Below are 1,153,433 nucleotides of genomic sequence, written 5' to 3'. Positions count from 1 at the left end.
TGAACAGAGAGGTTGCCCTGGCAGGGGTTGTTGGGCAGGCAAAAATGGTTGGGCAGAAACCTGCTGTGGCTGGTGTCCCTGGAGAAAAGATGGCAGAGTATTATTATGTTGCGCATAGGGCTGGTGAGAGGTACCCGGGCATCCCTAGCCCCCTGAGTCAGTCTTTTGGTGAGCTTGCCATATCTGCAAAGCCCTGAGGTGGGTAGCCCCATCTTGCTCCTGGTATTTGAGTTTGTCATAGAAATGTTGAGCTGCTTGTAGTGCTTTTTCAATAAATTCTGCTTGCCCCCCCCCCTCCATCAACTGAACAGTTTGCATATTGTCAGAAATTTCCGGAAGTAGACCAACCCCAAAATAATTTTGGTAAAAACAATCAGTCTCTCTAGTTTGGCAGTCATAGGATATTCACATTGGTTCTGTCTGCAAGATGCGATCTGTGATCAGTCATATTTGACAGTATTTTCTTTGGTGAGGGCAGTAAGAGCGGTAGTATTAGCAGTAGTAGCCTCACCTTCCGCTAGTGTGTCAGGCCAGTTTGTCCATAATTGGTTTTTGTATAAAGTGTCTATGAGCACAGCTCCTGTGGGTTGTTTAAGGCACCCAATAGTGGGATCGTAACAGCCAATCACTGTGTCCAAATGTTCCATGAAAGCAGTGGTGGTCGTCAGGCAACATGGGGAATTGTTATAAGTCAGTGGAGCTCCAGGTATTGCGAAACCTCATAGGTTCTGCATCAGTGTTGGCCTGAGCGAAGGTGCCTATAGGCATAAGGGTGGATGGAGCGGAGGATGTTGAGGCGTCCACAGTGTGTAGCGAGGGTTGTTCAGACATACATGAATGTGACAATTGAATGTCTTGCAAGGTAAGTTGTCCTGGCCTTGAGATAACAGCATATGAGTTGGACAGTGCCTGCAAGTCCTCCTTGTATTTCTGGGAAATTGAGTCAGACATGCACCTGTAGGACTGTGTGGTAGGCAGCGCAGTGGATGTAGATTGAGGTGGGAACCCATTTTGCTGGGAGCGAGTCCAGGCTGGCGTGTAGGTAGAGGCCGCTGGTGGCGGAAGTGGAGGTGGGGTAGGGGGATGAAAATGAGGTTGTGGTGGGAGAGGAAGATGAGGCAGCCAGGGGTGTACGCAGGGGTGTGAGAGGCAGGCGAGGGTGGTGGGGGTAGCTGGTCTGGCAGCTTGCCGTGGCCTGGGTGTTTGGCTGAATGTGACGGCGGTGGCGTAGCAGGTGGAGGTGGCGGAAAAGGAGGGGGGCGCGCCCTCGGGTGAGGCAAGCATGATTCTAGTTCATCTAAAAGCTCTACAGGTAGCGCTGTAGGTACTTCTGAAAGGTATTTCTTAGCAGTGTCTGCAGAAACACTTGAGTACAGGCCTGTTTTGCAAGTGTGTTTACTGCTTGGCCGGCCGGCCGGCTTTTGAGTGATGCCTGTAATGCTCTAATTCTTTCTCTAGCATAGCCTGAGAGTTCTTAAGCAATCTAGTCTGACTGTCGCACAATCTGTCTGTAGACACTTTGTACTAGGTGAAATAAGCTGACCAATGACAAACAGACACCTCGCGCAAGACAAAAAGGTGATCAGCATGAAACAACCCCTCAAGTGGTCACTGAAATTCCTGTTGAACCCTGAGTCAAAAATTCCACTCTTTGAAATATTTATTTGAATGCCCCAAACGTTGACAACATGAAGAAGGCCTTTGTCCCTGCTGCAGGATTAAGTCATGTTTTGGAAAGCTCAGAGCCCATTGCTAAGTCTAGAAATCCAAAAGAGCGGGGGGAGACACAAAGGGAGGTAGGCCTATAGGTACTGCAGGGGTGGTGCAAACAACCTCGCGGCAATTGGTATTTACTGGTCGTGACTGCAGAAAGACAAACCTCAAAGGGAGACAGGAGCAAGCAAGGATTGATAGAGTTTGTTGAATATAAAGCTAAAGTAATATACAAGAAGGACCAGAGGAACTGTGTCCGGCTTATCTCAGCAATTACTTTCAGTCCTTAAATGCTGAATGGCCAAAAGGCTCTCCACATCGTCTCTTTAGTTGAAATAAGAACATAGATATAGACTGCAGGGCTCTGAGTGTTGTGATAGGTAGAGCAATAAAGATGGGAGGCCAATCACAAAAATTTAGTTAAGCAGGAACTTTTTCCCCCCCCCAAACAAGGCCTCCCGTCCCTGGAAGCAATGCATGTATTTATTTCTGTAGCACTAAGTTGACTGTGGCATGGACAGGGTGTCAGTGTAAAATAGCAAAATAAATTTTCACAGTGCTCCCAATAACTCAAGAAAATAAACACCAAGTCAATTCATCAACCCAAAAAAATCACAATGACACGAAACCCCAAGGGAATAAGGTAATTCCCCAACACAGCAGGCCTGCAGGCAGCGATTGTTTTTAAAGACGTCTGGCGTAGGCCAAGGATTTGTGGTAATGGCATACCATGGCGATCCTCTGATTGCGTGGCAAGGCAAACCACAGCTGAATAACACAGATGCAGAGAAAAAACGCAAGACAATCCTGTCAGCTGCAATCATGGAAATGGCAGCTCACAGGAATGCACAACAATCAATCTGAGAAAGAACCCTTAATAGCCACCCAGTGGCAAATGCATCGCACCATGGGGGCCATGTGACAACACACCTGGACCCCCCACACCTAGTCACATACCATGTTTATGTGGCAGTACAAATACATCACAGGTGCAGTGACTCTGAACTCACTTAACTAGGAAACAGCATCATGTCTCACTAGCTCCAAAACCAGAAATTGACTGTGACAGCACACAGCCCCTTGACTAAATCACAAGAAAATGCAATGAGTATCTAAACATCGTCTTCAAACCGTGTGAGCCGTCAAATTAACGGCACCATAAACAGTTAAACATAACATGCCAAACCAACAGCATACATCAAACTTCACCGGCAACCATGTGATGCAACAACCCTCACAGCAGTAGACACAAAACAGTTTTCACAGGAACACTACAAGGAGATGGATATTACATATACACGATAGACCCTGTTGTTTGCAAGAAAGGCCCTTTTAAGTAGAACAACTCACGGAGGGAATTCTGTAGTTTAGGGCGTGCCTTTATCATTGTTTCATGTTGGACGAGAATATTTCGAAAACATTTCCTTCTGTGTGAGCTGTGGGAGCATGCCAGTGCTGCTCTGCGTCTGCAGCGAGCTGCTCTGAAAAGGCAGGCTGTTAGTGCCTGCTGCTGCAGGGGCCTGTTCTGCTACAATACGGGTACTTGAAAATGCACCTCTAGGTGCTACATAGAGCTAAAATGTGGGTCTTTACTTTCAAAATGTTGTGTCTGGCAAAGATATTACGGCCTATTTTGCTCATCTATAAATTCACCCTTTTTCTATTCAGCGTTTACTCTGCATCCTGTTGATATATTGAATCAGCACTTGCAATGACCTACACTCAGGATAAGCTAGATGAACAAGTTACTTCTTACCTTGTAACGTTCTTTCGATGGGATGTTCCTCCGACGTATTCCTTATCTTGATAGATTACATCCCAGCTTGCTGGCCTCGTAAATTTTTTCAGTAGAGGGTGCTGCGCGTCGACGTCCTTCGAGCTGGTGTCCCTCGAGTCACCGTCTCGGCACCGACGTCAAGTGCGTATAAATGGGCTTGCGCAGCGACGGTTGCTCAGTTCCATTTTGAAGCTTGAAATTTAGCTGTGCATGAATTGGTTATTGACCTTGAAGGAGCGTAAACAGCAGCTACAAGGGAAGTATTTACTGCGGGGATGGATGGGCAGGGCGATAAGAAATACGTCGGAGGAACGTCCCATCGAAAGAACGTTACAAGGTAAGAAGTAACTTGTTCTTCGAAGGGATTGTGTCCTCCGACGTATTCCTTATCTTGATAGGTTCCCATAGCAGTGGTGTGCAAACGAGGTGGGAGTAAAATTGGAATATTTCCCTTTAAGAATGAACAGAGTGTAACACAGCTTTGCCAAATCTGGTCTCCTGGCTAGAGGAGCAATCCAGATTGTAGAATTTTGTAAAGGTAAGCGCGGACGACCATGTGGCAGCCGCACATATGTCCCGAATCGGTACCCCTCTTTGGAGAGCCGAAGAGGCTGCGATACACCTGGTTGAATGAGCCCCAAGGTGTTGAGGGGGCTCTTTCCCAGCCAATTTGTAGCATTCTAGAATGGCTAAAATAATCCATCTTGAAATGGTCTGTTTTGTGATTGGCAATCCTAATTTGTGTCCTGCATAACCTATAAACAGTTGGTCTGCTTGCCTTATCCTAGCAGGTCTGCTGATATAAAAACTCAAGACACGCCTTGGATCCAGCCTATGTGTCCTCTCTTCCTCTTTCCCTGCATGGAGGGGAGGATAGAATGAAGGTAAGGTTATCTTCTGAGTGATGTGGAATTCAGAAACTACCTTTGGGAGGAAATTAGGCTTCACTTGTAAGACAACTTTGTCTTTGTGAAAAATTGTCTGAGGAGGTTTGCAAGATAGAACTTGTAATTCGCTCACTCTTCTGGCAGATGTTAGAGCCACTAGTAAGACTGTTTTAAGGGTGAGAAATCTTAATGAACAAGAATGGAGTGGTTCAAAGGGAGTACCCATCAGGAAATTTAAGACTAGATTTAAGTCCCACAAGGGAGCTTGAAACGGCTTTGGGGGATAGACATTAGTTAACCCCTTCAGAAATTGGATTACTAGGGGTAATTTGAAATATGATGGCTCCTTCGCAGTGCGCTTGAAGATTGACAGCTCTGCGAGGTAGCCCTTGATCATACCAACTTGAAGACCTGAATTTGCCAAAAAGAGCAAAAAAGATAACACCATTGGTGTACTGCATGAAAAGGGTTCGATAGTCTTTTCTCTACAACAGCTGCAAAACCTGTTCCAACGGCAGCGGTATAAAGTCTTTGTTGCTGGCCTTCTAGCTGAAAGCAACACCTCCATGACATTATCCGGGAGGTCCCAATCCTTGTATCTCAACCTTTCAGAAACCAAGCATGAAGGTTAAGGGTTCTGATGTCTCGATGGAGAACCTGACCTCCGTTCTGCGAAAGAAGATCCTCTCTGTACGGAAGACGAATCGGAGGGCAGATGGACATGTCCAGAAGGTCCGGGTACCACGTTCTCCTGGTCCAGTCTAGGGCAATTAGGATCATAGTCTTCCGGAATCTTCTCAACCTCCTGATCATAAGAGGAATAACAGGGACTGGAGGAAACACGTACAGAAGTGGAAACTCCCATTCCACTACAAACGCGTCCCCTAGAGCTCCTCTCGGGGGAAATTTCCTTGAACAAAACTGATCGCACTTCCTGCTGATACTGGTGGTGAACAGATCCACTTGAGGGGTTCCCCAAAGGGCGAAGATCTCTTGAAGGACTTCCTGAGCTAGCTCCCACTCATGGAAGACTGTGCTCTGCCTGCTCAGAGCGTCCGCTGTCAAGTTCTTCTCTCTGGCTAAGTGAACTGCCGATAAAGAGATTCCTTCTTGGATTTCCCAAAACCAGAGCTGCATCGCCTCTCTGCACAGTGGCAGTGATCCTACGCCTCCTCTTTTGTTGAGGTAGTGCATGGCCACTGTGTTGTCCGTCATTATTAGGACATTTTTCCCTTGTACAGATGGCAGAAAAGCCTTCAGCGCTAGTCTGATAGCTCTCAGCTCCAACAGGTTGATATGTAGTCTGGACTCCGATGGAGACCAACGGCCGCTGATGGTCAAGTCGTTGGCATGGGCTCCCTACCCCGTGAGTGAGGCATCCGTGACTACTGTTATCTCCGGCCATGGTTGCCAAAACTGTTCTCCTTTCAAAATGTTGTCCCGACAGGCCCACCACCGAAGGTCTCGAGCCACACTGTCCAGGACCTGAAGGAGATCTGTCATTCTTCCTGAGAATTGCGACCATTGGGTTCTTAGAGCCCACTGGAGGGATCTCATTCTCAGGCGAGCCTCTGGCACTAGGAAGATGCAGGATGCCATGAGGCCTAGCAACCTCAAAAAGTCATAGGCTGGAAGACGTTGGGCATTTTGAAACTTGGTGACCATCTGCAGAATATCTTGAGCCCTCACCTCTGGTGGCGAGGCTTTCCCCAGGGAAGTGTCCAGGACCGCTCCAATGAACTGGAGTCTCTGTGATGGTATCATCTGTGACTTCTTTAAATTGAGGGAGAAGCCCAGTTTGTGAAGGAAGTGGCAGACATAATCTAGCTGAACTGAGCTTGTTCCGAAGATACTGCTCTGATCAACCAATCGTCCAGGTAGGGGTAGACGTGGATCCCTTCCCTCCAGACTTGCAGCCACTACCGACATTAGCTTGGTGAAGACCCTCGGGCGGAGGTCAGCCCCAATGGCAGAACTCGAAAATGATAGTGAGAGTTGCCAATTGCGAACCTCAGGTATTTCCTGTGTTTGAGATGGATTGGCACATGGAAATAAGCATCCTGAAGGTCTAGAGATACCAGCCAGTCCTGAAGCTGGAGGGCCTGAAGGATCTGAGAGAGAGTTACCATCTTGAACTTGTCCTTTCTGAGGAATTTGTTCAATTCTCGTAAGTCCAGGATGGGTCTCAGTCCTCCGTCCTTCTTCGGTACTAGGAAGTAGGGTGAATACCAACCCTTGTTCCTCTCCGCTGCAGGTACCGGTTCTATGGCACCTTTCTCTAGCAGGTCTAGAATCTCCTGCAGAAGGAGCAGATCTGGAAACTTCAAAGAGTTGTTCCCCGGTGGATGAAAAGGCAGGCAGGGGGATTCCAAGATGGCCGCCGAGCAGGGAAGACGTGCGTGAGCGGTGCTCCGTCTCCCGGCTCGGGGCCGATGCAATTAAGATTGACAATAATGCTGCCGAGGGAGGGGGCGTGGCTAGCGCGCGCGCGAGCGATGCGGACGTGAGCCGAGTGAGCTCACGTAAGCGCCGACACAATCCTGTACTTTTATCCTGATTCCTGGGGACATCGAGCGACATCAACGCCGCGATTGTGCCCATGAAGCTGTGGGCTGGGACCGGCTGAAATCCGGGCTGTCGTCTGCCTGTTTGGTGGGCCAAAATCTGCAATTTACTGAAGGCCGGGGGCCCCGAACTGTGAAACCAAGATGGCCGCCGGGGCTTGAGGGCAGACCACCTCCTGTTTGACTGGGACTTGAGGCGGCCTGGCGTGGAGCGGTACACGAAGTGGACACTGACTGAATTTTCTCACACCCGGAGGTCGCCCGGACAAACGGCTCCTGCTCTTGGGCTGTCTCAACCCAGCCCCGAGTGGTGGAGGACGGCAGCGGCCCGGCCCGACCGTGCTGGAGGTAGGTGGGGTTCCTTCCCCCCCCCCGCTCCATCCAGACGGTGGAATCGTGTTTTGCAGAGGGGTATAGGGGGGCCTAACGGGTGACCTGTGAGGTGTAGCGAAGGTCTCCGGAGGCTCCGTCAGACGTCGACGAAAGCGCCGAGCTCCGGCCCCCGAAGCACGTATTAGCGTGTTGTATGGTGCTTTGAGGACCCTGCGGCCTTCCATCTGACCTGCTACGGGGCTGCGACACGACGCATCGGAGTAGATCCGAAGGGGCATAATTAATACCGCTCGACCTACTGTGCCGGACGCCTCACGCCCCTCGGAACCATGGGGAAAGACAGGCAGAAGAAACCCTCCACACAGAGCAGCATGGATCAATTTGCCGTCGCCACCACCCCGGCTCCGGCGGCCCCAACAACTCGACCGAATTCCCCTAATGGGGAGGGCTCTCTTTCTCTCCATGATGTAATGGCGGCGATTGCCAATTCCCGATCCTCCATGGAGACCAAAATAGATAGCATGGCGGCGGACGTTTCCTTCCTACGCCACGACCTACAGAAACTAACCTCCAGAACGGGAGAGGCGGAACACCGCATTTCTGAAGTGGAAGACAATATAAGCGGAATTAACCGCCAACTGTCCCAGGCCTTAAACCGCCTTAAAACTCTTGAAGCGAGAGTGGAGGATGGAGAGGGGCGATCCCGTCGCAACAATGTCCGCATCCTGGGCCTGCCAGAGGGGGAGGAGGGACCGTGCATGGAGCTGTTCTTGGAGCAGTGGCTTGTAGACATCTTCGAGGCCACATCCTTTTCGAAGTTCTTCTCAGTGGAGAGGGCTCACAGAATGCTGGCGGGTAGACCACCCCCGGGTGCCCCGCCACGTACTATCATCGCCCGCCGACTCAACTACCGGGATAGGGATGCCCTCCTGCAGCTGTCGCGGGCACAAGGCTCGATTACCCATAACGGCTCCCGAATCGCCTTTTTCCCGGACTACACCCGAGAAGTGCAGCGGGCACGACAATCGTTTGAGCCGCTCAAGAGACAGCTGGCTCAACTAAACGTGAAATATGGCCTGCTCTTCCCGGCCCACCTGAAGATATATCATGGTGGAACCACGGTTCATTTCAGCGACCCGCAAGAGGCATGGAAATGGGCGGAGGCCCATATAGAAGGTGATTGGACTGCGAGACCGAGGAGACCGAGAGGAAGACCGAGGCCCAGGCGCGCCTCCCCGAGGGGAAACCCAGAGAGGAATGAACAGGGGATCCTGGAGCCCGTGGCAGATCAGCAAGAACATTGACCGGACTGTCGCCCCTCTGGGGCCTAGAAGTAGCGCTCTGAAGTATGTTTTTCTTTTCTTTGTACTCTTAAGCCCGACGCATGAGTAGCCCACCATGGAAGATGTTGACATTGGCGCATGGGAGGGGACTCTGGAGAAGCCTCAAAACTCCCCCCCCCAGCCAAACTCTCTCCCTTCCCTCTCCCTTCCCCCCCCCCCCTCTTTCCTGTTCATCTAGACCCGGCTCAAGGGTCTGGGTTTTTTTGAGCTGCTACCTTAAGTTGAAGGTCCAGCTATGTTTGTGCGACAGGTACTTCGTGTTGGGGTGGAGTATTGGGTGGGGGTGAGTTGGGAATGTTTGAAAGTTTGTTTGTTACTTCAGGACTGTCATATGTTTATAAGGGACACGAACCATTGTCTTTGGTCGAAGATACCATTTCACCACCTCTCACTGATTGCTACACTCGTGCAAACCCCATCATGTGTGATAAATATCCTTTGCACAGACTGACGGGACACCCATGCGACACACCAAATCCTTGAAGTTCCTCACCTGGAACGTGAATGGGATGGGGTCCGGGATTAAACGGCGCCTGCTTAGGCAATTTCTAAATAGACACTCCCCTGATGTGGCCCTTTTGACAGAAACCCACCTGGCCGGAACACACTGTGCCTTTTTTCAGAGGACTAATTACCACCTTGCCTTTCAGGCGGGGTACACAATGGGCTCCAGGGGGACCCTCATCCTGATACACAAGCGCATTCCATTTACTCAGCAACTGGTTGAGCGTGACCCAAGGGGCCGATACGTGTTCGTTATGGGGACGATCTGGGGTCAGACGTTGGCTATTGCCTCAATTTATTCCCCACCCGGGTTGGGACAAGAGTTACTGGACGATCTTACTACCCTTATAGGGAAACACCATCCTGATACATTCATTCTGGGGGGTGACTTCAATGACACCATGAATGATAACTTTGACCGTTCCCATCTCCGAAACCGCAACCCTGACACTCCCACTAGATTGGCTAATTTTGCATCTGCCCTTGGGCTCCGAGATGTATGGAGAGAGCTACACCCGACTTATAGGGAGTATTCCTTCCATTCCGGCGCTCACGGCTCCATGTCCAGACTGGATTACTTCTTTTTGCCACATATCGACCTTCATAGGGCAATGTCCGCAGATTTACTCCCCCGGGGCATCTCGGGCCACTCCCCCCTCTTAGTTGGATTGTGTATGCAGGGTCCCCTTCCCCCTAGAACGTGGAGACTTAACAATTATTATCTGGGGTTCCCGGAACTGATAGATCGCCTGGAGGAAGTATCTGGTGAATACTTCGAAATTAACGAGAAGTCGGTGGACAACCCCGTGATATTATGGGAGGCTTATAAAACGGTGCTCAGGGGTGAAATCCTTTCTTGGACGACACATAAAAGAAACACCCGGCTTCGGGAAATATTAAAGGCCGAAGAGGAAGTGAGTAACAGGGAGATTGAGCATATATCCGATCCTACGCCCGAGACCCATCGATCCCTCCAGCGCGCCCAAGAGTGCCTCCGGAACAGAGCGATGGATGACGCTAAGCAGGCCCATTGGCAGGCTAGGGCGAGGGTGTATGAACTGGGGGACAAGGCGGGTAAACTGCTCGCTTGGTTGCAGAGGAGAGACGAGGGGCAACGCCATGTCCGGGGAATCGTCACGGCACAGGGCGACACCCATCACTCAGACTCTGGGATTGCCGAGGCCTTCGCAGAGTTTTACGCAGATTTGTATCGAGCCCCGACCTCACCACTAAACCCCTCCCTCCTAGATGAGGTGACGCTACCGACTCTCTCGGGGCAACAGAGGGACCAGCTGGATTCTGCTTTATCAGAGGCTGAGATTGCAGAGGCACTGTCTCAGCTCCAATCGGGGAAGGCACCGGGCCCGAACGGATTCCCAGTTGAAACTTGGCAGAAGGTAGGAGTAGACAAAATGGCTGCTCCTCTGCATAAGATGTTTCTTGCTTCCCGGGAACAGGGGACCCTCCCACCAGATCTTTGCAAGGCCACTATCGTGGTCATTCCCAAGCCGGGCAAACCTCCACATGATTGTGCTTCCTATAGACCTATATCGCTGATTAACGGGGAAGCTAAGGTCCTCGCTAAGCTATTGGCGAATCGGTTGCAGTCGGTTGCATCCACCCGGATCCATCCGGACCAATGTGGTTTTATGCCTGGCAAATCGACTTGGATGAATCTACGCCGCCTCCATTTAGCACTGGAGAGATCCCCGATCATAAACGAACCCTTGGCCTTGTTGGCAATTGATTTTGAAAAGGCGTTCGATTCCATTCGATGGGACTGCCTTTGGGAAATAATGCGCCGTATGGGGTTCGGAGAGGCCTATTTAGGTTGGGTGCAGTTACTTTACACTAACATCAATGCGGAAGTGAGAGTGAACGGCTGGTCCTCCGGGTCCTTCCCCCTGGGCCGTGGTACAGGGATGCCCACTGTCCCCTCTTTTATTCGCCCTTGCCATCGAGCCACTAGCTCTTTGGCTTCGCCAAAACACCGCCTGGAGTGGATTCAGGTGGCCAGAGGGACATGAGGATCGTACATCCCTGTATGCGGACGACCTCCTTGTGTATCTGGGTGACCCACCAACATCCTCTGCCATTGTAACGCAGTTGCTTGTCCGCTTTGGGGAACTCAGCGTCTCAGGATCAACTGGGGGAAATCAGTCTTCTTTCCGGTGAAGGGTGGAGAACAGGCAATCCCCCAGGAGTGTCCGTACCGGGTGGAACGACAGGGGTTTCGATACCTGGGAATATGGATATCCGGGGATTTAACAAGCTATGTAAAGAACAATCTCCGCCCAATCACAGACCGCTTTATTATTGATGTCCGACACTGGAAACTCCTGCCCCTGACACTTATGGGAAGAGCGGCACTTTTTAAAATGATGACCCTTCCTAGATTCCTCTATGTCCTTCAAAATGCCCCACTTAAAGTCCCCGACTCGGAGTTCCACCAAGTGGAGACACTTCTCAGAGACCTCATATGGGGGGGAGGCCAGCCACGAATTGCGTTAACTACACTTCAAAGATCTATCTGGGAGGGAGGAATAGGAGTTCCCCGTCTTCAGACGTATTACTGGGCATCACAACTGGTGGTGGTTAATGACCTTCTCCATGGGGACCGAGACCTGCCCCATATACGTGCTGAGATAGCCGCTATGCGCAACATCGACCCGCTGCTCCTCCTCTATCAACCCCTCTCGAGAACCTCCCCGCCCACAACCACCACACATATGATCACAGTGTGGAGACAGGCACACCGATTCATTGGGTGGGAAAACAAAGCTACTATGGCACAACCCCTCTGGCAGAACAACAACCTAGCTGAGACCCAGAAGTTGGAGCCGTGGCCTAGGTGGGTGAATGCGGGGATTGTCAAGATTGGGGATATGCTTACACAGGGGTGTTTGGCCTCATTTGATGGCTTACAATTGCGATTCCAGATTCCGAATACGGAACATTATCATTACATACGCCTCGCCCATGCTTTGAGACCCTACCTAACAGCAGACGCACAGTTACCAGATTATATCCCCATAGAGCGTAACATCCTTCCGGCGCACATCCCTACTAAATGCACTTCCATCCTCTATAATGCTATATCCTCTTTTGCTACCCCCGAATTGAATGAACTAAAGGCGAAGTGGGAAGTGGATGTGGGGGAGATAGATCCTGAGGATTGGATACGAGTCCTTATGCATCCCCGGGAAATCGACATTTCTTCTAGGCTTCGCTTGGTGCAATTGAAAATACTACACCGGGTTTATTACCCTAGGACACGTCTATATGGCTGGAAACGGGCTTCTAACCCGAACTGTTTGCGGTGTGGGGATGGGGAGAGAACCTTTATTCACATTTTGTGGGGGTGTCCCCAGATACAAGTCTTTTGGAACGCATGCTGTAGGGAACTCTCCCGAGTTCTGACTCGCACCATACCATTGGACCCAAGGGCCTTGCTCCTGGGCGTGCCCGATGAGATAGAAGCTAATAGGTGGGAAAGACTGCTCCTACACACGGCGATGGGGCTGATCAAGCGCAACATAGCGCAGAAATGGGGAGCCCCTGACTCCCCAACGCTGGACCAATGGAAATTGGATATGGACATATGCGCTATGAGGGAGCGTAGGATTTACTCAGCGCGAGGCTGTCCCAACAAAGCATCGAAAATATGGGACAAATGGGAAGAAGGAGTGGCCTGAGTGTCCCGTACACAGGCTGGGAAATGTGCACTGGGTGTTTTGTTTTGTGCTTGTATCGTACTATACATTATTGCAGGTGACGAGGTGATCGCTCAACTTTTGATGTTATGGGTACCTTTTCTGATTGTGAACGATTATGACAGTCCTGAGTTGTTTTTGTTTGTTTGTTGCTTGTTATTATGATTATTTTACTATGTTAATAACAATAAAATACTTTATAAAAAAAAAATAATGCTGCCGAGGTCCCCCGGTAGATAAGCGGTACCGGTGGATGGTTCTATAAGGACGAGAGTAGAGTGCGACAGAGAGAGGGAAGAAAATGAGAGTCCCACACCCCCGCACAGCCACGGTGAAGCGGCACCACTAGTAATACGGAGACTCAGGCCCGCCACTGCGGGCCACCGTACGCAGGCGAGTCCGGGGCTGAAGGTAGCTCGGAGTGAACCGAACCAGCTCAACAGGCGGAGGCAGGGAGGAGACTACCCCCTGCACTTAAAGTGGCCGGCGCTCTCCAGGCCCGGTGCGGATCGGAGAGACGTCGGGCCACCCGAGAGACACCGGAGTGGCAGGGGTGGTGCGGGACGGCCCCCGCCAGAAGTGAGCAGCGCCGAGAGCCGAGGAGAGAAGAAGCAGACGCGGGGAAGCGGGCGCGGCGAGGCTTGAAGCGGCGCACCCCTCCCCGCACACACGCGGCGTGCAGGCCAACGCGCTCTGGAGAACGGAGGAGCCCATAACGGAGCCGATCCAGGAAGCGGCTCTCCCCTGCGACCCCTGGAGTCCCGTGAGGAGAGAAGGCACTTGGAGAGCGTAACCATACACCTCCGGGAGACAAAGGTGCGGAGACGGCGGTGGACACTCGGCGCACGGCGCCCGCACAGAAAAGAAGGTGAGGAGGCGTTCTGTGTGAGTTCCCAGGGAGGAAGGGGTATCAGCCACAAGCCGTAAGCAATGGAACACACAATCCTTCCCCCAATAGACTGGGGGCAGTAGCGGTGAGCCGTGAAAGGGTCAACACATCGTAACTTAGCCCACAGGGCAGAAATCGGAGCAAGGGGGGAACGGGAGCCCGTGCCCCACCCCCCACAAGCAGCATATACACAGGTGGCAGCCCCCATCAGACACATAACAAAGCCAGACAGCAAGGGGGCAAGTGGAGGAAGCAAAAGGGGCCTCAGACAATAATAACCCTTGGCGGGCCGGCTGATATCGCCCCCAGTGAATGTGAGTAAGCAGGAAGCGTCCATACACAAGCGAGAGTAATAGACTGCACACATGTCAAGGTCCAGGAGTAAACAATCACATGCGATAACACCTAAAGCGAAACATGACCAAAATCTGGCTCTACTTTGGGGGGCTGACACGCAAAGCAAAGGGAAGGCGCCCGCTCATAAAGATAACATAAGGTCCCCAAGCGCAGAAATAGCCGGATCGGATATGGCTACTAAGGAAGACATGAGAGACTGGTTTAAAGAATTTCAGGGCCAATTTATGACCTTAATGCACACACAGTTTGAATCCATGAAGAGCAAGCTGAAACAAACAGTACAGGAGCTGAAAGTAGATCTGGGCAAACTCGAAGAGAGAACAGATACTCTAGAGAGAACAATCCAGAACCTGGATGAAGAAACGCAGCAATACGCGGAAACGCAGGAACACCTGGCCAGACTCGCACACAATCTGGAGATTCAATGCGAGGACATAGAAAACAGGTCGCGGAGATCTAACATCCGAATCAAGAACATGGTAGAATCGGTTGGGGATAACGATCTAAAATCTGCAGTGAACAAGTGTTCAGAGACATAATCAGCGAAGAAGAGGAGTCAGCGATCCTCATAGATAGAGTTCACGGAGTGGGCCCGTGAAGGGATGGGGGGCCAGGGAACCGCCCAAGAGATGTGTTCGTAGCTATGGCCTCATACACACAGAAGGAACAAATCCTAAGGAAGGCAAGGACAATGGACCAGATAAAAATGAATGGAGTCAACGTTCAACTATATCAAGATTTGGCTCAGTCAACTCTCCAACGGCGTAGAGAAATGGCCCCAATCACAAAAGAACTCACCGCAAGACAGATCCGGTATAAATGGACCTTCCCATTTGGCCTTCTGTTCACCTGGGAGGGCGCACAACAGCGAATAACAACGTGCGAAGAAGGCCAGAGAATAATGAACCTGCAAGACGAGATGGATGGGAGAGCACGATCTAGAGACTCCACGAGAGGGCGCAAACTCTTGAAAGGCTGGCAAACCAGTGCACCCAAAGGTCAGAGCCATAAAAAAAAACAGGAACACATGGAACCACCATCCTCGCCGACTCAAAGAGCAACCTTCTAATACCACCGAGACAATCAACGAGAACAAGACTGAGCTGGCCGGTCATCGGCAACCTATAAGGTCGGCCTGATCCGGGAAGTACTGTACCACAACGAATACCACAAGTGGGGTTTAGGACCCCCCACGATTAGTGTACCTGAGTTTAGAGGGTATGGCGCGAGAGGCAATTCGCCCCTCCGATCTTAGGGCCCAGAGCCCTCCTCAGGGTTGTTATGGCGGGAGGTGGGGAGTTAAGGGAATTGTTAAAGGGGAAGCTGGGTTGAAAAGGGGGGAGGCACGTCAGAGTATGGAAGTCATACACCTAAAGATGCCGGCGGGATATGCAAGACTAGAGAACACATACAAAAATGGGCCTGAAAATCCTTACGTATAAGATACGGGGGCTGAACTCCCCGGTCAAACGGAAAAAGGTGGAACATTACCTGCACAAGGAGAGATTCGACATCCTGACACTGCAGGAGACACACATATGGAAACAGGACAAAGGGGAAAATTAGAATCAAAGGATACACACATATTCTCCAAGCCAATGCCTCAGAAAAGAAGAGGGGAGTACTAATAGCACTCGCCAACACCCTGAACGTACAAATTCAGGGAACGCTATCTGACACTAATGGCAGATACCTATTTGTGAATATACGAATGGAAGACCTTCCTTTGACAATAGCTACAATATACGCCCCCAATCTGGGTCAAGATGGCTTCATAAGGGACTGTTTAAACAAGCTAGAAACCTTTGGGAAGGCAGAGATCGTCCTATCAGGAGACTTCAATTTAGCATGGGACCCAAACATAGATAGCTTGACTCCAAGACATACGGGGCAGGGCACACCGTCCAAAGCCCTCCAAAAAGCAATGTCAAAACTGGCCCTAGAAGACACGTGGAGGAGACATAGAGGCTCGACGCCAGGGTATACCCACTTCTCGCATGTACACAGTACTAGTGCCAGAATTGATTACATATGGACGTCGTCAAGCCTACTTGGGAAAATCCTAGAGTCAGAGGTGAGCGACATCTCCCTATCCGATCATGCCCCCCTATGGATCAGCCTCCTCACCATGCATAAACAAACAGGCCCATGGAGATGGACGCTGCCGAGGGAAATCACACAAGATTCAATCATGAGAGAGGCATTAGAGAGCGAGCCAATGAGTACTTCACTGAGAACAATCAACAGGACATTTCCAAGTCAACCCTGTGGGAGGCATATAAAGCGGTGATACGTGGTCATATTATAGCACTCACAGCACAAAGAACCAAACAGCTAAATAAGTGGGAGGCAGAACTAGAGGCAAAGAGCACGGAACTGAGAACAGAAATGGCGCACAATAACTCCTCAAAAGTGAAAAGAGCATATAGACACGTCCCGGGCCAATTGGAGACTCTACGCACCAAACGAGCCGAAAGACACCTCCTACACCCGAGGCACTGGTATTACACGAAGTCGAATAAGGAAGACAAGTTACTAGCCAGACAATTGCGGGGCAAACGACAAGACCAATCGATAAAAGCTCTGGCAGATGAGCATGGCCAAAGATGCACTTTAACAACTGAGATGGGGAAGATCTTTCAACAATATTATCAAAAACTATATGCCACAGAAAATCCGAGAGAGGCTGAACAGATAACATACTTGGAAAACGTGACACTGCGGACAGTGACGCAAGAGGAGAAGCAGAGACTGGACGAGCCTATCACAGAAGAAGTGGAGGAGGCGATACGGGAACTACCCAAAAATAAAGCACCAGGTCCGGACGGATTCACAGCACAATTTTATAGAACATACAAAAGAGAACTGACCCCGTATTTAACAGAATTATTATTTTATTTTTTTAAATTTTTATTTTTGTTGACAGAGGCAAAAGGCATACACACACATCAAGGCAATAAACGCTAATTCGTTGCATCAATCGGTACATAAAGAGCAAATAGACAACATTACAGTAACAGCGGGTGAGAAATGGCATGTCACAGGACACCAAGGGAACGAGCAGTAGTAGGAACATCAGGGGGATCCATCCCCAGAGGAAGTGTCATTTAAGCCAATCAAGTAGCTGTTGAATGCAGTCCATATGTTTCGAGGACGAGAGCGTACCGGGAGCATACCCAGAAACTCCTCCTCACAGTTTCGAGACCAGGTGAGTAAATTTAACCATTTCTGGAATGCAGGAGGATTGGGGCTCTTCCAGCTTAGGAGGATACACTTTTTGGCTATGATACAGCTTACATTCAAGAATTTAATACTGTCCACCGCTCCCCCAGCCCGCCACACCCCAAACAACACCCCCATTGGATCAAGGTCCACCTCAGTGTCAGTGATCTCCGACAGTGTCTCTATTATCTTACTCCAGAATGTGGCCAGGTCTGGGCAGCTCCAAAACATGTGTAAGTGGTCAGCGCCTTCCGCGCCGCAGCGAGGGCACAGCCGAGGATCGGAGCCGGCAAACCTAGACACTCTACCCGGGGTGTAGTACAGCCTATTGAGTAGTTTATATTGTATGGTGCGGTAGCGGAAGTTTAGGGACACTCTGCTAGTATGGGAACACATCTTCTCCCACTGTTGGTCAGTAAGTTCCAGTTCCAACTCGGAGGCCCAGGCATCACGGGCCCCGGACGGAGGCGGAGAGGGCGAGGACGAGAGGAGCTTGTATAGTGAAGAAACCACCCCTCGGGCGCCGCCCGAGTTAGCAATGTAAGCAATTGCGGGAGAGTCCGGGGGTCGATGGGGAAGACAGGCCATAGATTTCGGAAGGCAGCGCGGAGTCTGTAGAACTGCAGAAGCTCCAGAACAGAACCAGAGTGCCCCGGCCTCCACGTCTGCGGTGTTATAAACTGCCCCTCTGGATAGAAATCGGTAAGAGCACGGTATCCCAGGGCCTCCCAATGGCGCGCCAAGGCGGAGTCACGCGTGGGTTCCAGCCCGGGAAACCCCCAGGCGGGGAGCCATTTGTAGTACGGACACTGCTCACCGCAAGCTTTGAATATCTGGCCCCAAGCCTGTACCGTGGTCCGGACCGGGTCAATAGGAGGGTCCGGCACATGCTGCCGGTTAAGAATCAAGGACATGACATCGGTGCCCGCTGCCGCCAGGACCTCGAGTTTGACATGGGGACGCAGTGGGGGCCCGGGATACCAGTAGGATGCGAACTGCGCCTGCGACGCCGTCCAGTATCGCAGCAAGTCTGGGGCTGTGAAACCCCCCCTGTCATAAGGTAGTGACATATCCGACCACTTTTTACGCACCGCGCCAGGGTGCCACAGGAACTGTGCAAACATTTTATGCAGATTAGTGAAGTATTTCTTACCCGGCCAGATAGGCACATTACCAAATATGTACAACAACTTGGGCAGCAGGATCATTTTTACCAGCGAGAGTCTGCCGGCTAGCGATAGTGGGAGGGCACGCCAGCGCATGATCTTGGCCTCGGCATGTTCGGCCACTGCCTGGTAATTGTCCGTCAGGAGCGACTCTCTGGTGAGAGACACCTGAACTCCCAAGTACTTAATCCCATTCGGGCACCATCGGAGCGGGAACTCGGTGGTAGGCTGTGACGTGGAGCTAGTGAGGGGGAGGATCTCAGATTTCGTGTAATTTATCGTGAACCCCGAGTATGTGCCTATGCGAGTAACATCGCGTAGGACCGGGTCCAGATGAACAGCTGGATCTCTAATAAAGAGTAGCACATCGTCCGCATACAGCGAGATGATCTCAGGGGAATCTTTCAGCCGCACCCCCTTCCGCGCGTGCCGCTCCCTGATATAGTCGTCCATCGGCTCGATCGCCAGGGCGAAGAGGATCGGGGAAAACGGGCAGCCTTGCCTGGTACCTCTGAAGAGAGGGAACAGATCGGACGTCTGGGAATTGACTCGCACCCTGGCCACCGGGGAAGTGTACAGTAACCTAATGTATGCTATCATATTGGGCCCTACCCCCATATTTTCCAAAACCAACCAAATGTATTTCCAGGACACCATGTCAAATGCCTTTTGGGCATCCAGTGTGACCGCCACCGCACTCGCCCCCTGATCGATACGTGCCATAATGTTAAGCAGCCTCCTAATGTTGTGGGACGTTGATCTTCCGGGTACAAAACCCGACTGATCCTCGTGAACCATGTACGACATGACCGGAAGGAAGCGATTGGCAATCACTTTAGCGAAAATTTTGGTGTCCAAATTCATCAGTGAGAGGGGCCTGTATGATCCACACTCGTCAGTGGGTTTACCGGGCTTAAGCAGGACCGTGATGGTGGCCTCGCGTAGTGAAGGGGGGAGGGTGCCCAGCCGAAGTGACTCATTCCAAACCTCAAGCAGCCTGGGAGCCAAGATGGCCACATGTTCCTGGTAAAACTCAGCAGTCAGCCCGTCGGGGCCAGGTGCTTTCCCTTTAGGGAATTTAGATATAGCCTCAACTATTTCATCCAGCCGGACGGGGGGAATCCAATTGATCCTTGGTAGAGGGGGAGACGATAGTCATGGGGATCTGTTCGAGGAGGTCACGCATTTGGGACTCACTGTGCTCGGGAGGTTGTGCGTACAGTTCCGAATAAAAGTCAGCGAAGGCCTCCAGAATGTGTTGATCGGACCACCGTTCCAACCCCAGGCCGTCCTTGATGCAAGTTATCTGGGTTTGGCCCCACTCACCCCTAGCCAACGTAGCCAGTGTCTTGCCGGGCCTGTCCCCCTCTCCATATTTACGAGCCGCCTGTGGGCGACTAAAATAGCGGACTTCCCTGGTGGCTTGTTCATTAAAAAATTGGAGTTCCTTGCTGATCTGGGATAGAGTCGGAGGGCCCACGGACGTAGGATGGGCATTCTCGAGGTAACGCAGTTTGGCTTCAGAGCGGGCGAGGGCAGCCCTAATGGCTTTGAGGGCTCCAGCCTCCCTAGAAATGGACATACCCCTTATGAAGACTTTAAAAGCTTCCCAGCGAACCCCAGTAGAGGTGGATTGGGGCGTGTTAAGTTCAAAGTAGGACTGGATGTCGGACAGTATTTCAGCTTTAAATACTATGTCCTGTAGGGCCAAGGATTTAAATCGCCAGGAGTTAATTGTAGGAGCGGGAACGCCCAAGTCCAAAGAGAGCCAGACCGGTGAGTGGTCCGATAGGGTGCGCGCCAATATTTGAGTTTCCACCACCCTCCCCAATAAGGAACTGGACAGGAAGAACATATCAATTCTGGAGGAGCTATCATGCACCGAGGAATAGTAAGTATATCCCCGCGTCTGCGGATGCATAACCCGCCAGGGGTCTTGAATGTCAAGGGCAATGGCATGTGCAAGGAGCCTGCGCGCTGCACTGGAGAGGAGCCTGGGGGCCGAGCCAGTTCTGTCAAGTGTGGTGTCTAAGATGAAGTTCATATCTCCCCCCCAAATAATCTGCACCCCTACATATCCCAACAAGATGGAAGCAATCCGATCAATAAAATCGGGAGAGTCCACGTTGGGGCCATACGTATTTACCAACAAGTAGTCCCTGTTCGCTATTACGCAGTGTAGAATAATGTACCTACCCTCCAAATCGATATAGCTCTTATGGAGTACAAACTTAAGTGACCTGTGGATCATCGTCAATACCCCTCTGGCACGGGTCGAGTAAGCTGTAAAGTACCTGTGTGGGCCCCACGCAGGCGCGATGCGCCTAGCCAGTAAGCCCCCACAATGTGTTTCTTGCAATAATAATATCTTGCAACCATGTCTGTTGGCATACGCCATGATTTTGCGCGCCTTGGTATAGTTACTTAAACCCCGGATATTCCAGGACATCACCGTTGTGGACATTACGGGAGACTAAGGTACATCCCACAACCGCCGTAAAAACCTACATGAAAAACGGAGAGAGCTCCCACGAGGGCGCCCTGATGTTGCGCGCTTTGCCAAACCGCCTCTGTCATTTTCAATACAGTAACCCCAAACCCCAACCATACCACCCCCTCCCTCACTGCCCACCCACAACTTGCAGTGGAAATCACTCCCCCCCCAAAAACACACGCCAGCAACTAATCCGACCATCACTAGAGAGAAAAGGTCGGTGGGCAAAATCCAACAGGGATATGCCCTCTCCAAGGCCCAACTGGGGCCTACTAGCAGTAGCATTAAACCAAACATAAACATTGCAATTGCAGTGGGGTGCGCTGTTGCCGTGTGGACGGCCATTTTAACATTACATACGGCAGCATAAGTTGTCAAATAGCCGGTTCCTGCGGAATACGAAGTTTTGAGGGGTCCCAACGCTAGTTTCAACACCCAGGTCGGGCCACGGCCCGCGAGGAGTATAAGGGGTGCCCAAACCACATGGTTGATGAAAAAACTTTGCCATTGACCCATGCATACTGACGGATCGACTGTTAGGTGAAGCAGCAACAGATTAAACTACATCAGGTCAGTCATCGCCGTCACGATCAGGAGCCGGGTTGGGGAGTGGTATGTGAGCCTCGATGAATTTTGTCGCTTCATCCGGGACGGTAAAAAAGTATAGTTTATCATTGTGAGTGATTTTAAGACGAGCCGGGAACAGGATAGCATACGGGACATTGCGTTCTCTAAGCAGTTTCTTAACCCCAAGGAATTGGCGCCGCTCCTGCTGCACCGCAATCGAAAAGTCCGGGAAGATCCTGATGGTATGGGACTCGTGGCGCAGGTCTCCCTTCTCTCGGGCCAGCCGGAGGATAAGATCTCTGTCCCGGTAATTGAGGATCCTGGCGATGATGGGCCTCGGAATATCTCCCGGCTTGGGCCGCGGAGACAGAGCCCTGTGCGCGCGCTCAACAGTGAAGTACGGTGAGAGACTAGGATCGCCCAGCAGATTCTTGAGCAAAGTTTCAACGGCATCCTCCATGCGGCCCTTAAGTGCGTTCTCTGGGACCCCGATGATCCGCAGGTTGTTCCTGCGGGAGCGCGATTCAAGGTCATCACACTTGGCTCTCACACTCTACATATCGCGCGACAGGGTGGCGACAGTGTTCTGCAGTACATGAATCTGATCCTCATTCGTGGAAATCCTGCTCTCGGCCTCGGTGATTCTGGTGCCCGCCTGGTCCACGCGGGTGTTGAGAGAGGCGACATTAGCATTAATGTCGTCCAGCTTTTCGTGGAACGAGGCGAAGTTCTTGGCCATAGATTCCATTAGTGTGGTCAAATCTGGGGCTCTCGCTCCAGAGGTGGTGTCGCCCTCCAGGCCCTCTTGCAAGGACGATGTGTGTCCGGTCTCCTCCCTCGGGACGGATTTGGAAAATTTGTCCATGGTCCCTCTCCCCGAGACCCCCTTGGTCTTATTAGGCATTTCGGATAGAGACACAGCGACAGCAGATGGCCGCAGGGGCAGACACCGGGGCAGAGGACCCAGCAGCGAGATCCCGACAATGAAAAGCCCCACGTGTGGGAGCGACGGGTAGAAGAGCCAGTCAGGCCACCGAAGAGTAGGAAGTGGGGGCCATGCAGGATCCGACAGAAAGGGCAACCAGGCTCGATGAACGAGCGTTTCCCCGGCGGTGAAGCCGGACACCAGTGTCACAGAAGTTCCCCTCCAGTCGTGTCGGCGATTACTGGGATCAGGCCCACCGAGGACGCAGGCCGGATTCACAGGAGCAGGCAGACAAATGGACGGGGGTCCGCCCGGTGCTCCCCCCCCCTGCTCCTCACCTCCTTAGTCCAGCAAAGTAAACCACACAGGCTCAGGGTAGCTAGGCCCCCGCCAGCCGCCTATACGAAATGAGCGCTCCGGCGCTGTAAGCGAGGACAGAGGTGGCAAGCGAGGTCCCCAGCCGGCCCCCGCGCCGGGACAGACACTCCGGCGCTGACTGTGGGGGAGGAGGCTGTGAAGACCGGCGGGGGGTGGTCTGTACTTCCGCTCTCTATATGGTAGAGGAGAGGCACAGAGGACCCCAGCCAAGATTCTCTATTATTGGTAACGTGGTCGAGCAATCAAGGCCTAGCTTCTCGGGAGGTGATGCAGGCTGGTTCTTAAGTACAGTGTATCCCCAAGCCCCCACAAAGGAATGTCCACACACTGTATTACTGAAAACACAGTCTTTATATAATTAATATTCAAGGGTTATGTACACTTATCACAATAACGCACTTTGTGCTCAGGAAAATCAATAATGGTAATAGCTACAATTCTAAAGTGGTACCACTAATATTAGACCTCATTAAAGTGCATTCACAATACTGTCAAAATGGCACGCAGATCAATAAGAAGGAAACCAGCAATAGAGAGAGGAGAGATAATAGATGGTTGAAACAATAGGCAGAAGACTGGTCCCTAACACTGGACACAGTTCTGTGTGGAGATCCCCCCACCTGGGCAACCTGTAAAATAAAGAGATATAACACAAGCCCAGTCCATATATTGTTCAATAGTCTTATTCCCTCCTATAATGTTTTTACCCCCCCAATGTACCTGGTGGAGTCGAGTTCTTCGAAGAGGCGTCGACAGATCCTTCTTGAATGACCCCCTTTAAAGCAGGAGTCACGGATCGTCGAGAGGCGTCGAGAAGCGTCGAGGAACTCGGTGTTCGGTGTCGGGGAATCGACGGCCCTTCTTGAATGTCTTCCCTTTCAAGCGGGAGACACGGGGCGTCGAACGTCCGACAATAAACAAGGTAGAACGGCGTCGATGAGGGGGCAGGCTTCGATCCGAGCGGTGCTCGTCGGCGTCGAGACGTCGGCGTCCTGCGAGGAAGAGGCGTGCGGGGCACCTCGGCGACACTAGTTCTGGACCGCAAAGATTGTGAATGACGGTGGCCCAGCAAGGGCGTCGAGTCGCTCGAGTCTTTGGAGTCGTGAGGTGGCGGGAAACCCACCGGTGGATTCTCCTCGGCGCGTTGGTCGTCCTCGACTTTCTCCGGCAGGACGAAAGCGGTCGACGATGCGGACGAGGGAGTCCTTCGATTCAAATGTTCTTAGGCAAGGAGCGGACGGCTCCGGTCGTCGGCGGCACGGCGTCAAGTGGTTCCCACGGCTGGGCAACACAACTTCGACGGGCCTCCAGCGGTTTCACAAACCTGTGAACCCTGGTCGACGGCAATGGACTTCGACAGCGTCGATGTCCGGGTGCTTCACTTCGATCTCCTCGGCGGTCCCGTCTCGGGTCGGCAGCCTTTCGAGGGTCTGACTTCCAGGGCGCTTCGGCGAAGATTCAGCGGTGCTCGATGGTCCCTCGGAGCACGGGAAGAGGGCGCCTAGCCAGGTCCTCTCTCGGGTCAGTCCTCGACGAACACGGCAGCCTTCGGATCGGTCGAAGCAAATGCAGCAGCAAGTCTTCTTCTTCCAGCTGGGCGTCGAGGGTCAGCAGTTCCAGTTACTCTTGAGTGGAGACTCAGCTTCTGAACGCTTCTGAACAATTTCCAGTGGTGAGAGGTCCCCAGATATACTATTCTGTCTCTCATCCACACTGCTGGCACACACACAGCAGCCAATCACACAGAAGGGCATTCATGCAGTCAGTCAGCCAATCAGGCACACAGTGCATTCAGGCCACACTCCTCCCTTTCAGACACTCACAACAAGGAATGTGGATTGGGACAAGTACCCAGCCATTCAACACTACACACTGCATTCAGGCCAGTTTCGGGCAGGGCTGTCTCAGTCTTTGTCTCACATGCCAGAAACCAGACAACCACAACAAGGAGTGTATATTGGTCACACACTCCATTCACCCAGGTCCCACCCACAGGAGGTACCCACAACATACAGTCACTGGGAAGGCTCCAGCCAGTCTAGCTGGGCCTTCACAACAACACCATATATGGAACTTCCACCCAACAGCCAGTCAGGGGGAAGGGACAGAGTCAGGGCTTCCCAGGACTTTGGGAAAACAAGATAACAGGCAATAGAAAGCAAGAGGCCACAGGGGCCATCTTGTTTTCTATCAGGAATCAACTGATCCCAATGGCAGGGCCTGGGTATCCCAAAATGGAGGACACCCAGAGCACCTGTCAAATTCAGCATGGAGCTGCCACCAGCCCATACCCTGCTCTGTGGGCCACCCACAGGTGCCCAACAACATACACTAGGGGCACAGGGTTGTACCCCCACCCATGGGTGCCATAAGGGTATCCCATGGGTCTGTTCACCAAACCAAAAGAGAGAGCTGCACTGCCAGGAGTCCCACATGGACTCCTGGGCAGAAAACACGACAGAACACACGATAAAAAACAGTAAAGGACAAGGATTCAGAGGCCCTGTCCCTCTGATGCATTTCCAGCATCACAGTCGCCCCCCCCCAGACTGAGGTGGAGGGTGTCTAATCTCCCACGGGATAGACACCCTCATCCAGACGGTCAACATACCTTCTGGAAAGGCCATCTGCATTATCGTGACTCTTCCCTGGTCTGTGCTCTATGGTGAAGTCTAGCCCTTGCAGGCTAATGGACCACCTGAGCAATTTCGGATTCTCACCCTTCATCTGCATAAGCCACTTCAGGGGCTTATGATCTGTTTGGACCTTGAAGGTGGACCCCGTAAGGTAGGGCCTAAAACGCCTAAGGCTCCAAACTATACTAAAACATTCCTTTTCAACAGTAGCCCACTTAAGCTCTCTACCCTTGAGTTGCCTACTGATGAATATGATAGGATGTTCTCTCCCTTTGTCATCTGACTGGGACAAAACAGCTCCAATTCCGGTGTCGCAGGCATCCGTCTGGACGATAAAGGGTCGGCTGTAGTCAGGCGCACATTACACAGGTGCCCTACACAGACTTTCTTTCAAGCCCTCAAAGGCCCTCTGACAGTCTTCGGTCCAATTAACCTTCCTAGGCTGTTTGGGCGAAATTAAAGCTGTCAGGGGGGCAGCTATGGTTCCATAGTCTGCCATGAAATTGCGATAGTACCCAGTGAGGCCCAAAAAGGCTCTCACCTGGGTTTGAGTAGTGGGAGTCTCCCAGTTCTGTACGTCCTGTACCTTACTGGAAAGAGGCTGGATTTGACCCCCTCCTACCTCATGACCAAGATAGGTAACTTTCCCCTGAGCTATCTGGCACTTGGTGGCCTTGATAGTGAGGTTAGCCCTTTTCAAGGCCTGCAACACCTTATCCAGATGTGTCAAATGCTCTTCCCAGGTGGAACTGTAGACGGCAATGTCGTCTAAGTAAGCCACACAAAAGGCTTCCAGCCCACTGAGCGCATGGTTGACCAATCTCTGGAAGGTGGCAGGGGCATTCTTCAACCCAAAAGGCATGACCCTAAACTGGTAGAGTCCCTCAGGGGTGGAGAATGCCGTCTTTTCCTTGGCATGGTCCGTCAGAGCTATTTGCCAATAGCCTGAGGTAAGGTCAAAGGTGCTCACAAATTTGCCAGCACCTATGGTGTCCACGAGCTCATCAGCCCTGGGCAATGGGTGCGCGTCAGTTTTGGTGACGGCATTGACTCCTCGGTAGTCCACACAGAACCTCCAATCCTTGGTACCAGCCTGGGAACTTGCCTTGGGGACAAGGACCACTGGACTGGACCAGGGACTGGTTGAGGGTTCAATAACACCCAGATCCAACATCTTGGCGACCTCAGCCTGGATGTGGTTCTTGACGGTATCTGACATACGGTAGCACCTGCTTTTGACAGGCACACTGTCACCAGTGTCAATTTCGTGCTTACACCACGGTGTAAGGCCCGGTGTCAGTGAAAACAGAGAGGCATACTGCTGGAGCAAAGCCCTGCAGGCCCTCTGCTGCTCTGTTGTCAAATCTGGAGAGAGATGCACTCCCTCCACTGAGCCATCCTGAGGGTTGCTATGCAGCAAATCAGGAAGGGGCTCACTCTCATCCTCTTCTTGCCCTGAAGCTAGCAAGAGACATGAGACCTCTGCTCGCCTGTGGAAAGGCTTGAGCCTGTTGACATGGAATACCTGAGGGGCTACCCCAGAGGCGCCCATGTCAACCAGATAATTGACTTTGCCCATCTTGGAGATTATCCGGAAGGGTCCAGTCCACTTGTCTGCCAAAGCTCTAGGCTTGGTAGGCTCCATCACAAGGATTTCCTGTCCCGGAGTCCAATCCACTTGCGAGGCTTTAAGGTCATGCCAGTACTTATTCAATTCCTGGCTGGCCTTGAGATTCGCTGTTGCCTGACCCATCATCTGTGTCATCCTCCGTCTGAGGCCTAACACATAGTCCCCCACGTGCTTGGCGGGACCTGGAGGGGTGGCTTCCAAGCCTTCTCTGATCAAGTCGAGGGGCCCCCTCACGGGATGTCCAAAGAGTAACTCAAAGGGGCTGAAACCAACACCCTCTTGAGGTACCTCTCTGTAAGCAAACAGCAGGCATGGCAGGAGGAGATCCCATTTCCTCCTTAGGGGCTCTTCCAAAGCACCTAGCATGCCCTTGAGAGTTTTGTTAAATCTCTCAACCAGACCATTGGTCTGGGGGTGGTAAGAGGTGGAGAACTTGTAGGTTACCCCGCACTCTTTCCACATGGTCTTCATGTAACTGGACATGAAGTTGGATCCTCTGTCAGAGACGACCTCCTTGGGGAATCCAACACGGGTGAAAATGCCCAGGAGAGCCCTGGCAACCACCTTGGCAGTAATAGTCCGAAGGGGTATAGCCTCAGGGTACCTGGTGGCATGATCAACCAAGACCAGGATGAACCGATGTCCACCGGAAGTGGGAGGGTCCAGGGGACCGACAATGTCGATGCCCACCCTCTCGAACGGTGTGCCAACCACTGGCAATGGCTGCAGTGGGGCAATGACCCTGCCTCCAGTCTTGCCAGACAACTGACAAGTGGGGCAGGTCCTGCAGTGGGACTCCACCTCTACTCCCATCCGTGGCCAGTAGAAATGGGGCGAGAGCCTCTGCTTAGTCTTCTTGGTCCCAGGATGACCAGCCAAGGGCACCTCATGCGCCAACTGCAGTAGGAAAGGCCTGTAAACCTGGGGTACCACCAACCTCTTGAGGGCACCAGGTTCAGGCTTAGTGGGCTCACTAACAAGGAGCTCACCCTCCCAGTAAATCTTGAATGTCCTAGGCACTTCACCTTGTGCCTGGGACAGGGCCTGTTTCCTCAGGCCCTCGAGAGAGTGGCACTCTCTCTGTCCTTTACAGAAGTCTGCCCGGGAGGGTCCCCCTTCAGCTAACAAGCATTGAAGGTTGGGATGATCCTCCGGGTTGAGAACCTCTCTCACAGGAGAGTCTTCTGTCTCTTCTCCCTCAGGAGTTGAGTTTGGGTTTTTCACTGGATCCAGCCCGTCCGGAGCATGGATCCCAATGGGTGCTGTCGGAACAGCAGGAAGAGAAGGTGTTCCCCCCACAGAGGTGGCCTTCTTGGTCTTCCTTCGTCTTGCCTTAGGCCTCGCCTTTGGCTCGGGTACCTGACTCACAGCCAGACCCGGTGTCACCTGTGACCTAGTGACTGCAGCAGCAGTCATGGGAAGACCATCCGAGATCAACCCCAACTCTACTAGATCATTTCCTAACAGAATGTTAGCAGGGACATTGTCCTGAACCAGGACAGGAAGCTTTGCTGTCTTGTCTCCAATCATGAGTGTGACTAAGGCTACAGGCGATAATTTGGGAGGCCCACCAGCTATCCTGGTGGTTCTCAGAGGAGCACTTGCATAGTCCTCTGGCTTGAGCAGGGTCCTGTCCACCACTGTCATGCTTGCCCCAGTGTCTCTCAAGCCAGTAGAAGGCTGGCCATTCAAGAGGACACTTCTCAAAAACCTACGGGTGTTCTGCGGGATAGTCGCCAGTACTTCTGCGTACTGGTCCCAGGCCCCAAGGGACACTAAGGAAATCTCTACAGGAGCACCAAATGTGATCCCTGTAGAGGAGGGGAGGACAGTGGCCTCCACCTCAGACACGGGGTAAGGGTAGGTCAGGCTGACAGCCTGTACTCCAAGTGCCTTACCTTTACACTTGGAGTCACCCCTTCTGTGGTCCAGAGCCCCACAATCCCAACAAGTGCCAGGAGTGCGTGGTACCGTACTGGAACCACTGGGAGCCTGCTTTGCAGCAGGTGGACCACTACTCTTATTCCCACCCACAGATGACTTATCCCCACTAGGTTTTTGGGTCTTAGGAGAGGAAGGTTTTGGTTTACCCGACTGTGATTGCTTTTGGGACTCCTCAGCTTTCTGAGAGGTCCCCTTTTCTTTGTCCTTGTCCTTCCCACTGGAGTCCTTAGGGGACACCCGGTGGGAGACCCACTTGTCAGCCAACCTAGCCAGCTTAAAGGGGTCCAAAATGTTCTGGTCAGCAACATACTGACGCAGCTCTGGTGAACAGGCTTCAGAAAAATGCTCAAAAAACAAGAGGTGGGACAATTCAACAAAAGTCTTTACCTTGTATCCATCAATCCACCCCATCATGTTCATGTGCGCAGCACTCACCCAGTCAACCCAAGACACATTCTCTCTTTTCTTAAAATCCCTGAACCTTTTAAGGTATTGGGTAGGTGTCTTGCCAAACTTGGCAATCAAAGCAGACTTCATGCACTCATACTGACCCCTTTCTTCCACACTCAGCTTCAGAATACAGTCATATCCAGTTTGAGGCCCTCTGCTTAACAAACACTTAGCCCAATCTCTTTTATCTACATCATGAATTGCACAAGCCATTTCAAACGCTTCAATCCATTGGAGGATATCTGAACCCTCCACAAACACACCAACCAAATCTTTCATAAACTTGGTGGCTGGGGACCTGCCACTCTCAACTGGTCTAGCTGAAGTCTCCACTCTAGCTTTCTCTAGCTGGATTCTCTGACATTCAGTGTCCTTGTCTTTGAGCGCAAGATCCCTATTCTTGAGTTCCACTTGCTGTGCCAGCTCCTCTTTCTTAAGCTCAGCTTCTATTTCCAACTTGCGATATTCAAAGGCCAATTTCATCCTTAATAACTCAAGTTCCATGGAATTGCTGGGGTTCGGAACAGAGGCAGCAGGAATGGTGGCATTCCCAGAAACAGATTCAGCGACAACCCCAGGGGCAGAGTCCTCACTGGTTGCATCTCCCCCTTCATCAAGAGTTTCACCATCAGTCTGGTAGTCCACCAGGGCAGCTATCAGCTCAGCCCTAGACTTATCCACAAAGTCTAGCTCCCTGGCTTCACAAGCACTCTGGAGAGCCTCTAAGCTCATCCGAGTCAATTTACCATTTGCAATGGACTCCATTGCTTGTAATGCAGTTATTTGGTACACACCCAAACCTTAATTTAATAAAGTGCGGATATTTTGTAAGTGGCACGGTTATACACTGAGTCTTAAAACCATAAGCATCCCACCGCTGCCACCAGCTTGTGAAGACCGGCGGGGGGTGGTCTGTACTTCCGCTCTCTATATGGTAGAGGAGAGGCACAGAGGACCCCAGCCAAGATTCTCTATTATTGGTAACGTGGTCGAGCAATCAAGGCCTAGCTTCTCGGGAGGTGATGCAGGCTGGTTCTTAAGTACAGTGTATCCCCAAGCCCCCACAAAGGAATGTCCACACACTGTATTACTGAAAACACAGTCTTTATATAATTAATATTCAAGGGTTATGTACACTTATCACAATAACGCACTTTGTGCTCAGGAAAATCAATAATGGTAATAGCTACAATTCTAAAGTGGTACCACTAATATTAGACCTCATTAAAGTGCATTCACAATACTGTCAAAATGGCACGCAGATCAATAAGAAGGAAACCAGCAATAGAGAGAGGAGAGATAATAGATGGTTGAAACAATAGGCAGAAGACTGGTCCCTAACACTGGACACAGTTCTGTGTGGAGATCCCCCCACCTGGGCAACCTGTAAAATAAAGAGATATAACACAAGCCCAGTCCATATATTGTTCAATAGTCTTATTCTCTCCTATAATGTTTTTACCCCCCCAATGTACCTGGTGGAGTCGAGTTCTTCGAAGAGGCGTCGACAGATCCTTCTTGAATGACCCCCTTTAAAGCAGGAGTCACGGATCGTCGAGAGGCTTCGAGAAGCGTCGAGGAACTCGGTGTTCGGTGTCGGGGAATCGACGGCCCTTCTTGAATGTCTTCCCTTTCAAGCGGGAGACACGGGGCGTCGAACGTCCGACAATAAACAAGGTAGAACGGCGTCGATGAGGCGGCAGGCTTCGATCCGAGCGGTGCTCGTCGGCGTCGAGACGTCGGCGTCCTGCGAGGAAGAGGCGTGCGGGGCACCTCGGCGACACTAGTTCTGGACCGCAAAGATTGTGAATGACGGTGGCCCAGCAAGGGCGTCGAGTCGCTCGAGTCTTTGGAGTCGTGAGGTGGCGGGAAACCCACCGGTGGATTCTCCTCGGCGCGTTGGTCGTCCTCGACTTTCTCCGGCAGGACGAAAGTGGTCGACGATGCGGACGAGGGAGTCCTTCGATTCAAATGTTCTTAGGCAAGGAGCGGACGGCTCCGGTCGTCGGCGGCACGGCGTCAAGTGGTTCCCACGGCTGGGCAACACAACTTCGACGGGCCTCCAGCGGTTACACAAACCTGTGAACCCTGGTCGACGGCAATGGACTTCGACAGCGTCGATGTCCGGGTGCTTCACTTCGATCTCCTCGGCGGTCCCGTCTCGGGTCGGCAGCCTTTCGAGGGTCTGACTTCCAGGGCGCTTCGGCGAAGATTCAGCGGTGCTCGATGGTCCCTCGGAGCACGGGAAGAGGGCGCCTAGCCAGGTCCTCTCTCGGGTCAGTCCTCGACGAACACGGCAGCCTTCGGATCGGTCGAAGCAAATGCAGCAGCAAGTCTTCTTCTTCCAGCTGGGCGTCGAGGGTCAGCAGTTCCAGTTACTCTTGAGTGGAGACTCAGCTTCTGAACGCTTCTGAACAATTTCCAGTGGTGAGAGGTCCCCAGATATACTATTCTGTCTCTCATCCACACTGCTGGCACACACACAGCAGCCAATCACACAGAAGGGCATTCATGCAGTCAGTCAGCCAATCAGGCACACAGTGCATTCAGGCCACACTCCTCCCTTTCAGACACTCACAACAAGGAATGTGGATTGGGACAAGTACCCAGCCATTCAACACTACACACTGCATTCAGGCCAGTTTCGGGCAGGGCTGTCTCAGTCTTTGTCTCACATGCCAGAAACCAGACAACCACAACAAGGAGTGTATATTGGTCACACACTCCATTCACCCAGGTCCCACCCACAGGAGGTACCCACAACATACAGTCACTGGGAAGGCTCCAGCCAGTCTAGCTGGGCCTTCACAACAACACCATATATGGAACTTCCACCCAACAGCCAGTCAGGGGGAAGGGACAGAGTCAGGGCTTCCCAGGACTTTGGGAAAACAAGATAACAGGCAATAGAAAGCAAGAGGCCACAGGGGCCATCTTGTTTTCTATCAGGAATCAACTGATCCCAATGGCAGGGCCTGGGTATCCCAAAATGGAGGACACCCAGAGCACCTGTCAAATTCAGCATGGAGCTGCCACCAGCCCATACCCTGCTCTGTGGGCCACCCACAGGTGCCCAACAACATACACTAGGGGCACAGGGTTGTACCCCCACCCATGGGTGCCATAAGGGTATCCCATGGGTCTGTTCACCAAACCAAAAGAGAGAGCTGCACTGCCAGGAGTCCCACATGGACTCCTTGGCAGAAAACACGACAGAACACACGATAAAAAAAGTAAAGGACAAGGATTCAGAGGCCCTGTCCCTCTCATGCATTTCCAGCATCACAGAGGCGAATGTACGCAGGACCCTGGCGGGGCCGCGGGTGATAAGAGAGGGCGGGGTGCAGGAGCCAGGCGTCCGTCAAAGTTCAGTGCACCGCCCGCCAGTATGCCCAAAAAGTCCCGGTCGCCGGTTTCCCGGGACCGATTCGGGTCGGGATTGCAACAGGATTGCCAGAAGAGAAGGGGCAGCAGCTCCACCAAGAATAAGACAGTGTAGGCAAAAGGAACCGCAGTTGATGACGGATTTCAGCCGGAGCCACACGGAGCTCAAGAGCTAAGCAGCCATCTTGGGCTGCTCCACAGCGCCACCCTTAACAGAATTATTTAACACCTTCAAGGATCGCACAGACATCACCCCCTCCATGAACGAGGCAAAGATCCTAGTCTTCCACAAGCAAGGGAAAGATCCAGAAACCCCAAGTTCTTACCGCCCCATAGCATTAATTAATCTGGATGCAAAGTTATATACCAAAATTCTGGCCAAACGTTTAACTGAGGTACTCCGCAAGTTAATCCACCAGGACCAGGCGGGCTTTATCCCCAACAGAATGACCCACGACAACACCAGACGGATCACCCACCTGATAGAAAAGATTGGCCACACAAAAACTGCAGCCATTCTCCTAGCGCTCGACGCAGAAAAAGAGTTCGACCGGGTGGAATGGTCAATGTTATTTCACATCCTAGAGAAAATGGGATTGGTAAAGGAATACATAAAAATGATGCGAGCAAACTACAACAACCCATCGGCTCGGATAGCGGTGAATGGGGAACTCACAGACTCATTCAAAATTCAGAGAGGCACCAAACAGGGGTGCCCACTCTCCCCGCTGCTCTATGCCATTTTCCTAGAACCACTTTTGCAGAGGATCAGGGAAACCCCAGAAATACAGGGTATCGACATGGGAGGAATAACACATAAAGCAATGGCATATGCAGATGATATGATCCTGGCTCTGTCGAACCCAAAGGAATCCCTTCCGAATCTGATGAGGGAAATAGAGACATACGGCTCCATATCCGGACTGAAAATCAACAGACATACATCAGAAATCTTAACCTTAGCAGGGAACAAAGCGGACATCCAAAACCTGGCGACGGAGCTCCAACTAACAATATCAGAGAAAGGGATCAAATACTTGGGAGTAACCCTCACAAACAAAATTGCCAACCTCTATGCAGAAAACCTCCCGCGCCTCCTAGAAAAGATCAGAGGAGATTTGGCAAAGTGGAGTCCACTCTCAACATCGTGGTGGGGAAGAATGACGGTAATAAAGATGACAGTCCTACCAAGGCTAATGTTCACTTTCCAGGCGCTCCCGATCCGAGTTCCCCCCTCTTTCTTTAAAGCCCTCACAAAGGCAACATCGAGATATATATGGCAGAAAGAAACTCGGAGACTATCGAGTCAGACACTAACAGCGCCAAGAGAATGGGGGGGAATGGCGCTGCCACACTTCAGAAGATATTACGAAGCGGCCCAACTGTGGGTCCTCAAAGAATGGATCCCCGACACCTCACAAAAGATATGGGAGGCACAAGACAGAGCGGTGGCCAGAAACCGACTCCGCAAAGTACTGTGGACAAAGCCGGAGAATAGACATCAAAATGTACACATCAGCGAGGTGCTGAGTACTCCACTAGACATATGGTATAAATCGACCCGAAATGGAATACTAACAATCGACCCAGCTCCCTTTATGCCGATACTAGACAACCCGGAATTCCAACCCGGCATGGAGAAGTGGGCCTATCATAAATGGGAGGAGGCAAACTGCACAAAAGTCGGGGACATGCTCACAGGCCAACAAATGAGATCCTTCTCAGACTGCTAAGACCTACTGGGGCTGTCAATCAAGGACAAATTCAAATACGATCAACTTTGCCACGGACTTTCCACCCCACGGATAAAATTAGCAGTGAGCAGAAACTTGACTCCATTTGAAAAATACATTCTGACTAACTCCGGAACTAATACATTCGTATCAACCACATACAGATTTCTCAATACACCGACGGAAAACGTCAAATGGCTATATATGAAAAGATGAGAGACCACGTTGGGGAAAGCGATTCCAAAAGAGCAATGGGACTACTTATGGAACATCATCCCTAAATGGTCAAAAGCCATCCAAGTGAGGGAAGCGTGGATTAAAATGATGGTCCAATGGCATTACACCCCTGAAAAGTTACACAAAATGTATCCGTACATGCAAAACAAATGCTGGAGGGGATGTCCCTCAGCAGGGAATTGGAGACACATCTGGTGGGATTGCCCAAAGCTATCACAATTCTGGACAGATATAAAAACCCACATGCAAGCCATGTTCGATGGGGCCGAAAACCTGCAGGAGGAGGTATGGATGTGTGGTCTGTGGAACCCTAAAGACAGGACAATGACGATTTCCCAAAAAAAGAACTTCATGGGACTCTTAACAGGGTCCTGGATAGAAATAGCCCAAAAATGGAAACAACAATCTCCTCCGTCCAACCTGGACTGGCTCAGACGAATATGGTCCCATATCGCTATGGAAAGAATCACATACAACATCCAGGGAGAAGCACAGTCTGGGGTACCGCACTAGAACATCTACAGAGTGACTACATGTTACAATGGTGCCCCCACAAAATCCGTATCTTGGATCTGTTTACCTAAACTGGAACTCTAGAGAACTTGAAGCCGCAACAGAGACTTTATCTGTATTCCGACAGGAGGGGGAAGAGTTCAGGACTGACGTTTGGTCCTGTTTTGTTTGTTCGTATATAAACTACAGAACAATTGGGAAATGTATGTCTGTAACAATACAAATGCCAATAAAAACATGTTTAAAAAAAAAGAAAAGGCAGGCAGTAACCTTGGGCAACTGTCTCCAATGCCCAAGCATCTGATGTAATAGCCTGCCATTCCGCCAGATGTTGAGTTAACCTGCCCCCTACTGGTGTCTTGTAAGAAGAGGCCTCAGAGGGGTTTAGAAGCAGCTGACGCAGATGCCGAGAGTAAAGATGCACCTGCTGCTGCGGCTTTTGTACCTTTAACCCGTCCACCACGGGTGAATCGTTTTTGGCCCCTTTGAGCTGGCTGTCCTCTGCCTTTTCCGAATGCGGAGTAAAAGCGAAAGGACCTACCCCTCCAGGAAGTTCCAGAGGGGCAATTCGGAGTCTGATGGATTGCAGCTCCAAGACATTTCGCTGCTGCCTTAGATGTTTGTAACTTCTCCAGGCTGTCATCAGCCTTCTTAACAAATAAAGAAGTGCCGTCAAAAGCATATTCAAAAGTCTGGCCTGCACATCTGGAGCAAAACCAGACTTTCGCAACCACGCAAATCTGCGGATTGTCGTACTTGCCGCCATGGCCCTGCTGATACTGTCAGCAGAATGAATGCCAGTTTGAAGGGACTCGGACATTGCATCATTCCCATCTTTAATGATGTTTAAAAATGCTTCCCTTTCCTCTCCTTCCGGGAGACAGTCAGCCGCAGATGAAGCACACTCCCAAAGTGTATGGCTGAATCTTGCAAGCGTGCAAGTGGCGTTAATAGATTTAAGCGCCATGCTTCATGCCGAAAAGACTCTTTTTGACATAGCGTCAAACCTTTTATCATCCCTGCCTTGTGTAATAGTAGGGTATGCAGATCTACTGTTCGATGAAGGTGCTGCTTGTACAACCAAACTCTCTGGAGTTGGATGTTTGCTCAAATATTCATGGTCTGAAGCAGATACCCTGTATTTGGCAGATAGTTTCTTGTTAACTGCCGGGATAACTTCAGGAGTTTCCCAATTAGCAGAGATTTTTCTTTGCAGTGCAGTATGAAAAGGAACAACAGGATCTTCCTGTGGACCTTTAACTAAAATGTCAGTAAGGTCATCCTGCTGAAAAGAAGGTGCAGGTGTAGACCACCCCATGGACTCTATTATTCTGGCCATCAGGACCCTATAAGGGGTCTCAACAGGGTCCTGATGGCCAGAATAATAGAGTTAGTTGCTAAACCAGACCGAGCGTCTGCTTTAGCAAATACTACTTCTGGAGAAATATCTAAACCACTTGCCTCATGTAAAGAATCTTGAAGATCCTTTAACCTGTTCTCTTCAGAGATAAATTCCTCTGGTATGGGTGTTGCGCTCCTTTGCAACCCAAAGGGTCTCTCATGGTCGGAATCCTCCCCTTCCTCATATACAGAGGACAAAGCTCTAAAATAATCAGACCTAGGGTATGGTTTAAAACCCATTTCTAGAGCAGAAGGGGCCAGATTTGTTGCCACCGGTTGAGAAAATGTCGAAGTTGTCGACGTGGAAGTCAAAGGCTTCGACAAACCCGAAAAGGGCGTTGAAAAAGTTTGAAGAGACCTCGAAGTACTTGAGAGTATCGGAATCCTACTCTGAGTCGTCGAAGTTGTCGACGGCATCCTCGAGGTCATGGTCGAAGTCCTCGGCACCTCTACTGACTAAGATGTAGTGACAGTAGTAGGTTTGTCTTTTATCGGAGTCGACAGTGGCGTCGAAGACAGTGTCGATGCAACCGATTTATGTGTCGACGGACCCTTCGATAAAGGCGTCGATGACGCAGATTTATGAGTCTAAGAAACCTTTGACGACGGCGTCGATGATGCGGTCTTACTGCCTTTACTCGAGGGTTCATGACGCTCTCAGGCAGTTTCTTTTGCCGGGTGCAACGACTTGCAGCGTTTTGATTTTTTGGGTCTTTCACCCATGGTATCACCTTTAGCCATCTCCCAGGGGGTCGAGGCTGCTTTCTCGAAGACGCTAAGCATTTTCTTACGGAATTCCTCCCACTTAGCTGGAGAGCTGTGTATCGTGGGGCAGGTGACCCTTTCCCGGGAAATAGAAGAAGACGAAGAAGAGGGAGATCTACGACGCCTCTTTTTCGAGTGTTTCGATCTCGATGACTGATGGGTACCGCTTCGAGACCTTGAACGGAAATGTTTCCTGTGACGGCATGGAGACTAATGTCTCGACTCTGCCGAGGAAACTTTCGAAGGAGTAGAAGTTTTAAGAGTCTTACCTCTTTCTAGCTTCCCCTTACGCTCCTTCAAGGTTTTCGCCATCATGGACATGCAGTCCTCGCATTCCGAACAGTGATGCTCCGATCCCAGGCACAACAAACAGATCCTGTGAGGATCTGTCAACGACATTTTCTTCCCACAATCGTGACACTTTTTGAAGCCGGACCGTGGGCTTGACGGTTCGGATGAGGAAGCCACCGAATAAAGATGATATCTTCGAGGAATAAGTACAATCTACTTGAAGAAAGAACTGAGCAAGACGATTCCGAGGCCCACAAAGCGCGGAAAAACAGAACTGAGCAACGGTCGCTGCGCGAGTCCATTTATACGCACAATGACGCTGGCGCCGAGGCAGTGGCTGTCGAGGGACACCAGCTCGAGGGACGTCGACACGCAGCGTCCTCTACTGAAAGAATTTCCAAGGCCAGCAAGCTGGGATGTAATCTCAGCAAGCTGGGATGTAATCTATCAAGATAAGGAATACGTCGGAGGACACAATCCCTTCGAAACACTAATTCACTTGTGGGTACTCATGTTGAGCATGTATCCTTACACAGGAGAATAAAATGCATATGACACTAACTATACTAAGCACAAAAGACACAGTGCATGCAGAGCTGCGGCGCTATCTACTTAGCAACAGACGCATGCAAAACATACCATGAGATGCAGTGGGTGTCATGATGCCTACCCCCGGGCATCCGGATCGAGTCCATCAGCCCCGGGAGCAGGCATCCAGATACTCATTAAAACCCCAACAGCCCCGGCAGGGGGCTGTTTGGATTCAGTCCTGGCGCCTTAGGCGCCAGGCTCATCATAGAAATCAGTCCTGGCGCCATAGGCGCCAGGCTCATAGACTTTACTTAGCTTATGCAGACCATGCTGCAAATGAGTCCAAGCCAACGTGAGGCCTGGATGGGACTATTTTATTATAGGGACTATTTTTCACTCGGGTGTGGTTCTGGGGAACTTCTTACCTGGGACTACTTTGAAGGCTATTTAAACCACGCCCTAACAGCAGCCCATGCTTTGCATTATTCTGCATCCAGCAGCGTGACGCTCACCGTGTCTGCAAGTCAGCATCCAGTCTTCTGCCACGCCTGCCTCGAATCCGGAGCTCCTAGGCAAAGAAAGGAGAAGAGGTTAGATCACAGACATTATTTGATTCCTTACCTGATTCCGGACCCAGCACATCTCCGAGCCTGGAAAGGACATTATTTCAGCATGCGTCGCTTCGCCAGCAGCAGCGCCGCGTTATACTCACCAGTCCACTGCATCTTTCGACTCGGCGCTGCCTCCATCATTTTCGTCGTCGAAACCCAGCACCTGGGGGGAAAACAAAAGGAATAACAAGGTGAGCCGAGAAAACCAACAAGGACAATATCTTTGCCACCATAGGCTTACCTGCTTTACCACCGGAGGTATTATTCTTTAATTCGCCGCATCTTCCTATGCCGCACCTATAAAGGGAGAGAAAACAGCAAGTTAAACTCATGCAACTTTTACCGGACAGTGTTTGGTAATACAGACTCTTACCTGAACACGATCAGCTGCCTCCAGGCAATATTCTTTTGGACCCAGTTGCAACCTAACGAGGGAATGGAACAAGAGTGAACATCGGACATATTGAACTCTTTGAACTTTATAGACACTGGAGTCAATATTCCTCCGGAACTCCTCCAGTACCTTCAACCCAGTGAAGTAACGGGTATCTACGTGCCCCTGCATGCCATGCAGGATGGAGAGCTCATCATTTAAAAACATAAGGTGAGGTTACCAAAAGGGAATATCGGAGGTGATTAGTGGGGAGAACGAGAACTGTTGGGGGGCCATCACTAAAGTCCACAAGTGGCTAAATCCCTTTCTCCACTTGCAGGAGAATACTTCTACGAGTTCAGCAGACAAGATTAGGCGGGCCAGTCCAGACTGTCATCTCTTCACTACTCATCACGTTGGTGGAGACTGCAGCTGTCCGGGTCCGATCGACGCCCCTGTGGGAACCAGGTGAGCGTAACAGTGGGAGAGACAGCCAAGACATGACATTGCAAATCATCTTTTGTCAAAATCTAGTGCAGTGTTGAGAGGTGGAAAAAGGAGAGAGAGAAGAGAAAACATAATAATAATCGCAAGGTTGTATTTACCAGACAGCCCAAGGGGAATTTGTTTTGGCATCTTTGCCGTCAACAGGCGTGCCAAGCTTATACAGCACCCTCCAATGGTGAGGACCTTGTTTTATTTGGCCATGCACTAGTGGTTTTAGGGCAGTGCACAGAAAACCCCCCACAGTTTGGCCAGCGACATCAGCACCATTCTGTGGTGGCCAAGATCGGGCACATTCCCAAGAGCCAAGTTTTGTGTATTAGATAGCAAATGCACAGCATACAGAGGGATCAGCAGGGAACACAGCATGCAAGTGTTCGGCAGTTTGGCACACAGAGCTTGCTCTAGGCCCCCCACCCTAAAGTGCCGATTTATATAGCATTTCATACGCAAACACTAATATGTTTCAGTACTTTCACAATGGGGGTGTTACTTGACACGATTGCAGATCTTTAGCAAGAACTGTTGAAATCTCACTTGTGACGCTGCCCTGCAGGGACATTGTGTTGTATTATGAATAAGCGGCATTTGCGGAAACCCCTTCTGTTATCTCCCATAAATGGTCTAATGCTATACTTGTTGAGAATAAGTGGAAGGGAAGGTCGGACTTGTCCTCTGACCTAGGAGGGGTTTGGACCTGTGCGGGGTGCTGCGTAGAGAGCAGGCATAGGGAGGTGACTTGGAAGCTCTGAGGCCCAACTTTATGGGAGAGCCTAAGATAGCATACCATATCATAGCATTATATTGCATAAGATAGCATAGCCTTGCATAACATAGTATAGCAATCCTGCATAACATAGCATAGCAATCCTGCCACATCAGGATGGAAGTAAGGGAGAGTGGGAAGAAGCAAGATCGGAGGTCAGAGGCACTATACAGATAAAGGTACATAGGAGGGATAGAGGAGGAGGAAGACACAGGCATAGAGAGGAGAGAAGGAGGGTGGGGTAGGAGGAGAACCAGAGAGTGACAGAAAGTCATAGGGAGAAGAATATCAAGGCTCGAACGTCAGAACACTGAGTGGCCATTGAGTGTCTGGAAGGCACTTCCACAACCTCTAGAACTAACCCGGGCAGTAGAGTAGGTCACAAACAAAGAAGGAGAAGGTTCAAGCTTTGAACCCTGCCGTCCCCTGCACACCATTATGTGTTGGATAAACCAACTACAATACCTAATGATAGTAATTTCTGATTGTAAATAATGATAATAAACCATAACAAATTTTGTAAAACAAAAAAAGTGTATATTTTGCTTTAAATTTCAAATTAGATATAAAGACAGAAAACATTTTTTTGAAGAAATGTTGCCAGTAGTCTGCTTTCAATTGGCGACGCGTTTCGGGGATGAAAACCTCTTCTTCTTAGGCCTGAACAGATTATAAACAAATATATATATTACAAAAAATCGAATATGGCAAAGCATATTGTACATTTATACCCTAAAAGTTGAAGAATTTCTAAACTGAAAAATCAAGGGTGACACTCTTTGCAAGATTTAAACATAAACAATGGGCCATTATTTGTGTATTATGAATCAACTCTACTGTTTTTTCAGACTTATTGTGGTTATTTAAGCTTCATGCTACGCAAACTAATGTGAATGAGAAAACATCTGCATTGTTTATGTTTAAATCTTGCAGAGTGTCACACTTGATTTTTCAACTTTTAGGGTATAAATGTACAATATACTTTGAAAAGAAAATCTGATAAATAGAACCATTTCCTTTATTGTATTTTCACATCAAAATCCCCTTCACATTGCTAGATAAGGGCAGGGCCTTATCCAACATGCCCTTTTAAAACAGATATTTTCCTTTATTTTGCAAAAGTACATTTCCCATGTGGTGACTGAAAGTTGCATTTTTCTTGCAAATCCGGCATTTCTATCTAGATTCCCACATTGTTTTGCAGCCATAGTTAGTTTCTCTTGTAGGCAGGAGTTTGTTTGACGCACAGATGCACTGAAATTGACATAACCCAGATAGCTGGAGTTCCTTTGAACTACTGATCTTTTATACTTTGTGAAGAAAATGAACGCGTTTCCCCTGTGGGTAAAAGTGAGGTTTCTTTGTTGTTTTTTTTTCAGATTTGGTTTGACAGGGCCTGTCAATTAGAAATCATGCTTGGTTTTGCTGAAGCAAAATGGGATATGAATGGGCATGGTCGGGGCCTTATTAATCACAGTGGTTTAAGGAAGAGCAGATGGAAATAGCATCAGCAGCATTATTTTAAAGGTGAAAAAGTTTCCTTTTTAATGGGGATTTTGGGCTTGCAGCAGGGCAACGCTGCTTTTTTTCACTTTATTCCATTTGTATATGTAAGACCACACTGGCAAGCTTCCCCTGTGTGCCCCCTTGTTCCATCCTGCCCAATATGTGCTTAGCAAGATGGTGCAGGCATCTGTTTGTTGCTGCAAAGCAGTTTTGAGGCCATAGTGCTCATTTGAACCAGCGCAACATTTTGCTGTTTCTGTTGAAGCGCAGCTTGGTTTTGGAGAAATTCTGTTCAGTGGGTCAATGTAGCCCACGTTGAACAAGTAAGAACTTGGATAGTATGAGTTACTGATCAGTATATACTAACCTGGGGAGTAAGGGCGAGTGAATGAAGGATTTGTTATCCCTAGATGAGAGAGAGCAAAGGACCTTAAAGCCTGTTTCCATCACAATAATAAAAGACCTTCAACTGCCTTTGTGAGTTGGTGTGTTATTTAGGTCATCTGTGACATAGTATTGTTCTGTGAGGGGTAAAATGAAAGTGTAAGGTTTAAGCATACATTTGTTTTGGTTACATAGCATGTGAAATCTATGTGGTTTGACCACCTTGAGTGGATAGTGTTCATGCCTGCTTTGGCAGTCAAAAAGTAAAGGCGCTAGGGTCATGTGAAGCAAAATGGAGTGGAGCATAAAAGCAAGACCTAAGATGCACAATCACTGCTTGTATGCCTGCAATTTATAAGTCAATAAACGAAGCAACCAGAATGAGAAAAAGAATCATTTATAACCCACCCTGTTGTAACTATAACCATCACAATCACATTTACTACCATCATTGTTTTGAAATGATTTCTTCAATCCTAGTAAGGAAATAAATCCAATATCAATGATAAACACAAAACATTTCTGCAGTGAGTCATCAAATAACAATGACTTTTTTTCTGGCTACACATGGACAACAAAAAAGAGTTGCAGGCTGGAAGGTTTAGAATTAATCTCAACCTCTGGCAATTGCTCTGGGAAACCCTCCAAGCCATCATATTCTGCCTGGCAAACCATTACAGAAGGGGAAAGGCCATATGTAAATCAGGCCTGGTCCCAGCCCAAAAGGGGCAGTCCAACTAGAACTGCTTGTTAATATCCCTTCTGGGTCGGGTATGCCCAGGCGTGGCTCCCGAGTCTGCTGGGTCTAGAGACCTTAGCTACACCTCACTAATGATGCCCAATGAGGCCGAAACATTTTTGGAGAGCCACATCTGTGCATACCCGTCCCAGAAGGGATGTTACCAAACAGTTTGGGCTGCAGTGCCTCTTTTGGGTTGGGGCTAAATCTGATTTGCATTTGGTATTTCCACTTTCTGTAATGGCTTGGCAGGCAAGGAACGTTGGGCTGCAGGGTTGCCCAGAGCAATTGCCAGAGGTTTACGATTAATTCTAAACGTTCCAGCCATCACCCCTTTTGTCAAGCCATTATCTTGTCCAATCCTGTTTCTTCAATCCTGACAAAATGGTGTTTTGGGTAACATTAATTTTAGATGATTGACTGGCAATCATTTGTTTATTTATTATCTCACATTGCTTTCCAGTGGCTTGTCTACCAGTTCACTACATGTTATGTCATGTTATTATGCAATGTTACATTATGTTCTTTTGCATGAATGTCTAATGTCCAAGCATCTTGAAACAGCCATAAGGTGGCAGCTAGTACTTCCCAAAACACCCAAATTGATTAAAAAAAAAGAAGCACACAGTTTGGAAAAGAGTGCCACAGTCACCCAAAGTAAGTACTCATGGAAATGTAAACTAGTAAGCAGACTCGAGGGCCATGGGCGCTTTGCAGCGATAGCTGATGGAAGGATCAGACAGTATCAGTAATGGATTTCAGGATCCTGTTTTATGCAATAGACCCGAAGGGGCTTTGTTGTGGAGAAGCGGAGGAAAGAAGGTGGACTGCCCGGACCGCGCTTATGCTTTGTGAGCCGAGAGACAAGATCGAGACAGCAAGACGCCCGAAGAGGCGTGCGCCCGGAGCCCGAATGCGCATAGATGGTAACTGACGAGACCCGCCGCGAACTTGCGGCTGATGCTGGGCCCGCAGTGAAGCCAGACTGAACTTGGAAGGTGCCCATGGAGTAAGGCAGAGACCGGGGTCACAGCAAAAACAAAGAGGTGATGGCTGGAAGGTTTAGAATTAATCTTAACCACTGGCAATGCTCTGGGCAACCCTCCAGACCACCGTTCTTCGCCTGCCAAGCCATTACAGAAGGGAAAGACCATATGCAAATCAGGCTTGGCCCCACCCCAAAAGGGGCAGTCCAGCCCGAACTGCTAGGCCACATCCCTTCTGCACGAGACCACAAGCATCCCCAAACATGTTTCGCCCTTGTTGGGGCTCATCAGTGAGGAGTAGCTTGGGTCTCTAGGCCCAGCAGGCACGGGACCCACGTCTGGGCATACCCGTCCCACTCGGGGTGACATAGCAAAAACAAAGAGGTGATGGCTGGAAGGTTTAGAATTAATCTTAACCACTGGCAATGCTCTGGGCAACCCTCCAGACCACCGTTCTTCGCCTGCCAAGCCATTACAGAAGGGAAAGACCATATGCAAATCAGGCTTGGCCCCACCCCAAAAGGGGCAGTCCAGCCCGAACTGCTAGGCCACATCCCTTCTGCACGAGACCACAAGCATCCCCAAACATGTTTCGCCCTTGTTGGGGCTCATCAGTGAGGAGTAGCTTGGGTCTCTAGGCCCAGCAGGCACGGGACCCACGTCTGGGCATACCCGTCCCACTCGGGGTGGCATAGCAAAAACAAAGAGGTGATGGCTGGAAGGTTTAGAATTAATCTTAACCACTGGCAATGCTCTGGGCAACCCTCCAGACCACCGTTCTTCGCCTGCCAAGCCATTACAGAAGGGAAAGACCATATGCAAATCAGGCTTGGCCTCACCCCAAAAGGGGCAGTCCAGCCCGAACTGCTAGGCCACATCCCTTCTGCACGAGACCACAAGCATCCCCAAACATGTTTCGCCCTTGTTGGGGCTCATCAGTGAGGAGTAGCTTGGGTCTCTAGGCCCAGCATGCACGGGACCCACGTCTGGGCATACCCGTCCCACTCTGGGTGACATAGCAAAAACAAAGAGGTGATGGCTGGAAGGTTTAGAATTAATCTTAACCACTGGCAATGCTCTGGGCAACCCTCCAGACCACCGTTCTTCGCCTGCCAAGCCATTACAGAAGGGAAAGACCATATGCAAATCAGGCTTGGCCCCACCCCAAAAGGGGCAGTCCAGCCCGAACTGCTAGGCCACATCCCTTCTGCACGAGACCACAAGCATCCCCAAACATGTTTCGCCCTTGTTGGGGCTCATCAGTGAGGAGTAGCTTGGGTCTCTAGGCCCAGCAGGCACGGGACCCACGTCTGGGCATACCCGTCCCACTTGGGGTGACATAGCAAAAACAAAGAGGTGATGGCTGGAAGGTTTAGAATTAATCTTAACCACTGGCAATGCTCTGGGCAACCCTCCAGACCACCGTTCTTCGCCTGCCAAGCCATTACAGAAGGGAAAGACCATATGCAAATCAGGCTTGGCCCCACCCCAAAAGGGGCAGTCCAGCCCGAACTGCTAGGCCACATCCCTTCTGCACGAGACCACAAGCATCCCCAAACATGTTTCGCCCTTGTTCGGGCTCATCAGTGAGGAGTAGCTTGGGTCTCTAGGCCCAGCAGGCACGGGACCCACGTCTGGGCATACCCGTCCCACTCGGGGTGACATAGCAAAAACAAAGAGGTGATGGCTGGAAGGTTTAGAATTAATCTTAACCACTGGCAATGCTCTGGGCAACCCTCCAGACCACCGTTCTTCGCCTGCCAAGCCATTACAGAAGGGAAAGACCATATGCAAATCAGGCTTGACCCCACCCCAAAAGGGGCAGTCCAGCCCGAACTGCTAGGCCACATCCCTTCTGCACGAGACCACAAGCATCCCCAAACATGTTTCGCCCTTGTTGGGGCTCATCAGTGAGGAGTAGCTTGGGTCTCTAGGCCCAGCAGGCACGGGACCCACGTCTGGGCATACCCGTCCCACTCGGGGTGACATAGCAAAAACAAAGAGGTGATGGCTGGAAGGTTTAGAATTAATCTTAACCACTGGCAATGCTCTGGGCAACCCTCCAGACCACCGTTCTTCGCCTGCCAAGCCATTACAGAAGGGAAAGACCATATGCAAATCAGGCTTGGCCCCACCCCAAAAGGGGCAGTCCAGCCCGAACTGCTAGGCCACATCCCTTCTGCACGAGACCACAAGCATCCCCAAACATGTTTCGCCCTTGTTGGGGCTCATCAGTGAGGAGTAGCTTGGGTCTCTAGGCCCAGCAGGCACGGGACCCACGTCTGGGCATACCCGTCCCACTCGGGGTGACATAGCAAAAACAAAGAGGTGATGGCTGGAAGGTTTAGAGACCGGGGTCACGACACCGAGAGTGCGCAAGTACGTGGGTGGACACAGCCCACTCTAAGGGCGAGGCGAGCGCCCAAGACACACATGGGCATAGCTGCTACGGCCCTATACTGCCAAGAGTGGCCTGGTGCCACGCAGACCTTTGTGCACGGGGAGGTGCAGCTGTCTTACGCCCGGACAACACGGCAGGATGTCTAATAAAGTGGTCAGACCCAGGACCAAACAGCCCACGATAGAGGCCTACACCAAGACGCCCCCAGGTGTGGAGGGAGGCAAAAGCAAGGAGACCCCCTCGACAGAGGTGGAGGGACCGGGCACGATCCAGAAGGTGCTAGCAGCAATTGCAGACTTGAAAGTGGCCTGGGAGACTAAACTGGTCCAGGCAATGAATGAACTGAAGGTGGGCCTGGACCTCAAGATTGGTGCGGTCCAAGAGGAAGTGAACCAGCTGAGACTGGACGTGCGGACGATTGCGGAGCGCACCGGGAACTTGGAGAAGGAGATGGCCCCGAATACTGTGGCGTGCGCCGCACATGGATCGGAGCTACATGCCCTCGTGCAGCGGGTGGGCAACCTGGAAGACAGAGCGGAGGAGGCGGAAGGGCGGGCCAGACGAAACAACATACGAATTGTTGGTTTGCCGGAAGGAATGGAGGAGCCCAACCCAACAGAATATGTGGAAACCATGTTCCTGCAGGAGATAACTGGAGGGGCGCTGACCCAGGGGTTCGCGGTTGAAAGGGCGCACAGGGCCTTGACAAGTAGACCGCCCCCAGAAACCCCCCGCGACCGCTGATTGCAAAAATTCTGAACTATCGAGACCGTGAGAAGATACTCACATTTTTTAGGAAGGGAGGAACGATCGAAAGGGGGTCGGCAAAAATCACGGCATATCCGGACTATACGCTGCACGGACAGCGAAGCAGGATGAACTTTGGGTCGGTGAAAAGATTAAAAGATTAAAAGAAGCAAGCCATCGTTATATGTTGCTTTACCCAGCCAAGTTGAAAGTGTTCTACAAGAACAAATTCCTGTTCTTTGAGACGCCAAAGGATGCGATGGAATGACTGGATATGCAGGGCCGCCCTCAGGAACCGGATATCCAGATGGGGGCTGCAGGAGATAAGTAGCACGCAGCTGTGTCCTCCTCGGGGACATGGCTAGGACATTGGGACTTGAATATAGAGTTCAATTAAGCTTGTGGGGAGTGCGCGGCAAGATAAGCTGGCGGGCTCCGCTGGGCGCAACAACCCTAAACAGATAAGTGGGAGCACCTAGGAGGCATCCCTTGAACCCAGTAGTAGTATACCTAGTTAGGTCACTGTTAGATCGGTGACGCCCTGCGGGGTCCTAGTCCTCGGACGCTAGATAGGACCAGATGCGGGTGGGCCTGAGATCCAGGGATGGAGCTGGGCATTTGTTGGGGTAGGGTAGGGTGGGGGGAGGGGTTGGGTTGTGTGCAGTGGGGTGGAGTTGGGGTACGGGGGGGAATTGTTGAGGCTGGGAAGGGTAAGAGTCGGTAAACGGACCATCACGGGAAGCATCGGAGGGAGGAGTGGATTGGGAGCACACCGATTAGATGGCATTGGGTAATCATAGAGTGCTGACCTGGAATGTGCGGGGCCTAAACAGTTACTTAAAACGCAACAAAGTGATGCTGTATCTAAAAAGGATGCGTATTGATATAGCCTTGCTACAAGAGACCCAACTCACTAAGGAGAAGCTGGAGGTGGTCAGGAGAAAATGGAGGGGTAGTGTCATGGGGGCCACGTATTCGACATATGCAAGAGAGGTGGTCACATGGGTGGCACCGCACGTGCCGTTCCAGGTGCTCAGTTCGACAATAGACCCAGAGGGCAGAATGGTGGTGGTAACGGGACTCCTGGAGAACAGAGAGGTGCACATCATCAATTTGTACGCCCCTAACCATGATACGGCGGTTTACTTTAGGTCCCTATACAGTAAGATTAGCCCCCTGGCGGGTGGCGCGATAGTGTGGGGAGGGGACTTTAATTGTACCCTAAATCCTAGAATAGACAGGTCAGATAACAAATCAGGGAAGCCAGCGTCAGCGGCTAAAGCGCTGGGGACAATGTTGGAAGACCTAGGCCTAGTGGATGTCTGAAGGAAGCTGCATCCATTGGATAGACAATACTCGCACTACGCAGCACCACATGACTTGCACACGAGGCTAGACTATGTGTTTGCAGCGTCCGAGATATTGGGAGAAATGATGGGAGCGGAATATAAGGCTCGGGTATTATCCGATCATTCGCCTCTGGTCGTAGAGTGGCGATATCAACCCCCCAGGGCGCGCATCCCGACATGGAGACTCAGAACTGAGGCGTTACAAGACGCGGGGTTTCGAGAGGACCTGAGGGAGGCCATTGAGGAATATTTTGAAACTAACACGGGCAGTGTACGCTCTGTGGGTACAGTATGGGAGGCGTTTAAGGTGGTGGTGCGGGGGGTCTAATCTAAAGGGCTCCAAGGGGGCATTGAACGGGAACTTCAGGATTCAGAAAGAGAGCTGGAGGGTCTCATGCAAAATGAGTAGACTACCCGGGAGAACAGTGCCAAGATAAAAGACTTACAGTTAACCTGCAGTGGACTCTGGGATAGATTATGCAAATTAAATTACAAGAAATACACGGAGAGACTACATGCAGGGGGGATAAGCCAGGTAGATAGCTGGCCTGGCTGTATAAGAGCGAGACCCCCCGCTCAGTGATTAGAGAGATCAGGGATGCGGAAGGTCGAACCGTAACACCCAGGAGGGGGTAAATGAGGAGTTCTTCAAGTATTATAGACAACTATACAAGGACACAGGGGAGGATATGAACCAAGACATACTGGGAACAATAGTGGATATAGGGCTGCCCACCCTGGATGACCTAGAACGTGCGGATCTGGATGCCCCTGTTACCTCGGACGAACTGGAAGTGGTGATCCAACATCTGCCCACATGTAAGGCGCCTGGGTCAGATGGGTTGCCTAGCGAGTTTTATAAAACATACAAGCAGGAGCTACTCCAGCCGTTGCTTGACATGTTTAATGAAGCCTATGAGCGGGGGGAATTGCCACCGTCCCTCCGCGAGGCATTGATCATCCCACTTCTGAAACCAGGCAAGCCAGCCATGGAGTGCGGGTCCTATAGACCCTTGTCCGTGCTCAATCAGGACAGTAAAATACTCACAGCAGTATTTGCCAATAGGCTAAAGAGGGTGATTGGTAAGTTGATACACCCAGATCAGACGGTCTATGTCCCTGGTAGGAATATCACAGACAACCGTAGGAGGCTGCACCATATCATTGATTACACTGGGGAGGACACGGGTGAGTTGGCTATCGTATCGCTAGACGCGGTCAAAGCCTTTGACTCGGTGCAGTGGCCATGGTTGAAAGCGACCCTGAAAGGTCACGGAATGGGCCCTGGATACATCAGGTGGGTCCAGATGTTATATAGCACCCCGGTAGCGAGAGTTAAAACGGCATCCACAATTTCAGACAAATGGCAACTCAGCAGAGGGACCAGACAGGGATGCCCCTGGTCACTCATGTTATACATACTGGCACTAGAGCCGCTGGCAATATGCCTGCGACAACAATACGGGGAGGTGGGGATTCATACGATAAGTGCCATGCACCTGATATCGCTGTATGCAGATGACATATTTGCGCTACCCAGAGGAAAACCTGCAATATGTACTGGAGGTGATGGATCGTTATGCCACCCTCTCGGGCATATCGGTGAACCCCGGGAAGTCTAGTTTGTTCCCCTTGGGAAGTTATAAGAGTGTCCCGTTGGAGAGGCTGCCTATCCTGCAAATACCCTGGGAACCTGAGACATTTAGGTATCTGGGAGTAAACATTTATCACAGGACGGAAACAGAGCACGAACATAATACAGAGAAAGCGATCGAGAGAGTTAAGAATAGTATGGTGTTCTGGTCTAGATTACCCCTATCTATGATGGGGAGAGCAGCTTTGCTCAAAATGGTGGTTTTGCCCAGATTCTTACATTTTTTGTAAATGTCCCGTATTTGATTCCCAGAGGTTTTTTCAAGAGACTTCATGGTATGTGCAGAAGCTTCATATGGAGCAACTCCAGGAACAGAGTGGCCCTGTGGAAACTACCGAACTCGTGTGACAGGGGGGGCATAAACTTGCCGAACTTTGAGCTTTATTATCTGGCGGGGCAGCTGTTGTTTGTGGCCAGGTGGTTGTCAGCAGAGGACTCGGCAAAACCTAGACTTTTGCAGGGCGACTTGGCTCTGTACTTTCTGAGAGAGACGGTGTGGCTACAAAAGAGTAAACTGGTGTGAAGAGGGAGACTATTGGAGCTGGGTTGGGAGGTCTGGCGCAGGACGTGGAGAACGGTGGGTGATCCGGATCCGCTCTGCCAGCAGGTTCCGCTGGTAGCGCTGTGTGGAAACGACTCCCAATTGCTTGAGATAGTCTGTAGATACTGGGAACCGATGGGCTTAGCCACCCTCGGGGATATATGGCAGGAGGGGGAGGTATTGGAATTCCAGAGTTTGCAGGAGGAGACACGGGTGCATAGAGGCCAATATATAACTTACACCAGACTCACGAAACGGGTGAGGGAGAGATGGCCTGAGACGTTGTTGGCGGAAGAACCTGATGCCGCCCTGGAAACGATCTACAATGTTTCGGAGGGCGGGCACGAAATATGCAGGGTATACAAGCTCCCGAGAGCTAAGGCTGGGAAGGAACTGCTTCAACTGAGGCAGGACTGGGAGGAGGAGGTAGGAGGACCCATGACAGAGGGGCAATGGGAGAGAGCTCAAAGGTACCATAAAAAGGTGTCCCGAAATGCGAGACTCCAACAGATCCAGTTGTATGTCACCCATAGGGCTTATCTGACCCCCGGGAAAATAGCCAGGTTTGGAGGCTCGGCCACACAGAAATGCCCCAGGTGTGGGGAGGTGGAGGCGGGGTTGCTACACATGTTCTGGGCCTGTCCCGAGGTGCACAGATTCTGGGACGAAATAAAGACTAAGATGGCCGGTGGGGGAGTGGTGCTGGATGTGGGGTCGGCTTGGGCATGCATGCTTGGGATTTTTCCCAGGCCATGCAATCTAAAGCACATAAGCAAGATGAAGGACCTGGCTTACATCCTGGCCAAGCGCAGGATCGCAATGGGCTGGAAGGCGGCCCACAGACCCAGGGTGGAGACATGGTGGGTGGACCTCGTGAGATGGGCGGAAACAGAATCAGTAGTATGGTTTGAAGCCGTTACCAGGGGGGGTGAGGAGGAAGTGGGCCCCCTGATAGCCTGGCGACAATTTCTGACCTCTATGGTAAACCCCCACCAGGTTAACCAGGTTAACCATGAAATAGAAGACTTAGACGAGTCTACAAGCACTGTGATTCCCGAAAACGCTCCCGTAGATGACACGGATGAGCCGGCTCAAGTTTATGGGGTGGGTGGGGAGAGGACGGAGAATAACACTGTATAATGTGACGGTTTGATATTGATTATGTACGTCCCGGAAAAAAAAATCCTTATCTAGGAAAACACACAGAAGAGATACTTTGAATATAATTTGGAAGGTTGTTCAGTTGGTTGACACGTTGGTTGATGCACCTGCTGCAGAGATGTTTGTGCAAGCTACAGGTCACGTTTAGCAAACGTCTGACACTGATAAAATGAGTAACATTGTGTTGCCTCATGCCCTGTTGTTGGTGGGGGCGATGGAAAACAGAATGAGTGGAATTAAACCCAACCGGAGCTTCTCCCAGACCTTTATATGTAAAATATAGGAGCATCAGGAAGGCACCCCTGTCTTGAGAAACAGAGGAGAGATAATTAAGCAATGTGTAGGGTGGTAAAGCCTCTGATATAGACCAGCACCTGCCATGCCAGGGCCATTGTACCAGCCATTTATTTTTTATTGTTATTGTGTTTTGGTTTAATTAAATTAAACCATTCACAAGTTAAAGTTGTTACAACAATTAAAAAAATTATTAAAGAAAAAAAAGTCTCTTTTCCGAATTACAATAAACAATTTCATAAAGAACAATATTACAGAAAAAGAAAGACAATTGCAGATATCGACCTGTCAAGAGAAAAACTCTTTACATATTGAACATGAGAGTAACTTTGTGAACCACATGAAGCCTTGTCAGTTAATTCTATTCTTGGTCCTCCGATCAGTAGTGTAAAAATAAAAACGTAGTGCAAGGGCATAGTTTAGCATACTCTTGCTTAAATCGTATCTCCCGAACTACTTTACAATCAACATGCATTTTGTTATGTCAGTAAACAAGTTTTGACCCCTATATAGGTTCATATAATCTCGTGAATGTTTCCACTAGAAATCCATAAAGGGCTATTATGAGTGATACGCTCTGTCCCCACATAAGCTGCGCCCAAATTAACTCCCCCAGACCACTAGTTTCTTTAGTTACTACAGGTTTGAAGTACTGGAGTCTGATGTCAGTCAATTGGGGGCGATCCAAAGTTAAATGTGTCAGGGTTTCCGGTGTGGAAGAACCACATAAGTCTACAATGTAGAGGGTGGACCACCTTGGACTTGCAATGGGATGTGAAGTCACCAAAAATGTGCATATCGAGGTGAAATATGCACATTTCATTAAATTGGCTTTGCATAACCACCAAATTGCACAGAACGAATGGCATTTGCCTTACATAAAAACAACACACACATAAAACCAAGAGAGGATATTTTCTTCTAATAGTGTTTTTGAAAACATTAAAAGATGTGCATGTTTTAAACCCCAAGAACCCATACAAATGTTTTCCCTGGGACTTGCAGCACCAAAATGGGACAATTTATCTTTAGTTGTTTGTTATTTTTCATCAGGTCATATAGTGCAGTGGTGAAGTGTCGGCCCTACAAACCTGACGACTGTGGTTTGATCCCCAGTCAGCTTTACTGCATAAATTCAAAGAGGACATTTAATGTTTCTCATTTTAGCTGGAGCGGGACTGAGTCCACCCTCTGAAAAAGGTGGGTGGACTCCACCCCCCACCCCCGTGTGCCCTCGAATTGAGCCCTGAATGTTGCTAATTGATTTAATTGAAAACGCAAAATATAGGGTGCAACTTTTGTTTCACAGGAATAAGTATACACATTTTGGCAGATCCTCCCTTTTCCTGGGGCACTTGGCATATTCCTTGTACGATTTGCAACAGTCCAAATGATCTATTGTATTACACCAATCCATTACAAAGAGTTTAAAAAAACAGTAATAATATGTCTTAGGGCTAATTCCTCCTCAGAAGAATGGATAATGTCAACAATCCTCATCACATTAGCCCTAAACACATTCAATGATTCAAGGGACTGGGTAGCTCGAATTTTTCCCAAGTCCGTATACAGGGAGTTGGCTGGAGGACAAATCATTGGAATAGTTAGTTGTCTCCAGTGGGCCCTGGCCTGTAAGGAAATCACCCCAACTCATGTCTGATTATCACGTTTGGGATTAATTTAGACAGGCCCAGCGTCTCCTTCCAGATACGTCCCTGTAAACTGATAAAGTACAGACCTAAGTCGAATGTAGAAATATCTAAGCCATATAAGACTTAAGGCTCAACTTTAGCCAAGTAGAATCTCAGTAGAGGAAGGAGGGTGAATTTGCAAAGCTCTTAGTTAATCCTTTTCAGCTTGCAAATGAAAGGTCTTGATTTCACTCTCAGAGTAGTCTTCCATTCGGTTAGGGATCGAGTGTTGGAAAGATTGTGTCCCAGATAACACATCAAAGAAACTCTTTCTAGTTTTTGGTCGCCCACCTTCCAATATATGGTCTTAGGTTTCATTTTAGTGGAAAAATTACATCTTTGACTTATTTCTGTTAACCAGGAATTTATTTTTAAAAGAGTAATTAAAGAACAGATGGAGCTTTCTGTGTAACCCCATCAGAGTTTTATTGAAGAAAACCAAGTCTTCGGCAAAGGCCAACCAATTTAGTTTTAGAGGTCCCAAGTTGACCGGGAAAGTTATTGCCTTGACCAAAGTTTATCTATGGGCCTCATTACGACCCAGGCGGTAAGTTACCGCCTGGGCCGTGACTTTACCACCATGGCGTAAACTACGTTTACGCCATGGTGGTTGGCGGACTTACCGCCCCATTCCGACCTTGGCGGGGCGGTAAGTCCCCAATCCCCATTTACCCTTCCCCATTCCCATTTTTGCCCCATAGGGCATAATGGGAGTGGGGAAGGCGTTAATTACGCCACCGTAAATTACGGTGGCGTAATTAACACCAAGGTCCCTTAGCGCCATGGATTTTAACACCTGCTAAAAGCAGGTGTTAAAACCTCCATGGCGCTAAGGGACCTCGTAATCAGGCGGTAAGGGTCGGCGCTGTTTACGCTGCCGTAAACCCCTTACCGCCTGGGTCGTAATGAGGCCCTATGTCTCTGATGTAAGCTTTAAAGAGGGCAGTGTGAAAAATCAGAGGTTGTTTCACTGCCTAGACCACGGGGATCCCATTCTCAGTTTGCCAGGGCATGGCCATCGCCCTTGGATCCAGACCCTGGGGTTGGACAAGTGCGGGAGGATCACCTGGGTAAGGGGTCCTCGGAGAGTGGGGTGGAACGCCCGATGGGAAGACATGGTATCCGCCCTTTCCAAATACCCCTGCTCCATCCTATTTTGTAAGATGTCCCAACTTCCCAGACCCCCACTTTTCCTACACAAACACACTGAGCCGAGGAAGAGGAGATCTGAGGCTGAAAGGAGTACCACCCATGCAATGCATTGGACATGTCCCACTAATAAGATCAGGCAGTTTCAGGCGCTTGATCTTAATTACAAACACCTGGTACCTATTAGCTCTCCCCACATGGTTAAAAGGTGGAACACTGAGACACATTGGGAGCAAGGCGATGCGCGAGAAGGAGCAGTTCTTCCAGGCGACGGCGAACCAGGCAGAGCAGAGCGACAGCCCCAGAGATGGAACCAAGGTACGGAGAAACCTTGGACACCCCAGCAAGAGATCATTATCTCCAAAGGGCCTTTAAGGTTGAGCAAGGAAGCCCAGCTGGAGAGAAGAGACAAACCTCTTTTTTGCTTCAAAGATACCAGCCACCCTCATCGGTTAAGGGCAGAAGTGGGGAGGTGCAGGGGCAGTTGCAGTATCAGTCTTGAATTCAGGATCAAAGCCACAAAAAGACAAAAATGTATTAAAACAGCTAGTGAGTTGTTGAAAACAATGTAAGTCTGGTCTGTGTTAAATGAAACTTGACAGCAACAATATCCTACAAATTAAGGTTGCGTGTGTGCCGATAAAGCGCGAGAGAAGCAAAGCATTGTAAAGAACTGTAAATTAAAAATACAAAGTAACAGAGTGGTCCGGCGAAAGAAGATTGCCCAATCGAAAGTCTTTGTGAAATGTGTGATGCAGCAGAAGCGGCAGGAAGAGAAAGAAACTGAGATGCAATATTTGAACTGTTGTTAGGTTTTATCCGTCAGAGAGAAACTTGGATGTGAGAGATATCTTTGAACTTTGAAATAAGTACTGTGCTCAAAACTACATTTACCAAGAGGCCTCAGTGTAGGAGAGAAAAAGTGACGTTTGGGGAACGAAGGTCGAAGTGGTCATGCTGAGGTAAAAGCTAAAGCCTTGCAGATTTGAAAGTCTTCAACAGCGGAAGGAAAGTGAAAGGAGGCTTGAGCCCGACGCAGGGAAGCCTATGAAGGTGTGATTGAAGCTTGGGGAAGGTAACCCCCACCAATTGTGATTTAAAGGTTTGAGCCTGGCAGAGGGAAACATGTACTGAATTGTGGTAACAAGAAGGAAACACACTTTTGTTGAACTGTATCAACTTTTCATGAAAGGCTAAGTGGGCCCTGGTCCAAGAAACAAACTGCATCATTATGCCCGAAGCCAGAGTGTGCCTCGAAAAAAGGTCTAAGTGTGCCACCTTACCCCGTTCTACAAAACGTGAGGAAGGGAGTTTACTCAGCCATACTGGCATTTCTTTTGAACACTGATTTTCCTTTTTTGCATCACACATTCCCTTTACACATTTATTGTATTAGAAAGAGAGCATGCATTAGGTTTATCAGTATAGGCCATTTTATTTTGACTAAGGACCGACTAGGATATTTTCTTTTTGTTTAATGGTCGAGAATACTCCCATCTTAGTTATAGGGCAAGATAGGATTTTTCCAACCCTATAAATGTTTTTGTAACATGCAGCTCTGGTGTTAGGGTCTACTTTGATGGCATGCCTCCCTCAAAGTAGGTACCGAGACACAACCATGTCTAGGACCCACAAAAGCCTGTGCTGGTCCTGGCACACTACCCTCCGTAGTCAGCCTGATCTTAATAGTAGTTCTGTTATACATACCAGCCAAGAGTTGGACTATCTTCAGGGGAGCTGACCATTTCATCAGTTTATTCCAAAGAAGTGTTCTGTGCACTGTGAGAAACCTGAAGGTGTCTCCCTGGCTAAGCCCCAGGGATCTGTCATCCAGGTGTCCAGGACACGGTCATAGCTATTGAATCCAATTCCTGGGAGTTGACCCGTGAGGGAGGATCACCTGGATGGAGGGTCCTCGGGGAGTGGAAATGGGTCACTGACAGGTGAGACGAGGTATCCCCCTTCTTTTCACAACTTTTCCCCATTCTCTTCTGTAGGACATTCAAAAACATTGCCCTCCTTTCCTTACACGAACACTTTCGCACTACAGGAAAGACAACGGACTAACATCAGAGCTGTTCACCTGACGTGTCCCAATACCAGGGCCAAGCAATGTGAGGAAATTGACCAAAATCAAATACACACCTGACAGCCGTTTCCTTTCCCTGCAGGGATAAAAGGTGGAGTAAAAGAGCACAGTACGAGCAAGGTAGACTGCACAACGAGACAGCTATCCAGGCCTGACAGTTCAAGAGGAGGAGAAAGGCAGCGAATATCGAGAGGCTAACAAGAAAAGACACGACATTGCCCTTTTCGACAGACCCGCGAAACTCTGCAGAAGGAATCGTAGGACCGAGGACAATAGCCCAAGTATGTTGCAGCAGATGCAGATGGTACAAGGAGCGTGCCTATGCTAATAAGCAGGAGCGAGGGAAACTCATGCTACTGTGGTACCTGCCTTGACTCCAGATACAAAAAAAGGCCAAGTGGTTCATCACAGCCGGTGAGTCAATGGGAAAGCTGATAAGAACTGAACTGTGTTCAGTGAAAGTCGCAAAGTGGCCATTTGAGGAAAGTTCAAAGAACTGTAAATTGTAAAAGGGAAAACCAGCTGCAGAGGGAACGGGTACCATGTGGGTCCTAACTCGAGAGACTCTGGTCAATCCCACATTGAGGAAAACTACAGATACCAGAAGGTCGTAGGAGAGCCGCCCAGATAGGTCAAAGTGGTCATACAGGAGGTCAAGTAAAATCCCTGATCAGTCGAAAGCCTTTGACCTAAGAACTGTAGAGAAAGCAAGGGTTGTGAATCCTGACTGTCATTTGGGGTCCCAGCCCGGCTGAGGGGACCTGAAGCCACCGCCCAAAGTAGTGTCTGGGGGGTCAGCGCCAAAAAGAGGTGGACCCAGGGGTGAAGCCACCACCCAAATTAGTGTGAAGCCACCACCCAAAGTAGTGTCTGAGGGGTCAGCGCCCAGAAGAGGGGGACCCTGGGGTGAAGCCGTCACCCAAAACATTTGTAGAACAGAACCGCGTGTTTGTTTGTTGGAACTATCAGGCCCTCGAGGGCAAGAGACTTATTATTGGAAAGAGACTTTTAAGCCATCGGAGAACCTGATAGCTAGGAGCAGAACTGTCGGATTGTGCTGGGGAAAGCTCGAGTGTGTGCTATGCTCAGAGGTTCCACCTACCCCATGCTCAAAACGTGGGGAAGGAAAACCTTGACTACTGCATCCTGTCATATTATTTGAGAACACTTCTTTCTTTATTGAAACGTCTTTCCCACACGTCTTTTTCTATTTAGCGTAAGGACTTGGCAATGTTTTTTCTTAATATAGGCCCTTTATTTTGATTCAACGCCACAAGGACTGCTTTATTTTCATTTGATGGTTGACGCTTGCTTCCATCTTAGATTTAGGTTTAGGTTAGGTGTTTTTCCACCCAGCATTCATTGCTCAATAAACACCCTTGAACTGTGATCACTGGTGTCTGTCTTTACTATTGTCACCATGAGTTCTTTAAAGTATTCTGTCAATGGCACTGATCATTTCAAGCGAGGCCATGTAAATGGTACCAACTGATACCTTTTTGACTGCCCCCAAAAGATTAACCATAATAGTGGCGTTTAATGCTTTGCCCATACCGGATCTAAAACCCACCTGGAAACGGTTTAGTACCCAGAGATGCACCAGAGAATGATTCAAATCTCTCAATAGTAAATTAGAAACAATTTTGATTGCTACATCCAGGAGTGCATTGGGCCTGTAATTGTTAGGGTTGTTAGCAGGACCCTTTTTGTGGATAGGGATTATGGTGGGGGGAAACGATGGGTAACAAAAATTGACGAAAACACTGGCCCCTAGGGGCCCACTCATGCCTTAGGGTCACTTATTAACAGCACAGGCGCCAAACCCTCTGGAACAGGTGCTCTAGATGCCTTGGCCCTGGAAATGGCCTAGAGGAGATCATCTTCCACCCAGGGGCAATCTCCTTGCGCCAAAGGCCCTTTCACATGATTGCCCTCTAAGACCCCCCTCTGTGGAGTGGCGTATTTGTTTGTGTAATAAGTTAACCAGGTATGTTCTGGAATCGTACGTACCATGGACGATTTAGAAAGACACAGTTTGTTTCCAACGGCTGCCCAATTTTCAGATGTGTTACTGTTTTCAATTTCTCATGGATGTTTTGATTGTCCTTGATATGCAGTTGAATCTTTAATTTTTTCACATAATTTCTATTTCCCTGGAATTCAAATTTCTTTCTATATCTGAAGAGGTCCAGAGGCAAGTGTTCATTGACTAGATCTCTTACACGACTTCTCTTAAGCTTCTTAGCCTCAGCAACTCTTGTATCAAAACTGTGGGGTGGTTTTTTCTGGAGCTCAGTATTTTATCTTTTTCTTTTAGCAGTTTTAAAGTTTGAAATACTGTGGTGTTGAATTGATCAACCATGAAGGGATTGAGGCTATTCTCTCCCCTTTCCTCTGCTAAACTCATAGCCCTTTTTATATGAGTTAAAAAGTGTGAACATGTTTTTGAGTTCCATTTAACTATGAGGCCCCCCTATCAATAAAAAGCGGTGCCAAAGAAGGGGAAAGGGTATGTAGATAAATTAACAGGTCTAAATCCAGTTGCAAAATAGAATGGTCACTGAAACCCACATTTTTTTTTATTTTCTTTTTTATTTTGATATAGCTGATTACATCAACTTTTCAAAATCAACAATCATTATATATCATAACAGAGTAAATACATTAGGATCAAGAGGATGCAAAGGAGAAAAATCACAACTTTAAGCATATGGATCAAAATGATAAAAGTGATATTTGAAGTAGTTAGGTGTCTGAATACATTAAAACAAATATGAGTAACTAAAATAACTAAATAACCAGCATTTGAGAAAGAAGACCAGTTGTTACTATACAGTTCTAAATTTAGACATTTATCTTGATAAAGTGTCCATTCAACATACTTATAACAGTATCTCATCAGATAGAACATTTTCTAGAAACTGAACAATGGCCTTCATAACTGAAAATCTGATACTCTTAAATAAAATACTCCAAATCTCATTTTCATCCCGCTCCATGTACAAACTCAAAAGGTTTTTGCAATGTTTCTCACGGATGGCATTCAGGTATGGACATGACACAATTAAATGTTGGAGGGTTTCCTTTGCACTTCGATTTTTACAAAAACGGCAAAAGTTAAGATCCGCATGAATAATTTTGCGCCTGACCAAAACCTCTCTCGTCAACCACAGGTTCAACCTCATTCGTAGTAATTTATTACGAATGTTTGCCGATGGGCATTTCAGGAGGTAGCCAGCCGCTTGTCCTAGGCGTTTGGACCCAAAGAGGTTAGGATCAAAGTCTTTGTAGTTTGCGCACAACTCATGATTTATGATCCAATCCCAATAAAGGAATTTTTTCTTTGCACGAGTCGGGTTATCAATAAGGAATTGCAAGGAGATGTTAGCTCCAACTAATGTGTCTAATACAAAATTTCGCCATTTCATGGGAAAAGGCGCAGAGGACCCAGATAGCTGTCGAGCTACTGTACTCAAGATGTTATTATTAGTGATTCCAAGCAGGCTTTTCCGAAAAAAGGCGCACATCCTCCATTTCACTCTGCTATGCAGAGAATTCAAACCCAATTCAAATCTTAATATGGGTAGAGGTACGCAGTTTGGGAGTCGCAACACCCTTTTCCAGAAAGTAGCCTCAAGTCTATTCCATGAGTTATCATTAGAGTATAATTTTGATTCAGCGCCATAGAGCAAAATAGGAACCACCTTTTGTTCATAGAACATCAGAATATGTTTCAGCGTGAATTTCCCGTATTTATATACAAGAATTTTGGCTTGCGATATCAGACTCAACAATTTTGTGTCTAGGATGTGTGTAAATGCGTCATCAGTGGCAGTGTTTTGAATAACAACGCCCAAATACTTATATTCTGAGACAATTTCCATGGTTTGTTGTTGCAAGAACCACGACCCCTTATAAGTTTTACATCTTCCATTATGAATAGATAGTACGTTACCCAATATGTTTAGGTCTTGTGAAGTACATATATGGTCAATCTCTGAAGAAGCGGTACCTCTGCTGCATGTCGAATCCCCACCTTAATTTCCAATAATGCAGAAGTTAGGCAGAATTATATGCAGTACCCTTTGGTAACACCACACACAATTAGGACTACAAGTGACAGTACAAATTCACCTTTGGTACAAGCCTGTACTACACAGTAAAGTGGTAGCGATGGCTGAGCAGCCAGACTTATCTCAAGTGTAAAGTGAGCAGTATCAATAGTTACACAAAGGACAGCAATTACTATGATTCAAACAAACACTGACTCATGGTTTCTAAGTAAAAGAATATACATTTATTTACACATCAGTTATTAAACATTTCACTATTATTAAGCAGTAGAAAATCAGGTTACTAATACACTACATCACACCCAATAGATCATGGACAAGTTAGGCTCAAAATTAAGTGTGAGCAAAATGGCACTCCAGTAAATCAAAAGGGAGGGAAAGACAAAGTTAGACAGAAATTGAGCAGCACCAACAAGTAAGTAAGCAGGGCAATCTAGAAAAAGGAACTACAGTGAGGAAATCAAATTAAAGGGGCCTGGCCCAAAGTCAGTGGACCAAAGTCTTTGCAGAGGATCACACAGTTCAGGGTAGTTTGCGGTTAAGTCTTTGCCAAGAGTTCAGAACGAAGTTAGTCAGACGAAAAGCAACTTTAAAGAATGAAGAAGGACAAGATTTCACACGCTTTCACTGCGGCTGGACGAAACGAACCACCGGGTTAGCACAGTACCTTTAGAGCAGAAGAATGCTGTAGCTGAGGCAGACGTTCCTGGCAGGTCCTGCAGGCTCACGGTTCCTGAAGCGACTGTCGGACTGACAAGAAGGAGGAAGACTGGAGGGTCCTGCACTGCCCAGGGAAGAAACCAGCAGCAGAGCAAAGCGACAAATAAAAGGTGCGCTCCTTAAAACGCAAGCAGGGTCCATTCCTCCTGGCTATCTGGTTCACTGTAGCTCTGTACAGCAAATTCGACAAGAGGAGAGAGGCCTGACGAGCAGTTTGGCAAACCGGTTGTTCCCACCAGCTCAAGGGGAGAAGATTTCCTGCAGATCTTCCATGTCGTCGAAGTTGAATATTCGGACCGACAGCAGGGCTTCAACGGTAGGTTCAGTCGTGGTAGAGGTCCTCTTCTGTTAGCTTCTCTTCGGTTCTCTCGATCCAGTGGCGACTCTGCCTTTCCAGCCCCAGAGACCTGCTTTTTATGCAGTTTTCCCCCATTCACACAGCCTGGCTGTCAATCACACAGCAGGGTGGCTGTCACACCAGGATAGTCACCACAGCCAATCAGATCAGAGTGTGACATGGGTCTCCAAGGAAACCCTGTGCAGGGAGTCCTAAACCTCTCCCTCACATCCTGTCCCCCCCCAGACATTCAGGCGCCTAAGGAGGGCTTCTGTGCAGAAGCCCGTGAAAGGACGGCAAACAAAGGAACCAAACCTGGTTTGGCACGCAGAGTAAAACATGAGAAAGACTTTTACAAAAAGAAATGGCAAATAAACCCAGCCGGAACCGTATAAAAACGTATATGGTCCAGCAGGTTTAAGTTCGAGGCTACCAAGATAGCCTAAAACAATACCAAGGCTATATAATATAACCGCGGTAGAAAAAATAGGGTAGTTACCACTGCCACCAGCCAAGTATTAATAAAAAGGGAACGAAACAAGGTTCCGTGAGAAACAGACAAAAAGGGATAACTATTAACCCTTTCCAGAACTATATGTAAGATAGTTTGTACTGGGTCTGTGAGTTTAACAAGACTAATAAAGTCAATGGCAACTTTACATGTTCGGAGAGACAGTAGTCAGTCTCAGAAAATGGAGTCGGAGTTTGGGAAGTCTGAAAAAGACAACCCTGTGTCACTGCACTGAAGGTGCTGTGTAACACATAGTAAAATGAAGATGCCTATGGAGTAGGTGAGGCTCCACAGTCTATGAACACAAGTTAACATGTTAAATACACACAGCAAAACACATGTAAGAGTGGGAAAAAAAGGCTCACACTCTTACCAGGTGAAAAGAATAAATCCTAGAAATCCAGCAAAGCTGCTGAGGGACTCAGTAGGTATGGGAAAGCTAGCCATTCTGGAGAATTCTCCCTAACAGCAGAACAGAGCAACATTTCTACTACTTACCAGCACGGGTAAATAGTGAATTTTCTTCACTATTTACAAGAACGCCAGGGAAGCTCTGAGGGTGGGCCTTATAAAAGATCTAGTCAGCAGTACTCATTGTGCTAGTAAATAGTGAGGTTTGGCTTTGTGCACCAGGGTCGAAAGGTAATTGTTCCTATTTACCAGGATGAAGGTTACATGGTGCATATTCCCTGCTATTTACAAGGGCGCTATGGGATCAGATTTGAAAGTGTGTTTGATGGAAGATAGGCTACTATATCTACTCAAAGGGTACTGTGCACCAGGACAAAGGGTAAATAGAAAATATTCTCTACTATTTACAAGGACACCACAGAAGTAGCTCTGAGATAGCTTTAGAGTGTTGTGCAAGTGGCATATAGCTCAGGAGTCTGGCTTCTCACGGCCTGCAAGCGTCATTGGTCCAACGCAGAACACATGGATGTGCCAAGTATTGCAAGCTCTTAGTCTCCATTTAGGTATTAGGAAGCCAGCCCATACCACATCAATGGCTCCCAACACTTGAGGAAGAAGAGCACCTTGGGATACAGACACCGCTCTTGGCAACTCTCTGCTTCGCACCCAATTGCAGCATCTATTCAATTCTGAACTCAGCAAGTGTTGCAGAGTGCTCCAGAGTTGGTGAATTGAATGCAGAGCTCTAAGCCCCTGCTTTCCACAGCCTGCAAACATCATTGACCCTGTGTGGTCCACTAGGGTAGGCCTCATGCCCCCTCAACATTACTTGGATTAGGACTGGCTCAATGAAGGGAGGCTGAAAAGAGGCAATGTCCCTTAGCCTGTTCACCAAGCAAACTCTACACTCCACATTACCATCCTTCATGATGTCAAGATGTAAGCCTCTATACACCCTGACTGTTCCTGTACATTAGTAAGCTCCTTTCTCTCATAGATTTCCTTATCTCACAACCCCCTTCCTTACAGTACTTAGGTACCAACCAGCCTCTATCAATACTTGTGTCCCCTCTGTTACTTGCTAATGACCTATTAAATCTGTTTCTTTCTCACTAATGGCCTGTTTAAATGGTTGTTTTATTCACTACCAGCCTTCTCCATTGGACTACAAGGTCAACACTGCCTTCCTGTGATTCTTCTGGTCTGCCCCCTCCAGTCTTACAACACTAATTATGCTCAAACCTATTCTACTTCTCATCACTGTCATCTCTCTACCTCTCTCATGGGGCTTCTGCCTACCCCCATGCCCAGTCCCATCATTTCCTCATTCTTACTGCTCCCTTTGTACCATCCTCATTCTCGACTCACCGTCTAAACGGCACCCTAGCTGCTCCTCTCCCTCACATCCTGCTATCTCCATCTTCCTCTACCCTTTGTCTCCAACCAGCCACTCTCCACCTGTTTCAGTCCCTGTACCCATTCCAAACCTCACTCTAGGCCTCTGGAATGTTCGTCACTGACCTTTTCAACTTCTATCATCCCATCACCACAACCTCTGCATGAAGGCAGTCGCCAAAACCTGCATATACACCAGAAAAGGCAGTGCTGTTGGCCCAATTATCACCCTGGCACGCTATTAGTCCCGCTTCTCCTGTCTGACTGTACTCTATATGCTTTTGAATGCATCTCTGTCCAACTTCTTGCTCCCACCCATCTTACTATAGTCCTCATCTGCAGCCCTACTGGCACCCTAAATCTCTTCTTCTTTTAACTGGACCTGCCACTTGAAATGCTCCGGTTGAAATCCCAACTGTCATAATGGACAACCTCAACCCCTCCAATATGAGTAAGGCCCATCAAATATAGGTAGACTCCACTCTCTCTCTGACTATTCCCTGGTCAACCTACATAACCTTCCTTCTCATACCCATGGAACTCATGATGTCATCTTCCAATCCTGTAGTCTACAGGCTGCTTTATCGACCCCTCACTTTCTGGTCTCCCACTCATTTACTTCACCATCTATGTTCCCCCATTACTTGCTCCTCCTTAGTTTTCTTTATCCAAAACACTTTATTAAAGTTTCCTTTCAAACTGTGTCGTGTAAAAAACATTTGATTCATAACATATCCTGTCAATCAGATGGGAATGTTCCTAAACCCACCCTCCCTCGCCCCACTCTTGATCTGCATAAACTAATCAACAAGATATTTTTACCATTCATAACATTTGTACATGTTCGTCGAGATCTTCATGCCTTTAATATTCCTCTATTTGTTTCCTCTTGCATTTCAAATCTTCCTACGCATCCTTCGTTTTCTGTCCTCTATGCTGATGGCACGGTTACTACATTGTCTTTTTCCCTTGACTCTTCTCTTGATTCTCTTTACCCCATTAGTCCTGTTTGCCCTTCTCAGAAACCGTCTCAGCCATGGTTTATCCTCCACCTTCGCTCTATGCAACGAGTACTTCCCTGCATCGAGCAATGCTGGCATTGCTCTTTTTCTGACGCAGATCAGCTGTCTTTCTCTTCCTATCACACACTATATGATGACTTTCTTCCTTCAGCTAAATGCTCATACTACTCTGCTCTTCTGCAATCACAATCTACTCAGCCTAGGTACCTGTTTCGATCGTTTTCTCGTTTTCTTTCTCCCTCCTCTTCTGATCATTCATTTAACTCCATTCTAACTGCCACTGATGTTTCTTCCTATTTTTCCTCTAAGGTGGCCACTCTTCAAGCATCCATGGTCCCTTCTTCTAATGTCTACTTTTCTTCCCCAATATCCTCGCCCACCTCGACTATCTCATCTTTTTCTCAGATCTCTTCCTTGCTTGCTCATGCCCACCCTACTGCCTCTCCCTGCGATCCGATTCCTTCTTTACTTATTCCTAAGGCCTATCCCTCGCTGGTTTCCTAAGTTACTGCTCTCTTTCATATTTTTTTTTCTTACTTCAACCTTTCCTTCCTCATTTAAACACACTTCTATTCATCCCATTCTAAAGAAATCTTCCCTTTAATCATCTCTTGCTGCTAATGTTTGACCTATTTCTCTTCTTCCCTATCTCCCTAGGCTTCTCGTGTGTCTTCTCTATTCCCAGGTTTCTACTTTTGTCACTGAAAACTATATTCTTCCTTATTCCTAGTCTGGCTTTTCTCCTCTCCACTCCACTGAAATTGCTCTCCTTTCTGTTTGTGATTCCCTGCGTTCTGCTCAATACTCTAAACACTCTTCCCTTTTGATTATTTTGGATTTATCGGCAGCTTTTGACTCTGTGGATCATACTCTTCTCCTATCTACTCTTTCTTCTTTTGGGTTCTCTGGTTCTGTTTAATCTTGGTTTCTTTCATATTTATCTAACCAAATGTATTCGGTATCTTGGGCTGGGTCCTCTTCTGACACACTACCTCTTCTTCACAGCGTTCCTCGTGGTTCTGTTTTAAGATCTTTTCTTTTCTCTCTCTAAACATCTCCTCTTGCTGCTATCATCTCGTCTTTTGGGTTATCCCATCATTTCTACGTGGATGATACCGAGGTGTGCCTGCCCTTTTCTTCCTTTTCATCTTCTATTCATAATAATCTTACTTCTTGTCTTCTAGCTATTAAATCCAAGATGTCTGATCATTTTCTCATCTTAAATGCTTCTGAAACTGAAGTTCTCTTTTTCCCTGCGAATGCTATTCCTTCTCCTTCTGCTTTTGTCTCATTTCCCCCTTCACAACTACCTATTTCGTCTTCTGCTTGTAATCTTGGTCTTTATCTTGATACTGATTTATCCTTTTTACATCACATCGCTATTACTTCACATGCTTGTCGCTATCATCTGTTTAACAAATCTGTTCGCAAATCTCATCCTTTTCTAAAGTTTGATGCCACCAAGCTTTTGATTTCTTCCCTTATCATTTCACAATTATTCTATTGCTCTGCCACACGCTTTGGACTCCCTTTAAAGTCTGTTTTCAATGCTTCTATTCATCTCCTATACCTTAATTTCCCTTGTGACCCAATTTTCCCACCATCGTCTTCTCTTGGCTGGCTTTTGTTTCACTCTCATCTCAAATATATCTTTCTCTCTTGTCTTTACATTTCTCTATGGCTTTGCACCCACTTATCTTTCCTCTCTTATCTCTTTATTCTCTTGCATGTGTTCTTCGTTTTCAGTCTCAATTTCTAGTATCAGTTCCTCGTCCCCACTGTGCCCAATCCCGATTTCGCTCTTTTACTTTGCTAGCTCCTTCTCACTGGAATGCTCTTCCCCTATCTCTTTGTTCTAGTACCTCTTACGCTCAATTTTGTACTACGCTTAAGTCTTATCTTCTACACTTAGAATGACAACCATGAATACCTTTTTGTAGTTTTTAAAAGTTAATTTTATTGTACTGTTAAGTACTGTTCTCTGTTCAGCGCTTTTCCGTAAAGCGCTATATAAGTCACAAATAAATACAAAATACAGATACACTCCCAGTCCTTACAATAATAAAATGGTCAAGCAACTCTTATAAAGAAAGAGGACATGCAGCTAATGCATTTCTGGGCATGTAAAACTAAATGGATTACATTCAGGTCTAATTTCCAATTGCTCTTTCTCATCCTTCACATTTTTCACACAATGCTTAACAAATTCAAAGTCCAAAGGCGTACATGGCAGAATACATTACTATTCTCTTTTCCCAAATAACTAAAACCCTCTCCCATCTTTTCCCAGGAATGCCCTCTAAAAAACACACCTTTTGCCACCATGAATTGACATGCGGCCGTTCTGCTTTTCTCCATGAAGCACACAACACCAATTTGGTTACCAACAAAAAATTTGATTCAATCCTTCCAGAATTGGATAGTAATGGAGTTGTCCCTTGTGATGGAAAGTCCAAAAGGAGAATTCCAGGGTCCTCATGGAATTGGAGCCCAAGAACATGAGATATTGATTGATATCTTTCCAATACATTTGCACTTTCGGTCAATCCTACAAAATATATAGCACAGTTCCGTCCCTCAATAATCCCTCCATCAAGTCCAGCAAGGTCAAATGTGTTAATCTCTGGGGCGTGTATTGCTCCTATTTGTCAACTGATAGCAAATATCTTTGCATTGTAAACATATCGAGGACTTCTTAGCTCCCCTCCAAATCCACTCCGAATCCTGCACAGAAAATGCTCTATCCCAATCTTCAACCCATTTCTTCATATAGACCTTTTTCAGTGACCCACATGCAGACATAATTATTTAGCCAAAGTCAGAAAAGAGTCATTTGGAGGAAACATTCAGGAAAATAAGCATGCAAAAGAGGAGAGATGGGTGTGCATGACCCAGTGACGCAACTGGTGGTATTGAAGTCTGTCCTCCTCCCGCACTCTAAAGTCTATCTTGAAAGGTGGTCAGACCCACTCTCAGTGCTAGATCATTCCCGATTTCTAGGGAAGATTTTGGTACTGGGCTATGTGATGATTCGATAGGTCTCTCCTCGTTTAATAGCAAGACCATGGGCCTCATTAGGAGTCCGGCGGTAACCCTGCTGGTGATTCCGGCTGGTTGCCGCCGGACTCAGAACCCTTTTTTCCAACACCTGACTTCCCGGTGCCACTGGGACATTACATATCCCGGCGGATCGGGAAGTCAGGCGGCGGGAAATGTTAGTCCCCATTCCCACGGAGCCCAATAGGACCCCATGGGAATGGGGACACGGAAGCACCAGCACCGTTTCTAACAGTGCAGGTGCTTCCGTGAAATCTCAGCAGGCTGGTGCCATTACACCCAGCAGGTCAGACCTGTTGGGTGCAAAAGCCCCCCCTCCCCTGCAGAGTTGTAGTGTGGTGATCTGGAAATGGGTGCCGATATGGTACAACCGACACTCATAGTTCAAGACCACCACACTTATAATGAGGCCACATGTATTACCGTAACACTCTGATTTATGCCTAATATAAAAAGGACTGAGAGGGGAAGAGCACAGACAACATGAAGAGCACAAGTGCTGTCACAAGGTGGCTCAATGGAGATATGAAGAATACCCAACCAAAACGTGTAACATGTGTGGACGTTATGCTGGGGTTTAGAGGGGATGGACATCATCGAACCAGGAAACAGCCGGTGGGAGCGCACCAAATGAGAAGCCTGGAAAACACAAGCAGGACTGGGCGCGGAGACACTATCAAAGCAAGATCGCAACATGAGGGACTCGTAAAGGAAGAAACTAGAAGGCCGAAAGAGTTCAAAAGAGCCAAACATCCAACCTGGAAGGTTGGTCTGCAGTGACCTGTGGAGGTGGACCGTCAGGACCAGAAACTGCACTGACACTGTTGAAGAAGGAAAGATCTGCGGCAGAACACTGAAGAGTGGAGGAAAGGTCGAAGAGAAGAACCACTGCCCTGGCAAGAACCAACGACATGCCCAGCGAAGATGAGACAGGGAACACGGGAAACCCGGTAGGGAGTGGGAGCAATCTTGTGTATCAGGAGTAATCACCCTCGTACCAGTAGTCCACATTACACTACTGGTGGTACTGAGAAACAAGCCCTCTGGAATAATCTCCCTAGTCCCCGTAGTACACACTACACGGGGTAGAGCAGGGAAGCAGAGCATCAGGAGTAATCTTATTTGGCCCAGTAGTCACTACTACTCTAACAGCCCTACAGTGAAGCAGAAAATCAGGAGTAATCTCCTTCAGCCCAGTAGTCATGACTACAGTACTGGCCCTACAGTGAAGCAGAGCATCAGGAGTAATCTTCCTCGGCCCAGTAGTCATTACTACATTACTGGCCTTGTAAGGCTGATGCTGCTATCTAACTTGATTAGGGGGGAAGGTTGGAATCTCCTCACTTAATATGGGTATGGCAGTTGAGGAAGAATATGGCATGCTATTTGGTTACCCAGGCAAGGGCAGCCCTCACCTTTTTATATTAACTGTGAGGGTGTAGAAGAAGGTAGCCGACAGAGGGGTGTCATGGTTCTGCTTAAAGACTTTTATTCAAGAAGAAAGAAACCTAACTATCCCTATCTCTAAGAGGGGTTTCCCTGCTTCAACCTAGCAAAACTAAAGGAAATGTCATAATGTCAGTCCAAATCAAATATACACATCGTCCTTTGTCCAAAACCTATTTCTATACCTTACACTTCAACTAAGGAAAGGAAGCCTAATGAAAGTAAAGTTCTTTCACCAGGAAAATGACTCTGTTCTACTGGTGTGTGGATTTAATTCCAAAGTTTTCCCAAAGAGTTCCAGGAGAAATACTCCCTTCCCCTGGTTAAGCAGAACCATGACACCACTCTGTCGGCTACCTTCTTCTACACCCTCACAGTTAATATAAAAAGGTGAGGGCCACCCTTGCCTGGGTAACCAAATAGCATGCCATATTCTTCCTCAACTGCCATACCCATATTAAGTGAGGAGATTCCAACCTTCCCCCCTAATCAAGTTAGATAGCAGCATCAGCCTTAGAATTGTGGCTCATTTCACACCTCAAATAAAGGTGGTTTATGTTGATGTTTGTGCTTATAACATGCGGTAGCCCGCAGGCATCAAGGCGCACATATACTACAGGACAAACAACTAGTAGTATCAACAAAAAACATGTACATGGGATAAGGCTAAAGCATAGTAATGGTTCTGGGCAAGAAATAGGCATTATAAATGGACAGAGCTACTATTGGAATAAGAGCGTCTTAGGCCTTTTTTGGAAATAATGAAGGCTCTTCTCTGTACGCAGCTGAACTGGGAGGTCATTCCAGACAAGAATGGCTTTGACCGGAAAGGAACAGCCTCTACCCTGGCTTCTTTTAATCCCTGGGCAGATGAGGCGATAAGTGTCATTTGATCTAGTTGATCTCCCCTGTGTTTGGGAGGTGAGGGAGTGTTTCAGGTAGCTTGGAGCGTGCCCATGTAGGCATTTATGTGTCATGGGCATAATCTTGAAAGTAATTCTAGAAGCAACAGGGAGCCAATGAAGTTCCCTCCTAGCCGAGGTGATGTGATCTCATTTCGAGACACCTTTTATAATTCGGACCATGTTATTTTGCAAGACTTGGAGCTTCTGTATACAATTTTTACGGGCTCCCCCAAGCAGAGCATTACAGTAATCAATACGGGGCATTGATATGGCTCTGACCAGGATCTCGCAGTTCTTCCAGTGATGTATGGTGTAACCAACCTGAGAAGCCTCAGGTGATATTGATTTGGTTGCCTCCTTCTGTAGCTTAGCCAGGTCAGTTTTGGGGATATATGTCTGGAGTTCCTTAAAAGGCAATAGATGCAGAAGGACCACCATCCTCAGGATAAGTATCTCCACATTCAGGAAAGGGATAGTTTTCCTCATCTGGCCAGGTCCTCCCTTACAAAAGCACATAGGTGGGGATAATTTGCCTTACATAACCGACTGATATTTGGAGTAATGATCACTCCTAAATACTTTATGCAGTGATCTGCCAAGTAAAAGGGAGTTAGAGCATGTAGAGATTCTTTCTCCCAGCAAAAGGGATAATTGCAGAATTACCTATTTCAAATGGTTAATGCTAAATTCTGAACCTTTCTCGTATTCCTGTAGTTTTACCATTGTGTATTTAGGCAAAGTGGAGGAGTGTGTTATGGAGAGCAATACATTAACTACGAACATTAAAAGTTTATGCTCAGAGTTGCCAAATAGGATTCCTTGGATGTACTAATGATCTCCTACCCTATGTACAATGGCACCATTGTAATTGCAAAAAAGAAGAGGTGAGAGCGGGCAGTCCTGCCCCTCCATAGCCTCTTTCCCTAATAATCTTCCATTCACCCACGCTCTCAATTAATGGTTGTGTAAGCTGCAAATATCCAACCAAAATGTTTCCCTGTACTCCATTGTCTGCAGAGGTACACATATAAAGCCACAGTCCATCATGGTTAAGGCCTTTACCATGTCTAGAAGCAACAGAAAGGACAGGGCTACCGGGAACCTGCACATTTTGTCAAGCAAATGAGAGACCCTCCTAGTATTGCTAAATTCTTGTCTACCCCTAATAAACCTTATCTCTGTCTTGTCTATCAGGGCAGGGAGTAACGCTTTCAACCTAATTGCCAAGATCTTATTAAGGATCCTAGACTACCTTCAACAAGCTATAGTCTGTAGTAACTACATATCTCAGGATCCTCCCCTGGTTTGGGGATCACATTAATCGTCATTTGGGACATCACCTTTGTAATTTTCCCAAACCTAACATACAAGTTCATCAACTCCACTAAGTAGTCAAGCAAAATATTTGAAAATCAATCTTAGAACTTTGCAATATACCCATCAGATTGGGGAGTCTTGTTCAGTTTCAAGATGAAGACCCCTTTTAGGATGTAGGAATTCTTTCTTTTGGATCTCTCTATCTAGGTGTTCTGTCTGTTCCCTTGTAGTTGCCGGCAAGCCTGCTTCTGCTATATAATGTTTCTATCATTTCTTCCTCAGGATGTCTGGGTCAGAGAGTTTGTTTTAAAGTTTATGAAAAGCTAAATGCTTAGATTACCTGTCAAATTGCCGGCAAACGGCACAATCTTCATTTGCCTGTATGTACATTTGATCGTTCTTAACTACAGATAGTGGGACATGAACCTATCAGCTTTGTGGACTTTTTCATACAATTCCTGTTCTATACCCAGGAGTGATCACTCTGATTGGTTTAATTTCATAGTTTTAATCTGCCACTTTTCCATCCCTTCATAGAACAGGTTTTCTTATGCTGAGTCTCTAATGACTTAACTGTTTTGACAGTTTTTAAATTCTAAGTAGCGTATTCTAGTTAATTCCTTCCTGTCTGCCAACAGATTTACCATAGTGACTGTTTTAAATGTGCCCTAATTATTGTAAAAAGGCATGTCTGATGAGGAGTTGAAAATGTGTGTTGCAATATCTCTTGAAACTGTTGAGTCTCTTAATATTTGGGCAGGCAGCGCCAAAGTCTTCTCCCTAGGTTCTCTACACACAGCAGCCAAATCCAGCATTTTACGGCAGAAAAGGAATAAGATGTTCCTTTCCACAGTGTATAAGGAGTGACAAGTATATTGAACTCCCAACTCAGAGTACTCATTTTTCAATTTGGCCACTGCTGACTTGGCCTGTGTTGCCAAATCCTTGGAGTGGTTCAGGCCTTTCTCTATAATTGTGGTGAGATCACACTCCACAATTACTTTCCCTTCAGCAAACTATGAGATCTCCGGGACAAGTGCTGAGAAAATAAAATCCTCTTGGTTCTCATTAGGAGCATATGTAGAATTTTTTTGATTTTTTAATAATTTTGATTAACTTTTACAACATCCAAACAACACATAAAAACAAACTTCACGGTACATGTCATACATTTTTACGCGTCTCATATCGTATTAGCCATAGCCGCTGCTTACCCGCTACCCTCCCCCCTAACTTGAGCCTACTCCATTTCGCCTTCCGCCGTTATATCCTCTAGGGATATTTCCTCATCTGTGTTTAGAGAGGTATCATATTCGCTTGGGCATGCCTGGGTGGACCCAGACAATGTGGCACTAGTTACCTCCAAGCCGTCAATGTAGCTGCCTCTTCTTCCCCACCCCCTTTGTTGGCTGCTTCAGTCCATACTGCCATTTCTGTGTCAGCCCATCTTTTTTAGATCATTCCACCACACCTCTACCTTTGGTCTGTTACATGCTTTCCAGCCCATAGTAATTCTGCACTTAGCAAGGATATAAACCAGGTCCTTAAGTTTACTCACATGTTTTAACTTGCGTGGTCTAGGGAACCCCTGCCCCCCCACCATACATGCCCACACCGATTCCACATCTAACGTGATCCCTTTCTCTGTCAGGCGGTGGGCTACTTCTTTCCAAAATTCTCCAATTTCCGGGCATGCCCAGAACATGTGTCATCCCAGCATTCACTTTTCCACACTTGGGACATGATTGCATTTCTGCCCTTTTAAATCGGGCCATCCTCTGGGGGGGTCATGTACGCTCTGTGAGTTACATATAGCTGGATTTGTTGCAGCCTTGCATTCCTGGACACCTTTTTACGGTATCTCTGTGCTCTTTCCCAAAGCCCATCATTCATACTTTCTCCCACTTCCTCTTCCCAATCCTGTCTCAGCTGGGTCACTCCCTCCACCTCCCTGGTCATCGACAGTTCGTAGATTCAGGAAACCTCATGCCCTCCGTCTGCGATATCGTAGATGTGTCAATGGCTGTATCGGGTTGGTCTTCTAGCACTATTTCAGACCATGTTTCTTTCACTCGTCGCACTAGTCTGGTGTATGTGATATATTGCCCTAGGTGTAGACTCGTATCCTCTACCAGTACGCTAAATTCTAGTATCTTCTCATCTTGCCATATGTCTCCCATTGTTGCAATACCCACCGGTTCCCAGTGCTTGCGTATCTGTTAGGGAGAATTCTCCAAAATTGCTAATTTCCCTTACCTACTGAGCTCTCAGCAGCTTTGCTGGATTTCTAGGATTTATTTTTTCACTTGGTAAGAGTGTGAGGCTTTTATCCCACTCTTACATGTGTTTTGCTTTGTGTGCTTTTCCTTTTTATGTGATCTTGTGCTATGGAGCCTCACCTACTGCATAGGCATCATATTTTAATGTGTGTTACACAGCACCTTCAGTGCAGTGACACAGTGTTGTCTTTTAGACTTCCCCACTCAGACTCCATTTTCTGGGACTGACTACTGTCTCCCAGAACATGTAAAGTTGCCATTAACTTTGTTCGTCTTTTTAAATCCACAGACCCAGTACAAACCATCTTACATGGAGTACTGGAAAGGGTTAATAGTTATCCCTTTTTGTCTGTTTCTCTTAGAGCACTGTTTTGCCCCCTTTCCATTAACACATGGCTGATGGCAGTGGTAACTCCCCTATTTTTCCTACCACGGTTATCTTAAATAACCATGGTATTGTTTTAGGCTATCTTGGTAGCCTCGAACTTAAACCCGCTTGACCATATTGATTTTAATATTGTTCCGGCTGGGTTTAGTCGCCATTTGTTTTTGGAAAAGTCTTTCTCGTGTTCGTCTCTACGCGCCAAACCAGGTTTGGTTCCTTTGTTCAAAGTCTTTTCACAGCCTTCTGCACAGAAGTCCTCCTTTAGGCGCCTGAAAGTCTGGGTAGGCAGGATGTGAGGGAGGGGTCTTAGGACCCCTGCCATGGGTTCCCTTGGTAACCCAAGTCGCACTCCTGTTTGATTGGCTAGGTGACTGTCCGGCAAGGACAGCCACCCTGCTGTGTGATTGACAGCCAGGCTGTGTGAATGAGGGAAAACTGCATAAAAAGCAGGTCTCTGGGTCTGGAAGAGCATAGTCGCCACTGGAATGAAAGAACCGACCAGGAGCTGACAGAAGAGGACCCCTACAACGACTGAACCGCCTGGTGAAGCCCTGATGCAGGTCTGAACCGTCAGAATCCATCGACAGAGAATATCCTCCAGGAATCTTCTTCCCTTGAGCTGGTGGGACCAACCAGTTCACCCAAACTGCAAGCCAGGACTCCCTCCTCTGGTCGAATTTGCTGTACAGCAAATTCGACCTACCTGGCTATCCAGTGGGCCGGATAGCCAGGTAGGTCGGACCCTGCTTGGGTTTTAAGCAGCGTACCTTTTATTCGTTGCTTTGCTCTGCTGCTGGTTTCCTGCCTGGGTAGTGCAGGTCCCTCCAGTCTTCCTACTTCGTGTCAGTCCAACAGTCGCTTCAGGAACCGTGAGCCTGCAGGAACTACCAGGAATGTCCGCCTCAGCTACAGCTTTTTCTCCATTTAAGGTACTGGTCAAAATTCGGGTGTTTGTTTCGTTCAACCGCAGTGAGAAGTGTGTGAAATCTTTCTCCAATCCGAGGGCTTGTCCTTCTCTACTCTTTGAACTAACTTTTCTGCCGACCAACTTCGTCTGGAACTCTTGGCAAAGACTTAACCGCGAACTCCCCTGAACTGTGTGATCTTGAGCAAAATAATTTTGTCCTATTGACTTTGGCCCTAAGCCTATTTGATTTGATCCTATCACTGGAGTTCCTCTTTCTAGATTGCCCTGCTTACTTACCTGTTGGTGCTGCTCAATTTCTAGATAACTTTGTCTTTCCCTCCCTTTTTAATTAACAGAGTGCCATTTTGTTCCCACTTCATTTTGTGAGCTTAACTTGTCTGGAAGCTATTGGGAGTGGTTTGGTGTATTAAGAGCATGATTTTGTTACTGCTTTACTTTAGTGAAATGTTATACAACTAAAAAGTAAATAAATGTATATTCTTTTACTTGGAAACCTTAAGTCAGTGTTTGTTTGAATCATAGTAACTGCTGTCCTTTGTATAACTATCTGATACTGCTCACTTGCTCTTGAGATAAGTCTGGCTGCTCAGCCATTACTACCACTTTACTGTGTAGTACAGGCTTGTACCAAAGGTGAATTTGTGCTGCCACTTGTAGTCCTAATTGTCTGTAGTGTTCCCAAAGGGTACTGCATAAAAGTCTGCCTAACAGTATTGTCTTCTTCAATTGCACATCCCCTTTGATCAGTGCTACTAGCGGTACTTGCGGGGAGCACAGAATCAGGTTCTACATGGCCTGGCAAGTCTTCCGCCACATTTGCCATCCCAATTCCAGCATTCTCGGACACCCCTTTAGTTCTGATTTAGGCAGCCATATCCATTCATTCAAGAGAAACTGAGTACATTCTGCCCTCAACAGTCTGGACTCTGGTGTTGAGTCTTCTGTTAGCCATCTGGCCACATATTGTAGCTGGCTGGCCCAGTGATAGATCTCAAAAATGGGAAGTTTTATGCCTCCTTTGTCATACGTGTTCTGTAGTTTCCACAGGGCTATTCTGTTCCTGGTGTTGTGCCAGATGAAGCCTCTACATATGCTCTGAAGTTTAACAAAGAATCGCTTAGATATCATGCATGGTATATTCCCAAAGCAGTGTATCATCCTTGGTAAGACAACCATTTTCAACAAGGCTGCTCTCCCCAGCATGGCTAAAGGGAGCTTAGCCCAGAATCTCATGCTATTCTCAATGTTTGCCACTGCCTTCTCTGTGTTATGTTTGTGTTCGTCCTCCACCGCGTGATAGATATCTATCCCCAGGTATCTAAAGGTTTTGGTCTCCCAGGGTATTTGTAGTATGGGTAGATGTTCCTGTGGAATCCCGTTATATCTCCCCAGGGGGAATATACACAACTTTTTGGGGTTAACTGCAATGTCAGAGAGCGACGCGAGTCTCTCCATCACTTCTAGGATATATTGCAGGTTTTCCTCCGGGTATTTCAAGCATAGCAACATATCATCCGCATACAATGATATTAGGTGTGGACGTCTTTTCGTGAAAATCCCACCTCTCCATACTGTTGTCTTAGGTATATCGCTAGGGGTTCCATTGCAAGAATATAGAGCATCGGGAACCAAGGGCACCCCTGTCTGGTACCTCTACTAAATTGCCATCTTTCTGAAATAACCGCTCCCGTCTTAACTCTGGCTAGTGGTGAGGTATACAACTATTTCACCCACTTCAAATATTCGGGCCCTATTCTATGTTCCTGTAAGGCTGCTATCAGCCATGGCCATTTAACAAAATCGAAGGCCTTCACTACATCTAATGAAACAATTGCGACTTCCTGCGCATCATCTTCAGTTTGCTCTATGACCCGGTGGAACCTTCTAAGGTTGTCGGAAATGCTCCTGTGCAGGACATATCCTGTCTGATCAGGGTGTATAAGTTTGCTTATGACCTGTCTCAATCTCCCCGCCAACACAGCCATGAGTATCTTGCTATCCTGGTTCAGCATGGATAGCGGTCTATACGATCCGCGGTCCATGCTTGGTTTATTTGGTTTAAGAATCGGAATAATTATAGATTCTATGTAGAAGTCTTAGTTACTTACCTGTAACTGTATTTCTCCTGCATTGGTATCTTTCATAGATGCACATGCTTGAATATTCCCCGTCGTCAGACTGGGAATCCTCGGTGATAAAATTAATTATTAAACATTTTTTAATATACACACATTGCTACCTAGCAATGCATGTACATAGCCCATTATGGCCTATGAGCCATTCTATTGGGTAGTCCCTCCACCTCACTTTGGTCCTTTATGGCCCCAGCCAATGAGGTGGCAAGGCTTAAGCTGCGACCCCCGGCAGCCATCTTCAGATTTTTAACCGTAGAGATTACAGTATGATGGATGCCGAGCATAGGAGCAGCCTCTCAGGGGAGAGGGTGGGCGCATGTGAATTTATGAAAGATACCAATTCTGGAGAAATACAGTTACAGGTAAGTGACTAAGACTTCTCCAGCATTGGATCTTTCATAGATTCAGATGCTTGAATAGAATACCAAGCAGTTAAAACATGCCACCATCATTACATATATGCACAAATACAGAAAAAAAATATTTCTGATCAAACCTTTAGCATGCAACAACACAACGGTTACATACTTTGGGAAAGGTGGGAAAGGAGGCTGGTCCTACCTTATGCAAAGAGATGGCGCAGCACTGCCTGTCCAACTGCAGCTTCCTTGTTGGTGTCTTCAGCCAGGCAGTAGTGTTTCGCGAAGTTATGCAGAGTGCTCCACGTGGCGGCTCTGCATATGTCCTTCAAGGCTACACTTGCGTGAAAGGCTGTTGATGCTGACCTTCCTCTGGTGGAGTATGCAGATGGCGGTCTAATTAGAGGATTTTCTTTCATCTGATGGCAGTGGGTGATGCAAGCCGATACCCAGCGTGCCGGACTTTGTTTAGAGATATGTTGACCTTTGTTACGGCCAGAGAAGGCAATGAAGAGTCGGTTTGAGGAGCGGAACTCCTTGGTTCTCTGTAAATAAAACTTCAGTACTCTAGCAATGTCTAGAGAATGTAATGTTCTTTCCGCTTCAGAAGCGTGATTCTGGAAAAAGGTTGGTAAAATAATGCGCTCAGTGAGTGTCATCTCCAAAAGCACCCTGGGAAGAAACTTAGGATGTGGCCTTAAGATGACGCGGTCCTTCTGGAACAAAGTAAACGGAGACTCAGAAGACAAAGCTTGTAACTCACTGATCCTTCAAGCTATCAGAAAGGCTGTTTTCCAGGACAAGAATTTCACTTCGCATCTGTGTATGGGTTCAAAGGGAGGTTGCATGAGGACTGTCAAGACGGTGTTGAGGCTCCAGTTCGGAACTGGCAAAGGCGTGGGAGGATAAGTACGCATCAGCCCTTTCAGGAAGACTTTAACCGCCGGTAAAGAAAGCAAGGATTGCATCTGCAGGGTTGTTGTGTACGCACCTATGGCTGACAGATGGACCTTGATGGAGGACATTGAGAGCCCTAACTTAGCTAGGTACAGCAAGTAGGGTAGAACCTGATCAACCGAGACCATGAGAGGATCGATTGCAGAGTTCTCGCACCATTTGGAGAAACAGGTCAATTTCCTGGTGTAGGTAACTTGTGTTGAAGGGGCTCTCGTGGCCCTGATGATATCCTAGCATTCTGATGGTAGCTTCAGGTTCATCAGTTTGGGCTGCTCAGGAACCATGCCCTGAGAGATAGGCTCCTCGGGTCGTGGTGGAGGACCGTGCGGTTTTGTTGCGTCAACAGATATTGATGCATCTTGAGGCAAATCGGGGGCCGATGGGATAGATGCTTCAGCGTCGAGTACCAGACTTGTTGCGCCCAATCCGGTGCGATTAGGATCATAGAACAATCCTGTTCTTTCACCCTGCGAAGTACCCTCGACATGAGGGGAATGGGAGGAAAGGCATAGAGGAACTTCCCCGTCCAATTCACTGAGAACGCGTCCCCCAGTGATTGGTACTGCGGGTATCTCGAGGCAAACTTCTTTCACTTTTTGTTGCCCCGGGTGGCAAAAAGGTCGATATGCGGGTGGCCCCATAAGGCAAAAATCTGTTGGGTTTCCTTTTCGTCCAGTTCCCACTCGTGTAACGCCCATGCCCATAGTTGTTGGGCTTCTTGCGATAGGACTTTTGACCTCGTGCCTCCCTGCTTGTTTGTGTAGTGCATGGAGGTCGTGTTGTCTGTCTGGACTGTAGGTACCTGGCCAGCTACCACTGGTAGGAAAGCTTTTTAGCGCCAACCTTATGGCTCTGAGCTCTAACACATTGATGTGAAGTTGGGACTCTTGTGTCGACCAAGTGCCCTTGGTTTGGAGGTTTGCAAGATGAGCGCCCCAGCCTGATAAGGAAGCGTCCGTCCTCAGCAGAAGGGTTGATGTCGGTGCTTGAAATGGCATCTCCTGCAGAAGATTTCTCGGACCATTCCACCATCTTCCCAGCATCTGGGAGCTTGCTTCCATTGGTGGTCCAGGGCCTCCTGAACCGGTCTCATGCGTAGCCTGCAGTTTGGTATAAGGAATATGCATGATGACATCATGCCCAGAAGCGACTTGTAAGAGTGTACAGATGTTGTCTCTTTCTCCAGGAAGTTCGATGTTGAGCGTAGAATCGCTGCTACTCTTGCCGTCGATGGCCTCACCCTGGTAATGCTGGTATCGAGCTTGGCTCCCAGGAAGTGAGCTGTTTTGCTGGGAACAGGGCAGGACTTTGTGTTATTTATGGAAAAACCTAACTCTTTTAGGAGGTTGATAGTCCTTGACACTGCTGAGCAAGCCCTTGTGGCGGAACTTGCTTTTATCAGCCAATCGTCCAGGTATGGAAAGACTTCCATTCCTGCCCTCCTGAGACTTGCAACTACAGGCGCCAAGCATTTTGTGAAAACTCTCAGTGCTGATTTTAGGCCGAATGGGAGCACTCGAAACTGAAAATGAAGCTCTCCCATCGTGAACCTCAGGAACTGCCTGTGTGCTGGATGGATCGGCACATGGAAGTATGCGTCCTCCAAGTCTAAAGTGGCCAAGAAGTCGTGCTTGTTTAACCAAGGTAGCACCCCTTGTAAAGCCACCATCTTGAAAGTTATGCGTTTGATAAATTTGTTGAGTGCCCTCAGGTCCAAGATTGACCGTTTTTCTTTCTGATGAGGAAGAAGCGGGAGTAGAAACCCTTTCCCCTCTGAGAGTACGTCCCTGGTTCTACTGCTGCCTTCTGGAGTAGTTTTTGTACTTCGGACATGACTTGCCTTAACATATGCACCCTGCACGAAGTTGGAGGCAGGGAAAGAGGTTGGACTAGAAATTCTAAGGTGTGACCCTTTCGGATCACCTGCAACACCCATTTGTCCGATGTAATTGACTGCCAGCGCTGGAAGAACAGGCTTACCCTTCCCCCCACCGTGTTGTGGCGTTGAGGGGAAAGTGTTTGATAGTCAGTTTTGCTTGCCTTGTGACTTCCCTTGGGCGGAGACACGCCTGCCTCTATGGGCGTATCTGTTGGATGACTGACATTTATTGTCTTGGTACGTGCCACCTTGTGCTTTCTGCCCATACGAGGAGCGACCGTATGCTCTGAATTTAGAAGATGAGCCTCTAAAGGGACAAAAAGATCGATGGTCCTTATTTTTGTCCGTCAAAGAACTAATGGCTCGGGCTGTGTCTGCTTTAATTCCCTTCAGATGGTCGTCTATCTTCTTTCCAAAGTGATCTTGTCCATCAAACGGCATGTCTAATATCTGCGCTTGGACTTCAGGCATAAAATTAGTAGTCTTCATCCAGGCCTGCCTTCTGAGTACCGTGCCGTGCGCCATCTGTCTGAAGCCTGATTCGGCCACATCAACCGCTGCGTCGATCATATGATCTGATGTTGCTTCACCATCAGCGATTATTGACCTAGCCTCCCCTTGGAGTTCTGGTGGTAGTTGCTTCGCCAATTTGGACATGCAGAGCCAAAGCTCGCGATCGAACCTCGCGGTCATGGCTAGCGCATTACCCGCTCTAATGGTGAGCGATGCAGAAGATGATACCTTCCTGCCCATGGCTTCCAGCTTACGCCCGTCTTTGTCCGGTGGTGCCGACAAAGGTGAGGCGGGATTGGCGAGTTTCTTTCTTGCTGCCACTGTGATAACCAAGTCAGGTTTTGTATGGCCTCTCAAACAAAGCGGTGCAGACTCTGGAGCTTTATATTTCTTCTCTGGTGTGGACACCAGAGCCGGAGTAGATAATGGCGTAGATAGGATCTTGGATCCGGACTCCCAGATGGTGTCGAGGAGAGGGATGGTGGTCACCGTTCTCCTGCGTTTGTCCCTGTGATCATAAAGCACCGATTTCTTTTCCTCTGATGCGACCATAATTTTGAACAATTTTGCAGCTTTGCCTATTATGGTGTGGAAAGAAACCAGATCATCCGGCGGTGAGGCCTCGCCTGATGAATCTCTCCTCCTAGACTTCTCGACTACGTAGTCATCCCACTCACTGGTTCCATCAGGCTCCTGTGTTATTTCTCTTTCTTCTGGGTCAGAGAATTCTCTAAAAGGATCCTCCTGCCAATCTGAAACCAAAATGGTGGACGGAACCATTGTTGGATCCCCATCGGGAGATTGAGGTCTATTATTATTAGACTCTTGTTGCTACTAGGTCTTTGAGCAGGTTCCAGTGATCTTGCCCTCTTTTTTTTTTTAAACTTTATTTAATGCTCGCGGTACATAACATTGCAACAACATCACATATTGTATATCTCTGGAACAGCAACATTCAGTTCAGTTTTACAACAGAATACACAGTATTACTGACTTTACACTGCATCGGGTCCTGCCGGGCTGTTACCGGCTGAGTCTGCTTCGCATAAATATATTCTAAACGGGCCCCAAATGTCCTTCGGCTTACATGAACTCGGGAGTGACATTACATAGTGTTCTTCACATTCATTGACATACATCAATTCTTTAAGGAAGTGGCTTACTTGCGGTGCCTGCGCACTCTTCCATTTTTGCAAAATGCATTTCTTGGCCACTACGCATGCAATGTTGAAGAGCCTTCTTGTCACCTCTGACTGTTTTCCAATATCCCCAAACAGATATTTTTGTGGAGTGAGGTCTGCCGCTATCTGAGTTACTTCCTCAAAGATGCTTGCTATCTTGCCCCAGAATGCGTGCACCTGAGGACAGTTCCAATACATGTGTATCGAATCAGCCTGATCAGCTCCACATTTCTGACAGCTACCGGTACTGCTATTTGTAAACTTAGCAACTTTTTTAGGGGTATAGTGCAGTTTGTTCAATATCTTAAATTGGATCAGCCTGAGGCCCGCATTCATGGACACTCTCTTAGTCAATTCACAATACCTCGCCCAGGTTCTGTCATTTATACTTTCCCCCAGATCTGCTTCCCAGGAGGCCTTTATCACATTTACTGTTGGAGTGTTAGCCTGCACGGCCGCATAAACGCTTGTTCCCGATCGGGTTGACAGGGCCAGCAGACACGGGTGTGGCGGGGGTTCATCGGGGAACATTGGCCATCTGGCCTTAAAGGCCATTCTCATTCTATGATATTGTAAGACCATCAATTGGTCCCTTCCCATCCCTATTTTAAATTCTTCCAGCGTTATAAACTTACCATTGGGGAATATGTCTCTGATTTTAAATTCCTCCTCCGGGTCCCATTTGTTTTGTGTACCTGGATCATATGTGGGTGATATACCAGGGAAGTTCCAGAACGGGGCTTCTGCATAGTATGGTGTCTCTACTCCAAGCCCACGGTAGAGTCTGTGCCAGGCCTGTACGGTTGTACTAACTGGATCAAATGGGCACTCATCTCTGTGTTTTCTTTCAAAGATGACTGACCTTATATCAGTTGGGCGTGCAGAATGTTTTTCTAGACAGATGTGGGGTGAGGTGTCTTGCTCATCGTACCAGTGCTTAACGAACTGAGCCTGTGCAACTAGATAATACAGTTCGAAATCAGGAGCTGCTATTCCACCTTTGCTATATGGTTCCACCATTTTTTCCCACTTCATCCTGGCCGTCCCGCCGCACAAGACAAACTCCACCGCCATGGATCTAAGAGTGTCAAAGAAGCGCCTTCCAGGCCATATCGGTATATTAGTAAATATATACAGTAGTTTAGGGAGAATGACCTTTTTTAGTATAGCTACCCGACCGATAAGCGAAATGGGGAGTTTAGCCCAGAAACGGAGTTTAGTAGCGATCGTATTCAATAGAGATTCGTGGTTATTCAAGAGTAGGGATGTTTTATCTCCCGACACAATTACCCCCAGGTATCTTATCTTGTCCGGGGACCATTGCAGGCCGTGCATGTTGTTTGGGCATCTAGTGGCCCGGGTAAGGGGAAGAATTTCAGATTTAGAAAGATTAGTTTTATATCCCGAATATTCTGTAAATGTATGCATTGCCGCCATCGCTGGACCCAGATGTATGTCTGGTTCCCGAATGTACAATAGGGCATCATCTGCATACAGGATATTGATTGGGTCAAGCCCGCCATCCACATACCCCTCTGTCCCTGGTGTTCTCTAATAGCTGCCGCAGCTGGTTCCATTGTCAGGGCGAATAGTATGGGGGAGAAAGGGCAACCCTGTCTCGTACCCCTCCCTAGCTCAAACCATTCTGACATGGTGCGGTTGGTCAATACCCTGGCCCCTGGGTTGGTGTATAGTACCTTGACACATTTCAGGAAATATGGACCTAGCCCAAATTTCTCGAGTACCATGAATAGGTACGTCCATGACACAGAGTCAAACGCCTTTTCGGCATCTAGAGACACAGCCACTGCCTGGGCCTCTGGCTTAATCTGGGCCATGATCCCAAACAACCTACGCAGATTGAGTGCTGTCGATTTAGTGGGGATAAATCTGCATTGGTCCGGGTGTATCAGTACTGGCATGTGTGGCAGGAGTCTAGTGGCCAGGATCTTCGCAAATATTTTAGCATCACAGTTTATAAGGGACAGGGGCCGGTACAAGGACATCTCATTGGGGGGGTCGCCTGGGCTTAGGGAGTACTGTGATAATGGCCTCTCTCATGGATTTGGAGATCAGGATACCCCTCACCCATGCCTTAAATGTCTCCCACAAAATAGCGGGGCTATTTACTGTGCCCTTATTGGTTTCAAGGAAAAATCCGACCTCGGTGTGTAACTCCTCTGCCACCGCAGGGTCCCCAAGAATGTTGGGGGGCATCTTCTATCTCCTGACCTGGGGTCTAAGGTCACCCAGTGTCATGTCTAGCAATATAGGGGAATGATCTGAGAGGGTGCAGGGATATATTTCACTGCCAACAATATTGCACATCAGAGACGCAGTCACCAGCCAGTAATCAATGCGGGACTCGGTATCATGCACAGAGGAGTAAAAGGAATACTGTCTTTTTTGGGGATGTAGCGTTCTCCAGGCATCTACTAGCGACAATTGCGACATGATTTGTTTCACAGTGTCAGCTGTTTTTGTGGGGTTCCTGCGTGTGGAGGTGGATCGATCTAGGTTAATGTCTAATATAGTGTTGAAGTCCCCTCCCCACAGTATTCGCTCATAGTCACATACACCAATCTCTTGCATTACATTTATGTAGAAATCAGGGTCGTCCACATTTGGTCCGTATGTGTTTACCAAAATCAGTTCTTCCCCTGCAATGCTCCCCCACACTATAACGTATCGGCCCAGTGGGTCTATTTTACTTCTCCCCTCTCGAAACCCGACGGATGGATGAATCAGGACAAGTACTCCTCGTGCCTGTGAGGAGTATTCTGTACAGTATCTATGCTTACCCCATCCTTTCAAAAATTCGGCGTTAACCTTCTGGAGCGCATGAGTTTCTTGTAACATAACAATCTGAGGATGGTGACGAGTGACATAGGCTCCCACTTTATTCAGCTTGGCTCGGTTGTTCAGTCCATGCACGTTCCATGTAAGTAGTTTCAGTTTAAGCCCTCGGGCCGTTCTAGCAGGGTTAGCCATGTCTGTATATCCATTTTGCACTTCTTGGCCTGCTGTTGCTTAGGAGAGTATCATGTGATGCAATGTCACCACTTTTCGTGACTTGAGGGACTCTTCAACTGAGTCCTGACCCCAGAACTTCTCCCTTTCCCCACACCGCTCAAAGGAGCTGAACTTCCCATAACATTAGTCCCCCACCCACATCATCTTGCCCAACTTGACGATGCTGCCCTGTAACGTACATCCCCGTAAACTTGTGGAGCTTTCCTGAGGGTCTCCTGTTGTATGCACCTGGCTTATCCCGTCGGAGGCTCTCGGCTTGCTTCACTATAAGGTTTTCATTCAGTTCATCTTTATTTCAAAGTTTCCCTTTCTCTGGGCGGCAGAACTTCGGTATTCGCCGCTGATGGGGAGTCTCCTCATCTTGACCCAGTTCTTTCCCCCAATCAGGGCCTGAGGATGTATTCCGGTTAGTCAGCCGAATCTGGTACCTCATCATTCAGTTGTGGTCTGGCGTTTTGGTCGACCCCCCGGTCTCTGGGAGGTAAGGGAATGGATACTTCAATGTAAGCCATGGCTTCTGAGGGGTTTTCAGAGAAGTGGGCTCTCCCGCTGTGTTGAATTCTTAATTTCGCTGGAAAGATGAGGGCATATGGTATATTGCGTAGTCGTAGTTGTTTCTTAACCAGCTCGTAGGACCGCCTCTGTGCCTGTACACTAGCAGAGAAGTCCGGATATATGTGAATTCTGTTATGTTCAAAATGCAGAGTTCCTTTTTCCCTGGACAGTCTTAAGTATCACGTCCCTATCTCTATAATTGAGAAGGCGTGCTATTATGGTGCGGGGGGGTGCCCGGGGCTTTGGCAGTGGCACCAACGTGCGGTGAGCCCTTTCCACCAGGAAATGGTCGGAGAAGGAATCTGTTCCCAGGATGTTTCTTAAAAGGGTTTCCACTTGCCTCTCCATGTCGCCCTTGCCGAAAGTTTCCGCAACTCCAACGATCCGGATATTATTTCTCTGAGATCTTGACTCTAAGTCTTCGCACTTATTTTAAGTTTTCCGCAGCTCTGTCTAGAGGCGGGCTATGTCGCAGCCATGTTGTGATAGCGTATCTTCGTTAGTGCTTATCCTGCTCTCCGCTTCCGTGATGCGCACACTCTCTTTTTCTACTCGGGCTTTAAGGGACCCGATTGTTGCGACTATATCGTCTAGTTTGACGTTGACTGCCATGAAGCCATTCTGGACCAGTGCTGCCAGGCGGTCCAAGGGATCTTCCCTTTGATTGTCGTTTTCCTGTGGCGCCTCCTCGGCCGCTCTGTGTGGCTGGGAGCTAGCGAAGGTATCCATTGGACCTGTCTTTCTCCCCCCCGTGCCCTTCTTCTCGGTACGTCCCATGTATTATGGTGTGCGATCCCTGAGTGGACTGCGTCCTCCCACGTAGCACAGGCTTCCGCGTAAATGTTCTTAGGTGGGCAACAGTGTGGGTATTGTGGGAGCGATGATCTGCCACACACCTTCCGATCTCCGGATGTTCTGTGTTTCTTCCACAGGGCTAGGGTCTTCGTTGGGTTTTCCCCGAATATTCGTACACAAATACTGTCCCCGCAAGGCTCATAGCGGGATGTCCCTCTCATTCCACTACAGGATTAATGGGTTACCGTCCAGTAGGAGCCGCCCTTTGTCTGCACACAGTTGGGTGCACCCGTCCCTTCACCTCATAAGCGTCACTGGTATCCTAGTGGGCGAACCCGGCCAAGTGCCGGGGGGGAGGGGAGACTCGGCTTTCTGCGTTCCTTTTTTCCCAGTGGCGGCCCCAGGATCCAGTTCCCCAGCGACCACGTTCTGGGCAGCTCCCGCTGCACCTCAAGGTGTGTGTTGGGCGCTGTGTTAATTCAAATGTAGATCTGCGGTATTTATCCTCCCCTCTACCTTTCCATGAGGATTATGGTGTAGACTAGGCAGTTTTCGTTGGGGGGGGGAATTCTTCCTGGAGAATTACATCAGGGAGTTCTGCCATGTCCCCTAAAGGTGAAACTTGCTGTACCAGTGGTTCAGCTTCAGTACCCTCAAGGAGATTGTCTTCAATGACAGGTGTACCGTGCGCAGAAGGCGCCTCGGACTCCAATTCCTCCGTAGCTGCAGGAACTTGCAGTGCAGCCGACGGTGTTGTGGGCGATGCTATGTTCGCTGACGAGCGTCCCGTGGACGGTGATTCCGTCGGCGGATGTGCTTTGGATCCCGTTGATGAGTGTTGCGTCGACGAATGTGTTTGCCCGTCGTCGAGGGCTTCACCGATGACTGTGGTCTGGATCCCGTCGACGAATGCTTCGTCGACAAATGTGGTTGGGCCATTGACGAGTGCTCCGTGGACGAGTGCGTCGTGGACGAATGGTGTGTTTTCTTCGTCGACGAGTGCTTCATGGACGATAAATCTGATGACCTTGATCTTGCCGTCGACGATGTTTTATGCGTGATCGTCGTCGATGATGGCTTCGTCGATGGTATGGCCGATGACGGGCCTTTACCTTTCCCTTTGCTCGTGGACGGCTTCCCCGTCGTCGACTGACCTCCCCGCCCCCGGTTTTTTGCAAACTTCTCCTTACCTTTGGAGGTAGATTTTGCCGATGAGTGTGACTTTTTCTGGCTTGATGAGTCCAGTGGAGGCAGAAAGGGTATAAACTCCAGCTTCCTCTTGCTTTTTGCTATGGGAGAGGAACTCATTTCCACTGAAGATGCCCTTCTCTTTGAAGTTTGCCTCTCAGATGGAATGCTGGATTGGACAGGAGCTGTCCTGACAGACTCTTCGCCCGAAGATTGATCCCCGGCGTCCAGGTGTAAAAGGAGTCTTCTATGCCTGTCCTGAAGGGTCTTGATGGAAAATGTTTTACAAATATCGCATTTCTGGATGTCATGTGGGTACAGACAGTAAATTCAATGTTCGTGTGACTAGTTTCTTTTTGCACCTCGTGCAGTCCCTGAACAGGGAAGGCTTCTTGACAGCCTGAGGTGCAGCCATTTCTGAAGAGAAAGTTCACACAACGATTTTGTAGTGAGAAAAATAAGTTTCACTGAGACTAAAGCCCCTAAGTAGGGGAACAATGCAGAATATATTTGAAAGAAATATATTTGACACAAAAGTAGAAAAGATTTGAAAAGCTCAGAGAGCTTGAGGATTCCCTGTGTCTGTTAGACTGCGGTGAAAAATATGAGGATGGCTGCCAGGGGCGGAGCTTAAGCCCTGCCACCTCATTGGCTGAGGCCATAAAGGACCAAAGTGAGGTGGAGGGCCTACACAATAGAATGGCTCATAGGCCATAATGGGCTACGTACATGCATTGCTAGGTAGCAATGCGTGTATATTAAAACAGTTTTAATAATTAATTTTTTCACCAAGGATTCCCAGTCTGATGACGGGGAATATTCAAGCATCTGAATCTATGAAAGATCCAATGCTGGAGAAGATTGTGTGACTTTTTGGTTGCTAATATTCCCCTCATCAGAATCTATATCCCCCTGGTCCCTTTTAGTGAGCAGGGAATCCCTTTATTTTATTGATTTTGTTTATTTTTCATTTATAACGCGCTTAATACCAGTGAGTGGTTTCTAAGCATGGGATAGGGATTCGTACCTGTGTTGCGCCGCGTTGTTTTGCTTTCAAGACAAATGCGTTGGCCCGGAGCTATAAAGCTTTAAACAGAATTGCCACCCCGGCTCTCTTGGACAGGGCAATGCAGAAACCTGTGTTTGGTAGGGTGTACACTGCAGCCTATATTCATCCCTACGCACCATGTGTGTTTCCTGTGTAGGTGCCATATCTTTCTCTAAATGTTTCAGGAAGTGCAAGAGACACACTCTAAGTGACTTTAGTCCCCTTATATTCATGGTAAGGATTTGAATACCTTTCTTCTCGCTAGTATACTGAAATCTAACTCCCTTCATGCTTTTAAGCTTTACTGCTGTCATTTGGTTTGGTATGGTAATGTTTATTTGTCAAGCGCCCACACACAAGGCAAGTGTTTCAAAGCACTCAAGGAGGGAAGGAACAAGGGGAAAAAACAATTCATTCAGAACCTTTGAATTTCTGAACGATAAAAGTCTGCACTGGCAGAGTAAGTGCATATAATACAATTAACAGTGTTGATAATAGCAAATAGGTCTGAAGACGATTCTACAGTTTTTCCAAGTGCATTGAGGCATCACCATGCAAGGAGGGGAGACAGGGAAGATAGATAGCCGATTTTCTAGGCATGGTGCGTTCCGATCGTGCAAGTGCACAGGCGGTACAGGAGGGTTGGGGGGAGGACAACTGCAGGGGGGTGTGGGACCTTCCAGAACTTAAGGAGATCAGGCTCAAGGCAGAGGGCTGCATGGAGGCCATTCCAGAGGAGAACCCGGCTGAGGATAAAGATCTCCCTCCAAATCTGTACTTGAAGAACCATCTCACTTGCAGAAGGTTGGAGGTAGATGAGCGGAGGGCTCGGGAGGTATAGTATTTAGGTAGACATCATTGCAGATAGGTAGGTCCCAGTCCCCAGAAAGCCTTGTGGACAATGCAGAGGGTCTTGAACTTGATCCTTATAGCCACAGGGAGCCAGTGGATGGATTTCAGCGCCGGAGAGATCAGGTCCCTGGCCTTGAGGCAAAGGATAAGTCTTGCGATTCTAGTCTGGATGATTTGCAGAGGGCGCAAAGCAGAGACAGAGTGGTTGAGACAGAGGCTGTTGCAGTAGTCCAGCCTTGAGAGAACCAGGGCTCTGGAGAGAGTAAGCAGTTCGGTAAGGTGAGAAAAGGAAGAGTACCTCTGAGGAGGTGCAGTTGGTATTTGGACTTTTTAGAAATGTCCGCAATTTGAGTGGAGAAGGAGAGAGTGGAGTTGAAGTTGACCCCAAGGTTTTTTGCCTTGCAGGTGGGTGCGGGAACAGGGCCAAGGGAGGCCGGCAGAGTGAGAGTGGGAAAGTGGAAGCAGGAGTCCCAATGCGAACAATCTCAGTCTTACCAGCGTTAAGGCAGAGGTTGTTTGCTGCACACCATGACTGAATTGCGGACAGACAGTCAGATATAAGCGAGGAAGAGGAGGTGGCTGAGGGTAGCCTGAAGGAGAGTTGCATGTCATCTGCATAACACTGGAAGTTAGAGATGAAAGTGGCAATCACACGTGGCAGGGCAACCATGTAGACATTGATGAACCAGGGGGATAGGTTAGAACCCTGGGGAACGCCGCAGGTTGAAAGAGTGATAGTAGAGAGAAAGGACCAAAGTTCCACCTGGGATGGGCGGTCAGAAAGGACGGAGGTTAACAACGCCAGAGCCTGACCTGTGATTCCCAGAGTGTCATGGAGACGTGCAATCCGGATATTGTGGTTTACCGTGTCGAAGGCAGAGGAGAGGTCAAGAAGAATGTGGGCAGAGGGAGTGTTAGTGTCAAGATTTGCGAGCATGTCTTCACAGGTGTTCAGCAGAGCAGTTTCTGTGCCTCTGGATGCTCTAAAGCCAGACTGATGGTCGTGGAGGCAAACGGCAGATTGAATTTGGAGGGTGAGCTAAGAGATAGCCAGCTTCTCCAGGAGTTTGCCCAGAAAAGATGTGATAGAGATGGGGCCGTAGTTTGCAGGAATAGAGGGGTCGGCAGAGGGTTTCTTAAGCAGAGGATGCACAAGGGAGTGCTTAAGAGAAGTTGGGAAAACTCCAGTGGCAAAAGAAAGATTGCTGAGATCAGCCAAGGCTGAAGCGAGAGAGTCAATGTTGTCCTTAATTGTTTTGGAGGGGCAGTGTTCCACCTGTTTGGATTAGCCCTTCATAGACCGGACTTGTCCAGCGGCTTCATCAGGTGTGATGGGAGTGACAGAAGAGAGGAGAAGTGGTGGAGAGGCAAGGGGGGGCGCCAGAGGTGTTGGTGTATGATGTGGTGTGGAAGTGAGAGAGGAAAGGATGTTTTGGGTTTTTGCAGTGTAGAGTGCAGTCGGGGCCGAGCAAAGGTCCTGGGTGGATGTGACAGAAGAGGAGATGGGTAAAGGATTGTTCAGTTCCTTGCAGACTTTGAAAAGTTCAGCCGTGTTGTTTGATGCCGCAGAGATGCAGGCTTGAATAATGACTCTTTTCTTGGTGTGGATGCACAGTCATTATTGCCATTGGAGGAGACGGCAGGCCAGTTTCTCAGAGGGTCCGCCTAACGAATTCCATTTCCACTCAGCTGCCCTACACTTGCGTTTAAGGGCAGCCAGATCAGAGTCGTACCAAGAGTTGCAGTTTTTGGAAGGCTTCAGTTGCACCCTCATGACAGGGGCAAGAGTATCAAGGGTGTTAGAGATAGAGAGATTGAAGTTAGCGAGGGCTGTGTCAAGGTGGGCGTCAGCCGCAGGAGGCGGAGAGTAGGTGGAGGCAAAGGCAGCCACTGTCATTCTTTTCATGGGTCTGGTGACTTTGAAACCGAGTGGCCGTGCCGGGTGTGCCGATGCAAGAGGAGAGGAGAGCTTCAAGTGTGAAGAGAGAAGAGAGTGGTCCGTCCAAGAGAGAGAGGGCTAGAGAGATGGATGTCGATAGAGATGAGAGCATCCAAAGTGTGTGCATGGAGCCAGAAGATAAGAAGATAAGATAGAGAGCGAGAGAGAATCACATAGGTTGCGGAAAGGTCCTGATGAGACAGGAGAGTCCAGGTGGATGTTGAGGTCACCCAACAGGAGGAGTTAAGAGGAGGAGGAGAGTAGAGAAGAGGCCAGGTCAGCCCATTCTGAGAGGAAGAAAGTGGACTGGGTTGGTAGCCGATAAAACCTGGCCAGAAGGAGAGAGGATTTAGGAGAGAGTGAGAGCCTGCAGACTAGACATTCGAAGGAGGATGATGGACACAGGTATCCATTCTGGGAAGATCAATGCTACTCCCCCTCCTGCCCAGCTTGTGCCTGGGCACAGAGACAATCTTGTATCCTTCAGGGAGGAGTGTGTCAAAGCTCATGACAGAGCTGTCCTTGAAACATGGCTCCATGAAGGCGAGCACATCTAGATCCAAGCGTTCAAGGAGGTTGCAGATGTCAGACGAGTGTTTGACAGCAGAGTGAGAGTTAAGCGTGGCAATATGGAGCAGCTTGCCATCTTTGAAGGTCTTCCGGAGTGGGGCGCAGGGTACAGTGGTCCACCCTGAGGGTGGCAAGAGAGCCAGAGAGATAGTGGAGGATGGCGGAGGAGCCAAGGCTGACAAGGGAGCTGGGACAGTGAGACACGGCAAGGGCACCTGTGTTGAGGAGGAGGAAGGCACAGTAGGCAAGGTAGCCTGTGCAAAGGAGGAGGAAGTCACAACAGACAAGGGAGCCTGTGCAGAGTAGGAAGAAGGCACAGCAGGCAAGGGAGCCTGCGCAGAGGAGGAGGAAGGCACAGTGTGCAAGGGAGCCTGTGCAGAGGATGAGTAAGGATGAGTAAGGCACAGCAGCCAAGGGATCCTGTCATGGGGGAGAAGTGAGGTTTAAGAGGCGAGGTAGGAGCCTGTCAAAGAGAAGAAAGTTGGGTTGAGGACCCTGAACCATGATGGGCCTATTCCTATAGACATTAATGATGACCCTGGAAATGGCAAAGAGGTCAAGGAGGACGTCCCAGCGGGTGCCACCATTAATGGGAGAAGACTGGATAGGAGAGAGAAAGGCGACCATGTACTGGGTCCATAGGTCGGGTGATGTAACGACAAACAGGATGTCTGTGAGAGTCTCTCTGGCAGAAGCTGTGACATAGGTGTCGCAATAGTAAGGTCTGGGCTGGAGCCCAGTATGTCCTTTTTAAGTTTCTTACGGCCAGATTTAGTGATAGGCGAGGGATAGGAAATAGAGTAGCAGTTAGAGAAGATAGGAGATAGATAGTGACATAGCTAGCTGCAATGGTGAGGAGGGCCCTTACCAGGCTTATGTACTGAGGCACATGGAAGGGGGAGCACAGGGCAAAAAACCCAGTGGTTGGGGGACAGAGGACAAGGTAGGACGTGCAGGACGTTAATGCAGGATGTACTCAACAGCAAACACTTTTTGTAGAAAAAGGTAGTAAGTAATCGTTGTGCACCCAGCAAGAGATTTTAAGAATGGTAACAGCAAGTACACAGCCAAGTTCGATTTTAGTTAAGGCAGAAAGAAACACAGTGCAGCAAGTATGCTGCAAAGTACAGTTCAGAACCTGATCCCCTTGGCACAGTAGGCCAAATGGGTAATAGGTGCAAGTTCAGACAGTAGGATGGAGGCGCTGGTAAAAATGATTTTCACACAAACAGGCAAATTCAATGCAGGATGGAGGCACAGCTAGAAACGATTTTCAAGCAGACAGGTACTTTCAAAGTACAAAGGAGGTACAGCTTGAAACGATGTTCAAGCAAACATGCTCTTTCAATGAAGCAAACAGGCACAGCTAAAAAGGATTTTCAGGCAAACAGTCACTTTCAATAGAGGAAGGAGGTACAGCTAGATATGATTTTCAAGCAAACAGGCTCTTTCAACGAAGCAAGCAAACAGGCCCAGCTAAAACGATTTTCAAGCAAATAGGCTCTTTCAATGAAGCAAACAGGCCCAGCTAAAACGATTTTCAAGCAGACAGGTACTTTCAATGCATGAAGGAGGCACAGCTAAAAACGATTTTCAAGCAAACAGGCTCTTTCAATGAAGCGAACAGCACAGCAAAAAACAATTTTCAGGCAAACAGCCACAGTCTTGGAGGAATGGCACCGGAATGCAGCATAGCAGTACAGTAGTTGGTGACAGTGGGAATGAGTCACAGTGAGTGAAGGCAGCATGCAGAGTCACCGAAGAGCAAGGGGCATCTGGAAGGTGGATGACTTTGGGAGGCAGAGGAAATGAATTCTGAGGCACTGAGGCAGCCACTAATTAGCCATACTCACGTGATGGTACAAGTAGGGATGACACAGACATGAGGGGCAATGCGTGTAAATATACCAGTACGGATCATTTTCATTGAAAATATTCGAAAGTTTGGCTCACAGCCCAGCCAAGCACGGACAGGAACAGACAAGTGCCATAGGAATGGGCCTTTGGAAGTGGCCAGCTTTCACCTGTGGTGACCCTTATTGGCCAAGAAGTACTGAGCTTGGCCTATCAGAGGCCATGGGGGATGGCAGCCAAGCAAAGTACTCCAGTGCTCAGAAAGCGTGTGACCATCTTGTAAATGTCACTGAAGCAGTTAAACAATAGCAGATGCAATTAACATCGGCCCAAAGAAACAAAACAATGCTGGCAGAGCATGGTTGAACAAAGGACATCATTCTGAGCAGATCCAGTCCCCGTAACCAAATCACCTGTGAATGGACATCTCAAATATCTATTTCGGGGCCAAATATTCTGCGAAAGAAGCATTCCATCTACCCAGCACATAACGGATCACAAACAGTAGTCACAAACAAAAGTAAAGCAGTTGGGGCTTTAATAGTTTATGCATAATTCAAGTGAGAGGAGAACATAACAAAATTCAACATCCAACAAAATCACTGAGCCAGATCCCCTTCGTAAGCATTTATGGTCACTAAGGCATTTGTAGCAGCATTGTAAATATATCCAGCCTAGTATTCGCCCTCAGATATTTGATTGTTTTCCTTGATGATCTGATCTCTAGGAGTTGTTCCTTTTGACTCTCGCCAGTTCCCAGAGGCAGCATTTGGCAATTCGTGGGTGCTCTGCAGCCGACACAGCTGCCTCTCTCCGAGGACAATGCACTTTAAGGATTTTACAACCCTCCACTAGGGTCTGGAAGTGCTGTTGGACATGCCGAAGCTCAGCTTGCAGGCCTGCGGGGTATGGTCTCGAGAATCTGATGTTGTCATTCCTCTGTTTGCCTGTAATTAGTATAACTATTCATCGGCATGGGCTTGGCTCTTTCATTGCACTCACGTAAAGTAGCTGCTTTGTTTCGCTTGACTTATCCACATGGAAAGTGCATCTTAGTACTCACATCCCACTGCCTATATCTCATTGGGAGGTGGTTTAGGGATCTGTGCAGCCAAGGAGTTCTCAGCCTCCGAGGCCCCTCCCATTTTTCTTCTCTGTGCCTCTCTTCCCGCTCCGTCCTGCACACACTTCCTGCAGTTGCAGCCGTCCTATGTTGCACAGTTCACCTTCCCATAAAGTGGGATCCCAACCTCTCAGAGCTCAAGTTATACCACTTTAATACCACCCAACAAGGAGATTCTTCACAGATTTGGACTTCAGGATCAATGTCAACTTTTACATGGTGAACCTGGAACTTGCAGACAATGGTTTGGTAGCTCAATCCACAGCTTGCTCTCCTTACCCTATACACGTTGGTGGCCAGTGGGAGTGGATGGCAGTCGTCATCCGCAGCACTGTTTCTGGATACCATCCGGTGGGGTTTGGGGGTAGCTCTAGGTGTGTTGATTTCACTGCCCCATCCGTGTTGGCATCTCATTCAGAACTTCCGGCTGCTGCTTAATCTGACTCCTTTAATCAATGTTAACAGTTAAAGACAAGGTGCCACTGCCTATGATGATGACTTAGGATATTCTTTATAAACTCTACCTGCCCTCACTACTCTGTTCTTGACTAATTTTCCTAATATACTATAGTGACATTTGATTCCCTGTCACTTCACACCTCCATATGTTATCCATGCCCCCAGGCTATGCTGTCCCCCAAAAAACACTTACTACCTGCCTAACTCTCAGCTGACTTTGCCTTTTAACTTACCCCCCAAAATCACTAAAACATGTTACACATAGTCCACAGTATCTCTCCTAGCTGCTCCCTCCTTCTCTTCACCTCCCATAATTCCCACCATTTCCTCACTATCACACTTCTCTTCCATCTCAGGTATCAGTCCTCCATCCTGTCCGCTATACCTCCTGACTGTGGAAAACTCCACTTCTTGTAGATGTCCAGATAGTTTTCTTCTTTCCCTCTGTCAGCACCACCAGGCAGATAGCTCAAGTGCAAAGTGTTCCCCTTGGAAATATGGCATCCTGGATTCAATAACCGGTCAGGCCGACGCAGATATTTCTTCTCATCTGTGCCAAGGCCAGAATTCTTGCCTTGTAATTATAATTGGTTATTTATAACGCGCTTAATAGGCAGAGGTTTCTAAGCGCGGACACAGGGATCAAACCTGTGTTCCTTTGTATCGCCTCGTTTCCACCTCAGCGCGTCTCCCTTGAGCTATTCTCCTGGGACAAAGTCAAGAAAGGACGGAAACCCCTGTCAAGCGAGGTTGGGAGGCCTACCATGGGAAAAACCAGTTAGGCCTCCCAATTCTTGTCCCTGCTGTGATGAATCTGATGGTGTCATCATTCTTTTGCCGGCCGTAACTGTCACGACCCATATCCAAAAAAAACCCTGGCTAGCCCATGGGCCAGGAGGGTTCTTGGCTCGGGTCTCCAACAAACTTAGGCATCCTTTGCCGAGGCCCTCTTGGGGCCAGTCCTGGCACCTTTGGCACCAGGCTCATACCTCATAAGGACTTGTGTTTAGGGAACTACTTTATTTCCAGTGCCAGCCAACATGGAGGCATCCACATAGCTTGGCTCCTTTGGAACCAAGCTATGCGATATAGTGTTTTGGGTGTGGTAGCCTAGGAACTACTTTACCTGGACTACTTTTTTGAAGCTATTTAAACCACGCCCGACTTGGATAACACGCTTCGTGTTACTTTGCAATTCTGCAACGTGACACTCACCGTGTTCAGCTGTACCTGCGAATCTCGGAAGAACAGCATCTGTAAAGAGACAAAAAGGACATCGTTAATAGCAGCAGCTTACCTATAATTTCATTGTAGCTGCCCTCAGCTCCTGCAAACAGCATCCAAGGATCAGCGCCTCTTCCGGACCGACGGAATTGCAAAAAATGGAGAAACAAGACATTAGACACTTTTACAACGTCACGAGTTGTGCCGGAAAGCTTACCTCGCAAGTCGCCCATCGACCAGCATCGCCTTGGAACTTCATACACCTGGTGAGCACTGCAATCTATGGGAAAGAAAAGACAACAGGTTAGCAAACACAAGGCATCATAGCTCTGCGCATGGCGCCTACTTACCGCATCAAGGCGCTCTCAATACGCCATCGTTTACCGGCGAGTTCCAATTCAGCCAATGCATCACATTGGACTTCCGCGCACCTAAGGAAGAGAAAAAGACATTATTTAAACCAAGAAAAGCATTCAAGAATAACAACAATATACAACATCAATAAGACCCACCTGAAAGACTCAAAACGGGCCAGCATCAGTGAAGTAACTAGATCGCATTCGCCCACAAAGGACAACGCGCCCCTGCTAGGAAGGCAAGACGGAGAGCACACCAGAATTAACAACAAGGTGAGGAGAGGTCCAGAGGGGATGCAGGCATACGGGATGGTGGGGGGTAGCTTACCCCAGTTGCCCAGCCTGGAACATTGCCCAACTGTATTCCAGGCAGAACTTACCCGCTGGTCACACCTGGGAATCGCAGAGAAGGATACCAGAGTCCCTACGGCTGAGTGGCGTCCCCGTGGATACCAGGTGAGCGTAACAGTAACCTCTCCCCATGTGCCTGCGAGGCAGTAGTCGTTACCTGATCCTGACCCTGGAGGCAGCTATATGAGGAGGATCACATGGGGGAGACAGCCTCTGTGAGAATATCAAGGCACCATCGGACAAGACATGGTATCCCCCTTCTTCTTTTGACGATACCCCATCCATACCCAGTTCCTTAATGGCATATTGTTATACTTCCCTTCATCCACCTAGGAAGGGTACTGAAGACCTTCTCATAAGATCTGTATGTAAGCCGTAAAGATCTGACTTACCTTTTAAGACTCATGAAAACACCTTCTCAGACTCTACCTACATGTCATCCAGAGATGGCTTGCCCTTAAAAATCACTGAAAACACTTACCCAGACTTTACATGCAAATCATCAAGAATGACTTCCATTCCCATAACTGCAAGAATACTGGGACGAGGAAGATGAGCCGAGTAATGCAGAACGAAGAAGACCAAGAGCACAGGCTGTGCTCTAGTTGTTGCGAGTGCATACCTGACGTTGGGAAATGTAACTAACAGAAGCACCTGACTGATGCATGTTGTTGGAGAGAGAAAGCTGATCCTCTCGGTACGGACCAAGAGACCGTGAGGCTGCAGAGAGTTCCGTCGAGCCAACAGACTTGATGAAGAGGAAAAGGAAAGCTGACCGCAAGAGAGAACATGCTGCGGGAACGCCAGTTGCAGACACAAGGCTCCTTGGCATTTGCAGGTGTTGAAAAGCAGTGCTTGCCTTACTGAAGCCTGAAACAAAGCACAAGGGCCCAGCAGGAACTGCAAGAGTCTGAGAAGCTGAGGAACAAAGGCAGCGAAACAGAAGAAAACGCTGAATGACTGCCACCGCCTAGCCAAGGAAGAAACAGTACGCCAGCAAGAGCCGGTGAATCCACCAAAGGGAAGCGAGGACACTGGGGTGTATTGACAGCCATGCCAAACCCAAATAAGCGTAAGGAAGAAAAAGTATATGAAAAATGAAGAGCAAGTGAACATTTCTTTAAAAGGGAAAACAGAACAAAAATAGGAAGTTTATGAATGTATGCAATGCACATATAATGAAAGCCCTAGCATGATCGTAAATCAGGCGGATATAGTATCAGATAAAGCTAACATAAGAGAAGAACAAGTTACTTCTTACCTTGTAACGTTCTTTCGATGGGATGTTCCTCCGACGTATTCCTTATCTTAGATATCTCCTTCCAGCTTTGCTGGCCTCGGAACATTTTTCTCTAGAGGGCGCTGCGTGTCGACGTCCGCCGAGTCGATGTCCCTCGACAGCCGCTATATCGACGTCGACGTCATCCTGCCTATAAAGGCCGCGCGCAGCGTCCGTTGCTCAGTTCCGTTTTGTAGCCCACAATTTTTCTTTCTGGACTAGACTAATCACCCTGAAGGAGCGTAAGCTGCAACAACAAGGGAAGTAGTACTGCGGGGATGGATGGGAGGGTCGATAAGGAATACGTCGGAGGAACATCCCATCGAAAGAACATTACAAGGTAAGAAGTAACTTGTTCTTCGAAGGGATTGTGCCCTCCGACGTATTCCTTATCTTAGATAGGCTCCCATAGCAGTATTCTGTTATTGGAGGTGGGAGTACTGACTTCATGCTTCCTTTTATTGATGAAGAGTGCAATACTGCCCTTCCAAACCTAGTCTCTTGACTGGAGGAGGAATCCAAGTTGTAAAATCGTGTAAAGGTATGGACGGACAACCATGTGGCAGCCGCACATATGTCTTTAACCGGCACTCCTCTTTTGAGGGCCGATGAAGCTGCAATACCTCTGGTCGAATGAGCCCTAAGATTTTGAGCGGGCTCTTTCCCTGCCAGTTTATAACATTCCAAAATGGCTAGAATGATCCATCTGGAAATGGTCTGCTTAGTTATCGGTAACCCCAGCTTGTGACCTGCGTAGCCTACAAACAGCTGGTCTGCTTGTCTTATCCTAGCCAGTCTACTGATGTAAAAACTTAAAGCCCTTCTTGGGTCCAGCCTGTGTAACCTCTCTTCCTCTTTCCCCAGATGAGGATGAGGATAGAAAGATGGCAGGGTAATCTTCTGAGTGATATGGAATTCAGAAACCACCTTTGGGAGGAAATTAGGCTTCACTTGCAGGACAACTTTGTCTTTGTGAAAGATTGTATGATGGGGTTTACAAGAAAGAGCTTGTAACTCGCTCACCCTTCTAGCAGATGTAAGTGCTATTAATAAAACAGTTCTAAGGGTATGAAATCTTAACGAACAAGAATGGAGTGGTTCGAAAGGTGTGCCCATCAGGAAAGTTAAGACTAAGTTTAAATCCTATAGGGGAACCTGGAATGGTCTTGGGGGATAAACGTTAGTTAACCCCTTTAGAAACTGTATTACCAAGGGTAACTTGAAATAGGATGGTTCTTCCGCAGTGTGCTTAAAGATGGATAGCGCTGCGAGATAGCCCTTAATGGTGCCAACTTGAAGGCCTGAATTCGCCAAATAGAGTAGGAAGGACAAAACCATTGGTGTACCACATGAAAAGGGGTCGATATTCTTTTCTCTACACCAGCTGCAAAATCTGTTCCAACGGCAGCGGTATAAAGAATTTGTTGCTGGCCTCCTTGCCGAAAGCAACACCTCCATAACATCATCAGGGAGGTCCCAATCCTTGTACCTCAGCCTTTCAGAAGCCAAGCGTGAAGGTTGAGGGTTTTGATGTCTGGATGGAGAACCTGACCTCCCTTCTGTGAGAGTAGATTCTCTCTGAGTGGAAGTCGAATTGGAGGGCAGATGGACAAGTCTAGAAGGTCCGGGTACCACGTTCTCCTGGCCCAATCCGGGGCAATTAGGATCATGGTTTTCCGGAATCTTCTCAACCTCCTGATCATTTGAGGAATGACAGGGACCGGTGGGAACGCGTACAGAAGCGGAAACTCCCAGTCCACTATGAACGTGTCTCCCAGAGCTCCTCTCGGGGGAAATTCCCTTGAACAGAACAGATCGCACTTCCTGTTGACACTGGTGGCGAACAGATCCACCTGAGGGGTTCCCCAAAGGGCGAAGATCTCTTGAAGGACTTCCTGAGCTAGTTCCCACTCGTGGGAGACTGTGCTCTGCCTGCTCAGAGCGTCCGCTGTCAAGTTCTTCTCTCCGGCTAGGTGAACTGCCGATAGAGAGATTCCTTCTTGGATTGCCCAAAACCAGAGCTGCATAGCCTCTCTGCACAGAGGTAGTGATCCTACGCCTCCTCTTTTGTTGAGGTAATGCATGGCCACTGTGTTGTCCGTCATTATCAGGACATTCTTCCCTTGTACAGCTGGCAGGAACGCCTTCAGCGCAAGTCTGATGGCCCTCTGCTCTAACAAGTTGATATGTAGTCTGGACTCCGATGGAGACCAACGACCGCTGATGGTCAAGTCGTTGGCGTGGGCTACCCACCCCGTGAGTGAGGCATCCGTGACTACTGTTATCTCCGGCCAGGGTTGCCAAAACTGTTCTCCTTTCAGAATGTTCTCCTGACAGGCCCACCACTGAAGGTCTCGAGCCACCCTGTCGGGAACCTGAAGAAGATCTGTCATTCTTCCTGAGAATTGTGACCACTGAGTCCTCAGTGCGCACTGGAGGGATCTCATTCTCAGGCGAGCCTCTGGCATTAGGAAAATGCAGGATGCCATGAGGCCTAGCAACCTCAAAAAGTCGAAGGCTGGGAGACGTTGGGCATTTTGGAACTTGGTAACCATCTGTAGAATATCTTGAGCCCTCACCTCTGGTGGCGAGGCTTTTCCCAGGGAAGTGTCCAGGATCGCTCCGATGAACTGGAGTCTCTGCGATGGTATCATTTGTGACTTCTTTAAATTGAGGGAGAAGCCCAGTCTGTGAAGGGAGTGGCAAACATAATCTAGCTGGATCTGAGCTTGTTCCGAAGATACAGCCCTGATCAACCAATCGTCCAGGTAGGGGTAGACGTGAATCCCTTCCCTCCTTAGACTTGCAGCCACTACCGACATTAACTTGGTGAAGACCCTCGGGGCGGAGGTCAGCCCAAATGGTAGCACTCGAAATTGATAATGAGAGTTGCCAATTGCGAACCTCAGGTATTTCCTGTGTTTGAGATGGATAGGCACATGGAAATAAGCGTCCTGAAGGTCCAGAGATACCAACCAGTCCTGGAACTGAAGGGCCTGAAGGATCTGAGAAAGAGTTACCATCTTGAATTTGTCTTTCCTGAGGAATTTGTTCAATTCTCGCAAGTCCAAGATGGGTCTCAGTCCTCCGTCTTTCTTTGGAATGAGAAAGTAAGGGGAGTACCAGCCCTTGTTCCTCTCCGCTACAGGTACCGGTTCTATGGCACCTTTCTCTAGCAGGTCTAAAATTTCCTGCAAGAGGAGCGGATCTGGAGCTTTTTGAGAGCTGATCCCCGGTGGATGACTCTGAGGTATGCGTAGGAGAGGCAGGCAGTAACCTTGGGCAACTGTTTCCAATGCCCAAGCATCTGACGTGATAGTCTGCCATTCCGCCAGATGTTGAGTTAACCTGCCTCCTACAGGTGTCTTGTGAGGGAAGTCCTCAGAGTGGTTTTGGGGCGGCTGATGCAGATGCCGATGGTAAAGAGGCACCTGCTGTTGCTGCGGCTTTTGAATATCTACCCCGTCCACCTCGGGTAGTTCTTCTTTGTCCCCTTTGAGCCGGTCGTCCTCTACCTCTTCCGAATGCGGAGTAGAAGCGAAAGGACTTGCCCCTCGCAGAGGTTCCTGTGGGACGAAAAGGTGTCTGACGGATTGCAGCGCCTAGGGATTTTGCTGCTGCCTTTGATGTTTGCAGTTTTTCTAAACTGTCATCCGCCTTTTTCCCAAACAAAGAAGAGCCATCGAATGGCATGTTCAAGAGCCTGGCTTGCACATCTGGGGCAAAACCAGACTTTCTCAACCAAGCGAATCTCCTGGTTGTTGTACTTGCCGCCATTGCTCTGCTGATACTGTCAGCTGAATCAATGCCCGTCTGGAGGGATTCGCACATAGCGTCTTTACCGTCCTGTATGATATTTAGGAACGCCTCCCTTTCTTCTCCCTCCGGGATGCAGTCAGCCGCTGTAGAAGCACACTCCCAAAGTGTATGGCTGAATCTAGCAAGGGTGCAAGTAGCATTAACAGATTTTAACGCCATGCTACATGCCGAAAAAACTTTCTTTGCCATAGCATCATATTTCTTATCGTCCCTGTCCTGTGGGACGGTAGGGTAAGCAGTCTTGACGTCAGTAGAAGATGCTGCCTGTACCACCAGACTTTCTGGGGATGGGTGTTTTGACAAAAACTCTGGGTCTGCAGAAGATACCCTGTATTTAGTAGACAGTTTTTTATTTACTGCCGGGACGACATCTGGGGTTTCCCATTTTGTCATGATTTTCCTCTGAAGAGCTTCATGAAAAGGCACTACAGGATCCTCCTGTGGATCTTTATCAAGAATATCCGTAAGGTCATCTTGTTGGAAAGCCTGTGAAGGTGTTGACCACCCCATACATTCTGTGATCCTGGCCATCAAGGCTCTATAGGGGGTTTCAGCATGCTCCCCCGGGTCTGGTCTAGCGAACTCCACCTCAGGGGAAGTGTCTAACCCACTTGCCTCATGTAAGGAATCATGGAGATCCTTTAACCTGCGTTCTTCTGAGGATAACTCCTCTTGAACTGGGGTTGCAGGTCCCTGCAACTCAAATGTCTCTTCTTGGTCAGATAGTTCTCCCTCTTCCATAATTGAGGACATAGTTCTCAATTGTTATGAACTCACAAAGGGTGTGAAACCCATCTCCAAGGCAGAGGGTGCCAAACTTGTTGTAATCGGCCTCGAAAACGTCGATGTCGTCGACGCCGACGTCGAAGGCTTCGAACGTGGCGTCGAAAACAAAGGCGGAGCCCTCGAGGTCCTCGATAAAATTGGGATTCTGCTCGAGGAAGTCGACAATCTCGACGCCATCATCATCGAGGACCTGGGGATAGCCACTGGGTGCGCCGCAACCGTGACTTTCCTTGGCGTCAGACCCGTGTGTCGAAGGTCCCTTCGACAACGGCGTCGAAGACACCGACCTCGGCGTCGACGGAACCTTCGTCGACGGCGTCGACGGAACCTTCGTAGAATGTTTCGAGGTCTTAGCCTTACTCTAGGGTTCGTGACGCGCTCGAGAAGCTTCCTTCGCCGGGTACTGCGACTCGCGGCGTTTTTGACCTTCGGGTCTTTCGACCAGAGCATCGCTCTCGGCAGTCTTCGAGGGGGTCGAGGCCGCTTTCTCGAAGACGCTCATCATATTTTTACGGAATCCTTCCCATTCAGCCCGGGAACTATGTTTCGTGGGGCAAGGGATTCTCTTAGGAGAAACAGAGGAAGAGGAGGACGGAGAAGGGGATCTTCGACGTCTCCTCTTCGAGTGCTTCGATCTCGAGGAGTGATGGGACCCACTCCGAGACCTGGAGCGCGAATGGTGACGAGGAGACGAATGTCTCGACTTCGTCGAGGAAGAAGAGGCTTTTGAAGTCTTACCTTTCTCCAGCTTCCCCCTACGCTCCTTCAGGGCCTTAGCTGTCATGGACATACAGTCCTCGCACTCCAAACAATGGTGTTCAGCTCCCAAACACCACAGACAAACTCTGTGAGGGTCAGTCAGCGACATCTTTTTCCCACAGTCTCGGCATTTTTTGAAGCCGAACCGAGGGGTCGTCGGTTTCGACGAGGAAGCCATCGAGTATGGATCGAATATCTCGAGGTAAATAGGATAAATTATCTACGAAACTGAGCAACGATATTCCGAGGCACTGAGTAAGTGCGGAAAAACGGAACTGAGCAACGGACGCTGCGCGCGGCCTTTATAGGCAGGATGACGTCGACGTCGGAGAACACAATCCCTTCAAATATCAAGTTTGGAAGTATGTGCAGAGCCCACATGAGAAAAGTCCTGGCAGGAGAGTACACCAGGCAAATTAGAGCTGCAAGGAAGATACTCAAATAGGAAAGTCCTGGTAGGAGAATATACCAGGCAGTTGCAAGTGTGTGCAAATAAGAAAGCCCTGGCAGAAGAGTATATCAGGCAATTGCAAGTGTGTTCATATAAGAAAGCCCTGGTAGGGAAGCACACCTGACAAGGACAAGCTGAACAGTATATAAGAAACACATCAACTAAAGAGGTTCTGGGAAAGATATATCAGGACTAGCAAAAGGCTGTGTTGATCAAGAGAAGAGGAGTGAAAACAGGCAGGAGAGTACACCTAGTATCCTAACAAGATAAATATGAGCCAAATTTGTCTGTGTACCAGTTGTGTTGTTGATCAATAGAAACTCAAGGAACTGATATCTTTGAATATACAACAGAGTAAGAGAAATCCAGGGGAAGGGAACCACCCCCTGACCCAAGGAACTCTGTCCTTCTGGAACTTTTGTTTTGGAGTTAAGTATCTTTCCTTTTTGAACATGTATAAACCACTCAAGGCCAAATACATTACCCTTATCACCATAGAGTTTATTTTGTCAGAATGTGAAGGCCTGAACGGTACTTTGGACACAAGACAGTTTTGCTTTGGACATTCTGACATTGACAGACCCTTATTTTTGGTTTTAGATATGGAAACACTTCTTAGAGCAGAGGCAAAGAGGCATTTCCCCAACTCTTTTAATAGAACCTGGAGACCGAGTCTTAATACTAACTGATCTGGTCTGGTCTTTTAATACCTCAAGTAGGCACTTATATCAGGCTTGCCTCTAAGTCAAACCTGGCTTGGCGAAATGGCTTGGATGCCTTAGCAGGTGTCATAGACCCCGAGCATAGAGGTGACACACATCTTGATTCAGAACAGTGGGAAGGAAGCATATCAAGTAAAGGCAGGAGAGAAAATAGCCCTGTAGAGGACTTTGTTTCGCCAAAGCAGATGAAGTTAAAACCACTGATAAAACTTAGAGAGGGAGCAAAGGCTTTGGAGAGGCAGATAAAGATTCCCCAACTACATCCGAGGCAGTACCACCTACAGCCCTTGGGGGAGAAGCCGAGATTATTTTAGACTTGGTGTTCACCCAAAACAATGATCCTTTGCTCGCAGAAGCTTTCCTTCATGTGTTACCTGAAGAGGAGGGCAGAGAGAAAGGGGGTCAATTTTTTTTTTCTAAAGGCTGGACTAATCTATAGGGGTGATCCTAGTACCAATGGTACTCCCAGATCTCAGATAATGGTACCCAAAAGTCACAAAAGAATGTTACTAGATATTGCTCACTCCCATTTAACAAGTGGTTACTTAGGAACAGCCAAAACACAGGAACACATTTTGAGCCATTTTGTATTGGCCAGGAATCTATTCCAATGTGAAAACCTTGTGCTTACTTGTGCCCTGTGCCAAAAGACCAGTTTTCAGATGTCTACAAAAACGAGAACAGATCAATCTGCACACCTGATTTTTACGTAAGAATGATTCATAGGATTATACGCTGAGAATTATTATTTTTAAGGTGCGGAGGAGATAAATAACAACCGTGGTATATGGGTTGCAAAAATGTACAAGATAGATCAAGTTCCCAAATATGGGAACTCCCGTCCTCTGCACTCTATGGGTGGCTCTGGGAGGAGTCCTGATTTTTGTTTATATTTGGTTAATTATTTGGTAATAGTCTTATGTTTTAAATCAACATGCACATAAATAGGTAATTACTTAGTAACATATATCCATACACATTGACACAGTTCAATGCTTTAGTACAAATCAAATGATTTATTGGAAGCCCAATGCGTTTCGTGAAAAGATTCACTTCTTCAGGGGCAATTTGCATAATTTTTCTTAAAGAAATGTGGAAAACCTAATATTCAAACAAATACATATTAGTCCCAATAATCTAAATAAATTTTATAATTTCACACAAAATAAAATACCATATGGTAAATCCATATTTATCATTTTCAAAAGCTCAATAATCTTGTTTGTGGACATAGGTCAAACAGACTGTATAGTACTGAGCAATTTTACATCTATATGTGTTCTCTGAGATAAACATGGTGACATTTCTGTATACAAATACATTACCTATGGTAATATTTCCATTAGTCATGAGTGGCTGGCTGTTCATCATAAAGAGGAAAGCTGCAAGCCTCCTCTACACACGAGCTGAATTTGTAGTGTAGCCCTTGTCAAAAAAAGGGGAGCTGTTCAGAAAAAAAGAATAAGATCCAGAAGGAATAGTCAAAAGAAGGGATATTCAACGTAAGATAAATAGATAAAGCCTCAATGAGGTGATAACTTACCACCTAATGACTTGTGAAAAACTGAAGTCTAATGAGAAAGTGTCCCTTCTTCATGGTGAATATATCTTGTGTGGAATGCCATTGTATCCAGATTTGAAACGACAGGCAAGACAAGGAAGGGCAGAGGAATCCCAGGTACATCTAAAAGGAATCCAAAAACTGGATTTACTAAACGAGTTATAAAGAAGAGAAAACGTAGGACTGGAGTCAGCCCAGAGGTCTAAGTATACTTACAGAAAAGTAGTCTTCGTCGGGTGTGGTGGTTGAGAAAAGGTCCTATCTCTCTCAAGGACTCGCTACCTAAATGGTGGTGTAGCGGTCCTTAAATACCCGCAAGATGGCGGTTTAACATCCGATGTCTTTAGATCTGAGCCATGAAGAGTAATAGGGGGTTTTCATTACATCCTTACACCCCCAGGGAAGTGGTCCATTAAAAATGCTACCGGATCCCAGAAGCCAGAAAAGGAATAGTCATAGAAGAGGTGGAGAATATGCTAAGATCTGACATCATTGAGACCATCTCAGAGCCCTTGGACTTCTCCGATACTACTTCATGCAAAGTCAGATCAATCATGGAGGTTCTGCATTGACTTCAGAAAGGTGAATGCGGTTTCCTAATTCGACAGTTACCCTATGCCAAGGATAGACAATCTAATTGATCCATTGGGAGCCGCGGTCTTCCTCGTCTGATTGAAAAAGGGATACTGGCACGTTCCTGTTATTCCAGAGGACAAGGAGAAAACAGCTTTTTCCACCCCAAATGGACTATTTCAGTTCAAAGTATTACCTTGTGGACTGCATGTGGTCCTGCCACCTTTTAGAGGCAATGGACCAAGTCCTCCGGGCTTACTCTTCTTTCTGCTGGGCTTATATCAATGATATAATCATCCATAGTAGGTCATGGGAAGTACACCTACACCACCTATACCTATTTACCAGAGCTTTGAGGGAAGCCAGGCTCAGAGCCAATCCAAAAAATGTCACTTGGCACAGGGAGTGGTCAGGCATCTTGGATTCTTTTTGGTAAGGGTCTGGTTCAACCCCAAAGTGAGAATGTCAAAGCTGTCCAGTAAACTCCAGTACACAGAACCAAGAAAGATCTAAAAGCCTTTTTGGATATAGTGAAGTATTATATACGATTTATCCATAGTTATTCTTCCATCACGTCTTGCCTTACTGATAAACTTAAGAAGGTAGAACCCCAAAAGATAAAGTGAAGAGATGAAGACCAGCTATGTTTGGACAAACTCAAAAACACTATGTGCAATGAACCAGTGTTGAAGGTGGCAGACTTCAACTAAGAGTTCATTTTATAGACAGACGCTTCACAGGTCGGATTGGGGGCGGTCCTTTCACAAGATCACAATGGCATAGGACACACTATTCTTTACATCAGTAGGAAACTGCACCCCAGAGAAAAAAAAACATGCCACTATTAAATTGGAGGCCTTGGCTACAAAAGTGGGCAGTGTCATACCATAAGTACTACCTCACTGGCAGGATGTTTTGATTGGTCTCAGATCACTCTCCATTAACATGGATGCGCCTCCGCAAGGACACCAATGCATGGGTCATGCTCTGGTTATAAGAAATGCAGCCCTATTGTTTCACGGTAGAATACTGAAAAGAGAACAGGGAAATGTAGACTTCCCTTCCCGTTTCCCAATAAGTGCTGAGAGAACCAGCAGTATTAGGCAAAAGTTATGTGAGGAATCCAATGGTGTCATCACTCCTTTCTCAGCGGTGACCTCGCCCCATGTGGCCAGGGGACGGCAGCCACTAACTGATCCTGAACCTGGGAGCGGCTATATGTGGGAGGATCACATGGAGGGAGACAGCCTCCTGGAGAATATCATGGCACCATTGGACAAGACATGGGGCCTCATTACAAGTATGGCACTAAGTGGTAAAATTGGCGGTAACACTGTTACCGCCAACTTTGCTACTATGCCAAATTATGAGTGACCCAGAAATGGGCTGTAATTCCACCAGCAAAATTACCTCTGGTGGAATGGCCTCCAGCGGTAATTCCACCAAGAATCAGCGGAAAGAAACGCCAGTGCTAATTCCACTGATGGAATCTTCGCCAAATAACAAAAACCCATTACTGCAAAATTACAAGTGGATAAAAAGCAGTAATTCCACCAAAAACACAACACAATTACCGCCACAAAAAAAGGTGGAGGTAAATGAATACGGTGTCACAAATCAAGGCCCAGGTGCACTGGATCCACACAGGTGGAGTACAAAAGGCCCACACCCACCTCAACAAACATCCAAGCAACTTGCCGCCAAAAGCATACATAGATTCCGGGTTCCACAACCTGCTACTCTACATCAAGCTGCAGCAGAATGCTGAACCACAGCAGGAAAGGAGACCGGCGCACGCACCAAAGCTGTAGGAGACACATGTTGCAGAGGGCACCCATTCCACGTGTCCGGCCTCGGACACTCACGGACAGCCAACTAGTCACCTTATACCGACTGTACCGTCCAACCATAGTCAAACTGCTCACCCTGACACAGGCACAACTGCAGAGTGCCATTGCCATCAGAACAGCCATCAACCCATCCCTGGCTGAGGCGTATGGCACTCCTACATTTCTGTGGCACAGGCGCCTTCCAACACACAGTAGGGTCATTGCATGGCATGTCCCAGCCCACATTCTCCAAAGTGCTGGACCAAGTCCTGGATGCCCTAATGATTCATGCACATCTGCACATTTCTATGCCCATCACCCAAGGCACATGTGCATGCAGCCATGGCAAGGTTCTAACGCATTGCCCATTTCTACAACACCATTGCAGCATTGGATTGCACCCATGTGATGTTTGGTAACCCCCCCAGGCAACAGAACAGGCATACCGCAACTGGAAACAATATCACTTGATGAATCCGCAGTTTAAATGCGATGCCGATCTCACCATCAGTCAAGGCTGTGCCTGATATCCTGGGGCCACACATGATGCACTTGCGCAACGGCGCCCTATTAACTTACATGGAGAAGCCCAGAGGACAGCACACCTGGCTCGTGGGTAAGTAGAGCTCACACCTACCTGCCAAACGCACCCACACACACCTAGGGTACGGAAGCAGTATTAAAGTGAATGAACTACGAGTCCCATGATGAAACAACAGCAATACACAGAATAGGCTAAGCACCCTCACTGACCCCACCCCAGGACAAAGACATGCACCATGTGACGACAAAGGGCATTCAGCCATGCAAGGCAGCACCACGCAGTCAGGGCCACGTACAACTGATGTAAGCATTGCCATGAACCTTACATGGCGTACTACCGCTCCATAGTTGACCAGTGTAATGGCAATACCACAGCAGTGACAGCCGCCACATGACTGCCGACTTCAACAACGTGAATGACTGCAAGTGAGCCATGTAGCCTATGTCCCATCAACCTTGATGCACACAAGGTGCTCCATACCCATCCACCGAGTCATGCACATAGGGGAATACACATCAGGACCATTCACTTGTTCCCCGGCCCACACAGTGCCATGTCTCACACAGTCCATTCATGTCTTGCAGGTGACTCTCGATACCCGCAGCTGCCATGGCTAATGACCCCTGTGAGAAACCCTGCCACACCACAGGAGACAGCATATAATGAGGCACATAGAACAAGATAATATATCGAGCAGGCATTTGGCCTTCTGAAATACAGGTTCAGGTGCCTACATCACATAGGCGGTGCACTGATATACAGCCTCAAAAAAGTTTGGAAAAGTATGGAAAATCGTAGTGGTCGGCGCCATGCTGCACCACATGTGCATATGTAGAAATGCCAGCAGATGAGGACAACAACCCCCCTAGCTCTGATGAGGAAGAGGCTGGAGGAGGTATCAGGGCACCACAGAACATGCATGGGGAAGTAAGGGAAGGACGGATGGTCTGCCAGGAGCTCATGGAAACATTTCCTGACTACAGTGACATGATGCCCATATGAATGCATTTGTCTCAATTGCATGGAATGAAAACTGTCAAACTGAGCACGATTCAAGTGTTTTTATTTCTCGCAACAAGTAAACACCAACTCCCACCCCCATCACTAACACCAACTCCCAAACCCAATCCCCAACACCAACTCCCATACCACATCCCCAGGTACTACTTCTTCTAGCGCTTGCACTTCCCCCCCTTTTCCGCAAGCTTAGCAGCATTTGAGGCATGCCGTTTGAGTGCCTGGGCAGAGTGCTCGCCAATGACCCCTAATTAGGGGTAGCAGACCGTGAGCTCCCTGGCACGCTCTCCCGTAGATGGTCCATGTTCAGGTGTATGGCTCTGGCCATGGACTCATGTGATGCTGACAATTGTTCGGCTAGCTTGCACACCCTCTGGCTTGTCAGGCACAGCTTGCATTGTAAGTTACAGTGCTCCTGCAGAGACAGTCAATGAACTTGCTCAACCATCTAGATGCCCCCTGGATACAATCACACATGGATTCAGAATGGCACAACTGTTCCTGGGCCATGACATGCATCTCTGCCTGCCTCTGTTCCATCCGGTTCAGACGTTCCCAGATGGCCTGCAATGTGGGTGCTCGTACATGATCCGGGGAATGGGCTTGCCCATGTGGTGCATCCTGTGCTTGAGGGTGGGTATGTGGGTATGCTTGTACTGTTCGTCTGAGGACCTGTCCTGTTGGTACACAAGTGCACTGCGGGATGAGCGTGGTGGTGGAGTGGCGAAAGGCTGCGCAGGGGTGAGGACACAGACGAAAATTGGCAGGCAGGTGAATGAACCTGTATTGATGGACTGTGTGTGGCCTCCATCTCCGCCTCTGATCCAGCACCCATGGCTTGTTGGTCCTGCAGACTGCTGTCAACATCCATAGCCATGCCTGCGTCTGCAGGCTCCACAGCTGTGGTGGTTTGCACAGTTGCCAGTGTGTCTGCCTGCACACTTGGGACCTGTTGAGGCGTTGCCCGTGTCCTTTGCCAGAGCAGAGGAGGCTATTGGCGTCAGACAAGCATGGTCCCTTTTTTTGTTGGCGCGCTGCTGCTGCGTGCCCTGTCCTGTCTGGATTTGGTGGGGCCAACTGATGGTGCTGGTGTGGTCGACGGTCTGGGCTGATTGGGTGCCTCCTGGGTGTCTTGAGTGCCTGTTGGGAGACATGGAAATGTGCATGAGTACATTGGATAGGTCATGCATGGCATGTCAACATTCACACTGTCACTTGTACTTTGCCCTCGCTGTGTATAGTGCCGGCAGCGGGTGTGGAATTATTTGACTGGTGGTGTTGGGGTAGCAGGTATTGTATCAGGGCATCAACGTGGTTGGTGTGGGTTGATTTGGATGTTCACTCACTCCAGAGCAGGGCCTGATTGTCAAAATGGGTACCTGTACACATGGCCATGGGGTACTGTCGATGCATTCTGTGTATGTGATGCTGTCAGCCGATTGGTTGATGTCGAATTTATGTCATTTATCGTGTAGATGTGGGGTACGGTGCAGTTGCTGGCCTCGTGGAGGTGACACATATTCCATTGGTGTTGAAAGTCGCTCATGGACGCGGTCAATGCAGTGTTGACTGCATGGGTGGCCAGTGTGTGGGCAAGGGGTAGTTGTGTGTTGCATTTTGGGTGTGCATTGTTCCTTCCATCTTGTCGTGCCATAGTGGTGCTTGCCAGTCTCATCCCCTCCCCGTCCTGCCTCGTTGACATGTGTGGGATGTCATGGCAATAGTGACTCATGTAGTTATGGCCTGCTGTTTTATGTGGGCTCTTCATGCATAGTGGCAGTTAATGTTGTATGCCTGCATGGCAGTCACATCATTTGTGTATTCCTAAATGGTTAGACACCGATGGGGCCCTCATGCACTCATCCACTCAGGTACTCACACTGGCTGCTGGCGCCAATTTCAGCAGTGCCGATGCCATCTATGCCAGCCATGTGCAATATGCTGCTCTCCATCTCCTCCCAGGAGGCAAGTTGGAGGGCAAGTTGGAGGGGTTCCACGCTGCGGCCACCAGTGACTGCCGTATGCCTCCGATGGATGTATATGAGAACCCTGACCCTGGCCTTCAGGTCATTACACTGTCTCTTCATGTCTTTGGCCTCTCGTTGCACTTGCCCCACATCCACCACCTTGTCTCTGATTTCAGACCATATGGCTTTCTTCCGCTGCTATCTGGTTTTACAGAGGGTTGCAACCCATATACCTCCTCCGAGTGGGCCACCACCTGCTCTGCCAGAACAGTCAGCTCATTCTTTGTGAACTTGGGCTTTCTCAACCTCAAATCAGGTACCCTGCTTTTCCCCTTTCCTCGAGACATGTTTTTGTTGGTTTTGGTGTTTTAATGGCTCGCCTGTGTGATGCTGGAAATGCATCGGAGGGACAGGGCCTCCGTATCCTTGTCCTTTACTGTTTTTATCGTGTGTTCTGTCGTGTTTTCCGCGCAGAAGTCCATGTGGGACTCCTGGCGGTGCAGCTCTCTCTTTTTGGTTTGGTGTACAGACCCATGGGATACCCTTATGGCACCTGTGGGTAGGGGTACAACCCTGTGCCCCTAGTGTATGTTTTTGGGCACCTGTGGGTGGCCCACAGAGCAGGGTATGGGCTGGTGGCAGCTCAATGCTGAATTTGACAGGTGCGCGGGGTGTCCTCCATTTTGGGATACCCCGGCCCTGCCATTGGGATCAGTTGATTCCTGATAGGAAACAAGATGGCCCCTGTGGCCTCTTGCTTTCTATTGCCTGATACCTTGTTTTCCCAAAGTCCTGGGAAGCCCTGACTCTGTCCCTTCCCCCTGACTGGCTGTTGGGTGGAAGTTCCATATATGGTGTTGTTGTGAAGGCCCAGCTAGACTGACTGGAGCCTTCCCGCTGACTGTATGTTGTGGGTACCTCCTGTGGGTGGGACCTGGGTGAATGGAGAGTGTGACCAATATGCACTCCTTGTTGTGGCTGTCTGGTTTCTGTCATGAGGGACAAAGACTGAGACAGCTCTGCCCGAAACTGGCCTGAATGCAGTGTGTAGTGTTGAATGGCTGAGTACTTGTCCCAATCCACATTCCTTGTTGTGAGTGTCGGAGCGGGAGAAGAGTGGCCTGAATGCCCTGCGTGCCTGATTGGCTGACTGACTGCATGAATGCCCTTCTGTACGATTGGCTGCTGAGTGTGTGCCAGCAGTGTGGATGAGAGACCGAATAGTATATCTGGGGACCTCTCACCACTGGAAATTGTTCAGAAGCTGAAGTCCACTACGACGAGTAACTGGAATAACTGACGCTTGACCTTGAAGCCCTGCCGGAAGACAAGAAGTGCTGTTGCTCTCCTTCACGATCTGAAAGCTGCTGTGTCTCCAAGGACTGACCCAGAGAGGACCTGGTAAGGCTCCCTCTTCCCGAGCTACGAGGGACCATCGTGCACAGCTGATCTTTGCCAACGCTCCCTGGTAGACAGACCTACGACAGGCTGCCGACCGGAGACGGGGACTGCTGCGGAATCCCAAAGAGAAGCGCCCGGACTGTTGTCTGCCACTGTCGACGACCGCCGTCGCCGACCGGAGCCGCCGTGCTCCCGTTTGCCTAAGAACTTTCACTTGATCAACGGATGCTCTCGTCTGCATCGTCGTGCCGTCTTCTGCTGGAGAAGGCCTGACCGTCGACGCGCCGAGGAGTATCCGCCGGTGGGTTTCCCGCCACCCAAAGACCGCAGAGACGCCGTCGACACGACGCCCTTGCTGGGCCACAGTTCTTCATCATCTCTTTGCGGTCCAGAACTATCGTCACCGAGGTGCCCCGCACGCCTCTTCCTTGCAGGACGCCAACGCTCTGTCGTCGACGAGCACCGCTCGGATCAAAGCCTGCTGCCTCATCGACGCCGTTCTACCCAGTTCACCGTCGGACGTTCGACGCCCCGTGTCTCCCGCTTGAAAGGGAAGGCATTCAAGAAGGGCCGTCGATTCCCCGACAACGAACACCGAGTCCGCGACGCCTCTCGACGATCCGTGGCTCCTGCCTTAAAGGGAGTCACTCAAAAAGGATCTGTCGACGCCTCGCCGACGAACTCTACTCCACCAGGTACATTGGGGGGGTAAAAACATTGTGGGAGAGAACGAGACTCTTGAACAATATATGGACTGGGCTGTTTTATATATCTTTATTTACAGGTTGCCCAGGTGGGGGGATCTCCACTCAGAACTGTGTTCTGTGGTAAGGGCCAGTCTTCTGCCGATTGTTTCATCCGTCTGCTTTCTCTCCTCTCTCTATTGCTGGTTTCCTTGCTATTGATCTGTGTGGCATTCTGACAGTCTTGTTAATGCACTCTAATCGAATATTAGTGGTACCACTTTAGAATTGTAGATATTTACCATTGTTGACTTTCCGGAGCACAAAGTGCGTTATTGTGATAAGTGTACATAACCTTTGAATTTTAATTATATAAAGACTTTGTTTTCCGTAATACAGTGTGTGGACATTCCTTGTGGGGGCTTGGGGACTACACTGTACTTAAGAACCAGCCTGCATCACCTCCCGAAAAGCTAGGCCTTGATTGCTCGTCCATTGCTACCGTATTAGAGAATCTTGGCTGGGGTCCTCTGTGCCTCCCCTCTACCATATAGAGAGCGGAAATACAGACACCCCCCATCGGTCTTTACAAGCTGGTGGCAGCGGTGGGATGCTTATGGTTTTAAGAATCGGTGTATAACCGTGCCACTTACAAAATATCTGCACTTTATTAAATTAAGGTTTAGGTGTGTTCCAAATAACTGCATTACAAGCAATGGAGTCCATTGCGAATGGTAAATTGACTAGGATGAGCTTAGAGGCTCTCCAGAGTGCTTGCGAAGCCAGGGAGTTAGACTTTGTGGATAAGTCTAGGGCTGAGCTGATAGCTGCCCTGGTGGACTACCAGACTGATGGTGAAACTCTTGATGAAGGGGGGGATGCAACCAGTGAGGACTCTGCCCCTGGGGTTGTCGCTGAATCTGTTTCTGGGAATGCCGCCATTCCTGCTGCCTCTGTTCCAAACCCCAGCAATTCCATGGAACTTGAGTTATTAAGGATGAAGTTGGCCTTTGAATATCGCAAGTTGGAAATAGAAGCTGAGCTTAAGAAAGAGGAGCTGGCACAGCAAGTGGAACTCAAGAATAGGGATCTTGCGCTCAAAGACAAGGACACTGAATGTCAGAGAATCCAGCTAGAGAAAGCTCGAGTGGAGACTTCAGCTAGACCAATTGAGAGTGGCAGGTCCCCAGCCACCAAGTTTATGAAAGATTTGGTTGGTGTGTTTTTGGAGGGTTCAGATATCCTCCAATGGATTGAAGCGTTTGAAATGGCTTGTGCGATTCATGATGTTGATAAAAGAGATTGGGCTAAGTGTTTGTTAAGCAGAGTGCCTCAAACTGGATATGACTGTATTCTGAAGCTGAGTGTGGAAGAAAGGGGTCAGTATGAGTGTATGAAGTCTGCTTTGATTGCCAAGTTTGGCAAGACGCCTACCCAATACCTTAAAAGGTTCAGGGATTTTAAGAAAAGAGAGAATGTGTCTTGGGTTGACTGGGTGAGTGCTGCGCACATGAACATGATGGGGTGGATTGATGGGTACAAGGTGAAAACTTTTGCTGAATTATCCCACCTGTTGTTTTTTGAGCATTTTTCTGAAGCCTGTTCACCAGAGCTGCGTCAGTATGTTGCTGACCATAACATTTTGGACCCCTTTAAGCTGGCTAGGTTGGCTGACAAGTGGGTCTCCCACCGGGTGTCCCCTAAGGACTCCAGTGGGAAGGACAAGGATGAAGAGAAGGGGGCCTCTCAGAAAGCTGAGGAGTCCCCCAAGCAATCACAGTCGAGTAAACCAAAACCTTCCTCTCCTAAGACCCAAAAATCTAGTGGGGATAAGTCCTCTGTGGGTGGGAATAAGAGTAGTGGTCCACCTGCTGCAAAGCAGGCTCCCAGTGGTTCCAGTACCGTACCTCGCACTCCTAGCACTTGTTGGGTTTGTGGGGCTCTGGATCACCGAAGGGGTGACTCCAAGTGTAAAGGTAAGGCACTTGGAGTACAGGCTGTCAGCCTGACCTACCCTTACCCCGTGTCTGAGGTAGAGGCCACTGTCCTCCCCTCCTCTACCGGGATCACATTTGGTGCTCCGGTAGAGATTTCCTTAGTGTCCCTTGGGGCCTGGGACCAGTACGCAGAAGTACTGGCGACTATCCCGCAGAACACCCGTAGGTTTTTGAGAAGTGTCCTCTTGAATGGCCAGCCTTCTACTGGTTTGAGAGACACTGGGGCAAGCATGACAGTGGTGGACAGGACCCTGCTCAAGCCAGAGGACTATGTAAGTGCTCCTCTGAGAACCACCAGGTTAGCTGGTGGGCCTCCCAAATTATCGCCTGTAGCCTTAGTCACACTCATGATTGGAGACAAGACAGCAAAGCTTCCTGTCCTGGTTCAGGACAATGTCCCTGCTAACATTCTGTTAGGAAATGATCTAGTAGAGTTGGGGTTGATCTCGGGTGGTCTTCCCATGACTGCCGCTGCGGTCACTAGGTCACAGGTGACACCGGGTCTGGCTGTGAGTCAGGTACCCGAGCCAAAGGCGAGGCCTAAGGCACGAAGAAGGAAGACCAAGAAGGCCACCTCTGTGGGGGGAACACCTTCTCTTCCTGCTGTTCCGACAGCACCCATTGGGATCCATGCTCCGGACGGGCTGGGTCCAGTGGAAAACCCAAACTCAACTCCTGTGGGAGAAGAGACAGAAGACTCTCCTGTGGGAGAGGTTCTCAACCCGGAGGATCATCCCGACCTTCAATGCTTGTTAGCTGAAGGGGGACCCTCCCGGGCGGACTTCTGTAAGGGACAGAGAGAGTGTCCCTCTCTCGAGGGTCTGAGGAAACAGGCCCTGTCCCAGGCGCAAGGTGAAGTGCCTAGGACATTCAAGATTTATTGGGAGGGTGAGCTCCTTGTTAGCGAGCCCACTAAGCCTGAACCTGGTGCCCTCAAGAGGTTGGTGGTACCCCAGGTTTACAGGCCCTTACTGCTGCAGTTGGCGCATGAGGTGCCCTTGGCTGGTCATCTTGGGACCAAGAAGACTAAACAGAGGCTCTCTGCCCATTTCTACTGGCCACGGATGGGAGTAGAAGTGGAGTCCCACTGCCGGACCTGCCCAACTTGTCAGTTGTCTGGCAAGACTGGAGGAAGGGTCATTGCCCCACTGCAGCCATTGCCAGTGGTTGGCACACCGTTTGAGAGGGTGGGCATCGACATTGTCGGTCCCCTGGACCCTCCCACTTCAGGTGGACATCGGTTCATCCTGGTCTTGGTAGATCATGCCACCAGGTACCCTGAGGCAATACCCCTTCGGACTGTTACTGCCAAGGTGGTTGCCAGGGCTCTCCTGGGCATTTTTACCCGTGTTGGATTCCCCAAGGAGGTTGTCTCTGACAGAGGATCCAACTTCATGTCTAGTTACATGAAAACCATGTGGAAAGAGTGCGGGGTAACCTACAAGTTCTCCACCTCTTACCACCCCCAGACCAATGGTCTGGTTGAGAGATTTAACAAAACTCTCAAGGGCATGCTAGGTGCTTTAGAAGAGCCCCTAAGGAGGAAATTGGATCTCCTCCTGCCATGCCTGCTGTTTGCTTACAGAGAGGTACCTCAAGAGGGTGTTGGTTTCAGCCCCTTTGAGTTACTCTTTGGACATCCCGTGAGGGGGCCCCTCGCCTTGATCCGAGAAGGCTTGGAAGCCACCCCTCCAGGTCCCGCCAAGCAAGTGGGGGACTATGTGTTAGGCCTCAGACGGAGGATGACACAGATGATGGGTCAGGCAACAGCGAATCTCAAGGCCAGCCAGGAATTGAATAAGTACTGGCACGACCTTAAAGCTTCGCAAGTAGATTGGACTCCGGGACAGGAAGTCCTTGTGATGGAGCCTACCAAGCCTCGAGCGTTGGCAGACAAGTGGACTGGACCCTTCAGGATTATCTCCAAGATGGGCGAAGTCAATTATCTGGTTGACCTGGGTGCCTCCGGGGTAACCCCTCAAGTATTCCATGTCAACAGGCTCAAGCCTTTCCACCGGCGAGCAGAGGTCTCATGTCTCTTGCTAGCTTCAGGGCAAGAAGAGGATGAGAGTGAGCCCCTTCCTGATTTGCTGCATAGCAACCCTCAGGACGGCTCAGTGGAGGGAGTACATCTCTCTCCAGATTTGACAACAGAGCAGCAGAGGGCCTGCAGGGCTTTGCTCCAGCAGTATGCCTCTCTGTTTTCGCTGACACCGGGCCTTACACCTTGGTGTAGGCATGAGATTGACACTGGTGACAGCGTGCCTGTCAAAAGCAGGTGCTACCGTATGTCAGATACAGTTAAGAACCACATCCAGGCTGAGGTCGCCAAGATGTTGGATCTGGGTGTAATTGAACCCTCAACCAGTCCCTGGTCCAGTCCAGTGGTCCTTGTCCCCAAGGCAAGTTCCCCGGCCGGTACCAAGGATTGGAGGTTCTGTGTGGACTACAGAGGAGTCAATGCCGTCACCAAAACTGACGCGCACCCATTGCCCAGAGCTGATGAGCTCGTGGACACCATAGGTGCTGCCAAATTTGTGAGCACCTTTGACCTTACCTCAGGCTATTGGCAAATAGCTCTGACGGACCATGCCAAGGAAAAGACGGCATTCTCAACATCAGAGGGACTCTACCAGTTTAGGGTCATGCCTTTTGGGTTGAAGAATGCCCCTGCCACTTTCCAGAGGTTGGTCAATCATGCGCTCAGTGGGCTGGAGGCCTTTTGTGTGGCCTACCTAGACGACATTGCCGTCTACAGTTCCACCTGGGAAGCGCATTTGACACACCTGGATAAAGTGTTGCAGGCCTTGAAAAGGGCTAACCTCACTATCAAGGCCACCAAGTGCCAGATAGTTCAGGGGAAAGTTACCTATCTTGGTCATGAGGTAGGCGGGGGTCAAATCCAGCCTCTCTCCAGTAAGGTACAGGATGTACATGACTGGGAGACCCCCACTACTCAAACCCAGGTGAGAGCCTTTTTGGGCCTCACTGGGTATTATCGCAATTTCATGGCGGACTATGGGACCATAGCTGCACCACTGACAGCTCTGACTTCACCCAAACAGCCTAGGAAGGTTAATTGGACTGAAGACTGTCAGAGGGCCTTTGATGGCTTGAAAGAAAGTCTGTGCAGGGCAACCGTGTTGTGTGCACCTGACTACAGCCGACCCTTTATCGTCCAGACGAATGCCTGCGACACCGGAATTGGAGCTGTCTTGTCCCAGTTAGATGACAAAGGGAGAGAACATCCTATCATATTCATCAGTAGACAACTCAAGGGTAGAGAACTTAGGTGGGCTACTGTTGAAAAGGAATGTTTTAGTATAGTTTGGAGCCTTAGGCGTTTTAGGCCCTACCTTACGGGGTCCACCTTCAAGGTCCAAACAGATCATAAGCCCCTAAAATGGCTTATGCAGATGAAGGGTGAGAATCCGAAACTGCTTAGGTGGTCCATTAGCCTGCAAGGGCTAGACTTCACCATACAGCACAGACCAGGGAAGAGTCACGATAACGCAGATGGCCTTTCCAGAAGGTATGTTGACCGTCTGGATGAGGGTGTCTATCCCGTGGGAGATTAGGCACCCTAACCTCAGTCTGGGGGGGGCGACTGTGATGCTGGAAATGCATCGGAGGGACAGGGCCTCCGTATCCTTGTCCTTTACTGTTTTTATCGTGTGTTCTGTCGTGTTTTCCGCGCAGAAGTCCATGTGGGACTCCTGGCGGTGCAGCTCTCTCTTTTTGGTTTGGTGTACAGACCCATGGGATACCCTTATGGCACCCGTGGGTAGGGGTACAACCCTGTGCCCCTAGTGTATGTTTTTGGGCACCTGTGGGTGGCCCACAGAGCAGGGTATGGGCTGGTGGCAGCTCCATGCTGAATTTGACAGGTGCGCGGGGTGTCCTCCATTTTGGGATACCCCGGCCCTGCCATTGGGATCAGTTGATTCCTGATAGGAAACAAGATGGCCCCTGTGGCCTCTTGCTTTCTATTGCCTGATACCTTGTTTTCCCAAAGTCCTGGGAAGCCCTGACTCTGTCCCTTCCCCCTGACTGGCTGTTGGGTGGAAGTTCCATATATGGTGTTGTTGTGAAGGCCCAGCTAGACTGACTGGAGCCTTCCCGCTGACTGTATGTTGTGGGTACCTCCTGTGGGTGGGACCTGGGTGAATGGAGAGTGTGACCAATATGCACTCCTTGTTGTGGCTGTCTGGTTTCTGTCATGAGGGACAAAGACTGAGACAGCCCTGCCCGAAACTGGCCTGAATGCAGTGTGTAGTGTTGAATGGCTGAGTACTTGTCCCAATCCACATTCCTTGTTGTGAGTGTCTGAGCGGGAGAAGAGTGGCCTGAATGCCCTGCGTGCCTGATTGGCTGACTGACTGCATGAATGCCCTTCTGTACGATTGGCTGCTGAGTGTGTGCCAGCAGTGTGGATGAGCGACCGAATAGTATATCTGGGGACCTCTCACCACTGGAAATTGTTCAGAAGCTGAAGTCCACTACGACGAGTAACTGGAATAACTGACGCTTGACCTTGAAGCCCTGCCGGAAGACAAGAAGTGCTGTTGCTCTCCTTCACGATCTGAAAGCTGCTGTGTCTCCAAGGACTGACCCAGAGAGGACCTGGTAAGGCGCCCTCTTCCCGAGCTACGAGGGACCATCGTGCACAGCTGATCTTTGCCAACGCTCCCTGGTAGAGAGAGCTACGACAGGCTGCCGACCGGAGACGGGGACTGCTGCGGAATCCCAAAGAGAAGCACCCGGACTGTTGTCCGCCACTGTCGACGACCGCTGTCGCCGACCGGAGCCGCCGTGCTCCCGTTTGCCTAAGAACTTTCACTTGATCAACTGACGCTCTCGTCTGCATCGTCGTGCCGTCTCCTGCTGGAGAAGGCCTGACCGTCGACGCGCCGAGGAGTATCCGCCGGTGGGTTTCCCGCCACCCAAAGACCGCAGAGACACCGTCGACTCGACGCCCTTGCTGGGCCACAGTTCTTCATCATCTCTTTGCGGTCCAGAACTATCGTCACCGAGGTGCCCCGCACGCCTCTTCCCTGCAGGACGCCAACGCTCTGTCGTCGACGAGCACCGCTCGGATCAAAGCCTGCTGCCTCATCGACGCCGTTCTACCCAGTTCACCGTCGGACGTTCGACGCCCCGTGTCTCCCGCTTGAAAGGGAAGGCATTCAAGAAGGGCCGTCGATTCCCCGACAACGAACACCGAGTCCGCGACGCCTCTCGACGATCCGTGGCTCCTGCCTTAAAGGGAGTCACTCAAAAAGGATCTGTCGACGCCTCGCCGACGAACTCTACTCCACCAGGTACATTGGGGGGGTAAAAACATTGTGGGAGAGAACGAGACTCTTGAACAATATATGGACTGGGCTGTTTTATATATCTTTATTTACAGGTTGCCCAGGTGGGGGGATCTCCACTCAGAACTGTGTTCCGTGGTAAGGGCCAGTCTTCTGCCGATTGTTTCATCCGTCTGCTTTCTCTCCTCTCTCTATTGCTGGTTTCCTTGCTATTGATCTGTGTGGCATTCTGACAGTCTTGTTAATGCACTCTAATCGAATATTAGTGGTACCACTTTAGAATTGTAGATATTTACCATTGTTGACTTTCCGGAGCACAAAGTGCGTTATTGTGATAAGTGTACATAACCTTTGAATATTAATTATATAAAGACTGTGTTTTCCGTAATACAGTGTGTGGACATTCCTTGTGGGGGCTTGGGGACTACACTGTACTTAAGAACCAGCCTGCATCACCTCCCGAAAAGCTAGGCCTTGATTGCTCATCCATTGCTACCGTATTAGAGAATCTTGGCTGGGGTCCTCTGTGCCTCCCCTCTACCATATAGAGAGCGGAAATACAGACACCCCCCATCGGTCGTTACAGCCTGTTTCCTGATATCCAACGGATTCTGATTTCGAAAGATGTCTGCCATGGAGCTTTGTTTTATAGTGGTGATGTTGCTACCTATGCCACGGTAATTCCATCAATTAGCGGAGGTAATTCTGCCACATTCACAGGTTTTGGCGGTAATTCCGCTGGGCAGTATTACAACGCCTGCCAATGCTGAGTGTGCGTGGTCCACATGTCGGAATACGGTGGAAATTCTGCTGATGATAACTATGGAATAACAGCTGATTCCTGGGCCAACTTGTAATGATGCCCATGGTATCGCACTGCTTTTTTTGAGGATACCCCCTTCCATACCCAATGCCTTAATGCCATATTGTTATATGTCCTCTCATCCACCTAGGAAGGGTACTGAAGACCTTCTCATAATATCTGTATGTAAGCTGTCAAAATCTGACTTACCTTTTAAGAATCATGAAAACACCTTCTCAGACTCTACCTACAAGTCATCCAGAGCTGGCTTGCCCTTAAAGATCACTGAGAACACTTACCCAGACTTTACATGCAAATAATAATCCTCATAACTGCAATAATACTGGGACGAGGAAGATGAGCAGTGTAATGCAGAGGAAAGAAGACCAAGAGCACAGGCTGCGCTCTAGTTTTTGCAAAAGCATACCTGTGGCCGGGTAATTTAAACAGAAGAAGCAGCTGACTGAGGCGTGCTGCTAGAGGGAGAAATCTGCTCTTCTCGGTATGGACTGTTGTACCGTGGGGCTGCCGAGAGTTCAGTGGAGCCAACCGGCTTAAGGAAGAGGAAAAGCAAAGTTGATTATGAGAGATAACACACTGTAGGAATGGCAGAAGCCAACGCAGGGTTCCTGGACGTTTATATGTGTTGAAAGGCAGTGTTTGCCTTACCGAAGCAGAAGAGCCCAGCAGAAACCGCAAGAGAAGCCGAGGAACAGAGGAGGTGAAACACCAGAAAATGCTGAACGGCCGCCACCAACTTGCTGCGGGAGAAACAGCAAATGCCAACAAGAGCCGGTGAGTCCACCAAAGGGACGCGGGGACACCGGGGCGTATTGGCAGCCATGTCAAGCCTGAATAACTGTTAAGGGAGCAAATGAAGTATATGAAAAAGAAAGAGCAAGTGAGCATTTCTTTAAAAGGGTAAACAACAAAATTAAGAGACTTCCAAGTTTGTGAGTGTATGCAATACACATATAAGGAAAGCCCTGGCAGGATAATATACCAGGCAGATACAGTATAAGATAAAGCAAACATAAGAGAATATCAAGTTTGGAGGTGTGTGCAGAGCCCACATGAGACAAGCTCTGGCAGGTGAGTACACCAGGCAAATTAAAGCTGCACCGAAAATACACATATAAGAAAGTCCTGGCACATATAAGAATGTCCTGCCAGGAGAGTATACCAGGCAGTTGCAAGTTTGTGCATATAAGAAAGCCCTGGCACGAGAATATACCAAGCAATTGCAAGTGTGTTTATATAAGAACAGTCTGGTAAGGAAGCACACAAAGCAAGGACAAGCTGAACAATGCATAAGAAACACATCACCTACAGAAGTCCTGAGAAGGATATGTCAGGATTAGCAAAAGGCTGTGCCGATCATGAGAAGAGGAGTAAAAACCTGGAAGGAGAGTACACTAGATATCCTAACAAAATTAATACGAAGAGCCAAGTTGTTTTGTGTACCTGTTGTGTTGTTGCTCAAGAGAAAGGGATATCTTTGAATATACAAAAGAGTAAGAGAAATGCAAGGGAAGGGAACCATCCTCTGGAACAATGAACTCTATCCTTCTGGAACTTTATGTTGGAGTTAAGTATTCTTTGTTTTTGAACATTTATAAACCTTCTTTCTTTTTGAACATTTATAAAACACTGAAGGCCAAAGACATTACCACTTTCACCTTAGCGTTTATTTTGGAACTATATAAGTGCCAGAATAGGACTTTGGACATGGGGCCGTTTGGCTTTGGACATTCTGACATTGACAGGCCCTTAGTTCTGGTTTTAGGCAGGGAAACACCTCTTAGAGCAGTGACAGAGAGGCATTTTCCCACCCCTTTTATTTTAATAAAAGTCTTTGACCAAAACTGTGACTCCCTTTTGTCTGAGTCTCATTCCTGGCTCCTCACACCACCTACCGCCAGTCTGGTTCTGAGCAGTCAACTTTTGTCTCATTACATACTGCCTCGAAAATGTGCTTACCAGTGTTTTTGTGTTTATTCTAGTGAGAAACCATCAACACAAGAAACCTGCAATAAAACATCAGAGCGAGAGCCATACTATAGTACTGTACACAAGCTGCAGAAAGACCGGAACCCAGCAATGAGCCCCCCAGTGTTACGCAATCCATTGCGCCAGAGAAAGATTGGTAGGTGGAGAGGAGAACCGCAAGACCATCCATACATGGCAGACAGAAGCCACGCTGTGCTGTCGAGTGATAGCGGCAAGCATGTAGAGTCACCACCGAGCACCCTAGACCATCAGGGACTAAATTGGGACATACAAACCCTCACAATCATGGGACATATGTTAAGGGAATCAGAAAAAAGACCCCCCAACATGAACATTCAACTTCCCAGATTGCAATTACTATTCTGCGTCAGGCTCAAGCACAGAAAGAGGGAAGAACTTAGCACACTACTTGTAACGTTTGATTCCTTCAACACATTTTGGTTGTTGAATGACTAGGAACAGGGAACCAATCCAGAAAGGAGGAGGGTATAGAAGGAGACCACAGGTAGCAGGAAGTGTGGGTTATTCTGGTGAGGTCAGAGGTTGAGAAGGTGGAAGACCAAGATACAGCAGGAGGGAGGAAGGAGCAGCTGAGCTGAATGTGGAGGGGATTTCTGGAGAAGGTTAGGTATTGGCTAGTGCATGAAAGTGGTACTGCAGCTGTGGTTAGGAGAAGAAGAGTAGATGGTGAATGTGAACTGAGTATATGAGTGAACGCAGAGTTTGGAGTTAGATGTGGGTGGAATTATAGTATTAAGGTAGAGTGATAGCAGTAAGGTGGAGGAGGTAGTAGTAGTGTGCAGGAGGGAGCACGTCCGCAAAGCCACAATCCAATGTTTCCCTGGAACACTAACAACTTGGTAGGGTAGAGAAAGATCTAATGGATGGAGCCCAGTGAGATAAGGCCACAGGTCTTTTGGTTGCCATTGCAGCTTATTTAGATGATGTGTGTACAGAGGGTGAAACAATCAGTATCTACTAACCACGGGCTAAGGATGCCTGGATTAGGGAGTAGGTGCTTTCAGATGAGACACAGAGGGACAGCCACATGGACTATATAAAGTTCAATAAAAACCCTTGAACGGTCTCGTGAGCGTTTGAGTGTTTCTTGAGCAATCTGTGACACGACCCAAACCTCATTCCCCTGCTGATCTTCTCCCTCCATCACCTAAAGCTCACAATCTTGGTGTTCTTTTTGCCATACATCTATGACTCCAACAATGGATTACCACCACTACCATTGCTGCCAAAGTTAACCTCACTAAAATAAAGATATGCCCCCAGCTCACCCACTATTCTGCAAAAATTCTGATAGCTACCCTCCTGGAATTCTTCATATCCTGACTCCACTTTCTAGCCTGCAAAGGAACCCCTACTACACCCTTCTGATCTAACCCCCTGATCTAACCCCCCAGCCTACTTCCCCGACATTATAATACACACATTAAAATTGGTCCAGTGTGAACTCTGGTACTAGGCTGTTAATGTAGATCTTGTTAATGTATGTTCCCTTGTCACTGTCCCTGCTCTTTGTCTCATACTACCCACGTGCTTACTCAATTCGAGATAACAATTTCATATTGTAAGTGCACCCTACCCATGGAATGCCTTTTCCACCTGTAATGCAGCTTTCATAGGTCATTTATCTTAGAAATAACATCCTTATTATTTAATATAGAGGAGAGCTAGTCAAAAGTACCTATCAGCCACCCCAGGTACCTGCTCCGTGTTACCTACACTGCTGTGTTGATATGTTCGGACCAGAGATCTCATCAGCACATGCAATACAGAGGATCTCTACTATTGTGTTATGTGATATCAAGCAGGCCAATAGAAGAAATAAATCTTCAATTCTTTTTTAGCCAGATTCAATTCTTCAATTCTTATTTTGAGAACATATTCTTTGATGAATCAGGCTTGTTTCAATTTGGATTGGCTTTGGTGGCGATTTGGTTCTCTTATATGCGGAACGATGCATGTAGCCTCAGATTTCATGTGGAATTATTAATTACCACATTTAAATATTTGAAACAATCTTTCACACCCACCTTGCAGTGAGTTCACAGATAGCCCTTAAGAAATGAATTTAATATTTCTATTTGTTAAAAATCTATTAAATGTCTGTATTACTGAATTTTTATTTATCAGTGATTATTTCATTATTTAAGACAAACTTTGTTCAATTGTTGAAGAATGATTAATGTTCATGCTCTACACTTCTTGTTTAGACAAATGTGGCCCCTGCCATCAAGTCAAAGTTATAGAATTACTGTGTTTAGTCTCAGCAACTGACACATTTATTAAATGGTGTCCCCTGTAGATTGTTTGCATGTAATTATTTTTACTCATGGTAAATTAAACAAATATCTACATCTGTTCTTTAATTAAAGGACAATATGTCATGGTCACCAACCAAATGATTGCAATTCATTGATCAATATTTTGTTTTGATAAACAGTTCTACAAGCTCAGTAAATCTGCGTTAAAGTGGTCAGATGCCAGGCAGTTTGTTTTGTCTGTCACCACGTGGCTAATTTGCAGATTCATGCCGGTAGAGTGTAGCAGTTGATTATGAGTTCTTCTGGATGCAACAAATGGATGACTGCCGCGATTAATTTTTTAAAGGAAGTTTTAGATGGATGTGAAAGGACTCATTCTTTAACATAACGGTTATCTGGACTATGTCCATTTAGTAAAGGATTAACTCTTCATGAAATATTTGAATGTTTACTGTAATGTATTCTTTTAATTCTGTTTTTCTTTACAAATGAATGAATTAATGTATTTGTGTTTTTCCTTTTAATTGTGTTTCTTAAAGGTTTCTTGTTAACCGACTAACAAAACAAAATAAAATAAAAATGTGCAGTGTTTATAGCTGTTGTGGTAGAGGCACAGTCCATTGCTAATTTTGCAGATATTTATTGTTTATTTCATAGTTAATGACTGAAAGAATCTGATACTCATAGACAGGATAATTTGCTGCAGATTACTGAATAGATATATATATATATATATATATATATATATATATATATCGGTTTTCATTGAGAGGTACAAGGATAAACTTGGCATACCCAAATACACACAATGACACAAATCATTTGTTCCTGTTTGACATACACTGTCTGCAAACCTATATTAAAGTCTTCTTTTACATTTGGTATTGTAGTAAGTAAATAATGAATACAGTCAAAGTAAAGAACTACAAAAAAAATATTTGTTGACAATTTAACATTGTAGTACTGGAAAAAAGGACTGTCACAATACTAACTGATGATATGTATTTTGTTTCAATGTAAACTTTACAGTTCCTTGTAAGCATTAACACATATGTTTGACAGGGATGTTATCCAAAATAGTTCCCTACATATTAATCAACAGATTTACAGTTCAAATTGTGATGGTTCTACCACTCATATCATGGGACATTGATTATTACATATCAATGCAAACTTACAACTAGTGTAAACACCATTTGTATGGAGGATTAATGAAGATGAAACTTAATTCATTGAATTAAACATGATGTGCTTGAATTGTAAATTCTATTATAAAAACGTATCAGAGAAGTTATAGAGAGACAGTTGACAGAAAAAGACATGTTCAAAGGCGCAGCCCTAAGTACAAAAAAGAAGAAAATCAGATCCCATCATATCGGCGCTTTACTCTGTCCTTATAAGTTTAAATAAATTGTACATTTGCATTGTTTTCATTTATCTAATGTGCACCTCATTTGAACATGTGTTAGTCAATAGTGTTATGGAAAGACACATTATTCAAAATGAACTAACATATTTACTAAATGCATTTACTAATATAAAGATTCCATCTCATACAGGTTGATTCTAAATAATGATCAAATTAAAGTGAGCAATTTTTAAAAAGTGTCCCGAAATCAATGTGGGCATAGTAAGTCATGTGTTAAATAGACTTACATTACAGTTGGAATTGGGAAAAACAACTTCCATTTGAAACTGTATCTCAAATACATGGTCTCTTTAAGAAACAAAGGCGTACAGATCTATTATCTGAATATATGCTTTTGGAAGCTTGGCAGGCAGGAGCTTTTCATGACTGAGCTATCTGTTCAAACCAGGCATCTTAACGTTTTATCCATCCAAGAAACCTATTAAGTTGTCTCACCCACCGCAATAAAGGCTCACTTTGGAAAAATAAGCAAGCAATAAATTGAATTACACTTTATGAAAAGTTCATTTTAATGGCGTGGGACTGTCACGAGCATCATGTGACCTCTCTCCAGTCCTTTATGACTGGAGTCCGCTTCCCATATAAAAATGTTAAAAGAACTTGGTCCCCCTTAGCTTTGGCCTTTCTGAATTATAGCTTGGCTGTGTGTCTAATGGATGACTTTGATCCTTTAGAGACCAAGCCAGCTCTGCTGAAGTGTACACTTAAGCTGAAATGGGGCTTCCATGTACACAATCAACAGAAACAAAGCCCATGTCAATTTTTAAATGCACTAGGATACCAAACACATTTTTTCGCTGTAACTTTGCTACAATTTGGTGTTTGAGAAACCAGAAGAACAGCCCCAATAATATAAGTCTAAATCGGATATATTAATATATCACAAATGTTAAGACATTTTCACAACTTGATTAACTGTCATCTTTAATACCACCAAAGCATAAGACATGTCTACAGATTCAGATTCGATCTGCGATCTCACAAATGTATACTTTAATGATGGGAAAAATTCTGAACAAACGTTATGGAAGAAATACGTATTTGAGTGAAAAAATTGCGCTGAACTATCCCTTGTTACATGTCTAAAATATGTTGGACCTATCAAATAAGGAGTTGTTTACGCTGGTAGTGTCAACTAATTGGAAAGACACAACAAATCAAAATTATGTCAGATGACAATGGCCCTCATTACGACCCTGGCGGAATCCGAAAATCGATGGCGGAAATGCAACCCCGCCATCGAATACCGCCCGTTGCGATTCGGACCCGTCACCGTAAAGTACGATGCCATTAGCGACACCGCAGTGAACGCCAACGCTAACTGCACCAAGCACGCGCACGCGCGCCCTGCAAGACCGTAATATCCGCCATGGCGCAACGGTACGCGAATGCTGACCCCAGCGGACAGATACGGAACGCCATCAAGCATGGCGGAAAGTACCATTCCGCCATGGCGAGAAATACGGCATCGCGAACCAACCGTAAATGGGCCCATCGAGTGCCTGTACTCCACTCCCTGGCCACATTGCACAACTCCTCGTAGGCGCAATGTAGTCACACCATGCAACCAGTGAAATGCACAAGTCCCCCATCGCTTGCCCCCAGTGTAAATCAACATCCAAAGCAGTATCCTGAGGGAGACTGCATCAGCCCTGTACACATGCCAGTAGACAAACCAACCATCAGCATAAGCATGTACCACACAAGTTGGCAGAGTGACTGAGCAGCCAGGCACATCTCAAGAGGGGCCAATGGGAGCTGTAGGGCACAGATGGCACGAATACAGAAGCAAATCCAACGGACCGGAGCATGACATCATAAAAACATTCAGAATGGCAGCCCCCATCCCTGACCCAACTGGGCTCCGTAGGCAAACGCGGCCAGTCCAGAACCACACAACTCCACTCAGAAGCCGGAACACAATGCAGAACATCCCACAAATTGTGCCCCACAACCTGAATATGCCACATCACTAGCAAAGAACAACGCTACACGGTGAACAACTGCACATAGATTTAATGCACATCATAAACACCAAGCCCATACAGCCATCTGCTAATGAACTCCCAAATAATAGCAGTACTGTGGGCTGCATCCGCAACAAATGACCAGCATCTACCAGTGTGACGCCCTGTTCCTCCATGGTACACAGGGGCTACATTAACGTCCAAAAGGCAACACGGAAGCGACTCGAACCGCAGGGCCGTCCCATGAAGTAGGCACTAGTCCATCTGAAAGGTCGAAATGTTGCTCCTAGCCACTAGTACTGCGTAAGGGCATGTGGGCCATTGGCGATCGTCCCATAAGATGGTAATGGTGCTCCACTGATTGACTCGAAGCTGCAGGTGTCGACTGAAGAAGCCATCTGCAGGAGTGGCGTACAGATGGCAGCGGCAAAAGGGCAGGAGAAACCTGTCACCCAAATGAATAAAAAAAAACAGTATGGGCATCCGGACTTCTAATGCATCACTCACTTCATTCGACAAACTAATCCTACAACCACATGCATGGCAGCCCACTGAAAAGGAGCAATGTCACCCAGGAATCACTTGCGAATCACAACGAAATTAATCGAGGAGCATACACCATTACAAACGAGTGTCTGTGTGCATGCGCCTGCCAAAACAGAATCCATCAAATGGGAATACTAACGTGCATTGACACAGGTGCCTGAAGGCGCGTCGAGTCAGGGAGGGTACAACAAGGGCAGATAGACGCTGGTCCCACCATGGCAGCTTTGCATCACATAGCGCAGGGGAAGGGGACAGATCCCAAAAAGCCATGTACATGGCAAACTCCCAATCCAATCTTCTGTCCATGCATCCATTCATCATTCCCTCATCCCGGTATGAAAACGCCTGAATATGTACTCACATCACATTAGAAATCTCCATTGAGTCTGTGCGTAATGCAGTCTGCAAAATCCACTGTGCTCCTGCCCGGATTACCAGTGCAGTGAAGTAACATGTATCTGGGTACGTCCTGCCTTATCGTCCACCACGCCATTGCGCATCCCATTCAATTCATACCAATCATTGCATTCCCGTCATGGGCCCTGTCCCAAGGACATTCTACAAAAGAACGTTACACTTCCAGTCAGACCTGTGGGCGGCTCCTCGCCGCTAGTCGAAAACCAAAGGCGCTGTCCTTCGAATTCCCCATTTGCAACATCACGCCGAAAAGGCATCTGTGAACGCTTGGATACACAATTAGATCTATGTAGTGCGGCTGTGTGTGAAAATGTTAACTGGCTACAATCACTAATCGTAAACCCCGCCCGTCGGTGTACGTCGCCACAGTGCTGCATGAGGGTCCACCGTTGATCGAGTACTACATTCCACTGACCCCACACAAGTCCGTTCGCGACTGCAGATCTAGTACGTGAAACAATGGGACCATAGCAGAATTAACATATGAACCAATGTTGCACTGCCATCGGGATCAAATACATGATCGGAATTGCAAGATGCCATGCGTCAAATTGCAGCCTTGTGTGCGGGACGGGCCCGGCCGAAAGTTACTGCAGCTGCCACAGGTTGGATGAATCAGCACAGGTGGAGGCAATACAGCCTGAAAACACATAAATTGCACGCCCAACCCCCTCCCACAACCACACCCACTCCAAAATGCTACCGGCAGGACTAGCGATGTTGGGCCTGGGGGACCTGATAGCACTGCAAGTACTCCAACTTCAAGAAGAAGACGAACTCCAACTACTACAACAACCGGCCGCACAGAGGAGACGCAGGAGGAGGGCAAGGCACGGGCAGCAAGGGCCACCCGCACAGCCACTACCACCACGCAGGCAGCCCACAATCCCACGCCTCCGAGCCAATCCGTTCAACCTCACTGCTGAGCAGATCCACACCCTCTACCGTTTGGACCGGGACACCATAACCGCCATCGTCGACATGACACACGCTGACCTTGTCAGCATGATAGACAGCCCAACCGCCATTCCACCCCTACTGAAGGTGGTGTCTGTACTCCACTTCCTGGCCACAGGCACCTACCAGCACACAGTCGGACAGTTGCATGGCATTTCACAGCCACTATTGTCACGGACACTATTCCAAGTGCTTGATGCCCTCCTGAAGCACTCAGACGACTACATCTCTATGCCACGCTCGGAGCAGGAGCTCACAAACGCAAAAGTGGGATTCCATGCACTTGCCGGCATACCGGGTTGCATTGGTGCCATCGACTGCACCCATGTGGAATTGGTTGTCCCACATGCCATGGAGGTCCAGTACCGCAACCGGAAACAGTATCATTCCATCAATGTACAAATGGTGTGTGACTCCAACAGGATCTTCACACACTGTTGTGCCCGATTTCCAGGATCAACCCATGATTCTATGGTCTTGAGGAACTCGACAATACCACGCTACATGGAGCGACACGCAGGGCACCGATCCTGGCTACTCGGTGAGTCTCATTTAATGCATGTGAATGTGGGGTAGGTGATGCGTCAATGACCTAGCAGGGAGGGGGGGGGGATGCGTACGTAGCAATGTCATTCCACCAACATACTTTATTGTCCACATACAGGTGATGCCGGGTATCCACTGAAGAGATGGCTCCTTACACCAATCCGGAACCCACAGGACCAGCATGAGGAGGACTACAACCATGCCCACTCACGCACCCGTGTAGTCATAGAACAGGCATTCGGCCTACTGAAGGCTCGTTTCCGCTGCCTCAGCAGGTCTGGCGGGGCACTCCTGTACCGCCATGAGAAGGTTGCAAAGATGGTCATGGCATGTGTCATGCTACACAACATGTGCGTACGTAGGAATGTGGCTATGCCCCCTGACGCAGAACTGCAGGCACCTGATGATGGACAGGATGAGGGTGGGGATGTGGCAGCACCTCAAGGAGTCCGCGAGGCACAGGAGGCCCGTGAAATTCGTCAGCATATCATAGATGCATGCTTCTAGCACTCACGCCTGGTGGCTGTTACATGGACACGGGACTTGTGGCACTGTGTGTGTCTGGTGCATGCACAATGTGGACTGTACGCCAAGTGTGGCCTCGTACACAAGGAACAATGTCCACGCATCTCATTGGATGGATAGGAATAGCAGTATTGCAATTGTGAAATGATGTTACACACCCAACCGACCCGCCACCCAGTGAAGCCCAACACACCCCCTCCACCCTCCTACCTCCCCCCCGAACACCAGTGTCCAAAGTTGCTCATTGTCAGTGGGCAGACGCTATTGCAAGCCCCCTCTCCGGGTATCAGGGGCACCCCTGCCTGTGGAGCGCAGGTTCCTCCCAGATCTACGTTGGGGGCTGCCCTGGACGGACCCTGCAACGGATGATGTCTCTGCCTGCTCACGTCCATGCATGTCCCTAAGGGTCTGTGAGAGCTCAGTGAGCACACGGCGCACAGCGGCAGGTTCACCACATACGTCTTTGGACGTCGCATGCAGTTCCCCCCTCAGGCTCTCGGTGCTTCTCTCCATTTGTCCCCTCAGGCTCTCGGTGCTTCTCTCCATTTGTGCCCTTAGTGTCTCGGTGCTTGTCTCCATTGCTGCCCTGAGTGTCTCGGTAGATGCCTCGATGGCTGCCTTGGAACCCCCACATTCAGCAGCATGCTCCTTGAGGAGCGTGGCCAGTTGCTGCTGTTGCACGATCATCTGCTCGAGGGACTGTTGCCTCTGCTGGGCCATGGCCATTTGCGGTGGTGTCACAGAGGGGCTGATCACCTCATGTTGCCTTGCCACTGGACTTGGGGTGGTTGGCCAGTCGTCGTCTTGTGGGTGCCCCTGCGTGGTTTCCTCATGGTGTACGGGATGTGACATACAGGGGGTTTGAGACAGGTCATGGATGTCTCCTACATCGACGGCGCCGTTTTCTGTGTCGGAGCATGCTGGCATGAAGGCGGTGTCACCTATGGTGCTGCTGCCACCAGAAGCAGTGCCTTCTGTGGCATCCATTGGGGGGACCTGTGGTGCTGCTGTTGTGGACGTGCTGGCTGCTGGGGTGCCTGTTGGAGTCCCCTCCAGTGTGCTGCCACTTGATTTGTGCTGCTGCCGTGTCTTGATCCGTGCAGCTGAGGTGGAGGGTCTTTGGCCGTTGGTCTTGGCCCTCTTTGCAGGTGTGCTGGTAGGGGTGTCCTGGCGCTCGTCGTTTGAATCGGACCCTGTGGTGGAGTAAAGGAGGGCGTGCGTTATTCATGGGTCTGTGGAAATTGGAATGGCAATGTATCACATGCATTGGGGTGGTACCTGAGGGTGGTTTGGGTCAGGGCCTTGGGGGTGGTCTCATTTTTGTGTGGAGTGAGGATGCAGTTGTATTGCGGCCTGCAGTTAGGGTGTGCATGCTGCACATGTAGAGGGTGTTTTTAGGATTTTGACTTATTTATGTTTTTAATGGGACTTTTCAAGGGCGCTGTGTATGTGGACGTTCTCCTGGACATGTGTTTCTGTTGCACTATGGGGACACATGGTGCTTCACATGATTGGACATTGTGGATTTCGCATTGTTTTATTTGGGCCACCTACCTGATTCTTCGGATGTCTGCACTCCTTTCTCCATCCCTCCGACTCCCTCTATGCTCTCCATTCCAATGGTGGAGGCACAGATCTCTTCCCAGGGGGTCAGCTTGATGGGTGAATCCGATCCTCCCCCGGTGGCTGTGGCGATGTTTCGGTTGGCCGAAAGTATGCTCCGGACGCGTATCCGCAAGTCGTCCCATCGCTTTCTGCATTGCTGTGGGTTGCGGGGTGCGGTCCCCACCGCACTTACCCGCTGTGCCACCAGAGCCCATATGGCCTTCTTGTTCGCAAGTGCCGTCCTGGTCATTTGCGTCGAGAAGACGACGGCGGCATTGTCCTGGAGGGTCTCTGTGAGCACGGTGAGTTCCTCGTGGGAGAAGTGGACCTGCCGCTTGCGGTCGCAGGCTTTTTTGGCTACTTTTCCCATATTTATTATTTTAACTGGGGTGGCTGACGGGTTGGGATGTGTCTCAGGGTCGGATTTTTAATGGTTGTGTTGGGATTCTGATTTTATAGGTGTACGGCGTGCTGTTTCCCGTTCCGGCCCCATGTTTTTACTTCCGTTTCCGTACATTTACGATGCCCGTACTTTGCGCTGTCCGCTCATTACGGTGACCGCGCAGATGGGTGGCGGAATTGCACCTGGGGCGCCGTACGACGGCGTTAAGGGGCATTTTGGGGTCATTTCCGCCATCGCGGACTTTGCACTTCCGCCATGGCGTGATGCTCGTGCCCGATGGGTCGGAATTGGCCGCACTTTACTCCATCGTGCAATGGCGGAAACGCTATTTACGCCATGGCGGTCATGTCAGTTACTTTCCGCCAGGGTCGTAATGAGGGCCAATGTGTGAAAATCTAGCTGCTATATAAGTCCAAATCAATATAAAGTAGGGATAGTTCTGGTATTCTGTTAAGTCTGCAGACAGGGGAACGCTGTCCAAGTGGATGAATGCTGACGTGGGATAATACCTTTTGATGATGGTAGGTTTCCCCATGGCCTTGTCCAGTGGAAGCCTGAAGCAGACCTTTGCCTAAATAGGAGCCGATTGCCTGAGACAGATTGGAAGTCAGAGGCTGGAGGGCATTGCTAAATGGGCAAAGCTTCATCGAGTTGAGAGATACCATGCTGGCTATGTGCATAAAAGACCACCCCCAGAACTGAATAAACATTCTCAAATGCAGTTAGATATGTGTCCTCAGACATCATTTCTCTGCTAGGCCACTAAAGGGGCTGGAATATCAGAAAGTCGCTTGGAGGATTACAAATGGAATACTCAAGCATTTTCATTGCGAAATGCACCCTACTTCCTGAACATATTCTAAATCACTGGGGAAATTATTTAAAATAGAATATTGTAGCATTTTTAGTGCAAATTGTGCCTTGTCTTTTGACAATAACTAAGTGATTTAAAGCCCATATTTCTGCAGGTATATTTTTTATACAGAAATGGGAGAGTGGTATTCCACCATTTTACAGTGTTGAGCCAAAGTCCTTTAAAAAGAGAAAATCTGAGAACACCAGAATCATTATAGTGGGGTAAGAATGAGATTAGCTTGCCCGACTTCATTCCCAGATGTTTTTTTGCAACTTGACATGAACACTGAAACCCTTCTAATGACATTGCACAGAAAGGAATGGGCCCTGAACTAAGGGGACTAGCAATATGAAGTGGAATTAGTTGTCAGTTATTATGCTTTCAGAAAATCATAATTTCCTGCTCTGATGTTGTGTAATAGAACTAATATTTTAGTTTAGTTTATTTATTTAGAGAGCGCTCCTAACCCGCAGGTATCTGGGCGCTTTTGCATATACAATTCAAAGTAGTTACATACATATAAAATACAGTTGGCAGTTGACTTGAGTTACAGATCAAGGAAACATGCCTGACTGATGCATAGCTAGCAATGTGCCCTATAGATACAAGTGAAGAGAATCAACGACCTAAGCCTGGTTTTACAGATCCAGTCGTGTATCCAAGTGTTATGTGCTGAGGAAATATTTTGGCCTTGGTTTTGCTGGGCAAAGAGCTAGGTTTTAACCTTTTTTCTGAAAGACCAGAATGTTGGTTCAGCTGTTAGTGCAGTCGGCACGGAGTTCCAGAGCTTAGCTGCTAGAACTGGGAAGCTGGACCCGCCTGGTTTTTGTAGTTTGTATTTGGAAATATTAAAGCAATGCGTGTAGTTAGACCTTGTGGGCCTGGTAGGTGGGTTTCTGGTGAATTTGTCGACCAGGTATTTTGCAGCAGAATTGGAAAGGCATTTGTGGGTGAACACTAATGCTCTGAATGTGATTCTGTCTTGCACTGGGAGCCAGTGGGTAGTACGTCTTGCTGAAGAGATGTGGTTAGATCGCGGGATGTTCAGAGCAGATCTAAGCGCATTATTTTCAAGTACTTGTAATTTGTTCAGTTTTCGTTTATTAGTGCTTAAGTATAGGGTGTTACAGTAGTCCAGCTTTGATAATATGAGTGCTCTAACCAATGTGATGCAGCTATTAGTGGACAGAAAGGGCTTGCAAGCATTGATCAGCTTAGAAGTGTAAGCTGTTGCTGAAGCCGTCGCATTGACTTGTCTAGTGAGGGAGAGGGTGTAATCCAATCATATGCCTGGAGTTTTAACATCATTGGAGACTTTGATGTTGTTCCCATCAATATTGAAGGAATTATATTGGATGTCTAACTTGTTTAGTCGTGACCGTGAGCTAATGAAAAGTAACTTGGTCTTGTCGCCGTTCAGGCAGAGGCCATGGGTGACCATCCATGCCTGAATTCTTAGGTAGATTTCATTCACAGGTTTGGTATCTTTGTGATAGGAGCCCATTAGTGTGAGGAGGATTTGCGTGTCATCCGCATAGTTAGTGTAGGTGACACCCAAATCGTACAAATTGTCAAACAAGAGCTTCGCAAAGATATTATAGAAAGTAGGGTTGACACAGGAATCCTGTGGGACTCTGCAGGAGATTGGGGCATGTTGAGCTGAGGCGAAAACCCTCATAGTCCTTTTTGCCAGGAAGGACTTTATCCAAGCGTCGGCATTCGCAGAGTAGGAGGCTGCTGCGGTCAGGTGTCTGGTAAGGATGTTATGGTCGACTAAATCATAAACTGCTGATAAATCGAGCAGGAGGAGGAGGGCCAGATTTCCTTTATCTTTTAATTCATCCATTTGGATTTTTAAGTCAAGGAGGGCTGTTACTGTGCCATGTCTTGGCCTAAACCCTGATTGATGCAGGCCTAGAAGGTTATTGACTGGCTTCAAGGTGATATTGAATTTGGAGGTATGCCGCTATGTCCAACATTTTCAAAAGGAAGGGTACTGTAGTTATGGGCCTATAGTTGGTCGAGGTGCTTGGATCGAGGTTAGGTTTTTTAAGAAGTGGCATGACCCAGGCATCTTTGAGATTGTTGGGGACTGTACAGGTTTCAAAGGAAGTGTTAATCATGGAAGTGAAGAAAGGAGCAAACTCCTTGGCCCCCTCCTTTATGACTGTTGCTGGGCAGATGTCCCCTTGGCTTCTTGGAGGTTTTAGGCTGGCTATGATTCCTTCTACTTCCGTGATAGTGAATGGGGAGAATTGTAATGGGCAGCAAGGTTTGGATGGTGGGTTATGAGGCTTGCTGAATTTTGTGTCTGATGTCAAACTGAGTTTTTTTGGCTTCAATGTTGGCTTGTAGTTGAGAGATTTTATTTAGTAAGGCTTTTTGAATGTTGGAACACCAAGAGGCATCTTTGGTGCACGATTCTGTGGGTGGAGCTGGTGACTCTAACTCCCTGAGGATGGCGAATAGCTCTTTGGAGCCGGACCTAGCATTTTGTATTCTGTCGTTGAAGGAGTCACTTTTGGTTTTTAGGATGGCTGCTTTATAACAGTTAGAAGCAGTTGTGACCTTTTCCTTGTTCAGGTCACTGGGTGTTACTTTCCAGTTAATTTCAGAGATTCTTTTAAATCTGCGCAAGGCTTTCAAGTCAGGCGTGAACCACTTGTTTAGGTGTGCTAGTGGCTTGGCTTTTCTCATTTTTAGCGGTGTGATTTTATCTAAGGCCTCTTGTAGGGTGTGGTTATACACATCCACAAGGTAGGCTGGGTCCTTGTCAATGCACTTAGGAAGATGGGTGATAGGCTGAAGTAGGGGCAGTAAGTTCTCCACAGCGACAATACGATTATTTTTGGTCAGGGCAGGAGGAACTTGTATGACACTGGCGTTTGGGCCAGGGCTATCCTGGATAGTAAAGGAGATGACATGGTAGTTGGACCAGGCACAAGGAGAATTGGAATGAATCCTCTAGACCGCCCTTTAATTTCCCCTTTATAGACCTCAGCTTCATTGGACATTTCCAAATCTTCCTTAGCAGTCCCCAATTCTTTGCCCTTACAACTATCTCTTCAATGCCCCTTTCCACACTTCCCTTTATTGACCCCTCCTTTCACCTGCTGCATTGCATCCTTTTGGAACTCTGCTTGATTGCCTCCTTACCACCTCCAGATCCTGAACCATTGACCCCTCTGAACCCCACTTCATTTGTCCCCTGCAGACTCTGCCTTATTTCCCAATCCATACCTCCTCTGCACTGCCCCATCTAAGTCCAATGTGTATTTACCCATCCAGACTCAACCTTTGTAGCTCGCTGTAGACTGCCCAACCAGAGCTCTCTCCCTTTACTGCCCCGACCTAGGCTCACGCTCCATAGCCCTCTCTAGATCAACTCGTGATTGCAACTACAGACCTCATCTTCATAGCCTCATCTTCATAGCCCCATCTTCATATCAGATCTTCATATATCTGCGCAAACCTCTCTTCATATGCGCTATGAAGACAACTTTTCGTAAGTCTATTCATACACCGTCATCATAGCCCTATCAAGACCCCTCTATGTGGGCCAAATAGGTACTCACAATCCCATAGTCAAACCCACCTTCGTAGACCCATCCAGACCCCTCTCATCTAGACACAAGCAGCATAGCCTTATACAGACTCCTCTTTGTAGGCCCAGTCAGCCTTATTCATATATCCCTGTGTAGGCCCCACTTAATAAGCACATCCAGACAGTCACCGTGGCCCCCAGAGCCAATAACTACAGATCCCACCCACAAGCACCTGATCTCACAGATCAATTGGAATATTTCACCTCCAAGATCCGAACCCCACAGTTTGCAGTTCCTCAACTGAATTATTTTAGCCCTCTTATGCCCCTTAGACCAATCTGAATATTCCCCAATGCCCAGATCAGATGATAATCCAAGACCAATTCCTCATAGACCCGCAACTCAATTCCCATATCCCCCAGATACAATCATCATGCCCCCAGATACAATCATCATAGCCCCGAACCCAATCATCATACCCCCAACCCCATTCATCATATCCCCAAATGCACTCATCACCCCGAATCCAATCATCACAGCGCAAAATTAAATCGCCATAGCCCCAAACCCAGTCACCATAGCCCCGGATACCCAATCACTGTATTGTACCAAAATGTCAACAACAAAAAAACTGAATGTATGTTTATCGCATTAATGGGCGTAAACGAAAATGACGGAAACCCATTTTACCGTACAAGGGGAGCAGGGGTTGCGGGGATTCTCGGTCGCGCAGCAATCACATAGAATCCCCAAATCACCATAGCACTCAACCACAATAGCTCTCCCAACCTCAGATTCAATCCACATAACCCAGCACGAGCCCTAGCATCATAGCTCTCCAGACCCCAATCCCCATAGCTTCCATTCCTAATCAGCATTGGCCATCAAAGTAGCTCTGCTCCCAAATGTCATAGCCCCACCCCAGACCCAACCGCCAAAGCTCACCCAATACTCAAATTTTAGAGTGTCCAGCAGGCCCAATCCCCATAATCCCCACCAGATCCAATAAACATAACCCCCAAACCCTAGATCAAATCACAACAGCCCCCAGATACAATCCCCTTAGCTAAGTAGACTTAAGCACCCCATGCTCCCCCGCTACCAGACTTGAATGCCATAGCCCCCCAAAGACAATGATATGTTAATTAATTATTGAGCTTGTATACTGCACTGAATCACCACCGTAGTGGTCTCAAGTTGCCTTTTCAGGACCTCGATTTTAGGGTGTATGTTGGCCCCACCCAGGGGCCTCCTGCTGGAGGAAAATGAAAATAGGGGGTTAGAGATGGACACGGTATAGAAAGAATCGACTGGAGCTTGAACTGAGAGTAAAAGTGAGTAGAGAGATGAAAATAATGAAATTGCATATGTATGTGGTGGATGGATACATGAGGGGCTCAAGATGAGCACGTTTCAGTGAGTGTCGACATGATTTACTGGGTCACTGCAGGGACAGACTGCCTTTTTTTGTGTACATTTCTTTTTATTAGCATTTGTCAAAGTCATGTAACAAACAAACAAAACAAAACATGGGGTGATTGCCCCTCTTTAATCCAACTGACTACAAATCCCAAGGTTTTATGAACACCTCCCTTCTTCCCCCTGCCCCCTACCCCCTTCTCCATTTTATGTAGAGTCTCAGGTTAAACCGATCTGGGTTCATGTAGCATTTCTCTCTGTGAGGCCCCGCTCAGGTGTGCAGGAAGAGTACAGTTCGTACCCCCCATAACCTGTGGCCCTTGTCATAGGGAGTAATTTAATGCAGGGCCGGATCGGTTTCCCCCTTTCACCTCTCTGTTACTCTTCACTGTCTCAGAAATGATTATGAAACTGCAGCCATTCCGTCTCCATTAGTGTGCTGCTTCCATGGATCGCAGCAGAGATCTTTTCCATAAGATATATGTCCTTAGCTGTCACGGCCCATTCCTGTACCGAAGGGAGGAGCCCTCTTTTCCAGTGCCTGGCACGGCATGCCCTTGCCGCCAGCAATAGGAAGTGCACCAGTAGCGGCAGCGTGTCCCATTATTCATCACTTCTCTCTAGACCAAACAGGACTAGGAAAGGGTCCATCTTGTAAGATCTTCCCCCTGCATCTCTAATCCAGCCCAAGACCTCAGTCCAATACACATGTACCCTGGGCAATGCCCACCAAATATGCCAGTAGTCAGCTCTGGCTCCGCACCCATGCCAACAGTGGGGGTCCACTGTGGGAAAAATTCTGGAGAGTGATATTGGATCGTATTGTCACTGATGTAGTAGTTTTATTGCGTGAAATTTATACTGGCAAGACATTGACGTTTTGAAAGCCCTTCTGCATAACCTACCCGAGATGTCATCTCCCAGTTTTGAGCCCAGGACCCTCTCCCATCTTGCTCGGAGACCCCTGGTTGCCGCCTCCCTGAGTTCTAGTAAAGCTTTATAGAGGAGTGAGATCAGGCCTTTCATGTCTGCATGCCCATTCAGGACCCTCTCAACTGGGGTTAGGTCCCTCTGAATGTATGGCTTCCATCTTTCTGACATAAATATCCCCTTTAATCTCAGGTACAGGAGCGCCGACAATGTACCAATACCCAACGCCTCCTCAGCTTCTGGATGCTTATGAACATTCCCTTTTGTATCCGCTGGCCCACCCTACAAAGTCCGGCCTCGAACCAGGTCTGATAGTGCTCAACTTCTGGTATCGCATCCCCGACCAGTGGGACCCAAATGTGGCTCATCGGTGAGGGCCACGTGGTCGCCCCCTCTCTCTTGCCCCCCCATGGCTAGGGCTTCCCACATGGTTCCCAGGATCGTGTGTTCCCTAATGCGTTTCGGGAGTCTATTTCTCGGGACCCAAAGCCACTCTCTGACTGTTGCTGGGAGCAGGTGCTGATTTTCGAGATAAACCCACTGTTTGTCTGCGTCTTCCCGTAGGTGGGTGTTAGGCAGAATTCTGTGCAGTTCCCTTAGGGAGCACTACAGAAGATTAAGACTACAGGTATTTGCAATAAATCCCCTTTGGTATCAGCAGTCTGTACCACAAAGAATTAGTTGGTAGCTGTGGCTAAGCAGTCAGACTTATCTCAAGAGGGAGATGAGTATTATTCAGGGTTTACACAATAGGACTACAGTACTATGGAACAAGGAAACACTGACCAAACATTTTTATCAAAAAGAATATATATATATTAATTTTACACACTCTGATGTTCACACACAAATCACTCTTCATAAAGTAAGTTAAAACAGTCTGAGAAAGTATACACAACTCCCTATTTAAATTGTAGTCAAGTTTGAGCAAGAGTGAAAACTGAGCAAAACGGCACAGTGAAAACCAAGCAGAAATGGCACTCTAACAATTTCTTCAGAGGGAGGGAAAGAACAAGTTATGTAGGGTTAGACTCCTAAACGCACCAGCAACACTTCCCAAGTGGATTGTGAACAAGTTAAGCAAGGCAGTACTTTAGCATCAGCAATCCTTTGGTGAAAACCGAACAAAATGGCACTTCAGCAATACATATAGGGAAGGAAAGGTGGTTATAAGAGTTTCAGGTGCACCAACACATTTCTTGAAGAGAAACAATCTAGAGAAGGCGGTTGTAACAGATTTAGCCAAAGTCAATAGGCATTTGCCAGAGTCAGTGGTACAAGGCAAAGTGCCTAGGTTCAAAATGTTCTAGTAGCTGCAGTCAAGTCTTTGTTAAACGATTGAAAAGGCGGTTGCAGGACGTTGAAAGATAAAGTTAGACGAAAAGGCGGCCAGCCCAGAAGGTAAGTAAAGGATTTAAAACACCTTTAGCAATACCAACGACAACGGGAGGCCTGGCGGAACAATGTACTTTTAAAGTGTAAGAGGCTCCTGCGGTGGCGGTAGTTCCTGGCAGTCCTGCAGATGGGGAGATCCAGCAGAGGAATAGAGGCTCTCGTTGTGGAGGAAGGTTCGAGTTACTGCACTGCCGAGGGATGAAACCAGCCGTGGTGCTGCCAAAACGAATAAAAGTTACGCTCCTTTAAATCGCAGTCCTGTAGACCGTTGCCTGGCTATCCGGTCTCCGAGTGCAGGGCACTGGCGATTCGTCCAAGGCAGGTCCTGGAAGGCGACTGGTGAACTGGTTGGCCCGCCAGCTCAAGGGAAGAAGACTCCTGCAGAGGAAGATCTTCTCAAGTCGTTGGAGAAAAGTGGTGAGGATCTGCAGCAGGGCTTCATCGGTGGGTCAGTCGTTGCCGATGTCTTCAGCTTCTCTCCTCTTCGGTTTCCTAGTTCCAGTGGCGACGTCTTGTCCTCCAGTCCTCAGGACCCTGCTTTTATGCAGCAAGACCCCCATTCATACAGCCTAGCTGTCACTCACACAGTGGGGTGGCTCTCCTGGCGGGAGAACCCCCCAGCCTATCAGGGCAGAGTGCGACTTGCGTTGCGTAGGAAACCCGGTCCAGGGTGCCTATTCCCCCTCCCATACATCCTGTCTACCCCAGGCTCAGTGGTGCCGAGAGGAGGGCTTCTGTGCAGAAGCCCACGAAAAGGACGAACAAAGGATCCCTGACCTGGGTTAGGATTACAGAGAAAAACACGAGAAAGAAATATTATTAAAGTTCTTCCAATAAAAACCTACCCAAGTAAAGTTAATATAAAAATAAACCGGCGGTATGTTAGAGGCTGTCAGTAAAAGTGGTAGCTTCGGGGCGTGGCCAGGAGTGCCAGCGATGTGGCAGCTCCTTTGATGGCCTACGTACGAAGCCCGCAGCTTTCCTTAAGTATTTAATGTTCCTGCTGTTCCTCTGAAGAACTGAAGGCAGCGGCAGCGGCCGCAACCGTAATGCTGAAGCTATAATTGGTGGCAGAACGAGCCCCTAACGCTCGCAGAAACCCTGGCACGAAGCAAGCGAAGTGTGCAGCCCGGGCTGCAGGGGTATCCCAAAATGGCGGAAAGGCCGATGGAACTCGACTGCCACACCTCGCCAGAGGCCTGCAGCAGTTGCCGCCTCCGGCGATTCATCTAATGCGGGTTCCTGGCCCCCGGGGCTGCCCCCACCCTGCCAACCCTCTCCGACTGATGCCCCTCGTCTCAGCTAGCCGACAGCTGCCGCAACGAGAAGAGAAGCCCCGCCACGTCAACCCTGGCGGTTTGGCCCTAGATGGGGAGGTGGACCGCCTCTGGCAGCGCCCGCCGGGGAAGAGGACCCGACTAGCACCCGCGGAGGAGCGGTCCTCCGCCATGGACGTCACCGACCCCCGCTGAGGGGCAGAAGCGGATTCTGGTGCCTTAGCGGAACCTGGCGGCCCGGCGCACCCCTTCTGTCCCGCTCCTCCCCCGCTCGGCCCATTGGATGCCCCCCGAGCGGTGTGAGAGGAACGGGATTCCGACTCACCCGGCGCCAGAGGCTGGCTCCTGAAAGGAGGCACCTGCATTGTTGTTTATCAGGGGCGAACTGCAGCACAGCCCGCTCCTATTCTTGGCTGCTTGGCCCGTTGCGCTTTGCGCGACCTCCCAAGACCCATTGACAACCCTCCTAAAGGACAAGCTCCTGCCTCTGCAGCTTAACCCTTCCTCCACTCACCCATCGGGACCTTCCTGGGACCCATTAGTGGCGCTGCCATTACTGGATCTCTATGCAGCCCCACCATACTCCTCCTTGAGTTTTGGCTTGCTCAAACTGGCGGGGGGAGAGGCACACCGACAGTGCACCCGCTCCTAGGAGGCTTTCCCCTCTACTTCAATGACTCTTTCTCCAAACCCCACCCCCCGCCGTGCTTCAGCTACCACTGCCTCGTCCTGAACCACAGGCTTCGGAAAGAGGAAAGAAAGCAGACCCCCCGAGACTTACACCCCAGAAGGCGACCGACGACAAAGGGACGCTTGCAACCAAAGAGGACCTCCAAGCCTTCATGTCGGATATCAAATCAGAATTCAGAACCTGTATGACGGAACTCACTGCTAAATTGAAACAAACTGACCGAAGGGTCAGTAGCATCGAGCAGAGGGTGAGGGAGGCCGAGGACCTGGCCACAGATCACTCTAACTCGCTAACGGAGATACAACGCACCGTCCAGACGTTAATGGAGAGAACTGAAATTCTTGAATTCAAACAGGAAGACATGGAAAACTGCTCCCGCTGTAACAACCTGCGCATCCGAGGGGTGCCTTCTTCAATCCCTGACAAGGAGCTCCCTGAATATGTAAGCACCCTCTTCCAGTCTCTATACCGGATCTGGACGAGGCCCAACTCCTACTTGATCGAACCCATAGATTGCGCCCTCGCCGGGGAGTGGACACAGACCCCCCCTCCGGACGTAAACACAAGAGTCCACTTTTACACCATCAAGGAGGCCATCGCAGCGAAAGGCGCTCAAGGGATGATCTCTCTTTCCAGGGCGTGCCACTACAGATCTTCCAGGACCTCTCCCCTCTAACTCTCCAGAAGCGCAGGATGCTTCGTCCACTCTCGCTCTTCCTCTGAGACCAGCAGATCCGCTATCGGTGGCTCTTTCCCACAGCGCTTCAATTTTCAGACAAAGGCACCCCCCGCACTATCAGCCACCTCGACGACGCAGCCTCGATCCTCTGTCCAGATTCTCCCGGGACCTGAGACCCATCTTTCCAGGCCGTACAAGCCCGGCTCTGAACACAACTTCCCCCAAGCCGAGACGGGCCCCCTGGTCAAAAGTGCAGAGAAGCTGCAAACCTAAATGACGAGCGAGGATGCCCGCGCAAGATACCTAGCACTGGAACAACCTAACTTTTCTGAGCCTGCTGTGGGCCCCGTGCGGTCCATACCCTCCTCCAAGGTGAATGTCACCGCTTTACCCTTGCAGAGACTTTCAACCATGTTGGTCATTCTGTCGGACGACAGTCGGGGTGGCCAGGGGATGGGCCGATAGTTCAAAACCAGTCCCCCTGGTTGCAGTTTGGACCCCCCGTTGGAGGCCCTCCTGTTGGAGGCCGATGTTGGAAGTTCAGATCTCCCGTTGGAGACCATTTATTAAAAACCTTCAGCCACAGGACTCCCCAAAGCTGCTGATCCCTCGCAGTGCTAGCTGACTCACCTCGCCCCCAATCCCCCCCACAGAACCTGGATTTGGAGTGCCAGCCCCCACATTTAAAATTCACTACTTTGAACGTCAGAGGTTTGAACTCCCCCCCCGCCCCCGAAGAGGATATCCGTCCTGCAAAGACTACAGAACTATGGGACCTCAATCGTTTTCTTAGAAGAAACGCATCTAATCCCAGCAGACTTTTCTCGCATGCGAAGCAGACTCTTCCCCCTCCAATTTCTGGCATCCAATGGAACCAAGAAGGGTGGTACCGCCATCCTCTTCGCAAAGGACTTGAGGCCCCAGATCCTAGACTCGCTAAGATGCCAGGAGGGTCGCTTTATGGAGGTCAAATGCATCATCCTCGGCCAACTCTACACCCTCGTCTCAGCCTACGCGCCGAATGACCACCAGGAAGGATTCTATCAGGATCTGGAGGACTCCCTCCTTCCATTCATTGAGGGGCAAGTAGTCATTGGCAGAGACTTCAACGGGGTTCCGGACCCCCTTAAGGATAGGTCTCACCCCCCAACATCCAGGGATCTGAAGTTGGCAACAGCCCTGCTCCATTTATTTCGCACGCTGAACATGGTTGACACCTGGAGGGTGCTATCCCCGGAAGCGAAAGACTTCTCCTTCTATTCGTATGTGCATCGCACCTTCTCTAGAATCGACCTATTGCTAGCTTCCCCCCAGATCCTGACCTTCACGGATGACGTTACGATTGGCCCCCGGATCCTCTCGGTTCATGCCCCGGTCTCGCTCACCCTGCGGTCCCATGACCCAGACCCTCCTCCCCGCCGCCAGTGGAGCCTGTATGACCCCATCCTGGGGGACATGGCAGTGAGAGACGCAATTGCCAAAACGCTTAAAAGTTTCTTCGCTGAAAACTGCGACAAGGACACCTCCCCGGCTAACACCTGGAATGCCATGAAATCCGTGCTTAGAGGAGAATTAATCGCCCATGGCGCCGCATTCCACAAACAGAAGCAAGCGGCCCGCGCTATCCTGGAGGCTGAGGTCCGTGAGGCCGAGGCCACCCATAAACGAAAAGGCTGGTCCCCAAAATCCTATAGGGTCTTACAAATGGCAAGGAAGAGGCTTGAGGAGCACTACGTCGATTCCACAGCAAACCTGCTAACCAGAACCAAACAATGGTACTACGTCCATAACAACAAGTCTAACAAGCTGCTGGTCAGTAAATTGGCTAAGGAAAAGAACAGAAATACTATCCTGGGTCTCCGTGATCCACAGGGGAAGGTCCACCATGCGGATCGCAAGAAACTTCGTCTAGCAGTCGCCCACCAGTCGGAAATAATGACGGCAGTCCCGCGGGACCTAGCCGAGCAGCGCTCTTATATCCAAGAGGCGGCGCTCCCGCTCCTGACCACAGAGGCAAGAGAAGAACTTGAAACGCCTATTACAAATGAGGAAGTGGAGGAAGCCATTAAAAGCCTGAAGCCTAGGACCCCATGCCCAGACGGATTCTCCGCACAATTTTATAAACTCTTCCGGCCCCAATTAGTGGCCCCCCTGACCCGCCTCTTCAACTCGTTTGCAGCCACTGGAACGGTTACCCCATCAATGCAGGAGTCCATCACAGTGCTTTTACTCAAGCCTGGAAAGGACCCCCAGGAGAATAGTTCGTACAGACCCATCTCTTTGTTAAACTTGGACGCCAATATATACTCCAAGATCCTGGCCAATCGCCTCGCGCCTATACTTCAGAGCATCATCGACCCGGATCAGACAGGGTTTATTTTCCATAGGTCGACAAAAGATAACATTCGCAGGGCTCTGGACCTGATAGAGGTCGCCAATCAGGACTCCCAACAGCTGGCCTTGCTGGCACTGGATGCAACCAAAGCCTTCGACAAAGGTGGACTGACCCTATCTGCGCCTCACCCTGGAGGCTTTCGGCTTTGGCTTAACCTTCAGGAGGATGATCCTAGCGAATTACCAAGCCCCTAAGTCCCGGCTCAGAGTTAATGGCCACCTGTCAGATCCAATTCCTCTCACATGCGGAATGCGACAGGGATGCCCACTATCTCCCCGGCTCTTCAGCTTGGCTATGGACCCGCTAGTATAGCGAGTTCGCCTGAGCCCCCTGATCAGTGGCCCGAGGATCAGCTCGGCCCAACACAAAATTGCCCTCTAAGCGGACCATGTGCTGCTAACCATCACAAGGAGGAACCGATTGTGACGCGGGCAAACACATCCGGGTATGGGAACAGAGACGACAGAAGTCGGAAGAAGCGAGAAAACGCCGGCAGCAACCCACGAGGCAGATGGATCAAGCCCTCTAGCTAGAAGATATCGGCGCTTAGAACACTAAGAAGCCGTGTAAAGATCACGTGGGAACCCGGGACGATCGAGGTCAGAACTATTGAAGCAAAAAGAGGCATTCATCTCGTACAAAGATCACTGAGGGGTCGGGAAAAGCTGGAAACAGCCAACATGGCGGACTCCAACATGGGAAGTCCTGATTAAGATGTTGCAATAGGTGAACCCAGAAAGGAAATACACAAGTGTTGAGAATTAAGAAGCACCCGGAGATAGATACCTGGATGGATGAAAATAAACAACCTGCATGTTAAAGATGGGAGATACCTTCTTGTGAAACTCTGGCCCAGAAATGAAACAGATGTGAACCGAACACATGAGCCTTGACCAAGAAGTGTAAAGAACACAAGAAGACCGAATGGTCACTACATAACAGACTGTTGCTATACAAAAATTAACCCCTGAAGAATTTCCTGGAATTATGAGAACTGATAAAGGAAAGAAACATGTTGGGTAGTGTGGATTGTAGAATGAAAGGATGTATGAATGACATAAGTGTAAATGAGTAGAGCACTATATTTTGGGGAAGTTAGAGTACCCAGTGAAGACAGGAGAAGACATAAAAAGTAAATGAAAATCTGAAAAACTTGTCTTCCACTGATGAACTATTTAACAGCAGAGATAGGTATTAGAAAATAGAATGTCATGTAGAAGTTGTCTGTGGTCAATGAAACCACAAATAATGGCAAATGTGCAATAATTGAACTTAGACAAAAGTGCAAGATGCTGTCCTTGTTGAGATAATTATGAATGTATTTTTTAGTGATGTTTTTACTGAGAGTAAATAAATTGATATTTTTGATTAAAAAAAACTGTTTGGAATAAGTATGTTGTAATCTAATGAGTTAAACAGCATGCAGGACTGAGTTAGAAGAAGGTACTGGAGAAGCAAGTGACCCTTTAAGCATTAGTATGGTATGTTTAGTGGTTTTGACGTTCTGAGGGTTGTCTTAAAGAGGTCCAGATAAATATTCCCTCTAGTCTCTTAAAGTTTTTCAACTGCTAACCATCACAAACATCAAAACTTCCATGAGGGCAGCCCTAACCGGAATCCAGGGCTTCGGAAGTGTATCGGGATTTGCGATCAACTTCCAAAAATCAACAGCGCTCAGAGTGGCCCTGAGCCCAGGTGAGAGGGAGGCCTTAGAGAAGCAATGCCCGCTCTAATGGAGTACCCAAGCGATCCCATACCTGGGGGTTCAGATCCCCGCTCATCCAGCAAAAGTTTACCAGGTCAACTTCCCCCCCACGCTTCGAGGAATTGGAAAGGGACCTCGCCCGTTGGCAGACGCAGGAGATCTCGCTGCTTGGACGAATAACGACATGCAAAATGAACCTTCTCCCTCGCTTCCTCTACGCCTGTGCTTCCCTCCCAACCTCGATCCCTCTCCTCCCTTTACAGCGGCTCAAAAGGAAAATCATCGACTTTATCTGGAAAGGCAAGAAAGCGAGGATCCCTAGGAGAACGATGATGGCCAGCACGAGACTAGGAAGACTGGGGGTGCCAGACCTCCGGAAATATCAAACAGCAGTGCAACTGGCCCACCTTCAAGCATGGGGACACGCCTCTGGGTGCCCAAAATGGGTAGAGATCGAACAATCCTGCCTCCCTCTCCCCCTTCTCTTTCTGCCGTTTATCCCCACCGCACTACGCCGGAGCTGGCCAGGAGTGCTGACCGCCACGAAGCAGTCGATAAGGGCATGGGAGTGGGCCCGCAGACTTAGAGGTATCCCACGAGGCCTGAGCGCATTCTCTCCAGTCTTCCTCAACCCAGCCTTTTCCCCGGGAACTCACCCTTAAATTTCAGGAACTGGGTGGCAGGAGGCCTTGAAACCCTGGGGAAGCTATTTGAGGGGGACGCCCTCCTCACTTTCGAATGCTGTAAAATGACTTTCCGGCTAGCGGAGACGGACAGATTTACTTATGCCCAATTGAGACACTGGTGCTCCCATCCCCAGACCCGAGTGGAAGCCACACGTCCCCTTGCCCCGCTGGAGCTTAGGGTAAATGACCTGCCTGCCCGGGGTAAGATCTCGACCCTCTATAAATTATTGCAGGAAGATCCCCTCCAATCTAGGCCCTCCTATATGTCCCAATGGGAGGCGGACCTGGTTCATGCTATCGAAGATCACACGTGGGTGGACATCTGGACCAGAAAGTGCACAGCATCCCGTTGCATCACTAACCGGGTATGCGCCCACAAACTGCTTTTGCGCTGGTACTATCCCCCCATGCGTCTCCATCACTTCCAGCAGGCTCTGGAGCCCCCACTGCTGGCGCCTCTGCGGTCGCCCAGGCTCCTACTTCCATATGTGGTGGACCTGCCCTAAAATAAGGGAATTCTGGACCCAATGCCTAGCTACCATAAAGGACATCACCCAAGTGGAAATCCTGTCAATGCCCGAGCAAGTCCTACTGGGGATCCTGCTCCCGGACTCTTACCCGAGAACAGGGAGGAGGGCAACGCTGATATCCCAATTCCTGCTGGCAGCCAAAATCACAGTGGCCCGCACCTGGAAGTCAGCGGAAGGACCCCTGATGGCCCTCTGGTGGGTTAAACTTTGAGAGGGTCACGGCAGCCAAAGCGGGACTGCTCCACCGATTTAATGATATTTGGGGACCAGTCAAAGACTATGACCAGAACTACCCGGCCCTGACCTACAAGCCACGCCTGATCGCGAGAGCCCTCCATTTTACGGGCGACAATTCGCCACCTGGTCAGGCCGAATGAGGCCCGGAAACAAGGTCTGCTTGGCAACATGGGAAGGTGGGGAGGGATACATTTTGGTTTTATATGCTCTGTGAGGTTATAAGCAATGTCACTGTATATGTTCTCCTGTGCGCTGATCCATAAATAAACAAATTTAGCCTCGAACAATGGGAAAATCCCATAGGGAACTATTTGTAGTCGAATATTTATGGTAGTAACCACTGCCACCAGCCAGAAACTTTTGAGAGAGGGACTGTACGGTACCCCCTCGAAAATGAACACTAGGAAAAAACTATTAACCCTTCCCAGTACCTCCATAGTAAGATGGGTTGTACTGGTTTTGTTTATAACTATTGACTAGTAAAGTCAATGGTAACTTTACATACCCTGGGAGACAGTAGTCAGTCCCAGGGTATGGAGTTTATGTTTGGCAGTCGCTACGACACCCCTGTGGTACGGCACGGAGGGTGCTGTGTACCACACATGTTAAAAAGATGATTCCTATGAGGGTGAGAAAAACCCCATTGACCATAAGCAGACCAGATAGCCTAAAACACACACTAGCAATCTGTCTAAGAGTGGGGAAAAAAGGGTCTCACTCTTACCAGGAGAAAAAAATAAACCCCTCAAATCCAGCAAAACTCTATAGGTAAGGGAAATTAGCCTTTGAAGAGAATTCTCCCTAACAGTGGGTAGCCAGTGCCCTAAGTTGTGCTGCCCTGTAGTACATCTGCAGGTCTGGAAGTCCCACCCCCCGCTTTCCCTAGTTTCAGCCCTGCTATCGCTTTCAGCACCTCTTCCTGTGTAATGGGCATGCTCAGAGGGGAGGACTCCCCAGACCGGAGTGTCGGAAGGGTCACTCCTTTGAGATAGGAGTCTAATGCTTCCCCATCTGAGATCCCCTCTCTCCCATATAGCTTCTCATAGAAAGCGGCAAATTCCCCTATTACTGTCTCGGCTCCTGAACTCATACGGTCCCCCTCACCCCGGATCCTACTTACCCATCTTTCCGCTCTCTGGCCGCAGAGCTTTGCCGCCAGAAGGGCATCTGCCTTATCCCCTTTTTCATAGTATTTCTGTTTCAGGAATTGGAGGCTGGTCAGGACCCTTCCCATCTCAATCTCTTTCAATTCTTGACGTTTACCCCTCACTGTTCTTAGGTCACTTTCCTTATCCTCCTTCTCCTTCCCCTCTACCCTTTCCAGGAGGCAGATCTCTCCCCGTAGGTTCTGGGATAGGAGGGCCCTAATTCTCTTCTTCGCCGCACCCTCCCTTATAAGGAGGCCGCTCCATGTAGCTTTTGCTGCATCCCACACCATCCCCTTTTCAACTTCCCCTGTGTCATTAAGCTTGAAATAGCCCCTAATGGCCTCTCCCATCTCTTCCTTGAAGACCCCATCTCCGAGGAGCAGATCATTGCAACGCCATAGGGATTCTCTGTCTTTCGACCCAAATAGGGCTTTGTCTGTCCTCACCAGGTCGTGGTCTGACCAGCTAATGGGGCGATGTTCACAAGTGCACACCCTGTTGATGTACTGCAGTTCCAGAAAGATGTAGTCTATTCTGGTTCTGGAGCCGTGGACAGCTGAATAGAACGTGTATCCCCTCGTTGCTGGGTGCGCATCCCTTCAGACATCAACCAGTCCCTTGTCACACATATAATCTTTGAATCCAGCCTTTGCTGATCCCCCCTACTCCCTTAGGGGATAAGCCCGCCACTGTGGTCAATTTCCCTGTCCGCCCACATACTGAAATCACCTCCCACCCCTCCGGATAAGGGGACCCTCTGCCCTGTCCAAGACCTCCCCCATGGCCTCCCTTAGGAACTGCATCTGGCCAGCGTTCGGGCAGTATACAGAGGCTATTGTTATCCTGATGTTGTCGAGATTCCCTGAAACCACCAGAGCCCTTCTGTCTGCTCGATGCCACACTGATGGCTCGGAGAGTCTGAGCCTTTTGTGGATTACAATCCCCACTCCTCCCTTCTTAACAGGCCCTGACGCCCAGAAAACTTGGCCAACATGGGCGCCAGGAACCTTCTTTCCTCCCCCGTCACCGTTCAGGTCTCCTGTACCAGGAGTACATCTAGGTCGGAATTTTTCCCCAGCAGAGAGTGTTTTGTGGGTGAATTAAGGCCTTTCACATTCAAAGAGCCCAACTTGAGGATCTCGACCCGGCCACCTAACTCAGTATGTGCCATCTAACGTTGTGTCCACTCTCCCTAAACACTTGGTTCTATGGGGCCTCATAAAACTCTTCTGTGACCCAGATCTGTCCCATTCTACATTAAATTCCCAACCCTCAAACCCTCTTATCCCCCTCTGTTTGGGACGCTCACCCTAGGGCGAGCCACTATGGGATGAGAAACGCTACTCCTCCGCTGTCTTCAATAACATCTCGCCTCCACCCGGCGGGAACTCAACCACCCACGGTTCCCCCACGCACCATTCTCTGAACATCACATTTTTGCCCCTAGACCCCATTCTCCCTGCTTGGGGGACGGGGGGTGTTCGGTTTCCTGAAATTCCTTTTCCCTTTCATTTTCTTCTTCATGGCCCAGGGGCTGCTGGGTTCCCGTGTGTGTTCTGGGGCGGTCGGCCTCCTTTCCCCCTCCTCTGCTGCTACGTCCTCATTCTTGATTACCTGAAGCACCTGGAGTGCCTCCTTGCCAGTAGTCACCCGGTAATCAACTTCGCCACCCTCGAAAGTCCAAGCAAAAGGATAGGACCACCTGGATACCTGATGTCCTTCTCGGAGAGCCACTGTGTGAGTGGATGGCATTCTCTTCGACAGGCAAGCATCAGTGCTGAGAGGTCCTGGAATACCCGGATTGTGTCCCCTTCAAAGTTGAAACTCTCCAGCCGCTTTGCTTTCTCCAGCACCTCCATCTTCTCCCTGTATCTAAGGAAGCATACTACGATGGACCTTGGACCCCTTACCCCCTCCACCTCTGTGGACTCTCTCCAGTTGCACCTCCTTGCCCCCCTCCAGGGTAAATGATTGGTTTATGAGGCCCTGCACCTTCCGTCCGACTTCCGCTGCTGTTTCTCCTCTCTGTTCTTTCACCCCCAGAATTCTCAAGTTGTTGCGCCTTTCCCTGTTTTCCAGGTCGTCCAGCTTTAACAGCATGTCCTCCTCTCTCAGTTCCAGGTCGGTGAGGCGCACTTCATATTTCATGTCGAGGACATCCACCTGCAGGTGGTTGTGTTCTATGCCTTCTATCTTCTCCTCCAGTGTGTCCACCCTGCCTTTAAGATCGCCTTTTGAGGCCTGCATATCAGTTCTGATTGCTTTGATCTCTTGATGTAAGTCCTTAAGGTCATTTGTGGTGAGTGTCTGTACAGGGGGCCTCCTCAGTGCTCTGTTGCGACCTCCGAAAGCGATGCAGTGCTAGGATTCCATGGCTGGGTGCCCCGGTGGTGGAGGGATCTGTGTCTGTTTTCTCCAAGGTCGCTCCGATGCCTCCCTCCGGGTGTGGACCTCGGGTGTAGTGGCTCAGGACTGTATATTGGGCGGGATTCCCAGCGCTTCTAGTGCCTTTCTCACTGTGATGTCCGGGGCGTATATGTGGGCCCTTATAGGGTAGCGTTGCTGCGATTGGGCTGTGGCGCCATGTGCCTCTCATACGGCCTGTGGGGGTCTAGCGTAGAGCTCCTCTCTGGGGTGGCCTCCCACCTTGAGTCGACCTGCTACCCCCTGGACTCTTCTCCAGCTTGCATTAGCCTCTTGCAGTATCTCGTGGCACTGGCGGGGGGGCTGTGCGCCCCAGGGTGGGCGCGGCCTGCTAGAATCTGGGCCCAAATTGTAGGGCCTCCTGGTGTGGTGGTTCCTGTGACGGCCTCCTCTGCCACAAAGGCCTCACGCTGTAATTGTGCATCTGTGGTCTGGGGCACTCTCACTCAACACCAATGCCCTCTGTCCCCTTGGTGGTTGGTGCGGTGACCCGCCCCTCTCTGTGTTACTTGTCGCTTCAAAAGGGGGGACCAGCCAGTGGCCCCCTTCGTTGACTGAGTCCTGGGCCCACGGGGGGCGGTCTTCCCCCTGTTTCCACTCTCTTTTTTTGTCCAGGTGAGCCGGGCACTCCTCAGCTTAGCTCACCTCTCAGGGTGCTTCAATCAGGCCCCTCCCATGCAGCGTCTCCATCTCTGCTGCTGGTTTGGGGTCCTCCCCCCTGGTGCTTGCCTCCTTCTTGTGGTGGTGGTGGGGGAGGAGTGGGACCCGGTCCACACAGGTGGGCCCCTGGGCCTGGTGCTCCTCTGTCTCGCTCTCCTGCGATCTGGCGGACCCGGCCTGTGGGCCTTTTGGCATTGTCTTGTGTGACCCTCCTGCTGTGAGGCTCTTCTCCCGCCGCTTGGGGCTCACTCTCCCGAGGCCCTCCCACCACAGTCCGGGTGTTTGTGGTGTACTCCCACTGTCTTGACCTCTGTCTGGGGGCCCGCAGCAGCCGCCCGGGGTGTTCAGCTGTTCTTTTCCTCGTAATCTGAGGGGAGACAACCCAAACTCGTGGTTCTTCCTTTGCGGGGGGGATGCCTTTTACCGCACTACAGATGCCCCGGGGGCGTAAGGTTCAACCCAGGATGCCCCGTCTACACCGGGGGGAGGCATATGTTCAATAGTCCCAACGGCTAAGAGTGGAGCACGAAGCTTACACGTCCATCTAGGTACTCGCCCCCTAGCGGTCTCTCCAGACCGTGCCTTTTAAAGCTCTAGAGAAGTTAGCTGTCAAAGCCAAGGACGACAAACTCCAATATATATATATGTTGCTTATGTTAAAGAAATTTAGAAAAAAAGGTAAAAGCAGTTGAGGGTAGAGGTGGGAAGAGAAGATAAAAGACAAGGTTTCATGATTTAACCTTGCGCCTTGAAACACTTGTGTATAGTCGCATAATAAAAAAACAATCAATCAACCTAGTGTTTGATAAATATTTGAAACATTCTGGTAATGTAGAGAGCATCAGGTAAAGAGCTGTCTATAAGGCTGTGATATAAACATATCATTAGATATCACTAACCATATGATGAACCAAACCTGCATCCTGCAGGCAAGAAACCAAAAAATTAGGAGCAGCTATGTTAGTTTTTATATAAGCCTGGGCAAATAAATGTGTCAGAATCACATGAACTGTCCCTGTAGGCAGGGATATGGATTCGGCTGAACTTTTAAGGGCTTTGGGTGACAGATTAGGGTTCAATTTATATAATATAATGTAACTTGTCATTTGTATAGCACCATTAGTATGGCCTCAAAGCGCTGTAGGTGAGCGCTCTTGGCGGACCGATGTCCAAGGTATAGGAGATTTGTCAGAGGAGGTTAGAATGTGTGTGTGCATTTTAGCCAATACAAAGATATGTGGGGGTGGGCAAGTCCCTGATAACATGGCATGTTCATGGGTGCTGTGAGGTTGTTAGGAGAGTATGCAAGTGCAAGCAGCTGATTATGTGTCCAGTTAGACCGAATTTTTGTTGTGGGATAAAGCTACATCATAATGGAGAAGTGTTGTCCGATGTGTTTCAAGTACTGTATGATAGCAGATGCATGAGGGTGGGTGGTAGTGCCTGCAGCTATCTTCCATCGACATGGAGTGCGATACGTACCCATGTATCCTGGCTGGTTTCTTGGTTTCGTATTACATGGCGTGGATTCTGTCCTGTTGTCTGCTGGAGTTTATTCTATCCGTCACTTAGTACATTCTAAGAGGGCTTTATTGCTGTCTTGGCATATCTGACAGGGGTTAAAGAACCTGAAGTGTGGCATGGGTTCATCAGGCATGCAGGGGGGCAGGACTTGAGGGCCCTCCGGAAGGCAAGGTGATCCTCTAAGCGGAGGATGCTGAGGGGAATGGTGTTACATATTGTTGGAGCTTGGATGGAGAAGGAGGATCCCCCTATTCTTGACGATTTAAAGGAAGGGATGACAAGGAGGAGTGGGGTGCCAGATCGCAGTTTTCTATTGGGTTGGTAATGGGTGAGCTTGGGTTGAAGGTATTCTAGGCCTGTCTTGTGCAGGGCATTATGGATGATGTACATGGCTTTGAAAATTGGACTGTCGCCTGACAGGGAGCAAGTGGAGGACACAGAGGGTGGGTGTGAGTTGCACTCTGGGACCAAGGGCTAGGAGAAGCCTTGCTGCAGCGTTTTGGACCCGTTTGAACTTTTGATTTGACATGCATGGGCATCCAGGTAAAGGGAGTCAGTGTAGTCTAGGCAGGAGAGGACAATAATCATGATTACTGTGACTCTGTGAGCTTAGGAGAGATAAGGGAAGATGCAGCTGAGAATGCAAAGGTGTAGCTAGCTAGATTTAGATACAGAGTTGATGTGGTGTCGTCCCGCAGATCATGGTTTTGGTTTTTCCAGGGTTGAGAAGAGGGTGGCTAACCGTCATCCAGTGGTCAATTTCTGTGAGGCATGAGGTAAGGTCAGGATGGGTGATGGAAGAGGGATCTCGAAGATGATCTGGGTGCTGTCTGCCTAGTTGTAGCAGGTTAGGTCATGTGAATGAATAAGAGAGAGGAAGGGGGCTCAGGTAGATGGTGAAGAGCAGGTGGGACAGGAGGGCAACCTGTGGTACCCCGTTGGTGACAGGGTGGGGGGGTCGAGGAGAAGGAAGGAAAAAATGGATTTGTGTTTGGTTTGTAAGTATGGAGGAAATCTACTTTAATGCTGGGTCCCTAATGAGGAGCGAGTGGAGTCTGTCAGTAAGGATGCAGTGCTCGATAGTGTCAAAGGTCGCAGAGAGGCCGAGGAGGATACGTGCGGCACAGCCTTCAGTGTCTGCAGTTCTTTTGAGGTAATCCCAGATGGAGACTAGGGATAATTCACCTCCTCAGAGGGTGTCAGGAAGCTGGCACAGGGACAACAAGCACCGGGTCCATGAAGACCCAGTAGGTTAGACACACCACAACCTAGACTGCAAAGAAAGGCTACATGGCAGGTGGAAAGCACTTTGCAGCCGCAGCATTATGACCATGGAGCCAGGCATTCCTACAAACTATTGCTTTGCCCCTTCTGCATGCGTCAGCATTGGAGAAAGCACTGGCAACACAAAACAGCACCAAAATCTACAAAACCCATGACCGATAGGACTACGAAACGGCGGCCAACTTGGACACGCATCAGGGAACAGACATGCGCAGGCGCAGCCCCACCGGTCCCTCGCTTCACTCAGATAAGTACGGGGAAGAAGAGGGGGAGCAAGGCAGTGCATCACTAGACCACCACAGAGTTCAGAGCAGGGACTACGTACAGGAGCCAAGCCCCACCTGGAATTGTTCGGCCCCTGCCCAGTGGAAAGATAAGTCGCGCGAGCAAAGCTGTATCTAGAATTCACTACAGAGTGGGAGGACGGGACAAGCCCCCACCGGAAAACACCAGCCCCTGCTCTGGCACAGATAAGTAGGATTGCATACCTCTACATGCTAATGTACCCAACTAGCTTGTATTCCATTTATGTGCGGATCGAAGCGCTACTGCTTGACTGCCTAAGTGATTTCTGTGCAGCTTGCACCCACTACGTTACTAACTACCTAACTAAGCAGTGATTAGCGTTCGCTGCTCTCAGCAAGCGACTCTTGTTGCATACTACTGCGTGTGCAGTTGTCCATACAAGTTCTCACACATGGCTCTTTTTGCAGCAGCCACCTTGCCGCATCAGAGGACCTAACCCAGTAATAGGAGAATGTACATTGTGTAGAGTTACAGTGGGAGAGGGGGTACAGGAAAATGCCTGTGAGGTAACACGTATAACCATAGAGTGATCTGTGTATGAAGGAGTTTAGTGTGAATGAGGAGCAGTGAGGCAGTAGCATCAGAAGGAACGCAGAGCCGAGGAGCAGTATCTAGCCTAACATCCCCCAACCCATCCAAAAGCTCTCCCCAACCCTCTACCTGGTCTACCTAACTCCCCCTACCCATGCAACCAACAAGATCCTAACCCTCCTTCCCCACTGGGGTTGCGCTGACCAGTGTTTTGGTACAATCTCAGGCCCAAAACGTGGATACTGTCAGAGGGGTCTGAAGCCGGATTGGGCGAATGCGAGCAGGAGGTTGAATTCAGAGAAGAGGCAAAGCTGGGAGTGGGCCATTTGTTCAATAGGTTTGGCTATGAAGCAGTATTTAGAGAAAGGCCTGTGGTTGGCTGGAAGTAGGTGGTCAAGGGAGGGTTCTTTGAGCAGGGGTTTGATGTGCGATATCTTGAAGGCTGCTGGGAATATGCTTGCGGTGCAGAAGGAGTTAATGATAGATCTTGCAATGCTGCCTGCACAGGCTGAGGAAAGGTTGTCTTTTAGGAGGGTGGGAGGGCATGGATCTCCTAGGGATCCAGACATGCGGCTGCTATCAAGTGACTTGAGGAATTCAGGTTGAGAGATTGGAGAGAAGGAGGTGAAAATAGGGCAGGCAGTGGGACGGTATATGGGGTTGGATGAGAGTGCAGGTGATTAAAGCAGGAGCGTTGCTAGTTTAGTGTCAATAGTCCTATTTCTTTCCAAAGATATGTTGTGGAAGTTGTCTGATAGGGCCTCACAGAGTCTTTGGGAGCTAGGATGTTAGCTGGAGGAGTGCAGTGGGGCCTGTTGAATTCTGAGATGATCTTGTGAAGTTCACTGCTGGTGTTACAGGCGTTGGAGATTCTGTTGCAGTAGAAGGGTTTTTTGCCTTCCAAATTTCTGCCTTGTAGGATTTGATCTGACTGGCGTAAGCAGCTCTATTCTGGGAAGATGTGTTGGCCCGCCATCTGCGCTCCATGGGGTGGTTGTTTTGAGGGATTTGAAAGAATAGTTGAGCCATCTAGGGAAAGGGCCTTGTCAGTGGGAGGAGGCTCTGGTGGGGGAGAGTGGTCTGAGGGCATTGGAGAGCCATAGTTCAAAATGGCCAATGGAGGGCAGACTTCCTTTGAGAGGAAAATTGGGTAGGTAGGCAAACAGGGAGTTAGCCAAGTTCAGAGTTACTATGATTCTGTTCCAGTAGATTCCACAGCGAGAAGCAGGTGGACTGTCCAGAGTTAGTCAGTGGAGTCCAGGAGTGGTTGTGTCATGTGGTTAAGCAGAAAACAAAAGAGGTGATGGCTGGAAGATTTGGAATCAATCCTGACCTCTGGCATTGCTCTGGGCAACCCTCCAGACCATCGTTCTTCACCTGCCAAGCCATTACAAAAGGGGAAAGACCATATGCAAATCAGGCTTGTTCCCACCCCAAAAGGGGCAGTCCAGCCCAAACTGCTTTGTCACATCCCTTCTGCACGACACCAAAGGCATCTCCAAACATGTTTCGCCTTGTTGGGCCTTATCATTGAGGAGTAGCTTGGGTCTCTAGGCCCAGCAGGCATGGGGCCCATATCTGGGCTTAACTGTCCCACTCGGGGTGACTTACGGAAAATAAAAGAGGTGATGGCTGGAAGGTTTGGAATGAATCCTAAACTGGTATATGAGTAAGAAGCTGTGGGTAAGAGAGGGATTGATGAGAAATGTAATTTCACTAGGAGGGACTCGCAGTCTGCATTGAAGGCTTGTTCCTCAGATTGTGAGACAGTGAGGTGCAATTGTTGGAGGATGGCGTTCCCGCCTGCTCTGCTGGTTCTGTTGTGCACGATTAGTATATGGCAAAAAGAAAAGTGGTCTTCCAAGTTTAGGAGACAACAACAGGGCACTCTTAAGGCTAACAATGCACTTGTTTCTTGAATGTCAATAGCAACTTGTTTCTTTGTACATAATTATTTAATCAGCATAGTGAATAATGCAAAATAAACGAACTTAATACATATTCTTTTCATATAGTACATTCAATTTGTGAACATTTACAATAATAACTTTTTTCACAACAATAGATTCAAGTGGTAAATATTTTAAATAGAACAGAATGAATCAAAATAAGACCATCATTCATGTGAAAATGCTTAAATGAAAAAGTCTATCCGTGTGAAGCACTACTATTTCTCTCAAGGAGTCAGATGTACTGGAGAAGATCTGTACAGTCCAGTACCACTCCTTGTGTGAGTACACTATGCGTTTTGGGCTAAGGAGCCCTTCATCAGGTGTGAATAGTAGGGTGAGTTTCTGTAAAACAAGTAAATAAGAGTTAGGTCACATTACTGAAATGTGTATTGTTGATTAAATAAATATTCAGAAATCAAAATGTACCTGACCTGAGTGTTCAGTGTCCTATACCAAAGTGAAAAAGGCTTTCCAAGTGAAATCAACCATCCAAGGGGAGTAGTCAGACGCCAGTGGTGTGAATACTGGATGGAAATAGAGATAAGAGCTGGTCTCAAACCAATATGTCAAAGGATAATTATTGGATGGCCAGGCGCAGGATCAGTCGCTAGAAATTAGCGCTGGGTCCCATGACTGGACCATCTATCAATTGGTTGTGTAATGTTGCTCAAATAACTGAACTTACCACTTAACTCAGTTAAGTAGGTTGGACTTGTAGTGGATTGCAGAACTGAGATTGAATATTCACCAGCTTGCATTTCCCATAAAGCAATGTGCAAGTCTGTGTCAGTGTCTTTGTTATGTGGTTTAACGTTATAGTTGTTGGTAGTGATCATAATTAAAAAGCTTACTTGGTTCAGGTTTTTGAGTGCCCGAGTGTTCCAGAGGCGTTGTCATAATGACTGGACTAGCGACACAGCAGTTGTAAAGAGGATTTCATGAAGTCCTGTGTTGGGAAATTCCACGTGTCCTGTGGGACAGAGAATGCGGATTCATCGATACCAGCTCATGTGTTTAAGGTAGTTAAACTAAAAGTGCAATTGACCCACTTTGGGAATGTGATCATTAATGTTCACTCACGTGTTAAAAGGAAAAATGCTCTCTGCGAGATGGGAAGTGTGTGAAGTGCTGAGATCCAACAATGGGCCACATTTTGTTAATGAAGTATTTGAACAGATAGGGCTTTTATTGAATATTAAGCATGCGCTTTCTTCTGCTTATCACCCACAAGCGAACAGAATATGTGAGAGACTCAACGGCCTCCTTGAGGAAAAGATTGCCAAAATTAAACCAACTTTGAAGAAGGGATGGCTACATTGCCTACCCTTAGCTTTATATGCCCTACGGAATCAGCCTGGTTCGGACCATCACCTCACCCCGCATGAAATAGTAACAGGGAGGTGAATGAGAATGCCTCTTACATTTCCATCGAGGAGTAGAAGTGATGCCCAGAGTACAGCAAAACTGTTAGGAAATGAATGAAATTAATATTTGACATGTATGACGTCTAGCGTCTCTCATTTCAGATCAACTCAAGCACCAGGGGGGTCGGTCTCAGAGCACAGATGAAGACCACTCAGCAACCAGATCAAGCGAACTATTATCGACACCTAGACTTTTTATTGGTGACACTGTTCTGATCAGAAATTTCACCCAAAAGGGGCACAAGCCACGTTTCCATGGCCCTTCTTTTGTGGAAAATATAAGCACCTCAGCAGTAAAAGTCCAAGGTAGGCAAGCTTAGCTTCTTTTAAATTACATACAACTGTATAAAGGCGAGACTGTACTTCCCACCGTTGCAATCCGAGAGGCAAAACTAGAAGAAGAAATTTAGCGTGTGCAGACTTGATCGATGACCAACAAGAAGGACGATAAGGGAATCAACTATTAATGCAGATTTTGTATTTGGACTAGGGCTCTATTGGACACTCCTTATAAATATTATAGTGGGAGAGCCAACCCTTGCTGAGAGCCTTAGGAATTTTGAAAAAAAAAACGTTTGAATTGTGATGATGTATTAAAGATATGCCTAAACATCAATTTCTAATCAAGAATTGGAAAAGAGCCCAGTATCCAGACTCATTTCTTGGTACATACCTGTTCTAAGTATTGAAATCCCGTGGTGTTGACCGATAGCGATGTGCATCGGCTTGTGCTTACTGTTTTTATATTTATCCTTCAAGCTTATCCTGCTCTTGTTAGGAGAGACGTTGACATTCACACTTTTTTACAGGATCCTAAAAATGGGCCAGTGATTAGAAGATTGCCAATTGCAATTATTGAACAAGCATTGCAACTGCAACAGTAAAAATCAATTTGGTAAAATATATCAACAATGAGAAATATAGAAGCCGATGTGGTTCTAGAAGATGAACAAAAAGTTGTGAAATGTCACAAAAGGTGGTTACTCATGTTTTGGTGTATCATTTATTCCTGCACGACCACCCTCTTTATCTTTCTATTCCTCACGTTTCACAGTCACTATTACACTAGTACTTCAGCAGAGACAGGAACTTTTACAGTTCCCTCTACTACATGAACTGCTGTTGATTTGCCCATTACCGATGAGGCAAAACCCTTTGTGATGTCTCCCCATAGTAGAGCTGCTTTAAAGCTGTTTCCATATGCTGCAACCATTCTGTTAGGGAGGTATAGGAGAAGTGCAGGGGAAAATAATGAAGGGATAAACACATATCTAGATACTACAGCACACCTGGGAAATAACATGTGGTATCAACACATGAAAAAGGTGGGAGAGATAACGTCCAAATAGAGTTGCTACATGTGTTCCCTGATACCTTATACTTTGGGAACCTCTAAGATATTTATAGCCACCGAAGTATCAGTGAAAAAAGCACATTGCCTGACACATCTTGCACTTTGCCTGACAAGAGGACAGTTCCAAGACAGAGCAGCATCCATAGAGTGGATGAGTAAAGCGACATCTCAAAGAGAAGACAATTATGTGCAAGATTTAAAGACAAGAGAAAAGCAAGAAACAAAGCATCAAGTAATAAAATATGAACAGCCTGGAATAAATGAAGCAGGAATCATGATTGAAGAAAACAAGATTATGCAATGCAAAGATAAGAATGGGACGGAAATAGAGATTGCTGGGAAAGAGGTGAACTACAAATCAAAGGAATAGTGCTCACTCGCAAAGGAGGGGCTGATGGACTGGTTGTGTGCAAAGCAGCAGCATTATCCAGACAATGGGAAGTAGTGTGGCAAATGCAGAAAACAAATGCAAGGATCAATGGCCGAAGATTGCAAGATTGTTGACATGGGTCAACGATAAGGGAGGACCATTGCAGATACTACCCCTGAAGGCTGCGTCCTTATGTTTCAGAAATAATGGTACAAGGAAGGTTGGAGAGAATCTCCAGGGTGGCCACATTTTTGATGTACCAGGCATGAAGGAAGGGACAGCAGTTCTGATGGATCATTATTGGGCTTGTCGGTCCAGAGCCTACATGAAGCTGCGCAAGGTCTAGGGAGGGACGTATTCCTTGGTGCTTATCCATGTTCCAGCATTAGTGATTCCTCAAAGAGACCTGAACATTGGAGAATTTTCGAAAGCTGATCCCCATTTGAGAAGGAGAAGATCGCTCAAATTTCTCAATCATACCAAGAGAGAGAAATATTTCTCAGCTAAATCAATAGATGCAAATGATCAATGTTCCCTCTAATTATTTTTATCTATGAGCGGAACTGGTTGGCTGTCGTGCGCACATTATTTTCCATGGGCGCAACTGACTAATGAGGTAAGCCACTTTGTGAGCCTGCAAAGTTAGTGAGCTACTTTCTCTGAATAGAGTGTGGAAAGGAATTTCCGCTTCCCATTCACTGAGCTTCTTTACAAATCTGTGTAAAAGGTACATCTTACAACATGTTTTTCCAAATGCATAAGCAAAAGAATATTTTAGATGTTATTATAAAGACCACTCAGCAACTAGTCCAAGACTTCAAGATCTGCTTCAGTACCTAAAAAAAGTACTCCTGTGCAGAAGAAACTGTTTTTTTAAGCCATTGGAAAAACACTCCTGTGTATTAAAAAAACCCATATTGCATAATTGATGTAGCTGTCAAACTATTCAGACAGAATACAGTATTTACAGATGGGATAATGGCAAAGAAAAGGAATGTGTCACAACACATTCTAATATGAGTTTGTGTGCTACTTTAAGTAATTCAAGGGCCAGGTTAACATGCATAGTTTGTGTAAGGATGTGTAATGATGAAAATTGCATCAGACTAATATCACCTCAATGGTCACAATTCCTGGGCCTCTGCTTACTATCCACATTGAAATCTCCTGAGAGTTGTGACAACACTTACCCAAAACAAGCCTTATAGCTAAGAGACATATACACCATCCATCTTTACTCCCCAAAAACAGGAAAATGTGCCCGACAAAAATGGGAAACAATGAACACATGGGAGCCTAACCCCTGCTTCTACCCACAAAGCTGCACTTATATGATTTCAAGTTAGTTACCATCAGAACAGGGGCATAGGAAACTCTAATACGATTGCTGCCCGATCTCATGAGGAGTTTTAAGAGGAAAGAACATATTTTAATAAGCATAACATATCCTTAGTGGCAAAGCTAATTATTTTTTTACTCTCTGAAAAATCATTTGAATACAAGTAGGGAGCAACATCTTATCAGAGCCATGCTTGCAACCCTGACATAGGAAGTGAAATGACAGGGCTCATAATACAGCCCATAGGAGTGCCCTCCCTTCCTCACCACAGCCAAGACAAAATTCAGCAAGTGCCTTACTTAGGTTTCTAAGGGAGCCGTTTATGAAACTCCCATATATATAACGCCTTTTAACTTAGTAACAGAAATGCTCATCAGTACAACAGATTGAGTGCCTTCCTCTGTAACCAGGGACCCCTCTTCTGTAATTCCTTATCACTTAAATAAGTTGCAGGGGGATGCTTGAGTCAATAAACGAAAGAACACATGATTATATAGAAAGGCTTCAGCAGCACAGCATAGATAGTAACAAGGTGCAGTTTCCTACCCTTCAGCAAACAAACATATTTCCTTCCCTGTCCTGCTGAAAGGCGTCACTTAGTTTTTTAAGTTTGTTGATTTGTTCATCATCAAGGAGTGTTCTCCCCTGCAATTCCACCTGTGCTCCCTCATCCCCCGACTTCTGTGCTAGCCTCCAATACTAGCTGACAGAGCACTGTAAAAAGTGGGGGAATGTTGCAGCAAACACTCACTGGTATATATGCATACCAACAATACTTTGCAAGCAAAACATATTTAATCTCTCATTCTGATATTTTGTGCATTTTAAGAAAATGTAATTAATCGGCATGTACATAATTATTTTGCAGTGCATGCATGATTTCTTGCAACATACCCCACACCTACAAACCTATAATATTAAACAAGTGCTCAGTGAAGCCGTTTCTGTATGCCAGCGAGTTACCATACAATTTGTTAAGGTCTATGCCCAATGGAACTCTGAACACTTGGAAAGGATGAAGACTTTGTGAAAATCATTCAACTATCTGAATATCCATGGCTCTAATATTAAAGAGGAGTAATGCTAGGCATAGTCGATACCCATTTTCCCTTGCAGGCCAATAAATGATATTGCAATGTTGCTCTCCACATATAGGGTATTGTTAGCAGTATTAAAGTAGAAGATGCTGAGCATAACATTTGTCAACTCAAAATCCTTAGATGGCAAATTATTTGAGTTTCATAATGTGTTAAATTGCAAGGAGACCGCTGCAAAACACCTACGTGACATATGTACAAAGAAGAGGAAGCATCAAATGAGGCTACACATCCAAGTAGACTCCTTAGTCAAAGTCAATAACCAATCTTTGGCTGATAGTTGGTTTACATATTGCGGGTGATGCTTTTGGTGAGGCGCCATGTGCAACAGAAATTCTGGTACTTGAACGTTATTCATATTACAACAAATATAAAACAAATGGATCTCGGTACAAGTCTGGTAACCTTTTCGTAGAGCCAAAAGAGGAAGAGGTTGATATCTAAATGAATTCTGGGGCACAAGTTAGGGTCACAAGGTAAAAGCATGGTAAAGCCAAGTATCGGAGTCATGGGTGGGGAGGAAACATTATTTGGTTAATGTGTCCAGGCAAATCTTGGTTAGATTATGCTGTTCATGGAGCCACTTTTTATATTAGTATTTAACCTCTTGTGGGTGTATTCTGTTGGGGTTTATAGATGTTTACGGTCACGCTTGCATAGTAGAGCGTTACCAGAATATTAAGATTAGTTAGTTATTTTAAGAGAAAGCAAATGCCAGGTAATTATTGTGCCTCTTACCTTAAAATATCTTTTTAGTTAGGTGAGAATTGTCTGTGTGCGCTGCTAAAAATCTTCTGAGCGGCACGAAGCAAGCTGGGCAAGCGCACATGCGCACAGCTTAGAGGGAACATTGCACATGATGCTATCCCGTATGAGGATAGGCTGTTCAGCAAGACCGATTCAATCTTCACAACTACCATTATGCCTGGGATCCAGACGATGGCCAATGCTAAATGGTTACAAATTACCAGATGGGAACTTCTGCAGATAATCAACACTACCATAAAAGGATTCAATGCTATCATGGATGAATTGAGAGCCATACGACGGATTACCCTGCAAAACAGATATGTCCTTGATATGATCACTGCGATGGAAGGAGGAGTTTGCGCCAAAATCGGGCCATCATGTTGCACGTTCATACCTTATCACGATGACGAGAATGGGACCTTGATGGAGGCCATAACATTGCTAACGAACCTGCAGAACAAGATGGAAGACAAGACAGAGGATGTTGCAGACGACAGTTGGTTTGCATCTATCTTCTCATGGGTTCCACAGTGGATGGCGAACATCTTCAAGTTTCTTGGAGCAGTGTTGGTGATGTTTGGATTCTGTGTGGTAAGGATACTAATTACACAGTGCAAGAAGACAGCCAAGAAGGCAGTAGCAATGAAGATCATGATCAATGTTGAATCAGGGTTCAGCCCCATGGAACTGACTGATGAAGAAGTTAGAAAATACATAGAGGCCAGCATCGTAGCACCTGAAGGAATGAAGTTCCTCTATCCAAAGAACCATAGGAAGTACTTAGGATGATGGGTCTATTGCAATCTGAATGGACAGTGCAGCTACATGACCTGGAGTGTGGATGAACATATCAAATCAACTGGTTCCCTGAAAGGAGTGATGAAGATCTGGACTCCAAAGAAGCACTTCTTCAAGAGAAGGTATCAAGATGTGGAGACTGGCGAAGGTGTGGTCGATGGATCGATCAGAGGGAGGAGTGTAGAGGAGCAGCCAGAAGTCTCTGCAGGAAGTCCCGCCCCCCCACTACTTATATGTTGGAAGCCAGAAATCGGGCCATGCTTGACACCAGCGTTTGTGACTAATCCGCAGAGCATCTTTGAGAAAAGGTATCCATTACGAAAACCGCACCAGATGTATTCCCGAAGAGATGACACTCTCTTGGAAGAGATCCCCGAAGGAATATGAAAATAAGAGAAAGAGAAGCTGGTGACGTCACAAGAAGTGAGCGTGACGCACTAAGAAGAAAAACTGAAGAAGATGTATGGACCTTATAGAAACTGATGATGAAATAAGGAACTGAGTAAGCGTCCATATGCGGAAAGAAGATTGCAATGTGAAGAGCACTGCAGAAAATCAAGTCATTTGATACCTGTACAGATACAGTATCGCAAGTAGAGTAAGTGATCATAGAAGCTGGCTATACGTAGTGAATAGACTGCAGGTGAAGCCAGCCAATGTATAGTGTCTGGACATCGGTGTTACAAACTTTAGTAAGTTCAAACCCATGGAGAAAGAAGGATCGAGAGCTGTGTTGCAGCAAATAATTAGCTGAGATCGCGGACTTGGAGGATGAAGCTTTTTGGAGCAAGCAAAGGCTGGTTATCTATTCTTAAAGGCAGCAAACGTGAGAAGCTGAATCGTTGTTAGGCAGAATCCCGTGCAGTGCCCTTAGGGACCACTACACACAATTAAGATTACAGGTGGCAGTACAGGTTTTACCTTTGGTACAAGCCTGTACTACTAGGTTATAGTGGTAGCAGTAGCGGAGCAGCCAGGCTTATCTCAAGAGTATATGAGCAGTAGCAGAGATTACACAAAGGGACCACAATTACTGTGGCTCAAGCAAACACTGACTAAAGGTTTCAGGTAAAAAAATAAGTACATTTATTTTTAAACCAATTGTTATCAACACGACACGTCTATGAATTCCAAAAACACATGTTAAACATACTACAACTAACCAATTCACTTTGTACAGTATTATTCGAGGTAAGTACCCTGTGTTTGAATGGACCGAGGTTATGAAACAGAACACGTTACCGTGAATACAATTGCGATCACATTTTGACAGTTTGGTCTACTAGATAAACGCAAATCCGTGGCAAGAAATGCTATCGGGGTAAAAACACACTTAGCACCCAAAATACCCAGAGAGAGTTGAGGGAAAAAATCACAGGCAATATGTTGGTTAGGCAGACAGAATCGAAGAACACACATAGACAGGAATTCAAGAGTCAAGGGGCCGGAGCCACAGTCAAATGACACCGGGTGCCTGTTGTCGAGGATCACACAGTCGGACAGTCCGAGATTCAACGTTGCCAAGAGTACTTTGATATTGTCAATGTTCGGAAGCAAAAGTTATAAGAGGGAGGGAAAAGTAAGGACAAGGCTTAAAATAGAGAAATAGGGATTTCACCCAAAATTCCTCAAACAGGACACAGTACCTTTCTCAAAGAACGAAGCTGGTGCCACGGCAGTTGTCCCTGTGTTGGTTTCCCGGAGACCCAGCCTTTCCTGCAGCTTCAGCATGAAGGGGTCCGCACCACACAGGGATGAGGCCGGCAGCAGCGACAATTAATTAAAGGTGCGCTCCTTAAAAACAGGAGAAGTTCTTCAGGTGGCTATCCAGACCACTACAGCCGTGTGCAGTGATTTCGACCACGAAGGTGACCTCTGGCTGAAGAAGATGAGCTGGTTATCACCACCAGGCTCAAGGGAAGAAGACTCCGGACTGGATCTCCTCTTAGTCGTTGAAGGGTAGATAGCTCAGGACTGCAGCAGGGCTTCACCGGTACGGGGTAGTTGCAGCAGTCGACCTCTCCTCCACTTCTCGTCGGTTCCTTGTAGTTCCATTGGCGACTGTCTGACTTCCAGCCCGAGACCAGCCTTTTATGCACAAAACCCCCGTTCACACAGCCTGGCTGTCAATCACCCAGCAGGGGGGTTGTCCAGCCCGGACAACCACCTTGCCCAATCATGGCAAAGTGCGACTTGGGTTTCCTAGGATACCCTGTGCAGGGGGTGACTACACCCCTCCCTCACATTCAGCCCACCTAGACACCCAGGTGCCTGGAGGAGGGCTTCTTAGTAGAAGCCCGCCAAAAGACAGTGAACAAAGAAGGCAAACCTGGTTTGCTGCGCAAAGAAAACACAAGGAGGGTTTTAACAAAAAGAAAAGGCAAATAAACCATACCGGAGCCAAAAGAAAAAGCAGCGGGTTTAAGTTTGAGGCTAACACAATAGCCTACAATTTTACCACGGTTATATAGGATAACCGCGGTAGAAAGTTAGGGTAGATACCACTGCCACCAGCCATGTCTAAATGTTAAAAAGAGCGAAACAATGCTCTGCGAGGTACAGATAAAAAGAGTTAGGAGTTAACCCTTGCAGCACTCCATCTAAAATGGTGTGTACTGGATCTGTGGTTAAATTTGACTAAGTAAAGTTAATGGTAACTTTACCCTTTTCTGGGGGACGGTAGTCACCTCAGAAATGGAGTCGGGGGGAGTCTGAACGACAACCCTGTGCCACTGCACAGAAGGTGCAGGGTAACACACACAAAGAAGGGGGCTACTGAAGTGGTGTACTCCAGAGCCCACAATCACAAAAAAACAGGTCCAAACACATGGCAAAACACAAATAAGAGTGGGGAAAAACTCACACTCTTACCAAGTGGAAAGAAACAACTCCAGGGATCCAGCAAAGCTGCTGAGGGACTCACTAGGTAAGGGAAATTAGCCATGAAATGAGAATTCTCCCTAACAATCGTTCCCTATTAAGGTGCAAGAAAGAACACCATGAGTGCCAAGTTTTATTCATTTAAGACAAATAAGATGAAAATAGCATTTCCCAGAGACAAGGATACTTTGCAAGGCCAAGATCAAAGGCAATCTTCATGGCAGAAGGCATGGGTGATGAGGGATGTGAGGCTAATTGGGTGGAGAAGTACAGCCAATTCAACCTCCTGGCACCTGGGCATAAGCGTACATGCTGCTAGAGAACCAAACGTTCCAGGCATGGCACGAGCTTGCCAACCAATTGTAGAGGACCAGATAATAAAGGGCCTTATAGTTTGAGAGCCAATAGTATTCTAACAAAGTTACTCAACATAGTGACTACCTTACTCCTAGTCCATAGTGCCCTTTCCTCCATACTTTTGGGACATTCCATCCTGTGGGACGGGACCAGAGCACTTTTAGTAAAAAAGCATCAAATTGAAAAAGGTGTCCTTCTTCTATTTTTACGCAGGGTACTGCACGCGGCCGTAACCCTGCCCTCCTTAGCTCCGCCCCGCGCATCACCATTCAGTCCTTTTCTATCACCAGGTCTGAGACCATTTAAGCAATAATAGAGGATACTTATTAGAGGGGACGGCGGGCGGGTGTATGGAGGAAAGGGGACTATGGACTAGGACTAAGGTAGTCACTACACTACGGTGAGTAACTTTGTTATACGCCTACATCCTGTCCCCTTTCCTCCATACTTTTGGGAGATTACCAAGCACTCCTCACAGGAAAACTGGTGTATGGAACTCCTTTACTGAAAGAGGTTTTTAGGAACCGCCTGCCCAAACTGAGCATCGTCTCTGGTACTCAGGTCTAAGCAGTAATGCTTACAAAAAGCAGATGGGGAAGCCCACGTAGCTGCTCTGGCAATGATTTCCCAGAGAACATAATTCTGGAAAGCAAAGGCCTTGCCCTGCACAAGATGGGAATGAATTCCCTTTGGAGGCTGAAGGCCCTGAACGGTATACGCCTCTGAAATACAGGAAGCAATCCATCGGGAGATAGTTGCTTTCGAGGCTGGCTTTGTTTCGGTTCTCCGAAGATCACAAAGAGCTGGGAAGAGCTCCTCAGTTCAGATGTTCTGTCTAAACAAAACTTTATAGCTTGTCTGACATCCAAATAATGCAATACCCTCTTGGCATCAGAGGCCGGGTCTGGAAAGAAAACGGGTAAAGAAATAGACTAGTTCAGATGAAAATCGGATACCACCTTTGGAAGGAAAGAAGGATTGGTCCGGAGGACGACCTTATCCTTGTGAAAGGTGAGGAATGGATGCTATACCGACAAGGCCTTAAGATCGCTTACGCGCCTTGCCGAAGTCACCGCAATCAGAAAAGCCATTTTCCACGAAAGGAACTTCAAGTCCACCATAGCCATGGGCTCAAAGGGTTTATGGCATAAGGCAGTAAGGACCACATCGAGTTCCCACTAAGGATGCGGGTTGCGCACAGGTGGATACAGATGCAATAGACCTGCAAAGTGTCTTTTAATGACAGGGTTTGTCAATGAAAAAGAGCAAGAGTCCATGACAGGTAAGCGGCGATAGCCGACAAATAAGTCCTATAATGCAAGATATGTATGCCTGAAGCTGCTAGATGAGAAACGAATGACAGGACCGTGTTGATGGTAGCTTCTCTGGAGTCTAGATGCTTTGCTAAACCCCAGTGACAGAAACAGAGCCATTTGCTCCTATACTGAGACCTTGTTGAAGGTTTTCTAGCCGCCTGGATCATACGCATATTAACCGCAGACAAATTGAAGCTTTCTAAAGATTTGAACTCAGGCACCAGGCAGCCAAGCTAAATGATTGTGAGGAGGGGTGCCACATCTACTGATCGCTCTGGTGAAGAAGGCCGTAAATCAGCGGAAGCCTGATCGGTGAGCAGACTGACAGATGCTGAAGCTCCGAAACACCAGAATCTTGCTGGCCACCACAGGGCTATGAACATGAGAGTGCAATTTGACGTGTCCCAGTGAATCAGAGGAAGAGGCGGGAAGGCGTAGGCCCTCATGTTGTGCCACAGAATCTCGGGAGCATCCCCCAGGGAAGAAGCTGCAAGCCCATTCCTGGAAGCATAAAGAGGAAGTTTCCTGTTCGATGACGTCGCAAAGAGGTCCACTTCTGGAGTGCCCCAATGATGAAAAAGATCGGAGAGGATCTCTGTGTTCAGCTCCCACTCGTAGCTGACTGCCGCTCGCCGCTGAGAGTGTCTGCCGTTACATTCAGCTGGCCAGGAATGTGTACAGCCAACAGCCAAACACTATGCTGAATGGCCCATTCCCAAATCTGAATGGCTAGATATATAAGGGGAGGGGACCTGGTACCCCCCTGCTTCTTGACGTAAAACATGGATACCACATTGTCCGTGCGGATGCGGAGGACTTTGTTCACAATCACTGGCTTGAAAGCTTTGAGCGCCAGGAAAATCGCCAGAAGCTCCAAATAATTTATGTGAAATTGTCTGTCCTGCGGCTACCACATGTCGAAAACCTGAAGATGATCCATCGTCGCGCCCCACCCGATAAGGGAGGAGTCCATCGTAATGGCCTCTTGAGGGGAGGGCTCCTGAAAAGGAGCACCAACCAACAGATTGCTGGAAGATAACCACCATAGGAGATCATGCAGGATGGAACTGGAATCATTTTGGTGTCCGGGTCCGCTGCATGAAGCCAGGAGCTCCGAAGAGCCAACTGCGTGAGTCGCATCTTGAGAGGCGCAAGGGGAAGAGCAAGCACGCACGAGGCCATGAGGCCTTGAAGCCTCTGGAACCACCAGGCCGAAATACTCTCCGACTGAATGAAAACTTGACACGTGGTTAACAGATCCGCCATCCTGTCCACAGTCAAGTACACTCTGCAGTCGATCGTGTTCCAACGGAAACCCAGGAATATCAGGTCCTGAGAGATCATCATGTAGGATTTCTGCCAGTTCACCGACAGCCCAAGACTGAACAGGAGCTGAAGGAGTGACTGAAGATTGCTCAAGGCTTTCACTGGACAAGGACTGCTCAGAAGCCAATCGTCCAAATATGGATAACATGAATACCCCTTAGCCGTAGAAAAGCAACAGTGACTGACATCTTCGTGAAGACACGCGCCGCTGAGCTGAGACCAAAAGCACTCGGAACTGGTAGTGCTCCTCTCCCAGGGAGAACCGCAGATATTTCCGATGTGGGCTCCAGATCAGGATACGCATATATTTGTCCTGAAGATCCACAACGCTGAGCCAGTCGCCCTTCTGAAGAGAGGAGTTTATTTGGCAGGGCGTAATCATCTTGAATTTCTCTTGAGGGAGAGAAAGGTTGAACTGGGAAAAGGTCTAGAATGGAGCGCAGGCCAGCCTGGTTGGGTTTGGGCACCGTAAAGAGACGAGAGTAGAAGCCCTCCCCTAGGGGAATGGGTTCCACCGCCTTGAGGTCTGGAAGCTTCTGGACCTCCGCTCTGAGGGAGGGTGTCCCGACTGCTGAAAGGGAGGGGTTGAAGTGTCGGGTAGGAGGGAGGGGCAAGCGGAAGCCCGCCTGAGCGATGGACAAAACCCACTAGTCGTTGGTGATGGTTTGCCATGCCTCTAGATGAGATGAGATTTGTCCTCCCACCAGAGTCTCGTGCGAGCGCCAAAAAATATAATTTTGCAGACCTTTCAGTGGAGAAACTACCTGTCCCTGAGAAGGAGGCTGACGACCGAGAGAAAAATCGACCATGTTAAATAAATAAAACACAAAAAAATACAAATATGTTGCTGTCTCCGGCAGGAGTTACCTGTCGGAGGATCAGTCCTGCGTGACCTGGGTCCTGGAACCCTCTGAAGCCTGAAGAGGATCGAGATTGGGACACTGATCTCTGAGCTTTGACTGGGGCCTTCACAAGCACTGATAGAGACTTGGCAGTTTGCTTGCTCGCCTTAGTCTTTGTGAGCTCGTCATCCATTGAAGAATTAAACAACTCTTTGCCATCAAAAGGCAGGTCCAGAACTTTATCTTGGACCTCCTTCGAAAACTTTGTTGCATGAAGCCAAGCCTGACGAGAGGTGTCCACCCCCAGCATGAGGCCTCGAGCCGAGGTGTCAACATGGTACGCAGCAGCCTCCAGCATATCCTGTGCCAACACCCTGGCGTCTGACAAACCACCTTTAAAGTCTTCCAGCCTATCAACAGAAATGAACTCCTGGAAGTCGGCCAAATCCCTCCATAATTTCATATTCGCTGCTGCCAAAATGAGCTCTGCGTTAGCCTGACGCAATTGCAGCGCTGAATTGGCAAAAATCTTCTTGCCCAAGGAATCGAGCAATTTGTCTTCCTTGGCCAGAACCTGAGCCGCATCTGCGGATATCGCAGAGGCCGGCTTAGATTGCAGAGTGGCGGCCGCCCACAGTCGAGGACGGGAGCGGGCATGACGCCAAGGCTACTTCCTCAGAGGTGTGAAGCCTGTAACAGGCGTCAATTCTTCTATTTATGTGCAGTCCGGTGTGTGGTTTATCCCAGACCTTGCGGGCCTCGGCCAGGATGTCCTTCTGAAAGAACAGGCCGGTGCAGTCCTGTGCAGACAAGGTTAGCGCTCCCGAAAGCACCCTTCCTGTGGCGCGTGCGCCTCAGGCACTGGTATGTCAAGGAGTTACATCATGTCCAGTACCCGTTCGTGGAATGCTCGGACAGAGCAGGCTGGCCCTCACTATCCTGATCTGCCTGAGGGTCATCTAGTGCATCCGGATCCACCGGCTGTGATGCGACCGGCGTCAAATTGACGTCCTGCTCTGCTGGAGTCTTGTCCACCGGAGACAAGGGAGGCAGAGGCGGTAGTGCCAGAGGTGGGCCGGGAGGCAGAGGAGGTGCCGCTGCTGGGGCGACAGGTGCTGTGACCGGAACTGTCAGGGCAGGATGTAGCACCCGATGGCAGATTTCCCTAAAGAGGCCTTTAAAGTACTCCCTCATTGGATCAGAGTTCATAAGACTATGACATTTCCCAAAAAAGGCATGCTCTGCCGAGACCTTAGGCACTGGAGTGGGCAGAGGCGCTCATGAGGGGCATAACCCCACAAACGTAGTGAGGAGGGCTGCCAAAATGGCCCGCCACCAACCGGGTCTACATAGACCAATAGAGCAGATGTAGGAGGAAGCGAGACCGAATGTGGTATTGACATCCGAGTACGCCAGTCATAAGAGGGGCAGAATGGATTTACACTGTCGCGTGGAAAAGGTTGTCCACCAAAATGAAAGTTCCATGCACCTGCCGTCAATAGCGTGGGTGTGAGGGAAGAATCCAAAATGGCTGCCGTAGACCACGCGGGAAGACGCGCCATTTTGTGAGAATCAGAGGAGAACTGCGTCACATGTGGAGATGAGGCAGGTGACTCCACAGACTGGTCAAGGAACTTGATCGAAACTTTAGCCTTGACACAAGGATCCTCGACAGAGCCAGTACTCTGGGGCCTTGGATGTTTACTTGACATCCTGTCCCTTGAATTAGCCTCAAAAAGAGGAATCTCGGCAAAGCCGGTAACACAGGAGTTACGGTCAGCGACCTCTCCCTGTGCCCCTCAACAGAACCAGTAACACTGCGAGCGCGGGAAAGTTGAGGAATCCACCTCACAGACAAGACCTTGACAGGTCTCTCAGTTCTGTTGGTACACACCTTAGCCTCGATAAGAGGAACCTCGGAACAGAGTCCGGTCTTCATAGCTCCCCCGAGAGGGGCCTTGAACCGTGGTGCGGTACAGAAAGTCTCAACAGAGGCCTCAGGGCGCACCCCAGTGTCTGGTTCACAAAGTAATGGGGAGTGTTGCTAGGGTGTGTAAGAAGATATTTCTGTATAACTTGTGCTTTCCCTCCCTTGTGAGAAATTGCTAGAGTACCATTTGTGTTTGGTTTTCACTGTGCCGTTTTGCTCAGTTTTCACTCCTGCTCAAACTTGTCTATAATTTAACTAGGGAGTTGTGTATACTTTCTTTGACCGAATTTAACTTGTTTAAGAACTGTGATGGATGTGTTTAACTAGAAGTGTATCAAATAAATATATATATTCTTTTTACTACAAAGCATTGGTCAGTGTTTCCTTGTTCCACAGTACTGAAGGCCTATTGTGTAAACCCTGAATACTGCTCATCTCCCTCTTGACATAAGTCTGACTGCTCAGCCCAGCTACCAACTAAATCTTTGTGGTACAGACTGATACCAAAGGGGATTTATTGCTATCACCTGTAGTCTTAATCTTCTGTAGTGCTCCCTAAGGGAACTGCACAGGATTCTGCCTAACAGCCTATTAGGCCTGCGAGGTACCTCAAGAGAAACCCTGGTAGCAGAGCTCTTGAAGCCCCTCCCGGACCTGGAGGACCCCGGGAAGGAGTCCCCCGGCCGGGGTGCCCTGAAAAGTAAAGAACTTACCAGGCGTCTTTTCTTCCTGTCGATAAAGATTTGAAAATGCGATGGAGGAACTCTCTGGAAGATCTCTTCCCAACGACGAAGATGACGCTGAAGTGCCCGGACCGAAAAGAGAGTCGCAGTAGAAACATGAGTCCCAACAGTGAACACTCCAAACAGAGAGAATGGGGATCCGCCCTAGCGAAGCGACATTCGCAAGAGGAACAAGCGACAAATCCCAAACGATTCGGCATAGACGGAGGACTACGCAACCGCAGAACCGGAGCAGGAGAGAGGGACAATGGGAAAAGAAAAAAGTCTTCCCGGAGATGCAAGTGCGTCCAGCCCCACGCGGAGATAGAAAAGGACTGAAGGGCGATGCGCGGGGCAGAGCTAAGGAGGGCAGGGTTACGGCTGCGTGCAGTACACCGCTTAAAAAGAGAAGGACACATTTTTCAATTTGATGCTTTTTTTCAAAAAGTGCTCCGGTCCCATCCTTCAGGACAGAATGTCCCAAAAGTATGGAGGAAAGGGGATGGGCCGTAGGAGTATGTGTGCTTAATAAATGTTGAGGATGACTTGCACTAGTGGCAGGCTTAAATTGTCCACCTGACAGTAGATGTCCTATCACAACTCGACTCGTATAGAAAGTATACTTAGATGTTCCCCTTGAGCCTACCACAAACCCCCAGAGGTTTTTCTTGTTTGCCACGTAGTATGATGTCACATGACACATTTTTGCTATAAAAGTACGCCTTTTTATGAAATGCTTCTAGATAATGCTGTGCGACGTCAGTTGATGTCAGTTGTAACTCCCCGTTTTAGACAATTGATAACCTGGGCCTCATTACAAGTTTGGAGGTAGCCTTGCTGGTAAAAACAGCAAGGCTACCGCCAAACTTGCATTACCGGGGTATTCCGGCCCGCTGGACTCGGCAATTGTCCTTTCGCGGGTGCCAGAACCAGTAAATCCCCATTCCCATTGAGCCCGATAGGGCTCAATGGGAATGGGGATGCCTGTAGCACCGGCATGGTTCATTACCGTGCCGGTACTACAGGCTTGCTGCGCTCGCGGGTGCCTTTCATTCTGCCAGGTCAGACCTGGCGGAATGAAACTCACCCGCGAGCACAACTCAAGAGTTTGCCGGTCCGGATACAATGGTACCGGTAAGCTTACCGGTACCGTTGTATCCGGACCGGCAAACTCGCAATAAGGCCCAGTATATTGGACTTTGCCATCTTCCTGAGTTAGTTTGATTATTTGGTGTAAGAGTTACTCTGCATCCCATCCACTGCAAAACATGTTACCCAGTAAGGACCATATGTTCAGGCTCGCCCCAGGGAGTGTGCTGCAGAACCCGGTGGAAGCTTGATCAGGGTTGTTGGAGGGGGACCCCTGACAGCCCCCCTTGCAGTGGGACCTGGATAGCACGGGCCCTTGACCCACCACACTGTCAGAACTCCCCAGCCCGGGTGGAAGAGGTGAGAAGGGATCACTCTCAATGGTGTAGGAGAGCAGTAGAAAGACTTGGTGGACAGTGTTTTGAAGGTGGGCTTTAGTATAGTTGTCACCACGTAGAGAGCAGAAGAAGTTGAGGCCGGTGACTGCCTTGTGGGCCACCGGGGGTAAGCCTGAGACATCAGGAGGGGGATCCTGACACTTGGAGGAAGACATGGCAAGGGCGAACGAGGGAGATGGGACGGCCTCAGCACTCGCAAAAGCAGACCTGCTGGAATGTATGTTGGGGATGGAGGAGAAATTTACCTCATCGGTGAGGAGAGAAATTGGGGTAGCTACAGAAGGCCTGCAAAAATACCTGGATCTCCTGGAGAAAGATAAGAAACAGATAATACCTGTGTGGGGAATGCCGAGGAGTCCATATACTCCCTGCACGAAGATGTGATAGACTTGCAGGGAGAACTTGCCGGAGCAAAGCAGGGAACGGCGGAGCTCCTATCGACCATTGAGGATATAGAGAATAGGCACCAGCGAGAGAATCATGGGATTCGGGGCCTGGAGGAAGCGACTGAAGGGTCGGATCTAAAGGCATGGGTGCTATAGTTCTTCAAAGACACCTTTCTTGCTGTAACATCGGAGCCCATCCTGCTGGACAGGGTGCACAGGATAGGCCAACTGCGGAGGGGCACCCAGGGGCAACCTATAGATATTATCATGACATTTCATGCATATACCGAGAAGGAAGTGATTCTGAAGGCCTCCAGATCCATGCGAGAGATTATACATGGCAAGCATAAACTGTTGATTTTTCAGGACTTGGCTGCGTTCACCCTCCAAAAATGGCTGGCATTCAGGCCAGTGACAGGGAAACTCGAACAAGAGCAGATCCTGTATAGATGGATGTTCCCTTTCGGCCTTTTCTTCACTTGGGAGGGGCTACAGAGGAGGTGTGTAACGCTAGAGGAGGCAGCAAAGATTCTGGGGATTTCACTTGAGCAACCCAGGGAGGAGGAGAGGAGATGGGGGAGAGCTTGCATCAGAGGTTTGGGGATAGGGGGTCAGAACAGTGGTGAATGCCCATGGGCATGGATAGGCTTGTGGCTGTCATCCCGTGGCAGGTTGCTTTGTTCAGGGAGAGTAGAGGCAACGATGAGGGCCTTGAGCTTGGAAATAGGGCAACATTGATGGGTGCCTCGCCCGGGAAAAGGGAGGTGGGCTCAGTTCTCCAAAGGGGGAGTTATTTTGGAGGATGTTTCTACCTCAACACGCTGGTGAGTGGAGGATTTTTATTGTTTTATTGTGGATGGTTCTAAAGGTTGGAGATTGGTTAAATGGGTTGATGCATTGCCGTAGAGGAAGGAGGCCAGTGATGCTGGGGATTAATCCTGTGTCCATTGTATCAGCACAGAGCCCTCAGAGCCAGAAGGGAGCATGGTACACCATGAAAGTAGATATGGTTCCCCTATGATAACATGGAGGTGTGCTGCCTAACCCATAATGTGAGGGGACTGAACTCCCCGGGAAAGCATAGTACTCTCCTGCACAGGTTGAAGAGGGCGGGCAGACGTGAACATTAGTTCATTCGGGAGACACACTTGTGCAGATGCAGTGTGAGCAGAATAAAATCCAGGGAATGCCAGCTGCAAGTCTTCTCCACTTACCGTCTTCTGAAGAGGGGAGTGGGCATCCTCAACGGGAAGAGGTTGACCGTTCAGGTACACAGGACCACATATGACAGGGAAGGAAGATTTCTGTTTGTAAAGGTGGCACTGGGGGAAACAAAGGTAACCCTTGCATTAGTGTATGGGCATAATGTAGGACAGAATGAGTTTCTTAGTACAATGCTGGGGGATCTCTTGGTGTTTTCAGAAGGTCCCATGGTCCTGGGGGGTGATTTTACTTTCCTATGGACCCCAACTGGGACAAATAATTACTGGAGAGCCACATGCCCCACGGCAGCGCTAAGGGGGCTGTTGATAGATTCTCGTTTAGTAGATGCTTGGTGGGTTTCTCATCCGGGGGAGCGGGATTACACTTTCTTCTCTCAGTCGCATACCATCTACTCGAGGATCGATTACTTCTGGGTCGAGGTGAGTCTGGTTCCTAAAATTAACACCATTGAAATAGGCACCGTTGATTTCTCTGACCATGCCACAATTATCATGCAGGTTACACTCCCTGTGGGTAGCGGGGTTCACAGGGGTAGGAAGTTTAATCATACACTGCTGAGGAATAAGGTGGTGGTGGAGGAGGTTGGGGAGGCATTTGTAGATTACTTTCAGACAAATAGGGAAGGCCAGGTCCAGGGGGAGGTGCTCTGGATGCCTTTAAGGCCTATATTAGAGGCATATACATCTCTAAAGGGGCTGGGATGAATTGCTGGCAGAGATAACAGGCTGCTCTTATTGAATGGGATATTAAGGATAGAGAGACTGAGTATATAGAGAGACAGGGTCGCAAAAGGCGTTTAGAGCACTGCCGGCAGCACAGAGCCAAATTAATATGATGCAGGTCTCCAGAGCTGAATTCACAGTATTGAGGTCGAAACAAAGATACTTTCAGGAAGGGTACAATGTGGGGACAATAGTAGCGTGGAAACTGAAGCAGAGGGCTATCTCGGGTGGTATTTGTGGTGTTAAGGATAAAACAGGTAATATGATGGACAGTAATTGTGATATACTAAGGTGCTTTGACGCGTTCTTTCAAAAGCTATACACCCCTGATCTCCCAGAACGGAAGGCCATCGATCATTTCCTGAGTCGATGTCTGATTGCCATGACTCTACAATTAACAGAGGGACCCTCTAGAGAGAGATTACTAAGGAAGAAATATTGTGGGCAATTTCATCTATGAGGGTGGGCACGGCCCCTGGGCTTGTTGATCTCCCTTTCTTTCAAACTTATTTCAAACTTATTCTGGAAAGCTCTTAGAAGCTCTTAGAGTCTTATTCAATGAGATGTTCACACAGGGAGTCTGTTCGCAGACTATGGGAGAGGTGAGAATCACTCTTACAGCAAAGCCCAATAGAGATCCGACATCCTGTGATTTCTATACACCTTTAGCGGTTTTTATCACAGACATAAAGATTTATGCTAAGATTCTGGCACTGAGGTTGGAGAGAGTTCTTCCATATCTAATAGGGGAGGACCAAGCAGGGTTTGTGAAAGGGCACCAGGGAGCCCATAATGTGAGGAAAATTGTAAATTTGATAGATGTTGCTCGCTACACAGGTACACAGGCTATTCTCTTGGGGTTAGAGGCTGAAAAAGCATTTGACCGCGCAGAATGGCCATTCCTCTGGGAGGTGCTCTGTAAGTCTAATATGAGGGAGGGCTTCATAAGGGGGGTCTTTGCGTTATACTCCTGTCCCACAGCATGGGTGCTGGTCAATGGGGCCCTGTTGAGAAGGTTTTCGCTCTCCCAGGTCACTAGACAGAGGCGCCCCTCTCACCTCTATTATTCGCTCTTACGGTAGAGCCCCTTGCTGTGCGGTTAAGGGAAGAGGAAGCAGTCTACGGCATCCCTTATGGTGGTGAGGCTTAAAAGATCACACTCTTTGCGGACAACATGATCTTAACACTGGCAAAGGCAGAGTCATCTATTTCTATTTCAAAACAAAGAGAATAAAGAAACAACAAGAACAACAAAGAACAGCGGAACCCCCAAATCCCACCCCCTCTCCCTCCCCCAAAACTCAAGGAGACCAGTGCAGAAACAAAGGCGCCACCCCGTCATGGGGGACCCCCCCAACCCTGTTTGGATTCTGGAAGTTCAACCATCCCCCCCACCCCTCGAGGACACTCCCTTATAAGCTTGCTTTGGCAGGATCATCTGTTATTATCCCCAAAAGTCTCATGCTTCGGGGGCACCAACGCTGTCTTGGGCCGTCCATCAAATAAGACAATAGAGCAGCCCAGTCCGTTCTAAATTTCAGATGCTCCCCCTGAATAGAGTACGTGAGCCACTCCATTGCGAGAAAATTCCAGAGCTTTGCACCCATTCATGGTCCTGCGGGGGATCCTTTGCTTTCCATCTGCGAGCCAGTACCGAAGCCCCCGCCATCATCATTATGACATAGAGTTTACAGCCCGCCCTAGATTTGATGGAGGACAGTGAGCCTCCCAGCCCCAATAACGCAAGGCCCCCAATTCTCCTAAGACCCAAACCTAAAACCTGATTTATCGCGTGCCCAATCCTCGTCCAGTAATTCTCCATTTGCGGGCAACCCCACCAAATATGCTCCCACAAGCCCACTGCCCTCCATACCTTCCACCGGTCGTTTTTTAGCCAGTCCCGAAGGACCTTCAGCTGGGCCGCTCTAAAATATACTCTAAAGTCCGGAAGACCCAAGCCACCTCGCTCCGTGGGGCTTCTCATCACCTTGGCAGCTACCCTGGGGGACCTATTAGCCCACACAAATTTGCTGATTAACTTATTTAAGGACCTGAAGAAGGCAGGGGGAACGTGCGCTGGAAGGGCAGCAAAACAATAGAAGAGTTTAGGAAGGACAGACATTTTTAAGGTGTTGATACGCCCTAGCCAAGAGAACGCCAACGGTCCCCAATCTATCATCTTTCCCCTTTGCTCCTCCAAGAGAGGGGGATAGTTCGCCTGGTACAATTGATCTACTCTTGCGGTCAGTTTAATCCCCAGATAAGTAATTGAGTGGTCCACCCACCTATAACGGGAGGAGGCCTGTAAGGATCGTAACACTGGGGACGGAAGTGTGAGGCTTAGAATCTCCATTTTAGAAGGATTTATTTTCAGGCCCACCACTCTACCAAACTGCTCCAATTCGAGCTCCACAGCCGGAATGGCCACATTCAGGGAAGTCAACGACAGAATCAGATCGTCAGCGAAAGCTGCGATCTTGTGCTCTTCCCCGCGAAGGGGAGACCAGTTATAAGGGGATTGGTACGCACCGCTTCGAGAAACGGCTCCAAATGGAGGGCGTACAAAAGTGGGGAGAGAGGACACCCCTCTCTGGTGCCTCGTTCAACATATAACGGGTCCGAGAGCTGCCCAATGACTGCCAATCTGAGGGTCGGCTTCCTGTAGATGGCTCTGATCTTATCCATGAACTTGGGGCCAAAACCCATTTGAGCATTGAGGCAAAGAGGAATCCCCACTCGACCCGATCAAATGCCTTTTCTGCATCAATAGCCATCAGGAGAGCGGGGATCCCCCTCTTGTGAGCCTTTTCTATTAGGTGGGTCAGCCTCCTAACATTATCGGAAGTCTGCCTTCCTTTTACAAAACCCAATTGGTCCGGGTGAATCAGACCAGGAACAAGGTGGTCCAGCCTCCTAGCTAGGATCTTGGAGTACATTTTCGAATCCACATTAATGAGAGCTATGGGGCGATAGGAGGCGCAATCAGTTGGATCCTTGCCTTTTTTATGGATAAGAACTACTTTTGCCTCCTCCATAGATCTTGTGACCGCGCTGTTCTGTCCTATCTGGTTAAAGAGCAAGGCTAAGATGGGAGCTAAAACTGCATTATGGCGCTCGTAAAACTCTGCTACAAAGCCATCCGGACCCGGTGCTTTCAGATTGGGGAGCTCCCTAATTGCATTCCTAACCTCGTCTTCCGTAATGGGACCTTCCAATGCTTCGCTTTCTTCTTGCGAAATGCAAGGAAGAGTGACCCTGTCTAAATAATTGTATTGAAGCGACTGTGCCAGGTTGTCGGATGCATACAGGGCGGAGTAGAAGCGGGTAAATTCCCCCAAAATAGCCTTGTTGTTACTGTTAGTGGAGCCATCCCTCATTTTAATTCTTAATATTGACCTCTCCTTCTGCTCTTTTCTTAGCATTCTCAAGAGCATTCGATGAGCCTTATTAGCCTTAATATAGAATTTCTGCCTAAGGTGTAACAAACACCTCTCCGCGGCTCGCGACTGAATCAGTTCCAACTGGGCCCTGACCGCCCTATACTCCCTTTTAGTAGCCTAGGTCTGGTGAGTCTCCAATCAATTTAGCAGTTATACCCCTAAGGGCCTCCTCAAGACGCGCCTCCTCCATTCTCAGTTCCCTGTCCCTTCTTGCCTTAATCACTATTATAGCCCCTCTAATGGGTGCCTTGAATGCGTCCCACCTAACTTGCAGGGACGTATCCCCTACGGGGTTGTCAGAAAAAAAACGACCCATTTCCTCCTCTAACTCTCGCACCAATAGCTCGTCCTTAAATAGTAAACAGTAGGGTAACGCCATTTCCACAGCCCAGAGGGTCTACCCTTGGCTACCAGGGACAAGATCAGGGGGGCATCGTCAGACAGAGTAGTGGCACCCAAAGAAATATCTACAGCCCTCCCCAGCAAGTTAGCCGACAGCCACACATAGTCAATTCTAGAGTGAGACCGGTGGCCTTTGAGAATAGAAGGTGTACCCCCCGACCTCCCCCTGAGGTTCTCGCCAGACGTCCACCAAAGCCAAATCGCTGAATTTCTTCTTCAGATCATACGAGGGTCTCCCCAAAGACCCCACCCCTCCCGCCGACCTATCGCTCGCTGGATCACAAGCTATGTTGAAAACGCCCGTAAGAATAATGGGGGACTTGGCGAACTTCTCGAGCTTTCCCAGCGAGGTTTGGAGGAAACAGTCTTGTGCTGCGTTCGGGCCATATAATGTTGCTACCGTGAGTGGACCCTCCTCCCCCACCAAGGAAGCCGCTAACAGCCTCCCCTGGTCATCGACCATCTCCCCCGCTACCTGCAACTCGAGCCCATCTCTAAGAGCCACCAGGACCCCGGCTCTCTTTTCGGCTTGAGTGGCTTGTAGTGACCTGGAGTAGCCCCAAATCCTAATCCTAGCCCGATCCACTGTGCGGATGTGGGTCTCTTGGAGCGTGATAATGTCTGGTCGATCGTGCCTAATGAAACGCTCCACCTTCTTGCGTTTGAATGGGGAATTAAGGCCATTCACATTGAGGGAGAAAATCCTCAGTAGCCGTTGATTAGGCATGATACCCTAACAGAAATAAACCAGGTCTCCCACTCAGGATAGCTAGCTCCCCCATGCTCCCCCTCCGAATCCCCCTCTCTGGTGGGAGTGCTCGAGCCTCCAGATAACGATTGAAGCACTGGTCATCCCCCCCTTCCCACCCTCCATTCCCACCCCTTCCCTCTGGCAAAGTGGGACAACTGGCCTCAGTCCCCCTTGAATCTGACCTCGAGAGTCGCCCCATGCATTGCCCCCCAACAGTCCCAACGCGGGATCACCCATTCCCTTTCCAAGATGCGAGTCCCATTCCTTCCCCCCTCAGCCAATACAAACGCTGCTGATGAACCAGGCCTTCACACAACGTACTTGCTGCATCTATGCCCTCCCCAGGCTTCCAGTTAAGGCACCATCAGGCAAAACCCCCTCAGGACTCCGCTCCCATGCATACTCATCAGGACTGTAGCCGCTGCACATCCCCCGGGGGCGGGCCCCCAAGACGCGGTCTGTTAACGTTTTTCTTCCACACTCTGCAGATGGATGCCTGGGATGGGGGCGGAGTAGATGATAGCGGGGTATCCTCCAGCACACCCAACAGGGCGAGACCCTGCTCACACGTGGCGATCCGCTGCAACTTCCCCTCCCAGTCAAACGCCAACCCAAAGGACCCGGACAACCACCTATAATGGATGCCCTGGGCTCGTAGATGAGATAAACTGGGCCCATTCGTCGTCGCTTAGTTAGTGTCACTTGCACCAGGTCCTGGTACAACGCTATCTCCACCCCATTATACGTTGTCCGGCCAGCTTTACGCACTGCCGCAAGAATCCGCTCCTTGACAGAGTAGCTATGCATGGCCACAAGGACATCCCTGGGCCTCACACCTGGATCCGCATGCTTGGGGCCCACTCTGTGAATCCTATCAAAGGCGAGATCGTCAGACCCAGACACATCCAGGAGATCCGCAAATATTCTCTTCACAATTTGAGGTAGGTCTAGGTCTTGAGGGTCTTCCAGGAGAGATTTAATGCGGATATTTGAGTACCTGGACCTGTTCTCCAAATCCTCCACCTGGAGCTCCTAATTATGCATAGCCGTAGCCAATGTTTCCAGGAGGGAGTCCGCCTTCATTGCATCTTCAGCTAGGTCCTGAATTGCCCTCTCATTCATATCCACCCTCTCTTCTATCTTACTGATGTCTCTTTTGATCTCCTGGAGGCCCTTAGCCAGATCCTCCGTGAGAACATCCATCTGTTTTTGACCCGCCGCAGTAATCTTCTCAAGCATGTCTGCCAGCAGAAGCTCCAACGCGGGCTGGGTAACCAGTTGTAGGGGTGCTAAAGAAGGCAGGTCCGCTGGGGCCTCCCCAGAGGAGGAGCCATTAGCATGTGCTGCCTGTGTGTCCTCCAAGGCCTTGGACCAAATCTTAGTCAACGCATTCTCCTAAACTTTCAGCAGGGACCTCTGAAGGGACTGGGAATCCTTCGGTTTATTTTTGGACATGATGCCAGGAGGGTAGGGCGGCGAGGATGGCACACAGACTTCTCAGCTCTCCTGCGCTATGGGCGCTCCTACCGTCCTCTGTGCCCGGGGCACTCCTTTGAAAGCAAGATGGGTGCAGTACTGTAGATAAAAGATGCAGTGTAGGAGAAAAAAACCCTGACGCCAGGGTCAGGCTATGACATTCAGAATCTGCCGAGAGTGCAGTGCGCAGACAAATAGTCAATGAGACAGATTTGAGGGAAAGACAATGAGACTGCTTCCCAGCTATTCTTAGCGACCCGATCCACAAGACTCAGACCTAATGTGCTGGAGCTTCAGAAAGCCGTTGTGGCACCTGCACGTCATCCTTAACAGGAGACCGGATCAGGGATAGAGACTATGACCACCACAGGTGCCCCAACCCGCGCTGCATATCAATGGTGTGATCCTCCTGGTGGCGTCGCAGGGGTATTCCACCTCCCCTCTCCTCGCACCCGCCGGGGTCCTCCACCAAAGTCCGGACGGCCGGGTGCCCGCCCGGATCAGTCCAAGGCGCTTCACCCACCTCCCGCGGACAAAACGAGGCAGGCTCCTCAGGTACGCAGGTGGCCTCAGATCAATAAAAGAGCCGCGAGCATGCAGCCTCTGTGCTCGTCAGAGCCGGGCCAGCCACATGGGCTCCACTCCCCGCCGCGGGCACAGGGCACCTGCCCCCAGTCTGCCCCCCCCCCACCGGGGCCGAGGCTTCAAAACAGAAGATCACCGCAGAGAGGCAGCCACCAACAGGCGATCCGGCAACCGGATGCCGTGCAACCACTCCAGCGGCACCCGGACACTGAAGAAGTCAGCAGCAGGTGCTTGGCTGCAGCGCAGGTAGCAATCCGCTCCCGGGGGCCGCCACCCCCCAATTCCACCTCCGGCTCGTCACCAAAGAGACACTGGTACTCCCGCTCTAGCTCTGCGAAGGACTACCGCCTAGGGAGGGCTAAGTCGGCCTGGACACAGGTTACAAGGCCTCGGTACAGGAGCTCGGTGGCCGCGGTGTTCCGCTCATCGCGGCCAACTTGGAAGTCAGAGTCATCTATTTCAAAGCTGTTGGAGATTCTCAGTCCCTATAGGCCAATGTCCGGATTTAAGATCAATCTTAGCAAGAGCGAGATATTAAATATTAACTACGGAGCAGAGGCAATTAATAACCTGAAGCGGGGGGTTCCCCTCAATTGGTCCAGTCAGAGGCTTAAGTACCTGGGATCTATCTCACCCTGAGGTGCAAGGATCTTTATGGGGCTAATTACTCTTCTTTACTTAAAGATATTAAGACCGACCTTAGATCTTGGGGCTTGAAGGCAATCTCCTGGTACGTGAGAATAGTGACCATTAAGATGAATGTCCTTCCCAGAATGCTGTATCCTGGTGGCGATCCCAGCCTACAGCTTAGCAACTTTATAAAAGGAGATTATGGAGTTTGTTTGGGGGAGCAGGAAGGCTCGCATTTATAAAAAGATGCACTGTATAGGCCAAAGGTAAGAGTGGGTATGCCGCTCCCAGATATACAGAGATACTATTGGGCCCAATTTAGGACTCTGAGGGAGTGGATCGATCCTGCTTCAACTAAGGCTTGGCATCGGCTTGAGAAAGGCATAACAGGCAAACCACTTTGCTACCTCCCATGGATGCCGAGACGTGATAGCCTTGTAAGCGTTTATGAGCTTCCAGCAGTAGGTACGACCATGCGGTTGTGGGATGCACTAGTGGATAAGTGGGGTTTCTCAACATTTCTTTCCCCTCTCACCCCATACACAATAACCCGCATTTTCAACCGGCCTATGATGGAACCACCTTCTCTAAGTGGAGGATGGAGGGATGCGAATTTCTGATGCATATGTTTGAGCAGGGACAGATTTGCTCCTTTGCCTCCTGTAAAATGGCCTTTGGGGTGGGAGAGATGGATTTCAATATTGGCAGATTGAACCTTGGGCGATGCAAACTCACAACCAACAGGCTGCGGTAAGGCCTCTCACAAGCTTCAAGAAGCTCATATTTTCCCGGATCTACATAGGTGGGCTTCTCTCCAACCTCTATGGGTGCTTGGGGAGAAAAGAGGACGGCTCAATGCCAGCATATGTGGATGCCTGGCATACGTACTTATGATACAAATTGTCCTCAGAGGAATGGTGAAGCATCTGGACAGGGCTTAAGAAAGCAACTAGAAGCGTTACATCTGCTGAGCGAGGGTTTTGTTTTATAGCTAGTGGATACCTGACTCCAGATAGGATGAAACACATGGGAGGTCAGAAAAACAACAGGCTGTGCTGGATGAGCTGTGGTGCAGCTGGAACGTATAAGCACATTTGGTAGAGGTGCCCCAAACATTTGACAGAGGTGTTAGGTTCTATTGGTGGCCATCCTCCCCTCTCTTCCCCTCCCCGTCTGTCTGTGCAGCCACCCTCCCCTCACCTCAGCTCCCTCCTCTTATACGTTCATTAGCACTTACTCACATCATTTGTCCCTTGACCTCTGATAGTAGCTTGTCTGTCCCCCCTTTTCCTCCCTGTTCTTCTCCTCCCACCCCCAGCACTATTCTAATTCATTGTTTGACCCATTATGATCGTCGCTTGTTTGTTCCTCTCCTCCTACCTCTCTCCACACCCCTTCCCCCTCTCCCCATTCTCTTGTTATTCATGCTCTACATTAATTGTCGTCAGGCATAGTAATGTTACTGTTGGTTTTGTCTCATTCTTCCCTCCCCCTTTCATTTTCCTTAATTGCTCCTTGCACTATCTGAAATATCATCATGCTGATTACGATAGTTATTTTCCACATTCTAAGTGTTTCAAGGACCTGTAAGAATGTAACTGTATCCTCCCATGTTCTCTCCCTCCTAGAAGCGCTTTGAAACACTTTGTGTATAGGCGCTATACAAATAAACAATCAATTCAATTCAATTATAGGCACCACTATCCAGAGAGAACCAGGGTTATGTTTATTTGGGGGACCGGCCCACCTCTGAGATTCAGGGCCCAAGGGGGCTACTTCAGACACTGCTAATGGTGGCGCAAACAAGATAGCTTGTTTTTGGAAATCTGCCAGGCCTCCGGGCGAAGTACCGTGGCGGGTACGCCTCTGAGCAATGATGGCCTCCGAAAATGTGTTGTACTATATGGAAAACCAGCCTTGGTCCTTCTTTCAGAGGTGGGGATTGCTTTTGACCTACGCACGTACTGACAATGGAGATTTCACCTGCCCCACTCGGGGCAAGTATACATTACTTGATTTGGCTTATTTTTCCTCTGTAATGGAGGACTTACGGTTGCAGAATCAAAAGCTGAAAATCTTGAAAACAAAGTGCATAGGGGTGTCGGTGCGTGATCTGTAATGATCTGTAATGGGTGGCCCTTGTGGTGTGACAACTGCACCCAGACTGATTGCCACCCTTTATGGAAAGAGCAAATGAAGGTATCCATAAAGAGGTTTGTGTTTTACAGTTGCTTAGGTGACTTTGAAGTCAAGAAATAGAAATATGTTGGTAAACCAGTGAAAAGTGCGGATGACAAAAGAGCTGAAAGTGTCCCAAGGAATTGTGTTGTTTTGAAAAGCTGGAAGATTTGAATTCTTTGGTAAGGGAACCTAAATACCCTGTGAACTATTTTGAACCTGGGAAAGGGGAAGCTGACTACAAGTTAGGACCTAGAAGAAGCTCAGAACTTTACTTTTGAACACCACTCATTTTGATGCTGACATTCCTACACATTGTATTCAGTTAGTTGTAAGGGTAAGTATAGGTTTTGGAAACAGACAGACTTTTGAATTGGACTTCCTGACACAGACTATCCTCAGTTTTCCTTAGGTAGGGAAACCCAACCTTAGCAAAGGGCATGTTAGGCCTTCCTCCATCCTGACTATTAAGTTAAATAAAGCCTTTTTTTTTAGAACCAATCTTGAACCTGTTGTCTGTGTCTTACTTCATGATGCTTTCACACCCCTCAATGTGCCTTTTGTAATTTTCTATCAAGTGGACAGTTAGAATGTTTCGCAGTATTACATGAAAACAATGAAACAGCAATAACACTGCCCTCCTGTCCCACTAGCTGTAGCATTATTGAGTTACATCCTGACAAGACGTAACCGAGGGCAATAGGGGGTTACAATAAAAACAATGTCACACCTTGCAGCAGCATCCCTACTTTCTTAGATGTTATTGATTAATATGCTGATAAGACACAGTGGTTGGTTTCTTGGGGGCATTCAAGGAATGTGACTGGATAGAAGTGCAGAGAGCCTTTGTTTTGAGGAAATTAGCTTTGGGTACATCATGGTACATCCTCCCAACAACCTCCTGGAATGCATCTCTATATGTTGAAAATATAGTAGGAAGAAAGTGATTTTATATTTTCAACCTCTTATGCATATCAGATAGATTTTGGGTATTTGTGTCAACTAGTGTAGTTCTGCAATCAAGATGACGCACAGCTGGATATAAAAGCCTTATATTGCTGGAGACATGGCTTCATAAAGTGAGGGATACCTGCAGGAGAAATCATGGGTAGCGTCAGATGTCCTTTAAGACTGTACACATTTTACACAGTCGATGACGATGTTTGCTAAGCACGTGGTTTAGGGTCCGAATGCAAGAGTCAGGATCAAAGCCCTGTAGCTATATAGTTGTTGATCCCTCCTTATGCGTCTCTTTCTGGGTAGCAACCAATTCAAGGCAGAAGCCTTTCTCAGGAAGGTGCCCGATGATGAACAGTTAGTAGCCTGCATTTGGACATACTTGCAATGCCCTCCAAACTCTACGCCCTGCCTTCCTATCCACACTACCAAACCACAATGTTATCAGTAGCAAGATGGGTGGTTAAGGTGCAAGATCTGTGAATCAAAACGAAACAAAACAATTTGACTCCTCAAAATGTTTTATTCGTGGGCTAACATGAAAAGTGCCAGGGACTCAGAACAGGTCACCAGAATAACCTTGTGAAAATCAATAATTAGCTCAGCAGTCCAGGAGTTCCAAGTGAAATGATCTCCAGTAATTTAAGAATGTCAATGGATATAAAAATGAATAGCGATAGATATGGGTACAAACCCTATAGAGTGCACTATGATCACTATCCCATTTAAATATGGCTGGCTGGATCACCAAATCTATGTATATGTCCACACATATGGACCTAAAGAAAAATGCACATGTATTTAAGAATTGGCGTACTGCGCACTGCCTGTAAACTTGATTGGTTGATTGTACTTATGAAATAATATATCATAGAAATGAAATAAACGCAACGTTGCATCAACAGTTGCTTTAATTAGCAAATTGTCAGCTGACACGTGTTTCGACCAGAGTCGTTTTCAAGACAGTCAAAACATGCATGTCACAAAAAAATGCATTACAATGAATATATGCCATTCAAGTAAATACAAAACATAGATACAAAAGATAATAGTACATTGCAAATCAAAATCATAATGTGACATGGCATATACACATTGTGCAATTGTTAATAAATTCAATCAATGGTTTATGTACCCAAAATCATTCCATGATTGGAGAGATGCACAGAGGAGGATAGAACAAAAGAAGAACACACAGCTGGATTACTGTAACAGCCTCCATCCAAATCTGCCTGCCTCTACTCTGCGCGCTTTGCAACTCATCCAGAACAGGACTGCGAGACTTGTCCTTGGCCTCAAGCCGAGGGACCGTATCTCTCCAGGACTGAAATCACTACACTGGCTCCCAGTGACTGCGAGGATTAAGTTCAAAACCCTCTGCATTGTCCACAAGGCCTTCTGAGGCCTTGGGCCAAAATACCTTCAACTCTCTCTTCCTAAATATCTTCCTTCTCGAGCTCTTCGCTCATCCACCTCCAACTCCCTCAGGGTCAGCCGCTTCTCCAAGCAACGAGTTGGTGGTAGATCTCTATCCGCAGCAGGGGCCTCCCTCTGGAACAGCCTTCCTGCCTCCCGGAAACTTGAGGAGAACCATCTCCGGTTCCGGAAGCACCTCAAAACCTTCCTCTTTGCCTCCGCTTTCTCTCCCCCCCTCACCTGCTAAAATCACTGAACCTGCACTGAATCTGCAACTGAGCCACTCACTGATCTCGGTCCTTGGCCCAGCCACTCTTCCCTGCACTGCCTCCCTGGCAACCCCTGCACTGCGGGACTGTCTCTGTATCCCTACAGCCCCTCCTCCCAGCACTTGTCTGCACTTACCTTGCACTTGCCACCAGCTGGCCCTTATTATTTATCTTGTATTCTACTAACCCTGTACTGCACTTTCCCCTCTCCCTTTCCCCCTGCACTTTTCCCTTCCCCTCTACCCTTGCACTATCTGAATGACTCCTGGCCTAGTAGGATCGTTGTCCGTCTCCCCTTGTCCCCCCCCCCGCCTCGTCGTGCCTTGAAACACTTGTGTATAGGCGCGTTACAAATGCCATATCATATCATATCAGAGCCTTAATTGTCCATGATTGCTAGTATTAGTGAATATTTATCTTTAAGTGAAGGTGCAGTGGTTTTACCACATTTTGAACATGGCCATTTGATATTGTTGTGTCAAATTAAATAAGTTGTCGAGTTCATGCATTTTATAATTGTGTATCCTTCACCATTAATCTATCCCTGATGATTCTGAAAACTATAGGTTGTGACACAAGTTTGAATGGTGAATAGGTGCCCAATTAATATTAAGGTAAACAATGAAATACTGTCGTTCAACTCCCCCATGGGGGATTCGTGTTGAAATTAACCAGGTTACTCACCGTAGTGACCACCTTACTCCTAGTCCATAGTCCCCATAGTCCATAGAAGGGTTTTCCCCTTCGTGTTCCAGCGAAAACCCAGAAAAATCAAGTCCTGCGAGACGGTCATGGAAGATTTCCGCCAGTTTACAGACAGCCCAAGATGAAACAGGAGCTGAAGGAGAGACTGAAGATTGCACGCTGCTTTCAATGGACAAGGACAGCGTAAGAGCCAGTCGTCCAAATACGGATACACATGGATACCCTGCAGACGAAGATAGGCCGCAATCACCGACATCATCTTCGTGAAGAGATGCGGCGCAGAGCTGAGGCCAAAAGGAAGCACTCGAAACTGGAAGTGCTCCTCCCCCAAAGAGAAACAGAGATATCTCCTGTGTGGATTCCAAATCAGAATATGCATGTACGCATCCTGAAGATCCACCACGCTGAGCCAATCGCCCATCTGCAAGGAGGACCATATCTGGCTGGGCGTGATCATCTTGAATTTCTCTTGGGGTAGGAAAGGATTGAACTGAGAAAGGTCTAGGATGGTGCGCAAGCCAACCCTGGTTGGGTTTGGGCACCGTAAACAGCCGGGAGTAGAAGCCCTCCCCTCGCTCCCCAAGGGGAACGCGTTCTACAGCTCTGAGGTCCAGAAGCTTTTGGACCTCGCTTTGAGGGAGGGTGAACCCGACAGTTGAAAAGGAGGGTTGAAGGGTGGGGTAGTGGGTAGGGGTAAGCGGAAGCCCGCCCGAGCGACTGACAAGACCCATCTGTCTTCGGTGATGGTCTGCCACGCCTTCCAATGAGACGCAATGCGTCCTCCCACCGGGGTCTCGTACGAGCACAGAGAACCCTCATTTTGTAGGTTTTTCGGTGGTGTTGCCACCTGAACCCGAGGAGGAGGCTGAGGAGCGGGAGAAAAACCAAGTCTGTTGTTGCCTCTGCCTCCGGCGGTTATTCCCCAAAGGGGTATCCACTCTGCAAGATTTCCAGTCTAGGAAGCCCCTAAAGCCAGAGGAGGGTCGACTTTGCGACAACTGGGTTTTTAAAAGGCGTTTTAACAAGGACCGACCAGGATTTAGCTGTCTGAGTGCTATCCTTCGTCTTGGTCAGCTCTACATCTGTTTTAGAAGGAAAGAGCTCCTTAACATCAAACGGAAGGTCCAACACCTTGTCCTGTACTTCCTTTGAGAATTTGGTGGCATGCAGCCACGCCTGTCGTGAGGTATCAACCCCCAGCATAAGGCCCCGAGCTGAGGTATCTACGTGATGAGCTGCAGCCTCCAGGAGATCCTGGGCCAAGACCGTGGCGTAAGATAATCCCGCTCTAAAGTCTTCCAGCTTCTGGACCGGGATGAACTCCTCAAACTCCAACAGACCTTTCCACATCTGCATATTAGCACCCGCTAACACCAGTTCGGCATTGGCCTGACGGAGCTGCAAGGCCGAGTTGACGAAAATCTTCCTCCCAAGGGAGTCGAGGAGTTTATCCTCCTTTCCCAGAACCTGAGTTGCCGTCGTAGAAGAGGATGCTGCAGGCCTGGACTGTAAAGTGGCCGCAGCTACCACTGTGGAGGAGGGGGCGGACAAGACGACAGGGCCACCTCTTCTGAAGAATGCAGCCTGTATCGCGCGTCAATTTTCTTATTGACGAAAAGTCCAGAGTGTGGCTTATCCCAGACCCTGCGGACCTCGGCCAGAACGTCCTTCTGCAAGAACAGGCCAGTACGCTCCAAAGGAGACAGGGTGAACGCCCCAGAAAGCATGCCCTCCTGCGGAGCGGGTGCCTCGGGCACCGGAACATCCAAGAAGCACATGATGTCCAGTACCTGGTCATGAAAAGCTGTAATAGAGCGGGGCAGGTCCTCGTTGTCCTGATCGCCCTGCGCGTCATCCGACAGGTCAGGATCCTGCTGAACCATGTCAGGTGCCGCCTTGTCCACGGGGGACAATGGAGGCAAAAGCGGAAGAGTAGGAGAAGGCACCGTAGGTAAAGGGGGCGCCGGCAGAACCACCGGAGGAAAGGGTGGAGCCGGAGGCGCAGGTGGACATATTTCTCTGAAAAGCCCTTTGAAATATTCCCTCATGGGATCGGTACGCATAAGCATCTGAAATTTGCTGAAAAAAGCTTCCTCCGAGGACTGTCTAGCAAACCGAAGGAGGCCTCTCATGAGGAGGATAATTCCAGGGACGTAACGGGGAAGGTTGCCACACTGGCCCATCTCCTGAAGTATCCACAAAAATCAAAGGCGCCAACCCCACAGGCAACGAAACATTGTGCGGAAGGGGCATCCGTGCATTCCAGTCACAGACTGGCCGAAAAGGATGCGCACAAGGAACTCTAGGTTCACCCCCAAAGCCAAGTCCTACACCTGAGGCCGATGGTGTAGTTGTAGGAGTAGCACCCAAAATGGCCGCCGCGGTCGTGGTGGGAACGGCTGCCATTTTGTCATCACCTGAGGGGAACTGAGGCATGTGAGGCACGGGTCCCCGTCGATGGATCAGGGGTCTTAAGTTTAGCCTTAACAAAAGGAACCTCGGCAGAGCCGGTACTATGAAGCCTGGAATGTTTCTGTGACATACCAACCGCCAAATCAAACTTCCCAGGAAGGACCTCGGCACTGCCGGTAAAAGAAGAATTTACCTTCTTTGTCCCCTCAAGAGATCTGGTGTCGCCGCAAGAGCGGGAACGGTGAGAAACAACCTTCACCGACAAGGCCTTGCCAGGCCTCTCAGAAATGTTGGTAACTTTTGCCTCTGTACGAGGGACCTCGGACCCAGGTCCAGTAAGAGCCTTAATAGCGTGCGCCTCGAACATCCGTTCGGTAACACCAAGCCCAACCAAGGCCTCGGGGCGCACCCCGGTCTTATTTTTGAGGGAAGCCGACAGAGAGGCCTCAGAGCGAGCTGGGTCTACAAGCAGCCTCCACAGGAGGGGCCTCGGAGCGTACTCCGGTATCCACAGGCCCCTTATGGAGACCCTCGGAGAAAACTCTGGTAGAATGTTTGGGCCCCACGGGCACCTCAGGGCAATCCCCGGTGACAGAGCGTCCAACGCCCTTCCCGGCTCGGGAAGAACCCGGAAAGGTGTCTCCCGGCCGGGGTGCTCTGAAAAGTAAAGTACTTACCGGGTGCTTCTTCTTTTCGTCGATAAACTCTTGAAAATGCGAAGGGGGAGTTTGTCGGAACACCTCCTCCCACCGCTCCAACCGACGTTGAAGAGCCCGGACCGAAAGGGAGTCACAGTACAAACAGGAGTCCCAACGGTGATCCGGACCCAAACACTCTAAACAAAGAAGATGGGGACCCGCCTTCGCAAAGCGTCGGTGACCTGATGAACAATCAGGAAAGTCTAGTTTGAACGACATAGAGAGAATAGTACATGTTCGCTAGCGAGAGCCAGAGAGGAAAAAGGGAAGAAAATCTTCCGTGGATGCAAGTGCGTCCAGTCCCGAACGAGCGGAGAAAAGGACTGATGGGTGATGCGTAGGGCGGAGCCAAGCTGGGCGGGGTTACGGCAACGTGCCGGGCCCCGCGCAAGAAAGAGGGGAAGGACAAATTTGTGCAAAATGTTTTGATGCTTTTTTACAAAAGTGCTCCAGGCCCGTCCCACAGGACGGAGAGATGTCCCATAAGTATGGAGGAAAGGGGACGGGACGTAGGAGTAATTGTATTCCGTTGCAACTCACTAGGCTCTCCAAACTGTGGGATACTGTCCTGTAGAGATTAAAAGCAATTATAACCAACCTAGACTCTGTAATTGACAACCAGATATGGTGACATATTGCAATATAAGAAGGATAACTCAGAAAGTGGCTGGATTGCCTCCTTACCGAGTACGACCTTGTAATTAGGAGGGATATAATATTTGGCAAAGAGTTTCTATTGTTTCAAATATGCCGGTTTTCACCAATAGCAGTTTTTGTAAGACAATGAATTAATTTTGTGCATAAACATTGTGACACCCGATAGGGCTGATTGTACCCGTATTGACAGAGCCTGTCCGCTCACTTACTAATTTTAGGCGCGCGTGTGCAAATTATGTATGCAATGATTCAGTTGTGAGATGTAAGGTCCAACTCGTATTTTAGTATACTTCATATTGGCCTGCATATAAATATATATAACTGGCAAAAAACGTTGTTCAAGGAACGTTATGGTTAAGTTGGACTAGCAAAAACCTATGCAATTCAATGGACAAATGTTGTTACAGGGACGTTATGGTTACAGGTAAAACCGAAAAAACCCAGAAATTCCGAAGTTATGGTAAGCTAAGCAACCATAACTTGCGCCACCAGTGGGCACTGCAAGGACTAACACCCATGACATCAAAGATGCCATCACAAAACTCATTCATGACAGCACTGATCACTTCACATGTGTGGTGTTAGGCAGCATCATATGCTGTACCCTTTGGGAACAACACACACAATTAAGACTACAAGTGACACTACAAATTCACCTTTGGTACAAGCCTGTACTACACAGTAAAGTGGTAGCAATGGCTGAGCAGCCAGACATATCTCAAGAGTAAAGTGAGCAGTATCAGAAGTTACACAAAAAACAGAAATTTACTATGGCTCAAGTAAACACTGACTCAAGGTTTCTGAGTAAAAGAATATACATTTATTTACACATAATTTGTAAAACAATTCACTAAAGTAAAGCAGCAGAAAATCACACTCTTAATATACTACACACCACCCAATAGATTCTGGACAAGTTAAGCTCAAAATTAAGTGTGAGCAAAATGCCACTCCAGCAATTTAAAAGGGAGGGAAAGACAAGGTTATTTTATTCACAATCAAGCAGCAGCAACAAGTAAGTAGGCAAGGCAATCTAGAAAAGGCTACTACGGTGAGGAAATGAAATCAAGTCCTGAGCAAAAGTCAATGGACCAGAGTCTTTGCAGAGGATCACACAATTCAGAGTAGTTCTCGGTTAAGTCTTTGCCAAGAGTTCGAAACGAAGTTGGTCGGAAGAAAAGGTACTTTAAAGAGTAGAGAAGGACAAGCCCTCAGATTGGCAAAACATTTCAAACACTTTCACTGCGGTCGGACGGACGAACAACCGGATTAGTACAGTACCTTTAGAGCTGAAGAATGCTGTAGCTGAGGCAGACATTCCTCGCAGGCCCTGCAGGCTCACAGTTCCTGAAGCGACTGTCAGACTGACTAGAAGGAGGAAGACTGGAGGGTCCTGCACTGCCCAGGGAAGAAACCAGCAGTGGAGCAAAACGACAAATAAAAGGTGCGCTCCTTAAAACCCAAGCAGGGTCCGGTCCTCCTGACTATCCGGTTCACTGTAACTGTGCACAGCAAATTCGACCAGAGGAGGGAGGCCTGGCTTGTAGTTTGGCAAACTGGTTGGTCCCACCAGCTCAAGGGGAGAACATTTCTTGCAGATCTTCCCTGTCGTCGAAGTTTGGAGATTCGGACCGGCAACAGGGCTTCACCGGGAGGTTGAGTCGTGGTAGAGGTCCTCTTCCATCAGCTTCTCTTCGGTTCTCTCGATCCAGTGGCGACTATGCCTTCCAAGTCCCAGAGACCTGCTTTTTATGCAGTTTTCCCCCATTCACACAGCCTGGCTGTCAATCACACAGCAGGTGGCTGTCCTGGCGAGACAGTCACCACAGCCAATCATACAGAGTGAGACATGGGTCTCCAAGGAGACCCTGTGCAGGGAGTCTCAAACCCCTCCCTCACATCCTGTCTCCCTCAGACATTCAGGCGCCTAAGGAAGGCTTCTGAGCAGAAGCCCGCCAAAGGACGGCGAACAAAGGAACCAAACCTGGTTTGGCACGCAGAGTAAAACACAAGAAAGACCTTTACAAAAAGAAATGGCGAATTAACCCAGCCGGAACCGAAATAAAATAAAAGGGGCCCGCGGCTTTAAAGTTTGAGGCTACTAATTTAGCCTAAAACAGTACCAGGGCTATTTTCATAGTCCGCGGTACGGAAAAAATAGGGTAGTTACCACTGCCACCAGCCAAGTCTTAATAAAAAGGGAACGAAACAAGGTTCCATGAGAAACAGACAAAAAGGGATAACTATTAACCCTTTCCAGTACTCTATGGAAGATAGTGTAACGCTCACCTGATTCTCGCAGAGGCGCCGGTCTTGACTGGGCGACTACCGTATCTTCAAAGGTGATGTGTAGCACCCGGTTGGCTCTTTGGGCTGGACCTCTGTGCACTGTATGCCTGACTCGAAGAGTAAGATGTCTTAGGTAAGTGAATGCCGAGCTCTCCATCTGCCTCGGGGCAGGGTGCTGTAACCAGTTTCTTCACTGGATAGGTAGCGCAGGCCTCTTGACTTCAGAGGACTGCTGTCCGTCGTTTACTGCCCGAACGGTAAGTTTCGAGTAATTCTAATGTCTTTAAAGTCTTTAGTAATGATGTCTCTTGTTTTGCAGGGTTCCAGCGATGGCGGATGACGGGCTGAAGTGAGTTGAAGATGGAGCCCGTGTGATGAATAGAAGCGCCTGGAAGCACGTAAGTAAGCGCTTGTTGCCTGCTTCACGATGCGCTCTAACTGTCTTTTTATTTTGCAGGTACAAGTTCGGAGTGGCTGCAGGGTGCCGGAATACCCACTGGGTTAGATGTGGAAAGGAGTAATGGCACGTGAGTATTAAAGTTCCCCAATGTCTTTAAACGCACCTTGTTTTGTCTTTCAGATGCGGGATGCAGCGCCGAAGGCCTCCGGAGCGTGCAAAGAGTTGGTAAGCTTTTGTCTTTCAGATGCCGGAATGCAGTGTGAAGACCTCCGGAGCGCACGAAGAGTAGGTAAGCCTTTGTCTTTCAGATGCCGGAATGCAGCGCGAGGCGTTGGTGACAGCCGATGGACCAGGTAAGTGAAGAGCTGTCACTGAAGACCGTAATGCTAACCTGTTCTTTCTTGTCTTTATAGGTGTTGCTGAAGACTGGATTCAGGATGGTAAGCCTTTTTCCTTAGGCCCAGGATCAGATGCAGAAGACACGATGAGCGTTCTGCTGCAGAGGATGCAGAATAACGCAAAGCAAGATTCATCCATCGGGTGTGGTTTAAATAGCCTCCTGTAGTGCTTAGGTGTCTCCTTCCACAGCCACGCCTAAGAAAAGAGTTCCTGCTTTCCAGAAGAGTTCCAGTGTTCTGAATCTAGGGAGTGGCTCCTGCCCCACCCAACAGGAAAAGTAGTTCCAAACAGAAGAGGATCAGAGGCTCAACTGGTAGGCAAGTAAGCAGCATGGTCTGCTGCAGGTAAGTCCACCCAAGCATTATGAGCCCGGCGCTTCCAGCGCTGGGACTGGGCATATTTATGAGCCTGGTGCCACTGGCGCCAGGACTGGGTCCAAAAGGTCCCAATTGGGACTGGTTGGCACTCAGAACCTGGGTTATGGATCTGCTTCCAAGGGAGTTGGGAAAACCCTGACCTTTTGGAAGCAGAGATCATGACAGTACCCCCCCTCAAGGCCCCTCCCAAACCGGGCTTCTCCGGGGGTTTTGGTTTGTCAGGAAATGTTCGGTGAAATCTTTTGATTAGGCGAGGAGCGTGGACATATTCAGCAGGTTCCCAGGATCTCTCTTGGGGGCCGTAGCCTTTCCAGTCAATTAGGTAAAATAGTTTAGATTTGGAGATCTTGGAGTCCAGAATGCTTTTGACTTCAAACTCGAGTTCTCCATCAACTAGGATAGGTTTTGGAGATTTAGTTAGTCGGGTTTGAGGTTGCACGGGTTTTAATAGAGAGACGTGGAAGACCGGATGTATCTTCATGTGCGGGGGCAAGTCCAACTTGACCGCTACTGGGTTTACTATGGTAGTGATGGAATAGGGACCAAGGTATCTTGGGTTGAATGTGCGTGGCCCTTTTAGAGGTAGATATTTGGTGGATAACCAGACTTGATCCCCTACTTGATATTGAGGGGCTTCCTTCCGATGTTGATCTGCTCCTTTCTTGTATTGTTCTTTAGCCCTTTGAAGGTGAGAAACAGCTTCCTTAAAGGCTTGGGTGATTGTAGAATGCAGGTAGTCTACTGCTGGTGTTTCAAGATCTTGGAGGGGATCCAACTCCGAGGTTCGAGGGTGACTGCCGTACAAAAGAAGAAACGGGGTTTTCCCAGTTCCCGAATGGACAGAGTTATTGTAGGCATATTCGGCTATCCAAAGGATGTCTTTCCAAGTTTTTTCAGTTTGTTGCAGCATGCAGCGTAAATACTGTTCCAGAGTTTGATTGGTCCTCTCGGTTTGTCCGTCGGTCTGAGGGTGGTGACTGGTCGATAGTCTCACATCAATTTGAGCCGACCGACAGCAACTTCGCCAAAAATGAGAAATAAATTGACTACCTCGATCCGAAATTAGAACCGAAGAAAAACCGTGCAGTCGGACGATGTTTTTCGAGAAATTCTCGGGCCAGAGTTGCTGCTGTTGGCAAGCCTTTGAGCGGAATTAAATGCGCCATCTTGGAGAATAAGTCCACGATTACTAGAATCGTATTGTATCCGGAGCATGGAGGTAGATCGGTGATGAAGTCCATAGAAAGCGTATGCCAAGGGCGAGGTGGGATGTCAATAGGGCGTAAGAGGCCTGCTGGTCTTTCCTTTTGACTCTTGTTTTGGGCGCATACTCCACATTACATTATAAAGTCTCTGATATCTTTTTTCCAAGACGGCCACCAGAAGTAGCGCTTGATCTTTTCTGAGGTCTTGGCCATACCGGGATGACCTTCCATTAAAGAATCGTGATAACAAGAGATTACTTTTTTCTGTAAATCTGTGCTGGGTAGGTATAATCGTTCTTGGAAATACAATAAGTTGTCCTTTACTGCAAAGTCCTTTCCCTGCAGATGCCAATTCTGTATGTCTGCTGGAGTTACAAGTTGCCTGGCTTTATCCTTAACTTCCTCTATGGATTCTGTGGCGATTACACCCAGAATTCTTTGTTCGGGAACGATTGGTACAGGTTTAGGGTTGATCAAGTGTTCTTCCACTCCCATCCGAGAAAGGGCATCAGCTTTACCGTTCTTTGTACCAGGTCGATAGGTAATTATGAAGTCAAACTCGGCAAAGAATAATGCCCAACGGAGTTGTCTAGAGGATTGGGCTTTTGCGGTTTTTAAATATTGCAGGTTTCGGTGATCCGTAATCACAGTAACGGTGTGTCGGGCCCCCAGCAGATAATGCCGCCAAGCCTTAAAGGCAGACTTGATAGCCAGAAGTTCCTTGTCAGTAATCGTGTAATTGATTTCAGGAGGCGAGAATTTGCGGGACCAAAATGCCACGGGATGCAACTGATTGGTTACCGGGTCCTTTTGTGATAGAACTGCCCCCATGGCAAGGCTTGAAGCATCAGTTTCCACGATGTAGGGGAGTTCGGGGCGAGGGTGTTTTAAGATTGGTGCAGAGATAAATTTAGTCTTCAAATCCTGGAAAGCTTGTTCCGCCTCGGTAGACCATTCAAAACGTTTGTTTTTCTTTAACAAGGCAGTGATGGGCTGGACTATTCGAGAGAATTCGGGGATAAACCTGCGGTAAAAGTTAGCGAAGCCTAACATGCTTTGCACACCTTTTACGGAGGATGGTGATGGCCATTTGAGAACTGCATCGACCTTCTTTGAATCCATACGCACTCCGCCAGGTGATAATATGAATCCTAAGAATTCAACTTCAGTCACGTTGAAAACACATTTTTCCAACTTAGCGAAAAGTTTGTGTTGACACAATCTTTCGAGGACCATTTTCACGTGTTTCCGATGTTCAGATTCCGATGAAGAATAAACGAGGATGTCGTCAATGTAAACAACAACACACACATCTATGAGCTCTCTGAGGACATCGTTCATAAAATATTGAAAGGCGGCAGGGGCATTGCAAAGTCCGAAGGGCATGACCTGATATTCAAATAGCCCATACTTGGTGGGGAAGGCCGTCTTCCATTCATCGCCCTCTTTTACTCGTACCAAGTGGTAAGCTCCTCTAAGATCCAGCTTTGTATATATGCATGCTTTTCTGACTTGGTCCAGGAGTTCAGGGATCAAAGGTAACGGATATCTATTCTTGACGGTGATCTGGTTCAGGGAGCGATAATCTATACAAGTTCTAAGGTCTCCTTCCTTTTTTGGAACGAAGAACAAAGCTGAAGAAGCAGGGAACTTGGAAGGACGAATAAACCCATTTGCCAGGTATTTATCCAGGTATTGTCGAAGGTGAAGGTTCTCAGGCTCGGTGAGGGCATAAATTCTACTACAAGGAGGAGTAGATCCAGGTATCAGGTCTATCTGGCAGTCATAAGACCTATGAGGAGGTAGAGAGTTAGCCTGATCCTTCCGGAAAACAACTTGGTATTCTAGGTATTCGGGAGGTAACTGGGGAGTCTCTGAAGAAATTGCTGCCAGTGCAACACCAGGTGGAGGGTGACAAGTAGAGACACATTCTGGAAACTGGACCGTTCTTGCTCGCCAATCGATCAGAGGATTGTGTTTCTCTAACCAAGGTATTCCTAGAATAATCTGAAACTGAGGGGCCTTGATCACATCGAACACGATCTTCTCATGGTGTCCATCTTGACTTACTAGCGTCACCTCTTGAGTGGTATGCGTTACTGGCCCGGAGGCTATCTCCGTACCATCCACCGTAGTAATGACGTCCTTTACAGCCTTGGGACAAAGAGTTAGATTCATCCTCAAAACCATTTCATGATCCACATAATTGCCGATGGCACCGCTGTCGACGTAAGCTTCAATTGCATGTAATCGATCCGGATTATCAGGGCTAATGAGGACCATAGCTATCACGAAATGCGAGGTCACGGAACTGGTTTTCACGCTCGGCAAGAGGACCTCTACTCTTGTCGGGCGAGGTCGTTTCCCTGCTCAGAGTTTGTAACTTTGGTAACTGCAGCTCCTACTGCCTTCTTGGCAGGTTTCACCGGACAGTCTCGAAGAAAGTGCCCTGAGTTTCCGCAATAGAGGCATAATTGCAACTGTTTTCTCCTTTCCCGCTCCTTTTGTGTTAGAGGACCTTTCAGACCCCCTATTTGCATGGGTTCCCCGGAGTCTACTCCTTTGGAAGGAGTTGGCGGTTTGGAAAATACTCGAGCATCAAACTTGGAACGATCGGCTTTCCTGTTCTGCAGTCTGTGATCTATTTGAACGACCAAGTCTATATAATCCGAACAGTCTTGTGGGGGATTCACTACTCGGGCTAAAACGTCTTTGAGCTCTCCACGTAGACCTCTATAAAACAGCGTAATCCTTTTGTCCTCAGGCCATTGAGTTTCCACTATTAGTCTATTGGAAGATGCAATATAAGCCAAAAGGTCTTGATTACCCTGTCGCAACGAAAGAAGCTCATTGTCCAAGGCCTGCCCCTGTGAATGTCTTGCGAACAGTTTTTCCATACTAAGCTGAAAGGCTTGAAAATCATGGAGAACCGGATCATCTTGATTAACTAGAGGGATCGACCAGTCTGCCGCATTGCCACTAAGGTACGAAAGTACAAAAGCTACTTTAGCTTGATCAGTTGGAAAGGCTGCTGGCCGGCATAAAAAATGCAACCGGCACTGATTGATAAATACTGCAAACCTCTTTGGGTCACCAGAAAATCGTTCGGGCGGAGCCAGAGGTACATTCCCAGGTAGGTTGATCTGCACTGGATTCATAGAGGATGTTGAAGGAAGATTTGCCCCTGATGCGGGTAACGGGGTCTGTCCGGCTTGTGACTGTAGCAATTGTCTAGCAAGATCGTCTGTTCTCTCCTTGGAAATAATTAGTTCCCTTCTTAGAGCATTCGTTTCCTGACGAGCTGCATGCACTTCTGCCCTTAGTTCCCCAAGTAACCGGGCTAGGTGGTCGGTATCCGAGGTTTCCATAGCGCCTGGGCGAGAGTTTTGCGGTAGGCTTTGCGTTCTGTAACGCTCACCTGATTCTCGCAGAGGCGCCGGTCTTGACTGGGCGACTACCGTATCTTCAAAGGTGATGTGTAGCACCCGGTTGGCTCTTTGGGCTGGACCTCTGTGCACTGTATGCCTGACTCGAAGAGTAAGATGTCTTAGGTAAGTGAATGCCGAGCTCTCCATCTGCCTCGGGGCAGGGTGCTGTAACCAGTTTCTTCACTGGATAGGTAGCGCAGGCCTCTTGACTTCAGAGGACTGCTGTCCGTCGTTTACTGCACGAACGGTAAGTTTCGAGTAATTCTAATGTCTTTAAAGTCTTTAGTAATGATGTCTCTTGTTTTGCAGGGTTCCGGCGATGGCGGATGACGGGCTGAAGTGAGTTGAAGATGGAGCCCGTGTGATGAATAGAAGCGCCTGGAAGCACGTAAGTAAGCGCTTGTTGCCTGCTTCACGATGCGCTCTAACTGTCTTTTTATTTTGCAGGTACAAGTTCGGAGCGGCTGCAGGGTGCCGGAATACCCACTGGGTTAGATGTGGAAAGGAGTAATGGCACGTGAGTATTAAAGTTCCCCAATGTCTTTAAACGCACCTTGTTTTGTCTTTCAGATGCGGGATGCAGCGCCGAAGGCCTCCGGAGCGTGCGAAGAGTTGGTAAGCTTTTGTCTTTCAGATGCCGGAATGCAGTGTGAAGACCTCCGGAGCGCACGAAGAGTAGGTAAGCCTTTGTCTTTCAGATGCCGGAATCCAGCGCGAGGCGTTGGTGACAGCCGATGGACCAGGTAAGTGAAGAGCTGTCACTGAAGACCGTAATGCTAACCTGTTCTTTCTTGTCTTTATAGGTGTTGCTGAAGACTGGATTCAGGATGGTAAGCCTTTTTCCTTAGGCCCAGGATCAGATGCAGAAGACACGATGAGCGTTCTGCTGCAGAGGATGCAGAATAACGCAAAGCAAGATTCATCCATCGGGTGTGGTTTAAATAGCCTCCTGTAGTGCTTAGGTGTCTCCTTCCACAGCCACGCCTAAGAAAAGAGTTCCTGCTTTCCAGAAGAGTTCCAGTGTTCTGAATCTAGGGAGTGGCTCCTGCCCCACCCAACAGGAAAAGTAGTTCCAAACAGAAGAGGATCAGAGGCTCAACTGGCAGGCAAGTAAGCAGCATGGTCTGCTGCAGGTAAGTCCACCCAAGCATTATGAGCCCGGCGTTGGGACTGGGCATATTTATGAGCCTGGTGCCACTGGCGCCAGGACTGGGTCCAAAAGGTCCCAATTGGGACTGGTTGGCACTTGGAACCTGGGTTATGGATCTGCTTCCAAGGGAGTTGGGAAAACCCTGACCTTTTGGAAGCAGAGATCATGACAGATAGTTTGTACAGGGTCTGTGACTTTAAAAAGACTAATAAAGTCAATGGCAACTTTACATGTTCTCGGAGACAGTAGTCAGTCCCAGAAAATGAAGTTCAGAGTGGGAAGTCTGAAAAAGACAACCCTGTGTCACTGCACTAAAGGTATCATCTTTTTACTGTGTGTAAAAGTAAAATGATGATGCCTATGGAGTAGGTGAGGCTCCACAGTCCATGAATACATAGAAATGTACAACACATAGCCAAAAACACATGTAAGTGTGGGGAAAAAAGGCTCACACTCTTACCAGGTGAAAAAATAAATCCTAGAAATCCAGCAAAGCTGCTGAGGGACTCAATTAGCCATTGTGGAGAATCCTCCCTAACACGTGGCTCCCTCTTTTTTGTTCACTGACATAAGTAGGCCAGGTGCTTTTCTTCACTAACAGTCAGTAAGTAAGAGTTGAAAAAGTTCTGTCTTTGTGTACGGTACCCTTCTCATATGTTGTTACACTACTTTCCTTAGGGTACACTCATATGATGTTATACATCAGAAGAAGAAAGCGTTAAACACAGCAAGCATTTCTGTGCATGAAGATAATCAGTTCTGTTATGAACAGTTTCTGATAATAGTGCTCCTTTTTTACTTACTTTAATTTCCCTGTATATGCTCATATTGGTATGCATTGTGGTGTCTTTAAGTTTTCTGTACAGTAGTGCAATTATGTAGTTATTAAGAGAATGGTAGCTACTTCTTACATGTTTCACAGTACCCAAAACTGTAAAAAAGAAAGCCTTCATGGTGTCACTATGTGACATGGGAACATTTTCAATATTACACTTCAATGGGACATGGTGCAGAGAATGGGTTTCCACATGAGTTGGTTCATGTACTGCAAAGAAGTGTGTAATACAATGGTGTGTATAAGTATGCATTGCTCAATGACCTACTTCTCTCTTGGTAGTTATTCCAATGATGTTTGATAGTTTTTTTGCCACCATAACAATAACAATCCCTTGTGGAGGCTTCCCATGAAAACTAAATGAACATGTGATGTCCCCAGTGATGTCATGAATGAGATTTGTGATGGCATCTTTGATGTCATGGGTGTTAGTCCGTATTATGGTTTCTTAGCTTACCATAACTTACGAATTTCGAGGTGTTTTCAGTTTTACCTGTAACCATAATGTCCATGTAACAACGTTTGTCCATTGAATTGCATAGGTTTTTGCTAGTGCAACTTAACGATAACGTTTCTTTAACACATTTTTTTGCCAGTGAATTTCATTCGTTTTTAGCAGGATATACTTAGTTTGTAAATAAGAACTCTCCAACATAGTGAAACTGCTGGCAGCATGGTAACGCAGACAGCAGTCGCAAACTATGCATCTGGTTGCGCACATTGGGTGGCATGCAACCTGCTCAGGAAGGCACCTGCTCTCTTACATAATGGTGCCAATCACCAAACGCAAAAAATATATGAAAACAGCAGCATGGCAAAAAATGGCCAGACGAAATGGAGTAGGTGTAGAACATGCGTACGTACAAAGCAAACAGGAGAAAGACATTGGAAGGACACCATAAGGGAATGCATCAACAACAGAATGAACATCCCCCTTCACCAATTGTAATGCACTGCTACTGTACATGGGAACAAAGAAGTAAGGGGCAGAGTAACGACTGGCAAGAGCTTACAGCAAAACGTTGGTACAATGTAGTAAAGAAGCAGAACAGTCTCTAATGATTGCACTGATGTTGCAGTATGCAATAGTACATATGTGTAATGTGTGTTTTTGAAACGCGGTAATGCCATGCACTTTCGAGTTGCAGGAAAGAAATGCCCCTCATAACAGAATTACTTTGTACAGTAATCCCACTGGTATGCACTGTAGTGTGAAGCATACATTATGTACTATACATTCCTGCATGTACAGCAAACACATTCTGTTTTCCATAAGAAAACATATTTGAAAGGAAAGCAAAGGAAAGCAAGGCAGTAAAAGACGCAATCCTTGCACAACACCATTTGCGCATAGCAAAGGAAAGAAAGTATGCAAATAGCAAAAAGAAGTGGCTGGAAGACAAAGTAAAAAAAATGGGGAACAATTGTGCCCCCTTACAAATTGCGTAACTGAAAAGTGAACAGGTCAAATCAACTACCCCTTTCTCAATCTGCTCAATTAAAGGCCAACAGGTATCTTACTCTCAAACCACTGAAAATAGAAAGCATGACTTCCTCATTTTTTTGCATATAACATATTTTATTCATGAAACAATATAAAAATGGTTAAGAACAATAGTTTGCCTTCATAAGTTTAGCACTGTAATTTAATTTCATATAAGCACTTATTGCAATCTGTGAGATTAGTACATGACAAATCTGTTGCTCATATACAGATAGTAGTTGGTTTATTAAGTTATTATAATATAAAGCCTTAAGATAAGTTGCGTACAAACAAATGTTTTGGACAAAATGAAATGGCTGTGGCACACCTGCATGTATACTCCTTCCCCATGTCGCAGGCCGCCATCCCCTCAAAAATCGTGTCATGGGAGACGTGACAGTAACACAGCAATCTCTTCCTTAACTAACAACCAAGTTCTAGAAATCCGCACTTCCCCACAGTAAGTATGGAAGTGTGCTACCCCTTCCCTTGCCTAATGGGTTGTAGGAATGTGCAAAAGTGAACATTAATAATGATAGTGTTGCTAAGTGTTTGGGTGGTATTTTTTTTTTTCTGAAATTGCGCTCAGACTCAGCGGCACACAGTCCTCCTTCCAATGCTTGCAATTAAGCAAAAGATAAGTGTCCTACGGAATACCCACAATCACAATGGATGCATCCGTACGACGGCACCAGGCTCCGCATGGCTGCATATTGTCCACCACCTGGCAATGTGTGTGGGAACGAACGTTTGTGCGTACTGCAAGTGCAAGCATGTGTATATGTGCCTCTGTGTCCTGGTAACATCAGCACTCTGCAGCATATGTAAAGGAACGTTAATGTGGTCGGGGCGTGCACCCACGTCCTACAGATAGGTATGCAAATAAGCATCCCAGCTGGTGCACCCTATAAGTAGCCAGCATCTTCCCAAAATGATCAGCGCACGAATTGCGCACTATTAATGTGTAGAAAATGTGCAACAGTGTGCATAGTGCACCCAGGCACATGCACACAACGCACTGTGCCCAAAAGGCGTCCAGCAGACAGTCTTCCAAAATCATACATGTCAACATTTTGTGCTAAAAAATGTGAAGGAATGTTAACGTTTCAACAATCGTACCTACCATATTGATGACGGGAAATGATGCCACATCAACTTCACACAATGAAATGACAGTACATAGCATCACAGGAAATTGTTTCACATTAACTTTCACCTCATGACATCACAGGAAATGACCTCAGTTGGCCTATGGCCTTCAAGAGATCACAGGAGCGGAGTGCCTGGTGGGTTCCATCCCATATCCTCTGAACCATCATGATAAAGAGAAGTACCAAATGAGTGACTTGTACATAGTGTCACCAGTTTCTTCCTTAGCAGAACACAATTTCCTCTTGAAACATATCAATAACAACAATGTAATTCACCATTCACTTTGCATTTTTAGAACTTGATGAAACCTAGTGAACAATGTATGAGATCAAGACACATGTGCTACTTCAATACAAATGAACCATTTTAATAGGTCTTGGTAAAACAATCGACATGTCAGCAAGTAAAGACTAGCAAGTAAAGAAAGTGGTGATAGTCTACTCAGTAAGTAAATGCAGTAACATTTTAAATAGCAAAGAGTACCATGACATCAAGTAGATTTTGTTTTGTAGAGGCCTAACAAAGCCTACACTTGTTAACAAAAAACAAGTGTACTTGGTGTTACAGACTGTAATGTTACATTGAAATAAGTAAGCATCACAGAAAAGGAGCCAAAATATGAACAAACATTGCACATGAGTGTACACTCATTGCAACGAATCCTGCAATCTGCAAACCAAAAGGTCGACCCTCAGCAGGTTTAGCAACACTGATCAAACTAGACTCTCCATTTTATGTCAGAGAGCCACAACATAGAATCCTGGGCTCAAAACACTATACTAGAACGACGATCGAAATCCGAGATCGACTCCAACAAAGCCGACCCTCGAATTTCTAAGACCCACCTAAGTATCATAATCATATATTGGAAACCAAGAAAATATGAGGACGAGAAAGTGATAGACTCTGTACTATCTACCATAGACATGACCAACCTGAAATATGCAAGTGTTGAATTCATCATATGCGGCGACTTCAATTTCCACCTCTACAGTCAGGACGGAAAACTGATCGAAGATCATAGGCTCGACCCTCGAGCAAGTAGATGGTCAGCGGAGATGATAGACAGGAATTTGGATCGATTAGGCGATTTTGATACTGAGAAAACCACACATAACAAACCTGGTCAAGAGGCAAAAACCACTCAATCATCGATTATTCTACAGTTCGAATGGCATAAGGAATTATGGAATCAGCAAAAACCTTTGTCCCGCATAGCGACCATACGATCTTGGAAGACAACTGGAGCCTTTCCCGCTCAAATAAACATCCCTGCCATCACCTTGAATACTGGAATGAATTGGCTCAAGATATCAAAAGGTGACTTACAGAGCCTGTCGGAAATATACAGAAACACAGAGATGGACAAACGGAGGAAAATGAACTATGGATGGTTACTATATCAATTTAGGTTAACGACGGTGCCCAAAACTTTTGCAAAACATACTCCGAATTACATTTATAATAAAGCTATAGCTGCCAAAAAGAAGGAAATTAAAATAATCGTGAAGAAAGCGAAACAAGACACTCGACTATAAAATTGACCACAATCAAAACGGCTAAACAAAAGTACAAAAATTGGCTAAAAACCGCCAAAATGGCCCAAGACCAAGACACTGCAGAATCCATGTTACGAGCACTAAAATCTCACAATACCCGACATCAATGGGCTCTACTAAAACCGAACACGTCACTGAAAGACAGGATGATAGTGGACGTACAGGAGTCGGCTTGGGCTAAGCACTTCGAAGAACTATACAAAGAGAGATTTACGACCAAGACGGTGGCAATCATGCCGATCGAAAAAAGATGGTCAGTACTATGGGATTATAAAGAAATTCTGAACATAATCCAGAAACAAAACATTTTGTGAGCACCAGGCCCTGACGGACTCTCGAATTCCGTAATAAAAAAGAATCCGGAAATAATGCGCTGCCTTTTGCATGGAGATCTTCACATTAATTAACAAAACGAATGCTATTGCTGAAACATGGCAATTGGCTACCATTATACCGATCTACAAACAAGGCTCGAACAAGGAAACCACGAACTACCGACCCCTGGCCCTACTCGATCCTTTCGGAAAAATCTTTGCAAATTTACTGCTGACAAAGCTGAACATCTGGGCCAAACAAGCGCAACGCCAGTCGGTCAGGCAAACAGGTTTTGTCCAATATGTAGGGACCAGTGTCAATTTATTGATCATGAATTTCCTTAAACACGAAGCAGCTAAGAATAAAATGCAAATATACACTGCCTATGTGGATCTACATCTCGCATTTGACAAAATCAACCGAGATAAACTGGTTGAAACTCGAGCAATGGGGTTGCCCAAGTGACATTCTGGAGCCCATAAAACAACTTTATTTAAACACAAAAATCCAAATCAGAATGACCCCTGATGGCCTTATCACAAAACTGATACAAACTTGGCACGTATGAAAACAAGGATGCTCCTTGGCAGCAGCCCTATATAACCTCTTTACATCTGACCTAGAAGCAAACATCTACTCTCCGTAAACAAACCCGCCAAAACTCAATGGAACTGCCATATCCTGTCTAATATACGCCAATGACATTATACTTCTGGCGAAAACTCCTCGTGGCCTACAGATTGCCCTAAACAAATTCAGAGAATTCATGCACAAGAACGAACTGACAATCAATGTCACAAAGACAAAAATCATGATATTAAACCAGCAACCACGAAGAAAGCAGAAACAGCACGCCTTCTACATACAAAAACAAAACCTCGAACAAGTCTGAACGTACAAGTATTTGTGCATATGGATCAACCAATCCTTAATTGTAAAAGATTGGTCACTAAATTTGAAATCCAAGGCTCAGTCCCTACCACGACAGGGATTGGTCATACACAAAAAACATGGCAAATTCCCCATCAAACGAGCAGTAGCCTTTTATAGGCAGAAAGTGACAGCAATATTAGCCTATGGCGGAGAAACAATGATAAATATAGACCAGGCTATTTGGTAACAAATTGAGGCTATTTACTTGAGGAAAGTACTAACCCTCCCACAATCCACCCCAATGCCATGAATAAGATACAAACTTGGTTTGCAATCACTGAAATCGATTGTTATGTGGCAAACCCTTGATCTCTTCCGAAAAGTGATCAGTGACTCTAATATACCAGCGTTAGATATACTGAGAACTACCGAGCTCAAGGCAAACGACGCAGTGCTAACAAAATGGAAAGAACAGTCATGAAGATGTGTTGTGACAAAGACATCTCAAAGCAGATGCTAATAAACAGACCCCAGAATGCAAAAAAACACCTTGCATGGCTAGATTGGACTGAAACTCAAGAACGGAAAAAACAATACAAGCTCAACCTACAGTGTGACGGAGAAGTAAGAGCCCTGAACCAACTACCGCATTATCTCAAGTTGTTTCCGGACCGTCAAATTCAAGATACATTTCTAAGACTGAGACTGAATCTACTCCCGACTCAAGAGATCATAGCAGTAAGGAGTCAAAATAAGGAAGTTAGTCGAGCATGCCGATACTGTAAAAAGGAAGAGACACCTGAAACCATATTCCACATTATTATGGAATGTCAAGCCCTCAATCAACTATGCTTGACCATCAGTCATAAGTACTCCAGTGCCCCGAATGAACTAGAAGCGGCTGAACGATGGCCCCAAATACTAATAGGCAATAATAGAAGAACGTTAACTGCAATTATACATTTTTGGACGCCCATTTCGACCGCAGGTTTCAGTCTGGCACCATGAAGGCAAATTGTATTTAAGTCTCGTATATATGTATATCTCTAAATGAAATTGATAAAGAAATGTATATAAATGTAAGATTTGAAGCCTCCATGGTGTTCGAGTTTATCCCACCGCTGCCAACAAATGTCACAATTTCTTATTGGGATGAAGACAATACACTCTTTTAAGGTTTCAACCAGTAACTTTTTTATTTAAGTGCCACCACAAAAAAAAAAAAGGATACATCTCTGGAATCTCTTCTTCTTGTTCACTTACATGAAAGTAACCGTAGCTGTAGGAAACACTGGTGGCTGTTTAGGGGTTGATCTATGTGTGCATTCTTAAGGATCAGTCACTTAATATATGTCCCAGGTGCTTCGCTCCTTCCCTTTAGGAAGGGGCTCTCCAACCTACTGTCAGTTCTTAACACTCCTTGTCTGCATCCAATATGATTTCCCAGTCCTCTCCTGTGCTATGGTGAATGTTTTTAAAGTCGTTTCTAAAGACCCTCTACTTTAAGTGTGGCTCGGCAACTTCCTTCTTTAGCTATCCTTTCAACTTGATACTTGTTTCAACTTAAAGTGTACTCTGAATTAAAATTTGACTTCTTACTTTTCAATAACAGTTCACTCCCTCGTCTCCATGAAGCTTCTCAGACACTCATTCTCTCCTTTAGACTGCAGTCCTATGTGTATTTTAACAGTCTCTCGCTGTACCGGCTATGACCTGCAGGTGGCGTTGGAGTACGTTGGAAACAGCTGTTCGTGCTGTGGCCATCAGCTTCGTCGACTCGGCCGACACGCCTCTCTCAGCTGATCAGGTTCGCCACTCTCTCTTTGTTCGTCGGATGCTGATCAGCTGATCGGGTCGCGGTCGTCCGACGAACAGCCTGGCCCCCTGGCAGAAATGCTTGTCACTCGCAGAGAAACTTAACCTCTATCGTCCGGTGCTGGTATATCGTTACCATGGAAACAGGTTTCTTTCCTTCAGCTTTCAAAGATTTACGAACCAGCGCAGCATAACATAGTTTTTAAAATCAATTACAGACCCAGCTCAGCAGTGCCGACTGAAATGGGCTGCTCAATTCAATCCTCCTCGTTCACACCGGGCTCAGGTTAGTACGCCCACTCGTAACGGACTTCATTTTGCTCCTCAGCAGTTTCCTATCAAAACAAAAGCGAACACACTCCATTCAAGAAAAGCACCTTCATGACTAGTGATACATTTTCTATTGGTGCAACGGCCTGTCCATCATCCTGCTAAGGACCTCCCAGTTGTTGTCATCCTTTCATCCTTTCTCTGCCATGACGCCTGATGTTGCCGGGTGCCCCCTTTTGGTCTGACTCCTTATAATTAACCCCTTCACAGCGTGTCATGACTGGAAAATATCACTTCAGAATTGTTTTATCTATAAACGATGACCAAACCCCTTGCAAAAAGACTTTAGTTCAATTGCCCGAGTGTTCCGTCTAGTGAAAATCATTTGTTTTAATTTTCTGCCAGCGCACATGTGCGAGAACAAAACCGCTACGTTTCATCCCGCTGTTCTGCCTGACCTTGGCTTCATAACAATGGTCGAATGCGTATGCACAGAAGATGAAACTGTTTTTTTAAATAAATAAACCACGGAGCAGTTTAAAGTTAGCGTGCATTGGCAAAAGGCAAAAGGAAGTGTTTCTCTCCTAAATTAAGTCATGGAGCAGTTTTAAGTTGGCACGCATGCGCAGAAGACACCAAATAGTGTTTTCCCTCATGAATAAATTCACTGAGTTATCTATGGCAGTAGTGGGGACTAGCTAAATCATTGGGGATTCCTCTGAATCGAAAGGAGACAATAGGTCAGGTGAGGGCGGTGGATGGATCTAATTTGACCTCTGGTCCAATAACTCGTGAAACTGTCCCTTTGGAGATGTTGATGGTTGGTAACCATAGAGAGGTGATAATATTTGAGTAAATTGATAAACCTCAGCTTCAGATCATTCCGGGGATGCCATGGTTGACTTTTCACAATCCTGTTGTAGATTAGTGTAGGAGAGTTGTGGAATTCAAGTCAGACTTTTGTAAAAAGCTTGCTTTCATTTGGTTATTTTGGTTATTTCTAAAGAGAGTGAGGAAACTGAAGAGAACAAGGGTATTGCTTTGGCTGAGGGAGTTATATGATATGATATGATAGTTTATTTATAAACGCGCTTAATACCCAGAGGTTTCTAAGCGCAGACCCGGGGATCAAACCTGTGGTGCTCGGTGTCGTCTTGCTTCCAAGGGGAGCATGTTGCCCCTGGGCTATCCTCCCAAGAAGTTGGAGTTGTTCATTCTATTGGTGCAGTGGTGTGGGTGTTACTGGAATGTTATAAAGATTTTGAGGATATCTTTGATGAGGTTGAGGCTGGAGGATTACCTCCCCACTGACAATATGATTGCAAGATAGATTTGGAGGACGGTGCTACCCTGCCAAGTAGTATAGTATATTCCTTGACTGAAAAGGAGAATGAATATTTCAAAGAATATTTGGCTGAAAATCTTGCTAAAGGGTTCATTAGGCATTCCCAATCTCCAGCCGCCTCACCCTTGTTGTTTGTTCCAAAGAAGGACGGAAAATTAAGAACCTGTATCGAGTACCGTTCTCTTTTTTTTATCAACTTTATTTATATTTGCACACAGGTTATGCACATACATTAGCAACTTTCTTTAATTATACAGACCTACTACATATGCAGTTCAATAGCCTTCTGTGTTCAGGTTTCTGGTTCACTGAGGTCAGCCAGGTATTGCTTGTATCGCGACCATATGTTTCTGGGTCTACTTTGTGGTGTGACCAAGTCAATATACAGTTCTTCAGTTTCATTAATCCACACCATATCTCTGTTCCAGTCCTCTATTGTAGGGGGTTGTACGTTCTTCCATCTCATCAATATGACCCTTTTAGCTATGAGCAGACTCAGATTCAATAATTTCCGCCACGTCGGATTCAGTGTCCCTTCTGCCCCCAACATGCAAATCCGTGGTCTCCATGTCACCGGCTGGTCTGCCATCTTGTCTAGAGCCCCGCATACCTCTGACCAATAATGCCTCAATTTGGTGCAATCCCACAGCATATGAAATATATTAGCATTTCCAGCATTACATCTTGGGCAGGCACCATTCGATGTGGGATATATCTGCTTAAGTCTTAATGGGGTGTAATGTATCCTGTGTACTATTTTATAGTGTATCAATTTAAACCTTGAGTTGCATGATATCCCTTTAGTCAGTGTGCAAATCGGGGACCACTCTTGATCGTCTATCTGTTGCCCCAAATCTTGTTCCCATCTCCCTTTAGCTGTGTGGGTTACCACAGGGCGTGTTTGTATTATAGTTTTGTATAGCGTAGAGGCTGTGACCTTTTGGGTACCTCCTGTAAATATATAGCCTAATGCCATATTTATTTCTGGTTCTTCTGGGAATGTTGGGTGGATTCGTTGTGCCATGGTTGCAACCTTATGGTATTGCTGTTTATGCGTGTGTGTGTGTTCCCCAGTGTATCCTTAATATCCTCCCAAGTTATAAAGTGTTGGTTCAAGAATAACTGGCCCCACTGTGTGATACCTTTAGCGCTCCAGTGGCTTGCTATTTCACTATCAACACTGAGTGGTGTGTGTGGATCTCCCCATATTGGCATACTCGGATGATATAGTTTACTGGCACCATATATGTCAGTAATTCTGGACCATGCCGTGGTTGTGACTTCGGAGGGGTTGGTTGTATTGTACTGCTTCGGGGTGGGTCTGGACATCCTTTGCAGCGCCCCTATCGCCTCTCTCTCTTGTGGGGACAGGGAAACGTCAGTGGGGTTAAGAAAGGATGTGGCCCATCTTGCTGCTTGTTGTGCCTGTGCCGCCAAGTAATAAAGTTCCATGTCCGGTGCCATCAGTCCACCCCTTGGATATGTGTCCGTCAGGACTCTCCAGCTTAGTCTGGGGTGTCCGCCCCAAGCAAAATTTGCGCAGGCGCTATTGATTTTGGTGAACAGAGCGCGGCCGGGCCACACCGGAACCGTACTGAAGAGGTAAAAAAGTTTCGGTAGTATCACCATTTTGATTAAGGCTAACCGTCCTGCCATTGATATTGGGAGTACATTCTATCATTTCATTTTAGCGCACAAGGTGTCCGCTAGTGTCGTGTAATTCAATGCTCGGGATAGTTGAGCCGTTCTGGCTATGTGGGCCCCTAGATACACTATGTGTATCGGACTTCATATAAGTCTGTGAAGGTTCCGGGGTTGTGGTGTGGCATCTGTGAGCGGGAATATTTCTGATTTGTGGGGGTTGAGGCGTAGTCCCGAGTATTCGCCAAACTTTCCTACATCTGCCAGGACCCTGCCGAGCGTGCTGTCTGGGTTTTTTAGGTATAAAAGAATGTCATCCGCGTATAGCGTTATAATTTGCAGTTTGCCTTCAAGCCATATCCCAAACGAGATGTAACGAGATCTGAGAATATCTGCCAGTGGTTCTATAACTAAGGCAAAAAGCAAGGGGGAAAGCAGGCAACCTTGTCTGGTACCTCCCAACAGCTCCAGTATGCCCGTGAGGGCTCCATTCACTCTTATCCTCGCATGTGGTCGAGTATATAGCACCTATATCCACTTTATAAATTGTGGGCCAAAACCATAGTTACGCAACACTCCGAATAGAAAGGGCCACGAGACTGTGTCGAACGCTTTTCTCATGTCTAGGGACAACGCTATCCCTTGAGTGGTAGCAGGTATGGAGGTCATTATCTGATGGACATCGTCTAATATTTGTGGCTGTGGACCTACCCATTATAAACCTGGCCTGGTCTTCATGTACCATATATGGCATATATGGTGTGAGTCTTGTTGCAAGTATTTTTGCCAGGATCTTGGCATCAGTGTTTATTAATGATAGTGGGCGATATGATCCACATTCCGGAGTTGGTTTACCGGGCTTAAGTAAAAGCGTGATTATTGCCTCTCTGGTGGTTTCGGGGAGTTCTCCTATTTCCAGAGCTTCCTTCCAGACGGCGTGTAGTCTGGGTGTAAGGATTTGACTAAACTCCTTATAGAACTCTGCTCCTAGCCCATCTGCGCCCGGGCTTTTCCATTGGGAAGAGCTTTAATTGCTTCATATATTTCGGCCTCAGTAATGGGTGCCTCTAGTGATTCCCTAGTCGATTCTGATATAAGCGTTGTTGGTATCTTGGAGAGGTATTGTTCTATCTCGATGTCTGTGACCGTGCCATGGGGGGAGTATAATTCTTTATAGAATTTATAGAACGTGTCTTTCACTTCATTCTGGTTTGTGGACACCGTACCATCTTCTATTTGTATACAGGGTATACTAGTGGGTCCCCTCTCTCCACGTACTGTTCTGGCTAGTAATTTCCCGGGATGCTCCCCCTCCCCATATCTACGTGCTGCTATAGGCCTATCAAAATATCTTATCTCTTGGTCTGCCGCCTCTCGATACTGCTCCAGTTTAGTCTTAATTTCCGTACCCAATTGGGGGGTCGGGCCGTGGCATATTGGATTTGTAGTGATGCTAGTTGCGTCTCAAGTCTCTATAGTCTGGCCCTGATATCTTTGAGGATTCCCCCTTCTTTGGATATCGATTGGCCCCTTATACAAACTTTAAACGCTTGCCAAAGCATAGCCTGGGTTGAGAACGAATGTTCGTTGATCTCGAAGTAGTCTTGCGCATATTGCGCCATTGAGTTTTTGTATACTACGTCCCTTAGGGCTGCTGGTTTAAACCTCCATGGTGGTCTTGGAGTGACCCTGTCCGGGATTTGCAATGTTTGTTGTATCGGGGAGTGGTCGGAGTAAGTTCTGGGGTATATGTGAGATTTCGTTACCCAGGCCATGCTATCCGTGTCTATTAACCACAAGTCAATCCTGGAATGCATATCGTGGACTGTGGAGTAGTATGTGTATTCTCTGCCATTAGGGTTTAATGTTCTCCAAACATCTTTTAATTGCAGATCTGTCATTTGTGTGTTTATTGTTTGTGCTGCCTTGGTTAGTGTTCTGGTTTTTGTTGACGTACGATCTATCTGCACGTCCAGAATTGTGTTGAAATCCCCACCACATAATACCCTAGCTGTAGGATATCTCGCACATTTTTCAAACACTGTGGAGTAGAATTCGGGTTGGTCGATATTTGGGCCGTATATGTTTAGAAAATCTATTTCTTTGTCGTATAGCACACCCTGTACTATCACATATCTCCCTTCGGGGTCGCGTTCAGTCCCATTACATACAAACGATTACCGTTCTTTGAATAAAGAGACCATTACAAATCGATATCTTTTACCATTAATTCCTGAAATGCTAGACCAGATCCTGGGTTCCACAATTTTTTCCAAATTGGATTTGAGAGGGGCTTATCATCTGGTCAGGATCAAACAAGGTGATGACTGGAAGAGAGCCTTTTATACCAGATTCGGGCTGCACGAGTACCAGGTAATGGCTTTTGGACTATGGGCCTCATTACGACCCGTGCAGTGTCGGAATGAAGGGGGCCAGTACGGGATCGATCCCCTTCATTCCGACAGGGCTGATTCCAAGCTTAGGTCAAGTCAATGACGAGACAATGGAATTCATGAATTTAAATAATAGTGCTGACATAGAAACAGATGAGGTTATGTTTATTCACTCTAATACAGGAGACCTAATGCAAGTGGGAAGCTTTCCCCAATCAAAACATCGATGGGCATATCTCCTGTAAGGTTATCTGACAAACTTGTGGTAGCAAACAATGTATCGGAGGAACAGTTAAGTTTACATGCGACAATTGTCTCTGATAGTTCACATCAATCAACACCTCAATCATTGTCATTTAATCCTCCTACCCCGTGACAGGTAAATCCCCTAATGGGTGTGACTAAATTAAACTATATAAGAAGATATCAATCTCCTTCTCAAGAATTGTATTCGGAAACATCAACTGTAAATAACACTTTAGAAGGAATGAACATCCCTCTATTAGCCCTGGCAAGGTTATATGAAACCAGGGACCAGAAAATCAATCACCAAACAATTATTTTAACCCAATTGGCAACGCATAAAGTTTCCAATGGGAAACATGAGGAGATGATGTCGCCTGGCAAAATGTATGAAATCTTTAGACATTGTACTCAAATGGACATAAGTACTCTAACTGAGCTAATATACAAGTTTTAAAGACAAATGCTAATAGCAAACTTATACAAAGACTGCGATCACCTTGCCGGAAATCCATGAATCTGTTTTGACTGAAACTGAACAGGGGAAGTTGACTAAAATAGTGAATTGTTCAATAAAAACGTCTGCGGTTGTTGACACTGACAATTCCTCTGGAAGAGAAATGAGTGAACAAAAAGAAGTGCCTATAAAATCTAGCCTTAACATTTTTTCACAAGCAAAGCCTGAAGAAGAAGTGCAGACTAGAACAAAGGATTGGAAAAAAATAAAATCAAGAAAAATGGACATGAACACACAAAGGAAGCTGTGTTTGTTTAACAGACCTTTCACTGTTAACCATCTAAAAAGACAGGAGCACTGTCCTTTCAGACACCCATCCTGTGTCTGTCTATTTGGCGATGTCGTGTTGGCGCTGTAGTGTAAACACAATACGCTGAAAAAATAGCCTCATTCAATCCATCCTGACCTGGTATTAAAGGCATCCTTCTTGCCGGTACTGCACCTATAAATGTACACTGATCGTGCAAATGACTACAGCACACGGAATGCCGGAACGAGGCGTCTCAACCTGAATGGTTTGCACTAGACAGCGATTCATTTATTTATGCATGGTTTATCATAGCGCTAAACTCCACACTCAGGTCATTTCAAGGCGCTGCAGATTGAAGCTGAAGTGGAGATGGCAGAAGGCAAAAGTGTGAAAAAAGAGTTTTGAAATGTCACAGAGAGCAACAGATGGGGTAGTCCTTTGTCTTCCGTATTGGTTAAGGGAAGGTGTCCTGGACCTCTGCAAGCCGTTGTGGATTGTTCAGATGGGGTACGCAGCGTTTCAGAGTTCATTTACTGTTTACTGTCCCTCTGCTCTAGTGATCACAAATGTCGTCCCTGTATCCTTGAAAAGGTACTGTGTCTTTTTCCTTTTTGTGACTGCACCATTGATGTTTCCGGGAAGAGAGCAGAAGAGACTTTCTCGAACGTGGTACATATGGGACCTGAATGGTAAAACAGTTATGCGGACACGTTGCGCAATACGTTATACGTCTCTTCCCCTAGGTATTTTTTTTTTTAGGCTTCAGCTAACTGCAGGATGGCTGATGATCGCACTCACTACAGATCATAACGTTGTTCTTAATATTTAACTGGTCTTACCATTTCACTTGTGTCAGTGTGTAAAACGTGCCTGCTTTTACGCTACTATGGTCCTATGACTGCAATAGGCAAAGTTTTTTTTTTTTAGTTCAATGGGGACAGTAATCGTGGGTAGTGGGAGTGCTGGAGGTCAATGTAACATGCGGAGAGTGGTGGGATTAATCCATTTGGTGGTCTATCAATATAATGGCCTGAGATGTGTGTTTGACAGCTATTCCAGCTTTTTGATGTGATGCTATGTGTGTGAGAATGAAACACATACTTTACGCCTTAATGACCTATGTAGTGAGTTAGGCATTCATGTCTGTGGTGATTAAGTTTATATATAGCATTAATTGCGGCTTGAGAATTGAGCCGTGTGGTAATTTGAACTCACTTCTACATGTGAATCTGGCAAAACTGAACTGGCTGGCTAGGTGGGTGGTGTGTCATGAATACTACTTTTGAGCCAGGAAAAATATATTAATGTAATAGTACATAGTTGTATTGACTGTTGTATGTTAGTGATTCATGTGGACTCAATGGCTATGTCTCACTCAGCCTGATAACTACATTTACAAGGGTTTAATGGTATATTATAGCCATGATCTGGAAATGTGATGAAGTATTAATGACATGCGGTAATCACGAAAAAATTCTCCATTGCCTACTACTTGACTTAGTTGTGGGTGTGGTTGTCGCTGAGTGTGATAAATGAAGAAAGAGGAGATGTTGCAGAAGGATAAGTTAGGGAAGGTTCATTTTGGTCTTTAAGTTTACTGTTGTTATTCGGGTATAGTGTTGAACTTTTTTTGATTGCCATACTAATTCAGCTGTTGCAGTTCATTGTCAATGGGACTGATTTGTGAATACATGTTTGTGGTTGACTCTGTTTGCTTACTACATTACTGTGAGTGTGGGGTCATCAGTTGATGGAGATATACTTTACTGTTATTTACAGTAGGTGATACATTTGGGCATAGATATAATAGGAGTGTGCTATTTGTATTGATGGTTTCCGTTTTTTTCAATTGGGTTTTATGATTGGAAATATGAAGATAGTTGTTGATGGGAAGGCATACATGTGGTGATTGGGTGTAATGGGTATGTGGGTAATCCAATATATGTATAGTGCATAATCATATGTGGGGAGTATGTAATTGATAGTTGGTGGGTTGGAAGTGATGGGGAGAATTACATGATTATAGATGGCATGGGGTCTGTATTGATTATTATATTCATGTTTGTTTGGGCATGGGATTTCTGGTGGGTATAGTTCAGAATATGATATTTGATGTACATATATATGCTTATTTTGTGTCTGATGTTTATCAGACTAGGAGAGTTACACGATGCTCAAGCTTTCTGTTTGTTTGTCTTTCTATGTGTCTTTTGTCGTTTCCTTGCTGGTCTGCTTTTTCTTTCTCTGCCCTTTTCTGGACTCTCCCTTCTGAATATAAAGGTTATTATATGGCTTTGTGTCAGGGTATAACGATAGGCTCCATTGACTTTCATTTCATGGAATGTTAAGGGTATTGGCAATGCTGTGAAAAGACGTAAGGTTTTGGCAAGGTTATGGAGAGGCAAGGCTGATGTGATTTTCCTTCAGGAAACTCATTTGGATGACCAAAGTGAAAAATATTTGTCCAACGCAAAATACTACCAGGTGATTTCAAATTGTTATGATTCTAGGTCTAGAGGTGTCAGTATATTGTTTAAAAGGGGTCTACCGATTAAGATTGAGAAAACTGCGTCAGATGAAGAGAGTCGAATTGTATTGCTTAATATATTATATGATGGCAGGAAATTGACAATTGGAACTGTTTATGCGCCTTGCTCGCCGAACACTTCTTTTTTTGGTCAATTAGGTTTATTACTAGATAGTATGGAAGGTGAGTCATTGATATTAGGAGGAGATTTTAATATAGTGATGGATAGCGTGATGGACCGGAAATCAGACTGCAGATATCATAATGTAAAGGTTAGTGAAGAACTGAGGGCATTTGTATTTAAATATAGACTTGTAGATGTTTGGAGAGAACTTCATCATGGTGCAAAGGAATACTCTTTTTATTCACCTGTACATAACTCATACTCAAGAATTGACTACTTTTTTGTTAGTACTACACTATGTAGCCAAGTAGTGGCATCAAATATACAGGAAAGGGGTATTTCTGATCATGCTCTCTTGGCTATGCAGTTGCTTTTGCGGAATACAGGCGATAAATCTAAAAGATGGAGGATGCAAGCTAGCGTACTTAAGGATGATTTGATTACAATGGGGTTGGATGAATTTATTACACATTATTTTGAGGAAAATAGAGATTCAATAGGAATTAAGACTGTCTGGGATTGTTTTAAGGCAGTATTAAGAGGGGAACTGATAAGTAAAACTGCCCATGTAAAGAAGAAAAATCAGGTAGAGATTAGAAGACTAGAAATGGAAGTTAAAAAATTGCAGAAGGTTTGTGCAAGTGATGATTTAGACCAAAATAAGCTGAGGTTGAAAAAACTAGAGGCGTAATTCAAGAATCATGTGCAGAATTTGGCTGGTAGTGGCATGTTTTATTCGAAACAACGGTTTTGGGAATGTGGTGATAGGAATGGCAAATTGTTGGCTAACAAGCTTAGAGGGTTAGTGACTGATACATGTGTTTCTTCTATTCAAACTGAATACAGTAGAACTTTGCACAAGAATGGAGAAATCTGCACATACTTCTGGAGTTTTTATGAGCAACTGTATAAGGAAGAGTTGAATCCTACTGCAGATAGTTTGGGATCTTTCTTTGATAAGATTTCTCTTTTTAAATTGACTATTGATAAGCAAACCTTACTAGACTCTAGGATTGAGGTTGCTGAGATATGTACTGCCATATCTCAATTGAAAGATGGGAAATCACCGGGACCAGATGGTGTGATTTCAGAGTTTTATAAAAATGTATGATAGTCAATTGGCACCAATCTTGTGTGAGCTCTACAATGGGTTTATTGCATCAGGTGTAATGTGTGATTCGATGAAAGAGGCACTGATTATCGTGATCCCAAAACCTAATAAAGATTATTAGAAATGTGGGAATTATAGGCCTATTTCTTTACTAAATGTTGATCTGAAAATGTTTACTAAAATATGGGCTAATAGATTAATGTCTTGTATGAGGACCTGATTGATGAATCTCAGGTGCGATTCATACCAGGGAGATTTGGATATGATAATATAAGAACTGTGCTAAATGTGATTGGAGAACACTATGGTAAAGACTTGAATAATGTTATTGGATTTTTTGATGCTGAAAAAGCCTTTGATAGGGTTAATTGGAAACTTATGGAGTACACGTTAGTAAAAATGGGATTTGGACCAACATTTCTGAAAATGGTTGAATGTATCCATCGTGATGTTAGGGCTCAAGTGTTGGTTAATGGAGTGATTTCTGACTCGTTTCCGTTGTCAAAGGGCACACCACAAAGTTGCCCATTGTCACCATTTTTGTTTAATTTATCTTTAGAACCTCTAGCTGCTTACATTAGACAATGTGAACTGATAAAAGGTATTATGGTTGGGAAGGTTGAAGTAAAAATGTTATGATATGCTGATGTTATGTTGCTTTTATTGTCGAATCCTGAAACATGTGGGGATGAGATAAAAGAAATGTTTAAAGAAGTAGGAGAGATATCGGGGCATAAAGTAAATTGGGATAAAACTGAAATGTTCCCTTTGTCTAGGATGTGTGATAATAGTATTTTGCGCTCATGGAACTGTAAGTGGTCACCAGAAGGCGTCACTTATTTGGGAATACATATTATTGGTGATTTGAATAAAATTTTGCAATATAATTTGGACCAAGTAACCTTAAAGATATCATTACTGATCAGGAGATGGGAGAGATTGACATTGAATTTGTGGGCGAAAATTAATGCGATTAAAATGGTTCTTTTGCCTAAGCTCTTATATGTAATTCACTCCATCCCTTTATTATTATTTAAAAAACAATTAATAAAAGTTGATAAACTCTTTCATTCCTTTTTATGGGGTCTTGGTAGAAAACCTCGAGTACCAAAGTACATATTACTACAAAGTGTTGAGGAAGGTGGTTTTGGGTATCCAGATTTGATGAAATACTACAGGGCCTTTTTGCTTAAAAAGAGTTCGTATTACTTTAGAGATAGGAACACTAAAGAACCAATTTGGTTGCGTATTGAAAGAGAAATTTGCGCTCCATATGACTTAAGTAGCATCTATAGTATGGGTAAACTACCACGTACAAGGTTGAAACTGATCCCGGTGGTGGCAACCAGAAAGGTGATAGGGATGTGGTTTAGTGAAAATGAACAAGGTTATGGCTTTAGTCCTGATGCTTCAATATGGCATAATGAAGCATTACAGATTGATAATAAATGTCTGAGATGGTTGAGTTGGATTAATAGGGGAATTCTGAGACTAGGGGATGTGATGGATGGTGATAGAGTGTTGTGCTTTGAGGAATTGCAGCATAAATATAACTTGGGACGGAGAGAGATGAATAGGTATTTGGCTTTAGCTTCCATGATTAATCAAAGGTTGGATATGACTGGTGGCTCAGTTGGGAGGAAACCGGAGATTAGCAAATTGTTAGATAGACAAGGATACAATGTACGGACCTACATGCAATTCATGCCAGTAGAAACAAAACATCAATTAGCATGGACTAGATTGAAGGAAATATGGTCACATGATGTTAATAGGGTCCTTTCTGACTTATATTGGAGAGGTGTTTTGAGGGTGCATTTGTACTTAGAAGTAGATATGGGTTTACGTTTGATTCGACAGAAAGTCATTGGAATGCTGTATTGGACACCAGTTAAGATGTTTAAATTGGGGTTACGATCAAGTGAATTATGTTGGTGTTGTAACAATAATAGAGGTACTCTTTTACATTTACTGTGGGAATGCCAGAGAGTACAATTGTTTTGGAGAGAGGTTATTGATAGGATTGATTTGATCTTTGGTATACACTTGCAAAGATCTGCTGTTAACATAATTTACACATAAAGAAAGGTGTGTGCGCACTAGAAAACATTCTAGCTGGATTGATAGGGTTATTATGGTAGCTATTAAGCTTATTCTCAGGATTTGGAAAACGAGGAAAAAAGCCTAGTATTGAAGAGTGGTTGTCGGAGTTGCCGGTTTTATCACAGTATGATAAGATTTCTTTGAAAAATAGAGATAAAGAAGAGGATTACATAATGTTATGGGGTCCTTTTCTGGCTCTTTATGATTGAGGTGGTGATGGAATTGTAAATATACCAGATATGACTGTGCCTTTTACGAAAATGTTGGTGAGGGAGGGTCCCCCCTTTTTTTTTCTTTTCTTTTTTCTCTTTCTTCTTTCTCTTTTTCCCTTTTTTCCTCTTCCTGTTTGTGTTGTCTTTTGTACTTGTATATGTGTATTAGTTGTATGTTCCTTGAATTCATTGGATATAGTTATGCTAGAATGCGCAAAATATGATATTTACAATGTACTGTAATTTTGATTATTACTGCTTAGTATGAGACGTTGTGTACTTTTAATGAAAATGTTGTTGTTTATTGGAAACTTAATAAAATGTTTCTGAAAAAAAAAGAAAAATGGGAAGTAGTGAAAACACTTCGAAAACAAAAAAAAAGCGCTTTATTAAAGCTTTAACTGCGCCATGTAAAAACACAAATACAAAGAACATTTGGGCTTGTGTTGGTCCTAAAGAATTACAAAATCAGGCAGGAACTATAGCATCAAATTTGACTTCAACTAACATGAACTATAAGCCTTTGGATGATTTAGTTGCCTTAGCAACACAATCGTGCGTAGAGCAATCTAGGCTTCCACAAATAACAACTGCATCTCAAGAGGAAGAAAGTAGTAGTTTTAAACCAACTACTCCTCAAGAGAAAGTAAGTAGTATTTCTAAATCAATTCTAACTATGCCTATCGAACCAACAGTTCTGACATCTGACTTAATAAGAGAATAAATATGAAAATCTATTGCCCTCTATATGGTAAGCAACAAGGAAGAGATTCCTAATCATTTCGAGTGTAATACAAACAGTGTAGCAGTCCCCTCATATCAGCCAGTTCTGAAAGGGCCAACTTTTGCGGAGGTTGCAAAGAAAGGGCCTATTCAACCTAAATTGTAAGTGAACAGGACCTGTTGAACAAGATGGGAAAATCCCCTGTATGGACCAGGCAACTAAAAACAAATTACAGTCATCATATGGGAGACCGCAGAATCAGACAAATTACCATTGACTGATACTTGAATGTCGAGAACATCCCTTTGATAAATATGTTTTAAACCGTTCAAGCATTTTGAACATATGCAAGGAAATTGTAGAACTAAAAGATATAACCACAGCTGACATTGATGTGGTAGAATTTCTTGATGACAGTGACATCCCAAAGGCGTGCATGTCTATTCGGTCAGGAGTTGTAAGTAATCTCATATGGGGTGCAAGATCTGCTCTATTTGACAATGGCTTTAATTTGATTCAGGAATTCCCACAGTCATGCATAGAAGAGACCCAATATGCACCGAATAAAATCTAGAAAATTTAAGGTGTGGATAGGCAAAGAAGCATACATGGAAATGAAGAAGGTGAACATCGAGTTGCGCAATCTCAGGCATAACAATCCTCAATTCAAGAAACCATTCAATTAGTCCCTGGAATACTCAAGGGTTTACCCACTTCATTAACTCATCTGAAAGTCAGCTATTCAACTATGACATTTTATTCTTCAGGAGACATGGCTAGTAGACACACCAGTATGGAATGATTTCACTATATTAACAATACCAGCTATTGTGCAACAAAGAGGATGCCCTATGGCAGGATTATTGATAGCTACCAGGAATTCTAAGAATTTTAGTGCTACATTGTGCAAATCTCCAACCTCTTACATCCAAGTTGTGAAGTTAGTAAAGGATACACATATACTGGTGATAATAAACATCTATTGGGGTAGAACCTATCTACTGCCGGATGACTTCTTTAGTTGTATGGAACTAATACTCGACAACTTATCGCTAGAAAGAAACATAAGTTATGTTATAATCGCAGGCAATCTGAATCTCCATATGCTGCTGAATGCAGATCATCAATATAATCAAGAAGAAACTAGATGAACTGAATTAATGGAGGAGCGTCAATAAGTGATGCATATTGGGGCCATCCGGGGTGACATACCTGCCCATCAGACATGGCAAAGAGGGCCTTTAAAAGCAACGATTGACTACATATATACCAATCGTACCTTTATAGATATAATTGACTCTCTAGTCATAAAAAGAGGTGGACCGAGTGACCATAATCAAATGTGTTTGACGTGGACATGGAGATTGCAAAATCAACAAAAAGTTAAACAACAAGTTGCAGAGCAGTTTATAGCGAACAATGGGAGAAATAGGATCAAATGGTCAGAAGCATCGTTAATTGATTTTGATAAACTATTAACAAATACACAAACAAAATGCTATTTTGCAGCCATGCAGAGGTATTCACAAGTAAAGACGACCAATGGCCAGCATGGTTTCAAGCATCTCTATGCCTTTGAACTCACCATAAAAGAGAGGAAAGCTACACTAAGATGGAGGATTCGAGAACTAAACTGTCTTCCACTACCAGAAAGAACATCTCAGACAAAACAGTTGGAGTTGTCATATAAAAACTGGTTATGAGGAAGAAGGGCCCTTCAGTACCAGCAAGATAGTGAACAGATGCTAACTCAAATACCAAATAAAACAACAGCAGGTGTATAGACCCTGTTAAATGAGGCCACATTTCGAGCTCAAGCGCCTGTTCAAACAAATGCTATTGCTGAAAGAGTCTGGAGTCAATACTATCAACAGGTCTATCGGTCGCCCTTGCTGAAATGTCAAGTGAATTTTGAGATGTGCAACTAGAATCATGTGATAGACTTTGATAGGGAGGATATCTTATTCTTTATATCAAAGTTGAGCAATTCTCGTGCCCCTGGACCCGATGGTCTTGATAATAGCATGTTAAAAAATAATCCAGAAATATGGACATCTATATTGTATAAAATCTTCCGTCAAATCATCTGTAGTGGTATAATATCAAATTCTTGGAAAAAGTTGATGATAATTCCACTTTTTAAAAAAGGAGATCGATCTGATTCAGCTTCCTATAGACCAATAGCCCTACTTGATTGCCCTGGAAAACAATGTTGTTCATAACCACTGTTCTACAAACGTACTATGTACATAATTATATACCCTCTATTTCCCTACTGCATATTTCCTGTTTATATTATGTTATATGTATATACCATGGCCTGCATTATGTAATTTCTACTATGTATAACCACTACTTGTAATCATGTGTAACCTGTAAAGTTTAAAGTATCCTTGAACAACGCGCCCGGTTACCCTCGGGTCTGGCGCGCGCTATAAATAATAAACTCAACTCAACTCAACTCAACTCAATGTGCGTGCCTAGTCCTAAGGGACTTTAATCAATGGCTGTCAAAGGAAAAAAAAAGAGACCCCTATCGAACAGGCTTTATTGCAGGCCTTGGTACGAGTGTTAATTTGTTCATTCTAAATGATATAATAGCTCACAATCAAGAGAAAAAACAGCCCTTATATATGTCTTTCGTTGACTTCCGAACGGCATTTGATTCTGTGCCTAGGGAATTGCTCTTCAAAAAACTCATGGATCATAAATGCCCCTGGCAGATAATGAAGTGGTTGATTGAGTTCCATGAAAATGCTGCCATTCAGATAAGATTGAGCTTGGATGGCATGCTGTCACTTCCCATATCCAGAAAAAGAGGGTTGAAGCAAGGATGCATACTTGCTTCGGCCCTCTAACTTTTTTGTATCGGATGTGGGTAGGGGCTTTGAGAGTATTGTAACAGACTGGCCTGAACTGGGTGGTCAGGAGGTGAGATGGTTGCTTTACGCGGACAATCTCGTCCTTATCTTTAAAACTCCTAAGGGTCTAAGGAGTATGTTAAAAGTCCTAGAAGCATACGCTCGAGAAACTATGATTACAATAAATATGAAAAAGACTCAAATACTTTAATTTGGACATTTTAAACAACGTAACAAAAAGAACATCGGGAAATTTGAGAATACAAATTTACAGACAGTCTCAAGCTATATCTATCTGGGAGTTAATATAGACAACCATCCCACTGATTCACCTTATAGTTTGAACCTGAAAGGAAAATTGACTACAGCCTTGTCCCAGGCCATTGTCATCAGAGGTAGATACTACAAGTTCTCAATCAGCCCCTTGCAAACATATTATGAACAGAAGGTCATGCCTGTACTGCTGTATGGGTCTGAGACCAAAAGATGGAAACCAGATGTTTACTGGTACAGAATGGAAGGGAGATATTGGAAGAATGTATTATTTTTACCATCCTCCATACCTATTGCAGTAATTAGGCATGAATTGGGGTAAATATTGTTACATGCAAATTACAAATGGAAAATGTGCACCCTATACAGCAAATGTATGGCTAAAGATAACAGCAATGGACTTTTGGTATTGTTATCTCAACACGTTGAACAATCCAATGAAACTTTCATAAAAACTTGGGAAGCAAAAGTACATGAATATCTGCACAATGCTGATATTTCACAGGAATTATTACAGACCAATCCGGAACAAGCTAAAAGAAAGCTATGGGAAGCTGATTGGATTACAACCAAAGAAAAGTGTCTAAAATATAACGCCTTTTCTCAAAATCCTCTAATGTCAAAGCGATACGGTATTATGGAGACTTATTTAGAGAAATCTCTGAGCCCTCATCGTGCGGACTTCATGCGACTTAGACTGAATCTGTGGAAAACAAAGGAAATCCTAGTAAAATGGTATCCTTTAAAACAAGTGAATCCATTGTGTAGATATTGTAATGGAACAACTGAAACTTTGAAACATATTATGGTGGAATGTGACAGCTTGCTACCACAGAGAATCAAATATTTTAAAAGATATTTTGAATCATACAGTAACTTAACCATGCAAACGTTATGGGAAAGAATTCTTCACACTGAGTTGAGAATAGTAAGGTATGCAGCTGTACATTTCCTTCGAGAGCTAAAATTAGACATGGATTGTACTATAGAAGCAAAATAAGAACTGAAATTGTTAAAATGAGAAACAGTATGATGTAAATGTTGTTATAAAATTATACAACAATCAATTTTTTTATAATTTTATGAATTGAAACTTTCTTACTCATTATTTACTTTTTTGCTTCTTTATTTTCTTCTATTTTACCTTGTATTTATGTATAAATCAATTTTAATATTTGAAATGTATTGTAAATTGTTTAAATTGGTTACATTTGAATTGTTTACATTGTTTAAATTTAAATGATGTTGAAAGGTTGAAACTTTTCAGCGAAATCATTAAATAAAAATAAATTACTGAATGTTCCAAATCAAACTTGCGATTACAAAGGAGCTAATCATGAAAATGGCAATAACAGTAAAAAGATGGGAGTTTGGAATTCTTTATCTTTACTTATTATCCTGTGTGGGCATTATGCAGCCTACTTTGCCTTTTTACTTTCTTATCTTCCTATTTACAGGTGTAACGGATATCGGGACAGACGTCGTGACAAAGACATCTGATGGGATGAGGCGAGGTTGCTGTATTCGCCTAGCTCCAGATAGGACTGATGACAAGATAAGTGACCAGAGGATGATGATGGAGTGCTGTGCCATGCCAGCATGGAGCGCACTAAAAAGAAAGTCGAGCAGAGTGCTCAATTATAGCGTTCACAGTGTCTTCAGGCAGTTGGGACCAGGGTGTGCATGTGAGAACTGCTCACCTACCCGACCATAGTATACAGTGATTATGCTTATGTCAGGTTCAGCTTTCCTAGCCTTTTGGGGTGTGTGTTGTGAGTGTGCGTAGTTTCTATATATGTGGTTGGTTTGGCCTTAACTTCTCTCATACAGAGTGTGGAAAATCTCCCAAGGCAAGATGGACGTGCTCATCAGGCCTCATGATTGGATGGAAGGGACAAAAGGGCAGACAATGGGCGTTCTAAACTGCCTTTCATCGTCAGCAGCCCAGCTGAGAGGACATGTAACACCAAGCTCTTGAACTTTAGGCCTAACTGGGCTTTTGGTGACCAGGAGGAAGCAGTTTCAGTTTTCAGGAATCAGAAGGAGTCTGCAGGTTCACATGAGAGCGAATGAAGCTAAGTGACAATTCATTTGTTTTGATCCGTCCATGAGAAAGTAAGGAAGTGAAGATAATCTATTGTAAATAACATCTAGCATTTTACATGTGAGGCTATCTCTAGTTCTGGGTTGGCTGGTACAATGGTTATTTTCTTCTACAATGAACGTTATGCTTGAGAGGGACAACCTGCTCCGTGCGCCGTTCGGTTGCTACGGAACGTTCGCACTCGGAGCCAGCGGTCTTTCCTCTCCGAAAGATTTCAGGCCGCGTAATGCTAAAGGTTTTTAGATGGCTTCGATGTCTTTAACTGTATGTGCTGGTGAAAGCCGTGCGCATTGAAGCTTTAGCTTCCTTGGTACCCAAAGAACTTTGAATGTACATAGAACGCACTGTGCGAGCTGAACGAACATTTTATTAACTTACCTGTGTGCTCCGAGTGTGTGCGCGCGAGTGAGGCGTCACTGCAGCAGTCTTCTTGGGAAATCTTATCCTATGTGCGTGAGCACGGCGAAGTGTCTGCTGAATCTAGGAGACTCACAAAGCGCGTGCGCAGTGACAGTCTGCCCCTAACCTGGAGACAATGTGCGCAGACTCGCTTACTAACCCATTAGACTTTCTAAGCTCTAGCGCAGCGACTTGCTGTAATCAAGGGCAAAAGTAAAGAAAGCATGGACAACCTTGGTCAACAGTGAAGAGAATCAGAGGCAGGCAGTAGCTATGAATTGCAAGTTGGTGAGGAGGAGCAACTCTATAGTTACAAACTCCATAGCTACAAACTGTTGGTGGCTGAAATTCTAGAAATTAAAAAAGGTGACTTTATAAAACAATATTTTCAATTTAAAGAAATGAATATAAAGGTGATGTAAAGTTCCAGTACAATAGTAAAGCTCTGAGTGCATACTTGCTGCAGCATGGCATGGGAGTTCCTGTAAATTGACTAATCTGCATGGGCAATGTACCTCTAAGGAAGGCAGCAAGATTGCAGCAGCATTACATCATCTGGAGAGAGTTTTGTCATAGTAATTTCATCCTCTGGGCAGTTAGAAGAGGAGTGCCAGGTATGATATAAATCAGCACTTGACGATTGGGTAATGGGAGAGGGAAAGTCATAATTAATGTGTAGTTGTTTTAAGAGGCATGCTTTTCCTTTCTTCTTCCCCTCCTACAGATCATAGAGAAGTCAACTAAGATCTGGCGTATTTCTTATTTCATCCACTTCCCCTTTCCCCCGGGAGAGTACTGCGCTTAGCTGTTGTGAATAGGTTCAGTGCGCTACTTTCTGGGGGGACTGTTGGGGTTCAGCAGCTTCCGCGAACAAGGACAATTGGTCTCAGCCTGACAGAATGAAAGGCCTAATAATTTAAGTCCGCCCGAGCTGTGATGAACCCCGAAGAGATTTCCATGGAGGCTTTGGGCACCATGATAAAGGATTCAAGGGAGGAGTTAAGGATAGCCCATAAAGAAAATATGAACTTAAGTAGGAAGGTAGATGAGTTGAGTGAGAAGGTCGCCCAGATCCAGGAGGCAGCAGTTAGGCGGGAGGATGCAGTATCTGAGGAATCAGGTTCCCCGTCAGAGTTGGATAGGGAGGGTGAGGAGCGAACACCCTGTAGAGGTTTAGGGGCAGTGGGAGGCGTTAGGACCTTGGTGATGCCTGTACCTCTGGCAGCACTGGAGCGATATCATGGAGATCCTAAAAAGTTTCAGGTATTCCTAACACAGTATGAGTTACACTTCCTCAGTCGGCCTGAGATTTTCCCAACTGATGTTTCTAGAGTCACGTTTATGTTATCTTACTTATCAGGAGAAGCTTCTTCTTGGGCAGGGTTGCTAGTGAGTCAGAAGACTACAGCGTTTGGAAAGTTTAAACTTTTCTTGAAAGAGTTTTGGAAGATGTTCGACACAGGTGGATGGGGAATTGTTAGAGCTATGTTAGGGAAATAGAGAATTGGGAACTTACATAACCCAATTTAGACCTCTGGCGTTAGAGAGTAAATGGCCAGAGGAAAAGAGAGCTTCCCTCTTTTACAGGGGGTTGCGGGAGGAGCTAAAAGATGTAATGTCCGGTATCTTAGGGCAACCTTCTTCCTGTGATGCACTGATTGACTTGGTTATACAACTAGATTTTTGTTTAAATGAAAGGAGGGCAGAGCGCTGACAAAGTCAGGGAGATGTTAGGCTACCGGAAAGGGGGAACCGGCCTAAGGTGGAGGTTGTAAATACGGAGGTTAAGGTTAAGGGAAATGATCAGTTGTCCAGGGCAAGGGGCCCCTTAACCAAGGAGGAGAAGGCTAGAAGACGAGACAATAACTTGTGTTTGTACTGTGGCAGGAGTGGCCATTTTTTGGGAAACTGTTCTTTCACTCCCAAGAGGTTCCCCGCAGCTATGGGCAAGGTACAGCAGGTCTCCACACCTTGCAGACCACTGTCTCGCATATAACTGTGAATGTATCCTTGATTTTAGATGCGGCAGTTAAAGGAACAGGTCTAGTTGTGATTGATTCCGGGGCAACTGGTAATTTTATGGATTGGGGGTTAGCCAAGACCTTAGGAATTCCTATTGCTTTGAAGGAGGAGATGGAGCAGGGCAGAGTGGTAGATGGGACTTCCCTTTCTTCGGGTCCAATTACGCATGAGACAAGTTCACTAGTTATGGAGGTGTCGGGAGGCCATAGGGAGGAGATTTTGTTTGAATTAATTGATGCCCCATTATTGAAGATAATTTTGGGTATGCCCTGGCTCACCTTGCATAATCCTAGGATAGATTGCAGTGGGCGTATGTTGGAATTGCAGTCAAGTTTTTGTCAGTAACATTGTTTCACTGGTTTGGACCGGGAGGGAGAGTTGAAGCAGGTGGGTTATGCGTCATTTTTTTTGGCAGAGAATGGGCTGGCAGGTCATGATATAGGAGCAGTTCTGGGTCATCTTCCACAGTGTTATCATGATTTTTGGGATGTATTTGACAAGAAGGTGGTGGGGAAGTTACCTCCTCATAGGGGATTGTAAGATTGTTTTAGAGCATGGGGATATTTTGTTGAGTAGTAGGGTGTACACTCTGACAGAAAACGAAAATTATTTAAGGAAGTATTTGGCGGAAAATCTGGCTAAGGGATTCATCCAGCATTCCCAGTTCCCGGCAGCATATCCTTTGTTTTTTGTACCTAAGCCTGGTGGTACTCTCAGAACATGCCTTGATTATAGAGCAGTAAATAGAGTGACAGTCAAGAACCGGTATCCTCTCCCTCTTATTTCTGAAATGTTGAATTAAATCCAAAGAGCGACTGTTTTCTTGAAGCTGGACCTACGTGGAGCGTATCATCTGGTGCAAGTGCAGGAGGGGGACGAGTGGAAGACAGCAATCGAGACCAGGTTTAGGCTGTATGAATACCAGGTGATGCCTTTTAGACTCTGCAACGCTCCAGCAGCTTTCCAGTTTTTCATTGACTAAGTGCTACGAGAATTTTGGGATATATTTGTCATTGTGTATATCGACGATATTTTAATATTCTCACAGGATATGGTTAAACATCAAGCCCATGTTCGACTGGTGTTGCAGAAACTTCGAGAAAATCACCTGTTTGCTAAATTAGAGAAGAGTCAATTCCATACTGGCTCAGTGGAATTTTTGGGATTCATAACTTCTCCAAAAGGGTTGGAAATGAATCCTCGCAAGGTTCAAGCGGTTCGGGATTGGTCAGCGCCTACTAAGGTGAAGGAGGTGCAGAGTTTCCTCGGCTTTGCCAATTTTTATAGGCGATTAATTGAAGGTTTCTCCCATTTAGTCACTCCTATTGCAAGACTTTTGAGAAAAGGTATACATTTTGTTTGGAATGTAGAGGCGAAGGAGGCTTTTCAGGTGTTAAAGAAAAGGTTTATTTCTAGCCCAATTCTGATTCATCCGGACCCTTCAGAACCTTTTCATGTGGAGGCAGATGCTTTGAATTTAGCTATGGGGACGGTGCTTTCACAAAGACATGAGGTAACAGGACAGCTACACCCAGTGGCTTTTTTTTCAAAAAACTTTTCCTCGGCGAAGGAAAATTACACAATCTCTGACCGTGAACTCCTTGCAAACAAGTCAGTGTTTGAAGAGTGGCAGCATTTCCTAAAAGGAGGAAGGCACACTGTAACAGTGTTGACAGACCACCGAAATGTGTTATTTCTTTAACCCCACGACAGCTCAGGTGGTCTTTGTTTTTTGCGGAATATAATTTTGTGGTGACGTTCAAACCTGGGAATTTGAATGGGAAGGCAGGTGTATTGTCGCGTCAATTTCCGGGGAGTGAATCCAAGGCAACCAGTGAACCCTTACCTTTTTTTTCCAACTTCATTTTTTATTGAACACTTTTTCATAGACAGGTAGATCAATAAATCTCAAATAACAACATTAGAGTTATCTCTACCCCCTCCCTTTTCCACCCCCTGCGTATAAACAATCGAGCCACGACGGGCGTTGGGCACTTAAACACACATTTGGGACCATATGCTGCCAGCAAGCTGACAAGGAGGGATCTAACAACAGAGAAGAAATGAGTGGTGGAGACGATATTACAAACAAACCAAAGGCTTGCGAGTTACTTGGTGGGAAACATCAAAGTCTCAATGCACCACAGTCCTCGTGCATGAGTACCACTGTCCATTCTAGCAAGAAGGATTCCATTGTGTCATGGGTAAGAGCTGCCAGCTTCTCGTAAGTAAAGATCGCCCACAATTTAGTAAGCCACTCTGACTTAGAGGGTACTGTGCTATTTTTACATTTCTGAGCCAGGCTAACCTCCCAGTTCTCAACATAGCCTGGACCACCTTAGGAAAGCTACTCGAATCCGATTCTGAAGAAGGGATACCAAAAAGAAGATCAAGGGGGTGAAAGACCAGGGAGATACCCACAAAATCCTTGATATAACTCAAGAGCTCAGACCAATAGATCCAGACCGATGGGCATTCCCACCAAAAGTGGTACCAAGTTCCCCGCTGGCCACACTCCATAGGACAGAAAGGGGATACCCCAGAGAACATTTTAGATAACCTATCCGGGGAGAGATCCAATGCATGGAGGATTTTAAAGTTGTGTTCCAAGGCCTAAGTATACAAGGATCTGGAGAAAAGAGCCCCAAAAAGATTAGCCCAGGTCACTTCTTTCAACACCATCCCCAGTTTATCTTCCCAAAAATGCTTGAATCCCTGTCTACCTTCAAGTTGCGCTGTAATCAAGACCTTGGAAATCCTGGAGAGACCCCCTCCTCATGGCAGATTCTACAATTACTGTCTCAAGGGGCTTAAGGGGGTGGGCAAGGGATTCACCCCACTGGGGGCTGGTCAGGATCCCTTTAGCACGGAGGTAATCGAAGATCGACATCGGGTTATCCCCCATGGCATCTCCTAGTTTGTCATAATCGATAAAGGCATTCTGGTGGAAAATCTGGGCGCCCCGTTCCAAGTCCATGTCAGACAATCTTTGTGTATCTCGTAGGCCCTTCTTACCTACGTCGAGGGGGGGGGGCACAAGGACGACAGGGGAGAGGGCCATGAGGAAAGAGTTGCGTTCACATTGTCACGTTTCCATGGTGCCCAGAGGACTGATAGCGTTGGGTGGTTTCTAACAGAATGAGGTAGGTCTTTATTCAGGGACTATCCTAAGGTGAGTGTGGGTATCTTCAATGAAGGTACAATAGGTTTAAATCTCATCCCTCATGTGTTCCATCATTACTTTAAGTTGGGCTGCTTTGTGGTATTGCCGGAAATCCGGGAGACCAAACCCCACAAGAGATCCCAGGAGAGTCAAGGTGACGTGCTTGACCAAAGGCTTCTTACAGTTCCAAATAAATCGTTGGACCATGGAGTGGAGGGACTTAAAGTATGCATCAGATATAATAATCGGGAGGGGGGAGTGAAGAGGTAGAGAAGCCGGGGAAGGATGTTCATTTTTATGGATACCATACGCCCGAACCATGAGAGGGTCAGGGGAGCCCATCGTAGGAGGTAATTTTTTATCTTGGAGAGGATCGGGGGAAAGCTTAGTTCAAAGAGAGTCCCGGGTCTTTCGGGAGGAGGACTCCCAGGTATGGGATAGATTTGCGTTCAATTCTGATACCCCTTACTGTTTCCCTGCCCTCAATGTCTGTCACCCCTACCCATTGGAATAAGACACGATTTCTATGGATTATTTTCAGCCCAGAGAAGACACCAAAGGAATGTATCAGATCTAGGAGTGTTGGGAGAGAGACCGTCAAGTTGGTTAGATAGGCAAGGATATCGTCTGCAAAGAGAGATTTTAAAATCAAGATCCTCACACCGAACCCCCGTAATCCCTCAGTGCTGTCTTATAGCTGTAGCTGGAGGCTCCCTTGTGAGAGCATACAGGAGGGGAGAGATAGGGCAGCCCTGACTAGTCCCTCTAGAGAGGGAGAAAGAAGCCGAAACCATGCCGTTAACCGCCACACAAGCGGAGGGACCATTGTACAAAGAAGCAATCCACCCACAGAATCTGTCGCCCAGGCCCATCTTTTGCAAGACCTTGCCCATGTACGACCATTTGACCCGGTCGAAGGCCTTTTCAGAGTCGAGAGAAAGGAGAGAGGCTACTATTTTCTTTACTGGAGAATTTGTGCATCAGGTCCAAGGTCTTTCTGATGTTATCGGACCCCAGTCTACACGGGATGAATCCAACTTGCTCCCTGTGTACCAGAGATGGGAGATGCTGGGCCAATCTATTAGCGAGTAACTTTGCAAGTATTTTCATGTCCGTGTTTAATAAGAAAATGGGACGGAAGAACTGACAGTTCGTTGGGTCCTTCCCCTTTTTTGGGATAACCACGATGCAGGCAGATAACATGGACTGGGGAAGGGTTCCCGAGTCTAGGGCAGCGTTGAACAATTTAGACAAGAACAGGACAAGTGAGGAGCAAAAGGATTTATAGAAGAGAACAGTGAAGCCATCATCGCCCGGAGTGGTACCCCCATTCATAGTGTCAATAGTGTCCACTACCTCCTGGGGTGTGATGGGCCTTTCCCGGGGGTCTGCTTTCTCGGGGGAGGGGGAGGCAGGGGATTGGAAGAGAATCCAAGAATTTGTCAGCGTCAGACAAATCCAAGAATTTGTCAGCGTCAGACCCGTCACCCGAGTATTCCGATTTATAGAGGCGTTCATAGTATAAACGGAATTGTTCCACTATCCCTGAGTCATCCAGACATTTAGCCACCCCCCCTCCCGGTAGTAGCAACAAATTGACCCTTCTACTTTTTCTGAGTTCCCGCAACCTCCAAGCCAGGATCTTATTGGCCTTCTCCCCCTTTTCCATACACCTTTGCTTTAGGAAGGACAATTTTCTCTCTGTTTCCCAACCAAGAGGGCACCTAGTTTCGCCTTAAGCTGTTGGAGCTCTGCCCATTTACCCCGGAACATCTGGGACCGGAGTTTGCCAACCGGTTGCATAGCCTCTATTTTTCCTCTAAGGATTCTCTCTTCCTCGTCCCTCTACCGCATTCTTCCTGCCCCCATTCCAATGAGAACAACTTTCATTGTGGCTTTGAAGGCCTCCCGGACTCCTGCCACCCCACCTGTCCATCATCGTTGATTGCGAAGTATTCTTTTATGACTGCAAATAGGGATTGGGACAGCTCCTTGGCCTTCAGCAAGAGGTTGTTACACGTACACCTTGAAGTCTCAGGGGACCTTGGCGGCATCCCCAATTGGACCCTAACTAGGCTATGCTCCGACCACTGAATTAACTTGACACTAAAGTCGGTTATTCTATCGCAAAGAGAGTTGTCGACTAGGAGATAATCAATTCTGGAAAATGTGGAATGAGGGCTAGAAAAAAATGTAAATAAAGGGTTGCGTCCCTCCCCGTGTCGGGTGAAAGTCTGAGAGCCCCAGCTCATCGTTAGTATTCTGAAAAGAGACGGCCATCCTCCTCTGCGTTTGCGTGTCCGTGTAAGAGTGCTGTGACTTCCTGTCACACTCAGTTCGGAGGACCATATTAAAATCCCTTCCCACCAGGAAGACCCCCTCCGTGAATGCCATGATCTTGATTTTACCCCCACCCAGAACTTGTCCTGAGCCTCGTTCGGGGCATAGATCGATACCAGTGTCACCTTGTTACCCCTGATTTCCCCTTTGACATTACGAATCGGCCTTCTGGGTCTTCACGCTGGGACCTTGGCACGAAGAGCACTTTAGGAGACACAACTATTGCTACCCCCCTTTTCTTAGCTGGATATGATCCATGAAAAACCTCCTGTATGGACCTGGCCCTGAGCGACATTTCCCTACCTCTTGCCCAGTGAGTTTCTTGGAGAAATAGAAAGTGAAGTTTCAGCCTTTTAAATTCCCTCACCACTAAGGATCTCTTATGCAGGGAATTCAGTCCCCGCGCATTGAGCGAGCCCAACGTCAGTGAATGAATTGCATCAGCCATCGGGGATACCATTTTCCAAAAAGCCCTCTAGGGGTGCACATATAACCCATGTCCCCTTCTTGGCTTGGTATATTCAGATCCTCCTCTGAAAAAGTGGTCCCCAACCAAACCAAGTCCACGTTCGGTACAATCCACCAATAGTAACCCTGAAACAACAAAAACAAACCCCCCAACACACACCCCCCCCGAGCGCCTGGAGTACCTGCGACATAGGAGATGCCGTCTGACTAGGCCACCATCACCAACCTCCACTGGGTCGATAAGCAACAATAAAGAACAGTTCTCTGAGCCCCCACCCCCAAAGCACAGAAGAAAACATCATACGTCAGCACTCCCCACCACCCCCCCAAGTGTGGGCACCGGCCAAAATGAACATCTTTGCGATCAGGGCCACCCCGGGTCAAGGGACTAGGGTCTGCCTCAGTTCCCGAAGCAATTAGTGGAAGCCAATCCTCCCCAATCGTTGGTCAGATGCAAAGTGAAAATGGAGTGTAGTTAATCGGCAGCGGGCCTGGGCGAGGCAGGAGCCACCCTCCTGAATTTTCTATTGCCACGGACTCGGCACCTTTGTGAATTCATTGGCTTTTCGGGTGTCTGCCGCTTCTGAAACACTGCCAGTTTGGCCGCCGCGGGCTCCCCAAGCAGCTCACAGTTCACCCTTTGGATGTCATCTTCCGTGAACAGGGAGTATTTGTAGCCATCATACTCAAAAGAGAGGGAGAATGGATGGCCACATCTGTATCTCATGCCTTTGGGCTGGAGCCTGTTAGGCAGAATCACATGCAGTACCCTTTGGGAACACTAAGCACAATTAAGACTACATGTGCAAGTACAATTTCACCTTTGGTACAAGCCTGTACTACACAGTAATGTGGTAGCAGTGGCTAAGCAGCCAGACTTAGCTCAAGAGTAAAGTGAGCAGTACACGAGGTTACACAAAGGGGCAGCAATCACAGTGGTTCAAACAAACACTTACTCAAGGTTTCTTGGTAAAAGAATATACATTTATTTACACAGTCAGTTGGAAAACATTCCACTACTAAGAGCAGCTCAATATCATAATGTAATATACTACAATACACAATCAATCGGTTTCTAAGGCAGTTGTTCCTGGCAGTTCCTGCAGATCTCGCTGTTCCTGAGCTTCAGTCATGGGGACAAGAAGGGGGACGTTGGGAGGTTCCTGCACTGCCCAGGGAAGAGGCCACAAGCTTGGCAAAACGTCAGTTTAAGGTGTGAGTGCCTTAAAGACCACAAGCTGTTGTCCTTCTCATTGGCTATCCGGTTTTCAACAGCACTCTGAAGATAATTCGACCAGTATAGAGATGGCGTCAAGGTGACCCGCGAGTTGGTTTTCCCACCAAACTTAAGGGAGGAAGTTAACCTTGAAGGGCTTCTCTGTCGATGGAGTTTCAGGCAATTCGGACCTGTAGCAGTGCTTCACCGGTAGACCAGGAGTTGCAGCAGTCGTCTGCCTTCAGCTCGTCTTCGGGTCTTTCGTTCCTGTGGTCGACTCTGCTTTCCAAGTCCCAGAGGCCTGCTTTTAGACAGTTTCCCCCATTAATTCCAGCCTAGCTGTCACTCACCCAGCAGGGTGGCTGTCCTTGCCGGACAGCCAGCCGGCCAATCACGCCAGAGTGCATTCAGGTCTCCTAGGAGACTAAGCACAGAGAGTTTCGGGCACCTCCCGCACATTCTGTCCACCCCAGACAATCAGGCACCAGAGTAGGGCTTCAGCACTGAAGCCTGCCAAAGGCCAACGAACAAAGGGACCAAAACTGGTTTGGCGCGCAGAGACAAATACTTGAAGGACCTTTCTAAAAAGAAACGGCGAAAAAAGTTGACCGGAGTCTGTTTTTACAGATAGGTCTTGGGCACCATATTGAAAATCATGGCTGCCCCGATTTTTAGCTACCGGTGTTCGCTGTCAGGAAAAATCATGGTAGGTTGTTCTAAACCACTGCCTCCAGCCATTTCAAGAGGGAAAGGGTAACATTTGACTGTTACATGAGTGTTTAGACTCAGGGGATGCTAAGCAACCCCTCCAGCACTCTATAGGAAGATAGTTTGTGCTGGGTCTGTAAATTTAAAAACACTAGTAAAGTCAATTTAACTTTACATGCTCTGGGAGACAGTAGTCGGCCCCAGAGAAGGTATTTAAACATTGGGAAGTCTGATAGACATCCCTGTGCCACTGCACTGAAGGTGCTGTGTGACACATAAGAATAAGATTATGCCTAGTGTGGCGCTGCCCCTTGACGGGACGCGCACGCGGCGGCGTGACGTTGCATGCCGCTGCGTGCAGTATAAATAAAGGGGGCGTTCCCGGACGCAGCAGAGCGACCGGGAAGCCCGAACAGTAAGGACGTGTGTCGTGTGGTCCTTAAGTGTTCCGGGGCTTACGAGCATCGCATGGGGGTCGGGACAAACCCCCAACACCTATGGAGTTGTTTTAAAACTCCATATCCAAAGAACACAAAAGTAAAACACACATCAAAATACATGAAAGAGTGGTAAAAAAGGCTCACACTATTTCTAGGTAAAAATTAAAATCCTAGAAAACCGGCAAAGTTGCTGGGGGTCTCAAAAGGTAAGGGAAATTAGCATATTCTTGAGAATTCTCCCTAACAGAGCCATTTCGTTACGGGGCACATAATTGACGCTGAGCCAGGGTAAGAGCAGAGAGATCCTGGTAGATTGTTACCTTTGCATCCTCCCAGTCGATCGGACCCCTCTTCCATGCCAGCTCCAGGATCTTGCTCTTTTCCTAGTGATAGGGAACTTTCACAAGGATCGACCTGGGACCTCTGGTGGGAGCTTCCACTCTGTGAGCCCTGTCAGTAGTTGACTTGCTGGTGTTGCCCTTGTCGAATTACTTGCTAATCACTGCATTCATGATCCTCATGATATCCGCCTGCGTTTCCCCTTCGCGCTCCAGGACTCCCAAGAACCTCAGGTTGCTGCGTTGCTCCCTGTTCTCTAAGTCATCGAGTTTGAGAGTACATTTCTCCTCCCTTCTTTCCAGTTTTGATAGGCACATGTCTATTTGAGTCTCAAGGAGGTTGACCAAAGTTTGGTTTGCTTCAAGGGTTTGGACTCGATTGTCCACAGAATCCATATTTTTATCCAAGGAATCCAGCCTTTTGGCAATGTCTGCCCTGAAACCGCGGATCTCCTCCAGAAGGGCTGCCATACTCTTATTCACCGACTGGGCATCCATCTCCACCAGTTGCTCGGTAGCAGGCATGTCGACTACCTCCAGCGCTGGCGTTGAGGAGTGACAAAACTTTTGTAGTGAGTTTCCCCAGTCCATCGGCAGGTATCTTATGAATTGGCTCGTTCAAACAGGTGAAAGGTCCCAAGCGGAGGGGGATGGGGGTACAGAGATCCCCAGCAAAGGTCAGAAAATTGAACCAGGAAGTCCAAGGAGGGGATGTACTGGCAGTCAAGCAACTGGGTCTGTAGCAAAGCTTGTAGAACTCTTTTGATGACAGATAATGAATGGGGCTTCCGCAGGTATTCGTGTGAGGAGGGGACAGGGAAGCGTCTGGGTCTCCCACCTTCAATTCGGGTCAGACAAAGTCCCACCAGTTTGGTCTCGAGGGAAAACTGGTCAAAAGATTGTCCAGCGCATGGGTCCGGGAGAGAGCTCCCCAAGAGATTATGGAAGCAATGACAATCCAGAGTCAGGGGCTGGGGCCACTGAAGTACCATCGCTGATGATCTTGTGAGGTTCAGTGGGGGGTCTTGCAGAGACATGGCTAGTTCAACACGGAGGTGAGGGGCCGCTGGGGGTGGGGCTTGTTTCCCAGCCGGCAATGCCCTATGGTAGGGCCACCGGAGCCACAACCTCATCTGGCTCCATGGGATTGTTTCACTCAAATGCCCAGTGGGAGGACGACTGGTGACCTTGGGTGTAGACTTTGGGTGCGGGAACAGACTCCAAAGGCCAAGGGGAAGGGGGGTCTCGCCCCAGCAGACGACCCAAGGAATAGAGCCGGCTGACTCCGCAACCCCGGAAGGCAGTGCCACGCTCAGGGGGTCACCGCCTCTGCGAACAAAAAGGGCCAGGTCCGACCGGGTCTCCCCCCTTCTTATTCTCTCCCACTGCACTCCTTCGGGGACCTGCGTATGGAATGGGGAGCTTCGGGGCCCGCCCCAGGCCTTGCGTGAGGGGAGACCTTATTTCCTGTCCAGTTCTGCAGGACTGGGGTTCCAGCGAGGTGTGGTGGTGTCCGTCGTCAAGCCTCCCTCTGCAACCACTCGGGAGGGTGACAGAATGCAGTCCCAGGGTCCTCTGGTCACAGGGTGACAGACCTGGATGTGCCTCTGAAGTGGGTGGGGGTCAAGTATGGGGTCCGCTGAGGGGTCCGCTGCGTGCTCCTCCCGGCAAAGTGTACCAGGCGCAGCGGCGGCGAGCTGTGGGAGCGAAAAACTGTTCCTGTTTAGGTATGCGCTATGCCTCACAAGTGCCCCTCCCCCACCAAGGAGAGGGAGGACAGTGAGGCCTCCAGAGACCGTGGATGGTAGAGAGACCGCTGACGCCAGTGATTCCCCCCGGGGCAGAGGAAGTGCAGCGCCCACAGGGCACTCACCAGTGCACAGAGAATGTACAAGGCACCAAGTGCTTCAAGACATTTTTCCAAGGAGAAGGTGACCCACCACTTGCCTGAATTTTGCATTAATCTCGTGCTATCCACGGGGACAGGGGCACTCGTGCGGTGGCCATTAAAGACAGCACGGGGCCCAACCACCATTTGCCGGGGGCCGCTGCACAAGGATCCCCAGCAGAATGTCCTGGACTTTGAGAGCCCACACCCCCTGTGCTCTCTCTGGGGCTCCCCGGCCGAGGACCCTGCTGTGTCATGGTAGGCTATCGGGTAGGGCCACATCTCCTATTCCTCCTCCTCTCTCTGTGCATCGGCAGGGGAAGGGAATCAGGGTCCGGCGAACAGTGGAGATAGACGGTAGAGTGGGGGGCAGTCCACCACCCCACTTGGGAGGTGGGACCCCCCTCGCTGTGATGTGTAGCAAAGCCCCTGCGGGTCGAGGGAGGAGCTGTAAGGGTTCCCGTGGTCCGGGGCTTAGAAGGTTGTGTGCTGGGAGTTGCCGCTTTCCCAAGTCGTGTGCCTCAGCTGTAGTGGGTTATCCTCTGTCGGGGGCCCCTGGCTTGGTGGGTGGCAAGGCAGGGTCTCCTCAGGTGTCAGATCACGGCCCATCATGCGTAGGCCTCTCGGCCCTGCCTGTGCCTGCAGCTCTTCCTAGAGGCGGTACCCGGGATGGGAGATGCAGGTTCTCCGCCCCCACTGCAAATGTCCAGATCTTCGCTTGTAGGTCACTCCTGGACACCGGGATTTCTCCCCTCCGGTACTCCGTCGCCTCAGGGTTCTCCTGGGGGGGTCGGGATCTCACTCCTGGGGGATTAGGCAGGGCTCAATCCCTTAATTTGGCCCTCGTGGAGGAGGCTGGCCGAGAAGCGTCAGCGAACACTTACCTTTAATTGCTGCAGAACGCTTTATTCGTGCATGAACACAGAAGGTGGATGGCATTCTGGAGAAGGTTTGCAAATGTATGTCCTTATTATTGCATATGGAAGATTGGGCTCAGCAGGATCCGGCACGTAGTATTAAGGAAGGTTTACCCTACTTGGATAACAAACTTTATTTACCAACAGTGGATTTGCGAGAGAGTCCTGAAGGATTGTCATGACTCTGTTTTGTCCAGGCATCCAGGTTTTCGGAAAACCTTGGAGTTGGTGAGAAGGAATTTCTGGTGGGACAAGATTCGGCGGGACACCTTGAATTTTGTGAAGATAACAAACAAAATGAGAATAACCAGGTTACTCACCGTAGTGACCATCTTACTCCTAGTCCATAGTCCCCTTTCCTCCATACTTATGGGACATCTCTGCGTCCACCTTGGCTCCGCCCCGCGCATCGCCCATCAGTCCTTTTCTATCGCCAGGTCAGAGACCTATTAGCAATAACAGAGGAACCTTATTAGAGGGGATGGCGGGTGGGCGTATGGAGGAAAGGGGACTATGGACTAGGAGTAAGGTGGTCACTACAGTGAGTAACCTTGTTATACTCCTATGTCCCGTGCCCTTTCCTCCATACTTATGGGAGATTCCCAAGCACTCCTAACAGGAACTACGGGTGGATGGAAATACCCCTTATTGAAAAAGGTTCTTCAGCACAGCCTGACCAAACTGACCAAACTGACCATCAGCTCTCGAACTCATGTCAAGACAATAATGCTTACAAAAAGCATATGGGGAGGCCCAAGTAGCTGCCCTAACGATGGACTCCCACGGGACATATTTCTGAAAAGCAACCTCGACTGCCTTGCCCCGCACCAGGTGTGCATGAATACCCTTAGGAGGTTTCAGCCCTTGGACGGTGAAAGACTCTGTAATGCAGGCGGCGATCCACCGAGAAATAGTCGCCTTAGACGCCTGCTTACCCTGAGGGTTACCGAAAGTCACAAACCGTTGAGAAGAACTCCTAAGCTCGGAAGTCCTGTCAAGATAGAACTGAAGAGCCCTTCTGACATCTAGACAATGCAGAACCCTTTCTGCCTCTGAGGTAGGGTTCGGAAAAAAGACCAGCAGGGAGACCGACTGATTTAGATGGAATTCAATTACCACCTTCGGTAGGAAGGCAGGATTTGTCCGTAGGACTACCTTATCCTTGTGAAAGACCAAGAAGGGATGCTCCACCGACAAGGCCTGGAGCTCACTCACCCGCCTTGCTGACGTAACCGCGACCAAAAAGGACACTTTCCAGGATAAGTACTTGAGGTCCACCGTGGCCATGGGTTCAAAAGGCTTATGGCGCAGCGCCGTCAGGACTACATTTAGATCAAACGGTGCGTGCGGACTACGAACTGGAGGGTAGGGGCGTGTTAAGCCTGCAAAATGCCTCTTAACCACTGGATTACACAGAGAGTAGGAACATTGGTCTGTAGAAAGATAAGCGGAGACCGCTGAAAGGTAAGTTCTGCATGACAGAACGTGAACACCCGACTCTGCCAGGAAGGATACAAAGGACAGCACTGTATCAATCGTAGCCTCCCTTGGGTCCAACTGCTTTCTCAAACACCAATGACAGAACCTGAGCCTTTTACTTCTGTACTGGGATCTGGTCGAGGGTTTCCTCGCTCCCTGGATAATACGCATGTTATCCACAGACAAATTAAGATTCCCCTTGATGAAGAAGATCGGAGGTCACTGGTAACCTGATCGGCGGATACACCGACAGGTGATGAAGTTCTGAGAACCAAAACCTGGCCGGCCACCAGGGGGCTATGAGTAGAAGGGAACAGTTAACCGAGTTCTTCAGCTTCCAAATTGCTCGATGGACTAGAGGCAGAGGCGGGAAGGCATAAGCTCTCATGTTGTGCCATGGAATCTCGAGAGCATCCCCCAGAGAGGAGGCTCCCAGCCCCCCTCTGGAGGCATACAGAGGAAGCTTCTTGTTCACCGCTGTAGCGAAGAGATCCACCTCTGGTGTGCCCCAACGCAAGAAGATCCATGAAAGGACCTCCTCCTTCAACTCCCACTCGTAGCTGACCACGGTCCGCCGGCTGAGGGCAACCGCTGTAACATTCAGCTGGCCTGGGATGTGCACTGCAAGCAGCCAGACCCCATGAAGCAGGGCCCACTCCCAAATCTGGATGGACAGGTCCACGAGGGGGGGAGACTTCGTTCCCCCTTGCTTGTTGATGTAATACATCGACACCACATTGTCCGTGGGTATGCGGACCACCTTGTTTGCAATGATCGGTCTGAACGCCCTGAGCGCTAGGAAGATCGCCAGAAGCTCTAATTGATTTATGTGGAGGAGCTTGTCCTTAGGCGACCAGAGATCCGAGACCTGAATAAGATCTAACGTCGCACCCCACCCCAGGAGGGAGGAGTCTGTCGTCATCTTCACCATAGGAGCTGGGTCCTGAAACCCTGCACCCACCGACAGGTTGTTGAGAGATGACCACCATTCCAGGTCCACTCTCATGGAAGCCGGAATCATTATTAGCTTGGAATCCAGGTCCACAGCCTGACGCCAAGAACTCAGAAGAGCCATCTGGGTCCGTCTCATCTTGAGACAAGCAAGAGGAAGAGCCAACACACATGAGGCCATGAGGCCCAGAAGCCTCTGGAACCACCAGGCCGACATGCTCTCCGACTGCGCAAATATCTGACACGTGGCTAACAGATCCGCCATTCTGTCTCCAGTCAGGTACACTCTGCAGTCAATCGTATTCCAACGAAAACCCAGGAAAATCAGGTCCTGCGAGACCGTCATAGAAGATTTCCGCCAGTTCACCGACAGCCCAAGATGGAAAAGGAGCTGAAAGAGAGACTGAAGATTGCCCGCTGCTTCCAGCGGACAATGGCTGCGCAAGAGCCAATCGTCCAAATATGGATACACATGGATACCCTGGAGACGAAGATAGGCCGCAATCACCGACATCATCTTCGTGAAGACACGCGGCGCTGAGCTAAGGCCAAAAGGAAGCACTCGAAACTGGAAGTGTTCCTCTCCCAAAGAGAAACAGAGATATCTCCTGTGTGGGTTCCAAATCCGAATATGCATGTACGCATCCTGAAGATCCACCGCACTGAGCCAAAAGCCCCTCTGCAAAGAGGACCAAATCTGGCTTGGCGTGATCATCTTGAATTTCTCTTGGGGTAGGAAAAGATTGAACTGGGAAAGGTCTAGCATGGTGCGCAGGCCAGCCTGGTTGGGTTTGGGCACTGTAAACAGCTGGGAGTAGAAGCCCTCCCCTCGTTCCCCAAGAGGAATGGGTTCCACAGCTTTGAGGTCCATAAGTTTCTGAACCTCGACTTTGAGGGAGGGCGAGCCGATAGCTGAAAAGGAGGGTTGACAGGTGGGGTAGGGGGTAGGGGTAAGCGGAAGCCCACCCGAGCGACTGACAAGACCCATCTGTCTTCTGTGATGGTCTGCCACGCCTCCCAATGAGACGCAATGCGTCCTCCCACCGGGGTCTCGTGCGAGCGCAGAGAACCCTCATTTAGTAGGTTTTTCAGTGGTGTGGCCACCTGAACCTGAGGAGGAGGCTGAGGAGCGGGAGAAAAACTGCGTCCGTTGTTGCCTACGGCGGTTGTTCCCCACAGGGGTATCTACTCTACGAGATTTTTGGTCGAGGAAGCCCCTAAAGCCAGAGGAAGGCCGACTTTGCGACAATGGTCTCTGGTTTTTGAAAGGAGTCTTAACAAGGACCGACAAGGACTTAGCTGTCTGAGTGCTATCCTTCGTCTTGGTGAGCTCTACATCTGTTGTAGAATGAAAGAGCTGCTTCCCATCGAATGGAAGGTCCAACACCTTGTCCTGCACTTCTTTAGAGAATTTAGTGGCATGCAACCACGCCTACCGTGAGGTATCAACCCCCAGCATAAGGCCCCGAGCCGAGGTGTCAAAGTGATGAGCCGCAGCCTCAAGGAGATCCTGGGCCAACACCCTGGCGTCGGATAAACCCCCTTTAAAGTCTTCCAGCTTCTCGACCCGGATAAACTCCTCAAACTCCGACAGACCTTTCCGCATCCGCATATTAGCTCCCGCTAACACCAGTTCGGCATTAGCCTGCCTGAGCTGCAAGGCCGAGTTGGCGAAGGTTTTTCTCCCGAGGGAGTCAAGGAGCTTGTCCTCCTTTCCCAGAACCTGAGTAGCCGTCGTGGAAGAGGATGCTGCAGGCCTGGACTGCAAAGTGGCCGCAGCAACTACTGTGGAGGAGGGGGGCGGACAAGACGATAAGACCACCTCTTCCAAAGAATGCAGCCTGTATTTTGCATCAATTTTCTTATTGACAAAAAGTCCAGAGTGTGGCTTTTCCCAGACCCTGCGGACCTCGGACAGAATTTCCTTCTGCAAGAACAGGCCGGTACGCTCCAAATGAGACAGGGTGAATGCCCCAGAAAGCACGCCCTCCTGCGGAGTGGGTGCCTCGGCACCGGAACATCTAAGAAGCACATCATGTCCAGTACCCGGTCATGAAAAGCTCTAATAGAGTGGGGCAGGTCCTTGTTGTCCTGATCGCCCTGCACGTCATCCGAAAGGTCAGGGTCCTGCTGAGCCGTGTCGGGCGCTACTTTGTCCACAGGGGACAATGGAGACAAAGGCGGAAGAGTCGGGGGAGGCACCGCAGGCAAGGGAGGCGCCAGCGGAACCACCGGAGGAACGGGTGGAGCCGGAGGCGCGGGCGGACATGTCTCCCTAAAAGCCCTTTGAAATACTCCCTCATAGGGTCGGTACGCATTAGCGTTTGAAATTGACCGAACAAGTCCAGGAACGTAACGGGGACGGGTGCCAGACTGGCCCCTCCACCGACGTATCCACATAAATCAAAGGTGCCGACCCCACAGGCAACGAAATATTGTGCGGAAGGGGCATCCTGGCATTCCAATCGTAAACTGGCCGATAAGGATGCGCACAAGGAACTCCATGATCACCCAAGGAACCAAGCCCTACACCTGAGGCTGATAGCGTAGTTGTAGGGGTAGCACCCAAAATGGCCGCCGCGGTCGTGGCGGGAGCGGGCACCATTTTGTCATCACCTGAGGGGAGCTGCGGCATGGTGGGAAGTGAGGCAGGGGTCCCCGTCAATGGATCAGGGGTCTTAACTTTAGCCTTGACATAAGGAACCTCGGCAGAGCCGGTACTATGAGGCCTGGAATGTTTCTGTGACATACCAACCGCCAAATTAGCCTTCCCAGGAAGGACCTCAGCACTGCCGGTAAAAGAAGAACTTTCCTTCTTTGCCCCCTCAACAGATTTGGTGTCGCCGCAAGAGCGGGAACAATGGGCAACCGCCTTCACCGATAAAGCCTTGACAGGCCTCTCAGAAATGTTGGTAACTTTATCCTCTGAAAGAGGGACCTCGGATCGACATCCGGTGACAGCCTTCTCCGCGCGGACCTCGAACATCCGTTCGGAGACAGCAAGCCTTGCCAAGGCCTCGGGGCGCACCCCGGTCTTATTCTTGAGGGAAGCCGACAGAGAAGCCTCAGAGCGAGCTCCGGTATCCCACGATTCAGTAGAACTGGGTCTACAAACAGCCCCCACAGGAGGGGCCTCGGAGCGTGCTCTGGTATCCACAGGCCCCTTTACGGAGACCCTCAGAGAAAACTCTGGTGCAATTATTAGGCCCAACGGGCACCTCAGGGCAAACCCCGGTGACAGAACAATCAACGCTCCTCCCGGCCCGAGAGGGGTGCTCTGAAAAGTAAAGAATTTACCGGGCGTTGTTTCTTCTCGTCGATGAACGCCTGAAAATGCGATGGAGGAGTTTGTCGGAAAACCTCCTCCCACCGCTCCAATCGACGTTGAGTCCCAACGGTGATCCAGACCCAAGTACTCTAAACAAAGAGGATGGGGATCCGCCCTCGCGAAGCGACGGTGACACGATGAACAATCTGGAAAGTCTAGTTTGAACGACATAGACAGAGTAGTACACGATCACTAGCGAGAGCCAGAGAGGAAAAAAGGGAAGAAAATCTTCCGAGGATGCAAGTGCGTCCAGTCCCGAACGAGCAGAGAAAAGGACTGATGGGCGATGTGCAACAAAGGTGGGCGGGGTTACAGCCGCATGCCGGGCCCTGCGCAGAAAGAGAGGAAGGCACATTTTTGAAAACATTTTTTTGGATGCTTTTTACAAAGTGCTCTGGTCCCATCCCACAGGACGGAGAGATGTCCCATAAGTATGGAGGAAAGGGGACAGACGTAGGAGTAAAGAGGACAGGATATGGTGCATGGTTTGATCAAATAATATATCCAGTTGCTGCAAAGGTAAATGAGCAACAATATGGAACTTTGAGGGGACTGGTGGATTAATATCACACCACTCTCATTAAGCCTACAGGATTAGTTAGGTTATTGTGATTTTCACACGTTCCTCATGGAGATAAGGAGACTATAACCTCTACTTTGTGGAAGGTTGTTAAATGGAATAAAATGTCATGTTTCATTTTGCAGCTGCCTGACAAAAGATTATTGTGCTGAGGAAGGATGAACAGGTGTGTCGGGTTGAAGTGATAACAGTGTTCCATGTCTGCCGAGTTTAACAACATGGGTGTGTGTGGAGGCACTGAACTCTTTCTGTTTGACTCTGCCTGATGACTGTTACGCTCACCTGAATTATGAGTAATTATACCTCAGGAGCGCAGAGATAATGCACTTTAAACCAAAAGGAAAGGCACCTACTGATAGAATTGGACTATACAGTGTATGTCTTTTGCCCTGGCGGAAGTGCTACTGGACACACCTCCTAGTCAGTTCTCCAATAGCGGATATAGGAGCTGTGTATAAGGAATAAGAAAGGTGCCATAAATATCTAATCCTGATTCAAGTGTATGCATAAGAACAACATGGCTGTTATGGTTTCTTACCTAATTACTGCTGAATTCCCACGTTGTACCTAAGCAGTCGATTAAATCAAAAATAGAACAATCCAAAAAAGGAATGCATGTTTGCAACAGGCGTTTTAGGAAGTCATTAAGGGAACCCTTCGTATAGACTATTACGATAAGGTTTGTGATGGGCTAGTAGGAGGGGGAGCAATTCTAAGTACCTAAATAAATATCTGCAGGCAGGTTCAGAAAATGTACTCGTAACACAGAGGATTCCGTGGTTGTAAGCCTTTGTGCAAACACCCGGCTATGGTGTTACTGGCTTTTTCTTCCTGATTATTGTCATCAAGCAAAGTTAGGGCTTCTCATAAGAAACCTAAGGCGTTAGGGCAATATCGTTGGTGCTAGCGACGGCTTCTACGTGATGTGTGTGTTCCGGGCAATTGCTTAGCAACCATATAGCTATGTCACAAGGTCAATTGTCGTTTTGGCATTACTTTATAGGTGTTAGTATAGTATTGCTGAAAGCAATCCTTGCAGATCCTAACAGTACACCCACTCTCAGGCGACCTGCCCCCCGCCCCGCTGGTTCCAGAACCTATGCACATTATTACAGTATATTGATGACTTGCTGGTAGCCGCAGATTCAGAGGACGCTTGCAAGAGGGCACTGTATTGTTATTGACACACTTAGCAGAACACGGCCATAAAGCATCACTTAAGAAATTCCAAGATTGTCGCCAGGAGGTGGCCTATTTGGGTTACCTCCTGTCGAAAGAGGGCAGATGCTTGACGCCAGAACTAATTCGGAGCATATTTGATATGTCTGTCCCAAATACGCAGAAAGAGATCAGAGCTTTAATTGGCATGGCCTCATATTGTAGACAGCGGATCCCGAACTTTTCTTTGATGATTAAGCCTATGTTGGCGTTGACGAAGAAGGATATTCCTTCGCCCTTGCCATGGAACATGGACTGTCAGACAGCATTCGATTCGTTCAAAGCTGCATTGTGTTCAGCTCCAGTTTTGGGCACACCGAATTATGAAAAATGTTTTGTCTTGTATGTGCATGAAAGAGATGGATGCGCTTTGGCTGTATTAACACAGGACCATGGGGGGAAGAATAGACCATGTGGTTATTTTTCCTCCACACTGGATCCTGTTGCATGCACTTTGCCACGTTGTCTGAGAGCTGCTGCTGCTGCATCAATAAAGAAAAGTGAGGGGATGGTTCTGGTCACTCTTTAACCGTCATGGTACCTTACCAGTAGACGTTCTGCGGAATAGAACGCAGACACAACATCTCACGTCGGCTCGGCTAACTAGGTACAAACTGATTCTCTTTGCTCCGCATATCCAAATTAAGAGATGTTGTGCTTTGAATCCGGCTGAATTGCTAGCTTCTCCACAGGAGACAGAAAACTGTGACATTGTATCACATGATTGCCTTTTTGTAACTGAACAGGATACTAAGGGAAGGGTTGACCTCACTGACACACCCTTGAGTGAACCAGATGGAGGAGCTATTTTGTGATGGCTCATGTTTCAAATTACCAGACGGCACATCCACTGCTGCCTATGCTATCACCACTTTGACTACCGTTGTAGAAAGTAAACGAATCCCACATAACTCGGCCGAAGCCGCAGAAATTATCGCCTTGACTAGAGCCTGTGAAATATCGGAAGGTCTTAGTGTAAACATATTTACCGATAGCCAATATGCATTCGGGGTAGTTCATAACTTTGGACGTCCGTGGGCTGAGAGGGGTTTCTTGACATTGCATGGTACAAAGATCCAGCATAGCACTTTGATAGTACAGTTGTTGTCAGCACTCGCACTCCCAACCAAACTAGCAATAATGAAATGCGCCGCACATCAAAAAGTGACGGACGATGTGGGAAAAGGAAATGCTTTTGCTGACAGAATTGTTAAGCAAACTGCAAATGAAGGTCACTCCAATATGTACATTTTAGATTCAGCAAAATGGGTCACTGACAATTGCGTGGAAGGGATTGGTAGCGTAAAGGAAATTCAGACAGAAGCTGCTCCCAAAGAATTCAAACAATGGTCAGAGGGTCCTGCGGGACTAGACAATGAGGGTTGTTGGGTTGATCATGCCAAACAAAGATGGATGTTACCCAACGCATATGTTACTGCCATAGTCACCATGGCACATGGTCCGACACATATATGTGCGAAAAAGAACTGTCAGCTTTTAGACCCAGTCTGGTATAATGAGAACATCCCAAAGGTTGCTGAACGACTTGTCTAAAGCTGTATGGTCTGTTTGCAACATAACACTGGAAAGGGAACACTGACACCAAAGGGTAGTTTTGGTCCTCCCTCCATGCCATTTGAAGTGATACAATTTGACTTCATTGAAATGGAGCGTTGCCAGACCTACAAATATGTTCTGGTGGTAATCTGTGCTTTTAGTAAATGGGTTGAGGCCTACCCACTGAAAGATTGCACAGCTATGTCTACAGCCAAATCCATGTTGAAGGAGTACTTCCCCAGGTTTGGGTTGCCAAACGTAATTTGGTCCGACAATGGCCCGCATTTTGTTGCAGCAGTAATACTGCAAATATGCGTAGGCCTGCAAATTGACAAATGTTTTCACTCAGCGAGGCACGCTCAAAGTGCCGGACTTGTGGAACGTCACAACGGTATTCTTAAAAATAAACTTGCAAAAATATGCTACCAAAGCAAATTGAAATGGCCAGATGACTTTCCCTTAGCTTTACTGATAATGCGGAAAACCGCACAATCAAGAACGGGTCTCTCCCCGTATCAGAGCATCATGGGGAGGCCAGCAAACGTATGGAATGTACTCAGGCCCAAGAAGTTGAGTGACATAGAATACCCTCTGTTGGGGGATTACTGTTATCAGGTGACTCAAAACTTGTGTTTGACTCATCAACAGGTGCGAGAGGCTCTTCCTGACAAATACGAAGGGCCTGGTCATCGTCTGCGGCCAGGGGACTGGGTAATCATGAAAAACTTTGATCAAAGAAACTACCTTGAAACACAGTGGAAGGGCCCCTTCCAGGTCCTCCTGACCTGACCACGCAGACTGCAGTACGTGATGAAGGCCGAAAGCACTGGATCCATGCCACACGTTCAGTGGATCCCGCTTCCTCTCCCAGAATGCATCAGCACCAATCGGCACCCAGAATGCCAAGCCTGAGTTGAATCTACTTCCTAAGCCTGAAGGGCCTGGGGAGCTTGCACCGCCATCTTTGCTGCCTTCCTTATTGTCTGCATCAACCTCCACCAACGCTGTCTCTGCATCTGCACCTGTTCCTGGAGACAACAGCGTTTTGTTTTCTGATCACTCCCTGCCTGGTGAAACAAGCTACAATCTGTGACCACGTGACAAGAAGAACGCTACAAATTTGCAGTAGCCTTTACCTTTGGCCCTGCCACTTGAGGGCCGGGGAGAGGGGCTAGGGAAAGGGAGCGTATGAGCCAGAAGGCGGCACTGACACCTGCTTTCCCAGTGCTTTTTGTAAGTGTACGGTCTTTGGTCCTTGTGAGGACAAGCAAGGCCATTGTTCAGACACCTCTGTGATCTACTTGCGTTCTCTTTAAACCAGCGAATTGAAGGATACCTGAATCACGCCAGCCCCCTCATCAACCCTCTGCTGGAAGTTCGAAAGAGGGCAAGGGGTTGGCAAGGACAGACAAGCTGCCTACAGACAAGACTAACAGTGCGATCAGGTGCTGCCTATGAAGAAACTGTAAGAGCTCGACAGCGAAGCTCTAAAACGGACACTGGGAAACTTTTAGAGAACTATGCCTCTGTTTGGGGCCGCCTGTACAGACAATGCTGATGACCAGTTTGATGAAGTTAGACATGTGCAAATGAAACGATGGTCCTTGACGGCCAAATGTATATTGATCACAGTATTTGCATGTGTTGCAATAGCTCTGATAATCCTGTTATGGTATTTGGAGCACTTACATCCGCTTGATACTATGTTACCAACTATGAGCACGATCACAATGGTTACCCCACACGTCCTTTCTCATACTCTCTGTCCTCGGGACGTTAAACATAGAGGGGGTTATGACAACAACACCCTCTTGCTGATAATGAACGCCACACATGCCATCCTGCACAAAACAAACTTCTGGGTTTGCTCATATCTACCACAGCATGGGAAAAGAGTGCTGGGTTGGTATATACATCTTCTCCCTCTGACTACTGCCTGTTATGCCTCTCTTAGGGCGTTATTTTTTGGAAGATGGAATGATAGTGCTACAGGGTACTTTGATGTTACTAACATTAATGACTTTGAGAGACTTGTATTGACACCATTGGGTTGTTCGATATTTTCAGACAAAAGCAAACCAAACATTGCATCCACCAGACCTGTCGATAGGCTTTCCAGACCCTATCAATCTATGGTCACTTTCAAGATGGCTCCCGTGGGCAACAGGGATGCCATACCACCCTCCTACACAATTAACCATAGCCCACACTCTGTTCTGTTTTGTATGCGAAAAAATGGCACTCGCCAAATGGGCAACTTTGATCGGTGCGCAAATACTGCTGTCTTAGGGCATGAAGACAGACCATTGTACATAGGGGGTCCCGTTTATTTCGTATGCGGGGATGAGGCATACCCATGGTTACCCAGGGATTAGAGAGGTGCCTACTACTTGGGGATACTCTTGCCAGGAGTATATCTTGCAACAACTTCTGAAACTTCCAAACGAAGCCCCAGGCGGCAGACAGATGGTGATACAGCCTGGCAAATTTTTGGGGATGTGGCAAAATCTTTTGTACCCTTCTGGGGACAGGCAATCAACTCGTACAACATTAAGAGATTGGCCAGAGTCCTGGAGAAGACAATCAATGAGACAACAGACATAATGTATGATATGACATTAGAGCAAAAGGCAATCAGGCTGGTGGCCCTTCAAAATAGGCTGGTGCTTGACGTCATCCTGGCGGAACGTGGTGGTATATGCAAATTAGTGGGGTCCGCGTACTGTGTTTTCGTACCTGACTCCTCCCCCACAATATTTAAAGTGATAAAAAAAGGTTGCATCTACTAAGTACAGACATTCATGTCCCCAAGGGTGATTGGAACATTGGTGGCTAGTTCTGGGACATGCTAAGATCCTGGGCTTGGTAGATATTCTCATTTTTGGCCATAATACTCAGTATCGTACTATTCTGTTGTTGCTGGGTGCAGAGTCTACCCACCATTTGCACCATGAAAGGGGGTAGCTGTGCGCAGTCTGTCACAAAGATCAAGCTGAAACCCGAACTGTCCCAAATCACCAACAATGCAATGGTAGCACAAGATGCCACGATTAAAGAATTCATGACATTTTTTATGAGAATGATTCAGGTTGTTCCGTTGACAACAGCTCAGACACTTGGTCTGAGGAAGATACAGTTTTTGGGTGATTCTCTTGGTTTAGGCCAAAAGAAGGCTTCGTAGAAATGTAAATTAAACTATTCCGTCTGATTATATATTGGCCTAAGCGCACTCATATCACTTTCGCATCATGAAACAATGTCACAACATGTGAACCTGAAACCATTGCTTGAGAAGCCATTCTGTGTAAGGAGGACATTTTGAGGTTTTGTTCTGCTCTCTGCTCATTCTGGTTTTCAGCTTGAGCACAGTAACCGACCACTGCTTGAACTTTGAGTTGCTTACATAGTTAGGAATGCCAGGCTGCCACATGATTTGTTTTGTCTTATAATGAGAGAACTTTGAAGCTGAACATAAGCACGAGTAATCTGCAAACCCAGGTGCTGTTCTGTCTAGTTAGGCCATTATAGCAGGCAGCTAGAAAGAATTATACATGGCTGTATGTGTTCCCCCGCAGGAGTTGCTATTCATTTCTGCTTCAGAACTGTCTGACCTTAGTGCAGAGAGATAACATTGGCTGGTAAGACAAGGAATGCCACCTCATTATAGGGAACATGATATGTTTTCCTCCATCCAGATGCACCTGGTTCTCAGATAGTAAATTGTCTTGGCACTGGCAGCAATGTTGAAAAGGGCAATTACAAGGAAATGCTATATCTTATTTATCCACTGCAGGATCTGAGGCTCAGAGAGTCGTGAGGCGACCTAGATTTGTTATTTTGTCCCAATTCCGCTTTTCCCTTGAAGGTGTATTCTACTCAGCTGTTAGTTCAGAGACACGGTTGAGGGATTACATTTTTGAGCGATTGTGGGGGTTCAGCAGCTTCCGCTGACAACCAACACATTTTTCAGAGTCTGACAGCATACTCCTGGGCCTTCGCTAAGCAAGTTGTGGCAGTAGCAAACCCTGAGTGCAGGGCTTTCACGTATTCGCTGGCTGCTGGTCTGGGACTTATGTCAATGTTCCGTAAGGGAATGGACAGAGGATGCTGACCTGATGACAGATGAAATGGCGTGGTCTTAGTGGATGTGTGGAACGAATCGTAGTAAGCAAATACTGATAACAGTAATTTATCTACCCATCCTTGTTTGTGTTCGGTGAGGTAACAACAGAGATATTGTCCATTTGTTTGGTTAGCCCTCTCGTTTTGTCCATCACTCTGTTGATGGTATGCTGAAGTAAAGTCTTAATGTATGTCCAGCAATCTGCTTACTTCTTTCCAGAATGAAGATCTGAATTGTGAACCATGTTCAGTAATGATGTTGCAAGGTAGTCCATGAAGTCTGTAGATGTTATGTAGAAAGCACAGAGCCAGGATTGGTGAAGTTGGAACTCCTTTCATAGCTATAAAAATGTCCCATCTTAGTGAATGAATCTATAACAGTGAGGATCATGGTATTACCTTTGCCCTTGGGGAGGAGTGTGATCAAATCCATCGAGCAAGTTTGCCAAGGCCGATTGCGTACGGGTAAAGGCTGCAAGAGACCCATAGGTCGTTGTTTACCGGTCTTAGCCCGAGCGCAAGCAACACAGCTACGTACATAGTCTTCAATGTCGTGGTTCATTATATCCCACCAGGCATAACGATTTACATTTTGCAAAGTTTTAAGTATATTGTTATTGTTATTTTGCATTTGTATAGCGCCTTATATACCATTGGTATGGTCTGAAGGCGCTGGTAGGTTGAACGCCCTTGGGAACCGAAGTTCGGGTCAGTGGAAGGATTAGAGAGAGTCCAAAGGTGCGCGTGCGCCTGGTATGTGTGCAGCTGGTGCGGAATTCATGTGGTAGCTGCTTCTTAGCTGTAGGTGTGGTGGTTGAGAGATCAGGGATATGTGTTCGGTCTGGCTGGAATTATCCAGACCGAGTGTGGCGGCGTTAGGCCTGAGGAGATACGCCTGGCTGGGGGTGTGAGACCAGCCATGTTTACTTAGAGTGATGGGGGGTGAGCGGCAGATGTTGATATGAGAACAGTTATACCGAATGGTGTCCTAGTATCTCTGTGTTCTAGTTGAATGGTGGTGTAAGGAGAGAGTAAGCGTGGGGTGTGATATGCAGTATGCTCTTTCAAAGATTCCTTGCATTCCAAAACAAATAAGCACGTCGCGCAATTCTGAGCGGTCAGGTCCGTTCTATGTGTTTTGGTTCACATCCGCTCTATGCACTATTCGCCCATACACTCATTTGTTCCATACATTCGTTCGCTCCCCGCACCCTCGTTCGCTCCCCGCACCCTCGTTCGCTCCCCGCACCCTCGTTCGCTCCCCGCACCCTCGTTCGCTCTCCGCACCCTCGTTCGCTCTCCGCACCCTCGTTCGCTCTCCGCACCCTCGTTCGCTCTCCGCACCCTCGGCCGCTCTCCGCACCCTCGGCCGCTCTCCACGCTCTTTCGCTCTCCACGCCCTTTCGCTCTCCACGCTCTTTCGCTCTCCACGCTCTTCCGCTCTGTACGGTCCTCTGTTCTGGACACTCTTCAGCTGTCCACGCTCCTCCCCTCTCTGCACTCAACTTCTCTCTACACTCAACCCCTCTCTACACTCATGTGCTCTCCACATCGGCCGCTCTCCACGCTCTTTCGCTCTCCACGCTCTTTCGCTCTCCACGCTCTTTCGCTCTCCACGCTCTTTCGCTCTGTACGGTCTTCTGTTCTGGACACTCTTCAGCTGTCCACGCTCCTCCCCTCTCTGCACTCAACTTCTCTCTACACTCAACCCCTCTCTACACTCAAGTGTTCTCCACATTCATCTGTCTTCCACATTCATTTGCTCTTCATATTTGTCCGCTCTTTACTCTAAGCTAACCTCCATACTCATCTGCGCTCCACACACGTCCGTCGGCAGCGCTCCTCCTCCACGCTCATCTACACTCATCTATATTCATTCGGTCTCCTATTCAGCTCTCTCGCCCTCCACACTCACCCGCCCTCCACACTCACCCGCCCTCCACACTCACCCGCCCTCCACACTCACCCGCCCTCCACACTCACCCGCCTTCCACACTCACCCGCCCTCCACACTCACCCGCCCTCCACACTCATCCGCCTTCCACACTCATCCGCCCTCCACACTCATCCGCCCTCCATACTCATCCGCCCTCCATACTCATCCGCCGTCCATACTCATCCGCCCTCCATACGCATCTGCTCTCTACTTTCTTCCGCTTTCTGCACTCATCCGCTTTCTACACTCATCAGCACTCTACACTCATCCGTTCCCCCCACTCAGTCGCTCCCCCACTTAGTCGCTCCCCCACCACTCTGCACACTCAACCGCTCTCCCCATTCAGTCGCTCTCCCCACTCAGTCGCTCTCCCCACTCAGTCGCTCTCCCCACTCAGTCGCTCCCCCCGCTCAGTCGTTCCCCCCATTCAGTAGCTCTCATGCTTCTCTGCTCTCCACGCGCCTCTGCTATCTGCGCTCCTTCACTCTGCACTCTGTGATTTTGTTGGTCAGTCAGACCACAGACTGCATTGAATGTGCCCAAGGTAGAGCCCCACCTGTGGAGTTCGGAATCTGTAGTTCTAGTATGATCGCCTGAATGGTCTGCCCACCATGAGGGTCACATCCTGCCCCCACCAAATGAGGTCCTGCTGTAGATGAACAGGTATAGTGACCGGGGCTCCTTCACCCGACTCATGGTCCCATGATGCGGCAAAATGAAGCTGCAGCCTACTCATTCGTTGCCTGGTTTAAGGGATGGCCAGGAGGCATCCGCCCACCACCGTCATCCTTTTTCCACAGACATCCGCTGTCCACAGACATCCGCCCTCCACAGTCATCTTCCACAGGCATCCACTTTCCACATTCATCCGCCCTGCCCAGTCGTCCGCCGTCCACAGTCATTCGCCCTCCACAGTCATCTGCACTCTACAGTCGTCTTCTACAGGCATACACCCTCCATAGGCATACATCCTCCATAGTCATCAGCCCTGCCCAGTCGTACGCGCTACCCAGTCATCCGTTCTCCACAGTCATCCGGCCTCCACAGTCATTCGCTCTCCAGAGTCATCCGCTTTCCACAGTCATTCGCCCTCCACAGTCATCCGCCCTCTACAGTCCTCCACAGTCATCCGCACTCAACAGTCGTCTTCTACAGGCATACACCCTCCATAGGCATACATCCTCCATAGTCATCCGCCCTGCCCAGTCGAACGCGCTACCCAGTCATCCTCTCTCCACAGTCGTCCGGCCTCCACAGTCATTCGCCCTCCAGAGTCATCCGCCTTCCACAGTCATCCGCCTTCCACAGTCATCGGCCTTCCACAGTCATCCGCGCTCCACAGTCATCCGCGCTCTACACACATCGGCTTTCCAAGCTCGTCTATGCTCTATTTTTCTTTTATCCAGTGATCAATTCGTATTATTGACTTCACTGTATAGATCTACATTACTCGTTTTAATTTTTCGCAATTTCTGATACAGGCGTTTTTATTTTTTTTTGCTTTAGGTGCTTCGCTGGGTCGGTGTTTTTTTTTTTTGATGATGCTAGGAGGGAACCGGTTGGTTTTTAGGGAAAGAGCCAGGTTTTCAGTAGTTTGCGGAAAGCTGTTAGTTCCTCGGTTAGCCTGATGTGGGGTGGGAGCGAGTTCCACAGGGTTGGGGCTAGGGCTGAGAATGATGCTCCGCCCAACCTGACTGAGTTTGTCTTAGGAATTACTAGGAGGCCGGCTGTGCTTGATCTAAGGGTGCGAGTGGGGTGATAAGCTATTAGTTTTTCTTGAAGATATTGCGGTCCAGTTTTATGTACTGCTCGATGGGTGAGGCATAAGGTTTTGAAAGCTACCCTACGGGCTACTGGAAGCCAGTGCAGTGTCTTGAGGGCTGGGGATACGTGGTCTCTTGGACCAAGCGCAAGTAACGCTTTGGCCGCCGCGTTTTGTGCTCTTTGAAGTTTGTTCATTTGGTAGGCATGGATTCCGAGGTAAAGGGGGTTGCCGTAGTCCAGCCGAGAGATGACGATTGATTGTACCGCAGAGACTCTGTTAGGAAATGATAGATAAGGAAAGATGCGCCTAAGATTTTTGAGGTGGTAGTGGCAGGACTTTGAGACGTTGTTGACTTGACGCGAGAGTGTTAGGTCAGAGTCTAGGGTGCATCCAAGATTTTTCACTGTGTTGGAGGGTATTGGCGAGTTGCCCATGGCGGTTGGCCAGGGCAGTGGGTGTGGGAGAAGATCTGGGTTGCCGCACACCATGATTTCTGTTTTCGAGGGATTTAACAGGAGGTGGTTTTGGGTCATCCAGCGTTCAATGTTAAGGAGGCAGGCTGCCAGGTCAGGTCGTGAGTTAGGATTCGTGTTCAAGAATTTTAGAATTAGTTGTGTGTCATCGGCGTAATTGTAACATAGGATGTTGTGTGCACGAATTATCGGTGGGAGGGTGATCAGGTAGAGATTGAAAAGGAGAGCATATAGACACGCTCCTTGTGGGACTCCTGTGTCGACTGGTCGGGCTTGGGAGGTAAAGTTGGAGAGTGTCGTTATTTGGTGCCTGCCCTTGAGGAATGAGGCTATCCATTTGAGGGCGGTTCCACGTATTCCTAGGGAGAGGAGGCGATCAAGGAGTATTGAGTGATTGATCGTGTCAAAGGCGGCTGATAGGTCGAGAAGGATTAGTGCGGCGCATCCCGCGGAGTCAGCAGTCATTTTAAGGTCGTCTAAGATAGAGGTTAGGGTGATTTCAGTTCCGTGACAAGTTCTGAAGCCTGATTGGGCGGGGTCTAGGAGTTTGTTGGCTTCAACAAAGGCGTTAAGTTGAGAGTAGGCGGTTCGATCAATGAGTTTGGCGAGGAACCTGGTGTTTGATATGGGGCGGTAGTTTTTGGGCTCGAGCGGATCGAGCGAGGGTTTTTTAATCAGGGGTTTGACGTGCACCAATTTGAATGCGTCTGGAAAGGTACCGGAAGAGAGGGAAGCATTTATGATGGATCTTGCGTGTTCTCCTGCGCAGGTGGAGGCAAAGATTTCTTTAAGGGTAGTGGCTGGGCATGGATCTAATGGAGATCCGGACGGTTTGCGGGCAGATAGGAGTTTGAGAAACTGTTCTGTTGTTAATGGACTGAAGGAGTCGAACGTTGGTTGCGTGGAGGTTGCGGCTGATGGGTTGGGTGGTACGGGCTGAGGATTGTCTAGTGGCTGTAGGAGTGCTAGTTTGGATGTTATATGAAAGTGTCCAGCCCCTGGGGTACCATGACAACATTTCAACATGGTCAACTGGGTTTCCCTTGTGGGTAGCCATAATGTATTCTCTTGCAGGAGTCATGCTTGGATTTCTTGTCGAATTAACAGATCATTAAGGTAGGATCTCTTTCGGTAGTCTGTGTATGTTTTCAGTAAGCCATCTTCATAAGGCAGGAGCGGTAGGTACAAGGCCGTGATGATCTTTTCAGGGTTGAGGAATGGCACACCTTCAATATCATCAATATCACCCTCATATGCTTGGGATAAAGCATCCTCCCTTGTATGAAGGGATCCTGCTCTAAACATAACCACAAAGTCAAAACGGGAGAAAAAGTGTATCCATCGATTCTGTAGCTGGTTAACTGATTTCGCTGTTTTAAGGAAACACAGGTTTTTATGAAGATTCATAACCATTATGGGATGTCTGGCTCCTTCCAGTAGGTGCCTCCAGATCACAGAAGCCTCCTTGATAGCCAATAGCTCTTTATCAAAAATACCATAGTTTCTCTCAGCAGCCTTGAAGGTGCGAGAGTGAAAGGATAGTGGATGGAACTGATGGGTTATTGGATCTTTCTGTTCCAGAAGTGGTCCCATAGCGTAGTTGGAAGTATCAGGTTCCACGATAAACGGACGGAAGAGAAGGGTCTGGTAATCATAACACCAAATCTGCCGGAAACTTGACCTTCAATTCTGCGAATGCATCGGAAGTATCTTTATTCCATAGATATGTATTTCCATTCTTAAGATGTGTCAACGGAAGTAAGATTCTGGAATAGTTGTCGATAAAAAAACCTTTAAAAAACACACGTGTTTGCGGAAGTGCTGTTTTGAAAGTGCTGTTACTCTGTACCACCTGTACCTGCTCCCTCTGCTGTCCGTGCTGACTACTGGATCAATACCTGCCAGTAAACTTGCCTGGCTCCTCCCCTTTACCCAGGAGACCTACATTACTACCTGCATGCACACATTTGCACGCGCTCGTTTGCGGAAATGCTGTTTTGAAACTGCTGTTACGCTGTACCAGCTGTACCTGATCCCTCTGCTGTCCGTGCTGACTACTGGATCAATACCTGCAAGGAAACTTGCCTGGCTCCTCCCCTTTACCCAGGAGACCTACATTACCACCTGCATGCACGCATTTGCATGCGCTCGTTTGTAGAAGTGCTGTTTTGAAAGTGCTGTTACGCTGCACCAGTTGTACCTGCTCCCTCTGCTGTAGGTGCTGACTACTGGATCAATACCTGGTATGGACTATCCAACAGACTCTTAATGAACATTTGACTCTATTAGACAAGAAACCCACCCAGTGATATCATCTTCCCGCTGATATTTTGTCATTTATTTTCATTTTCAGCAAGGAAACTTGCCTGGCTCCTCCCCTTTACCCAGGAGACCTACATTACCACCTGCAGGCGTGCATTTGAGCGCACGCGTTTGCAGAAGTGCTGTTTTGAGAAGAAAAGGAAAAAGTTGGGGAGAGGGGAGACACAGGGGAACATCAGTTTTCACAATAAGCCGCTTCGGGAGTCCACTTCCTTCTGCTGCATATTGGGGCGATGGCCTTTCCTTTGACCTAAGTTTGCCCGGTGGCCCGGGTTTGAAGGTTTGTCTGTCGTTTGGCCCAAACTTGGCTTCGGGATATCCTGTATCTATTTTGCCTCCATCGGGTGCTTTAGGCAAATTTCTCCATCCATCGTAGAGTCGGGGATTGTCTTGCCACCCCTGGGAATTGCTGCCTGTAGTCCAATAAGGGGGCCCAGATGTGGTGGAATTTGCTTCTGTTGTCGAAACGGATGGCCGTAATTTTTGCTGCTCCCAACATCTCCCAGCATTTGGCCCACCACATTGGGATTGACGGGCCCTCTGGGTGTTTCCATAGCCTGGCAATTGATATTTTTGCTGTGGTTAGGAGGTGTGAACAGAGGTCGGCCAGGCGTCCGGTTAGTGGGAATTGGCCTTCGCCCTGTCGCCCCCAGCAGGACGATTCCTGGGTCCCACAGGATTGTAAGGCATGTGATTAGTTTAATTCGATCGAGGACGCTCCTCCAGAACTGTGTCGCCTTGGGGCAGGTCCATAGCAGATGGAATAACGTGCCTTTATCTGGACATCCTCTCCAGCAATGCTCCGGGATGGTGGGTTTGCATTTGTTGAGAATCTCCGGGGTTCGATACCATCTGTAGCACACCTTGAAGGCTCCTTCCTTGTTGGTTATGCATTTGGAGCTTTTGTGCACTCAGGACCAGATACGGCTCAATTCCACAGAGTCAATCTCTCTGCCTATGTCCTTTTCCCATTGATCATATAGGGCTCTTTCTTGCTTGGGTCAGTTCTGTCGAGCAGCATGTACAGGGTGGATACTTTCCCTTTAGGGGGATTGGCGGTGAGTGTTCTTTCTAGGGCTGATAGTTCTCTGCTTCCATTTTGCCTTACTACATCGCTTGATAGCCAATGCCTGAGATGTGCGTACCTGAACCTTTCAGTTTCTGGGACCTGGAATTTGGCCTTGCAAGCTTCGAAGTTCTGCGATGACGTTCAGACCCCCCCCCTTCCATTTGTCGAAGCTGCTCGGGGTGATGCCTGGGGAGAAGTCTGGGTTATCCCAAATGGGGGTCAGTGGGCCAGTCGTGGTTCTGCAGTTCCATTGGTGGGCTGCTTTCTTCCAGCACGCCACCGTGTTTCTTGTCGCCGTCAGGAGTCCCTCAGCGGCGGGGTGGCCGGTGCTTCTCCTGTGTGGTAGGGATTCTATTGACGACTGGCACTATTTTTCCTCCAGTGTCAACCAGCGGGGTAAGGCGTCGCTTAGTTTCCATGCAAAGGCCTGGGAGAGTTGAGCCGCAAGGCAGTATCTGCTAACGTCTGGGACCCCTAGGCTGCCCATCGATGTGCCCCGGAGCATAATGTGCCTCGGTATTCGCGATCGCTTACCTTCCCAGATGTATTTTAGAATGTCTACCTGCAACTTTTGGATGGCTTTCTTTTGGATCATTACTGGGAGGGCCAGGTAGTGATAAAGCAGTATTGGGTCTAGGTTCATTTTTACGGCGGTGATCCTTCCGAACCATGAGATTTCTTGCTTTTTCCATCTGGCCAGGTCCTTTTGGAGCTCCCTGAATAAGGGATGGAAATTTGCTTTATAGATTCTTTCCGTTTTGTTTGGCATTTGGACCCCTAGGTGGGTGAGGTGCCGCTTTGCCCATGGGATTGGGTACTTGGTTTCCAGGGAATCCTTGCGTTTCCTCTGCACGTTGATGCTCATTGCTGCCGATTTCATGAAGTTTACCTGGAATCCTGCTGCTCCTCTAAAAGCTTCTAATTCTTGCCAGATTTCTGCATGGATTCTTCTGGTTGGGTGGTTGTTAGTAGTACGTCGTCGGCGTATAGGGCTACTTTGTAGGACTCTCTTTAACCATGAGGCTGTGAATTGCCGAATTCAGACGTATTCTGCATGCAAATGGTTCCATGGAGAGTGCAAAGATGAGGGGGGACAGGGGGAAACCATGCCTAGTGCCTCTCGTGATGTTGATTCTCTCTGATTTGACCCCATTCACCCTGAGTTGCGTTGAGGGGTGTTGGTAGTTAGATAAAATCCATTTGGCAAAGTTCGGGCCGAATTCGTAGTGATTTAGTATTTCCTTGATGTAGCCCCAGTCAAACATGTCGAACACTTGATGGGCATCGAGTGACATGACTACCAATTCCGACCCCATTCTGTTAGCTGACTCAATTATGTTGATGGTTCGTCTGATGTTATCTTGTGTGCTGCGGCCCGGGATGAAGCCTGTTTGATCCGGGTGAATCATGCCTTGGAGGATCGGCGCTAATCTCTTTGCCAGGATTTTTGCAACCAGCTTGGCGTCGTTATTAGGCAGGGTCATTGGTCTATATGAGGAGCATTGGGCTTGGTCTTTCCCAGGCTTTGGGATGAAGACTGTCACTGATTCTTCCATCGATGGGGTTGTGGAGCCCATCTCGAGGAATTAATTGAATAGGATTGCTAGCTGGGGCGACAGGATGTGGGCGTATTTCTTGTAAAATTGGGCTGTGAAGTCGTCTGGCCCCGGTGCCATGTTTTTCAGTGTGCTGATTGTTTCTCCTACTTCCTCCGTTGTGATTGGGCGTTCCAGCGTTTCCAGGTGGGAGTGCTGAGGAGCTCTTTGGGCGCATGCCAAGTAGCTCGGTTGCGCCGGCTTGGGTGTTGGGGGTCCGGACATGTTATTCCGTGAGTGTAACTTCTTCAGCTTGTGCACCAGCGGGCAATTTGCCTTGTTGCTATTGAAGTAGTAAAATTGTTTCGTGTAGCCAGGGCCCTGGCTGAACGATCCGCCAGGTGCATTTCCAGTTTGGGTTTTGCTTTCTTGAGTTCCCGACTTGTCGCTTTGGTTTGGCGTTTTTTAAAGCTGCTCTCCAGTTCCGTGAGCCTTTTCTCTAGCTTGACTTGTTGCAGCTGGTTGAGTCTCTTGAGCCTTGCCATGCAGTTGATCGCTACCCCGTGGATCACTGGCTTCATGGCATCCCAGAGGATTGCCTTTGAGGTGTCGTTGGTCGTGTTCTCCGTAAAATAATTTGTAAGAGCTTCGGCTATTTCCGTTCTACAGGCCACGTTCGGCAGGGTTTGGTCTTGCATATTTCCAGGGCCATCTCGGCGGTTCCGGCATACCCAGGGTCCGCAGGCGCATGACGACCGGAAAATGGTCTGATATGGCTCTCTGTCCGATTTGGACGTCCTCCACACAGGGGAAGAGCTCGCTGGAGGTCAGTAGCAGGTCAATTCTCGAGTGTCCTCTGTGGACATGCGAGAAGGATGAGTAATCCCTCTCCTTCTTGGTGAACAGTCTCCAGGCGTCGATGGTCTCGGTCTCCCGCAAGAACTCTGCCATGGCCAAGGCTTTGGTGTAGTCCTCCCTCGTTGGAGAGAGTGTTTTGTCCAGGTCAGGGTCTGGCGTAAGGTTAAAGTCTCAGCCGATTAGAAGGTGCCCCTTGGAGAATGCTGTCACCACCGGTAGAATATTGCGGAGAAATCGGTCTTGGGCGCTGTTCTGGCACTAAATAGCTGCTAGCGTGATGGGGAGGTCGACTAGGAGGCCTTTCAGTAGTAGGTAACGACCTTCCGGGTCCCTTTTAATTGTGATCTGGGTCAGTGGCAGGTCGCGGCAGAGGAGTATGGCCACCGCTCTCTTTTTTTGGCCTGAGGAGGTGAAGAAGCGTTTTGGGTAGCGGAGAAAACATTAGTTTTTCATCGGCCCCTAGCAGGTGCGTTTCTTGTAGGCAGACGATGTCTGCTGATGTTTGGGAGAGCCTTCGCTCCACTGATTTCCTTTTGCCTGGGGCATTTAGGCCTTGCACGTTCCAGGTCAACATGATGAGTTCCCTATCCTGCGTGGCCATTTAGGTTGTTAGTGGTTGCTTTTTGGGGAGTTCCCCCTGATGTTGACTGTGTCTTGTCGCTTGACTTGGTTCCCTGTGGTTCCCGATCCCCATGAAGTAGTTTCCCGACTCCTCGTCCCCATCCCCCGCCCCTCAAACAATTTCGGTCCAGCCATCGACCAACGGGGCCTACGGCCGGGCCAACGCAACTGACTAGGTTAGAGATGCTCACACCTCTTGTGTTTCCAGTGTAGCAAGTGGTTTTCCCCACAGGGTGGTGCTTGGGTTTCTTTCAAATGCCTGCGGTGTATTGAGGGTCTTGTTTCTGCAGTAAACTAGGATTGGCCTTGTGGGAGGGAGCCCATTTGTTGGGTAGCCCGGGGGACCATGGTGCCAGGTGTCCCAACCCCGTCAGGGGCCTCTGTCGCGGCGCCTCTTGTCAAGCTCGCAGCTGGGCTTTGACCTGTTCAGTGGCTCCCCTCATCGGTTGTTAGCCTCCTTATTCTTGGGGGCCAGTCCACACACTCTGCGGCGGCTCTCAACTCGGGACCATGTGTTCGAGGGATCCCGCCTAGCGCCCTCGGAGTTAGGCTCTGCTCCGCTGGGCTCTACACCGACGGCCTCCGGGTTCATAAAGTTTTCCGCCTCTCTTGGGGAGAAGATCTGCTGGGGTCTTCCCTCCCAGGTGAAGGTCAGGGCTGTGGGGAAGCTCCACCGGTATGTTATCTTCTCTTTGCGGGGCCATTCCGCCATTGGCTTTAGGGCTTTCCGTTTTGCTAATGTCATTGTGGCCAGGTCCTGGTACAGAGATATTGCGGCGTCTCTGAAGTGAATTCGGGCTGAGCTCCTGGCTTCCCGCATTATCTCCTCTTTGACTCTGTAGAAGTGCATGCGGGCCAGGGCGTCTGGGGAAGAGGAGGCGTTTTGCTTTGCCCGGGTTCTGTGCACTCTGTCGAGTTCCAGGGGGGCCTCATCCGGGAGGGTTATAATGAAGCGGAACAGGTCTTTCACGTAGGGTCCCGTTTGGTCGTCGGAGGTTGATGTAGGGATTCCTTTCAGGCGAATATTATTGCGTCTCGATCTGTTTTCTGCATCCTCCTGTTTGGCTTCGAGGGTGTCACACCTGGCGTCTAGTGCTGCGATCCTGTCCATCCCTGTCCCAATTTCAAAGTTTTGTTAGTAAATAGTGGTTTCTATTTCTTCGGTTCTAGCCTCAATTTCCCCCACTCTTTTGTCCAAAGATGAGATTTTACTTTTCACTTCATCCATCCCCCTTTGGTATTCCTTGGTGATTGCTGTGAGGAGGTCTTGTAGGTCAGCTTTTGTGACTGTTTGCGTCATCGGTTCCGGAGCCGCTTCTAGGTGGGAACCCGATGTTGTGCCTTCGCTGCGCTCCCCCTTTTTTGACTTCTCAGCCATCAGTGTAGTTAGTAAGGCTGCAATATCTGTCTGTTTCGTTGGCTTGAGGTTCCTGGACATTTTGCTGTGCTCGCTCTGGTCTGTCAAAACCCTGAGGCTCGTTTCTGCGTTTCAGGTTGCTTTGTTTACCCTGTGGGTGCAGGTTACAGGATGGTTTAGCGGCGAAAGTTCAGGGGCCCTCTTTGCACCTCAGGGGGTGCTTGTTGTCTAGTGTGCACCTGAACCTCTGGCTCCAATGACTCGCTCTTGGGGTGGGTTGTTGTGGCCTATGAGTTGTGGTCTTCGCGTAGCGTTGCCTCCTGATTTATTAGTCAATCTGCTCCGCTTTTGTATGTGAGGGAGCACTTTGCTCAGATTCCCCCTAGGCCTTTTCTCGGGTGGGAGGGCTGCTATCCCCTGTGCCATGTCTTTATGTTCTTGGGATTTTCGGGATACGGCTGCCCCGCTCTCCACCATGTTGCTCACCACTCTTTATAGTGAGTAGTGTGAAGGACCTAAGCTATGCCAAAGTTATGGCGCCTCAGTGGGCTCTTGACTGGGTGCCCCAGGACTTGTGTTGCCTGCTTTTGTTCCCCTGTAGTGGGGATTTCAGCTCAGGTTTCCACAGCAATAGGCTGGTTGCTTCCTCCCCCTCGCGCGGCAGGTGCCGCCTTACCTTCTGCCAAGTTACCGGCTCCGTACTTCAGCTGTTGTGAGGGCGGCTCATTGGTGAATTAATCTCTCCCCCTGTCTCTATGACTGTTGTCCTCTGCTTGGTCTATTTGGGTCTCGCCGGATCTCCTTCTATGCTGGTTTCGGGCCCGTTAGGTATCGGGAGGAGTGAGGGTCCCTCCACCGGAGTTGAGTCGGGCCTCCAACGCCGCAGCCAGCTCCGCTCCAGCAGCTTCGTCCGCTCTAGTGGGTGCAGTCAGTGAAGGGCTGGGAGCCGCCAGCCTCGGTGTCTCTGTTGCTGAGTGCAGTGAGGCGGGAGGGCACAGGGCCGGATGGGAAGCTCTCTGTGTGGAGGGAAGTCGACTGCTCCTGGGCTGTTGCAGTGCACCGGTGCGTGCTCTCACCCCTCGACCGCCAGCACAGCTGTGGGTTCTGCTACCTCGGCTCTCACCTGGGCCGGTTCTGGATCGGAAGGCCCACTCCCAGGGCCACTTCTGGTGCAGCGTTGTTGATGCGGCAGCGCTTCCCACCGCACTTTGCCCAGGAGTTACAGTGAGGGGGAGCGGACAGTAGTTCCGATATCATCGCTGGCTTCGTTCCAGTGATTCAAGTCCCCAGAGCAGATGCCGATAGTCTGGGCCTGGGGGCCGCCAAGATTCTTACACCTCTGTTACTGAGTTTAGTGGAGCGGGGAGGCTCTGAGCAGGGCCAATGGGTCGTCGGGTTGAGGGATGTTGCGCAACCCCTGGGTTGGGTACTCCGGAGTGCGTGTTAGGCTGGAGCTGGATCAGGAGAGCCGAACGCCATGCATCCCGCTAAGCTCTGGCCAGGAGGTGCTGTGAAGGGGAGCGGTCCGAAAGCTGCCGATGGCCTGCCTCACCTCACTGGGTGAATCGGGCAAGCACCAGAAGCGCGGCGAGAGGGAGCCCACACGGGAGGTGCGCTGGGTTCTGCTGCTGATGCTGACTTTCCAGCAGCTTGAGAGCGGGAGTTCATGCCTTTGTGAATCGGGGTGCTGATTGGTGCTCCGGTCTGGTGGATACCTGCCTATTGAGCTCCGGAGGTCCCCTAGGCATGCGAGTTCGCTTCTTAACAGGCCGGATCAGGCTCTAGCATTGGGCCGTATGCCATTTTGGAAATGGGACTGACTCCGTCACCCGCTTCACGGTGAGCTTCTACAATCCTCGGGTTCCGCGCCGGACCTTAAAAACTAGTCATTATCTGCCGCCGCGCCTCCGCATTAGCATGCACTGCTTGTCTTCAGAAAAATCGTGCTATCACTGGGGCATTGCTGTTGGATGCGTGGCCACGGCCGGGAGCTCTCACAGAGCCAGTCCGTCTGCCATGGCTCCAAGCCACGCCCCCGCTAATATTTTGTAATTTATTTTCATTTTCAAACTTGCCTGTCTCCTGCCCTTTACCCAGGGAACCTACATTAGCACCTGAACGCACGCACATGCACGCGCGTTTGCGTAAGTGCTCGTTTGAAAGTGCTGTTATGTGGTTAAGCGGCCAGCATTAACAGCCTTTCTTTTTGTTTTATTTAATTTTTTTATTTGTATTTGGTTTATTTAAACCTTTACAAAAACAGAGAGAAACATAATAAGATCAGAAAACTTAGATAAAATACAATCCAACATTGACATTAAGAAAAAATACTAAATAGTCAAATAAAGACACACTTTTCTTCAACTGCAAACATATAAAACAAGTTAAAACATTCAAATATAACCAAAAACATAAATTGCACAGATATGTACACAGAACAAGTCTCTCCTAAAATAAAACAAGGAATGAAAATGTATCTAAATCATATATCATAGGCCATATGCAATAGGAACATTAGATAGAAAAAAATGTAAACGACAAACTGCAGTAAATTTAGTAAAAGTAAATGCAGCTTACAAGTTCAAACTTTTAATAAAACCTGATAATGCTAGAGCCTCATGGATAGTATGGATATTAAGGCACCGTTTCCATGCCCACTCCTCATGGTACAAGATGGAGTTCACTTTCAGGGGTTCAAGAAATTTTACTCTCAGTGACTGTAATGGCAGACACTCCATAACCAGATGTTTTAAAGTCTCCAACTTGACTGAGCAAAACCTACAACTGGCTGAGCCCACCGGGAATAACGATCTCCTTGCTAAGATTTCCCTGGTGGGTAAGACATTCCATCGGGCCCTAAGGATAGTGCTTCTATGAGATCTACTTGGGAATTGAAGACTAACCTTCGTAGGCAAACCTTGGGTTCTATGTTCATGATTCAAGTGGAGTTAAGAGGGATAGGAATGAAAGTCATCGATGGTCTGACACCAATCCAGATCGAATAAGGCACGTTTGACCTTCATAAGATTTGCAATCAAGATCTCAACAGATAATCCAATCTCATCACGCATGCCTTCTGAGCTATCCTTCAAAGAGGTCAATGTCCCAGAAAAATGTATATTTCTACCCATAAAATGGTAAGGGTATTTGGAGGTGAAGTATTAATTTTTGAGTAAAGAGAGAGGCATGCTCATTGTACCCGTGCCCACATAGAGACTGTACCTAGTTCAAATCGAATTGCAGAAATAGGAACCGCATTTGGGATGCCCAAAATTCTTCTCCGAATGCGGCCCTCTATTCGATTAAGGATAGCACTTACTTTCTCGGATTGTAGTTCCAGGCCATAGATTAGTTTGGGGATTATTTTGCTTTAAAAAAAGATCAATACAGGTTTCAGGGAAAATTTCCCAAACCTTCTGTCGATCTTTACCATCTGAGCCTCCAATAGTTTCGCCTTGTGTGTAATGGCCTCAGTTATTACCTTGGAGCCATGATAGGCCAAAAAGTGGAAGCCCAGATATTGCACTGACCCAGAGAGCTTCAGGGGAGTCCCACCACATTTACAATAAACCCTGAGGTCTTTGCCCTCGCTTTCCTGAAGGATAACATTTTAGTTTTATTAGGTTTAATTAATAGCCCACTGGCTTGAGCATATACTTCAAAGTTTGTCAGAGACCGTTGTAACTCCACCTTAGTGAGGTTGAAAATTAATAGGTCATCTGCATATGCAAGCCATACGATTTTATCCTTGCCAATCTTAGGAGCAAGAAGTCCTTCTTTCATTAGTGAGCGTGCGACGTCGGAGAAGTATTGGTTGAAAATCCAGGGGGCCAGGGTGCATCCCTGTCTAACCCCATAGTGAGAGAAAATTCTCTTCGAGAGATCCCTCTTTTGGCTTAAACGTACCTGGATACCAAAGTTTTCATAGACTCCGCTAATTAGTCTCAGGAGCCCCATAGGCATGCCCCAATTAGCCAGCTTTTTCCACAGTCTGCCCCGATGTACACAATCGAAAGCAGCGGTCAAATCAATCGAGGCCATGTATGTACAACCCCCCGATATCATCCACGCTGCTTCTTGAACGCACTTAAGGGCAAGCCCATTAATATTGGTCGAGTGGCCCTTCCTGAAGCCTGTCTGGAATTGGTCCAGCGGATGGTAAGTACGTGCCCAAGCCTCAAGATGTGAAGGCAGAAATTACGAAAAGATCTTACAATCAGCGTTGATGAGTGAAATTGGATGGTATTTAGATGGATCAGTCCTGCTACCACACTTGAAGATTGGGACAACGTGGGCCATATTCCAAGAAATCGCAGTTACACCTGTGGTAAGAATTTCACTAAACTCCAGGTACAGGAGATGAGCCCAGATAGATTGATTGTCCTTAAAGGTATTATTTGTGAGGCCGTTAGGCCCCGGGTCCCATGATCGCTTACACTGGGAGATCAATTTTTGGATGGTGTCAAGGTCCAGAGGAGGGTTCCACCTTGCATCACTGGTTAGATCTAAAACCAGTGCAGGGTCCACCTTAGGCAGCCCAAACCTTTCCTCGTAGAACTTGACCCATTCCTGTTCAGATATTGAGTTCAACTGACAGTTGCATAATTGGGATGCTGCCCGTTAACCAAATACCAAAAGGCACTCAAATCGGCAGTAATTAGGATCCCAAGCATCTTTTCTGCATCACATTGGAGCATTTGAGATTTAATTGATTTTGAATAATGTTTATATGATTGCTTAAACTTCCTAATTGACTCCCTACGAGTAGCCTCCTCAAGGTAAGTTCGCTGGATCTGTTTGACTGCTGTCCTCCAATTTTTTTCGCATCAGCAATTTCGGGATTGTAGCAGTGGATATATCTGACCTGTCAATTCCTTTCAGCTCTCCTCCCCAGAGCCAACCCATCTATCATTTGTCCGACAAATGACTGAAGCTCATTCGCATTAAAATTAGTGATTTTAGACTCATTCAAACAGCGAATATTCAAGTCAGTCCATCTGACTGCATTACCCGCCACATTAGCCATCAGCTGAAGCTGTTGCCGACATTTTCTAATACACTAATACAGAGCCCAATCGAACTGTGCAGTAGGAATGGAATGATCACTCCAGTCAGTCCTCTGAGTATCAAATGACCGACAACGATTCATTAAGAAGGGGTCAACAAAGATATAATCAATCAGGGAAGAACTGTCCCCTCTGTGCCACGTGTGCCATTCTCCAATGTTACGGGGTCAACAGTTCTTCCCACAAGAGGGAATAGTCCCCTACCCCCCAATCCCACACACCACTTCTGTCCCGCAGATTTCTTCCCTGAATTAACATTAGGAATCTCGTCAGGCTCCTACAATTGGTGGAGTTGGTCGCAGTCTGCATTCAGGGCTCCCATGACTACTACTTTCCACTCAGAATGGGACCCCAGCCACTCATCAACTGCCCGACAAACCCCACCCACAAAAAGATCCACAAGTTCCAAGCCCTTATGCCAATAGATATTGAGCAGTAAGAGATTGATCAATCCATCTGCAGTCCTACAGCCCACTCCCAAGGCACCAAACGGAAGACCAGCAATTTCTAACCCACTAAGGTCCAATGAGATTTCCACTGCAATCAAGAGTCATCCCGAAGGTCTCCCCCCCGTGCAATCCCAGGCAGGCTGAATAAAGACACTATACCCATCTAAAATAGGGGCTGATGTCAGCCAGGTCTCCTGTGGACAAATGCAATTTGCCAATCTTAAACTGTTCATACAGGCAATATTGGAAACAAGATGGGAGTTACCTCTGGTATTCCAAGATTTAAGATATAACGGTGCACTCTTCCAAACATGACCCATAGCGATCACATTCTCACGGAACCAGTTTTTGCCATAAGGAAGAGATCATTGATGCCCAGTCTATATCCATCATCACACCCTTACAGTTAAACTGATCTAGATTGCAACCAATCTGATCTAGATTGGTTGCAGCTATATAGCTGCAGCTATAGGTTGATTAACATCAGGTAAGACTTCCCTACTAGGTGGCGTCCCATCTCTCAACCCATTCATCTATGAAAGTTCAAAGCCCAATCCAAGTAGCGCTTTGCTTTGTGTAAAGAAAAGTTCCCTTACCAAGGGTGAGGACAAGTAGATGATACTAGTGCTCAAGTCATCTCTCCCTGAGAAGGAGACCCTCCTTATATCGGCCGAAGCCACCAAAGCCAGGACCAGGAATAGCTGCAAAAATACCTAGAATATTAGGCCGATTCATACATATCCGGTAGTCAGGCCCAAGAGTGCAGCGAATTTGAATTGGGTGGATTCCTTTGCTGGATCCTTCCACTATCTGCCCAGGGCCAACTGCCCCCTTGAGGGTGGCAGAATAGGTGCATCCACTCAAGTGGTCAATGTTGGACCTTTGGGTTCCAAACAATGTTAGATACTCGGGCATTAGTACAGTCTCCTGCAGCAGATCTAGTGGGATAATGGAGTCACTGAAGCAAATCCTTCATCCCCACTGACACCCTAGGATAGTTTGATTCAGGTGGAATGTCAACCAGGTCCAATCAGAAACCTTGATTTACCCTTTCCAGACCCAACCTCCACCATATCAAAGTTAATAACAAATTTAGGACCAAGATATAAAGGTTATGGGATACCCACTCTATCCTTAATAGCAATGGATGGGCAATTTAAGCCTTTCGGGGGAAGAGTCCGCCTTTCATTTCACTTGGGGGCCCGATTTTACCTGCCATATCCTTTAAAGGAATCATGGCTTTCAGTTGGTCCCCAGATGGACTGTGTATGGTTGACAAATGGCCCACGTCGATAGGTACCAACCCTCTGCTCACCCCATAATACAGAAGGAAAAGGAGTAGGGGGTAACAGGGAAACCATTCACCTCCAGACCATAACTAGTATCAGGGAGGCCCCTACCTACTGCAAGAGGTTCACTTTTCCCCAATGTGTCAGTAATGGAGATCGGAAGTGACAGTCGGTACCATGGAGTCAACCACCTGAATGTTTGGCAAAGGCTCTGGATTCAGAGTCACATGCTCTGGCACAGGTGATAATCTAGTGCGAAAAAAGAGTACAGTGAGCCGTTCTAAGTGACAAAATTCTGTTTTTCCTAGCACCCATTCTGCGTTTCATCAATTTCTCTTTCAAGGCATTAGTAGGTTTGTTCAGAAGCAGGGAACTAGCTCGAGCATTTGGTGGGTCCACCTCACCACCCATGTCACCTTTTGCTCCTGTAGTCCTTAGTGAGGTCAATGACAGGGTGGGCAATGCCAATTGTACCATGAGCGGGATGGACAATTGGCAGATTACCCACAGCCAAATCATCAACCAATTCCTGGATGGTCAGATGGTCATTTACACATACAACATCGGAGATTTCAATAACAGACACCAGATCATTACCCAGATTAACATTAGACTGCTGCCCCCTCAGTACTGCCTCTGACTCCCCCGTTCCAAAATGGCCGAAGCGAACCTCTGACCCAATCTCCTCAATTTTATGAGTAACGTTGGCCAAAACGGCATTGGAAGATTTCAGTTCAGCCCAAATATTGTCATATAGAGAGACAAATGAGCTCAGCACCATATTTAAGGTGGAAACAGTACGGTGAGTCAGACGTATTCGCTCATCAATCTCCCTTAGCGTATGGTGGAGGGCTGAAGAATCATCCTGGCTTTCTGGCCCCCCCTCAAAGAGGGTGGCAATAAGCACCCCTGGGCATGGCTAGACATATTGCCATTCATCATGTCGACTAATGGGGTCGGTGAGTCAAAAATGGGTGCCTCACATAAGTTGTGGGGCTGATTTTGAGTAAGATCTAAGTTCAATTTCTCCAATTCTTCCTCCACTTGGTCCGCCAGTTCAATAATGCTGATATCAGTTAAATCTTTAGGCCCCCCAAAGTAAGGTTGTGAAGCCATCACTGAATGGTCAAGCATTGCTGTGCCCTTCATGACAGGGAGAGATTTAATCTCTGTGCTAGTAGTAGCGGGTTTTACAAAGTAATGGTCCATAACCCTTTGCCCAGAGATCGGTCTCGAATCCAGGGTTGATTTTGGTGTCCGACTTAGTAGTAGGATATACCTCCTTACCGCCATAGTGGAAGGTCACCACTGGTTCAAGGGGAGGGGGGGTTACAGTGTAAACACCAACTTAGTGGATTGATTTAGAACACCAGAGTTTCCTGCTTCTCCTTCTGCAATGAATGTGTCCCCTATTTTAGGGCGGAAGGGGTAAGTTCAACAGGTGGGCAGGGCTTCGGTTTGTAGAAGTCCGCGATTCAAGACCCCCCAACTGTGACCTCCTGACTAATTCAGTTTCTGCCATCTGCTCCTGGGAAGGAGTTTCCAGGCCAGCCCCACTCCTCAGGCCTGCTCTCACAAGTAGTTCTCGAGTTAGCCAACAACATGTCCGGGTAAGCAGCATGGATAGTAAAGGCTGGGATTCTTACCACAGCCAAAGACCAATTCCCGGGTCAAAGGGTGAGACCAGTGGTCACGCCCCGCAGGCCCCAGGAATAAGGTTTACAACGTAATGGGTATTGTGTGCTCCAGCGAGCAGAAATAAGACCACACAGGTCTTTCACAGGTCTTTCAAGGAGAACGTCCTCGGGTACAAGTCAGTAAGAGAGCAAGGCACCTCGGCAGCCCTCAGCCCCAGAAATCAATGCCCAGCATGGTTCAATTAGGACGCGGTAGTAAGTCAATGCAGGGCAGTAGTAAACAATAGGAGCCAAGAGTCGGGAGCAGGGGAAATTTCCCACTTACCGCATGCAGCTAATGCAACTAACTGCAAACAACTGCTCCTGACTCTGCTGCGACTCTGCTTCGCTCTGCGATTGCCTTGAGATGAAATAGGCTCCTCCTGCACAGCGTAGTAGAGTAAAAACAGCTTCCTCTCAAGCAACTGCTCCTGACTCTGCTCCGACTCTGCTTCACTCCGTGATTGCCTTGAGATGAAAAAGGACCCTCCTGCACAGCGTAGTAGGGAGTGAAAACAGCTTCCTCTCAAACAACTGCTCCTGACTCTGCTCCGACTCCGCCTTTCACTTCCGTTGTGATTACGCTCATCTGATCCCTTTTCTGTGTACAAACTCTTGCACCCCCTTTCCTGACCCCTCTGCTCCTCATCTCTGTATCAACATCCATCTGGCTCACGGGATGGCATCAGGTGCGTACTCCCTCAAGACTGCAATGCCCTCCATGAATGGTGTGTCTAAATTACTAGTTTCACCCAGACGGACTCTTGTGAACATGCCGAACACACTCAACACTGGTAATTCTTCGGCCCTTTCAATTTCCTTTGCTAATCCTACTCTGAGGAGGCCAACAACTTCACTACAAAAGCAATGTCATTAATTTCCTTGCTCCTCAGCCCCCTCACATATAGAATTAACATTAACTGCAATGAACACTGCCCACTTCTCTTTGAAGAAGTTCTTCGAGAATCTGGATAATAAATTAAACTCGCATTCAATAATGATTTCACAGTTGTTACAACGTGATTCCATGAATCCAAGTACCAGAGAACTCGAACCTTTACCCTTTTCTGCAGCCAGACTCAAGGATGACAGTCCTCATGCCGGACCAGATTAGTCTGCTTCCATTGATTGACAGAGTAAACCTTAATCCGCCATACAAGCCCAATCAGACGTTACAATGATTGTAGCACAACCGATAATGCAGGGTCAAATACAACAAAAAAGAGAAATAAACCAAGTTTTACCATTTTCAAAAAAGGCCAAACAAACCCTTGCGCAGGTCATTCCTTATGCCAAAAAAAACCCAAAACATGCAGAATTCTAAGTCACAAACACAATCTACCTCAAGGTATTTTTTAAAGTCTTTATCACTCTCCAAGAACTCAAACCAAATTGCTAAATCTGCAATCACCAAGAAATATGCAACCATGGCCTTAAACAAGAAGGCCATGGCCAAAGAGACCTTACTCCAAGACATGCACTATGAACCTCAGGACTAACTGATACAGGAAGTAGACAAACAAAATCAAGGACCTTCCGCAGCCAAATTCCAATTTGAAATTACACCCCCTCTTCCATTGTCTGCCTCTGTCTCTCAGATTGCTCCATCTCAGGGAAAGGCGCAATTAAGATTAGAGCAGCAGAGAACGGAGATCACCAAGTCAGTGGCCTTGTATATCCAAACCAGCTACGATAAAAACAATGCCTGGAACGACCACTCCAGCATCCAAGGTACTCTGGTTTTAAACCAGTGGCCAACACGATTGTCAGACGATCAGGCAATTAGAAATCCATTGCACCACAAAAAGCTCTTACACCTGTCAAACCAAGTGCAGGTGACTGAGCTGACAACACATCTTCATCATTTGATAATACATTGTAGATCGAACCCTTACCCAAACTACGACCTAAATAGCACCTCTGTTCTCAGCATCTTTAGCGATGTACCAAGTCTCTAGGCCTTTACATCCTCTGACAATCAGTGCGTTGAGTTCCTGAATGACTCAGATTTATCTATAGTCAGAATTTGGATTCAATCTGGCATTGTCCTCAATTCAATCTGGCAGGCCAGGTCCTCCTTGTTTGATGAAGGATTCTTCTTAAGTCAAGATTCCGCTTCCAAAACTGCTTTAGAAGCAAGTAACTGGGAATCTCCCTTCCTCCCCATCTTTAAAAGTCACTTGTTCTGCGAGGCTGTTGCTTGAGGAGCGCAAATTACAGCGCGTTGCAAGCAAACAATCCTCCTTCAACCTATGACATAAGAATCAAGTATATCCACTCCAGACCAAACCTGCTCAGCTCATCACCTTAGCAAGCAGGAACACTCGGGGGTTTAAGAAGCTTACCAACGCATCCGCGAGTGACTTGTCCAAATATATGTCGTCCTTCAAGAGACATGGTTGTCTAAACCACCCGTCTGGGATGGTTATGACCTACTATTGCTCCCAGATAAGACCCAACTCAGAGGCCGACCAATGGCAGGGCTATTTATTGCGACACAAATAGCTGCTGGACTTAAAATAGAACGATGAACTGAGCCCAAGATATTTATTTAACTAGTAAGAATACGATTTTGTCAGGTTCGGTTGGTTTGGGTATTTAATAAGTGTGCTGTGTGAGTTTTCCTAATGTGGTTGGTTTGGCCTTAACCTGCCTGTACAGAGTGGTGAAAGCTTCCCAACTCAAGATGGAGGTTTGCAGCAAGTCCCTTGATTGGTTGAAGGATTTGAAAGACAGACAATGCACATTCCAAACTGCCTTTCATTGTCGAGGAGAGAGGTCCATTTTCCATTGAACTCCTGTATTTTGGACCAAGGTACATTCTACTGGGCCTGTTGATGAAGTAATTGGAGTTTCCAGGAGGTCATTTTCAGGTTTGCGCAGGAGAATCAGAAGTGGAGCTGATTTGGAGTTCATCTAGAGGATCTAAGTTAAGTGACATTAATCTTTGCTGTTTCCTTTGTAGACACTTTATAATTAGTTTCCTCAGGAATCTAATGCCTAACTTTTCTAATAAGAGGAAACCAATATATTAGTTTGATTTGTTTCTGAAGCGCTGGTGTAACTACATTATAAACTCTTACCGTTTGCTAAAGCGTACGCGTGAGTTCGAGGGAAGCGTTACTCTTCCATTCGCAGTTTCAGGACTGTTCAGGTATATCAGTAAGCTTCAGTAAATCCAAGAGGCTTCACCATTTCAGGGTGCGGGATGCGGGTGCCTTTTGCATTAACTGCGTAAGTGTTAATGCAAAGACACTCCCACCCCCCGCGGTGGGACCTGAGAAGTCGTGGTGAGTGGGAATCGGGAGCGGAAAGGAGAGCGCGGTGTAGTCGAAGCATGGACCATACATAGTACACATATGCGTTACGAACAATTGGTGTGCAAATTTTATTTTCTCTTTTCGAGAGCAGCACGTAGCATTTGTTAACTTCGACTCACGAAAGATCGAGTGAATTTCGGGCTGTCTGTTCGTCTCCTGACAGAGTGTAAGTGACTTCCTTAATGTGCCCAAGTTCCCTGTGAAAACTCATTTAAACACTTTGGGTACATTCAGCGAACTCTACTTCAGAGCGCAAGAAGTCTTAGTTACTTACCTGTAACTGTATTTCTCCAGCATTGGTATCTTTCATAAATTAACATGCTTGAATATTCCCCGTCGTCAGCCTGGGAATCCTCAGTGAGAAAAATAATTATGAAAATGTTTTAATATACATCCCATCTCCCATAGAGAATGCATGTAAATACTCCATTGTGGCCTATAAGCCATTCTATTGTGTAGTCCCTCCACCTCACTCTGGTCCTTCATGGCCCCAACCAATGAGGTGACAGGTTTTAAGCTCCACCCCAGTCAGCCATCTTCAGATTTTGAACCGTCGAAACTACAGTATGATGGGTGCTGAGCGTAGGAGCAGTTAAAGCATGCCACCATAATATACATATATACATATATAAGCATAGATGCAGAAAAGTTATTTCTGACAAACCTTTACCATGCAGCAACACAACGGTTACCTACTCAGGGAAAGGCGGGAAAGGAGGCTGGTGCTACCTTATGCAAAGAGGTGGCGGAGCACTGCCTGTCCAAATGCAGATTCCTTGTTGGCATCTTCTGCTAGGCAGTAGTGTTTGGCGAACGTGTGCAGAGTGCTCCAGGTAGCGGCTCTGCAGATGTGCTTCAAGGGTACCCTGCGTGAAACGCTACTGATGTCGCTCTCCCTCTGGTGGAGTGTGCTGAAGGCGGTCTGGAGAGGAGGTCGCCCTTCAATTGATGACAGTGGGTGATGCATAACGAGACCCATCTTGCCAGACTTTGTTTGGAGATATGTTGTCCTTTTGTGCGGCCAGCAAAGGCAATGAACAGTTTGTTAGATAAGCGGAATTCCTTAGTTCTCTGCAAGTAGAATTTCAAAACCCTAGTCACATCTAGGGAATGTAAAGCTCTTTCCGCCTCTGAGGTATGGTTCCGGAAGAAAGATGGTATAACAATGCATTCTGTGAGTGTCATTTCCGATAAGACCTTGGGCAGAAACTTTGGGTGTGTCCTCAAAATGACGCGTTCTTGCTGAAACAAAGTAAAAGGAGGTTCTGAAGACAAGGCTTGTAATTCACTGATCCTCCTGGCCGAAGTCATGGCTATCAAAAAAGCTGTTTTCCAAGATAAGAATTTTATTTCACATCTGTGAATGGGTTCGAAAGGGGGTTCCATGAGGGTCGTTAGGACAGTGTTTAGGCACCAGGAAGGAACTGATGAGTGAGCAGGAGGGTAAGTACGCATCAACCCCTTCAGGAAGATCTTGATGGCCGGAAGAGAGAGTAATGACTGCGCTTCGGGAGTCATCGTGTATGCCGATATGGCCGACAGGTGAACTTTGATGGAGGTTAGGGAGAGACCTGTCTTAGCCAAATGTAATAAGTAAGGTAGTATCTGTTCTAGCGAAGATGTAAGTGGGTTAATCGTAGATGTTTCACACCACCTAGAGAAGTGGGTCCATTTCCTCCAAAGGCCCTGATTATGTCCCAGCAGTCCACTGGAAGGTTCAAGTTCATGGGTTTGCGCTGCTCAGCAACCAGGCCTTGAGGGAGAGACTCGTTGGGTCGTGGTGGAGGACTTTGTGGTTCTGCTGAGTCAAGAGGTATTGATGTGCCTGGAGGCGAATTGGAGGCGACCGGGATAGATGCTGCAGAGTCAGGTACCAGATCTGTCGCGCCCAATCCGGCGCTATTAGGATCATGGAGCAAACCTGTTCCTTCATTCTGCGCAGAACTATGGCTATGAATGGAATGGGGGGAAAGGCATAAACGAACTTCCCTGTCCAGTCCACCGAGAATGCATCTCCTGCTGACTGATGTTCTGGGTACCTTGAGGCGAATGCTTGACATTTTCTGTTGACTCTGGTGGCAAAGAGGTCGATCTGTGGATGGCCCCACGCGGAGAAAATCGATTGAACTTCCTTTTCATCTAGCTCCCATTCGTGGGATGACGCTTACTCCATGCTAAGTTTGTCCGCTAAGACATTGTCCACTCCCGGGAGATGTTCCGCCCTGATCTGGACTTTGTGGTGCAAGGCCTATGACCATAGTAGTTGAGCTTCCTGAGATAAGATCTCTGACTTCCTGCCCCCTTGCTGTTTGTGTAGTGCATGGAGGTTCTATTGTCTGTCTGGATGCTCAAGACTTGACCCGCCACTACTGGAAGGAAAGCTTTTAGAGCCCATTGTATCGCCCTGAGCTCTAGGACATTGATGTGGAGCTGTGATTCCTGGTCTGACCAAGCCCCTTTTGTCTGGAGGTCCGCCAAGTGCGCTCCCCATCCCGAAAGGACGCATCTGTCCTTAACAGAAGAGTAGATGTTGGTGCCTGGAATGGCATCCCTTGGAGCAGGTTCCGTGGAGTATTCCACCATCGAAGTGCCTTGTGCACTGCCATCGGTATCTGGACTACATCTTCCCATGAACCCATGGCTTGTTTCCATTGGTGTTCCAGGGCCTCCTGGATTGGTCTCATACGAAGTCTGCAATTTGGTATGAGAAATATACATGAGGACATCATGCCCAGGAGGGATTTGAAAGAGCGTACCTTGGTCGTCTCTTTTTCTAGGAACAATGATGTCGAGCGGAGGATGGCTGTTACTCTGTCCGCCGATGGTCTTACCCTGGGAATGGTGGTGTCAAACTCGGCCCCCAGAAAGAAAACCGTCTTGCTGGGTACTGGGCAGGATTTTATGTTGTTTATCGAAAACCTAACCCTTTTTAGGAGTTTTATCATTTTCGATACTGCCAATTGAGCTTGACTGTAGCAGCTTGCCCTTATCAGCCAGTTGTCCAAATATGGAAAGACCTCCGTTCCCAACCTTCTGAGGTTCGCAGCTACGGGCGCCAGACATTTGGTAAATACCCTCGGTGCTGATTTTAGCCCGAACGGGAGTACACTGAATTGGAAATGTAGGTCTCCTATAGCGAACCTGAGGAACTGTCTGTGGGCAGGATGAATTGGTATGTGGAAATATGCATCTTCTAAGTCCAGAGTGGCTAGGATGTCGTTTCTGTTCAGCCACGGTAAGAAGCCTTGCAGGGATATCATTTTGAATTTGATGCGTTTGATGTATTTGTTGAGTGCCCTTAAGTCCAATATGGACCTCCATTGACCGTTTTTCTCTTTGATTAGAAAGAAGCAGGAATAGAAACCTTTTCCTTTCTGGGAATAAGGAACTGGCTCTATAGCTGCTTTGTGCAGTAATTTTTGAACTTCTGCCATGATGTCCCGCAGCATGTGAACTTTGCGAGGGGTGGGGGCAAGGGATGGAGGATGGTCTAGGAATTCTATGGTGTGACCCCTGCGGACCACCTGTAATACCCACTTGTACGATGTTATCGAATTCCAGCGTTGGAAAAAATTGGCTTACCCTTCCCCCCACAGGTGTTCGACATAGAGGGGGAAGAATAGAATGGTCAATTTTGTTTGTTCTGGGCTTTTCCTTGGGAAGAGCTGCGCCTTCCTCTCTGGGAATACCTGTTGGCAGATTGATATCTGTTGCCTTGGAATGTGTTACCTTGCGACTTTTGACCATAGGAGGAATGCGTATATCCTCTGTCTTTTGACGCTGAACCTCAAAAGGGCCATAACAAACTGCAGTCTTTATATTTATCTTTCAAGGAACTGATCGCTCGAGCTGTGTCTGTGTCTGTTTTAATTCTTTTTAGGTGGTCATCACTTTTTTGCCAAATAACTCTTGCCTGTCTAAGGGCATATCCAAAATTTGTGCCTGCACCTCAGGCCTGAAATTCGTGGCCTTCATCCATGCCTGTCTCCTTAGCACCGTGCCGTGGGCCATTTGTCTGAAACCTGACACAGACACATCGACTCCAGCGTCGATCATGTGGTCTGAAGTAGCTTCTCCATCCGCAATGATGGACCTGGCTTCTTCCTGTAAATCTGCTGGTAGATGTTTGGTCAGCTTGGACATGCGTAGCCAAAATGTGCAGTCAAACCTGGCCGTCATGGTTAATGTGTTGCCCGCTCTTATCGTGAGAGATGCTGAGGAAGACACCTTTCTACCCATGGCTTCCAGTTTACGGCCTTCCTTGTCTGGCCGTGCTGACAGTGGTGATGATGGGTTGGCTAACTTCTTTCTGGCCGCTACTGTGATGACTGAGTCTGGCTTAGTATGACCCCTTAAACAAAGCGGTGCCGAGTCAGGTGCCTTGTACTTCTTTTCAGGTCTTGAAACTAACGCAGGTGTGGATAAAGATGTGGCCAGTATCTTCGACCCAGACTCCCATATGGTGTCGAGAAGAGGAATACGGGTAACCGTTCTTCTGCGCTTGTCTCTGTGCTCATAAAGCACCGACTTCTTCTCTTCCGATGAAACTTGTATTTTGAACAAGTCCGCAGCTTTACCAATTATAGTATGAAACAATACCAAATCGTCCAGGGGTGACAAATCACCTGGGGAGTCTTTCTTCTTGGGCTTCTCGACGATATAATCATCCCATTCACTGGGAGCATCAGACTCCTGCGTAATCTCCCCTTCCTCAAGATCTGGAAAACCCCTGAACGGCCCCTCTTGCCAATCAGATACTGACACAGATGAAGGTACCGTGGTTGGATCTCGAACTGGCGATCGAGGTCTATGCAGTGATGCTGAAGAGGGGACTCTTGTCGGTGAAGCACTGAGTGTTCTGCTCCTGGCTCTAATGTGGAGGCTCTGATGATCGTGCACTTTTCTGTGGTCTACTCCAGGAAGGGGAGTGTCTGGGCGTGCTATGCTGAGGTGAAGCATCCCTCAGGGGGGTTCTTGGCTCCTTCGGTACAGAAGACCTATTCTTTTGCTCTTGGCGCCTGTTAAATTCCTCGATGATTCGTTGCATCGATGCCATGAGCACAGGGTCATAAGGATCAGCCATGTCCTCTGAATCCGGTTGCCAAGAAGGGCTGTTTTCCTTAGGAATGAGGAAAGGTTGCTCACCAAGAATTTCTGTGTCTGAGAACTCCTCCTGAAGAATAACGTACGGGAGTTCTGTCATTTCTTTTAAAGGGGACAGTTGTGCTCCAACTGGCTCAGGCGTATCTGAAATTGGAGACGTTGCTCCCAAAGACTTGTGGAGACTGCTCACATTGGATGGTTTATCCGTGACGTCAGCGAATGGTGTTGTGGGTTCTACTTCTTCAGAAGACACCGAATTTTTCAGAGTCGTCGAAAGGTACTTTCGTCGACAGTGGTTTTGTGGACGATGGCTTTGTCGACAGCGGTTTTGCCGATGGTGGTTTCGTGGACGAAGACTTTGAAGATGGTTGATCCGTGGATGAGAGCTTTGTGGACGTGAGTTTCGTCGACGAGTGATGAGCTTCCTTCGTTGACGACTGCTTCGTGGACGATGACTTCAACTTTGTGGACGATGAGGCTTGGAGTGTTGTCGTAGTTGATGGTGGCTTCGTCCCTGACCTTGCTGCCGCTCGTCGACGGCTTCTCCGTGGACGACTGCCCCCACCCCCGGTTTCTTGAAAACACCTCCTTACCTTTGGAAGTGGTTTTTTCTTCAGGATGACGTGTCTTGTGGTGTCCTGAGCCCAAGGAAGGCATAGAAGAAGTGGCTTCCAACTTTCTTTTAGTCTTATGAGAGGGCGAGAAACTCCTTTCCACTGAAGAGGCCCTTCTCTTAGATGGTTTAGTTGACAATACAGGAGCTGTCTTGGCAGACTCCTCGTCAGAGGACAGACCTTTGGCTTCTAGGTGTAACAGAAGTCTCCTGTGTCTGTCTTGCAGGGTTTTGGTGGAGAAAGTCCTGCAAATGTCACATTTGTTGATGTCATGTGGATATAAGCAGTAAATACAGTGGTCATGTGGATCCTTCATGTAGACCAGTTTCTTCCTGCACCTCGTGCAGTCCCTAAACAGGGAAGGCTTCTTGACAGACTGAAGCTCAGCCATGCTGAGGAGAACTTTCACTCAACGAAATAGTGCCAAGAAAAACGATTGTCAGAGCCCAAAGGCTCAGAATAGAAAGCCCCTAAGGAGCGGAAACCAGTAGAATATATAACAAAAATATAAACTACACACAAAAGGTGAAACAAATTCGAAAGCTCAGAGAGCTGGAGGATTCCTTCTGTCTGATAGACTGCAGTGAAAAATCTGGAGATGGCTGACTGGGGCGGAGCTTAAACCCTGTCACCTCATTGGTTGGACCATAAAGGACCAAAGTGAGGTGGAGGGACTACACAATAGAATGGCTCATAGGCCGCAATGGAGTATTTACATACATTCTCTAGGGGAGAAGGGATGTATATTAAAAACATTTTAATAATTATTTTTATCACCGAGGATTCCCAGTCTGACGACGGGGAATATTCAAGTATCTGAATCTATGAAAGATCCAATGCTGGAGAAGCTTTGGAGAAGCTTTGGTACATTTCTTACGCAAGCGCGCAGGTGTTGGTCAAAAGATACTGAGCTGATTGAACCTCGCGCATGCGCACAGGTTTTTTTCCCTTAAGTAAATCTTCTCCCGGGGAGATAAACATACACATAAATGCTCGTTGGTGTTCTGGGAGAGTTAGTATCCCCTGTACGTCCGGAAGGAAGAGGACTTAAGGCTTAAGAGTGAAAAGAAGATTTTTTATTTTCAAACTTTTTTCTGCAAGCCATCTTCCTCCAAGCCAACTTTAATTTGGACTGCAAGCTGCAGGTAGCAAGGTTTCAGTTTATTCCCTCAATCGAGACTCAGCTTAACTTTCAGAAGGTGAACGTTTTCAAGTAAGAGAGTTTCTTCATAACCCAAACTAAAAAAGTACTCCTCTTGGCCATAAGCAGAGGAGATCCTGCTATGAATAATTTCTTCTTACAATATGAAGGAGGTAGCAGCAAGTGGTCTAAGGTAAAGAAAATTAATTAAGTTGTTTGTGTTAATATGTTTCCTTCCTCTGCAGAATTCGATAAGGAACAGATCGAAAGCTGGAGTTTGTTATTTTGTCCCATTTTCCCCTTTCTAATGGGAGTGTACCTCGCTTAGCTGTCCAGCCAGTTCAGGGTGCTACATTTCTGGGCGACTGTTGGGATTCAGCAGCTTCTGCGGACATCAAGCCATAGTATCAACCTGACAGATTTCAATCTAAGATCATAGCCTTAATCAACCTTTATTGGAACCATGCCAATATAAAAACAGTAACCTTCTTCCAAGATTTAACCGACACTTAAGATCTTGTCGCTTTGGATTGCTCAATCACGGACACAATAATAGCAGGCAGTTTGAATATTCACTGCTTTCCGAAACCTCTGGCAAACCAATCCTCATTAGCTCTACGCTGGGTGAGCCTCACGGCAGACCGGCACTTGATCTTGGTGAATGGTTCTTTCCCATGTGATATTCCCCCAAACACCACATGGCGAAGACTTCAACAAGAAGCAATAATTGACTACATCTATGTCGACAGAGGTCTTTTCACTGTTGCTGAACATTTTGATGGTATGCCCCAGAAATATAGCAATCACAAACTCCTCCAGCTCTCCTGGACCTCGGAACTTGTTTCAAACCCCTCGCCTATTGACCTATGCCGTGCCGAGCTGACCTTAAATGGAGGCATAAATCGTTTTGCTGGCCCGTGCAGCATCTTAAAGCTCTTCATACTTGTCTTTTGACCCATCCCGAGACCTTGTGCAGTGAGACAGTCTATGAAAATGCTCTCTATGTAGCAGCGCTGCAAATCTTTAAAGGGCAGTCTGTTAAGAGTATCCAATCCTGTACATAGCCATCATCATAAATATGATGTAGAATTACAGGAGAGGAAAACTGCTTACCGCAGATTAAAAAGAATGGGCAATTGTCTATCTCCTGAATCTAAGCATTGCAGGATAAGAACCCTAAAAATGCGATACAAGAACTGGATAGTTGCTCGCAGAGCCCTGACGATGCAGAATGCTGGAGAGCAAATGCTGCGAGCCCTGTCTTCGAAAAAACTGAGCACAAATCTGGAGACTGCTGAATCAATCGGGAAACACAGCCTACACCCTGCTACAAATCAATGCAGTCTCAGAGCAGGCGTGGATCCAATATTACTCAATCCTGTATGCCCCAATATTCCATGATTGGACTCCTGCAAGTTCCTTCCTGACTAGAAGCATATCGCTAGTCTTTGACAAAGATGACTTCAGAAATTATATAGACAAATTGAGCTCCTCTAGAGCACAAGGACCCGATGGGCTTTCGAATATAATGATCAAGTCTCATCCTGATAACTGGGCGGAAATTCTGTATAATGTCTTTCAACAGATAATGATATCTCGAACCATACCACCATCATGGCTCAAGTCTACAAAAAAGGAGATAGACAGCAACCGAGCAATTATTGGCCAATTGCGCCCCTCGATGCGCCCATCAAACGTTTTGCAAGGCTCATTCTAAGAGACCTTAACACTTGGATTGCCACTAAGAACTTGCAGGATCCCTATCAGACTGGGTTTATTCCTGGATTAGAGACGTCAGCCAACCTCATGACTATCAGCGCAATAAAAATGTATGGTCTTCAGGGGAAGCAGCCAATTTATATGGCCTTCATTGATTTTAAGTCTGCATTTGATTCAGTATCTAGAGAACTGCTTATTGCAAAACTAACCAACGCAGACTGTCCTGCCCCGATTCTCACTCTAATTAGCAAATTGCATTCCATAACATCCATTCAAATTCGGCTAGCACTAGATGGCCAGTTGAGTATCTCTTTCCCTACTTTCCGAGGACTGAAGCAAGTTTGCACTTAAGCATCTGCTTAATTAAATTTTTTCATCTGAGACATGAAAAGCAGGCTTGGCGCAGTAATCTCTGATTCTCCGAAACTAGTATCTGTCAGGGTTGTACCTAGGACGGAGACAAGTTTATTATGAGAGAATTTAATTCTTAATGAGGGTTTGTCTTAACTCTGTGCTTAGAGCATTGACACCAGCCCAGGCAGAGATGGAGGATCTTTCTAGAGATTTGATTGGTTGAGAATTCCTTTTGTTCAGAGGAAGGGAATTCTCAACTGCCTCTCATCCGATGCCATCTGCTGAACTGGTCCAATGTTGTGGAGCTCCTGATTTTGGGCCTAGTACTCTGATCTTTTCCTGGACTTTGGCACCTAAGAACATAATTAAGGATCAGGAGGCCGGAAGGACCAAGGTCCTGTAAAGTCATCTGGCAAGCTAAGTGTAATTCTTATAATTTACAAACCTCCATTAACAATTGTGGAAATTCTGAAGAGCCACAGTATTTAAATGTTGACCGAGGTTATATATATTTGACTCTTAATGACAAGTACTTTATTGGAAAAGCTCGTTTCTTCAACTGTTTTGGGTAATATGTTGAAAACAGCGCGAGCGACTGGGTGAGGTGAAAGATTCAAAGCAGCACGTGTCATTACAAACTGCTGCACGCGCTGAGAAGCTAAAGAAGGCATCCGCTCCGTAGTATCGAGCGTGTCTTTGTTTCCTTACTGCAGCCATATGATTCCCCAGTGAGCTGCGAGCGGAGAAAAGCTGATCTCCGATTACGCTGTATTTTGGCGGAGAGATTTCTCAGTTTTACTTTTCTGGTTGCCGCTGCCGCCCGCATCAGTTTTATACATTTCTCTCTGCAACTAGTGGAGAGATCAATGTCTTTTTATTACTTAATCGAGATTTTATAAGTTGTTAAATTAAATTCAGCTTACTTTTAGTTGTTTATTTTAGGTGGAGAAAGCATTAAGCTACCTAACTATTAAAGTAGAAATGAAAGAAGGCAGGCAGCCAGATTGTTTTTATGGTTCTGGTAAGTAGAAACTATTTGAAAGCCTTTTAGGTAGCTTTAGACTCAGAGAATCAAGACTTGTTTATTTTTAATGTGTAAAGAGATTGCGCGGTGACTATTAATCCTCAGTGGAGACAGGAGCTCGGTAAAAGTAAAGACTTTGGACAAGTTTGGGTAACTCTTAATAAGGCAAGCTGGAAGCAACTTTTCATGTGGGCATTGTGAAAGTCTGGTATATGAAAAACTGTAGTCATACACAGATCTTTTGATCAAAAGCCAATTATCAGAATTAGCCAAGTATCAGTCTTGCTGGAGTGCATCTGCGCATCTGTTCCTTCTGGTTTGAAAAATTAATGACATTATACCGGTGCAGGAATTTATTAATCCTCTTGGCTTGGAGCAGAGGATAAACAGGTATTCAGGAGTATAAAGTTTAATGTTTTACAAATGTATCAAGTCTTTTTGATGAATGCCTTAATCTTTGCTTCCCTCCTTTGCTGCAGATCATCCTAAGGGTCCAGAGGTCTGGAAGGAGTCTTTTCTTTGTTATTTTCTCCATTTCATCCTTTCCCCCCGAGGGTGTGGGATGCTTAGCTGAAAAACAAGTAGTTGTGTCACGACTCGCTCCCTTCGCTCCCGTTCCCACCACTTGGGGGCATGATTTGGGGTATATTCCCTACTGGACCTTTCCTCCGAACCTTATGCTACGGTGCTGTGATGAATTGGGAGCGCTAAATCCCTATTTTCCAAGCTACTTCCCTTCCGGATCCATTCCAGGTTTTTGGCAGCCAGCATGCTTCTTTAACCAAATGACTATGCTTCCCAGAATGCCTGGCCCACTGCTCCACCTCCACCCTTGCAGGACAAGGTTGGGTGGAGGATAGGCAACAGCTGTGGCTGCAGGTGCAGCAATCAGCACACCTGAGGCGTGTGCTCGTTAAGCAGCTTTAAAAGCCTCAGTCTTACTTCAGTCCAGCGCTGGTCATCGTTTGCAGTGTTCCTGTTGTGACTAGTCCCTTGTTCCTTGCCTTTGTACCTAGTTCCTAGTTCCTGTTTTCTTGTTCCTCCGCCCTGAATCTCGGATTCATGCGCTAATTGATTTCTGCTCCCTTGATTCCTTTTTTGTCTTCCTCTGTTTGCAGGCAGCATTTCTCAGTGCTTTCCCCTTTTAGATGCAGCCCAGTTTGTCTGTGTTCTATATTTCTTTGACTCTGTCCTTTGCTGCTGTAAACCCGTATGCCTTAGCCTTCCTCTTAGATTAGCTTCCTGTCTTTTCCTTGGAGGGGTAGGGAGAAGTTTGCATTGGTTATTTCGTTTTTCCCTGCTCCTGATCCTTACTTCTATTGGGATCCATTCCATGTTTTCCATAGCACTTCTGCATTTATTTCCCATTTGATTATTAGGTGTGGTGTGCGGTTGTAGCTAGCTCCTGTGTAATGCTTATGTTTTCCTCACTAATTTGTAATCACTATTCCAACTTAGGTATTTAGTTTTCCTCCCATTGCTGTTCTAGCCTCTCGGGGTCCCAGTTTCATCAACAGGATTCGTGGGCTAGCTGACATTCAAGAGGTTTATCTCGTCCTCGTGAGTACAGTTCTTTAGTTCCCTTATTTGATACCATCAAGAGTGTTAGTTCACAGATCCTGTCATTGCTTGCCCTCCACGTGGGTTTAGCGCTGTCAGTACCTGTAACAGCAATTGGGGGTAAGGCGCTTGCCGACTTTCCTCGCGGTCAGGTGCTTACCCCACATCCCTTTTCATATATTGGTTTTGATGTCACACTCTATTTGCACTCCTGGGTTCTAGCATACATGAGTCGTTGTTCCTGTGTGCACATTTCCCTTGCCATATTCGCTGCCTTTGTATTCGCCTGACTAATCCTGACAGAATGACCAGCCCAAATTCCCATTGAATATGGCAAGTTTAAGAAAGAAAGGCAGCAAGGCCTCTAACAAGTTTGTACAGAAAGCTTCCCCTACATTTACCTGTGACAATCAAATCACTAGTCCTGACTTAAATGAACTCCTTGTCACGAATGGGCATTTACGTGCAAAGTATTTTTCCCATAGGATGGCACATCCTACATTGCCTGATCCTAGTTCTATCTTTTGTTTTGATCCCGATTCTATGTCAGCGCAAGCCTTAGCCGCAGAAAACAACACACTGTTAGACTTATTATACAAGAGTACCTCTGTTGTTGAACCCCATGATTCCAGTTGTGCTTCACCTCAGATAGAACAGTTTCATGATACAAACATAAAGAATGGAGGGGTTCCTTGCATAACTTCTGTTTTCTACCCTCAGTCTAAAGCATACTCCTTTGCACAGGTACATACTGTAGTCCCTAATGCCAAGAGGTCTAATTTCAATAGTTTGCTTAAGGGAAACACAGACCAAGTTGGTAAGAGAAACTATAAATCACAGAACCTGCAAGCAGTAGAGGACAATGTACAATCGGTGCACATCCAGATTGCTAGTGCAGGATCCAGCCCTGATGCCACTATGCCTCCCCCTGTGCCTACTGATAGTGATGTACAGTTAATGCAGGGCATGCTAAGAGCTAAGCTTGAGGAGCTAAGACAAGAATTCATTTCTTTACAAGAGGAGAATAAAACCTTGCACTCTTTACTGAATACACCTCAGACTTTATCGGTTGATGTTGAGGAAGTGAACACTGTTCAGCCCCTGAGTGCAGAGACTTTGGTAAACCATGATATTTGTCAATATGTTAGATCTATTGGGAGTGAAGGTCTTTCGTCTAGCACAGCGCTTAATCTGGGCACAGTTTCTAACAATTGTTCTGCTGTTTGTCAGGGATTGCAGTTAGCTGAAGATTTACAAGCCACTCCTTTACCTAAAATTTCCTGTGTAGCAGTTTGTCATAATTCTGAGCTAGCACACATACAAGCTTCTGATTTCCAAACACAATCCACAATGGTGGCATACACAGATTCAGTCACTACAGTAGGCTTAGGCCCTGCTCTTGATACAGCTGCTGAGACTGAAGTAGATGTTAAGGCTGATGTGGAAAACGATGTTACCTTTGGGTTCACTCTTCCTTCTGCCAATTCTGATCAATACGAACAGTCAGAGACAGTACAGATTTCATGTTCTGATGGACTCATTCCACAGTATACAGAACCAAAAAAACGGCAGGCGATTCCTGAACTGTTGATTGATAATCTGCCTCTTTCAGAAGCTAAAACAGAGGAATGGACAATTGACGAAATCCTGATTAACAGAGACTTTACTATGGTGATTCCACTGGTTGATTTTGACTTCTACAAAGAAAGAGACTCTGGGTCACCCACTAAAGAAAGGGACTGCAAGGGTACAGCTCAGTCTTTGGTTACTGGTGCCAAGGAGTCTACTGCCCTAAAGGTGCCCTCCATTCCTGAGCCACCAATGTGTCTGTCAACTTCTGAGACTTCTGTCTGTCCTCCTACAACCATTGACTCTTCTATGATCCAATCCACAGCCCTGCAGTCATCTTTGGCACACGTGTCTTCAACCAATGAACCGCTGCCATGTCTGCCATTTACTCAAGAGCCAGTCCCAAAGACCTGGACATGTTTGTATCCAGCAACCGAGATTGCTTCAGCTTGCATGCCTTCAGCCTCAAGGTTTCCCCTGGCCTGCCTGTCTTCAGCTACAGTGACTCATCCTGCAGATCATCCTTCAGCTTTAGAGCCTCCGGTAGTCCATCAAAAGTGCATGTCTTCAGTCCCGGAGTATACTGAGTATTTGCCTTCAGTTCATGAGACGCCTGTATCCTGCTTAGCCTCGCTGCCAATATCAGAGGTATACCTGTCTACACCATCAGATCCTGCTGTATTTTCTTCTGCTCCAGCGATTCCTCCTGAATCCCAACCATTTACTGTCGATGAACGTCTAGCTTGCCTTTCTTTTGCTTCAGGAGGAGCACCAGAATGCCTGCCTATTCCACAAGACGATTCTCCCAACTGCTTCACTTTAGCATCAGAGCCTCCTAAAAATGCAGCATCAGAGTCTGAGACTTTTGCAAGCTCCCGCTTCAGAGTCATCAAGCTGGACGAAGTGGTGAGTCAGAACCACTCACCTGGGTGGGCACAGGGGGTGGTGCAGACCGGCGTATTACCTACAGGACTTGAGCAACAGAATTCCGCCAAGAAGCACCAGTTGGGTGCTAGTAGCCAAAGGAAGGGAATGACTGCTGCAGTTCAAAATGTGTCTGTTATTGCTCCTTCTGCGAGTGTGCCTGAAATACCAAGTACTGCGTCTATCACTCCTATCAGTATGCCAAACGTCCCTGCTGTTGTATCCCACGTGCAACAAGGTGGTTACACGACTGTCACCAGGAGTACCAGCCTTGTACAACCCATTGGACTTTCAGGTCTCCAAGGCTTAGAACATGTGCAGTCAAACCTTAGTCACTTTCAACCACAAGCCTTTTCCCAGATGGATGACAGAAGAAAATCTGAACCTCTACCTCAGCCGCCACCTTCTCTAATGGCTGAACATAAACCTCTCCTGAAGCCAGCAATTTCCTCACCTCCCGCATGTCCACTCTCGGCAGAAAGGCTAACAGGGCTTCTACCATTGTCTAAGGCATGTTGCACCAGCCTGCCTCCCTCCTCAAAGACTTATAAGGGTCCACTCCCAGTGACTGAGCTTCCTGGACCTTCCAACTCTGCTTCAGGTCCTGCAAGTCCTTCATGCCTTTCTTCGAACCATGAGTCTCTTCCTCACCAGAAGCCACCGTTTCCATCAGTACCACCTCCAAAGACAAAGCACTCCTATCATGGAAGTCCATCTGCCTTTGCCCACAGGCCACCATTTCCATCAGTGCCACCTCCAAAGAAAAGGCACTCCCATCATGGAAAGAAGATGTCTCGTGCGGGTGGCGGGCACCCGAAGACGGCCGTAGGAGGGGGTATACTGTCACGACTCGCTCCCTTCGCTCCCGTTCCCACCACTTGGGGGCATGATTTGGGGTATATTCCCTACTGGACCTTTCCTCCGAACCTTATGCTACGGTGCTGTGATGAATTGGGAGCGCTAAATCCCTATTTTCCAAGCTACTTCCCTTCCGGATCCATTCCAGGTTTTTGGCAGCCAGCATGCTTCTTTAACCAAATGACTATGCTTCCCAGAATGCCTGGCCCACTGCTCCACCTCCACCCTTGCAGGACAAGGTTGGGTGGAGGATAGGCAACAGCTGTGGCTGCAGGTGCAGCAATCAGCACACCTGAGGCGTGTGCTCGTTAAGCAGCTTTAAAAGCCTCAGTCTTACTTCAGTCCAGCGCTGGTCATCGTTTGCAGTGTTCCTGTTGTGACTAGTCCCTTGTTCCTTGCCTTTGTACCTAGTTCCTGTTTTCTTGTTCCTCCGCCCTGAATCTCGGATTCATGCGCTAATTGATTTCTGCTCCCTTGATTCCTTTTTTGTCTTCCTCTGTTTGCAGGCAGCATTTCTCAGTGCTTTCCCCTTTTAGATGCAGCCCAGTTTGTCTGTGTTCTATATTTCTTTGACTCTGTCCTTTGCTGCTGTAAACCCGTATGCCTTAGCCTTCCTCTTAGATTAGCTTCCTGTCTTTTCCTTGGAGGGGTAGGGAGAAGTTTGCATTGGTTATTTCGTTTTTCCCTGCTCCTGATCCTTACTTCTATTGGGATCCATTCCATGTTTTCCATAGCACTTCTGCATTTATTTCCCATTTGATTATTAGGTGTGGTGTGCGGTTGTAGCTAGCTCCTGTGTAATGCTTATGTTTTCCTCACTAATTTGTAATCACTATTCCAACTTAGGTATTTAGTTTTCCTCCCATTGCTGTTCTAGCCTCTCGGGGTCCCAGTTTCATCAACAGGTTTCGTGGGCTAGCTGACATTCAAGAGGTTTATCTCGTCCTCGTGAGTACAGTTCTTTAGTTCCCTTATTTGATACCATCAAGAGTGTTAGTTCACAGATCCTGTCATTGCTTGCCCTCCACGTGGGTTTAGCGCTGTCAGTACCTGTAACAGCAATTGGGGGTAAGGCGCTTGCCGACTTTCCTCGCGGTCAGGTGCTTACCCCACATCCCTTTTCATATATTGGTTTTGATGTCACACTCTATTTGCACTCCTGGGTTCTAGCATACATGAGTCGTTGTTCCTGTGTGCACATTTCCCTTGCCATATTCGCTGCCTTTGTATTCGCCTGACTAATCCTGACAGAATGACCAGCCCAAATTCCCATTGAATATGGCAAGTTTAAGAAAGAAAGGCAGCAAGGCCTCTAACAAGTTTGTACAGAAAGCTTCCCCTACATTTACCTGTGACAATCAAATCACTAGTCCTGACTTAAATGAACTCCTTGTCACGAATGGGCATTTACGTGCAAAGTATTTTTCCCATAGGATGGCACATCCTACATTGCCTGATCCTAGTTCTATCTTTTGTTTTGATCCCGATTCTATGTCAGCGCAAGCCTTAGCCGCAGAAAACAACACACTGTTAGACTTATTATACAAGAGTACCTCTGTTGTTGAACCCCATGATTCCAGTTGTGCTTCACCTCAGATAGAACAGTTTCATGATACAAACATAAAGAATGGAGGGGTTCCTTGCATAACTTCTGTTTTCTACCCTCAGTCTAAAGCATACTCCTTTGCACAGGTACATACTGTAGTCCCTAATGCCAAGAGGTCTAATTTCAATAGTTTGCTTAAGGGAAACACAGACCAAGTTGGTAAGAGAAACTATAAATCACAGAACCTGCAAGCAGTAGAGGACAATGTACAATCGGTGCACATCCAGATTGCTAGTGCAGGATCCAGCCCTGATGCCACTATGCCTCCCCCTGTGCCTACTGATAGTGATGTACAGTTAATGCAGGGCATGCTAAGAGCTAAGCTTGAGGAGCTAAGACAAGAATTCATTTCTTTACAAGAGGAGAATAAAACCTTGCACTCTTTACTGAATACACCTCAGACTTTATCGGTTGATGTTGAGGAAGTGAACACTGTTCAGCCCCTGAGTGCAGAGACTTTGGTAAACCATGATATTTGTCAATATGTTAGATCTATTGGGAGTGAAGGTCTTTCGTCTAGCACAGCGCTTAATCTGGGCACAGTTTCTAACAATTGTTCTGCTGTTTGTCAGGGATTGCAGTTAGCTGAAGATTTACAAGCCACTCCTTTACCTAAAATTTCCTGTGTAGCAGTTTGTCATAATTCTGAGCTAGCACACATACAAGCTTCTGATTTCCAAACACAATCCACAATGGTGGCATACACAGATTCAGTCACTACAGTAGACTTAGGCCCTGCTCTTGATACAGCTGCTGAGACTGAAGTAGATGTTAAGGCTGATGTGGAAAACGATGTTACCTTTGGGTTCACTCTTCCTTCTGCCAATTCTGATCAATACGAACAGTCAGAGACAGTACAGATTTCATGTTCTGATGGACTCATTCCACAGTATACAGAACCAAAAAACCGGCAGGCGATTCCTGAACTGTTGATTGATAATCTGCCTCTTTCAGAAGCTAAAACAGAGGAATGGACAATTGACGAAATCCTGATTAACAGAGACTTTACTATGGTGATTCCACTGGTTGATTTTGACTTCTACAAAGAAAGAGACTCTGGGTCACCCACTAAAGAAAGGGACTGCAAGGGTACAGCTCAGTCTTTGGTTACTGGTGCCAAGGAGTCTACTGCCCTAAAGGTGCCCTCCATTCCTGAGCCACCAATGTGTCTGTCAACTTCTGAGACTTCTGTCTGTCCTCCTACAACCATTGACTCTTCTATGATCCAATCCACAGCCCTGCAGTCATCTTTGGCACACGTGTCTTCAACCAATGAACCGCTGCCATGTCTGCCATTTACTCAAGAGCCAGTCCCAAAGACCTGGACATGTTTGTATCCAGCAACCGAGATTGCTTCAGCTTGCATGCCTTCAGCCTCAAGGTTTCCCCTGGCCTGCCTGTCTTCAGCTACAGTGACTCATCCTGCAGATCATCCTTCAGCTTTAGAGCCTCCGGTAGTCCATCAAAAGTGCATGTCTTCAGTCCCGGAGTATACTGAGTATTTGCCTTCAGTTCATGAGACGCCTGTATCCTGCTTAGCCTCGCTGCCAATATCAGAGGTATACCTGTCTACACCATCAGATCCTGCTGTATTTTCTTCTGCTCCAGCGATTCCTCCTGAATCCCAACCATTTACTGTCGATGAACGTCTAGCTTGCCTTTCTTTTGCTTCAGGAGGAGCACCAGAATGCCTGCCTATTCCACAAGACGATTCTCCCAACTGCTTCACTTTAGCATCAGAGCCTCCTAAAAATGCAGCATCAGAGTCTGAGACTTTTGCCAGCTCCCGCTTCAGAGTCATCAAGCTGGACGAAGTGGTGAGTCAGAACCACTCACCTGGGTGGGCACAGGGGGTGGTGCAGACCGGCGTATTACCTACAGGACTTGAGCAACAGAATTCCGCCAAGAAGCACCAGTTGGGTGCTAGTAGCCAAAGGAAGGGAATGACTGCTGCAGTTCAAAATGTGTCTGTTATTGCTCCTTCTGCGAGTGTGCCTGAAATACCAAGTACTGCGTCTATCACTCCTATCAGTATGCCAAACGTCCCTGCTGTTGTATCCCACGTGCAACAAGGTGGTTACACGACTGTCACCAGGAGTACCAGCCTTGTACAACCCATTGGACTTTCAGGTCTCCAAGGCTTAGAACATGTGCAGTCAAACCTTAGTCACTTTCAACCACAAGCCTTTTCCCAGATGGATGACAGAAGAAAATCTGAACCTCTACCTCAGCCGCCACCTTCTCTAATGGCTGAACATAAACCTCTCCTGAAGCCAGCAATTTCCTCACCTCCCGCATGTCCACTCTCGGCAGAAAGGCTAACAGGGCTTCTACCATTGTCTAAGGCATGTTGCACCAGCCTGCCTCCCTCCTCAAAGACTTATAAGGGTCCACTCCCAGTGACTGAGCTTCCTGGACCTTCCAACTCTGCTTCAGGTCCTGCAAGTCCTTCATGCCTTTCTTCGAACCATGAGTCTCTTCCTCACCAGAAGCCACCGTTTCCATCAGTACCACCTCCAAAGACAAAGCACTCCTATCATGGAAGTCCATCTGCCTTTGCCCACAGGCCACCATTTCCATCAGTGCCACCTCCAAAGAAAAGGCACTCCCATCATGGAAAGAAGATGTCTCGTGCGGGTGGCGGGCACCCGAAGACGGCCGTAGGAGGGGGTATACTGTCACGACTCGCTCCCTTCGCTCCCGTTCCCACCACTTGGGGGCATGATTTGGGGTATATTCCCTACTGGACCTTTCCTCCGAACCTTATGCTACGGTGCTGTGATGAATTGGGAGCGCTAAATCCCTATTTTCCAAGCTACTTCCCTTCCGGATCCATTCCAGGTTTTTGGCAGCCAGCATGCTTCTTTAACCAAATGACTATGCTTCCCAGAATGCCTGGCCCACTGCTCCACCTCCACCCTTGCAGGACAAGGTTGGGTGGAGGATAGGCAACAGCTGTGGCTGCAGGTGCAGCAATCAGCACACCTGAGGCGTGTGCTCGTTAAGCAGCTTTAAAAGCCTCAGTCTTACTTCAGTCCAGCGCTGGTCATCGTTTGCAGTGTTCCTGTTGTGACTAGTCCCTTGTTCCTTGTTCCTTGCCTTTGTACCTAGTTCCTAGTTTCTGTTTTCTTGTTCCTCCGCCCTGAATCTCGGATTCATGCGCTAATTGATTTCTGCTCCCTTGATTCCTTTTTTGTCTTCCTCTGTTTGCAGGCAGCATTTCTCAGTGCTTTCCCCTTTTAGATGCAGCCCAGTTTGTCTGTGTTCTATATTTCTTTGACTCTGTCCTTTGCTGCTGTAAACCCGTATGCCTTAGCCTTCCTCTTAGATTAGCTTCCTGTCTTTTCCTTGGAGGGGTAGGGAGAAGTTTGCATTGGTTATTTCGTTTTTCCCTGCTCCTGATCCTTACTTCTATTGGGATCCATTCCATGTTTTCCATAGCACTTCTGCATTTATTTCCCATTTGATTATTAGGTGTGGTGTGCGGTTGTAGCTAGCTCCTGTGTGAATGCTTATGTTTTCCTCACTAATTTGTAATCACTATTCCAACTTAGGTATTTAGTTTTCCTCCCATTGCTGTTCTAGCCTTTCGGGGTCCCAGTTTCATCAACAGGATTCGTGGGCTAGCTGACATTCAAGAGGTTTATCTCGTCCTCGTGAGTACAGTTCTTTAGTTCCCTTATTTGATACCATCAAGAGTGTTAGTTCACAGATCCTGTCATTGCTTGCCCTCCACGTGGGTTTAGCGCTGTCAGTACCTGTAACAGCAATTGGGGGTAAGGCGCTTGCCGACTTTCCTCGCGGTCAGGTGCTTACCCCACATCCCTTTTCATATATGTTAGCATGTCCACTCTTAGATGGAATTGTGAATGTTAGCATGTCCGCACCAAGATGGAATTGAGAAATGTTAGCATGTCCACTCCTAGATGGAATTGTGAATGTTAGCATGTCCGCACCTAGATGGAATTGACAAATGTTAGCATGTCCACTCTTAGATGGAATTGTGAATGTTAGCATGTCCGCACCTAGATGGAATTGAGAAATGTTAGCATGTCCACTCTTAGATGGAATTGTGAATGTTAGCATGTCCGCACCTAGATGGAATTGACAAATGTTAGCATGTACACTCTTAGATGGGATTGTGAAAGTTAGCATGTCCGCACCTAGATGGAATTGAGAAATGTTAGCATATCCACTCTTGGATGGAATTGTAAATGTTAGCATGTCCGCACCTAGATGGAATTGTGAAGGTTAGCATGTCCACTCCTGGATGGAATCGTGAATATTGGCCTGCGTCGCATCTAGATGGAATTGTGAATGTTAGCATGTGAAAGTTGCATTTAGAAAGTGCACCCTATAGCCTCTCCTTGAATTTTAGAAATGTGCCCAATGGCCTCTCTGGTAAATGGAATTTAGAAGTGTGCCCAAGATCCTCTGTGAAAGTTGCATTTAGAAGTGTGCCAATAGCCACTCTGGGAAAGTTACATTTAGAAGTTTGCACATTGAAAAAGCATATAACCCATCATATCACACCACCACGCTTACTCTCTCCTTTACATCACCACTCAACTAGAACACAGAGATACTATGACACCATTCGGTATAACTGTTCTCATACGAACATCCGCCGCTTACTCCACATCATTCTATGTAAACACTGCTGGTCTCACACCCCCAGCCAGGCGTTTTCCTCAGGCCTAACGCAGCCACATCCGTTCCGGATAAATCCTGCCAGAACGAACACATTCTCCTGATCTCTCAACCACCACACCTACCGATAAGAAGCAGCTATTACACGAGTACCGCACGAGCTGCACACATATCCGGTGCTCACACGCACCTTTTGACTCTCCCTACTCTCTCTACTGACCTGAACTTCGGTTCCCAAGGGCGTTCAACCTACCAGCGCCTTCAGACCATACCAATGGTATATAAGGCGCTATATAAGTGCAAAATAACATAACATAACATAACATATTGGTTTTGATGTCACACTCTATTTGCACTCCTGGGTTCTAGCATACATGAGTCGTTGTTCCTGTGTGCACATTTCCCTTGCCATATTCGCTGCCTTTGTATTCGCCTGACTAATCCTGACAAGTTGAGTGTCTCGCGCTTTTGAGGGTCTGGTGGGGTTCAGCAGCTTCTGCAGATCAACGGCAAAGGACCCGCCTGATAGTATCAAACTCTGTCCCTTGGCTTCTCAATGAAGACGACCTGGTTCTCTTATCTAAGACGCCAAGAGGCCTTCAGAATCTATTGTCTGTCTTAGAGAGTTATACTACAGATAACTTCCTCTCGATAAACATGGAGAAAACGAAAGTCATGCAATGTGGCTATAAAGTGCAGTGTCACAAATACTCTAATAATTGGTCTCTGCATAGAATTAAACTGAAAATAGTCGACAAATATCGCTATGTGGGTGTAAAAACAAATAACCACATGTCAGATCTTCCTTACTATGTGGAAATTAGGAGTAAAATGATGACTGCCACCTCTCAAGCTTCCATAATTCACAAGAAGTATGGAGAGTTTTCGTACTCTCCTCTAATGACCTTTTACACCCAGAAAGTCATGCCGACAGTTTTGTACAGTGCAGAGACAAAACCTTACATATCAGAACTCTTTAGGCTGCAATTAGAAGGCCTGTTTTGAAAGCGCGTACTCACCTTGCCAATGTCACAAACAACTTGCATAATCAAATACGAGATGGGCCTGATCTCCTTGCAGAGCTTATATGCAAGGAAACTCTGTTCACTTTACAGAAGTGCCTTGTAGGCTCCAAGGAATGTTTGATAATGTAATTAATATCCAAGTATCTACAAACATCGAATCATTGCTTTGCCACAAGATGGATTTGACAAGTTATTAAGATCATGGTCAGAGCGGATATCTCATCTGATCTTTTACTAACAAATCTGTCACATGCTAAGAGGAAACCTTTGGGAAAACGATTGGATATGTACTTGTGAGTCATGTCTAACGTATTCAGCATTCAAAACTAATCCACCACAATTGAAGAAAATGCAAGTCCCTGAATCGTATTTGACAAAATTTCCCTCGTCAGCATACAGAAATGCCTTTCAGTGGTTTCGGATGAATCTATGCCAAACTAAATATCTGCTGGCAACACAAAAGATTACACCCAGAGATGAAAATGTCTGTAGATTTTGCCAGGTGTTAACGCAACCTGAAACTGTCAAGCACTTATTAACACTACACCCCAAATTAGTAACCAAATGAGCATTTTACTTTAAATCATATGTTAAGGAACTAAGGATTGTAAATGCTGATATATTATGGAACGAGATATTTCCTACCAATCGCCTTGCTCTAAGAATTGCAATTGTTAGATTTCTTAACTCTTTAAATCTTATTTGAACTATACTCAATTATCTGAGTCAAATGTAAAAACTGCCATGAACAAGCGTCTTATTTTTTGTAAACATAACGTGATTCACCATACACCAGTTCAATTGACATATTATATAACTATGTTTTTTTTTTTAAAATATATTTTATTGGCATTTCTTAAACATTAACATTGGACTCAACATAGTCCCAAACTTCCCTTTCCCACCCCCCTCCCTCCCCTCCGGTATTAGTGTCTCTGCGGTGCTTCGAGTCCCATGTGTATTTCTGATTCAGCTTGTAAACATGTCTAGAATTCTGATGTTATGTGGGCACCATTGGAGCATGTAGTCACTTTGCAGGAATTCTATGGTGTCTCCCCAGTCTGTAGCGAATCTCTGTCTGTCCCCTTGGAGGTTATATGTTATCCTTTCCATCGCCACGTATGTCCATATCCTGTGGAGCCATTCTTGCGTGGTTGGGGGGGTCTTTTGTTTCCAATGTTGTGCTATTGCCAGCCAGGCGGCTATTAGGAGTCCCATAAAGTTACGTTTTTGTGTCCTGTTAAGTGTTTTGTCTGTGGGAGCCCACATGCCGCACATCCAAATCTCTTCTTCTAGGTTAGCCGTATCTTTGAATATTTCTTGCATCTTTTTTTTGACTTCTACCCAGAACTGTTGTAGCTCTCGACAGTCCCACCAGATATGTCTCCAGGTGCCTACTGAGTCACATCCCCTCCAGCAGTTATTTTGGGTTGTCGGGAACATTTTATGTAACCTTTCCGGGGTGTAGTGCCATTGGATCATCACTTTTGTCCATGCTTCCCTTGTTTGAATTGCTCGCGTCCACTTGGGTATTATATACCACAGATATGTCCACTGCGTTCTCGGGATTTGTTTTCCTAGCGTTGTTTCCCATTTTTTCATGTAGTACCATGTGATGTGTTCTTCTTGGACGTTGATGAATTTGTAAAGGGAGGAGACAAATTTCTTTTCTCCCGTTTGGGTTAGTATGTAGCTCTCAAACGGGGTTGGATCTCTGGTCAGTGCCTTCGTGATTCTGGGTGACATGAGCCAGTGGTGGATTTGCTCGTACTGATATCTGTCCTTCTCCGTGAGGCCTAGTATATCCTGGCAGTCTGTGAATGATCTTATCTGTCCACCCTCAAACATGTCGCCCACTTTCGTGCACCCTGCGTTTCTCCATTTCTGGAATGTGCCTTTTTCTACCCCTGGGGGGAAGTCTGGATTGTCGAACATCGGGATGAATGGAGCTGGGTCAATCGTGAGGGTTTCTCTTTTGGTGGCTCTGTCCCAGATGTCCATTGTGGTGCTCAGGATTTCGCTTCTCTCGATGTTTTGATGCCTGTGTGTGGGTCTCTTCCATAATAGATGTTGCAGGTTGGCTCTCGCCACTGCTCTGTCCTGAGCCATCCACCATTTATCTGATGTGTCTGTGATCCATTCGTGTAACACCCACAGCTGGGCCGCTTCGTAATATTTCCTGAAGTGTGGGAGCGCCATCCCTCCGTCTGGTTTTTGGGCGGTTAGCGCCTGTTGTGAGAGTCTTGGTGTCTTGTTTTGCCATATGTATTTAGTGATTAGTTTTGTGAGTGACTTGAAAAATGATGTTGGGACTCTTATGGGGAGTGCTTGGAAGTAATAGAGCAGTCTGGGTAATATCGTCATCTTAATGACCGTTATTCTGCCCCACCATGACACTTTCAGGGGGTTCCATCTGTTCAGGTCTGATTTGACTTGTTCCAGGAGTTTCGTGTAGTTCCCGGGGTATAGGTCTCTTATCGTGGGTGTGAGGGTTACTCCCAGGTATCTCACTCCTTCCTCTGCCATTTGGAGACCTAGATCTTCCGTTATCTTGCGTGTCTCCACTTTGTCTCCGGCCAACGTCATTACCGACGATTTCTGCTTGTTTATTTTGAGGCCTGATATTTCTCCGTAATCATCAATCAGTTGGATAAGATGCGGGAGCGTCGTACTGGGTTCTGTGATGGTCATCATCATGTCGTCTGCGTAAGCTGCTGTCTTATGAATTAGACCTCCCATTCCCATTCCCTTGACTTCTGGCGTTACTCTGATTTTTTCCAATAGTGGTTCGAGGAATATTGCATAGAGAAGGGGCGACAGGGGGCATCCCTGCTTCGTACCCCTTCCTATTTTGATGGGGTTTGAGAGTTCCTGATTGACTGCAATCCTAGCGGTCGGTGTGTTGTAGATGGCTCGGATCATGTTTATGAATTCGTTCCCCATTCCCATTTTCTTGAGGGTTGCCATCAGCATCGTCCATTCGACTCGGTCAAATGCTTTTTCTGCATCTAACGATATTATTGCTGATGGGAGTTTCATAATGCCTGCCTTCTCTATGAGATGTACAATCCTTCTTATGTTGTCGTGTGTTTTCCTGGTGGGGATGAAACCGGCTTGTTCCTGGTGGATTAGCGTGGGGAGCAGCGGCGCCAGCCGATTCGCTAGTGTCTTGGTATAGAGTTTGGCATCTATATTGATTAGGGCTATCGGGCGGTAGGAGCTTGGGCTCTCTGGGTCTTTCCCCTTTTTATGAAAGACCAAGATCTTTGCTTCGTTCATCGATGGGGTAATGTTATTTTGTGATTTGAAGGTGTTGAATAAGGTGGTCAGATGTGGGATTAGGGTTTCCGCATATGTTTTGTAAAATGCCGCGGTGAAGCCGTCCGGCCCCGGGGCTTTATTCTTTGGCAGGTCTCTGATTGCCTTCCTCACCTCTTCTGGCGTTATTGGCGCATCCAGGGCTTCTTTCTCTGACGGGGATATTGTTGGCAAGGAGATGTCCTTGAGGAAGGCCTCTTGTTCTTGCTCGTTCGGGTGTTGCGAGGAATATAGGTTCTGATAGTAGATTCGGAATACTTCTTTGATGTCTGTTGTTTGTGTTTTCTTTGTTCCTTGTTCGTCTTTTATGGTTTGTATCGTTTGTTCCTGCCTTTTGCCTTTCAATTGTCTTGCCAATAGTTTGTCCGCTTTATTGGATTTCATTGCATACCAGTGTTTCGTATATAACAGCTGTGTTTCTGCTCTTTTAGTTCTGATAAGGTCTATTTGGCTCTGTATGTGTCTGTATGCTCTTTTGATCTTTCTGGAGGGGTTCTTAAACATTTCTTCTCTTGTTTCTTCCAATTTTGCTTCAAGTTCTTCTTCCCATTTGTGTGTGATCCTGTCTTTTTGCGCTTTTATAGCTATTATGTGTCCCCTCGTCACCGCTTTGAAGGCTTCCCATGTCGTGCTTGGGGAGATTTCCGGGGTGATGTTGTCCTCGAAGTATTCCTCTATTTTCTCTCTGATGGTTTCTTTCGCTACTGGGTCTTGTATCACTTCCGCAGGTAATGTCCATCTCCATAGGTTCGATCTTTTCGCAAATTTTGGGAGTGAGATCCACAACGGAGCGTGATCTGATAGCGAGGTATTGCCTTTTTCGATGTCTTGTATTTCCCCTACTAGTGTTCCCGTTGTCCAGATATAGTCTATCCTGGAGCTTGTATTATGTACATGCGAGTGGTAGGTATATCCTTCTGTCGTTCCTTTGAGTCTTCTCCAGATGTCTTCTAGAGCTAGGTTTTGCATTGCCTCCTTTAGCGCCTGCTTGGGGGATCCTTGCTGGGAGCCTTTGGGGTTCGAGCGATCTTCTATGCGGTTCCATGCCAGGTTAAAGTCTCCGGTCAGGATTATCTCTCCCTCTGCGAATGGTTCTAGTTTGTTTATTGTGTCTTTGATGAAGCCTTCCTGGCCTGTGTTAGGCGCGTACAGGGTGGCTATTGTAAGTATGCGGTTATGTATCTGGGCCTTCGTGAATATATATTGGCCTTCCTTATCCGTTAGTGTCTCTTTGATCTTTACTTGCAAGTGGTTTGCAAAGGCAAGGAGTACACCTTTCTTTTTCCCTTCATTGTTTGATTGTAGGATTTGCTTGTAGCCTCTTAACCGGAAGTGGCCTCTCTTATTTTTCTGTATGTGAGTTTCTTGGAGGGTGATTATGTCGAATTTTTCTCTGTGTAGGAAATGTTCTATTTTCTTTCGTTTCACTGGTGAGTTCAGTCCTCTGACATTGTACGTTAGGATTTTCAGCCCCATTCTTTTTGGTTGGTTTGTTGTTTCGTAATATTTCCACCTCGTGGGACTCGACTGCGTTCGTTGATACCGGTTTTGGGGTCCCTTCCCCTTTGAACTTTCCCTACTATTTTCTCCCTCTCCCACCTCCCCCCCCCCCCCAACTTTGTCCCTGAGGAGGGCACTGGGCCCTATGGTTGCTCTGGCGTTGTGCCTTTGCTCCATGCCCTCTAACTTCTCAGGGGTAACGGTTTGCAGGGAGTCCTAAACCCTGCTTGTGGAGTGGATTCCATGGCCGTCCTCCGGCCCGGCCGCGCTTGTGGTCGCCTCCTGCTCTGGCTGTCTTAATTTGCGGATAATGCCTTCCCCTCCGGGTGGTTCTCTCTCGTGTAGAGGGGTTCTAATGTCTCAGCATTTTTCTGGTTTGCGTGATTGGAGTCTCGTTTTCCGTTTCTCCGTTTGCCAGCCCTTCGGTTGTCTCTTTTGCCTTCGGGGTTCACTATCGTTTGTGGTCTCTGGTTCCTGGTCTCCCAGGATCTTAAGGCCGTCCTCGCAATTCGTTACTCGGTGCTGTCTTTCTTCCCAAGTGAATAGGAGGCCGAATGGGAATGTCCATTTGTATCGTATTTGTTTTTCTGAGAGGATTTTTGTTACCTGACTCATTTCTCTTCTTTTTCTAAGCGTTGATTGGGCTAGATCTTGGAATAGCTGGATTTCTTTCCCGTTCATTCTTATTTGCCCCATTGTTCTGGCCTTCCTAAGGATTTGTTCTTTCTGTGTATATCTTGTCATGGCCACAAGTACATCCCTTGGGCGGGATCCGGGTTCACTTGTTCTGCGGGGCCCTACTCTGTGTATCCTGTCTATTTGGATATCTTCCTCTGATCCCTCCTGTATGATTTCTTGGAACACTTGTTGTACTGCCGTTAGGAGGTCTTTGTCTTCTATTGTTTCCGGCATGTTTTTAATTCTGATGTTCGATCTTCTAGACCTGTTCTCCAAATCCTCGCATTGGGATTCTAGTTCCTGTGCCAAGCGGGCGAGTCTGTCTTGCGCTTCTGCTTGTTGGAGTGCCTCCTCATCCATGTTCTGGACCGTCTTTTCCAGATTGTCTGTTCTCTCTCCGAGATTTTCTATATCCTTTTTTAGTTCCTGTACTGCTTGCTTCATTTCGTCCTTCATGTTGTCAAATTGAGCCTGGGTGGATGCGATGAACTGGTCCTGAAAATCCTTGAACCAGGATTTCATATCGTCCCTCGAGGCCATATCTGCGTTTTCTGCTTGTTCCGGTGTGTCGCCTCCTTTATGTTTTTGTTTGATTGGACGTTTGGGTAACGAGTGTCCCAGTCCCCAGATTTGGGTCAGATCTTGGTCTCGTCTGGGTTTGCCTTTTTCTGCCACCGTTGCTTGTGATCCACTCTTCGTTCTGGGCTTTGACATGTGTTTGGGCCTCGCTTCTGAGATTCCTTTTGCGGGGTTCTCCTTAGCGGTTATTCGTTTGTGTTGGGTGCTTGTGGTGTTCTGCTTTCTCGTATTTCCCCCGTGGTCTCTGCTTCGTTTTTTCTTTCTCGGCTTTTTGTTACTTGCCGTGACCCGGGTTGGTCCCTGCCTGATGGCCTCCCCTTTTCGCGTTTGTGTTGTGCTTCTGCTGACTTTTGCCAGCCCGCTTTCCTGCCTTGTGCCGGGGGGGGGAGGGTCTGCCGTGGAGGTTCCCTATCTCCCTCCCGCTTTGGGTGTTGCCCGTGGATTTGTCTCCCCGTCTTCCCCTGCCTCCACGTGTCTTTCTTTTTCCTTTGTTGTGGATGGGGGGGGGGTCCTCGTTGCCGACAACCTTTGTGGGGGATATCTCCTTCCCGCTTCTCCCTCTGCCTTCCCCCCGCCTCGTACCTTTGATCCGTTAGTTGCTCCGGGGGCTCGAGGGCCTGCCGTTCTCCTCTTGGCCGCCGCGGGCTCCTCGCTCACTTCACTTCTCTGGGTTCGCTCAATTCCTGATGTGGGGGTGGGTCTCGCTGTCTGGTCCCGTCCTTATCGGTGTGCTTCCCGGCGTCGGGTCGGGGGCCGATCTTGCGCTTGCGGGGTGCGCCGGTTGAGGGAGTTGGGGAGCTTGCTTCGCTCCGCTCCGTCTGGCTGTGACTCGGCAGGTCTCCCTCTTTCCGCCCGGACTGGTTTTTTCGGCGGGAGTCGTGCCCCTTGATGTGGGACGATTCCTTGCTTCGTGCGGGGGAGGGGCAGGTCCGGGCCGGCGTTCGATCACTTTTGATGTTCCCCTACGTTCCGCAGCTTGTCGGAGGGAGGTTGTTCCCCCTTCCTCCCTATCTGGGGGGGGAAGTCTCCTCTCTGGTGTCTCGGTAGGCTCTCGAAGTGAGGTGCTTAATGTTGCGGCCCGAGCCGGGGGACGGAGCTACGCTCACGCACGTCCGCTCCGCTCGGCCGCCATCTTGGAATCCATATAACTATGTTTTAATGTAAATCTGGCTGATGTTGAGATTTCTTCTTCTATTTTGTTATCCACATCGCCAAGGTACATTTACTTTTACATTTTTATATTTGCTTTTAAAGTTCTGTTTCATGTTGTATATTGCTGTAAAAATTGAAAGGTTGATATTTCTTTTTTCTTTCAACCAAATCAATACAAATAATTAAAACAAAAAAACAAAACCAAAAATTTGGCGAATCCAAGGAACCTCTGTAACGCCTTGACGGATCCTGGAGCAGGAAAATTCGTGATGGCTGATATTTTTCTGGGATCCATTTCAATACCTTGTGGTGTAAGGATATAGCCCAAATAAGCTACACGATCTTGGCGAAAGGAACATTTTGATAACTTCACATACAAACTGTTTCCTGAGACGACCAGGGACTTCTTTCATGTGTAATACATGTTCATTCAAGGATGAGGAAAAGACAAGAATGTCGTCTAGATAGATTACATAGGTGTCCATGATCTCCCAGAAAACGTCATTTAGGAATTACTGGAACACAGCAGGGGCATTACACAGCCCGAAGGGCGTGGCAAGGTATTCATAATGCCGTACCGCAATCGGAAGGCCGTCTTCCATTCATCGCCTGGTGCAATTCTGATTAAATTATAGGCTCTTCTCAAATCCAATTTGGTAGTTTGCTGGGTTGTGCTTGGTCTAACAATACCTGTATGAGTGTTAGAGGATACCTATTCTTGATTGGGATTGCATTGAGTTGACGGTAGTCGATACAGGGATGAAGTACTGCTTTGTGCTTCTTTGGAATAAAATATATCGGTGCTCCTGCAGGTGAAGTAGAGTGGCGAATTAAACCCTTCCTAAAGTTATCTTCGATGTATTGTTTCATTATCACATTCTCCTTGTGCGTTAAGGCATAAGTGCATCCGTACAGAATAGGGGCACCTGGCTGCAGTTCAATATGGCAATCATTGTCCTGATGTGTGGGTAGTTTTTCCTGATTCTTTAGGATCAAAGACATCCATGATAGTCCTTGGGAAGCATTCCCTGTACTAGCAAAACGGATCGAGAGGATTCTGGAGGGCGGAAAGTATCAAGTTTCTCCTTTTTCCACAGACAGGGGAATTTGTCCGGTGCAAGATGAAGGACATTGATTTTCTTGGAAAGTTAACTTACTGTTTCTCCAATCGATAGCAGGGTTATGAAAACAGAGCCAAGGCATTCCCAATATTATCTGTAAATGGGGTCAAACAATGGCATCAAAAGGGATGGTCTCATGATGTAATAGAGCACAAACCATCAATAAAGGTTTGGTCTTTAACGTGAGAGGACCAGATATTAGTGGGGAGCCATCCACCGAATGAATGGGCTTAGCTCTTTCCTTGGAAACTAATTGTACGCGTTTGGAATGAGCAAATGCAATGTCGATGATTTACCTGTTGCTCCGCAGTCCACTAGAGCAACTACTTCCTTCCATTCTTGGTGCCTTTCCATGAGGTCCACTTGAATGTATAGATGGGACAAATGATCGGGTAGAAGAGGACTTATCACTTGATGGGAAATGTCATTCAGACTCGTTCTGTTATTCCCTAGTGAGGGCGAGTCTGCACGTTTCCCGAATTCGACATTAACCGTGGGCAGGTATGAACTGTGTGGTTCTTATCTCCACAATAGAAACAAAGCTGTACACATCTTCGTCTTTCTCTTTCTTTGGAGGAAACAGGTCCCCTAAGGATACCTAATTGCATAGGTTCTGCCTCTTGAGAGATGCTGGAGGGGTTTACATAGGAAGTCAGATTCTTTTCCCAGCGATTGACATATCTTGGAACTTCTGTTCTCTTCTTTTCTCCTTGCCGATCTTGAATCATTGATCCACCCGTATGATTAGAGTTATGTAATCCATGAGTAGATGTGGGGTATCTATCACACGACTTAAGGCATCATTGATCTCCTCTTTTAAACCCCCGATAGAATATAGTGATCTGAGCATCTTCAGGCCAAGGAGTTTGTTTCGGCTGGGGCCTCCCACTGGAACAGCCTCCCTGCCACTCTAAAACTTGAGAAGAACCATCTCCTGTTCCGGAAGCACCTCAAGACCTTCCTCTTTTCTTCTGCCTTCGCTCCCCCTCTCCCCTGCTGATCTGTTCTCTCTTGGCACTGTGCACCTGGCCACCCTCTGTCCTTTGGGCCCAGGTACCTGCTCACCCTGCCACCCTCCCGCACTGCTTCCAGGTCACCCCTTGCACTGGGGTCTGTATCTGTACCCATACAGCCCCCCCTTTTTCTTCCTGCACTTATCAGACCTACCCTGTCTGCTACCTTAAACCCATCACTTGCAAATTGCTGGCTGCATTACCACTGTTTGTTGCCTTTATTATTTATTTATTGTTATTTATCTGTTTCTCCCCTGCTTCGCACTTTCCACTTCTCCCTCCTTCCATGCACTTTTCCCCTCCCCCTCCCCCATGCACTTGCGCGTTCTCAATGTCACTGGGCCTAGTACGATCGCTGTTTTGTTCTCCCCTGTTCCCCTCCCTTGCCTTGTCGCACTCTGAAACACTTGTGTACGAGCGCGATAGAAATAAAATATCAATCAATCAGATTAGTCCTTTGAACTGAGCTATGTAGGTAAGTCCTTGTTCCCTTGCCATATATTTAACAACTCATTCCTTAATACGGGTTCTTCTCCTTGTCGATCGAACATTAGCTTGAACGCTTCTAAGAAGCCAGGACAATCTATCAGTAAAGGATGGTTCCCCTCAATGTATGGTGTAGCCCAGGGGAGTGCGGTTTTGTCAAGATTGAAGAGCAGAAAGGCCACCTTTGCCTGGCCAGAAGCATATACTTGGGGCTGGTTTAAGAAATTAATTTTACATTGGGTTAGGAAGGGTTACAGTTTTTTAGGGTCTCCCCCGTATTTAGAGGGCATTGGCGTGGAAGGAATCCCTATATGGGGTAAATGGGCAGGGAGTGTAGCAGGGTTGAGAACCAGACGCGTGTCTGCTTCCACAGCAGCACCCGAGGCTCCAGCTGTACCTCCACTCACCATTCCGGATGGGTTAGTGGATATTTTACCTAAATGATGTACCGCTCCTTGCAGGGCTGCCATGGATTGATAAAGCACTGCATTCTTTTGTCTAGAGGTAGTTACTTCGACTTTAAGTTTCTGCACAGTAACAGTTAGTTCTTTTAGTAATGCGTCCATGCTCCAGAGAGATTGAAAAGGTTCACGTAATCTGTTATGCTCACCTGAATTATGAGTAAAGCTATGTGAATGATCCCTCAGGAGCACAGAGATAATGCACTGTAAACCAAAAGGAATGGCGCCTAATGATAGAATTGCACTATACAGTATACGTCTTTCGCCCTGATGAAAGTGCTCCTAGACACACCTTCCAGTAAGTTCTCCAATAGAGATACAGGAGATAAGAAAGGTGCCGTAAATATCTAATCCTGATTCAAGTGTATGCATAAGAACAACAGGGCTATTATGGTTTCTTACCTAATTACTGCTGAATCCCCGCTTTGTACCTAAGCAGTCAATTAACTCAAAAAATGAACAATCCAAAAAAGGAACGTGTGTTTGCAACAGGCATTTTAGGAAGTCAGCAAGGGAACCCATCGTATTGATTATTACGATAAGTTTTGGGATGGGCTAGGAGGAGGAGGAATTATAAGTGCCTAAATAAATACCTGGAGACTGGTTCAGAAAGTTTACTCATAACACAGAGGATTCCATGGTTATAAGCCTTAGTGATAACACCCCGGTACCAGTGTTACTGGCTTTTTCTTCCTGATTATCATCAAGCAACGTAAGGGCGTGATGACGCAAGGTGTTTCTCATAAGAAACATAAGTCATCAGGGGGATATCGTTGGTGTCTGCTAGCAACGCCTTCTACATGATGTGCGTTTTTCAGGCCGTTGCTTAGCAACCATATAGCTATGTCAAGGTCAATCATCATTTCGGTATTAATTTAGGAGTGTTAGTATAGTATTGCGGAAATCGATCCTTGCAGATCCTTAGAGTGACACAGAAGCCTGGTGTCAGGTCTGAGTCATGAGGTGGGATTGGTTCATGAGTGATTTAAAGCTATTAGGATGGCACACTTTTGTTTCTTTTTATTGGGGAAATCTTTTCCTGTTGATTTCATTTGGGATTGGCCCTTAACTATTCTATTTGCAGAGGGAGTAATTCCCAAACCATCATGGCTGTGCGGAATCAAGCAGCTGATTGGAGAAGATTGAACCTGGCAGCTGATCCATGCTGGTCCATGCGAACTTTGAACTGGAACTGGCATTCCAAACTGCCTTTCATTGTCCTTCCTTAAGCAGGAAAGTCCTGTGTCTTAGTAGTTCTGGTTTTCAGGCCTCAGTCAGGCAAAGCTGTGAAGTTCCCAGAGCAGAAAATCATTTGGGAGCAGAGAAGTCAGCGTGGGACAAGACAAGCAGAGTTTTTGGTGGGTGTGCAGCGATATTAAGTATTTGATGAAAACCAAGTTTTCAAGCCTTTGTGAAATTTGTATATTTAGTTCTTGCCTAGTAGTTCCTTAGCTTAGGTAATTAGTGAGGTTAGAAAACATAGTAAGTCAGAGCATTTCGTTTCACCATTTGTACAGCTGTAAAAGAAAAAGACTTTGAATGCACTCCATGTGCTAGCAATCGAGATAGTAAATCTACTGGGATCAGTGCACATGACCGAAGGAGTTGCGTCAATGCATGCGTAACTCTGTACTCTTGAAAGGAAACATTGGGCCTCATTACGAGGCTGGCGGTAGCCGTGCCTGGAATACAGGCACGGCTGCCGCCAGTATTATTTTTTTTCGGCGCCCAGAAATGGGCAATTACCGGGTCATTACGGCCTTGCCGTACCCGGTATTTGCCCATTCCTGGCCGGCAGAAAAAAATCTTCTCCATTAGGAATTGGGAAGCCAGATGCACCGGCACCGTTATAAACGGTGCTGGTGCATCCAACATGCTTTGTTCACGGGTGCCGTTACATCCGCCAGGTCAGACCTGGCAGCCGCAATGGCACCCGCAAGCAGAACTCATAGTTAGCCGGCAAGCTTACCGGTACCATAGTTCCGGGACCGGCAAACTTATAATGAGGCCCATTGTCTGTCAGCTGTGCTCAAGCTCTAAAATTAACGCTATATCCAGAGAATCGAGTAGCGTTTGAGTGAAGGGGAGTAGTATCTAGCACAGACTCATGAGCAGTAGCCATTTGTGTAGGAGTAGTGGCTCTTGTATCTTTGTAATGCACAACGGTGGTTGTAAAGTCCAGTTGAGGGTATAATTCAGCGCTCAGTTCTGACAAGACCTTAATTCTGAAAAGTTTAATTTGAACTAGATTATGCAATTTTAGGAAAAGAAGTGTCCAGTAAAAATTGAGAGAGCAGTGTTTACTTAGTTAAAAAGTAGAACAGATCGTTTTGAAAATTATTCAGCAAGCAGTAAATAGTTTAAAGAGTTACAGAAGGTTTTGTATCAAATGTTTTCTTAAAAAGAAACTAAACAAAGACTTTGAAAAGGAGTAAACTTCAGGATCCTTCGATAGCCTCTCAGAACCCTGAAGGACAGTTGAATTTCCTCTCAGCTCTTTGAGGAAGAATGTACAGGTACTGATAGTTGTGAGGGGTTTGGTTAAGTGGCCAGGGTTTGTGAGTGTGGTAATAATGTCTTGTTTTCTTGCCCTTTGTGGATAATTTCCAAGTGAAAAACAGAAAAACTGTTGCTTTTTTATTTTATCTACTTCCCCTTTCCCTCGGGGGTGTTTGGATTTCAGCTGTTAAAACTATCAGTTGTTGTTGGCCACCAGGGGGTGCAGGCATGATGGCCGCCTGATTCCTTTGCTCCGTCCCCTGCCCTGAAATATTGTGGCGTTCCAGCGGATTAGTGAGCTCGGGACCCCTGTTGATCGGGTGCCTGAGTGGGTGAATCGATGGGGCGACGTCAGCTCTCCAGAGGTGCAGACCTGCTACCGGGGTTGTGACACTGTCGGAGAGGAGGAGGTGGGGCCCACGCTGAGACGCAAAGGCCTCTGCGACCCGCATCTCGGTGAAGGCAGGCCGTGCAACGGGCTGCAGTGCAGAGCCGAAACACCGCGGTACAGCTCACACTGATGACCAAGGTGGCATTTCCCATGGAGGCACCCCACTGCAACCGAAAGGAGGATCAGAGCGGCCAAGGACCACGACTGGAAAAGCACACATGGCGCGGGGTCCTGCATGCTCAAATTGTGAAGGTGCACCGTAGTGCTGGTGGGTCGTGGGGGGAGGGGTCTGCACCCGTCTGCAGCCTACAACAAAGGAGGACTGCAGGGAATCCTATTCCCGGCATCTGAGGTGCAATAGAGAAGCTGAGACACAGTGGCGGCTGAGCTTCAGGCGGATCCCGTCACCCACTGAACCAAGGTGAGGGATGGTACACCGTGCTGTGGAGGGTCACAGCTAAAGCCGGCATCTGAGGCGCACTAGAGAAGCTGATACACAGTGGTGCCGGAGCTTCAGGTGGATCCTGTCACCCAAGGAACCAAGGTGAGGGATGGTACACCGTGCTGTGGAGGGGCACAGCTAAATCCAGCATCTGAGGTGCAATAGAGAAGCTGAGACACTGCGGTGGCAGAGCTGCAGGCGGATCCCGTCACCCACAGAGCCGAGGTGAGGGACGGTACACCATGCCGTGGAGGGGCACTGCTAAAGCCCCCTGATATGATATGATATGGCATTTGTAACGTGCCTATACACAAGTGTTTCAAGGCGCAACGAGGCAGGGGGGAACAAGGAGAGACAGACAACGATCCTACTAGGCCAGGTGTCATTCAGATCGCGCAAGTGTAAGGGTAGAGGGGAAGGGAAAAGTGCAAGGGGAAAGGGAGAGGGGAAAGTGCAGTACAGGGTTAGTAGAATACAAGATAAATAATAGGGCCAGCTGGTGGCAAGTGCAAGGTAAGTGCCAGGAAGAGGGGCTGTAGGATACAAAGACAGTCCCTTAGTGCAGGGAGGCAGTGCAGGGAAGAGTGGCTGGGCCAAGGACCGAGATCGGTGAGTGGCCCAGTTGCAGATTCAGTGCAAGTTCAGTGATTTTAGCAGAGAAAGCATGACAATCCTGAGTGAGATGCCACATGTGAAGCTGATGCAGGGATAGTAGCAGGAGAGACAATCCTTTATCAGTGGACAGGTCCAGAGGCAAAGAAGGGACCCAACTACCAGTGACTCTCAGTGGGCTGAGAGGGGGAAAGTCCTGACCCCTAGGTGAAAGGGAACACATCGCAGATACTAAAGCACAGCCACCTTGGGACTGGCCGGCCCACCCAATAAGCAGTCTCCCCACTTGAGTCTGGCGGTTGCCATTGCACACGCTGGGTGGCCCTATAAGTGTTCCCCAGGCAACGGGAAGAACACAGTGGGACCCACTGGGAAGAGAGCCATGGCTGCTGATGGGGGGCAGTGAGGTTGGACTGGAACCCCCTGGAGGGCCGGTTGTGTGACCCAACGGTACATGGCAAGGACAGACTGAGGAAGAGGTACTGTGTTGGTGAGCAGCCGTGGAGCCATAGCTGAGTATAAAGTGGGGTGAGGTCCAGTGGTGCAGCAAATTCCCCCCCCCCCCCGCGAGGCAGGGGTAGTATGGAGTGAACCAGACTGAGGAGGAAGTCCAAGGAGAAGGACACGCTCCGACACCCCCTCTGAGAGATTTGCCCAGCAAAGGAAGGCCGGGGTGAGAGACCACTCTGGGCTGGCACCCCCCCGCACCCTCCACTAGGGTGCGCAGGAATATTTTGGTTGAGATCAGACAAGGTCAGAGGCACCTTGGCCTGGGTGGATTACAACACCCTAAGTGGACAAGGAAGAGCATAGGTGGATGAGTTGGAGAGGTGGCCTTGCGCAGTATCGCTACCAGGACGATGAGGAGATGGCGAAGGCCAGGGGAGTCCCACCCATGCTCGGGGAAAATTGGCACAATTAAAAGTGACATTCAGGCCATACTAGAGATCAGAGGGTTGCGGACGGGCATTGGGGCGAAGGTGGCAGACATCTCAGCAAGGTCACACTAGAAGACAGAATGGAGGGGGTGGAAGCTAACCAGACCACAGTGGGGATCATGGAGGCGCAAACAGAGACACGCTTCCTGGAAGTGGAGAGGAGGCTACAGGAGGCAGAAGGAGAAACCCTAGTGGGCCTGGAACGTAAGATACAGGAAATAATAGGGATCGTCCTGGGCTCGAAGGAAGGCGAGAGGATCACCTTGGACAGATTGCACCACGTAGGGGGAGGGAGCAGAGGACCATGTTCGGTTCTGGCATGGTTACACTACTACAGTGATAAGATGAGAATCCTTGAGAAGGCGAGACGCATAAGGGAAGTGGAGTATGGCGGCTCCAGGGAAGCTATCAAGATTTGTCGACGCATACGCTTGCAAGGTGCAAGAAATGTGGACCCCTCACAGAGTGGCTCCAGGAGAAGGGGGTGAGACACAGGTCGGGGTACCCCTTTGCGCTGACCTTCGAGTGGCAGGGGGAGAGACACCATCTGGTAGCGGAGGAAGAGGACAATCGCGTTATGGAGGAACTGTTGGGTCGTGCGACGGGCCTCTCCTAGAGGGAGGCGGACAAGGACTGGACTCCCGGGTGGGCCCTGAGGCCCGGAGTCCAAGCGGGGGATGCTCAGAGCGCAAGGTGTCCAGAAGTTCCAGAGGCTTAATACCCCATTGCCACAGATGGATGACACCTGAGAGTGGCCCAAGGACTTGTTTGGTCTCCAAGGTTTTCTAGGACGTACCCCCGGCCGTGCACTTGAAGCCTCCCCCATTTTGGTTAGAGAGAGGGGGAGGACAAGATGGGACTGGGAAAGAGTTGCACTTGCTTGTTCAGTTGTTGGCAATTGGCTTCCTGATGTTGAGTTCAAGGGGGGACACAGATGTGGGGGCGAATGGGGAGGTGTAGGGTGGGTTGCGGGGGTTGTTGGTTTTGGTTGAAAAGGTGATAAGGAGGTGGAGGGGGGTCCTCAGCAGGAGGGCGGGAGCTAAGGGAGACAGGAAGGGAGCGAATATTGTGTTCAGGGCAGGGGACATAGTCCTGGTGGTTCAACTGGTGTTACCAGCATGGTTGGGATATACGATTGAACACCTCAACAGGGGGCAGGGGGTAGAGGGGTTTGGGGGAAGTAGCGATGGGTCAGAGGGAAGGGTGATGATCTCATGCAGTGGGACTTAGGGATAGAAAGGATAGGGTACATGGCGGGACAGGAGAAGGGTAATGGGCGAACGGTGAAACAGGGTTATGGCTGAGGTGAGGATAGCCACGCTGACCACGAAGGGTCTGAACTCCCAAAACAAGATGTCACTAACCAGCAACATGTTTCGCAAGCAGCGATTAGCGATCCTGTTTCTGCAGGAGACCCACTATAATCAGGGGGCGGAATCCGCAATAAAGGGTATGGACATCGGCATGAATTTCTGAGCCTCCCACAGGGACCACAAGAAGCTAGGGGTGGGTATCTTGCTAGGGAAAACATTTATTTTTTTAATCAAAGATTTTATTTGATTTTCAAACATGAATAAACATTACAAAAAACACTTTGCATTGCAGGGAAGGGAAAAATAAGGGGGATAAAAGATCAAAGGAGAAAGAAAGAAAGAAAGGGGGCCTTAGCCCCTCGGACCGTCAAGCCTTTGGCGAGGGATCTCGTATAACAGTTTGTTCGTGTTGGGCCCACTTGTGTGGCATTGCTCAGTCCACCTGGTGCATATTGCTTGTGCCGCCTCGTCGGGTGGTAAGCTGGCATCCTCCCATCTTTGCCATATTATTCTTGCTTTTTGCGGGCATCCCCTCGCCGCGTACACTCTGCGTTCCATTGTCGCGCAGATGTCCACATCCGTGACCCATTGGTCATAGCTTGGTGTTCTCTCCGATCCCCATAACTGTGCGATGTTCCTTCTGAGTACCGCCGTAGCGGTCGACCAGAGCAATTTCTCGTATCGTGACAGATCACATTCATCGGAAATCCCCAGTAGGAGTTGTTTTGGTCCCCTTTGTATTGTTTTGCCCATGACTCTGGAGAGTTTATCGCAGCATTTCCACCAGAGCTGTTGTATGTTGTCGCATTCCCATATGATATGGAAGAAGGTTCCTTCCTCACGTTTGCAGCGTAGGCATCGCGAGTCTGAAGCCCTGCCCCATCGGAATAGTGCTACTCTCGGATAATGGGTGCGATGCAGGATCTTAAGTTGGACCAGTCTGAGCCTTGATGAGATGGTTACTTCACGGGGGTACATCAGAGCTTCTATACAATCTTCTGGTTGTAGCGGTCCCACATCCTGTTCCCATTTGGCTTTCAGACTGGTCAGTTCTGGTGTGGCAAAGGATGTGATCACGTTGTACATAGTTGAGGTGATTTTTTGTTTTATTTGGTCCTGAACTATGTTGCGCTCCAGTGGGGTGCATTCTGGCATGTCTCTGATGTTCTGCCGGTGGGCATGTAATGCATGCTTCATTTGGATATAATGGTATCCTTCTGTGATTGGGAGGGAGAATTCAGATTTTAATGTCTCGAACAGGGTCAGTTCATCCTCCTGCACCACGTCTCCGATTCTGGTGATTCCATGCTGGTCCCAGGCGGGCCATTTGGGACGTTTCTGTATTTCGGGGAGGAGACCATTGTTCCACAGAGGTTGGACCAGTGTCAGTTTCGAGTCCCACACTAAGTGTCGGTGTGCTTCGCCCAAATTCGCGCAATATGTGTCGCCATGTCGGAGGGTGATGTGCCACCCAGACCGCAGTACAAGAGCTCCAGTGGTATTGTTGTACTGTTGGTGTTGATCCCTCTGATGTGCGGCAAGTTCCTGTCCTCGTGGAGCATGTCATTCACCACCACCATCTGGCTGGCCCAGTAGTATGTTTGCTGTCTGAGCAGCCCAATCCCACCCTCCCAGATGGATCTCTGAAGTGTAAAGAGAGCTATCCGCGGGTGGCCCCCGCACAAGAGTAGTTTCTGAAGGATGCAGTTGATTTTGAGGAATTCATGATGTGGGATGTGCAGCGGTGCATTTTGCAGGATGTACAGGAACTTGGGAAGAGCAATCATTTTGAACAGGGCAGCTCTTCCCATTAGTGTCAGTGGCAAGGAGACCCAGTGGCGAGTATCCTCCGCGAACCTCGTCACGAGTGGATGGAGGTTCAATGATATGTAGTCCTTGCAGTGATTTGTGATTTGTACTCCGAGGTATTTAAACTGTTCTGTTACGATTTTGTAAGGACAGTCTGCAGGTCTTGAGGCTGTTATACTGCCTATGGGGAATAAGGTGGATTTGGACCAGTTCACGCGGAGACCGCTGAAAGCCCCATATCCCTTCAGCATGTGTGTGACTCTATGGCAGGAGTTGATCGGGTCTTTCATTTAGATGAGCAGGTCATCTGCATAGAGCGAGACTCTGTCCTCCCATGTCTCTGACCAGCGGAAGCCCTCCCAGAGTGGCGTATTTCGCTGGAGAATAGTCAGGCGTTCAATAGCAATTGCGAAGATCATAGCTGATAGGGGGCAGCCCTGCCTAGTGCCTCTGCCAAGACTAAAGGGGTCCGATTGCCAGCCGTTGACCTTAGTTCTGGCCGTTGGCCCGTTATATAGTAGTTGCACCCAGTTCATGAAGTTCCTGCCAAAGCCCATGTGCCTCATTATGTCCTAGATAGCCTCCCATCGCACTGAGTCGAAGGCCTTTTCATAGTCAATTGCTAATAAAGCTAACGGACCTTGTATGCTGTCGGCTTTTTCCAGGGCTGAGTGCAGTCTATAGAGGTTCATGCGCATTGATCTCTGGGGCATGAAACCGCATTGATCAGGGTGGATCAGGGAGGGGATGACCTGCTGCAATCGGTCTGCTAGTATCTTGGCTAATATTTTGGTTTCGCTATTTATAAGTGAAATGGGTCTGTATGAACTGCAGCTTTCAGGGGGTTTGTCCGGCTTGGGTAACACTATTTTTGTGGCTTCTCTCAGATCTAGGGATAGGGTGCCCCGGTCCCATGCGTGTTGGTACATTTGCAGCAGGTTTGGGGCAATTACACTGGTTCCCACCTTCTGCCTTTTGGGCCCGGGGACTTGCCGGATTGGAGGCCGGTCATGGCGCTCAACACCTCATCCTCCGTTATATCCTTCTCTAGTAGGTCCTGTTGTGCTGTGTTTAAGGTGGGGAAATGTATTTCCTCTATAATTGAAGCATCTGTGCAGGTGATGGGTGTCTCATAGAGCTCAGCATAATAGTCTGCAAATCCCTGCGTTATGTCTTGATCTAATACTAGTGGGTTTGGGCTCCCTGTGCCTAACTGCCTGACATGGCTGCGTCCCTGCTCCCTGCGCTCCAGCCACGCCAGCATCTTGCCGGCCTTGTCTCCTGTTTCATATATCCGCGCCCGCATTGCCTTGTGTGCGTGCCTAGCATTGTCTAGTGCTATGTTCTGAAGTTGCTTCTGTGCTAGGAGTAGGGCTCGGTTTGTGCCAGGCGTGTCTTGAGTTATGTGCATTTCCTCTGCCTGTTTTACCTGCTGTTCCGCTTTGTGTACCTTGTTTAAATGTTTTTTCCTGCGTGCGGTTGTCCATGAGATGATTTGACCTCTCAGTACTGCCTTGTAGGCCTTCCATTGTAGCTCGGGGTCGATGGGGACTCCGTATTTAGCTCGAAATATGTTTTGGTTGTCTCTTGGAGCTTATCTACCAGGTCTGGAATGCCCAGATAGTAGTTATTCAGGCACCAGCTAGGCGGGGGGGTCGGCCTGGATGTAGTGATTTTTAGCACCAGTGGGGAGTGGTCGGAAATACTTCTGGGGAGCAGACATGCCTCTTGTGCTCTATGTAGGTCAGTTGATGGAAGGAGAAAGTAATCTAATCTGGAGAGCGAGGTGTGTGCCCCAGAATGATAGTATTCTCTGGTGTTGGGTGGAGGTCTCTCCACACGTCACACAGGCCCAGGGCGTTTGTAAATGTAGCAAGTTTGGTGGGTATACTGGGGTTTCTACTGCATAGATGTGAGCGGGCCAGAGCTGTGTCCATGACTTCATTAAAGTCCCCTCCTATTATCGTGATGTTGGACGTATCTTTTGTAATCAAGGGGGAGATATCGGTAAGTAATGGCGATAGGAGGGTGGGTGGCGCATAGATGGCTAGTAGTGCAATAGATTGTTCCCAGAACGTGCCTGTCGCGTATATCTATCTGCCTCCGGTGTCCTGGGTAACTGTATTCAGGTGGAAGGGGAGTTTTTTATGTATCAGTATCATGACACCCCGTGAGCCCATAGTGAAACCTGCATGAAGTGCGAGTTTATAGTTTGTGCGTTTAAATAGGGTACAGTCTGTACCTGCGAGGTGGGTCTCAGACAGAAATACTATGGGCCTCATTACACGGATGGTGGTGGACCAAGGTGCTATTAACACCTTGGTCCATGCTGGTAAAATACCGGCACCGCCTTGGTGGAAAGGAGAATTACCGCCCTATTCCAAGGTTGGTGGGGCGGTAATTCCACCTTCCCCCATTGCCCTTCCCCATTCCCATTTTTGCCCCATAGGGCATAATGGGAATGGGGAAGGTGCTAATTACGGCACCGCAAATTGCGGTACGTTAATTAGCTCCCTGTCCCTTTGCGGGTTGGTTTTTAACGCCTGCAAAAAGCAGGCGTTAAATTCCCCAACCCGCAAAGGGACCTCGTAGTAAGGTGGTAAGGTTTTACAGGTACCGGTAAAATACCAGTACCGGTAAACCCGTACCGCCGTCCGTGTAATGAGGCCCTATGTCTGGTGCGTGTCTTTTCAGGAATTGTCCTACCAGGCGGCGCTTAACCCCATTGCCGAGGCCGTTGACATTCCATGTCATGAACTTGAGCATTCTGGAGACGTTGGTGGTGGTGCTACGTGATGCCATGTCTGCCCGTGGTTAGAGAGGTGTGTGTTGCTGATGGCCGCGCTAAGCGCCAGGTTAATCCGCGTTTGTGTGCTGTTGCCCTCCTGTCTGGCTTGAGTATGATTCGTGCTTGACTGGTCCCATTCGTAACTAAACTAAACAAACCAAACCCATAACCCCCCACTCTATACTCCTACCAACTAGAAGCATCGGTCGCCCGAATATGAGAACTTCAAGTTGTCAACCGGACAACTTACATGCGCCAAACTAAACTTAAGATTCAGGTAGTTCCCCCTTGAGGTGTGAGACTGAGGGGTGCTACCGCTAGTGCTGTCGTAAAGTGTACTTATAGGGGTGGGCCTTGACGTAAGGACGCATGTCTTCCCTGCGACCGCATCATGAAAGCATATATCACCTTGTGTTAGGTGTTGGGTTGCGCTGCGGGTGGTTAGGTGATTCGGTTTGTACTCACTGCTGAGTTTCAGGGTCCTGTTGGAGACCAGGGCAGGGGTCATCCTCCTATGTCTGCCGGCCGATTTTGTGCTGGTGTTTGTCGGCGTGCTTGCTGTTGGTCAGACGGTGGTCCGGGGTTTCTTCCCCTGCTGCTACGAGAGGTCGACCAGTCTCCTTCTATGTGTTGTTCAGCCCAGCGCCATGCTTCCTTGGGGTTATTAAAGTGGACTGTGGTTCCCTTATGATAGATTTTGAGCTGTGCGGGGAAGAGCAGGCCGTATTTAACACCCAGTGTTTGCAGTTGCTTTTTGAGATGATCGAAGGATTGTCTCGCTTTCTGCACTTCCCTTGTGTAGTCGGGTAAAAAGGTGATCTTGGAGCCGTTGAAAGTGATTGTGCCCTTGGCGCGTGAGCGTTGTAATAGTGCGTCTCGGTCTCTATAGTTTAGAAACTTTGCTATCACTGTGCGTGGGGGTGGGGGGGCCGGCCTGCATGTGGGCACTCTGTCTGCTCTTTCTATGGAAAAGAACTTGGAAAAGGAGTCCGGTTCAAACAGGTCAGTGAGCCACTGTTCAAGGAAGAGTTCCATGCATGAGCCTTCCGTTTTCTCGGGTATACCAAGTATGCGCACATTATTGCGTCTGGATCTTCCTTCTCCATCTTCAATTCTGTCCTCCAGCACCTTGAGCTTGGATGTGATGCTCCGGATCTGCTGTTGTATGTTGTGTATCCCGTCCTCTGTGTTGAAGATACGTTGTTCGGCCTCTCCAGTGCGTGCTGCGAGTTTTTGAAGGTCGTGCCTGGGAAGGGATATATCCAGGCTTATCCCGTCCATCTTCTGTTCCATTGACGTGTGGGAATCCGCTATGGTGGCCATAATGTCCTTGAGAGAAATCGTATGGTCTGACTCTGCGTCCTTCGAGGATAGCGAGTGGAGGTCGGGGGCCTGTGGTGGGGGAATGGTGTATTGATCCATTCTGCTTTGAGTGGGAAGTCTCTTTGATTTATCTTTCCCCATGCTTTCTGTTGCGCCTCGTGGGTGTAGTCCTTACGCGGTGATCACCTTATGGTAATTGAGTGACGATATGTTCTTTATCCGCTCACTTCTTGTGGTCTTTTGGCACTCTGATCGTGTTCCAAAGCCTCTGCAGAGTGGGGTTGTGATCCACGTGTCCAGTCTGGCACTGGTGAGCCCTGCTGTTTTGATCTGTTGCCACGTGGATGTGCTGCTGACAGGGGAGCGGCACGTTTTGGTCCGAAGTCTCTTGGTATTTGGTGCTCCGCTTTAAGGTGTCTTGGCCCACGGGCGGTATTCCTGTTTTGCTGGGGCACGCGCCGTTGTCCACATCCGCAGTGAGGAGTAGACAGCTTGGTTGTGTTTTGCTTTGCTGGTTACAGGGGTGGTACTGTGCGGTCTCGCCCGACTCCCCTTTCCCCTAATGGCTGGCAGAGTTATTGTATTATCTTGGCAAGCTAGGGTGCTGTTTAGGGTTGTGTGCTGTAGGGTAGGTTTTCCCTGGATTCTGCTACCTTGCCGCCGACCAATTTCCGTTTTCTTTGAGGTTCGGGCTGTGACCCCCGGTACCGCAGCTCGAGTGGTGTGTGTCTCCGGACCCGGGTCACACCGAAAACCTCCCCTGGGTTGCTGTCCAGTCGGCGGGCGTCCCGTCCACTGGTATGGCGTGGGTTGTCGTGGCACGGCACTTCAGGTCCGCCTGCTTTTGCCCAAGATAGTGTGGGTGTTGTCTTTACTGGGCAGGTATGCAGTTGCGATGGTCCCTCTCAGGTGGGTCTTTTTTGTGGCAGGGGATGATGCACCGACTCCATGTGCAGCACGCAGTGTTTGTCCGGTCCTTCACTTATCTGTATGGAGTAGTATATATACCGACTGCGCAGATGGCTGCTCGGCTGGCTGGTCTCCCCAGGGTAAGTAGCTGTTGGTTACGGAAGAGTCACAGGCTCCAGGCTTATTAGATGCCGCTGCCACATTGCGCCACTGGTCCCTCGGGCTGCTGTTCAGGGCCTTGTTTGAGAGGTTTTGCAGAGGGGTGTGTGGCTAGCTTGCTCCCCCAGGGTGGGGCAGGTCCAGGCTGGAGAGGGTATTTTGTCTTTAAGCCTGTTACACGACTGCGCCGCAGTGCACCGCAGGCCCTCCAGTCTCTCTGCTTGTGGCAGTAATTGCACTGATTGTGCGAGGGGCTACACACCCACACGGTATGGATTGGTTTGTAGCTCGGGGGGAGCCGCCGATCGTGTTGTTGGGCCGCTGTGGGAGGGCGCTCACCGGAGCGGTCATCTGGCAGTCCCCCCCCCTCACTGCTTCGTTCCTCTGTTGTGCTGCCGTGGCCGGGAGAGCCGCAGCAGGGCCAGGTCAGCACGGGACGCCTAAGGGCCGGTCCCCACCCGCCGCTTCCGTGGCCTCGCCCGGGCTCCGTACCGAAGGCACCACCACAGGACATGTTTGCTCGGCCCCCCGGCTGGTGGGCGCACCAGGTCTGGAGTAGGGGCGCTCCCCGCCCGATCGTAGTTTTCTGTTTTCCTGGCTGCGATTTTGTGTGCGAGCCTGTGGACCCCCGCTCCGCAGGCTGTGAGCGGAGCAACGGTCCGGATTTCCCCACAGTGCCGCTCTATTCTTCGTGTCCCACACGTAGGTTGGCAATGCTTAGGCGGCCATCATGGGGGATTCGTGAGTCGACGCCGGTGCTAACTTCTTTCTCCGCTCACTTCTTTTCCTGCATCCGTTTTCTGTCGTCCTTCAGTCTGCTTGCGCCACAGGTTGTCTTGTGCATGAGAGTATTCCAAAGCTCCTCAGAAGTGAAAACAGGTGATTTTATCAGGACTTTAGTTGCGGCCGTGGGAGCGCCGCAGACTTACGTCCGTCTCATTGCGCTGCTGGCCACGTCCCCGGGAAAACATTTATGATGGATTTTCCAGACCAGGAGGGGCTTCAGGGGCAGGTTCCTGGGGATAAAGGGATTCCATGCAGGTAGGCAAACTACACTGGCCACCTTTTCTGCCTAATGTGGGACAGTTGAGATTTTTGCGCCAGGCATTTGAGATGTTGGCGAGCTGAGCAGAAGGGGCCATGAATCTGGGGGGGGGGTGATTTTAACCTGATGGCTGATCCGGCGCTGAATTGGCGGTCGTCAAAGGGGAGAGGGCCAAGGGTGGCAGGCGCGGAGAACATTGCCTTCCATAACCTACTACAGGACCCTTATTGGGTTGCAATCTGGCGGAGTCACTTTCCCTGTCTACAGGGTTACACATTCTTCTCTCTCGCACATCAGACCTATACCAGTATAGATGTGATGCTAATTGCAGAGGAGGGGGAGGTATGGGCGCCCAAAGTTGAGATTGTTCACTTGGTCGGATCACAAGCTGGTGGTAGCAGAGTGGAAGGTACTGAAACCAAGGGGGCATTTTCGCTGGAGGTGCAACTACACCCTGCTACGGGATCAGGTTTTCTGGGGAAGGAACGGCAGGTTTATTTTGATGTCAATTATAACGGAGAGACGGCCAAGGCAACGGTATGGGAGGCAGCCAAGGCCACATTCAGGGGACTCCTCATTGCTGAAGGATTGTGAAGAAAAAGGGGAAGAGGGCTGATCGAGGCCAGGCTCCGGAGAGAGCAGACAACGTTGCTGACCCAATTGGATCAGAGGGATGCGGATAGGGAGAAACTCCTGGGCAAGATGAGGGATAAGAGGCAGGAACTCCACACAGTATTAATAGGGAGGTGATAAAGAAAATTAGGTACTGTTAGGGAGAATTCTCATAAATGGTTGATTTCCCTTACCTAGAGTCCCCCAGCAGATTTCTTTCTTTCACCTGGTAAGAGTCTGAACCTTTTTCTCACTCTTACATGTGTTTTGCTGTGTGTATTTTCACTGTTTATGTGATCTTGGGCACTGGAGCCTCACCTACTCCATGTGCACCACTTTTTGTGTGTGTTACACAGCACCTTCAGTGCAGTGACACACACTTGTCTTTGAGACTTCCCACTAACTCAATTTTTCTGGGGCTGACTGCTGTCCTCCAGAAACAGGTAAAGTGGCCATTAACTTTATATAGTCACTTTAAACCACAGACCCAGTACACCCCATCTTACATGGAGTATTGGAAAGGGTTAACTCTGATCCCTTTTTGTCTGTACCTCTTGGAGCCTTGTTTCGCTCCCTTAACACTAAGACTTGGCTGGTGGCAGTAGTAACTACACTAACTTTTCTACCACGATTATATTATATGAACGTGGTATTGTTCCAGGCTACTATATTAGCCTCGAACATAAACCTGCCTGACCAAATACATTTTATTTTGATTCAGGCTGGGTTTATTCACCATTTCTTTTTGTTAAAGTCTTTCTCGTGTTTTTCTCTGCGCGCCAAACCAGGGATAACTCCTTTGTTTGCTGTCTTTTCGCGGGCTTCTGCACAGAAGCCCGCCTTAAGGCGCCTGATAGTCTAGGTAGGCAGGATGTGAGGGAGGGATCTTCGGACCCCTTGCATGGGTTCTGTGGGTAACCCAAGTCGCACTCTTGTCTGATTGGCTAAGGGGACTGGCCTTGCCAGGCCAGCCACCCTGCTGTGTGATTGACAGCCAGGCTGTCTGAATGAGGGAAAACTGCATAAAAAGCAGGTCTCTGGGACTGGCAGAGCAGAGTCGCCACTGGAACGAAAGAACCAACGAGGAGCTGGAAGAAGAGGACCCCTACCACGACTGAACCACCCGATGAAGCCCTGCTGCAGGTCCGAATCCGACAACAGAGAAGATCCTCCAGGAAACTTCTTCCCTTGAGCTGGTGGGACCAACCAGTTCACCCAAACTACAAGCCAGGACCCCTCCTCTGGTCGAATTCGCTGTACAGAGCTACAGTGAGCCGGATAGACAGCAAGGTCGGACCCTGCTTGGGTTTTAAGGAGTGCACCTTTTATTCGTTGTTTTGCTCTGCTGCTGGTTTCTTCCCTGGGTGGCGCAGGACCCTCCATTCTTCCTACTTTGTGTCAGTCCGACAGTCGCTTCGGGAACCGTGCGCCTGCAGGAACCACCAGGAACGTCTGCCTCAGCTACAGCTCCTCCGTTTTAAGGTACAGTGCAAATTCAGTTGTCCGTTTCGTTCAACCGCAGTGAAAGTGTTTGAAATCTTTCTCCAACCCGAGGGCTTGTCCTTCTCTTCTCTTTGAACTAACTTTTCTACCAACCAACCTTGTCCAAAATCGTGCCACAAACTTTACCGCAAACTACCCTTAACAGTGTGATCTTGAGCAAAAGACTTTTGACCTAATGACTTTGGCCCTAAGCCTTTTCTATTTGACCTCCTCACTATAGTCTCTCTTGTTCAATTGCCCTGAGTACTTACCTGTTGGTTTTGCCTAATTTCTAATAACTTTGTCTTTCCCTCCCTTTTAAATTGCTGGAGTGCCATTTTGCTCCCACTTCATTTTGTGAGCTTAACTTATCTGGAATTTAAGGGAAGTGGTGTGGTGTATTTGTGATTGTGATTTTTAACTTGCTTAGAATAGTGAAATGTTATACAACTGTTGAGTAAATAAACATATATTCTTTTACTTAGAAACCTTGAGTCAGTGTTTGCCTGAATCATAGTAATTGTTGTCCTTTGTGTAACTATTTGTACTGCTCACTTACTCTTGAGATAAGTCTGGCTGCACCGCTACTGCTACCACTATAACTGTGTAGTACAGGCTTGTACCAAAGGTGAAATTGTACTGTCACTTGTAGTCTTTATTGTGTGTAGTGTTCCCAAAGGGTACTGCATATAATTCTGCCTAACACTGGTGGGAGCGGTGGGATAAAAGTATAGTAATTACACTTAGAGTGCTGCTATTGCTTTGGATCTACTAACCACAAGGCTAACATCACTAAAAAGCAATATTAATCATGTCTGATATGGAAAGCCACAGTCAGGAGACCATCCTAAATTACACTGCTGATTATTTAAGAAACATGTGTAAAGAAAGGAAACTCTCTACCAAAGGCAAAAAGATTGAATTAGTTGAAAAGTTGATAAAGAACCAAAGTCTAAGGAGTGGGTATGAAATGCCTGACTCTCTAGCAAATGTGGAAAGTATTGAGGATAATAATATGTCTGTTAATGATGAGTTGGAAGAAGTAGATGTATCTCCTAACGTAGGTCTCTCTGCTCCCTTGCCTGCTCAGCAACCTCAACTCAGACCCCCACAGGTCCTGCACCTAGTCCTAAATTCATTGCTCTAGAGAAAATGAGGCTTGAACTGGAATTCAAACATTTAAATGCTCAAACTGAACAAAAACATCAAGAACTGAAACTCAGAGAAATGGATTTGAATCATGAACTTGAAATGAAAAGATTGTCTCTTGAAAATGCATCTCTCCCAGAGTCTTCTAGGTCTTCCAGTCCTAAGAGACCCCGTATGCCTAAAGAAATTGTGGGTATGTATGAGGTTAAGCTTGATATTTTAGATTGGTTGGCAATGTTTGAATATAACCATGGTATTCAAGGTCTCACAGGGAATCAATTGCTTCCCTGGCTCGTCTCCAGGCTACCCACTGTTGCATCTGATGTTGTGATGGAGTTGGGGGAAGTGGATAGGATGGATTATGAGTGCGTGAAGCTAGCTTTAATTGCTAGATTTGGGAAGACCCTTCCCAGTACCTTAAGAGGTTTAGGACCCTTGAAAAGCATGATGGTACCTCTTGGGCTACCTGGGTATATGAGTGTTTGAAAAACATAGATGGTTGGATTAAGGGTTACAGAGTAAACACTTATGAAGGAATGAGAAATCTTGTTATGTTGGAGTCTATTTTTGATGTCTGCTCTCCTGCGCTCAGACAACACTTGGCTGATTCTAAGGAGATAGATCCAAAGAAGCTAGCTAAGGCTGCTGACTTGTGGGTTGCCAACAGGGCTACTCACAAGGATTCTGGGGCTACTCAGAAAAAGGATGAGGGGAAAAAACCAAAGATAGACAACAAAGAGAATTCTAATACCTCAAATCCAAATGAGGGCCACGAACAGCAACATAAGGGTAAACCACAAGGGAAACCAAATCAGGCTAGTACATCATCTGGACCCAAACCAGATGGAGGTCAGAACAAACCCCCATTCATCAAAACCAAAACAGGGGTCCACACTGTCTCCTTATCCTTCTCCCCAGAGGAAGAAGTACCTATGACAAGTGGAAACTTTCACCTACTGGCTGATGAACCTATGAGAGTCTCAGCCAGTGTTTCTTTAGTGTCCCTGGACTTGTGGGAACAACAGAATTTAGATGTCTATAATTCCATCCAAGATAATACTACCAAGTATTATAAAGATACTGTTCTTGTGAATGGTCAGGAAACCCCTGCCATCAGAGACACTGGAGCCAATATAACTGTGGTGGATGAATCATTTTTGAAGGTGGAGGATGTTGCTAAGGCACCCAAACGCCTCACTAAGTTAGCTGGAGGCCCTGTGCAAATGCTTCCCCAGTTACCAGCTCTTATCCGGTGTAATGATAAGACTGTCAAGATACCTGTTAGTGTGCAGAGTGAAGTGCCTGGGAGAGCCCTGCTGGGTACTGACCTTAAAACTCTTGGAGTTGTGTCAAGCACCCCAGGCCTCCTGGTAAAAGGAAACAGGAGCTCAGTAGGTCTGCAAGGGAGAGAACCTTGAGAGGCTATCCAGAGGAGATGATAGGGGAAAATATCACTCCAACTCCACAGGAGTTGCTCACTGCCATTTCTAGAAATAAAGGCACATGGGAAACCCAAGACCTCAAGGAAAGTCAGACAGCACCCCTGTGCTACCAACAAGGACATGACCATCACTAACAAGGAAGTTACTCCTGTGACTACTCCACCTGCTGAGGCAGAGTGTGAGGTGCAACCTTGTGTGGTTGAACCAGCATCTGAAGAGTCAGATCTGGAGGAAGACACTGTCTTAGTTGGAGATCTTGACCCTGTTGAACATCCTGGGCTGCAGTCTTTACTGGCAGAAGGGGGACCCAACAGGGCAGACTTTAGCAAAGGACAGAGAGAGCGTCCTACTCTTGAATGTCTTTGACAGCAGGCTGCTAACCAACTTGATGGGCAAGAAGTTGGGAAGCACAGGTTAAGCTGGGAAGATGGCCTCTTCTACAGTGAACCAACTGAGTCTACCCATGGGGACTGCAAAAGAATTGTAGTAAACCTTACTAACAGACTCCAGTTCCTACAGTTAGCCCATGAGATACCTTTGGCTGGTCACTTGAGTTTCAATAAGACCAAGCAAAGGCTCTTTCTCTACTTCTACTGGCATAAAATGGGGTCAGAAGTGGACAAATTCTGTAGGAGCTGTCACACTTGCCAAACCTCTGGCAAGAGTGGAGCCAGGAATGTGGCAACCCTGATGCCTCTCCCAGTGGTGGGAGTTCCTTTTGGGAGGGTGGGTATTGACATTGTCGGTCCCCTTGACCCTCCCACATCTTCAGGGAACAGGTTTATCCTGGTTGTAGTAGACCATGCTACAAGATACCCCGAAGCCATACCTATGAGAACTGTTAGGGCTCAGGCTGTGCTTAAGGCTCTACTTGGTATTTTTACAAAGGTAGGGTTTCTTAAGTTCCTAAGGAAGTGATATCCGACTGGGGATCCAATTTTATGTCCCACTACATGCAAGCCATGTGGAAAAACTGTGGTGTCACTTACAAATTCTCTACAGCCTACCATCCACAGACAAATGGACTGGTAGAGAGGTTTAAACGTACCATGAAGAGCATGATAGGTGCTTTAGAGGAACCCCTTAAGAAAAAGTGGGACCTTCTACTGCCATGCCTTCACTTTGCATATACGGAAGTCCCACAGGAGGGAGTTGGTTACAGTCCCTTTGAACTTCTCTATGGCCATCCAGTCAGAGGTCCATTGGCCCTGATCAAGGAGGGGTTGGAGAGTGCTCCTTCCCCCAAGCCAGTCAGAGTGACTGACTATGTGATAGGTCTCCGGAGGAGAATGTCACACATGACGGCAGAAGCAAGTGATAACTTGAAAGCAGGTCAGGCTCTGGTCAAACATTGGCATGACCAGAAGTCCAACATGGTTGAGTTTACTCAAGACCAGCTTGTACTAGTTATGGTGCCAACAAGGCAGAGGGCCTTGCAGGACAAGTGGATAGGACCCTTCAAGGTTGTGGGTAAACTTGGAGAGGTGACCTATTTGGTGGATTTAGGCAGACCTAAGGAGGCTCCCAGAGTCTTTCACACCAACCGTTTAAAGGCTTATGTCTCGAGACCAGATGTAGGAGCTTTGCTCCTAGCTTCAGCTCAAGAGGAAGAGGAGAGTGAACCTCTAACTGACCTCCTCTGAGGCCAACCTTTAGATGAACAGATAGGAATTTTTCTCTCTTCTCAGCTGACTTCTGAACAAGAGGAGTGCAAAATTCTGTTGAAACAGTTTGTCTCCCTGTTTTCAGTATCACCAGGCTTGACCCCTTGGGGCCAGCATGATATTCTCACTGGTGACCGTTTACCTGTCAAAAGCAGGGGGTACAGAATGTCAGAACATGTGAGATGCCACATCAAAGGAGAGGTCAACAAGATGCTTGATATCGGGGTTATAGAGCCCTCTACAAGTCCATGGTCTAGTCCAGTTGTTCTAGTACCAAAGGCAGGATCCAAGGAGTTGAGATTCTGTGTGGACTATAGATCTCTAAATGCAGTCATCAAGACTGATGCCCATCCTTTGCCAAGGAAAGATGAACTGGTGGATAGACTTGGTTCAGCCAAGTACCTCAGTACATTTGACGTAACCTCAGGCTATTGGCAAATAGCACTGACAGACCATGCCAAGGAGAAAACTGCATTCTGCACCCCAGCAGGCCTCTACCAGTTTAAGGTAATGCCTTCTGGACTAAAGAATACAGCTGCTACATTTCAAAGGATGGTAAATAAAGTTCTGAATGGGATGGAGGACTTCTGCATGGCATACTTGGATGACATTGCAGTGTTCAGCCCTACATGGAAGGAACTCAGCCATCTTGCTTTGAGGGACTCATAAGGAACGTGTACATGACCGCCATCTGCAACAAAAGATATTTTTGTCAATTAGGCACCCTCAATACCCATCTGCCCTGTAAGAAAAGAGGGAGCAGGTTGTTAGTGGGATAGATAGTAAAGAAGATGCGCATTTTGTGATGTTGGACCTTGCAGGTCAAAAGTACTCAACTCTTGAGTGTTCTTGAGATGCCAAGATTGATTTGTTAAATTCAGCACTGTGAGAACCTAGCTTCGTGGTGATATTGAGAGGGGGGAGATAGCGCTAGAGAAATGAGCAGCGGGTTTGCCCCATTATTACAATGGCACGCATTACAAATTTGGCGGTGCAGGAAAAAAGTGGTGGTAATTCCATCTCTGATGCTTTTTTGGGTGGGTACGGAATTGCGCTGTTCTTCCTGCACCACCAAATTAAACATTTTCGAGTAAAGTGGAGGATTTACCTTCAGCAGCAGGCTGGATCTAAATCTACCACTTTAGTTTAAAAAATCGGCAGATTTGCTGTGCAGCACTTACACCGACAGTAAATTTGCCGAAGATCCCCATGGAGTCATGTGGGCGTCAAAAACTGTGAATTACACTGCCCTACCGTCACTTTTAATCCCATGGTTTACCCATGGATCAAGTGCCAGCCAGTAGTGAAGTCTTAGTTACTTACCTGTAACTGTATTTCTCCAGCATTGGTATCTTTCATAGATTCACATGCTTGAATATTCCCCGTCGTCAGACTGGGATTCCTCGATGATAAAAATAATTATGATTTTTTTTTTTAATATACAGACATTGCTACCTAGCAATGCATGTACATAGCCCATTATGGCCTATGAGCCATTCTATTGTGTAGTCCTTCCACCTCACTTTGGTCCTTTATGGCCCCAAACAATGAGGTGGCAGGGCTTAAGCTCCGCCCCCGGCAGCCATCTTCAGATTTTGAACAGTAGAGACTACAGTATGATGGATGCTGAGCATAGGAGCAGCCTCTCAGGGGAGGTGGGCGGGCACATGTGAATCTATGAAAGATACCAATGCTGGAGAATTACCAGGTTACTCACAGTAGTGACCACCTTACTCCTAGTCCATAGTCCCCTTTCCTCCATACTTGTGGGACATCTCTCCGTCCTGTGGGACGGGACCGGAGCACTTTGTAAAAAGCATCCACATTTTTCCAAAAATGTGTCCTTCCTCTCTTTCCTGCGCAGGGCCCGGCCCGCGGCCGTATCCCCGCCCACCTTGGCTCCGGCCCGCACATCGCCCCTCAGTCTTTTTCTTTGCCAGGTCATAGACCCATTACCAATACAGAGGAACCTTATTAGAGGGGACGGCGGGCGGGCGTATGGAGGAAAGGGGACTATGAACTAGGAGTAAGGTGGTCACTACGGTGAGTAACCTGGTAATACTCCTACGTCCCGTCCCCTTTCCTCCATACTTGTGGGAGATTCCCAAGCACTCCTTACAGGAACTACGGGTGGATGGAAATACCCCTTACTGAAAAAGGTTCTTCAGCACAGCCTGACCAAACTGAGCATCAGCTCTAGAACTCATATCGAGGCAGTAATGCTTACAGAAAGCAGATGGAGAGGCCCAAGTAGCTGCCCTAGCGATGGACTCCCAGGGAACATACTTCTGAAAAGCAACCGCAGCTGCCTTGCCCCACACCAGGTGTGCATGAATACCTTTAGGAGGTTTCAGCTTTTGGACAGTGAAAGACTCCGTGATATAGGCGGCAATCCACCTAGAAATAGTTGTCAAGATTAGAGGCCTTCTCCCCTTCCTCCTCACCTGAATCTTCTGTGGCGGATTCCTTAGGATTCGACTCCATCTTCTTACGGTCCTTCCTCCTTATAGGAGTCTTGTCCTTTGGTGTATTGACCTTCTTTTCGTGTAGATAGGGTCTGGCCCCTCCGGAGGCCACCTTGGCAGAGATGGAACCCTGTCCGCGGGGACCCCCAGGGGGCCAGTCCTAGTTCCAGGGAAAAAGCACAAAGGCAGAAAAAACCCTGTTTCCAGATGGGTTCTATTAGGGAGCTGTGTGTTCCTTTCACAAAGCAATGTAGGTCTGTTTTCAGCAGCAACCGAAGAAAGTCATATTCCAACACCGATGGAGAGAGTCTGTAAACTCGGCGGTGACAGTAGGGCTTCCGAAGAGAAGTAGGGATTATCCTTTCAAATCGAAAACACAATAGGGGCAAGCAGAGGAAAGAATAGACAGGAATGCCCGTAAATCAAAGTGACAGATGTAAGAATAGAGGAAGTATAGAAAGAGCGTGCAAGAAAATACCCAGGCCACAAGCAGAAAAAGGAAAGTAATATGCTTGCAGAGCGCAAGCAAGCTTGCAAACGAGAAATGTAGAGTGCAGAGTAGCCGAAAGTCAGAACACGCCGAGCCAAATGAATAGAATGCTTCGGCGGAAAACAAGAGACGTAGGAGGCTGTAGCACAGGCAAGGCGGAGCCGTTAGAACAGGTGAGGAGAAAAAATATACACAGGGTAGAGTAGCAAGACCCAGGAAACAGGAACCCGGGAGAATACTAAAGGTGAGCACGGAAGTTAGGCACAGGGAAGGCAAAGGCAGCAGCAGAGGAGGAATGGCAGGGAGGAAATTCACGAACGATGTTCCACATGAACCGGAGCGTAGTATAACAGATACAACGCATCGGTTTGTGGGAGGAGTCAGAATTTAAAGGCACGGCCACCATGTTGGGTGAGGACTAGAGCGCGCGAAAGTCAACGCTTCCAGCGCTACCAAAGCTTCCATTCACAGTTCCTGACAGTATACCCCCGTCTTCTCGGGGGGGCCCCCAGTTTGCCCGGATGAAGTCGATGGAACCTTTGCACTAGGCGTGGGGCATGTATATGGCTCACAGGTTCCCATGTCCTCTCTTCCACTGGATAACCCTTCCAATGAACCAAATAGTGCAACCGCCCCTTGCGGTATCTGGAATCAACAAGATGAGACACCTCATATTCTTCAGGTGCAGGGCTCACTTGAGCACGCGTTTTGAACACAGGCCTCTTAAAAGGGTCCTCCTTATGTTCTTTGAGAAGGGAGACATGGAAGACTGGATGTACCTTCCTGAGATATTCTGGTAGCTTGCGTTTATATGCTACAGGGTTGATCTGTTGCAGAATGGGAAATGTCCCAAGGAAACGAGAGGAGAACTTCCCCTTATGAACCCATCTGGGTAGAAATCTGGTGGACAACCAGACTAGTTGCCCTATCTTCCAGCTTGGATTGACAGTACGACCCTTGTCTGCCCATTTCTTGTGTGTGAGTTGACTCGCTTGGTGTGCTTCCTTAGCGAGTCTGTGTACCTCCTGTAGGTCCTGTAAAACCCCATCAAGAGCCGGAATTTTGGTAGAAGGAGGACTGAGCCAGGGTAAGTGTTGAGGATGGAATCCGTAAGTACAATAGAAAGGACTCATCTGGATAGAGGTATGGAGAGAGTTGTTGTAGGCAAATTCAGCTTGTGGGAGGAAACAATACCATTCTTCTTGTTGAGGACTGCAGAAACACCTGAGGTATTGTTCTAGGCTGGCATTTAATCCCTCAGTTTGGCCATTGCTCTGCGGGTGGTATCCTGACGACAGAGCCTTGTGAATCCCTAGAACTTGGCAGAGAGAAGCCCAGAATTTAGAGGTGAATTGAGGTCCTCTGTCCGACACTATGGTCCTGGGCAAACCATGTAGACGTACTATGTCCTGAAGACGGAGGGAGGTCTACTATAAAATCGGTAGAGATGTGTTCCCAAGGACGGTCCGGTAAGGAATTTTTCTGCAGTAACCCCAGAGGTCTTCCCGTTCGGTGTTTGTTAGAAGCACAAACCGAACAAGTGGAAACGTACTGGCTTACGTCTCTTCTTAAGGTCGGCCACCAGAAACCCCTCCGTAGCAGATCAAATGTCTTCCTAATTCCGGAATGTCTAGTTAAAGGGGTGTCATGACACCAAGAAAGTATTTGTTTCTGTAGCTTCTTAGTGGGTACGTAGAGAGCTCCTTCATGGTAATACAATCCGTCCTTATCCTGAATGACAGTTGACGGAAGCTCGGTGCCCATCTGATACTGTGGAATTAGGTCTTGAAGGAATGAAACAGTTGAAGCCAACACAGTAAGATTTGGGAAAACCAAATCGTGTCCTGTGTAGGAACCAGAAGTATCCCCAAGACTTCTGGACAAGGCGTCAGCCTTCATGTTTTCTGTACCAGGTAAGTATGTAATTACGAAATCATATTGTAGAAACAAATACGCCCACCTGGCATTAGAACATTCCAACTGTTGTAAAACCCGAAGGTTACGATGGTCTGTTCTAATCGTAAATGGATGAGTAGCTCCCTGTAAAAGATGTCTCCACTCCTGGCAGGCCAACTTGATGGCCAACAGCTCCTTTTCTATGACTGAATAGTTGCGTTCACTACTGGTAAGTGTTTTAGAGTAATAAGCTACTGGATGTTCATAGTCGTCTTCTGACCTTTGCCATTTACTCTTGTACTGAGATCTGGTCGAGGGTTTTCTGGCTGCCTGGATAATACGCATGTTATCCGCAGGCAACTTCAGATGCTCTAAAGACCTGAACTCAGGCACCAAGCCGCCAAGCTGAGCGATTGTGGGGAGGGGTGCCACAGCTGCTGCTCGCCCTGGTGGAGAAGATCGGGAGTTACCAGTAACCTGATCGGCGGATAAACCGACAGGTGTTGGAGTTCTGAGAACCAAAACCTGGCCGGCCACCACGGGGCTATCAGTAGAAGAGAACAGTTCACCGAGTTCTTCAACTTCCAAATTGCCCGGTGAACTAGAGGCAGAGGCGGGAAGGCGTAAGCTCTCATGTTGTGCCATGGAATCTTTAGAGCATCCCCCAGAGAGGAGGCTCCCAGCCCCCCTTTGGAGGCATACAGAGGAAGCTTCTTGTTTGCCGCCGTCTCAAAGAGGTCCACCTGCGGTGTGCCCCAGCGCGAGAAAATCCCTGAGAGGACCTCCGCCTTCAACTCCCACTCGTAGCTGACCACTGTCCGCCGGCTGAGGGCATCTGCTGGACATTCAGCTGGCCCGGGATGTGCACTGCAAGCAGCCAGACACCATGAAGCACGGCCCACTCCCGAATCTGGATGGACAGGTCCATGAGGGGGGGAGACTTCGTTCCCCCTTGCTTGTTGATGTAATACATTGACACCACATTGTCCGTTCTTATGCGGACTACTTTGTTGACAATGACCAGTCTGAACCCCTTGAGCGCCAAGAAAATCGCAAGAAGCTCCAAATGGTTTATGTGCAGGAGCTTGTCCTGAGGCGACCAGAGGTCCGAGACCTGAAGGAGATTTAACGTCGCACCCCACCCTAGGAGGGAGGAGTCCATCGTGATCGTCACCATAGGGACCGGGTCCTGAAACCCAGCGCCCCCAGACAGATTGCTGAGAGATGACCACCAGTCCAGGTCCACTCTCATGGAATCCAGAATCATTATCCGCATGGAGTCTGGGTCCACTGCCTGACGCCATGAATTCCGAAGGGCCATCTGGGTCCGTCTCATTTTGAGACGAGCAAGAGGAAGAGCCAGCACACACAAGGCCATGAGGCCCAGAAGCCTCTGGAACCACCAGGCTGACATACTCTCCGACTGCGCAAACATCTGACACGTGGCCAACAGATCCGCCATTCTGTCCCCAGTCAGGTATACTCTGCAGTCGATCGTGTTCCAACGAAAACCCAGAAAAATCAGGTCCTGAGAGACCGTCATGGAGGATTTCCGCCAGTTCACCGACAGCCCAAGATGGAACAGGAGCAGAAGGAGAGACTGGAGGTTGCCCGCTGCCGCCAGCGGACAAGGGCTGCGTAGAAGCCAATCGTCCAAATAAGGATACACATGGATACCCTGAAGACGAAGATAAGCCGCAATCATCGACATCATCTTCGTGAAGACACGCGGCGCCGAGCTGAGGCCAAAAGGAAGCACCTGAAACTGGAAGTGCTCCTCTCCCAAAGAGAAACGGAGGTACCTCCTGTGTGGAGCCCAAATCAGGATATGCATGTACGCATCCTGAAGGTCCACCACGCTGAGTCAATCGCCCGCCTGCAATGAGGAGCGAATCTGGCCGGGCGTGATCATCTTTAATTTCTCTTGGGGTAAGGAAAGATTGAACTGGGAAAGGTCTAGGATGGTGCGCAGGCCAGCCTGGTTGGGTTTGGGCACCGTAAACAACCGGGAGTAGAAGCCCTCCCCTCGCTCCCCAAGGGGAACGGGTTCCACAGCTCTGAGGAGCAGAAGTTTCTGAACCTCGGCCTTGAGGGAGGGTGAGCCCGACAGCTGAAAGGGAGGGTTGAGGGGTGGGGTAGGGGATAAAGGTAAGCGGAAGCCCGCCCGAGCGACTGACAAGACCCATCTGTCTTCTGTGATGGTCTGCCACGCCTCCCATTGAGACGCAATGCGTCCTCCCACCGGGGTCTTGTGTGAGCACGGAAAAACCTCATTTGGCAGGTTTATCGGTGGCGGTGCCACCTGAACCTGATGAGGAGGCTGAGGAGCGGGAGAAATACTACGTACGCTGTTGTCTACGGCGGTTATTTCCCGCAGGAGTATCCACTCTGCGCGATTTGCGGTCGAGGAAGCCCCTGAAACCAGAAGAAGGTCGACTCTGCGATAACGGTCTCTGAGGTTTGAAAGGAGCTTTAACCAGAACAGACAATGATTTAGCCATCTGAGTGCTATCCTTGGTTTTGGTGAGCTCTACATCAGTAGAAGAATGAAAAAGCTCCTTACCATCGAATGGAAGGTCCAATACTTTGTCTTGCACTTCCTTTGAAAACTTGGTGGCATGCAACCACGCTTGCCTCGAGGTATCAACCCCGAGAATCATGCCCCGAGCCGAGGTGTCTACGTGATGAGCCGCAGCCTCCAGGAGATCCTGGGCCAAGACCCTGGCATCGGAAAGGCCACCTGTGAAATCTTCCAACTTCTCGACCGGAATGTGCTCCTCAAACTCTGACAGACCTTTCCACATCCGCATGTTAGCTCCCGCCAAAATCAATTCGGCATTGGCCTGCCTGAGCTGCAAGGCCGAATTGGCAAAGATTTTCCTCCCTAGGGAGTCCAGGAGCTTGTCCTCCTTTCCCAAGACCTGAGTAGCCACCGCGGAAGAGGATGCTGCAGGTCTGGACTGCACCGTGGCCGCAGCCACCACTGTGGAGGAGGGAGGCGGACAAGACGACAAGGCCACTTCCTCCGAAGAGTGCAGCCTGTACCTCGCGTCAATCTTTTTATTGACAAAAAGTCCTGAGTGTGGCTTCTCCCAGACTCTTCGGACCTCAGCCAAAACATCCTTCTGCAGAAAAAGGCCGGTACGCTCCAAAGGAGACAGGGTGAACGCCCCAGAAAGCATGCCCTCCTGTGGAGCAGGTGCCTCGGGAACCGGAACATCTAAGAAATTCATCATGTCCAGTACCCGGTCATGAAAAGCTCTAACAGAGCAGGGAAGGTCCTCGTTGTCCTGCTCGCCTTGAGGGTCATCTGACAGGTCAGGATCCTGCTGAACCGTGTCAGGCACTGCCTTGTCCGCTGGGGACAACGGAGGCAAAGGCGGAAGAGCAGGGGCAGGCACCACGGGCAAAGGAGGCGTCGGCGGAACCACCAGAGGAACGGGTGGAGCCGGAGGCGCTGGTGGACAAATTTCCTTAAAAAGCCCTTTGAAATACTCCCTCATGGGGTCGGTGCGCATAAGCGCTTGAAATTTACCGAAAAAAGCATCCTCAGAAGATTGCTTCGGAACCTGAGGAGGCCTCTCATTAGGTGGACAAATCCGGGGACGTAACGGAGAAGGGTGCCACGCCGGGCCCTCCGCCGACGTATCCACATAAATCAAAGGGGCTGCCCCTGCAGGCAACGAAACATTGTGCGGAAGAGGCATCCGGGCGTTCCAATCATAAACGGGCCGGTAAGGATACGCACAAGTGACCTTAGGTTCACCCAAGGGACCGAACCCTACACCAGAGGCCGATGGTGTAGTTGTAGGGGTAGTACCTAAAATGGCCGCCGTGGTCGTGGCGGGAACGGCCACCATTTTGTCTTCATCTGATGGGAACTTTAGCCTTAACATAAGGAACCTCGGCAGAGCCGGTACTATGAGGCCTGGAATGTTTCTGCGACATACCAACTGCCAACTGAGCCTTCGAAGGAAGGACCTCGGCACTGCCGGTAAAAGAAGAACCTTGCTTCTTTGCCCCCTCAACAGATCTGGTATCACCACAAGAGCGGGAACGGTGAGAAACCGCTTTCACCAACAGGGCCCTGTCCGGCCCCTCAGAACTGCTGGTAGCTTTAGCCTCTGTATGAGGGACCTCGGGCCTAGGCCCGATAATAGCCTTATTGGCACGGGCCTCGAACATCCGTTCGGTAAACACAAGCCCAGACAAGGCCTTGGGGCGCACCCCGGTCTTGTTTTTAAGGGAAGCCGAAAGAGAGGCCTCAGAGCAAGCTCCGGTACCCTGTGACTCAGCAGAACTGGGTCTACACACAGCCCCCACAGGAGGGGCTTCGGAAGTAACTCCGGTGTACACAGGCCCCTTACGGAGACCCTCGGAGAAAACTACGGTAGAATTATTAGGCCCGACAGGCACCTCAGGGCGAACCCCGGTGACAGAGTGATCAACGCCCCTCCCGGCTCGAGAGGAACCCGGGAAGGTATCCCCCGGCCGGGGTGCTCTGAAAACTAAAGAACTTACCGGGCGTTTCTTCTTCTCGTCGATGAACGCCTGAAAATGAGATGGAGGAGTGCGTCGAACACCTCCTCCCACTGTTCCAACCGACGTTGAAGAGCCCGGACCGAAAGTCCCAACGGTGTTCTGAACCCAAACACTCTAAACAAAGAGGATGGGGTTCCGCCCTCGCGAAGCGACAATGACATGAAGAACAGTCTGGAAAGTCTAATTTAAAAGACATAGGCAGACTAGAAGACGAACGCTAGCGAGAGCCAGAGAGGAAAACAGGGAAGAAAATCTTCCGAGCATGCAAGTGCGTCCGGCCCCGATCGAGCGGAGAAAAGGACTGAGGGGCGATGCGCGGTGCGGAGCCAAGGTGGGCGGGGTTACGGCCGCGTGCCGGGCCCCGCGCAGGAAAGAGAGGAAGGACAAATTTTGGGAAAAATTTGGATGCTTTTTACAAAGTGCTCCGGTCCCGTCCCACAGGACGGAGAGATGTCCCACAAGTATGGAGGAAAGGGGACGGGACGTAGGAGTAATACAGTTACAGGTGAGTAACTAAGACTTCTCCAGCATTGGATCTTTCATAGATTCAGATGCTTGAATAGAATAACAAGCAGTTAAAACATGCCACCATCATATACATATGTGCATAAATACAGAAAAACATATTTCTGATCAAACCTTTACCAGCAACACAACAGTTACATACTCCGGGAGAGGTGGGAAAAGGAGGCTGGTCCTACCTCATGCAAAGAGATGGCGGAGCACTGCCTGTCCAACTGCAGTTTCTTTGTTGGTATCTTCAGCCAGGCAGTAGTGTTTCGCGAATGTGTGCAGAGGGCTCCACGTGGCGGCTCTGCATATGTCCTTCAAGGCCACCCCTGCGTGGAATGCTGTTGACGCCGCCCTCCGTCTGGTGGAGTGCGCTGATGGCGGTCTAGTTAGAGGGTCGCCTTTTTATCTGATGGCATTGGTTGATGCAGGACGAAAACCAGCGTGCCAGACTTTGTTTAGAGATATGCTGGCCCAGTCTGTTTGAGGAGCGGAACTCCTTGGTTCTCTGCAAGTAAAACTTCAAAACTCTCACAACGTCCAGAGAATATAATGTTCTTTCTGCTTCAGAAGCGTGATTCCTGAAAAGGTTGGCAAAACAATACGCTCAGTGAGTGTCATTTCCGACAGCACCTTGGGAAGGAATTTAGGATGTGGTCTTAAGATGACGCGGTCCTTCTGGAACAAAGTAAACAGAGGTTCAGACGACAAAGCTTGCAACTCACTGATCCTTCTGGCTGATGTGATAGCTATCAAAAAGGCTGTTTTCCAAGACAAAAACTTCATGTCGCATCTGTGTATGGGTTCGAAGGGAGGTTCCATGAGGGCTGTCAAGACGGTGTTCAGGCTCCAGTTCGGGACTGGCGTGGGCGTAGGAGGATAAGTACGCATCAGCCCTTTCAAAAAGACTTTGACCGCCGGCAAAGAGAGCAAGGATTGCATCTCCGAGTTGTTGTGTATGCCGCTATCGCTGACAGATGGACCTTGATGGAGGACAATGAAAGCCCTGTTTTAGCTAAGCACAATAAGTAGCGTAGAACTTGGTCAACCGAAACAGTGAGAGGATCCAGGGCAGATCTCTCGCACCACTTGGAAAATCGAGTCCACTTCCTGGTGCAGGTGACTCGTGTCGACGGGGCTCTCGCTGCCCTGATGATATCCCAACATTCTGATCGTAGCTTAAGATTAATCAGTTTATGCTACTCAGGAACCATGCCTTGAGAGATAGGCTCCTCGGGTCGTGGCGGAGGACCTTGCAGTTCTATTGCGTCAACAGATATTGATGCGCCTTTAGGCGAATCGGGGGCCGTCGGGATAGATGCTTCAGAGTCGAGTACCAGACTTGTCGCGCCCAATCCGGCGCAATTAGGATCATTGAACAATTCTGTTCCTTCAGTCTGCGTAGTACCCTCGCAATGAGGGGAATTGGGGGAAAGGCATAGAGGAACTTTTCCGTCCAAGCTACTGAGAAAGCGTCTCCCAGTGATTGATACTCCGGATACCTCGAGGCGAACCTTCGGCACTTCTTGTTGTCCTTGGTGGCAAAAAGGTTGATCTGCGGATGGCCCCATAAGGCAAATCTGTTGGGTTTCCTTATCGTCCAGCTCCCACTCGTGAGACGACGTGTATTCTCTACTTAGTTTGTCCGCTAGGACATTGTCCACTCCTGGAAGATGCTCTGCCTTGATCTGCACTCTGTGGTGCAAGCCCCATGCCCATAGCTGTTGGGCTTCTTGTAACAGGATCTCCGACCTCGTGCCTCCCTGCTTGTTTGTGTAGTGCATGTAGGTCGTGTTGTCTGTCTGGACTGTAAGTACCTATCTGGGTACCACAGGCAGGAAAGCCTTCAGCGCCTACCTTATGGCCCTGAGCTCTAACAAATTGATGTGGAGTTGGGACTCTTATGCCGACCAAGTGCCCTTGGTTTGGAGGTCTGCAAGGTGAGCGCCCCAGCCTGATAATCACGCGTCCTTCCTCAGCAGAAGGGTCGATGTCGGTGCTTGAAACGGCATCCTTTGTAGAAGATTTTGCTGAACATTCCACCATTGAAGAGCCTTCTGTAACGTCGATGGAATCTGGATGACATCCTCCCAACATCTGAGAACTTGTTTCCATTGGTGGTCCAGGGCCTCCTGAACCGGTCTCATGCGAAGCCTGCAATTTGGTATGAGGAATATGCACGAGGACATCATGCCCAGAAGGGATTTGTAAGAGCGTACAGATGTCGTCTCTCTCTCCAGGAAGCACGAGGTTGAGCGTAGAATCGCTGCTACCCTTTCTGCCGATGGACTCACCCTGGGAATGCTGGTATCAAACTCGGCGCCCAGGAAGAGAGCTGTCTTGCTGGGAACGGGTGATAGAAATCAGCACTGCCATCCCCCCTCTACTAAAGGTAGTGTCCGTGCTCCACTTCCTTGCCACAGGCACCTACCAGCATACAGTGGGGCACATGCATGGCATTTCACAGCCAATATTTTCCCGGATACTCAACCAAGTGCTGGATGCCCTCCTCAAGCACAGAAGAGACTACATATGCATCCCCCGGACTCCACAGGAGATATATGATACCAAAGCTGCCTTCCATGCACTTGCAGGCATGCCAAATTGCATAGGTGCCCTTGACTGCACCCACGTAGAATTGGTGGTTCCTCATGCAATGGAGGTGCCGTATCGCAACCGCAAGCAATACCACTCCATCAACGTCCAGATGGTGTGCAATGCCAGTAAAGCCATCACACAATGCAATGCTCGGTACCCCGGATCAACTCATGACTCCTTGGTCCTGCGTAACTCAACACTACCACGCTACATGGGCCGACATGCCGGACAACGTACCTGGCTGCTTGGTGAGTAACCATAATGGGCCATGGCAGTGCATTGGGGCTCTGAGTAGGTTGTCAGCATACCCCACTGCGAAAGGGGGTGGGGGAGATGCATACTCCACCCGGGAGGGAAAGGGGGGGGGGGATGCATACTCCACCCGGGAGGGAAAGGGGGGGGGATGCATACTCCACCCGGGAGGGAAAGGGGGGGGGGTGCATACCCCACCCGGGAGGGAATGACAACGCTATTGTACGTTGTGCACCTCACAGAACACTGTGCCCCATGACAAGTGGCACGCCACATTACCACCTAACCACACACTAGTGAATACGAGCCAACACCTAATGGTACCTGACAAACAGTTACCCTGGCCAAAGACCACGACACATGCACCACACATCGGTGGACCTTACACACCGTAAAGCCATCGTGCACCATGCAGTGCAATAGCACCATGTCGCTGACTCCTGCATCTCAACACAAAGGACAGTCATCCATGGGAGTGCATAGAGGTTAGTCTGACAGGGATCCTACTGCGTGTGACTGGTTCGGCACCTCCATAGGATAGCTGCCAATCACCATGATAGGGATCAGTGCTGAACGAAGGGTATGCTACCAACTACTACCAACACACCCTTACAGCAGGTCTCATGCAAGTCATCAATTAATGCAGTCCAACACTGCTGCATGCATAAACGATGCACATGCAACAAGACATGAGTGCGCACCATGACCCATCAGGGAGAAGCTACCCCCTCCATCATTCCATTGGCCAGTACACATGGCCGGACCAGTAATGGGTTGACTGTATCCAGGGACATGTGTGCATGGCCAGTCATCACCCGCTGCAATGTAAGACTAGCACAGTTCTCCACTATGAATGTACTAATACTTACCTTCATTCCACTCTCATGCAGGTGATGCTGGCTACCCTTTGAAACCGTGGCTCATGACCCCGGTCTGCAACCCCCAAAACAGGCACGAGGAGGACTATAATAGATCTCATACCCGTACACGGGTGGTCATAGAGCAGGCCTTCGGCCTTCTGAAGGCACGATTCCGTTGCCTCAGCCGGTCAGGTGGGGCCCTCATCTACAGCCACGAGAAGGTGTCCAAGATCACCATGGCATGTGTAATGCTGCACAACATGTGCATCGGTCGGAACATGCCACTGCCCCCTGACGTGGGACTGCTGCCACCAGATGAGGAGGAGGAGGAGGTGGAGGAAGGAATGGCAGAACAGCAACATGGTGCCAATGCACGGGAGGGACGTTCCGTGCGACAAGCATTGATCGAGCAATATTTCTGAATCACAAGTCAGCTGAGGGGGTGAGGATGACAGGGCATTGGGCACTGGGTGTGGGGATACATGTACTACATGCACTGTGAGACATTAAAAGGCACATGCACAATAATGAATGTCCACTCTGTATTGTAGGATAGACCAAACTGTGTATTGTATGATTATGTCCAAACGTGTACAACAGATCCTTCACCCTCAACCCCCTCACCCTCCCCCCCCAACTCCCACACACACCCTCACCCCCCTCACCCTCCCCCCCAACTCCCACACACACCCTCATCCCCCTCCCCTCCAACTCCCACACACACCCTCAACCCCCTCACCCTCCCCCACAACTCCCACACACACCCTCACCCCCCTCCCCCTCCCCCTAACTCCCACACACACCCTCAACCCCCTCACCCTCCCCCCACAACAACCCCACAATGTTCCCATCAGTGCAGCATTGGCCACATGTGTGTGGCTGCACGGTCAATGGGCACTGCCAGAGCCTGGGGCATCCCTTCCATTCCGGCGCATCGTGCGCAGTGACCTACGGACCGGGCTGGTCTGCGTGGAGGAGCTCTGGGAGGGTGGCTCCTCCTGCTGGGGCTGTGATCTGGGGGGTGCTGCCTCCAGGGCATCAGCAATCCTGCCAAGCATCTCACAGATGCGGTTTGTGCTGGTACTGATGATCTCGCCCAGGGCCTGAAGGTCATTATGTAGCATCGACCCTGATTCCCGGTTGTCCCGGAGAAACTCCTCTATCATGGCCGTGAGGTGCTGGCAGCGCACTGTTTCTGCAGCCGATGTGGGCGATGTGGTTGGCAGGCTCCGTGTTGTTGTGCCTGCAGGACTTTCAACACTTCCTGCAGGGGAAGTGGGCTCATGACAGACAGGTGTATCCCCTTCGCCTGTGAGCCCTGGGCCGTCACTCGACCCAGGGTCGCTATGGGCAACCTGGCTGTACGAGGGAGTGTCTGGGCTCTGTACATAGTCATTGGGCTCCTCCACGTTGTCGATGGTGTTTGGTGATGTGCTGCCTGGCACATCGAGGATGCACATGACAGCATTCTCCCCTGACGCACTCGATTCCTCATGGTGCAGCGTGGGGCATGTGTCCCGCAAAACTGCAGGCATGACCAGGGCCGCGGATGGGGGTTGTGTACCCTCCATGGGGGTTGCTGGGGCAGGTGGTGTGGCATGTGCCTTCTTCCTGCTTGCAGGTGTGTGCTGTCCCCTGCCTGTGGCCTGGGAGGTACTTGTCCGGGGGCCTTCCTGGTCCTCACTTTCATGACCGGTGCCTGTGGGGGGCAAGAGAGAGACAGCATGAGCAATGATCTGGGGGTCAGAATTACTTCCAGACAATGGTATTACGATGGGATAGCAGCGTTTTGGTGACATTTGGGTGCTGAGTGGGACTGTGATCTTTGCTTGGATGGGAAAAGCATACTGTTGGCAGGGTCACTCATGTTGGCGGAGTACTGTGGTGACTGACATTGACCAGCTTTTTGTGTGGCATGCCCAATATGGGTGTCAGCCTTGCACCTGACATCATCCTGGGTCCCAGTTGTTACGGCATCATTGGAGGGGGAGGGGGGGGTTTACCCAAACATGATGTGACTGCTTGACCAGCCCTTGGCGATGACTTGCATTAGGGATGCATGTACTGTTTACACTCATGGCACTCACCTGCGTCAGCTGATGAAGGATCACCGCAATCCATATCGCCAACGCCTTCGATGGCTTCTGTGCCCATCATCTCTGCACATGTTTCCTCCCAGGGCATCATTTTTATGGGTGAGGCTGGGCCTCCTCCTGTCTCTAGGGCCAGATTGCGGTTTGCTGAGAGGATGGCCCGCACCCTCAGACGGAGGTCATCCCAGCGTTTGCGGCAATGCGTCGTGCTGCGGGGGGTGTTTCCGACAGCGCTCACCCTCTGCGAGACCAGCTCCCATATCTCCTTCTTCCTGAGGATGGTGGGCCTGTGCATGTCGCTGCTGAAAACAATCTCAGCATGTTCATGCAGAGTATCAACGAGTACCTGGAGCTCATCCTGGGAGAATTTCTCATTCCTGATGCGCGCAGCACCCTTTTTTAATGCTTTTGGCATGATGCTGGTCTCTGGAGTCTATTTTGCCTATCACAATATGCCCACGAGTCCTGTATGGGGAGGATTGCAATGGATTGTGATTTTAAAGATGGCCGCCATGATGCTTCCCGTTCCTGTTCGATGACATAATTTCCGTTTGCGGTTTTTACCGGTGCCCGTAATTTACGGTCATCGTTAATTACGGGCACCGCTATTTACGCACTAGGTGGAGGGCGATGGTGTTAGTTACGTCTCGGTTGTTGTCGGTAAGGGGTTTGACGCGCCCTTTACCGGTATGGCGCTAGGGGGTTTACCGGCATGGCGGAAAGCTCGTGCCTGCGAGGTCGGAATATGGTGCTAATTACGCCCTGCTACCAACGCGGATACGGTATTTCCGCCATGCCGGTAAAGTCAGTAATTTAACGCGAACCTCGGAATGAGGCCCATTGACTGCCAGCGTTGGAAGAACTGGCTTACCCTTCCCCCCCACCGGGGTGTGACGTTGAGGGGAAAGAATCGGATAGTCAGTTTTATTTGCTTTGTGACTTCCCCTGGGCGCAGTCACGCCTGCCTCTATGGGAGTATCTGTTGGAGGATTGATACTTGTTCTCTTGGTACGTGCTACCTTGTGCTTTCTGACCATAAGAGCAGCGGAGACTACCAGTCCCATCATCCTTCAGGCTTGTAATAATATACCGGCGATCACGTGTTGGTAACCCTGAATCATGTGACCCTATAAAAATCAGACTTAGTTTCACTTTAAGCCGTGCTGCCCATGCCGAAGACAAGTCAGCTTTCTAGCGCATGCCCTTTGCGGACTAAAAGGTAAAATATGTTCTCGACTTCAGTGACTTTAACATGAAAATGTAATTAGCTCAATTCCTGGCTTTCGAACTTGTACGAGATAAAACAACCTGGGAGTGTAATCATTTAAAAGGGCACTACAGGTTTAAATAACCAAGCAAGGACTTTTTCCTTTACAAGCCTGCATTTAACAGCATGTCGGCTAGCGCGGCCACGAACAATGTGTAATAAATCATGATGAGATTGCAAACAGCTCCAGGGCGCATTTAACACCAACGGCATAAAAACTGACGGGCTGAGGCCTTGTAACAATGAGTTTTAAAACAATAATAGAAAAATGTGTTAAAATAACATGCCCCATAGCTCGACTAGAGCTTAACTTTACAAGCATCTTTTCAACTGGCTCATCATGCATTCAAATGCTGTCAGGCTAATTATGTTTTGTTTCCATTGCCATAGGAAACAAATCCATTCACGGCCTTTCAGTCCATCCTAAATCACCAGAAGGCACCTGGCAACATTCAATCAAGGCATTAACGACCATTTATGGAAAAACAGCTGATGCCAAACTGAAAGTCATTATTTCTCCTCATATCATCTAAGAGGTCAGCGACAAATTGTGGTATGTTCAAATAGTGGTCTAGAATTAACCACAGGTGCCATTTCTAAACAGTTGTTTTAATTAACTACAGGCACCAACATCACAGAGCGCAACTTAAGTGACCTTCGCGAGAATTTTTGAGTACAACAAGCTCAGACAGCGAGATAAACCGCAGAATTCTAGTCACATAAATACAAGATGTGGACATGTAAGTGTTTTTAATATTTAGTAATTTTTAAAAAATGTTAAAAGACAAGTTAAAGTGTAGGGTTTTCCATTAAGTGACAAAAACCTGAGACGAGGGTAGTTGTACAGTTAGTGACACCGTTTGTCTAAGTATTCTCAATAGTCTAAATAGCACAATATGGACTTAGTGGGGTAAAGGCAGGTTTAGTATAACATAAAACTAGCCATCGCTCTTAAATTTAGTCAAAGTGGAGATACGCAACTTGTTCTGTCGTTTTTTTAAAAAAACAAATGTCTTACAGCAGAGTCTTACACAAGATTAATAGACGTATACTGATGTATGAAAAAATTCTTTTGCAGACGTGTGTATGTACTAAAAGGGGATCAAGATTGATCAACTACAAAGCAATTGGTGTCCTGAAGATGGCCTTATACTTAGTCTGGTGACCACTGCTGACAAAAGTGGTATATCATAACGGGCCGAAACATATGTCGACTGTTTAAGGAAAATAAAATGTTTTTTTCCCATGTCAAAAATGCATATTCAAACTGAAATGTTATGCCTACAAAGATTTATATTCACTTTAGAACTCCCCTGTTAGATGAGATGTATGTAGAATGAGTGATATGATTGAGTATCAATTTAAAAATGCTTTTTAAAGATGTTTTACAACTATTAAAGAGACAGAACCTTTGTTACAAGTTGGAGTGATTAGTTCAATTTTTCTCCGCCTGCGACTTCCTAACTAATGACATAGTTAGGTTGCCTTTAACGCTCACGTAAGATCCATACAAGACTAAAAGAGAGGGGTAGTCCATCTGTTTTTCACTTTTCTCCCTTATAGATTGTCCCTTCCTCCAGATGAGACCCCCCGTCAACAAAAAATAGGGATTACCCATTACTTAAAACCATAAGAGCAGCGGCCATACCCTCTGTACTTAGAAGATGAGCCTCTAAAGGGACGAAAAGACTGACGGTCCTTATCCTTGTCCTTTAAAGAACTGATGGCTCGGGCTGTGTCTGTGTCTGATTTAATTCCCTTCAGGTGGTCGTCTATTTTCTTTCTGAAAAGCTCTTGTCCATCAAAGGGAATGTCCAATATCTGCGCTTGGACTTCAGGCCTGAAGTTAGTAGCCCCCATCCAGGCCTGTCTTCTGAGTACTGTGCCATGGGCCATCTGTCTGAAGCCTGATTCGGGCACATCAACCACTGCGTCGATCATATGATCCGAGGTTGCTTCACCATCTGCAATTATGGATTTAGCCTCTTCCTGGAGCTCTGGTGGTAACTGCTTAGCCAATTTGGACATGCACAGCCAAAGCTTGCGATCAAATCTCGCCGTCATGGCCAGCGCAATACCCGCTCTGATGGTAAGCGACGCCGAAGCTGATACCTTCCTGCCCATGGCCTCTAGCTTACGTCCATCCTTGTCCGGTGGTGCTGACAGTGGCGAAGCAGGATTGGCAAGCTTCTTCCTAGCTGCAACTGTGATAACTGAGTCTGGTTTTGTATGCCCTCTCAGACAAAGTGGTGCAGATTCGGGTGCTTTATATTTCTTCTCTGGTCTGGACACCAGAGCCGGAGTAGACAAGGGCGTAGACAAGATCTTGGATCCGGACTCCCAGATGGTGTCGAGAAGAGGAATGGTGGTCACTGTCCTCCTGTGTTTGTCCCTGTGCTCATAAAGCACCAATTTCTTTTCCACTGATGTAACCTGAATTTTGAACAATTCTGCAGCCTTGCCTATTATGGTGTGGAAAGAAACCAGATCATCCGGAGGTGAAGCATCGCCTGGGGAATCTCTCTTCCTGGGCTTCTCGACAATGTACTCATCCCACTCACTGTCTGCGTCAGGCTCCTGTGTAATCTTGCCTTCTTCTGGATCAGAGAATTCTCTAAAAGGATCCTCCTGCCAATCTGAGACTGAAAAGGAGGACGGCACCATTGTTGGATCCCTAGCCAGGGATCGAGGTCTATGCGATGATGGTGGTGATGGGACCATTTTCGGTGAAGCACTGTGAGTCCTGCTCCTAGACCTTCGAGCAGGCTCAGGTGATCATGCTCTCTTTTGAGGTCTACTCCCGTGAGGTGAACTTCTTGATGTGCCTGGAATTGGAGACGTGTCTCTCCGACGGGTTTCTGGTTCTATGGGATCAGCCGGCCTGCTCTGCTCCCTTTGACGCCTGTAGAACTCATCCATGATCCTCTGTATGGACAACATCAGTATCGGATCATGAGTATAGTCGGCCTCTTCCCTAGAAGGCTGCCAAGGGGGACTGTGTTGCTTAGAAGGACAAGGTTGTTATTCCATTCTTCCAACACTTCTGCACCTGAAAATTCCTCCTGGAGAATTACATCAGGATGCTCTGCCATGTCCCCCAAAGCAGAAACGTGTGCTACCATTGGCTCAGCCGCTTCAACAGTTGCAAGGAAACTCTCCTCAATGAGAGGTGTCACCCTGGCGTGAGCGGAAGGCGCCTCAGGCTCCAATTACTCCGTAGATGCAGGAACTTGCGGTGTCGCCAACGGTGTTGTGGTCGATGGTACCTTCGTCGACGAGCGTCCCGCCGACGGTAGTTCCGTCGACGAATGTGTTATGGACGGTCGCTCTCCCGTTGACAAGTGTTTCGTCGACAAATGTGGTTTGGATGGTCGCTCCCCCGTCGACAAGTGCTCCGTGGACGAGCGTTCCGTCGAATGCCTTGTGGACGAATGGATGGTGTGTTTCCTTCGTCGATGACTGTTTTGTGGACGATAAATCCGATGACTGGGATCTTGCCGTAGACGATGTCTTATGTGTAATCGTCGTCGATGATGGTTTAGTCGATGGTCTGGCCGACGACGGGCCGTTGTCCTTCCCATTGCTCGTGGGCGGTTTCCCCGTCGATGAATTCCCCCTCCCCCTGGTTTTTTGCAAACTCCTCCTTGCCTTTGGAGGTAGATTTTGCTGAGATATGTGACTTCTTCCGGCTCGTGGAGTCCAGTGGAGGTAGAAAGGGTATTAACTGCAGCTTCCTCTTACTTTTGGCAATGGGAGAGGAACTCCTTTCCACTGAAGAGGGCCTTCTTTTCGAAGTTTGCCTCTCAAATGCTGGAGTGGACAGGAGCTGTTCTGACAGACTCTTCATCTGGCTTCCAGATGTAAAAGAAGTCTTCTGTGCCTATCCTGAAGGGTCTTGTTGGAAAAGGTCTTGCAAATATCACATTTCTGAATGCCAAGCGGATACAACCAGTAAATACAATGTTCATGTGGGTCCTTCATGTAAACTAACTTCTTCTTGCACCTTGTGCAGTCCCTGAACAGGGAAGGCTTCTTGACAGCCTGAGACGAAGCCATTCCGAAGAGAAGGTTTACACAACGATTTTGGATCAAAAATAAAAGCTATTTGTCCCAAAAATTATCTGAGATGAAAACCCCTTAGCAGGGGAACAAAGTGGAATATATTAGAAAAATATATTCTACACAAAAAGTAGAAAAAGAATTGAAGAGCTCAGAGAGCTTGAGGATTCCCTATGTCTGTTAGACTGCGGTGAAAAATCTGAAGATGGCTGCCGGGGCAGAGCTTAAGCCCTGCTGCCTGATTGGTTGGGGCCATAAAGGACCAAAGTGAGGTGGATGGACTACACAATAGAATGGCTCATAGGCCATAATGGGCTATGTACATGCATTGCTAGGTAGCAATGTGTGTATATTAAAACATTTTTTAATAATTATTTTTATCACCAAGGATTCCCAGTCTGACGACGGGGAATATTCAAGCATCTGAATCTATGAAAGATCCAAGGAGAAGTGGGTTTGCTCCTGGTTATCTTGCTTCAAATTTCGGGGTAAATAATCCTTCTAACACGGTAGTTAGTGCGATACAGGTTCGCTTTTATTAATGGTATTTGGAGTGGTTCTTCTCAATACAATGGTGAGTGTCTAGAACACTGTTCTGGCATTTGTGCGCTAGCTCGGTCAGCCGACACGTGTTTCGACCCGGGGAAGCAAACCAGCACGAGATTTCACTTGTATACAAGGCCCAACAAGAGCCAGGACTGCCCCAAGGACAGCCACTACAAACACGACCAGGACCCCACTTGGGGCTCGCAGCATTGTTTACATGCTTTGAGAAAGACCCTCCGGGTCGAAACACGTGTCGGCTGATCGACAAAGCGAACCTGTATCGCACTAACTACCGTGTTAGAAGGATTATTTACCACGAAATTTGAAGCAAGATAACCAGGAGCAAACCCACTTCTCCTACGCACCAAATTGGGGTCCAGGCTAAATCCCAACCCACTCCTGTGATCTTGCGACACCAGAACATTCTTCCAACCCAAATAGAAGTGGCGCTCAGCACGGGCAGGTTCCAATTCTAGAGCCAACCCAGACCCTCTATGAAAGATCCAATGCTGGAGAAACCTGAGTTTGGAGGTAATTCGGTGGATTTGTCGCCAAATAAGGATAAACCTTTGATGAGCCCCAATGTGTTTTTATGCAGCTTGCTGCCATGTGCAAGGGTTGATTGTGTGAGTATGAAAGGTAGACGGAATGTGAATCGATTAGTGGTGAGAAGGCGAATGGTTAAGAGACACTGAAACACTTGAATAAAGATTGGTTGGTACCAAGTTGTTGTGAAGGAAACCATTGCTTTAGAGCAGTTTATAGACTTCCTATCCATGTTCCTGGCAAGATCGGAGTTGGCCAGGAAAAGATAGGGACCAATAAGCCCCCCTGGCATGAAAACTCCCTCCCCTCTAGCTGTAAACATGTGGAAGATAAGGGCATAATGCCTACCAGTATGCAGAAGGTTAGCGCGAATACCCTGTGGCGTTAGGAGTTATAAGGCCCTGTAACGACAACTAGACTATCAATCCAAAAGATGCAGAGGAGGTGGAAGGCTTACTTGGGATTGCTGGAGAAGAGTTGCCAATACAGCAGGAGTGAAGATATATGTGCAAGGGAATCACTTGTTTAATTATATAATCTAGGTATTCCTCACGAGTCAAGATACGGGGCACTTCTTGAATCCGTAAGTCAACAGATAGTGGCATGAACCAACGTAAACTTTTCAGACCACTTAATGCTAGAACAAATAGTAAAAATCATATGTGTGCATGAGGTACAGGAGATCTACCCAAAGGCACAGGTCGCTTTCCAACTAGGCAGCACTACATCTCCACTGACAGCAGATATTATGCCCCGATTACTAGAACACCTACCACTGGAAATCGACTATCTACATTTTGACAAGGGCTGGTCCAACCTGAGGCTGTTGAAAACAATTCGCCTGACATCAGGGATCTTTCAGCAAAATAATATTGCCTTTGTCAGTGGATTTAGTAGTGGGATGGAACGGAGAATAAAAAACATTGGGTCTGGCCTCTACACTTTTGCACTGACAAGGAAGGGGCATATCCCTCCCATGCCCTCCCAACCCAAGTAAACTGTCCTCTCTGGGTAGCTAACCAGAGTACACTTCCCTTGGCCGTCCACCATGAACCTGAAGTACAGAAATAATATGAAGGACATGACACATGAAGACAAAGTCATGCAATATAGAGACTGGTATCCTTGAGGGACCAGAAGAGGCAGGCAGACCTATCTCCACGACAGGAAGACAGGGAGGAATAAACCTACTAGGGTGAACTTCACAGAAAGGAAAAGTGCAAGCTGAAAAATCAGGTGCCTGACCCTGTGATAGGGCATGGAGGGGACTGTTTGAACCAGAAGAACCTAGGTCCCAAAGCCATATGCTACAGGCAGGCAGAATAGGGTGGGAATCGCAGAGCAACCCCCTCTTAAAGCATGCCCACTCTCCAACTGCAATAACGTAAGAGTCTCAGGATCTAGACTCTAGAGTATGGTGAGGTCCCCTTTTCCACACTAGCCAAGATTTGTGGTTATCCCTGATGGCATTAGGAAACTCACAGATCTTTGCTAAAGGGCTTCTGGTAGTTTTATAACCATTCCCTCAGAGAAGATTTTCCTAGCTGCGTCTCACAGGAAAAGAGCTGTAGAGCTGAGTGACACGGAATAAACTGCCAACTTGGGGTCTGCACCATGATTGGGATTTCAGTTAGGTGTCTGAGTGAATAATGAAGGAAGTACAAGAGATTGTAGACAACATCCTGCTACAACCCTCAGGGTTAAACGACCATGGAATCTACAAAAACTTTCTAGGAAGATTTGAGGCCATATTGAACCCAGAACGGGCAAGTTGAAATCCTTGGTTGAGGAGAAGTTAAAGGCAGAGATGGAACATCAAAAGGTGATACACGAGTTAAAAGAAGCAATAGGAACACAAACTGGACACCCCATGTACCCTCTACAGGCTTACAAAAATGCCCCAGTGGTGAAGATTTAGGGGCCTTGTTGGTTAACTTTAAAAGGGTGCAAAAACATCCCAGTGGCAATGTGACTTTTGGGGAAAGTATGTAGCGCCTGTTCTTACTCTAGAGCTACAACAAGAATACATCTGGAATGCACCACACCTTTTAACAGACGAAACAAGGAAATATTGGAACAGTTGGTACAGAATGCTGGAACCCATTGGCAAAGGTTACCGAGTATTAAATTACCTTCTTCCAAAATACACGCCCAAATGACATACCTGGTCAAAGACTTCCTTCAAACATGGCTTCCAGATGTTTCTTTAGAGGAAGTACAGTTGTGCAATGTAAGTGGTCTTCAACTGATTTCAGTCACCAACCTCATTTGTGGTCTTCTCCATAGATGTAACATATAAAGATTGGCCAGGTTGTTCTGGGTGCCATCATGCCTTCGAGAGAGGTGGCAGCTGGGAGAGGAGTGACAAGTAGAAGGAGCGTCAACCCTCGAGGAAAAAACCTTTATACAGTAACATGTCTGAAGGTTTCACAGTAGAAGCAAAATAGAGGCAGAAATGCAGAATCTGCGGTGGCAAAACAATTGTGGTCTGTTGGCAAAACGGGGCAGGAAACAGCTCCAGCCTGCTGCTGAAGGTAAATCCTCCACTTTACCTGCAAATGTTTAATTTGGTGGTGCAGGAAAATCAGCAGCAATTCCATACCCACCCAAAAAAGCATTAGAGATGGGATTACCACCACTTTTTTCCTGCACCGCCAAATTTGTAATGCGGGCCATTGTCATAATGGGGCAAACCCGCTGCTCATTTCTCTAGCCCTATCTCCCCCTCTCAATATCACCTCGAAGCTAGTTTCTCACAGTGCTGAATTCACCAGATCAATCTTGGCATCCCCTTTCTGGATGAAACATGGTCTACTGTCTCTGGTACTACTGACCTAAAATCACAAGAACACTCAAGATTTGAGTACTTTTGAGCTGCAAGGTCCAACACCTGCTCCCTCTTTTCTTGAAGGGCACATGGGCATTGAGGGTGCCCAATTGACAGAAATATATTTTGTTGCAGATGGCGGTCACATTCCTTATGAGTCCCTCAAAGCAAGATGGCTGAGTTCCTCTTCTGGTGAAAGTAAAGAATAAAAAGCTTGAATTACATTTAAGGGAGATGAGGATGTACTTTCTTCATGTTGCAATGATTCTGGTAACTGTTTATTTCCCGGGGGGAGGGGCTAAACATTTTCTGACCTTTTCCATATGTTTCTGTTTGTCTTCGTACTTGTTGGGTGCTAGCAGGACCAGAGGTAAGTATCACAACTACAGGAGGCAGAATAGAAGAAAGCTCTGGGAGGATACGGGAGAACAGGCCAAATGAAGGCTGATTATTTAAGAAACCGGTGTTAAGAAAGGAAACTCTCTGCCAAAGGCAAAAAGATTGAATTAGTTGAAAAGTTGTTAAAGAACCAAAGTCTAGGGACTGGATCTGAAATGTCTGACTCTCTGGCAAATGTGGAAAGTATTGAGGATGATAATATGTCTGTCAATGATGAGTTGGAAGAGGTAGATGTGTCTCTAAATGTAAGCCTCTCTGCCCCCTTGCTTGCTCAGCAACCTCAACCCTTGTCCACTGAGACCCCCACAGGTCCTACACTCAGTCCTGAATTCATTGCTCTAGAGAAAATGAGGCTTGAACTGGAATTCAAACATTTAAATGCTCAAACTGAACACAAACACCAAGAACTTAAGCTCAGGGAAATGGAGTTGAATCATGAACTAGAAATGAAAAGATTGTCTCTTGAAAATGCTTCTCTCCCAGAGTCTTCTAGGTCTTCCAGTCCTAAGAGACCCTGTATGCCTAAAGAAATTGTGGGTATGTATGAGGTTAAGCTTGATATTTTGGATTGGTTAGCAATGTTTGAATATAACCATGGTATTCAAAGTCTTACAGGGAATCAATTGCTTCCCTTGCTCTTCTCTAGGCTACCCACTGTTGCATCTGATGTTGTGATGGAGTTGGGGGAGGTGGATAGGATGGATTATGAGTGTGTGAAGCTAGCTTTAATTGCTAGATTTGGGAAGACCCCTTCCCAGTACCATAAGAGGTTTAGGACCCTCATAAAGCATGATGGTACCCCTTGGGATACCTGGGTATGTGAGTGTTTGAAAAACGTAGATGGTTGGATTAAGGGTTACAGAGTAAACACTTATGAAGGAATGAGAAGTCTTGTTATGTTGGAGTCTATTTTTGATGTCTGCTCTCCTGAGCTCAGACAGCACTTGGCTGATTCTAAGGATATAGATCCAAAGAAGCTAGCTAAAGCTGCTGACTTGTGGGTTGCCAACAGGGCTACTCACAAGGATTCTGGGGCTACTCAGACAAAGGATGAGGGGAAACAGCCAAAGAAAGATAACAAAGAGAATTCTAATACCTCCAATCCAAAAGAGGGCCACAAACAGCAACATAAGGGTAAACCACAAAGGAAACCAAATCAGGCTAGTGCACCATCTGGAACCAAACCAGATGGAGGTCAGAACAAACCCCCATTCATCAAGACATTTGGGAAATGTTATGTTTGTGGGTCAACTGACCATGTGAAAGGGGATCTCAGATGCAAGGGTAAACCTTCAGAGGTCCACACTGTCTCCTTAGCCTTCTCCCCAGAGGATGAAGTACCTGTGGCAAGTGGAAACTTCCACCTACTGGCTGATGAACCCATGAGAGTCTCAGCTAGTGTTTCTTCTGTGTCCCTGGGCTTGTGGGAACAACAGAATTTAGATGACTATAATTCCATCCCAGATAATACTAAAGAGTATTACAAAGATAGTGTTCTTGTGAATGGTCAGTAAACCCCTGCTATCCGAGACACTGAAGCCAGCATAACTGTCGTGGATGAATCATTTTTCAAGGCGGAGGATGTTGCTAAGGCACCCAAATGCCTCACCAAGTTAGCTGGAGGCCCTGTGCAAATGCTTCCCCGGTTACCAGCTCTCCTCTAGTGTAATGATATGACTGTCAAAATACCTGTTAGTGTGCAGAGTGAAGTGCCTGGGAGAGTCCTGTTGGGTAATGACCTGAAACTTCTGGAGTTGTGTCAAGCACCCCCAGGCCTCCCAGTAAAAGGAAACAGGAGCTCACTAGGTCTGCAAGGGAGAGAACCTTGAGAGGCTCTCCAGAGGAGTTGATAGAGGAAACTATCATTCCCACTCCACAGGAGTTGCTCAGGGCCATTTCTAAGAAAACAGAGGCAAAGGGGAAAGCCAAGACCTCCAAAACAAAAGTCAGCCAGCACCCCTGTGCTACCAACAAGGACATCCCCACGATTGTCCAAAGTCACACCTTTGACTCCTACACCTGCAACCTTGTGTGGTTGAGCCAGTATCTGAAGAATCAGATCTGGAGGAAGATACTGTCTTAGTTGGAGATCTTGACCCTGTTGACCATCCTGAGCTGCAGTTCTCTGGCAGAAGGTGGACCCAACCGGGCAGACTTTAGCAAAGGACAGAAAGAGTGTCCTACTCTTGAAGGTCTTCGACAACAGACTGCTAGCCAACTTGATGGGCAAGAAGTTGGCAAGCACAGGTTGAGCTGGGAAGATGGCCTCTTCTACAGTGAACCGACTGAGTCTATCCCTGGGGACTGCAAAATAATTGTAGTGCCCCTTGCCCCTTGCCAACAGACTCCAGTTCCTACAGTTAGCCCACAAGATACCTTTGGCTGGTCACTTGAGTTTCAAGAAGACCAAGGAAAGGCTCTCTCTCTACTTCTACTGGCCTAAGATGAGTTCAGAAGTTGACACATTCTGTAGGAGCAGTCACACTTGCCAAACCTCTGGCAAGAGTGGAGCCAAGAATGTGGTGGGAGTTCCTTTTGAGAGGATGGGCATTGACATTGTCGGTCCCCTTGACCCTCCCACATCTTCAGGGAGCAGGTTTATCCTGGTTGTAGTAGACCATGCTACAAGATACCCAGAAGCCATACCTATGAAAACTGTTACGGCTCAGGCTGTGGCTAAGGCTCTACTTGGTATTTTTACCAGAGTAGGGTTTCCTAAGGAAGTGATATCCGACAGGGGATCCAATTTTATGTCCCACTACATGCAAGCCATGTGGAAAAACTGTGGTGTCACTTACAAGTTCTCTACAGCCTACCATCCACAGACAAATGGACTGGTAGAGAGGTTTAATCGTACGATGAAGAGCATGATAGCTGCTTTAGAAGAACCCCTTAAGAATAAGTTGGACCTTCCACTGCCATGCCTTCTCTTTGCATATAGAGAAGTCCCTCAGGAGGGAGTTGGTTACAGTCCCTTTGAACTTCTCTATGGCCATCCAGTCAGAGGCCCCATTGGCCCTGATAAAGGAGGGGTTGTTGAGTGCTCCTTCCCCCAAGCCAGTGAGAGTGACTGACTATGTGATAGGTCTCCGGAGGAGAATGTCACACATGATGGCAGAAGCAAATGATAACTTAAAAGCAGGTCAGGCTCTGGTCAAACATTGTCATGTCCAGAAGGCCAGCTTGGTTGGGTTTACTCAAGACCAGCTTGTATTAGTTATGGTGCCAACAAGGCAGAGGGCCTTGCAGGACAAATGGATAGGACAAGGTTGTAGGCAAACTTGTAGAGGTGAACTATTTGGTGGACTTAGGCAGACCTAAGGAGGCTCCCAGAGTCTTTCACACCAACCGTTTAAAGGCTTATGTCTCGAGACCAGAAGTAGGAGCTTTGTTTCTAGCTTCAGCTCAAGAGGAAGAGGAGAGTGAAGGAGTTAATCTCTCTTCTCAGCTGTCTTCTGAACAACAGGAGGAGTGCAAAGTTCTGATGAATCAGTTTGCCTCCCTGTTTTCACTAACACCAGGCTTGACCCCTTGGAGCCAGCATGATATTCTCACTGGTGACTGTTTAGCTGTGAAAAGCAGAGGTTACAGAATGTCAGAGCATGTCAGATCCCACATCAAAGGAGAGGTCAACAAGATGCTTGATCTCGGTGTTATAGAGCCATCTACAAGTCCATGGTCTAGTCCAGTTGTTCTAGTACCAAAGGCAGGATCCAAGGAGTTGAGATACTATGTGGACTATAGAGCTCTATATGCAGTCACTTAGACTGATGCCCATCCTTTGCCAAGGACAGATGAACTGGTGGATAGACTTGGCTCAGCCAAGTACCTCAGTACATTTGATCTAACCTCAGGCTATTGGCAAATAGCACTGACAGACCATGCCAAGGAGAAAACTGCATTTTCCACCCCAGCAGGCCTCTACCAATTCAAGGTTATGCCTTTTGGACTAACAAATGCACCTGCTTCATTTCAAAGGATGGTTAATAAAGTTCTGAATGGGATGGAGGACTTCTGCATGGCATACTTGGATGACATTGCAGTGTTCAGCCCTACATGGACAGAACATATTGATCACCTGGGATATGTTTTGCAGGCTCTTGAGCAGGCCCAGCTGACCATAAAGGCAAGCAAATGTCAAATTGGTCAGAGTAAAGTGGTCTACCTTGGTCATGAGGTAGGATGAGGTGAAATAAGGTCATTGCCCAGCAAAGTACAAGCTGTGCAAAACTAGGCCATCCCTACTACTCAAACCCAAGTGAGAGCTTTCCTAGGTCTCACTGGGTACTACAGGAATTTCATAGAGAACTATGGGTCCATACCTTCTCCCTTGAATGTGATCCCTCCAAAATTCCCTAAAAAGGTTAGATGGAATGGGGAGTGCCCTCAAGCCTTTGAAAACCTGAAGAAAGCCCTTTGTCAAGCTCCAGTCCTAAGAGCTCCTGATTATCACCAACCCTTCATTGTGCAGACAGATGCCTCCAATATCGGTATAGGTGCAGTCCTTAGTCAACTGGATGAGAAAGGTAGGGAGAACCCCATTTGCTTCATCAGTAGGAAACTGAAGGAGCCAGAAACAAGGTGGGCAACCATAGAGCGTGGATGTTTTGCCATTGTGTGGTCTCTGAAGAGGTTTAGAACATACTTGTATGGATCTACCTTTGTGATTCAAATAGACCACCAACCCTTGAGATGATTAATGCAAATGAAAGGGGAGAACCCAAAACGTCTAAGGTCAATCTGCCTGCAAGGGTTTGATTTCACCATTGAGCACAGAGCAGGATGTCACCACCAAAATGCTGATGGTCTCTCTAGGATGTTTTTAACTGACTATAGGTAGAGATTCATCCAGGAGTGGATTACATACTCCTGTCCCTTGGTCTGGGGGGGGGGGCGAGTTTTAGGGAGAATTCTCATAAATGGCTGATTTCCCTTACCAAATGAGTCCCTTAGCAGCTTTGCTGGATTTCTAGGATTTATTTTTTTCACCTGGTAAGAGTGTGAGCCTTTTTCCCACTCTTACATGTGTTTTGATGTGTGTGTTTTCACTTTCTGTGTTATCTTGAGCACTGGAGCCTCACCTACTCTATGGCCTCATATTTTCATGTGTGTTACACAGCACATTCAGTGCAGTGACACAGGGTTGTCTTTGAGACTTCCCACTGGCTCAATTTTTCTGGGGCTGACTACTGTCCCCCAGAAAAGGTAAAGTTGTCATTAACTTTATTTTAGTCACTTTAAACCACAGACCCAGTACACCCCATCTTCCATGGAGTATTGGAAAGGTTTAACTCTTATCAAGACTTGGCTGGTGGCAGTGGTAACTACCCTGACTCTTCTACGGCGGTTATCTTATATAACAATGGTATTGTTTCAGGCTATTATATTAGCCTCAAACGTAAACCCGCTTGACCAAATACATTTTATTTTGGCTCCGGCTGGGTTTATTTCGCCATTTCTTTTTGTTAAAGTCTTTCTCGTGTTTTTCTCTATGCGCCAAACCGGGGATGATTCCTTTGTTCGCCGTCTTTTCGCGGGCTTCTGCACAGAAGCCCACCTTAAGGTGCCCGAAAGTCTAGGTAGGCGGATGTGAGGGAGGGATCTTCGGACCCCTGCCATGGGTTCCCTATGTAACCCAAGTCGCACTCCTGTTTGATTGGCTGAGGGGACTGTCCTTGCCAGGACAGCCACCCTGCTGTGTGATTGACAGCCAGGCTGTATGAATGGGAAAAACTGCATAAAAAGCAGGTCTCTGGGACTGGAAAGGCAGAGTCGCCACTGGAACGAAAGAACCAACGAGGAGCTGATGGAAGAGGACCCCTACCACGACTGAACTGCCCTGTGAAGCCCTGCTGCAGGTCCGAATCTTCAGAATCCGACGACAGAGAAGATCCTCCAGGAAACTTCTTCTCTTGAGCTGGTGGGACCAACCAGTTCGCTCAAATTGCAAGCCAGGACCCCTCCTCTGGTTGAATTCGCTGTACAGAGCTACAGTGGGCCGGATAGCCAGGAAGGTCAGACCCTGCTTGGGTTTTAAGGAGCGCACCTTTTATTCGTTGCTTTGCTCTGCTGCTGGTTTCTTCCCTGAGTAGTGCAGGACCCTCCAGTCTTTCTACTTCTTGTCAGTCCGACAGTCGCTTCAGGAACCGTGAGCCTGCAGGAACTACCAGGAACGTCTCTGCCTCAGCTACAGCTTCCTCTCCGTTTTAAGGTACTGTGCAAATTCGCTTGATCGTTTTGCTCAACCGCGGTGAAAGTGTTTGAAATCTTTCTCCAATCCGAGGGCTTGTCCTTCTCTTCTCTTTGAACTACATTTTCTATCAAACAACCTCGTCTGTCAACCGTGCCACAATCTTTACAGCGAACTACCCTGAACTTTGTGATCTTGAGCAAAAGACTTTTGACCCATTGACTTTGGCCTTAAGCCTTTTCTACCTGATTCTATCACTGTAGTTCCTCTTGTTCAATTGCCCTGAGTACTTACCTGTTGGTTTGATTTAATTCATAATAACTTTGTCTTTCCCTCCCTTTTTAAATTGCTGGAGTGCCATTTTGCTCCAACTTCATTTGTGAGCTTAACTTGTCTGGAATTTAAGGGACATGGTGTGGTGTATTAAGAGTGTGAATTTTAGACTGCTTATAATAGTGTTATGTTATACAACTGAAGAGTGAAATAAATGTATATTCTTTTACTTGAAAACCTTGAGTCAGTGTTTGCCTGAATCATAGAAATTGCTGTACTTTGTGTAACTATCTGATACTGCTCACTTACTCTTGAGATAAGTCTGGCTGCTCAGCCATCGCTACCACTTTAACTGGGATTTATGTGATCACTGCGACGGCCGAAAATGACAACTTTTTCTTTTTTAACCCTTTACATCACATATATATGCGGGGGAGACCCCCGCAGCCCCCCATATTAATATCATACTCTAAACCCCCCCATATATATATATATATATATATATATATATATATATATATATATATGGTGTAAGGGGGGGTTAAAAAATAAATCAAAAGTCAGCATTTTCGGCCGTCGCAATTCCCAGGTCGACATTTTTGTACAATTCCCTTTAACTGTGTAGTACAGGCTTGTACCAAAGGTGAATGTGTCCTGTCACTTGTAGTCTTAATTGTGTGTGGTGTTCCCAAAGGGTACTGCATATAATTCTGCCTAACACTGTGTAATTGCTCAATATACAGCATTCAGGCGCTGACAGCAAAGAACTAGCTGTGGATGCTGTGCCGGGGACGGTAGTGTACCATCTCTGTGGCTGCTGGCTCGCGAGGGGATGTATGCCACCTAGGCATGGCTGAGAGCGCTTTCTCGCTGAGAGACCCTGAGAGTAGGAAGGCGGCGGTGCAACTGTTGCTCCGGTGTGGCCCTGGGATGGGCTGCTGGATAGCTGAACTCCTGTGGGCTCTAGCCCTCCCGGGAGGGCGCCAATGGATGCTGCAAGGAACACAGGAGCAACCCAATACTGATGGGGCTGTGGTCAGTTTGGCGGTGCGACCAGTGTTACTGGGGAGGACCGGCGCCGCGGTGAAGGATCGCTGGTGGCGCCTCTCGTTCAGCGGCTGGAGGCGCACAGGTGAGGAGGCGGGAGCGGATAGTGCTGTAGAATCACCTTTGGCTCCATACTGATTGGGAACCATGGGGCCGTGTATAGCCCACAAATAACTGTCATTTGGTGCCCACATAATGCGGGTGCAGTCGGCACGCAGTAGTCCTGGGCGGGACCAGCCCTACATATTTAGTGAAACCGCGGTGGGCCAGGTGGTCGCCAGGCTGCCAGGGGCCACTTCCAAATGCTGTGAAAGAAACCAGGAAAGAAGCCAGCATCTAAAACACAGTACTCACCTGTACAGCAAAGTTTTGCGGCGGGGAGTTCAATGCAACTCTCAGGCATGGAGTCTGCTGCTGGAGAGACTAATGGGAAACAACAAGGGGCTTCAGTTGTTGATTGCCCATCTAACAGTGACCTCAAACAACTGATACTAGAGGGCAATTAACGCATCTCGCAGCAAATCGGCCCGCTATCACAGGGTGTTGCACTGATCTGGCAGCATATGGAAAACTTGAAAGAGATAGTGGCTCAAGTAGAGCAGCAGGTCTCAGTGGTTCAGGATTCGCTTGCAAGTGAGATGAAGGACGCTGCTGGCAAGAAATGTGAATTTGCTGAGCTCCAGCACAAGGTCACTGGCCTAGAAGACAGTTGACGCCGGAACAACATTCAACTTTTGGGTTTGCCAGAGGGCACTGAAAAGGGAAATCTTGAGAAATTCCTTGAGGACTTCTTGCACAATATATGATGCATGAGGATGAGCTACGTCGGTTGATCATGGATAGGGCACATAAAATTCCAGCGCAGAGTCCCATACCTGGGGCACCACCAAGAACTATTATTATGAAATGCAAGCGGCAGCCAGAGCTCATAGAGAGATCACATATAAATGCAGCAGGACTGTGACTATATCCTGGTTATAGTATAGCATGGGCAGTCATTTAAAAGGGTAAAAGGTTATTGCGTGATAGAGAGCTAAAATATGCATTGTTACCACCTGCACAGCTGCGAGTTGATGTGAATGTCAAGAGGCATTTTTTCACAGATCCGAAAGAGGCTGCACGATTTGTTGAGACACTATCTGAGCACCGTTAGGCCTACAGCTGTGACTGATTCCTTTGGTTTGGCCACCGACCTGCATGCTACATTCGGAGACAATATGTAAATGACTGAATGGTTTAAATCGATCTGGTGATGAAGGAGTGTCCACCTAGCAGCAAGTGCATATTCGCAGCATAAGTTAAGGGCGTTGATAGCTTGAAGATTGAGGAAGCGTCTGTGGCGCATGAGAATACACAGGCTGCTTTATCAACGTGATTATATGCTGTGCGCATGCCCTCCTGCGGGCCCGGGGAGGTCGTCCGGCTCGTCGCCCGACTTGAGCGGATGGTTGGCTCAGTGGATTCCACGTCAAGTTGTTCATTTTTTTATATTTTTTGCGGTAATGGCCTGGATCACAGCTCTTGAGGTTGATGATGGCCTATTTTTGCTTCAAAGGTTGGGGTACGGACGCACGAGTGGGAATGGGACGTTTTGGGTCATGTTTTGTTGGGGTGACGATTTCATTCGCAAGTTGGTTTCACAGGCGACAACCCAAACTATTGACAAAGTGAGGATAGGGCACGATACTGTGGAAGTGATGTTGGCCACTGTAGTTAGGAGTGAAAGATGGGTGAGGTGGAACACCAAATGTATTAACAATGTAATTAAAACATCTCATACCGAAGGCATCATAGAAAAGAGATTGCTATGTTACAAGAAACGCTCCTCACGGGCACTGAGTATATTAAACTGAATAATAAGATGACTTTTCTACTCATCCTTTTCGTCAGCAGCCAGAGGGGTGGTAATCTGGATGGCGTCAACGGTTCATTTTGAACTGCAAAAACTATTTTCTGATGACTCTGGCAGATATGTCGGGGCTAGAGATCTGTTGAATGACAAAAAGGTGTTTTCTCTCCTGTGCGCCCAATATAGATGACCCTGGTTTCTTCTACATGATGTCCCAGATACTGTTGGATCAGCTGGGAAATGTGATTATATTATAATTATTATTATCATATGGGGGCGATTTGAATTGTATACCCGACACAAGGCTCCAGGAGATCGGGTCGCTCACTGGGACTAGCATCTAGGTTGCTATTGACGCTCATGTCCTGACAAATTTCAACTGAGAGATGTGTGGAGGGACAACCACCATGACATGGCTGGATATTCATACTGGTCACAAACGCATATATTGATATGGTGTTTATGAGTACAGCTCAGGTGCATAAGGTGAAGCAAGTTGAATTCCTGAACAGATCTTCATCTGACCACTCCCCACATCTGCTGATGTTGAATTTGGGTGGAGCCACTATGTCCCTACACAAATGGAGGCTGCAACCCCTCAACCCCCTTTGCAGGATGTGGTGTATAAACACATGAACACATGTTTGGAGATGAGATAAGGGAGTTCTTTGAACAAAATAGGGGCTCAGTTATTTCTAGCGGAACACTATAGGAGGCATTTAAAGGCATGGTCTAGTAAAACATTTTATTTAAAAAATAGATAGGCAACATAAAAAAAAAAATACTAGCATTCTCTTTTTTAAATCTTCCTATGTAAAATTTTGAGCTATTCAAGCTCAAAATTCGCAAAAGCAAGCACATGGGCGCATCCATTTTGTGAAATGGATGCCCTCCTGTGCTGGCTTTTGCGGCACTAATGAAGGAAAAGCCAGCCAGCTGTAGTAAACAAAAGCTACCGCTGGGTGGCTTTCCCTTCATTAGTGCTGTACGTGGAGGACGGGCACCGGAGACCAGAGCAGGAAAGCTGCAGCTGAATCTCGGTAAGTGCTATTTATTTAAATAAATAAAAAATAAGCACTAGCTGCGTTTTTTTTTCTAAGTTTTCCGGGCTGGAGGAGCCCGGAAAACTTAGAAATAAAACCGCAGCTTTAAAAACGTTGTATTTATGTTTGCGGTCGCTTTTGAAGTGACCGCAAACATAAATACAACGTTATTGTGTTGGAAAACGCTGCGGTTTTTCTTTCCAAGTTTCTCAGGCTCCTCCGGCTCGCAGGAGCCTGAAAAACTCGGAAAGAAAAACCGCAGCGTTTTCCAACACAACCGCGTTGTGTTTCTGCCTGAATCTGCTTTCCCATTTGGGGCTCTCGGGCTCCCCATGGGGAGCCCGAGAGCCCCAAATGGAAAAGCAGATTTAGGCAGAAACAACGTGGCATTGCGGAAAACAACCGCGTTGTTTCTGCCAGAATCTGCTTTCCCATTTGGAGCTCTCGGGCTCCCCACGGGGAGCCCGAGAGCCCCAAATGGGAAAGCAGATTTAGGCAGAAACAACGCAGCATTTAGCATTTCTCATTTGGGGCTCTCGGGCTCCCCACGGGGAGCCCGAGAGCCCCAAATGGGAAATCAGCTGTATGCAGAAACACTACGCGGCATGTAAACACAACCGCGTTGTGTTTCTGCCTGCTGTGGCTTTCACTTTGGGTCTCCGGTGCTCCTCTGCGGTTTTTCTTTCTGGGTTTCTCAGGCTCCTCCGAGCCGGAGGAGCCTGAGAAACTTGGAAAGAAAAACCGCAGCGTTTTCCAACACAATAACTTTGTATTTATGTTTGCGGTCGCTTCAAAAGCGACCGCAAACATAAATACAACGTTTTTAAAGCTGCGGTTTTATTTCTAAGTTTTCCGGGCTCCTCCAGCCCGGAAAACGTAGAAAACAAACCGCAGCTAGTGCTTATTTAAAAAAATAAATAAATAGCACTTACCGAGATTCAGCTGCAGCTTTCCTGCTCTGGTCTCCGGTCCCCGTCCTCCGCGTACAGCACTAATGAAGGGAAAGCCACCCAGCGGTAGCTTTTGTTTACTACAGCTGGCTGGCTTTTCCTTCATTAGTGCCGCAAAAGCAAAAGCCAGCACAGCAGGGCATCTATTTCACAAAATGGATGCGCCCATGTGCTTGCTTTTGCGAATTTTGAGCTTGAATAGCTCAAAATTTTACATAGGAAGTTTTAAAAAAGAGAATGCTAGTATTTTTTTTTTTATGTTGCCTATCTATTTTTTTAACACATTTTTTTACTAGACCATGCCTTTAAGTTCACCATCCTTGGGTCCCTGATGTCCAAAACCTGGTGGGTGAGACATGCGCTGAGTAAGGAAATCAGCGAGTTAGAAAGAAAAATACAAGTCTTGGACGCCATGCACCATGCAGACCCAACAGTCTCTTGCACAAATTGCACAAGCGCAGGTTGAATTGAAAACAACACGAGACAGGTTAAGCAAATTTGAGTTTCACCAATACACTAAGTACCAACATGAGTTTGGGGACAAGGCAGGGAAATCCCTATCTTGGATGACAATGAAGGTACCTACACACAAATTGAAACATCTGTGGGAAATTTCACATTTGACCTGCAATTGATTAATGATGCATTCAGGGAGTATTATACTGGATTGTACATGGGAAAGAATGGAACTGATGTGAGGCCGGGCATCGACTACGTGATGGGCGTCCACTTGCTGTGGGTAGCCCATACTGACTACTTGACTCTAGAGGAACCTATAACCACGCAGGACATTCAATGGGCAATTTCACATCTCCCAACTGGTAGGGCACCAGGGCCAGACGACCTGCCTGCCGAATTTTATACCACATTCAGCAAGATTTTAATCCCTCAGCTGTATGACATGTATATGGAGGCTCTGGAGATGGGTAGACTGTCGTCCACACTGAGAGCTACGATTATTGTGCTATTGAAACCAGGCAAGCCTGAGGTCAAGTGCAGTTCCTATACACCTCTCTCTTTGATAAATACAGATGTAGGGAGGCCACAAGGGGGCGCAGGCAAAATGGCTGCCTAGGGGCTGCGCTCCGACCCTTGCCCTGGCAAATTGTGGGAGTTTTGACAGAGTTGTGGTGTTTGGGACCCTCCACAGAGGGGGTATTTGAGTGCTGTAGCCAGTGGGCACAGAGGTGGCACCGGAGGAAAGCTGTCACCACCCCAATAGTAGGAGAGGTGGGGTGACGGATTGGAGGCCTGCGCTGTCTGTGTTGCGAGCTGCCTGGTGGGGGAGGAGCGGTGTTTCCTGCCCGCTGTTGGTGGTCCATGCAGACACTGTGTGTGGGTTCTAGCCTGGGTCAGAGCCAAATGATAACAGCAGCCCCACTTGCTGGGGAGCTGCGGTGGCTCCCTCTTGACAGGGAGTGGTGTGGGGAGTGTCTGGGAATCCAGTGTTAGCTCGCTGGCTGTCAGCCCCGTGTCAGACCATTGCATCGATGAAAGAAGAGCGCTGCTTCTGCCGCACTGCGTCCCGCTCTCAGAAGGGCTTAGGGAGCAGCGAGCTCGGCAGCGGCAGGCATACAGACCTGATGCCTGTTGGAGGCACCTGGGGAGCCAAGTCTCCCAGGATCATTGGAGCCCTATCTCCGGGCATACTGGGAAAGTCCTTGCTGGCCACATGGAGCGGGCGCTGCAGGTCTGCACCCAGCAGGTGTGTGTAAAAAGGAGACAGTGGTGCTGGTGGACTGTGACTGGTCCTAGGGGAAAGGAAAAACTTGGAACCCCGGGTGTCACTGCTGTGGGAGACTGGAGGTGGCAATGCTGCGTGGGGCAGCTGCGGTGGCAACATCGATGTGTCAATTGGGAAGACGGCTGTATGGTGAATAGCAGTGGAGCCTGGGCGGTGCAGAGATCAGTGTGTAACTCCCATGGTGGAAGTGCAGCGGAACCCCCTTGTGAGGCAGGAGAAGTCCAGAGCTGGCCAGAGTGTGGAGTGAGCCCAAGGGGAAGGGTGGGCTTTGAGAAGCTTATTGAGGTGACTGCCTTGCAGCAGAGGGCCTCGGTAAAAGAGAGTTTGTTGGCCTGGTGCCCCTCATCGGTGCACAGAGACATTGGATCCAGAGAGGGCAAGGAACGGAGCATCTTGGCTCAATGCCTTCAACTGAAGAGGGAAGACACAGGTGGATGAGCTGGAGAGGTGCTCTTTCGCAGTATTGCTACCTGGACTGGGAGGAGATGACTCCACAAAGATCGGTACAATTAAAAGTGATATCCATCCTGGAAGAGATAATTGAAATGTGGACAGACATAGGAGCGAAGTAGGCAGATCTCTCGGTGAAGATGGTTACCCTGGAGGAGAGGGTGGAAGGGGTGGTGGCCAACCAGACCTTGGGGGGGATCGTGGAAGCACAGACTGAGGCACTTTTCCTGTAGGTCGAAAGACGGGAGGAGGAACTGCGCCACAAGGTGGACGGCATTGAGAACCGAGAGAGGTGGAACAACCTCTGGTTCTTTGGACTGCGGGAGTTGGAAAGGGAGTCCCCTGCTATCATGGAGCAGAAGATCCAGGAAATAATAGGAATGGTTCTGGGCTCCAAGGAGGGTGAATAGGCAACCCTGGACAGAGTGCATTGTGCTGGAGGAGGGAGCAGAGGACCGCACTGGCCCTCGCACGGTTGCACTATTACAGCAACAAGGGGAAAATCCTTGAGAAGGCACGACCCATGAGTGATATTGAGTACTGAGACTTTAAGGTGGCCATTTTCCAAGACTTGTCAGCCCACACGCTACTGATGTGTAAGAAATGTGGCCCTCTCACCAGATGGCTCCAGGAGAAGTGGGTGAAGTACAGATGGGGCTACCCATTTGCGTTAATGTTTGAGTGGGAAGGGGAGAGATACCAACTGGTCACGGAGGGCGAGGTTAAGTGCGTCATGGAGGAACTGATGGGGCCTAATGTGGAACCATCCAAGAGGAAGGCGAAAGTGGAGTGGGTCCTCGCAGAGAGCACAGAGGCCCGAAGGCCACTCTGGGAAGGTGCAAAGTTCACAGAGTCAGGACATTCCAGAGACTCAATACCCCATTGCCCCGGAAAGACGACACATGAAGGAGGCTTAGAGGGCAGCGCTGACCCTTATGTTTTTTGATGAGCCCCGGACCATGCTTCTGGGGTCTTCCTCAACCCCGGTTGAAGGGGGGGTGGGAAGATTGGGAGGGAGGATGCGTTTGTTCCCTGTGGGGTTCAGATTTGGCTTTCTAATGGTGTGTTTGGGCAGGTGGGGGGGTGGGAGGTAAGTGGGGGACTAAGTGGGGAGTTGGGGTTAAGGTGTTGGGGGTTGTGTTGGAATTTAGCTTGGGAGGCAGTATGGGCGGCACTGTGGGTTCTGGACGACAAGTGGGGAAGGTTGTGCGGCCAGGTGTTAGGCAGAATCCTGTGCAGTTCCCTTGGGGAACACTGCAAGAAGATTAAGACTACAGGAGTAAGCAGTAAACCCAATTGGTAGCAGTCTGCACCACCCAGATTTACCTGGTAGCTGTGGCTGAGCAGTCCGACATCTCTCAAGATGAGTACGGCAGTATACAGAGGATACACAATACGGCTAAAAACACAGTAGAGCAAGCAAACACTGACCAGAGCTTGGTATCAAAAGTATAAAATTATTTATTTAAAACACACTTTGAGAAATACACTAGCACTATAGATCAAAGCAAGTTCAAACACAGTCAGAAAAAGTATACACACCTCCCTTAATAATTATTAGACAAGTCTAGGTCAAAACACCACTATTTGTAAAAACAGATGTGAGCGCGTAACTTAGATGGCACTCCAATAATTAAATTAAAGGGAGAGAAAAAGACAGGTCATGAAAATAAAACAGCTCCCAACACTTTTCTAAGACCAAAACAAGTTAGTGAAGGCAGAGTCTACTGTAGAACCAAAGTTCATAGGCCAGGGCCACTTTAAATGGAGCAAGGTGAAATGTGCCCAAGATCACACAGTTTAGAAATGCATTCAAGTCTTTGTAAAAATGTTCAAAAGAGGTTGGTTTGATTTAGAAGGTAAAGTTAGTAGGTTTGGGGGCCAACCGAGTTGGAAAGCCAAGGATTTAAGGGTCACCTTTAGCAATGCGCAGAAAGTGGGGGCCAGGCAGAACACAGTACCTTAAAGAGTGAGGAAGCTCTAGCGGTGGCAGTTGTTCCTGGCAGCGGGTGCAGTCTGTGGTTTCGACCAGGGGAAGAGAAGATCTCGTCTAGGAGGAAACTTGGAGTCGTTGCACTGCCCAGGGATGAGACCAGCCGCGGAGTTCGTTCGGTTAAAAGGTGCGTTCCTTTTATTTGCGGTCACAGTGGTGAAGCTTGGCTTTCCGGCTGCCGGGGTGCTTGCCACTGGCGATTCGACCAAGAGACGTCCTGGATGGCGAAATGGCGAACTGGTTGTTCCCACCAGCTCAGAGGGAGAAGACTCTTACAGCAGAAGTTCTTGTCGTCGGGAAAGTGGCGAGGTTGTTGCAGCAGGGCTCCACTGGTGGTGTCGTCGTTGCAGATGGCTCAGCTTCTCCCCTCTTTGGATTTCCTAGGTCCTGTGGTGACTTCTGAAGTTCCAGTCCCAAAAGCCCTGCTTTTATGCAGAAAAACCCCCATTCAACAGCCTAGCTGTCACCCCTACATGCTAAGTGGTGAGCCGGGCGGCTCACCACTGGGCCAATCAGAACAGAGTGCGACTTGGGTTGCTAAGGCAACGCAGTCCAGGGTGCCAATTCCCCCACCCACACATCCTGTGGAACCCAGACAGAGTGGCACCAGTTGGAGGGCTTCTGTGGAGAAGCCAGCGAAAAAGTGGAACAACGGGCCCGACCTTGGTTGGAGTTACAGAGAAGGACACAAACGCCATTTTGGAAAAGAGTTCTGGTGGAAAGACCCAACCGGTGATTTTATATTAAATAAATAAACTGGCGGTATCTTTAACATTGCACCAAAGAAGTGCTGCGTTTAAAATCAATGGGAAAATCCCATAGGAAATATTCTGGTGGAATATTTTGCGTGGTAACCACTGCCACCAGCCAGAAACTCGACAAGGGGGGACTGGACAGTGCCGCCTTGGAAACAGACCCAGGGGCAATCTAATTAACCCCTTCCAGTACTTTCACAATATGATGGTTTGTACTGGTTCTGTTCACAATTTTGGACTAATAAAGCCAATGGTAACTTTACATGCCCTGGGAGACAGTGGTCAGTCCCAGGGTATGGATTCTATGTTTGGGCGTCACTATGACACCCCTGTGTTACTGCACTAAAACAGATGATACCCTATGGAGTAAAAGACCCCATAGCCCATAAGCACATACAAAGTCAAAGACATACCTCAAATCATGCCTGAGAGTGGGAGGAAAAGAGTCTCACTCTCAGCAGGAGAAAAAAACAAACCCCAAAAATCCAGCAAAGCTGCTGGGGGACTCACTAGGTTTGGGAAATTAGCCTTATAAGAGAATTCTCCCTAACACCAGGGCAGGGGTTAGGCTGGAGTGATCAGGATGCCCGGACACACGGTCGAACGCCTCAGACAGGGGAGGGGGGAAGTTAAGTGGGGAAGTTCTGAGTGGGGGGTAAACGGAAGGGGGACCTCATCAGGTGGCTAACACAGAAGGGGCAGGGTAGGGTATCTACCAGGGGACCCTAAGGACATACTGTAAAAGGTAAATAAGAGATCGTTATCCAGAAACATGTTCCGTAAGCAGCTCCTGGCAGTCCTCTTTCTGCAGGAGACCCATTATAAGCAGGGGGCGGAATCCACAATAAAGGGTGAAGACATCGCCAAGACTTATTGGGCCTCTCATAAGGTTCGCAAGAAGGACGGGGTAGGTATCTTAGTGGGGAAAACATTTTGGATGACAGAGGTCCAGATCAGGAGGGGACTAGGGGGACGGTTCTTGGGGATAAAGGATCTCTACGAGGGAGTACAGATTACACTGGCCACATTGTACGCATCCAAGCAAGGAAAGTGAGATTCCTGCACCAGATCTTTGCAGTGCTGGAAGGCTGGGCAGAAGGGGCCACGATCCTGGGGGATGATTTTACTCTAGTGGCTGACTCAGAGTTAGATTGGTGGTTGGCAAAGGGGTGAGGCCCAAGGATGACGGGTAATGAAAATATTGACTTTCGGAACCTCCTTCAAGATTACTACTGGGCGGACGTCTGGTGGGGTCACTTTCCAGGGCAGGGGGGCTATACATTCTTTTCCCCTCCGCATCAGTCGTACTACAGGATAGACCTACTGCTGGTTCCGCGGGAGCAGGCGGAAGAGGTAAGGGGGCCTAAAGTTGAGGTGATAACTTGGTAGGATCAATAACTAGCAGTGGCGGAGTGGAGGGTGGCAAAACCACCTCCAAGGCAGCCATGCTGGAGGTGCAGTGACATGTTGATGAGAGATCGTATGTTTCCGGGACTTCTTGGTGAAAGAGATAGGGGCGTACTTTGAAGCCAACAACAACGGGGAAGTGCACATGGCTACTGTATGGGAGGCAGGTAAGGCTACAGTCAGGTGATAACGTATAGTGAAATGGGCGCAGATGAAAAGAGAGAGGGGGTTGGTTGAGGGCAGACTTTGGGAGGAACTGAAAGCTTTAAGGTCTCAGCTAGTCCAGAAGGACACTGATAGGGAGAGGCTACTGGGAGAGATGAGGGACACAAGGCAGGAGCTCCACTCAGTGTCAATAGGCGAGGTGGTGAAGAAGATGAGATTTTTTCGCAGCAGAAATATTACGAAAAGGGCGATGCTGTCGGTACGTTTCTGGCGAATAGGGTGAGGGGCTGCAGGATGGAGAAGAGAGTAGACAGGTTACGCGGAGCTGACAGGGTTATGATGCATAGAGGGGTGGACATCCCGGCTCAATTTGCGACTTATTATCAAAAGCTCTACGCCAGACCGGTAGACGCAGTCTGAGATGCGCGGCTACCTCAACAGTTTACAGCTCCCCAAACTCACGGCGGCGGAAGGTGAAGCTCTAGAGGAGGAGGTAACACGGGAAGAGGAATTGCGGGCCATCCAAAATGTAAAGACGGGCAAAGCCCCTGAGAAGAATGGGTTCACCGCAGACTTCCACAAACAGTACCAGTCCCTATTGGTGTCACCCCTGGCCAAGTTGTTTAACTCTGTCGTTGGGGAAGGCACCATACTGCTGATGTTTCTTCAGGCCTTTATAGCGGTAATCCCCAAACCAGGGAAGCACCATACCAACTGTTCCTTGTACAGGCCCATCTCTTTACTAAATGGGGATGCAAAATTCTTTGCCAGGGTGCTTGGGTCTTGCCTTGAGTCCTGCCTCTCGAGGGTTGATTCCTGTGGACCAGAGAGGCTTCATTATGCACAGGCAGGGTGCTGATAACTTGTGTAACACGCTTCACATTTTCAACACGCTAGTGGTGGCGAGAGAGGGGACCCTAAGTCTTGCCCTAGATGCTGAGAAGGCTTTCGATCGAGTGAGTTGAGCCTTCATGGGGGAGGTTCACTCCGCCATAGAGATGGGCTTGAGATGGTTGGGGTGGATCACGGCTTTATACTCGAAACCGACAGACAGGGTAGTGGAAAATGGGAGCGCGTCGCAGGACTTCCCGCTACATCATGGTATGAGACAGGGGTGTCCGCTCCCTCTGTTGCTTTATGCATTATTTATGGAGCTGTGAGCTATAGGGGTGAGGAAAGACAAGGGAATAGGGGGGATCCCGATAGGGGGGGGGCTAATATAAAAACTCAGTCTCTTCGCAGACGATGCCCTGCTCTACATCACTAATCCAGCCCAGTCAGTACCGCGTTTGCTGGAGAGTTTAGTGGGATACGGGAACAATCCGTCTTTAAAGTTAACCTGGAGAAATCAGAGGCCTACATCGCTGGGGGGGTTGTCAGTGGTAGAGAGGGAATACAGAATGCCCCTGCCTATCTAGCTGAGAAGATCATCCCCATCACTTCTGCCAGACCCATCCGCTCACATCTCGCCAGCATGATATTTGTCCCCACTTTCAACAGAGCTAAAGCAGGAGGGGCTAGCTTCCAACATTTAGCACCCAAACACTGAAATGCCTTGCCCACAGCCCTCAGAAACAAAGCATCCTACACTACCTTTCACAAAGTTCTTAAAACTAAACTGTTTAATTAATTTGCCTAAGATCTGTCTTAACCCTGTTCCAATGTAGCCAAGGGATACACTGCATACCTTGCTTCGCAAAACTTATCCTCACTGTATATTGTACGCTGTTCTCAAATGTCTGCATTGTCTTCTCTCTGTACTACCATCGCAACTAAGTAAGTTCTCTGCAACAGCGCCACAATGCCTAAGGGCCGATGTGCGCTTTACAAATACAACTAAAAAAATAAAAAAGGGGTTGCTGTTTCAGACCCAAGAGGACTCAACGATATCTGGGGTTATAGGTTTCGCGTCACTATGGGGATCTCTTTACTAAGAAGTAACTACTTGCAGTTGTGGTCTGCAGTGCAGAAGGATATGGAGAGGTGGGCGAGGTTGAAGCTTTCGTGGATGGCATGCTTAAATTGTATTAAAATGGTAGCGCTGCCCAAATTCCTGTTCTTATTCCAAATGCTCCCGGTGGTGGTCCTGCAGTCTTTTTTTGATGATGCAAAGATGATGCCGCAGACACCGACTCCGACACCTATGACGCGGACACCTATGATGCCGTAATTACCGGTACTGGTATTACCAGCACCGGAAGCAACGTCATTGCGCCGGAACAGGAAATGCACCGACGGCCATCTTTAAAACGCAATCCATTGCAATCCACATTCTACAGGAGACTAACTGGAAAACCAAGTAGATACTGACAAAGAAGAACATGTCAGCTAGGCAAAGCGGCATCCATCCTGCAAACCCCGTTTCAGCTAGCAGGAGCTACACATGTTGGCAGACACACTTGGGGAGCATGCTGATGTGGTGTTATGCTCTGATCTGCGGCGGCAAGCACAACTTAGAATAAAGGCCATTTGGGAGTGGCCCGCAAAGTGTCGGCCGTGGGGACAACACCCGGGACGGTCCAAGATTGTCGGAAGAGGTGGGACGATCTAAGTCTCCGTGTCCGCAACCTCCTCGCTGCAGAGCGCAGCCAGGGGCTGGCATCAGGAGATGGTGCGCCATCCCCCATCAAACTGCCGGCATGGGAGGAGACCTGCAGCACTGTACTCCACATGGAGAGCATAGAGGGAGTAGGAGATGCAGAGACGGGAGCTTTAACATCCGATGATGACGGTGAGTGTCCCTAACCGTAATCCCAAAGTCACAGCACACACCTTGCCTCCCCAATGCCAATGGTGAAGTCCAAATGTCAAGTAAGTGGCACCAGATCCCTGCTGTATTTCCACCCACTGAAAGCCTCCTTCCACACAAGTACAATGTACCTGCCAGGAAGAAAGCAACAAACCCCACTGACACACCCCACATGTCCCCTGTATTGCCCACACAAGTACCATCTGCATGCACACGGACACACAGCACTGTCCAACTGCTTTCGTCACCACTCTGCCACCACATGGCAAAAGCCACCTCATGTCAAGATGCACACATCACCGGCACCAGTTGCACACCTGTCACATCCACCATGTCCCTATCCGCAGAGTCAACATCTTTTAATTTTTTGTTATTGTGTATATAGTGTAAAAAACGTTAATACATACTTTAACATATAAAAAACAGACTTAATTTACAGGATTTACAGAACAGGAATCAAAGAACTTGATAAGCATATTAACATCAAATGAAATTCATTCTCATATCATGTACTTATAAGTAAGAGAAACAGAAGGAAAAAATCATAAATCTACTCATAGTAAAGGAGATCCTGACAGCATGGTATAGACAAATATCACCTGTCAAAGATGAGAACAACAAGGACAGAACCTTTAGTCCGACATAATTATCTGTCCAATGTATCCAAAGATCAGCTTATTTGCAGTTCCTCCAGTGATTTCACATCTTCAAACTTTCGCAGCTGTCCGTTCACACATTTCCATACCTGTGTTATGGCAATGATCTTACTACGACTTTGACCAGATAAACAACGCAACCAAAAAGATTCACAAGTTATATCATCTAGATCTTCTACAAATTTGGAGTAATAATGAGCATAGGTAGGTCTCATCCCAGGGCATTTGGTGAGAACTGACTCTATTTCCTGTGTATCACAGCAAATTCTGCAGGTTCTTTCATGAGCCGGAAGACCCACTCATGCACCTCTTATTTCCAGTACATCAAGGCGGTTTAGTCTAATGTTCATAAACAGCTGATGCGTTGTCAAGGATGGGAGGAGCCTTAGATATTCTTGTGGCTCCTTATAGTCAACATCAATGCATCAACGTACACAATGTGAACACATCAGTTTGACAATCAAACTCCACATGGCCCACAGCCCCTGTGGCATGGCCACAACACCCAAGCCACTAGACACCAGTACCCCAGCCAATAGACACTGCACACTCCATGGCCGCACAAGGATGCTCCCACACTGCATCCCCCACACATTCATGTGTGCACCATGCCAGGCCCTCCACCATGTCCATGACAATGCACATGACTCTGAATGTACTAGCATCAATGTATGTCAGATGGATGCACACCGCCGCTGCCGCGAAAAACAACCGCCTCTAGCCAGGAGCCAGCCAGCTCCACAGCAAGATCTGAGCGTGCCTCAGCATCTTCCGCACAGCGCCCCCACCACCAGGAAACACATGTTGGCCAGCAGCCCCAGCACCCACCAACACCTGCCAGCAAGGCCCCCCGGCAGTCCACAACACCTGCCTGCAAGGACCCCCGGCAGTCCACAACACCTGCCAGCAAGGACCCCCCGCAGTCCACATCATCTCCCAGCAAGGACTTTAGGCAGTCCACAACACCTGCCAGCAAGGACCCCGGCAGTCCACAGCACCTGCCAGCAAGGGCACCCGACAGTTCACAACACCTGCCAGCAAGGACCCCCAGGAGTCCACAACACCTGCCAAAAAGGTCCGCCGGCAGTCCACAACACCTGCCAGCAAGGCCCCCCGGCAGTCCACAACACCTGCCAGCAAGGACCCCTGGCAGTCCACAACACCTGCCAGCAAGGCCCCCCACCAGTCCACAACATCTGCGGGCAAGCAGGCACATCATCCGGAAGAGCCTTAATCCCCAGTGCACAGCCTGCATGAGGAGCCAGAATCCCCAGTGCACAGCCTGCAAGAGGAGGCACAATCCGCAGTGCACAGCCTGCAAGAGGAGGCACAATCCCCAGTGCACAGCCTGCATGAGGAGCCACAATCCCCAGTGCACAGCCTGCATGAGGAGCCACAATCCCCGCCACCCAGGTAGGCGACCATACATGCAACACCAACAGATGGCACTGGAGCACACAGCACTGTGGATGCCAGTGGGCCGGAAACACATAGCGACGTTAGACATGAGGACGAAGCTGTGTTCACTCCCCAGGTCCTCGGAGCCACTTCCCTTGCCACTCCCTGGACTCAGACACATAAGAGACATTGAGGGTCGCCTCAGTAGAATGGAAGAGCGGCAGCAGGCAATGCACGCCTTGATCACCCAGTACCTCACAGAGGCACAACTGACACGACAGACTATGCAGGACACCATGCGTAACATGGGACGGATGCTTGACAGAGCCACGGAGGGTGTACCACCTGGTGAGGCGTGTGCGGGAGGAGAATGGAGTGATGTCTACTATGTCTGAGTCCATTAACATGTTGGTGACCGCTACAGCCGAACAATCCTCTAGCACGACACTGACCAGTTCCGTCCAGAGTAGCCCTCTGCGTTGGTCAAAGCGACTAAATCGGCCACCAGAGGCTCACCTCCATCCTCAAAAAAGGGCCCGTAAATAGGCCAAGTGACTACTGCTTGTGGGGAGGGAGTAGTTGGGAAGGGGTAGTGGGGGAAGGGGTGTTGGGGTTATTGGGTGTGGGGGTAGTGGGGGAGGGGGTGTGGGGTCAAGTTAACAGGGTAGAATTACCAGGTTACTCACCGTAGTGACCACCTTACTCCTAGTCCATAGTCCCCTTTCCTCCATACTTGTGGAACATCTCTCCGTCCTGTGGGACGGGACCAGAGCACTTTGTAAAAAGCATCCACATTTTTCCAAAAATGTGTCCTTCCTCTCTTTCCTGCGCGCGGCCCATCACGCGGCCGTAACCCCGCCCACCTTGGCTCCGCCCCGCGCATCGCCCCTCAGTCCTTTTCTTTGCCAGGTCAGAGACCCATTACCAATACAGAGGAACCTTATTAGAGGGGACGGCGGGCAGACGTATGGAGGAAAGGGGACTGTGGACTAGGAGTAAGGTGGTCACTACGGTGAGTAACCTGGTAATACTCCTACGTCCCGTCCCCTTTCCTCCATACTTGTGGGAGATTCCCAAGCACTCCTTACAGGAACTACGGGTGGATGGAAATACCCCTTACTGAAAAAGGTTCTTCAGCACAGCCTGACCAAACTGAGCATAAGCTCTAGAACTCATATCGAGGCAGTAATGCTTACAGAAAGCAGATGGAGAGGCCCAAGTAGCTGCCCTAGCGATGGACTCCCAGGGAACATACTTCTGAAAAGCAATCGCAGCTGCCTTGCCCCGCACCAGGTGTGCATGAATACCTTTAGGAGGTTTCAGCTTTTGGACAGTGAAAGACTCTGTGATACAGGCGGCAATCCACCTAGAAATAGTTGCCTTAGACATCTGTTTTCCTTGAGGGCTGCCGAAAGTCACAAAAAGTTGAGAAGAACTTCTAAGCTCGGAAGTCCTATCCAGGTAGAACTTGAGAGCTCTTCGGACATCAAGACAGTGTAGAACCCACTCCGCCTCAGAGGCGGGGTTCGAAAAAAAGACCGGTAGGGAGATAGATTGATTCAAGAAAAATTGCCAGAAGCTCCAAATGGTTTATGTGCAGGAGTTTGTCCTGAGGCGACCAGAGGTCCGAGACCTGAAGGAGATCTAACGTCGCACCCCACCCTAGGAGGGAGGAGTCCGTCGTGATCGTCACCATAGGGACCGGGTCCTGAAACCCAGCACCCCCAGACAGATTGCTGAGAGATGACCACCAGTTCAGGTCTACTCTCATGGAATCTGGAATCATTATCCGCATGGAGTCTGGGTCCACTGCCTGATGCCACGAATTCCGAAGGGCCATCTGGGTCCGTCTCATTTTGAGACGAGCAAGAGGAAGAGCCAGCACACACGAGGCCATGAGGCCCAGAAGCCTCTGGAACCACCAGGCCGACATACTCTCCAACTGCGCAAACATCTGACACGTGGCCAACAGATCCGCCATTCTGTCCCCGGTCAGGTATACTCTGCAGTCGATCGTGTTCCAACAAAAACCCAGAAAAATCAGGTCCTGAGAGACCGTCATGGAGGATTTCCGCCAGTTCACCGACAGCCCAAGATGGAACAGGAGCGGAAGGAGAGACTGGAGGTTGCCCGCTGCCGCCAGCGGACAAGGGCTGCGTAGAAGCCAATCGTCCAAATAAGGATACACATGGATACCCTGAAGACGAAGATATGCCGTAATCACCGACATCATCTTCGTGAAGACACGCGGCGCCGAGCTGAGGCCAAAAGGAAGCACCCGAAACTGGAAGTGCTCCTCTCCCAAAGAGAAATGGAGGTACCTCCTGTGTGGAGCCCAAATCAGGATATGCATGTATGCATCCTGAAGGTCCACCACGCTGAGCCCATCGCCCGCCTGCAACGAGGAGCGAATCTGGCCGGGCGTGATCATCTTGAATTTCTCTTGGGGTAAGGAAAGATTGAACTGGGAAAGGTCTAGGATGGTGCGCAGGCCAGCCTGGTTGGGTTTGGGCACCATAAACAGCCGGGAGTAGAAGCCCTCCCCCCGCTCCCCAAGGGGAACGGGTGCCACAGCTCTGAGGAGCAGAAGTTTCTGAACCTCGGCCTTGAGGGAGGGTGAGCCTGACAGCTGAAAAGGAGGGTTGAGGGGTGGGGTAGGGGGTAAAGGTAAGTGGAAGCCCGCCTGAGCGACTGACAAGACCCATCTGTCTTCTGTGATGGTCTGCCACGCCTCCCAATGAGACGCGATGCGTCCTCCCACCGGGGTCTCGTGCGAGCATGGAAAAACCTCATTTGGCAGGTTTATCTGTGGCGGTGCCACCTGAACCTGATGAGGAAGCTGAGGAGCGGGAGAAATACCGCGTACGCTGTTGTCTACATCGGTTATTTCCCGCAGGAGTATCCACTCTGCGCGATTTGCGTTCGAGGAAGCCCCTGAAACCAGAAGAAGGTCGACTCTGCGACAACGGTCTCTGAGGTTTGAAAGGAGCTTTAACCAGAACAGACAATGATTTAGCCGTCTGAGTGCTATCCTTGGTTTTGGTGAGCTCTACATCAGTAGAAGAATGAAAAAGCTCCTTACCATCGAATGGAAGGTCCAAAACCTTGTCTTGCACTTCCTTCGAAAACTTGGTGGCATGCAACCACGCTTGCCTCGAGGTATCAACCCCGAGCATCATGCCCTGAGCCGAGGTGTCTACGTGATGAGCCGGAGCCTCCAGGAGATCCTGGGCCAAGACCCTGGCATCGGAAAGGCCACCTCTGAAATCTTCCAACTTCTCGACCGGAATATGCTCCTCAAACTCCGACAGACCTTTCCACATCCGCATGTTAGCTCCCGCCAAAATCAATTCGGCATTGGCCTGCCTGAGCTGCAAGGCCGAATTGGCAAAGATGTTCCTCTCTAGGGAGTCCAGGAGCTTGTCCTCCTTTCCCAAGACCTGAGTAGCCATCGCGGAAGAGGATGCTGCAGATCTAGACTGCAACGTGACCGCAGCCACCACTGTAGAGGAGGGAGGGGGACAAGACGACAAGGCCACTTCCTCCAAAGAGTGCAGCCTGTACCTCGCGTCAATCTTTTTATTGACGGAAAGTCCTGAGTGTGGCTTCTCCCAGACTTACCGGACCTCAGCCAAAACATCCTTCTGCAGGAAAAGGCCGGTACGCTCCAAAGGAGACAGGGTGAAAGCCCCAGAAAGCACGCCCTCCTGTGGAGCAGGTGCCTCGGGAACCAGGACATCTAAGAAATTCATCATGTCCAGTACCCGGTCATGAAAAGCTCTAACAGAGCGGGGAAGGTCCTCGTTGTCCTGCTCGCCTTGAGGGTCATCTTACAGGTCAGGATCCTGCTGAACCGTGTCAGGCACTGCCTTGTCCACTGGGGACAACGGTGGCAAAGGCGGAAGAGCAGGGGCAGGCACCACGGGCAAAGGAGGCGTCGGCGGAACCACCAGAGGAACGGGTGGAGCCGGAGGCGCTGGTGGACAAATTTCCTTAAAAAGCCCTTTGAAATACTCCCTCATGGGGTCGGTGCGCATAAGCGCTTGAAATTTACCGAAAAAAGCGTCCTCAGGAGATTGCTTCGGAACCTGAGGAGGCCTCTCATGAGGTGGACAAATCCAGGGACGTAACGGAGAAGGGTGCCACGCCCGGCCCTCCGCCGACGTATCCACATAAATCAAAGGGGCCGCCCGTCCAGGCAATTAAACATTGTGTGGAAGAGGCATCCGGCGTTCCAATCATAAACGGGCCGGTAAGGATACGTACAAGTGACCTTATGTTCACCCAAGGGACCGAACCCTACACCAGAGGCCGATGGTGTAGTTGTAGGGGTAGTACCTAAAATGGCCGCCGTGGTCTTGGCGGGAACGGCTGCCATTTTGTCTTCATCTGAGGGGAACTGCGGCACGCGAGGAGGTGAGGCAGGGGTCCCCGTCGATGGATCAGGGGTCTTAATTTTAGCCTTAACATAAGGAACCTCGGCAGAGCCGGTACTATGAGGCCTGGAATGTTTCTGCGACATACCAACCGCCAACTGAGCCTTCGAAGGAAGGACCTCGGCACTGCCGGTAAAAGAAGAACCTTGCTTCTTTGCCTCCTCAACAGATCTGGTATCTGGTATCAAGAGCGGGAACGGTGAGACACCGCTTTCACCGACAGGGCCCTGCCCGGCCCCTCAGAACTGCTTGTAGCCTTAGCCTCTGTATGAGGGACTTCGGGCCTAGGCCCGGTAATAGCCTTATCGGCACGGGCCTCAAACATCCGTTCGGTAAACCCAAGCCCAGCCAAGGCCTTGGGGCGCACCCCGGTCTTGTTTTTAAGGGAAGCCGAAAGAGAGGCCTCAGAGCAAGCTCCGGTACCCTGTGACTCAGGAGTACTGGGTCTACACACAGCTCCCACAGGAGGGGCCTCGGAAGTTACTCCGGTGTACACAGGCCCCTTACGGAGACCCTCGGAGAAAACTCCGGTAGAATTATTAGGCCCGACAGGCACCTCAGGGCGAACCCCGGTGACAGAGCGATCAACGCCCCTCCCGGCTCGAGAGGAACCCGGGAAGGTATCCCCCGGCCGGGGTGCTCTGAAAACTAAAGAACTTACCGGGCGTTTCTTCTTCTCGTCAATGAACGCCCGAAAATGAGATGGAGGAGCGCGTCGGAACACCTCCTCCCACCGTTCCAACCGACGTTGAAGAGCCCGGACCGAAAGGGAGTCACAGTAAAAACAGGAGTCCCAGCGGTGTTCCGGACCCAAACACTCTAAACAAAGAGGATGGGGATCCGCCCTCGCGAAGCGACGATGACACGAAGAGCAGTCTGGAAAGTCTAATTTAAAAGACATAGACAGACTATAAGACGAACGCTAGCGAGAGCCAGAGAGGAAAACAGGGAAGAAAATCTTCTGAGGATGCAAGTGCGTCCGGCCCGATAGAGCGGAGAAAAGGACTGAGGGGCGATGCGCGGGGAGGGGCGGAGCCAAGGTGGGTGGGGTTACGGCCGCGTGCCGGGCCCCGCGCAGGAAAAAGAGGAAGGACACATTTTCGGAAAAATGTGGATGCTTTTTACAAAGTGCTCTGGTCCCGTCCCACAGGACGGAGAGATGTTCCACAAGTATGGAGGAAAGGGGACGGGACGTAGGAGTAGTGTTAGGTATTAAAGTCCTAATTTGTACATACACCTGGTGTTGAAAACAAACATGACTGGACATTGCTTCTTGAGTGTGTCAATTTGATAATGTACAGTGTCCAGTGCACAGTGTGACCCATGCCCACTGCTGTGTATTCTCCAGTCCATCAAAAGTAGTGCCAATTAATTCTTGACGTGTTGCACGTCTATCAATGCCATTGTGGCACTGAGGTATTCCAGCATCTCCCTCATCCTCATGCTCAGGTAGCATCATGTCCATGTTAGGGGGCAGGTGGACATTGCGGCGGATGCACATGTTGTGTAGCATGGCACATACTAGTATGATTTATCCCACCTTCTCTGGGCCATATATGAGGGCTCCCCCTGGCCTGCTGAGGCAGCGGAACCGGGCCTTCAACTGGCCAAATGTCTGCTCGATGGTGACACGAGTGCATGCATGTGCACGGTTGTAGGCATCTTTGTGCCTGTTGTGTGGTTGCCTGATGGGGGTCATGAGCCAGCCCATCAGGGGATACCTGGCATCACCTGCATGGGAGCAAGAGAAAGGGTACTTGTGATTTATTAGGTCATTCCATGTTAGCACTGGCTGTACAGTGTTCATCATAAAATGCAACTAAGCACAGGGAATCATAACTGAACATGGCATGTGTCATTCTCTATGAACCCGGTAAGTGAACTTAGGGCTGATCCATGAGTGGGGGGGGTGGGTGCAGTTGCTGTCACATGGCCCATTCTAAGTGAACCTGCACTCTCACAATTCAAGTACAACAGACCACAATGGTATTATTTTTCAATGTTGTGTTACCAATGGAAATGGACTGTGCATTTACAGTGTCAACTCACATATTTACCTAATGTGCTTCATGTAATACAGTGGTATCCCCCAGAATGCATTCAACATATACAGGTTTCCATGTACATGTCCATCGACACCTTCAAGGTCAGATCTCCATTGGTAGTATGTATCATGGGTAAAGGTTTACATTACTGTGATACAGTGGTTGTTAGCATGGTGGTATGAAGCTACATTAGATGTGTCCCACAGCTCTCAATGATAGCTTAGTGGTGCTCAATGATTGTTTTTTTTTTCATCATCATACTTGACCCATTCTACTTGGAGGTGTCCCTTAAGGTGACATGACAGGCATACTGATTTGCATTGTACCTGTGGACTGAGTGCAGTGACTAGGTTTTTTCAGTGTGGCAGATGGTTTTCTCTCTGGAGGATGATGCCGTTGCTTGGTTTAATTCCTCATCTGACTTAGCCTTCTATTGCCCTACCCAGTCTCTATGCACTTCAATGCATACCTGTTGATGTTAACGGGTTTCTGCAGGAGTGATGGATTAATGCATGCAGTGGGCACTTGTGCTCCACATGCATGCATCCCTATGCAATGTTCCCACACCCCTCATGGCCCTGTGGTCAGACTCACCCAGCAGACAGGTTGCCTATGCTGTTCATACCCCTCTCCCCCAATTCAACACTCCTCATGGCCCTCAGAGCAGGCAGGTTGCCTATGCTGTGCATGCCCCCCTTCCCCCAATTCAACACCCCTCATGGCCCACACAGCAGACAGGTTGCCTATGCTGTTTATACCCTCCACCCCCATTTAAAGCCCTCGTGCCCCTGTGGTCAGACTCACCCAACAGCCATGTACGATGTCCAGCGTTTCGTGCCATGTAGCGGGGCAGCGTGGAGTTGCGCAGCACCATGGTGTCATGTGTTGAGCCAGGGAATCTTGCACAGCAATGCGTGATTATTTTGCATGCATCGCACACCATCTGGACATTCAGGGAATGGTACAGCTTCATGGTGTGGTACACTACCTCCATGGCATGCCGGACAACCAGCTCCACATGTGTGCAGTTGAGCGCACCTATTACATTTGGAATGTCTGCAAGTGCATGGAATGCTATTTTGGTAGCATTCACCTCCTCCACAGTCCGTAGTAGGTTAATGTGGTCGCGTACGTGGGACAGGAGTGCAGCTAGCACTTGGATGAGCATACGGGAGAAACAGGGTTGGGAGATTCCATGCAGCTGCCCCACTGTGTGCTGATAAGTGCCTGTGGCAAGGAAGTGTAGCACAGACACTTCTTTCAGAAAGGGGGGGGGGCGGGATGACTGTCCGGATGTTGATTAGGCTCACCAGGTCATCATGTATGAGGTCCACTATTGTGGTAATGGTGTCCCTGTCCAGCCAGTACAGGGTGTGGATCTAAGCAGGGGTTAAATTGAATGGGCTGGCCCTTAGGCGAGGGATTGTTGGCTGCCTGCGGGGAACAGCTGCCTGCACAATTGTTATCTGCTGGCCCATTCTCGCCCTACTTCTCCTCCTGCGCTTCCGCTGCATACTCTGGCTCATAGCCTCCTCAAGGAGTAGCTGTGCATGCATGTCCTCCAGCTCCAGTACTGCTAGTGCTAATGGTAGCATTGTGGTTTTGGGAGTTGTGTGGTGTGTGGGAGTGCTCCTTTTGTGCTGTGCCAGACTCCATTGCCTTCACCTGTGCTGATTGTGAGCACCTGTGGCAGGTTTCCACACACCAGATTCCTATTACCGGTTGCTCCGCGATGGCAGTGTTTACAGCATAATTTTATCTGTTACTACCGGCATGTCCATGCCGGTATTTGTATGTCAGTGCACCTCTTAATGTGGACTTGATTGCGGCATGCCGGTGTCACTGGCATGGCTGCCGTGTGTCAATGCTGATACCAGCAATGGTGTGGCCGGCTACAGCGGGTCCCTGTCGATGCCTGTCACACCGGCATCCCGATTCGGAATACTCTGGTCCGGTAAAGAATGCCGGTACGGTGATACCGGCATCGATTTCACCGAACCGGCAACCTTGTAATGAGACCCAATGATTCTACCAAAGGAAGAGGGGGGAGTGGGGTTGTGAATCTCTCGACCTACTATAAGGCAGACCAGCTCGGCGTCTTGGTGGACCATCTGGACCCTCTATCCGACAAGCAATGTGTGCCGATGGATAACGCAATCCTGGCTCCTGTCTCTTTGGGGGAGTGGCTGCGGGTACCAGATCCCGAATCCTGAGGAGGGTTCTGTGGTCCCTGTCAGGTCTGGGGGGTCTGAGTAACAGGTGGTTAGTTTGCTGGTAGGGATGGGAGAGTTGATTTAGGGAATGTATCATATTTCTGAGTATAGGTTAAATAGTTAAAGTGGAGATGAATTATAAATCTGATTAATAATCAGATCTGCAGGGGGCGTGGCTTGGAGCGCCATCGATGTGGTCGCTCCCTTGAGGCCGCCCGTGGGATGTCCGCCGCCGCCAAATTCAAGCGGTTCTGACCAAATATCCAAGTCGCCAATGACATCTACGGCGATCGGAACCGATGAGGCACAACCTGGCTTACAATGAGCTTCGAACGCAGCTGCATTCGCCTAGAACTTAGCGACCGCACCGCTCCCCCGCCGCCATTCGAAGAAACCAAGATGGCGGCCGCACCGGAACTCAGCAATACACTGCGATCCTGATGGCGACGGACCTCGGGGGGACCGAAGAGTAGCGGCGGGCGGAGGTTGCCCGGTGAACAGACGAGAACTCCATCGGGGGCTGCACCCAACCGGGCCGACAGGGGTAACATGGAGGCCACGAGATAAGCTCTAAGAGCCGTCCAGAGAAGCCCAACCTCGCGGGCACTCCTTTCCCGCACCTCTCGGTGCTTCCTGGGGCGCCCCGGCCCACCCATCCAGACACAGCTTTGGCCTCGCCGCAACCTTTCCAGCCTAGACCGCCAAACACGATCATCATGTCTAGGCAAGCAAAGGTTGGCAAAGGGGCAGATATCTCCACCATGCTCGTTACGCTAGACAAAAGCAGGAAGCTGGAGCCTCCCAAACTCACTCTGCAGAAACAACAAGAGGACGGGGGATCTCTCGCCACCAAAGGGGACCTAATAGCTTTCATGGCGGACATCAAGTCGGAATTCCGCTCATGCCTATCGGAACTTACCACCAAAATTGAACAGACGGACCAAAGGGTTACAGAGGCCGAACAGAGGCTCGGAGAAATCGAAGACCACTCACGGGATCACGCCACCACTCTAGGGGAAATGCGTAAAGCCATTGACTCCCTGCATCAGAAATGCGAGATCCTGGAGTTTAAACAGGAGGACCTGGAAAACAAGGCGCGCCGCAACAATCTCCGCATTCGGGGGGTCCCGACCTCCGTCCCCGACAACAAGTTGGCGGACTACGTGGGGCGCTTCTTCAAGGCCCTCCTCCCAGACCTGGATAAATCTCAGCTCTTGTTAGATCGCACCCACAGACTTTGCCCGCGTCGCGGGGCGGTCTCCGACCCCCCCCCAGATGTCATCACAAGGGTCCACTTCTTCACAACCAAGGAAGCGATCTCGGCGATTATCCGCCAAGGGGAGGAAATTACATTTCAGAGTACGCCACTCCAAATATATCAGGACCTCTCACCACTCACCCTTCAGAAAAGAAGAGCACTCCGACCCCTGGCACTGTTCCTCCAGGAGCAACAAGTCCGCTACAGATGGCTGTTTCCGGCGGCGCTACAATTCACATACAAAGGCACCTTACGCCAGATCAGCCACTTGGAGGACGCGGAGAGGATCATGCATCCATCTTCGCCCCAGGAACCCTCCACACCAACCCCGGAGGGTGCTGAGGCCCCTGAGCTGCTTTCCTCCCCGAAACCTAAACGTACGTCATGGTCATCAACCCTGCGGATCCACAAAAAGAAATGAACAATGGCGTCCCCCGTACCTCCAGGTTCCAGTTATACCCCTCCCTGGCCTCCTCAAACTTGGCCTAAATTCGGATCCGCCACACAACGCTTCATCTGGCGACCTACGAGGGCGGGGACGGCGGACTATGCCCACGGCTCATACCCACTCCAAGGACACTTTCCAACTTTCGTTCCTTGGACACCCACGGTACTCGATACTCGATGGGACAATCGGCCCCGTTGGCCAAGGGTGGACCCATACCTACAATGTCGGTCTACCCACCAGTTAAAGTTGCAGCCCCCCGTTGGGGCTTTGCGTTAAAACCTCAAGTGCAGGATGGTACTACAAGATCTTGTGACAAACATGGCAGCTGAATCATCGACCCTGACCCCCCCCCCAATTCAAGGGGTAGAGAATGGGACACCTCTGGACCACCAGGTTCTACGAATCCTCTCCCTAAATGTTAATGGACTGAACTCCCCTACCAAACGAAAGGCAATTTTATTAAAGCTCCAGGACGAAAACGCCGCGATAGCCATGCTCCAAGAGACCCACTTGTTGCCAGCGGATGTGATCCGGCTTCGCTCTCAATCATTCCCGCTTCAATTTTTCACCTCCGGTTCAAGCAAAAAGGGGGGTACGGCGATTCTCTTTAGAAAAGACTTGAACCCACAAATCCTGGAAACAAAAACATGCCCGGAAGGCCGATACACAGCAGTTAAATGCCTCCTGTTTGGGGACCTCTACACCCTCATCTCAGTATATGCCCCTAACTCGGGACAAGCACTCTTCTACGACTCCTTGGGCACGACCCTCGCTGGCTTTGTGGAGGGCCAAACAATCGTCGGAGGGGACTTCAACGGGGTTCCCGACCCCACTAAGGACAGGTCACACCCCCCGAATCCAAGCGATTTCGCCCAAGCTCTCAGCCTCCTCCGGTTGTTCAGGACTCTGGAGATAATAGACTCGTGGCGGGTGTTTCACCCCGACGAAAGAGACTACTCCTTCTACTCATTTGTTCACCGCACTTTCTCAAGGATTGACTTATTTCTGATCTCCCCACACACCTTTCCCTCAGTCAAAGAGGTCTCCATCGGCACGAGGGCCATGTCTGACCACGCTCCAGTGTTCTTGGAACTCCGGGTTCAGGACCCCAAACTCAATAGCCCACGCAAATGGTCTCTGTATGACCCGATCCTCAATGACATGGCTACAAGAGACAAGATCGCGACAGGGATTAAAAACTTCTTTGACGAAAATCCAGCCTCAGATACCTCACTGGCAAATAACTGGGACGCTATGAAGGCAGTGATCAGGGGCTCTCTCATTGCTCAGGGGGCGACCTACCACCGGAACAGACGCCAGACTCTAATTGCTTTAGAGGACGAGCTAAGGGAAGCGGAGGCAATCCACAAGGAAAAAGGCTGGTCCCCTAAAACACAACGGATCATGCGAATGGCGAGGAAGAAGCTTGAAGCCCACTACGCGGAACAAACCGCCCTAATGATGGCAAGAGCCAAACAATCTTACTACGCAAAGGGCAACAAAGCGAATAGGTTCCTGGTGGCCAAACTAGCCAAACGGAGACGCATCAACACGATCGCAGGCCTACGGGATCCTGAGGGGGTCCCTCGATACTCGGAGCCCGAAAAACAACAGCTTGCAACAGACTACCTGACCCAAATCATGAAGGCAACCTCTCTGGACCTACCGCAACATGAGGAATATCTACGGAAGGCAGCGGTTCCCCGTCTCGCCAACACGACGAGAGACGAATTAGAGGAGCTCATCACAGGAGAGGAGGTCGAGGAGGCCATCAAGTCGCTTAAAACACGAGCCCCAGGCCCAGACGGCTTCTCGACCAGATTCTATAAACTTTTCAGGCCACAACTGACCCCCCACCTGGTGAACCTGTTCAACTCCTTCAGGGACACAGGCGCGGTCACCCCATCGATGCAGGAATCAACCACCATCCTCCTGCCCAAACCGGGAAAGGACCCAAGGAGTCTGGCCTCCTACAGACCGATAGCACTCTTAAATATTGATGCCAATATATATTCAAAGATCCTGGCAAACCGCCTGAACCGTGTGCTCCCGAAGATCATTCATCCCGACCAAGCAGGCTTCATCCTCCACCGATCCGCGGGAGACAACATACGGAGAACCCTGAACCTGGTCGACCTCGCCTCTCGGAACTCCCAAAAGCTGGTCTTAGTGGCTCTGGACGCAGCTAAGGCATTTGATCGAGTTGATTGGCCCTTTATGAAACTCACCCTGGAGGCCTTCGGCTTCGGGACAACCTTTCAGTCAATGGTGCTGGCCAACTATAAGAGCCCAAGTACGAGTCTCAGAATTAATGGGCACAGCTCAGCTCCGATCCCCCTATCATGCGGAACCCGGCAGGGCTGCCCGCTATCACCCCTACTCTTTGCTCTCACCATGGAGCCTTTGGCCCAAAGGATTAGGGGAAACGATCGAATTAAAGGGCTACAGGTTGGCCCCAACCAACATAAAATCGCCCTATATGCGGACGATGTCCTACTCACGATCTCGGAAGCCCAATCATCATTGAGACAGGCAATATGAGAACTTACCAGCTATGGTGAGGTCTCCGGCTTCACTTTAAACTTTGATAAATCCTCGGCCATGGGCATCGGGCTCACTCCAGCAGAACGGGAGCCACTGGCGACGATGTGCCCGATGACATGGGTGAAGAAGGCCATCCCCTACCTAGGGGTCCGCATCCCGGATTGCCAAAGAGACACATACAAAGCCAACTTCCCCCGGCTGCTGAAAGAACTGGAAGGTGACTTGAAACGGTGGGAGACCCAAGAGATCTCACTGCTGGGGCGCATCACAGCATGCAAGACGAACCTACTACCGAGGTTCCTTTACACCTGCGCCTCTCTCCCAGTAGCGATCCCCACACCAACCCTTAAGGACATCCAAAGGAAAATGCTGAAATTCATCTGGAAAGGTAAGAGAGCGAGAATTCCTCTCAAAACGATGCTGGGGGGCTCTAAGCTAGGAGGTCTGGGAGTCCCGGACTTGAGGGCCTACAGTGTGGCAGCACAACTAGCACAATTTCAGGCATGGCAGACCGTAACAAACCACCCCAGGTGGGTAGAGCTGGAACAATCACAAACACCTTTACCCCTGCGATTCCTGCCACACATTTCGCCCCCCCTTAGAACACACTGGGGAGACCTCCTCCTGTCAACCAAACACACCCTTAGCTCCTGGGACTGGGCTTTAAAGCAGAAGGGAGTGCCCAGAGGCCCGAGCCCACGCTCCCCGGTCTTCCATAACCCATCCTTCTCACCCGGAGCAGACCTTCACAATTTCCGGAATTGGATAGAGGGCAGGCTGGAGACCATAGACCAGCTATATATGGGAGGGACACCCCTCACCTTCGCCCAATGTAAGGAGAAGTTCCAACTCCGGGAAAGGGACAGATTTACCTACATCCAGCTGCGCCACTGGTGCTCGCACCCCCAAACTCTGCGGGCAGCAACTCGCCTGCCCACCGCCCTGGAGCTAACACTGAGGGATCTTCCAACCCGGGGCAGGGTATCCACCCTATATAGGCGCTTCTTGAGAGACTTTCTGTCCACAAAGACCCGCAGCCTGGCTCAATGGGAGGCAGACCTGGGCCATCCGATCGAGGACCAAACCTGGGTGGACATCTGGACCAGAACGCACACCTCTTCCACGTGCGTTACCAACAGGGAATGTGCGTACAAGGTGCTCCTCCGATGGTATTACCCACCCCTTCGACTCCACCACATGAACCCACAGGTGGATCCTGCCTGCTGGAGGGGATGTGGTCACCCAGGCTCTTTCTTTCACATGTGGTGGACTTGCCCAAAGATACGACAGTGCTGGAGGACATGCCTAGAGACCATCGCACAAATCACAGGGAAGGCGATCCCTCTAGAACCTGAACCAGTCCTGCTGGGGGCCCCGATCCCCACGATTTACCCGCGCTCCGCGTCCAAGTCTAAACTATTGACACATTGCCTTCTGGCGGGGAAAACGGTGGTGGCTAGGACCTGGAAATCCCTAGAAGGACCTCACATAGCCCAATGGTGGTCTAAACTCTGAGACATCCTGATCGCGGAGAAGGTCACGGCAGCACAGGCAGGCACGCTCCACCGCTTTCAGAACGTCTGGAGCCCAGTGCTGGAATACGACCAGCGCTTCCCCGCCCAGACCTACAAACCGACCAGGGCCCGATGGATCTTGCAACATCAAGTGGATCCGGTAGAAAACATATAAACCCCAGGGGGCGAACCGGACAACCCAGACTGAAAATTCGGCCTCCGAACATGAGGGTGAGAGAGGCCAGAGGGAGGAGGGAAGGAGGATACCCGATGGGGGGAATAAGGACTGGGGATCGAAGAACTTGAATACGCATTGCTTTTGATATGTCATGTTTTGTATATTTGCCATCCTGCCTTGATTTAAAATAAACGAAGTTAAAAAAATAATCAGATCTGCATGATATGGTGTTTAAATACCTTTTGGTTTGTTGATCTTAACTACTGTCCATCAGAGTGAGGGCTCCCCAAGCCAACATGGAGGAGGTGGCACTGGTCTCTGATTGGGGGGATTAGGGACTTCTGACCTCTACCAGAGTTCTCAACTGCCTTTCATTGTTCACCTTCAAGGAGGAAGGTCCTGTCCAAGTTAAGTTCCTATTTCAAGGCCTTCTGTGAGGATTTCAAGTGGAGAAACTGTAATCTGTCAAGTTTTTAGCAGTCCTGATCTACGTGGGACAAGCTCAGCTGGTTTTTTGGTGGGAGCACAATGTTTGAATCTAAAGGAAAGAGTTTAATCAACTTACAAGTCTGTTTGACTTAGGTATTTAGTTAGATAGGTATTTAGGGAAATCTTCATGAGAGACTTTGGCAAGAACGTTCTGTTTTCAAGTTGTTTCTGAAGTTACTGACTTTATGAAGCTGCATTTCAAATTACTCTCTGTGGTTAACGTTACTTAGAGGTCTGCCACTCAAGACATAATTGCCATTTTCAAACTGTATGCTCTTGTTGCTTGGCGTATCTCTGTTAATTAGATTCAAGTGCAGCTGGCGAGTCGCTCTGATCCCGCTAGTCAGGGGGATCAGGGTCTCTCTTCAAATATCAGTGCTGCGCAACCGTAAAGGATTAGTGAACAACATTGTTGATTTCACAATGCTGTTTGCGCATTCGCAAAGGAGCGGTGCCGGATAAAACTTCCAAGAATGCGGCGCGCTTCTGATCTGAATCCTGAATCTTCCTGGTAGATCAGAGCGCTTACCGCGTTAAAGAGTTAAAAGTCTCAGACGAATTTTGTACATAATACAATAACTAGGGGCAGAGAGAGTGTCAGAGTGCGGCGCATGTGCATTAGGGCTCTTACTGAATCCGAACTGTGTGCCAGTGATTCACAGAAATAAAGGGACAGCGTGTTTGTGCTTAGGACACTTCAAAGCTGATCTGCACGTGTGTGCTAAGCAAAGGTGCGGGAAGGCAGATTTGAAATCAGACCCCAGTTCCATTGGCTCCTCCAGAACGCTTTGGTGGGGATGTTAAGAAATTCCCGACCTTTGTAACTCAGTGTGAATTGCACTTTTTATGTCATACAGAGAGTTTTAGAACTGATGTGGCTAAGGTTGCATTCGTTTTGTTTTATTCAACAGGTGATGCATCAGCATGGGCGGTTCTTTTAGTTGCTCAGGAGAACCCAGTTTTGCAAAATTTTGTACAGTTTAAAGAAGAGTTCCCGACGATGTTAGGATGAAGATGGTCTCACAGGAGATTGATGGGGAATTGCTTGACATTAAACAAGGAAATAAAGATTTAGTAAGTTATGTCATAGCTTTTAGAGCCTTAGTTTTAGAGACAGGGTGGCCTGAGGATAAGAGAGCGTCTCTGTTTTATAGAGGTCTAAGGGACGAATTTAAGGATGCCTTATCGACTATTGTTGAATGTCCCACCTCTTGTGATGCCCTGATTGACTTAGTAATGCAGATTGATTTTTGGTTGGGAAAAAGAAGAAATTAGCATAGGAGGGGTGTTGGAGAGGTGAAGGTTGTTCAGCGCTTTGAGAAGTCTATAGTGGAGGAGAGAGGTAAATCCACTGAGCAGGCAGGCAGAGGAAGGGGACCATTATTAAAGGAGGAGAAAGATAGGAGGAGAGCTAACCACTTGTGCTTGTATTGCGGTTGAAGTGGTCACTTTCTAGGAAACTGTCCATATACTCCTAAAAGAGGTCAATCTGGTAGTTCTCAGTCTCAACTGGTGGCGAATACCCTTCAAGCTGCGGTACCTCATATTATTATCAACGTATCCTTACTTTTGGATGGAGTTTTGAAGGGGTCAGGGCCAGCTATGATTGATTCATGAACTACTGTTAACTTCATGGATTGGGGGGTAGCCCGGTCAATGGGGATCCCATTGGTTGAGAAGTTGGTGGTGGAGCAGGTGACAGCTGTTGATGGTTCTCAGTTAACATCAGGTCCCATCACTCATGAAACTGTTCCTTTGTTCATGACATTGGTCAAGGTTCGTTCTGAGTATATTGGTTTCAAACTCATTGATGCTCCTCAATTACAAATCATTTTGGGAATGCCATGGTTAACTAGTCACAATCCAACTATTGATTGGGGAAGGAGAGTCTTAGATTTCCAATCAGAGATTTGTAAAGAACATTGTTTAAACTGTAAGCAGGAAGTCAGGGATGGGGGTACTGAAGATGGTAGGGTAGTGGCCTTAGCTAGAGGTGGTTTTAAGGAGCATTCTATTGGAGTGGTGATGGGTTTTCTGCCTGAGTGTTATGGAGAATTTGCTAATGTCTTTGATGAGATTGAGGCAGGTGAGCTACCTCCACATAGGTCGTATGACTGTAAAATTGACTTGGAAGACAGAGCAATCTTACTGAGTAGTAGAGTGTATGCCTTGACTGAAAAGGAGAATGACTACTTGAAGGAGTACATTGAAGAAAATCTCAAGAAAGGGCTCATCAGGCATTCCCAGTCTCTGGCAGCTTCGCCACTGTTTTTCGTGCCCAAGAAGGAGGGGAAACTTAGGGCATGTATTGATTATCGATCCCTAAATAAGGTCACAGTGAAGAACTGTTATGCTTTGCCGCTAATTCCAGATATGTTGGATCAGATTCAAGGAGCTGCTATTTTTACTAAATTAGATTTGAGGGGGGGTTTACCATTTGGTTCGGGTTAGGGAGGGGGATGAATGGAAAACAGCTTTTAAAACCCGTTTTGAATTATTTGAGTACCAAGTTGTTTTAAAAGAATTTTTGGGTGGATTCCAAGATGGCGGTGCTGGAAGGTGGACGTGTCTGAGCGTCGCTCCGTCCCCCTTCAGGGCCGCACCACCAAAGAGCCCATCAAATTAGCAGAACAACTCCCATAAAACCACCCAGAGCTGGAGACTTTCGGGCGGGGGACGACTAGAGGATACGCTGGGATTGCCGCGTACTTCCCGCGACGAAGACAACCTCTGGGGAGAGACGCGCCATTGCGGTCAGGAGAACCCGGGGAATCCTGAGAACGGACACTAGTGGGGTGCGGCGGAAAGCGATTTGAGGACCCGCCCCCCCCCTTGCACAGCTCCGAGAAGAGACTGGGAAGCGGTGCGGATTGGACCCACGAGGTGAAGGGAACCGGAGAAGGACCTAGACGGGCGGCCGCGGTGAGCTCAGAAGCAGCCCCGCCCCTCAACAGCGACGACGGAGGACAACGAATTGAAGGGCGGCACCGGAGAGTATCGATGGAGCCGCCGGACCCTGCAAGTAGCGAGGCGGTGAGACCAGACGGGATCCCGGATGCAGGAGGGCTACCGGAGTGGCGTGGGGGTACGGGCCAGCCCGCACATGTAATACAGGTACGAGTCGAGTCCCAGGGGGAGAAGACTTATGCCACGGATCTCATCGCCGCCTCCTTAGACCTAGCCCAGGGAGAAAACGTACCCCTCGGGCCAGCAACGCATATCCCCACGAGCAACCCAGAGATACAGAATAAAGGGGCAACAGGGCCCTCAGGGGCCAGAGGGGGCAACAATTAAGGCCCAGTGAACAGCCGAGGGAGATCCCATTTGCGACAGCACGGCGGCGGTGGCCAGGGGGCGGAGGATGGGCCCTGGAAACTCACCCAAAACCCGGCCCCCCCCCCCTGCTAACAAAGTGGGAGAACAATCAGGAGCACACAAACCTCCGACCCTATGGGGGGCCTGCCACGGGGGGTTGAAAAGGATCTCAAAGAGCCCAAAAATATAGGCACGGTAGCGGGACGATCCACTATGGGAACTCTAACAAGGGAAGTCCGAGAAGGGTACACGCCCTCCCCAAATCTATAACGCTTCATTGTAGTAGAGAGCAGGGCAGTGAACGACACGCCCACATCTTGAATATAAACATCAGCACCTATGTCAAAATCCAGGGGGAGGTAGGTGCAATCTAATCACCAAAACCCCCAGAAGAAACAGGATCAGAGCCTCCCACAACTGTGGGGAACAGAACAGGCTACCCCTTCAAGCTCCACAAGGAAAAAAACTCGAGAAGGACTACTCTTGGAAGAACCCACAGGAATACCTAACCCCGAAATGGCATCTAAGGAGGATATGAAAATGTGGTTCGGGGAATTTCAGACACAGTTTATGGCCAAAATGGAGACGCAATTTGAATCCATGAAAAATTATATGAAAAAGGCGGTACAAGAAATAAGAACGGAGATTACGAATCTGGGGGAGAGGACGGACACTCTGGAGAAAGTCACTCAAAATCTAGACGAAGAGGCTCAAGAATATGCAGAGGTCCAAGAACAATTACTGAGACAAACCCATAATCTTGAAATACAGTGCGAGGACCTTGAAAATCGTTCCAAAAGGTCGAACATAAGAATCAAAAATATGACGGAATCAATAGAGGACAGGGACCTGAAAGATGCAGTTCGACAGGTCTTCAAGGAGATCCTAGACGCACAGGAAGAAGAAGAGGTATCCATAGACAGAGTACACCGGGTGGGCCCAAAAAGAGCAGGGGAACCGGGCACAAGGCCTAGAGATGTTTTGGTAGCCCTCTCCTCTTATCCCCAGAAAGAACAAATTCTGAGGAAAGCCAGGACAATGGACCACATTAGAATGAACGGGGAGGAGGTCCAGCTGTATTAGGACTTGTCACAGATCACACTACAGAAGCGCAGAGACATGGGCCCAGTTGTAAGACATTTAACGTCAAAGCAAATAAGATATACATGGACATTCTCTTTTGGGCTGCGCTTCACGTGGCAGGACAAACAAAGGAGGATCACTTCTTGTGAAGAGGGGAGACGAATATTGGGCATACACGAACAAGAGGAAGAACCTCAAAGAAGGAGGAGAGATAACTAGACCTGGAATAGAGCGGATTCATTTTGGAAAACCATCGAAAGAAAAGGGAGAGGCCCCCCGCCAAGAGACAGGTAACCACAACAAAGGCAACAGAAGGATTCATCAAAACCATACCTGAGTGGACAAGTAATCCAACTTGTCAAAGCCGGAGAAACAGGAGGAGAGACTTCCAGTATTATGAATAAGGTTCAGAGGAGGGGGAGGAGGGCACTTGATACACCACTTGGAATCCAAACGGTTTTAGTATACCCTGCAAGTTATCCCTGAGATCAGTTGGGCATGGCGCGTATGGCGCAATGCCTGAGCAACATTAGGAACCAGAGCCCTTCACAGGGCAGTTTTGGGGGAATGGGGCAAGTTGGGGGTTGCCTCGTAGGGGTGGGGGGAACACCGGGAATCTGTGTTTTATTCGAGGTCTGCTCAGGGACATACATTCAAGGATTAACGCCCAAGAACGGGATGGGAACTAAAATCTTAACATTTAACATTCGAAGCCTTAACTCTCCAGTCAAGCAGAAAAAAGTGGAACATTTCCTGAAACAAGATAGATATGATATTATTATGCTCCAAGAAACTCATATAAAGGCACAAGACAAGGCAAAGGTCAGATCAAATGGGTATAACCAGATACTACAGGCAAATGCGCAGGACAAAAAGGCAGGGGTCTTAATAGCCTTCAAAGATTCCTTAAAGGTACAGATCCTCCGAACAGAGGCAGACAAACAGGGAAGATATCTGTAGAAGAATTTGACAATTGAAGGGAGTCCCCTAATGCTTGCTACTCTATATGCACCAAACACAGATCATGGAGGCATTCCTTAAAGACACACTGGGAAAATTAGAACGATTTGCCTCAGGGGAAATAGTGCTGGGAGGAGACCTGAATATAGCATGGGATCCCAACCTTGACAGATCGGCCCCCAGACAGCAGGGACAATGCTCCCCCTCGAAAACCCTGAAACAGAAAATGTGCAACCTAGCACTGGCTGATTCCTGGAGACACATTAACACTGTTCAACAAGGCTTCACTTATTACTCGCATGTATACCAGACAATGTCAAGGATAGACTATTTGTGGGCCACGCCGGGCATTCTGGGAAAAACACGGAAGGTAGAAATTGGCGCTATTTCACTTTCAGACCATGCTTCCCTTTCAATGGCACTAACGATTACCCGACGTGGCCCCGGTTTGTGGAAATGGTGACTCCCAGAGGAAATACTCCGAGACCCGGTTATGGGAAACACCATTCATGAACAAATTATCGAATACATTAACAATAATAATCTCCCAGACATAACGATAGAAACTCAATGGGAGGCCTTGAAAGCGGTCACCAGGGGTCATATAATAGCACTAAAGGTTGAAAAGGAGAGGCTTAACCTTCAATGGGAAAAGGAGCTGGAGACGAATATTAGCAAAATCCATGCAGAAATAATAAAGAACCCAACAATGAAGCTCCAAAGAACATTGAGACACGTACAAAGCCAATTAGATTCCATCCGTACAAAGAAAGCAGAAAGACATCTATTAAGACTGAAACATTGGTATTATATAAAGGCCAACAGAGCGGACAAGCTCCTAGCTAGACAGCTGAAGGGGAAAAATCAAGTTAGGACAGTTAAGGCACTGCTAGACGAGAAAGGGATTAGAAAAACACAAACGTCGGAAATTGCTACTATATTTGAGTGTTTTTATCGGCAATTATATTAGTCGGATCACCCAGACAACACCCTACAAAAGACATATATAGATGGGGTAACGCTCCCGACACTAACAGAAGTAGAGAGACAAGCGTTAGATAAAGACATATCCCATGAGGAGGTCATCAAATCAATTAAAGATCTGCCCAGGAATAAGGCTCCAGGCCCGGACGGCTACACCGCTCAATTTTATAAATCATATAGTGATATATTGGCCCCGATCCTAACAGATCTTTTAATACGTTCAAAGACAAAAACGATATCACCCCGTCGATGAATGAGGCAAAAATGCTGGTGATAAACACGGAAAAGATCCAGAACTTCCAACATCATATCGTCCTATTGCATTGATAAAATTGGATGCAAAGTTGTATACTAAAATCCTAGCCACACGTCTTACGCAAATACTCCCGAAGTTGGTCCATCAGGATCAGGCGGGATTTGTCCCCGGTAGACAAACGCATGACAATATTAGGAGGGTTCTGCATATTGTGCAAAAAATAGGTATAACACAAACCCCCGCAATAATATTGGACTTGGACGCGGAAAAGGCTTTCGACCGAGTCGAGTGGTCATTCCTTTTCCATACGTTAAGGAAAATGGGGATGGGGGAGCCCTTCATTAAAATGATCAAAGCTAACTACAAATCACCCACCATCAGGGTTGCGGTGAATGGAGCACTCTCCGAGAAAATTCAAATTAAAAGGGGGACGAAACAAGGATGTCCCTTGTCCCCCCTGCTATATGCGCTCTTTTTGGAACCCCTACTGTCTCGGATTAGGAGTAAAAAGGAAATAAAGGGCATAGATATGGGAGGTAATGAACACAAAATAGCTGCCTATGCAGATGACATGCTAGTGATGCTAGGGGACCCGGATAACTCCCTTCCCTGTCTCATGCAGGACATAGAAACATTCGGCACATTGTCAGGTCTTAAGATCAATAGACACAAATCAGAAACATTGATGCTGGCGGGAGACTCCGAACAGATTCAATTAATCACAGAGGACCTCAGTTTAAAAACTGCACAACAGGGAGTCAAATACCTAGGTGTCACCCTGTCACACAAAATACAACATCTATACGCCCTAAACTACCCATCGATGCTAAGACAAATAAAAAGGGACCTGGAGAAGTGGAACCCACTAGCAATAACATGGTGGGGGCGGATGACGGTAATCAAGATGACCATCCTTCCCAAACTCATGTATCTGTTTCAGGCCCTCCCAATAAGGCACCTCCGAAATTCTTTAAATCCCTAACGAAAACGGTCACGGAATACGTATGGCAGGGGAAAACACTGAGGGCAGCAAACACAGTTCTCACAGCTGCTAGAAAAGATGGGGGATGTGCACTACTCCACTTTAGGAAATATTATAAGGCTGCCCAACTCTGGATTTTGAAAGAATGGATACTGGAAAACTCAGAGAAGCTATGGGCAGCTCAACATAGGGCAGTAGCTACCACACCCACGAGGCACCTGCTACGGCTGTGTAGGAAACAGACACCCCAATTTACGAATAAGTGAGATCATGCAGTTGGCACTAGATATATGGGACAAAGCCACAAAGAAGGGCACATTAACAAAAAACCCGACACCCTTCATGCCCCTATTTAAAAACCCTGAATTTCCACCAGGACTCGAGAGGAAGGCATTTCTAAAATGGGAGGAGGCAGGTTGCAAAATGGTGGGGCATATGTTCCAGGAAGGACAGATAAGAACATTTGAAGACTGTACCACACTACTGAATCTCAACGCCACAGATAGATATAGATATGATCAACTATACCACTGGCTAGATTCACCCTTAATAAGAGAAGACGCTGCAAGAGAATTAACCCCATTTGAAAAATATATTATGACAAACGACGGATCCAGGAAGCTGGTTTCGAACATATACAGATTTATAAATTCTCTTGAGGAGGAAGTACAATGGCCATACATAAAGAGATGGGAAAAGACCCTAAAGAAAAAGATACCCAGGGAATGGTGGGAATACACATGGGAGCTGATACCCAAATTAAGAAAGCAATACATTCAAAAGAAATGCGGATGAAAATTCTCCTTCAATGGCATTATACGCCAGAAAAACTACACACCATGTACAGGAGTGTCTCCAAGGCTTGTTGGAGGGATTGTGGGGAGCGGGGGGCAATTGGCGGCACATATGGTGGGACTGCCCCAATCTACAACAATATTGGGGTGATGTTAAGGCACACATGAAGTTAATGTTTCCAGACATGGGGGACCCAGGGGAGGAGGTGTGGTTATGTGGGATTTGGGACCCGAACAATAGAACCCTCACCAAAACTCAGAAAAGAAACTTTATGGGCCTGGTAATTGGAATTTGGCTGGAAATAGCCCACAAATGGAAGCAGAAACACCCACCAATAGTTTTAGACTAAAATAAAGATTTTAGACATGTTCAGATAAATTGTTGTAGAGACACTCAGAGTACAGAGCACTGTGAAGAACTATCCTGGTGGGGGAGGAGGGAGCGGGGGAGAAAGGAAGGGGGGAGTTTGAATTGCTTTGTTGTAAAATCAATAAAAATATATTTTTTTTAAAATAATTTTTGGATTTTGTCATTATTGTTTATATTGACAACATCTTGATTTTTTTCACATGATTTGCAGCAACATTGTCAGAATGTCAAACAAGTTTTAATGAAATTACGAGATCATCATCCCTTTGCAAGTCTGGAAAAGAGTCAGTTTCACACTGAGGTGGTGGAATTCTTGGGGTTCGTAAGTTCCCCTCAAGTTCTGGAAATGTATCAAAAGAAGGTGAGGGCGGTGAAGGATTGGCCGGCTCCAACTAAGATTAAGGAGATGCAGAGTTTCCTGGGTTTCGCTAATTTTTACAGGAGGTTTATCAAGGATTTTTCATCAATTATTCCTCCCATCACTAGACTCTTGAAGAAGGGAGTACCTTTTCTTTGGAACCAGGAGACAGAAGAGGCGTTTAACACCTTAAAGAACAGGTTTATTTCTGATCCAATTCTTTTGCATCCAGATCCAGTGCAGCCTTTCTTTGTAGAAGCTGATGCTTCTAATTTTGCTGTAGGAGCTATTTTGTCTAAAAGACATAAGGATACAGGTCAGCTTCATCCGATAGCATATTTTTCAAAGAAGTTTTCTGCTGCAGTAAGTAACTATACTATCATGGACAAGGAATCGCTGGCAATCAAGGCTGCGTTCGAGGAGTGGCGTCATGACACCCAGAGCGCCTGCAGGTGAGTGCCGTGGCTTGTGACCCCCCCTGGTCAGCATCCTAACTTTGGGCCTCCATTCTCCCGCATCCCTCGCCTCTCGCTTTCCCCGGCACCCTCTCTGCCTCTCCCTCCCTCCTACCGCCTCCCTCCCCGCATCCGGAGCCTGATTGGGCAGTGCCCTAGAGCTTCCTGGTCCCCATGCCAGCGGCCCCCTGCGCTCTCTCACTACACCCAGAGTGCCTGCAGTGAGTGCCGTGGCCTGTGACCCCCCTGGCCAGCATCCTAACTTTGGGCCTCCATTCTCCCGCGGCCCTCGCAGCTCGCTTTCCCCGGCAACCTCTCTGCCTCTCCCTCCCTCCTCCTGCCTCCCTCCCCGCCCCCCGAGCCGGATTGGGCAGTGCCCCAGAGCTTCCTGGTCCCCACGCCAGCGGCCCCCTGCGCGCTCTCACTACACCCAGAACGCCTGCAGGTGAGTGCAATGGCCTGTGACCCCCACTGGCCAGCATCCTAACTTTGCACCTTCATAATAGTCCCGCGGCCCTCGCCGCTCGCATTCATTCCGTGACCAAACTAGACCCCCAGGTCCCAGAAGCGTCCCCCAGCCACCCCGCACCCTCTTCCAAGTCTCTCTCACGCCTCCCGATCCGCCCATCCCCACTCTCACTGGTCCTCTCAGCCTCATCACTGGTCCCACAGGGCAGCGCTCTGCCCAGCAGCCCCTTGCGGGTAAGGACCCCAAGGGCGGCTCCAACTGAGGCAGCGCCAGGAGGTGTCAGCAGGGGAAGCCAGTGGCCTACCGTCAACCAGCAACTACTAGGACCAGTAAGGTAGGAGTGGCTTGAGTCGGGGGAGAGCGTCAGCTCTACCACTGAAACCTGACCACTTGCACTAGATGACATTTGGATTGCATTGATAGGCCTCTCTCCCATTATACAGGACTCACAAATTTAGCAGGGCCACAGTGCCCAAATCGCATTGTGCGATATTTATACTGCACTGATAGGACTCTCTCCCACTATACAGGTCTCTCAAAGTTAGCAGTGCCCCTGTACCCAAATTGCATTGTATGTTGTTTAGTCTGTACTGATAGGCCTCTCTCCCACCATACATGTCTCTCAAACTGAGCAGGGGCTCTGCCACCAAATTGCATTGTATGACGTGTAGATTGCATTGATAGGCCTCTCCCACTACACAGGTCTCTCAAATTTAGCAGGGCCCAGTGCCCAAATTGCACTCCGTGATATTTAAATTGCTTGATAGGTCTCTCTCCCACTACACAGGTCCCTCAAACTTAGCAGGGCCCCGGTGCCCGAATTGCATTATATGACGCTTAGATTGCACTGATAGGCCTCTCTCCCACCATACAGGTCTCTCAAACTGAGCAGGGGCTCTGCAACCAAATTGCATTGTATGACGTTTAGATTGCATTGATAGGCCTCTCCCACTATACAGGTCTCCCACTACACAAGTCTCTCAAATTTAGCAGGGCCCAGTGTCCAAATTGCACTCCGTGATATTTAAATTGCTTGATAGGTCTCTCTCCCACTACACAGGTCCCTCAAACTTAGCAGGGCCCCGGTGCCCGAATTGCATTATATGACATTTAGATTGCATTGATAGGCCTCTCTCCCACTATATAGGTCTCTCAAATTAGCAGGGGTTCTGTGTCAAAATTACATTATGACTTTCAGATTGCATTGATAGGCCTCCCCCCCACCATAAAGATCTCTCAAATTTAGCAGGGGTTCTGCCCCCAAATTGCATTGTATGATGTTTAGATGGCACTGATAGGCCTCTCTCCCACTATACAGGCCTCTCAAATTCAGCAGGGGTTCTCGCTCCAAATTGCATTGTATGATGTTCAGATTGCACTGATAGGCCTCTCTCCCACTATACAGGTCTCTCAAATTTAGCAGGGGTTCTGTCCCCAAAATGCATTGTATGATGTTTAGATTGCACTGATATGCCTCTCTCCCACTATACAGGTCTCTCAAATCCAGCAGGGGTTCTCTTCTCTCTCCAAATTGCATTGTATGATGTTTAGATTGCACTGATAGGCCTCTCTCCCACTTTACAGGTCTCTCAAATTCAGCAGGGGTTCTCTCTCCAAATTGCATTGTATGATATTTAGATTGCACTGATAGGCCTCTCTCCCATTATACAGGTCTCTCAAATTCAGCAGGGGTTCTCTCTCCAAATTGCATTGTATGATGCTTAGATTGCACTGATAGGCCTCTCTCCCACTATACAGGTCTCTTAAATTTAGTAAGGGCTCTGTTCCCAAATTGCATTGTATGATGTTTAGATCGCACTGATAGGCCTCTCACACTACACATGTCACTCACATTTAGCAGGAGTTCTGTCTCCAAATTGCATTGTATTGTATGATGTTTAGACTGCACTGATAGTCCTCTCTCCCACTATACAAGTATCTAAAATTTTAGCAGAGCCTCTGTCTCCAAACTGCATTGTACGATGCTTAGATTGCACTGATAGGCCTCTCTCCCACTATACAGGTCTCTCAAATTTTATCAGGGGCTCTCTCTCCAAACTGTCTTGTATGACGTTTAGATCGCACTGATAGGCCTCTCAAATTTAGCAGGGGTTATGTCTCCAAATTGCAATGTATAATGTTTAGATTGCACTAAAAGGCCACTCTCCCACTGTACAGGTCTCTCAAATCTAGCAGGGGTTCTGTCTCCAAACAGCATTGTGTGACGTTTAGATTGCACTGATAGGACTCTCTCCCACTATACAGGTCTCTCAAATAACCTAACTGCGCTTAGTTCATTACTCTATAAAACCTGGAAACCCACCACAACCTAACCCAATTAAGTCCCATTCCAGCGGACCGTTAACACCCTAATCCCCCCCGTCAGTGCACCCTTAGGAAACACACCTACCCACCGACCGAAAAGCAACACTGAGCCAGAGTACACCCCAGCGTATCCAGAGAAAGAAAAAACCGAGGTCACTGCGACAGCACAACACAGCATAGAAGACCAGTGACCTTACCACGCCTGCACTTAAACTGGAATATGGCCCGATCCAGAAAAGGACGCTGAGAAAGAGAACAAGATTGTGCAACAAGAGACGCGAACACACAACACCGACAGAACCCACGAGAAGCAGCCCCATTGGAAGGAAACACGCCTAACACAGCCATAACCGGAACAAAATCTACAAGAGAAAAATCCTTACACCTCACACCCTACCTCGCAACAACCACGGTACACTGACACCCCAACACGGAAACCTCGAAACAGGCAAATAAAAACTTCCTGAGACATGCGGAAGTAAGATGGGAGCACTCAACAAGAGGGTGGGAGGGCTCTGGCCCCATTACCCCTTACATCACAAGAACAGAGGGGCAACATCGATTTCCACTACATCACGCACAATACGGCGAACACCAACAACCAACAATTCTACCACTCACCCAGCAATCGGACTCAATGAAGAAACCACCGCTGATCCTCAGCCGAACACCATCACAGCAGAAACACCAAGACTAATCAGCCCGGTTATCAACTTAATGGACCGCTTCAATGAAGAAGCAGCCGTCGCCGTTCTTCATCCTACCGACATCAACGCGGAAACACCACGAACAGACAATTACAAACCTGAACAACAAATAACCTCAAAACAAAATCCACTATAACCTAAACGCAAGGTCAATGTGCAAATATTCAACTGAAATATACGACCTCCTGTCAGAAGGAGGCATAGACATCCTATTTGTAACCAAAACATGGCTAGACGACAACTACAAGATCACCCTCAACAACTGCCTGCCTGAAAACTTCAAATGCATCCAAACAAACAGAAAATCCAAAAGAGTGGGGGGGCTAGCGATCATCCACAAAGAACATCTGGCCATCAAATTGGAAGATCCACTAAACATCGAGAAATGCAAATCCTTAATACTACGACTTTCAGTAAATCCCAAAACTAACCTGAAATTCATCCTGATATACAGACCACCAACCTACGATGCGACTTTCATAGACGCTTTCACGGAAGCAATCACCACCCTAGCCATCAAATACAACCATCTGATCATCCTCAGAGACTTCAACATTTGGTTCGACGAAGAAAAATCCTTAACCGCCCAACTAGCAGCCATGAACCTACAACAACTAGTCAAAGGAGCAACCCATTCAGCAGGGCACACACTTGACGCAATCTTCGCCAACAAGGAACTTATCACCACGGCACCCCCAATTCAAATACTGTGGAGCGACCACCTCATCATTCCATTCATAATCACAACGGCTGCTGCAACTAAAAAGCAACAAGAAAAAAGACCCATCATGATGAAAAGAAATTGGAGAACCATAAAAAACTCCAACCTAACCGAGCACCTAGAACTCAGCAAACCACAAGCATCAACCATGGAAGAAGCAGACCTAGACAAAAAAGTTGCCCTACTTCATACCTGGATCGCAACAACCCTAGACGACATTGCCAAAGAAAAGCCCTTCACCCCATCACGTAAGAAAACTACAGCAAAATAGTTCACCCCACTACTCAATGCCATGAAAAGAAAAAACCGAAAACTAGAATCTGAATGGAGGACCAACAACAGCAACGCAAACAAATTGAAATTCCTACAACAGATCCGCTTATATAAAAAGGAAATACAAAAAGCGAAGAGGAAACATTACGACAACCGAATCTTCAGAGCACCAAACGGCCAAAAAGAACTATTCAAAATCATAAAATAAAAAACCCACCGGGCTGCAATAACACGCCAATTCCATCGATGAAACTCTGAGAGGACCTCGGAGACCACTTCAAAAACAAAATAACCTCCATCCAACACACCATACAATACAGACCAAGCGATCACAGCTCAAACCCCACCGACACCGACGAGGAACACGCAAACAAGCTACGAAACTTCCCAGAAATATCAGTTGAGGCTTTTGTCAAACTGGTAAACCAAAGCAACAAATCAGGCTCTCCCGAAGAGCCTTGCTCCCCGGACATATACAAAACAATTCTCAAACAAGGAACCCCCATGGAATACCACAGGAACCTTCTCAACCTCTCAATCTCAACAGGTAAAGTACCACAGGCCTTCAAATCAGCGTACATCAAGACGCTTCTCAAAGACACAACAGGAAACGTAGAGGACTTATCCAACTACAGACCCATCTCCAACATACCCTACATAGCCAAACTGCTAGAAACGTACGTCTACCAAATAACCCAAGAATTCATAGAAGAACACTACCTACTAGACCAGGCACAAGTTGGTTTCAGACCCATGAGAGGAACAGAATCAGCTCTCCTCTCAATATGGGACGACCTAAAAACAAACGCAGACTCGGACAACTGTACCGCCCTGATTCTCCTTGATCTGTCTGCAGCCTTCGACACTGTCAGCCAAGCCATCCTCATAAAGAGATTAGAAGGACTAGAGATAACAGACACTGCCCTACTATGGATCAAATCCTTCCTAACAAACAGAACAGAAACAGTATGGATGAAACCATTTAAATCCAAACCCAGAGGCTCCAAATGCGGAGTACCTCAAGGATCATCCTTCTCACCGCTTCTATTCAACATCTACATGTACCTATTAATGAAACTCATCAAAAAACACGGCCTCACATGCTACAACTACGCCGACGATACTCAAATAATCTTCAACATACAAGAATCCCGAGAAGAAAACACCACACTAGAGAACTGCCTTCGCAACATATTCAACTGGATCAACCTCAACCATCTCAAAATCAACCCAGGCAAAACAGAGATAATGATTGTATCTAAAAAAGGAGGAGACATCAACTACATCCCCTGGTCAAGAGAGCTTGGCACCACACCAGAACCATCATCAACTGTAAAAAACCTAGGGGTCCTGATGGATAACAACCTCACTCTAGAGCCACAAGTAAACTCGGTAATCAAGAAATGTTTCTTCCTCCTGCGAGCAGCAAAAAGAATCCTACCGTTCCTGTCGTTCGACAACAAAACACTTACCATCATCGATCTGATCATGTCCAGAGTAGACTATGCCAATAGCCTATACCTGGGCATGCCCGAACGACTTCTAAAAAAACTGCAACGCATACAAAATGCAGCAGCCAGACTCCTCCTCAAGCTACCCAGAAGAGAACACATCACACCCGCTCTAAAAATACTACACTGGCTACCACTAAAACAGCGAATAAAGTTCAAGTCCATATGCATCACGCACAGAGCAATACACAAACAAGGTGCACAATTCCTTAGTGACAAACTACGCCTACATCAACCGACAAGAACACTAAGATAAAGCACCGACATATGCCTGGAACCAAAACCCTACAACAGAAAAAAACTCGGAGGATCCTCTTTTTCTCACCAGGCTCCCAAAACCTGGAACGACCTACCTAAGAATATACGGAACACAACAAACCACCTAGCATTCAGGAAACTCCTCAAATCATGGCTCTTCACAGCGTAACCACAACAGAGACGCACTAGAATGCCAGACATTATAACAACGGTGGAAATAACTCTGACCTCGGCCACTCGAAACAAAGAACCAACCACCCGACAGAGCTTAAGACATCATGGAAAATAGCCACTAAAAGAGGCTCCAGAGACTGATCACATACTTAGACCCAGACGAAAGCCTCAAGTGATTCACCCACTCGTACGTACCGGACGGACCATACCCAGACCGGTAAACGCATTTAGATAAAATTGTGAATGTTGGCACGGCCTCGCTTGGATGAATTGTGTGGGTTGGCCTGCGTCGCATCTGGATGGGACCTTGAATGTTAGCATGCCCGCACCTGGGTGAAGCCTGAGTGTTGGCATGCCCGCACCTACACTGAACGTGAAGACTAGCACAGGCCACACTTAGAATTGTGGACAATTGGCCTGCGTCGCATCTAGATGGGATTGATTGAAGGACAGCATGCCCGCGCCTGGATGAAACTTGAATGCTAGCAGGTGCCACACTTAGAATTGTGAACACCAGCCTGAGTAGCATCCAGATTATGTATGAATGCTAGCATGCCCACACCTGGACAGATTTCTATACACCAGCCTGCGCCGCACCTAGAAAAGTCTGTGAATGTTGGCATGCCCACATGCGAAGGCCAATAAGTGCCACACTTAGACGAAACTGTGAATGTTAGCATGCTAAAAGTGTTGTAACCCACTAACCAATATAAGCTCAAATTCTGCATACTTATCTCACTCAAAAAACTCACACAACCATCTCTCACACAACAAGCCGCACGCACTTCACAACACTGCAACAACACATAAGCCGGAGCAATAGCACATGCGGACTGACACTGATTCAATACCCGCACCAAAGCTCAGCACCCGGTGCACACAGAGTTGAAGCTGCCAACAGAACACCACTCCTCTCACTATCCTACTCCCTCTTCACCCTACTAACCAATCCCCCCCCCCTTTTATCACTTACAAATCCGCCAGAGCGCCCGGGGACCAATTCCGTTGGTGACGGTGCGCGGTACAAATACCTTTAATATTTAACATTATCTAATAGGCGCTCGACATTCAGTTACTGTACTTACTGATCATCGGAATCTGCTCTTTCTCAAGTCAGCGAAGACACTTACTCCCAGACAAATATGTTGGTCACTGTTTTTTGCCGACTTTGATTTTGTTGTGACGTTCAGATCAGGAAGATTAAATGGGAAGGCGAATGCTTTATCCAGACAGTTTCCAGGCTGTGAGAAGGAGTTGGAGTTGCAACCAGAATCTGTGATTTCAGATGAAGATTTTGTTTCGGCTAATTCAGTTGAAAAGAAAGGCTTGCAAGAGTCAATTAAGTTGGCTGTGAGTCCTCAGCAGTTGGAGGATTGGGCATGTCTGAATGCCAGGAGAACTATTCAGAATGGTCTACCAAATTTTGAGAATAAGTTATATCTCCCAAGTGAAGATTTTAGGAAGAGGATTCTTCAAGATTGTCATGGTTCAGTTCTGGCAGGACATCCGGGCTTCCATAAGACATTGGATCTGGTTCTACGACATTTCTGGTGGGAGAGTGTAAAGGAGGATGTTTTGGATTATGTGAAAACTTGCAAAGTCTGTGCCAAAGCTAAAAGTGAGACTGGGAAGCCTGTGGGATTACTTGAACCATTACCCATTCCTCCTCGGCCCTGGTATACAATTTCTATAGATTTTATTGTAGCTCAACCTAGAGATAGAGGATATTCCACTATTTTGGTGATGGTTGATTGCTTTTCAAAGTAAAGTAATTTAAAGGCATACTCTAGTAAAAAATGTTATTGTCCCTATGGGTCGGCCATGTTTTTTTAAGGCTAAGTGGGTCGATTTTAGAAAACTTTCCTATGGACCTTACCCGAGTTTTCGTCCATTAAACGCACGCGAAAACAAGCACCTGTGAGCCGCCATTTTCTGATAATCCTATCTTTTCCCTGATCGCCCTGGCAGACCTGCTTTTGCGGCACTAAATCAATTCCCCTGAGCCTGACATTATCAAAACATTCATATTCCCCGCCTCTCTCTGTGACGTTTTTGTGCTGCGTAGGCAAACGCGCCCAGTTGTCTTCTGCGCGACTCCACACAGAACCCGGAAACCAACACAGATCAACTCACAACACAGCGCGCCACAATTCGGAATATGAAACTGTACTTTACAATGAAACAGCAACACGGTACATTTGGTAAAGTACATTTATTTGGCATCAAATGTTTAGAGATTATTCATATGAACTCCGGAAGCCATTTATTTTCTTTTATCTGTATCCGCAATAACTGTTCCATTTCATCTTGAGTCACGCGCTGTTCCATTATGGCACACAGGGTGTTCATTTTCGTAAAAAGAATCACTTTGTAAGCACGGTGAACCGCAAGGCTGTTCCATCAACTAGGCACTAGTCCAGCCTAAAATGTGTTATGTTACTTCTAGCCACTAGTACAGCGTAAGGGCATGTGGGCCCTTGGCGATCATCCCATAATATGGTGATCGTGCTCCAGTTGTTGACACAAAGCTGCAGGTGTCTGCTGAAGAATCCGTCCACCGGTGTCTCAAACAGGTGGCAGTTGCAGAACGGGATGAAATACCTGTTAAGAAAACAAATAATTGATAATTAGTCTCGCTAGCCGAACTTCATTAATATTACTCATTTCATTTATTACGGCCGATCAGAAACTATTTGCTTGCAAGGGTAGTTCAATGGAGTATGTTGTTCTCTAACATAAATGCGAAAAGTAACGAGATAAATCGAGGGCAACACACAATGATAAACGACACTCTACATGCATGAGGAATGATATGATATATGATATGGCATTTGTAACGCGCGTATACTCAAGTGTTTCTAGGCGTGACGAGGCAGGTGGGGAACAAGGGCAGACAGACAACGATCCTACTGGGCCAGGTGTCTTTCTGATCGCGCATGGGGAAGGGCTGTACATGGTTAGTTGAATACAATTTAAATAATTGGGCCAGCTGTTGGCAAGTGCAAGGTAAATGCCGGGACAAGGGGCTGAAGGGTACAGAGACAGTCCCGTGGTGCAGGGAAAAGTGGCTGGGCCAAGGAGCGAGATCAGTGACACCGGTGATCCTGCATGCCGATGTGCCCACTACGAATAGTTTTAACATCTTTTACGGTCTTCATTCATTCATTTATTCATGCATCCATTCATTAAATCTTCATTCTGGTATAAAAGCGTGTAAAGATTTACTTACATTATATTTGAAATTTCCATTGTGTCTCTTCGTAATGCAGTCTGTAAAACGGACCGTGCTCTTGACAATGATTTTTCGTATACTGACCTAAAACTGAAACTCGGTCTAGTTTCTGAATTTTCTGCCTTATCGTCTCTTACGTTATTGCGCACTCCCTTCAAAGGTAGTTCTTTCTGCATGGTCCCTGTATCAAGGTCAAAAAACAATAGACCCTTATACTTCCAGTGCGACTTGTGGGCCTCATCTGTGCACTGTCCTTCGCATTCTTTATTTGCAACATCACGTAGTATAGGCATCTATGAGAACTTGAAGTTTTGAACCCGTCTATGTAGTGCGCCTCAATGTGCAAATGCGAACTGGCTTCTCTCCCAAATGCCACGGCCTGCTTGGCTGGCGCGTTCTAAGTGCCCCAATTTTTTCCCCGTTGTCTGCGAGCTTTGCAGCCCAAATTGAGACATTTAATTTTTTGCGGAAGGTCAGGGAAAGTATAAAGTACCACAGGAGTTGAGTTAAAAGTGAGATTTATTGTTTGTTTGTTTTATTTTTCGCAATACGCAAGCCTCCCCTCCGTTAACAGTGCGCAGCATTTACATTTACATGAGATGAGACATGAGAAAAATATATACATACACATATGTGAGGTGAATAGAGAGAATTCAAAGATGACACCCAGCCTAGGTTTACAGGTACACTGTACAATAACATTTATTTACAAAAATACAATCCTATTGCAATTATTTAAACCGCGATTTGTACTTTACAATCAGCTGTGCATCGGGTGGGCATGGCACAGTCGCAATGTTTGGTGGCAATGGATCACTGCTCTGTACAGAAACTCTTTTCGAGCAATTTCCGTGTAGTTCGCCGTTTATTCTTCTTTGTTACCCAAGAAGTTGTGTACATGTCCAAGGAAAAGTGCCGGCTGCAGATGCGGTATCGATCGCCCCTCTTGTCCTGTAAGACTTGTTGGACTCTACTTTCCAGCTCATCCAGTGGAAATCCGCAATGTCTGACCCATTCTCTTATTCGATCAACAGTTTTCGGGAATACATGCATTGTAGTTCCTTCAGATTTCGCATGGGTCTTCGAAGGGCAACCGCTAATCGAACAGGCAGGCATTGTTGATAAATCTGAAAAGTAAATATCGACATTATTATACAATCTTCAAGAATAAAGATTTGATACAAAAGTAAATGAATCATACAATGATCAATGCAAGGTTTGTTTTGGTCGCAGGAACTGTACCAGTTCATTATGTGCAGCTTAGTATTTGCATAAATTGCAGAAATGTATAAATGATGTGACTAAAATCTGAACATGTGACTCATCCCTTGGCTGTTCTGTATTGCACGAGAAGGAAACATGCTTACATTATAGACTGGACCCCCGAAGGATGCAATTCGATGACAATAGACACAGATGAAAATAAATAGATCTATTGCTAGCATAGCAATGGAAACTCTAGTCAATAGCAATGAGACCAGTGAACATAGCACTATTGTGTACTCTACTCGCAAATAGATAGAAATTTAAAAATCTGCGAAATATGACTAGGATACATGGCCTTACCTTGACCAACAAACAGTTGGATTCAGCAAGCAGAGCAGTATGTTGCAGGAGAATAGGTGGATGGCCACAGGTAGCACACTGATGGGTTTGCTCTAAGCGGTCACAGAAGTTCACGGATAGCACGACGACGACCAGATTAGCGTAGATCTCGGTGATTGCCAGGTAACACGTTCAGGAGTTGACTTGCAAAGCACAAAGATGTTCTCATGAGACATATCAAGTGGTTTATAAAGTATTTGGAACAGGGGTGTGTTGAATGACGTATGTATGTCGTGGTCTTAGGGGGGCGGCCTGCTTCAAGGGGAGGCCTGGCTGGAGACACGAGGTCTGAGTAGGCCATGTGAACAATGGCCCCTTGGCGTGGGACACCTTTTGAAGTGTACATGTAGTTTGGCACCTTGGCCGTTTGCGCCCCGGACAGCCCCCCATGCCAGCGAGCATCCACCGGCGCGAACCGCCTTTGATACAGGGGGGTGGGATGGATGGGCCTGGGGCGTGCAGATAAGGCACAGGAAGACTGCTGAATGGAGACACACTTATGTGGATTGCAGGGGGGCGGCCTGCTTCAAGGGGAGGCCTGGCTGGAGACACGAGGTCTGAGTAGGCCATGTGACCGATGGCCCCTTGGCGTGGGACACCTTTTCAAGTGTACATGTAGTTTGGCACCTTGGCCGTTTGCGCCTGTCACAGCCCCCCATGCCAGCGCTCATCCCCGGGTGCGAACCGCCTTTGATAGAGGGGGGTGGGATGGATGGGCCTGGGGCGTGCAGATAAGGCACAGGAAGACTGCTGAATGGAGACACACTTATGTGGATTGCAGGGCGGCGGCCTGCTTCAAGGGGAGGCCTGGCTGGAGGCACGGGGTCTGAGGAGGCCATGTGAACGATTGCCCCTTGGCGTGGGACACCTTTTGAAGTGTACATGTACTTTGGCACCTTGGCCTTTCGCGCCCCGGACAGCCCCCCCCCCATGCCAGCGAGCATCCACCGGCGCGAACCGCCTTTATATGAATATACAGTATATCGCCTTTATATGAATGATACTATATCGTTGCTTATCAATAACAAATGCCACATAACGCAGATTCTTGTGAGCACAGACCCACACTTCAACCAGTGTATTATAGTGGCCAAGACCCGAAGGCCTGTATAATCCAATGGTAATTGATAGTATAGATATATGTGATTCATTTAAAAAATCGAGACAAACTTTGTTAAAATAAATGTGGTGTTTTATTTTGTATCTTATTTTCATGAAAAAAAATAATTAGAAGACTTTAAAGGTTCTACAGGTCAGGTTACAGCACAGCGAGAGAAAATCCCCTGTACTGACCGCTGTCACTCGGGAACGTGTCTCTAATGGCACGAACGGCACAGGCGGGTATCACTCTTCGAACGCGGTGTCCAAGCCTCCCGTGAAGCCACCATGTATAGGAACGATAGGCCACCAGCCTGTACCACCTGTGAAAAGGAATGAAACAAACTGTTTTTAAATGACCCAGATAAGTTTAATAAAAGTTTGTTGTCAATGACAATTCTTGTAACTAATGGCATTTTACACGGACAAATGCTATCTAGACAATGCACACTATTGAACTACCTACATGCGTTACAATGATATGTAGATGTAATTTTGGATATAGTAGAAGAACATGAAATAGGAGTGGCATGACATGCAGAGTATACTTACTCGTTACTCGGATTACGAGGACGAACAGTTGCTCGAAGTTCGTGCATAAGCACCATCAAGATTCTCAACACGGCCCGTGTGAGGCAGGCTGCCCTGAAGTCTGGCAGCTCGGTAATGCATTGCGGTTGTGGCTTGCCTTCCAAAATGTACGCCAGGCATCCCGAGTTTTCTCGGCAGCAGCAGTTCTCGGCCTCGGTTGGCATTAGCTCGCACCGATTGCATGTGCACCAGGTGGAGACGCCGTCCATGTGACTAGGCCCAGGCTCTTCATCTGTTGAATCGTCCTCCCAACTGCCGTCCGAATCCCCATCGTTTTCGCGTGCTTCCCTTTCCAGTAGTTCCTCCTCGTTATACTCGGGCTCGTACATGTAGGGCATTATTGTAGCCATTGTGTGGTAAACAGAGTAAAATAATTTACCGAGATGGTACAGGTGTTTACACGGGCTACAAGCGACGAAGGTAGCTGACCAGAGCACTGAAACGAGTCACAGAATACTCAAAGTAACACAGAGAGAGGAATGGAATCGAAAATCGGCTGCTTTGTGTTGTGAAACGGTCTGTTTATACTTATTGAGGAGAGAGGCGTCCTGCCATTTCCATGGCGACACGTCATTAGCTGAAGCGCAGCGAATGTTGACACGAGACGTGCTTTGGCGTTGGGAAATGGGCGGTACGAGTCTGCTGATGTCAGGCTCAGGGGCGGGGGAATTGATTTAGTGCCGCAAAAGCAGGTCTGCCAGGGCGATCGGGGAAAAGATAGGATTATCAGAAAATGGCGGCTCACAGGTGCTTGTTTTCGCGTGCGTTTAATGGACAAAAACTCGGGTAAGGTCCATAGGAAAGTTTTCTAAAATCGACCCACTTAGCCTTAAAAAAAAATGGCCGACCCATAGGGACAATAAAAATTTTTACTACAGTATGCCTTTAATTCCCATGAAGGGGGAAGTTACAGTCTCAGATGTAGCTCAGAAGTTTATCCAGGAAATTGTATGATTGCATGGGGTGCCTAGTCAAGTTATTTCAGATAGAGGGCCACAATTTGTGTTGAGATTTTGGAAGGAGTTTTGTAGGAGATTGGGATTGGAAATGAAATTAACATCAGGTTATCATCCTGAGGCCAATGGTCAAGTGGAAAGAATTAATCAGGAACTAGAGAAATATTTACAATGTTTTGCAGAGCGGGTCAATTTGTTGTGGACGGCGGAGTTTGCGTATAATAACTCTACTAAAAATTCCACTTCTATGTCTCCTTTCCTTTGTGGAAGGGGTTACAATCCACATTTTTTATGTGAGGATGATGGAGTGAATATGACTTGTCCAGCAGTGGAGGATACAATTAAGATTATAGAGAAGGGTTGGTCTAGAGCAAGGGAGATTTTGCAAAAGAGTAAGGCTAACTATAAGAGATTTGCAGATTTTAAAAGAAGGAAGGGTCCTAATTACTCTAAAGGAGATTTAGTGTGGTTATCTGTCATAAACATCAGATTAAAGGGAAAAAATAAATTTTGTCCAAGATTTGTGGGTCCGTTTGAGATTGAGGAAGTAGTGGTACCGGTTTCTGTAAAACTCAAATTAACTTAAAAATCCATCCGGTTTTTCATGCGAGTCTGTTGAAACTAGTGTCTAAAGGAATCAGAATGAGGCCTGTTCCCAAACCTATTGTGCTAGAAACCAATTCTGAAGAATTTGAGATTAGATGAATTCTTGATTCCAGAAAATCCAGGGGAAGGATTCAATATCTGATTGATTGGAAAGGATTCGGACCTGAGGAAAGAACTTTGGAGTGGGAGTCAGATATTCATGCGAGAAGGTTGTTATCTAAGTTTCACAGGAAGAATCCTAATAAACCAGCCTGACGGCAGGGCCTGAGGAGGGGCTACTGTCAGGTCTGGCCGGTCTGAGTAACAGGTGGTCAGGTTGCTAGTAAGGATGGGAGAGTTGATTTAGGGAATGTATCATAGTTATGAGTAGAGGTTAAATAGTTAAAGTGGAGATGAATTATAAATCTGATTAATAATCAGATATGCATGATATGGTGTTTAAATACCTTTTGGTTTGTTGATCTTAACTACTGTCCATCAGAGTGAGGGTTCCCCAAGCCAACATGGAGGAGGTGGTGCTGGTCTCTGATTGGGGTGGATTAGGGACTTCTGACCTCTACCAGAGTTCTCAACTGCCTTTCAATGTTCACCTTCAAGGAGGAAGGTCCTATCCAAGGTAAGGTCCTGTTTCAAGGCCTTCTGTGAGGACTTTAGGTGGAAAAAACTGTAATCTGTCAGGTTTTCAGCAGTCCTGATCTACGTGGGACAAGCTCAGCTGGTTGTTTGGTGGGAATGCAGCGTTTGAATCTAAAGGAAAGAGTTGAATCAACTTACAAGTCTGTTTAACTTAGGTATTTAGGGAAATCTTCATGAGAGACTTTGGCAAGAACGTTCTGTTTTCAAGTTGTTTTGGAAGTTACTGACTTTATGAAGCTGCATTTCAAATGACTCTCTGTGGTTAACGTTACTTAGAGGTCTGCCACTCAAGACATAATTTCCATTTTCAAACTGAACGCTCTTGTTGCTTGGAGTATCTCTGTTAATCAGATTCAAGTGCTGCTGCGAGTCGCTCTCAGCGTCTCTCTTCAAATATCAGTGCTGCGCAACTGTAAAGGATTAGTGAACAACGTTGTTGATTTAACAACGCTGTTCACCCGTTTGCGCATGCGCGAAGGAGCGGTGCCATATAAAACATCCAAGAACGCAGTTCGCATCTGTTCTGAATCCTGAATCTTCCTCGTAGATCAGAGCGCGTACTGCGTTAAAGTGTTAACAGTCTCCGAAGAATTTTGTACATAATACAATAACTAGGGGCAGAGAGAATGTCGGAGTGCGGCGCATGCGCATTAGGGCTCTTAGTGAATCAGAACTGTGTGAGTGATTCACAAAGATAAAGGGACAGCGCGTTTGTGCTTAGGGACTTCAAAGCTGATCTGCATGTGTGCGCTAAGCAATCCCTTCCTGAATCAGTAATGAAAACAATATACTAAATGGATTTAGTAAAGAAATGTGACAATTAACTTTCTGGAGAGAATTAAAGTATAATAGTGATTATCTGATGACAATTAAAGTTGCTTGAGAAGGTAACAAAAGTCAAGTCAGGAAACACAAACTGAGTAGAAACCTTTGTTCTGTGAAGTCACATGAACTCCACCATTGGAAGCAACATATGTAAAACAGTTCCTCTTGTCTATCGGGCTATCTGGTTAATTTAATCTCCAAGTCTTCTAACAAGATTTGGCAGGTATGAGGTCACGATGTGTAGCAAGATTTTGAGTGAGTTTAGTATTGTATTTTCCTCTGTTAACCTTTATTTCTTCCTCTACAGATTGCAGCTGCTCAGGAGTAGGAGTCTGCCGTTTTTTCTTTTATCCACTTCCCCTTTTCCCTTGGGAGTGCTTGTTTCTCAACTGGGTATGTAAATAGTTGTCATTCAGATGTTCTTGAGGGATCTGTGGGGCTCAGCATCTTCTGTGGACCAGTAAGGCAGGGCCGGACAGTCCCTTTGGAAGGAGGGGGGGGACTAGATGGCTGTCTAAATGGCCATCGCCCCTGAGTTGTCTCTGGGCCCCGCCGTTGCGGGACCAGGTCGAGGACCTGCTGGCGTTGCAGCTTTGGTAAGAGGCAGGGCTGACTAGGGCCAATCAAATGTGGGAGGAGAGGGACTTTCATTTCCTTAGGTAGTCTGGAGGAGTGCCTGGGTGTTGGAAAGCTATCTGTGTTCCTCTACCTTCAGTTGAAGGGAATGCTGATGGACGGCCAGTGGGGTAAGAACCTCTGGAGGGGGTTGACGAATTTTGAGCAGCTCCTGCTCACAAAGGCGGGCTCTCTGGGGCTTATTGCTCGGATATATACGTCAATACTCTTGGCGGAAGCTAGGGACCCACTCCCAGCCAGGATCAGATGGGAATAAGACCTGGGGAAGGAGATTGACGTCTTATGGGTGCACATGTGTAGGAGAGTCTTGCACTCGATGGTTTCCCTGAAATTTAGACATCAGGCCCTACAATTTTTACATAGATGGCACTACCTATCGGCTGTGTTAGTTAGGATGTGCAAGGCGTGTGACTCATGCTGCTGGATGTGTCACCGGGTGATGGGGGACTACAGTCACATGTGGTGGGGTGCCCTAGAGTGCAATATTTTTGGAGGCAAGTGTTATCGTTGATCAAGGGGGTTCACAGGGAGCTCTTGCAGTGGTTTTTCATTTGTGGGGTGAAATTAGACGAGGAGGAAGAGGTGAAGGATGGGCATATGGTACGGGTTATGTTGGTGGCCACTATATGCTGCTTAGCCCTGCTGTGGAAAAGCCTGTGTATGTCTGTGGAAATAGAATGGGTGGCAAAGGTTCAAGCCATACACGATATGGAGTTCATTACCTTTTGGACGAGTCCTGGTCCAATATTGGAGGTCTGTGGCTAACCTTTTTTGAGAAGTACGGCTGGTGAACAACACTGGGGGTTGGGGTTTAATCCATGGTTGGGCCACCTGGTTTGAACATAAAAGAGTCTCCATGTCGCAGCCTACAGCCCCAGACACCACTTGATATATGTGCCCATGGGTGTTGCTAGGTCTGGAAAAGATCTGTGGCCATGCTAATGTTGGGACTGTTGGGACTCGGGCTAGCCTTTTGGTTGGAGCCCCTGGTCTTCTATCCGGGGTTACAACCAAAAGACCCAGGGCTATAGCCCCCTCAGCCCTCATCCTGCCCCTAGCAATGCCTCTGTATGTGCCTCATTGTGAAACAGTTGTTAAGCCAGCCCTAGGATCTTGAGACTGTCCGATCCAGAGGGGGTGGACAACCCTAGGTATGAACCTACTGGAGTCGATCAGAGCCAGCTGCATGGTGTGGGGGGGTGAGGGATGGGTGAGATGCAGGGGGATAACTGTCGGGAGGGGTGTTATCCCAGGTTGGCTTTTGATGCGGGAGATGCAAAATGGTGTGTAATGCCTTATTTGAAAAGGCATTAAAGTTACAAAAAAATTTAAATACAGATGTGAAGATAATCAGTAGAATTCTGCAAGGGTGGCTCCTTACCTGGTCGCCAAAGACCAAGCAGGATTTATACACATGAGGTATATGTCCCTTAGCTTGCATAGACAATGCCTGGTGCTTGACTGGGTGAGAGGCAATCGCAGGGAATGTGCATTAGCAAGTCTGGACGCCGCAAAAGCACTCAACTCTGTTGACTGGTGGTATATGCAAGCGCCACTGCGAAGGTATGGGTTTGGTCTAAAGATACGAAGATGGATATTGATTGTGTAAACAACCCGATAGCCAGGCTTAGAGCTAGTGACATCACACCTGAGCCCTTTAGTATGTGTAGAGGTACCAGACATGGGTGTCCCTTGTCACCACTACTGTTCGCCCTCATTATAGAGCCACCTGCGAACAGCCTTAGAACGAAATGTGAGGACCAAGGCATTAGTGCGGCAGGAGCCCAACATGTGGTTTTGTTATATGCGGATGACATCCTATTATACATGAGGGATTCGAAAACCACAATGGCTTTTATGCTTTAGGAGACCTGTATGTTTTTGTTAGGTTTCTGGCCTATACATTAACTGGCCTGAGCCAGTCCTGTATCCCCTACCTGGATCCAGTGAGCTAGAGAAGGGTAATTTTCCACTTAGATGTCGAGTGATTCATTCAAATACCCAGGGCTATGGGGTAATGCAGATTTTGACATTGTGTACAGGGAGAACTTGGAATATATGGTACCTAAATTGAATAATCCGGTGACTACTTGGGCTAATTTACCATTATCGATCCACGGGAAAATTGCTGCTGCAAAGATACTTATCCTACCTTTAGCGTCCTCTTCCTTTATCTCTCAGATTTAGAAAGGAAACAGTCCTCTGTCCATGACGAGGGCCTAGGCTCGGCATGGGAAGACGGGGCTACCGGCAAAGTTTTGGTAGTTGCCGTTTGTGTAATAAAGAGGTTACATGTACATCCACAGCTCCATGCTTTATGTCATGAGGCCTGCTTGATTATATTGTATCCTGATTGATATTTAACACTGGTGACAAGGCTTTGCCTTGAAGATCCAACCTGATCAACGGAGCACCTGTGAATTGTCCCGCTGCCGTGCAACGCAGTACCGGCAGCCCTGGGCACAGTCAGCCCATGCTTTGAGGGACAGTCCGTGTGCATGCTCCCACCCGGAAACATATCACACTGAACTGCTGCAGCCACGCTGGCACATGCTTCCACATGCTCCCTAATCTACATTTCTCACTTGTCTGCAATGGCACATGCTCCACATGCCTACAAGACGGCAAATTCTCCCTTTTCATCACGACAGCACAGTGCGCATAGTGAACAATGCAGTGCAACATGTCAGGGGATCAGACTGTTAGCAGCTCTTTGTCACAAGTCTCCCCACCCCATGTGGACAGAATGGAAAGTGGAAATAAATCAGTGCAGTTATAGGCAGTTACACACTTTGACATCACGGACACCAGCAGTTTAGCACCACGGTGGAACCGATGGCTAGAAGAACTTCAAACTTCTACAAGCGCATCCATGATGTGAGGCTCTTCGCTGATGATACTCCTCAGATGGCATCTCTCACCCAGCACCAACTAAGGTAAGCCCACTGGGGCCTTACACTGATGAAACTGCGTGCAGCGTGAAATTATCTGTCTGTTTTTGCCAGCGACTGCATCCCGACCGTAATTTAATTGCAGAATTGTAGTGAGAATCAAAGCTGATATCGGATGCCTACCTTCAACTATCTGTTTTGCACAGTATTTTACCGCCATGCCGCAAGCCACACATCATTTACTTTGAGAAAAAACCTCTTCAAAAAGGCGGCCGCGCTTTTTGGCACCAGAGTGCCTGTCCTATCTTCCTAGAAAGGCAGGCGTCTGCTGTGATTGGCCATTTACCCAGCAAAAAGGGCCAATCGGGAGCCTGCAGGCGAATGCCAGCTTCCCACCAAAGGCCCACTCTCAAGGCCCTGTTTGCCCCTGTTCGCGTCGGGGTGTGGAGCACCGAGTCTAAGACGCCCCGTATCCTAGGTAAGCACCCCCTGGTATGCTCATACGCCCTTATCACCAGTGCTTTGTTCCATTGCTTCACTACCACGGTCTACGACCATCCCATAGTCTGGCCGGCTAACCTACTGTCACGCGCTAGCCCTGTGGCTTCTCCCTTGCTCCTGAACAGCCTAAATCAATTACCGAATGAACAACTTCATAATCGCCTAAGTACTGTTCCTTAATGGCGCACGCGCGGAGTCTACTTCTGTGCTCTGCAGTGAAGGTACTAACTGTGCAGTGTTAACACCAGTGTGTTGCTACCTGCTCGCACACAACACTGTGGCGCTTTCTGCCTTTATATTGTCTCCAACATCCTACTGCATTTCCCATAGTGCTGCATAGCATATTGTTGATTCTAGTCTAAAGGGCGACTTGCTACTTTTCGCCACTGTTTAACTATATACACCTGAAAAGGAACACAGCTAACACAGCCTCCCTGATGAGAGTTTGAGACTTGAAAGTACTTGGAGGAGTAGAACTAACTAATGTGCTTTGGAACTGTAGCAGTTGGGATTTAACCCTGGTAATTTTTGAACATTGTTGGGACTATTTGCATCTGGGATTCAGCCCTGTTATTATTTTTTGAACTGTGTTGGGATTCAACCCTGTTATTACTTACATCAGGATTAAATGACTTGGAACCAGAGTGCGCGCCTGACCTTCTTTTTCTACTTAATGTTACAGGAGACCCGGGCTCCAGAGGCAGCAGCACCGGGGCTATTATGCCCCCACTTTGGAGAGCCATATTCATGGTTTTCCCCCCTCCCCCTATTGTGGGTAAGATTTGTGTTTGGAGGGGAGTTGGTTCCTGGTCTCCTGAATGAAACACTTGTGCCATCACTACAATAACCAGAATCCTTTGAGACTGAAATTGAATGAAATTGAAAAAAGTAATTAGCAACACCTGAAAAGGAACACAGCTAACACAGCCTCCCTGATGAGAGTTTGAGACTTGAAAGTACTTGGAGGAGTAGAACTAACTAATGTGCTTTGGAACTGTAGCAGTTGGGATTTAACCCTGGTAATTTTTGAACATTGTTGGGACTATTTGCATCTGGGATTCAGCCCTGTTATTATTTTTTGAACTGTGTTGGGATTCAACCCTGTTATTACTTACATCAGGATTAAATGACTTGGAACCAGAGTGCGCGCCTGACCTTCTTTTTCTACTTAATGTTACAGGAGACCCGGGCTCCAGAGGCAGCAGCACCGGGGCTATTATGCCCCCACTTTGGAGAGCCATATTCATGGTTTTCCCCCCTCCCCCAATTGTGGGTAAGATTTGTGTTTGGAGGGGAGTTGGTTCCTGGTCTCCTGAATGAAACACTTGTGCCATCACTACAATAACCAGAATCCTTTGAGACTGAAATTGAATGAAATTGAAAAAAGTAATTAGCAACACCTGAAAAGGAACACAGCTAACACAGCCTCCCTGATGAGAGTTTGAGACTTGAAAGTACTTGGAGGAGTAGAACTAACTAATGTGCTTTGGAACTGTAGCAGTTGGGATTTAACCCTGGTAATTTTTGAACATTGTTGGGACTATTTGCATCTGGGATTCAGCCCTGTTATTATTTTTTGAACTGTGTTGGGATTCAACCCTGTTATTACTTACATCAGGATTAAATGACTTGGAACCAGAGTGCGCGCCTGACCTTCTTTTTCTACTTAATGTTACAGGAGACCCGGGCTCCAGAGGCAGCAGCACCGGGGCTATTATGCCCCCACTTTGGAGAGCCATATTCATGGTTTTCCCCCCTCCCCCAATTGTGGGTAAGATTTGTGTTTGGAGGGGAGTTGGTTCCTGGTCTCCTGAATGAAACACGTGTGCCATCACTACAATAACCAGAATCCTTTGAGACTGAAATTGAATGAAATTGAAAAAAGTAATTAGCAACACCTGAAAAGGAACACAGCTAACACAGCCTCCCTGATTAGAGTTTGAGACTTGAAAGTACTTGGAGGAGTAGAACTAACTAATGTGCTTTGGAACTGTAGCAGTTGGGATTTAACCCTGGTAATTTTTGAACATTGTTGGGACTATTTGCATCTGGGATTCAGCCCTGTTATTATTTTTTGAACTGTGTTGGGATTCAACCCTGTTATTACTTACATCAGGATTAAATGACTTGGAACCAGAGTGCGCGCCTGACCTTCTTTTTCTACTTAACTATATACAGTACTGCATCGCATACAGCCATCGGCTGTCCCTAAGACTTGCGAGGTTCCACTTACTTCTGCTGCATATCCTACTGTGCTGCTTATCATTCCGCTGCATTTATCCTTGTGGGTTGTACTCCGCATCTTGCTGTATACCATATTGTTGCATTTAGTCCAGAGGGTTGTATTGTGCTTCTTGCTGCTTATCATTTCTTTGCATTTAACCTAGAGGGTTGTATTCTGCATTTTGCTGTATACCATATTGTTGAATTTAGTCCAGAGGGTTGAATTGTGCATCTTGCTGCTTATCATTTCTTTGCATTTAACCTAGAGGGTTGTATTCTGCATTTTGCTGCATACTACATTGCTGCATTTAACCTAGAGGATTGTACTCCGCATCTTACTGTATACCATATTGTTGCATTTAGTCCAGAGGGTTGTATTGTGTATCTTGCTGCTTCTCATTTCTTTGCATTTAACCTAGAGGGTTGTATTCTGCATGTTGCTGCATAGTATATTGCTGCATTTAACCTAGAGGGTTGTAACTACGCATCTTGCTGCATACTATATTGCTGCATTTAACCTAGAGGGTTGTATTCTGCATTTTGCTACATACCATATTATTGCATTTAGACCAGAGGGTTGCATCCTGCATCTTGTTGTTCATCACCTTCTGGCATGTAGCTTAGAGGGTTGTATATTGAATTTTGCTGCCCTTCATTCTGCTATACCGAGCCTTATGCTACACCTGCAAGTTCCCACCAACTCTTACACTGCTCGCTCATAAACAACCTTAGATTTCTAACACATGATTCTTGCTCCCTTTTACATGGCCACCTTAAAGAGAGTAACGCTCACCAGGGCTACCCTTTTACCACTGTTTCACACTATAGCACCTACAAGGTTCTTGCCCTCCCATCAGCCTCATTCACCTCAGCCCGCTGTGAACTCAGCTCCAGCCAACAATGTCTATTGTCCCTTCACCCCCGCTGAATGGATCCATCTTTTCGCATCCCCACCTACGCCACTGTCAGAATCCGCCGCTACTTGCCCTCGTAGTGTAGCCAACGGATTCTTCCCAACAATATAACCTACTGTCTGAATGCCAAAACCAGACAGCAGGATCTATTCTTTGAAAGAATTGGTCCCACGAACACAGGAAGACAGCAGCCGGAACACGCAGATAGACCTACAGACAAAATTACACTAATTAATCTTGCGTAATTCCAAATTGATGTCATGAACTGTAAAGTTTCAGCACTAACCTTAATAATAAGATAGCACTGGCAAAACCAACTGTTACTAATCGTTCTTCCTGATGGGCTGTGATGACACGTGGAATCTGGAGCAATATAGAAATGAAAACACCCCAATGAGAATGTAGAGCAGCAGGTAGCAGAACCGGAGAAACCCTTTCGACTGTACCCGACGAAACGAGGATGCCTAACGGAATGTCTCAGTCCAGAAGCTCACCCGCCGAAACGTGGACACCTAACGGGATTGAAAACACACAACAGAGGTCACCAGTCTGTGTGTAACAATCCGCGGGGTGCTCCAACTCCAGTTGATGGCTGGCCGGGTACGTGGAAGTAAACCAAGTCCAAAAAACAATCCAGGGGACGATTCCAAGTCAGTGGATATCAATGAGTAGCAAGAGCACGGTCAACGAAGCAGGTAGGGCAAATTCGAAGCAATTTCAGGTAACGTTCCGGGTCGAGACCAAAGTCGATAGGCACACTGCAAACGAGGCCGACTTGGATGAGGCAAAGCAGTCCAGTAAACTTTTCCGGGTCGGCAGGATGAAGACAGAACAAGATTGAGACAGAACAAATCGGACAAGGGATAGAACAAGGAATCCAGACAAAGGCAAGTTCAAAGACCAGGTAAGCATAAGACAAAAAAACCAGCAAGAAACAGGATTCAAATACTTCAGCAAATTCAGAAGCACAGCGGAACCGGTAGGAGGTGCTTAAATGTCACAATACTGCAACACGTGACCACGGAGCGGCGTAGGCCATCATAGACGCCGCAAACGCGTTGTCAAGCGCCATGGCAACCTTCAATCCGGGCGTAGCGTCCTTTCCTGTGGAAAAGCACAGAACTCTGGTCCTTGTGGTGTGGAAACCGTACGGAAAGGTAATGATGCCTGAACTTGGGCATGGGCAGAAAATTAAGGTGGGAGTGGGACACCAGATGGACTTTACTCCTTGAGTGCCTGAGTCTGTGGGTTGATCTGATCACATGAGAGGAGCATGATGTATGGGCCGTAGAAGGACATGGATTCCTGACAGTACCCTCTCCCAAAGAACGCCTCACTCTGCGTAAGGACCAGAAGTCAGACAGAAGAGAAGAGGTGTGAACCTTCTTAGCAGGCTCCCAAGTAAGATCTTCAGGACCGTAGCCTTTCCAGTCAATCAAGTACATGTGTACCCCATTCTTAACTTTAGTGTCCAATATAATATTGACTTCATATTCATCTGAACCCAACACAGCTGGAGGGTGTGCATGTTTCAGTAACTGAACACCCACCTGCACTGGTTTCTGAAGAGAAACATGGAACACGGGATGAATTTTCCAGGCCACTGGTAAAGCCAATTTCATGGCAACCGGATTTCTAACCTCCGTTATAACATAAGGACAAATGAAATGTGGCCGAAGGGTCTTTTTACCCAGTAAATTAAGGTGTTTAATAGACAACCAAACCTTCATGGTTGTCTATTAAACACCTTAATTTACTGATGATGGTAATTGCTGCATAACTGGGAGCAGTGGAACGGTGTGCGTCGGCATAGTCCTTATATCGAGCTTGCGCTGCGATGGGATGCTGTTTGATATCCCTATGATAAGTCCTGAGCACAAGCTTGGGCGGCAGGATGACGAGGGAAACCAACAGCAGAGACTGGAAGGGCACGAGGATGTCGACCATACAGGGCAAAAAACTGAGAAGAACCCGTGGCTGTGTGTACTGAATTGTTATACGCAAACTAAGCCATAATCAAAGCTGACAACCATGTACCTTGATATTGTATAGTGAGGCAACGCAAATATTGCTCAAGGGTAGCATTCAATCGCTCAGTCTGCCCGTCAGTCTGAGGATGGTAAGCACTGGAATAACGGCCCTGTACGCCGAAAGAATCCGTTAGGGCCCTCCAAAAACGGGAAGTTAATTTAGAGCCGCGATCTGTAATTATGATACTCGGTAACCTAAATGACCGAAATACATGTCTGAGGAACAAATTAGCCAAGACTGGAGCACTGGGGAGACCTTTGCAAGAGACGAACAGAGCCAACTTCGTGAAGTAATCCACTATTACCCATATAGTGTCAAAACCTTGTGATGATGGTAATTCGACAATAAAATCCTTCAAAATCATGGACCAAGGCTGGTCTGGGACAGGTAGTGGTTGCAACAGGCCACCAGGCTTGTTGTGTGCTTCCTTGCCCTGAGCACAAACAGCACATGATGCCACATACATGGGTATTTCTTTGTTCCTATTAGGCCACCAACACCAGTGGTGCAACTGGTCAATAGTCTTCCTGTTACCGGGATGTGCGTCAATCTTTGAATCATGGCACCACTGCATCGCCCTCTGGCGGGACGGTGTATCAGGCAGAAAATGTTTCCCTTGAGCGTAGGGCAAGGATTGTACAATGTCGAGATTCTTGTCTTCAATGATTTGGGGGTTCTTCCTAACCCATGACTGTATGTGTTCCTTCAAAGAGGACCGGAGGGTACAACCACACCCAACTTGGTTGGGGAGTAGCAGTTTGTCAGTACTATCCCTCTTAGTGGTAGAACCCTCAAGACGGGCCAAGGCATCAGCTTTTGAATGCTTAGCACCTGGACGATATGTAATGGTGAAGTTGTACTGTCAAAATAACTCGTGCCAATGAGCATGGCGTGCCGTGGAACACTTCACCAACTGTAATGCCAACAAATTGCGATGGTCTGTATAAGCAATGACAGGAGTTGTGGTACCAAGCAGATGATGTCGCCAGACAAGGAAAGCATCACGAATGGCCAACAACTCCTTTTCTGTGACTGTATAATTTAGCTCATAACTGGTTCATTTCCTAGAATGGAAAGCCACGGGGTGTAGGGCTTGAGTGTTTTTGCAAACTTTATATTGTCTCCAACATCCTAATGCATTTTCCATAGTGCTGCATAGCATATTGTTGATTCTAGCCTAAAGGGCGGCTTGCTACTTTTCACCACTTTTTAACTATATACAGTACTGCATCGTATACAGCCATCGGCTGTCCCTAAGACTTGCGAGGTTCCACCTACTTCTACTGCATATTCTACTGTGCTGCTTATTATTCCGCTGCATTTATCCTAGAGGGTTGTACTCCACATCTTGCTGTATACTATATTGTTGCATTTAGTCCAGAGGGTTGTATTGTGCATCTTGCTGCTTATCATTTCTGTGCATTTAACTTAGAGGGTTGTATTCTGCATTTTGCTGTATACCATATTGTTGCATTTAGTCCAGAGGGTTGTATTGTGCATCTTGCTGCTTCTCATTTCTTTGTATTTAACCTAGAGGGTTGTATTCCGCATGTTGCTGCATAGCATATGGCTGCATTTAACCTAGAGGGTTGTAACTACGCATCTTGCTGCATACTATATTGCTGCATTTAACCTAGAGGGTTGTATTCTGCATTTTGCTGCATACCATATTATTGCAATTAGCCCAGAGGGTTGCATCCTGCATCTTGTTGTTCATCACCTTCTGGCATGTAGCTTAGAGGGTTGTATATTGCATTTTTCTGCCCTTCAGTCTGCTATACCGAGCCTTAGGCTACACCTGCAAGTTCCGACCAACTCTTACACTGCTCGCTCATAAACAACCTTAGATTTCTAACACATGATTCTTGCTCCCTTTCACATGGCCACCTTAAGGAGAGTAACGCTCACCATGGCTACCCTTTTACCACTGTTTCACACTATAGCACCTACAAGGTTCTTGCCCTCCCATCAGCCTCATTCACCTCAGCCCGCTGTGAACTCGGCTCCAGCCAACAATTTCTATTGTCACTTCACACCCGCTGAATGGATCCATCTTATCTTTTCGCATCCCCACCTACGCCACTGTCAGAATCTGCCGCTACTTGCCCTCGTAGTGTAGCCAACGGATTCTTCCCAACAATATAACCTACTGTCTGAATGCCAAAACCAGACAGCAGGATCAATTCTTTGAAAGAATGGATCCCACGAACACATGAAGACAGCAGCCGGAACACGCAGATAGACCTACAGACAAAATGACACTAATTAACCCTGCGTAATTCCAAATGGATGTCATGAACTGTAAAGTTTCAGCACTAACCTTAATAATAAGATAGCACTGGCAAAACCAACTGCGATATGGCTGTTACTAGTCTTTCTTCCTGATGGGCTGTGATGACACGTGGAATCCGGAGCAATATAGAAATGAAAATACCCCAATGAGAATGTAGAGCAGCAGGAAGCAGAACTGGTGCAAACCCCTTTCGACTGTACCCGACAAAACGAGGACGCCTAACGGAATGTCTCTAGTCCATAAGCTCACCCGCCGAAACGAGGAAGCCTAACGGGATTGAAAACACACAACAGAAGAACAAGTTACTTCTTACCTGGTAACGTTCTTTCGACGGGATGTTCCTCCAACGTATTCCTTATCTTTGATAATACGTTTCCAGCTTGCTGGCCTCGGAAATTTTTTCTGTAGAGGGCGCTGCACGTCGACGTCCGCGAGTCGATGTCCTTCGACGGCCACCGTATCGGCGCCGACGTCACTATGCCCATAAATAGCCACGCGCTGCGTCCATTGCTCAGCTCCGTTTTGTAGCATAAGAAAAGTCATGAATTGGTTATTGACCTTGAAGGAGCGTAAGCTGCAACCACAAGGGAAGTTATCACTGCGGGGATGGTTGGGAGGGGCGATAAGGAATCTTTGATAGACTCCCATAGCAGTGGCATGTAATTGGAGGCGGGAGTGAGAGTGTTATGTATCCCTTTATTGATGGACCGGATGTAATACGGCCTTGCCAAATCTGGTCTCTTGAGCAGTGGAGGAATCCAGATTGTAAAATGTTGTGAATGTATGTGCGGACGACCATGTGGCAGCCGCATATATGTCCCGGACCGATACCCCTCTTTGGAGAGCCGAAGAGGCTGCGATACCCCTGGTTGAATGAGCCCTGAGATTTTGGGGTGGCTCTTTCCCTGCTAGTCTATAACATTCCAGGATGGCCAAAATAATCCACCTGGAGATGGTTTGTTTTGTTATGGGTAGTCCCAACTTGTGACCTGAGTATCCTACAAACAGTTGGTCTGCTTGCCTGATCCTAGCCATTCTGCTGATGTAAAAGCTGAGAGCTCGCCTAGGGTCCAGCCTATGTAGCCTTTCCTCCTCTTTCCCCGGATGGGGAGGAGGGTAGAACGAAGGCAAGGTAATTTTCTGAGTAATATGAAATTCAGAAACCACCTTTGGGAGGAAATTAGGCTTCACCTGTAGGACAACTTTGTCCTTGTGGAAGATTGTATGTGGGGGTTTACAGGAGAGAGCTTGTAGCTCGCTCACCCTCCTAGCAGATGTTAGTGCTACCAATAGGACAGTTTTAAGCGTGAGAAATCTCAGCGCGCAAGAGTGAAGTGGTTCGAATGGAGTGCCCATTAAGAAGTTTACGACTAAATTTAAGTCCCATAAGGGAACCTGGAATGGTTTTCGAGGGTAAACATTAGTTAGTCCCTTGAGAAATTGTACCACTAGAGGAAGTTTGAAATACGATGGTTCCTCCGCAGTGCGCTTGAAGATAGAAAGCGCTGCGAGATAGCCTTTTACAGTGCCCACTTGAAGGCCTGAGTTTGCCAAGTAGAGTAGAAACGATAACACCATTGGTGTACCACATGAAAAAGGGTCGATATTCTCTTCCCTACACCAGCTGCAAAATTTGTTCCAACGGCAGCGGTATAAAGACTTTGTTGCCGGTCTTCTGGCCGAAAGCAACACCTCCATGACGTCATCAGGGAGATCCCAATCCTTGTACCTCAACCTTTCAGAAGCCAAGCATGAAGGTTGAGGGTTCTGGTGTCTGGATGGAGAACCTGACCTCCCTTCTGCGAGAGAAGATTCTCTTTGAGTGGAAGACGGATTGGAGGACAGGTGGACATATCTAGAAGGTCCGGGTACCACGTTCTCCTGGCCCAATCCGGGGCAATTAGGATCATGGTTTTCCAGAATCTTCTCAACCTCCTGATCATTTGAGGAATAACAGGGACTGGAGGGAACGCGTAATGGAGTGGAAACTCCCAGTCCACTACGAACGCATCTCCTAGAGCTCCTCTCGGGGGAAATTCCCTTGAACAGAACAGATCGCACTTCTTGTTGTTGCTTGTGGCGAACAGATCCACCTGAGGGGTTCCCCAAAGGGTGAAGATCTCTTGAAGGACTTCCTGAGCTAGCTCCCACTCGTGGGAGACTGTGCTCTGCCTGCTCAGAACGTCCGCTGTCAAGTTCTTCTATCCGGCTAGGTGGACAGCCGATAGAGAGATTCCTTCTTGGATTGCCCAAAACCAGAGCTGCATCTCCTCTCTGCACAGTGGCAGTGATCCTACGCCTCCTCTTTTGTTGAGGTAGTGTTACGCTCACCTGACTCCCACAGAGGCGCAGGTCTGGTTTGGAGTGTTGTTGCTTCTTCTATGGTGAAGCGCAGGACCCGGAAGATGGACTGGACCGGACCTTCGAATCTGGCTTGTCTGGCTCGCAGGAATATCTTTCTGTATGTGAAAAGGGAGTATTAACAATCTGCGGGAGAAAGTATAAGCCTCCCGCTCCCTTCTCACCCCTCTACGAAACCCTCCTGCGACCCCCACGTGAAGTCTCACCTTAGGGTTTGAAAGGTTGAGCTCTCCATCCTGCTTCTCATGCAGGGGCGCGTTGTATCCAGTTACTTCACTGGGATTTTGATTGTAGAGGGTTCAAGTTTTGTTTTCCCGGTATAGTACCGTAAGGATTCTGTTAATGAGTATGATTCCGCAATAATAATTGTTCGTTGTCTCTTTTTCAGGTGCGGAAACTATTCAGAGAAGAGCTGTGGAACCTAAGAATGAGACTCTGGTGAGCTTGATGAGAGTTCTCTCATGTCCTTGTATCAATGCGCACACTAACGCGGATGTCTTTTTTCCCCATAGGGGCCGGGGTCCGGAAATGCCTGGATGCGGCACCAACCCGAAACAAAGCTCAATCCAGAAGAAATCAGTTAAGTCTTTAATGGGCGTTTGGGTAATGTCTTTTCATGCGCCCACTAACGATGATGCGGCACCGACCCGAAATGAAGTTGGAATAACCTAACAGGTAAGCTTTGTAATGGAAATTAAGGTTTCCTTGTTTTCTTTCCCCTCTCACCTTTATTCTTGTCTTTTTCTCCCTAGGCGCGGTGATGTGGCTGCGAGTCCTGATGTCGCCATAGAACGTGGTGGTACCTTGTACAGGGAAGTGAGATGCGGCGCTGCAGCGATCGATGCGATGTGCTTTTAAATGGATGTCTTCATTTTCAGGACCGTCGGCGAGATGTCTCCGGAATGCGGGTTTAGCAGGTAAGGACTCTTCTTTACCCTTTTCTCTTCTCTTCTCTCTTTGCAGGTGTTCCAGGATGCTGGCAGGAGTGGCAGAAGACAGAATGCAGGAGCAAACACGGTGAGCGTCCAGCTGCTAGATGCAGAACAACGCGAAGCATGAGTTGCTGCTTGGGCGTGGCTTAAATAGCCTTCAAAGTAGTTCCAGGTATGTATCCTTCCTCTCAGGTATGTATTCCTCCCCTGACCACACCCGTGTGGTTAAGTAGTTCCAAAGATAAAGTAGTCCCATTCAGGCCTCAGAAGGCCTGGATGTTGCAGCATGGTCTGCATCAGGTAAGTTAACACTAAGCACCTTTAACACAAAGTCCCCTTTTATGAGCCTGGCGCCTATGGCGCCAGGACTGTGGCCCGATATGAGCCTGGCGCCAAAGGCGCCAGGACTGAGTCCAAAGAGCCCCTACTTGAGGCTGTTGTGACTTCCCTTGAAGACATGATGTCTGCCTCTGGGGTAGCTGGGTCTTGTCTGGCACCTTGGAGGTAGGCATCATGACAGGTAGAGCATGGCCACCGTGTTGTCCGTCATTATCAGGACATTTCTCCCCTGTACTGATGGCAGGAAAGCTTTCAGTGCTAGTCTGATTGCTCTCAGCTCTAATAGGTTGATGTGTAGTCTGGACTCCGATGGAGACCAACGACCGCTGATGGTCAAGTCGTTGGCATGGGCTCCACACCCCGTGAGTGAGGCGTCTGTGACTACTGTTATCTCCGGCCATGGTTGCCAAAACAGTTCTCCTTTCAAGATGTTCTCTGGATAGGCCCACCATTGAAGGTCGCGGGCTACCTTGTCCGGAATCCGGAGGAGATCTGTCATTCTCCCTGAGAATTGTGACCACTGATTCTCAGTGCCCACTGAAGAGATCTCATTCTCAGGCGGGCCTCTGGCACAAGGAAGATGCAGGATGCCATGAGGCCTAGCAACCTCAAAAAGTCGAAGGCTGGGAGACGTTGGGCATTTTGAAACTTGGTGACCATCTGTAGAATATCTTGAGCCCTCACCTCTGGTGGCGAGGCTTTTCCCAGGGAAGTGTCCAGGACCGCTCCAATGAACTGGAGTCTCTGTGATGGTATCATCTGTGACTTCTTTAAATTGAGGGAGAAGCCCAGTCTGTGAAGTAAGTGGCAGACATAATCTAGCTGGGCCTGGGCCTGTTCCGAAGATACAGCCCTGATCAGCCAGTCGTCCAGGTAGGGGTAGACGTGGATCCCTTCCCTCCTTAGAGTCGCCGCCACTACCGACATCAGCTTGGTGAAGACCCTCGGGCAGAGGTCAGCCCAAATGGCAGAACTCGAAATTGATAATGAGAGTCGCCAATTGCGAACCTCAGGTATTTCCTGTGTTTGAGATGGATTGGCACATGGAAATAAGCATCCTGAAGGTCCAGAGATACCAGCCAGTCCTGGAGCTGGAGGGCCTGGAGGATCTGAGAGAGAGTTACCATCTTGAACTTGTCCTTCCTGAGGAACTTGTTCAATTCTCGTAAGTCCAGGATGGGTCTCAGTCCTCCGTCCTTCTTTGGTATGAGAAAGTAGGGGGAGTACCAGCCCTTGTTCCTGTCCGCTACAGGTACCGGTTCTATGGCACCTTTCTCTAGCAGGTCTATAATTTCCTGCAAGAGGAGCGGATCTGGAACTTTTAGAGAGCTGTTCCCCGATGGATGACTCTGAGGAATGTGTAGAAAGGGTAGGCAGTAACCTTGGGGAACTGTTTCCACTGTTTCCAATGCCCAAGCTTCTGACGTTATAGCCTGCCGTTCTGTCAGATGGTGAGTTAACCTGCCCCCTACAGGTGTATTGTGTGGAAAGGCCTCAGAGTGGTTTGGGGCGGCTGATGCAGATGCCCAGGTTGAAGAGGCACCTGCTGCTGCTGCGGCCTTAGTACTTTTGACCCGTCCACCTCGGGTGGATCTCCTTTGGCCTCTTTGAGCCAGCTGTCCTCTGCCTTTCCCGAATGTGGAATAATAGCGAAAGGACTTTCCTCTTCCAGAGGTTCCTGAGGGGCGAAAAGAAGGTTGGCGGATAGCAGCTCCTAAAGATTTTGCTGCTGCTTTAGAAGTCTGTAACTTTTCCAGACTGTCATCAGCCTTTTTCCCAAATAATGAAGAGCCGTCAAAGGGCATATTCAAAAGTCTGGCCTGTACATCTGGAGCAAAGCCCGACTTTCGCAACCACTCATGCCTGCGGATTGTTGTACTTGCCGCCATGCCCCTGCTGATACTGTCAGCGGAATCGATGCCAGTTTGAAGTGATTCGCACATGGCATCCTTGCCATCTTTCATAATGTTAAGGAAGGCTTCCTTTTCCTCTCCTTCGGGTATGCAGTCAGCCGCTGATGAAGCACACTCCCATAGTGTGTGACTGAACCTGGCGAGCGTACACGTGGCGTTGATGGACTTCAACGCCATACTACAGGCAGAGAAAACTTTCTTCGCCATAGAGTCGTACCTCTTGTCATCTCTATCCTGTGGGACAGTAGGGTAAGCGGTTCTACTGCTAGATGAAGTTGCCGCTTGAACCACCAGGCTCTCTGGAGTCGGGTGTTTTGATAAGTATTCAGGGTCAGCAGCCGCTACCCTATACTTGGTTGACAATCTTTTATTGACTGCAGGGATAACTTCGGGAGATTCCCAATTAGATGCAATTTTCCTTTGTAAGGCTGCATGGAAGGGGACCACCGGGTCCTCCTGTGGGCTTTTGTCCAATATATCTGTTAGGTCATCCTGTTGAAAAACAGGTGAAGGCGCAGACCAACCCATAAAATCAATAATTCTTGCCATCAGGGTTCTATAGGGTGTTTCGGCATGTTCCCCTGGGTCTGGCTTAACAAATTCCACTTCTGGGGAAGTGTCCAGCCCACTTGCCTCATGTAGTGACTCCTGTAGGTCCTTCAGCCTTCTTTCCTCAGAGGTGAAATCCTCTGCAATAGGCAGTGTGGTCCTCTGTAACCCAAATGTTTCCTGGTCAGAATCTTCCCCCTCTTCATAAATTGAAGAAAGTCCAGGGTACTCTGACTTCTGAAATGGAGTAAAACCCATCTCTAAGGCAGAAGGAGCCAAACTCGTCGTTATTGGACGAGAAAACGTTGATGTTGTCGACGCCGATGTTACAGGCTTCGAAGGCGCCGAAAACGGCGTCGAAAAAACTGGAAGGGGTCTCGAAGAACTCGATAGGATCGGGATCCTACTCGAGGGCATCGACGACGGTCTCGGTGTCGTGCCGGAGGCCCTTGAAAACACTGTTGGCTGTGGAGTGGCCTTGGTCCTCTCTTTCATCGGCGTCGGCGTCGACGATGGCGTCGAGTCGATCGACCGATGCGTCGAGGAACCTTTCGACAACGGCGTTGATGGCGCCGATCCGAGCGTCAAAGGAATCTTCGACGACGGCGTCGAAGACGGTGCCTTCTTACCCGATGGCTCATGGCGCTCTCGGGTGGAATGTTTTGCCGGGTGCTGCGACTCGCGGCGTTTTGATCTTTTGGGTTTTTCACCCGGGGTATCACCCTCAGCTGTCTTCGAGGGGGTCAAGGCCGCATTCTCGAAGACGCTTAACATTTTCTTTCCGAATTCCTCCCACTCAGCTTGAGAGCTGTGTTTAGTGGGACAGGAGACCCTTTCTGGGGACACAGAAGACGACGAGGAATGGGACCTTCGACGTCTCTTTTTTGAGTGTCTTGATCTCGACGAATGGTGGGAGCTGCTTCGAGATCTAGAATGGGAATGTTTTTGATGGCGAGGAGACGAATGCCTCGACTCAGCCGACAAAACTTTCGAGGAGGTTTTGGCTGACTTACCTCTCTCGAGCTTCCCCTTGCGCTCCTTCAAGGCTTTCGCCGTCATGGACATGCAGTCCTCACACTCCGAACAATGGTGCTCGGATCCCAAGCACCATAAGCAGATCCTGTGTGGATCCGTTATTAACATTTTTTTACCGCAGTGTCGAAATTTCTTGAAGCCGGATCGCGGCGTCGTCGGTTCTGATGAAGAAGCCATCGAGAACGATAAGGTATATTCGAGTAGAAATAGATAGTTATCCTGACTGAACTGAGCAACGACGTTCCGAGGCCCGACGAAGCGCGGAAAAACGGAACTGAGCAACGGACGCAGCGCGTGGCTATTTATGGGCATGGTGACGTCGGCGCCGATACGATGGCCGTCGAAGGACATTGACTCGGCGGACGTCGACGCGCAGCGCCCTCTACAGAAAAGGTAGGGCAAATTCAAAGCAATTTCAGGTCACGTTCCGGGTCGAGGCCAAAGTCGATAGGCACACTGCAAACTAAGCCGACTTGGATGAGGCAAAGCAGTCCAGTAAACATTTCCGGGTCAGCAGGATGAAGACAGAACAAGATCGAGCGAACAAATCAGACAAGGGATAGAACAAGGAATCCAGACGAAGGCAAGTTCAAAGACCAGGTAAGCAAAAGACAAAAAAAAACAGCAAGAAACAGGATTCAGATACTTCAGCAAATTCACGATACTGCAACACGTGACCACGGAGCAGCGTAGACCATCATAGACACTGCAACTGCGTTGTCAAGCGCAATGGCAACCTCAAATCTGGGCCGTAGCGGCCTTTTCTGTGGAAAAGCACAGAACTCCTGTGCCACACCTTGTGGTGTGAAAACCGTACGGAAAGGTAATGATGCCTGAACTTGGGCATGGGCAGAAAATGAAGGTGGGAGTGGGACGTGAGAGGAATTTTACTCCTTGAGTGCCTGAGTCTATGGGTTGATCTGGACACATCAGAGGAGCATGATGTATGGGCCGTAGAAGGACGTGGATTCCTGACAGCCACTGACACCGTGTCCTCAGCCTGAGGAATGCTAGACTCGGCTTGCGCTTTCTCTGCAACAAGACATTTAGGCCTCGTACTTCGCTGTCAGCTAATATTCTGATCAATACCGTGCCTACAATTCCTCCTATCATGTCTCCTGACTTCAATAAAGAACCCGCTCACCTGCAACCATAATTCCAATACGTGGAGCACCAAAGGCACCTGCCATCAAAGGAGCTCTCATCAATGCAAGATCCCTGTTAGCTCATGCCCTTGACATAGCTGACTTCACTAACCAACTTGACTTTCTCACCATAACTGAAACCTGGTTACACCCTGCAGCAGGACCCACCTTGTCCCTAGCTCTCCCAGATAACTACACAATCATCAGAGCAGTTAGAGGTACTGGCAAAGGTGGGGGAGTGGCTTTCATAGCCAAATCACACTTGGGCCTTAGAGTATTTTCCAAAGCTAGCTTCCCCTTGGCTGAACTTCTGTCGGTCAAACTCCCTCTCTCAGCCACCCCCACCCTTCTTCTCCATCTTATTTATCGGCCCCCTGGCTCAATCTTCTCCTTAGAGGAAGACATTACCCTCCTCCTGACCCAAAACACCAAACCTGAGTCTAAAATCATTCTGTTGGGAGATCTTAACTTATGTCTTCATGACCAAAATGACTCCAACGCCACAGCCATAGAAAATTCTATCACAAAACTTGTCTTTAAGCATCGTATCAATGGGCCTACACACAACAAGGGAGAACTTTGGATTGGCTGGCTGACCTAAACTGTACCACTACAATCCTCAACAACGCACCTTGTGCCTGGTAAGACCATAATTGCATTATCTTTAGTATACAAGAGAGCGCACGTCCCGATTACAGTACCGCCACCGCCCCACAAACTTGGTCTAGAAATAATCGTAACATAACTCTAGATAACCTATTACCCCTACTACAGCCCATTACCGACCTATCAAAAAAACTAGACTAGGACCCGTCATCCCTGGTAGACCTGTACAACTGTACCTTAAAGCAAGCCCTAAACAAAATTTCCCCACTTAAATTAAGAAAGGCTAAATCCCTAGCCCATTTAAATAAATGGTCCACCTGGAGAAAAACACCTTCAATCCCCAACAAGGAAAAGTTCACCACTGCCGCTACGACTTATAAAGCAGCTATTCTTAATACCAAAATAGAGATCTATAATGTCAGAATTCAGAATGCCAAATCTGGTACGAAAGAGTGCTTTATCATACTAAAAGAACTAGAATCCCCTGCACCACCTACAGAAGCTTGCATCAAAGATGCGGACTGGTGTGCCAGTATTCAGAAAGCATTATCCGACAAACTAGCTGTTAGGAAAGATTTTGTAATTGTGGGTAATTTTTCCTTCCATGTGGCAACCCCTAAACTTTTTGCTGTTGTTTTCACCATGATCTAGACTTTGCCAGAGAAGTGCAGCCTTCTGCCGCACTCCTCTGGGCTTTCGCCCCATTATTACGGGGAAACTGACATGCCCTTAAGACAGTCAGTACCGGGAAACGCTGTTTTCCGTAGTTTCTTTTATCATGTTGCGGATTTCGTGCAACATGACACAAGAGGGCACTGTAAGCTAAGTTACTGCTCTCTTGGGTCTCTAGCCTTCTACAGGCCCTAGATACTCTTTTTGGATTGTAACTGATCGGTGCAAGGGAATCACGGATGGGAATCGTGGCAGCGATCGGTTCTTGTGTTTTGAGCTCCTTTTGGCGTTTTAAGCGCGTTTCTCGCGCTTAGCCCAAAATGGTGGCCTGGCTCCCAAAATGGCCAGACCACGAGGCTCCTTTGTCCTGTCTGCTGACCGTCTTGCTCCTTTCACCTTCCCCAGGTCGAGCCGACCTGGGGCCTTCCTTATTTGGGCATGTACTTTCCCGCGAAACACGGATGCTTTCGCGGGCTTCTACAGGCCTTGTGTGTGCCTCCAGGATGTGGGCTGGGATGTCTGGTCCCAATACACATCCTGGGTGCCAGAGAGTCTAGGGTGGTGTGAATGCCTGGGACCACCGTGGTCCGTGATAGGTCCACGTATGGTGTGAGTGTTGATGAGCGGATCTCCCATTGGGTCCCCTCCGTTTCGGCGCGAAGCGAACCGTGGATAAGAGGGGGCTGGAAACACCACTACCATGTCGATCTCCTGAGTTCTCACGAACTAAGGAATACAGGAGCCAAGTATCCTGCAACCACGAGACTGAACCGAGGAATCGCTGGTGACCCACTGAAGGACTGTACTGGTACTTCGACCCTTGGAATAGCGGGGACAGCTATTCTCGGCATCTTCACCATCTCCTGCACGTAAGCCTTCGGAAGTGTCTCTGGGCCATCCAGCAGACTGACCAGCCTACACAGGAGTCTTGCTCTGTAACCGCCGCCAGGTTGTGTTGTATTTCTAGTCCTTGTCACTCTCACACGATTCGTACACTTGGCGTTCCCAGGTCTGAAGTGAGTAGTGTACATTTGACTGAGATACACACGGGCGCTCCGTTGCCCTGCTGTGGTAACAAACTGTGCGGATTCACTTAGTTTGGGACATCTTTAACTCAAGTCTGCTGCTGCAGAATCTACACGACGACGAGACGTCCCCTGCTCTCCTGAACCTGCCAGCACTGAAACTGACGCGGAGAAGCCTAGGTCTGCTTGCATCGGGGACCGGTGAGTAGCATAGCTAGGAACTGGTCGCCCTCCTGCAAGAGCCCATAGCTTTTCCCCGCTGTGTCAAAACAGCACGCCTTTCCGTACTCGCGCTCTGCTTCTGCCCACAGAGGAGGCTGCGCTTGAGTCGCGGAACTCTGTTCTTCTTCATTTGTGCACTAAACTGAACTGCCTGATTCCCTCGAAGAGACTCCCCTTTCTGCCCATTGGCACCAGCGTGTGCACATACTTTTGAGCACAAGGCTCCCCTCTTCGTAGGGCTCGGACTTCCTTTTAGTTAGGTGCCTCTGAAGGCGGACTGGGTCTAAGCATTATTTCGCACTGCCTGTTTTCCTTCCCTTTTAGGTGGACTACACATTTCGTGCATCTAACGCTTGAGACTTGTTTGTATTTGTATATATATTGTATTGGTATGGTATGTGTTGGTTTACTAGAGTTGTATTGTGATTTCTCGCTGCGGTCATTGTTTTAAAGGCCTTGGAATAAATGTGTATATATTTTTAATATAACACCTGTTTGGAGTAGTTTGTAGGTGTCCTTGCTTTGTGTGCTCATTGCGGGCTTTCAGTCACCCTCACCCCTCTTGAGACCTAGTCTTGACCGCCGCAATCGCTACCCTGATTGGTCTGGCTTGTCCAGAGGTTACCCTGTTCCAAGTAATCAGGTTGGCCTTCTGAACTTCTGCGCGACCAGGACAGAGTTCAGAAATCCGTCTTAACAAATTGGTGTACAGCGGTGGGATACGACTGAAGGTATCCAGTGTTGCGCACGAACTAAGGCATTTCAAGTTATTCCTACCAGGACACGTAGTGAATTGTTATAGTATAACTTTAAAAAGGCCATAGTCCTATCTAACAGTATGGAAACAAATACCTTGTTAACTTTAAATGCTTCCAAATCAGAAACATTGAAAAAGATGTGTGCGGAGAGAGGTGTTTCCTCTCAAGGCACGAAATTGGATATGATCCAAAGAATCGTGGCGTGGCAAGAAGCACAGCTTGACGCTATAACTTCTGAGGACAGTGCAGAAGGAGGTGGGGCTGCTCTCACTGGTAGAACCGACAGTTCTGCCGCTGCACTGATCCACCGCGACCACGAGGACAGGGAGGATGAGATGTCTAATGTTTCCTCTGCCAGTCATGATGGGGAGGCTATGCTTGAATTCAAGAAGCAAGAGCTGCGGTTTAGGCAGAAGGAGCTTGAATTCAGCATAGCCAAACTAAAAATCGAACAGGCAGAAAAACAGAAAGACAGGGATCACCAGTTGGAACTGGCCAAGCTTCAGGTTGCAAATGGGTCCAAGGGTCCTGGACATGGGTCTGGGGCCTCCTCTCATCCACGGTTTCCGAAAGATCTGCTCAGTGTGTATGAGGAAAGGAATGACATTATGGACTGGCTGAATGCGTTTGAGTATGCATGCGAAGTTCAACAAGTTGACAATGCTGATAAGATTGCCTGGTTACTCAGCAGACTGCCCCATTCTGGCTGTAGTGCCATTATGGAAATGTCGAAGGCTGAGCGAGCTGATTTCGCAATGTTAAAGCAAACTCTCATTTTAAAGTTTGGAAAGACTCCGCCCAATATTTAAAACGATTCCGAGAGTATAAGAAAAAAGAAGGTGGTACTTGGGTATCTTATGTAACTGAATCCTTAAAAAACTTAACTGGCTGGGTCGAAGGTTATAAGGTTTCTACCTTTGAAGGCATGATAAATCTTGTCATGCTGGAACACATTTTTGCATCTTCTTCCCCGGAGCTTAAGCAGCATTTGGCCGATTCGAAGAAGATAGATCCTAAGAAGCTGGCCATTGCAGCAGAATTATGGGTGTCACATCGAGTGTCCCATAAGGACAAAACTCATCCTGGTAAGCAGGAGGAAGGGAAAAAGTCCAAAGATAAGGAGGGTGGAGAATCTGATAAATCTTCTTCCCAAAAGGGCCACAAAAAGAAAAATAAGGGTAAGACACAAGAGAACTCACAGGGTAGTGGAGGTCAGCCTCCGAAACAGAACTCTGGTTACAATAAGCCTCCCTATGTAAACAGACCCAATGGATCTTGTTTTGCTTGTGGAGCAACTGACCACGTGAAGGGGGGATCCCCGGTGTAAGGTTAAACCTTTGGGGGTCCACTCCGCTAATCTGGCCTTCTCCTCCTACGAGGAATAAGAGATTACAGGAGCATCCTTCTCCTCAGACTCATTTCCAAGCGGGATAGAAACTGATGTAGTTTTAGTTTTCCTGGGTTCCTGGGAGCCTAAAGTCGCAGAGGTTTATGCTAGGATTCCAGATAATACCAAGCACTACTTTAAAGACAGTCTGCTGATCAATGGAGTAGATACTCCAGCTCTTAGGGATAGTGGGTGCAGTCGAACTGTAGTGGATTCTACCTTGGTAGACTCAGAGGAAGTTGCCAGAGCTACTCTGATGCCCACTAAATTGGCTGACGGCCCACTCCGTATGTTCCCAGTAATACCTGTAAATCTTACTTTAAATGGTACAGCAGTCAGGATTCCAGTGAGCATTCAGAGAAACGTCCCAGGAAAGGTCTTGCTAGGTAATGATCTCAGAGCTTTAGGGCTCGTAGGAGACACTGCCGAAAGACCCTACACACGGTCTCAAGCACGGGCAGCATTGGCCAAGACCAATACGCCGCCCAAGCCGAGGTGGAAACCCAAGGCGAAAGGAGTAAACAAGTCAAGTCGAGGGAAAGAGAATATTCCCCCGAGCTCGCCTACCACTGCGGTGGAGGAAGTTGGTCAATCGCCCGGGCCTGACGAGGAGGTGGCGATGCCTGAAGTATTTGACCCCAACGACCATCCTGAACTAAAAGACTTGTTAGTAGAAGGTGGTCCTAATAGGAACGAATTCAGTAAAGGCCAACGTGAGTGCCCATCTCTGGAAGGCCTAAGGAGACAGGCCTGCTCCCAGCTTGAGGGTGAACCTCCTGGGACGGATAGGATTTATTGGGAAGGTGGACTCCTGTATAGTGAGCCCACAGAGTCCACAGAAGGAGACCATAGGAGGTTGGTGGTTCCCCTTGCTGTTAGGCCCTTCCTCCTGCAGTTGGCGCATGAAGTGCCCCTTGCTGGTCACCTTGGTATTAAGAGGACCAAGCAAAGGTTATCCATGCACTTCTACTGGCCCAAGATGGGGGTGCAAGTAGAAAGTCACTGCAGGAGTTGTGCCTCCTGCCAGTTATCTGGTAAGGTTGGCTCGACAATCCAAGCTCCATTGGTACCACTCCCAGTTGTGGGAATACCATTCGAAAGGGTAGGGATCGACATTGTTGGTCCCCTTGACCCGCAAACATCCTCAGGCAATAGGTTTATCCTGGTGCTGGTCGACCATGCAACCAGATATCCTGAGGCCATCCCATTGAAAACTGTAACTGCCAACTCAGTTGCAAAAGCGTTACTTGGCATATTTACTAGGGTTGGCTTCCCTAAAGAAGTTGTGTCGGATCGTGGCAGCAACTTTATGTCAAAGTATATGCAGGCTATGTGGAAAGAATGTGGGGTCACCTACAAGTTCTCTTCTGCATACCACCCCCAAACCAATGGTCTAGTGGAACGTTTCAACAGAACGTTAAAAAGAATGATTGGGGCTCTGGAAGAACCTCAGAGAAGAAAATGGGATCTTCTTTTACCATGCTTACTGTTTGCCTACCGAGAGGTACCACAGGAGGGTGTTGGCTTCAGCCCCTTCGAACTTGTGTTCGGTCATCCTGTACGGGGACCCTTAGCCATAGTCAAAGAGGGATGGGAGATGCCCACTCCCCCTGTTACTACCAACGTAGTAGATTATGTGCTGGGGCTCAGAAAACGGATGGTACTTCTGATGGGCTTGGCTAGTGATAAATTGAAGGCAGGACAAGCGCTGGTGAAACATTGGTACGACCAGAAAGCTTCCCTCATCAACTTTACACCTGGTCAGCAAGTCCTGATCATGAATCCCATAAGGTCTCGAGCTTTACAGGACAAATGGTCAGGCCCTTACACAGTGGTGGAGCCCCTGGGTGAGGTTAACTATTTAGTGGATCTTGGAAGGCCTGGACAGGCTCCAAAAGTGTTTCACGTAAATAGGCTGAAGGCTTTCGTCCCAAGAGTCGAGATCGCAGCACTGCTACTGGCTTCAGATGTTGAGGAAGAGGAGTCTGAACCTCTCCCCGACCTGTTCCAAAGCGGTCCTTCAGATAGCTCCTTTGAGGGTGTCCGAGTGGCCCCTCACCTGACTTCTGATCAGCAGGCTGAGGTGAAAAGTTTGCTTAGGCAGTTTTCCCCCCTGTTTTCACAGTTGCCTGGTTTGACACCTTGGTGCAAACATAACATAGACACAGGAGACAGTGTACCTACCAAAAGTAGGGGATACCGGATGTCAGACAAAGTACGGTCTTATATTAAGACCGAGGTCAACAAGATGTTAGACCTTGGGGTGATTGAACCCTCTAGTAGTCCTTGGTGCAGCCCTGTGGTTTTGGTTCCAAAGGCAGGCACTTCTGAATTGAGGTTCTGCGTGGATTACAGGGCTCTGAATGCTGTCACCAAGACAGATGCACACCCCTTGCCTCGAACAGATGAGCTGGTGGATACTTTGGGTGCCTCCAAATACCTCAGCACGTTTGACCTCACTGCTGGCTATTGGAAAATAGCTTTAGCAGAACATGCCAAGGAGAAGACAGCGTTTTCTACTCCAGACGGCCTTTACCAATTCAGGGTAATGCCGTTCGGGTTGAAAAATGCACCTGCCACTTTCCAGAGGCTTGTGAATCATGTTTTCAATGGGTTGGATGAATTCTGTCTTGCATATCTGGACGATATAGCAGTTTTCAGTGCCACCTGGGAAGACCATGTGAAACACCTCGGGATTGTGCTCCAGGCTCTTCAGAAAGCACACTTGACCATAAAGGCTAGTAAATGCCAGATTGGACAAGGCTCTGTGGTTTACCTTGGACATGAAGTAGGTGGAGGGAGGATACAGCCTCTTCCCAGTAAAGTACAAGCAGTACAAGACTGGCCTACCCCCATTACACAGACCCAAGTGAGAGCCTTCTTAGGACTCACAGGGTATTACCGCAACTTCGTGGCAGACTATGGCACCATAGCTGCCCCTCTGACTGCCCTCACCACTCCGAAGAAACCCAAGAAGGTAACTTGGACCGACAAGTGTGAGAAGGCCTTCAATGGCTTAAAAGACTCCTTGTGCCAGGCCCCTGTCCTCAGGGCCCCTGATTATCAAAGACCTTTTATTGTGCAGACGGACGCCTCTGACACTGGGATAGGAGCTGTACTATCGCAAGTAGATGAGAAGGGTAAGGAACACCCTATTGGTTTTATTAGTCACCAGCTTAAGGACAGAGAGCTCAGATGGTCCACGGTAGAGAAAGAATGTTTCTCTGTTGTGTGGGCCCTACGGAAGCTGAGGCCCTACCTCTATGGGACCCACTTCACTGTGCAAACTGACCATAAGCCCTTAAAGTGGCTAATGAACATGAAGGGGGAGAATCCAAAGTTGCTTAGGTGGTCCATAAGTCTACAAGGCTTCGACTTCACTATTGAGCATAGGCCAGGTGTCCAACATAGCAATGCTGATGGGTTGTCCAGAATGTTTAACCGACCTGAACAAGAGACTCATCCAGGGGTGGATTAGTTCCCCCTGTCCATAGTCTGGGAAGGGCGAGTGTTAGGAAAGATTTCGTAATTGTGGGTAATTTTTCCTTCCATGTGGCAACCCCTAAACTTTTTGCTGTTGTTTTCACCATGATCTAGACTTTGCCAGAGAAGTGCAGCCTTCTGCCGCACTCCTCAGGGCTTTCGCTCCATTCTTACGGGGAAACTGACATGCCCTTAAAACAGTCAGTCCCGGGAAACGCTGTTTTCCGTAGTTTCTTTTATCATGTTGCGGCTTTCGTGCAACATGACACAAGAGGGCACTGTAAGATAAGTTACTGCTCTCTTGGGTCTCTAGCCTTCTACCGGCCCTAGATACTCTTTTTGGATTGTAACTGATCGGTGCAAGTGAATCACGGACGGGAATGGTGGCAGCGATCGTTTCTTGTGTTTTGAGCTCCTTTTGGCGTTTTAAGTGCGTTTCTCGCGCTTAGCCCAAAATGGTGGCCTGGCTCCCAAAATGGCCAGACCACGAGGTTCCTTTGTCCTGTCCGCTGACCGTCTTGCTCCTTTCACCTTCCCCAGGTCGAGCCGACCCGGGGCCTTCCTTATTTGGGCATGTACTTTTCCGCGAAACACAGATGCTTTCGCGGGCTTCTACAGGCCTTGTGTGTGCCTCCAGGATGTGGGCTGGGATGTCTGGTCCCAATACACATCCTGGGTGCCAGAGAGTCTAGGGTGGTGTGAATGCCTGGGACCACCATGGTCCGTGATAGGTCCACGTATGGTGTGAGTGTTGATGAGCGGATCTCCCATTGGGTCCCCTCTGTTTTGGCGCGAAGGGAACCGTGGATAAGAGGGGGCTGGAAACACCACTACCATGTCGATCTCCTGATTTCTCACGAACGAAGGAATACAGGAGCCAAGTATCCTGCAACCACGAGGCCGAACCGAGGAATCGCTGGTGACCCGCTGAAGGACTGCTCCTCTGCACTGCTGTCGCCTTGTGAAACCCTTTTTATCTCTGATCGAACCAGAAGGCCTGTACTGCTACTTCGACCCTTGGAATAGCGGGGACAGCTATTCTCGGCATCTTCACCATCTCCTGCACGTAAGCCTTCGGAAGTGTCTCTGGGCCATCCAGCAGACTGACCAGCCTACACAGGAGTCTTGCCCTGTAACCGCCGCCAGGTTGTGTTTTATTTCTAGTCCTTGTCACTCTCACACGATTCGTACACTTGGCGTTCCCAGGTCTGAAGTGAGTAGTGTACATTTGACTGAGATACACACGGCCGCTCCGTTGCCCTGCTGTGGTAACAAACTGTGCGGGTTCACTTCGTTTGGGACATCTTTAACTCAAGTCTGCTGCTGCAGAATCTACACGACGACGAGACGTCCCCTGCTCTCCTGAACCTGCCAGCACTGAAACTGACGCAGAGAAGCCTGGGTCTGCTTGCATCGGGGACCGGTGAGTAGCATAGCTAGGAACTGGTCGCCCTCCTGCAAGAGCCCATAGCTTTTCCTCGCTGTGTCAAAACAGCACGCCTTTCCGTACCCGTGTTCTGCTTCTGCCCACAGTGGAGGCTGCGCTTGAGTCGCGGAACTCTGTTCTTCTTCATTTGTGCACTAAACTGAACTGCCTGATTCCCTCAAAGAGACTCCCCTTTTTGCCCATTGGCACCAGCGTGTGCAGGTACTTTTGAGCACAAGGCTCCCCTCTTCGTAGGGCTCAGACTTCCTTTTAGTTAGGTGCCTCTGAAGGCGGACTGGGTCTAAGCATTATTTCGCACTGCCTGTTTTCCTTCCCTTTTAGGTGGACTACACATTTCGTGCATCTAACGCTTGAGACTTGTTTGTATTTGTATATATATTGTATTGGTATGGTATGTGTTGGTTTACTAGAGTTGTATTGTGATTTCTCGCTGCGGTCATTGTTTTAAAGGCATTGGAATAAATGTGTATATATTTTTAATATAACACCTGTTTGGAGTAGTTTGTAGGTGTCCTTGCTTTGTGTGCTCATTGCAGGCTTTCAGTCACCCTCACCCCTCTTGAGACCTAGTCTTGACTGCCGCGATCGCTACCCTGATTGGTCTGGCTTGTCCAGAGGTTACCCTGTTCCAAGTAATTAGGTTGGCCTTCTGAACTTCTGCGCCGCCAGGACAGAGTTCAGAAATCCGTCTTAACACTAGCCTTACTTCAAGCCACAATTGAGACCAAAACGAACAGCCTGGCTTTGAGCTCCAATTCACACAAATCGCCTGACCCTCAATCTCCACAGTGTCACCCTTTCTACTTATTTCCCGTCACTATAAAAGAAGTTGAAAACATCATCACTGGTCTAAAACCATCAAAATGCCAGGGAAATACCTGCCCAGCGTCTGTTATTCAGGAAGGAGCAAAATATCTAGCCGTGTTCATCACTAACCTGATTAACTCATCCTTTGAAAGCTGCTCAGTCCCTAACAACCTCAAAGAGGCCTGGGTTATGCCCCTAGTCCAAAAACCTAATCTTGATCCAAACGTACCCACTAATTATAGGCCCATAACAACAGTTCCATTACTCCTAAAAATACTTGATAGAGCGGCCTATCTGCAAATACAAAAACACCTGGAGGACAACAACCTCTTGGGCCTGGGTCAATCCAGTTTCAGACCGAGGCACGGCACTGTAACTGCCCTCCTGGATCTAAAAATCCAAATGGATGAGGCCAAAGACAATGGCAACCTGGCCATTCTCCTACTGCTGGACCTGTCTGCAGCATTTGATCTCGTTGAACATCAGATCCTTACCAAGCACTTGACCTCAGCTGCATCTTTCTCTCCAAACGCTGCTAGTTGGATCCAATCCTTTCTCTCGAATAGATCAACAAGGGTCTTTGCACCTACAGTGTCTGCTGATCCAGTACCAATCTACTGTGGAGTTCTTCAGGGCTCATGTGTTTGACCCAAGCTGTATAACATTTTCACTAAGCACCTCTTTGATCGTCTTGATAGCCTGGGTGTCACTTACACAAATTATGCTGATGATACCCAGGTCCTCATTACACTCACTGGCTGCTATGATAAAGACTCAAAAATGCTAAACAACTTCGACCTCGAAATCCAGGCCTCGATGGCTACACACAGCCTTTGCCTAAAAAACAACAAAACTGAGCTTCTGATTATTGGATCTCCAGAAAGCCTAAACAGACTTGATGCACGGGACAAGACTTTCAACATTGATGCAAATATCATTAAAGTCGCCAATGAAGTCAAAACTCTTGGCGTCTAATTAGATTCCACTCTCTCCCTCAAAAAACAAGCTAAAATTACAGCCTCAAATACAGCTTATACCAATAAGCTGATCAACGCCTGCAAACCTTACTGGTCCGCTGATAGATGCCTTACGCTCGCAAGGGCACTGATTTTATCTAAACTGGATTATTGCAATACCTTATTCCTAGGGTCTACGGAACGCAATTTGAATAAATTACAAGTTCTTCAGAACAATGCCCTTAAATCTGCTTTAAGTTTCCCACGGTCTAATCACATCTCCGCCACGAGACGGGGTGCACACTGGCTCCCAGTGCGTGACAGAATCTCGCTGCGCACGCTAGACATCACACATAAATGCCTGTCTTACACAGCTCCTAACTACTTGGCTGACAAATTCACCAGGAACCAATCATCTAGACCCACAAGATCCTTCTATTCATACTGCCTTAACATCCCCAAGTATAAACTGAAAACTGCAGGCGGGTCCAGCTTCCCTGTGCTAGCGGCAAAGTGCTGGAACTCCCTCCCTACAGCCATCAGGGCTGAACCCTCTTTTTGGAACTTTAGATCTAAAGTAAAAACCTGGCTCTTTGTCCAGCAGTTTTAACTGATCTCCTGCTCTCCCGCATCCACAATGTATCTGTGCAATTTGATCCATTGCGGTTATAGCCTCGCTGTATTTATTCCTGATGTTGGTATGTTGACTAATCTGTAACCCATGACAACAAACCTTGTTTCAACTGTCTCTCTATGTATGTACGTGTAACAATTTACCTAAGTTCAAGCACCCAGATACCTCAGGGTTACATGCGCTCTACAAAATAATAAACTAAATATACATCGATGCAACAGGGGTACTATGATCCAAACCTGCAAACGGAACTGACCGTTGATGCGAGTCCAGTCGGCTTAGGGGCAATCCTTGCCTAAGTCAAGCCTGGCTCTCCCCCTTCAGAATCACGCTGCATTGTAGCATACGCCAGCCGCAGCCCATAGACAGCAGAGTGCGCATACTCACAGTCAAAAAAAGAGAGTCTGGCGGAAGTGTGGGCCTGTGAGCACTACCACCTATTTCTATATGGACAAAACTTCACCATCATCACGGACCATCAGGCCCTCACGACCATATACGGAAAGCCGACAGCAACAATGCCCTCGAATTGCCAGGTTGGGACTTCACCTCCAAGAATATTAATTCAAAATACTGCACAGACCCAGGAAAGAAAACAATACCATCTGCCCGCGAAAGATCAATATGTGAACTATCTCATCGACAACGCACTACCTAAGTCACTCACCGTCCTGCAACTGCTCCACAATCTACACAAAGACTGAGTCCTCTCCATAGTGACGGAAAGAGTACTTTCTGGCAGATGGCTCGATGCAAAGCAAATGGAACTGGCCCTGTCAGAACAAGAACTGAAACATTCACCATTTTGAAGCATTGCCTGTCACTGTCCCCGGAAGGCTGCTATTGAAGGAAGACCGGATAGTGATTCCACAGACACTACAGGACCAAGTCATTGATATTGCTCACACTGGACATAGGAGAATAGTCTCCAAAAAACGACTACTGCAAACAAAAGTGTGGTTTCCCCAAATGGACATGAAAGTGGAAGTAACCCTGGAAAAGTGCACATTATGCAAGCCAATTGCTCCCCACACATTCCCAGAACCCCTAAAAATGACAGCCATGCTGGCTCAAGTATGGAGGGAAGTGGCAGTCGACATGTTTGGACCCCTTCCCAATGGTAAGCATGTATTAGTAATCATGGACGAGATGTCACGTTTCCCAGAGGTGCATTTGATACGCTCCACAGCAGCGCATACCATCATTCCTGCTCTAGACAAAACTTTCACTGACTATGGCATACCAACAATAGTCAAGTCCGACAATGGTCCACCGTTTAGCGGACACGATTTCAGAATGTTCGCAGAACACCTGTGATTTCAACACAGAAAGATCACCCCGCTATGGCCACAGACGAACGGCACCGTAGAAAGTTTCATAGCAAATCTAAAACGCGTCCTACAAATATGTCACATCAACAGAGGGTTGCTCATGCAAGCGATTTGCAATTTACAGCGGGACTATCGGAACACCCCTCACAGGTCTACGGGAGTGTGCCCATCAGAACTCATATTTGGCATAATCGTCAGATCCAACATCCTGCACTCCAGCACGAACAAAACAACCGCTGACACAGAGCTGAAGACAAGAAAAAGAAAGAGAGAGCATAGAAAAAGTAAAGACATACGTAGATACAAGGAGAAGGGCAAAAGACCTAGAAGTATGCATAGGGGATCGAGTACTTGTGCGTCAGGAACAAGGGTCAAAAGAGATACCAGCATTCAGCACCCATGACTGTCACCCACATTAAAGGACAGGGCCATCTTAAGCATTTTTGGGGCCCTGGGCATGGACATCTTTGGGGCCCCTCCATCAAACCAAAGGAATTAAGTGATCAGGAATATCTGGTGGTACCCCCCCTCTGTCTCGCCCACCGTGAGCATAACCCATAGGTAGATATGCCAACTCCCAGCATTAAAAATAAGAATGTTTACTCCATTTAAGTCCTCTTATCCTCTTCAGTCTTGCTCTAATCAGAATGATAAACAAGTAGCATTTGAAGGCCAACATTATCAATCTACGAAGAGGTTACTTCTCTTCTAGTATAGAAACAGGATACTTTTTATCAATATCATCCGGGAAGGTATACAGCCTGTAGTATTAATGCAGGACTGTATGTAAAAGGTACATGTAACCCAGAATAGGCAGAGAACTCACATTAGCTGCCTCAGAGAATGCAAAAGTGTTCAAGCATGGATAGAGTGGACCATTTGTAAGGAAGGAGAAAGCTACAAATAGCATAGCATGGATAGTGAATGCAGATTAGAAGCTACCAGGAAGGTGTCTCTATCCAGACAGACTGAGATTAGAAGTGGGACATGGTTTTCAAATAGTGTTGTCATTAGAGATCAAGGGAACAAGTCCCTGTGGTGTGCAGTATATCAATGCTCACTCTTATAGTGGAAGCAACCATATAGCCAGTGAAACCATGAGTGATGCTTTTATGAAGATCATACCCTGAGAAGGAAATCACTCTGAAGGGCTGACAATTTTAAAAGGTTTAGGGACTGGCAATTCTGAGTGGTTAGGCAATACAAGATTAAAATAGATGCCCAGGATCACACATTGCTTAAGGGGTGAAGTTGGGATTTGTGCCAACTCTGCAATTTCTGCATTTGAACACTTTCTTTTCCAGCTCTTACCACTGACTTGCAAAGTACATAAATCACATTTCCAGACCTGACCATTTTTAAAACCAAGATATTACAGAAGGCTGTTACGCAAAATGGGAATGATTTACCAATCAATGTGATTTAACAGATTTAATCTAGGTATGTCTTTTGTACTTTTAAGCTTCAGATACTTCCAAAACAATGGCTTGCGAAATTGTCATAAACGTGCAAAAAAAACCTTTGACTTTTATACAAAAAGCAACATGTTTTTTGTGTCAAACGAGCAGACCTTAAAATATGCTTGCCCAAGGCCTACAACATCTGGTCCGCTGTCTCCTGTCTACCACCCCTTCCACTCAAATGACCTACAGAAGAAGAAAGATCAAGTAATGAGCTAAACAATGACACCAGCATGCAAGAAGGAAAACCTCACAGAAGGCAGCACAGTAATGCAAGATTTATATGATTTGACCAGGATCACTGTATCGTCTGCTGGTAAAGCCAGGATACAAGCATGAACACCTTGGTTCCACAGTCTTTTATTCACCTCTTGGACTAATAGTTTATGCTCATCTTTGGAGGGGATTGCTTAGCTTTTAGAACGCCCCATCTGAACAAACCAATTTTTAGACCTTCACGATATGAATGGCATGTTAGTTTTTATAGCAACCCCTATCTGGTGCTGGAACATTGCTGATAATAGCACCACTTATGCTGCAAAACCAAGTATGTATGCAGGTAGGTTTATAAACTTCAGACATCGGAAAGCTTCAGCCAGCCTTGCTGTAGTGCTCTTCTAATCTTTCATATGAACGCATATCTCTGCAATGAGTGCTTAACACACTGTGCTAACTTCTGAACCATTGTGGCATTCAATGTTTCAATATGGATTTCAACTTTGGCTATTGCACATGATCAACATAATTCCCACAAGAATGAAAGAATGCCACAGAAGCTGTGCCATACGGAACACACAAACTATGAATTCCACAGTGAACACAGAAAGCATTACATGATTAATTGATCAAGGCAGAAAGTACTTGTCAAAACAGACAGGCAATAGGTTTAGCACTTCAGCAGCAGCATTATTTAAAATCTCCTGGCGTGTGTTATTTAAGTCTGTTAAACATCTTACTTTAGATCAGGCAGCCTTGTGGGGGCCCTCTCCAAGGTGGGGGCCCTGGGCAAGTGCCCCTTTTTCCCTCCCATAAAGACGTCTCTGTCAAAGGATCTGTCATGAGGCATACCCCCGGGCATCCAGACCACGTCTATCAGCCCCGGGAGCAGGCATCATGTCGCCTTGAGAAAACCCAGCAACCCCTGCTAGGGGCTGTCTGGGTTCAGTCCTGGCGCCATAGGCGCCAGGCTCATATGGGACATCAGTCCTGGCGCCATAGGCGCCAGGCTCATAGGTGCACCCTTACCTGAAGCAGACCATGCTGCAAGAAGATCCAAGCCCATGTGAGGCCTGGAAGGGACTACATTACCTTAGGACTATTTTGTTACTCGGGTGTGGTCAGGGAGGAATACCTACCTGGGACTACTTTGGAGGCTATTTAAACCCCGCCCGAAGAGCAGCACACGCTTCGCGTTATTCTGCATCCAGCAGCGTAACGTTCACCGTGCCAGCAGCAGCATCCAGCCTTCTGCCACGCCCGCCTCGAACCTGGAGCACCTAGAAAGAAGGAAAGAAGCAAAGGTTAGAACAAGAGTATTACCTGATTTCTTACCTGATTCCGGATTCATCGCATCTTCAAACCAGAGGAAAGACTTTGTTTTAAACGCATCGCATTGCCAGCAGCAGCGCCGCGCCATACGCACAGTTCCACGCAGCATCTCTTCGACCCGGCGATGTCTCCATCTTTACATCGCCGAATCCCGGCACCTAAGGGGGACAAGAAACAACAAGGTGAGCAGAGAGAACAGACAGAGACAATCTCTTTAGCCGCCATATGCTTACCTGGTTTTACCACCAGAGGTATAATTTATCAGCACGCCACATCTTCTTATGCCGCACCTGTAAGATAAGGAGAAAGCAGCAAGTTTAACCCTTGGCATTATTTACCGGACAGTGTTGGGTAACACAGACTTTTACCGGAGCGCTTTCAGCTGTCAATCTTCTTATTGGGTCAAAGCTGCAAGATAAAAGAGGAATTGGACAGGAGTGAATTCCAGACATTTTGAACTCTTACGAACTATAAACTTACGGCTCCTCGCCAGGACCTTTTGGAGTCAGGATTCGTCTACAACTCTTTCAATATCTTCAGGCCAGTGAAGTAACTGGTCATCAACGCGCCCCTGCGTGCTTCGCAGGATGGAGGGCTCATCCTTCAAGGATATAAGGTGAGATTACTGAGAGGGCGCTTCAGAGGTGATTAGTGGGGAGGACAGTGGGGGTGCTATCACTTGAATCCACAAGTGGCTAAATCCATCTCTCCACTTGTAGGAGAATATTTCTACGGGTCAAGCAGACAAGATTAGGAGGACAGATCCAGTCAGTCATCGCTGCACTACGCATCACGTGGGTGGAGGCCGCAGCAGTCCGGGTCCGACCGACGCCCCTGTGGGAGCCAGGTGAGCGTAACAGAACGCGAAGCCTATCTAAAAATCCCCACCCGGGCTTTATGGAAACCTCAGAAACCGACCAACTGGCCCAACTATTGGGGGAACTTAGGGCGGAAGTGCACTCCGCTCGCCAAGAGACTAATGCCCTCAGAAGAGAACTAATTGTATCGAAGGAGCGCACAGATGATCTCGCTAGACAACTGCTGCAAAATCAAGCTGGACAAGCACCCCTACCTGGTTCCCGGGGAAACCCAGCTCCTGTGTTATCGCGTAACCCTGTGCAAATAAACCTACCAGGAAATATTCCATTAGCTCTACCCGAACGCTTTGCCGGACATCCCAAAAGGTTCACTGTGTTTATGAACCAATGCCGCTTGCACTTTTTATGCAGACCAGGAGCCTTCCCAAACGATCAAGCCAAGGTAGCCTTTATATTATCATATCTCAGCGGCAGTGCAGCTGATTGGTCAATTACACTAGTTACTCAGGATGACCCAATTCTTCGGGATTTTCAGGGCTTTCAAATGAGCATGGAAAGACTATTTGCCCGGCACTCCCAAGGACAGGCCCTGGATAACAAACTTTTGTCCCTACGACAGGGTAACCAGGATCTGCTAACCTATATCGCAACCTTCAATAGATTGATAGTGGAAACCGGATGGCCTGAGGAAAAACGAATTACATTGTTTCATCGTGGACTTCGGGGAGAACTTAAAGACGTCTTGGCTCAAGTTGTGAACCCACCTCAGGATTGCGCAGAGTTTATAGACTTAGTGGTCCAGCTGGATCATCGACTCCAGAATAGAAAGGCTGATGGCGCTAAGTTCGAAAATCGGGTATTGGTTAAATCCAACGTTGCCCCCAAAGCAACAGATGCATCAGAACCTATGCAAATCGGGGGGGGTCAAAGGACCCTTAACTCAAAAGGAAAGGGAAAGAAGAAGACAGATGCAATAATATCTGTACTGTGGAACCTCAGGACATTTTCTACGGGATTGCCCTATAAAACCACCCAAGAAGGTGGTAGGAGTTGCTGATAAAAGCCCAAAAGAGCCAGATTCGGAAAACGACCACGCCGACAAGCGTAGAGGTCCGCTTGCCGAGCTTAAAGAAGGGCACTCAGACCTCGCATCTGATCATACCAATGGTCCTAATTGATCCTAGACAACCCTCACGTATGCACGCAGTAAGGGCATACATTGACAGCGGGGCCGTAGGGAACTATATGGCCCACGAATTGGCTTCAAGGATGAATCTACCTCTTTGCAAAAAGACCACTTTGGATGTCATCACCACAGTCGATGGAACTGAAATTGCCTCTGGGCCTGTAACTCATTCCACTACAGAGATGACACTGTCGGGTCAAGATGGGCATCGAGAGACTATTGTGTTTGATTTAATCAAAGCCCCGCAGTTTCAAATAATACTGGGGATGCCGTGGTTGGAAACACATAATCCTTCTATTAAATGGCGAGAGAAGAGAATAACCTTCCCGGATTGTGCACACACCTGTTACCCGGAGAAAACCCCGAACAAAGGCCTGGCCACAGATCAACCCAATCGTGCAGTTACCTCAGGAGTATCAAGAATTTCAGGATGTTTTTCAAAAAGAACAGGCCAATACATTACCACCTCACAGATCGTACAATTGTCAAATTGACCTTCTACCCGGTGCACAACCCCCATGCAGTAGAATCTATGCCCTCACGGAACCTGAAAATCTTCACCTACGGCAATACTTGGATCAATACCTGGCTAATGGCTTTATTCGCCCTTCCAAGTCTCCTGTATCCTCAGCTTTGTTCTTCGTGCCAAAAAAGGAAGGTGACCTTAGAACGTGCATAGAATACCGCGCACTAAATCAGATTACGGTAAAAAAACGGTACCCATTGCCTCTGATCCCCAAATTACTAGACCAAGTAAAGGATGCTTGTATCTACACTAAGTTAGATCTCCGAGGGGCATGTCATCTGGTACGTGTAAAGAAAGGCGATGAATGGAAAACGGCCTTTCGCACCAAGCACGGATTATTCGAGTATAAGGTGATGCCTTTCGGGTTGTGCAATGCACCAGCAGCCTTCCAGTATTTTATGAATGATGTCTTTCGTGAACTCATTGACGTCTGTGTTGTCGTATACATAGACGATATCCTTGTGTACTCCTCCTCAGAATCAGACCATGTTAAGCACGTACGTGCAGTCCTTGAGAAACTACGCCAGCACAAGTTATATGCAAAATTGGAAAAATGTGTTTTTCATGTTACAGAAGTTGAATTCCTTGGATTTATCTTGACTCCAAAAGGAGTCTGAATGGACTCACGATAGGTGGGCGCAATTCTCAAGTGGCCATCACCTAGTTCAGTTAAAGGGGTACAAAGCATGCTCGGATTTGCCAATTTCTACCGCAGATTCATTCCGGACTTCTCACATGTTGTACATCCCATCACAGCACTTTTGCGAAAGAACAAACGTTTCTTGTGGACCGAAGAGGCTGAAAAGGCCTTCCAAGAGCTGAAAGCGAAATTCACGTCTGCGCCTATCTTAAAGCATCCACGCCCAGAGCTTCCATATATAGTGGAAACTGATGCATCCAGTTTAGCCATGGGAGCTGTCCTGTCCCAGAAGGATCCTGAAACTGGTCAACTTCACCCAGTGGTATTTTGGTCCAGAAAGTGCTCGGCACCCGAGTTAAACAATGCGTTTATCGATAAACAGTTATTAGCCATCAAATCCGCCTTTAAGGCTTGGCGACACTATCTTCTCGGTGCCAGGCATACCATTACTGTAATCACCGATCACCGGAACTTGCAGTATCTAAAAACAGCCAAAGACCAATCATCGCGCCAACTTCGATGGGCATTGTTCTTTGCCGAATTCGATTTTGTGATCACTTATCGACCAGGCTGTAAAAATGGCAAGGCAGATGCCTTATCCCGAATAGGAATGGAAGAAGCATATGCAAACCCGGAGTCGGTGCCTATAATTTCTGAACAAAGAATTCTTGGCATAACTACTTTACAGACACTAGAAGAAATTCATTTAAAAATCCAACAACTCTTCAATCCAGCAGCCCTGCAGGACTGGGTAAAGAAAGGCCCGGATTACTCAGTCATCAATGACCTACCCTACTATCAAGGACGACTATTTCTACCACACAAGGAATTACAGGAACTTGTCATCTCCAATTATCATGATACCCTAATGGAAGGTCACCCAGGTATCTCAAAAACCGAAGCTAAAATTAAGAGACAATTCTGGTGGCCCACCTGGCAAAAAGATATAAAGTCATTTGTGATGTCTTGCGGCATTTGCGCCCAAAACAAGAGTCAGAAGAAAAAACCAGCTGGCCTTTTACATCCTTTGGATATTCCACCTACACCATGGCACACATTTAGACTTTATTACTGATCTACCTCCATGTAATGGATTTAACACCATTCTAGTTATCGTAGATCTTTTTTCCAAGATGGCCCACTTTATTCCTTTGAAGGGATTACCTTCTGCTCCAGTTCTGACCAAGGAGTTCCTCGAAAACATCATTTGAATACACGGGTTTCCTTCTGTATTGGTCTCTGACCGAGGTAGTCAATTCATTTCACATTTTTGGAAGAAATGTTGCCAGTTGGAGCAAATCGAAGTAAGGTTATCAACCAGTCACCATCCCCAGACCGATGGTCAGACAGAGAGGACCAACCAGACCCTTGAACAGTACCTTTGTTGCATGCTTCACCAGACCGAAAGTAATTGGAAAGATATTTTATGGATTTCCAAATATGCATACAATAACTCTGTACATTCAGGAACCGGACAAAGCCCCTTTTATACCATATATGGACACCACCCTCGAACCTCAGAACTCGATTCACCTCAGCACTTAGAAATGCCTGCAGTTAGTCATTTACATTCTACTATTACACAAGCCTTCAAGGAAGCGAAAGAACATTTGAAGCAAGCAAAAGAGAAATACAAGAAAAATGCTGATCTACATAGAAGTGAAACTCCACAGTACCAAATTGGAGATCAGGTTTGGCTAGCTACAAAACACATACCTCTGAAAGGAACTCAGACTTTTAATCCTAGATATTTGGGACCTTACACCATTAAGGCCATTATCAACCCGGTGGCCGTCAAACTGGAATTACCCTCCAATATGCGAATTCATCCTGTCTTTCATGTTTCACTTTTAAAACCAGTTCAACCAGGAACAAGATTAGCCAAACCACCAGATCCTATCTTGATAGATGGAGAACCTGAATTCGAGGTGAAAAACATCCTGGACTCCAAGGTGGTTAAATCAAAACTTTTTTACTTAATCGATTGGAAAGGTTACGGGCCACAGGAAAGGTCATGGGAGCCTAGTGACCACGTTCATGCACCACGATTAGTGAAGAGATTCCATCGGGACTTCTCAGACAAACCAGGACCAAGGGGAGGAACGACTTTAGGAGGGGCCTTGAGGGGGAGTGCTGTCATGATGCATACCCCCGGGCATCCAGACCACGTCCATCAGCCTTCATCAGTCCATCAGGCATCATGTCGCCTTGAGAAAACCCAGCAACCCCTGCTAGGGGCTGTCTGGGTTCAGTCCTGGCGCCTATGACGCCAGGCTCATATGGGACATCAGTCCTGGCGCCATAGTCGCCAGGCTCATAGGTGCACACTTACCTGATGCAGACCATGCTGCAAGAAGATCCAAGCCCATGTGAGGCCTGGAAGAGACTACTTTACCTTAGGGACTATTTTGTTACTCGGGTGTGGTCGGGGAGGAATACCTACCTGGGACTACTTTGGAGGCTATTTAAACCATGCCCGAAGAGCAGCACACGCTTCGCGTTATTCTGCATCCAGCAGCGTAACGTTCACCGTGCCAGCAGCAACATCCAGCCTTCTGCCATGCCCGCCTCGAACCTGGAGCACCTAGAAAGAAGGAAAGAAGCAAAGGTTAGAACAAGCGTATTACCTGATTTCTTACCTGATTCCGGATTCATCGCATCTTCAAACCAGAGGAAAGACTTTGTTTTAAACGCGTCGCATTGCCAGCAGCAGCGCCGCGCCATACTCACCGTTCCACGCAGCATCTCTTCGACCCGGCGCTGTCTCCATCTTTACATCGCCGAATCCCGGCATCTAAGGGGGACAAGAAACAACAAGGTGAGCAGAGAGAACAGACAGAGACAATCTCTTTAGCCGCCATATGCTTACCTGATTTTACCACCGGAGGTGTAATTCATCAGCACGCCACATCTTCTTATGCCATACCTGTAAGATAAGGAGAAAGCAGCAAGTTTAACCCTTGGCATTATTTACCGGACAGTGTTGGGTAACACAGACTTTTACCGGAGCGCTTTCAGCTGTCAATCTTCTTATTGGGTAAAAGCTGCAAGATAAAAGAGGAATTGGACAGGAGTGAATTCCAGACATTTTGAACTGTTACGAACTATATACTTACGGCTCCTCGCCAGGACCTTTTGGAGTCAGGATTCGTCTACAACTCTTCCAATATCTTCAGGCCAGTGAAGTAACTGGTCATCAACGCGCCCCTGCGTGCTTCGCAGGATGGAGGGCTCATCCTTCAAGGATATAAGGTGAGATTGCTGAGAGGGCGCTTCAGAGGTGATTAGTGGGGAGGACAGTGGGGGTGCTATCACTTGAATCCACAAGTGGCTAAATCCATCTCTCCACTTGTAGGAGAATATTTCTACGGGTCAAGCAGACAAGATTAGGAGGGCAGATCCAGTCAGTCATTGCTGCACTACGCATCACGTGGGTGGAGGCCGCAGCAGTCCGGGTCCGGTTCCGACCGACAGACATTTTTTGTTTTTCAAACGGCTAGAAGATGAAACAACACTGCAGAATGAAGGGAGCATTGCATCTGATGTTAACTCCGACAGCTGCTCTGACTTTTGGATGCTGATGTGGACACAGACAGTAGAGACAGTGAGAGGGATGACCAACTCCCAGAGACTCGCAGTCCATCTAAAAGAACAATGCGAAGACCCACAAGATGTATAGAAGAAATGGGTTAAGGTTAGAAGTTTATTGTTAACGTGAAGGGGAGATGTAGCGTCCTCTTTCTTTATCTCTCACATTCAGAGAGGACACAGTCCTCTGTCCATGACGAGCGCCTAGGCTTGGCATGGGGAGGTGGGGCTACCGCCAAAGTTTTGGCAGTTGCTGTTTGTGTAATAAAGAGGTTATAGGTACATCCAACTGCTCTGTGCTTTATTTCATGGGGCCTGTTTTATTATATTGTATCCTGATTGATATTTAACTCTACCAAGACATGTGCAATGCCTACAAGTAATGCCAGCGGCTGTGTCGCTTGCATTTTCAGGAAGTTAGATGAAATACTGCTCAAACTATTATGGGGCAGCAAAAGTCTGCGTATTGCACTGTCTGTGGCGCTGCCCCTTGAAGGGACGCGCACGCGGCGGCGTGATGTTGCACGCCGCCGCGTGCATTATAAATAAAAGGGGCGTTCCCAGCCGCGACATTGCAACCAGGAAGCCTGAGCAGCACAGACATGTATTGTGTGAGTTTTTGCTCGCCGGGGGGCTTACGGGCATCGCGAGGGGGTTGGGGACCAACCCCCAACAGTGGCAACGATGTGGGGATGATGCCTGGGCCCGGCGGTGATTGAAGGATCAATTTTTTTCCCTGAAGCGGAATCTTGATCACATTTCGTTTCACACCGTAGGCCGTGTATCGACCACGCGGCTGGCAGTCATTTTGGATTTCGGCCATGGAACTTCCCTGAGCTCCGGTTTGGGCGGTGAGTGGCGTCCAAGCCTAATTTTTGGACACACTGTTAGCAGGCAGTTCTACCTGCATGCCCATGCCCGATTTTTGAGTTTTTCTTGATTTTTGGGCCTCCTACGTCGAGTGCAAGCGAGGAGGAGGGTTATAATGGCTGGGCCTGCTTAGCCCAAATTCTCCTTGACTTAATTTTTGGAACTCCTGTGCCTACAAGGTGCTGCTGCAGCTGAAGATTGGGTTCTTCATTATCCTCTTTATCATCAGGCTGGAGATCTCATTCTTCCTCATCCTCTTCATCATCAGTGAGGACTGCTGCAGCTGTGGATCTTCCATTCTCTTCATCCTGTTCATCATCATATCTATCTGCTGTGGCTGTGTATGAGGATGTCTGTGAAAGGGGACACTCTACCATCATCACCTTCGCTCCCAGGTTGGACATTTCATTTGCCTGGGTGTGTGTATGTACTGTGCTGTGGTGGTGGGAGTTGAGTTGCGGCCCCCAAATTCCACGCTGGAGGTGCCTGTGCACTCAAGCCCATGAGTGAGGCTGGTGATCAAGACGGTGCACTGCCAGCAGTTCAACAGCAGCCACCTCAGTACGGTGGGCTAGCAGCTGCTCAACAGCAACCTCCCCAGGACGGCGGACAACCAGCAGCTCAACAGCAACTTCCCCAGGACGGCGGACAACCAGCAGCTCTACAGCAGCCGCCTCAGGACAGTGGGCAGGCGGCAGCTCAACAGCAGCCTCCCCAGGACGGCGGACTACCAGTAGCTTTACAGCAGCCTCCTCAGGCTCAAGCAGCAGGTCAGGCTCCATTGCCTCAGGAGAAGCCAGTGGTGCAACCAGTTGCTCAGCCAGTACATCCCGTCATGGCCCATGCACGAGGCCATGCGGCCCTGCAGCCCATCCCCGAATTTGACGTCTCGGGCCCGCCATTCAGCCTGGGGCCCAGATGGAGGAGGTGGCGGCCTTAGTGCTCCAGACTTTAAGGTGTATTACTATGCGGCGCAATTACATTATGTGGGTTACAGGAGCACAGGATCTCCTGAGCAGAATGATACAAACCAACAGGGTGAACAGAACTTGTTCAACCTGCTAGGGGCTGGTTCAAACGCTACCGGCGCCTGTGTGAGTAATGCTTGATTCTAGTCCAGGCTAGTCCTGGGTAGGAAGAATAGGTACGTAATAGCCAATGAGAGACCTTTAGGGGACAATGCAATATTGAATGACCCAATAAGCCAAGTGCACAAGTAAGTATTGATTCGAAAAGTGGTGCAGGACGATAGACAACCTATGTGAGGACGGAAACACAATGGCGTTTCAGGATTTCTGCCGGAGGTGGAACAGTCCAAATACCCAATTCCTTACATATGCCGCAACAATGACAGTTATCTGTGGACTGTGGCTGAACGTCCCACAAATTCCCAATGAGCTCCAGATAGTAACAGCAATAAAGGCATTAGAAGGGGGGAAAGAGATCTGTCGCATGTCAGAGAGGTCTCTGCACATGCAAGGTTAAAACCAATTCAATACAAATACATACACAGAATAGATTTAACACCTGAGAGTATATATACATTTACCCCTGAAAGCCCACTAGATGCCCTAGATGAAATGAGCAATCAGCCGATTTCTTACATATGGTCTAGGACTGCCTGCCGCTTCGATCCCTGTGGCAGCTATTAGCTAGGCAGTTTGTGGAAATTACAAAATGGATCTTGGCCGTACTGGGCAAAATCCTTAAAAAGAAAAACGGGAAACTAAGCGGGAAATGTATAGCACTGGGCATGGGCATAATTTTAGGGGGGCACGGGGGTGTTTGTACCCCCCAACTTTCATGGCACACTATTTTGTCCCCATTCATTTGAATGGGGCACCTTTTCTTCAGAGGTCATGTCCCCCCAACATTTTCAGCAAAGTTTCTCCACTGGCACTGGGATTTATTTTGTTAAAGCGCAGGATTGTAATGTAATGGAAGAGCACTACTGCACTGGCCCTAAAACCCTCCACTCTCAGTGGGTAAGAAATCCTGACTCTGCTACAGTACCCATACGATCTGAGGCCACCTTGAATGTCAAATGTATTTAAGCTCAATCATTAAGGGGATAGCATTGATTATGCCTCGACAAATGCCACACAGCTGAATGAGGGTGAAAGGACCAAAGTGCCAAATGAAACAGGAGAAAATTCCACTATTAGGCCCTAATAATTGTATTCCACACTGCTCACTGAAAAATTTAGATACCATGATTGTCACGCCCCCGTCTGTCATGCATCACACTCCCACACATGTGCCTACAACATCTAGGGGTCCCATAGCGCTCCCAGGCCCTGCTTCTCCCTCATCTGCTACTCACGTAGGGTGGGGGTCACGTGAGCGGCTGATTCCCCGATTCCCTCTGGGCCGAGTCATCTTTCCAGGACGCGGCAGGCGCCATGCTCAGCCCCGATTATACCCCTTCTTTCAGTGGCAGTTACCATGGCGCATTGGGAAAGGCATCCGTAAACGATCGCATCCACATCACGTGATAGTTGGTTCCCGGTCACGGGGCATGGTTTCCCGATCACGTACTACTGCTGCGTGTCACGTGACAAGAAGCGATCTGTATTTAAACAGTAACTAGCCCGCTGCTCTTTGCTTCAGAGCTGTTTCCTTGGAACTCTGTACGGCGATCACTATTTGGATCTTGCTTCACGGACCTCACAACTTCGGAATTGCTTCACGGACTCCATTTGGATTTGCCCTTCTGTTTTGAAGTACTGCTCTGGTTTCATGGACCTCTCGACCTCGGAATTGCGACTCGTACTCCTTTGGATTAACTCTGTTGTCTTGGCGTTCTGCACCGGTTCTTTAGTTACTTTTGGCAAACTTCAGGATTGTATTCACGGACCTCCTTGTTTCCTCCAGCTTCATCTACAGGTGGGCTAGTCTGTGTCTGATACGCAGCGCTGTTAGCTCGCTCAACTCACCCTTACTTCCATCTGGGGTGCTGCTCACGTGCCCTCCACGGAATCACTCCCTAAGCCCTGTGTGGTTAGCATCGACACCTCTGCCATTGCTAGGTAAGCCAGTCATAGCCCTTCATGTATACTGTATTGCTTACTGTGATTGTTTGGTGCTAATTGGCATTTTGCTTTACAACGGCCTTGGGGTTTCCAGTGTTCCGTGGTTCCGGGCTTCAAGCATCTCCCACCTGTGGCCTCAAGGCCTGCACAGAGAGTGGTGTTACTTTCTCTCTGTGTGGTACTTGTGGACGGAGGTCTCTCTAATCTTCACGACAATCAAGACGACAATGATTGACTTATGGAATGTGTTAATGAAATCTACATCGCTAACTGTTTTTTATACCTTGGATGTTGTCGATGTACTGCTGTTTAAACATGAAATAAACATCTACAATAAAAAAAGAAAATGTCTTTCTCAAACACAGACCAAAAGATCACTCCCTGTCAATCCCCTCCAAGGTGTATTCATGAGTTGGACCTCTCCACAGCCGTCTCTAGACCTCTCTACATTCTCTGGGTTTCGTCATGCTACCTGGATAGTCCCCTCTAGTGAGTACTCATGATTTTGTCCTCCCCACTGTCTTTCTCTAGCCCTTTCAATGATCCCTTAGTTTCTTAAGGTTCCTTGGGTAATCCTTCCCCAGAGAGTATTTACGGTTTCAGTCTCTCTTTGGTCTTTATCTAGACCTCTGAATGGTCTATTATTTCATGGGCTTACGATTTTGTCACAGGCCAGATTGCTTGCTCCTTCCATTGCCTTTTGGTTTAGGCTGCTGGTTCCTTTTCCTCCTCTATGAAACAGTTGTCTTCCCTAGATGCAAAGAGTAGTTCCTCCCCTCATTGTGAGGACCTGACTATATCAGAACCATGGAGTCCCCAGGACCATGGCTATCATCACCCTACTACTCACCAGCAACAACGTCTTCCTAGGCTTCCCAGATTGCCTACTAAGAGCTCAAAACACAGCAGCCAAATTTCCCTTATGATTGGAAAGGTGGAAACACCTCCTCTCGGGTCTGTGAACATTTCACTTGCTCCTTAACAAGCGCAAAACTCAATTGAAAACATTATGTATCGCCCACAGGACCTTTCATGGCAGAGGCTCAGACTCCACCAAGAACAAATGCAGCCACTGCTCAACTGCAAAACTCTTTGAGCCAGCAATGCAGCCTTGTTAGAGATCCCACACATGACTTACAAAACTACAAAAACCTAATTACTACAGATGCACACCTTCAAGACCAGAACAACATGGCTGTTATAGCAACAGGACCCTTGAAGAGGGCAGACTAAAACCATACTAGCTGGTTCAGCCCATACACTCTAAATAAGATTCGTTAAGACAGCTGACTGCAACTATATTGTTCTTTAAGCAATAAAAACCCAAACTGCCAAACTCCAAAAGATAGCAAACTGATACGAAATTGATCTACTCAGGCAGGCAAAATGAACCCACGCCGGTTAGTCAAGACCATAAACCCCAAACACAATACCACCAACACCACAAACAAGAAATCAATGGTGTCAGGAAACATTCAGGTCAGTTTCAGAAACAGGTGTAAATATGTCTGTACACAGTTTTCAAATTAAGAACACCTTAAAGATCGTAAGTGAACCTGCTTGGGCACTAGGCTTTGACTCAACTTTGTGCAGTACTGTGAAATTTCTGGTAAGCTTGTGGTTATAATTGCAGCAAGGTCGCAGGAAGGGGAGGTGTTGCCCACACCTCGTGCTTGGACTTGAACGTAGTTGGGCCCGGATACCTTGCGCTTAAAATAATTCTTCTTCACATTCTTGTTTGCAATGGATTGCGTGCATTTTATTTGTGTGATATAAGTGGTCAGCCGACACGTGTTTCCACCCCTCAGGGTCTTTATCAAGGCTAGTGTGTGGATTCTCGTTGCCACGATCAGCATTAGGACACATTCTTTTTAGGTAACAGACAACCGATCCGAAGCATCAGCAGGCCAACAGGCCAGATAATTGCCCAACCGGGACGACATACAAAGCCCGACCACAGGGCTAGTAGTGAAAGCTGACCATCAACACAGACCCGCCAATTGGCAACCAGAATCCATGTACTAGCCTTGATAAAGGCCAGCTTTATGCCTGTCACCACCACCACTTTAAACCTATGGACTCACTCAGGGCGCACTACAAAGCCATCAAAATCTTAAGCTCTCTATCATTCTCCCTGCCATCCATTCTCCAGACCAGCAGCTGTCCTGGTGTCCTAATGCTGATTGCGGCTTCTCACACACTGACAAAATATACACCCAAGTGTCACTGCCACAAAACAGACAGAATCATACTAGTACACAGGAATTGGGCACTTCTTGCCTGCACTCAACATCACAGGTGTCAGTGTATCAAGCTCACCTCACCTCAGACGGCAGATCAAGAGGTAGGTCAGTGCAGTGACAGCAAGTCAGTACTACAAGACCGCAAGGAAGGCACACCTAGGGCTCAGGAGAGTTCCACTGGGTTTGAAGACAACACTATTGAGAACATTGAGATGTTAGTAGATGTAGTGGGGGCCACTGGACATCCGGACTACATAAAAGCAGTGCTTTAAATGGAAAAAAAGGAACTGTGGGTAGTCACCAAGCTACGAAGACGGACATTCCAGCGAGGAAGTTTCGGCGCCGAACGTTCCAGCGAGGCACGTTGGGCACAGGTCCCTTTTAGGCACATCCTGTTGTTTGCAGGCAATGCCCAGTGAGATTAAATTATGTGCCAAGGAGCCCACACTTTATTAAAGCAGTGTATCTGAGATCCATTCACACAAACTTCCAGTTTGTTTCTATGCATTGTGCTAAGAAAGTTTGAATATCTATATTAAATGAGACTTTCTTTTTTGCTCATCAAACTAGCAGATATTGTAGCTGTAAACTAAGCTTTAGAAGGGGAGTTTAGTTATTACTCTCTTTCATTGCCTAATAAGAAATTCGGTAGGTAACTGGAGCTGTGTGCAAGTTTTCAGTAGACTACGTTCCATCCCAACTCCAATTACTTAAATATTTACATATTAGAATAGGCACTGCTGAAAGGGCCTTACTTTACCTCGACCACCTCCTGGTGCGGCAGGTAAGGAAGAAAGAGGAGTCGAGGACGATACTCAAAATTAAGAGGAGCACGGAGGAGGTTAGCACTGCCCTACTAGATATTATGAAGGAGTTACTGACTACTACACTGCGTTATACTCATCTGATTCACCTGACGGAGTGTCAGGGGCATAAGGAATCAGGTGGGTAAGGTTAGGCCCAGAACAAGGATTCATAGTGCGGGTGGTAGTACACATAGGTATGGGGGAGGTGACTTGGAGGCAAAGGTAAAAGGCTATCAGTTTTCCTTAATGTTGCCTCTCAGAGATCTCCAGAGTTCAGTGTTCAAAATGGAGGATTGGGCTTGAACCCAGGCCAAGATGGTGGATCTTCGCAGCAGGGTTCCAATCTAGAATGTTGAGGGAAGATAGCTTTGACTGGCCATTCTAAACTGCCTTTTATCGCTTTCCCTAGTAATGAGTAGTCAAGTTATCAGTTAGCTCCCTAAGAAACCACCTTTCTGAACCTTCCAAGCTAAAGAAACTGGCAAGCAGTGGTGTGATCTTCAAGCAACTACAAACTGGTGGGAGCGCAGCATTTAGACAAGCGTTGTTAAGTTTCTGGCTTTGTTTAATCTATAACTGAATCCTGAGGAGAGTAATTTGTGCAGCAGGCTTTGTGGGACTTTCTATGGAATTGAATAACTAATTATTTGTTCTTGGAACTGAAAAAAACAACTTTGAATATAAATGAACTGACTGACTAAAGGGGTGTACGTTACGTTTTGAAAAGAAACAGAACTTGCGAATGTGCGGCACTGGGGAGACTTTGCATTAAACAGCGTGTGCATGTGGGCTCCTGCTGAGACATTTTCGTATTTACAATTACTCCGCAGCTGTGAGGAAGTGACTGAACGTTGGGAAGGCTGCAGGACTTTGAGAAGGAACCCGTGTGTTCCTCATTCTCCGTTTACACTTGCGCTAGTAATCCGTGAGTGTGAATGGGAGAATAAGCGTACAACCGATCAACGCATCATTTAATACGGCAGCAAGAATAGTCTACTGTCTCTGGTACTACTGACCTAAAATCACAAGAACACTCAAGATTTGAGTACTTTTGACCTGCAAGGTCCAACACCATAAAATGTGCATCTTCCTTCCTATCCATCCCACTAACGACCTGCTCATTCTTTTCTTAAAGGGCACATGGGCATTGAGGGTGCCCAATTGACAGAAATATCTTTTGTTGCAGATGGCGGTCACATTCCTTATGAGTCCATCAAAGCAAGATGGCTGAGTTCCTCTTCTGGTGAAAGTAAGGAATATAAAGCTTGAATTACATTTAAGGGAGATGAGGATGTACTTTTTTCATGTCGCAATGATTCTGGTAACTGTTTATTTCCCTGGGAGTGGCTAAACGTTTTCTGACCTTTTCCATATGTTTCTGTTTGTCTTCGTACTTGTTGGGTGCTAGCAGCACCAGAGGCAAGTATCACAACTACAGGAGGCAGAATAGAAGAAAGCTGCGCGAGCTGCAGCAGGATAGGGGAGAACAGGCCAAATGAAGGCTAGCACCCAACAAGTACAAAGACAAACAGAAACATATGGAAAAGGTCAGAAAACGTTAGTCCCCAACACTGCAACTTGCGCAGGAAAAAGCCAGTGAAATGTCCAATATGGCGCAAAGGTCCAGCACTATCCTTGGCCCAGCACACAGACCCCCTCCATCGTAATTGCGCGAAAAATCGGAGCGTACCCCGCTCGCGCCAGTCAAATCGCGTGAAAAGGGCCTTGCGTACACCCACGAAATCCCGTACCCCGCTCGCGTCAGTCAAATCACGTGAAAAGGGCCTTGCGTACCCCGCAAAATCCCGTACCCGCTTGCACCAGTCAAATTGCATGAAAAATGCCTTGCGTACCCCGCTAAATCGCATACCCTGCTCGCGCCAGTCAAATCGTGTTAAAAGGGCCTTGCATACTGTCAGGGCTAGCTGGAGTAGGCCTGTGGAGAATCATATAATAGGAGAGTGCTTCAAAGCAAAACATTACAGGCTTCGGAAAGAAAGATGGTGGAGTTCAGGGAGAATCTGACTGGTTGGGAAGACAATGAGCAGGGTATCAGGCTGGAGTGCTGGGTTCTATAACTTTCTTTCATCTAGAGTAATTCAGAGTCTAGTTGTGTAATTTTTAAGATCCTTAATTTAGGCCATTCCTAGAGTCAAGTATCTACAAGTCAGAAGTAAGAAGGTGTAGAAGCTGAAGGAGATGCTCTCAAGAAGACTTCAGGAGGGAGCGTTCATTTTCTGATGCCAGAGTCCAGATAAAGAAGAGAAAATATCAAAGTACAGATCTCGTTTTATGTACATTTTCATGCTGGAAAGACTAGTTGTGAATTGATTGAGCAAACAACAACACTGTATAATCCAGAAACTGTTATAGAAGGGTTTCAGTGTTAAAGGAAAAGAATTTCAGGAAAAGCGTTTGAGTTCCTGTTTAGCGGTCTAGTTATATAAGGAGAACTGGGTAGTTATACAGAGTTAAATGTTACAATGACTAATCCCCCACACTAACCTGAGATGGGGGTTTAGATTATATTAAAGACAAGGAGGCGATTATTATGCATTACAATCTTTACTCTGAAACCACAGCAGCAAAGAAAAAACGTTTACAAACAAAAAAGTTGCAAAGAACAGAACTAAATAGAGTTCAATGTCAATGTAGGGTAGCTACCCAATCCATGACGGAGGACAGGTGAAGCCCTGCAGGTGACCAATGAGCAGAGACCCTTCCTTATATAAGTCCATTACTCTAATCTCAATTCCTCTTTCTGTAGCTGTCTTGAACCAAACGTCCACTGCACAGATCAGACGATAAACGATGAAGAGCGGAGCGAAGCTCTCTTACCACGCACTCCATAACTTGTAACTGCGAGCCACACTCCCGATGAGAACCTCCACTAGAAGCTGTAAGAACAACAAGCAAGAAGGGTGGGTGGTTGGGAAGAACAACAAACCAAAGAATGTTCACTTGAACCACCTGTGTACATGCGTATCACAGTTGACATATTATATCATATCCAGGGTGGGAGGGTGTTATAATAATCGCCTCCTTGTCTTTAATAGAATCTAAACCCCCATCTCACGTTAGTGTGGGGGATTAGTCATTCTATGACAAGACAGGAGGCTCATATTATGCAAGTTCAAAGCCCTTGCATCTCATTAGTACAACATGATCCATACAATAGAGCCAATATAATAAATAATAAAATAAAACAATAGGAAAGGAAACACTTTAAAATGCTTTCATTAAATAGTCAGCTGGCCGCAAGAGAATTGCCCAAGGCTAGGTTGCCCGAAAAACTGCCTTATAAGGCATAGTCAAATCCACCGCAAGAAAACAGGAAAATGTGCCAATTCCAGCGTTCCTTACAGCTCACCAAAACCAACTGGTTAAAAGAGGGAAAAACATTGAACAAAGTTCTCCTATACTAATAGGTTAGGACAAAACTCATCTGAAATAAATACCTCTGTTGTCCAATCAAACATTTAAAACACTTAAATTCCTACCATCTTTGGGAACCTAGAAAGCAAACCAAAGAAAAATAAGCACCTAGCTCTCCTGGAGATAAAGAAAAGAACCCCATAGGGGTGAAAGTCTTGTAGGTTCCATCCCATGCATTAAAGGAAGATATCGCCTTAGAAACAGGGCATGTCACAGAACTACACTGGGGAACCAAGAGGGAAAGACAAATCTTCAAAAGGTAAAATGGGAGTAAAAGTAATTTTATAAATTTGTAATAGGACAACCCATCCTGAGCGGAGCTGAGAAGCCATAGACTTAACCCACAATTGTGTTCAGACATACGTGTATACTAAGGAAAGACGTCTTCTAGAGGCAGAAGCAGAATGGCCGAGAGGGGCTTCACCTGAGAAGCTAAACCTGTCAAACCGCCAACACGGAGACTTTCAGATCTCCCGAGCTCTCCATGACAAAAGGCAGGGATTTAAAAAACATGACCCTTAAGAGGCCAAACTCTGCAAGGAGAAACAATGTATCTACAACCAATCGTTACCATTATAAATATGTCCAGTGTTTGAACCTTGTTCCTTCCGCCCTGGTTGATAAATCCACTAGAGGATCAAAACTAAAAAACTAACCGAAGGAGAACTCCTAACTTCAAAGTCTTAGCAAGATTCTAAACTGCAAAGAACTTATCACTAAACAGTTAAACTGAAGTTACACACCAGAAGAGGTCTAAGCTCTAATTCAGCCAATTTGAAGATCCTTGAAGATCACAGCACCCTGAGCTGGCACATTATTGCAAAACGAACTTTTGTGAAAACCCAAAAGGTCCACCTGCCATGTAGGTGACTAGGAGAATCAAGTCGTTGACTAAATATATATATATATATACATATATATATATCCGAGCCCTCTGGGAATCGCACTGGCAGACCCCTTCTGATAGTTAATGTAGACGCTGGAACGCATCGTGATAGAGGGTCGCAATAACTTGTATGGGAAATTAGCAGCACTTCCAGACACCTCTATCCCACCAAGGGATAGTGAGCCTTCCCAAAGGAGGAGAACCCTCCCCCACTTATCCAAGGGAAAAACCTTGCAACCCAGAAGAAGGCTACCCTGAGGACCACATTAAAGCCCCGCTTTACACTCTTAGGAGAAACAAATACACTCTTGCACTTCTAACCAATCCCCTGACCGTGGACGGGCTCCGCCGAACCTATTGAAATACCAGAAATGAGCGCAAAGGAAAGTAACTGACGGGGGGGAAATGCTCAGTGCGAGTCTGCACTGGTCACGAGCCAGAACTCCTGTAAAAAAGGAACAGAAACCATTGGAAGCTATTCCAAGAGGTGTATATCATGATTGCAATCTCCCCCAGGGATGTCGGGAAGGGGAATGAAGGGGGAAAGAACTCTGGGATAATCATCAATGCCCCGTAAACAAAAGGTTGTGAAAGAAATCTGGGACCACTGTCCCCTCAAACCCTGAGGTCTGAGTCTCTGTATTCGTGTGAGGCTGACTGGCCACTAAGGGAATCAGGGAAAGGAAAATTAAGCCCATTGTACATATCAAAAGCACTTATATAGTACTACGACCCTCAGGTATAAGTGGTACTTATCAGTAATACGAATGGTGTGTGGTGAGGAGTTCACTTATCGATCTTAGCTGGATAAAAGACTAATTTAGACCTTTTTAAATTAGGAACCTGTATCAGTAGGGTCAGCACGGAAGTGAAATAAATAAATAACGAAAGAGGTTAAGCAACTCTCTTGAGGGTACAGAAACCTGCTTGAACTCCTCGAGCAGAGGAGAAATTGCAACACACTGTTAGACGGTTAGCTGAACCACAGGTCAAGCTTTTGGGAGGAAAAACCATGAGGGAGGTGCCATAAAGTTATTAATTGCCAACACGTCTATCTGATACCATCAAGTGCTCCCAAACACTCCCTCCAAGTAAAACATGGTTGCTCAACGTACCATGCAACAAAACTGAACAGTTACCCTCTAGCTGACCCTGTCTCCACCAATAGTCCAATAGAATAATGAATGTCCAATGGGACAAATAGTGAGGGAAAACACGTCCCCACTAAAGAGAGCATCAAGCCGTGCAGACCTCAATAGAGGCATAACGCATCATTTTTTTCTTCCTCATGATGAGAGAAAAATTACTGCAGCCTAATCAGCACAGGTATTGGGTGGAGCAATTGATATCGGGGAAAGCAAAACCTAAGGAAAGGACTGAGTTGTCCTGAAACTAACTAAGGTAAAGGGCGCCAGAATTTTACTAAAAGACGAATGTTAACACCAGCGTGATGGCTAGAGAGGAAGGTACAACCCCCCCACATGGGTCTGTTTACAAATACCTCCAGACACTCTTTTCTTTAAAGTACTTAATAAATAAAAAATATAAAACATATAAATAATATAAAATGTCCAAGAAAGAGGGGTTACGCCCTCACAGGGGTCCGAACCCCCCAGGCCCTTATAGAAGCAAATACCTACTGAGCTATCCGGGCCACTGACAATTCTGAAAAATGCAAATGTGTTCCAGTCAACATTTAAACAAATTGTTTAGCAAAAGAGTACACTGAGCAAGTGCACACTCAACTGCTCACCCTAGCAGGGTGTGGCAACCAGCATTACACGAGGGAGCACCTCGAAGTAGAATCCAGGCAAAGCCTGAAACCGAGCAGGTTATGGCATGCTCACAGATAAATCATGACATCTGCCATATGCAGCACCTAAACAAAGTTGTCAACCTTAAGGGAGGAATACACTGAGCAAGCGTGCCTCCATCTGCTCGCCCGAGCAGGGCGTGATAACCAGCAGTACACGAGGGGGTAGCCTCACAGTAGAACTCAGGCAGAACCTGAAACCGAGCAGGTAATGGCACACAAATAGTTAAGGTAATCACCCATGCCATATGCAGCACCTAAACAAAGCTGCCGACCTTAGGGGAGGAATACACTGAGCAAGTGCTCCTCAAACTCCTCACCCGAGCAGGGTGTGGAACCAGCAGTACACGAGGGGTTTACCTCGCAAAACAATACAGGCATAGCCTGCACCGAGCAGGTTTACGGCACTTACAGTGAAGGTAACCCTTTATGCCATATGCCGCACTTAAACAAAACTGCATACTAGTAGACTTCGCATCAGGCCCTTGAGCAGGCAGGCTATTGTCAGGTAAATGTTTAAATCTTCATTGTTTAAAAAACAAAAAATGTAATTAAAATTTATATACTTTAAAATATATAAAAATAAAATATGAACTGGACCCAACGGGAACTGAACCCAGATCTTCTTGCATGAGAAACAGGCAACATCATCATTGAGCTATCCAGCTCTTGGAATGAAACAGAAGCTCTACTAAATAAAGAACACAGAGCTCGTGTGGGACCATACTGGGCAGGCAAGCTCATTAGGCTACCGCACCTGGAATTTCCAGGCATCTTGCACTGAAGCGTTTGTAAAATAAACACAGATGGCCATGCGCGCTTGGTCTGAAGCTTTAGCAGCTTCTGTCAAACAAGTGCGTGACGGAACCATAATAGGGCAGGCAAGCCCTCACCCAGGTGTTTACACAAAGAAACAAACATGGAGGCCCACCACCGTATAAATGAAGAGGAAAAAGGAAAAGAAAAATGAACGCTTTTATTTTCTGGTGTGTTTTGCGGTTACAGTCCGTATTCAAGGCTTGAACCCTGGTCGTCCTGCTTGCAGGCGAAGAGCTTGCCTGTCGCCACTTGAGCTGCCCTTCCCCCATGTCCGCCAGCCTGAAGCTTAACAGCTTCTTTCATGGGCTGCGCTCACGGGTACAGCAGGAGAATCTCCTCCTTAAATACGCGGCTACATGAAAGGGAAAACGAAACACCCCGTGCACGCCGACCTGAAGCTTAACAGCTTCATTACTGCCCGGCACACAACGGGTCCACAAACGCCTCATAAATCAAGAGGCTCACCATGAAAAGAAAGAAAACACGTGTGCGCGAGGTCTGAAGCAGCAGTTTCAGCTCGACTGGCGCACACGTGTTTTAACATATTACGCTCTAACCCCAGAGGTTTAGAAGCGCGAGCGTATTTCACCCACAATAGTAATTTTCCAAAAAACGTCATGAACGCTTGCCACATTGTGAAATATCACTCGTAGGAGGTAGCAGCCAACAAATACCCAATGTGTAAACACACATTAACCAAACACCTATAAATTAAGCAACGGCCGCACGCAGCCTCTCAGATACAATGTACCCAATCAGTAAACCTCCCTTACATAATAAAGGTACTGAAATATATTCACCAAATATATTATATGTATATAAGTTAAGGCCTTAATATACTATTAAGGACTACTACTGATAAACATGCAAGACACAACTGAAAGGCGTGACTTAGCTGTGGTATCAGCAGCAAAGAAAGAGGAATTGAGATTAGAGTAATGGACTTATATAAGGAAGTGTCCCTGCTCATTGGTCACCTGCAGGGCTTCACCTGTCCTCCATCATGGATTGGGTAGCTACCCTACATTGACATTGAACTCTATTTAGTTCTGTTCTTTACAACTTTTTTGTTTGTAAAAGTTTTTTCTTTGCTGCTGTGGTTTCAGAGTAAAGATTGTAATGCATGATATGAGCCTCCTGTCTTGTCATAGAATTCAGTTAGCTACATGTTTTATATTAATGCGAAGTAAAACGCTTTGAACAGAATTTGCAAGCCGCGGCCGTGTTATTTGAAATATTCAGCGTCGTGAAGGAAGCGCACGGTGTTGCGAACTCTGTTAACAAAATTGAGTCGGGCACAGCGGTTCGCAGGGAAATCTCATTCTATGAAGCGCGCGACCTCGTAGCTTCAATACGCGGTGTGGAAAGGTGAGCGCGTGTTATGAAAGACTACAGTGCAGCGCGGGTTTACAGCAACTCGGTGCATGGCATGACAAAGAAATTATTGATTCCCTCGGTGTTAGCGCGCACGTGTCAGCGTTTGAGCAGCAGGGGTAGGAGTAGTCAACTTAAAGTAGCGCGTGTGCGTCGTCCTAACATCACGGTTCACTTTCGGAAATAGTCAGCGTAGGGTGTAAAGGAGAGCACGCGTCTCTGAGTGGCAGTAGTTGTACAGTTCAAGAAGGAGATTTCAATAAATACCCAAGCATCCATCCAATAGTAGCAACAGAAATAGGACTACAATTATTGGGATAGTTTGAGGCAAGAGGTGCAAGCAAGGTAGAAAAAGGACTACTGACTTTAGGAGGCACCAGAAAAGGTGCAATAAATACTTGTTGTACTCAAGATATACGTTAAAGGTTATTTCAAGCATAAATACAAATAAAGAAAGTAGTACCAAGAAGAGGAGACCAGAATTAGTGAGCAAAGGACAACATTTTCATCACTGGTTGAATTTAAGAAATCCAAACAAAACTCTTACCAGTTACTAGTGATTGAAGATGGCAAAGGCAAAGCTTACATTCAGGCAGATTCCTGAAAGGAGTGTCCGTGGAGTCTAATTTCAGAACTCTTTCTTTCTGGAACACTTATTCAGTTTTCATTTGAATCAGTCAACCTAGAGGTACCTTAGAGACTATACTAGCTTCATCTGATTAAGCATAAGCTGAGCAGGTAATAGAGTTGCATACATATTGAGTTCCCTAAGGTAGGATTAGTTCATTTAATATTTAACTGCATCCATTTGTCTCACTACAGATTTCGAAGACAGACCAGAGGGCTACGAGTCTGCAGATTTCTCATTTGTTATTTTATCCACTACCTCTTTCTCTTCCTTGGGGTTTTTGGTTCAGCTGTCAACAAAGGAGTTGAGACAGAAACTTCAGGGGAGGATCTGTGGGATCAGCATCAGCTCCTGCCAAAATCTGCAAGTCAGACCTGACACATACCCCCACTAAATCGCGTTCCTCACTTGCGCCAGCCAAATCGCGTGAAAAGGGCTGCGCGTGTGGTGACTGGTGTTGGGGGGGTCCCATGTGGCGTGGGCTGCCTGCAACGTATGGTCAGGTGTTATGGGCTGCCTGCAGGGTATGGTCATGAGAGATGGGCTGCCTGCAGAGTATGGTCCCGGGTGTTGGGGGGTCCCTTGTGGTGTGGGCTGCCTGCAGGGTATGGTCAGGGGAGTTGGGCTGCCTGCGGGGCATGGGCACAGGTGTTGGGTGGTCCCCTGTGGTGTGGGCTGCCTGCAGGACATGGTCCCAGGTGTTGGGGTCCCCTGTGGTGTGAGCTGCCTGCGGGGAATGGTTGCGGGTGATGGGCTGTCTGTGGGGCATGGTCACAGGTGTTGGGGGGATCCCCTGTGGTGTGGGCTGCCTGTGGGGCATGGTCACGGGTGTTGGTGGGTCCCCTGTGGTGTGGGCTGCCTGCGGGGCATGGTCGGGGGTGTTGGGGGATCCCCTGTGGTGTGGGCTGCCTGCGGAGCATGGTCAGGGGTGTTGGGGGTCCCTGTGGTGTGGGCTGCCTGCAGGCCATGGTCAGGGGAGTTGGGGGGTCCCCTGTGGAGTGGGCTGCCAAGTGCGGTTCCTGGCCTGTGAGGGTGGCTGGAGGGTGAGCGCCTGAGAGCCCTGGTGGGGGCATAAAAGGGGGTTGCAGTTTGACACATTTTTGCAGCATGTTACTTGGGGGTGCCCCGCAAGGTAAATAACTGGAGGTGTTGATAGTGGTGAAAAGATAAAGAACCACCGGTGGACAGGGAGTACACAGGGAGTGGCGCACATGTGATATAATGGAACATATATTAAGAAGTCGGGAAGTGGAGGAGAGGCCCATACACAGAGCGGGTGGCAGAAGCCCGCCTGAGAATGAGATCCCTTCAATGGGCTTTGAGAACTTAATGGTCCCAATTCTCAGGAAGGATGACGGACCTGCTCCAGGTTGCAAGCAGGGTCGCATATGATCTGCTGTGGTGGGCCTGCGAGGACAATATTCTGAAAGGAGAACATTTTTGGCAACTGTGATCGGAGATTACAGTAGTGACGGACGCCTCACTCACGGGGTGGGGAGCCCATGCCAACGGTCTGACAATCAGTGGTCGTTGGTCTCCATCGGAGACCAAACTACACATCAACCTTTTGGAGCTGAGGGCATGAAAAGCCTTACTGCCCTCTGTACGGGGAAAGAATGTCCTTATAATGATGGACAACACAGTGGCCATGCATTACTTCAACAAAAGAGGAGGTGTAGGGTCACTACCACTGTGCGGAGAGGCAATGCAGCTCTGGTACTGGGCAGTTCAGGAAGGACTCTCTTTATCGGCAGTTCACCTAGCCGGGGAGGAGAACGTGACGGCGGACGCTCTGAGCAGGCAGGGTGCAGTGTCCCATGAGTAGGAACTAGCTCAGGAAGTCCTTCAAGAGAAGTCCTCCTTCAAGTCCTTTGGGGAACCCCTCAAGTAGACCTGTTTGCGACCGGGGTCAACCGGAAGTGCGAAAGGTATTGCTCAAGGGAATTTCCTCCGAGAGGAGCTCTAGGAGACGCGTTTGTGGTGGATTCGGATTTCCCACTACTATACGTGTTTCTTCCAATCCCCGTCATTCCTCAAGTAATCAGAAGGTTGAGACGGTTCAGAAGCCACATGATCCTAATTGGTTTCTGAAAGGATGAGATACAAGGATTGGGACCTCCCGGATGATGTCATGGAGGTGTTGCTTTCGGCAAGAAGGCCAGCAACAAAATCTGTACCGTTGCCGCTGGAACAAGTTTTGCAACTGGTGAAGGGAAAAGAATGTTGATCCTTTTCTATGTTCAATTCCAGAGGTGTTATCTTTCCTCTTATCATTGGCACACAAAGGTCTCAATGTTGGGACCATCAAAGGTTACCTGGCAGCGCTTTCCATCTTCAAGCGCTCTTCAGAAGAGTGTTCCTACTTTAAAATTCCTTTGGTGATTCAATTCCTAAAGGGGCTCACAAATGTGTTCCCACCTTCTTCTTTTCAAGTCCCAGTTTGGGACCTTCATATGATTCTTAAGTTTTTAATGTGTGCTCCATTTGAGCCCTTGCACACATGTCCATTGAGGTTGTTAACCTTCAAAACCATATTATTAGTCGCTTTGACATCTGCACGTAGAGTGAGCAAGTTGCAGGCACTTTCTTTCAGGCCACCCTATACTGTATTCCACAAGGACAGGGTTGTGTTAAGGGTAAAATCCTCCTTATTACCTAAGATTGTATCTGATTTCCATCTAAATAAGAAAATTGTTCTGCCGGCGTTCTACCCCCCGCTGCATCCCGGTAAAGAGGAAGAAAGGCTCCATAGGTTGGACACTAGAAGAGCTTTAAGCTTTTATATTTCTAGGTTCTCCATACTCAGAGTGGATGACCAACTCTTTATTGGAAATACCGGAAGGAAATTGGGTCAAGCTGTTTCAAAACAGACTTTATCAAGATGGATTATTCTTGGCATCTCGGAATGTTACAAATTGCCAGGCATGGACCTGCCAGAGGGCTTAAGGGCTCATTCCACCAGAGGCATAGCCTCTTCAGCAGCCCTTCAAAGGGGCGTTCCTATTAAATCGATCTGTGATGGAGCAACTTGGTCTTCTCTGCATACATTCACAAAGTATTACTGTATAGATGCTTCCCACTCTCAGGATATTGTCTTTGGTAAGGCGGTACTGTATTCGGCTTTATAAAATGCTGACAATCTCAAATTCGACTACCTCCACCAAATTCTGCATACTGCTTTGGGAGTCTATCAAAGATGAGGAATACGTTAGAGGACACAATCCATTCGAAGAACAAGTTACTTAACAACTGGTAACGTTCTTTCGATTGGATGTTCCTCCAACGTATTCCTCATTGCCCTCCCATCCTACCCCTCTGTAGAATTTCCTATGCTGTTATAACTTCAGCTCTCGCAGGGCTGTCTACTGCCTGCCTACACTAACAACCAACACGCGTTCTACTTGTACACCCGATGCCGTCACCCTCGACAGAGGCCTTCGAGGGACACCGACTTGACGCCATCGACGCAAGGCGCCCTCTGCCGAGAAAGCTTTTCTGAAGCAGCCAAAGCTGGACATGAATATCAAAGATGAGGAATACGTTGGAGGAACATCCAATCAGAAGAACGTTACCAGTTGGTAAGTAACTTGTTCGTCTCTCGTAGTCTACGTTGGTGTGTGGGGCGAAGTAGGTGTCCAGCACCTCTTGAATTTCCTGGTATGTTGCCTTTTCTTCATCAATAGCAGGCTGTCCCTTACTGCAGCTCCCGCTGCCAACGTGAGGATGTTCTTTTTCCTTTCTTCATCCATGGGGCCCATCTCCGCCACATATACTCTGAAGTCTTTCATCCATCAAACCCACCTGGGTCCCAGGTTACCTGTGTCCCTGAGATCGAATGCCTAGGGTAGTTGCCACGGGGTAGTTTCACCCTGGCCATGAGGAAATGCCTCCAAGAGCATTGCAGCACTGTGCTGGGGAGGCCTTCTTCTGACATTCTCCTTTATTGTGTCTCTTATGGTAGCAGGCCACTGGTTTTGGCTTCCAGCGCGTGTGTATGTCCTGCCCACAGTGCTGTTCCTTGGTAGTAGCGTATATGGGTGGGCTGTTTGTAGCTTGAAGAAAATCACTGCTGTGACATGGGTGGGGTGGGGTGGGGTCAGCAGTGAGGACCACCAACACTCCAGCAGTCGCACCTTGGGCCACTGCTGCTGTGCCCGGGTCCATGGGAGCAGTGGAGGCAGGCCGTACCTCCCACCGTTGTACCAAGCGAGGGAGGGATGATGTGGAGGGACCACGCCGGGTCTGCCGTCCTCATCGCTAGTGTTGAGGTGTGCGGACCTCTCTCACGTAGGCGGCCAGGCCACTTTGTGTCAGCACTGCGTCGCTGCTTAATTAATGGAAGGCCCACACGAAGAACACATCTGGTCTCAACTTCACTTTATTCTTCACTCCCTTCTTCCTCTCCCTCCACGTCATTTCCCTTCCCTTGGATCCCATCCCCTCCCTAACCCAAACTTCCACATAACGTGGATCAATTATAACTTCCCAACATGACAGCCTGGCTCTAGTGGATACACAAACGCTACATTGGATTTAAAGTAAAATTCCCTCCAAGCTGTTTTTTGTCACCCCAAGGCCTTGGAGACTCAGTAGTCTGTGTCTCTGCCGCAGCAAATCCTCCGCACAGGAGCTGGGATTCAAAGCAGCCTCACTGACGAAGGTGGAGGGGTTTTGCACCTGCTGCCGCATGAGCATTGCAATAGAGGCCTGGAGCCACAGGAGGAATGACAGCGTTGCAGGGCCGCCAGTGCGAGCTGAGCACTGTGTGCATTGTGTGGAGGAGCAGGCAGGTGGCGGGGAAGCAAAGAGTGACTGTGGAAGTGTGCCACTGGGGTAGTGGCTCAGCAAGCACCATGCCACCCCCCCACCTCCGTGGCTCCAGGTGGTGGGTGAGGTGAGCGAGTTGGGGGGCGGCCTGATCAATCACTAGCCCAGGCACATTCAGGCAAAGAGGTCTGGGCTGGAGACTGGAGCGGGTCTCTGGGAGAGCGAGGTGAGTAGGAGCTGCAGAGGCCCAGGAGTGATGGGTTCCCCACATTACCTTGGGCTGGCACATACTGGAGCAGCTACTTTGCCCATAGTACCTGAAGGAAGTGCCCAGAGCGGCTACAGCTCGTCGCAGGGTGTGGGGGAAGAGGCCATTCACAATCATCAGCCATACTCAGAGCAAAGGGCCCACATATAGCCCCTAAGGTCAATTTCTTTTCAACAAAGACCACTGTAGCACTGCATGCCTGGGTCTGGCTGTGCACTGGGAGCACAGGGACACAGTACACCAGCGCCCTGGTTGGGGGGTGAGCATTTGATATTGAAGGCATGCAAAAGTGGAGTTGAAGTTGAGGACCCTAGTTAGCTTGCAGGGCACTATATGCCTGGGATTTCATCAGGCACAGCTGCAATGTCCATGTCCAGGGCTAAAGCCAAATCGGGTGATATTAAATCAATGCTAACCATGCAGGATAAAGAGAGACATGCTCAGGAGGTCCGTGTGGAGATCCATTTGCCACTGCCCTTAGTTCAGTTAGCACACAAGGTCGCAAAACAGGACCTCCTGGAGGTGCTGGCTACCCCGAAACAAGTCTTCACGCTGGAGATTAAATCCATGAAAGAGGCACAGGTCAAATCCATTGCCGGCACGGACTCACACATGCTGGGATAGGAAGCACGAATCAGCTATATGGAGAATACGTTGTGTGAACAGGTACATGACCATGCTGAGTTAACAAACATGGTAGTGGGAATCAAGGAGCAGCTGGAGATAATTTGGGCCGGCTAGGAGGACTTGGAAAATAGATTGCAGAGAAACAACTGTCGTAAATCTCCCCGCGTCTCACATGGGATCGCTTCTTGCTCTGTTCCGCGGGAGGATTCCTCTTGTGGACGGATCGGGTCTTTTATAGACTCGCTCGTGTCTCGTCCGGCTGCAGAGCGCGTTCAGAGTTCCGGGAAGGCCGCTGGTCCAGGAAAGTAGGTAGCGGTCGCGAAGAATGGGGATTCCAGGAGTCGAATAGAGGGAAATGGAGAAGGAAGGAGGAAGGAAACCAGGATCTTGGATAGAAGATTCGCCGAACAGCACACACACGTCAAGTCACTATCTAGTGATAGCGTTGAGACCCGCGGGGCCAAGGGGCGTGGCCAATTTATAGGATGTGCTGTGTGCGACGTGAAAGCTGGTGTGAGGCAAGTCGCTTGTTGCGGCCATGTTGGGAGTAACAAGGAATACAAGCCCCGGCGCAATAAGGACCATGAGGTTCAGAAAGGGCAGGTTCTATGGGTCATGACAACAACATCTGTATTCGAGGAATCCCCCAACACATACAGGCTCTGGAGCTAGTAGAATATGTCCGGGACCTATTTCGATCTTTTTTAGACCTAGCAAGCACCACAGACTTTGAATTGGCCAGAACACACAGGGCGTACTCCTTGCTCCAACAACTCTGCATCCAGATGCCAGATGTTCTCTCAAGAGTACATTTCTTCCAGCTAAAAGAACGAATCATGACGGCAGCAAGCAAGAAAGAACCCATAGAATTCTGTGAGGGCAAAACTGTCTATATTTCAAGCTCTCTTGACACGCCCACTGGCGAATCGAAAGAAGCTGCATATTGTCACAGCCTGGTTGCAATCCCGGAACATTAAATAATGTTGGGGCTTCCCCTGCAAGCTACTATTTGAGCACAAGAATCAGTGCTATGCCATCGGCTCTAAGGAGGAAGCGGCCGATTTGATGGACACAACCCAGGGCTTTCAGGAGGACAGAGCCTGGGGGACTCTGGGCCTAGAGACAATTCCAGAAGGCCAAAGGGGAGGTGAAACTCAGTGAAAACACCCTTAGCCACACTTAATAGCACATCGGCCTGACAATCACAGCATGTTATCGGCCTAGCAAGTAGCCTTTAATTCAAAGTTAATTCCACTAATTGCCAGATAAAGTTACCTTGTTGCATTCTACTTTCTACAGGGCTGGGAATCTATCTTGCGAGGGATACCACAATTTGAGGGGATTCATAGAGATGGGGATTGGGTGCCTTGAGAGGATTGCGCCCAGTACTATCCATTACATATCTATGTTATACTGCATATAATGTTTAATCTTTGTGTTGCTTACGTCTAGGGATATCATACATTTTTTCACAAGAGTACACATTGCACCTAAGCTCGGGAAATATTTTTTGTATGGGATACCCGTAGCTCCCACAGCCTTCACCATTTCTGGCCTGAAGGGAGACATGATGGCGTCCTCTGACCTGCCCTGCCTGACCCTGAATGTACGGGGCCTTAATTCCACAGTAAAATGTAGGGCTTTGCTGCATAGGTTGTCCTTCCTAGAAGCAGCCCTAGTCTTCCTACAGGTGAACCATCTACTGACAGTGGATGAAGCGCGCCTCTATAATAAATTATATCCCAGGGCGTATTTTGCTAAACCATGCTGAGTTAAAAAATGAGGGGTCACCTTCATGATCCGCAAGAGCTTACTTTTAAAGGTAACAAAATTGTTGAGGGATGGGGAAGGGAGGTACTTAATTCTTAATTCTTATAGCTTGTCTGGGCGAAAACAAAATTACCTTAGCTACAATTTATGGCCCCAACGAAAACCAAGCTATGCTCATTGCTACGTTTTCTGAGATTTCAGCAGAATCTGCTGAAGGGGAAATAATCCTGGGGGGGAGACTTTAATTGTGTCACTGACCCGACTATGGACAAGTCATTAGCCCCTACTAGCAATGATAGACAGAAGTTCTCCGCCATAAAAACACTATTAAGCGAGAACTCGCTGATAGAGGCATGGCGGTTCTTTCACAAAGGGAAACGGATTACACCTTCTTTTCAGTTGTACATAAGGGGTTCTCTAGGCTCGATATGTTTCTGGTCTCTAATACTCCCATTCCTTCAGTAAAGGGAGTAACCATTTTACTGGAAGCGCTCTCAGACCATTCCCCCTTAAACTTATGCCCTCTCTGGCCACCCCACCCAAAAAGCCCTCTTGGAGGCTTAATGACTCCATATTAACGGATGTGTTCTTGAAATCCCATATATCCGAAGCTATCACAAATTACTTTTGAATTATCATACTGGGTAGCTTGATTTTGGGACTGTACGGGACGCTGGGAAAGCTGGTCATCATTGAACAATCGGTAGCCTGGAGGAGGACACAGAGGCTTCACCATGCTACATTAGAGGGGGTAGTTCAAGAGAGAGAAAGGGAACATGTAGAAAAAGGAAATCAGCGCTCTCTCTGGGACCGACGGATAGCTCAGCCGGCTCTGGAAGCGCATCTGATGAGGAAGGCCGGCCAGTCAATATTACTAATGAAGCAATATTTTTATTCCAAGGGGAACAAGGCCAACAGGCTACTAGCGGCTAAGCTGAAGAAGGTGGCCACTCAGAAATATATCTGGTTCCTGAGGTGGGAGGATGGGAAACAAAATACTACGGAGGCAGGGAAACTACAGGTGATTAGGAATTCTTCCGGATAGCCTTTGCCCCACACCAGTGGGACCCAAATCATCATTCACAATTTCTTCGGCCAGGCATGTGTTCTTCAGAGATCTGAGAGATGTCCTTGAAGCAGATATTTCTCGTCAGGAGGTAGTCCAGGCAATGCAGACTCTCCCATCATGCAAGGCCCCCAGCCCAGATGGTTTCACCAATACATTTTATAAGACCTTTGCTGACTCCCTGGTCCCACACTTCACTAAGCTATTTAACTCATTCCTAGAATCAGGGAACATATCCGAATATATGGCCGAATCAGCCACCACCCTATTGATGAAACCCGGGAAAAACCCAGAGGAATGAGCCTCCTATCGTCCCATAGCTCTCCTAAACACGGACGCAAAACTGTACAGTAAGATCATAGCAATAGCAACCAGACTGGGTGAGGTCCTCCCATATATAATTAATAGTAATCAGACTGGCTTTATTAACAGTTGGGAGGCTCATGATAATATCCATTGGGTGGTGGATCTGGTTGCCCTTGCTGCCCGGGTCTCGGGTGGATTATCTCTTCTCTCTCTGGACGCACACTGGGCCTTTGACAGTATGTCATGGGACTAACTTGCTGCTCTCCTACCAGCCTATGGATTCGACCCCTCCTTTACTAGGCTGATTCTGGCAAATGTTCAAATCCCGACCACCAGAATTAAAGTTAATGCCCTACAGTCCTCGCTGCGTCCTCTCGGCAGGGGCACCAGACAAGGTTGCCCCCTCTAACCCTTAGTGTTTGCACTGGCGATGGAACCACTAGTGCAAAGGATACGCTTTCAACCTTTTATCTCAGGTCTAACATATGGGGGATCGCACATTAGGTGGCATTAGATGCTATCAATGTCATCTGCTTACTTCAGAACCCTTTATCCTCTCTACCAGCGCTCCTAGATCTTTTGGAATGGTTTGGCCATATATCAGGATTATGTATTAATCATGACAAGTCCATAGGGCTGACGATAACAGAACCTCCCGAAGTCCTCCAAACCCTGAAGACCGCCTTCCCTTTTAGATGGACTGATCAAGAGATCACATACCTAGGGGTCTGTTTTCCTAACACATGCACATATCTCCTACGAGCCAATATTCCCCCGCTGTGGAAGGAAGCTAAAGACATTTTACAGAGATGGGAGATGCAAGAAATCTCGTGGCTGGATCTAATTAGTGCGATCAAGATGACCTTGCTCCAGAGGCTTCTCTATACTTTTCAGGCCTTACCAATCATTATCCTGGAGTGTGATTTACTTGAATTGCAGAAGGCAGTGGGACGATTCATTTGCTGAGGTCAGCCCCCCAGAATTCCCAGCAAGCTTTTCCTTCGCCCCGGGCAGGGGTCTGCAACCTTTGGCTCCCAGATGTGTTTGGACTACCATTCCCATGATCTCCTGACATTGACTGTGCTGTACAAGCCGGATGGGAATGGTAGTCCAAAAACATCTGGGAGCCAAAGGTTGCAGACCCCTGGATGGGAGGGCTGGGAGTCCCATCTATTTAGCGCTACTTTCAGGCGGCTCAGATCGCCCTGATGCTAGACTGAGTATCGGAGGAAAGGATGCCGAAATGGAAGGTGGTGGAAAGAACTGGCTCACCGTCCCCCTTTGCTTCATCTCTCATTGTTCCCCAAATCTATGAGAGGCTCTCATTAGGGTCTCTTGGACACCACTTGCGCTACTTTGCCTCACTGGGATAAAGCTTGTGACGAGAGAGGGTTTAAATCAGGGCTAGGTCCCCTCTCTCCGATGTTGCACAACTCAGAGTGTTCCCAGGGTATGAGAGATAAGAGGTTCGCACAATGGGAATCGCTACAGGTCCTGCGGCTGAGGGACCTTTATAGGGACAGAGTGCCACTCACCTTTGACCTCCTTCCTCTCTGACCGACCTTCTCAGATTCAACTGGGCCCTTTTCTCTCATCTATCACACTGTACACCTGCAGCGTTCCTCAAGGCTCTATCCTCTAGCCATGGCTCATCAATATCTACCTTGCGCCTCTGGCCAACCTGATCCCCACCTTCTCTCCTCACTTTCAGTGTTATGCAGACGACACACAGCTCTTCCTCAAGCTTCCCTCCGCTGCCTCCTCTTCCTCCTCTCTCATCCCTGACTGTGTTGTGCTGCCAATGATCTCTGCCTTAATGCCAGTAAGAATAAGATCCTTCTCATTGGGACCCCAGCTCCCTCCTTCCCTCCTACCATCTGGCCGCCCTCCATGGGTCCCCTCCCCTCACCCTCTTGTGAGGCAAAAAAACATTGGTGTCATCTTTGACTCCTCTCCTTCTCGCCTTACATCGCGGGCCTTGCCAAGAAGGCCCACTATCAGCAGCACCTCCTCAGAGGCATTCTCCCTTTCCTCACCTTCCCCCAGAAATCTTATGTTTCCAGAGCTCTGGTCCTCTCTAGGCTGGATCAAGTTCAAGCCCATCTGCACCATCCACAAGGCTTTCTGGGGCCTGGGACCCCACTACATCCAATTTTCTCTCTGTAAATACCTCCCTGCTAGAGCCCTTCAGTCTTCTAGCTCCAACTCTCTGCAGATCAGACGCATCTCTAAGCAGAGAGTTTGGGTTAGATCTCTCTCTTCCGCAGGAGCCTCCCTCTGGAATGGGCTCCCTGCCCTTCTTAGGCTTGAGCCGAATCTCCTAAAGTTCTGGAAGCTCCTCAAGACCCTCCATTACTCTTCTTCCTTCCCTCTCCGCCTCCCCTGCTAAGGCCCGTGTCTGCCGCATTGACTGACTGACTGCCTGCTTCCTTCTGAGTCCTACAGGGCACCAGCACCCCCGCCCAGTCTACTCCCATCCTCGCACTTAGCATGGGGACCATCACTCCCTGCACCCCATGCATTCCCTGGGACTTGCCCACATGGCCTCCGCTTAGCACTTGCCTAGCCCCTCTGGCGCTCCCCCCTCCTACATCCCCCTTTAACTTGCACTCTCTCCTCCCTGCACTTCCCTTCCCACCCTAGCACTTTCGCATTCCACGCTGACCAGCACTTCCGCCTCCCCACTCCACTCTCCCTTGCACTTCTTGTTACTGCACTTGCACGATCCAAATGACATAAAGCCTAGCCTAACAGGACTGTTATTGTTATCTTTCTCCCCAGTCCCCCTGTATCCTCCCCTTTTTGTCTTGTGGCGCCTTGAAGCACCATTTGTTGTATAGGCACTTTATAAATACCCAATAAATACATTAATTAAATACATAAAGAGAAATTTAAAATTTCTGAGACAGAGCACTTCCGTAATTACCAACGTCGACCCATAGGAATAGAACTTAAAGTGCTGGAGGGCCAGGAATCAAGAAAGGTGTCCACTTGTTATCTCCTATTAGAATGTGCTTCCCTCGAGGACAAGCTACCAAATATGGTGAGCTGGGAGAGGGAACTAACTGGGGGTAGAAATCACAGAGAACTCATCACAAAAGATCTGGTCCCAAGCTCACAAGAGCTCTTGTTGCACCTTAATAAGGTAAGGCGCCATTAAATTACGATTTGTTTAGTACATGACCTCTCAAAGATTACATGCTATTCGCTCAGACTACTCGGATCACTGCTAGAACGTCTGCGGTCAATTAGGGGATCTGGCACACATGTGGTGGCACTGTCCAATTATACAAACATACTGGCAGGAAATCCGGTCAAGGATAAAAGATATTAGAGGCTGCTTGCGGCCCATGTGTCTGCTGATCCTAGTCCTGGGAGATGCTCCTGATGATGGCACATATCCGATATCAGGCCCTAGAGCAGACCTCATATCACACTGGTTGACAGCAAGGAGAATAAATCGTGCCAGATTCTGGAAGACCCCAGAGGGCCCCTGCATCGCGCAAGTCCTATCCACGGAAATGTTTCCTGCACAGTTTTCTGATCAAATGGTGAAATTCTTCCGTATTTGGGCCCCCTTCCTGGAGTTTACCCGAGGGAAGGAGCACATGTTCTTTAGGCCACAGGTTATGAAACATTTATTGCTAACTTAGCTGTCATGGGGTTGGGACTGTGTGGGATTGCAATGTTGGATGATATGAAAATGGGCTAATATTTGTATGACCAGTTTTCTTTTCTTTCTTGTGGACTTTCTGGGTGGGTAGGGTGTTGAAAAAATTGTAAAAATGAAGTTTTGATGATTCCTCATTAATGCCACTAATGTATGGCAATGTTATCATAATATGTTCGTGGAGATTTCAATAGAAAGAGAATTTGAAAAACACATACAATGATTCTTTGGCCAATGCCTCCCAGGGAATACTAACGACTCTGACTTTTCCAAAGTCTCTTAGTTCTTCCAGTTTTGCATACTTTCCCAAGGTCTTTGATTACCTTCTTTAGACCGATCTATGGTCGCCAAACATCTACATGGTTTTCCTCTACTTGTTCTTCGATGAGGGTAAGCATGCCCTTGACAGTTTTGTTAAATCTCTCAACCAGACCGTTTGTCTGAGGTGGTAAGAGGTGGAGAACTTATAGGTTACCCCGCACTCTTTCTACATGGTTTTCATGTAACTCGACATGAAGTTGGATCCTCTATCAGAGACAACCTCCTTATGGAATCCAACAGGGGTGAAAATGCCCAGGGGAGCCCTGGCAACCACCTTGGCAGTAACAGTCCAAAGGGGTATAGCCTCAGGGTACCTGGTGGCATGATCAACCAAGACCAGGATGAACCGATGTCCACCTGACGTGGGAGGGTCAAGGGGACTGACAATGTCGATGCCCACCCTCTCAAACGATGTGCCAACCACTGGCAATGGTTGCAGTGGGGCAATGACACTGCCTCCAGTCTTGCCAGACAACTGACAAGTTGGGAAGGTCCTGCAGTGGGACTCCACTTCTACTCCCATCCGAGACCAGTAGAAATGGGCAGAGAGCCTCTGCTTAGTCTTCTTGGTCCCAAGATGACCAGCCAAGGGCACCTCATGCGCCAACTGCAGCAGGAAGGGCCTGTAAACCTGGGGTACCACCAATCTCTTGAGGGCACCAGGTTCAGGCTTAGTGGGCTCACTAACAAGGAGCTCACCCTCCCAATAAATCCGGAATGTACTAGGCACTTCTCCTTGTGCCTGGAACAGGGCCCGTTTCCTCAGACCGTTGAGAGAGTGGCACTCTCTCTGTCCCTTACAGAAGTCCTCCCGGGAGGGTCCCCCTTCAGCTAACAAGCATTGAAGGTCCTGATGATCCTCTGGGTTGAGAGCTTTTCGCAAGCGAAAGTCTTCTGGCTCTTCTCCCACACGAGTTGAGATGAGATTCACCACTGGACCCAGCCTGTCCGGAGCATAGATCCCAATGGGTGCTGCCGGAACAGCAGGAAGAGCAGGGGCTCCCTCCACAGAGGTGGCCTTCTTACTTTTCCGTTTCCTTCGTGCCTTGGGTTTCACCGTCGGCAAGGATACTGGGCTCGCAGCCGGACCCTGTGTGACCTGCGATCGGCTGACCGCCACAGCAGTCATGGGTAGACCATCCGTGATCATCCCCAAATCGTTTCCTAACAAAATGTTTGCAGGCACGTTGTCCTGAACCAGGACCGGAAGCTTTGCTGTCTTGTCTCCAATCGTAATGTTGACTAAGGCTACAGGCGATAATTTGGGAGGCCCACCAGCTAACCTGGTGGTTCTCAGAGGAGCACCTACATAGTCCTCTGGCTTGAGCAGGGTCCTGTCCACGACTGTCATGCTTGCCCCAGTGTCTCTCAAACCAGTAGAAGGCTGGCCATTCAAGAGGACACTTCTCAAAAACCTACGAGTGTTCTGTGGGATAGTCGCCAGTACTTCTGCGTACTGGTCCCAGGCCCCAAGGGACACTAAGGAAATCTCTATGGGAGCACCAAAGGTGATCCCAGTAGAGGAGGGGAGGGCAGTGGCCTCCACCTCAGGTACGGAGTAGGGATAGGTCAGGCTGGCAACCTGGACCCAAGTGCCCCTTCGGTGATCCAGAGACCCACAATCCCAACAAGTGCCAGGAGTGCGGGGTACAGTACTGGAACCGTTGGGACCCTGCTTTGCAGCAGGCGGACCACTACTCTTACTCCCACCCACAACAGACTTATCCCCACTAGGTTTTTGGGTCTTTGGAAAGGAAGGTTTGGATTTACCCAACTGTGACTGCTTTTGGGACTCCTCAGCTTTCTGAGATGCCCCCTTTTTTTTCTTTGTCCTTGTCCTTCCCACTGGAGTCCTGAGGGGACACCCGGTGGGAGACCCACTTGTCAGCCAATCTAGCCAGCTTAAAGGGGTCCAAAATGTTCTGGTCATCAACATACTGACACAGCTCTGGTGAACATGCTTCAGAAAAATGCTCAAAAAACAAGAGGTGAGACAATTCAACAAACGTTTTCACTTTGTAACCATCAATCCACCCCATCATGTTCATGTGCGCAGCACTCACCCAGTCAATCCAAGACACATTCTCTCGTTTCTTAAAATCCCTGAACCGTTTAAGATATTGGGATGGCGTCTTGCCACACTTGGCAATTAAAGCAGACTTCATGCACTCATGCTGACCCCTTTTTTCCACACTCAGTTTCACAATATAGTCATATCCAGTTTGAGGCACTCTGCTTAACAAACACTTAGCCCAATCAATCTTATCAACATCATGAATTGCACAAGCCATTTCAAACGCTTCAATCCATTGGAGGATATCAGAACCCTCTGCATACACACCAACCAAATCTTTCATAAATGTGCTTGTTGGGGACCTGACACTCAACTGGTTTAGCTGAAGTCTCCACTCATGCTTTCTCTAACTGGATTCGCTGACATTCAGTGTCCCGGTTCTTGAGTTCAAGGTCCTTATCTTTGAGTTCAAGATCCCTATTCTTGAGCTCCACTTGCTATGCCAACTCCTCTTTCTTAAGCTCAGCGTCTAGTTTCAACTTGCGATATTCAAAGAACTGATGGGGTTTGGAACAGAGGCAACAGGAATGGTGGCATTCCCAGAATCGGATTCGATGACAACCCCTGGGTAGAGTCCTCATTGGTTGCATCCCCCCCCTTAAGAGTTTCACAATCGATATGGTAGTCCACTAGGGCAGCTATCAGCTCAGCCCTAGACTTATCCACGAAGTCTAACTCCCTGGCTTCACAAGCACTCTGGACAGCCTCTAAACTCATCTGAGTCAATTTACCATTCGCAATAGATTCCATTGCTTGTGATGCAGTTACCTTGTACAAAACTAAACCTTAATTTAACAAAGTGCAGATATCCTTTGTAAGTCGCACGGTTATACACTGATTCTTAAAACCATAAGCATCCCACCGCTGCCACCAGTGTAAAGACGCCGGTGGGGGGTGTCCGTACTTCCGCTCTCTATATGGTAGAGGAGAGGCACAGAGGACCCCAGCCAAGATTCTCTATTTGGTAGCTATGGTCGAGCAATCAAGGCCTAGCTTCTCTGGAGGTGATGCAGGCTGGTTCTTAAGTACAGTGTAGTCCCCACGCACCCACAAAGGAATGTCCGCACACTGTATCGGTTAAAACACAGTCTTTATATAATGAATATTCAAGGTCACATACACTATCACGATAACTCACTTTGTACTCCGAAAATCAACAATGGTAAATATTTACAGTTCTAAAGTAGTACCACTAACATTATCAGATCTCATTAAAGTGCATACAGTCAGAATGACACACAGATCAAAATAAAGAGGCAACCAGCAGTAGAGAGAGGAGGGAAAGCAAGATGGTTGAACAATTGGCAGAATGCTGGCCCCGTACCACTAGACACAGTTCTGTGTGGAGATCCCCCCACCTGGGCAACCTGTAAAGCAAAGATGTATCACAAGCCCAGTCCATATATGGTTCCCACTAGACTTTCCAATAGTTCTGCAACCCCAAAGTACCTTGGCGTTGTAGCGTTCCTTGTCGGGGAATTGACGGCCCTTCTTGAGTGCCCTCCCTTTAAGGTAGGAGTCACGGGTCGTCGAACGTCCGACGGAGAACAGGTGGAGCTACGACATTGAAGTGGCCGCATCGTTCCTAGCAGTGCTCGTTGACAGGGAAGCGTAAACGTCCTGCAAGGAAGAGGGGCGCGGGGCACCTCTGTGTCGATAGTTCTGGACCGCAAAGAGTTTGAAGAACTGTGGCCCAGCAAGGGCGTCAAGTCGTCGGCGTCTCGGTGGTCCTTGGGTGGCGGGAAACCCACCGGTGGATACTCCTCGGCGCGTTGACAGTCAGGCCTTCTCCAGCAGGATACAGCAGCGACGATGCGGACGAGAGTGTCCTTGGATTCGAATGAAGTTCTTAGGCAAAACGGGAGCACAGCGACAGTGGCGGACAACAGCCCGGGCATTTCTCTTTGGAGTTCCGCAGCAGTCCCCGTATCGGGTCGGCAGCCTGTCGAAGGTCTGTTTACCAGGGAGCTTTGGCAAAGGTCTGCTGGTGCACGATGGTTCCTCGTAGCTCGGGAAGAGTGCGCCTTACCAGGTCCTCTCTGGGTCAGTCCTTGGAGGCACAGCAGCTTTCAGATTGTGAAGGAGAGCAACAGCAATTATTCTCATCCAGCAGGGCTTCAAGGTCATGCTTCAGTTACTCCAGTTACTCATCGTAGTGGACTTCAGCTTCTGAACACACTTCCTAGCAGTGAGAGGTCCCCAGATATACTGTTATCTCCCATTCATTCCGCTGGGTCATACTCAAGCATCCAATCACGACTAAGGGCATTCATGCAGGTAGGCAGCCAATCAGGCACACGGTGCATTCAGGCCATTTACTTCTCTCCAGACACTCACAACAAGTTATGTGTATTGGGACAAGTACCAAGCCATTCAACACTCCACACTGCATTCATACCGGTTTCGGGCAGGGCTGTCTCAGTCATTGTGTCAACCACCAGATACTAGACACCCACAACATAGAATGCATATTCGTCACATACTCCATTCACCCAGGTCCCACCCACAGGCGTACCCACAACATACGGTCGTTGGGAAGGCTCCAGCCAGTCTGGTCAGCACTTCCCCACACACTACCATATATGGAACTTCCACCCAACACCCAGTCAGGGGGAAGGGACAGAGTCAGGGCTTCCCGGGACTTCGGGAAGATCAAGGTAACAGGCGATGGAAGGCAAGAGGCCATGGGGGCCATTTTGTCTCCATCAGGAAACTACCGATTCCAATGACAGAGCCTGGGAATCCCAAAATGGAGGACACTCAGGGCACCAGTCAATTCAGCACGTAGCTGCCACCAGCCCGTACCTTGCTCTGTGGGTCACACACAGGTGCCCAAAAACATACACTAGGGGCACAGGGTTGCACCCCTACCCATGGGTGCCATAAGGGTATCCCATGGGTCTGTTCACCAAAACCAAAGGAGAGAGCTGCACCGCCAGGAGTCCCACATGAACTCCTGCGCAGAAAACACGACAGAACACACGATAAAAAGCAGTAGAGGACAAGGATACAGAGGCCCTGTCCCTCCGATGCATTTCCAGCATCACATGCCCCGATTACAGGAACCCGTACCACTGGAAACTGACTATCTACATTTTGACAAGAGCTGGTCCAACCCCACTTGGAACCTGACGCTGTTGAAAACTATTTGCAATACATCCTGGATTTTTCAACAAAAGAATATTGCTTTGGCCACTGGTTTTGGTATTGGGATGAAACCGAGAATAAAAAGCAGTGGGTCTGGCCTCTGCACTTTTGCACTGACAAAGAAGGAGCATTTCCCTCCCCTGCCAACCCAAGTAAGGTGTCCTCTTTGAGTAGCTCACCAGAGTACACTCCCATCGGACCGTTCACCATAAACCTCAAGTATATAAATAATATGATGAAGGGCATGTCTCCTGAAAACTAAGTCATGCAATATATAGCCTGGTATCCTTTGAGGGACTAGAAGAGGATGTCAGACCTACCCCACGACACAAAGACAGGGAGGAGTAAACCCACTATGGTGAGCTTCACGGAAAGGAGAAGTGTAAGCTGCAAAATCAGGTGCCTGACCCTGTCCCAGAGCATGGAGGGGACTCTGTGAACAAGAAGAACCTAGGTCCCAAAACCATTTGTCCAAAGACATTCCATTTCAACCTTGCAAAATGACCTGTCATCGATATAAAACAATAGATGAGTATTATATACAATGCATGTGACTTATTCTTCATTCAGATTTGGAGAGGATTGCTAGCTGTCCCTTTGCCCTCATTTGCACAATGCACCTATTTGTCTTTTCACCTTGTAATTTCATTTTCAGAGGAAAGGAAGGGATGTGGGTCTAATCATACTACAAATAAAGCTGCTAGCGTGCCGTGATAGATCTGGTAGCCTCTGTAAAACATGCAGGTCAGTCTTTGAAGGGTAGACACTTAAGTTGTTTAGCTGTTATTGTTAGGCAATTTATTTGTGCTCAAATTATCAACCTCGGGAGAATGAATGGCTGAGTCATCACTTCCTTGTGACATGCATGCTGGCTCCATGACTGATGCGTGCGATTATCTTACTGAGCTATCTACACGGCTTACTACTGATTTGATAAATATGTAAGGCATATGGAACAGTTAAAATGGCAAGCAGCAACGGCCAATACTGGTTGTGGGTGTAGAGGTGCACGTGCACCTATACATTAATGTTCAAGTTTTGGTGTGCAGTCACTTTCATCATGTTGTTATGCACAGCCCTTCGTTCCCAAATGGGGTGAGTGATTTTATATGTGGCTAGTAGCTTCAGACTTCAAATTTTGCACCCTGACTAGCCTATGACCAGGATCAACGACCTTATTGATGGATTGGAATCTGCAGCTTTTCTTTCCACGATTGATCTAACTAAGGGCTACTGGCAGGTACTGGTGAATCCAAAGGACTAGGAGAAGACAGCTTTCTCCACTCCTGTCGGGCTATTTCGTTTCAAGGTTCTACCATTTGGTCTCCACTGAGCACCCGCGACCTTTCAGAGATTAATGGATTGGTTCTCTGGCCGTTCTATGCGTTTTGCAGGGCCTACTTGCAAAATAGGCCCTGCAAAATAGGCCCTGCATTGCAGAACTCAGGAAGAATATGTGAGGCCCTTTTACAAGGATACCAGGGCCCTGAGGAAAGCTAGTTTTACTGCTAACCCAAAGAATTGCCATGTATTTGTTTTTTTGTCAGCAATAGGATTCTACAATCCCAAAAAGAAAAGGTTACAGCATTACAGGAGACCCCGGTACCAAAAACGAAACGGAATCCTAGGAGCCTTTCTTGGCCTGGTAGGCTATTATAGGTGATTCATACAAAATTACTCCTTCATCACCTTCTGCCTTACTGAAAAAATAAAGAATGCAGAACTCCAAAAACTCAAGTGGAACAAAACCAATCTAAGCTGCTTTGATACCTTAAAATCTATTAATTGTAGTGCCCTGTACTGAATATACCTAACTTGACCAAACAATGTATTCGTCAAACCGACGCTTCAAAGACTGGTCTGGAGGTGTCTTGTTCCAGGAATATGAGGGAATAGAGCATCCAGTATAATACATCACTAGGAAGCTCTTTCCTCGAGAAATAAATGATGCAACAATCGGACTGGAGGCTCTAGCTATCAAATGGGCAATGGGGTATTTGAAGTATGATCTTACCGGTAAAAGGTTTTGACTAGTTACTGACCACTCACCCCTCACTTAAATGAGTCTCCATAAAGACACAAACCCCAGAATTATGTGCTGGTTTCTTGATCTCTAAGCTTATTGCTTTTGTGTGGTACACAGAAAAGGTAAAGAACAGAGTAATGTGGACTTTTTATCTTGTTTTCCACTTGGAGATGAGGAAATCAGCAGCATAAGGGGAGAGATATGTGACGCATCTAAGAATGTCATCCCTTCTCCCCTATGTGCCCCTGCGGGAGACCTTTCCCATGAGGCCAGGAAGGTGCATCCACAGAAGAACAATAGTCCCCGTGGGGGTGGTGCACCGGAGGGAAATCACATGGGGGAGGAACCCCCTTATAGGATTAGGAACGACCATGTTCAGAGAAAGCAGTATTCCCCTGTGTTAGTACACCTAAACCCTTCTCAAATGCTAAATCCTCCTTCCCCTTCTATTGAAAGAACCAATATCTGCTATTGTCAAGTTAGTCAACCTAATATACTTGACAGGGTTAAAACAACAAAGTATGCTGCAGTTAGCTCTGTTTCAAGTATACTTCAGAAACATTAGAGAATGCAAAGTATGCAACATCTGACTTTATTTTGTTTACTGAGACGAAGATGACGAGGAATCCAAGGATCACTTTGAGAAACATAGTGAGCACTCTTGCTTCTCAACAAATCTGATTGGCCCAAAGCAATTCCATTTTCCAATGCTGGAGTTTAAACACACCACAGCTGAGACGCCAAGGGATAACGGTCCTTCGAGGAGGAAGCCGATGAGCCGCGCAGTGGGCCAAGCAGACAAGAGTCAGCAGGAGGGAAGCTGCGAGCGGAGGAGAAAAACCTGAACGCAGTACAGGAAGCAAGGACTGCTTGGGCTGCTGCTGAGAAAATCCTCCGGGCAAGGAGAAATCTGCAGAGCCGCTGCTGACCGCGACAAACCCCCGAACGCTAGCAAGCAACACTGCTCGCCAACAGATGGTAGCTGAATTACTTGATCATAAAAACCCTGCTGACTTATCTGCATCCGCACGGTTATTTGTAGCCAGCCGATTTTATTTTTGCACGCTTAAGCGCCTTCTGCCTATTCTGCAATGTCATCTATTTTCTCGCTGCATTCATATTGTTAATTGCACCTTGCCGATACTCGTATGATTGCCTGCTTTTCTGCATATATCTGTATTGTTATCTATTCTTCTCGCACATGCACTGTTAGCAGTGCTACTAGCATCTTGCCCTTGTTGCAATGCCTTCTGTATCAGCCTTATGTGCTCACAACACTGCACCTTGATAGCACCGCCAGCCTCCCTCTGTTAGTCTGTCACTCACTTGACTGGTCCAACACCTCTGCATCCTGGTACGCCCGCCTGCACCCTAGGTCTATCAACACTCCGTAGCATGCTTCTGTAATCCAGTGCCTAAAGTTGACTTAAGCATCGGCTTTGTGATTTGCACAGTTCAGTCAATGTTCCAAACATATCTTCTATACATACCTATGTTATTGCCATTGCAACCTCTATCTGCCTACTCACTTGTCTGTAGACCATAGATCACTTGTACAAATGACTGCCCTCTACCTTCTAAGCATGCCTATGCTATTGCCACTGTGTCCTTTATCTGCCTACTGTAGATTAATGTGCCTTGTATGTATTCATTCTGTCCATTAGCCATGTTTGCAAGGAAGACCTTACCCATCCTACTGCATATCTTAATCAATACAGCCTTACTATACATCACGTTACCCATCCATGACATTAGCACCCTATGCAGACTGAGAAATTGTATAACCATGCAGCCGACTTACTTTGGCACCCCTCCTCCTAGCAAGTGGAGCCTGTCCCTCAGGATGTCCCCCTCACTACCACCCCATGACACTATAGCACCTACAACTTCTCTGCTACCATGGCCAGTTGCCCATTTTACCGCCCTCTAATGCTTGGGGATCCAACTCAACTAGCACAAATATTACATGCAGCCTCCTTCAACCGACACAGACAAACCCTGTACGGCTGATACCCAACAATCCTTGCATTACAACTACTAGAAACCTTAGACTAGGAGCCACACGCCCACAAGCTCAGTCATCACCATTATCTCCAAGATATATAGCTCACACGAAACCCTTCCGTAAGAAGATTAAAGTAGCCAAATCACCCTGCACCTTACCTATCTCTAACACCACCAACCTTAACAATTCTACATCACCTTCCAGCAAACCGAAAATCCTTCCCCCATCGAGGGAACTCTCATAAATGCAAGGTCCTTACTGGCACATGTCCTGGACATTGCTGATCTCATCACATCCAATGACCTAGACCTACTAGCCATTACCGAGACCTGGCTTCACGCTGCCGCTGGTCCCTCTCTCTCTTTAGCAATCCCAGACAATGATTCTATTACCAGACTAGATAGAGAATCTGCCAAACGGGGAGGAGTGGCCGTTAGCTCCAAGAAGCACCCTAACCTTAGAGCCCTACCTAAACAACATTTCCCCTCTGCCACACTAGTCTCCATAAAACTCACCATCTCTGCCACAAGCACGCTAAAAATCAAGTTGGTGTACAGACCTCCAGTTCCTCTATCCACATTCGACAAGAACATCTCATTATTACTGTCCGCCAACACCAAACCAAATTCACAAATACTGTTTTTGGGCGACTACGACACCTCCGACACAGCTGCTTCGCTAGAAGCCAACTCAATCTCAGAACTTGGCTTCTCACACCGGAATACCATGCCTACACATAACAAAGGTAGAATCCTTGATTGGATTGCAGACTTGAATGGCCAGACCTCGATACTCAGCAACACACCTTGTGCCTGGTCTGACCTTCATATTGTCTCATCCAACCTCCAGGCTAGCACACCTTCTAACCTCACTAGAACAATGGCACCACCCACCCTCTCCAGAAACATAAAAAATATCACATTAGAAAATGTACTACCCCTAATAATACCAATCCTAAACTTCACTAATACTACTGCTGACCCATCTTCTCTAGTTGAATTATACAATTCAACTCTCAAACACGTCATCGACACAATAGCACCACTAAAATCACTACGCAATACTAAAAGACGAGTCAAAACTGCCTGGAAAAACCATCCCACAACTGCTAACAAAGACGCCTTCCGAACAATTTCTAGCAAATATAAAAGAGCCATCCTCCAAGCAAAAAGGAAGACATATAACAACATAATCTACAACGATAAGTCTAGCTCTAGGGAATTTTCACCATTCTTAGAGCGCTTGAATCACCTATTCCCACTGAAACCTGCTCTAAAGACGAATTATGGTGCACTGAAAGCCAAAATGCCATCACCAACAAGATTCCGATGCTCCAAACTAAAATAGAAATAAAAAAACAGAGTATCTCCTCAGAACCGCTTTCTAACAAAATCCAGCCCGCCTTGGCTGTACCCAGCAATCAGTTCAGGTTCACACCACTCTCGATCTCAGAGGTCGAAAAGTTAATTACCAGTCTCAAGCCATCCAGATGCAAAGGAGACATCTGCCCACCTAGCATCACTCAAGAGGCAGCTAAAGACCTGGTCCCGTTTATAACATCCTTCATAAATAACTCCTTCAGGACCTGTGCTGATCCAACCAATCTCAAGGATGCCTGGGTACTCCCACTACTGAAAAAACCCACCCTTGACCAAAACATACCTACTAACTACCGCCCCATCACAACAGTACCCTTCTTGCTGAAAATTCTTGACCGGGCTGCATATCTCCAGAAACAGGCTCACTTAGAAAGTCACAATGTGCTTGGCCTACAGCAATCAGGGTTCAGGCCCAGACAGGGCACGGAAACGGCATTAATAGACCTCAAGACACAAATGGATGAACACATTGATAAAGGCAATCTATCCATCTTACTACTACTAGACTTATTGGCCGCTTTCGATTTAGTCAACCATGATGTACTCTGCACTCATTTATCTATTGCTGCCCATTTCTCCCACAATGCCAATACCTGGATCCAATCATTTCTGAACCAGAGGACAATGAGAGTCTTTTCACCTAATGCATCTGCAGACCCAGCAGAGGTGACCTGTGGAGTTCCTCAAGGATCTTGCATTTCACCTACGCTACATAATATATTTACTAAGCCCTTGTTTTTTATTTGGGTGTCACCTACACTAATTACGCAGATGACACCCAAATACTCATTCCCATCACCGGGAAATATGAACTAGACTCCAAATTGTTGAACAAAATCTATCTTGTCATCCAGGCATGGATGGCCACACATGGCCTCTGCCTCAATCATGACAAGACGGAATTACTCCTTATCGGCTCCCAAACTAAACTCAATAAACTGGACAACAACTTCAAAGCCTTCAACATTGACAGTAATATCTTACAGGTTTCCAAAGAAGTCAAAACCTTAGGATTCTACCTGGACTCCTCCTTAACGTTGAATAGACAGGTTAACACAACTGCTTCGGCCACTGCCTATACGTGTAAAGTAATAAACTCATGTAGACCTTTTTTGATAAGTGCCAACTGCCCAAATCTGGCCAGAGCTCTCTTTCTCGCTAAACTTGATTATTGCAACGCACTTTATATAGGAACTTCCAAAAAGAATCTAACTAAATTGCAGAACACTTGAAAATAACGCCCTGCGATCGGCCCTCAACATTCTTAGATCACACACATCTCAGCCACCAGGCGTAACCTACAATGGCTGCCCATCAAGAGCAGAATCTCTGGCAAAATACTAGGCCTGACACATAACTCCCAAATATCTGACATGCAAATTCTCAAAAAACACTTCTGCCTGTCCCACTAGAAAGACCCATCAGAATTGTCTACGAATACCAAGATTCAACCTCCAGAAATCAGGAGGCAGCAGGTTCCCTGTACTAGCCCCTAAACTCTGGAACTCATTACCTACGCATCCTAGGGACATACCTGCCTTCTTCTGTTTCATAAAAAAGATTAAAAAACTGGCTTCTCACTCGAGAGCAGTCATAAAATACACCTGGAGATGCCACTATGTTCTCTCCTGTACATATCCACATTTGTGCCTCTCATTCGGCCAACAATACTCTACCTTTCTGTAGTGTATTTTTGTACTTATTTGCTGTTGTATTTTATTGGTTTGTATCACTGTATATATGTATATTTTGTTCTGCACCATTGTTCTGTGGTGTGTATATTGCATATATCATCATCATACCCATTTGCAATGCCTGTACCGTTATCTACGGTTTGAATGCCTCTGGAACCTATGCGCCTAGATACCTGAGGGTTTGGTGTGCTTTATAAATGAATAAACTAAACTAAACTAAACTACTGTGCACCCCTTGTTCGCCCCTTGTTGACGGACCGCTTCACACAATTACAGTTGAAGCGGGCACGCTGGCAGCACTGTTTCATCTCTTTCCCTCCAGCGGGTAATGGAGCCGGGATTCAGGCTTACGATGGAGATGGAGCCTTGATCTGCTCTCACTCACCATGTGTTATCTACAGCATTCTGAGTGAGCTTCCATCAGTGCTCTGGGGCCCTAGGACTCTGAATGCCCCGCAGAAGTGGCAGCCCATGCAACAAATAGAAGTGGCAGCCCATGCAACAAATATCACACGTGTGTTCTGTGATGAATCTTACGGATACCTCGCTGAGACCCTGTCTATAGTATCCTCCCAGGTGGCCAGGGAAAGGCAAACACTTCTGATCCTGACCTTCAGATGGTGTACTATGGGACGATCACCCGGAGGAGAAAAAGGTCAGGGAAGTGAGGGATACTTGTGGGATGAGACACAGTATTCAACCTCTTCTAAAGAAGACATCCTACAAGTACCACAGTATGTAATTGCTTGCTGCCATCATAATTCCATTGTTCCACAAGTGAACCATCAGAATGTGAATGAATTCAGCCATAAACCCTGAAGAAATGCATACAGTTATAAATTCCCCTAGCTCTCAAAAGTAGAAGAGTACGTTGTCTAATAATAGAAGTCTAAAGATCAAAGACCCATGTTCCTATTCCCAAAGCTGCCATATGCCTGATTCCTGTGATAAATCTTTGTTGAATGTCTTAGAAAGTAGAAATCCAATGTGTAATTAAGGAGAGGGTAAGAAAATAAACTTAATCTTTAGGGATTTCAAGTCCTATAATTGCCTCAGTACTGGGACAAGGAAGAGGGAGGCAGAGGAGCAAAGATGTAGGAGTGGTCAGCTAATTAGTAAAAATGACCTACACCCGAGGAAGACTTTGAAACTTAAAAGGCCCCCTGAGGTGCAGTTAAGAGAGAAGCAGGACTGGAGAAGTCAGTGTGAGCCGTGCTTTCAGTGAAAGGAAAAAGTAGAGGAGCAAGAAGATGCCGGGACCAGGACGGACAATGAGAGGGTCTGTGCCTCTAAAACTCCAAACGGCAGAGGTTGCACAGTGGGAAGTGTGGAGAAGAAACGCTTACCCCGTGAAACTACGTTGTGCAGACATTGCACAGCGGGAAGCAGAAATGGTAAGAGCATTTGAGAGGTCTCTCATGCATACCACCAATATTCAAGCCAAGCGACATTAAAGAACAGGTAATATCTGTCTAACAGAAGTTGCCAAACACCAGAAGAGTATGGTAAAAAAGCTCTGGGGTTGTCAATGTTGCAACTCAGGTTCTGGGACATCTGTAACTGTGGTTGATGTAAACGTACATTGCCACAGCCAAGGCAGAAGCAGGAAAAGACTCTATCCGGAACACTATTTTGGTATTGAAGCAGAAGGAAAAGAAAGGTGGCGGGGGCGGTGCAAGGTGGGGGCTCGGCAGTTGGGGGATTTGTGTTGATCACCTTCCCCCTGCATCGGGTGGAGGTTTAGCCAACGTGTGGAGGGTGGGCAGCATTTATACCCCCGTCTGGTGCCGTGCCAGAGCTACAGGGAGAGTTTATGGCACCATCTCAGCTGCCATGGGGAGGAGGGAAGAAGAGAAGGGATGCAGCGAAGCAGCAAACCAATTAGCAAGAACTTTAGGCATTGGCATGTAAGTGCCAACAGCCCCGTTGGAGGACTGCCATCAGAATGAGCGGTCTCCTGTCCCTCCTCTTTGCCCTCCCAATAATTCCCCTGGCATTCAAGTGAGAACGGGGTGGCCCACATTGCAACTAATATTGTCTGCAAATGTATGCATATGAAAACAGGGGCTAACAGTGAAACACTTGGTCAGTACAGGCGGGCCGATCTTTGATAGCAACAAGACTGAAATCCGGGCGCTGTGTAACATTTAGGTCCTATGATGTCCAGGGGTTGATGTCAAAGGTATAACAAGGAGAGGCATTAGCTAAAGCAAAGCGGGCAGTTGCCAGGGAGTGGTGTCCCCATGAAGTGGGAGCAAAAGCGCAGCGCTCCCCAAGACGGGTCTGCATGCACGGCCTGTGCTGTTAGCCAGGCTCCGAAGTAGGAGGGAAAAGTGCCCTCATCCTATCACCACAATTGCGCAAGTACATTTGGGGTCGCAAACAAGGACACAATACGATCCCCTACTAATACAATAAGAAATGGAATTTTAAAACAAATATCAAATAAAGATATTGCAGGGAACACAATGAGGGCCAGGCGTCCCCTGCGTATAACAATAAGCTTGAAGTTTGTCACAATAAATCTCCATATTTTAATTTATTACACAACTTGTTGTGTGTCTTAAAGTGGTGAATTTACAGTGGTGCTAAATAGGAGAGGTTTATGCTTGCATTATGTTGCATGCTGGGACTTTATAGTCTGGTTTAAAATATGACCTGTCTGCCCCAACCCCCCCCCCCCCCACGCGACCTCCCCTCTCCCCAGCCTGGGCTCCCTTCTCCCTACACCCCACCCCACTTTCCTCCCTGCAACCCCTATGGTGCTCTCTGTCTCGCCTATCTTTTCTAACTTCTTTTCTATCGACTATCCTATCCCTCTCACTAAGTCTGGCAGGAAGAAGCTCAAAAGGAACATCCTGCTCTCCAACCCAAGCCTCACTATTGCTGATACCTATACCAGTGCTTCCTCCAGACAGACCCTTGCCGACATACTCTTTGTCGTTCCCTCTCCAGGCCTATAGACCCCCCATATGGTCTCTGTTCTCTCTCCTTTTTCCTCTTCTCCCATTAATGGTGGCTCCCGGTGGGAGGCACTCCTGGCCTCCTTCCATTCCTCTAAACCATCATTAATGTCTACTTAAATAAGAGAGTGCCATTTAAGTAGGCATTAATGATAGTCTTAGAGGAGGAGATGGTCTATCAAAGAGGAGGAGATTGGCCTGAGGGCCCTGGACCAACACAACAACAGGTCCAGGGCCCTCAGGCCAATATCCTCCTCTTTGATAGACACTTCCCGCGCCTTATCAATTTCCTTTCCACTCTTGCGATCCCTTCTTATCCCTCTCTGGCTCCTCTGCCGCCTCCTACCTCTGCCACCTCTTCGGCACCCCTGCTGCTTCTCTGGCCACCCTGTTGCCTCCCTCCTCTGCCACCTCTCTGGCACTCTTTTCTCCCTCTCTGACTACCCTGCCTTCTCTTCCTCCCTCCTTTGCCCTTCCCGAGCACCTCCAACACTTCCGCAGGGTGTACCTCTGGCCTGTACTCCTCCTCGGAAGTCCTTCAAATGTGTCAACCTGCTCCACAACGCTCCGGTCAACTCTCGTTCAGCTTTCAAACACTCTTGACATCTGCATCTCCTGGAAGAGCTTGATTGGATGTACTTGGTCTCACCAAGACTTGGTTCATGTCCAGCTCTGTCACAGGTTTCGACACTCTCCTTCCCAATGGCTACAAGATCCTCTCTGAACCCAGAACCAACCATCCCGGTGGGGTGTATCCTTGATTCTCTGGAGTGGATCCCTGCTTCCACTATTCCAATGCAGCACTACTCCTCCTTTGAATGCCTGGACTGTAAGGCTCTCTGTCTCCTCTGGCTTCTCTCTCACTGTGGCCACTATCTACAGGCCAACTGGCCAGGTCACTCTCTTTCTCTCTGAGTGGGATGACCTCTCCTCCTCGCTCCTTGCCTCTGCATCTCAACTTCTCCTCAGAAACTTGAACGTCCACCTGGATGCTAGAAGCCCTTCTTCAGGTCTCTTTCGCAACCCTGTAATTCTCTCTCCCTCTCATTCCTTCTTCTGACCCATCTCACTCTGCAGGGCACATCCTGGAAGTTCTGATCTCCTCAGACCTCCCCTTCTCTAACTCTCTCACCACTCCTCTCTCTTGGAGTGATTACTTTCTCCTTTCTTCCCACCTCTCTCTCTATCTCTTCCCCGCAGAACAAGCAGACTCCAGTACTGCCACCTACCTTCTCAGTCATCCGACCCATGAAGCGTGTGTTGGTTGAGGCTTTTGCCGCTACTTTCTCTCCTCCTCCTCATGCACCTTTGGCTGACTCATACCCTGATACAGCCCTCTCTAACCTTTATCTGTCTATCTCTAACACTCTGGGTGTCCTTGCCTCCGTCATGTGGATCTGCTTGAAGCCCAAATCCAAGTACAACTCTTGGTACGATTCTGACTTCGCCGCCTACATTAAACAGAAGTGGAGGGCTGCAGGGAGGAAGTGGAGGGCAGAGAGGAAGTGGAGGGCATCCTCCTGACAAACTGGCCTGCCACCTGCTCCAAAAGCAGTACAGACTCTGTCCACTCTAAGAAGAGAGCCTACATCCAAGCCCGCATCTCGGAGGCATCTAGCAACTCGGCCGAACTTTTCAAAATCTGCAAGGAGATGGGCAATCCTGCTGCAGTCTCTACCTCTCCTGTTCCCTCCCAGGCCCTCTGCGCGGCATTGGTCTCTCATTTCACTACATCCTGTCCACCCTCTCTTAGTCTACCTCCTTTTTCTCCTCCTCTACTACTCTTGGCCTGTCTGAGGCCGTCTCTCCTCCTCCTTTCTCCTGTTCACCCCTAATGATGTTTCTAGACCAATCTATAAAAGTCTCGTCAAAGCAGCTTCTCCCCTGCTCATCCAGAACCATCAAGGGCCACATCGACACCCTTGGCCGATTTCTACAATCACACTTTGCCATTGGAACTTTCCCCTCCCCCTTAAGCACTCCCTTGTGCATCCCCTTCCAAATAAGCCCTCGGCCGATCCTTCCTCTCCGACTATCGCCCGATCTCGATCACTCCTTTCCTGGGTAAACTCTTGGAAAAGCTGCCCATTTCCCAGCTTAATCTACATACTGAATCTGTTGGTTGCCTCCATGACCACCAGTCTGGCTTCAGAGCTGCCAGAAACACAGAAACTGCTCTCCTGAACACCTGTGAAGACTTGCTCTCCAATCTTGACTCTAATCTCCCTTCTGTCCTCATTCACCTCGATCTATCCTCTACTTTTGACAGGTTCAACCATGACATCCTGCTCAATCGCCTCTGCGACAACCTAGGTATTACTGACCAAGCCCTGGCCTGGTTGACAACCTTTCTCCCTGATGACTCTCTTAGGTCCAACTGGGGTCTTTCCTCTCTTCTATTTCTATCTTTACTTGTGGTGTTCCCCAGGAGTCTAACCTCTCTCCCTGGCTCTTCAACCACTACCTGGCACCTCTTGCCCACCGCATCACTACTTTCCGCTCCAATTCTCAATGTTATGCGTATGACACTCAACTCTCTTTCAGGCTCCCCTCAGCCACCTCTGCTTCCTCTCTCATACCAAACTATCAGGAATGGTGTGCAGTCAATGATCTCTCCTTTTATTCCAGTAAGACTGAGATCCTCCTCATTGGGACACCCGCTCCCTCCTTTCCTTTCTCTCTCTGGCCGCCCACTCTGGGCCCTCTTCCTGCTCCTTCCTGGGAGGCTAAGAATCTTGGTGTCATCTTCAACTCCACCCTCTCCTTCTCTCCTCACATCTCTGACATATCTAAGAAGTCAAACTATCAGCTGCACCTCGTCATAGGTATTCTTAATTTTCTCACTTTCCCCCAGAAGCTCCCTGTCTCCAGAGCTCTGGTCCTCGCTAGGCTGGATATTGCAACAGCCTCTTTCTAAATCTTCCTGCCTCTACTCTTCGACCTTTACAACTTATCCAGAACAGGACTGCAAGATTTGTCCTTGGCCTCAAGCCCAGGGTTTGCATCTCTCCAGCTCTGAAATCTCTTCACTGGCTCCCTGTGGCTGCAACGATCAAGTTCAAGACCCATAGTCCACAAGGCTTTCTGGGGCCTGGGACCGCTCTACCTCCAACTTTCTCTTCCAAAACTTCTTCCATCTCGAGCTCTCCGCTCATCCATCTCCAACTCTCTGAGGGACAGATGCTTCTCCAGGCAGAGAGTTGGGGGCAGGACTATCTCCTTGGCTGGGACCTCCCTCTGGAACAGCCTCGCTGCCTCTCTCAAACTTGAGCAGAACCACCTCCGGTTCTGGGTGTAACTCGAGACCTTCCTTTTCATTTCTGCTTTCCCTCTTCCTCTCCCCTGCTGATGCACCGGACTGCTCCGCGCACTGGTCAACTGGTGTTAGGGAGAATTCTCTTCTAAGGCTCATTTCCCTTACCTATATTGCTGGATTTGAAGGGTTTATTTTTTTCTCCTGCTAAGAGTGAGACCCCTTTCCCCCACTCTTAGACAGATTGCTAGTGTGTGTTTTAGACTATCTTGTGTGCTTATGGTCTATGGGGTTTTTCTCACACTCATAGGAATCATCTTTTTTAACATGTGTGTTACACAGCACCCTCAATGCAGTGACATAGGGGTGGCCTAGTGACCCCCACACATAGACTCCATACCCTAGGACTGACTACTGTCTCCCAGGGCATGTAAACTCCCCATTGACTTTACTAGTCAACAATTATGAACTAAACCAGTACAACCCATCTTACTATGGAAGTACTGGAGAGGTGTTCATTTTTGAGAGGGTACCGTACAGTCCCTCTCGCCAAAGTTTCTGGCTGGTGGCAGTGGTTACTACTGTAAATATGTGACCGCAAATATTTCCCTATGGGATTTTCCCATTGTTCGAGGCTACCACTTTTACTGACAGCCTCTAACATACAGCCGGTTTATTTGAATATTAACTTTACTCTGGTAGGTTTTTATTGCCAGATCTTTGTTAATATTTCTTTTTCGTGTCTTTCTCTGAAATCCTAACCCGGGTCGGGGATCCTTTGTTCGTCCTTTTGGCGGGCTTCTGCACAGAAGCCATCCTCTCGGCGCCACTGAGTCTGGGGTAGACAGGATGTGTGAGAGGGGGAATAGGCACCCTAGACAGGGTTACCTAGGCAACCCAAGTCACACTCTGCCCTGATAGGCTTGGGGGTTATCCCGCCAGGATATCCAGCTAGGCTGTATGAATGGGGTTTTTTCTGCATAAAAGTAGGGCTCTGCGGACTGGAGGACAAGACGTCGCCACTGGAACTAAGAAACCGAAGAGGAGAGAAGCTGAAGACATCTGCAATGACTGAACCACCGGTGAAGCCCTGCTGCAGATCCTCACCACTTTTCTCCAACGACTTGAGAAGATCTTCCTCTGCAAGAGTCTTCTTCCCTTGAGCTGGTGGGGCCAACCAGTTCGCCAATCGCCTTCCAGGACCTGCCTTGGTCGAATCGCCAGTGCCAAGCACTAGGAGACCGGATAGCAAGGCACCCATCCACCACGGCCCCGATATAAAGGAGCGTACCTTTTATTCGTCTTGGCAGCACCGCGGCTGGCTTCATCCCTGGGAGTACAGTAACTCGAACCTTCCTCCATGACGAGAGCCTCTCTTCCTCTGCTGGATCTCCCGAACTGCAGGAACTACCAGGATCTACTGCCACTGCAGGAGCCTTCCGCAGGAGCCTTCCGCCAGGCATCCCGTTTCGCTGGGTACTGCTAAAGGTGTTTTAAATCCTTTACTTACCGGGGGCGTGGCTTGGCACCATGGCGGTCGGTTTGGCTCCGTAAGAGCTCCCGGCTGACACCACGCATCCACGCGAAATGCCCCGGTGATAGTACAACCTGACAGCATCCAGTACCAGTACCTGCGGCACAAGCTGACCTGAAAACCATTGCTCGTCGGTGCCGGGAGCCCGGAGATCCCTGAGCCTGTACCGGAGCCAGGTGCGCTAGCAGCCAATATGGCGGCTACCATCAAACTACGCACCTGAGGCAGGCAGCCAAACCCTCCGCGGTGCAGCAGACCTCGAGACTAGGAGTGTGGGAGGAACAGCGTCTGCCTGGAGGTGGCATTCTGCAGTGGCAACGCCGAGCGGGGAGCCCCCTACACCATCCGAGGGGACTGACGTCCAGCGGGAGGCGCACCCGCTCTGGCCCGGTCGCGCTGGTGAGGGGACGAGCCGGAGGGCCCCTGGGCTTGACAACACAACGGGGGTGGAGACAGCCCTGCGCCCCATCTTTCATCTGTGGGAGATCGGGGCCGGACCCCTCGCCCCCCCCCCCCTGGAGCCGCGGGGCGGCTTGACGTGGTGGACTCCAGGCCCCCTGCTGTTACCTACAATCAGGTGGGGTCCTTTGGCTCAGACTGGCATTGGCGCCCTCGTCGCGGGATTTCTCACTGCGGCCCCGCGGGGGCAGAGTCCTCGTCTTTTGCTCAGCGGACCGGAGCACTGTGGCCGAGCGGTTGGACCCAGCAACATTCAGCAACATCGGCAGCAGGAGTGAGGGAGCAGAGGGCACAGAAAGGAGTGGGTGAGTGCAGCCCTGGATGCCCTTCCTCCCACCCGTGTTAGTCTCACACCGGAGACACAGCTCCACGCAGTAGTAGCGGCATCAGTCCTGGGCCCAACCTAATTGCGAACTAAGCACTCCAGTTTGCGGAGCACCCCCTCGGCGACAGAATCCCGTTTGCGGAGGTATCGGCCGACAGTCAACCAAGCACACAAGGAAGTAACACGGAAGTAACGCAGCAACCTAGACCATCTCCTGAGAACAAGGCGATCCCTCGCCCCGACTTCCTCGACGCGCCAATCATCAGTCAAAGCGACCCCTCAGTCTTCGCCATGGCCAAAGGGTCACGGAACAGGCTGACATTGCGACCCTATTAGCCACTCCCACACCAGATAAGCCCAGAAGAGGGGACCGCCCAGATCAAGGAGAAAAGAGGGCCGAGAATGCTCAAGCGGAAACATGTCAGGAGGCCCCAAATCAATCAGTCACAAAATCGGACTTACAGGACCTCATGACAGGACTAACAAAGGAGTTCCAAAAGGGCACGGAAGAGGTGAAGAGCACAATCAAGTGACTGGAAGGAAGAGTGGGAGAATTGGAAACCAGGACAGCAGAAGTTGAAACATCTGTTTGCAAGCATGAATATGAGATTGGAAAAGGAGCGGATAGAATAGCAATGCAGGAAGCCAGATGCGACGCCCTAGAACTCAAGCAGGAAGACGCAGAAAACCGCTCCCGTCGCAACAATATATGCCTCAGAGGTATCCCCACATCCATACCGGAGGCAGAATTAGAACACTACGTGAGCGACCTCTTCCACTTTATCCTTACGCTACCAGATGACTCTCCCATAATACTGGACATGGTCCACCGCACCAGAGTTAGAGCTAACTCCTCAACTCCGCCAGATGTCCTAGCTAGACTACACTACTTCAAGGTCAAGGAAGAAATCATGCGAGAGGCAAGAAACTCCCCGCATGTGCTTTTTCGAGACGCCTCCATCTCCCTATATCAAGATCTGGCAGCCTGCACACTCCTGAAGAGGCAAGTATTGAAACCAGTCACGGAGTGGTTGAGGGAGAAGGGCACGCCATACCACTGGGGCTTTCCCACGGCCTTAATCTTCACCTGGAACGGGAGTGTCCGCCACATAAGCAAGGTACAGGAAGCAGAGAAACTGTTGAACCCTGGAATGAGAAAGGGAGGCGACAATGAGGAGGGCCACTCCGAACAAGAAGAATCACAAGAGCCCAACCATTCATGGTCATGCACTGAGAGGCGGCGCAGGAGAATCAGGGGCCCTCCACTGAAAGGTGAAAGCCTGGGTAAAGCCGGCTAAAGGACCAATCAAGAAATCCTAACAGCGAACTGCAACCGCAAACGACACATCATTTCCTGAAGTAAGGTAATACAGCATGGCCTCAGGCACATATCACCGCCAAAAGCAGGGGCCTAGTATCATAAACCATCGAACTCGCCCCTTCTGGGCCTCCTGGTCCCTGACACGGCGGGCCTTACACTCCATAATACTACCAACATGGCGGCAATATCAGAACGCTGCTCTCCATTCTTCACGTTCTACGCAGCGTCCTCTATAAAGAAGCCACACCCCCGCGGCCCTGCGCGTCTCAACGCTGCTACTAGCTGTGATCGGACGTGTGCTCCGAACCTTCTCTAGTGCTACTTGCTATCCCCTGGCCCCTGGATTCCCTTCTCCCGACTTCTTCCCTCTTTCCTAACTTCCCGTAATCCCTGCGTCGCTTCCGCTTGCCCCCCTACATCGAAGCTGAACGTAATCTGGAAGCTGAGGATGGCCAAGCGGGCTTATTTAAGTCCTGAACCATGCGAAAGAAGACTCCACCTAAAGAGGACATCAGGCAACATAGACAGGTGAGAAGGGGGGAAACCTGTGACAGATTGAGACGCCACCTGACCGAAGTCGATACAGACATGGAGGCGGCCATCCAGGATCTTATGCGTGGCATGCAAGAACTATCGACCGAAGTACAGAACTTGAAAGCGGAGAACGCCGCGCTGAAACAATTGGTACTTTCACGTGACTCTGCCTCAAAGGACAGCGTGCTATTGGGCGGCATTGTTGACAAATATGACGGCAGTGCAAAAACCCTCTGAGGATTCCTGGATTCTTGTTTGGTCCACTTTACCTTTAAACCTTATTATTTTTCCACCCCCAGGGCTAAAGTGGGCTTTATTATTTCTCACCTCTCCGGGAATGCCTTTGCCTGGGCCACACCATTAGTTAACACCGGAGATTCCCTTTTGCATGATTATGATGGATTCATTCAAGCACTTAAGACTATGTTTGACCGCCCAGAACAGGTCTTTAGTGCTCAAGAGCGTTTACTCGATTTCCAGCAAGGCTCTCAGGACATGCTCACCTACGTAACTCGATTTAAGCAATTGGCTAAAGAAGCGGGTTGGCCTTCTGAAGCTTGCTTCACCCTCTTTCGAAGAGGGCTAAATGAAGATGTTAAGGATGAATTAGCCAGGGTAGCACGTCCTAGTTCTTACCAGGCACTTATAGATCTTGCTCTACAGATTGATGTCCGCATCCAGGAAAGAAGGACATAGAAAAGGAAGACCAAGTCAACCATCCAAAAAAATCCTCTTGTGAGCTCTTCAAAATCCGAAGATTCTCCTGTTCCTACAAATGAACCCGAACCCATGCAGCTAGGTGCCTTCCGTGGACCCATATCCCCCCAAGAAAGGCTGAGAAGGATCCATACTGGCTTATGCATGTACTGTGCCTCGGACAAGCATTTAGTCAGAGAATGTCCCTTAGCCCCTCCACGGCGTTTGGGAAACACCAGCTCCCGATCCTAGATGGAGCCCAGTTTCGGGAGAGAGATGCAGGCTCCACATCTATACCATCCTTGAACTCTCCTGGACAAAACTCCCTGGTAGTCTTACAGGCTTTTCTATCGTCATCCAAGAAGGAATCCTACCCCATTCTGGCACTAGTGGACTGTGGGGCCATGGGAATATTCATAGATCAGGAATGGGTCCTTAAACATCATATTCCTTACGAATCCCGGAACGTCCTGCAACCTGTAGAATCAATTGATGGAAGACCCCTTTCTTCTGGACCCATAACCCTTCAGACTAAGGAAATTGAGCTTGCTATAAACCATCACCAAGAAAGGATAAAGTTTGACATCATAAAATCTGCCCATTAACCAATGGTATTGGGAATGCCCTGGCTACAAAAACACAACCCATACATCAATTGGACAGCTGGTTCCCTGTTCCTAGGTTCTGAATTTTGCATGTCCCATTGTCTGTTCCAGGATCCTTCACCGACAACATCAGAAGAACGTTCGACAACTCAGCAAGATCCTCTTATGGTCTCCAACATCATCCAGGTTCCTAAAACCTACCAGGAATGCGCCAATGTGTTCTCTTCTGCTATTGTCCAAGCCCTACCACCCCACAGGCCTGAGGACTGTGCTATTGAAACCGAACCTTCAGCCGTGATTCCCTTTGGAAGGATGTTTATCCTGTCTGAACCAGAAAAAAAGACCCTTCGTGAATACCTAGATACTAACCTAAAAAACGGCACCATACGCCCATCCAAGTTTCCGGCTGGAGCTTCATTGTTTTTTGTTCCTAAAAAAGACACCAAAGAACTCAGACTTTGTCTTGATTATCGAGGTCTTAATCAGTGCACCCTTAAGGATCGTTATCCATTACCCTTAATTTCAGATATCCTGGAAGCCGTAAGAGGAGCCGTAATATTCACCAAATTGGATCTCAGGGGTGCTTATCACTTGATTCGTATTAGAGAAGGTGACGAATGGAAGACAGCCTTCAGAACACCCTTTGGTCATTACGAATACTTGGTCATGCCCTTTGGACTCTCTAATGCTCCGGCAATCTTCCAACGCTTTATGGACTGGGTGTTTTCGGATATGCTATTTCTTTTCATCATTGTCTACTTGGACAATATTTTGATATTCTCTAAGGATCCTCTCAAGCATGAAGAACATGTCAAATCAGTGTTACAACGGCTACGTGAACACAAGCTTCTAGCAAAACCCGAGAAATGCCTTTTTCATGTTTCCACTGTTGTCTATCTAGGATTCGTCCTTAGCCCAGATGGCATAGGCATGGATCAATCCAAGGTTAAGGCGATACTATCCTGGCCAACTCCGACCTCCGTAAAACAGATCCAATCTTTCCTGGGCTTGGCCAATTTCTATCGGAAGTTTATACCATCTTTCTCCGAGATAGTTCAACCGATCATCTCCTTGTTGAAGAAAGATACTCCCTATCATTGGACCCCAGCCCAGGAGAAGGCCTTCCAACACCTGAAAATAGAATTTACACAAGCCCCCATCCTGGTTCAACCTGATATAAATCGACCATTCCTAGTGGAAACAGATGCCTCTAACTATGCCATCGGAGCAGTTCTGAAACAGGAACTCGATGACGGGCTAGAACATCCTATTGCCTATCTTTCACGGACATTGACCTCCAGTGAAACTCATTACTCAGTCTTAGAAAAGGAACTTCTAGCCATCCGTCAAGCCTTCACCGAGTGGCGTCATTTACTTCTAGGAGCTAAACATCCTGTCCAGGTCCGGACGGACCATCGAAATCTCCAAGTGTTACAGGCCCTGGAATGCAGGAACAGCCGTCAGGCCCGTTGGGCGTTCTTCTTTGCCCAATACCAGTTCCAGATTCACCATGTTGCGAGAACACAAAACGTAATTGCTGACGCCTTGTCTCGGCGCCCTGACTATGAACCTCCTGATGACCAAACGTTTCCCAAGATGTTTCCCCACACAATAATTGTAGCCCAGGCGACCAGCCTCATTGATGAAGTCCGCATTCAGACTCAATCCTCGGAACTCTGGAAAGATATCTCGGACAAGAACCAGTGGAAACTGAAAACCAAAAATGGATACTTGTTCAAAGACAATGCATTGGTCATCCCAACACAAAAACTACAGCAAAGGATAATAAATCTCTGTCACAATACTCTTTACTCCGGGCATCGTGGTATTACCAATACCCTCTGATTAATACAAAGGCAATTTTGGTGGCCTGGAGTGAAAGCTGATGTACAAAGGTATATCCAGGCATGCTCTGTCTGTAATCAAAACAACATGACAACAAGAGACAAGCGGGTCTATTGCAACAACCTCCACTTCCAACAAGGCCTTGGGAATTCATAGCAACAGACTTCATTGTGGAATTACTACCTTCCAGGGGATACACAACCATCATGGTCACTATTGATTTGTTCACCCATGTGGCCCATTTTACACCTCTGTTTAAACTGCCATCCTCGTCAGAACTTGCTGGAATTTTCCTGGAACACATGTTCCGACTGCATGGACTTCCTTCCAAGATCATATCAGACAAAGGGCCCCAATACATTTCTCAGTTCTGGAAACATCTTTGCCAAATACTAGGAATCCAACGCGCTCTTTCCTCAGGATATCATCCTCAAACCAACGGAGCCACAGAGCGCGTAAACCAAACCTTGGAACAATACCTCCGTTGCTTCGCTACCAAGGTCCAGGACGATTGGTCCCTTTTAATACCAGTGGCTGAATTCGCCTATAATAATTCGGACCACTCTGCTATTAAGACCAGTCCTTTTTTCTGTAGCCAAGGATTCCACCCTTTGGTTCTACCTTCTATCCTTCCTCATCCTACACCATTTCCAACAGCCGATTCCTGGATTGAAATGCTCATTAATGTTCAAAGAGAAGCCAAAGAACAATTAGAAAAGGCCAGGACCCAGACCAAACTGTATGCGGACTCAAAACGAAGACCAAGCCCCTCCTACACAATAGGGGATAAGGTTTGGCTGTCCTCGAAACTGCTACCACGGCATTTGCGACCAAATAAAATGGCTCCTCTATATTATGGGCCATTCCTTATAAAGGAAGTCATCAACCCAGTGGCCTACCGACTCAAGCTTCCAGACTCCTGGAAGAAAATCCACCCAGTCTTTCACACGTCCTTAATGAAGCCATATGTTCAGACTTCTCGAACTAACCTTCGGCCCAAACCAGTACTCATCAATGACCAACTGGAGTATGAGGTCTCCAGGATTTGCGATTCTAGATATAGACGTGGCAAACTCCAGTACCTGGTGGAATGGAAAGGATATCCCCCCAGTGAATGCACTTGGGAACCTATCTCGAATCTAAATACCCCCAGGTTACTCAGAAGGTTCCATCTCATACACCCGGGCAAACCCGGTGGAATGAGTTTCCGGAGGAGGCATGCTGTCATGAACCATCGAACTCGCCTCTTCTGGGCCTCCTGGTCCCTGACACGTCGGGCCTTACACTCCATAATACTATCAACATGACGGCAAGATCAGAACGCTGCTCTCCAGTCTTCACGTTCTATGCAGTGTCCTCTATAAAGAAGCCACACCCCTGCGGCCCTGCACGTCTCTACGCTGCTACTAGCTGTGATCGGACGTGTGCTCCGAACCTTCTCTAGTGCTACTTGCTATCCCCTGGATTCCCTTCTCCCGACTTCTTCCCTCTTTCCTAATTTCCCGGAATCCCTGCGTCGCTTCCGCTTGCCCCCCTACTCCTTCTTGAAATATCCCGGAGTTTCCCGTGATCCTGGACATCGAAGCTGAACGTAATCTGGAAGCCGAGGACGGCCGAGCAGGCTTATTTAAGTCCCGAACCATACGAAAGAAGACTCCACCTAAAGAGGACATCAGGCAACATTGACAGGTGAGAAGGGGGGAAACCTGTGACACGTAGGAGCCCACCAACAGCAAAATGCGTCAGCCCAGCCGGAGTCCCCGTTGGTCGACGGCTTGTCCAGATGACCAATCCTTGTTTTACGGGGGGGTGGGGAGGAGAGGGACACCGGAGGGGACATAACCCAGCAAGACAGAACTCAGAACAATCTTGGGCCGCCCAGGTGGGCCAGGGATATATAGAGCGAGTAGCTCCCACCAGTTGCAAACCACTTCATTTGAAATAGGGGCATCTATAAAAAACTTAACGATGACCACCTCGAATGTACAGGGCTTAAATTCTCCCAGGAAATGGAAATCTGTGGAACACCGTTTGGCACATCTTGAGGCTGATATAGTCTGTCTACAGGAAATGCACCTCTTGGCTTCTGATGAACATCGCGTCAAGTACCGAAGATTTCCAAAGAGGTATTTTGCTTCCTCGGGTCAGAAGAGAGGTGGAGTGGCAATCCTACTTAGTCAATCAGTGCCCCTATCGAGGGTCACAGTTAAACGAGACATTGAGGGAAGGTATTTACTTCTGTAGGTCCTCCTGGTCGATCTCCCAATAACCATCATATCTATCTATTGCCCAAACGAAGCCCAGGAACGCTTCTTATGCAGGGTTCTCCCAGTAATTACTTCATTTGCAGAAGGCAACTTGTTAATTGGAGGGGACTTTAACCTCACGCCAAACCCATCGCTGGATAAAACCCTGCCACCGTCCGGAACTGACTTTGCGAAAGCACTAGGCTTCGAAGAGTTTCTGAGGGAGACGGGGACAGTGGATGCCTGGAGGCTGGCCCATGACACAGCAAGGGACTATACTTTCTTCTCTCATGTACATAGAGGATTTTCTAGAATAGACCTCCTACTTGTATCAAGTGTATTATTCCCTTGCATAGCTGATATTCACATTGGCTTAAGGGTGATCTCTGACCACTCCCCAGTGGTAGCACAAATTTAAACAGAAGGCCTAGCAGCACCACGGCACCAGACCTGGAAACTGCAGGACTATCTCCTCACAGACATAGCAGCTAGCCAAGAACTAGAACTAGCGGAAGCACTAACTAACTATTTCACGGAGAACTTGGGTAAAGGGTCAGCGGAAGTCACAGTTTGGGACGCTATGAGACTGGTGATCCCGGGGGTGGCTATGAACTGTGCCGCGACGCACAAGCGCAGGCACCGACGCAGACAAGAAGTGCTGGAAGCGGAGGTCACCCAGAAAGAAGCGAACCATAAAAAACATCTATCGACTAGGTCATGGAACGAGCTACGTAAAGCTAAAGTAATCCTGGAAATGAACCTAGCAGACCAAACAGCTCGAGTGTGTAGTACTACTATCTGAACAGTAATAAGGCCAACCGACTTCTGGTACATAAGCTCAAGAAAGTCCGCACCAGAAACAATATCATATCCCTACGGGATCAAGATGGGACCCTCCGTTGCTCAGACCCGGAGAAAATGACCGCCATGACCGATCACCACAGAAACGTGATGGCAGGGAATCCCACAGAGGCAGCCGCGCACAGGTCCTATCTGAGCAAGGTCCCAAGCCCGGCACACCAACCGCAGATCAACTCCCTGGAAGACCCAATAACCGCGGAGGAGGTAGCGGAAGTAATCCGGGCATTGAAGAACACAGCCCTAGGCCCTGATGGACTTCCGACACCATTCTATAAAAATTCAACCATATCCTGTCACCTCACTTGGCATCTCTCTTTAATTTGTTTCTAAACACAGGAACTATTACCCCCTCCATGGAAGAATCAATCACGATCTTGATTCAGAAACCGGGAGAAAACCCAGAACTTTGTTCATCATAGCGCCCCATCGCTCTACTAAATGTGGACTCCAAAATCTTCTCAAAACTATTAGCAAGCAGGCTCGCAGGACTGCTTCCAGACCTTATTCACCCAGACCAAACGGGTTTTATCCCGGGGCATAACACCATGGACAACATTTGACGCACCTTGAACATCATCGAGACGGCCAACAGAACGGGAAGAGGGCTAGCGATAGTATCGCTTGACGCACATAAGGCGTTTGACATGCTCGACTGGGGCTACATAGGTGAAATTCTGAAACAGTATGGGCTGGGGCCAAGATTCCGGAAATGGACGTTGGCAAATTATCAGCACCCAACCACAAAGTTGAGAATCAATGGAGCCATGTCCCCCAGGATTGAAATCACTAGAGGCACCCGCCAAGGCTGTCCCCTATCACCCCTCATTTTTGTTCTCTCAATGGAACCGTTTGCAGCTATGATCCATCAAAACACTGCAATCCAGGGTCTCAAGTTTAAGGAGGAGAATTATAAAGCAGCCCTGTACGCCAATGATGTGTTGTTAACACTTGAACACCCAGACAGATCCATGGCAGCACTATGGGAGGAGCTGAGCCAGTTCAAAGAGTCCTCTGGGTTCTCAATCAACCCTAAGAAATCTGTAGCATTGGGCATCAACATCCCGAAGGCGACACGGGACATTATAGCTGCTAACCTACCGATCCCATGGGCCAAATCACATCTGAACTACTTAGGCGTCCTTCTACCTAAATGCGCTGGACGCACCTATAAATTGAACTTTCCAGCTCTACTGAAAGACCTACAAGCAGACATGGCCCGCTGGCAGGACCAGGAGATATCTTGGCTGGGGAGGATTACAACGCTCAAAATTAACTTGATCCCCAGACTGCTATACCACTGCCAGGCACTCCCAGTAACGCTTCCTAAAAAGGCTAAACAGAAGCTGCAAGCAAACATGCTAAAATTCGTCTGAGGGGGGCAAGAACCCCCCCCCAGACGAGTAGCCAGAAAGGTAACTACTCAAAAGCCCAGGATCTGGAGGATTGGGAGTCCCCGAAGTCGAGAGGTACTGCCTGTCCGCGCAGCTAGCAGCAGCATTTACGTGGCAACAGGGAGACAGTAAGCCCCGCTGGCTGAAATTGGAAGAGGACTGGTGTCAATATCCCCTGGAATCCCTCCCACACATTAGATGGCCTAAATATCCCCCAAACGCAGGGCCCTTATCAACTACGAGGAACACAGTAGACTGCTGGAAGCAGGCAGCAAGGAAGTGGAACTGCAGACCACGACAGGCCCGCTCTCACCAGTTTGGGAGAACCCGGACTTCACCCCAGGCCAAGGGCAAAATGTCTTTGTCAGATGGAAGGCAGGGGGACTGAAGCACGTGTCAGACTTCTACGAGGGGGGCTCCCTACTCACGTTTGAGGACTGCAAAAGGAAGGTCCAGGTACCAGAGACTAAGAGGTTCCGATGCACTCAACTCCGACACTGGTTGTCCCAGGACACGATGTGGACGTACGGAAATTGAGAACTTACGGCTTTAAAACACACATTAACGTCTGCGCTGCCCAAAGGAAAGATTGCGACCCTGTACAGGCTACTGGACAGGACAAACCCAGAAGTGAAGGAGCCCTACATGAAACGGTGGGAGAGCGACTTGGGCAGGGAACTGGACTTAACCAACTGGTCTCACATCTGGGCAAGAACGCACACGGCTTCCAGATGCGTTACGAACAGAGAAGGAGCCATCAAAGTTTGCTACAGGTGGTACATGACCCTCGAAACTTTACACAAATGCAACCCCGCTATCCCGCCTCAATGCTGGCGAGGCTGCACAGTCACAGGCTCATTGTTCTACCTCCTCTGGGAATGCCCGAATGTGGAAAGATTCTGGAGGGAAGTCTTGGAGCAAATTCAACAGATCACAGGCCTGTCAATCCCATGTGACCCAGGCATCATCTTACTGGGAGACACAGGATAAGGACAATTTCCTCTGTCTGGCAACTTGGCAACCCTCTGCACGCATTTACTAACAGCAGCCAAAATCTCAATAGCCAAATTATGGAAACTCCCAGGAGGTCCAGCAATCCCGATATGGTGGGTAAAATGGTGGGACATCGCCGCAGCCGAGAAAATCACTGCCATCCGCCAGGGAAACAAGAACAAGTTCTACAACATTTGGGACCCATTCCTTGACTTTGTACAGAAATATCCAGGAATAGCCAGACAACCCCCATCACTCAGATGGCTGTTGAAGATTGACTAATAAGTAGGGTTTGCCCCGGCCCAAGCATTCAACAGACCCCCTAATCACGAACAGTGAACAGAGGAGCGGTAACACTAAAAAGAGACAATTGCAATCCCCACCGGTCCACCCTGGAACACCCCCCATCCTTGCTGAAGTTAGCCTCAGTTGAGGCGATAGTACTGTTGTAGTTGCTATATGTTTATTTTTTATTATTATTTTTTTGCTTTTTTCTGCTGTTTCTTCTTTGTTGTTCTATCTTGTTGTCAGATTCTCAAAAGCAAATCAGAAAGAGGTATAATGCTTCTGTGTTATATAAATGCCAATAAACTGCTATGTTGAAAAAAAAAATCCTTTACTTACCGTCTGGGTTGGCCGCCCCTTTCGTCTAACATTATCTTTTTACACCTGCAACCGCCTTTTCAACTCGTTAACTAAAGACTTGACTGCAGTTACTAGAACAGTTTGATCCTGGGCACTTGTATTGTACCATTGACTCTGGCACAGGCCAATTGACTCTGGCTAAATCTGTTACAACTACCATCTCTAGATTGATTCTCACTTAGAAATGTGTTGGTGCACCTGAACTCTTATAACCACCTTTCCTTCCCTTTTCTATATTGCTGAAGTGCCATTTTGCTCGGTTTTCATCAAAGTATTGCTGATACTAAAGTATTGCATTGCCTAACTTGTTCACAATCTAATTAGGAAGTGTTGCTGGTGTGTTTTGGAGTCTAACTCTGTATGACTTGTCCTTTCCCTCGCTCTGAGGGAAAGGACAAGTCAGCTTAGTTTACACTGTACCGTTTTGCTCAGTTTTCACTCTTGCTCAAACTTGTCTACAATTTAAAAAGGGAGTGTGTATACTTTTTCCAGACTGTTTTAACTTACTTTAATGATAGTGATTTGTGTGTGAACATCAGAGTGTGTAGAATAAATATATACATATATTCTTTTTGATACAAAGCTTTGGTCAGTGTTTCCTTGCTCCATAGTATTGTACTACTAATGTTCAAACCATGAATACTGCTCATCTCACTCTTGAGATAAGTCTGACAGCTTAGCCACAGCTACCAACTAAATCTTTGTGGTGCAGACTGATACCAAAGGGGATTTATTGCATATACCTGTAGTCTTAATCTTCTGTAGTGCTCCCTAAGGGAACTGCATGTTTAAACCCTGAATACTGCTCATCTCACTCTTGAGATAAGTCTGACTGCTTAGCCACAGCTACCAACTAAATCTTTGTGGTACAGACAGATACCAAAGGAGATTTATTGCATATACCTGTAGTCTTAATCTTCTGTAGTGCTCCCTAAGGGAACTGCACAGGATTCTGCCTAACACCTGGTCACCCTCTGAAATCTGACCCAGGCTCCTGAATGTCCAGTTGCCCTCGCACTGCTTCCGGGCTCCCCAGTACCTAAGGGTCTGTATCTGCAACTCTACAGTCGATTCTCCCTGCACTTATAAGCCACCCGCTGGCTGCACTTGTGAGTTAACTGCACTCCCCCCTACCCCCCCGGCACTTCTTCCCTTCCCTGTTCCCTGCACTTGCACCATCTGAATGACACAAGGCCTAGTAAGATCGTTATTTTGTCCTCCCTTTGTTTCCCCCTCCTTGTCTTGTCGCACCTAGAAACACTTGTGTACAGACACGTTATAAATGCCACATCATATCATATCATGAGCAACAAAGTGCCAAAACCAAAAAGGAGAAAGCAGAGTTTGGGAGCAGTGTATGGCTTGGCCATGGCAACCTGCCAATGCTTGCTGATGAAAAATCGAAGTACCAGCTGGACCTTGTTTTTTTCATTTGCTTGGACTTTTTTTTTGTCCATGTGCTTCCGCCATTCATGCTTTAATGAGTTCCTCTCTTGTGTCTGTGTGAGTTTCGTTGGAGCCGTGCAGAGAAAGTATACTGAGGCAGACCTGCACTGCACAGAAGTTTTGCTAATCGCATCGCGTCCTCCGGCATAGGTCCCGCATCAATGATGAAGGGCTGGATGGCCTGCTGTGTCGCTGTCAAGCTGATCGATTAGCACATATCGCACTGGCACAGTCTTTGCCTTTACAAGGCAGACTTTAAAGTAAGCGGCCGGTGTTCCCATAGATGGGAATTTTTTCATTTGTACCACGCCTTTGCCCTGTGAGGGATCATTAAGAATGGGATTCCTGTTGTAAAGCATCGGGTGTTGCTTACACAAGGTGTCGGTGCAGACAGGGCGTGCAGGCAATACATTGTGCATTCTCCCCCGGTCTTGGGAGTAGCTATAGAATGCCGTCTGACGATTTGTCCACGGTGCCCAGATTTCTCTATGATTGCTGAACGCTTTGTTACCAGATGAAGATGCATATTCCTAGTTGCCACGTGCATCAAGAGGGTGTAAGAGGTAAAATTAAATACAATTTAGGTGTCTCTAAAGCATTACACAAATATGTTTCTCCTTCAGAAGGTCTAAACATTTGTATCAAAGCAGAGCCATGTTCAATAATCGCAAATGCTAGCCAGCTTTCATCCGTGCAATGGACAGATTGGGAGCTTCCCAAGTTGCAACAAGAATTCACGTGATTTTTCACTTTTTTGTAGTCGTGTGGAATTACAGCCATTTGTGCTTGTGTTTATTACCTGTCAGAATGTATTACAAATATAGAAAACGCAAGCCGTTTGTAGCGTCTGCCTCCTCGTGCGCATTCCACTGCTGGTGCCGCCCCAAGAAATGTCTTCCTCTCAGTTGTCGCCAGTGCAATAAGCAGTACCTCCTGCCGGCAGCTGCTCGCTTGCTTTCAATAACAATGAAGATGGTCCTGCTAATTGTGCAGTGAGTCTTGATTCTATTAAAGACTAGGAGGCGAGCATTATGCTTCAACTTCTATTTATTTACTCTTCAACAGTTTCAACAAAAACATAAGAAAACTGAAAAGGTCTTCCCTCATCCCTTTTCTTTTCTTACAAACTACAAATCCGACAGTCTCTAGATCTGTTAGAGTCAGTCCAGCTTATGACCCACTTCGTGGACTCCTGCTCTTCTTTGAATGCTCTGAGCTACATCCCTTGAAACGTTCACAACTATGTCCAACTAACTGAACAAACAATTCCAACTTTCGCAGACTCACCTTCGCTGCTCTACGGTTTTGATATTCTGCTACTGCACGGCTTCGCTGTCTACGACTACTCACTTACTCAAGAATTCTTCTGGTCTTCCACTAGGAATCATATAAACAACAATATCAGAGTAGAGTCCTTGTACTGTCACTCAAACCATCACAATTTTTATATATGATATACAGTACATGAAAGGGTGGGAAATTAATGCTCACCTCCTAGTATAATACGTTCAAGACTCCCTGCGCAATTAGCAGGGGTAATCTTCATTCTATGTCAAGACTGGAGGCGATCATTATGCTTGTTCAAAGCTTCCCCAATAAAGCTGTAGTCAACCCTTCAATCGGCTTGAAATAAAATTCTTTAAAAGTAGTATCGCTATCCCAATCAGCTGCTTGCATAATAACCTGCAGTGTTACCCCTAAGGTGAACGCTTTGGATGCCACTTCTGCTCTCACTGAATGCGCTTTGTTCTCTCTGAAATCGATGCTTGCTAGCTGCATCACCTCTTGCATCCGCCTAGCTATGGTGGCTGTTGCTACTGCCTGAAATGGCTTCCTGCGTGCTATCAACAACTGAGTAGTACCGGCCGCTCTACACTCTGCTGTTCTGCTCCTGTATTCCTTAATACATCTCGCTACGCAGCATTTAGCGTTGCTTGGGAAATAGGGATAATGCACTGTACTGGACCCTTTCTTTGTCCTCCTAGCTATTGAAAAGGTCACTCCCTCAGGACCGAAAGTCTTCCTGTGCATCTCTAGGGCCTTGACATCCACTACTAGTTTGCAAGACACCAGACATAAAAGCATTGCCAACTTGCCAGATAATTGCTTTAGCTACAGATATCTGTCCGCAGACCAAATCGCTAGTAACCGCATAACCACCGTAACATCCCACAATTGCTTGTACCTTGGTTCCGATGGTGCACTATATCGTGCTCCTTTTATGAGTCTGGTTACTGCGGGATGTTCCCCTGCTGGGACCCCTTCGACCGGAAGGTGACCTGCAGAAATTGCCGACCCAATGGTCCTAAATGCTTTCCTATCCTGCAAAATGTGTTCTAGGAAATTCAAGATTGCAACTACAGGCGCAGAAACGGGATGAAAATGTCCCCCTCTGCACCAGTTCGACCACTTGGCCCAAGCCACGTTGCAGCTCCGCCTAGTGAATGGGGCCCACAATTCCGCTATGTGCTTTGCAGTTTGCGTCGAAATGCCTGGCAGTGCCCAGCATCTCCTGATATCCTGCACGCTGTCAGCGGGATAGTCCCTCTCACTCTCAGAGGATGAAATGACCCAGCTGGGTTCGTGAGCCACAGCTCCCCTTCTGGGAGAACTCGCAGAATGTCCATTAGCGTTGGAAACCACACTTGCAACCTCCATATCGCTGCTATCAAAATGAACTCTGCTTTCTGCCTCCAGCACTTTGCTAGTACTCTGCTCAACATTACGAAGGGAGGAAACTCATAATGCAGCTCTCCTGCCCACACTTGGAGGAATGTGTCTGTGCCTTGAGCAGACGGATCTAACCTCCAGCTGAAGTAGCTGCGCGTCTGCACGTTGAGCCGAGCTGTGAACAGATCAGTGTGCACTGGTCCCCACAGCTGGTCCGGCTGCCGAATGACTTCTGCGCTCAGTCTCCAAATGCTGGAGTCTGTCAGATACCGAGAGTTCCAGTCAGCTGCTATATCGAGCACCCCTGGAAGATACTCTGCCGTCACTGACCTCCCAGACTGAAGGCAAAAGTGCCAAAAATCTTTCGCTAGTTCTGCTAGCAAATTGGACTTCGTTCCCTCTAAGTGGTTTATGTACCTGACCGCTGATATTGTCCATTTTGAGAAGGACACATGAACTCACTCTCCCTTTCGTGAATGTCTTGATGGCGAAGGAACCCGCTGGAAGCTCTAAACAGTTTATGTGAAGGCAGAGTTCCTCTCCACTCCATTTCCCTCTGGTCTCTAGGGACCCGCATCTTGCTCCCCAGCCCACTCAGCTGGCGTCCGATTCTATAACTAGATCTGGACGATCTCCGAATGTGGCACGACCATTCCAGGCGTCCATATTCTTCAACCACCATTCCAGTTCTGTGATGGATTTCTGATCCAAAGGTATTAACGGATGATACTTCAGACCTTGCTGTAAGTGCCTGATCTTTAGCCTTTGCAGGGCTTGATAGTGCAGGGGACCTGGGAAGATAGCTTGAATCGATGCTGCCAGCATCCCCACTATACTCGCTAACACTTTGATTGATATTTTCTGTTTGCTCAGGCAATCCCTGATCTCCTTCTTTATGTCCCTGATCTTTCAGGCTGGCAACTTTAGTGTCGCTTTCCTGGTGTCTAGAACGAAACCCAGAAAGTCTAATATGTTGCGCCAGTATAGTGTCTGATTTCTCCAGGTTCACTAAAAAATCCAGCGACGAGAGATCTCGCACCCACGTGGTCTGATATAACAGCACCTCTCGATCCTCCGCTAGAAGCAGTAGGTCGTCTCGGTATATGCTCATCGGGATACCCTTCTCCTGACTTGCTGCTGCTACGGTCTCATCAGCTTGGTAAAAGCCCAAGGCGCTGAGGCTTGCCCAAAGGGCATTGTTTTGAATTGCCATAATTGGCCACTCCAGCGGAAAGCCAGGAAAGTCCTGAATTCTGCTTGTACCAGCATCCTAAGGTATGCGTCTTTCAAATCTATTCTTGTAAGCCAGTCTCCTTTTACGGAGTCCCTGAGCTGGTGTATCCCTTCCATCTTGAAGTGGTGGTATACAATCCAACCGTTCAGCTCTCTCAAGTTTATGACTGGTCGCACTTTCTCTCTTCTGTGGACCAAAAACATAGTGCTCACGAATCATGGGGCTGTTCTGCACCTCTCTATGGTTCCCTTCAACTTTAGCTGACGCTAACTTTGACAAAGCTCGCTGTTCAAACTCTCTTGTTCTGCTTGTGCCAGGCGTGCCTCTCGGGACAAGTTCTCCTGTATATATATTCCAGCTGCAGACCTCTGACGGTTTGCAAAACCCATGTATCGCTGGAAAGCATGTGCCAGTTTTCCCAAAACAGCTGCGTTCTCCCCTCCCCCGCGCACTGGAGGATATTTTGGGGCTCTCACCTGGGGTAAAGCTCTGGCCTCGGCTGGCTCCTCTGCGACCTCTCAGAAATCTTCCTCTGGCCGGAAAGAAAGATTCCTGCTGTTTATTCTCCCAATACTGGGCTCTGGTATTCTGGGGCCTTCTGCCTCCATGGAAACAACCGGCTGCTCGACCCCGATAGAGGCCGGTCCCGCCAAAAACTCTGCCCAGGAAAGTCTTGCGTTTTGAGGCCTGTGCTTTCTCCAGCGATGTATAGGTGCCCACAAACCTGCCCATCTCTTTGCCAAAGGTCTCCCCAAAGAGGAGACCCTGCGCTGCTTCCCCTACTTCGTAGGAAGCCAAATCACTCAACTTAGCATCTATCTTCAGCAGTAGGCCTCTCCTCCTCTCTAAGGAGATGGGGCATTTCGCAGTACCTAAGAGGGAGACTGCTCTCTGCACCCAATTTGCTAGGGCTTCCGGGTCAATCTCTTCCCCGGTATCTCTGGCTCTCTCGGCCAAATCCATAATCTTGGCTAGCGACCTGGAGATATCCAGTACTTTCTCCTGGCAGCTCCTCCACGACCTGTCTATCCGTTTCCGTGGGTATTTGACAGTCTTCAAAACGAACGCCAGCATCTTTGGGTCCAATTCTGGCATCTCTGCCACTTTGCCAGGTAGGTCCGGCCGAGGGCATTCCGCCCGCAAGCGCTACCTCACTTCCTTGTCTAGCTCCTTTCTGAGTCTAAGGGCCATGTATTTCGTTACCCTGGTGGAGGGCTGCCAATCAGTGGATCTGGGGTTCCTAATGCTGTCTGGGTCAAACATGTCCGTCACTTCCTCTAGATCTTCGTCTAGCTGTTTCTCCTTGCATGCTTTTTTGCCTCTGCTGGGGGTTTCCCACTTTTCCTCTGTCCTTTTTTCCTCCTCCTGGTAGGACAGATTGCCTTCTGCTGGCTCTTCTTCCTAGCCTGGGTCCTCTTTGCCCAAATTCTCTTCCCCTGGGGAGGGGGTTGTGAGGCTTGGCACTGCCGACCTTTGCATAAAAGCCTCTCGCAAGAACAACGCACCTGGTCATTACCGCTCGACAAGGAGTCCATTTTAGCCAAAATAAAAAAACGTTACTGCTCTCGGGCGCCGGGCCCCGGATAGCATTACGAACTTCGATCTCAAAAAACATCCTGAAGTATGGTCAGCATTTATACAAGAAGTTTTTCAAAATTGTATAAAAACGAATGCCATTCCACCGTCCTGGAAAAAGGCCTTGGTAGTGCCCATTTTCAAAAAAAGAGCCAGAGACAACCCTCATCATTATCGACCGATGGCCCTTTTGGACACAATAGGGAAAATCTTTGGCTCCCTGGCTCTGGACAACCTACAAGAATGGTCCCACCAGTCTGCAAGTTCCGATCTGCTACAAGCAGGCTTTGTAAAAAACCTAGGAACTACTGCAAATATCCTAATCCTGAGTACATTGAAGGCCGGGGTGATGGAAGGAAGACTACGTATCTTCATGGCATTCGTTGACCTGGTTCAGGCCTTTGACCAGGTAAACCGTGACAAGCTATTGTCCAAGTTGGAAATTCAAAATTGCCCCAGATCGATACTAAGCCTTATAAAGGCCCTCTCCTCCGACACCACAATGTGTGTCCATTTGAATAGAGCCGGTGATCTTTCAAAACCCATAAACACGGAGCGTGGAGTGAAGCAAGGATGCCCTTTGGCTCCCGCATTGTACAATGCCTACATTGCAGACCTTAAAAACTGTGAACAGTGAGTAAGATCCTTCCCTCCCACTCTAGGAAACGTGAAACTATCAAGGCTTTTGTACGCTATCAACATTATTTTAATGGACCAGATGGCCATTCGTCTCCAAAGGCAATTAAACAACTTATTAGTCTACTTAAAAGAAAGCAACCTGAGTCTGAACAAAGAAAAAACTAAAATAATGTTGTTCGAAAAAACATCCAAGAAAACAGAACACCTGAAATGGAGAATAGATGGAGCCCCACTACAAAAGGTCAAAAGCTTTAGATATATATCCATCACTTTAAACAACAGTGCAACGGAAATTCCAATGCAAGACCGTCTATATGCGAAAGTAAGAACAGCAATAGCCCAGACGAGAGCAATAGACAAAAAATACAGGCGCTTTTTGCTAATTCTGGCCTTAACTTTCTATAAAACAAAGGTGGTTCCAAGCCTAATCTATGGGACAGAAGCTATGCCTAACATCCCTGACGGTCTCTGACAAAAAATAGAAGGACTGTTCTGATGCAAGGTCTTGGACCTTCCACAGTCATTACCAGCAACACTGATCCGACGAGAACTTACAATCGCTGAAAGGGACGGTCGCCCGTAATGCTGTCATGCTATACAGAAAGGTATCCTCCCTTCACCACCCTTGATTCTACAGATCATAAAAAAGGAAAGACGACGGAAACTGCAATATGCTAACAAACTGGTCAAAGAAGAATAAACTATTATTAGACCTGGTGGGTAGTACCGAAGACGAACTGAGGAATAACCTGACCAAAGTCAAAAAGCGCATACTGGAGAGTAATTGGATCCAAACACTGGATGAGGCCGCTAAATCAAAATGAATCAGAAACCACCCAGTTTGTAGCGGGAAAATAAATCAAACAAGACCATATCTAGCAAAATGCCCTGACAAAAAAATCTGTCAAAACTTCCTTCGGCTAAACTTGCTATACACAAATGAAATACCGGCACGAAGAAAATCACCTGTATCAAATAAATGTTGTTTCTGTCAGAATACATAGCAGGTCGAATCAAGAAGACACGTTTTACTGTCATGCACAGGGACTAATGATGCCCGGACCACGCATCTGGGTTGCCTTTTCGAGAACCTACACCACTACAGCGAAGATAATTGGTGGAATAGACTCATGAGTGGAGAAAAAAACCAGCTGGGTGATAGCTGTGGTGATCTTTTTTGAAAAACTGGGCCTAATTAGACCTATAAAACCTAATGCAACCTCTACGGAGCCCAAAACATAGGAGAAATGAGGGAACTTTCGTGGCCAAAGAAGGTGATTTTATGGAGTCCACTCTTTAATTCTCCAGAATCATGAAATCAGACTTTTAAGGAGAATTCCACAGGAATAGCTGAACATTGGAACCAAAGAAAAAAGGAAAAAGACTGCTACTTGAGTTCAGAATCTAATTTCTTGTTTCCCTTCGTTACTTGTTATTCCACTTGTAAAAATTGTTTATTTTCCAATGAAATCAAGTATATAAAAGGCCTCTCTCAGCTTTGCAAAAACGTCAGCTGCCTCTGAGGTCCATCTTCTACGCGTAAGGTTGACCCGGGGGGTCAGGAGAGGATTTCCTCTTGCAGGTCTGGTTACTCCCCTTCAGTCCTTTTCTCGAGGATTCCGTGGGCCTGCTGTCTGTCTCTCCGGTGCTTTCTTAGGTCTGGCTTAGTATAGATTCTAGATTTTCCAGCCTATCTTGTAAAGGTTTCACCCCTTGCGCCACAGACTTGACCAACTAGCTTCCCAGCACTTGTTTAAAGCTGGAGGCGAGGTCCAGCGATTGCTCCTCCTCGCTCCACTCAAAGTCTGACATGATATTGAGTGCTGTGTGCCTGATACCTGTACATTAGGGGTCTTGCGCATGCCCACTGCTGCGTTGAGTCAGATGTCTTGGTATTCTAGAGAATGTTCTCTTGCTTTCCCTCTCCAATATGTAATACCAAAAACATTTTTATTAATTTTGTTTTTTTATTGTGGCTAGCACCTGTATCGGGTCTCATCTGCCTTGTGGCCCGTTCACCCCTTATCTGGGCCGTCTGGGGCTGTGTTCCGCCGAGAGTTGTTATCACCCTCTTCCTGGGTGCCTCTCATGCAGCTGTAAGCTCGTCTGAGCGTAAGGATCATCGATCTATCCTAGATATCCTTTGCAATTACATAGCTGAGCGTAATGCCTTTAGGCCGTGGCTCGCGTTGTCTGCGCGAGATAATATTTATCACCCTCGGGCCCGTCTTCTACATGCAAATGTGTTTGCACTGCCGTCGCATTGATAATGCGTTTAGGCGAAGCGACGCCTTGGCTCCACCTCTCTGTCTCTGCCCCTGCAACGGTGGGGGCCGTAATGTTACCGTCGGCCGCGAGGGAGGACGAGTCCCCGGGCCGGGTTTGCGGCACGGGGCTCACCTTCCTTGCGCCGGTTTCTAAGCGTTACCTAACTCTGATATGGATCTTCTCGGCTTCGTGCTCTAACGCGCTGTTCTGTTACTCGCAGTTAACGTTACCCTGTTTTCGATCAAGTCACTCGGTCCCTGACTATCTGTGACTTTCATACATACGATACAAACTTCTATAAACTCTACTATCCTCGCCTATTGGCTCTCAAACTCTCTACTTCCTTCTCTGTCCAATTTATGCCTAATAACATCATTTAAACATCCTGCATTGCTCGGCACAGTAGTAAAAGGGTACTTATCTGCTGAAGAGCAGGAAAAGAAGATGAGGAGTCCAGGAAGTGGGTCATAAACTGGACTGACTAACAGAACTACAGAGACTGTGGGATTTGTAGTTTGTAAGAAAAGAAAAGGGATGAGGGAAGACCTTTTCAGTTTTCTTATGTTTTTGCTGAAACTGCTGAAAGGTAAATAAATAGAAGTTGAGGCATACTGCTCACCTCCAGTCTTGACATAGAATAGCAGATCTTAATCTCACAGGAAGTGTGCTAACACAATTCTTTTAGGCATTTTCTCCAAATATATGTAATAGGTTTATTCTCCTAACCAACCAAGGTAATGGGTTACAAATGGATTGTTCTTCCAGAATTTATTGGTTCAGGCGGTCCCACACAGAAAGACAGGGGAATGCTGGGATCCCTACATCACACAGTGAAGTGGAACCCACTAAGTTAAGTGTTAGGACGCTATCAGCCAGGGATGGAGCAGAGTGATTATTTTGGGCTCAATGGACCCCCAAGTGTGCTCAAAATAAACAGCAGCTTTTGGCTCTGTGGTGAGGTGCGCTCACTGAATGTGGGGGCTGGAATGAACTACAAGAGCATTGGCATTCCCAGCCACCCCGGATTTCACACAGCCTAAATATGGGGTGAGGAGATGGGGAATGCGGAGGATGGGGGTGCAAGGTGTGGCCTCCGGCAGTTGGGGGATTTGTGCTGATCACCCTCCCCCTACGTCGGGTGGGGGTTTAGGCCACGTGGGGAGGGTGGGCGTCATTTATGGCCCTGTCTGGTGCCGATGCTAGAGCTACAGGGAGAGTTTATGGCACCATCTCAGCTGCCATCGAGGAGGAGGGAACAAGAGAAGGGATGCAGCAGAGCAGCAAACAAAGTAGTAAGACCCTTAGGCATTGGCACATAGGTGTTAACAGCCCAGTTGGAGGACTGCCCTGAGAATGAGTGGTCTCCTGCCCCCCCCCTCTTTGCCCTCCCAATCATAACATGGGCAGTTGGGTACTGCTCGCCCCTCACCTGGCAAGATACACAATATCCTGTTGTAACCGCCCCTTCAGCGAAATAACTGAGGTCAGACCAGTTTTCCTCATTTGTGGCATAACAAGGCCACAGTTTATTTATAAACATTTCACACTATCGCATTATTACAATCCCAGACGATCAGCAGCACCTTTCTGTTTACACGTTCCTTGGCACCCCCATTTTCACCTTTCTCTGTTCCTTCATTTATTTTCAGTCAGCTCTCTTTTACTTACCCATTCCTTTCCAGCATAGTTAGGCCACCACACCCGGAACCTCCCAGAGCCTGGCTGCCTGGACAACACACATTGGCCAGCACCGCTGATGGGCTGTAGGGAGTGCTGTTATGCTTTTCTTTTCCACCAGCCCAAGCTGGAAGCTGAAGACCACGGGGGGTGCCCCTCTTTATACCGTGCGGCACCTCGCTGTGTTAAGCTACCAGGAGGTGGTGGGACAGTGACCCTTGGTCCTTTTAAACGTCCCTCAGAGGGTTAGTTTAGACACTGCTCGATCACACTCCTCGATTAGGCACTGAGTTACCGCCACAGCAAAAAGGTGTTTCCGCCCGTTTGCTGCTCCCACTCTTGCCAAAAAGTGCCCTATGATTCTTATCCTGGCCTTCTCATGGCATCCAACCAGCAGCTCAAATGAGGTACCAACCCATGCACGCCAGGTGCACCCCTCCTTCTCGTACTATCCAGGCGACCCCCGCCAGAATTGACCTCCCTCCCCGTGACCCTAGGAATCATTTCTGACCACGTCAACTCGCAAGCCAACAGAAGTATTGTTCTGCGCCCACTTCGTGCCGCACATATCGTGCAACGGTTGCCTTCTGCCCAGTCGGGCAAGGTTATTCCCCTTAGGCAGATTTTTGCTATGTCAGGGCACTCTTTTTTGGCCAGTTCTGCCTGTTTTTCCCCCAGTTCCTCCCTTTTCATTCCTCCCTTACCAACAAAGGAATCAGTCTAACCCAAGGCTCTCTTCCTTCACTCCCCTTGACCCACTGCCCCCTTTTCCCCCGATCCATCTTTGCCCGCGAGCAAGATGGTCTTCTCCATCCCCTGCTGCTCTACGTCATCCTCCCTAAGGCCGCGTCTTTAGAGTATCCCAGATGCTACCTGTGATGCTGGAAATGCATCGGAGGGACAGGGCCTCCGTATCCTTGTCCTTTACTGCTTTTCATCGTGTGTTCTGTCGTGTTTTCCGCACAGGAGTTCATGTGGGACTCCTGGAGGTGCAGCTCTCTTTCTTTTGGTTTGGTGGACGGACCCGTGGGATACCCTTATGGCACCCATAGGTGGGGGTACAACCCTGTGCCCCTAGTGTAGGTTTTTGGGCACCTGTGGGTGGCCCACAGAGCAGGGTATGGGCTGGTGGCAGCTCCATGCTGAATTTGACAGGTGCGCGGAGTACCATTTTGGGATACCCTGGCCCTGCCATTGGGATCAGTTGATTCCTGATGGAAAACAAGATGGCCCCGGTGGCCTCTTGCTTTCTATTACCCATTACCTTGTTTTCCCAAAGTCCTGGGAAGCCCTGACTCTGTCCCTTCCCCCTGACTGGCTGTTGGATGGAAGTGCCATATATGGTGTTGTTGTGAAGGCCCAGTCAGACTAGCTGGAGCCTTCCCGGTGATGTATGTTGTGGGTACCTCCTGTGGGTGGGACCTGGGTGAATAGAGTGTGTGACGAATATGCATTCTGTGTTGTGGGTGTCTAGTATCTAGTGGCTGACACAATGACTGAGACAACCCTGCCCGAAACCGGTATGAATGCAGCTTGGAGTGTTGAATGGCTCGGTACTTGTCCCAATACACATAACTTGTTGTGAGTGTCTGGAGAGAAGTGAATGGCCTGAATACCTTGTGTGCCTGATTGGCTGCCTGCCTGCATGAATGCCCGTAGTCGTGATTGGATGCTTGAGTGTGACCCAGCGGAATGAATGGGAGATCAACAGTATATCTAGGGACCTCTCACTGCTAGGAATCGTGTTCAGAAGCTGAAGTCCACTACGACGAGTAACTGGATTAACTGACGCTTGACCTTGAAGCCCTGCTGGACGAGAAGAAGTGCTGTTGCTCTCCTTCACAATCTGAAAGCTGCTGTGCCTCCAAGGACTGACCCAGAGAGGACCTGGTAAGGCGTCCTCTTCCCGAGCTACGAGGGACCATCGTGCACAGCTGATCTTTGCCAACGCTCCCTGGTAGACAGACCTTCGACAGGCTGCCGACCCGATACGGCGACTGCTGCGGAACTCCAAGGAGAAGCACCCGGACTGTTGTCCACCACTGTCGACGACCGCCGTCACCGATTGGAGCCTCGGTGCTCCCGTTTTGCCTAAGAACTTCCATTGATCATCGGACGCTCTCGTCTGCATCGTCACCCGCTTGTCTCCCGCTGGAGAACGCCCGACTGTCGACGCGCCGAGGAGCATCCACCAGTGGGTTTCCCGCCACCTACAGACCGCAGAGACGCCGACGACTCGACGCCCTTGCTGGGCCACAGTTCTTCATCATCTCTTTGCGGTCCAGAACTATTGTCACTGAGGTGCCCAACACGCCTCTTCCTTGCAGGACGCCAACGCTCTGTCGTCGACGAGCACTGCTAGGAACGAAGCTGCCACTTCCCTGCCATAGTTCACCCTGTTCACCGTTGGACGTTCGATGACCCGTGACTCCTGCCTTAAAGGGAGGGCACTCAAGAAGGGCCGTCGATTCCCCGACACCGAACGCCAAGTTCCCCGACACCTCTCGACGATCCGTGGCTCCCGCCTGAAAGGGAGGCACTCAAGAAGGATCGGTCGGTGCATCGTCAGAGAACTCTACTCCACCAGGTACATAGGGGGGGGTAAAACCTCAACAGGAAGAAGTAAGACTATCGAACAATATATGGACTGGACTTGTGCTATATATCTTTATCTACAGGTTGCCCAGGTGGGGGGGATCTCCACGCAGAACTGTACCTAGAGGTAGGGGTCAGTATTCTGCCTATTGTTTCAACCATCTTGCGATCCTTCCTATCTCTATTGCTGGTTTACTCGTTATTGATCTGTGTGACATTTTAACCGTACAGTTGATGCACTTTAATGAGATTTGATAACATTAGTGGTACCACTCTAGACGTGTATATATTTATCATTATTGACTTCCAAGTACAAAGTGCGTTATTGTGATCGTGTACATAACTTTGAATATTAATTATATAAAGACTGTGTTTTCATTAATACAGTGTGTGGACATTCCTTTGTGGGAGTTCGGGGACTACACTGTACTTAAGAACCAGCCCGCATCACCTCCTGAGAAGCTAGGCCTTGATTGCTCATCCATTGCTACCACAATAGAGAATCTTGGCTGGGGTCCTCTGTGCCTCTCCTCTACCATACAGAGAGCGGAAGTACAGACACCCCCCACCGGTCTTTACACTACCCCATCGTAAAAAGAGTCCAGCTAAGGCCCCCGGGTTCCCAGCATGAAGAGGGATGGGGCTGTTTCCCCCACCCTAAATTCCATTTCCCTTCTCCTTCGCTTGCTCCCTGCTTGGGGACATGCTGCTCCTTACACATACACCGAGCAGCCGTGTGGTTTCCGCCGCATATGCTGCGTGCGTACCTGAACTTGCACTTGGTTCCCCAAATGTCTTAATTTATTACACAACTGTGTTAAAGTGGTGAATTTACAGTGGTGCTTAATAAGAGAGGTTTCTGCTTGCATTATTTTGCAAGCTAGGACTTTATAATCTGGTTTAAAATATGAGTAATAGAGGACTTTATAATCTGGTTTACAATATGAGTAATAGAGCTTGGGTTATTCTTTCAGTTTAGCATGTTTTTAAAGAGTTACATCTCAGGTCGCAGCAATAGGTTTTGCAAGTAAATTCTTTTTACACCATATTATTATCGGCCTTCAAAGTCAAAGTATACATACTGGGCAAACAAAATTCAATCTCACTCTGACTTAACTACACACAAGTTCTCATAAGTGATTACATTCACTCTCGACACCCCCTACCCATCCTACCCCCTCTCTTTCTCTACTTAACTCTACCACCTTTCTCTTTACCCCACCACGCACGCTACCCCCTTCTCTGTAGACCCACCCACCCTACACCCTTAATGACACCACCCACCTTACCCTCTCTTCCTATCCCCTCTGATCCTTCCTCTCACACTCCCTTTATTTGTTACTCTCGCCCTTTCTCGCTCATATTTCCTCGTGCTCATTACCGATGGCACCCTCTATCAATGGCTTCCTCTCTTGCTCTATTCCCCTTCTCATTCTAATTCACACCTCCAACCATTATCGCATCCTTCTTTCAAACTTTACATTCTCCTCCTTCAATCCTGGTGCCTACAAATGCATAATGCAAAGAACAACAGTAAACGCCAAAGCTATTGGCATTGCCAATGCTTGTATTTGTATGAAGCTTCACCTGGTTGGCACCAAAACATCCCAGGACCTCAGCATGCCTCAGACCTCTATCCTTCAGTTTTGCATTTGTTTGCAAGGTCCCAGGTGGAGAGGGTGTGTCAGAGGGCAGTATGTGGTTGATGCGGAGGGGGTGGGGGGTGCCCTGATTCTACTTGATCTCTCTGCGACTTTTGATACCGTGGACCGCCCTGTTGCCTTTTGCTAGGCCCCGAAAGGAGGACGCGTACACGGAGGTCTTTGCAGGAACACCTTTATTCTTCCTCAACATAACAGTAACTGGCGCTCTCGCGCCTTCCCCATAACTCCCCTTCTCCCCGACTCCCACGTCATAAGCTCCGCCTCCCCAACGGAGGGGGCTGAGGAGTTTAACCCATGAGAGGCCGGTAACACCACCCCCGGACAATATGTCCAAACATCAACTTAGCACTCTTCAACAAGTCTCATAGGTCTCTTGACGGTTTGCCGTGGTCTCTCACCTTGGGCAACCGGCCCTAAGATATTTTGAGTCTCTGCTTCATGGCCTGAACCTCCACCATCTTCCACCAGCGGGGTCCACAGGTCGTCTTGCGGAACTCGCGGCTCTGGGGTGGCCGGTCTCTGGGGGGTCTCCGTGCCTTCCCTCTTAGCATAGTGTCTGAATTGTTGACAGTTCCTGGTGACGGCTCTGTTCTGATCTTCAGCTGTCACCATCGTACCTTTCACTGCGGTTACCCTCATGGGACTTGGTGCAAACCGCGGATCTGTCTTCCTGGGTGTTGGCTGTTGTACGAGAACCTCATCTCCTATGTGGAAATCTTTTGTCACTGCTCAGCGCCGAGCATCAGTGTCACGTCTTGCTTTCTCTTTTGTTTCTGCATCTCTTTGGAGTATGTCCGTGTCAAGCGGCTCTTCACTTGACGGGTTGCGTGGAATGCGAGTTCGCACCTCGTAGCGGAGCATTAGCTCGGCGGGTGTCTTATTTGTAGCTTTGTGGGGTGTGTTCCTATAGTCTCTTAAGAGGCGGCACAATGCCTGGTGCAGATTGACTGCTTCGAGCCTGGCTCTCTGTATCGTCTTTTTAATCGACGCCATAAAGCGTTCTGCCATTCCGTTCGCTTGCGGGTGACGAGGGGTATCTTCATGTGCCTGAAACCCAAATGTTTCGCCAGCGTCCCAAACTCATGTCCGCAGAACGGTGGTCCATTGTTAGATTTGATTGTTTTGGGGATTCCCCACTCGCTAAACACTTCCTCCAGTACCGTTGCTACTTGGGGAAACGCTGTGGTGGTAACCATTTTGACTATTGGAAATCTTGAATGTTCATCTATTAAAAGTAGGAGATAATCACCCGCTTCCGTGGGTCCGTAGAAGTCCATGGCTACACGCTCCCAGGGGCAGTCAGGTATCTGTGTGTGCTGTAGTGGGGGTGGATTTTCAGCTGGGGCTGTGCACTGGCAAGCGTAATTGTTCTTCCCCCATTCGTCGACTGCCGCATCTAGGAAGGGGAACCAGACATGGCACCTCAGCTGTTTTTTGGTGTTTTCAGCCCCTCTATGTCCTTCGTGGGCCGTGCGGACCACCTCGCGTCTTAGTGTGGCAGGGATGACAATCCTGCACCCCCGGAGAAGAATATTGTTGTCCTTCACGGCCATTTCCTTGTGCACCCTTGCCAGTCTCTCGATTTCCTGTTTGTTCACTCCCGGATAAGCCAGCATAGCCCTATGATGGTCTTTCCATTTGCTGGTCAAAGTAAGGCTGATTGCGAGGGCTGTTGTAGGGTCAGCGGCTGATGCTGCGGCAACTGTTTCAAGCGATAAAGCCGGTGGTAGTGAGTTAGATGCTACGTACTGCACGTAGGCAACATCTCCTTTCTGGCTTAGTGGGGCCCCGACCGGGTGCCGCGACAAGTAATCAGCAGGGTTGAGTTCGCCGCCAGGGCGGTGTATGATGTCATAGTTGTATTCTTGTAAATGGATGCCCCACCGCTCAATCCTTGGTGGCATCTTGGTGTGCGGGTTCCCGAACAGGGACTGGTGATCGGTGATCAACGTGAACTTTTTTCCAATGAGAAAGTTGTGAAAGTGTTCACATGCCCAGACCGCGGCCAAACTCTCCTTCTCTGTCTGGGAGTAGGCCAGTTCTGGCGTTGACAACGCCCTGCTTGCGTAGGCGACCACGTGTCTGGGATTGACATCCTCGCCGCTGGTTTGGGCTAAGATGGCCCCTAGGCCAACCGGGCTTGCGTCCACCACCTCCGTGTGCCACGAGGGGTTGAAGTAGGCAAGGCGGTGGGCTTCCATGAGAGCCTGTTTGATGCTTGTGAATGCTTGTCGGCATGTAGGAGTCCATTCGAAAAATGACTCTTTTTGTAGTAGTCTTCTCAAAGGGTCAGTGAGAGAAGCATAGTGGGTAAGTACCTCGCACAGTATCCCGCCATGCCGAGGAACGAGCGGACATCCGCGACCTGCTGAGGTTCGCTGAGGTTGGTGATCGTGTCGACTTTGTCGGGATCCGGCATCATCCCTTCACTGGAAAAGATATGCCTGAAGAAATTAAGTTTTGTTTTACTGAAGCGGCATTTGTTGATGTTAAGTGTGAGGCCAGCCTTTTGAAGAGCCTCACAGGTGGCGTGCAACGCTTTGTCGTGGGACTCCTTAGACGATCCGAAGACAAGGATATCGTCGCTATAGTTCAAGACGCCCCTTATGGGTCTGATTATCTGGCGTATTGCTTCCTGGAAGATCTCCACGGCGGACGAGATTCCGAAGTTCAATCTCCGGTATCTAAAAAGTCCGTCATGCGTCGCAAAAGTTGTGATGGACCTAGAGTCCGGATGCAGCTCCAGCGGATGGTAGCCTTGGATCAGGTCGAGCTTGGAGAACATCTGGGCGTTGTTTAGCTGCACAATCATGTCCTCAATACACGGTCCTGGATGCCTCTCACGTTGAATTGCCGTGTTTGCTACCCTCATGTCCACACACAAACAAATCTTGCCCCCTTCCTTGGGCACAACCATGAGGGGGGATACCCATGGAGTTGGCCCAGTCGCTGGTTCGATGATCACCTCGGAGAGCAGTTGTTGGAGTGTTTCTGACACTGCCTCTTGGAGGTGGAACCCCACCCTTCTGGGGTGCTGTGGCACTGGTCTTACCGAGCGATCAATGTGTAATTTAATGGGGGGGGGGGGCAGTTGAGTTTTCCCAGCCCTGTGAACAAATTAGGGAATTTCCTCATGATGTTGCCTTGTGTGATGAGGTCCTGCGATTGGTATGACGCGATTGTGCCGACAGAGTCCTTCGGGTTCAGTCTGTTTGAGGTTGCGGTAATGGTGTCTCCCGCCTTCACGTGAATCTCAATCAGTCCCAGGCAGGATGCCGTGTGATAACTGAGTAGACATCGGCTCCTGGCAAGCGAGCGGATGACGTGGATCGTCATATCCACTTGCCGACCATTCAGGAGGAGACGTTGTGCGAAATGTCCCACTGTCTGTAAGGGGGTGGCAGCTCCCCACTGAAAATTTTTCGAGTATGATGGATGAAGTGTTGGCGGGTTTGGTATCCTGGCATAGTCCTGCTCGCCCATGATATTTACAGTAGTGCCTGAGTCGACTATGAATGTAAATTGGCAGTTCCCCATTTTGATCGGGATTTTGGGGGCCTCCCTGGCCTCTTTGTTGTCAAGTATGAGATTAACAAACTCGTCCTGGTCGTATGGGTCATAAGGCGCGTTGTAGGCGGTTTCCTGATCATCGTGGTAGAATGTCTCAGGCCTGTATTCTGCCGGTGGATTATCATATTCGTCTATGAAATGTCAGGTCTGATCCGCCTGGTCGGGTTGTGTTAGGTATCCCGGTGCCTGGTACTCATCAATTGCTCTGATGTATCGCCTTTGCCCCTGCCCTTGTTGATAGTATCTTGGTTGTCTGTACTGTGGGGGCGGCGAACGGAGAGGCGTCCTGGTGGGCGCTTAGGGGCGCATCGGGGAAAATGGTATGCCTTCTCTGCATACGGAATGAAAATGTCCTTCTCTCCCTCAATTTGTGCATCGTTGAGAAATGACCCTGAATGTGGAAACGACATCCCACAGTGGTAGCACTGTCTTTGTTGGCGTGGGACCTGCGTGGCTTGTGCCCTGTATAGTTGCGATCCTCTGTCGCCTTGACGAGATGGCTGTATGGCTGCGATGAGCTCATTGGTGTCTTGTTTGGGGTTGCCTGTTTTTCCCATGTGTTAGGGAGAATTCTCTCTTTAGGCTGAATTTCCTAACCTAGTGAGTCTCCCAGCAGCTTTGCTGGATTTCTGGAGTTTGTTTTTTTTCTCCTGCCAAGAGTGAAACTCTTTTTCTCCCACTCTTGGACATGATTTATGGTGTTCCTTTGACTGTTAATGTGTTTTATGGGCTATGGGGTCCTTAATCCATAGGGTCTCATGTGTTTTTACTATGTGTGTTACACAGCACCCTCCGTGCCGTAACACAGGGGTGTCATAGTGACACCCCACCATAGACTCCATACCCTGGGACTGACTACTGTCTGTCAGGGCATGTAAAGTCACCATTGGCTTTACTAGTCCCAAATTATGAACAGAAACCAGTACAAACCATCATATTGTGGACGTACTGGTCGGGGCAATTCGATTGCCCCGGGGTCTGTTAGTCGAGGGGGCACGTCTCCATCCCCCCTGATCGAGTTTTGGCTGGTGGCAGTGGAAACTACTTTTTATATTCGACCGCAAATATTTCCCTATGGGATTTTCCCATTGTTCGAGGCTACCAACTTTAATTATTTAATTCTCATAGCCTCGAACATACCGCCGGTTTATTTATTTAATATTAATTCGCCGGTTGGTATTTTTTGCCAAGACTCGATTCTAAAATGGCGTTTGTGTTCTCTTCTGTGACTCCAACCCAAGTCGAGCCCTTTGTTCCACTTTTTGGCTGGCTTCTCCACAGAAGCCTCCAAAAGTGGTGCCACTCTGTCTGGGTACAACAGGGGGTGTGGGAGGGGGTTTAGGCACCCTGGACTGAGTTACCTTGGTAACTCAAGTCGCACTCTTGTGTGATTGGCCCAAGTGGTGAGCCGGCCGGCTCACCACTTAGCATGTTTGAGTGACAGCTAGGCTGAGTGAATGGGGGTATGCTGCATAAAAGCAGGGCTTTGGGGACTGGAACTTCAGAAGTCGCCACAGGACCTGAGAATCTGACGAGGGAGAAGCTGAGCCGACCTACCACGACGACACCACAGGTGGAGCCCTGCGGAACCGACTCACCACTTCCCGACGACAGAGAAGATCTCCCGGCTGGAGAGGCTTCTTCCCCTGACTGGTGGGCACAACCAGTTTACCTTCTTTCTTCGCACCTCAGACCGGTTTGTGGTCGAATTGCACGTGCCAAGCACCCCGGCAGCCGGATAGCCACTCACCACTGAACCGCGAATCAACGGACCGCTCCTTGTACCTGAGAAACTCTGCGGCTGGTTTCTTCCCTGGGAGTGCAACAGACTCCTGTCTTCCTCCCCGATGCAATCCTCTCTTCCCCCGGACGAAGCACCGACTTGCATCCGCTGCCAGGAACAACTGCCCCCGTTGGAGTGTTCTCAACACTCTAAGGTACCGTGTCCGCCAAGCCTCCCTTTCTAAAGATTGCTACAAGGTAATAATAACTCCTTAACCTTCTGGACTGGGCTGGCCGCCTTGACCCTCTAACTGGTCCCTTTCTTTGGTCCAACTCCTTTTTGAACCGTTACAAGACTTTTGTGCACTGCAACGGTGTGACCTTGGACACATTTCGTGTTGATCCTCTTAAAGCGGATCCGACCTACTGACTCTAAACTCATGGTGTTACTTTGCCTTCCCCTCTTGTTGTGTTCGTGAAAAAGTGTTGGGATCGGTTTCAATTTATTCTCTGCTTTTCTCTCCCTTTTTAAAACGAATTATTAGAGTGCCATGTACGTTAAGCGCTCACCGCTGTCTGAAAATAAGTGGGGCTTTACTTAAGACTTGTCTAATATTCTTTTAAGGGAGTGTATATCTTTTAGTGACCGTGTTTTTGAATTGCTTATTATTAGTGCCTGTGTGTTTTTTAAATAAATAATGATATCTCTTTTACACCAAGCCCTGGTCAGTGTTTACTTGTTCCATTGTGTTCTCTTGACCTATTGTGAATACTCTGTATACTGCCTAACTCTTCTTGAGGGAAGTCTGACTGCTCAGCCACAGCTACCAAGTGAATCTGTGTGGTACAGACTGCTACCAAGTGGGTTTACTGCCAAACACCTGTAGTCCTAAATCTTTTGCAGTGGTCCCAGAGGGAACTGCACAGGTTTCTGCCTAACACCATGGATGAGGCTTGGGCATCAACCCTCTCATGTATGCGAGCAAGCTCACTGACTTCAGGGAGTGTGAGGGCTTTTTTAATAGCTGTTTTTTGAATGCGGGGGAGAGGCATCCCTCTATGACCCTCAGCCGTATCGTTTCTTCTAGGGAGAATGCGTCGAACTGGCAGTTTGCTCCCTTCACTCTTAGGCGAGTTATGAATTCAACGACTGTCTCTTGTGGCAACTGGGTGCATTGGTTGAATAGATATCTCTCGTAGTCACGGTTGACTTCGATGATGAGGAGTTTGTCTAGGGTGGCAATCAGGTTTTTGAACGTGGTTTGTTCAGCTGCGGGAATTGTTTCCACTACCGTCTTTATTTCCCCCCCAACTAGGTTGAGAAAGATGTCTCTGATGTTAGGGGAGTCGCCGTCACCGGACCCCCTCACAAAGCTGTATTGATTTCGCCGCACGGGGTGGCTGAGGGGACCCAGGGTTGGACCCAGGATTAGATCTAGGGTTGCTCATGCTGCCGTACGGATGAGGAACTGTGAGCGTGGTGCCAGCACGTGGAAACAGTGATTTGCTGTCAGGGAGCGCTGGCCTTAAACGATGGCTGTGCCACAGGCGTGAACAGTAGGCAAGGGATGTGGGGTTTTGCACTCACCCGAGTGCCTGGTGATAGGAGTGGGCCACTGGGCCTCTGGTGACGTGGGGTGGAGGTTTCCACCAGCCTCTGGATAACTTCTGTGTCGTGGCCCGTGTGTCGGAGGAGGAAAACGCTGTCGTGTGCAGCTGCAGGCACGTAGGCGGGATCGCCGGCACGCGTGCTCCGAACAGGCCCCTCTGGAGCGGATTCGCTCTTTCCGGCGCTCACGCTGTTGGTCCAGATGTAGAGGTGCGAGCAGCGGAGGAGGAGGAGGACCAGGCGTGACGATGGAGGAGGAGGGGGTTCAGCGGGTAAACTGCCGCTCGAGCTTGTGCAGCGGATCACTGTGGCTCGCGATGCAGGAGGAAGAGGCTCGATGGATCACCCGTCACGCGAGCATGGATGCGGCGGAATGCCACGGGAGGACTCCGGTACGCAGGAAATCAACCTCGTCACCAGTGTTGCCTTTTGCTAGGCCCCGAAAGGAGGACGCATACACGGAGGTCTTTGCAGGAACACCTTTATTCTTCCTCAACATAACAGTAACTGGCGCTCTCGCGCCTTCCCCATAACTCCCCTTTTCTCCAACTCCCACGTCATAAGCTCCGCCTCCCCAACGGAGGGGGCTGAGGAGTTTAACCCACGAGAGGCCGGTAACACGCCCTACCCTGCTGGCCCGCCTAGCACAGGTTTGAATCTCTGGTCAAGTGCTGGCCTGGTTTACCTCCTTTCTGGCAAACAGAACTGAAATACTTTCACTCCCTCCTTCTCTTCTGTTCGTGCCCCCTTGGTTGTGGGGTGCCGCAGGGCTCTGCCTTGTCTCACATTCTTTTTAATATCTATATTTGCCCATTGGTGTGTCTCATCCGCTCCTTCGGTATCAGGTGCTATTCTTGTGCTGATGACACTCAGATCCTGATTCATTTAGATCTTGAGCAGGCTGAGATGTCACTGTGCCTGCATCAGTGCCTGTCTGCTGTGTGAGATTGGATGAACCACAACTGGCTCAAGTTAAAATGGAGATAAGACGGAGGTGTTGGTGGTGGGTTCTCCCCCTGACCCTACACTTTGGGTGTCCTTCTGGCCATCTTTTCTTGGCCCTCTCCCTGTCCCGGTTGTTAAAGTGAAGAATTTAGGAGTGGTCATTTCTGCTACTCTATCTATGGATGCGCAAGTATCAGCGATTTGTAAAGCCGCCCACTTTCATCTCAAGATACTGAGAAAGGTGCTTCCTTTCACACCTCTGTATCTTAGGCTGCTGTTGGTAGCTGCCATGCTCCTAAGTTGCTTGGACTACTGTAATGCATTATACTTGGCCCAGCCTAAAGGCATTGTCCACGGCTGCAGCGCTTGCAAAATCTGGTGGCACGTGCAGCAACGGGATCCCCTTATGGGGCTCTTATCTCACCAGTTCTGCGCTCCTGCATTGGTTGCCTGTGGCTCAGCGCATTAGGTTCAATGGGCTTTGTCTGGTCCATCATGCTTTGCACGATCTAGGAGCTGAATATTTACGGTACAAATTCACCCGTTAATTCCCTAATCGGGCACTACGATTGGCCTTGGCGGGTCTGTTGTGTGTTCCATCTTTCTGCCACTCTTGAATTGAAGGCCAGGCCTTTTCGGTGGCCGCAGCCCAATTATGGAACAACCTGCCATTCTCACTACAAAATCTGTCAAACCATTTGGCGTTTAGATGGGCTTGCTTGACTGTTCTTCCTCCCACTTTAGTGCCATGATACATCCGGGTGAGGGTGCGCTTTATACGTTTTCGTAACATAGCATAAAATAACGTGGTTGTAGAGGGGGATTACTCTGAGTGTAGGCCCTCATGATTGTTCAAAGCAGGCACTCCTCCACAGAAGCACATCATCAAAGCAGAATGGTTGCTGCATCCTCACACTTGGGCATCTCTCTCTTAGAGTGTCACATAGCAGCCTGGTGTTAGTACTACCAGTTGCTACCTCTTAAAAACGTTCAGCCCCCCCCAGCCCCAACCTGTTGTCCTCCATGGTGTCACTGCCTGTGTTCCTCTTTTGGCTCTTCATCTATTGTTCCCCACAAAGCCCATCTGAAGCAGCACAAGCCACAAGCCTTGGAAAGCCCTACAGGCTCTGGGGAACAAACAGTGCTCCACATACGATTTTGCAGTGGGAGTATTGGACTCCCCATTTTTTTTTTTTAAGTTGTGAGTAAAATGATTTTTTAGGGAGTACAGAGAGGCATTCCCAATGGGAGTATTTAATAATAAGCAAGTAAAAATATGTTTTAACTGTAAAACAGTAATGCTTTTGTAATAAACACTTCTTTGAGTTACTGATGCACATTTGTATCACTTAGGATCAGGCAGTAATAGTAGTTTCTTCCTCTGGCAATATGTACTACTGGTCCACCCATATCCATGGAGCTGTGTGGATGTAAACTGGGGTACAGGCTTCTGTGTGCATATTTCCTATTTTTGAGTGGGGGAAATGTTTACTCCCTATTTTGTATTTTTTGGGAGTATTTGCCTATTTTTAGGGAGTAAAAGTGGCACATACATCTGTATGGCTGGGAACAGACATTGGGGCCTTTTAATAACCATCACGTTTATGTGTGGAGTGGGATAATTTATCCCAGCTACACTCGGTTATTCATGTGATTTCTACAGCAGACATTACAGGTGTGGAGAGAGTAATGGGACAGTGCCGAACAAACGTCTGTAAGCACTTACAAGTTATGTAAGGCAACAGGTTTACTTACTAGTTAATAAAACGTTCAAAAATGACGTTGTTGATGCTAACACTAATGTGACGTAGGTTTGTGTTCCTTATTTTACTTTCCTGAGACTTTGTTTTTAGAACAGTTCAATTTTCTGTCAGACGCTTTTTCTCCAAGGACCTTATCACAACGTATACACAGCATTTTTTTAGTCTTACATTTCGGCAGACCACAGCTGTTGACGTTTTATTGTGACACTATTTTTCTGAATATTTTGAGGGATGTTGTATCAGAGAATACTTTATAAAAACATATTTTACTTTAGATTTCGGAATGAAAGCGTTGACACTGCAGGTGTAACTAGACGATTTTTCTTTACCCCTTTTGTTCTCGTGTAGTCATTAGTCAAGTGAAATAAAATGCAGAGCAGCCCAGCAGGAACTGTAATTGTATCCATTTTGCCAGGGCCTGTGGCAGTGAGGACGAACTTTGATTGGGTTGCATGTGTTGGGTAATCCTCAAGTTGCTCTAGCAACGTGGGCATTGTCTGATAAGTAAAAAAGTGTTGTTTTGCCTACGAATCTATGGTAGAATAGCAGTTCAGTTGTGTTGAATACAGTGAAAGAAAGCAGAATGGGTGTTGCCCGACATATCAGTGTTAATTAGTGCTCATGCCAGTGGCTTTGTGGGTATGACATTCCATTTCAACCTTGTAAATTTCCATATGCCATCAACATAAAACAATACATGTGCATTATATGCAATGCATGCGACTTCTTCTTAACCGTTCAGTCAGATTTGGAGAGAGATGCTAGCTGTCCCTTTGCCCTTATTTTCACAACGCACCTCCTTCCTTTTTGCCTTTTCAGCTTGCAATTTGATTACAGAGGAAAGGGAGGGCTGTGGGTCTGGTATGTAATCAAACTACAAATAAAGCTGTTAGCATGCCTTGATAGGTGTGATAGCCCCTGCAAAACATGCAAGTTACAGTTTGTGAACGGCAGGCACTTTAGTTATAGTTGTTATTTTTATGCAATTTATTTGTGCTCAAATGATCAACATAAGGAGAATGAATGGCTGAGTCAGAACTTCCTTGTGCCATGCAGGTTGGCTCCATGATTGATGCGTGCGATTATCTTGCTGAGCTATCTGCACAGCTTACAACTGATTTGATAAAGATGGAAGACATATGGAACAGTTACAGCGGCACGCAGCAACGGTCAATACTGGTTGTGGGTGTAGAGGTGCACGTGTTCAAGTTTTGGTGTGCAGTCACTTTCATCATCTTGTTATGCAGAGCCCTCCATTTCCAAATAGAGGCAAGTGGATTTTATGTGCGGCTAGTAGCTTCAGACTTCAAATTTTGCACCCTGACTATCCTATGCCCAGGATCGACGGACGACCTTATTGATCGACTGAGATCTGCAGTTTATCTTTCCATGATTGATCAAAGGGCTATTGGCAGGTACTGGTGAATACAACAGACAGCTCAAAGATAGCTTTCTCCACTCCTGTCAGGCTATTTCAGTTCAAGGTTCTACCATTTGGTCTCCACTGGGCAAACCGCAACCTTTCAGAGATCAATGGATCAGGTTCTCCAGCCATTTTCTGCATTTTGCGAGGTCTACTTGGAGGACATAGACATTCATAGCAGAACTTGATAAGAACATTTGAGGCACCTTTACGAGGTTACCGGAGCCCTGAGAAAAGCTAGTCTTACTGCTTACCCCAAGAATTGCAATCTGCTTCAATCTGTCATCAAGTATTTGTTTTGTTTTCTGTCTGAAATGGGTTTCTACAACCCAAAACCGAAAAGGTTAGAGCAGTAGAGGAGACACCGGGACCAAAAACTAAAAGGGACCAAAGAGCCTTTCTTGGCCTGGTAAGATATTATATAGCTCTAGGCAGCAGGGCAGAGTTCGATTCAATCAGATTTAATGTAGTGCAAGGGGGTGTTGTGGTTAAGATAATTTGTTTAGGAGACCGATAGGAACAGAGCTTCACACCCCACCAGCTTAACTTATGCGACCCGACGCCCCAATGAGCTGTATCTCACTTCTCCCTTTCCTCTGACGACCGGGGGCACCCAACGCCCCAAGGAGCAGTATCGTGCCCCCGGTCATCAGAAGAAAGGGAGAAGTGAGAGTTTAGGTGGGTTAACGCTGCGCCGGGTGTTGGGGAAAACACCAGAACAGCAAGGCGGTGTGAGGATCCCAGCGGGCTGTGATTGCAGGGCTGAGGTGCACCAGCAAGGAGTGCCGGGAGAAGACGGGAAGTTCTGCTGCTCCGGAGTCAATATGCGCCGCGCGTCCCTGCAACAATCTGCTGCTGCATCGGAGAGCACGGGCCAGAAACCTGTGAATTGTTAAAGCATCGATGCGCGTAGGGGCGAACCTGGGCTTGAAGGCGGTGAACACTGGAAAATCTATAAGTGTATGTCGAGCCCGGACCTGAAGGCGGTGACTGGATAACGCAACGCTACGTGCTGCAGCGAGCCCGGGCCTGAAGGCAGTGACAAAACAAAAAATCTAAGGGAGACGGCGGTGACTGCAAGGAACGACTGAGAAAGACACTTGCCCAGCCCAGACAACTGCAGGGAGACCAGTAGAATGGTGAGGAAACTGGCAGTCCCCAGAGGCAGAAGGTGGGTTCTTAGGGAGAAAACCCAGCCCCCAGTCCACCTCCATAGCTGAAAGTGGGCCCAATAGTGTGCCTCTCAGTGAGGGGGGACAACCCAACAGTGCTGAAGGGCCTTGCAAGGAGGGAGAGCTACATCTGGGGGACGGTCCAAGGAGCATAGTGCTGCAGGACTGCACTGCTGCAAGCTGAGGCAGCAAGAGCGAGGTGAAGGAGCCAGGCGCTGGGGTCCTGTGGGAAAAAGGGCCCGGGCAAGGCATATGGTGGTGGAGGAGCCATGGCGGCAGGGCGACTGGGAGCTCTGCAGCAGGATGTGCAGACGATCCTGCTGGAACTGAAGGCAATCAGGGCAGAGGTGCAGACCTCGATGGGTGCCATCACAGATAGGGTTACGAAGGTTGAAGAGGGTGGAGGCCTTGGAGTACAATCAACGGGCTGTGGACATAATGGACGTGGATCTGGTCCAGGTCAAGGAACTTGAGTGCTGAGAGAGTGAACTCCGTAGCAAGCGGATGATGTGGAAAACCGGGAGAGGAAGAACAATCTGCGGATTTGGCATCTCCCGGGCCAGGACGCCGAGTCGCCCAGAGACAAGGAAGTCTTACTGTCTAAGGTGCTGAAGAAACTCATGGGTGTGGCATTGGACAAGGAAATATGCTTTGACCAGGTCCACTGCAGTGCAGGGGGAGAGGGGCCCCGCTCGGTCATGGCAAAGTGCCACAGCTACAGAGACAAGGAGGGCATTCTGAGGAGGGCCCGAGGGGTGGGCGACCTTGAATAGGAAGGGGCTATGGTAACGATTTACCAAGACTTGTCGAATCACACACTGGAACAGAGGAGACAATGCAGACCACTGACACAATGGTTGCAGGAAGAAGGCGTGCGCTACCTTTGGTGTTTTCCCTTTCCCTCTCATTTGAATATGGGGGGGAGCACTACGAGTTCAAGCATGGCAAGGAATGGCAAGGAAGCAACCCAGCTGCTGATGGAAATATGAAAGGAGGGGACATTTCAGGAAAAGGATGGCCAGCACAGGCTGAGATAGGGGTTGAACAGTGCCTTTGCAAAGCCTGAAAGTCGCTGGAAGGAATCGGTCCCCAGAAAATCAAAGAAATTGCTGGCAGCCCAGTCAAAGGCCCCAAGCTGAAGAACGGGGCTTGTGACAGAACTGTTGATTACCTTAATATGAGAGGGGGTGTTAAGTGTGTAAAGGACAACACATACGCTGACAGATGCAGTGTACCTTGTTCTTTATTGTCAGATCTTCAACAAGGTAAGACAAGCTAACTGCTTAGCGAACGCCAGCCAGTGAAGCTACTTCCAAATGACCAGAGTGGAACTAGAACTTAAATACCACCAGGCTCCAGGTTGCACACTCACACTGCATACACCCTGGAGCCTAGTAACTATTTGCATGTGAACCTAGTAAGCATGATGATAATGCTAACTATGTATAAGGTGAACATGCATAGACAAGCACTCCTAACAGAAATTGCAGGCAACCCAGTCAAAGCCCCCAAGCTGAAAAAGGGGGTTTGTGGCAGAACTGTTGATTACCTTATAATATGAGGGGGGGTGTGGTTATTGAAGTTGATGTTGGGGGGCAGCGGGCTTGTCACCTAGTGACTTGGGGATTCCCAGGTGTCCCGGAGGAGTAGGGTTGAACACCCTGGATGAGCGTTGTTGGAATTGTCTTTATCATGGGGGAGCTACACAGGATTCACCTGAAGCCCGACAATGGTTAATTGGAATGTGGTCACACCCAATGTAAAGGGATTAAGTTCCCCAAATAAGTTGTCATTAATGGCAGGGTTGTTTTGCAAGGTCCAGCTAGAGGTTTTCTTCTTACAGGAAACCCACTACAGGCAAGGGGTGGAACGGGCATTGAAGGGGGAGAACATTGGGCAAATATCAAGGTTATACGCTGAATTGAGGCGGGGGGGACCTCGACGACCATACACTGGCAAGGGAGAGGTGGGCCAGGGAAGTGGTAATAGGCATCACTGATCAGAAGTGGGTGGCCATTTGCAGCGGGGCTAGGAAATCAATGCGGTCCTTGCAATACCGAATGCAGGCCTACAAGATAATACACTGGTGGCAATACCCACCGGCAAGGCTTGCTAGGATGTACACAGGGGAAGATTCAAGATGCTGGCGTTATAGACAGCCGCAGGCCGACTATTACCATATGTGGTGTGGGTGTTCCCTCAAAGATACTGGACTGAAGTGCTTAAGGACCTGGATGGGATACAACAGGGGCGATCGCTGAGTTTGTTGTTGTTTGGGGTAGAGGTAGAAGTGGAGGAAGCGGGGATTGAGAGCCACATGGTGCATACTCTGCTGGTGGCAGCACAAAGCTGCGTGGCTCAGCACTGGAAAAGGGCGGGACACTCCCTTGGAAACAGGAGTGGGTGCAGAAAGCGCAGACAATATATGACATGGAATACCTTACGCACCTGCTCTATGAGACTTGCACAAACACACAGGGCAAATGGCTCCTCTTCTTTACAAAATACAGGCATTGAAATGTTGGGAAAGGGCCAGAGGTCTGGGGAGGAGGGAGGAAACGGCTGCGACTGTGGTTGTTGTTCTTCTTTGTTTTGTTTACTATTCTAGACTATGCATGGGGGTGGTGGGAGGGAGAAGGGAGGGGACATTTCGAACACTGATTTGAGCCAAATGTTTTGTGAAACGCAGTAGAATACTGGTGATTTGATCATTTGGTTTTTTACTTGACAAACATTATAGGGGAACTATAGTTCAGCTTACAAACATGAAGCTGGTAATTTATAGAACACTCACCCTGATGAAAGGCAGTTTAGAACCTTAGTGAAGGTTCCAAATATTACACAGCTACCTTTCCACCAATCATCTTCAAGAAGAGGCTTCTCCATCTTGGAATGGGATAATCCTATTCCCCGATAATGTTTGTCAAGGAAATAAACAAATGATCTTAACCACAACACCCCCTCACAGTCCATTAAATCAGATTGAAATGGACTCTACCCTTCTGCCTAGACCTGACACACATGACAGTTGCGCACCGGGATGAAAGATATATTTGCTGGCTTCCCTAAGGCGCCCCTTGTCGCGCCGATCTTGCATGGAGTGACCAGTGCGGGAGACAGTGCTAGGCTTGTATCAAGGCTATATGCTTCTGTTATAGATAAATCGGCAGGGTGAGCATGGGCCTCCTGGGGGAAATGGAAAAGCACCTTAGATGTCCCCATTCTGGACAAGGTTATGAGATACTGGTCTGTGCAGACGTGAAGGGTTGCCATTAACACTAACTTTAAACTGATACAATTTAAATGTCTTCATCAGTTCTACCTGACCCCATATCTAGCATGGCTCTGTCGCGCATACAATCGTTTTGGTTGCAGGTTTTTGATACAATTGGGAGGATTGCTGGAGAGAGGTTTGTACCATCTCCCATAGTGGCTCTGCTGGGTTACAGGAATGAACTGCCTAAGAATGCTAGGCGGAGGCTGGGACTGCTGCTGGCCTTGGTATGGGTTAGGGGATGCCCCCCTGATTACGAGCAAAGGAAAATTGACATTTTATATTGTCATGATATAGCAGTGGAAAACGGCACTGCTGCGCACCCGGCATCATAGCCGAAGGACATTTGCGACCCCTATGTGGCCTACCTATTATTTACTAGGAGTGAAACCCCCGAAGAACCTGAACCCAGTGTGACGCATGAATGCAAATGTTAATGTCTCCTTTTTTACTGCCGAGGTCAATTTTATTGTATTGAGGGGATTGGGAAGGTGCTGCCATCTGTATTCTTTTCAAGTTTAGGTTGTGTTGCCTTTTTAGTTCGCTGAATCTGTGCTGTTTGCCTAATGTCAATAAAAAGAGTTTTAAAAAAAGTATATTAGGTTGAATAACTTGGCAATAGCAGATATTGGCTCCTTCAACAGAAGGGGAAGCTTGATTGAGCATTGGAGAAGGGTTTAGCTGTACTAACGCGGGGGAATACTGCGTTCTCTGAACATGGTTGTCCCTAATCCTACAAGAGGGTTCCTCTTCATGTGATTCTCCCTTGGTGCATGTAAAGACTGGTAGGGGGTGTCTGTACTTCCGCTCTCTATATGGTAGAGGAGAGGCACAGAAGACCCCAGCCAAGATTCTCTATTATGGTAGCAATGGACGAGCAATCAAGGCCTAGCTTCTCAGGAGGTGATGCGGGCTGGTTCTTAAGTACAGTGTAGTCCCCGAATCCCCACAAAGGAATGTCCAGACACTGTATTACTGAAAACACAGTCTTTATATAATTAATATTCAAAGGTATGTACACGATCACAATAACACACTTTGTACTCGGAAGTCAATAATGATAAATATATACAATTCTAAAGTGGTACCACTAATGTTATCGAATCTCATTAAAGTGCATCAACTGAACGGTTAAAATGTCACACAGATCAATAACGAGTAAACTAGCAATAGAGATAGGAAGGAACGCAAGATGGTTGAAACAATCGGCAGAATGCTGACCCCTACCACGAGGCACAGTTCTGTGTGGAGATCCCCCCACCTGGGCAACCTGTAAATAAAGATATATAGCACAAGCCCAGTCCATCTAATGTTCGATAGTCTTACTTCTTCCTATTAAGGTTTTACCCCCCAAATGTACCTGGTGGAGTAGAGTTCTCCGACGTGGCGTCTACCGATCCTTCTTGAGTGCCTCCCTTTCAGGCGGGAGCCACGGATCGTCGAGAGGTGTCGGGGAACTTGGCATTCGGTGTCGGGGAATCGACGGCCCTTCTTGAGTGCCCTCCCTTTAAGGCAGGAGTCACGGGTCATCGAACGTCCGACGGTGAACAGGTTGAACTACGGCCGTGAAGTGGCAGCTTCGTTCCTAGCGGTGCTCGTCGACGACAGAGCGTTGGCATCCTGCAAGGAAGAGGCGTGCGGGGCACCTCGGTGACGATAGTTCTGGACCATAAAGAGATGATGAAGAACTGTGGCCCAGCAAGGGCGTTGAGTCGTCGGCGTCTCTGTGGTCTTTAGGTGGCGGGAAACCCACTGGTGGATGCTCCTCGGCGCGTCGACGGTCGGGCCTTCTCCAGCGGGAGACAAGCGGATGACGATGCAGACGAGAGCGTCCGATGATCAATTGAAGTTCTTAGGCAAACGGGAGCACGGCGGCTCCGGTCGGCGACGGCGGTCGTCGACAGTGGCGGACAACAGTCCAAGTGGTTCTCCTTGGAGTTCCGCAGCAGTCCCCGTATCGGGTCGACAGCCTGTCGTCGGTCTATCTACCAGGGAGCTTTGGCAAAGATCAGCTGTGCACGATAGTCCCTCGTAGCTCGGGAAGAGGGCGCCTTACCAGGTCCTCTCTGGGTCAGTCCTTGGAAACACAGCAGCTTTCAGATTGTGAAGGAGAGCAACAGCAATTCTTCTCGTCCAGCAGGGCTTCAAGGTCAAGCGTCAGTTACTCCAGTTACTCGTCGTAGTGGACTTCAGCTTCTGAACACGATTCCTAGCAGTGAGAGGTCCCCAGATATACTGTTGATATCCCATTCATTCTGCTGGGTCACACTCAAGTATCCAATCACGACTACAGACATTCATGCAGGCAGGCAGCCAATCAGGCACACGAGGTATTCAGGCCATTCACTTCTCTCCAGACACTCACAACAAGTTATGTGTATTGGGACAAGTACCGAGCCATTCAACACTCCAAGCTGCATTCATACCGGTTTCGGGCAGGGTTGTCTCAGTCATTGTGTCAACCACCAGACACCCACAACACAGAATGCATATTCGTCACACACTCTATTAACCCAGGTCCCACCCACAGGAGGTACCCACAACATACATCACCGGGAAGGCTCCAGCTAGTCTGGCCGGGCCTTCACAACAACGCCATATATGGCATTTCCACCCAACAGCCAGTCAGGGGGAAGGGACAGAGTCAGGGCTTCCCAGGACTTTGGGAAAACAAGGTAATGGGTAATAGAAAGCAAGAGGCCACCGGGGCCATCTTGTTTTCCATCAGGAATCAACTGATCCCAATGGCAGGGCCGGGGTATCCCAAAATGGAGGATACTCCGCGCACCTGTCAAATTCTGCATGGAGCTGCCACCAGCCCATACCCTGCTCTGCGGGCCACCCACAGGTGCCCAAAAACATACACTAGGGGCACAGGGTTGTACCCCCACCCATGGGTGCCAAAAGGGTATCCCACGGGTCCGTTCACCAAACCAAAAGAGAGCTGCACCGCCAGGATTCCCACATGAACTCCTGTGCGGAAAACACGACAGAACACACGATAAAAAGCAGTAAAGGACAAGGATATGGAGGCCCTGTCCCTCCAATGCATTTCCAGCATCACAGTGCAGCACCCACAGGGTGTACTGTGGATGCACCGTCTTGGCCCTATGGGTAAGGTCTCCCTCTAGGGGCCGCTAGGAGAGAAGGGACGACATCCTCATGTTAGTCACATACCTTTCCTCTTATGCTGCTGATTTCCTCATCTCCAATTGGAAAATGAGACAAAAAGTCTACATTACCCTGTTCTTTTCCTTTTCTGTGTTCACACAAAACCAATAAGGTTGGAGATCAAGAAACCAGTGCATAATTCTGGGGTTTGTGTCTTTATGGAGACTCATCCAAGTGAAGGGTGAGTGGTCAGTAACTAGTCGAAACATTCTACTGGTAAGATAATAGTTCAAATACCCCACCACCCACTTGATAGCTAGAGCCTCCAGTTCGATTGTCGCATAATTTTCTTTCTTGGGGAAAACTTGTAGAACACTCACCCTGATCGCACCATACATTTTTAAGATCATTTTTAAGATCATGCTGAACACATACCGCCTCAGGAGCATTAACAACAAGTACAGCATTAGCTGTATTGTTTCCAGCACAGGTATAACTCCTTGGCAACTAAAATTAAGTTGCTGACACCTCTCGAGGGCGGCACACACTGTAAGGAAGGCATGGTATCAAACAGTGAAGAAAGACACAAGTGATCACAGTTCAAGGGTGTTTACCGAACTTCAATGTGTTGGTAGAATGCCTATCTAAAACTAAATCTAAAGATGGGAGCAAGCTACGACCATCAAATAATAATAACGCGGTCCTAGTGGAGTCTGTCAAAATGAAAGGGCCTATACTAATAAACCTATTGCCAATCCTTATTTCTAAATACAAAATGGTGTGGGATAACAATATATGCAAAAGAAAAGTGTTCGAGAAATATGTCAGGATAGTTGAAGTTAACTTCCCTTCCTCACATTTTCAGCACAGCGGCATGTGCGGGCTTCGCACACACTCTGGCTTCTTGGCCACGAGGTAACAGTTCAACACATAGGCATCAGGGCCTTCCGCCAAAGTCTCTCTCGAAATTACAGTCTCTTATTGCAGAGAGCCTGATGTAACAAACAAAACACAAAAGTTCCTTTCCTTTGTCAGGGTTTTCACTTTCACAAGTTCAAGACTGGTCTCCCTCCTTCGGGCTCGGACCATGGATCCCCCTCGGTTAGGCTCAGCTCCAATTTTGATACCAGAATAGAAGACTTTCAAATGTGCAATGGGTTTTGCTTAAACCGTTGCAGGACCACTTTGAGTCACTTCACACAATTTACAGTTCACATTAATCTTCTCCTTTCGTTTCTTTTGTCAAGTTTACCGACTGAGCACATTCACACTGCCGGACCACTCGGTCAATGGTATTGTATCTTTCCTTTTAATGTTCAAATATTCAGCAGCAATTTAGCTTCACTCGTGTCTTTCATCACATGCGTTTAACAATGTTCATTCCATCTCTCTTTTTACAATGTTGCTGCTTGCAACCTTGACTTCAACACAGACTGGTCTGGCATCAGTCTCTCCAACTCATCGGCTGTGTTGTTCTCTGTCACTTCTTTGTTCTTGGAGCCAAGGACGATACCACTGTATCTCAGGATTCTTCAGCCTGGTTACCTGGTCTTACGTTTTCTGCCTTGAAGGTTTCTTGAAATTAACGGCTTCCTGCCAGCAAGGACATAGGTGTTGCACCTCTCACGAACCTCTCATGCCTGGCCATCTTTCTCCCCTCATTCAGCTGCCGATCCGAAACTGCTCTACCTTTGTTTTTTGCCTCGCTCAGAGTGTGCTCTCATGCTACGCCTTTTGCCCGTGTGAGGAAGTGTAATGGAAGTCAGGTGTGAGTGATTGTCGATAATTGCCTGGCCTCATCTGAGCATAGTATTGGGACATGTCAGGTGCACGGCTTGGGTGTGAGCCTGTTTTCTCCCAGTGCAGGATCTCTGTGAAAAGGTGTTCGTGCAGGAAAAGGCGGCTGGGGGGTTGAGTTTCTAAATATCCCATCGGGTAGGACGGTGTAAAGGTGTTACAGGGAAGAGAGGGATACCACGTCTCACCATCCGGGGTCCCACTCCCGAGGACCCCTCACCCAGTTGATACTCACAGACTGGTCCAACCCCAGGGTCTGGATCCAAAGGCGATGGCCATGCCCCGGCCACTTGAGAGAGAGATCCGTGGGGACTAGCGGGTGAGACACCTTCTGGTTTCTCACACCACATACAGCACTGTAACAGGCTAGTTGTTTTCATCCGATTGCCGTACGAGCACTGTAACAGTGAGGTTCCAATGGCTACTGTGCTTACGGTGCCATGGTTACAAACAACTCGGGAAACAGACGAACAAGTTACTTCTTACCTTGTAACGTTCTTTCGATGGGATGTTCCTCCGACGTATTCCTTATCTTTGATAATTCGTCTCCAGCTTGCTGGCCTCGGAAAGTTTTTCTCTGTAGAGGGCGCTGCGCGTCGACGTCCCTCGACAGCCACCGCATCGGCGCCGACGTCACCATGCCCATAAATAGCCACGCGTGGCATCCGTTGCTCAGTTCCGTTTTGTAGCATAAGATAAGTCATGCCTGAATTGGTTATTGACCTTGAAGGAGCGTAAGCTGCAACCACAAGGGAAATATTACTGCGGGGATGGATGGGAGGGGCGATAAGGAATACGTCGGAGGAACATCCCATCGAAAGAACGTTACAAGGTAAGAAGTAACTTGTTCTTCGAAGGGATTGTGTCCTCCAATGTATTCCTTATCTTTGATAGACTCCCATAGCAGTCGCATGTAATTGGAGGTGGGAGTAATAATGTCATGTATCCCTTTTAAGAATGAACCGCATGTAATACGGCTTTTCCAAATCTGGTCTCTTGACTAGTGGAGGAATCCAGGTTGTAAAATTTTGTGAACGTATGTGCGGACGACCATGTGGCAGCCGCACATATGTCTCGGACCGGTAGCCCTCTTTGGAGGGCCGAAGAGGCTCCGATACCCCTGGTTGAATGAGCCCTAAGATTTTGGGGTGGCTCTTTCCCTGCCAGTTTGTAACATTCCAGAATGGCCAAAATAATCCACCTGGAAATGGTCTGTTTTGTTATGGGTAGTCCCAACTTGTGACCTGAGTATCCTACAAACAGTTGGTCTGCTTGCCTAATCCTAGCCAGTCTGCTGATGTAAAAGCTCAGAGCTCGCCTTGGGACCAGCCTATGTAGCCTTTCTTCCTCTTTCCCCGGATGGGGAGGAGGGTAGAACGAAGGTAATGTAATTTTCTGAGTAATATGAAATTCAGAAACCACCTTTGGGAGGAAATTAGGCTTCACCTGTAGGACAACTTTGTCCTTATGAAAATTGTGTTGGGGGGTTTACAAGAGAGAGCTGGTAGCTCGCTCACCCTCCTAGCAGATGTTAGTGCTACCAATAGGACAGTTTTAAGTGTGAGAAATCTCAGCGAACAAGAGTGGAATGGTTCGAATGGAGTACCCATTAGGAAGTTTAAGACTAAATTTAAGTCCCATAAGGGAACTTGGAATGGTCTTGGAGGATAAACATTTGTTAATCCCTTGAGAAATTGTATTACTAGAGGTAGTTTGAAATACAATGGTTCCTCCGCAGTGCGCTTGAAGGTTGAAAGCGCTGCGAGATAGCTTTTTACAGTGCCAACTCGAAGGCCTGAGTTTGCCAAGTAGAGTAGAAACGATAACACTGTTGGTGTACCACATGAAAAAGGGTTGATATTCCCTTCTCTACACCAGCTGCAAAATTTGTTCCAACGGCAGCGGTATAAAGACTTTGTTGCTGGCCTTCTGGCTGAAAGCAACACCTTCATGACGTCATCAGGGAGGTCCCAATCCTTGTACCTCACCCTTTCAGAAGCCAAGCCTGAAGGTTGAGGGTTCTGATGTCTGGATGGAGAACCTGACCTCCTTTCTGCGAGAGAAGATTCTCTTTGAGTGGAAGACGGATTGGAGGGCAGATGGACATATCTAGAAGGTCCGGGTACCATGTTCCTCTGGCCCAGTCCGGGGCAATTAGGATCATGGTTTTCCGGAATCTTCTCAACCTCCTGATCATTTGAGGAATAACAGGGACTGGTGGAAACACGTAAAGGAGTAGTTACTCCCAGTCCACTACGAACGCGTCCCCTAGAGCTCCTTTTCGGGGGAAATTCCCTTGAACAGAACAGATCACACTTCCTGTTGGTGCTTGTGGCAAACAGATCCACCTGAGGGGTTCCCCAAAGGGCGAAGATCTCTTGAAGGACTTCCTGAGCTAGCTCCCACTCGTGGGAGACTGTGCTCTGCCTGCTCATAGTGTCCGCTGTCAAGTTCTTCTTTCCGGCTAGGTGGACTGCTGATAGAGAGATTCCTTCCTGAATTGCCCAAAACCAGAGCTGCATTGCCTCTCTGCACAGTGGCAGTGACCCTATGCCTCCTCTTTTGTTGAGGTAGTGCATGGCCACCGTGTTGTCCGTCATTATCAGGACATTTCTCCCCTGTACTGATGGCAGGAAAGCTTTCAGCACTAGTCTGATTGCTCTCCGCTCTAATAGGTTGATGTGTAGTCTGGACTCCGATGGAGACCAACGACCGCTGATGGTCAAGTCGTTGGCATGGGCTCCCCACCCCGTGAGTGAGACGTCTGTGACTACTGTTATCTCCGGCCATGGTTGCCAAAACAGTTCTCCTTTCAAGATGTTCTCTGGATAGGCCCACCATAGAAGGTCGTGGGCTACCTTGTCCAGAATCCGGAGGAGATCTGTCATTCTCCCTGAGAATTGCGACCACTGAATTCTCAGTGCCCACTGAAGAGATCTCATTCTCAGGCGAGCCTCTGGCACAAGGAAGATGCAGGATGTCATGAGGCCTAGCAACCTCAAAAAGTCGAAGGCTGGGAGACGTTGGGCATTTTGGAACTTGTTGACCCATCTGCAGAATATCTTGAGCCCTCACCTCTGGTGGCGAGACTTTTCCCAGGGAAGTGTCCAGGACCGCTCCAATGAACTGGAGTCTCTGTGATGGCATCATCTGTGACTTCTTTAAATTGAGGGAGAAGCCCAGTTTGTGAAGGAAGTGGCAGACATAATCTAGCTGGATCTGAGCTTGTTCCGAAGATACAGCCCTGATCAGCCAATCGTCCAGCTAGGGGTAGACATGGATCCCTTCCCTCCTTAGACTCGCAGCCACCACCGACATTAGCTTGGTGAAGACCCTCGGGGCGGAGGTTAGCCCAAATGGCAGAACTCGAAATTGATAATGAGAGTCGCCAATTGCGAACCTCAGGTATTTCCTGTGTTTGAGATGGATTGGCACATGGAAATAAGCATCCTGAAGGTCCAGAGATACCAGCCATTCCTGGAGCTGGAGGGCCTGAAGGATCTGAGAGAGAGTTACCATCTTGAACTTGTCCTTCCTGAGGAACTTGTTCAATTCTCGTAAGTCCAGGATGGGTCTCAGTCCTCCGTCCTTCTTTGGTATGAGAAAGTAGGGGGAGTACCAGCCCTTGTTCCTGTCCGCTACAGGTACCGGTTCTATGGCACCTTTCTCTAGCAGGTCTATAATTTCCTGCAAGAGGAGCAGATCTGGAACTTTTAGAGAGCTGTGCCCCCGTGGATGACTCTGAGGGATGTGTAGGAAGGGTAGGCAGTAACCCTGGGCAATTGTCTCCAATGCCCATGAATCTGACGTTATAGCCTGCCATTCCGTCAGATGGTGAGTTAACCTGCCCCCTACAGGTGTTTTGTGTGGAAAGACCTCAGAGTGGTTTGGGGGCGGCTGATGCAGATGCTGAGGGTAAAGAGGCACCTGCTGCTGCTGCAGCTTTAGTACTTTTGACCCGTCCACCTCGGGTGGATCTCCTTTGGCCTCTTTGAGCCGGCTGTCCTCTGCCTTTTCCAATGCGGAATAATAGCGAAAGGACTTTCCTCTCCCAGAGGTTCCTGATGGGCGAAAAGGAGTTTGGCGGATTGCAGCTCCTAACGATTTTGCTGCTGCTTTAGATGTCTGCAACTTTTCCAGACTGTCATCAGCCTTTTTACCGAATAAAGAAGAGCCGTCAAAGGGCACATTCAAAAGTCTGGCCTGTACATCTGGAGCAAAGCCAGACTTTCGCAACCACGCATGCCGCCATGGCTCTGCTGATACTGTCAGCGGAATCGATGCCAGTTTGAAGTGACTCACACATGGCATCTTTGCCATCTTTAATAATGTTAAGGAAGGCTTCCCTTTCCTCTCCTTCGGGTATGCAATCAGCCGCTGATGAAGCACACTCCCACAGTGTGTGACTGAACCTGGCGAGCGTACAGGTGGCATTGATGGACTTCAACGCCATACTACAAGCAGAAAATACTTTTTTTGCCATAGAATCATACCTTTTGTCATCTCTATCCTGTGGGACAGTAGGGTAAGCGGACCTGCTGCTTGATGAAGTTGCTGCTTGAACCACCAGGCTCTCTGGAGTCAGGTGTTTTGATAAGTATTCAGGGTCAGCCGCAGCTACCCTATACTTGGCTGACAATCTTTTATTGACTGCAGGGATAACCTCAGGAGTTTCCCAATTAGATGGAATCTTTCTTTGTAAGGCTGCATGGAAGGGGAGCACAGGATCCTCCTGTGGACCTTTGTCTAATATGTCTGTCAGGTCATCCTGTTGAAAAACAGGTGAAGGCGCAGACCAACCCATAAATTCAATAATCCTTGCCATCAGGGTTCTATAGGGTGTTTCGGCATGCTCCCCTGGGTCTGCTTTAACAAATTCCACTTCTGGGGAAGTGTCCAGCCCACTTGCCTCATGTAATGATTCCTGTAGGTCTTTCAACCTTCTTTCCTCAGAGGTAAAATCCTCTGAAACAGGTAGTGTGGTCCTCTGGAAACCCGAAGGTTTCCTGGTCAGAATCCTCCCCTTCTTCATAGATTGAAGATAATCCGGGGTACTTTGACCTCGGAAATGGTGTAAAACCCATTTCTAAGGCAGAAGGAGCCAAACTCGTCATTATTGGGTGAGAAAACATCGATGTCGTCGACGCCGATGTGACAGGCTTCAAAGGCGCCGAGAACGGCGTCGAGAAAACTGGAAGAGGCCTCGAAGAACTCGAGAGGATCGGGATCCTACTCGAGGATGTCGACGACGGTCTCGGCGTCGTGCTGGAGGCTCTTGGTATTACCGTTGGCTGTGAAGTAGCCGTGGTTTTCTCTTTCATCGACGTCGACGTTGGCGTCGACGATGGCGTCGAGTCGATCGACCGATGCGTCGAAGAACCCTTCGACAACGGCGTTGATGGCGCCGATCCATGCGTCGAAGGGATCTTCGACGACGGCGTCGAAGACGGTGCCTTCTTACCCGATGGCCCGTGGCTCTCTCGGGTGGACTCTTTTGCCGGGTGCAGCGACTCACAGCGTTTCGATTTTTGGGGTTTTTCACCCGGGGTATCACCCTCAGCTGTCTTTGAGGGGGTCGAGGCCGCTTTCTCGAAGACGCTTAGCATTTTCTTCCTGAATTCCTCCCACTCAGCCTGAGAGCTGTTTTTTGTGGGACAGGAGACCCTTTCTGGGGAAACAGAAGATGACGAGGAAGGGGATCTTTGACGTCTCTTCTTTGAGTGTATCGATCTCGACGAATGGTGGGAGCTACTTCGAGATCTAGAATGGGAATGCTTTCGACGGCGAGACGACGAATGCCTCGACTCAGCCGAAGAAACTTTCGAGGAGGTTTTGACTGACTTACCTCTCTCGAGCTTCCCCTTGCGCTCCTTCAAGGCTTTCACCGTCATGGACATGCAGTCCTCACACTCCGAACTATGGTGCTCGGCTCCCAAGCACCACAAGCAGATCCTGTGTGGATCACAATCCCTTCGAAGTGATGTTCAGACAGAGCACATGCGGCAAGCATGCTGGACTGAGCAAAGCATGAGCAGGTAAGCTCACAACTTACAGGATTTTGGAATGCATGGACAGCCTTATAAAAACGACTGTATTCACAGGTCTTTGCCCATTTTAATCTGCTCCTACTCACGCAGAAATAGTTGGACCACCCCAATATAACAACATTTGGAATGCAGCGTACCCTTTAAGAATATATACACTCATATACATTCTCTACATTCCACTGGTGATCCCGAAATTGGGAAAGGATTCATGCCTCCCCAGATCTGCTGAACATGTCCATGCCTCTTTAACCTAACCACAAAGAACTGTGACCTCTATGAAGCACGGGTAAGATAATCATAACCACCAGAATTTGCCTCTGGGATCAATAGTTTAGCCTAACCTAAGCACTATCCTGTATTGCAGGTCAGCTGTAACCCCTCCATTTGTTGACAATAAAGACAGAAAATAACATACACGAGACACTGAGTGTGGACCTCTGTGACACAGATCCCAAGGTTAGTGTACTTACTGGATCACCCCATGATAATCAGACCCTTTAGTAAAACTGTACCTCAATCTAAAATAGATATTATATGTCCCCACAGGGTTCACTGGTAAACCATTGTCTCGACATAGGCAAGGAAGGGCCGCCATTTCACCCAAAAATGTCTTTGTCCACCCCAGCAATTATGGGGGGATAGAAGGGGCATACACTATAGGTTTTAGCCCTCTGACACGTCGACCTTTCAAGTGACCCTTTTTGCATTATTAATTTGAGCACTAGAACCAGCGACCCATAGAATGTATTGATCCATATAGATGTCGCCTGTTGTATTGCACTTCAAGGCTCAGACGGATGTATATGCCTTGCTTCTAAAGTACACGAGATGATTTGTTTATATACTGTCTACATATAATTTTGACATACAAGATGTACACACGAGTTCTACAAGAAAGTAGACAGTATTATATTATGCAAGGACTAAGGATTGAACATCAAAGCTGTTGAGAATAGAGGAGTTTAGTTACTTTGTTGTATTTTAAGTCACATGGGGAAATGGTAACTTTACTTTTCCTAAACAAACTTCTTCTCACATTTATTCCACTATTGTTTGTCTAACGTTTCACTTCAGGTTGTAAATACAACTTCAGTTTCTTTGTTTTTAAATTAGTTTTATTGGTTTTACATAGTGAAATACAGTCAACAATCCCACCCCCCAACCTCCCTCCCCAATGTCCAAGGGTGCACCAAAGCATCACATAAATTAACCACTTTTCTCATTAACCATGTTGACAACTTGTTCTTCAGCTATTCTGTTTCTCATGCCAGTGGGAGATCGTATGTCCCAATATCGCCTCAGGTGGCTCAAACGAGCCCATTTCCACCGGTAACGTGGCAAGTCCGCCCGGTCCATCAAGACCTCTCAGGGTACTTCTACATCAACCTTGTAGCTAGATTCCCTGCCATAGCGGCCCTGGTTCCCTTTATTTTCTAGGTCTCCTTAGTGCTTACCCACAGCGCCTACAGCATTCTCAACAAGGGGCATCAATTAGACCATCTACCATTTCCATCCCCATGGTCAGCCGGGAAGCAAGCCCACCCCTACACGCACATCCTATTCCAGTAGGGTACCAAATTTTGCCTGTGTAAGCACATTCCAAGACATCAAATCTTCACTCGCTTCTCTCAAGCCTCTGCTCACTGCCCTGTGTCACACACACGTCTCTGCCATTGCTCATCTTTGTAGATATTTCCACATTTTAGGGAGAATTCTCATAAATGTGCTAATTTCCCTTACCTTTTGAGACCCCCAGCAACTTTGCTGGATTTCTAGGACTTTAATTTTTACCTGGAAGGAGTGTGATCCTTTTTTTCCCACTCTTTCATGTATTTTGATGTGTGTTTTACTTTTGTGTTCTTTGGATATGGAGGTTTAGACAACTCCATAGACATCATCTTGTTCTTGTGTGTTAGACAGCACCCTCAGTGCAGTGGCACAGGGGTGTCTTTCAGACTTCCCAAAGTTTAAATACCTTCTCTGGGAAAATACCTTCTCTGGGACTGACTACTGTCCCCCAGTGAATGTAAAGTTAAATTGACTTTGCTAGTCTTTTTAAATTGCTAGACCAAGCAGAGTGCTGGAGGGAATACCTAGTATTCCCTATGCCTAGAAAACTCATGTAGCCCTCAAAAGCTACCCTTTCCTCTCAGAATGGCTGGTGGCAGTGGTATTACCATGATTTTCTCGACCGCCACCCGCTTAAACGCTCCGGTAGCTAAAATCCACCAGAGCCATGTTTTTCAAGATGGTGTCTGAGCCCCCTCTGTAAAAACAGGTTCTGATCGACTTTTTTCGCCATTTCTTTTTGGAAAGGTCCTTCTAGTGTTTGCCTCTGCGCGCCAAACCAGGTTTGGTCCCTTTGTTTGTTTGCCTTTGGCGGGCTTCAGTAGTGAAGCCCCCCCTCTGGTGTCTGAGTGTCTAGGGTGGACAGGAAGTGAGGGAGGTGCCCGAAACTCCCTGTGCTTTTCTCCTAGGAGACCTACATGCACTCTGACTTTATTGGCTAACTGACTGTCCGGCAACGACAGCCACCCTGCTGGGTGAGTGGCAGCCAGGCTGGAATTAATGGGAGCAAACTGTTTAAAAGCAGGTCAAACTGTTTAAAAGCAGGTCTCTGGGACTGGGAAGGCAGAGTCGACCACTCGAACGAAAGGACCGAAGACGAGCTGGAGGAAGACGACTGCTGCAACTCCTGGACCGTTGGTTTGCCCGGTGAAGCTCTGCTGCAGGTCCGAATAGCCTGAAACTCCCTCGACAGAGAAGCCCCTTCGAGGACGACTTCTTCCCTTGAGCTGGTGGGAACAACCAACTCGCATGCCACCTGGAAACCATCTCCATACTGGTCTAATTTTCTTCAGAGTGCTGTTGAAAACCAGATAGCTAGTGAGAAGGCTACCAGTTTGTGGACTTTAAGGCACTTACACCTTAAACCGACGTTTCGCCAAGCTTGTGGATCCATCCCTGTGCAGTGTAGGAACCTCCCAACGTCCACCCTCTTGTCCCCACGACTGAGGCCCAGGAACAGAGAGATCTGCAGGAACTGCCAGGAACAATTGCCTTAGCTACAGCTTTTCTTCATTACAAAGGTACTGTGCAAACGAGGTTGAGGAATCCTCTCTGCCGCGGTGAAAGTTCGTGAAACTATACCAACGTTGGAGTCTTGTTCGCTCCTAATCCGACATATAACTTTTTTCGTGCAAACTACTTCTAAGAACATTGGCAAAGACTTAACCGTTTTCTACCAGAACTGTGCTATCCTATCCAAGACACTGATCCATTGACTTTGGCCCAGGCCTATTGAATTGCCTCTTGTAGTGAACTGAAACTAATTGCCCTGCCTGAGAAAGTATTTGTGTTTAATTCTTATAACCTTTGTCTTTTTAGCTCTTTGTAAAGTTACTGAAGTGCCATTTTGCTCCCACTTCAGGGGAGCCTAACTTGTTCAGAAACGTATTGGTTTGGTACTGGAGTGTATTATAGTGTGATATTGAGCTGCTTATTACTTGTGGAATGTTTCTAAATGAATGTGTAAATAAATTAATAGTGGTTAACCAAGAAACCTTGAATAAGTTTTTGAACCACTAGGATTGCAAGTCCTTTGTGTAACACCTTGTACTGCTCACATCCCTCTTGAGATAAGCCTGGCTGCTCAGTCCTGCTACCACAAAACTGAGTAGTACAGACTTGTACCAAAGGTGAGATTGTGCTTACACCTGTAGTCTTAATTGTGTGCAGTGTTCCCAAGGGCTACAACACGTAATTCTGCCCAACACTGGTGGCAAGTGGTGAGTATAACGTATAGTTGTTACATTGAGAATGCTGCTCTTATTGTTGTTCAAATAACCTTCACAAGGCTAAGCACCACTTGAAAAGCAATTGTTTCATCATGCCTGATATGGATACTTACAGACAGGAGGCCCTAGTCATTTTAACAGTTGATCAACTAAAGGAAATGTGTAAAAGGCAAAAAGAATGAATTGATAGAAAGATTGTTGGAATTTCAAAAACTGAGAAATAGGTCTGCTATACCTACTTCTGTAGAAAATGTGGAAACTGATGGTGAGGATGATAATGTTTCAGAGTCCAACTCAGATGTTATTAATGAGTTAGAAGAGGCAGAGTTGTCACAAGATGTAGGCCCTACTGCACCTCTACCTGCTCTTAGTGTTAGGGAGAATTCTCTGTAAAGGCTAATTTCCCAAACCTAGTGAGTCCCCCAGCAGCTTTTCTGGATTTTTGGGGTTTATTTTTTTCTCCTGCTAAGAGTGAGACTCTTTTCCTCCCACTCTCAGACATGATTTGAGGCGTTCCTTTGACTTTGAATGTGTTTTATGGGTTATGGGGTCCTTTACCCCAGAGGGCTTCATGTGTTTTTGGTATATGGGTTACACAGCACCCTCCGTGCCGTAACCCAGGGGTGTCGTAGCGACCCCCAAACATAGACTCCATACCCTGGGACTGACTACTGTCTCCCAGGGCATGTAAAGTCACCATTGGCTTTACTAGTCTCAAATTGCGAACAGAACCAGTACAAACCATCCTATTGTGGATGTACTGGTCAGGGCAATTCGATTGCCCCGGGGTCTGTTGTTCGAGGGGGCACTGTCCAGTCCCCCCCGACCAAGTTTTGGCTGGTGGCAGTGGATACTACTTTTTATATTCTACCGCAAATATATTCCTATGGGATTTTCCCATTGTTCGAGGCTACCACTTTTTAAAATAGCCTCGAACATACCGCCGGTTTATTAAATTAATATAAATTCACCGGTTGGTATTTTTTGCCAAAACTTGGTTCCAAAATGGCGTTTGTGTTCTCTTCTCTGACTCCAACCCAAGTCGAGCCCTTTGTTCCACTTTTTGGCGGGCTTTTCCACAGAAGCCTCCAAAAGTGGTGCCACTCTGTCTGGGTACCACAGGGGGTGTGGGAGGGGGTTTAGGCACCCTGGATTGAGTTGCCTCGGCAACTCAAGTCGCACTCTTGTGTGATTGGCCCAAGTGGTGAGCTGCCCGGCTCACCACTTAGCATGTTTGATGGGGGTTTTCTGCATAAAAGCAGGGCTTTGGGGACTGGAACTTCAGAAGTCGCCACAGGACCTAAAGAATCCGAGGAGGAAGAAGCCGAGCCGACCTGCAACGACGACACCACCGGTGGAGCCCTGCTGAGCCGTCTCACCACTTTTCCCGACGACAGAGGAGATCTCCAGCCCGGAGAGTCTTCTTCCTTTGACTGGTGGGGATAACCAGTTTGCCCGTCTTTTCGCCTTCCTGGACCATCCCGTGGCCGCCTTGCCTGTGCCAAGCACCCCGGCAATTGGAATACCACGGTTTACCACTACTGCGAAGAAAAGGGTAGTACCTTGTAACCGGGAAACTCTGCGGCTGGTTTCTTCCCTGGCAGTTTAACGACCTACAGCTTTCCTCCACGTCGAGACCTCCTCTTCCTCTGGACGAAACACCGACTTGCACCCGCTGCCAGGAACAACTGCCCCCGCTGGAGCGTTCTTCCCATTTTCAGGTACTGTGTCCCTCCTGGCTTCCCTTGCGACAGATCGTTCGGGGTGACAGTAAATCCTCGAATTTCTAACCTGGGCTAGCCTGGGGCCTGTTAACTAAATTTTCCTGACTTGATCTCAATCTTTTGTGAACTATCTACAAAGACTCTTTCGGCATAACCCCACTGTGTGATCCTGGACACATTTCGCTTGCTCTCTCTAAGAGTGGGCCTGGCATTTGAACTTCCTTGCTCTACAGTAGACTTTGCCTAACCTGCCTCACTGTGGTTCTTTGAAAAGTATTGAAATTGTGTGCTTTCATAACTTTGCCTTTTCCCTCCCTTTTTCTATAACTTATTAGAGTGCCATCTTATGTTAAGCGCTCACCTCTGTCTGAAAATAAGTGGTGTTTCTCACTAATACTTGTCTAATAAGTAATTAGGGTTGTATATATATAATAGTGACTGTGTGTTGAATTTACTTACCTCTTTGTGTGCTAGTGTAATTTACAAGTGTGTCTTTAAATAAATAATTAAATACTTTTACACCAAAGCTCTGGTCAGTGTTTGCTTTTGCTACTGTATCCCTGTACCTATTGTGTATACTCTATATACTGCCTAACTCATCTTGAGAGAAGTCTGACTGCTCAGCCACAGCTACCAGGTAAATCTGGGTGGTACAGACTGCTACCAATTGGGTTTACTGCCAACCACCTGTAGTCCTAAATCTTTTGCAGTGGTCCCTAAGGGAACTGCACAGGTTTCTGCCTAACACTTAGGCCTCAATCTTTAGCCACAGGGACCCTACCAGGTCCAGTACTGAGCCCAAAGTTTGTCTCTCTTGAGAAGATGAGACTTGAGTTAGAATTCAAAAGGCTCCAAGCACAAACTGAAAGTAAACACCAAGAACTTAAACTAAGGGAAATGGAATTACAACATGCTCCTGAAATGAAGAAATGGTCTCTTGAGAAGGGTTCCCTCCCAGAGTCCTCTAGGTCTTCCAGTCCTAAGAGGCACTGCATGCCCAAAGATGCAGTAAGTGTCATGATCACTGCTTCCAAGGAGCCAGGACCAGCCCAACGTCCTTGGAAGCAGGCCCCTAACCCTAATCCCAGGCACCAGCCGGTCCCCACTGGGACCTTTTGGACCTTGTCCTGGCGCCGGTGGCACCAGGCTCATCAAAACCATCGGTCCCGGCACTGGAAGCGCCGGGCTCATAATAGGTGTGAGGGTGCTTGGGTGGACTTACCTGCAGCAGACCATGCTGCTTACTTACCAGCAACTTAGAAGCCATCCGGGAACAGGAACTACTTTCTTACCTGGGTGTGGCAGCTCCACTCCCTGGATACAGCACTGGAACTCTTCTGGAAACTGGAACTCTTTTTCTTACCTAGGCGGGGCCGGGGAAGAAGACACCTCATCACTCCAAGGCTATTTAAACCACGCCCGATAGCTGAAGCGTGCTTCGCGTTATTCTGCATCTGCAGCAGAACGCTCACCGAGTCTGCTCCGGCCTTTCTTCTTCCGATCCTGAACCTGCAAGAATCTTACTTACCATCTCTGTATCCAGACAGCATCAGCACCTGCAAAGAACAGAAAAACAACAGGTTAGCAAGGCAAACTTTACACGCAGCGCTTACTTACCTGATCCATCGGCTGCGGCCGTTTCTTCACGCCGCATCTCCACCTGCGAAGACAAAAGCATTACCATACTTACCGGCACGCCGTGAATTCCGGATTTCTTCGTGCTGCATCGCCGCCTGTGAAGACAAAGTATCATTAAGAACTTACTGACATTCCGCGGACTCCGGCGCTGCAAACCAACATCTGCAAGACAAAAGAAAAGACATTAAGCAGGTATTTACTTACGTCCATCACGTTCTTCGCAATAAAACGCCTGCGAATACTCCGGCGTCTCTTTAACACAAACTAAGCTGCACGGAAAGAGACGGTTAGAGCGCTTGCCATACTTACGAACTTCCAGGCGCTTCACTTCATCTTCCATCTCAAGAGCCCTGCAATACATAAGCGGGAAAGCATTATACAGAGTCTTCAATATTAAAGAGCCACGCATTTAAAGACTGTAAAGACAAAAGGTGTCCAGAAACTCACCGCTCGTGCTGATAACGACGGTAACCATCCTCTGAATTCAAGAGGCCTATGTTTCACCAGTGAAGGAACTGGCAACGGCACCCTGCACCAGACGCAGATGGAGAGCCCAGCATTCACCTATATAAGGTGAGCACATTGACCTGGGGGCTCTACGAAAACGCTGGGAAGAGAGAGAGAGAGAGGGACATTCAACAACCCAGACCATTAACCCCCATATTCTTTCACCTGCAGAAACCTCACTCTTCGAGTCCGACACACAGTGCGAAGAGGTTCGACCCCAGAAGCCAAGCGAGTCCTGCACATCACTTTTCGAGTCACAGACAGCTTCCTGCCAAGACCCGCGCCTCCGTGGGAATCAGGTGAGCGTTACAGAACGTGAAGCCCCACCACAAAACTCCTACCCAGGCGCAATGGAAACCTCAGACACTGATCAACTAGCCCAGTTGCTCGGGGAATTAAGAGCAGAAGTACATGCAGCTCGTCAGGAAACGAACTCTCTAAGAAGGGAACTGATAATTTCCAAGGAGCGAACAGAGGACCTTGCTAGGCAGTTGTTACAAACACAGGCAGGTCAGACACCCTTGCCCGTTCCAGGAGGAAGTTACCCTTCTGCATCATCTTCAAATCCAGTGCAAATCAATCTGCCCGGTAATATTCCTTTGGCTCCGCCCGAACGCTTTTCCGGTGATCCAAAGAAATTCGCAGTGTTCATCAACCAGTGTCGCCTACACTTCTTATGTCGACCAGCTGCATTCCCAACAGACCAAACCAAGGTGGCTTTCGTGCTTTCTTATCTCAGTGGCAGCGCCGCAGATTGGTCGATCCCTTTAGTCACCCAGGATGATCCGGTTTTACATGACTTTCAGGCCTTCCAGTCCAGCATGGAGAAACTGTTCGCAAGACATGCACAAGGGCAGGCCTTGGACAATGAACTTCTTTCATTACGACAGGGTAATCAAGACCTCTTGACTTATATAGCCTCCTTCAATAGACTCATAGTGGAAACACAATGGCCCGAGGATAAGAGAATAACGCTTTTCTACAGAGGCCTGCGTGGAGAGCTCAAGGATGTGTTAGCGCAAGTTGTGAATCCTCCACAAGAATGTTCTGACTATATCGACTTAGTTGTCCAATTGGACCACAGACTACAGGACAGGAAAGCCGATCGTTCCAGATTTGATACCCGAGTGTTTTCTAAACCATAGACTTCGAATAAGGGAGCTGACACTGTGGAACCCATGCAAATAGGGGCATGAAAGGACCTTTAACCCAGAAAGAGCGGGAAAGAAGAAGGCAGCTGCAATTATGCCTCTATTGCGGAAACTCAGGACACTTTCTTCGGGACTGTCCAGTGAAACCAGTTAAGAAGGCAGTAGGAGCTGCGGATACCTGTACCACAAATTCTGAGCAGGGAAACCACCCCGCCCGACAAGAGTAGAGGTCCTCTTGCCGAGCGTTAAGATCTGTCCCGTGACCTTGCATTTCGTGATACCCATGGTCCTCATTAGTCCTGAACGTCCGGATCGTTTGCATGCAATTGAAGCTTACATTGACAGCGGAGCAATCGGTAATTATGTGGATCGTGAAATGGTATCAAGGATGAATCTACCCCTTGTCCCTAAGGCAGTTAAAGACATCATAACTACAGTGGATGGCACGGAGATAGCCTCTGGACCAGTAACGCACGCCACCCAAGAAGTGACGCTAATGAGTCAAGATGGACACCGGGAGAGAATCGTGTTCGACGTAATCAAGGCCCCTCAGTTCCAGATCATTCTGGGAATCCCTTGGTTAGAGAAGCACAATCCGCAGATCGATTGGCGAGCAAAGACGGTTCAGTTCCCAGAGTGTTTTACCACTTGTTACCCTCGGCCTGATGTTTCACTGGCGGCAATCTCTTCTGAGGAGGTTCCCAAATTACCTCCCGAATACCAGGAATTCCAAGACGTCTTCGGAAAGATCAAGCTAACACCTTGCCTCCTCATAGGTCTTACGACTGTCAAATAGACCTGATACCCGGAACAACTCCTCCTTGCAGCAGGATTTATGCCCTCACCGAGCCAGAGAATCTTCACCTCAGACAATATTTGGACCAATACCTAGCTAATGGGTTTATCCGTCCTTCAAAATCTCCAGCTTCATCGGCTTTGTTCTTCGTTCCGAAAAAGGAAGGAGACCTTAGGACTTGCATAGATTGCCGCGCCCTGAATCAGATCACCGTTAAAAACAGATACCCGTTACCTTTGATCCCTGAACTCCTGGACCAAGTCAAAGACGCATGTATATACACAAAGTTGGATCTCAGAGGAGCCTACCACTTGGTACGGATAAAAGAGGGTGATGAATGGAAAACGGCCTTCCGCACCAAGTATGGGCTATTCGAATATCAAGTGATGCCCTTTGGACTGTGCAATGCTCCTGCTGCTTTCCAATATTTTATGAACGATGTTCTTAGAGAACTCATAGACGTATGTGTTGTTGTCTACATTGATGACATCCTCGTCTATTCATCATCTGAAGAGGAACATCAAAGGCACGTTAAAAAGGTTCTCGAGAGATTACGTCAACATAATCTTTTTGCTAAACTTGAGAAATGCGTTTTCAACGTAACGGAAGTCGAGTTCCTGGGATTCATATTGTCACCTAACGGAGTCCATATGGATTCAAAGAAAGTTGATGCAATCATCAAGTGGCCATCACCAACCTCTGTAAAAGGAGTTCAAAGTATGTTAGGCTTCGCTAACTTTTACCGCAGATTCATTCCTGAATTCTCTCGGATAGTCCAGCCCATCACAGCTCTGTTGAAAAAGAACAAACGTTTTGAGTGGTCCTCTGAAGCAGAACAAGCTTTTCAGGACTTAAAAGCTAAATTCATTTCTGCACCTGTTTTAAAACATCCTCGCCCAGAACTCCCCTACATTGTGGAAACGGATGCTTCAAGTCTTGCCATGGGGGCAGTTTTATCACAAAGAGATCCGGTCACACGCCAACTACATCCAGTTGCCTTTTGGTCCCGCAAGTTTTCGCCTCCCGAGATCAATTATTCAATTACAGACAAGGAACTTTTGGCCATCAGATCGGCCTTTAAGGCCTGGCGGCATTATCTTCTAGGTGCCAGACACACAGTCACCGTAATGACTGATCACCGCAATTTACAATATCTAAAGACAGCCAAAGCTCAGTCTTCCAGACAGCTTCGCTGGGCTCTGTTTCTAGCAGAATTTGACTTTATAATTACTTACCGACCAGGCAGTAAGAACGGAAAAGCAGATGCCCTTTCCCAGATGGGAGTGGATGGACATTTGACCAATCCAGAACCCATACCCATAATCCCAGAACAAAGAATTTTGGGTTTGGTCAGCGCTCAATCTTTTGAAAACATCAAGACCACGGTTAAATCACTCCTAACTCCGGGTGATTTGCAAGAATGGCAATTAAAGGGGAAAGAATTCTCAGTGGATCAAGAACTACCATATTTCCGAAGACGGTTGCACTTACCCTGTGAAAAGATACAAAAACAAGTAATCTCCTGTTATCACGACTTTCTAATAGAGGGTCACCCTGGCATTACCAAAACCATGGAAAAGATTAAAAGACATTTCTGGTGGCCGTCATGGAAAAAGGATATTAGAGACTTTGTAATCTCCTGCGGTGTGTGTGCCCAGAATAAAAGTCAGAAGGAGAAACCAGCCGGCCTATTACAGCCACTAGACATCCCTCCCTGTCCATGGCATACCCTGTCCATGGATTTCATCACAGACTTACCTCCATGCTCGGGGTATACTACCATTTTAGTAATCATGGATTTATTCTCCAAGATGGCTCACTTCATTCCCCTAAAGGGTCTACCTTCAGCCTCAGTATTGGGCCGAGAATTCTTAGAAAACATCGTTCGGCTACACGGTTTTCCCTCAGTTTTAGTCTCCGATAGGGGAAGTCAATTCATCTCTCACTTCTGGCGCAGTTGCTGTCGTCTAGCCCAAATTGATGTAAGACTTTCGACTAGTCACCATCCCCAAACTGACCGACAAACCGAGAGGACAAATCAAACTCTAGAGCAATATCTACGTTGTATGCTCCAACAAACTGAAAACCCCTGGAAGGATATTCTTTGGATCGCTGAGTACGCTTACAATAATTCGATTCATTCTGGAACAGGGAAGACTCCTTTCTTCCTGTTATACGGACACCATCCTAGAACCTCTAACCTGGATCCTCCCCAAGAATTCGAAGCACCTGCTGTGGATCATTTGCACTCGGAGATCACCCGTGCTTTTAAGGAAGCCTCTGCCCATCTGCAAAGAGCTAAAGCTCAATTCAAAAGAGGAGCAGATCGACACCGTAAAGAGGCTCCTCACTACGCTGTTGGAGATCAGGTTTGGCTATCCACTAAGCACCTGCCTCTAAAAGGACCCCGCACCTTCATCCCAAGATACCTTGGACCCTATCGCATATCTGCCATAATTAATCCGGTGGCTGTCAAATTGGAATTACCTACGCATATGAAAATACACCCAGTATTCCATGTCTCCTTATTAAAACCAGTACAACCAGAAACCCGATTGACTGAACTCCCAGAACCGGTTTTAGTGGATGGAGAACTTGAATTCGAAGTAAAGAACATCCTAGACTCCAAAATCTCCAAATCTAAGTTGTATTACCTAGTTGATTGGAAAGGTTACGGCCCCCAGGAAAGATCTTGGGAACCTTCAGAATTTGTCCACGCACCTCGTCTGGTCAAGAAATTCCATCTGAATCACCCCGACAAGCCAAAACCCCCGGAGAAGACACGCTTAGGAGGGGCCTTGAGGGGGGGTACTGTCATGATCACTGCTTCCAAGGAGCCAGGACCAGCCCAACGTCCTTGGAAGCAGGCCCCTAACCCTAATCCCAGGCACCAGCCGGTCCCCACTGGGACCTTTTGGACCTTGTCCTGGCGCCGGTGGCACCAGGCTCATCAAAACCATCGGTCCCGGCACTGGAAGCGCCGGGCTCATAATAGGTGTGAGGGTGCTTGGGTGGACTTACCTGCAGCAGACCATGCTGCTTACTTACCAGCAACTTAGAAGCCATCCGGGAACAGGAACTACTTTCTTACCTGGGTGTGGCAGCTCCACTCCCTGGATACAGCACTGGAACTCTTCTGGAAATTGGAACTATTTTTCTTACCTAGGCGGGGCCGGGGAAGAAGACCCCTTATCACTCCAAGGCTATTTAAACCACGCCCGATAGCTGAAGCGTGCTTCGCGTTATTCTGCATCTGCAGCAGAACGCTCACCGAGTCTGCTCCGGCCTTTCTTCTTCCGATTCTGAACCTGCAAGAATCTTACTTACCCTCTCTGTATCCAGACAGCATCAGCACCTGCAAAGAACAGAAAAACAACAGGTTAGCAAGGCGAACTTTACACGCAGCGCTTACTTACCTGATCCATCGGCTGCGGCCGTTTCTTCACGCCGCATCTCCACCTGCGAAGACAAAAGCATTACCATACTTACCGGCACGCCGTGAATTCCGGATTTCTTCGTGCTGCATCGCCGCCTGTGAAGACAAAGTATCATTAAGAACTTACTGACATTCCGCGGACTCCGGCGCTGCAAACCAACATCTGCAAGACAAAAGAAAAGACATTAAGCAGGTATTTACTTACGTCCATCACGTTCTTCGCAATAAAACGCCTGTGAATACTCCGGCGTCTCTTTAACACGAACTAAGCTGCACGGAAAGAGACGGTTAGAGCGCTTGCCATACTTACGAACTTCCAGGCGCTTCACTTCATCTTCCATCTCAAGAGCCCTGCAATACATAAGGGGGAAAGCATTATACAGAGTCTTCAATATTAAAGATTCACGCATTTAAAGACTGTAAAGACAAAAGGTGTCCAGAAACTCACCGCTCGTGCTGATAACGACGGTAACCATCCTCTGAATTCAAGAGGCCTATGTTTCACCAGTGAAGGAACTGGCAACGGCACCCTGCACCAGACGCAGATGGAGAGCCCAGCATTCACCTATATAAGGTGAGCACATTGACCTGGGGGCTCTACGAAAACGCTGGGAAGAGAGAGAGAGAGAGGGACATTCAACAACCCAGACCATTAACCCCCATATTCTTTCACCTGCAGAAACCTCACTCTTCGAGTCCGACACACAGTGCGAAGAGGTTCGACCCCAGAAGCCAAGCGAGTCCTGCACATCACTTTTCGAGTCACAGACAGCTTCCTGCCAAGACCCGCGCCTCCGTGGGAATCAGGTGAGCGTTACAGTAAGTATGCATGAGGTTAAGCTTGATATTTTGGATTGGTTGGCTGCTTTCGAGTATAACTATGGGATTCGGGAAATTACAGGGAATCAGCTGATTCCTTGGCTTTTGTCTAGGTTACCCCAAGTTGCAACTGATGCTGTAATGGAGGTGGGTGAAATAGACAGGATGGAGTGTGAAAATGTGAAACTAGCTTTGATAACTAGGTTTGGGAAAACTCCTTCCCAGTATTTTAAGAGGTTTAGAACCCTCAAAAAGCATAATGGTATCCCTTGGGCAATCTGGGTGTGTGAATGTTTGAAAAACTTAGATGGTTGGGTTAAGGGTTACAGAGTTAACACTTACGAAGGTATGAGAAATCTGTTCATGTTAGAGTCTACCTATGATGTCTGCTCTCCTGAGCTCAGACAGCACTGGGCTGATTCCAAGGAGATTGATCCAAAGAAGTTAGCAAAGGCTGCTGACTTGTGGGTTGCCAACAGGGCTACTCCAAAGGATTCTGGGGCTACTCAGAAGAAGGATGAGGGAAAGCAGCACAAGAAAGATAACAAAGAGAATTCCAATACCCCCACTCCAAAAGAGGGCCACAAACATAAGAATGGACAGCCCCCTCGGAAACTGAATCAGGCTAGTGAAACCTCTAGTGCTAAACCAGAGGGAGGTCAGGCCAAACCCCCATTTATCAAAACATTTGGAAAGTGTTTTGCTTGTGGGTCAACTAACCATGTGAAAGGGGATCCCAGATGTAAGGGTAAACCTTCAGGGTTCCACACTGTCTCCTTAGCCTTCTCCCCAGAGGAAGAAGTACAAATGGCAAGTGGAAACTTTCACCTACTGGCTGAGGAACCCATGAAAGTATCAGACAGTGTTTCTTTAGTGTCCCTTGGTCTGTTGGAACAACAGAACCTAGATGTCTATAATTCCATCCCAGACAATACCAAAGAATATTACAAAGACAGTGTACTTGTGAATGGTCAGGAGACCTCTGCCATCAGAGACACTGGGACCAGCATTACTGTAGTGGATTAAAGGCATGGTCTAGTAAAAAAATGTATTGTCGCTACGGGTCGGCCATGTTTTTTTAAGCCTAAGTGGCTCGATTTTAGCAAACTTTCCTATGGACCTTACCCGAGTTTTCGTCCATTAAACGCACGCGAAAACAAGCACCAGGGAGCCGCCATTTTCTGATAATCCTATCTTTTCCCTGATCGCCCTGGCTGACCTGCTTTTGCGGCACTAAATCAATTCCCCCGCCCCTGAGCCTGACATTATCAAAACATTCATATTCCCCGCCTCTCTCCGTGACGTTACTGTGCTGCGTAGGCAAACGCGCCCAGTCGTCTTCTACGCGACTCCACACAGAACCCGGAAACCAAAACAGACCATCTCACAACACAATGCGCCACAATTCGGAATATGAAACTGTACTTTAAAATTAAACAGCAATACGGTACATTTGGTAAAGTACATTTATTTTACATTAAATGTTTAGAGAATATTCAGCAATTTCCATATGAACTCCGAAAGCCATTAATTTTATTTTATCTGTATCCGCCATGGTACACAGGGTGTTGCTTTTCGTTAAAAGAAGCACTTTGGAAGCACGGTGAACCGCAAGGCTGTTCCATCAACTAGGCACTAGTCCATCGTAAAGGTTGATATGTTGCTTCTAGCCACTAGTACAGCGTAAGGGCATGTGGGCCCTTGGCGATCGTCCCATAAAAATGTCAGTGTGCTCCAGTTGTTCACACGAAGCTGCAGGTGTCTACTGTAAAAGCCATCTGCTGGTGTCTCAAACCGATGGCAGTAGCAGAAGGGGAGCAAATACCTGTTATGAAAACAAAAAAATTATAATTAGTCTCGCCAGCCGATCTTCTTTAATATTACTTATTTTATTTATTACAGCCGATCAGAAACTATTTGCTCGCAAGGATAGTTCAATGGAGTATGTTCGGCTCTAAAATCAATGCGAAAAGTAACGAAATAAATCGAGGCCAACACACAATGATAAACGACAGTTAGTCTACATGCGTGAGGAATGATATGATATATGATATGGCATTTGTAACGCGCCTATATTCAAGTGTTTCTAGGCATGACGAGGCAGGTGGGGAACAAGGGCAGACAGACCTACTTACTAGGCCAGGTGTCTTTCTGATCGCGCATGGGGAAGGGCTGTACATGGTTAGTTGAATACAAATTAAATAATAGGGCCAGCTGGTGGCAAGTGCAAGGTAAATGCCGGGAGAAGGGGCAGAAGGGACAGTACCGTAGTGCAGGTAGGCAGTGCAGGGAAAAGTGGCTGGGCCAAGGACCGAGATCGGTTAGACCAGTGGACCTGCATGCCCATGTGCCCACTACGAACACGTTTTACTTGCTTTTCCTAGCTCTTCATTCATTCATTTATTCATGCATCCATTCATTAAATCTTCATTCCGGTATAAAAGCATGTAAAGATTTACTTACATTATATTTGAAATTTCCATTGTGTCTCTTTGTAATGCAGTCTGTAAAACGGACCGTGCTCTTGACAACGATTTTTCGTATACTGAACTAAAATCAAACTCGGTCTAGTTTCTGAATTTTCTGCCTTATCGTCTCTTACGTTATTGCGCACCCCCTTCAAATGTAGTTCTTTCGGCATGGTCCCTGTCTCAAGGTCAAAAAACAATAGCCCCTTATACTTCCAGTGCGACTTGTGGGCCTCATCTGAGCGCTGTCGTTCGCATTCTTTATTTGCAACATCACATAGTATAGGCATCTGTGAGAACTTGAAGTTTAGAATCCGTCTATGTAGTGCGCCTCAATGTGCAAATGCGAACTGGCTTCTCTCCCAAATGCCACGGCCCGCTTGGCTGGCGCGTACTAAGTGCCCCAATTTTGTCACCGTTGTCTGCGAGCTTTGCAGCCCAAATTGAGACATTTAATTTTTGGCGGAAGGTCAGGGAAAGTATAAAGTACCACAGGAGTTGAGTTAAAAGTGAGATTTATTGTTTGTTTGTTTGTTTTATTATTTGCAATACGCAAGCCTCCCCTCCGTTAACAGTGCGCAGCATTTATATTTACATGAGATGAGACATGAGAAAAATATATACATACACATATGTGAGGTGAATAGAGAGAATTCAAAGATGACACCCAGCTTGTTCGCCACCCATGATGGTGAAGGTAGGGGTTAGGTTTACAGGTACACTGTACAATAACATTTATTTACAAAAAGACAATCGTATTGCAATTATTTAAACCGGGATTTGTACTTCACAATCAGCTGTGCTTCGGGTGGGCATGGCACAGTCGCAATGTTCGGTGGCAATGGATCACTGCTCTGCACAGAAACGTCCAAAATTCCATATTTGTGCTTCTCTAACACAGCAACAATAAGGCCTTTCACAAAGTCGAACTGCATTTCATCATAGACTGGTTTGATCACCCATTGCTTACTTCGTTTTGAAAACACCTTAGTGTAGCGAGGCATCCTTACTTCACCCCTAGTCCTAGATTGTTCACGTCCGACATTGCTGTTATGGGCCAAGACCGCTAGTAGAGTGCGATGTTTCATGCCCCGAAAGCTAAAATGCAAGCGCTTTGGCCTGTACTTTAGGCACATATTGTGGAACACCTCCAAATTTCCTGTGTGACAGAATTCTGTTAGTCCTCTCAAATCTCTTGATAGAGTTTTGTCGAAAACAATCTTCTCAATGGCTTTGTGTGTCGGTTGAGATGGAATCAACCACTTCTTCTTCCGTGCCTCCTCTGGGGACAAAGGGCCATGTTCACATTGGTGGAAATGTTGATTTGCTGTCCAGCGGTGAACGTTGGTACAGTGGTGCATCAGTGACCGCCATTTTTCAAGTAGTATTTCCACTGACCCTCACAAGTTTTTGAGCTCCACCAAAGATGGTTGGTGATAGAATGTGACCACTGCAAAATACTTTCAAAACCTTTTTTTTTCCCTGCAGCCGAGATTTTCTTATTGATTGATTTAGCAAGATGCCATACGTCAAATTGATGTTTAATATGTGGGAACTGTTCTCTCATTGTCTTGGCAATTGAAACGTGTCTATCCTTGGCTATGAGGTCGATGTGCATTCCCCTTGATTGTAGATATTCCACTGATTTTATAAATCCTAGTTTCTCCATGGCCACTGACGATGTACATTGTGTTACCTGCACGACCACCGAACTCACAATTTTCTTACTATCCATGTCCTGAAAGTGGTAGGTGCAGTACTTGGCAGAAAATCCAGGGCTGTCGCACTGTCCATCGCCGGGTAGCCTGAATCGTTTGCCTTCGAATGTACTTGCTAGAGACAATTGTTCAATTTTCCAAGCATCACTAATGGCCGGAAACAGATAATCACGTTGGTATATGTAGTACAGCGCTTTAGAAATGAAATGGAGTCCCACAAACTGAAAGAAAGCCTCTAACTTTCTAAAACTGGAGCCACTAAAAAGTGATGCAGCTGCACACAGTAGATTGCCTGCTGGCAGTTTCCCCAGCATCGGTTGTGCAGACCATGAGAACCTATGATTTAATCTACAGGCGGCATTTATTTTGACGTTACTGCCTTTTATTTGACGAGTCACATTAATCAATGGCTTCCCACATACTTTCCCTCTAATGGAATGCACACATTTCAGCATACTTATAATTTCCATCAAACAACTGTCGAATACAATGTATTTGCTCTCTTTCATTAGACTGTCACCCTGCGTCAACGTTGTTTCGGCCTGTGACGTTGTGGAGATTTCAACACATTGGAAAGTAATATCGCTGATATCAAGTTCTGATGCGTCTATGGATGCTGCGGCTGGTTCATTCTCTGTCATTTCGACATCTATTACTTGAACATTGATGGGAGAACACAACAATGTCGACAGGTTTTTTGGTGGCAAATTTTTGGCGGGTGTAGATTGTGTAAATTGATCTGCAACTACTTCAGAGCTATCTTCAATACATTCAATAACATCTTCTTGTGGTGGTGCGGTCGCACTGTAGCTATGGTCCAATGCAACTTTGCTGTAGTCTCCAAACGCAGTTAATTCATGTTCTGGCCATTGGACATGAGCATCTCGAGCCTGAACACGCCTCGCCTCAATTAATAGTTCCTCCATAGTGTACACGGTCTGGCAAGCCACATCTCTCATTCGCTTCACTGTCTGTGTGTGTATAGTTCTGACACCCACGGGTAATTGGAGGAGAGATTGGAAAAGGGATGTTCAGTTTAAACACAAGATGGAGTGTAGTAGAATTGACTGGAAAAAAACATAAAATAGTCCCCAGCACAAACATTTTTTTAAAGTTATGAACTGTTTGTAACTAACCTTTTTTTGGTTTTTTTTCTTTGCAACTTTTTTGACTCGACCTTCAACATCTGCACGCTGTAGCTCCGATTCGTTTCCGCATGTCCTCCCTTCCTCTTGCGCTGCAACGACTATATTTTCTGTATCCGCATAGACAGCACGGAATGAGGCTCCATCGTCTCCCTGAAACATAGTACTTTCATTACTATGTATCAAAATATTGTTAGCATAAAACACACGTGAGGACGAACACACAGGTACATCTCAATAGCCAAACACGATTTAAACATTGTGTGCAACAATCAAACGACAAGTATTCGACCAGTGATGATCTATTTCGATGGAACTGTCAGTATCCATACCTCTGGCTCTGCATGGACTGCCATGAATGGTTGTATTGGAGAGGAGGCATCCGCATCTCCCTGAAACACAGTACTTGCATTAGTATGCTTTTCAATATTGGAAACACAACACACACTTGGGGTCGACGGCACAGGTACATATAAAGAGATAACCACAAATGATGCATTGTCCAAAAGAATCAAGGAAAATCCAAATATGATCACATTTCATCGACTTATTTAAACAATTCCTTTACATCTGCATCATCTAAATGAGATGTTGTGATTGTGGTGGAAGCTCCGTCGTCTCCCTGAAACACAGTACTTGGATTAGTATGGTTTTCAATATTGGAAACATAACACACACTTGGGGTCGAACGCACAGGTACATATAAAGAGATAACCGCAAATGATGCATTGTCCAAAAGAATCAAGGAAAATCTAAATATGATCACATTTCATCGACTTATTTCTCCGATTTATTTACATCTGCATCATCTAAATTGGATGTTGTGATTGTAGTGGAAGCTTCGTCGTCTCCCTGAAACACAGCACTTGCGTTAATAGGGAAGAAGGTATAGCAAATGGAATCACGTTATATGATCACGCATGATGGAGCTGTCATTATCCATACCTCGTGCTGCTGAAGAATATCTATGGATGTTGCAAATGTAGTGCCCACTTCCGAAAGCTGTTGCGCCGATTCGTATACGCATGGTCCCGCTTCCACTTCCCCTGGAATTACTTGAATGTCAGGCTCTGCATCAAGTACAGGGGTTGACGCTCCATCAACTGCCTGAAACATAGTACTTGCATTAGTGAGGATTACAATAGTGAAAACATAACACACACCTGGGGTCGACAGCACAGGTACATATCAACGGCTAACCAAGAATGAAACATTGTGTAGAACAATCAAACGACAAGAATTCCAGCTCTGATGATGACGCTCGATGGAGCTGTCAGTATCCATACCTCCTGCTGTTGAAGAAGGGAGTAGTTTCTTACCTGTAACTCCATTTCTCCAGCGTTGGTATCTTTCATGGATTCACATGCTTAGAATATTCCCCGTCGTCAGACTGGGAACCCTCGGTACACATATATAGTCGTTTCCTATAGGAAAAAAAAACTTCCGACACTTGTGTGTCCTATCCACATCTACGTCCTCTCCGGGGCCGTCCACGCATGCCCCGTAGGACGTAATGGTATAAAATCCCCGCCCCCGCGGGTCCCGTCAGATTTCAGCCCCTCCAAAGTAGAAAGGGGGAACCTGTTTATGCACTTATCTTGCACATTGCATTTCGGGGAGGCTGGTGGGCGCATGTGAATCCATGAAAGATACCAACGCTGGAGAAATGGAGTTACAGGTAAGAAACTACTCCCTTCTCCAGCATTGGATCTTTCATGGATTCACATGCTTAGAATAGATTGTATAGCATTATCCTAGAAGAAGGAGGTGAGAATGCAATGCAACATACATCACAAAAAACCACTCCCAGTCCAAATATATATATGCACGTAAGCAGCAACATATTTTCTGATATAAACATATTCATAATACATACATATATATATATATATATATATATATATATATATATATATATATATTTAAAGCCGACACATCAAGGAAAAAACCAACATAGGCAAGGTAAGAGACAACAGCTTCACCATATTTGGCTTACCTCATTGAAAAAGATGGCGCAGCACTGCCCTTCCCATCTGTACTTCATCCGCATGCTGCTTTTCCAGGCAGTAATGGCGTGTGAACGTGTGTGGGACTGACCATGCCGCCGCCTGGCAGATGTCTGTCAGAGGAATTCCTGCCCATAGCGCCGCGGAGGAGGCTGTCGATCTCGTGGAATGGGCTCTAGGGTGCCCTTGTAGGGGTCTCCCGGCCTTGGAGTGACTAAAAGCAATCGCCGACGAGACCCATCGAGCCAGTCCTTGCTTGGAAATTGCCCTTCCTCTCGTCGACGGACCATATGCGATGAACAGCTGTCTGGTAGTTCTGAGTTCTTGTGTTCTTTGCAGATAAAACTTTAACGCCCTTTTCACATCAAGAGTATGAAGAGCCTTTTCCGCCGTCGACGACGGGGTCGCAAAGAAAGTAGGGAGAACAATGGTCGAGTGTTTGTGATAGACCGTCGGCACTTTCGGGATGAAAGTAGGATTAGTTGATAGTATCACTTTGTCCTTAAAGAATCTCATATATGGAGGGTCTATGACTAATGCCTGTAATTCCGACACTCTTCTAGCTGACGTAATGGCAATTAAGAAAGCCAGCTTCCACGATAGGAACTGCATGGATGAAGAGGACATTGGCTCGAAAGGAGGCTTCATTAAGGCCGCCAACACCACATTTAGACTCCACGATGGTGGGAACCGCTTCGTAGGGGGAAAAGTTCTTAAGAGACCCCTCATGAAATGTTTCACCAGTCTGTCGCTGAATAACGGTGAGGACTGTCTCCTCCTCGTGAACCTTGAGATGGCCGCCAGGTGCACCTTAATGGATGACGAGGATAGCCCACTCTCTGCTAGGTGAAGAAGATACGGTAAAATTTGTTCTGGAGTTACTTCCAAAGGCCGTATTTCGTGCTGCGTTTGACACCACATACAGAACCTACGCCACTTGCATATGTATGACTTGTTAGTGGAAGGAGCCCTAGCCGCCTGTAGAATTCTCCGGCAATCCGACGAGACTTTCAAATTGCCAAATTCTGAAAAGTCAGGAGCCAGGCCGTCAGGTTGAGGCTGTCCGGATTGTGATGCCACACCGTTCCCTTGTCCCTGGACAGGAGATTCGGAACTTTCTGGAAAGTTATCGGTTGTTCCAACGACAGATGTAGTAGGTCGGAAAACCACGGTTGTCTCGGCCAATACGGTGCCACTAGAATGACCCGGCATTTGTATCTGCGAATCCACTGTATTGTCCTCCGTATAAGGGGAAACGGAGGCAAGGCGTACAGGAACTTGTCTGTCCATGGAAATGAGAACGCTTCCCCTATGGATCCTTTCTGAGGCCATCTGCTCGCAAACTGCTCGCATTTCTTGTTTTCTTTCGTTGCGAAGAGATCGACTGAGGGGTGACCCCACCTTTTGAAGATTTTTTGCAGCTGAATGGTGTCCATCTCCCACTCGTGTATCTGAGCCATGCACCTGCTCAGGGAATCCGCTTGTACGTTCTTCACTCCTGGAAGATGGTGAGCCACTATAGATATGTTGTGTTTCAAAGCCCAATGCCATACCTTTTGAGCCTCCACAGAAAGGGTCCTGGATCTCGTGCCGCCTTGTTTTATCAAGTAGAACATGGCTGTCGTGTTGTCTGTCAGCACTCTTACTCTCGACCCCTTGATATGTGGGAGGAATGATTTCAAGGCCCATCTCACTGCCCTCAGTTCCAGCACATTGATATGTAGGCGTGATTCGGTTGGAGACCATCTGCCCTGGGTTTGGTGGTTGTCCATGTGTGCTCCCCAGCCCGTCAGGGATGCGTCCGTGATGATGGTATTCTGAAATTCTGGTTCTTGTAGAGGAACCCCTCTGTCCAGGTTGTGAACGCTTTTCCACCACTGGAGGGCTCGGATGATACCGTCATCGTCGACGGTTATCCTGTCTGACCACCGGCCCGTGGCCTGCTTCCATCTGTCCGCTAGGAATTCCTGTAGAGGCCTCATGAACAATCGACAGTTGGGTACTAAGTGGATGCAAGAAGCCATGGAACCTAGGATCGCCACATACTTCCTCACTGAAAGTGTGCCATTTAAGCATAGTTGACTCGTCAGTCGATTGATCTTTGACATTCTGTCTAGGGAAGGTTTCACTATTCCCGACTGGGTTACGAATTGAGCACCCAAGAACTTTAAGTTCTTTGATGGCCTTAGAGAGGACTTTTCGAAGTTCACTGCGAGCCCCAGTCGTTGCAGAAGCTGTAAGGTGGTCTGTACGCTGTCGTTGGTCGACGCCGAGGGGGATCCCCTCACAAGCCAGTCGTCGAGGTACGGGTATACATGATGCCCTTTCTTTCGCAGCCAGGCTGCCACGGGTGCCAAACATTTTGTGAACGTTCTTGGGGAGGATTTGAGACCAAACAGGAGCACTGCGAATTGGTAGTGTGTCTGACCTATCATGAACCTCAGAAACTTCCTGTGTTTTTGACACATAGGAATGTGGAAGTACGCGTCCTGTAGATCTAGAGACGCTAAAAAATCCCCCACTTGAACGGACCTGATCACTTCCTGCAGCGTGAGCATTTTGAATTTCTGGCTCTGTAAGGTCTTGTTGAGGTCGCACAGGTCGAGAATGGGACGCCATTTTCCGTTTGGCTTTTTTACCACAAAACACCGTGAGTATACCCCTTGGCCTTTCTGCGATGCAGGGACTAACTCTATGGCACCTTTTTGTAACATAAGTGCTACTTCCTGCAGCAAAATGTTCAGATGTGGTTGGGGTAGGGGTATCGGTGGACATTTTGGAGGTTTGCATTTGAATTTAAGAGAATGTCCGTACCTCACTGTGTCCAACACCCACTGATCTGTTGTGATGTTTTCCCATTCTTTGACGCAGCTTGACACTCTTCCTCCCAGAGCGGTGCGCTTCCCCTCATTGCTGGTCTTTCTGTTTGTTCGTCGACGACGAATAGGTCGGTCGTCTCTTGGATGACTGGAAGTTTCTGCGCCGGCTTGAGTTTTGAGAGGCGCGTCTATATCCTTGGGAAGGGTATGCCGATCTGCCAAAGGATCTATCCCTGGGTGTAGAAAATCTTGAGTTGCCAGATGCCCCTCTAAAGGGACGAAAGGATCGAAAGTGTTTACCACTCTGAAGAGCACCCAACGAACGTGTCGTATCCGAGTCCTCCTTCATGCCCTTCAAGGCCTCGTCCACCTTTTCTCCGAAAAGAAGGTCACCTTCGAAGGGCATGTCCAATACTTTATACTGCACCTCGGGCCTGAAGTTGGTGCACTTAAGCCAAGCCTGGCGTCTTAGAACAACTCCGTTGTTTATCTGCTTAAAGCCCGAATCTGCCGGGTCCACCGCTATGTTAATAGCATGATTCGACGCCTCTTCGCCCTCTCGTACCAGAGACATTGCCGTTCTTCTATGTTCCTCCGGAAGGTGGTCCAGTATAGGGGCTAGTCTGTGCCACATCTCCCTGTCGTACCTGGCCACAATAGCCAGAGAGTTGGCTGCTTTCACAGTTGCAGCACCCACGGAAAGAACCTTCTTACCAAACACGTCTTGGCGCCTTGCCTCATTATCCGGAGGGGTAGAGCACTTGTGTTGGGCCTTCGCTTTACTCGTCGCCGCTGCCGACACCACTGAATCAGGTATAGGTTGGGACGAAATACACTTCGGGGTAGAGTCTGGCACTTTAAATTTCTTTTCAATGCGGCCTTTGACGGCCGGTTCAGAAAACGGGTGACGCATGGTTTGAACACCCTCTTTCCAGACATGATCTAAAATGGGTATTGAGAATATTGAACGTCTATTCTTACCCATATGGTTGAATAGAAAGCAGTCCTTTTTCTCTTCCTGCTGGACCAGGCCAAACTCCTTGCATGCCTTTTCCATCATTGAATGAAAAGCGCCAATATCGTCTGGTGGCGACGGGTGAGTGGGGCTCTTTGGTGTTTCCAGTTCCACATCCGAAACCCAGGATGGATCCCTAGATGGAGACAGGGAGATATCCGATGCTGACCCACGGTCAGATAAAGAGTCCGAAAGCTCACCCTCCTCCTGGACTACTGGAGTCACCGGAACTCCGATCGTTTTGGTTGGACGGTGTGACGGGCCGGGTTCGTCGACGGGGGGAGTCGACGCCACCGGTGGAAGCCTTTCATCCAACGATTTCAGCAGCGAGTGTAAGGAGGACAGGACCTCCATGGACAGGGCCGATTGAGAGTTTGGAAGTTGGGTAAACACCTGAGAGCAGGTTGCTCCTGATGGCGACTTGGCTCGTAGCCCAAGGTCTTCCGGGCCCGCAATCCTGAATCCGTCGTCTTCCTTCGAGGAAATCGACACTGCTTGTTCCTGCAGTAACGTGTCCGGCAACCCCAGATCAAAAACTTCTGGTCTCCAGGCCAGAACTTCGGTCGACGAGGACATCGTCGCCGTCGTCGTCATCGGGTTGATGACGGGGGAAACCAACTGCGTCAGAGGCAGTGAGGACACTGACTGGTTTGTCGTTGTCGACAGTGGGCCTGCAGGTGGCTTAGGCGGTCCCGCCTTAACGGCGCTCTCCATGCGTTTATCCGATTCTCTACTCGTGGCAGATCTATGAGGATCGCCCGAGGAGGATTTTGGCCTTTCCTTTCCTTGTTTTTTCGACGATGATGATGATGTCTTTTTTGAAGATTCTTTTGAAGAGTCCTTGGAAGAGTGGCTTCGTGGAACATCCTTCTCCGCCGGTCGAGTCTTCTTCGCCGGTGGTTCCGACGAGGTTGAACGGCGCGGGGCTCCCGATGTTTTCGTCGAGGCCACGCTGCGCACGGAGCCAACCTCTGACTGAGGGTATGCTCCGGCCCCGTCATTTAACCACGATACCAGCCGGCGACTCCGATCTTTCAAGGTTTTCTGGGAAAAACCTTTACATATTTCACACTGGTCTGCCGAATGGTGAGGGTGGAGGCAATAAATACAATCGAGATGGCCATCCCCCTCGTAAACCTTCTTCAATCCGCACGTGGCGCACGGGCGAAAGAGAGGTTTGCCCAACATTCTGGTAAGACCAATAACCTCACAGGAGCTCGTTCGGTCAACACAGCGAGTAATTTCAACGATAGCCTAGAAAGTAGAGACTACGCGAGGAGATCCCACTATCTTTGGAGACGGTTGAAATCTGACGGGACCCGCGGGGGCGGGGCTTTTATACCATTACGTCCTACGGGGCCTGCGTGGACGGCCCCGGAGAGGACGTAGATGTGGATAGGACACACAAGTGTCAGAAGTTTTTTTTTCCTATAGGAAACGACTATATATGTGTACCGAGGGTTCCCAGTCTGACGACGGGGAATATTCTAAGCATGTGAATCCATGAAAGATCCAATGCTGGAGAACATCTAGAAATGTTGTAGATGTGGCGGCCGCTTCAGCATCTCCCTGAAAGACAGTACTTGCATTAGTATGGATAACACTAATTATAACTGAAAACAAACACCAGTGGACGATAACTAAGGTGTATATCAATTGGAAAGCACTAACCAAACATTCGGTAAAATGATTACACGATAAAATAAAAATATTACTTGACATGCATAAAACAAGTCTGTAGCGGATTAGCCTAGTAAGATTACCTGATACGCGCTAGAAGTGGTTGATAACTGCGACCACGTCAAGGATGTAGAATGTTCTTGCTTCAGATTCAAGGGATAGTCAAGAAGTTGTATAGGTAAATTAATGATTGATAATGAAATGCCAATATTAAAAATAGCCATGTTAGGCGACAGAATACTTGTAAAATGCTCAATACAGCACAGTTCCCTGTTCCCATATATATACATTGGGTTTGTGGGTTATGAAATCGAAAAAGAATATATTGGTAAATGTCATTATTCAAAAAACTATACACTCATATCAATATCGAAATTATTACAAAGGATAGAACACCTACAATATCAATTAATCCGTTCGGATACCTACACACTACCGCAAGGCCTAAAGCTAAATCCGGACACTTGACTCACCGGTGGCGGAATGTGGATGAATAGAGTGGGAATAGCGTTTTCGAGCAATTTCCGTGTCGTTGGCCGTTTATTCTTCTTTGTTACCCAAGATGTTGTGTACATGTCCAAGGAAAAGTGCCGGCTGCAGATGCGGTATCGATCAACCCTCTTGTCCTGTAAGACTTGTTGGACTCTACTTTCCAGCTCATCCAGTGGATATCGGCAATGTCTGACCCATTCTCTTATTCGATCAACAGTTTTCGGGAATACATGCATTTTAGTGCCTTCAGATTTCGCATGGGTCTTCAAAGGGCAACCGTTAATCGAACTGGCAGGCATTGTTGATAAATCTGAAAAGTAAATATCGACATTATTATACAATATTCAAGAATAAAGATTTGATACAAAAGTAAATGAATCATACAATGATCAATGCAAGGTTTGTTTTGATCGCAGGAACTATACCAGTTCATTATGTGCGGCTTAGTATTTGCATAAGTTGCAGAAATGTATAAATGATGTGATTAAAAACTGAACATGTGACTCATCCCTTGGATGTTCTGTATTGCACGAGAAGGAAACATGCTTACATTATAGACTGGACCCCCGAAGGGTGCAATTCGATGACAATAGACACAGATGAAAATAAATAGATCTATTGATAGCATAGCAATGGAAACTCAAGTCAATAGCAATGAGACCAATGAACCTAGCACTATTGTGTATTCAACTCGCAAATAGATAGAAATTTAAGAATCTGCGAAATATGACTAGGATACATGGCCTTACCTTGACCAACAAACAGTTGGATTCAGCAAGCAGAGCAGTATGTTGCAGGAGAATAGGTGGGTGGCAACAGGTAGCACACTGATGGGTTTGCTCTAAGCGGTCACAGAAGTTCACGGATAGCACGACGACAAGCAGATTAGCGTAGATCTCAGTGGTTGCCAGGTAACACGTTCAGGAGTTGACTTGCAAAGCACAAAGATGTTCAAGACATATCAAGTGGTTTATAAAGTATTAGAAACAGGGGTGTGTTTGTGAATGAATGACGTATGTATGTCGTGGTCTTAGGGGGACGGCCTGCTTCAAGGGGAGGCCTGGCTGGAGACACGGGGTCTGAGGAGGCCATGTGACCGATGGCCCTTTGGCGCATTTACCGGCGCGAACCGCCTTTATATCAATATATAGTATATCGTCTTTAAATCAATGATAGTATATCGTTGCTTATCAATAAAATATGCCACATACCGGAGATTCTTGTGAGCACAGACCCACACTTCAACCGGTGTATTATAGTGGTCAAGACCCAAGGCCTGTATAATCCAATGGTAATTGTTAGTATAGACATATGTGTGACTTTTATAGAGACATAACCCACTGAAAGACTTTGAACAAGTGTTAATTAGTGCATGCATTATCGAGAATATGTTATGTTAGCTTAGATAGATAGTGACCACCCTGCTTCACAGCGACCAGACCTTCACCCATTCGGAGCACAGATGTCTGACATCCATCCTTGAATGGAGACACACTTGATTCATTTAAAAAATCGAAACAACCGTTGTTAAAATATATGTGGTGTTTTATTTTGTATCTTATTTTGATGACACAAAAATACAAGACTTTAAACATTGTACAGTTCAGGTTGCAGCGAGAGAAAATCCCCTGTACTGACCGCTGTCACTCGGGAACGTTTCTCTAATGGCACGAACGGCACAGGCGGGTATCACTCTTCGAACGCGGTGCCCAAGCCTCCCGTGGAGCCACCATGTAAAGGAACGATAGGCCACCAGCCTGTACCACCTGTGAAAAGGAATGAAACAAACTGTTTTTAAATGACCAAGATAAGTTTAATAAAGGTTTGTTGTCAATGACAATTCTTGAAACTAATGGCATTCTGCACGGACAAATGCTATCTAGACAATGCACACTATTGAACGACTTACATGCGTTTCAATGATATGTAGATGTAATTTTGGATATAGTAGAAGAACATGAAATACGAGTGGCATGACAAGCAGAGTATACTTACTCGTTACTCGGATTACGAGGACGAACAGTTGCGCGAAGTTCGTGCATAAGCACCATCATTATTCTCAACACGGCCCGTGTGAGGCAGGCTGCCCTGAAGTCTGGCAGCTCGGTGATGCATTGCGGTCGTTGCTCGCCTTCCGAAATGTAGGCCAGGCATCCCGAATTTTCTCGGCAGTAGAAGTTCTCGTCCTCAGTTGGCATTAGCTCGCACCGATTGCATGTGCACCAGGTGGAGATGCCGTCCATTCGACTAGGCTCAGGCTCTTCATCTGTTGATTCGTTCTGCCAACTGCCGTCCGAATCCCCATCGTTTTCGCGTGCTTTCCTTTCCAGTAGTTCCTCCTCGGTATACTCGGGCTCGTACATGTAGGGCATTATTGTAGCCATTGTGTGTTAAACAAACTAAAATAATTTATAGCAGTGGTACTGGTATCTGTTCACACGGGCTACAAGCGGCGAAGGTAGCTGACCAGAGCACTGAAACGAGTCACAGAATACTCAAAGTAACACAGAGAGAGGAATGGAATCGAAAATCTGCTGCTGTGTGTTGTCAAACGGTCTGTTTATACTTATTGAGGAAAGAGGCGTCCTGCCATTTCCATGGCGACACGTCATTAGCTGAAGCGCAGCGAATGTTGACACAAGACGTGCTTTGGCGTTGGGAAATGGGCGGTACAAGTCTGCTGATGACAGGCTCAGGGGCGGGGGAATTGATTTAGTGCTGCAAAAGCAGGTCAGCCAGGGCGATGGGGGAAAAGATAGGATTATCAGAAAATGGCGGCTCCCTGGTGCTTGTTTTGGACGAAGACTCGGGTAAGGTCCATAGGAAAGTTTTCTAAAATCGAGCCACTTAGGCTTAAAAAAACATGGCCGACCCATAGGGACAATAACATTTTTTACTAGACCATGCCTTTAATCTTTTTTCACGGTTGAGGATGTTGCTAAGGCACCCAAATACCTCACTAAGCTTGCTGGAAGCCCTGTCCAAATGCTTCCACAGTTACCAGCTCTCATCCAGTGCAATGACATGACTGTCAAGATAGCTGTTAGTGTGCAGACTGAAGTACCTGGGAGAGTCCTGTTGGGGAATTACTTAAAAACTCTTGGAGTTGCATCAAGCACCCCCAGGCCTCCCAGCAAAAGGAAACAGGAGCAGAAAAGGGAGGCCAGAGAGAGTACCTTAAAAAGATCTCTAGGGAAAATTATAGAGGAAACTATAATCCCCCAGTCCACAGGACTTGCTGACTGCTATTTTAAAGAAAAAGGAGGAAAAGGGAAACCTAAACACTCCAAGAAAAAGCCAGCAAGCACTCCTGTGCTACCTACAAGGACATCCCAGAGAAGACTGTCCAAAGTCACACCTGTGACTGCTCTACCAGCTGAAGCTGAGAGTGAGGAACAACCTGGACTGGTTGAATCAGCTGCTGAAGTTTCAGAGCTGGAAGAAGACCTTCCCCCTGTTGGAGTTCTGGATCCTACAGACCATCCTGAGCTGCAGTGTTTACTGGCAGAAGGTGGCACCTGTAGGGCAGACTTCAGCAGAGGTCAAAGAAAGTGTCCTACTCTTGAAGGCCTTCGCCAACAGGCAGCTTCCCAGCTGGAAGGGCAAGAGCCAGGGAAGCAGAGGTTATACTGGGAAGATGGCCTCTTCTACAGTGAACCAACTGAGTCTATCGCAGGGGACTACAGGAGACTTGTAGTGCCTCTATAGACTAGACATCAGTTCCTACAGTTAGCCCACGAGATTCCTTTGGCTGGTCACTTGAGTTTCAAGAAGACTAAGGAAAGGCTCTCTCTTTATTTCTACTGGCCTAAATTGGGGTCTGATGTAGATTAGTTCTGTAGGAGCTGTCAAACTTGTCAGACATCCAGCAAGAGTGGAGCCAAAAATGCGGCACCCTGGGTGCCTCTCCCAGTGGTGGGAGTCCCTTTTGAGAGGGTAGGAATCGACATTGTTGGTCCCTTAGACCCTCCAACCTCTTCAGGTAACAGGTTTATCTTGGTTGTAGTAGACCATGCTACTAGATACCCCGAAGCAATACCTATGAGGACTGTTAGAGCACAGGCTGTTGCTAAAGCCCTACTTGGTATTTTCTACCAGGGTAGGTTTTCCTAAGGAAGTCATCTCTGACAGGGGATCCAATTTTATTTCCCACTACATGCAGGCCATGTGGAAACACTGTGGAGTGACTTACAAGTTCTTAACTGCCTACCATCCCCAGACAATGGATTGGTAGAGAGGTTTAACCATACTATGAAGAGCTTGATAAGTGCTTTAGAGGAACCCTTTAGAAGAAAGTGGGACATTCTACTGCGATGCCTTCTATTTGCTTATAGAGAAGTCCTTCAGGAGGGAGTTGGATTTAGTCCTTGTGAGTTTCCCTATGGCCATCCAGTTAGAGGTCCATTGGCCCTAATTAAGGAGGGGTTGGAGAGTGCTCCTTCCTGTTAGGCAGAAACCTGTGCAGTTCCCTCTGGGACCACTGCAAAAGATGTAGGACTACAGGTGTTTGGCAGTAAACCCACTTGGTAGCAGTCTGTACCACACATATTCACTTGGTAGCTGTGGCTGAGCAGTCAGACTTCCCTCAAGAAGAGTTAGGCAGTATACAGAGTATTCACATTAGGTCAAGAGAACACAGTAGAACGAGTAAACACTGACCAGGGCTTGGTGTAAAAGAGATAGAATTATTTATTTTAAAACCACATCTAGAAAAACACACAGGCACTAATAGTAAGCAATTCAAAAACACGGTCACTAAAAGATATACACTCCCTTAAAAGAATAATTAGACAAGTCTTAAGTAAAGCCCCACTTATTTTCAGACAGCGGTGAGCGCTTAACGTAGATGGCACTCTAATAGTTTGTTTTAATAAAAGGGAGAGAAGAGCAGAGAACAAGTTGAAACAGATCCCAACACTTTTATCAGAACATAACAAGAGAGGAAGGCCAAGTAAAACCGTGAAGTTAGAGTTCAAGAGGCCGGATCCACTTTCGGAGGATCCAAACGAAATGTGTCCAGGGTCACACGGTTGTAGTGCACAAAAAGTCTTGTAAAGGTTCAAAAAGGAGTTGGACCAAAGAAAGGGACCAGTTAGAGGGTCAAGGCGGCCAGCCCAGTCCAGAAGGTTAAGGGGTTATTATTACCTTGTAGCAATCTTTAGAAAGGGAGGCCTGGCGGACACGGTACCTTAAAGTGGTGAGAACGCTCCAGCGGAGGCAGTTGTTCCTGGCAGCGGGTGCAAGTCGGTGCTTCATCCGGGGGAAGAGAGGATCTCGTCGTGGAGGAAGACAGGAGTCCGTTGCACTGCCAGGGAAGAAACCAGCCGCAGAGTTTCTCAGGTACAAGGAGCGGTCCAGTGATTCGCTGTTCAGTGGTGAGTGGCTATCCGGCTGCCGGGGTGCTTGGCACGGGCAGTTCGACCACAAACCGGGCTGGGGTGCGAAGAAAGAAAGGTAAACTGGTTGCGCCCACCAGTCAGGGGAAGAAGCCTCTCCAGCCGGGAGATCTTCCGGTGTCGTCGTGGTAGGTCGGCTCAGCTTCTCCCTCGTCGGATTCTCAGGTCCTGTGGCGACTTCTGAAGTTCCAATCCCCAAAGCCCTGCTTTTATGCAGAAAACCCCCATACACTCAGCCTAGCTGTCACTCAAACATGCTAAGTGGTCAGCCGGCCGGCTCACCACTTGGGCCAATCACACAAGAGTGCGACCTGAGTTACCAAGGTAACTCGGTCCAGGGTGCCTAAACCCCCTCCCACACCCCCTGTGGTACCCAGACAGAGTGGCATCACTTTTGGAGGCTTCTGTGGAGAAGCCCGCCAAAAAGTGGAACAGGGCTCGACTTGGGTTGGAGTCACAGAAGAGAACACAAACGCCATTTTAGAATTGAGTCTTGGCAAAAAATACCAAAACGGAGAATTAATATTAATTAAATAAACCGGCGGTATGTTCGAGGCTATGAGAATTAAATAATTAAAGTTGGTAGCCTCGAACAATGGGAAAATCCCATAGGAAAATATTCGCAGTCGAATATAAAAAGTAGTTTCGACTGCCACCAGCCAAAACTCGATCGTGGGGGACGGAGACGTGCCCCCTCGACTAAGAGACCCCAGGGCACTCAAATTGCCCCGACCAGTACGTCCACAATATGATGGTTTGTACTGGTTTCTGTTAACAATTTGGGACTAGTAAAGCCAATGGTGACTTTACATGCCCTGGGAGACAGTAGTCAGTCCCAGGGTATGGAGTCTATGGTGGGGTGTCACTATGACACCCCTGTGTTACTGCACGGAGGGTGCTGTGTAACACACATAGGAAAGACACATGAGACCCTATGGAGTAAAGGACCCCATAGCCCATAAAACACATTACCAATCAAAGGAATGCCATAAATCATGTCCAAGAGTGGGAGAAAAAGAGTCTCACTCTTGGCAGGAGGAAAAAAACAAACTCCAGAAATCCAGCAAAGCTGCTGGGTGACTCACTAGGTTAGGAAATTCAGCCTAAAGAGAGAATTCTCCCTAACACTCGCCCCCCTCCCCAGACTAAGGGACAGGAGGATTTAATCCACTCCTGGATGAATCTCATACCTGTAGTCGATGATATACATCCTAGAGAGACCATCAGCATTTTGGTGGTGACACCTTGACTTATGTTCTATGGTCAAATCAAAGGTTTTCCTTTGTAAGCTATATGACCTACAAACCCTTTGAGGAACATCAGTCTTTTTAAAGTTATAGGGGATCTGGTTGACCAGTCCCTCAGAAGTTGTTACAACTTCTGAACCTGTGTTAGGCTTTTTCAAGGGGTCCTTATAAAGGATTCCCTTAGATCTAGAGGGGCCTCCGGAGGTCCTCACCACCTCTCTGTTGGGAGAAGGTTGGGTTTTAGGCCTCGTGGTTGGAAGGGATGGAGATAAGCGAGGTACGTGCTTCTCCTTCCTCTTAGATTTACCTTTACCTACTTTAGGAGTTTCCCCCTTAAGACTAGGAATTGGGTTGGGGTCTTCTGTGGAAGGTCCAACAATCTGAAGGTTTTTGGCCTTAGACTTTTCTTTTCTGGTTTTCCACCAGCACTGAGAATTACCAGTTCTCTTAGGCCTAGTTAGGGTTCCAGTAGGTCTATCCACCTCTTCCTCAGAAGCAGGGGGAGTCACAGACTCTATAACTGGGGGAACAATGATGGAGCTTGGTTGGGGCTCCCATTTCCCTAACATGTTAGCCTGAAATGTGCCTGGGTCAGAGGTCAATTTACCAACACCAGGGCTTGTAGTGGGGTTCTCCGTAGAGGTTCTCACAGGCTTAGAGTGGCTCCTTAAGGTGGCCTCTCTAGCCAATTTGGTTTGGTTCTGGGTCTCCATACTGGGAGGCCTGGGGGTACTGGATACTACTCCTAGAGTTCTTAGATCATTCCCCAACAGGACTCTCCCAGGCACCTCAGTCTGAACACTGACAGGAATCAACACTGTCATGTCATTACACTGAATGAGGGCTGGTAGAATTGGTGCAGCAGCCATGGCTCCTCTGAATCGAGTGCTGGCCGAGTATGTTTGAATGCTGCAAGTGGAGTGAATAAACCCCTCCGTGTGTATAGATTGACTCTGTACTTTATTGCTTGATCGTATGGATGTTTCCATTTCAACTTGTTCATTACTGAATTACTCTAGCGGACTGTGACGCTTTGTTGAAGTATTGATTTCTCATTTGGAGGGAAACCAGCAAATTTGTCATCCTGTGACGTGCTTTGAAGTTTCACCATTTAAAGGCTTGGAGGTTGTTTTCCTTTTACCCTCATGGGTGCCTGAATCTACCCTTTCACACGGTGTGGAAGAGATTAGTGGATGCTTTTAAATTTATCCCCTGAAGAATGTTCGCCTGAACTGGGCAGTTAAGAACAGAAACATGTTGGGATGCTTGTTGTTTTAGTGACACATTGAGATTTTTTTTGTGTGTTATGTGATATCTTCTGTGTCGTATAAATAAGTCATCTGATGTTTTATATTTGTTTTATATTTGTTTTTTAATGTTTAGTACACTGTGTTAGGTGAGGGTAGTGTTTTTTGTTTAAATTCAGTTTGAATTATTTGAATAATAAACTTGTTATACATTTGGGTAAATCAGTTATAGCAGACGGTCCATTTTTTCAGGACTAGTGATGCTGGAAAACCTTATAGAGTTCCTGTGTGAGGGGGTTGGAGGCAAGTAAACAACACGTATCATCTTGCTCTTTATTGTATTACATATATCTATATCCCCGTTGGTGGAGTAGGATGTTTTCATGTTAATAGGGATTCTTTATACCTATTTAAACATATTACTGGTAGAATTGGAACCATTTGGACGGGGCCTCCAGACATCTTAGTGGGACCTTTCGGTGCCTTAGCAACATCTTCAGGACTGAAAAAGCTTTCTTCCACTACTGTTCTGCTGGCCCCAGAGTCTCGCCTGGCAGGGGTATCCTGACCATTGACAAGAACACTGTCCATATAATAAACTTGAGAGTTTTCTGGTATGGAGTTATAAACACTCCTATTCTGATCACTAACCAGACCCATGGACTCTACTGTTACACTTGCTTGAAGACACAAAGGTTCTTCAGCAAAGACTTCAAAGTGAGCACTAGCCATTTGGACTTCCTCCTCAGGAGTGAAGGCTAAGGAGACTGTGCTGATCCCTGCAGGTTTACCCTTACATCTGGGATCTCCTTTGATGTGGTCAGTTGCCCCACAGAGATAGCATGTTCCGAATGCTCTCTGAAAGGGTGGCTTGGCCTGACCTCCTTCTGGTTTGTGACCAGAAGGTACACTAGCCTGTTGTGGTTTACCCTGGGGCTTACCCTGGTTATTTTGTTGTTTGGGGCCCTCTTTGGTTTGGGAGGTATTAGAAATCTCTTGGTTCCCCTTTTGTGGCTACTTTCCCTCATCCTTTTTCTGAGTGACCACTGAATCCTTGTGAGTGGCCCTGTTGGCAACCCACAAGTCAGCAGCCTTAGCTAGCTTCCTGGAATCTAATTCCTTTGAATCAGCCAAGTGCTGTCTGAGCTCAGGAAAGCAGGCATCATAAATTGACTCCAACATAACAAGATTTTTCATTCCCTTATAAGTGTTCACCTTGTAACCCTTAATCTATCCCTCTAAGTTTTTCAAACTGTCACTCACCCAGGTAGCCCAAGGGGTACCATCATGCTTTTTGAGGGTCCTAAACCTCTTAAGGTACTGGGAATGGGTCTTCCCAAATCTAGCTATCAAAGCTAGCTTCACACATTCATAATCCTTCTTATCCACCTCCCCCAACTCTATTACCACATCAGTTGCAACAGGGGGAAGCCTAGAGAACAACCAGGGAAGTAACTAATTCCCTGTGATGTTCTGGAGCCCATGCTTATAGTCAAACATTTTCAACCAATCTAACACATCCAATCTAGGTTCATACATACCCACTAATTCCTTAGGCATCGGGGTCTTTTGGGACTGGAACTCCTAGAAGAACCAGAGGAGAGAGAAGCATTTTCCACAGACAACTTTTTCAATTCTAACTCATGATTAAGCTCTATTTCTCTGAGTCTTAACTCAGCTTACTTCTGCTCAGCCTGGGCATTCATTCTTCTGAACTCTAGCACTTGGTTTCTTTCAGATTGAGCTAAAAAACATTTGTATTCTAATTCAAGCTTCATTTTTTCAAGTTCAAAATAAGTAGGATTACATGTAGGACCTGGTATGGGCCCAGTAGGTACAGCAGGTAAGGCAGACAGAGGCTCAGAGTGGCTAACTTCATTAGGTTCACTTTCCTCTTCTGACTCATTCTCAAGACTTTGATTCAGATCAATACCATCACTGTTTTCTACATTTGCTGGGGGGGTAGATTCCTCTGTACCACCCAGACTTTGGTTTTCTAACAATCTTTCTATAAGTTCCATTTTCTTGCCCTTCTCAGAGAGATTCTTATGTCTACACAATACTTTTAAGCAATCAGCAGTTTTGGCAGACAATGATTCTAGGGTATAACTCTCCATAGCAGACATAGTTAGAAAATCAGCTTTTTAGTGCTAAGCTCTGTGGTTAGTTGTCCTAAAGTGTCCAACAAGCGCTCTAAAGTGTATACTCAATACAAATCCCACCGCTGTACACCAGTGTTAGGCAGAAACCTGTGCAGTTCCCTCTGGGACCACTGCAAAAGATTTAGGACTACAGGTGTTTGGCAGTAAACCCACTTGGTAGCAGTCTGTACCACACAGATTCACTTGGTAGCTGTGGCTGAGCAGTCAGACTTCCCTCAAGAAGAGTTAGGCAGTATACAGAGTATTCACAATAGGTCAAGAGAACACAGTAGAACGAGTAAACACTGACCAGGGCTTGGTGTAAAAGAGATATAATTATTTATTTTAAAACCACATCTAGAAAAACACACAGGCACTAATAGTAAGCAATTCAAAAACACGGTCACTAAAAGATATACACTCCCTTAAAAGAATAATTAGACAAGTCTTAAGTAAAGCCCCACTTATTTTCAGACAGCGGTGAGCGCTTAACGTCGATGGCACTCTAATAGTTTGTTTTAAAAAAAGGGAGAGAAGAGCAGAGAACAAGTTGAAACAGATCCCAACACTTTTATCAGAACATAACAAGAGAGGAAGGCAAAGTAAAACCGTGAAGTTAGAGTTCAAGAGACCGGATACACTTTCGGAGGATCCAAACGAAATGTGTCCAGGGTCACACGGTTGTAGTGCACAAAAAGTCTTGTAAAGGTTCAAAAAGGAGTTGGACCAAAGAAAGGGACCAGTTAGAGGGTCAAGGCGGCAGCCCAGTCCAGAAGGTTAAGGGGTTATTATTACCTTGTAGCAATCTTTAGAAAGGGAGGCCTGGCGGACATGGTACCTTAAAGTGGTGAGAACGCTCCAGTGGGGGCAGTTGTTCCTGGCAGCGGGTGCAAGTCGGTGCTTCGTCCGGGGGAAGAGAGGATCTCGTCGTGGAGGAAGACAGGAGTCCGTTGCACTGCCAGGGAAGAAACCAGCCGCAGAGTTTCTCAGGTACAAGGAGCGGTCCTGTGGTTCGCGGTTCAGTGGTGAGTGGCTATCCGGCTGCCGGGGTGCTTGGCACGGGCAGTTCGACCACAAACCGGGCTGGGGTGTGAAGAAAGAAAGGTAAACTGGTTGTGCCCACCAGTCAGTGGAAGAAGCCTCTCCAGCCAGGACATCTTCTCTGTCGTCGAGAAGTGGTGAGTCGGTTCTGCAGGGCTCCACCGGTGGTGTCGTCGTGGTAGGTCGGCTCAGCTTCTCCCTCGTTGGATTCTCAGGTCCTGTGGTGACTTCTGAAGTTCCAGTCCCCAAAGCCCTGCTTTTATGCAGAAAACCCCCACACACTCAGCCTAGCTGTCACTCAAACATGCTAAGTGGTGAGCCGGCCGGCTCACCACTTGGGCAAGTCACACAAGAGTGCGACCTGAGTTACCAAGGTAACTCGGTCCAGGGTGCCTAAACCCCCTCCCACACCCCCTGTGGTACCCAGACAGAGTGGCACCACTTTTGGAGACTTCTGTGGAGAAGCCCGCCAAAAAGTGGAACAAAGGGCTCGACTTGGGTTGGAGTCACAGAAGAGAACACAAACGCCATTTTAGAATCGAGTCTTGGCAAAAAATACCAACCGGAGAATTAATATTAATTAAATAAACCGGCGGTATGTTCGAGGCTATGAGAATTAAATAATTAAAGTTGATAGCCTCGAACAATGGGAAATCCCATAGGAAAATATTTGCGGTCGAATATAAAAAGTAGTTTCCACTGCCACCAGCCAAAACTCGATCGGGGGGGACGGAGACGTGCCCCTCGACTAACAGACCCCGGGGCACTCAAATTGCCCCGACCAGTACGTCCACAATATGATGGTTTGTACTGGTTTCTGTTAATAATTTGGGACTAGTAAAGCCAATGGTGACTTTACATGCCCTGGGAGACAGTAGTCAGTCCCAGGGTATGGAGTCTATGGTGGGGTGTCACTATGACACCCCTGTGTTACTGCACGGAGGGTGCTGTGTAACACACATAGGAAAAACACATGAGACCCTATGGAGTAAAGGACCCCATAGCCCATAAAACACATTACCAATCAAAGGAATACCATAAATCATGTCCAAGAGTGGGAGAAAAAGAGTCTCACTCTTGGCAGGAGGAAAAAAACTAACTCCAGAAATCCAGCAAAGCTGCTGGGGGACTCCCTAGGTTAGGAAATTCAGCCTAAAGAGAGAATTCTCCCTAACACTTCCCCCAAGCCAGTGAGAGTCACTGACCATGTGATAGGTCTCCGGAGGAGAATGTCACACATGATGGCAGACGCATCAGATAACTTAAAAGCTGGGCAGGCTCTGGTGAAGCATTGGTATGACCTGAAGGCCAACATGGTTGAGTTTATTCAAGACCAGCATCTTTTAGTTATGGTACCTACAAGACAGAGGGCCTTACAGGCCAAATGGATAGGACCCTTCAAGGTTGTGGGGAAACTTGGAGAGGTCAATTATCTGCTGGACTTAGGCAATCCTAAGGAGGCTCCCAGAGTCTTTCACACCAACCGTCTAAAAGCTTATGTCTCAAGACCAGAAGTAGGAGCGTAGCTTCTAGCTTCAGATCAAGTGGAGGAGGAGAGTGAACGTCTACCTGACCTACTCAGAGGACAGCCTTTAGATGAGAAGATAGAAGGAGTCAATCTCTCTTCTAATCTGACACTGGAACAAAAGGAGTGCAGGTTTCTGTTAAATCAGTTTGCCTCCCTGTTTTCACTATCCCCAGGCTTCACCCCTTGGGGCCAGCATGATATTCTCACTGGTGACTGTTTACATGTTAAAAGCAGAGGTTACAGGATGTCAGATCATGTAAAAACCCACATAAAGAAAGAGGTCAACAAGATGCTTGATCTCGGGTTAGTAGAGCCATCTACTAGTCCATGGTCTAGTCCAGTTGTACTAGTGCCTGTAACACTTACCTTAATTCTCTGCGGGAGCGTCTCACGATATAGTCCTCCACCCCTTACTGTCCTACAATGTCTTCAAAAACTGGGACTTGATGAGAGCACTGTGGGTAAAAGCTATTAGATGGAGGCGGACCCCTGAGTTTCCCCCTCACCCTCCACTGTAAAAAAATAAAAATAAAAACTCAAAAGTCTTCTAAGTATACACTGAAGTAAGAGTCCCAAGGGCTCACCTGGAGTCTTTTTATGGTGAACTCTCCATCCTACTCTTCGGTAAGGGCGCTAGTTCTGAAGAAAAAACAAAAATGCTGGAAAAATGTTGAAGAGATGAAAGATGAAGTCTTCCAAAATGGAGGTGTCAGAAGTAAAGCAGCTAGGATAATATTCAAAGTAAACTTCTCAAAAGATGATGTAAAAGCGGCTGGAGATAACGTACTGGAAAGAACTCAGTTCAGGAAGTGTTCAAAAATAAGGAAGGAACTGAATTCGCTAGACTTCCCCAAATAACTATTTAATTTAAGATTGGTCAAAACTATCTATGGTCTAAATTTGGTTTTGGCAAAAATGAGGGAAGTGAACCAGTACTAACTAGTCTGGGTGTTTTTTTTTTTTATAATGGCAGCTAACCTTTTCATATGGCCCATTAACGTGCATGAAAACTAATGCTCTTTTAAAAAAAAAAAAAAGAAAACTGTTTGTTCCTTGTGAGGTCAAGACGAGTCAGGAAAGTCCTGCTAACACGAAACTGTAAAAGAAAACTAACGGCAACAGCCGTGGAACCTTGTAAGTTCGGCTGTGGACAATGCTGCTCTAGGAAACAGTGATGACAGCTCAAGTATCCTCTTGAAGACTACGAACGTTCGTACGACAACCAATTAAAATGTTCACAAAATACCTTTTCTCTTGACGCTTTCTGTGGGCGTTGAAGATGTTTTCCGGTTCAGCTATTCTTGAGGTAAATCATAGATACTTCAGGACAAAATATGCGATAAATGACCAGAGCACTTTCTCTGAGGAAAAAGGCTCAGTCAAATTTTTGAAGCGGGAGCTCCCTCTTGTGGATAATACTAACAGAACTGAAAACTATCTCAAAAGACTTGTTAACTGGCAACACAAGGATAACTACTAACCTACGGAAAGGAAGACTATGTTTTCTGAGGTATTATACTTTGGAAAACTAAGGATATATGGAATTTTGATTAAACTCGGAGACCCGCAGTAAGCGTACTCACTGCCATAACGCGAAGCGCGGGTCCCGAGGCTCACAAGGCTTAAATAGACAGCCCAGCTCTACACCTAGAAAGATACTGAAAAAAAATTCATAGCCCAGGGGGGGCGCCATATTAGGTCTGAGGACTAGACTGTAACTTTCTGTGGCAATAGAGTAATCAGAAAGTTTTAACCCCTCCTTTCCAGGCACGCCAGGCTAGTACCCAGGTCAGCCCTAAACTAGGGTTAATTCATTTAGTAACAAGAAATGAAGTCTCACCCTGGAGTTGTTTCATGGGGGCCATGACAGTATTCCCCCCAAGGCCCCTCCCACGGTCTTTCCACTCGCCCTTGGTTTCAAAGGGTAGTTTTGATGAAATTGTCTCAGCAACTGAGGAGTGTGAATGTTATCAAGGGGTTCCCACGTTCGATCTTGTGGGCCATATCCTTTCCAGTCCACCAGGTAATACAATTTTCTCCTCACCATCTTCGAGCCTATGATTGCCTTAACCTCATACTCTACTTGATCCCCTCCTACCTCTACGGGACCTGGAGCTACTTGAATTTGTGTGTCTGAATTAACTGGTTTTAATAGGGAAACATGAAAAACCGGGTGTATCTTCATTTGATGTGGTAGAGTCAATCTCATAGCCACTGGATTAATCACTGCTTCGATCTTAAACTGAGCCAAAAATCGTGGGTGGAACTTGCGAGAGCCTTTGAGAACAATGTTTTTTGAGGCCAGCCAAACTGCATCTCCCACCTGGTAGGCTGGAGTTTCTCTATGATGTCGGTCAGCTAATTTCTTTTGTAATTCTTTGCCATTTGACAGATGTGCTCGAGCGTGTGCCATGGCCTGAGAAATGTTATTATGGTGAGTCTTGATAGCTGGCATCTCAAGGACTTCGGGAGGATCATATACTGAGGTATGTGGATGTCGACCATGTAAGACGTAGAAAGGACTGAGCCCGGTTGAGGAATGCACTGAGTTATTGTAGGCGTATTCAGAAACCCACAAAACTTCCAACCAAGTGGTGTCGACTTGATGCAGTAAGCACCGCAGAAACTGTTCCAACATTTGGTTTGTGCGTTCTGTTTCCCCGTCCGTCTGTGGGTGATGGCTGGTGGATAAGCGAACATCAACTTGAGCCAATTCACAACATTTCTTCCAAAATCTTGAAACTAACTGGCTACCGCGATCAGATACTACCACAGAAGGAAATACGTGAAACCTAACAATATTCTCCAGATAAACTTTTGCTAGAACAGGAGCCGTGGGTAATCCTTTTAAAGCCACAAAATGAGCCATCTTGGAAAACAAATCGACCACCACTAAGATGGTATCAAAACCGGAACATGGGGGTAAATCTGTAATGAAATCCACAGAGAGTGTATGCCAGGCGGATGGAGGCACAGATAGGGGTTGGAGTAAGCCTGCAGGTTTTTGTTTCAAGGCCTTGTTTTGGGCACAAATTCCACATGTCTGGATAAAGTGATGTACATCTTTGCACCAGGTGGCCACCAATAACCTCTCCATATTTTTTCCAAAGTCTTCATTACCCCTGGATGTCCTTCCATTCGGAGCACCATGATAATCATTCATCACCTTTTTCTGTAGTTCCAGAGTTGGCAGATACAACCACCCTTGACAATAGGGTAAACCATCTTTAATATGGTGTTGGCACTTACCAGAAACCCACTCTAGCTGTTCTTTTATAGGAATGACCTTTTTCAGTTATTCTCTGAGATCCTCGAAGTGCGAATCCTTTCATCCGACAAGTCCAAGTAATTTATCCCGGGGGATGAGGTCTACTGGTTCTGGGGGAGCAAATGCACCTTCTCCAATTCCAATGCGGGACAAGGTGTCCGCCTTGCCATTGCGTACCCCTGGACGAAAAGTAATGACGAAGTTAAACTCTGCAAAAAAGAGCGCCCATCCCAATTGTCGCGCAGACTGGCCCTTTGCTGAACGTAGGTACTGCAGGTTTCTGTGATCTGTGTAAATGGTGACTGTATGTCTGGCGTCCAACAAGTGATGCCTCCATTCCTTGAGTGTGTTCTTAATGGCAATAAATTCTTTGTCTGTGACAATATAATTGAGTTCAGCAGCGGAGAATTTTCTTGACCAAAAAGCCACAGGATGTAACATATTAGTCTCTGAATGTCGTTCCGACAAAATTGCACCCATAGCCACACTGGAGGCATCAGTCTCAACAACAAAAGGAAGGTCGGGTTGAGGGTGTTGAAGGACTGGGGCTGTAGTGAACTTGGTCTTCAAACTCTGAAAAGCCTCTTCTGCCTCTTTTGTCCATTAAAACTTGCGATTCTTTCTGAGCAGGGTGGTGATCGGATGGGCTAACTATGAAAAACCCGGCACAAAATGCTGGTAAAAATTTGCAAAACCCAAACATTTTTTTACTTCTTTCACAGACGTCGAAGAGGGCCATGTAAGGATTGCATCCACCTTCTGATTGTCCATTTCAATTCCGTGAGGGGAGAGTACAAAACCCAAGAATTCCACTTCAGTCACATGAAAAGATTTTTTTTCTAATTTGACGTACACATGATTCTCTCTCAATCTCCTGAGGACGGATTGAACATTGTGAATGTGTTCTTGTACAGTGTTGGAAAAAATTAGGATGTCATCAATATACACTACAGCACAGACATCCAATAGTTCGCGCAACACATCATTCATGAAATATTGGAAAGCAGCAGGAGCGTTGCATAACCTGAAGAGCATAACTTGGTACTCGTAGAGGCCATACCTGGTGCAAAAAGCTGTCTTCCACTCGTCGCCTTCTTTTATGCGCACCAAATGGTAAGCCCCCCTAAGGTCAAGCTTGGTGAAAATCTGTGCCTTTTTGACTTGGTCCAATAGAACTGGAATTAGGGGAAGTAGGTACCGGTTCTTCACTGTGATTTGATTTAAGGCGCGGTAGTCAATACAGGTCCTCCGATCTCTCACCTTCTTGGGTACGAAGAAGAGTGAAGAGGCCGCTGGGGACTTAGACGGCCTAATAAAACCATTAGCCAAGTACTCATCCAAATACTTCTTGAGGTGAATATTCTCTTGTTCTTTTAGGGCGTAGATTCGACTACAAGGGACTTGGGACCCCGGAACCAGGTTGATCTGACAATCATACTGTCTGTGTGGGCAGTACATCCGCCTGCTCCTCCTTGAAAACATCTTCAAACTCTTGATATTCTGGAGGCAATTTGCCGAGTAATCCTAACCTCGTTCCTCATCTTGGGACAACTGGCATCAACTTCCTCTGGGTTATGTCAACTTTATAACAAGAATCTCCATACTCAGGAGGAAAGGTCAGGGTGCGAGCCCGCCAGTCAATCTGCGGGTTATGTGCTTCCAACCAGGGAATACCCAGAATTATTTGAAACTGTAGGGCACTGATAAGGTCGAAAGACATCCTCTCCTTGTGTCTTTCTTGGCATAGCATAGCCAGTTGGTCTGTACACTGTGTCACGGGGGCCCGACACCAATTGAGTGCCATCTACTGCCGACACATTCTCAACAACCAACTTTGTTTTTTTTTTTAACCTTTTATTTTTATTGGTACAACCAACTTAGGTTTTATGGGAAAACCAATCTTGCTGGCCAGATCAATATCCATATAATTAGCGACGGCTCCACTATCGATGTAGGCCTGCAAGGCATGCATTCGGGCGGGTAACTCGGGGCAAATCAGGATGATCGGGATCACAAAGTGTGAGGTCAAGGAAACCTTTTCTGTGCTCGACAGGAGCTTCAGACTTGTTTACTCCTCCCACTGGCTTCCAAGGGGGTTTTATCGTCCAATCCCGTAGATAATGACCAGCTTTGCCACAATAAAGACACAGTTGCTGTTGACGCCTTTTCTCTCTCTCAGCCTTAGAGATAGGCCCTCTAACTCCACCTAATTGCATAGGTTCTGGATGATTATCCGGAACAGCTCTCACTGGGTTGTCCCGTGGGCGAACAAAATAGGTTCTATTGTCAGACCGAGCACGATCTGCCTGGTGATCCTGCAAGCGATGATCCAGTTGAATAGTTAAATCAATTAATTCCGCACATCCCTCAGGTGGATTTACCACCTGAGCCAACACATCCTTCAATTCACTCCGTCCTCTTATCAGCTGGCCAATTAGATTCAGCAACCAACCTGTTGAACGTTGCAACATATGCTAGCAGATCCTGATTGCCTTGTCGAAGCGACAACAATTAATTATCCAAAGCTTGTCCATGCGTATGACGAGCAAAACGTTTCTCCATTTCTTGTTGGAAGCCTTAAACATTTCTTAATAACAGGTCATCCCAATGTACTAGCGGAATTTACCAATCTGCGGCATTAACCTCCTAGGTAGGACAGCACAAAGGCAACCTTTGATTGATCAGATGGAAAAACTCCTGGTCTGCAGAGAAAGTGTAGTCTACATTGATTTATGAAAACTGCAAACTTCTTTGGATCTCCTGTGAACCGCTCGGGAGGAGCTAATGGAATACTGCCAGGTATCACCACTTGAACTGGTACTACTGGTTGAGATGGCGCAGGGGGCTCTCCCCCAGGAAGAGCAGCTTGTCCGGCTTGGGCCTGTAGGAGCTGTCGGGCCAATTCTTCTGTCTTATCTCGGTTAACCACTAATTCTCTTCGTAGAGCGTTAGTCTCTGAACGAGCTGAATGAACTTCAGCACATAGTTCTCCCAACAACTGTGTTCATTGATCCATCTCTGGGGTTCCCATGATGCTCAGGCAGAGTTGTTTCAGTACGGCTTTGCGTTCTGTAACGCTTACCTTAATTCTCTGCGGGAGTGTCTCACGATATAGTCCTCCACCCCTTACTGTCCTCCAATGTCTTCAAAAACTGGGTCTTGATGAGAGCACTGTGGGTAAAAGACTGCTATTAGATGGAAGCTGACCCCTAAGTTTCCCCCTCACCCACCACTGTAAAAAAATGTTTTAAAAAACTCAAAGTCTTCTAAGTATACACTGAAGTAAAAGTCCCAAGGGCTCACCTGGAGTCTTTTTATGGTGAGCTCTCCATCCTACTCTTCGGTAGCGGCGCTAGTTCTGAAGAAAAAACAAAAATGTTGAAGAGATGAAAGATGAAGTCTTCCAAAATGGAGGCGTCAGAAGTAAAGCAGCTAGGATAATATTCAAAGTAAACTTCTCAAAAGATGATGTAAAAGGAGCTGGAGATAACGTACTGGAAAGAACTCAGTTCAGGAAGTTAGTAAGAATAAAGAGTTCAAAAATAAGGAAGGAACTGAATTCGCTAGACTTCCCCAAATAACTATTTATTTTTAGATTGGTCAAAACTATGGTCTAAATTTGGTTTTGGCAAAAATGAGGGAAGTGAACCAGTACTAACTAGTCTGGATGTTTTTTTTTATAATGGCAGCTAACCTTTTCATATGGCCCATTAACGTGCATGAAAACTAATGCTATCTTTTTTTTTTTTAAATGAAAACTGTTTGTTCCTTGTGTGGTCAGGACGAGTCAGGAAAGTCCTGCTGACACGAAACTGTAACAGAAAACTAACGGCAACGGCCGTGGAACCTTGTAAGTTCGGCTGTGGACAATGCTGCTCTAGGAAACAGTGATGACAGCTCAAGTGTCCCCTTGAAGACTACAAACGTTCGTACCACAACTAATAAAAATGTTCACAACATACCTTTTCTCTTGACGCTTTCTGTGGGCGTTGAAGACGTTTTCCGGTTCTACTATTCTTGAGGTAAATCGTAGATACTTCAAGAAAAAAGATGTGATAAATGACAGGAGCACTTTCTCTGAGGAAAAAGGCTTAGTCAAATTTTTGAAGCGGGAGCTCCCTCTTGTGGATAATACTAACGGAACTAAAAACTATCTCAAAAGACCTGTTAACTGGCAACACAATGATAACTACTAACCTATGGAAAGGAAGACTATGTTTTCTGAGGTATTATGCTTTGGAAAACTAAGGATATATGGAATTCTGATTAAACTCAGAGACCCGCGGTAAGCGTACTCACTGCCACTGCAGAATAACGCGAAGCGCGGGTCACAAGGCTTAAATAGACAGCCCAGCTCTACACCTAGAAAGATACTGAAAACAATTTCATAGCTCAGGGGGGCCGCCATAGCAATAGAGTAATCAGAAAGTTTTAACCCCTCCTTTCCAGGCATGCCAGCCTAGTACGCAGGTGAGCCCTAAACTAGGGTTAATTCCTTTAGTAACAAGAAATGAAGTCTCACCCTGGAGTTGTTTTTTGGGTGTCATGACAGTGCCAAAGGCAGGATCCAAAGAGTTGAGATTCTGTGTGGACTGTAGAGCCCTTAATGCAGTCACCAAAACTGATGCCCATCCTTTACCAAGGACAGATGAACTGGTGGACAAACTTGGATCAGCCAAGCACCTCAGTACATTTGATCTCACGTCAGGCTATTGGCAAATAGCCCTGCCAGACCATTCCAAGGAGAAAACTGGACTCTCATCCCAGCAGGCCTCCGCCAGTTTTAGGTAATGCCTTTTGGACTAAAGAATGCACCTGCAACATTCCAAAGGATGGTTAATCAAGTCCTGAATGGGATGGAGGCATGGGCGTAGGACATGGGGGGGACAGGGGGAACAAATCCCCCCCACAATTGTAAGTGGGGGGATGTAATGTCATCCCCCCCCCCTAGAATATGTGTTTGGTGTGTCATGCAGGGATCTGTTTTTGAAGTGGGGGTTGGGGCTTCTTACTATGTAAGCTCCTCTCTCCCCCTGGCCCCCAAAGCATGGGGGCAATACCCTGGGGGCAAACAAAAAAAATATGTTTTTTTAATGTAGTTTTGGGTGGGGTGGGTGCAGGTGGGACCACTAGCCACCAGGGAGTTTTGCAAGGGGGTGGCCCTCTCCCCCCACCCTAAGTGGATGGGGGCCCCTTATGTATCCCTCCCTAGGGGCAGATTTGTGCCCCTAGGAAGGGGTACATGAGATGCCCTCCATCCATTTGGGGTGGGGGGGAGAGGCCGCTGCAAATATTGGCAGAGCCACCCCACCCCCCCAAGCCTGGGGCAGTACATTTTGCCACCCCCCTGGGGGCAGATGGTCACACACATGTGCCATCTGCCCCTAGGGAAGGGCAAAACTAAAATATATATATTATAACTTGTTTTGGTTGGGGGTTGGGGGCCCACTAGACCACCAGGAATGTTGTGTTTGAAAGGAGGGTTGGCCCTCTCCCCCCACCCTAAGTGGATGGGGGCACCTTATGTAGCCATCCCTGGGGCAGATTTCTGCCCTAGCAAGGGGTACATGAAATGCTCCCATCCATTTGGGGTGGGGGGAGAGGGCCACCCCCCTTTCCACTAAAAACATCCATGGCGGTTCAGTGGCCCCCCACCCACCCAAAACAAGTTATAATTTTTTTTATTTTTGTTTTGACGCTTTCCAAGGGGCAGATGGGCACTTGTGTTGACATCTGCCCCCCAGAGGGGGGCAAAACGTACTACCCCAGGCTTGGGGGGGTGGCTCTGCCAACCCACTAGTAACCCCAAGCCTTTCGGCAGAGCAGATTTTGCTCATGTGGACAACATACAGATTTGGGCCTAGGGTGTCGAAGCCACCAAGGAAAACAGGGAACCCCATGCATTTCCAAAAAGAGGACAGCCGTGGGAATCCACAGAGGTCTGACTTGCGCGAATCGCCCCCAAATGTATTACCCACAAACCCCGGCAAAGTCTGACATTTTGTGATAAAACTATAATTTTCAGACCTTTCCCTCTTGCCACCCACCGAAACACACCGCCAACACCACATGTCCTACCTTCCCGCATTCCCACAGGTGTCCCGACGTAAACAGTACCTCACATGCAAAGGGAATAGGCTAAACCACTGGTAACCCCCAAAGGGTTTGGGGAGACAACCTACAGATTTGGGTCTAGGGTGTCGAAGCCACGAAGGAAAACAGGGTACCCCATGCATTTCCGAAAAGAAGACACCTGTGGGAATCCACAGAGGTCTGACTTGCGTGAATTTATTACCCACAATCCCAGACAAAGTGAAAATTGTGTTTTTTCCACTAAATTTCAGACTTTGTCAGAGATTTTGGGTCATAAATTATGGGGCGATTCACGCTGGTCAAACCTCTGTGGATTCCCACGTGTGTCTTCTTTTCGGAAAATCTGCTGTGCGAAAAGACTTGGGGTTACCAGTATTTTAGGCTTTTCCCTTTGCACCCAGGTAGGTGCACCCACACATGTGAGGTACCGTTTTCATCGGGAAACCTGTGGGAACGTGGAAAGGTAGGCCATGTGTTGTTGGCTGCGTGTTTCGGTGGGTGACCAGAGTGAAATGTGTGGAAATTGTGGGGGGTTTTTCTGTCTTTTTCCCGATTTCCCCCCAAACTATGGAATCTTTCCCTACATAGTTGTTGCCTGACCTGCGCAAATCACCCCTTCCTAAACTTGGAATATTGTCTACTTTTTAGAAATGTATGCCTTTCTGGCTTCGCATTCAGCTTTCCTAACCTTTTCTTCCATTCCGTCCATGCATGTCCTATTGGACAAAAAAACGCCAAAATCGCCTACCTCTCACAAAACGGCTGATTAGCATATCAAAATAGGTTATTTTGGTTTCCAATCAATCTGTTCTTGAAAGCCTGGAAAATGGCAAATCCAGCACAGCAAACCATTTGTTCCTAGCTCTTACAAGGAAAACACCACAGGCTTCTTCGTACAACATTTTATTGCCATTTTCTGAAAAAACCCCAAATGTTCTCCTTTTTGGTTATTTTCTCTCACCCCCTACAGCAAACTAGGATTCCTGGGTGGCGTTACGACCTCCTACATGTGGGGAAAAAGAGGCCAACTTTGGCCGAGATATCTCATGTAACAAAGAAGTTACAAGGGATTGAATGGCGACATACCGAAATCACCAAAAAAGGCCTTGGCACTGGGGGGAAAATACCCATGGCAGTTAAGGGCATAAGACGGTAAAGTCCCAGAGGAGATATCATTTGTAACGTAGCTCAGTTAGTTAATTCTCCAAATGCAGATTGTGCACAGGAATATTTAACACCTGTGTTCAGCACCTGGCTTAATCTTCCGGTGGGATAATAGTCAGAGTGAATGCATTCAGCTTCCGATGCAACACAGCATTTTCCAGGTCAATTGGTTCAGAAAAAGTGGAGGAAAACACTATTACTGTTGCTTTTTCTAATTGGCCAGATTTTTGTGCATTTTATGGGTGGAATTCGGGAGCCCAGTGGACACACCAGGACCCCCTGTATTTCCCGCTCCACCAGACAAATATGGCCTTACTGCCATCATAGATTCTCATGCTGGAAATAAGGAAAGGGATTCCTCTGGGATCTGCTTGGAAATGAAACCTGGTAAAAGCGGGCAGAGTCCAGAGGAAGCCATTGTCAATTCCGCCAGCAATCGCTAATTGCGAGAGGTATTTACACTCTTCCAAAGTGGAAAAGCAATGTGATTTCACCTTCCTTTTACGCTAAAATCTTCCATTTTGTGGGGTAAAAGTAAAAACGTGCGCCAATGGAAGTGGTCCACTTCATGCAGTTTACTTTGCGCCTTGATGCTTGGGGGTTTTGCGTGATGCTACACATGTAATAAATATATGATTAAATTTACCATGACCCCAGATAAATGCCAATTCGTGATCAGAATGAGTGAGTATGGCATGTGCTGGTAAGAGGGTGTCCTGTGCTTCTTGAGTGCGTAGGCAAATGCCCTTAATTGCCATCTCGCATTAAGCAGGTGCTTAAACCCATCAGTGTGGCTTGCGCAATAATAAGTCGACAGAGGTATTTCAAATGGCCAATTTCACTCTTTGGGAGACATGTCAAAGTGGGAGAATGTTGGCCAGAATGTGCCACTTACTCTGCGGAGTGAATTGTGCCCACCCCGAGGAAGAAGTGTTAAAAAACCACAATGTGGGGCGTGGCCTGGAGCGCCAGCAATGAGGCAGCTCCTCTGATGGCCTCCGCTCGGATCCGCGGCTCAGCGTTAATTTGACCCGTTTCCAGCTAAGTTAGTTGGTCGTGATGGGGAGCTTTCACCTGCTGTGGTCCTGGGCAGTGGATGGCAGCATTTTGAGGGCATAACGCCTTCGCTAACGGCGAAAACGCGACGGGTAGCGCGAAGGCCTGCTCCCGTAACACGACCTAAAATGGCCACCGCATGCTCTCGAGCCGCTCCAAGCCGGCGGCTGGCTGCCATCGTCTGCCCATGAGACGCGTATGAGGCTCATCCCACCCGACATCCTGCACCGGAGCGTCTCCCCCCCCTGTGCCTGGTCCTCGACGGTGCGAGGCCTGCTACCGGAGCCCCTGTGATCACCCGACTCGGCGGTTTCCGCCACCGCCGCCTCGCTGGGATTGCTCTCTCTGCGGACCCTCCACCCTCGTCTTCCTGGGGCGCCCCTGCCCACTTTCTGCCTGCTGCCTCTCCCGGCTACCACCGGAGGCCCTCCCGTGTTCCCGGCTCGAGTGAGAGCCACACACGTCGCCCGGCTGAGATTGGTGGCCCCTCAGCTCCACCTCAGCACTCTCTTCGATTCCTGGGGCGCCCCTGCCCATCTTCGGCCTGCTGCCCTGCCTCCCCCGGCTACCATCGAAGGCCTACTTGTTGCAGCGTGGCCCCGGCTCGGGGGTCGGCCACGCACAGGTGAGGTGGGCTGCCCCTCAGCCCTGCCCCAGCAACCCCCCCGACCAGCCTTCACTCCGGAGGCCCTCCATCTCCAGCTACAGCGTGGCCCCGATTTGAGCAACACACGCTGCCCTGGGACGACTTTGTGTCTTCTGGCCCCTCTGCTACCTGCTCTCTGCCCCCCCCGGGGTTACCCTGAGGCCTACCACGACACCCCCTCCGGGCATCTAATATCCCCGCCGGGAGGGCCCTCGAGCTCCACCTACTCCGACCCCACACGGAGTGTGTCCCCCCCTGCGACTTCCTGGGGCGCCGCTGCCCACATCTGCCCACCACCGGCCGGAGGTGCCGACCGCCACCTTCCTAGGCGGACGCCCAGCTCGCTGGACTGCCCAACTTTGAGGATCTGTTCTATTTCGCGAGAAGCTGGAGTCTTAACCTGTCCGCTCCACCGCCTAGGATCCTCGGGCTTGGCCCACCCCGCACACCTATTTGGCCGCCCCCCTCAACCCCTTGCAAAACGTCCCCTCCCCGCGGAACGATGGCCAAAGCACTAAAGCCTCCTAAAACAGCCAACATCTCTGCTATGCTGCAGGCCTCGGGGAAGGGTGGGAAGGTGGACCCCCTCAAGCTCACCCCCCAGAAAACGTCTGAGGGCGGCGGAACGCTCGCAACTAAGGAGGATCTTCAGGCTTTCATGAGCGATATTAAATCTGAATTCAGAGCCTGCATGTCGGAACTCACCGCCAAATTGGAACAGACCGAACAAAGAGTCGCCGGCATCGAACTGAGGGTTGGCGAGGTCGAGGACCTGACCACGGACCACTCCGCTTCACTGACGGAAATTCAACGCACCGTCCAATCGCTGGTGGCAAGAACCGAAATCCTCGAACATAAACAGGAGGACTTGGAGAACCGCTCCCGCCGCAACAACCTACGTCTTCGCGGGGTGCCCGCCTCGATCTCTGATCGGGAGCTCCCGGAATACATTAGCACCTTCTTCCAGTCCCTCCTGCCAGACCTGAACGAGACTCAACTGCTGCTGGATTGGACCCACAGACTGCGCATTCGCCGAGGGGTCGATACGGACCCCCCCCCCCCCCGGACGTGATCATTAGGGTCCACTTCTACACCACCAAGGAGGCCATAGCAGCGATTGGCCGCTCTAAGGACGAGCTCTCATTTCAGGGAATCCCGATACAGATCTTCCAGGACCTCTCCCCGCTGACCCTTCAAAAGCGCAGAATGCTCCGGCCTCTGTCACTCTTTCTTCGGGATCAGCAGATCCGTTATCGATGGCTCTTTCCTACGGCCCTACAGTTTTCGTACAAGGGCACTCAGCGCACCATCAGCCACCTCGACGATGCGACGTCAATCCTCCGCCCGGACTCCCCAGAGACCTTAGACCTCTCCGCTCTGGGCCGATCAAGCCCAGCCTCAGAAGCAACTTCCCCAAAACCGAAACGGACCCCATGGTCCAGAGTGCAGAGAAATCGCAAACCCAAATGACACGCCTTAACGCCTGCACTGGAACCATGACTCTGGAACGACCCTAAGCTTCACATCTTGCCACGGATCCGACGCGGTCCATAACCCCCTCCATGGCGGATGACACCACTTTACCCTTGGAGAGACTTTCTAACATGTTGGTACTGTCGAATGACAGCCCTGCTGCCTAGGGGACATGTCGATAGTTCTAAATCGACCCCCCTGTCCGCACTCTGGTCCTCCTGTTGGAGGTCGCTTTTGAATGTGTTTTCTCCCGTTGGAGACCAGTTAGACCAGTTTAAAAAACCCTCGACCACAGGAGACTCCAACTCAATCATGCTCTCACGTCCATGGCTGACCTAACACCACCACGACCCCCTCCCCCCCAGCAAGAGGATCACCCGGACCAACCCCCTCACTTGAAACTCAAGTTCACCTCCTTGAACGTTAGGGGCCTGAACTCCCCCCCGAAGAGGAAATCGATCCTACAGAGGCTACAAGACAATGGGTCGTTGATCGCCTTTTTGCAAGAGACGCACCTGATCCCGGCTGACTTTTCACACCTGCGAAGCAAACTCTTCCCACTACAATTCCTCGCCTCTAACGGCACTAAGAAGGGGGGCACCACTATTTTATTCGCAAAAGACCTGAAGCCTCAAATCCTTGACTCACTACAGTGCCAGGAGGGTCGCTTTATTGCAGTCAAATGCTCCATCCATGGCCAGCTCTACACCCTCATCTCGGTGTACGCCCCGAACGAATATCAGGAGAGCTTCTACCAGGATCTGGAGGTCTCTCTCCTCCCATTCATCAAGGGGCATGTCGTCATGGGAGGAGACTTTAACGGGGCTCCGGACCCTCTCAAGGACAGATCTCACCCCCCGTCTTCTAGAGATTTGAAGTTGGCCGCTGGCTTGCTCCACCTGTTTCGCACACTAAACATTGTGGACTCTTGGAGGGTTCTGTCCCCAGACGAACGGGACTTTACCTTCTATTCATATGTGCATCGTACATTCTCCAGAATTGACTTAATCCTGAACTCCCCACAGATCCTGTCCTTCACTGATGATGTGATAATTGGCACCCGGATCCTTTCGGACCATGCTCCAGTTACTCTGACCCTGCGGTCTCATGACCCAGACCCCCCTCCGCGCCGCCGGTGGTGCCTCTATGACCCTATCCTGGGAGACATGGCAGTGAGGGACTCAATCGCCAACTCCATTAGGAACTTTTTCGTTGAAAACCAGGACGAGGACACTTCCCCGGCTAACACCTGGGACGCCATGAAGGCGGTCCTCAGAGGCGAGCTGATTGCCCAGGGAGCCGCATACCACAAAAGGAAGAGGGAGTCGCGTGACGCTTTGGAAGCAGCAGTCCGAGAGGCTGAGGCTACACATAAAAGGAAGGGCTGGGCCCCTAAATCCTACAGGATCCTGCAAATGGCCAGGAAACGGCTGGAAGCCCACTAAGCTGAGGCTACGGCGAATCTGCTAACCAAGTCTAAGCAAAGGTACTACGCTCACAACAACAAGGTCAACAAGCTCCTGGTTAGCAAACTGGCAAAGGCGAAGAGCAGAAATACTATCTTAGGCCTCCGTGATCCGCAGGGGGTGATCCACTACGCTGACCATGAGAAAATACGCTTGGCAACAGCCCACCACCTGGAAATAATGACGGCAGCCCTGAGAGACCCAATTAAGCAGCACTCATACATCAAAGAGGCGACCCTACCACACCTGACCCAGACAGCCAGGGAAGACCTGGAAGCCCTGATTACAATCGAGGAGGTGGAGGTGGCCATTAAGAGCTTAAAACCCAGAGCCCCGGGCCCGGATGGATTTTCCACTCGCTTCTACAAAATCTTCCGGCCCCAACTAGCGGCCCCCCTGGCCCGCTCTTCAACTCATTCGTGGCCACTGGCACCGTCACCCCAACGATGCAAGAATCTATTACAGTCCTTATCCCCAAGCCCGGGAAAGACCCTCACGATATTAGCTCATATAGACCCGTTGCGTTGCTAAATTTGGACGCCAACATATACTCTAAAGTCTTGCCCAACCGTCTGGCACCTATCCTCCCTAATATCATTGACCCGGAACAAACAGGCTTTATAAACCACAGGTCGATGAAAGACAACATCCGCAGGGCCCTGGATCTCATTGAAATCGTCACTCGGGATTCCCAACAGCTAGCCCTATTGGCATTGGACGCAACTAAAGCGTTCGACAAGGTGGACTGGTCTTATCTGCGCCTCACTCTGGGGGCCTTTGGCTTCGGTCCGACCTTCCAGAAGATGATCCTGACGAACTACCAGTCCCCCAGGACGAGGCTGAGAGTCAACAGCCGCTTGTCGGACCCAATCTCCCTCACGTGCGGAACGAGGCAGGGTTGTCCTCTATCCCCTCTGCTTTTCGCTTTGGCCATGGAGCCGCTGGCTCAACGAGTCCGGAAGAACCCCTGAATCAGTGGCCTGTGCACTGGCTCTGCGCAACATAAAGTGGCCCTCTACGCGGATAATGTTTTGCTTACTATCACAAACATTGAGAGATCCATGAGCGAGGCCTTAACTGAAATCCACAACTTTGGGATGGTCTCAGGATTCGCGATTAACTATCAAAAGTCGGCGGCACTGGGAGTGGGCATGACGTCAGCTGAACGGGAGGCCCTGGTGAAGAGAGGTCCGTTTCAATGGAGCATCAAATCGATCCCCTACTTGGGGGTTCATATCCCCGCACGCCCAACGGAACTTTACCGAGCTAACTTCCCGCCACTCTTCGAGGAACTAGAAAAGGATCTGACCCGCTGGCAACCTCAGGAGATCTCCCTCCTAGGCCGGATCACGGCGTGCAAAATGAACTTACTCCCGCGCTTCCTCTATGCCTGTGCCGCCCTCCCGATCACCATTCCGCTTCCCCCCTTGCAGCGGCTCCAAAGGAAGAGGGTGGACTTTATCTGGAAGGGGAAGAAACCGCGCATCCCGTGGAGAACAATGATGGCCAGCACGAGATTGGGAGGCCTGGGGGTCCCCGACCTCCGCAAATACCATATGGCGGCACAGCTGGCCCACCTCCAGGCATGGGGACTTGCTACGGGTTGACCGAAATGGGTGGAGATCGAACAATCCTGCCTCTCTCTTCCCCTTCGCTTCCTCCCGTTCTTACCCACAGCTTTACGCTGCAGCTGGCCGGGCACTCTCACAGCTATAAAATAAACAATTAGGGCCTGGGAGTGGGCTTGCAGACACTGGGGAGTCCCAAGTGACTTGAGTGCGCTCTCCCCAATCTTCCTCAACCCAGCTTTCTCCCCCGGGGGCCCGTCCCCAAAACTTTAGAAACTGGGCCGCAGGGAGCCTCGCCACTTTAGGACAACTTTTTGAAGGGGACTCCCCCCTAACCTTTGAACGCTGCGAGATGACTTTTCAGTTAGCGGAAACGGATAGGTACTCCTACGCTCAGCTCAGACACTGGTGCTCTCACCCACAGACCCGAGCGGCGGCCACAAGACCCCTTACCTCACTGGAACTGACGGTGAGCGACCTACCGGCCCGGGGGAAAATATCGACCCTGTATAGGCTGCTACAGGAGGACCCCCTCCGATCCAGGCCTTCCTACATGTCCCAATGGGAAACGGACCTCGGACACGCCATTGAGGACCATACATGGGTAGACATTTGGACAAGAACGCGGACATCTTCCTGCTGCATAACCAACAGGGAGTGTGCCCATAAGCTACTCATGCGCTGGTATTACGGCTGGTATTACCTCCCTCTACGCCTTCATCACTTCCAACCAGCACTAAACCCTCTCTGTTGGCGACTTTGCGGCCTCCCAGGATCCTACTTCCACATGTGGTGGACCTGCCCCAGGGTGCAGGAGTTTTGGTCTCTCTGTCTAGCCACCATTAAAGATGTCACCCAGGCGATCATTCCGCTCACGCCCAAACAGGTCCTTTTAGGGATTCCATTGTCAGGCTCATACCCGCGGTCAGGGAGAAGAGCGGTCCTGATATCCCAGTTCCCATTAGCGGCTAAGATCACGGTGGCCCGCACCTGGAAGTCCGCGGACGGACCCTTGATGGCCCTTTGCTGGGTCAAACTTTGGGATATTTTAATAGCTGAGAAAGTCACGGCAGCCAGGGCGGGACTGCTTCATCGTTTTCGGGATATCTGGGAACCAGTGCTAGACTATGACCAGAATAATCCGGCCCTAACACACAAACCGCCCCTAATCGCAAGGGCCCTTCACGCTATCGAGGACCCACCAGTGCCGCCGAGCCAGTCTGACTAAGGCCGAGAACTATGCTTGCCGGGGAACGTACGGGGTGGGTGATGGGGTCTCTGAGTTACATGACCTGAGATACTGTATGTAATGTCCTTGTATAATCTCTCGTGTGTTGATTGATAAAAAAACAAATTAAAAATAAAAAAAACACAAGGGCACTGTGCCCTGCTCTTTCTGTGTGCGTCTTCCCCACATGGCGACAGATGCCGACTCAGACATGGGTAAGTCTCAGGTGGCAAGCCTGTACGCTAGTTGATGTGGCAAAGGATTCCAGACTTCTGAGGCTGATAACATTAGTAGCATTGAGTTACATGCCACCTGACAGGTATGTGTGATAAAGTTGCAAAGCAGAGCTATTAGTGGGCTAAAGCAGGAGGCAATGTCTGCCCACTCTGAAAGGGTACGTACAACCAAAAGTAATAGGCCCCTCCACCCATCATGGCTGTAGGGGCCATGTTCCAAACCAGGGCAAGAATGCCCTCCAATCATCCATGCCCACGAGTAGGGTACCCCTCGTGCTCTAGGAACCCTGTTGAGCAACCTCTGTGCTTTCCAGGTGATACTAACATTATTTAAATCCAGAAGTCTAAAAGGTAATCGCTTAATTGCAGCTGGAAATTAGCTCCTGGCGTGATTAAAATCTCTTAACCAAGTGTGACATCACATCATCCCCTTCATTTATGAGCAATATGTGTGTTCTCGCGTTTCTTCATCCACTGAATTACTGTTCGAAACAAAGCAAGAGTGGTGTCTCTTGTGTAGGCATTAGGAAGGCAGTTGCCAGCCTCTGTCAAAATATGCCATGTTCTTCCAATATTGGCTAGCTGTTGCCCGCTTATGGCCAGGTAGAACCATCATGGCAGTGACTGGCAAATGCCTTTCCCCTGCAGACAGAAAAGCAGAAATAAGAGGCCAATTCAAGCCAAGGAACAAACAGAAGTTAAGACAGACTGCAGCTGCCATTGCTGTGTTAGGGAGAATATGTTGAGTGTTCAAGCAAGGAGGTATGTATTAAGCAAGCAAGCAGTGAGACAAGGGAGAGGCAAAGAAAGGCCAGAGGGGCTCTTTGAATAATGTAACAGGGCAGAGGACCCATGCTCTGCCGTCCTAGTAACATATGAGAGAATCAAATAGATCAGGCTTTGCAGCAAATGTTAAACAGAAAAAGAACAGAGTCCAGCTCTGCATTCGGAATAACAAAGGAAAAGAAAGGCTAGGCTCTAAAGCCAGCATGTTGTGGAATAAGAGGGACCAGACTCATCGTGAGAGGATGGCCCGGCCCTCTCAGGGGTTCTAGAGGGGCAGCCCACATAGCGGGCTGCCCCTCTGGCCACCCCCCTGGGTCCACATACACCCCACCTACTAGGCATCCCCCGGGTCCGACACATCCGGCCGTGGACGTGGGGTGTGCCTATAAGGGGGTGGGCTTGCGATCGCTCATCCTCCTCCCTCTCAACCCCCGGAGGACAGTCAAAGCAGCGACATCACACACCTGGTCCCTCTACTCCCTTAACAGGGCTTACTCAGAGGTACAAACAAGATTTCCTCTTTCTTTGAAACCCCCATCTTTCCATTCCAAGAGACACACACGTCTCCTTGCCCCACACATAAAAGTAGCAACTTGCAGTTGGTAGAAAAGGCTTCAACTCCTTTATTTGGCAGGAGTCCACCTAGAGGTGATCTGCCTCTTAACGCGCTGGCGTCCTAGCTGTGGCCCACTGGAAGTAATTGTTATTTCCTCTCTCTTACCATGAGCTCATAGTCAGATGAAAAATACAGAAATGCAACATACAAAGACATGTTCTTTGCTTCTGCATCCTTTAATTGTCTTCTGTTTTCTTCTTTTCTCTTGTTTTATGCAGTGATATTTGTAATTTAATACGTACTGCTATTTTAATTCTAATTTTGTGAAAAGTCGAGTTCTTTGACTAAAACACAATTAATAAATAAATAAAGCAAAGTCCCCAAGATGTCCCCTGTCCCCCCCAGATTTTATGTGTCTCTTACGCCCCCCGGATGGAGGACTTATTCATGGCATACTTGGATGACATTGCAGTGTTCAGCCCTACTTGTAAAGAACATGTTGACCACCTAGGATATGTTTTGCAGGCTCTTGAGCAGGCCCATCTGACAATAAAGGCAAGTAAGTGTCAAATTGTTCAGAGTAAAGTGGTCTACCTTGGACATGAGGTAGGAGGAGGTGAACTCAGGCCATTGCCTAGCAAGGTACAAGCTGTACAAAACTGGGCCATCCCTACTACTCAAACCCAAATGAGAGCCTTCCTAGGCCTCATTGGTTACTATAGGAACTTCACAGAGAACTATGGGACCATAGCTTCTCCCTTGAATGTAGTCTCCTCACCCAAATTTCCCAAAAAGTTCAGGTGGAATGAGGAGTGCACTCAAGCATTTAAAGGACTTAAGAAAGCCCTTTGTCAAGCTCCAGTTTTAAGAGCTCCTGACTACAACCAAACCTTCATTGTGCAAACAGATGCTTCCAATACAGGTATAGGTGCAGTTCTGAGTCAGCTGGATGAGAAAGGTGGGGAGTACCCCATTTGCTTCATCAGCAGGAAGTTGAAGGAACCAGAAACAAGGTGGGCAACCATTGAAAGAGAATGTTTTGCTATTGTGTGGTCACTGAAGATGTTTAGACCATAATTGTATGGATCTACTTTGTGATTCAGACTGACCACCAACCCTTGAGATGGTTGATACAAATGAAAGGGAAAAATCCTAAACTATTGAGATGGTCAATCAGCCTGCAAGGGTTTGATTTCACCATTGAACACAGGGCAGTGTGTCACCACCAAAATGCTGATGGTGTCTCCAGGATGTTTGACCGACTGGAGTAAGGAGATTAATCCAGGAGTGGATTAAATCCTCCTGTCCCTTAGTCTGGGGGGGGGGGGGTGACGAGTGTTAGGGAGAATTCTTGTAAATGTGCTAATTTGCCTTACCTTTTGAGACCCCCAGCAACTTTGCTGGATTTCTAGGACTTTCATTTTTACCTGGAAGGAGTGTGAGCCTCCCCCGCCCCTCTTTCATGTATTTTGATGTGTGTTTTACTTTTGTGTTCTTTAGATATGGAGATTTAGACAACTCCATAGGCACCATCCTTTTCTTGTGTGTCACACAGCACCCTCAAGTGCAGTGGCACAGGGATGTCTTTCAGACTTCCCATGGTTTAAATACCTTCTCTGGGACTGACTACTGTCTCCCAGTGAATGTAAAGTTAAATTGATTTTGCTAGTCTTTTTAAATTGCTAGACCCAGCACACACTGCCGTACAGCAGAGTGCTGGAGGAAATACCTAGTGGTAAGTAGTAACCTAGTTGAAATCCATGGTAAGACCCTCCTGGGCTTTCATATTTGTGCCTAATATTGTGCTCCTTGGTCCCCTGCCACTCTGCTCTTTCTCCCTCGCTGTTTCCCCATTGCTTCTTCCGCCCGCCTCCCTCCTTGCCTGTCCGCCCACCCCCATCCCTGATTGGCTGTTAAACTTCCCTGTTAGTTGTGTCCTGCTTCTCGCGCACCCGCTCGCCTTTTCCACCGTGGCGTGAGCAGGTGCTGCAGCTGGTTTGAAATCCGTTTTAAGACCCTCCTGGGCCTTCATATTTGTGCCTAATATCATGCTCCTTGGTGCCCCTGCCCCTCTGCTCTTTCTCCCTCGCTGTTTCCCCATTGTTTCTTCCGCCCCCCTCAATACTTGACTGCCCGCCCATCCCCCTCCCTGGTTGGCTGTTAAACTTCCCTGTTTGTTGTGTACTGCTTCTCGCGCACCCGCTCGCCATTTCTACCATGGCGTGAACGGGTGCTGCAGCTTGTTTGAAATCCGTGGTAAGACCCTCCTGGGCCTTCATATTTGTGCCTAATATTGTGCTCCTTTGTGCCCCTGCCCCTCTGCTCTTTCTCCTTTGCTGTTTCCCCATTGTTTCTTCTGCCCGACTCCCTCCTTGCCTGCCCGCCCACCACCCTCCCGGATTGGCTGTTAAACTTCCCTGTTTGTTGTGTCCTGCTTCTCGCGCACCCGCTCGCCATTTCCACCGTTGCGTGAGTGGGTGCTGCAGCTTGTTTGAAATCCGTGGTAAGACCCTCCTGGGCCTTCATATTTGTGCCTAATATCATGCTCCTTGGTGCCCCTGCCCCTCTGCTCATTCTCCCTCGCTGTTTCCCCATTGTTTCTTCCGCCAGCCTCACTCCTTGACTGCCCGCCCACCCCCCTCCCTCATTGGCTCTCCCTTTCCTACTTAAAGGCCCTCTCAGGGCAGCCCCCCTGCCCGGCAGCCCCTCGGCGAAGGGCACCAGGCAAAGGACGACTCCTACTTGGCGGCTCCCTATTAGTGTCTGCAGGTGTCGACAGGGGACTCAAGTGCCAGACAGCCTTTCTGGTTAGTCCCATGAGCTTCCTCGCAACCATCAGACCCTTCTCGGTTGAGTTGTATTAACCGTGTTGTGAAAATTTCGCCTTTTCTCCCCTATTTAGGATTCTCACACTTAGGTGTCCTTTTTCCCCGTTTTGTTATAATATGCAATATATCAGTATTTAAAAATTGCATTTTGAAAAACCTGGGCTTTTCTCCCCTACTTAGGACTCTCACACGTAGGTGTCCTTTTTAGCTGTGTTGTTATAATATGCACGTTATCAGTACTTAAAAATTGCATTTTGAAAAACCTGGCCTTTTCTCCCCTATTTTGGATTCTCAAACCTAGGTTGCCCGCCTACCTATCTCAAACCGGCGCATTTTGAAAAACTCTTATCCTAGTGTTGTCTTCTGTCCTATTGCGCAACTTGCTTGCCTCTCGCTGTCCTGTCTGCCTACTCCAGCAACCTTCACTAGTGTCTTCCCTCTCCTTTCCTCCCCCCTCCTCTACCACCTACTCTATGAAGCTGTCTGTCTCTCCTATCTTTTCTAACTGCTTCTCTATTGACTATCCTGCTCTCCTCACTAAATCTGGTAGGAAGAAGTTTAAAAAGGACAACCTGGTCTCCAACCCAGGCCTCCCTATCACCGACACCTACACAAGTGTCTCCTCCAAAGAAACTCTCACCGACATCCTCTTTGTCGTGCCTTCGCCAGACCTATGGACCCTTCATATGGTCTCTGTGCTCTCCCCTTTCTCCTCTTCTCCCATTAATGGTGGCACCCGCTGGGACGCCTTCCTGGCATCCTTCCATTCCTCTAAGGTCATCATTAATGTTTACTCTAATGGGACCGTCCTGGTCCAAGGCCCTCAGGCAAACCTTCACCTCTTTGATAGACGCTTCCTGCGCCTCATCAACTTCCTTTCTTCTCCTGCTGTCCCCTCTCCCCTTTCCTTGACTACCTCGCCTCCCCCTTCTGCCTCCTTCTTGGCTACCTTGCCTTCCCCTTCCCTCTCTGCCCCCTCTCGGGCTCCTTCTACACCTCCGCAGGGCGTACCTCTGATCTGTACCCATCCCAGGAAGTCCTTCAAGGATGGCAACCTTCTCCATATTGCCACTCTAAAATCTCGCTCTGCTATCAAACACTCCTCTGATATCTGCCGCCTTCTTGAAGAACTTGACCTTGTTGACATCCTCGGTCTCACCGAGACATGGTTCACGGCCAGCTCTGTCACAAGCTTTGATACGCTCCTGCCTGATGGCTACAATATCCTCTCCGCGGCCAGGGCCAATCGCTCTGGTGGGGGTGTAGCCCTGATCTTTCCCGAGTGGATTTCTGCCTCTGTCACTCCTACGCAGGCCTACTCTTCTTTTGAATGCATCGTCTGCAGGCTCTCTCTCTCTCTCTCCATTCACTCACTGTGGCTACTATCTATCGGCCACCTGGTCACATTTCTTCCTTCCTCTCTGAGTGGGCGGACATCTCCGCCTCACTCCTGGCCTCTATTACTCAACTCCTCCTTCTTGGAGACTTCAACATCCACCTGGATGCCTCCTGTCCTCCCACTGGATTATTTTTTTGCAACCTCTGCGACTCTCTCTCTCAGTCACTATTCTTCCCTCTGGCCCGACTCATTCTGCAGGGCACACTCTGGATGTTCTGATCTTCTCAGACCTTCCCCTCTCTGTCCCTCTCACCACACCTCTCTCCTGGAGTGATCACTTTCTCCTCTCCTCCCACCTATCCCTCGTCTACCCCTCTGACCAAGCCACTTCCATCACTGCCACCAACCTTCTCGGTCATCCGACACATGAAGCGTGTGTCAGCTGAGGCTTTCGCTGCCACCTTCTCACCCCCCCACCCCCCTTTGGCGAACTCTCATCCTGACACAGCCCTCTCCATGCTCCACTCGGCTATATCTGATACTCTTGATATCCTTGCCCCTGTCATGAGGATCCGCCTGAAGCCCAAAGCCAAGTGCAACTCATGTGTATGGTGGCTGAGAGGAAATGGCGTGCTTCATGTACATCCCCTGACAAACTGGCCTGCCGCCTGCTGCAAAAGCAATACCAGCACTCTGTCCTAACTAAGAAGAGAGAGCAGATCCAAGCCTGCGTCTCTGCGGCATCTAACAACTCGGCTGAACTCTTTAAAATCTGCAAGGAACTGGCCAATCCTGCCGCAGTCTCTACCTTTCATGTCCCCTCCCATGCCCTCTGTACAGCTCTGGCTTCTCATTTCATCTCTAAAACTCAGGACATCCTGTCCTCTCTCTCCTTCTATCCCCTCCCTCCCACCAATCCCTACTCTTCCTCTGGCCTTTCTGCAGCACCCTCCCCTCCCTCCTTTTCCACCTTTCCCCTGCCTGTTCTCCGCAGACTAGGTTTCTAGACAAGTCTGATCTATGAAAGTCTCGTCGAAACAGGTTCACCTGTTCCTCCAAAACTATCAAGGACCACATTGACTCATTGGCTTCTGCCCTGGCTGATTTCTGCAATCACTCCTTCACCACTGGAGTCTTCCCGTCCCCCCTGTGCACCCCTTCTTAAGAAACCCTCTGCTGACCCCTCCTGCCCGGCTATCGCCCAATATCCATCACTTCTTTCCTGGACAAGTTCCTGGAGAAATTGGCCATCTCCCAGCTTAATCTCCACACTGAATCTGTTGGTTGTCTCCATGACCATCAGTCTGGCTTTAGAGCTGCCAGAAGCACAGAAACTGCTCTCCTGAACATCCGTGAAGACCTGCTCTCCAACCTTGACTCTCTTGCGTCCTCATCCTGCTTGCTCTCTCTTTTCTCTACCTGTGGTGCCCACCACATCGCCGCTCTCTGCCCCAACTTTCAGTGCTATGTGGATGACACCCAGCTCATCTTCAGGCTACCCTCAGCCTCCACCTCTACTTCCCTCATATCTGACTGTATGTCTTCTATCCAGGAGTGGTGTGCCGCCAATGACCTCTGCCTTAATGCTAGTAAGACTGAGATTCTCCTCTCTTGGCCCTCTTCCTGTTCCCACCTGCAAGGCTAAAAACCTTGTGGCCATCTTTGACTCTACACTCTCCTTCTCTCCTCACATCTCTGACGTATCTAAGAAGTCACACTACCAGCTACACCTCCTTAGAGGTATTCTTCTTTTCCTCTCCTTCTCCCAGAAGTTCACTGTTTCCAGGGCTCTGGTTCTCTTTAGGCTGGACTATTGCAACAGCCTCTTTCTAAATCTGCCTGCTTCTACTCTCTGCCCTCTGTAACTTATCCAGAACAGGACTGCAAAACTTGTCCTTGGCCTCAAGCCCAGGGATCGTATCTCTCCAGGACTCTCCACGACTGAAATCTCTGCACTGGCTCCCAGTGGCTGCGAGGATTACGTTCAAACCCCTCTACATCGTCCACAAGGCCTTCTGGGGCCTGCGGCCTCAATACCTTCAACTCTCTCTTCCTAAATACCTTCCTTCTCGAGCTCTTCGCTCATCTGCCTCAAACTCCCTCAGGGTCAGTCGCTTCTCCAAGCAACGAGTTGGTGGTAGATCTCTTTCTTCGGCTGGGGCCTCCCTCTGGAACAGCCTCCCTGCCTCCCTGAAACTTGAGGAGAATCATCTTCAGTTCCGGAAGCACCGCAAAACCTTTCGCTTTGCTTCTGCTTTTTCTCCTCCTCTCCCTTGCTGACTTCCTGGCTGACTCTGAAACTGCACTGGTTACCTGGCCACCTTCTGATCTCTGGCACAGGTCCCCTCCCTCCCCCCCAGTCGCACTCCTGCACTGCCTTCCTGGCTACCCCTGCACTTGGGGACTGTTTTTCTGTATCTCTACAGTCCCACCACCCACACATGACACCTGATGTCGGCACTTACCCTTGCACTTGCCACCTGCTGGCCGTACTTTTACTTATTGTTATTTATTTTCTTTCCCATGTACTTCACTGCCCTCTCCCCCTTCCCTCCTCACACTTCACCTCCTTCCCCTTCCCATGCACTTGCGCCATCTGAATGACACCTGGCCTAGTAGGATCGCTGCTTGTCTTCCCTCTGTTCCCACTCCCTTGCCTCATCGCACCTTGAAACGCTTGTGTATAGGCGCGTAATAAATGCAACATCATATCATATCATATCATTCTCTATGCCTAGAAAACTCATGTAGCCCTCAAAAGCTACCCTTTCCTCTCAGAATGGCTATTGGCTGTGGTATTACCATGATTTTCCCGGCCGTGACCCGTTAAAACGCTCCGGTAGCTAAAATCCAGCGGAGCCATGTTTTTCCAGATGGCATCTTAGCCCCCTCTCTAACAACAGGTTTCCGATCGACTTTTATCACCATTTCTTTTTGGAAAGGTGCATTTTGTGTTTGGCTCTACGCGCCAAACCAAGTTTGGTCCCTTTGTTTGTTTGCCTTTGGCGGGCTTCAGTACTGAAGCCCCCTCTCTGGCGCCTGAGTGTCTGGGGTGGACAGGATGTGAGGGAGGTGCCCGTAACTCCCTGTGCTTAGTCTCCTAGGACACCTAAATGCACTCTGGCGTGATTGGCTGGCTGACTGTCTGGCAAGGAAGGACAGCCGCCCTGCTGGGTGAGTGGCAGCCAGGCTTGAATGAATGGGAGCAAACTGTTTAAAAGCAGGTCTTTGGGACTTGGAAGGCAGAGTCGACCACTGGAACGAAAGAACCGAAGACGAGCTGAAGGAAGATGACTGCTGCAACTCCTGCTCCGTTGGTTTGCCCGGTGAAGCCCTGCTGCAGGTCTGAATAGCCTGAAACTCCCTCGACAGAGAAGCCCCTTCGTGGACGACTTCTTCCCTTGAGGTGATGGGAACAACCAACTCGCAAGCCTCCTGGAAACCATCTCCATACTGGTCGAATTTTCTTCAGAGTGCTGTTGACAACCGGATAGCCAGTGAGAAGGATACCAACCAGTTTGTGGACTTTAAGGCACTCACACATTAAACCAACGTTGTGCCAAGCTTGTGGATCCATCCCCATGCAGTGCAGGAACCTCCCGAGGTCCTTCCTCTTGTCCCCACTACTGAGGCCCAGGAACAGCAAGATCTGCAGGAACTGCCAGGAACAATTGCCTCAGCTACAGCTTTTCTTCATTACAAAGGTACTGTGCAAACGTGGTTGAGAAATCCTCTGGCGCGGTGAACGTTCGTGAAACTTTCCCAACTTTGGAGTCTTGTTCACTCCTAATCCGACATATAACTCTTTTTCGTGCATACTACTTCTAAGAACATTGGCAAAGACTTAACCGTTTACTACCAGAACTGTGCTATCCTGTTAGGCAGAATCATATGCAGCACACTCCATATCAGGCATGACAAACAATTGCTTATCTAGTGGTGCTTAGCTTTGTGAGGGTTATTTGAACAAAGGTAAGAGCAGCACTCTCAATGTAACAACTATACTTTATCCTCACTACTGCACACCAGTGTAAGGCAGAATCACATGCAGTACCCCTTGAGAACACTACACACAATTAAGACTACAAGTGTAAGTACAATTTCACCTTTGTTACAAGCCTGTACCACACAGTAATGTGGTAGCAGTCGCTGAGCAGCCAGACTTATCTCAAGAGTAAAGTGAGCAGTACAAGGGGTTACACAAAGGGTTAGCAATCACAGTGATTCAAACAAACACTTACTCAAAGTTTCTTGGTAAAAGAATATACATTTATTTACACAGTCAGTTGGAAAACATTCCACCAGTAAGAGCAGTTCAATATCACAATCTAATATACTACAATACACAACCAATCCGTTTCTGAACAAGTTCAGCTCCCCTGAAGTGGGAGCAAAATGGCACTTCAGTTACTTTAAAAAGGGGTAAAAAGACAAGGTTAAAAGAATTAAAAGCACACATACTTTCAGAGGTAGGGCAAATAGTTTCAGTTCACTACAACCAGCAATTCAATTCAATAGGCCTGGGCCAAAGTCAATGGCTCAGAGTCTTAGGATAGCACAGTTCTGGAAGTAAACGGTTAAGTCTTCGCCACGGTTTTTGGAAGTACTTGGTCAGACGAAAAGTTATATGTCGGTTTAGGGAAGGACAAGCCTTCCAAGGTGGGAAAGTTTCACAAACTTTCACCGCGGCAGAAAGGATTTCTTGACCGCACTTGCACAGTACCTTTTTAGTGAAGAGAGCTGTACGTGAGGCAGTTGGTCCTGGCAGTTCCTGCAGATCTCGCTGTTCCCGAGCTTCAGTCGTGGGGACAAGGAGGACGTCGGGAGTTTCCTGCACTGCCAAGGATGAGGCCACAAGCTTGGCAAAATGTCGGTTTAAGGTGTGAGTGCCTTAAAGACCACAAACTGGTATCCTTCTCACTGGCTATCCGGTTTTGAACAGCACTCTGAAGAAAATTCGACCAGTATAGAGACGGTGTCCAGGTGACTTGGGAGTTGGTTGTTCCCACCAAACTCAAGGGAAGAAGTTGCCTTTGAAGGGCTTCTCTGTCGAGGGAGTTTCAGGCAATTCGGACCTGCAGCAGGGCTTCACCGGTGGACCAGGAGTTCCAGCAGTCGTCTTCCTTCAGCTCGTCTTCAGTTCTCTCGTTCCAGTGTCGGCTCTGCTTTCCAAGTCCCAGAGGCCTGCTTTTAAACAGTTTTCCCCAAATTATTCCAGCCTGGCTGTCACTCACCCAGCACGGTGGCTGCCTTTGCCAGACAGCCAGCCGGCCAATCACGCTAGAGTGCATTCAGGTCGCCTAGGAGACTAAGCATCGGGAGTTTTGGGCACCTCCCTCACATCCTGTTCACCCCAGACAATCAGGAGCCAGAGGAGGGCTTCAGCACTGAAGCCCGCTAAAGGCCAACGAACAAAAGGATCAAACCTGGTTTGGTGCACAGAGTTAAACACAAGAAGGACCTTTCCAAAAACAAATGGCGAAAAAAGATCACCGGAGTCTGTTTTTACAGATATATCTTGGCCGCCATATTGAAAAACATGGCTGCCCAGATTTTCAGCTACCAGTGTTCGCGGTCGGGAAAAATCATGGTAGTTTGTTCTATAACTACTGCCACTAGCCATTTCAAGAGGGAAAGGGTAACATTTGACTGTTATATGAGTGTTTAGATAAAGGGAATACTAGGCAACCCCTCCAGAACACTAAAGGAAGATAGTGCGTGCTGGGTCTGTACATTTAAAAATACTAGTAAAGTCAATTTAACTTTACATGCTCTGGGAGACAGTAGTCAGTCCCAGAGAAGGTATTTAAACCTTGGGAAGTCTGAAAGACATCCCGGTGCCACTGCACTGAAGATGCTGTGTGAGACACAAGGAAAAGATGATGCATATGGAGTTGTTTTAAAACTCCATATCCAAAGAACACAAAAGTAAAACACACATCAAAATACATGAAAGAGTGGGAAAAAAAGCTCACACTCTTTTCAGGTAAAAGTTTAAATCCTAGAAATCCAGCAAAGTTGCTGGGGGTCTCAAAAGGTAAGGGAAATTAGCACATTCCTGAAAATTCTCCCTAATACTCGTTCCCCCAAGACTAAGGGACAGGAGGATTTTATCTACTCCTTGATGAATTGCCTTACTCCAGTTGGTCAAACATCCTGGAGAGACCATCAGCATTTTGGTGATGACACCCAGACCTGTGTTCAATGGTAAAAATCAAACCCTTGCAGGCTGATTGACCATCTCAATAGTTTAGGGTTTTCCCCTTTCATTTGCATCAACCATCTCAAGGGTTGGTGGTCAGTCTGAATCACAAAAGTAGATCCATACAAGTATGGTCTAAACTTCTTCAGTGACCCCACAATAGCAAAACATTCTCTTTCAATGGTTGCCCACCTTGTCTCAGGTTCCTTCAGCTTCCTGCAGATGAAGCAAATGGTGTGCTCCCTACCTTTCTCATCCAGCTGACTCAGAACTGCACCTATACCTGTATTTGAAGCATCTGTCTGCACAATAAAGGTTTGGTTATAGTCAGGAGCTCTTAGGACTGGAGCTTGACAAAGGGCTTTCTTAAGTCCTTCAAATGCTTGAGTGCACTCATCATTCCAACTTAATGGAAATTTGGGTGAGGAGATCACATTAAAGGGAGAAGCTATGGTCCCATAGTTCTCTATGAAGTTCCTATAGTAACCAGTGTGGCCTAGGAAGGCTCTCACTTGGGTTTGAGTAGTAGGGGTTGCCCTGTTTTGTACAGCTTGTACCCTGCTAGGCAATGGCCTGATTTCACCTCCTCCTATCTCATGTCCAAGGTAGACCACTTTACTCTGACCAATTTGACACTTACTCGCCTTTATGGTCAGATGAGCCTGCAAAACATATCCTAAGTGGTCAACATGTTCTTTCCAAGAAGGGCTGAACACTGAAATGTCATCCAAGTATGCCATGCAGAAGTCCTCCATCCCATTCAGAACCTGGTTAACCATTCTTTAGAATGTTGCAGGTGCATTCTTTAGTTCAAAAGGCATTACCTTAAACTGGTAGAGCCCTGCTGGGGTTGAGAATGCAGTTTTCTCCTTGGCATGGTCTGTCAGGGCTATTTGCCGATAGACTGACGTGAGATCAAATGTACTGAGGTACTTGGCTGAACCAAGCTGGTCCACCAGTTCATCTGTCCTTGGTAAAGGATGGGCATCAGTCTTAGTGACTGCATTAAGAGCTCTATAGTCGACACAGAATCACAACTCTTTGGATCTTGCCTTTGGCACTAGTACAACTGGACTAGACCATGGACTGGTAGAGGGCTCTATTACCCTGAGATCAAGCATTTTGTTGACCTGTTCCTTTATGTGGGTTCTTACATGATCTGACATCCTGTAACCTCTGCTTTAACAGGTAAACAATCACCAGTGAGAATATCATGCTGGCCCCAAGGGGTCAAGCCTGGTGATAGTGAAAACAGGGAGGCAAACTGATTAAACAGAAACTTGCACTCCTCCTGTTGTTCAGGTGTCAAATTAGAAGAGAGATTGACTCCTTCTATCTTCTCATCTAAAGGCTACCCTCTGAGTAGGTCAGGTAGAGGTTCACTCTCCTTCTCCTCTTTAGCTGAAGCAAGAAGCAACGCTCCTACTTCTGGTCTTGAGACATATGCTTTTAGACAGTTGGTGTGAAAGACTCTGGGAGCCTCCTTAGGATTGCCTAAGTTCACCAGATAGTTGACCTCTCCAAGTCTGGCCACAACCTTGAAAGGTCCTATCCACTTGTCCTGTAAGGCCCTCTGCCTTGTATGAACCATAACTAGAACTTGTTAGTCTTGAGTAAACTCAACCATGTTGGCCTTCTGGTCATGCCAATGCTTCACCAGAGCCTGACCTGCTTTCAAGCTATCTGATGCTTCTGCCATCATGTGTGACATTCTCCTACGGAGACCTATTACATAGTCAGTGACTCTCACTAGCTTGGGGGAAGGAGCATTCTCCAACCCTTCCTTAATCAGGGCCAATGGGCCTCTAACTGGATGGCCATAGAGAAGTTCAAAGGGACTAAATCCAACTCCCTCCCGAGGGACTTCTCTATAAGCAAACAGGAGGCATGGCAGTAGAAGGTCCCACTTTCTTCTAAGGGGTTCCTCTAAAGCACCTATCATGCTCTTCATTGTAAGGTTAAACCTTTCTACTAATCCCTGTGTCTGTGGATGATAGGCATTTGAGAACTTGTAAGTTACTCCACAGTTCTTCCACGTGGCCTGCATGTAGTGGGACATAAAACTGGATCATCTGTTAGAGATAACTTTGTTAGGAAAACCATCCCTGGTAAAAATACCAAGTAGGGCCTTAGCCACAGCCTGAGCCGTAACAGTCCTCATAGGCATTGCTTCAGGATACCTAGTAGCATGCTATACTACAACCAGGAAATACCTGTTGCCTGAAGAAGTTGGAGAGTGTAAGGGACCAACAATGTTGATTCCTACCCTCTCAAAGGGGACTCCCACCACTGGGGGAGGTGCCAAAGGTGCCACATTCTTGGCTCCACTCCTGCCAGAGATTTGGCAAGTCTGACAGCTCCTACAGAATTTTTCTACATCAGACCCCAACTTAGGCCAGTAGATATACAGAGAGAGCCTTTCTTTGGTTTTCTTGAAACTCAAGTGACCACCCAAAGGTATCTCCTGGGCTAACTGTAGGAACTGGAGTCTGCTTTCTAGTGGCACTACACGTCTTCTGTAGTCACTTGGGATAGACTCAGTTGGTTCACTGTAGAAGAGGCCATCTTCCCAATGCAACCTATGCTTCCCTGGCTCTTGCCCATCCAGCTGGGAAGCTGCCTGTTGGCGAAGACCTTCAAGAATAGGACACTCTCTTTGACCTCTGCTTAAGTCTGCCCTACAGGGTCCACCTTCTGCCAGTAAAGACTGCAGCTCAGGATGGTCTGCAGGATCCAGATCTCCAACAGGAGAAAGGTTCTCTTCCAGCTCTGATTCGTCAGCAGCTGATTGAACCACACTACGTTCCTCACACTCAGGCTTTGCTGGTGGAGTTGTCACAGGGGTGACTTTGGACAGTCCTCTCAGGGATGTCCTTGTTGGTTGCACAGGAGTGCTGACTGGTTTCTTCCTTGAGGCTTTAGGTTTCTCTTTTTCCACTTTCTTCTTAGAAATCAGTAAGTCCTGTGGACTGGGGGTTATAGTTTGCTCTATAAGTTCCAATGGAGAGCCCCTTAAGGTACTCTCTCTGGCCTTCCTAGTCTGCTCCTGTTTCCTTTTGCTAGGAGGGCTGGGGGTGCTCGATACAACTCCAAGAGTTTTTAAGTCGTTCCCCAACAGGACTCTCCCAGGTACTTCACTCTGCACACTAACAGGTATCTTGACAGTCATGTCATTGCACTGGATGAGAGCTGGTAACTGTGGAAGCATTTGGACAGGGCCTCCAGCAATCTTAGTGAGGTATTTGGGTGTCTTAGCAACATCCTCTACCTTCAAAAAAGATTCATCAACTACAGTAATGCTGGCCCCAGTGTCTCTGATGGCAGGGGTCTCCTGACCATTCACAAGAACAATGTCTTTGTAATACTCTTTAGTATTGTCTGGAATGGAATTGTAGACATCTAAGTTCTGCTGTTCCCATAGACCCAGGGACAATAAAGAAACACTGGCTGAAACTTTAATGGGTTCAACCGCCAGTAAGTGAAAGGTTACACTTGCCATTGGTACTTCTTCCTCTGGGGAGAAAGCTAAGGAGACAGTGTGGATGCCTGAAGGTTTACCCTTACACCTGGGGTCCCCTTTCACATTGTCAGTTGACCCACAAGTATAACATTTTCCAAATGTCTTTATTCATTTATGAATGGGGGTTTGGTCTGACCTCCTTCTGGTTTAGCACCAGGTGGTACACTAGCATGATTCGGTTTCCCTTGTGGCTTACCCTTGTTATGTTTGTGGCCCTCTTATGGAGTGGAGGTATTAGAATTCTCTGTGTTATCTTTCTTGTGCTGCTTTCCCTCATCCGTTTTCTGAGTTGCCCCAGAATCCTTGTGAGTAGCCCTGTTGGGAAGCCACAAGTCAGCAGCCCTTGCTAACTTCTTGGGATCAATTTCCTTAGAGTCAGCCAAGTGCTGCCTCAGCTCAGGTGAGCAGGCATCACAAATAGATTCCAACATAAACAGATTTCTCATACCTTCATAAGTGTTAACTCTGTAACCCTTAACCCAACCATCTAAGTTTTTCAAACATTCACACACCCAGGTAGCCCAAGGGGTACCATCATGCTTTTTGAGGGTTCTAAACCTCTTACGATACTGGGAAGGAGTCTTCCCAAACCTAGTTATCAAAGCTAGTTTCACACTTTCTTACTCCATTCTGTCCACTTCTCCCATCTGCATTACAACATCAGATGCAACTGGGGGTAGCCTAGAACAGAGCCAAGGAATCAACTGATTCCCTGTAATGTTCTGAATCCCATGGTTATATTCAAAGGTTGCCAGCCAATCCAAAATATCAAGCTTAACCTCATATATACTTACTGCATCTTTGGGCATGCGAGGCCTCTTGAGACTGGAAGACCTAGAAGATGCTGGCAGAGAACCATTCACAAGAGACAACTTTTTCATTTCAAGTGTATGATTCAACTCCATTTCTCTGAGCTTAAGTTCTTGATGTTTACTTTCAGTTTGGGCTTAGATTCTTTTGAATTCCAACTCAAGTCTCATCCTTTCAAGAGAGACAAATTCAGGACTTAGTGTTGGACCTGATGGGGTGGGTCCCTGTGGCCAAAGGTTGAGGCCTATGTGCAGGTAGAGGTAAACCAGGGCCTACATTATGAGACCCCTCTGCCTCATCTAACTCATCAATAATATTTGAATTGGACTCTGAAACATTGTCATCCTCATCATCATTTCCCACATTTGCTGCAGGGTAGGTATTTCAGACCCACTCCACAGACTTTGGTATTCCAACAACTTTTCTATCAATTCAACCTTTTTGCCTTCTACAGTGAGATTCCTAGCTTTACACATTTCTCTCAATTGATCAACTGTAAAGTGTCTAGGGTCTCCTGTCTGTAGCTATCCATATCAGGCATGACAAACAATTGCTTATCTAGTGGTGCTTAGCTTTGTGAGGGTTATTTGAACAAAGGTAAGAGCAGCACTCTCAATGTAACAACTATACTTTATCCTCACTACTGCACACAAGTGTTAGGCAGAATCACATGCAGTACCCCTTGAGAACACTACACACAATTAAGACTACAAGTGTAAGTACAATTTCACCTTTGTTACAAGCCTGTACCACACAGTAATGTGGTAGCAGTCGCTGAGCAGCCAGACTTATCTCAAGAGTAAAGTGAGCAATACAAGGGGTTACACAAAGGGTTAGCAATCACAGTGATTCAAACAAACACTCAAGGTTTCTTGGTAAAAGAATATACATTTATTTACACAGTCAGTTGGAAAACATTCCACTAGTAAGAGCAGCTCAATATCACAATCTAATATACTACAATACACAACCAATCAGTTTCTGAACAAGTTCAGCTCCCCTGAAGTGGGAGCCAAATGGCACTTCAGTTACTTTAAAAAGGGGTAAAAAGACAAGGTTAAAAGAATTAAAAGCACAAATACTTTCAGAGGTAGGGCAAATAGTTTCAGTTCACTACAACCAGCAATTCAATTCAATAGGCCTGGGCCAAGGTCAATGGTTCAGAGTCTTGTATAGGATATCACAGTTCTGGTAGTAAACGGTTAAGTCTTTGCCACGGTTTTTAGAAGTAGTTGGTCAGACAAAAAGTTATATGTCAGTTTGGGGAAGGACAAGCCTTCCAAGGTGGGAAAGTTTCACAAACTTTCACTGCGGCAGAAAGGATTTCTTGACCGCACTTGCACAGTGCATTTTTAGTGAAGAAGAGCAGTAGATGAGGCAGTTGTTCCTGGCATTTCTTGCAGATCTCGCTGTTCCAGAGCTTCATTCGTGGGGACAAGAAGGAGGACGTGGGGAGGTTCGTGTACTGCCCAGGGAAGGGGCCACAAACTTGGCAAAACGTTGGTTTAAGGTGTGAGTGCCTTAAAGACCACAAACTGGTATCCTTCTCGCTTTTATCCGGTTTTCAACAGCACTCTGAAGAAAATTCAACCAGTATAGAGACGGTGTCCAGGTGACTTGCGAGTTGGTTGTTCCTACCAAACTCGAGGGAAGAAGTCGTCCTTGAAGGGCTTCTCTGTCGAGGGATTTTCAGGCAATTCGGACCTGCAGCAGGGCTTCACCGGTGGACCAGGAGTTGCAGCAGTCATCTTCCTTCAGCTCGTCTTCGGTTCTCTCGTTCCAGTGGTCGACTCTGCTTTCCAAGTCGCAGAGGCCTGCTTTTAAACAGTTTTCCCCCATTCATTCCAGCCGGCTGTCCTTCCCAGACAGCCAGCCGGCCAATCACACCAGAGTGCATTCAGGTCTTCTAGGAGACTAAGCACAGGGAGTTTCAGGCACCACCCTCAAATCCTGTCTACTCCAGACACTCAGTCGCCAGAGGAGGGTTTCAGAACTGAAGCCCGCCATAGGCCAACGGACAAAGGGACCAAACCTGGTTTGGCACGCAGAGTTAAACACAAGAAGGGCCTTTCCAAAATGAAACGCCCAAAAAAATTGACCGAAGTCTGTTTTTACAGATAGGTCTTGGCCGCCATATTGGAAAGCATGGCTGCCCCGATTTTTAGCTACCGGTGTTCGCGGTCGGGAAAAATCATGGTAGTTTGTTCTAAACCACTGCCACCAGCCATTTCAAGAAGAGGGAAAGGGTAATATTTGACTGTTATATGAGTGTATGGACTCAGGGGATGCTAGACAACCCCTCCAGCACTCTATAGGAAGATAGTGTGTGCTGGGTCTTTAAATTTAAAAAGACTAGTAAAGTCAATTTAACTTTACATGCTCTGGGAGACAGTAGTCAGTCCCAGAGAAGGTATTTAAACCTTGGGAAGTCTGAAAGACATCCCAGTGCCACTGCACTGAAGGTGCTGTGTGACACACACGAAAAAGATGATGCCTATGGAGTTGTTTTAAAACTCCATATCCAAAGAACACAAAAGTAAAACACACATCAAAATACATGAAAGAGTGGAAAAAAAGGCTCACACTCTTTCCAAGTAAAAATTTAAATCCTAGAATTCCAGCAAAGTTTCTGGGGGTTTCAAAAGGTAAGGGAAATGAGCACATTCTTGAGAATTCTCCCTAGCACTTTCCAAGACACTGATCCATTGACTTTGGCCCAGGCCTATTGAATTGAATTGCCTCTTGTAGTGAACTGAAACTAATTGCCCTGCCTGAGAAAGTATTTGTGTTTAATTCTTATAACCTGTGTCTTTTTACCCCTTTTTAAAGTTACTGAAGTACCATTTTGCTCCCACTTCAGGGGAGCCTAACTTGTTCAGAAACGTATTGGTTTGGTACTGGAGTGTATTATAGTGTGATATTGAGCCGCTTATTACTAGTGGAATGTTTTCTAAATGAATGTGTAAATAAATTAATATTAGTTTACCAAGAAACCTTGAGTAAGTGTTTGTTTTAACCACTGTGATTGCAAATCCTTTGTGTAACACCTTGTACTGCTCACATCCCTGTTGAGATAAGCCTGGCTACTCAGCCCTGCTACCACAAAACTGTGTTGTACTGTGTAGTACAGACTTGTACCTAAGGTGAGATTGTGTTTACACCTGTAGTCTTAATTGTGTGTAGTGTCCCAAAGGGTACTGCATGTAATTCTGCCTAACACCACCATGAATTAAAGTTAGGGCCATCCGCCAGTCTCCATGCCATGGCTATCCTGCATTTTTTCAGTAGAGAAATTAGATGTTTCATTCTTGCCAACTGTGCAGTGCCCTTTTCCTGCTCACTCCTTTTCCTCCCCGGGGGATCAAACACAGCAAGCAAGCCTCACGTGACCACTCCTGTATCTCAACTCCTCCTCCGGCCACCCTGTTCGCTACTGACGTGCAAAATGTTTTGATCACAGGACAAGTCCAAAACATATGTAGCATTCCCACCCCCTCCTCATTCCATCTGGGGCAGTCCTGTCTACTCGCACCTGGGAGCAAAGATATTCTGTGTGGTGTCATGTACGTTCAGTGCGTTAAATACAGCTTTACTAGCTTGAACCTAGCGTTCATCAAGACCCTCTTTGTGTAAAGAAGGACCCTCATCCACTTTGCATCAGTAAACGTCCTGTCCAGGTCCAGCTCCCACCCCACACATGCTCGTAAGTCTGCTGCCCCCGCTGGCCTAGCAGTAGCTCATACAGTCGGGACACTACATGTACCCCTTCTGACATATCATATTTAGTCTCCAGCGTTCTGTCATTGTCAATACCGGTTCGCACCTCTGGCCATCTCTCAAGACCGTCCGAGCCAACCTCATATACATCAGAAATTGTCCCATATGAACACCACTCTCTTGAATTAGCATCTCAAAGTCCATTAGCTTCCCTTCCTGCAGTATGCCCCCTATGGTGGCCACGCCTCTGTCCTCCGATTGCATCCTGATGGCCTTCCTCATCTCTCGGAACGTGTGGGAAGTAGGGGTTCTTGACCAATGTTAATTTCCAAGCTCTTTTCCACAGCTTCCTACCATGGATTAGCATATGTGGTTCCTGCGGTAGATCTCTCCCCTCCACCAAAGGCTGCAGGAGCTGTGTCCAGCGATGTTTCATCCGCCAGCCAATCAATAACAACCTGCAGCTGTCCCAATACATAATATAACTCAAAATCAGGCACCCTAATCCCTCTGTCAATGTAGTCCCTCTGGAGCATGCTCAGCACAATCCTATTTCTCTTCCCTCCCCATAAGAATTCCCTAGTGACACTCTCCGCTCTTTGGAAGAACTTACTAGGAATGTCATACAATGGGGGCGTGGCTAAGGAGCCATGAGATAGGAGGTGCTTTCCTGGTGCTCCCGATGATGATACATGATCCTGGCTCGGAGATGCGTTGAAAACGAATTATTGTGCTTGCAATTAGAACAGCTGCTGTGGGAACATACAAGGTACAGAAGGCACTGCCTAAGGCAAGAAAACGTTTTACTGCCAGCGAATTAGAAGCAGAGAGAGATCTGTGGCATTCCGACAGAGTCGAAACAAAATGGCGTCATGTACAGAACAAAGGATTGCATCGAAGGAAGTTTAAGAGAGGTGAGGTCCCCGATCTACACTGTGGCAATATCCTTTGAAGTCAGGGAGCAAGGCCGCGTGGCAAACAATGTTGAATCCACTGCGGGGAAGATCCAAACGAAGGAAGACTGTAGCCAAGTTCGGCGGTACGCAGAAATACAACGGCTTCACTTGATCAGGCACTGAAGCAGAGGACAGAAGGCGCACGCCAAGAGCGGAGGTGGCTACGCATTGAGCTGCACACTACGGAAGGGAAGAGAGGTGAGTGCGCACCGCATTGCATTCATGGTAACGTTGCCGAAGACAAAATTCACAGCTGATTGTATGTGGGTGATACACAGAGAAGGCATGTTACTAACGAGGAAGCGTCACGGAATGGACCTCAGTAGATGAAATCTGCATCCATAAACTGAGGTACAAGAGCCAACAGTAATGAAAAGAGAGATACACTGCACAGCCTTCTACAAAAATGAAATTGAAACAGACAATTGCCGAAATGAGGGGAAGCGTGTCATGCAAGGGGAGTAGAAAACAGCACAACACAGGCAATTTCACCAAACAAAGGTGTAAGCTGCAAAGGGCACGGAATGAAGGAGTGCGCAGTATTGCTAGTGACGCAGTGGCAGCCCACAAGTGTGTTGGAGCAGACACCACCACATTTAAGCTACACCGTGGTCATGGAGGATGTAAAGGAGTGGACCACAGGGGTGAAGACAGGACAGAAACCTGTAGCTCCGCACTGACCCAGTGTGGGGACCTGGGTATAACGGCACTGTGCATTGGGCGAAATGAGCCATAACTGTCAAACTGGAATTTATTCTGATGTGTTATCATGAGATGAATACATTCCATTTCGTTCATGTGCACATATTTGACCATACATTTAAGCAGAGAAATAAGCCACATTCAATACCACGGGTTGCTTTAACTATAATGGTTCCATGTTTGCTGACAGCCATGCATTTATATGTAATTATGTCTAATGGTCATATTAGTATAGTGCTTAGAGTGTTTCTAGGAGCTAGATAAAAAGATGCTCTGTCTCTGCCATTCTGAATGGGTTTCGCTTTGCGCACGAAGATGTGCTGATGTACAGTGTGAGGGAAGGAATGATAACAACTGCCTCTGCTCTCTGGCCTAGTAGAGAGATAGCCTTGTCTCAGCTGAGCTGCAGGCAAGGGGGATAGAATTTGTTTTTGGTTTAAAATAGAATGTCTTAAGATTGTTTTGGGTTTCGCAAATTAATTGTCTCCATGTCTCGAGCAAGACACGATATGATGTCCTGTTCTGAGAATGTAGAAATGTCATGTCAAATTGTTGCAATATGCTACGCTGGCGAAATTGTATGTATTACGCACACTGCCATTTGCGTCATTGCAATGTATAACTGTGGGGTTTCTGTTGAGTAGATTTTGTCTGTCAGGAGAGTGGGAGTTCGGCATTAGGAGAGAGCAGCAGATGACTCAATAGATTAGAGGGGAGTCTCTCTCTGTCTCTTGGATGAGTGAGGACTCTGATGGGTGGGAGTCATAAGTATGTGTGGCTGGGAGAACTGCTTTTAGAGAGAGCTAGTGGGAAGAGGAGCTGTCTCATTATTAGGAGCTTGTGTGTGGACAGGGAAATGCTGAGAACTAGTAGGGGTATTGCTATTATGCTAGAGATACAGTAGCATAGCTCAGCTGGTCTAAGTGCTGTTGCTAAGACAGAGGCCGGAGGGGCTGGGGAAGTTGCAGTAGGTTGCACTTATGTTTAGAGAAGTGCTGATTTGGTTGCTTATGTAGTAATTTGCAGTGATTTTATCATGAAATGCAAGGCATGAATAAAGTGTGTTATGTAATGAATTGAACCGATTACTGTGTTTCTTTGTGGTTCTCTGTGTTTCATTTTGTGTCTCATTTTGTGTCTCTTTTCATGGCTTGTTTGTTTGTCCCATATCATAGCAATTTTGCTGTAGTTTCTCAGATGATCTCAGTAACACAGTGCCCCATTATAGTTCAGTTTTCTCATACAATGTCATACAATGGGGGCGTGGCTAAGGAACCATGAAATAGGAGGTGCTTTCCTGGTGCACTTGATGATCCTACATGATCCTGGCTCGGAGATGCGTTAAAAACTAATTATTGTGCTTGCAATTGGAACAGCTGCTGTGGGAACATACAAGGTACAGAAGGCACTGCCTAAGGCAAGAAACCGCGTTACTGCCGGCAAATTAGAAGCAGAGAGAGATAGGTGGCATCCCGACAGAGTCGAAACAAAATGGCGTCATGTACAGAACAAAGGATTGCATCGATGGAAGTTTAAGAGAGGTGAGGTCCCAGAACTACACTGTGGCAATATCCTTTGAAGTGAGGGAGCAAGGCCGCGTGGCAAACAATCTTGAATCCACTGCGGGGAAGACCGGAACGAAGGAAGACTGTAGCCGAGTGCGGTGGTACAGAGAAATACAATGGCTTCCCTTGATCAGGCACTGCAGCAGAGGACGGAAGGTGCACACCAAGAGCAGAGGTGGCTACACATTGAGCTGCACACCACGGAAGGGAAGAGAGGTGGGTGCGCACCCCGCTGCATTCACGCTAATGTTGCCGAAGGGAAAATGCACAGCTGATTGTATGTGGGTGATACACGGAGAAAGCACGTTACTAACAAGGAAGCGTCACAGAACGAACCTCAGCAGATGAAATCTGCATCCATAAAAAAAGCGAACAGAGAGATACACTGCACAGCCTTCTACAAAAATGAAACTGACACGATTGCCGAAGTGAGGGGAAGCGTGTCATGCAAGAGGAGCAGAAAACAGCACAACACAGGCGAATTCGCCAAACAAAGCTGTAAGCTGCAAAGGGCACGGAATGAAGGAGTTCGCAGTATTGCTAGTGACGCTGTGGCAGCCCACAAGTGTGTTGGAACAGACACCACCGCATTTAAGCTACAACATGGTCACGGAGGATGTAAAGGGGTGGCCAACAGGGGTGAAGACAGGACAGAAAGTTGTAGCTCCCCACTGACCCAGTGTGGGGGCCGGGGTATAACGGCACCACGCATTGGGTGACATGAGCCATAACAACTACTAAGCCAGGGGTGCAGGGCAGAGCATGACATGGGAGTGGTGGTAGCACAGTGAAGAGCAGACGCCCAACCATACTGGGACGCAGTAGGCCGCATGACACGGAAAGAGCGACGTGGGGCGAATGGTACAGTGCTCATAAGACTGGCAGCAATCCACTTGGCAAGAACTTCACTGTTGCACTTCGCCAGTGCACAGAGCCACTACCATAACAGGCCGGGAGGCAGGAGCTGGCCACACTGTGGGCCCCTGAACGTTCATTTACTACTTGTTCTCCGGCATCCCCCCACCATGCACACCCTGTGAACACACCAGAGCAACCCCTGGGCTGATGTGAGCACATCCAATTCAATGTGCATACTGCATGCTCCATGAAAGAACTCTAAGAGGTGGACCGAAGAACTCTTAGCCCATGCGTGCAGCGGGACATCAAGCCAACTGACCCTGAGGGGCTGGCCTGGACTCCTTGCGCGCTCCTAGACTAGGCCCAATAAGGCGCTCTGGCGGCAGCAGCAATCCCAGAAGAAAGTTTGGCGAGAGACTGAAAGCCCCATCTAAGCAGGAGGGGACAGCTGTAGCAAGTAGCGCAAGTGGAGTTTGTATTGGGATCCACCTCAGGCCATAACGAGATAAAGAAGACAGGCAAAGGGGACAAGGTGGGGCAGGACAATCAAAGAACATAGAACAGGCCCTAAGATGCAACTCCAAATGAGACGGGCATAACAACTGGGGGACAGGCTTTGGCACGGAGTACAAGACACCGGGAAGGAGTCACTCGACAAGGCCCCGTATAAAACTGCCAAAAGTCAGCTCCCCCACTGGGTACAGCGGCAGCAGCCAGCACCACCACGGATGCCAGGAAGGAAAAAGAGCACCAAAGAGAAGGAAATAGCATTGTCGTCCAAGGCAAATAATAATAAAGCAAAGCAAACATCCCTGGACACGTTTACCAGACCTGCCCAAGCAATGGAAGGTACACAGTCAGAGCCACAAGAATCAATCGAAGGAGATGCACAAGGACGGGTTGACAAGCAATTATTGGTGGCCATAGCGGAAATTAAAGCGTTCCCTAGAATTCAAAATAGAGGCAATGTAGATACACATGAACCTCTTAAGGCAAGGCGTCAGAGCGTTATCAGAGCGTAACGGGCGCTAGAAAAAGAGGTGCAGGCCAATATCAGCAGTTGCAAGGACAACACCTCGGACGTCTCCATCATGAAATAACAAATACAGAACTTGGAAAACAGGGTTGAGGAAGCAGAAGGCTGAACCAGGCACAACAATGTGCGGATCGTTGGGCTCCCGGAAGGCGAGGAGGGACAGAACGCGACCAACTACATAGAGGACATGTTACTGCAAGAAATAGGAGCAGGTACGCTCAGCCAGGGATTCGCAGTGGAAAGGGCACACACAGCCCTGACGAGGAGACCACAAGCTGGTGTCCTGCTGAGGCCAATAATAGCCAAAATATTGAATTACAAAGACAGGGAGAAAATACTGGAACATTTTCGGAAAGGCGGCACCATCAACAGAGCGTCGGCATCCATCACAGCGTACCCGGACTACACCTTTGCAGTACAAAAGCAACGGATGAACTACGGGGCAGTGAAAAGAAGACTGCGAGCAGCCCAACTCAAGTTTATGCCACTGTATCCGGCAAAGATGAAGGTGTTGTACAAGGACCGTGCCTTGTTTTTTGAAACCCCAGAGGATTTCAACAGCTGGTTTGATGCTCAAAATATGCCGGCAGAGCAGCAGAACGGGAATGACGTGGAAAGTGATAAGTGATACGACCCTAATGTACAACTTAGGAGGCTGGGGAGGTAACGTAAGGGGGACGATAAAGACACTTGGACTATTAGATAAGCATGCTTTGAGACCTATGACTATGAACGAAATGCAGGAGCAACGCACACTGTGTAAGAACGGGCAGTGCAGGAATAACTCTTACCCCCAGTAGGTTAGTTAGTAGGGATACTGGTAGCACAGTACCCACCTGCTGCGCTCAACATATTGGCAAGTGGCCAAGAAAGGAGGGAGAAGCGGGGATGCCTGAGATTCAGATATGGAGCTGGGCAGTTGTTGGGGTTGAATGTCTAGATATGTACAATCACACTGTGCACAATGTCGGTAAGTAGCGCATAGTTGCAATTAATTTATTCAGATAAACGACAGCCTGACACGTGTTTCGAGCTGTGCTCTTCTTCTGAGGATGCTTATGTTACCGAGTAATCACATAAAGTAGTCATAATACAATTACATGCAATATTTAAAGATTAAAGAATTTTCCCAAAAATCACACCTATTTTTCCAGCTAACAACATTATTGATACCTTCCATCGAGCGGTGACTAATGATATCCAGATGTTGGCAGATAGGACTCACAGACACAAGTCTCACTATAATTTACACAAGTCTCACTATAATTTGAACTCGAGTGAAATTGAACAACAAGCCTTCAAAATCTTGCGACAAACTCAGCCCTCAATATTAAACAGGCAGATAAAGGGGGAAATGTAGTTGTTATGGACAAGCAGGATTATATCAGCATGGGCCTACAACATTTGAACACTGCCGGTTGCTACCAAACCCTGCCTGCTAATCCAACTAGAGAACTGAAAGATTTAGTAAGAACTATGATCAATAAATGGCATACAAGGAGGATTTTAACTGATGTGGAGAAACAATTTCTATTAGTGGAAGGACCAACAATGCCCACAATATATTTTCTCCCCAAGATCCATAAAACCTTCGACCGTATAACAGAGGGAAGATCAATTGTCAGTGGGAATGGTGGTATTGTTGAACCCATTTCCATCTATATTAATGAATGTCTGTTACCTTTTGTTTTTGCAGACGCCTACCTCTATGCGGGACACGATGCACATCTTACAGATATTTGAGAACTTAACCTTTCAACCAAATGTGCTATTATTCACCTTTGATGTCAAGGCTCTTTACACATCTATTGATCACTACAAAGCCAATGAGAGTGTTAATTATTGTTTTCGTCAAGATTCTGCATCTTTTTACATACATATTGAAATGGCGAAGGATTTATTATTATGTACATTACATAACAATGTATTTTTGTTTAACAATGTATATTACAGACAATTGATCGGTATCGCAATGGGCGCGAGCTTTGCACCTGCTCTAGCTAACCTGTTCATGCATCAGTTTGAACAACAATTTGTATTTGCCAATGCACAATTTCTTCCGTTTATAAATCTATGGAAAAGGTTTATAGACGATGTGATTATGGTCTGGTCGGGTCCTGTGGAGAATTTGCTGGCCTTTGTGCATTTTCTGAACAGGAATGATTAGGGGTTATAATTTACATACAAATTTAGTGACACTCACATTGATTTTCTAGATTTAACAATCATGTTGACAGACCAAGGGTTCATGACCAAAACCTTTCAAAAAAGCACATCTGTTAATGCAGTTTTGCATGCACAAAGCTGCCATAAGAAGTCAGTCATTGCTAATATACCTAAAGGCGGATATATCAGGGCCATGCGCAACTGCTCTTATCCTGCTGATTTTAAATTAGAAAGCACTTTGATTAACCAACGTGTTTGCGAAAGAGGTTATACCAAGAAAATACTGCCCAAAGCAGAAAAGGATGTGAGTGGTATGAAAAGAACCGACTTACTCACTGCGAAAGTACAAACAAACAAGGTACACTCCAATAAATTGGGGCTCATCACTCGTTACAATGCAGATAGCCAAAAGATGTATACTACTATTAGGAGACACTGGCACCTACTTCAGCTAGACAAAGATCTGAATAAATGGTTATCTATAGCAAGGCATTGACATTAAAGAACATTATATGCCCTTCCTTTATGTCCAATCCAATCAGTAACGCAGCCTGGCTTCAGTTGGCGCAGAAGCCTGGGTTCCACAGATGTGGGTGTTGCAACATGTGCACACACGCTCTGGAAACTTTGGAGGTTGATTTTGGTAAATTAGGCAATTTTTCTATCAGATCTTTTATTAATTGTAACTTTAAATTTGTTGTGTATTGAATAACATGCGTATGTGTACTACATTACATTGGAGGTACGATTAGACCACTTAAAATCAGAATCAGAGAGCACTTTTCAACCATTGCCAATCCATTGCCAATCAAGGAGCTAAATACCCGTTAGCCATACACTGGCAAAACCTCCATAAAATGGAGAATAAGAAAGACATCAAGTTTGTAGGGATGGCTAAGATTAATCTACCACCTCGAGGTGGTAACCGTGAATTCAAACTTAAGACAGTTGGAGGCTAGACTTATATGTCAATATAGGGCAGTGGAAAGTGGCCTCAATACAGACCATGAATTTTCTTTTTTTTTATAAATGCCTTCTCTCGGTTAAATTCTATGTTTTGTTCTTACCTATTGTATAAAATCTACATATAATGTATTAGACTGGGGAAGGTCCATGGTGGCAGTGGATTTATCTCTCATGTTACAAGAGGTTGACTAGACTAGACTTTCTAGTGACATGAACAATATTATTTATTACTAGATTATAGTAATGAATGTACTAGTTCTGGAGGTAGGGAGCCAGCGTTCACCTTGTATTTAGATACTTTGATCATGTGCTGCAAATTATGTTAATTTTTGGTTTAGGAGTGAGTTTGCCACAATGGGAGATGTATGTGCCACATATAATCTACCCAACTGAAAATTAAAATATGTATTAAATGAATCAGCCTTAGTCTTAATTCAATTGGTTTCAGCTTGGAATTTGCATCATGGTACATGTAAATGTGTGAAATAAAAGTGGATTTTTTTTCCGGACAGAAGTATTTTCAAACTGAATCATTATTATGCGCAGACGCAAGTTATCAATCAATACGTTGAGCATTTGATGTTCGGTGCCAGCATTTCGCTTATGAGCATATATACTGGTGCTTCAATTGGGCTCATATTTATAGCACTATCGCAATTATGTCCAGTGCCGGCATTTCTCTCATGTGCATATATATTGGCGCTTCAATCGGGCTCATATTCACAGCATTAACGCAACTATTAGCAAGCAGGTATAATGGTTGCTTGACCCATCCAAGATGGCGGACGTATTTGGTGACATTTCAAACATGATAGTAACGATTCACTCGTTCGTAGCAGTGCATATATATGCACTATTCCGCCGTCTCGGTTTCCTTGACAACATGGAAGCTTTGCCGAAAGGCAGGTGAGTGTGCAGAGGCAGTTTAGCTACGGTCCCCAGCATAACTCGCAATTGTTGAGTTCTCTCTGTATGTCAGTGGTATCTCAAACAGCGTTCTTTTAATTTCTTTTCCTTTTCAATGTGCCACATTTACATGACCATCTGGCAGAAGTCATTTACCTTACCCCAATTGTGAAGAGGAAATAGGTAAACATTTTGATTTGATGCTTGTTATCTATCTTTTACAGTTGAGTGTCAGGCCATAGACAGAATATGTCCATGTGCTTGGACAACTCATGTAGTTGCTATTATTATTGATGCATCACGCAAATGGGCATAGTCTTTGATTATTTCCTTTGCAGAATTTTGCAAAGATATATACTTGATGCAAACTTATAATTGGTAAGCACTTCATATATACTTTCTTGGTGAACAGACTTGGAGTTTCTTACCGCTATGTTTGATAATGGTTAGGGGGTTCACCCCCCTTTAATTCACTTCTATTGCCATTACTATTGCAGAGTGTGCAAGGTACAGACAAGTCTTTAAGGTACAGTCCCAAATGGGTCATCTTAATATCGATATGACATACCACCCTAATTGTAGGTATAACTCACTCCTAAAAATGATTATTCAGTACTAATTTGGATCTTTTTGATTGTTTCTCTCTCTATATGTTTGTATGTCTTTTGTTGAAAATATTTTTTGCAAACTGGTTTTGATGGATGCTCATTTATTGATGAACACGTACAATCCCTCATGTGCAACCAAGGCTTTTACTATTTATGTGATAATGCACCTTTCTTTTGTTAACTTGGTTTGTGCCTATCTTGCCCTGTGCCCCTTGTCCTTGAGTTATGTCGCCTGTGTTTTTTGGATATAATGATTGTAATTGTATTATGACTACTTTATGTGATTACTCTGTAACATAAGCAGCCTCAAAAGAAACACGTGTCAGGCTGTCGTTTATCTGAATTAATCATTAACAATTATGCACGAATTACTGACATTGTGCGCTGTGTGATTATATATATATCTAGACATTCAATTCTACTTCTGTGGTGTATTTAGGCATAAAATACCCACAATTTATTGTTACCTGCAGCCTTTTGTCTTTGACTACTAGATTGCAAGCGCTTGGGTATCTAAGTCTTCCTTGCCATATTCTTCATACAAATTGTTGGGGTTAGTTTAGGGTGGGTTGGGGAAGTTACAGGGGGAAGGGCCTACAGACACACATCAGTAAGTGGGAAGAGGAGGGAGGGGGCTGGGAAGGGAGAGTTAGAAGCTGGTTAAGATGGGTGAAATAAGGACAGCAACCTGGAATGTGAGGGGGCTAAATAATTATATTAAACAAAACAGGGTTATGATGTACCTGAAGCGACAGAAAATAGATATAGCATTGTTGCAAGAAACGCACCTGGCCAAAGAAAAGCAAGATGTGATAATAAGGAAATGGAAAGGGACAACCCTGGGGGCAACCTATTCAGCGTACACTAGGGGAGTCATAACATGGATAGCGCCCCATGTCCCATTTAAGATACTACAGTCCACCATAGACAAGTACGGAAGGATAGTATTGATAAGGGAGCTGGTAGAAAATAAAGAAGTGTGTGCTGGTAGAAAATAAAGAAGTGTGTATCATAAATGTGTATACCCCGAATAAAGATACTACAGCCTACTTCAGAACCCTATATACCAAGATAAGTCCTTATATTGATGGAGCGGTGGTGTGCTGGGGGGACTTTAATTGTACCCTAGATCCAGGGATGGATAGGTCAGAAAAAAAGGTGACACATCTGACCCCGGCAGCGAAAGCCCTGAACACTCAGTTACAAGCTTTTCGGTTGGTAGAGGTATGGAGGCTGCGCAACCCACAAGATAGAGACTACTCACATTATTCTGCCCTACAGAATCTGTACACAAGGCTGGATTATATATTCATGGGAACATATTTAATAAAGGAAGTGACACAAGCAGAATATAAAACCATGGTACTTTCAGACCACGCCCCTCTGGTAGTAACATGGCAGATCCGGCCGTCCAGAGCCAGAATCCCGACATGGAGACTCAGGGCGGAATCATTAAAAGATACATTGTTCAGGGAGGACCTGAGGACGGAGATAGTACAGTATTTTAAACACAACATAGGTAGTGTAGACTCGGCTGGGACATTATGGGAGGCATTTAAGCTAGTAATGAGGGGAGCAGCAATGTCTAAATCAAAGGGGTTGCAGGGAGGCATAATACGCGAAATACAAAACGCAGAACAGAAGTTAGAAACAATGATGCGGGAGGGCATGAGAACCCCAGAGGAAGCCAAGACCATAACCCAGCTACAACAAGAATGCATAGACCCCTGGGAAAGGCTAGGCAACCTGAGCTATAGGAAATATGTTGAGGCAGCATGCAGAAGGCGACAAACCAGGCAGATTACTAGCCTGGTTATATAAAAGCGAGACCTCTAGCAGGCTATTAGAGCAATGCAAGGGATAGATGGTCAGTTACGAGAAACCCAGGAAGGAGTAAACAAATGCTTTTTGAAATACTATGAGACTGTACGCAGACTACATTGATGAGGAAGAGATAGACATACGGGAACATTAGCAGAGATCACACTCCCCAAACTCGAGGAAGTGGAAAGGGAGAGCCTAGAAGTCTGATAACGGCAGGGAACTAGAGCAAGTGATCAAGCTATTGCCCACCAGCAAGGCCCCAGGTGCAGATGGACTCCCCAGCAAATTTTAGAAAGCTTACAAGACGGAAATACTCCCACCAATATTAGCAATGCTCAATGAGGCGCTTAGTACAGGCACACTGCCCGAGACTTAACGAAAGGTGGTTATTATTCTGCTCCTCAAACCCAACAAGCCATACACAGAATGCGGGTCCTACAGACCACTCTCACTGCTCAATCAGGACAGTAAGATCCTGACGGCAGTGTTGACTAACAGGTTAAGACCAGTCATAAGCAAACGTATACACTCTGACCAAACTGGTTACGTTCCACGTAGGAATATAACAGCCAATTTGCGAAGACTCCATCATGTCATAGATCATACCCAGGGGGGCTTTCAAAAGACAGCAATAATCTCACGACTCGGTCAAATGGCCCTAGCTACTGGCGGTTCTAAAAGAATGAGGGATTGGGCCCATATACCTGAGATGGGTGCGATTATTATATAGTGAGCCAGTGGCAGGTGTCAGAACGGGCTCTAGCATTTCAGAACAATGGCAGCTAAGTAAGGGCAACAGACATGGATGTCTATGGTCCCCAATGCTTTTTATTCTAGCCTTGGAACCATTAGCAGCATATCTGAGGCAGCAATATGGGGAAGTGGGAATCAGCACTAAAGGAGGACAACACTTAATATCGTTATATGCAGACAATATGCTGTTGTACCTGCAATACCCAGAAGAGAAACTACAATACATTCTGGAGTTAATGACACGTTACAAGGGGGTATCGGGTATAACAGTTAACTCACAAAAGTCAAGTATATTCCCCCTGGGGAGGTATGTAGGAACGCCTAAACACAAACTGCTGATACTACAGCTAAAGTGGGAAACTGGGACGGTTAGATATCTGGGTATAGATGTATATAACAATACTGGGGAGGAACACATACAAAATACGGTAATGGCGGTGTCTAAAATAGAAAAAAGCATGGCATTCTGGAGGGGAGAGCAGCATTATTAAAGATGGTGGCGCTGCCCAGGCTATTGCATTACTTTGCAAACATCCCACATGCAATACCCAAACGATTCTTTTAGAAACTACAGAGCATATGTAGAGGTTTCATCTCGCATAATTCGAGCAATAGAATAGCATTGTGGAAGCTACAAAATTCATATGAGCAAGGAGGCATTAGATTGCCAAACTTTGAAGTATACTACCTGGCTAGCCAGCTCCAATATGTAGCAAGGTGGCTATCGGAGGAACAAACACTGGAGTCTAAGCTGTTGAGTGCCGAATGCACCCCTTATTTCTTAAACGAAAGAATGTGGTTACCAAAACAACAGAGGGGTGGAGAGCGCAGATTGCTAGATCTGGGTGGGAAAACGTGGCGAAGAGCTTGCCAGCTGATAATTAATCCAACCCTGTGCTCCCCACAGATACCGCTGGTGGTGCTGGAAAGAGTAGATGTACAAATCAGGCTGAACATCTGAAGGAAGTGGGAACCGGTGGGCATAGTGACGATGGGGGATGTTTGGCCAGACGGGAAGGTCAAGGAGTTTGACAGATTGATGGAGGACACAGGATTACATCAGGGACAGTATATCACATATTCTAGGCTTGTGAGGATTATAAAGGGCATGTGGCCTGAGGCGGTGCTGGCCCAGCAGCCAGACGCAGTGATAGAAACATTTTATGATGTGTCTGAAGGAGGTCATGAGGTCTCCAATATATATGAGTTGCTGATGTCTAAGATTGGGAAGGAGGTGGTCCAGACGAGACTGAACTGGGAGGAGGATATGGGGGACTCAATGGAGGACGGGCTGTGGATCAGAGCGCAGAGATACCATAAAAAGTATCGAGAAACACGCAATTGCAACAGATTCAGTTGTATGTAACTCACATGACCCTTAAGAAAATAGCTAAGTTCACCCACGCAGGTGTACAGACATGTCCGATATGTGGGGAAGTGGATGCAGGAATGGTACATATGTTTTGGTCATGCCCTGAAATAGGAGGTTTTTGGAGGGAGGTGGCCCGAATCATGGCAGAAGCGGAGATTAACCTAGATTTTAGCACCCCCTGGGCGTGCCTGTTGGGGGGGTTGCATAGGCTAAACATGTAAGCAAACTCAAAGACTTAGCGTATATATTAGCCAAACGCAGAATAGCAATGAGCTGGAAAGCGCGCATGAGACCGTCGGCACATGGCTGGTGGCAAGATCTCAAGAAATGGCCGGAGTCTGAAAAAAGAGTATGGCAAGAGACAACAGGGGGAGGGGAGGAAGAAGAGGCTGAAACACTGGTCGCCTGGAGACAAATAGCTGCACTATCCATATCAGACAGCTATAGTCTGGAGAGAGATAGTCCTGTGGGGGAGGAATAATTAAGGAAATGCCAGGAAGAAATGGGTGGTGGAAGAGGGAAGTGTGTTGTAGGCCGTACGAGGGGAGAGTTACAGGTTGGGAGGGGAGAAAATTGAAACATGAAACTGTATGTTGAGTTATTTTGTACAACAGTTTATTGTGCTGTATGGTTACACTTTGGTAAACTAATAAAAACAGTTTTTAAAAAAAAGGAATGTCATACAGGACATTCACCAGGTGGTATAGTACGCGCGGAAGCAACAACAACTTCATCAGGGCAGCTCTGCTTGGCATTGACAGCTGCAATTTCTTCTAGAATTGCATGGTTCTCTCAAGACGCTCCATTGCTTTTTGCGTATTTTGCTCATGGGCACCTGCTAGGTTATGCCAGATGTTTACCCCAGGTACCTAAATGTCTGCAAGGACCACCTCAAACCCAGTACCGGCAGCTGCCCTTCATCATGGTCCCTCAGATCGCCCATCGAGAACAAGGAAGATTTTTCACGGCTGATCCATATCCCAGAGAGCGCTGCATATCTATCTAGGACATCTAATAGAAGACAGAGGTTATCCTCCGGCCTACTCAGATAAAGTGGCATGTCATCTGCATACAACGATATGACATGCTTCGCACCCTTCACTGTGATACCCGCCTCTGCATATTCTGTCCTCAGGAACACTGCCAGCGGCTCTAGAACCAAGATGAACAACATGGGGGACAAGGGTCACCACTGTCTTCTACCCTTTCTCAGTTCCCAGCTATTTGAGACATGTTTCCCTGTGATGTACCTTCGCCATTGACGCTGTGTAGACCACTCGCACCCACCTTAGGAAACCCGGTCCTACGCCAAAATGCCCCAGCATCGCATACAGCCAGTCCCACCTGACAGAGTTGAACGCCTTCACAGCATCCAGGGAGGCCACCACGCAAACCTCGCCTACGTGATTAGTGCAGTCTATCAAGTTATGCAGTCTCTTCAGATTCCAGGACATGCTCCTGCCCGGGATATATCCTGTTTGATCTGGCTGCACCAGCGCCCCAATCACCTTCTGAAGTCTATTTGCCAGGACCGCCGTAAGGATTTTGCAATCTGAATTTATCATAGAGAGCAGCATATAAGAGCTGCATTTCAAAGCAGCAGCCCCAGATTTCGGCATTGATACAATTAAAGATTCCTGTAAACTTTGCGGCAGTATTCCCCTTCTCGTAGGCTTCTCCAAACATCTCCAGCAGTCTGGGCACCAGCGTCTCTGAGTTTTCTTTATAAAATTCCTCCGGTACTCCGTCTGCCCCCGGTGCTTTGCCAGTGGGTGGCGCCCTAATGACCTTCTGCAATTCCTCTGCAGTCAGTGGAGCATCTAGCATTTCTGCTTGCGCCACATCAAGGCGTGGCAGCGCAATTTGCGTCAGCACTTCCTCCATTTCATCACAATTACCCCCCTCCTCCTGACAGTAAAGGGTCGGCAAACACAGCATTTATGTCTAATTGCGTCCTCTGCATAATCCATTTGTTAGCCTCAATTGCACAAATCATTCCCCCCTCCTCCTGTTCACGACACAGTTACGCATGTAACCTCCCTGGTTTATTGCCCCCCTCATGTAGTTTCTCTGTGTATCTTGCATGGTCAAACTTACCCATCCTATCCCAGTGTGCCATGCAACGCTGTCTAAGTTGCATCAACGTGCCCCAGAGTCCCCCTTCCACTATCTGCCTCTGTTCCGCTATCGCTATCTCATTCTCAGTGTCAGTGAGATCCCTCAGTAGGCTTTTCCTGATGCCACCCAACCTCCTTTTTGCCTCTCACCTCATCACCGTCTTGAAAGCTTCCCCTTGTATACCCACGCTTCCCGGGGTATTTAAAAAAAATAACTGTCTATGCTGTCTGCTATTTGCTTCCTAAATGTATCATCAAGCAGTGCTTCAATGCGCAGTCTCCATATGGGAATCAGTGGTCTGTGTGTAGTCCTCTGCCAAACAGTCACCAATGGGGCATGGTCCGAGAGTATCCACTGTAAGTATTCTGTGCCCTGAATCTCTGCCCCGGTGAATAAATAATCAATATGTGTGTGCACGCCGTGCAGGGCTGTGTAATGCAAATAACCTTGGGCTTGTCCGTGCTCTAACCTCCATAGATCTATTAGCTCCAGGTGTCCCAGTAGCCCTGCCAGGGTCCTAGCCGGAGGCGCTGGTTTTCTATATTTATCGTCAGACCTATCAACAGAGGGGTTCAGCGTGCAGTTGAAGTCCCCACCACCCCCAGACCCAAAGGACCCCTCTAAACAAAGACAAACATGGGTACAGAGAGGTAAAAAAGGGACCTGCATCATGGTTGTGTGCAAATGTGTTGACAATGCATACTTCATGATTCTCCAGATAACCATGCACCAATACCATCTGTCCCTCATTGTCCCATTTCGTCTCCAAAACCCTGAAGGGGACAGTAGGCCACACCCAGACAAAGACCCCTCTAGCAAATGCAGAATAAGAAGAGCCCACCAACTTCCTGCCCCACTTTTTAGCCAGTAGTTTCTGTTTTTCTACAGTGAGGTGAGTTTCTTGCAGGAGTGCTATTCCAATTCCCTTCCTGCGCAAGTAGATATGCACCCTTAGTCATTTAATTTAGCTATTGAGATCTCTTACATTCTCGGTGGCCATTTTCACCTCACTAGCCCTTTTTTCCGCACGTCCCCATAATGCCCAACAGGAATCGCTCCACTCCACTCCGAGGAACCATGTCCTACCACTCTCCATCCCTTCTTGAGTTGCGTCCCACTTTGGGCACCTACCAGAATTTCAATAGTGTACTCCCCGGCCTATCCCCCTTCCAATTGTGTAACCAAACCCAACCCAGAACCAAAAACATTGGGGAAGACCAACCTGCCCGCCCCAAAACCGTGAAGCAATGGCCCAATAGCTCCAGGGATATTCAGGGCCATCTGCTTCTCCTGTCTCCACCCCCAGCCTCCTCTTGCGGCGTGCAGCAGTGAGTACCTTCTAACTGGTACTCCTAGTGAACTATCAAGTCAGCCAGGGTGCTGCCAGGTTTCAGACCAGCCGATCTGCTGACCTCCACCTCGGCACCAGGTGAGTTCAATTTACTCATGGCATGCAGCGGTCTCCTCCCACCACTTGTCCATATCTCAAATTCCTGCCTATGCTTCTCATGAGCCTATGTCGATCGCCTCCACTAGGCTCCCTCAGGCAGCGGCTTGTTGTCTCTCACGTAAGAGAGGCACGCCGACCGAGTCCATCCATGCCTGCGCTCCACCAGTGCTGTCAAAGAAGTGTGAAGTGCCATTGTGGAGCACTTTTAGTTCGGCCGGGTAATATCAGCACGTATTTCATGTTCTTCTTACGCAGTCGGTCCTTTGTGGGACCAAAGGCCGCCCTTTGTTTCTGTACTTTAATGGTGTAGTCAGGGTACACCGCTATTTTGCCCGAGCCCCTCTCAATCAGCCCACCATGCCTTGAGAAGGCCAGGATCGCCTCCCTGTCCATGTAATTTAAAAGCCTTGCAATCAAGGGCCTTGGTGGGCACCCGGGGGGCGGGGTTTCTTGGCCAAGGACCGATGGGCTTGCTCCACTGTGAAGCCCTGCGACAGGTTCACGGCCCGACTTCCTGCAGGAGCATGTTTTCCACATATGTCGTGGGATCTCTACCTTTCTCCCCCTCGGGTAGGCCCAGTATTCAAATGTTATTGCGCCAGGCTCTCCCTTATGCATCTTCGGACCTGCTTTCCAGCGCAGCCACCTTCATCTTCCGTTCCCGGACCTCAGACTGGGTTGCCACTACTTCCTACTTGTTCTCCTCCACTTATGTTTCCAGTGACTGTACTCTCTCCGCCAGCCCCCGTGTGTCTTGTCTCAGGAGCCTGACATCTATTCTGACTTTGTCAATCCCCCTTTCCAGGGGTGTTTGGAGTGTGGCTATAGCTTTCAGGATCTGGTTTTCATCTGTTTTTCCTTCCGGCTGCACAGACGTACTGCCATGTGAGATCTTGCCACCTCCCTCCCCTTTGTGGGTCAAAGCCTCAATCTTCGTCTGCTTGGCCTTGCCCTTGTGCTGTCTGTCCGGCATGTGCCCAGCCCGTTGTTCCGCTTGGGCGCCTATACCTGTTTCTTCAGTGAGTGCCTGCTGTCCAGGGTGGGTGCTGCACTGTCTTCCAGGCACCCTGCCTATGAGGGTGCAGAGGGGGTACTCCAATAGCTTGTGCTATCCAGACTCAAGCTCGCCTCTCGCAGTGGCTCCACCCACAGTTCGCTTCAGCTCCCCAGTGCAGTCGCTGACCCTTATTAGGGCAACTTTTGGTCTGTTCTTTCATCCACCTCTCCCCAGTGCTGCTCGCTATAACAGCACACTCTGGTTGTCTTCGCCGTGGTGTGGGCACCCCTCCTGTTAGATTAATTCTACTCCACCCAACCCCTGTACTGCTCTTTCGGCAGGGGCAAAGCCTTCTCCTGTGCCTGCTGTCTTAATGGATACGAGGTGTCCAAGGTGGATGATGATGTGCCCTTCTCTCTGGCAGCCTGTGTACGTGTCCCTCAGACTGAGTCCCGTGGGCTGTGTTCGCCTTCTGCTGTTCCGTTGTACTGTGGTTCCCCAGGGGTCACTACTGCCAGGGCACCACTGTCACCCTGCAATGTACCTGTCCGCTTGCCGTTCCTGCGGAGCCAGGCCAACGATTGCCCACCCCAATCCCTGCAGGGCCGGGGGCTCCGCACTCCTCCTCTACCTCCCCTTGCACGTTCCACAGTTTGTGCTCCTCAATGCTTCCTCCTCTCACTACGCCGCAGCACTGGGGTGGGCACCACAGCCAGGCCCCTCAAGCCACTCTGCTGGTCTGATCTTGTGCCGCCCGTGGACTCCCGAAGGCAACTTGCCGCCCCGCCTCCCAGCCGGACGTTTCTGGCTCTCTCCGCTCTCGGGACCAGGCCCCCAGGGTTGTCAACTATTTCCAGGGGGCGCGGGGGTATCCCGCTCCACTCTCACCTATCGTCGACACCAACACCTCCAGGCTCCCCAGCAGGGTCGCTGCTCCTCTCTGTGTTGCGTTTGGCACCCTCAGTGGGCCTGCTGCAGGCTCACATGTCGTCTACCGGCTGTGGGGAGAGCATCCTGGTCTGCCAGGGAAGGGCACCCATCCAGCGCCCTCTCTCCACTGCTCTTGGCGCTACGGCAGGACTCATTGGCAGGCACCACCATCTTGCTTGCATTACTACTGGACAACGCAAGACTGTTTCTTGGCCGTCCAGTCTCTGTTTTCAGCCGACTGCTTTCCCAGTGGACTCCGGCCACCTTCCCACATCGGCTTGATGCTGTCTCTGGCTCAGGCATTCACTTTTTAGCAGCTTTTGAAGTGTATCAATGTAGGATCTGGCGGGAGCAACGGAGGTCCGCTGCCTACTCCATGGTTGTTGGCTATACCCTCAATCGATTAGTCCCCAACTTCTGTTTTTATACATGAAATGTACTGAAAGAAAGTATGTACAGGTTTTGTTCGTGTACAAGTTTGTATTGTATTTTTCTAAGTTTGAGAAACTGCTCAATAAACTTTATTTTAAACAAACAAGGAATTTTCTGATTTAATCCCATTATCAATATGCACTGTTACACTGGTAAATAAAGGGTCTGAGTAACCAAGAAAAGCACTCTATATGAGGCTCAAAGAAACAGTTTGAAAAGAAAAAAACATGTATTCTGTCATTGGCACCCCCATGTTGTTAAACAATGTATTTTTTGGCTCAGGACTGTAAATATTAATGTTCATAATTTGATTAGTCATATTCTGTGATATCCGCCGTGAAATTAAGGAACTGTAGTATATGGCAAGTTATATCATATTTTTATCCTCCGTTCTTTTTTTGGAGAAGCTACCAGCGCATGGCCCGGATTTGAGTAAAGGACTTGGTGACGTCTTTACACCACATGTCGTCAGGAGAAGCTACGTGTTCCCCGAGAGGCTTTGCCTGGCAACCCTGATGCGACTCGCTTCAGGAGTAGGACGCGCAATGTTAGTTTTCCCTCTACAGCGTGCAAATCTTTCTTTTCCCGGCTTTCGAGTAGAGACAGGTGGACGCAGGCGTGCACAAGAAGAATTGTTTCCTCTTGTTTCTGACAGCAGCAGAGCGCGAGGAAGAAGCACGACCATCAATAAGAGAGAGCGAATAATGCAAATAGTTGCTCCCAGTCTGGAAAAAGTTTGCACTTCAAAAAAAGTTAAGGAAGCATTCAAAAGTAAAAGGAAGACATTTACAAGTTGTTTTTAATATTTTGGAACTAAACCAAGTTAGCAAGAGAAGAAAAGAATTACAGAAAGACTACAAGAATTTAGTTTAAAGACACCTGTCAGCTGTGCATAGCACAGAGAGAATAGAGAGATAAGAAAACTAAGCACAATTTAAGACATCTCAGTAAAGGTTAACAGAAGAACTTGGTCAGCCTTCCAGATCAAGGAAGGCAATCAGGTCATTTGATAGGCGAGAGAAAGAACAGGGGTTTTAGTGACAACACAAAGGCACTGAAGGCAAAGTTAACCTGAGGTGTGTTTTTTCCCCTGTATAAATCCACCAGAAGAGTAGAGCAACAGGAATTTCAGAGCAGTGAGAGGAAGAGAGAGAGAGCAGTGAAGAACCTAAGAATTCCTATACAGTGAGATAAAGAGAGACAGCAGTGGATATCGGATTGTTTGTTTTCATTTCCCATTCCCCTTTCCCCCGTGCTGTCAAGTCAGAAGTGAGTTTCTAATCTCCTCTGTCTGGACGGTAAGGTAGGGGATAGTGGGCTAATCTACAACTCCTTCAGGACGGAAGGCTGGGACCTCATAGTATGAAAGGCCCACGATAATGTTCCTGCCTGGATTGAGATGGAGCCCAATAAGAGAAGTTACCCTGGGAGAGCTAGGAAAAATGCTTGACGAAATGAGAGAAGAATGAAAGGCTTCTCGTATGGAGACTACAATTTGGAGTAATAGACTAGAAGAACTTAATTTGAGTGTAGCAGAAAGACAAGGGACGCCAAAGTTTAGATATAGGCAGTGAGCCACCTGAGTTGTATCCCCAGGCTGGAGCGGGAGATAGTAGTAGGGAAAGAGGTGAGTTACGTACTTGCACTTCCTTCCTGGGTATGGGTCCCCCTCAGTTAGCGATTCCTTTACCCCCTCTTGATCATCTTGAAGGAGACTCATAGAGGTTCAAAACCTTCTGGGTGCAATATGAATTTCATTTCCTGTGTAGGCCGCAGGCCTTCTCCACTGAGACTTCTGTAGTAGCATTCATAGTGTCTTATTTATCTGGGGACGCTGCTGTTTGGCCAGGACATTTGCTTGCAAGAGGGAGTCCGGAGTTACACAATTTAACATTGTTTAAGACAGAATTAAGTAAGACGGTTGATCATCATTTTATTGATGCAAAGTGTGGATGGCGAGTTGTTGGAATTAAGACAGGGAAATAAGGAATATGTCGCTTTTTTACAGAGGGCTTAGAGAGGAACTAAAGGATGCAATGGCCATTATTGCAGACAGACCCACAAATTGTGAATAACTCATTACCTTGATAATGCAGCTGGATGGTAGGCAAAGTGAAAGAAGGTCAGAGCATCAGAGAGGAGTGACTGAGAGTAGAACTTGGATAAGGAGTGAGAGAGTAAAGACAGAGGAGAGTGGTCTAAACCTGCTAAAAGGGTTAGTCAGCTTTGGGAGCCTTTAAGTAAGGTGGAAAGGGAGATGCCAAGAGCGGAATACTTGTGCTTGTATTGTAGGGACAGTACCCAGTTCCTTGGAAGGTGTCCATGAGCTCCATAAAGAATTTCGAGTCATCCGTCCAAAGGTCAGCAGGCGGCAAATACCTTACAGTCTGCAGTACCACACATCACCTTGAAGGTATCTTTGTTCTGGGATTGTAAGGTGAGGTGTGGTGGCCCTTGTATGTTGGATTCTGGCGCCACAGGAAATTTTATTGACAGGAAGGTAGCAGCCACATTAGGGGTTCCCATAGTTCCTAAATTGGTTCCCAAACAGGTTTAGGCAGTGGATGGTACCCAGCTATCCTCTGGCCCAATAACTCACAAAACTAAGACCTTGGAACTGATTATAGCTGGAGCAGATATGGAAGAGATGGTATTTGAACTAATAGATGCTGCACAGCTACAGTTAATTTTGGGTATTCCCTAGTTAACGTTACATAACCCTTATATAGATTGGGGGGGAAGAACTGTAGAATTGTGTTCCGATAATTGATTTTCGGAGTGCCTCAGAGACAGAGACCTTGATCAGGCAGTTGAAGAAGCAGAGGTTTGGGTGGGTTTTCTTTTGCACAAGGAGAGGAAGGCAGACATACTATTGGGGCAGTAATGGGTTCCTTGACATATTGCTATCAGCAATTTAAAGAGGTATTTGATGAACAGGAGGCTGGAGGCTTACCCCCACACCGTCCGTTTGATTGTAAGATTGAACTACAGCCTGGGTTCTCGATTCCTTGCAGTAGAATGTATGCGCTTACCGAGAAAGAAAATTAACATCTAAAGAAATTATTTGGTGGAAAACCTGGCTAGAGGCTTCATTAGACATTCACAATCACTATCGGCCTCACCTTTATTTTTTGTCCCTAAAAAGAATAAAAACATACGTACCTGCATCAATTATCGAGCTTTAAATAAGATAACCATTAAAAACGTTACACTCTGCCTTTGAGTTCAGTAATGTTATCCTGGATACAAGGAGATAAGAGTTTTATTAAGTTAGACCTTAGAGGGGTGTTGGGGAACGAGAGAGGGTCTTCCCACCCCACTAGGTGATACCAAATGAGAAATAAACACTCACAGACCACATCCAGGGAATAGGGTTGCATATAAAGGAGGGTGCGTGATCACCTTAGTGCATGCATTACAAGCTATATGGTAGATGCGACTGTGAACGCCATCTTGGCAAGTGGCAGCCATAATAGAAATGAGGCGGTTCCAAGATGGCCGCACGCTGCTGAGGACATCGCTGCCTGGGCTCCCGACCCGCCATCGCCTGACGCACTGCCCGCAGCAGCATTAGCCCTCCCTGGCACCTCGAGCGTGTGGAGCGGGTCCTCGGGCGCGGGGTGGGGCGTCTGGGATCCTGCGGTGGCCCCCGGAGTGGCGGAGCGGGTGGGAGCTGGGCAGCTCCGCCGCAGAGGGCCCGGCCTGTGTCCTTGTGGCGCTGAGGCCGGGCGCGGAAAGCACTTCAGAAGACCGCCGTGGAGGGGACCTGCAGGAAGGAGACTCGGCGGGCCCTGGTCTGGGGGGCGCTGCCTGTTTTGTGCGCCCCTCCGACGGCCGCGCGGCAGGCGGTGCACTCTGCCCCAGCTCGCTGGGTTGGAGAGGTGTTTGGTGACCCCGGCATCGGCCGCATAAGGACCTCAGAAGGTACGGAGGGTGCCCTGGCTGAGGGGTAGGAGGGAGCCGCGCAGCACTGGTGGTTTTCCCCCCTCGCCAGGGGCCCCCCTGAAGTGGAGGCAGCACGGGGCATATCTGCCACTCCTCAACTGGCCTACATTTTATGGGAACTTGTTTACCCTTCCACTTAGTTGGAAGCAGCCAGCACGCTCTAGCCCAAAGGGTTACCTTTCGAGGCGCCAGCAACGAATACTTCAAGGAGGATAATTTAACAGCTCCCTGCGGCACCCATCTCAGCGCGAGCGGCGTTGCCCCTGGGAGAGATTGCTCGGGGTGAGCGCCGCTCAGGGGTGGGGACCTGCCTGTCTCCCAGGGAGAAGCGCTTTGAACGACCTGAGTGGCCCTGGACAAGGCCTGAAGATCCGGGGACCACTTGATTGGCGGGACAGAGTGGTTGGCTCTGGGGGTTACTTGGAGTGCTATTCGCGCTACGGAGGACATCATTAACAGTCCACCCCGGCCTATACGGGGGGCCGCATACCCACGCTCGCCGGCGGGGGGGAGCATATTCACCGGGGCTCCAGAACTAAGCGTAAGAGCGGTGTGGGCCACCTGGATGGGGGGAGGGTACCCGGGCCCCCCGTTTAGTGTTCTGTCGGTGCCCGTGATCCCTGTGGGCCCCCGCGGCAGACGGTCGGTCCCCCCTGACCCCCCGGAAGGCACTTCATGGTGGACTACTCTTTCTACTATTCTGCATTTGGCGCCCCAAGGCCCCCCCTCTTGGAGATGTCCAGAAACAAGGCCAAAGACATTGTAGCTCTGGGGAAAGGCCCCAAGAAAGGGATGGATGGCTCCCTCACAAAAATTTGGGCAAAAGATTCTGAGACCCCGGAGGATAATGAGGCGCCACCCTCCCGGGCTGACCAGGATAGGCAATTTATGGGTGAGCTGGTGGATAAAATTACAGCAGCTGGGCAGAAACAGATGGACAAGCTGCGAGAAGATCTGGCGGAAGGCCTAAGAGAAATTAAAAGGGACATCAACAAGGTGGACGAAAGAGTGGATATTAATGAGCTTGCTATCCAGGAGTTGACAGAGGACACGAGGAAGGTTGACAATCTGCTGGAAACCCTGGCTGCAGCTACACAAAACCGGGAGCTCCAGGTTGAAGATTTGGAGAATCGGTCAAGGAGGGTGAACATCAGAGTTAGAGCCCTACCCGAGGACATTGCGGATCAGGACCTGTCCCAAACACTGAAAGGGATAGTCGCAGCTCTTCTAGATTCAGAATCGGACCCAGAGTTGCAATTTGATAGAGTTCATAGGGTGGGCCGGCCAAGGTAGGAGAGGGGATCAAGGCCGCAGGATGTATTGGTGGCCTTCCACAAGTATGCAGTGAAGGAGAAAGTTCTGGAAAAGGCTAGAAGGGCCTCGACCACCACCCACAATGGCCACAAAATTTTTCTCTATCAGGATCTGGCGCAGATAACGCTCATCAAGAGGCGGCGGATGGGCCCGGTATTGTCTTACTTGCGCTCTCAGCATATCCGCTATAGGTGGTCCCACCCGTTCGGGCTGTCATTCGTCTGGCCGGGCTCCCGCCGCAGGATCACAACTTGCGAGCAGGGGTTGGCCCTGTTGGGTTTGGAGGAGCTGACCCCGTGCCCCCCAGAGGGGGCGACGGTACCGTCGTGGGGGTCGCTGGCCATGGAACTGGTCCACAGTCGGGCCCAAGCGAGTGAGGAAGGGCGGGGAGTGTCCCGCCACCAGGAAACCCACCAAGAATGCTGACGTGGATGGCTCGACGGCAATGGGCGGTCCCTGAGCGACTGAGAAGTTGTTTGTCGCCTAAATGGAGTCCGGGGAGGGCACCAGGCACTGTTGATGTGTAATTGGTTGCGGGCGGTTCAGTTGAAGTTGTAACGAACAGCGGGGAGGGAGATGGCCTGGGGTCTTGGATTGGGATTGGGAAATCCTGCGTGGGGTGATTCCGGGTTACTTATTGAGTCTGGCTCTCGTTTGGGTAATACGAGGGGGGCTTTGCGCCAGCTGGATTCACCTGGAAGGGGGGTAGGGCGGTTGGGGATAAAAGGGGGAATGGGGGAGGGGGACGGGAGGGCGCAGCATGACATCCTATTTCAAGGGGCAGGACTTGTGCGGTTGTTGGCTGCGCACTGGGTCAAAAAGAAATCCCACCATCTCTTCATATGCCTAGCATGGAGTCGTTAAAGGTGCTTTCATTAAATGTTAATGGGCTTAATTCTCCCATTAAAAGGAAGAAGGTGGAGAGGTTTCTTGCTAGGGAACAACCCCATGTAGTAACGCTGCAGGAGACCCATCTGCACACTAGGGACACGTATAGGATAACATTCTGGGGCTACTCAAAGGTCCTTCAGGCCATACAAGCGAGTAAAAAGGGGGGGGAGTGTTGATCACGCTGAAGGATGGGCTCGACCTGGCCATTAAGGATGTGCAGAAGGATAATCATGGGAGGTACCTGGCGGGGATCCTGGAGGGGAGGGCTGAGACCTATACGGTGGCAACATTATATGCACCCAATCAGGCCCAGGACTCCTACATACACAATATTCTCACCCGGCTAGGGAAATTCGACAAGGCAAATATCATGCTCATGGGGGATTTTAACTTAGCCTGGGACTCCCGAAGGATAGAAGCTCTGCCTCATGGGCATCGCAGGGGGGGGGGCATCTGGGGACCTGGTAAAGAAGATGCAGGATTTGACCTTGGTTGATGCGTGGCGGGAGCTCCATGGTGAGGCAGAGGGCTACACCTTTTATTCACACGCTCACAGGTCCCATTCACGTATTGACTATATCTGGCTATCCAAACCTTTGCTGGGGAGGGCCTTGGCCTTGGACATAGGGGCAATAGGGGCAATAGCCCTTGCTCACCACGCTCCTCTTGTTCTTTCGATAGCTAGAACAAGGGGACCCCCAGGGTTGTGGAAATGGCGATACCTGGCTTCGCTTTTCAAAGATCCAACTCTTGTTAAAGAGATAGAGGCAGAAGTAACTGAATATGCCACCCACAACAATTGGGATGACATGGCCCCGCAGCTTTGGTGGGATGCCCTCAAGGCGACAATCAGAGGGAGGATTATAGCTATTAGCGCCAGGAGGCAGAGGGATTTGAGGTTGGAGGAGCAACAGCTTGAAGCCAGACTCAAGGACATCATGGCCCGTATGGGCAGTAAAATGTCAGCGGCAACCAAAAGAGAATACAGGGCGTTGAGAGGGCAGTTGAACCTTATTCAAACAAGGGCGGCTGAGCGTACTCTCCTCCGGCTGCGCCAAAGGTATTATGTAAAAGCGAATAAAGCAGATCGCCTTCTGGCCAGGAAGCTTAGGAAGGAGTCGGGAGACAAGGCAATACTGAAAATAAAGGGGGAGGGAGGAAACCTTTACACCAAGAACTCGGACATAGAGGGTGAATTCTGCAAATTCTACACTGACCTCTATAGGTCAGCCGGCCCTATATCTGAGGAACAGGAGGCATATCTAAATGAAACAGTCAGTAGACAGATAGCGCAGGACAAAAGGGAGGCCCTGGAGGTTGAGATAACTACAGACGAAGTCAGGAGGGTAATTAACAATTTACCTTCCAGCAAAGCCCCTGGCCCGGAGTGCTTTGTATCCGAATTTTACAAGATACATAAAGAAATTTTTATCCCCATCCTCACCAAATTGTTTAACTGTATAGGGTCCTGCAGGGAACTCACCCACTCTATGAACGAAGCCAAAGTGATCCTGATCCATAAGAAGGACAAAGATCCGACCGACTGTGGGTCCTACCGGCCAATAGCTTTAATTAATGTGGATGCCAAAATTCATTCCAAGGTTCTCGCTAACCGTCTGGAACCAATCCTCCCTAAATTAATACACCTTGACCAGTCGGGCTTCATTAGAGGGAGGCAAACATCTGATAATATTAGAAGATTGGCCCACCTTATTGAAAAGACACATAAAAGGAATATCCCAGCCCTTCTGTTGTCAATCGATGCTGAGAAGGCATTTGATCGGGTCGTGTGGGGATACCTGTTTTCCGCCATGGGCAGGATGGGATTTGGTCCTAGCTTTATTGCCCGAGTTAGGGCGAATTACAGAAATCCAATAATTCGCCTGGCTATAAATGGCCGTGTTTCAGCCCATGTCCAGGTAGGAAGAGGCACAAAGCAGGGTTGCCCAATGTCACCCCTTCTGTATGCCCTTCACCTAGAACCATTTCTGTCTGCACTAATAGACATACAGGGGGTCCCGTTTGGAGGCGATGTCCATAAGGTAGCTGCCTTCGCTGACGATATGATTCTTTCATTGACTCACCCAGTCACCTCCTTGCGGGCAGTTGCCAGTGAGTTGGATAGGTTCGGGCGAGTTGCGGGCCTAAAAGTTAACGTTCACAAATCTGAAGTGCTTCCTCTCTCCCTGACAACCAGCGCCGTGCGGGACCTCCAGAGAGCCTACAAGTGCAACTGGGTCGACTCTTCGTTAAAATATCTGGGAGTTCAACTCCCAAACACCTTAGAGGGTCTCTATAAGGCAAACTGCCCCCCGCTCCTCCAGAAGATTAAGTCTAAACTGGTCGACTGGGGACCCCTGCAGATTTCCTGGCTGGGTCGAATTAACGCCCTAAAAATGACGATCCTGGCCTTGCTCTTGTATAATTTGTCGGCTCTCCCTGTCCCGGTCCTGACACCTTTCTTTAAGGCCCTCCAGACAATAACCAATCGTTTTGTTTGGAAGTGTAAATGCCCGAGGGTATCGGCCTCCCTTATGAAAGCTCTCCCAGCTCGACGAGGAGTGGGGATGCCGGACATTAGGGCTTACTATTTGGCAGCTCAGATCCGGGTCATTAGGAATTGGCAAAGGAATGACAGAGGGAAGGTGTGGAGACCAATGGATAGGGCGGTGGCAGGAGGGAACCTAGAAGGGGTGTTGTGGATGCAGAGATCTGATAGACCTTCCCAAATGTATAGTAGTGGTATAACTGCAACCACGGGTGAAGCTTGGGACCAAGCCGTTAAAAGGGCGAGCATTACCTCTTTCCCTTCTCCGTTTACCCCCCTGCATGGAAATCCTCAATTTACCCCTGCGCTTATCAATGCGTGGGCGTTTGACCCTTGGTTTCACAGGGGTTGCCGGATGGTGCGGGACATTTTGGTTGGGGGTGAAGATAAACAGTTTGGGCAATGCAAGAAGGACTTCGGCATAGGGGAGGGGCAGAGATATTCTTACATCCAGATCAGGCATTGGGTTTCACAGCCGGACGTTAGGCAGGGGGGGGTCCCGTCTTCTCACCCCATTTGAAAAAGTATTTAGATACGGACTCAGGAGACAAGGGCGTTGTAGCTTCCATCTATAAACTTATTAAATCGGGGGAAATCCTGCCGGCCAGAAATGATATGGTCAAATGGGAGCAGGACGTGGGGACGAGTATGGAGGAGCGGGCATGGGAGAGTTTGTGGTCTCAGATTCCGAAACCTACAAGATCTATTCAGATCCGCGAGATGTGGCTGAAACTGATGCTTCGAGGGCACCTGACCCCAGTCAAGCTAAATAAGATATACCCCAACGTCACAAGGGAGTGCTGGAGGGAGTGCGGTGCAGTGGGTGGTTGGGCTCACATTTGGTGGGAGTGTCCAAAGGTCGATCAGTTCTGGTCTCAGGTTCAGCAGGCGGTTGCCCGGGTGCTGGGAGTCAGGGTGGGTCAAAACAGAGGGCTGGACATACTGGGCCTTAACGGGGTTCTGATAATCCCTTGCGACCAAGGCGTACCGTAAACTATATGCGATGATGATGTTATCGGCGGTTCAGGTCTTGGCTCAAAACTGGAAATCAAAGGCCCCTCTGCAAGAACATGAACGGATAGTCAGGATCTGGTTGTTGGTGGCGTTGGAGTGGCTTACCTACTCCATTCAAGGGGACCATTTGAGGTTCATTTCAGACTGGTCGAACTTGTTAGCATACCTAAGAGTGGGAGTCTGTCGAGTCTGGTGCCCCAAAGCCATGGAGATCCTGGGCATAATTAGTCCCCAGGATGAGTCGGACTTGGAGACGTTTCCGCAGTGCTCCTCCCAAGGAGTGGACTAAAGAGAGTAGCTTAACGATCTGGCTTAACAGCCTGGCCAGCCAATCGAGTAATGTGTTGCTATTTTATATTTATATGCCCAATACTATGATGGGAGCACTTGGATCTGGGGGGGTCAGGTGGGAGGGAGGGGTGGACGGATTTTGGGGCAGGGACATGGTTTGCTTGTTTATGTATTCTGCAAAATGTTAATAAAAACGTATTGGAAAAAAAAGAAATTAGGCCCAAGCATGGCAACAAGACCCATTGCACGAGCACGAACACCACTCCCACCCTGGCCAGGTTTCACAGATCCACAACATCCTCCATTGTCCAGAAAGTTGCAGGCCCTTGGGCCCTGGAAGGAATGTGCCCTGTAAAGTCATGAGAAGGAAGCAGAGCGCCTTTTGGCAGTACCATCCCATGGAACAGATAGCGAGGCTCCCAACATGAGAAATACAGCTTTGCCATGTTTTCATCCTATGACCCCAACATGCCACAGCACCATCCAAACCCAGACCGCCGACCATAAAACTTGTACACCCCTCGATCGATCCCTAAGACCAGAAGGCAAAGTTATAGCGCCTAAGAAATGGGTCACGTGATTTGTGCAGTGAGGAGCAGGGTAGCATCAGAATTATAGCCTAAAACTAAGGTGGAGGACTTTGGGAGTTACTGATCTGTCTGGGAGTGAGTGAAGCATGTGAGTTAGTGTGACCTCGGCTCTCCCCCAAGCCCATCCTGTATCTGCCATGTGCATTGTTATAACAATAAAATAACATTGTGCAAGTAGCTAATTCATTGTTAGTTGAGCTTCACTGCGGATGACGAGCCCAGTGACGCCCACATGGATGAAGAGGGACAGATGAAGATGGACCAATGGTCTGGCATCCCATATGGAATTGTACAACATGTTATGGCCTCATTAGGGACGTTGTTTGTGCTTATAATGTGCCGCACATGCTAACAGAGTTCAGAACATTCGGCGGCAGCAAAGTTCTTTGCTGATGCACTTCTATTTTGTAGAAATAAAGACTTGTTATCCTTGTGTCTTGGATCTTTTTCCCTAGCGGGCTGTATTTTTTCTGGTGTAAGCATGCAGGGAAGTGCCTCCATTTGGTGACCCTGACGTGATCCCAGCTACCCCAGGACTGACTGAGGCTTCTAGACCGCTTCTCCAAATGGGTCGCGCCCAGCTGCAGCAACCAGTCCCAGATGCGGCAATCCCAGAGGTGTGCAGGAGCCTTTTTTACAGAATTCTTGTCTGCTCTCTAAAGCGGGCATGGCTCTGGGGAGAGTGCAGGCCGTTGTTGGATACCTATGACGGTGGAGTTTGGGTGAACACGCATATGTGAGTATCCCCTTGCAAGTGAAAACTAGTAGGGGAGTGGTATATGGAAAGAGTGTGGGTTGTGAACAAGTGGAGAATGAGGTCAGGTGTATGGTGTGAGTGTGATTTTTTGCTTTTATTATTATTGATTTTTTAAGGAGAACATTACGGGAAAAAACAGGAGCGTAGGGAGCCTCACAGAGTGAGGGGATAATGTGCTGCCACTTATATTGTGTAACGGAGGAAAAGGGAATACATAGGAGCCCCACATAATTAGTGGGCTCGAATACAGTAGTAATTGTTAATTTAGCTTGTGATTTTAGCTTATTGTTTTCATGTTTTGTTGTGTAGGGTGGAGGCCACCGGAGGGGTGTTTTGTAAATAGCAGCTTGTTTTGAGTGCATGGAGTGCGAGAGTGGGTGTGTGTGAAGTGGAGGGGTGGGAAAGTAGCGTGGGCTGATTGGGATGAGGGAACGGCAAATAGATTTTTTGATTGTGACTTTTGCAGCGTACGCAACACACAATTAGAAGTGTACGGACGCTTTACAGAGCATGCATCAGTGCAATGGGAGGGGAGACCCCTTTAGAGTACATGTACAAGGCCTTGTGCATATCTAGAAGAAAGAAAATGGGTGAGCAGGCAGCACAGGGTACGGAACTGTAAGGTCCAACAGAGGTTTTGGTGGAGATCCAGGAGAGGATGGGTAGAGCATCGTGGATGAGTTTGAGGATGACAGTGAGCGCAACAGGCACTGGAAATTACACCCTGAGTGAAACGTTTCTGGGATGAGAGGGTAAGGAGGTTTGGCCAGATGGCAGTAGCGAGGAAAAAGGGAAGTGCCAGAAGAAAGGAAGGGAAGAGAGTAGGCCTACAGATGCCTCTGATACACAAGGGCATAGGTAGAGCACAGTATGTGCCCTGGGCGCAAATGGACAAGAACAATTTGATCAAAGCGCTCCCGCTGTTAACAGCAGAGGCAGGGAAATGGATATACACGTTTGAAAAACAGACTGTGGGGGTAACCCTTTCCATACGTGATATGAAAAGTTTATAAGTGGTGATAGGGGCGATCAGGCCGGGGACATTTGGATTAAAGCACGATACCCCACAGTAAGATTGGACGTTGATGTGCATGATGGCGCACCATTCAACAACATCAGAGCACAGGTGTGGGGAGCACTTCGGCGCACATACCCTGACACCCCAGACGTAGAGTTGATCATGCAAAACACTATGAGTGATGACGAAGACCCCACGCAGTACATTATTAAGGTTCAGGAGATGTGGAGGGTGGAGACGGGCGACCACTAAGACCGATCAGTTCCTCCTTTCTATTTTGTCCTCAAAAGGGGCTTACCAAAAGAGGTGCAGAAGTCACTAGACATAATTATGGGCATTGAAGCAAAAGGGTGGCCGGAAATTCAGACTATAATAATACACCACTGCAAAAGAATAAAGGAACGCTAAATGGAAACAGCACAGCAGCTGCAGGCAAATGAGGCAAAATTGATACAGAGTAAGCTGGCTAAGATAGCTGTAGAGTGGAAGGTGCCCACACCTGCGCAGACGGAGGCGACAGGGAGCACACAGGGGTCCGCGGATGTCCGAATAGCGGCATTTTGGCCAATAGGAGGACAAAGGCAGTGGCAGCAAGGAGGTCAGCAGCGTGGGAGGGGTGGATTTAGGGTGGGAATTGGGGGCTTTGGGGGCACTGGACCAAGAGGGTGGGTATGGGTTCCCCACAGTGTTGAAACTGCGGGAAGTGGGCACATTTTTTGAGAGAGGGTAGAAGCAGGCCACTGCTCAGGTATAACACGTCCAAAAATGATCACCCACAACCCCAGAATACACAACAGATACCGACACCAAGAATGACCTCCATACCCTATCAAATACACCAAGCATACACACTGCTCCCACACCAGCCCTCTGGGGCACAAGCACACCCACAGCAGCAACAACAACAGCAGCATCCACAACAGACTATTCCCCAGCATGGAAATGGTAACATAGCACACACACAACGAAATACCACGCTAAACGGCAAAAGGTTGGATGTTGTCAAAGAGTACAAATACTTTGTGTTCTCCATAAAGTATAAACCATCGAATACATACCAGGGTACATACTCATGCCAAAAATGTGGTGTAAATGGCTAGCTGTAAACATTATATAGCCAACTGTTGCGGCCATAAGATTGAGGGCTGTCATGACCCTTGCCCTCACTGCCAATTCAGCCTTCCAGTTAGGGCCAGGTCAAAGGCCTTAAAACCTCATCCAAGACTCTCTTGGAGTCAGTCTTGGCACCTTTGGTGCCAGGCGCATAACCATCATGAAGACCAACATTAGAATGGGACTATTTACTTGGGACTATTTAACTTGGCGGGGTTCAGCCAACATGGAGGCACACACATAGCTAATTTACAAGGAACTGAGCTATGCTGTCTAGTCTTTTGGGTGTGGCAGGCCTGGGACTACTTCACCTGGACTACTTTGGGTGTGGCAGGCCTGGGACTATTTTACCTGGACTACTTTACCTGGGACTATTTAAACCGCACCCAAACAGCAGAACATGCTTTGCGTTATTCTGCTGTGGGCAGCGTAACGCTCATCGTGTCCAGTTCTTTGATGCCAGCTTACCTGAAACCAAGGACCTGCAGAGAGAGAAAGAACACTACGAAACTTACCTGGAACAGTATCCTGTCTTCAATCCATCGCCGACTTCAGTTCCACTCACCTGAAGGTACGAACTCCATCATCCGGCACCGCATGCATCCTGGAATACCATTACCTGGAAAGAGGAGAAAGAAAGACAGCATTAGTAAGCGTTTACTCAAGTTTCCTCCCAAATGAAGAAAGCCACACAATTCTTACCTGGGTATTCATCTCCTGGTCAGTATCATTGCTGGAACATTACAGCGCTCGGCGAGGTACATCGCAACCCACAAGGAGAGAAAAGACACAGGTTAGCAATGTAAAAGGCAAAACAGCGCCGCGCATCGCGTATTACTCACCGGACAGCATCGCGCACACCGCGCTTTCTCATGCTCATCTTCAAACTGCATGACAACACCAAAATACCTTTCCATACCTAAAAGGAAAGAAGCAAGACATTATTATTCGAACTAAGAGGAACATAAGAACTGCATATAAAGTCTGTAAAGCAGCAAACCTATGGAGTCGCAGCAGGCCTGGATTCCCACAGGGGGGCTTGCACCAGTGAAGTAACTTGGTCGCTGCTCGCCCCTACATCTATGCGCTCCTGCCACGAGGAGCAGGACGGAGAATCCACCTTTTACAATATTAAGGTGAGGAGAGGGCCCAAGGGGGAGGAAGGAGTTGAGGCCAGGGGAGGTAGGAAAACATAAAGACAGTCTGGTATTGAATACAGCTCTCCTATATTGGAGACCCATCTTTAACCAGAGGCCTTCCCAAGGGACCGGGAGAGGGTTCGAGAGTGCAAATCATCCAACCAGGGCTGGGTGGCGTCCCTGTGGATACCAGGTGGGCGTAACAGGGCATTGTAGAAATATACTGAGCATGTATTATACCAAGCATACTGTACGGCCTAGAAGTACTCCCACCAAAACAAGTGGGCTGGCTGGACCAAATTGAGGGAACAATATGACGAACCATCATGAATATTCCCTATTCATTTCCAGTAGAAGCCTTGAGATTGGACTATGGCCTGGTACTGAAATCTACTTGGTATTTGCAAAGAACATTGCTCTATTACAAATTGACGTCACCTTATGTGAACACCAATCCCTTGATGACGCTAATGGGTAAGAGGCCAGTGTGTCTGATTGAAAACGGGTATGTGAGGGAGATGAGACAGTCTGCCTTCACATATCGTGACACCCTTAACCTTCCTCTTTCTCTACTAACTAGTTTTGCTGTTGTGAAGCTAAGTTTAAAGAAGCAGCCGAAGATATGGGATGGAATAAAAAGTGTTTACCATCTTGACTAAAAAAAGATACAATGAATATTCGTACCAGGCCTTTGAGCTGGGCGCACTTAGGCCCTATTTGAAAAAACCCAGCCCTCGCAACCTGATGTGTTTAATCCTATGCCTTTGACTGAATATCTTGCCCACAGCTGAATATAATGAGGCCTGGAAGGAGACCCCAGTGGAGGAGCATACTTGTTGTCTGTGCTCTAAATATTTGGAGGAAAGCCGATACCTACTGACTACCTGCCCAGCCTTAAAGCTTCAGTATCGGAAGGGCTATAATACATTTGTAAACTCTGGTGCTTACATCAAGTCTGAGCAATTCTGGAGCTCCTTGATTGGTGCTGAATCGATGGTGAGAACCGCTGCAGCCTATTACATATGGAGGGAGGCAATGAGACAAATTGAGGCAAAATCAATTTTGGAGTAATGGGGATTTGTTTGTTGATGAGCACCTCATACTAACCTAATGTTATCCTTTTTTCTTTTTGTAAAAATCTATTTTAAGGTGTAAATGTAATATTCTAAATGAAATGATGTCGTAATAAATGTATTTAAGGTTTGTATTTAAAACTAAATGCACAGTAACGTTTAAAAAAAAAAGCTTAATGGCACCATAGTGCCCTACCGAGGGGTGAGCGTAATGGGAAACAACCCTTTCACGTTCGCCGGCTCAAACACATATCCGGATTGGGACAGCCTACAGAGAGCGCTTGTGTGCCCAGTCCTATCTATGACAGTCCGCCCTGATGAGGAACCCTTGGTGGGCGCAGAGATAGGAAATAAACACTTCATTTATGCAGACTATGCAGCATACACAAGGCTTCTTTTACAGGGCCTGAAAGAGGCGCAAAAGACTGACAACAAAATAGTATGGACTGACATTTTTTACAGAATTTTAATGAGCTCAAAAAGACTGCCCCTGTGTTAGCAACCCCTGATTATACACAGGAATTATACTTATTCTCCCACTCTAATGGCCAGCTTATGACTGCCGTGTTGATACAGAAAAGCACAATGGGCCACATGCCATTGGCCTATTACAGTGGCATGTTAGATTCAGTGATACAAGGGCAGTACGCTTGCGAACAGACACTTGCAGCAGCGACATTTACAACTGAGAAAAGTTCCACAATTGTGATGTCCTGTTCTATTACTCTATACGTGGAACATGGGTATCACTGGCCAGGCTCTGGCATGCCTGACTTCTTTCCTCTCTGACCGACCCTCCCAGGTCCAACTTGGGTCCTTCCTCTCTGCTATCTTCTCCTCTACCTGTGGTGTCCCCCAGGGGGCTAACCTCTCTCGCTGGCTGTTCAACCAATACCTGCACTCCTTGACCACTGCATCGCCGCTCTCTGCCCCAACTTTCAGTGCTATGCGGATGACACCCAGCTCATTCTCAGGCTACCCTCAGCCTCCTCCTCTCCTCTCCTTCCCTCATCTCTGACTGTCTGTCTGCTATCCAGGAGTGGTGTGCCGCGAATGACCTCTGCTTTAATGCCAGTACGACTATGATTCTCCTCATCGGCACACCTGCACCCTCCTTTCATGTAGCTCTCTGGCCAGCCTCTCTTGGCCCTCTTCCTGCTCACACCTGCAAGGCTAAAAACTTTGGGGTCATCTTCGACTCCACACTCTCCTTCCTTCCTCACACCTCTGATGTCTCTAAGAAGTCCCACTACCAGCTACACCTCCTCAGAGGCATTCTACCTTTCCTCTCCTTCCCCTAGAAGCTCTCTGTTTCCAGAGCTCTGGTTCTCTCTAGGATGGTATATTGCAACAACCTCTTTCTAAATCTGCCTGCTTCTACTCTCTGCACTCTGCAACTTATCCAGAACAGGACTGCGAGATTTGACCTTGGCCTCAAGCCCAGGGATCGTATCTCTCCAGGACTGAAATCTCTGCACTGGCTCCCAGTGGCTGCGAGGATTAAGTTCAAAACCCTCTGCATCATCCACAAAGCCTTCTGGGGCCTGGGGCCTCAATACCTTCAACTCGCTCTTCCTAAATATCTTCCTTCTCGAGTTCTTCGCTCATCCGCCTCCAACTCCCTCAGGGTCAGTCGCTTCTCCAAGCAACCAGTTGGTGGGAGATCTCTTTGTTCGGCTGGTGCCTCCCTCTAGAGCAGCCTCCCTGCCTACCTTAAACTTGAGGAGAACCATCTCCGGTTCCTGGAGCACCTCAAAACCTTTCTCTTTGCTTCTGCTTTTTCTCCTCCTCTCCTCTGCTGACCTCCTGGCTGTAACCGGAACTGCACTGGCTACCTGGACACCCTCTGATCTCCGGCCCAGGTCCCTCCCCCGCCAGCGTCACACACCTCCACTGCCCCCAGGCAAACCCCTGCACTTGGGAACTGTTTCTGTATCCCACAGTCCCCCTACCAGCCCTTGACAACTGGTGTCTGCACTTACCGATGCACTTGCCACATGCTGGCCGTTACTTATTGTTATTATCTATTCTCATGTACTGCACTGTCCCTGCCGGCTTCGCACGCACTTGCGCGATCTGAATGACACCTGGCCTAGTATGATCCTGCCTTTGTCCCCCCTTGCCTCGTCGCACCTTAAACACTTGTGTATAGGCACGTTATAAATGTCATATCATAATATATCATATCATATCATGCCGTCTTTGCCATTTTAGAAAGATCAAAATCTACTTTGACGGGGGGCGTGCCCAAGATGTCGAGCTAAATTGACGTGACATAGCGGGGCTCCGTCCCCGACCCGCGGAAAACATTGTGAATCCCTCATCAGGCACACCGTTGCAAGCAGGGAAAAGTTGCAGAAAGGGAAGCAAAACAGCCGGGAGCAGGGGAAAAGCAAACGACCCCAGTAGCAGCGCAATTGTAGTGGCCAGCTGAGACGAGTCTATGGAGGCTGAGTGCAGAAAACGGCTGGCGAACCCACCTGGGCCCGGAGAAGGGAGATGAGCTCCATAAAGTCTTCGGAAAGATGTGCGGGCCATAATTCAAATGAAGAGGCTCCGGAGGTTGCATGGAGAACTCCAAAGAAGGCGAAGCCTCGGTACGCGGAGGACACTCTGCGACGTGCACAGTCTGGCCCAGCGAAATTGCAGGTGCGGGCTGCGGAGAGAGAGGACCATCCAGTGAGGAGATTCGGTGCATCCGGACCAGAGCAAGCAACACCCAAGAAGTAAGGACCGGGGAGAGAAGAGGAGCCCAACCCGACCTGAGCGACTGAACATCACAGGAAGAAGAAACGGAGCACAGGGGTGAAGGAGAAGGAGAGGAATTCGGCGGGCTGGCCAGCAAGACCACAGAAGATCAGAGGAAGGGAGGCACAGCGGCGTGGAACAAGTCGAGAACAGAGCAAAGCAGAGGAGACCAGAGGCAAACCCGGGGAGAGCAGGTGAGGAGGAGCCAGGCCCCAGGGACAAAGACACACAGAGCACTGAGGGAGGCGGAGCACAAGTGGAAGTGGCCGGCTAGGAGAGCTGAGGGGGCAAGCAAACATCAAAAACAAGGGTCCACACCACCCTGAGTGTGTCCAACTATTACCGACTGCAAGATATGTGATGGACTGAACAAATCTCAGAGAGGTCACTATCGGGGCCCACCCCCAAAAAAAGACCTGAGGGGGAGCGGGCTACCTGGGTACAAGGACGAACTGAGCAGAGAAAGGGGGAAACCCCTTCAAGATCCAGGAGATGACACAACCCAGGGGTGACACTGTCAAAGGAGGACACCAAAGAGGGTGCAAGCAGGGGCCTGCAATAGAGTCAAGTGGCACAGCGAGTAGAGCGCTCGCTTTGACACCAGTGCAGAGCTTGCTAACGCAGGTTCGAATCCCGGCAAGGCCAAACTCAGCCTTTCATCCTTCCGAGGTCGATAAATGAGCACCACACACCGAAGGTAATAATAAGCAGCGCTCAGATACCTGAGGGTTCGCAGCGTTATATAAATGCCAAATTATTATTATTATTATTATTAGAGGTTGGACGACTGGAAAAAGTGGGAAAGCAACCCTTATGATGGGACAAAGACCCGAGTTGGGAAGAGCTTAAGGAAGGACACAAGGAAGCTGAGGGAAGGCAAAAGTAAGGAAACAAGCAGTAGAGGAGCAGTAGACAGGAGGGCCAACCTGGAATGGAATAAAGGCCAGCGGATAAGCCCAAAGAAGAGAACTACAAACCCAGGAGAGCGGGAGAAGGAAGGGCACCACAAGGGGCCCATCCAAACAAAACTACCCTTCGGCAAGCACAGGAGGGGGAATGGCTCTTACCATGGAGGACCTACTAGCTGCGCTTGCTCAATTCAAGGCGGAGTTCACAGAGACAGTCAAGGTGGAAGGTGCCAGCATAAGGGAAGATCTATCTCAGGACATCGCAAGTAAAAGGAAGGACATAGACTCTCTGGGAGAAAAGGTAATGGAAATGGAAGAACACTTGGCAGAGCTAGATACCAGAGGTCGGGAATGAGTGCAACAGACAGAGGGCAAGGAGGAGAGAATAAAGGCCCTAGAGGAGAAGTGTGAGGAATTAGAAAACAGGTTGCAGAGAGACAATGTTCGAATCAAAGGAGTGGGGGAGGGATTGGAGGGATCAGACTTGGAAGCCAGCATTCGAGAAATGTTCGAAAGCCTTGTGGAAGCAGATCCAGCCCGAACCATGGGGATAGAAAGAGCGCACAGAGCAGGCAACCGCAGGATGGAACCAGGGGCGAGGCCCTGTGACATCCTTGTGAAGATGCACAATTACAAGGAAAAAGCGCTGCTAGTGGGAGAAGCGAGAAAGAAGGGCAAGATCTACGTTCGGAACTGTGAAGTGAGGATCTATCCCAAAAACGTTGGCGAGGAGGCGATCATTCAAGCCGCTTACAGTAGAACTGAACAAGAAGAATATGCGATACAGGTGGCTCTATCCAACAAGGCTGCAATTCCACATGGGAAATGAGGAGCGAACTGTGTCCAAGGTATAGGAAGGACTGACAACCTTAGGGATGCTACGAGGAGAGACAAGAGGGGTCAACTCAAGTGATCACCAAGGGGAGAAACCTGGAGATGGAAGACCCGGGCCCCAAGGATGGGTCACGAAAAAAAACAAGAAGACGTGAAAAGGTGTTTTGGAGATTCGGAACAGACCTGCTACCAAATAAATGGACTACAATATAGTGTGTTGGGGGTATTAATGGGGGGGCAGCGGGAGGGGGGCAAAGCTATCCACTGTTCACTGGAGGGGATCACGTCTAGAACCTGGACAATGGATCCAGGGACAGTTATAAACAAAGGAGGGGAAACCAGCTCGGGGAATAGTAAGAAGCTGCAGGACAATGGTCTGGTCTGGAGGACCGAAGGGAACAAGAGATGACGAGGCTACAAGGGGAATATGATAAAGAGGACAGATGTATAAGCTAATTTCTTTGTAATGTAAGGGGACTGAACAGCCTTAACAAAAGGTTCATGATTCTGAGGGAGATAAAGGAGGAACCTGCAATAGTCTGCCTACAGGAACACACTTATCATGCCACGACAGGGACCAAAAGGGCTGGGGTGGCGATTTTGCTATAGAGAATGCTGCAAATGGAAGGTATCCAGGTAAAGCGGGACACGGAGGGGAGATATGTGTTAGTCAAAGGGGTAATGGGCGGCCTGATGTATACATTGGCATCAGTGTATGCCCCCAATCAGGGGCAGGAAAGGTTTCTTGACAAGTTTCTGGGGGAATTAGGTGGGTTCGGAGAGGGCGAAATAATCATCGTGGGGGATTTTAACTTAGTGGCAGACCCGGTCTGGGACAGGTGTGGGGGTATGCAGGATCATACAACGGGGAAATGTCCAAACACCTGCTGAAAAGATTTCAAGAAGAGGGGGTGAATGATGTGTGGAGGACATACCACCCACAAGAGAAGGACTACTCCTTTTACTCATACGCCCACAAGACATACTCACAAATAGACTATATCATGGAAACTAGAAGGGTAGTCCAAACAACAAACAAAACACAGATCGGACACTTGACGATATCAGACCATGCGATTGTCTCATTAGAATGGGAGGGAGGAAACGTGAGTTGAGGGACTGGGGGATGGAGACTGGAAGAATACATCCTTAGAGACTGTGAGGTAAGGCAGCAAACGGAAGACAAGATACGCCAATTCATGGAAATGGGGGAAGAGGGAGAGGACCTGGGGGAGAGATGGGACAGATTCAAGGTACATATTACACTTCATAAAGGCGGCAAAGGATAAGCAAGATGAGAGGAGGGACGCAGAGAGGAGACTAGAGGTGGAGGTATGGGAGCTGGAGAATATGTACAAGGAGAAGGGGAAGATCAAACTGGCTAGAAGACTAGCCCATGTAAGAGGTCAACTCAGACAGATAACCATTCCAGCAGTGGAGAGCACCCTACTTAGGAGTAAGCAGAAATGTTATGAACATGGTAATAAGGTGGGAACGGCATTAGCGCTGCAAATTAGGGCCAGGTAAAAGAAGGTGTTCATAGATGTCCTGGAGGATAAGGGGGGCAGGAAAGTGGGGGGGCAGAGGGTGCTAAGCGAAGGGTGGTGAAAGAGTTCTTCGTGGACCTCTATGCGGAGGAACCAGCGGGGGAGAAGCAACAGGCGAACTATCTGGAGGGTTGGGTGGGTCCGCTCCTCACCTCGGAGCAGGTAGACCGACTAGAGGAACCCATAACCTATGATGAACTGCGCAGAGCGATACCTCGACTGAAAGGGAACAAGAGTCCTGGGAGGATGGGTTAACAACAGCATTCTATGCAACTTCTTGCCAGGGCCCTCGCTGAGGTATTTAATTGGTTCCGAGAGACAGGGGAGATATCTAAATCGATGAACATGGCACACATCACCCTCATCTCGAAACCGGGGAAAGACCCACAGCAGTATTCCTCGTACCACCCTATAGCATTGATTAACATTGATGCCAAATTATATACAAGGGTTCTAGCGGCTAGATTAGAGGGAATACTCCCGGGTTTGGTGAATTGAGGACCAATCAGGGTTCATTAAAGGGAGGAGTACGTTTGACAACATAAGAAGAACATTGCATATCATTGACAAAGCAGGGAGGGGCCACGCCTACATGTCTAATGATGTTGGACGGCGAGAAGCTGTTCGATCGTGGCAACTGGGCCTTCATGGAGTGAACGCTTCAAAGGGTCAGACTGGGTCCGAAGTTTAGGAAAATGATCCAAGCAAACTATGGAGACCCCCGAGCTAAGGTCAGGGTAAATGGGAGGTTGACCGACCCGTTTCCCATAACGAGGAGGACAAAACAGGGGTGCCTGCTCACCCCTCTCCTATTCGTGTTGGTTGTGGAACCTTTTGCGCACTGGATCAGTGAAAACGGGAAGTTTCATGTGGTGGGTTGGGCAGGGACACAGCATAAAATAGGCTTATTTGCCAATTAAGTAATTTTGATGATCACTGAACCAGAGAAGTCACTACCTGTAATAATGGAGGCGATACAGACCTTCTCAGGGGTGTCGGGCTTTAAGGTGAACTTTGGGAAGTCAAAGATACTCAACATATCTATAGACAAGAGTCAGAGACAGCAATTAGAAAAGAGCAACCCGATTAGGTGGACACAGAGACCGATACGATACCTGGGGTAAATTTAACAGCATCTATACGGCAGATAGTGGGGGCAAACTACCCTCAATTAATAAAACAAATTAAGGAGGATCTCAGGAGATGGAAAGGGCTCTATATTTCATGGTTCGGAAGGATAGCTATTGTTAAAATGAATAAACTTCCCAGGTCCTGTATCTTTTCCAGGCGATCTCCCTGGCAGTCCCTGGGAAAATGATGAAGGACATCCAAGACTGTATTATGGACTACACCTGGGGAGGGAAGAAGCAGAGAATAGGGAGGAAAACGCTATTCAGGAGCATGGCCCGAGATACTACCAGGTGGCGCAGCTGTGAGCGATGGTGGAATGGGGGAGGACGGGGAACGAGAAATACTCGATACACAGGAAGCAGGCGGTGGCAGGAGTGCACCTGTGGAAAATCTCAGGGATGAGAGCGCCGAACGGACCGCAGGGTCTTGGGGAGAATCCAATAACGAGGAACACTATGAGAATCTGGTATCAACTAAACAAGAGGTGTGGGCTTTCTCCGTGGCCATCGCCAAAGACATCCATCTTTGGCAATCCGGCCTTTTCTCCAGGTAAAGAATATAGCAGATTGAGACGGTGGATGGAAGGAGGGATAAGGGGGGGTAGGAGATTTATATGGGGGAACCCACTGTTAGGCAGAATCCTGTGCAGTGCCCTTTGGGACCACTACACACAATTAAGACTACAGGTGGCAATACAAGTTTTACCTTTGGTACAAGCCTGTACCGCTATGTCAGAGTGGTAGCAGTGGCGGAGCAGCCAGGCTTATCTCAAGAGTATATGAGCAGTAGCAGAGATTACACAAAGGGACCACAATTACTGTGACTCAAGCAAACACTGACTCAAGGTTTCAGGCAGAAAAATATAAGTACATTTATTTTTAAACCATCAGTTATAAACACAACACTTCTATTAAACTTTAAACAAAACTACACGTTAAATATACTACAACTAACCAATTCACTTTGTACAGTATTTCTCAAGGTAAGTCCCTGTGTTTGAATGAACCGGTGTTACGAACAAAACGCGATACCGTGGATACGGTTGCAATCACTTTTTGACAGTTCAGTCTACTAAGTATCCGTGACATGAAATGCTACCGGGGAAAAAACACACTTAGCACCTGAGATACCCAGAGGGAGTTGGAGGCAAAAATCACAAGCAATATTTTGGTTAGGCAGACAGAATCGAGAAACACTCGGAAACAGGAGTTCAAAAGTCAAAGGGCCGGAGCCAGGTTCAAGTGACACCGGAGACCTGTTGTCGAAGATCACACCGTTAAACAGTTCACGATTCAGTGTAGCCAAGAGTACTTTGATATTGTCAATGTTCGGAAGCAAAAGTTATAAGAAGGAGGGAAGACAAGGGCAAGCCTTGAAAATTAAGAAAAAGGGATTCACCCAGTTTCCCCAAGCAGAACACAGTACCTTATTCCAATGGTGCAGCTGGTGCCCTGGCAGTTGTTCCTGTTGGTTTCCTGCAGACCCACGATTCCTGGAACTTCGTTGTGAAGGAGGATGTCTGAAGGGGGTCTGCACCACACAGGGATGAAGCCGGCAGCAGCGACAACGAATAAAAGGTGCGCTCCTTAAAAACAGGAGAGGCTCGTCAGGTGGCTATCCGGACCACTACAGCAGTGTGCAGCGGTTATCCCCACCAGGCTCACGGGAAGAAGACTCCGGACTGGATCTTCTCTTAGTCGTTGAAGGGTAGATAGCTCAGGACTGCAGCAGGGCTTCACCGGGACGGGGCAGTTGCAGCAGCCGTCGTTCTCTCCGCTTCTCTTCGGTTCCTTGTAGTTCCAGTGGCGACTCTGACTTCTAGCCCAAGAGACCTGCCTTTTATGCGCAAAACCCCCAGTCACACAGCCTGGCTGTCAATCACGCACCAGGGGGGTTGTCCAGCCGGGACAACCACCTCAGCCAATCATGGTAAAGTGCGACTTGGTATTCCTAGGATACCCTGTGCAGGGGGTGACTACACCCCTTCCCCACATTCAGTCTACCTAGACACGCAGGTGCCAAGAGGAGGGCTTCTCTGCAGAAGCCCGCCAAAAGACAGTGAACAAAGAAGGCGAACCTAGTTTGCCGCGCAAAGTAAAACACAAGAAGGACTTTAACAAAAAGAAATGGCGAATAAACCCAACCGGAGCCAAAAGAAAGACGATTTGGTCAAGCGGGTTTATGTTCGAGGCTAATATAATAGCCAAGAACAGTATCACGTTTATCTAATATAATCGCGTTAGAAAAGTTAGGGTAGATACCACTGCCACCAGCCAAGTCTAAATGTTAAAAGAGCGAAACAATGCTCAGGGAGGTACAGACAGAAAAGGGGTACAGATTAGCCCTTTCCAGTACTCCAGTTAGGATGGGGTGTACTGGGTCTGTGGTAAAAGTGACTATGTAAAGTAAATGGCAACTTTACCTTTCTCTGGGGGACAGTAGTCAGACCCAGCGAAATGGAGTCAGAGGGAAGTCTGAAAGACAACCCTGGGTTAATACACTGAAGGTGCTGGGTAACCCATACAAGAAAAGGGGCACCTGGAGTGGTGTGCTCCAGTGCCCAAGATCACACAATGAGTAAAAACACATAGGCCAAAACACATGTAAGAGTGGAAAAAGGATGCACACTCTTACCAGGTGGAAAAATAAACTCCAGAAATCCAGCAAAGCTGCTGGGGGACTCACTAGGTGAGGGAAATTAGCCCTAGAAGGAGAATTCTCCCTAACACCCACTTCAAGTCGTACATAGATTGCAAAAGGGACCTGGGCTTAACATACAAGTAACTATACGCATCCGCCAATTGAGGCACTGGGCAGGTACGCCCACAATGATGGAAGGGTCCAAGAAGGAACTCACAGAATGGGAAATGCTAGCATCGTCCTCAGAGGACAACAGGGGTCTAATATCGGCAATTTATAGGATCCTTCTGGGAGCAGAGGACAATGTTGAGACAGTGCTGATGGACAAATGGGGAAGGTGAGAGGGAAGGTGTTCACGGACAAGGAATGGGATGGGGCACTGAAAAGTTGGTTCACCTCGCACAACTTCGTACAACACAGGGAATTGCAATATAAGGTACAACATCAGTGGCACTACAATCCGGAGAGGCTCCATAGGATGTTCCCCTCTGCCTCAGAAGAATACTGTATGGGGTGCGGGGAAGTGGGCATGATGGAACACATTTGGTGGGATATGCCAACGGCTCAGAAACTTCTGGCAAGAAGTGAAGACCAAAGTACTGGAAATAATGGAAACCGACAGGGAATTCACATCATTAGAGGCTCTCCTCTGGGTGTAACCCTAACAAGTGGAGCAGGGGCTGGGGGAAGGGGGAGAGGCTACGGGCCAACCTGATTCTGGCAGCAAAGAGGTGCATAGTTTTTTAATGGAAAAACAATGGAAAAAGAAAAAAGCCACATCTATCATACAAAACAGTGTACCCTGCAACATGCATAACAGAAATCTGCACTGATGAGGATTTGGCCAGACACGACTGTGTAACATACAAGGGGCAGGAGGAGGACATTCCCAAGGCAAAGGACAGGACACTTGAGGGAAGCGGTGGGTCCTCTTCGTTGACGGTTCAGTGACAATTGACCAGGACACGGGTCTCAGACATACTGGTGCAGCAGTAGTGCGCCTAGTGGACGGTGAATACGAGACACTTATTTTAAAAAGACTACCAATGCATTATTCAGCGCAGGTAGCATAGCTCATTGCACTCTTCAAAGCGCTGCAATCATCACAAGGATGTCATGTGACCATTTATTCTGATACGACGTACGTCACTACAACAGTGCACACTATTCTTGCAAGCCAGAAAAGGAGGGGCTTTAGTAAGGCGGATGGGTCCCCAGTACAGCATGCCGCATTATAAGATAAGCTAATTTTTGCACTCTCACAGCCTTCTCTAGTGGCGGTCGTCAAATGCGCCGCCCACACTAACAACACTGACGAATTGTCACTCGGAAACGCAGCCGAGGACACAGCAGCCAAAATAACAGCATATATCCCAGTACCAACTGTAGCTGAAGATGTTGTCACAACACCTGCCACTGACTAATAACCTGTCTCACAAAATGCCCTGCCCATAGCGCAAATTACTGAATTACAGGGAAGGGCACCGGGAGAGGAAAAAGAGTTGTGGGTCAAAAGGGGGTGCAAACAATCCCCTACTGATATATTGTGGAGACAGGAATATACAGGAAAAGCAGTGATGCCACACAAACCGTTGATAATAGCATGTAATCAGCTCCATCACCCCTCCCACAGCTCCAAACACCACATTGCTGCTGATATACAAGAGAATTGGTTTATTCCAAACATCCAGGAACACTTGACAAGTATGGTTATTAGATGCACCATGTGTCAAAGGTTCAGCGCAGGCATGAGATTACGAACGCTGAGAGGCACTCTGCCTCGCCCCACTGGGCCTGTCAGCGAGTTGCATATTGACTACACGGGATTGGCGAGAGATGCAGAGGATCCTGGTATCTGATCATTGTCATCTGCCCCTTCTCACGTTGTGTGGAGGCTGGTCTGTGTGCACGTCCCGATGCCAAATACACTGCAACATTTCTGGTCCGCAAAATTTTCCCTCGATGAGACGTGTGTGATGTATTAATTTCCGATAATGGCACACACTTTTTCAAAGAGTTGTTTAAGGAGATTACTGCACTACTTGTTTGTTTCTTTATTTATATAGCGCACCAAACCCAGAGGTATCTGGGCGCATTTGCAGAGTTACAAAAGTTATATACAGAGCACAGTAATAAAGCAATCAAAGTATTTACAGCATAATTACAGATAAAAGCATGTGTTACATGCAGATATATACAGTGAGCTAGAGCTGAGATAGGATTATACATCTTGGGATAGGAGCCAGGATTTAGTGTTCTTCCTGAAGCTATAAAAGGAGGGTTCTGCTCTGAGGTTGACAGGTAATGAGTTCCACATTTTCGCAGTCATCACTGGAAAGCTACTTCTGCCTGCTTTCTGTAGTTTATATCTAGGTGTATTCAGGCAATGTAAGTGTATGGTTCTCAAGGGACGTTCAGAGTTTTTTTGGTGTATTTGTCAGCTAGGTATTTGGGGGCCGCATTGGCTAGACATTTATGCGTGAAAGTCAGAGATTTGAAGTAAATTCTATCTTTGACTGCAACCCAGTTGGTGCTACGTCTGACTGCGGAGATGTGCTGAGTTCTTGGAATGTTGAATACTGATCTTAACGCTTTTTTCTGCAGTGTTTGGAGCTTGGTTATGTTGTAATTGCTGGAGTCTAGATATAAGGCGTTGCAGTAGTGTAATTTTGCTAGAATTAGTGCTCTGCCCTGTGTGATGCAACTGTCTGTTGACAGTAAGGGTTTGTAAAGATTGATTTGTTTATACTTGGTGCACTTGGCATTAAACACCAGATGTGTACGATGTATCACCCCCAGGCCAACAGAGATGTGGAGGGGCTCAACGGACTCCTCAAAAGTAAGCTGTCTAAGCTTTGCACCATGCTGGAAAAAAAATGGGTGTGGTGCTTACCCTTGATACTGTTTAGTTTGTGCACACAGCCCAGCAAAGACAACCATTTATTACCCCATGAAGTGGTAACTGGTCTCTGCAAACACACACACCCATTTCTCCGATTAGGAGGGCATCAGACGCACATAGGCCAGTAGCTGTTTTAGGTGGCAAGTTTAAAGACTATTTTAACAATCCTAACACGAACTCAGTTGCACCACCCCTATCAGAAAACATGCCAGGTGCCACAGCTAACTCCACAACTGATTCCCCACCCACTCAACCGCTGCTGCTAGGGGAACTGGTCTACATCTATGTGCAGTCCTTTGCCCGCAGGTGGAACAGCCCCATATTCAATGGACCGTTTGAGGTAGTGTTTTTTACTCCTCTTGCAGTCAAAGTGAAAGGACTTTGGTATTGGATCCACCTATCCGACGCTTGGAAGGCACTTTCGGACATTGCAACAACAATTTTAAAAACTGGTTGTGAGCATCTACCTCATTTCCCTTTCCACTACCAGCATTCAAGTTTGGATTGCCCCAACCCCAAAAACGTGCACGCGCACAGCTGCTAAAACCATTACATTTGCAAAGGGGGTGCCTTCTTGTGCTCCCTCTCTCCCTCTTTCTTTTTGTTTGCATACTTTTGACCTTTGAGATTGTAAAGAAGATGGAACCAGCACCCTCAAATCACTCATTATATATCAGAAAGAATTGTAATTATAGTATTATGTCTAGGTTTTCGTATTCTTACATGTGTACAATGGATTTTATAGCAGGTATATTTGCTGTTTCAATGTTTGTTTTAGGGATTTATTTAGGAGTGTTTTTATATTAGAGGGACATATTACAATTCCCCAAAATCACAAAATCACTAAATTACATCAATCAAACAAATCGTACTATACCCAGGTTGACGCACACCATTACATCTTGTTTAAATACTCTTATTCAATTCATGACATCATGTTTAAAAATATCAGAACTGGTGTAGTTGCCAACCGACTAAAATCACTATTGTTCATACATATACATTAAACGCATAATGTATATAGATTGTGAATATAAAACATTAAATAATCAAGTAAATTAAATTTTGTTAAAATAGACAAGCTCATCATGAACTGACCCCATTAAATCAATTAGTGTTAGACAAGCATTTTGTGATAATGCACCATAGCCGGTACAAGGCAATGTGCATGCTTTCGGTCTCAGTATTGAGACAGAAGTTCCAAAATGGTTCCTGGTTTATTGACTCATAGTTGAGTACAAAGCTGCCCAAGACGGTCATGTATGTCTTACCCAGAACTGCACATTCAGTGAAAAAGTACTTTGTCGTCTCCAATATGCCAGGCAATATACATATACGACATCCCCTGTCTTGGACGGGTAACTCTAGTTGAAAAATTAACAATGGTTTATCCGAAGCCTCAGTAGGAAACTCTGCACCGCTGGGTTGGGGCACTGCCACAGATATCTTTGAGGTTGGAGAAATCGGTGCACCCCACCTTAACCATAGGTATAGGAAACATAGGGTAGCCAAATGGGCATAATTGATAATCCAATCCAACTGCTTCAATTTACGTTTGAAAATAACAAAGTGACTGACCGTAGTGACTACCTTACTCCTAGTCCATAGTCCCCTTTCCTCCATACTTGTGGGACATTTCGTCCTTCGGGACGGGACCAGAGCACTTTTTTCAAAAAGCACAAAAATTGAAAATGTTTGTCCTTCTTCTCTTTTTACGTGGGATACCGCACACGGCCGTAACCCCGCCCTCCTGAGCTCTGCCCGTGCATCGCTCCCTTCAGTCCTTTTCTATCGCCAGGTTTGCATCCATTTAAGCAATAATAGAGGATACTTATTAGAGAGGTCCACGGGCAGGCGTATGGAGGAAAGGGGACAATGGACTAGGAGTAAGGTAATCACTACGGTGAATAACTTTGTTATACTCCTACGTCCGGTCCCCTTTCCTCCATAGTTGTGGGAGATTCCAAAGCACTCCTCACAGGCAATACTGGTGGATGGAAACTCCTTACTGAAAAGGTTTTTAAGAACAGCCTAGTCAAATTGAACATCGGCCCTGCAGCACAGGTCCAAGCAGTAATGCTTACAAAAAGCAGATGGGGAGGCCCACGTATTCGCTTTGGCAGTGGTTTCCCAGGGAACATATTTTTGGAAGGCAACAACAGCCTCTTTGACACGTACAAGATGGGCATGAATGCCCTTTGGAGGTTGAAGGCCGTGAATGGTATACACCTCTGTGATACAGGAGGCAATCCATCGGGAGATAGTAGCTTTTGAAGCAGGTTTCCCTTTCGGGTCTCCGAACGTAACAAAGAGTTGGGAGGAGCCCCTGAGTTCAGTTGTTCTGTCCAGATAGAACTTCAGAGTTCGTCTGACATCTAAATTGTGTAATACTCTCTCGGCATCTGAGTCTGGGTTTGGAAAAAAGACAGGTAATTATATAGATTGATTCAAATAATTAAAATCTGTCACTACTTAAGGAAGGAAAGAAGGATGAGTGCAGAGCACAACATTGTCCTTATGGAAGGTGAGGAATGGATGTCCCACAGACAAAGCTTGAAGCTTGCTTACTCGCCTTGCCGAAGTCACTGCAATCAGAAATGCAGCCTTCCGTGAAAGGTACTTTAGATCCGCCGTAGCCATGGGTTCAAATAGTTTATGGCATAAGGCTTTGAGGACCACATTCTGTGAGGCAGAACTATATGCAGTACCCTTTGGGAACACCACACACAATTAGGACTACAAGTGACAGTACAAATTCACTTTTGGTACAAGCCTGTACTACACAGTAAAGTGGTAGCGATGGCTGAGCAGCCAGACTTATTTCCAGAGCAAGTGAGCAGTATCAATAGTTATACTAAGGACAGCAATTACTATGATTCAAACAAACACTGACTCATGGTTTCTAAGTAAAAGAATATACATTTATTTACACATCAGTTATTAAACATTTCACTATTATTAAGCAGTAGAAAAACACGTTACTAATACACTACATCACACCCAATAGATTCTGGACAAGTTAGGCTCAAAATGAAGTGTGAGCAAAATGGCACTCCAGCAATTTAAAAGGGAGGGAAAGACAAAGTTAGACAAGAATTGAGCAGTACCAACAAGTAAGTAAGCAGGGCAATCTAGAAAAAGGAACTACCGTGAGGAAATCAAATTAAAGGGGCCTGGCCCAAAGTCAATGGACCAAAGTCTTTGCTCAAGATCACACAGTTCAGGGTAGTTCGTGGTTAAGTCTTTGCCAAGAGTTCAGGACAAAGTTGGTCGGCAGAAAAGTTAGCTTAAAGAATGGAGAAGGACTAGCCCTCGGATTGGCGAAAGGTTTCACACACCTTCACCGTGGCTGGATGAAACGAAAAATCGGATTTGAACAGTACCTTACATGCAGAAGAGGCTGTAGCTGAGGCGGATGTTCCTTGCAGGTCCTGCAAGCTCACGGTTCCTAAAGCGACTGTCGGACTGACACGAAGTAGGAAGACTGGAGGGTCCTGCACTGCCCAGGGAACAAACCAGCAGCAGAGCAAAGCAACAAATAAAACGTGCGTTCCTTAAATGCAAGCAGGGTCCATTCCTCCTGGTTATCCGTTTCACTGTAGCTCTGTACAGCAAATTCGACCAGAGAAGGGAGGCCTGGTGAGCAGTTTGGTAAACTGGTTGTTCCCACCAGCTCAAGGGGAGAAGATTCTTTGCAGATCTTCCCTGTCATTGGAGTATGAAGATTCGGATCTGCAGCAGGGCTTCACCGGGAGGTTCAGTCGTGGTAGGGGTCCTCTTCTGTCAGCTCCTCTTCGGTTCTCTCGTTCCAGTGGCGATTCTGCCTTTCCAGCCCCAGAGACCTGCTTTTAATGCAGTTTTCCCCCTTTCACACAGCCTGGCTGTCAATCACAAAGCAGGGTGGCTGTCCTGCCGGGACAGTCACCACAGCCAATCAGATCAGAGTGCGACATGGGACTCCAAGGAGACCCTGTGCAGGGAGTCCTAAACCCCTCCCTCACATCCTGCCCCCCCCACACATACAGGCACCTAAAGAGGGCTTCTGTGCAGAAGCCTGCGGAAGGACGGCGAACAGAGGAACCAAAACCTGGTTTGGCGTGCAGAGTAAAACACGAGAAAGACTTTTACAAAAAAATGGCGAGTAAACCCAGACGGAACCGTATAAAAACGTATATGGTCTAGCGGGTTTAAGTTCGAGGCTACCAAGATAGCCTAAAACAATACCAAGGCTATTTAAGATAACCGCGGTAGGAAAAATAGGGTAGTTACCACTGCCACCAGCCAGGTCTTAATGAAAAGGGAGTGAAACAATGCTCCAAGAGAAACAGACAAAAAGGGATAAGTATTAGCCCTTTCCATCACTCTATTTAAGATAGTTTGTACTGGGTCTGTGAGTTTTAAAAGAGACTAATAAAGTCAATGGCAACTTTACATGTTTTGGGAGAAAGTAGTCAGTCCCAGAAAATGGAGCCGGAGTTGGGAAGTCAAAAAGACAACCCTGTGTCATTGCACTGAAGGTGCTGTGTAACACACAGTAAAAAGATGATGCCTATGGAGTAGGTGAGGCTCCACAGTCTATGAACACAAGAAAATGTTAAACACACACAGCAAAATACATATAAGAGTGGGAAAAAAGGCCCACACTCTAACCAAGTGAAAAAAATCAATCCTAGAAATCCAGCAAAGCTGCTGAGGGACTCAGTAGGTAAGGGAAATTAGCCATTCGGGAGAATCCTCCCTAACACATTCAAATCCCATTTTGGATGAGGATTGCGTACAGGTAGAAAAAGATGCAATAAACCTGCAAAATGCCTTTTAATGACTGGGTCTGCCATAGAAAAGGAACAGTTGTCAGTGGACAGGTAGGCGGCAATAGCCGACAAGTAAGTCCTACAAGACAAGACATGAATGCCCGAAGCTGCCAGATGAGATATGAATGAGATGAGAGAACAGTGTCAATCGTAGCATGTCTGGGGTCCGGCAGCTTAGCTAAACACGAGTGGCAAAACCGGAGCCACTTGCTCCTATACTGAGACCTCATAGAGGGATTCCTGGCTGCTTGGTTAATGTGCATATTGTCCTCGGACAAGTTAAACCGTGCTAAGGCTTTGAATTCAGGCACCAGGCCGTCAAGCTGAATGATTGTGGGGACGGGTGCCACATTTGCTGATCGCACTGGTGAAGCAGGTTGGGAATCAACGGCAGACTGATCGGAGGACAAATCGACAGATGCTGAAGGTCCGAGAACCAGAATCTGGCTGGCCACCAAGGAGCTATGAACAGGAGAGTGCAATTCGATGTAATCCTGAGCTTGCAAAGTGACCGATGAATCAGAGGAAGAGGCGGGAAGGCATAGGCCTTCATGTTGTGCCACGGAATTTCGACAGCGTCCCCTAGAGAGGAGGCCCCGAGACCATTACTGGGTGCATAAAGAGGAAGTTTCCTGTTTGTAGAAATCGCAAAGAGGTCCACTTCTGAAGTGCCACACTGGCGAAAGATGGTGGAGAGGACCTCTGTGTTCAGTTCCCACTCGTAGCTGGCCGCTGTTTGTCGGCTGAGTGAGTCTGCAGTCACACTGAATTGACCCAGAATGTGTACCGCCAGTAGACAAATGCTGTGCTGGATGGCCCATTCCCAAATCTGAATGGCAAGGTCCACAAGAGGTGGTGATTTGTCACCCTGCTTGTTGATATAAAACATTGACACCGAGTTGACGTGCAGATGCGGACGACCCGGTTTGTGATGGACAGTTGGGGCATTCAGCGCCAGAAATACAGCCAGGAGTTCCAAATAATTTAAATGAAACTGCCTGTCCTGCAACGTCCATAGATCGAAAACCTGGAGATGATCCAGCATCGCACTCCATCCCAGAAGGGAGGAGTCTGTGGTAATCGTAACTTGTGGGCAGGGCTCCTGAAAGGAGGACCCCACTGTAAGATTGTTGGTCGAAGACCACCATAGAAGGTCCGCCATCATGCAGGATGGAACTGGGATCATCTTGGAATCCGAGTCCGAAGCCTGACACCAAGAGCTCCGAAGAGCCAGCTGCGTACGCCTAATTTTGAGACGCGCAAGAGGAAGAGCACGTATGCACGAGGTCATGAGGCCCAGAAGTTGCTGGAACCACCAAGCCGTCATGTGCTCTGACTGAATGAAGAGCTGACACGTGAGGAATAGATCCGCAATCCTGTCCACCGTCAAATACACCCTGGAGTTGATCGTGTTCCAAAGGAAAGCCAGGAAAATCAGGGCTGGAGGAGAGACTGGAGATTGCTCGAAGCAGACAGTGGACAAGGGCTGCGTAGGAGCCAGTCGTCCAAATATGGATATACATGAACACCCTGTAGCCGAAGGAAAGCTGCGATGACCGACAACATCTTCGTAACGACACGCAGAGCCAAGCTATGACCAAAACAGAGCAAGCAGAACTGGAAATGCTCCCCTCCAGAGAGAACCGCAGATATTTTCGATGCAGCCTCCATATCAGGATGTGCATATACGCGTCCTGAAGGTCCACTACACTGAGCCAGTCACCCTTCCAAAGAGAGGACTTTATTTGGCAGGATGTGATCATCTTGAATTTCTCCTGGGGAAGAGAGCAGTCAAACTGGGAAAGGTCAAGGATGGTGCGCAGGCCAGACTGGTTGGGTTTGGGCACCGTGAACAGACGAGAGTAGAAGCCCTCCCCTTGTTCCCCAAGGGGAACAGTTTCCACCTCCCTGAGGTCTAGAAGCTTCTGAACCTCGGCTCTGAGGGACGGTGTCCTGATCTGTTGGAAGGGAGGGTTAAAGGGTGGGATAGGGGGGAGGGGCAAGTGAAAGCCCACCCAAGCGATGGACAAAACCCACCGGTCTTTGGTGATGGTCTGCCACACCTCCAGATGAGACGAGAGTCGTCGTCCCACCGGAGTCTTGTGCAACTGACAAAAAATATAGTTTTGCAGATTTGCCGGCAGGGAGACTACCTGCTCCTAGAGAGGAGGCTGATGGCTGAGAGAAAAACCGACCACGTTGTTGTTTTCGACAAGTGCCACTAACTGGAGGTTCAGTTCTGTGCGCACAGCGGTCCTGAAAACCTCTGAATCCACAGAAAGATCGAGACTGAGACCACAACCTTTGTATATAAGGGGCCTTAGCCGGGACCTTCGCCAGGATCGACAAAGATTTAGCGGTTTGGGTGCTCGCCTTGGTCTTTGTAAGTTCCTCATCCGTAGAAGAATGAAACAATTCCTTGCCGTCGAAGGGAAGATCCAGAACATTATCTTGCACCTCCTTCGAAAACTTCGTCATGCCTGGCGGGAGGTGTCAATTTCCACCATAAGGCCTCGAGATGAGGTATCTACGTGGTGTGCCGCAGCTTCCAGCAGAACATGTGCCAACACCCTGGCGTCCGACAGACCAGCTTTGAAGTCGTCTAGCCTATCCGCAGGAATACACTCCTGGAAATAAGCCAACTCCTTCCACAGCCTCATATTAGCTGCAGCCAGGATGAGCTCGATGTTCGCTTGACGAAGTTGGGGGGCTGAATTGGCAAAGACTTTCTTGCCCAAGGAGTCCAGAATCTTATCTTCCTTTTTGGGCAGAATCTGAGCCGCAGGGGTTGAGGTCGCAGAGGCCGGCTTGGATTGAAGAGTGGCTGCAGCTACCACTGTCGTTGAAGGAAGCGGACAAGACGCCAAGGCTATCTCCTCAGAGGTGTGAAGCCTGTAATGGGCATCAATTCTCTTATTGATATGCAGCCCGGTGTGGGGCTTATCCCAGACATTAGGGGCCTCAGCCAAAACATCCTTCTGGAGGAACAGGCCGGTACGATCTGGTGGTGACAAGGTGAACGCTCCCGAAAGCACCCATTCCTGAGGGGCGGGGGCCTCAGGTACTGGAATGTCGAAGAGGGCCATCATATCCAGAACCCAGTCATGGAATGCTCTGATAGAGCGGGGCTGCTCATCGCTTTCCTGATCTGCTTGAGGGTCATCCAGCAAATCAAGAGCAGGCGGCTGGGCCCTCACAGGTTTTAAAGTGCTATCCTGTTCTACCGGTGGCTTCTCTATGGGAGACAGCGGGGGTAGGAGAGGAAGCACTGGAGGTGGACCAATAGGAAGAGGTGGTACCACCGCAGGAGCCGCTGGAGCCGCCGGTGTGGAAGGTGGAGCTGGAGGTTCAGGGTAGATTTCCTTGAAAAGACCGTTAATAAACTCCTTCATAGATTCAGAGCGCATGAGCCTCTGAAATTTCCTGAAAAATACATCCTCTGATGAAAGTGTAGGCGCTGGGGTAATAGAAACAGGGAGGTGGCGTCCTGCCACATATATTTTGTAGCTCTACATGTACATTTTCTGTAAAGGTTTAACCATTTGGCAAGCTTAGTATATGCAGAGCTGTATTTTTTAGCTAACTCTCAAATAGGAGGAGTGAGCAAAAACACTTGTAAAGTACACTTTAGCTTTTTATTTAGCCAGTGTTTGGAGATGCAGACTCAGTTCCGCATTAACTTTATGTAACCCTGCGTCAGGGGTTCTTTTATGCAGGGATAGAGAACAAGTTCTGCATTTCACTTGTATTCAAGTTATGTAGAAAAGCAAGGAAGCCTTCTTCATGGGCCTCGAATTCTCCCTGCATAGGGGAACAGAACGGGGAAGAGAGTCTCAATCAGTGTTGAGTTCACCTGGGATGGGGCCTTGTGGCTCCGATACTAGCAAGTGTTAAAATTAAATTGAGACTGTGGGGGTGGACAGTGTGTATGCACTGTCCAGTTGCGAGTGCGAGCTAGTTACTGAGTGTGGCGCTTCTTCCTGTGGGGGAGAGGCGAAGGAGTCAGACCCCGTCTTACTAGGGGAGTGAGCTCCTGTTGGCACACTTGGCAAATCGAGTTCTAGAAGAACTGGAGAGATAAGGGTAAAGTAAGGGTTGATGTAATCAGGGTGGACTGGTCCTGTGAAGTAAAATGGCTGAGCAAGAGGTACAAAAAGTACCTGTGCTGCCGTTATCGAGCCAGTGGAAGGGCTGGTCTGGACAGGGGTAGCTGGTAACAGGAGGCTAGTGCCTGTACGGAAAGAGAGGTAACATGCAGGGGATGAAGGCTTAGCATTACACGTGCAGATAGAACAGTGCAGTGAAGCAGGTTCACTGGCTGGCAACGTGAGAGGAGAGAAAGCGCCAGACCTGAATAATGGTTGTTTTTAAATTCACTGATATACAGGCACTACGGCGTGTGTCATGGGTTGCAGGCCGGGAGAGATGTTGTCAGGCAATTCTTTAGGTCACTGTAGCCCTGTATAGAGAGTAAAGTGGGATGTGTAAGAGATGACACGAACCGCGTGTCAGCGCTGGAACGGGCTGTCCAGGCGGGGGTGTAAGTAGTGGGTGGCTCGAGCCGGGGCTGGCCCTGTAGTGGGGGCACCCGGTGGGGGTGGTGGCAAGCTCACCTGAGGTATGAAAGTAGGTGCGTACGTATCGCACTGAGCCACGGTAGTTACACAGGACTCTGAAGGTACAGCTCACTGGGCAACAGACGGCTTGTGTGCTGTGCCATTAAGTAAAACTGAGCATGCGTCGATGAGCAGTGTCACTGGGTGGAGTGCATGCGTATTGGTGTGTGTTGTGATGTAGTTATGGCAACCAGGGTGGCTGGAAAGAAGGGAGAGCGGTGTACACGGGCGGCACACTTCAGGCTGATACAAGTTACTGCAACAAACCTAGGTAGCAAAAATGCTAGGGGTAGGTACATGATGTAAAGGATAAAACTTGATAAAAATTAATGGAAATTAAAAATTCACGCCCGTGTGGACACAGTATTGAGAGAAAGTTGTAAACGGGCCCTGGTATGAGGTGCAGGAGAGGAGTGGAAATCCTGTATTGTGGGAACCGGCAACGGGCATGCCCCAAGGTCTAAGGTTAGCAGGAGGCCTGTAGGGAGGTATGGGGGCCGGGCCAGGAGGCCATGAGCCCGTCGGCCAGTCTGATGTAGTGCTTGATGTCAATAAAGAGCGGTATGGCGTGGTGTTGCTTCTGGTGCAGTACTGTGAGACTAACATGTGGAAGGAGCCTGGGAAGGGCTGGCTAACTATACATGCCCTGATGTGATGAGGGAATGGTGTCCCAGCTGGTGAGGGGTGGCACTGTAGGTATATGTGTTAAGGTAAGGGCAGTCTGATAAGTTGAAGAACAGTGTGGAGGAGAATGAAAAAAGGGTGGAAACGGGCAAGCTCATGTATAGGTAGTGGGCATGGCTTCATTAAGGCCTTTGGTGGTTGATTTTAATTTGAAGATCCACCTCCAGGATTCTTTGTGGTTTAAGGCATTGGTGGCATTAGTAGTGTTAAGGACTGTGTCCGTGACCCACCAATGCATGTCATCTGCACTGTGTTGGTACTCAAGGTAGTGTGATACCAAGGGCGCTGTTTGTACACGGCATTGAATCCGGGATCGATGCTCACCGATCCTTTTGTTCACTTGTCTCTTAGTTTGGCCTACATATCTAAGCTCCTCATGGGCATTCCATTATGTAGACTTATATTTGTAGTTTTACAAAAGGAGAAGTGTTTGATTTTCTACTCTTTTTCTTCGATCATAAATTATGTTGTTTTCTTCGTAAGTCTGCAGACATTGCAGGTACCACAAGGGTGATGTCCCACTATCTACCGCATGCTCCACAGTTCCGACCTTTGAGACTTTTTGTTAAGCCTGGCGTGCGTTAACATATCTTTAAGGTTCCTACCCCATTTAAGTGCCATTCTCGGAATGGGTTCATTCGGAAGGCTGAGCTGAACAAGGGGCCAAAACTTCCTGATTAGTGCCTTGAGTCTTGTGGTGCTTGATCCAAAGGTGGTGACACAGGTCATCAACTGTTCACTGTCCGTACTCAATATTCTTGGTGTGAGTAGGGTTTCCCATGGAGTGTTCTGAGCTCTCTTTATTTATTGTGTTTCTGAACAGTTTTTTTGGGTAACCTCTGTTATTAGTTTGTTCTGGAGTATAGTTGCATGATTCTTAACTTGTTCCAGTTCTGTGCAGTTCCGTCTGAGCTGCAAAAATTGTCCGTACGGTAGGTTGTTCCTTAAATTGCTAGGGTGGTTGCTACTGTAGTGGAGGAGAGGCCTCTCATATGGGGCATACCCCCACGAACGCAATGAGGATGGTTGCCAGGAAGGCCCACCACCAATCGGGTCCACATAGACCAGTGGAGCAGAAGCAGGTGAAAGCGAGACAGTATGAGGCAGCAGCATCCGAGTACCCCAGTCATAAGAAGGGCGGAACAGATTTTTACCTTCCCCCTGAGGTGGGAATGGCTGCTCAGCCCCAAAATTAAGGTTCCCAGCACCCGCCGTCGAGAACATACGTCACCGCGGACCATGAGGGTTGGGCTGCCATTTTGTTGATGCCTGAAGAGAGCTGCGTCACATGTGCAGATGAGGCAACCGTCTCCTCAGGCTGGTCAGGGGACTTAAGTAACACCTTAGCCCTGACACAAGGATCCAAGGCAGAGCCGGTACTGGGGGGTCTCGGATGTTTACTGCACATCTTGGAGGTGGACCCAAAATTAGCCTCCAGAGAAGGAACCTTGGCAGAGCCGGTAACAGAGGAATTACAGTTTATGACCACCCTCTTTGCCCCCTCGAGAGAACCGGTATCACTGCGTCCCTGAGTGCGGGAATGCTGAGGAATCACCCTCACAGACAAGACCTTCAGAGCAGGTCTCTCGGTTTTGTCGGTACAAACCTGAGCCTCAAAAAGAGGAACCTCGGATTTCCTCCCGGTACGTGTAGTTCCCTCGTGAGGGGCCTCAAGCCGTGGCTTGGTACAGAAAGCTCCAGAAAAGGAGGCCTTATAGAGTACCCCAGTGTCTGTGTGGAAAGCTTCAGAAACTAAGACTTCGGAGCAAACCCCGGTGTCCAAAGCCACAGATGAACTGGGCTGAAGTTTAGCACCTGACAGGTGAAACTCGGAACGTGGTCCGGTCTGGGCAGGTCTGTCGCGGGAACCCTTGGAGAAAACTCTGGTACGCCTATTAGGCCTGCGAGGCACCTGAGGGAAACCTCTGGTGGTAGAGCTGCTCAAGCCCCTCCCGGACCCAGAAGACACCGGGAAGGAGTCCCATGGCCGGGGTGCCCTAAAAAGTAACGGGGGGTCTCTTCTTTTTTTTGGTCGATGAAAAGCTGAAGATGAGGTGGAGGAACATGCTAAAAGACGTTCTCCCTCCGAAGAAGACAGCGCTGGAGAGGGAATCGCAGTAGACATACGAATCCCAGATATGGTCCAGACCGAAACACTCCAAGCAGAGAGAATGGGGATCCGCCCTAGCGAAGCGGCGTTCGCATGAAGAACAGGACACACATCCCAGACGCTCGGCATAGACAGAGGACTAAGTGACCACAAAACTGGAGCAGGAGAGAAGAAAAACCGCAACAAAAAATCTTTCCCGGTGATGCAAGTGCGTCCAGCCCCGACCACGCAGAGAAAAAGACTTAAGCGCGGGCGATGCGCGGGTGGAGCTCAGGAGGGCAGAGTTGTACCCTGCATAAAAAGAAAAGGATAAACATTTTCAATTTTTGATGCTTTTTGAAAAAAGTGCTACGGTCCAGTCTCGAAGGACGGAATGTCCCACAAGTATGGATAAAAGGGGACGGGACGTAGGAGTATATTTTTTAAAACAACATGCCTAGTTCTTCTGTTGAAATCGGGGCACCATCCAATACTCTTAAATAACTTAGCGATTAATATGTCAAACTTCCCTTCCCTGTATTTATGGGAGGGACTCTGGCCAGAACCCAGCTGCGATAGTAACCAACACTTCAGCTTGATGTTGATTTTCAACTGCAGTAGTCCCTGTCTGATCAACATCTGGCCCTTATGGGAAAAAGCCCCAGCTCCAAACTGAGATATTCAACTGTGGTAGAGGGGCTTAGCTTCAGAATATGCTTCCAAAAATAACTCTCAGTCAAATCCAGCCAATGCAAGTACTCCATGGCCAGGGCCTCTAAGCCGTAGAGAACCATGGGGCAAAGACATTGGTTGTATAGGGTAATTATCCCTTTCTAAGAAAGTCCAGCAGTTTGTTTAGCGAAATTGCCAATCAGTTGAGTCATGCGTCGAGCCTTAACCATCTTAACAGTTTTTATGTGGGTGTATGTTCGACTGGCACTCATTTCTAGTTCCAGATATGGGTACGATGTCACGTAGTCGACCTTCCGCAAGCTGGCAATAAAAGTAGGACACTTCATCCTTGTGGGGGACACCACCATAACCTTAGTCTTCCCCATGTTAATACGTAGGTTGTTTTCAGCCGCTTATTTAATCAGTATCTTGAATATGGCTTTGGCTCTGCTAATATTAGAGGGATATATAGAAGAGGGGGCTACGGGAGAGGAGGAAATTACAATTTCACTGTAAATAATAGGTAAAATGTACACTTAAACAAAACTAAACATCACTCAAATGAAACTGAATATGTATTTTTTCGCAAGGTCCAACTTTACGCTCCAACATGTCAACAATTCTGTACACAATAAGAATCTACCCCTTTGCACTGGATTGTTAGAATATATAGCTAGGTCCCTACTGTTTTAAAAGTGTCTCAATGCCTTCTATAACACAAACAGTACTGATGTAAAAAATAGTAGTAGGTTGTTAATGTATACATCGCTGCATCCAAACGTACAAAGAGACAAGCACGAAGGGCGAAATACGATGCCTACCACAGGTAGGCACCTGACACCATAGAAGATGTGCATCACCCAGAACTGTCTAATAGTTAGTATACGGACAAGAGCGCGGTGGGGAGGAAAAAAGTGAATGGCAGTTGTTATGTGTGTTTGTTGATACTGTATGCCTCAGGGGCACCCAAGGTCCTAATGCCGCAGGAAGTACCAATTCTAGAGGCACAATGCCTAGTGCATATTGCACTATGTAGGCTCAGGGGCACTTTCCAAGCACACAATGTGAGACTCGAACTTGATGATCCAGATCGCCTGCAATGCTCCAAAAATCCAAAAGGTAGCAAATGCCTGAAAAGACCCTAGCTGGTGATACAAGGACTGAAATACACAAACAACAAATGGCAAGAAACAACAGTTAGCTGCATGTCAGAGGGTCAAATGGGATACGAAGAAGGGGTGCTGGACCGGGGGAAAGCAGCATGGGCACCGTTCTGGACTGAACACATCACAAAACAAACATGGATTGAAGCAACGGAGAAACGAGTGAAAGTACATAGAGAAGAAACACATGAACTTTGCCTTTATAGTGCCAGTGTGCAACGATATCTGTAAGGGCCAAGGAACATTCCTAATCTCAAGAAAGGCACGGCAGCAGTTATGGATTACTATTGGGTGTGCGGCCAAGAAGCGTACTTGCAACTCCCACCATCAAGGAGGAGCTATTGTTCTCTGGCCACGCTGCACTCAGCCCTGCTTGTGATCCTAGAAGTACATTTGCAAGGGGGGCAAACAGAGACTTGTGTCCCTACCACCTATGCAACCTCTGAAGAAGAAACAAGAAAATTGTTGCCCGCACCAGAGTTCTACACCCTCACTGGGAAAGAAAAAGGGAAAACCCTGCAAAGCAAGAAGAGAGCGAACTATCTGTCCAAAGACACACTAAACTTGCTCTGTAAAATACCGGATGAGTACAGAATCTTCAGCAAATCAGAGACTTTCTTCGCCTCCCGGTTACTGCCAGGTGTGCAAGCTGAGGCCAACGTTAAATGGCTGCAAATTGTCTGCTGGGAACTGATACAGCTGGCTAACAGTATCGAGCAAGGGTTCAACATCATAAAGGGGGAACCCCGCACCCTGAGGCTGATGACAATGCAGAATCAATACGTCCTAGACATGCTTACTGCAATGGAAGGAAGCATGTGCAAAAAGATTGGGGATTCCTGTTGCACATTCGTGCATCCCGAAGATGTTGAAAATGGCTGTCTTTCATACATAATTGAAGCTGTACACAACCTGGGAGTGTGCATGAAGAATGAAGCTGGAATACAGAGTGAAGATTGGTACGATCTAACTTTCTCTTGAGCTCCATCCTGGCTGGGGGCGATTGAGAAAATGCTAGTGCCCATCATCGTCTTCATCTTGGTCATTTTTTACACGTTCCAAATGGGACTCCAATGCTGTGCCCAATAGCGCAATGATGATGGTCTCAATTGGGGTAGCAGACAAAGCACATTGCGGTACCACAGAGAAGGGTACCCAGACAATAGACCCAAACAAACCCTGTATGAAAGAGAGTTATCATCCATTGCACCCCTGTGGTAAAATCACCACACTCCCACCAGACCCCGAAAATGACACAGAACACTGGGTTTATTTAGCAGGGGATGGGGTTGTAATTACAGGTCAGGCACCTCAGACAAATATCCCCAGTCTGGAGCAAGTTTACAAGATGTTTGCAGAGCATGGGTTCCAAATGACGGGTCGCCACCATACTTGGAAGGTGAAAGGTTAGAGAGGGTGCAGAGGGGGAGGAGAATATATATTGGAACTAAGCTGCCAATGACACTGTGGGGAAGTTAGTTAATTTAGGATTAACGAAAGGTGGGAATGTTGGGAAGGAGAGAGGGTCTTTCCCACACCCCCTCGTCAAATGAGAAATAAATGCTAAGAGAGCCCATCTAGGGAGCAGGGGCGTAGACACGGAGGAAGGTATGCGATCACCTTAGTGCATGCATTACAGGCTATATTGTAGATGTGGGTGTAAACACCATCTTGGCAATTGGAAGCGATCGTAGAAGTTAGGCCCAAATGTGGCAAAGAGAAAGGAGTAGAGCGCCTCTTGGCAGTACCATCTCACGGAACAGATAGCAAGGCCCTCCTACCCCAAAGATCCCCACATGAGAACTAAAGCTTTGCCATGCTTTCATCCCATGACCCCAGCCTGCCACAGCACCATCCAAACTCAGACCACCAACCATAAAAATGTAAACCTTTCGATCGATCACTAAGATCAGAAGCCAAGGCTATCGCGCCTTCAGAAATGGGGCACGTGATTTGTGCAGCAAGGTGCAGGGTAGCATCACAATTATAGCCTAAAACTAAGGTGAGGACCTTGGGAGTTGCTGATCTGTGTAGGAGCGAGTGAAGCATGTGCGTTAGTGTGACCTCGGCTCCCCCCTACCCCCCCTGGGCACATCACTGTATCTGCCACAATGATAAAATAATATTGTTTGTTCAAGCAGCTAATTAATTATTAGGTCAGCTTCACCGCGGATGACGAGCCCAGTGACACCAGCATGGAAGAAGATGGACAGATGAACACGGACCAATGGCCTGGCATCCCATATGGAGCAGGCACTACATGTATAGGGCTCTGCCGATCCGTATTGTAGATTTGTACTAATTGTTATGGCATCATTAGTGATGTTGCTTGTGCCGCCGATGCCTACGGAGCTCAGAAAGTTTGGCGGCAGCAGAGTTATTTGCTGATATACTTCAATTTTCAAAATAAATAATTGTTATCCTTGCAAGAGTGACTTGGGCCTTTTTCCCTAGCGTGCTGTATTTATTCTGGTGTGAGAGTGTGCAGGGGCGTGCCTTCAGGAGTTTATCATCTTGTGAGTGTCCGAGAGGGAGAGGAATGGAAGTTTGGATTATATGAGTATCAAGTAATGCCATTTGGACTCTGCAACGCTCTGCCGGCATTCCAATTTATTTCATCAAGAGGGTATTGAGGGATTTCTTAGATATTTTCGTGGTTGTGTATATAGACGACATGCTGATTTTCTCTCAAGTTCTGAAACAGAATGATGAGCCCATTAGAAAGGTATTACAGAAGTTGAAGGAGAATCAGTTGTTCGCAAAACTAGAAAAGAGTCAATTTCATATCACATGGGTGGAATTTCTGGGATTTGTAATCTCCCTGGGAGGCCTAGAAATGAACTCAGGACAGATTCAGGCAGTTAAGGAATGGCCAACGCCAACTTGAGAAGACATTCAGAGTTTTCTGTGGTTTGCACATTTTTACCGTTGTTTAATTCAGAGTTTTCCACAGGTGGTGACCCCCATTACCAGACTATTAAAAAAGTAGTCTTTAGAAAGAAAGTTTCTCTGGTCTGTAGAAGTTGAGGAGGCTTTCAATTTTTTGAAGGAAAACCGTACTACAGGTCCGGTGCTGCTACATCCTGATATAGATCAACCTTTCTTTGTTGAGGGAGTTGCGTCTGATCTGGCCATGGGAGCGGTATTGTTTCAACATCATCAGTCTACTGGCCAATTGCATCCTGTGGCATATGTCTCAAGGAAGTTTCCGGCAGCAGAACAAAATTACACCATTTCTGATCGAGAACTGCTTGTGATCAAGGCAGCATTTGAAGAATGGAGGCATTACCTGCTTGGAGCACAACATACGGTAACAGCGTTCACAGACCACAGAAACCTGACTTTCCTGCGTTCCGTTAAATTGTTAACTCGCAGACAACTTCAATGGTCACTATTTTTTGCGGAATATGTCTTTGTAATTACCTTCAAACCTGGGCACCTTAAAGGTAAGACGGATGTATTATCTAGATATCAACCTGGTAATGAAAAGACTGATTCTTTCTCTGTCGTTCCTCTCTTAGAAGAAAAGAACTTTGCGGTTTCAGGGTTGGAAAAGTCAGTAGAAGACACAATCAAGTTCGAAGAAGAAATCTGTTGGAAAATTTCTTTGAAACAAATGGAAGATTGGGTGAGAAAAGATTCTATTATAAGTATCCAGTATGGAATAATTTACGTTGAAGCAAAGATGTATTTATCAACCTCAGATTTGAGAGAAACAGCTTTAAGACAGTGGCCCCCATTACAAGTTTGCTGGTCCGTAAACAACGGTGCTGGTAAGCTTACTGGCACCGTTGCTTCCGGACTGGCAAACCACGATTCTGCCGGCGGGTGCCGTACCGCCCGCAGACTTTCAAGGAAGCACCAGCACCGTTATTATCAGTGCCAGTGCTTCTGTGGTCCCCATTCTCATTGAGTCCTATAGGACTCGAATGGGAATGGGGGTTAACATTTACTGGCGCCTGACTTCCAAGAATACTGGGGTTGTAATGCCCCAGTGTTTCCGGCAAGTCAGGCGCCAGTAAATCATTACGGGTCCGGTCACTACCTGCCGGTTTTACCGGCGCAGTTACTGTTGAACCCGCAATGAGGCCCTGTGTCATTGTTCACCGTTAGCGGGACATCCAGGTTTCAGGAAGACGCCTGTTTCGGTGGGAGGGCATGGGAACTGATACCTTAAACTTTGTGAAGACTTGCAAGACCTGTGCACACGCTAAGTCTGAAAATAAAAGACCAGCAGGATTGTTACTACCTTTACCAGTTCCACCGAAACCTTGACAAACGATATCAATTGATTGTAAATCTTCCCATCGATCAGGGATGCTTAAATATTCTGGTCATTGTGGATGTTCTAACTAAGGCTGGAATTTCATTCCAGTTAAGGTGGTAGCTTCAGCACCTAACTTGGGCCAGGCTTTCCTTCAGAATGTTGCAAAACTACATAGGTTGCCTAATAGGGTGGCCTCGTAGAGGGGAACCCCTTTTTTTCTTGAAATTTTGGTGGGGGTTTTGCAAAGTTTTGAATGTGGAAGCAAACTTGACCACTGGTTATCATCCAGAGGCCAATGGGCAAACTGAAAGAATTAACCAAGAACAGGAGAAGTATCTAAGGTGCTACCTGAAAGCTGGGCAGAGTTCGGTAGATTTACATCCAGGAGTTCCAAATAATTTATGTGAAACTGCCTGTCCTGCAGCGTCCATGGATCCAAAACCTGGAGATGATCCAGCGTCGCACCCCACCACAGAAGGGAGGAATCTGTGGTAATCGCCACTTGTGGGCAGGGCTCCTGAAAGGAGGACCCCTCTGTAAGATTGTTGTTCAAAAACCACCGTAGAAGGTCCGCCATCATGCATGATGGAACTGGGATCATCTTGGAATCTGAGTCCGAAGCCTGACACCAAGAGCTCCGAAGAGCCAGCTGCGTAGGCCTCATTTTGAGATGCACAAGAGGAAGAGCAAGTATGCACAAAGTCATGAGGCCCAGAAGTCTCTGCAACCACCAAGCCGTCATGTGCTCTGACTGTATGAAGAGCTGACACTTGACAAATAGATTTGCAATCCTGTCTGCCGTCAAGTACACCCTATAGTCGATTGTGTTCCAACGGAAACCCAGAAAAATCAGGTCTTGGGAGTCCGTCACAGAAGATTTCCACCAGTTCACCGACAGCCCAAGATGGAACAGGAGCTGGAGGAGAGACTGGAGATTGCTCGAAGCCAACAGTGGACAAGGACTGTGTAGGAGCCAGTCATCCAAATATGGATATACATGAACACCCTGTAGCCGAAGGAAAGCTGCGATGACCGACATCATCTTCGTAAAGACACGCAGCTCGGAGCTGAGACCAAAAGGGAGCATCCCAGAGAGAACCGAAGATATTTTCGATGCATCCTACATATCAGGATGTGCATACACGCGTCCTGAAGGTCCACTACACTGAGCCAGTCGCCCTTCCAAAGAGAGGACTTTATTTGGCAGGATGTGATCATCTTGATTTTCTCTTGAGGAAGAGAGCAGTCGAACTGGGAAAGGTCGAGGATGGTGTGCAGGGCAGCCTGGTTGGGTTTGGGTACCGTGAACAGACGAGAGTAGAAGCCCTCCCCTTGTTCCCCAAGGGGAACAGGTTCCACCGCCCTGAGGTCCAGAAGCTTCTGCACCTCGGCTCTGAGGGAGGGTGTCCCGATCTGTTAGAAGGGAGGGTTGAGGGGTCGGGTCGGGGGAGGGGCAAGTGAAAGCCTGCCCGAGCGATGGACAAAACCCACCGGTCTTCGGTGATGGTCTGCCATGCCTCCAGATGAGACGAGAGTCGTCGTCACACCGGAGTCTCGTGCGACTGACAAAAAATATAATTTTGCAGATTTGTCAGCAGGGAGACTACCTGCTTCTAGAGAGGAGGCTGATGGCTGAGAGAAAAACCGACCACGTTGTTGTTTTCGACAGGTGCCGCCAACCGGAGGTTCAGTTCTGCGCGCCCTGCGGTACTGAAAACCTCGGAAGCCAGAGAAGGATCGAGACTGAGACCCCAACCTCTGTGTACAAGGGGCCTTAGCCGGGACCTTCGCCAGGACTGACAAAGATTTGGCGGTTTGGGTGCTCGCCATGGTCTTTGTAAATTCCTCATCCGTAGAAGAATTAAACAATTCCTTGACGTTGAAGGGAAGGTCCAGAACTTTATCTTGCACCTCCTTCGAAAACTTTGTCTCATGGAGCCATGCCTGGCGGGAGTTGTCAATTCCCATCATAAGGCCTCGAGCTGAGGTATCTACGTGGTGTGCCACAGCTTCCAGCAGATCCTGTGCCAAAACCCTGGCGTCTGAGAGACCAGCATTGAAGTCGTCTAGCCTATCCGCAGGAATACACTCCTGGAAATCAGCCAACTCCTTCCACAGCCTCATATTAGCTGCAGCCAGAATGAGCTTGGTGTTCGATAGACGAAGCTGGAGGGCTGAATTGGCAAAGACTTTCTTGCCCAAGGAGCCCAGAATCTTATCTTCCTTGGACAGAATCTGAGCCGCAACAGTTGAGGTCACAGAGGCCGGCTTGGATTGAAGCGTGGCCGCAGCTACCACCGTCGATGAAGGGAGCGGACAAGACGTCAATGCTATCTCCTCAGAGGTGTGAAGCCTGTAATGGGCATCAATTCTCTTATTGATATGCAGCCCGGTGTGGGGCTTATCCCAGACATTAGGGGCCTCAGCCAAAACGTTCTTCTGGAGGTACAGGGCAGTACGATCTTGTGGTGCTCGAGAAAGCACCCCTTCCTGCTGAGCGTGGGCCTTAGGTACTGGAATGTCGAGGAGGGCCATTGTCATGATGCCTACCTCCAAGGAGCCAGGTCCGACCCAGCAACCCCAGAGGCAGGCATCATTCGCCCCAGGGAAGTGCCAGCGGGCCCAAGCTGGGGCCCTTTGGACACAGTCCTGGCGCCTTAGGTGCCGGGCTCATGTTGGACCCCTGTCCTGGCGCCTTAGGCGCCAGGCTCATAAAGCTAGACATGTGTTCAAGTGTTTTAATGTGCACTTACCTGAGGCAGACCATGCTGCTACATCCAGGCCCTCTTGAGGCCTGAATGGAACTACTTTACCTGTGGGACTACTTTCTGCCTGGGTGTGGTCGGGGAAGGATACATACCTGATCGGTGGAAGGGTACATGCCTGGAACTTCTTCCAAAGCTATTTAAACCACGCCTGATCAGCAACTCACGCTTCGCGTTGTTCTGCTCCTCGCAGCTGGACGCTCACCGTGTCAGCTCCTGCATCTGGACTTCAGCCACGCCTGTCAGCATTCTGGGTCGCCTGCAAAAGGAGATAAGAGGGAATTGGAGAGAAAGAAGACCTTACCTGCTAAAGCTGCATCACGGGGACATCACACCGACGATCCTGAAAGGGAAGACATCATTTTAAAAGCATTTTGTTTCGATCGCTGCAGCGCTGCATTTCACTCACCTTTCCTGGGCGCCTCCATCTTCAGCAGCGATCATCCGGATCCGCACCCACTTCCCAGAGCCTAGAGAGAAAAGACAAGAAAACAAGGTGAGAGAAGGAAGGGAAAAAGGAAAAGCTCAGTTTCCTTCTAAGAATTACCTGTTGGGTCATTCCCATTTCATTTCGGGTCCTGCTGCTTCCAGGCATTCCGGACCCCGGCCCCAATGGGGAAAAAAGACAAAGACATTGAATGAGCGAATGCAAAGACATTACCTGAACGCTCATCCAGAACTTACACTTTGGGTCGGCGCCATATCTCCGGCATTCCGAACCCAGGCCCCTAAGGGGAAAAAGACATAAGCATTAGCGCTTGCTGCAATAAGACAATGAACATTATTATTAAGCTTGAACTTTTGGAACTTGCAACAGAACTCTTACAGCGCCTCACCTGAATAGTCAAGCTTATATTGAACTCCCATCAAACCTCAATCCAGTGAAGTAACTGGGTTTCAACGAGCCCCTGCATCAGAAGCAGGATGGAGAACTCATCCTTCCAAACCCTAAGGTGAGACTTCACGGGGAATCGTGGAAGGGTATCGAGGAGGGTTGGAAGGGAGTGGGAGGCTTGAGCATTATTCCGTCAGTAGGTAATACTCCCTTTTCACGCACAGGGGAATATTCCTGCGAGCCAGAAAAGCCAGAGTAGAGGGGCCCTTCCTGTCCATCATCAGAGTCCTGCGCTTCACCATTGAAGAAGCATCAGCACTCGAAGCCAGACCTGCGCCTCCGTGGGAATCAGGTGAGCGTGACAGCCATCATGTCCAGAACCCGGTCATGGAATGCTCTGACAGAGGCGAGCTGCTCATCGTTATCCTGATCTGCTTGAGGGTCATCCAGCTAATCAGGAGCAGGCTCTTGGGCCCTCACAGGTTTTAAAGTGCTATCCTGTTCTACCGGTGTCTTCTCTATGGGAGACAGCGGGGGTAGGGTAGGAAGCGCTGGAGGCGGACCAATAGGAAGAGGTGGTACCACCGGAGGAGCCGCCTGGGTGGAAGGTGGAGCCAGAGGTTCAGGGTAGATTTCCTTGAAAAGATCCTTAATAAACTACTTCATAGGGTCAGAGTGCATGAGCCTCTGAAATTTCCGGAAAAATACATCCTCCGATGAAGGTTTAGGCGCTAGGCTAGACAGAAGCCTCTAATATGGGGCATACCCCCACAAACGCAATGAGGATGGTTGCCAGGAAGGCCCACCACCAATCGGGTCCACATAGACCAGTGAAGCAGAAACAGGTGGAAGCGAGACAGTATGAGGCAGTGGCATCCAAGTACCCCAGTCATAAGAAGGGCGGAACAGATTTTTACCTTCTCCTTGAGGTGGGAACGGCTGCTCAGCCCCAAAATTAAGGTTCCCAGCACCAGCCGTCGAGAACGTAGGTGGTAAGGGAAGAATCCAAATGGCCACCGTGGACCATGAGGGTTGGGCCGACCATTTTGTCAGTGCCTGAAGAGAATTGCGTCACATGTGCAGATGATGCAATCGTCTCCTCAGGTTGGTCAGGGGACTTAAGTAAAACCTTAGCCTTGACAAAAGGATCCTCGGCAGAGCCAGTACTGGGGGGGTTTGAGATGTTTACTGCACATCTTGGAGGTGGCCCCAAAATTAGCCTCCATAGGAGGAACCTCAGCAGAGCCGGTAACAGAGGAATTACGGTTTATGACCACCCTCTTTGCCCCCTCGAGAGAACCGGTATCACTGCGTCCCTGAGCACGGGAATGTTGAGGAATCACCCTCACAGACAAGACCTTCAGAGCAGGTCTCTCAGTTTGGTCGGTACAAACCTAAGCCTCAAAAAGAGGAACCTTAGGTTTCCTCCCAGTACACGTAGTTCCCTCATGAGGGGTCTCAAGCCGTGGCTTGGTACAGAAAGATCCAGAAAAGGAGACCTCAGGGAGTACCCCAGTGTCTGTGTGGAAGGCTCCAGCAACAGAGACCTTGGAGCGAACCCCGGTGTCCAAAGCCACAGATGAACTGGGCTGAAGTTTAGCACCTGACAGGGGTACCCTCGTAACGTGGTCTGGGAACCCTCAGAGAAAACTCTGGTACGCCTATTAGGCCTGCAAGACACCGCAGGGAAATCCCTGGTGGTAGAGCTGCTCAATCCCCTCCCGGACCCAGAAGACCCCGGGAAGGAGTCCCACGGCTGGGGTGCCCTAAAAAGTAAGGATCTTACCAGGAGTCTCTTCTTTTTTTTGATCGATGAAAAGCTGAAGATGAGGTGGAGGAACACGCTGAAAGACGTCCTCCCACCGAAGAAGACGGCTCTGGAGTGCCCGGCCGGAGAGGGAATCGCAGTAGAAATACAAATCCCAGCGATGGTCCGGACCGAGCCACTCCAAGCAGAGAGAATGGGGATCCGTCCTAGCAAAGCGGCGTTCGCATGAAGAACAGGACACACATCCCAGATGCTCCGGCATAGACGGAGGACTAAGTGACCACAGAACCGGAGCAGGAGAGAAGGACTGTTAGGCAGAATTATATGCAGTACCCTTTGGGAACATTACACACAATTAAGACTACAAGTGACAGTACAATTTCACCTTTGGTACAAGCCTGTACTACACAGTTATAGTGGTAGCAGTAGCGGAGCAGAGAGACTTATCTCAAGAGTAAGTGAGCAGTACAAATAGTTACACAAAGGACAGCAATTACTATGATTCAGGCAAACACTGACTCAAGGTTTCTAAGTAAAAGAATATATATTTATTTATTCAACAGTTGTATAACATTTCACTATTCTAAGCAAGTTAAAAATCACAATCATAAATACACCACACCACTTCCCCAACTCCAGACAAATTAAGCTCACATAATGAAGTGGGAGCAAAATGGCACTCCAGCAATTTAAAAGGGAGGGAAAGACAAAGTTATTAGAAATTAGGCAAAACCAACAGGTAAGTACTCAGGGCAATTGAACAAGAGAGACTACAGTGAGGAGATCAGATAGAAAAGGCTTAGGGCCAAAGTCAATAGGACAAAAGTCTTTTCCTCAAGATCACACAGTTCAAGGTAGTTCACCGTAAAGTTTGTGGTACAGACTCCGGACGAGGTTGGTTGGTAGAAAAGTTTCTTCAAAGAGAAGAGAAGGACAAGCCCTCGGATTGGAGAAAGATTTCAAACACTTTCAACGCCGCTGACCGAAACAGACAACCGGATTTGCACAGTACCTTAAAACGGAGAGGGAGCTGTAGCTGAGGCGGACGTTCCTGGCGGTTCCTGCAGGCTCACGGTTCCTGAAGCGACTGTCGAACTGACATGAAGTAGGAAGACTGGAGGGTCCTGCGCCACCCAGGGAAGAAACCAGCAGCAGAGCAAAACAACAAATAAAAGGTGCGCTCCTTAAAACCCAAGCAGGGTCCTACCTTCCTGGCTATCCGTCCCACTGTAGCTCTGTACAGCGAATTCGACCAGAGGAGGGGTCCTAGCTTGTAGTTTGGGCAAACTGGTTGGTCCCACCAGCTCAAAGGAAGAAGTTTCCTGGAGGATCTTCTCTGTCGTCGGATTCAGAGATTCTGACGTGCAGCAGGGCTTCACCGGGCGGTTCAGTCGTGGTAGGGGTGCTCTTCTTCCAGTTCCTCATTGGTTCTTTCGTTCCAGTGGCGACTCTGCTCTTCCAGTCCCAGAGACCTGCTTTTTATGCAGTTTTCACCCATTCATACAGCCTGGCTGTCAATCACACAGCAGGGTGGCTGGCCTGGCCAGGCCAGTCCCCTTAGCCAATCAGACAAGAGTGTGACTTGGGTTACCAGGGGAACCCATGGCAGGGGTCCGAAGATCCCTCCCTCACAGCCTGCCTACCTAGACTATCAGGCGCCCTAAGGAGGGCTTTTGTGCAGAAGCCTGCGAAAAGACAGCGAACAAAGGAGTCATCCCCGGTTTGGCGCGCAGAGAAAAACACGAGAAAGACTTTAACAAAAAGAAATGGTGAATAAACCCAGCCGGAACCAAAATAAAATGTATTTGGTCAAGCGGGTTTATGTTCGAGGCTAATATAATAGCCTGGAACAATACCACGTTTATATGATATAATCGCGGTAGAAAAGTTAGGGTAGTTACCACTGCCACCAGCCAAGTCTTAATGTTAAGGGAGCAAAACAAGTCTCCAAGATGTACAGACAAAAAGGGATAAGAGTTAACCCTTTCCAATACTCCATGTAAGATGGGGTGTACTGGTTCTGTGGTTTAAAGCGACTATATAAAGTTAATGGCAACTTTACCTGTTTCTGGGAGACAGTAGTCAGCCCCAGAAAAATTGAGTCAGTGGGAAGTCTCAAAGACAACCCTGTGTCACTGCACTGAAGGTGCTTTGTAACACACACAAAAAGTGGTGCACATGGAGTAGGTGAGACTCCAGTGCCCAAGATCACACAAAAAGTGAAAAACACACACAGCAGAACACATGTAAGAGTGGAAAAAGGCTCACACTCTTACCAGGTGAAAAAAAAAAATCCTAGAAATCCAGCAAAGCTGCTGGGGGACTATTTAGGTAAGGGAAATCAGCCATTTATGAGAATTCCCCCTAACAAGGACAACAGGAACACGACATCTTTCCCGGTGATGCAAGTGCGTCCAGCCCCAACCACGTGGAGAAAAGGACTGAAGGGCGATGCGCGATGCGGAGCTCATGAGGGCAGGGTTGTCCCCGCATAAAAAGAAAAGAAGGACAAACATTTTCAATTTTTGATGCTTTTTGAAAAAAGTGCTCCGGTCACGTCCGGAAGGACGGAATGTACCACAAGTATGGAGGAAAGGGGAGGGGACGTAGGAGTATATGTTTTAAAACAACATGCCTAGTTCCTCTGTTGAAATCAGGGCACCATCCAATACTCTTATATAACTTAGCGATTAATATGTCAAACTTCTCTTCCCTGCATCTATGGCAGGGACTCTGGCCAGAACCCAGCAGCAAGAGTAACTGACACTCGGCTCAATGTTGATTTCCAAGTGCAGTAGTCCCTCTCTGATCAACATCTGGCCTTTATGGGAAAACCAGCCCCAGCTCCAAACTGAGATATTCAACTGTGGTAGAGGGGCTTAGCCTCAGAATGTGCTTCCAAAAATAACCCTCAGTCAAAACCAGCCAATGCAAGTCCCCCATGGCCAGGGCCTCTAAGGCATAGAGAACCATGGGGCAAAGGCATTGGCTGTATAGGGTAATTATCCCTTCCAAAGAAATCCAGCAGTTCGTTTAGCGAAATTGCCAATCAGTTGAGTCATGGGTCGAGCCTTAACCATCTTAACAGTTTTTATGTGGGTGTATGTTCTACTGGCACTCATTTCTAGTCCCAGATATGGGTATGATGTCACGTAGTCGACCTTCCCCAAGCTGACAATAAAAGTAGGGCACTTCATCCTTCTGGGGGACACCACCATAACCTTAGTCTTCCCCATGTTAATACGTAGATTGTTTTCCGCCGCATATTCAACCAGTATATTGAATATGGCTTTGGCTCTGCTAATATTAGAGGGATATAAAAAAAGGTGACTGGGGGAGATGAGGACATTACAATTTCACTGTAAATAATAGGTAAAATGTACACTTAAACTAAACATCACTCAAATGAAACTGAATATGTATTTTTTCGCAAGGTCCAACTTTACGCTCCAACATGTCAACAATTCTGTACACAATAAGAATCTACCCCTTCTCACTGGATTGTTAGACTATATTGCTAGGTCCCTTCTGTTTTAAAAATGTCCCAATGCCTTCTATAACACAAACAGTACTGATGTTAATAATAGTAGTAGGTTGTTAATGGATACATAGATGCACCCAAACGTTCAAAGAGACAAGCACGAAGGGCGAAATATGATGCCTACCACAGGCTTGGTCTTGACGCCATAGAAGATGTGCATCACCCAGAACCGTCTAATAGTTGGTAAAAGGACATGTGCGGTGGGGAGGAACAAAGCGAATGGCAGTTGTTATGTGTGTTGTGTGTTCGTTGATACTGCATGCCTCAGGGGCACCCAGGAAGTACCAATTCTAGAGGCAAAATGCCTAGTGCATCTTGCACTATGTAGCCTCAGGAGCACTTTCCAAGCACACAAGGTGAGACTCAAACTTGATGATCCAGATCGCCTGCAATGCGCCAAAAATCCAAAAGGTAGCAAATGCCTGAAAATACCCTAGCTGGTAAGACAAGGACTGAAATACAGAAACAACATGGCAAGAAACAACAGTTAGCTGCATGGCAGAGGGTCAAATGGGATACGAAGATGGGGTTCTGGCCCGGGTGAAAGCAGCATGTGCACCGTTCTGCACTGAACACATCACAAAACTAACATGGATTGAAGCAATGGAGAAACCAGCGAAAGTACATAGAGAAGAAACACATGAACTTTGCCTTTATAGTGCCAGTATGCAGCGATATCTGTAGGGGCCAACGAACATTCCTAATCTCAAGAAAGGCACAGCGGCAGTGATGGATTACTATTGGGTGTGCGGCCAACAAGCGTACTTGCAACTCCCACCATCAATGAGGAACAATTGTTCGCTGGCCACGCTGCACTCAGCCCTGCTTATGACCCTAGAAGTACATTTGCAAAGGGGGCCAACAGAGACTTGTGTCCCTACCACCTATGCAATCTCTGAAGAAGAAACAAAAAACGTGTTGCCCGCACCAGAGTTCTACACCCTCACTGGGAAAGAAAAAGGGAAAACGCTGCAAAGCAAGAAGAGAGCAAACTATCTGTCCAAAGACTCATCAAACTTGGTCTGTGAAATACCGGATGAGTACAGACTCTTCAGCAAATCAGAGACTTTCTTCGCCTCCCTGTTACTGCCCGGAGTGCAAGCTGAGGCCAACGTTAAATGGCTGCAAATTGTCTGCTGGGGACTGATACAGCTGGGTAACAATATCGAGCAAGGGTTCAACATCATAAAGGGGGAACTCCGCCCCCTGAGGCTGATGACAATGCAGAATCAATATGTCCTAGACATGCTTACTGCAATGGAAGGAGGCGTGTACAAAAAGATTGGGGATTCCTGTTGCACATTTGTGCATCTCGAAGATGAGATGCTGAACACAAAATGGCTCTCTTTCATACATAATTGAAGCTGTACACGACCTGGGAGTGTGCATGAAGAATGAAGCTAGAAATACAGAGTGAAGATTTGTTCGATCTAACTTTCTCTTGAGCTCCATCCTGGCTGGGGGCGATTGAGAACATGCTAGTGCCCATCATCGTCTTCATGTTGGTCATTTTTTGCACGTGCCAAATGGGACTCCAATGCTGTGCCAAAGCAGTGCCCAATAGCGCAATGATGATGGTCTCAATTGGGGTAGCATACAAAGCACATTGCGGTACCACAGAGAACAGTACCCAGACAATAGACCCAAACAAACCCTGTATGATAAAGATTTATCATCCATTATACCCCCGTGGCACAATCACCACACTCCCACCAGACCCCGAAAATTACACAGAACACTGGGTTTATTTAGCAGGGGATGGGGGTTGTATTTACAGGTCAGGAACCTCAGAGGAATATGCCCAGTCTGGAGCAAGTTTATGTGATGTTTGTAGAGCATGGGTTCCAAACGACGGGTCGCCACCATACTTGGAAGCTGAAAGTTTAGAGAGGGTGCAGACGGTGGAGGAGTATATATATTAGAACTAAGCTGCCAATGACACTGTGGGGGAGTTAATTTAGGATTAAAGAAAGGCGGGAATGTTGGGAAGGAGAGAAGGTCTTTCCCACTCCGCCTAGCCAAATGAGAAATAAATGCTAAGATAGCCCATCTAGGGAGCAGGGGGGAGGTGCACATAGAGGAGGGTACGCGATCACCTTAGTGCATGCATTACAGGCTATATCGTAGATGCGGGTGTGAACACCATCTTGGCAATCGGAAGCCATCATAGAAATTAGGCCCAAGCATGGCAAACAGCATCTTGTGTGTTAGTATTAGACCCCTTGCATTAGTGCGAACACGACCCCCACCCTGGCCAGGTTTGAGAGATCCACAACATCCTCACGCCATGGAAAGAATGCACCCTGCAAGGTCATGCTTCTTGGCAGTACCATTTCACAGAACAGATAGCAAGGCCCTCCTACCCCCAACGATTCCCACATGAGAAATACAGCTTTGCCATGCTTTCATCCCATGACCCCAGCCTGCCACAGCACCATCCAAGCCCAGACCACCAACCATAAAACGTTTAAACCCCTTGATCGATCACTAAGATCAGAAGCCAAGGCTATCACGCCTTCAGAAATGGGTCACCTGATTTGTGCAGCAAGCTGCAGGGTAGCATCACAATTATAGCCTAAAACTAAGGTGAGGACCTTGGGAGTTGCTGATCTGTGTGGGAGCGAGTGAAGCATGTGAGTTAGTGTGACCATGGCTCTCTCCCCTGCCCCCCTGGGCACATCACTGTATCTGCCACAGCGATAAAATAACATTGTTTGTGCAAGCAGCTAATTAATTGTTAGACCAGCTTCACCGCGGATGACGAGCCCAGTGATACCAACGTGGACGAATATGGACAGATGAAGACAGACCAATGGTCTGGCATCTCATATGGAGCAGGCACTACATGTATAGGGCTCCACCGATCCATATTGTAGATTTGTACTACATGTTATGGCGAAATTAGTGATGTTGCTTGTGCCGCCGATGCTTACGGAGATCAGAAAGTTTGGCGGCAGCAGAGTTATTTGCTGATGTACTTCTATTTTGTAGAAATAAATAATTTTTTATCCTTGCAAGAGTGACTTGGGCCTTTTTCCCTAGCGTACTGTATTTTTTCTGGTGTGAGTGTGCAGGGGCGTGCCTTCAGGAGTTTATCATCTTGTGAGTGTCAGAGAGAGAGAGGAATAGAAGTTTGGATTATATGAGTATCAGGTAATGCCATTTGGACTCTGCAACGCTGTGGCGGCATTCCAATTTATTTCATGAACGTGGTACTGAGGGATTTCTTTGATATTTTAGTGGTTGTGTATATAGACAACATTCTAATTTTCTCTCAAGATCTGAAGCAGCATGATGAGCCCATTAGAAAGTTATTACAGAAGTTGAAGGGACTCCGTTGTTCGCAAAACTAGAAAAGAGTCAATTTCATACCACATGGGTGGAATTTCTGGGATTTGTAATCTCCTCGGGATGCCCAGAAATGGACTCGGGACAGATTCAGGCAGTTAAGGAATGACCAACGCCAACTTGAGAAGACATTTAGAGTTTTCTGTGGTTTGCACATTTTTACTGTTGTTTCATTCAGAATTTTCAGCAGGTGGTGCCCCCCATTACCAAGCTATTTATTTTTTTATTTTTTTTATTTGACTTATATTCAGGTAAAACCTGTAATTTTATCAAAAGGTGCATTAAATTCTCTGTTCAGAAAATTCGAGACTTTCACCTCAGGTTTCTCCGGAAAAAAAAGGCTTCCCACAGATCAAACTGGTTGTCCGCGGTGTCACAGAGAGGACACATGTCTGTTTGGGCTGCATAACTCAATGCGTTGATGTGGCATCTGTGCATGAGGCCTCGTTGATCTGTTTGAAAGCCAATTCGATTAGGTTAGCCATAGCCACCGTCCACCTTGTGGTTTCTCCAGAAATCAGTCTATTCCACAAGTCTTCTTCATGGGTCATCCATGGGTTCGTGATCAGCGGCAAAAGGTAAGCAGTTCTGTTTTTTTCGGTGATGGGACAATTGAGAACCAAATGTCTGAGGGTTTCCACCCTCTCTGTATTTTTGCATAATCAACAGGTCTGATTTTCCACCACACCTCGCATTGCGAGGATTTCTTTAGTCAGAAGTACATTTAATCTGACTTTCATAAACAAGAATCTTTTTTTTTTCCTCTGGAAATTTGCTGACATAATTCATTGGGACTTTTGGTTTGTTAAACGTGGGAGGAAGGTGGCGTAAAAGTTTGTTATCTGCTGCTGTCTGTATTGTTTTAATCCAGTCCATTTCTTCAAGTTTACGTTTGATTTTATCAGGGTTTTCTTTTAAATCTGTTTCTGTGCACAGTATATCGGACAACCTTTCTTTTCTGATTTTGGCCCACTTTTTAAATGCAATGCAGTTACCGTTTTCCATTTCTTCTTTGATTAATGAATAGATGGGAAGGGAATCTGCCAAAATAATTTTTCTGAATAGTCTCATTGCGCTGAAGTCAACAGTCGAGGCTAGCGAGACTAGTCCAAGTTCCCTTCGGATAGCCGCCATTGAGGTCGATTTTGGGAGCCCCAGGACGGCTTTCCAGACCAGACCTTCTATTTTGATCCATATCGTCTGGGGAATACAGAGTGAGGCCTCCATTCCAAAAGCCAGCGTCGGCACAAGTTTCATTTTGTAGAAGTTAATAGCCGGGCTTAGCGAAAATTTGCCAAACTTCCTATCAAGGGTTCTCATTTGCGCTGTCATCTTTTCGCTTTTTCCCAGAGTACTGCTTGCATTGCCTGGTCCGTTGATGAGTTGTCTAATTCAAACCCCAAGTATCTGATGTTTTTGACTTTTTCAATTTTGATGTCGTCTAAGTGCCACGACTCCATGTTTGCAGATTTTTTCGGGTTTTTCTCAAATGTCATAATTTCTTTTTTTTTTTTGCTTATCTCCAGGTGATTTTCTTCGATGTATTTTGCCAAATTTGTTAATTTACGCTGAAGCCCCACTTTGGTTTGGTCGATCAGAATTACATCGTCCGCATATAAGAGACAAGGAATGATGGATTTTCCTATTTTTGGCGGAAACGTCCTGATCTTTTCTTCCGAGTACTGCAAGTCTCCCAGGAATGCGATAAAGAGAGCGGGTGCAAGAGGGCAACCCTGTTTAACTTCCCTTTTCACCTGGATCTCGTCCGATAGATTTCCCTGTTGATTTAGCTTCACTCTTACGGTTGTGTGTGAGTGAAGCGCTCTAAGCGGGTCAAGCACAGGTTGGGGACACTCCCAGGATTCGAGTTTTTCCCATAGCAAATTCCTGTCTATTTTGTCAAACGCTTTTGACAAATCTACAAAAGCCAGATAGATCTTCGGTGCCCCTTCTTTTACTTTTGCTTTAAAGATGTTAATTATCAGGATGTTAATTGCTGTGGTGCCATTTTTTTGAAAGCCAGTTTGTAGGATGTCTTTGCACTTGGCCGATTTTTCCCATGTTCTCAGATGGTCCAGAATGAGAGAGGAAAAAATCTTTCCTATAATGTCCAACAATGAGATTGGCCTGTAATTAACAGGGTCTTCCTGACTGCCCTTCTTATAAATCGGGACAATGACAGCTTTCTGCCAAGTCTTGGGAATTAGATGAGTTCTTTCGCATTCCTCAAAGATCATTCCAATCAATTCTGACCATTCTTTTGGGAATTGCTTCAGAATGATGTTAGTTAAGCCATCCGGTCCCGGGACTCTAGATGATTTCAGATTTCTGATTTTTGCTTCAATATCTTCAGGGTTCGATATTGTCACCCAAACCGGGTTGGTGGTTCTTTCAGACGCACCTGCACATTTCTTGGGTTCTTTAAACTCCCTCAAAAAGTACTCGATCCATTTCGCTTCTGAGACTGCGTTTGTTGGAGCTAAGTTTGATGAGAGATTGCTGTTTTTAATTAGTGACCAAAAGTCACTAGATTTGTTAGTTACAAATCTTCTCATCATTTCTTCCGCGTCCAGTTGGTATTGCCATGCTCTTCTTTGCTTCCGCCAACCAGCATATCTTTTCACTTCACATTGCCATGCCAACCAGTCTTGTTCCATATTAGATTTCTTTGCCCTTCTTTTTAGTTGTCGCCCTAGTTTCCTTTGTTCTACCAGCTCTTTGTTATATGCATGGGTGGGGTGCGATTGAACAGTCCGTCTGCCTCCTGTTGGTATCTGGTAGGGCAAAAGAAGCGGGAGATAGTTTGGTCTCTCGTTAGCCTTACTTAGGTGATTAGCAGTTGTTTTTTCCTCCCAAGATGATTTAATTTTCAGGAGGTTTGCTTCAGTTAGGCGTAACCGAGTTTGTTGGGCATTTGTTTCAACGGTGGCCATGTAGACTGCTTTTCTTGTTCTCCATCCTTACCACGTACATGTGAGTAAGTTGTGGTCGCTGTTATCCGTTTTTTGCACTTTAAAACTCACTATGTTTGCTGCAAGGGCGGATGAGATGAAAATATAATCTAAGGTCGCTTTTGAGGCACCCCATTCCCAGGTTGGGATGTTCAGTTGGTTAGGGAAAAGGGAAGCTATATTTTGTAGATTTCTTGCACTGGTTACTTTCATCCATGCCCTTCCGCGTTCCAGATTAGAATCCGTCCACGATCCCTGGTTTTCTTTATTACAATTTGCATTGAAGTCACCGCATACCATGATCTCAATTTCATCAAACTTTTCATAGAGCTGATCAATGGTTGCACTCATTGTTGAACAAAAAGTATTGGAGGTTGTTTGTTGAGGGTTCCAATAGCAATTTATAATTGCCAAACAGTTCCGTCGAGCACCCTTGCTCTTCTGGATTGGTGGGGACCATGTATTCAAGATGACCAACATTTCGTATGATTCCTTCCATTTCCTCGGAGCTTCGAGTCCCAGGCCATTTTTAATTGCTGTTAACAGTCCCGACGATGGTCTTCCTAAGGTTCCTCTGGTTGCTGCTGAGATTTCCAAACAGAATCCATCCAACGTGGGTTTCTCCAACAGCCACGTCTCTTGAAGACATAGTATGTCAAAAGCACCTAGGTTCACGTCTCCCAGCGTTGTTAAATGATTGTGACCTCTGGTGTTCCAGGATCCTACGATATAATGATCCTTGTCGGGCTGTTCCTCGGTGGTCGATGCCGTTCCAACATTCTCGAGGCCCAGCCCTGTTCGCTGCTATTTAGTAGTTTTCTTCGACCAGGTGGAGGTGAACCAGTCCCACGGGCCTCTTAAATGTCTGGCGTCCGGTGTCTTTGCTGAAGTCTTCAAGTCAGAAGCTTTTGAGATGGAAATGCTCCCTGATTGTAGCTTGTCATCATCTATTCCTCTTGATCTTTTCGATCTAATTTCATGGGGACGATAGTTGTAATCTGAGTCACGTCTTAGACGCGATTTTTTGTTTGCGTGGATCCTGTCCTCAGCCCGGTCGTGTGTTCCGTCTCTTCGTAAATGCCGGATCACTTCTCGAGCCACTTCTTCATCCCTCGGCCTGTTCCATCGGTTATGCGAATACAGTTCTTCTGTTTTTGAGTGGTAATGTGATTCGTGGTTTCTGGATTTTGTTGTTTTTGAGTCTTGCTCCTCTCGGTGTGGCTTTTTTATTTCGTTCAGGCAGAGTCCCATTGATGCCAATTCCTCAAAAGCTGATTTATCCATGTGGGTAATACCCGCTGCTTTTACGTGTATATACGCTTTGGCTATTTTATCCTTGTGGTATGGTTCAACCAACTCGAGATCCTCCGTCTTTACACACCTAAGTGCTTTGGATCTTTTCATAATCTGAAGGATGGTCGGCCGATTAAGAATTATATGTTCTTTTTTGAGGTCCTGTTGCTCGAGCTTAAAGAGGCGGGTCCGGCCATTTCTATTCATTTCCATTTTCCTCTTTCCACTTGAGGAGGACTGGTTACCCGGGCTACTTCTGCCTCTTGGGCTCGCTCTTGGGAATGATGGTTTGTTTTCTTTCTGCGGTCCCCTGTTTGTCACGTCGGAGTCCCCTTTTTTTGAGGGATTCGCCCTTCGTTTCACGGTTTCCCATTTGTCACTATCCTCGCTTGAGAGTCTTGTTTCTCCTGTATTCTTTTTTACTTCCGTGATTGTTTTGGCGGTGGTAGCGGACATTGGGTCATATTCACTGCTGTCCGGTTGGTTTGTTTCCAAGTGTTGTGATAAATTCATAAGTGGCGAGTCTGTCAGGAAATCTTCAACCGTTCTTGGAGATCTTTGGGCGATAATCTTTGGGGGAATGTGGTCGTCAAGAATTTGGATCTCATCCATCTCCCCCTTTGATTTCTTTAAAGTTAACACCGGTTGCCCTGTTGTTATTGTGGTGTCCAATGAAAGTTTGCGAGATGCAGTCGCTGCTGAATCTTTTTTATTATTTTGAGGCGGATTAGCCTGACTCTTCTCCGCAGTGCCCTCCGGGGCTTTTGTCACACTAGTCCGCTTTTGTAATTGCACTTCAAGGGGTTTAACCACTTTCACGGCATGTGTTGGTAAAGTGTTTCTACTTTGTTCCTCCATACATTCGATTTTTCTTTCAAGGGCCTCGATTTTGCTTTCCCAGTTTTTTTGCTGAATACTTTTCTGATCTTCTACAGCCGTTATATAACTTTCTACGTGGGACATTTTTGCGATCATATTTGAAAGGATTGCTGTATTGTCGTGGATCTCCTCTTTTATTGCTTTGTATAATTTACAGAAGGGCGCTAAAACAATAGACATTGCTGACATGATTGCTATCATGTCTGGCTTCTTGTTAGAGGAGTCTTTATGGATGGCAGTTGCTATGTCACTTAGCCGGCGATTTTTTGGGGAGGATTGAATTTTCTCAGCTCTTTTAGGGGTACCCGAGATTAATGAGGCCGGGCAATCCATTGAGGAGCTTAGGTCCTGTTCCATTTGAGGTCGGCCTACCGAAACTCTTCAGGGTGTGCGTTGGAATACCCCTTTTCTTACGGATGGTAGAGGCATAGTTTGCGTCCCCGTGATCAAGTGCTGCTTTGTCCATGCGAGTCGCTGTTCTTTGTCGTCTCTTGCTTCGAACGACCTTTGAATTTCCTCCAACGGCTGACCTGGAGTAAGCTGGTCTCTCCTATCCTCTGTCCCACCATCCTTTTTGGTTTCTGGAATTATTTGCAGCCTGTTGTTGGGCACCGAGCTGGCATTATCTGGTGCTGAAAGGATCAGGGTACATGAGTGTTCTGTTTGTCGGCTCGGGGGCTGGTCGTCACCCCTGTCCTTAGTCTGGGTTCCATTTTCACTCCCGTCAGTTTTTTTTGCAGTTTCTGGATCATCGGACTCTTTCTCTGCTAGTATGGCCTTTAGGGTTGGGGTTTCGTCCGTTTTCCTTAATTTCAACCCTGGCAGAAATTCTTGTGCAACTTCGAGCATCTCTGCATCTGACACCTCGGAGTCCACTGTTAATTTCCGTTTGTATTGTTGGGTAAAAAAAGCTTTTAAGGGACAGGATAGTAAAGGCAAAGGTAACTGGATGGCCGTGGGTCTTTTTCTTTTAATCACCTTTACTTCCTCTCTGCTCCTTTGCTTCGGCTCTTTTATGCACCTTTTGGGTGGTTGAGTTGAATTAGCCTTTCGGGGATTTTATCCCTTCTTAGTTTTGACTTTTTTCTTTCTTTGTTGATTTGGTACCAGCTTTAATAGCTCACCCTCTGTTTCTTTGTTTGAGTCCTCCTGGTCGCTCGCTATGTTCACTTCCCCTACTATTGGACCCTCTGTGAAGACATCATCAAACTCTCTTTCTGAGTCACTAGAGCTAATCTCGATGGACACCATGTTGTCCTTTACCAGGATTTTATCAGCGAGTGTAGTTTTTAACTTGTTGGTCTTGTTTTTCAAATCTGGGAACTGACTTTTATATGAGGAATGTATCATCGCCTTAATGTTCAGGGTTTTCTGGACGAAGTCTGTGTTGTTTACGGTTCCCAAAGGCAAAGATGGTGCATTTTCTTTCATTTCTTCAGATCCAGCCCTCGGGGGATCAGTGTCCTCAAACAAAGGATCTGGCTGAGGCGTCGAGTTGAGGGGACTATCCTCAACCCTCTGATCTTTCCAGCCAACTTCCTCAGTGCTTTCCGGCTCCCCCCGCTTACCCTGCAGCCAAGCCCCCGCGAAGGTCCCGACGCCGGCCGTCCTCCGACGGCCCCAGCGTCGCTACCACTCGTCTCCAGGACGGTACGCGGAGCCCCCGCTGCGGCGTTGCAGGACGAGACGGGAACGCGGACGTCCGTGTTGATGGCATTCTTAGGAACGGTCGCGTCAGTAAAATCCTCGCACCGGCCTGTCCTCGCCTCCTCGACCTCCTCCGCCACTCGTTGTATTCGCAGTCCATCCACTCCATCCACTGGAGGCGATGCGGAGTCGGAGTGGGGCAACGACATTACAGGGACACTCGCCGACGCCGAAGCCCATAATTCCGGTAAGCCAGTTAATGCCAATCTTGATTGGGTCTTTACTATCGTTTTCTCTCTGGGGGCTCTCGGTTTTTCGATTCGGGTGTCCACAACTTCCCGGGGATCTTCAGCCACCAACATGAGGTCGGCACCCTCTTTATTAAGTGGTGCTTTCAATTTTGGCTTTGACTTCGGCAGGGCCACGCAATGTTCATCTGCCAGTTCAGGCTTCAGGCTAGAACTCCTGGCGTTTCCTGTTAGCGCTAATGGAGGTCGTACTTCTGTCTCCATCGCGCTCTTACTTCGCGTCTGCAGCGGACTGCAGCAGACTGGCTCTCACCTCGGCTCTCAGCTCCGCTCACCGCTCTGTGGTGTTCTTGGTCAGATAACGAACTTCCTGACAAAATGATGTGAATAGGCTACAGGACTGCAGCAGACTGGCTCTCACCTCGGCTCTCAGCTCCGCTCACCGCTCCACGGTGTTCTTGGTCAGATTACCAAGCTATTAAAAAGTAGTCTTCAGAAAGAAAGTTTCTCTGGTCTGTAGCAGTTGAGGAGGCTTTCAGGTTTTTGAAGGAAAACTGTACTACAGGTCCGGTGCTGTTACATCCTGATGTAGATCAACCTTTCTTTGTTGAGGGAGATGCGTCTGATCTGGCCATGGGGGCGGTATCGTTTCAATGTCATCAGTCTATTGGCCATGTGCATCCTGTGGCATTTGTCTCAAGGAAGTTTCCAGCGGCAGAACACAATTACACCATTTCTGATCAAGAACTGCTTGTGATCAAGGCAGCACTTGAAGAATGGAAGCATTACCTGCTTGGAGCACTACATATGGTAACAGTGTTCACAGGCCACAGAAACCTGACTTTCCTCTGTTCTGTTAAAATTTTAACTCCCAGACAACTTCGATAATCACTATTTTTTGCAGAATATGTCTTTGTAATTACCTTCAAACCTGGGCACCTTAAAGGTAAAACAGATGCATTATCTAGATATCAACCTGGTAATGAAAAGACTGATTCTTTCTCTGTCGTTCCTCTCTTAGAAGAAAAGAACTTTGAGGTTGGAAGGTTGGAAAAGATAGTAGAAGACACAATCAAGTTCGAAGAAGAAATCTGTTGGAAAATTACTTTGCAACAAATGGAAGATTGGGTGAGAAAAGATTCTATTATAAGTATCTGGGGTGGAATAACTTACGTTGAAGCTGAGATGTATTTACCAAGCTCAGATTTGAGATAAGAAGCTTTAAGACAGTGGCCCCCATTACAAGTTTGCCGGTCTGGAAACAACAGTGCCGGTAAGCTTACTGGCGCCGTTGCTTCCGGACCGGCAAACTAAGAGTCTGCGGGCGGGTGCCGTACCACCTGCAGACTTTCAATGAAGCACCAGCAACGTTATTATCAGTACCAGTGCTTCCGTGGTCCTCATTCCCATTGAGTCCTATAGGACTTGGATGGGAATGGGGGTTAACATTTACTGGCGCCTGACTTCCCGGAATACTGGGGTTGTAATGCCCCAGTGTTTACGGCAAGTCAGGCGGCGGTAAATCATTATGGGTCCAGTTGATACCTGCCGGTTTTACCGGCACAGTTACCGTCGGACCCGCAATGACATCCAGATTTCAGATGCCTGTTTCGGTAGGAGGGCATGGGAACTGATACCTTCAACTTTGTTAAGACTTGCAAGACCTGTGTACGCACTAAGTCGGAAAATAAAAAACCAGCAAGATTGTTACTACCTTTAACAGTTGCAGCGAGACCTTGACAAACTATATCAATGGATTTGATTGTAGATCTTCCCATTGATCAGGGATGCTCAAATATTCTGGTCATTGTGGATGTTCTAACTAAGGCTGGCATTTCATTCGAGTTAAGGTGGTAGCTTCAGCAGCTAACTTGGCCCAGGCTTGCGGGGCGTGGCTTGGCGGCCATGCGAGAGTGAGCAGACTCCGAGGAGCTCCCACCAGATCCGACCAGAGATCCTGAGAAAGGCGTATTTCAGTAAATAAAAAGACAACAAACGCGAGGAAAAGGCGTCGGAAGATCCAAGGCACACACGGGAGAAGACCCGAGGAAAAACGGAGACCAGAAGGGTGAGAACGAGAAGGGAGAGAAGCGCGCGGCACCACCAACAAAATGGCGGACGCGCAGAGTTGAAAAGAGAACCTCGTCCCGAAGCACGAAGAGGGCCGAAGAGCAAGAGCAGAACCGGACGAGACAACTGATCGAAGTCCAGCGCAGGCAAGACCGAAACACCACCGGAGTGGCAGAAACCCGAGACGCCGACTGCAGGGATTGCCGCGTAATACCGACCCGGAGAAGGTGAAGACGGCACGGCTCGAGAACGGGGAGAGGCCCGCGGACCGGAGCTGGAGAACAGCTTTTCCCAGCCGAAGCGGAGACGAGCAGCAGCAGCAGCGGCAGCAGGATCCCGGCGGTACTACGAAGAACCTGAGCGGAGAAGAAGCGAAGGCGAGGCGAGGGGCGACCCACAGATCGAACCCCAGAAGAGCGAAGGTGAGAGATAACGGCGGAGAGTCAACAGGGCGACGTGGGACCCCGAGAGACGAGGTGGTGAAGACCGGGAATCGACCCGAAGACCGGACCGAGAGAGCCCCCCCTTGATGCAGAAGCGGCGGAGGCCCAGCTGAACAATCGGAGAATCGGAAAGCGAGGCAGAACGGATGGAAAGCGGCCCACAGACCGAACCGAGGCAGATTCCCTCGCGTTGAAACGGAGGTGAGCGACAGCGACAGCGGGACAGCGGAGCAACGAGGGAACCCACAACGGCCAGACCATAGAAGAGCTTCCCCCGACCGACGCGTAAGAGAGCAGCAACGACAGATTGGAGTGCCGAAGAGGAGCCCTTACCTGCCAGTCCGGAGCGGAACCGAGGGGGACAGCAGATCAACGCCCGGCATAAGCAGGATCGAGGCGTCACCCGACCGACAGCGAGAGGAGGCACTGACGGCAGCAACGGGAGGGAAAGCCCGAGACAGCACCACGGAAACGGCGCGACATCGAACGAGGAAGGGGGAAGGCGTCGAGACCTACGGTCAGGAAGCAGCCCACAGATCGGACCGAAGAAGAGCCCTTCCCTGTCGCAGAGGTGACTAGCTGATCCTGAGAGGAGAGGCAGCGAAGAGACACAGGAACCAGGCCCAGGGAACAAGAAACATACCGCAGAGCGGGTCAGGGAAGCCGAGACCCAACTCTAAATACCCAAAGAGAGGGGGAAGAGAACACCGGAAAGAGACACGGCAAACGGACAGAAGGGGTAAAGTCACAGGGAGATATCGCTTAATAACAAGGTAACACACACAGGAAGAGCAGAAACGAGTGGGGGAACTGAAAAGGGACCCACTGCAGCGCAAACGGAGCCAAACGGAACAGGACCCAACTACAGGCCAAGAGCAGTGGGCATTAACATGCCAGACAAGCCTAAAAGCGGCAGAGGGAAACAAACAGTCATGGAGACATACACCCGGAAGAACGACGGCCAGCAGCCGGGGGCTGAGGAGAAAGACATGCCGGAGTCATATGCCACGCAAGGAGAGATCAGGCAAGTGGAAAGCAGTATACTGGAAGCCATAGGGGCGTTAAAGACGTCGATAGAAGGAAAGCTAGATGCAGTGATGGTAGATGTGGGACTTCTCAGACAAGACACGAGAAATCTGGCGGAAAGGATGACAACAGTAGAACAACAAGCACAGAGTAACTCAGTGGAAGTGTCCGCCTCGCGAACACAAATGTCGGAAGCACTGGAAAGAATTAATATACTAGAACGCAGAGTGGAAGACGCAGAAGGCAGGGCCCGACGCAACAACGTACGAATAGTGGGGCTGCCAGAGGGAGAGGAAGGAAGGGACCCCACGGACTACATAGAGAACCTCCTGATCCAAGAAGTAGGGGCAGGGACCCTGTCCCAGGGCTTCGTAGTAGAAAGGGCACACCGAGCGCTGACTAGAAGACCGCGCCCAGGAGCACCACCAAGACCAATGATAGCAAAAATTATGAACTTTAAAGATAGGGAGAAAATCCTGACTTTCTCGAGAGAAGGAGGGAACATCACAAGGAACGGGGCCAGGATAACAATATATCCAGACTATACGGTACTGGTGCAAAAGCAGAGGGCCCAGTTCTGGCAGACTAAGGAGCGCCTCCGGGCGGCAGGGGTGAAATTCATGCTGCTGTATCCAGCCAAACTAAAAATACTGCATGACGGGAAAACACAGATCTTCGAGACAGCGACCGATGCCCAGGAGTGGATGGATCAGTGTGGGATTCCACAGCCGGCAGAGAGGAACGAGCGAAACAGAAACCACCCCCAGCAAAACAGAGATTAGAATCGAGCACAACAAACATACCTAACGCTACGGGAGCAAGAACGAGACGGTAGAGATGCCCTACCGGGAAGTTATGAAAAAAGCAACCGACAGCCACCAAGTTGAAAAGCCCATAGCAAAGAGACTCACAACGGGAGCACGAGACTTGGAGAAGGGGAACCGCCAAGACCCACAGAGAGGCCCCAGCAGAAACAATGTTCATAGTGTCAGTTTCAAGACACTACGCCGCGACAGGCAAGGCCGAGGAGGAGAAAACGGCACCTGGAAAGCGACGGAGCCCGAGCAGAGGAGAGGAGGCTGGGCGTTTGTTGACGTTATTTAGGTTAACAGTTATAACAGTTGGGAAGTTAAGGCAAAGCCCACAAAGAGAGGAGGAGAGCAGAACAAGAAATAATAGTTGTCACACACAAAGAATCAGCAAGGAAAACAAATTCAGGGGACAGTACCCGCAAACAAAAAGATGGCGGGAGGCACGAGACAAAAAACTCAACTGCCAGAAGAAGGGACACAGATCCCCGGCAGGAACGCACCGTGAGAATGAGACACCGAGCGAGCCCATGGGAAAGAGCAGGCCGCAGGCGCCAGTCCCCACAAAGACCAAGATGTCTTAAGAATTGTCACGTGGAATGTCAGGGGGATGAACGCATACGTCAAGAGGCTAAGGATCTTTACCTGGCTAAACAAAACAAGGACTCACATTGCACTGCTGCAGGAGACGCACCTGACGGCGGAAAAACAGGCCAAAATAAAGAAAAAATGGGGAGGCCAGATGTATAGTGCAACGTATTCCAACTATGCCAGAGGAGTCATAACCTGGGTCGCCCCGGGCGTCCCATTCCAGCTCATCAACCAAGAGAAAGACACAGAAGGGAGAATCCTGGTAGTCCATGGGATGCTAGAAAACCGGGAGATATGCCTCGTAAATACCTATGCCCCTAATCACGACGCTACAGCCTTCTTCAGAACGCTCCCGCCCCGGCTGGCCCCGTACAGGAATGCAACGATGATTTGGGCAGGTGACCATAATTGCACACTGGATCCCCGGCTGGACAGGTCGGACGATAAGTACAAGAGAGCGGCACCGCCAGCGAGAGCACTACAACAGATACTAGACCAGCTCGGACTCGAGGACGTCTGGAGGAAGGTACATGGGGAAGAGAGGGGATACACACATTACAGTGCCCCACATAGAACATTCACACGGATTGACTACCTGTTCACGGGCAGGGAGACACTGGGAGAATTCACTGAGGCATACATACACGCGCGAACCCTATCTGACCACGCCCCCCAGACGATCACATGGGCGCACACACACAGGAGAGCCCCAATACCAACATGGAGATTGAGGGCAGAGGCTTTACTGGACACGGGCTTCCAGGAACACATCCAAAGCGTGATAGAAGACTATTTTGAACATAATGAGGGTAGTGTGGAGAGCACAGGAACGGTATGGGAAGCCTTCAAAGTGGTAGTCAGAGGAGAGGCGATGGGGAAAATGGGAGGTCTCCGACGAGAAACCCTAGCACAACTAGATGAGATAGAAAGGAAAATTGAGAAAGCGGAGAGACAAGCGGGGGAAAAGGGGGCGGAACAAGAGAACCTCACCACCCTGCGACAACAGTGCGTGGAGACCTGGGAAAGATTGGGACGCCTAGACTACGGGAAATATATACAAAAACTACATGCTGAGGGGGATAAGCCTAGCAGACTCCTAGCCTGGCTAACTAAGCAGGAGACTAAGCGGGAGCCAATTAACGAAATTCAGAACAGGGAAGGAGAGGTGATAAGGTCCCAAGAGGGAATAAACGAGGTGTTCTCGCAGTTCTACGAGGACTTATACTCCAGGGTCCAGGAGGCAGAGGAGGGGGACCTGAGGGAAGCCCTCGCGGAAATCAAACTCCCACAATTGACGGAGGAGCAGGCCCAAACATTAGATGCCCCTCTCACTGTGGAGGAACTAACGGAGGTTATCGCCCAGCTCCCGACAGGGAAATCTCCGGGGCCAGATGGGCTCCCGGGGGAATTTTACAAACAATACAAAAATGATATAGCCCCAAGACTACTAGAAACATTAGAAGAAGCATACGAGATGGGAAAACTCCCGAGCAGTATGTCAGAATCCATAATAGTCCCGATCCTTAAACCGGGCAAGCCCCCCCTCGAATGCGGTTCCTACAGACCGATTTCCCTAATAAACCAGGACTCCAAGATCCTGACGGCGGCACTAGCCAACCGCCTGAAAAGAGTGCTACCCACCCTGATCCACACGGACCAGACAGGGTACGTGCCAGAAAGAAACACGTCCTGGAACCTGCGTAGACTCCATTACGTTATAGAAAAGACAAACCAAGAAGGTGGGGAGTGTGCTGTAGCTTCACTGGATGCAATTAAAGCATTCGATTCGGTGGGATGGGACTGGCTCCTGGGGACGCTCACCCACTATGGGATTGGCCAAGGGTTCACAAGATGGATAGAACTACTTTACAGAGACCCGAGAGCGAGAGTCAAGACGGGTAGACAAATCTCTAGAGAATGGAGCATAGAGCGAGGCACAAAGCAGGGATGCCCCCTGTCCCCAATGTTATATATCCTAGCCCTGGAGCCATTCGCAGTATTCCTAAGAACGGATTATAAAGACACAGGCATAGAGATAGACGGGGAAACACACCAGATATCCATATACGCAGACGACATACTCCTTTACATACAGAACCCACGCACCCACCTGCAGGACCTGCTGGAGGCGCTGCGCGCATTCGGGAGGTTATCTGGAATAGTGGTCAACAGGGAAAAATCAGTGCTGTTTCCCCTGGCAGACCTACGCGCAGTGCCGACAGATCAATTACCACCTCTGGGCATCACGTGGGCCCCGAACACCTTCAAATACCTGGGAGTGGAGATCTATCATGACACCATGGAAACACACGCAGGTAACACACAAAAAGCTTTAGACAAAATTGAAAAGGCTATGAAATTCTGGCAGACGCTGCCGTTAGGCATGATAGGCCGGGCGGCACTACTAAAAATGACAGTCCTACCCCGACTCCTATATTACTTCACGAACATCCCATACAACATACCAAAGCCCTTTTTCAAGCGCCTACACACCATAGCGAGAACCTTCCTATGGGGAGGGGGACGGAACAGGGTGGCACTAAGCACACTACAAAGAAGCTATGAGTGGGGGGGCATCAAACTCCCAGATTTCGAGTATTACTATTTGGCAGCACAACTCCAATTTGTGGTGCGATGGCTGGGCGAAGAGACCTCAATAGACGCAATAATTATGGGGCCAGCACTCCGGAAGTATCACCTGAGAGAGCTACTATGGGTCAACGCCGCCCAAGCCAAAGAACTGCCCAAAATAGCCCAACTAGGCCGAATACTATGGAAAAGAGCCTGGAAGACACAGGGCATACGAGACCCCTGCTCAAGACACATCCCACTGGCGGGGCTGGTGGACACCCGAGTGGCCAGCCTGACCACGTACAGGGCACAATGGGAAGACAAAGGCGTGGCCCAAATTGGGGACCTGTGGCGTGACGGACAGTGGGTGGACTTCCAGACCCTGATGGATGAACAAGATGTACACAGGGGCCAATTCATCCTACACAATAGCCTAGTCCAGACAATAAAAAAGAGGTGGAGCGCTATGCCAGAACCCGAGGACACCGAAGGAGAATTAGAGGCATGGTACGATATATCCGAAGGAGGTCACACGGTGTCCAGACTCTACGAGCAAATACTGGGACACACCAACAAAAAGACACTAACAGCACGGATGAGATGGGAAGAGGAACTGCAACAACCCTTCGAAGACGAGGAATGGAACAAAGTCCTCATGTACACAAAAAAGGTGTCCAGAAACGCCAGGTTCAGACAACTGCAGATATACATAGTACATAGAGCATATCTAACCCCCAAGAGAATGTCAAAGATAGGAGAAGGACAATCCCGGAGCTGTCCGCGGTGCGGAGACGAACAGGCCGACATGGTGCACATGTTCTGGTCGTGCCCGCAAATAGCAGACTTCTGGAACACGGTGAGAGAAAAAGCGTTGACAGCAGACATACAGATGCCAGCAAGAACGCCAGCAGCATACCTATTGGGCCTGTTCCCAAGAGGGCACCGGAAGATGACGCATGTGGCAAAAATGAAAGATTTAATGACGATACTAGCGAAACGCCGCATAGCGATGGCATGGAACAAGAGAGAAGGCCCTTCGAAGGAAGGATGGTGGGCCGACCTACAAAAATGGGCAATAGCGGAGACGGCAGCCTGGGCGAGAGCTACACAAAAGGGAGAGAGCAACAGCGGAGCCAGATTACAAGCATGGAACTCCCTGGTGCAAGACCTGCTTGGCAGTGGAGGCGATGACGATACGACTGACAGTAGCGATCCAGGGGACACAGAAAACGACGAAATTGAACCGCCCACGTCGGGAGGCACTACATAACTCACAATGGAGAGAACTAAGGGGAAGGAAAAGAAGAGGTTGTGACCTGTGCGGACTCTGAACAGTGCAACTCCAACTGGGAAAGACCAGCAAACACACGCAAAGACAAGGCCAAGGGAAATTTCCGAGGAAAGGAGAGAGGCCACTGGGAGACTGGCCCCTCAGCCACGAACTTGACAACGACCGGCGCCGGCCCCGAGGCGGCAAAGGACCAAGAACATAATGCGGCTGCCTTTAGGGAGAGGGAGGGGGGAGGGAGGGGGGAAAGACAATGGGAGAGGGACTTTCGTTTCTGTTTTTTGTTTGTTCTCTCCCATCCCTTTTATGTTGTAAAACCAATAAAAAGAAGTTAAAAAAAAAAAAAAAACTTGGCCCAGGCTTTTCTTCAGAATGTTGCAAAACTACATAGGTTGCCTAGTAGGGTGGTCTCGTATAGGGGAACCCAGTTTGTCTCGAAATTTTGGTGGGGGTTTTGCAATGTGTTGAATGTGGAGGCAAACTTGACCACTGGTTATCATCCAGAGGGCAATGGGCAAACTGAAAGAATTAACCAAGAACTTGAGAAGTATCTAAGGTGCTACCTGAAAGCTGGGAAGAATTGGGTAGATTTGATGTGGGTGGCAGAGTTTTGTTATAATAACTCTGCAAAAGATTCTATGTCTATGTCACCTTTTTTTATTAACCAGAGATTTCATCCAAGATTTTTGAGTAAGGTTATGGTCGAGGAAGTTCAAGTGCCAAAGTGGAGGACAGGTTAAAGAGGATGGGAGGGAATTTGAGTAGAGCAATAAGGAGCCTGCTACAAAGCAAGATTAGCTACAAGAAATATGCAGATGTCCATCGTCAAGAAGTTCCAAAATATTCTGTAGTAGAGTCTGTCTGGTTGTCAACCAGAAATTTAGCCTTAAAGGGGAAGAACAAATTCAACCCTAGGTTTATTGGGCCATTTGAAACTGAGAAGGTCATCAAGCCAATAACTGTCAAGGTAAAACTACCGTCTAATTTGAGCATTCACCCAAACTTTCATGTATATTTGTTAAAACCTTGTGTGTCAGGAAGCAGATTTCAAGAAACCTGGGGTCCTGTATATGTGGAAGGTTCAGGGAAGGAATATGAGGTACAAGCTATCTTAGACTCCAGAATTTTTCGAGGGAGGGTACAATATCCGGTAGACTGGAACGGTAATGGTGCAGAAGAGGTTTGAGGGAAAGTACAATATCTGGTAGACTGGAAGGGTTACAGTCCAGAAGAGAGGTCCTGAGAGTGGTCAGGGGATGTGCATGCTACTAGGTTGGTAGCTAGTTTCCATAGAGCCAATCCAACCAAACTAGCCCCTGGGACAGGGTCTTACGGGGTACTGTCAAGTCTAGGCAGAAGGGCGGAGTCTGATTCATTCGGATTTAATGGAGTGTGGGGGGTGTTGTGGTTAAGTTCATTTGTTTATTTCCTTGACAAACATTATAGGGGAATTGGATTATCCCAATTCAAGATGGAAAAGCCTCTTTTTGAAGATGATTGCAGGACACGTAGCTGTGACAATATTTGGAACCTTCACTAAGGTTCTAAACTGCCTTTCATCAGAAGAATTGGTTCAGAGAGGTCAGAGGTACAGAAGCTCCTGATCAAAGACAGAAACAACCAGAGAACAGAAGAAGCAAGCTAAGTGAAAAAGTAGCTTAAGTATAAAAGCCATGAAAGTTGTAAATGGAAGTTGTTTTCTCAAGTAACAGTAACTTGAACTGTGTTTCTCAAAGCTCAAGGAATTTTTTGGCACAGGACTGTAAATATTAATGTACATAATTTAATTAGTCATATTCCGTGGGATCCGCTGTGAAAATAAGTAAGGAACCGTAGAGTATGTCAAGATATATCGTATCTTATTCTACGTTTGTTTATTCAGAGTCGTTTTTGACTAATTGCCCGGATTCGAGTAAAGGACCTTGCAACATCTTTACACCACGCGTTGTCAGGAGAAGCTATGTGTTCCTCAGGAGGTGTTGCCTGGTAACCCTGGCGCGGCTCGCTTTAGGAGAAGGACGTGCAACATTCGTCTTCAATTTACAGCATGCAAATCTTTCTTTTCCCGGCTTTCGGGTAGAGGCGGGGGAACGCAGGCACGCACAACAAGAATTGTTTCCTCTTGTTTCTGGCAGCAGTGGAGCGCAAGAAAGGAGCGCAGCCATCAATATGAGAGCGCCAGTCATATAAATAGTTGCCAAAAGGAAGAAATGTACAAGTTGTTTTTAATATTTTGGAACTAAACCAAATTACCAAGAGAAGAAAAGAATTACAGAAAGACTACAATAATTTAGTTTAAAAACACTTGTCAGCTGTTCATAACATGGGGAGAATAGAGAGATAAGAAAACCAAGCACAATTTAAAACTCAGTAAAGGTTAACAGAAGAACTTCGTCAGCCTTTCAGAGCTAAATGAAGGCAATCAGATAATGTAAAGGGGGGAGAAAGAACAGGGGGTTTAGTGAAAACACAAAGAAACTGAAGTTAACCTGAAGTGTGTTTTTTCCCTGTAGAAATCCGCCAGGAGAGATGAACCACAGGAATTCCAGAGCATTGAGAGGAAGAGAGAGAGGGAGCAGCAGGGAACTTGGGATTTCCTGAGCAGTGAGAGAAAGAGAAAGAGCAGCAAAGATCTGATTGTTTTGTTGTCCCATTCCCCTTTCCCCCCCCTGTGCTGTCAAATCAGAAGTGAGTTTCTAATCTCCTCTGTCTGGACGGTAAGGTGGGGATTAGTGGGCTTATCTACAATTCCTGCACGATGGAAGTCTGGGACCTCACAGCAACCTAACGTACACAAATATATCGAGAGCTGACAACTCGCCCCTCACCTTGAATTCTTCAAGCTTCAGAAACTACCCTCCCGGGAACAAATCTCTCCAGCACGTGAGTCCCAACCTAGCCATATATTCAGTGAAAGCCTTTTTGCCAGTCAGCGGGAACCCAGGGACATACTTAATAGGAAGGATAGGGATTACAAAACCTATTGCCGTGTCTTCCCCTCGATGCGCCTCCATGCCTCACAAGTAAGCTTGACCATGTTGGGGCCTTTACCACACATTGGGGCAGGGTAAGAAACACTGCCCTCAGCAGTGATGGGGCCACTATCGCCCTTTCAATCTGTACATGCACCCTGTTAGGGGCCAGATCAGACCAGTACACCAAAAATGAGCCCTGCGCACCTATCCAGTAGGCTTCAAGATTAGGGAGCACAAGCCCCCTTTATACAAGGGGGCCACCAATATACTCCAGCGCACTGCATCTGTTTGCCTTGCCATACAAACCTTGTTATAAGTGCCTTCAGCATTTTAAAGAAAGCCATGGGACTACTATGGGCACACTGAGAAAAATATAGAAAAATCGGGACAAAATAACCATTCTGATTAGTGCAATTCTACTATATAAAGATGGTTGCAGGTTAATCCACCTCCCATGGGCCACCTCAGTTTGTTCAAATTTTACCCCATAGTTTTCTCGACAAGAGCACGTCTGGCGACTGTGCTAAATTCACCCTGAGATACCTTGTACATTCCGTGTGCCACTGGAAGCCAAGCCCGTCCGGGAACCTATTGGCCCCATTGGTTAGCAGAAACAAGACTGATTTAGAAGAGTTGATGTTAAGCCCAGAGAAACGACCAAAATCCAAGATCTTCACCATAACTGGAGATAGATTATTTTTGGAATTACTTATGAACAGTATCAGGACATCGGCATAAAGTGAGATCACCAGTTTGTGTGCGTAGAACTAGACCCCTCTATGAATATGCTTGGAACTAACTAGTTCCCTCGTCCGCCAGCGCAAACAGGAGGGGGCAAAGCAGGCACACCTTCCTTGTACCCCTACCCATCTTAATGGGTTCCAGCACCCTACCATTCACCCTTGACCTTGCACCAAGACCTTCATATAGCAAGGATACCAGTCAAACAAACCCATCACCCATCCCCATACGTCTCAAGACAGAAAAGAGAAAGGGCCACTCGATCGAGTCAAATGCCTTCTCTGCATCGAGAAGGGCTCCAATACTGAGAGCAGATCAAATACTCAGCCAAGCCCATATGACGTGGATCTCCCGGCACAAAACCCCCCTGATCCACTAGGACACATTTTGGCATTAACGGAACACGTCTGTTAGTAAGCTCCCCAGTTAAAATTGTATTGTCTAAATTTATCAGAGGGATTGGTCTGTAGGACAAGCAGCTCTCAGCACTTTTCTTGGGCTTCAGTAACAGGGTAACCACTGCTTCTCTCATCGACTCAGGGAGGGAACCTGCTTGTAACGCCTGCTCATACATGTTTAACACTTGGGGAACCAACATTGATACATATGCTTTATAAAAGTCAGCAAACAGCCCGTCAGGGCATGCTGCCTTTCCTGCAAGGAGTGCTTTAATGGCTTTATGTAGCTCTTGCTCGGGCAGTGGCCTATTCCTCTCTCGGGGTCTGCGCTACCCAGTACAGCCCCACTTGATCAAGGTACTCCTCCAGTGAGGACTGGGTCACATTAGTCTTGGCTGAATATAACACCTAATAATAATGGACCATTGCTTTCATGATCTCTTAATCGGTTTGTAGAAGCCCTCCAGTTGGAGATTCAGTTGCTGTGATATTTGACCTTGTGGTTTTGGGCTTTATCATCTGAGCCAGCAAACTCCCTGACCGCTGCCCTTCACCGTAACTACGCATCGTCGCACGTCGATTGAGGAATTTCACCTCCCTTTCAGCGGTTTCTTGAAATGTCCCCAGGTCCTCACAAAAATGAGCCTGGCTCCCAGCATTTGTGAGAAATCCCATACCCGCCTCCAAATCCCTCAATCGAGCTTCACTGTCTGCTAGCTCTGCTCGTATTCTTTTAAGAATCCCTACCTCCTTGGTAATACATAGCCCCCGGATTGCGGACTTAAAGGCTAAAGAGAACCAAGCCAGACTACACCGAACCCTCAAAAAATACTGGGTCCTATAAACTTTCATTTTAAAAAAACCAAGTCCTACCCCCTTGCCATTTCCCAGGAATAGTAAGAGCCGCGACAACTGGAGCATGGTCGGAAAGTGTGTGAACTAGGATGTCACAATCCGTGACCCAGCCTAAACTGCTCGTGGATAACAGAATATAGTCCAGCCTAGATGCCATGCCATGCTCCGATGATCTGAATGTGTATCCATTGACCTGCCTGTGGCGTACCCTCACACATCTACAAGCCCCTCATTGTTACAAATTTGCTTTATTTTGTTTGCAGTCCTCACTCTCCCTCTGGTGGAACCCCTCGAAGTGGCATTCATAACCGCACTGAAATCCCCTGCCCAACACACGACACTCACGGGGTGCCTCCTGAGGTTCTCTTCAATTAACTCCAACGTCTCAAGGGAGTCCATATTGGGGCCATTATAATCCACAAATGGAAAGAGCTGCCTCTGTATTAGCCCAGTGAGGACCAAGCCCCTCCTTCGGAGCACCGGCACCACCGCCTGGCATCTGAATCCCAATGTATTTTTTATCACAATACAGACCCCTCGCGAGTAACAGAATAGGAGAAGTCTCTATGGCATCCCCATGATTTAGCCATGATTTGGAGGGCGAAAAGCGTGTCTGTTGCAGGAAACCAATGTCCACCTAATGCCTCTGCAGATACAATAGAACCTTCCTAGATTTAGAGGGACTATTCAGGCAGTGCACATTCCAGTTCAAACATGTAACACCCCTACTAGCCATATTTGTGTAAAGAGAGCCTTCCCGAACCATTACAAGCAGTGAATCAACCCTCCCAATGGGTAAGATCCATCTTGCCGCATCCGTGGCACCGAACCTCCCTGGTCTATCCAGATTACCAGGCCCCCACCATTTAGAGTCCCCTTGGTGGCTAGTGTCCATCAGCTGCCCCCCCACCTACATCCCATGCAGCGCAACCCAGGACCTTATTCAGATTCTGGTTAAAACCCACTTCATCCCCCCCCCCCACTTACTGTCTACCCCAAAAAAAGCTGGAGACGGGGGCACGCACGCTGTCAAGAACAACATAGCATCAACCGGATTCATAATTTTAAGCAGTTAGAAGCGGCTAACCCACTCTAGTATTTTCAAATGCACAGGCACTACACTCAAGGTGGGCCCAAAGGGCATCCACCTAAGCAGCAACAGATAAAAAATATAATTACAAACCAGAACTACAACAGATGTACGAATTGCAATGGTCTTTAAAACCAGACACATATGCAGCACCACCAGACATCCCACTTTTGAAGTTTGCAAATGTGATATACTGTGATGGGAGTGCTGTTCCAGCAGTTGGGACACACTCTAAATATTCTGCTGCCTGTGCTGCTTTAAAAGGTCATTTCAACCACAAGAATGAGTTTGAACACCAGGATACACAAACAAAGCAGTTAGGTGACACATCAGCTCAGACTGGTGACTTACATGGCCTCTTCCTTGCTCTGCGACAAGTTGGCCCACATAAACCCACATTAATTGTGTCTGATTCAGACTATGTAGTACAAGGTTATAATGTTGACCTTCAATGGTGGCAAGCTGACTCATTCAGAGATTTCAAAGGCAAACAAATATTGTCAAAGTAACTTTGGCAAGAAGAACGGAACATTAAAGAGGCTAGACCTCTCATCTGGGTTATGCATGCAAAAAGACACATAAATATTTCGGTGCGCAATACAGGCAATGCACTTGCTGATCAGTATGCAAGACATCGGACTATAAAAATGGTGGTGGCAGCGTTTACACGCTCTGCTACATATATAGATGAGGACCAAAATGCATGCTTGGGTGCAAACGGTCATAACCCACAAGGGTTCCCCACTGCTTATCCCTACACTGTAAAAGGTCACTAACCCTAGGTCAAAGGGAGGCCCTGTTGACAGGGTCCTACCAAAAAGGCAGGATAGAAACTAATCTTTGCAGCACATGCAAGTGTATCCACAACCCACTTTGGGGTGTTGGCTACTACACAGCTCTTGCGAGATAGATATTGGTGGCCAGGGCTTAGTAAAGAAGTATGACAGTACATAGGGGGTTGGAACATATATTTGCAAACAACTGTGAACAATTCCCGAAAACCACAAGAGAGTACACTAACAAGAGAGATAGTGGGCCTCATTATAAGTGTTGCGGTAAGGCAACAGCGGCGATAATGCTACCGGCGCCATTGTTACCTAGCCGCAACATTACGAGTTCTGCTCGCGGGCACCGCTCTGCACGCCTGGTCAGACCAGACGTGCAGAGCGGCACCCACGAGCAGTACCGGATGGTAGCAGCGGCCCCGTTATTAATGGCACAGTTGTTACCATCCTCCCCATTCCCATTGAGCCCCACCGGAGCTCAAATGGGAATGGGGACGTACCAGGTCTGGGTCCCGCAAATGAGAATTACCGGGCCCACAAAGGTCGGAATGGCCCGGTAAATCCCATTTTTCGGGGCCCGGACCCGAGTTTGGGGGTAGCCATGCCAGTAAAAACGGCATGGCTACATCCAAACTCGTAATGAGGCCCAGTGTCATTTTAATTCATGTGTATGGATTACATAGGTTCACTAACACCCGTCAACAAATACAGAAGAAAGCTGATTGTGAAGAGGTCATAAAGGATTGCTGTCCTTCATAGCTATGACGGAACCGGAATTACTACAAGCTGACAACGGGCCAGGCTTTTCTAGTAAAGCCTTCAGAGAAGCCCTGTTAAGCTGGTGTTGTACTCTGCATTTCTCAAGCTTGTTTCGACCACTTTCAAATGGTGTGGTTGAGAGAGTCAATGGGATAATAAAGCAAGCCTTGACTAAATGTACCATCTCTTATGGAGGTTATTGGGTAAATCATGTACCTTTAGTGCAGCATAGCATAAATATCTTACCTCGTCTTTCTCAAAGCAAGGGTAAAACACCTTATGAGTTGCTATTTAGCACTCTCATGTATATCATCGTCATCATCATCATCTCGTCATGAACTGTCATTCGTATAGTGCCCCTCACCATTGATATGGTCCCAACGTGCTGTAGGTTGAATGACCTTGGGGGACTGAACTCCAGGTATGAGAAATTTGTCAGAGAGGTACAGAAGGGGTGTGTGCATTTTAGTCAATACGAAGGATGGTAGGGGTGGCCAGGTCCCTGCTAAACACTCATCGAGATGGCATGCGGATGGGTGCTGAGGGGTGGTCTGGAGAGTATGCGAGAGCAGGAGAGTCATTATGTGTGCAGCTAAACACGGGCGAGTACCGGCTGAGTACCGCTTTACCCGCTTTGCTTGCTGTTCTGTCTGCTCCTGCTACCCACGGATTGGATTGGAGCCGAATTGTTTACTTCTTCAAGGTGACCCATCGTGGACTATTGAAAGAGAGAGAACTTTACTTGTTCCTGTGAACCTTATCAACTGCATGGCCCCAGTTTGATTGTATGTTTTGTTTGTTTCTAGGGCTTGTTGTTTGAGGCGGTCCCTTGTTTGTTTCGGCACTTTTACCGCCTGCTGCTTGATACCGCCCCCAGTCGCAGCGATTGGCTGTGTGTAGAGTCAGCCTCTACAAACTCTCCGCGCACGCGCACAGCGCGCGCGCACACGGGCGAGTACCCGCTTTGCCGCGGTTGACGCGGAATGCGATACTCCCAGTCAGTGGCATCTGAGTAAGTGTTGTTTGTCCTTTTCAACACCTTTAACATCTTAATATCGTGTCCACTAAATATGTGCACGTTAGCCTACTCTTTAAAGACGGGCATGCCTCCAGCGCTAACTAACGGCAATGGCGCTATTCTCAACTTACATACGCCGCATAAAACTTTGCTTTCTCATAAATCAATTATATTGACCCCAGTGGGGAGCTCTGTAAAAGGAGCTGAGGCCCCTCGGTTTAAACCACCTTTTCTATCTACACCAAAATCCACTGCTCAGATCCCCGTACAGCCTTTGCAGGCCAAAAATATAGGCATCTGTGGTGGCTCTATTGGTCAACACCTAGCCCTGAAAACATTTGCTGATTCTTTACCGTGTGGTGAAATATCGGATCATACAATGTTGAACTCACCAAGTCAAAAGATCCCCCACGCGGAATTCATATTACCAATACCAATAACATCTCTGGACCACACTCCAGTGGTCAGTCAGGACGTTCCGTCACAAACTACGCAATGTGAGTCACCAATTTCAATACGAAATTCGTTAAATTTATCTTCTTGCTCACATGTTGAACAGCCCTCCATTGCGCTTTCCATATCATCTATATCCTATGTTCATCCCACACCACGCCGACCGATGATCAATCCCATGCTTGATGTGCCCGGATCTCAACCAGCTTTGGTTGAATTGACTTTGTCTGCAATAAATACTACCTTGTTGGCTATGTTTAAACTCTTTGAGGTCCTTGATGCTAAAATATCTATACAAGACTCAAAGCTAGATGACCTACTTATATGGACTCAAAAAGTAAAACTAACTGCTATTACATCTATTTCGCGAAGCACAGATTCTCCATGCGTTGAAATGCAGAATATGGCGCCATCTTTGCCTGCCCACTTAACGAGTCCTACTTATCTCCCTACTGTGCCAGTTGTTCCCTATATAATAACACCGGTGCCGCCACCGCACCCAGCGTCTCATGCTAATCCAAAAAACACTTCATGGGTTGCAGGATTCCTTGATCCCTGATGTGGTGGCGGCCCCGGCCAAAACAAACTTGCCTTTTGTCAACCCGGCCCCTCTTGGCACACCCGTCCCAGTCCAAAGACCTAGTCCAAAAACTAAGATTGTGAAACCACGTTTTTAAACTAAAACGAAACACAAAATCTTACCGGCTGTTCGCATGACCAAAGCATCTTTAAATGCTTTTTTTAAGAATATAACCATGCCAACACCGGAGGGGGTTGGTGTTCCACATCGTTCTATTGGATTCCCACCAAAAAACTCTTTGACATCCACTGTTGAACTCCAACCTCCGTCCGTGGCAGCCCACGAACCACTGGATGAACTGGTGGATGCCTTGGACTCTGTCCCTCAGGCCTCCCTTCTTGCGACAGCAATTCCTGCTGTTTCACTTTCCCCTTGTGCCCCAGAGTCATCTGTCCCGAGTTCTGTGACCCATGAATGCCAAAGATCTTTGTTGTGGAGAGAAATGCGCAAGGCCCTTGATTCCTATATGGATGAACGTAGCTGGGCCCACTCTCAGCCATTACCAAATTTGGCCCAAGGTAAACCATCTAAGTCAGTAACCTGGTCCTCCCCGGTGGCCCTTCAGACGAAAGCATCTAATCTAAAGCTGCACGCTGAATCACAGCGCACACAATGTCCTACAGGTGTGATGATTGCGCCACCGCGCGAAGAGGTGACTCGAATGCCTACTTCATTTGACGGTAATGGAGTGCCTCATACCAACACTACTCATCCTCGAAAATCAGGCTCGACAGCATCTAACTGTCATACACTGATTTTGAAATGCCGAGAAGGATCTCATCCGTCATATAACTTGAACAGACAAAGTGTTCTTAACATCTTTAGTGACGTTTATGAATTGGAAGATCTGACATCTCAAGACATAGCACAGGTCGAATACCTGAACGAGGTCTCTACAGACATCGTGAGACTCTGGATTCCTTCTGGCATTGTCTTGAATACGATATGGCTCGCCAAACGGTCTTTATTTGAAATGGGTTTTCTTTTGGCCCAAGACCCGGCTCGCTTGAACGAATGCCCAAAATTGACAACTAAACAGCACCCACAAATATATGTTAGTGCTCGTGATGACACCCATGCACACTACAATTAATCACTAACAGGCTCTCTATCCCAGGTAACTAAAATAGCCTCCTGGAATACTTGTGGACATAGTCACTTGCAAACCTCTGTCCAAACATTATCTGACTATGCGATTATTGCTCTCCAGGAGACATGGTACTTAGTCCCCCCGACTTGGGACAGTTTCAACGTTTGTTTATTACCAGCAAAGATGGGATCACGTGGTCGCCCTTCATCGGGCCTAGTGGTGGCAGTTAATCAAAAATTGGGTTATAAAATAGAGCCTTGGATGCATGTTAACATCTTCATCCAATTAGTTAAGATTACTCATAACAACTACACCATAGCCCTTATTAACATCTATCGTAACCCAGCAGGCTTATCAGATATAGTCTTATTTGAAGGGTTATCAGCGATTTTTGACGCAATCGCAACTGCAAAGGACATTACCCACATTCTAATCATGGGCGATTTAAATATGGACTGTATCTCGTCCCAAATTCAGAGGAACTCTAAGGCTATATCCACTTGGTCTCATCTCATGCTGGATCATAACATGCGAGTCTTGAATGGCTCAGTTGACCGTGACATCCCGCCCCAACCGACTTGGCAGCGAGGTACAAGACAAAGTACGATTGACTACATGTATGTTGATCACGATATGTATAGTAATGTTATTTGTTTCGAAATAATTCCATATCCTGCAAGTGACCACCATCTTCTGTCATTAAAATTGAGCTGCTTCGGTGACCAACCAAAAAACCAATGGTTGTCACAAAATCTAACCTTTAATAATGCAAAAAACCGTTTGAAATGGTCTAAGCAGTCTTTAATGCAATTCTCGAATGCAATTTGTGGTATTGATCACCCACAGCAGTTGATTGAATACACTGAGTTCCTAAAACCTTTTCGTAACACCATAGTGGTCAATCCGAATACATGGAAACACAAACACCAGTTTGACCAAGCACTTAAAGAACGTAAGGCCGAATTTCGTAAAGAAAAAAGACTCATTCTGAGAGCAAATCCCCCTAATAGTCACATCATAGTCAGAGCTATCAGGTGTAGGTATCAGAACTGGCTCCGGGCTTGGCGAGCGCATTTATATCAAAAAGACAGCGAAACAATGTTTAGATCGATTCTTTCTAAGAATTCGGCCGAAACATGGCGTCTTCTTAACACAAATCTCAATCTAACACAAGCATATGCCCAAACTGGTGCGGTATCGGAGGGGGCATGGATAGCACATTTCACTGGTCTATACCTTGATCCAGACTATCGACAACATGTCTATAAGACTCAATCCAAATCGCAGTGGAACATAAGGTGCTCCCAATCTTTACTTAAAGATTTGATTGTAAATCTAAATTCATCTAGAGCCGCTGGGCCAGATGGCCTCCATAATGTCATTTTGAAGGAAAATCCTGAGCTATGGGCCAAAAATCTCCATGCTATTTTTAGTGAAGTGTTGATTCACCATGCCCTACCAAGTTCTTGGTTGTGCTCTGTCATCGTACCAATCTATAAGAAAGGCGACCGCTCTAATCCATGCAACTACCGGCCAATAGCCCTCTTAGATGCCCCGGGGAAACTCTTTGCAAAATTGGTGTTATCTGAATTTAATCATTGGACCGATTCCTGTGCCAAACGTGACCCTCACCAAACAGGATTCGTGGCCGGGCTGGGTACTTGTGCGAACTTGTTGATCCTAAATGCACTCAAAGCCCATTGCCAGGAGCAGAATCAAGCCATCTATTTCGCTTTTATTGACTTGCATGCAGCTTTCGACTCGGTTTCACGAACCCTGCTGATGGCAAAACTTGCAAGGGACAAATGCCCACCGTCCCTGCATGATATCATCCATGCGTTCCACACAGCAACCACGATCCGGGTGAGACTCACCCTAGACGGTCTTCTATCTGCCCCAATTAACACAGACCGTGGGCTAAAACAAGGTTGTTTGCTAGCCGCGGCAATCTTTGATTACTTTATTCATGATTTAACTCCAATTCTGCAACAGACTTTCTCTGATGCGCCGTCTTTGAAAGGACATAAAATTACTAACCTAAATTATGCAGATGATATTGTACTCATTTCTAAGACCCCAGTGGGTCTGCAGAACTTAATCGATGCATTTAATCGATATCTTACTGCGAATGAGCTAGTAGTTAATTTAAATAAAACTCAGATTGTTGTATATAAGGCAAAGCGGCTACATAAATATAACCTGACATGGTCGATCAACAATTCCCCTATTACAATAGTAAAAAATTACACTTATTTGGGAATTGAATTTAGTGGTGAAGTTAAACCTAACAGTCAAATAGAACGAATGGATGCCAAACTAAATACTGCAATCTCGCAATCCAAAGTCATCTTGTTTAAATTTGGAAAATTCACCATTCAACCTGCCCTAACTTTTTGGTCTATGAAAGCTATACAAGCGATATTATATGGGGCAGAAACCCTATTGAACTGCAATATGCAATTCCTTGGGAGGCTTGAAGGAAAGTACTGGAGGTCTGTATTATCTCTCCCCCAGTGCGTGCCGAGTACGTGGTTGCGGTATGAACTGGGCTTGACCTCCTTGTGCGCAATCTACACCTGGCGATGTTGCATGTTATTCCGCAAATGCCTTATGGCAAATCATAACACCTACCTATTAAAGGTAATTGCTGAATACATGCTGACAGCAGAGAAGAATTTCACAAACTCATGGACAAACTTTTGTCTAGAAGCCATAGCATCAGCAAATATTTCCATCCTCAATCTCATAAACAACCCGGCAAGGTCCAAAAAACTATTTTATAACCTTGACTGGTTGAACACCATTGACAAATGTAAAACCTACTGTCAACCTTGTAAATTTCGTTTTTGGCCAAAATTGATGAAATGCCCTGAACCATACTTATTAAAATTTCCCTCACCCAAATTAAGAGCAGGGTATTTAAGGGCCCGCTTTGATCTATGGCCAACCTATCAGGTTCAGGTACGTAGGAAATTAAGATCTGCCACGTTAATTGTTTGTCGTTTTTGCATGCAAAGCAATACTATTGAATCTCTTGAACACTTAGTCTGTTATTGCCCACAGTTAGTCGTCTTGAGATCAAAGCATTTCAAGCACCTGCTGTCGTCTATGGCAGCGGTAGCCCAGGAGTTGCGGTGGTCATTTTTGCTTTGTGCCAATCAATACCCCTTACAGATTGCATTAACGAATTTCATTCAAGCGTTAAATTTGGAGACCGTCAATCATTCTTAGATGGTCGCTATGGCTTATCTTGCTGTTTTATCTTTTATTTCTTTGTTCTTTGTTCTCTGCCTTTTTTTTTTTGACCATAATGTATGGGGTTCCTTATTTACTGTTTTAAATTTTGTAAGTTGTAACTTAACAGTTTAAGTCTATTGTTATGATTTTTTGTTTGATGACTGCACTAAATATTACTTGTATATTGAAAAAGTTGTTTTTTACAGCTGAATCAATTAATAATAAAAAAAATAGTGGGGGATAACTGCATATCACCTCTGCCATAAGAATGCAATGTGGCTCAGAGTACTGCCATATTATGTATGCAGCTAGACTGAATTATATCTTCGGGGAGAGCTACATTCTTGTGACTGATAAGCTCCCAATCTCCAGGCGCTCCCAGAGGAGAAACTCCGGATCCTAATTCTCCAGGTTAGTGGTGGATGGTCCGAGAAGCCCCTGGGCAGGTAGCCCACCCCTTCAACCTTGTCTGTGTTCGTTTTAGAGGTAAAAACATAATCAATTCTAGAGAAGGGGAAACTGAGGCACACTTTGAGTAGAGTCAATATAAAGTCGTGATTTTAGATACCGTGACAGATGTGCACCACCCCGAATCAGACATGTGGTGTAATCACATGCGTGAAGTGGGTATGGCGAGGTGAAAAGAAAGCTGCTATTTATGCTCTTAGATACCTAATGCCACTGGTGTGCCCAAGTTGTCTATACCTCAAGAAATGCCACCTCTTATAGCCCAGCGTCTATTACACCTAGCTCTACACAGAGTACAAACTCTTTTCCAAGAGCGTATGGTCAAGTCGATGATAATGGACTGAGATGTAGAAGAATGAGCCAAGAATAAAATGTTTTCTCAAGTAACAGTAACTTGAACTGTGTTTCTCAAAGCTCAAGGTATTTTTTGGCACAGGACTGTAAATATTAATATACATAATTTAATTAGTCTTATTCCGTGGGATCCGCTGTGAAAATAAGTAAGGAACTGTAGAGTATGTCAAGATATATCGTATCTTATTCTACGTTTGTTTTTTCAGAGTCGTTTTTGACTAATTGCCCGGATTCGAGTAAAGGACCTTGCAACATCTTTACACCACGCGTTGTCAGGAGAACCTATGTGTTCCTCACAAGGTGTTGCCTGGTAACCCTGGCGCTGCTCGCTTTAGGAGAAGGACGTGCACATTCGTCTTCCATTTACAGCATGCAAATCTTTCTTTTCCCGGCTTTCGGGTAGAGGCGGGTGAACGCATGCACGCACAACAAGAATTGTTTCCTCTTGTTTCTGTCAGCAGTGGAGCGCAAGAAAGGAGCGCAGCCATCAATATGAGAGCGCCAGTCATATAAATAGTTGCTAAAAGGAAGAAAGGTACAAGTTGTTTTTAATATTTTGGAACTAAACCAAGTTAACAAGAGAAGAAAAGAATTACAGAAAGACTTCAATAATTTAGTTTAAAGACACTTGTCAGCTGTTCATAACATGGGGAGAACAGAGAGATAAGAAAACCAAGAACAATTTAAAACTCAGTAAAGGTTAACAGAAGAACTTGGTCAGCCTTTCAGAGCTAAATGAAGGCAATCAGATAATTTAAAAGGGGGGGGGGAGAACAGGGGGTTTAGTGAAAACACAAAGGAACTGAAGTTAACCTGAAGTGTGTTTTTTTTTCCCTGTAGAAATCCACCAGGAGAGTTGAACCACAGGAATTCCAGAGCATTGAGATGAAGAGAGAGAGGGAGCAGCAGAGAACTTGGGAATTCCTGAGCAGTGAGAGAAAGAGAAAGAGCAGAAAAGATATGATGTTGTCCCATTCCCCCGCCCCTGTGCTGTCAAATTAGAAGTGAGTTTCTAATCTCCTCTGTCTGGACGGTAAGGTGGGGATTAGTGGGTTTATCTACAATTCCTGCAGGATGGAAGTCTGGGACCTCACAGCAACCTAACGTACACAAATATATCGAGTGCTGACAACTCGCCCATCCCCTTGAATTCTTCAAGCTTCAGAAACTACCCTCCCGGGAACAAATCTCTCCAGCACGTGAGTCCCAACCTAGCCATATATTCAGTGAAAGCCTTTTTGCCAGTCAGCTGGAACCCAGGGACATACTTAATAGGAAGGATAGGGGATTACAAAACCTTTTGCCGTGTCTTCCCCTCGATGCGCCTCCATGCCTCACAAGTAAGCTCGACCATGTTGGGGCCTTTACCACACATTGGGGCAGGGTAAGAAACACTGCCCTCAGCAGTGATGGGGCCACTATCGCCCTTTTAATCTGTACATGCAACCTGTTAGGGGCCAGATCGAACCAGAACACCAAAAATGAGGCCTGCGCACCTATCCAGTAGGCTTCAAGATTAGCGAGCGCAAGCCCCCTTTATACAAGGGGGCCACCAATATACTCCAGCGCACTGCATCTGTTTGCCTTGCCATACAAACCTTGTTATAAGTGCCTTCAGCATTTTATAGAAAGCCATGGGACTACTATGGGCACACTGAGAAAAATATAGAAAAATCGGGACAAAATAACCATTCTGATTAGTGCAATTCTACCATATAAAGATGGTTGCAGGTTAATCCACCTCCCATGGGCCACCTCAGTTTGTTCTAATTTTACCCCATAGTTTTCTCGTCAAGAGCACGTCTGGCGACTGTGCTAAATTCACCCTGAGATACCTTGTACATTCCGTGTGCCACTGGAAGCCAAGCCCATCCGGGAACCTATTGGCCCCATTGGTTAGCAGGAACAAGACTGATTTAGAAGAGTTGATGTTAAGTCCAGAGAAACGACCAAAATCCAAGATCTCCACCATAACTGGAGATAGATTATTTTTGGAATTACTTATGAACAGTATAAGGATATCGGCATAAAGTGAGATCACCAGTTTGTGTGCGTAGAACTAGACCCCTCTATAAATATGCTTGGAGCAAACTAGTTCCGCAAGGGGCTCGACCGCCAGCGCAAACAGGAGGGGGCAAAGCGGGCACACCTGCCTTGTACCCCTACCCATCTTAATGGGTTCCAGCACCCTACCATTCACCCTTGACCTTGCACCAAGACCTTCATATAGCAAGGATACCAGTCAAACAAACCCATCCCCATATGGCTCAAGACAGAAAAGAGGAAGGGCCACTCGATCGAGTCAAATGCCTTCTCTGCATCGAGAAGGGCTCCAATACTGAGAGCAGAACAAATACTCAGCCAAGCCCATATGACGTGGATCTCCCGGCACAAAACCCACCTGATCCACTAAGACACATTTTGGCATTATGGAACACGTCTGTTAGTAAGCTCCCCAGCTAAAATTGTATTGTCTAAATTTATCAGAGGGATTGGTCTGTAGGACAAGCAGCTCTCAGCACTTTTCTTGGGCTTCAGTAACAGGGTAACCACTGCTTCTCTCATCGACTCAGGGAGGGAACCTGCTTGTAACGCCTGCTCATACATGTTTAACACTTGGGGAACCAAAATTGATACCTATGCTTTATAAAAGTCAGCAAACAGCCCGTCAGGGCCTGCTGCCTTTCCTGCAGGGAGTGCTTTAATGGCTTTATGTAGCTCTTGATCGGGCAGCGGCCTATTCAGCCAACCTCTCTCGGGGTCTGCTCTACCCAGTACAGCCCCACTTGATCAAGGTACTCCTCCAGTGAGGACTGGGTCACATTAGTCTTGGCTGAATATAACACCTGATAATAATGGACAATTGCTTTCATGATCTCTTAATCGGTTTGTAGAAGCCCTCCAGTTGGAGATTCAGTTGCTGTGATATTTGACCTCGTGGTTTTGGGCTTTATCATCTGAGTCAGCAAACTCCCTGACCGCTGCCCTTCACCGTAACTACGCATCGTCGCACGTCGATTGAGGAATTTCACCTCCCTTTTAGAGGTTTCTTGAAATGTCCCCAGGTCCTCACAAAAATGAGCCTGGCTCCCAGCATTTGTGAGAAATCCTGTACCCGCCTCCAAAACCCTCAATCGAGCTTCACTGTCTGCTAGATCTGCTCATATTCTTTTAAGAATCCCTACCTCCTCGGTAATACATAGCCCCCGGATTGTGGACTTAAAGGCTAAAGAGAACCAAGCCGGACTACACCGAACCCTCATTTTCTTGAAAAGGTGAATTATACCCTCCTGCACTGCCTCAAAAAATACTGGGTCCTATAAACTTTCATTTTCAAAAATCCAAGTCCTACCCCCTTGCCATTTCCCAGGAATAGTAAGAGCCGCGACAACTGGAGCATGGTCGGAAAGTGTGTGAACTAGGATGTCACAATCCGTGACCCAGCCTAAACTGCTCGTGGACAACAGAATATAGTCCAGCCTAGATGCCATGCCATGCTCCGATGATATGAATGTGTTTTCATTGACCTGCCTGTGGCGTACCCTCACACATCTACAAGCCCCTCATTGTTACAGATTCGCTTTATTTTGTTTGCAGTCCTCACTCTCCCTCTGGTGGAACCCCTCGAAGTGGCATTCATAACCACATTGAAATACCCTGCCCACCACATGACACTCACGGGGTGCCTCCTGAGCTGCTCTTCAATTAACTCCAACGTCTCAAGGGAGTCCGTAGTGGGGCCATTATAATCCACAAATGGAAAGAGCTGCCTCTGTATTAGCCCAGTGACGACCAAGGCCCTGCCTTCGGAGCACCGGCACCACCACCTGGCATCTGAATCCCAATGTATGTTTTATTACAATACAGACCCCTCGCGAGTAACAGAATAGGAGAAGTCTCTATGGCATCCCCATTTGAAGGGCGAAAGGCGTGTCTGTTGCAGGAAACCAATGTCCACCTAATGCCTATGCAGATACAATAGAACCTTCCTAGATTTAGAGGGACTATTCAGGCAGTGCACATTCCAGGTCATACATGTAACACACCTACTAGCCATATTTGTGTAAAGAGAGCCTTCCCGAACCATTACAAGCAGTGAATCAACCCTCCCCATGGGTAAGATCTATCTTGCCGCATCCGTGGCACCGAACCTCCCTGGTCTATCCAGATTACCAGGCCCCCACCATATAGAGTCCCCTTGGTGGCTAGTGTCCATCAGCTGCCCCCCCCACCTACATCCCATGCAGCGCAACCCAGGACCTTATTCAGATTCTGGTTAAAACCCACTTCATCCCCTCAACCACCCCCCCCCCCCCACTTACTGTCTACCGCAAAAAAAGCTGGAGACGGGGGCACGCACGCTGTCAAGAACAACATTGCATCAACCAGATTCATAACTTTAAGCAGTTAGAAGTGGCTACCCACTCTAGTATTTTCAAATGCACAGGCACTACACTCAAGGTGGGCCCAAAGGGCATCCACCTAAGCAGCAACAGATAGAAAATATAATTACAAACCAGAACTACAACAGATGTACGAACTGCAATGGTCTTTAAAGCCAGACACATATGCAGCACCACCAAACATCCCACTTTTGAAGTTTGCAAATATGATATACTGTGATGGGAGTGCTGTTCCAGCAGTTGGGCCACACTCTAAATATTCTGCTGCCTGCGCTGCTTTGAAAAGGTCATTTCACCCACAAGAATGAGTTTGAACACCAGGATACACAAACAAAGCAGTTAGGTGACGCATCAGCTCAGATTGGTGAGTTACATAGCCTCTTCCTTGCTCTGCGACAAGTTGGCCCACATAAGCCCACATTAATTGTGTCTGATTCAGACTATGTAGTACAAGGTTATAATGTTGACCTTCAATGGTGGCAAGCTGACTCATTCAGGGATTACAAAGGCAAACAAATATTGTCAAAGTAACTTTGGCAAGAAGAACGGAACATTAAAGAGGCTAGTCCTATCATCTGGGTTATGCTTGCAAAAAGACACATAAATAATTTGGTCTGCAATACAGGCAATGCGCTTGCTGATCAGTATGCAAGACATCGGACTATAAAAATGGTGGTGGCAGCGTTTAGACGCTCTGCTACATATATAGATGAGGAACAAAATGCATGCTTGGGTGCAAACAGTCGTAAACCACAAGCGTTCCCCACTGCTTATACCTACACTGTAAAAGAGAACACAGAGATGGTCACATACCCTAGGTCAAAGGGAGGCCTTGTTGACAGGGTACTACCAAAAAGGCAGGATTGAAACTAATCTTTGCAGCACTTGCAAGTGTATCCACAACCCACTTTGGGGAGTTGGCTACTACACAGCTCTTGCGAGACAGATATTGGTGGCCAGGGATTGTTAAAGAAGTATGGCAGTACATAGGGGGTTGGAACATATGTTTGCAAACAACTGTGAACAATTCCCGAAAACCACAAGAGAGTACACTAACAAGAGAGACAGTGGGCTTCATTATAAGTGTTGCGGTAAGGCAACAACAGCGATAATGCTATCGGCACCGTTGTTACCTCGCCGCAACATTACGAGTTCTCCTTGCGGGCGCCGCTCTGCATGCCTGGTCAGAACAGACGTGCAGAACGGCACCCACGAGCAGTACCGGATGGTAGCAGCGGCCCCGTTATTAATGAGACAGTTGTTACCATCCTCTCCATTCCCATTGAGCCCTACGGGAGCTCAAATGGGAATGGGGACGTACCAGGTCTGGGTCCCGCAAATGAGAATTACCGGGCCCACAAAGGTCAGAATGGCACGGTAATTCCCATTTTTCGGGGCCCGGACCCGAGTTTGGGGGTAGACATGCCAGTAAAAACGGCATGGCTACATCCAAACTCGCAATGAGGCCCAGTGTCATTTTAATTAATGTGTATGAATTACATAGGTTCACTAACACCCGTCAACAAATACAGAAGAAAGCTGATTGTGAAGAGGTCATAAAGGATTGCTGTCCTTCATAGCTATGACGGAACCGGAATTACTCCAAGCTGACAACAGGCCAGGCTTTTCTAGTAAAGCCTTCAGAGAAGCCCTGTTAAACTGGGGTTGTACTCTGCATTTCTCAAGCTCGTTTCGACCACTTTCAAATGGTGTGGTTGAGAGAGTCAATGGGATAATAAAGCAAGCCTTGACTAAATGCACCATCTCTTATGGAGGTTATTGGGTAAATCATGTACCTTTAGTGCAGCATAGCATAAATATCTTACCTCGCCTTTCTCAAAGCAAGGGTAAAACACCTTATGAGTTGCTATTTAACACTCTCATGTATATCATCGTCATCATCATCATCTCGTCATGAACTGTCATTCGTATAGTGCCCCTCACCAATGATATGGCCCCAACGTGCTGTAGGTTGAATGCCCTTGGGGGATTGAAGTCCAGGTATGAGAAATTTGTCAGAGAGGTACAGAAGGGGTGTGTGCATTTTAGTCAATACCAAGGATGGTGGGGTGACCAGGTCCCTGCTAAACACTCATCGAGATGGCATGTGGATGGGTGCTGAGGGGTAGTCTGGAGAGTATGCGAGAGCAGAGTAGTCATTATGTGTGCAGCTAAACCGAATTTTATAGTGGGGGATAACGGCATATCACCTCTGCCATAAGAATGCAATGTGGCTCAGAGTACTGCCATATTATGTATGCAGCTAGACTGAATTATATCTTCGGGGAGAGCTACATTCTTGTAACTGATGAGCTCCCAATCTCCATCCTCTGCCAGAGGAGAACCTCCGGATCCTAATTCCCCAGGTTAGTGGTGGATGGTCCGAGAAGCCCCTGGGCAGGTAGCCCACCCCTTCAACCTTGTCTGTGTTCGTTTTAGAGGTAAAAACATAATCAATTCTAGAGAAGGGGAAACTGGGGCACACTTTGAGTACAGTCAATATAAAGACGTGATTTTAGATACCGTGACAGATGTGCACCACCCTGAATCAGACATGTGGTGTAATCACATGCGTGAAGTGGGTACGGCGAGGTGAAAAGAAAGCTGCTATTTATGCTCTTAGATACCTAATGCCACTGGTGTGCCCAAGTTGTCTATACCTCAAGAAATGCCACCTCTTATAGCCCAGTGTCTATTACACCTAGCTCTACACAGAGTACAAACTCTTTTCCAAGAGTGTATGGTCCAGTCGATGATAATGGACTGAGATGTAGAAGAATGAGCCAAGAATAAAAAGCAAGCCTGTTGTAAGATAAGACCATTGTTGAAACTGGAGGGAGCGCTGTTCTCCAACGAGCAGCAGAGAGTTTACTGGGGTGTGACGAAGATGTAGTGGCATGTGTGAATCAGAACTGTGTCAAGATATGGGGCGCCTACGTGTCAAAACTGACCTCGATTGAACAAACTGAGAAGTCAGCAAAGGTGCAGTTAGTGGCGTTGTATGCTTTTTGTTTCCAAGGAAATAGCACCGTACTTGTAAGGTTGAATGCTCGTTGTAATAAGACACTCTTCATCCCTCATCTGACCAAGGGTACGGCAGCCTTAATGGACATTTATTGGGTATGTGGAAAGTATGCGTACCACCATCTCTAACCATCTTGGGGGGCTCGGGGGTGTTCACTTACCTCCATGCACTCAGTCATCCTAGTGGTTCCAGACTCGCATTTAACAGTTGTAAACATGTCACCCCCAGAAGCAACTAAGCCCCCTAGCACTCAAAGGCATTCCCGACGCACCATGATATCCAGCAGACAGAGAAGGTCAAATTATTGGTCTATAGACTCTTCCAACAAATTGAAGGCAATTCCTGATCAGTTTCGGTTATTTACTCAAACTGAAAACTTTTTTTACTTCCCTCCTGGTGCCAGGTATCCAGACGGCGGCCAATGCTAAGTGGTCACAAATTACTAGGTGGGAGATGCTCCGGCTGGCAAACCAGACAGCAGGGTCTAAATTCAAGAAAAACGGAATTACGAGCAATAGGGCTCATGACCTTCCAAAATCAATATTTTTTGGAGTTGCTCACGACTATGGAAGGGAGCGTGTGCAAGACAATTGGCCTATCTTTCTGCACGTACATCCCCTGCAAATTACGCTGACAATGGGTCACTGGCCCATGCAATGGCGGCCCTTCACAACCTAATGTGAGGGGTCAGAAATAAGAGCAGCACACAAATTTGTCATGTTTTTACAAAAAGATATGTATTAAAACAAAAGGGGTTGGACATGCCTCTCTTCCCCTTTACTAAAGAGGAGATCCCTGCCTATACATCCAAAATAAGGATATGTCTGTGTCAGAATGTCAATAACTAAAGGAAACATTCCTTGTGTCCAAAAGTCCTATCCTGACCCTCACACTATAAACAAATGACATAGTTTGGGAAAAATATCTTCAACTGGCCAATAGGTGTTCATAACTGAAATAAGTAAAATTCCAACAAAAATGTTCTCCAAGGCAGAAGCCCTCCAGAAGTTGGATCCATTCCCCTTAATTCTCAATTGTAAGAAGAACAGTCACTTTGGTAAACAGTTCCTTGGTATCTTGTTTGAACTCACAAGATTACTGTTTAGGCAACCAAGTCTTTACCAGTCTTTCTTTAATTCAATCTTCTCTTCGGTCTGGATAGCTTTCTGTAACATTGAATTTTCAAGGGTTCATTAAATAATCCTTAATCTTTCCTTTAATAGTTCTTGGGGCTTTTCAAATATCTTGTTTTACTCTCCTAAAGCATCCTTTCCGCAACACCAATTGATTGGTGAACTCGCCTGGCAGCTCTTCACTGCTGAGTTCCACTTGCATGGTATACTCCCCTGCTAGGAAGTTTATCTTTGTTACAACTGCTTGCTGTTTTGTTCACCCAAATTTCTCATATATATTTAATTTGCCTGATGTCTTTGGTTTCCCCAGACTTTTTAAGTTTTTCTCGGTTTTATTAATATTATAGGTATGACCATTCGGGTCGATATATGTACGCGTGGTAAGGTTTCCTTAAGTTTTGCCCCACATTCACATTTCAGATATTTTCAGTTCATTTGAGTTTGCCTTTCTGCCTTTTGGTATTCAACTTAGCCTTTCGTCATATTCATAAAGTTACAAAGTTCCTGTCTGCACCTGTTGATGAAGGGTAGATGAAGAAAAGGGCAATTCCTGTTTGGACCTGTTCGGGCTCGACCCCCTGCTCAGACAGCAGGTAAGCATGCACCAACATGTGCTTACTCCCTCTGTCCCCACAGGCCATCCCCATCCCCTTTTGTCCCCCCATGATGTTCTATTGCGCCCCCACGCTTCTCGCACACAGCTGTTGCCTGTTTTGCTCCCCCTCCAGCTTACTTCTGCAGGAGTCTGCATCCATCACCATCTTGTGTCCAATGCTGGATATGACTTTTATGGACTTCATTGATTCACGGTGTGTCACCCTTTCTCAACTCTCATGCTGGACTTCCTTGAATCTTGTACTCATGGTGGCCCTGAATTATGCTGTTCCCATCTTCATCTTGTATCCTAGCTTGCAAAATTATGTGTTATTACTATCTTCTGCAATTTTATTTGCTCTCCCCTCTTGCTTCTCCACTCTTTTTGACTGCTTACTCTCTGTTCGCTCCTCCTCTCCTCCCCTTAGTTTCTTCTATGCACTTACTCTATCAGAATAGTTCCTGGACCTAGTATGATTGCAATCTTGTCAGTCTTCTCCCCCTTGCCCTCAATTGTTCCTGCCCCAGCACTATCTGAAATGTCGTCAGGACTAGTACGATAGTCGCTTGTTTTGTTCCTCCCCTCCCTTTCTGCACCCCTCTCCCTCACCTTTTGTTTTTCTCCGTCTCTACCAGAAATGTCATCAGGCCTAGTACAGTAGTCGCCTGTCTGTTTCCATTTCCTTCCCACTCTCCCCCTCCCTTCCTTATCTATTTCTTAGCTCTTGCACTATCTGAAGTGTTGTCAGGCCGAGTATGATAGTTAATTTCACATCCTTACTGTTCATGGACTGTTGGAATGTCATTGTATTTTCCCTTGTTCCCACCGTTGCCTTGAAGCGCTTTGAATATAGGCGCTATATAAATAAACTATCATATCATATCAATCTTAGTTTACATGAGTAGCGCAGCTGTAAAATGGCACGTTAACTTCACAGATGAGATACGCAGTGTCTCCTTGCACGGTGCCAGGGTGCAGCTCAGTTTAACACTGAGGGCTGCTGCGCAGCAACAAACAGTCTCTGTTGCTTCACGGACCGTAGTTCTGCTGAAGACACAGCCTTTTGCAGTATATGATACTAGAGTCAATAACACAGCACGCAGGGCACCTGGAGACAAGTACTAACTTCTTGCAAAGAGCGCACATGCTTCTTCTCTAACAGTAGTTCTTCTTAATACACACTTGCAGAGGCAATCCAAAAGTAACTTTTCAAACGACGGAACAACGAGAAACATATGCAAACTGGAACTAAGTGTAAGCGGTGTGACAAGTGGAGAACTTTCACTTGCGAGAAACGCTAAACAAGGATTGCAGGTTGGGTGGGGTTTATATAGGAATTGGCAGGCTGGACTGCTTTTACTGTCTTCTCTTGGAAGGCTTACTCTGACTCCATCTTGAGAAACTGTCTGCTGCAAACCTGGCGGCCATCTTAATGTGGTATTGAGGCAATAGACCTGCCCATGTGTTTTGGCCCAAATCCTCACTAGATGCTGGCATTAGAGATATTGAAACAGGGCTCATGACAGCCCTCTCCCTCAAGGTCCTTCCCACGGTGATATTACTGGGTCTAGGTTTCTCTGGGCAATTTTATGAAAGCTTTTCACCAGTCTTGGGGCATGAACATTACAGGCATGTTCCCAACTCCTGTCCACAGGCCCATAACCTTTACAGTCAATGAGATAATACAATGGGCCTCATTATGACCTCAGTGGTAGCCGTGCCGTTAAAACGGCACAGCTGCCGTCAGAATAATTTTTTTTTCTGCCACCTGGCCGGAGGGACCGCCGGAGCTGTAATGCCGGACAACCAAACTCCCCATTCCCATTCAAGTCCCACTGGACTCAATGGGAATGAGGATAACGGTAGCTACCGTGAAGGTCTGCGAGCAGGTGCCGTTCCGACGCCAGGTCAGACCTGGCAGTCGGGAGGGGATCCACACCGCAAACTTGTACTCTGACGGTCTGGCAACAATGGTGCCGGTAGGCTTATCGGCACCGTTGTTACCGGATCGGCAGGGTTGTCATGAGGACCAAGGTGTTTCTTACCTATTTAGAATCTAGTATTTGCTTAACGTCGTATTCAGGTTCTACTGACTCAACTACTATTTGGAGGTGGATTAGAGGTTGTGTAGCGTGTGTCTGGATGTACTGGCTTTAACAATGAGACATGGGAAACTGGATGAATTTGCAGGTTCTTGGGCAAAGACAATCTGACGGCAATTGGATTAATGATTGCTGTGATGTGATAGGGACCAATGTATCTGGGGTGGAATTTCCGAGGCCCTTTTATCCAAATGTGTCGAGTGGCTAGCCATACTTGGTCTCCAACTTGATATGTCAGAGCTGGCTCTCTTTCTTGTCATTTTGGTTTTTGTACTGATTTTTGGCATGTTGCAAATGCACCTTTGCCCGTTGTATTGTGTGTCGTACTGTTTCATGGAGTTGTTGCACCGCGGGCATCTCAAAGGCCTCTGGTGGGTCATGAACAGAAGTGTGAGGATGCATGCCATGGATGAAATAGTAAGGTGTGAGGCCAGTAGAACTGTGTGTAGTATTGTTGTAAGCATATTCTACTATCCATAGTAGATCAGCTCAACCTTGTTCCGTGTAAGGCAAAATGCAATGAAAATATTTTTCAAGGGTTTGATTGGTTTGCTCTATTTGGGGATGGTGACTGGTGGAAAGACGTACACCAATCTGCGCTTAAGTGCAACACCTCTTTCAAAATTTAGATATGAACTGACTGCCTCGATCTGAGATTACTATTGATGGAAACCAGTGTAGGCGTACAATCTGGTGTAAGAAAATCTGAGCTAAAGCTGGCGCTGTTGGGATACCTTTTAAGGCCATGAAATGGGTCATCTTGGACAACAGGTCTACTACTACCATGACTGTGTTAAACCCATGATCTGCATCGGTTGTAACAAACCTTGTGGTCTTTTCTTTAATGATTTTGGTTGGGCGCAACATCGCAAGTATTGATATGATGAATCACATCTTTACACAGATTAGGCCATCAGTAATACATCTTGATCTTGTTGTAGGTTTTTGTGATTCCTGGATGGGCCTCCAATAAGGTGTTGTGGTAGCTATGTAAAATCTTGTCACGGCCTGCGGGCGTTGTTAATAAACAGTTGGCCTTGATGGAATGGTAGCCCTTGCCGATCTTGTAGTTTGGCGTTTTCTGCCATCCAGCTCTGTAATTTTGCAAGAGGTAAGGCTTCACGAATTTCATCTTGTAACTTTTTGAGCTCAGGGATTGTATCCACTAGTCCCACAATTTTTTGCGACTGGTTCTGGCGGCGGGTATACCTGTTCACTGTCTCCATTTTCACACCCCAGTCGTGATAGAGCATCCGCTTTTCCATTTTGTGTTCCGGGTTGATAAGAAATGACAAAATCATAGGGGGGCGCTGTGGTGCAGCACACAAGATGGCTGCTTAGCTGTTGAGCTCCGTGCCCAGCAACCCAACATCTGAGAACATCAGCAGCTGTATACTGAATCCTGCAACGGAAATACCTGTGTGGGGTTGCGCTGGTCCAGGGCTGCGTTCCTAGCCAGTTTCATCAGAAAACGGACAGCGGAGGCTGTGCTGTGCCGCCATGACTCCTGGGCCGTGTGTGCTATGCGGGACCGCGCTGGACCGTGCATCTTCTGATCGCCGTTTGCCTGCTGCACGGGTGCCCGCGGGAGCTGCTCTCCGCCCCCCATCCACGCCACGCCCTGCTGCCTGTGGTGGACTCTCCTCTCTCCATCGGCCCTCGGCGGCGCCGCTGTCTGTTGTGGCCGGGACCATCCGACGGCGCTTCGCTGGTCCTGGTTATTGCGGGTGCTCCCCTGCCTGGTGCCAGCTCCCCGACCTGCAACTGGGAGCTTCCTGTTGCTGTTGGCCACGGCCGCGCTAGGCCTGCGCCGCTGGGGGGGCCGGTCCAGCGTCCCCTGTTGAGGGGTTCTCCCGCAAACCGGAGCTGCAGGTGAGGAGCTGGGGGGCTGCCGGAATACAGCTACATGCTCTTCACATACAAATATACAGTCCCCAGCTCCTGCACCTGCCTGCCAACGTCGCCACAGGGGCCCTGCACTGTCAGCAAATAATACAGACCTCATTGCCAGGGCCCCCTGCTCCGACCCCACGTAGGGCCACCTAACGCACGCAAGTGGACTGCAGCTTGGGGCTTCACTCAATCAGGCAATAGCCATATTGCTTGGGGGGCTCCTCCCCCGGTGCTACCTTGGGCTGTGGCTATGTATTAACTGTCCGTTGGCTCCTTCACTACTGCCCTGGGGGGGATTTTGCCCCGAGCCCTGTATCCCGGCCACAGCTAATCACTACACTTGTTCTGTATGATTGACTGAGTGGACCTTCAGCGCCTAGTCCTGTGTGCCCCCGCTTGATCGAACCTGCTACCTGGGGCCGATCTGCCCTCCGTTTATGATCACCCTGCTCCTGTGCTCTCCTGCCGCTTCATTGAGAGGCAGAGGGTCCCCGCGGTCTCCTACTGTTCTGGAGTGCCTGGCAGAGGGGCCTGCCCCTGATCTTACGGCTTCCCGCCTGGAGCCCCCGACGTGCTGCTTTTAGTGAAGCTCTGTCAATGGTAGGGACGGCGCTCTCATCTGCCTGGGTTGGGACCGCTTCTCACGCCATCTCACGTTGCCGCCTCGTGGTCCCACCACCCCTGCTCTTTGGCCTGCACAAATAGCGCCTGCCTACATTAGCACGCTACGTCATCTACCCCCGGGATGCCCAACAAGCCTTGGGGCGCAGCCAGGACTGGGGCTATAGACAAGTTCACCAAACTGACGCCCAGGGGGGAGCAGGGTACCACCTCCGCGACCAACGCTGAAATGGAAACGTCATCGGAACCCACCCAGCCCAACCTCAGGGTAATAATGGACTCTATGGCCAAAACCTTTGCCTCCTTCCACGAGAAGCTTGATGATATTAACGCTAACGTGTCTTCACTCAGATCAAAGCTAGACCAGCATGGTGCCAGGATTACTGAGGCTGAAACTAGAATTGGGGCAAACGAGGATAGCGTACTCACCCTCCAAAACACTGTGACAGAGCTGGTGCATGACATGAAGAGTGTCAAGGCCAAGCGTGATGACCTGGAATTGAGATCGCGAAGAAATAACATCCGCATTGTGGGGGTTCCGGAATCCGCACTTAAGGGTCACATGGAGCTGGCGGTTGAGACTCTCCTCAAAGATCTTCTCGGTGACCCTCCGATTTCACCATTCTTCACAATCGAGCGAGCGCATCGCTCACTAGCTCCACGCCCCAAGCCGGGTGACTTCCCCAGGCTAATAATAGCAAAAGTCCTCAGCTATAGAGACAGAGACCATATATTGTGCCTAGCGCGTGAGAAGGGCGAATTGAGGATGGACTCGCAAGCTATTCGAATTATCCCAGACTTCTCTGTGGGGGTCCAGGCGGAGCGCAGGCAGTTCAACGGGGTGAAGAAATGCCCCGGGACAGGAAAATTGAATATGCAATGTTATTCCCAGCGCGTCTGAAATTTACCTTCAACTATAAGCTCAACTTTTTCACAGTTCCAGATGAGGCAGTGAAGTTTATTTAATCACAGATCCCGATGAGAGTGCCTGCAGACGACCTGCTGGGCAATGACTGAGGTGTCCTACACTTCCGATGTAACAATAGCAATCATATCTCTCCTTGGGGAAATAGTGTGTTGTATTGCTAACGCCGCCCTAAAGGCGCTTGTCGCGCCGCAATACTTGCTAAATTGGGTACATGGCAGTGGTGACCCCCGCTGCAATTGCAATGTCTGGTGTTGTGGTTTGTTCTCAGTTTCGCCCCTGTTGGGCAATGGGGCTGGAGCTGCCAGGCTTGACATGGCACTGTCGCTCCTCTGTTTTGGGTGGGGAATACTACACTGCTGTTAGAGGGTGGGCAGTGAAGGAGGGGGTGGTAAAATTGTGGGCTGTTTAATTGAACATGGCATGAGAGTTGGGGTAATGGTTACGAGATGGTGCGGTTTCACTCCGGCCGCGCATGGGGTACTGAATGGCAATGGGTACAGTAGCAGGGATGTTCCTTGATATGGCACTATGCCCCTTAGTCTGATGACATGGAACGTCCGAGGGTTGAGCAATTTCACTAAAACCCGAAGGATAACTGCTTATGCCCAACGGCATGCGATTAAAATACTCCTCCTTCAAGAAACACACGATAGGGGATGCCTAGCAGCATGTCTAGCTCCGACCTGAGGCTCAAATAGGTTATATACAAAATACTCAACTCAGGCTATGGGAGTGCTCACCTTGGTCCATAAATCAGTTAAATTCTCTCTGCGCACCAGTCATTTGGACCCGGAGGGTAGATATGTGATCCTTCATTGCTTTCTTCTAGTGAACACATATGCTCCAAACTTTGACTCCCCAGAATTCTTTGATGAAATTGTTACCATACTCCTGAGATACATTGGAGTCCCAATCCTGTGGGGGGGGGGACATGAATCTAATTCTTAACAACGAACTAGACATGTCTGGCACCTCCCGCAGAGCCACTTCACGCGCGGCCAACACTCTCCATACACATGCTGCCACACTGGGCCTCACTGATGTGTGGAGGGCTCTTCATCCAGTCCTCAGAGACTATTCCTTCTATTCGTCAGTGCACAGTAGCCTATCAAGAATTGACCTATTTCTCATATCAAGAGACATGGTGGGTAGGACAACAGACACACAGCTATTACCGCGCACACTTTCAGATCATTCCGCAGTAACGCTGTGGATTGCGTTGGGGTGGGGCCGGCCTTCCCGATCCACCTGGCGCTTCAAGTCTGAGGCTCTGAGGGATATTGTTTTCAAAGCTGATATTCTGGCCGACATCAACACCTTTTTCGATTGCAACATAAGACATGATACATCTGATGGGGTTTGGTGGGAAGCGTTCATGGTTTTCATAAGAGGTATGTGTATCTCCAGGGAGGCTGGGATCCTCAAAAACATTAAAAATAGCCTGCAACGCTCTGAGGCAAAACTCAAGGATCTCGAGAAGGATTATTCCAGTGCCCCCTCACCGTCCAAATTGGCACAGATAAGGTCGGAACTGGAGTCCTTTGAGGTTCACGCCCACAGGGAGGTAAAATACTACGCCCGTCCCTTGACACGTGGAAATACGGTGAGGGTGAAGGCCAGGGAGAACCCTGTCCAGACTGGTCCGCATGGAAGGGGGGAGAACCCGCATAGACTGTATCAGGGATACTGATGGCACTCATCACTGGTCCGACAAACGCATCCTTAAGGTATTCACTGAATATTACACAACTTTGTATGCCCCCCAGCAGGAACGCAGCACACAGGACACTGACCTCCTCCTGGATCAAATTCCCATGACCCTCCTCTTCCAGGCCACCAGTCATCAGCTTGATGCCCCGATCACCCTGGATGAAATCACAGCCGCCATTTCGGTTCTCCCGAAGAGTAAAGCCCCTGGTCCAGATGGACTCACCTCGGAGTTCTATCTGGAAAACGCTGCTGTCCTGGCGCCCAGGCTCCTCGAAGTTTGGAATGAGTCGCTCAGGCCGGCCACCCTACCTCAGTCCATGCGCGAAGCCCTCATAACCGTCCTCCCCAAGCCGGGTAAACCACTTGACGAATGCGGGTCCTATAGACCCTTATCTTTAATTAACACGGACACAAACATTTTTGCCAAGATTATTGCAAAAAGATTCCTTCCCATAATGACTCACCTGGTCCACCCTGACCAGAGTGGCTTCGTCCCTGGCTGATTGACGGCCCTCAACATTCGCCGGCTGTTCAATGTCATGTCCAGAATAGATCCGGATGCCAGGGCAGTAGCGGTCACCATTGATGCCCAGAAGGCATTTGATATGGTGTCTTGGCAATATATGTTGGCTGTGCTGCATAAAATGGGTGTTGGCCCCTGCATGATCTCATACATCAAACTACTTTATACGAATCCGGTGGCTAGGGTTCTGGTCAATTCCCAAGCATCGCCTCCTTTCACACTCCACAGGGGCACGTGCCAGGGCTGCCCTTTCTCCCCAATACTGTTCGCGCTCATCATCGAGCCTATGGCCGATAGTGTTTGTAACAAGCATGCCTGGAAGGGCATACGCTTACGTGACACTCCGGAGATAATTTCGTTGTATGCTGACGACATACTCCTCTACATTAGGGACCCATCAACCCACCTTGACCCGATCATTCGTGACATTACTAGAATAGGCACATTCTCGGGCTTTGCTATAAACTACACTAAGTCGGAAATATTCCCGCTCACCGCGGCAACCACCCAGCCAACATGCGAATTCCCCTTTCGCTGGTCGCCAGGTGGAATCAGATATCTTGGGGACCACATATCCCTCTCCAGGCCTTCGTTACTAGCCGACAACTACACAGCCATGGCGCGGCAGGTGGAAGACAGGTTGCTCAGATGGCACACCCTCCCCCTTTCCCTATCGGGCAGACTATCGCCAACGTCCCGATCTGGCCGGGGAAGCAATATTTTAAGAATCTACATGCTGCATGCGCTCAATTTTTATGGCACTCCGGTGCAGTTTGTAAAAAGTGGCAACACATGGCTCTCCCATATGAGAAGGGGGGCTTCACGGCCCCTGACTTTGCTCGATACTGGATAGCTGCACAAGCACAACACGCTACACACTGGTATGCACTTCTGGACACCCCCCCTGCACGTGAAACTTGAGAAATTGGCTAGCGAAGAGGTCAGCACCCTGCCCCTTATTCTCCATCACACATACCGCGCCGACACTCCGGCTGACCCTGTGGCTGCCACAATCATGGCGTGGAGACGGTTACTGCAAGGCCAATCTGACTCCCGCCCGTACCACAAGTGGTTCCATATATAGCAGTTCCCGGGTCTCAGCCCCACTCACGACAAACTCCTTATGCAGCACTGGCATGGCCTTGGCTATCGTGCGCTGTCTGACCTATATCCTGACAGGAAATTTATCACCCCGCAGACATGGCGCCCTGGTCACTCTGGCTTGGCGCTGGAACTACTACAGTATTTCAGATTGAGGGCGGCGTTCCGCGTCATGTGGTCCTCCTTCCCCAATGAACCCCCAGATTCTCCTGAAATTCACTTTATAACCAACTCAACTGGGATTAGGGGCATAACCTCCTCCCTATACAAAATGCTACTTAAAAGGGTGGGTGGCACTCCTTCGTCAGTGCGGGAGGCATGGAATAATGACCTGAGTCTGTTTATCACTGATGACATGTGGGGGAGGATGTGCATGCACAGTGCACACACGTAAGGTCTCACTAAACGCAAAGTATCGTTGCGTTCAATATAAGCTTCTGAACCGCCTATACTACACTCCGCATAAAATGGGGAAATTGGCACATAGTCAGGCTCATACTTGCCCGAGATGTAACTCCAAGGAAGCAGATCACATGCACATGTTCTGGTCTTGTGAGGCAGTGGGCCCCTATTGGAAAGCCGTCATGGAGGCCCTCGCCGAAATAACTGGGATCCACATTGTACCTGACCCACTGGCTGTTCTGTTTGGACTATAGGATGGGCCTGCGCTGAGGAAAGCGTCCAAGTTCTTGAATATTGGGGCTATTGTAGCTAAAAAATGCATATTACAGCGGTGGAAGTGTCGCTCTCCCACCTCGTTCGATATGTGGCTGAAGGCTCTTACCTGGACCCAAATGTGTGAAGAGGACTATATCAACACACTCCCCATGACCTCCCGTCCTAAAAATATTTGGGCTGACTTCTGTAGCTATTTGAACAGTAAAGATGATACTGAGCTACTCTCCTCTTCTCCATCGGACTCATAGTTCCCGCTACTATCCTATAATAATCCTTTCCAACATCATATCATCACCTAGAAAAGGTACATCGATGATGTTCTTGCCATATGGGAAGGCACAAGAGAAGAATTTGTGGCCTTTCTGCTTCACCTTAACAACAATACATTTGGAATTAAATTTACAGGCCAAATAGATGAACACGAGATTGTATTTTTAGATCTCAAAATTAACATTGTTGAAGATTTAATTCAGACCTGCACACACAGGAAGGCCACTGCAGTGAATTCTATCCTTCATGCATCAAGCAGCCATAGACGCAGTGTCATTAACAACATACCAATAGGGGAATATCTTAGATCAAGACGAAATTGCAGTCAACAAGATACCTTCAAAACAGAATGTAAGTCCATTGGCGAAAGATTCATGGAAAGGGGGTATCCAAAACCCCTAATCAGGCAAATATCTTAATCTATTCAAAAGGTGCAAAGACAGACATTACTTCAAACTAAAACTAAAGTGGATCAAACAGCGTACCCTAAACTTGTGAATTTTATTACCAAATACTCACAAGACAGCAAATTTATTTATCAGATACTGAATAAACATTGGGATATTTTGCGTTTAGATACAGACCTTACTAACTATATCTTAGAACGGCCAAACATGATTTTCACCAAAGCAAGCACACTTAGAAATCTTCTAAGTCCCTTTTTCCTCAAACTGCAGCCAATTGGACAGGAACACTGGTTAACTTCCAGTACCAAACCAGAAGGCTTTTATAAATGTGGAACGTGCAATTTCTGCAAATATACATTAACGTCAACCAAGGTGTTCAAATGTCATGGAGGCCTTGAAATCAAAATCAAAGACTTTATTAATTGTCGATCAAAGTATGTTATATATGGGATCCAATGTGTCTCTAACAAAATGTATATTGGGAGTACTATTAGAGAAGTCCGCTTCCGAATACGTGAACATTTGAATAGCCTGAGCAGCCAAGACATCAGACTACCACTTGCCGTCCATTGCCAGGAACATCACCAAATGGACAATGCCACAGACATCAGATATATCGGATTACAGCAGATTCAACCACACCCGAGAAGTGGAGACAGAGAGTTGAAGCTACGCCAACAGGAAGCGAAAATGATTTGCAAACTTGGATGCCTTACTCTCGGCCTCAACAAGGAACATGAGCTGAATGTCTTTTTATAGGCTGTATAGATAGAATGTTCAATATATCCCCCAGTACTCTCAGATCAAACAAGGTATGAAATCAAGGGAACTATATAACTGTTTCTGTTCGAAAGTCAGAATGTTACAAACATTGTACAAATGGTTTTCTGGCACTTTCAACCTTTAAAATCAATATGAGCGATTGGGCTCTGTGTATTTGCCATCCCATATTTGATTAGGAAATTATATACGATACACCTATGCAAGGCTTTACTCTTTGCAACAGCTATCTTTGAAGTCTAATATGCATTTTATGGATGAGACATATATAATGTACATATGTTCACAATGGTTGTGCTTCCATACCTGTACTTAACTTGACACATGCGAGCAAGTCTAAGCTAGATATGTTTGTAACTTTACAAATATACCGGCACAAACATAATACAGCGACTAAGACAACATATATCATAAATGTGGCTTCGATTAGCTGCAGCAAGACTCGTGAAAAACTACAAGCGTCACCCCCAAGTTGCGACGATATCCTGTTTACACCGTGTTACCAGGCAACACCGGTCATGTGACCAAACACATGACCAGGGAATGAGCTGGGACCGCGACTTATTAAAAAGGACATACGATCGAAGTACACTTCATATAGGTTGAAGGTATTCACATATTATCATGACAATATTACATCCAAAAATAACTTTTACACAGGAATCGAAACGAACATCAAAATTGGTATTTTCTCTGCGCATCCGGGCCACGTGATCACTCATGTGACCGGAATAGAACTACTTGGCGCCATGGCAACGGAAGCTTTCTGCCGATGCATCGACCGCCCGACGGCGCCTGACATTAGTCTGTGAATTGCAAACGTGCCGGTAAGTCTTTATTGGACAGAAAGCCCACATTAGTTAATTTTAAATCCTTTTGCAAACTAGAAATATAGACTAGACTGGCACCAATACACAATACGCAGCCGCTGACATACATCCCCTTTGTCTCTCAGATTTCGGCAACAACATCTGGAGCTGCCATAAGATGGCGGATTAGATATCACCTGTACGCGATATATTATCCAGGTAAAAATGGTTTTAATTTATTCACGAAATAGTGTTTGTTTTATTCATGGTAAGAAAAAATATTAAATCTTCACAGTGAGTTAATCATTGTACATTTACATGTTATGTACCTTTAGACAATCTTCTTACACGAGCCGAACAGGCCATCAGCATTTCGACTCAATCCAGTAGTAGGATCACCCATTTTGTATTGGAGAAGCACAAATATTTATGAAAACCACAACCAGCTATCCATGGGTCGTATTCATGCCCACCTCATACTAAAGGTAAAAACTCACATTATTTACTCAGCCATTATAGATATGCACAAGACGCACACATGCATGACACGGGAAATGTAATGCCAAAAGGCAATGGGGCCACTCGCACTTACCCTCACTCATTAGCACTTAATCAATCGGTCTAATGCATGCTACCTTGCCCGCATGAGTCAAGTTCAGCCAGGGGACTATTTCACTTCGATTTGGAATTTTGACTGGATCTCTTTTTGAGATAATAATGAGGGAATATTGCAACAACTGTTAAAATATCTAGTACTTGTGGTTACACTTATATTTATATATTTACTCTCTTCTGTTCTTTGTCTCTTTCCCATTTCCTTTTGCCTTTTTATTTGGGTTTTGCCCTTTTCGCCATGTTGCTTTCTCCCCCATGCCTTCTGTAACAAGAATCAATAACAAATGCAACCAAAGAAATGCTGACTGTACTTATAAATATTGCCATTACGCCTTGAAGACGGCCTAGTCAGGTTGAAACACGTGTTGGCGTGACATAGTTCTTTATATGAAGGCGTGACATAGCTCCTTATTTGAAACCAAACACAACTGAAATAGATTGCTGTTGATGTTTCCATGTACCGAATAAAACTGACTAAATGGCCTTGGGCACACTTTGAGAGTTGCATCAACCTGCCATTGTTTCAAATGTGTTAAATAATTCACACCTTGCTCTGTTCCGAATACAATTAGTCTCCCATCTGTTTGTTTATTATCATATAGTATAAATGCTTCCTTCTTCTCTGTTAACTGCAATTCAATGGGTATTTTTATTTCCTCATACAACTGTAGACTGGGTGGTAGATTTTCTTTGTTCTGTCTTTTGCTGGTAATTCACCTTTGAAGTAGTTCAACATTCTGCATTTGTCCCGCAATGTGAAATGGTACACTTTTACACACTTCTCTAATGATAGACCCACTTGCTGGCTCATTATCGCGTTTTTCCATTTCTTTTATTTCAGTAATTTAATGGGGGATTTCCACATTAGTTCGGTCCAAAATGTGATTATGTTCACCCTCCCCTCATGTATTAATTCATTTCCATTTGTTATGGCTCTACCAAGACAGTTGTAAATTATTGGGAACATCTTAGTATATCTTTTCACCCTTTTCTTTGTCTTTACTGAGCACATATCCATGCAATATTAACTGTCTTTTTCCTTTTTGCGACAATATGAATTCCATTATCCTTCTTTCAATAATTATTCCCGTGTATTTAAAAAAATACATGTAAATAGTCTGAAATTAGAATTAATTTTAACCTTCATTTTTACTTTTTTCACTATCTTTAAACTATTTTCTCGTGTTTTCATTTACTTACCTTTTTCGCATGTATTTATTGATCAAATAAACAATAACCGTTCTCCTTTTTCTGTTTCTTTAACTAATCGCTATTGCTGTTACCCCAGTCTGTCAACCATTTCTGAAATTGTCCTTCTGTGTCAATTAATTTGCTTCCGTTCTGGGTTCTTTTTTCTAGCTAACTGGTAACCATTTGTCATGGTTTGTGTTCATTGTTTTGTATTTGTTATTTTTTCACCTTCACATTGGCATCCATTCAATTCGTCATTAATTGATTTGTAATTTCAGTTTAGTTATTTTTACCATTTGTTATTTTAGATTTGATTAAATCACATGTAACCAAATGTTCAAACTCAAAACAAATATATAAATACTCCAACACAAAGTTCCCATTGTATACGATTCACCCTTCCAGGGGATGGCTCCCTTCCCCAGGTTTCTATTCAAGAGTTTTAAGATTCCCAAGGGTACAAATATTCCTTGAAGATTTCTGGCCAGCAAAAAAACACTTTCTTTTCAAAAACAACTTAAATGTGAATTCCAATCATTCAAGACACCTTGTGTACTCCCCTGCCAGGTTTGTCTCGGCTTTAGTTTACCTTTATTCACAGTCTTGTCTTGACATTGAGTATTCCTCTGCCTGGACTACTTTAACTGGCCTGCTTGCAAACTTTGGCCTTGCCTGCTATACTCTCCTGCCAGGACTTTTATTATGATACTTTTCACACACTGGTAGACTTGGGTTTGCCTGGTATACTCTCCTGCCAGAGCTTCTAGTGCAAGTCTTTTTTATTCACTTGTAACTGTTATGGTTTCACAAAGTGCACAGGGTGAGGGGGTTATCCTTCTCTCCCCTTGACCTCTCTTGGGCTTTGCTTCCCTTGGGTGAAAGTCCCAGACTCGTAGCTATTAGGGTTTTTCAAAAGTTCACATGGTGAGGGATTATCCTTCTCGCCCTTGACCAGTCTTGGGCTTTGCTTCGCTTGCATGTGAGTCCCAGACTCTTAACTATTATGGTTCTGCAAATGTTCCTGAGGTAAGGAGTTATCCTTCTTTTCCCTTGACCTCTTTCTGGCTTTGCTTCCCTTTCACACACTTGTAAAACTTGTATACTTCTTATACTCGTTTCCATTTATTCCTTTGCAGCAAAATCGTGTCTCATATTTTTTTACATTCCATTCACTGGGCCTCATTACGAGTTGCCCGGTAAAACCGGGTTCATTACCGGCATGCCGGAATGAGCGGGTCTGTGCTCGTATGAACCCGCTAATAGCGGGAGATTACCAGTGCGCAAGCACGCGCGTCCCCCCATGCCGGTAGTGGCAATACTGCCATGCCGCTAAAGGGCCTCCAACTCCCCTATACCGGCATCGCGGGACCCGCCCATAGCGGTACCGCCTCATACCAACCCCTAAATACCGGCATAGTAATACCGGCATGGTAATACTGTGTTCGCCAAAAAACTGACCTGGAAATTAAGTCATCGCGCAGGAACGGGAATTGGGCTGGTGGCCATTGAAAGGAAGCGCCCCCAATTCAGCACGATCCTCCCCGCAATGAGAGACAATAAGGGACTCTCCCGTAGTGGGAATAAGGCCAAGACAGAGTGCGGGTGAGCGTAAGTGGGAGTTTATCCAAAAATAAGGCATGCAAAGAACTCTGCAACCTACGAGAGCGCTCTGTCTGACAATAGCAAAGACAGGCGTATTTCTAATACAAAAAACGTCATCAACACCTAAACACTATAGGGGGCACAAGTTAATTGGGATTGGGTGGCGTCGACTAACTATAGGTGTTGCTGCAGCGGGGTTGGTCTTGGCGTGACGACGTCACTGGTCAGCCTCGTGGGTTGGGTTGGGCCTGGCAGGCCGGCTTGAGGTCATCCGCGCGGTGTTGATGTGCTGGGGCAGCCTGTGACAATGACGAATACCTTTCCTGTCTCATTTGCCCTAGGCCATGCACACTGTAGTTATTCAGAAAACGACATTTAAGTTCATTAATAAATCGCTTCAGCAGCTTATCTTATAAAATAAACGCAACACATGAGGAATGCACCTCGTGAGAGGTCTGGTGGTTGTCGGTTGGGGTGAGATTTACCTGTGTCCTATTGACCGGTATTTTAGGTCGCGGGACGGGGCTCTGGGGCCTGGGCCGAATGATACATGTCTGTCTGCTGCGTTAGAAGTTATTATATAGATGGGTCTCTGTGTTTTGTCCCAATGATGGGGATCGTCCTTGCGCGGGGTCAGGATTCTTGGGGGGTTCGTGGGATTTATGAGAGGGTGCTGGTAGATCAGTGGGTTCAACCGTGGGTTTATTACCGTGCTGTAAATAACACAGGTGGCGGGCTGTGGCCTTGGTTGCGGCGCCGGGGCCTCTGACTCTCTGAAGTAACGCCAGCTTGGTTGGGGGAGGTGAGGGAGCGCGGCACAAGTCTTAGCTTTTTTATCTGGCAGGCTTGGTGGGGTGGGAGAGGGAATGGCCTTGCATATATCCACAAAGGTATTTTCCTCGTGCGTTGCTGATCAGTGAATGCAGAAGTTTTATACTGTTCTGCCTTATTTTGACGTTATTTAGACACACATATATATTTCAATTTCGTTACACATTTCTTTAATACAGTCGGTTCCGGTACCTTTTCATTACCTAACATTATATTCACTACATTGTGTGCGTATTGTATGTACATTAGACGTTATACGAGGGATATCTAGGTTATGGCCTACAGAGATTGATGCTCGCCGCTTTGGGTGATTCAGAAAACATATATGAGTTCAAGTTTCTACATACTATTGAAAAACACTTTTACAGATGGAGGTTACACGTTTGGTCAACATCTTTCTCCGTGGTTATAGCAGCATTAGTCCAGACCTGGAGGGATATCATATAACGTTACATTTTTATAGTTTATTCACATTTTAAACAGAGGTAGTTCATTAATACCAATACTTGAATTGTTTTCTACCTTCTTCAGATAGTGATGCTTCAGCTTTTTCCCCGTTACCCCGGCCTTGCGGTCTGGGTCATACGGGGTGCAATATTACATTGTGACTGATAGAATGTTGCCGTGTTGGCATCTCGGGTTTAGCTCATCTCCGACTTTCTCATGGGAACGCGCTCGCAGCGGATCTACCAGGGCTGCTGAGGCGGCAGAGATGCATGAAAGGCCCTCCAAAGGTGGGGGCCTCGTTACAGTGTGCTGAACTCACACCATGTTTGCTAGGCAAGATGGCGTCTAGGCCTAACTAATTTTTGGTAAATGCAAGGAAAGGATACGTGTGGGCAATGTCGTCGGCGGGTGAATCCTCCTCCACCTGGGCCCGGGTGGCATGAGGGGGCGCCCACCGAGTCATGGTCCTCACCTGGGGAGGAAGCTGTAGGTGAGGAGGGCCTCGCGGCCATTCCTCCCCTACATTTCCCCCCTTTCGTTACTAAAGTAACGAATTCTTTAGCTCTTCCAATCTTCTACATTCTTGTTCCTCTATCACTGCGTCATCCCATGCAGGGGTTCCTTTTATAGGCATCCATGCTCTGCACACCCCCCTTAAACTCTCACCTCTCCTAGCATACTCGTCTGGTGTACATGTTAAATATATACAGTCGCCAGTTTCTTCCAGATCTACCCAGACCTCCTCATACCATTCCAGTTCTACGTCTCGCGGTTCTTTGATAGTGGTGTGCCATAGTTTATCTACTATGAACTTATCACGGCACATAGGCACTAACTGGTACCTGGGGGTGTTATCTGCTCCTGTCTGCACATGTACTTCTTGTGTTGCCTTAATTGTACCACCAGAGTTGCCCATTGTCACCATCATCATTGCACCGTTAGGAACTGCGTTAGCACAACATCGGAGGCCCACCTGGCACAGGCAGAACATCACAAGGACGATCACCACTATTGGTATCAGGAACTTCATTGTCACTCCAAGCCATGAGGGAACCCAAGAGAAGATATTGTCGAACCACGAGCTATCCTCAGCTCCACCTTCCATTTTCATCTTCTCGCCCAGGTTATGTACTGCTTCAATAACGTGGGACAGGGACCCATTTTCTGCGTCTTCGGAAGGTACGAACGTGCAGCACGCACTTCCTATTTTTTGGCAAACACCTCCATCGATCGCTGTTAACAGGTCTAGAACATACCTGTTCTGCATGGTCATTAGTCGCAGAGCTCGTAGTTCCACCTTTATTATGTTGAACCCTTCTTCAGTGTCATTGGCCAACTGGATCAGTTCCCACCGTGTGATCTGGAGCCATTTTGCATTTGCTCTTGCTTGGACACTTGATACTAGCGAGGCAAAGAATGTTTCCACGGAGCTGAACAGGCGATACCTGTCTGGGATCTGTGCCAATAAATCAGATGATGCTTGCGATATGTAGTTCGAGGCTCGCTTGTTCCTTGAGAGCTCTTCTCCTTTCCCTCCGGAGGACAGGACATAAAGGTGCGCTTGTGTAGTTGGAGAAGCTACATCCTGGTTCAAGCCTCCTTTCATCATGTTACTTCTGTCAATGTGGCTTTCTGGAATCACCATTAGTGTTGAATGCAAAGTGGCCATTGAGCAGCTACCACTCCATGATTGGGGAAGGTGCAAGTACGCCTTGTTTCCGCATACCCAGTATGTGTCCATTAGTGCTGCTGTTCCTTTTTTCATATCTGGGATGGTGAGAGTTTTGTTACAGTTCTTGTTCGTTCCCATTGCCATTTTTCCTTCTCCCTTGAAACATAGTTCGTTTTGTATTTCACTTTGTAGCTTGAAGGGTTTCTCCATCGCTGTTACCCATGTTAGTTTAGGGATGTGTTCTTTCCATATTGGCAAGCACGTTCTTTCCATCCACCGCAACTTGTCCGGTTGGACACCTTTCAGTGCTTCTGCCTTACACAGTACTTCTTCGTCTTTCCATTTGTTTTCGGAAAACAGTGTCCCTTGTATTGCAAAGAAAGGTTCTTTAAGACAGATCACTCCAGACGCTTGTGAATAGCACGTTTTGTTGTTCTGTAGCATTCTGAAAGAGACATCGTGTGCTTGAAAAGTGTTCTTTATTCTACACAGCGTGAGATGAAGGAGACATTGGGCATCCACAATGGGCAATTCTCGTGGCAACAACACTTTAGGTGTGCCTGATGCATGGGGGATAAGCGAGCAGACATAGCAGCTCTCATTGGTTGTCTGTTTGGCTGTTGTGCTCATATCTGCATACCATTTATTTGCTTGGTGAGGGTGTCGTGGGTCTTCCATTTTGTCTAACCCTAGCCCATAATACTCATCATACCCCTGTCCACCAGTCTCTCTTCTCCGCCTACTTTTCTCCCTTCTTCTGTACCTTTTCGTTATAGTAGGTGAAGAACCAGGCCCCCCTTCCTCCTTCCCACCCCCCTTTTCTAATTCTTCATATAGGGACTTGTGTTCTGTCATCATAATCACTTTTCCATCCTCCTTAATAAACAAGAGATCGTTGTTTGAAATTGGGGCGGGAGGGATCGTGCGGTTGTTGTATGTTCCAGGTTGGGACATTGTGTCATTATTTACATTTTTGGTTCTCGATTGTAACAGGACAGCAGTGGGTGGTGTAGTATAGTATCCCCACACAAAGTGTGATCCATCCCAGATCAAGAAATCACCTTCTTTGATACCTACAGTCGGAATTGTTTTCGTTCCAGGGGCAAGGGTGGTGTTGTTCCCCCCTCCCCCCTCGTTCATCTCGGTAGAGATGAACGCTATAACCCAGTGTAATACTAGACAAAACATTGAGATGAAGAACACAATAGCACACATTGATAAACCACATTCAAATGAATATGTCAATCTAGCCACTAACATTTCTCTAAATCTAACAAATCTATTAGTTGCAGGCTGCCCATTCGATGCCATGATAAATCCTGTTTGAGACACAAGAGTTCATTAAGTACAAACATGTAAACATTTCCACGTTGTAACGTTTCGGTGATAAAATATAGGATTGGGTGAGGGAGGGGGTGTGTTGACAGACAAGGTAGCCTTTCAATCATCATTATTCGTACCTTACTTAATATATATATATAAATAATAAAAAACATGACAATTTAAAAACAACTACAACAAAAAAAAAACATCTTAAAGAGCACAGGAGAGAAAAAAAGAACCCCACGCAAAACTTTCAAAAATTGTAATAAAAAAGAAAATTTGCATATACATATGTACATGTTTTAGTCCAGGACATTTGTTGCGCGCTAATTGTGTTCACTGTTCATCTCATAATGCACACAAAATTCCAATCATTCATTCCGCACAACTTCATCGTCCGCTGTTGCCTGTGCCTCGTCCTGCACCTCACTCTCCGCAGCGCTGTAAGCTTTACGTACGTCTGTCAAATGCACCCAATATCGCAGGCCCTTCACCTTTACTGCTGTGGGCGTGCAAAACGCTACCTCATAGGGGCCATGGAAACGTGGTGCATTCCACCTCCGCACAAAACTTCTGACATATATAAGGTCACCAGGCATTAGCTGTAGTGGTTTTTCAGGCAACCTGTTTGGTTCAGTCGCGTTCCCCTCCTCTCTTGTTGAGGGGGGGGCTAGTTGCTTTGCAATTACGCGCGCTGCCCGTGTCAGTTTTCGCAGGTATTCTGTGAACTCCTCCCCCAATATAGCTGCGCTTCTGTGTGCATCAGAACGCTCACGGAGAGGCGAATGCGCTGTGTGCATTCTTCTTCCCGTGACGATCTCGTGCGGGGACAAATGGTGGTCCTTACTTGGCTGGTTTCGTAGTTCAAACAAGGCCAAAGGTAGGCAGTACATCCAAGTCTTTTTAAGGGAAAAACAAAGTTTTGATAATCTGCTTTTTAACAGCCCATTTATCTTTTCCACGACGCCATTACTTTGAGGATGATAAATCGAACATAATTTGTGCTTTATTCCCAATAATGTAGTCACTTCTTTAAATAGTTCATTAACAAAATGCGTCCCGTTATCTGAGCGAATAACGTCGCAAATTCCCCAGCGCGGAAACACTTCCCGCACTAGGAACTTCGCGGCGCCCTTCGCGTCAGGGCGGGCACATGGGCCTGCCTCCACCCACCTCGAAAATGGACATACAACCACAATCATGTATCGAGCCCCGTTACACCTTTCTCCCATGTCTACATAATCAATGTGGAGCTCTCTGAATGGGCCACTTGGTTTTGGTATCGTACCCCTTAGTGTGCGCAATGTCATACCTGAGTTGTAAATTTGACATGTCGTGCATTCTAGAGCTAACCTTGTGACGTGTTCCTGGAGGCAAGGTGCAAACCAATCTTCTTGTATCTCTGCCATTATGTGTTTCTTTGTGTTGTGTGCGGGAAAGTGTAGTTGTTGAAATGCTATTTCTAACAGCGTAATTGGCATTACCACTTTTCCTGAACTCTCTTGTCGCCACAATAAATCAGTCGGTGATTTGCTGCATCCTCTCTTAGTCCACAGCAATTTTTCCTCTGCACTAGCTCCCTCTTGCAGCTCTATTATCTCCTGTGTGGACATCATGTTGTATCCTGTGGGGACCTCTTGGCTTGCTGTGTGGTGCAACATGTACTCTCCTATTTCACCTTTTTGTAAATATGAAGCTGCTTTGGCAGCGGCGTCTGCTGCCGCGTTCCCCAAAGATATAAAATCTGTATTTGTGGTATGAGCTTGACATTTTACGATGGCCACTGCCGTGGGGTCTTGCAGGGCCTCAATCAGTTCTTTCAATAATTCTGCATGCTGGACTGGCGTTCCGTCTGCTCGCCGAAACCCTCTCCGCACCCACCGGGCCAACCCACCGTGAACTGTTGTTGTCATGTATGCTGAGTCTGTATATATGGTCACTGCGCACCCCTTGGCGGCATGCAATGCTTCTATTAGCGCTATTAGTTCTGCTGCTTGCGCTGAATAGTGTGATGGGAGGCGGTGTTGTACTAGTATCTCATATTCATCTTCCTCTAATCGTACCACTGCCATACCCACATGCTTTTCTCCTGTCTCCATGTCTATTGATGCTGACCCGTCCACAAAATACACCTCGCCCTCGGTCAGGGCATTTTCAAAAATCACTTGATCCTTACTTTCGTCACCTGTGTACGTGGCGCAATTGTGGTTTTGCATGTCCTCTACGGTGCATGCCTCTGTGATGAATGTGGCTGGGTTCACTGTTTTACATCTTACTATATGGATGTTAGCGCTGGACAATATTATCTCATATGCTGTGGCGCGTTGTGTTGTCAATGTGCTCTTTGTTCGCTCTAATATTGCAAAAAGTGAGTGTTCCACAAACAGTGTCACCGGGCAGCCCATCACTATCGTGGCACTTTTTTCAATTGCGAACGCGGCAGCAGCTAGGGATTGCTCGCACGCGAAATGACCTTGCATTACTGCGTCTAGGGTGCCGCTATAGTAAGCAAGTGGTTTGTGCCCTAAAGATGTTTTCTGTGTCAGTACTGCTGTCATCAGTGTTCCTTTGCAGTGTGAAAATAAGAAGAATTCGCGCCCATAATCTGGATTTGCTAGTACTGGAGCGCTTGATATCAGCTCTTTTAGTGAGTTAAATGCTGTGTTCATCTCCTCTGTCCATTCTATGTGTTTGTGTTCTTGTTGTGCTTCTTTCAGTGCCTGTAACAAGGGCCTTGTGTACGCCGCATAGTCCAATATCCATGCTCGGCAATAGTTACACATACCCAGAAATTTCTGCATCTCTTTTACTGTTTTGGGCTCCCCAATTGTTCTAATCGCCTGTGCCCTGTCTGGTATAATTCGCTTGCCATCCTTTGATATCAGCTGACCCAAGTATAGGACCTCTGTCAGACAGTATTGTAACTTCCCCTTGTCCACCTTGTACCCTTTATTGGCCAATAATGTCAAGAGTGTTATCGAGTCCTTTCTGCACTCTTCCTCAGCCTGTGCACAAACCAATAAATCATCAACGTACTGAATCACTGTGCTTTCTACAGACAAATTCCCCAGATCTTCATGTAGTACCCTGTTAAATATGCTTGGGCTCTCGCAATATCCTTGTGGTAGTCTGCAGTGTTCGAACCTCCTTCCTCCCAATGTAAATGCTGTCAAGTACCTGCTCTCTTCTGCTAAGGGAATCGAGAAAAATGCATTTTTTAAGTCAATTACTGTGAAGTGTGATGCTACTTTTGGAATGTTGCACAGTATTGTCGCCGGGTTCGGGACTAAAGGGAACTCCTTCATTACCACATCGTTCAGTGGGCGTAAATCTTGTATCATCCTCCATGAACCCCCCTTCGCCTTTTTGATTGGGTAAATGCATGTGTTGCATGGGGAGTTTGAGGGCACTATTATACCCTGTGCTAGCAGTGCATCTATTGTCTCTCTGATCCCTTCTTCTGCTTCTCGCGACAGTGGATATTGTTTCACCCGGGGTAGTATTGCTCCCTGTTTTAATTTTATCACCACAGGCTGAACTTCATGCAGCAACCCTACATCGTGGGGGCCATTAGTCCATAAGTTAGTGGGTACTGAACTCATGTCCTCATCAAAAAATGTGTGCGGTGCTCCTACTACCGCCATTAATTCAACCTTAGTTTTTCTGGCTGTAACTACAATGTCGCAGGGCATTGCTAGTTCCATCACTATTTCACCATCTCCCTCAGTGTCAGAAAATAGCTCCTCGTCCGAGAGCTCTCTCAGCGGGATATTTGCATTTGTACACAATACTGTCCGCCACTCGCATCCTTCCATGTCAATACCAATCACACATATTCTGTTTGTTGATACATGTACTGCATGCAAATCCAACGATAGTACTGCCCCAAGAGCAGTGTCAGGGCTTGCTATGGGACGAAAAAGGAATTCTGCTGGGATCCTCCACTCCACCCTTTTTAGTTCTGGTACTATGAGAGCCAATGTTCTCATACCTTCAACAAACATCTCCTCATTTCTTGGTACCCCTCTGATCTCTTTCATGATTGTGTGGCCGTGTATTACTGCTAATATACGGAGGGGGCATATGCCTGGCGTTGAACATACGATGCCGCTCCCTGTGAACGATATTGTCATATTTAGTTTGCTTAAGAGATCTCTCCCCAGTAAGTTGATGGGAGAGTTTTCATAGTACAGTAAGGGTGCTTTCACTGTTTTACCCCCTACTGTCACATCCAATACCTCTGTGTAAGGAACTTCAATTACAGCCCCAGAGAACCCCTGCGTCTCTAACGTTCTATTAGATAACGGGAACCGGCCCTCTCTAATGCATGATTTCTCCGCTCCCGAATCCACCATGAATATGAATTGCTTGTCTCCTATCTGCGCTCCTATCAATGGTTCCTCTGATGCATTGTGGGTCGTAGACAGTACTGGACACGCAAGTGCTCTCTGTGGGCTGTCCTATGCGGGGTGTCTCATTGCCCCTCCCTGATCGAAAATGTTCCCCGAAACTACTGACACTCCACTGTAAGGTGCGGGGGCGGGTGCCCCATTAGCTACTGTGGCGAAAGTGTTACCAGGCGTGTAGTGCACATTGTCATTATTCTGTGGGCTGGTTTGTGTTCGGTACTGATGTCCGTGTAGTTGTGCGTTACTCCTTTGTACTACATTGTCTGGTTGCTGGTATTGTCCCATGGGGAGGCCGTAGGGGCTTCCTGGATGGGGGTGTCCGTACTGTTCTATCTCTTGGAAACCGTTGTTTTGTCTGCTCCTGCATTCTCTTGAGTAATGCCCCCATCTCCCACAATTCCAACAGCTCCCCTGTGGACCTCTGGGACCCTGCCACCCATTTCCTCCCATTCCTCCATACCCTTGTCCTCCTCTTCGACCCCTGTACCCACCTCTTCCCCCTCTTGGGGCCCACTCTTGCCACGTTGGACCTCCGTTCTGCTCCTGCTCTGTCCACTGTCGTTGCCCTTGTCCTGCCCAATTCGCTGCTATTCTTCCTTGTATTGCTATTTGCCCCTCCTCTCCTTCCTCTCCCTCCCGTATGAGTGGGAGTCCCGCTACCGCTGCTGCGACCTTCACCAATTTTGATTGCACCAACTTCGCCTCGTCCGCCAACCTTTTCTGTGCTACTTCCCTCTCTCTTTCTTTGATCCGTTTACAATGGTGTACTATTATGCTTTGGATCTCCGGCCAGCCTTTTGCCTCAACGCCTGCTATTTTATCTAGTGCCTTTTGCACTTCCTTTGGGAGCCCTCTCTTAATGATGAAATAAAATAGAGATGTGGATTGGTGCCAGGGCGTACCCGTTTCCGCTCTCCACATCTCCTGCACCCGGAGAATGTAATCCATAGCGTCCTCCCCGTCATTCATGGTACATTGCATTACTGACTGCAAATCAGGGGTATCTGGGAAGGTTTCCCGCAGTGCGTCCCACACCCTTGCTCGCACGGTGTTAAAAGAAGCCCCATCATGGCGATCACACTCTAAAGTTACAGCTGGAAAACCCGCTTTAGCCCATACTCTGTCTGCCTGATCCCCTACTGCGGACACTAGTAGGCTCTTCACATCGCCTACTGCCAGCGGTATACCAGCGGTATGTTTCTCAAATGCATATATCCACTTGCTTGCCCCTCCTGACAGCTGAGGTAGTAATTTCATTAAATTAGCCTTATCCATCTGAGCCCACGGTATATAGTTTGGCCTCCCGCCCCCCCTGTGGAGTAATGGGAGTTGTAATTTCCCTTTTGCCGTTGCAGCTTCCTTTTCCTTAGTCACTGCTGACTCCAATGACGCCATCTTCCCCACCCTATTTCTTAGTCGTCCCATCCATTCATCTTCTATAGTCCCCAGTGAACATGCACCATCTAGCTCCTCGCCTTCTCCTCCTACTGCCATGCTCAATCTATCACTCTCATCCACCCCTCCTCTGACATCACATAACAAATCCTCTCTGATCCCTCGCTCTCGTGAGACATCACCAATGCTTCCTTCTGCTGTCCCCACTTCTATTATTCTTGTCGGTTCTTCCTCAATTCTGAACATTATTTCCCCCTTTTTCCATCCCTCCTCAATTTGTCTATTTTCGCTCGACGCTCTAGACGTGCGTCCAGATTGTGTGGGGGCGCATGCTGTGCGTTCACATATGTCTTTTATTCTTGAGAGTTCATCTCTTGCCACTGTAAGCCTCGACTCTAAGTCACTCGTTAACTTCTCTATATCCACCCTCTGTGTGCCTCCCTGGGCGCGCTCTCTGGTGTTTTCGTATGGTGGGGGTGCAGTTGGTCTTTGTGGTGTGCTGGTCGAAGGGGGAGGCACATAAATCGGGTCGCTATATCCTGCTGCAGGGGCTGGTTTAGGTAATATTGGGTACAACATAATCACCTCCGCCGGTTGTTCTGTACTTAGCTGTTCCTTTTCCTCTCGCGGGATCATTAGTGGATTATCTGTGGTGGAAGGTAAATCAATATTTGGTGCTGGAGCTTTGGGTGGGGGTACTTCCTCAAACAATCTCCAGAGATCTAATATCTCCTTCCTATTCTGCCATTGTTTCCCCTTATACTTGAGGCGAATACATGTACATACCATATCAAGAACGCTTTTGTCAAAAGACCCTCCTTCTGGCCAAATCTGGGGCAACCCCTCCCCTTTCAATTCTGTTAACCATTGATCATGATATTTATTTATGCGTTCAGCATATCCCGGCAAGCTCTTACAAATGTGTGACAAGGGAGTTTCAGCCCCCATCCTCTAAATCGCTAGCGCTACCGCGTTCGCCTTCGTTACTTTTGATTAGGTGTAGATATGCGTATGTATACCTTTATGGCACAGACAAGAGCGGACCTCTCAAAATTATCACCCACTGTTATTCACTGTGCAAATCTCTTCTCACTCACCATATCTCATCTCCTTCCCATTCCCAGGCACTCTTATGTGATCTCACTTGCAATTGATCAAGTACTGGTTATGGCCACACTCTCTGGCACCACCTCGCGGCCACCCGTTCGTCTCCAACACTCGTACGGTGCGCGCACCCTTCACAATGCTTTCCACTCACACTTTTGTCTTTTTCCTCCCTTTCCTCCCTAGCCAGCTGTCCCTGTTTTCCTGCTAAGGTTGCTGTGTTCACGTCTGTACGTGCCACTACTGAGTCCCCACTTTTTAAGATGTTCTACTTTTTTTTTTTTTTTTTTTTTTCCCTACAAGTCTAACTACTTTATACCCTTCTCATTTTCACCCCCCACCCCGTGGAAATGGAAAAAAAGAAATAGAGAGAGAGCACAATCACTAAAAAATATTCCCGGTGTCTCCTTTTGCTAGACACCAATAACTTATTTCTCACTTCTTCATATATTCCCAGTACTAGTCTAGATAGCACTATGCGGCGCCGCCTTCCACCCCCTTTCGGAGCTAGGTTTCCGTCACTTCTACCACGTCACTTATTTCTTACTCCTAATGGCCATATGCAAAGAAAGAATAAAGAAAGTTTCAAGACCCGTCTTTAGTAGACCTCCGCAATTCTCCTCCTCTACCTTTCCCCGTTCTTTTATTCCCAATTCCCCTTCTTTTCCCCTTGACGATCACTCGCACTCGGTACTCACGTGCCCGTCTTGAACCGATACTCTCCGAAACTGGGTCCGTCCAGGCGGCGTCACCGGTAACTCAACGGTCAGCCCCTGGCTCCGGCGAGCGGCACTCAAAGGGGATTTTTTTCCAATCGGGATCCCGTACCCTTTCTCATTGAGTGCGCACTTCTTATTGTGCCGGTCGCCGTTGGCGGGCGGCCTCCCGGAGACGGCTCACCGTGCGTATCCCTTCTCGACCGGAGATTCTCGTGCCACAAGGGGGTCGTTAAGAAGGAGTTAGGAAAAATAGTTTGGAGATATCACGCTATCGGGGTCACCACTGAAAGGAAGCGCCCCCAATTCAGCACGATCCTCCCCGCAATGAGAGACAATAAGGGACTCTCCCGTAGTGGGAATAAGGCCAAGACAGAGTGCGGGTGAGCGTAAGTGGGAGTTTATCCAAAAATAAGGCATGCAAAGAACTCTGCAACCTACGAGAGCGCTCTGTCTGACAATAGCAAAGACAGGCGTATTTCTAATACAAAAAACGTCATCAACACCTAAACACTATAGGGGGCACAAGTTAATTGGGATTGGGTGGCGTCGACTAACTATAGGTGTTGCTGCAGCGGGGTTGGTCTTGGCGTGACGACGTCACTGGTCAGCCTCGTGGGTTGGGTTGGGCCTGGCAGGCCGGCTTGAGGTCATCCGCGCGGTGTTGATGTGCTGGGGCAGCCTGTGACAATGACGAATACCTTTCCTGTCTCATTTGCCCTAGGCCATGCACACTGTAGTTATTCAGAAAACGACATTTAAGTTCATTAATAAATCGCTTCAGCAGCTTATCTTATAAAATAAACGCAACACATGAGGAATGCACCTCGTGAGAGGTCTGGTGGTTGTCGGTTGGGGTGAGATTTACCTGTGTCCTATTGACCGGTATTTTAGGTCGCGGGACGGGGCTCTGGGGCCTGGGCCGAATGATACATGTCTGTCTGCTGCGTTAGAAGTTATTATATAGATGGGTCTCTGTGTTTTGTCCCAATGATGGGGATCGTCCTTGCGCGGGGTCAGGATTCTTGGGGGGTTCGTGGGATTTATGAGAGGGTGCTGGTAGATCAGTGGGTTCAACCGTGGGTTTATTACCGTGCTGTAAATAACACAGGTGGCGGGCTGTGGCCTTGGTTGCGGCGCCGGGGCCTCTGACTCTCTGAAGTAACGCCAGCTTGGTTGGGGGAGGTGAGGGAGCGCGGCACAAGTCTTAGCTTTTTTATCTGGCAGGCTTGGTGGGGTGGGAGAGGGAATGGCCTTGCATATATCCACAAAGGTATTTTCCTCGTGCGTTGCTGATCAGTGAATGCAGAAGTTTTATACTGTTCTGCCTTATTTTGACGTTATTTAGACACACATATATATTTCAATTTCGTTACACATTTCTTTAATACAGTCGGTTCCGGTACCTTTTCATTACCTAACATTATATTCACTACATTGTGTGCGTATTGTATGTACATTAGACGTTATACGAGGGATATCTAGGTTATGGCCTACAGAGATTGATGCTCGCCGCTTTGGGTGATTCAGAAAACATATATGAGTTCAAGTTTCTACATACTATTGAAAAACACTTTTACAGATGGAGGTTACACGTTTGGTCAACATCTTTCTCCGTGGTTATAGCAGCATTAGTCCAGACCTGGAGGGATATCATATAACGTTACATTTTTATAGTTTATTCACATTTTAAACAGAGGTAGTTCATTAATACCAATACTTGAATTGTTTTCTACCTTCTTCAGATAGTGATGCTTCAGCTTTTTCCCCGTTACCCCGGCCTTGCGGTCTGGGTCATACGGGGTGCAATATTACATTGTGACTGATAGAATGTTGCCGTGTTGGCATCTCGGGTTTAGCTCATCTCCGACTTTCTCATGGGAACGCGCTCGCAGCGGATCTACCAGGGCTGCTGAGGCGGCAGAGATGCATGAAAGGCCCTCCAAAGGTGGGGGCCTCGTTACAGTGTGCTGAACTCACACCATGTTTGCTAGGCAAGATGGCGTCTAGGCCTAACTAATTTTTGGTAAATGCAAGGAAAGGATACGTGTGGGCAATGTCGTCGGCGGGTGAATCCTCCTCCACCTGGGCCCGGGTGGCATGAGGGGGCGCCCACCGAGTCATGGTCCTCACCTGGGGAGGAAGCTGTAGGTGAGGAGGGCCTCGCGGCCATTCCTCCCCTACACCATCTTTAAAAACACAATCCATTGCCATCCTCCATAACCACCAGCCGATACTCAGAGAGCACAGTGGAAATCCATAGAGGATGTCAAAGGCTACCAGGAAGACCACCCCCCGGCTGCGTAAACAGCGTTACTCAGACGCAGAGCTCACCATATTAGTGGACACTCTAGCTGCACATGCAGACACAATACAATCCCACGACAAGAAGCGGGAGATGCAGCAACAAAAGTGGCAAATCTGGCAGGAGGTAGCCCGCAAGGTATCGGCCGTAGGTCCCACCCCGCGCAGTGTGAGGGACTGCAGGAAGCGGTGGGATGACCTCCCAATATCATGGCCACCAATCGGAGGGAGGCCATGGCCACAGGCGGGGATGCCCACCCCCCTGCCAAATTGATGCCCTGGGAGGAGACGGCCAGCAGATTCATCAGTCCTGAGTCCATCGAGGGATTATGCAAGATGGAGACGGGTGCGGCATCAACCGCGGAAGGAGGTGAGTGACCCTGCGGATCCCTGTAGGCGAGACCATGAAGTAGCACAAGTGAAGTGGTAGAGATTCTAGGCAAGGCAATGCATGTCCCAACACCCACATGAAAATACCCAAATACAGATGGCGGGCCAAACGCTGCCACACTGAAATGCATGCTGAGTGCCCATCCCTTAACCAACACACAGCCAACACACCTGGACCTTGCCCATGTGATACTTCACACAAACCCAAAATCAATGGCATGCCACCTGCCATGCAGTGAATGCTTACATGCCCCTTGTGAATACCCTGCGTGACACACCTGTAAGACATGAAAGCATGACCAAATGAATAATGAACAGCACCGCCATTGCCATGTCACACCATCACTGATGTCCTGCATCTCTTCTACCCCCCCAGGCACTGATGAGGAAGAAGCAACCCAGGAGACAACTGCGAGGGCATCCACCTCACACCGTAAGAAGAGGGCAACCACCACCACCACCTCCGCTGGAGACAAGCAGGCCACACCCCTCCAAGGGGAGTCCCTGGAAGCACCCGCCTCCACTGGGGAAGAACTTGATGCCAGTGTGGAGCCTGAGGGAGACACTGAGGTGACATGCCCGGCCACCCTGCGCCCCGTGCCTACCCCCTCGCCCCAACACCGGCAGTCACCCACCTGCAGTGAAGTTGATCCCTGCCTCCGTGACTGTGACCTACCCACCTCTGAGGAGTCCAGTCCCGAAAATGTCATCCACGTGACTGCACAACCCACCACTCCAGCCACCTCCAGAACCCTGGAGACACGATTGTCGATGGTGGAGGCCCAACAGGAGGCCATGTTAGACCTACTCCGCCAGTACATAGCAGACGGGGAGGAAACCAGGCAGGGTATTGCCACAGCAATTGCAGGGACCACAGCGGCCATCGAAGCAAACACAGCCGCTGTCAATGCATCGGCTCGGCTAATGAGGGACTGCCTGCGGGTGGTGACACAGGTGCTGACCTCAATGCTGCTTCATATGCAGCGGCCACGGCTTGCAGGAGGTGTGGAACCTGCCCGCGAATCACCTACTACCTCCACATCAGCTTCATCTGTCCCCACCAGCCCAGTGCGCCACACACGTAGGAGTGCAAGGCACACTGAAATGCCGCCTCTGGACAGGAAGAAGTCCCGGAAGTAGTGTGGGGGGACAATGGTAGTGGGACACAAGGTTGGGGGTGAAGGGGTGCATCTTGTGGAGTCTATTGGGGGTGTTGGTGTTTGTTGGGGGGGGTCAGGGAGTTTGTTGAGGGGGACTGGGAGTTTGTTGGGGGTCAGGGAGTTTGTTGGGGGGTCAGGGAGTTTGTTGGGGGGTCAGGGAGTTTGTTGCGGGAGTCTGGGAGGGGGGAGTGGGCATATTTTTGCTGTTGTAAATAATACACACGTTGTGATAAGAAAAATCCATGGCTGGACATTGTTATTTTTGTGTGCATCCATTTAATGTGGTACGGTGTTCAGTGCCCAACTCCCAACATTCCCTGGGTGCATTTCCATATTGGCCCAGTGTCTGACTGACACAAGTCTTTCATAGTCCCTGTATTTCAGAAGTATTCGTGAATTAGTGCTTGGCGTACAGCATAGCCATCCCATGCATCACGTACTGGCAGGGGGGCTACTTCACCTCCGTCTCCATCCTCATCATCCTCACCCGGCCCATGCATGTCAATGTCAGGTGGCAGTGGTACATTTCTCCAGACGCACATGTTGTGCAGCATGACACAGGCCATGGTGATCTTTGCCACCTTCTCAGGCCTATATAGGAGTGCCCCACCAGACCTGCTGAGGCAGCGGAACCGCCCCTTCAACAGGCCAAAGGTCTGCTCAATCACAACACTGGTACGGGTGTGCACACGATTGTACTCCTCATGGATGTTCTGCGGGTTACGCACAGGGGTGAGTAGCCACGGCCTAAAGGGATATCCTCCATCACCTGCAAGTAGATTCAAATAGGTGTGTGTCACTCTGAACTGCCACATTCAGGGAGCACAGTCATGGCGGCAGCTATTTGGTGTGGCCATGCACATGTCCCTGTAAGCATAAAAAAATGTTATCTAGGTGCAATCTATACTGTCATGAGGTGTGGTAGTCTGGATGGCGTTCAATAGATGATGCAGGGTGTAATCATGCATGCTTAGGCAGATTTGCTGTGGTAGTGCAACAATGTTTTGACTCCAATTCATGCTGTTCATTATTTACTATGCATAGTCGCACTGCCCACATTGCCACACTTGCCATCCTGTTCATTCATGCATTGCTTGCCATCACCATGGTGGCCTGGTTGTGCCTCTTACTTGTTCTCATCGATATGCATTATTTGTGATATGTGGCCCAGTGAAGTGTCATGTACCGTTTGACTGGTTCAGGTCAGGAGTGTTTGGCTCTGCATGCATTCTCCAATCACCGGCTATTCCCATCCAGGAGCAGTATCTCCCCCACCCCCCCTTGGCCATCCCCCCACATCAGTACCCCAAAGCACTGCCATGGGAAGTTTGTGCAACTCACCAAGCAGCCAGGCACGTGGTCCGGCATGTCGCTCCATGTGATGGGGTAGCGTGGAACTACTCAGTAACATGGCTTCATGTGTTGATCCAGGAAATCGGGCGCAGCAATGGGTGATGATCTTCCTGGAGTCACATACCATTTGCACATTGATGGAGTGGTATTGCTTGCGATTGCGTTACACCGCCTCTATGGCATGGGGGACTACCAATTCCATATGGGTGCAGTCGATGGCACTGACACAATTGGGCATGCCTGCCAGTGCATGGAAGCCTACTTTGGTTTCGGCTATCTCCTGGGCAGTCCGTGGTAGGGATATGTGGGTGCTTGCGTGCTTTAGGAGGGCATCCAGCACTTGGGTCAGCATGCGTGAAAATAGTGGTTGTGAAATGCCATGTAGCTGGCCCACTGTGTGTTGATAGGTGCCTGTGGCCAGGAAGTGTAGCACAGGCACCCCCTTTAGTAGTGAGGGGATGGCAGTGCGTATTCCTATGTGGCTGGCAATGTCATTCTGTATCATGTCCACTATGGTGGTGATGGTGTCGCGGTCCAACCGGTACAGGGTGTGGATCTGCTCATGGGTTAGGTTGAATGGGCTGGGTCTGGTGCGAGGGATTGGTGGCTGCCTACGAGGCACTGGTGGCTGCGCTGGTGGTAATTGCTGGGCCTGTCTCACCCTCCTTCTCCTCCTGCGTCTCCTCTGTGCAGCCTGTTCTTGATGCTGTAGTTGTTGCTGTTGTTGCTGTAGTTGTAGCAGTATAGGCATGTCTTCCAGTGCCATGATTGCAACTGCTAGTGGTAGCTTTTTGGTGTAGGAAGGGGTGTGGTGTGTAGGTGTGCTCCTTTTGTACTGGGCCACTCTACATTGCCTACACCTGTGGGGGGGGGGGCGGCTGTGGTGTGTGGGCGTGCTCAGTTTATACTGGCACAGCCTCCATTGACTCCACCTGTGGGGATTGTGTGCACCTGTGGCAGCTGCCTTGTATCCTGCTTGCTGTTTGTGGGTGGTCTGAGATGCCTGTATGGCCGGCATCATGCAGGCCGTGATTACCGGCTTCGCAATGCCAGTATTTGCATGTATGCGTGGGTTGGAATTACCCCCTATTACCGGCATGCCGGTATTTGCTCCCTGAAGGGGCGCGTGTACGCGCCTATGCCGCTATTAGCGGCACCGTTGTTTAGTGTGCCGCTAATACCGGGTTTGCGGGTCGGAATGCAACGGGACGGTAAACGATGTCGGTATTACCACACCGGCATCGTTTTTGCCTTACTGGCATTCCTCGTAATGAGGCCCACTGTCTTTTGCTGTTCTTTGGTGATGTTGCCAACGCGCTGAGTGTCCCAATCTTACTTGTTAGCACTCACAGGTTTCCTGTATCGTTCTTCGGTTCTCTCGCAGTAGACGGGGGGAAGCGTTTCGGTGGCCTGCCTCCAGTTCGCAGGTTCGCCAGCTTCACTCAACGGTCTCCACGTTCTTCGCGGCTCCCGCCTGGTTGCTGAGACTTTCTATGTGTTCGGGGGGCTGAAGTGCTGCTCTCCGGTTCCTGTGACCGCCAACAAGACTTGCCTTTCCCTTCTGGTGCGGTCCCAGTCCGGCAGACTGTTTTCTGAAGCCTTCCTCCTTCTGCCTTCCCCTAGAGCCAGTTGGCTCCACGGACTTCTCTCCAGTGGCTCGGTAGTCCCTCAGTCAGCGTTGAGCGGACACAGCTTCCCCAGGTAGCTCTATCTTTCTCCATTCAAGTTGCACTTTTTAAATGTCCCGGCACTTATCATATGCTCATGAACACTAGAGCGCGTTCTGCACTTCTCAGTCTCATGGATCTTCATTGCTCTCTTCAGCCTCCTCGTCTCAGTATTCTCATATATATGAAACGGTTGACCCTTTCTAGGTTTTTATTGGCATTTTTCAAAAGCATTGTATCACCCCCCCGCCCACGATACCCACTAATCCCATTCCCCACCTTTTCTTCCCAGCCACTGTCCAATGCGTGTCTCCTTCCTCCCCACTTGATGTAATGTCCAATGTTGCATAATGTTTTTGTTCCGCTCCAGCCTTAGATTTCTCTTTCTCCCACTTGTAGAGCCTCTGCCTCCAAAGCTGGAGCCTACAGTTTATACCAGACCCAAACGTTTCATCTTTCTCGGGCACCATGTTCATCTGGAGTCCTTTTTAAGAATTTCATTACCAAGCCCCAGTCCGCCACAAAGCACCAATGGTTCCCTTGTATGGAGTAAGATACCCATTCTAATACCACAAAGTGCCACACCTTACCCACCCATTCATGCTCTGTAGGGGGCTCCCTTGATTTCCACTTCTGAGCAATCACCAATGCCCCGCCATCATTAGAATCATACACACCTTGCGCTGTGCTTTTGAAGGTAGCTCTTCAAGTATTTCTCCTGGACCCAAAATTGCAAGACCTATATTACCCCTTCCCTTGATCCCCACCATTTCCTCTCTAGCCTCCCTGATCTTTCACACCAATCGGCTGTCCCACTGAATCTTCCCATTGCCTTATGTAACGTCTGTACCCTACTTCCTCGTTTTGTTTGAAGTACATATAAATTGTCCCCACAAAATGCTTATCCTGAGGGTCTGACATTAATAGTTTCTCAAAGGGTGTTAGGGATCTTATTGCTGCCTTCTTAATTGATGGATTCAACAACCAATGTCTCAGTTGTGTGTATTGGAATCTCTCTTCCTCATACAATGCAAAATGTAGTTTACACTGGTTAAAGGATTTGCTCTCTCTTCCCTCGAACATATCCCGTATCTTAAGACAACCATACATTTCCAATTTACTGAAACTTGACCCTCCCTTGTAAAATTGGGGGTTATAAAATATTTGGGTCAAAGGCGATGGAAAAGTGGTAAATCCCGCTCTAATTACCAATTCATCCCATGAGTCCCCCACAAGAGATTCAGTCATACTGCGGCAGATATTGTATGGTCTATCCTTCTTTGGTTTCCAAAGGACTCCCTCAAGATGACCTCCCGCAACCCTTTGTCCATTTGTGTCCACACCTTTTGTCTGTCATCTTTTAGCCATTCCCTAATTACCTTGGTTTGCGCCGCCAAGTAATATGCCGGATATCCGGTTCTTCCAATCCGCCTCCATTTCTTGGCATAGTCATTACTGATCGAGCGACTTATTTTATTATTCCATATGAATTTCCATATGAATTTCCTATGTACCTTTCGACAGCTCTAAAAAAGGCCTTGGGCACGCTCGTTGTTAGCGTCATAAAATAATACAGACGTTTGGGGAGAGTAACCATCTTCAGCACATTAATCCTTCCTATCCATGATAGCATCAACAGACCCCATTCTAATAAATATTTTCTGATGTCCCCCAGTAGGGGAGGGTAATTTGCTGCAAACAGCGAATCAATGTCTTTAGTAATGTTGACCCCCAAATATTGAATAGCCTTATCTGCCCAACTATATTTAAAGGCCCTTTTCAGCTTATGTTCCTTCTCTACCGTTATTGTCAAATTCAGAGCCTCAGATTTGTGAGTATTCATTTTTAGCCCTGCTACTGACCCAAAATTAGTCAATTCCCTATTCAAGGCCCTAATACACCTGTCCGGGTCTGTAAGTGTCAAGAGCATATCATCGGCAAATGCGGCTACTTTATGAATCTTAACTCCAAATGGGATTCCTACAATATCTGACGTTTCTCTTATTATAGCCAAGAACGGTTCCAAATAAATTGCATATAGCAGTGGGGATAAAGGGCACCCCTGTTTTGTTCCTCTAGATACCCTTACTGGACCCGATAATTGTCTGTTAATCAATAAATGCAGCATCGGGTTAGAATAGTTTGCTTTTATCAGTGAGAGTATTGTAGCCACAAACCCCATTTTCTCCATGGTAGAGAACAAGAACTGCCACTCTATCGAAGGCTTTCTCTGCATCTAAAGCAATCAAGAAAGCCGGAATGTTCTTTATGTTAGCCTTTTCTATTAGGTGTGCTATTCTTCTAGTGTTGTCTCCAATTTGACTATTGACCCGTATAAAAACAGATTGGTCTGTGCCAATGAGTTTCGGAAGGAGATGCCAACATTTTTTAATAGATCTTTGTATCTTTATTAATTCGCGCAATAGACCTGTAAGATTTGCAACTTGCTGGGTCTTTTCCCAGCTTCGGGAGAAAGACCACCTTCGCTTCTTCCATCGTTGGCGTTATTTTTCCCACCCCCCGTAAAATGTTTCAACATCGGAACCAAGTGGGGAATTAACTGTTCCTTAAATGTGTTATTAAAGTCAGCCGTAAATCCATCCGGCCCTGGAGATTTGTTTATTGGCAGTGACACAATGGCCTTATGATCCTCCTCTATCGTAATATCTTGGTCTAAGCCCAGATTATCTTGCTCTGATAGAACTGGGAGATAGCATCTATCCAAATATTCTTTTTGCCTCTGTCCTAGGGGATTATCTCATTTATATAAATCTGTATAATACGCTGAAAATTCCCAGGTTATCTCTGTCAACTCGGAGCTCTCCCCTCCCCTTTTAATGTAATTCACAGTATGATTCTAGCTTTCTCTTCCCTCCTTAACAATCAAGTCAGCAAGCTATCCTCCTTGGTTGCCTTTACATAGTATCTCTATTTAAGATACAGAAGTGCACGTTCTGTCGCCCTTGTTTGCAAAATGTCCAATTGTCCCCTTTTAGCCCTGTATTCTGTTCGAGTTTCGCCCCTACCTCCAACCCCCATCTTAGACATGACCAAATTACATTTTTCCTCCAACTCTCTTTCCAAGAGTCTCCTCTTTTTATCTCTTAGGGCTTTCAATGCAATAATCTTCCTATAATTGTAGCTTTAAATGCATCCCAACTTGTGTTTTGTTCTGTGTCTTCCAGCCTATTGTCTTGGAAAAATTCCTCTATACCCACTCTTATTTCTTCCCTCAGTGTTTCGTCTTTAAATATATAAGTAGGGTATCTCCATTTCCACAACCCAGGGATTGGTCTTTTCTTGTCACTTTCAAAGTTATGGGGGCGTGGTCTGATAGTGCTATTGCACCCACCTCAATCCCTACAACCATGCCCAGCAACCTCCGGGGTACCCAGATATAATCTATCGTAGAGGAGGTCCTATGGACATGGGAGAAGATAGTATATCCTCTAGTGTCTCCCCTCTTTTCTATCCAGGCATCCACCAGTGAAAGCACAATTCTCTCGTGAGTTTACCCTGGGTGACCGCCCTTCCCGTGCTTCTGTCTGCCCCCGGGTGCCAAGCTATATTGAAATCACCTGATAATATAGCGTTTCCCTTTGCAAACATTTCCAGTTTAGTCAACATCTGATGTATGAACCAGTCTTGCCCCGAATTAGGCACGTAGATGGTAGCTATCATATATAGTTCTACCTTCCCCTGTAGAACCACTGCCAGATATCTCCCTTTAGTATCTTTCTCCCACAGCCTGAAGAAACTACAACGGATGCAAAATGCAGCAGCCAGACTACTCCTCAAACTATCAAGAAGAGAACACATCACCCCTGCCCTAAAAACACTACACTGGCTACCAGTAAAACATTGCATCACCTTCAAAACAGTTTGTATAACGCACAGGGCAATCAGTGGACAGGGAGCAGAATTCCTACAAAAGAAAATAACTATCTACAAGCCAAAAAGACCCCTCAGGTCAAGCAACGAAATCCGCCTGGAACCTAAACTATACCTCAAGAAGAGACTGGGAGGCACCTCCTTCTACCACTTTGCCGCAAAAACCTGGAACAACATCCCAAAAGACATAAGAAACAACAAAAATCACCTAAAAGTTTGGAAATTACTAAAAACCTAGCTCTTCAACACCACAGACTCAAACTGAAAACCGATTTGGAAATGTTAGGGAGAATTCTCTGTTTAGGCTGAATTTCCTAACCTAGTGAGTCCCCCAGCAGCTTTGCTGGATTTCTGGAGTTTGTTTTTTCTCCTGCCAAGAGTGAGACTCTTTTTCTCCCACTCTTGGACATGATTTGTGGTGTTCCTTTGAATGTTAATGTGTTTTATGGGCTATGGGGTCCTTTACTCCATAGGGTCTCATGTGTTTTTCCTATATGTGTTACACAGCACCCTCCGTGCAGTAACACCGGGGTGTCATAGTGAGCCCCCACCATAGACTCCATACCCTGGGACTGACTTCTGTCTCCCAGGGCATGTAAAGTCACCATTGGCTTTACTAATCCCAAATTACTAACAGAACCAGTACAAACCATCATATTGTGGACGTACTGGTAGGGGCAATTCGATTGCCCCTGGGTCTGTTATCCGAGGGGGCACTGTCCCGTCCCCCCTCGTCGAGTTTTGGCTGGTGGCAGTGGATACTACTTTTTATATTCAACCACAAATATATCTCTATGGGATTTTCTCATTGTTCGAGGCTAATACTTTTTAACATAGCCTCTAACATACCGCCGGTTTATTTATTTAATATTAATTCACCGGTTGGTATTTTCTGCCAGAACTCGGTTTTAAAATGGCGTTTGTGTTCGCCTCTGTAACTCCAAACCAAAGGTCGAGCCCTTTGTTCCACTTTTTGGCAGGCTTCTCCACAGAAGCCTCCAAAAGTGGTGCCACTCTGTCTGGGTACCACAGGGGGTATTGGAGGGGGTTTAGGCACCCTGGACTGAGTTACCTTGGTAACTCAAGTCGCACTCTTATGTGATTGGCCCCAGTGGTGAGCCGGCCGGCTCACCACTTAGCATGTTTGATTGACAGCTGGGCTGAGTGAATGGGGGTGTGCTGCATAAAAGCAGGGCTTTTGGGACTAGAACTTCAGAAGTCACCACAGGACCTGAAAATCTGACGAGAGAGAAGCTGAGCCGACCTGCTATGACGACACCACCGGTGGAGCCCTGCTGAACCGACTCACCACTTCCCAACGACAGAGGAGATCTTCCTGCTGGAGACTCTTCTTCCCCTGACTGGTGGGCACAACCAGTTTACCTTCTTTTCTCGCATCCCAGGACATCTTGTGGTCGAATTGCCCGTGCCAAGCACCCCGGCAACCGGATAGCCACTTACCACTGGACCGCGAATAAAAGGACCGCTCCTTTTAATTGAGAATTCCGCGGCTGGTTTCTTCCCTGGCAGTGCAACGGACTCCTGCTTTCCTACCCGATGAGATCCTCTCTTCCTCCGGACGAAGCACCGACTTGCACCCGCTGCCAGGAACAACTGCCCCCGTTAGAGCGTTCTCACCATTTTAAGGTACCGTGTCCGCCAGGCCTCCCTTTCTAAAGATTGCTACAAGGTAACAATAATCCCTTAACCTTCTGGACTGGGCTGGCCGCCTGACCATCTAACTGGTCCCTTTCTTTTTGGTCCAACTCTTGCTGAACTTATTGCGAAACCTTTGGGCACTTTGAACCGTGTGACCTTGGACACATTTCAACCGGAGCCTCTTAAAGTGGGTCCGGCCTTGTTAACGTTGACTTTATGGTTTTAACCTGCCTTCTCCTCCTACTGTGTTCTTCTGAAAGTGTTGGGATCTGTTTCTATCTTTGCTCTGCCTTGCTCTCCCTTGTAAACCGATTGATTAGCGTGCCATCTTCGTTCAGCGCTCAACGCTGTCTGAAAATAAGTGTTACTTTACTTAAGACTTGTCTAACTAATCGTTGAAGGGAGTGTATATCTTTTAGTGACCGTGTTTTTGAACTGCTTGATATTAGTGCCAGTGTGTTTTACTAGATGTGGTTTTAAATAAATAATTATATCTCTTTTACACCAAGCTCTGGTCAGTGTTTACTTGTTCTACTGTGTTCTTTTGACCTATTGTGAATACTCTGTATACTGCCTAACTCTTCTTGAGAGAAGTCTGACTGCTCAGCCGCAGCTACCAGGTAAATCTGGGTGGTACAGACTGCTACCAATTGGGTTTACTGCCAACCACCTGTAGTCTTAAATCTTTTGCAGTGGTCCCAGAGGGAACTGCACAGGTTTCTGCCTAACACTGGTGTACAGAGGTGGGATTTGTATTGAGTATACACTTTAGTGTGCTTTTTGAATACTTTAGGACAACTAACCACAAAGCTTAGCACTAAAAAGCTGTTTTTCTAACTATGTCTGCTATGGAGAGTTATACCCTAGAATCATTGTCTGCCAAAACTGCTGATTGCTTAAAAGTATTATGTAGACATAAGAATCTCTCTGAGAAGGGCAAGAAAATGGAACTTGTAGAAAGATTGTTAGAAAACCAAAGTCTGGGTGGTACAGAGGAATCTACCCCCCCCCCCCAGCAAATGTAGAAAACAGTGATGGTATTGATCTGAATCAAATTCTTGATAATGAGTCAGAAGAGGAAAGTGAACCTAATGAAGTTAGCCACTCTGAGCCTCTGTCTGCCTTACCTACTGTACCTACTGGGCCTATACCAGGTCCTACATGTAACCCTGCTTATTTTGAACTTGAAAAAATGAAGCTTGAATCAGAGTACAAACGTTTTATTGCTCAATCTGAACGAAACCAAGAGCTAGAGTTCAGAAGAATGAATGCCCAGGCTGAGCAGAAGCAAGCTGAGTTAAGACTCAGAGAAATAGAGCTTAATCATGAACTAGAAATGAAAAAGTTTCTTCTTTTTCAATAATTTTTTTTTACAAACAAATACATGGTACGGCTATGGGGTCTGCAGTAGCACCAACACTTGCAAACCTATATGTAGAAATCATTGAAGTCCATACCATCATGACTGACCTGAATCCATATAGACAATACATCAAATTATGGAAAAGGTTTATCGACGATATCCTTGTGATCTGGACGGGCGACTTGTTGAATTTTGATATGTTTGTACTTTGGCTGTATTCACAAAACCTCTTCTTTCAGTTTACTAAAACAGAGAGTGCGGGAACAATCAACTTTATAGATTTATCTATCTTTGTGAACAAAGAGTTATCTATGCTTCAAGTGAGACCCTTCCATAAAAAAACAGACAAGAATTCTATGCTACTTTACTCTAGCTTCCACCCCAAACATACAAGACAAAATTTACCCTTTGGCCAATTTTTACGTATGAAACGTAATAGCAGCACTAGAAGAGATTTTGTGGAAGAAGCAGACAATTTGAAACACAACCTCATACCGAGGGGATACCCCAAATAAATTGTTAAAACAGCATACAAAAGAGCATCTAATAACAAAAGAGATGCCATATTGGAATACAGGCAGAAAAAGTGAATGATGACAACATTGTGTTCGTTAGCACATTTAATCCACTCTCCAATGCCATAACAAAGATTGTGAAACACAACTGGCATGTCTTAGAGAAGGGTGACTGCCCGCTCTCTATACCTAAGTGTGCATTTCGGAGAAGCAAAAACCTTAAAGAACTCATAACCAAAAATGATGTGTCCTTAAGTACAAGTGCTCAACCCACCCTTACTGAGAGTTGGGGTCTACCAAAAACCAGAGGACATAGCCCATGTGGTCATTGTAGTTGCTGTGCCCAAACTATTCGATCGAAAGATATTGATCTGGGCCTTATTAAAAGATGGGAACAAAGAGTACTGACTAACTGTAATTCGATGATGGTAGTATATGCTATCTGGTGCCCGTGCAATAGATTGTATATCGGTAAGACTGAAAGGAAAGTAAAGGTTAGGATAGGCGAACACAAAAGTTGCATTAGAAATAATACCATTACTGCACCCTTGGTAGGTCACTTTGTGAGCCTAGGACATAAACCTGAAGAACTAAGATGGACAGTAGTTATGAAAATCGGACAAACACAAGACCCTAGCAACGATAAACATACACTTGATGTACAAGAACAAAAAATGATTTTTCTCACTAAGGGTTATCCCTAAGGACTTAATGAAAATATTGATTGGAGTGTTTTTATAAAATAATCCACCCATATACTCCCTGATATTCAAGCGCTGGGATCTTTCTATTCCACCATGGAGGATTATGTATCGTTACAGGGTGATATGTGCTATCCATCTCGAGCTGAGACATACATTTCCCTCTACTGTACCCTGACCCACATATTTGATGCATGCTCTTTAATATGCTACTTGTATTTCGAATTTTTTTAGCTACTACTGATTCTATTTCTTTATACATCCCTCCTGATGTATATGTCTCCATTACTATTTTGTATGAATTCTACATGAATAGGATATTGTCCGTTTAATTATTTCAGTTCTGCTACAATATGGGTATTTCTGCGAATTCTGAGTGCCAATATAGACGATCACTAGTCGACTCACGTCCCACATTGGGGATCTGCATTTCACTCCCTGCTCATACGTAGTAGTGCGAGCTAGCATACACTACGGACTTAGGCCTCTGGAACCATGGTATGCGATCGGACGTGCCTTAATGCATCCCACAGCTGTGATCGCTGCACACATAACAACGTTTCTTTAGCCCCCCAGCATTAGGACTTACAGTGTCCGAATTAGAGATTATCATTCATTTACCTGTGCATGTGCAGGTCTCCATTTGTTCGAGTAACTAAGCGTTTGTGTTTCCATAGCAACAATCGCAGCGCTCGCACGGTGGGTTTTATCACAACTACACTTTGTTAAGCGTTCCCTATATGTATTATTATACATTTAACCCGACTCAGTCATTTTACATAATTTCTTCCCTTTTCTGTGACGAGCGGTCTAACAAGTACACTACGGTACTGCGTTAGTAACGCACGCGTAGTGCCATCCCGTGAACTGCTCTTTTGATTACAAAACGCCATGACGACGGCAACTCATTCTACAGACTGACAGACGCGGCAACATCCATTTTTTGGCATGGTGTTCCACAATTCTCAAGACGTAAGGTAACACTTTCCCTGCTAGCTATTTTATAGCGCTCTGACTTCAGGGCATTTGTTTTTCCATAAGCAGTGTATCCCTGTTACTACTGGGAAACCTAGACTAAGACACTGGAGCACAATAGTGCCTTTAACTATACCCTCCCAAAGTATGGAATGGGTTTTGACTTTTTGGATCCCTAAGGTGCCTTTTACTCTTACTCCCGCAATAGACATTTCGGTCACATCTTATGTTGTGCATCTGACAGCTATTAGCTTCGTACCTCCAATCCAATATTTACCACTGGATAGTGATATATTTTATTATACATTTTTTTACAGGGCCTGACTCATCGCCTGGACCATTATTATTTTCAACATTATGACTACAATCCAAGACATACTATCGCTATCTAGATTAAGATTGATGCTTTAAGTAAGTTCTTTTTTCAATCATTTCGATATCAGTCTATCGTTGACAACACTATACAGTATTTACGTAAGATCTAGAGTTAATTCTCTACACTTGGGGATTATAGGACCTTCTGTTATGTCTTTGTATGCTAATAGGGATTTCCCTGGAGACTGCGAAACTACGAATTTATGCAGTACTTCAGGATTGCTTACCGACACTAAGAGATCTTCTAACCACATTAATTACTGATGAATTTTATTGAGCAACCACACTAATTGTGATGTGGTTTATGTTTTTTATTTAATTAGGTGTAACCTGGATCTACTCCCTTGTATTAACAACAAGTTTTTGTGGACATATACGTTCTTGAACTGTCCACTTGAGAATACTAGACAAGTCTTCACACTATCAACGAAAGTCTTCACTTGCCAAGCTCTGCCAGTTACGACCTTGTTAGGGCTGTGGGTGCTTTTTGCCCCGGCCCCCACACACACTTTCCACTGAAGAAGTTCCTAATACCAACCCAAAGGACTATAGGAATGAAACATGTTGGGTTTTCTTGTCAGATACTAATATTAAGTATTTGTTTTAGGATTAATATTCCTTTGATGCACTCAAGGTACTTCCTGACTAGGGCATCAGAATTAGAGACACCTAACAAAGAGATTCTCAATTTATGTACTCTGTGTGGTTTTTCCTTTGCTAAAAAATTGAAGTTTGAATTTGTTCAAAAGTGTATAATTGTTCAGATGTGTATATATACATTTGGTGTTCTTTATGTATCTGTGTGATACAGTTCAATCATGTATTTTGCTCTTTACTAGCTACTTGGCGACTCGCACTTAGCACTTTTTTCTCTTTATAAGCACTAGTCACTTTGTCCGTTTTTATATGTTAGTTTTTACATGTTAGTTTTTATACACATGTTTTTAACTCTGTATGCTCTTTTATTAAAGTTTCACTATTAACTGTATTAACAATGAGGTCAGGATGTATTCTCCTCAGACCTCTCATTCCCTACTGTCATGAATGTTTTTAGAGTGTGACTTCTCTGAATGATCCAGTGACTGATGCAGATACACCTATTTAAGGTGCGGGAGCCCCCCCTTTTTTCGCTCATTTATATGATATGTCAGGTTTGCTCCCTTGAAACCTATAACGATACCTGATTTCCCCCTACTTTTTCTAGGTAATAGCCCCTACAGGTACCGCCTACCACTCCCAGCCGATCCGCACGGCTCTGATACCGAGAGGAAACTCTCACTGCCTTTTCTAGTGCTTCCCTGGATCTTATCCCTCCTCCAACGTCACACTGCCAGTCCTTCCTGCTTTCCACAGCACTCCTCACTTACCGGGCTTCCTTCTCTCCTTCTGTGCGGTGGGTCCCCACTCCACAGTAGCTGCTCTCTAATCGCCTCTTCATCTGCGCGGCCTCTCGCACCTCCTCCGAAACGCAACACTAGTCTGCGGGCTTCCCAATGCTAGTTTGCCAAAGACCAGCAGGCTCCACGAGCGACACCTCGCCACAGTTGGTCCACTCCCTATCATGCGGCATCCGCCCCAATCCTCAGGGTTATATACCCTATATCAAGTTTACTCTTCACCGGCTGAGTGCGGTGCACAGTGTTGTTGAATCTTTGTGCCCGGGGAGCGTGTCTCAAGCGAAAACTCTTTGGATTGGTGTCGGGGGCAGGAGAGCATCAGTTACGGTGCACTCCTGTCTGGCAGCCATTTTAGAATGGGGTTTTCTTTTTTACATGATACTGGAAGAGGTTATTAGTAGAGAGAGTTGTAGCCAGGATTATCTAACAAATGGGACCTGAAGCTAAGGTAGTTAGTCCCACCGCAGTGGCATTAACATCTGTAAATGCCCACATAGTGCTACTCAGTGGGCATTTACAGATTTTGGGTGGGCCTGGCCCGCTTAGGCCCTACCCTGTCTACGCTTCTGTTAGTAGATCTGATTTTACAATAAGCCATAAAAGCTTGAGGTATGGAAGGAATATCCCTAAATCGTCTAATGATGCCATTTGAGGGTCACCTCCCCATGTGGTCCTCCCTCATACAGCCGCACCCAGGGTCAGGATCAGGTAGCGGCTGCCGTCCCCTGGCCACAAAAGGAGAGGCTACTTCTGGGAAAGGAGTGATGATCATTAGATTCATCACAGGAGGTAAAGCCTCAAAATGACAAGAGTAGGGTAAGTATTGGATCCCGGGTACATTAGCCTCCACTCGACACAGAAAATTACATTGAATATTGGGTCGATTTAGCAAGAGGTGGTGGGTGTTGTTATATAACGTGCACCCTGAAAGAATATACTCAGAGGGGGAGATTGCCCACGTATGTAAGGCATGGGTACTGTGAGACACCTGAGGGCGTCCTCACATCTACTCCCCTTGGGTCCTCCACTCAGGTGGCCAGGGAAAGGCCATTGCTTTTGGATCCTGACCCTGGGTGTGGGGAAGCGAGGGAGGATCACCTGAGTGGAGGGTGATTGGGGATGAGATGTTCTTAGGTGAGACACAGTGGCCCTTATTTTCATTTCAGAAGGAATCCTCAATCCCTTTCGCATTTATGGGGTAATGTTACCCCTGTACCACTGACCCAGAAAACGCCAGGAGAAATTATCAGTATAAAAACACCAGGAAGAGGGTGAAGAAGAGAAGGTTTAAGGGTGAGACAGGCGAGACATGGTATCCCCCTTTCCCTTATGAAAAACAACCTACCCTCCACTAGACTTTATGGCTATTGTAAAACAGCTCCCCTAGTTTTTCCTCATTCAACCTACTACAGTACTGGGATGAGGAAGAGGCGACTAGGCGTAGTGAACACTAGTAAGTCATTTCACCACTTTAGTAATGAGATGAGGAAGATGCCTGCAGAGTACTGTAAAGGTCAGGAATGTCCCATGTTCTACTGTAATTGCAGGCAGGCAATGCCAATTGGGAACTCACACCTACAACCTGTCAAGTGGTTGCAGGTGTAAAAGAAGGGAGGAAACCAGCAACACTCAGACCAGCAGGGAGTCTTGGGGTGAAGAAAAGGTAGCAAAGCAGCCGCCAGCATCCGCGGAAGCGAAGCAGAGCTGCCGGCGAGGACAGAAGAGCATCTGAAGAATGAGTGGGTCTCGCAGGTAAAGGGAAGCCAGCGGGTGGAGCCGAAACCAAACCACACAGCTGCCTAGAGGGAACGCCAGGGACCGGTGATTGAAGGGAGAAAGTCACTCGAAATGGGGCGATCCTGGGGCCTGTGGCAAAGCGGGAATGCCGAATGACAAAACCAGCATGTTAGTAATAAAATAAACATGAAGCCAAAGGTTGGGTGAAAATTAAGCAGCAAAGCAAATGATTATAAATATTGAATACAGAATTGAATGAAACCTTAATGGGCAAAATTACGACCAAGATGACAAATCAATATCAATTGCAAGTATTGCATGTTTAAAAGCAAAGAGGCAAGAAGATATTGGGCCTCATTACAGGTCGGGCGGTCCGGAAATAACAGTGGCGGTAAACCCACCGCCATTGTTAATTCCGGACCGCCCGATCCCGAGTCCTGGAGGCGGGAGGTGCCGTTCCTGCCAGGTCTGACCTGGCGGGTTTACCACCGCCCGCCTGCAGGCGGACGAGGAAACACCGGCACCATCACGAGATCAAGCCGTGTTTCCATGATCCCCATTCCCATTGAATCCTATAGGACTCAATGGGAATGGGGATTTACACCATTCCGCCTCCGGAATTCCCGGGACACCGGGGTTGTAATGCCCCGGTAATTCCGGGAATCACGGAGGCGGAATGGTAATACGAGTCCGGCGGGAACCAGGCGGTTTTACTGCCTCGGTTACCGCCGGACTCGTAATGAGGCCCATTGTCTGTTTGAAAGCAAAGTAAGAGGTAAGACACCAAGAGTGGAAGATTGCGTTAGAGCATGGCCGCAAGGTGGTAAAGGAGTCAAAATCACCATGAAGTGAGCTTTATGCATGAATAGAGTGTGGCCACGCCAAGAATTGGCCAAGGAGATGTGACACAGTGGGGCAAAGCCAAGGGGCTGATAAGGAGAAGCCAAGTGAGTGTGAACATACACACAGGGGCAAATACAGAAGCACCTGTGTGGGCCAAAGAGCCTAAGGTTCCTAATTGCACGACCTTTAATGGGTGGACCCTGTGGTCTGACAACTGTGCCTAGACCAATGAACCCTCAAGTGTGAAAGCCAAAGAGTTTGTGCAAGCAAACCATTAAGTAAACTGATTGAATTGTTAAGCCTATCCAGAAGGAGTGTTACATTGATTTGAAGTTGTTTTGAACATTGAAAGACTGAAACCAAGTATAAGTTGACAATTTGATGTCTTGTGGAACTGAACCCTGAGACTTGATGAACTTTATGCTGTCATGAGGACAGAACCCTGAAGACTCTTTTCTTTGGAACTGTCTTGCCTTGAACTTGGGGAAGGTAACCAGAGGGATTTGTGGAACTGTATTGAACTTGAGAGGGTAATCCCAAGCCTTTTGTGGAACTTTCTTGAGCTTGGGGAAGGAAAGCTGAAAATCTAGGAGCTGGAATCTCTAAACTTTATTTTGATCACCATTTATTTTATTATTGACATCCATATACATTGTTTAGCTTTAGTTGTGAGGGCAAGGATAGGTTTTGCACACAGACTTTTAAGATGAACTTTCTGACTCAGACTTTCCTTAGTTCTGTTCAGATAGGGAAACCCCACCTTAGCATAGGGCAAGTTATGCCTTCAACCATCCTGACATTTGAGTTAGTAAACCATTTTATTTTAAACTTTGAATCTGTTGTCTGTGTCTTGCTTCATGATGACTTCACAGTACCCAAAGATGATGAATACCAGAGAAGGGAGGCAGTGGTGTTAGTTAATGGAGTAGTTACTAGAGGGGGGAATGTTGGAAGACATGTCCAACGTCCCCTGCAGGCAAAAAGATTTAGGCTGAAGAAAATCTATTAAGAAACCTTAAGTGCAGGCAGTTCGTGTTTGGTGCGGCTGAAATGCACATTTATCACTTGTAGTTAGTTTGACACATATTAGATTCACACATAAAGCAACACAGAACGAGCCACAAATGTATTACTGTTATGGTTGCAGAGGTTATAGGTACAGCAATGTATTAGAGGCCCTGTGTTTAGTGAATTGTATATGATAATAAGTTTAGAGTGGCGTGCAAAGAAGAAACTGTGTAGATGGTAGAAGGAGATAGAGTCAGTGAGGTGCGGTGGTAGTTGTAAGGCCTGTGGGCTGAGATGGCAAGAGTGGCTCCATTTTAGAGTCCAAAACCCTGTTACATTATGAAAACATTGCAGGGCCTGGTGTGAGGCTGTGCAGCTGTGGTTCTGTTTAGCTCAATCCCAAAATGATTCCCCTCTCCCATCCCATAGGACAGAAGTTATGTGGCCAAGGTCGAAAGCACCCTCACTGCCAGACTTAAGCCAATTAAACCCAGCTGCAAGCTAAAAAATTGAATGTCATGTCCCAGGGAGAAAAGCTAGGGATGCGCCCTACTATCGAAACATGTACCTAGTTTCAATTGTAACGCCATAGTAGGTCACGGGTGTAAGGGAATAGGTTTAGATTAGATGTGGCTAATCGGTCCAGGGACTGCAAGGAGTTATTAGAATGTGTATAGGTGGTAGCCAGATAATGCTGTATATCGCCTGTGTTATTGATGATTTTTCCACTTACAAATGTGTAACCCAATCAAAATTGGGAGAGCTCCATGGCAGTTTGGTTCTACAGGACCATCTGAGACTTTTTGCATGAAATAAATCTTGTTTTCCCTGCAAAGCGGTGCATTGGTTCTTTGTCCTTCGAGGATTGTTTTTTATTGTCTGGTTGTCAGGTCACGTCCTTACAGCGGGTTTCCTCTAGCTGCCTGAGTCAGAACCACAAGTAAACGCAATAATTAAGAAATGCTTCTTCCTCCTTCACGCAACAAAAATAATTCTACCTTTCCTCTCCTTCAGCCACAAAACACTGACAATCGTCGCCCTCATCATGTCAAGAATAGACTATGCAAACAGCCTCTACCTCGGGATGCAACTACTGAAGAAACTACAACGCATCCAAAATGCAGCAGCTAGACTTCTCATGAAACTGTTAAGACGAGATCACATCACAGCAGCGCACATTTTTTTACATTGGCTTCCAATCAAACATTGTATCACATTCAAAACAATTTGCATAATACACAGTGGAATCAACGGACAGGGAGCAGAGTTCCTACAAAAGAAAATAATCATCTACAAACCACAGAGACTCCTCAGATCAAGCAATGAAATCCGCCTGGAACCAAAACCTTACGTCAGGAAAAAACTAGGAGGCTCCTCTTTCTCCCACCTACCGGCAAAAACCTGGAACAACCTCCCGAAAGGAATAAGTAATACCAAAGATCACCTAAAATGTATTAAACGACTAAAAACCTGGCTCTTCAACACCTCGGAACCAGATGGAAAAGACTGAAACAATCAAACATGAATACAAGACAACAGATTGACAGAATATATGACGGCACTGACAACACCCAGGACTGACTAACTGAAACTCCTACAAGAACAAGCCAAACAATGCTAGTGGAATAGAACACGAGCAAGAATCCCATCCCGACAGAACAATAGCAGATGTGCTTAACACGATGGCACAACCATCAACCCACTCACTCAGACAGGACTTAGAGTAGGGCGCAGGTAACAGGCGGATCGATCCGAAAGGACTAGTTTACACCGACCACAAACTGGGATGCAGGGGCTGGCCAAATCCAAAGTTAGATTGCGAAGACTAGGTTACTTAACATAATGACAGATAGATGAGAAACAGCCTTATCGTGCTGAATCCTAATCACTGATAGGAAGACAACCATCTCTAAATTGCCAGAGACACACAATAGGAGTGGGCATCTCTCTGAACTACAAGGCTACTAACCAACCCACAAAACTTCTAAAAACCTCATCACTCCTCACACGCCTCTCACACTCTAACTAAACACAACGGCACATCTTAAACCGCTGCAACCCACACGCACTTCACAACACCGCAACAACAAACACACCACACAGACCTCCACACAACAGCTCACAACGGATTCAGACCGGATACTACACTAAAAAGCTCCGCAAACAGGGTTAACCGAACTGAAGCTGCCAAAAGCACGTCACAGATCCCTTGCTCCTCTCCAAACTTTGTCCCACTAACACACCACTAACCTACCCCCCTTCTATTTTAGAAGGGAACAGGGCACTCTCCGTTTTGAAGATGCCACGATTCATATATATCCTGACTTTGCAGTGGGAATTCAGATAAAGAGGAGAACCTTTGATCCAGTCAGGAGACTGCTCAGAATACGCTAAGTCCCTTACGTCTTCATGTTCCCAGCCAAGTTGCGGATACATTACAGGTGCCAGGCACACTTGTCTGAGAATCCTTCTGATGCAGTCGCAAATGTGGAAGCGTCCATCCCACTGCCACCACGGGAACATAGGAACAAACATAACCCGAACTTCGAGCAGGAAAGGGCACAAGGTGAGTACGGTGAATGAGGAAACACACTAAGACCCAAATACGACTGATATGAACGGAAATATCAGCACACAAAACAATTAATGGAAAACGGCCGGGGCGTGGTGGCATCGCCATCTACAGAGCACCATGGCTGATCATGACGCGCCCCAGGAAGTTACCACAGTTCGAGAAGGATCACATCATCAAGTTGGGGAAGATGGTGAGGGTGGGAGTTAAGGGGAACTAGATTGGATGGGACTAAAGGGGGAAGGGCAAGGGGTATGTTGGGGAGTTACAAATGTGAAATGTTAAGTTTGGAAAGTTTGGAAAACAAGCAGACATCTCGCATAGTGGTTATTTGAAGAAACATTGGTACAAACACTGAGGGTGGGATACATACAGTGCATAACGCGGACATAAAGGATGGGGGAGAAAATGTCCTTCTTGTTGTGGAATGTAAGGTGGCTCAATAACCCTATTAAGGCAAGAAAAGTCCTTGCATATCTGAATAGACATAACCCCAAAATAGTGATGTTACAGGAAACCCATGATCAAGAAGCACTCATTAAGGGGTTTGCTCCAGGATGGGGAGATCAACGGACATACACTGATTTCTCGTCCCAGACTAGGGGGGTGATTACCATGATACACTATACATTATGCTTCCAGGAGCATAAGCGTTGTATCGACATTAAGGGTCTGTACATTATACAGGAGTGAATGTCGTGTTGGTTAATACATATGACCCCAATATTGATGGGAATGTACCGGAAATCCTTATGGGACGGGCAGCCACCCCGATCATCTGGGGACGGGTATTTTAATACAATAATGGACTGTACATTGGATTGATCAAGAGACACACAGAGAGGATAATCCGGGGAAGGGTGCATGATACATCAGATAATGGCGCAAATGGAGTTGATGGATTTATGGAGGGATCATAATCCAGTGGTGCAGGAATTTACTTATTATCCAGCGGTTCACAATGCCCAGTCAAGGATAGACTACTGGCTGCTGTCTGCACGATGAATGTCTCGGGTGATGGGTTGTATGATTTATCCCAGAACTTTATCGGACCACTCTCCAATATTATTGACAATAAAATGGGACGGGCCAGATATCCCTCGACCACTCTGGAGGATGCCGACATCATGCCTCCTTGACGCAGAGTTGTTGACAAGTCTGCACGATCAGGCACTCTTGGGGCTCATTAAGGGAACTTTGAAGTTCAGGGAATTGGCTGATAAGGAGGTACACTTTATGGTACAGCCTGTCCAGGCACGACAATATGGCAAGGCAGATAGACCGGGTAGGTTCCTAGCAGGGATGGTCCGGAGCGAAAGAGGCACGCAATGCATCACCGGGAGTAGAACACAATCAGGAGAAATAGAAACTACAAATGTTGAAATTAACAGGGAATTCCAGCTGTATTATCAAGCTCTATACATCGACATAGACACGTGCACGGACAAAGAACTGACTCAATACTTGGAGACCATCCCTCTCACGGCCCCCTCAGAGGAAGCTCAGTCAGCCCTAGGTCAACCTGTCACATTATAGGAAATTACGGAAGCAATTATGGCACTGGCGTCAGGGAAAGCCCCTTGCCCCGACGGCAGAAGTATAGAGCTGTATAAAGAAATGAGGCAATTGCTGGCTCCTAAACAATTGCTGGTTTGGGAGGAATCCCTGCAGACTGGCCGAATGCCATCCTCCCTATCTGAGGCCGTCATAACAGTACTACTAAAACTAAACAGACCAGCCTCTGACATGGGCTCATATAAACCACTGTCTCTTATTAACACTGATGCCAAGGTCTTTGCTAAAATCCTGTCTACCTGATTGCTCTAGTTCATCCTGATCAATCGGGATTCATCCCGGGGCGGTCGACGGCATTTAACTTATGCAGGCTCTTTTGCGTTATTTCCCAGATAGACCTGAGGGCCAGGGCCGTAGTTGCCTTTCTAGATGCAGAAAAAGCCTACGGCTCTGTCTCATGGAGATTCTTGTTTGCTGTCCTACAGCGATTGTGTTTTAGTACCCCCTTCATTGACTTTGTTCAGTTGTTGTACGCAGAGCCATCCGCCAAGGTGCGCACCAATGGTATGCTGTCACCCTCCTTTTATTTGAAGCGGGGGATGAAAAAAAGTGCCCGTTTTCCCCTCGAGTTTTCACTCTGACAATACAGCCCCTTGCGCGCATAATGAGGGATAGACACGGTCATCGAGGAATCTGTATAGCGGGTCCTCCCAGGTTATCTCCTTGAACATGGACGATACATTGCTGTACATCCGAGACCCGGAACAAAAAATAGCGCCAATGATGGAGGAGATCCGGCGGTTTACATTCTTTTCCGGGTACCGAATTAACAAGGCTAAATTGGAATTGTTTGCACTGAGGGACGCGACCCCTAGACCAGTACACTTATTAGGATTCAGATGGGTCCCACAGCAATTTAAATACCTGGGTATAACAGCATTGCGCTCGCGAGAACTACCTGAAGGCTCTGGCGGTTAAGCTACAATCGTGGACAAAGATTCCACTTTCCTTGTAAGGGAGGCTCTCTATGCTCAAAATGATGGTAGTCCCAAAGCTATTGTATTATTTCAGTAATTTTCCTATCTAACCTGGGAGAAAGTTCTACAATAAACTGCGATCACTGACAACTGAATATGCGTGAGGATCGGGAACAGCACAATTGCGGTTGGAGGGACTGGCAGAGCCATATGACCATGGGGGCCTCGCGCCACCTGATTTTGAGTTGTATTATATGGTTTATGGTCATAATCTCGAGAAAAAAAATCGTGAAAAAAAAAATCTCGAAAAAAAAGGCCAAAAAAAAAAGTTGCATTTTTTTAATGACGTTTTTTATCCAATGGGTTCCCCCCAACCCCACTTTTTTGAATAATTTTTTTTTTTACCATTTTTATTTTAATCCCGGACCCCAAAATAAATATATAATTAAAAAAAGAGAAATTTTTTTCAGTCTTTTTTTTCGACCTTATTGTTAGTCGAGATTTTTTTTTCGAGATTTTGACTGGCCACTGTAAAATATTGTTGCACAGGCACAATGTACTGGCTACTGGTACTCCACTGACCTAGACCCAATGCACCAAGCCATAGAGTCATTTTTTCGGTCTTTTTTTTCGACCTTATTGTTAGTCGAGATTTTTTTTTCCATATTTTGACTGGCCACTGTAAAATATTGTTGCACAGGCACAATGTACTGGCTACTGGTACTCCACTGACCTAGACCCAATGCACCAAGCCATAGAGTCATACAGCGCTTCTCCATCCAGTCTGCAATCTATAATTCTTGGAGGTCGCCATGGTGATTCATGTAGATTCAACTCGGTACACACGACAGTAGATGCATGGTTCAGACTTCTTAAGAGATTGGATGTTATGGCCCCGTACTCTGGGGCTGCTCCACTATAAAACTGCCTGAGACTTCCCCGTGCCTACGACAACGCCATCAGAAATATGTGGGACCCGGATGGGAAGATGACTCTGGGGGACCTATTCCCAAATGGGCTATTTGTGTCATATGGTGACAGCCAAACTGGGAGACAGCCCAATTCCATCAGTGCAATATTTAAGAGTGCGAGCGGCTGCTCGTCGAACACGGCCTTCGTTCCCTCAGGAGCCCGAAACTTGTGAACCGGTTCAAATGGTTGTGCGTGGGAGGGACCCTAGAAGGCATGTCTCTAGATTATAAAAGGTATGCCAAACCAATCAGAAGACAGTTATCAGGGCAAAAGAGAAATGGGAGACAGATTTGAATGTAGTGATACGGGATGATCAATGGACACGTTGGTGTCAACTAACAAAAGAAGTGTCTCTTAATGCAAAATTTGGGTTGATACAGTTTAAAATACTAAATCTCTGTTAAGAAAGGAAGAAGGCAATGAATATGGCAAGTGAAATGTGCACGGAATCGCACAGTGAACAACTTTGAATCTAATAACGTGCATACAATACCCAAGACTTGTGTATACTAAAACCCAGGAGTGCAAATAGAGTGAAACAATAATACCAATATAAATGTAAAGTAATGTATTCTTGTTTTAACTCCTCAAGTTCAGCTTTTAGCATGCCCCGCCTTAACTGTACATCCCTATCAGTAGGCACAGGGGAAGGCATGGTGGCATCAGGGCTGGATCCTGCCCTAGCCATCCGGATGTGCACTGATTGTACATTGTCATTTACTGCTTGCAGGTTTTGTGATCTATACTCTCTCTTACCGACTGTTGTAACTTGAATGTCGTGCAGATATGTGAGACCTCCGTCCCCAAGTGCCGCACAGGGAGAATGATAAATTCACTCCCTATACAACCTTTGAGGCTACAGGTGGAGAAGAATCCGGGACCGCGAAGTACTGGAAGCCCCACGGAAGCTGTAAAGGAAAGCAGTGTTAAGTACCAAGCAAGCAGGGGAAAGCACGGGTAACCAATAAACAGGAAGGATCTTACCAGGAATTGGTAGCTGAAGGGATTCCGGGGCTCAAGATGGCAAATGGTCCCGGGTAGGAGGCACTTACTGGTAGTCACACCAGACCCCACCTGAAGAAGACCTGGAAGCCGGGCTGAACCAAATTGCAGGTAAGGGTGGTGATGAGGCGTAGTTCATACAGTGTTCCAGATTCTTTGGAGAGGGGTAATCCACAAGAAGTCCGTGACAACAATCCAGGGTCTAGAGCCAAGTGTAGCAGTCCAAGCTGACGAAACAATGAAGAGCGGGATCCAAAGAGAAGTCTGTGACAACGGTCCGAGGTCAAGAGCCAAGAGTATCAGTCCAAGCCAAAAGCACAGATATAACGTGATCCAAAAGAGTTCCAAAAAGAGTTAGCCGGGTCCAAGATCAAACAAAACACAAGGTGACAAAACGCAGGCCAAACAGGGTCTCCGAGAAAACAGCTGTGAAGCGCGGTACTGAAGTACTCCACTGCTTAAGTACCGTTTGATTCCTGATCACATGATCGTGAATCCAGGTCACGTGATCGCGAGTTCCGGTCACGTGACCGCAAGTTTAGGTCACGCGATCGGATAGCGCCAGCAGCACGATGCAAAGAAGCAAACCTGATCTTTTGATGGCTTAATCTCCACGGCAGCTTCCAATGAAGAAATGGTCGCAGTCGTGACTGTGGAGTAGTAGCGTGAAGCTGCTGCTGTAGCTGTGTGCGAGCCGGTCTGGACGCCAAATTGAGCCCCGGAGGGTAAGTGGGGGGTGAATCCGGGCCGAGGGGGAACTGGGATCACTGGTGGGTCGGATGGAGGGCATGACAGAGCCCCCCCGCAAAGGCCCACGACTGCGTGGGCAGGAAGGATGCTCCCGATGGAACTGAGCAACCAACCGGGGGGCCTGGACATCCGAAGCCGAGACCCAAGACCGCTCCTCCAGACCGTAGCCCAACCAGTCTACCAGGTACTGTAGCTTGCCCCTAAGGAGGCGGGAACCTAGAATAGCGGAAACCTCAAAGACATCAGGGGCATCCAGGGACACAGGGGCAACCGGGGAACGGAGGCGGGAGGAGGCAGGACAAGGTTTGAGAAGAGACGTGTGGAAAACAGGGTGAATCCGCCAAGAAGACGGGAGCACAAGGCGGTAGGCCACTGGACTGATGACTCGGGAAAACACATAAGGGCCCACGAAACGAGGCAGAAGCTTCTGACAACCCGCCAAACGGAGATGTCGGGTGGACAGCCAGACCCGGGAACCTACCGCATATGGCGGGGCAGGACTATGTTTCGAGTCAGCGAAAGCTTTCATGGATGACTGGGCCTCCTGGAGGTGAACCACGGTCTGGGCATGGATAGAGGACATATCTCTAACACAGGCAGCTGCGGCTGGGTTGACAGAGGAAGAAGAATCAGGAACCGGGAGGACACGGGGGTGTTGACCATACAAAGTGAAAAAAGGGGAAGAACCAGTGGAGGAATGTATAGCATTATTATAGGCAAATTCGGCAAAGTGAACGACCTGCAACCAGGTTGCTTGTTGTTGCAGCGTCAAACAACGTAGGTATTGTTCCATGGATTGGTTTGTTCTCTCAGTTTGACCGTCGGTCTCGGGATGGTACGCCGAGGAGAACCGTATATCAATACCAAGCAACCTGGTTAAGGCACGCCAGAACCGAGATGTAAACTGGGACCCCCTATCAGAAATGAGCACAGAAGGCAGACCAAAGAGACAGAAGACACCTTCAAAGAACAACTTGGCCAACATAGGTGCAGATCGAATACCCCGGCAGGGAATGAAACGGGCCATTTTAGTGAAAGTATCAACCACCACCCAGATTGTGTCGTAACCCTGGACCCTAGGTAAATCAGTCACAAAATCCATGGTCACTGTATGCCAGGGCTTGGGAGGTATAGGTAATGGTTGCAAGAGGCCAAGTGGACGACCCCTGCGGTGTTTACTTTGGGCACAGACTGCGCATGTGTTGACATAGCAGATAACGTCACGTTTCATGGATGGCCACCAACACCAGCGTTTCAATAGATCCAGGTACGGGCCTGGCCTGGATGGCCGTTGAAGGGTGCGTCATGAGACCACTCCAAAGCCAGGTTTCTGGTATCAGTGGTGGGTAGAACTAGGCGGTTCTGTACATATGGCAACCCGTCATAGTACACTGGGTCCCATTCGGACAGCTGCTCGGGATGCTGCTGGACCCAAGTACGGATTGCATCCAGCAATGCTAACGGAGGTGTACATGTGCATACAACGTTCTCATGAGACAAGAGAGTGTCGGGAAAGATAGGTAGCGAAACCCCCCCGGGGGAACGAGACAAGGCATCGGCTTTACCGTGCGTCAGACCAGAACAGTGTTTAATTTGAAAGTCGAAGGCTGCAAAAAACAAGTGCCACCTGACCTGCCTGCTGTTCACACATTTCAGGGAGGCCAGGTCCTGTAGATTCCGGTGATCTGTAAACACAGTGATCTTGTATTTGGCCCCCAACAGATGGTGACGCCAAGTGCGAAAAGCGTCCATCACTGCCAGAAGCTCCTTCTCAGTAACAGTATAGTGGACTTCTGCAGAGTTGAATTTGCGGGAATGGAAGGCCACAGGGTGTAGATGTCCTGTAGCGGAACATACTTGTGACAAGACTGCCCCTAACGCAAAAGAGGAGGCATCTGCCTCGACAATAAAAGGTAGGTCAGGGTCAGGATGCTGGAGTACAGGGGCAGTGGTGAAGGCATTTTTTAGATTCTCAAAAGCCTGCTGATGTATCTCCAGCCATTTGAAAGGAACATGTGGAATAGTGAGGGAGGTGAGGGGTGATACAATGGAGGAGAAGCCAGAGATAAAACGCCGGTAGAAGTTGGTGAAACCAAGAAACGACTGTAATGCCTTCAGGGTCTGCGGGGTCGGCCATTCTAGAATCGCTCTAACCTTGGAATAATTCATCGCCAAGCCACCGGGAGTGATGTTGAACCCCAGGAACTCGATATCGGTCACATGAAATTGGCATTTCTCAGGTTTCGCATAGAGCGAGTGTTTTTGTAGCCAGGACAATACTTCTCGAACATGCTGCACATGTTCTTCTAGGGTATGGGAAAAGATGAGGATATCGTCAAGATACACAACCACGTAGATGTCCAAAATGTCATAGAACACATCACTCATAAAGTGTTGGAAGGTGGCTGGGGCGTTGCATAGTCCGAAAGGCATTACCAAATATTCAAAAAGGCTGTATCGTGTACAGAATGCGGTCTTCCATTCGTCCCCCTTACGAATGCGGACAAGGTTGTAGGCACCTCTCAAATCCAACTTGGAGTAGATAGAGGCGTGTGTCAATCGGTCCAATAGCGGAGTGATAAGAGGTATCGGGTACCGATTCTTAGTGGTAGCGGCATTGAGCCTGCGGTAGTCCACACACAGACGTAGATCGCCTTCTTTTTTGGGCACGAAAAAGATCGGGCTGGCAGCTGAAGACGTGGAGGGGCGTATGTGACCTAGGCGCAAAGACTTGTCTATGTATTCTTTGAGGGCTTGATCTTCAGACTGTGACAGGGAGTAGATACGACCTGAGGGTATGGAAGCCCCGGGGGTCAGATCAATCGGGCAATCATAGGGACGGTGTGGAGGTAGGGTTTCAGAAGAGCCTTGATCGAATACCGGAGCATAGTCCTGGTACTCCGCAGGGATGTTTGTGTTGACTAAACCCACCACATGCGGATCAGAGGACGCCCTGTTTTCTGTGATACTGAGCCGGGCAATAGCGCCCAACGCCGATGCAGGTGTGTTCTCCTCTCCATTAATGGGGAGACAAAAGTTCTGACATAGTTCGGATTCAAAATGCACGTGACACAAACCACAATCAATGTGTGGATTGTGATCCCGCAACCATGGCATTCCTAGTATAACACCGAACTGGGGCATGGCTATCAAGTCGAAGTGTATGGTTTCCTTGTGAACGGACTGGATCGTCAGTATGAGTGGTGCTGTTTGTTGTCTGATGGGTCCAGACGCGAGTTCCGTCCCATCAACTGCTTGTACCAGTTCGGGTCGATTTTTGTTAACCAGGGGCAGGTTTAAGGCTCGGGCTAAAGTGATATCAATGTAGTTCCCGGAGGCCCCTGAATCAAGGGTGATCACTACAGGATGGGTGATGCCGGGTGTGGGCTGCAAAGTGGCTTGTACTCGGATGGGTCTAATTCTACCGAACATCGGGATTGGATCCGGGGAGGAACATAGGGAGCTCGACCCTCCCCCCGTGTCTAGGGTCGAGCTGGGTGAAAAACCTGGTTCTTGGGTTTCGGTCTTCGGGGACATTCTTTCACGAAGTGGCCACCCAACCCACAGTAAAAACAAGCATTCTCTGCTCTTCTACGTTCCCTCTCCCTAGACGTGATGGGGCTCCTGATACCTCCAATCTGCATAGGCTCCCCTATGGTGTCTGAGGTGGACGAAGATATGGCAGGACCTGTGGAATGGGAAAATCCAGCTTCAGCTCTCCGTTCAGAACGTCGTGCGTCAACTTGAAGAGTCAGATCCACAAGGGCCGGGAATTGGACGGGCAGGGACGGGACCACAGCTAATGCATCCTTCATGGGATTACTTAATCCTCTGTAGAAGACCACTGGCTTCTTACTTTCTGGCCATGATGTTTCGGCCGCCAGTTGGTTAAATCGGGTGATGTAATCAATCAGGGACCCCCTACCCTGGGTAAGCTCGAGTAACTCTAAATCATGAGACTGCGCCTTATACCTAGTGTCAAATACTCGTGACATCTCTGATACCAGTTGGTCGAAATCATAGAGAGCGGGGTGGTCATTTTCTAATAGGGGGTTTGCCCAAGCCGCAGCTGTACCTGCTAGGTGTGACAGGGTGAAGGCCGCCTTAGTGGTGGGATCTGGGAAAGCAAGAGGCCGGCATAGAAAATGTAGTTTGCATTGATTAAGGAAAGTCCTGAACTTTCTGGGGTCTCCATGGAACCTTTCTGGGGCTGCCAATGGAAAAGGAGATGGCAGAACAACAGGGACGGTTGTGGAGGCAGTCGGAGCCGGGGTTACAGGAGGATGTGGCTGTCATGCCGCACGGCACTTGGCGCCTGTGGAACCGCTGGCGGCGCGGACATTATTCTGCCGTGCACGCTGGTAGCCTGTCACGCCCACCTGCAGCTCCGCCCATGCGTATGCGCGCTTACGCGGCCCGGAGGATAAATACAGCTCCTTCCGGGTTGTGTACGCGTTGCAACGCTTCCGGTTTCCTCCGTTAGTGCTGTCTGCCTTTTTCGCCTGCTCTTCCCTCGCTCTCACTCGCTGCTGTAGTACCCGATCTCTATCGGGTCCCTGTCCTCTTCCCCTTGTCTTGCCTGCTGCCCCTTTTTTCCTTCTACTATTTTCCCTTCCTCTCTCCTCGCCACCCTCCTTCTCCCGTCCTTTCTCTGCTTCCGTCCTTCCTCCTTATTTTTCCCCTTCCTGTTTCTCTTCCTCCTGCCTGCCTCCTTGTGTACCAGACCTAGGCCTGTTTTCTTGGATTGCTGATTCTTCTGATTCGGATACCTTCCTCTGTGATCTCCCATGTACCAGATCCCGGCCTGTTTAAGGACTGCCTATTCATTTGTGCTTCACCTATGGACTTGGTTCTCCTTGTGAGATTCCGTACTACTTACTGTCTACCTTCCTCCGGAGCCTCATCCTTACTACCACGGAGTATCTGCTTCAGCCGACTGCATTCTCCCAGTACATTCCAGCTCATTCCGTAGGAGAGTCACGCAGGTCGCTTAGGGGTTTTTTGTGCCTTTTGGCTTTTTCCCCTTCCCGGCGTTCCCGGGAGGAGGCACGGAAACCCTTTTTGGGTGACACGGTGGCTTCCTTCCGTGGGCGCCCCTACCTACATAAAAAAAAGGAGCGACCAAGAAGTAAAGGAAAGAAGGGTACTGGAAGAAGAGACGAAGGTGAGGAGTTAGGGGAGGGTGGTGAATCGGATTCTACGTTCTCTGGCGAAGATATCACCGATCCTGGTGACAGTTTGCAACGCCAAATTGAAGTTGAAATGGCTACGCCACAGCAAGTACAGGAACTTGTAGCAGCAGTCCAGAGCTTAAATGTGGAAATGCAGAATCTCAAGGCTGCCAATGCCACCCTACAGCAACGGATAACGGAGAGAGAACGACCTTCCACCGATCTTCCACCGCTCCCCCTTGTGTCGGGCAAGTTTGATGGCACTCCAAAAAAGGTAAAAGAGTTTTTGGATGCGTGCCATTTACACTTCTCATTCCGCCCTCAGACCTTTTCCTCGGACCATGCCAAGGTGGGGTTTATGATAACACACATGTCAGGTAATGCCCTGGCATGGGCCACTCCGTTGGTGAACCTGCCGGATCCAGTCTTACAGGATTATGATGCTTTCAAGGGGTTGATGCAACAAACCTTTCTACGTACCAAAAGCACCTACCTGGCTTCAGAAGATCTGCTGGACATCCGTCAAGGGAATTCGGATCTGCTAACCTACATTACAACATTCAAACAGGTGGCAGCTGAAGCTGGGTGGCAGGAGCAGGCTCAATATGCAATCTTTCGGCGGGGTCTGAGAGAAGACTTAAAGGATGAGCTAGCCAGGATAGAAAGACCTGTATCCTTTGCGGAATTCCTTACGGCAACCCTCAGGATAGATTTCCGCCTGACCGAACGACGGATGGAAAGAAGAAAGACCAAGACAAATGCTCCCCCTCTCCTGGAAACACACCCGTCTCCTTCTGTACCCTTCTCACGCTCCTCCAAAGAGGAGCCCATGCAAATTGGGACAGCGCGTGCTCCGCTCACCCCTGAGGAACGCAAACGGCGCAGGGACGGCTGCCTGTGCATGTATTGCGGAGCTTCTACTCATATGTTACGAGACTGTCCGGAGGTTCCACCCAGAAGGCCGGGAAACGCTCGCCCTCGGTAAGTGTTGGGACTCACTACCGAGGGGCTGGTCCAAGTCCTTACGCTTCTCTATCTGTGTCATCTCCCGAAATCCCTGAAGACTCTCGTCTTATGGTGCGCACTGTACCCTCAAACTAGAATCTACAGAAGTGACCACATTAGCTCTGCTGGATTGTGGTGCTGCCGGCAACTTCATCGACATTCACTGGGCCAAACAAAAAGGTCTTAAAAGAATTGCCAAACAGGAAGACCAGAAGGTTGAAGGAGTGGATGGCAAGCCCTTGAGCTCAGGCATGATCACCCACACCACCGAGGAACTCACCTTGTCGATAAAGCAGCACGCAGAAAGAATTATATTTGACATCATCAGAGCCGCGCACTTCCCCATCATTCTGGGAATCTGCTGGCTACGCAAGCACAACCCCAGCATTGACTGGTCTAAAAATCTATTGAATTTTCAATCTTCATTCTGTAGAGCTGAATGTTTACCCGAGCCAAGATTCGAAACTGTCAAGACATCTAATAGTTGTGAGACCAAGTCTGTCCGTTGCTTGCCCCATTACCTAAGGGAGTTCACAGAGGTGGTGACAGAAAAGATACCTATTGAACTACCTCCACACCGGCCTGAGGACTGTTGCATCGAACTAACTCCGGGAGCTTTAGTACCATTCGGCAGGATGTTTCCTCTGTCAATGGAGGAAAAGCAATTTCTCAGAGGTTATCTGGACGGCAACATGGCTAATGGACTGATCCGACCTTCAAAGTCTCCTGCTGGAGCTTCCTTGTTTTTCGTTTCCAAAAAAGATTCGAAGGACCTAAGACCTTGCATTGATTATCGAGGCTTAAATAAAGTCACTGTTAAGGACCGTTATCCGATGCCTTTGATAACTGAGATCTTACAAGCCGTCCACGGTGCAACAACGTTTACTAAGCTTGATTTAAGGAACGCCTACCACCTTCTCCGAGTACAGAAAGGAGATGAATGGAAGACTGCCTTCCGGACTCTGTTCGGGCTCTTTGAGTACCAGGTCATGCCATTTGGGTTGGTTAATGCCCCTTCTATTTTTCAACGGTTTATGGACAGACTGTTCTCCGATTTGTTGTGCCAAACAACTCTAGTGTATCTTGACGATATTCTAGTATTTTCCAACAATGCCAAAGAACACGAGGAACATGTCAAGGAAGTTTTCCGTAGGCTTAAGAACAATCACTTATCAGTCAAACTTGCTAAATGTGTGTTCTCCGCTTCATCCATACCTTATCTGGGTTATATCTTGTCCAGTCAGGGTATCTCAATGGACCCCCACAAGGTGTCAACCATCCTAGAATGGCCTTCACCCTCTTCAGTGAAAGAAATTCAAAGGTTCCTGGGTCTGGCGAACTTCTATCGTAGGTTCACTCCCAATTTCTCCCAGAAGATCCTGCCCATCACTACTCTCCTCAAGAAATCTTCTGAGCCGTTCAGATGGTCGGCTGAGGCCGAGGATAGCTTTGGGGATCTTAAGAACGCCTTTTGTGCTGCACCCATACTTCTACAGCCTGACCAGGAGCTGCCCTTCATCCTGGAGACCGACGCCTCTGCTGCTGCCATAGGAGCTGTCCTTCTCCAAGAGGTTCGGGGAGTAGAGCATCCTGTCGCCTACTTCTCGAAGACACTTAACGGCAGTCAAAGAAACTACTCGGTCATTGAATGAGAATTACTAGCAATGAAATCGGCTTGTGTGGAATGGCGGCATCTCCTTCAGGGAGGCAGGTATCCATTTACAATCCGGACTGATCACAAGAACCTGCAAGTCCTGAGGCAATTCGAGTGCTACAACACCCGACAGGCCCGATGGGCTCATTTCTTCGCCCAATTCGATTTTCACATCACTTATATCCCAGGAAAGATGAATGTGTTGGCTGACTCCCTTTCACGTCGTTGTGACTACCTACCCGATTCCGAGTCTCCTCGTGAACACATGTTTCCCCGACCCAGAAGTATCGGAATGGTTTCGACGTTCCTCAGTCAGGTAAAAGATGAATCGGGAGTGCGCTTTGAAGTAGAGAGACATCCTAAAGGCTTGGCGTACGAAATTAGAGATGGTCTTTATCTGGTCAAGGGTAGACTCTACCTACCCACGCCTGCCTTTCGCAAGATGGCCTTGAACTGGTGTCACGACACAAAACTTGCTGGTCATCGGGGCGGTACAGGCACCCTGGAATTCCTTCGTCGTCACTTCTACTGGCCTAGAATGAGGGAGGACGTGGATCGCTATGTTCAATCCTGTATCATCTGCCTCTGAAGTAAATCCCCTCGTCAACGACCTATAGGATTACTCGAACCATGTGCTGTGCCTGACGGCCCCTGGAGCTCAATCTCTACTGATTTCATTGTGGATCTCCCCATCTCACAGGGGTGCACATGTATTATGGTGGTGGTTGATTCATTTACTAAAATGGCTCACTTTTCCCCTTTGCCCGGAGTTCCCACTGCAGCCAACATGGCCGAAGTATTTCTCCAAGACATCTTTAGACTGCACGGTATGCCCTCTAAGATCATCTCTGACAGGGGAAGTCAGTACACCTCTCATTTTTGGAAGGCTCTCTGTGAGCGGCTGGGGATTGAAAGAGCTCTCACGTCGGGGTTTCACCCCCAGTCTAATGGACAAACTGAACGGCTAAATTGAACTCTAGAACAATACTTAAGGTGTTTTACTAATTCCCAACAAGACAACTGGCACTCGTTATTGGCTCTGGCCGAATTCTCCTACAACAATTCCGTACACTCAGCTCTAGGGGTTAGTCCATTTTTCTGTAATTATGGCTACCATCCCCGGTCTATTCTTCCTGTCTCCTGTCTTTCTACTAATATACCATCTGTAGATTCCTCACTCACCCGCCTTAGAGAGATACACAAGAAGGCTAGGGAAAGCCTTCAGGCAGCGCAGGAACGCTATAGGTCCCAAGCCAACAGACATCGTCAACCCGTGCCAGGTTGGGAGGTTGGTTCCAGAGTAATGCTTTCTACGAGATACTTACCTCGTTGGGCCCATCCATCCAAACTATCCCCGAAGTTTTTAGGGCCTTATAAGATTGTACAAAGGATCAACCCTGTGGCTTTCCATCTTAAACTCCCTGCCAGCCTGAACAGAGTTCATCCTGTCTTCCATGCGTCTCAGCTTAAGCCTTTTCATGTTGATACCTGGAGGCGTCAAGCTGAGAGAGTTACTGTTCCTCAGGATTCCACTCCGGAAGAATATGAGGTAGCTCAAATATGCGACTCCAGGTATCGTAGAGGCAAACTAGAATACCTTGTACGATGGAAGGGCTTCCCCTCCTCTGAGAATTCCTGGGAACCCATCTCCCATATTTCTGCCCCTACACTGTTGCGCAAGTTCCACTTTTACCATCCGGGCAAACCAGGGGGAGGGTCCCTTGGGAGGGGACATACTGTCATGTCACGCGGCACTTGGCGCCTGTGGAACCGCTGGCGGCGCGGACATTATTCTGCCGTGCACGCTGGTAGCCTGTCACGCCCACCTGCAGCTCCGCCCATGCGTATGCGCGCTTACGCGGCCCGGAGGATAAATACAGCTCCTTCCGGGTTGTGTACGCGTTGCAACGCTTCCGGTTTCCTCCGTTAGTGCTGTCTGCCTTTTTCGCCTGCTCTTCCCTCGCTCTCACTCGCTGCTGTAGTACCCGATCTCTATCGGGTCCTTGTCCTCTTCCCCTTGTCTTGCCTGCTGCCCCTTTTTTCCTTCTACTATTTTCCCTTCCTCTCTCCTCGCCACCCTCCTTCTCCCGTCCTTTCTCTGCTTCCGTCCTTCCTCCTTATTTTTCCCCTTCCTGTTTCTCTTCCTCCTGCCTGCCTCCTTGTGTACCAGACCTAGGCCTGTTTTCTTGGATTGCTGATTCTTCTGATTTGGATACCTTTCTCTGTGATCTCCCATGTACCAGATCCCGGCCTGTTTAAGGACTGCCTATTCATTTGTGCTTCACCTATGGACTTGGTTCTCCTTGTGAGATTCCTTACTACTTACTGTCTACCTTCCTCCGGAGCCTCATCCTTACTACCACGGAGTATCTGCTTCAGCTGACTGCATTCTCCCAGTACATTCCAGCTCATTCCGTAGGAGAGTCACGCAGGTCGCTTAGGGTTTTTTTGTGCCTTTTGGCTTTTTCCCCTTCCCGGCGTTCCCGGGAGGAGGCACCGGAAACCCTTTTTGGGTGACACGGTGGCTTCCTTCCGTGGGCGCCCCTACCTACATAAAAAAAAGGAGCGACCAAGAAGTAAAGGAAAGAAGGGTACTGGAAGAAGAGACGAAGGTGAGGAGTTAGGGGAGGGTGGTGAATCGGATTCTACGTTCTCTGGCGAAGATATCACCGATCCTGGTGACAGTGGCACAGGAACCGGAGTGGCGTCTCCAAGCTCCGGGTCCGCAGGCAAGGGATGTTGGGCACTCTGCAACAAATCAAGGCGTTGGTGGATTGCTGTGTTGGCAGCGACCATGTCGGCCCGTAATACCGTGATTGCTTGGATTATAGCAGCCATGGGGTCCTCCGCGGTACCCTCCATACCTGACACGACAAGGCTTCACAGACTGTTGTAACTTGAATGTCGTGCAGATATGTGAGACCTCCGTCCCCAAGTGCCGCACAGGGAGAATGATAAATTCACTCCCTATACAACCTTTGAGGCCACAGGTGGAGAAGAATCCGGGGCCGCGAAGTACTGGAAGCCCCACGGAAGCTGTAAAATAAAGCAGTGTTAAGTACCAAGCAAGCAGGGTAAAGCACGGGTAACCAATAAACAGGAAGGATCTTACCAGGAATTGGTAGCTGAAGGGATTCCGGGGCTCAAGATGGCAAATGGTCCCGGGTAGGAGGCACTTACTGGTAGTCACACCAGACCCCACCTGAAGAAGACCTGGAAGCCGGGCTGAACCAAATTGCAGGTAAGGGTGGTGATGAGGCGTAGTTCATACAGTGTTCCAGATTCTTTGGAGAGGGGTAATCCACAAGAAGTCCGTGACAACAATCCAGGGTCTAGAGCCAAGTGTAGCAGTCCAAGCTGACGAAACAATGAAGAGCGGGATCCAAAGAGAAGTCCGTGACAACGGTCCGAGGTCAAGAGCCAAGAGTATCAGTCCAAGCCAAAAGCACAGATATAACGTGATCCAAAAGAGTTCCAAAAAGAGTTAGCCGGGTCCAAGATCAAACAAAACACAAGGTGACAAAACGCAGGCCAAACAGGGTCTCCGAGAAAACAGCTGTGAAGCGCGGTACTGAAGTACTCCACTGCTTAAGTACCGTTTGATTCCTGATCACGTGATCGTGAATCCAGGTCACGTGATCGCGAGTTCCGGTCACGTGACCGCAAGTTTAGGTCACGCGATCGGATAGCGCCAGCAGCACGATGCAAAGAAGCGAACCTGATCTTTTGATGGCTTAATCTCCAGGGCAGCTGCCAATGAAGAAATGGTCGCAGTCGTGACTGTGGAGTAGTAGCGTGAAGCTGCTGCTGTAGCTGTGTGCGAGCCGGTCTGGACCGTCAAAGTGAGCCCGGGAGGGTAAGTGGGGGGTGAATCCGGGCCGAGGGGGAACTGGGATCACTGGTGGGTCGGATGGAGGGCATGACACCGACTTGGTCTGTGTTTCCCTTAAGCAGACTATTGACATCAGACCTCTTGGCATTAGGGACTACAGTAAGTACTTGTGCAGAGGAGTAAGCTGTAGACTGAGGGCTGAAAACAGAAGATATGCAAGGAACCCCTCCATTCTTTATGGAAAATCATGAAACTGTTCAATCTGAGATAAAGCACAACCAGAATCATGGGGTTCAACAACAGAGGTACTTGTGTGTAATAAATCTAGCAGTGTGTTGTTTTCCGCTGCTAAGGCTTGTGCGGACATAGAATCTGGATCAAAATTAAAGACAGAACTAGGATCAGGCAATGTACGATGGGCCATCCTGTGGGAGAAATACTTTGCACGTAAATACCCATTCGTGACAAGGAGTTCATTTAAGTCAGGATCAGTGATTTGATTGTCACAGGTAAACGTAAGGGAAGCTTTCTGTACAAACTTGTTAGTGGCCTTGCTGCCTTTCTTTCTTAAACTGGCCATATTCAAACGGGAATAACGGCTGGTCATTCTGTTAAGAAAGGAAGAAGGCAATGAATATGGCAAGGGAAATGTGCACGGAATCGCACAGTGAACAACTTTGAATCTAATAACGTGCATACAATACCCAAGACTCGTGTATACTAAAACCCAGGAGTGCAAATAGAGTGAAACAATAATACCAATATATGAAAAGGGATGTGGGGTAAGCACTTAGAACCTCCTTATGACTGAAAGGAAAGTCGGCAAACTCCTTACCCACTATGCTATTACAGATACTGACAGCGCTAAGCCCACGTAGAGGGCAAGCAAGGACAGGATCTGTGAGCTGACACTCTGCATGATACTGAATAAGGAACTTAGAAACAGTACACACGAGGACCGGAAAGACCACTTGAATGTCAGTAAACCCACAACCCCAGTTGATCAAACAGGGACCCAGAAGGCTATAACAGCAATGGGTGGAGGATAACTAAATACATAAGACCCAAGTCAAGGGGCAAGTAGGAATTGTGATTATAGAATAGTGAGGAAAACAAAAGGCATTCACACAGGGACTAGTTACAACAGCACCCCACACCTAATAATCAATGGGAAATAAATGCAGAAGTGCAATGGAAAACATGGAATGGATCCCAATAGAAAGTTAGGATCAGGATCATCGAAAATGATATCACAAAAGGAAACCTTTCCCACCCATCCAAGGAGAAAAGGCAGGAAGCTAAATCTATAAAGGGAAAGACTAATACATCAAGTTTTTCAGTAGCAAAGGACAGCATCAAAGAAACAGAGAACACAGGCAAATTGGGCAGCATCAAAGGATAAAGCACAGAGAAAGGCTGCCTGCAGACAGAGGAAGACAGAAAGGGAAATCCAGAAAGCAGAAATCAATTAAGCACATAAATCCGAAATCCAGGGCAGAGGAACAAGAAACAGGAACTAGGAATTAGGCACAAAAGCTAGGAACAAGGGACCAGTCACAACAGGAACACTGCAACAATGACCAGCGCTGGACTGAAGCAAACTGAGGCTTTTAAGGCTGCTTAACGAGCACACCCCTCAGGTGTGCCGCCTGCTGCACCTGCAGCCACAGGTGTTGCCTATCCTCCACCCAACCTTGTCCTGCAAGGGAGGAGGTGAAGCAGTGAGCCAGGCATTCTGGAAAGCATAGTCATTAGATTAAAGTAGCATGCTGGCAGGCAAAAACCTGGAATGGATCCGGAAGGGAAGGAACTTGGAAAATAAGGTTTTAGCGCTCCCAATTCATCACAGCACTGTAGCATAAGGTTTGGAGGAAATGTCCAGTAGGGAATAAATCCCAAAACATGCCCCCAAGTGACGGGAACGGGAGCGAAGGGAGCGAGCCGTGACAATCATTTACACTACACCCCTGCTTGTCTCTCCAAGTTTGCAACAGCTGCGAATGGTGAACGCATGAAGTGTGGGGGACCTATTCTGAATTACTTCCATATGTACTGGGATTGCCCCATGATTGGTCAATTCTGGCAGGATGTCCCGAATATACTGTATGAAATAACTCAGATATCCTCAGTGCTAACTCCACCTAAATGCCTTCTGAGCGATATTGGGAAGGTGAATTTGAAAGTACGTATGTTTTTTTATCTGAGTTGCTTGATAGCAAAAAGATGTATCTTGAAATACTGGAAATCATGTGCAGCCAATGAGAGACGGATGGGTCACAGCTAGCGGCCGATCGAAAGATATTTGGGGGCCCTTCCAAGCTTATCTCCTACAAGCACAAGGAGAATGTGAGGGTAATGAATAGACCTTTAAGTGTAAACAATGTTTGAAATCTGTTGCTACGCCTCAGTGTTTTTCAATCACCCAATATTCTGTACCACGTTATCACTTGCAGGACTGGTTAAGTATGTGACATGCCTGCTGTTGTTTTAAAATAAAGAAAGCTCATATTGCAGAAATATTGTTTAGGATATTAACATATGTCTCAAGCCATGCGTTTGTCTTGACACACTGAAGTACATCCCTTTGCTGCATTAAATTATACGGGTCCAATCCATCCACTATCTTGAGTGCTTGGGCATTGTATGGAAAAGATGTTGCACCCCCAAGAGAGGTGATAGATATCTGGTAGTTATTAGACAGCTTCAAACCTGGACATTTGAATAATCCATTTTTTTTAGCTGTTTCCGAAAAGACAGATGGTCTTCAGTTGTCCTGATTACTTTAGGAATCGAGTTCTATATTTTGGCTATGAGAATAGAGAAAGCTGTTCCTCTGAACGCATTTTCTCATAGTGCATTGTTTTTATGAGGAAGTCAGTGCTTGATCTCAGAGCCGTTTTGAATGGCCTTCAGACCTGCATCTGTGGCAGAACCACCATGGTGGAAGTGGTGTAGGGAAGAGTGTTGGAAATTCTCTGGGTTCCTGCACTTGGCAATAAGCTTGGTATTCCTGCGCTCAGGAAGGTGGGACTTGCGTATGGTCAGAAATTAGAAGGGGACACAAAGATGCAATATTTTCAACAACAGACATCTTTATTAAAGATAAGGGGTTGGATAAATACCTTTCTGTCCCTATCCTAAAGAATATTTCCCTTCCTAGAAAAATAAAACTGAAGATCAGTCTATGTCTTGTCATCAGAATTATGCAAACTGTCCAAAACATACCTGACCCTCACACTAAAACAAACAATCAAAGGTGTATGGTGTTTTGATTTAGCAAAACAAATGTGTAAAAACCAAAAATGTGAAAATTCAACAAACAATCCTTGAATCCAGGAGATGGTTCCCTTCCCCTGGATTGTTCCAGGTAGATTTCAACCATGGATTCCTTAAGAGTGACGGAAATGTCTCTTTCACCAACACTTTTTTCAGGATGGCAACAATGTCTTTGGAAGAGCACAACACGTTCTTCAGGATGAATATCAAACGTGTCTCTTTTACGCAATAGCTTTTAAAGGATGACCAAAGTGTCTCTTTTTCACAATAGCCTCTTATGATACAGATCTCCTGGTCTACTCCTCTGCAAGCTATCTTTCACAAATGTCTTTTCCTTTTGGTATGGACTACCTGGTATACTCACCTGCCAGGAATCCTCTTCTGGGTTTTGCAGATCTCCTGGTATACTCTGCTGCGGGTATCTTTCTTCCAATGGTCCACTGCCTGATATACTTCTTTCACCAGGACTTCTTACGAAGTTCTCTTCAACGTATTCAAAAATTGAATACCTGGTATACTCCTCTGCCAGGAATCCCCCTCTAGATTTTGCAGATCCCCTGGTATTCTCTCCTGTTCACACAGTTGTGCTCATCCACTGTTTATACTGCCTTGACTTGTTCCAACTTTCCCCATAGTGACATCTCATATATGGAGACTTGTACAAGTTCTGTCTGTTAATTTCTTTCCTGTTAGTTATTTGCTTGTGACAATGCTTGTTCCAATTTTCCCCAAATTGACATTTCATAAATGGGGACTTGTATATATATTGTCTGTCAACTTCTTCATTACTGTTCATTTGCTGGTGATAATATGTACTCCAACTTTGCCCATATGGACTTCTCTTATATGAAGACTTGTGTAAGTCTTGCCTTTTAAATGTAGTTGCCCTGTATTCAAAATAGGGTTTTGACACATATCTGTCCGTACGCCACTGGGTCCCCAACACCTATGGGCAAACTCACCGGTGTTTGCTAATGCTCCTGAGCCGTGTTACACTGTTGCCGAGATGCTTTCGCTTCGGGAAGGCTTCCCCTGCTTGGTAGACCGTCGCCTGGTTCCCTTTCCGGTTTTGCGTTCTGCCACCGGCTGAAATGCTGCTTTCCCAGCAGGCCGCATCCACATCAGTCTTGCTGTTGTTGCCGGTGGTCCAGCAGTCCTTTCACAGCATCCTCTGTGCTTCTTTCAGACTCGAGCTTCTCTGGTAAATCAGGCTCACAAGCGGTTACTTGGAAGAGCCTGTCTCTCGTAGAATGGTCCATTACTGTCCGCTGGCGTCTGCTTCCAGTTCTGCCTCACGCTCCGCCTGCTCTGCACCTCTCAACTCCACCTGTCAATGGAAGCAATTCCCTAGGTTTAAATGTCCAGTGCATCTGATATTCATTATAACAACTAGTCTGCATGTTTGGTTTGGGATTTCCTCCAATCCACATTAACTCCTTTCACCTCTTCCTCGTCTCAGCACTTGAGGCTTTGTGAGAGTTGGAGTCCACATACACTTTAGAGCTTTTAAAGCTGATTTGTGTTGGATATCGCTTTGAAAAAAAAACATTATACACAGGAGATGTTAAATGAGGATTATGTGTACATGAAGTATGGATGGTGTTCTGCGTGGGTTGTTTTTCAAGAATGAGAGGGGTTTTTGAATTGACAGCAAGCCATCAGGAATTTGGGAATTACAGTGTTTTCTTCCTTTGGAACGGAAGAATACCACATCTTTCCTGATGGGGTCACCACATCTCCCCAACAGCCATCTCCTCCCATGTGTTCCTCCCTCACAATACCACCCCCAAAAAATGAAGAGCTTGAAATTTGCGATGAAAAATTCACGTGGCGAAATTCACGCACAAGCGCTAAAATCCAAGTCGCGAAAAAACACGCACACGCGCTACTAATTCAAGACGCGAAAACACGCACACGCGATTTAGTTTCACGTAGCAATATTCTCGCACACGCGCAGTAGAATCCACGTAGCAATATACAAGTGCACCCGCGGTTAGTTCACGTACCAATGTTCTCGCATACGCGCAGTAGAATCCACGTAGCAATATACTTGCGCACGCGCGGATAATTCAAGCTCGCGCTAACACACACACACGCGCTGAAGCTTATTAACGACTCAAACACGTGCTAGCTTTGAAAAGACACGTAGCTTATGAAAACATGCGCTCGCGCTTCAGTTTATGCGTTCGGAAGAAGATCGTGTTTGCGCTCTTGAACCTTAAAACACAATTTAACCTTTTTACAAAAAATTGGTGGAAAGCAGTTCAGAACTAAAGTAATCTTCCACTTAGAAATAATTAAAAAGCACTTATCTCTTGAAAGAGTCTTGAATAAGTTCTTCTCTCAGGAAAATTGAATTTTCGCACTCCTGTCCTGTGTCCCAAACAACTCCAAACTTAATTCCTGTTATTTTCTCAAAGAAGCCGCTCGACCGCTTGAAACTTGAAGCCCCTGATCAAGTTAAGCAGGAGCAGCTTAGCACACGTCCTCTCAGCTGGGCTACGACGATGGAAGGCAGTTTAGAATGTTCACTGTCCTCTCTATAAACAATCACCAGCCAATCAGAACTTAGGCTGAGAACTTCCATCTTGGCTTGGGCCATTTTCCATAATCTACAATTAAGGTTAAGGCCAAATTGTCTGTTTCAAAATAAAAACCCATCATATCTCACCCAAACCCTTCCATACTATATATGTGTCACACCTGACCCAATGTATGTGAAAATATGTCAATGTAAGTAATGTCAATGTATGCAACACCTGACCCAGAGTATATAAGGATATGTCAACCTGACAGATCAGCTAGCAACTGCCTTCCCATGGCCACCTGGGAGGGGTTTTTGGGCTGGGATAAGTGATGACTCCACAGGATTCATGACAGACTGCTCCTCACCCTTGTTGCATGCCAGAAGAGCTGCTCTTCTGGAATGCCAACTGTGCTTGCAACTTCTTTGCCAGCTGCTGAAGTTCTTTTACCTATCTCTGATGTGTGGTCTCTGGTTCCGGGGTTGATGTCCTTCACTACCAGCTGTACCTCCTCAGAGGTATTCTTCCTTTCCTCTCCTTCCCCCAGAAGCTCACTGTCTCCAGAGCCCTGGTTCTCTCTAAGCTGGACTACTGTAACAGCCTCTATCTAAATCTTCCTGCCTCTACTCTCCGCCCTCTACAACTCATCCAGAACAGGACTGCGAAACTTGTCCTTGGCCTCAAGCCCAGGGACCGTATCTCTCCAGGTCTGAAATCTCTACGCTGGCTCCCAGTGGCTGCGAGGATTAAGTTCAAAACCCTCTGCATTGTACACAAGGCCTTCTGGGGCCTGCGGCCAAAATACCTTCAACTCTCTCTTCCTATATATCTTCCTTCTCGAGCTCTTCGCTCATCCGCCTCCAACTCCCTCAGGGTCAGCCGCTTCTCCAAGCAACGAGTTGGGTGTAGATCGCTCTCCGCGGCAGGGGCCTCCCTCTGGAACAGCCTTCCCGCCTCCCTGAAACTTGAGGAGAACCATCTCCGGTTCTGGAAGCACCTCAAAACCTTCCTCTTTGCTTCTGCTTTCTCTCCCCCTCTCCCCTGCTAACTTCCTGACTGAAATTGCACTGAATCTGCAACTGGGCACTCTCACCGATCTCGGTCCCTGGCCCTGCCACTCTCCCCTTGCACCGCAACCCCTGCACTGCAGGAGTGTCTCTGTATCCCTACAGCCCCCCTTCCCAGCACTTGTCTGCACTTACCTTGCACTTGCCACCAGCTGGCCCTTATTTATCTTGGTATTCTACTACTCCTGTACTGCACTTTCCCTCTCCCTTTCCCCTTGCACTTTTCCCTTCCCCTCTACCCTTGCACTTGCGCGATCTTAATGACACCAGGCCTAGTAGGATCGTTGTCTGCCTTCCCTTTGTTCCCCCCTCCCTGCCTCGTCGCGCCTTGAAACACTTGTGTATAGGCGCGTTACAAATACCATATCATATCATATATCATATCTCTGAAAGGATGAATCTGCACATTCACTTTCCCAATGTAATCTTCCAGGGCCCTGATGGTCAGCTCCTCATAATATGGAGATTTACAAGCTTTTCCTGAAGTTGTAGTTTTAGCAGTAAAATGGCTGCTTCTATAGCTCCAGAGAGGATCTCCTTGAGTCGGCAATTGTTCAGAGTGACGCTTTCCAATCCTTTCTGTTGGTTGGATAATTGGTGAATTGGCACAGTTTGCACCACATATTCCGATAGCGTTTCCCCAGACTCAGTGTAGTTGCATGAAACTAAATCATGAGGTCATCCCCATGTTCAGTGGCTCCAAAATCTCCTTAACGCACGTCTCTCACCTGTTGCGGGTATCAGGTATTAATATCGCCATATATGGTTGCCGTAAATAATATCGCCGGGAAAATGTTGTGGCGATATTATGTGGGTGACCATATATGTGGCGATAGGGGCAACAACATTTTTTCTTTTTATTATTTTTTTTTTATTGGGGGTTGCGGGGATGTCCCTCGCATGTTGCATGCAATAATGTCGCCACAAAAAACAACCATTTTTCGGCGATATTTTTGTGGTGACATTATTACATGGAACCCTGTTGCGATATGGAGTAAGAGCACAGGGCCCAGACAGCTGAACCACCTGAAGAGCTATGTCCTTTCAATGCCTCCACAACACTGTATTTTAGTTGCCCAATACCATCCAGTCTTGTAGCATCAGTTTGGTGGGTTCAGCCCATAATTTGTAAGCATCTTCACCCTTTGGGAATTCCACTTCCCTGAAAAGGGTTTTATGTGAGTATAGTACCCATGGCCTGGCAGGAATGATGGACAGGGTGTTTTTCCAAAGTACATTACCACTGTTTCCACCACAGCAGCTGCAATAACCAAATAATTCTTAATAGGGGTGGCAGTGTGTAGGCCTGGTGGTAAGTCAGGTTAGGTGGCAAGTGGTCAGACAAGACAGACGTGATCCCCACCCCGAAATCAACAGCCAGGGCCTTCCTCTCAAAGGTGTTTGCCTATAACATACAGACAGCATTTGTCTCTCTGAACTGGGATGCACCCTGTGCTTTTTGCTTTCTCTGTAATTAGTTCTGGGGGACCTATCATGGAAAGGATTTTGTTGGTAAAGGCACCGAAGGGGACCTTCGTCACCAAGAAAAGAAACTCAGGGTTGAGGCTCTCTGAGCATGCCCAGTGAAGCGCATGGTCTTGTGCAATGCTGCATGGCGCACAGGCGGAAAGGTAATTATCAAATTGTACAGTAAAAAGGAGGAATGTATGTAATACAGACAAAAATAGCTAAGAAAACTCAAGACAGCTTGGTATCACATCTCCCTCCTGTGGAAAGTCAAGCCCTTCCTCACTTCGGACAGCTTTAGATCCACTGTTCAAGCACTGGTCCTATACCACCCGGATCGAGGCAGCACCCTCTTCGAGGGCCTCACGTCCCCATCCCTTGTGCCCCTGAGAAGTGTCCCACACGCAACCGCACGCCTCATCAAGGGTCTATGCAGATATAAACACATCACCCCAGCCCTCATCGACCTTCACTGGCTCCCACTGAACGCACAAATCACATTCAAGTCTTGCTGCATCATCTATAAGGCAATTGCCCTCAACTCACCCAGTGACCTCGCTGAGAAACTCATCATCTCCAGCGGACAGTGTACCACCAGAACCCAGGACACGTGCATACTTGAAATCCACTGCTGCAAAAAGGAAAGGACCAGAAAACAAGCCTTCTCTGCCTATACCCCAAGACTATGGAATCGCCTCCCCGTCAGCATCCGACTTGCCCCCACGCTCCTACAATAAAAAAAAGAACTCAAGATCCACCTCTTCAAGGAGTCTCTCCTCCTCAACACCTAAGTCCTCACGTTACCCCTCGTGCCATCTGATTTGCTAGACGCCACCCACCTCTCTTGTTGCCGCCACTCGGCACAGCTGTACCCGTCTGCATCCTACACCCCGCTGTAGATCTGTTCTGTTGTTACCTTTGAAAAGCGCTCTGCTATACATGTGTACTGTTGTATACCTCTGTAACGCGCTCCATTATGTATCTGTATTGTTGTATACCTCTGTAAAGTGCCGTTGCTTCTCTAAGCTAGGTCTGCGCTCAATAAATACCACAATAATAATATTAATAAAAATAACTAGGTGAAAAAAGGCGCTGCGGATCCGACTGAACTGCTTTTAAAGCCTCCAAAATGTAAAACTTTTTTCTTCACTAACATTGAGTTTGAGGCTGCATGGGCTCCCTTGTTCACGTGGATACCCGTGGACAGCAAGCAACCAAGATTAAAAATACAGGAGCATACCCGAGTTTGCTATTGTATTGGTGGACCTAGAAATTGTGGCACCAGATGCTAAACCTGTGCAGATTTAGTTTCGCCATCAGGACTGAGAGTAAAGGGTAAAGGGCAGGGCCTGGATCTCCCAGTTGGAATGGTAAAAGCATCACACGTATTCAACGCAACTGAAAAGCATGCACTGGAAAAATACATGTGGCAGTCAACAAATTAACAATAAACAGTTCCACACAGAAATGTTTTCAAAACGGTCACTTCGGTAACCTTTATAGTAATAACAAATAACTCCCCACCAACAATGGGGTAGGACCAGTAAAAACCTCACTAAACTACTCACATGAAAATGATGCCGTTCTTATGAATATATATAGCGAATATTTTAAAACGAAACATTTCATAGAGAATGCACTATTTCTTTCTTGGGGGTCCCCCGCCAAACCCCCGTTTCCCACCCCTAAAAACCCACCCCAACAGTTTCCCAACAATATTCAACCCTTTACCCCACTACTAAATGCATTCAATATGAACATTTTCTGCATAAAATATTGCATATATATTAATTTCACTATAAAATATTCGATATAAAGATTGTAGGCCTAAACAAATATGCACCCAACTTAGCTTTTTAATCAAACCAACAGTGAGTGGTGTAACACATTGTAAACAATTGTAAAATATTTAAACTCAGGTCCCAGTGAACGTCTCTTACGATATCCCAATTCCCCTTTCCTGTTTTATTAATTCCTGGACTTTGATAGTTATTTAGAGTTCTTTGGTTAATGATTTATGAAGCCAGTTCTTGAGTCAAACCTTTCATTTCAATGGTATTTAACAATCTTTTTCTAAAACTCCATGAATGGCATGCTAGTTGCAGACTAACAAAAAAACAATAAACACACAAAAGAAACCACAAGACTCCTCAAAAAATGAAGTAACAAAAACAGGCAAGAAGGCTTACGTGTCTAAAGGTAATATCCGCATCCCAGGTGCCTGCATGCTGATCTTTGCTGTGCTGCTGGATGCTGAAGCCTGGAGGTGGTGCAGGCCAGCGGGGCTAGAGCAGTGAGGTAATTTGCAAGGTACGGATAATATTTGATGAGTAAGTACAGAGGTCCTCTGTCGTCATTGGGGCAGAACCAAAGTGGGTAATATTCCAGGTGCTGTTAGTATTTGATGGCTACGCATAAGGGTCAGTACCCCCTAAGGTAGAAGCAAAGGGGCCAATGTTGCTGATGCTGGTCGTCTTTGATGAGTTAGAACAGGGGTAAGAACTCCTTAACGTAGAGGAAAAGGCGGGAATTGTCCCAGTTCAGATGGTCTTTGACGAGTAAGCACGTGGGTAAGTACTCAATAAGGTAGAGGACAAGGAGTCAATTTTTCCTGTGCTGGTAGTCTTCGAGTAAGCACATGGTTCAATACTCCTTAATGCATAGTTAAGGGGGGGCTCTTAGGAGGTGTCAGTAATTGATGAAATATAAGCTGGGGAGAAAGTAGAACAGTCAAAATGTCTGAGACAGGCAGGTTGTTTTTCTTCTTTAGAAAAAGGTTGATATCCTTAACTTGGTGAGACAAAGGTTTAGTAATTCCTGACAATTCCTGACGATGCAAAAGAGATGTCGATATTCCAATGTTGGTGGTGCCGACTGGTAAGTATTACAAGGGGGTGCCAAAGATATTAGAATTTCATATGGCGCAAGGAAATATTTGGATATTCCACCGAAGGGGTAATGCAAGGATGGCTATTTATGGATAGGAAAAGAAGGGGATCATTATTTACTAGGTAGGTAGTTAAGAAGCCAGTAGCGAGTTTCCTGGGGAGGAGACAGAGAGGTCCGTTTTCTCTGTGGAAGAGACAGGGAGCTTAGGTTCCTTGGTGGTTTAGTCTGGGGATTCTGCTTTCACTGGCTTGGGGAGAGCAATTTTCACTTGTGCTGTTGCACAGAGATTGAAGTATGTTTTCGCTCTGGAGGTAACAGAGAGGTTGGTTTTCTCTGTGGTGGAGAAAGAGAGGTGCGCCTCCCATGTGGTGGACTCCGGGAGGTCTTGTCTCTCAGTGGAGGGCGCAGCAAAGTCTTTTTCCTATGTGGCCGAGAAAAGGAAGTTGGTTTTTTCGGAGGAAACAGAGAGTTGGGATTCGAATTGGCAGGGGGCAGGTTGGTCGCTTTACTCCACGGAGGTGAGAGAGGGGTTGGTTTTCTCTTTAGATGAGACAGAGAGCTCAGATTATCTTGTGGTTGAGAGCTTGCAGCCTGCCTTCTCTGCAGAAGAGACAACGAAGTCAACTTTTTCACCTTCCTTGGTTTTCGGTGGCGAGGAGGTTGAGAGTTGGGTTTCGAATTGGTAGGGGCGACAAAGTTTGGTTTTCTCCAGCGGGAAGACAGAGAGGTCTGTTTTCTCTGTGGGAGAGAGAGGGATGTTTCTTCTTTGGTGGATTTGGGAAGGTGTGCTTTCTCTGAAGAGGAGGTAGGAAAGTCAGATGTCCCTACAGCTGAAGCAAGGAAGGAGCTTTTCTCTGGGCAGAAGAGGGGGTGTTGGGATTCAAATTGGCAGGGAGCAGGAAGATCAGGTTCCCATGAGGAAGAGACAGTCAAGTCTGTTTTGTCTTTGAAGGAGAGAGAAAGGCAGGGTTCCTCTGTGGTGGAGTCAGGTAGGTCTGTTTTCTCATGGAAAGTAATGGCAAAGTCAGTTTTATCTGAGGCATAGAGAAGGAGGTCGGTTTTCTCTGGGGGTGAGACAGAGAGTTGGTGTTGCAATGGGCAGGGGATAGAAATATTGGTTTCCCCGCTATTGGAGACAGCAAGGTTAGAGTCAGGCATGTCCGTTTTCTCAGCAGAGGGGATGGGAAAGTCAATTATCTCTGTGGCAGAGGGAAAGGCATTGTTATTCTCCAGGGTGGAGAGAGATAATTGGGACCCCAATGGGCAGCTGATAGGGTGATTGGCTTCCTGTGTGGATGACAAAGAGAAGTCTGTTTTCTCTGTGCAAGAGACATGCATTGTGGTGTCAACAGGGGAAGAGACAGAGAGTTGGGATTCAAAAGGATTAGCGGCAGGAAGAACATTTTCCTCTGGGGTGGAGACAGAAAGCTGGGATTTCAATGGACACTGGACAGGGAGAGAAGGGGCAGACAAAGTGTACTCTATGGGGAGGTGTGCTTTTTCTTGAGTGAAGTCAAACAGGACAGTTTTCTCTGCCAATGAAACATGGAGTTTTGATCTCCGTGGGCATGGGGCAGCTTGATCCAGTTCCTCTGTGGAGGAGTACAAAAAGTCTGTCTCCTCTGGGGAAGAGACAAGCATGTTGTTTTTTTTCTTTGGAGGAGGGTTAATATCCTTAACTTCGAGAGCAGAGAGTTTGGTATTTCCTGACAGGGGAGGATCAGGGTAATTTCCCACTGAGGACGGATCAGAGATGCCGATATTCCAATGTTGGTAAAGCAGATTGGCTGGTATTCCAAAACGGGGGTGACAAAGATGTTGGTATTTCATATGGGGGAAGGACATATTTCGATATTGCACTGAAGCAGCAGAACATGGATGGCTATTTCTTGATAACGAAAGATAGGGATCATTATTTACTGAGTGGGTAGCTAATGTGCCAGTAGTCAACCGGGTAAGGTAACTGACAGTATTCACTGCGCCTTGTGCAGAATATGAATTTTCTACTGATGGGTGATGAGAGATAGTTGTATCTAATGAAGTTGGAGCAGGAGTAATAATAAACAAGGGATCGGAGAGGTTAAGATTCTTTAAATGGTGCACACATGGGAACAGAGTAGAGGTGTTATCCACTGAGGGTGAAGACAAGATGTCAATATCCGTTGCGGAGGGAGCACTAGAGTCATTTTCTACTGGGAGATTTGGGAAGAGGTTGCTATGCCCTGATAATGGAGGAGTGGGGTACATATTCCTTGAGGGCAGAGGTGAGTGGTCAGTATCCTTCAAGGGAGGAGCAGAAGAGGCAGTGTTCAGTGGTGGGGTAGATATTGAGAGGTTTGCTTTTATTGAAGAGGAGACCAAGTTCCCCGATGGGTAAGTGGAGAGGTTAGTCTCTATTAAGGAGGCATTAGTGCCTGAGGGAGGAGACACAGACAAGATGGCATTTACCAAGGGGGCAGAACGGGAACCAGTATTCCCTGTAAGGGATTCATTGAGGGTGGCAGCTGTGGAGCGAACATAAACAGTGTCAGTGTTACCTAACAAGGGCTTATATGTGTCACTATCTACTGGCTGGTCAGTAACATTTGGGAGTTTGCTATCTACGGAGGAAGCTGTGCTTACTGAGGGGGCACTATTTCCCAAGCCAGAAGCCGAGATGTTGGTATTTCTTAATGATGGCTTAGATGGTCCAGTACTTCCTAAAGGTGTAAACGGGCGGGGGGGAAGCAGAGGGACTGGCAATCCGATGAGGGGTGCCCACTGTCTAACGGTATTCAAGTTTTGTAAACATAGCGTTTTGAAAGGTAGGAATGTAAACGGGCAGGGGGGAAGCAGAGGGACTGGCAGTCCGATGATGGGCGCCCACTGTCTAACGGTTTCCATGTTTTGTAAGCATAGCGTTTTGAAAGGTAGGAATGGAAACGGGCAGGGGGGGAGCAGAGGGACTGGCAGTCCAATCAGGGGTGCCCACTGTCTAACGGTTTCCAAGTTTTGTAAGCATAGCGTTTTAAAAGGTAGGAATGAAGGAGGACAGCCGTCAGCATTGCTTGGGGCAGAACATGAGCTTTTGCTATCACCTGACAAAGTAGCGCAGTTATCGGGGTCCAATAGGCGGGGATTAGATCTGTTGGCGGTCCCAACATGTGAAAGTCTGGCATTCCCTGGGCAAGGTGTTGAAAAACGACCAGTAACTCCAAGTGGCGACGTAGCGGGACGTTGCGTCTCGACCAATGGCGGCAGCGAACGCCAATAGGAGTCGAGTTTCCTTGGAAGCAATGAAGGTATCTTGGCGCAGATATGAAAACTCATGTTTCCATGGGTTAGAAAGGCGGGGAAGTTAAAAACCCCAGAAATAATAGGTAATAAACATGGGACGGTGAAGAGGAAGGAAGGAAATACAAGGAGGCGGGCCGCGACTGAGGGAGTGTCTGGGAGGACAAGACTTTCACGTATGTTTCGCCTACCTTAACGTCACAAACCCAAATGAATAACGTATTTCAAGTGTTTGTAACGTGCTGGAGAAAACCGAAGCAGCGACTAGACCACGTAGCAGTGATGCTAGGTCTGCTTATTATACTTTGGGTTTGTTGTCCCCGAAGTGGCATATCTTTCGGGAAGGGAAATGTGAACAAGAAGCCCGACGTAACACGTGTCACAGCATGCCACAGCGCTTGACATGGATGATTGCAGATGGTGCGCTATTAAAGTGTTTGAACAAATATTTTATAGTCTAACTAGTAAAGAAAGCGCAGTCGAGGAGTCGTTTTAATGTATTTTTCATTGAACAGCTTCCTCGAGAAAGACCCGCGCTTAAAGTTGAAAACACTTGGTAAAGTGGCGTTGGTTTAAACATTCTACTTCCTTTTGTTTACTATTACCGTATCCCGTACTTTTCCGATGTTGTACGATGTCCGGCAGCCCCGTGACAGATGCTAGGAGTCAGTATTGGGCAATCTTCGGGGTTCCCAGTTGGGCATGTCTGCTACCAGGTGGGCGTGGCACCAAAGATTGTCAACACCTGGTCCTGCACTCTGACAAGGAGAGCCGGTTATCATAGGCTGTTGTATGATATTCCATACTTGTCATATCGCACTCGAATTCGAGTCACATTCATTATATTATTGCTTCTCCTCTGGTATTAATCCATGGTTACAGATTCCTGAGTTTTGCCTTCAGGGTTCCACACAATTTAGGTTTGTTTTCTGTATTGATTTCCAAATAAACAATTACTTTTTTATTTGCGTTTTTGGATTTTGCAACTAGTTAAAATGTAGAGTATCGAACCTTGACCAATGCTAGTCAGGGATGACTAGTCGTCAAAAGGTAACTCCTATATTTTGGGGGGGTTTGGAGATCTGTTTTTTTGTATATGAGCTCCGTTCCTCTGTTGATTAAAAAATGACGATCCCCTCTTAGTATCGGGATCGGAAAATGATCTGATGTAGGGATCTTCCTGATCCGTGTTTATCTACTCAGGGCGCGAAAGAAGCCGACCGGTTTCAGTGGTATATGGATGAATGTCACCACTTTCTTCAGGGCTAGAGACGCACCTATTTTGTGTGCGGTCTGATTTATTCTGGTTGAATTGACTGAATCTCAAGTATTCAGAAATAGCTGAAACAGCTGCTGTGGCTCTTTAGCGTTTGGGAGGTGGACAAGGAATTTGCTTAGCCTTTCGGATTCGGGACATAGCAAGGGAAATACCTGCTCGACTCCATGACCCTGGTAGATGGGAGTTTTTCCAGCTCTATTGGGGTGACCTCCTATTTCTGAATACTTGAGATTCAGTCAATTCAACCAGAAGAAATCAGACCGCACACAAAATAGGTGCGTGTCTCCAGCCCTGAAGAAAGTGGTGACATTCATCCATATACCACTGAAACCGGTCGGCTTCTCTCGCGACCTGAGTAGATAAACACGGATCAGGAAGATCCCTACATCAGATCATTTTCCAATCCCGATACTAAGAGGGGATCGTCATTTTTTGATCAACAGAGGAACGGAGATCATATACCAAAAAACAGATCTCCAACCCCCCCAAAAAATAGGAGTTACCTTTGACGACTAGTCATCCCTGACTAGCATCGGTCCAGGTTCGATACTCTACATTTTAACTAGTTGCAAAATCCAAAAAACGCAAATAAAAAAATAATTGTTTATTTGGAAAACAACACAGAAAACAAACGTAAATTGTGTGGAACCCTGAAGGCAAAACTCAGGAATCTGTAACCATGGATTAATCCCAGAGGAGAAGCAATAATAGAATGAATGTGACTCGAATTCGAGTGTGATATGACAATACGGAAGATTTGAGGTCTCGATTCCCAATTCAGGTTCTAATCTTGTGGATACCATTCCATACTTGTCAACACGACCCATTCCAATATGTAGGTGCTTAGCCAGTTGTGTTTTTCTTTGCATTCTGGGACTTGTAGTTCCACTTTTCCCATTATAAAACTCTGATTACAAGTCCCAGAGTGCAAAGAAAAAAACAGGACTGCATAAGTACCTACAGATTGGAACAGGTCATGTTGGCAACTAGTGCTTTAAGTGGGGTAATACATTGGGGCGTGGCTTGCATGATGGGCATGGTCTAAGACTTGATAGGCGTGGCCTAAATACAAACATGTAAAATTTTTCTAGTTTATAAAAGATGGCTTGAAATGTAGACAAATAGTCAAAGTACGCAACCTACAAGTTCTGTGTCCAACCTTTGGCGTAACACTTACAAGGGGAAGAAGTTGACTAAACGCATGGCCATATTTGAGTTATGGCGCATGTTCCAGGAGGGTGGCGGAGATGCTGCGAGGTGTCAGTGGATGCTAAGCCAGCAGGAGGTGAAGGACAAAGGGACCCATCCCTCCGCACCTCCCCCTGCCCATCTAAGTTTAGCACCCGATGATACAGATAGTGAACAGGGATTGTATCCGATGAGGGAACTAAGGTCAGCAGAGGGGTATTCAAATCCAACATATAAGCCACCACCATATACTAAGGAGGAGAAGCCGAAAGGCACAGGGCAGCCAGCTAGTGATTCAAGGGCGAGCATTGAGGTGCAGCAACGCGCGAAGGAGGAGCTCGAGGGCATAAGTGCGAACGAATGGTTAGCAGCGCAGGTACTTTTAAAGCTTCAAGGGAAGACAAATGGAGAGGCAGAAGGGGCGAACAAGGCGATAGAAAGCCTCAAGAGGGACATCGACACAACAGAATGGGTGGAGACAATGGACGAGGAAGACAGAAGGGACAAAGAGAGAAAGGTGAGATTAGAGCGCAAGGACAGAGAGAAGGAGAGAGGAGAAACTGGAACGGGAAGACAGGGAACAAAGGAGGGAGGAAGAGAAGGAACACTTGGAAAGGGTGCAAGATGAAAGAATCGAGAGAGATCTTAAGGAAAGGAAGAGGGCGGAAAGGGAGATGAGGGAGAAAAGGGAGAGGGAGCTGGAGAAGGCAGAGAGACGCAGCGATATAGCAGAGCAGGAAAAATGCAAGTTAGCTGAGAGGGAACAGCAGAAGTTGAAGTTGGACAGACTGGCAAAGGAACAAGTGCGCAGGGAGAAGGACAAGCGAGCAATAAGGCCAGTGAAGACACATGCAACACTGGCTAGGGAAAGGACTAGATTTGAGGAAGACAGACAGACAGAACCAGACAGAAAAATGTGATGCTGGAAATGCATCGGAGGGACAGGGCCTCTGGATCCTTGTCATTTATTATCATGTGTGTTCTGTCATGTTTTCCGCGCAGGAGTTCATGTGGGACTCCTGGCGTTGCAGCTCTTCCTGTATTTGGTTTCGTGAACAGACCCTTGGGATACCCTTATGGCACCCATGGGTTGGAGTATGACCCTTTACTCCCAGTGTATGTTTTTGGGCACCTGTGTGTGGCCCACAGAGCAGGGTACGGGTTGGTGCCAGCACCGTGCTGAATTGACAGGTGCCCTGCGCACTCTCCATTTTGGGATGCCCACGCCCTGTCATTGGAATCAGTGGATTTCTGATGGAGACAAGATGGCCCCCGGGGCCTCTTGCTTTCCATCACCTGTTACCTTGTTTCCCGAAGTCCCGGGAAGCCCTGCCTCCGTCCCTTCCCCCTGACTGTGTCATGACCCTTGCCCCTGGGCCTCACTGACAAGTCATCCTTCCAGTTAGGGCCAGGTCAAAGGCCTTAAAATCTCATCCAAGACTCTCTTGGAGTCAGTCCTGGCGCCTTTGGCGCCAGACTCATAACCATCATGAAGACCAACATTAGAATGGGACTATTTACTTGGGACTATTTAACTTGGGGGGGGTTCAGCCAACATGGAGGCACACACATAGCTCAGTTACAAGGAACTGAGCTATGCAGTCTAGTCTTTTGGGTGTGGCGGGCCTGGGACTATTTTAGCTGGACTACTTTACCTGAGACTATTTGAACCACACCCAAACAGCAGGACATGCTTTGCGTTATTCTGCTGTGGGCAGCGTAACGCTCACCGTGCCCATTTCTTTGATGCCAGCTTACCTGAAACCAAGGACCTCCAGAGACAGAAAGAACACTATGAAACCTACCTGGAACAGTATCCTGTCTTCAATCCATCGCAGACTTCAGTTCCACTCACCTGAAGGTACGAACTCTATCATCCGGCACTGCATGCATCCTGGAATACCATAACCTGGAAAGAGGAGAAAGAAAGACAGCTTTAGTAAGCGTTTACTCACGTTTCCTTCTGAATGATGAAAGCCACACAATTCTTACCTGGGTACTCATCTCCTGGTCAGTATCATTGCTGGAATATTACGGCGCTCGGCGAGGAACATCGCAACCTGCAAGGAGAGAAAAGACACAGGTTAGCAATATGAAAGGTGAAACAGCGCCGCACATCGTGCATTACTCACCGGACAGACTCGCGCACACCGCGCTTTCGCCTACTGGCCCATGCTCATCTTCAAACTGCATGACAACTCCAAAATACAATTCCATACCTAAAAGGAAAGAAGCAAGACATTATTATTCAAACTAAGAGGAACATAAGAACTGCATATAAAGACTGTAAAGCAGCAAACCTACGGAGTCGCAGCAGGCCTGGATTCCCACAGGGGGGGCTTGCACCAGTGAAGTAACTTGGTCGCTGCTCGCCCCCCAGATCTACGCGCCCCTGCCACGAGGAGCAGGATGAAGAATCCACCTTCTACAATATTAAGATGAGGAGAGGGCCCAAGGGGGAGGAAGGAGGGAGGCCAAAGGAGGTGGAAAAACATAAAGACAATCTGGTATTGAATCCAGCTCTCCTATATTGCAGACCCAATTTAACCAGAGGCGTTACCAAGGGACCGGGAGAGGGTTCGAGAGTGCAAATCATCCAACCAGGGCTGGGTGGCATCCCCGTTGATACCAGGTGAGCATAACAGAGCGCAAAGCCTCAATAATATTGTCCACCTGAGCGTCATGGAGACTTCAGAGACTGACCAGTTAGTTCAGTTGTTGGGACAATTACACGCTGAAGTACATTCAGCCAGGCAAGAAACCAATGCTCCTTGGAAGAATTTGATTGTTACTAAGGATCGTACCGACGAAATAGGTAGACAATTGCTCCAATCACAGACAGGACAGACCCCATTACCTGGTAACATTCCGCCAGCACCTGTACCAACTTCTACTAATCCAGTACAAATAACCCTTCCTGGGGCAGTTCCTTTAGCTCCACCTGAACGATTTACAGGGGACCCCAAGAAGTATGCAACGTTCATGAACCAGTGTCTTCTTCATTTCCTTTGCAGACCTGGGGCTTTTCCTAACGACCAAGCGCAGGTTGCTTTTGTTTTGTCATATCTGAGCGCCAGTGCTGCGGATTGGTCGGTACCATTGGTAAGTCAGGATGACCTGTTGTTACATGACTTTGGGGGTTTCCAGATGGAAATGGAAAAACTCTTTGCTCGTCATACCCAAGGCCAAGCATTAGACAACAAACTTTTGTCACTCCGTCAAGGAAGTGAAGACTTGCTTACATATATAGCAACATTTAACAGATTAGTCGTTGAAGCTCGGTGGCCTGAGGAAAAAAGGACCACATTATTTCATCGGGGTCTACGAGGGGAACTAAAGGATGTCCTTGCTAAAGTGGGTAACCCACCTAAAGACTGTGCAGAATTCATCAACCTTGTGGTGCAATTAGATCACAGATTAAAAGACCGAAAAGCGGACCGGATAAGGTTAGATACTCGAGCTGTGTATGTTCGGTCAAAGGATAATGTTCCACGTACATTGGGAAACACGGTAGAACCTATGCAAATCGGAGGTGTACGGCCCCCTTTAACTAAAACTGAAAGATACAAGAGAAGGCAACAGCAATTATGCTTATATTGCGGAAAATCAGGCCACTTCCTCAAAGAACGTCCAGGGAAATCACCAAGGAGAACTGTTGGAGCCACAGAGAAGGAAGATAATAACAAGGAGTCGGAAAAGTACCAAGCCCGGCAATCGTAGAGGTCCACTTGTCGAGCGAAAAGGATGAGCCACAGACCTCACCCTTTGCATTACCAGTAATTTTGATCAATCACCAGCAACCGTCTCGGATGCATGCTGTCGAAGCATACATAGACAGCGGAGCAGTTGGGAATTATGTAGACAAAGATCTGGCGGCAGAGATGGGGCTTCCCTTATGCTCTAAGTCGACTACTGAAAAAGTTACTACTGTTGATGGGACAGAAATAGCTTCCGGACCAGTAACCCAATGTATAGCAGCACTAACCCTACTGTGCCAGGATAGATACCGAGAATCTATTGCATTCGATCTCATCAAAGCTCCTCATTTCCGACTAATCTTAGGGATGCCATGGTTTGTAACTCACAACCCTCTAATAGATTGGCGTGCCAAGAAGTTGGCCTTTTCCGATGATTGTGCTTGCACCTGTTATTACCAAGAAAAGGGGAAAACAGACTTATGTACATCTGCTACTCCCAGTACGGCAGCGATTGTACTAGGTGTGACTAGTACTCTACCAAATGAATACCAAGATTTTCAAGACGTGTTCCAGAAAGAACAAGCAAATACTCTACCACCGCACAGGCCCTACGATTTTCAGATCGACCTCATACCTGGTACGCAAATTCCTTGTGGGCGAATCTATGCACTTACTGAACCAGAAAACCTTCATTTGAAATCTTATCTTGATCAGTACCCGGCAAATGGATTTATCCACCCATCTAAATCACCGGCAGCCAGTCCCTTATTCTTCGTACCTAAGAAGGAAGGAGATTTGAGGACTTACACGACTATCGCACATTAAACCAGATCACAGTAAAAAAAGTTATCCACTGCCCCTTATTCCTGAATTATTGGATCAAGTCAAAGACGCCCAAATCTATACCAAACTGGAACTTAGGGGGGCGTACCATCTTGTTCGAGTGAAGAAAGGAGACGAACGGAAAACCGCCTTTCGTACCAAATACGGCTTGTATGAATACCAGGTAATGCCTTTTGGACTTTGCCACGCTCCCGCTGCATTCCAGTACTTTATGAATGATGTTTTGCGGGAGTTCATCGACGTTTGCGCCCTGGTTTACATTGATGACATCTTAGTGTATTCTGCTACAAAAGAAGACCATGTCAGGGATGTCCGCTCCGTCCTTACTAAACTCCGCCAACAAAAACTGTATGCTAAACTCGAAAAATGCTCTTTTCATGTCACCTAAGTGGAGTTCCTCGGTTTTATCCTCACACCAAAAGGTGTCAGAATAGATAGGCACAATGTAGATGCCATTCTTAACTGGCCGTCCCCAACTTCATTTAAAGGAATCCAGAGTATGTTGGGCGTTGCAAACTTTTAGCGCCGATTCATCCCAGCTTTTTCCCAAATAGTGCATCCAATTAGATCACTATTGAGAAAAAACAATAAAAAGTTCCATTGGACCGAAGAAGCAGAGAAGGCCTTTCAAGAACTTAAGAAAGAATTCACTTCTGCTCCAGTTGTATGGCATCCTTGCCCAGACCTCCCTTATATAGTTGAAACAGATGCCTCTAGCATGGCTTTGGGAGCTGTTCTCTCGCAAAGGGACCCAGGAACGGCCAGTTACACCCTGTGGCCTTCTGGTCATGAAAATTCTCACCTCCCAAACTCAACTATGCTATCAAAGACAAAGAACTAAGAACTCTTGGCTATACAATCAGCTTTCAAGGCATGGCAACACTAGCTCCTTGGTGCTAGATATACTGTCACGGTCATAACTGATCATCGAAACCTGCAATACCTAAAAACAGCAAAGGCTTAATCATCCTGTCAACTGCGGTGGGCTCTTTTCTTCGCTGAATATGACTATGTGATCACCTATAGGTGTTGATGAAAAGGTATACATAACTCCAGATCCAGTAGCCATCATTCCAGAAGGCAAACTCCTGGGTCTTACGACAACATTGACACAGGGTGAACTCCAAAACAAGATCGAACTCTTAATGGATCCCACTTTCTCACAAGAGTGGTGTACTCAAGGAGAACATTACACCATTAAAGACCAGTTGACATATTTTAGGAACCGTCTATACTTGCCAAGTAAAGATTTGCAAGATCAGGTTATTTTGGGTTATCACGACTCCCTGATTGAAGGTCATCCTGGAATTGCCGAAACTCTAGCTAAAGTAAAACAAAACTATTGGCGGCCCACATGGCGTAAAGACATCATACAATTTATCCAATCTTGCGGTGTGTGTGCACAAAACAAGTCCCAAAAGCAGAAACCACTGGTCTTTTCCAACCACTGGAAATTCCTCCTGCACCATGGCACACACTGTCCCTTGATTTCATTACAGATCTACCTCCCAGACAAGGATTCAACACCATCTTAGTAGTTGTAGACTTGTTCTCTAAAATGGCACACTTTATTCCTTTTAAGGGTCTTCCAAATGCATCCAATTTAGCAAAAGTATTCCTGGAGGAAATCGTACGGCTACATGGCTTTCAAGCGGTCTTGCTCTCAGATTGAGGTAGTCAGTTCGTATCCAACTTCTGGAGGAAATGCTGTTCAATGGCCCAAATTGACATTCGACTATCCACAAGTCACCATCCTCAAACAGATGGCCAAACAGAAATAACAAACCAAACCCTTGAGCAATACTTACGTTGCATGTTACATCAAGTGAAAATAAATTGGAAGGACTTGTTATGGATAGCTGAATATGCCTATAATAATTGTTTACACACCAGCACTGGACAAACCCCTTTCTACACTATGGCCCTCATTAGGACCCAGGCGTTAAGGGGTTAACGGCGCCTTAAAAGGTGTCGGCGCCGTTAAACCCTTAACGCCTTACTACAAGGTCCCTTTGCGGGACCCTACTGTAACGGTTGGTTTAGACCAGCCGTTAAAGTAGGGTCCCGCAAAGGGACTCTCGAGGTAAGTACGGTACCGCAATTTGCGGCACCGTACTTACCGCCTTCCCCATTCACATAATGCCCTATGGGGCAAAAATGGGAATGGGGAAGGGCCATGGTGGCATGGGGAATTACCGCCCTGCCAACCTTGGAATGGGGTGGTAATTGCCCATTCCGCCATGGCGGACTCCGGGATCGACCATGGTGCTAATAGCACCATGGTTTTGCGCCGGAGTCCTAATGAGGGCCTATATATGGTAGACATCCACGTACTTCAGAATTGGATCTCCCAACCACCTTTGGAAATGCCAGCGGTTAAACCCTACATACGACTATTTCCCAGGCCTGCAAAGAAGCAGCGGAACATTTATTCCAAGCCAAGAACAGACAAAAGAAATGTGCTGACCAACATCGTAGTAAAGCCCCCGACTATCAAATTGGAGAATTACGACCTTGGCGGAGGACCATGGTGCAAATTGCACCATGGTCCATGGCGCTAAGCTGCCAACTCCGCCATGGGGGTTGGCGGATTTACCGCCCCATTCCGACCCAGGCGGAGCGGTAAATCCCCAATCCCCATTTTACCCTTCCCCATTCCCATTCTTGCCCCATAGGGTATAATGGGAGTGGGGAAGGCGTTAATTACGCCACCGTAGATTACGGTGGCGTAATTAACAACAAGGTTCCTTACCACCATGGATTTTACCGCCTGCAAAAAGCAGGCGGTAAACCCTCCATGGCGGTAAGGAATCTCGTAGTCTGGCGGAGAGGTACGCCATGCACTACGCCGGCGTAAAACCCTCTCCGCCAGGGTCGTAATGAGGCACAAGGTCTGGTTAGCATCAAAATATGTGCCCATAAAAGGGACTCAGACCTTTCGTCCCTGATATCTGGGACCTTATTCTATTGAATCCATGATAAATGCAGTGGCAGATAAATTAGCCCTATCACCCACTATGCAGATTCATCCTGTGTTTTCACGCATCACTCCTGAAACCAGTACAACCCGGTACTCGGGTTACAACACCACCAAAACCAGTATTAGTTGACGGAGATCCAGAGTTTGAAGTAAAGGATATCTTAGACTCAAAATACATCAGATCCAACAAAATACACCAGATCCAAACTATACTACTTAGTTGATTGGAAGGGATACGGCCCTCAAGACAGATCATGGGAACCTAGTGAATACATCCATGCACCTCGCTTAATTAAAAAGTTCCATCAGAATTATCCAGCCAGACCAGGACCAGGCAGAAGTGCCACAGTGAAAGGGGCCTTGGGGGGGAGTGCTGTCATGACCCTTGCCCATGGCCCTCACTGGCAAGTCAGCCTTCCAGTTATGGCCAGGTCAAAGGCCTTAAAACCTCATCCAAGACTCTCTTGGTGTCAGTCCTGGCGCCTTTGGCGTCAGGCTCATAACCATCATGAAGACCAACATTAGAATGGGACTATTTACTTGGGACTATTTAACTTGGGGGGGTTCAGCCAACATGGAGGCACACACATAGCTCAGTTACAAGGAACTGAGCTATGCGGTCTAATCTTTTGGGTGTGGTGGGCCTGGGACTACTTTAACTGGACTACTTTGGGTGTGGCAGGCCTGGAACTATTTTACCTGGACTACTTTACCTGAGACTATTTAAACCACACCCAAACAGCAGGACATGCTTTGCGTTATTCTGCTGTGGCACAGCGTAACGCTCACCGTGTCCATTTCTTTGTTGCCAGCTTACCTGAAACCAAGGACCTGCAGAGAGAGAAAGAACAATACGAAACTTACCTGGAACAGTATCCTGTCTTCAATCCATCACTGACTTCAGTTCCACTCACCTGAAGGTACGAACTCCATCATCCTGCACCGCATGCATCCTGGAATACCATAACCTGGAAAGAGGAGAAAGAAAGACAGCATTAGTAAGCGTTTACTCACGTTTCCTTCCAAATGAAGAAAGCCACACAATTCTTACCTGGGTAGTCATCTCCTGGTCCTTATCATTGCTGGAACATTACGGCGCTCGGCGAGGAACATCGCAACCTGCAAGGAGAGAAAAGACACAGGTTAGCAATATAAAAGGCAAAACAGCGCCGCGCATCGCGCATTACTCACCGGACAGCATCGCGCACACCGCGCTTTCGACTACCGGCCCATGCTCATCTTCAAACTGCATGACAACTCCAAAATACTTTTCCATACCTAAAAGGAAAGAAGCAAAACATTATTATTCGAACTAAGAGGAACATAAGAACTGCATATAAAGACTGTAAAGCAGCAAACCTACGTCGCAGCAGGCCTGGATTCCCAAAGGGGGGGCTTGCACCAGTGAAGTAACTTAGTCGCTGCTCACACCCCACATCTCCGTGCCCCTGCCACAAACAGCAGGACGGAGAATCCACCTTCTACAATATTAAGGTGAGGAGAGGGCCCAAGGGGGAGGAAGGAGTTGAGGCCAAGGGAGGTGGGAAAACATATAGACAATCTGGTATGGAATCCAGCTCTCCTATATTGCAGACCCATCTTTAACCAGAGGCCTTACCAAGGGACCGGGAGAGGGTTTGAGAGTGCAAATCATCCAACCAGGGCTGGGTGGCGTCCCTGTGGATACCAGGTGAGCGTAACAGACTGGCTGTTGGGTGGAAGTTCCATATATGGTGTTGTGGGGAAGTCCAGGCCAGACTGGCAGGAGCCTTCCCAATGACTGTATGCTGTGGGAACGCCCGTGGGGTGGGACCTAGGTGAATGGAGTGTGGGACGAATACGCATTTAATGTTATGGGTGTCCAGTATCTGGTGGTTGACACAATGACTGAGACAGACCTGCCCAAAACTGGTATGAATGCATTGTAGAGTGCTGAATGGCAGAGTGCTTGTCCGAATCCACATTCTGTGTTGTGAGTGTCTGGATATAGAAGAATTGTCATGATCCCTACCCCCAACCCTCATAGGCAAGTCAGTCTTTCCCTTGGAGCCAAGTTGGGGTCTCCTATTATGGCCTCAAAGGCCTTGCCACCTTGCCAAAGACTCTCCTGGAGTCAGTCCTGGCACCTCTGGCGCCAGGCTCATACTTAATGTGAAGGTAATATGGGGGCCTGGACTTTGTAAAGGGCTGGGTCCAACATGGAGGGTCCCACATAGCTCAGTTCCAAGAACTGAGCTATGCGGTCTAGTGTTTTGGGTGTGGTTGAGCCTTGGAATACCTGGGGCTATATAAGCCACGCCCAAACAGAGGAACACTCTTCGCATTGCTCTGCGGTTAGCAGCGTGATGCTCACCGTGTCCAGCTCTGCCTCCTGAATTCCTTACCTGGTGAATCCTGGAAACGCACACCCTGAAATAACAAGAACATCATTACTACAGCACTTACCTGTGAGTAGCATCCTGTCTTCGGTCCATCTCTTATCCGGTCCAGAGAACACCAGCATCTAGGCGCTGCATCCTTCTCCGGAACACCAGCATCTAGGCGCTGCATCCTTCTCCGGAACACCAACATCTAGGCGCCGCGTCCTCCTCCGGAGCGCCGCAACCTGGAAAGGAGAGAGAGCAAGAACAGCATTAGTGAGCACCTAATCATTCTTATTAAGGAATCACAAGAAGCTTACCTGATTCGAACGTCTCGTGGTCGGCATCCATTCTGGAACATCACAGCGACCTGCAAGCAAGACAAGAGACACAGGTTAGCACAAGAAAGGCAAATTACCGCACTGCACATTACTTTTGGAATAAAGTCACGCAACGCGCATTCGCTCACCAACTCATGCTCCACGCCAATCCGCGTGGCAATGCCAAAATCACTTCCCACACCTAGAGGGAAGAAAACAGAGATATTAGCAAAAGAATAAGGAGGAAGAAAGAAAGAAGAGAGACTGAAATATCAAAACTGTGAAGAAGCAACCTACCTTAACAAAGTTGGAGTCACAGCAGGACTGGACTCGAACAGGGCTCGCACCAGTGAAGTAACTCGGTCGCAACACGCCCCCTCCATCTACGCGCCCCTGCATTGAGAAGCAGGATGGAGAGCGCATCGTACAAAAAATCAAGGTGAGGACAGGTCTGAGGGAAGGTCTGGTTTTCAAGGGAGGCGGGGGTTAAGCAGCAAGGAACAATTAAGTTTGAAAACAGCACTCCTGTATTTCAGGCCCAACTCTCTGAAGCATTACCAAGGCAGGAGGTTCGAGAGGGAGCGAAGATCCAGCAAGGCTGAGTGGCGTCCCCGTGGATACCAGGTGAGCGTTACAGAACGTGAAGCCTTCATACCACTATCCACCTGGGCGTCATGGAAACGTCAGAAACTGACCAATTAGCCCAGTTGTTGGGACAGTCACGTGCGGAAGTACATTCCACCAGGCAAGAGACCAACGCCCTGAGGAAAGAATTGATAGTTACTAAAGAGCATACTGACACATTGAGCAGACAATTACTCCAATCAAAGGTGGGACAGCCCCACTGCATGGTAGCGTTCCGTCAATGGCAACACCATCAGCCAGTCCGGTACAGATAACCCTTCCTTGAGCAGTTCCCTTAGCTCCACCTGAATGATTTACAGGGGATCCCAAGAAGTACGAAACATTCATGAACCAGTGCCGTCTTCATTTCCTTTGCAGGCCTGGGGCCTTTCCTAATGACCAGTCACGAGTTGCTTTTGTTTTATCTTACTTGAGTGGCAGTGCTGCGGATTGGTCTGTACCATTAGTAAGTCAGGATGACCCTCTGCTACATGACTTCCGGGGTTTTCAAAAGGAGATGGAGAAGCTCTTTGCTCGCTGAACCCATGGACAAGCATTGGATAACAAACTTTTGTCCCTTTGTCAAGGAAATCAAGACCTGCTAACATACATAGCAACGTTCAACAGGCTCGTTGTTGAAGCTGGGTGCACTGAAGATAAAAGGACCACGTTATTCCATCAGGGTCTACGGGGAGAGTTAAAGGATGTTCTTGCTCAAGTGGTTGATCCACCTAAGGACTGTGCAGAATTTATCAATCGTGTTGTTCAGCTCGACCATAGGCTGCAAGACAGAAGAGCAGATCGGGCTAGACTGGACACTCGTGCTATGTATGTCCGGTCAAAGAACAATGCCTCACACTCGGCAGACAATATGGGGGAACCTATGCAAATTGGAGGGGTATGGGCCCCTTTAACTAAGGCCGAAAGAGACAAGAGAAGGCAGCAGTAGTTATGTTTATACTGCGGGAAATCAGGCCATTTCCTTAGAGAATGCCCAGTGAAACCTCTGAGGAGAACCGTTGGGGCCCCAGAGAAAGAAGAAGACAACAAGGAGTCAGAAAACTACCAATCCCGGCAAGCATAGAGGTCCGTTTGTTGAGCAAGCAAGGTGAGCCACAGACCTCACACTTTGCATTACCTGTGATCTTGATCAACCACCAACAACTGTCTCGAATGCATGCTGTGGAAGCATACATAGATAGCGGAGCAGTTGCGAACAACATGGACCAAAATCGGGCAGCAAAAATTGAGCTTCCCTTACACCTAAAGTCGAATACTGAAAAGGTCACCACTGTTGATGGTATGGAAATAGCTTCCAGTCCAGTAACCCAATGTACAGCAGCATTAACCCTTCTGTGCCAGGATGGACACCGGGAATCTATTGTTTTTGACCTCATCAAGGCGCCTCAGTTTCGGATAATCCTAGGGATGCAGTGGTTAGTGGCTCACAACCCTCAAATAGATTAACGTGCAAAGAAGTTGGCCTTTTCCGACCACTGCGCTCTCACTTGCTATCACAGAGAGAAGCAACAAGCAGATATAAATACGTCGACTCAGGGAACAGCGGCGATGGTACTGGGCGTGACTGGAACCCTACCAAATGAATACTAAGATTTTCAAAACGTATTTCAAAAAAAGAACAAGCTAATACCTTACCACTGCACAGGCCTTATGACTGTCAGATCGATCTTGTACCTGGTGCACAAATTCCTTGTGGGCGAATCTACGCACTCACTGAACCTGAAAACCTCCATTTGAAGTCATATTTAGATCAATACCTGGCAAATTGGTTTATTCGCCCGTCTAAATCACTGGCAGCCTCTCCATTATTCTTTGTACCAAAGAAGGAAGGAGATTTAAGGACTTGCATCGACTACCGCGCGTTAAAACAAATCACCTTAAAAAACGCTACCCATTACCTTTTATTCCGGAACTGTTAGATCAAGTAAAATATCCCCAAAGCTATACTAAATTTGACCTTAGGGGGGCGTACCATCTTGTTCGGGTAAAGAAAGGAGACGAATGGAAAACCGCCTTTCGCACCAAATATGGCCTGTACGAATAGCAGGTGATGCCCTTTGGGCATTGCAATGCCCCCGCTGCATTCCAATATTTCATGAACTATGTTTTAAGGGAATTAATTGAAGTGTGTGCCTTGGTCTACATTGACAATATCTTAGTGTATTCTGCTTCAAAACAAGACCATGTCAAGCATGTCCGTTCTGTCCTCGCAAACCTCTGTCAACATCACCTATATGCTAAACTCGAAAATTGTTAATTTCATGTCACAGAAGTCGAGTTCCTTGGTTTTGTTCTCACTCCAAAGGGAATCCGAATGGATCTGCACAAGGTAGATGCTATTCTAACTTGGCCATCACCGACTTCTCTCAAAGGAATCCAGAGCATGTTGGGCTTTACAAATTTTTACCGCCGATTCAGCCCAGGTTTTTCTCAAATAGTGCATCCGATCACATCACTATTACAAAAAAACAATAAGAAATTCCAATGGACAGAAGAAGCAGAAAAGGCCTTTCAAGAACTCAAAAAGAGGTTAACTTCTGCCCCGATTCTACAGCATCTACGCCCAGACCTCCCTTACGTGGTGGAAACAGACACCTCAAGCATGGCAATGGGAGCTGTTTTTTCACAAAGGGACCCCGAAACTGGTCAGTTGCATCCTGTGGCTTTCTGGTCACGTAAGTTCTTGCCTCCTGAGCTCAACTATGTTATCACAGACAAAGAACTTCTAGCTATTAAATCAGCCTTTAAGGCCTGGCGACCTTACCTCCTAGGTGCCAGGCATACCATCACCGTAATAACTGACCATCGAAACCTAGAATACTTAAAAACAGCGAAGGCTCAATCTTCACGTCAACTGTGCTGGGCCCTCTTCTTCGCAGAATACGACTATGTGATCACGTTTCGACCGGCAGTCAGAAATGAAAAGGCTGATGCCCTCGCCCGTATGGGAACTGACAAAAAGGTATACACGACCCCAGACCCAGTGGCATAATTCCAAGTGACAAACCTCTAGGGCTTACAACAACATTGAATCAAAGTGAACTCCAGAACAAGATTCAACTCTTGATAAGTCCTAAGCTATTACAAGAATGGGGTATACAAGGGGAACATCACATAATTAAAGATCAACTACCATATTTCAAGAACCGTTTATACTTTCCAAGTAAAAAATTACAGGAACAAGTCATCTCTGGCTATCATGACTCCTTAATTGATGGTCATCCGGGAATCGCTAAAACATTAGCTAAGGTGAAAAGAAATTACTGGTGGCCCACTTGGCGCAAAGAAATTATTCAGTTTATCCAGTCCGGCGGTGTGTGTGCACAAAATAAATCGCAGAAGCAGAAACCAGCTGGTCTTCTTCAGCCATTGGAGATTCCGCCTGCACCCTGGCATACGCTCTCTCTCGATTTTATCACAGACTTACCTCTCAGTCAAGGATTCAACACCATTCTAGTGGTTGTAGACTTGTTTTCGAAGATGGCACATTTCATTCCTTTGAAAGGTCTCCCAAATGCATCCAGCCTGGCAAAGGTATTTCTTGAATATATCATACGACTACATGGTTTTGCTTCGGTCTTGATCTCCGACAGAGGTAGTCAATTTGTGTCTAACTTCTGGAGGAAGTGCTGTTCAATGGCCCAAATTGATATTAGACTATCCACAAGTCACCATCCCAAACGGATGGCCAAACGGAGAGAACGAACCAAACACTTGAGCAATACCCACGCTGTATGATACATCAAGTGGAAGGAAATTGGAAAGACTTGTTATGGATAGCGGAATACGCCTATAATAACTCTCTACAAACCAGCACTGGGCAGACTCCTTTTTATATCATGCATGGTAATGGTAGACATCTACGCACTTCTGAACTAGACGTCCCAACCACTTTGGAAATGCCAGAAATAGAAACCCTACACACAACCATCTCCCAAGCCTTCAAAAAGGCAGCTGAACATTTACTCCAAGCTAAGACCAACCAAAAGAAATTCTCCGACCAGCATCGTAGGAAGGCTCCTGATTATCAAGTTGGGGACGAAGTCTGGTTAGCATCAAAACATGTGCCCATAAAAGGAACCCGGACCTTTTGCGCATGATTCCTAGGACCTTTCACCATTGAATCGGTGATAAATCCAGCAGCTGTTAAACTAGCCTTACCATCAAATATGCAGATTCATCCTGTGTTCCACGTATCTCTTCTGAAACCTTTTCAACCTGGAACCCGTGTTACAACCCCACCAAAACCAGTAATAGTCAATGGAGAACCAGAGTTTGAAGTTAAAGACATCCTGGATTCGAAATACAGCAGATCTAAGCTATATTATCTAGTGGATTGGAAAGGATATGGCCTGCAGGACAGAACATAGGAACCTTGTGAGTACATCCATGCTCCACGCTTGATAAAACGGTTCCACCAGAATCACCCAACCAAACCAGGACCAGGCAGAAGGACTACCGTGAGAGGGGTCTTGGGGGGGAGAGTCATAATCCCTACCCCCAACCCTCCTAGGCAAGTCAGTCTTCCCCTTGGAGCCAAGTTGGGGTCTCCTATTATGGCCTCAAAGGCCTTGCCACCTTGCCAAAGACTCTCCTGGAGTCAGTCCTGGTGCCTCTGGCGCCAGGCTCATACTTAATGTGAAGGTAATATGGGGGCCTGGACTTCGTAATGGGCTGGGTCCAACATGGAGGCTCCCACATAGCTTCCGAGAACTGAGCCATGAGGTCTAGTGTTTTGGGTGTTGTCGGGCCTTGGAATACCTGGGGCTATATAAGCCACCCCCAAACAGAAGAACACGCTTCGTGTTACTCTGCGGTTAGCAGCGTGACGCTCACCGTGTCCAGCTCTGCCTCTTGAATTCCTTTCCTGCTGAATCCTGGAATCGCGCACCCTGAAAGAACAAGAACATCATTACTACAGCACTTACCTGTCAGTAGCATCCTGTCTTCGGTCCATCTCTTATGCGGTCCAGAGAACACCAGCATCTAGGCGCTGCATCCTTCTCCGGAACACCAGCATCTAGGCGCTGCATCCCCCTCTGGAGCGCCGCAACCAGGAAAGGAGAGAGAGCAAGAACAGCATTAGTGAGCACCTAATCATTCTTATTAAAGAATCACAAGACGCTTACCTGATTCAAATGTCTCGTGGTCGGCATCCATTCTGGAACATCACAGCGACCTGCAAGCAAGACAAGAGACACAGGTTAGCACAAGAATGGGATTTCTGTTTTAATCTGCAGAGCGGGAGGTCCAAAAGTGGGCGGGGAGAATAAGGGTGGGGGGATCTTTGTAGTTGCATGTTAGTATGTTTTGTTGAAAATTACAAAAAAAAAAGTAAAAAAAAAAAAGAAAGGCTCATTAACGCAGCGCACCGCACATTACTTTCGGAATAATGCAGCGCAACGTGCATTCGCTCACCAACTCATGATCCACGCCGATCTGCGTGGCAATGCCAAAATCACTTCCCACACCTAGAGGGAAGAAAACAGAGGCATTAGCAAAAGAATAAGGAGGAAGAAAGAAGAGAGACTGAAATATCACAACTGTGAAGAAGCAACCTACCTTAACAAAGTTGGAGTCACAGCAGGACTGGACTCGAACAGGGCTCGCACCAGTGAAGTAACTCGGTCGCAACACGCCCGCTCCATCGATGCGCCCCTGAATTGAGAAGCAGGACGGAGAGCGCATGGTACAAAAAAATCAAGGTGAGGACAGGTCTGAGGAAAGGTCTGGTTTTCAAAGGAGGCAGGGGTTAAGCATCAAGGAACAATTAAGTTTGAACCCAGCACTCCTGTATTGCAGGCCCAACTCTCTGAAGCATAATAATAATAATAATAATATTATTACCAAGGGAGGAGGTTCGAGAGGGAGCGAAGAGTCCAGCCAGGCTGAGTGGCGTCCCCGTGGATACCAGGTGAGCGTTACAGAATGGCCTGAATGCACTGTGCGCCTGATTAGCTGCCTGCCTGAATTCCCTTCTGAATTATTGGTTGTTTGAGTGTGACCCAGCAGAGTGAATGGGAGATCAACATTATATCTGGGGGCCTCTCACTGCTAGAAATCGTTCAGAAGTTGAAGTTGATACTTGATGCTTACTCTCGAAGCTGAGCCGGAAGAAGAAGGTGAGCCGCTGTTCCCTTCATCGTAATCTGAAAGCTGCTGTGCCTTCAAGAACTGATCCAAGAGAGGACGTGGCTAGGAGACCTCTTCCCAAGCAACGAGGGACCATCGTGCACCAGCTGAACTTTGCCAAAGCTCCCTAGCAGACAGACCTACGAAAGGCTGCCGACCAGAGAAGGGGACTGCGGAGGAGAAGGAAGAGAAGCACCAGACAGCCGTCCACCGGCGCCGACCGGAGCCGCAGTGCTCCTTTTGCCAAAGAACATTTGATCCAAGGACTCCCTTGCTCATCACCGTTGACCGCTTTCTTCCTGCCAGAGAAAGTCCAAACCGCTGCCGACCAAGGAAAATCCGCTGGTGGGTTTCCTACCACCCAAAGACCTCAGTGACGCCGACGAAGCTACTAAAGCCAGCCATGGTCATGTCCCGTTCACTGACGCGAGATGCCAAAAACTCAACGCCCTTTCTGGGCCAAAGTTCTTCATTGACTCTGTGTGGCAACAAACAATCGCTGTCGAGGTATACCACACGCCTTTTCCTCACAGGACGTTCACGAGCTTTCGTCAACAAGCACAAAGAGGAACGAAGATGCTTCCCTGACAACAGCGTTCACCATTTCTTCACCGAATCTCGACAACCCGCTGCTCCTGTCTTAAAGGGAGTGCGCTCAAGAAGGGCCCATCGACAACTCACCGAAGAACTCTACGAAACCAGGTACTTTGGGCAGTAGAACTTTTATAGAAGGAGATAAGACGCTAATAGACAACATATGGACTGGGCTTGTGTTATATATTTATTTACAGGTTGCCCAGGTCGGGGGATCCTCACACTGAACTGTGCCTAGTGGTAGGGGCCCAGTATTCTGCCAATTGTCTAACCAACTTGTTTTCCTCCTAAGTCTATGGTTGATATCTTTTAATGTATTGATTCGTACGCTATTTTAACTGAGTACAGTTGATACATTTTAATGGAATCAGAGTAACCGAGGTACCACCTAGAACTGTATATATTTACCATTTTAGAATTGTCGGAGTGCAAAGTGTGTTATTTTGATTGCGTACATACCGTGAACCTTATTTATATAAAGAACTGTGTTTTAACTAACATAGTGTGTGGACATTCCTTTGTGGGTGCTTGGGGACTACACTGTACTTAAGAACCAGCGCGCATCACCCCCTGAGAGCTTAAGCCTTGATTGCTCGCCCATAGCTACCAAATTGAGAATCTTGGCTGGGGTACTCTGTGCTTCGACTCTGCCATATAGAGAGCAGGAGTGCAGACACCCCCCTCCATTCTTTACACTGATGGCAGCGGTGGGATGCTTATGGTTTTAAGAATCAGTGTGTAACCTTGCCACTTACAAAATATCCACACTTTGCTAAAATGAGGTTTAGTTGTGTACTAGATAACTACATTACAAGCAATGGAATCTATTGCAAATGGTAAATTGACTTGGATGAGCTTAGAGGCTCTCCAGAGTGCTTGTGAAGCCAGGGAATTAGACTTTGAGGATAAGTCTAGGGCTGATCTGATAGCTGCCCTGGTGGACTACCAGACTGATTGTGAAGCTCTTGAATGGGGGGGATGCAACCATTGAGGCCGCTACCCCTGGGGGTGTTGTTGAATCTCACTCTGGGAACGCTGCCATTCCTGCTGCCTCTTTTCCGACCACCAGCAATGTTTCTTCAGGGAATGCCTAGGAACTTGAGTTATTAAGGATGAAATTGGCCTTTGAGTACCGAAAGTTGGAAATAGAAGCTGAACTTAAGAAAGAGGAGTTGGCGCAGCAAGTGGAACTCAAGAATAGGGATCTTGAACTCAAAGACACTGAATGACAGCTAATCCAGATAGAGAAAGCTAGAGTGGTGACTTCAGCAAAATCAGTTGAGATTGTCAGGTCCCCAACCACCAAGTTTATGAAAGATTTAGTTGGTATATATGCGGAGGGTTCTGATATTCTCCAATGGATTGAAGTATTTGAGATGGCTTGTGGAATCCATGAAGTTGATAAAAGAGATTGGGCGAAGTGTTTGTTAAGCAGAGTGCCTCAGACTGGATATGACTGTATTCTGAAATTGAGTGTGGAAGAAGGGAGTCAGTATGAGTTCATGAAGTCTGCTTTGATTGCCAAGTTTGGCAAGACACCTACCCAATACCTTAAAAAGTTCAGGGAATTTAAGAAACGAGAGAATGTGCTTTGGGTTTACTGGGTGAGTGCTGCGCACATGAACATGATGGGGTGGATTGATGGTTACAAAGTGAAAACGTTTGTTGAATTGTCCCACCTTTTGTTTTTTGAGCATTTTTCGGAAGCCTGTTCACCGGAGCTGCGTCATTATGTTCCTGACTAGAACATTTTAGATCCCTTTAAGCTGGCCAGGCTGGCTGACAAGTGGGTCTCCCACCTTGTGTCCCCTAAGGACTCCAGTGGGAAGGACAAGCACATAGAAAAGAGGTCCTCTCAGAAGGCTGAGGAGTCCCAAAAGCAATCACAGTCGAGTAAACCAAAACCTTCCTCTCCTAAGACCCAAAAATCTAGTGGGGATAAGTCTTATGTGGGTGGGAGTAAGAATAGTGGTCTGCCTGCTGCAAAGCAGGGTGCCAGTGGCTCCAGTACCATACCCTGCACTCCTGACACTTGTTGGGACTGTGGGGCTCTGGATCACAAGAAGGGAGACCCCAAGTGTAAAGGTAAGGCACTTCGAGTCCAGGCTGTCAGCATGACCTACCCTTACCCCATGCCTGAGGTGGAGGCCACTGCCCTCCCCTCCTCTACCGGAATCACATTCAGTGCTCCTGTAGAGATTTCCCTAGTGTCCCTTGGGGCCTGGGACCAGTACGCATAAGTACTGGCGACAATCCCACAGAACACCCGTAGGTTTTTGAGAAGTGTCCTCTTGAATAGCTAGCCTTCTATGGGCTTGAGAGACACTGGGGCAAGCATCACATTGGTGGATAGGACCCTGCTCAAGCCAGAGGACTATGTAGGTGCTCATCTGAGAACCACCAGGTTAGCTGGTGGGCCTCGCAAATCATCACCTGTAGCCTTACTCAACATAACGATTGGAGACAAGACAGCAAAGCTTCCTGTCCTGGTTCAGGACAACGTGCCTGCTAACATTTTGTTAGGAACTTATTTGGTAGAAATGGGGATGATCGCGGACGGTCTACCCAACACAAGGCATGACGAAGAAGGAAGAGCAAGAAGGCTGCCTCTGCGAAGTGGACCCCTTCTCTTCCTGCTGCTTCAGCAGCACACACTAGGATTTATGCTCCGGACGGGCTGGATCCGGTGGTAAACCCAAACTCAGTTCCTGAGGGAGACGAGGCAGAAGACCCTCATGCAGAAGAGGTGCTCAATCCAGAGGACCAACCCGACCTGCAATGCCTGCTGACTGAAGGAGGACCCTCCCGGGCGGACTTCTGTAAGGGTCAGAGAGAGTGCCACTCTCTTGAGGGGCTGATGAAACAGGCCCTATCCCTGGCACAAGGAGAAGTGTCTAGGACATTTTGGATATATTGGGAGGTGAACTCCTTGTTAGTGAGCTCACTAAGCCTGAATCTGGTGCCCGAAAAGAGGTTGGTGGTACCCCAGGTTTACAGGCCCTTCCTGCTGCAGTTGGCGCATGAGGTGCCCTTGGCTGGTCATCTTGGGACCAAGAAGACAAAGCAAATGCTCTCTGGCCATTTCTACTGGCCCTGGATGGGAGTGTGGACATTCCTTTGTGGGTGCTTGGGGACTACACTATACTTAAGTACCAGCCCGCATCACCTCCTGAGAGCTTAAGCTTTGATTTCTCGCCCATAGCTACCGAATAGAGAATCTTGGCTGGTGTACTCCGTGCTTCGACTCTGCATATAGAGAGCAGGAGTGCAGACACCCCCCTCCAGTCTTTACACACAAACGCTCAGTGCAGGAGTGCAAATGACGGAAGTGGAGCAGGCCTAGAGGCCTGGCAAGGAGGAAGCAGGGGTGACTTGAGAGATATCGACCTCAGCATGAAGCCCAACACAGACTTGATATCGAGAAGACTGAGTTTTGCAGATGATTTCTAAAGTAACATGGACACAGGGTCTGAAAATAAGGACAAATACAGTGGGGACGAGAGGGGGGAGCAGTATCGATCACAGTCTACGGGAATAGGGACAAACGGGTGTAATGGGAGTTCAGGACGCATACACAGGTAGAAGAGGGAGGTGGCTCAGACGAGCAGACACAACAGGCGGATGACTTTCGCACTTCACACAGCACCTATTTTAATAGACTAAGGGATCTCCCAGGACGAAGGAGGGGGGGAGATAGCCATAGCTTGTTCGAGAGGATGATTGACTAGGGCTTATGACGATAAGAGGAGAGTGCCCATACTGGAACAAGTAGATGTATGCCCAGACATTGAGGACAAGAGAGAGTCTCAACAAATTAGACTGACCAGAAGATCACCCGAGGAACAGGCAGCATTCACACAGATGCCTTTATTGGAGAGAGGAGGGGTGAGACCTCAGTATGTGCCATGGAAGCAAACAGATAAGGAGAATGTGAAGTGTAGGTTACCGTCGTTGAGCGTGGGGGCTGGGAAATGGATTTATGAGATGGAGAAGATGACAGCTGACAATAGATCAGCAGTGGGTGATGTACATGGACTGTTAGTTTCGATATTAGGAGATGCAGCCGATGACGTATAGAAGAGGGCAGGGTTCCCAGGGGTGACGACACAACACAGCGCACAACGGGGTGCCATTTGCAAACTGCAGGACAGTGGTATGGCAAGCATTAAGGAATTAAGGACACAATACACAGACATGTCAGACATTGGGGCAATTACTTCACGTAACATGAGGGAAGATGAAGATCCTGTGCAGTACATTCAGGAGATTCAAGAGCTTTGGCGCCTCAAAACTCGAGAGCCCTGGGATAACACTGTAGCAATATTTTACCACATATTAGTGCAGGGACTACCAGAGCAAGTTCAGAAGAACTTGTAGAAACTGGTAGGGATGGAAGCGATATGATGGCCATAGATACAGCTCCAGATAGTGCATCATTGTAGACTATGACAAGAAAAAGTTAAGCAAAAAGCAGAAGACAGGAAGGCAGTTGAGGCGAAATTAGTGCAGAGAAAGCTATCAGAGTACACAATGGAAGGGGCGGTTATAACCAGCCTCAGCCTACAGGCACAGCAGCAACCGCAGCATCACAGTTTAACCATTCACACCGCCCATGGGAGGAGGGTACATGGGGCGGGGCAGCCCACAGCAGGGGTTTCGAGGAAGGGGAGGACTACAAAGAGGGCATGGCTTCGGGCCACAGATGCTTCACAATCAAGGGGGGTTCCATTAGGGTTTCAGGTATATGGACAACAGGTGCAACATAATCCAGGGGACTTTTCGGGGGGTTTTCCAGGGCAATGAAGGGAGCCACCACAGTGTTGGACCTGCGGTCAGCTAGGGCACATCTCAAGGGTATGTCGATTCAGAGGAACACAACTGAGCTGGGGAGAGCAGGGCCAGCAGCCATATCAAGGAGGCAAAAATGATTATTATGCACAGGACCAGCAACCACAGGGGCAGACGCAGGGCACATATCAACAAATGCCGCAGGTACAAACACAAGCACCACCAACACAGCAGATGCCAGCACCAATACCACAGTATTTGCAAGCACCACAGATTAGAGCGAGCCCACAGCTAGCACAGATACAGAATGTCGATGCATCAGCACACATGGACACAGTACCCGTCTGACGACTGGGGGGAGTGACCATAGTAGGGAACTACCCCTTCACAGGAAATGGATTGTCCATGTACCCACAATAAGACAGGCCACAGACAAATGTGATGTGTCCCATCCTGTCGATCACACCCAACCGTGTGGAGGAACCTCGCATAGGAGTGGCGATAGGTGACAAAACGTTTTCCTTTCTTAGGTCATGCATTAGGGAAGGAACATTTACATTGTCAGGCAATGAACACTCAAGGATTCTCTGGGGCTCGGGAAGTGGTTCCTTTTACTGATAACATCTCACTAGCTATAGGAGATCACGATCTATCACTACCTTTACTCTGCTCTCGACAGACACCTGTAAACATACTGGATTGAGACATTATGAGCAGACTAAACATGATCATTTAATTCACAGACAAAGGCATAGTGTGCTCAACACCAGGCATACAAATGATCGATGTAAGGCAGATCGTTTGAGCATATTATGGGCACACATTACAGAGAGGGGTGCCAGTTGACCCAGAAATGTTTCAGTATGGGACTGACATTGCCATTGCATGGCTGCCAGGCATTGCAGGGAAAGTGTAGTGAGTTCCAAACAAATACCTGTTCAGGCCAGAAACACCATTGGATCAGCCAGAAGGAGCAGTGCCCATAGAAATAGAAGCAGTGGTGGCAAGAGATGATTGGATCGCAGTGCATGGGATGGATGACAAGGGGAGGGAATGGAGAGCAATAATTGCAGTTGCAGAAGGGTGCAGGCTGACTACAGTGACAGACGAAGAACTATTCCAGGAAGAGAGACAGAAATGTGTGTAACTATTGGTTACAGATACATTACAGAGAGGTGCCACAGAGAATGACGATGGCGCTGGAGGGGCCACCCTCATTCTAGCAGGAGGGCATGGCCAAGGTACCCAGCAGTCTATGGACTACAAGTCCTTATGACGTAGGCGGTATAAAAAGCATTGAGGGAGTGAAGATTAAACTGAAAACTAGGAGCGATTCTGCCAAGAGCAAAGCAGTGTCCCCTAACAAAGGGAGCAGATGAAGGCATTTATGAGACAATCACAGCCCTCATTGAGAGAGGCATTCTAGTACCATAGGAATCCCCATCAGAATCCCCATGTAACACAGCATTGTACCCTGTGTGCAGTACAAAGCAAATGGGGGGAGGTCATTGCGTTTTATTCAGGATTTAAGACCTCTTAACCATATTGTAGAAGCTGAGTATCTGCTAGCTGCGAACCCAGTGACAATTTTGTGCAGCATTCCAGCGGAAGCTGCCTGTTTCACAGTGATCGATTTAAAGAATGCATTCTTCTGGGTGCTACTACAGACACACAAGACTTGACTAGCTTTATTTACAGAAACCAGAAGTGGAAACATACTCGTTTTTCACACGGGTACTGCAAGTCACCATCTATCTTTAACAGAGTGATACAGATGGATCTAAGTAACATACAGACAGAAAGCTCAGTTTTACAGTATGTAGACAACATTTTGATTTGCAATGAGACAGAAGACCAGTGTAGGAGGGACTTGGTGCACATGCTGACAGTGCTAGGTGAGAAGGGGTACAAGGTGGACATGGCCAAATTACAGTATTGCCAGAAGGAGGTGCTGCACATTGGACAGATGATATCCAAGGACGGCCAGCGGATTGCCCCATGGAGAGCAGAGACAATATGCAAAACACGCCAGCCTACAACAATGAGGGAAATCCAACAGTTCTTGGGGTTATGTAACTACTGCAAAGCATGGGTCTTTGACTATAGCACATACACAAGGCCACTATAGTGTGCCCTGAAGGCAGCACAGAGAGGAACAAAGACACTGACATGGACCACAGAGATGACTGAGGCTTTTCAGGAAATGAAGGAAGCCATAAGCATTGCCCCAGTGTTAGGGACTCCAGACTAAAGAAAGGAATTCTTCCTGTTCTCACACACTGACGGTGTGGTGATGAAAGTGGTACTGACACAGACGTCAAACATGGGCCATAAGTCAATAGCTTACTACAGTGGACAACTTGACCCAGTAATGAGAGGACATTATCCGTGCGAACAAGCTTTGGCAGTTGCAGCCTTTGCAGTGGAGAAATCATCAGCAGTGATAATGGGGTGCACCACCACATTGTACGTGGAGCACGCCCTCTTCGTGATACTGCAAAGAGCACACTGACCACACAGAGAGCATCAGGGTACGAGGTGATACTGTTGAATGTAGGACTGAAGATAGTAAGATGCAAGACAGTGCACCCAGCCACATTTTTGGCAGATGTTCTTAATGCAGAAGACTATGCACATGACTGCACAAAGAACATGGAGATTTTTCAGTGAGACACGCAAGGTAGAGGAGGATGCACTTGAGTGGGGAGACGTGCTTTACATTGACGGTTCATCAACAATCGACCAAACTGATGGGGTCAGATGTACTGGGACTGCAGTGGTAAGACTGAAGGTTGACGGGACAAGTGAGGAGGTTGCACGTGCGCGGCTATTAGGGATGTAACGGTATACCGTTAAAGATACCGTGAACCACTTAATTGAACAATAATAACCGTCACATTGTTTATACCGGTATACCGTTCATACCGTTAAGTGTGCTTTTCAATTTGATTTGGAAAGGCTGCAGTAAGCAAGTGCTGCGCAGTCTTGGTCTTGCACCGTTGGATGTGCCGTCTGCCAAGTAGTTTCAGTTGGAGCAGTTTTTAATGCCATTCCATAAACCACACGTGCCTGACACAAAATCAATATGTTAGCAATAGGAAGAATAAATACAGTGCCAAGAAGGAAAAGGGTTTACTTTGGGTTGGCAGCTTTGGGGTTTATATATTTATAATGGATAATGTTTTCTAAACATATTACAATGGGGGATTTCCCTGATTCTATCATTGAATTTACATATAATAAGTCACACTGAAAAATGTACTCATCTCTGAGGGTATTCCCTGCTGCCATACCAAAGGGTAACATGTCTGTGATTACTGAACACCTTTTGGCCCGCAAGTAAACTAAAGGCTGTAACGTAAAGAGAGAGTGCGTGTGTGTGTATGCGCACAAGCGTATACTACCATCAGGCTCCAATGATCTGTGGCATGCAGGTTATCAAGATGGCAACATGTTCATCTTCACCAGTAGCCAGTGGGGGAGCTAAAAGCCTAAAGGACCACTTAAGAAAAGCTATTCAGTTTGCTTTGCCAGTCGCAGCAGGGCTGCCCCCCACTCCTCCTCTCCACATGTGTGTTTGTGCTTGGTGGAAGCACGGGGTGGCATTTCAGTGGAAAGTATGTTGAAAAGCCCAATTCTGACCCTGGGTGCCTGGTTTTATTTGTGATGATAAATCTGACAATTTATGACCTTTTAGAAAATATTTGTTAAGATTAGTTAACTCCACCTGCTATACCGCGATAACCATGATATACCGACATTTGGCAATAAGGTTATTGTACCATCATAAAACTAATACCGTGACACCCCTAGCGGCTATCATCCCATTATTCAGCACAAGCAGCAGAACTAGTTGCCCTCATATTAGCACTGGAAAGCAGTGTGGGGAAGAAGTGATGTTTTATTCTGACTCCACCTACGTGATGTCAACAGTACACTCAGGACTGGCACGATGGCTCATGAGAGGGTTCATGAGAGCAGACGGGACCCCAGTGCAGCATGCACTATTATTGGACAAACTGATAGAGGTGATCGCTTATCCAAAAAAGGTAGCGCTAGTGAAGTGCCAGGCCCACACCAAAGAGCAAGACCCTATTTCAAGAGGATATGAAGCAGCAGATTTTGAGGCAAAATGCACAGCATATTTTGGGCAATTGTCAGAGCTCAGAGAGAGACAAAAGGCTCAGGGAGGGGTGAGGAACATGATCACGAAGGAGCGTTACAATGTATTACCAGAGACACAGATTATGGAGCTGCAGGGAGCTGCGCCCAAGGAGGAGAAGGAGCTATGGGTAAAGAGAGGGTGGCCAATGCTTCCGACAGATGCCTTTTGGCGAAAGAACAATACAAGGAATGTGGTCATGCCACTAGCATTATTGAAGACAGCATTAGCACAATTACACTATCCCACATACACAGGGAAGGAGGTAATTGCTACACGCATTAGAGAAACATGGTTTTGTCCAAATTTGAATGAACATGTGGCTGATTTTGTGAATAATTGCTTGACATGCCAGCAGTTTATAGCAGGAAATACTTTGATAGTTGTGAGATGAGCCATACCAAAACCTGTAGGCCCATTTCTGCATCTCCACATGGATTACGTGGATATGATCCAAGTCAGCCAAGGATACCACTATATGATAGTGGTTGTCTGCCCATTCTCTAGGTGGATCGAGGCCAGCCCCTGTTCACATGCAGATGCCCTTAGAGCGGCCAAGTTTCTGGTCAGGTAGGTTTTGCAGAGATGGGGCGTGTGTGATGTCCTGCGGTCTGACAATGGACCTCACTTCACCAACAAACTGTTTCAGCACATCACAACCCTGCTAGGCATCCAGCATAAATTTGCCTGTGCATACCACCCGCAAGCAAACAGGATGCATGAAAGTCTGAATGGACTCCTAAAGTGCATAGCCAAGACTCAGCGAGCAGAGCAACAAGTAAAATTGGTTTCATTGTCTACCCTTTACCTTTTTTGAATTGTGCAATAAGCAGGGGTCCAACCACCATTTAAAGCCCCATGAGGTGGTGACAGGACAGCGCATGCATCTTCCCCTGGCTCCTCCCACAAGAGCACTGAAGGACTGTGAGAGTAGTGCAGATGTGTTAGGACAGGAAATGTATGACTACATTTCTTCTCTGGTTGCTAGCTCTTCTTTTATCTCTCGCCAGACACAGCGGATCCAGGGAGGCCCAGAAGACGGCGAAGAGACCAACTGTGACAACACATCACAAGATTGTGAACTAAAACATCCTGTGAAAGCGGGCGATATTGTTCTCCTGCAGAATTTTATAAGACGCTGGAATGTGCCTAGATTCACTGGACCCCATGTGGTTGAGCAAGTGGCAGACTGTGCAGTTAAGTTAGTAGGAAAAACTGTATGGAATCACCTACGGGGCATCAAGCCCTACAAAGCAGTGGCCTCACCTGGCAACAGAGTCTCTGTGACCGACAGGGCCAACATTCAGCACCTAGATGAACTACAAGTGAGTTCTGAGCTTACTAGATTAGGGGGACCCGGACATCCAATGGTCACACGATCTCAAGCAGCAGAAGTAGCGACTGGAATACTTGTGCAAATCGACTAAGGATACACTGTCTGTTTGTTATTCTCCTTTCTGCACACGCAGAGCCTATGTGAATGATTAAGGGCACTGATCATACTAACACAGTAACACCTTTTTCTGCGCATTTCAGGCGGGCAACTGTATCACCAGGCTGCAAAGATCCAGCAGCGTAAGTGGAAATATAGGAAACAATAAGAACATTATTGTTATGTCGTGTCTATTGATTCCTAGTGGCTTGATGGGATTCACATTCTGGCAGTTATATAATGATAATGATGTGTTATTTATATAGTGCCTTAATCTAAAGTGCTTTACAGAGCACATATTTACATACAATATCACCCAACTGAAATTGGTTATATGTTGTTGTTACTGCTACCGCTGTATCCTCTACTAAAATTCCCCCGACCCAAGCAGGTGGGACGACCATGTCAGGTGGACGAGAGAACACTGCTGATAAGGTAAGTAGAGCTTTGTGCAGTGTTGACACAGATATGAAGGGAGTGGACATGTATCTCACAGACACTGCTCGAGTTTCTAACAACATATGGTACACACATATGACAAAAGTAGGTAAGGAAACCACTGAGGAGAGTTGTTATGTCTCCTTTTTAATACCCTACACCATGAGTGCCTCTAGAACGTTCATAGCAATTGGAATACCAGTGGCAAGGGCACATTGCCTGATGTATCTTGCAATGGTGCAAACGCGAGGAAGATTCTAAGGGGAGACAGCAACATTGAGATGGATGTCCAAAGGAACATTCCCATACAAAGACAATTACATAAAGACATTAGACATGATGAACAATTACTGGCAGCTCGATAAAGCCATGCAGTACATAAGTGACAGACCTGAGAAGTGAGACACGAAGACTATCACAATGAAGGAATTGCCATGTCCCTGGACAAGCGTAAAGGAGATAGGAGGAGAACCTGGCTGCTGGGAAAGGCCGCAGATATTAGTGTATGGACGGGTGTACACTAACGATGGATGGCAAGATGGAGTGGTGGGAAGCAAGGCACTGACATTAGCCCAATCATGGTGAACAAGGTGCAGGAAGAGAATGACAAGTGCCTGAAGGAGTGGGATGTGACTGCAAAGCTACTGACACGGACGGATAATGAAGCTGGACCGATGGCAATAATCCCTCTGAAAACACCAGCCCTGTGCTATCAGAACAATAGTTATGTTTAAGTGGGTGAGACTGTTGGGTGCAAAACGACTGAACAACTTGCAGCAATGAGAGCGGGAACAGCAGTGCTGATGGATCACTACGGGGCTTGTGGATCGGAAGCATATGAGAAGCTGCCACCTGAATGGGGAGGACTTTGATCGCTGGTACACATCAACATGCCCTCGTTGGTCATACCCAAAGAGGATGTAAAGCTAGATGCATTCCCGAAAATGAACAGCAATAAGAGAAGGAAGAGGTTGGTTGGTGTGACACCAACGTCTCAGGCGGAGAAGGCAGCGAAGCGGGAAGGATTAAGCAGAGTGAAAAGAGGGGGGAATTACTTCTCAGTAGCATCGGAAACGGCACTGGACGAGATCCCAGCAGAGCACAGGCTGTTTAGCAGGACACAGATGTTCTTTGCATCAATAATACCAGGGATACAGACATACAGGAACGCCAAGTGGTTACAGATCACTCGTTGGGAGCTGATCGTAGCGATTAACTCTACAGTGAATGGGTTCAACGCCATTAAAGAAGAGCTCAGAGCAATAAGGTTGGTGGTGCTCGAGAATAGATATGTTCTGGATCTCCTCATGGCCAGGGAAGGAGGAGTTTCCACAAAAATAGGGAGTTCCTGTTGCACATTCATACCAGCTGATGATGGAAGATAATGGAACTCTCTCAGATGCAGTGGCACAGCTGGCACAGATGCATGCCAAAATGGAAGATGAAGCACAAGGAGCTGGGAAGGACAAGAGTTGGCTGGTGTATATATGGTCATGGATCTCATCATGGCTATCAGACGGATTAAAGGTAATAGCAGGAGCTCTCGTGCTGGGAGCAGCATCCATGTGTGGGATCAAAACTGCATGGCAAGGTGCAATAAAACTGCAATGCAGCTCCTGATGGGTGTAAACATAGGGGGAACAAAAGACGAGAACATTGCAGAATGAGACAGGCTCAGATCAAAGATTGGGCAGAGTGAACTATTTCCAACAGGGTCCATGAAGCAGGATAATCTGCATGATCCAAAGTACTATAAAGGAAAGTGGGTTTGGTGCAACCCTGAAGGAGTGTGCTGTTACATGCACTGGTTGTTCGACGACCTCATAAACTATTATGGACACCTTGGAGGGATAACGAAGATGTGATAGCCCAGAGCAAAAGGACTGTCATATAAGGATGTAGTCGACAGATCGACCATAGGTGGGACTGAAGAGAGATGGGGAAGTTTACCCCCTCATGCCCCCTCTTATAAAATACATGACGCAGAAGAAGGCCAGGAGACACTGCGATCGCCCATACTATTTTGGACCGATCCCCAGTTGTCCAATGATTGACAAGTAGGTCGAGTGGTACCCACTCAGCCAACTCTATAAGACAGGTGCGGTACAAATCTACCCCAGAGTGGACGAGGAGCCCGGACTGCAGCCAATGACACCTCAATTGACAGTATTGATTAAAGCAACAAGAAGCCATGTTTCTGATGTTGTTAGAGACACCACAAACTAGCAGTGTTAGATACGAAGCACACGTGCCATCCGCACTTCAGGGCACAAACACGCATGCAAATACACGAAGACCACGAGCGTTCAGTTCTGCACTTAGAGGACAGACACAAATACATACTGTCATTGCTTTCATTATCTTGCCATTAGCTAAACGCTGCAGCACAGAAACCGCAAGAAGCAAGAGATCCTGAGCAAAGCAAGCAGATGCTTACATGCAAAAAACCTTATGGAACTGCAACAGCACCTATCATACCTGACAGAACCAAGTGTGACTAACCTATGGAAAATATAGAATAGCACGAACACTGTAGAAACCGCATAATGTTTTAGGAAAACTACAGCAGGCCACAGGCCTCTCAGCAAGAGCTGAGATGAGCTGAATTCAGGCTGAACAAAGAGCAAATGCATGAGACAGGACCCGCTGCCAAGGCCAGAAGATATGGATGACATCCCATTCCCTGAATGATAGTAGCACCAGCTGCAAAACATGCAAATAATTCCTCATAATTCAGATCTGCAGAGCTCCAAATCATGGTCTCCGAACACGTGACCCGGCCGACGCGGACAATTGACAGCAACCAGCGCTGGGAAAGAGAGTCGATCTCATGTCACCAGACAGAGGACCGCAACAAAGATGAGTTAGTGAGACAAGTGTTGCACAGAGCGAACAAGCACTCTCATAGACTAAGGTGGTACACACAAGTTACAATTCAGACACATAATCATTCTTATTACCTTGAAATAGTACACCAAGAGCTGAGAACCTTTGCGGATCCCAGGTCTGGGGATGTCAGCTCTAGCCAATCATAGTTTAGTATCCTAGGGGTGGGTAGCAATGGGCAAGAACCAATGGTAAGACCCTCACACTGCATCATTGTTATACATAGTGACCTGGGGATGGATCAGGCCAGCCACTTGACATGCAAGGGCCAGTAGACTAACATGTATAGTGTCCACTATAGGTGGTATATTACTCAGTACCCAATCCAGTGGTCTGATAGGTTTTCTGGAGAAGGGCCCAGGTTGGAGTGTCACTCTGACGTCATTAGGATACACAACTGGTCTGCAAGCCAGGAGGAGTTGAGATGTCCATGGATTTCTTCTGTCCCTGTACTGATCCCTGTTGGTGTTTGCTGTAATGAACTGCAGTTTGAGCTTGCTGTTTGACTGAGTCCTCCGTTTGTCCCGTGGAAGGTGTTGGGCCTTCCGAGAGTCCACAACCACCTAGTGGCCCTCTGGCATACCTCCAAGTTTGTCCCAACAATATCGTTTTTATAAAAGTAAATTGTCTCATATTGACATCAGCCATACCTGATATGTTTTGTTACACATTCTTTACATAAAAGGTGTGTGCAGTATCCCGCCTTGCGGGCGATGCTCACTGAAGCGCACAACAACCACATTCTGCCCTTTATTCATGTTTCATGTGCCTTTATAACTGTGGACAAATGACCAATGAATGCTACACGTGTTCTGGCATCAAGTGCTGTCCGTGATGTGGCGCTACATCTCCCCCCAAAATAATGGCCTACCCCATTTTAGATGATCTTCTCCTTGTTCCCCTCCTTTGTCGACTGTCTCATCGACTTCAAACTGGTCCTCATCTCCTGTATATCCTGACTCTTCCTGTCGCTCTTCCTCATTGCCACTTCTCTCTCTTCCTCCTGTTGCTCATTCTTTACTTTCCTGAAGAAGCAGGCATTTTGTGTGACACGTTTGTCTGCTCGATTAGCAGTGATCATGGATCCTTTCTGCTTGTCACAACCAGTGGTTGGGGTTCAAATGGCAGTATCCCTTTGGCAGTGACAGTCTGTTTCACTATGATGCTGTCTCCTAGCTGAAAGTGTGATGCATGGGCCCTGCAGTTGTGGTCTGCGTACACCTTCATTATCTCTTTCCCTTCATCATCTTTTATTCTGTGGTAATGGTCTCTTTCATTTGCCTTCACTTTGTGTATGTTGTGGGGAAGCCTTATGCGTACCAACTCTGCAAGATACACCCTAGGGGGTCTGGGCAAGTGGGAATACACTGGGAGTGACTCCCTTCTTCAGAACAAGGGCCCCATGTCCAATGGGGACCTCCCTGAAAGGACTACATTATCTGCCTACATGGGACTTTAAACAACTGTTTGTTCTCAGATTTTAACTACAAATACCAATGATCTTCCTTCCACCCTGTTGGCTTCAGATAATGCTGAGTTTCATCTGAACGCCGCCGTCAATGCAGAAGGGCACACCTTTTTTGCTTGTGATGACATATTTAACCACAGCAAGAACTATGAATAGAGAGAGATTTCCTACGCTGTGTGTGACTCCTATGGAGGTAGTAGGAACCACGATACGAAGAGGCAAGCATCTGTGGATAAGTCCCGGAGGGACGAAGCTATGCAGAGTCGTGGAGTCACTGGTGGCGTAGCTGGAGCGAGATCCGTTAGCTGGAGGCTATGAAGTGGGTACACTGAATGAGCAAGACCACAAGAGGAAAGCAAACCGTCTTCCCTGGTGGCGTGATCAGTGTTGTGCCTGGAACCCAGCAACTGACGCTGAGACCAGAAGGAACAAAGGAGCCAGTGTCCACGAGCTCCACACAGCTTGTGCTGGTACCTATGAGAGGAGCATGAACAGGGAAGAAAACGCTCCCAGCAAAACCTGTAATTTAGGGGGGTCAGAGACTGCTAAAGCCATTCACAGTTGGAGAATCTGGGAAACCAAAACGAGCACAAGACCCAGGTAAAACAGAATATGAGAGGCCACAAAGAGAGTGACAGTTTGAAAGAGTGGAAACGGCCTGCAACCCAAGGAAATCAGAGTGTACGAAAGATAAACATTGTATATGAAGTCTGGGGAAGCTATACACAGTATAAGAATCTAAGAGAACTGTATGGAGACATATCCTATTAACCAGGGAGTGGAAGGGATATGTGTGATTCGTACTAACGCTGAGGAAGTCAACAAATATATGAGATCAATTGAATTGAGAACTAGTAATAACCCTACCCAAGAGCCACAGGACTTTGGGGAGTCCCAGTGCCATAAAGAAGGGATATAAAAAAGTATATGCAAAGTGATCCTGGAGGGCTTTCACTAGTGATGAAGAAGGGATTTAACCAGTGGTAAACTGTTGGAGAACACACAGGAAGAATATTTTGTCTTTTCCCAGAAAGGGGTAAGACAAAACCATCTAAAAGACATTTTCGTTCATTGTAACTGAAAAAACCCATACAAAGACTGTGAATTGTGTAAAGAAATTCTAACATTATTCTGACACTTATAATAAGTCCTCTAAGAGCTGGGCCAGACAGAAGCCCATTCTGAGGGTATTGTGCAAGCCTCCTTTTCTTTTTAGTTAGGTTTTTCGAAAGCGGTAGGGCCAGTTACTAACTAGGAATTTGGACTTAGGCCTCTTTATTTTGGGACTACAACAAGCACCCCTCGTTTTGTTTTAGGAGACAGTGAACTTCCCCCATAGCGATAGGTCTAGATAGACATTTTTCTTTTTATTTGAATAAGTCTATCTACACCATGATACATTGTAGTCTTGAGTCCTTCTTCTGGTTCGCTAGATTACACAGATCACAACCAATATTTATGCACCTTATAGTGCACCTTATAGTCCCTCCCTGGAAACCCCCATACCTTTTGATTGTGTTGGTGTAAGATGTTGTGGCCTGAACACCCTATGATAATTTGCATCCTCTCTCTCTAGGGTTAATTCACAGTAAGGAAAGTGGTCATTTTGTTTAATATTTCCCCTGTTTCCAACCCAGTTTATAGATCATCTAGTCCTTCCCTGGTTACCCCCACAACTTTTGATTGTGCATCTTTTGATTGTGAGGATACAAGATACCATGGACAGAATGGGGAACAGCTTGCCTGTGAGGCGAAGATATATTACAGATATTAGTCTATTTTCTCCTATTCTGCCTCTCCTGATGGCCATTATGATTGAGGGATAGAATGGAGTTCCTGCAGTGAGGGAGGATAGCTCAGGGGCAACGTGCTCGCCTTGGAAAGAAGACGACACGGAGCAGCACAGGTTCGATCTCCGGGTCTGCGCTTAGAAACCTCTGGGTATTAAGCGAGTTATAAATAAACATATCATATCATATCAGTGTGTGCATAAGAGCTCAGAGAATGTTGAGTGGGTATATTCACTACAATTTTCATGTGTGTGAGTCAGTTGGGGGGCTGAGCTAGCGTATGTGAGGGGGCCAAGGGGCCCTCCTATATTTCATGTTACTTATGGGGCCAGTGAATAAATAAACTGCTAAACGAAGAATAAAGCCTTCTCTGTGCAGCCTTCAAAAAGCAGAAAAATCACACAGAGCTCTTATTGTTTATTTAATCTGGTGCCAACCCGATGCATATGCACCATCTTGCACCTCCCTGTACACCCTGATACTTTTTTTATTGCAGGGATGCAAGATATCCTGGCCTGAACACTGCTATGGTAATTCACATCCCGCTCTCTCTGTCTCTCTGGGGTTAATTTGCAGTAAGGAAGGTGGTCATCCTGTTTGATATTCCCTGCAGTCCCAACTGATGTATATGCATGATCTAGCCCCTCCCTGTACACCCCAACACCTTTTGATTGTGGGTGTGCAAAATAACAGACCTGAACACACCCATGGTAATTCACACCCTCTCTCTGTCTCTGTGGGGTTAATTTGCAGTAAGGAAGGTGGTCATCCTGTTCTATATTTCCTCTGGTCCCAACTAATCTATATATGCACCATGAAGCCATCCCTCTACACCCTGATACCTTTTTATTGCAGGGATTCAAGATATCATGGCCTGAACACACCGAGGATCCTTCATATCCCCTCTCTCTCTGGGTTCATTTGCAGTAAGGCAAGTGGTCATCCTGTTTTGTGAGTTGAACAAAGTGTTATTTGCGGATCTAGCTGTTTTAGCAGTCAGTTGACATTTCAAGAATGGTTTGATAAAGCAGAAGGGCAAGTCTCCCTAGGAGATCCTGCCTGCGCTCCCTGCTTGAATAGCAAATGAAATTGGCCCTGGTATAAGGGTGAGAAAGAAAAGAAAGTGGGCCTCATTACAACCTGCCAGTCCGGGACCGTGCAAAATCCGTGACTGCGGTAAAAACGTTTCCGTGTCCGAAAGGCTGCGGAAAAACCGTCCGATTACACGCTGTCGGTCGCGCGCACCACACGGACTCGGAAACGTTGTTACCGCCGTCACGGAAAACCCCACGGAAATGGAAATAACGCAGCCACCAGTAGCGCAAAACCCGTGTCCGCCTCCGCCGCCACGGAACCGGAAATACCATGATTGCCAAAACAGGAAACAGAGAGGCGGCCATCATATAAAAGCACAATCCATTGCCATCCAGAGCCAGCACAAGCACAATCCTAACTCTGAGAAGCCAAAAGGGACCACCAGCATGTCTGCCAGGATTCCTGCTCAGAGGCAGCGCAAACAGGGCTTCAGCGAGGCGGAGCTAACCGTCTTGGTGGAGCACATTGTGGACAATGCGGAGATGCTGTTCAGTGCCGACCAACGGCGTGCCACACAGCAGCGGAGGAAGGAGGTGTGGGCCAAAGCTGCACGCAAGTGCACCGCTGTGGGCGTGACAGCGAGGAGTGTAAAGGACTGCCACAAGCGGTGGGACGACCTGAGGCTGAGGGTACGCAACCTCATTTCCACGCACCGCCAACGCAGCAGTGGGACAGGCGGAGAACCCCCTTCCCCACTGAGGCTGCAAGCATGGGAGGAGCGTTGCAGCAGCGTCCTCCACCTAGAGGGAATCCATAGGATCGGGGAGGCTGAGGCAGGAGTGAGCCCACCTGCAGATGCCGGTAAGTGCCCAAACATGAATGCCACATGAAAATATGCAGTTGTGAGCACTGTGCCAAAGGACCCATTAACAACCCGCCCCCCAGGCAGTGCATGTGTGGGCCAAAGGACCCATTAACAACCCCCCCCCAGGCAGTGCATGTGTGGGCCAAAGGACCCATTAACAACCCCCCCCCGGCAGTGCATGTGTGGGCCAAAGGACCCATTAACAACCCCCCTCTCCCCAGACAGTGCAGGTGTGGGCCAAAGGACCCATCATGATCCGTATGGCAACCAATATCACAGAATGCATACACCAGCAATCAGATGCATGTGACTAACACTATTCAATGTACAATCTTAATGACGCATGCGATGCACCCATCTGCCACCACAACAACACTAATTGCATGCCCTTTGTGTCCCCACAGCCGTTTCAAGTGACAGTGATACTGCACAACAGGCCAGCCAATCTGCACCGGCAAGTACATAAGCCACCGCCACCACACAGGAGGATGCTGCCGGCAGTTCTGCACCTCTGGCCACATTACCAGCCACTACAGATGTGCGGCCCACCACCACCACCGACATCCCCACCGTCTCCACACTGCCTGAGTCTAGACAGGTGCCAAGGGAACCTATCATGGCCACACAACACCGAAGGCAGCAGCACTGCAGAGGGTGCGGCCTGCAGTGATAACAGTGCCCCGCAAGAGCACTCGGAAACGGGGCCACAGGGGGAGATGCCCACATTGGAAGACCTGGGCTCCTTCCATGAGCTGGAGTTCAGCCCCACATCACTGGGGAGTCCCATGAGGTCGCCCACCCCATCCATGGCCGAACTGAATGCCCACATGCAGCGGATGGAGGACCAGCAGGCTACCCTCACCCAGCTGGTGGAGAGGCAGCTAGGGGAATCCAGGCTGCAGAGGGAGAGCTACAGCGCCTCAGTGCGTCGCCTGTCGAGGTCCATCGGACGCTTTGCGAGCACTATAGTGACCCTTGCACGCCATGTGCGGGAGGGCAACGACCACACCTCCAGGCTTGTAGAGGCCATGTTGGTTGGCCAACAGGCAAATCTGGCACGGATGCCCTCAATCCCAGATTCTGCCCAATCAAACACAACCACCCCATCCAGCTCCACTACTGCCAGTCCAAGGAGGCGCTCGAGTAGGCTAACAGGTCCCTCGGGCAAGGTTGCACAGGCACAGAAGCGCACACGGAAGTGATGGCATGTGTGTGGGGCAGTGCAGGACACATGTGGACTACAAGGGTGTGAGAGGGGTGGGCACGTTTGGGTGGTGGGGTAGGTAGTTTTGGGGGTTTGAACAATGGGGTCTGGGTGGGGGTGGGCACATTTGGGTGGTGGGGTAGGTAGTTTTGGGGGTTTGAACAATGGGGTCTGGGTGGGGGTGGGCACGTTTGGGTGGTGGGGTAGGTAGTTTTGGGGGTTTGAACAATGGGGTCTGGGTGGGGGTGGGCACGTTTGGGTGGTGGGTGGCCCCGGGTGTACAGCTTCCCTAACCAATGCACCTCCTTCCCTGTTGTTATTACATCAATACATCACCATTTCGAATCAAGACATACATGTGTGGACATTGATCATTTATTTTGCAGTGCAACTATTAATTCATTGTCGTCACCATGTTCGTGAATTTCTGTGAATGTGCTGTGACTCAAAAGTAAATGCGAATCAGGGCATCCCGTGCTCTCTGGCCATCATGTGGACCCCCAGGGGGAGGCGGTGCCATCCCATCCCCATCTCCATCCCCATCTCCATCCCCATCCCCATCTTCCTCATCTGTGTCTGGTGGCATTGGGATGTTCCTGCGCAGGCATATATTGTGCAGCATGGCACATACGAGCGTGATTTTACCCGTCTTCACTGGGCTGTACAGCAGTGATCCGCCAGATCTGCTCAGACAGCGGAAACGGGCCTTCAGCAGTCCAAATGTCCTCTCAATCATTCCACGTGTGCGGATATGTGCCCTATTGTATGCCTCTTCATGCCTGTTCCTTGGTCTCCGTACAGGTGTCATCATCCATGGCGTGAGTGCATATCCCGCATCACCTACATGGGATGTAGATGGTGGAACATGTCAGTGTTTGTGGCATCATGTCCTCATCTGCTGCTGTGCATTCTTGTGTCATCATTCATTCATGCATATGTACCATGCAGTGTATGGAGGTATGTTTTGGCCATCACGATGTATGTCGCTAACTGGATATGGGCCTACACATTAACTTGCATGTTTACTGTGCCCTGCGGGTGACATTTGATTGTGTGCATGTCACGGTGCAGTGCTGTCCACACATGGCAGAGTGACTCCACTGTACGGAAGTAGTAAATACACGTCGTCTCATTTACACGCCTCTCGTGCTTTTTGAGGCAGTGTTTCAATTGAGGGTGGGTGTCTGCAGTGGCACAAGGTTCGTGGGACAGTGACGGGATTGGCTGTGCCAGCGTGTGCACGGGCACATTGTGGTGCCCTGTCATGTCTTCCTTCATGATGTTTGGCATCCGCTGTGTATTTGGTAGATGGAAGGGGGGTGATGCATGTGCGGTCACAGCGGCACACTCACAATGCTCATTGGCCTGGACACACACACACCACTTCGACAGGGTTGTAGCATCGTCAGCTGTACTCAACCAATAGCCATGTGCTTTGTCCGGCATAGCGTTCCATGTACCGTGGCAACGTGGAATCCCGCAGTACCATTGAGTCATGTGATGAGCCTGGGAAACGTGCGCAGCAGTGTGTAATCAGTTGCATGGCATCACAAACCATCTGGACATTCAAAGAGTGATACTGTTTCCTATTGCGGAACACCGTCTCAATTGCACGTGGTACTGTCAGCTCAACGTGGGTGCAGTCAACTGCGCCTATGCAATTTGGCATGCCTGCTATGGCATGGAAGGCCAACTTGGTGGCAATGACCTCGGGGAGGGTGCGGGGTAGGGCTATGTGTTCCGACACATGGCGCAACAGGGCATCCAGTACCTGTACCAGGATTTTGGAGAAACCGGGTTGTGATATGCCGTGCAGCTCACCAACCGTGTGTTGATAGGTGCCAGTGCCAAGGAAATGCAGTACTGAGACAACCTTCAAGAGGGGGGGATGGCGGTGGGGGTGTCAATTAGGCTGCTGATGTTGTCCTCAATCATGGCGGTGATGTGCAGGATTGTTGCACGGTCCAGCCGGTATAGTGTGTGGATCTGTCCTGGGGTGAGGCTCCAGGGTGAGGCCCTGATGCGTGGTATTGCTGGCTGGCGGCGGGGTCGGGCTGGCTGGGCAATGGGGTTTGCCATAGCTGCAGGGTTGGCTGGTTGCCGCCTGCGCCTCCTCCGCCTACGCCTCCTCCTCTGCGCCATTACTGCCACCATGTGCAGTGCTGCCTGTTGGTTGAGTAGGCCCAGTCCCAGTGCTACTAGACCTGCTGCCTGCATGGTTCTGTGTTGTGTTGGGCTGGGTGTGGCCCTTTTGTAGGCTCCCAGTGGCCTACTAGGTCCAGCTGGGCTGATTTGGTGCACCTGTGCCCTGATTCAGTTCAGCAGGCATTGTATAACGCCATGTTCGCGGTGGCGGTGGTTCCGCCACCGTGATCACGGTATTTACGCCATTATTTTGCCGGTATTTCCGTGTCCGCGCTAGTTGTGATGCTCACGGTGTTTCGTGTTGACGGTAACGGAGGGGTTTCCATGCAGACGGATTTAACGGGACCCCTATTTCCGCGGTGGCGGTTGAGGGTGGTGCTATTACCGGGGCCGCGGGTCATGATTGGGCGGACATGGAAACGGTGCCGGTATGGTTTTACCGGCAGTGTTAATTCCGGACCAGAGTACTTGTAATGAGGCCCAGTGTCTTTGAGTAGAAGAGTGGCAGTATACTGTGTAGAATCTGAGTGGGGGGAAGAGGAGAAATAGAAATGATCCTTGCTTCAATGGTAAGTCGAGTTGAGAAAAATGGGAAGAAGATGTATTGCAAAGCTCCTATGAGGAAGGATGTCAGATTAGAGGGATAACTTGTTTCCAAACTCATGTATGAATTGAAAAGTCTCTGGGCCTAATTCAAAGAAACGTTTTATAATGGCAAACCCCCATTGGAAAAGGCTCTGTGAACTAGCCCCTCTCTGTGTGGATTGGAACCATTAGAGAAATAAATAATGATTTAGATGTCCTGTTTTCAGAGGGATATACTTTCCTGTGTTTCAGGAAATCCAGTTTATCTTCTCTCTCTTTTGTCGTGCCTCTTCCATTTGCACATGAGGCTTCTTCTACTTAACTGGTGTTCTCTAATATTGTCAGAGAACTGCCTCACTTTGTGCATATTATTTTAGTACTTGGCACCACAAGGGTCACAGCAGACATGCATACAATAAAGAAAAACAGCAGCAGTTTTGAAATATGGATACAACGGTGAGTGCAGTCATTTTAAAGACAAATTGGATCTACAACATGGTGAAATAAACATAAGAAGGATAACAAAGGGCAATACGACTCCATCAGCGCATTTGAGTTGTCACTCTAGGTCAGGGGTGCCAGATTCACTTAACCAGTATATCTCAAAGGCTGACCAAATATCCCTGGGACGAGAGGAACCTGGAGATTGAGATTTCCAGTGCTCCTCGTTAATATTGGCCCATACTCTGTCTTTCATCCAGTGGTCCTTTGTGTTTCAGAGTGTGTCCAACGCTGTAGTATACACCTTTCAGCTAACAGAAAGCATACATTTAATAGCTTGTCAGTATGTTTGGGGTGGGTCTAAGTTGGACATCTAATACAGATTTGAACGTTGCACATACCTCGTGCTTGATAGTTAGGGGCATGCCCAAAGCATATATAAATAATTAGCATCTTCTGAGCCACACCTATGGCACACACCCGCACAATTGCGCTCGAAAAACCGTATTCTGGCTGGTGTGTAATGCCATCTATTTACAATTTTCAGTTGAATTAGTCTAAATCTCGAGTTTAAGGATACCTCATGTGTCAAGGTACACATAGACTGCCACATTTCATCAGATAGTTCCATATCCAGATGCCTGGCCCATTTTGTACGAATATGAGGAGTCTGTTCCGGCGTGTGGTCAAGGACTCTTTTATATAGAGTGGATACTATATGCCTACCACCCACTGCATTTACTATATTTGCTAAGCATGGATCTACTGGTGGTTCATCAGGGAAGATTAGTCCATTGGGACTGGAAGTGTGCCCTCAGCCTATAACTTTTCAACAACCGTAAGGGATTCCGACTTACATCTGGGATAGTTTCAGGCACAGTAATACACTTCCCAGTATTATACATGTCACCCTTTACAAACAACTGTAGCCATGCCCATTTTACCCATTATCTCTCTTCCAGTGTAGGTGATAATGACTGACACCCATAATTCGATACAGTTTCTTCCAGCCTAGGATGGTATTCCTCAATGGGTCGAACAAAAACCTGTCAGTGCAAACAACAACGATCTCGCATCTCCATGATTAACAATATAGTTTTCCATGTAAATATGTGGGGGAGCTCCTTGAAGAGCAAACCAAGATGCAGCATATTGTGCTTGTGCCACCATACAGTAAGGCTTAAAATTAGGGGCGGCCAATCCCCCTTTGTCAAATGATTTAGTGAAGTCGGACCATTTCATCCGGACTTCACCGGAGTGACACATAAATCTTAAAATCGCAGAGTCCAGATCCATAAAAAAGATTCGTCCAGGCCACATTGATATATTTTGGGATAGGTATAATAATTTTGGTAGAGCTACCATTTTCAGTAGAGAGATCTTGTCCGCCACAGTAAGAGGAAGATTCGGCAAACAATGAATTTATTGTAAGTGGTCCAGATATAAGTCATAGTTATCCTTGTATAGGGATTTGCAAGAGTTGATTATTTTGACTCCCAAATAAATTATTCCATCAGGGGCCCAAGCAAAGTTTGCTGTGTTCGGGGGCGAGACGTAGCCACTGTGAGTGGATACAGTTCAGAATTTGCTTGGTTTATCAGCAAGCCTGAGTATGAACCAAACTCAGTTGCGTCACACATAATCAGTTTTAAGTACTCACAGGAGTTCCTGACAAACAGCAGACTACCATCTGCATGTAGAGAGAATATTCAGGGACCTGCTTATTCTGATACCATTCCTTGAGTGTTTATGTCTCACCATATCGGCCAAGGGTTCAATTATGATTGCAAAACGCAAATGGGGTAGAGAGCAGCCCTGGCAGGTGCCCCTGCCTATCTCAATTATTTTCGGCCACATTAGTTAGGGCTTTGAATTTATATTGTTAATGAGAGTGATTACATTTTAGAATTTTTTGCACTGTTTTAAATATTGTCTTATCACATCCAAAATAAATAGCATGTTGTGCATTTTTGTGTCTTACTGCCGTTTTTCATTGGCTTAAAGGTTTATCGAGGGGGATTCCAAGATGGCGGTTGTCTGTGGAGGACGTACGTGAGTGTCTCTCCGCTGGTGCCCTTAATTGAAACAGACAAATAAGCAGTTTGGGCGAGTCCCAGCCCAAAATAAATGCATGAAGACCTCCGGAGGACGCAGATCCAGGGAATCTGAGAAAAGGCGCCTGCCACGCAGGAGTAAGCCAGCCCGGCCCGAGTGAGGACGCCAGCGTAGTACTGCAACAAACTCTGGCGACCAGAGGCGGGAAAGCCGAAAGAGCGGCAGAGTTCCAGATGGATACAGAGAGCGCAGCCGCCGGTAAAGACCAACGAGTGCCGGAGCAGAGTATAGCAGCTCCCCGCTCGAAAGGTGGTGCACTCCAGGACCCCCACTCCCACTCCAGGAGGCACCAAAAGTTGCGGCCGGAAAGAAGCTCGCCCAGCAGCCTCTTTGCCTACTAAGTGGCACACAGATCATTTCGGCCACAGACGGGGCCAGGAAAACGGCTATTGCCAACCAGCGCATCCCGATGGGGCCACATCTAGGCCTCTGCCCCCCCAACGCTCTCTGCAGAGTGCACGGACCATTCTTGCCCAGACGGGGTGGGAGGATTAACGGCTGTCCGGCAGCGCCCCCCGAGGGATCACAAACAGGGTGAGCGGATCACTGCCGCCACAGCACAGGGACGTGGGCGGCAAGAGCACAAAGAGTAGTGCGTTTTACGGTCCCCCTCACATGTGGGATCAAAAGCTGCCCCAGTCAGGTATCAAGAGGGCTATCGGCGCACCCACCTGCCTCATCCACCAGGGCCAAGACACGGGGCGTGAAGCGGCGGACTATCAGCCCCTACTAGGAAAGGCTGCCAAAAAAGAACATTATCAGGAAGATCGCAGAGACAAACCTATCTGAGTTAATACCCCCCAGTCTCTTCTGGCAGTTCACATGGACAAGATCCAAATAGGACCGCTAACCTGCTATGGAGGGACAGGGAGGAAATCAGCCAAGGGGTAGCACAGTGAGTACAAAATAGCCTATTACACAGCGCTCTTCAGAAGGGGGGGAAACTTTTCCGGCACAATCCATCGCACCACAGTATCCCACGATATACCATCATAGGCTACCCTGTGCTGCGAAAAAGGGGGGGGGAGAAGTGGCATAGCGGAGACGGGGGCAACAGAGGGCAACACACCGTAGAGTGGCAGACCCGCTACAAGGTACATATCTACCAGGAAACCGCTTGAATCTGTCCGCAATATAAAAGGATCTAGGGGTCCTGGGACAGGTGACTGGAAGTGGTGGGCTGCACGGGCCCACCTAAAAGAGCACAGCATATTAGTGTGCACCCACCCCCCGAAGACAACAGAGTGGAAGGGACATAGGATCTCCAAGAAGATCAGTGAGCACCACAAAAAATTATCCCGAAGCAGATGTGGCCCATGGGCAACTAATAATATATGCATTGATGTCTAAATCGAGGACGAAAACCCTGGCGCAGTCCCCCCCACCCCCAGAGAAAGCATAGCCGGAACATGAGACCGCTCAGGAGCGCACAAGACCCACCCAATACAAAAGCACAGGAGTCATTATCAGACACTCACAACCCCACCCCCAACACACCATGGAGGAGGGCACGATGAACAAAGCAGACATGCAGAACTGCTTCAAAGAATTACAATCCCAGCTACTAGCGTCCGTACAGGAGCAATTCCGATCACTGTGGAAAGACATGAAACAATCACTCCAGGAAGTCAAGCATGTCTTAACGAAATTGGAGGAAAGAACGGATACACTTGAAAGACAAGTCCAGCAGGTGGAGGAAGATTCTCAAAAGTCAGATGGGATACTAGAACAGCTTTCTCGAGTGTCCGCCAACCTAGAGCTCCAATGTGAAGATTTGGAGAACAGGTCAAGAAGATCCAACATAAGGATAAAGAACCTGTCTGAATCCATTGAGGACAGAGACCTACAGGGAATCGTGATGCAACTCTTTACAGAAATCCTAGCGGATGACACAGAACCACAGCTGAAAATCGACAGACTTCACAGGGTGGGGCCCAAGTGATCAACAGAACCAGGGTCCAGACCAAGGGACGTCCTAGCAGCCATATCATCCTACTCCCAAAACGAACAGATTCTGCGCAAGGCTATCTATGCAACTCCTATGAGAATAAACGGCCAAGAAGTTCACCTATACCAAGACTTAGCACAGTCAACCCTCTTGAAGAGACGGAACATGAGTCCAGTGGTCCAGCATCTACTAGCAAAGTATAAATGGACATTCCCGTTTGGCCTCCTGTTCACCTGGGAGGGGAACCAACACAGGGTAACAACTTGCGAGGAAGGCAAATTAATTCTGGGGCTGCAGAGTCAAAAAGGAAACTCCCAAGACCCCTCGCAAAGGAGAGTAAGATGCCCAAACAGACCAGCAGGATGGACAACAGTAACAAAAAGAGGCGAAGGAGCGATGAATAATTAGAGCACACAAGGAAGTGGAACCCAAAGACACCAAGATCTATCACGCATCAATCAGATCACCAAGTAAGGATGGTCTGAGAATGGCCCGAACAGACAAATATAGGCCCGAGTAGAGGAGAAAGGGTGAGAACGGAATCCTTAGTGGGGTGTAGGATCCCCCACAACGAGACTTTGAGGTGGATAGGGGTCAGGGAGCACAAGACAATACGTCTTAGTGCAATTAGGACCCCAGCCCCCTGTCAAGGGGCAAGGGCAAGGGTTAAGGGAGGGGGGTGTTGGGATGGCGGCAGTGAATCGAGACAGTGGAACAGGGAGGGTCAGAAGGGCACAGCAGGAAGGAACGATGGAGCCGATCAACCATGGATAAGAAAGACACGGGTCAGATAAAGATCCTATCTCAGAATGTCAGGGGGATGAACACACCGACTAAGAGAGCAAAACTGGATAGACAAGCTTGGAGAATGAGAACGGACATCATCATGTATCAAGAAACACACATAAAAAAGAGCAAGAAATCCGGGAGCGGGAGTCCTCATTGCTATACAAGACAGGCTGCAGGCACAGGTACAGAACTATTGAGCGGACAAGGAGGGAAGCTACCTCTTTGTAAATATATCACTGGAAGGAAAACACTTAATGCTGGCATCAATATATGCCCTCGACATGGGACAGGAGGGATTCATTAAAGGCACCCTGCAGGCGCTCGAAGAATACGCAACTGGGTACATAATCTTAGGAGGGGACTTAAACGTGGCATGGGACCCAAAACTAGACAGAAGCACCAAAACGCGCTCGGAAGTAAATACACCCTCGAAGACAATCAAGAAGGCGTTCGAAACCCTGTCCTTTCATGACCTATGGCGAGCGAAAAAAGGGGCAACAGCAAGGTTTCACATATTACTCCCACCTATATAACTCACAGTCGAGAATTGACTACATGTGGGCATCAACAACCCTGGTTGGGAGGGTGACGGAGATAGTCGTCGGTTCGATCTCGTTCTCAGACCACGTCCCGATCATAACCTCTTACAACATACACATCGCGAGAGAGCGCATGTGGTCCTGGAGATTCCCGTCAGAAATATTGAATGACAACGTCATAGTGGAAACGATCAAGGGGAAAATAGATACCTACTTCACAGAGAACGACACGGGAGCGACCCCCCCAGGTGATGGTGTGGGACGCGTTCAAAGCAGTATTACGGGGAGAAATAATAGCCCTGAAGGCGAGAAGAGACAAACAGCTCGCACAATGGGAGGAAGACCTAGAGGAGAAATTGGCGGACGCAAGAAGGGAGCTCATGAGCAATCCCTGCAAGAAAACGAAACTTGCCATGAAACACATCCAAGGCCAACTGGGGCTGCTCCAGACACGAAAAGCAGAATTAACCTTACTGAGAACCAAACAGAGGTACTACTTTTCCGCCAACAAGGCAGATAAACTCCTGGCATGGCAACTCTGAGAGATGGGACGAAAGATGACGATACTGAAGTTAAAAAACCTGCAAAGGGAAACCAAAACAACTAATGAAGAAATGGGAGAGATAATGAGGACATTTTATCAGACCCTATATCGATTGGAGAACCCGAACGAGGTGGACCAGAAAAAATACCTCGACAACAATACACTACCACAAATATCAGAAGATAGCAAACGATCACTAGAGATGGACATTCAACCGGAGGAGATAATCCAGGCAATCAAGAAGCTCCCAAAGAACAAATCCCCGGGTCCAGACAGCTACACCAAGGTCTTCTATAGGACTTTCCAAGATTTACTAGTACCTAGATTGACAAAACATTTCGACAAGTTCAAGGTACAAGGCAGCTTAACACCCACGATGAACGAAGCGAAGTTAGTGATATTTCCCAAACCAGGAAAGGATCCGACCTTACTAGGGTCATACCGTCCAATTGCTTTAATTAACCTGGACACCAAGCTCTACACTAAGATATTGGCGTATAGACTCTCTAAACACTTGACAACATTGGTGGCCCCAGATCAATCAGGTTTCATCCCGAGGAGACAGGTGGCGGACAATACGAGAAGAGTATGTCATCTTATAGAAAAGGCAGAATGCACGAACACACAGGCAATACTATTTGCATTGGACGCCGAAAAAGCATCGACAGAGTCGAATGGACGCAATTCTTCTCCACAATGGAACACATGGGCCTTTGGGCAAACATACATACGAATGGTTAAGGCCAACTACAAGACTCCCTTTATGAGGATATCAATTAATGGCCTCCTATCACCCAGTGTTGAATTAACTAGAGGTACAAAACAAGGATGTCTGCTCTTGCGCCTACTTTATGCACTGTACCTGGAACCCCTGCTAACGAAAATACGAACGCTACATCAGATTAAGGGTATCCATATGGGAGGGAAAGAAGAGAAAACAATGGCCTTCACAGATGACATGCTTGTGGCCCGGTCAGATCTGGATCAATCTCTGCCAGCTGTGCTTTGGGAATTCTACACGTTCTGAGCCATCTCCGGTCTCAAAATTAACAAACATAAGTCAGAGATCCTAAACCTGACAATGGACCCTCGTGGCCTCACAGAACTGTCCCGCAGAAACAGTATGAACAATGCATCAAACAATATCACCTATCTAGGAGTCAAGCTGACACCATTGCTGACAGAACTTTATGCAGCCAACTTCCTGAGCTTAATGACCCAGCTGAAAGTGATCCTAGAGAAATGGAACCCCCTCAACATCTCATGGTGGGGCAGGATGGCGGCGATCAAAATGACCATCCTATCTAAGCTCCTATACTATTTCCAGACGCTCCCGATAAATCTCCCGAAAACATTTTTCAGGTCCTTAACCAAGATGATAACTGCCTACATATGGCAAAACAAGAAACCAAGAATAGCAATGATGATGCTAACAACACAGAAACAAGAAGGTGGACTGACACTCCCCCACTTCAGGAGATACTATGAAGCTGCACAATTACGAGTAATAAAGGAATGGGTAGCACACACCCCTCTACACATTTGGGCAAAACAAGATGAAGCAGTGGCCGGCACCCCTATTTCAAACCTACGCTGGAGAAACAGGAGACATAGGCATCCAAATACCAAAGTTAGCAAAGTCCTGGGGGCAGGATTGGACGCATGGGACGCAGCAGTCAAGCGAGGAAAACTGACGACGTATCCGTCACCCTTCACACCGATGTTTGGGAACCCAGACTTCCAACCAGGGATGGACCACAACGCTTTCACTAGATGGAAACAAGCGAGATGCACCAAAATTCGAGATATGTGCAAGGGTACAGCAATCAGGAAATTCTGGGAATGCATCCAGGAGATGGGAATGAAACCATCAGATGAGTATCAACACCTTCAATTAGCACATTGATTGGCGACCCCGGCCAACAGGGAGGCTGCCACAAGGCAGCTGAGAAAATTTGAATCATTCATGACAACGGACCCTGGGTCCCACAGACTAGTATTGAAGCTATAAAACCTCCTGAATGAACAAGGAGAAGAGGTGCAATGGAACTGCATGAAGAAGTGGGAGAGGACGCTGGGAGAACCCATACTGCAAGACCAATGGAAGGAGGTATGGCATAAAATCCCAAAACTGGCGCGGTCTATACAATTGAGAGAAACATGGCAAAGAATCCTTCTCCAATGGCACATCACCCCCGAAAGATTGCATAATATCTATCCCACCATCAACGAGAACTGCTGGCGGGGCTGCATGCAACTGGGCGACTGGAAACACATGTGGTGGAGCTGTCCGGTCCCAACAGATTTCTGGAAGGATATTAAAGAACAAGTAGGGAAGATGGTGCAGGGAAAAGAATGCCTCGAAGATAAGGTCTGGCTGGCAGAATAGTCCAACAATGGAAGCAGAAAGACCCCCTCTGACACAATGGCGATGGCTCCAGAAAGTATGGAATTTCATCTCATTGGAATGGATGACATACAAAATCCAGGGAAGCCCAGAAGAATTCCAGACAAACTGGGGCACCATCCTGACATATCTGCAGAGCGATTACATGCTGCTCCAATGGAGCCCGCACAAGATCCGTATCCTGCTCATTTTATAGCTAAAGTAAGAGGACAATTGAAGACAAACTCAAGTGGATGTCCGCCATCCAGGGGTGGAGGGAGGGATAAGGGAGGGGGAGGAGGTAGGTGATGGGGTTGTTGAAAAGTTACTTGTAATATTTCGATGTAAACCAATAGAAATATTATTTAAAAAAAAGGTTTATCAAGAGTAAGTCATTTAGCATGATTATCAGGAGCCCCCTTTGAATTATGTCGTTTATCTCAACTAAATTCGACAGTTCACCAGTTATGGTGACTCTCGCCACTGGGGATGTATATAGTAGTAGTATATATGAAACAAACCTGGGTACAAAACTGCTTTGTGCAAGTACAGCATAAAGAAATTGCCAGGGTACCGAATCGAATGCCTCTTGGCATCAAGCGTGGCCACCACGGCCTGTATTTTGGAGTCTAACTGGGTAATCACATTAAACACCCATGGAGTATTAGGACTAGTAGAACGGCCTGGCATAAACTAGGAATAAACCAGATGTGATTTTGCAAAGTGATTTTGTCAAGTGAAGAGGCAGTTTGGGCATTACTTACTGTGCCGTGCTGACTTGAACTTGTGATTGCCTCTGTGAGCGATTAAGTCGCTTGTGAGTTTGGCGTGCAGCATGAGTGGTCTGCCCACAACTTCAAAAGAGCCAGACCAGTGCGTGATTGTGCAAAGTGATTTCGTTAAGTCAAGAGGCAGTTGGGGAGTTACTTTTCATATCTTATGTTGGTGGAAACCCCTGAAGAGGAAGCCTATGTTATTGTGGTTGGGGATTTTAACTCATAATGTTTGGATGAGGGGTGGTACTAGGAGCCGAACAGAGGGGGGACATCCAAAAAGAAAACGTACACAATGAAAGGCTAATTCGTCAAGAATTAGCGCTGTGGGTTCTGGTGCCCCTGAATGGGGTACTAGACCCTGTCATCCCCCCAAAACTCTCCTGACACAAAGCGCTTTAGCGCTCCACAATAGACTATGGGCCTCATTACGAATCTGTCGGTAGCCGTACCAGAAAAACCGGCAGGCTGCCGCCGGACCCATAATACCATTCTGCCTCTGTGATTGCCGGAATCACTGGGGCATTACAACCCCGGTGACCCAGTAATTCCAGAGGTGGAATTCTGTAAATCCCCATTCCCATGGAGTCCGATACTCCATGGGGATGGGGCCCATGGAAACACTGGTTCCGTCTATGACAGAGTCAGTGTTTCCATGTCCGCCTGCAGGCGGGTGGTGTTGATCCCGCCAGGTCAGACCTGGCGGGAGTGACACCTCCCGCCTGCAGGACACTGAATCAGCCGGTCTGGAAACAACGGTGGCATCGGTTTTACCGCCACCGTTGTTTCCGGAATGTCAGGGTCGTAATGAGGCCCTATATCTTTGTGTCATTGGATTTGCTTGCCAGGGGTGGATCTCTGGATGTGTGGAGGTCGCCTTTGAGCACCCATGCAATGATGATATACCAGACCCCGGTCCTATGCCCTGTAACAGAAGAGGGTAGTGGTATGGAAGTGTCATTTAACCCAAGTGACCACAGTGTTCGCTGGCACTTGAATGAAGATAGATTTAATGGTCTTATTGAACTGAGGCTCCTAGAGAAACCCGCCTGACTGTGTAGACCAACAGAGTTTGAGCCTATAGTTCGATCAACGCGAGGAAAGCTCACGACCTCTAGACAGATGGAGAAAGGAGACCTTGCAAATCAACACACACATGAGTTTGACAGAGAAGTAATGTCACAGAAGAAAGAGATAAGAAATATTATTAGAATATATTGAAGAAAGATATTCCGGCTCCTATACAGCAAATAAAAACCCTGACGTCGAAGCATAAAACGGGCTCCGGGGTCATAGGTTTATGATGCCCATAAAGGATGCAGAAAAAAAGTTGAGTTGCATAATGAGCAGTGGGCCAGATAACTTCTGCCGATTAATAAGATCGGATGGGATGGATCCATATTTGCAGGTGCAACCATGTTAGAAGAATCCGGGGTGGAACATTTCGGGAATTTATACAGGGCAGAGGCAGTTGCTGACCTGTCTTGTATACAACCAATTGGGTTGGGGCTGTATCCTGGGATATGGATGATATAATTACTCTGATTAAGGCAAGCAAAAACTCAAATGCCCATGGGCCTGACTGGTTATCGTCTATGATCTTTAAATCAGACCAGAGGTTGTGGGCAGGGATTATCTCTGCTCTGTTTAATAATGTCTTGCTGTTATAAGTGATCCCTCCATCATGGAAGTTGGCAACTGTGGTCGTGATCTTCAAGGGAGGTGATAGACTGGATTCATCAAACAAGATTGATTCGAAACTACTATTAAAGGAACTGACAATGTGGGCATGTAACTCAGATAAGTTGGACCCTCATCAAACAGACTATAAGAAAGGAATGAGTACTGGTCTTAATAACTTCGTAGTGTCCCTATTGGACTTCCAGGTGCGGGAGCAAAATCAGTCTCTATACCTAGCTTTATTGGACATGAGGTGTCCAGTATCATATTAAAGTCACCTACCTATACTATTGTTACCATGGAGAATCCAGGCCATATGCACAATACTTTGGCATATAACTGGGGCTCATCCAGATTAGGTCCATAAGCATTAATCAGGAGAACCTACCCACCTCTGATTCAACCAAAAACAACCACATAACGTCCTAAGGGACCACCTGGGTTTTAATGTGCCTTAACTTAATTCGCTTATGCACAACTGTAAGCACATCACGGGATTGTGTGGAATAACTAGTATAGTATCTATTCCCGCCCCAGTTGAGTGCAATGTGGGAGTTTATTTTGTCAGTGCCATACCTTTCCTGTAAAAACAGGATTCCTACTTTATGCCGATCCACATATGCCATGACTTTCCGCTGCTTGACTGGGTGCCCCATGCCTCTTTTTTTTTTTTTTTTTTAACTTCTTTTTATTGGTTTTACAACATAAAAGGGATGGGAGAGAACAAACAAAAAACAGAAACGAAAGTCCCTCTCCCATTGTCTTTCCCCCCTCCCTCCCCCCTCCCTCTCCCTAAAGGCAGCCGCATTATGTTCTTGGTCCTTTGCCGCCTCGGGGCCGGCGCCGGTCGTTGTCAAGTTCGTGGCTGAGGGGCCAGTCTCCCAGTGGCCTCTCTCCTTTCCTCGGAAATTTCCCTTGGCCTTGTCTTTGCGTGTGTTTGCTGGTCTTTCCCAGTTGGAGTTGCACTGTTCAGAGTCCGCACAGGTCACAACCTCTTCTTTTCCTTCCCCTTAGTTCTCTCCATTGTGAGTTATGTAGTGCCTCCCGACGTGGGCGGTTCAATTTCGTCGTTTTCTGTGTCCCCTGGATCGCTACTGTCAGTCGTATCGTCATCGCCTCCACTGCCAAGCAGGTCTTGCACCAGGGAGTTCCATGCTTGTAATCTGGCTCCGCTGTTGCTCTCTCCCTTTTGTGTAGCTCTCGCCCAGACTGCCGTCTCCGCTATTGCCCATTTTTGTAGGTCGGCCCACCATCCTTCCTTCGAAGGGCCTTCTCTCTTGTTCCATGCCATCGCTATGCGGCGTTTCGCTAGTATCGTCATTAAATCTTTCATTTTTGCCACATGCGTCATCTTCCGGTGCCCTCTTGGGAACAGGCCCAATAGGTATGCTGCTGGCGTTCTTGCTGGCATCTGTATGTCTGCTGTCAACGCTTTTTCTCTCACTGTGTTCCAGAAGTCTGCTATTTGCGGGCACGACCAGAACATGTGCACCATGTCGGCCTGTTCGTCTCCGCACCGCGGACAGCTCCGGGATTGTCCTTCTCCTATCTTTGACATTCTCTTGGGGGTTAGATATGCTCTATGTACTATGTATATCTGCAGTTGTCTGAACCTGGCGTTTCTGGACACCTTTTTTGTGTACATGAGGACTTTGTTCCATTCCTCGTCTTCGAAGGGTTGTTGCAGTTCCTCTTCCCATCTCATCCGTGCTGTTAGTGTCTTTTTGTTGGTGTGTCCCAGTATTTGCTCGTAGAGTCTGGACACCGTGTGACCTCCTTCGGATATATCGTACCATGCCTCTAATTCTCCTTCGGTGTCCTCGGGTTCTGGCATAGCGCTCCACCTCTTTTTTATTGTCTGGACTAGGCTATTGTGTAGGATGAATTGGCCCCTGTGTACATCTTGTTCATCCATCAGGGTCTGGAAGTCCACCCACTGTCCGTCACGCCACAGGTCCCCAATTTGGGCCACGCCTTTGTCTTCCCATTGTGCCCTGTACGTGGTCAGGCTGGCCACTCGGGTGTCCACCAGCCCCGCCAGTGGGATGTGTCTTGAGCAGGGGTCTCGTATGCCCTGTGTCTTCCAGGCTCTTTTCCATAGTATTCGGCCTAGTTGGGCTATTTTGGGCAGTTCTTTGGCTTGGGCGGCGTTGACCCATAATAGCTCTCTCAGGTGATACTTCCGGAGTGCTGGCCCCATAATTATTGCGTCTATTGAGGTCTCTTCGCCCAGCCATCGCACCACAAATTGGAGTTGTGCTGCCAAATAGTAATACTCGAAATCTGGGAGTTTGATGCCCCCCCACTCATAGCTTCTTTGTAGTGTGCTTAGTGCCACCCTGTTCCGTCCCCCTCCCCATAGGAAGGTTCTCGCTATGGTGTGTAGGCGCTTGAAAAAGGGCTTTGGTATGTTGTATGGGATGTTCGTGAAGTAATATAGGAGTCGGGGTAGGACTGTCATTTTTAGTAGTGCCGCCCGGCCTATCATGCCTAACGGCAGCGTCTGCCAGAATTTCATAGCCTTTTCAATTTTGTCTAAAGCTTTTTGTGTGTTACCTGCGTGTGTTTCCATGGTGTCATGATAGATCTCCACTCCCAGGTATTTGAAGGTGTTCGGGGCCCACGTGATGCCCAGAGGTGGTAATTGATCTGTCGGCACTGCGCGTAGGTCTGCCAGGGGAAACAGCACTGATTTTTCCCTGTTGACCACTATTCCAGATAACCTCCCGAATGCGCGCAGCGCCTCCAGCAGGTCCTGCAGGTGGGTGCGTGGGTTCTGTATGTAAAGGAGTATGTCGTCTGCGTATATGGATATCTGGTGTGTTTCCCCGTCTATCTCTATGCCTGTGTCTTTATAATCCGTTCTTAGGAATACTGCGAATGGCTCCAGGGCTAGGATATATAACATTGGGGACAGGGGGCATCCCTGCTTTGTGCCTCGCTCTATGCTCCATTCTCTAGAGATTTGTCTACCCGTCTTGACTCTCGCTCTCGGGTCTCTGTAAAGTAGTTCTATCCATCTTGTGAACCCTTGGCCAATCCCATAGTGGGTGAGCGTCCCCAGGAGCCAGTCCCATCCCACCGAATCGAATGCTTTAATTGCATCCAGTGAAGCTACAGCACACTCCCCACCTTCTTGGTTTGTCTTTTCTATAACGTAATGGAGTCTACGCAGGTTCCAGGACGTGTTTCTTTCTGGCACGTACCCTGTCTGGTCCGTGTGGATCAGGGTGGGTAGCACTCTTTTCAGGCGGTTGGCTAGTGCCGCCGTCAGGATCTTGGAGTCCTGGTTTATTAGGGAAATCGGTCTGTAGGAACCGCATTCGAGGGGGGGCTTGCCCGGTTTAAGGATCGGGACTATTATGGATTCTGACATACTGCTCGGGAGTCTTCCCATCTCGTATGCTTCTTCTAATGTTTCTAGTAGTCTTGGGGCTATATCATTTTTGTATTGTTTGTAAAATTCCCCCGGGAGCCCATCTGGCCCCGGAGATTTCCCTGTCGGGAGCTGGGCGATAACCTCCGTTAGTTCCTCCACAGTGAGAGGGGCATCTAATGTTTGGGCCTGCTCCTCCGTCAATTGTGGGAGTTTGATTTCCGCGAGGGCTTCCCTCAGGTCCCCCTCCTCTGCCTCCTGGACCCTGGAGTATAAGTCCTCGTAGAACTGCGAGAACACCTCGTTTATTCCCTCTTGGGACCTTATCACCTCTCCTTCCCTGTTCTGAATTTCGTTAATTGGCTCCCGCTTAGTCTCCTGCTTAGTTAGCCAGGCTAGGAGTCTGCTAGGCTTATCCCCCTCAGCATGTAGTTTTTGTATATATTTCCCGTAGTCTAAGCGTCCCAATCTTTCCCAGGTCTCCACGCACTGTTGTCGCAGGGTGGTGAGGTTCCCTTGTTCCGCCCCCTTTTCCCCCGCTTGTCTCTCCGCTTTCTCAATTTTCCTTTCTATCTCATCTAGTTGTGCTAGGGTTTCTCGTCGGAGACCTCCCATTTTCCCCATCGCCTCTCCTCTGACTACCACTTTGAAGGCTTCCCATACCGTTCCTGTGCTCTCCACACTACCCTCATTATGTTCAAAATAGTCTTCTATCACGCTTTGGATGTGTTCCTGGAAGCCCGTGTCCAGTAAAGCCTCTGCCCTCAATCTCCATGTTGGTATTGGGGCTCTCCTGTGTGTGTGCGCCCATGTGATCGTCTGGGGGGCGTGGTCAGATAGGGTTCGCGCGTGTATGTATGCCTCAGTGAATTCTCCCAGTGTCTCCCTGCCCGTGAACAGGTAGTCAATCCGTGTGAATGTTCTATGTGGGGCACTGTAATGTGTGTATCCCCTCTCTTCCCCATGTACCTTCCTCCAGACGTCCTCGAGTCCGAGCTGGTCTAGTATCTGTTGTAGTGCTCTCGCTGGCGGTGCCGCTCTCTTGTACTTATCGTCCGACCTGTCCAGCCGGGGATCCAGTGTGCAATTATGGTCACCTGCCCAAATCATCGTTGCATTCCTGTACGGGGCCAGCCGGGGCGGGAGCGTTCTGAAGAAGGCTGTAGCGTCGTGATTAGGGGCATAGGTATTTACGAGGCATATCTCCCGGTTTTCTAGCATCCCATGGACTACCAGGATTCTCCCTTCTGTGTCTTTCTCTTGGTTGATGAGCTGGAATGGGACGCCCGGGGCGACCCAGGTTATGACTCCTCTGGCATAGTTGGAATACGTTGCACTATACATCTGGCCTCCCCATTTTTTCTTTATTTTGGCCTGTTTTTCCGCCGTCAGGTGCGTCTCCTGCAGCAGTGCAATGTGAGTCCTTGTTTTGTTTAGCCAGGTAAAGATCATCCCCCTGACATTCCACGTGACAATTCTTAAGACATCTTGGTCTTTGTGGGGACTGGCGCCTGCGGCCTGCTCTTTCCCATGGGCTCGCTCGGTGTCTCATTCTCACGGTGCGTTCCTGCCGGGGATCTGTGTCCCTTCTTCTGGCAGTTGAGTTTTTTGTCTCGTGCCTCCCGCCATCTTTTTGTTTGCGGGTACTGTCCCCTGAATTTGTTTTCCTTGCTGATTCTTTGTGTGTGACAACTATTATTTCTTGTTCTGCTCTCCTCCTCTCTTTGTGGGCTTTGCCTTAACTTCCCAACTGTTATAACTGTTAACCTAAATAACGTCAACAAACGCCCAGCCTCCTCTCCTCTGCTCGGGCTCCGTCGCTTTCCAGGTGCCGTTTTCTCCTCCTCGGCCTTGCCTGTCGCGGCGTAGTGTCTTGAAACTGACACTATGAACATTGTTTCTGCTGGGGCCTCTCTGTGGGTCTTGGCGGTTCCCCTTCTCCAAGTCTCGTGCTCCCGTTGTGAGTCTCTTTGCTATGGGCTTTTCAACTTGGTGGCTGTCGGTTGCTTTTTTCATAACTTCCCGGTAGGGCATCTCTACCGTCTCGTTCTTGCTCCCGTAGCGTTAGGTATGTTTGTTGTGCTCGATTCTAATCTCTGTTTTGCTGGGGGTGGTTTCTGTTTCGCTCGTTCCTCTCTGCCGGCTGTGGAATCCCACACTGATCCATCCACTCCTGGGCATCGGTCGCTGTCTCGAAGATCTGTGTTTTCCCGTCATGCAGTATTTTTAGTTTGGCTGGATACAGCAGCATGAATTTCACCCCTGCCGCCCGGAGGCGCTCCTTAGTCTGCCAGAACTGGGCCCTCTGCTTTTGCACCAGTACCGTATAGTCTGGATATATTGTTATCCTGGCCCCGTTCCTTGTGATGTTCCCTCCTTCTCTCGAGAAAGTCAGGATTTTCTCCCTATCTTTAAAGTTCATAATTTTTGCTATCATTGGTCTTGGTGGTGCTCCTGGGCGCGGTCTTCTAGTCAGCGCTCGGTGTGCCCTTTCTACTACGAAGCCCTGGGACAGGGTCCCTGCCCCTACTTCTTGGATCAGGAGGTTCTCTATGTAGTCCGTGGGGTCCCTTCCTTCCTCTCCCTCTGGCAGCCCCACTATTCGTACGTTGTTGCGTCGGGCCCTGCCTTCTGCGTCTTCCACTCTGCGTTCTAGTATATTAATTCTTTCCAGTGCTTCCGACATTTGTGTTCGCGAGGCGGACACTTCCACTGAGTTACTCTGTGCTTGTTGTTCTACTGTTGTCATCCTTTCCGCCAGATTTCTCGTGTCTTGTCTGAGAAGTCCCACATCTACCATCACTGCATCTAGCTTTCCTTCTATCGACGTCTTTAACGCCCCTATGGCTTCCAGTATACTGCTTTCCACTTGCCTGATCTCTCCTTGCGTGGCATATGACTCCGGCATGTCTTTCTCCTCAGCCCCCGGCTGCTGGCCGTCGTTCTTCCGGGTGTATGTCTCCATGACTGTTTGTTTCCCTCTGCCGCTTTTAGGCTTGTCTGGCATGTTAATGCCCACTGCTCTTGGCCTGTAGTTGGGTCCTGTTCCGTTTGGCTCCGTTTGCGCTGCAGTGGGTCCCTTTTCAGTTCCCCCACTCGTTTCTGCTCTTCCTGTGTGTGTTACCTTGTTATTAAGCGATATCTCCCTGTGACTTTACCCCTTCTGTCCGTTTGCCGTGTCTCTTTCCGGTGTTCTCTTCCCCCTCTCTTTGGGTATTTAGAGTTGGGTCTCGGCTTCCCTGACCCGCTCTGCGGTATGTTTCTTGTTCCCTGGGCCTGGTTCCTGTGTCTCTTCGCTGCCTCTCCTCTCAGGATCAGCTAGTCACCTCTGCGACAGGGAAGGGCTCTTCTTCGGTCCGATCTGTGGGCTGCTTCCTGACCGTAGGTCTCGACGCCTTCCCCCTTCCTCGTTCGATGTCGCGCCGTTTCCGTGGTGCTGTCTCGGGCTTTCCCTCCCGTTGCTGCCGTCAGTGCCTCCTCTCGCTGTCGGTCGGGTGACGCCTCGATCCTGCTTATGCCGGGCGTTGATCTGCTGTCCCCCTCGGTTCCGCTCCGGACTGGCAGGTAAGGGCTCCTCTTCGGCACTCCAATCTGTCGTTGCTGCTCTCTTACGCGTCGGTCGGGGGAAGCTCTTCTATGGTCTGGCCGTTGTGGGTTCCCTCGTTGCTCCGCTGTCCCGCTGTCGCTGTCGCTCACCTCCGTTTCAACGCGAGGGAATCTGCCTCGGTTCGGTCTGTGGGCCGCTTTCCATCCGTTCTGCCTCGCTTTCCGATTCTCCGATTGTTCAGCTGGGCCTCCGCCGCTTCTGCATCAAGGGGGGGCTCTCTCGGTCCGGTCTTCGGGTCGATTCCCGGTCTTCACCACCTCGTCTCTCGGGGTCCCACGTCGCCCTGTTGACTCTCCGCCGTTATCTCTCACCTTCGCTCTTCTGGGGTTCGATCTGTGGGTCGCCCCTCGCCTCGCCTTCGCTTCTTCACCGCTCAGGTTCTTCGTAGTACCGCCGGGATCCTGCTGCCGCTGCTGCTGCTGCTCGTCTCCGCTTCGGCTGGGAAAAGCTGTTCTCCAGCTCCGGTCCGCGGGCCTCTCCCCGTTCTCGAGCCGTGCCGTCTTCACCTTCTCCGGGTCGGTATTACGCGGCAATCCCTGCAGTCGGCGTCTCGGGTTTCTGCCACTCCGGTGGTGTTTCGGTCTTGCCTGCGCTGGACTTCGATCAGTTGTCTTGTCCGGTTCTGCTCTTGCTCTTCGGCCCTCTTCGTGCTTCGGGACGAGGTTCTCTTTTCAACTCTGCGCGTCCGCCATTTTGTTGGTGGTGCCGCGCGCTTCTCTCCCTTCTCGTTCTCACCCTTCTGGTCTCCGTTTTTCCTCGGGTCTTCTCCCGTGTGTGCCTTGGATCTTCCGACGCCTTTTCCTCGCGTTTGTTGTCTTTTTATTTACTGAAATACGCCTTTCTCAGGATCTCTGGTCGGATCTGGTGGGAGCTCCTCGGAGTCTGCTCACTCTCGCATGGCCGCCAAGCCACGCCCCCCCCCATGCCTCTTATGTTCCAGCTCATGCACATCACATGACTTGCCATAGCACCTTAGTAACACGAAATCCATATCCAACGCCATACAAAGTGCGATCGAATACCTGTTAGCTGTCAGAAGCTTATCATACATTGGGCCTCACTATGAGTTTGGTGGTATTTCAGAGGTAAATCCTCCGAGATAACACCAAAAGTATTTACAGTTACCACCACTTGGTCCCGTCAATTACCAAGGGATTACAAGTGGTGGTAGGCGGTGTAAATCCCCATTTTCTGGAGTCCATAGGACTCCATTGGGGATTTTTGGCAGAATTACCATTGGTGGAATTACTTAGTGGTAATTCCACCAATTCCTATAGGGAAAGAGGAGGATTCACCTCCGGCATAATGCTGGAATTATATCCTCCAGAAATTGGCGTAATTGCCACTCAGTGGGCCTCATTACGAGTTTGGAGTTATTTCAGAGGATTTACTGTTATCGCCACTTGGTCAGGTGGAATTTCTGCCTGATTACAAGTGGTGGTAGCAGTGTAAATCCCCATGTATTTTGGGTCCATTGGACCCAATGGGGCTTTTTTTGCGGAATTACTGCCAATTCTGCTGATTTTTTGGTATTGAGTGGAAAGATTTACCTCTAGGGTTTTCCTGGCTGTAAATATTCCACTCAAAGCCGAAACTCATAAATTGGCATAGTGGTAAAATTGGATGTAACTCAGTTACCTCCAATTTTACCACTTACTGCCATACTCATAATGAGGCCCAGTAATTCCCAGTAATTCCACCAGTGGTAATTCTGCCAAAACGTATAATTTGGCAGTGCAAGAAAAAAAGGAGGTGACTGAATTACCTCGACTTTTTTTCCTGCACCACCAAAATCGTAATGAGGCCCATAGTTTTCTAACTTCCCCTAACATGTTCCCCATCCTCACCTCCCGAAACCACATAGAACTGCACAAACCCCCTACCTAATACCCAGTTTCAACAAGCAACACAGCTCGAGGACTACTGCATGCGTCGAACATGCCATTGTCCTGAACTCTCATACCACCGTAGTGTGTGTAAAACAATATATAATACTGAATACACCTACTTATGATTACCAGTTAGGCAATGTAAGCAAAAGGATATAAACCAACACCTAGATATGGGTCCGTTAAGGCTCGACGATTGTAATAATATTTCCAGTGAATGCCAGGGCTTCATCAGGTAGCCTAAAAGAATACATTTTGTTCTGGAATTCAAGCTGTAATTTTGCTGGAAACATCATCGAGTAGGATATGGAGTATTCCTGCCACAGTTTCTTGACCCCCAGGAAGTCTTCTGTTCCTGGTGCACATCAGGGTATATGTGGATCCTGCTATACACCAGCTGCAGTTCTCCTTTGACGCTGGCTGCCTTCGGGGTAGCGTCTCTGTCCCTTTAGTTAAGAATCCTGGTGATGATGGGTCTGGGGGAGGCTCCTGGTTTGGGTAGCGCAACAAGTGACCTATGTGTTAGTTTGCCCATGAATACGGATGATAGCTTTGGGTATTCCATTAAGGATATCAAGGTGCTTTCCACAAATTACTCCATATCACTGATGATTGGATCCTGCAGAACCCCCAAAATGCGAAGATTTTTGCAACGTGACTCAAGGTCGTCGCATTTCCTCTGGGTAACCCTAACCAATTTTTTGTGAGTGTCTCGAGTTCCGCCTTCATGATGTTAGCATGATCTTTGATCTGCCCAACCCTCACTTCCACTTCGGTGACCCTTCTCTGAGTTTTCTCTAACTGAGTGTTGATGGCAGTGATATTAGCTATGATATCATACAGTTTGGTATTGACCAAGTTGAATCCTTCCTTCATACTGGTTAAAAGCATTTCACAGATGAACTCCATATTCTACGCAAATGCAAGCGCCAGGCGCTCAAAACATGGCAGTCCAACCCCTGTGACACAACTATAGAAAATTTCCAAAACATTGCTCAAAAATATAAAGACTCCATCTTTAAGGCTAAATCCGAAGCCTACAATCATCGTATCACAGAGGCTAACTCCCAAACTAAAGAACTCTTTAATATCTTCAAAGAGCTTACTAGCCCGCCTATTTGCACCAAGGAGATCGTTAAAGATGTAGCTTGGTGCACCAGCATACAACCAGCTATGCTAAAAAAATAGACCTTCTCCAAAACAAAATCGCAGAACACTATAATGCTTTGCAGAACCACCCAACTCAGACCCAGCCAATTTCCACAAACAACAATACTCCCAAATTCAATTTCACTGAAATCACTGAAACAGATGTCATTGACATTCTCAGACATCTCAAACCTTCACAATGCAAAGGCGATGTATGCCCCCCCAAAATCATTAAGGAATGTGCAGAGCCTCTCGCTCCTCTCATTACCGCGTTCATCAATGCCTCATTCAAGACAGGTTCAGTCCCTAACAGCCTTAAGGAGGCATGGGTGCGCCCACTCCTAAAAAAACCTACGCTAGACCCCACTTAACCGAATAACTACCGTCCCATTACTACCGTCCCTTTTCTCCTTAAAATCCTAGATAAGGCCGCCCACAGGCAGATCCAACCGTACATTGAATCCAACTCTATCCTAGGAAAGAGACAGTCAGGCGTTCGCAAAGGGCACGGTACTGAAACCGCCCTACTAGATTTAAAGAACCAAATCAACCATATCCTTGACAAGGGCAAACCTGCTCTCCTCCTCCTCCTAAACCTCTCAGCAGCGTTCGACCTGGTTGATCACAACACCCTCACCAGCCATCTTACACATGCTGCTCACTTCTCCAATCAAGCTGCGACCTGGGTCACCTCCTTCCTTAAAGGCAGAGCGATGAAAGTGTTCTCCAATATTGCAAATGCAGAGCCCACTATCATTCATTGTGGTGTCCCTCAAGGATCTTGTACTGCACCCACCCTTTACAATCTTTTTACTAAGCCACTCTTTGATAAGCTGGATGCACTTAGGATCACATATACAAACTATGCAGATGATACCCAAGTGTTCCTTCCTCTGACAGGGATCTATCACCAAGATGCCACAACCTTACAGCTAATCTACTCCACCATCCAAGCTTGGATGGCCACAAACGGTCTATGCCTCAACCGGGACAAGACTGAAATCCTCATTCTTGGTCAAAATTCCACATTAGCCACTCTTCACTCACTCTACTCAAACTTACGATAACTGTGTTATCCCAGTCCTATCTTCTGTTAAAACTCTAGGAGTCCACATTGATGCCACACTGTCTATGGAGAAGCAAGTCAGTGCTATTGTCTCTGCCTCTGCTCTGAGTACCAAACATATTAATGCCATTAAACCGTTTCTAACCAAGGACAATTGCCTCTCAGTTGCCAGAGCTACTATAGGAGCCAAATTGGACTACTGTAATGTACTCCTGGCTGGCACATCAAAGAAAAATTTAATGAGACTCCAAACCACACAAAATAACGCACTTAGAGCAGCCCTTAGTATACCGAAAAGAGACCACATCACGCAAGCAAGAAAGACGGCTCACTGGCTCCCAGCCAAAGACTGCATCACATTCAAAATTCTTACAACCACACACAAATGTATCAACCTCTCAGCACCATCATACTTATCAGACACACTCTCCAGAACACCTTCTACAAGGCCTACCAGACACTGCTACACTAACCAGCTCAGGGTACCACGCATCTATAAAGCTAATGCGGGAGGAACAAGCTTCCGTTATCTTGCTCCCAAGCTATGGATTGCGCTCACTACCGCTCTCAGATCTGAAACGTCTCTCTATGCATTCCGCAAAAATCTTAAAACAGCCCTCTTCAACTAACCATCTACACGCTTTATATGGATTTTGCCGCTACTAGCAGTCGATCTAATCCTAGCCTGCTCGTCTGTCTTCTTTGTGTGTAACTAAGTCATGATCATTGCCTGATGTAACTAAGTCATGATCAGCCACTGTAACAAGCACTACGATGCCCTCGGGCTGTTGTCGCTCAACAAATGTGAATGAATGAATAAATAAATAGCTCAGATGGTTCACGGGGAGAGTCAATATCCATAGCACAGGTTTCCGATCCTAATGCCTTCGGCGTGGATTTGGCAAAGGCGTCCATACTCTTATGTTTCTTTTAAGATCCATTCATCATCCTTGCACACAAACCGTGCTGACTCCACAGTGTGTCTTGCCAAATAAATATGCCAGATGAGCCCCAGTGCAGAACGACCCAGGTCAACAACGAGCAGTCTTACCAGGTGTCAGCTTCCCCAGAGAAAAGCAATCACATGTGTCAGCAGCCCAGCCAACAGTACCTCACGCACCACAGCGTACTCCCACTGCTCCACGGTGAACGTGGTGTAGAGAAGTAATGCAGCCAGGCCGCTGCACTTTCTGACTTCCCCTTGTTCAGGTCGGGTCACCTCACATGATCTCAAGCTCAAAGCATCACCACATGTGAGCCTAGAAACGAAAGAAAACCACACCGGAGGCCCAGAAGTGATGTGGGGCCGGCGGCGATCACGCAGCCGGCCTCATTTGTGCTGGCCACCATTCTGGTTTGCCAGGGTCACCCGGTATTACAGAGGTGTTGCAGGGCAGGGCTCTGAGAGGCTGTGGGGCACAGCCTTGGTGTCGGAGCACCGGGGATGCCTGAAGTATCTTTGATGGTGGGTGCCTGGGCTCGACACAGGGCACCAGGCTGGTCTGGGGGGCCCATACCAGCAAGGACCTGCAGGGCCGATGTCACACGGCATGGGGTCTGCAGGCCCGGGCCGCAGGACCGTGATCACAAGGTGCAGGCCTGCGGGCCCACAATGAGAGACGGACACATGTATTCCATAGTTGGAGTCTGCAGCCGTTCTGCTGCACGTGCCTGCAGGGGCTCCTTTTATTAACTTGGGTCATGACACAGTCATGGCCCATGTTAAAGGGGCAATACACGTGGGAGAGACACATCCCCTTAAAAGGGTAATACATATGGGAGGGTCATACATTACACATCTCCTTTTTCATAAGGAACAAAACAAACGTTGCTGAGATATACATTAATGCCCTCCGTTACAGAACTTATAACTTTAGAAATTGCGGGGTAGACAGATAATAGGATATGCCACTGACACATACATAGGTAACTCAGGTAGTTACAGACATAGCAGATACTAACCCATTCTAAACATACTCAGCAGGTGACAGTCGTGGTCGGTGAACTGCTGGTGGAATCTAGGTAGTCATATCACAGTTTGCAAAACCCTTTATTAGCCTGGGGTTCGGAACTCTAAACACTGAAAAGACGCCATGGTTGACGGTTGGCACAACATGCACCTCTACTAACCGCGGGATCACAGCTTCACATTACTGTTCTTTACTGAGACCACTTTAAGCATGTAGCTACTAGGCAGGTTCACAGCTTCAAAACACACATGTTTACTGAGTCCTCTTTAAGCAATTGCAAGACTGCAGGAGACCAGTTCACTTTCCATGAGTTCAGGAGTCACTTCCCCGGGACCAGGCCCATGGATGGTACAGTTCACGGCCGGCAAAGCCGCACCTGGCGGGTACCAGGGGCCACATCGACATAGTCCCTTGATGTTTGGAGCAGGACAGCGAGACACAGATCGCAGGGCATCCAGGCTGCTCCATGTGTTGTTGATAGGGCACGGGTGACAGGACATCACTCACCCCTTCTTCGGCGATGCTCCCCAGTCAGGAGTGTCTCTTTCCTCCAGGGGCTCATGATGAGCTGCAACCCATACCCTCCCCTTGCACTGCTTCTAGGTGTCAGGGTGGCAGGGCTGCATCGTTTGGTCGGACACAAGTTGTTGGCTGAACTCAGGGGGCCCGGCAGGTACCTCCCCCAAGACCACGTTGGCCTGGTCCTTTGATGGCATGGCATGCAGGGTGACATGAGTGGCATGCAGTCAGGGCCACTTGTAGAGCAAGCAGGTAGGCTGACTGTAGTTGCTCGGTGTTGTGGCCACCTACAGTACAGGCAGGGTAACGTTAGTGGCAGGCAGTGCAGGAACCTTCGTGGTTCGGTGTTGGGCCATTTGCTGCCTAGTACCCTCCATGGCAATTACCCTTGTCAGGTATGCGCGTGCAGCATGCCAGGCGTGTTTGCGTCAGTGCGATGTGCAGTGCGGAGTACTGGACGCTCAGATGCTCATGGCTGGTAATCCTTGGGGAGCATCAGGGTGGGAGGTCCACATTGGAACCAGTGAGTTCATGTATGGTGCTGCATCAGTGTGCAGAGTCCTCCCCATAGAGCTTGTCCGCCCGTGGAGACATGGAGCACTTATGTCCATCTTGCAGCCGTTAGGGCCGGGGGTCTGGCAGCATTGCTTCGATGAAAGGAGCACGTCATAAGCCTGTGCTGCTCTGGAGCACTTTGTTGTTTACTTTCTTTTGGCTCTCACTGGCGCACATGCATCCTCCGCACGTGGCACCCAGGGATTAGCTATTGGGGCGCCCTCTTATTTTCCTTGCTCAGAACACAGATCTGCATCCTTTCCTTGCTCAGAACACAGAGCTGCATCCTTTTCTTACTCAGGACGCAGAGCTGCATCCTCTATCACCACCAGAGGCCCAGGAACCAAGCAGGGAGCCTCTCCTCAACAGCTTCCCGTGGATTTTTTTCCTGCAGCTGGGCCCCTTGTTAATATCTCCAACATCGGATCGCATTTGTTTCTCCATCTCCGACGTGGAGTATCATGCAGTCACTGCACTTGGCCCGGGATCTTTGCTGGGGATTTCCTTTCACCTCCCAGCATATATTGTGCTTTGCATTGCCACGCCACGCTTCATTGATGGCCAGCCGGGCTCGGGATCGCACAGGGGGGCTGCCGGCACCCATAGTGCTGGTAAGTATAGGGGCCTCTATCCTTCGCTCCGGACTGGAGCATACTTCACTTACACCACCCAGCAGCCCAGGATTGCACACGCAAGCTTTCACTTTCTCTGCTCCTGACGGTTGCACTATATCATTTTCTCCGCTGGGCCCGGGGACTCAGAGGGGCCCCAGCTGCAGCGTAGCACAACTCAGGATGGTGCGGCCACTTGCAGGGGCATTGACCTCCTATCATATCTTTGGCAGCAGTGCCGCTTTCCTTCTTTCCTCAGCGCGGTGGACACAGGCTGGCTTTCTCCCTGGCCACACGAGCACCTTCCTTGCAGAGGGCCGTGGCCAGGGATGATCGCAGGCAGGGCTCCTCTGCCCCTTGTCTTTGGCTGCCTTGGGACAACTCCACTCTTCCTTTGGTCCTGGCAGCGGCCACTCCATTTCTTCCTGTCTGGGGGCGGGCAGTGCACTCTCTCCCCAGTGGGAGGTCCATTGACTCATGTGGCAGTGGCCGCTCCATACTTCTCCCCTGGGGGCGTGCACAATCCTTTACTCTGCAGCGGAGTGCCGCGGGGGGAGGGCAGTACAACTCACCCCCGGCAGGAGGTGTTACTTCTTTCGCGGCTGCGGCCGCTCCATTCTTTCTCACTTGGGGGACAGCCTGACTCTTCTGCCTGAGCAATGCCCCAGGGGGTGGGGGAGTGGGGCTGCACGACACTCACTCCCCGGCGGGAGGTCCCTCATCCTTCGTTACAGCCTGAGCTCAGGAGAGCAGACATCAAAAATAGACTCTAACATAACAAGATTTCTCATTCCTTCATAAGTGTTTACTCTGTAACCATTAATCCAACCATCTAAGTTTTTCAAACACTCACATACCCAGGTAGCCCAAGGGGTATCATCATGCTTTTTGAGGGTCTTAAGCCTCTTAAGGTACTGGGAAGGGGTCTTCCCAAATCTAGCAATTAAAGCTAGCCTCACACACTCATAATCCATCCTATCCACCTCCCCCAACTCCATTACAACATCAGATGCAACAGTGGGTAGCCTAGAGAAGAGCCAAGGAAGCAATTGATTCCCTGTAAGACCTTGAATACCATGGTTATATTCAAACATTGCCAACAAATCCAAAATATCAAGCTTAACCTCATACATACCCACAATGTCTTTAGGCATACGGGGTCTCTTAGGACTGGAAGACCTAGAAGACTCTGGGAGAGAAGCATTTTCAAGAGATAATCTTTTCATTTATAGTTCATGATTCAACTCCATTTCTCTGAGCTTAAGTTCTTGGTTTTTGTGTTCAGTTTGACCATTTAAACGTTTGAATTCCAGTTCAAGCCTCATTTTCTCTAGAGCAATGAATTTAGGACTGAGGGTAGGACCTGTGGGGGTCCCAGTGGACAAGGGTTGAGATTGGTGAGCAGGCAAGGGAGCAGAGAGACCTACATTAAGAGACACATCTACTTCTTCCAACTCATCAGTAACAGGCATATTATCATCCTCAATACTTTCCACATTTGCTAGAGAGTCAGGTATTTCAGACCCACTCCCCAGACTTTGGTTCTTTAACAACTTTTCAATCAATTCAGACTTTTTACCTTTAGCAGAGCGTTTCCTTTCTTTACACATATTTCTCAGATAATCTGCAGTGTAACTCAAGAGGGTCTCCTGGTTATGGCTTTCCATATCAGACATGATTAATATTGCGTTTTAGTGATGTTAGCCTTGTGGTTAGTTGATCCAAGGTAATAGCAGCACTCTAAGTGTAATACTTTGATCATCACTGCTGTACACCAATGTTAGGCATAATTATATGCAGTACCCTTTGGGAACACCACACACAATTAAGACTACAAGTGAAAGTACAAATTCACCTTTGCCAGACTTATCTCAAGAGTAAGTGAGCAGTATCAAATAGTTACACAAAGGACAGCAATTACTATGATTCAGGCAAACACTGTCTCAAGGTTTTCAAGTAAAAGAATATACATTTATTTTACTCTTCAGTTGTATAACATTACACTATTATAAGCAGTTTAAAAATCACACTCTTAATACCCCACACCACTTCCCTTAAATTCCAGACAAGTTAAGCTCACAAAATGAAGTGGGAGTAAAATGGCAATCCAGTAATTTAAGAAGGGAGGGAAAGACAAAGTTAATAGACATTGAACCACACCACCAGGTAAGTACTCAGGGCAATTGAGCAAGAGGACGGATTGGAGAAAGATTTCAAACACTTTCACTGCGGCTGAACGAAACGACCAACCGGATTTGCACAGTACCTTAAAACAGAGAGGGAGCTGTAGCTGAGGCGGACGTTCCTGGCGGTTCCTGCAGGCTCACGGTTCCTGAAGCGACTGTTGGACTGACACGAAGTAGGAAACTGGAGGGTCCTGCGCCACCCAGGGGAGAAGCCAGCAGCAGAGCAAAACAACAAATAAAAGGTGCGCTCCTTAAAACCCAAGCAGGGTCCGACCTTCCTGGCTATCTGGCCCACTGTAGCTCTGTACAGTGAATTCGACCAGAGGAGGGGTCCTGGCTTGTAGTTTGGGTGAACTGGTTGGTCCCACCAGCTCATGGGAAGAAGTTTCCTGGAGGATCTTCTCTGTCGTCGGATTCTGAAGATTCAGACCTGCACCAGGGCTTCACCGGGTAGTTCAGTCATTGTAGGGGTCCTCTTCTGTCAGCTCCTCATTGGTTCTTTCGTTCCAGTGACGACTCTGCCTTTCCAGTCCCAGAGACCTGCTTTTTATGCAGTTTTCCCCCATTCATACAGCCTGGCTGTCAATCACACAGCAGGGTGGCTGTCCTGGCAAGGACAGTCACCCAGCCAATCAAACAGGAGTGTGACTTGGGTTACCAAGGGAACCCATAGCAGAGGTCCTAAAACCCCTCCCTCAAATCCTGCCTACCCAGACTTTCAGGCGCCTTAAGGAGGGCTTCTGTGCAGAAGCCCACGAAAAGACGGCAAACAAAGGAATCAACCCCAGTTTGGCACGCCAAGTAAAACACGAGAAAGACTTGAACAAAAAGAAATGGCGAATAAACCCAGCCGGAACCAAAATATAATGTATTTGGTCAAGCGGGTTTATGTTCGAGGCTAAAATAATAGCCTAAAACAATAGCATGGTTATATAAGATAACCGTGGTAGAAAAATTAGGGTAGTTACCACTGCCACCAGCCAAGTCTTGATGTAAAGGGAGTTTAAAAGACAACCCTGTGTCACTGCACTGAAGGTGCTGTGTAACACACAAAAAAAATGATGCTCATGGAGTAGGTGAGGCTCCAGAGCCCAAGATCACACAAATGGTAAAACCACACACAGCAAAACACATGTAAGAGTGGGAAACAGGCTCACACTCTTACCAGGTGAAAAAAATAAATCCTAGAAATCCAGCAAAGCTGCTGAGGGACTCAGTAGGTAAGGGAATTTAGCCATTTATGAGAATTCTCCCCAACACCTTATTAAAGCTCCTCTGGAAATTGAGCCCACTACCGGGAGGTTGTTTATGCACAACTAGAGTTTGCAATTCAACCTACCCTGTTGCCCAGCTATAGATTTTCTCATCACATCTGAACAAGATTGCAATGGGTTCAATTTGCGGTGATGAAAAGGAGGGGCAAGAGGGTAGTACCCTTGTCTATTTCCTCTGCTCAGTGCAAAGGGTTGTAAGGATAATCCATTGGTGAAGATAATCCATTGGTGGGGGATCCAGGGGCAAACAGGGCCTTGTCTCCCGTGGGCCTTTGCTCACGGGGCCGGCTTCCGCCTGCCGGCGGATGTTCGTCGTGTCTTACGCCGATCGGGCCCCATTGCTAGGCAACGGCAAACAAAGCACTAGGCCGCCATCTTTGGGAAGCCAGCCGTAATAGGCAGGGCAGCAAGTGTGCAAATGGCCGCATCAAATGGTAGAAAGGATGTCGGATGACGATTCGGGTTGCAGAAGGAGGCAGAAAGGGGGTCTGCTGTGATTCCCAGCCAGGCTCACCTGCTTGAAGCTGGGTGCGTGCAGATGATGCATGCGGATCAGCCCGTGGTGATGGCTTCTTAATGCAGCCAGGTCACGGATCATATGGATCGTCTGGATGCGAGGTGGACATCCTTTCTACCATTTGATGCAGCCACTTGGAGACTCGCTGCCCTGCCCGTTACGGCTGGCTCCCCAAAGATGGCGGCCTAGTGCTTGGTTTACCGTTGCCTAGCAATGTGGCCCGATCGGCATAAGACATCGAACATCCGCCGGCAGGCGGAAGCCGGCCCCGTGAGCAAAGGCCCATGGGAGACAAGGCCCTGTTTGCCCATGTTCGCCGCTGGACGGCGCATGGCGACCATCACTAGACTCTACCATTGGTCAATGTGTCTGCGGTAAGTACCCATACGTAGCTAGCCGCTTGCCTGCCCGTTTAATATAGCACCTTTTGTACACTATCTGCAGGGAGCGCTGAGCCACTGTAAACGTTACTATTATCAACTGTACCCTGATTGCAGATATACCTCTATGCCCACACCACGTGCTAGTTTTATACGCCACTATACATTGTCTTAGCGGAGTTAGTCAATCGCTTGCCACTAACATGCATAGATGTATGCCTATTTGCATGTATGCATGCAACTCACCCGATTAACAGTTACAGATAAGCCTATCCGTTCTAAATCTCACCAGCGATCCCTACCTGCCCACCTGTGATATAACTGTGACCGCAAACCCCTGTATACTATGCCCTAGCGAGGCCACTCCAGTTCTGATGACCTTTTTTACCACTGTACCCTAACAGCATTATTGCATGCTCACTGCACCAAATGCCAGCCATACTTATGTTATTACTATCAAACCTTTCTGTGTAATTGACATTTGCTTACTGTCACTACCAGACACAATATGTGATAACCGCCTGTTAGCCACTTGAAACTGCTTGCCATCTTTGCCAGCTCTTTGTGTCACAAGTTACTAACTATTGTGAAATCACCCATTGATTACTGCCGGCTACTGCAAACCCACCAAAATAGCCTGCCTGCCATTCCCCTTGTGTGGCATACTGAACTAACCTAGTGTCAGCCACTGAGGACCCCTGAAATTGCCCTCCAGCCACTGTGTGCCTTTTTTGGGAACAGCCCATCGTAATAGCCCACTGCCAAATATTGTACGATGTGCCTTAACAAGACTCAGACGGCCACCTTACTGTGCCTTCTCATACCCTTACTGCACCTCACCATATCAATTGTCGCACTAATCATGTCCTCAACAAAAAACGCACCTTGTCTGACCGTGGAAAGAAACAATATGATTCGGGCCAGATTACCCCGCCTTTATGAGCCCATCTGCCACAATAACAAGGCCTTTAACCTTCAACTCAAACCTACCTCACGGCACCCTAAGGTATGCCCCAACTTAACTACACCTTGCAACAACACCACCCAACCTAAACTCATCCCAATAACAATCCAGAACACACCCAACACGACTATTCTATCCAGAGCCTTGATCAATGCCAGATCCCTAGTGGCCCATGCCACTGAAATAGCGGATACCTTATCCTCTAACAACCTCGACTTCCTGGCAGTCACCGAATCATGGCTGCATGAAACAGCAGGTCCAGCATTCTCTCTAGCCATCCCTGAAAATTACCAAATAATCAGAATGGACAGACCTAACAATAGAGGAGGCAGTCTGGCCATTACAGCAAAAACCGACCTCGCCCTAAAACCACTAGCTCAACCACCTCTCAAATCATGCGAACTCCTCACAGCCAAATTGCCTATCTCCAACTGCCACACCTTAACCATTTATCTGATATATAGGCCACCTGGCCCCATTGGATCTTTCGAGGCAGATTTATCCAGCCTCCTAGCCAATATTATAAAAGAAACTTCTCAAATCCTACAATGAGGTGACCTGAATCTTGGTTTTAACGACCCCGATGACAAATCAGCACAAGCTATAGCCACCATGCTAGCTGAACACAGCCTAACCCAAAAAGTTCTTACCCCTACCCATAATAAAGGAAGGACCTTGGACTGGGTCGCCACCTTGAACTGCGAGACCTCCATCTCCAAAATCACTCCCCAACCCTGGACAGACCACTACCTTATTGACTTCACACTATCTCTTAATAACAAATCAATAAAAATAAAATTATGGCACCACCCCTGCCCACTAGAGCAAACAAATATATAACTCCTGACAACCTCCTGCCAACCATTAATGCCCTTCCTGATAACCTGCATCCTAGTAGAAAGCTACAATAACGCTATGAAGAAAGCACTAGACATTATTGCCCCTCTAAAACTGCAAAAAAGTAAACAACAAGCTCGCCTAAACGTCTGGTTCACCCCCCCACTTAAAATAACTAAGAATGCAAAAAAGGAAACTAGAAACTAAATGGCGCCATACCCCTACTGAAGAGAACAAACTGAAACTTAAACTCTTCGCCAATAACTACAAAAAAGAAATCTTACAAAAAAAACAAAAAAAAATCTATTTAATGAAAGAATCTGCAAGTCCAGCTCTAACACCAGGGAATTATTTGCTATCCTAAGGGAGCTGGAATCCCCTATACCCCCACCCGATAACATAACTAAAGACAAACAATGGTGCACCAGCGTCCAAAACGCACTAACAAATAAAATCAAAACTCTCCAAACTAAAATTGCCTTAAAAAAGACTACCTAACTACCAACGAATCACCTCCCAGTACTCATGCTAGAATAACTAACCCACCAGAACCGGATCCTTTCAGATTCACCAAAATCTCCATCCTAGAAACAGAAAGGGTTATCGCATCACTCAAACCATCCAACTGTAAAGGCGATAACTGCCCATCCCAGCTAATCAAAGACGCTGCCAGGGACCTAGCCCCCTTCATATCCAAATTGATTAACGCATCCTTCTCCTCCAACACTATCCCAAGCAATTTAAAAGAGTCTTGGGTCCTGCCTCTCCTCAAGAAGCAAACTCTAGACCCTGCTACTCCCACTAACTACAGACCCATCACCACGGTACCGTTCCTGCTAAAGATAATAGACAGAGTAGCATACCTACAAATTCAGCAATATCTTGAAACTCACAAACTCACAAATCCAATCTGGATTCAGACCGCAGCACGGTACTGAGACAGCCTTAATTTATTTTAAAACACAGATCAACGAGATCAACGACAAAGGAAATACTGCTATGCTACTCCTCCTCGATCTGTCAGCAGCCTTCGACCTGGTGGATCATACGCTCCTGTGCGAACACCTGGCTCGGCTGCCCACATTTCAAAGAAGGCCATAACCTGGATCCAATCATTCTTGGACAATCGCGCTAGGAGAGTCTTCTACACATTGGCTTCAGCAGACCCCATCAAAATAGTTTGCGGTGTACCCCAAGGTTCCTGCGTCTCCCCAACTTTATATAACATCTTTACCAAGCCCCTATTTGACAAATTGTACAGTCTGGGTGTCACATACACTAATTACACTGATGACACTCAGATCCTCATGCCCCTTTCGGGCAACTTTGACTCCGATACGGCCTTGGTAAACAAAATACACCACATCATTCAGGCATGGATGGCCACGCATGGCCTATGCCTGAATGATGATAAAACCGAAATCATGCTCCTCGGTTCCGACGCCAACCTAAAAAAACTCAGCCCCAACTACACGGCATTCAATATTGATGACAACACTATTACAGTAGCCAAAACAGTGAAAACCCTAGGCTTTCACATTGACTCAGCAATGACACTAAAGAAACAAATGAACTCATTAGCATCCTCCACCGCTTACACGTGCAAGCTTATCAGGGCAAGTAGAGCCTTCCTCACCCAAGTCAGCTGCATCATCATCGCTAACGCCCTAATACTCTCCAAACTTGACTATTGTAATGCATTGTATTTGGGAGCCAATAAATACATCATCGACAAACTTCAAACATTGCAAAACAACGCCCTTAGAACAGCCCTAAACTTACTTTCGAAGGAACACATCTCCAACAAAAGAAGAGAACACAAATGGCTCAAAATATGTGACCGAATCTCACTTAAAACGGAATCACTCATCTTCAAATGCCTAAATAACGCAGCCCCCCCATCTCGCAGCCAGAATAGTAAGAAAAACTTCCATCCGCCCCACCAGAATAGTCAACTCCTACTGCCTACAGGTACCTAAATTCAGACAAAGAAAAAACGGGCGGCAGAAGCTTCCCAGTCAAGGCAGCCCAATACTGGAATACTCTCCCACTCAACATCAGAACACACCAATTCTACTACAGCTTTAGGCGGAACACTCTCACCTGGCTATGCTCCAACGACCCCCATGACTAACCTGCCTCTATTACAATGAAAGATCCTATCGAATTCCGACTGTATACATGTATATTCCTTAACTGATTTGCTGAAATATAATTTGCTGACTGTATATATGTAAATCTTTTAATTTGGTTGCCGAAATGTAATGTTTTTATACTCATATTGTACCTTACCCTGTAACTAAGCTTTTAAGTATTCATATTTTCTTTTTTTTCTTTTTTTAAACTTCTTTTTATTATTCAGCGTGGCAGCAAAACACAGACGAACAGCGCCTGGCAAATACAATATGAATACAGTGTACACAGTATGGGCATACAGAGATTGCTTCACACATTAACACAAAACCATAGGAACGTTTATGACATGGGGGAGGGTGGGAGAGAGCTATGACAGGGGTGAGGACCCAAGCTGGTGGGGGGAAGCAGGTGGGGGCGAAGCTTCCGGTGTCGTGTTGAGGTCGGACATGTAAGAACGGAACCTGAGCCAGATGTTTCTAGGCCTGGAGTGGGTAGGTTGCATGTGAGACCAGGTTTCCTCGGAGTCCGAGGCCCACGTGACCGCCCTTAGCCATTGGGCATGTGTGGGAGGTGAGGGGCGAAGCCAGCAGAGCAGGATGGATCGCACCGCGAGGAGCATGCAGAGGCCAGCCAGTTTTTTGGGGTTTCGGGAGAGGCCTGGGAGGTCATGAAAGAGACATAACGCCGGGGAAGGGTCAATGGGGTGATCAAGCATTGCAGACACCGTCGAGCAAACTGCCTCCCAGAACTGTGAGAGGCGGGGGCAGGACCAAATCATGTGGATGTAGTCGGCATCATCTTGACCGCATCTAGGGCAACTAGAAGGATGATCACTGGACATGCGATGCAATCTGATCGGGGTGTAGTGGAACCTATGCAGCACTTTGAACTGAATAAGTTTAAAACGGGAGTTGAAGGACACTCGGTGAGTGCGCTCGCATAAGTGTGCCCAGCGTTCATCTGACATTTCCACCCCCAGGTCCACCTCCCACGCTCGCTTAAGTTTAGCAAATTCTGGGACAGATCTGGACTGCAGCATAGAGTATAACCTGGAAATTTTGCCTCTGATGGGCGAGGGGGAGGTGAGTTCCTCGATGGCAGGGTCGTCCGGTGGTAATGCGGGGAGCGTTTGATAATTACGCTTAAGGGTCCTACGGAGAGACGAGTATTGGAGCCATACGCTCTGGCCGCTCCTCAAGGGCAATGGAAGATCAGGCCATTCAACGAATATACCCTGATCAAACATGTCACGCAGCAACTCATAGCCCGCTTCAGCCCAGCGATGAGCCGTGAGTGGTGCAACCCGTGGGACCCCCGGGAGGAAGTTCCAAAGAGGGAGGTTGCCATGGAAAGCATAAGCAGTTCCGGGCAGCTTCCATGTTTTTGCCAATGCGAGGGATATGCAAGCGACCGGGCACTGTGAGTCCAGTGCCAGGGGAGCGGGTTGTATCACCAGGGAGCGGATGTCGCGGTCGCAGACCGCAAGCTTCTCGAGTCGGACATGAGGGGGGGTCCGTTGTATTAAACCATTAGGACGTATATTGGATCTGGGATACCAGCCAGTATTTAAGGAAGTCAGGGGCACCGAAGCCCAAAAGGGGTGGACAAGGTCTCGAGCTTGAGACGGACCACACCCGTGTGCCAAAGAAAGGAATTAACTGTACAGGTCAAATCACGAAAGAAGTCCGCTCCTGGCCACAAGGGTACATTGGTGAACCTGTAAAGCAACTGGGGCAACACCACCATTTTCAATAGCCCTATTCTGCCTGCAAGGGATATCGGGAGCTTGTCCCAGGCTAGAACTTTAGCCGTCAGGTGTGTAAGATACTTCTGATAGTTTCCTTGAAGGTTAGCGCCTGCTGGCGCGTTACCTCTATCCCCAGGTAGGTGAACGTGGATTGAGCCCATGTGAATCCCAGGGTGTCAGGAGGGGGGAGAGTGCATTCCGTGAGTGGGAAGAGAGTGGACTTCGAGCAATTCACCTTAAGGCCCGAGATCCGGCCAAACTGAATGATGTCCCCCAGTATTGGGGTTAAGTTGATGGAGGGGGAGCGTATAAACAACAATGCGTCATCCGCATATAGGGACACTATGTCCGCCTGACCCGCAGTGCGGAGGCCTCTGTGAGCGTGAAATTGGCGGAGCATATCAGCGAAGGGCTCTATTGCTATAGCAAAAATCAAGGGAGAGAAGGGACACCCCTGTCTCGTCCCCCTGGCGATCTGAAAGAGAGGGGAGCAACGGTCGTCAGTGCGGACACTAGCCACAGGGTTTGAGTAAAGCAATCTGACCCAAGAGAGAAAGGAGGGTCCACATTTTCAGCTCTCGAGAACCCGCCACAGATACCGCCATGAAACTGAGTCAAACGCTTTTTGCATGTCGAGCGTGGCAGCCACTGCGTGTGTCTCGGGGCTAATTCTGTTAATTATATTAAATCGACGCCTTAGGTTCAGGGACGTGGAGCGCCCCGGGACGAAGCCCGCCTGATCTGGATGGATGATGGATGGTAAAAAGGGAGCTAACCGGAGCGCCAGAGCCTTTGCATATATTTTGACATCACAATTTATAAGTGAGAGCGGGCGATATGAACCACATTGCGAGGGGGATTTGCCAGATTTAAGTACTACTGTGATTGAGGCCTCACGGAGTGAAGGGGGAAACACACCAGCCTCCACCGACTCCTCCCAAAGAGCCAGCAAGTGGGGGAGCAGCAGTGACTTATAGCGCTTGTAAAATTCGACTGGGATACCATCTGAGCCGGGGGCTCTCCCCGAGGATAAGGAGTCAATGGCATCTGAGAGCTCCTCCAGCGTAAGTGGGGAATCAAGGGGACCCGCAGTCTCTGGAGATAATGTCGACAAAGGAAGGGCTTCGAGAAAAGAGTCGATCTCCGCCATTGACACTTCATCTGAGTTACAATATAGGGTCTCATAGAAAGTAAAAAATTCCGTATTGATGTCCTGCGAGGAGACAGCCATAGAGCCGTCAGGCCTCTCGATCCCAAGTATGTGTGGGGACGCCGTCTCGTGAAGGATCAGTCTCGCCAGGAGTCGAGCAGGGCGCTCCCCCTCCCCGTATTTCCTCGCCATACCAGGATTGTCCAGAAACCTTTGTTCGCGCTCCGCGAGGGATCGAAACGCATCTAGCTCCACCCCGATGTCCGCCAGGCAACCCGGGGTAGAGTGAAGTGAGCCTGTAGCTTCCAAGGTAGACAGTCGGGATTCACTCTCGGCAAGGTCTCTCCGGATCGACTTAAGGACCCCATTCTCCTTGGACAGCGCAATCCCTCTAATATAAGCCTTGAGGGACTCCCATAGAGTGGCCTGTGATGTTACCGAGCCCGTGTTCGTCTCGAAGAACTCTTCAATAGACACCTCAAGCTCGGAACAGAACTCCGGGTCAAGTAGGGAGAGGGGTTTCAACCTCCAGCAACGAGTCCGGCCGGGATCTGGGCCCCAACCTATGGTAATAGTCACTGGAGAGTGGTCAGACAGGGTTCTGGGAAGGATCATTAACTGTATAACGTTCTTAACCAAAACGTTGGAGATCACCCATCGGTTAATACGGGAATAGGAATCGTGGACTGAGGAGTAGAAAGAATAGATGCGGGAATCCGGGTAAAAGAACCTCCATGCGTCTACCATGGCCAGGCGTGGTAAGGATGATAGTGCAGCATAAGCTGCCCTGGAGAGATGACGGGGCTTGGAACCTGATCTATCGAGGGCTACGTCAAAGATTGTGTTAAAATCACCCCCCCAGAGGATGGGGATAAGGGGGAAGCCATCAAGAAGGGACGTGACCTGTACATAAAACTCTGGGTCGTCCAGGTTAGGGCCGTAAATGTTCAGCAGAACCACTTCCTTGTTCTGAAGCGTGGCATGCAGCAGAACATACCTGCCTTGGGGGTCAATTTGTGAGGAAATAAGGGTGAACTTGAGACTCTTGTGAATGAGGGTAATGACCCCGCGGCTTTGAGTGGAGAAATCGGTAAAAAATCTACGGGGGCCCCAGGTTTTAGCAAAACGCGTGCACTGTTCCGTGCGGGCATGTGTCTCTTGTAAAAAAAGAATCTTGGACCCATGGCGCTCGGCCTGCAGCTGGAGCTGCCTCATCTTTTTATAGTTGCCCAACCCCCGTACGTTCCAACTCATGAAGGTCAAGTCACTCTCGGCCATAGATGCAGTGGCGTTTGAGTCAGAGAAAATGTCGATAACCAGTGGATGAATGCCACACGAGGTCCGCCTTTGCTGCCAGCGGCAACTTTTTAATAACAGAACTCCAAACATGTGCCACCCCCACCCACATCCCCCCCCCAAACAGAGGGATGGCAATCCCAACCCCCCTAAACCAAAACCAAACTAGAGGCATCAGCGCCTGGGGGCCTGTAGGCCGGACTGGCTGCGTCATTCCGGGCTGCGGCAGATCCAGTAGAACATAAGGTGCCCACAATAGACATTACATGTAACTTGGACAAGGTACTTTGCACATGGTGGTATGGCACATATTTGTAAGATGAGCAGAACAAGCAGGTTACGGAATAGAGGATCAGTGCGGCCCCGATGCAGGGAGGCGGCCGGACCTGGCCTCTCCACGTCGGGCACAAAGGGTAACTGTAGGACCATGGTCAGAAAAAGAGGGTCAGCCTGGGAAATGTTCGTCCATAAACTTGGAGGCCTCCTCCGGAATCGTGAAGAAGAACACCTGGTTAGCGTGTTCTATGCGTAATTTGGCGGGATAGAGCATAGCGTATTTGATTGAGTGGTCTCGCAGCCTCCGTTTCACTGCTTGGAAAGTCTTGCCTTCACGTTGGACGGCTGTTGAAAAGTCTGGGTAAAGATGAATCCTTGCGCCACCAAGTATTAGCTCACCCTTGACCATGACAAGGAGGGTGTCACGGTCACGGTAGTTCAACACACGGGCTATGATGGGCCGAGGTGGAGCCCCTGGTTTAGGCTTAGCCGTCAGGGCGCGGTGTGCCCGCTCAATAGCGAAGTGGGGGGAAAGCTTGGGTGAATCCAGGAGTGACAACAATGTATGCTCAACAAATTCCTCCATTGGCTCATGGACTTCGTTCTCGGGAACCCCGATAATGCGGAGGTTGTTACGCCTTGAGCGGGATTCCAAGTCCTCGTTCTTCTTCTCCACCTCAAGGACTCGGCCGGAGAGAGCGACAACCTCAGAGCGCAGGGCACCCAGCGCATCCTCAGCGGAGCCGACCTGTGTCTCGACCTCCGACACTCGGCTATCAGTCCTCTCGATGTGGGCCTTAATAGAGGATATAGTGCCGTTCATGTCGTCTAATTTTGAGTGAAGTGCGGTGAAGCCCTCCCGGATAAAGTCCATCATGTTTTGGGATTCAGGAGCTGTGTCAGATGAAGCGGCAGGGGCCTGCTCAGCGGTCTCCTCCAGCGATCTCACCGCCGCCTTTGCAAACATGTTGATGGAACTCTGTTTCCTCGCGCCCCCCCTTGGTCATCCTGGCGATGTAGAAGGTCGGCTGGGGTGAGGGGGGATCGCCAACAGCCCAGGGAGAAAGGCGGGAGGAGCTCGGACCATATACCTCGTAGCTCCGGGTGCAGGGTGTGGTATGGAGCTGGAGGTAGCCCTGAGGAGGAGCCAGAGGCTGTGAATTCAATGAATATGAGATATTGCGGCTGCCAGTGCAGATTGTTGAAGTTTAGTTAGCCCAGGGAGACCTGGGGGGCAACGCCAGGGGAACACAAGTGCAAGAGGCCCCTGGGGTGGGGGTGATGATGACCAGGGGTCGCCGTGGAAGTAGGGGTTGACCAAGTGCAGGGCGGGCCGGTCGGCCGCAGCCTCGGGAACAGCGATGTGGGGTAAAGCAAGTCCCAGGTGAACAGCAGATCCAGTATGGAGTAGTGGCTCCAAGAACCCCACGGCCCACTCAGGAGATAGGAGACCCCACAGAGCAGGGGTGTGGGTGACCGGCAAGGCCCAGGGCCCCCCCAGTAAGGCGAATGGGTGAAAATAGGGCCACAAAGCAGGGGGGGGCACACTGGTGGGTTGATGCTGAGGGAAGTCCGAGCGCAGTAGGCGCGGGGGAAGACCAGTGTTCCAAGTGTGCCCCAGAGTCTCGAGGCCAAGCGGGGGGGGCGCGCAGCAGCACCCCCCTTGACGTACCTTAATCACTCCCGGCCCACCGCACGAGCCTGCAGGGGAGCGCGGCAACCGGTGTCCCGGGGCGCACCACAGCTCCACCCCGCAGCCGGAGCCTCGCCGCGGGGGGGGGGGGCCAGTAGAATGCTGTCCAGGGAAGGTCAGGCCACGGCAGCGCCGAGGGAGTCTCCAGGGAGGCGCAAGCCGCGGCACCCCCGCAGCAGCTGGAGGCGGTCCCAGGATCAGAGCGGGGCCGAGGCCCCAGGGGAGGTCCGGCCACGGCAGCGCTGAGGGAGACCCCCGGGAGGTGCGAGCCGCGGCACCCCCGCAGCAGCCGGAGGCGGTCCCAGGATCAGAGCGGGGCCGAGGCACCAGGGGAGGTCAGGCCATGGCAGCGCCGAGGGAGTCTCCAGGGAGGCGCGAGCCGCCCAGTAGCACCGGCCGCAGCCGCGGCCCCCCCACAGCAGCCGGAGGCGGCCCCAGGACCAGAGCGGGGCCGAAGCACCAGAGGAGTCCGCTCTCGCAAGGCGGGCCCAGGTAGAGGTAGGCGGTGGGTGCCGGGACCACGGATCACCTCGCGGGTCCACCCCAGAGCGGTCAGCAGACTCGGGAGTGTAGAGGAGGGGGTCCCCGGTGGAGCACGGCCCAGGACCCAGGAAGGAGCTGCACAGCAGCAGCGATCGCAGCCGCAGCACCCCCGGAACGGTGGGGGGCACAATCCCGCAACGGCGGGTCTCAGCAGAAGCAGGCAATGGGGGCCGGAAACCTGAGGCGCACCACATGTCTTCACCGGAGCGGCCAGCAGTCTCCGGGATGCAGGGAGGCAAGCGCATCTCGCCCAGCCAGGTCTGATAATGGCGCAAAGCCGCGCTGCCGATGGGGGAAGGGCGAAGGGGCGCCAGGATCTCAGGATCCCCAGCCACAATCCGAGCAGGAACAGGACCAGGTGGTACCCAGTCACCTCAGGAGACGAGTCGTACCCTCCAGGGCCAAGTAACAGAGCCAGAAAGTGCCCAAAAAAGGATTGTGGGATCTACCCACCACGGAGAGATACACTCAGGCGGCCATCTTGTTCGGCGCTCAACAGCGCCCCCCAAAGTATTCATATTTTCCTGTTCTCTGTTGCGCCCTGTTACCTTTGGCTTTGGCGTGCCATACAAATCAATAAACAAACAAACAAACAAACAAGACTGTAGCTGGAGAATCATTTGAGGAGTACTGTGATTAAAGTATATCTCTGGGAACCTGGCAGGCAACCTTCTCTGAAGGACCCAGGGGCATCTTGTGTGGGACTGAAAGCGCTGCATTTAGCAGCAGGTGGTAGAATTGTATTGGGTGACAATCTTTGCTGGGAGTTTCTGCTGGGTTAAAGGGTGATACGGCTGAATGAATATCTTCCAAGGAGATAGTGCTCTGCAGACCCCACCTCTGTTCAGTCTCTCTCCCAACTGACACCCACAGAATCTGTAGCACACAACATTCTTAGACTCTCTGACACACTCCACATTCCAAACACCCAGCCATACAGCAGAAGAAGGAATCAGGACCACACAAGTAAACCAAGTTACAACATTACAACAGTTAGTTCTCTAATGTCTTCACCCTGACTAGAGCTGCTTCTCACAGACTAGGACCTTTTACAATCCTCTAACACCTCTATTCATGCTAGAAATTCCTTGGGTTGATAAACTTATATATGAAATAGCACTGCCCTCTAAGACAAAGAAAATGTCCTGGAGCAAAAGGCTTGCATTTGTGCTTGGCTCAAATTGATTATGCTACTTATATATCTGCAAACCAAACATAACAAATAAGGTCAGGATCGTCCAGACACAGCTCGACAGTTGCGTAAAGACTTTGTGCTATCATCATGGAGAAATAAATCAGTGGAGTGCAGTTAGGCAAACATAGATCGTTTCACTGTTGACCACAGCTTACACAATGTATCTATGTATATACAATGTATTGAACACTAAGGCTTGAATAATGTACTACTAATGTACTACTTGACAGACAACTATTTGCAAATGATTATCTGTAAAACTGTTAGTGTGTTGATATGATGGTCTGGCATCACCAGACATAGCTGGCAATGTGTTATTTTTCTTTTGAATGTATAATTTTCTTAAACCTTCATTTCATAAATGTAGTATTTGAATAACTATTCCTATATGTAGTAATCTTGACAGCATTTGAAAATGTTTGAACCCTAAAATACTATTAATATTCTTTTTCGATTGTGTGTGATGCCTGCAACCTCTGATTCCACTTGGCCTGTGCTGACAAAGAACAAAGAACAGCTGATGAGTGTTCAACATTTATTTGCTACGGATGTTATAGGAGAAGCCAAAGAAGTGGCAACCCGTAGGTTACGCTAAAACCTCTGTACTGTTAATTGGGTAATACATATGCATGTCTATGTTTTTTTTCCTTCAGAACTGTTATTGTAATGATTGGTGAAACCACAAGTAATCATATAGAAGAAAATATTGATAGGCATCGCCTAAAGTGCATTAATGGCGGGTCATGAGCAGGAATGAAAAATTCAGAAAGAAATACACTTTTGAAATACAGTGCATGCTCATGGGCAGGGTACAATAAATATAAGATCAATTAGGGTGTAGATGCTAGTCGGATAAATTCCCTGTGAAGGAAGAGGTCTTTGGTGGAAGACTATTGTATGCAGATAGCTCTGCACATTTCTACTAGCAGCACAGTGTATAAAGGGGCTCCAGGTATCTCTAAACCTGTCAATGGGCCTCATGACGACCCTGGCGGTCCGGAAATAACGGTGGCGGTAAACCCGCCGCCACCGTTGTTTCCGGACCGCCTGATCCCGACCCCTGCAGGCGGGAGGTGATGTTCCCGCCAGGTCTGACCTGGCGGGTTTAACACCTCCCGCATGCAGGCGGACGAGGAAACACCGGCAGCATTACAAGATGCTGCCGGTGTTTCCATGATCCCGATTCCCATTGAGTCCCATAGGACTCAATGGGAATGGGGATTTACACCATTCCGCCTCCGTGATTCCCGGAAAACCGGGGTTGTAATGCCCCGGTAATTCCAGGAATCACGGAGGCGGAATGGTAATACGAGTCCGGCGGTAACCAGGTGGTTTTACCGCCGCGGTTACCGCCGGACTCGTAATGAGGCCCAATGTCTATTGTAGGGGAGGCATTGTATCACAAGTATGACACTGACACAAGGTTTACAAGTTTCAACACCTTTATTCAATTCTTGGGGTTTGTAAAAACACCTACTTTGCCGTATAGCTATGACAGGAGTAGTCTCTACCATCAAATAATAAGGAAAACGCAGTCCTAATCAGTCTATGTCAAATCAAAATGGCCTATACTAACAAAACCTAACGCCTGGCCTATTTCTTATACAAAAAGTGTGTGAAGGGGAATGTGTATGCAAAGGAAAGTCAGTGTTATAATGTAAAAGATCAAGGTGACTGAGTCAGCTCTCCTCCCCACGTTGGACAGCAAGGAGTAAGGCGGGCCCCCGTAAGCAGAATTATACACTCTGACTCAGTTTATTTAAAAAAGGCAGTTCAAAACATGGGTCGAAGCCCGCTTTGCCTTCCATGTTAAATTCACTTATTCCAGTTTTCCAAAAGTTCTTTCACAGTTCAACAAAAGTTCACATAGGTCTCCCTCTGTCGGGCTCAGACCTCAAAATCACAGCACTTGCAGGGGTTCCCTTCCCCAACCTTTATCCACATTCATTATGGGTTCCCTTCACCTATCTTATTTCATATTCCAGGTCTCCCTTGATCAGACTCAGACCTTTCACGTATGTCAAAGACTTTCAAATGTGCAAGTCTTTTTCCATAGACCTCCACAGGACCACTTCAACTTTCAGTTTATCTCTCCCTTCTGGTATTTGCCCCAGTGTCCTTTGGTCCCGGTAGTTTCATAACACAATCAACAAAGTTGAAAGAGATCTCTTCTCTTAAAGCTATCACCCTTTTAATGTCCCCTTTTGACAGGATTAATCTTGACCATTTCGCATTTCAAAGTCTGTTTAAAGTTCCCTACTCATCTGCTTTTTTTTGTGTCTCATCAGCACATGCGCAACCTTCAATTGTAAGATAAACTGTTGCAGCTTCAATCTTTCCTTGACACAAACCAGTTTTTTATGTTTTTCTCTAACTCACCGGCTGTGTGCATTCCTTTCTTTTCTCTGTGGCTTTGATTCACAAGTCAAGGTTGATAGCACAGGCTTGGTCTCACCTCCCCAACTCTACTGTTCACCCGAGAGGGTTGCTGGCATCCTTGAAACACAAGGCAGGTTTCTTCTAGTCTGGGATTTGGTTTTCTCCACGTATCCTTGACTGTTTCCCAGAGGCAATGACCTCCTGCATGGATCTTTGGGGTCTCTCTATCCCTCGCTCTAGCCCCTCGATCAGGCGTCCTGCTCCAGTGGTTTCACCTTCGCCCTGGAAGATCTGCTCCTTCTCATGTCTCACCTTGCTCAGAGTGTATCTCTATGTTCCGCCTTTTATCCGTGTGGGGGGAGCTAATGGCTATGTGATTATGGTCAAGTGCCTGACTTTGCCTGAACTGATTAACGGGACATGTCCAATGAGATATGTAAAGGTTAGCATCTTTACTCTCAGTCGTCATCTTCCTCTGCCTAATGTTTGTGCAGAAGGGGGGAATGGCAGGACGCTGGAGAATCCTAAAAAATAGGATGGGGTATGGACACGGGAAAGGGGAGAACACCATGTCTCAACATCGGTTGCCCCACCCCACTCCCCGAAGATCCCTCACCCAGGTGATCGTCCTCCACTGGTACACCCCCAGGGTCTGGATACAGAGGCGATGGCCATGCCCTGAGAGAGAGATCCCCGGGGACTAGCCAGTGAGACACCCTTTGGTTTCTCACACTACCCTGTATTCTTTGTAAAGTTCTGTCAGTGATTCATTGATCCAATTGTCCACATTTAAGCCTTTGTGTCCACCACATAGTTTTAGCACAGAACGGTGCTGAAGAAGAAAATACATAGACCTGTATGATTATCTGCAATGTTTAATCATAACATCCATAATCTATGTAATACAAACTGGCATGATGAATAGCTTCGTTACATCGTTGTATTTTTGATCTGACTGTCTACTTCTCCCAATGAGTTGAGGTATAGCATCCTCTTTCACTGGGCTATATAGCCTAAAATATAATACATTTTGTAAAATAAAAATAGTTTTTTGGTTTTAAAAATGCTACAAACGATATTGAAAAAAAACAGATTTACACTTGTAAATTGCATTTAGCTGTATATTTCTCTTACATTAACAATTAATGGAGGATACTGACATAATTAACATTCAACTGTGGCATATGGGACGAATCGAGGGAATTCGTAATTTCTCTCCAGGGGGGCGCCCCTTCCTGTGAGGCTGGGGATGTGAGCCTGCTACGCAATATACTCTCTAGGTGCCGAGGTAAGCGGGACCTCACTGGGAGAGGATCCCCCTTAGGGGACAAGTAGTCCTGTTCCCATCAGGAACTCCCTACCATTGCACACACTACATGACACGCTAAGTAGTACCAGAGGCCTTTGTAAATCAAGACTGCGATGAAGAAACTCCTCAGAGATACCATTACCTTATTGAACATCAATATGTTACTTTGAATTAAAATGTGCAATGTACTAAGATGAGTACGTGAAATAAAGTACCGGAGAGAGAGAGACTAAGAGAGAGGAATGCATATGCAGCCTAGAGAGGGCCCTGCACTGCATAAGGCTGGATGGAGGCGGGGTACGCACCAGAGAGGAGAACAGCGAGTTTGAGTTTTGCCCGAGAAGAGAGGCTGAGAGGCCAAAGCTACAGTGCAGCCACAAGATGAGAGCATCAGGACAGGAGCCCAATATGAGAGGCTCAGACACCAAAGCCACAGAATAGCCATTACAAGAGAAAGCATCAGGGTAGAAGACCGATACTAGAAGCTGAGAGACAGAAATGTCACGGCATAGCCACAACACAAGAAAGCATCAGTAGGAGAGCCCTCTATGAGCAGTTGAGACACCAAAGTCACGGCACAGCCACAGCATAAGAAAGCATCAGTACAAGAGCCCTATATGAGCAGCTGTGACGCCAAAGCACGGTGCAGCCACGAGAAAGCATTCAGACAGGAGTCCGATAAGAGAGACTGAGATGCCATATTCACAGCACAACCCCGACAGAGAGAGGACGAGGACAGGAGCCCTTGACGAGAAACTGGGACACCAGAGCAGTTACGCAAGCAAAGTAACTCCAACTAAAGCAAAGCAAATATGTTCCCAGGCTCAAGAGGAGGTTGCTGAGGAACCAGGTTCCCGAAGACGTTCCCCTGCATGAGAGTAGTTAACGTGGCGAATGGAAGAGCAAAGAGAGATCATTATATCATACAGATCACTCGTCCCATTATACATTTTGAGAGAGACTTAACTTTGAAGCAGTTGAACTTACATTGTTGGGAAAAAGAGGAAGAGACAAAACAAACTCTGAAATCCTGGAACTTAAATTATCAGGAAAACAGAAGAACAAGTTACTTACCAACTAGTAACATTCTTTCGACTGGATGTTCTTCCAACGTATTCCACATCTTTGACATGTAATGTCCACAGCTGTGCACTTCAGAAACTTTTTCAGCAGAGGGCGTCCTGCGTCGATGACGTTGGGTCGATGTCCCTCGAAGGCCTCAGTCGAGGGCGAAGTCACCAGATGTTATAAATAGGACACACAGCGCCGTAGCCTCAGTTTAAGTTTTTTCCCTCAGAATGTGTGGCACTAGTCTCATGCCTGCTTGACTGCACATAGCCTAGCGGAAACATAAGCTGCAATCGCTTAGGAAATTCTCCAGAGGGGCAGGCTGGGAGGGCGATGTGGAATACGATGGAGGAACATCCAGTCGAAAGAACGTTACCAGTTGGTAAGTAACTTGTTATTCGAATGGATTGTGTCCTCCAATGTATTCCACATCTTTGACAGACTCCCAAAGCAGTACCAGTAAATGGAGGAGGGAAAAGAATTTAGAGTACCCAATCAGAATGCGGAATAAAGAACCGCCTTCCCAAAGGCCATGTCCTGACCATGGATCGTATCCAGGGAGTAATGTTTAACAAAGGTGTGGACCGAAGCCCATGTAGCAGCCTCGCAAATATTCCTAATAAGATCCCCCCGCTGGAGGGCGGTGGAAGTAGCCACGCCCCTAGTGGAATGAGCTTGCAACCCTTCAGGAGGGTCCTTACCCACCAATCGGTAACACTCCGTAATGGTGAGGATAATCCACCTGGACAAGGTCTGTTTGGTAACAGCCTGGCCCAATCGGTGTCCAGCATATCCTACAAAGAGTTGATCGTCCACTCTGACCCTGGACAGCCTAGAAATGTAAACGCTTAGAGCTCTCCTAGAATCCAACCGATGGAGTCGCTCCTCTTCCTTACCAGGAAGAACCACCTTCTGACTCAAATGAAATTCAGATACTACCATAGGTAGAAAGAAAGGACATACCCGCAGTACAACCCTGTCCTTGTGGAACACAGTAAAGGGTGGCTTAGGCTTAGGTGAAAGTGCCTGCAATTCACTCACTCTGCGAGCGGAAGTAACTGCAACTAAGAACACAGTCTTGAAGGACAATATCCTCGAAGGACAAGAGTGCAAAGGTTCAAACGGAGTACCCATGAAAATTTCAATCCCAAACCGGCACCTGGAAAGGGGACGGCGGGAACACATTAGTCAGTCCTTTAAGGAATTGAGAAATCAAAGGAATCTTAAAGTAAGAACATTCTTCAGACGAGCGCTTAAAGATAGACAGCGCCGCCACGTAACCCTTAATGATACCCACTTGAAGGCCCCTATGGGCCAAAGAAAGTAGGAAAGACAAAACCATAGGAATGGAGCACTGAAAAGGATCAACATTGTGACCTCAGCACCAGTCGCAGAACTTACGGCAACGGCAACGGTACATGGATTTTGTTGCTGGCCTTCTGGCCGAAAGCAACACCTCCATCACGTCATCCTGGAGATCCCAATCCTTATACCTTAACCTTTCAGATACCAAGCATGAAGGTTGAGAGTTTTGACCTCTGGATGGAGAACCTGATCCCCCTTGCGCGAGAGCAGATCCTCTAGGTAGGGAAGATGGCGTGGAGGACAGTCGGACATTTCTAGAAGGTCCCGGTACCACGCAAACCTCTGTAACCTCTGCAACACTTGAGGAATGATGGGGGTGGGAGGAAACGCATATAGCAGCGGGAATGACCAATCCACTACGAACGCGTCTCCTAAGGCTCCTCTCGGAGGAAATTCCCTTGAGTTGAATCTCTCGCACTTCCGGTTGACACTGGTGGCGAAGAGATCCACTTGTGGGGTTCCCCAAAGGGCGAAGATCTCCAGAAGGACTTCCTGAGCCAACTCCCACTCGTGAGAGACCATGCTCTGCCTGCTCAGAGCGTCCGCCGCCGCATTTTCGTCTCCGGCCAGATGAACTGCCGAGATCGTAACACTCTGCTGGATGGTCCAGAACCAGAGCTGCATTGCCTCCCTGCACAACAGGAGTGATCCTACCCCCCTTTTTTGTTGAGGTAATGCATGGCCACTGTGATGTCTGTCATAATCAGGACACTTTTCCCCCGCAGAGACGGCAGGAAAGCCTACAGGGCTAGCCTGATGGCCCTCAGCTCTAACAGATTGATGTGGAGTTTGGACTTGGACGGAGACCAAAGAAGGCTGCCAGTCAAGTCGTTGGCATGAGAGCGCCATCCTGTGAGGGAAGCAATCACCTCCGGCCACGGTTGCCAAAACGGCTCCCCCCTCGTCAAGTTCCCTTCGTTGGCCCACCACAGAAGATCCTGGGAGACCAAGAGTGGAATCTGAACGGGATCCGACATTTTGGCTGATAACTGTGCCCACTGCATCTTGAGGACCCACTCCAGGGATCTCATCCTCAGCCTGGCCTCTGGCACCAGAAATATGCAGGATGACATGAGGCCGAGTAACCTTAAGAATTCAAAGGCCGGGAGACTCTGGGCATGTTGAAACTTGTCCACCATCTGCCCAATGTGATGAGCCCTTGCCTTGGGAGGTGAACACTTCCCCAAGGACGTGTCTAACATAGCCCCGATGTACTGGAGCTATTGGGAAGGTGTCAGATGTGACTTCTTGAAATTCAGGGTGAAGCCCAGTCTGTGGAGGGTGCAGCAGGTGAGACTGAGGTGATCCAAAGCTTATTCGGGAGAGCGTGCCCGGATCAGCCAGTCGTCCAGCTAGGAGCAGATGTGAATCTCTGTCATGATGCCTGCCCCCGGAAGACCAGACCAGGCCCAGCAGCCCCGGAAGCAGGCATCATGCCACTTGGAGCATGCCCAAAAGCCCCAGTTAGGGGCTGTTTGGGTACAGTCCTGGCGCCTATGGCATTGCTGACTTGGAAACACTGAATCACTATATACTGTGTCATTATATGCAACAAGTTAACTGATGCATCCAAAAATTGTAGCGCTTCATAGATGCTCTAGTTGTGAAAGCACATCACTTCCTTCCTTAAAACGAGCAGAAAGATGGGTGGGAGAAGCCTATGGCGCCAGGCTCATAAAGATAAAGTCAGTCCTGGCGCCATGGGCGCCAGGCTCATTATTGATAACTTACATGAAGCGGACCATGCTGCTTGAAGACTCAAGCCAAATGAGGCTTAGGAGGGACTATTTTACTGAAGGGACTATTTTGTTACTTGGGTGGGGCTGTGGAAGAATACTTACCTGGATCTTCTTCCAAGGCTATTTAAACCACGCCCGGACAGCCACACGTGCTTCGCGTTATTCTGCTTGCTGCAGCGTAACGCTCACTGTGTTTTCAGCAGCTCCAGTCTTCAGCCACGCCCGCTTCAGTCCTGGGACTCCTGAAACAAGAAGACAAAAAGGATAAAGGTTAGAACAGGAGTTTTAACTTTAATCCTTACCTGAATCCTGATCCATTTCGCCACGGAACTGAAAGACAGAAGTCTTTGAAGCATTGCTTCGCATTCCTACGGCGCCGCGCTGAACTCACCTGCTTGGCGGTACTTCACCATTCCATCACGCTCTCTCCATCTCGCGGCCGCCCTCCGACACCTAAAGAGACAAAGACAGCAAGGTGAGCAAGGGGACTCTCTAAGGCCATACAAGCTACCCCCAAGGACTTACCTGATTTACCACGGGAGGTACTCACCTCATTTCGGGTCGGCGCAGTCAACTCTGCTTCATCGCTGTACCCCGGCCCCTAAGGGGAGAAAGCAAGGACAATACCAGTTACCCCCCACAAAACTTACCTGATTTACCACGGGGGTCTCACCTCATCTCGGGTCGGCACAGTCAACTCTGCTTCATCGCCGTACCCCGGCCCCTAAGGGGAAAAACACAATAGACTTACCTGAATCTTACCGAGTGCCATTTGGAAATCTTCGAGTGGATTAATCGGCAACTTGCAAGGAATCGGACAGAGTGAAGAGCAGACATTTGAACTCTTATGAACAATTGGACTTTAGAGTCAATACTGGAACTCACCAATTCTTCTACGCCAGTGAAGTAACTGGTCATCAACGCGCCCCTGCGGTCGACGCAGGATGGAGAGCTCATCCTTCCAAACCATCAGGTGAGAGTAAGGAGGGGACATCAAGAGTGATCAGTGGGAAGACAACGGGAGTGGGGAAGGTGGGTTGACACTCAATTCCACGGGTGGTTAATTCCTCTTCTCCTTTGCAGAAGAATATTCTTGCGAGCCAGACAAACTAGGCTGAGCGGGCCAGTCCAGTCAGTCATCTCGGCACTACACATCACGCTGGTGGAAATAACAGCGGCCCAGTTCCGGTCGACACCCCCGTGGGAACCAGGTGAGCGTAACAGAATGCAAAGACTACCCACAAATACCCAACTGGGCGTCATGGAGACCTCGGAAACTGATCAGTTGGCCCAATTATTAGGGGAATTAAGGGCCGACATGTATTCCGCCTGCCAAGAAACCAATGCCCTCAGGAGGGAACTGATAGTGTCAAAAGAACGAACTGATGAGTTGGCCAGACAACTATTACAGAGCCAGGCTGGACAAACACCTCTACCAGGACTTGGGGCAAGTCCAGCTCCTGTACCATCGAGTAACCCGGTGTAGATAAATTTACCTGGAGCCGTTCCTTTGGCTCCGCCTGAACGCTTTGCCGGAGACCCATAAGGGTTTGCAACATTCATGAATCAATGCCGCTTGCATTTTTCATGTAGACCTGGAGCTTTCCCAAACGATCAGGTCAAGGTAGCCTTTGTACTGTCATATCTCAGCGGCAGTGCGGCGGATTGGTCCATTCCACTAGTTAACCAGGATGACCCGATTCTTCGAGATTTCCAGGGTTTTCGAACAAGCATGGAAAGACTATTCGCCCGACACTCCCGAGGACAGGCTTTGGACAACGAACTTTTATCCCTACGTCAAGGTAACCAGGATCTTTTATCTTACATTGCAACTTTCAATAGATTAGTAGTGGAAACCGAATGGCCTGAAGCCAAGCGAATCACATTATTCCATCGAGGACTTCGAGGAGAACTCAAAGATGTTTTGGCCCAAATCGTGAACCCGCCTCAAGACTGTGCTGAATATATAGATCTAGTGGTCCAGCTCGATCACAGACTTCAAACCAGGAAGGCTGACCGAACCAAGTTTGAGAACAGGGTGTTGGTTAAAACCCACGTAAGCTCCAAGGGAGTAGATGTCTCAGAACCAATGCAAATCGGGGGGGTTAAAGGACCCCTAACCCAAAAGGAGAGAGATAGAAGACGGCAACTGCAATTATGTTTATATTGCGGAACTGCTGGTCATTTTCTTCGGAACTGCCCTATAAAACCACCCAAGAAAGTTATAGGAGCAGCAGACGAAAACCATGTGAAATCTGACTCGGGAAACGACCACGCCCGGCAAGCGTAGAGGTCCGCTTGCCGAGCTTAAAGAAGGACACTCTGACCTCGCATTTCACCATACCCATGGTCCTTGTAGATCCAGAGCAGCCATCACGCATGCACGCGGTAAAGGCGTACGTAGACAGTGGAGCCATAGGAAATTACTTGGACTGGGAATTGGCTACCAGGATGAATCTATCTCTCACCCGCAAGACCACGGCCGATGTTGTCACCACTGTAGATGGAACGGAAATCGCCTCTGGATCCGTAACTCATTCCACTGCAGAGATGACATTGCTGAGTCAAGATGGGCATCGAGAGGCTATGATGTTTGACTTAATCAAGGCCCCACAGTTTCAGCTGTTACTGGGGATACCTTGGTTGGAAAAACATAATCCCTGTATTGATTGGCGAGAGAAGAGACTAACTTTCCCAGAATGTGCTCACACCTGCTACCCAAGGAAAACTCAAAACTCAGTCCTGGTCCCAGTAATTCCAGTAGCCATGCAATTACCTGTTGAATACCAAGACTTTCAGGATGTCTTCCAAAAGGAACAGGCAAACACCTTACCAACTCACAGATCGTATGATTGTCAAATAGATCTTGTACCTGGAGCACAACCACCTTGCAGCAGAATCTATGCCCTTACGGAACTCGAAAATCTTCATTTGCGCCAGTACCTAGACCAGTACCTTGCTAATGGCTTCATTCGCCCGTCCAAATCCCCTGCATCTTCAGCTTTGTTCTTCGTACCGAAAAAGGAAGGCAACCTTAGAACATGTATAGACTACCGCGCACTGAATCAGATAACCATCAAGAATCGATACCCACTGCCTTTGATCCCAGAACTACTAGACCAGGTGAAGGACGCTTGTATATACACGAACCTAGACCTTCGGGGGGCATATCATCTGGTACGTGTCAAAGAGGGTGACGAATGGAAGACAGCTTTTCGCACCAAGTACGGACTATTTGAGTACCAGGTGATGCCCTTCGGACTATGCAATGCACCAGCAACCTTCCAGTTCTTCATGAACGATGTCCTCCGAGAGCTTAACGACGTTTGTGTGGTCGTTTACATCGACGACATCTTAGTATACTCTTTATCAGAATCTGATCATGCAAAACACGTCCGAGCAGTCCTAGAGAAGGTACGCCAGCATAAATTATATGCTAAACTGGAGAAATGCATCTTCCACACTACGGAAGTGGAATTCCTTGGATTTATTCTGACCCCGAGAGGAATCCGGATGGATACACGAAAAGTGGATGCCATTCTTAATTGGCCTTTGCCAAGTTCAATGAAAGGAGTTCAAAGCATGCTTGGCTTTGCCAATTTCTACCGCAGGTTTATCCCGGACTTCTCGCACATTGTACATCCCATCACAACACTATTGCGAAAAAACAAATGCTTTGTGTGGACAGAGGAAGCTGAGAACGCCTTCCAAGAGTTAAAAGCTAAATTCACATCTGCTCCCATATTAAGACACCCACGCCCCGAGCTTCCCTACATAGTGGAAACAGATGCATCCAGTTCAGCCATGGGAGCAGTCCTTTCCCAAAAGGATCCCGAAACTAATCAGCTTCACCCAGTGGCGTTTTGGTCAAGAAAATGTTCAGCTCCCGAATTAAACTATGCCATAACCGACAAGGAGATGCTGGCCATCAAGTCCGCCTTCAAGGCTTGGCGGCACTATCTATTGGGTGCCAGACATACCATCACGGTCATCACCGATCACCGCAACTTACAATACCTAAAGACAGCCAAAGCCCAATCTTCGCGCCAACTCCGTTGGGCATTGTTCTTCGCCGAGTTTGATTTTGTAATAACCTATCGACCAGGTTGTAAGAATGGTAAAGCAGACGCCTTGTCCCGGATTGGAATGGGAGAAGCAGAAATAACTTTAGAACCCGTACCCATAATTCCGGAACAGAGAATCCTTGGCCTGACTTCCATACAGACACTGGAGAACATTCAAAACAAGATCCACCAACTCTTTGATTCCGTTGCCCTACAGGACTGGGCAAAGAAAGGTCCCGAGTACTCTGTCATCGATGATTTACCTTATTACCAAGGCCGGCTATTTTTACCGCAAAAGGAACTACAGGAACTTGTCATTTCCCATTACCATGACACCTTAATAGAAGGGCATCCGGGTATTGCAAAAACCGAAGCTAAAATTAGGAAGCAATTTTGGTGGCCTACCTGGCGAAAGGATGTCAAGTCATTTGTCATGTCTTGTGGCATTTGCGCACAAAATAAAGGGCAAAAGAAAAAACCTGCTGGATTATTGCAACCATTAGACATACCACCTACCCCTTGGCATACCTTGTCATTAGACTTCATCACGGATTTACCCCCGTACCAAGGTTACAATACCATTCTAGTTATTGTAGATCTTTTTTCTAAAATGGCCCACTTCATTCCTTTAAAAGGGATACCTTCAGCTTCAATCCTGGCCAAGGAATTCCTTGAAAATGTTGTCCGCCTGCATGGCTTTCCTTCAGTGTTAATTTCAGATCGGGGCAGTCAATTCATTTCACATTTTTGGAGGAAATGCTGCCAACTGGCACAAATTGATGTTAGGCTTTCGACCAGTCACCACTCTCAGACCGATGGTCAAACGGAGAGGACCAACCAGACTCTTGAACAGTACCTCCGTTGTATGCTACATCAGTCTGAGGGGAATTGGAAAGACATTCTGTGGATCGCAGAGTATGCGTACAATAATTCCGTACACTCAGGAACTGGACAAAGTCCTTTTTTTTACCAATTATGGGCACCATCCTCGAACCTCGGATTTGGACTCACCCCAGCATTTAGAGATGCCCGCAGTGGACCATCTCCACGCTGTTATTACACAAGCCTTTAAAGAAGCAACCATCCATTTGCAAAAGGCTAAGGAAAAATACAAAAAGGATGCGGATCAGCACAGAAGTGAAGCTCCTCAATACCAAATAGGGGACCAAGTATGGTTAGCCACTAAGCACTTACCACTCAAGGGGACTCGGACCTTTAACCCCAGGTATTTGGGACCTTTTTCTGTTAAGGCAATTATTAACCCAGTGGCCGTCAAGTTGGACCTACCTGCTCATATGCGAATCCATCCCGTTTTCCACGTGTCTCTTTTGAAGCCAGTGCAACCAGGAACAAGGCTAACCACTCCACCTGAACCTATCCTCATAGACGGGGAGCCCGAGTTCCAAGTCAAGAATATTTTGGACTCAAAAAGAGTGAGATCAAAACTCTTTTACCTAATTGACTGGAAAGGTTATGGTCCACAGGAAAGGTCTTGGGAACCTAGTGACCACGTGCATGCACCTCGTTTAGTGAAGAGGTTCCATCGTGAATTTCCAGACAAACCACGGCCAAGGGGGAGAACGACTTTAGGAGGGGCCTTGAGGGGGAGTGCTGTCATGATGCCTGCCCCTGGAAGACCAGACCAGGCCCAGCAGCCCCGGAAGCAGGCATCATGCCACTTGGAGCATGTCCAAAAGCCCCAGTTAGGGGCTGTTTGGGTACAGTCCTGGCGCCTATGGCGCCAGGCTCGTAAAGATAAAGTCAGTCCTGGCGCCCTCGGCGCCAGGCTCATTATTGATAACTTACCTGAAGCAGACCATGCTGCTTGAAGACTCAAGCCAAATGAGGCTTAGGAGGGACTATTTTACTGAAGGGACTATTTTGTTAGTTGGGTGGGGCTGTGGAAGAATACTTACCTGGATCTTCTTCCAAGGCTATTTAAACCACGCCCGGACAGCCACACGTGCTTCGCGTTATTCTGCTTGCTGCAGCGTAATGCTCACCGTGTTTTCAGCAGCTCCAGTCTTCAACCACGCCCGCTTCAGTCCTGGGACTCCTGAAACAAGAAGACAAAAAGGATAAAGGTTAGAACAGGAGTTTTAACTTTAATCCTTACCTGAATCCTGATCCATTTCACCACGGAACTGAAAGACAGAAGTCTTTGAAGCATTGCTTCGCATTCCTACGGCGCTGCGCTGAACTCACCTGCTTGGGGGTACTTCAGCATTCCATCACGCTCTCTCCATCTCGAGGCTGCCCTCCGACCCCTAAGGAGACAAAGACAGCAAGGTGAGCAAGGGGACTCTCTAACGCCGTACAAGCTACCCCCAAGGACTTACCTGATTTACCACGGGAGGTACTCACCTAATTTTGGGTCGGCGCAGTCAACTCTGCTTCATCGCCGTACCCCGGCCTCTAAGGGGGGAAAGCAAGGACAATACCAGTTACCCCCCACAAAACTTACCTGATTTACCACGGGGGTCTCACCTCATCTCGGGTCGGCACAGTCAACTCTGCTTCATCGCCGTACCCCGGCCCCTAAGGGGAAAAACACAATAGACTTACCTGAATCTTACCGAGTGCCATTTGGAAATCTTCGAGTGGATTAATCGGCAACTTGCAAGGAATCGGACAGAGTGAAGAGCAGACATTTGAACTCTTATGAACAATTGGACTTTAGAGTCAATACTGGAACTCACCAATTCCTCTACGCCAGTGAAGTAACTGGTCATCACCGCGCCCCTGCGGTCGACGCAGGATGGAGAGCTCATCCTTCCAAACCATCAGGTGAGACTAAGGAGGGGACATCAAGAGTGATCAGTGGGAAGACAACGGGAGTGGGGAAGGTGGGTTGACACTCAATTCCACGGGTGGTTAATTCCTCTTCTCCTTTGTAGAAGAATATTCTTGCGAGCCAGACAAACTAGGCTGAGCGGGCCAGTCCAGACAGTCATCTCGGCGCTACACGTCACGCTGGTGGAAATAACAGCGGCCCAGTTCCGGTCGACGCCCCCGTGGGAACCAGGTGAGCGTAACAATCTCCCCTTGCCTGAGGTACGTAGGGCGGACGTCAATCCGAACGGCAGGACCCGAAACTGAAAGTGCGAGTCACCAGCCGCAAACCTCAGGTACTTTCTGTGCCCGGGATGAATCGGCACATGAAAGTAAGCATCATGTAGGTCCAGAGACACTAAACAATCATGAAGTTGAAGGGCCTGGAGGACTTGAGAAAGAGTAACCATCTTGAACTTCCTTCCTGAGAAGTTTGTTCAACCAACGCAAGTCCATGATGGGTCTCAATCCCCCGTCTTTCTTTGGTATCAAAAAATAATGGGAATACCATCTCTTGTTCCTCTCCGATACAGGCACTAGTTCTATAGCGCCTTTCTCCAGCAGGGTCAAGATTTCCTGCGCTAGGAGTGGATCAGGAAGCTTCAAAGAGAGTTTCCCCGGTGGACTGTCGTGAGGCCGCTGAAGGAAGGGAAGGCCAGAACCCACGCATCTGAAGTAATGGCTCGCCATTCTTCGAGATGCTTAAACAGTCTGCCCCTAACCGGCGAACCATGGGACATGGCCTCATGACTGTTTGGAAGCGGCTGCGGCAGTGCCTGAAGGCAAAGAGGCAGCTGCCTGAGCGGCTTTGGCACCTCGATTTCCCCGACCACCACGGGTACTTTTTTTTCGCTGGCCCCTTTGATTGGCAGCCCCTCTCTACCAAAGGAGGAGTAGTAATGAAAAGAACCTCCCCTCCACTGCTGTCCCCTAGGGCGAAAAGGCAGAGGCTGACACACAGCTGCGCTTAAAGATTTAGCCACAGCTTTCAAGGTCTGCAACCTTTCAAGGTTCTCGTCAGCCTTGCTGCCAAACAAATGTGCGCCATCAAAGGGCATGTTCAGAAGACGGGCCTGCCCATCCGGAGCAAAACCGAACTTCCGCAACCAAATCTGTGTATAACGGTGCTTGCAGCCATGGACCGGCTAACACTGTCAGCCGTATCCAAACCCCATTGAAGGGATTCGCACATGGCATCCTTGCTGTCTTGCACGAGAGCAAGGAACCCATCCCTTTCTTCCCCCTCGGGAATATGCTCAGCCGCTAAAGAAACACAGTTCCACAGAGTGTGTGAGAACCTTGCCAAGGCACAAGTGGAGTTGGCCGATTTCAACGCCATGCTCCCAGCAGAAAATACCTTCCGAGCCCAACCGTCGAAGCGCTTGTCGTTCCTTTCCAGAGGGATGGTAGGTTACGTCGCCTACCTCGAAGTAGCCGTAGCCGCCTGAACCACCAAACTCTCGAGAGTGTGGTGAGTGGATAAATAGCTGGGGTCGCTAATGGAAGGGCAGTACTTTTTAGTCAAAGATTTATTAACAGCTGGAAGAGATCCCGGGGACTGCCAAGCAGCTGCCACCCTTTTCTGTAAGGTGAAATGAAATGGTAACACCGGGTCAGATGATGCACCTTGATCTAAGATGTCCGTTAGATCATCCTGTACAAAGTCTTCAGGAGGACTGGACCAGCCCAGATACTCCGAGACCCTAGCCATGAGCCTCCTGTATGAAGACACAGCATGAGCCCCAGGCTCAGGCCTACCAAATTCCACTTCCGGAGAAGTGTCCAACCCACTGGCATCATGGAGGGTTTGCCTCAACTCCTCCAATTGACTCTCTCCAGAAAAACTGGAGCCACATCAAGATCACCAGGGTCCTCAAAGTCAGACCTTTCTTCCTCTTCATAAATGTCATCCAGAGGGAGCTGAAACCCTGGCCTGGGGACAGAAGAGGGCCTAGAGTCCAATACTGGACCCACAGACTTCCCAGTAGCCTTCCGTGGAGGATCTCCGATATCCGGGTACTCCAATGGCAAATTGCAGGCAAAGATACCCGAAGGCGTCGATGCCGGCGAAGGCGTCGACATCGAGAGTGTCGACAACTGCGGCGTCGTGAGTGCCGAAGGCTTCGATGTTGACGTCGACACTGGTGCCAACGGAGCCCTGGGCTGATAAGACGGCAAAGCATCGATGTCTGAGTCGGGCGGACACAGCGCAGACCGAATCGACGCCGGCTTCGAGCCCTTAATAGGTTGCAGCGGTCTCGCCGGAGGCGAGGACTGAGACCTAGAGGCATGTCTCTTGTGACTGTCCTGAGCCTTGTCGGAACGGGACCTCAAAGGTTTCCTGTGCGAGTCGCGTCGCGGACCCGAGCCCGAAGGCGTGCGAGCCGCGGTACGACACCATTCCTTGACGGCTTCGTTAGAAGGTGCGACAGTAACAGTGCCCTGCGATTGAAATATCGCACACATCTGCTCCTTAAAAGCAGCCACTTTTAAGGAGCATGCCACTTTCCTCGAGGCACCATCCTCCAAGGTGTACGGGGAAAGCGACCGGCGACAGCGCTTCCTAGAATGCCGGAACGAGGATGACGAATGGCGGGAACCACTCCGGGACTGAGATTCCCGGGCCTCCACCGGACGTGGAGCGTCGCCCCTCGAGTCGTCGGTAGAAACCCCCTTGGATTTCGATTTAGATTTACGGGACTTAGTAGGCTTGGAGCCCCTACCTACCTGGAGCTTCCCCTTCTGCGCACGCAAGGCCTTGGCAGTCAGTGACTGGCATTTCGAACAGTCGACGGTGTCGTGACACTCGCCCAAGCACCACAAACAAATGCGATGCGGGTCGGTGATCGACATTTTCGACTTGCAGTCCTGGCAGGTCTTGAAGCCAGACCGCGAAGTCAGAGGGGTCGAAGAAAAAGACATTGTACCGATGAACACACAAGGCGCGAGTTTCACGAAGCAACACGTTCGCGGAAAAAACAGAACTGAGGCTACGGGTGCCGTGCGTCCTATTTATAACATCCGGTGACGTGGCCCTTGACGGAGGCCTTCGAGGGACATTGACCCAACGTCATTGACGCAGGATACCCTCTGCTGAAAAAGTTTCCGAATTGCACATCTGTGGACATTACATGTCAAAGATGTGCAATACGCTGGAGGACACAATCCATTCGAAATACAGACAATGAGAGTATAAAGGTCAAAGTGTTAAGACAAGGAATACCAATACCATGGGAGAAGGGGAGATCCATCAGAAGAAGAGGATGTCAAAAGGAATGGATATTGTGAATCAGAAAATATACCAGCGAGCCAGTTAAATAAGCCAAAACATGTAGAATTGTAATACACAAAGAAAGAAAAGCCACCTGAATATTAATATCCTGCTAGGATGCATTGGAAGTAGCAACGAGGAACATATATCTCAGAAGAGAAGCTGTAAAGGAAATCCGAAGGAGAAGGGAAAAATACAGAACGTAATTGAATTACAGAGACTAATCAAAGAAGGAACAAGAGACTATCAGAGAATTACATAACAGTAAAACAAGACCAGAGAATGGTTTTAAAATACCCTCAATGAGAAGAGAGTCATTCTCTGAATATAAGTTCGTTTTTATAGTGGTAGGGTCAGTTAGGATAGTTTTGGACAGTAGACTATTTCCTTTTGGACATACATGACTGACTGACAAGCACCTTAGTTAGAAAACAGGCAATGGCCACCCATAGAAATAGGCAAAGTTAGGCATTATCCTTTAATTTAATAAAAAGGCTGTGAATAATGTCCTCACCGAGTCTGTGTCCTTTTTCTGACTTGTCACAAATGATATCAGCCGTGGGATACTAAAGTCCCTACATAGAGACAACTCACACCTTCCTTCAGGTTTATGGCCACACCTATTGATAAACTTCCACTCATACGATTGTTAGATATAAAACCTACCTTAGGCAGAAGGAATTATTCTGTTTCAACAGAGTGACAGGCTCCAATGTCTCGCCTTCTGTAGGAGCTGCTGAACCCCACAGTCCCTCTCTGGCTGTCCTGTGCCCCACTATCTGAATTCACTGTGTGGAACAGATCAGTCTGGGGGGGGAATGGAAATTTTATAAAATAATAAACAATACAGGAGCTCTTCGGTCTTCTGGACTGAATCAAAAGCTTGTTAATTTAATCATATTTTTTTTATCAAGGTTTATTTATTCCACAGACTCAAACAGAGAACAAAATTTCAACAAATGCCTAGAAAATTACTTTACCGTTGCAAACATTACCTCTTTATATTCCCTTTACTTAACTCTGTTAGGTCCATGGGTTTTAACTTTAGAAACATCCCCCCCCAGGTCTCCCACTTCTCCCCCCCAGTTCTCCCTCCCCCACCCTCCTCACCCCCAACTCATCCATGTCCCATCTTGTTTGCTCATGAAATGAGTCCGGCGATTATGTCCACGTAAATCCTTCTTATTTCTTTTTTAGGAAAAGTCTGGATTTCTGAGTATCCTAGGCCTAATAAATGTGGTTCTTTGTCCTTTACCATTTTGTGGAACGGCTCCCAAATTGACAAAAATGTAAGGTAGGTACCAGATTGTAATGCACAGATCTTTTCCATTGCCAGAATTCCCCATATTTTAACCCACCACCATGCAATTATAGGACCTTGTTCAGTTTTCCAGCTTTGGGCTAAGGTCAGTCTTGCCGCTAAAAGCAAATGTGTAATTAATGTAACCTTGTGCCCCTTTGCTGCGTATCGGCTCCCTGCTGTCGCCCCCAGTAAGAGAACCTTCGGATCCTCTGGGAGCTCAACTCCCGTCATCTCTTTAATATGCCCCAGGATCTCCTTCCAAAATACCTGCGCCTTGGAACAGGACCACCACATGTGAAAAAAAGTCTCCTATTTCCCCACATTTCCTCCAGCAGAGCGGTGAGTATCTAGGATTCATTTTGTTCAATCTGGCGGGGGGTAAATACCAGCGATAAGCAATTTTATATGCCGATTCCTTGATGAGTGTACACCTAGAGATTTTATGGGCTCTTTCCCATATCCTTACCCAATCTTCAACTGGGATGGTGGCTCCGATGTCTTTTTCCCAACTTGTCTTATATTGCAAAGTGTCTTCCGGGAGAGGCCTATCCAATAACTTATAAAGCCTAGAGATTCCACTTTTTGTTACACCCCCTTGTATAAATAGCTCAAGACCTGTTAGGGGTCTATTGGCCGCTTTTCTAACAGTTTGGTGACTGATCCAATGTCTTATTTGGATATATCTGCATCTCTGGCCCTGTCCCACCTGAAATTTTTGCTTACACTCTTCAAAGGAGAGTGGTTCTCTGTCTTGAAACATATCCGAGAGAACCAGAGATTCAGGTACTGGCCAACCCTCCCAGAACTTAGATTGCAGACCCGGTGTGAACTCCGGATTATATGCTATTGGGGAGTGTGGGCCCAACCCTAGCAGAATTTTCCTCCTCCTTAGCTCATCATCCCAGCTACTGAGCGCTAGTTTAGTGGTTTCTAATAATTGGCCTCCAGCGGATCTGTGGTGTGGTCAAAGGGTGCGTAAAACTTTTAGTGTCCTCCTAGTAGACTCCTGCTCTATCTTTGTCCAACCCAGATATGAATTTAGGGACTCCCAGTGCAGCATGGGTGCTATATGTGCCGCTCGAACGTATCTTTGAATATCCGGCAGACCTAGACCTCCCAGTAGCGGGGAACGCGTCATGAGTTTTCGTTGTAGCCTACGCTTCTTACCTTTCCAAACAAAGGCCGAAATAGCTAGTTGCAAATCTTTCAAGACACACGGAGGGATCTGTATTGGCAAGGAACTAACAGTATATAGCATACGGGGTAAGAGGGTCATTTTCACTGCCGCTATCCGGACAAACTAAGACAATTCCTGTTTGTCCCAATACCGGAGATCCTCCTGCAGTTGCTTCCATAATGGTTTAATATTTACTTCATACAGATCATTAACCTTTCGGGTTAAGCGGACTCCCAAATACTCAAGGAAGTCTTTTCCCCAGGATAATGGGAATGATTTCTCTACCTCCACAATCTCTCCCGGGCTTTCAGTAATGTTCAGGGCTCATAATTTATGTGGAATTATGTGGAATCCAGATACCCCTGCAAAATCCCGTAATTTTTGCATTATCTTTGGGAAGGTGACTTTGGTATTGGAAATAAAGAACATCATAACATAAAGGTCATCTGCGTATAACGCAATTTTATGTTGTATGGATCCACATCTAACCCCCCCAATATCATCATCTTGCCTAATTTGTGCTGCGAATGGTTCCATTGCCATGGCAAATATTAGAGGGGAGAGGGGACAACCTTGTCGGGTGCCTCTTTCTATCTTAATTTGCTCAGATGTTTGCCCATTAACCAGTAGATTCGTCGAGGGAAGTTGAAAATTTGCCATTGTAATAAATTGGGGCCCACATCCGAACTTCTCCAATACCAGTCTCAAGTAGTTCCAGTCTAAGCTATCAAATGCTCTCCTGGCATCTAAGGCTGTCAATGAGAAGCGTTGGGTTGTTCGGGTACCTAGCTCGATGATATCTATAGCGCAACGTATATTATCTTGGGTGCATCTGCCTAATATAAACCCGGTCTGATCCGAGTGTATGATTCGTGGGAGGACCCTGCCCAATCTAGTTGCTGCAATTTTGGCATTTTGGCATAAAGCTTAGCATCTGAGTTTAGCAATGCTATGGGACGATAGTTCGAGCATTCTAAGGGATCCTTTCCTGGTTTTGCAATGAATAAGGTTAAGGATCTACCCATATCCAGGGTTACTATACCTTTCACTCTAATTAAATTAAAAAGTTTTGCCAGTGGGCCCAACAATTGTGCACGGAACGTCTTATAGAACCCTCCTCTGAGACCATCTGGGCCTGGGGCTTTATTCAAAGGTAGAGTCGAGATTGCATTGCTAATCTCTTGTGCCGTTATCTACGACTCCAATATTTGGTTTTCTTATGCTTTAATTTGGGGGAGGGCCATCTCAGCCAGATAGAGTTCCTGGGCCTGGGGGATAATTTCCTCATGTTTTATTAGATTATTATGGTAATTTGTCATGATCTGCATTTTTCCTTCTTCCCTCAAACATGGTTCTCCCCGTTCTCCCCTTAGCTTTGCTATATAATTGCAGGACTTTTGTTTTTGAAGCTTGGCGACTAAGAATTTATTTGATTTTCCCCCATGGATGTAATAGGACTGTCTAGTACGTAGAAGGGATTGTGCTACTCTATCTGCTGTATGGGCCTCCAGTTGAGCTCTAATTTTTTTAAGCGCTCTCAGAGATTTTTGTGACTGTTTAATTTTGTGTTGGGCTTCCACCTGTCGGAGGTCATCTTCTAATCTTTGTGTTATTAGTGCCCAGTCCCTCTTGTATAGAGCTGCCTGTGAGATGAATTCCCCCCTTATAACCGCCTTTCCGGCATCCCATACCGTTCCAAAATCTATCTCCTCCCTGTCATTTTCCCGGAAATAATTTAGGATCGACTCCTCCATATGGGCTCTAAGGGTGATGTCTTTCAACATGAGTTCATTTAGGGTCCAGCATTTTACCTTCTGCGTATTAGTCTCCCCCATATCTATGCGAATTATTACTGGTGCATGATCTGTCAGATATTGTACCCCAATATCAACTTTCGTTATCTGCGGAATCAATGTGGAAGATACTAAGATCATATCAATTCTAGAATATCCCCGATGGACTGGGGAGAAATGGGTGTATTCCCTGTCGGTTTCGTGGAAGAATCTCCAGGTCTCAATCACATCTAGCTCTCGAAAAAGTTTGCCTAATGCCTGCCTATTCTTCCCGTCTGCCAAAGTTGGTGGAAGCATTTTATCTAGCAAGGGGTCCATCACACAGTTGAAATCCCCTCCAATTATCGTTTGCCCTTCACACCAACCACCACATTTTTCCAGTACCCCTTGGATGTATTTATCTTGCTTGTCGTTAGGCAGATATAATGCTATTATTGTATATCTCTGTTCCTTAATCCGCCCCTTAACCGCAATAAACCTGCCTTCCGGATCTGCAAGCGCGCTATCTTTTCGGAACCCTAATTCCCTGCTCAATAGAATTGCCACTCCCCTAGCTTTCTTGCCTGCTGAAGCAAAAAACTGTTGCGGGAACAGCCTATGGGACAACCTCTTTTGGTCTACCGGGAGGAGATGTGTCTCCTGCAGGATCGCCACCGAGACCCTCAGCTGTTCCAACCTCCCAAGGATAGCACAACGCTTTGCTGGAGAATTTAATCCCTGCACATTGAGGGATACTACTACCACTTCATTCATTGATCCTGCCCTGTAAATTCTGCCATTCAGACCCCTTTTTCATATCCCCTGGATTCTCATTTACCTTTATAAGGTCACCAGACTTCATAGACCAGAATTGCATTGAGGCCAGAATGAGATTTTATTCCCTCTAACATTCCCAGTTTTCCAAAAACCCAGTCCTATCCCCTCCCCCTCCTCCCCTACCCTTTCCCCGTCCCTCCCTCCCCTTCCCCCAGTTTGGTTAGAATCCCACCGGCCTGTGCTTGATTCTAGGTCAAGCTCATTGGCCTTCCTCTCTCCAAACTTAATTCTTCTCCTGGACTCAAATTCGTCCAGCATAGAGATCCAAAACTGCCTCTCTGTCGCTCCGTATCTTCGCTTGTGATTGAATTTTATGCAACCTCATTCTTGCTCCTCCTCTCGCAGTTCCAAGAGATATGAATTTGCCTGCCACCCAAATGATCAGATCCCACAGCTCAGAGTGTACTAGGGCGGGAAGCCATCGGGGAACCACTCCTCCCGGCCCCTCACGCGGCCTTCACCGTCAACCATTCCCATTGATTGATTCCGGGTTTCCGGGGGGAGCGACGCGAGGCCATCTCTGAGTGCTCCGTATTCTCCCCCAACTACAGGATTGACATTCCCTCCTCGCATGTGGTGATCCGATGAGATCTTCCTCCCCACGCAAAGATAAGACCGAAAGGGTATGCCCATTGATATCTTATGTGTCTGGCTGTTAGCTCTTTCGTCACCGGTTTCATCAGTCTTCTCTTATGTAGGGTCGAGAGGGCCAGATCCTGGTAAAGGTGTACCGTGCTGCCATTAAGTGTAAGTTCAGATTGTGTTCTAGAATTTTTCAAAATGTCTTCTTTCTGGGCAAAGTTAGTGCAAGCGATCAGTACATCCCTAAGCTTGTGTCCCGGTTCAGTATTTCTTTGTGGGCCGATCCGGTGTATTCTGTCGAAGTGAATCTCTTCCGGGGGGGTATCCTTCATGAGACTGCTGAAGCATTGTTGTAGCGTGGCGCGGAGGTCCACATCAAGAACTGTCTTGGACAGGCCCTTGACTCTTATGTTTGATCTGCGGGATCTATTTTCTAAATCCTCTGCCTGTATTTCCAGATTGGTTGTGGCTCTAGCTAATTGCTCCAGCAAAACACTATTCTGATTAGTATCCTCTGCCACAGAAGAAAGGCCGTTTTCCACCGTATCCACTCTCTCTCCAAAATCATTTCTTTCTTTCTTGACGTCTTGTAACGCCAGCTTCAGCTCATCTTTCAGTTGGCCAATCTGATTCTGGAATGTGCTCAACATTCTTGCTTCCATTCCCTTCAGGGATGCTAATAGTTCCTCCTTATCTGAGGCCATGTCTATTGACACTCCTACAATTTCAGTATCCGTTTTCTTCTGGGGAGTCGTTGGAACTAGTACCGTCTCCCCTTGTTTATTCTTCCAGCACCTCTCAATCTGGAACTCCACTTGTGGTTGGAGCCCTTTAGACTTTTTTGGGGCCCTTCTGGCCTTTGCACCTGGCATCAGCCTCGTCCAACTGTTCCAGACTAACACTTGAGCAAGCCCACCGCTATGCAAATTGGTTTAGCTTTAAATGCTTCAGATAGATACCTCCTTTTGTTTCCTTTGCACTTTTCAGATTAAGAAAATCCAGAGAAAACCATTTGCTTGGCATGCTCAATATGCCCTCTGTTTATGTGTTCTATTGACTACATGTCACTTGCACTCCACGCCCAGTTCACTTGGCTAATTTATAACCTCACCAGGGTCAGGCCAGTCCAATGTGAAGTGTCTTCCAAATGAGGCAACAAGTCGGAGGCTCATATGCAATGTTTGTGAAGTGCTATTGAATGCAGTACCCTTAGCCGCTCAAGGGACCACAATCTTCATTCCCTGGCCTGTGATACAGAGTGGGCTGTCTCCGTTTGCACATCTTGGATAATTCAGTGGCATGGGGGGAAGGGGGAGGGAACCCCCCACCGCCAGCCCCCAACAACTTGGATATTAAACCACAATTGTGCCCCCTTACTGTATTCCTGATAGTGCCTCCAACCTTGATGGCAAGGGCTCCCAAATTTCGCCACCGAGCCAAGACCACGGCCACCCAAAGATCGCCCCCTCCCCCAGGAGGCGCCGTACCTTTACTCAGTAGTTCTCCATGCCCAGAGGCAATGAGGCATAAAAGGCATCCGCGTTCACTCCCTCAGCGCCGTCGCCGCTCGTCCGGGAGCACAGCAGCTCTGGCCGGGGGGGGGGGGGGGGCTGCCGCACGCAGATGGGCGCTCGCGTTGTCCCAGTTCGGAATGGATGCGACCCGCCGGCACCAGGCGTAGAGCAAGCCAGGATCGGCAGAGGCAACCCAATGCAGCAGGAGGCGTCCGTACACAGTCCCCAGCACCTCCGAGTGCCGCCGCCGTACACCGCTCGGCTCCCAGACAGCGAGCCGCTCTCCGCGTGGCAAACCGCTGCAAAATCCGTTCCTCTGATTCGTGGGTGAGGGGGCAGAGGGGGAGGCCGCCGACAGCAGATGGGTGCCCGCACCGTTCTCGCCACACCTCGGAGTTTACAACAGGCACGAACCGCCAGCCCAACACACAGGACAGTCCGCAGGATCAGGGGTACACCTCTCCAAATGGCCCCCCGCCACTCTACAGATTTAAGGTGCAAACACCATGTATTGTGGGCTCTTTCCAAGGGAGACGAGGACCTTCGCCAATACTTTTCCTCCTTTCAAAAGCTTTTCCTCAGACAGAGCGACAGAGAGTACGTCTCTCTTACACGGCGGCCATCTTGGGTCTCCCATATTTCCCCTTTTTTACTAGAAATCTGAATCACCTTTTAAATACTGAATTTACCTGTGCCTCCTCTGCTTCTTGCCTAGAGGAGGAGTACCCTTTAGCTAATCACAGGAATGTGTAGCAATGAAAGTTAACTGTCTGACATTCTTAGAACTAGTCATCAAAATTATTTTCCAAACCCTTGCCGGAATTTCTTTTCAAAAACTCTTCCTTGATCCTTTCTGAAGCCTTTCTGAAATGTATGCATATTTTGTAAAGTTGTGTTGCATTTTTAATTCAAGTTCTGTTATGCTTTTCAGAGCTTTTCAGAACGTTTACTTTGCACACCTTTTCTTGTCTGAGCAACAAACATTTGGAGAATATCTTACTGGCAATGTCCATTGAGGGAATTGGTCTATAACCATGGGGGGCTGATAGTCCAAGGTCTACTTGTCCAAGGAGACGGCATTATGCCTATCTCGACAACTGCATTAAACATAAAACAATTTGGTGTCCTTCGAAAAAATCCCCCATTGTTTCTCAATACATTTATACTTTGTCTTTTGGCAATTTCTATATGCCATTTTGAAACTATACATTTTCTAGATTCTACATACTGCATCAAACCATGGGGCATCCCTTTCTATAACCTAGACCTCCGGAACTTGGGGATGTTGTTTGCCCATAGCTCTGTCACAAATAGATTCAACCAGAAACTCCAACTGACACTTTCCTTTGTGGCCTCTGAAGTGTTTAACAGTTTTAAGAAAATATCTTAATTTCTTGTGATTTATTCATTCTTTCCAGTGCTTCCTTGTTGAGCTTAGGCATCACTAACCAGACCCTCTGGCTTGCCGACATCATAGTGGTGCATACCCTAGCCATTGGCAAATTAACTCAAGAGGATAGTGTTCACTCTTTGTTCAAACAGAAATGCAAAATTTCATAACATTCCTGAAGAAAAAACAATCCACAATACAGCAATCGATGACTGTGGAAAAATATTGCTGATCTTGTATGCTTAGGAGTGCACCATTTGCCACTAAAGATCCCAGAAAATCCCAGGGCAGAACCCCAAAGTACACCTGAAAATCAGTGCTCCATTTGTGATCAATTTTACTGTCCAAGCATTTGCACTACATTTATTTAAAATATTTTGCTGGAGAACCTGAAACCCCTGGTAATGTTTATTTAGTCGTATTTTTGAACAACTTAAGTGGTCCTATGTGTCTAAAAATGTACTAATGATCACTCAATTTCCTCAACATTTCCTGTAAACAAACACTTAACGAGTGAAGTTAAAGGCTTTGCAAATTAAAATATTCTATGAGCAGTCATACCTGTATACATTTCTAAATTGTGTTGCAATCATTTGTCTGCTAACTGAGCGCCGATATGTTCAGTTGGAAAATGGATGTGGCTCACAATTTCATTAAGTATGCCCTTTTTGCTCATTGCGCACAAAAAGTTGTGGACACCTGCGCCAGACAAATCAAAGTGATGATGAAACCAATAAAAGTATACTATTTTATCAAACCTGATGCATCTGTATTTGTCAACAAGGTCATGCGGCAGCAAGGCAGAGAACACAAATATACCTCACTGGTTGAGGTTGGAGACAATCCCATCCGGTTCGTGGTAGATAACAGGTGGTGCCAAGGAATTCATGTAAATGAATGTTCACCAATACGGAAGGCAATTCACACGTCACCTCATACTGAAGATCTGAATAATTAAATTATTGTTAACATACCTAGGGTATATTCCCCCCAGGATGATGATTTCCCTGAATGTATTGACTCAAAGCCAAAGGGGCTCTTCAGGGTCTAGCCGTGTATTCATATGGACCTAAGGACAGGATTTGACACCCATAAAATGACTGCATCTTCTTTCAGTTGGGTGATAAGGGCCACGAAGAAGGGACGGCACATTAAGAGGAAGTTAGGGTTCCAAGATATTTATGAGTGTCCACAATCCAGAAAGACACCTTCACTCAAGTTATAAGAAAGCCCAGAAACTGCCCCTCTGCAAGACTTCCCAGAGTTCTCTGAACTCACAGAAGAACAAATTCAGGCTGCAGATGCTTGCTCAAAGGACTTATAGAGAAATCAGTTGAGATATTTTGAGAATTCTGGGATGTTTTTGGCGAGATACATACGATTGTGGGCACACAGATCCTCATGTCACTATATCATCTGAGGGGTTACCGCACAATATGGGTTACCATTTGCTTGCTTGGAATCATTGGCAGCAATGATCAAAAATCTAGTATCAAGTGGGACAATAAGTCTATGAATAGCACATAAAACATTTCTATATTATGTTTATTTATTTATAAATCGCAACGTTCGCCACCGGGCATCTTGGCGCTACTCACAGGACGGATAGACAAAACAGTTAGAACAGGTGAGTTTTTGAGGCTAGGGGAAGGAAAGATGATTAGAAAGGCTTTCTAAATCATGGGGCGGAATGTTCCAAAGGGATGAGGCTGCCACAGAGAAAGCTTGCCCCTGATCTGGCGGAGCTTGCACCTAGGAACTGACAGCAGGCAAGCATCCGAGGAGCAGAGTGCTCGGCTAGGCACATATGGGTGGAATGTTTGCTTAGCATATTCCGACCCCTGACCATAGAAAGCACGGTGCACAAGGCAGGCTGTTTTAAATTGAATATGCTGGGCAATAGTCAATCAGTGAAGTTGGCGTAGTACTGGTGAGATACGGACGTAGCGAGGAGTGGAAGTGGCTAGGCACGTTGTCGAGTTCTGGAGATCTTGGAGGCCCTGCTGGAGGTAGGCAGGTTGAGTAGGGAAGGCACATTAAGAGGAAGTTAGGGTTCCAAGATATTTATGAGTGTCCACAATCCAGAAAGACACCTTCACTCAGAAGAAAGCCGTGAAACTGCCCCTCTGCAAGACTTCACAGAGTTCTCTGAACTCACAGAAGAACAAATTCAGGCTGCAGATGCTTGCTCAAAAGACATATACAAAAATGAATTGAGAAAGATATTTTGCGAATTATGGGATGTATTTGCTGAGATACATATGATGGAGGGCACACAGATCTCCATGTTACTACATCATCTGAGTTGTTACAGCACAATATGGGTTACGATTAGCTTGCTTGGAATCATTGGCAGCAATCAAAATTCTAGTATCAAGTGGGACAAAAGGTCTATGAATAGCACATAAAACATTTCTATATTGTGTTTATGTTTATTTAACTATAAAGCGCGACATTCACCACCGGGGCATCTTGGCGCTGCTCAACAGGATGGATAGAAAAAACAGTTAGAACAGGTGAGTTTTTAAGGCTAGCTGGAAGGAACGATGATTAGCCAGGCTTTGTAAATCATGGGCCAGAGCGTTTCAAAGGGATGAACCTGCCACAGAGAAAGCTCGCCCCTGTTCCGGCGGAGCTTGCACCTAGGGACTGACAGCAGGCAAGCATCGAAGGAGCAGAGTGCTCGGCCTGGCACATATGGGTGGAATTGTTGCTTAGGGGTTTCGGGCCCCTGACCATAGAAAGCACGTTGCACGAGGCAGGCTGTTTGGAATTGAACATGCTGGGAAATTGTCAATCAGTGAAGTTGGCGTAGTACTGTTGGTATATGGACGTAGCGAGGAGTGGAAGTGGCTAGAAATGCTGTCGAGTTCTGGAGATCTTGGAGGCTCCCCTGGAGGTAGGCAGGTTGAGCCAAGAATAGCAATAGTCAACGGAAGTGGTCACCAAGGCCGACACAACCGGGCCTCGAAGCTCAGCTGGAAAAAAACAGGAGAACCTTCCGAAGGAGCTTCAGATAAAAATAGCCCCACTGATTTACGGCACTGACTTGGGGCTCTATCGAGAAGGCTGCAGATAGTTTCACACCCAAATCCTTTACAGCAGTGGGTGGGACAGGTAGAGAAACCAAAGAAGCTGGCCATAAAGCAGGGGTCCAGAGAGAGGATGCAGAGGGAGGACCTACCACCAACACATCCGTTTTCTCACTATTCAACTTGAGCCAGTTGTTACACATCCATTCTGTAGGGGAGGCATGGAATCACAGGTATGACACTGACACAATGGGTACAATTTGTAAAACCTTTATTGAAATTGTTGGGGTTGGAGAATCTCCTACTTTGCCCTATAACTAAGTTGGAAGTAGTCTCGACCATCAAATAATAAATAACGCTATCCTAGTGGAGTCGGTCAAATCAAAATGGCCTATGCTAGCAAAACCTAATGCCTGCCCTGTCTCTTGTACAAACAGTGTAAAAAGTAGAAATGTATGCAAAAGGAAAAATCAGTGTTCAAATGAATAAATGTGGTTGAACCAGTTCTCCTCTCCACGTTAGACCTCGCGGAGTAAGGCGGTCCCTGTAGGCAGGAAGACACACTCTGGCTTGTCTTCCAACATAATAAACCATTCAAATCCTTGTATCGAGGCCCGCCTGGCCTTCCACGTTAAAGTCTCTTTTCCTGACTTCCAAAATAATGTTTCAACCAAAAAGTTCACAAAGGTCCCCCTCTGTCGGGTTCAGACCTTTCACCACACAGTTCACGTAGGTCCTCCTCTGTTGGGATCAGACCTCTTACGACAAAGTTCAACACAAACTAGCAAGGGGGCTCTCTTCCCCAAGCTTATTATACTTCAGTCTCCCTCTGATGGGCTCGAACCACTTTCCGATGTCCAAGACTTTCAAATGTGCGTGGCTTTCTCCACAGACCACCGCAGGACCACTTTGACTCATAGTTTACAGTTCAACTTTCACTCTCCCCTTCTCTATGGGTTACATTTCTTTATTTCACTTTTGCTGTTCATTCGCTTTATCGCTTCAAACAATATACCTTTCACTGAGACTTTCGAGTGGGCTACTTCCATTTCGTCAAACCACTTATTATCGCTGATTTCACAGCTGTCTTTCACTTCAAAGTTCATTCACAGCTCTGCCTTTCCTCATGTCTCATTTGATAATATAATGTTGCTACTTGGTCTCTCAGGTCATTTGCCAACTCAGCAGCTGTGTATGCCTCGTTCTTGGTTCTGCGATATCCAACACACGAGTCAAGGTTAGTACCACACTCTTGGCCTCGTCTCCCCAACTCTGCCGTTCACCCAGGAGGATCACTGGTGTCCTTGAAACATAATGCAGTCTTCACTTGTGTGATCTAGCCTTCTCCACGTGTTTTCTGCAGCCTGTCGGAGGCAACGACCTTCGTTAGGGAACTCTTGGGGTTTTTGACCCGATGCTCTCGCCCCTTAGTCCGTCGCTCTGCTACAGTAGCTTTGCCATCGTCCCGGAAGTTCTGCTCGTGTTCTGCCTTGCTCAGAGTGTGTCTTTTGATTCTGCCTTGTGTGAGGAGAGCTAATTGGTATCAGGTGTATGCACTTAGAGTCAAGTGCCTGACTTTGCCTGATCCAATTAGCGGGCCAGATGTGTGAAAGTTAATGTTGTTATTCTCAGTCACCCTCTTCCTGTGCCCAGTGTTTGTGTAAAAAGAGGGTGGTCGGGACCTCAGTGAATCCTACAAAATAGGATGAGTTGGATAAACAAAATAGGAGGGGGATACAGCATCTCACCATCGACTACCTCATCCCCACTCCCCGAGGACCCCTCACCCAGGTGATCCTCCCGCAGTGGTCCACACCCAGGGTCTGCATCCAAAGGCGATGGCCGTGCCCTGACAACCTGAGAGAGATCCCTGGGGACTAGTGAGTGAGACACCCTCTGATTTCTCACAATTCCCCCACAGCCTCAAGGCAGACCCTGAACCTGGCCACTAACTTAGTTTTGCTGAAATCAAGGCGGACGGGGATCTGGCTTGCATCTGCATAAGAATAACAGATGAAGCCGTGGGATAGGATGAGCTTGGCCAGAGGTTGAAAACAGATGTTAAACAACATGGGTGAGATGGCAGAGCCTTGATGGACACCACAAGTGAGAGCCTTGCCCAGGAAACTGAAAGGAGGGGGAGGAAAGAAGAGAACAAGGCCAGGGCAATCCTGACAATGCAGGTTCCGGCCAGGCAATCCAGCAAGATTGCATGATCGATGATATTGAACGCGACAGAGAAATCAAGTAAAACCAGTGCTCCTAAAACTAGACTGTGAGGGGTGGAAGAAAGACGATTCTTCAAGCAAAGAGCTGAGAAGAGGGCAGACCAGAGATTCCAGAAGCTTCATCAGAAATGAATTAGAGGAATAGAGTAGTCAAGAGAGGCTTTCTTCAAGAGAGGGATCACCATGGCATTTTTAAGAGAAGTAAGCATCTGACCTGTTTCAAAGGAATTATTTATGGCCAGCTATAACGAAGAAGCAATGTGGGGGAAAATGTCTTTAAGGATGGACAGTGGAATGGGGTCCACAGGAGATGCCAATTTCAGCTTATGAACGGCAGCTGTAATATTATCAACTATAAAAATTGGGAATTCTGACCATAGACCAGCATTGTACTGGGACAGAGCTGGGCCGATACACCTGTTAACTGAAGAGCAGAAGATTTAATACAGATTCGTATATTTTCAATCTTATCCACAAAAAAGTTTCCTAAAGAATCGCAAAGGTCCTGTGGGGAGACCACAGATGATATGCCGTGATTTTCAACGAAGAAAATACTGCATTTTTTAAAAACTATATATGGGGGTGGGGTAAGGGGTTAAATTGGGCGGGAGAGGCTTGGGGGGATTATAAACAAAGGGAAACGAGGGGCTTGGGGGGCCCCTCAGTCCAAATAATTATTTTTAATAGCAAACGAACAGCCTTAAATAGCTCTGTGGAATGATTAATAGACGCTGCAATGTGATTGGAAAAATAGGCCTGTTTGGAGGGGAGGCAAAGATAGCTCTATGGTACACTGAAGAGGCTTGCCAGAAGACTGCTTTATCAGCAGAACTATGGTTAAGGCGCCATTTGAGCTCAGTTTGCCTGTGTGCCAGACAGGGCACGCCGCTCATCAGAGTACCAGGGCTCATGGTTTGGAGCATTTAAGAGGGGCTAGCAAGTCAGCCATGGAGGTAAACGTGGAGGACAGAGTTTTGATGTCCAATGAGGACGAATCAGTTAAGAGGGTTCCGATTTGGCCAATAATCACATCGTTCTTTACTAACCACCAGCCACGCCTAAGGCTGGTTTTGGACCGTACAGGGGGTTTGATGGGTAGGGGATCCCAAGAGAAAGGGAAGATGGAGTGGTCTGACCAAATGACGGGGAGAACAGGAAACACTGACGCCTCAGAGGCGGGGGCAAATATGAGGTCCAGAGTATTGCCTAACGTGTGTGTAGAATAACTCACTAGCTGGGTCAAGGCTAGATCGTTCATGGCTGCCATCAAATTCAGAATTCTTGTGTCCGCAAGGGTGGTAGATTTAATATTAAAATCACCAGATGACCAGGAAATTAACAGTGCAGTTAGGGGATAGTGTGAAGTAGTGCTTCCATCTGAACATGAAGGTTCAAAGCTAGCAGTTCAAAGCTAGCAGTGAGCCACCAAGGCCAGAGTTGAAGATGATGGCTAACCGGCTGCCACAACGTAGCGGGCCCTCCCTATTCTTCTACCTCCAGTCGATACTGCCCGCTGAGGCCACTGGGGGGGGTCCCCGTTGCTGGTGTTCGCAGTTCAACCTCCACTCCTCACTGCCGGACTGTTTTCGGGACTCTGCCTCATGTGTTGCCCCGGACTACCTGCCACAGGGGCCGACGGTTTTAGCTGGACTCTCACAGTCCCGCCCTCCGAGCAGCGCACAGGCACTCAGTATAGTGTGTACCGAGCCGCGCCCTCTGCCTCTTCTCATCAGCTGCGCGCTTCCCAGCTGCCGCGCTTCTGCAGGTCCAGGTGCCTCCAGAATGCACAGTCCTCTCCCCCAGTCGGTCCGCAAGTTTTGGCCCTGATGGGTCAAGTAGCATCCTCCTCCTTCACAATGTTTCACAGGAGCTCACAAGGACACGGCCATCTTGGTCATGCGCTCTCTAGCGCCCCCTTACTAGGGGCTGATTTGATTCATTCAGTCTCATATTAAACTTAATCTATTTCTTCTTCTTTGTTTTTCCATTTTTCTGATACTGGTCTATACCAAGTGTAATTTGTTTTTCATGTTTAGTTCAGGTGTATGAATGTGAGTTTGGATGGTGTGAATGTTGGCTGTATGTTGGGTTTAGTAAACCTCAGCAAGATTATGTTTTCGACTTTGCGAGGGGTGAGTACAGGGGCTGGATAACCATAACAATTGTAATTGATTAATTGCCTTGCCTCTTATATATGAATGTATGCAGGCAACCTTCACTCAAGTTATCCTTTTGATTTTATACCACATTAAGGGGCTGATTCGTAGAATTTGTGCGCTGAAAAACGGGGATTTGTGCGCCATTCTGCACGCAAATCCCTGTTTAACAAATGGGGATTTGCGGGCAGAATGGCACACAAATCCTCTTTTTCCAGTGCACAAATTCCATGAATCAGCCCCTAAATGTAATAGAATTACACTGATTTGTACCAATGTGTGCCTTACATGCCTATTTCTTGAATTTGCATTACATTAAATAATCAATAATCAAACATTGCATTACGTTAAATTAAATAATCAAAAAATAAACAGGGGTTCTTTTCTTTTCACTTATGTTGAGGGTCTATATGGACACATGATATTGTGGAGGACCCTCCCAAATACCCTGCTAAAACGACAGGGAAGAGAGACTGCAGTGGGTCTAGGGAAGAAATAAACACAGGCTACCAGCAACGCGACCCCATGAGCTCAGGAGGCAAGGCACCCTCCGCCTAGCGCGACTTACATGGAACCATGATAGAAATAAATAAATTTAATCATGGAATGAGTAAAAATAAAATTTAAATAAGATTGAATGCAGAAATTAAATTTGAAAAGGGAGGCACCCAGTCACATGCCGCGGTCCAACAATACAGAGACTGTAAAAGGAACCAAACAAGAAGGCAAATAAAATGAATAACGTAGTGCAGCAAATAAAAGTAATCCACACAGCAGAATGCTGAGAAATGCAAGGCTAAAGCAAAATGCAGAGTGGACCGACCACCGTACCTGTGAGCTGTTGTTGAAGGACACCAACTAGCTTAAGAGCCAGACAATGGCCCCTCCCAACTCCCCTACCAAGCCAACAGGGAAGATAGACTGCAGTGAGTGTAGGGAAGAAATACACACAGACGCCTACCTGGAATGTGACCGTAGGTGCTCAGGAGGCCAGACACCCGCCTAGCGCGGCTTACAAGGAACCATGACAGAAATAAATACAAATAATCAAGGATTTAGTAAAAAAACAAATTAAATCCGATAGAAAGCAGAAATAAAATGTGAAAACGGAGGCGCCCAGTCACACGCCGTGGCCCGGGGATACCGCGACCAAATCAAGAAGGTAAATAAGTTGAATAACAGAGTGCAGCAAATACAAGTAATCCAAACAGCCAAATGCTGTGAAATGCATGGCTAAAGTAAAACACAGAGGGGGCTGACCACTCTACCTTTGAGCACGTATTGAGCCATACTATGGGCAGTGATGCCCAGCAGTCAGTGGAGAATGTGTGCCGACCTGAGGGACCACAACAATATAGTTCCTGTCTCAAGGAGGTCACTTCCCCTCATCGACCAGTGTCTTGCACATATATACGGATCAAAGGTCTTATGGCTGGTAACTGGTGTGTCCAGCATAGTTCTCTTTCACATTCCAAGGGAGATACATGCATAGGAAGCATACCATTCGGGTATGTTAACAGTCAGAGGGAGTTTGGAATCTTTTTTTTTATTTTTTTAATTTGTTTATTGGTATTTCAACTTTCCAACAATAACAGCACCAATCCCAAACTTCCACCACCCGGACCCCACCCCCCACTCTAGGTTCCTCACACCAAGAGCTTTATAATCGAAAGTCAGAGGCAATCCAAGATACAACACAAAGGATATCCAATGTACACAGTCCTCAGGGGGAGGGCCTCTTTGCACCCGGCGATCTTCATGTAGAAATGCAGGTTCAATTTCCAAGCTCTGCAGTCGTTCTTGGTTAACATATCACATAAACAGCAACTACAACCCAGACCCTCACCCATCCACCCCCCCCCGACGTGGCACGCAACTGCTCAACACATTTTAGGTCGGACCCAAACACACGGCAAATAAATCCTACAATATGACAATAGATGGTGTTCACCCAACAGAAACAGATTCCCAAAACCAGACAGCATCAGGGGGGGGGGGGATCCTACTACAATACAACTCCACCCTCTACCCCAATGTTCCAAAAGACCAGGGCCACTTCAGTTGAACTCCAGACTCACTGGGGCCGGACCCCCCAGCCAGACGATAATAAATTCAAGGACCCCTATGATGCGGCGCCCGCTTCCCCGCCGCCCTTATTCAGGAGGTATGACGTATACGCATCCCAGATTCTGACGTCATTCCTGCCCTTCCCAGATATCACGCCCCACCGCAGCTCCATGTCATTACAGTACATGATGTCTTGAGACCATTGATCAATCGTCGGAGCAGTACTCTTACCCCACCCCATAGCGACCCTACGCTTGGCAAGGATCAGTAGGAGGCTTATTAACTTCCGGAACCCTTTCGGTATTTGGGAAGTATAACCCAACAAACCTATCACCGGATTTGGAGCACATCGCTGACCCATAACCTGCTCTAACACATCGAACACCCCTCCCCAAAATTGAGCCAGCGATGGACAATCCCATGCCACGTGGAGAAAGTCTGCAGGTTCATACCCACATCTAATACAGGCCGCTGACCTGTGAGGAAAATATCGATGCAGTTGAGCCGGAGAGTAATAATATTGATGCAAAAATGTAAAATGAACAAGTTTAAAATTAGTGTTGATAGCCCCTTTTCTTGTGCCTTCACAACAATACGACCACACATCCTCCGAGATCTCCCTGCCCAGCAGACTTTCCCACTCAGCCCTTGGCAACACCACAGACTGTGACCTACCTCCCGACACCGTCACGTATAACGCCGAAAGCAGCCTCCGATCCAGGTCACCCCTGATCACCCTATCCAGTAGCTTGGCCGTCTGAGGCTGCTCGGGAAAAGCCAGGAGGAGCCGCTGTAGCGACACCCGCAGCCTATAGTACAGAAATATATCCAGCGCAGACAGGGCTCCTTTACCCCTCAAGTGCTCAATAGTGATAAATTGACCATCCGGAAACAAGTCCGCAAACTTGGTGAGTCCCAGCCGCTTCGTCAGCGCAACATAACCTACTTCACTCGTCACAGGCACCCCCGGGGTATATATAATCGAAAGCTCCGGCGTATAAAGTATCCCCCCTTTCGGTACATGCTCCAGCCAAGACCACGCCCTACACGTTAGCTCCACCAAATTCCGGACCACCCCAGAGTGAGCCTGAGCTGTCAGAATAACTGATCTCAGAAGCAATCGACCTCTCTACCTCAACATGTCTGTGTTCAGCTGCCAACCCATACCAATGTCTTAGATAGCTAGCCTGGGCAACATAATAATACAGCACAAAATCAGGCAAGGCCAATCCCCCCTTATGGACAGGTGCAATAACCTTATCCCACGCCACCCGCGCCTGCTTCCCAGCCCAAAGAAATCGGGTCACTACTGATTTAAGGTCTTGAAAAAACTTCTTAGGTATCCAATGGGCACATTGAGAAACACATAGAGAAACCGGGGCAAAATGGACATCTTAACCACCAAGACCCTACCGAACAGGTCAAGCGGGAGCGAAGCCGACCTATGCATTGCTGCTTTAGCCTGCTACAGAGTCCCCACATAGTTACTGCGATAAACCTCCCGAATATCTGACATGACCGGATCTAAGTTAATCTCAGGATGGCGCAAAAACAAGACCATGTCATCTGCATACAACGACACCACCACTTTGTGGGTGTGTAACTAAATCCCTCTATGAATATGGAACTCCCTCACTCCCTCAGCCCAAGGCTCTATCGCTAATGCGAACAACAAGGGGGATAGGGTACGCTCCTGGCATGTTCCCCGTTTGAGTGGGATTAATGTGGTCAGCTGTCCATTGACCCGCACTTTTGCGACCGGCTTCGCATATAGTAATAACACCAAAGCCAGAAAGGACTCCCCCAGACCCAGCCTTCTCAGAACCGTAAATAAGAATGGCCATTCAATAGAATCAAAAGCCTTAGTGGCGTCCAATTAAACTGCAGCAGCCGGGTCTTCACTCGGCAAGGCGGCCATCAGCCCAAACATCCGCCTCAAGCCAAACGATGTTGACCGGCCAGGAATAAAACCCGCCTGATCCGCCTGGACCAATGTAGACATCAGCGGAGACAAACGAGACGCCAAGAGCTTGCCCAAGATCTTATTATCCAAGAGATCGGGCAGTAGGAAGAACAATCCCCTTCGGGCTTTCCCGGTTTCAATAGTACCACCACCAGAGCTTCCCTGAGAGAATGGCAACCGACCCACAAGCACCGCCTCCTGATATACCCGCAGTATATAAGGCGCTAACTTGTCTGCAAAACACTTATAGAACTCCGAAGTAAACCCATCCGGGCCCGGGGGTTTCCCACTAGGCAACGACTTTATGGCCTCCATCACCTCACCCAATGACACTGGCCTGTTTAGCCACTCCCTCTGCTCTTGCGAGCACCAAAACAATCCCACCTGGTGAAGGTATGCGTCAATATCCGCCTGCGAGGCGGAGAGCTGGGTAGCGTACAGGTGAGCGTAAAATGTGTGGAACTCTCGAAGTATCGCCTCGTCATCAAAATGCGTTGTCCCCCCCCCCATCCGTAATTGCTGTCACCCTGCCTCCCGACGTATTCAAGCGTGTGGCCCTAGCTAACAGGCTACCCATAGTTTGACCCTCACCATACTTCCGAGGGGCAGACCTATCCCACAGGTATTTGACCTCCCGCTGGGCCAACTCATGACATTTTTTAAGGTGTGTCATTATCAAACCCCGCTGAGCCTTGGCAGGAGCAGGAGCAGCCCTCTGCAGAGCCCGTATCTCCTCCTCCTCCCTCTCCAAGTGCCTACGTATCCCCTTCAGTATACCTGCCTCCTTAGCAATGCACACCACCCGTATCACACACTTGAACTCCTCCCACAGGGTACCAAACCGATGAGACCGAGCCCTCATTCACCTCAAAATATTCATCTATAGCTTTCCCCAACTCCTCTCTTAAAACCACATTGGTGAGCTCATTGCTCTTAAATCGCCATGGCGGCCTCCCCTCAGCCCACCCCCTCAGCCGAACCTCCAAAACAACCGGAGCGTGATCCGAGAGAGTGCGAGCCTGAATCCCCACATCAGAAACCTGTCCCAAAAGATTTTCAGACACCAGGAAGTAATCCAGGCGTGCCGCAGAGTTGTGTGGCGCATAGTAATGCGTGTATTGAAGCACCTCCGGGTTCCGCAACCTCCAGACATCTGCCAATCACCGCACCTCTTGCATGCCTCGGATTTTAACAGAGCACCTACTGTCCAAGCGCGGGGAATTCTCGGTCCCGAACAGGGTTCAACACCACGTTAAAATCCCCCACCCACAATACCTCCCCCAAAGGCATATCCGCCAGGTGTCGTTCAACCCACTTCAGCGACTCAGATGTATCCTGAATGGGGCCGTAATAGCAAACCAACGTATAGAGCCTCCCCTGGATAACCCCCTGGACTATAACTGCACTGCCCTCCTGGTCCCTCAGCAACCTAGTCAACTGAAAGCCCACCGACCTATGTACCAGCACACACTCCCCCCTGGAAAAGGAAGAATATGAAGAAAAATATCTATGGCACCCCCAGCATTTGCCAAACTTAGCCTCTGACTCCGCCGTCAGGTGGGTCTCCTGGAGAAAGGCCACCTCCACCTGATGACGCCGCAGATATTGCAGCACTTTTCGACATTTCGGAGGACTATTAAGCCCCTGCACGTTCAAAACTTAAGTGTCGCCAGTGACAAACTTCATAAACCCTACCATGGATGGAACAACCGACCTACCGGAGAAGTGTACACCCCGTGCCACCGGACTCCCCCTCCCCCCAAACAGCAACTCCTCCCCTTCCCAACCCCCCTCCCCAACCGACAACCCCCCAACTTGTCGGTGCCTATCCAACACTGAGCCCTCCCCAAGTCCCACCAAAACCACACCCCATTTATGCCGGACACCCCAACTCTCCAGCAATCCAGCAACCCACAACATAATATCAGCCAGCGTTCGCACTGGGGGAAGCCACGAGCCCGACCCCCCAGCACCGTGTTATAGATCTCCCGACTTCAACCGTGAGAGAAAAAAAAAAGGTCCTGAGTGTCTAGCCAGCGCCAGTAATTCAAGACCAGCCATACTCCCGCCCCCACAACAGACCCAAGTATTGCCTCACTGTCCAGGGTCTTCCGGCAGCATGTCCAAGAAGGATGCCGCTTCTCCAAGAGTCTGTAAAAAGAGGGATTTGCCCTTATGCTCCACTCGGAGCTGAGCCGGGTATAACATAGCATATTTCATATTTCTGTCTCTTAACCGTTTCTTCACATCCAAAAAAGTCTTCCGGATAGCTTGCACCTTGTCCGAAAAGTCAGGGAAAAATCTGATGACATCCCCTTTGTAAGTCACAGTACCTTTTTCCCTTGCCTTCCGAAGCACAGCGTCCCTGTCACGATAGTTCAACAGGCGAGCTATCAACGGCCTAGGAGGGGCTCCCGGAATCGGCCTTTTCCCACTGGAAATTCTGTGAGCCCTTTCCACCACACATATTGGGGAGAACCCCTCCGGGCCCAAGACCTCCTTCAAAAGGCCTTCAACCAAGCTCTCCATGTCCCTCTGGTCGACCGATTCTGCCAGGCCCACAATCCTGATGTTATGCCTCCTGGAGCGTGATTCAAATTCCTCCTGCTTCTCCCTAAGCTCCTTCAAAGCTTTCTGCACCCCAGCCATTGCTCACGACACCGAGCTCGCAACGTCCTCTACACCGGAGATCCGTCCCTCCGCCTCGTTCAACTGTTCCCCATGCTTGTCTAACCGGACCTGCATATGGTCCACCTTGCAGGTCAACGTATCCAGCTTCCCATCGAGAGACTGTATCCCAGACTGCACCAGCATGACCTTAATATCCTGAAGCGCAGATGAGGGATCCGTACCCAAGGCCGGGGCACACTGCTCTGAGAGGTCTGCAATTGCCCCGGTGGATTTAGCCTGGGCGGGTACCTCAAAATGCAGCTTGGTCTGCTGTTTACCGCCCTTGCCCGCCTTTGACATATTGCGTGAGTGGGGAGTGGAGGGGGGACAAGAGCATATGCACCATCCAGAACTTCCAGCATAAAAGTCCCCCCGCGGCACCAGCCCCCTCCGGCACCCCCAAAGTCCTGCACAGCTCACTCCACACCGATACCAAGAGCCCAGCAGAACCACAAGGGGGAGGGAGATAGGTGCGGGCCCCGCGACCCCGCAATCGTAGAAGTATAGGAATCAGCTGGTATCAACAGGCGAAGAAATCATTCCAGGGATGCAAAGGCAAATGGGCCCACAAATCCAACGCTAGCAAGCTCACCAGGGTATACCAGGTTGCTCCCGTGTCCACAGCACTTGCAATCCCTGGGAGGTCTACAGAACCTCGCCCGCCTCCGAGCCCCTTACTAGGGCTATGCCAGAGTCAGCCAAAGTGTCCAAGCAGCAGGGCATCCAGCAGTGCTCCTCTGCTCCTATCTGCAGTCTCCAGAGTGCTCGGGGGGAGGGGGGAAGGGGGGAGATCGCATCCGCCAGCCGAGGCCCCAGCACCGCACCGCCTCCCGCTGCAGAAGTCCCCCGATCCCACGCTGGGTCAGTCCCAAGCAGAGGCTGCCAGAGGCGGAACCCGCTGCAGCTCAGCCCCACCACGCCTCCTCCGCAGTGGGCAGGCACCCCCGCTCGAGTCCGCCCACCGCAAAGAGGCCGCCGCTGTCGTCCCCAGGCGGCCACAGCACCACCCCCACGCCCATGTCCACACGTCTGGGGTGGCAGCCCCCAGGCCCGGACCTCCAATCCACGAGCAGGGGGGTGAGGCGCTGCACACCCCTCTCGTCCCGGACGGGACAGCGCACGGTCCCCTGAAACAGGTCCACAGCGCGGCGACCACACCAGCCCCAGGGCCGTCCCTCCTCCACTCCACGCAGGAACCTCCGACCACAAAACAGGAGCCGCGCCGCTGAAATAAACACTGTTCAATGTTCCTGAGGCGCACAAAGGTGTCTAGCGCCGGCTTACCACGCCATGGTGCTAAATCAATCAAAAAGTCGGCAGGATAACGTCCGGATATCCAAGGGTGCTGAAGAGCTTCACAGACCCGCGGCCATCTTGGTCGGGGTCTCGAGCGCCCCCCCGAGTTTGGAATCTTCCTACAAAACATTGGGTCAGATGCTGCCAAGATGGCAACATAATATACCTGGACAATATCTTGGTTAAGAGAGAGGACCTAAACACAGATTTCAAAGAGATAAGACCCATAATCAATTACAATGGGCTGGAGCAAATGTCTCATTGCAGAAGGTGCAGCGGTGCAGGAAAATTGTAAAAAATGTTTAGGCCATTCAACCACAGCCAAGGGTTTGAACTCACGCAAGAAAAAGGTGGAGGCTATTCAAAAATGGAAGGACCCCGCCAACATGAAAAGTCTGAAAAGTCTATTGGGTATGACCGAAAGTTGATTGACGACTATGCAGAGATCACACAACTCTAACCTAAATATTAAAACAAGGTGTACCGTGGAAAGGTTGAGGGGGGGGGGAACAACACAAAGCAGTACCAAAGTTAAAGGGCAGCCTGGCCAATGCTCCATGTTTAGCTTACCCTGGAAGGTTTCAGGGTTTTATCCTGGAGATCGTATTTACAGGTGTGTGCATGTCAGCACTATGATATCAGAAACACAACACAAATAACGCTATCATTGCTTATACCAGCAAGGCAAAGCCACAGATTGAGACAAAGTTCAATGCATGTGAAAAGGCCTTATTGACTACTGTCTGGGCCCTACAAGGCTTCCACCACGTAACAGAGAGTGAGCTAGTGATAACTGAAAGTGCACATCAGCCACTACAATATCGGCGGAGAAGGTGGATTCATGCAGGGAATGTATCCCAATCAAGGTAAGCAAGCCAGCATATCCTAAACATTCTAGTTTGTAAATTACCATGCACACAAAATCAAGCATTTACCTAGTGGGCACCAGAGCATGGAAACCCCTACCTCTTCACATCTGCACTGCATTCTCCATCAACACATTCAGAAAGAGCCTTAAAACATACCTGTTTAGCAACACAAAACCCTGCCCCTCCATCTCTCCTGCTACCACTAGTCTATCCTAATCTCCCTATCCTATCAATATTTTGTAACTTCTGTGTCACCTTCCACCTTTTGAACCTTTGAAACTTATAAGGCACTCCTAGACATTCTTGGCAATGGCCAGCCTTGAAAAAAAGTTCAAATAAAAAAATAAATGGGCATTATATGGGCAATAACCTTATGGGCATTAGAATTGCAAGGTTTTCCTGTGGAGTTGAGGTATGGGCAGAAAACGAAGATCCCTGTGGTGCAAGAGTTGACATAATTACACAGATGTACATTTCTAGAAGCTGCTAACACCACAGGAGTTGAAAACAAATTGATTGAGTATGAGAAGTCTCCACACAGTTTTTCAGGAAGATAAATGTCAAAATCTACCAAATATGTATGTGGTGGCTGTGCATAGCATGTGAACAATGGCCCTATTAAATAGTTACTTGCAGGAAATGGAAATGTGTGGGCTGGAAATAATAGATTCCTTCAGTACATCTTCGGATCTGGCTGCCATTTACAAGACAACCTCCACTGCTGTTGAAAACAAATTTAATGAGTTAGTGATTGCTACTGATTCGCATTACACCAGAAATACCTTCCGGGATGGACAAAGTGAGGAATTATGATATTCAACAAGAAAAGCTTAAACATGGGAAGCACATTCAAGCCACTGACAATCTTGTTATGGATAATTATATGAATATTCACTGGAAAAAGATCAAAGTACATTCTAAAATACCAGGCTAGGATAAGCAAGGGAATGATGAGGCTAATCAGCTAGCCCAAATTTCCCACAGAACATTAATTTGGTTACATACAGGTAAATGGTATAACATGGTCCAAATCCTGTCAGAGAGGTGATCAACCCATTGGCCAGTGGAGCCTCAATACACTTGACTAGGACTTTATGAGTGGACAAAGGGAAGACCCCAAGATAGGCACCTTCTATAACCAAATTTTAGATTCAGAGAAAAATCCAGTTAGCAATGTGGATTATACTGAAAAGGAATTGAACAATTTAATTTACAAAATGCGTTGTTGGTTTGCAAGCCTGTTTCGCTTCACATCCAGTGGGTGGTCGTCGTTTACTTCTATGGGCTTCTGTTGCACCATGCCCGTGATGTGATAACAGCAGGTCATAGGGGGGACTAGAAGACAATTGAAATCTTGAGAAGATTTGTATATGGCCACATATATTCCAAGATGTTGAACTATACATCTGGTGATGTTTAGAGAGCTCCCAATTTCAACACAGTTCTCCAATACATAGAGCGCCACTCTTGAAGAGAGGTTTAACCATTCCGAGCTCCGATCTGAAAGCAGACTTCAATTGTCTAGTTCAGAGATCAGTACATTTTAACGGGTATATGCTTACTAACATGCTTAATGCCGCAGTGGATAGACTATATCCTTGCCCTGATTGCAATGCACAAACTGCTGCTACCTTAATGGTGAATCACATATTTTCCAGATTTGGCCTACCCCAGAGGAAAGAGTCAAACCGTGGAAGCCATTTCACAAGTGCTGTAATGGTAAACATTTAGCAGATTCTTGGTGTGAAAAGGAAACTCTATATTGCATACCAACCATCCTCAAATGGTGTTGTGGAATAGTGTAAAAGAACCCTTAAGAATGATTCCGAAAGGTTTGTGGCAGAGGCAGGGACTAGTATGTACTTGTGACTTCCACTGGTGTGTATGGCCATAAGATCAAGAAACAGAAAAGATATGTCCAGAGCAAAGTATATTTAGAAAAAATGTATCCAAATTTATTAAAGATGATACAAAAATTGAAAACTGGTGAATAAATCACACAAAGTTATTGTACACTAATCATTTTAACATAACAAAACAGCAGCAACAATATGCCGAAAATCGGCTAAAACTTCATCACTCATACTCAACATACCAAGTTCATTCATACACACACAACTCATCATACCGTGGCACACATCCAAAGTACTAAAAACACCAAAAAACATGCTAAAAACCAATGGGGAAGAGGAATTCATAACTAGTCCCCATAATAACACACATTATTGCGGTGTTTACAAACAATAGAAATAATTCACAAACAATCTATTGTCAGGGTGGATAGAAAAAACAGATGCAAAGATCACATCCCTGTAGAATTTTTCTCTCGACCGGTTTCGACGTGTAGTAGTGGTTAACTGAACGTCTTCCTCAGGAGGTGGATGTTACCATTCTGCAAAACAAGTACGCAAAAGCGACTATAAGCTACTACATGAAAAAGTCTTTGCCGACTGCCTATAACATACAATTAAAAAAGAGAAACAGGACTGCTGGCTAGCAGCCTCAATTGTTAAAAACAATTTAGGAACTGTGTATACCATAGTGAAAATAAGCATATACGGCCCCCGCTACAACAGCTGTGTAAACCAGAGCAAAAGGGTAAGTGACTCCCAAAAGAGAACCGTGCAAGATGAGAGGGAACCTTCAGGCCCATGGTGAATCGACAACAAGAATGTGTGTATATAATAATATATATCTAAATATCACTGGCAATATCTGTGTCTAAAAAGGACTAATAGTGGACTAACCTGATGAAAACCTTACTACTGCAACAATCTATGCAGTGTAGTGTGGCCAGTCACACGAAACAATTCAGGACTAAAACATAACCTGAAACAAGAAACAAGACCAGAATGCACTAGGTCAGGTAAATGAAAAACCTAAATTCAAAGTGGAGTGTCTATAACTGAGGCAAAAGTACTAATATCTCACCTGAAGGGTGCCCCATGCAGTTGAAGATGATCCAGCAATACATGTATTTGAAAAGTGAAGAGGCAGCGCCACTTAGCCTTAGCCTTCAACGCCGTCTGCAAATCACTGCAAAAATGGCACAAGAGCTCCATTACAATGTTAAATGGCAAGCAGTGACCCACGGCTTACCAGAGTACAAGGGCACTGCATGAAATGCATCTAAAGATCACCAATAGAATGGGAGGCAGCCGACGGACAACCACGCCGTTCTAAGGAATCCAAAAGGTGTTTAAATATAAAGGCACGAAAAGCCCAATAAATCAGATGGCGCTACGAGCACAATTGAAATAAGAAGGTAGACTTAAAGGCAAATGGCAGCAGTCTAAGATAAACGGTGCTATGTTTAAATATAAACACACGAAGTGCCAAATAAATCAATTAGAACGGCTCGTACGATTAAAATGTGATAGCGAGCTCAAAGGACAACAAACAGCAGTCTAAAGGGCGGCACTGCAAAGTTAATTGTACAGAGGGCTGTAGCTGAAAAGCTATTAACATTGCAGGAAGGCTGGCCACACGCTTACCTGCAAGACGGTTGCTGTATAATGAAATTGTCCAGCAAAAAGAGAGACCAGATGGTAATCTCTTAGTTTAAAACTAATTGCAAATTCGAAACGCTACGCATGCATGTAGGGACCTGCAAGGAGTGACTGGCTACAGCCAATAGTACACAGAAGCCTTTTTTAAAGGCAAAGCTAAAGACTGACTGCGCATGTCAGCAAGTGCTGCCAGTAAAGACATTCCACAAGCAAAACAAAGCGCAAATAATGCAGCCCAAATTAGAAAAGAATAATAATGAAAGGCGCCGCTGTTGATAGAAAAAATAATAATAAGTAAACACTAAAAATAAATATATATCAGACTAAAAACAGCGTAAATAAATTTTGGGCTGCCGTCACCACACCAAGTGAATTCTGGGAGTTGTAGTCCAATATAGGCGTGGTGTACAATCCAATAGTTTACTAGTTGGTTCTAAATATTACAGAACTATGTAACAAGCACCATATCTCTAAGCAATTCTAGAGCTACTATGCAATAACAAAAAGAGTGTTTATAGACCAGAGATAGGCAAGAAAGATGGTAAGAAAGCTTTGGCTGAAAGACGATAATCTAATATAAATGATGTTAAATTGTGTCAATTAGACTAAATAGCTAAACAATCGTAATAGCCATAGAGGGCAAATAGAGAAATGCAGAACAAACTTGCTAACGACTATTGAAGTCCCACGACTCCAATGTGTTCAGGCCTTTGTGGAGTGTTTTTAAATTAAACATCCACATTTGTTCCTTGTAGGACAATTTATTAGCCAGTTGTATTGTGTTATTGGCAAAACATTTTTCCAAACAAAACCAAATTAAGGAGTCTGGGTTGTGTCCCATTTCTACGCAATGAATCACTAGTGGAGCCGAAAGGTTGCGTGTTCTAATTTTAGACCGGTGCTCATTGATACGTAGATGGACTTCCCTAGAAGTTTTTCCTACGTACAAGAGCTGACACGGGCACTGGATAGCATAAATAACATTCTTACTTTTGCACGTAGTAAATGTACGTAGTGCCCAAGATCTACCATTATAAGAAAAGTCTGTAATTTTTTTAGAAAATTTACAAGCTGCGCATGAAGTGCATGGATAGTGGCCTTTAACCTGATTCAGGTTAGTATCTCTGACCTGGTTAATGCGTACAGGAAGTCTAGAGGCCCGGGTTAGTTTCTGCCCTAAATTTTTGCTTTTTTTAAAAGCAAATAAAGGTTTCGCTAACTGAAGATCTGTGGAATTCAGGATCCTCCAATTTTTCAAAACAATAGCTTTAATTGTCTCACTGTGTTGGCAAAAAGTGGACACACAAACCAACTGTTCTTTGTCCACAGTTTTGTTTTTAGGTCTTAGAAGGGCATCCCGATTGGTATATCGCGCTCTTTTTCTTGAATGTTTGATAAGTTTACGCGGGTATCCGCGATCTAGCAATCTAGTCTGTAATACGTCCGCATGGGTATTAAATTGTATAAGGTTGGAACAATTGCGGCGTAACCGTAAAAACATCCCATAAGTGAGATTACGTAAAAGACTTTTAGGGTGTTGGCTTTCAAACTGTAGTGTCATGTTCCTTTCTGTGGGTTTTCTATAGAGCTCAGTCTGCAGGAACCCATCTTCGCTGTAAATAGATAGATCTAGGAACGCGATACGGGAGGTAGAGTATTCCAGGGTAAATTTGATGTTAATATCTACTTGATTGAGCCACTGCACAAAAAGTTCAAGTGTGGCAATATCACCCTCCCATAGCAATAAGATGTCGTCAATATACCGACGGTATAACTTGATGTTAGTGATATAGGGATTACCATCATTAAGAACAAAATTCTCTTCAAACAAGGCCATAAAAATAATAGCCAAGTTGGGGGCAAACGCACAGCCCATTGACGTGCCTTTAGTTTGTGTGAAAAACTCATCCTTGAACTTGAAGAAACTGTTGCAAAGAACCAATTCCACACAAGTGGTGAAAAAATTAATGGGAACCGTATGTGCAGATGGTCGGCGATCCAACATAATTTGTAAGCACTGAATAGCCTTATCTTGGGGAATATTGGTATAGAGAGCCTCTATATTTAGGGCCACCAAGATCTGTTTGGAGGCATCAAATGGAAGGCCTTCCACCAAATTAATAACATCCCTAGAATCTAGCAGAAATGTAGGCGTCGCCATTGCCAAAGGTTTAATGAACACGTCTATATATTTGGATAACGGCTCTAAAATAGAGCCGCAACCCGAGACTATTGGACGACCAGGCGGGTTAGATGTGTTTTTATGAATCTTAGGGATGATATAAAAAAGGGGGAGTTCTTTCCTCTGAGAAATTAATAAACTCAAATTCTTTTTTAGACAATATTCCCTCTTCAAGTGCTTTTTCAGAAAGGCTAGAAATCTTCTTTTTGATCAAAGCAGTAGGATCGGCAATCATTTTACGGTAATGACCTGGAATGTTAAGAAGTCGAAAGACCTCTTGATCGTATGACCCCGAATCCCAAACAACTATACCTCCGCCTTTGTCAGCACTCTTTATCACAATGGATGGATCTTGTGAGAGAGATTCAATGGCGTGAAATTCAGCTAGTTGAAGATTGGGCCTCATGCTATTTCTGGGATTCTCGAGACATTTGGCAAGTTCCTTGAGCACAATCTTTTCAAAGACAAGGACTTCAGCCGGAAGTTCCGCTGTAGTAGGAGTGAAAAAAGAAGGTCTGACCAGACCTGACTTATTAAGCTCAGAAGTGTTTTCTTTGTCAGAAAAAAAGGCTCTTAGCCTAATCTTACGGAGGAATTGTTGGACTTCATTAGTAAGGTGCATAGCACTCGGGGTCTGTGTCGGAACGAAAGAAAGGCCGCGTTTTAGGATTGCCAGCTCAGGTTCAGAAATAATTCGAGAAGACAAATTAAAAATAGGAAGGGCCTCTTTCACCACCGGTACGACCGGTTGCGGGTTTGGAAATCGCGATGCCCCTGGCCTTGTGGAGGGGCGTTTAAAGCCTGCGGATAAGGTTGCCTGTGGGGGCCTCTGCCCTGTTGGAAGTGCCTGCGGCCTCTGTGACCGCCCCTTCCTCGAAAAGGGTGGTTCCCCAGGTTCGAATTAGTAGAATCTTCATTACTAGAGGAACTGGAAGATGTATCAGAGAAGGTGACCCCACGTCTTCTGTACGACCCCACATTCTGGATGCTAGATTGTTTCCAGAACGTTTGGAAGTTAAAATCCTCAGTCAAATAAGGGTATACAATCTCTTTTTTGAACATTGAGATATCTTTTTTTAGTTTGTTGATCTTTTTTTCTATGGTGATGTTTTTAAATTCTTGGAAAGATTTCTCAACTTGTTCAAGTTTTTGTTTGGCTTCGGAGATGAGAGGATTTGATAAGAAGGCTTGCTCTTGCTCCAACACTGTCTCCATAATTTTCTTGCTGACTCTCTGAGCGGTAGTAATCGTGAGAACTAGAAGGTCACGACTGCATTTTGTAGCAACCTGACTAAATGCTACCTTATATTCTGTATCGTCCAGGAATAGGCACGGGATAATTTTAACTTGTAAACCCTGTGGAATAATACTGGATTTAAGATATTGTTTTAAAACATGCCCATGCATTTCAGTGCGGAACTGCTTCTTTTTTAGTCTAAGGACCGCGTCCCCCGAGATATTAGTCTCTTGGTTGGGTAATTGTAAGTTATCAAAGAATGAAGGACCCTCTATAAGCTCGGCTATTTGGGCTTCTGTAAACGAAATAGTGTCCGATTCAGCCATGGTCTATCTGGCCCCCTCCACAAGACTAGTCACGGATCTGGTTCTGGAAAATACAAAGCTGAAGTAAATTATTAAAAGGGAATTCAGACAACAAAAAACTACTTAACAAACAGGAAAACCTGCACAGCCGTGGGCTGAAATAATGCAAACACTGAAAAGAGCAGGGTAACTCTAGCCTCTGGACCAGAGTATTATAATAACATCAAGAAACAGAAAAGATATGTCCAGAGCAAAGTATATTTAGAAAAAATGTATCCAAATTTATTAAAGATGATACAAAAATTGAAAACTGGTGAATAAATCACACAAAGTTATTGTACACTAATCATTTTAACATAACAAAACAGCAGCAACAATATGCCGAAAATCGGCTAAAACTTCATCACTCATACTCAACATACCAAGTTCATTCATACACACACAACTCATCATACCGTGGCACACATCCAAAGTACTACAGTAGACTACAAAGTCTACACCCTGAAAGGCCACAAACCTCAGTCTACGCGAACTGATCAAAGGCGGGAAAATGGTGTTGCCCTAACACTTATTATACAAATGCAAGATAACATTATATAGGACATATCAACAAACATTAATAAATGCATTCACAATCCATAAGTACATGGAAAGTCTAAGAATGCATTTACATTTGACAGTGGAACATAGAGAGGGAAGCTGATGCCCACAGTTAAAGAACACAAAGTAGGCGATTGGATAAATAAATTCAACCTCGTGAAGAGTAAAACGATTAATTCCAAATTCATGCATTCTTTGTATGGCCCCTTTACAATTGTAATAAAATGTCCCCAGTTTTGTACACAATCTTGGTACAAGAAGGCAACCCGGTAGTTGAACAATTTGTACACGTACACGTAAGCCCAGCCACCCTAAACATGAGATCAAAAAGTCAGAGCAACCTACTGGAAACAGCAGGAGTTGAAGTTATGTCCATTGCATTAGTGACAGAGATCCACACTTTAGAAGGAAAGTAATATGATCCAAAGTGGTTTGGATTCACATCTGACAGTCAGAGGATTTATTATAACAGGCCACTAAGAATATTATAATATGAATGAATGAAATGTCAACATCTAATTTTTATATCCACCGGACAACGTTAAAAGAAAGGGGAAAAGAAGGCATTCAGTGCACTGATTTTCATTGGTACATAATCTTTGTCTGTCACCTCTATTTTAGAAATTAGAAACGTATTCCCCCCCCACCACAAAGGTCTACTGTGACTCGATGAGACCTGGCGAACATGCACCCAGGAAGCAGATGATGGTCGGAGGACGCAGATGGAGAAGTGAGGTTTATAAAACAGCCAGATGTGGATGTGAGGCAGACTTTCATTCTTCGAGGGAGAAAGAAAAAGCCTGCCCATTCAGGCACATTTAAAAACGCAAAGATGACAATTTGGTTTATAATGTGGGTGTTACAATATGTCCCGTCAATGCCCTAATCATAAGGGAGACTCGTCCGTCATCCGGCATAGCACACCAAGATGCACCTGGTTATATAATCAGTAACAGATAATTGTTACATCATCAGAGTATATATATATATATATATATATATATATATATATATATATATATATATATATATATATATATATATATATATATATATATATATATATAGGAATTTGGATCCAGTCATCGTAATAAGCAGGCATTTAAATGCATCTGAAATTAGCTCAACTGAAGTAACAAAGTGTCACAAACTGTGATTACGAGGAGTGCAGAAATAGGTTAAAGAGATCATTGCACAAGTAAAGAAGATATTTATACTCAAGCGATTTGCTTCTAGGGAAAGGGAACAAAGGTTGGCAGAATCTTTGGTAGCTGCAATAGTTTTAACCGCAATTGGTGCATTCGTAGGAACTACTCTATCAGCAGCAAATTCGGTTTCTGTAGGAGCATTGGACTCTAATGAGAATAAGGCCAGTACTTGAAGACGTGCCAACAAAAATTAGATAAAGGGTAGAGCAGAGTGAACTACTTCAATATGTAAACCAAACTGTTCTAACTGCGAATGAACAATCAGCCTCATTGGAACGTTGGGTACATGTAATGTTTAAACATGACATATTATTGCATGGGTAAATCCAACTGAAACTGTAATGGCATCTTTCTTAAGAGAAGTTCCAGATGGAATATTTCAGTTAACCCTGTGTCGTATTCCATTATACCTTTTTTTTTATTTAAAAAAACTATGTTATGTTACTTGCCATTTATATAGCGCTCTACATATCATTGGTATGACCTCAAAGCGTTGGTAGGTTGAACGCCCTTGGGAACCCGTAGTTCTGGTCAGTAGAGAGAGATAGTGTCATAGGGTGCGTGGGTGCATCAGATATGTGTGTAGCTGATGTAATTGCCGGATGGTAGCTGCATACTAGCGTTGGGTGTGGTGCTGAAGATATCAGTTGGATGTGTGCAGTCTGGCGGGCGGACACCCAGACTGGGCTCTGGCTGCGTTAGGTCTGAAGGACGCATATGTGAGCAACTAGGCCGGGATGTGCTTGGTTAGCTGCGTTTCATAGGGTGATGAGGTGTTCATGGGGTCGTGTTCATATGTGAACAGCTAGGCCGAATTAATCAGGGGTATAACTGTGTTCTAGTTGAAGGATGGTGTTTAGTAGAGAGTAAGCATAGTGATGTGATTTGATAGTTATCTTTAAACCGCCCGAGACCAGGCACATGAACAGGATGGCAAGGAACAGAGCGACACATGGACACACAGACAGGGAGCTTGACTTACAGCGACAGGAGGGGGGGATAGGGATATATAGCAACAGCATGGGGAACAGGAAGGCAGGGTACACAGTGATACACGTGTGGGGCATGTTAACAATTACATTCACATTTCTATCTAGATGTGATTCAGGCCAACGTTCACAGCTCCACCCAAGTGTGGGACAAGCCAACATCTGCATTTCTACCTTCAAGCGACTCAGGCTAACGTTCACAATCCTGACAGGGTCTGGTGCAGGCTAATGTTCACAAATCTACCCGAGTGTGGCATTGCCAATATTCACAATCCTGTTCGGGTCCGGCACAGGCTAGTGTTGCCTATTCCAACTAAGTACAGTATTGCTAACATTCACAATTTAATATGGATCTGAGCAGGCTAATGTTCACAATTCTAACTAAGTGTGGAAGTGGCATTGCTAGCCTTCAGAATCCCGTCAGGTCAGGCGCAGGCCAAACGTTCACAAATCCAGCAAGAGCGGCATTGTTAACATTCACAATCCCATCTAGAAGTGACGCAGGATACTGTTTACAAATCTAACCAGGGGTTGTATTGCTAACATTCACAATCTATTATGGGTCAGGTCGGCTAATGTTCGCAATTCTAACTAAGTGCAGAAGTGTGGCATTGCTAACATTCGCAATCCTGTCTGGGTCTGGCGTAGGCTAATGTCACAAATCGAATAGGGCGGCATTGCTAGCATTCACAATCTAGTATCGGTCTGGACAGGCCAATGTTCACAATACCAAGCATGTGCTAACATTCACAATCCTATCTATAAGTGTCGCAGGTCACTGTTTAAAATCTAGTTGAGTGCGGCATTGCTAACAATCACAGTCCTATCTAGGACTGGCATCTAATTGTGGCACATTCTACCATTCACAAATCCATCCAAGAGTGGTACATGTTACCATTCACAATTCCATCTAAGTGTGGCACATGCTACCATTCACAGTTCCATCTAAGTGTGGCACATGCAAATATTTACAAATCAGCCTAAGTATGGGACATGCTACCATTCAAAGTTGCATCTTAAGTGTGGGACATGCTGATAATTGCATTTCTATCTAGATGCGACTCATGCTGATGTTCACAATTTCATTTAAGTATGGCGCAAGCTACCATTCATAGTTCAATGTAAGAGTGGTACATGTTAACATTTACAATTCTAAGTGTGGCGCATGCTACCATTCGCATGCTCATGTTTATAATTCTACCTAAGTGTGGGACATGCTACCTTTCAGGCTAATGTTCGTGATTTCTCTCCGAAAGATGGACTATTTAACATTTACAACATGTCCGGGTCTGGCTAATGTTCACGATTCTAACCAAGTGTGGCATTGCTAACATTTAAGTTCTGGGGCAAGGTAATGTTGAGTGGCAGGGTTTTCCGGAGTAGAGTAATTGCTCTACTCCCCACCCATGCCACACTTACTTTTTGGTTGCTGCTGGTTGACGGCTGGTCGCTGGCTTCACTGGCTTCCCCTGCGGACACCTGCTGACAATTTCTGGAGCCGCCTCTATTTGAGCTGCCCTTTGCCATGGGGCCCTTAGCCGCAGGGTCTACCGGGTAGGGGGCTGACCTGGGAGGGTCATTTAAGACCAGGAGATGCAACCAATCAGGGCAGGGTGGGCGGAATGGGAGGTGGGACGGGAGAGAGACCAGGAAGATAATGCCGGGACAGAGGGGATGCAGACACACAGGCCAAAAGCTGATTATTTGGCCTAAATTAGAGCTAAATGAACACTCAAGGGTCGCACCACTCACCTGCTTACTGGATGATAGAAGGGGGCAGGTAGGTTGAGTGCTGGTTGGTATACCCGAAACAACAGGCCTATTCCTCCAATCACGGGCGGTGGGTGGGATGGGAGGTGGGACGGGAGATAGACCAGGAAGAGAACGCCGGGGCAGAGGGAATGCAGGCCCACAGGCTGATTTTTGGCCTAAATAACAGACAAATGGACACTCAAGGGTCGTACCACTCACCTGCTAACTGAATGGTAGAAGGGGGTAGGCAGGGTAAGTGCGGGGTCGCTAGACCTGAAACAACGGGCCTATTCCTCCAATCACAGGCGGTGGGTGGAATGGGAGATGGGACGGGAGAGAGACCGGGAAGAGAACGCCAGGGCAGAGGAGATGCGGGCACATGCGCCCAAAGGCTAATTTTTTGGCCTAAATTACGGCTAAATTGACACTCAAGAGTCGCACCACTCACCTGCTTACTGGATGATAGAAGGGGCCAGGCAGGTTGAGTGCTAGTCGGTAGACCCGAAACAACGGGCCTATTCCTCCAATTACGGGCGGTGGGTGGGATGGGAGGTGGGATGGGACAGAGACCAGGAAAAGAACGCAGAGGCAGAGGGGATGGCAGTGGCGAACGGCATGTCCAGCACCTTCTCGTGAACGGCTTGGCGAACATTAGTGGCCTTCAACCATCCCTGCCGACGAAGGCAAACAATGTTTCCCATCTGCTGGAAGCCTGAGTCAGCAATGTCTTGTGCCACTGTAATGGCATGGTCCGACACCACCTCCCCTTCTTGGAAGAGGGCGAGAGTTTTGGTTTTCTTGTCATTGGGAAGGAATTCCAGGGTACGGCCCAGCTTGAACCAAAGCGCACAGTCTTATCGGGACAAGATAGCCAGAGCATTAGCCAGTTTCTTCGTGGATGCAGCCATGTGGAAGACTCTTCCGCATGGCGTCCATCTTCTTCTCCTCGTTGTCCGGAGGGACTGATGATGCGGATACTGGGTGCGCTGAACGTTTCCTTGAGTCAACTGACACTACCAAGTCTGGGGACAGTTGTGACTTCAAACACTTTGATGCAGAGTTCGGCACCCTGTATCTCTTCAGACATCGCCCAACAGATGCTGATGAATATTTCTAGGTGGGAGGTAGAGTTAGTACAAGAGAACATTGAATTTGAAAATGGGAAGTGCAGTTCCTCTATATATAGAAAGGATGGAGATTTGTTTTATGGAGCATCTCATATGTCTCACCAGAATTATAAGATCAAACAAAAATTGTACTTAATATTGGTGTTTGGCAGAAAAGGAAATATGCCAAAGTGTTAACTCCTCAAGTGACATTTCAGTCATTTGTTACACATTTGTATTTGACTCCAACATTAGATACATGTGTGAAATTCAAGGACCAGTATTATCCATGTCCTGGAATTCACTTCTCCCCGATGTAACCAATTCTTCATGTGGGTTACAGACTGACCAATGTTGAGGGGAAAAATGTGAAGTGTAAATTAGCAACCAAAAACCAGAGGCATTAGCTAATGTAGTTCAGTCAAACATAGATGGTTTGTCAGGACATGAGATAACAATTACACAATCAGACATCTGAGTCGCGGTTCATTTGTGGTAAAACCACTGCATTACACTGTTTTCTTTATGACGGTCCCTAAATAAATTGTAATCACTGTCAGGGGAATTCTCACTATTTTTGATATAGTTGTTGACCAATTGCAGGTAAGAACTGAGCTTGTAGATATATTTCACAAACATTAATTTTCTATGTACTGTATCCAGACCATGAGAACCTTTTAAGGCACAAAGAGGAACATACAAACACATTGGGCCTCATTACGACCCTGGCGGAGTACCATGGTGCAATTTGCACCATGGTACATGGCGCTAAGCTGCCAATTCCGCCAGGGTGGTTGGCGGATTTACCGCCCCATTCCGACCTTGGCGGGGCGGTAAATCCCCAATCCCCATTTACCCTTCCCCATTCCCATTTTTGCCCCATAGGGTATAATGGGAGTGGGGAAGGCGTTAATTACGCCACCGTAATGTACGGTGGCGTAATTAACTCTAATGCCCCTTACCGCCATGGATTTTACCGCCTGCAAAAAGCAGGCGATAAAATCGCCATGGCGGTAAGGGAACTCGTAGTATGGCGTACATGTACGCCATGCACTACGCCGGCGGAGGTCCCCTACCGCCATGGTCGTAATGAGGCCCATTGAGTATTTAGAGAATGTTACTGCAAGTAATCTGAGTTTGATGGATCTATAGTGGACAGAGAATGGGTTGATAATTTTGGGAGTGTGGCTGCTTATTATCCTAAAATGTCTTATTGCCCTTACTGTGAGGTTGCATGCTAAGAACACTTGACTGACTGGTAGTTGTAGATCAAAAGAGGGCCCACCTAAGTGTAAAGAGTGACTTTTAGTTAAAGGGATTCAATCTAGAGTGTGCGTCTGCAAAGACCCCCTGTATAATCGGTGTCCTCCGCAGAAGCGGGGAGAGATGTTGGAGAATCATATGTAAATGCATATTCTATGCCACAGGCGTATTGACCCGACATTGGAATCAAAATCTGAAATAGGGTTTTGCAGAAATAAGCTCATAAATGTTGATTGAAATACTAACATGCGTTCTCTGTTACTTGTGCGTAAGCACGTAAAAGAGATTTGGTTTAATTCAAGTATTGTATAAAGATGTGAGCAGCATGGTTAGGGATAGACGGTCAGAAATGCTTAAATCCTAAAGTACTAAGTTTTTCACAATTTAGGGAATGTGGTAAAGCAAAAAACAATCAGGCATTTTAGAATTGCTACTGCATGTGTTCATTGATCATAGTACCCTAATGTGTGAACTTCAAAGCGGAAGGAGCCTTTCCACTAAGAAAGAACACTGCATTGTTCTAAATAAAATGTGCAGTTTTAGTTTAGCAGGGGAGAGACCGTTGAAGGTATCTAGACTTTTCCGTGCGTGTAGGTTGCAGGATATTCACTGTTATAATATGAGACGTGATTGAGAGAGAAAAAGATAGAGGGAGAAGTGGGAAAATTACAGAAAGTCAAGTGGTGATGGGGGCATGTGGTGTATCATGGGTTGAGAGGGACAGGCCAATAATATAGAAAACATATAGCGAGATGGTACAAGAGGAGAGAAATTAAATACAGCTGCTGAGAAGTTGAAGGACATTTCGTGGGGGTTTGTTGGCTTTTGCTTGTGAGTTTCAATGGGCCAGATTTGGTCTCTCTCAGGGTCTGTCTTTAATTAGACACTTAACAAAAAGGGGAAACCGCCCTTCAATAGGAGCTTGTGCTGAACACATATAAAACAAAATGTGCTCGAATTCGAAAAGGCTATAACCAAGTTCTTACAAATAATCAATTGATCTGTGGCTATAACTTAGCAACCAAGAATTTTGCTAGACTTTAGTGGACAATTAATGATGTTTGACTTAATCACAAAAGATTTTTCAGCAGAGGCAATTAATGCGCAAATACATAATCAAAAGAACATTTCTTAAAACGAGTTCAGTAGTAAAAACAGTTCTACTGATCTGGTTTTAAGAAATGAATGCCAAACTGCTTCCATGCTCTCCTTCTTCTGGTTTATAGTGCCGTAGGCAGGAGATATGCAAAGAACTTCCTTCCCTCACCTTGCATTTTCATGCCTATTTCCAAACTTGGGAAACTCATGGTCCCTTCCATCTTGTCACCATTATCCCAGTAGCAAATCATCCTTTATTCCACAACCATTAATCCTATACTTACAATATGAGTTGGGAGAGTTGTCATTGAAGTGGACGCCTGTTGTTCAGCACAAATGAGTTCCTGACAGAGGAACTCAAACGCTTCTTAGAATAAGCTGAATATTACACAGAACCTGTGCTGGACTCCTCAGAGAACACTGAACCGTTGCTCAGAAAACGAACAGTTTTTGAATGGCTAGACAACCAGATGTAGTATAAAAGCACATTGTTGAAAACATACTCAAGGTGACATCCTTGAAGCGGTACGACCCTGCCAGGGCTCCTTTATTAGAGGAGATGCAAGTCCACATGGAATGAGAGCCTTAAACAGAGGAAACATGACATGGTAAACATTGTGGCCTTTACTTTAAAGACCCTCACAAATTCTGAATGCAACTATTCCGTAATGTTTTACATTGTTTTAATTGTTTTAAACAAAAAAGATTTTTACAAAGAAAACACAGAAGTGAAGCAGTGTAGTCGCTAGTTAGTTATTTTTTCTTTCAGGCCCAGTAAAATTTTCAAATAACGTTTTCAAGAAGAAGAAGTGTTCAAGGCTTGCACATTAGTCATGATACGTTGTAGAATTTCTGAAGTTGCAATCACCCAAGAACATTTTTCTCCACCAATCAGCCTCTACCACCAAGTTTCTTCGTCCATAAGCAGGGAGTTGGAGAAAAAACGATTCAGGTATTGCATTCTTATTGCGTGAGTGCCCACACATGAAAGCAGTAGATGACGTATTGGCTCTTTTTCATTGTCCCTTTGCAAAAACGGCAATTGTTAGTAGAGGAGAGGCCTCTTACTGCCAGTATTTCGTTTGTCTCGAGGAGGTTGAGCCGTGCTCGCAGAAAGAGGTAGAGGTTACGTAAAGGTTGTTCGGAAATTTCATGATGAAATCTTGGAGTTGATTTAGTTTTTTAGTATTGCCTGGCAGATGAGTTGTGAGTTTATTTTTTGCGGCTGTGTCCAAGTCTGGATACAATCAATTTCCTTTAGTTTCTTGAGGACTTTTGTCAGATTCCCGATCAGTTCCTCTTCCGTAATTGTGAAGGAGAGGTTGGCATGCAACTGGGCTGCTAGCTACATCAGCAGATACACCTTTGGCAAGGAGCCTTATCTTCTTGCAGATAATAAGCCACTCCTACACCTGCTAAGTCCTGGAGGAACTCAAGTAAACACTCTCAGACTAGCCAGATTGTGAGCAAAGCTGTAAGAGTACATGCTCACTATCCCACATGTGCCAGGATGGATAAATAACTAGGTGTTGTAGTTATTATTGGATGGAACTTGCCTTATGATGGCATTAGGTCATCAGGGTTGCGTCTAGAACACTTACACAGAAAGGGTTCTATTGGTTATGGTTAGAAAATGGCCTGGCTGTGTGGTTGCATCAAATAAACCTCTCTCCTGCAATGTGGCTCTCAAGTTATTACAACACTTGCGACGAGGATGGGTAGACAAAGACAAACCTTTGGATAAGGCTGTTGAAAGGGCAAGAGTAATTGAGGAATCTTGCACAAGCATGCAAGAGGTCATGCAGTAGAACTTCAAAGGAGAAGGGGTCCAGGCCATGGTACCTTGGAAAAAAGTAACCAGCGCATGTGAATGGACGAGGGGGGGGATAGAGGTGAAGGAGTGTTTAACAAAGGTCCCAAAATTATCATTTGGCCAAGTGCGAAAAGGCACATGTACAAGAGATGCAGATGGTCCAATCATAGCACTGATGCCAAGGAATGTCCTGCTACTAGTGTTGAATTCAGACAATGTGGGATTTAAGGGCCATTGTGCCAGCATGTGTAGAACCAACAATGTAGCAATGGGGTAAAATAATGGTTATGATAATAGAGAATCCCACATGTGCCAGGATGGAAAAATTACCAGGTCAACTCAATGTCTGGACTCCCATTGAAAGGTCCATCCTCCTCATCCTTCCTGAGGGACACATGTGCAAATGTACCACAGATCATAAGAGAAAAAAACTCAGCTGAATCTATTAGGAGCAATGTGATCTTCAGGAAATTTGAACAGTCAGCAATAAGCCCAATGAAAGACCTTTGTCACCATTGTTTCAGCCCTTCCAGCAAGTGGCAACCACACTATTGACAGTGAATCCCATATTGCTCTGAGGTGACAAAACAATACCAACATCAGACATCTGCTGCACCTTCATCGATGAAACCCATCAACATCACTTGGCCCTTATGCTCACCAAACAAAGAATCTGTGAAGCTTAGTGAGGAAAGGGGCACAAATGGACACAGATGTTGATAATGCAATAGAGTGCCATAAGTGCAAAACAATTGATAGAAAAAATACAACTCAAACAAGAGCCTTTACAAAATATAGAAAACACTGTCTGCTCTGTGGGAAATAGTCAGTCTCCATTTTACAGGCCCAATGGAAGTAATTAGGACAGATGATAACTATGGCATATGGATGTTGAAGTGGATCAAATTCCACTTCGCCTGAACATAAATAGAACCATAGTCAAGATGCATTAAGGAGAGCATGTTTGCCTAAGCACGTGATCACAGACAATGGAGTCCAACAAATCTCACCAGAAATGCAAACTTTGCGGGCCAAGGAATACTCCACCACAAAGTAGCCCTGTACAACCCCCAGCCAAACAGACAAGGAGAACGGGTCAACAGATTTATTAAAAGTAGCTTGAAACTGACAGCTGCCTCCCATAGTGACCCACACCACAATGCCATGGCAGCAGTGGCAGCCCAATGCCTCATTCCCAGTACAATGACTCTCCTTTCCAAATCATGAGAGGCTGACGGGCCACACCAACCGTTATACCCTCTTGCTAGCCAGACATAACATATCCACATCAATATAAGACATCCTCTGGAGAGTCGAGGACAAGCAAAACAAATCACAGGCGTGTTAGGACAAATGCAAAGCTTTACTCATTTGAGACATACACAAAGGAGATTGGGTGAACATAAAGCTGACACACAAATATAGCAGAATGCTCTCCAAGTTTAGCTGACCCAAGCAAGTGATTAGAAGACGGAGAAATTATATAGAAGAGGAAAGGTCAGGGAACAAAAGGAAGAAGAACCTTCACAAGTGCGTCACAGAGATGTCCGAGAAAGTTGTGATGAGCACACGACTTCTGAATGCTAGTCCCAGTTTTTCCAACAATAATTAGGTCACACAAAGTGTGAGAACAATCGTGGAACACTTCACCAACAACTCTCAAGACTGATCCTGTGATACCTGAAAAGGGTCTTGCCAGACCAGTTTGAGAGAGGAAGCTTCCGAGCGAGTATCAGGATTGTGAGATATGTAACATGAATCTGAAGCATCGATAGAAAACATGTATAATTTTAGAAGCAGCTTTGTGTTGCACTACACAAGAACATGTGCACAAGAAAATGCACATAGAAGAGAGTCTGGGGAAGGGGAAGTGCTCGAGTGGACGCTTTCCACAACTGCTCCTGTGACAGAGAAAGTCGTTATTGCAGTACACATCCAAAACCCCTCTTACCTTTAGTCTGAAAACATTTTTATTGAGGTATTTCAAAGAAGCAACAAACATTTCATCGAGGGTGCTGACGCTCCTATATCACCTTTAGAATATGCATGTTTGTGGGTGATCTGGATAGGGGAACTACAGCTGGGATACAAAGGGTGTCACAATTATTTAGTGAGATTCAGCTGATGCAAATCTTAGCAATCATCTTGAACTAGAGATAATTATCATACCTAAATCACTTTCCTGGTAACAGTTAAAGATTCTTGAGTTTTCACATTCCTATTCTGCTTCAATCTAACACTAAGTATATTCTGTAGTTAGCTTTGAGATGAAATACTTGTGCTCACCCTTTGTAGGCCTTGTTTGGGGCCTGCTTGTTGTTTGGTTTAGTAGAGATGATTGGTTGGGGGAAGGTTATAAAGCAGACATAATAATATTAGGTGTGTGGGGAAGAGCATCTGAGGAAATGGCAACACACCTTACTATTACAACGGGTGCCAGATTTGTGTCTACCCCTGGGGTACCTGTTCCATCCCTAAGTATGGAAGGGACTTAGTTGTGGGTTTGCTTGTGGTGTGCAGATACTGTGACGTGTGTCTATGTGGCCGGGGTCCGCGTATAATTTGTACTTATTGCCCCCTTTTTCTTGCTGTACATGTGGTGAAGGAGGTTCAGTTAGAAGCCATTTGTGTTTTATGATTCCAGTTTCTGACGCAGTTATATGTTTTTTTTTGTGTGTTTACAGTCAACGCCCATGGATGAGGGAGCTGATACCTGTTCTTTCGCCTATGCAACTTTCAGGTGATATGGTGACCCGTGTAGTATTTTATGGGGGGGTTCGCACTTCCATGTTTTGACCATCATTTAAGTTATTTGGTTGGATGGCGTTTACGTAGTTTTCAACAGGTTTCCAGATTTGTGTCAAATTCCCTAGGGAGTTTGGGTCCCGGTATAGAGTTTTGTTCTAGCCTGTGGCATTGTGTTAGGCAGAATCCAGTGCAGTTCCCTTAGGGAGCACTACACCAGATTATGACTACAGGTGAGAGCAATAAATCCCCTTCGGTATCAGTCTGTACCACAAAGATTTAGTTGGTAGCTGTGGCTGAGCAGTCAGACTTATCTCAAGAGGGAGATGAGCAGTATTCAGGGTTTACACAATAGGCCTACTGTACTATGGCACAAGGAAACACTGACCAAAGCTTTGTAGTTCAAAAGCAGTTAAATATTTATTTTATATACTTCTAAGTAAACACATGTATCACAGTATCAAGCAAGTTAAATTAAGCCAATAGAAAAATATACACACTCCCTATATAAATTGTAGACCAAGTGAACCAGAGTGAAAAGTGAGCAAAACGGCACAGTGACAACTACACACAAGGGATCCTCTAGTAATTTCTCACAAGGGAGGGAAAACACAAGTTATCTAGAAATAGGTTCTTATACACCCTAGTAACCCTTCCCATCAGTTGTGAACCAGTTCAGCAAGACAGTGCATCAGTATAGGCAATACTTCAAATGAAAACTGAGCAAAATGGCATTTCACAATGATTATGCAGTGGGAAGGAAAGGGTATAAGAAAGGTTTGCACCACACAGTTCGAATGAAGAATCAATCTCGAGAAAGCAAGTCTAACAAATATGACTAGAGTCAGTAGGCCTGTGCCAGAGCTAGTGCTACAGGGCAAGGGCCCAGGAGCAAAATGTTCTTCTAGCTGCAGTCAAGTCTTTGGTTAACAATGTTGAAAAGATGGATGCAGAAAACGAAAGACAAGGTTAAGAGAGAGGGGCGGCCAACCCAACAGGTAGGAAAAGGATTTAAAACACCTTTAGCACTACCGCGAAGAAAGGTCGGCCTGGCGGAACAATGTTCCTTAAAAATGAAGAAGTGGCTCCTGTGGTGGCGGTTGTTCCTGGTAGTTCCTGCAGTTCGGGTGATCCAGCAGAGGAAGAGGGACTCTCGTCATGGAGGAATTTTCAAGGTACTGTACTACCCAGGGATGAAACCAGCCGCAGTGCTGCCAAACGAAGTTTAAAAGGTACGCTCCTTTTAATCGCGGTCCGGGTCGATAGCTGCTTGGCTATCTGTTCTCCGAGTGCGGGGCACTGGCGATTCGACCACAGCAGGTTCGCGAAGGCGATTGGCAAACTGGTTGGCCCCACCAGCTCAAGGGAAAAAGGCTCTTTCAGAAGAAGATCTCCTCTCGTCGTGTGGAGAAAACTGGTGAGATGCTGCAGCAGGGCTTCACCGGTGGTGGTAGTCGTTGCAGGAGTCTTTGGCTTCTCTCCTCTTCGGTTCCGTAGTCCAGTGGTGACGTCTTGCTCTTCCAGTCCTCAGGACCCTGCTTTTATGCAGAAAGAGACCCATTCATACAGCCTAGCTGTCACCCACACAGTGGAGTGGTCATCTTGGCAGGAGACCTTCCAGCCTATCAGGTTAGAGTGCGACCTGAGTTGCTGCGGCAACTCTGTCCAGGGGTCCTACTCCCCCTCCCACACAATGGACCCACCCCAGACTCAGTGGCACCGGGAGGAGGGCTTTTGGGCAGAAGCCCGCCAAACGGACGAACAAAGGATCCCCGACCTGGGTTAGGATCGTAGAGAAAAACACGAGAAAGAAGTTATATTAAAGTTCTGGCAAATAAAACCTACCGGAGCAATGTTATATTAAAATGCATCCGCGGTATGTAAGAGGCTGTCTGAAAAAGTGGTAGCCTCGAACAATGGGAAAATCCCATAGGGAAATATTTGCGGCCGAATATTTATGGTAGTAACCACTGCCACCAGCTAGAAACATTAGAGAGGGGGACGTTAGGGTACCCCCTCGAAAATGAACATAGGGTAAAAACTATTAACCCCTTCCAGTACCTCCATCTTAAGATGGGTTGTACTGGTTAAGTTCATAAAAATCGACTAATAAAGTCAATGGGGACTTTACATGCCCTGGGAGACAGTAGTCAGTACCAGGGTATGTAGTCTATGTTTGGGGGTTGCTACGACACCCCTGTGTCACTGCACTGAGGGTGCTGTGTAACACATGTGAATAAAGATGGTTCCTATGGGGGAGAGAAAATCCCATAGGCATTAAACACAAAAATAGCCTAGAACACACATAGCAGAAATGCCTAAGAGTGGGAAAGTGAGTCTCACTCTTAGCAGGTAAAAAGAACAAACCCTTCAAATCCAGCAAAGCTGCTGGGGGACTCTATGGGTAAGGGAAATTAGCCATAGTATGAGAATTCTCCCTAACACATTGGCATATGGAATTCCACCACATTTTGTGGGAAGGCGGTTCTTGGTTTTTCCAGTGAGAGGTAATACATTGTAAAGCTGATGCTAACAATGTGTCTAGTAATTGAGTGTTCTTGGGTCTTAGTGGGCAGTCTTTACTAAGGGAGTTCATGAAAATGTCCTCTTGTGTGATATTCAGGTTCAGCTGCAGTATGTCCATGGTGGACTGTGTAACCTCTTTCCAGAATTTGGATGGGTTGTGGTTCCTCCAAACACTGGACTCTAGAGTGGGAAGACGGCGGAAGCGGCCGTTGTTGAGCGTTTGTCTCGGTTCTAGTCTCTGTGAACTCTAACGGTCCAGCTTGGTGTGCTTTTCTGCCTGGGAGAGGCCCCTTACTCTAACTCGCTCATCTGCTCGTCTGCTGCTTCAGAGTCGAGTGCTGCTGCCCCGACTGCCCCACCGCCGCTGGTGCTGGAGGAAGGAGAACGGAGGAAGGAGAACAGGGACAGATGAGAGACGGTCACCTCTGACTGCAGAGTGTACTGTAGAGTGTACACCACAGGCCGTGTACTGCGGACCGCAGAGTGCCGACCGCGACCGCATTGAGTTGTGCGGTCTAGAGGTGACTGGTAAGCGGCCGTGGTGAAATACTATTTGGTCGCATTGGGAGTGAGAGTACTGTGGACATTGTGGACGGTGTCACAGCACGCCCATTTTGGCGTGTCTCTCAAGGTTGGCCCGGGTGCTGTTCTTTGCAGGGCTACTGGCACATGTTTTACACCACTGTAGTGACTTGGCCATTGAATTGAGCACAGGCCTTGTGAGTGGCTACAGCCAGGAGACTGTAGGCTCAATCCTTTGATCCCGGCTGTATATATCTTAGCTGCAGCACCATAGCATTCTTTTGATTCACTTAATTGAGGTACCTTGATAAAAGTCTGTGCAATTTGTGCATTTTGCCTTGAAGTCTAATCTTGAAGTTCATATTATATCGTTTTGAGTTGAATTCCTAATCAACTGACTCAGTTGGGGTGAGGACTGTGGGCAAGTGCCTTTGACTCACACTTACTCTGTCACTAGGAATAGCCTTTTGGGCATTTAACTAACAGCACAAATATTACCTACTGTGTTCGCTCCACACAACAAGGAGAGACTAAACAAGGAATAGCAAGTAAAAAAATAAAGGAGAAGCATGTCAAAGGCCTACAACCTAAGAAGCACTGTGACTTACGAATCCTCAAGTATGAAGGAACATTTGGCAAACGTGTCAATCAATACTTTAAATGCAAAGGAAGGAGGGTCTTCTTTTGGGCCCTATAAAAATGGAGTTTAGGGGGTCGCTTTTATCCCCCTCAAAGCTTCTTTGCAATTGATTTGCAAGAACCTACAACCTCAGGTATTGCTCAAAATGTAAGGTCGGCTGTGATTACAACCAGTGCTTCAACACCAATAAATCCATTGGTGAGAAGCGATCTTACCTTAAATATGAACTGCACTTTAACGGCTACAACAATGAAGACCGCCATTGGAAATTATTTTCCACCCACTTTAGAAGGATCAATACCACGCTCTCTACCACTTCCTCAAGAGACTTTACAAGGCAGCCCTTACCCACCACCTCAGTTGGTGGATGTGTTGACGAACAAACAGCCATCTGTGCCCGAGGTGGTAAGAGATGGGGCTCCGCAAATACACACTGATGCTTCTTATGAATTGAATGGCATATCAGCAATCTGGGAGAAGGCTGAAGATGCTTGCAGTCCTCCACCCTTCCACCCCGTGACTCACAGGGACGCCACTCTCATAGAGCTCCCGCCGGTCACAGAGAAGGACCAGGGTAAAGGGGCTACCTCTATAGTGGCCTTAAACTTTGTGCTGACCTCTTTGGTTAGGGTATTTGAAAATCTGAAACAAGAAGTTCAGCAACACACTGGAATTCTATTGGAGGTCACAAAAGAATTGGAACTGAATGACACGTCTATAGTAGCCTTAAAAACGGCAATTAACGAACACAAGGGGGAAACGGCCAATGTTTTGACTACGATACTGGAATCTCAAGCCGGGAATTTGGAACTGCTAACCAACCAATATGCTGACTTAAAAGATGAGATGAGCAATCTGAAATTGATGAATTTCCAAAAGGGGGATAAGACTGGTTGTATTAATTGCAGGCAGTATCCCCGTCCAAACATCTCAGACTTTAAAGCAAATGACACTCCTCTGTCCAGTTCAGTAATTAAGGAATGTATACGCCTAGCTCTACTAGTAGAGTCTGAGGAGGCTCCCATCTCAATAGAGGGTGGACCTAATACGGAAGGCATCTCAGAGGTGAATCAGGAGAAGAGTAAAAGGGGGAAGAAACCAAATGGAAAAATGTGGAAACGGAGGAAGAGACAAATGAAAGCAGCTAAAAGCCCCTCAAAGAGGGTTGCCCAGGATCAAATGAAGCCAAGAATGAAAAAGAGTATCCACTTGAATGGTGGATCAAAAAATCAGAAAGAAATGATACTAGAGGCCCCAAAAAAATCAAGTCCGAAAGGTTCGGACAAAAAGGCTGGCAACAATCCACAAAAGCCGGCTGATAAAAAGCCAATGAATGCTGACCCCAAAGATAATAGTCTACAACTACCCAAGGCTACATTTGGCAGTCAAACAGAACCTGTATTGGCTCCTATGAAGATTGCTCCGATCTTTCTCAAATATAAAAAGCAACTGAAGACCATTCCTTCACATAAGAAAGTTGCACCCATATTCCTGAAGACTTTTCAACTGGGAAAGATTCCCCAGATGTCAACCGATACTTTGGTGAACAGAAAGACTGCCCTCATACCGTCTACCGGCTCATCAGCTAAGCAACAGCAATCTGCTCTTCAAATAGAAGAGCCGTCAGCAAGGGCCAATCCAATCCAAATGAATATGACCGATGGGGGTAACAAACACAAGCCTAGTAAACAAGTCAGAATCAGAATCTTCCAAGTTGGAACTACTCTGTGCAAAATGTACACACAGACCTCACAGTCTTTCTGTCTACGAACGACTCAGGGAAGGGTTCGCCCCTGAATCGTTCAAGGGTATTAAAGGAAATAAATACCATCCCAGCTCTCAAATTCCTCTCAACTACTGACATTCAACAACTGAGCTTTCCTCTTTAGTCTGAGACAAATATGGCAGAGCTTCGTATGAACTCAAAGTTGGCATTTCAAACTATATTAGGAGCAAAGGAAGATTGGTCATCAAGAGGCTTCCACAGCTCAACTGTGGCCCCTCAAGTAAAGGGAAAGGAAGCCCCTGAAGTGTGAGTATCGATGCCTTTAACTCTATTTAAATGTTTGAAAATTGTAGAGCATTTTAAATAACAGGGGTAAACGCAGACGACCATCGCATATTAGAAGCCACTTTTTCCCTTATGCAAGGAACACAGTCTCTGTAATACTCAGTGAAATAATCTGTCAATTCCGGGGGTAACTGTCTGAGGAGATTTGAGAGAGGGGGACGTACTCTTACTAGCAAATTAGACCTAGTAACCAACAAGCTCACAGATCAACAACTGGGGAACTACTGTGAGCCTTCCCATTTCTGTCAATTTCTATGGGATTTAAACCCCCCCCCCTCTCCTATTATCTCTCGTTATGATACCAAGTAGACTGCAGGCGCTTGGTAGTTCATCATAAAGACCTTTATTGAAAAGGTAAAGTCACATACATGAGACAACCCCCAGCAGGAGGATTGCAACCATCCTCCTTCAGTCAACCTTCTCATCTTCCCCAGCACTCTGGAACCCTCACCATACAATGCAGGTCCAATGTCACTAGGGGTGACCAAAGGTATTGTGGAGTATGTGCTAAACACCACACTGCTGAACAGCATGGCATGTAGATCTCTAGCGAAATATGTAATGTGTAATACAAGGAAGAATGCCTATCTTAACACCTCTTCTCCTTAAACATGAACAAGTAACTGTTGTGAGCACATGCACAATAAGTTGAAACCTGTAAAAGAACACAACTCAAACTGCAACCAACAATGATTTGAACCAAAATCAATAATTACAATTGGCTGTACGAAAGGGTGTGAAAAATGTTATTGGGGAAGGAAGATGAGAGGCATCACCTCATCCTGCAATCCTCCTCTCACCTCTTCTTGGTTGACTGAGAACAACCACCCTTTCTTTGTTCCAAATACCTCCACCCTTGACCAATACTGATGAACCCAAATCCTTCATAACTTGTTTAGGTTCAGAAAACAAAGAAGCTCCCTTGCAAACTTTGGTAGGGAGCTTAACTCTAATCCAGTCACCCTCTTCAGCTTTAAGTTCCCTACAACAATTTTTCTGATCATATCTCTCCTTGGATTTAACCCCAGAATCAAACATCCTCCTTTTCACACTCTCCACATCCACCTCAACTATTTTGGATTTACCCATCCACCCTGGACATAAGTGTGAATTTGGCTTTCTTCCCCTCAACATCTCAAATGGTGTCACACCTGTAACAATGTGGGGGGTTAACCTATATTGGAAGGTTCGTTCCATTACTGTGCTTACCCAATCCCGTCCGGTGGCTACGGCAATTCTAATGGCTTTGTTTAGGGTCCTATTGAATCGTTCTACACATCCATTGCTCTGGGGATGATATAAGGATGTATTCACTTGTTCTATTCCATGCTCATCCAAATATTCTCTAAATTCTCTAGAAACAAATTGAGATCCGTTGGCGGACACACACCTCCTGGGAAACCCTTCTCTCCAGAATAGTTGTTACATAAATTTCATTATGCTACTGCTGGAAATGTCCTTAAGCACACAAACCTCTGGCCATTTTGAAAATAAATCCATAACCACCAACAGGTAGCTATCCCTTCCACCACCAATGTTAAATGGACCTAGTAGGTCCAAAGCAGTTTCATCCCAAGGGACACGAGGACAATTTCTCACTGTCATGGGAACCTTTTGTACGTTCAGCCCTTTATTCCCTTCAACACATTCCACACAGTCTTTGACTTGTTCCTCAGTGTCTTTGTCAATCCCAGGCCACCAAAATTCAGATCTTATCAGGCCCTTAGTTCTGGCGAGGCCTAAATGCCCAACATGCGCCAGATCTACAACTAGTTTCCTCATTCCAACTGGAACCACCATCTGATGTCCTTTGTACAAATAGCCATCCTGGGCCCATAGCTCTTCTTTTACTTTGGCGAAACCACTCATCTCACCTTTGTAATTCCTTATTTTTCCCTCTACAACCAGTGTGAGTAAAATTTGATAAACATCATCTTCACTGCAAGCAACGTCCCAATCATTTTTCCTTAATGTTTCATGTACTTGGAATATCTCTGAGCTCTCCCCTGGACCTGAGTAGTCATCACCCTCACTGATCAACAATTCTCTCTGAACTGATCTAGATAAAGCATCTGCAACTACATTGACCTCCCCCTTGACATGTAGCATGGTATATTGTAAACCTTGTAATGCTGTGACCCATTTCATAATGCGCCTTGACACTCCTTCCAAACCACCTTTCGGGAAAATCCCAACAAGAGGTTTATGGTCTGTGCAAATGGTAAATTTCCTCCCCCACAAATACCTTTTAAATTTCTCAACTCCCCAAACACACGGCAGGGCCTCCTTCTCAACAACAGAGTATCTGGACTCCGGTCCCTTCAAGGATCTGGATGCAAATGCCACCGTATGCAACCCAACTTGATCCTCTTGCATCAGAACTGCCCCAACACCATAATCACTGGCATCAACAAAAAGCAACGTAGGCTTGCCTTCTTCAAATATCTTCAAAATAGGGGCATTAACAATGGCTTACTTTATCATCTTAAATTATTTTCTACAATGGTCATTCCACTTAAACATCACTCCCTTGCGGGTAAGCAATCTCATGTTCCTTGACATTTCTGATAGTCCCTTGACAAATTTACCGTAGAACTCATCTAGTCCCAAAAACGACATTATGTCCCCCTTAGACTTGGGCTCCTCCATTCTCTTTATAGCCTCGATAGATTCTTCTTTGGGCTTGACCCCCTCACCTGTAATTTCGTGGCCCAAATAAACCACCTTGTTAGCCTTGAAAGTGCACTTTTCCATGGCAATGGTAAGTCCTGCTTCTTTAAATATGTCCATCACTCTCTTCAAGCGATGATCATGCTCCCTCTCGTCACTCCCACACGCAAGAACATCATCCTGATAACACATCACCCCTTTCTCTACCCCAAGTAATCTGTGCATGATGCTTTGAAATACACTTGCCGCTGAGACTAGCCCAAACGGCATACGCACACACCTGAATAAGCCAATAGGCATGATAAAAGCAGAGAGGTCCCTGGAGTTAGGGTGCAGCTCAACCTGATGGTAAGCTGACTTCAAATCTAATATTGAAAATATCTTAGAGCCAGATACCCCCACCATCAGATCATCTATTCTGGGCAAGGGAAATCTGTCTGCCACAACCATACTGTTTAAATATCTGAGATCAATGCAAAGTCTCAATGACCCGTTATTCTTCCTGACCACCACTATGGGGCTAACCCACTCTGAAGCATCTATCCGTTCAATAACCCCATCACTTTCCATCCTCTTGAGTTCTTTATCCACATCCTGTCTAAGGGCAAGGGGAATGGTTCGCAATTTTGCAGTTTTTGGTACAGCACCCCTCTTTAGGCGAATCACATGAACAAACCCTTTCAAACACCCCAATTTCTCAGATGTACTTGCTTGTATCTCTGTGGCGTCTTCATCCACTATAGACAGTACCTGCTCAGGGTGACTTGCCTCAAGCCTTATTTTTAATTCGGCCTGATCACTCCATGACAGCAAGTCTCTCCCTTTGTTGGTAACATATACAAATCCTGTGGACTTCCTATCCTTAAATTGTAATTCAGCCTTAAAGCATCCTATGATGTCTATGGGAACATCACCGTATGCATTTGCTCTGACAGTGTTTTCCCACAAAGTACAACAGTTGAACTTATCTTCCCACACCTGCACACTTATTAATGTATAATCAGCTCCACTGTCCATTAGCATGCGTATGGGTACTCCCCGAATTACAATATCAGCATAAGGCTTCTGCTTTTTCACCCTGCCATCAATAGCATTCACTGTAAACACCACCTCTCTACCATCCTCACAATAGGACTCATTTTCATAACTCTCACTTATTGCATGCACTTGGCCTGAACCAGGATTGAAGTTTCTACAACATCGGGCAATGTGCCCTCTTACACCATACTCTTTACATATAATATGAATGGCAAAACATTTCTTATCAGACGCTATGTGCGTTAAACTCCCGCATCTGAAACACCGTCTCCCAGGGAAACCCCTTAGAGTCCCAGAGTCCCTAACAGTTTTAAAACAATTCAATTCTCTGGACATTCCTCTGCTGTCTTTTGTTGGAACCCATTGTCGATTCCAACCTCTGCCGGGTGCCGACTTAACCTCTTGGCGATCCTCACATCTCTTCCCATACTGCGTGGAACGCCTTGGGTTCCCTGCATTCTGTCTCTGAACAACTCTTGATACTTTCTGTATTGCCCCTTCGCTCTCCTCCAGCTTGAGTCTCCCATTGTTAATCGTGTCTGTTTGAAGTACTTTAATGCACTTGTCAGTATGTTCCACCAATTTCGCTATTTCGTTTGCTCGATCTAAAGTGGGGTTCCTCTCCTTCCACAGTTCTTTCCTAATGCTGTCATTGGAACATTTGATCATCAGTTGATCTCTTAAGTGCTCATCCTGACAGTGGGTAAACCTGCCTTTCACTGCCAAACCCCTCAAAGCTGTGACAAAATCCTCAATACTTTCACCACTCTTCTATTCCCTTGTGGCGAACTTATATCTTTGTAAAATGCTATTTTTTTTTTTTTTATTTGTTTTGGCTTAAGCCTTTACAAAAGGGAAAACAATACAAAACAATTTGCATTAAGTACAAAAAAAGACAAAACTTGTGTTAAAATTTCTTACTGTCCACCAACCCTGCCAAATTTTTCTAGTCCTGTAAATTCCATGCTTAGGTACATTTATCCTTTGGATCGTTGTGTTAGATTGTCAGACCACTTTCTATTAGCACCTGGGTTGCTGCAAACGTAAGTGCAGCATTTTTTCCTGAGATAATTCTGTCCCAGAGGAAGTCTGTAACTATGTCTTCCTCCCTCCGTACCAGATCTCTAAAGAATCTTAGTCGCTGAGGCCAGGTGCCTTCTCAATCCATTAGGATATGCTTTAACGTTTGTTTGGCAGGTTTGAGCAGATTGAGCATAATTTTATTGCCACCAGAACGGCCCCACAGTGGACGAGATTCAGTCTCATTCTGAGGAAGTCTGAACGCAATTTTCTATTTGGAGATTTCAGTAGATAACATGAGAGAGATCCAAGTTTCTTTTCTCCCTTCAAAAATATGTTTTGAGTTGGGTCCTCTCTTACTTTCTCCACTGTTTCAATCCAGTCCCGTTCTTCTAGTCTGCATTTTACTTTAAGTGGATTTAGAGCCAGAGTTTCTTCATTTAGATCCAGTTTCTTTAGCATTTCCAACGTTTTCCTTTCCAGCGAAATGAGAATAGTGGATTTTTTCAATAGTGCTTCGTGTTTGAGGTCTCCATACAACGTCGAGTCCTTGCTTAGTGTTATTTCCCTGAACAGTGAAATGAGCTTCCAGTCGGCCATACAGTTTAGAGATTTTAGGCCCAGTTCAAATCTTAGGCTTTTTAAGGTTGCACAATTTGGAAGACCCAAAACTCTTTTCCAGAGGCGACCCTCGTAGTTGTCCCAGTTTATGAACCAAAGATCCGGTTTTGCTTCTAGTCCATATAGAACAACTGGAACCACTTTGGCGAGATAGAACTTTACCAGAGGCAAAATGGAGAACTTACAAAATTTGTAATTTAACTTAATCATCTGTGATGTGAATTGTGTTATTTTAGCTGACACTTCATTTTCTACTTTGTATGTTGCTGGATGGGCATAGATGTTATATCCCAGATATTTTATGGTTTCTACTGTTTTAATCCGTTCTCCTCCCATGTTCCAGTTTATGTATTTTACTTTTGACAATGGGTGTTTGAAAATCAAAATGTTTGATTTAGATGGATTAACTGTCAATTTGTTTAGTCCTACATATTCGTTCAGTTTGTCAAGTAGGTGTTGTAGCCCAATTGGTGTTCTGTCGAGGAGAACTATGTGATCCGCATACGCCAACCAGCAGATTTTCCTCCCATTTAGTGTTGGGCTTATCAAGGCAGACGTTTCTAGAAAATGGCCCATATCTGCCAGGAACAAGTTGAAGAACAGAGGCGCCCCCAAACACCCTTGTCTTACACCTCTATTAACTTCAACTAGTCTAGACAGATGACCCATTGCGTCGAGCCGTATTCTTAGATTGGTGTTTTTATGAAGTTCCACTAAAATTGATAGAAGAGATTCTGGCATTCCCCAGTTCCGGAGTTTGTCCCACAATAGGACTCGTTCAACCTGATCGAAAGCTTTAGACAGATCTATTCAGGCTCCGTACAGCATTTGTTTTTTCCCCCCTCTCTTTTGCTCATTCAAGATGTTTAGAATCAGGCCATTAATAGATGTTGAGTGGCCTTTGCGGAATCCTGTTTGAAAGCGTGATAGAATATTAAAATCTTCGACCCATTTGGAGACATGAGACAGTAATAGTCTCATGAAGACTTTGCTTTCAATGTCCAGCAATGCTATCGGTCTATAGTTCATTGGTATACGACGATCCCCGGATTTAAAGAAAGGTACTATAAGGGCCGTTTTCCAAGATGCTGGAAAGGTTCGTTGCTTTAGTATTTCTTTAAAGAGAGCGGATAATAACTTTGACCACAATGTTGGTTCGCTTTTCAGTGCCTGATAGGTCAAGCCGTTTAGACCCGATGCTTTAGATGATGAGGAACTGGCTATAATTTCCCGTATGTCTTCTTCACAGAAATTAAGTTGCCAATGGATATCTGGTTTGGGTCTAAATTCGCGGGTGTCGTCGCTCTTATATGTCTCTGTCAGGTAGCTCACCCAGCCATCTTCTGAAACTAGGTTACATAATGATTGTGCGTGCGCCCCTTCGAACTGGTTCATTACTTCCCAGAAGTTCTTGCTGTTTTTTTCTCTGAGTGTTCTAAGTATGTGCTCGCCATCTGTTTGTATCCGAAGAGCATTATGTGAGATCGACCATGATTTGTAATTGGCTTTTTGGGTTCTTATTTCAGTTTTCATATCCTCCACTGAAAGTCCTGCCTTTTTGATGTCTCTTAACGTTTTCCTATGCTCTCTTTTTCTTCTTTGTGTGGACTCGTCAAAGGCGTGCAGGTGTTTCTGTTTGGCTTCTCCCGCTAAGTATTTGGGTGCTAGAGTTGCCCATAGAAAGTTGGTAAATCGGTGTGGATTGCATTGTGATTTCCATATGTGTTCAGGAATCATTTTGAGTTTTCCATTTAAATTAGTTCCCCCATCTTTATATTTTACGACTCTAAGTTTTCCTTTCTTCCCCTCAAGCAACTGTAGTTCTCGTTCAGCTTCTGTTGTTAGAATATTTTCGAGTGACAACTCCAGTCTACTGTGGTCACTGCCAGACTCCTGTTTTATTTTTAATGTATAGGGCGAAGCATGCAGAGTTTTTGAAACAAAGATATAGTCTAAGGCTGAGGATGAGTTCCCTCTTCTCCAGGTTATATATGGTTCTTTTACACCCTCCTGTGAGCCCACTACCATATGGAGGTCCCATTGTTCCATAAAATCCTGCCATTGTTTTCCCATAGTAATTTTCCTATGTGTTACTCGATCTCGGTCTCCTTTTAGGGGATATAGGCAATTCGTGTTGAAGTCTCCAGCTACCACGATCTTACTAGAAACTAGAGTTGTTTTTAGTAGTTCGAATAGAGATGCTAACTTCTCTAGAAAACAGTCTAGTTTCGATGTTGCAGGGTTCCAGTAAATGTTTACAAAGACCCAAGTTGTGGTGGTTTCTTGTATAGATACTTCAGCTCTGCATGCCTGAATGCCCTGGGGATTATTCCATATTTCCTTTACATTTTTAAAGACTTGGTTTTTTAGTGCTATTAGTAAGCCTCCTGAGGGCCGGCCCAGTGGTTTTTGTACGGCTGACAGACAATGAACCATATACCCTTCGATGTTTAGCGGATTAACCAACCAGGTTTCTTGTAAAAGAATCGCATCCCCCTGATTGAATAAGTATGACCTTGTTTCTTTGCCTCTGATGACACTAGAGCCTCTTGTGTTCCAACTAAAGATATTAACATGGTTCTTTCTAAAGTCGTTGTGTGCCCAAGCCCAACTTCTTCAGAACTTCTGACAGTATGTCTGGTAGGAGCATAAGGGTGTTTTCTTTTGTTTTGAGATCTTTTTCTAAACTACCTTGCTTTGTGAGGATTGCCTCATTTTGATATATTGTTTCTTTGTTTGGGCATGGGAGAATGCAGTGTTTGGCCATAATGTTGTTTTTCTTATCATTGCATGAAACTTCCAGTCCATAGGATTCCAACTCAATTGAGTTTCGCAAGATATCATTTCTTGCGTTCGCTGAAGTCATAATGAGTTCAACCAGGAATGGATCACTTGACAACGGGAATTTCACGCTTTCAATGTCGTTGGATTTAAAAGAGTGGAGGTCTCCTATTTTTTGTATTATGTTCAGAATCACTCCCCGGTTTAAAGATTTATAGTGGCCTTGGTTTGAGTGCAATCTCAACCAAATCCTTTCATTAGCATTTCCCACTGATGTGTTTTCAGTTGGTTTATCGCATATTTCGGAGAGTGAGTGGATACCTGCAGCATTCTCCTCACGATGCATCTGGATATCAAGTTTGACGAATTTCCCTTCACCGTTTTTGATTTGGTTTTCATTTATTACAGGTGTGTTTTTCCCCAGCATGTTTGCTGGAACAGTTACACCTGGAAGGGTTGTGCTTGGGTCCTTGAAAGCCAACGGCTTCTTTGTTAGAAAGATGGGGGCAATTTTCCTGTTTTCCTGTTGATTTATGGCAGTGACGTTCCCACAAGTTCTTTTTACTACAGACTGCCTTCTTTTTTGTGTGAAAATTGGGGCCCATTTGACTGCTTTGGCTATGTTCTCTTTTTGAGGTTGAGCGACTAGGTTTTTTTTTCTTGTTGTTTCCTCTAGATTTATCTGTTTTTCCAGATCCTTTCCAATCTCTATGTTTTTCTTTTTTAGATTGTTTTTTTGTCCTGTCAGCTCCTCTGTTTGTAAGCCAATGCTTGCTTTCGTTATTGGAACTATATCGTCCAATTGTTTATCTTTAGTTAAATTGGTCTTTGTAGAGATGTCAATTTTGGCCTTCTGGTTTCCTTTTCCTATTTTGAGTTTATTTTTTTTGTGCCGATATGAGGGGTTTTAGAGTCGCCCACAATGGTGTCCTGTTCCTCACTAATCCCAACGGATTGTATTTTTCCCTGGATCTTACCTTTTTCTTTTCCAATTTTATTTTGCTTCAGCCCTTTGTTATGTTTACTTTTGTTTTTAGACTGTGAAGATTTAGAGCTCTTTCTCTTTGCCAAGTGATTTCTCCTTTTTCTTCTGCCTCTTGATGTTTGTTCCCCTTGTTCTTGCCATTCCTGAGGTTTTCCTACCTGATTGGCTTTTTGGTTATCAGATTTAGTTTCTTTTGTGTTTTTTCCAATATCTGCCTCTTCCTCTAGTACTGTAGCTAGTCTTAAGAATTCTTCCATTATTGAATCTGAAAGTGGGGTGTCCTCCAATGAGTATTCCTGAATTTTTTTCTGGGGTTTCTTCTATTTGAACTGGGGGCAGTTGTCCCTTCAAGGCTGACAAAATCTCTTTCAAAAGTGTGTTGTTTTGGTTTTCAATTTGATTTTTTTCTTTCAGTGATTGCTGAATAGAGGAGATGTCGAGTCCTTGTTTTACAATCTCAATATTCAGTGCCTGAATTGGGGTGCTCAGTTTTGTATTGATGGCGTTTGCCAGGCCCACTAAAGTAGAGTCACAAAGAGAAATTTCTTTAGTCATTTCTAGCAATGTCCCATTTTGCGATTGGACCTCTCCTTTTAGCATCTCGAAGACTGAAACCAATGAGCTAAGAACAAAGTTCAGTGCTTTCAATGTGTCTGTATTTGAATGTGTTGTTATTTCTTCCTCGTCTTTTCTTTCTGAGTCCCTTTGTTCCAGCATTAGCTGTACAACAGTTGATGAAGATTGTAGGTTTTGTGGGGTTGGGGTGAATGCGTTGTCTTCCTCAGGTGAGGTACAGGTTTCTTTTTCCAGGTGTGCTGCAACAATGTGTATTTCTGTACTAGAAGTCGGGGTTTGAGAGTGTCTTGGTTCTTCCCAAAGAATGAGGGATTCGCCTTCGATGTCACTGTGGCTTTTATGTCGTTTATTCCCGAAATGATTTTCTATTTTGCTTTGTATTTTTCTTGTTGAGATAGTGTATTCCAATCCTTTTTTCCAATTATTCATTATAGCGATATTTGGATTTTTCTCTATCTGACTTTTTGTAGGAGTACTATGTTTTTCATCAACATGTACCAAAACTTGGATTTCTTGTCCATTCATCAGATTAGCATTGTCCTGAGCGAGTTGAGCAGTTGGTATGATCACTTCACAGCTTTGATTTAAATACGATCCATTCCCTGCCCCTTCCATGTCTTTGGTGCTACGAAGTTTCATCAAGTTTTAGTTTAATCAACAATCTGTGATGTATACACCGTTTGTTGGTAGAAAGTGGTAAGCGATGTGTCTACACTTTAAATAAGTCTGGGGTAGTTAGTCACTTTACGTCAGAAGTGCTCACTACCAAGGGTGAAGATGTAGTGCTAAGTAGTCGCTTTAGTTATATCAGACCCGAGGAAAAAGGTCTTTTATCGAGTCGTAATTAGACAAAACAGCGTGATCAAAGGATATAATTTCCCGCAGTCTCACGTTGTATGAACAAGTATTGTAAACGATGTAGACCTTACCTCAAGTTCACCTCAGCTGTTATTGGCTGCTGTTGGTTCTCATGCTAGTCACATGTAGATTTTTGCGCCAACTGCGCCAAACAGCCGCACAACAGTCACTGGGCTTTACTCCAGCCGGGCTTAACGCCACAAGGGTGGTTGCCTTAGTCCTTTGTAGGCGGCCGCGATCACGTGATCCAGTCACGTGTTGCTCCTACCCCGCCTCCTCCAGGAAGCACACTGATGCGTTGGGAGGAGCGGCAAACAGACAGTGCTGGATTGGATGCACTTCCCCCAAAACGAAATGCAGCTCTCTTCACGGGTGAGTTTTCCTTCGAACAGATAGCGCATTGAGCGGGCGGCTGCCTTAGTCCTTTGTAGGCGGCCGCGATCACGTGATCCAGTCACGTGTTGCTCCTACCCCGCCTCCTCCAGGAAGCACGCTGATGCGTTGGGAGGAGCGGCAAACACACAGTGCTGGATTGGATGCACTTCCCCCAAAACGAAATGCAGCTCTCTTCACGGGTGAGTTTTCCTTCGAACAGATAGCGCACTGAGCGGGCGGCTGCCTTAGTCCTTTGTAGGCGGCCGCGATCACGTGATCCAGTCACGTGTTGCTCCTACCCCGCCTCCTCCAGGAAGCACGCTGATGCGTTGGGAGGAGCGGCAAACACACAGTGCTGGATTGGATGCACTTCCCCCAAAACGAAATGCAGCTCTCTTCACGGGTGAGTTTTCCTTCGAACAGATAGCGCACTGAGCGGGCGGCTGCCTTAGTCCTTTGTAGGCGGCCGCGATCACGTGATCCAGTCACGTGTTGCTCCTACCCCGCCTCCTCCAGGAAGCACGCTGATGCGTTGGGAGGAGCGGCAAACACACAGTGCTGGATTGGATGCACTTCCCCCAAAACGAAATGCAGCTCTCTTCACGGGTGAGTTTTCCTTCGAACAGATAGCGCACTGAGCGGGCGGCTGCCTTAGTCCTTTGTAGGCGGCCGCGATCACGTGATCCAGTCACGTGTTGCTCCTACCCCGCCTCCTCCAGGAAGCACGCTGATGCGTTGGGAGGAGCGGCAAACACACAGTGCTGGATTGGATGCACTTCCCCCAAAACGAAATGCAGCTCTCTTCACGGGTGAGTTTTCCTTCGAACAGATAGATATTCTCCTCCACCCTATAATGCTTGTCTAATTTTGCTAACGTTTTCTCGTAAGGACCTCCATCTAGTACATCAACAGGCTCTGCCAACTTCTTTAAAACTTCCTGTCCCGCAGTTCCCAAGCAATGAAATAACAGTGCCTCCTTACGCTCATTAGAGTAGTTAGCACCAAATACTGCTAATGCATACTTGTTGAAGCCCTCCTTCCAGTCCACCCATCGCACCCTGGGCTCACCTGGCGCAGGAAGGAAAAACACAGGCGCGGGAACATTTGCCATGCCTCAGGCAAAACAACCAAGGCTGCAGGGGCACCAAAAAGTATGTTCAACCGCTCAGTAATTTAAATGCCCAGCGGTGTCTAGCAACCACTCACCATCAGTCTCCTCAGAGTGAGTGGCCAAACACAGTGTAGCGATACAGCATGGTTCAAATGCCCAGTAATTAGAATCCTAACACTCACCCCCAGCCCCCTCAGCGTGAGTGGACAGATACTGTGAGGTGGCACGGCGAGGACTGCTATTCCCTCATTCCAAAAACATGCAGTCAAATCGTGGCATAACTCGCACTAGTCAGTCCAAATAACAGCTGATACCGTGGCTCCAAACCATGGAAACAACGCCAATCCAAAATGGCCACCACGTCCTCGGGTCCTTTCCTCTAGGACGTGAGGACGCTACTCGGGAAGTACTGGAGTCGCACAGAGTCCGCCGCGGTGACGTGGAGAGATGAGGACGTCCCTCTTCCAAGATCAGGTCCTTTCCTCAAGGACGCAAGGCCGTCACAGAGGGAGCACCGGGTCTCACGAAGTGATGCGAAGAGGTGGGAGCATCCCTCCGCACCCGGTAAGCGAACGCTGGTACTAATCAAAAGTACACTCACTTGCTCAGGCGCTAGTGGTCCAACTGCCGTTGCGCCAACACCTCCAACCCCTCAGTCTCTGGGGTCATGATAATGGGAATAGTGCACTTCCCGATCGGCGAGGATCCCGCTTCCTCCGCCTTGCAAATTGGACAGCTGGGCTGTAGTTCGGCTGCCTCGCCGAGGAGTCCTCACCAGGCTATGAGCTGGAGCCTTCACGGGCGCCGGGGGTCGTCTGCAGGAGTCCGCTCCTCTTAGACCTCGTCCCCAAATGTTGTGATACCAAGTAGACTGCAGACGCTTGGTAGTTCATCATAAAGACCTTTATTGAAAAGGTAAAGTCACATACATGAGACGACCCCCAGCAGGAGGATCGCAACCATCCTCCTTCCGTCAACCTTCTCATCTCCCCCAGCACTCTGGAACCCTCACCATACAATGCAGTTCCAATGTCACTAGGGGTGACCAAAGGTATTGTGGAGTATGTGCTAAACACCACACTGCTGAACAGCATGGCATGTAGATCTCTAGCGAAATATGTAATGTGTAATACAAGGAAGAATGCCCATCTTAATAGGGACGTACTCTTACTAGCAAATTAGACCTAGTAACCAACAAGCTCACAGATCAACAACTGGGGAACTACTGTGAGCCTTCCCATTTCTGTCAATTTCTATGGGATTTAAAACCCCCCCTCTCCTATTATCTCTCACGACAGAATAAGTATCACTTTGACTCAGTAATCTATGACAGAAAAAAACTAAAGAGGAGTCAAAGTGTGATACTAAGGAGAACTATACACGACTCTAAAACACTGGAACCTGAAGTAAGATCCATCCACATCACTTCCAGCTATGTGGGAATGTGTTCCTGAAATTATAGCTCAAGTTTTTCTGAAGCTGCGATTACTGGAACTGAAGCTCTAGTTGAGGATGAAGTAAGATGCGTTCCTTGGAATTCAAGAGGCTATAACTCTTTCTGTGAACACTCGACAAAGTGCTATATTCTGCAAAACTTTCATGTGGTCCTAGTTCAAGAAACTTTGGCTTCAGATGTCTTAAATGTTGATGGCTTTTCTGCCTTCCAGCAGATGGCATCAAGAGGACTAAAAGGGCGCCCTAGCGGTGGCCTTCTTATTCTGTGTAGCAATTTGATGTTTGGGCCTTCTAACATGTTATCTAGTGATGTTAAGGGAATATTGGTGACTAGGGTGGAAAGAAGAGGGGCTGATCCGGGTTCCAATTGGATCATAAATAATCTTTATTGGAACCTTGTGTCTACCCCTCTAATTGAATTCCTGGGCTATCTTTCTGACCGCCTAGTGGATTTATCAGTCCACTTTCCGGACGTCCAGTTGATCATAATGGGTGATCTCAACTCCCAGTGCCTAAAGACAACTAGGAACAACGTCTCAGAAAAAGAAATGAATGATAGAGGATATGCTTGGTGTAGCTTTATGTCAGATCGGGAATTGAGAATGCTCAGTGGTAATATCCAGGGTGATATCCCTAGCAGACATACCTGGCAGAGGGATTGGGTGGTTTCAACTATTGACTATGCCTTTACCTCTATTCAAATGTTTGAAAATTGAAGATAATTTTAAATAACAGAGGTAAACGAAGATGACCATCGCATATTAGAAGCCACTTTTTCCCTTAAGCAAGGAACACAGTCTCTGTATTACTTGGAGAAATTATCTGTCAATTCCGCGCGTAACTGTCTGAAGAGATTTGAGAGAGGGGGACATACTCTTACTAGCAAATTAGACCTAGTAACCAACAAGCTCACAGATCAACAACTGGGGAACTACTGTGAGCCTTCCCATTTCTGTCAATTTCTATGGGATTTAAACCCCCCCCCCCCCTCTCTGGCCCTATTATCTCTCGCTGACAGAATAAGTATCACTTTGACTCAGTAATCTATGACAGAAAAAAACTAAAGAGGAGTCAAAGTGTGATACTAAGGAGAACTGTACACGACTCTAAAACACTGGAACTTCAAGTAAGATCTTTAAACAATAATTACAGAAATTGGCTGAGATCATATAGATACCTGAGGTGACAGAAAGAGGGGGAAGAAATTTTGAAAGTGTTTGTGTGAGAAATTCCCGCAATTTTTGGTCAATTGTGAGCTCGACGAAAACATCAGTTGGCCAATCCCAGGACACTGTCATTCAGGAATCTACCTGGATAAACCATTTTTCTGCAGTATAAATAAAGTTCTCTTGATTCTTGGGAACCTAATCTTGAAATATCCTCACTATGGTCCTTTCGTCATACATGGGAGGATATTGAAAAACTTATTAAAAAATCCTCTGCCTCTAGGGCTTCCGGCCCTAATGGTTTGAGTAATGCAGTCCTCAAACTAAACCCAGAATTGTGGTCCAGAGTCCTGAAGAACTTGTTTGATGAGATCATTCTCACAAAAACTATCCCAGAATCATGGCGGCAATCAATCATAATCCCCATCTATAAAAAAGGCGATCAGCAATCCCCGTTGAATTATCGACCCATATCGCTTCTTGATGCGGATGGGAAGATTTGTTCGAGCATTATATTGGGCGAATTAGAAAAATGGCCCGAGGCAACTAGCATTATTCCTAAGCAACAGACAGGTTTTAGAAGAGGACTTTCTACCACCCTTAGTACTTTAATCCTCAATTGTTTAAGCTCGGAGACTCACACAAAAGGAGCCACCCCCCTATTTGGAGCCTAGGTTGATCTTACCCAGGCGTTCAATACTATTAATAGAAATAAACTCTGGCGGAAGTTAAAATCTTGGGGTCTTTTAGATAATCTCTTATCTATCTTGATAGAACTGCATGAAAGATCATCATTAAAAGTCTGCCTGTCCAAATCAGATCTTCTTTCTCAGTCTATTAAAATAGAAAGTGGGTGCGCCAAGGATACCTGTTGGCGCCTTTTCTCTTTATCTTATACTTGTCTGATCTGTGGCAATGGCTGGAGAAGAGTGGCCTGGTGGGGCCTAAATTGGGCAGCATGAAAATCAATTGGCTAGCATATGCTGACAATATTTTGATTTTAGATCACTTACAAATTGGTCTACAACGCTTATTGTCTGCATTATCAGAGTATGCCAATGAAAATGACCTTAAAATAGATCCAAATAAGTCAAAAATGATGGTATTTAAACACCCATTAGGGAATCTAAAATCTTTTGTTTGGCAACTGGACTCCTTTTCCATTCCTTTGTCCAAACAGGTCACTTATTTAGGCTCTAAAATAAAAGCCTCTCCCACTCAGATCGATCTTCTCCAGACCATAGATCTAAAGGTTGTAACCTTGGTTGCACAAATGAAAAAAATGTGTTTGCAATATTGCACATTTTCCATGCTCCCACTCCTCAAGTTCTATATTGGTAAGGTCGTCCCGGTGATCACATTTGGAATGGAAAGCAACCTGTTGGCCCTTGACGTGGAATGGAGTAAAATAGAAAGTAAAATCTGGAAAAAAACACTGACACTGCCGAATAGTGTCCCCATTTCCTGTCTAAGGTTTGAACTCGGCCTCATCTCTTTCGGTGCATGGATGGAGTGGAAATGGGTATCGATGTACAGGCTGATACTGGTCCCCCCCCCAAATCCTCACTGTATGAGGAAGTTGCAATTGCCTTAGATAATTTTACATCTATTTTCCTGAATAAGCTAAGACTTAGATGTAATGAAACGTTGGATGCGGTCGTTACTAACATCGATACTCTAATCTCAAATCCGATGAAAGTGAAGGAGGCTCTCCATCGTATGGATTGGATCAGGAGTATAGATAAAATGAGGTTATCCAAATAGTTGTCATCACCATCTGCAATCGATAAACCTAGGTCAACGGTCCCAAAATATCTAAGGGAATTTCCGGATTCAGTCATACAGATTAATTTTTTGAGATTAAGGCTTAATCTGCTTCCCCTAGGGAGATTTTGCATATCCGACATGGGGATGTTTACCCGACAAAGTTCTGTGATAAATGTGATGCTAATGTTACACAATCTATTCGCCATTTACTAATGGAATGCTCGGGAACTTGGCCCATTAGAGTGTTGAAATTTCAAAGGTTTGTTCATGACCCTCATTCACTCCTCTCGAATACATTCTGGGAAAGGTTGATTTCGGGATTGGAAGCTTGTATTACTTTGGAGGTGGGTGGTCTGTTAAAGGAGCTAAATCTGACTGTCAATAAGGGAGACGTGATTCTGAATGTTAAATGACACGCTCCACTGAAGTGATACGTGGCCATATGAATTTCTTTTTTCATATCCTTGTTTGTTTCCTCACCGCCTTTATGATTTTTGTATTTTTGTATGAATTAATCAATTAATGTTTTATTGTTATGATCTTGAAATATCATTTTAGCTTTCGATTTGTGTAAAAAGTCATGTTTTTCTTTTTTTGGCTAATGCACAATAAATAGAAATAAATAAATAAAATAAAAAAATGGGATGGACTATGGTAGTACAAAATAATGTGCTCGAGTGAACCCACTACTTGACGATCATTACATCTCCAGCATGATCGGCTGTGAATGATTTTGTCCTTGTTGATTCTTTCCGGTGATCATAGTGCCCTGTTTTGTACAAAGAATAGGGTTTGTGATTTGCTTGCGGCTTTTGATGCTGAACTAACTCTTTTGTGAATATGTTTACTTGAGTGTGCTCTAGATTGATGTTTGTGTTTTGTTCCCATTTCTTATTGTTTGTTGTGTCGATTTTTGCTGAGGTGATAACAGTGGTTCTATTTTTTATAGAACTCGCTGGCTTTGTATATTTTGCTTTCCAACTGAAAGTCTTCGGCAGTGTTGTTGCTTAGTGTTACTCTGTCAGCCTTGTGGTTTGTTAATTGCACTTTTTAGTTTACAATACTTTTCTAGCTCTATGGTAGGTAGACCATCATTTAGTTGGAGATCTGTAAAACTGAGTGGGGAATCATTCACCGTTAGTTGATAAATCTAGAATATTTTTTTCTCTACCCATGTGGACCAATATAGATTTGTTTTATTGATGGTTAGTCTAGGATTACATCATAAGGGGAGGGAGGATGCTACATTTGTTTTGGATTGGTCCATGTTTTTTAGTGAACTGGGTAAAAATACTGAAGGAGCCGGCCAAGATTAGATAGTCCTTATGAGTCTTTGGGCTCAGCAAGAGGCTGCAATCCAATGGGAAGGGACTAGAAAGGGCTTATTCCATTTCGACCCATCTTGGAATCTCTCCTCTTACTCTTTGAGGGTGGTATAGGATTTGGTTGATTTGGGCAACTATGAAGGCTTTGTGATATGCAGGGAAGTTGGGGAATTTTATTTCTCTCCACCCCACTAGTTTTTAGCCACCTGGAGTTTTTGGTTGAGATTCTTGGAGGTTTGCCTTTCCAAAGTAATTTTACAGGTAGGGGATCTATCTCCTTGTATCCTTGTAGAACTTATTATTGAATAGGATGGGAATCATTGCGAGGGGGCATATTATTATTGGTGTAATTATCATTTTGATTGTGTCCAGTCTGCCCGACCATGATAGAAATAGATTCCTTTAATTTTTTCAGTTGTGGAGGTTTGGATTGTGGATAAAGTTGAGTAAATGTTTGGGGTGAACTCGATTCCCAGGTATTTGATATGCGTCCTCAACAGGGGTTGGGCAGAGCTCTAAAAATGCAGCGGTAAAGCTATTATCACTGCATTACTGCTTAGCCCAATCCCACGTTTTTTTATATCCAGCTTTTTCCTGGAAGTAAAAACCTCCCCTTTCCACTCAATTTCGGCGCTATTAGCATGGCGCTAATTGCAATCGCGCCAATAGCGCCGTTACTGCCCCATAGAGTCCCATGGACTCTACAAAAAATGGGGAGCAACATCCTTAAGGCAACTCGGGATCCAGCGTTAATAGCGCTGGAGCGAGTTGCAGTAACGCTGTTTGTGTTGGCGGTATCCCAGCGCAATTACCGCCGGGATACCCCCAAGGCTGTGATGAGGCCCAAGGGCTATTTTCCAGCAAAGTTCCAAGTCCTTTAGGTCCTCTTTATTGTAATTGATATTGGTAGGATTTCTTTTTTCTTTGTTCCGTTTGTACCCAGAAACGTTCCCATATTTGTCATTGACAGTCAGTGCATGCCGTATCGAAGAGGCAGGTTTAGAGAGAAATAGAATGACATCATCCGCATAAGCGGCTAATTTGAATTGTTGGTTTTGGACATCCATGCCTGTGATGTTCATAATAGATTCCATCAAAGGTTCGAGTGCTAGGACATAAAGGAGTGGGGATAGCGAGCACCCTTGTCTTTTTCCTCTGCCCAGGGGGATCAAGGAAGAGATTGTGTTGTTGATTGAGATTGGGTGCTTGGGGCATGCTATAGACATCTTACCAGATTTATAAAGGATTTGCCAATGCTGTGCCACCTCAGAGCCTGGATAAAAAGGTTCCATTCTAGGCGGTCAAATAACTTCTCTGCGTCTAATTCCATAATTATTTTTGTTTCTAGTTGGGTATTTGGGTGGGTCAGCATGTCCACTAAAAGTCTAATGTTTGCATTAGCTTTTCTCCTTTTTATAAAGCCTACTTGGTCATTTTTGATCTTGTATGGTAGTGCTTTTTCCAGTCTCTTTGCAGGGATTCTGGTGTACATCTTGCTGTCTGTGTTAATTAGTGAGATTGATCTTTGTTTTCTTTCAGCAAAGCTATGATATTGGCTTCTTTGAAAGTACCTTTCATGGAACACCCGCGGCTTCATACATCTGCTAAACAATGACTGGCTTCAGGATCTACAATTGATTTGTCTTCAAGAAACTTGGATGTGCGAAATGCCAGTGATCTCAGAATTTGAATGCACATTGAATCCAGCTATTAAGGCTGAAAAGGGGCGTCCGCTAGCAGGGCTCTTAACTATGATCGAACGGTCTTCAGGCTACCGGTTGCTAAATTCAAAGAACTATACGCCCTATATTCAAGTCTGTGAGATAGGTAAAATCAACGCTACACCAAAAGTGCTCGATGTGATCCATATAATCAACTTATACTGGAACCACCGATGGACCGGAACATACTTGTTCAATCGACCATGTCACATCAATAATCGATAACCTGGTTGAGGGGGCCGGCTTGATAGTTTGTGGTGATCTAAATATTGACTTTTTTAAACCACAGAATTCCGCCAAAGGTCAACTATCTAAAAACTGGTCGGAAGAATTGAATGCAAGAGGCCCATCAATGCTAAACGGCTGTACGCAAGGAGACATCCCGGCGAAGCCTACGTGGCAGCGTGAAGCCCAATTGTCTACCATTGATTACATCTTTGCCTCGGATACTATGCATGTGAGGGTAAAGTCCTTGAAAATTCGCACAATGGGTAACAGTGATCATGAAATGTTGGAGCTAAAAGTTCAAGACTCAAAAGGTGATCAAAGTCAAAAATGGGAAACAAAAGTTCTGGTGGAATCAAATCGCCTACGTGTGAGGCTGGATGAAGGTGATGTGGCCAATATATGCTCCCAGTTCAATTCAAACTCGGAGGAGATTGAACATGCGTCTATAATGTCGCAATTTAATGCCAAAAACAATGGGCTGAAAAACTGGTCGTTTCAGAAGAAACACTGCTTCAACCTGATGGTGATGCAGTGCAAAAGAACGATGAGAGCTGAAATCCGGAAAAACAAGCTAGGGCCCAAGAACGAAATAATATCAAGAAACAGAGTAACCAAACAATCTTATAAAAACTGGACTAAAAGCCATAAATTCTTATTATATCAGAAAGATGCTGAGGCAATGTTGAAGACTCTAATAAATAAGAACAGTGGAGAGTTTTGGCAAATTATTTATCGCATGGAAACACTGCAAGAGGCCTTTCAAGTGTGCCTGGTACCAGAAATTTAGTGGGTGCATCATTTTACCGCTCTATACCATAGAAATGTTGCTCCTAACTTTCCAACACATAAGTTAGTATCATGGGATTTACACTTTGCAAGGGAGGACATCCGAGAGGTAATCATGAGAGCCAAAAACTCTAGGGCCCGAGGCCCTGACGGCTTGTCGAACTTCATGATTAAACAGTTCCCTGATCTCTGGACTGATCTGTGCTTCAATCTATTTGCAAGAATCAACACGCAAACACAGTGCCAATTTCATGGAAGACAGGGATAATAGTCCCAATCTTTAAGAAAGGAAACAGAATGTCACCGAAAAAGTATCGACCGGTGGCACTGCTTGATGTCTTTGGCAAGATTTATGCCTCGCTGCTACAAACAAAATTGATGAACTGGGCCAGAACAGCTAAAACAGTGGATGAAAGACAAGCGGGATTCGTGAAATTTGTCGGGTGCTCTTTGAAACTGCTTGTCCTAAACCTACTGAATATGGAAGCCCTGCGAGCAAACACGAAAGTGTATCTTGCTTTTGTTGTTTTTTCCAGTGCCTTTGGTATGATTGATCGCAAAGCGCTTTGGCAAAAAATTGAAGTGTGGGGTTGCCCTGCAGGCCTATTAGCGGCAATTAAAGAACTTCACACAGATATTTCCATTGCAATTCGTCTAGTTCAATCAGGTTCCTTGTCAGCACAGATCAAGACGCACAAGGGGGTTAAACAGGGCTGCCCGTTGGCAGCCACAATTTTTAGTCTTTTCATCTCAGACATCGGTGAGGCTATACACTCTGTGAGAGCGTTTCCACCTAAGCTCAATTTATCACAGATAAGCTGGTTGTTGTATGCCGACGATTTAGTAATCTTAGACTTAACCCCGATTGGCCTACAACGTAAACTTGAGGCAGTGCAAAGATATGTGAGGTTGAACAACCTGAAGATCAACGCAGCAAAGACGGAAATATTGGTGTTTGAGAATTTAAGAGCAACTCAATCGTCAAAGGCAGCAAAATATGTGTGGAAACTAGATCAAGACCAACTACGTATTTCAAAAAGTGTAAAGTACCTGGGTATGATATTGAATTCCAGTATCTGTCATGAGCCCTGGGTAGTTGAATCCAAGAGGAAATGTGGTCAGCTGGCATGTAAGGGTCTTTTGATATATAGAAAGTTTGGGCGTTTTTCTGTGCGTCCTCTGCGAAACTTTTATAAACAGAAAGTTGTACCAATCCTGACATACGGCGCAGAAAATGCTTTTGGATGCTCGTCGAATCATTGAGCATCACTGGAAGATATGTTCTGGACCAAAGCGCTAAGCTTACCGGTTGGAATTTCGACAGCCTGCATAAGGTATGAACTTGCCTTAATTTCGCTGCATGCTCGGATCAGCTGGAACCAACTGGCTTTATTTCGGAAATCCAGAGCAGAGGAAGGAATCTTGCAATTTAGGATCTTACACAATGCATCATCAAGAGGCTTTGACATTCTATCTCAATGGGTGAAACGTTGTGAAGATCTCTTGCTAATATACAACATCAGCTTGAAAACTCTCCACTCAAATCCCACGCCAGCAAAAGTGAAGATCTGGCGTGCCGATTGGATAACTACATGCAGTGACCGCTATTCTGCCAGTGCTATGAAAGACTCTCCTGCCAAAGCAAGAGGCTTTAACGTGCTTCCAAAATACCTGAATCGTTTCACAAATTCGAAAGCTAGAAGACTTTTCCTGCTAGTCCGTTTAAATGCTATCAAAACCAATGAGCGGACCAGCCACTGGGCATGTAACGAAGGATTACATTTCTATTGTTGCTTTTGTGACAAAGATCTGGAATCACTTAAGCATCTTGTGCTATTCTGTCCCAAATTAAAGGATGTAAGATCAATTCATATGGGCCAGTGGAATGATGACCACCAGACTGTGTGCGCGGAAGAATGGTGGCAGAAAATGTGGAATGGATTGGACATGAAATTAATTAAGCCCTTTTTTGGCTGTAATTGAAGAGAGATTAAATGCTTTTGATCGACCGCCAGCTAAAGATGTTAAGTAAACTTAAGGACGATTCAGTTAGGTTAAGACTCAGTTATGTTAAGTAATCTGCAATAACATGACCTTGGTCGTGAGAAGGGAGGTTAACTTGGGATATAGTAATGTGTTTGTTAATTGTTTGTCTTGTTTTGTGTAACATTTTAAAGGTTTGAATCTAAACCAATAAAATGAATAAAATAAAAAAGTACCTTTAGGGGGGGTGGGGCATTTTCACTAAAGTGATCACATAGTTTTAGTAGTTTAGGTGTGAGGGTGGTCATGAAGGCTTGGTAGTACATTTTCGGGTAACTGTCAGGGCCTGGACCTTTCCCTTCTTCATGGTTGACATTGCTTTCATAATTTCTATGGTTGTATGGTGGTATTCAGGCAACTTGAGTAAGTTTTCTTTGACCTAGCCAGGGGGATGTTATCCAGTAATGGAGTTATGTCTGCTTGTGCTGTGGGAGAGTCTGGGGTGGTAGAGGAGTATAGGCTTCAGTAAAAATCTGTGAATACTTGTGCTATGTCCCCATTTTTGGTTAGTTTCCCCTTTTGGTTTTTGATTGATTCTATATTATTCCTTTCTATTTTGCCTTTTAAGTATCTTGCCAGGAGTTTGTCGGCTCTATTTGATCCTCCGTGATACTTTGCCTTAATGTTTACCAGCGTTATTTTTGCTGCTATTGTTAATTTTTTGTTGAATTCAAATTCTTGTTTTAATAGGCTCTTTAAGGCTTGGTCTGAAATGTCAGTTCAATATTTCATTTCTGCCTGTTTGATTTGAGTGAAGTTATGTCGGAGTTCCAGCGCCATTATCCTTTTCTTTGCTGAAATTGTATTTATTATTATGCCTCTGAGCGTAGCTTTGAAGCCGTCCCAGATCAATTTGGTGCTCATATGCTCTGTTCGACTAGGGGTGAAGACCTCTTCAGTAAAATCTAGTAATTCTTTGGTGAATGCTGTGTCTTTGAGAAGTGATGTGTTGAGTCTCCATTTTTATTTGGAGGTTGATTTAATGTTATCTGCCCATTATGTTGTGTAAATGGCTCCTGGTTAAAAAATAATCAATTCCCGAGTTGGAGTGATGTGTTTTAGAGAAAAATGTGTAATCGGGTTCCTCCGGGTTCGAGAGTCTGCATAGGTCTGTCTAATGTCACTTTTATTTATTTATTTGTTCATTTATTTAAATTTGTATAGCACGCAAACAGCCTGTGGGCATCGAGGCGCTGTTACATGTGAAAAGCTTAGTTACAGGAGGCATTCCAGATGGCATTGGGAATGAAGACATGTTACATGCATAAAGTATACAATACAGTCAGGCAGTGGTAGAAAAATTGAATATATGTAACAATGGTTTTGTCTAGGTGAAGAGTAGGGTTTTGACTGCTTTACGGAAGGCCATGTGCAAGTCTACTGATCTTAGAGAAGGTGGGAGTGAGTTCCAGCTTAGTGGCTGTCAAATAGGGGAAAATCGCTCCTCCAGCTCTGACTTTGCTAATTTTAGGCACATGGAGTAGGTTGGAGTAGGGAGTTCTGGTAGGTCTGGTGGATGCGGATAGGCGTATTCTTTGAGACAGGTATGGCGGGGCAGCTAGGTGGACACATTTGTGGGTGAGGGACAAGGTCTTAAAAATGATGGGTTCTCTGATTGGCAGCCGGTGCGCCTGTTTCCTGGCAGGGGTGATGTGTTCCCTTTTAGGGAAGCTTGTGGCTGCACGCAGGGCGCTGTTTTGAATGATCTGCAGCTTGTCCATGTTTTTTATTGACGTGTCCAAGAATAGGGCATTACAGTAATCAAGTGTTGACCCTATTATAGCTCTGGCGATGGTGAGGCAGTTTTCATTGGATAAGAAAGGTCTGGCTGCGTTTAGGAGTTTGGCATGATAGGCAGAGGTGATAGCATTAACTTGCCTATTCATGGAAAGGTTTGAGTCTAGGTATACTCCAAGGGTTTTTACTGATTGAGACAACTAGATTTTGATATTGTCAATGATGAAGTGGCTGAATTGACAGTTTAGTTTTTTAGGGTTTCAGTGGACCCGATCAGGAGAACCTCAGTTTGGTCACTGTTGAGGCAGAGTACGTTCACGGCCATCCAGCCTTGGATGCTAGTGTACATGGAGTTGAGGGCTCTGGAGTCTGATTCATAGTCGCCTGTCAGGGGGAGGAGGATCTGTGTATTGTCTGTGTAGGTGGTGTAGGAGATATCTAGAAGGTCCAGGATGTGGAAGAGGGGTCTAGTAAAAATATTGTAGAGGGTGGGCGAAATGCAGGAGCCTTGTGGCACTCCACAGAGGATGGTGGAGGGTGAGGTGGAGGCTAGGTCTTAGAAGACTTGCATAATCCTGCCTTGTAGGAATGATGCAATCCACGCTGTGGCATTAGAGGAAAAGTTGGCAGTCGATGTGAGGTGGTGGCATAGGACGCTGTGATCGACAAGATCAAATGCCGCAGAGAGGTCTAGGAGTAGGAGAAGGGCAGGTTTCCCTTTGCCTCTGGCATCATCCATTTGATTTTAAAATCGAGTTGGGCCGTTTCGGTACCATGCCCTGGGCAGAACCCAGATTGGCGCAGCCCGAGGAGTTTATCTCCTCGATGAAATGTTGCACTTGAATGTATGCAGCTTTGTCTGATATTTTGAGAAGGAACAGGACTGTGGTTATGGGCCTGTAGTTGTTGGGTGACGTGGGGTCAAGGGTGGGCTTTTTTAGCAGGGGGCAGACCCGTACTTCTTTTAGGCAAGAAGGTACCTTACCTGTGGAGAAGGAGGCGTTTACAAAGGCTGTCAGGAAAGGGGCGAGAGTGTCAGCACAGTCCTTGATGATTGCTGCAGGACAGATGTCGCCTTTGCAATTGGATGATTTGATGGTTTTCAAAATGTTAATGATGTCTTGTCCTTGGATTTCTTTGAAGGAGAACTTCTTGGAGGGGTCTATGTTGGGTGGCTGGGTGGGGGGGATGAGAGTTGGTCAGGGTTTGTTGGGTTGCTTTGATTTTGGTTTGTAGGGTGTCCAATTTGTTGCGCATTGTGTTTGGGTCCCGTTGCTCCACGTTTTGTCTTTGGTGATGTTCTCTGGGGCGGGGGTGGTGGGCATCTCTAGGTCCCTGAAGATGGAGAAAATATCTTTAGTGTTGGATTTGGCCTCATTAAAGCTGGAATTGAATGATGTTGCTTTGGCTGAGACAATCTATCTATCTTCCTCTCTACCTGTGGTGTTCCCCATGGGTCTAACCTCTCGCCCTGGCTTTTCAACCAATACCTGGCAACTCTTGCCCACTGCATTGCCCTTTTCTGCTCAAATCTTGAGTGCTACACTGACGACACTCAAATCATTTTCAGGCTGCCCTTGGCCACCTCCTCTCCCTCTCTCATCTCTGATTGCCTAACTGCCATTCAAGATTGGTGTGCCACCAATGATCTTTGTCTGAATGCCAGCAAGTCTGAGATCCTCCTCATCGACACACCTTCACCATCCTTTCCCCTTACTCTCTGGCCGCATCTGCGAGGCTAAGAACCTCAGGGTCATCTTTGATGCCACCCTTTCCTTCTCCGCCCACATCTCTGAGGTCTCTAAAAAGTCAAACTTCCTACTGAACCTCCTCAGAGGTACTCTGCCTTTCCTCTCCTTCCCCCAGAAGCTCATGGTATCCCAAGCTCTGGTTCTCTCTAGGTTGGACTATTGTAACAGCCTCTTTCTAAATCTACCTGCCTCTACTCTCCGCCCTATGCAACTAATCCAGAACAGGACTGCAAGACTTGACCTTGGCTTCAAGCCCAGGGATTGTATCTCTCCAGCTCTGAAATCTCCTCTCCATTGACTCCAATTGGATGCAAGGATTACATTAAAAACCCTCTGCATTGTCCACAAGGCTTTCTGGGGCCTGGGTCCAAAATACCTTCAGCTATCCCTCTGCAAATACCTCCACTCTCTAGCTCTTCGCTCCTCTACCTCTAACTCCCTCGGGGTCAGTCGTTTTTCAAAGAAATGAGCTGGGGGTAGATCTCTGTCTTTGGCTGGGGCCCCCCTCTGGAACAGCCTCCCTGCCACTCTAAAACTTGAGATGAACCATCTCCGGCTCCGGAAGCACCTCAACACCTTCCTCTTTTCTTCTGCCTTGGCTCCCCATCTCCCCTGCTGATCTGTTCTCTCTTGACACCGTGCACCTGGCCACCCCCTGTCCTCCGGGCCCAGGTACCTGCTCACCCTGCCACCCTCCTGCACTGCCTCCGGGCCACCCCTTGCACTGGGGTCTGGATCTGTACTCATACAGCCCCCCCTTTTTCTTCCTGCACTTATCAGACCTACCCTGTCTGCTGCCTTAAACCTAGCACTTGCAAATTGCTGGCTGCACTACCACTGTTTGTTGCCTTTATTATTTATTTATTTATTATTATTTATCTGTTTCTCCTTTGCTTCGCAATTTCCACTTCTTCCCCCTTCTATGCACTTTTCCCCTACCCCTCTCCCATGCACTTTCACGTTCTCAATGACACTGGGCCTAGTAAGATTGCTGTTTTGTTCTCCCCTGTTCCCCTCCCTTGCCTTGTCGGGCTCTGAAACACTTGTGTACGAGCGCAATAGAAATTAAATATCAATATCAATGGCTTTTTTGTATTCTTAGGATAGGATTTTGAAATTTTGTTTGGCTACTTCTGATTGGTTTGCTTGCCATAGCGAAAGGGCAGCATGTTTTTTAGAACAGAGTTCTAGAAGGTCTGTGGTGAACCAGGCGTTGGAGTGGCTGGTTGGTTTGGCTTTGCGGGAGATGAGAGGGGTGATGGTGTCAACTGCTAGTTTAATGGCAGTGTTATAAGTACGAGTGAGTTGTGATTAGTGATTTATGTGCTTTCCCTCATGAGAACCAATATACTCCTATTATTTGATGCTCTCGTCAAAAGGTTCAATCTTTTTCCTTATTGATTTCTAGAAACCTGACTAGCTACATGTCGGTGCAGAAATGTTAATTATGTGGTGTTCATTCCTGTTGATAACTAGAGAGCAAAGCACTCCCTTCAGAGTGGATTTCGGTGTTTATGTTATGGTTGTTTTAATTGCTGCTTTGATTAGTATTATAACTACAATTTTCTTTCCCTTTTCCTTAGAGAAAAGGCAGTGTTCATATGGATTCTTTATTAAGCTTAATGGCTTCCGCCTCTGCCAGGTGAACTCCTTGGAGAAGGACAATTGGCCTTATTATAAGTTGGCTGGTGAGGAATTAACGTGCCAGTATTAACGTTTAACAGTATGTTTCCGCACCGGCCAACGACATGTTTGCCAGTGACGTGCCTGATTTACATCCAGCCAAGAGCTGGAGGTAAGTCAGATAGCTTACAGGCAGAATCACTGGTATTACCGGTGCCGGTAGTAACAGCAAAATCCCCCATCAAGTCAAATGGGACTCCATGGTATGGGGATTAACAACCAACACCGGGACTCATAATCAGGTGGTAATGTGGTGTTCCTACGGTGAACAGTACTGCTGATTATCGTTATGTTGCTGTATATTGCACGTCTGACTGTGACTTTACCCGAATTGTGGTTTGAATATTTAGACACAGGACTACACTGTGGCTTGCCTCTACTACCTCCATGATGTTCTCAATGAGAATAGTGGTGCAATCGAAATAGTCTTGGGCTAGAATATAGATGTACTGGTGAAGGGAAAAGTGGGGACAGGTATAGAAAATTGCATGAATCTTCAAGATACCAAAAGGTGAATTTGCTGATAGCCATGCAGGCTATGAGAAAAACAATTAACTTTGGGGCATTAAAAGCCAAAAGGTATGAGCTTTGGGACAACCGGCTCATATGGAGCCTTAAATTGCTGAAGAATGCTGCTCCACCCAGTAATCATTACATAAACTTGAGGAGGCATAGTAGAGCACTTTAGATATCTAGTAACACCCTCCAAGCAAGTAAGTATTGTCCTTTGTTCTGTGGCCGTTAGCGCCTCAGTTTCTGTTCTCCGACACCTCCAAGGCAACCACTATAGTCTGGGCAAATTGATGTTGGAAGACTGTGTGGGATGATATGATCAGGGTACTCTACATATACTCGTTGATCTCATATCTAGGAATTGTTTTTTTCTGGCCGCTGTTGTCTTTGACACATCTTGTGATATGTATATATTATGCAAAATACATGTTCTTTTATTTCTTTCAAGCAGCTTCGAAGATTACCATTGTCTGCATATATTATAGGAAGTACATAATCAGTCCCGTTGTCCTAGAGTTGGCTACACTTAATTCAGCAGGTTTTTGCCCCAAATGATGGGCACTCTGGATGTTTAGTCTGGTTTTAGGATCCATGTCTAATATTCTTGCTAAGAGCGATTGCAGGTACCCCCCTAAGATCATCTTTTTCAGCCCCTTCTGGGATCCCGAACAGGTGTATGTTATTTCTTCTGTTGCAGTTTTCACAGTCTTCGCACCATTTTTTGATGTTGCTTATTTCAACTTCCATTATTTTCACTCTGCATGTAAGGTTTGCCAGTTTGCCTATTCTCTTCTCTGTGCCTATGACCTTCAGTTCCACTACGCTCATTTTGCCCTTAGTCGTGTCCAGTTTAGCTGTAGTTGCTTCTAAGAAGGCATTAGGCCTTTAACCTCGGCAAGTATTGTGTCCAATACCAGATCCCCTGAAGATTTTTGTGGTGACATAGGTTCTGTTTTAGGTCTTTTCATGCTTTTTATGAGTTGATCAATTTCCTTTCTGTAGTTTTGTTTCAATTGTTGTGGCCCATGTAGTGCAGAGTGTGGTAGATCATGGTGAGGGTATGTCATTACTGCTTTTGCGGGGGGATTCCTTAGTCCATGTATCCATCATTGCACACTAGAAGTCTTTATTTGGCCCCTTGCAATTTGTAATTTATTTATTTATTTGGACCAGGTGTTGCACAGCTTTTTTAAAAGGTATCTAGAGGCCTTAGTAGTCAGATCTTTTAGGGGCTTCCGAACTCCCACTTTTTCTCTCTTTGTTTTTAGACCTGTCTGAACTTGGCCTTGATCAGTTCCCTGCATATTACTCTTCTCTTACCATCCTCTACCTGATCAGCTTATTGAAGTGGAGCGGTGTGGGTTGAAGCGTTATATTGCTATACCCACCCTGAAGCTGCTTGTGGGGGTTCAGAGATGTCTCCCCTCCTTTAGGCTGCCTGTTCTGATTGTGTCCTTCCTGTACCGAGACCACCATCTCTGATTGAACAGCTAGGGGTCGGTATTCTATACCGCTTATATCGAGGAGTTTTCCACTTCTCTCCAGCTCCCGCTCTGCAGCGATTCTGCCCTCAGGTGTTGTATCAGTAATTACTCGCCTGCCGCAAGTGTGGCTGTGCAGTGTGATGAAGAAGTAGCGTTATGTGTGCTCTCCTTCTACTCAGTCTCTTGTCACTCTCTTCAGTGGGCCGCCTCAGTGTGTTTTACTCTTGTGAGGCCCTCTGCAGGGATATAACTCCACTCACCCTTCTGCTGAATCTCCCTTGATCTATATTTGCTGGCACACTGCCATTTTCCTTCTCTTATTGCCTCAGAATCACTGATTGCGTCTCACTAATTCCTCATTCCCTATTCTTCTTATGCTATCACAGTGATCGCTGTTCTGTCCAGAGCCTCATGCTGTGGTTGTGGCCGATACCTCTCATACGTTTTGGGGCCTTTTCTTGGGAATTCTCTTAAGGGGGAAAGTGGGAGCCGTGCTCCTAAGCTGCCCTCTTCTTTGTTGTCAAGCACACCTTCCCATCTTTCTTACCTTTGCAGCAAAAATAAATAATAGTTCAATACATCTGGCTTCTGTGGCTTCCTGTTGGCTAACCCACACTCTGACTTTACACTGGTGCCTCTGAAAGTCCCAGAGGGCTGGAGCTGTGTCCTATATGTGTAAGATGAACGTACCTTGTGACTGAGCCTGCCACTTCCTCAAAGAGCTATCGGATATGGCAAGCAGGACTTTTCAAAACAGGCTGGTGGCTCTAGCTATGGAGGTGTCAGTTGCTTTGCTTGTCAGGCACGGGAAAGGGAGAGATCATGAAAGGTGTCTGGAAGTAATGTGACCTAAATTACTCAACACCAATGCAAGCTTCTGAAACTGCTCCCCAGAGGACATCCTAACTGCTCAGAAGAATAGGAGCCTGCATTATGTCCATTAAATCCTTGGACATTGCAATGGGACTACAAAAGTGTGGCTATTATCTGATTAAAATAATACTGCAATAGCCCTTTACAGAAGTGAAGGCAGTTTACTATTAATAAAAGTACGGGGGCTGGTGTTTTCCCTCTAAACGTATAACAGATCTGCTGGGAAGTGGTATGGTCTCATTAAGTCTATTGCTGCTCTTTAAAGTACTCTGAATAGGATGCTAGGTGCCATATGTGAAAACAGTAGACCAAGTTAAACTACATTTCAAATTAAAGTATATCAGCTCCACTTAGAACTGGGACTAATGTACTCTGTTCAGATGTGGGCGCCTAAAAAGGCTCTGTTGTGATTTCAACATGTGACTCTCAGGTTAGATACATATGTCTGCATTGGGCACATTAACCCACCAAGCAAACTCTCCATAGTTGGAACATATGACTTGAAGATTAAAGACAGACCTTTGGACAAGGTATATCAATTGGCACAACTATGTTTTAACAGGCTATTGCTTTTGGAAGGTCGGTAGGACTATGGCAGTGTCAGTTACATGGAAGGGATAACTTACCTGTGACTGAATATGAAACAGCCCTACCATCATCTGTAAGGGCTATCCTTTATGGAAATTGTGAGATTATTAAACAGAATGGTGCCTTAGAAATTCAGCTGGGCCAGTGTCAATAACATTTAGGCATGGGCAAAGGAAGATTTGTATTAAGGGCATCATGGGCTAAAGCTGCCTACAGCAATGCAAACTTCTTAAACTCCTAACACCATACCTGCTCAGCAAGGAAAGAGGGATTTTTTCAGACACTGTGCGCATTCAATGTTTGGGCTCTCTGCTGTTAGGGAGAATTCTCCAGAATGGCTAATTTCCCTTACCTACTGAGTCCCACAGCAGCGTTGCTGGATTTCGAGGATTTATTTTGTTCACCTGGTAAGAGTGTGAGCCTTTTCTTCCCACTCTTACATGTGTTTTTGCTGTGTTTGTTTAACATTTTTGTGTTCATTGATTGTGGAGCCTCACCTACTCCACAGGCATCATCATTTTACTGTGTATTACACAGCACCTTCAGTGCAGTGACACAGGTTTGTCTTTTAGACTTCCCAACTCAGGCTCCATTTTTCTGGGACTGACTACTGTCTCCCAGAACACATAAAGTTGGCATTAACTTTATAAGCCTCTGTAAAACCACAGACCCAGTACAAACCATCTTACATGGAGTACTGGAAAGGGTTAATACTTATCCCTTTTCGTCTGTTTCTCTTGGAGCATTGTTTCGCTCCCTTTTCATCAAGACTTGGCTGGTAGCCTCGAACTTAAACCCGCTAGACCATGGGTGCACAACATACGGCCCGCGGGCCAGTTGCGGCCCGCCATGCTCTTTTGTCTGGCCTGCGAGGCACAAACACTTTCCTAATGGAGGGCGGCCCGCAAGCAGCATAGGCCGCCCTCCATTAGGAAAGTCTTTGTTGTCTTCCGGGCCGGACAAAACACTGGCCGGCATTGGCTCAGCACACACGCACCACATCGCTCCTACGAGCCACGTAGTGCGTGTGTGCTGCACCAATGGAGGGCCAGCACTACGGCTGGCGTGGTCCATAAGGTTTTATGCCGGAAGGCATTTCAGCCTTGGACCACGCCAACCGTAGTACGATTCCAGCGACTTCCAGCTTACCTGCCTTCCACGTCTCCGGTAAGTGGTCTGTTTGTGTTTGTGTGTCAGGTCTGTTTTGCTGTATGTTTGTGTGTGCATGTTGAGATGCGGGGGTGGGGGGTGTCGGATGTGTATGAATGTTTGGATTTTAATGTTTTTTGTGTGTATGTTGAGATGCGGGGGTGGGGGGTGTCGGATGTGTATGAATGTTTGGATTTTAATGTTTTTTGTGTGTATGTTGAGATGCGGGGTGGGGGGGTGTCGGATGTGTATGAATGTTTGGATTTGAATGTTTTTTGTGTTTATGTTGAGATGCAGGCGTGGGGGGTGTCGGATGTGTATGAATGTTTGGGTTTGAATGTTTTTTGTGTGTATGTTGAGATGCGGCGGTGGGGGGTCGGGTGTGCATGAATGTTTGTTTTGGAGTGTAAGTGCGGTGTGTGTTGAGATGCAGGGTCTGTATGTGTGCATGCTTGCTAGTTTGTATGCTGATTTGGGGTGTGGGGGGTGCAGGTCTGTATGGGTGCATGTTTGAGAGTGTGCTGAGTTGGGGGGTGGGGGGGTTTGGGTCTGTATGGGTGCTTGTTTGAGAGTGTGCTGATTTGGGGAGTGGGGGTTCGGGTCTGTATGGGTGCATGTTTGAGAGTGTACTGATTTGGGGGGTTGAGGGTTCAGGTCTGTATGGGTGCTTGTTTGAGAGTGTGCTGAGTTGGGGGGTGGGGGGTTTGGGTCTGTATGGGTGCTTGTTTGAGAGTGTGCTGATTTGGGGGTTGGGGCTTCAGGTCTGTGTGGGTGCATGTTTGTGTGTGTGCTGAGTTGGGGGCTTGGGGGTTCAGGTCTGTATTGGTGCATGTTTGTGTGTGTGCTGAGTTGGGGGGTGGGGGTTCGGGTATGTATGGGTGCTTGTTTGTGAGTGTGCTGATTTGGGGGTTGGGGGTTCGGTTCTGTATGGGTGCATGTTTGTGTGTGTGCTGAGTTGGGGGTTGGGGGGTTCGGGTCTGTATGGGTGCTTGTTTGAGTGTGTGCTGATTTGGAGGGGGGGTTCGGGTCTGTATCGGTGCATGCTTGAGAGTGTGTGTGCTGAGTTGGGGGGTGGGGTTTCGGGTCTGTATGGGTGCATGTTTGTGTGTGTGCTGAGGTGGAGGGTTCGGGTCTGTATCGGTGCATGCTTGAGAGTGTGTGCTGAGTTGGGGGGTGGGGGTTCGGGTCTGTGTGGGTGCATGTTTGTGTGTGTGCTCAGTTGGGAGGTGGGGGGTTCGGGTCTGTATCGGTGCATGCTTGAGAGTGTGTGCAGAGTTGGGGGGTGGGGGGTTTGCGTCTGTATGGGTGCATGTTTGTGTGTGTGCTCAGTTGGGGGGTGGGGGGTTCGGGTCTGTATGGGTGCATGCTTGAGAGTGTGTGGTGATTTGGGGGGTGGGGGGTTCGGGTGTGTAAGGATGCATGTTTGTGTGTGTGCTGAGTTGGGGGGTGGCGGTTTGGAGTTGGGGGAGTGGGGGTTCAGGTCTGTATGGGTGCTGGTTTGTGTGTGCTGATTTGGGGGTGGAGGGTTCGGGTGTGTATGGGTGCATGTTTGTGTGTGTGCTGAGTTGGAGGGTGGGGGTTCGGGTCTGTATGGGTGCTTGTTTGAGAGTGTGCTGATTTGGAGGGTGGGGGATTCGGGTCTGTATGGGTGCATGTTTGTGTGTGCTGAGTTGGGAGGTGGGGGGCTTGGAGTTGGAGGGAGGTGGGGGGTTCGGGTCTGTATGGATGCTGGTTTGTGTGTGCTGATTTGGGGGGTTCGGAGTTGGGGGGTGGGGGGTTCGGGTGTGTATGGGTGCATGTTTGTGTGTGTGCTCAGTTGGGAGGTGGGGGGTTCGGGTCTGTATGGGTGCATGCTTGAGAGTGTGTGCTGATTTGGGGGTGGGGGTTTCGGGTCTGTATGGGTGCATGTTTGTGTGTGCTGAGTTGGGGGGTGGGGGGTTTGGAGTTGGGGGTGTCGGGGGTTCCTGTCTGTATGGGTGCTGGTTTGTGTGTGCTGAGTTGGGGGGTTCGGGTCTGTATGGGTTTGTGTGTGCTGAATTGGGGGGTTCGGGTCTGTATGGGTGCATGTTTGTGTGTGTGCTGAGTTGGGGGGTTCGGTTCTGTATGGGTGCATGTTTGAGAGTGTGCTGATTTGGGGGGTGGGGGTTTGGAGTTGGGGGGGTGGGGGGTTCGGGTCTGTATGGGTGCTGGTTTGTGTGTGCTGATTTGGTGGGTGGGGGGTTCGGAGTTGGGGGTGGAGGGTGCCAAGATGAATAACATCAGAGACAACGGGCAGCCTTGCCTGGTGCCCCGTAGGGTCACCCAGGCAGGTGAAATGTGTTTGCCAGTGCAAACCCTGGCCACTGGCCTGATGTATAGCAACTGCACTCAGTGTATAAATCCCGGTCCAAACTCAAATCGGCATCACCACGTAGATCTGTAATAGCTTGTTTTGTTCCTCTCCCTCCTTTCTCCTCCCATCTCCCTCACCTTGTGTAATTCTCCGGCTCTACCAGAAATGTTGTCAGGCCTAGGACGGTAGTCGCCTGTCTGTTCCCATTTCCTTCCTATCTGTGTCGCTAGGCCGAGTGCGATAGTTAATTTTGCATTCTTGTTCTTCATGGCCTGTAAGAATGTTTTGTATTTTCCCTTGTTTCCTCCCTTGTCGAGAAGCACTTTGAAACACATTGTGTATAGGCGCTATATAAATAAACTATCATGGCATATCATTAGAGATGTTGGGCCAGAGTGTCAAGGGTCAGCAGTGGGTGTGGTTTATTTGTACATTCCTAAAGTTTTCAAAACCGGCTACAGCCGTCTAGTATGGTCCTGGATGATGTCTGCTCCTGTAATTTTGCAACTAAACCTCGATCAAGCGTTTGAGACCCATTGAGTGTGGGTAATTGTTACCTTTCTACAACCCCATCAAGCATTGTTCAGGGGGATAGATGCACAATGAAATTGATTAGAGAAGGTAACTGCTCTTTGAGGGCAAGCTTAACTGCAAAAGGACACTTGCTGCACACTACGAATCATACATTCAAGTGGACAGTTTGAGTTATTTGATCCAGATTTTATGGAAGGAAATGGCTTGCAATATTCAAACTGGTAGAACATACAAAGAAGATCAGTTTCTTTGTATGTTCACTAAAGTAATTGGTCATCCTGTGATAATTCCTTTCAAAAGCTCATAATTTGGCAACAGCTTGTGCTTTGAAATGTTATTTTTTGTTTAAAGAATGTCCTCAATTTCCACCTTAATCTCAAACATAGCAGGTTGATATGCTATGCAGCCCGCTATTCCTGAAAGTATCCATCAATAAGTGAATGAAAAGGTATGCTGGCAAGGCTATGTTCTTTATCTGATCTTGTTCTTTTGTCGCTTCTAGGATTTTCAAAAAAGTATATAATTTGTATATACTCTAGACTAGGACCATCGTAGTGGGAGCATAACATTGGAGTTCGTATCGTTATCCAAAGATGTCCCTGCCAATGTTCAGTGCAGTAAAAAAAAGAAAGATTGACCAGGAGCACCGTCAATTTAAGGATGAGTGGACTGAGTTTTTTTTTCCATCGAGTCCAAACCTAATGTGTACTCGTGTCTCATTTGTCTCGAACACATAGCAGTCCCCAGGAAATATAATATCCGCCGCCATTGTGAAACAAAACATTCACAATATAAGGATTTGCAGGGGGAAGCGAGAATTAAGAAAGCTGGGGAGCTAAAAACACAGCTGACTAAGCAACAGGGTGTTTTTGCCCAGAAAAAAAAGGAATCTGAATGTGCCACCTTTGCAAGTTATAAGGTTGCACAGCTTATTGCAAGGTCAGCACGTCCTTTCGCAGATGGGGATTTCGTTAAAGACTGCCTGATGGAGATTTGCGAGGCAGTGTGTAAAGAAAAAAAAGATGCTTTTACAAATGTTCCCCTTTCACGTATGAGTATCCAGCGGCGTATTGTAGATATGGCTGACAACTGTTACAACCAACTGAAAATGCGGTGTAAGGATGTCAAGTTCTTTTCAGCTGCCCTTGATGAGAGCACAGATGCAAGTGACACAGCCCAACTCTTAATTTTCATTCGGGGGGTCGATAATCAATGCAAAGTATTTCAGGAACTGGCTTCCCTGGTATCTTTGCATGGCAGGACTACTGGTGCTGACATTTTTAATGCCTTTCAAAAAGTCATCAATGATTTAAATTTGCCATGGGATGCTTTGGTAGGCGTGACGACTGACGGGGCGCAAGCCATGGTTGGGGAGCAAAATGGATTTATTGGCTGCTTGAAAAGGTACTTGGGCGAGAAGGATGTCCATTTAAAAAATTCTCACTGCATCATCCACCAGGAGGCATTATGTGCAAAACATTTGAAATTCACTGAAGTGATGGACTTTGTTGTGAAAACGGTTAATTTTGTCCGTGCACGCTCTTTAAATCACTGATTGTTTCAGGTGCTTTTAGAAGAGGTAAAGGCGGATTATGGTGATGTCCTATATCACACCGTTGTCCGATGGCTTAGTCGTGGCAATGTGCTGAAGCGATTCTTTGCTTTACGGCACAAAATAAAAGCATTCCTTGATGAAAAGGGAATCGACACTTCTGTCATGCAGGATATTGACTGGGTGGCTGACTTTGCTTTTCTGACTGACCTGACAGGCCATTTCAATGATTTAAATTTAAAGTTGCAAGGAAGCCAAAATCTCATATCGGTTATGTTTGAGGCAGTTTGTGCCTTTGAAATAAAGTTAAGGCTTCTGAAAGCCCAACTGGAGAAAGGGATGCTGGTACACTACCCCGCATGTGCAGAGGTTTCCCCCATGACCAGTATGTAGGATGGTATCGGCATGTGAAGGTCCTGAAGGAACTGCAAAATGTTTTTGAGAATCGTTTCTCACAATTCAAATCCCAGCGAGCCTCTTTTAAACTTTTTGCAGACCCTTTCTCTGCTGATGTTGACAGTGTGTAACCTCAACTGCAACTGGAACTGATTGAACTTCAGTGCTGTAGTGCCCTCAAAAATAAGCACAGAGAGATGCCTTTATTAGTCTTCTATCAGTCTCTGGACACTGCTCAATTCCCCAATTTGTCATGGGAAGCATTAATGATGGTATCTATGTTTGGCAGTACTTACATTTGTGAGCAAGTTTTTTCACAAATGAAACTACATAAATCCAGCCTAAGGACAAGACTAACTGACCAACATCTCCATGCTATCCTGAGAGTAGGAACAACCTCACTGGAGCCCGAGATCCAGAAACTGACAGCTGAGAAATGCTGCAATGTTTCTCACTGATCAACTATGTCTGGTTCACTGTTTCATCCTGTATGATTTGGGGAAATGTATACTACAAAATGTAAGTTTTAAATACAAATAGAATGGTACACCTCCAAAAAGGTATTTTTTCCAACTGTCATAGCGTTTGGTTGGGGGTGGGGGATGCCATGGGGCATAGTGCTTGGTTGAGGGGTGGTGGCCATAGGGCATAGTGTTTGGTTGAGGGGTGAGGGGACCATGGGGCACAGTGTTTGGTTGGGTGTCGGGGCCATGGGGCATAGTGTTTTGGTTGGGGGTGAGGGTGCCATGAGGCATAGTGTTTGGTTGGGGGTGGGGGCCATGGGGCATAGTGTTTGGTTGGGGGTTGAGGGAGCCATGGGGCATAGTGTTTGGTTGGGGGTGAGGGGGCCATGGGGCATAGTGTTTGGTTGGGGGTTAGGGGGCAATGGGGCATAGTGTTTGGTTGGGGGTGGGAGACATGGGGCATAGTGTTTGGTTGGGGTGAGGGTGCCATGGGGCATAGTGTTTGGTTGGGTTGAGGGTGCCATGGGGCATAGTGTTTAGTTGAGGGGTGAGGGGGCCATGGGGCATAGTGTTTGGTTGGGGTGAGGGGGCCATGGAGCATAATATTTGGTTGAGGGGTGGGGGCCATGGGGCATAGTGTTTGGTTGGGGGTTGAGGGAGCCATGGGGCATAGTGTTTGGTTGGGGGTGAGGGGGCCATGGGGCATAGTGTTTGCTTGAGGGGTGAGGGGCATGGGGCATAGTGTTGCACTCCAAGAGTGAACCCAATAATAAAGCTAAAACAGGCACAGTTAGGAGATGTACATCCTTTGCCTTTTGAGAAAACCTGACTCAACGAAGGCCATACTTCTCTTGGGCAACCCAAACAGCAAACTATAGCAGTCCAAAATAATGGAATGTCCAATCTAGGGTCAATAAAATATATATAAAATAATTAAACAGACGAGATACAATAACTAAATAGAAATAAATTATAACAATGGAAAATGTGTAGTACAAAATGTAAGTTTGAAATGCAAATAAAAATCGTTACCCCTCAAAAACATATTCTTTTTCCATGTGTTTAATACAAATTGGGGGTTTAAAAAGCCTCATGCCACGCCCCGCATACCGCCCGCCTACCGCCCCGCCCACATTTTATTTTTGTTTTATTTGTTTTTGGTTCAATTACAAAGAAGTAAAACCTTTACAAAACAATAAAGAAATTTAAAAACATAACATTTTTACAAGTTAAATTCACATTTTACATATTTTGTATTTTCCTTTTAGTTGACAAATAAAATCGGTTTTCATCTATTTACATATCAAAAACAAAATAGAAAAGAAATCCTATTCAAGTAGGAACTAGAAACTAATTAAAATTAAGCAGTTTGTTTTCTATATACTTGCAGAAGCTAACCAACTCAAAAATGAGAGGTTTATGAATACCCTGCATCATGCGAGCCCAAAGAAACTCCAAGCACTCCTCAAATTCAACATTCACAAATTTCATCAAACGATTCGTTCTGATTAGTTTAAAATGAGGGCATTCAAGAATCAAATGCTTCATAGTTTCCATGGGCTCTGTACATGATGGAAAACGACATTGAGTTAATTTGCTCTCCTCTTCCTGTTTCCAATTTGCAATTCTTTCCCTGGTATGGAATAAGTTCATCCTATAACGTATATAAGTATTCCTAATATGATTGCAGGGAAAAAAAAACAACATGATCATATCTTGGAGTACGTAGCTTGACATAATTACCATATTCCTTGTACAATTAGTAAGTCAAAATATTTTCTACAGTCATCCTCCAATCATATTCAAAGAGCCTCTTTTTTGCATAACCTGGACACTGGTGTACATCTTCAATAGAAACGCATAATAAATTCAATAATTGCTTCATTTTGCAATGGTATTGTAAAAAGGAAGCCGAGGAGGATGAATATGAATCCAACATATCCCTTAGATCTTCATATAATGAATTCTTTGGTGGATAATTAATTTTTACATAGTTGGATAATTGACGCCATTTCCAGCGTCCAGATAATGCCACTAGACCGAATTCATGGCGAATAATAGCATTTGGTACAGACATGGGTAGGTGCATTACAGTCTTAATAATGAATCCCTGTGTGGAATCTAAGAATGCACTCAGGTCACACAGACACATATCCAGGGAATACAAGATGACACTTTCGATTTTCAAGGTCAGGAAGTCAATCAGAGGTGTTAAAGAAAATTTGCAATATTTAGCATATATAATCTTCAATTGTGATATGAGTGGTCTGATCTTATTTCTAATAATCTCTACCCGTGCCTTGATCGAGTTTTGAGACAACAACTTGTATCCTAGATAGGTTGCACTAATGATGTGAGGTAATTGAGTCTTCATAATGTACCATTTGCAGCGTTTGGTGTTAGTTGTGTTGCCAAAAGTCATGATAGCTGTTTTTGCTGGATTAGGTGTCAGATTATGCGCCAACAAAAACCGAGTAGCTTCGTTTGTAATCCAGCCGGAGTGGGGTCAAAGATAATAATATCATCAGCAAAAGCAACCCATTGTAGGCGAAGAGCCCCGATTTTAACAGAGAACAAGTTCTTCAGTTTCCATACTGCATCAAGGTCGGAAAGATATATATTAAAGAATGGTGCCGCAAGGTTATATCCTTGTTTCAGACCGAGAAATGTAGGAATTGGCTGAGTAGTTCTTCCATCATCTGCAATTTTTATTTTATACAAAGTGTTTGTATGCAGTTTAATGAACCAATAGATCAGTACCATGGGAATCCCCATGTTCATCATTTTCGTCCATAAAAGGTTTCTAACTACGTTGTCAAATGCCGCTGACATATCTATCATGGCTAAATAGATGGGATAAGAGTTCTTTCCTCTAGTACCCGCTATCATATGAGCCATGATAGTAGCGTTTAGGGTAGTACTCATGCCTTTCCTGAAACCTATTTGATATTTAGAGCAGAGATTATTTTTTGGCTATAAAATTTTCAAGGTCATACAAAAGAAGAATTGCGAACAGTTTTGCATCTGTGTCAATTAAGGAAATTGGCCGATAATTGTTAGGCAGAGTCGGATCGCCCTTTTTAAATATTGGCACAATATTTGGTGATACCCAAGAAGGAGGGATCAAACCTAGATTGATAACAGAATCGAATTTAATTTTCAGGATCGCAGCCCAAAATTCAGGATTAGTTTTGTATAGGCATGGTGGCAGGCCATCTGGACCGGCTGCTTTCGAGTAGGATAGTCTTGAGATTGACCATTTAAGGTCTTCAAGTGACCATTCTAGACGGGTAATCTTGCTATAACAAAGTGTTATACATGGAGTGGACTCAAATTTAGTTGGAATCTGAAATGTGGCTGTTATGTAGTCTTGCCACATTTGATCTGATATACAGTTAGACGTATCCAACACAACTTTTTTATCAAATCAACACTTTTAATTGTGCGCCAGATTGATCGGGTTTCATGAGATGAAATAGATCGTATATGAGAGCGCAGTTGTCACTGTTATATTTCAGAATGCGAAAGTGCCTAAGATTGGATTTGTATGCCTTGAGAATAAGTAAGCGCTTACTCCTACATGAAATAACATCCAGCCGCATTGACTTGAGTTGTCTGAGTGCCTTATTTTTTTCCCTTTTTAGACACTTACAGTTGATGTCAAAGGGATGGGGATGGTTTTTCTAAATATACCTCTTACTGAAAAGTATCAGTGTATCATTAATCAGTTCAGAAAGATGATTAATAAATTGCGTATCCATTTACATATTTAAGTAATCAAGTGATCGTATTTTAAGAGAGACATGACTAATAAATTGCTGACATAAGCAATGACTCCAACTATTAGAGAGATAAGGACGATCCATCTCTACCAGAGCTAGCGCTGGCTCCACAGCCAACAATTTGCACTCTAATTTCAAGGTACATGAGATACGTGCATGATCACTAGATGAAATATTACTAATATGAAGGGGTGATGCAAGAATAGCAAGAGTACGGGTAACAAATATAAAATCGATCATTGATGATTTAGTACCCCGGGACCAAGAACAATGCGCTTCAGAGTCTTTACTCACAACCATGTCCATATCCCAATCATTTAATAATTCTCGAAATTTAGCACCCCTGCCAATTGATAAATTAGATGTTTTACATAACCCCGTCATGCTTGTATCTCGAGCATCACAATTGAAATCACCGCCAATAATTATTTCTAAAGATTGATATTGGTTAGCTATAATCTCTAAGCAATCATCTAGTTTGTCTAACATTGCGTCAATTGAAATGTCAGCGGGGTTCCAGTAAAGGGACAATATTAGGATTGCAGAGCATTTAGGCAATTTGGTCTCCAACAATACACCAAGCAAGCTTGCCGATTCCCATATCCATTTTGATTGAATGTTAACAGAATTATTTATTGACATTGAGAGGCCTCCACGTGGCCACCCTTAAAGGGCTCTTTTTGCGAGCATGCAGTAAGTGGTGAACCCCGGAAATGAAAAGGAACACGTTTTCATTGTTTCTTGTAATAGTAATATAGCTGGCTGAGTCTCAGATAGGAGTGATGAGAACCAGCCAGTAAAATTAGCAAAACCACACGTATTCCATGATAGAACCTTTAATAAAGTGTTTTCAGGGTGCTATGAAGTAGAAGACAGATTTGTTGACCCCAGAATAGCAGTAAGCATAGGCGCAAGCCACGGAATGCCTTTTGCTGTTGCTACATGGGTCATTAACGCCTGTAGATCCATATCAGCTTTAATGTTAGAATTTTTTGGAAGGGAGTTTGTCATCAGTGTCTCAGCAATAGAAGGGTTAATGCATGCCAAGAAATCATTTGCAGTTGTTTCCAATTCAAAAGTTGATAAACTAAAACCTTGATTTTTTTAACTCCTCTCGATTGAACCAAAGGAACTTCAGAATGGACTCAGAGCTTAGATAGAATACAGCTCTACAATTGTTCGACTGCGCTATGGAAACTCTCAGAATATCTTCTGTTTTTACCATTCCCAATTGCGGAATTCGAGAGAATAAATCTAAAATGAAAGAACGATTTATTCGCTTCCCAACAGTGGAGATCATATCCCCTTCAAGGCCAATAAGAAAGAGTTTTTTATCTGGTTCAGATGTATTTTGAGAAGTTGTGTCTTCTGTTCGTGTAGCGGGAGTGTTTTCTGCCCTACTCATCTGTGGAGGAGGTGCAAGATGCTCATTCATTGGTGGTGTTTTCTTCAGAGAGTCCTCATATAACGCCTTCCTAAGCATTTCAAGAATGTCATAATGAGAGGTCTCGAGAGTTTTCCGCTCTATTGGAGGGGGAAGGGTCATTTCCACCGTAGTGGGCTCCAGTGGGAGCGAAGTAAGTGGTTTCGATTGAATCTCAACATTTACAGAGCCATCAGCGAAAGTTTTCCTCGAAGTTTCATCTAACTCCAGAGGGAGCTTCACAAGGTCCTCCTTTGAATTTTCTACAATAACCCTGCTAAGTGCAGGGCCATGTATGGAAATTCGATTGGGAGCATATGTCGTTTTTATGGGCTCATTCTGTATGAGGTGATTTATTTTTGGAGCAATAGAAGGTCCAATACTGCACTCAATAGCCGCAGATGTGACCATATCTTTGTCAGTTGACAATGTTGGAGAAGGAGTCTTAGATTGTCTTGGAGTAATGTCGAGTTGAAAGGCCTTTCCTTTACCATTTACCATATTCAAAGGATTCAAATGATTCGTAGTGTTCTGTTGCAAGTCAAACCTTTGTGGGCCTGATGACTCAATGCATACAGCACTATATGATTTTCTTTTGGACATAATGGACTCATTGTTATCTTCACTATTATTAGTGTCAATAAGCCGTAAGTTTAAAGGATCCTTCCTGGATGTACAGAATCTTCCTGAAATCGGAAAGTAACTATTCAGATTTCATTTTGGATTGAGCGTGAAAGCAGTTTCTAACAATTTTTTCTCCTTAGCACTTTCACCTGATTCACTATTAAGACAAGAGGCTTTAAGAGGAGTATTAACTTTAGGAGATTTGACGTTAGATGATTTCAAAAAATCCACTAATTTTTTTGACGTAGGTTTGCCTTTCTTAAATCGAGATATTACTTTTGAATTCGTACTTGGGGTTGGAATGAGAGCCTCTTGACTTTATTTGGATAGTTGGCCTAGGTCAGTACTTTCCTCATCGGAAATTAATATCGCAGGATCTTGATGGGTGGACTGAGAACCGTCAGAGAGTTGTGATATGGAGGTATTAGGCATATTGTTCAGGGTTTTTTTAGCGATTGCTTCTTTTCTCCTCTTAGCATATCGCTTCACTGCTCTTAAATGAGTTTTTTTTGCACGACGAGACAAGAAGGAAAAATTCTCATCGCTAGTCAAACAATCATTATCTTTCTGCTGTTGCTCATTAAAAGCTTTCAGCAGGGGCGAAGGACTATCCGGTGAATCAGTAGGTATGTCCAACTTAGCAAAATGAGTAGATATTATCAAATTCATACCTTCAATAGATAATTTAAGATCTTTGATTTCATTAGTACAATTGCACTGTGCAAGCATGGCAGGAGCATTTGGCTGAGGAGAAGAGAGCAGGGCTTCATTACAATATTGAGTACCTTTCTCACTTTGGGATGATTTAGTGTCCATACACTGCTTATTAAGCATTCTTAGGGTATCAGTGGCAATAATAAACCCTTCAATCTTGTCCATTTGGGAACATAAGTGATGCAAAGTTTTTTTAACATCCTTCAATTCCAAATGGGTTAAATCATGACCCTTGTCCAGTAAGTCAAGTATTTTTATTATAGCAGGGAAGGTACATGGAGATCGCAAAGCCCTCTCCGTTGAATCAATAGAACCATCTGCCAATTAATTTTGAGTCGGCTTAATGAACCCATTTATCGGGTCTGGTGAATAAGATAGACGAGGTGGCTGTAAATCATTGTTGGATTCATGAAGGCTGTCCTTATTAGGGTCCTTTTCAAAACTTTGATCACCCATTGTATGTTGATTTGCTCGTTGACTCATTTTTAGGGGTCCATAAACAAGGGGAGTTAACATACTGATTGCAGAGGACACCTGGGCATCAAGGGCAGCCAAATTTTTATGGTAGACTCATGTTGATCATTAAGAGATAAGTTGGGTATAGGGGATTCAGACCCACTTCTGTAATCTTCCTCCTGGGTTTGACCTACAGAATTATACAAATTCTCATGGGTAGGAGAGAATACCAAAGGAGAGTTTTCGGTGGCATGTACCATGACCACACGCGGTGGAAGTCTAGGCACAACCGACTGCTCACCCAGAGTACTTGGAGTCTTTATTTCTGGGGTATAAGGTTCAATGTAGGAGGTGCGGCCGTGGCAAACCTGTGAATCAATACTCAAAGATGTGATTGAGAGAGTACCAAGTTCATTGGTTTTGCTCCGCAAGCCGCCTGCCATTGTTATGCGTGCAGAAATAGTTTAAAGAAGTATGCAGGAGTGTACGAACGGGATAAACTCAAGAATCTTAATTTCAATGAAAATTAATAAAATCAGCGTAAATACAAAATAAAACTAAACAGGGTGAGAAAAGTTCATACAAAACTCACCAATCTAAAGTCGGTTCAAGCGGAGTTGACTATTCAGGCAAATACCATAAAGAAAAAAAAATATAAACAAAAAGTAGGAATCAAAAGAATGACTAAACACCGGAAACACCGAAGCAGCCAACAGCAAACAGTACTTTGAGGTGCGCGGCGCGGGTGCGCCTGGGAGAAGCTACTTAAGGAAAAGTAGCGGGCAGGATTCTGTGAAGAGGGGTGGGGCTTCACAATCAAGGAACACCTTTCAAAAAAAATAAGAATAGAAAGGGGAGGGTTAAACACAAAGCGTTTCAGAATAGTTTAGGCCAACCATACAATGCACAACCACAATGGGCTATAGTGTAAGTAACACAAGTAACACACAAGAAGTCCAATCACCTCTTCAAAGTCAGGCAGAGCGGTGTCCCAACTAAAGACGTCCTCCTTAGACACGAGGAGCAGATGAACTGCAGGGCTTTCCGAGCAAATCGAAGCTGCAGCGCGGAGACAGGAGACAGCAAACAGTGCTTTGATGGTGCTTCGCGGTGCACAGCGCGGGTGTGCCTGGGAGAAGCTACTTAAGGAAAAGTAGCAGGTGGGATTCTGTGAAGGGGGCGGGGCTTCACAATCAAGGAACACCTTTAAAAAAAATAAGAATAGAAAGGGGAGGGTTAAACACAAAGCGTTTCAGAATAGTTTAGGCCAACCATACAATGCACAACCACAATGGGCTACAGTGTAAGTAACACAAGTAACACAAAAGAAGTCCACAATCACCTCTGCAAAGTCAGGCAGAGCGGTGTCCCAGCTAAAGACGTCCTCCTTAGACACGAGGAGCAGATGAAATGCAGGGCTTTCCGAGCAAATCGAAGCTGCAGCGCGGAGGCAGGAGACAGCAAACAGTGCTTTGCTGGTGCTTCGTGGTGCGCGGCGCGGGTGCGCCTGGGAGAAGCTACTTAAGGAAAAGTAGCGGGCGGGATTCTGTGAAGGGGGCGGGGCTTCACAATCAAGGAACACCTCTGCAAAGTCAGGCAGAACGGTGTCCCAGCTAATGACGTCCTCCTTAGACACGAGGAGCAGATGAACTGCAGGGCTTTCCGAGCAAATCGAAGCTGTAGCACGGAGACAGGAGACAGCAAACAGTGCTTTGCTGGTGCTTCGCGGTGTGCCCCGCCCACATTTTCTTTTCGGCCCAGTATAGTCCTCATGTAAGGTACTTTTGGCCCTCTGTCAAAATCAGTTGTGCACCCCTGCGCTAGACCATATATGTTTTATTACGGTTCTGGCTGCGTTTATTCGCCATTTCTTTTTGTAACAGTCTTTTTCGTGTTTTACTCTGCGCACCTAACCAGGTTTGATTCCTTTCTTCACCGTCTTTTAGCTGGCTTCTACGCAGAAGCCCTCCTTAGGCGCCTGTATGTCTGGGTGGGACAGGATGTGAGGGAGGGGTTTAGGACTACCTGCACAGGGTCTCCTTGGAGACCCATGTAGTACTCTGAAATGATTGGCTGTGATGACTGTCCCGGCAGGAAAGCCACCCTGCTGTGTGATTGACAGCCAGGCTGTGTGAATGGGGGAACACTGCATAAAAAGCAGGCCTCTGGGTCTGGAAAAGCAGAGTTGCCACTGGAACGAACGAACTGACGAGGAGCTGACGGAAGAGGACCCCTACCACGACTGAACCGCCGGGTGAAGCCCTGCTGCAGGTCCGAATCCTCGAACTCCAACAACAGAGAAGATCCTCCAGGAATCTTCTTCCCCAGAGCTGGTGGGACCAACCAGTTTGCCCAAACTGCAAGCCAGGACTCCCTCCTCTGGTTGAATTCGCTGTACCGAGCTACAGTGGACCGGATAGCCAGGAAGGTCGTAACCTGCTTGGGTTTTAAGGAGCGCACCTTTTATTCGTTGCTTTGCTCTGCTGCTGGTTTCTTCCCTGGGTAGTGCAGGACCCTCCAGTCTTCCTACTTCATGTCAGTCCGACAGTCGCTTCAGGAACCGTGAGCCTGCAGGAACTACCAGGAATGCCCGCCTCAGCTACAGCTTCTTCTCCACTTAAAGGTACTGTGAAAATCCGGTTGTTTGTTTCGTTCAGCCGTGGTGAAAGTGTGTGAAATCTTTCTCCAATCCTAGGGCTTGTCCTTCTCTACTCTTTAAACTAACTTTTCTGCTGACCAACGTCGTCCGGAACTCTTGGCAAAGACTTAACCGCGAACTACCCTGAGCTGTGTGATCTTGAGTAAAAGACTTTTGTCCTATTGACTTTGGCCCTAAGCCTTTTTGATTTGATTCAATCACTGTAGTTCCTCTTTCTAGATTGCCCTGCTTACTTACCTGTTGGTGCTGTTCAATTTCAGCCTAACTTTGTCTTTCCCTCCATTTTAAATTTCTGGAGTGGCATTTTGCTCCCACTTCATTTGTGAGCTTAACTTGTCTGGAACCTTTTGGGAGTGGTGTGGTATATTAAGAGTGTGGTTTTTAACCTGCTTTACTTTAGTGAAATGTTATACAACTGATGTGTAAATAAATGTATATTCTTTTACTCAGAAACCTTGAATCAGTGTTAGTTTGAATCATAGTAATTGCTGTCCTTTGTGTAACTATTGATACTGCTCACCTGCTCTTGAGATAAGTCTGGCTGCTCAGCCATCACTACCACTTTTACTGTGTAGTACATGCTTGTACCAAAGGTGAATTTTTACTGTCACTTGTAGTCTTTTTTTTTATAACACTGTTTATTTGGATTTGAACAGCAAAACAACATAAACATAGGCATTCATCAGAAAATCACGGCAGTATTGTCAGTAAAGGGCGACAAAGTCATGGGGATATCAATGATACATCCACAGAACAGGTAATAGGTGGCAGTTCCGGCTACTTCTCATATCTTTAGGTTAGGAGAGGGGTGAGGGGGAGGGCAAGGGGGGTGTAGAGGGGGGGGAGAGGAGGCTAGGGAGGGGATATGCCTCAGTAAACGTCGAGCCATTTCCCCCATATCTTTTCAAATTCTCATGGGTAGCCCCTCGCATTGTAGATACGGCGCTCCAAAGATGCGCACCTACTTAGTTCGTTGATCCAACGGTTCACGCTTATTGGGTCTGCTGAGCCCCAGTTTGCGGCAATGAGTCTTTTCCCTGCCCCAGTGCCACTGCCAGGGATGATTTTTCATGCTTAGTAAGGTCAACCTCCCCCCAAATTCCCAAGAGTGTCATTTTGGGGTCTTTCAGAATAGGCGTTCCCAGTATAGTGGAGATTGTATTGATGCACTCGCCCCAGAAGGCCTGTAGCACTTGGCAGTCTCAGATCATGTGAAATAAGGTGCCCGTCTCCCATTTGCATCGGACGCATGTCTCATCTCCGGATCCTCCCCATCTGACCAGGGCTGTGCGAGAGTAGTACGAGCGGTGGAGTATTCTGAGTTGTATCAGTCTAAGTTTGGCTTCGATACCTATCTCTCGGGGGGACATTAGTGCGTCTATCCAGTCCTCTGGTTCCAGATCGCCCAAATCCCTTTCACACCTTTCTTTCAGCTTGTCAAGTTCTTTAGCTCCGAAGGAGTTAAGGGCCTGGTAGAGCGTGGAGGTGACTTTGGAGGGGATACGTTGCAGGAAAATGTTGGTCTCTATGGGGGAGCAAGGGGGAACAGTGGTTATGTCTGGAAACTGGGTGTGTATGGCGTGAGCAAGCTGTGCATGTTGGAACCGGTCCATAGGTGCCAAACCAAATTTGTCTTGCAGAGTATCAAAGCCTAGCAGGCGTCCCTCTTGGATCATGTGTGCCAGTGTGATTATTCCTTGTGTTCCCCAGTTCCCAGAACAGCCCATTCTCCTTATTTCTGGGAGGTGTGCGTTGTGCCATATGGGTTGGGCTAGTGTTGGTTTTGCCCTCCAGCCGATGCGTTTGTGTGCGTCCCTCTAGGCGTGGCGGACATGGCGTGACATTCTCGGTATTTTCGGGAATTGGTTGTTGGTGGCGTGTAGGATCTGCATGGGCGGCACTGGGAGCATAGCCTCTATTTCAATGTGGATGTGTGGTAGTATGGGTTCAGCATGTAGCCATTCATAAACCACCCCTATCTGTGTTGCTAGGTAGTACGTGTGTACGCATGGTAGTCCAATGCCTCCCTCCCACACAGAGCGTTGGAGTGTAGCGAGGGCGATTCTGGGCTGTCTCCCTCCCCAAAGCAGCGTGCATAGGTTCCTGTCTATGAGTACAAAGGTTTCATGGGGGATGGGAAGCAGAGCATTTTGCAGGATGTATAGGAGTCTTGGGAGCGTCATCATTTTAAACAGAGCTGCCCTGCCCATCAATGATAGGTGGAGCGTTTGCCAGTGGGAGACATCCTTGCTAAACCTATCTAGCACGGGTTGTAGGTTGAGTTGGAGGAATCTGTCTAGGGTCGGACCATTGTGTATGCCCAGGTATTTAAACTCCCTGATACAGACGTGGTGGGGGCAAGTCTCGGGAATCGCAGCTTTGCCACCTTGGATCGGGAAGTATATCGTTTTGAGCTTGTTCACCTTCAGACCAACAATGGTTTGGTATTCCTTAAGGATGTGGGATACAATCGGACATGAGGTGACCAGATTAATAAGATATATGAGGAGGTCATCTGCATATAACGAGAGCCAATATTCTCCGCCCCCTGGCCAGGCAAATCCGGACCAGCTTTTATTCGATCTGAGTTCGATTGCTAGTGGCTTGATAGTGAGCAAGAATTGGAGTGGGGAAAGGGGGCATCCCTGTCTGGTTCCTCAGCCCAGAGGAAATGGTTTAGAGGCTTTGCCGTTCACCCTCACGGTAGCCTCTGGGGATGCGTACAGGAGTTTAACCCAGGAGATGAAACTTCGCCCAAAGTTCATTCGGGCCATGATTTCCCACAGGGCTCCCACCCCACAGAGTCAAATGCTTTCTCAAAGTCAACCGCCGGGAGAGCCAGAGGACCCGGTATCTCCGAGGCCCTGTCTAGGGCAAGTTCGATTCTGCGTAAGTTCATGCGGGTAGATTTGTTGGTCATGAATCCACATTGATCTGGGTGGACCAGTGTCTCTATCACCTTGAGCAGTCTGTTAGCCAGTGCCCGGGCAAGGACTTTGGCCTCTCCATTAATCAGCGAAATGGGACGGTAGGAAACACATTCTTCCGGGGCCTTTCTGGTTTTATGTATGACCACTATGCTTGCCCTTCTGAGGTCCGGAGGGAGTGCGCCTTGTTCTTTACTTCGGAGGAACATGCGGTGCATGTGTCCCGTTAGCGTGCTGCCGAGGCATTTCCAGGTCTCTGTTGGGAAACCATTGGGACCCAGGGTCTTTCCATGTTGGAGTTGTGCAAGCACCTCTTGGATTTCGTTTTCGGTGATTTCGGTGTCTAGGAGGTCTGTTTGTTGTGGTAGGAGTTTCGGGACCTCAATTCAGTCGAGAAAGTTGGAGGGAGCAGGTATGGGTTCCCAATTGGTGGGGTGCAGAGTTTCTCATAGTAGGCGGCAAATGTTTCTACTATGTCAGAGTCTGCAGTTAGAAGCTCTCCCTCAGGGGATCTGATGGCTCGCACGTACCCTTTAGTTTGTTCACATCTCTCCAACCAGACAAGGGTTTTATTTGCCTTGTCTCCTTTCTCGTAAATTTGGCTCCGGACCAGCCAGTGGGCAGCCTGTGCGTTATCCAAGGCTAAGTTACTGAGAAATTCTTGTGCTGTTATCAGGTCTTACTTTGTACTTTGGGTGCCATGTGCAAGGAGTTGTTCTTCACACTCCAATGCTCGTTTTTCGGCCTCCACAATCTTTTGGACGTGTCGTTTGCGGTAGGCCGATACCGTGGAGATGGCTTCTCCGTGGAGGTCAGTTTTGTATGCTTCCCATATCGAGATCGGACATTCCACTGAGCCCTCGTTTATTTCAAAGTATTCCGTAGTCTTTTTCTCTAGTTCTTCCGCAATTTCGGGAAGCCACAGGTGGTATGTATTCAGGCGCCAGGTGATGTCTGGGTGATGGTAGGCATTTTTCATAGTTATAAGGAGCATGGAGTGGTCCGAAATACCTCTTGCCAGGAATTCAGCGGATACAAGCCTGTGGGATATGTTGCGGGGGATGAAGGCATAGTCAATTCTGAAAAGTGTTTTGTGCACGCTGGAGAAAAACGAGAATCCAGCCTCATTATCGTGCAGTGATCGCCAAGTGTCCGACAATCCTAATGTCTTGGCAAAAGTGTACAGAGTTGTTGGTGCGAGTCGAGTTCCAGCCCTTCTGTGGGACCTGTCAGCCATGACTTCCATTACTTCGTTAAAGTCCCCCCCTAGGGCCCATAAGTCTGCGTCTTCCTCCAGGAGTATGTTCTGCAGTTCGCCGAGGAGTTCCTTCGTCCCAAATGTCAGCCAGCAGCACCACGAATCGGCCCCGAGGGTCGGTCTGTACTTTCCTGACCTGTAGGGGCACTCGTTTGTGGATGAGTATCATTGTACCCTTGGCACCTTTTGTGAACCCAGCTTGATAGGTATATGGGTAATTGGATCTTTTAAAGAAGCCGTTACCGGTTCCGATCAGATGTGTTTCCGTAAGGAGGGCTATATCTGGTGAGTATCGGTTGAGGTACTGGAGCACCAGTCTGCGTTTCACTGGAACCTAGGCTGTTGACATTCCAGGTCAATAAGGGCAGCTTGTCGGTGTTTGCCCTAAATGTGTGGGTCTGGTTGTGAGGCGTCAAAAAGGATCTGATGTCTTGTTAGTCTCTTGGGCCGTATGTAGTGCTCTCTCTGTAGTGGTGTTTCCCACGCCTGGGTCCATCGCTGCTAATTGGGGCGTAGTGTAAACCTGGGGTGCCCAGATGTATTCTTTGCAGGGAGTCGCCCCGAGGCTGCCATGTGACTGAGTAACTTGTGTCTGGACAATGCGGGTATCTCTGGCCCAGCAGGTGGGTCTTTTGTGTTTCCTGCGCCAGGAGGAATGAGTGTCTTGCCTTCTTGTTCTGTGATTCCGATTGCCAATACCCGTGGAACTCCCCCCACTCTGTACTCCCCCCGCCCAACTGGAAGCACCTGTTGCCCAAACATTGAACTTTTAACTGTGAAACGTCTTCAGGATGACCCGGACTGGAGTAGTGATTTCACCGCCTAGAGGATGGCAGCCGGGAAGTTAGGGTTCACATAGTGTTGCGTCACAGGTCGGTCCCTATGGTGTATAGGCCTCATCCATTCTCAGTGGTGCTTTCGGCGAGATGCTGCAGCATTTCGGCTTCCGGGTCCACTGGGGTTAAGGGGGGTGACAGCTGTCTGGGCTTGGGTTTCTGTCCAGGCGGGCTAGGAGGCGAGCGTCGGGCTCCAGGACCATTGAGGATTTGCGTTTCCAGCCATTCCCATGCATCTTTGGGTTTGTAGAACAGGTGGGTGGTGCCCTCGTAATGGACTTTGAGCATTGCCGGGAAAAACGAGCATACTTGATTTGCAGAGATTGGAGTTTCCTCTTTACAGAGTCGAACGACTGGCGGGCCTTTTGGACCTCCTTAGTGTAGTCCGGGTAGAATCCTACTCGGTATCCATTGTATGTGATTGGGCTCGAGGCCCGGGCCATCTGGAGGATAGTGTCTCGGTCTCGAAAATTTAGAAGGCGTGCAATTATCCTTCTTGGCGGGGCTCCAGGGGTGGGTCGCCCGGTGGGCACTCTATGTGCTCGTTCAATGGAAAAGAACTTAGACAGTTTTTTGGGGGCTAAGATATGAGCCAGCCAATCTTCCAAGAAAAGTTCGGCACTGGGGCCCCCTTCTTTTTCTGAGAATCCTGAGATTGTTGCATCGCGCCCTTCTTTCGCTGTCCTCTACGAGGTATTCGAGTTGGTTAACATTTTGGGAGATTATGGCTAGTTTCTGTTACAGTTGGCCTCTGTGTCAGATATTCTTTGTTCAGCTTTGCCGACTCTGGACGATAGGTTGCGTAGGTCTTGGCGAAGGAGGCACACTTCTGTGGATAGCCCTCCAATTTTGAGTTCCAGAGACGTTCTCGAATCCCCAATCGGTCTCATTAGGTTGGTCAGTGAGACAGGAGGGTCTTGGGTATCTTCTCCGGGTTCTTCCTCCTCCAGGGTATATGTCCCAAGTCCCAAGACAGGGAGGGGCCCCTACTGTGAAGAGGTCCATTTTACTTTGTAGGGTTTGTCTTTTGGTCTTATACTTGCCCATAGCGCCGGTCGGCGAGCTCGGTGAGGTGCGGGGTCAAGGTAGGTTGTATTAGCATCTTGGAGAGGGTTGGTGTTGGGGGGGTATTGTGTGTGTCCAGCCTCTGTGCATCTGACCTCCGCTCTGGATGACGGAGTGCCAATGGGGTTCCCTCCAGTGTCTTAAGGGTAGATACCTTGCTCTTGGTTCGCCTGTTGTGCCTGGTTACATGTTGCACACACCGTGGAGAATGTCCGCTGTTGTGTCTATTCTATTCTATTCGAGGGTGATAGCCGTGGCTGTAGACTGTGTTCACCTCGGGTGGAGAGTGTAAGAGACAGGGTGCAGGGGAGACAGGGGTCGTTTCTCGCTCTCCAGAGGTACAGACGGTCGGCAAAAGGCCCAACACAGATGGAGCCTCTCTATTTTATGATGTAGCTGGTCTGGAGGAGAGATTGGTCTCCTGGGGTCAAGGTGAAGGCTCAGCAGAGGGAGGGGGGTATGCTTCCAGCTTGCAGTCTGGCCTTACCTCTGTTCCACAAAGCCGTGGGGTGATGAGGGATCTTGTTGGTGCCATAGGCGTCGGGGGGTTCCTAGCGGTATATCTCGGTGTCTAGGAGCAGGAAGCAGATTGTTGTTGGCGCTTCGTGCACTGAGCCTGTAGTGAAGGAAGTCACTTAGGCCCGGGAGCCGGGTCGGGGAGGTGGGAGGAGGGGCTCCCGGTGGTCCCGCTGTCCGCGAGTGGTGCTGTTACTATGTGCGCAGGCCTTCTGAGATTGCACTTCGGGTGCGGTTTGCCGCTCCACCCGGGGGCACCAGGCAGGGGGGGGGGTCTTGGCTAGTCTATGCCCCGCTGTCCTGGCTGAGGGCCTGGACCCTGGGTGATGCTTGGTGGCCCGTGAACCGTCCCCGCCACCTGTATCAGTTCGGCAAGATCATTGCCGAGGCCTTCGGTCGAGTCGGGAGGTCCACTCCTTCCCTCGTCTCGATACAGCTCCGCCGACAGTTGGAAGAGCACAGCTGGCCTGCGGGTCTGGATCCCACATAGGAGGATGGCTGATTACCGGGTGCCTCGCAGGAGCCGGAGTTCACTTCTTGTTGGTGGAGGGGGAGGAGACAGCCGCCGTGTATGGAGCCTGTAGCTCATACCGCACACAGCGGGGGCCCCGCAACAGCCCGCCCCTCGGGTTCCACAGGCGCTAACAGGCTGTTGGCGGATGGGTTATCTGCCGCCTCGGTCTTGCCCAAAAATGGCGGTCGTTGCACCGTTGGCGGTTGCCCACCCGATTTACCCTTTCCAGGGTCCGATTTTTGTCGGGCTTGAAGGATTCAATGCCTTGCTGGTTCCGCTGCACAATCGGTGGATACTAGTGCACAGGGCGCTATTTGTACAGGATATTACTCGCGGCCGCCAGGAGCTGGCTCTTCTAATCCCTCATGCATGGCTCACACATGAGCAGTCTTGTCGCTTGTAGTCTTAATTGTGTGTGTTGTTCCCAAAGGGTACTGCATATAATTCTGCTTAACACTGGTGTACAGCAGTGATGATCAAGTATAGTAATTACACTTAGAGTGCTGCTATTACCTTGGATCAACTAACTGCAATGCTAACATCACTAAAAAGCAATATTAATCATGTCTGATATGGAAAGCTACAGTCAGGAGGCCCTCCTTAGTTACACTGTGGATTCTTTAAAAAATCTGTGTAGAGAAAGGAACCTCTCTGCCAAAGGCAAAAAGTCTGAATTGATTGAAAAGTTGTTAAAGAACCAAAGTCTGGGGAGTTTGGCGGGGGGGCGCTGTAGCGCACGAGGAGAGATGGACGCTCTCGTGTAGGCTCTCTGGACATCCTGGGCCGCGTTGCCGATGAATGCGCATGAAGTGGCCGTTTCCACATACAATTCACCAGAAGTGTTCCGCCAGGTCCTGGGATCACTCATGCAAAGTTTGAGCACGATCCCCTGCACCAATCTGGCGAAACTCACCAAAGAAGTTGACTCGGAGGCAGCGGGAGACACCACGCCACACTGGCCGCGTGACGGGAGGAGGAGCCCAGCAAAGTGAATCGAGGACTGTGCGGCGCACGTAGGGTCGCGGCCGCTCTGGCCCCCGTCGAGCGCCTGCTGACCCCAGTCACGCAATTATCTCAGCGGGGGTGCCTGAAGAGCCGGGGGCCAAAGACCCACAAGGCAACGGTAAGGGGGAGGGGAGTCTATACGCGCTGACAGGACCATTGGTGGTCCAACCTCCCGGACCTGGCCTCTCCTCCCCTGGCGGACCGCCCCCCCCCTTGCCGCACTGAGGACACTTGCAGAGGGGGACTACAAAGGCAGGAAACTCGGCACACCATCACGATAACTCACTTTGTACTACGAAAATCAACAAGGGTAAATATATACAGTTCTAAAGTGGTACCACTAACGTTTTCAGATCTCATTAAAGTGCATACGGTCAGAATGACACACAGATCAAAATAAAGAGGAAACCAGCAGCAGAGAGAGGAAGGGAAGCAAGAGGGTTGAACAATTGGCAGAATACTGGTCCCGCTACCTAGACACAGTTCTGTGTGGAGATCCCCCCACCTGGGCAACCTGTAAAGCAAAGATGTATCACAAGCCCAGTCCATATGTTGTTCACACTAGACTTCCCAATAGTTCTGCAACCCCAAAGTACCTTGGGGTTGTAGAGTTTCTTGTCGGGGAATCGACGGCCCTTATGAGTGTCCTCCCTTTCAGGCAGGAGTCACGGGTTGTCGAACGTCCGACGGAGAACAGGTCGAGCTACGACGGTGAAGTGGCCGCGTCGTTCCTAGCGGTGCTCGTTGTCGGGAAGCGTAAAAGTCCTGCAAGGAAGAGGCGTGCGGGGCACCTCAGTGTCGATAGTTCTGGACCGCAAAGAGTTTGAAGAACTGTGGCCCAGCAAGGACGTCGAGTCGTCGTCGTCTCTGTGATCTTTGGGTGGCGGGAAACCCACTGGTGGATGCTCCTTGGCGCGTCGACGGTCAGGCCTTCTCCAGCAGGATACAGGAGCGATGATGCGGACGAGAGCGTCCTTGGATCAATGAAGTTCTTAGGCAAACGGGAGCACGGCAGCTCCGGTCAGCGACGGCGGTCATCGACAGTGGCGGACGACAGTCCGGGCGCTTTTCTTTGGAGTTCCGCAGCAGTCCCCGTATCGGGTTAGCAGCCTGTCGAAGTTCTGTCTACCAGGGAGCTTTGGCAAAGGTCTGCTGGTGCACGACAGTCCCTCGTAGCTCGGGAAGAGGGCGCCTTACCAAGTTCTCTCTGTGTCAGTCCTTGTAGACACAGCAGCTTTCAGATTGTGAAGGAGAGCAACAGCAATTCTTCTCGTCCAGCAGGGCTTCAAGGTCAAACGTCAGTTAATCCAGTTACTCGTCATAGTGGACTTCAGCTTCTGAACACGATTTCTAGCAGTGAGAGGTCCCCAGATATACTGTTGATCTCCCATTCATTCTACTCAAGCATCCAATCAGAGCTAAGGGCATTCAGGCAGGCAGGCAGCCAATCAGGCACACGGTGCATTCAGGCCATTCATTTCTCTCCAGACACTCGCAGCAAGTTATGTGTATTGGGACAAGTATTGAGCCATTCAACACTCCAAACTGCATTCATGCCGGTTTTGGGCAGAGCTGTCTCGGCCATTGTGTCAAACACCAGATACTAGACACCCACAACATAGAATGCATATTCGTCGCACACTCCATTCACCCAGGTCCCACCTACAGGCGTACCCACAACATACGGTTGTTGGGAAGGCTCCAGCCAGTCTGGTCAGCACTTCCCTAGACTACCATATATGGAAACTCCACCCAACAGCCAATCAGGGGGAAGGGACAGAGGCAGGGCTTCCCGGGACTTTGGGAAGATCATGGTTACAGGTGATCGAAGGCAAGAGGCCCTGGGGGCCATTTTGTCTCCATCAGGAATCTACCGATTCCAATGACAGGGCCTGGCCATCCCAAAATGGAGGACGCTCAGGGCACCAGTCATTTCAGCACGGAGCTGCCACCAGCCCGTACCCTGCTCTGTGGGTCACAGACAGGTGCCCAAAAACATACACTACGGGCACAGGGTTGCACCCCTACCCATGGGTGCCATAAGGGTATCCCAGGGGTCTGTTCACCAAACCAAAAGAGAGAGCTGTACCTCCAGGAGTCCCACATGAACTCCTGCACAGAAAACACAACAGAACACACGATAAAAGGCAGTAAAGGACAAGTATACGGAGGCCCTGTCCCTCCGATGCATTTCCAGCATCACAATAAGGACTTCCCTTTACTATCCAAATGAGTGAGAGTAACAACATACGGAACTGGCCACACTAAGAAAGGACACAACCGTCTGTGGCCCAGGATGTTGCTGCAGACCCCCTGTAGCAGGTGCACTACATGTTGATGGGTGGGGGTAGGGAGGGACAAGCGGGCATAGTTGAAGTTCGGGGAACTATGAGGGAGGGGGAGGGATACAGGACACATTTGTTGGGGTACAGTTTTTTGAAGAGAAGGTTAATACAACAAAAAAGCACACAGGTAATGGACATGATAAACAACGATAGCATAACAAAACTGGAACATATTACACATAATCCTACCTATATCCAAGGAGATGGCTATTGCAGGTAACGAGGATATTAAAATGTTAAGTTGGAATGTACAAGGGCTGGGATCACGTATCAAGAAAAGGAAAATATTAGCGTATATCAACAGACAAGGCCCCAAGTTTTTCTACACGAAACACACTTAGGGCACCAGCAAGCTGGACCGCTCGCCCTGAACTGGGGGATACATCAATATTACACGTCATACTCCAGTCGAGCAAGAGGGGCAGCGACCCTCATACATAAAACTCTGCCGTTCACCTGTCTCAATTCCGAGTGTGACCCTGGGGGAAGATATGTACTGGTACATGGCATGCTTCACGATAGAGAAGTGGTACTACTGAATATATACGGCCCAAATCTGGATGACCCAGACTTCTATTCCTTGTTATTTGGAAAACTAGCAAAATTCCCAACGGCCCATTTGATATGTGGAGGCGACCTTAATACCATTTTAGACATGCACCTAGACCGCACATCGAATCAAGCAAGGGCACTCTCCAAGTCCGCCCAAATGATAATTACCCACATGGCTGACTTAGACTTGAGAGACGTATGGCGATCTATGCATCCCACCAAAAAGGAGTATACATACTATTCCACCGTGCATGATATGCACTCCAGAATAGACTTATGGCTAGTCACTAGTGAGGCATTAGGCTGGGTTACCAACGCTCATATCTACCCAAGAACATACTCGGACCATTCGCCGATACAGTTAACGATAAGAATCCCTGAGATAAAAATCAACAGACCACCATGGAGATTTAAATCAGCTGCCCTGTAGGATCTGGTCTCTAAAACGGCACTAACTCAGCATATACAGGAATACTTCGACATTAATGAGGGCTCTGTCTCCAGTCAGGCAATACTATGGCAGGCATTTAAAGTCTGCATCAGAGGCAACGCAATGTCCACTGAATTAGGAGTTCTCAAGGACATATGTAGAAATCTTGCGCGCCATGAAACGGACATTGCTAACAAACAATCTCAATATGCACAATCCCCATCTCCACAACTACGTCTGGAGATTAAATCTAAATTAGATGAATTTATGGAAGCAGCGGAACGAGAAAGCCGTTACTTTGATAAACCTGCGGCAGCGCGATGATAAGGGGAGAGTGAGCGCCCGGGGAGGCTTCTAGCTAGAGCGGTGCGGAGTGAGAGAGGCCCGACTGCCATCCCCTGTATAAAATTAACAAATGGCAAAGTAACCACAGAGAGTACAGAGATCAGAGGGGCATTCTATGACTTTTACAGGCAGTTATACTCCCCCCAAAGCAATGCAACTGGGAAAGAAATAGAACAGTATCTTTCCACCATACCGACGACGCTGCTTGCAGACGCCACTAGAGAAACTTTTGAAAACCCAATCACTGAGGCTGAGATAACAGAAGCTATAAAAGCGCTCCCCAACGGGAAAGCACCAAGCACCGACAGCCTGGGGGCGGAATTCTATAAAGAGTTCACCCCACTTCTCGTACCCAAGCTGCATGCAGTATGGACAGAGGCTCTTGAAAAAGGGGAACTACCCAAAACCACCAGGGAGGCGGTTATCACGCTATTACTTAAACCCGGAAAACCCCCAGATGAATGCGGCTCATACAGACCGCTATCACTAATAAACACGGATGCAAAATTTCGCAAAAATACTAGCAACCTGGCTAACCCCGCTGATGCCCTACATGGTCCATGAGGTCTAGGCCGGAGTTGTTGCAGGTAGGTCCACGGCAACAAATATTAGACGATGCCACAAAATCTTGGCGACAATACCAGAAGATACTCAAGGGGTGGCAGTATCTCTAGATATGCAAAAAGCATTTGATACAGTATACTGGCCCTTTCTATTCAGAGTTCTACGGAATTACGGGGTTGGTCCTAATTTCATCAAATGGATCAAAATACTGTACACACGCCCCTATGCCAAGATAAGTATCAACAGCGCCTTATCAGACGTACTAGAACTCCTGGGAGGCACCCGACAAGGCTGCCCACTGTCACCACTTTTATTTGTACTGGTGATAGAGCCTTTGGACAAACTTAGGACCCGCTACAGTGCATATGGATTGAGGCAGGAAGGTAAATTGGATATCATTACTTAATATGCTGATGATATACGGTTATACCTAAAAAATCCGGATCGCACACTCTGTAAAATCCTAGCAGAAGTCAAGAAGTTTGTGGACTTCTCTGGCTTAAAGCTCAACGCGAACAAATCCGAAATGTTCACTCTCACAGATACATCAGTAGCGCCTCAAGATCTTCACGGACTCAGTTGGAGCCCAACACACATTCAATACCTAGGAACATACGTGGCTAGGACTGCCCAGTTTTCACGCACCCTAAATTACAACATCTTGGCCTGTGCGCGAAAATGACACGGTGGAGCGCCTTACCTATCTTAATGATGGGGAGGATTGCGCTTATCAAAATGATAGTTCTCCCAAAACTCTTCTACCTATTCAGTACAGTACCGGTGTGGCCGGGTCAAGCACTGTTCGCGAAAATACAAAGCGCCTGCATCGCATTCACATGGGGAGGGCATCCCAGGTTAAGCTGGAAGATGTTAACGGCCCCATACTCACAAGGCGGCCTAGCGGCACCAGATTTTGAACTCTATTATTTAACTGCGCAAGCATACTACGCAGCCCAATGGGCTACTAGCTTCCTCAACCCTGAGAATACATCGAATGAACATCACACATCGGACCCCACCATACTGCTACATAACATAACGAGGCCACGTCCCAAAAGTCATAACTCCATTAATCCTACGCAGGTGACAAACGCGGCATGGGCCAGAATTGCCGACATATACGGCACAGATAAGCTCTATCATCCTAGCATGCCGATTTGGGGCGACCCCCATATACCGCCTAACCAAGACAAGGAGGTCGCAGCACACTGGAGCGCCAGGGTAATTGTCCAATGGGGCCAATTTTTCCCAGACAAACGTTTTGTGACCTGGGAAATCCTTAAAGGCACGGTGGGAGACACAGCCAAATACAAACTGCAGTACATGCGCATTAGAGCATCAATTAGGAACATGTGGCCAACTGTACCAGAAGAACCAGAGACAAACCTGGGATTGGGATACATGTTCACCGAAAGGGCAGGGAAAATCACTGCGTCCACATTGTATAAGACTATAGCTCAAACACGCCCAATGGCAGTGCACAAAGCCAAAGCTAAGTGGGAACAAGACCTGGGGCAACAAATAGAGGATCATCAGTGGCTACAGATATGCACCTTGAGCAAACACATACCATATAATGCTAGATACAAATTCATACATTACAGGATAATCCACAGAACACACTACACCCCCGCTAGGCTCAAGAGCATCTTCCCCAGAACAGAGTTTACATGCCCACGATGCCAACCCGAAGATGGATGCATTTATCACAAGTTGTGGACGTATATAAAACTAAAGGAGTATTGGACTGAGATTTGCACAGCGCCAGACGAAATGGCTGACCAGCCCATCCAGTGGTCACCACAGTTATGCCTGCTGGGGGCGGTGGGGAAGACGAACCCGACATGGCGGAAACTTCTAAATTTGAGCTTGCTGATAGCCAAGAGGGCAATATTGCTGAAATGGAAGAGTAGCATGCCACCTACGAAAGCAGACTGGGAAAAAAACATGATATGGACAAATGACACAGAGTGTAACGCTCACCTGATTCCCACGGAGGCGCTGATCCCGGCTGGGCTGCTATCGTTTCTTCAATTGAGAAGCGTAGAGCTCGGACGACTCTCAGGACTGGGCTTCCTCTTATCGAATGTCTGACTTGCAGGGTAAATTTTCTGCAGGTGGAAGAAAAAGGGTTAATCACCGTTTGATGGGATTTCTTCTCCCACCAATCGCCAGTTTCTCCCACAGCCTAGCTTTCTACTTGTCTCGGCGAGCTCTCACCTTAGGCGTATAAATGCTGAGCTCTCCATCCTGCGTCTGGTGCAGGGGTGCGTGGATTCCAGTTACGTCACTGGATGAGTTCAGTGTTGAGGCTCAAGTCTTTTGCGGCCTTAGTTGTGGCACTGGTGCTGGGATGCCGAAGAGCGATGCCGCCGTTACTGCATGAGCGGATGCCTGTAAGTATACTGTAGTCTTTAGGCTTTAAAAGATGGGAACCTCAATAATGTCCCCTCAATAATGTCCCTTTTCCTTTGTTTCAGGCCTCGGGATGCTCTGGGTGTAGTTTTCTCAGAGAAATGGAGTTGAATCATGAAATAGAAATGAAAAGGTTATCTCTTGAAAATGCTTCTCTGCCAGAGTCTTCTAGGTCATCCAGTCCTAAGAGACCCTGTATGCCTAAAGAAATTGTGGGTATGTATGAGGTTAAGCTTGATATTTTGGATTGGTTGGCAATGTTTGAATATAACCAATGGATTCAAGGTGTTACAGGGAATCAGTTGCTTTCCTGGCTCTTCTCTAGGATACCCACTGGTGCATCTGATGTTGTGATGGAGTTGGGGGAGATGGATAGGATGGATTATGAGTGTGTGAAGCTAGCTTTAATTGCTAGATTTGGAAAGACACCTTCCCAGTACCTTAAGAGGTTTAGGACCCTCAAAAAGCATGATGGTACCCCTTGGGCTACCTCGGTATGTGAATGTTTGAAAAACTTAGATGGTTGGGTTAAGGGTTACAGAGTAAACACTTATGAAGGTATGAGAAATCTTGTTATGTTGGAGTCAATTTATGATGCCTGCTCTCCTGAGCTCAGACAGCACCTGGCTGATTCTAAGGAGATAAGGCTGCTAACTTGTGGGTTGCCAACAGGGCTACTCACAAGGATTCTGGGGCAACTCAGAAGAAGGATGAGGGAAGGCAGACAAAGAAAGATAACAAGGAGAATTTTAATACCTACAATCCAAATGAGGGCCACAAACAGCAACATAAGGGTATACCACAGGGAAAACCAAATCAGGCTAGTGTACCATCTGGAACCAAACCAGATGGAGGTCAGAACAAACCCCCATTCATCAAGACGTTTGGGAAATGTTATGTTTGTGGGTCAACTGACCATGTGAAAGGGGATCCCAGATGTAAGGGTAAACCTTGAGAGACTTCTCCTTAGCCTTCTCCCCAGAGGAAGAAGTACCTATGGCAAGTGGAAACTTTCACCTACTGGCTGATGAACCCATAAGAGTCTCAGCTAGTGTTTCTTTAGTGTCCCTGGGCATGTGGTAACAACAGAATTTAGATGTCTATAATTCCATCCCAGATGATACAGAAGAGTATTATAAAGATAGTGTTCTTGTGAATGGCCAGGAGACTAATGCCATCAGAGACACTGGAGCCAGCATAACTGTAGTGGATGAATCATTTTTCAAGGTGAGGACGTTGCTAAGACACCCAAACGCCTCACCAAGTTAGCTGGAGGCACTGTGCAAATGCTTCCCCAGTTAGCAGCTCTCATCCAGTGTGATGATATGACTGTCAAGATACCTGTTAGTGTACAGAGTGAAGTGCCTGGGAGAGTTCTGTTGGTTAATGACCTGAAAACTCTTGGAGATGTGTCAAGCACCCCAGGCCTCTCAAAAAAAGGAGACAGGAGCTCACTAGGCCTGCAAGGGAGAGGACCCTGAGGGCCTACCAGAGGAGCTGATAGAGGAAACTATCACTCCCACTCCACAGGAGTTGCTCACTGCTATTTCTAGAAAGAATGAGGCAAAGGGGAAACCCAAGTCCTCAAGGAAAAAGTCAGACAGCACACCTGTGCTACCAACCAGGATATCCCCAAGATTGTCCAAGGTCACACCTGTGACTCCCCCACCTGCTGAGGCAGAGTGTGAGGGGCAACTTGTGTGGTTGAGCCAGTTTCTGAAGAACCAGATCTGGAAGAAGACACTGTCTTAGTTGGAGATCTTGACCCTGTTGACCATCCTGAGCTGCAGTCTTTACTGGCAGAAGGGGGACCCAACAGGGCAGACTTTAGCAGACTCCACTTCCTACAGTTGTCCCATGAGATACCTTTGGCTGGTCACTTGAGTTTCAAAAAGACCAAGGAAAGGCTCTCCTTATACTTCTACTGGCCTAAGATGGGTTCAGAAGTTGACAAATTATGTAGGAGCTGTCACACCTGCCAAACCTCTGGCAAGAGTGGAGCCAAGATTGTGGCACCCCTGGTGCCTCTCCCAGTGGTGGGAGTTCCTTTTGAGAGAGTGGGCATCGACATTGTTGGTCCCCTTGACCCTCCCACATCTTCAGGGAACAGGTTTATTCTGGTTGTAGTAGACCATGCTACAAGATACCCAGAAGCTATACCTCTGAGAACTGTTACGGCTCAGGCTGTGGCTAAGGCTCTACTTGGTATTTTTACCAGAGTAGGGTTTCCTAAGGAAGTGATATCCGACAGGGGATCCAATTCTATGTCCCAGTACATGCAAGCCATGTGGAAAAACTGTGGTGTCACTTACAAGTTTTCTACAGCCTACCATCCACAGACAAATGGACTGGTAGAGAGGTTTAATCGTACTATGAAGAGCATGATAGGTGCTTTAGAGGAACCCCTTAAAAGAAAGTGGGACCTTCTACTGCCATGCCTTCTCTTTGCTTATAGAGAAGTCCCTCAGGAGGAAGTGGGTTACAGTCCCTTTGAGGTTCTCTATGGCCATCCAGTCAGAGGTCCATTGGCTCTGATTAAGGAGGGGTTGGAGAGTGCTCCTTCCCCCAAGCCAGTTAGAGTGACTGACTATGTGATAGGTCTCCGGAGGAGAATGTCACACATGATGGCAGAAGCTAGTGATAACTACGTGATTCTGGTCAAGCCAATGTTTGACCAGAGCCTGACCTGACCAGAGCAGGTCAGGCTCTGGTCAAACATTGGCTTGACCAGAAGGCCAACATGGTTGAGTTTACTCAAGACCAGCTTGTGTTAGTTATGGTGCCAACAAGAAAGAGGACCTTCCAGGACAAATGGATAGGACCCTTCAAGGTTGTGGCAAACTTGGAGAGGTGAACTATTTGGTGGACTTAGGCAGACCTAAGGAGGCTCCCAGAGTCTTTCACACCAACCGTTTGAAGGCATATGTCTCGAGACCAGAAATGGGAGCTTTGCTTCTAGCTTCAGCTCAAGAGGAGGAGGTGAGTGAACCTTTACCTTACCTCCTCAGAGGCCAACCTTTGGATGATAAAATAGAAAAATGAATCTCTCTTCTCAACTGACTTCTGAGCAACAGGAGGAGTGCAAAGTTCTGTTAAATCAGTTTGCCTCCCTGTTTTCACTATCACCAGGCTTGACCCCTTGAGGCCAGCATGATATTCCCACTGGTGACTGTTTACCTGTGAAAAGCAGAGGTTACAGAATGTCAGAACATGTGAGATCCCACATCAAAGGAGAGGTCAACAAGATGCTTGATCTCAGGGTTATAGAGCCATCTACAAGTCCATGGTCTAGTCCAGTTGTTCTAGTACCAAAGGCAGGATCCAGGGAGTTGAGATTCTGTGTGGCCTATAGAGCTCTAAATGCAGTAACTAAGACTGATGCCCATCCTTTGCCAAGGACAGATGAACTGGTGGATAGACCTCAGTACATTTGATCTGACATCAGGCTATTGGCAAATAGCCCTGACAGACCTTGCCAAGGAGACAACTGCATTCTCAACTCCAGGGGGCCTCTACCAGTTTAGGGTTATGCCTTTTGGACTAAAGAATGCACCTGCTACATTCCAAAGGATGGTCAATCAAGTTCTGAATGGGATGGAGGACTTCTGCGTGGCATACTTGGATGACATTGCAGTGTTCAGCCCTACATGAAAAGAACATATTGACCACGGAGCACATACAGCTGCAAAGCCTCACCTCACGAGCACACACATCGGAACTGGGCCTGATCTGGATGGGCCAGCAGCCGCCATCACCGCACGCACGGTGGGCAAGAATCTGGGTGCCTGCGCCCGCGCTGAGGATTGGTGGGCCCCTCAGAGAGAGGAGGACCCCCATTGGGAAAGCGGGTATCCCGCCGGTCCCAGGAAGACGTCGTCGGCCTGCGAGCAGTTCAGGTGAGGGGGCGAGAACCGCTGCTGGGAGGAGGACCAGGGGAGCGGCGGTGGGCCCGGTAGCATCGGCCCCGGGGAGCATTTCGGGGGGCCGCCCCTTGCCCAAGGAGGCCCGGAGCAGGGCAGGGTGGACCCCCCCTGCATGGTCGGTGGCCCCATCTCATCTCCCACTGCATGACCCGGCGGCCTAGACTCCTAACCACAATCAAGTGCACAACTGGAGCGGGGGAACTGTGCTACGCACCTCGGCCTTTCCACTGCTCTCACCTGCCATAAATAAAGCACGGCGCAAAGAGGCAGTTAGACATCCAGCGGAGACCCGGAGGGGGGTGGGGAAGGCCCCCCCCACATGTTCGGTGGCCCCCTTTCCTACTGCTTGACCAATCTGAGGGCCACGGCACCAGGCCTCAATTAAGAACAAACCCGGAGCGGGGGGAAGAGTGCAGTACATTGCGGCCCATTGACTGCTTCCCTCTGACGCAAACTGAGCACAGCACGCAGCTGGGGATGGTCTCTACATGGGCATTAGATTTCCCCAGATCCGCAAGGAGACCCTCCACTCCAAGCATAAAACCCAACTAGCCACTAAGGTGAGTGACACCAAGGGTACACTCTTTGAGCCACAACCGGAGGGTCCGCTTGAAGGGAAGTGCTTATAGGCTCAGGGGGGCTCTCCAGCCAGGGCCCTGTCACTAAAGCAGAGTCGCCTGGCCACCAGCACTTGACTGAATCCTAGACAAACAAAAACGGAATGCCGCAGTCTGACGCATCAGGCCCCCTTGTAACTATGTGGGAGAATAAAGATGCTATTGATGAGCGCAGGGGTACGCAAGAGGGAACCTCGGGCCAGGAGCACCTCGAGCACTCTGACTCGGCAGCACAAATCTCACGCCAAGACCTGCGCGGGGAGATGATCTCCCTTCAAACTTCTCTGGGAAGAACATTCCAGGACCAATTCCAGCTAATGAGATCAGACAAAAAACCAAGCAATGGTGGAAATCAGGCAGGAACTAGGCCAGCTGGGGGAGAGAACGGACCTTTTTGAAAAAGGTTTGCAGGAGGTGGGCAGAGAAACGACGGAGAATAGTGAAGCTATCGAGAGACTGGATACGGCAATGCAAAATCTAGAAATCAGAATGGAGGACATGGAAAACAGGTCTCGTAGGATCAACATCAGATTGAAATTTCTGCCGGAAACGGTACAGGACAGAGACTTAAAGGAGACTGTGCAAGGGATCTACGCGGAGCAGCTGGGGGAGTCCTCTCCTGACAAAATAGAGTTGGACAGGGTTCACAGAGTGGGCTACCTCAACAGGAGCCCAAAAGCTAGCTCGAGAGACATTTTGGCCGCATTGCAATATATGCTCAAAAAAAGGTAGTTCTCAAGGCAGCCAGGCAGAAAGAGCCGGTATCGTATAATGGCCAACGGATCGAACTATACCAGGATCTCGCTAGCAGCGCCCTACTTAAAAGGAAGCAATGGAGACCAATCACCTCTAAACTTAAAGAACAGGGGATCAAGTACAAGTGGACTTTTCCATTCGGTCTCCTGTTCGAGTGGGCTGGTACACAAAAGCGGATAACCATGATGCAAGAAGGGGTGGACATCCTGCAAATCGAATTGGACCAGGTTTTGGATCAGGAGCGCGGGGTGAATGAATCGGGTAAACCATCGGAAGCAGGAGCTGAGACGAGACCCAGACCTTGGGAGTGGACGGTTGTGGGAGAGGGGAAAAGGAGGAGACCCGCGCCAAAGGGGCCCACTGGGTGGAGCCAGGGAGCGGATCCAGCAGGGGAGGGGAAGGCGGGGGAGGAAGAGGGCTGATCTGAAGTGTGGTCAACTATAAGGGGTGGTGGACAGAAAGGTTTTTTCAAGGAGGGGAGGAGGGGAGACGAGCAAACATCATGGGATCGGTAAGGGCGAGCAAGCCTGGGGTGAGGAGGTGGGGGATGGGAAGACCTTGTTGTAAGGCCTTCAGGGGCAGGGTGGGGGGAGGGGAGTTAACAGGGAGGGGGATCTCCCAGGTGCAGCCCAGGGGACAAAGAGATCATTGCAAAAATACCCGGGCTCCTGGGGCAAAGAGACCGAATGGAGGGAAAAAGGTGGGGGAACACACTCAACAGGTGCAGGAGTCAAATCACCATTGTGCAGACAGATGCCTCCAAAACAGGTATAGGTGCAGTCCTTAGTCAACTGAATGAGAAAGGTAGGGAGCACCCCATTTGCTTCATCAGTAGGAAACTGAAGGAACCAGAAACAAGGTGGCCAATCATAGAGCGTGAATTAGTTACCATTGTGTAGACTTTGAAGAAGTTTAGACCATACTTGTATGGATCTTCTTTTGTGATTCAGACAGACCACCAACCCTTGAGATGAGCACAGAGCAGGATGTCACCACCAAAATGCTGATGGTCTCTCTAGGATGTTTTTAACCGACTAGAGGTACAGATTCCTCCAGTAGTGGATTAAATCCTCCTGTCCCTTAGTCTGGAGGGGGAGGAGGGAAGTTTTAGGGAGGATTCTCCAGAATGGCTAATTTCCCTTACCTAGTGAGTCCCTCAGCAGCTGGATTTCTAGGATTTATTTTTTTCACCTGGTAAGTGTGTGAGCCTTTTTTCCCACTCTTACATGTGTTTTTGCTGTATGTGTTTAACATTTTTGTGTTCATAGACTGTGGAGCCTCACCTACTCCACAGGCATCATCTTTTTACTGTGTGTTACACAGCACCTTCAGCGCAGTGACACAGGGTTGTCTTTTAGACTTCCCAACTCGACTCAATTTTTCTGTGACTGACTACTGTCTCCCAGAACACATAAAGTTGCCATTAACTTTATTAGCCTCTGTAAAACCACAGACCCAATACAAACCATCTTAAATGGAGTACTGGAAAGGGTTAATACTTATGCCTTTTTGTCTGTTTCTCTTGGAGCATTTTTTCGCTCCCTTTTCATCAAGACTTGGCTGGTGGCAGTGGTAACTATCCTATTTTTCCTCCTACCACGGTTATCTTAAATAACCTTGGTATTGTTTTAGGCTATCTTGGTAGCCTCGAACTTAAACCCGCTAGACCATATATGTTTTATTACGGTTCCGGCTCGGTCTATTCGCCATTTCTTTTTGTAAAAGTCTTTCTCGTGTTTTGCTCTGCACGCCAAACCAGGTTTGATTCCTTTGTTCACCGTCCTTTCGCAGGCTTCTACGCAGAAGTCCTCCTTAGGTGCCTGCATGTTTGGGGGGGACAGGATGTGAGGGAGGGGTTTAGGACTCCCTCCACAGGGTCTCCTTGGAGACCTATGCCGCACTCTGAAATGATTGGCTGTGGTGACTGTCCCGGCGGGACAGCCACCCTGCTGTGTGATTGACAGCCAGGCTGTGTGGATGGGGGAAAACTGCATAAAAAGCAGGTCTCTGGGTCTGGAAAGGCAGAGTTGCCACTGGAATGAAAGAACCAATGAGGAGCTGATGGAAGAGGACCCCTACGACGTCTGAACCACCCGGTGAAGCCCTGCTGCAGGTCCGAATCCTTGAACTCCAACGACAGAGAAGATCCTCCAGGAATCTTCTTCCCCTGAGCTAGTGGCACCAACCAGTTCGCCCAAACTGCAAGCCAGGACGGACCAATCAGTTCACCCAAACTGCGAGCCAGGACTCCCTCCTCTGGTCGAGTTCACTGTACAGAGCTACAGTGGGCCGGATAGCCAGGAAGGTCGGACCCTGCTTGGGTTTTAAGGAGCACACCTTTTATTTGTTGCTTTGCTCTGCTGCTGGTTTCGTCCCTGGGTAGTGCAGGACCCTCCAGTCTTCCTACTTCGTGTCAGTCCGACAGTCGCTTCAGGAACCGTGAGCCTGCAGGAACTACCAGGAACGTCCGCTTCAGCTAAAACTTCTTCTCCATTTAAAGGTACTGTGCAAATCCGGTTGTTCGTTTCGTTCAGCCGCGGTGAAAGTGTGTGAAATCTTTCTCCAATCCGAGGACTTGTCCTTCTCTACTCTTTAAACTAACTTTTCTGCTGACCAACTGCGTCCGGAACTCTTGGTAAAGACTTACCCGCGAACTACCCTGAGCTGTGTGATCTTGAGCAAAAGACTTTTGTCCTATTGACTTTGGCCCTAAGCCTTTTTGATTTGATTCCATCACTGTAGTTCCTCTTTCTAGATTGCCCTGCTTACTTACCTGTTGGTGCTGTTCAATTTCTGCCTAACTTTGTCTTTCCCTTCCTTTTAAATTTCTGGAGTGCCATTTTGCTCCCACTTCATTTGTGAGCTTAACTTGTCTGGAACCTATTGGGAGTGGTGTGGTGTATTAAGAGTGTGATTTTTAAACTGCTTTACTTTAGTGAAATGTTATACAACTGATGTGTAAATAAATGTATATTCGTTTACTCAGAAACCTTGAGTCAGTGTTTGTTTGAATCATAGTAATTGCTGTGCTTTGTGTAACTATTGATACTGCTCGCTTACTCTTGAGATAAGTTTGGCTGCTCAGCCATTGCTATCACTTTTACTGTGTAGTACAGGCTTGTACCAAAGGTGAATTTGTGCTGTCACTTGTAGCCTTAATAGTGTGGGGTGTTCCCAAAGGGTACTGCATATAATTCTGCCTAACATCTGCCAAGACCTCCAATCAGAACAGGTACTGCTGAGAAGTGATGGCAGCACTGGAAGCCTCTCACACTGCCCCCAGTTTGCATTATAAAAACTCATGAAGATAGCATAGCTAGTAAATCCTTGCCCTTTTTGATAAGACAGGCTAAAGAGTATTAGGTTGGGTTGGGGGGTTGTTAACGACATAATTCAAAATGTATACATCTGCATACTGGACAGTGAAATGTATACATTACATATTGAGATGTGTGTGTGGATATATATGCTCTAAAATGTATATACTATAACCTGAGATATGGGCCCTCATTACGACCCTGGCGGAAAGCAACTGACCTGACCGCCATAGCGTAAATAGCGTTTCCGCCATGGCACGACAGAGCAAAGTGCGGCTAATTCTGACCCATCGGGCACGAGCACTACGCCTTGGCGGAAGTGCAAAGTCCGCGATGGCGGAAATGTCCCCAAAAAGCCCCTCACCGCCGTCGTACTGCGACCTAGGTGCAATTCTGCCACCGGACATAGCGGTCACCGTAATGAGCGGCAATCGGAAAATACGGTGACCGTAAATATACGGAAACGGAAGCAAAAACATGGTCCCGGAACGGGAAACAGCACGCCGTACACCTATAAAATCAGAACATTCACACAACCATTAAAAACACTACCCTGAGAGACATCCCAACCCGTCATCCACCCTAGTGAAACCAAAACAATGGGAAAAGTAGCGAAAAAAGCGTGCGACCGCAAGCGGCAGGTCCACTTCTCACGTGAGGAACTCACGGTGCTCACAGAGACCCTCCAGGAGAATGCTGCCGTCGTCTTCTCGACGCAAATGACCAGGACGGCACTTGCGAACAAGAAGGCCATATGGGCCCTGGTGGCACAGCGGGTAAGTGCGGTGGGGACCGCACCCCGCAACCCACAGCAATGCAGAAAGCGATGGGACGACTTGCGGATACGCGTACGGAGCATACTATCCGCCAACCGTAACATTGCCACAGCTACCGGGGGAGGATCGGAATCACCCATCAAGCTGACCCCCTGGGAAGAAATCGGTGCCTCCACCATTGGAATGGAGACCATAGAGGGAGTCGGAGGGATGGAGAAAGGAGTGCAGACATCCGAAGAATCAGGTAGGTGGCCCAAATAAAACTATGCTAAAACCACAATGTCCAATCATGTGAAGTACCATGTGTCCACATAGTGCAACAGAAACACATGTCCAGGAGAACGTCCACTCACATTGGCCTGATAGCGGACATTAAAAGTCAAATTAAATAAATAAATAATTAAAATTCCTAAAAACACCCTCTACACGTGCAGCAGGCACCCCCTAACTGCAGGCTGCAATACAACTGCACCCTCAATCCACACAAAAATGAAACCACCTCCAAGGCCCTGACCCAAATCACCCTCAGGTACCACCCCAATGCATGTGATACATTGCCATTCCAATTTCCACAGACCCATTAATAACGCTCGCCCTCCTTTACTCCACCACAGGGTCTGATTCAAACGACGAGCTCCAGGACACCCCTACCAGCACACCTGCAAAGAGGGCCAAGACCAACGGCCAAAGACCCTCCACCTCAGCTGCACGCATCAAGACACGGCAGCAGCACAAATCAAGTGGCAGCACACAGGAGGGGACTTCAACAGGCACCCCAGCAGCCAGCATGGCCACAACACCACCACCACCACAGGCCCCCCCAATGGATGCCACAGAAGGCACTGCTTCTGGTGACAGCAGCACCATAGGTGACACTGCATTAATGGCAGCATGCTCCGACACAGAAAACGGTGATGTCGATGTACGATCCATCCATGACCTGTCTCAATCCCCCTGTTTGTTTCATCCCGTACAACATGAGGATACCACGCAGGGGCACTCACAAGACGACGACTGGCCATTCCCCACAAGCCCTGTGTCAAGGCAACATGAGGTGATCAGCCCCTCTGTGACACCACCGCAAATGTCCATGGCCCAGCAGAGGCAACAGTCCCTCGACCAGGTGATCGTGCAACAGCAGCAACTGGCCACGCTCCTCAAGGACCATGCTGATGAATGTGGGGGTACCAAGGCAGCCATAGAAACATGTACAGAGACACTAAGGGCAGAAATGGAGAGAAGCACTGAGAGCCTGAGAGAACAAATGGAGAGAAGCACCGAGAGCCTGAGAGTACAAATGGAGAGAAGCACCGAGAGCCTGAGGGGGGAACTGCATGCGACGTCCAAAGACGTATGTGCTGAACTTGCCGCTGTGCGCCGTGTGCTGACTGAGCTCTCACAAACCCTTAGGGACATGCATGGACGTGAGCAGGCAGAGACATCATCCGTTGCAAGTTCCGTCCAGGGCAGCCCCCAACGTAGATCTGGGAGGAACCTGCGCTCCACAGGCAGGGGTGCCCCTGATACCCGGAGAGGGGGCTTGCAATAGCGTCTGCCCACTGACAATGAGCATCCTTGGACACTGGTGTTCGGGGGGGAGGTAGGAGGGTGGAGGGGGTGTGTTGGGCTTACTTGGGTGGCGGGTCGATGGGGTGTGTAACACAATTTCACATTTGCTATAAACATTTCACAATCATCCAATGAGATGTGTGGACATTGATCTTTGTGTACGAGGCCATCATAGGCGTACAGTTCATATTGTGCATGTTCCAGACACACACAGTGCCACAACTCCCGTGTCCATGTATCAACCACCAGGCGTGAGTGCTAGAAGCATGAATCTATGATAATCTGACGAATTTCACGGGCCTCCTGTGCCTCGCGGACTCCTTGAGGTTCTGCCACATCCCCACCCACATCATGACCATATTCTGGTGCTTGCAGTTCTGCGTCAGGGGGCATGGGCACATTTCTACGTATGCACATGTTGTGTAGCATGACACATGCCATGACCATCTTAGCAACCTTCTCATGGCGGTACAGGAGTGCCCCGCCAGACCTGCCGAGGCAGCGGAAACGACCCTTCAGTAGGCCGAATGCCTGTTCTATGACTACACGGGTACGTGAGTGGGCATGGTTGTAGTCCTCCTCATGCTGGTCCTGTGGGTTCCGGAGTGGTGTAAGGAGCCATCTCTTCAGTGGATACCCGGCATCACCTGTATGTGGACAATAAAGGATGTTTGAGGAATGACATTGCTACGTAAGCACCCCCCCCTTCCTGGCAGGTCGTTGCCGCATCACATACCCCACATTATCATGCATGAAAAGAGACTCACCGAGTAGCCAGGATCTGTTCCCTGCATGTCGCTCCATGTAGCGTGGTATTGTAGAGTTCCGTAAGACCATGGAATCATGGGTTGATCCAGGAAATCGGGCACAACAATGTGTGATGATCCGGTTTGAGTCACACACCATTTGTACATTAAGAGAATGATATTGTTTTCGGTTGCGGTACTGGGCCTCCATGGCATGTGGGACAACCAATTCCACATGGGTGCAGTCGATGGCACCAATGCAACCCGGTATGCCGGCAAGTGCATGGAATCCCACTTTTGTGTTCATAATTTCCTGCTCCGAGCGTGGTAGAGAGATGTAGTCGTCTGTGTGCTTTAGGAGGGCATCGAGCACTTACAATAGTGTCCGTGACAACAGTAGCTGTGAAATGCCATGCAACTGTCCGACTGTGTGCTGGTAGGTGCCTGTGGCCAGGAAGTGGAGTACAGACACCACCTTCAGTAAGGGTGGGATGGCGGTTGGGCTATCTATCATGCTGACAAGGTCAGCGTGTGTCATGTCCACAATGGCGGTTATGGTGTCCCGGTCCAAACGGTAGAGGGTGTGGATCTGCTCATCAGTGAGGTTGAACGGATGTGCTCGGAGGCGTGGGATTGCGGACTGCCTGCGTGGTGGTAGTGGCTGTGCTGGTGGGCCTTGCTGGCCCTGCCTTGCCCTCCTCCTCCTCCTGCGTCTCCTCTGTGCGGCCGGTCGTTGTAGTAGTTGGTGTTCGTCTTCTTCTTGAAGTTGGAGTACTTGCAGTGCTATCAGGTCCCCCAGGGCCAACATCGCAAGTCCTGCCGGTAGCATTTTGGAGTGGGTGTGGTTGTGGGAGGGGGTTGGGTGTGCAATTTATGTGTTTCCAAGCTGTATAGCCTCCACCTGTGGTGATTCATTCCACCCGTGCAAGCTGCAATCCCCTTTGGGCGAGCACGTCCCGCACACAACGCTGCTAATCGACGCATGGCATCTTGCTATTAATATCATGTATTTCATCCCGATGGCAGTGAGATCTTGCTTCATATGTTAAATCTGCTATGCTCCCATTGTTTCACATACTATCTTTGCAGTCGGGAACATACTTGTGAAGGGTCCCTGGAATGTAGTACTCGATTAACGGTGGACCCTCATGCAGCGCTGTACCGCGGTTCACCGACGGGCGGGGCGTCCCATTTGTGAGTGTAGCCAGTTGCCATTTTCACACACTGCCGCACTAAATGGATGGATTTGTGATTTCAAGCGGTCACAGATGCCTTTCCGACGTGATGTTGCAAATGGGGAATTCGAAGGACAGCGCTTTCGGTTTCCAGCTAGCGGCGAGGAGACGCCCACAGGTCTGACTGCAGATAGAAAGTTCTATTGTTTAATGTCCTTGGGACAGGGGCCATGCCGAGAATGCAATGATTGATATGAATAGTATGGGATGCGCAATAGCGTAGTGGAGGATAAGGCAGGACGTTCCCAAATACATGTTACTTCACAACACTAGAATTCCGGCCTGGAGCACAGTGGATTTTGCAGACTGCATTTAGCACAGATTCAATGGAAATTTCTAATGTGATGTGAGTAAATAATCAGGCGTTTTTATACCGGGATGAGGGAATGATGTATGGATGCATGGACAGATGATTTAATAGAGAGTCTGCCATGTACATGGCTTTTTGGAATCTATCAACTTCCTCTGCGCTATGTGATGCAGGGCTGCCATAGTGGGACCATCGTCTATCTGCCCTTGTTGAACCCTCCCTGTCTCGACGCGCCTTCAAACACTTGTATCTATGCACGTTACTAATCCCATCTAATGGATTCTGTTTTAACAGACGCATGCACACAAACACTTGTTTGTAATAGTGTTTTCACCTCGATTTATATGGTTATGATTCGCAAGTGATTATTGGGTGCGAATAATCCTTTTGAGTGGGCTAGCTGCCATCTGTATGCCACTCCTGCAGATGGCTTTTACTCCCAACACCTGCTGCTTCGTGTTAATCAGTGGAGCACCATTACGATCTTATGGGACGATCGCCAATGGCCCACATGCCCTTACGCAGTACTAGTGGCTAGGAGCAACATTTCGAGCTTTCAGCTGGACTAGTGCCTACCTAATGGGACGGCCCTGCGGTTCTAGGCGCTTCCATGTTGCCTTTTTGACCGTGGATGTAGCCCCTGTGTACCATGGAGGAACAGGGCGTCACACAAGAAGAAGCTGGTCATTTATTGCGGATGCAGCCCACAATTATGAGATATGATTTGGAGTTCATGACCTAATAGCTGTATGGCCCGGGTGATTTTGTTGTGCATTAAATTTTGATCATGATATTGACCTTGTAGTGTTATTCTTTGCAAGTAATGTAGCATATTCCTATTTGGGGAGCAATGTATTGTGAGGAGATCTGCTTTGGGTTCGGCCTTCTGAGCATAGTTGCGTGGTACTGTACTGGGCGCGTTTGCCTACGAAGGCCAGTAAGGTCAGGGATAGGGGCTGCCATTATGACTGTTTTAATGATGTCATGCTCATGGGAGGGGGATTGGCTTTTGTGTAACAGATGCCGGTCAGCCAGGTGGATTGGTGGAATGATGTGATTTTCAGAATATGGCTGGTCACAGGTGCCTGTGTTTGCGTGTGTTTCTTGAGGGAGACTGAGGTCATGTCCATTGGAATGGCTTCTGTATTCGTGCCATCTGTGCCCTGCTGCTCCCATTGGCCCCTCTTGAGATGTGCCTGGCTGCTCAGTCACTCTGCCAACTTGTGTGGTACATGCTTATGCTGCTGGTTGGTTTGTTTACTGGCAGGAGTACAGGGCTGGTGCAGTCTCACTCAGGATACTGCTTTGTATGTTGCCTTGCACTGGTGTCAAGCGATGGGGGGCCTGTTTTTGTTTGTCTCAGTTTTCAGTTCATGTTGCTGTACTTGGAGCTTCACATGCCTGTGCTGCATCAGTACGGCAATGGTACCATGGCTAATATGGATGGCCACCCACAAGGCACTTGGAGCCCCTACATTCATTTGTTCGTTGGCATGCATGGGTGACTTGTACATTTCACTGGTTGCATTGTGTGACTTCATTGCACCTACGAGGAGTTGTGCAATGTGGCCAGGGAGTGGTGTACAGGCACTCAGTAAGGCCTTTTACGGTTGGTTTGCGATGCCGTACTTCTCGCCATGGCGGAATGGTACTTTCCGCCATGCTTGATGGCGTTAGGTACATGTCCGCTAGGGTCAGAATTCCCGTACCGTTGCGCCATGGTGGTAATTACGGTTTCGCAGTGCGCGCGTGCGCGTACTTGGTGCAGTTAGCGTTGGCGTTCACTACGGTGTCGCTAATGGCATCGTACTTTACGGTGACGGGTCATAATCGCAACGGGCGGTATTCGATGGCGGTATTGCATTTCCGCCATCGTTTTTCGATTTCCGCCAGGGTCGTAATGAGGGCCATGGTCATTTATGAGATGTATATACAGTATATTGAGATGTATACATTATATATTGAAATATATAAGCACATACCTTGAGATAGATTCATTGTATACTGTATATGTTGAAATAAAAGCATTGTATGCATACTAAGTTATGCATAATATAGAGTGATATATTCTAATAAATAATATACACAGAATAGTGAAAGGCTGCTGTGCTCTAGGACCTTACAGTGTCTCGTGTGCTAGATGGGATTACCAATAAAGATATCAGACCAAATAACCAGACCGACTCAAAGAATATGGCAAAATACTGCTTTATTCTCAGTTCAATAAAGCAGGGCAAACTGGCAGACATCAGACTGATGCTTGCACACTCACACAAAAACTTGATTATACAGGGGTTTTATACCCCAATATGCATCATCTATGACATCATCCTACATGGCAAACTGTAAAACCTATTGAAGGGAGGAATTGGTTAGGGGAACATAGGCCTATGGTACATATATGGGTTAGTACATCATTAGCTGCCTCTCATCTGTAAGGCATGCCTTGAACTACCTTAAATACGTATAATACTGATTATAGCAGAGAGAATGAGAGCGGATTGGTCTATGCAACATTGTACAGCAGGTTACCCCATAGACCCTCGGATTGGCTTGCATTCTCAGCCAACCTTGGACTATCGGCTTGGTTAGCAACACGTAAGTGAAACGAAACTCATGTGCTTGAGTCACATCAGATTACTTCCCACTTTTCCAGTTAGTCCCTCATCTCTCATCAATCTGGCCATAAACCAATGTTTCCTGTCTGTAGTTGACCTTGTAGCCTGCTCTCTGTTCTGAAACATTTAATGGAGTGTACGAACATCCCTCTCTTCATCCAAAGCTGAATGAATAGCGCTTGTTTTTTACTTCTGACTTACGTGTGAGGAGACTGCAAATTTGCCCATTTTGACCTCTTATATACTGCTGACAGGCCTAAAGACCTGGTTGCCCTCGCTGCATCCGTGCCATTGCTGTTGAAATCCCTGGCCTGGTGAGTATCTCCTGGCCCCCACAGCCTTAGCCTGCTTGTAATAATTTAAATTGGTGCTTTAAAAAGCATGTAGAGCTCACTCAGCGTGTGGGTCTTCCTCCGGCCTGCCCACTTCCTGGTTCCCTTTCCCCACCTCCTAGACCTCCCTCCAGCCCTGATTGGTGCTCTCTGCTAACGACAACACAGGCCTAAAGACCTGGTTGCCCTCGCCGCATCCGCGCCATTGCTGTTGAAATCCCTGGCCTGGTGAGTATCACCTGGCCCCCACCGCCTTAGCCTGCTTGCAATTATTTAATTTGGTGCTTTAAAAAGCACGTAGAGTTCACTTGGCGCATGGGTCTCCCTCCGGCCTGCCCCCGCTTCCTGGTTCCCTTTCCCCGCCTCTCAAACCTCCCTGCAGACCGGATCTGGTTGCCTTCGCTGCATCCGCGCCATTGCTGTTGACAGAGAAATGAGAGACAGCCTCATCATGCTGAAACTTAATCACTGAAAGGAAGACAACCTTGTCTAAATCACCAAATACACACAATAGGAGTGTGCATTTCTCTGAATTACAAGGCTACTAACAAACCCCACAAAAACTTCTAAAAATCTCACCACTCCTCACACACCTCTCACACTCTGACTGAACACAACCACACCTCTTAACCCGCAGCAACCTGCATGCATTTCACCACACCGCAACAGCAAACACACCACACAGACCCTCACACAACAGCACACAACGGACTTGGACCGGATACCACACCAAAAACGCTCAGCGAACACTGTTAACCGAACTGAAGCTGCCAACAGTACATCACAGCTCCCTTGCTTCTCTCCAAACTTTGCCATACTAACACGCCCTATCCTACCCCCCTTTTCTTTCAGATCTACCAGAGCGCCAGGGGACCACTCCGGTGGTGATAGTGTGCGGTACAAATATCCTTTAACATCAACATTAACATGTGTGAGCCCCATAGTAGTGTGCCACCAGCTACAAAAGTAAGCTCACACTTCACCTGTCACAGCTGTTCCAGTGTCCTTTTCGCCCTCTGTGTTCTTTTGTCCAAATGTGTTAACACCTGCTTTCAATCACTACTTGTGACTGCTCTTTGCGTGATCTGAAAACATTAGTCTTCTCCCTATGCTTCTTGTGTTTCCTCAATCGACATGGACTTGGGGACAGCCACTTCGGTTATCATACAAACATAGTCTTCTGCCGCTCCTTCCTCTATTGATGACCTAGAGCTCATGAGGGTCACATTATACTCCACTTCTCAATCTACACTGGAGGCCTTAATGATAATCCTGACATTATCGGAACGAAGGGGCTTGTGGCCGGTAATCAAAGAAATAGGTTTGCCATAAATGTAGAGGTGGTGATGGCTGCAGCCCCATAATACGGATAGGGCCTCCCTTTCAATCTGTGAATACCTCTGTTACATAGCCGATAGTGCTCTGCTTGCATATGTAACAGGTTTCACAATTCCCTGTTTGTCTTCCTTTAACACTGGCCCCTAGGCCAAACGGGTTGACATCCACCACCAGCGCCGATTTACGTCCCGGGTCAAAGAAGGCCATTGGGATTTCCGCTGAGAGAACCACCTTGATCTGACAGAGCGCCTCTTCCTCCAGTGGTGTCCACTGCCACAGCGTGTCCTCCTTTGTAAGGGAACGTAGGGGTTCGAACAGAGTAGCTAGATTCTTTATGAAGTGCCCACAGTACGCGACCATCCCTAAGAAGCAGCTCAACCCTCACCACGTTCACAGGGGCATGGGCATTCTTTGTGTCCAACACCTTACTGGGATCCGCCTAAATCCCATCTTGCTGAAAAAAGTACCTATAGAATTATATTTTCTTCTGGAGGAATGTACATTTTTCTCTGTGGAGTGTGAGTCACAATGACTGGATACATTCTAGTACCTTCTCCAAGCGATCCAGATGCTCCCCCTCACTTTTCACGAATATCAGAATGTCATCACTGATATAACTGGCATCTGGGATGTCTGAAAGTGAACCGTGTTCTGGAACACTTCTGCTGCAGATGATACACCAAAACGTAGCCTTTTCTAGCCATACAACCCCTTGTGAGTTGTGAAGGTAGTGATGTTCCTGGAGTTCAGGTATAAGACCAGTTGGTGGTATCCGGCCCTCAGATCCAATTTTGAGAAGAAAGCTGCCCCTTGCAGGTCAGACACCACATCATCGATGGTTGACGCTATGTGTCTTTCCCTTTTGAGTGCCTTATTGGGCGCATGTCGACACATATCCTAACTGAGTTTGGTTGCTTGGGCTTTTGGGCAACTACAATGGGAGACAACTATGGTGTAGGCCCTTCCACTTTCTCTATGATGTCCAGTTCCACAAATGTGCCTGTTTCAGCTTCAACTTATCCACGAAGATGAAATGGCACCCTCCTATGCTAGAGTGCCATGGGTTAGACGGTTTCGTCAATATATAGGTGAAGGGGCTTGCCCTTCATCTGCCCTACTCCAGTAAATACTGAATCAAATTGTTGTACCAGAGAGTGGATGTACTCCGTGTATATGCAGAACGCAAAGTTCACAATCCTTAGTGCTTCTGCAGCTGCACACCCTAGGGGAGTTTCTTCACTGACAGCAGTGAGGTAGAAATGTGCCTTAATTTTTTAAATTTCTTTTATTTGATTTAATTGTAATACAATTTTTACAAAGAAAAAGAAAGAAAGTAACAAATCCGTCAACAGGACAGTTACTCTTTCAATTAGTCCTCAAATCAAAGGAAGAGTTTAGCATTCAACTTCGCAATTAAGTTCCTATAAGTGACTTGTATAAATCCATCACGAGGCCGTTTTGTGTTCCTGTACCAGGCCAATTTGTTTAAAGAAGAGGGCCACGGCCATGGCCCATTCAGTTTTTTCACCCCCCAACAAACAATCCCACCATTCGTCTTCCTCCACTATGGTTGAGGTTTCCAGTATTTTTGATAGGTAGATTTCTCTTGCTTCTTTGGTGCCTTCACATGTCAACAAAAGATGACGGATTGAGTCCAACTGATGTGAGTTGCAGAAACGACATTGGTCTGTTTCGGAAATGCCTCTTCTAAACTGAATCCCGTTGGTCTTTAACAAATTTAGTCTGATTCTAAGGAAGGTGTGGCACAGATGTTTATCTGGGAACATTTTCAGGTATCCTCTGACGTCGGAATTTTTTTAGGAACATGAGGGATGTTCTGCGTTAGTTTGTGGGACATGACCTTATCTTGTGTTTTAATCCAGTCCATTTCGGTTCGTTTTTTCACCACCTTGGTTGGATTTTGTGTTAGTGTGCCCCTCGTCAAAGCTACCTCTTCAAGGAGATTTGCGCAGCCTTCTGCCCATATTGCCAGCATTTTGTTTTTTCCACTTCCTAGTTCTTTATTTAGGATCTCAAAGACAGTCGCTGTTGGTTCCATTATAACGTTTCTAAAAAGCATCATGGTGTTCCTCAAGACAGACCCCTTCAAAGAGGGTAGACATAATTCTTGTCTAATTAGGCGAATTGGGACGGACAGCAGAAGGCCCAGCACTTTTTTCCAAAATAGACCTGCAAGTCTATCCCAAAACTGGCTTGGGATTTGTGGCATAGCCTCTGTTCCATAAGTTATGCACGGTACTACTTTCGCCTTGAAAAAGGACAGGACTGGGATCGTAGAGCATTTCCCATACCATACTTTTGGTCGATCATCCTAGCTTGGGCTGCCTGAGTCCTGGTTTTGGTTAGTAATGCTTCTTGCATTGGAAGTTATTTGCTGCTGTTACTTATCGTCACATCCAGATATTTGAAGCTCTTGACTACTTTGAATTTTTCATTCTCCACATTCCATTTCTCTTTGTTGGCTGATCTTGAGGATGTTTCAAATGCCATAATCTTAGTTTTGCTCTTATTTAGTTCGAGATCATTCTCTTTTAGATATTTAAGCAGGCTGCCCAACTGCCTTTGTAGCCCCCCCGCTGTTTGGTCTAAAAGGATGATATCATCCGCGTACAGGAGTCTCTGTATCTTCTCACCCCCTAACGACGGGGGGAAGCATCTGCTGGTGATGAACTCCTCTTCCAAGTCTGCAATGTACGTGTTGTAGAGAGCCGGGGCTAGTGGGCATCCCTGCTTTACTCCCTGCGCAGTGCGAATAACCTTTGATAGGGCCCCCTCGCCATTCAGGCAGACTCTCATGGTAGTATCCTTATATAGCGCTTTAATTGGGGGCAGGATGTTAGTCAGGCAGTTTTCACGCTCTAATTTAGCCCACACTCGTTTTCTGTTGACTCGGTGAAATGCCTGCACTAGGTCCACAAAAGTCATAAATATGCGTGGAGCTCCTTGTTGTACTTTTGCTTTAAGGGAGCATAGCAGGAGAATGTTTGCAGTAGTGCCGATGTTTCGGACAAAGCCTGTTTGGAACCAATCTGTGTAAGTCAATTTTTTTAGCGAATTGTAAAGGCCAACCAAGGCGCATGAGCCAAACACCTTGCCAATGACATCCAAGAGCGCAATGGGGCGGTAATTCCTTGGGTCTTCTTTGTCTCCTTTTATGAAGACAGGGATGACATTTGTGGACTTGAAGAAGAAGGAACCATGTTGTATAAGTTGCAATTGTGGAAAATCTGGCCGATAAGGGGGGGCCCAAGTGTCCACATTGGTCTTCAGGTCAATATTGGATATGCCGTCCAGCCCCGGTGCTCTCGAGTTTTTTAGTTTCCTGATTTTCAGTTTAATTGACTCTGTGTCACAAGGGATTTCCCACGCTCTCACTTGTTGTTTAGGACTTTCTGGAGTCTCACTCTTTGGGCTTTTATACAATGTCTCAAAGAATTCAACACAGGACTCTTCACCCACGTTATTTTGTAGGTTGTTCTTGGTCTTTGTAGTTGCTGAGTTGATTAATGTCCAGAACTCTTTACTACTTTTCGTCACAAGTGTTCTTAACATTTTTTCAAAATCCTGTTGTAGGAGCCTTGCGCGATGTTGTCTCAACCAGCTTTTGTTGTGACTTTGAGCTTGTTGGAGTCTTTGAGTCAACTTGTTTGAATTTGCGCTTTTCGCCATCCGCTGAAGTTTCCGCATGATTGCTCTCTGCTCCACCAATTGTTTATCATAACTGTGTTTATGCACTTCACCATTGAAACCCCCTCGGGCTTTGTAGTGCGATAAGCATCTAATAGCGGGACATAGTCCAGGGTCGTTGTTTTGTTTAGGTTCCCAGTGGAGTTCTTGAAATTGTTGTTATAAGCCCTCGTGATTGAATTAATACTTTTGGGCGTTTGCTTCAACGGTTCCCGCTAGAGCCTGTTTCTAATCCTTGTGGCATTTGTTCCTGGACTGGTTTTTTCAACAGCCATATTGTTTTCAGCATGTTATCATCACTGTTGTCCGTTTCTTCCACACTAAAAGATTTGATCCAGCTCAGAAGGTCTCTAGATATAAGTGTGGTCAATTGTCCTTTTTTGATCATTTCTTTGCCACATGTGTATTTCCTTGTTTTTCTTGGTTCTCAACCAATGTAGGTTATGGAAATCCCATTTGTCCATCAGGTTTTCCCATCTTTTACCTCTCTCTCCTGTAGGTGAAATTGACTGCCATTTTTGGTTCTCACTAGGCTCCAGTGCACAGTTCAAGTCGCCATTTATTATGGTTGTCAATTTGCTCTAGGTATTGGTCGGTGTCGGTTTCTGGTGGATTCCAGTACGTGTTGATAAGTAACATTTTTTGAAGGTTCATTCCCTTTACTTCCATATTAGTTTTCCACCTTAATCTGGTAGCCTGGGTGAAGGGTGAGAGATGGAGATAGGCTTGACGTTTCCATCCGCATCCTGATTTTACTGCTGTCAGGAGGCCAGCCCTTGGCCTACCGGCATTTCCCTTCTGTTCGGGGGTAAAAGTTAAAACGTAACGTAAACATCCAGGTGAGGCTTCGACAACAGCCATGACTCCTGCAGACACAGGATGTCAAATGATCCCAAGTTCACGTCCGAAGGAACCGTCAGGTGGGAATATCCTCGGGTATTCCAAGAACCCATAATCAGATGGTCTGACTTAACAGGCTCGCTCTTCGAGGACTTCCCAACCACTGATTGCTAGATCTTGTTTGAGTAATTTTTCGTCTTGGAGACCCCTGTCCGCTTATGCTGAATCAGTGGGATTCTGTCTTCTTGAACACTCTCCTCATCAGTGTTTCTCCGGGGACTATTGTGATCCTTATTTTTCCCCGGGACCTTTGGGCCATCTTTCCAATTTACTTGCTGATTTTCCTCCCCCTGGCAACTTTATTGCTTCGTGGGGTGTACCCCCTTCCTCCTCCCTTCTGTATTCTTTTTGATAAGCCTTCCTTCGGTGATCGTACTGTTCTCCTCGTGATGTGGTTATGGTACTATGACGAGGTCCGTCATCCTCTTTGGCGGACCTAGATTGATCATACATGTCCCTCTCGTTTATTGGGTATGTTCTCCTTTTTGATTGACTTTTTCTAATTCTATGAAGTCGTATCCCAAGAGGCTTAGGTTGTGCCTTTCTTTCTTCAGGATGATAGTCACTAGAGCAGATGGAATATGTAGATATGCCCGATCAATCCTACCTTTCTCACAAGGTTCAACATTTTTATGTCTTGTGAAGTCAATTGTCGTAGGTTCGGTACTTGATCAAATATGTCCAGTATTGAGTTCCAACTTACAAAAAAGGTAGCAGGCGCCCCTCTCTCGAAAGAACAAGGCATGATAACCTTTTCAGTGGTTATTAACCACATTGAGAGTTCACAGCCATTGCTTTTTGCTCACTGTACCTTCACAGATGGGAAATATCCATTTGCATATCAGTCTTTGTCCTGCCCACAAGGGCAGTCCAGCACCGAAATGCTATGGCAATTCTTCTCTGAACAAGAGTACCATCAGCAACCCCATACACGTGTTTCAGCCTTGGTGGGCATCATCAGTGTGGTGAAGCTGAGTCTCTCTAAGCACAGTGAGCAGGGAGTCCACGTCTGGTTGCCCCAGGTAACCTAGGGTGACCAACCCCAAGTTCCTTTCAAAAATACAAAAAAGGTAGGAGGCGCCCCTCTCTCGAAAGAACAAGGCATGATAACCTGTTCAGTGGTTATTAACCACATTGAGAGTTCACAGCCATTGCTTTTTGCTCACTGTACCTTCACAGATGGGAAAAACCCATTTGCATATCAGTCTTTGTCCTGCCCACAAGGGCAGTCCAGCAACAAAATGCTATGGCAATTCCTCTCTGAACAAGAGTACCATCAGCAACCCCATACACGTGTTTCAGCCTTCTTGGGCATCATCAGTGAGGTGAAGCTGAGCCTCTCTAAGCACAGTGAGCAGGGAATCCACGTCTGGTTGCCCCCAAGTAACCTAGGGTGACCAACCACAAGTTCCTTTCAAAAATACAAAAAAGGTAGCAGGCGCCCCTCTCTCGAAAGAACAAGGCATGATAACATGTTCTGTGGTTATTAACCACATTGAGAGTTCACAGCCATTGCGTTTTGCTCACTGTACCTTCACAGATGGGAAATATCCATTTGCATATCAGTCTTTGTCCCGCCCACAAGGGCAGTCCAGCACCGAAATGCTATGGCAATTCCTCTCTGAACAAGAGTACCATCAGCAACCCCATACACGTGTTTCAGCCTTGTTGGGTATCATCAGTGAGGTGAAGCTGAGCCTCTCTAAGCACAGTGAGCAGGGAGTCCACGTCTGGTTGCCCCCAGGTAGCCTAGGGTGACCAACCCCAAGTTCCTTTCAAAAATACAAAAAAGGTAGCAGGCGCCCCTCTCTCGAAAGAACAAGGCATGATAACCTGTTCAGTGGTTATTAACCACATTGAGAGTTCGCAGCCATTGCTTTTTGCTCACTGTACCTTCACAGATGGGAAATATCCATTTGCATATCAGTCTTTGTCCCGCCCACTAGGGCAGTCCAGCACTGAAATGCTATGGCAATTCCTCTCTGAACAAGAGTACCATCGGCAACCCCATACACGTGTTTCAGCCTTGTTGGGCATCATCAGTGAGGTGAAGCTGAGCCAACTTAACCTAAAACCATCTGATTTTGCTGTAGTTCTCTCCATTTCGAAGATGTTGCAATTACTCTTAATGCGTTTGTTCACTGACCTCTTTGTCTGGTCCTCTCTTGTTTCGCAAGTATCATGATGTCTGCTACCTGCGCTCTCTTTGTTGTTACGAATGGTTTCAAGAGGGGTCCCTTGTGTAGGCTTATCCTCACGCTTTCTCCATGTGAGTCTTCTGTCACTATTTTCGTTTCCACGTTTGTCTGGGGAAGTGGTGTGCTCTTTTCTTTTCTTTGTGATCTTTGAAGAGCGAAGCTCTAGGGCCATTTGGTTTTCTTCCAAAGTTCTATACGCGTCCTTCCTAATCCCCTCATCTCTGCTGGACTTGGTCTTTGGGACTGTTGCTCCTGATCTTCTCAAGACTTTGTTACTGCCAGCTTTCTCCCTTATTTGTGGTATGTCTGATTCAGAGTCTTCAACCGTATAAGTACTTAGGTTTATTAAGGCCTCAATGGAGTTCGATTCCTCCTCCTCTTTCTTCCTCCGAGAATTTCCTTTTTCTCGACGTGGTTATGTTTATTGATGTTCTCTCCTTGCTGTTGTAGTCTCTAATTTTTCGCTTTGCTACTACAGTGCGTCTGGCCGGCACTGGAGACAGTATTTTTAGGACCACTTTTTGGGGCTCTCCTTTTCCTGTGTTCTGCCCTGCATTGGCTACCAGCTTAACAGCTGGTTTAGGTTTCTTAGGGGGAGTGGAAGAAGTTGACAAGTACTTTCTGTTTTGTATTTAAAGTTTTATCTTGGAGTATAGGGTTCGGAACGTTGTGAGCGATCACCGAGGTTATCTCTAGGCAGTCCGAGTTAATACAACCATTGTCCGATATGTTTGTTTTTTTCGCTCACTATTTCCTTACTACTTTTTTTTTTAAACATCTCTTTATTGATTTCAGCATATAAAACATAACAATTTTAGAACAAAGAAAAACCAACAGCATTCCCCTCCCGCCGCCCCCCTCCACTCCAACCCCGGTCGTAGCGTAAGTAAGATCTATAGTTCGAAGACCCCCTTCCACCACCTCAACAATGGAAGTCCAGCAGCTTCAGTCTTTGGGGGCACCATTGCTCCCTGAACACCCCCTTCAGATAGTCCAGTGTCTCACCCCAATCGTCAGCAAAACTTTCCAGTTTACCCTCCGCTGCGTACGTGGCCCATTCCAATGAAACAATGTCCCACACTTTACTAACCCAATCCTGATCCACGGGAGTCACCAAGCTCTTCCATTTTTAAGCGATTAGCCCCATCGCCGCTAAGGTAAAGACCACTTTCACCTTGTGGCTCCCCCGGCTCCTCTCCTCCCCTCCCGTTATGTTCTTCCCCAGCAAAATCTCCCGAGGGTCTTGACCACTCCACGTCCCCAGGGCTGTGGATTGGGCACGTGCAATGTCACGCCAAAAAGATCTAATACGCGGGCAGTCCCACCATATATGAACAGCTGTGCCCACCTCCCCACAACTCCTCCAGCAGGCATCTGAAGTCGTTGGGTACATTGCATGCAGCCGGGCAGGGGTATAATGCCATCCATAGATATACTTATACCATGCTTCCTGTAGTTGAGAAGCCCTGGCCACTCTAGGGATTAACCTCCATAGTTCCTCCCGGTCCCCCCACTCCATCTCCATCCCCACCTGCTGCTCCCAGCCCTTCATGTACGGCCAAGGGACCTTCGGGGCCATGCTCTCTAACAGTTTATATAAACCCGATATAAGACCCCTGGAACCATCGTGGGTTAGGAGGAAACGTTCGAATTGTGTCAGATCGCGTGTACCTCCCTTCTTGACTTCCGTTGACATGACCCAGTGTCTGATTTGAAAGTATCTGAGCCTTTCCCCCTCACCAACTCCAAATTGCAGCTTACATTCCTCAAAGGTCTTCACTCCCTGGTCATGAAACATATCTCTAAGGGTCCTACATCGTCCTTCCTCCCACATTTGGAATGCTCCTCTCTCCAGCCCCGGCGTAAAGTCCCCGTTATTGAAGATCAGTGTGAACGGGTACAGGAAGGATGAGATCCCTCGCCTCTCCACTGCCCTGTCACATGTGTCTACCATCCCCTTCGTAATGTCGCTCAAGTATATATGAGGCGGTCTCAGCCTTCGGAGGAGCCATAGTACTTCACCCAGGTGATGTTGGGCGACTGCCCGGTCCATTTTTACGCAATGCTTTTCATAGCTTGCTGCAAACCATTCCCTAATCACCCGGAGAAGCGCAGCTTCATGATATCGCCTAAAGTCCGGTAGACCCATACCCCCACGGTCTCTGGACGCCGTGAGAAGGCACCAAGAGACACGCGACCTCTTTCCCTCCCAAACAAATTCTTTGACCACTCGGTCCAGGTCCTTAAAGAAGCCAGCGGGGATAGACAGAGGGATCGCCTGGAACAGATAAAGTATGCGGGGAAGGATCACCATTTTTAGTACTGCCCCCTTCCTAGCCACGAAATCCTAAGGTGGCTCCACCTACTCAAATCCTTTTTGATTGCCTTTAACAAGGGGGGTAATTCGCACCATACCAGCCGCCTAGGGAAGGGGTCACCCGGACCCCCAAGTATCGTAACCCGCCCGGGCTCCATTGGAATGGGGAGAGTGCCTTCAATTCTTTAGCCTCATTCTCCCCGAGGGATAGATTCATCAGTTAGGACTTCTGCCAATTGACCCGCAACCCCGACACCTCCCCAAATTTGGTCAGCACTTCTATGCATGCCCTGATGGATCCCTTTGGCTGCGTCAACATGAGAAGCATGTCATCCGCGAAGGCCGCGACCTTGTGCTGGTATCTCCCAAAAGGGACGCCCTGAATCCTGTCTGTCTCCCTTATAGCTATTAACAGGGGTTCTAAATAAATAGCAAAAAGCAGGGGAGACAGAGGACGCCCCTGTTTCGTTCCCCACCGAAGCCTAATTGGATGTGATACTTCCCCATTAACTAGGATCCGTGAGCTAGGGTTTTTATAGTTCGCCGCGACCATATTGATAAATTCCAATCCAAGAGCCATTGTTTCCATAACCAGGAACAGGAACGACCACTCCACCCGATCGAACGCCTTTTCAGCATCGAGCGCTAAGAGGATCGCTGGAGAGGTCGTCTTCCGTGTTTTTTCGACAATGTGGACTACCCGTCTAATGTTATCAGCCGTCTGCCTCCCAGCCACAAACCCTGTCTGATCCTGGTGGATCAGCGAAGGCAAGTGCTTTTCCAACCGCCTGGCCAAAATTTTAGTGTATATTTTCACCTCTGTATTTATAAGGGCAATGGGCCGATACGATGTACACTCCTCAGGGTCTTTACCTGCCTTGTGTATAAGTATTATTTTTGCCTCTTCCATCGATGGGGTTGTACCACCTAAAGGCCCGAATGAGTTGAATAATTGTGTTAGGTGTGGAAGCAACAAGTGGGAGTAAAGTTTATAAAATGACGCTGGGTAGCTGTCTGGGCCCAGGGCTTTACCACGGGGGAGAGCCGCTATAGTGGCTCTAACCTCGTCTTCCGTGATGGCTTGGCCTAACTCGCTCCTGTGACCCTGGACAGCCGCGGTAGGGGGAGAGCCCCAAGGAAATCCCTCTGTGTTCCCAGTGCCGTATTTTGCGAAGAGTATAGGTCTTCATAGAACTCTGCTTACCTCCCCTTAATCTCTTCTGTCCGAGTGAGCCTTCCCCCCCTCTTATCCCTCATGGCGACAATAACATTACATTCCCTGTTCCCCCTCAATAAACGCGCCAGGAGTGAGTCCGCCTTATTGGCCTTCGCATAGAATCTTTGTCTAACCCTAAGCATAGCCGCTTCGGCCTTTTTAGTCCTTAGGATTCTCAACTGACCCTCTGCTGCCCTATACTCCTTGTACACCTTCCTGGTAGGGTCCTTCTCCATGCGCGCTCTGGCAACCTCAACTTCACCTTCCAACTGTGTCTCTAGCCCCCTCAGTAATCTATTTCTCTCCGCTTGCAGGGCAATCAATTCCCCTCTCAGGGTCACTTTGAAAGCATCCCACCTAGTCTCTAGGCTCGTATCAACGCTATTGCTCCACTAAAAAAAATCCCGAATCTTACCATCTATCTCCTCCCTCATCACCTGGTCCCTCAGGAGCATCTCCGGGAATTTCCAGCTCCACACCGCCGGCCTGCGCCCTCCCAGCCGGAGTTCCATTCGGACAACCTTGTGATCTGCGATCCCCATGGGGCTCACCTCTACTGACTCCAACCCTCCGATCAGGCTTGCCGACACCCAAATATAGTCAATCCAGAGAGAAAGGTGAATCCCTCCTCTTCTCCCCTTAGCGCCCTCCACACATCTTGCAAACCCGCTTCCTCCCACCATCCCTTTAATTGAGGCGAGGCTACTGCTCCTCCGCTACCCCTCCCCTGCTGCGTGCGGTCCTCTCTCCTATCCCAATCCAGGTTGAGATCACCCATTAAAATCACCTGCCCTCTCGCAAAGTCCTGTAATGTGCCCAATGTCTCCCAAAGGAACTGATCCTGGCCCGCATTTGGGCCATACACCGAAGCTATCGTGTATGGAGTGCCCATGTACTCCCCCCGCACCATGATAAACCTGCCGTTCTTATCCCGGAGGGTATCGTTCACTCGAAAGTCCATCCCCGTCCCGAATGCCAATGCCACTCCCCCTTTCTTAGTGGACCCGATGTGAATAATATTTGCGAATAGCCTTTCAACTGCAGGCGATGCTGGTCCTTCTGCAGTAAACGGGTTTCCTGAATCGCCAAAACATCTGGTCTCTGGGACCTGGTAAATTGCTCTAATTTCGTACGCTTAAGGGGGAAATTCAACCCCCTAACATTATGTGTTAACCACTTGAATACTGAGTTGGTGTCTAGCGCGCATCTCTTGATCGGCACCTGCCACTCGCACCACGTCCCACCCAACCCCCCACTATCCCTCTCCCTCAGCAGAAAGTTTTGAGCCTCCATTAACCCTATGCCCCTTACCTCCATGTCTTACTCCTTTGGAACCTGAACTTACCCACTGGACGCTCCAACCTTCACCCAACTTCCCCCCCTCTTCTCACACAACCCGAATCCCCAACTTAGGGTGAGACTCCCCTACTGCCCCCTCCCACCCCACTTACCAACTCCCCCGAGCAGGCTCTCCCTCTGCTCCTTCCCTCCCCCCCAACCGGGTCCCATCGCCCTTTCTGATCCCAGTATGTTGCACCCCTAGCCCTCGAGCTCATCTGCCGCCTTTACGGGCCACCACCCCTTGCCCACTGGGCTTTTATGTAGATCAACCCCCTTGCCACCAATTTCGCACGCTACACAAGAACCTTCCCGCCCTCCCTAGATGAACTGTCGTCTCACATTCCCTTCTGCTGTTTGTCCCCCACCGTTGACCATTCCCACACCCTCTGCCTTGGCCTGCTGCTTGTGACCGAACCCTCACCGCCGGAGGACCCCCCATCCAAGTTGATCTGCAACACATTAGCCCCCTCCTAGACAGATGTTATCCGTTTCTGACGGCCCTCCCAGTCAAAAACAAGGCCAAATGGAAAGGTCCACTTGTAGCGCACACCACGCTCATTCAATAACTTCAGCAGTGGCGCCATCTGTCTCCTCTTTATCAAGGTGACACTTGCCAGTTCTTGATATAAAGCTATTTGTTGGCCTTTAAACATTATTGGCTCTTTTTTCCTCACGGCCTCGAGGACTGCCTCTTTCTGGGTGTATCTGGTGAAGGCCGCAAGGACATCCCTCGGTCTCGAGGATGGTCCCTTGGAAAGTCTGCCCACTCTGTGAACACGGTCCAGCTCGATACTGCCCGAGGGAGCCTCCCCTAATATTTCTGCGAAAAGGCCCTGAATTTCCTGCTTTAAGTCCTTGTCCAACACCTTCACCCATATGTTAATCCTTCGAGATCTGTTCTCTAGATCCTCCATCTGGACCTCCAGGTTTTGGGTTGCCACATCAAGACGCTCTATGGCTTCGCTGTTAGCAGTAGAATCCTTTTCCACTTATTGAAGTCCCTTTTCCAAAAGATCCGTCCTTTCCCCTAGCTGCCTTAGATCTCGCTTAATTTCCCCCAGAGCTTCATTTAAGTCTGTCCGCATAAGCTGGAACTGCTCCTGGAATGTCTTAGCCAAGCTGGAGTGGAGGGCCTGGATCTCACCCAAAAAAGTCCTGTCTGGTGACCGGGGATAAGTTCTGCGTCCCCCCCGTGGGTCCCGTCCCCTCTGGCCCTTTGGTACTGCCCTCTGAGCCATCTCCCCTATCCTGTACTGACCACAAAGATCGGAGGGTACTTTGTGGGTCCCCTGGGTCCTGTGACGACTTGCCACTTTTCCCTTTGTTTCGTGCAGCCATTGAATCAATTTCTCGCCCACAGAGTGGGGTCCGGTTCTTGCTACCTCTTCACTCCACCACCTCCTAGCGCGGCTGCCCCTCCCCCTCATATCTTCTCGGGTCCAAGGGAGCGCCAATCAGTGGTGGTGGGCAGGCTGGGAGGCAGGAGGAAAGGGAAATGGATGCCTGGGAGGGGGCTAGAGCAAGGGTGCACACGGGTGCCGGAGGGATCTAGCAGGCCCAAATTACTAAATGTAGAGCCCCAGGAGGGTCGCTCTATCCGCAACTCGCACCTGTTTCCTGGTCAGGAAGAAAGCGGAGCACAGTGTAGCGCTTCACTACACTTAGCGTTAGTCCAAGGGAGCGCCAATCAGGGACGGTGGGTGGGCTTGGTTTTGGGAGGAAAGGGGAAATGGATGCCGCGGAGGGGGCTGGAGCAAGGGTGCACACGGGTGCCGGAGGGTTCTAGCAGGCCCAAATTACAAAATTTAGAGCCCCAGGAGGGTCGCTCTATCCGCAAATTTGACCTGTTTCCTGGTCAGGAAGAAAGCAGAGCACAGTGCAGCGCTTCGCTATACCTAGCGTTGATCCAAGGGAGCGCCAATCAGGGATGGTGGGCAGTCTGGGAGGTGGGAGGAAAGGGAAATGGATGCCTGAGAGGGGGCTGGCGCAAGGGTGCACACGGGTGCTAGAGGGATCTAGCAGGCCCAAATTACAAAATTTAGAGCCCCAGGAGGGTCGCTCTATCTGCAAATATGACCTGTTTCCTGGTCAGGAAGAAAGCAGAGCACGGTGCAGCGCTTCATTACACCTAGCGTTGGTCCAAGGGAGCGCCAATCAGGGATGGTGGGTGGGTTGGTAGGCGGGAGGAACAGGAAATGGATGCTGGGGAGTGGGCTGGAGCAAGGGTGCACACAGGTGCTGAAGGGATCTAGCAAGTCCAAATTGCAAAATGTAGAGCCCCAGGAGGGTCGTTTGATCCGCAACTCTCACCTGTTTCCTGGTCAGGAAGAAAGCGGTGCACAGTGCAGCACTTCGCTACACCTAGCGTTGGTCCAAGGGACCGCCAATCAGGGATGGTGGGCAGGCTGGGAGGCAGGAGGAAAGGGAAATGGATGCCTAGGAGGGGGCTAGAGCAAGGGTGCACACGGGTGCCGGAGGGAACTAGCAGGTCCAAATTACTAAATGTAGATCCCCAGGAGGGTCACTCTATCCGCAACTCTCACCTGTTTCCTGGTCAGGAAGAAAGCGGAGCACAGTGTAGCGCTTCACTACACCTGGCGTTAGTCCAAAGGAGCGCCAATCAGGGACGGTGGGTGGGCTTGGTTTTGGGAGGAAAGGGGAAATGGATGCCTGGGAGGGGGCTGGAGCAAGGGTGCACACGGGTGCCGGAGGGATCTAGCAGGCCCAAATTACAAAATGTAGAGCCCCAGGAGGGTCACTCTATCCGCAACTCTCACCTGTTTCCGGGTCAGGAAGAAAGCGGAGCACAGTGCAGCGCTTCGCTACACCTAGCGTTGGTCCAAGGCAGCATCAATCAGGGATGGTGGGCGGACTGGCAGGCCAGAGGAAAGGGGAATGGATGCCTGGGAGGGGGCTGGCGCAAGGGTGCACACGGGTGCTGGAGGGATCTAGCCGGCCCAAATTACAAAATGTACAGCCCCAGGTGGGTCGCTCTATCCGCAACTCTCACCTGTTTCCGGGTCAGGAAGAAAGCAGAGCACGGTGCCACGTTTCGCTAGACAGAGCATTGGTCCAAGGGAGCGCCAATCAGGGATGGTGGGCGGGCTGTGAGGTGGTAGGAAAGGGAAATGGATGCCGGGGAGGGGGCTGGAGCAAGGGTGTACACGGGTGCCGGAGGGATCTAGCAGGCCCACATTACAAAATGTAGAGCCCATTGAGAGTTTCTCTATCCGCAACACTCCCCCGTTTCCTGGTCAGGAAGAAAGCGGAGCACGGTGCAGCGCTTCGCTACATCTAGCGTTGGTCCTAGGGAGCACCAATCAGGGATGGTGGGTGGGCTGGTAGGCGGGTGGAACGGGAAATGGATGCCGGGAAGGGGCTGGAGCAAGGGTGCACATGGGTGCCGGAGGGATCTAGCAGGCCCAAATTGCAAAATTTAGAGCCCCAGGAGGGTCGCTCTATCCGAAACTCTCACCTGTTTCCTGGTCAGGAAGAAAGCGGGGCACAGTGCAGCGCTTCGCTACACCTCGCGTTGGTCCTAGGGAGCGCCATTCAGGGATGGTAGGTTGGCTGGGAGGCAGGAGGAACAGGAAATGGATGCCGGGGAGGGGGCTGGAGCAAGGGTGCACACAGGTGCCGGAGGGATCTAGCAGGCCTAAATTACAAAATTTAGAGCCCCAGGAGGGTCGCTCTATCCGCAACTCTCACCTGTTTCCTGATAATGTGAACTTCCTATTTCCTATTTCCTGGCTCTCAAAGTATTTGCTTTCTCAGCCTGACTGAAAAACAGCCCTGAATCAACTGTGTCCGCTCCTCGTCCTCTTCATTAAGCAGTGCACACATAAATGCTAGTTGACGAAGTCTGGCATGGAATGCATCCAGCGTCTCTTCTTCCCTTTCCTCTGCCGCCCTAAGGACGAACCTTCCATAGTCAACATTTATCATTGGGTTGAAATAGTCATTTAGAGATTTAGAGCTACTTTTGTGGCAGCTTAAGATGGGTTAGCTGGAAGAAGTGTCTTCAATAGTTGGTGAACAGCCGGACCAGCAGAATACAGTAGGGTTGATTTCTTGGCATTGTCGTTCAGCTCACCCGTAGCATCAACATACATTTCCAGTCTTTCAACCTATAGTGCCTATCATGGATATAGGCTTGACAGTGTTCCCAATATGTTGAATACCACCAGCTGTGCTAGAGACCCCTGTTGTTTAGGAAATCTTCCTGCATCCTGCGCCCCATCTGCCGAATCTGCCATGATCAACTCCTCACCTGGGCCCCTCTTCTGAAAGTCACCCTCATTGTCCTGTGTTGCGTAGCCCAGCTACTAAATGTGGGCTCTGTCTGTTGACGTCACCAGACTTGACATATGGTTCTATGCCCACCTGAATCTTCTACGTCCCACTTGTACAGATGGGTACTTTGGGATTTGTAGAGTCCCTTCAGAGGCGTATGAGCACTCAAGGGTGACGCTGCAACCTCAGAATGTATTCATTTTATTGATTTTCTTTTGTTGTTTGTTTTATACCCCACGCTTGTGGAATATATCTTAGCATCCCGCATATTGGTCAAAACTGAGCTGTTGATATAGCCCACCTGGCTCTCTCCGTCGACCCTCTCCTTCATCCCAGAGAAGGTCCCCTGCCTTTTCTGGCCCTCTGGTGTTACTTGCCTGTAACTCTGCACTCTTGCTGCTGCTTTCTAATTTTAACCTTCACTTGTCTGGCATCAGGTTTAATGTAACCAAGAACCACAGACAGGTCCACATGTCTCTCTTTGTAACCAAGTAAGCACTGCTGTAACAGCGCCACAATGCCTCAGGGCTGTTTTGCGCACTTTATAAATGTAAATAAATAATATATATTTAATGCACAGATCAGCATGAGGAAATCCCTGAGTCCCCAAGCCAGCTCCCTTGGGGCTCATCTTGACACGTCAGCAACCGCAGACAATGGACAGACAACACTGCTGTGCCGAGCTGACGCCGTTTAGCAGGTGCGAACACACACACGCTCGGCAAGGAGTGCATGCGACCCTCTCGTCGCCAATCTTGTGGGCGAGTACAACCCACCCGGACCCACACCATGCCTCAATCACACTGGGAGACACAGGATACTGTGGCTCTCTTTCAGGGTCTGCTCGGGCTGTGTCTTGCACGCCATGTGAAGCCCCATTTATTTGGAGGACCGTTCTCTTAAAGGCACGCAACAAGGGCTCTAAAGTTCTGTTAAACATACTGGTTTGGTACCCATTTGAGGACAATGAATAGGTCAGATGAACGGTTTGATCAGGGACAGGAGGGGGCCAGTATGATCAATTAATTTCTTCTTTGCTCTCCTCCCTTGGCTGGCTTCCCTTTAACTCCCAACGTAAATTTAATTTTCTCTGTCTAGTCTTTAAATCTCTCCATGACCTGGCTCCCCCTTATCTCTCCTCTCTTTCTATTATCCCTCCCGCTCCCTCCGTTCAGCCGACCACTTCCTTTCCACCGTTCCCCCTTCCCCATGTGCCTCCTCCCGGTTCCACTCCTTTCAACTCCTAGCCCCCCTCCACTGGAACTCCTTACCTCTCTCAATCCACTCTATACCTACCTTTTCCTCCTTCCGCACGTCCCTGAAATCTCTCCTTCTCCATTCCCCGCCTTGAAACCTTCCCCACCTCTCACCCTCTCCCCTTCCCTTGAATCTTCCCTATGATCCTCTCCTCCCTCCCCTCCCCTTATCCTCCCTCACTTCACCCTTATATCCCTTCTGTTTCTCCCCTCCTCCTTCCCTTCCTCACCCCTCCCCTTCCCCCTCACAGATTAATTCCTCAACTTACTGTTTTTTATTGGTTCGATTCATTGTAAATTGCTTCTTCTGTTATAATGTTCTATGTATTCTGTTGTTATAATGTAAAGCGCTTTGGATGAAAGCGCTATATAAACATAATAAATACAATAATTGAGGTCCCATACCCTTAACCCTAGAAGAACAAACGAAGCAGAGGACACTGCCTCCAACGAAAATGATTGGCAAAATCCCAAACGCAGGAAGCCATCTGAGAAATCTGAGCTGCCAGTACCGTTCCAGGAAAGTAGCACCCACTTGTTTGAAATGGAAAACACCAACACTCATCTGAATGGGTGCTGTCACTCAAAGTAGCAGCCTTCATGAGTTTGAAGCTAAGGAAGGTGGTGGACAGAGAGTAGCATACAAGCCTCAAGGTGGAATGCTCGAGACGCTCCTTTGTAGGGGCAGTATTAATAATACTAGAAATTAGACCCTTGCTTCCTCACCTTCATATTGAAGGACCTTAAATACTCCAGGAAGTGCATTGATTGTTCTTGAGGAGCATGTCAGGATAGATTGCTAAATCTAGCGGTCCCACAAACAAAATCATGGACATCTCTGAGAGAGCACAGGGCAACAGATAACTGCTTAACCCACTAATGTTGGCCAGCAGGGTAAAGCAGGCAGTTTGTCTCCTGGGCAATATTAATTGTGTTGTTTCTATGCAACAGCGATGGAGGGTCCTGGTAAAGATTGCCTCGAGTTGCGGGAACTGCTAGACTCAGAGATGGATCAGACTGCCAACAGACTTCTGTTTGGGCATCCACTCTCAGGAGGAGCTCAGGAGGTTCAACAGCACCTAAACCACGTTGGGCAACGCACAAAATTCCATTCCCTTTGTGGGTTTCTGATAGAGTCGACGTAGCTTCCATTCCCTTTGCAGTTTCCGGCAGTGGTGTAAGTAGGAGGGGCCATTCGTCCTGCCATTTTCAGACCAATGAGATAACAGGATGCAAGGGATAAGTTATTCTGCACACTGAGACTCCTGCACTAAGGACTCCTTCATACGAACAGAGGGCTTGGCAGCTGTGGCTGGGGATTGAGGAATAATTGACAACCACCCATTACAGCAAATGAGCGACCTCACTTCTCATATTTCCCAAGTAGGTGGCCACACAGCCCAGTTGTGAGAACTGGAGAACGATCTCAGATGATGGTTGGATATTGCAGACTGTGCAGGGCTTTCATCTACAAATGTAATAGGACCTCATACAGAATCAAGTTCCAAATTGCACTAATTTCTTGAAGCATGAGAAGGGCCTCCTGAAAAAGAAAGTATAAGAGATCGCAAGAGATCGATAGTGCGGTCTACCCATTACTATGGATTTTCATAAGGAACCTCTTCTAGTACACAGGAAGGGGGAGGCGAGGTCTTTCAAAACTCTAAGGTAATTCCTTAACTGGTTAGTGTACATGCATTTCAAGACGTACGGCATCCTGCGAAATATCCTACAAAACATTACCAGCTAACCTAGCTGTTTTTACAGGATATGTACCTGGCATAGCCCTTTTTCACACTCACCTGCACTTCATACAATTCTACCTCAAGGATCAGGTATGGTAATTCACAAACCTTCCCTTCGATTTATCCTCAGCACCCTGATGTTTCATAACACCAATGAAACCAGTGAAAGTCGCTCTGAGAGCTCAGGGATTGCGTTTATCATATACGGGACGACATGATTTTGATGACTCAGGACAAGGACAATATACGTACTCATGTAGCATTGGCAGTGAACTACAGCTAAAACTTAAGGTTTCTGATAAACTGGCAGAAATCAGAACAAGAACTGTCCCCTTCCCAGTCTCTAGGATGTCTAGGAGTCCAAGTGGATTCAGTCACCACCACCTTATAGCTTTCTGAGTGAAAAGATCTTTACTTGAAGAGGGAGATACAAGCAGTTCTTTAGCACAGCAGTCTCGCTCAGTGTCCTACCCTGGATCATGGGACTTCTTTTTTCATTCATAACAGAGCAGAACTGATGGTTAGACCACATGGATGTTTGGAACACATGTGCTCAGCCCCGGACCCATTCAGAGTCAGATATCTGCATACTAGGTTGGGGTGCTCGCTGTGGTGAGGTATCTACAGGAAGGAAATAGTCCCCGGTTGAACATCAACTGCCTGGAATTTCTGGTGAAAGTTCTAGTGAAGGTGAGGTGAAAGGGAGCAAGTGTAGTGCTGGCAACCCCTCATTGGTTGACCCAGAAGTGGTATGTGATTCTTCTGGAGAAGATTTTCTCATCCCCCTTCCCAGATTCTGCATCTTCTGCCAGTACATATGTGGAGGGCCATCCATTGCTAGTGGCCAGGTCCTTGGAATCTGAGGCTTCAAAGGTTTTGGGGCACACTGGTCCCTCGTGAATTTTTTGCAATCACCCTTGTACCTCAAAGACTCATGGTATCCCTACAAAGTTAGGAGCTATGAGTCAGCCTGGATAGTTTGATTCAGCTGGTGTATGATGCCATTTCAGTACCTGCGGTAACAATGGCACATTTTCTGCAAATCTATTTATTTTATTTACTTGTATTTATTGTTTGCTTGTTAGGTGCTTATACAGGCAGCAAATACTGTTTCAAAGCACCCACAGGGCAACAGGGAAGGGACAAGGGGAAGTAACAACGATTGAAATACAGAAAAGTATTAAATACAATGGGAGGGGGAGACAAACCTAGTATACCTTGCGAGTGTTCAGAACGTGAAAGTGCAGAAGGCAAGGTGAATGGGGTAGGTGTTGTGGTGCTCATGGGTGAGCAACAAGTGAAGGGCAATGTAAGGTAAGTGCAAGCCTCCAGGGTGGAGGGTGAGCTGAGGCAAGTGCTGAGGATGGAAGCTGGGGGGGATTCAGTGTGGGAGGTCAGGGCCCTGAGGATGCATAAGGGCCCTCAACACCAAACAAGTAACAGTGAGATTAGCAGAGGAGAGCGGGGCGCAAGGCAGAGGTAAAGTGGAACGTCTTGAGGAGCTTCCAGAATTAAAGAAAGTCATGCTCAAGACGAAGAGGGGGTGGGAGGCTGTTCCAAAGAAGGAAGCAAGCTGAGGAAAGAGATTGACCTCTTGCCCTCTGTTTAGTAAAATGCTTCACACTCAAAGAGTTGGTGCGAGAGGAGCGGAGGGGTCTAGAGGAGGAACATTTAGTAAGAGAGAGTTGCAGATAGTGTGGTCCCTGGCCCCAGGAAGCCTTGCAGATGATACAGAGGGATTTTAATCTGATCCATGAAGCAACCGGGAGCCAGTGAAGACTTTTTAGGGCAAGAGAGATGCGGTCCCTGGGCTAGAGGCCAAGGATAAGTCTTGCTGCCCTATTCTGGATTAGCTGGAGAGGACGCAGAGTGGAAGAAGGAAGGACACCGCCATTGTTGGTGTGTACGGGTCAACCATTTCAACAGGTCACAATCTGGTGGATGGTGTCCCACAAGTGAGCACCCTTTGGTGTCTCGTTTGCTTAAAGGCACAAGGTTCACAACCCCCACCGAATGCCAGATAACCTTGACTGTGGAATATCAACTAGATCCTCTGACTTTTTGAAGTTTGGGTGCAAAGGAAGTGCTCTATCAAAAATGCTTGTCGAGCAAACTTATCATTCAACTGTGCACCATGTAAGAGGGTGCAAGACGTTGGAGCACTAGACATTCAGGTTGCATGTGTTCAGCTTCAGGAGGTTCATATTTACAGTATACATGCATGCTAAGACCAACATTGCTTTCACTCTTTGCCTGGCTTTGCCAGGCAACCTTAAATTGTCCTTGGTTAGGTGCCTTAACATGTAAAATGTAGTCATGGAGCAGTATATGTTTGCAGGAGTGTCAGTTATTACTGTTGCTTTGCAAGTCTTTCAGGCTGGTGGCAGATCCCATGCTCCTGCTCTGGATAAAATGGGTTAGGGAACAAGCATATGTTAATGTTTAATTTCTAAGCAGCTCTTCTGCAACAGGCTTGAGGGCTTCCAAGCCTTCAGCATAAGGGCTAGCCCAAAAGATTTCTTAGAGGCAGACGACTGGTCAGGAGACTCCATTTTTAAAGAGTTCTACTTCAAGTCAATTGAGGAGGTGACCATGTTAGTAAAGCTTACTCATAGCTTTAAAAACGTGTTAATTCTCTTCCTTTGGTTTTTGACATAGCATAGGAAGTCCCATTGCTTGATGAGTATTAGGGAGATCTGATTCTATTAAAGACACAGAGGCAACCCCTTCCCTCCTTTATGAATTAATGTGCCTATGCTGAAGTCTACTGATGTTTATTTACTTTGACTCCCGCTATATTAGACATGTGTTCCGGTCCAATTCTGACAGTGTCTCTTGTCAACAGGTATGGATATGAAGGATTCTGGCTGATCTATTGGTTCCTAGACACATGGGCAGCAAGACCTACAGTCGTGGGATGCCATCCTCATGTTGACTTAGCAGATGTTGTTCTTGGTTCAGATGGACAAGTTTTGCCAGTCATCTGTTAGTTCAGCATTCCACTTTCAGCCAGTTACACTCAGCAAAGAGAGAGTCGGAGAGAGAGAGGAGAGAGGTGGCCTAGGATCGGACAGTAATATCACAGGGACTGCATTTTTAAAAACATTTAGTTAAATTACTCAGAGCCCAGGGATGCGGACAAAGCTGATGTTGTTTTTGGTTTAAAGTGTTGTTTGCTGCTGAAAGAAATAAGTAAATTAAATGAAGCATAATGCTTGTCTCCAGATCTTTAAGAGAAACAGAACCTCCCTATCCTAGTCAAGTAATGAGAATTCCTATTATTATTGTTGAATTTCAGAAGACAAATGCCTCATTAAGAGTATGGTGGCAAATGGATAAAGTGGCGCTACTTCCGTTCCCGCCATTTCACAGCTCCACTCAATTAAGCTTTCCAGAAAATGGGTGCTATTTCCACCAGTGGAATTAGCACCTGCAGAACTACCACCAGTAGAATTACCGCTGAAACACAGTGGAATTTCCGCCGGAGGAATTAGTAAAAGAAATAAAAAAGGTAGTTCCACTTTATTAAAAGTGGAAATACAGCTGAAATAACACCACAATGGGCAGTAGTTCCACCACAAAATGAGCACAGTTACCTCCACCAAACAGGTGGAGGTAAATGCATCAGGGTAAAGAAAATGAAGCCACAGGTACCCCCAACTGACTCAAACACGGCACCTTCCCCAAACTCACTTCCAAGTACTGTGCAAACCACGGCAGTTGCAAATTATGATATCCAGGAACTCCTGCTATATGTTGAGCTACAGAGAATAGCACACCAACAGCAACAAAAGAACCCACAAGAGCCAAGGTAGAGGAGATGTGTGGGAAGGAGGTTGCCCATACCCAGAGTCAGCCCATTGTCCTGGACATTGACAGATGCACAGTTGATAACACTGTATTGCCTCAAATGCCAAACTATTGCAGATCTCCTACCCCTTATCCAGACTGACATTCAGAGTACCATCAATATATGAGCAGCCATACCACCGCTGCTGCTGCATGGCAAGTCACAACCAACATTTTCAAAAGTGCCGGGAAAAGACCTGGAAGCACTACTGAAACTTGTGCACCAGCACCTCCCGCTGCCCAGCACCCCTGCAGAGGTGCATGCAATGAAGACCAATTTTATGTGACTGCCTACTTCCCCAATGTAATCGCAGCTCTAGACTGCACACATGTGGCATTGATGGCACCCACGCATAAGAGCATGTGTCAGAACAGGCCACAACATGCAAAGTAACCATTGGGATGTGCAGGGACGATTGGGGAATCCAGACTATGGGAGTACATACATATGCTGCAGAGCAGAACGTGCACAAGTCATTGTGCATTGTCAAATGCAAGGGAAACCCAACCTGATGGCACTGGAGTGTACTCAAATAACTGCATGGAGGTCAAAAGTATTCACCACCTATGACAGGGAAGTATGACCATTACTTATTTGCAAGTAACATGGCTTAATTCCATTTGGAGATGACTCTGACTCACCACAGCTACCATGGCTCATGACCCCAATAAGGAACCTTGAGATGCCACATGAAATGGTCTACAATGAGGCACAGACAAGGACCAGGGTCTGTGTAGGACGCACATTTGGACTCTTGAAGGGAAGATTCCAGTGCCTCCACCAGACAGGAGGGGCACTTATGTACAGCCCAGAGAAGGTTGGGAAGATAGTACTTGTGTGTGATGCTGCATAATATGTGCATCCGGAGGAATGTACCATTGCCTGTTGAGGACGACGTGGCAGAGGCAGGTTTACAGAAGGGGGGTGATGAGACATGGGCTGGCAGACCAACACAGGATTACCGTCCAAAAGGAAGGGATGGGCACATGCAGAGTGAAGAACAGATAGACAATGTTTTCTGACACGAAATATCCACACTACACAATGTTAACAGATAAATCACTGTAGCAAAGTCTATGACCCAACTCAAATGACTACCAGATCTTTATCTGTAACACATACTCCATTTATTGAGTCTGTGTAACCTGCAGGTTAACATCAACAGGGGATTGGAGAGGACTGATCACAGGAGAACCAAAGCCCGCAAGGGTTAGCCTGGAAGAGGGCAGGTCAACTCCAGCTGACCGCTGACAAAGACCCTATGCTGGAGACCAATAAAGGGTGCCTGGTGGTAACAGCCGCCAGCGGTAATCCTGCATGACTTGAGCCAGGCACATTGCTGGCATTTGCAGTGAGCGATTGTACAACCGGCAAAGGAATTGCTGGATTTGCAGCTGAGGTGGTGATGGGGGCAGCAGATGAGGGGGGGCAGCTTATTGGCAATGGCTGGTGGAGAGGTAACTACGGCAGTAACAATGCCATTAGAGGTGGCAGCTGCTTCCGGGTTCACCTTTGATCCAGCTTGTTTGACTTGGTCCTTGCAGCAGCTGCCAGATAGGTGGTAGAAGAGGTGCTTGGGGTTACATCGTCTACTTCTGCATTGATGGGCACAGCAGGTGGAAGCACTACATCACTGGCACCTTCATCCTGGGTGCCTTGTGTACCTGTAATGAGAGGAAAGACCTAGATTCAGTTGTCATGTATGAAGACAGGGGATGGTCAAGAGCCTGGGTCCATCTAAGTATGTGGGGCTTATGCTTGTCCTTTTACACAGTGCACTGGGGTGTGGGTTACCTATGCACCTTCAACATTACTTAGCTGGTCTATGACTGATACAGGGCGCATACGTGTCAATGTCCTGGTGTGACTGCTAGGGTGTGTTTGTTGTTGGTGGAGGTAGATATAGTCTTAAGACTACATTTGTAGAGTGTTAGGAATCTACCTCCTACCTGCAACAAGGACCCTCTTCTTCCAGGGCGATTGTGTCAGCTGAGGTGGACCCGGAAGCCGATTTCCATATATACAGGGAGAAAGATGGCGGACGGGATTGAAAGATCAACGTTACAGTCCATCGTGTATCCCCCAGGCGTACTGGCTTCACAGGTGAGTGAGCAGCCTCATGCCTTGCTGGTCTACGCCACTGCTTCTGTTCACCAGTCCTTCGCTTGGCCCTACGCGGTCGCTGCCACTGCACCCACTCCCCCTGTTCACATTCGCCACCGTCCGGCAACTATGGCACTTGCCTCTACTACGCCACAAACATTTATCCAACTTTTCCACCACTTCTACACACCGTGCGATGAAGCACATGCACACACGTGTCACATTTGCACCAGACTCGCTCTATCCCCCCATAAGGAGGGCCCACTGACACAGCCCTAAAGCTCCTCTGATGTCTTCCCCATTGCGTCCCAAGACACCTGTTAGCAGCCTAGGCTTATTAACATCCACTTTCAGGCCCGCCTCACAGACGACCCACATGGTACAACCGGGCACTCGCCCTAGACCAGTGGTATTCAAACTGTGGGTCGCGACCCCCTAGGGGTCCGCGGGTGCATCCCAGGAGGGCCCTGAGAGCTCAGCATGAAAAAAGATTTTTTTTTTTTTTTTTTTTTTTTAGATTGGAAGAAATGGGCAGGGGTGGCCCACATGGGCGGGCTGAAGCATGAAATTGTCTCAGGCAACAATGAAAAAGTGGCCCACAGTTGTAAATGGATATTCATTCCTTTAGTCACAGACTGGGCCTCATTACTACTATGGCGGACCAGTAACAACGGTGCTGGTAAGCTACCGGCACCGTTGCTACTGTTCCGCCATAGTAAGAGTTGTGCTCGTGGGTGCTTGACAGCCCCCGCCAGGTCTGACCTCAGCTCGTCGGATGCACCAGCACCGTTATTAACGGTGCCGGTGCATCCGAGCTCCCCATTCCCATTTGAGCCATATGGGGCTCAAATGGGAATGGGGATCTACCGGCACCTTCGAAAGGGCAATTATCATGTCCGCCTAACTCGGCATGACCTAGTAATTGCCCATTCGCGGGTGCCAGACCCGGATGCAACTCCAGTGGCAGCCGTGCCGGTTTTACCGGCACAGCTACCGCCAGAGTAGTTATGAAGCCCACTGTTTCAATAGTACCCAAAGGGGTGCTTTGTGTTAAAATGTAAGTAAATTGTGATATATTCAGCAACAATGGTCAACATTACTAACTGCATAGTTAAGTAACTCATCAAAATGGTCCACATTGGCCAAAATGGTGGCCCATTTTGATTGGCCCAAACTAGCATTTTACATTTTTGGTACAGGCATTGCCCTATAGGCCTGTCCGAGCCTGGCGGCTCATCCATAATGGCAAGAGGCGCCCACCCAGTGGCCCCTCACCCATTATGGAGGAGCTAAGGAGCCAGCCCAGTGAAACAGTGAGCACTCCCTCAGCTGCTTTATCCAGCTAATGGAGTGCTCCTGGGCTGGCTGAACTGTCAAAGGGAAACACTGTTTCCCTTTGACAGTTCAGTTTAGTTCCCCAGCCGCACATGCTCACTGAGCCATGCAAGTGCTGGGGCGTTTTGCTTCGCCAGCATTGCATAGCTCATTGGAAATGCTGGCTGGGGCACTGCATGTCTGTATGTCCGAGGGGGAGCTCCTGCGCCTCCTCGCACATACGGACAGAGCAGCTGGAGCAGGCCGTTTCAGCACCCACACACAGGCCAATGCAGAAGGTACGTTTATGTTCATTGTTTTTATTTAAACATGTGTATGGATGCATTATGAGTGAGTGTATGGTGATGGATGCTCATGTGAATGATAGAGTGATTGCTGTATGAATGTGCAGCGCCTTGCATATACACATAATCATGTTCATTGTGTTAGGACCAGTGGGGCCCAGGGGACAGGGATGGTATCTTTTTACCGGACATCTATCATTCAAAACCCTCTGCCTTGTCCACAAGGCTTTCTGGGGCCTGGGTCCAAAATACCTTCAGCTATTCCTCCGCAAATACCTCCCCTCTCGAGCTCTTCACTCCTCTACCTCCAACTCCCTCAGGGTCAGTCGTTTATCAAAGAAACGAGCTGGGGGTAGATCTCTGTCTTCGGCTGGGGCCTCCCTCTGGAACAGCGCCCTGCCACTCTAAAACTTGAGGAGAACCATCTTTCTTCCTGCACTTATCAGACCTACCCTGTCTGCTGCCTTAAACGTAGCACTTGCAAATTGCTGGCTGCACTACCACTGTTTGTTGCCTTTATTATTTATTTATTGTTATTTATCTGTTTCTCCTCTGCTTCGCACTTTCCACTTCTCCCCCCTTCCATGCACTTTTCCCCTCACACTTGCGCGTGCTCAATGTCACTGGGCCTAGTAAGATCGCTGTTTTATTCTCCTCTGTTCCCCTCCCTTGCCTTGTCACGCTCTGAAACACTTGTGTACGAGCGCGATAGAAATAAAATATCAATGCCTGCCCCCTGGACTCCCAGCAACAATTGCAAACTGTTTGGCTATTTACCCATTTTTTGTTAAAAGTATGCTCTACAATGCAACATTTTAACCTATTATTTAAAAAAAAATTCACAGGGGGAAACCCCCCCGAACCTCCCCTTAATGCCCCTCCACTTAAAAAAGATTCACCAGCCGCCACTGGCCCTCAGACTGTGTTGGGAACGGGATGGGGGAACTGAGGGACTATGGTGGGAGCACAATGGGCGGGAACCATGGGATAGTGATGGGAGCAGAGTGGGGAGAGCCCTGGGTGTGTGATGGGGTGGGGAGAGACCAGCGACTGGGTAGGAGTGGGATGAGGGAGCCCAGCGACTTTGATGGGAGCAGGTGACGGTGCGCAATATATACTGTCCATTTGGCATTTCTGGGGGGTCCCGACCTGCCCAAATTTTGCTCAGGGGGGCCCTGGCCAAAAAAGTTTGAAGACCACTGCCCTAGACTCAAGTACCTCCCCATCTAGACACGCGCTCATTTCGCAATGCCGTTCCAAGCACATTACCCCTATTGGCTCACGCATTGCGTCCCATGACACCTGTTAGCAGTCTAGGCTTATTAACATACGATTTTAAGCCCTGTCACACAGACGACCCACACAGTTCCTCTGGGCACTCGCCACAGACCCAGGTACCTCTGCATCTAGACGCGCGCTATCTCACAATGCCATACCAGGCACATCACCCTGTTGGCCCACACTATTAACTACAGTGCCATTACTCGCTGAGGGCCCCCCCCTTGCAAGCAGTGCAGATCCTCAGCTCGCCCAGTTTTGCCAGAGCAGTCCTACTGGAGCTCACCCACAACAGCACACAGTGCCTCATACTCACTACAGGCTAGAGGTATCCCACAGCCTTAACCCCACATTTTGTGGGCCCACTTTTCCAACTTGCACAGCCTACCCAGGCATTCGAAATGAGAGTTGCCTCATTGTCATATCCTTGGAACACATTTAATTGGCCATCAACGGGTAACCATGCCCCCCCTCCCATGGCCACACCCACCCACTGTGGCGCCCCTGACTCCACCACTCACTCACACACCATCCAGCTGTATACCAGCACCATCCACTTTACTCCCTTAGGCCAATACGCTATTGATAGACACTATCCTCTTCTTCCATCTTCTATTGGCTATCCAGCATCCTCATACAAGGATAACATGCACAGCCTACCAAGGCATCCCTACTTTGAGTTGCCCTATGTCTTATCCTTGGTAGCCCACTACTAGGCTATCCTCGGCACAACATGCCCCTCTGACCCGTGACCACACTAACCCACTGCGGCACAGCCGACTCCACCACTCACTCACATACCACCCAACTGTACACCAGCACCATCTATTTTGCTCGTTTTAGCCTACTATGCTGTTCATCGACATGATCCACTTTCTTCCTCTTTTTAGTGGCTATCCAGTATCCTTACTCAAGGACAATCACCTTTATAATAATCCAGTAAGAATCCCAATCATTAAATATTCAGTTCACTGAAACTGAGTTCACCAAAGCTAATAAAACGTTCTCTTCCTTTCTCCCATCCTTGGTGCAAACTTGCTGTTGCTCTGATATGTACCCATTGGGGCCTTTGTATTGTGACTTATTACCTGTGGCACATTTTAACATGTACATGTATTAACTTGTCACGATACCACCCACCATACTCAATCACATTGTATATATGAACTATGTATGCCATCATTTTTAAATTTTTCATTTTCTAATGTTGTTCTTCATGTTGTGCCGTTACTACTCACAGAAACTCACTATGTCACCAACATACACTTTCACTTCACCACTCCCAGCACAGCCTTAATAAAGACCTTTGTTCAAAACACATGTTGGCTTTCCTCATGTGAACAATCACAACACGTGCCTTGACAAATACTGGCAATCTGTTGCCGATTAAATCAAGACTACACCTTCAAACAAGTGTCATGACTTATCAATTAACTACACCAACAGGATTTTATTGAACTCCTCACGGATCTAGCACCAATACAAACTGGGTTTCACTTCCTTCTCTTAACTCAATAATACCGCTCTTGCTTGGGCCACTCCTTACATTTTTGGCAGTGACCCAATGCTCCAAAACTATGGTGCTCATCATACAGCTTTCCAGGATATGTTTGACCGACAATACGCCACTCAAACATTTTGCATTCATTTTGTAGAGATCAAACAAGGGCTTATCGTCTAAATTTTTCCTCTTTAGGACTTTAGCGTGTAGAGTTGCAATCAGACATCCTCACCCTAAGCTCCACTCCTATACTGCCTATATGCTGGGAGCTAGAGATGACAACATGTGCAGTCCCAGTAAGAGGGCCAATATCACAGAAGACATTTGAAGCAAGATACCCATTAAAGAAGCCATACCTAAATGCATGCAGGCATAGGGCCTCATTACACGGTAGGCGGTAAAACATGGCGCTATTAACGCCTTGGTTCATGCCGGTAATTTACCGGTACCGCCTTGGAGGAAAGGGGAATTACCGCCCTATTCCAAGGTTGGGAAGGCGGTAATTCCTCCTTCCTCCATTGCCCTTCCCCATTCCCATTTTTGCCCCATAGGGCATAATGGGAATGGGGAAGGCACTAATTACAGTACCGCAAATTGCGGTACTGTAATTAGAACCCCGGTCCCTTTGCGGGTTCGTTTTTTAACACCTGCTAAAAGCAGGCGTTAATGTACCAACCCGCAAAGGGACCTCGTAGTAAGGCAGTAAGGGTTTATCAGTACCGGTAAAATACCGGTACCGGTAAACCCTTACCGCCTACCGTGTAATGAGGCCCATAGTGTTCTTTTGGATGAAGTACCAGAAGAAATGTGTATTTGAATAGAAAAAAAGCCTGATGACATCATAGGAAATAGGAAGATGACCTGTCTAAAGGACGAATGGAGAATAATAATGTAAATATTCTCTAGAAATTGGAGAACAGATGATAAAGATGAGCAAGATCTCGGGCTCGAGATGCAGCTTTTCATGCTACAGAAACATTGAAGAATACATAAGTCAGTTTACACATGTACAGAAGATGAAATGCAAGTAGGGAAATGTATTCAAAAAGGCGTGCTACGTAGTGAATAGATTGCGGCGATGCACCAATGTATATGCATAGGAACATATGGAACTTGGATGATCCTGTAACGCACTTTAGCAGGCTTGTGAACTTTAAGAAGCAAGAAAAGACTTTGAGAATGCGTGGCGCAGCTGGAAATTACTGATTGCAAGGCGAGTTGCAGAAGTTTGGATTGGCCTAGAATCAAGAAGATAAGGCCACGGTGGAATGGAAGCTTGTCAAAAAGGCTACAACTAATGTGAAAAGAGAACACGCTTCTGTTTGAAACAATATGAAAACATTCTGTTTGAAACAATATGAAAAAACACTAACGGCTTCTAGAGTTCATCATTTAATAAGGATTAAATGCTGCAAGGGCTCGAAAAAAGTGGTCTCCTAGTCACATGGGTGAGGTTGAAATAGCCTGGGTCGAGCTGTACCGAAACTAGGAGGTACAGCGGAGCTGTACTCAAAAGCTTGATTGTCTGACACATCGTAGAAGTGATGATAGATGGTGGGTTAATTGAAGGGGAGACATGATCACGCCGAGACAAGTCATTGGAGGTGGGTTTAGAAGCCCACCTGACTTAGATACCCAATCATAAACCTTTGGCTATACAGAACGTATACTTAGATGCTCACTGAGAGCCAATCACGGGTGATCATAAGTTTTAGTAGTTTGTCACATGACATGATGTCAGCAGTGACAGGTTTTTGTTATAAAAGAGTTGTTTTTTCTAAAATGAGTCGAGAGCGAGCTGTGCAGCGTCGGATGTTACCCGTTGTACTCCCTGTTTTAGATAATTGATATTAAAACAGAAAGTATTTTGCCAACTCCCTGAGTCGTTCTGATTATTGATGTTTGAGTAATTTCTGCATCCCCATCCACCTCTAAGTATTGCTACCTCGTCTTAAAGGGATTTGAGGAGTAAGAGTTCAAGTGGCTCAGATTCTATGGGCCGAAGGTGCTCTACTTACTCTGTTTCATAGAGGCATCAAAGAAAACCTTATGGACGCCCTAAGCCAGGTGGTTGGTTCCCCAGAACAGCTATGAGAGTTCATTTCTTTGGTAGTACGTTTGTATCAAAGAAAGGGGGAAAGAAAGGGAAAAAGAAGAGTTATGGAGTATCGGAGATACTCCTCCCATGTGGAAACAGAATCCCATCCTTCCAGTCCCAATGATACAGAACCAGTGCAATTGGGAAGCATCAGAGGGCCCATCTAGCAGAGGACCGGAACTGTAGACAGAGGTTGAACTTACATTACTATTGCAGGGAATTAGGACACACAAGGTATCAGTGTAAGAAAATAAATTCTGGAAAGGTGGGAAACGGCACAGCTAGTTAATACTGGGGCATGTATATTAAAGAGTACTAAACCCGCTATTCCTCAACCGCTATGCTCTATCTTACAATGGCTAAGTGTATCAGCTCTGGTAGATAATAGAGCTACAGGCAAAATGACAGATTTAGCCTTTGCTACCAAACAAAAGACTTGGTTAATCCAGAAAAGGGCCCCAGAACGCATAACCTTGCACTCAGTGGAGTAACTTTGCTGAAAATGTTGGGGGGGACATGACATCTGAAGAAAAGGTGCCCCAGCCAAATGAATGGGGACAAAGTGGTGTGCCATGAAAGTTGGGGGGGGCAAACACCTCTGGCCCCCCTTAAAATTACGCCCATTCTTGCGATCCCGTCAACCTGTAATAGGGTGGTAATTCGGCCAGACACCACAGCAGTAATGGTAATTCTGTCCGCTGGAACTTCCACCCAACTTGTAATGAGAGCCAAAGTCTCTTACAGTACAGTTGATGCATTCTAAGACATTATTGGACCTTAGGTAAAATATTCTTCAGATGGATTAGTGGTTAAGGGCATGCTCCTCAAATGGTTTTTATCCATAATGTTAACAGATTAGTTGTACATTTAGGTTACAGCAAATTTATAATTCTATTTGCATACGTATTTATTTAGTTTTATTTAGGAGCTGACAGATCTCCCTGACTTAATAGAGCTGTTTGGGTCAGTTTATTAGGTCTTGTGCTGAAGCTGAGAGTAATTTAGACTCACTGTAGATGTCTTCCCCGTGAGCACATCAATAGGGTCACTGTGTCAAGGCGATGCTACTGAGCTTTGGTCTATTGAATCGGTGTAAGGAGCACATTCTTAAGAACCATTTTCAATAATAAGCAGAACTAAGTATCTCCTCTCATCCATCTCATCCACCCATCCATCTTCAGTTCCCAAGTGCTTCCGTTGGTTTCCTCTCTGGTTTTCTTTCTTTTCTCAAATCCCGGCCCTCCTCTTTTCTCTCGGAACATCCATCTCACTTGGGATAAAAGACTTTACTGTTGAAGGTATTAGCATTGTTAGAGTCCAAACTCAGTGATTGGCGAATCTGGATCGTATTGTGCCAATTAGTAAAACTGTCCAACAATCCAAACCTCAGTAGAATCACCAAGAGGCAGTGCCCTTTCAGTGTGCTTCAGTGCGTATTTGCCAGTGAAATCAATCTGCCATCAGCCACAGTGCAGAGCTCATTAAACTGACCTAAAAAGCACTGCCATGGCAGGGAGTGCTGCCAGTTCCCAAATCAAACTAAATGAATAAACATGTACCTAAAAACTATATATTTCCTGGAGCCTAAACTTAAAGTAAGCTGGCCATGTTATAAATAAAAACAGTTTCAGGAGCAAGCCCTAAATGCCGTCCAATCCATCTGAAAAATATTTTACCCAAGGTCCGAAAATGCATAATAATCAACAGCATTAATGAATCAAAAACAAGATCTTGTTCTCACAAATACAGACCTCAGCCACAGACTGCTGTGCTTACAAAGACACACTTATTGTGCCAATCAAAGCCACAAGAATGATACACAGGCAGCCACAAAGCAGCACAGTATAATCAACGAGCAAACCTTGAGCAAACTGACTGGCAGGGAACGTCTTTCCAAGATTGTGCTCTGTTTAAAGGCCCATGACGTCTTTCCTGAAAACTTTCTGCAAAGCGAAACTAACAATGAGCCACTTTCTCCAGGGAGCGGGGCTGCAAATCATCTGACATTGGCATCAGTGTGCGTTTAAGGTGTAAAAGGTTTCACCATTAAATATATAAGCTTCTACGTGCGCAGTACATAACGATTCTAAATATATAATGGGCCTCATCAGCGCCAATGTTTCCGCCGGTATTTTACCATGTCAGCCTTGGTGGATGGTGGAATTACCGCCCTACTCCAAGGTGAGCGGGGGCGGTAATTCCCCATTTACCAAGGCACTTCCCCATTCCCATTTTTGCCCCCATAGGGCTCAATGGGAATGGGGAAGGAGCTAATTACGGTACCGCAAACTGCGGTACCGTAATTAGCACCAAGGTTCCTTTGCGGGCCCGTTCCTTAACGGCTGCTAAAACCAGCCGTTGAGGTCGGGTCCGGCAAAGGGACCTCGTAGTAGGGCGGTAAGGGTTTACTGGTACCGGTGCCCTTACCGGTACCGGTAAACCCTTACCGCGTTCCGTGTAATGAGGCCCAATGTATCTATTTCATCATGTAATATATATATAGGCCTCATAATTTGTAATTGCCTTTGGCTTGTGATAATTGGCTTTTGGTGAGTAAGACAGTAATAGGGCCTCATCAGGAGGTTGGTGGTATACTAGCAGTAATTGCGACTGGATACTGCGATTGCAATTAGCGTTACCGCTACTTGGTATGGCTCAATTTGCACCAGATCACGAATAGCAACATAGCTGTAATTTCCAATAGCGCCGAAAATGTCCTCTCCACCGGCACATTCACCTCCAGCTCAGAGCTGGAGGTTAATGCATTCTAGCAGGGCCAAATTCGAGATTGGGCTGCCCTTAAATGCGGCAGTAATAGCATTACCACCGCATTTAAGGGCTAAGGCCCAACTCGTGATAGAGCCCATTGTGTACTGTAACTTATCATGGCTGGCGGGAAGCTCACAACTTTTACATAATAGCATACATATTTTAATGTACAGCATATATATTTTACCAGATTGCACATCAAAATTATCAGTTCTTACTATGTCGTTCTCCAAATTGCTTTTTTATATCGCACTTCATGCCATATGCACTGGCTTGTTCCAAACACAAGTATGTTGCCCCTTATTGCTCCTTCGGTATGCTCTGGCTATGATTTATTACAAAGTAGGATGCACATCTCACGCCACAATATACAAAGATGAGTATTTACAAATAGCTTTTTTATATCATGCTTCATGCCGGTGTCCAGCCTCTAAGCGTGGTACCGAACCCATGCTCCTCTGCATTGTCTTGTTTGCAAGAGTAGTTGTTTCAGTCTGCATTGTATGCATTTCAATATATAATGTATGCATCTCAACATACAGTACTTGTGTCTCAGTATATCTCTGTCTACAGAATAATTATTTCATCACATAATGTATGGCTCTCAGTGTCTACATCTCATAGTATACATCTCAACACACTGAAAATACATCTATCTCGAATGTTGTATACAAATATATATATGCAGTAGCAGCCCTGTAGTTATAGTTCAGTTGCTCAACTCATAGAAAGAACGCTTTTGGGCGGCTTACAACTTTTCCCTTCCTGGGTAAATCCTAACCAAACTTTGATTAAAAGGTACATGGCCCCCTCAGAATGATATTGCAAAGTTTGGTGCAGTTTCCTCCATGGGAGGTAAAGTTATAGTGGGGGTCCCAACATTTGTGGATATCATCATAGACACAATGGAAAATGCAGTAGTAGCCCTGTAGTTATAGTTCAGTTGCTCAACTCATAGAAAGAACGCTTTTTGGGTGGCTTATAACTTTGCCCTTCCTGGGTGAATCCTAACGAAACTTTAATTAAGGGTACATGGGCCCCTCAGAATGATATTGCAACGTTTGGTGCAGTAAGGTATAGTGGGGGGTCCCAACATTTGTGGATATCATCATAGACACAATGGAAAAGAAATGTTGCTCGCACCTAGAGCCCATAAACCGCTGCATGGATGGATTTTACCAGATTAGCGCCAGGATTGGCGGCTTGGTTCTGAAAGCGTGCTTTTGTAAATTTGGTGTAAATCTAGCTAGTAGTTTCTTTTTCAAATGGCCAAAAAGTAGGTTAAAGAAAATTAGTGATATCTGGGTCCGGTCTGCGGATGCCTCTGGACCAATCAGAGAGCCGCGTGCTCTTCGCAGACATCATATCTGCTTGTTGATTGGTCAATTGAAGACGTGAGGTGCGTCAAAACGTTTGAAACAGGCGCCATGTTGGATTCGCGAACAGCGTCCGTAGTCTGCGGATTTCACAGTAAAAAACATATTAAAAAACACAACATTGCACTTGTCAAACTAATTAAACTAATGAAACTATCTCTGGGGAGGTGAAGGGTGATGAGGATGGGATGGTGCATGGCCATAAAAAGTAAAAAACCAGGTGGGTTTTTTTCGACTACAAAGTCTGCGAACATCTCAGATGTACGGGGCAGTCCTATGATGTTGCAAACATCTCATGTTCAGGGACATTCATGCATATTTTTGCATTACTGTGTCTGAAAAACAGTTTTTGGATGGCTTATAACTTTGGCGCCACTCAACGAAACTACATGAAATTCTGCATGTTATTTTAGAACTGACACCGAATGGTTCAGCAAAGTTTGGTGCTGTTATGGCAAAAAGAGGCAAAATTATACGGGGGTCCCAAAATATTTGAAAGGCTTATAAATGTGATACTGTTTGATGAATCTGCACAAACGTTTTCAGAAAGATTACAGACCCAACCTTGAATGTTTGTGCAAAGACTGAATGAATTTAGTCAAGTGGGGGCTAAGTTATATGACAATTTTTTGTATGTACATTTTGACACTTTACATTTACGGAATTAGCAACGACCCGAAAGCATGGTTTTGCAAATGTGCCTTTGTTTTATTTTTTGAAAAGTGTCATAATGTAGGTACATAAAATAGTGATGTACCTTTGGTGACTGAGGTATAGCCTGTGGCCATGGGCAGTGGACAGATTATCCATGACATGGCCAAAGAGCATGACCTGTACCATCTGGCTACCGGCCATGACCACAAGGGGTCGGCAATGGTTTAAAGTGGGCCTTTAATGTGGTAAAGTGGGTCTTTAATGTGGTAAAGTATTTTAAAATCTAGATAGGTTTCAATGGGAAAAAAAATTCCGCTCGTGGTTGCAGCCCGAAGTGCTGGATAGGGTTGCAGCAAACGTTCGCGAGGAATATCAGCAAGGACATCAAAGCATGGTTTTGGAAATCTGTTCTGTATTGTATTTTTCAAAAGTGTCAAAATGTAAGTACAAAAAAATGTGATATAACTTCTGGCCTGGGCAATGGGCCTGGTCTGAGCAAGGACAAATGTGCACTTTGTTTTGCTTATTGGGGCGTGCGGCATGACCAAAGCCCTAGATTTGAATGGGAACAAATATTCTTCTTGCGGCTACAGCCTGAATTGCAGGACTGGATTACAACAAACCTGCACGAGGAGCATCAGCAAGGACCTGAAATCATGCTTTTGCAAATCTGCCTTGAGTTTTATTTTACCAAAGAGTGAAAATGTAAGTACAAAAAAGAATGATATAATTTTGGTGCATGGACAGTGGGCCTGGTCCTCAGCAAGACAAATGCCTTCTTTGATATACTTATTTGGGCATGCAGCATGGCCAAAGCCCTAGGTTTAAAGAGGAAAACAAATTCTGCTTGCAACTGCAGCCCGAAGTGCTGGACGGGATTGCAGCAAACTTGCACGAGGAGCATCAGCAAGGACCTGAAAGCATTCTTTTGCAAATATATCCTGTTTTTTACTTTTTTCAAAGTGTCAAAATGTAAGTACAAAAATGGTGACATAACTTTGCTTTCTGGGCAGTGGGTCTGGCCCTCGGCAAAGACAAATGTCTACTCTATTGAGGAGTGTGGCATGGCCGAAGCCTATACCCCATGGATTGGGAGACTGGCCAGGGCTGCAAGCCATGAGCACTGACCATTAGTCACATTATGAGGCTATAGTGGACACTGAACTAGGATGCAGGGTAAGTTAAGTTGATAACAGGGGTGGTTTGGTGGGACTGGGGTCATGGTCGAGCCTCATGCCCTATGCAATTCAACCATGACTTGCATCCCCAGCATGTGCTGATGATAACAACACACATCAGTATGCGTTGCAAAAAATATGTTTGTTAAAGGAGGTTTAAAGTTCTTTCATATATATTAAAAGAGGAATTATTAATAATGTATATACAGTGATGTAACATCATGAAACATTTTCACTTATAAAAACATATGAAATTCACAGAAAAAAAAACTTTGTTAAAGGGACGTTACGGTTGAGTTGCACTAATAAAAACCTATAAAATTCAGTGAAAAACCATTGTTAAAGGGACGCTATTGTTGCAAGTAAAACCAAAAACCCCCAGAAATGTGCCTGTTATGGTAAGCTAAGATTAACACGCAGGACAAAGATGACATCACAAATGTCATTGGTGACATCACTGATGACATCACATATGAAATTAATTTTGATGAAAAGTCCCTACAAGGGGTTGTGTTTATAATGTTGGTAACAAGATGTCAGGGGGGATCTGGAGACCTCCCATAAACTACTTAATGTATTACAGAATGAACTCATCTTAACTAAACATTATATTGGAGTGTTGTTAATACAGGAACCTAAACATACATACACATAGGTAATAGCAGCAGCATGCACCATAGAAATACAATATTCTTAATCTGGTAATTTTGGATAGTAAAATAATGAATGCAACCTTATCAGAGTTTTCAGTAATGGTAAACATAGAATAAATAGTTAACAATTCAAGATTTACTACACACTTATGTTAGTACAAACAATACATTTGAAGTCCCACAATGCATACAAATCAGAGGCACATGCGGGGAAACTAAAGTAAGGAAGTTTATTGACTAGAGTATGTGCACCATGATCTGAGACCAAAATGTAAGGAAAGTACTTTAAACACATATGACAAGGTTAACGTCTAGATATATAGTACCTTTTGAAATTCCATATTTTAACTCTCAGTGAACAAAAACACCTGGCATATATATGTCAGTGAACAAAAACCAGTGGCCTAGATATGTGATGTCACCAGCGATGTCATCAATGATATTTGTGATGTAATCTTTGATGTCCTGGGTGTTAGTCTTAGCAGTGCACGGTGGTGGCGCGCCTTATGGTTGCTTAGCTTACCATAGCTTCCAAATTTCTGGGGGGGTTTAGTTTTACTTGTAACCATAATGTCTCTTTAACAAAGTTGTTTCACTGAATTTATATATATCAGGGAAAAACCTTCAGTTGCAGGGATGTTAAGGTGACAATTTGATGCAACAAAGTAACTGAAATCTGGCAGTCAATTCAGGCAAATCCACCTTAACTTGCCACCCCCTGTTGCACAGCATATGGCTGCAATGATGACATCAGAGATTACATCACCAATGACATCACTAATTGCATCATATATGACATCACTAATTACATCACGGATGGCATCATGGATACATATATTTGCCATATTCAGGTACATTGTGTACCATGGACAATTTTATTTGCTTGCTATTTAATGAAAGTAAAGATATTTATAAAATAATACATATGTATACTTTACATTTCCTCTTTTACCAAATACTGCACAGGAAAGCTTCATAAATACTGATGTCATGCATGTGTAGACATTTAATTTTTGTATGCAATCTTCTCATTGTTATTAAGTACACTGAAAGTAAATATATAGAGGGGTCCTAAAAATATTGTAACATATCTAATGAGTCATTTTATGTCTGATGCCGTCAGTGATGTCATATATGATGAAATCAGTGATGCCATCACTGTGGTCATATGCCGTGCAACGGGGACGGCAAGTTAAGGTGAGATTGCCTTAATTGGCTGCTGAATTTCAGGGGTTTTATTGCACTGCATTCTCACCTTAACGTCCCTGCAACTAACATTTTTCCCCTGAATTGCAAAGAATATGTTACAATTTATTGCTCACCGTAACGTCCCTACAACTATGCTTTTTTCGGTGAATTCAAGTGTTTCCATGCAATAGTTTCCTCAGGCCCACTAGCCATTGGCCTTCGGCCGTGGCCACTGCACATGCTCATGTTCTACCAATAGTTTTCTTTTGGAACCACTAGCCATAGCCTTCAGCCATGACCAGTGGCCATGATTGAACGTGTTGCATGGTTTCTTAAGGTCTCACAAGATATGGCCTTCGGCCGTGGCCTCTGTGCATGTTGCACTCATATCTTTCTTTTGCGCCCACTAGCCATGGCCACTTGAAATGTCAAACCATTACTTTGTTACCAAACACCCATTGCTCTCTGCCCAGTAGATGTAGGCACTGCTGATGTTAAGTCTTTTGTTTTCTAGCTCCTTATTCTCGCAATAATTTCACAGTCGTCATTTCCAATAACAGAAATTCCTGCGGCAGAGTAGCGCTTCGCTGATTCTCACGATAATGGGAAAAATTGCTCAGAATTAAAAAGTCTTCCACATCCTGACGGGCCCTCAAATGTGTCCCCTTCCTTTTTCCAGGTCCCCTCACTCCACTCAATTGCTTTTTCCCTCCCTAACCCCCTCTAATACCCTATCACTCATTGCTTCGTGTGATGCACATTTATTCTAAGTGTGTCTTGCTGCGTTGCCGCTGTAATCTCGTGAAATTCCTGTGGTCTTCCCCTGTAAACCAAGAAGGTAGGATTGGAGGATAAAACACAAATGTCTGAGTTTGTCAGCACAGTAATGGCTTGGTTGGTTGGATCAAATGATTTGCCGCCCAGGATCAAACACTTTGGTCAAGCAGTGAAGCCAGAATTTGCCAGCAATTTAAGTTATTTACCACGTACCTTCCAAGCTTAAATTAGAACAAATATTTGTTTTGGGTTTCAAAAACCACAATAATAGTACCTTAAAGTGTTTCTTTGCAAAGTACACAAAACGCCCAAAGCAACCTTAATTGCAGCAGTATTTACCCCACCCTGAAAGGAAGACTACAAGACCCAGAATGCAAAACACTTTTCTTTTAATCTTTAAACTAGTAGACCTCATGGATAAAGTCAGCTTTAAGAAAATTTCTTTGAGTTACTTCCTTTATGTGCAAACATGGTGTTTAAGGCATCTAATTACACATTGTGAGACTTCATTTAAAGCTTTAATGTTAAAATCAGCTGTAACTCGCCCCTTCACAGGTCTCGTGTTTTTGCTTAAGCACTACCGTGTCATGCAAGTGCCAACATTCCTTCAAGAATCAATTGCCGGACGCCGCGGGGATGCTGTCAGAGTCAGGTGTGGAGAACAGGGCCGGAGGGTGCCCGGCCAACAGTATTGTGGTGTAGAAAGGACGCGGCGACCGCGGTCACAGACGCCGGAGCGGCCCGCCCGCCGGCTGTGAGGCATCCCGCAGCTGGACAGGAGGCCCGGCTCCTGGGGGGTGTGGGGGGGTGGGCGCGGGTGGGCGGGTGGAGGAGGAGGCGTCTTCAGCCGGGGGGGAGCACCGGCGTCTTGCCCGAGGAGAACCAAAACAGGATGTGAGAGCCAGGAGCAGGGATGAGACACCCGGGCAGGGAGCAGCAGGCGAAGCGGCTGTCCCGAGCGGGACGAAGTTGAGGAAAGTGAGAGGACTTGAGAAGGTCGCGGGCGAGGAAGTGGCCCAGGAGCAGGACGGGGGAACCGTCCAAGTTTTCGCATTACTCGACTCGGCGGGGGACACCTCATTGAGTGGAGGGCTGGAAGAGCAGTGGGGGGCGTGCATAAAGGACCGTAGGCACCCGGCAGGAGGACCCAGCAACGTAGGCTAATCAGACGGAGCGCTGTCTCTGCACCCCCGCCTGGGAGCGGAGAAGGGGAGACGCACTGCAGACAGGGAGTGGGTCTGCGCATGTGGATTGGAGGAATTTTCCTACGGGGCGTCACAATGGCGCCCCAGGCCCGTGGGCCTGAGGAGAGGACAAAGGGAAGCAGAACATCGAGGGTGATCGGATGTGTCACACTTGCCGCTACTTGATCAGGAACACGACCGGGCAATTTGGGGTAAGTACAGTAGAGGCCTGAGTGGGCCTGTAAGGAGAGACTCCCCTGAAGGTGCAGCGCGCTGGAAGAGGAGGGAGTGGCTTGAGAAGTGTACTGGAAGAAGTAGAATATAGGGGACAGAGCAAGGCCCTGCCGTACATCTGGTGGCGCTCTGCAGGAGGGGAGATAAGTGCGCCCCCCAAGGAGGAGAAAACGCGGTGCAGAGTAGGAAGAGTTGGAGATCAAGGCGGGGAGGATAGCCACAAAATCTAAAGGAAAAGGGAGTAAACTAGCCCATCCTCAAGGTGACAACTTGGGCACCCTCCATTCTATGTGACCAGCACAGACCTTGAAAGATGGACTCGGGGACAGCCAGGAAGAGACTAGAGAGAGTACGGGCCCTGGACACTCGAACGACTCGTCTCTATTGTCAAGGCAGGAATTTCGAAGGGAACTGCACGCCCTGCAAACTAACTTGGCCAAGACGTTTCGAGAACAATTCCAGATTATGCAGGCAGACCTAAATGAAACGCTGGGGGAGATCAGGCAGGAGATGCGACAGCTGGGAGAGAGGACGGATGTCCTTGAAAGGGGCCTTCAACAGCTGGATAAGGACAATATGGACAATAGTGAAGCTATTGAATGGTTGGACACAGCGACTCGGAACTTGGAGATCCAGGTGGAGGATATGGAAAATAGATCCCATAGGATCAATATTAGGGTTAAAATGTTACCGGAATCCATATCTGATAAAGACTTGAAAAAGACTGTTGAAGAGATAGTTGCAGAAATTTTGGGTGAGGAAAACTCTGAAACGATCGAGTTGGATATAGGCCACAGAACAGGGTGGATGGTCTAAGGGCAAACGGCAAGGCCTCGAGACGTTTTGGCTGCCTTTGCCAGATACGCGCAGAAGGAAGCAGTTCTCAGAGAGGCAAGGAAGAGGGAACCCATCATGTTGAAAGGGCAGCAGATTGCGCTTTTCCAGGACCTGGCGGCTAGCACTCTTATTAAGAGGAGGCAGATGGGTCCGGTGCTCAGGACACCGAACAAGAAGGACATCCGGTATAAGTGGACCTTTCCATTTGACCTAGTTTTCGAGTGGGAGGGGTGCCAGAAAAGGATAACCTCGGTACAAGAGGGGGTGGATTTGCTTCACATCAAGATGGCGGAGAACCCCTCAGGCCCTGACACTCAGGGTTCAAGCAACCGGGCCAGGCCAAGACTGTGGGAGTGGAAAATGGTCGGCGGGAAAAGGAAAAGGATTACGAAAGAGGGAGGAACGCCATGAAAAGAGACGCTCAGAGAAGAAGAGAAGGAGACCTAAACGAGCCTCAGGCATGAAGTTGAGTAGGAAGGGTTGGTGGGCTGATAATAGGAGAGATGGGGCTGCGGGGGGACCGGGAGGCAAACATTTTGTGAACGGAAAGGGCGGGAATGCCCGAGTTAGGAGGGATAAGTGGACGAGAGCGAATCGTATTCTTTGGGGAAGGGGGGCTTAGAGGGGAGGGTGGGAATGGGATTCTTAACAAAAGGAAGAGCGATAGGGCTGTGGAGCGAGCCAAGGAACACTTAATGGGAAGCACATCCTCAAGTGGATAACTCATAATGTGAGTGGGCTGAATACCCCTCTCAAGAGGAAAAAGTTGGAGCTTTTTATTAGGAAAGAGGGGCCAGACTTTATGGGGCTGCAGGAAACACACCTCTTACTCAAAGACCAGGGGAGGTTGAAGCTTCGGGGTTTTGACCAGCTCCTGCACGCATCCAATCAAAGCAAATCGAATGGGGTTGCTTGGCCAACAGAAATACAGTTGGATTCAGAGTTGAGGAGGTAATAAGGGATAAAGAGGAAAGATACCAGGTGGTAAAGGGGAAATATCAGGAGATCCCTGTTAGGGAGAATTCTCTGTTTAGGCTGAATTTCCTAACCTAGTGAGTCCCCCAGCAGCTTTGCTGGATTTTTGGGGTTTATTTTATTCTCCTGCCAAGAGTGAGACTCTTTTACCCTCACTCTTGGGCATGATTTGAGTGTGTTTTTTTGAATCTAGATGTGTTTAATGGGCTATGGGGTCTTTTACCCCATAGGGCTTCATGTGTTTTTGTGATGTGTGTTACACAGCACCCTCAGTGCAGTAACACAGGGGTGGCATAGTGACCCCCCAGTATAGACTCCATACCCTGGGACTTACTACTGTCTCCCAGGGCATGTAAAGTCACATTTGAATTTACTAGTTTTAAATTCTGAACAGAACCAGTACAAACCATCATATTGTGGACGTACTGGCTGGGGCAATTCAATTGCCCCGGGGTCTGTTAGTCGAGGGGGCACGTCTCCGTCCCCCCTGATCGAGTTTTGGCTGGTGGCAGTGGATACTACTTTTTATATTCAACCGCAAATATTTCTCTATGGGATTTTCCCATTGTTCGAGGCTACTATCTTTATTTATTTAATTACGATAGCCTCAAACATACCACCGGTTTATTTAATTAATATTAATTCTCCGGTTGGTATTTTTGGCCAAAACTCGGTTCTAAAATGGCGTTTGTGTTCTCTTCTGTGACTCCAACCCAAGTTGAGCCCTTTGTTCCACTTTTTGGCGGGCTTCTCCACAGAAGCCCGCCAAAGTGGTGCCACTCTGTCTGGGGTACTTAGGAGGGGTGGAGGGGGATTTAGGCACCCTGGACTGAGTTGCCTAGGCAACTCAAGTCGCACTCCATCCTGATTGGCCCAAGTGGTGAGCCGGCCGGCTCACCACTTAGCATGTTTGAGTGACAGCTAGGCTGAGTGAATGGGGGTTTTCTGCATAAAAGCAGGGCTTTGGGGACTGGAACTTCAGAAGTCACCACAGGACCTAAGAATCCGATGAGGGAGAAGCTGAGCCGACCTGCCACGACGACACCACCGGTGGAGCCCTGCTGGACCGTCTCACCACTTTTCCCAACGACAGAGGAGATCTCCCGCCGGAGAGTCTTCTTCCTTTGACTGGTGGGGATAACCAGTTTCACCGTCTTTTTGCCTTCCCGACGTATCTCGTGGCCGCCTTGCCTGTGCCAAGCACCCCGGCAACCGGGATACCACGTTTTACCACGACCGCGAATTAAAGGGTACTACCTTTAACCGGAAAACTCTGCGGCTGGTTTCTTCCCTGGCAGTGCAACGACCTTCATCTTTCCTCCAAGTCGAGATCTTCTCTTCCCCTGGACGACAACGTGACTTGCACCCACTGCCAGGAACAACTGCCACCGCTTTGAGGATCCTTCCCACTTAAGGTACCGTGTCCTGCCTGGCTTCCCTTGCCACCGACTGTATGGGGTAGATTTAGCCCCCGGCTTTCGAACCTGGCTTAGCCTGGGACACCCCGGCTAAACTTTTCTGTGCCTCTCTAAACTCTTTCTGAACTCTCTGCAAAAACTTTCTAAGCCTAGTGTAACTGTGTGATCTTGGGCACATTTGTGCTCTGCTCTCTCTAAGATTGGGCCCAGCCTTTGGACTTTGGCTCACCAGTGACTTTTGCTCTTCTGCCTTGCGAACAGTGTTCCTAAATCTTAGAGTGCTGTACCTTTCCATATTCTGTCTTTTTCCCTCCCTTTTTCACAAACTTATTGGAGTGCCATCTAGTTAAGCGCTCACCTCTGTATGAAAATAAGTGGTGTTTTACTAAGACTCATCTGATAAGGAATAAGGGGTGTATATATTATAATAGTAACTGTGTTTAGAGTGTTTTACAATAAGAGTGCTGGAGTGTTTCAAACAGTATGTTTTTAAATAAATAATTATATACTTTGATACCAAAGCTCTGGTCAGTGTTTGCTTGTATTATTGTGTCTGAGTACCTATTGTTTATACTTTGCATACTGCCTAACTCTTCTTGAGGGAAGTCTGACTGCTCAGCCACAGCTACCAGGTAAATCTGGGTGGTACAGACTGCTACCAAGTGGGTTTACTGCTAACACCAGAAGTCCTAACTCTTTTGCAGTGTTCCCTAAGGGAACTGCACAGGTTTCTGCCTAACACTGGTGTACAGCGGTGGGAGTTGTATTGAGTATACATTTTAGAGTGCTTTAAGATACCTTAGTACAACTAACCACAAAGCTTAGCACTGAAAAAGTAATCTTTCTAACATATCAACTATGGAAAATTATAGTCAAGAGTCCCTTGCTACAAAAACTGCTGATTGTTTAAGGGTTCTCTGGAAGCATAAGAATCTCCTGACTAAAGGCAAGAAAATGGAATTGATAGAAAGGTTGTTAACTAACCAAAGTCTGGATGATGGTTCAGAGGAACCTACCATGCCAGAAACTGTAGATAACATTATAGAGATTGATGTTGATCAAAATGTTGATAATCTTGAGGAAGAGTCAGAAGAGGAGGGTGAGCTGTGACTGTCCCCCCTAGGCCTCTGTCTGCTCTACCTGCTGTACCTACTGGGCCTTTGCCAAGTCCCACACTTAGTCCTCAATATCTTGAATTAGAGAAAATGAAACTTGAACTAGAGTTCAAGAGACTGAATACTCAGGCTGAACAGAGACACCAGGAACTGAATCAAGAACTAAGGCTAAGGGAAATGGAGCTCAAGCATGAGCTAGAAATGAAGAAATTATCTGTTGAAAATGCTTCTCTCTCTGGCTCCTCTAGAAGTTCCAGTCCTAAAAGACCCCGGATGCCTAAAGAATTGGTTGGTATGTATGAGCCTAAGTTGGATGTGTTGGATTGGTTGTCTCTGTTTGAATATAATCATGGGCTCCAGAACATCACAGGACATGACTTACTCACCTGGTTGTTCTCTAGGCTTCCCCCTGCTGCAACTGATGTGGTAATGGAGTTGGGGGAGGAGGATAGGAAAGAGTATGAATGTGTGAAACTAGCTCTGATAGCTAGATTTGGGAAGACCCCTTCCCAGTATCTTAAGAGGTTAAGAACCCTCACATAGAATGATGGTACCCCTTGGGCTACCTGGGTGAGTGAATGTTTGAAAAACGTAGAGGGATGGATTAAGGGTTACAAGGTGAACACTTATGAAGGTATGAAACATCTTTTTATGTTGGAGTCAATTTATGATGCCTGCTCTCCTGAGCTCAGACAGCACTTGGCTGATTCAAAGGAACTAGATTCCAGAAAACTAGCTAAGGCTGCTGACTTGTGGGTTGCCAACAGGGCCACTCACAAGGATTCGGGGGTCACTCAGAAAAAGGATGAGGGAAAGCAGCCACCTAAGGTGAATCCAGAGAATTCTAATACCTCACATACCAAAGAGGGCCACAAACAACAAAATAACCAGGGCAAGCCCCAGGGTGAACCAAATCAGGCTAGTGTACCTTCTGGTCAACAACCAGAAGGAGGTCAGAACAAGCCACCCTTTCAGAGAGCATTTGGACAATGCTATATCTGTAAGGCTACTGACCAAATCAAAGGGGATCCCAGATGCAAGGGTAAATCTGCAGGGATCAGCACAGTCTCCTTAGCCTTCACTCCTGAGGATGAAGTACAGATGGCTAGTGCCCACTTTGAACTCTTTGCTGAAGAACCCTTGGGTCTTCAAGTAACTGTAAACTTAGAGCCTATGGGTCTGGTTAGCCCCCAGAATAGGGTTGTGTATAACTCCCTACCTGTTAACTCTAAGGTGTATTATGTGGACAATGTTCTTGTCAATGGCCAGGATACTCCTGCCGGGAGAGACACTGGGGCCAGCAGAACAGTAGTGGATGAAAGCTTCTTTCAACCTGAGGGGGTGGCAAAAGCACCCAAAGGTCCCACTAAGATGTCTGGAGGCCCTGTCCAAATGGTTCCTATTCTACCAGTCCTCAATCAGTGTAACGACATGACAGTGAGGATCCCTATCAGTGTTCAGACTGAGGTACCTGGGAAAGTCCTGCTGGGGAATGACCTGAGAACTCTAGGAGTAGTGTCACATACCCCCAGGCCTCCCAGTATGGAGACCCAGAACCTAACCAAATTGGCTAGGGAGGCCACCTTAAGGGATCCCTCTAAGCCTGTGGGAACCTCTACTGAGACCCCCACTACAAGCCCTGGTGTTAGTAAGTTGACCTCTCACCCAGGCACATTTCAGGCTAGTACATTTAGGAAATGGGAGCCTCAACCAAGCTCCATCATTGTTCCCCCAGTTTCAGAGTCTGTGACTCCCCCTGCTTCTGAGGAAGAGGAGGATAGACCTACTGGACCCTTACCTGGGCCTGAGAGAACTGGTAATTCACAATGCTGGTGGAAAACCAGGAAAGAAAAGTCTAAGGCCAAAAACCTTCAGACTGTTGGACCTTCTACTGAAGACCCCAACTCAAATCCTAATATTAGGGGGGAAACTCCTAAAGTAGGTAAGTTTAGATCTAAGAGGAAGGGGAAGTAGGTACATTGCCTAACCCCAACCCCTCCAACCAAGAGGCCTAAGACCCAACCTGCTCCCACAAGAGAGGTGGTGAGGAACCTTGGAGGCCCCTCTAGATCTAAGGGAATCCTTTATAAGGACCCCTTGAAAAAGCCTTACTGTCATGATGCCTACCCCCGGAGCACCAGGCCAGGCCCAGCACCCCCGGGAGCAGGCATCACGCCCCCGGGTAAAAGCCCAGCGGCCCTTAATAGGGGCTCTTTGGACTCTGTCCTGGCGCCGTTGGCGCCTGGCTCATATTGGACATCAGTCCTGGCGCCATAGGCGCCAGGCTCATTAGGGGAAGTGTTTGGTGCACTTACCTGAAGCAGACCATGCTGCACACTCACCTGATGCAGACCATGCTGCATGAAGAACCAAGCCAAATGAGGCTTAGGAGGGACTATTTTTCTGAAGGAACTATTTTGTTACTTGGGTGGGGCTGTGGAAGAATACTCACCTGGAACTTCTTCCAAGGCTATTTAAGCCACGCCCGGACAGCCACACGTGCTTCGCGTTGTTATGCATCCCAGCAGCTGAACGCTCACCGTGTCTGCTCTTGCACCTGGACTCCAGCCACGCCCGCCTCGAACCTGGAACACCTGTAAGGAAAGAAGAGAAGAGAAAGGTTAAAACCAAGAACCTATTCAACCTTCTTACCTGCATCCGGAATCTTCACGCCAGCATTCCTGAAGGAAGACTTCCATTTAAAAGCACTGCGTTGCTCGCTGCAGTGCCGTGCTTCACTCACCTGTTCCCGAGACGCCGCCCGGCTCCATCGCGGCTCTCAGCACCGGTCGCGACATCTCTGCACCTAGGGGAGAGAAGAAGAGAGAAAAGGTGAGCAAGGGAACACAAGAGGAAAGCCGAATTTTCAGCCATATTACTTACCGGCTTTTCTTGGTGAACCATTCCACATCTCGGGTCAGCGCCGCATCTTTGGCAGGTACCGCACCCCGGCCCCTATGGGGAAAGGACAAAAGACATTACTGGGGAATTATAAAGACATTTAGAGGGGTCGCCCTCATCACTAACTCACCTGATTTTACCACCGGCAATTTAACCCCTCAACGCATCGCCTTTGTTCTGCACCTGAAATAAAGGACAGATCACAGGTTAGGAAAAACAACATAAAAGGAGGCTCACACTTGAACTTTTGCATCTTCTTACTTACGGCGTATTGCTCAGAAAAGTCAAGTGGATTTGCCAGCGCCATTCTGAAAACCAGTGAAGTAACTGGACGAACGCGCGTCCCTGCACCAGAAGCAGGATGGAGAGTTCATCCTTCCAAACCATAAGGTGAGCTTAAACCGGGGGTTTTGGAGGAAGTCAGAGAAGAACGAAGGGGGAAAGGGGGGAGCAAGCACACTATTCAGCAGACAGTTAATCCCCTTTCTCATCTGCAGAAGGATATTCCTACGGGCCAGACAAGCAAGATTTGGGGGTCCTGTTCAATCGGTGGTCCGAATCCTGCGCATCACGCTTGAAGAGGCCACAGCAACCCAGACCAGACCAGCGCCTCCGTGAGAGCCAGGTGAGCGTTACAGAACGCGAAGCCTTCCTACAAATTCCCACCCAGGCGCTATGGAAACTTCTGAGACTGACCAGTTGGCCCAACTACTGGGGGAATTACGGGCCGAAGTACACGCCGCTCGTCAAGAGACTAATGCTCTCAGGAGGGAAGTGATTGTAACAAAGGAAAGAGCTGATGACCTGGCTAGACAGCTTTTGCAAGGTCAAGCTGGACAAACTCCTTTATCCGGTTCCGGAGGGAACCCCGCTCCTGTGCTTTCCAGTAACCCGGTGCAGATTAATCTACCTGGAAACATGCCGCTGGCCCCACCCGAACGCTTTGCTGGGGACCCCAAACGATTCGCCGTATTCATGAATCAGTGTCGTTTGCATTTCCTGTGCAGACCTGGGGCCTTCCCTAATGACCAGACCAAGGTCGCCTTTGTATTGTCATATCTCAGCGGCAGTGCTGCCGATTGGTCAGTTCCACTGGTAACTCAAGATGACCCGATTCTTCGTGATTTTCAAGGATTTCAAGCAAGCATGGAAAGGTTATTTGCTCGTCACTCCCAGGGGCAGGCTCTAGATGACGAAATCTGCGACAAGGCAATCAAGACCTCCTTTCCTACATTGCAACCTTTAATAGACTAATTGTGGAAACTGGGCGGCCAGAGGGTAAAAGAATCACGTTATTTTATCGAGGTCTACGCGGAGAACTTAAAGATGTCCTGGCCCAAGTTGTAAATCCGCCCCAAGAATGCTCAGAATATATAGACTTAGTGGTCCAATTGGATCACAGACTGCAAAACAGAAAAGCAGGGGGGCGTGGCTTGGAGCCATGGCAGTCGGACGTGCTCTGTGAGAGCTCCCGGCTGGTGTCACGTCGCCACTGAAAATGCCTGAGTGAACGCCAGATCTACTCGATCCACTCGACAGCGATCGAAAGCTGAGATGCTGCGGCATGCCTGGGCTGCATAACGAAGCCCCACCGATGCAGATTGCATAGATCCGCCGCCTGCGACACACCCAGAGGGTGCGAGGGACGGAACAAGATGGCGGCCTCTTCCCCAGCCCGGCGCTGGGTTCGGGGCCGGGGGGCTGGTGTTGGAGCACCCCGGAGGCGGGTCTGGGCTGGCGGGATTCAGTGACTTGGCCACCACATCACCCCTGAGGCTCGCCGGCTCCCTCCTGGGGCCCGGCTGCACCCGACGAAGAGCCCGGCTCTCGGAGCCCCTCCCCCACCTCCCCTGCTCCGGGGATCAGAGATCGGCGGCCCGCAGTTCCATACCAGCCCCGCTTCCTCCTCCCTCCTCCCGGATAATTACATCGGCGGCTCCGTCTGCCTCCAGTCTCCTGTGGGGCAGTCCAGCAGCAAATCGAGCCGACCCGGAGGACAGCTAGCCGCGGCGGGTCATCTGGGGACCCGGCCTCCAGGCCGGCAACCTCGCGGAACGTTCAGGGGGGCCTCCGGCTGTGAGCCCAGACAGAAGCCACAATCTAACAGCCGCCCAGGGGCTGCAACCAATTCGCTACTCACCGTGCCCCCTCCTGCTTCATCCTCCGGCCACCGCCACCGGAGGGATCCGGCTCCTCAACAGCTCCCACCCTTTCCTCGCCAACTTTCAGCCACGCCGGCGCCTGGATCTGCCCGCTGCAGTGTGGACGGGGCCCACTCGCCTCGGGGCCACGAAGGCCCCCATCATCCAGCATACCTCCCAGGGGGGGCTCATCTCCGGAAGCAAGGGGAACCTGGCAACTGACGATTCCCCTCCTCGCACAGCATTGGAGGCACAACAAGGTCCCCCCCTCGGTGCCCTCGGGCAGCAGTTGGGAGACCCGGTTCCGGGGGTCTCTCCACGCTCCCAACCCTGCAGGTTGAGTCCGCGCCGGGGCTCCCCTCAGCTTCTGCTCCATGCCTCTGGGCCCCTGGACTCCCTCTCGCCACACGCTTCTGGCTCACCTCCAGAGTGGGGAGGCAGGCTTCCTAAGCTACTGCCACAAGGTAAGGCGGCACCTGCCGCATCCCGCCTTGCCTGGACGCTCTGCGGCCCTCCGGGCCTGGCTGGTTGCCCCTCCGCCTCTGTCTTAGCTGCAGGGGCGGCTTCGGGCTGCCATGTCCAAATCAGGAAAAGCCGCCAAGCAGACGGATATTTCTACACTATTAACTATGCCTATTGGGGGGGGAAAAAGCAAGAGGGGTGAACGCATTGACGCTGGGGTGGGCAACGGCCTCCCCGAGGACCAAGCATCACAGGCGGTCACGAAAGCAGACCTCCATGACCTTCTATCGGCCCTCACCAGGGAATTCCAGAAGGGCACTGAAGAAGTTAAGACCCAAATTGCCCAGTTGGATAAGAGAGTGGGGGAGGTGGAAGCAAGAACCGAGGAGATTGAGACTACATTGTGTGAGCAGAACTTTGAGATCAGAGAGGGGGCGGACAGGGTTAGGGCCCTGGAGTGCAGGTGCGAGGCGCTGGAAGCTAGACAAGAGGATGCCGAAAACCGCTCGAGGCGGAATAACATCAGAATCCGGGGGATCCCGGCTGCAGTCCCGGAGAAGGATCTCTCATCCTATGTTTCCGATCTCCTCCGCCACATTATCATCCTCCCAGATAACTCCCCCCTGGAGCTGGACAGAGTACACAGGGCTAGACCCAGGCAGAGGCCCAGCAGGGCGGCTGATGTCCTGGTCAGTGTTCATTTCTATAAGCTCAAGGAGGAGATCATGCAGGAGGCCAGGGCCATGGGTCAGATCCACTTCCGCGACTCGGAAATTGCCCTGTTTCAGGACTTAGCTGCTTCTAACCTAGCCAAACGAAGAGCTGTCAAACCCATGACTGATTGGCTACGAGAACGCAAGATCCCCTACCGCTGGAGCTTCCCTTCAGGCCTCTCCTTCACTTGGGAGGGGAAAACTCAGCAAATTCCATCTCCACGGGAAGCGGCAGCATTTATGAACCCGGACTCGGAGGAGGAGGTCCCAAGGGGCCCGGCCCGCTCTCCCGAGGGGGCTCAGGGGGGCCTCTTCGCCCCTGGTCCCGGGTGGTCGGGCGACGCAGGATGCGAGGCCCTCTTGCAAAGGGGAAAAACACCAACACCCATTGAGAGCCCGAACGCCCCAGTTCCAAGCTTATCCTCTCCGGGGCCCTGCAGCGGCCGCCTGTCCGCCCTCTGGGAGTCTAGATGTCAATTCTATAGCCTCACAATTATCTGGCCCATCTGGGTTGCTGTTGAACGATCCTCTAACCTTACAAGCTTGTGGGCCGAGGCAGTCTGCAGAGCGCTCTCTTGAGCGACAAGATCTTCACCACTACAGCATGAGACCCCTTGGTCTCCGACACAGATGGCGTCTGTGGCCCAGCCGACAGCCCTGTTGGTAGAAGGCTGGCCTGGATACCTTTATTTGTTTGCGGTTTTAAGTTTATGTTGTTGGTTCTCCTTGGTCAGGGGGAAAAGGGGAGCTGGAGCTTGGGCTCGAGCGGGAGGCGTGGGGGAAACAAAGGTCAAAAATACAAGCTGTCGGAGCGCCCTCCTCCCTGCTCGGTAGCCCCAAGGCAGCGGTGAAGGGTCCTATCAGTTCTGCGGGGGCTCCAGCTCCACAATCCAAAAGATGCAGCATAAAGTTGTTATCAAACCCACCCAACAATGCTTCAGCCGAATAATGAACTCTCAATCTTGACCTGGAACGTCCAGGGTCTGAACTCCCCCCGGAAAAGAAAGTCTGTGGAGCATAGGCTTGCCCAACTGGCACCCGACATTATTTGCTTGCAGGAGACTCATCTCCTCAGAAGCGACGAACGCCGCATAACCTTTCAACGCTACACCAAAAGATTCTTCGCCTCAGCGGATCTCAAAAAGAGAGGGGTTGCCATCCTGCTAAGCCGGGACTTACCATTAACCAATATAACCACCAAACGGGACCCCGAGGGTCGTTATCTCCTGCTAAAAGGCCTCTTGGTAGAACTTCCCATCACCATCGCCGCTATATACTGCCCAAACACCGGGCAAAGCAAATTCCTTCGGAACCTCCTACCAACACTTGCTGCCTTCACTGAAGGTCGCGTATTTATAGGGGGCGACTTCAACCTGACCTCCGACCCAAACCTGGATAAATCGCTCCCTCCATCGAAAGAGGATTTTAGCAAGGCCCTGGCCATGGCAGAATTCTTAAGGGAAACCGACACCATAGATGTGTGGAGATTGGCCAACAGGGGAAAAAGGGACTACACTTTTTTCTCCCACGTGCACTTGGGTCTTTCACTGATCGATCTTCTTCTCATCTCAAGCACCCTCATTCCCTGCGTCGAATCCATCCAAATCGGGCTCAGAGCCCTCTCGGATCATGCTCCAGTCACATTGAACCTGAGGGTATCATGCCTCCTGGAGCCGCCCCAGAGGCAATGGAAACTGCAAGAGCACATTCTATCGGACATCGCAATCAGAACGGAAATTGCGGAAACCCTTAAAAATTATTTCAGGGAAAATACCACCAAAGACTCCTCGTTGGCAACGATTTGGGACGCCATGAAACCTGTCATTAGGGGCACGGAAAACGACTGCACAGCTCGACTCAGACGTCTTGGCAAGCTACAACAAGACGCACCTGAAGTAGAGGTGGCAGAAGCGGAAAGCATCCTTAAACGAGGCCTGAACAGGAAAGCTAGCCGCATGCTCCAGAGGGCGAAACGTTCCCTAGAAATGCATCTGGCTGACAAAGCGGCCAGGGCTCCAACATACACTAAACAGTTTTACTATGTGCACAGCAACAAAGCAAACGGCTCCTGGTCCACAAATTAAAAAAGCTACAAACAAGAAACCTCATCCATAGCCTCGCGGATGCACAAGGGACTCTTCGTTACTCCATCAAAGAGAAAATGGAAATCATGGTTTCTCATCACAGAAAGATTATGTCGGGGGTCCCCACGTCCGAAGCAGCACAAGCCAAATACCTAGCCGAAGCGCAAATAGCCGTCCCATGCCCGCAACTCGAGGCCCTGGAAGCCCCCTTCTCGGCAGAAGAAGTTAGTGAAACCATAACCAAACTGAAAAATTCAACCCCTGGTCCAGATGGGTTTACCGCCCAATTCTATAAAAAATTTTCATACATCCTATCTCCCCACCTGGCCACCCTATTCAACTCATTCCTATCCTCAGGCACGACCACCCCCTCTATTGAAGAATCAATAACGGTACTACTGCCGAAGCCTGGAAAGGACCGGAGCCAGTGCGCCTCCTACAGACCTATCTCCCTTCTGAACTATGACGCAAAAATTTTTAACAAAACCCTAGCGAACAGGTTGGCCCCCTTGCTTCCGTCTATCATCCACCCGGACCAGACGGGATTCATACCCAGCCGCAGTACCCATGATAACATAAGAAGAACCATCAACGTCATCGAATCTGCCAATAGAAGGGGGCAGGCACTGATGATACTATCCTTGGACGCACACAAAGCTTTTGATATGCTTGACTGGGGCTACATCCGAAACTCACTCTCACATTTCGGCTTCGGCTCAAACTTCATAAAATGGACATTAGCAAACTATCAGCACCCCTCCACCAGCCTCAGAATGAATGGAGTCAGGTCCGAAATGATCAAAATCTCAAGAGGCACTAGACAGGGTTGTCCCCTGTCCCCTCTGGTATTTACCCTCTCCATGGAGCCATTCGCGATCAGAGTTCGCCACAATCCAAGGATCCAAGGTCTGGCAATCAAGTCCCAAATATATAAAGCCGCCCTTTACGCCGATGATGTCCTCCTCACCTTAACCAAACCAGAGGAATCCATGAAGGCCCTATGGAAGGAACTACTAGAATTCGGGGAAGCCTCGGGCTTTAAGGTTAACCTTACCAAGTCTACAGCATTAAGCATCAATCTACCTAGCCAGCTAGTATCAGGCCTGGAGAAAGAATATCAGATCCCTTGGGCCAAAAAGAACCTCCCGTATCTGGGGGTCCAGCTTCCCGGCGCTTCCAGTAGATTATATAAAGCCAACTTTCCGGCACTCCTGAAAGAACTCAGAGGCGATCTCAGACGCTGGCAAAAGCAGGAGATCTCATGGTTCGGAAGAATCATGGCCTTGAAGATGAACCTCATCCCTAGACTCATTTACCAATGTGCTGCCATACCCACCACAATCCCGAAACAAGAGATCCAGAAGCTACAAAAGAATACATCTGAGTTACATCTGGGAGGGGAAATAGCCACGCATCCCGCGGAGGGTCATGCTCCGGGGTCGGGAGACGGGAGGTCTGGGAGCGCCCGATGCTGCAAGATATGTGCTGGCCGCTCAGCTCTCATCGCGTTCGCTTGGCTCCCCACCACATCTAAGCCTCGCTGGTTGGAGTTGGAGGAGGCCTGGAGTCCAAGCCCAATAACCTCGCTGCCACACCTTAAGGAACCCAGCGCAAACGAGGGCAGGGGTCCCCTGGCGGCAACTGAAAATACAGTAAGGAGCTGGAAGAAAGCGGCGCGACTGTGGAACCTTCGCGGCACGACGGGCCCACTCACCCCGGTCTGGGGAAACCCAGAATTTACCCCGGGCTGTAACCCCAGGAATTTTAGGAGCTGGAAAGATGGAGGTCTGGAGAGAATACAAGACTTTTACGAGGAAGGAAACCCCCTAGACTTCGAGGCCTGCAAGGCGAAATTCGATGTGCCGGAGAGCGAGAGATTCAGATACTCCCAGCTCCGCCACTGGCTCTCGAGCAGGGAGATAAAACTTCACGGAAGCAGAGCCCTCACAGCACTGGAACTCACCCTCACAGGGTCCTCGCCAAAGGGCAGAATCTCCATCCTCTACAAGCTCTTGGACAGAACAGACCCATCCCGCAAAGAGCCATATATGCTGAAGTGGGAAAACGACATTGGGAGGCCTATCGAGGTGGAGGAGTGGAACCACATCTGGGCAAGAGCAAACAGAAGCTCAAAATGCGTCTCCAACAAGGAAGGGGCATTTAAGGTATGCTTCAGGTGGTATCGGACCCCGGAGACACTCAATAAATGCAACCCCACAATTCCCCCGGCTTGCTGGAGAGGATGCCCGGACAAAGGCACACTTTCATCTGTTCTGGTCATGTCCCAAGGCTACTCAATTCTGGAAAACAGTGCTGGATCACATCAATAAAATCACAGGACTTACTATCCCATGGGACCCGGGCATCGTTCTATTGGGATCAAGCGGGGAGGGCCAATTCCCCCTCTCCGGGCACAGAGCAGAGCTATGCTCCCACCTCTTAACGGCCGCAAAAATCTCCATAGCTAGGCTGTGGAAAAACCCAGAGGGCCCGGCAGTACAAATGTGGTGGACAAAATGCTGGGACATAATTGCAGCGGAAACAATTACGGCCCTTCGGTTCGGAAACAGAGACAAATTCTCCCAAACATGGGCTCCCTTTTTGGACTTCACCCAGAAATTCCCAGGTCTGGCACGACAACCCCCCTCCCTACGATGGATGGACAAAACCGAATAAACACAAAGGGGACAAAGCAGAGCAGAGGTACAGATTGGCCCAGGGTCCGGACTGCTAATGAACTCAGGAATGATGCTCCAATGCCCGAATAATCTATCGCTCACCGCAATCTAAGAACGACTCAGTACGTAAAGCCCATACTAGGATCCCTTTCCGCCCACATGCAATCCATCACTGCCCATCAGGGCTAGACTAAACGCTTGCTTCGACCCATGAACTGCCCTCTGACCTGTTATGATTGTTGTTTTGTTATGAAGGACATTGTCCTTGTTGTTCTACTACATGCACCTCTAAACTCAATCGCGCTGCGCACAGCGCTCTTTATGTATTCGCAAACAGTTGATGCAATGTATGTACAAAACCAATAAAAATATATTCGGAAAAAAAAAAAACAGAAAAGCAGATCGGTCCAAGTTTGAGACCCGGGTGTTAGTCAAGACCAACGCTAACCTCAAGGGGGCTGAAGCCTCTGAGACAATGCAAATCGGAGGAGTTAAAGGACCTTTAACTCAAAAGGAACGTGAAAGAAAACGGCCTTCCATACAAAATATGGACTATTCGAATACCAGGTGATGCCTTTCGGGTTGTGCAACGAGCCTGCTGCCTTCCAATTCTTCATGAACGATGTCCTTCGGGAACTCATCGATGTCTGTGTTGTCGTGTATATCAATGACATTCTGGTGTACTCCTCTTCGGAATCAGATCACTGAAAACATGTCAGGGCCGTCCTTGAGAAATTGCGCCAGCACAAACTGTTTGCAAAACTGGAAAAATGCGTTTTCCATACCACTGAGGTTGAGTTTCTTGGATTCATCCTGACACCTAAAGGGGTCCGAATGGACTCACGGAAAGTGGATGCCACCCTCAAATGGCCATTACCTAGTTCGGTGAAAGGTGTCCAAAGCATGCTTGGTTTTGCCAATTTTTATCGCAGGTTTATCCAGGAATTTTCAAGGGTGGTGCAACCCATCACTGCACTCTTGCGGAAGAATAAACGTTTTGAATGGACCGAGGAAGCTGAACAGTCCTTTCAGGAATTAAAAGCTAAATTTACGTCCGCACCTATTTTGAAACACCCGCGTCCTGATCTCCCATATATAGTTGAAACCGACGCATCCAGCTTAGCCATGGGAGCTGTCCTGTCTCAGAGAGACCCCGAAACCAACCAACTGCACCCCGTAGCATTTTGGTCCAGAAATTTCTCGCCGCCGGAGATAAATTATGCAATCACCGATAAGGAATTATTAGCCATTAAGTCCGCCTTTAAGGCTTGGCGGCATTATCTTCTTGGCGCCAGGCATACCATCACCGTGATCACCGAAATGTACAATATTTAAAAACTGCCACGGCTCAGTCCTCACGACAGCTCCGATGGGCTTTATTCTTTGCTGAGTTCGATTTTGTAATCACTTTCCGTCCCGGCTCTAAGAATGGCAAAGCGGACGTGCTATCTCGAATTGGAATGGGAGAAATGGACACAAACTCAGAACCTGTGCCGATAATTCCCGAACAAAGAATCTTGGGGATAACCACTTTACAAACCCTTGAAGACATTCAAGCACGGGTAAAACTATTCCTGGACTCTTCAGCCTTGCAGGATTGGATCAAAAGGGGTCTGACTTCTCAATCAACAATGGCTTACCTTACTTCCAAGGACGTTTATTTTTGCCAGAAAAGGAATTGCAAGAACTGGTTATTTCCCGTCATCACGATACTCTGATGGAAGGACATCCTGGCATTGCCAAAACAGAGGAAAAAATTAAATGACAATTCTGATGGCCGTCCTGGCGAAAGGATATTAAATCTTTCGTGATGTCCTGTGGAGTTTGCGCCCAAAACAAAGGTCAAAAAACAAAACCCGCCGGTCTTCTTCAACCCTTAGACATTCCACCAGCACTTTGGCACACCTTGTCACTAGATTTTATCACGGACCTGCTCTCTTGTAATGGATACAATGCTATTCTGGTTGTGGTGGATTTCATTTTCCAAGATGGCCCATTTTATTCCGTTGAAAGGATTACCTTCAGCTTTTGTTCTTGCCAAGGAATTCCTCGAAAATATCATCTGTCTGCATGGATTCCCGTCCATACTAATCTCCGATCGGGGAAGCCAGTTTATTTCTCATTTTTGGAAAAAGTGTTGTCAACTGGCACAAATCGACGTAAGACTCTCAACCATCCACCACCCACAGACCGATGGTCAGACGGAGTGAATGAACCAGACCCTTGAACAATATCTACGATGTATGTTGCACCAATCGGAGGGTAATTGGAAGGATATTTTATGGGTGGCTGAATATGCATACAATAACTCGATACACTCTGGAACTGGTCAGAGCCCCTTTTATACCCTATATGGACATCATCCTCGTACTTCAGACTTGGACTCACCTTTGAGCCTCGAAATGCCCGCAGTGGACCATTTGCATTCTACAATTACTCAAGCCTTCAAGGATGCTACTGCACACTTACAACATGCGAAAGGGAAATACAAAAAGAATGCGGATCTGCATCGAAAGGAGGCGCCTCTATACCAAATAGGGGATCAAGTATGGTTGGCTACCAAACACTTATCGCTCAAGGGACCTCAGACTTTAAATCCAAGGTATTTAGGCCCTTACTCGATCAAAGTTATAATTAACCCAGTGGCAGTCAAGCTAGATCTACCAGCTAACATGCGGATTCACCCCGTTTTTCATGTGTCGCTTTTGAAACCAGTGCAACCAGGAACCAGATTAATAAAGCCACCATAACCAATCCAGATAGATGGGGAGCCTGAATTCAAGGTGAAGAACATGTTGGGCTCTAAGATCTCAAAATCAAAACGTTTCTATCTAATTGATTGGAAGGGGTACGGGCCTCAGGAAAGATCTTGGGAACCCAGCGACCACGTACATGCACCTCGGCTAGTAAAAAGGTTCCATCGGAATTTCCCGAACAAACCGAAACCTCCTGAGGGAACGACCTTGGGAGGGGCCTTGGGGGGGAGTGCTGTCATGATGCCTACCCCCGGAGCACCAGGCCAGGCCCAGCACCCCCGGGAGCAGGCATCACGCCCTCAGGTAAAAGCCCAGCGGCCCTTTATAGGGGCTCTTTGGACTCTGTCCTGGCGCCGTTGGCGCCAGGCTCATGTTGGACATCAGTCCTGGCGCCATAGGCGCCAGGCTCATAAGGGGAAGTGTTTGGTGCACTTACCTGAAGCAGACCATGCTGCACACTCACCTGATGCAGACCATGCTGCATGAAGAACCAAGCCAAATGAGGCTTAGGAGGGACTATTTTTCTGAAGGAACTATTTTGTTACTTGGGTGGGGCTGTGGAAGAATACTAACCTGGAACTTCTTCCAAGGCTATTTAAGCCACGCCCGGACAGCCACACGTGCTTCGCGTTGTTCTGCATCCAAGCAGCTGAACGCTCACCGTGTCTGCTCCTGCACCTAGACTCCAGCCACGCCCGCCTCGAACCTGGAACACCTGTAAGGAAAGAAGAGAAGAGAAAGGTTAAAACCAAGAACTTATTCAACCTTCTTACCTGCATCCGGAATCTTCACGCCAGCATTCCTGAAGGAAGACTTCCATTTAAAAGCACTGCGTTGCTCGCTGCAGCGCCGCGCTTCACTCACCTGTTCCCGAGACGCCGCCCGGCTCCATCGCGGCTCTCAGCACCGGTCGCCACATCTCTGCACCTAGGGGAGAGAAGAAGAGACAAAAGGTGAGCAAGGGAACACAAGAGGAAAGCCGAATTTTCAGCCATATTACTTACCGGCTTTTCTTGGTGAACCATTCCACATCTCGGGTCGGCGCCGCATCTTTGGCAGGTACCGCACCCCGGCCCCTATGGGGAAAGGACAAAAGACACTACTGGGGAATTATAAAGACATTTAGAGGGACCGCCCTCATCACTAACTCACCTGATTTTACCACCGGCAATTTAACCCCTCAACGCATCGCCTTTGCTCTGCACCTGAAATAAAGGACAGATCACAGGTTAGGAAAAACAACATAAAAGGAGGCTCACACTTGAACTTTTGCATCTTCTTACTTACGGCGTATCGCTCAGAAAAGTCAAGTGGATTTGCTAGCGCCATTCTGAAAACCAGTGAAGTAACTGGACGAACGCGCGCCCCTGCACCAGAAGCAGGATGGAGAGTTCATCCTTCCAAACCATAAGGTGAGCTTAAACCGGGGGTTTTGGAGGAAGTCAGAGAAGAACGAAGGGGGAAAGGGGGAGCAAGCACTCTAGTCAGCAGACAGTTAATCCCCTTTCTCATCTGCAGAATGATATTCCTACGGGCCAGACAAGCAAGATTTGGGGGTCCTGTTCAATCGGTGGTCCGAATCCTGCGCATCACGCTTGAAGAGGCCACAGCGACCCAGACCAGACCAGCGCCTCCATGGAAGCCAGGTGAGCGTTACACTAACACAGGTTCAGAAGTTGTACCAACTTCTGAGGGACTGGTCAACCAGATCCCCTATAACTTTAAAAAGACTGATGTTCCTGAAAGGGTGTGTAGGACATATAGCTTACAAAGGAAAACCTTTGATTGGGCCATAGAACATAGGTCAAGGTGTCACCATCAAAATGCTGATGGACTCTCTAGGATGTATGTCATCGACTAGAGGTATGAGGTTCATCCAGGAGTGGATTCAATCCTCCTGTCCCTTAGTCTGGGGGGGGCGGGTGAGTGTTAGGGAGAATTCCTAAGGTACTTAAGGTACCGTGTCCCGCCTGGCTTCCCTTGCCACCGACTGTACGGGGTAGATTTAGTCCACGGCTTTCGAACCTGGGTTAGCCTGGGGCACCCTGACCAAACTTTTCTGAGCCTCTCTAAACTCTTTCTGAACTCTCTGCAAGACTTTCTAAGCCTAGTGTAACTGTGTGATCTTGGGCGCATTTGTGCTCTGCTCTCCCTAAGAGTGGGCCCAGCCTTTGGACTTTGGCTCACCAGTGACTTTTGCTCTTCTGCCTTGCGAACAGTGTTCCTAAATCTTAGAGTGGTGTACCTTTCCATATTCTGTCTTTTTCCCTCCCTTTTTCACAAACTTATTGGAGTGCCATCTAGTTAAGCGCTCACCTCTGTATGAAAATAAGTGGTGTTTTACTAAGACTCATCTGATAAGGAATAAGGGGTGTATATTATAATAGTAACTGTGTTTAGAGTGTTTTACAATAAGAGTGCTGGAGTGTTTCAAACAGTATGTTTTAAATAAATAATTATATACTTTGATACCAAAGCTCTGGTCAGTGTTTGCTTGTATTATTGTGTCTGAGTGCCTATTGTGTATACTTTGCATACTGCCTAACTCTTCTTGAGGGAAGTCTGACTGCTCAGCCACAGCTACCAGGTAAATCTGGGTGACACAGACTGCTACCAAGTGGGTTTACTGCTAACACCTGTAGTCCTAAATCTTTTGCAGTGTTCCCTAAGGGAACTGCACAGGGTTCTGCCTAACACTGGTGTACAGCGGTGGGATTTGTATTGAGTATACATTTTAGAGTGCTTTAGGATACCTTAGTACAACTAACCACAAAGCTTAGCACTGAAAAAGTAATCTTTCTAACATGTCAACTATGGAAAATTATAGTCAAGAGTCCCTTGCTACAAAAACTGCTGATTGTTTAAGAGTTCTCTGGAAGCATAAGAATCTCCTGACTAAAGGCAAGAAAATGGAATTGATAGAAAGGTTGTTAGCTAACCAAAGTCTGGATGATGGTTCAGAGGAACCTACCATGCCAGAAACTGTAGATAACATTATAGAGATTGATGTTGATCAAAATGTTGATAATCTTGAGGAAGAGTCAGAAGAGGAGGGTGAGCTGTGACTGTCCCCCCTAGGCCTCTGTCTGCTCTACCTGCTGTACCTACTGGGCCTTTGCCAAGTCCCACACTTAGTCCTCAATATCTTGAATTAGAGAAAATGAAACTTGAACTAGAGTTCAAGAGACTGAATACTCAGGCTGAACAGAGACACCAGGAACTGAATCAAGAACTAAGGCTAATGGAAATGGAACTCAAGCATGAGCTAGAAATGAAGAAATTATCTGTTGAAAATGCTTCTCTCTCTGGCTCCTCTAGAAGTTCCAGTCCTAAAAGACCCCGGATGCCTAAAGAATTGGTTGGTATGTATGAGCCTAAGTTGGATGTGTTGGATTGGCTGTCTCTGTTTGAATATAATCATGGGCTCCAAAAAATCACAGGACATGACTTACTCACCTGGTTGTTCTCTAGGCTTCCTCCTGCTGCAACTGATGTGGTAATGGAGTTGGGGGAGGAGGATAGGAAAGAGTATGAATGTGTGAAAATAGCTCTGATAGCTAGATTTGGGAAGACCCTTTCCCAGTATCTTAAGAGGTTTAGAACCCTCAAAAAGAATGATGGTATCCCTTGGGCTACCTGGGTGAGTGAATGTTTGAAAATCTTAGAGGGATGGATTAAGGGTTACAAGGTGAACACTTTGAAGGTATGAAAAATCTTTTTATGTTGGAGTCAATTTATGATGCCTGCTCTACTGAGCTCAGACAGCACTTGGCTGATTCAAAGGAACTAGATTCCAGAAAACTAGCTAAGGCTGCTGACTTGTGGGTTGCCAACATGGCCACTCACAAGGATTCAGGGGTCACTCAGAAAAAGGATGAGGGAAAGCAGCCACCTAAGGTGAATCCAGAGAATTCTAATACCTCACATACCAGAGGGGGCCACACACAACAAAATAACCAGGGCAAGCCCCAGGGTAAACCAAATCAGGCTAGTGCACCTTCTGGTCAACAACCAGAAGGAGGTCAGAACAAGCCACCCTTTCAGAGATAATTTGGACAATGCTATATCTGTAAGGCTACTGACCATATATCAAAGGGGATCCCAGGTGCAAGGGTAAACCTGCAGGGATCAGCACAGTCTCCTTAGCCTTCACTCCTGAGGATGAAGTACAGATGGCTAGTGCCCACTTTGAACTCTTTGCCGAAGAACCCTTGGGTCTTCAAGCAACTGTAAACTTAGAGCCTATGGGTCTGGTTAGTCCACAGAATAGGGTTGTGTATAACTCCCTACCTGTTAACTCTAAGGTGTATTATGTGGACAGTGTTCTTGTCAATGGCCAGGATACTCCTGCCAGGAGAAACACTGGGGCCAGCAGAACAGTAGTGGATGAAAGCTTCTTTCAACCTGAGGAGGTGGCAAAAGCACCCAAAGGTCCCACTAAGATGTCTGGAGGCCCTGTCCAAATGGTTCCTATTCTACCAGCCCTCATTCAGTGTAACAACATGACAGTGAGGATCCCTGTCAGTGTTCAGACTGAGGTGCCTGGGAAAGTCCTGTTGGGGAATGACCTGAGAACTCTAGGAGTAGTGTCACATACCCCCAGGCCTCCCAGTATGGAGACCCAGAACCTACCCAAATTGGCTAGAGAGGCCACTTTAAGGGATCTCTGTAAGCCTGTGGGAACCTCTACTGAGACCCCCACTACAAGCCCTGGTGTTAGTAAGTTGACCTCTCACCCGGGCACATTTCAGGCTAGTACATTAAGGAAATGGGAGCCCCAACCAAGCTCCATCATTGTTCCCCCAGTTTCAGAGTCTGTGACTCCCCCTGCTTATGAGGAAGAGGAGTATAGACCTACTGGAACCTTACCTAGGCCTGAGAGAACTGGTAATTCAAAATGCTGGTGGAAAACCAGGAAAGAAATGTCTAAGGCCAAAAACCTTCAGACTGTTGGACCTTCTACTGAAGACCCCAACTCAAATCCTAATATTAGGGGGGAAACTCCTAAAGTAGGTAAGTTTAGATCTAAGAGGAAGGGGAAGCAGGTACATTGCCTAACCCCAACCCCTCCAACCAAGAGGCCTAAGACCCAACCTGCTCCCACAAGAGAGGTGGTGAGGAACCTTGGAGGCCCCTCTAGATCTAAGGGAATCCTTTATAAGGACCCCTTGAAAAAAGCCTAACACAGGTTCAGAAGTTGTACCAACTTCTGAGGGACTGGTCAACCAGATCCCCTATAACTTTAAAAAGACTGATGTTCCTCAAAGGGTGTGTAGGTCATATAGCTTACAAAGGAAAACCTTTGATTGGGCCATAGAACATAGGTCAAGGTGTCACCATCAGAATGCTGATGGACTCTCTAGGATGTATGTCATCGACTAGAGGTATGAGGTTCATCCAGGAGTGGATTCAATCCTCCTGTCCCTTAGTTTTGGGGGGGGGCGAGTGTTAGGGAAAATTCTCTGTTTAGGCTGAATTTCCTAACCTAGTGAGTCCCCCAGCTGCTTTGCTGGATTTTTGGGGTTTATTTTTTTCTCCTGCCAAGAGTGAGACTCTTTTACCCTCACTCCTGGGCATGATTTGAGTGTGTTTTTTTAAATCTAGATGTGTTTAATGGGCTATGGGGTCTTTTACCCCATAGGGCTTCATGTGTTTTTGTGATGTGTGTTACACAGCACCCTCAGTGCAGTAACACAGGGGTGGCATAGTGACCCCCCAGTATAGACTCCATACCCTGGGACTGACTACTGTCTCCCAGGGCATGTAAAGTCACCATTGACTTTACTAGTCTTAAATTCTGAACAGAACCAGTATAAACCATCATATTGTGGACGTACTGGCTGGGGCAATTCAATTGCCCCGGGTCTGTTAGTCGAGGGGGCACGTCTCCGTCTCCCCTGATCAAGTTTTGGCTGGTGGCAGTGGATACTACTTTTTATATTCAACCGCAAATATTTCTCTATGGGATTTTCCCATTGTTCGAGGCTACTATCTTTATTTATTTAATTACGATGGCCTCAAACATACCACCGGTTTATTTAATTAATATTAATTCTCCGGTTGGTATTTTTTGCCAAAACTCGGTTCTAAAATGGCGTTTGTGTTCGCTTCTGTGACTCCAACCCAAGTTGAGCCCTTTGTTCCACTTTTTGGCAGGCTTCTCCACAGAAGCCCTCCAAAGTGGTGCCACGCTGTCTGGGGTACTTAGGAGGGGTGGAGGGGGATTTAGGCACCCTGGACTGAGTTGCCTAGGCAACTCAAGTCGCACTCCTTCCTGATTGGCCCAAGTGGTGAGCCGGCCGGCTCACCACTTAGCATGTTTGAGTGACAGCTAGGCTGAGTGAATGGGGGTTTTCTGCATAAAAGCAGGGCTTTGGGGACTGGAACTTCAGAAGTCGCCACAGGACCTAAGAATCCGACGAGGGAGAAGCTGAGCAGACCTGCCACGACGACACCACCGGTGGAGCCCTGCTGGACCGTCTCACCACTTTTCCCAACGACAGAGGAGATCTCCCGCCGGAGAGTCGTCTTCCTTTGACTGGTGGGGATAACCAGTTTCACCGTATTTTCGCCTTCCTGACGTATCTCATGGCCACCTTGCCTGTGCCAAGCACCCCGGCAACCGGGATACCACGTTTTACCACGACCGCGAATTAAAGGGTGCTACCTTTAACCGGAAAACTCTGCGGCTGGTTTCTTCCCTGGCAGTGCAACAACCTTCATCTTTCCTCCAAGTCGAGATCTTCTCTTCCCCTGGACGACGACGCAACTTGCACCCACTGCCAGGAACAACTGCCACCGCTGGAGGATCCTTCCCACTTAAGGTATCGTGTCCCGCCTGGCTTCCCTTGCCACCTACTGTACGGGGTAGATTTAGCCCCCGGCTTTCGAACCTGGGTTAGCCTGGGACACCCTGGCTAAACTTTTCTGAGCCTCTATAAACTCTTTCTGAACTCTCTGCAAGACTTTCTAAGCCTAGTGTAACTGTGTGATCTTGGGCGCATTTGTGCTCTGCTCTCTCTAAGATTGGGCCCAGCCTTTGGACTTTGACTCACCAGTGACTTTTGCTCTTCTGCCTTGTGAACAGTGTTCCTAAATCTTAGAGTGGTGTACCTTTCCATATTCTGTCTTTTTCCCTCCCTTTTTCACAAACTTATTGGAGTGCCATCTAGTTAAGCGCTCACCTCTGTATGAAAATAAGTGGTGTTTTATTAAGACTCATCTGATAAGGAATAAGGGGTGTATATATTATAATAGTAACTGTGTTTAGAGTGTTTTACAATAAGAGTGCTGGAGTGTTTCAAACAGTATGTTTTTAAATAAATAAATATATACTTTGATACCAAAGCTCTGGTCAGTGTTTGCTTGTATTATTGTGTCTGAGTGCCTATTGTGTATACTTTGCATACTGCCTAACTCTTCTTGAGGGAAGTCTGACTGCTCAGCCACAGCTACCAGGTAAATCTGGGTGGTACAGACTGCTACCAAGTGGGTTTACTGCTAACAACTGTAGTCCTAAATCTTTTGCAGTGTTCCCTAAGGGAACTGCACAGGTTTCTGCCTAACAGTCCCCTACACGATAGCAGTTGTGTACGCACCATTTTTGCAGCGAATACTGAAGGTACTGTAAGAACGAGCCAGGGGCCAGATAGTATTGATGGGAGATCTTAATATTGCCTGGGACAGAGAGAGAGATAGGATCGGCAGACAGGTAAGAGGTGGGGGTGCGGTTATGTCAAAGGACCTGAAAGATAGAATAGACGGGATGGGTTTAAGAGACTCGTGGAGGGAGCTGAAGAGGGAGGAGGAGGGCCACACTTTCATATCAGGGGTCCACGGATCTCAGTCGAGAATTGATTATATATGGGTCTCAGCAGGGCTAGTGGATAGGATTCGGGAAGTGAGCACGGGCCCAATAGGGATCGCAGATCATAAAATAGTGCCAGTTATTTTGGACATGGGGTGCAGGAACAAGGGACTCTGGTGCTGGAAATTCTCAGGACCCCTCCTAAGGGCCCCGGAAATTTCGGAGGGAAATTGAAGAGAGGATCAAGATTTTCTTTGCTGTTAATAGGAAAGAGGACACTAGGGAGGATGTAAGATGGGACGCCTTCAAGGCCACTCTCAGGGGGGATCTTAGAGCATTAGCCACCCACCGCATAAAACAAATAAAGGCATTAGAAGTTCACTGGAAGCGGAGGGGGAAGCGGCTAGGCAGAAAGTAGGAGAGACTCCGTCTAGGGCGGCTATGAGGGACTACAGGAGAGCAGCAGGGCAGCTAGAAATCCTTCGAACCAAAAAATCGGAAGGGGCGCTCTTGGCTGTACGGCAGAAATACTAC

General features: G+C 47.6%; 1 protein-coding gene across 1 annotated transcript; it reads right to left on the bottom strand.

Moving 5' to 3' along the window:
• Nucleotides 1-363,886: 363,886 nt before the first annotated feature.
• LOC138472746 (mucin-17-like) lies at nucleotides 363,887-852,724 on the bottom strand. Its single transcript, XM_069611068.1, has 2 exons — nucleotides 848,618-852,724; nucleotides 363,887-364,066 (listed from the first exon to the last, which is right to left on the bottom strand). The coding sequence occupies exon 1, from the start codon at nucleotides 852,624-852,626 to the stop codon at nucleotides 849,582-849,584; it is 3,045 nt and encodes a 1,014-aa protein (XP_069467169.1). The 5' UTR covers nucleotides 852,627-852,724; the 3' UTR covers nucleotides 363,887-364,066; nucleotides 848,618-849,581.
• Nucleotides 852,725-1,153,433: the final 300,709 nt, after the last annotated feature.

Source organism: Ambystoma mexicanum, chromosome 8 (assembly GCF_040938575.1).
Source record: "Ambystoma mexicanum isolate Mex_15411 chromosome 8, UKY_AmexF1_1, whole genome shotgun sequence".
Classification (NCBI taxonomy): Eukaryota; Metazoa; Chordata; class Amphibia; order Caudata; family Ambystomatidae; genus Ambystoma; species Ambystoma mexicanum.
Note: the sequence above shows the minus strand (reverse complement) of the source record. Positions and strands in the feature narration are given on the sequence as shown.

Bases quoted from the DNA above. Each gene is read 5' to 3' on its own strand.
- LOC138472746 (XM_069611068.1), bottom strand. From the start codon at position 852,626: ATGAGTTTTCATATCTGCGCCAAGATACCTTCATTGCTTCCAAGGAAA.